Below are 1,045,880 nucleotides of genomic sequence, written 5' to 3'. Positions count from 1 at the left end.
TGAGTTGAAGTATTTTGCACTGTACTTACTACAAATAATAATAAAAAAAGGTCTACAAGATCTTATGAGACTATTGTTGTTGTGGTCTTCAGTTCTGAGACTGGTTTGATGCAGCTCTCCATGCTACCCTACCCCGTGCAAGCTTCTTCATCTCCCTGTACTTATTGCAACCTTAATCCTTCTGAATTTGCTTAGTGTATTCATCTCTTGGTCTCCCTATACGATTTTTACCCTCCACACTGCCCTCCAATGCTAAATTGGTGATCCCTTGATGCCTCAGGACATGTCCTACCAACCGATCCCTTCTTCTAGTCAAGTTGTGCCACAAACTTCTCTTCTCCCCAATCCTATTCAATACCTCCTCATTAGTTACGTGATCTATCCACCTTATCTTCCGCATTCTTCTGTAGTACCACATTTCGAAAGCTTCTATTCTCTTATTGTCAAAACTAGTTATCGTCCATGTTTCACTTCCACACATGGCTACACTCCATACAAATGCTTTCAGAAACGACTTCCTGACACTAAAATCTATATTCGATGTTAACAAATTTCTCTTCTTCAGAAACGCTTTCCTTTGCATTGCCAGTCTACATTTTATATCCTCTCTACTTCGACCATCATCAGTTATTTTACTTCCTAAATAGCAAAACTCCTTTACTACTTTAAGTGTCTCATTTCTTAATCTAATTCCCTCAGCATCACCCGATTTAATTTGACTACATTCCATTATCCTCGTTTTGCTTTTGTTGATGTTCATCTTATATCCTCCTTTCAAGACACTGTCCATTCCGTTCAACTGCTCTTCCAAGTCCCTTGCTGTCTCTGACAGAATTACAATGTCATCGGCGAACCTCAAAGTTTTTATTTCTTCTCCATGGATTTTAATGCCCACTCCGAACATTTCTTTTGTTTCCTTTACTGCTTGCTCAATATACAGATTGAATAACATCGGGGAGAGGCTACAACCCTGTCTCACTCCTTTCCCAACCACTGCTTCCCTTTCGTGCCCCTCCACTTGATATTTATACAAGTGGCTCTCTTTTCTCCAAAGGTCTCTTTAATTTTCCTGTAGGCAGTATCCATCTTGCCCCTAGTGAGATAAGCCTCTACATCCTTACGTTTGTCCTCTAGCCATCCCTGCTTAGCCGTTCTGCACTTCCTATCGATCTCATTTTTGAGACGTTTGTATTCGTTTTTGCCTGTTTCGTTTACTGCATTTTTATATTTTATCGTTTCATTAATTAAATTCAATATTTCTTCTGTTACATAAGGATTTCTACTAGCCCTCGTCTTTTTACCTACTTGATCATCTGCTGCCTTCACTACTTTATCCTTCAGAGCTACCCGTTCTTCTTCTACTATATTTCTTTCCCCCATTCTGTCAATTATTCCCTTATGCTCTCCCTGAAACTCTGTACAACCTCTGGTTTAGTCAATTTATCCAGGTCCCATCTCCTCAAATTCCTACCTTTTTGCAGTTTCTTCATTTTTAATCTACAGTTCATAACTAATAGATTGTGGTCAGAGTCCACATCTGCCTCTGGAAATGTCTTACAATTTAAAACCTGGTTCCTAAATCTCTCTCTTACCATTATATAATCTATCTGATACCTACTAGTATCTCCAGGATTCTTCTTATGTATACAACCTTCTTTTATGATTCTTGAACCAAGTGTTAGCTATGATTAAGTTGTGCTCTGCACAAAATTCTACCAGGTGGCTTCCTCTTTCATTTCTTAGCCCCAATCCATATTCACCTACTACGTTTTCTTCTCTCCCTTTTCCTACTACCGAATTCCAGTCACCCATGACTATTAAATTTTCGTCTCCACTATCAGAATAATTTCTCTTATTTCATCATACATTTCATCAACTTCTTCCTCATCTGCAGAGCTAGTTGGCATATAAACTTGTACTACTGTAGTAGGTGTGGGCTTCGTATCTATCTTGGCCACAATAATGCGTTCAATATGCTGTTTGTAGTAGTTTACCCGCATTCCTATTTTCCTATTTATTATTAAACCTACTCCTGCATTACCCCTATTTGATTTTGTATTTATAACCCTGTATTCACCTGACCAAAAGTCTTGTTCCTCCTGCCACCGAACTTCACCAATTACCACTGTATCTAACTTTAACCTATCCATTTCCCTTTTTAAATTTTCTAACCTACCTTCTAGATTAAGGGATCTGACATTCCACGCTCCGATCTGGAGAACGCCAGTTTTCTTTCTGCTGATAACGACATCCTTCTGAGTATTCCCCGCCCGGAGATCCGAATGGGGGACTATTTTACCTCCGGAATATTTTACCCAAGAGGACGCCATCATCATTGAACCGCACAGTAAAGCTGCATGCCCTAGGGAAAACTTACGGTTGTAGTTTCCCCTTGCTTTCAGCCGTTCGCAGTACCAGCACAGCAAGGCCGTTTTGGTTAATGTTACAAGGCCAGATCAGTCAACCATCCAGACTGTTGCCCCTGCAACTACTGAAAAGGCTGCTGCCCCTCTTCAGGAACCACACGTTTGTCTGGCCTCTCAACAGATACCCCTCCGTTGTGGTTGCACTTACGGTACGGCCATCTGTATCGTTGAGGCACGCAAGCCTCCCCACCAACGGCAAGGTCCATGGTTCATGGAGGGTGGGGGGATAAGACTATTAGGCACTGTAATTTTGTAGTAGACCTGTAAATGACAGCGAGGAATTAAAAAACATCAAGTAGGAATGTTTAACGGTTAAACATGCTCTTTAAAAATACAAACATGGATAATTTGCATTAATATCCAACGTTTAAACTATTTCCTAGACTTGTGCTGTTACCAGTCACCACTGTGATTGAACAGGAACAATAATGGGATCTTTGTTATAAACAGAACGTAGAAAGCCTCTCCAGTTCGCCGCTGGCAGTTGTACCATGAGGGCTGAGTGATACCACACTGTCTCCGACGTGATATGCTCCAGTACAGGTCTGATGGACACAGGTGAGTTGCACTGTGGCAACCAGTTCATCACTGTGCGGCTGTCGTGTTGGCTCAGGCGCTTACAATCGCATGTGGGTGAACGGCTGTAAAAACAGTTAGCTTACGCCTCGTATGTCCAGAACAATACGCCTCTGTCTTCAAGTCACAATGCTGACCTCAGGCCGCTGCAGGGAGCAGTTTTAAACTCACGCTAAGAATTTTATTTTATTATTATTTTTGAATAATCAGTCTTCTGATTGGTTTGAGACGGCCAGATATTCCTCTCCTGTGCCAACCTCTTCATCTCAGAGTAGCAGTTTCAATGACCGTCCTCAATTATGTGCTGGATGTATTCCAACCTCTGGCTTCCTCTACAACTCCCTCTAGTACAATGCAAGTCATTCCCTGGTGTCTTAACAGATGTCCTATAATTCTGTCCCTTCTCCTTGTCAGTGTTTTCCACATATTTCTTTCCTCTTCGATTCTGCGAAGCGCCACTTCATTCCTTATTTTATCAGTCCACCTAGTTTTCAACATTCCTGTGTAACACCGCATCTCAAATGCTTCGAATGTCTCTGTTCCGGTTTTCCCACAGTCCAAGTTTCACTACCATACAATGCTGTGCTCCAAACATGCATTGCCAGAAATTTTTTCCTCAAATTATGGCCTATGTTTGATACTTGTAGACTTCTCTTGCCCTGGAATGCCCTTTTTGCCAGTGGCACACTGCCTTTGATGTCCTCCTTGCTCCGTCCATCATTAGTTATTTTGCAGCCTAGGTAGAAGAATTCCTTAACTTCATCTACTTCGTGACCATAAATCCTGATGTTAAGTTTCTCACTGTTCTAGTTTCTGCTACTTCTCATTACTTTCGAATTTCTTCTATTTACTCGCAGTCCATATTCTGTACTCATTAGACTGTACATTCCATTCAACAGATCATGAGTTCTTCTTCACTTTCACTCAGAATAGCAATGTCATCAGCGAATCTTATCGTTGATATCCTTCCACCTTGAATTTTGAGTCCAGTCTTGAATGTTTCTTTTATTTCCATCATTGCTTCTTCGATGTACAGATTGAGCAGTAAAGTCGAAGGAATGCATCCCTGTCTTACACCCTTTTTAATCCGAGCACATCGTTCTTGGTCGTCCACTCTTATTATTCCCTCTTTGCTGTTGTACTTATTGTATATGACCAGGCTTCCCTATAGGTTACCCATTTTTTCTCAGAATTTCGAATATCGCACCATTTTACAATGTCGAACGCGTTTTTCAGCTCGACAAATCCTATGAACGTGTCTTCATTTTTCTTTAATTTAGCTTCCATTATCAACCGCAACGTCAGAACTGCCTCTCTGGTGCCTCTACCTATCATAAAGCCAAACTAATCGCCGTCTAACACATCCTCAATTTTCTTTTTCGCTCTTCTGTATGTTATAGTTGTCAGCAGCTTAGATGTCTGGGCCATTAAACTGACGGTGTGATAATTCTCGCACTTGTCAGCTCTTGCAGTCTTCGGAGTTTTGCGGATGATATTTTTCCGAAAGGCAGATGATACGTAGCGAGGCTCATAGATTCTACACACCAACGTGAAAAGTCTTTTTGTTGCCACTTCCCTCAATGAATTTAGAAATTCTTATCCCTTCTGCCTTATTTGATCTTAAGTTCTCCAAAGATCTCCTAAATTCAGATTCTAATACTGGATCCCATATCTCTTCTAAATCGATTCCTGTTTCTTCTTCTATCACACCAGACATATCTTCATCTTCATAAAGGACTTCAGTGTACTCTTACCACCTATCCGCTCTCTCCGTTTAACAGTGGAATCCCCTTGGTACTCTTAATGTTACCACCTTTGCTTTTAATTTCACCCAAAGTTATTTTTTTCTGTATGCTGAGTCAGTCCTTCGGATAATAATTTCTTCGCCGATTACTTCACATTTTTCATACAGGCATTTCGTCTTAGATTCCCTGCACTTCTTAATTATTTCGTTTCTCGGCGATTTGTATTTCTATATTTCTGAATTTCACTGAACGTTTTTGTACTTCGTTCTTTCATAGATAAATTGAAGTATTTCTTTTGTTACCCATGGTTTCTTCGCAGTTACCTCCTTTGCACCCATGTTTTTCTTTCCAACTTCTGTGATGGCCCTTCTTAGAGATGTCCACTTCTCTTCAACCGTACTGCCTGCTGAGCTATTCCTTATTGCTGTATCTATAGCGTTAGAGAACTTGAAACGTATCTCGCCATTCCTTAGTACTTCCGTATCCCACTCCTTTTCTTATTGATCCTTCCTGACTAATCTGAGCCTACTCGTCGTCATTACTACATTGTGGTTTGATTCTATATATCCTCCTGGATAGCCTTGCAATCGAGTATCTCATTTCGAAATCTTTGCCTCATCATGACGTAATCTAACTAAAATCTTCCCGTATCACCCAGCCTTTTCCTAGTATCAACATCTTCAGCTTTTGTAGTCATGTTTTCCTCAGTTGCGTGTAATATTACGGTTTATTGATAATTTTTACTTTTTGGACCGTCTGACTACAACTGAAAGAAAAACAATTTTCGTGCCATACGCGGCCTGGCATATGTACATATTTTTACTATTTAGTTTACATTTTGAGCAATGTACCCATAGGCTATGAACAGTTCTGGTGCTTGGCTTTTGCTATTATGTAGTAATACTTTGAACTGTATTCACAGGTTGCGTGGACGATTTTCTACATATTACGCTTCCGTTCCATTTTTGGTGCCGTTCCTCTTCTTATAAACGCCTCTTGCGGGTTTTCCCCCAAATGTAAACTAAATAATAAAAATATGTACGTATTCTAGGCCACTGAAGAGGCTTTGCAGAGAACAAAGGGGAAACGAGTATGGCACGAAAATTGTGTTTCGTTCAGTTGTAGTCAGATGGTCCAAAAAGCAAAAATCATCAATATACCGTAATTTTCCAAGTATACCTCCTCCTCTTGTGATTCTTTAACAGAGTATTCCCTTTTACCAGCTGAAATTTATTACAGAACTCGGTTAGCCTTTCTCCTATCTCATTGCTTCTCCCAAGCCCATATTCTGCTGTAACCTTTCCTTCTACTCGTTCCCCTACAACTGCATTCCAGTCAGCTATGACTATTAGATTTTCATTTCCCTTTGCGTACTGTACTATTTTTCAATATCGTCATATACTATATCTGAAACTTCATCTCGTGTCTGTCGTCTTGCGATGTCGGCTTGTATACCTGTTGGTGTTTACTATCGATTCTGATAAGAACAACGCTATCACTGGTCTGTTCACAGTAACACAATCTCTGCCTTGCCTTTCTATTCATAACGAATCGTACCTCCGTTATACCTTTTCTGCTGCTGTTGATGTTACCCTACACTCATCTGACCAGAAATCCTTGTTTTCTTTCCATTTCACTTCACTGGCCCCTACTATATGTAGATTGAGCTTTTGCATTTCCCTTTCCAGATTTTCAAACTTCCCTACCACGTCCAAGCTTCTGACATTCCAGGCCCCGACTCGTAGAACGTTATCCTTTCGTTGGTTATTCAATCTTTCTTCGTGGTCACCTCCACTTTGGCAGTTTCTCCTGGAAATGCGAACGGGGGACTATTCCGGAATCTTTTGACAATGGAGAAATCATCATGACACTTTTCCAATTACAGACCACACACCCTGTGGATATGCACTACGTGTCTCTCATGCAGTGATATGCATTGCCTTCTACATTCTTATGCCGTTGATCATCACTGATTCTTCCGCCTTTAGGGTCAGCTTTCCACCCAAAGGACAAGTGAGTGCCCTCTTTCCGCTCCTCCGCCCTCTATGACAATGTCGTTGGCAAATGAGGGTGACTTCTTATGCCAAATATCTTCGGCCGCCAATGGAGATTATTAATGAAAATCTCAGCGATTGCGGATTTCGAACGCGGGGCGGAGGACGTTTTGATTTCAAATAAGAGACGCTAACCCTAGATCACGAGTGTAGTCATTAATTTTGTAATTCCTCTTTTATTTATCTAGTGGCTGGCATTGTCAAATCTTCACCCTCCATTGCTGATGGTGGACCTGAGCTCGTTCCCGCAGATTATATGTACCTGACGCGCCAATGTCCAAGGCCTTTTCCATGGTCGTTTGCGGTGCTGTTCTCTTGCTACCTGCAATGGTCGTTCACTGCAACACGGGAATCCAGGATCTGATCATCTTGAGGCTTTCTTCTTATTGAAGCTATTGCGTTTGTGTATTTCAGTAGCTTTTTGGAACAAGCGGGTGTGACAGTTCTTCCCTAAAGCCAGAACTTCTGTCCCGCCGAATTGTACACCAAGAAGAAATGCAGACGATAAACGGGTATTCATTGGACAAATATATTATACTAAAACTGACATGTGATTACATTTTCACGCAATTTGAATGCATAGATCCTGAGAAATCAGTACCCAGGACAACCACCTCTGGCCGTAATAACGGCGTTGATACGCCTGGGCATTGAGCCAAACAGAGCTTGGATGGCGTGTACAGATACAGCTACCCATGCAGCTGCAACACGATACGACAGATCATCAAGAATAGTGACTGGCGTACTGTGACGAGCCAGTTGCTCGGACACGATTGACACATCTGAAATGTAACGTCCACTGTTCAAACTGCCGTCAATGCGAACAACAGGCGACCGAGACATGTAACCAATGACACCCCATACCATCACGCCGGGTGATACGCCAGTATAGCGATGACGAATACACGCTTCCAATGTGCGTTCACCGCGATGTCGCCAAACGCGGATGCGACCATCATGATGCTCTAAACAGAACCTGGATTCATCCGAAAAAATTACGTTTTGCCATTCGTGCACCCAGGTCCGTCGTTGAGTACACCATCGCATGCGTTCCTGTCTGTGATGCAGCGTCAAGGGTAACCGCAGCCATGGTCTCCGAGCTGATAGTCCATGCTGCTGCAAACGTCGTTGAACTGTTCGTGCAGATGCTTGTTGTCTTGGAAACGTCCCCATCTGTTTTCTCAGGGATCGAGACGTGGCTGCACGATCCGTTACGGCCATGCGGATAAGATGCCTGTCATCTCGACTGCTAGTGATACGAGGCGGTTGGGATCCAGCACAGCGTTCCGTATTATCCTCCTGGACTCACCGATTCCATATTCTGCTAACAGTCATTGAATCTCGACCAACGCGAGCAGCAATGTCGCGATACGATAAATCGCAATTGCGATAGGCTACAATTCGACCTTTATCAAAGTCGGAAACGTGATGGCACGGTTTTCTCGTCCTTACACAAGGCATCACAACAACGTTTCACCAGGCGACTCCGGTCAACAGCTGTATGTGTATGATAAATCGTTTGAAAACTCTCCTCATATAAGCACGTTGTAGGTGTCGCCACCGGCGCCAACCTTGCGTTAATGCCATCAAAAGCTAATCATTTGCATATCAGAGCATCTTCTTTCTGTCGGTTAAATTTCGCGTCTGTAGCACATCATCTTCGTGGGGTAGCAATTTTAATGGCCAGTAGTGTACTTTAATATAAAGTAATGCTGTTCTACAGACGCTATACTGAGCAGTGTATAATTAAAGGTGCATCAGCAAGGATTATTTGCTCATTACTCTGGAAAGGTATTAATTTGTCTTTCTCTATGTTCTCTCCGTCAAGACTATAGCCTTCCAGTAATACAGTATGTGCATCCTCAACGTTTATTTACCTGATTCTGAAACGCAGTTTGCACTCACCCTTTAATTGCTATATAAATTTTGGCTCATCCAACAGCACACTCATCCCTCATTATTTCTCTGCAGTGGTAATCTGCTTCCACGCTACCACACAAAAAAGAAAAAAAATCCGAAAACATCTTCTTTTTACGATCATCTACATGTATCTTTTGGATGGTGATGTTGCACTGTAGCTGAAAGCGGATTGTTGGAACTTCAGTTCCCGGAGTGAAGTGCACTTGTTTGATTAAGGCAAGTGGGCTAGATGTCCAAGTCTGTCACGGTAAAAATGCAGTTTCTCCTATAATGTGCCAGCAGGAGAAATACTGGAAATGATATCGAGTAGACACAAAAATCCCAGTACTGCTGAAAAAGATCTTTATTTGTCAGCGCAGAAAAAAATGAAGAGGGACCAAGAGTTGCAATATGCAAGCTTGTGCGTCAATTTCTACAGACCCTATAAAACAATTTGTAGACATTCTCCCTACAGACACGCACTCATACACGGCACTACATCTGACCAACCGTGATCTGCCTGCCGACAGTAAATGATGAGAGTTAGCATACAGAACAGCTGAGGTAAAGATGGTTACTGTACAGGTCTTGCTATGAAAAAATATGTCAGGGTAATGGAATGTCATACACATATTATTTCTGGAAATATCCCTAACGACTAAAAGATGAATTTTAAAATTATTAGGATGTGTTCACAACTGCTGCTGGCTACATCCTCTCCGCTATTGCTGTGGCCAGCCTGAGATCCATAGTTCCAGGTGTCTGAGGCGAGAGTTAATTGTTTATATAGTCGCCCATCCGTGGACAATGGTAGGTGCATGAACAATAACGACAGAAGCACAAAAATGGACTGGTTGCCGCAGTGGGCTCTCCTGTGTCCGTGAGATGTGTAGCTGAGCCAGAAACGAGCACATCATGACGGAGGCAGGACAGCAGGCTAGGCCAGCATGGTGTGAGTGGCGGCCGAAGGGTTCCCACATTTTCTTCGTTTATGACCGAGATGTCATTAATAATTTGAACATTGGATATCAGCGTAATTTAGTGATGTCTTGGGTGTGTTTCCTAATGACCCTAGTTGTCTGCAGTAGTGTTTCGACATGGACTTTTTTTTGCATTTATCGCCATTATTTTCAAGTCTACTGTAATATTATAGAGTCAGATTCCCCTAACAGAGACTGATTGTGATGTCATAGTGTATAGGCCACTTTTTGGACAATAAATTATAGTGCAGTACAGTACAGTACAAAGTACTTCAAAACAACGATAATGCAGAAATACACTCTCTACATAAAATATATAATTTTGCACTAGTGTGTTTTCCAACAGATGCATGCTATATCATTAGAATTTCACGCATCCACTGTAATGTCATATTGTCTAGGCAGTCTTTGGTTGATTAGGGGAAGGGGACCAAACAGTGTGAGTCATCGGTTCCATCAAATTAGTGAAGAATTGGCCTAGAAAAGTTGGGGAGCGAGGTAAGGGGAGAAGGAGGGGTGTTTGCTTAGATAAGAAGATCTGGAAATTGCACCTGAACACACTCAGCCGCCCTACTTGAGGATTCTGTTACAACTAAAAGATCACGAGTCTTGTTGTGGCCCTATTCTATCCTGACAAGACGAAGTTTATAAATCATTTCATCAGAGGAAACTTCACCGTTTCATCTTTACAAAAGGATTGTTTTTTTACACATGCTGTCTCCAAGGGTTTGCCAACTTTTTAAGAGTTGTGTAACAGGGAAAGTAACGGCCTCGAAAATGGCAAGGAATTCCACTTTTTAGTTTCTTGCGTAAGAGAAGAGCTCACATACTGACCAGCTGTAGAAAATATTCTGGTCTGCCCAACATGCCAAGTCAGAGACCAACCATGCCTGCAGCTATCAACAAATCCCTCGTGTTCATTACTGTAAGAAATTCAAGTAAGGCAAGACAGGAAAGGGAAGACTTTTCAGTAAGGGAAAAAAAAACAAAAAACACATAGGTTAATTGTACGAAACGTAGGTGAGAACGATAGAAACACACAGCATCTCCCTCAATTTACGCGCTTGCTACTCTACAGACTTGTTGTCACTTTCGTAACGGTAGTTTAAATACAGATAATAGTGAGTGGAAAAGTTTTTCTACTGCGAAAAGTATGGAGCCGTCTAAGTTGTAAATGGCAGTTGCTATTATCGCTCTTACATCAAATGCATGACACATGTATATTCCAAAATTTGGAATGAGTATATTTCATATGATACACATCGCCATAAAAAATTGGAACGCTCATTGAGAATAACTCAACTGATTCAAAATTTATTGTAGAAGCAGTGCATAGGCACTACATGGCATGATTACATTTGCTTATCAAGAGCTCAAGTAGTTCTGAGGTACTAGATTTGGACCAATGCGGAAATGTCTATTTAGTACACTGTGGGAATGCAGGCACCGACTTTGGCATGGACTAGATCATTAAGTTGATGAATACTGTCCTGGGATACCTTTTTCCACACATGCTCAATCTGTTCATGTGACTCTGCATGAGTTGTGGGTGGACGAGTCATAAGTGTCAGTATTTTTATCATCATGTTCCACACGTGCTTGATTGGAGACAAGTCAGGAGATCGTGTTGGCCAGGGAAGCTGCTGCACGCCTGGCAGAGCACGTTGAGTTTCACGGGCAATGTGTGGACGACCATTATCCTATTGGGACAGCACATCACATTCCTGCTGCCAGATTAGTAGAAGAATTGGTCGACCAATATTCTGCATATATCGAGTGCTGGTCACCATTACCTCCAGATACAATAAACGTCAACGAGTGTTAAACTGCACGAGGCCTGGGGTGGACCAGTGTGTTTCAGACAGACGTCCTCCCTCGGACATGGGTGTGCGTGTTTGTCCTTAGGGTATTTTAGGTTAAGTAGTGTGTAATCTTAGGGACTGATGACCTTATCAGTTAAGTCCCATAAGATTTCACACACATTTGAACATTTCTTCGGATAGACGCACTATTGAAGAAAGCGCTCCCCGGGTTGACTTTGTGTGTGCGAACGACTACCAGTTTCATGCAGGTGGAATCTCCTTTCGCGCTGAAGACCAAGGTGCGCCATTCCATACTCCAGGTGATCCTCTGATGGCATCAGCCATGCACACCGACCAAGCGAGGTGGTGCAGTGGTTAGCACACTCGACTCACATTCGGGAGGACGACGGTGCAACCCCGCGTCCAGGCCATTCTGATTTAGGTTTTCCGTAATTTCCCTAAATCGCCTCAGGAAAATGCCGGGATGATTCCTTTGAAAGGGCACGGCAGACTTCCTTCCCCGTCCTTCCCTATCCGATGAGACCGATGACCTCGCAGTTTGGTCTCCTCCCCCCAAATGAACCCAACCCATGCACATTGAGACTGCGGCTTGACTCGAAGACGAGCTAAGGGCTTGTGTGCTCGCAGTCCCACTGCTAGTAGCCAGTTCGCAACAGTTCGAGTTGACACTTGAGGAGTCACATTTGATCTTGTCTGTGTTGTGGAAGCTGTACAATCTACCACTGCTGCCCTTACAGTACGGTTGTTGGCGGGGGTCTAGCGCGCCGTAGGCATGCAGAACCTCATCTATGAGTGTCAGAATTCTCTCATAAGCACTGTTTCCAGACATGCCACACGTCCAATTTGGGTGACAGTTCTTGAAAACGACCAATCTACTACTGGAAATGCCACATTTTGACTACTATCAAACTCGCTAAGTTGACTGGAGCAAGCAGGTATGTGGTATGTTACCTGCTTACTCCACGTGTCTGCACCAGACCGGGGCTTATGGCAAAGATCATTCTCTTTTCAAGGGCAGTCACAGATGGCCCTCTGGTAGCTATGCTAGTGGATTACACTGAAACCATTATTAGTACATCTACAATTACTCAAGAAGCATATTCTGACATCGGATCAAAATCGACATTGACTTTCAACATGTTTCAATTTTTTCTCAGCAGTGTGCTTATCTTAAATGCAAAGTTTTTAATGTTATGTTACTGCGATGTATTTACTACTGATTTAAACAAATTAACTCTATTAAAGTAAAACGTTGTATTTTTTGTTATTAATATCAGAATAATAGGAATCTGTGGCATATTAAAACTGGGTGTAATGACGAGTTATATTTGTAGGGAGAAGGGAAAGAAAGTAACTGTGGACATGGATGAGTAGCCTACATGCTGAACAACAACAAAAATTATAGGGGGTATATGCGTCAGTCTCAGCTGGCCTTAGCCGGCCGCTGTGACCGAGCGGTTCTAGGCGCTTCAGTCCGGAGCCGCGATGCTGCTACGGTCGCAGGTTCGAATCCTGCCTGGGGCATGGGCGTGTGTGATGTCCTTAGGTTAGGCAGGTTCAAGTAGTTCTAAGTCTAGGGGACTGATGACCTCAGATGTTGGGCCCAATAGTGCTTAGAGCCGTTTTTTTTCTCATCTGGCCTTACAGTAAAGAGAGATCGGAATTGAAATATATTTTGAAAATCACCCCAAATAATCACGAACAAACTGTGACTCTTCCTTTCCCCTCAGACAATGGGCCTATACCTGTACAAGCATTCCCAATTCTCACACCATGTAACTTTTGTTAGTCGTGTTTTAGAAGCGCCACAATACCCCAATGTACGTATCATGTAAACTCCACTCACTGATTATCGAAGTCCGCCCCCGGTAGATAAATGGCCAGCGTGGTGAATTGTAAATACTCTGGGCCCGGGTTCGATTCCCGGCTGAGTCGGGGAATTTTCCCCGCCCAGGGAACGGGCGTTGTGCTGTCCTCATTATCATCCTATCACCCTAATCGACTGCAGGTCGCCGAAGTGGCGTCAAATTGAAAGACTGGCACACGGCGGACGGCCTGCCCGACGGGGGGCCCCAGCCATACGATTAAATAAACAGACTGATTATCGATGGTCGGCACCAGTCTACATATAATGCATTCGTGGGACAATCTTCTCGTTACCATGTAAACAGCATGCTATTCTAATAATGTATACCCATATTTATTATTATGTTGAATCTCTTAAGCTGTACACGTTTCATTTCTTCTCCATTCCTATTTTAAGAAACTCAAATTTTTGATTGAAATATATGTATAAACATTTTATGACACAATAAAATTTTTAAAATATGAGTCTGTTAAAAATGAAGTTCCATCCCACGTGCCTTTTGATCTAATGGTTTTCTACAACAATTCGACTGCTTCCATGTGTTAAACTACTGCTGGTATTATCAAGAGCAAAAATTTATAATGCATATCGTAGAACTATGGAAGTTGTTAGTCTTAAATTAATCGACTAGGGTCGTAACGAAATTTATTTAAGCATTTTAAATTCAGACGAACGCGTATTTCCCAATTTGTGCTGTCGAATGTGCAATAATTACTTCAACTAATAGTTTCTCGTTTGTGAGCTTTTGAATAGACTGTGCTCCGTGAAGAGAACAGATTACCACTTGAGGAATCAGTACAAGAAATACTGATTTCTTGTTTGGACATGAGTATTCAAATGTCAATTGAACATTTAGGTATCAGTGTGCACGGATTCGAATTACAATATTTTCAACAACGAGAGTTACATAGATAATTACTCCAACATCGCTATCTGTGCGTTTTATTTCACTTGTGAGATGAGTCAAATACTTTTATCGTATACCTACTTAAGTCTTGTCTGCTAAACACTCGTAAAATTTACGATAGGAGTAGGGTATAAAACAGGACAGTCTGTACTTAATTTGGTATATAATACAGTGACGGACAAAAATCCCAACATCAAGAAGGGGTTGTGCGAAATAAACGGAAGCTGGTAGGCATGTTTCAACATCCGAAAGATGACGTCTATTCAGATTTCGCGGCAGTCGTGTAAGAGTGGCTTTAGTAGCGACACTATGAGGGTGCAAACCAGGTTTTCTTTAAATAGGTGCTGTAACAGTCGGAAGCGTTAGTTACCTTTGCGATTGGACTTAGTGAGTCGATGTTAGTCAAGAATGCCTTTAAGATGATGAAGACGCCATTATCAACAGCTCACTGAGTTTGAACGAGATCGCGTAATAGTGTTACGAGAAGCTGGATGTTCCTACTGTGATACTGCAGAAAGACTTACCAGGAATGTAGCCACTGTACTTGAGTGGTGTCAGCAGTGGTCACGGGAATGTACGGTCATAAGAGGACCGAGCTCCAGACGGCCAAGCCGGCCGGTCTGGCCGTGCAGTTCTAGGCGCTTTAGTCTGGAACCGCGTGACCGCTACGGTCGCAGGTTCGAATCCTGCCTCGGGCATGGATGTGTGTGATGTCCTTAGGTTAGTTAGGTTTAAGTAGTTCTAAGTTCTAGGGGACTGATGACCACAGATGTTAAGTCCCATAGTGCTCAGAGCCATTTGAACCAAGTTGAACCGGACGGCCACGTGGCACTACTGAGGGGGAAGACCGTCCTCTTCAGCGTATGGCTGTGGGGCGTCGTACAGCGTTCGAGCAGCAGTAGGCACCACAGTGACACAAAGAACTGTTGCAAACCGGTTACTTTAAGGACAGCTCCGACATAGATAGCCTGGAGCATGCTTTCCACTGACCCCCAGGAGCTCATTGGAGGATGGAGTGGAGATCTGTTGTCTTTTCTGATGAAATCTGGTTCTGCCACGGTGCCAGAGATGGCCATGTGTTAGTTAGAAGGATGCCAGGCGAGATCCTGCAACCAACTTCTCTGCAGTCTAGACACTCTGGACCAACAGCAAACGGTCTGGGGTCCGATTTTGTATGACAGCAGGAGGACTCTAGTGGTTATCCCACACATCCTAACTGAAACATTTGTACGTCAGTCGGGTAATTAGGCATGTTGGACCGCCTTTCATGAACAGCATCCCAGGAGGTTTCTTCCATCAGGATAACGCCCGTCCACATTACGCTGTTGTAACCCAACATGCTCTACAGAATGTCGACATCTTCTTTTGGGCTGTTAGTGTAGTAACCACAACCAACAGCGGGAACGCCTTGGGCTGCGGATCGGAGCCGCCAGGCGGGGAAGCCGCCGGCGGTGGAGCACGCACCACCGGCTAAACACAGGACGAGTCGGACTACAGACCAACGACAACTGTCATCAACCGACCACGACCGACTATGAGCGACACAACGACGAAGAGATAAACAACGGAGGTTTGTGGAAACCACAACACCAAACACCAAACGTAAATCCACTCGGAACCAGAGCGAGGCAAATGTCAACAACGAGCAACGACCAGAACGCAGTACCGCCGAGATAGAAACGAAATCCACAGCGAGTACCAGACTGGCTGTTTTTTTTAAAATTATATTTCAATTCCCCATCGGGGCTGGCTGGAAGCAGCATATGCGCTGCTCTTCAGCCGAAAGACATAGAACAAACAATAGAAGACATTTAAAAATAGCAAAGGAGAGAATATGGTGAACAGAGGTAAAAAAGGGGGAACATCATGGAAGGCAATTGACAAAAAAACGGGGTGACTGTAAAATGGAGATAAAAAACTGTTTAAAAGTAGCACACACAAAAGCCACACATTGTGACAATTAAAAGAACACAAGGCACAGTATGACTGGAGCATAAAAGATATCGACAGATGGAGTAGCACATAACAAACATTGACGGCGAACCTCAAGGCAGTACACAATTAAAATCACACCTCTTGACGCACAGGAGAAACAGCACTAAACAGCACTAAACACAACACTGATGTGGCACACTGACGAGGAGCAAAACGGAGGATCTGCCAGGTGCAGGGAGATGAGGGAGACTGGAAGAAGGGAGGAAGGGAGGGAGGGGAAGAGAGGGGGGAGATGTGTGGGGGGCGCACTGAAGAGGGCCAGGGGGGGAAGGAGGAAAATCCGTTCTGGGTGAAGAAGGGGAGTGGAAAAAGGGGGTCCTGGGGAGGGGGAGGGCAACAAGGCCAGATTATAGTTGGAAGGGAGGGTAGATGTCACGGTGAAGTTGGAAATTGCCGTGATGAAGGAGATGGAGGGTGTGGAGGTGGAGAGTGGGAGGGTTACAGCGATAGAGGCGTGGCAATGGGTGGAGGAGGAGAGGAAGGAGGAAACCAGAGGGTGGGGGGGATCAAGCCTGCGGACAATGTAAAGGATATGGAGATGTTGGAGGAACAGAAGGAGGTGGGGGAAGGGGATCAGTTCATACAGGAGTCGTGTGGGGGAAGGAAGGTGGATACGGAAGGCAAGGCAGAGTGCATGGCATTCAAGGATTTGGAGCGCCTTGTGAAAGCGGGTGGAGGCGGAGATCCACTGGACTAGGGCAGAGCGGGCCCCTATATACGAAACTGGAGGGAGCGGCTGCGTGGAATAGCTGCCGCGGAGGCGAAGCCCTCTATGGGCTGACCACGTCCGTTTGTTCTGCCGCGTGTTCGACTTCTGCGGCGAAAGGTACTAGAGTTAGGTCATCAGATTTGTCACCAGTCGGGCACATATGTGACATCATCAGACGACAGCTACAGCGCCAACCGATCTGTAAGGAACAATACTTGCATGCATGCATGCTTGCATTCAACTTCTGGTGGTTACACCGGTTATTAATGTACCAGCATTTCCCATTTGCAATGGATTTTCCCGCGCATACATTAACTGGTGAACTTGCACCGTTAATCGCTTATATATGTTAGCTAGACAAATGTATTCCCCAAATTTCATTAGTCTACATTCGTCATTCTGTGGTGCAGGATTTTTTTTCCATCAATGCAATTTTATTTAACTAACGTAAAACATATAGATTATAACTTTCTTTGAATAAAGTCTGGAGAAGTACGATTTACGATGATTTAGTAGCAGTATAATATTTTCCCTCCTTTAGTGTTCTAGAGTTAAAATATAAAATAAGTGAAACTTCCTGGCAGATTAAAACTGTGTGCCGAACCGAGACTCGTACTCGGGACCTTTGCCTTATGCGGGCAGAAGTAAAGCTGTGAGGACGGGACGTGAGTAGTGCTTGGGTAGCTCAGTTGGTAGAGCACTTGCCCGCGAAAGGCAAAGGTCCCAAGTTCTTTGGGGGGGGGGGGGGGGGTGAGGGGGCGTAGGAGGGAAAACAAGGCGTAAAAGAAGTCTTTATTAACAAGATACGGGGGCAGTAAAAAAACATGCATCAGTAAACAAGAAAAACAGAGAGTAATGTAGAACGTGAGATGCCACAGACAAAGAGGAAAGAAGAGGCGGGGGTGTGGTTAGACTTGCAGGCCTCCTTGTGCTCGACAGGGTGGGCAGGGCTCAATACCTCTGGGCAGGAGTGCACGAACGAAGGTGTAAGCCGAGGATGGATGGACAGTAGAATTGGAGGAATGCCCAGCTTGGCCTGCTGTAGTTCATAAAAGAAATGGGTGCATGTCCATACACCTACCCTGCTGTGGCATATGATACAGAAACGTACCGCAGGGAATCTAGACATCAGCAGGGGAGGGGGACGTGCGGCATTGCCAACCGAGTGTAGCACCGTGCAGCCTAGCGGGGCAGACGCAAAGATCTCACGAAGGTAAGTGGTAAAGAAGGTGCAGTAGCACGATCGGTTGTCTATTTCATTATGGGCAGTTTGGAGGCATTGTCAGAAGTCAAGGCGTGATTTATCGCCGTCAATTTACAGGTAAGTGATTGTCCATCCCCTGACCTATACAATAGCCTGGTTTTTAGAGGCAGGGAAATGAGTGTCCTCAAGATGGATAAAAGTCCATGGGTCAGTCGTGTCTGGAGGAACGCGGAGGTAACAGGCAACGAACTGTTGACCCACTTCTTCCCAGACGTCGCCAATGGCAGTACAAGTCAGGTGGTGGGCGTCGTCGTCCATGGGAAATTGTACAAAGTGGGGAGTCTGACAAGCCGACTGCGGCGAATTTTCCACGTGCCACATGGCACCATGTTGCCTGGTTGTTGGAGGGAAGGAAAGGAAGTCATGCAAAACCGTGGACCACTGCATTGACTGATATTTGATTTCAGTGTTATCATGGCATATGAAACTCAGTACTGATGTGTAGAAATATGCATTGAAGAAGGTACTTGCTCGTTAAATGAGTGAGAGCATAACTGAAGTCGGTGATGAATTCAGGTGCACCAGATGGGGCTTGAGGCAGCCTAACACTGGGGATATGTGTATGGGCATAAGAAATTCCAGTAAGCTGTGTATAAGGGAGGCATCCCTGTTCTGCTGCTTGCACATAGTAGCCATGAACAAAGATGCCGCAGGCCGCTGTGGCCGAGCGGTTCTAGGCCCTTCAGTCCAGAACCGCGCTGCTGCTATGCTCGCAGGTTAGAATCCAGTCCTGGGCATGGATGTGTGTGACGTCCTTAGGTTACTTAGATTTAAGTAGTTCAAGAAAGTCTAGGGGACTGATGACCCATAGTGCTTAGAGCCATTTGAACCATATGAACGAACAGAGTCGAACATTGGTGAGGTGAAGGGCCCCCGCTTGTGGGGGGTGTGTGACCACTTTGTAATGGATCTTAAGGAGCATACTGCCCTAGAGGCTATGTCCAATAGCTGATGGCAGCAGGAGCAGCTGAGCTATGTGGACCATCTTGGACACCACATGTAGATTGAGGTATTCGATGTGCTGTAAAGAATCAAGTTGGTGGAGGAGATTTTGTCGCACTACCATGCAGCTAAATTGGAGGGTGTGACGAAAACTGATGGCAGCAGAGCGGCATACGGTGGAGACGAAAATATACCAAGGTATCGAAGGTTCTGTATACATGGGAGGTCTGATAAGTCGTTGTGATAGAGTGGGCATCACCAAGGATTTAACCATATTCATGGTGCTGCCCATTGAGTTCCGTATGTTGATATCATATTGAGTGTTTTGGCCCACGAGTGGAATAGGAGGAGGAAGTCGACCACTTATGCATGACGACGAAATGTATGTCATCACAATGTGAGACCAGAAAGCTGGATCATCAGTCTCCCGATGAGTGGCTGCTGCTACAGTCGCAGGTTAGAATCCTGTCCTGGGCATGGATGTGTGTGACGTCCTTAGGTTACTTAGATTTAAGTAGTTCAAGAAAGTCTAGGGGACTGATGACCTCAGATGTTAAGTCCAATAGTGCTTAGAGCCATTTGAACCATATGAACGAACAGAGTCGAACATTGGTGAGGTGAAGGGCCCCCGCTTGTGGGGGGGGGGGGGGGGGGTGACCACTTTGTAATGGATCTTAAGGAGCATACTGCCCTGGAGGCTATGTCCAATAGCTGATGGCAGCAGGAGCAGCTGAGCTATGTGGACCATCTTGGACACCACATGTAGATTGAGGTATTCGATGTGCTGTAAAGAATCAAGTTGGTGGAGGAGATTTTGTCGCACTACCATGCAGCTAAATTGGAGGGTGTGACGAAAACTGATGGCAGCAGAGCGGCATACGGTGGAGACGAAAATATACCAAGGTATCGAAGGTTCTGTATACACGGGAGGTCTGATAAGTCGTTGTGATAGAGTGGGCATCACCAAGGATTTAACCATATTCATGGTGCTGCCCATTGAGTTCCGTATGTTGATATCATATTGAGTGTTTTGGCCCACGAGTGGAATAGGAGGAGGAAGTCGACCACTTATGCGTGACGACGAAATGTGTGTCATCACAATGTGAGACCAGAAAGCTGGATCATCAGTCTCCCGATGAGTGGCTCCACGGTTATGGAATAGGCTACTGCCAAAAACGGGCCTTATGGAACGACATTTGGTCACTTGTCCTGCCACGCGGCCCCTGAACTGAATCAGGGATTCGGCGCTGCTGGACGATAGCCATAAAGGAGGATGGAAAACCCCCTCAGTCCATGTTCGAGAATAGAAAGCAATGTCACGCCGTCTCGAATGCGCTGTCAAAATAAATGGCAACCACCACTGCGTGGAGTGGACGTCACTCCTAGAGCGATTAAATCGCGACATCCCCATGTGCCAATTTTCATATTAATTGGTCCACCTGGAGTTTACTGTTCTGGGGATAGAATGCAAGGGAGTATCCTGTGGCAATGCGCCACCTGGGGTGGTACAAAAATTTTATAGTCTTCACTAAGCACAGCTTGTAGGCGGTAATGCGCTGCAGTCCCTCCCGAAGTCGGTTTATGGTCGGGAATAATAATTCTTTTATAAAAGGTTGGCGGTACAGCGTTGTCCTTCGTCAACAGTTCATGAAACATTGTTGTCTAACGCGACACCATTAGCGACAAAATTCTATCTTCCGTCCGTCGACGCCAGGCGATTTATTCAAAGCACCTTCGTTGGTGGCATCGTGGGGCTCGTCGCACAAAACCACCTTCCACCTCGTCGCCAGCGACCGGACGTGTGATGTGTGGTAACATAACATTCTCAGCAGGGGTGTCGGTGGTATCCTCCAGGTACATTTTACGATAGTGGTCCAAAAAGACATTGACGATTTTGGCCTAAGTGATGAGCTGGGCCGAAAGGTATAGATCTTGGCGATGAGTCATTGCCATCGTTTCCTATTAGAGGTGATGAGATGAATGGCGGAGGGTACCTGTTTCGCAGAATCTTGACGTCTGATCTTCACTATCTCCCTCAGTCACCTAAGGCGTGCCGTTTCACGATTTGTGCTTTAATCCTTCTGCGTTTTAAGGGAGCGCAGCTGGTCATATACAGGGTGTCACAAAAAGGTTCGGCCAAACTTTCAGGAAACATTCCTCAGACTCAAACAAAGAAAATATGTCATGTGGACATGTGTCCGGAAACGCTTACTTTCCATGTTAGAGCTCATTTTATTACTTCTCTTCAAATCACATTAATCATGGAATGGAAATACACAGCAACAGAACGTACCAGCGTGACTTCAAACACTTTGTTACAGGAAATGTTCAAAATGTCCTCCGTTAGCGAGGATACGTGCATCCGCCCTTCGTCGCATGGAATCCCTGATGCGCTGATGCAGCCCTGGAGGATGCCGTATTGTATCACAGCCGTCCACAATACGAGCACAAAGAGTCTCTACATTTGGTACCGGGGTTGCGTAGACAAGAGCTTTCAAATGCCCCCATAAATGAAAGTCAAGAGGGTTGAGGTCAGGAAAGCGTGGAGGACATGGAATTGTTACGCCTCTACCAATCCATCGGTCACCGAATCTGTTGTTGAGAAGCGTACGAACACTTCGACTGAAATGTGCAGCAGCTCCATCGTGAATGAACCACATGTTGTGTCGTACTTGTAAAGGCACATGTTCTATCAGCACAGGTAGAGTATCCCGTATGAAATCATGATAACGTGCTCCATTGAGCGTAGGTGGAAGAACATGGGGCCCAGTCAAGACATCACCAACAATACCTGCCCAAACGTTGACAGAAAATCTGTGTTGATGACGTGATTGCGCAATTGCGTGCGGATTCTCGTCAGCCCACACATGTTGATTGTGAAAATTTACAATTTGATCACCAGAATCTAGAAAGTACAGTACATACTGACGAAACTAAAATGAGCTCTAACAAGGAAATTAAGCGTTTCCGGACACATGTCCACATAACATCTTTTCTTTATTTATGTGTGAGGAATGTTTCCTGAAAGTTTTGCCGTACCTTTTTGTAACACCCTGTAGATCGTGGAAAAGAGGTTATTAATAGTCAGTAGTGTAGTGTCACCATGCAGGTGCTTCCTTGCCGTACTGAATCAAGATATGTCGAATGACAGTTTTGGCACATTCCAGCCAATATGCCAAGATCGTGCGGTACTTTGGGAAGTGACGCTCAGAGGTGACCCATGGCTCGGTAACACGTGGCATACATTCAGGATCTTGTAGATGGCATGTGTTTAAGTTTCACGGCGCACGACTGCATTAGATCACTGATTGTGGGAGGACAATACTTCGAATGTGAGCACAGTGGTCCGAAAAGGCCAAGGGCCATAATTCTGCATTTTGGAGTGCAGATATGAGTTGCCGATAGATGCAAATTCCGTCAAGGTGGCACACAGAGGGATTAGTCCCGTAAGTACGTCCAGGTGCGTCGTCATGTCGAACTTCCTAACAAGGGAACCTCCCCGTCGCACCCCCCTCAGATTTTGTTGGCACTGTGGATAGGCCTTCAAAAACTGAACACAGATCAATCTATTAAACAGGAAGAAGTTGTGTGGAACTATGAAAAAAAGCAACATATACAAAGTGAGTAGTCCATGCACAACACAAGCAACATCAATAATAATCTCAGCTCAGGCGCGCCGTGGTCCTGTGGTTAGCGTGAGCACCTGCCGAAAAAGAGCTCCTTGGTTCAAGTTTTCCCTCAAGTGAAAATTTTGGTTTCTTTATTTTCGCAAAGTTATGATCTGTCCGTTCGTTCATTGACGTCTCTGTTCACTGTAATAAGTTTAGTGTTTGTGTCTTGCGACCGCACCGCAAAACCGTGCGATTAGTAGACGAAAGGACGTGCCTCTCCAATGGGAACCGAAAACATTTCATCGCAAGGTCATAGCCAACCGATTCCTCCACAGGAAAACACGCCTGATATATTCTATACGACACTGGTGACGGAATGTCACATGACAGGAATATGTTGTCGTCCCACCTAACTTGTACACTTGGCGAATGGGTAAAAAGATTCTTCTACCTTGCCCGATTTAGGTTTTCTTGTGGATGTGATAATCACTCCCCAAAAAAAGTGATGAAAACATAAGAGTTTGTCACATAAACTGAAACAAATGAATGCAACAGTTTCACAGTCGCACAGTTTTCCCTGTGCTCTGTCAAAACATATGTTTTTAACGTTTTCAAATTTTTCAGTGTGTAGACCGTCAAATCCAGCAAATGTGAAAATGTCCTGGAATTTTGGAGACCGAAGTTAATTATGTGTGTGTGCCTGAACTTTGATAATTGTCTGAAAACAAGAAATTAAAATTTTCACTAGAGTTTAGAATTGAACCAGGGTCCACAGGTGGTCACTCTAGCCACGGGACCACGGCGCTCCAGAGCTCAGTCTATCTACTTGATGTAGCTTATGTTGTGCATGGACTACGCAGTTTGTATATGTTGCTTTTTTTTCATAGTTCCACGCAACTTCTTCCTGTTTTTTCGATTGATCTGTGTTCAGTTTTTGAAGGCCTATCCACTGTGCCAACTTATAACTAAATATGAGGAAGGTGCGATGGGGAGGTTCCCTTGTAAGTATCGCACAGCAATAGATCACAGATGACAAGACGCTGTTCTTGACATGTAGGGGGCAGTTGATCCTTAGGTTGCATGGTGACTCATGTGAAAATTTGAAGCTCTACATCCCACACACGCGCGAACCCCCCCCCCCCCCCCCCCTTCCCAACACACACACACACACAAAATCTATCAAAATACGTAACGCATGTTGGCATTTCAACTATGAGACTATATCATTGATGATTTATAGAACAAAATAGACGTCGCCTGGTGTTTTTTAGGGGTTAAGAAGATGACGCAACATGTTCTGCACTAGATAAATGTAGAATGTGATATTGACCGGTTAATTTTATTTCAAATTATTTAAGCCTACTCGAGGTTGTGTATAAAAGCAACTTTAAAGGAAGGCTGTGACATTTACCGATTTGAACTATGGTGCCGAGACTCTCTGAAACTGTATTTCCATCCCCAACCATTCAATAATACCAAAAATCTGATAATAATGCTTCAACATACGAAAAGCAAACACACTAAACGTAGCCAGAGACAAAGAAATTGACCTGGCACCATGTAGGATTAGAAGAAGGTGTTTCGACGAGGTCTTTATTGCGATCAACCACCCATCATAACCCAACTGTTCCATAATATATTTTTAAAAAAGCATACCCATGGCTTGCATATTGGCACTACTGATAAACAGAACTCGTAGAGTGTAAAAGATTAATATCTGTACCACACTTTGCAATCACAATGGTCCACCAGATTAAGTATTTCCGTCTTAAATTGTCTGTATTACTCATCTAAATACTTGCAACTGTCTTTTTGCCATTACTGAAATGAATTATAGGTTAGTCAAAACATATAGGTCGATCTTTGTGCCATTAATTAAATTCGAGAATATGCACAAAAATTTGTTCTGTTACATCTCAAAACACACATGGCCACTACTGCCTACATAACGTACAGCTTAAAATGCAATTGTAGTTGGAAGTTACCAAAGTAAACAATGTCACTCCCACATCTAAATTTGCCAAAAATCTCGTCTCTGGAACTGGTATCAAAGTCAGTCAGTCATTACAGTGACTCCGTGTTAGGCTATTAAATTTGTCTTGCAATGTAAAATGCTTGTCATCTTCTGCTGATAATGCTAACTTTTTGCTATTGCAACCGAGCGAGGTGGTGCGGTGGTTAGCACACTGGACTCACAATCGGGAAGATGACGGTTCAAAAACGCGTCGGGGTATCATGATTTATATTTTCCGTGGTTTCCCTAAATCGCTTCAGGCAAAGACCGGGATAGTTCGTTTGAAAGTCACGGCTGATTTCCTTCCCCATCCTTTCCTAATACTAACTTGGGCTCCGTCTCTAATGACCTCATTGTCGACGGGACGTTAAAAACTAATTTCCACTGCAGAGTGAAAATTCATTCTGGAAACGTCCCCCCGACTGTGGCTAAACCATGTGTCCACAACAGATTTTCTTCCAGGAGTGCTAGTCCCGGAAGTTGCTCAGGAGAACATCCTTGAAGTTTGAAGGTAGGAGATAGGATAATGGAGGAAGGAAGTCTGCCAGGACTGGATAGCTCAGTAAGTCAGTTCAGCTTTAGCAGCCGTGCACTGCGTACGTACTGTGTGTCTCCGCTTGCGGAACGGGCGGGCTCGTTGTTGTTTACTTTGAAGGCCTTCACTTCCGTGTCGCTTGCGTATGCTAGACTCTAGAGCATGACAACCCCACACTACGTTTCACCTTCTGTAAGGTCTACACTCGACGAAAGGCTTTGGAAGTGGAATGCTTTCTACGTGACGAAGTATCTGCATTTTGGGCATCCCTTTGTCCGTTTTAAGCAGCACAGTGTACGCCAAAGTCGTCAGTGACCTGGCTTGTGAACGAACACGGACTATGCTTTCATCACTCCGTCGGTAGTCAGCACAGTCACTGTCGACCAAGGAGACTTTTGCATGTACATCACACGACGCTTGGAGCCAACATTCAAGCTGCTGACCCCCTCCCGGTCGATTGAATGAACGTCTCATCACTCACTGTCCCCGCGACCACCTTCACCCGGACCTCCGCGACTCCCTCCTGTCTACCAACATAAAGAGATGGACATGTAAACAACGTTGGCGCAAGGGGAGGCGACGTACGGTCTTAGAACGAGACAACTCACCCCCCCCCCCCCCCAAATACTTCAGAACGTGCAAGACGACAAGAGTGAAGACAACGTGTTGCCGGGTATGGTGGGGCTAGTTCCTACTCCGCTGGCTCGCTCAGGTGCATCTGCACCAACGGACTGCTCTGTTACTTCTGTCGCCGAGATGTCCTCCGCTCCTACGGATGAGGTGGAACACATGGACACCACAACGGTGGCGCCCTGGACGTCACGGAATGACGACGTCGACGATGACCCAAACCATACGTTTGGGACGGACTTAAACCCAGACGGAGCGACGTTAGGTAAGCCTCAAATATTAACTGTTAAATTGTATGTTGTGCTCCGAATAACTGCATTAAGGTTTTGTTTACTCCTATTTGTTTCTCGTTGAATGAGCAAGTTCCCGAGAAGGTGGTCCAGCGATGATCTATGGATACGGATGCAGCAAGTGGCAGTATGGGTCAGTAGAAGAGAAAAAGCCAGAGGTCAGCGGCAGGCGAAGTTGTTGGAGTGTACTTCCAAGAGAAACTTTAGTTCGTTGTTCTGAAAACGTGAAAGAAAAATATTGAATATCGGGTCAGTTCTTGTAATACCTTAGCAGATGTGGATGATAAACTATGGATCTACAATTTTTGCGATGCGTATGTCTCTTGAGTAGTGCAGTAGCTCACTGACATAGTCTACTATATTGCGGCAAACATTTTTCTTTCTATATAACTTTTATTAAAAGCGTACAAGCTTGCTAGCAGTTTATTTAAAAGATACTAACTACAGGAAAAGTTCTGTATTAAAACTGTTTAATTTGAAGAAGTCATTCACAAAGAAATTATGTATTAAACATAGTAGTGAAGAATAACCTCTCTGGAGCGTGAATCAAAACTTGTTCGGTGCTAGGTGGCACTGTAGGTGGCTAGAAAAAAGGAAAATTATAATTATTTTATATATCATGATCCTAATAGATTTATCAGATCATAACTTGAAGAAATATTTTTGCGGAAAAAATTCAGAGATATACAGTCAAATAACATAATTAAAAATTATTTTTCAGAAATGAACTTAAGCGTTAACAGAAAGTGATCTGAACCATCTCCGAGCTCTTCTCTTTCGATAAAAGCATCGATAATATACTAACAAGATTTAAATGACGTATTTGTTACTTGTGGAGGTTATAAATTCAACTAAAAAGAAATTAGTATTCAGTGAGACGACAAAATTACGTACAGTCAACTATTCATTTCAAGAAAATATTTTGTAGCTATTTTATAGACATTAAAGACGTACGATAGTAAGAATTCATACCCGTTTCAGGTCTATATAAAGCTGAGATACTTTATAGCCAACGGGGTGTTACTGAACAATAGACTCTGGTACTGAATATTTTCAAAAATTTTCTTGCTCAAACTTAATTGTCAAGTAATGCATTTGCATCACAGCAGTGTGTGTGTGTGTGTGTGTGTGTGTGTGTGTGTGTGTGTGAAGTATTTTCACAAACATTTTAAATATAGAATTAACATTGTGATGCTTGACAAGCATTGTAGAACAACTTATATCTGCACGTGTAAATAGTTTACTCGAAGGTCACATTAATTGTAGGTCTAAAAATGGAATGTCTTCTATCTGATTAGGATATTATATTTTATTCACTTGTATTTTGTAACTATTAGAAATGCAAGTAACATTGGGATACTTACTTTGAAAATCGATAGCGATGTTTTAGGCACCAATTTTCATGGAGAGGTGTGTGTGTCTGTGTGTGTGTGTGTGTGTGTGTGTGTGTGTGTGGAAATACGAGGGTTGTCCAGAAAGTAAGCTCCGATCGGTCGCGAAATGGAAACCACTGGGAAAATCCGATAAAGCTTTGCGCAGATATGTTGGGTAGTGTCTCTAGTATACCCGTCGATCGTGTCGCAATGCTCTTTTCGGTTTTGAGTGAACAGTGAGCACGTAAAAATCCCTAGGGAATAGCGTCTCCCGCCAAGTATGAGGGCCTGGTCAGAGATTTCGCCTATGTCATGCTGCCCACATAACACAACTGTCGGGCAGTTTCTTCTTCATGCCATTTCTCGGCAGCACACTGGAAGGGCAATGAAGACGCACCTGCAGCGTTTCCCATGAGAAGTGTTTATTCACCCTCAATACAGTCCGTAATTGGCTCCCCCTGAGTCTCACCTCTGCTCTCGAGAACCGATGGCTATGAAGACAAAATTTTTTCACAGACAACGAGCTGCAGACCAGTGCAGATAACTGGCCGAAAGCACAGGCGGCTGCTTTCTATGACTAGGATATTGGAAAGTTGATACAACACTACGACAACACTCGAAATTGGAGCGGCGACTATGCAGAGAAGTAGGTGGAAGGTGTACCTAACTGTTGCAAATAAAACGTTTCTGGTTTTCACTGTGGTTACCATTTCGCGACTGACCGGAACTTACTTTCTCAACAACCCTCGTAATATTGGGACACTTGATATAAACATGCATTTTTGGTATTCCTGACATCGAATTAAGATCGTGAGATTTCACAAGCGTCATGGAAAAATTTAGACTTTGAAATATTTAATTTGAAGATCTGTTGTACCTTACACCAAGTGTCGACTTAAAAATGTAAATGATAACTACGTACTTCGGACGTCGGTTTTTTGCCACATGTGTTTTGTAACAATTTATATGTGGACATGACACACTTTATTTGAGACCCCACAGACATGTTTTAAACACCAATATTTACACATATGTGTGTGTAGAAATTATACAGTGACAGTTGACATAAACATTGCCTTTTTGTGTTTCTGACGTATTTTTGCACATTTTAGACGTGTAAATGACATTGCGTAACTTGACAAAAGTCATAGAAGGACTCAGAAAACGACTCAGTAAGCTAGATGCCTTATGTAAACAGGGTGTTACAAAAAAGGTATGGCCAAACTTTCAGAAAACATTCCTCAGACTCAAACAAAGAAAATATGTCATGTGGACATGTGTCCGGAAACGCTTACTTTCCATGTTAGAGCTCATTTTATTACTTCTCTTCAAATCACATTAATCATGGAATGGAAACACACAGCAACAGAACGTACCAGCGTGTCTTCAAACTCTTTGTTACAGGAAATGTTCAAAAGTCCTCCGTTAGCGAGGATACATGCATCCAACCTCCGTCGCACGGAATCCCTGATGCGCTGATGCAGCCCTGGAGAATGCCGTATTGTATCACAGCCTTCCACAATATGAGCACGAAGAGTCTCTACATTTGGTACCGGGGTTCCGAAGACAAGAGCTTTCAAATGCCCCCATAAATGAAAGTCAAGAGGGTTGAAGTCAGGAAAGCGTGGAGGACATGGAATTGTTACGCCTCTACCAATCCATCGGTCACCGAATCTGTTGTTGAGAAGCGTACGAACACTTCGAGTGAAATGTGCAGGAGCTCCATCGTGCATGAACCACATGTTGTGTCGTACTTGTAAAGGCACATGTTCTAGCAGCACAGGTAGAGTATCCCGTATGAAACCATTATAACGTTCTCCATTGAGAGTAGGTGGAAGAAACTAAAATGAGCTCTAACATGGAAATTAAGCGTTTCCGGACACATGCCCACATAACATCTTTTCTTTATTTGTGTATGAGGAATGTTTTCTGAAAGTTTGGCCGTACCTTTTTGTAACACCCTGTATAGGGTGGTCCATTGATAGTGACCGGGCCAAATATCTCACGAAATAAGCATCAAACGAAAAAACTGCAAAGAACTAAACTCGTCTAGCTTGAAGGGGGAAACCAGATGGCGCAGTGGTTGTCCCGCTAGATGGCGCTGTGACAGGTCAAACGGATATCAAATGAGCTATTTTTAATAGGAACCCCAATTTTTATTACAAATTCGTGTAGTACGCAAAGAATTATGAATGTTTTAGTTGGACCACTTTTTTCGCTTTGTGATAGATGGCGCAGTAATACTCACAAACGTATCACTACGTGGTATCACGTAACATTCCACCAGTGCTACGGTATTTGCTTCGTGATACATTACCCGTGTTAAAATGGACCGTTTACCAACTGCGGAAAATGTCGATATCCTGTTGATGTATGGCTATTGTGATCCAAATGCCCAACGGGCGTGTGCTATGTATGCTCCTCGGTATCCTGGACGACATCATCCAAGTGTCCGGATCGTTCGCCGGATAGTTACGTTATTTAAGGAAACAGGAAGTGTTCAGCCACATGTGAAACGTCAACCACGACCTGCAACAAATGATTATGCCCAAGTAGGTGTTTTAGCTGCTGTCGCGGCTAATACGGACATCAGTAGCAGAGAAATTGCGCGAGAGTCGGGAATCTCAAAAACATCGTTGTTGAGAATGTTACATCAACATCAACTGCACCCGTACCATATTTCTATGCACCAGGAATAGCACGGCGACGACTTTGAATGTCGTGTACAGTTCTGCCACTGGGCACAGGAGAAATTACGGGACGATGACAGATTTTTTGCACGCGTTCTATTTAGCGACGAAGCGTCATTCACCAACAGCGGAAACATAAACCGGCATAATATGCATTATTTGGCAACGGAAAATCCACGATGGCTGCGACAGGTGGAACATCAGCGACCTTAGCGGGTTGATGTATGGTGTGGCATTATGGGAGGAAGGATAATTGGCCCCCATTTTATCGATGGCAATCTAAATGGTACAATGTATGCTGATTTCCTACGTAATGCTCTACCGATGTTACGACAAGATGTTTCACTGCATGAGAGAATGCGATGTACTTCCAACATGACGCATGTCCGGCACATAGCTCAGGTGCGGTTGAAGCGGTATTGAATAGCATATTTCATGAGAAGTGGATTGGTCGTCGAAGTACCATACCATGGCCCGCACGTTCACCGGATCTGACGTCCCCGGATTTCTTTCTGTGGGGAAAGTTGCAGGATATTTGCTATCGTGATCCACCGACAAAGTCTGACAACACGCATCAGCGCATTGTCAATGCATGTGCGAACATTACGGAAGGCGAACTACTCGCTGTTGAGAGGAATGTCGTTACACGTATTGCCAAATGGATTGAGGTTGACGGACATCATTTTGAGCATTTATTGCATTAATGTGGTATTTATAGGTAGTCACGCTGTAACAGCATGCTTTCACAGATATGATAAATTCACATAGGTACATGAGTCACATTGGAACAACCGAAATAGTATGTTCAAACATACCTACGTTCTGTATTTTATTTTAATAACCTACCTGTTACCAACTGTTCGTCTAAAATTGTGAGCCATTATGAGTCGGAAAAAGTAATGAGACTGACAATATTACGAGCCATGTGGCAACGCAGAGTGTTTCTACTTATGTAGACCGGTGTGTGCATCTCTTCCAGACGCTCAGTCCGAGTTTGCGACTATTACAGCGCCATCTATTACAAAGCGAAAAGATGGTCCAACTAAAACATTCATATTTCTTTACGTACTACACGAATATGTAATAAAAATGGGGGTTCCTATTTAAAAAAAAAAAAAAAAACGCAGTTGAAATCCGTTTGACCTATGGCAGCGCCATCTAGCGGGCCAACCATAGGGCTATCTGGTTTCCCCCTTCAAGCTAGCCAAGTTTCGTTCTTTGTAGTTTTTTCGTTTGACGCTTATTTCATGAGATATTTGGCCCGGTCGCGATCAATGGACCACCCCGTATATGTGAACATCAAATAGTAGCTCGCTCGATATACCTGTACTGGAGCGCTGAATAAATTTTCTTCATTAGTCCACTTCATTTATTTGTTAATTACGTTTTGCTCCCTGACATAGAGTAGTTACTGCTGGTGCTACTGCAGGACGAGATGAACAAATTTCCGCTGAAAACTGGTTTGAATATTCAGAAAGCACACATACTTCACATTCTATAGCAAAGGGTGTTCAAGTGTCTCTGTGACGACGTAGCTTCGTTGATCTGATACGGCTACTCCACGACGGCTGTCACGCAATGCAGTACAGGGTTGATGGCGCTTATCAGATTAGTCAACTAAGTCAGGGACAAGCACTGAGCACGCAATGATAATCACCACTGTGTAAACCCTACTATTTATCGAATTGAAGCAGCTTTTATCATCTTTGCGAGTCGCGTGTGAGGTGGCATTTAATGCTGTACCTTTGTCTGTGCTGCCGGCATGTTTCAAGTTACCGCAAGTAATTTCCTAGCCGCTTACTTTAAAGCAATTACTGGGCTGCTTTAACGAAAATTTATGAGGTTTGGGTGGTTGTCCGATACAACTGTCAAGATGGCAACGGTTTATCTGTCAAAGACAGGTTGGACTTGGGTTATCCTATGTTGAGAGACAGTAATTGGAGACTTCCTTAGTAAAAAGGTAAGCATTCTATTATTTAAATTCAGTTAGATACCTTCTGTATACAATAACGCAGGTAAAACATAATAATGAAATCTTTTTAAGAAAGGGTGGGAAACATTCGAAGAGCAATATCCAGGCAGATATTGTCGAATTGTTTGAGATGCGTTATTGGAAGTGACGACGGTGACTGAATAAATTTCGGTCTAGTGCTTCTAAGGCCACGATCAAACCACTAATTTAAAGGTAAATGGACTTCATTGCTAGCACAATCCTTCACATGATTGTAACGGCTGTAAAGACTTTTTTTATTCTCGTTCCTGAAGCAGCTGCTACAAGACCGTTTCATATCGTTGCCAACAGTTAATTGGCTGATGGATTTGATTCCAGCTCTGTCTACAACAGCTGTGGGCATCGGGCATTTCAGTAACGATGCTCTGTGACAAAATGCTCTGCCATTTCATAGAACTTTACCAGACATACACTACTGGCCATTAAAATTGCTACAGCAAGAAGAAATGCAGATGATATACGGGTATTCATTGGACAAATATATTATACTAGAACTGACATCTGATTACATTTTTACGAAATTTTGGTGCATAGATCCTGAGAAATCAGGACCCAGAACAACCACCTTTGGCCGTAATAACGGCCTTGATACTCCTGGGCATTGAATCAAACAGAGCTTGGATGGCATGTACAGGTACAGCTGCCCATGCAGCTTCAACACGATACCACAGTTCAAGAATAGTGACTAGCGAATTGTGATGAGCCAGTTGCTCGGCCACCATTGACCAGACGTTTTCAGTTGGTGAGAGATCTGGAGAATGTGTTGGCCAAGGCAGCAGTGGAACGTTTTCTGCATCCAGGAAGGCCCGTACAGGACCTGCAACATGCGGTCGTGCGTTATCCTGCTGAAATGTAGGATTTCGCAGGGACCGAATGAAGGGTAGAGCTACGGGTCGCAACATATCTGAAATGTAACGTCCACTGTTCAAAGTGCCGTCAATGAGAACAAGGGGTGACCGAGACGTGTAGCCAATGGCACCCCATACCATCACGCCGGGTGCTACGCCAGTATGGCGATGACGAATACACGCTTCCAATGTGTGTTCACTGGGATGTCGCCAAACACGGATGCGACCATCATGATGCTGTAAACAGAACCTGGATTCATCCGAAAAAATGACGTTATGCCATTCGCGCACCCAGGTTCGTCGTTGAGTACACCATCGCAGTCAAGTAAGTGTAACCGCAGCCATGGTCTCCGAGCCGACAGTCGATGCTGCTGCAAACGTCGTCGAACAGTTCGTGCAGATGGTTGTTGTCTTGCAAACGTCCCCATCTGTTGACTCAAGGATCGAGACGTGGCTGCATGATCCGTTACAGCCATGCGCATAAGATGCCTGTCATCTCGACTGCTAGTGATACGAGGCCGTTGGGATCCAGCAGGGCGTTCCGTATAACCCTCCTTAACCCACCGATTCTATAGCCTGCTAACAGTCATTGGATCTCGACCAACGCGAACAGCAATGTCGTGATACGATAAACCGCAATTGCGATAGGCTTCAATTCGACCTTTATCAAAGTCGGAAACGTGATGGTACGCATTTCTCCTCCTTGCACGAGGCATCACAACAACGTTTCACCAGGCAACGCCGGTCAACTGCTGTTTGTGTATGGGAAATCGGTTGGAAACTTTCCTCATGTCAGCACGTTGTAGGTGTCGCCACCGGCGCCAGCCTTGTGTGAATGCTCTGAAAAGCTAATCATTTGCATATCAGAGCATCTTCTTCCTGTCATTTAAATTTCGTGTCTGTAACTTTGGAGAAGAGCAGGTCACATGTAGACTGAGACTGTTTCTTGAATCAGAGTTGCTATAGAAACATGTCCGCAATAATGAAATTTTCTGACAAATTAAATCTACATTCCACAATAGAGCTAGAACTCAAACCACTTCGCCTGGGAGGTGTTTTACAAAATGAGCTACCTGAACAGGAATCTACCTCATTAAAGTTAGCAGATGATGACATAAATATCTGTTGCAGTGAATCAACAGGAGACGTCGTAGACCACTGGGAGCAGGATGAGAGCCATAGCATGGGCCCCACACTCACAGGTAACGGATATCGTGCACTGCAGCGGTGCGAGACCACAGAAGAAGAAAGCTTTCACGCCGGGGGCCTTCACGACCGACCTCAAACCTTCCTTCACTCTGATGAGGGTGTTGGGTCTGCTGCCCATAGACGGCATGCATACAGGTATTGCCGCTGGCTGACCTTAATCTATTTTCTCCTTGCTTTTGCTAGCTGAACGAAGTGCTGCTTTTTTCCTACTTCAATCATTTATTTTACTGCGAACATAGAAAGTTCTCTTGCACCAAGTTTATACGAAGCGTGTCAGAAAAAGTAATGAGACTGACAATATTACGAGCGATCTGGCAACGCGCAGTGTTTCTACTTGTAAACAAATGTGTTCATCTCTTCCAGGAGCTCAGTACGAGTTTCTGGTCCATTCAGCAATCACGTTATTTTTGTGGGCAACGTCAGTGAAGTTGTGTTTTCGTTGCGTGTTACCGAAAATGGAATAGCGGAATTTAGAGGAAAGTTGTGCCATCAAGTATGATGTTAAACTTGGGGAATCCACGAGTGTGGCCTTTGCAAATTTGAAACAGGCCTATGGGGAACATTCCTGAAGAGCACAAGTTTTTCGCTGGCATAAATCAGTTTCGAAGGGCCGAGAACACGTTGAAATGAAATTAGCACAAGAAGACCTTCAACTTCAAAGATCGACGAAAATGACGAACGTGTCCTTGCTGTTTGACATCAAACTGACATTTAATAATAAGGATCATGCGTAACCTGTTAAATACTTTCACCATACATCAAATTTTGATCAAAGCTTCACATTGGAATGAACAGGCATGTTGTGAGTTGGGGAAGTCAACGAATATGATAGTGGAAGACGTGTCTGTAGTGACAGACTGATCTGTACCACAGCTTGAGGTCAACGTTAGTTTGTAAGTCAACAGTTTGGTTGCGAAATGGCGGAGCCTAGAATGTGACAGCTAAAAACATGTCACTGGTGAAAGATTGACGCTATCGTAGACCGAAGTGCGAGTTAGATGGGAAGGCACGTGTTTACTTGACAAATTGAATGAACATTGTAGCGAAAGATAGATTAGGTTAGAATAGTAAAAACATGTTGTGATGAAATATTGGCCCTATCGTAGCCCGAGGCCCATTTTACGTTGGAATGCAACTATTTGTTTGTGAGTCGGCGAAACCATCGAATGTGGTAGTAAAAAAACGTGTTCGTGGTGGCAGTCTGTACAGGAGCGTGGCACGAAATGTTGGGTTGGGTTGTTTGGGGGAAGAGACCAAACTGCGAGGTCATCAGTCTCAACGGATTAGGGAAGGACGGAGAAGGAAATCGGCGTGTCCTTTCAAAGGACCCAAACCGGCATTTGCCTAGAGCGATTAAGGGAAATCACGGGAAACCTAAATCAGGATGGCCAGAAGCTGGGTCGAACAGTCGTCCTCCCGAATGAGAGTCCAGTGTGCTGAAAACTGCGCCACCTCTCTCGGTACCCAAGTTATACATTACGACAGATTGCTACAGTTTGGTTGTGAGTTGGCGACGTTGAAGGGTCTGACAGCGAAAAACGGTGGCTAAGTTTTGGTGGAATGCAACAGTTAGTCTGTGAGTTGGCGCAGAGAGCGAATGTGATAGCGAGAAACTTGTCAGTGGTGACAGATAGGTCTGTATCATAGCCGGAGATATAGGTTACATTGGAATACAACAGTTTCTTTGTGAAATGGTGAAGCCGACGAATGTGATAGCGAAAACCGTGTCCGTGGTGACAGGTAGTTTGCAATCGTAGGTCGAGGTCTTGGTTAGGTTGGAATACTACAGGTTGTACCAATATGGTGCTGAAAAACCTGACAGCTGAGCAGAGGGACAATCGAAGAGACGTTTGCGTTGATTTTCGTGAGAGGATTGTCAATGATCATGAATGTTTCAGTCGTACGGTGTCCACAGGGTGCCTGGTTCAGTCGTGCGATCATAGGTGATGAATACTGGGTTTTTAAGTACGATACTGAGAGCAGGTGGCAAAGTTATGAGTAGCACAGTGAGATACTCGAGGAACGAGCAAATCAATCTCAGAAGAACGCTGATTTTCTTTTTTGAGAGTATGGGACAAACTGCGAACCAAGCGTTTAACAAAGATGTTTTGAAAGGATCAGGAGAAGGGTGAATCGAATGAGACCAGACACAGCAGACAAAGGGCTCCTGCATCGTGACTATGCTCCATGTCACCCGGCCACTTCCATCATGGAACTGTTGACCTCAAAAGGCATTCCAGTTGTTCCACAGCCCCCCTATTCACCTGGTCGGAGAATTTGTGACCTTTTTATTTTATAGGAATTGAAAAATGTCTTAAAAGGACGTCATTTTGGTACTCTGGAGAACATTCAAAAGAATATGACCAACATGTCAGAAGCCCTACGATTTGAAGCCTTTCAGCGCTGCTAGATTGGGAACGACTACTCCACCGATGTGTATTGTTTCTGAAAAAAATAAAACTTTTCGTACATAAAAACCAGTTCCATTATTTTTCTTATACACTTGTATTTCATTGATAAGTGCACCAGCCAAAAAAATTGTCATCCCCAGTAACCATCGCCTTAATACCGTGTAACAGCTCCTCTAGACTCGATAATGATCTCAGTTCGATGAGGAGGAGAGTCTACAAGTTTCTTCAGTTACATCGTATCCAGTTGAATCCAGTTATGATGATTGGATCCCGTAGAGCTACAAAACAGTTGGAATGTTGAGTGCTACATTTCATTCAGCACTAAAAATAGTCTCAAAGATTTTCTATGGGATTAAGATCGAATGATTTAGTGCGTTAGTCGAGGTGCAACAGTGTGGCTGAGCATTCGTCAAACCATGAGCGTATGAGTGTTGCTTATGCTCACAGCTGTTATTATCTTGAAAGACAGAAGTGTCCACAACGTACACATCGTGAAGAGCGTATAAACTACACTGTGGACTATTTCATCTTTATTTGTGCCCTATTTATTAAACAATATCCCAAAGTATTTTGCCTTTTCCACAGCTACAAGTACTTCTCGACCTACCTCCAAATTATTTATTTTATATGTAGCTCATATCATCTTAACCCTCTGGTAGTACGGTCCTGATTTTTGCAAATTACAGGCTAAATATCTTTTTCTCGCCATACCGTCACTCTCACAAGCTGAAACTTTCTATGCTAGGATTGCAATACTGATCCTAGATACAGCTTAAAGAGGGTCGGTGACATCCCTGACACAGACTTTTATTCACCTCGCATTCTTCTGTCCAGCTATTCCCAATCTGTTGTCCCTGTGTTATTTTCGTGCAATTCCTTAACAGCCACTAGCAGTCTTTGGTCGAACTCTAACTCTTTCAACTCTTCTCACATGTTTTGTGGGTACCTTATCATACGCTTTTCTCTCTGCTCGTAGTCCTGCTTCATATTCGCGGTAACCAGAATGAGTAGTCCCAAATCGCGGTACGATAAAACCCCAAAACTTCATCGAACCATCTGTGGCCTAAACTACAACCAACAACATACTATGGGTTAGGCTCCTCGTAACCTCGTGAGTGCCCTTGACAACTTGCATCATATGAAGAGAGATAAAATTAGGACTGGTCGGACTACAATACACACTTCCAGTCAGCTATTGTCCACTTCCTGCGTTGCTTGGCCATTAAGGACGTGCAGCCTGATATGCGACTGTGAGCAATGGGCTTCTATAGAGGTACCCAACTCCGAAGGTCCACTGCATGAAGTTCCCTCTGAAGCATTCGCTCGGAAACTGAGATGGACCCGTGTTCACTGAGAGCAGCAGTTCCTCAGAAATCGGAAATCGATCGTCACGCGGCATCACATTCGTCTCTGTCCCTTGTTCGTTAGGATCTGCGAGTCTGAAATTATTCCTTGTAGGAACGCTGAACAGTCCGCGTTGATAAATCAACAATTCGGGCAACTTTATGTACGGTATGGTCCTGGACACATCGAAATACAAGGGCCCCTTTCTTGCCATTCTGTCGCGTCTCCACGTCCACCAGTGGTATTTCACTGATTCCACACAACCGATACTTCACTGCCATCAGTTGTATCTGCGATGGCGGGCCAGATGACGGCCCGGTAATGGTTGTGCACAATGTACAGAGTTCCAAAGCGATCCGGGGTGGCCGAGCTACTCTAGGCGCTTTAGTCTGGAACCGCGCGGTCGCTGCGGTCGCAGGTTCGAATTCTGCCTCGGGCATGGATGTGTGTCATGTCCTTAGGTTAGTTACTTTTAAGTAGTGGTAAGTTCTTGGGGACTGATGATCTCAGACGTTAAGTCCTATAGTGCTCAGAGCCATTTGAACCAAAATTTCATATTTGTAGCATTTTCTTAATTAATTTTACTTCGAATGTTATTTCTTCCACAAATCATTAATACACAACAATGAAATTATTTCAGTGAATATTTAATTCTGAGCGACTGCTCACTCCGGAGCATCGCAGCAGACACTGCCAGCCTCTAGCGCGCTACTCCTGCCACCTCCTGATGTGTACATAGTTCCGCGTAGTCAGCGCGTACAGGACTTTCCCACCAGAGCGCGCCACGCTAAGCACAACAGCGCAGGCGCAGCGCTCGTCCGTCTCCGCACTACGAGATGGCGCTGTCTTAGAGACGGACCAAATTCTGCTTCCGCCGATCAGCGTATTAATATACACTCCTGGAAATTGAAATAAGAACACCGTCAATTCATTCTCCCAGGAAGGGGAAACTTTATTTATTAGATAGCTGTTCCGACTATTCCCCCCCCCCCCCCCCCCCCCCCCCCCCCCCCGCTGCTGCGCTAATCGGAGTCTTTAGAGACGAAATCTGAGAATACGGAAGGATGGGGAAGGAAACTGGCTGCGCCCTTCTCAAAGGAACCATCTCAGTATATGCCTGGATTTAGGAAGGTGACGGAAAACTTAAATCGGAATGACCGGACGGAGATTTGATCTATCGCACTTCAGCGGTGTCTGGCTCGCGTTGATGCCGTTTCTTCTTTGGCATTTTCTCACAATAGAGTGGCATCTTATTGCTCCCTGAGTTATTACCATAATTTATTATACACTCCTGGAAATTGAAATAAGAACACCGTGAATTCATTGTCCCAGGAAGGGGAAACTTTATTGACACATTCCTGGGGTCAGATACATCACATGATCACACTGACAGAACCACAGGCACATAGACACAGGCAACACAGCATGCACAATGTCGGCACTAGTACAGTGTATATCCACCTTTCGCAGCAATGAAGGCTGCTATTCTCCCATGGAGACGATCGTAGAGGTGCTGGATGTAGTCCTGTGGAACGGCTTGCCATGCCATTTTCACCTGGCACCTCAGTTGGACCAGCGTTCGTGCTGGACGTGCAGACCGCGTGAGACGACGCTTCATCCAGTCCCAAACATGCTCAATGGGGGACAGATCCGGAGATCTTGCTGGCCAGGGTAGTTGACTTACACCTTCTAGAGCACGTTGGGTGGCACGGGATACATGCGGACGTGCATTGTCCTGTTGGAACAGCAAGTTCCCTTGCCGGTCTAGGAATGGTAGAACGATGGGTTCGATGACGGTTTGGATGTACCGTGCACTATTCAGTGTCCCCTCGACGATCACCAGAGGTGTACGGCCAGTGTAGGAGATCGCTCCCCACACCATGATGCCGGGTGTTGGCCCTGTGTGCCTCGGTCGTATGCTGTCCTGATTGTGGCGCTCACCTGCACGGCGCCAAACACGCATACGACCATCATTGGCACCAAGGCAGAAGCGACTCTCATCGCTGAAGACGACACGTCTCCATTCGTCCCTCCATTCACGCCTGTCGCGACACCACTGGAGGCGGGCTGCACGATGTTGGGGCGTGAGCGGAAGACGGCCTAACGGTGTGCGGGACCGTAGCCCAGCTTCATGGAGACGGTTGCGAATGATCCTCGCCGATACCCCAGGAACAACAGTGTCCCTAATTTGCTGGGAAGTGGCGGTGCGGTCCCCTACGGCACTGCGTAGGATCCTACGGTCTTGGCGTGCATCCGTGCGTCGCTGCGGTCCGATCCCAGGTCGACGGGCACGTGCACCTTCCGCCGACCACTGGCGACAACATCGATGTACTGGTACGTCCACCCGGCCTCCCGCATGCCCACTATACGCACTCGCTCAAAGTCCGTCAACTGCACATACGGTTCACGTCCACGCTGTCGCGGCATGCTACCAGTGTTAAAGACTGCGATGGAGCTCCGTATGCCACGGCAAACTGGTTGACACTGACGGCGGCGGTGCACAAATGCTGCGCAGCTAGCGCCATTCAACGGCCAACACCACGGTTCCTGGTGTGTCCGCTGTGCCGTGCGTGTGATCATTGCTTGTACAGCCCTCTCGCAGTGTCCGGAGCAAGTATGGTGGGTCTGACACACCGGTGTCAATGTGTTCTTTTTTCCATTTCCAGGAGTGCATCTCGCAACCAATGAGATTGCTGCTAATGTAGAACCTTTTCTCCTCGCGGATCACACACACGCGCAGTGATACCTGAATGCGTGAGGTATTATAACGAGTGTACAGACCTCCGATCTACATCTACTTCCATACTCCGCAAGCCACCTGACGGTGTGTGGTGGAGGGTACCCTGAGTACCTCTATCGGTTCTCCCTTCTATTCCAGTCTCGTATTGTTCGTGGAAAGAAGGATTGTCGGTATGCTTCTGTGTGGGCTCTAATCTCTCTGATTTTATCCTCATGGTCTCTTCGCGAGATATACGTAGGAGGGAGCAATATACTGCTTGACTCTTCGGTGAAGGTATGTTCTCGAAACTTTAACAAAAGCCCGTACCGAGCTACTGAGCGTCTCTCCTGCAGAGTCTTCCACTGGAGTTTATCTATCATCTCCGTAATGCTTTCGCGATTACTAAATCATCCTGTAACGAAGCGCGCTGCTCTCCGTTGGATCTTCTCTATCTCTTCTATCAACCCTATCTGGTACGGATCCCACACTGTTGAGCAGTATTCAAGCAGTGGGCGAACAAGCGTACTGTAACCTACTTCCTTTGTTTTCGGATTGCATTTCCTTAGGATTCTTGCAATGAATTTCAGTCTGGCATCTGCTTTACCAACGATCAACTTTATATGATCATTCCATTTTGAATCACTCCTAATGCGTACTCCCAGATAATTTATGGAATTAACTGCTTCCAGTTGCTGACCTGCTATTTTGTAGCTAAATGATAAGGGATCTATCTTTCTATGTATTCGCAGCACATTACACTTGTCTACATTGAGATCCAATTGCCATTCCCGGCACCATGCGTCAATTCGCTGCAGATCCTCCTGCATTTCAGTACAATTTTTCATTGTTGCAACCTCTCGATACACCACAGCATCATCTGCAAAAAGCGTCAGTGAACTTCCGATGTAATCCACCAGGTCATTTATGTATATTGTGAATAGCAACGGTCCTTGTGACACTCCCCTGCGGCACACCTGAAATCACTTTTACTTCGGAAGACTTCTCTCCAATTAGTCAGTCTGCATTAGTCTGTAGTCAAGTTTGAGCATGCGCCTAATAAGATTGCCATATTCCTGTACACAGCCATGAAGAGAAATGTATAGACACTTCGTCAAGTATCAGAGATATGTGAGAATAACGTACCAAGACCAAAGGAACTTCAGATTGTCAATTGTAAACAGCATCCAGAATCAAGTTAAGTAAGGTTTATGATTGTTATTATTTTAATAAATGTGTGTCAAAATTAATCAAGTTCTGTTTAAAGTTGGTCACTGTCAATCTGCTACTCTAAGCGTGCAAGTGGCATTTCTATTGTCTGACCTAACGGCAGAAGATAAACACGCCACGATAAGACCACGAGACGTATTGCTGACACTCACCTACTTCGTTAGAGCGACAAGTCAAATAATATGATGGTGTGTGTACCGAAGGTCTTACAGTACGCTCACCACACCCCCCGAGCAACAACTGCCCACCATTGCACTGCCTCAGCGATATGTAATCGATATATCGCGTATGCCCTTTAATATGTTAAAATTTATTATATGTACCTATTTCACGACAAAGACGATAAATTCATTACATGCTTCTATGAAAGCGCAAACGGGGTGAAAAAGCCCACGCTTTGTACTGTTTTTATTCAAAAGTAACCGTTTGATGAATTTCCTTAGGAGTAAATAGATGTGAATATACAGGGTGGTCAGAAACTCTCTGAAAAGCTTTTAAGGGCAACAGTTCAGAAAAAAATTCAATACGTTTTGTCGTTTCCGACCTAATTGGCATTGAAGTCAGGCAATGAGGCTGTTGTGCGCGCAAACTCAAGCGGCTCGCCAAATGCAAATGCTGTCAACTGTTCTCATAGCGTAGATGATGGTCCACGAGACTGCTCAGCCTTTGGCTCGGGTCCGATCTTTACTACAGCCCCATGTCCAACTTTCATATCTCTCTCTTGTTCGGTTTTAGGAAACCAAGTGAAGACCATGTTTGGCGGGCCGTCTGAATTTGCTTCTGCAAAGATCTGATTGGCCAGCTTCAATACTAATTAATTCGAAAACGGTGCAACGTATCGGTTTATTTTTACAATTATTTCTCAGCACGACGTACCGTTCAACAACCTTGGAAGCTCTCTGGACTGTTTCTGACAACCCTGAGTACCAATTATGCTGAGAAACATTAAAAATGTACGACAGACTTGATTGCTTACGTTCATTACTATGGCTGTAATTGCACGGCCGATGTGTCTGACGTATCACTGCTATTTTAGAGGTTTTTGATGTAACAACCAAAAAACGAAAGTCGTTGTCCCACGATCATCCTAACTGCCCTCTAATAAACTGAAAGTTGGTAGTCAAGGAAGGCAGGCTTCGGTTACGATTGTGGACGGGGTCACAATCAGTTACTATTGGTTCCCTTTTGCAATTACAAACATTTAATTTAAAACGGTAATTCCAGACTCAGCAATAAATAAAGATATCACGCGTTATTAATGAAAGAATAAACAACTGTGTAGAGCACTTGCTCGCGAAAGGCAAAGGTCCCGAGTTCGAGTGTCTATTTGGCACACAGTGTTAATCTGCCAGGAAGTTTCATATCAGAGCACACTCCATTGCAGAATGAAAATCTCATTCTGGAAACTATGTAATTAATAGTGCTTTCAGTGCGTCAAAATTTACCAAGTGAGCATAAGTGCAGACACAGCAAATAATGTTTTAAAAACTAGCCAATGTGATCCCAATTAGAATATTAAGGCAAGTAACCAAAGTCACGGCTGAAAGCGTCTAACGCCAAGAACGGCAGTTATAAAAAAAATAACAAACACACTGTCAAACAGCAATGCAGTAGCACAGTTTAATTAAAAAAAAACTGGCAGCTGCTCACCAAATGGGTGAGACAAAATGATGGTAAACTTGGTAGCACAGCACGTAAACCTGCTGTAACGCCAAGAATGGCAATTATATAAAAAAAATTTGTAACATACAGTAAAATAGCAAATACAATAATAAAACACAAGGGCCAGTCACAGACGGTGCACCAGGAATCGACCTCTGAGTAGGTCAGGCAAAAAACACTTTGGCGAGCGATGAGATCGGCAGCCAAGAGTTGCAGTCACTTCACAAGATGGTAACTCAGACTAAGTCTAACGAATGACTAATGATAATCTTGCTGAGGCTACCTGACGTCCAATAGACCAAATGCGAAGATGTAAAAATACGCCAAAGCCGGAAGCGGCGGTCTGGACTCCGCCCTCAGAATAATGTGCTTAGAGCGTGCAGAACGAGAAAGGAATAACTAGCACCAGAGCAGAAGAATCGCCAACCAACTTACAATCAAGAAAACTGTCAAACTACATGCCTCACCGGACAGCAGTGGCAAGGCGAAGAAACGTACACTGCCATTACATACACCAACCCCCCAGGGTAGGTTCAAAATGGCTCTGAGCACCATGGGACTTAACATCTGAGGTCATCAGTCCCCTAGAACTTAGGACTACTTAAACCTGACTAACCTAAGGACATCACACACATCCATGCCCGAGGCAGGATGAGAGCCTGCGACCGTAGCTCCAGGGTAGGTAACTGGGGCGTTAACGGCCACGAGGCAGGAAAAATACCGCTGGTTGAACTTAACAAATAGTAACAAACTGAACACAATAAATAGCAATTAGAAGTCCAAGAATGCTAATCAGATCCACCTTCCCCAAGCATTCCACTTGCTGCTCTTTGCCTCGGCAACACTATGAGCAGCAACATGAATGCAAGTCACTGAAGAATCGCAAGATCTCACAATGGTGGAGGTTTCTCTACTTGAATCCAAATGCACCCAACTTACAGCTTGCAGGGTCCGGTTTGCGACGAGGTCGTGCACCCTCGTGACCACAGGCCTTCGATCTGGCAGTCCATGCGCGCCGCCAGCGGTCCCGGCGTGTTCACGCACTGCGCAGACCTGGCTCCTCGTAAGTCCCCAACAGAACTGCTCACTTACACCACCCAGAAGAACCACGACGTCGCCCCAAAGATTGGGCAACATTTACTACATATCGATAACCGCCGCTGCTGCCACTAGCGGACAGGCAAGGCTTGGGAAATCAAGTGGCGCCAGTCAGCACGAGAAGAAGACAAACAACCGCAACCATGTCAACTAAACGATATGGTCTGACCTCCAACAGAGGACGGAAACCTATATTCACATCCATTGCTCCTACTTTACTGGAGTTATCTTCCTTACGCGCACTTCTATAAAAGCCTACAAGTGCTTCGCATACGTCACTGCAGAAATCACAAACTGTCCGAAATACAGCAGCTATTCAAATGCGTAACAGTTGAGTAAATGTATACAGTTCCTAATAACCAAAGTCCAAATACTAGCCTTTCTTGTCATTATGTTGTTCGTCAATTGTTAGTAATTGTAATGAGAAACTGGCGAAAAGCTTCAACCGAGAAAGTTTTGGAATAATGGTAAGGAGGGGCGTAGCTGCAATTCAGTGCTTCGCACTTGCGTGCAAGTGCTTTTCCTACACAATACTGTTTGCATCGTCAAAACCAACGCGCTTGCCATGCAAATTAATTCTGTCTGAATACCACAGTTTTTCGTCGTACCTGTGACTAGTGTTGTAACGAGTGTAACGTGTGTGGTGATTGTTAGCGCCAGGAAAACGATAGCACATCGTTCCTAAGGCCGACAAGCAACACTCGTTCCCTCGTATGTTCTTCTGTTCCCTCCAGCGTAAAGGCTTGTTCTCGAGTACAAGCGAATTGTAGTGAAGGCTGAAGAATTATCTGGGAATGCTGGTTCGCTTATCTTCGTTTTCATTCACTCCGGTGTATATGACGCTTCACAGGCACATCACTTTAATAACATGGTACTTTGAGTGGTTAATATGTGGAGAAAGACAGTCTCTAAACCGGAGATTTTTGCCGGGAAATTTATTACGAGGGTACTTCCGTACCTGGAGTTACATCTTAATCGTCTTTATGTTGACAGTACTACGTAAGCGCTAGTCAGCATCTAGATGACACGGTTCTGTTTGCTTCGGGCAGGTTTCGGCGCTGTGACCTCAGTCCGCTTTGCACCACAGAACACCAGAATATCAGAAGTGCAAGGTCCGTGTTACGTCGTGGAAATAGAACGACAGGAGCGCTCGAAGTGCCTTCGCAGTGAAGTCTGAGTACGAGAAATATGGTGCAAAAATTCGGATTATTGGTTTTCGAAATACTAGGATAATGTTTCCATTTTAGGATGATTTAGTGGCTGCCTTTGAGAGCCTGGTGCTAATGTGTATTAATTTGTAAAACCCAATATTGGAATTTCGATGTAAATGCGTTGCTCGTATTCTGCTTGATTTTTGGTCATACTGAGTTGGGTAAATGCTCCCATTTACGTTTTTCTTTCGTATGAGATAGAAACTGATTTCGTCACATGGTATTCTGTGAACTGCTTGCGAGTCTGTTTGTGAGCTGCTCGATTTAAATGCGATGTCACCATTTTGCCGTCCGCACGTCTCGTACAAATATATTCGCCTGGCGCCGGCATCGCTAGTTCGGATTACTTTTCTTGCCGCTGGCCGTTCTTGACATTATCGGGAGATTATAAGATTATTAAGTTATGCTAATCTCGTAAGTTCACAACCCTGTTCCACTACTCTCATAAAGTTTCGAAGGTATACATACGTAAATAAACACAACATTTGTTTTATATTTGCGTATCTGCATTGTCATTGGTACTTAGTACTTCTTTTTCGTATGATATGCAGCAAGACAGTCACCAAGATGTAACGCAACTCCACAAGACTTGCACATTAAGTATACTGTTCTCATTTTTTTGTTTTTGGAACATACATGGCAGTCCCTTCGTTTTCGTCTATTCGTTTCGGAAGTAAGTATTAGCTAGTGTTCCTTTATGTGACCGTAAAGTCTGTCAACCTGATCATACTGACACGTACGCAATGTAGTGGCAACCCCCATGTTTTGATGAGAAGCAGGTACATGGTCTTTTATCCACGAATCAGACACTTTCAATAAAAAAAACATGAAATAGAAGACTCTTGTGGTCTGTATTGAAACATTGCCATGTACGTAACGCATTAAGTAATGCGCAATTAGAGAGGTACATGCAAACCTTTTTTGACCATTTTATAGTTTTTCTGTTTATAGGATACCAACTCAAGTATTAGTCTGCCCGATCCGCTCCTTTCATGTATTTGTTGTAGTCTAATAAACTTTCAGGTTATTTTATTGTGTAATTGGTTTTTCTTCTTTTTTTTAGTGTCAGCCAAAGTGGCATTATGTATCGTAGAGATCATTCGTATCGTTTTAGTTTTCGAAGCTCTCCATACCTGTGCGAGTACTTCGCCTTTCCGTTGATTACAAGCTTCAAACACATTGACTTTTGTGCGCATTAATTTTTCCGGATGTCCTATATTTCGCCGTATCGATCCACAAACTCTAATTTTATTTCACGTAACTTTCTCTCCAAGTTCTAATAATTATCCATGTAGAGGCGATGCCAGTTTCCTTAAGAAGGTGTCAATTGTCCCATCACTGTTTCCGATAAAGGCTCTCCAGCGCCGCTATATATCTGGAATGAGAAAATCCCGTACTCGAATCACACAGCATCCGAATGAGTATGCCATATTTCGTAACTTTCGACGGATTGTAAGCTTTAAAATTTAACCGTCCACGCCAATGTATCATTCCTTCAACAATTGAGATGTTTTGACTTGGATTAAAGCTTTCTTTAAACTTATTAGTTAAATAATCAATTACGAATTGTACTTTGAAAAGCCAGTCGGCATTATCCGGTTTATTGTTGCCGGAAAAATGTAAAAATGATAATATTTGACTGAATCGGTTGTGGGATATCGTTTTGCGAAATATCTGTGTGTATCAACGGATTCATTGACCAATAATCATCGACTTTTTTTTTAAGGATAGCAAGCCCAAACCATTTCGTAAGTTCGGGTCCCGTAACGTCGACAAACTTGGATTTTTTTATGTTGTTTCTTCTATTGCAATTTTGACTGTAGTACTTGTTGATTTCGTTCCAAATATACAATTTTACGATATCGTCGATGCTCTGTGTATCTTTGGGAAATATGTTTTGACCGTGAGATCCTTCAAATTTGTTGTTGCTTCTCGGTAAATCAAAGTGTGACCACTGTGCACTGTGGTCTTCTTCTGATTCATCCGAATCAGCTGGCAACCGTAGCGTTCGCCGAATTCTTCTTGGACGTATTTCACTATCTGCCAAAGATTCTGCTTCATTTTCATATTTTTGTCATTCAATGACTTCTTCCCACTCGGCCACGTCGTCCGAAACGTCAGACTAGACGTCCGCGCATTCATCGTAAATTATCGTATCGTCTTTTTCGTCTGCCATGATGAGAGGGCACATACTTAATAACGTGTGTACCTTATTGTTACCTAAACAAAACACCAACAGAATGCAATGAAGTGCTGTCACCGGCTACTGCGCGACACTATGCACACGACACCACTGTGGTGTCACCGGACGGTATAGTGTTAAGTACGTTGCGCGTATTCTACTTTTTTCATCCGTTTTTCGTTCTCTCGCATTTACTGGAGGCTACCGAAATTCTCATTGATTTCTGTTAAAACGCACTGTTTGTAGAGTCATAGCTACCGTCGCATTTTTAGCATTTGGAAGGAAGACGGGTCTAGTCACCAAAACTAAAAAGCATAGGACCTATTCATCTACAACTGCATTTGCATCTACATCCATACTCTGCAAGACATTGTGAAGTGCATGGTATTCAGTGGCGAGAATCAACACCATTCGAAGCAGAATTACGTACTGATTCCGTGGCAACGTATAATAAAGAGAAATATCAATACAGCGAAATCCTGCTAACACAGAGTTCTACGTTAAATGCGAGAAAGTACGAAAAACAGATGGAAACAAATTTAACGTAGCTTACGAGCAGTATACTTACAACGCATTTAATTCGAGTAGTTAATACTCAATTCGTAAGGAATAACAGATATGTATAAGTCACAGATCAGCATGCAATGAAAGCAGCTTCTGTTTTATATGAAACAAAAGCAAATTTGGGAACATTTACCCCGCCCAATACTACGGATACGAGAGGAGAGCAATCCGAATACAGACAACATATGTACAACGTATTTCAAAGAATGCAATACACACGATAAGTCCTAATCAGAAGCACTCTGTGATGAAACCAACTTCTTTTAGGTATGAAACGAACATGGAATACTAAAAATCAGCCAATAAGAAAGCGAGATGATGGATTGGTTAACTTGCAGCGCTCCAAGTGGCGTGGCAGGGTACCAAGGAGGTGTAATCAGAACTTACTGTATTCACTGTGTCACCCCCGTGCTTTACACTCTTGCGAAGCAAACGCGGTTGCCCCGCTCTCCATTTGCACAATGAAGAACAGCGTTCTGTAACTCGCTTTTATTAGGTCTGTAGGTATACCAGGAACTGAAATACACTGAAGACTTTCAGCACAACACGGGTAAAATACTTGATTATGGCGAAGTGTTTACCAGTGGGCTGAAGAGTTCAAAAGCGTGCAGGACGAGGACAGAGGCAGATGTCCAGTCACATCCGCTATTGATACCAACACTGAGCACGTCCGTGACCTTATTTTGAGTAACCGACGAGTGACAATGAAGTGAAAAAAAAAAAAAAAATGAATGCTGCATCAGAGAAAATTCTAGAACATTTCCTGGAGATGGTGTCAACAATAAAGCGTCAACTTTACAGTGATATTTTTTGAAAAGAGTTGAAGCCTTCGATTCGTTGTTTACATGACAATGCGCGTACCGGCCGGGGTGGCCGAGCGGTTCTAGGCGCTACAGTCTGGAATCGCGCGACCGCTACGGTCGCAGGTTCGAATCCTGCCTCGGGCGTGGATGTGTGTGATCTCCTTAGGTTAGTTAGGTTTAAGTAGTTCTAAGTTCTAGGGGACTCATGTCCTTAGAAGTTAAGTCCCATAGTGCTCAGAGCCATTTGAACCATTTTGAACAATGCGCGTCCACATATCGCCGCCCATACCATCCAAACTCTTCAGAATATACAGTTCGAGATGTTGGGACAATCTGTATTCAGTTCTGATCCCGCAGCATGATATTTTTTTATTTCTTGTCTTTATTGTCCCTTTAAAGATGATTTAAGAGGCCGTCGGTTAACTTCCGATGAAGAGGTGAAGGAAGCGGCAAATACGTGACTTACTGTTCAACTCAACAAAACTGTTTTCGAGGGTATGAAAAAAGGGCAAATGTATTGTAAAATGATGTAATTATAAATTTGCTGTTGTTGTTGTAATAAATTAAAAAAATATTATGGTGTAATATGAACTTTATGACTGTCCCTCTTACAGATGAAATTTTAAAAAAGTCATTTTTCAATCATTGTAAGCGAGAGTTGACACACTTTGAGACACAGGAGAATAATCACACACGTACTTTCTGTACTCACAGCGAACCCTTCGTTCCGACCAACTTCTGGCATCTTCGTGTACTCGATGATGTGTTACCTGGTGGTGTCTGGCTTGGCGATCTCTGTCGCTGGCTACGTGTTCGTGCACCTACAGAGGTACCGAGACAATGACGACGGCAGCATCTACATAACGGCCTTCCTTGTGTCCCTCGTGCCGAGCTTATTCTTGCACCCGTGCTACTGGTTCGAGACGAAGAAAGTAGTCGCGCTTTTGAAGAACTGGGTGGAATTTCAGGTATTTCTTCTTTTCTGGTGTGCCTTGTGTGAGCTTGTTCGCCGTGTATCACTGAAATTAAGCTTGTTGCACCTTGATTATTTACGAAATGTGAAAAAGAATGGTTACAATTGAAAGAAAAATCCTGTATTCTGGACTGCTATATAAAGTGTCTACCTACAGATCTTATGAATCAGCTAACACCTGACAGAAGTACAATGCCTTTTTCTCTACTGGAAAATGTTTGATATGAATACGTACAGATGTCAAATTTCGAAATGTACTGCTTCCTTAAGGATGTCAAATATAAAATTAGACTTATTACAGCACTCACTGAAGTATTTCACTATTCTTCCTGCATTCGATCCGCGAATGTAATGGGTAGAAACGGTAACTGTGGTATGGCTGTGTATATTCTGATCCATAGTTCAAATTTCCACGGTTAATTGACACTGCTGTCGCAGCGCTGCATTTTCTGACAGTGTTAGAAAATTAAAAATCCAAGATGACTGCAAGCTATGGCCTCTCATCCATCATGTGAAAAGCCACTGCCCCTTTATCTACCTTTTGACAAATCATACCGTTGTATCGGTAACGTCATAAGCTACGATGGCGGTAAGTCACGCCCCTCGCTTCCTACCACATTGCTATATATTACCAACAGCCAATCACATTGCAGTATTTTAGCAGCCATTACAATAAAACAGGTCAAACAGTACGTAGCTGCCATGTTCAGAAATACATAGTATTTCTATTTCAAAAAAAGTATTTAACCTTCACTTGAACTATGTAAAAATGTGCCATGTTAAAAAAATACATAAGATTCGCTTAAACTGGGTACAAATTTACGTAAAGGGTGTAACTTTAGTATTTCCACATTTAAAATATGCCAGAAAAACACACACACATACACTCGCACGCATACACATTTGCACACCCTACACACCTTGTTTATGCCATGAAGCTACAGGTTAAGCAGCGTTTGTGAATGTGCAAACTTTGATCTCTGTACCTTATATGGTTTAAAAATGGCTCTGCGCACTACGGGACTTAACATCTGTGGTCATCAGTCGCCTAGAACTTAGAACTACTTAAACCTAACTAACCGAAGGACATCACACACATCCATGCCCGAGGCAGGATTCGATCCTGCGACCGTAGCAGTCGCGCGGTTCCGGACTGAGCGCCTGAACCGCTAGATTATATGGTTTAAGGCACAACTGATCCTCAGATTAAATATTTTCCACATCTGAGCTGTACTATGACACTTGTCATGTGTCACAATGTTATTTCCACACACATATATCCATCAAAGTTTCTGCCAGAAACATGACTGTACACTCTCAAATTAAGTGTGCCTGTGCTATTTCCATGCTTAAGTTATTACAAAATACATGTGGCCAAAAATAACATGCTAAACAAACAGTTAAACTTCATGTTTTGGACAAAACTGGACGATGTACCAAACTAGCCTGACCAAGCCTGTAATTGCACGAAGTACATACTTGCTCTTGCTATGCGGACAAGAGCTCAAACAGACAGGCAGTCTGAATTATTGGCAGCTGCTGGAAGAATGCAATTAATTCTACTTTTATTCCTACATTTGGTGTAATGGACAACGGATAGTCAAATTGTTTCGCCACGTATATGATTCTATGATTCTTGCCCACAGTCACTATGTTAATTTAGTGTCTGAAATGTCTGCAAAAATACGTCAGCAACACTATGTTTATGTTATTTCCACGTCTTTTCAGGAAAAGACTTCAACAGCGCACACAAACACAAACGCTGCTTGTGTCATGTGTTATAATGTTTGTTTTTTTTGTTGGTGTTCATAGAAAGAACTCGTACCACCAGAAGTTTTTACAGATTTTTCACTGATGTTTGACCTTAGTGAGCGCAAATTTAGGGGCGAAAAGGGCACTGTTTCATGTTCTGCACATCTTCTTCTTTTAGTGTTCAACCCTGAGGTTTGTTTGCAGCAGAGCGCCATTCCTTACTTCCGTCTGTCTTCCTCTTCATTTCCACATATGTGTTACATCTAACGTCATTCATGATTTGTTGCATGTATGATATCCTTGGTCGACCCAGCGATTCCTTCCCTCGGTAACTCCTTCTGATATTATTCCAACGATGTTGTGTCGTAGGGTGTGCCCTACAAGTTTGTCTCTTCTTGTTTGGATGTGCCTCCACAGAGATCTGGTTTCGTGTACTGTGCTAAATACCTCTTCATTTATTGCTTTGTCTCTCCAGCTGATCTTCATCATCCTTCCATAGTAGCACATCTCCAGTGCCTCTAGCCATATTCTCTCTTCTCTTCCCATTGTCCAAGTTTAACGTCCGTATAGGGCTACACTCCAAACGAAAGCTTTCATGATACGTTTCATTATTTTCAGACTGATGTTCTTGACGCTGAATAAGTTCCTCCTCAGATTAAATGCAATTTTGGCCTGCTGTATTCTGCTCGCAATTTCTTTCCGGCTTCTACCATCCCTTGTAATCTTGCTACGCAAGTAGGTAAATTCCTCTATCACTTTCAGCTCCTCTTTTCCAGTTCTCATTCTCAGAGGTTCATATTCTGCTTCTGTACTGCATACTATCACTTTAGTCTTTTTCTTGTTCATTCTCATTTCATACCGATGGCATAGAATCCTTTCCATTGTTCTGAGGACTTCCTCTAGATCTTCTTTTGTCTCCGTGACTATAGCAATATCATCTGCATAAAGTAGCATGTCTATCTTCTGCCCATTAATTTTGATCCCCACCTCAGTGATTTCTGGAACTTGGTCTATAGCTTCCTAAATTTAAGCGTTGAATGTAAGAGGAGAGAGAGCACATCCTTGTCTTCGCTTTTTCTAATATTTCCTTCTTGTTCCTGGTGAGAGTTCCTAATCTCTGCCACCTCATTCTTATACACTCCTGGAAATGGAAAAAAGAACACGTTGACACCGGTGTGTCAGACCCACCATACTTGCTCCGGACACTGCGAGAGGACTGTACAAGCAATGATCACACGCACGGGACAGCGGACACACCAGGAACCGCGGTGTTGGCCGTCGAATGGCGCTAGCTGCGCAGCATTTGTGCACCGCCGCCGTCAGTGTCAGCCAGTTTGCCGTGGCATACGGAGCTCCATCGCAGTCTTTAACACTGGTAGCATGCCGCGACAGCGTGGACGTGAACCGTATGTGCAGCTGACGGACTATGAGCGAGGGCGTATAGTGGGCATGCGGGAGGCCGGATGGACGTACCGCCGAATTGCTCAACACGTGGGGCGTGAGGTCTCCACAGTACATCGATGTTGTCGCCAGTGGTCGACGGAAGGTGCACGTGTCCGTCGACCTGGGACCGGACCGCAGCGACGCACGGATGCACGCCAAGACCGTAGGATCCTACGCAGTGCCGTAGGGGACCGCACCGCCACTTCCCAGCAAATTAGGGACACTGTTGCTCCTGGGGTATCGGCGAGGACCATTCGCAACCGTCTCCATGAAGCTGGGCTACGGTCCCGCACACCGTTAGGCCGTCTTCCGCTCACGCCACAACATCGTGGAGCCCGCCTCCAGTGGTGTCGCGACAGGCGTGAATGGAGGGACGAATGGAGACGTGTCGTCTTCAGCGATGAGAGTCGCTTCTGCCTTGGTGCCAATGATGGTCGTATGCGTGTTTGGCGCCGTGCAGGTGAGCGCCACAATCAGGACTGCATACGACCGAGGCACACAGGGCCAACACCCGGCATCATGGTGTGGGGAGCGATCTCCTACACTGGCCGTACACCTCTGGTGATCGTCGAGGGGACACTGAATAGTGCACGGTACATCCAAACCGTCATCGAACCCACCGGCAAGGGAACTTGCTGCTCCAACAGGACAATGCACGTCCGCATGTATCCCGTGCCACCCAACGTGCTCTAGAAGGTGTAAGTCAACTACCCTGGCCAGCAAGATCTCCGGATCTGTCCCCCATTGAGCATGTTTGGGACTGGATGAAGCGTCGTCTCACGCGGTCTGCACGTCCAGCACGAACGCTGGTCCAACTGAGGCGCCAGGTGGAAATGGCATGGCAAGCCGTTCCACAGGACTACATCCAGCATCTCTACGATCGTCTCCATGGGAGAATAGCAGCCTGCATTGCTGCGAAAGGTGGATATACACTGTACTAGTGCCGACATTGTGCATGCTCTGTTGCCTGTGTCTATGTGCCTGTGGTTCTGTCAGTGTGATCATGTGATGTATCTGACCCCAGGAATGTGTCAATAAAGTTTCCCCTTCCAGGGACGTGTAGAAACTGAGAAATAGCTTTTCCTCAGCACTCTGAACGTCTCTTGCCAGATTACGTTATCAAACGCCTTTTCTAGGTCTGCAAAGGCAATATAAGTTGGTTTATTTTTCTGTAATTGCTTTTGGAACCTCAGTGCCAGAATCGCTTCTCTTGTTTCCTATCTCATTCTGACACCAAACTGATCGTCACTCAGCACATCCTCCACCATCTCTTCAAAATTATTTTTATGAGAATATTTGATGCTTGTGATTTTAGGCTTGAGGTACTGTACTGTTCACATTTTTTAGCTGCTGCCTTCTTTGATATAGGAACAATGATGCATTTCTGTAAGTCTGTCGGTATCACCCCTGGGTTATAGATGGACCAAATAAGTTTAAGTAGCATCGTTTTCATGCTGTCACCAGAACTCTTTATTATTTCTGCATGGATTTCATCAATACCCGTTGCTTTATTGTACCGAAGTTCTTTTAGAGATTTGTCAAATTTTTCTTGCAGAATGTCATCTCCCTTGTCATCTTCGTTTACTTGCTCTCCCCTTCCTGTTACTTCCTCCGAAAGAGGTGTTCAGGTATACAACACCTCTATGTATCCTTTCCACCTCTTCAACATGTCTTCACCAAACACCATTTTCCCCTCTTTAAATTCTATTGTGCCTGAGAGTGTTGTTTTACGTTTGTTAAAAAATTTAGTTGCTGTTCTGTAGGCTAAATCAGTCCTTCCGTTTTGCATATTTTCTTCCACTTCCCTGCATATTTCCTCAAAAAATTTTCTTTGCTTTCCTAGCTTCACTACTGACTAAATTCCTTTCGTTGTTCATCACTTGCATTTTTGTGTGATCTCCTGTGTTCTGTAAGCTCAATAACATCTGCTGTAATCCATTTCCTCTTGTTTTTGGGTTTAGTTTTTCCACCTATCTTTTCTGCTGCTTTGTATATACCAAGTTCAGTTTGATCCCAGTCTTCATTTACTCCACCATGTTGAAAATTTTAGCTAGGTTGTCTGTCTCGTGAGCATATCACTTTGCCAGTCCCTCGGTTTTCAGTTTTTCTAGTCCCCATTTAAGTTTCACTGTTTTCTTCTTCAGACATTTGAATCTGAGTGAACTTTTCATCAGGACCAGTTTGGGGGCCACTGCCTATGTCTGCTGATGGATAGCTTATGCAATCTTTTACCTCGTTCCTAAAACGTCCTTTCACTAGAATATAATTAATCTGCTGTCTCCTGAGGTCTCCAGGGGCCGTCCATGTGTATCTTCTTCGTTTATGATGTTGAAAAGTGTGTTGGCAATAACTAACTGGTGCCTCGAGCAGAAGTCGATTAATCGATACCTCTTCATTTTTTCTTCCGAGTCCTTATTTGCCGAGAATTCCTTATTCCTTCCTCCGGTTCTTCACCCACAATCGCATTCCCGTCCCCCATAGCATCCAGGTTTTCATCTCCCTTAACATTTCTCATCGCATTACTTATTTCTTCATATATATTTCGTCAACGACTGCATCTTCTTCTTTGGATGTTGGCAGGTATACTTGCGTTATCACAGTGTCCTTTGGTTTAGTTTCAAGTTTGACTAGTATTATTCGAGAGCTATATTGCACATATCCCTTGAGACGTGAGCCACAGTTTTTCCTCAAAATTATTCCAACTCCTCATATTGCTGGTCTAACTTGGTCAGTTCCGGTCTGAATTAATGTGTATTCTTCAGACCAGAAATCACCTGGTTGGGGCATCTCACCTCCGCTTTGCCTGGGATGTCGATTTAAAGTCGTTCCATTTCAAATTTTAGGTTTTCTAGTTTGCTACACTAAAGCAGTGTCCTCACATTTCAAGTTGCTATGTTAAAATTGTCTGTGTCACCTGGAGATCCAACTGTGGGAATATTTTATCTCCGGAAAATTTTACAGAAGATACTGGCATGGTTCAAATGGTTCAAATGGCTCTGAGCACTATGGGACTCAACATCTGAGGTCATCAGTCCCCTAGAACTTAGAACTACTTAAACCTAACTAACCTAAGGACATCACACACATCCATGCCCAAGGCAGGAGTCGAACCTGCGACCGTAGCAGTCACTCGGTTCCGGACTGAAGTGCCTAGAACCGCACGGCTACCACGGCTTGCTACTGTCATGGTTTACTGCTGATGGTTGGGATAACCGTAGTTCTTTAATGTGGTGGTTTCCCTTGTCCTCCACATCCTGTGCCATTGACCATCAGGTTGTCCTTCTGCCTTTGGAAATGATTTATCATTTCCACGGCAAGAGTGCGCCCTGCCCAGCAAATGCTGGGATGATGACTTATCCCAGTCATCCCTCGGTGCCTCTCCACGTTAGCCATCACATGATGTGACGTTGCCCACTCTCTACAGCGTGGTGGTGTAGATCAGGAGTTTACCTTCATTGGGTCTAGGACCTTAACGGGATTTCCTAGTCCCCTACAGTACTTTAGAGAGTTGTGCACTAGAGAAATATGATCGATGCTATTGCTTGGCAGTTGTTGGTTTTTATCACAAATGATTTAGACCTAATCACGGTTATGTACGAAATCGACTTTTGAGATACGATGCAACATTTTCCAATGGAAGTTATGGAGCTAAAGTTCAAATGGCTCTCAGCACTATGGGACTTACCATCTGAGGTTATCAGTCTCATGGAGCTAAGGATCTCTAAACGTTTACAGTCTATATTTTCAATAATCAACTACTGAGTAATACCAAAAATTTAGTCGTAATTCTCCATAATATGACATGTAAGAAACACATAATATAGCCACAGCCAAATGAACTGACCAAGAACCATTACAGAATGGAAACAAAGTGTTTTTATGATATCTTTATTGCAATTTAACACTTTAAATGCATAACTTCGTTACAAACAAAGTGAAATGTTTAGATACTACACAAAACATACCCAGAGACACTAGTGGAACAAGGCAGAGGTGAAACGTAACCAAAGATAGAGACGAAAGGTCGATATCTCTTCGCCACTGAAATAAAATTGCCAAAATAAGTAAGAATTTTGAATACGAATCACACTGATTATCATAATATGCAAGTATAATTACAGATCTCTGATTGTGAACGATAAAACTGAACTTTGCACAAAATATGTAAATTTTGAGCACATAACACATTTACCGCTGCTGTTGTAGTTTAAGTGCTCTATAAGACTTAAAAAATACACATGTTCGCATGCTGCCACTACTGATAAAACTTATATGTGAAGCAGCATTTGTGAAGATCCATTTTAGACTATCCAACTAAATTGTCTATATTACGTATAGAAACAGATACAGCTCGCCTATTGGCACTACAAGAATGAGTCATAAGTTAGTTGACAAGTGCAGTTCGGTCTTAATACTACACATTTAATTCCTAAAAAAAACTGGTTCTATAACTTTTGCAAAACACACTTGGGCACTATTGCCCATCTAACTTACAGCTTAAGGTGCACTTGTCGACGACAGTTACCAAAGTAAAAAAAAATGTTATTCCCACAATGTTGGCAATGACAACGGCTTATGCTTGCAAAAAGCAGTATCAGTGAGCTCCCCTTTCATCCATGCACTATTGCACTGTAACGTTTGTCACCTACTGCTAAAGCACTGTAAAGATTACATGACATTGCAGCTCATACATCGCCATTTTACAGCAAATTGTAGCAAAGCAAATGAGTCAAACATTATACTGGCCCCATGCTAAGAGATTAACTTTATACTACAGTACAAAACGTTTTCTATCTTCAGCTGATCATGCCATACATCCAGTTACACGTTGGCGACTTCATAACATCACGATGAAATACGAGTATCATAGTGAATAGTACAAATGCACTTTCATTTAGGTAATAAACATGGGTTGCTATACTTTAAACTACCCACTTTCAAAGCCACTCTAAATTATAATAATGCCATGCTAGGGCACCAACCATAACGCCATCGCTCATTCTTGGCGTTACTGTGGAAAAAGCAGCTCGGTTGCAGCTGTGAGTATGATCTTTAAATGCCCCTCCCCATTCCTACGCTCACAACCCAGAATATCAAGATTTTTAGTATGTTATCATTACACTCATTTGCGAGCACACGAATTTTCCCCCTAATTTCTCTTACGATGAGTAGGCTAACTAAAGTCAATCCTTTCCCAAGAATGGTTGCGTTGACTATCAGTTTCAGCTATTGAAAGCGATACATTGAAGGGACTAGATTTAGATTCTATTTTCTAAGAGTTTGTTAAGTTAAAGGCTAGAAAAATGTCTTCACAATGTATGTATCCAGAGGAAAGATAGTCAGTATATATACGTGACTTTAATAATAGAATATTTCTGTTTCATATCACACAAAAGTCAGTGTTTTTTTTCAGTTGCATACGTACTGATGATATTTATCAATGCTCAGCTACATTCATGGCAAATTCTCTGAAACTTAGCTACATACTCGTGAGTTTTCTTCACATGAAACATACAACCCACGCTGTTTAACAGTGTATTGTGCTTAACATGTCAGTTTAAAATTAGATATTTTTTGTAGTTCTGAATCACTTTTCCCCAATGGAATGTGAAGTAGTTCGTAAATTATAGAATTAAAAGTTCCTGTATTAAGCTAAAAAAATAACAAAAAGTTTACATTTTCCTCCTTTCCACTCAGTTTAATAGATAGCACAATTTTATTGCAGTTAGAAGAATACAATTGGTCTAAATACTTTCTGCTTTCAGTAAGATCTTAAGATGTTAGCTATTATCTTAAAAGGAAATGAATAATTTCTTCTTTTGATATTTAACATAGGAATGGCATCCAGAAATTTTATAATTAAATATTAAATTAAATTCCATCATCAATCAGAAATTTATTTATGTTGCAGACGAATGCCTGTGTAGTACTTATTTTGAAATGAAGCAACCTGTTTACACGATCACAAAATTTAGGTTCCTTTTTAATTTCTTGCCAAGAGTCCAAGGAAAGGGAACTACCATCTGAGGGAAAGGGAGGAGGGAGAGGAAGCTGCCACATGATGTATCGCTTCTTGAACCGCCCCTCAAGAGGACATACGGTGTTTTGCTTGTAATTATAGTGTATGTCATCCGCAAAGAGAGTTGGTTTGATCCATTTCTAATTTCAGCTTCTTTTGTTTCAGGAGATGTTTTTGAGAACTACAGGGACACAACTGAAACTCAGCCTGTGGCGCCTGTCAATGTTCTTAACAATGGCGGTGCCGGTAGTCACTTTCCTGGTAGTTATGGGAGAGCTGCTTATATTCAATTTAGCGCAGCCAAATCTGGCTGTGGCGTACACTCTCACAATCAGCATGCTGGTCGACCACGGCACGGTGTGGCTGCTGCAGTGCATTGCCATCTGCCGGTCGTCGCAGCTAATAAAGGATTGTCTGAAGTTGGTAAGTAGATCTTGTGAGTACAGAAATTTATTTTCTGTGCTCCTATCGGTGCAAATGACATAGCTACAATGTACTATAAAACTTACTGGGTGTTCATCAATGGTAGGACAAACAATGTCTTTCCGACCTGTAGAGCCAAAATCATATTCACCATAAAGATGTCTGCAGCTTGTGGTCTAGTGGCTAGCGTTGCTGCCTCTGGATCACGGGGTCCCAGGTTCGATTCCCGGCCGGGTTGGGGATTTTCTGTGCCCGGGGACTGGGTATCTGCGTTGCCCTCATCACTTCATCATTATCGTCATCTTCATTCGTGACAGAAAGTAGATTGGACCGTGTAAAAAATTGGGCTGCGAACAAATTGGGACTTTGCAGGGGCACTGATGACTGTGCATTTGAGCTGCCTACAAACGAAACATCATCATCATCACCTTGAAGATACTTGAACAATATTGAGATCTGGAACGAATGATTACTAATGGTAATTTCAGGATTAACAAGATTTCGAATGAGTGTAAACTGCTTATATGTCATAGCAACAACTACCCGGTGCATAATCGCTGGACGTGCCATCTTGACAAACAAGAGTACAACATTCCTTTCGGTTTGTAGAAATATTCCTCCTTGTAGTTCTCCTCGTCAGATCAGTGATTGTTCAATAATGACTTGGTCGTGAAGGCTCAAATATAAGTATTTTAACGTTTAGGATCACGAACATTACTCTATTAAATCGTTATCCCATTCCCAAAAGTTAAATGTGAATTATGGGATGAGGAACGATGAAATTTTTCAACGAAATTCTAAATTTCCTGTCTTTTTCCAAAGCGGATGACTGGTTGTCTCATGCTCTATTCGGGCGTTAACTGAATCATAAGAGCACAACTTTTTTCTATAACTACAGAGCACTGTGGCTCACAAGAAAGTACTATGACAGGAGCACTTCCGAACACTACTGTGGTTCAGCCCATTGTTGGCAATAGTACAGCTGAGTGTGTTCTGGGACACCCTGCACAATTTCCACATTTCCACTACACTTCCCCTATGACATCATCAGTTACATTATGCAATATTTGTAAAAAATAGATTTCAGCTATGAGTCGTCCTTTTGAAATTTTATTGGCAGATCTAGATTTCAGCTAGAAAGTAGCCATTCTCAATGCTAAGAATACAACAGGTATATAGTTAGACGATGTCATAAGAAAGTTGCAATTGATGGCTTAACTAATATGGTTTGTATATTACATACCACTATCATTTTTGATCAATGTACATAATGCCTGTTGGTAGGGCTTCATCCACAATTTATTGAATACTAATGTTTGTGGAAGGCTGGCTGTGTGGAGAACACATAAGTTGGTTACAGGGCGCCATCTATGTGAACTCCATATAAACTTCAATGGAAGTAAACCACTTCAAATTTAATTACATAAAATGGAATGTAAGTAAAATTCTTGCATTGTCTTGTGACTTATTTCATATTTACCATCAAGTAATAAAATTTCCAAGTTCACTCCTTGGATCTGTTATCATTATTAAAACTTTTAAATTACGTCAGGTGGGTAAACCTTTTTTAATTTTTAAAAACATTTTAAATTTATAAAACACTGGAAGACACATGCTGTATACATCTATTGGTTCATATGGCTTAAATATATTTATTTTTATATTATATCTCCCTTTATTAAAACATAATAAGTATATTGTTGGCCATATTGACTTAATAGTTCATAGATGGCGCCAAACATCAGTCAGATGCATGGTTATTACAATTTGGCTATTCCGCTACAGATATAGAGGGTGCTAACATCTTTCTTCCTTAAAGCCGATTTTCCTTGTAAATGTAAAACAACCAATACATGGAATTGCTGTTAATAATGCTGTTTATTCATCTGACCTAACATATCATGGAAGAAGTTCTGTTGGTTCAGAATTATACTCATCGTACTCGTATAGCATAACACAGATGATTGATACATATTGGCAGGAGGGTACGTGTTACGTCGTTCCCCTTGGGTCAAACCATACACCAGTTCCCAATAAAAAGCCCTCGAACAATTTTTTACAACTATATTTTTTGTGATGGTAGAAGATTTAGAACTCTTCCAGGAGTTAGAGTAACCTGCCCTTCTCACACTTAGGCAGCAACCTCACATTGGATGTCAAAGTCGACAACTTATGTTTCGTCGTATGCAAATGCGCCGCCATACTCAATTTTTCCATGGTATCTTTTCTTCCCAATGCGACGTGTTCCCCAAACTTAATTTCCAGCCTCCTTTCTGTTGGGCCAACACAACAGGTCCTACAGTCTGGGCAATCAATTTTATAAACTCCAGATGCGTGAAACATGTTTTTTTACGTCTACAGAGTTTTCAAAAATACATCCTAAGTTACTTCTGGTACCAAAAGACACTGTCATATCGTATTTTCTAAGGACAGTTGCAATCCTAGTGCTCATTTTTCCGTAGTAAGGTAATCTGACAAACTTACTATGTTCTTTAGAAACCGTATTATTATTGTAAAACGTCATCCTATTTTTGTATTTATTAGCTATGTTCTTAAATATAGCATCTACAAAGTCTCATGGATAGTTATTTACTTTTGAAATGTGCCTTATTGTTGCCATTTCCTCATCTTTTGACAGCGGAATTTTAAACGACCGATTGATAGCAAAATTGAAAAACGCCTTTTTACGTTGAACTGGGTGGTTTCAAGTGAAATCCATAATGCCATCGTACAACCCTCTTTACAAAATATACCAAATGTGGTCTTGCTATTTTCATTTCGAACTGATAGATCTAGAAAAGATATAGACTTACTTATTTCGGCATCACATAAATTTAATTGACTGATGCAAATTATTAAATAAGGCTACTACGATGTTGATGACATCATCGTTACCCTGTATTAGCAGCAGTGTGTCATCTGCGTACCTAAGTAGTACACAATTTTGTTCAGTAGCACAGGATTTTCAGAAAAGAATTTGTTTTCTAGATAATTAATGAAGATGTCTGCCAGAATTTCCGATATTGAGCTTCCCATACTGAGATCTTCTTGTTGGGAATAAATGTCCCCATTAAATTTAGAGTAGTTAAACTTCAGAATTATGGTAAACAGCCCAATGAATTCATCTGAGCATACTGTGTCAGCCTATATGGCGTACGAATCGGACATTGTGGTCCCTGTGATACTGGGGCAGCATTTATGACGATAGAATCCAAGATGGCGGTTCCTTGGATACTATGCCAGCCTATACAGTTGTCTAATCACTTTCTCTAAGTTTAAAATAGCGGAAAATTCTAAAGACGTAAGTGTTCTCGACTACTATAATATTACATTATGGGATTTACAAATAAGGAAAACATCAGGTAGTCATAATGCTGATGCATTATACATACTGCATACGCAAACACAACTACATCAAAATTACTAACAAAGACTTCCTGTGATGTGTTTTGATGAGTAAGCTTTGTAAGTGCGTGCCAAACATCTCCAAAAAATACTTACATACATACTCCCACCACCCAAGATTCTCATATATCACAAAGTGAATGGCTGAGCTAGACTACATCAAGTTTATGATTATAAATTCCTGAAAGTAAGGGCACAGTATGGTATTCTCGATGTATACAGGGTGTTACAAAAAAGTACGGCCAAACTTTCAGGAAAAATTCCTCACACACAAAGAAAGAAAATATGTTATGTGGACATGTGTCCAGAAACGCTTACTTTCCATTTTAGAGCTCGTTTTATTACTTCTCTTCAAATCACATTAATCATGGAATGGAAACACACAGCAACAGAACGTACCAGCGTGACTTCAAACACTTTGTTACAGGAAATGTAGAAAATGTCCTCCGTTAGCGAGGATACATGCATCCACCCTCCGTCGCATGGAATCCCTGATGCGCTGATGCAGCCCTGGAGAATGGCGTATTGTATCACAGCCGTTCACAATACGAGCACGAAGAGTCTCTACATTTGGTACCGGGGTTGCGTAGACAAGAGCTTTCAAATGCCTCCATAAATGAAAGTCAAGAGAGTTGAGTTCAGGCGAGCGTGGAGGCCATGGAATTGGTCCGCCTCTACCAATCCATCGGTCACCGAATCTGTTGTTGAGAAGCGTACGAACACTTCGACTGAAATGTGCAGTGTGCAGTGTGTCGCACTTGTAAAGGCACATGTTCTAGCAGCACAGGTAGAGTATCCCGTATGAAATCATGATAACTTGCACCATTGAGCGTAGGTGGAAGAACATGGGGCCCAATCAAGGCATCACCAACAATGCCTGTCCAAACGTTCACAGAAAATCTGTGTTGATGACGTGATTGCACAATTGCGTGCGGATTGTCGTCAGCCCACACATGTTGATTGTGAAAATTAACAATTTGATCACGTTGGAATGAAGCCTCATCCGTAAAGAGAACATTTGCACTGAAATGAGGATTGACACATTGTTGGATGAACCATTCGCAGAAGCGTACCCGTGGAGGCCAATCAGCTGCTGATAGTGCATGCACACGCTGTACATGGCACGGAAACAATTGGTTCTCCCGTAGCACTCTCCATACAGTGACGTCGTCTACCTTACCTTGTACAGCAGCAACTTCTCTGACGCTGACATTAGGGTTCTCGTCAACTGTACGAAGAATTGCCTCGTCCATGGCAGGTGTCCTCGTCGCTCTAGATCTTCCCCAATCGCGAGTCATAGGCTGGAATGTTCCGTGCTCCCCAAGACGCCGATCAATTGCTTCGAACGTCTTCCTGTAGGGGCACCTTCGTTCTGGAAATCTGTCTCGATACAAACATACCGCGCCACGGCTATTGCCCCATGCTAATCCATACATCAAAACGGCATCTGCCAACTCCTCATATGTAAACTTTGCACCGACTGCAAAACCACGTTTGTGATGAACACTAACCTGTTGACCGTGCTTGATGCTAGTACTGTAGAGCAATGAGTCGCATGTCAACACAAGCACCGAAGTCAACATTACCTTCCTTCAATTGGGGCAACTGGCGGTGGATCTAGGAAGTACAGTACATACTGACGAAACTAAAATGAGCTCTAACATGGAAATTAAGCGTTTCCGGACACATGTCCACATAACGTCTTTTCTTTATTTGTGTGTGAGGAATGTTTCCTGAAAGTTTGGCCGTACCTTTTTGTAACACCCTGTATTTTTACTGATCTTGGATAGCCCCCGCAACACATTGTATGACAATCTAGTAACACTGTAAGCGTTTCAGCGTTGAACATTGCAGTTATTTGTGTTGATTTCAGACGTAATTGATACCATTCATAGTCTGAAAACACTAATTTATTGTCACTAAATCTTGGATTTTCAAAATAATGGTGTGTTTGCTGTCACTCGAATTCAACTTGTGCACTGCCAAGAGTAACACCACTTTCATAGTTGCGCTATGCTATACCTTGGTGGTGAGTTGACAGGTGTTGGTGACAGTGGAAACTCAGTCTGGAAACAATTCTGCCTGATGACGTGATTTCTGGTCCAGTCTGTCAGATGCACTGTGCAGTGCAGATGCCAGTGGGGTGACAGTCAGTGCATATGTTGGATTTATTGGAAACTTGAAGTCTGGAAAGAATTCTGTCTCCCGCTCCAATATATCAAGTGTTGCATAACGGAGTCTGTGTGCTCACCTGATTTCTGAAGCAGCTCTGTCATTTCAGACAATGCATCAGATATGTTTGGGGAGAAATAAATTAAAACGGTGAAAAATTAAAACACACTCACAATTAATGAATAACAATAGTAATAAACAATGACACAAAGAATCGTGGTTTAATTCTTACAGTTAACTGTATGACTTAGTGTTTTCTGTGTGGGGATCTCTGATGATACATCGTTATGATCTACCTTTCACTATGGTGTACTGGACATGTCTGCTGAGTTCGCCCCATGAGGGTATGGTGGGGGTGAGTGGTGCAGAACAGACAATTTCAGTGGTACAGAAACTACAAGAACTGTCTTGGACTGGAAACATTGCAGGGTGCACCTGTATCCCAAGGCCCACAATTTTCCATCGCCATCTTGGATTTTGGTGTCATTGATGATGTTACAGAGAGTCCTCTCGGAGTGCCATCTTGAATTCTACACTTAGAACGATGGAAACTCAGGATCGCCATGCTGGATTGATCACCAAGCCTCGCACCTGCACCAAGGTCAATCTATTTCTTTACAGCTTTGGTGCAATTTGTTACAGTGTGTTGGACATTTTGTTAAAGATTTGCAGCAATATGTTACGGTTTTGGGGTGTTTTGTTACAGTCTTCGCTGAAGCCTGAGGCAATTTGTTAGAGTTTGGGGGCAATTTGTTACTGTTCCAGGGACCATTTGTTACAACTCTACTGTAACATATAGATGTATGGAGTGAAGCGTTATGTAGCCTCCACTGTTTAGTGCACAAATAATTCAATTTACCAATCATTTTCCCATTTTATGTAAGATATTCAAAGGTCAAACTTTGTCTGAAATATTTCCACGTAACCTTCACAAAATTAAACTGCCCTCGACCTTGAATAACACAAATATTTCACTAAACTACACTACAATCACATGTCAGTGTCCTACAACTTAGTAGGCTTATAGGATTTCTTCGTGTATGTACGTGCACTTGTTCCACATCACATTAACTGAACGTAAAAGACCTGCACAATCACCTCTATTGAAGGGAAGATGGAAACATTCATCAAAAAATCATTTAGAAATCCTATGGAAGCAAGTACGTTCACAAAAATAAGGCCCACTATCCCGCCAACTAGTTAAGAATATAAGAACCTCTCACATATCTCTCCACTTTCAGATTCCTCATCGGCCACCATTCTTAAATCGACTGGTAATATTAGATACAAAACATTTGCAATTTACAGTTTTTTCGAAGGATCACTTAAAAATGATTTAAAAACAGAGTGTTAGTCCAGATATTAGATCACTTTCTGTTAATAGGAAGGCTGATTGGATCTTAATTTTTTACCTACATTGATGTCAAATTTTTATTAGACCAAAAAGCAGTATCAATTAAAGAATAATTAAGTGTGAGGTGGATGTGGCACAGCTACTTGAGAATGTATATGAATCTACAACTACAGCAGCTAGTTGGTAACTTACTTCTATCTATAGTAGATATCTACTGCTACTAGGTTGCTGAATTCACCATGGGGCCCACTGTTAGAATCTATGGAATGAATGCACGGCTACAACTAATAGTAGCCTACCAGCTGCACCAGATCAACCACACATCTTTAAGAACTATTACTGCGCATTTTTCCACAGAGAAACCATTACAATTAATTGTGGTATAAAAGTCAGTCGTACTACTACGGTTTTAGGAGCACTTGTGCTGGTATCTTAGCCACCAAACTCGGATGATCTCAACGCATTCTGAACTTTATTGTACACCATCTCCAAACTCACAAGTTATGGGATTTGTGTGCAAACATGCGGTCCCTGGTACCTCTGGAAGAAAATGCCGTAGTATTGCTTCATCTGCATTCTAGATCGTGATCATACTCATGGAGGGCTGTGTAAGTCGTAACAGTGATGGGTATACATAAGATTCAACAGGAAAAGTTTTCATCTGAATATATTTCGTTGAAGATTACTGATTTAAAAACCTATCCAGGTCTTGTACAGTTTAATACAGAATTGAGGCCGGATTACGTGCAAAAAATGGGGCCCATACACTATTCAACTGTCGTTCTCATTTTCTTAATCTGTTATTGCACTGTGCGTGCGACTAAGTGGCTATGTCACTCATGTCAGTTGGCTGTGGGATTTTGGAATACGTCTTAAGCCCACATATTACAATGGTAGAACATCAACATGCATTATTGACTTGTGTGGCTCAGCTTCCTTCGAATTCCCGGGGGTATTTCTGTTCTTCGTTTGTTTGCTTCTGAGGTGATCTTGTTCTGGTTGACGCGCTGGTATCGTTTCGACAGCTCGATTTCAACGACGGTGGCCAAGAGAGGGAACGAACAGCAGTACGGCGGCTGGAGTGATCGATAGGAAATAATGTGAAGCTGCTCTGGCTGGACGGAAGTGGCAGCATGAATCAGGACGCGACTGACAGGATGGATAGGAGGCGGCCCCATCGGTTCTCAGAACGAAACGCCCACAGATGTTTGCGCTCAGTTGAACGGGATCATCGTCCGCCCTGGTCGTTTTTCCACTACTTAGTGATGTTCTTCAACTTTTACTTGGTGGAGTAGCTTTAGTACTGTGATCCCGGATACGAATGTTGATCCTAGTTACAGGACTCTGACTGATGGCTTAGCTGTTTGCTTACGTGAATTCCCAAAAGAATGAGCCTGGAGAGTGTCGCCTTGGCGGCAGTTGTTTCATATTTATTCAACTGATCTGACGCCTTCCCCCTCTCCGCCCTCCCTCCCCCCCCCCCCCAGTCTTGTATTCTAGATATTTCCTGTCATCTTTCGGGTAATTACTGTTTATAATTAACCCTCACCCTTCAACTGTGCAAGTAATTCTCTAGTATGCCCTTCCCAACTGAATTAATTATCGAGTAGTAATAGCAGAAATTTAATACTATCAACCTCTTCAACCTGAAAGGCTTCATATATTGCATATGCTGAAAGGAAATCTCTTACGGGTTCTGAACTGTGTATAATGGGTTGTTTCAAAGTTTAATGACAGTGAACTGGTTTTAAACCATTTATTAATGCCAGAAAAAATTATTATCAGCCATTTCTAAATATGTACTGGATTTGCTACTTATTGCGATGTTTGTATCAGCTGAAAATAAACAAACTTAACATCTGGCAATGTAACAGACGAGAGGTCATTAATGTACACAAGAAAAAGCAACGACTCAAGATGGAATCTTGAGGAAAATCACATGTAACTAATTAACAAAAAAATGGCTCTGAGCACTACGGGACTTAACATCTACGGTCATCAGTCCCCTAGAACTTAGAAGTACTTAAACCTAACTAACCTAAGGACACCACACAACACCCAGTCAATTAATTAGCAATTACATGATGACTGATTGCTTATTCCACAGGCATTTTGCAACAACTCTCTTTGCTTCCTGTTAGTTGGGTAAGACTTGAATCATTTCTCAACGCTGCTGGTGACACCATAATGCTCCAATTTACTTAAGAGGATTCATACAGTCAAAGGCTTTTGACAGATCACAGAAAATGCCAGTAACCTCTAAACTGTTATCTAATGAATTAATTATATTCTCACTGTATGTGTAAACAATCTTCCCTATATCTGAACCATTAAGGAACACAAACTGTGACTTGGACAATATATTATTTGCAGTCAAATGCTGTAGAAGACGCTTCAGTACAACCTTCTCACTTATTTTTAAACCAGTTGGCAAAAGTGACAGTATCACTTTATCACCCTTCTTGTAAAGAGGCTTAACTTCAGCACATTTTACACAGTTTGCAAATATTACACTGATAAGAAACTGATTACACAAACAACTTAAGATAGAACTCAATTCGGATGAGTGCTCCTTCATTGATATATTATCATAACGACTAGAATACTTTGATGTTAGGGATTTTATGGTGGATGGCACTTCTTTGGGAGACGTGAGTATCACTTCCATTTCACTAAAGTTATTAGTAAAGACTGGTCTGAGATATTTCATTAGACTGTTTACTGAACCTGACAACCCCAAGCTGTCAGTAACAGAAATAAACTACTTGTTGAAGACCTTTGCAAAACAATATGCACTTGTAACCAGTGTCTCATTAATTTTTAGAGCTGCCTGCTCCTCTTACTCTTTGGCGTCACTTGTCTCCATTGTATCCTATATAGTTGTTATTTTGTTGCCTGATGTAATTATCTTTTTCTCATAACAATGCTACTTAGATTTCTGTATTACTTCCTTCAATATTTTCCAATATTCTTTTTAATGCATTAGTATGCTAATGTCAGAGCTGTTACTAGATAGTAGGTATAGCCTCTTTTCTGTCTCACATGATATATTTGTTCCTTGTGAAATCCATGATTTAGTTGTAGACTTCTGTTTGATTTGAGTTACCTTTAGGGGAAACCAATTTTCAAAAGACTATCTTCGTTAATTAATGTGTTGTATTTTCCATTTGAGTCAGAAGCAATGTAATGATCCTGAAGCAGTGAAACATTATAACAACTACTGCACTGTATTAAGAAAAGTTATTAAAAACTCAAGAAGTATGTGTATTATGTCTGACATTAGCACATCTGATAATAAAATTAAAACACTTTGAAATATTGTTAAAAAGGAAACAGAGCAACTGAGGGCACAGGGAGACTGTATTTCTATCAAACATAATGAAAAGTTGGTAAACAAGAAGTCAGAAGTAGAAAACATTTTTAATAATCATTTCTTAAGTGTTGTAGAGAAAATAGGATCCAGCTCTTCATTAGAAAATGCAAGGCAGTACCTAAGCAGTTTGATAAAATTGAAATTCAGCCCAACTCTTCTACTGAAATTAGGTAAATAATAAACTCACTCAAAGTAAAAGCTCATATGTAATTGATGGAATTTCCAACAGAGTACTAAAAGCTTGTTCCTAACAAATAAGTAGGATTCTCAGCCACAGGGCATTTTTCCAGAGGGACTGAAGTACACTATTGTTAAACCATTGCATAAAAAATTGTATAGCTCTGATGCCAACAACTACCACACAATCTCACATCTGACAGCTATATCCAAAATTCTTGAAAAAGTAATATATTCAAGAATAGCATCAGATATTTGTAAAAATGAAGTACTAACAAAATGTCAAATTTCTTTTTCAGAAAGATTTTTCAACAGAAAATGCTATATATGCTTTCACTAATCAAATATTAAATGCATTGAATAACCGAATGTCACCCATTGAGATATTTTATGATCTCTCAAAGGCTTTTGATTGTGTGAAGCATGAATTCTTGTAGATAAGCTTGAGTATTGTAGTATGAATGGGACAGTGCACAAATGGTTTAATTCATACTTAACTGGAAGATTGCAGAAGATTGAAATTAACAATACAGATAGTCTGTAAAAATCAGCAGAGTCCTCTAACTGAGGAGGTATCAAGAATGATGCCCCACAGGGTTCAGTCTTGTGTCCCTTCTTAATGACTTGCCACTCTATAATCATAAAGATGCAAAGCTAGTTCATTTTGCTAATGATACAAGTATAGTAGTAACACCCAATAAGCAAGGATCAGCTGAGGAAACTGTAAATAATGTCTTTCAGAAAATTATTAAGTGGTTCTGTGCAACTAGACTCTCACTATATTTTGAGAAAACTCAGTTTATGCGAATCTGTACAGTAAATGGCATAACACCATTGATAAATATATAGACTATGAACACAAGCCTCTTGCTAAGGCAGAATGCTTAAAATTTCTGGGTGTATGCTAGGTTGAGAAATTGAATTGGAAGAAACGCTTCGATGACCTGCTGAAACAGTTAGGTTCAGCTACTTATGCTATTAGGGTTTTGGCAAATTTTGGTGATAAACATATCAGTACATTCGCTTACTATGCCTATTTTTATTCACTACTTTCATATGGCTTCATATTTTGGGGCGACTCGTCATTAAGAGAGAAAGTATATAGTGCCCAAAAATGTGTAATCAGTATAATAGCTGGAGTCCACCCAAGATCACCAGGCAGACATTTATATAAGGAACTCGGGATATTCACAGTTCCTTCGCAATACATATATAATTTGTAATTAATAACCCATCCCAATTCTAAAATAACAATGAAATGCATAGCTACAACACTAGAAAAAAGGATGATCTTCAATATTATGGATTAAATCTCACTTTAGCACAGAAAGGGGTGAAATATGCTGCCACAAAAAGCCAACCAACAGTTAAAAGCAAATTAAAATAATTTCTGAGTTATAACTCCTTCTACTCAATATATGAATCCTGAGATATGAAGCAATAACTGTAAAAATAAAAAATTAAATAATTATTTTATGTAAAGAAAACTCATGGGTTTAGTGACACATTCCACATCGTTACGAAATGTCGTATTCATGATCTATGAAACGAGCATTAATGTATGTATGTATGTATATATCCAGTTCACATCTTTGAGCAATCTCCTAAGATTCTCAATCTTTAACTGATTTATTACCCTTCTTACTTAGGTTTAATAGACTTTTTATCCTGACAAGTTTCAACATGTAACATAAGTCAGATAGCCCATTTACACCTCGTTCTCTGATATGCCTTTCCCCCCTAGATCTTTCTACAAAGATATTGTGAATAGCAGTTTTAGAGCATTTACATACCCTGTTGCAAAGTTCACATTAGGAATTAAATTGAATGATAGTGTTACTGACTGCAATAATGGTTCACTGAGAGAGATCTTCAATAAATTCACGTTAAAATCACCAGCAACAACTATTTCCTTATTTTTTACTGTGAAATGGGACAACAGAGCTTCCAGATTTTTTTATGAAGTTTCCTGAAGATACTCTGTATATATTTACTGTTTCGAATGACTTATAATGAAATACAACTTCTGTTGCGCAAGCTTCTAAGTGCTACTCTGAGCGAAATTTATTAATGTCATCATCATTACTGAAATTAATGACAGATGTGGCAAGTCCTCCTTTCTCCATATTTTCTCTACAGAAGTAAGAAACTAATCTGAATCCTGTAATACATAACATATCTATATCAGTGCTGACACGGTTTCCAGAGAGGCAGATTGTATCAACTGTTTTGCTTAACTCAAATTCTTCAACACAAGTAAGTGCGGGGAGGGAGGAGAGGGGGAAACTTGCAAAAGCCACAGATTTAAATTGCAGAGCAGTCGTACTGGATATGACTTTGTTTTATATTTCACATTCACCAAGAAAATAGATCACAAAAAACAAATTTCCAGTTTTATTTATGATTTATGGTGCGCTGAAGACGTAATATAATTTTTATCTTGTACAGAGTGTCTACATACGAACACACGAAGACAATTTCACAGATTTTAGCATTCAGGTTGCCATGTAAGCGTGACTTATTTGACTTTGTAATTGGAAAAAGGTATTTCACATACCGACCGAAATACTGTAGAAATTTTGCAACCTCATTATTGACACGTGCAAATTGTATCTGAGAAAAGAAATGTAGACGTCCTGGACTGTTTTAACGTAAAAGCATTTGTCATTAAAACGAGAATTACGTTGCAAGTCAGTCAGTGATATCCGCAGGTGCACAGGGGCACTTTCAACTAGAACAGCAAACGGTCTCTAAAAGAGCTCGATAACAGATGGAAGACTGCAGTGTCCTCAAAACGTTTACGATACTATCCTTGCAATTATTTTAACGCTATGATGAGTTCTTCAGACCTCACGTTTTCTTGAACAGCAGCGGGCTTAGGGAACTGAACTATGTTTGTCAGACTGCGTCCCTTCTACAATGCGATTTTCTTTTCAAATGCTTCCCCGTCAAATCAGAAAAAGTCGTTTCTCACCTTACAATGTCTTATTGTGGGCAGTGCGCAGTCAAGTCCACTTAAAATGCGAGGTCTGCAATGGACTCCGGATGTTCGCATTTTCGCTCCTGCACTCCTTTTCCTTCATAAATTCTACAATAGCGTGTTCTAAATCGAAAAATCATTCCAGACATGCCCCGTGTTTTAACCAACGCACTTTGCAGTGATATATAACGACTGTGGAGTAGTGGGTGTGACTTCAGAAATTTTACTATTCATAGCGCTAGTTTATATATGTGCTGTATATCCGCAAATTTAGCACAAAAGTGTTTCTTGATGCACAGAAGAATGAATCCCGTGTGTCGATCGTTGTCATTTTTTGCTCTTTCATTATCAAAATAGAATCTTTAAATTATTTCTACATTGTGTTATCGTTTCATACTAAATTTGCAGTGCCCATTTCTTAAGCGACCGCATAACGTGTGTATTGAGAACCACAGCCCTCTCTTCTGTCCTTGCAATTTCAAAGGCTTGTGACGATACAGTGCTACACTCTTTTTTATGCCAACAGCCATTGGACCTGAACTCCCTAACTCCCTTCATACCACGACCAGTGAATGTCAAACAGCGCTGATAGCATGATTCTGCCAACTGAAGAGAGTTGTGCCCACCGAAAGGTGCCACACCCAGCAGTAAATCAAACATCGCGCTGTATTGTATAACTGGGAAGGAACGAGCAAATCCGAGAAGGGCTGAGGGACTGCATGTGGCACTCACATACGACCCCGTAAAGTCGAGCACGACGTGGCCGACTCTGCGTAGCAGAAAATCATATCCGCCATATCACTTGTGGAGTTATACACTGCCCTTGCTAACATATGGAAGCGAAAAGACATTGTACTGAACCATTCGCGTATAGGCAGTACCGACATTACAATAATAGTATAACAATTAAGCCATTTGTAGGAGATACGACTCTACAGGGAGCGCAAGTCCTTTGCAAGTAATGTACTGCACAGTAAAACACTATGACAAGACTGAAACTACAGTATATACAGCCGACCGCTGTGTTCGAGCGGTTCTAGGCGATTCAGTCCGGAACCGCGCTGCTGCTACGGTCGCAGGTTCTAATCCTGCCTCGGGCATGGATGTGTGTGATGTCCTTAGGTTAGTTGGGTTTAGGTAGTTCTAAGATGACCTCAGATGTTAAGTCCCATAGTGCTTAGAGCCATTTGAACCATATAGTACATACAGCACAATGAAAACAACATAACTACCTGTAGGCTACTCAGTGCTCAGGCACTGGAGTGCGTCATTACAGAAATACATGCATTTCTTTCCTCTATGTTCACCTTATGTGTCACGGAGGCGCGTATATGCATATGCCGCTATGGACACGTCCAGAGGCCTCAGGAAGTGTACGTTTCTCGATGCATGTTTATTGGTCTTTTTTCGTGTTTGGTGGTTATTATCACCTTTCCAAATATTCGACGCTTTTTTTAACGCCCTGTATAAGCTCGAGAACAGCCTCACGACTGACACGCAGATGTTTCATACTCATGTGAGGCAGCCCGCCCGCCGGACGGGGTGGCCGAGCGGTTCTAGGCGCTACAGTCTGAAACCGCGAGACAGCTACGGTTGCAGGTTCGAATCCTGCCTCGGGAATGGATGTGTGTGATGTCCTTAGGTTAGTTAGGTTTAAGTAGTTCTAAGTTCTAGGGGATTGATGAGCTCAGAAGTTAAGTCCCATAGTGCTGAGAGCCATTTGAACCATTTTGAACAGCCGACCCGGCTAACCGCGCGGTCTAACACACAGCTTTTCGTGTAGCATGGCGTACCGTTCACCGGCACGAATCCGTGCGGCGAATTAGTGTCGAGGTCCGGAGTGCCGGCCAGCCTGTGGATGGTTTTTAAGGCGGTTTTCGATATGCCTTGGCGAATGCGGGCTGGTTCCCCTTATTCCGTCACAGTTGCACTATGTCGGCGACTGCTGCGCACTGTCTCCATGTACGCGTACTCCATAATTACTCTAGCACGCAAACATTTGGGGTTACACTCGTCTGGTATGAGATGTTCCCAGGGGGTTCCACCGGGGGCCGACCCGCACAGTAAACCTAAGTTCGGTCTGGGGCGGCTTTGGTGTGGGTGGACTGCTGCGGCCTGTTGTGGGGTTGTTAAGCACTGAGGGCTACGACGGGACAAGCCTCTCCGTCGTTTTAGGTCCCCGGTTCAATACACAATACACATGTGAGACAGCTTTATGAGAATCTGAGAGACATTGAAACAGGCCTCACTCTTGTGTCTGTTTTTAGCCAGCTGGTAAAATCATGCAATATGCCCATTTGTAGGGCATCCGGATGTAACAGTGGTCTTATGTAGGACTGCATGGAAACATACAGACAGGCATACTCGTTGACAAGGTTCCGTTGGACCAGATCTGACCACCACAATGGAAGATCGCACCAACCACACCTTAAGCCCTTCATATCTGCACCTCAACGTATAATGAAATCTTTGTAACATTCTGGATCATCTCGCACCATTAGTCAGCGATTAGCAGCAGCTGCACTATGGACTCATCATCTCACGCGTAGGCTGTAGTTAATATCATAACACAAACGTCAATGCTTGGAGTGAAGCCGTGAACGGCAAGCATAGAATGATGACGAATTGGCCGCACTGAGTTCAGCGATGTATCGCAGTTCTGCACTAATCTGGGTGACCATCATTGATCAGTATGAAGGTGACATCAGGAGGGATTCTTTCATCCAATGTTTTGAAGAATGGCAGTGGTATTACCCTGGCGCCATAGTATGTGAATGCATCAGGTATGACCAGATCACAGCTGGTAGTGAATGAGTGAACTCTGACGGCACAACGGTACTTCACTGACATGCTGCGTCCTCTTGTGTTACCTTTCATGCAACAGTATCATGGTGTCGTTTATCAACAGGACAATGCCCGCCCATACATGGCATGAGAGTCTATGAACTGTATTTGTGACAGTGAGGTACTCCAGGTCCTACACCAGCTCCATCCCAGTGCAGTATTCTGGACGTCAAGGACCAGTTACAACAGGTGTTAGCCAGCATACCTCAGGAGAGGATCCAACGGCCTTATGACACCCTACCCAACCAAATCAGTCCATGCATGTCAGTCATATACCATGCAAAGTCGTATTAATAAGCGGGCTCGAACAACCCAGTCCTTTGTAAAAGTTACTCGATTTTATAATCAGTGGTCTAACATGACGTACCATCCCCTTTGTTGCTGTCCGAAGCTCGTGGTCTAGTGGCTAGCGATGCTTCCCCTGGATCGCGAGGTCCCGGGTTCGATTGCCGGCTGGGTTGGGGATGTTGTCTGCCCGGGGACTGGGTGTCTGTGTTGTCCTCATCATTTCATCATCATTATCGTTCGTGACAGCGAGTAGATTGGACTGAAAAGAAAGATTGGACTGTGAAAAAATTCGGACTCTGTCTGGGCGCAGATGACCGCGCATTTGAGCGCACCACAAACCAAACACCATCATCGTCCCTTTGTTTCTTCCTCCCCTTCTGCGTGCTATACTTTTTCTGTCAGACAGTGTAATATCACAGAAATACACTGAAGCGCCAAAGAAACTGGTATAGGCACCTATAATCAAATACAGATATATCTAAATATGCAGATTAGGGCGCTGCGGTCGATAACACCTTTGTAAAACCAAAAGTGTCTGGTGCAATTTTTAGGTCGGTTACTGCTGCGAAAATGACAGGTTATCAAGATTTAAATGTGTTTGAACGTGGTGTTACAGTCGGCGCACGAGCGATGGGACACAGCATCTCCAAGTTTTCGATGAAGTGGGGATTTTCCAGTACGACCATTTCACGACTGTACCGTGAATATCAAGAATCCGGTAAAACATCAAATCTCCGACATCGCAACGGCCAGAAAAACATCCTGCAAGAACGGGGTTAACGACGACTGAAGAGAATTGTTTATCGTGACACAAGTGCAACCCTTCCGTAAACTGCTGCAGATTTCAGTGCTGGACCATCAACAAGTGTCAGAGTGTGAACAATTCAACAAAATATCATCGATATGGGATTTCGGAGCCCCCGCACAGGGTCCGTTAACAGCGACATTGGACTGTTGACGACTGGAAACGTGTTGTCTGGTCGGACGAGTCTCGTTTCAAATTCTATCGACCGAATGGACGTGTACGGGTACGGAGACAACATCATGAATCCATGGACCCTGAAAGTCAGTAGGGGACTGTTCAAACTGGTGGAAGCTCTGTAATGGTGTGGGGCGTGTGCAGCTGATGGCACCCCTGATACGTCTAAATACGACTCTGACAAGTGACACTCACGTAAGCATCCTGTATGATCACCTGAATCCATCCGTGTCCATGGTACATTCCGACGGACTAGGACAATTCCAGCAGGACAATGCGACACTCAGACAATCCACACCTCCAGAAATATTACAGAATGGCTCCAGAACCACTTTTCTGAGTTTAAACACTTCCAATGGCCACCAAACTCCCCAAACTTGAACATTATTGAGCATATCTGGGATGTCTTGCAGTGTGCTGTTCAGAAGAGATGTCTACCTGCTCGTACTCTTACGGATTTATGGACGGCCATGCAGGATTCGTGGTGTCAATTCCCTCCAGCACTGCTTTAGTCGTTAGTCGAGTCCATGCCACGTCCTGTTTCATCCCTTCTGCGTCCTCAGGGGGGACCGTACAACACGGTATTAGGCAGGTGTGCCAGATCCCTTGGCTCTTAGTGTATTATCTGTTATGGTATCCGTGGCTTAGTGGTACTTCCTCCTCGGCAGTCGTAGCGGTCAGCCACATGATTGTTTAATTGTGTGCGTTGTATTCAGTCATTACAAGCTACGTTTTGCTCGTGCTTTTCGCATAGCGTTTATTATATATACGAGCTACCCTGAAGTAGTCCGCCCAGTTAGCTGCCCGGTCTAGCGCTCTGCTTTCCGGGCAGGAAAGCGTGCCAGTCCCCGCCACGAATCCCAAGGTGGCTTCCGCCAGCTCCCCCTCCCTGATGATGTCCCCCTCCCCTCCATCTACCCCTCCTATCAACTTTGATCCTCCCCACCCCCACTTCCCGTGTCCTCTCGTCTTGGCACCCTCCCTCCCTTCTCTTTCCTTTTCCCCCATCCCCTTCCTCCACCTCTCTTCCCCTGGGCTCCCCCCTTTTTTCCTCCCCTCCCACTATCTCCCTTGCCCATGGCATCTGCCCTCCCCCTCCCTCTCTCACTCCCCTTCCTCCTCCCCCTCCTTTGGCAGGTCCCCGGACTCGCACACCCTCAGTGAGCATTCGCGCTCCAGAGATCATCGCCATCAGTGTCTCGTTTGTGTGCCTTCGATGTGTTTAGTGTTCTATCGCCGTCACGCCACCACTGTTCACGTTACCGTCGCCGTCATCCGTGTTATGTGCACCGTGTCGAATAGTGTTCGGGATGGTTCTCGTCCAGCGTGAACGGCTCCCTGTTTTTTGTTTTTTAGTGTCTTCATTTTTTGCCCGCCGTTATGATTGTCTTCTCTGTGCCTCCTATATGTAAATACTTATTGTCAAACTCAAGGCTGAAGAGCGGCATACTCTGCTGCTGATAGCCCGCCTTGTATTAGGTGATAAAAGTAACAATAAAGAAAAAAAATTGAACAGGGCTGTCCCACACGAAAAATTCATCTTTAACTCAAGCTAATCAAACGTAAATTTTCTGACCTTGTAACAAGAGTAAGTAGCTAACCAGTACAAATGGGCCACATCAGGCTAAAGTAATTCAGTAGCTGTTAATGATTCTGGAATGTATTCTTGAACACATTAGCAATGTTCGAAATGTTTTAAATGAACCAAATTTGTGAGTGTTCGTGGCGAAAGCCATGATTTAACAATCGGGCATCCTTATACACTACATAACAGATAAGGCCAAGCTGTCAGTACAACTGAATGTGTAACATACACTCCTGGAAATTGAAATAAGAACACCGTGAATTCATTGTCCCAGGAAGGGGAAACTTTATTGACACATTCCTGGGGTCAGATACATTACATGATCACACTGACAGAACCACAGGCACATAGACACAGGCAACAGAGCATGCACAATGTCGGCACTAGTACAGTGTATATCCACCTTTCGCAGCAATGCAGGCTGCTATTCTCCCATGGAGACGATCGTAGAGATGCTGGATGAAGTCCTGTGGAACGGCTTGCCATGCCATTTCCACCTGGCGCCTCAGTTGGACCAGCGTTCGTGCTGGACGTGCAGACCGCGTGAGACGACGCTTCATCCAGTCCCAAACATGCTCAATGGGGGACAGATCCGGAGATCTTGCTGGCCAGGGTAGTTGACTTACACCTTCTAGAGCACGTTGGGTGGCACGGGATATATGCGGACGTGCATTGTCCTGTTGGAACAGCAAGTTCCCTTGCCGGTCTAGGAATGGTAGAACGATGGTTTCGATGACGGTTTGGATGTACCGTGCACTATTCAGTGTCCCCTCTCATCGCTGAAGACGACACGTCTCCATTCGTCCCTCCATTCACGCCTGCCCCGACACCACTGGAGGCGGGCTGCACGATGTTGGGGCGTGAGCGGAAGACGGCCTAACGGTGTGCGGGACCGTAGCCCAGCTTCATGGAGACGGTTGTGAATGGTCCTCGCCGATACCCCAGGAGCAACAGTGTCCCTAATTTGCTGGGAAGTGGCGGTGCGGTCCCCTACGGCACTGCGTAGGATCCTACGGTCTTGGCGTGCATCCGTGCGTCACTGCGGTCCGGTCCCAGGTCGACGGGCACGTGCACCTTCCGCCGACCACTGGCGACAACATCGATGTACTGTGGAGACCTCACGCCCCACGTGTTGAGCAATTCGGCGGTACGTCTACCCGGCCTCCCGCATGCCCACTATACGCCCTCGCTCAAAGTCCGTCAACTGCACATACGGTTCACGTCCACGCTGTCGCGGCATGCTACCAGTGTTAAAGACTGCGATGGAGCTCCGTATGCCACGGCAAACTGGCTGACACTGACGGCGGCGGTTCACAAATGCTGCGCAGCTAGCGCCATTCGACGGCCAACACCGCGGTTCCTGGTGTGTCCGCTGTGCCGTGCGTGTGATCATTGCTTGTACAGCCCTCTCGCAGTGTCCGGAGCAAGTATGGTGGGTCTGACACACCGGTGTCAATGTGTTATTTTTTTCATTTCCAGGAGTGTAGTTGTTTTCTCCTACATTCCGACGTCTGACATTTCACGCTCCGAAACGTAGAATGTTACCCTTTCGTTTCCCTTCCCCACCTTGGCAGTTTCCTCCCATATGTCGGCCATGGTGGCCGAGAGGTTCTAGGAGCTTCAGTCCGGAACGGCTTGACTGCTACGGTCGCAGGTTCGAATCCTGCCTCGGGCGTGGGTGTGTGTGATATCCTTAAGTTAGTTAGGCTTAAGTAGTTCTGTTATAGTGGACTAATGACCTCAGATGTTAAGTCCCATAGTGCTCAGAGCCATTGGAACCATTTGAACCCTCCCGTATGGGGAATGTATTTAAAATGTTTCGTCAATGGACAGTTCATCTTGACACTTTTGCAGTTACTGGCGACATGTTCTGTGGATACTCATTTTGTGCCTTTATTTTAACGGTTTCTATTGCCTTTTGCTCCTGATGCCATTTATAGTTTCTGGATCTTCCACCTCTTACGGGCAGTTTCTACTGTAAGCACAACAGAGTACCCTGAACTTATGTCCGCTACTCTGTCCTCTTAAAAAGATGGTTGGCACAATGAGGGTAACTCTGCATACCATCTACAGACATATTTTCGGATGATTTTTATTCTGAAAGTAAGGAGTGGCTAGCGTCGAACCCAGGACGAATAACCTTTCTATTAATAGCCAAACACCCTTTTTCCTCTTTTTATTTTAATACGCTACCTCTTATTTCTTGTGGGAAGGGGCTTTTCAGCCGTCCTTTAGCTCATCTTACTCTTCTCTTCTCTACCTTTGTCTTTTCTTTCGTATTTTTCATGAAGTTGTATTAAAAGTTATCTACAACGATGTTTGTGCTGACGAAATACAGGGTGCGGCGGAAACACCTGGCGGTTTCTAAATGTTTATTCGCAGCCCACCCACAACGCGTCACTGTAATGCCACTGTAATACTAACTGCCATGTTGGGCATTTTCTCTGCAGTTTAGCTGAGATGCAGTGCTGATCTATGAAACACCACACTGCGGCTGTAGAGAAGTTTATAAAAACATAATCTATCAGAGCTGTATGAAACTACATTCGACGCAGGTTTTGTTGACGTCATGGCCCCTAGTCGCCGTATTTTAGGTGGTATGGATATACAAATGACGTAAAGATGGAACTACGAAGGACAATAAACCTGAAGAACGTGCTCCTTCGGTACGCAAGTCGGAAAACGCGAATCGTGTACAGCGCGGCCTTGGCTAGTCGTCTACGTTCATTTCGACAACATATCGCGCGTGGGTTGCCGGATACCGGCGTTCGCCATGGCTCTGAGCACTATGCGGCTTAACTTCCGAGGTCATCAGTCGCCTGGAACTTAGAACAAATTAAACCTAACTAACCTAAGGACATCACACACATCCATGCCCGAGGTAGGATTCGAACCTGCGACCGTAGCGGTCACTCGGCTCCAGACTGTAGCGCCCAGAACCGCACGGCCACTTCGGCCGGCAGCGTTCGCCGTCTCTTGCACAAATAAGTTGGCTGCCACGCGTAAGAGATTCAAGTAGTCCACACGCTCGCTGTCTACATTTTGCCTGTCTATATTTTATATCTCCTCTATTCGGCCACCATTAATTAATCTTGCTGCACAAATAGCAAAACTCATCTACTACTTTAACTGTCTTGTTTCCTAATCGAGTTCCATCAGCGGCACCTGATTTAATTCGACTACATTCCGTGATGCTTGTTTTGCCTTTGTTGAAATAGCCTCCTTTCAAGTCACTGTTCATTCCGTTTAACTGCTCTTCCACGTCCTTTGCTGTCTCTGACAGAATTACAATGTCACCTGCAAACCTCAAAGATTTTATTTCTTCTTCCGGTGCTTTAAATTTTAATCTTTGCTCTAGACTTTTCTTTAGTTTCCTTTACTACTTGTTAAGTGTACAGACTGAATAATACCGTTGATAGGCTACAATCCTATCTCACTCCCTTCTCAGCCGCTGCTTCCCTTTCATGTCTCTCGCCTCTTATAACCGACGTCTGGTTTCTGCACCAGTTGTAACTAGCCTTTCACTCCCTGTATTTTACCCTTTCCACCTTCGGAATTTCAGAGAGATTATACAAGCCAACGTTTTCAAAAGCTTTCTCTGAGCCTACAAACGCTATACATTTAGATTTGCATTTCCTCAAAATATCTTCTAAGAGAAGTCGAAGAGTCAGTATTGCCTCAGGTATTGCTACATTTCTCCGGAATTTAAACTGACCTTCCCCCAGGTAAGCTTCTACCAGTTCTTCCAGTCTTCTCCAAGGAATTCGTGTTAGTATTTTGTATCCGTGACTTGTTAAACTGATAGTTGGATAATGTTCACTTCTGTCAGCACCTGTTTTCTTTGGACATGCGATTACACACATCAAGAAAAGTTTTGCATCACCCCCGTTCCCAGAATCCCTGGAGATACAGGTTAACTGTCGATATTGCTGTTCAAAGATATCACTAAACCCGCCCAAAGATGTAAACAACCATGCATGAGCAGTGCCTATTATACGGAGGAGGTCCGGCAGCCGATCAGTTCCAGTCATTCCACCAGGAAGGAGGTACACAGCTCGTGTTATCTGTAGTTCAACCACGCCTGGACAGTCAATAACGCGGTTAGATCGCGTCCGCATTGTTACTTTGTGCCAGGAAGGGCTTTCAACAAGGGAAGTGTCCAGGCGTCTCGGAGTGAATCAAAGAGATGAGCCATGTTGTTCGAACATGGAGGAGATACAGAGAGACAGGAATTGTCGATGACACGCCTTGCTCCGGTCGCCCAAGGGCTACTGCAGTGGATGACCGCTACCTATGGATTATGGCTCGGAGGTACCCTGACAGCAACGCCACCATGTTGAATGAAGCATTTCGTACAGCCGTAGGACATCGTGTTACGACGCGAACTGTGCGCAATAGGCTGCATGATGCGGAACTTCACTCACGACGTCCATGATGAGGTCCATCTTTGCAACCACGACGCCATGCAGCGTGGTACAGATGGGTCCAACAACACGCCGAATGGACCGCACAGGATTAGCATCACGTTCTTTTCACCGATGAGTGTCGCATGTACTTTCAACCAGACAATCGTCGGGAGACGTGTTTGGAGGCAACCCGGTCAGGCTGAACGCCTTAGGAACACTGTCCAGCAATTGCAGCAAGGTGGACGTTCCCTGCTGTTTAGGGGGGGCATTATGTGGGGCCCACTTATGCCGTTGGTGGTCATGGAAGGCGCCGTAACGGGTGTACGATACGTGAATGTCATCCTCCGAGCGACAGTCAATTACATCTGACGGATGGACGTGTACGGGTGTGGAGACAACCTTTTGAATCCATGAACCCTGCAAGTCAGCAGGGGATTGTTGAAGATGGGGGAGGCTCTGTAATGGTGTGGGGCGTGAGCAGCTGGAGTGATAGGGGACGTACGTAAGAATCCTGTCTGATCACCTGCATTCATTCATGTTCCGTGTGCATTCCGACGGACTTGGGCCATTGCAGCAGGACAATGCGACAACCCACATGTCAAGAATTTCCACAGAATGGCTCCAGGAACTCTCTTCTGAGACTAAACACTTCCGATGGCCACCAAACTCACCAGACATGAACATCATTGAGCATATCTAGGATGTCTTGCAACGTACTATTCAGAAGAGATCTACATCCCTTTGTCGTCTTACGGATTTATGGACAGCCCTGCAGGATTCATGGTGTCAGTTCCCTCCAGCACTACATCAGACATTAGTTGAGTCCACGCCACTTCGTGTTGCGGCATGTCTGTCTGTTCGTCGGAGCTCTACACGACATTAGACAGGTGTACAATTTTCTTTGGTTCTTCAGTGTAGTAATTCCTTTCTTTCGACCACGTTTAAATCATGATATTTGCAGTACGTTACACTATTTCTGTACCTTATCTTGAGCCGCATACATATAACTGATTAATCTACAGAGGTAATACGTTTGCACAACTAGAGCTACAGACATCTCCTGTCAATGAACCGAATACGTTGAATGATTCAGTCGGGAAGTATACACGGTAACTGAGTTTATTTTGTTCCTTTAAAATTCGGACGAACTGCCTGATGCCAAAAACTTTCACGTGTTTATCTTATCGCACATGCAATTACCATGGGATATTCTTCTGCTCGAAATACACACGGAACAATTGAAACATATTTTGTCTGGTAATAGCGAACACTGCACGCACTCTTAATTATTAAATAATCTGAGCACTTTCGTACCACCACATGTGATCAGGACGGCGGATCGTGCGCTGTGAGACGGAGATAATCAAAAATTATTATCGCGGCTACATCACGCATGCGTCTGACTTTCCACATTCGTGTTTCGGAGTTCCGCATGAAAGTTCAAGGTCGACTAGGAAAGAAGCACAATTATTGGATTGCTTCATTCACTCTTTTATTTACATATATGACAAAAAATGTGTTTACTGTAGTTGATGCTCTGTAGCGTCCAAACTGTTAGCAAATACAGCAATACTTGTAAACAGAGCTCGAAAGTTCATTCACACACAAAAAAAGGTATATTAATAGCTGACTTTCGCTGTTGTATCTAAAGATGTACAGACGAAAATTGATATGAAGTTTGTTTACTATGTTTACTGCGTAACGTAATCCTAGTAACAGTGTGACGTTCCATTCCTTTACTTAGTCACCTAACAAGTATTTCATGACCATCTGTCTCTTCGTGCCCCCATATTTATATATATATAATTCTACTGCACGTGTGTATGTCACTGAACTCCTTCTAAACGGCTGGGCCGATTTGAATGAATATTTTTCTTTTCGTTTGGGTGGCACCCTGGATGGTTTAGATTCACAAATGATCCCGCCAGATGGCGCTGCAGTGGGGGGTCAGGAAAATTTACATTCTTAAATCAGCACGGTAGGTGGCGTTGCATTTTTGTGTGCAATATTGAGCATATTATATTCAGATATAAGATACGTGCATGGAATTTCGTTTATTTTTCGACATTTTAATTTGAGTGTATTATATTATGTGTGTGTCGTTATTTTGACATTTTCATTATTTTACGATGTCTTTTGATATTTCAGGTGTCGCATTTCAGTGAATATTAAGTGTATTATATCCACATATAAGTTACGTACATGAAAATATGCCATGTCTTCGTGGACGAGGAGGAAATATTGATCGACGGACTCGGATTTCACAATTAGTCCAGAGGCGTCGGTTAAATAGATCGGCAAAAGATCAGTTGACGGACAATGAAAATTTAAGAAACAAGGCTGCAATCAGACTTGCTAATGAAAGTCAAGAGCAACGCAACGAACGCCTTCGGGCTAATGCATTGAGACAAAGACTGGCCCGTCAACGAGTCAGCGACACATGCAGAATACGTGAACAACAGCGTTTGCAAGTGTATCGCGCAATGACACGTGCATGACTTCTTCGCCTTGCTTTTGAATATGAGTCTGATATCGACTATTCGTCACATTCACAAATTGTAATCGGTGCTATGAACAAACCATGCCAACACTGTCATTCACTCAAATACAAAGGTGAATCGGCCGGTTTCTGCTTCGCGTCTGGAAAAGTTGTATTGCCACCATTGAATTCGCCGACGGAACCATTCAATTCATTCTTTCAAGTGTATCATCAAATTGGTTCTTTAATGCCAATACCTGATGCCGTTTCAAAATTTCTGCAAATCTACTTCATGGGTGATGAGGAGCAGCAAATAAACGCACGCTGCCAGTACAACCATATTGAGCAGATGGAGGGTATTTTAGAACCGTTTTTACAGAATCACAACCAGTTGGTCCAAAGTTGTTCAATACCGTTTCAAACAGACTGCAAAACAACTATACAATCGTCATCATAGCAGACAAAGTAATATCTGGGCAGCACACGGGCCGGTAAAATGCACCGACCAATCCATTGATATTTTTGTAATGTGAAGATGGATATCATTTAAATATCAAACAAAGAAATCCAGCAACAGGTACAATCTACACATGTCATTACCTAATATTTTATTTTTATGTACGTTTAATTTCTTTTTGTCTTAATTATATTTTACTTTGCAATCGCAGAAACCAGCAAGAAAATGAGCGCGATAAACTTCTAGGTATATCGGTTGATGATTCGTGCTAATGAAGACGATAATATTCTCCGATGCCGCCAGCTGTTGCATCAATATATCGATATGTATGCGAAAACTGAAAGCCAGCGATTACGATACATCAGGTACAATTAAGCGAAACTTCGACCTGAGGAATACATTCATTTGCGTGGTTCTATTGTTGGTAATGCAGATGGAATAACTGATATCAACGACATCGGTACTTCATATATTCTTCCATCATCACATATTGGTAGTCCACGTCATATGCAAGAATATATTCAAGACGCCATGACTTTTGTGCACACGTACGGACCGCCAGATTTGTTCATTACATTTACGTGTATTCCAAAATGGGATGAAATTAAAATTGCGTTATTGCCAGGTCAAACTGCAATAGATCGGCACGATATCACTGCGCCTGTCTTCAGACAAAAGTTAAAATTGTTGATGAACTTGATTATACATTCCACTGTATTTGGCAAAACACGTTGCTGGCTGTATTCTGTTGAATGGCAAAAACGAGGTTTGCCACAGGCGCATATTTTGATTTGGTTGGTCGACAAAATAGTCTGAAGAAATTGATAAAATTATCTCAGCAGAAATTCCGGATCGGAATATCGATCAAGTATTGTATGATATTGTTACCGCTAACATGATCCCATGGTCCATGCGGTGCTATAAACATGACGGCGCCGTGCTTGGACAATGGAAAATGTACGAAACGTTTTCCAAAAAAATGTATACAATCACTAATATCGATGGTTATCCATTGTATCGTCGTAGAGACACTGACTGTGGTGGTCAATCACATCAATTACGCATGTCAAACGGCGCAACAGTTGACACCGACAAACACTGGGTGTTCAGTATTCACCATTGCTGTGTGAAATCTACAAAGCACACTTAAACATTGAGCTCTGCAGTTCGGAGAAGTCCATAAAATATGTATGCAAATATGTCCATAAGGGCAGTGATATGGCGGTATTTGTGTTCACAATGTTAACGAAAACGATGAAATAACACGGTATCAAATGGGCCGATACATCAGCAGCAATGAAGCAATTTGGCTTATTTTGGGTTTTCCGATACTCGAAAGAGACCATGCTGTTGTACATTTGGCAGAGCACCTTGAAAATGGACAGCGTGTTTATTTCACGGAAGAGACTGCTCTACGAGGTGCATCAGTTGTCCCAAAAAAGACATTAACTGAGTTTTTCGAACTATGCAACCGACCAGGTATTCCCGGTCAACTCGCAAAGACATTGATGTATACTAATGTGCCACGATATTTCACATGGAACAAACAGTCATAAAAGTGGTAACCACGAAATCGAGGTGTTCCGGTCGAAGGATATATCGGCATATTTATGGGAAATACATTAGGCCGATTATACACAGTCCATCCAAAGCAACGCGAATGTTTCTTCTTGCGTTTATTGTTGGTTAATGTTGCTGGACCGACGTCATACCAATACTTGCGAACAGTCAATGGCATTTTGTACGACTCATATCATAATGCCTGTCACGAATTATATTTGCTAGAAGATGACAGCCATTGGGATATTACACTTGCAGTTGCAGCATTGAGTTCCTCTCCTCATTAAATTCGCCAATTATTCGTCATATTATTGACGACAGCACTGAAAGACCTGAGTCGAAAGAAGGCCCCCGGAGTAGACAACATTCCATTGGAACTACTGACGGCCTTGGGAGAGCCAGTCCTGACAAAACTCTACCATCTGATGAACAAGATGTAGGAAACAGGCGAAATACACTCAGACTTCAAGAAGAATATAATAATTCCAATCCGAAAGAAAGCAGGTGTTGACAGATGTGAAAATTATCAAACTATCAGTTTAATAAGTCACAGCTGCAAAATACTAACGCGAATTCTTTACAGACGAATGGAAAAACTAGTAGAAGCCGACCTCGGGGAAGATCAGTTTGGATTCCGTAGAAATGTTGGAACACGTGAGGCGATACTGACCTTACAACTTAACTTAGAAAATAGATTAAGGAAGGGCAAACCTACGTTTCTAGCATTGGTAGACTTAGAGAAAGCTCTTGACAATGTTGACTGGAATACTCTCTTTCAAATTCTAAAGGTGGCAGGGGTAAAATACAGGGAGCGAAAGGCTATTTACAATTTGTACAGAAACCAGATGGCAGTTATAAGAGTCGAGGAACATGAAAGGGAAGCAGCGGTTGGGAACTGAGTGAGACAGGGTTGTAGTCTCTCCCCGATGTTATTCAATCTGTATATTGAACAAGCAGTGAAGGAAACAAAAGAAAAATTCAGAGTAGGTATTAAAATCCATGGAGTAGAAATAAAAACTTGAGGTTCGCCGATGACATTGTAATTCTGTCAGAGACATCAAAGGACTTGGAAGAGCAGCTGAACAGAATGGACAGTGTCTTGGAAGGAGGATATGAGATGAACATCAACAAAAGCAAAACAAGGATAATGGAATGTAGTCGAATTAAGGCGGGCGATGCTGAGGGAATTAGATTAGGAAATGAGACACTTAAAGTTGTAAAGGAGTTTTGCTATTTGGGGAGCAAAATAACTGATGATGGTCGAAGTAGAGAGGATATAAAATGTACACTGGCAATGGCAAGGAAAGCATTTCTGAAGAAGAGAAATTTGTTAAAATCGAGTATTGATTTAAGTTTCAGGAAGTCGTTTCTGAAAGTATTTGTATGGAGTGTAGGCATGTATGGAAGTGAAACATGGACGATAAATAGTTTGGACAAGAAGAGAATAGAAGCTTTCGAAATATGGTGCTACAGAAGAATGCTGAAGATTAGATGGGTAGATCACATAACTAATGAGGAAGTATTGAATAGGATTGGGGAGAAGAGAAGTTTGTTGCACAACTTGACCAGAAGAAGGGATCGGTTGGTAGGACATGTTCTGAGGCATCAAGGGATCACCAATTTAGTATTGGAGGGCAGCGTGGAGGGTAAAAATCGTAGAGGGAGACAAAGAGATGAATACACTAAGCAGATTGAGAAGGATGTAGGTTGCAGTAGGTACTGGGAGATGAAGAAGCTTGCACAGGATAGAGTAGCATGGAGAGCTGCATCAAACCAGTCTCAGGACTGAAGACCACAACAACAACATTATTGAGGACATGTTTTCCATCTCAAGCTTCTGTCCTCTGGGACAAATATAAAGATTCCATGAGCGACGACATTCTGCATCGCATTCGGATCGCTGATCAAGATCCCAGTATCGATTTTTCGCCGCAAATATATAACGAGACGCTAATAAAGATTGAAAATATTTGCATTCTGATTTCGAATTTGCCACTCATTCGTTTTGGTATGCCCTCGCCTAACCGCCCAGCAACACACATCATTAACAGATAACAGATTCAGAGCGAACAACAGTTCAATACGGTCTCTTTAACTGCTTTCGTTGAAAAAAATGAGCAACTACTCACTGATGAAAAAAAGAATGTATACGATCGAATTAAATTGTCAATTGCAGCAGAACGAGGTGGATTTTTTTTTGACGCACCAGGTGGCACTAGAAAAACGTTTCTCATCTCACTAATACACCAATACTTGCGCGCATTCGATCACAAAACCATATTGCGTTAGCAATTGTTTCATCAGGTATTGCAGCCACCTTGCTTGATGGCCGTCATACTGCACATTCAGCACTCAAGTTGCCGTTGAACATTCACACAAATCCAGATGCAGTGTCCAACATAAAAAAGCATTCCGGTATGGCTAAAGTTTTGCAAAAATGCAAAATTATTATCAGGGATGAATGCACTATGGCCCACAAGCATTCACTTGAAGCTCTCGATAGAATGATGAAAGATCCAAATAATAACACCAGGCTGCTGCTGTCCGGTGATTTTAGACAGACATTGCCGGTCATTCCACGCGCTACATATGCGGACGAAATTAACTCAGGTATAAAACAATCTTATCTATGGCGAAATGTCAGTACATTACGTCTTAACACAAATATACGTGTTCAACTGCAAAACGATCCAATGGCACTATCATTCTCCGAACAACTGCTCAACACTGGAAATGGAACAATTCCATTGCATGAGACACACAATGCATCAAATTGCCAGACAATTTCTGCAACATGGTAAATATGAAAGATGCTTTGATTGAAAGCATTTTTCCAGATTTACAATCTAATTATATTAATCATGCGTGGCTTCGTGAACGAGCTATTTTAGCTGCAAAAATATTGATGTTTACGCTGTTAACTTCGAAGTACAACAGTCATTGCCCGGCAGTGAGATATTGTTCAAATTGATCGACACTGTTACCGATCCTGAAAAAGCAGTCAATTATCCTGTTGAATTTTTGAATTCCCTGGATTTACCAGGAATGCCACCACATAACTTACGATTAAAAATTGGCTCATCTATCATTCTGCTTCCGATTTTAAATGCACCTAAGCTATGCAACGGTACAAGATTAGTCATAAAAAAAGTATGGGCAATGCTCTTGAAGCTACAATTTCGAACGGAAAGTTTGAAGGTGTAGTTCAAAAATGGCTCTGAGCACTATGGGACTTAACATCTGTGGTCATCAGTCCCCTAGAACTTAGAACTACTTAAACCTAACTAACCTAAGGACATCACACATATCCATGCCCAAGGCAGGATTCGAACCTGCGACCGTAGTAGTCACGCGGTTCCGGACTGAGCGCCTTAACCGCGAGACCACCGCGGCCGGCAAGGTGTAGTTGTTCTCCTGCCACGAATCCCAATGATCCCTTCAGACTCACCCATTCCATTCGGACGTTTGCAATTTCCAATTCGCGTGGCATTTGCCTTGACTGTTAATAAATCACAAGGGCAAACAATGTCGCTTTGTAGGTTCGATCTAGAAAATCGTGTCTTTTCACATGGCCAATTATATGTTGCGTGTTTTCGCATTGGAAAACCGTCAAGTTTATTCATTTATACTCCTCGGGAATTGACTAAAAATATTGTTCATCAACTCGCATTAAGATAATATTAAACTAACATTATCGATTATAAAGAATTGTTTTTAGAAAAAAATGATGTTATTTCAAAACAAAGAATAATGGAATTATTATATTATTTGTCTTTCATTTCATACTTTGTTTCATATCCTAATCGCATGAAGTATCATGCAGGACAACGTCTGTATGATCGGCTAGTTAATACCTATAACTCAAATTAACTGGGTCAGAAGCCTCGCTGTACTAGGATGGTTGGTTGATTTTGGGCGAGGGGACCAAACAGCGAGGTCATCGGCCCCTGGTTGTACAACGTTGTACAAGGTTTGAGTAGTTATAAGTTCTAGGGGGCTGATGACCTCAGAAGTTAAGTCCCATAGTGATAAGAGCCATTTGAACCATTTGAACTAGGAACTCCGGAACGTATCACTTTACACTGTGACAGACTCACACACGTAAGACCTTGAAATGACTATGGCAACATCGGAGAAATTCTACGGCAGCCGGAAGATTGCAGAATACTGAATGACATAACCGATAATGTGTCACATTATACAAATAAGAGCAATCACATACACAAATAAGAACAAACACACAAACACGGAAACAGAATACTTGGAATGACACAGATACAGACACAAGCACAGAAAGAGACTCAGATGCTGAAACAGATACAGGGAGTGGAATTAATAGCTGGACCTAGATGTAAGTTAAGACTAAGTTAAGGAACACAGAAATGGATCAACTGTCATAAAGCATTTTAGTATATGTAAAAACGTCTTAAGTAATACGTTCAGTTTAAATGATACGATTATTTGTTAAGCTTAGGTAAAGTAACACCCGTAATGGAAATGATGAAAGTGGTTATTAACTTTAGACAACATTTTACTTTACGCTAACACCATTCGCACAACACGTAGAAATACTGTAGTCCGAGTTGCACAAATAATGTACCGATTATCCCCTGTGTAAAGTACGTATGACCTGTAACAACTGTAATATTAGAGTAATATAAATATACGTCTGTACACATAAATTTATCAAACGCATGTTAAAGAAATATTTTGTACGTTGCCTTGAATGTGGCAGCTTCGATGATTTGTCGGTCTCTGACACCCGATATAGATAGGTGCTGGGATCACTAACGTAAATCTATGTACATTCCTATTTGTTTTGTTCCTCCTCCACAAATACAAGAATATTCTTTTTTTATAATTTTTTTCCGAATTTATAATATGCCATTAAGTAAAAAATACGTCATAAAGATTTTCCTATATTCCTAAATTCTTATTTTCTATTTATAAATTATTAATTTTAAGATTTTAATTTTGAATTGCTTTTAAGTCTACAAGCATTTAAAAATGAATAGTATTAATCCTTACAAAAAATAAGAAATATCAAATAAGTTCCACATTCTGTACATGTACAACTTCACAGTGTAAAAATATGACCAGTTTCAGTAACTAGCTGGCAGCTCATTTTTATTTATTTATTTATTTATTTAACCTGGCAAGATTAGGGCCATCAGGCCCTCTCTTACATCTAACCAGGCATTATACTTATTTTACAGTCATATGTTATAGTAGGCATGTTAAACTACATCTAATACAAAAAGTGAAATAAACAATTAGAAAGGTACACCTCAAAAAATACATTATTGAAGAGAAAGATTTTAGATAGGAGTGCTGGCAGCAGGGAGTATGAGGGAGACTCATGGTGAAGGGAGGAGAAGAATAGAGAGACATGATGAAACATAATTAAGGAAAATGTAAAGGAAAAGGAGACTGCGTGGCTAATAGAGAATAGATGAAGAGGAAGGCATCTCAGGAGCAAGATAGGAGACGCTAGCTTTGCTATTTGACAGATGAGAGGATTGGCCTTGCACATTAATTTTGCGGAGAATTTTATGCGGATGATAGTAGGAAATGCTTCAACTTCTTCTTAAAAGCAACAGGAGATTGAATTTTCCTCAAGGTAAGGGGCAGTTTGTTCCAGAGGCGGACAGCGGCAACTGAGAAGGAGTTTGCAAAAGTTTTTGTTTTGTGAGTGGGCACAGTTAGGATACCAGATAAGAGTGACCTCGTGTTTCGATTATGATGGCATGACAGGTTTTTAATCTCTGAAGCTAGGTACTGGGGTGCTTGCGCGATGAGGAGTCGGTGAAGTAGACATAGAGTGTGGTAGTCACGCTGTTTGTCCGGCCGCAGCCACCCTAGCTCGGAGTATGAAGCACTAACATGATCATATCGGCGAATGTTGCAGGTGTAACGCACACAGGCATTTATGGTTAGCTCTAGCCGGCTTTTGTTTTCACTAATCATGCCTTGTTGAATCACATCACAATAGTGGAGGTTCGGTAGAACGAGTGCTTGCACGAGCTGGCGTTTCAAGTCCTGTGGGAATATGTTCCGAAACTTTTTGAGAGCATAGAGACAAGCAGACGTCTTTCGGCACACTGCGACTGTGTTCACCGCCCAGTTGAGATGCTCGTCCAAAGTTACACCCAAGTTCTTCACTCTTTTCTGATATGGTATTGGAGTACCTTCGAGCAGAATAGGAGGTAGCCGTTCGCGGAAATCTGAACTTATTAATTTCTGATGAGCTATTAAGATTACTTGCGTCTTTTTTGCATTTAATGTAAGCCCCAGGTTTTTCGCCCATGTCACTACTGAAGACAGATCATCATTCATCAGAGCGATTGCAGTGTTTACGTCTTCAGGTCTGACGCTTAGGTAGAGCTGGAGGTCGTCGGCATAGAAATGATGTTTACAGGAGGACAAAACCGACGAAATATCGTTGACATATAAAGAAAACAAAAGTGGTCCTAAAACTGATCCTTGTGGCACTCCAGAAGAAACATGTTTCCAGGAAGATTTTTCATTTGCGCAGACAAAACATTGCTGTCTGTCTTTTAAGTAGCTTTCAAACCATCTCATTGCACTATCAGAGAAATTAAGCTGTTGCATTTTTCTGAGTAATATGTCAAAGTTAACAGTGTCAAAAGCTTTGCTGAAGTCCAGTAGCGTCAATATTGTTGCCTTTCGATTGTCGATGGCATATTTCAGGTCATCAGTTACTTTAATTAGAGCAGTGTTTGTGCTGTGATGTTTACGGAAACCGGATTGAAATTTGTGATATAGACTGAATTCATGCAAGTGTTAGTGATTTGGTCATGAACAATATATTCAAGTGCTTTGGAAACAGCAGGCAGTATGCTAATTGGTCGGTAATCACTAGGCAGTTGCGGGTTTTCGATCTTAGGGATGGGTCGAATTATGCTTCTTTTCCATGCAGTGGGGTATATTCCGTTCACGAGGGAAAAATTAAATATGTCAGTTAAGACAGGTACTAAGATATCGGCAACATTCTTAATCATGGTTATACCGATACTGTCGTTGCCTATTGCATCAGAAGAGATTCTCATTATTGCTTTTCTTGCCGTATTTGTTGTTACATGTTTTAGATGGAAGGTATCGTTGTTCGTTATCCTGTTTGGGGATTCTTGTGGACGGTAATTATCAGCCGTGCTGGTATTCAGAGGTGCAGAGAAGAATTCATTTAATTCGTTAGCTGACACATGAAAAGTAGTTTCCGATTTTGCCTTTCCGACCCCCAAGCTACGGAGATTCTTCCGTAGAGTCGTGGGTGTCAGATCGCTGCATACAAGGGAGCGAGCGTGCCTGATTTTGGCATTACGAATGCATTGTTTCACTCTGTTCCGTAGCTTTCTATATTCTTCGAAACGCTCGGGTTTCGGATCTGCCTTGAAACGCCTGTGGGCAGCATCCCTATTAGTCATCATTTGACGTAATTCAGCTGTCAGCCATGGAGCAGGAGATTTTCTTACACGGACTGTGCGCACAGGTGTATGTTTGTCATAGAGGGCAGTGAGTTTATCACCAAGTTCATTAATTTTGCCGTCGATTGTAGGTTCTCTGATTATTTGATGCCATGAGATTTCTGAGCAATCGGCTGTTAGAGCGTCAAGGTCAATACGTTTCATGTTCCTACAAGTTATGTAACGCGATTTGATCCTTGGGGGCTGCACAGAGTAGGCCAGGAATATTACATCATGTGCTGAGAGGCCAAGGGCCGATGATTGACCAACATCGCTTACTCTGTCAGTCTGTTTCGTTGCGATCACGTCTATAAGAGTATGACTGTGCGCCGTATGGTGTATAAATAAAATAAAAAATAATTGACAAACAGCATGCAATCGTTCGTTGTCGATGATGGAGATTACTCATTATGGGAATTTGAAAATATAAATTTAATGTATGATGCACCAGAATGAAATTTTAGGAAAGCCGAACATACACTATCTGACCAATAGTCTCTGGACACCCCTATGTAATGCGGAATTGAGATCTGTTTAAATATCGGCACACCATAAAGTAAAAATGTCACTTCTGGAGGTTGTGGCTCATGCAACTTCTATCTGCTTTCGCATTTCGTGAAGAGATTTTTTTTGTACATCCACTTCTTGCAATAGAAATCTAAATCTGTATCTTATTCCAAGTCCTCAACTGCATATACATACCCCAAAAGCCTCTATACAGTGTGTGGCAGAGCGTATTTGAAAATAATATTGGCAATATTCTGCCCTGTTCCATTCATGTAGTGAGTAAGTGAAATATTACTGTTCCTAAGCTCCAGTATGCGTCCTAATGTCTCTTAGCTTATTCTTATCATCTCAAGGTGAGATGTGTGACAGTGGCATCAGAACAGTGGCACAAACTCCCTCGAATAGCGGTTCTCTAAATTTACGGAAAAAAGTTTCACAAAAATGCTCCCCCTTTGTCCAAACATTCCCATTCATGTTCCCCCGAATACACTATCTGATCAAAAACTTCTGGACACCTGTTAATGAACATTTATATAAGGTGTGTTCACCCTTCGCCTTTATGAAGGCTTGAGCTCTGCTAGGGACACCTTCAGTGAGGTGTCTGAATCTGTGGAGGAATGCAGACCATTCTCGCTCAACTGCCGAAGCCAGAGAAAGTAGTGATTTCGACGCTGGTGTCTGCAGCGAAGTCGACGTTCTAGCTCATCCCAAAGGTGTTTCTTCCGGTTCAGGTCTGGACTTCGTGCAGGACAGTCCATTTTAGGAATGTTGTTGGCCACAAACTATTGCCTTACAGATGCTGCTTTATGAAAGGACGCACCGTCATATTGATACAAACAAGCATCGTTCCGAAATGTTCCTCTACTGTTCGCGGCACACAATACTGTAAAATATGTTCATATCCTTCCGCATTTAACATTTGTTTCCTTACCACGAAGAACACTGCTCTACCCGTAACACCACCTCTTGCGCACTTCACTATTGACATTACACATGATGGCAGGTAACGTTCTCCCGACGTTACCAGGTGTAGAAGTATGAAACCGGAATTTGGTTGCAGTAGTTACACGTCTATTGTTTGAAACTGATAAACAATATTTTATTCAAAATAATCTCAATTGCTATTTATACATTTCTCCCATCTCTCCGGCTGGCTATGAATGCCACGCACTAAAAACCAGTTCTTCTTTTGAAGCGAACCAGTCAGCGAGCTATTTTCGTACATTTTCATACAAATTGCCCAGCGAGGGCGTGTTGCAGTGATGCAAATAAATGACAGTCGGGCGGAGACAAGTAAGGAGAATAAGCCACATGCCCTAGTATTTCCCAACTGAGAGCCTCGCTCGTTTTCCAGACCCGATTTGGTGTGTGTAATGGGACGTTATCATGGACAATACGAATTTGTTTTGCCTTTTTCCTATATTTCGGTCGTTTTTCACCTAATGCCGATTTAAATCAATCGTTGCTGATAGTAGTGTTAACGATTTCATCAGTTCTTAGGAGCTCATAATAGATGACACCCTTCTTATCCCACCAAACACAGAGCGTTGTCTTCTTGCGAAAGCGATTTGGTCTTGCAGTGGATTTACTCATGATTTACGACGCTTACGATTCTCAAAATATATCAGTTTTTCATTACCTGTCACGACTTTCTTTTTTTCTGGCGAACAGCATTCCACAAGTGGTCTTTCGATTTGCTTGTTGTCTTTCATTCAGCTCACGCGGAACCCATTTTCCCATTTTCTGCACCTTTCCCATAGCTTCCCACCGACGAGAAATGTCTTTATGCGTCACATTCAGTTGTCCCGCGAGTTTCTGTTGAGTTTGGGTATCATCTTTATCCAATAACACCTGCAATTCGTTGTCTTCGAACTTCTTCGGTCGTTTCCGGCGCATATCGTTTCTCATGCCAAAATCACCACTTTTGAAATTTTGGAACCACTCGAAACATTGTGTTTTCCCGGGAGCATGTTCGCCGAAAGCTTTGACAAGTAGTCGATGCGATTCTGCAGCTGTTTTCTTCAAAAGATAACAGAAAACCAATGCTTTCCTCAAATCGTAGATCGTAGGCATAAAACTCCACATGTCTACGGGTTTGAAACAGATACCGGTGTATGGAACTTGGGTTCCTGTATGTTGACATTCGTCGTCAGTCGTTACGGGAACCAGATGGCGCTGCAGACGCGGTCTCACACTGACAGGTAGCACCATTTGCATGGAAATCCCGGTTTCATACTTTTACACCTGGTAACTGGCACAGGGTATGTCGTGATAAATCATTCCAAATTTGTCGTTTCCAGTCATGCACCGACGAGTGGCGTCGCTCTTACAGCAACTCAGGCATCACTTAGCGCTGACTTCAGAAATGTCTGGCTTATGAGGAGATGCTTGACCATTCTTTTTAGCCCCCTAACTGGACTGCTGATGGCGCTTTGAAACTCACGACTGATTCTTTCCGCTCATTTCATACGTTTTTTTTTACAACAGCCTCTGGAACACTAGATGGCCCCTGTCCGCCCCTTCTACTTTACTCATTACTAATTGAAATTAAAATGCTAGGGGTTCCCTTTCACAACCACTTTTCTTTCCTTTAATGACTAGCTCGACCGTGCCCTCATCGTCCGTTATCATAGCACCGTAGATAACAAGAGGGAGCGCATTAGATAGCTGTTCCGACTATTCCCCCCCCCCCCCCCCCCCCCCCCCCCCCCGCTGCTGCGCTAATACTGGAAGAAAGGTTAGGGTTTAGCATCCCGTCGGCAGCGGAGTCTTTAGAGACGAAATCTGAGAATACGGAAGGATGGGGAAGGAAACTGGCTGCGCCCTTCTCAAAGGAACCATCTCAGTATATGCCTGTATTTAGGAAGGTGACGGAAAACTTAAATCGGAATGACCGGACGGAGATTTGATCTATTGCACTTCAGCGGTGTCTGGCTCGCGTTGATGCCGTTTCTTCTTTGGCATTTTCTCACAATAGAGTGGCATCTTATTGCTCCCTGAGTTATTGCCATAATTTATTATACACTCCTGGAAATTGAAATAAGAACACCGTGAATTCATTGTCCCAGGAAGGGGAAACTTTATTGACACATCCCTGGGGTCAGATACATCACATGATCACACTGACAGAACCACAGGCACATAGACACAGGCAACACAGCATGCACAATGTCGGCACTAGTACAGTGTATATCCACCTTTCGCAGCAATGAAGGCTGCTATTCTCCCATGGAGACGATCGTAGAGGTGCTGGATGTAGTCCTGTGGAACGGCTTGCCATGCCATTTTCACCTGGCACCTCAGTTGGACCAGCGTTCGTGCTGGACGTGCAGACCGCGTGAGACGACGCTTCATCCAGTCCCAAACATGCTCAATGGGGGACAGATCCGGAGATCTTGCTGGCCAGGGTAGTTGACTTACACCTTCTAGAGCACGTTGGGTGGCACGGGATACATGCGGACGTGCATTGTCCTGTTGGAACAGCAAGTTCCCTTGCCGGTCTAGGAATGGTAGAACGATGGGTTCGATGACGGTTTGGATGTACCGTGCACTATTCAGTGTCCCCTCGACGATCACCAGAGGTGTACGGCCAGTGTAGGAGATCGCTCCCCACACCATGATGCCGGGTGTTGGCCCTGTGTGCCTCGGTCGTATGCAGTCCTGATTGTGGCGCTCACCTGCACGGCGCCAAACACGCATACGACCATCATTGGCACCAAGGCAGAAGCGACTCTCATCGCTGAAGACGACACGTCTCCATTCGTCCCTCCATTCACGCCTGTCTCGACACCACTGGAGGCGGGCTGCACGATGTTGGGGCGTGAGCGGAAGACGGCCTAACGGTGTGCGGGACCGTAGCCCAGCTTCATGGAGACGGTTGCGAATGGTCCTCGCCGATACCCCAGAAGCAACGGTGTCCCTAATTTGCTGGGAAGTGGCGGTGCGGTTCCCTACGGCACTGCGTAGGATCCTACGGTCTTGGCGTGCATCCGTGCGTCGCTGCGGTTCGGTCCCAGTTCTACGGGCACGTGCACCTTCCGCCGACCACTGGCGACAACATCGATGTACTGTGGAGACCTCACGTCCCACGTGTTGAGCAATTCGTCGGTACATCCACCCGACCTCCCGCATGTCCACTATACGCCCTCGCTCAAAGTCCGTCAACTGCACATACGGTTCACGTCCACGCTGTCGCGGCATGTTACCAGTGTTAAAGACTGCGATGGAGCTCCGTATGCCACGGCAAACTGGCTGACACTGACGGCGGCGGTGCACAAATGCTGCGCAGCTAGCGCCATTCGACGGCCAATACCGCGGTTCCTGGTGTGTCCGCTGTGCCGTGCGTGTGATCATTGCTTGTACAGCCCTCTCGCAGTGTCCGGAGCAAGTATGGTGGGTCTGACACACCGGTGTCAATGTGTACTTTTTTCCATCTCCAGGAGTGTATTAAAAAACTATTGTTATTATGATAACAAGTTGCTGACTTAGTTCTGTCAGTGGCAGCAGCAGCGCTTATCGATACTGGTACTGCTGTACCATCTTTGGTGTGACCGCTATATTTCCGTGTGGTGGTGTGTGTGAGGCAGTCAGTCGGTTGCGACAGAGCAGCGAGGAAGTCGTGGCGGTTCGTGTCCCGGTCCGCCACAAATTTTCACCGCTTACTTCTGATTTCTTCCAATGCCCAAATGCGGCTTACGTCATTGAAAACCTCTGAAGGGACCGCACCAATCAGAAACTCGCAGCTACGCGCCACTTAAAGTGGATCTGCTGACCAGCTCCTCCACAAATACACAGTAGATGTGGACATTAAAAGTACATGCCTCACTGTCATAATTTAAAACACATGTTATACGAGGCTTAGTCAAAAATATTTAATCACCACCTCGAAAAAAGAAAAAAGAAAAAAAATCCTAGTCAAAAACTTTTAATCACCACCTCGAAAAAAATCCATCTACAACTGTGAAATTTGGAGATGATGTTAGGTCTTTCTCTGCATATTCTCCATTCAATGGATTCAGAGGATTCATCTGGCTCCATTGTTCACACAAAATAAGGGAAAGAAAAAAACACGCCTCAAGTACGTTCCTTTATTGTCTTAAAAGACCGACGTCGACGAAGGTAGCCGCTATCAGTCTTTGAGGGTTAAATTGAAGATTCTGTGATGAAATATCGTGCATGGTAGTAACGGACGACGGGCTGCCCTCCCGAAACGTCATCGTCAGTGTACGTCCCGATAGCTGAGTGGACGCCGGCACGGTAGCTCAGTGTTCGGTCAGAGGGTTTAACTGCCCTCTGTAATAAAAAAACTCAGTTCATCGATTAACAACAAACTTAAACGGATGTCTTACAACGTCCGCTCAGAGTAGATAAAGCGAACAAAATGGTTTTTTTTTTTAAAGTGGTCAGCATGACGGATTACCGTCCTATGGGCCCGGGTTCGATTCCCGGCTTGGTTGCGGATTTTCTCCTTTCGGGAACTGGATGTTGTGCTGCCTCCATCATTATTTTATCCCGGCGCGCAGGTCGCCCAATGTGGCGTCGAATGTAATAAGACCCGCACCAAGGCGGCCGGACTTGCCCCGCATGGGGCCTCCCGGCCAATGACGCCAAACGCTGATTTCCATCGAGTATTCAGTAGACCGGGAAATTTTCAAGATGCATAAAAAATTAGATACGTACGCGTGACATTGAATAATTAAAGGGACAAATTAATGTAGATAAAAACTGTATTTTCACAAAATGATACTACTACTTCTCCTCAATCCCTACCGTTGTTAATACATTTGTCCCAACAACGAACTAGTTTTTTTTGTACTTGATGCAAAGAAGTCTTTGACTTGTTGTTTCAGCCTCTTCTTTGACCTCCTCGTTGTTGCTGGATTTTTTTGCACGTAATGCCTCCTTGAGTGGACCAAACTGATGAACTTCCGAGGGAGCCAAATCTGGACTATAAGGAGGATGAAGTAGTACCTCACAACTACTTTTTTTACAGTTTCTTGAACAGCTGAGGGCAAGCGCTGTCATGTGGCAGGATCACGCCTTTTCTTTGAAAGCCGCCTCGTGTTTGGCTTTACTTTGTTCATCGGTATGTCTGAGTAGTAGGCACTGTTTATTGTACGCTGATATTCCAAATGATCACGAAAAACGTTACCTTGGGTCTCCCCGCTGATACTTGTGTTCTGAATTTCTTTCGGGCAAGAGAGCTGGTGTGCTTCAATGCATGCTTTATCCTCTGTACCCACTTTGAGTGTAGTTTCCTTGTGTTGTTTCGTTAGCTCTTTCGGAACTCACCCTTGCTTTTGCTGTACTTGAGCTTGTTATTGGTAATGTTATGAACTGCGCTAACACTTACTGCAACTACTTTTGAAACCTTTCACGAATAATGTCGTCATTGCGGGTTTCAAGCCGAGCAGTTGACACTTCAGCTCGCTGGGCAGCTCGCTGTTCATCTGTCACTGAGGCGCGACTGTTCTTGAACTGTTCTACCCACTTACAAAAAATTCCGCCGTTCATACAACATTCACCGTACTGTAAAATCAGTCGGGAAAAGATTTTAGCCCGTATTTCAGCTTCAGAAAGCAAGAAACGGACGACTGAACGTCGTTCAGCTAAGGTGGAAACTTAAAGCGGACACGCCATAGTTAAATGCAATACTGAGGTTTAGAGTTGCAAATCTACCGTAGCCTACCGTAGACTACCGTAAGTAAGCGTAGATACGGTAGTTTTCCTAGCAGCTTTGGTCAGTTAAGATCATGTTTTACCTGTATGTTTGTGTGTTACTTATCTATTGGGCGGTACCTCATAACGATGCCCTTCTTTATGTTTCCAGACAGTGTGCAGCTAGAGTCCCCTAACAACCGGAAGCGGTAAACTGGCTAGAAACTGAGCGAGGACGTATAATAGGCCATCTAACATACGGGACATTTTTAACATTTTTGTTCTACATTGTTATCCTCCTATCTGTTACTTAAGATTAAACTTTATTCATAGCAAAACTGAAATTCTCAATGTTTAATTCAGGTTTTAAACGAAAATTGAAGGTTTAAAACATGAAACGGAGGGCTGTTGTAGTAAAAATAGAGAAAAGAATATACATTTAACACATAACGCTAAGAAACGCAAATTCCCCGAGGAAAAAGTAAAGTAAAGAAACGCAAAACAAAAATATATCAAAATATCTTCGATACATAGAACACGTTTCTTTTATTCATAAATAGCTTTGGCAACTATCAATAATAACGGGAAATTTTGCCTTTGAACAAGTTGAAGTACGTTGTATTCAGTACAAAATAACAACAATAATTATATTTCATATATCCTTGTAAACTATACTTGCTTCAAAATTAATTCCTACGATTCCATAAAAGCTCGGAGCCAATGTTTACTATTTATAAAACGCAGTTTATATTCTATAAATATATAAAATACACCACGGACTAACATTGAATGATGTGATGTTCTAATTACGTGCAAAAAAAAAAAAAAAGACAGACAAAGAGAAATCGTCGGTTCTCAGATTCTATCTTACACATTCATTTACTGTGTGATTCTGTCCCTACCAATGCTGCGAATACTGCCGGTAACCCTACCATTTCCTACGTCATTTATGTAGTGAACAAAAACTATCGAAATTTAGTTTTCGTAGAGCGGACGTCTACTGAGGTTATAAACAATACATTCTTTATTTGTCAGCTTTTATCAGCTCATCCCAGTGATACCATTCTTAAATCATGATGTAACTTCCCAACTATATGTCTTTCTGTACGAAATGTAAACCTACTTTACTTCCCAATCTGTAGAAATCTACGTATTACCAAAACTACGTCTCCACAAACTGTTATCCAACTAGAACTCGTATTCTAACCTTTGACTAAACAGAAAGTAATTTTAACTGAATTGTAACTGATCTTAATGAAACTTGTCTTTATATTAAATGCGCAACTGGAATAAAACAGTTATCCGGCCCCAATCAAAATTTCCAATATCGTTGCAGATTTCTCGAAAGCACAACAGCAAAAAGCAAGCAGGCAAAGGCTAAGCTATATTTCTGTTTCTAAATACATATTCAAACTGTTGCATACGGTAATGCATAATTATAAACAGTGGGGTAGGGAGAGTAACTGTGCCTATGAAATGATATTCCAAGACAATCTTTATAAAATAAAGTATGTATTCAAAACGACAGAGTGTGATCTTCACACATAAGATTGGTCTGAACGATACTATGCTTAACAAAGCGAACAATGATTGTGAAAGGATACAGTGTTAACGGAATTTTTTTTTTATGTCGTCAGTCTTCTGACTGGTTTGATGCGGCCCCCCACGATGTCCTCTTCTGTGCTAACCTCTTCACCTCGGAGTAGCACTTGCAACCTACGACCCCAATTATCTGTTGGATCTATACCAATCTCTGTCTTCCTCTACAGTTTTTGCCCTCTACAGCTCCCTCTAGTACCATGGAAGCCATTCCCTCATGTCTTAGCAGATGACTTGTCATCCTGTCCCTTCTCCTTATCAGAGTTTTCCGTATATTCCTTTCTTCTCCGATTCTGAGCAGAAGCTCCTCATTCCTTACCTAATCAGTCTACCTAATTTTCAACATTCGTCTGTAACACCACATTTCAAATGCTTCGATGCGCTTCTCTTCCAGTTTCCCCACAGTCTGTATTTTATTACCATGAAATGTTATACTCCAGACGTAGATTCCCAGAAATTTCTTCCTGAAATTAAGGCCGATATTTGAGATTAGTAGACTTCTCTTAGTCAGGAATGCGTTTTTTGCCATTACTAGTCTGCTTTTGATGTCCTTGCTCCGTCCGTCATTGGTTATTTTATTGCCTAGGAAGCAGAATTCCTTAGCTTCATCTACTTCGTGACCATCAATCCTGATGTTGCGTTTCTCGCAGTTCTCATTTCTCCTACTTTTCATCACCTTCGTCTTTCTTTGATTTATTCTCAATCCATACTATGTACTCACTAGACCATTCCGTTTAGCAGACCATGTAATTAATTCTTCTTCACTTTCACTCAGGATAGCAGTGTCATCAGCGAGTAGTATCAGTTACATCCTTCCACTTTCAACTTTAATTTCACCCCTGAACCTTTTTTATTTCCATCATTGTGTCATAGATGTACAGATTGAACAGTAGGGGCGAAAGACTACATCCTTCTCTTACACCCTTTTTAATACGAGCTCTTCGTTCTTTGTTGTCCACTCTGATTATTCCCTCCTGGCTGTTGTATGGCCCGTCTCTCCCTATAGGTTACCCCTACTTTTCTCAGAATTTCGAACATCTAGTACCATTTTACATTGTCGAGCGCTTTTTCCAGCTCGCAAGTCCTATGCAAGTGTCTTGATTTTTCTTTAGTCTTGCTTCTGTTATTAACCGCAACGTCAGAATTGCCTCTTTCGTGCTTTTACCTTTCCTAAAGCCAAACTGATCGTCATCTAGCGCATTCTCAATTTTCTTTTCCGCTCTTCTGTATATTATTCTTGTAAGCAACTTGGGTGCATGAGCTGTTAAGCTGATTGTGCGATAATTCTCGCACTTGTCAGCTCTTGCCGTCTTTGGAATTGTGTAGATGATGCTTTTCCGAAAGTCAGATAGTATGTAGCCAGATTCGTACATTATACACACAACGTGAATAGTCGTTTTGTTGCCACTGCCCCGAATGATTTTAGAAATTGTGATGAAATTTTATCTATCCCTTCTGGCTTATTTGATCTTAAGTCCCCCAAAACGCTTTTAAATTCTGATTCTAATACTGGATCCCCTATCTCTTCTCAATCGATTCCTGTTTCTTCTCCTATCACACCAGACAAATGTTCCACCTATCCGCTCTGTCCTGTGCATTTAACAGTGGAATTCCCGTTGCACTCTTAATATTATCACCCTTAGTTTTAATGTCACCGAAGGTTGTTTTGACTTAACTGTATGCTGAGTCTGTCCTTCCGACAATCACTTCTTTTTTCATGTCTTCGTCCGCAGCTCGTGGGCGTGAGGTAGCGTTCTCGCTTCCCGCGCCCGGGTTCCCGGGTTCGATTCCCGGCGGGGCCAGTGATTTTCTGTGCCTCGTGATGACCGGGTGTTGTGTGATGTCCTTAGGTTAGTTAGGTTTAAGTAGTTCTAAGTTCTAGGGGACTGATGACCATAAATGTTAAGTCCCATAGTACTCAGAGCCATTTTTTTGATGTCTTCACATTTTTGCTGCAGCCAATTCATCTTAGCTTCCCTGCACTTCCTATTTATTTCACTCCTCAGCGACTTTTATTTCTGTATTCCTGAGTTTCCCGGAACATTTTTGTACTTCCTCCTTTCATCGATCAATTGAAGTATTTTTTCTTTTACTCACGGTTTCTTCACAGTTATCTTCTTTGTACGTATATTTTTCTTTCCAACTTCTGTGATGGCCCTTATTATATTTATCTATTCCTCTTCAACTGTACTGCCTATTGAGCTATTTCTTACTGATGTGTCTATAGCCATAGAGAACTTATAGCATATCTCGCCATTCCTTAGTACTTCCATATTCCACTTCTTTGCATATTGATTCATCCTGACTAATTTCTTAAACTTCAATCTATGTCTGCTCCACCACTGAATTTTACCCCGACCTGTGGAAGACTTCCCGTGTCCTGCTGTTCCCTAAACCTAACCAACACCCCTCTGATACCTCTTCCTATCGTCCAATCTGCATCACCTCCGTGTTCAGTAAGGTCTTCGAGGCTATCGTCTCTCGCCGTATTCACCGCAACCAGCACCGCCTCCTTCATCTTACCCAATGTGGCTTCCGGCCTTCCTTCTCCACCGACGACCAGCTCCTTAACCTTACCAATCTTCTTTCCCTCCAACTTAACTCCCGTTGCTCTCTATCTTTGTTTCCCTTGATCTCCAGAACGCCTATGACCGTGTCTGGCATCCTGGGCTCTTCTTCAAACTTCAGACCTATGCTCTCCCCATCAACTTCGTCCGTCTCGTTGCTTCCTTCCTGTCCCATCATCCCTCCTATGTGACTAACCACAATTCCAACTCCCGTACTTTCTACCCTTCTGCCGCTGTGCCCCAAGGTTCTGTCCTTTCCCCTCTCCTCTATCTCCTGTACACTGCTGATATGCCCAAACCTCCCCCTCCTGTTCATCTTCTCCAGTTCACTGATGATACTGCCTTCCTAGCCCTTTATCCTACCCTTCAACGGTCCCAACATACCCTCCAAACCCACCTTGACCAGTTCACTTCTTGGTGCAACCAGTGGTTCCAGGACCCAGGCGATCATCACAGGCTGCACCACCTGCTCCTTCCGCCTCCATGATTTCTACGTCACCATTTATGGCCGTCCTATCCACCTCACTCCTACCCTCATATACCTTGGCCTCACACTCGACCGCCGCCTCACCTGGACTCCCCATCTCCTTACCATCCAAAACAAAGCTCACAATCGCCTCCGCCTCCTGAAACTCCTGTCCAGCCGGACGTGGGGTCTGCATCCTTCCACCATCCTTCACACCTACAAATCCTTGTTCCGCCCCATCCTATGTTATGCCAGTGTCGCTTGGATTTCCGCCCCTCCCTGGTTCTATCAAGCCCTCCAAATCCTCGAACGCCATGCGCTCTGCCTCGCCTTATGCATCCACCTTCCATCCCCCATGTGCATCCTCTACGACCTCATCCCCTTCCCCCACCTTCTCCTTTCCCTTGAACACATCCGCACACTCTATATTGTTCGCCGCCTTGATCCCCCTCACCCCCTGGTTTCTCCCATCCTCTCACCCCCCCCCCCCTCAGTTGCCGTTGTGTCCCACCCTCTCTCCATCTCCACACCCTCCATCTCCTTTCCCAACACAACTTCCACCCTACCCCTCCCAGATGATGAGCTTCGCCCTTACATCTACCCTTCCTCCCAACTCTAACCCCTTCTTCCTGCCTCCTCCTCTGGGCTCCATTTCCTCCCCCTCCCTCCTCCTGAGCGGCTTCCCCCTCCTACTCCCCCTCCATCTCTTGTGCCTCCTTCCAGTGTCTTTGCGCTCCCTCTTGCCCTGTCTTCCCTCTTCCTCTCCTGTCCCACATGTCTCCTGCGTCTTCGTGAACCCACTGATGCCCCTCCTCTCTTCATCCCACCGCTTCCCCAGCTGCCCCTTGCTCTCCCCTCCTTTTCCATACTCTCTGACCTTTTCCCTCGGCAGGTCCCACCTGGCAGTTTTATTGTTTGTCGTGTGTGCTCCAAGTGGGTTTTAAGTGTGTTGTTCCAGAGTGTTTTTACTACTGTGGCCGACTTTTAACCTGTGCCTGCGCATTCAGTGTCTTCTCTGTGTTTTAAGAATCGCCAATTGTATTTTTTAACTTTCTGATGACTTTTTTTAACTGTCCCCCATGAACGTCTCCATGTCAGTGTATATTTTACCTCCATTTTCTCCCCTTACTCTGTTTTATGTTCCCCTTTTTTATCTCCTTATGTCTGTATCGTATTATTCTTATTTTCGTTGTGGTGTCACTCAGCTGAAGAGCGGCGGATTGTGCCGCTGACAGCCCTCCCCTGCCCATACGGGGCAGGGGGATGAAATCACAATGAAGAAAAAAAATCTCCGCAGGGGGGTCAATCTGAGGGAGGCTAGGTCAGTCTCGTGTCACCAGTTGCTGGTCTGTCTCTCATTTGCATTTGTGCAGCAGTTAGTGTCTGTCTGTCGTCGGAGTGCTTGTATGTCTATCGTTTGGATCAAACCTTAAAGCCAGAAAATGAGAGTCTTGCCATTCCGCCAGTAACAGAACTCAGCTAGTGGATGCCTGGTCGGGGCTGAGTTGCTGCATCTGAGTCTGCGCGTTATGCCACCAGTCTGCTCGAGTTTCTCAGACAACGGTCATTGGGGTTTGGATCGGTCGGTTGGTCGGTCGCGCACTGAGACACGAGATGACTTGTCCGCCTTGAGTGTTGGCGCATGTGAGGTCCCCACGTCACGTGAGTCCAGTGGGCAGCGCCGTATAAAAAGGGGTAGTGGCTTCGCAGTTCACACGAGAGCAACAGGAGCGAAACCACGACATCGGGCTGGCCGGGGCGAGCTGTGACGCCGTGAGAAGAGAGATCGGCGCGCCTTCCTGCGTCCGTTGAAGCGGCTGGCAGCGGACGGTTCGAGAGAGCGTTGGGGGTGCTGCGCAAGGTCTTCGCCAAAAATCGCAGTTTATTAGAAGTTCAGTGATTGGAGATATGTTGTTTCATTTATTTGTTAAATTCTACTTGTTTTCTTGGTGAGGTCACCAGCCGAATTGTTTTGGGGTTATCCCACCATTCTTCTCTGTTTGCCCACCCGCGGGAAGGCGGTTATTTGTGAATTGGGTGGGCCGTTTTTCCCTTGTGGAATTGTGGAGGTTTAGAGCAACCAGCGGTTCAGGTTGTTTAGTACCCCCCCCCCCCCCCCTGTCAATCTGCCATACGGTAATAGATGCCTCTGTAATGTTTGTCGGATTCGGTGTTAACGAATTTATTACTTAAAGGCCGAATTCTTGAAATATATTTTTATCTTGCCTATCATCTTGCGAGGTGGTATATGTGTAATGTAGAGCACGTTGTGCATTTTATGTAAGTCTGCATTTTATGGGTTTTATTTAAATAGTCATTTTAGGTTATTGGGTTGCTACCCATCTACCGCAAGAGTCCTTAAGGAAAAAAAAAAAAAAAACAAATTGCACTTTCGGTGGCAAATAATTTGAATGTTGTACCATTTCCATCTTCTTTTGGGGGTGCATAGTTTTCGTGTTTGTGTGAGTTGTTAAAATTTTTTTAGTTTAAAGTAATCTGGTGTGTTGCAGATTTGCACCAGTGTACTCTTTCAGAGGTTGTTGTGAGCGGTCATGACTGCGGCCGTGTTGAAAGGGAGCAGGCAAGCTTCTCAGCCCGGAGACTCCTACTGTTAATATTATTCTTCTGCCTCTAAATAAAACTGTACTTTGATATTTCGAGGGTACTTTCCTGCTTATAATTTTAAATCTGTTTTGAAAAAGCTTTTAGGAATAAAATTCACATTTGTTAAAAATAATTTCATTTTCTATCAGTTACTTCCTGGCAACTACTTCCACGCTCACCTAGTTTGGTTAAATGTGCTATTGTTTTTAATGAATCGCTAATAAATAAAATAAATTCCTTAACAAAAGATTTTAAAAGTAAATTTACGGTCCAAGAACATGTTCATCTCTTCTTGTCTTTATAATACATCTTTCTTCATCTATCAAACACCACCACAAGTCAACACAGCACTACTGAATACAGTCGTCAGCTACCACATTTCAACTAAGAATGTAACAGACTGCGCAGAGCCAAAGACTGTGTCACGACAAGACCAGAGATTGTTTAACAGTAATGAAACTTGTTCACCATCTGACGTGCACATCGATAACAAGCAAAAACCAAAATGAAATGACCTACTTACAATGAAAGTTATAATTGTCCACGTCTTGTTGTGCCGACCGCACTGTAGCTTGAATGGATTTTTAAGTTTGTTTTACATGCCCGACTTCTAATTTCACCACACAAGTCTCCAGGGTTGAGCAGTTATTGCCCGATGATGACACGGAATACAGTTTGTTAAAGCGGAGTTCACCGTTATTAATTATGTTTTTAGATTTAATTTTAGTACTCGTACAGAGACTCCAAGTTCCTATGTTTAACAGCGCGTCGTCAAAATAAGTATGAAATGCTAATGTCTTTGCAACACGTATTGTCGACTATTGAGTTAAAGTTCGTACCTATTTTGTCATTTTAGAGAAGAGAAACCTTAAGCGCTTTTGCTTCTATAGTCTCAGTATCAAATGTTCACTAATTTCAATTGACTTTCTATCTCAGTTCAGTATTTAACACAAATTATATATCAATATCATTTCAGAGGTATTACGTCGGTTCCACACTAACGGAATAACACGCAATTGTCATTTAACATCACTTTCATTAATAATCCTTTTTCTTATGCCGTAAATCTTAATACATGATCACTATCTAGGAGGAAAGAGGGATTGATCCTAATCATAATAGCTTTTAATGAGCCCGCAATCGTTAATTAAATAAAAAGTCACGTTCAAGGATGATATGCGAACAACTTTTGTTCCGTCCGTTTTCACGTATCTGTCAACACTAATCCTGTCGCCCACAATTCAAATTAACACTGACGTTAACCCCTTTTGTCGGAACATCGAATCGTAGCTATTATGTGAAGGTTTATTCTAGTCCCCGAATTAATTCCTTTCAGATACGCGCATTACCGAACAGCAGAACGGAAAACAAACGTCTTGTTTTAACAACCGAACAACGCAATGACGTTGCATTACGACAATGTCCGCCCAATGAACATCTCTTTGACTTTATCTTCTCTGCTTAATTAAATCATTTCTAATTACAATTTATTCAGCTATTTAACGAAAACATCTAACAAAAAATAAAATAAATTTATCCCAACGTAAAAGATCCGTCATAAATTGCAAAAGTTCTACTACAACTTGTTCAATTTCTACATCGATTTGTGTCAGTAATTATCGAATGTCACGATCACTCTTCGTACACTGATTGTGAACGACTCATGTGAGCCACGAGCTGCAGCCCGCATTGTTCGCAGACGCTGCGCCGGAAGAGGGGCGCGGTGAGTTTGCGAGCGCTGGAGGCGCTTTGGTTGCGCCTGTCACGGCTCTGCACGGCCACGGCGCAGGCACTCTCCGCCGCGCACCTCGTCGCCACCATCACCTTCTCCATCGTCTTCCTCATGGACGCCTACGGCTTCATCATCATGTTCGACAAGCCTGACATGGGCCTCCTCACTGGCGGACTCGGCGGCTACGCTGTGTGCATCGTCACCTACTTGGCCATGGTCTACAATGCCGGCTACATTGTGATTGCTACGGTACGTTCAGCTTAATGCATCTCGCTTCTTCTTCTTTTTCTTGTGCATTTGTCTATAATCGGTGTAATGTCGATATGGTTAATTTAGGAGGTGGCTGGATGCCCATAATGTCGCCACCACATTATCCCCGAGACGGAACATATGTACCGTATAGTGTAACTTGACATAAATACACACTGAAGCGCCAAAGAAACTGGTATAGGCATGCGTATTCAAATAAAGAGATATGTAAATAGGCAGATTGCGGCTCTGCAGTCAACAACGCCTATACAGGGTGGTCCATTGATCGTGACCGGGCCAAATATCTCAGGAAATAAGCGTAAAAACGAAAAAAGTACAAAGAACGAAACGTCTCTAACTTGAAGGGGGAAACCAAATGGCGCTATGGCTGGCCCGCTAGATGGCGTTGCCTTAGGTCAAACGGATATCGACTGAGTTTTCTTAAATGCGAACTCCAATTTTTGTTACATATTCGTATAGTACCTAAAGAAATATGAATGTTTCAGTTGGACCACTTTTTTCGTTTTTCGATAGATGGCGCTGTAATAGTCACAAAAGTGTAAGTACTTGGTATCACGTAATATTCCGTCAGTGCGGACGGTATTTGCTCCATAATACATTACCCGTGTTAAAATGGACCGTTTACCAATTGCGGAAAAGATCGATATCGTGTTGATGTATGGCTATTGTGATCAAAATGCCCAACGGGCGTTTGCTATGTATGCTGCTCGGTATCCTGGACGACATCACCCAAGTGTCCGGACCGTTCGCTGGATAGTTACGTTATTTAAGGAAACAGGAAGTGTTGAGCCACATGTGAAACGTCAACCACGACCTGCTACAAATGGTGATGCCCAAGTAGGTGTTTTAGCTGCTCTCGCGGCTAATCCGCACGTCGGTAGCAGACAAATTGCGAGAGAATCGGGAATCTCAAAAACGTCGGTGTTGAGAATGCTACATCAATATCGATTGCACCCGTACCATATTTCTATGCACCAGGAATTGCATGGCGACGAATTTCAACGTCGTGTTCAGTTCTGCCACAGGGTACAAGAGAAATTACGGGACGATAACAGATATTTTGCACGCGTTCTACATAGCGACGAAGCCTCATTCACCAACAGCGGTAACGTAAACCGACATCATATGCACTATTGGGCAACGGAAAATCCACGATGGCTGTGGGACATCAGCGACCTTGGCGGGTTAATGTATGGTGCGGCATTATGGGAGGAAGAATAATTGGCCCCATTTTATCGATGGCAATCTAAATTGTGCCATGTATGTTGATTTACTACGTAATGTTCAACCGATGTTACTAAAAGATGTTTCACTGTATGACAGAATGACTATGTACTTCCAACATGATGAATGTTCGACACATAGCTCGCGTGCGGTTGAAGCTGTATTGAATAGCATATTTCATGACAGGTGGATTGGTTGTCGAAGCACCAAACCATGACCCGCACGTTCACCGGATCTGACGTCCCCGGATTTCTTTTTGTGGGGAAAGCTGAAGAATGAAACTTCTTGTCAGATTAAAACTGTGTGCCGGACCGAGACTCGAACTCGGGACCTTTGCCTTTCCCGGACAAGTGCTCTACCGACTATTTTTTTTTAAAACAAATCTCAAATTTAAAGGAACAGGCATACAGGGATGTTGTTTTTATTTATTATATTATGTTAAAAGGAACATGTAGATCATTTCATTGTATAGTATGTGCATTACATATGGAGCGGTGAGAGAAGCGTGAGGTTCATTATCAGCTGTCAAATGGGCACACCGACTGCACCCGGCACATCCCAACTCCATGGAGGGTCGAGGAAGATTGCCTGAAGATAGTTGGCAAAGGTTTTCCGATAGTGTGACCATCTATGAACCTCATTGTGGGCTTGCTGCAAGAAATACCAAAAGTCGAGTCGCGACTTGGTAGCATCTCCATAGAGGTACGCGATCGTCCAACCATTGACCCAGATGATCGACTGTGATTTAGTCGCCGGAAAGTAGTCATTCTCCGGATGTAAGTAGGAAGCAGGTGTAATATGTTGCGGGGTCACACGGAGGTAGTAAGCCACCATCTGTCGTCCTAGGAGCCATATGTCCTCCACCGCGATACAAGTTAAGCGGTGATGGTCGTCATCCACTTGGCGACATTTCGGGCACAGTGGAGTGTCCACTAGTCCAATTGCATGGAGTCGTTGGTTGGTGTTTAACTTGATACATGTGACATAGAACCACAGTGCCCGAACGAAGGTAGAAAAGAATTTTTGGTGCACATGTCTCCAAATCTTCGGCCAATGCAACGTGCGGTGTTTCAGTTCAATAACATTACGACTTATCCGTCGTAGCAGCCAAACATAAAAATCCTTCGCGCATGGTGGTCTCGTGCGCGGAAGCGCGTCTCTGATATAACTAAGTTCCACGATAAATGTTGATACATGCGCAAAATGTGGCGTAATGTTGCCCACCGCCACCAGAGGTGTGAGGACGCTGGAACTAGGATATCCAGTAAGCGGGATATAAGGGAATCACGCCCACTATTCCATTGCTTGTACATCGTGGCTAGAAGGAGCGCCGTCGCTCGACAGCGAACATTAGTAAGTCCGAGTCCCCCCTTGTCCGTAGGGAGCGTGAGCGTTCCGTATCGCACCGTGAGGGGCGACCCAATCATCACAAAATAGCCTAGTGCTGACTGAAGTCGATGCCCGAGCGTGAGTGGTAGGGGCAGGATCTGCGAAATATGCACCATTCGAGAAACCACATAAGTGTTCAGATATTCGACTCGCTGCAAAGGATCAAGGCACCGTAGGATATGTTGGCGGACCATGGTACGTGTTGTCTGTAAAATACGTTGATAGTTAACTGCCGCAGTATGTTTCACAGATGAGGTAAAGTCTATGCCCAGATAGCGGAATCGTTGCACATAAGGAAACGGACTGATTTCTTCCGGCGTAAGGCCCCTTCCAACCGGCATTGCTGCCGATTTGTTGATGTTCACTGCACTACCCGCCGTCACACTGTGGTACAACAACAGTTCAAGGACCGTCTTCACCTCTTCCTCAGAACGAACGAGCAGCAAGAGGTCGTCCGCATAGGCATGACATTTGAAGGTGTAGCCCCGCAGTTCTATCCCAGAAAGAGAATTTGTTAGCCTCCCAGTTAATGGTTCCAACGCTATCGCGAACAGCAGCATCGAAAGAGGGCAGCCCTGGCGAATGGAACGTCGAATTTCAATGGGCCCTGCTATACGCCCATTAACCTGTACCAAGGATTGTGCGCTCCCATAAATCCTTCTAATGAGACCAGTAAAACAGTCTGGAAATCCCATTTGTTCCAGTACAGCGTACAGATAGTTGTGGCGCACCTTATCAAAAGCACTGTCAAAATCAACCGCCACAATCGCCGCTTTAAGCCGGCACTCCTCCGCCAGCGCTATCACATCACGGCATTCGGCAGTAGCTGTTTGTACATTCACCGATCCACCCGGTGTCGTCTGTTCTGGAGAGAGAACGCTACGAATTAACATACGACATCGGGACGCTAGCAACCGTGCAAAGATCTTATAGTCTGCATTAAGCAGGGTGATGGGGCGATAATGTGTGACCGTAATTCCTGGCTTCGGTTTATGTACTGGCACCAAGAGGCCTTCCATAAAAGCCGGTGGAATAGGCGCATCGGAATTTAACAACTCGTTGTACATTTCCGTCCATCGCGGTGCCATTTCGTTGCGAAATTCTCGATGAAATTCAGCAGGAAGTCCATCAATGCCTGGGGACCGATTCAACGCACCCTTCGCGATCGCATCATGTACTTCCTCACAGCTAATAGCTTCCAGTAAGGTTCCAGCGGCTTCCACCGTTAGTGTACGGGAGACGTATGTGGCTATACGTTCGAGGTCATCAACACGGGCTGCTTCCTCCCTATAGATGTGTTGGTAATGGTCGACGAATGCACAGACAATGTCCGCTTGACGCGTCACTCTTCGGTCTTCGCGGGTAATTAACTCCCGTACCAAAACGCGTTGTCCGTGCTTTCGTTCATTCACGACGTGGTGCATGGAAGGAATCTCGTGAATTATCGTATCGAGACATCTGGCGCGCACCATGGTTCCTTGAAGATGTTTCCGAGCTAAAGCCACTAGTTTAGCTTTTATCCTTTTGCGTTCGATCCAGACGTCCGGTCCCGGCGGACCATCGTTAAGCACGGGGTACGTGGCGAATTGTGTCCAGCGTTATGCTGTGTGACCATGTACCGTGCCGTATGGCTTAAAAGCCCCAATAACTTCGTCAGCCGGGAGCTCAAATGGCAGCTCAAAAATACGTATTGTCCGTACACCCAGACCAGCATGTTCTACAGTTACCGTGCCGACATTCCCGTCACTATGGCAAAATCGGAGACCTGCTTTTGTCGCCTGTAGAATTCTCTCACACGCCGCGTCATTTACCATCTTAACATACACCGTGGGGCTAACGATGGACAGGTGAATTCCGACAATATCGTTTGGCAGTATTTTGACGTCATCTCGTATGAATCGTTCCACTGCTAAAGCCTTTGGTCGTTCGTAGTATTTGCAGAAATTGAATCGTAATGTATTTTTCCTGTACTAGTTCGCCATGATCGTTGTTATTAGCCCGCGCGCAGACTAAGTCCACAAGTAAACAAACACACGCACACGTCGCACAGGCGGAAGTATCGGACCTCCGCTCCGCACGGCCGCTAGCGCCGAACTGACCAACTGAGCTACCGAAGCACGACTCACGCCCGGTACTCACAGCTGTACTTCTGCCAGTACCTCGTCTCCTACCTTCCAAACTTTACATAAGCTCTCCTGCGAACCTTGCAGAACTAGCACTCCTGAAAGAAAGGATATTGCGGAGACATGGCTTAGCCACAGCCTGGGGGATGTTTTCAGAATGAGATTTTCAGTCTGCAGCGGAGTGTGCGCTAATATGAAACTTCTTGGCAGATTAAAACTGTGTGCCGGACCGAGACTCGAACTCGGGACCTTTGCCTTTCGTGGGCAAGTGCACTACCAACTGAGTTTCATATCAGCGCACACTCCGCTGCAGAGTGAATATCTCATTCTGGACACATCCACCAGGGTGTGGCTAAGCAATGTCTCCGCAATATCCTTTCTTTCAGGAGTGCTAGTTCTGCAATTTTCTCAGGAGAGCTTCTGTGAAGTTTGGAAGGTAGGAAACGATGTACTGGCAGAAGTAAAGCTGTGAGGACGATGTGTGAGTCGTGCTTGGGTAGTTCAGTTGGTAGTGCACTTGCCCGCGAAAGGCAAAGGTCCCGAGTTCGAGTCTCGGGCCGGCACACAGTTTTAATCTGCCACGAAGTTTCATATCAGCACACACTCCGCAGGAGAGTGAAAATGTCTGTATGGAAAGTTGAAGAATATTTGCTATCGTGATCCACCGACAACGCCTGACAAGATGCGTCAACTCATTCTCAATTCATGTGCGACCATTACGGAAGGCGAACTACTCGCTGTTAAGAGGAGTGTCGTTACTCGTATTGCCAAATTCATTGAGGTTGACGGACATCCTTTTGAGCATGTATCGCATTAATGTGGTATTTTCAGGTATCACGCTGTAACAGCATGCGTTCTGAAAAATTATAAGTTCACAAAGGTACGTATATCACACTGGAACAACCGAAATAAAATGTTCAAACGTACCTACGGTCTGTATTTTAATTTAAAAAACCAAACTGTTACCAACTGTTCGTCTACAATTGTGAGCCATATGTTTGTGACTATTACAGCGCCATCTGTCACAAAACGAAAAAAGTGGTCCAACTAAATCATTCATATTTATTTACGTACTACACGAATATGTAATACAATATGGCGGTTCCTATTTAAAACAAAACGCAGAGATTTGTTACGTCAGTGTAATTTTAATTGTTCGTCTATTCTGTAAATGTCTCATTTTGGTTTTCAGTTATGTTACAGTCACGTAGCTAGTAAGCCTTGCATGGTCCTGAAAATGTGAAATACGAGTTGAATTTGTCTGCCGCGTGAATTATTTGCAGTTCAGGAAATGGTCTGGTGCGAGGGGCAGATGGGGTTTGTGGCCTTGTAGGGCAGGCTGAGATCGCGTATGCGTTTCGGCGTGTTTTCTACCCTGGCTTGCACCTGATCATCTTCGAAATTGCTTGGCGGTTGCTTTCTACTCGTTTGTTACAAGTACCACCGTGTATAAGCCGCGTTACCATCCTTTAGTTAAATATCCTGCCTGTCCGCTGGCACGGAAGATATCTTTTTATAAATAACTCAAGGTGAATCATTAGAGTTGTGTAAACTCTGGTTACTAAGCAATGAACTTAATAGTGTGCTTATAGTGGTGACTGTCTGTGCTTCTTTTGTAATTAGATCTAATTATTACCTTCAAAATACTGTTTGTTATACACTAGTGGCCATTAAAATTGCTACACCACGAAGATGACGTGATACAGACGCAAAATTTAACCGACAGGAAGAAGATGCTGTGATATGCAAATGATTAGCTTTTCAAAGCATTCACATAAGGTTAGCGCCGGTGGAGACACATACAACGTGCTGACATGAGGAAAGTTTCCAGCCGATTTCTCATACACAAACTGCAGATGACCGGCGTTGCCTGGCGAAACGTTGTTGTGACGCCTCGTGTAAGGAGGAGAAATGCGTACCATCACGTTTCCGACTTTGCTAAAGGTCGGATTGTAGCCTATCACGATTGCGGTTTATCGTATCGCGACATTGGTGCGCGCGTTGGTCGAGATCCGATGACTGTTAGCAGAATATGGAATCGGTGGCTTCAGGAGAGTTATGCGGAACGCCGTGATGGATCCCAACGGCCTCGTATCACTTGCAGTCGAGATGACAGGCATCTTATCCGCATGGCTGTAACGGATCGTGCAGCCACGTCTTGATTCCTGAGTCAACAGCCATCTGCACGAACAGTTCGACGACGTTTGCAGCAGCATGGACTATCAGCTCGGAGACCATGGCTGCAGTTACCCTTGACGCTGCATCACAGACAGGAGCGCCTGCGATAGTGTACTCACCGACGAACCTGGGTGCACGAATGGCAAAACGTCATTTTTTCGGATGCATCCAGGTTCTGTTTACAGCATCATGGTCGCATCCGTGTTTGGCGAAATCACAGTGAACGCACACTGGAAGCCTGTATTCGTCATCCCCATACTGGCTCATCACCGGGCGTGATGGTAAAGGGTGCCATTGGTTACACGTCTCGGCCCCCCGTTGTTCGCATTGACGGCACTTTGAACGGTGGACGTTACATTTCAGATGTGTTAAGACCCGTGGCTCTACCCTTCATTCAATCCCTGCGAAACTCTACATTTCAGCAGGATAATGCACGACCGCATGTTGCACGTGCTGTACGGGTCTTTCTGGACACAGAAAGTGTTCGACTGCTGGCTGCCCTGGCCAGCACATTCTCCAGATCTCACACCAATTGAAAACGTCTGGTCAATGGTGGCCGAGCGACTGGCTCGTGACAATACGTCAGTCACTACTCCTGAACTGTGGTATCGTGTTGAAGCTGAATGGGCAGCTGTACCTGTACACGCCATCCAAGCTCTGTTTGACTCAATGCCGAGGAGTATCAAGGCCGTTATTGCGGCCAGAGGTGGTGGTTCTGGGTCCTGATTTCTCAGGATCTATGCATCCAAATTACATGAAAATGTAATCACATGTCAGTTCTAGTATAATAAATTTGTCCAATGAATACCCGTTTATCAACTGCATTTCTTCTTCGTGTAGCAATTTTAATGGGCAGTAGTGTATTAATTCATGATCCAATCACATAGTTTTTCTGAAGTAAGTTGTATATTTTCTTAAGAGGAGAAAGGTCAGAATGTAATTTGAATATTGTTATTCTGATAGTGTAATTCTTTAATAATGAGATTTCTTCTGTAGTTGAAATTATAATTACCTACCAACCACAAGCCGAGCGGTCTAAGACGCTGCAGTCATGGGCTGTGCGACTGGTCCCGGCGGAGGTTCGAGTCCTCCATCGGGCATGGGTGTGTGTGTGTTTGTCCTTAGGCTAATTTAGGTTAAGTAGTGTGTAAGCTTAGGGACTCATGACCTTAGCAGTTAAGTCCCATAAGATTTCACACACATTTTTAGCAACCACAAGTTTGTCCATCAGCAAAGATCCCGAGTTTCATATCTCCTTTGAGTAGCTGTGGTTAAATTGCAATGTTGGTTTCTCTAGCACGTAACTTGAGCAATCACACAGCTCAATTGTCTTGCTCAATCTTTGCCTACACAGATAATAAATCGTGCTTATTGTGTTTGTCCTTCTTACTCGATGCACTTCCCATAAATAAATGTCAATGTTTTTCACACAGTACAGAAAAATATTAAGTCCTTTTTTTCAAGTATATTCACAGGGAAAAGTACGAAAGGAGAAGGCACAGCCGCCACTGCCGTTAGCGGTCTCTACACTGTTGTTGCGACGGGCTTGGAAGCGTTCGGCCATATAACGTCCAGAAGGCTGCCAGGTATTTTGCGAAACATTCCGCCTGCTGTCCATCAGTGAACAAGGTTAAATTCTCTGCCGAAGGTGTGGCGTAGTGGCAGGAGCCAGTGACGATAACTTCGACGCTCTGTAGCGTCGTTGAATGACGTTTCTGAACACTGGTTCCCATCCTCAATTTATTCCTCAAGACACTCTCTACAAACCTATGAAATTTGTCGGTATCGTTTTGTAAAACACTGTAGATCGAGGTGGGTCAGGATAGGACAGGCAAGATGCAGTCTTGTTTCAATGATAACGTCTCGGAGCTCTCCAAATTGCGGAACAGCCACCGACCTCGACACATTAGAAATTTAAGGGTCGCTGTACAAATTACCAGTTATGTAAAGCATAGGTCACCGTGTTGTGTACCTAATAACACATTACAGCATCACGCCTGGTGCTCGGTACCTATAACGATGGTAGTTGCAAACTGAAACATTCGTTCTCTTCGGAGACTCCACACACAGACAGGTCCACCGCGATGTTCCACAAAGAGCTAGAAATCGTCTGAAAATACGACATAGTGCCACTCTTCTGTTCAACGATGGAGTTGGGATGTATCTATTACCACGTCAGAGGAAACCGCAGTAATGGTTACTCTGATGGTTTTGCTGCTTTATACGTAATATGACGGTGCAGGTCTACACTGAAGAGCCAAAGAAACTGGTACACCTTCCTAATATCGTGTAGGGTTCGCGCGAGCATCCAGAAGTGCCTGAACACGACGTAGCATTGACTCAACTAATGTCTGAAGTAGTGGAGGAGGGAACTGACACCATGAATCCTGCAGAGTCGTCCATAAACCCGTAAGAGGGGATGGAGATCAGAAGCGTGTTTCAGGAGCCACTCTCTAGCAATTCTGGACTTGTAGGGTGTCGCATTATCCTGACGGAAGTGCCCAAGTCCGTCGGAACGCACAATTGACATGAATGGATGCAGGTGATCGAACAGGATGCTTACTTACGTGTCACCTGTCAGAATCGTATCTAGACATATCAGGGGTCCCATATAACTCCAGCTGCACACGACGCACACCACTACAGAGCCTCCACTAGCTTGAACAGTCCCCTTCTGACATGCAGCGTCCATGGGTTCATGAGGTTGTCTCCATACCCGTACACGTCCATCCTTTCGATACAATTTGAAACGAGACTTGTACTACCAGTTAACGTGTTTCCAGTCATCAACAGTCAAATGACCGTGTTGACTGGCCAAGGCGAGGCATAAAGCTTTGGGTCGGGCAGTTGTCAAGGGTACACGAGTGGGTGTTCAGCTCCAAAAGCCCATATCGATGACGTTGCGTTGAATGGTCCGCACGCTGCTACTTGTTGATGGCCCAGCATTGAAATCTGCACCAATTTGCGAAAGTGTTGCACTTCTGTCATGTTGAACGACTCTCTTCAGTCGGTGTTGGTCCAGTTCTTGCTGCAGTGATGTCGGAGATCTGATGTTTTACCGCTTTCTTGATATTTGCGGTACACTCGTGAAATGGTCGCACGGGAAACTCCCCACTTCATCGCAACCTCGGAGATGCTGTGACCCATCGTTCGTGCCCCGACTATAAGACCACGTTCAAATTCGCTTAAATCGTGATAGCCTGGCGTTGTAGCAGCAGTAGCCGCTCTAACAACGGCGCCAGATGCTTGTTTTCTTATATAGGTGTTGCCGACAGCAGCGCCGTTTTCTGCCTGTTTACACATGTCTGTTTTTGAATATGCATGCCTATATCAGTTTCTTTTGCGCTTCAGTGCATGTCCTACTGCAAACAAACCCCCTTTCTGATGACAAGACATGGTCGCACGATCACACATCACCGAGAAAATGAGGAATCCGTCCCATCTGTCGCTAGTAGCGTAGGGCCGTTAAGATACTGCACTGTGTGCTACCCAACTGGACCTATGTATTTCATATTCGCATCGCAGTCACGGGAGCCCGACCAACGTAACAAGCAATTTCGCGGAAGAATAAACTATACATTCTCTAGACCATAATCCTGCAGCTGTTGAAATTCGACAAGTGCTGATAGACGATTTTCTTCCTTACACGAAGAATAACACGATGTTCTCACAAACAAACAACTTTTAAATGCGATTTCTGAATGAAAAGCCCCGTGCATGATATTTCTTTGTATCGTTTGATCCTCCTACCTAGTTCGTGCAGTTTCGATAGAATCCGATATTTTTACTTTTGTCACATGCTGCCATCATAGTGTTGTGGTTTTAATGGCCAGCAGAGCATTTCATAACTCAAAAGAGGGCAAGGCTGTCAGCAGCTAAGTATGTGCTCTTTAGCTCCACAGATGTTCATTACAGCAAAGTGGAATACAACATTTCAAAAGGATGGCAATAGTGTTCGAATTTCATCAACTGGGTGATCTCGTAGTGGCGATGATGTCTTAAATGCTATTGGAGGTGGTCTTCTAATGCTGGTGACGGTGTTGGTATTAGAGCTGCTGTGGATCAGCTGCCGGTAGTACTTTGTGGCTCTATCATCAGCTGCAGGTAAAACTCTCGGATGGATAGAAATTGTAGGGTGGAGAAAGGAGGATATGAGATTAGAGTGCTGGTTGCGACAGTGAATATTTCAGTTGTGTGTTGCGAGTTTTCGGATGATGTAATAACATATCTGTGTGGTTATATCGGGAAGCGAGTGCTCGTCTAGGTGAAGTGGATTTGGGATTAGACAAAGGTGTGTAGACAGGAGAAAGTGAAATTGGAGTGATTCTGAAAGTCAGTGGCTGTGAAACTAACAATAAAGTGAAATACGGGAAGGGCTGCATGTGTTATTTACTGGTGAACATGGGGCCGCTCAAATAAATTGATGTTTTGGAGAACTATGATTGCGAAACGAATTATATTGTCGGTGGAGGCTCTACAATGAACTGTCTATATTGCACTTTATTTTCCACAATAGCCATAAACTACGCTTTTCGATTGACTGTCGTCATACGATACTCCCATTAAAAATAAGAAAAAAGAACTGACATAATTTTTAACAGAGTTTTTGAAGTGGAGAAATAAAATTTCATGAAAAAGGATCAGAAAAAAAAGAATTATCAGGCATCAGTAAGAAAGAAGTAATGAATACAAAATCGACTGTTAAATATTGTTCAGAGTTGTAGGGCGTGGGAGGTCCAACTACCTCTTTCACCATGACTCTCAAAAAGAAAGGCTAATCAACTAGCCTGCATGTGGCGATTGTGGCACATGAGAAGCGTACTCTGCTTTGATAGAATGACAACAGGTTGAAAATGACATAAAATGTATAAAATTCTGTCACGTATGAGGCGGAACTATGGGCCTCATGGAAAAAGGGTGACCCGGCTGAGTCACGCTGATTGACTCTTAGTCTGATCACGAGGTGTGGCCATTACTTGCACGCGTTGATCACGTAGGCTGACGTGAGGATCAATGAACTATAACTGTCAGGATGTATCTGGAACATCTTAGGTGATTAGAAAGTTAGTAGACAGGAATACAATTAAATACTTAGCTTTAATTCAGCATCAGCGGTGAACGTCGATCTTGACTTTGTACAACAATATTTACAAGTGCAGTTGTAGACTGAACAGCGAATGCTTCTTTGCAATTCTGATTGCTTCACACATATAGATCAATTGTCAATGCATAAACTGTATGTGGCGCCTGGCTAGATTGTAGCTACTGACTTAGCTGAAGGCTGTGCTAACTAGCGTCTCTGCAAATGAGATCTCTGAAGCCACAACAAGTGAACCATTCCTATCAAAGTCGGCTGCAGAACTGGCCAGTGCGCTAGCTTGTCCGTAAGACCAGCCGAGTGGCGGCGCTCGGTCTGCTAGCGTCGACAGTGGCGAGTCGCGGGTCCGATGTGTACTGACGGACCGCGGCCGATTTGAAGCCTACAACACAGCAAGTGTGGTGCCTCGCGGTGACATCACAAATTCCTTAAACATATGTTCTTTCTCTTAGACTGCCACGCTGTAATTAACTATTCACTACCCATATGTATGGGAAAATTTACCGATGCGCAGCGCACGTGTAAACGTTACCAGTTGAGATTAACACTGTTTGTGAATAAGTGAAAAGTTAAACATATGAAAACAAACTCTTAAAATGACTGGAATTAGCGTGATTTTCATATTTCAGAAAGAAAATATTTATTCCACAATACAATGAAAGACCATTCATGTACAGTACGATCATAAAATCCTGTCTTCGATAAAAATTGAACAAAGCAATATACGACACTGGATATCGTTTTCAAGGAAGAAAGGAAGTAAAAAAGCTGCTCCGTAATGTGTGACATCGTAGTCAGTGGCTGACACTTGTACGAGCTACGATACAGTGCAAAAATTGACGATATGTTCAGTATTGATTGATTCTTCTTATTGGTTATGTGCTGGTTTTGTTTATGATAGTTTTTAACGAAATTTGAATTATCTGTCTAAGAATGTTTAAAAATTAATGTTTATTTTTCCATAATTACCATGGCAAATACTTGTGATGGTAGTCTCCTGGAACGCATAGGATTACAGTTGATGTGAATAAATACAGTGAGATCTACTCATGTTATCATTGTGCAAATTTAACTTCTCATAGTCTGGGTTCACCGTCATGTAAAATCTTTTGAAGGTCATAATATTTACCGTTGACTGTAGAAATTATTTACTTCACTATTGCAATTTCGACCTTTGGGCCATTTTCGAGTGGTATTGCAAAAGATTTTTCTTCAGAATATGTCAGACTTTAAAATCCTCCGACAAATACTTGTCCTAGTCAAAAACAGGCCTTTTCACTGTCAATATAGAATAGAAAGAGGCCTATTTTTGACGATGACATACATTCATGTTGGAAGATTTTAAAGTCTGATAGTGCTGAAGCAAAATATTTTGCAGTACCACTTGAAAAAGGCTCAAAGGTCGAAACTGCAGTAGTGAAATAAAAAATGTCTACAGTCAACGGCGAATATGATGTCCATTAAAAATTGTGCAAATTGTTGTCCATGCTGGCTCCTAACGATGAAATATTTCTCAGTCATATGCCCACTATTAAAGATATATTTTCAGCATTCTTAGTAGACAACAGCAAATCTGGAAGACACAGTGTCATCGGGCAGGAAATCAGAAAAGTACAAGCCACTTTATTTTAGAGCATTGAGACGGAACAGATTCGGAATCTTTGGTAATGAAAGTCATTCACACGTCGACGAAAGGGGCAATTACGAGAGGTGTTCAAAAGTAATAAAACACATTTTTTCTCTTCAAATTTCGTTTGACAAATTTGGAAATATTCCCGCTTCACCGCAATTTCTTGAAGTTTCGATAGGTGGCGGTGCTATACGCAGCCTTAGAAATGTGGACTGTAACGGAAGTACGTTCAAATGGCTCTGAGCACTATGGGACTCAACTCCTGTGGTCATCAGTCCCCTAGCACTTAGAACTACTTAAACCGAACTAACCGAAGGACATCACACACATCCATACCCCAGGCAGGATTCGAACCTGAGACCGCAGCAGTTGCACGGTTCCGGACTGCGCGCCTAGAACCGCGAGACCACCGCGGCCGGCGGAAGTACGTTCCAGGCAATGAACTGTCACTGAGTTTCTTTTATCGAGAAACCAGAGCATCGCAGATTGATAGGTGCCTGCAGAATGCCTACGCAGACCTGGCGGTGAAAAAAAGCCCGGTGAATCGTTGGGTGAGGTTACTATCATCATTGCAACAAGGTCGCACAAACCTGTCTGATCTCCCGCGTGCCGGCCGGCCACACATAGGTGTGATTCCTGAAATGGCTGAACGTGCGGACACTCCCATTCTTGGTCATTGACGGGTCAAACACTTCGCTGCACAACTGAAGGTCCCTGTTGGTAGTGCTGACACACTTGTCTTCCAGTTGGGGTACTCAAAGGTGTGCGCCCACTGGCTCTCTCGCCGGCTAATAGAAGACCATAAGGAGGAAAGAAGTATCATACGTGTAGAGCTACTTGCGCGCTACGAGGCTGATCATGACAACTTTTATCGATCATCGTCACAGGCGATGAAACATCTGGTCTTACGTAAAATCACTATGCGGGTCTAAGGCTCCCATTCAGTCCCTTGTTGACCAGTCGGCTGTGACAGTTGAAGACAGCAAAACAAAAGATAAAGTTTTCAATTTCACGTACAAGAAACTGTTCACACAGGAGAACCGTACAAGCATACCGTCATTTGACCACGGGACAGACACCCGAACGGACGACTTAGTAATAAGCATGCCTGGTGTAGAGAAAAAAGTGGTTCAAGTGGCTTTGAGGTCATCGGTCCCCTAGAACTTAGAACTACTCAAACCTAACTAACCTATGGACATCACACACATCCATGCCCGAGGCAGGATTCGAACCAGCGGCCGTAGCGGTCGCGTGGTTCCAGACTGAAGCGCCTAGAACCGCTCGGCCACTCAAGCCGGCCGTAGAGAAACAGATGAAAGTTTTAAAAAGCAAATAAATCACCAGGTCCGGATGCAGTCCCAGTTCGCTTAACCAAAGAGTTCTCTACGGCATTGGCCCCTCAACTAGCTTGCATTTATCGTGAATCTCTCGCCCAGCACGAAGTCCAAAGCGACTACAAAAGAGCGCATGTGATTTCAATACATCAGAAGGGTTAAAGAACGGACACGCAAAATTACAGACCAATATCCGTAACTTCGGTTTTCTGGAGAATCCTTAGACGTATTCTCAGTTCGAATATAATATACTTTCTTGAGACTGAGAAGATTATGTCTACGAATCAGGATGGTTTTAGGAAGCATCCCAAGTGCGAAACTCAGCTTGCCCTTTCTCACGTGATATACTGCGAACTATGGACGAAGGGCAACAGGCAGATTCCAGTGTCTAGATTGCCGGAAGGCATTTGACACGGTGCCTCATTGCAGGCTGTTCAAGAATGGTTCAAATGGCTCTGAGCACTATGCAGCTTAACTTATGAGGTCATGAGTCTCCGAGAACTTAGAACTAATTAAACCTAACTAACCTAAGGACATCACACACAGCCCGAGGCATGATTCGAACCTGCGACCGTAGCGGTCGCTCGGCTCCAGACTGTAGCGCCTAGAACCGCACGGCCACTCCGGCTGGCGTGCAGGCTGTTAAAGAAGGTAAGGGTATGGAATAACTTCACTGATATGTGAGTGGCTCGAAGACTTCTTAAGTAATAGAACCCAGTATGGGTTTGTCCTCGACGGCGAATGTTCATCAGAGACAAGGGTATCGTCAGGAGTTACCCAGGAATGTGTGATAGGACCACTGTTGTTCTCTATATACATGAACTATTTGGCGCACAGGGTGGGTACCAATCTGCGTTTGTCTGCGGATGATGCCATCGTGTACGGTAAGGTGTCGAAGCTGAGTGCCTGTAGAAAGATTAAAGACGACTTAGACAAAATTGCCAGTTGGTGTGATGAATGGTAGATAGCCCTAAATGCGGATACAGTATTACTGCTTGACACAGTCAAGACGTTTATATACTTGGGTGTATTGTTGCAAAGCGATATGAGATGGAACGAGCATGTGAAAACTGTGGTAGGGAAGGCTAATGGTCGACTTCAGTTTATTGCAAGAATTTTAGCAAAGAGTCGTTCACATGTAAAGGGACCGCATATATAGCGCTGGTGCGACCTATTCTTGACTGCTGATCGAGTGTTTGGGACCCGTACCAGGTAGTATTGAACGAAGACATGAAAGAAAATCAGAGGCGATCCGCTAGATTTGTTACCGATACGTTAGAACAAGTGAATGTTACGGAGATGCTTCGGAAACTCAAACACGAATCTCTGGAGAGAAGGCGACGTTCTTTTCGAGAAACACTACTGAGAAATTTTGGAGAACCGTCATTTGAAGCTGACTGCCGAGCGATTATATTACCGCCCAATATATATTGTGTGCAAGGATCACGAAGATAAGATATTAGAAACTACGGTTCATATGCAGGCATACCGATAGTCGTTCTTCCCTCTTTCTGTTTGCGAGTAGAACAGGAAAGGAAGTGACTAGTAGTGGGAAGAAAACGGGAAACAAAACGGCTATCCATGGATTGGCGCCACACCACCTCCCCTCCGAATAAAATGTTCGAAGTTGCACCTCGAGCCAGTAAAGCCATGGCGACGATCTTCTGGGACAATGAAGGGTCTATTCCTTTTGATTTCTTCCCTCATGGTGCAACAGTCAACTTTGAAATATATTTTGGAAACCTTAGGAAATTGAAGAAACGACTTCAGCGTGATGGGGAGGCTATTGATGCAGCAAGACGTTCGCTCCGACGTTGACTAGTGAAGTGGTACCACGTAGACCAAGTAAGTTGGGCCGGCCTCTGTGGCCGAGCGGTTCTAGTCACTTCAGTCTGGAACCGCGCCACCGCTACGGTCACAGGTTCGAATCCTGCCTCGGGCATGGATGTGTGTGATGTGCTTAGGTTAGTTAGGTTTAAGTAGTTCTAAGTTCTAGGGGACTGATGACCTCAGATGTTAAGTTCCATAGTGCTCACAAGGGAACCTCCCCATCGCACCCCCCTCGTATTTAGTTACAAGTTGGCACAGTGGATAGGCCTTGAAAAACTGAACACAGATCACTCGAGAAAATAGGAAGAAGTTGTGTGGAACTGTGAAACAAATAAGCAAAATATACAAACTGAGTAGTCTATGGCAAGATAGCTAACATCAGGGAGAGTTTGAGCTCAGGAGCGCCGTGGTTCCGTGGTTAGCGTGAGCAGCTGCTAAACGAGAGGTCCTTGGTTCAAGTCTTTCCTCTAGTGAAAAGTTTACTTTTTTTTATTTTCGCAATGTTATGATCTGTCCGTTTGTTCATTGACGTCTCTGTACACTGTAATAAGTTTAGTGTCTGTGTTTTGCGATCGCACCGCAAAACCGTGCGATTAGTGCACGAAAGGTCGTGCCTCTCCAATGGGAACCGAAAACATTTGATCGCAAGGTCATGGGTTAACCGATTCCTCCACAGGTAAACACGTCTGATATATTCTATACGACACTGGTGACGGCATGTCAGGGATATATTGTCGCCCCACCTACCTTGTACACTTGGCGAATGGGTAAAAAGATTCTTCTACCTTCCCCGATTTAGGTTTTCTTGTGGATGTGATAAACACTCCCAAAAAGTGATGAAAACATAAGAGTTTGTCAGATAATAAAAATTTTAATGTTTCACTCTAGGGAAGACTTGAAGCAAGGACCTCTCGTTCCGCAGCTGCTCACACTAACCACGGGGCCACGGCACTCCTGAACTCCGTCTGTCCTTGATGTTGCATATCTTACCATGGAATACTCAGTTTGTATATTTTGCTTATTTTTTTCATAGTTCCACGCAACTTCTTCCTGTTTTCTCGAGTGATCTATGTTCAGTTTTTCAAGGCCTATCCACTGTGCCAACTTATAACTAAATCTGTTAAGTCGCATACTGCTCAGAACCATGTGAACCATTTTGAAGTAAGTTGGCGTAAGACCGGTGCATTGAACGGAGATTGTGTTTAAAAATAGGCTTTCGTAGCCAAAAGAGTGGGCAATAATGTGGTGTTGTCTGATTTTAGAGAAGAAAGTGTTGCGTCCTTTATGAAAGTAAGTACGCAAACGGTAAAAAGATGTTAAGGGTATGAATAGAACAAAAAAAGAAACACTGAAATCGTGCCATTCCCTCGCCTTCTGTCGTTGTAGTACTGCGAGTCTAATTTCCGTATAGCACACCTGCGTTTGATGCCGGTGGCAACATAGTTCAAAACGTGGAATCCCTAACATTTAACATAAGCTTCAACTGAAAATTTTAATGTCAGCGAGTAGTTTTTCCATCAGAAGTTACTCTTACATGTTATTACTGAGTACTAAAATGCGAATGGCGTCTGAGGAGATCTATTTACTATCAGTCGAAATACGATAATTTCCCAACAGCTTCTTGTGTAACAGCAGCTGCCGATTGTCCCAGCCGGTCGAAGTGGCCGAGCGGTTCTAGGCGCTACAGTCTGAAACCGCGCTACCACTACGGTCGCAGGTTCGAATCCTGCCACGGGCATGGGTGTCTATGATGTCCGTAGATTAGCTAGGTCTACATAGTTCTACGTTCTAGAGGACTGATGACCTCAGAAATTAAGTCCCATAGTGCTCAGAACCATTTGAACCATTTGATCGTCCCAAATAATTATCGGTAGATGTTCATCACTTTCTGAAACGCACTGACAGTCGTAAATTTGTGTGTGACCTGAAGCGTTGCGCACCTAAATATGGCTCGAACATTTTGTGTGGTGATGAATTTGGTTTTTCCATGTTTAAGGTAAGTACACTGGCTGCCAAAAATGTGAAGTCCCTAGAAACATGGTCGCATGTCAGTGTAACTTCGTACATGTGCACACCAACGGCGTGCATGTAAATAATTTGAGTTGCAATAAGAACGACCAACAGAGTGCATTAGTAAGTAAAACATTCTCGGTTTTCTTGACGCGTCAATTTTATGCCTAACTGACGCTGCAAGAAAACCGAGAATGTTTTACGTATAAATGCCATCGAAAAGACTTCGTTTGCAGAGCGCATTAGTATTTTCCGTGTTTAGTATCGTTACCAGGCGTGGTAGCGCAAACAAGGGGCGCAAAGAGCGTCAGATGCTGAGTGATCTGTGAAGAAGACGGTGATACCGTGTACTCGTGTGAGAGAGTGTTGTCAGCATCTGACAGAGTTGGAAAGGCGTCCCACTGTGGGTCTCCATTTGGAATGCTGATCAAATCGCGCCATATATAGATCTGTAAGGCATTCGGATGCGGCAGTGGCCCGATGTTGCACTACATGGGAACAAGAGGGTAGACGTACTTTCTTAAAGGATAAGGTCGACGACGTCGGAGCACCAAAATGGAAGATCATCGTAAGTGCTCGTACGTGGTAGCTCCGTACTTGGCGTCCGAGAGGAAGTATTGGATTCTCTGCAACATTCTGTATCATCCCGCACCATTGGTCGGAGACTGGCTGCAGCCGCATTAGGGAACTGCCGTTTCACGCGTAGGCCGCAGTTAACACCACAGCACAAGTGGATACGTTTGGAATGGTGTCGTGACCGGGAAGCTTGGACTGCTGATGAATCGCGCCAAACTGCGTTTAGTTGAAAACTATCCCGAATGACTATCGAGTGCGAACATGGCGGCAACATGAGGAGAGGTCCCATTATTTCAGTGTTTTGGAAAGGCACCGCGTCGTTACTCAGTGTGTGTGAAACCATCAGGTACGAGGACACGTCACGGCTAATTGTGTTTGAGGGAACTCTTACGCCAGAACTGACGTCCTGCGTCGTCATATTTTACCTCTCATGCGACAACATCATGGTGCCAGTTTCTACCAGGATCCTGATCATTTACGACACGTGTTTCCACGAACTGTCTGCGTGATGGTGAGGTACTCGCGTGCCCAGCAAGATTCCCAGTCATGTCTTCCTAAAATATGTTTCGACTGTCAACACCGTCCCAGCTCAAGAATCCATGATATTTAGTACCAGCTACAACAGCTGTGGGTCAGCTTACTTGACAACAGGATACAACGGCGTTATGCTATCTTTCCCAAACGCAGCAGTGCGTCCATCCAGGCCAGAGGGAGTGCAAAGTCACACTGTCAAGTGGGCCCATACTGCCAGGTACTTTGTAAATTTGACTCGATCTTCTAGTCACAAATGTTACAAATGCTTTTGTGACTACAAGATCGAGTCAAATTTACAGAGAATTTGTAGACTTAGAGAAAGGTTTTAATAATGTTGTCCGGTACACTCTTTCAAATTCTAAAGGTTGCAGCAGTAAAATACAGGGAGCGAAAGGCTATTTACAATTTGTATTGAAACCAGATGGCAATTATAAGTGTTGAGGGCATTGAAGGGAAGCAGTGATTGAGAAGTGAGTAAGACAGGGGTGTAGCCTGTCCCCGATGTCTTTCAATATGTATATTGAGCAAGCAGTAAAGGAAAAAACAGAAAAATTGGGAGAAGGAATTAAAGTTCATTGAGAGAAATAAAAATCCTGAGGCCTGCTGATGATATTGTAATTCTGCGAGCTACAGCAAAGGACTTGGACGAACACAGAACCGTTCAGTGTCTTGAAAGGAGGATATAAGATGAACATCAACAAAAGCAAAACGAGGATAATGGAATGTAGCCAAATTAAACCAGGTGGCGCTGAGGGAATTAGATGAGGAAATGAGAAACTTAGAGTAGTAGATGAGTTCTGATATTTGGTGAACAAAATAAATGATGATGGTCGAAGTAGAGAGGATATAAAATGTAGACTGTCAATGGCAAGGAAAGCGTTTTTGAAAAAGAGAAATCTTTTAATATCGAGTATAGATTTAAGTGTCAGAAAGTATTTTCTGAAAGTATTTGTATGGAGTGTGACCATGTATGGAAGTGAAACATGGAAGATAAACAGTTTAGAGAATACAAGAATAGAAACTTTTGCAACGTTGTGCTACAGCAAAATGCTTACGATTAGATGGGTAAATCACATATCTAATAGGGACGTACTGAATGGAACTGGGAAGAAAAGAGATTTATGCTACAACCCGACTGGAACAAGAGATTGGTTGATAGGACATTCTGAGACATCAAGGGATCATCTATTTAGTATTGGAAGATAATATGGGAGGTAAAAATCGTAGAGGTAGACCGAGAGATGAATACAGTAAGCAGATTCAGAACGATGTAGATCGCAGTAGTTACTCAGAAATGGAGAGGCTTGCACAGGATAGGGTAGTATGGAGAACTGCATCAAACCAGTCTTCGAACTGAAGACCACAACAACAACAACAAAGAGTCACTGAAATCACATCACATATTCTCTCAACCCGTGAAGTTTCATTTCGTTTTCTCCTTATATTCTAGGTGCTGCACTTTTTCTATCAGTCAATTTATTTACTCAAACAATGGATAGAGGTTCACCAAACAACATAATTCCAGATTCTCAAAGTGGGACCATTTGTTCCTCTGCTTCACGCAACACTTCGACCAATCAGGCAGATTAGCGAGCAAGATTGTGAAGGGTGTTCAGAGTATTCAATGATCTTGACTGTGGTAAGCTGTAATAATATTCAGATGCTGTTCTACAATACGAGCACATAGGTGCTTCAGCGCAACAATGATGTTGTATCCAATTTATGTCATGGCTTAGCCATTTGCTACACGCAACGACGAATTTATCTGCTTGTAATAGATTATCCGAGATTTTTCATGATCAGTTGCCTGTGCCCTAGAGGTTACAGACTGAAGCGTGTAGACTAGGATGCAGTGCAGTCAAATAGCTGACTCATAAATGAAACTTTTTTGAGTCTAATTTTGAAATTGTCCAAGTCGCTTATTTATTTCATTTTCTGGTTACCGTTTTCGGCAACGCTATTTTTAGTCTGGATATAGAGAACAATTTTTTTCTTCTGCACCTGTTCTGATTATTGCATAATCAAAACCAGTTGCCAGTAATATTTTTTCATGATCTGTCGCTTAAAGTCCTAAGACTTTATGCGTAACATTATAAAGGTCATATGATTTAAATTGTGACAAATAGCACCTCCCGTCATACATGTACATCTACATCACACTCCGCAAGCCAGCTAATGGTGTGTACCACTATCTGAGCCCTCCAACCCTGACCCACTCGCAAATAGCGCTTGTTGAAGAACGGTTGTGGGTAAGCGTCTGTACTGGCTCTGATTTCTCGAATTGTCTCCTGATGGTGATTACGCGAGATCTATGTGGGTGGAAGTGATTTGTTGTCCGACGCTTGCCAGAAAGAGCTCGCTCGACATTTCAATAGTAAATCTCTCCTCGATGCACAACGCCTCTTCTGTAACGTCTGCCAATGGAGTTTGTTGAACACCTCCGTAATGCTCTCGTGCCGCCTAAACGATCCCGCTCTCTTCTACCAGTCCTATGTGTTAGGTATCCCAGACAGATGAACAATACTCAAAACTTGGTAGAACAAGCGCCTAATAAGCCACTTGCTTGGTGGATGAGTTACATTTCCTTAAGCTTGTTGATATGGATCTGAGTCTGGCATTTGCTTTTCCCGCTGCTAAGTGATCAGTTCATTTGCACTTCAAGTATTAAGATTCGTAACAAAATAATTTCCTCGCTCTGTATTATCTTTTTTCTTTTTCTTCCAGATGAATGACTTCTGTGACGAAGAAATAGATGATTTGGTTGCTAGGGATGAAAACATCCGTGACGAGGTATGTAAAATCGCAAATAACTATAACATGTTGCGATTTGTTGTAATTCGTAGCTATAATAAAGACTCAAAATTTCAGAAAGCATGAAAACTATGAGATCTATTAGAAATATAACAGACTCGTTTTCCAGGAACGAAGAGTCTTATTGTCTTTCCATTATATTTATCGCAGCTGCCCTAGTAAGCATATTGTTACATAAAGCTACCCTTTTCTTTAGTTTCCGACCTATTGTTGTTTGAATGAAAGCTGGTATCGTGTTCGTGGCGATATTTATGGTCTTTAATTTGCAGGGACAACGCTGCAACGCGAAATGTTTCGTGGAATGTTACCCGCCAATAGGTATACGACGGAGAATTTACAGGAGGGGTTGCTATCGAAATGAGTCTGTGTCAAGAGTTTCGAGTAGAAAAATCTGACATGCATAGAGATGCAAAAAAGTTTATTTCTCTTTTGACACCAAAGAGTAAGAAGAACATTGAACGATGCTTGAGGGAAACTCTTTGAACACGCTGACAATCGTGAAACAAAGCACGGTTCCGGACTGCGCGCCTAGAACCGCGAGACCACCGCGGCCGGCATGATCATTGTAGGAGACGAGTCTTAGGGCTATGGTAATCAGATGTAAATCCAACATCAGAAAGGACTGCCAATGGATCTTCACTACCAAAAAGTCACCACGGTCTCAATCCGTTGGCGAAGTACAGCTATTACTTTTTTTTTTCTCGATATCTGTTGGAATTATGCACTTAGACGATTTTTGCTCCTACGTCAAGCATTCATCCATATTTGTTAGGTAAGTTTACAGAGAGTCGGCTATGCATACGTCCACTACCGGAATCGAGAACAAAATAATGCATTGTTTGTGTCACATAATTAATAGCTATTAATAGAGACAAAAACATTATATTTGGTTCAAATGGCTCTGAGCACTATGGGACTTAATATCTCAGGTCATCAGTCCCCTAGAACTTAGAACTACTTAAACCTAACTAACCTAAGGACATCACACACATCCATGCCCGAGGCAGGATTCGAACCTGCGACCGTAGTAGTCCCGCGGTTCCGGACTGAAGCGCCTAGAACCGCACGGCCATCGCGGCCGGTAACATTATATTTCTTCATCGACAGAATTTCGTGATATGCAGTAACTCCTCGAGTGCATTGCAAACAATAGATATTTACTCCTCGAATGCATTGCAAACAATAGGTATGTGTCATATACGACATCTGCTGGTGTCTGTCAGCCATGACCAACTATAAATCCTTTGTAGTCGAGGGATATCCACCGTCTTCTTTTGGACGCCGAGTCACATCTGAATTCCTGGTAACGAACTCTCTGAAAAACCAGCCAAAAAAGAAATGGACATGGCACAATAGAACAAGGCATCAGAATTATTAATGGCACACATGCTACGCCGACTCCAGAACAAACGTGAAGAAGAATGGCAAAATATTGCACATTCAGTGAAGTATGAACAGTCAGAAATACTGTATAACCATGATATGGTAGCCATCACGACTAAGCTAAAGATGGGAAGCTATCGTCTTATACCATCTTTGAATAGTTGGATACAATAAAAACCACTCCTGAATTTACACTACGGCACGAAGAACTCCCAAAGCGTGTATGTGGAACAGCCCAAACGGTTCTGCACATACTCGAGAATCGCGCAGCTGCACAAATATGGGACGTCACTTGGATGTAGGAACTACAACAGTTTCTAGTTGATGTCGAAACAGCCAAAAGTCGAGTATATAACTTACCTACGAATAGGTTGATATTACGACAGGTTTTAAAATCAGCACCGTCAGATGTCGTTATAGACAGAGGTAACCGAGGGGAGGGGGGGAGACCTCTCGCGTTTTATCACTGCAGCGCCACCCATTCGGTTGATCGGGCCTGAATCCAACGTAAACAATAAAACAGCCTTTACATCTAATCTTGGATGTAATAGATACCGCTCATATTTTGCAATTTTAACTTATTCACAGTATAATATTAGTTTTCAACTAAGCGGCAGCTAAATTTCATTAGTTTTGTTAGGCATTCAAGCACCGAGTGCAGTATGTATGACAGCATTACAACTATGAAAAACAGGTCTCGTACATGTATGTTTGATGCTATGAGAGTACTGATTCACAAACAACCATGCCGTTAAGACCCTTTAAAATCATACTCCATCATCGGGATTGTGGTCGTCATTAGAGTTCTGAAGAGATAGCCCTAGTAAACCCACAAATAAGGACCGCAGATGTGATAACACGACAAGACACCTACTTAGCCAGTTTCACCAGTTAGCGAGATTCATACCAAAATTAGATGTCCATCCTCCCTCAGTCACGTTACTCCCCAGAGCTCATTCCATGAGAGATTTCGTTCAGATAACAATCCCCCAGGCTGTTGCTAAGACATGTCTCCGCAATAACCTTTCTTGCAGGAGTACTGGTGTCGCAAGGTATGCAGGAGAACTTCTGTGAAGTTTGGAAGATAGTAGATGAGGTGCTGGCGGAAGAAAAACTGGGTGGCTCAGTAGGTAGAGCACTTCCTCGCGAAAGGCAGAGCTCACCAGTCCTGGTCGGGAACACAGTTTTGATCTTCTAGGAAGTTAACGTTGTCTATGTTAAGAACTTACCGGTAGTTACTTGTTAACGAACTCATAATCAGTATCCATTCTACTCATCATAATTTTAGTGCTGATAACAATCCTTTTTCTTCCAGTGTCGTGAATCTATTCTGTGCTTTTTTGTTTCTGTGAAAGACACCAAACAAACATTTTAAATATTCCTTTGTATCTCTTAACAATAGTTTATCTTACTTGTAGTTGACCTATAACACAATGAAATCTCAGGAGAAATAAAGTCGCTTTTGTTAAAGTCACACTCACTGCACATTATAATTATGTGTATCTGTTAGTATTCCTACTAATTGTAATCATCTTCAGGTATCTCCAATCTTCACATTTGCTCTTCGACTGATCGCCTTCGTCCATCATCGGTCAAAGAGTTAGAGTGGGAGTCCAGTGGTGCAAGAGCCGCATCAAAATTAGAAAAGATCTATTGTCTCGTGCTGTCTGAAGACAATAGGAATTATTTATACCATAAACCGGTGTTCGAACCTTTTCAGGCTCGCCTTCAATTGGTGCACAGAACGTTACGTGACTACTTTATAGTATTATGCTGGATGCTGCCTCTATAACAAGAAGATGGAACGTGGTTTAACGTGTCACTATGAGTACGCTTTCTACGCCGAATTGAGCCAAAAATGAATTCTGTAATTACTGTGATCGTATTTTTGGATCAATTCGCCATACAAACAATACACATGAAGATATACTAAAGAATGTTCCATCTTCTTGTCACAGAGCCTGCGCCCAGCACGAAGCCCCGAAAAAGTCACGTAACCTACTCTGCACCGTCTGAAGACGAGCCTCAAAATGTTCGAGAGCATATTTATGGAATGAACAACAATTCAAATAAGTGACTGGTTGCGGTTTCCGGTATTCATATCGAATAAACAATCACGGGTTCTTAAACAATGGTAATGGTTAAGCTTAATAAGAATATGTCGAAACTCCCAACATGAGCATACGATGGATGTTGATGAAGTTGTAGTTATCAGCTCCAAAAAATTAACTTACCTGATTAATGTTGTGTTTCTTTACTGGTATGGGTCTGCAAGTGTGGTATACATTGAAACCTTATGTCACAATCCTGTAGTACAATGGTAGAGGAGCCAACATAAAGCTGTTATCCTGGCATACACTGAAATTCTCGCACCGCGGAATCGTAGCACTTTGACAGAGTATCCGAAACAAAATGGCGCATTCTACTGACACAGGTGCCCACTCCGTGGGGCTTGAGGGAGCTCGAGCACCCTCAAAAATTCGTTTGGCGGGGGTGGAGCGGGGGGGGGGGGGGGGGGGCGGAGCCTCCCAATAATTTAAGAAAGTTATTAGTTATGTTATGCTTTCTAAAATCACAAAATTACGTTGGAATTTTTTATTTTTCTTGTTTGAGAATAGTTACCTTTTAAAATAGATTCAATAATGATTTTGCAAAAACAGACATAATGTCTTATGGGACAACAGAAATCAGTGATTTTATAATGTTACTTAAAAACCGTCTTGATTGCAATTTTTTTTTATTCATATGATCGGTTGCGGTTCATTCAGAACTACGTAGCATGTGAAAACTGCTGGATTTGGACGGGTTACTCCTGTAACTGAAATATCAGATCTGAAGATGGTTCTGAATGAACCGAAACCGGTCATATGAATAAAAAAAAATTTGCAATCAAGACGGTTTTTAAGTAACATTATTCAATAATGTATTAAAACAAATAGTTATCGCGGTAGTCTATTTGGGGAGCAAATAACTGATGATGGTGGAAGTAGAGAGGATATAAAATGTACACTGGCAATGGCAAGGAAAGCGTTTCTGAAGAAGATAAATTTCTTAACATTGAGTATTGATTTAAGTGTCAGGAAGTCGTTGCTGAAAGTATTCGTATGGAGTGTAGCCATGTACAGAAGTGAAACATGGACGATAAATAGTTTAGACAAGAAGAGAATAGAAGCTTTTGAAATGTGGTGCTAACGCTGAAGATTAGATGGGTAGATCACATAACTAATGAGGAGGTATTGAATAGATTTGGGGAGAAGAGGAGTTTGTGGCACAACTTGACTAGAAGAAGGGATCGGTTGCTAGGACATGTTCCCAGGCATCAAGGGATCACCAATTTGTTACTGGAGGGCAGCGTGGACGGTAAAAATCGTAGAAGAAGACCAAGAGATGAATACACTAAGCAGATTGAGAAGGATGTATGCTGCAGTAGGTACTGGGAGATGAAGACGCTTCCACAGGATAGAGTAGCATGGAGAGCTGCATCAAATCAGTTTGAGGACTGAGGACCACAACGACAACAACAACATATCACGTTAGTAAGCGGGTTAACTAAAACGAGTGGTATGAATCATGATAGTGTTACGGTGCTGCGGGCACACTTAGAATTTGTTCCGGTGCGCGAACCTTCGGTGAAGCTTGGAGCCGGCGGGCCAGCGCTGCGGCCGCAGCGACGTCAAAAGGACTGGAGCAGAAGCGCCTGGAACCCACCGCCTCGCTTCGCCTTGACGCTTCGAGTCATTACGACGCCGCGGCTGCATAAACCCACTCTACTGTCACAGTCATTCAGTTTGGATAGTTTCGTTCAGTGGATGCTGCAGACGTGTTTAGTGTTCCAACTTTAGTGTCTTGTGGACTATTTTATATGACTATATGTTATTCATTTACTTTAGTCTCTTAGTGTATTGTGAATTAAGTTTGCAATGGATAAATTTGTTACCAAAAAGGCGCGCTTGGAAGTTGATGATACTGCAAATAAACCTCCAACAATTAATCTGTCGTCAGTTTCTTCGTCGTCTTCAGGTGAGAACCGTTCACAACCAAAACCGGGACAATCCGGTAAGGGAAGATCATTTTTCTTTAAAAAAATATACATTTACTTCCATTGGGTTTTCTAACTGAAAAAAGGCTTTGGAAAATTTCCATCTTCATGAAAACACGTTTACGCATCAAGAAGGTGCCCTGAAACTAAATTCTATCATTAACCGAAGTGTGGCCTCCCAATTGAATGAACAGTTAGACAGTGATAAGAAGAAACGCCGTTTAGCTCTTGTACAATTTTTACTACCCTGCAATTTCTATGCCCACAAGGACTAGCAATTAGAGGACCCGAAGATGTAAACTCAAATCTTTTTTCAATTATTGGAACTCCGAAAGAATGACAAACCTGAGTTTAAAGGTTTTTAGGGCATTCAGGGTATAAGTGGACGTCCCACGATATCATTGATCTACTAGGAAAGTCTGTGTTGAGAAAGGTATTGGCTTCAATCAAGAAGACTGAACATTTTTCTATTATGGTTGACGAAACAAGTGATTCTTCAATTCACGAACAAGTATCATTTTGTATTTCATCAATGATGACTTTTTTGGCTTATAGGAGACCCCCAGCACTGAATCACAAACTCTGTTTAGTATTTTAAAAGACGTTTTTGCTCGTCTTGATTTGTCAGTGGATGACTTCGGAGGACAGTACTGTGATAGTGCCTCGAATATGGGAGGTAAGTTCAAAGGACTAAAAAGAAGTTAGTTTTGGATATACAACCAAAAGCACGTTATGTGCACTGCACTGCTCCCAGTTGTAGACAGTATCCACCATCTTACATCTATGAGGGATATTACGGCTTCAGCCAAGGACTTAACAAACACCGTAAGGGAATCCAGCAAAAGGATGGGACTTTTCAGAAGCATACGCTGTGAGATCGTCAACGACCAAGCTGGTCTGCGACTCCTTTTCCCGACTCAATGGACTTTGCGAGCTTCTAGTATATTGAGAACATTGAAAAACTTTGAAGAACTTCTAGGATTTTTTGAAGCATTTTTGGAAGAGAACAAAACAGAGGCAGGTTACAAATGTACAGGCCACCTAGAGTCAATGTTACAATTCAAGACTTATTTCTTTTTATGTCGTTATTGCCATGCAAAGAGCACAGTAGAGGATGTAAATGAAAAAATTCAATGTCCTCATATAAGTGTTGCTGATTTGGGAAAAATATATGAGTGCTTGATTTGTGTATTGAATGGAAGGCGTGATAGTTTTGAACACTTTGGGAATTGTGTCTTAAAGAAAAACCATCACAAGTTGATGATTCTTCGCTTCCTCGGAATCAAAGTATACCAAAGAAGTATGAAAACAACGAAGCCAGCTCACTGCACACTTTCAAAACCCCAAAGAAACAGTACAAAGCTATTTACATGGAAGTTTGTGAAATGGTGCAATCTTGCATTACTGAGCGGCTTGGTTAAACTGGACTCACACAGGTCATTGCACTTGAACCAGAGTGATACAAATTTGGAAAATTCAACTGAGGTTTCCAGAAATGACCTAGACATTGAGAGACTGCGCTTACACTTGAATATGTTAGCCGACATCGCAAATAAAAAACAACTGGTCTCAAAAAGCATGCTTGTTGTAAGAAGGCACATTACAAAAGAGCCTACAGTAGGAGAAATGTTATGTAAAGTAGTGAAGTGCATTAAGCTTCTCCAAGTAGTTCCAATCACGATAGCGTTTGCTGTTCTTCATGCCTACCGAGATGTTTTGGATGAACTGGATATCCGACCATTCTTCTACGACTTCATATTCAGTAATCCAGTCAAACTGTCGTCGTTTGTACCTTTCTAAAGACATTCTAGCCCTAATAATGGCATTTAGAGCTATATTAAAAGTCTGTATAAAACAGATAATTAAATACTTACATAATGTTAAATTTTTAGTTTTGAAATATTAGTACTAGTTTAGTGCTTTATTACTATAGTACTGCATTAGTTATTTTCAAATACTTAAATATTTTTAGAGTGTAAGACACAATTAAAACCCGCTATTTACATACTTTTGACTGAAAATATGAGGCATACTGTATTAACTTTATTAACTGTGTTTATTAAAGCATTAACTTTGAGATATTGTTTTTATTTAATGAACCCTGAGGCTTATTCAAAGTAAGCTTAAACTAGCTATTTCACTTATTAATCAAAGTGCTATTACTGTGCGAGAGCAATATTTTATGTTTTATTCTTTTAATGATTGTTTAGGATTTATTTAAATATAATTTCAGTCTTTTCAGAGCTGTATATTCACTTCTCTGTAATAGTCTATAACCATGATTATTACTGTAAATTAAATCAGCTTTTTACGAAAATACCGTGCATGTTCATGATTTGTTTCTTTTTTCAAAGCCAAAAAATATATCAGGCTTGTCGAGTTTCCCGGAGTGTCGAGTTATCGAGAGTCCCGTTTTCAGGCTTCTAATGTTGATCATATGTCTGGAAAATTCTTAAAAGCTTTAAAACTCACTATTTTTCATCTAAAATTTAGAAAATTTCTCGGGGCGAGACCCCCAGTATGGGCCACCTCAATATTTTTTATTATTCGGCGCCCTGTCTACTGATAAAGTGGTGATTGGCTGCGAAACATTATGTTGTCTCCTCTACCATTGTACTGCATTATCGCGGTGTGGGGTTTCAGTTTATACCAGACTTGCAGACACGTACCAGTAAAGAAACACCAAATTGATTATGTAACTTTATTTTTTTACAGCTGATATCTAAAACTTCATGAACACGCCTCGTTCTACGTTTTGGGTGTGACTGCAACAAAAGTGAGGTAACGCTTCCATTAGAAAGCTGGAAGAGTGTACCAGGGTTTCTTGGAATTCTTCTTTGTTTTCTTCTCTCCCCAAATAACGTTACGTAATGCTTGTGCTGGTTTCACAATTAACAATGTCTCAATTGACTGTGAACTTTCTTTTTTACAGCTGCACAAATTTTTGCACGCGGTGAAGCTAAATCAGCCATTTATTAGTTTCGCTGGGGTCGTAGATGTCAACAGGAAGTTCATGTCATCGGTAAGTGCTACTGCATGAATAGAATGGACGATATTACGAACATTTCGACAACGTCTACGGGCAAAGCAGCTGAATAGTTTTGATCCTCCATGGTGATAACCGAACCAATGTGTCTTGAAATTACAAAAATGTGATGTGTGGTTCATTTGCTGGTGGGGTCTTTTTCTAAAAAATAAGAGCTTCCTTGGTCGTATTCCCGAGTTTCATAAATGTCAAACAATGCTTATTGTGTATTTCAGATTATGAATAATATTTTTATGCAGAAAGAATTAGGCAACTTCTTGTTCACATAAATGTGCTTTCAATTTCAGATTATGAATAATATATTTTTTCAGGAAGAATTAGGCAACTTCTTGTTCACATAAATGTGCTTTCAGTGAAGAACTGGAACTGACTTCTCCGGTATCGTCCCCGCCTTTGGAAAGAGGGAGACAGATGAATGTACTGATAATAATCTGCGTCTTTACCCTACTTTATCATAGATGGTAAAATATACAGGTTGGTTATTATTAAAGTTAAACTTTCAAAACGCTGTAGAAATAACACCACTGGTCAGAATGACATCAAATTGTAATGGAATATTATCGGAGAAGGGAGAAAACGTATGGCAAAAGAAGAAAAAATTAGTGTGAAAATTGATCACTAGATGGCGCTGTATGTCAGAATACATAAATGAAAACACCTGTCATGCGCACGACCCACTGAAGTTGGTATAAACACGCTGCATACACGGTTTTTCCTATCCACCCGCTTTTACAAGGCCCTCCAAATCCTCAAACGCCATGCGCTCCACCTTGCCTTCCATATCCGCCTTCCTTCGCCCACTTCCTCTCCTACTTCTTCCTTTTCCTCCAACATCTCTGCATCCTTTACACTGTCCGCAGGCTTGATCCCCCTCACCCCCTAGTTTCCCCCTTCCTCTCCACCCTCTCCCCGCATGTTGCCGCACCTCTATTGCTGTATCCCTCCATCTCTCCACCTCCACTCCCTCCATCTCCTTCATCAGGGCAATTTGCAGCACCTCCCCCTCCCAGATGATGAACTTCGCCGTGACATATACCCTTCCTCCCAACTATAACCTGGCCTTGTTTCCCCCCTCCCTAGAGCCCCCTTTTTTATTACCGCTCCTCCCAGAGCGGATTTTCCTCCTTACGTCCCTGAGTCCCTGCACCCCCTCCTCGGCTCTTTTCCTTTACCGTCCCTTCCCTCCCCAGCCCTCCTTCAGCGTGCCCCCCACCTCATCCCCCTTTCTCACCCCTCCTCTTCGCCTCCTCCTCGTTCTTCCCATGTCCCTTGCCCCCCCCCCCCCTCCCATGCAGGTCCTCTCAGGGTTTTATTCGGTATCAGTGTGCTACGTTAGTGTTGTGTTTCGGTGCTGTTCTACAATGTCATCTAGTGATGTGGGTTTTAATTGTGTACTCGACCTGTTTATTGTCCATAACAGTTCCTTGCTATGCCGCCCGTCATGTGGCTGTTTTACTCGTTCTACGGGCGTTTATCCTCCGGCTGTACTTTGCCTGGTGCCTTTTAATGTAGTGTGTGGTTTTTTTGTGTAACATACTTGTTTTTAGATTTATGTCTCCGATTTACAGTCACCTCTTTGTATGTCTTATTTGCTTCTGTTCCGCATTTTTTGTTTCTGTATTCCGCCTTGTTATCTCCTTTATATTGTTTTTAAATATCTTCCTGTCTATTTATGTCTCTTGGCTGAAGAGCATCGCTTATTCTGCTGCCAGCCCGCCCCTGATGGGGAATGGAAATGACAATAAAGGAAAACGACAAAACAAGGTTTTTTTTCCTCCTTTCGCGTCTGCGACGTTCGCCATGGCTTTCTCAATGCAAGATCGCGCTCTGCTTACAAAGCTGTATTACAAGAATGATGACTGTGCACACGTCGCTCTGCAGAAGTTCCTGACGCTGAAGGGTATGAAAAAAATGCGTTGGTCCGATGACTGACGTGGGTCCGGAGAAAGTGATTCGGAAATTTAAAAAGTCGGGTTCTTTCGGTGTGCAACCTGGTAGAGGGAGGAAACGAACTGATTCGACGTCAGTGGAAGCAGTGGCCACAGCAATGCAGGAGGCGACGTGTGGTGGTGTGAATGGAGAATTGTCCCAACATTAGACATACCCGTGAGCACGGCGCGTAGAATCCTATGAAACATCCTTCTTTGCTATCCATTCAAAATTATCCATGTGCACGAGTTGCTTCCTGTTCACCTGCCAACAAGAGAGACTTTTGCTTTAGAATCTATTGCTCGCATGAAAGTGGACAATGATTACCGTGGAAGATTCTGTGGACAGACGAAGCCCACTTCCATCTGCCGGGAAATATTAATACACAGAATTGTCTAATATGGGCAACGGAAAATCTACACGCAAATCAACCGGTACCACTTCATTCTGAAAATTTCAGTGTGTTGTGCGGGTTTACGGCATTATTTATCATAGGGCCATACTTTTTCGAAGAGACAGGTGCTTCAAGTCCTTTTACCTGTACCGGCACTGGTAAGTGATATGAGTGTCTTTTGCGCAACCACGTCATTCCAGCTCTCCAACAGCGTGGATGGCATCATTTTTATGCAAGATGGCGCACCTCCGCACATTTCAAATCCAATTAAGCAGCTGCTGAAGCTCCATTTCGGAAATTCTAGAATTATTAGCCGACATTTTCTTGCAGCCTGGGCGTCCCGATCACCTGATCTTTATCTGGGTGACTTCTGGCTGTGGGGCTATGTTGCGTTCAGTGTTCCGATTGCAAATTTAGCTGCAGTGAAGGCACGCATTGCTCAACACATTCTGAACGTGACCCCAGACACACTTCGATCAGTTGTGGAACATGCTGTTTCTCGATGTCAACTTGTTACAGAAAACGGTGGACAGCATATTGAACATGTTTTGCTCCAGTCATGCGGAAATTAATAATCCGATTTGATTTTTTTATGCTTTTTATGCGGTTTTTTACTTCAGTGCAAATTGAAACTGGTGTGATTGATGCTTTTTATGTGGTTTATGGCTTCAGAACAAATAAAAAGCGATGTGAGAGGTGCTTTTTATGCAGGTTTTGCCCTTAGGACAATTAAAAACCGATTTTTCCCATCCGATTTGATGGTGGATGGGCTTACGCAGCTCAGCATCACACTTGTACACATGTGTACACTGAGTAGTAAAGTTTGGTAACGTCAAACGTACGCCTTAGCCATTGTTGTATGATTCATTTGTCATTTGCAGACGACCACTATTAAATTATAATGATTACAGCGCCATCTATTGGTACCTTCTGTAACTATTTATTTTTCTTCCGCCATACGTTTTCCCCCTTCTCCGATCATATTCCATTGCAATTTGACGTCATTCTGATCAACGGTGTTATATCTACAGCGGTTGAAAGTTTAATTTTATTTATAATCACCCTGTATTTCATATTTAGTTATCGGTATAATTTATTGCCACGTTTCTTCTTGTACATGTTTTCCGTATGTTCCTTTCTTCACCAGTTATGCGGCCTTATCAGCCCATCTGATTTAGCACATGTCAAATGTTTCAATACTCTTCTTCTCCAGTTTTTCCACAGTCTATGATTCACTACAATACAATGCTAACCACCAATTTCTCATAAATTTTTTCCTCACATTAAGGCCAATGTTTTATAAATGTTTTATTTTCGTCCAGAATGTCCTCGTTATATATGCTAGTCCTCGTTTTGTGTCGTTCTTGCCATTGATTTTACAACACAAGTGACAAATTTTTAAAGAAGAGCTACGTCAAATCTTATCAGTGTCAGCTTCTGGTCGCTTGTAAAAACATTAAAGCGACCTTACTAGGATTTTATTTAAGGAAGTACATGGGCTATGATTAGTTTCTATGTTCCAAAGAAAACAAAATCGACTCACACTTTCAGTTTTTTTCGCTAGTACCTGGTTCTCCAGCATGACGTGCTTATGTTCTTGGTAGAAGAGACAGTGAACACTGTTGAAGACATTCGTTTTCAGCGCGATGAGGCGCCAGCATATTTTGTGGTTTTCATCCAAACCCACCTCGACGCAATATGTGGAGAAAGGTGAATAGATCAAGGGGGATCAAACGTTCGGCCACCAATATCGACAAATTTAGAGTTTTACTTGATGGTGTACAGGTTTAGTCTTCTCTAATAGATGTCAGCTCAGTCTTATGGTTGCGGCAGATAGTTCTGAGCGAGTATAGCAGATACAGTTTGTCCAATGAACGTTGTGGCCGTCACATTGAGCAGCTTTTGAAGCCAACTACGTACGAAGCGTCATTATTAACGAGACGGGTAAACATGTGAGTCAAATTTGTTTTCTTTGTAACATGGACCTTGATATTTGCCGGACGTATGTTTGTATGTAACATACTACGCAGTACGTTCTTCTGAAATCTCATCAAATGTGTAATGGGGATTACAGAAGTCGTTGCATATATTGTTACTTATACGGAGGCCCTGTACACCGATAACGAAATCAGTAAACAACAAAAATATAAGCATTCTTTTCAGATCACGTTGCATGTTCTTCCTTCAAAAAGACGTGTTGTTTATGTTGACAGTTCGCGTCTGCGATGCTGACCTACATCGTGGTGCTGGCGCAGTTCAGAGTTGGTGGTAATTCGTCTGATCTGAAAGCCCAATTGGCGCTCAGTACTCCTGTGACAACCACAGAAGCAGCCTCATAAGCCTAGGGGGCTATTGTCAGCGCTCATCATATCAGTAAAATGACGTTTTTTTTCTGTTTGCCGACCTCAACAACTTCCACAGTGTTGATGCATTTACAGCCATCCACCAGTTTCTCATCACCTGTATTTCACTATGACATCTTTAAAATTTTTGCGCCTTCTACTCATTGCTTTTACTGCAGAATTCAACTACCCACAGACAACACAGTTGTTAAGGGCAATCAGAATAGAATTCAGGAAGGAGTTCTGATACTGATTTCATAAGCCCACAGAACGGTAAGTCACTGCAGATCTCATAAGTGAATAGATACTTTGACGTAATCAACTTAGCATGTGCCTAGTTCGTAAGCCCACAGAACGCTAAGTCACTGCAGATATCATAAGCGAGTTCATGCAATACGAACGGATTAACAGAACTATTATTACACCAGATGAATTCGCAGTTGCGAATAATGACTACCACCGGCTATAGAATAGAATGACGACAGTGGAAATGTGTGCCCGACGAGGACTCGAACCCGGACTTCCCCTAGTCGCGATCAGTCGCCTTACCATTTGGCTATCCGTGCACGACTCACAGCCAGACCCAACCTTCCATATGTCGTCAACAATACGTCTACGATCTGTACTCGCACGTCCACCTGCCAACACCGGGCCTGCGACTTTCAAGTGCAACGTCTTATCTGTACGGGAATGCACATAATGGATGTGCGAGCACAGATCGTAGACGTATGGTTGACGACATATGGAAGGTTGCGTCTGGCTGTGAGTCGTGCACGGATAGCTTAATGGCTGCCGGCACGGTAGCTCAGAGTGTTCGGTCAGAGGGTTAGCTGTAATAAAAAAAAACTGAGTGTGCAGATCAACAAAGAACCTGAACGGGTGTCGTCGGACTTCCGCCCCGAACAAATTCAACGAACAGTAGAGAACAAAATGAGATGAACAAAAAACAAAATGGTAAGGGGACCGTTTGCGATAAGAGGGGAATCCGGGTTAGGGTCCCGGTTCGGCACAAATTTTCATTGTCGTCATTACGTTCTACAGCTGATGGTAGTCATTATTCGCAACGGCGAATTCATCTGATGTGTTTATTAACGGGTGGTGGCAGCAGTGCATCGTCATCAGAATAACACCGGCACTGCAGTATTGTCGAACTATCATTATTTTACTTATTTCACAAGTCGGCCAGGCAAGGACCACGAAAAGCTTACAATTCTTGTGACAGCTGTTCTCAGTTTCTCTTTTATTGCTTACGCCAGATACGCTTTATCAATGCACCGTGCGTAGCACGGCTTTTATCGGATCTTTTGGCACCAGCCGTTCGTTTCTCTTCTCGAATAGCCCCAAACATCACTACAGCTCTTCTGAAGATTACTCGGCATGTGCGTCTTCCAGTAGTACATTCATGTCATCTAGACCTTTTTTGACATTCATGTACCATGACGTTATGGTTTTTAAGGCGGTTTTCCATCTGCCTTCGGCGGGCGATTGCGGGCTGGTTCTCCTTATTACCCCCCAGTTACGCTATGTCGGCGATTGCTGCGCGAACACTGTCTCCACGTACGGTATGGGTACACCATTCTTCCACGCAAACATCTGGGGTTACACTCGTCTCGTATACGACGTTCCGGCGTGGGGGGGGGGGATCGAACCGCAGAATAAGCCTGGGTTCGGTGTGAGGTGGGTAGATTGCTGTTGCCTGTTGTGGTGTTGTGAGCCACTGAGGGCTACTCCGGGACGAAGCCTCTCCGTAGTTTCTAGGTTCCTGGTTCAATACACAGTACACAATACACACTCCATGACGTTATGGTTTTCGCTTTAGAGTCCAAGATCTCAAAATTCTTTCCGTCCATTTGGAATCATTCATTCCTCTCACGTGGCAACCGAACTCGATCTAGGACCAGTCTTGGGATGGAAGACAACAACAACAACAACAACAGCAGCACAAGTGTTTCTGAGGTAGAAGGTACGCATCCACACATTCAAGTTCGTATGTACTGTAGCGTCCAAGGGCGGCAATGCAGGCACTGACTCAGTCAAATAATCGATTATATTTGACCACCAAGGGTGACGAACTCTGTCTTGGGATACGTTATTCCACACGTGCTGTAAGAATTGAAGGTACATCAGTTGAACGAGTCATTTGTCTTCTCGTGTCCCACATGTGCTCAATTGGAGAAGAGTCCAGCGATCTTTCAGGCAGGGGAATCTGCTGTACGTCTTGCAGAGCACGGGGAGTTTCGCGGTCACTATGTGTGCGAGCATTATCCTATTGGAACAGCACATCACCTATCCGTTCACAGAATAGCAAAAGAACTGGTCGAACAACATTCTGCATGTATCGATCGCTGATCAGCGTTCGTTCCATAAACACCAAAGGTGAACGAGAATTGTAGCTTCTCCCACCTCAAACTATTAGGCATGGGATGGGACCGGTGTATCGAGACAGGTGTACGTCGAACGCACGGACGATTACGACTTGGGTGTTGGCAGAATCTACTTTCATTGCTCAATATCACAAAGCGCCATTCCATCGTCCTGAAGGTTGGCAGCTCTGCAGCCAGGAGACTAGCGCCAGTTTTAGTGTTCTCGTAAGAGTAATTTCAGATTATAAAAACAAATAGTTTAGTACTGAGTACGTGGTAAATAGGTGTATTAGTGCGCCTTTTAAGCGTACCATTAAAGGTTTCATATTTCTTTACTTAATATAGCAGAAAACGCGAAAAGATCGTACAGTCGTATTTTCGGTTTACTTTTTGCCACAGCAAATCTATAGAATTTCGTTTAGTTGTTCTTTGCTCTTTCCAGCAATTTAACTATAGCGTACCTCTTCATTATTTGACTCACATTTCCGGAAAGAAGTGTAAAGTTTAAGTTGTTGTTTCAGAAACTTCGCACTGCTGTTTTTGGTGGTGGTGGTTAGTGTTTAACGTGCCTTCGACGACGAGGTCATTAGACACGGGGCGCAAGCTCGAGTTAGGGAAGGATTGGGAAGGAAATCGGCCGTGCCCTTTCAAAGGAACCATCTCGACATTTGCCGGAAACGATTTAGGGAAGTCACGGAAAACCTAAATCAGGATGGCTGGAGACGGGATTGAACCGTCGTCCTCCCGAATGCTGTTTTTGTTTACACAGAGTCGCGTGTAGGCCAAATTTGTGGAACCATGTTTATATGTAATTTAACCGACTTATTCTTAATAAACTATTACGTTTATCATGAGTGAAAAGTGCTTGACTTGCCGTAGAATTGATAGGTTGGGGCTTTGGTATGACGGGTGCTGTAGTTTTTTTCCATGTAGGTGACTGCAGTTGCGTGGGAACAGGCTAAGTAAATGAGACTCATCAGTGGTTTTGTAGGATATGTAGTAGAGGTAGGAAGATACTAGATCAGGAAGGGAAAATTACCGCCCTTCAGGCTGAGTTAGACAAGGCCAGGGATGATCCTGACAGGTCAAGGAGGGAGAAGGGTGGGAAGTGGCAACTGGCAACGAGAGGAACAGGCCTAGAACTTTGTCTGACAGCTTCGTGGTGAATGTAGAAAACAGATTTGACCTGTTTCTTCAGTTAGAAGCTGGCGAGCCTCAAGCAATTGCAGGTGTACACAAGGCACAAAAACTTTCAGCAGCAACTTGAAAAGTAAGAATGGAGGGAAATCAGTAAAGAGGAAGAAAGTGTTGTTTTTAGGTAGTTTCCATGGAAGAGGTGTTGGCCAACTTTTGCAGGATGAACTAGGATTAGGATACCAGGTCACAAATTTTTTAAACCTAGTGCTGGACTGTAGCAGATGACAGAGGATTTACGATCACTTTGCAAAGATGTCACTCAGGAAGACACTGTGGTTATAGTGGGTCAGGCAGAGATCCTGGGTACAGTATAGAGTGTGACCTTGCAAAGATTGCATCAGCGCCAAAGCATACTAGTGTTGAGTTTGTATCTGTTCTTGGGTGCCATGACCGACCTCATTTGAACTCTTCTATCAAGAGAGTTAACTTGTAGTTGGAATGGCTGCTTATGACAGGTGCAGGGTCACATGTTGGTGTGGTTCCTTTTGATTCTCTCAATATATGGGATTATACTAGGCATGGCCTTCACCTCAACAGGAAAGAGAAGGGTATGAGTGATAAAGTGCCATTGGTTATAGAGTTCAGAAAAGACCCTTTTTTAGGGTAGGAGGACAGAAGAGAAACAAAATTTTAAGAGAGGTTAGGACTGAGACAATCCTTCAATTTGAGAAAGAAACCAAAAAACATAATTCTAGCATATTACATCAGCACAAACAGCTATTGGTTAAGAATTTTCAACAGTCAGCAGACATTTCAACTCTACCCAATTTTAACTCAGTCAACGTGAAATGTCAACTATCTTTATTGCATCAAAATATTCGAGGACTGAGAAATAAAATCAATGAATTAATTATCTGCATAGATGAACTAGAGTCTTCAAACCCAGCTGACATAACCTGCGTCTTTGATCATCATGTGACCACTGGCATAGAACTTTTAAGTGTTACAGGATTTAGGTTAACATCTCACTTTTGTAGATCAAAATGGAGAAAGGAGGAGTTGCCACATTCATCAGGAAATGTCATAAATTTAAGAACATAGACATTCATAAATTTTGCCTAGAACAGCGTATGAAAGCATGTGCAACAGAAGTAGAATTTCACAACAAATCCTTCATAGTATTAAGTGTATATCGAGCACCTGCAGGTGACTTTAATCTGTTCATAAACCACCTTGAAGCTGTACTGGCCCATTTAACAACCAAAAACAAAGAAATAGTGGTTGCTGGTGACTTCAATGTAGATTTCCTTAAAGACTCTCCCACTAAGAACTTATTTGAGTTAGTAACACTGTCAGACAACTTAATTCCCAATGGCCTCTCAGACCACGACATGCAGTTCCTTCTGTTAAATGTTAATACTGAACAGGACATAAAATCACTTAAATCTGAGCTCGAGAGGGTAATCAATAAGCCAAAAATTGATTATTTTAGGACGCTCCTCAGAGACATTCACTGGACTGATGTTTACAGTGATGATGGCATGAATGAAAATTATAAAACTTTTGCTAATAAAGTGCTTACCTTATTTGAACACTGTTTTCCTCCAAAACTAATAAGAATTAGAGCAAAGTCTACAAAAAAACCATGGATTACTCAAGGAAAAGGGGTATCTTGTAAAACCAAAAGAAAACTGTACCAGTCAGTCGGAAACAGTTCTGATGTTGATGCTATAGCACATTACAAGAAATGCTGAAAAATATTAGAGACTGTAATATGGACATCAAAGCAAATATATTACAAGGAAAAGATAGTTATATCAGATAACAAAATTAAGACAATATGGGATATAGTGAAGGAGGAGACTGGTAGAACCAGACATGAAGAGGAACAAATAGCATTAAATGATACATTGGTGACAGATATGTGTAGTGTTGCAGAACTTTTTAACAAACATTTTGTAACTGTTACTGAAAAGGTGGGGTTCTCAGGCTCTGTAGATGCTGCTATGGAATAACGTACTGTCAAAGTCGCAGTTTGGGTTTCTAAATGGTTCTGATAGTGAGAAGGCTATCTACACTTACAGTGAAAATGTGCTTAATTCATTAGACAAAAAATTCCAGGCAACTGGTATATTTTGTGATATCTCAAAGCAATTTGACAGTGTAAATCACAATATCCTCTTAAGTAAATTAGAATATTATGGTGTAACAGGAAATTCTGCAAAATAGTTCCAATATTATATCTGTGGCAGGAAACAAAGAGTGTTATTAGGAAAGAGACATGTATTAAGCTATCAGGCATCATCCAACTGGGAACTAATTACATGTGGGGTCCCACATAGTCCATTTTAGGGGCCTTACTTTTTGTTGTGTATATCAATGACTTTTAATCAGTAACATTACCAGATGCCAAGTTCGTTTTGTTTGCCAATGATACAAACATTGCAATAAATAACAAATCAAGTGTAGTCTTAAAAAGATCGGCTCGTAAAATATTTGTGCACATTAATCACTGGTTTCTAGCCAATTCTTTGTCACTAAACTTTGAAAAAACACACTTCGTGCAGTTCAGAACTTGTAATGGTTGTCCCACGAGTATATGCCTAACATACGATGACAAGCAGATAGAAGAAGTGGACAGTGTTAAATTCTTGGAATTACAACTTGATAATAAATTCAACTGAGAGGAGCACACCACAGAACTGCTGAAGTGTCTTAACAAATCCCTATTTGCAGTGCGAATTGTGTCAGACATAGGGGATATAAAAATGAAAAAGCTGGCTTACTATGCTTACTATCATACCATAAAGTCACATGGGATTATTTTTTGGGGTAATTCATCAAGCCAAGCTAAAGTTTTCCAGGCACAAAAACGTGCAGTAAGAGTGGTGTGAACTCAAGAACATCCTGCAGAAGCCTGTTTAGGGAACTAGAGATACTAACTACTGCGTCCTTAATGAAATTTGTCATTAAAAATATATCACTTTTTCAAACCAACAGCTCAATTCATGAAATCAATACTAGAAATAAGAATAATCTTCACAAGGATTTAAAGTCACTTACTCTTGTACAAAAAGGTGTTCATTATTCAGGAACACACATTTTTAATAACTTGTCAGCAGCCATAAAAAGCTTAACAACCAATGAAATTCAGTTTTAGAGAAGCCTAAAGGATATATATAAGTTCTGCACAATTTCAGTGCAGTAATGTGTTCATTGTAAATAAGTGTGTGCGTGTGCGTGTGTGTGTGTGTGTGTGTGTGTGTGTGTGTGTGTGTGTGTGTGTGTGTGTGTGTGTGTCTGTGTGTGGATGTGTGTGTGTGTAAGTACAATCTAATTTCTGCACCATTTCAGTGCAGTAATGTGTTCATTGCAAATAAGTATTCTAGTAGTTCTATTACATGTTTATTACCTTATAAATAAATAAAAACTTTTTATTTTAAATTCAGTGCATTAGTGTTTATAAAATGGATTTTTTAATATAGTGTTCATTAAAAAAATGACGATCATTCCACTTGGGACCTATGAAAGGTACATTAGCTTATTTGTTTCAGTTGTAAATATTTGTCATGTATTTTTGTTTTTCTGACATGTTCTACATCCTGGAGGACCTCCTCACCAAGGATCAATTGGAATGAAAGTAAATCTAATCTAAGCTAATGTAAACCTGGTGATCCTCTGACAGCACCAGTTGAGCCATACATGTGGGTGTTGTGGTGTGAGTGGAAGACTGGCTGGAGGCGTGGCTGCCCGTGGTGGTACTGCTAGTAACCGGTTCGCAACAGTTCGTGTTGACACTTGCGGGTTCACATTTGTCCTTACCTGTGCTGTGGTAGCTGTACGATCTGCCACTGCTGCCCTTACAATACGTCGGACTGTGTTGGTGTCAGAGCTGCCAGTACGTTAGAATGTCGGCTACGAGTGTGAGAGTGCTCACCAGTTCACAATTGCGTGCGTCCGTTAACAACTGATGCGCCACGTCCAACCTGTGTGAAATTCTCCGAGACCACCATTCCGACACTCGAAAGGCCACAATTTGATCCCTCTCAAACTCACTAAATCGGCTGTAGGAACCACGAGCGAGACTCAGAAGAATGATAAATGCTTGTTTCACACATCTGCACCACACTGAGCCTGATGGGCACGAGCTTTCTGTTTAAAAAGGTAGACACATACTACCCACTGGTAGCTGTGCTACTACGGCAACTGCTGGTGGATGATGCTGAAACCATTATAAATGCATCTAGTGTGCCCCACGTGGCATATTCTGTCGTCGAATCGATTCGACATCGTCTTCCAACGTCTCCAAATTTTTTTCCGGCAGTTTATTTACATGAAGTGCAAATTCTTTGATGCCATTCTACAGAAGTCTTTCTCAACCTTTCTGAGGCCATTAACCCTGACTGCAGTCAGATATTAACTAGAAAGCCCCACCTCTAACGTTGTTAGCATCAGTGCTAATTGTGGTAAATTTTAGAATTAAAAAAATCTATTTGAACACTTTTGTTTTGAGAATGACGAAAGATAGTTTCAACAGGTGTTTTATTATATCATGAATTAATGATTTTGCTTGCTTCTAACATCGTTGTTTATAGAATGATGAGACACTTAGCAGTGAACAGCTAGAGCTACCTATGACCCCTCTTCAGAAAAGAAAGCTAACTATCCACGTCGACGATAAACACTTGTTACAAAACATGCTTCCTCTGCACCACTCCCCTCCCTAGCGACTCTTGCTCCAGCCACACTCTACACCCCCATTTAAAAGCAATCGAATTAAAAAAACGTGCGCTACACTTACTGTTAATAAATTACTTCAGTGCTGGACGCCTTACTTCTGAAATGGTAGGAATTAGAAGATCTTTGGTTGCCAAACCTTTATGTCTGCCAACTACTCTAACAATAATAATACTGTGAAGGCCCTGCAGCAATTTAGTAACCATTACGTAGTTACTGTTGCGTCGTACCGTCAATTAGATGGATTATCTGTTGTCAAATGAATAATGAAGCGATTTATGATGTATTGCCAGAACCACCTAAAGCTCAGAGAAGGCATTTTGATGAGATATTAAAGCATGAGTGACGTATACGTATCGATTTTACTGTCATAGACTCATGGCACAAGGAAAACAGTTTGTGTGTAAAAAGTGGACAAGTGGACTATGTGAGTAGAGGTTGTTCATACAATCGTTTGATAAGCTTTAACATCAACCAAATTGTTTCAAGGGTTAAAGTTCACGTGTGAAAAAAACAGTAAGGATTGGTAACTTAGTAATCAGTATTAGATTCTTACGAAGTATAATAATGATGATGATTAAAAAATAATTTAGTTTCCTAATCGTGACGAAATTGAGTTCTTTCGTTTGTTTCTCTTAGAAAACTTCATGTTACCCCTCTGGGGGTAACTACCACCAGACTGGAAACCTTGTCCCATAGCGATGTATTAAGTACTGATTTTAACAAATTAATATTATCGCATTGAAACATTTTATTTATTGTAATTGTTATTATTACCATCATAATACAAGGAATCTGTGGCCTCTTAAACCTAGGGGTAATGGCAAGATGTATTTTTATAGGGAGGAGGGAACGAAGCAAAAGCTGACATGGGTAATCAAGAACGAAAATCTGTAGTGGACTGTGAATCAGTCTCAGACCTCATTCCCGCAACAGAGACGCTCAATATGAAACATATTTTGAGAGTCACTAACAGTCCAGAACAAACTGTGACCCTCTCCCCTCCAGACCTGAGTAGTGGATCCACGCCTCTCCATTGGATCACATTTCTTTCCCCATGGAAATTTTGTCAGTCGTGTTTGAGAAGCGCCATACTCTCCCAACGTGTGTACCCTGCAAATTCCTGTCAACGATTATTGATAGTCAAAACTAATCCAAGTATGGTTTTACATGTAAAATATCCAAGAGACAATATTGTAGACAGTATGTGAATAGTATGCTTTTCTATTAATGTATACCGTCGTTTATTATTATGTTGAATCTCTTAGCCTTCAGATACTTAATTTCTTCTCGGTTCCTGTTTTCTGAAATTCAAATTACTGAACTGAAGTATATGTATAAGCATTTCAATTGAAAATAAATGTCATATTAAAAGATGAATGTGTTTAAAAGCAAAGTTTCATCCTGCACAGAAATATGATCATATGCTTTTCTACCCATAGTCGCCTTATTTCAGTTGTGAAACCACTATTAGTATTATCAGAAGTTAAAATATATAATACATATTTTAAAACTATGGAAATTGTTAACCTCAAATTAGTAGAATTAGAGCATAATGGAGTTAACTGACGTTTTTGCGTTTCAGGCGAGCTTTCGTAGTTTTTGCCTTCAGATGCTGAGTATTTCCTTCTGAGAGTTTCCCATTTGTGAGCTTTTCGTTAGGCTATGGTAATATTATGTGACGAGTATAGATTTCTTTTTCAAGAATGAGCACAGAAAATGCTGGTATCTTGTGGAGATACTGTGTAGCTCATCGATGTATGAATGGTTTCGATACGAGAAACTAAAAAAAATTGGGACTCAGTGTGCTCAGATACGACTTACAATATTTTACTAACGAGAGTTAATCCATGTACAAAGCAAATGTTTCATAGACAATTAAGTTTTGTGCGATTTCTTTCACTTGTGAAATGAGTTAAATGTTTTCATTCCATCCCTGCTTAAATCGAAGATAACAGATTTATGTGAATTGTACAACGAAGAAAACTTCTCGTCAGGGTGCTGTCTTATGGGGACTAAATTAACTAATGCTTCGAATACTGAACTGTAAATATAATACGTTTCAAGGTGTTTAAGGCGTACAGCCGAAGAGGAAAATCAACTAAAGGTTTCTTCTCTTCTTTTCTATTTATTTAGAGACTAATTTCTACTAAATGAAGTTCGTTTGAGACTTAATAAGAACACATATTTATTTCGGTTTTCTGTGTGAATCTCTCATCCCTAATTACTTAGTCATTAAAGATATATTTCCTGGTAGACTTTAATATGCACTAGTAACACCCATATGTGGAGTTGAGAAATAACCTATTATTGCCGATCGATTTTTCTCCTTTCAATCTTTCGAATTATTGGAGAAATGTGCCATCGTCTCAATGAAGAGTAGCCTACAGCAATACATTGATTCAATTTATGTAACTTTTTCAAGCTTTGATTGCACGTACTTTTTACTTCATTACTAGTTTCGATTCATAACGATGATCTTCTAACTTGTCGAAGAAAGACAAAAAGAATATTCACACATGAACTATAAGTTGGAGAGTGTTGTCCCGCTCCCAATTATATTCATGCACATTCCTTTCGTGTCTGCTATGCCAATCTGAAGTCATTATAATGCGTTGAAACTATTAATCAGTTAGACATCATTGCGATCAAATCCTGATCCAAGTTAGGTAAAGTGAAAGTCTATATTTTCAAAATCTTGAAAAATTAGCCTACGGTACAGTATTGACTTGCTGTTTTTAAGAGCGACTAATGAAATAACTGTCAGTTTGACTTCCATGAAGACTTCCTTACGGAATAGCCGTATGTGACCTCACCGTCGAATTCCTGGGAGAGTAAAATTAAGAAAAGTCACTTTTTTGGTAATTTAAGCGGCTTTCCCAAGATCCTTGATGGGACAGGTTATAAAACTGTATTTAGTGAACCTAATTGTAATCGAAGTAATGAAAGGGTGAAACCTACCCTTCGTGACAGACATTGCACTGACTGAAATGTTCCACTGTAACGAAAGCAAAGTGAGGAGGACGGGACATAAAATACAGAGTAGCGCCATGTTCAGGGATGGGTCCACTCCTACCCTTATTATAAATCATTATTTATACTGTTGATATCCAATAATGACTATAAAAACTCTTGGGTTTCTGATGACAGAAACAATTATATAGATTCGAAATACAACCATAATAGGCACAAGAGAGATGTTAGTTGAAAATGCCTTAATCTCACGTTGTGTCAAGTTGTCCAATTTAAAACACAATATTTCCGTGCTGTACAATAAGCTAAATGAAACACTATGAGAAAATTCTTTGACAGGTAAATGGGTAAAAAGTGATATTAAATTTTAATATTGGTAAGCTAATCAAGATATCTAGTTCGCCATATTGTGCGTCTAGAAATACTTCTCATTGTGTTGACTTAATAAGAATTGTTTACATTATTCTGGGCATTTTCACACCTAGCTGCGTTATGGAACTGCCTTCTGTGACAATATACTTCATTTTAAATGCTTAACAAAAGCGAGTAACGAGAATATTGTGCAATGTACACTGGCGTGTAGAACTTAAAGTACGAAAGTAACTTCCGCATGATGTTTCACTTCCACGCAACATAGTCCGGTGAAACGTGGAGCGTACGTAAAAAGTACTGCTACAATATAGTTCAGAAGGTAACTGAAAGACATAGGCAATGAGACGAAGAGAAATGGTACTTTTATTCAAAGACAATAATTACACAGAAGTCACCGCGATTTATGATGGCCCCTGGACACTACAGAAGGTGGGATATGGTTGTTAATAGGGTGTGTGATCATCATGTTCAAGTTCTGCAGCGTGCTCCCGTGCTGGTAACATGTTTAGTAAGGAGTTCTAGGAAACATTCCTCACACACAAAGAAAGAAAATATGTTACGTGGACATGTGTCCGGAAACGCTTACTTTCCATGTTAGAGCTCATTTTATTACTTCTCTTCAAATCACATTAATCATGGAATGGAAATACACAGAAACAGAACGTAGCAGCGTGACCTGAAACACTTTTTTACAGGAAATGCTCACAATGTCGTCCGTTAGCGAGGATACATGCATCCACCCTCCGTCGCATGGAATCCCTGATGCGCTGATGCACCCCAGGAGAATGGCGTATTGTATCACAGCCGACCACAATACGAGCACGAAGAGTCTGTACATTTGGTACCGGGGTTGCATAGACAAGTGCTTGCAAATGCCCCCATAAATGAAAGTCAAGAGGGTTGAGGTCAGAAGAGCGTGGGGGCCATGGAATTGGTCCGCCTCTACCAATCCATCGGTCACCGAATCTGTTGCTGAGAAGCGTACGAGCACTTCGAGTGAAATGTGCAGGAGCTCCATCGTGCATGAACCACATGTTGTGTCGTACTTGTAAAGGCATATGTTCTAGCAGCACAGATAGAGTATCCCGTATGAAATCATGATAACGTGCTCCATTGAACGAAACTAAAATGAGCTCCAACATGGAATTTTAGCGTTTCCGGACACATGTCCACATAACATATTTTCTTTATTTGTGTGTGAGGAATGTTTTCTGAAAGTTTGGCTGTACCTTTTTGCAGCACCCTGTATGTGCACGATGGGAGTTAAGTTGGCGGGAAGGGCAGGCCAGTCCATTCGGCGAATATTCTAAGAGCTCCACCTGCACAGTTCGGTGCGATCGCGCACTTTCATTCATAAAAATAAAGTCGGGATCAAAAGAACCTTTGAAAAAGCCCACATGGGGAAGGAAAACAGCGTCAGAATAACGTTGACTGCAGAGAGTTCCGTGTTCGAAGATTTAGAGCTCAGTACGCACATACAACGACCATGTATGGAAACGTTACTTCGTGCCTTACGTGTTCTCATTTCACGCCATATGAAGGTACGGCCAGAAATATTACTCAGACTAAATCTGCTCTCATCCGAGAAGAGACGCGACCCTACTTATCGTTGGTCCAGTCCCTATGTTTTTAGCACCATAGCAAATGGTGGCGCCGAAATGCGGGTGTCAACGTGAAAATTCTCTTTAAATAATAACAATAGTGACTGCGTCCTCTGTTTTGAATAATAAAAGTTGTGCAGAAGTAATAATGAATCGTAACACAAAATTATACTGTCTTAACGTGAAGGCAAAGCTGCATTGTAATAATAATTAAATGTCGTAATGACAAGGAAAGTGTTTCATACAGTAAAAGTATCAATTTTACTGCAAGAATTATGAACTGTATAAACTGCCTGAATAAAGACGTTTGCACAAAACCTACAATAATTAATTTTGCAAAAACTGATGACAAAAACTGTCTCTGCATGACATAAGTTCGTCATGACTGAATAAATAAAAACTATTCTGCGCAAATCTGAATAACGCGTTGCAATACTGCTCTGTCTTGCGTGCAGCTACGCAAGAGCAGCAAATTACTGTATCTACGCAGATACGCTCGTGATGTGCAATGAGTTCTCTGTTAGTTGTAAATCGAAGTATTTTCTGAACACACTTGGTTCCCTGTTAGTTGTAAATCGAAGTATTTTCCGAACACACTTGGTTACCTTTCCATTTAAAAAAAAGACGTGGTCAATTAAAAATTGTAAGAGATAGGTAGATAAAAAATGATAACACTAAGTTTTTTTTTAGTGTGAAAAAGTTATCATGGCTGATTTCTAATTTAATGAACGTCTTAACATCCAAATAATACACTTTCCTGTCTTTGAAATCTATCAACTGTCGGTACAATAACCAAGTGAGTCCGATGGCGCAGCAATAATGTTACAAAGAGTAACATCATTATAATATTTACCTGTGACATTCCACTTCCGATATACATTCAGTTCCATTTCACATTCTCCTTCACAAATCAGTTTCCGTTACGTTCTTGATATAATCATGTTCACTAAGCACACTAATAAATTGAGACTTTACATTTGAAACGCAACATTGTAATTGTTCCCTCACTCCAATAGAGCTTAACAATACCTGGAACCGCGCCTCCGCACACATCAAAGATAATATTGATTTACAAAATCGCTCCTCGCTCACAATCGATTCAGATACCAAAATTATGCATGACACCTATTAAGCGGAACACAAAGTTTTGGTCTTGGACAAAGACACCATCGCCATGCAATCACCCTGCCATGTTGTGCGGAGTGTTAAACTACGTGCCTTACAGTCCTGTTAAATGAGGCTGCAATTGCACCCGCTCTCTGAAGCGAGTCCCTCCCTGTGTGTTGCACAATGTGACTGTCATTAGTTGCTGTAGCAGACCGTGATCGACCACCCGCTCTCTTTCGGACTGCAGTGTCTGTGGTTCAGAACGCTCCCCATGCATGTGAAACAATCCTACGAGCAATAACGAACTTCTGGCCTGCATTCATCAAACTTCTTCCTTATTCCAGTTTCCCAAAGGATTCTTCTCCGTGTGAAAGAATCCAAATGTTGTGTCTGTGCCGTGTTGTAATAAACAACACGACCACAGTGTGTCGGCCGGGGTGGCCGAACGTTTCTAGGCGCTACAACCTGGAACCGCGCGACAGCTACGGTCGCAGGTTCGAATCCTGTCTCGGGCATGGATGTGTGTCATGTCCTTAGGTTAGTTAAGTTTAAGTAGTTCTAAGTTCTACGGGACTGTGTTCTGTAACTGCTCGTTGACAGACAAACACTGTTCCCATTCCTTCAACTGCCTCGTGTTGCGGTGGCAGCCCTTTTTGAATTAGACTTACTCTGACCTCACGCCATATGACGTCCAGCTTTCTGTGCACGACTGGGAGCCCACTGGCATCATGCTCCCCCATTTTCATTCAGGTTCCATCCAGTAGTTAAAATGTTACGTTAATTTATCTAGATCGTCCTTAAGTTTTACAGAGCATGTAGATATTGAATGTCTGGTGAAGATACAACATTCGGTGCAACGTTCTGCCGCGTTTTGCCTGTATGAGCCACACCACACTCCTAAGATATTTTGTAAATTTCCGCCTTCTCGAGTAACAATGTGTCATTCTCTGATCTCAGCATATCGTCTCTCTTATATGGGCGGAAAAACACTTTCACCCGAAAATTATGGTGGATTTTTACTATTTTAAACGAAATGTAGCCAACAACGTGTAAAAAAGCTAGAGATTTTGCCTGCGTACTCTCCTATTTACCCACTTCCTGGTTCTTGGTTTTAACCGATCCTGCCCTGTTAATCTGTCGGGTATTTCCTTTAGTTGGAGATACCCATGTCGGAAAATCTTATGAACCGTGGCAGGGGCAGCCAGAGGGATAATGCGTGGAAACCTGTAATCTCCAGGATTTGCTCTTATCGAAGAGGACAGAGCACTCCGATGGAGCGGCCGTACAAATATCTCTGGAGTGAGAGCTCGTTCTGCGCCACATTAAGCTGAAATTGTCATGTTATTCTGGACGACGTAGTTTGTTTAAGGCCAGTTCACACTGAGGACCTAGGAAAAATTACCAGTTGGTGTGAGGAATGGCAGGTAGCCCTATGTGTGGAAAAATGTAAGCTAATACGAGTCACCCGGGTATGTAAAAAATCTGTCTTCTAATGCCTTTTAACTTCTGTCTTCTGGCGCCGAGGCTGCTGCTTGCTACTCCATTACAGTGGCGGACTTGGTGCGTCTGTGTATGATGTAGTCTCTTCTTGCATGACGGTCTTCAGCACCGAAACTGACTGAAAACAACTGCTGCTGTTCTCTTCTTCCTTCTTCTTTCTCTCTCTGCGTCTCGTGTATTTATTCACTTCAGTCCACTGGAGGTGAACGACTTCACTGTCATTGCCCCGTCTGTCACGTTGAAAAGCTTCCCGAAGTATCTTCTTAACGTCGGTCATTGGCTTTTGGAATGTAGGCGAGGGCCTATGCTCACATGTGAAAACTGAGAAACACGTGAGCCGGGCGGGCGGTGTCCTGACGGCTGAATCGACAGCGTCCGCTTATGTGGAACTTGCTGACCTCACGGTCATTGTCTCGTCTGCTCTGCTGCTCTGCCCGCTGTTTGCCAGTTTGTAATTCTTCTAAACTAAACTAAGTTTTTCATTTATTTTCTAATTTCTACTTTGTGAGCACTGTGGTAGCGAAGGCGAATGTTCGACTTCAGTTTAAAGGGAAAAGCTTACGAAAGAATGGTTCACCTGCAGAGGAGACACCACATAGGACGCTGGTGTGACCTACTCTTGTGTACGGCTCAAGTGTTTGGGATTCGTACCAGGTCTGATAGAAGGAATACATCGAAGCATTTCAGAGGGGGGCTGCTAGATCTGTTACCGGCAGGTTAGAACAACACACAGGTGTTACAGTGATGCTTCAGGAACTAAAATAGGAATCTCTGGAGGGAAGGCGAGGTTCTTTTCAAGAAAAACTATTGAGAAAATTTAGAGAACTGGCATTTGAAGCCGACTGCCGAACGATTCTACTGCCGCCAACGTACTTTGCGCTTAAAGTCCAGGTCATAGCAATCTATAAAAAGGGTAGAAGATCGGATGCACATAATTACCGGTCGATTTCACTGATGTCTATTTGTTGTAGAATCATGGAACATATTTTGTGTTCAGACATTTCTAGACTCTGAGAAGCTCATATGCAGAAACAAAAACGGCTTAAGGAAACACCGGTCATGCGAGACACAGCTGGACCTCTTCGTGCATAATACCGGCTCCCAGATTGACGGCATATTCCTTGACTTTCGAAAGGCGTTCGACCGCACTGTCACTTGCTCCAAAAAGTCCGCGCTTACGGTCTATCCCCTCGTATGCGGTTGCACAAAAAGTTTTCTAACAGAGAGCAGTATGTCGTCCTGAATGGGGAGACTTCAACAGAAACAAGCGTAACATCAGGTAGTAGGGCAGTGTAATAGATCCGCTGCGTTTTTACGATTTACGTAAACGATATGGTTGATGGTATTGACAGCAGCTTTAGACTGTTTGCCTATAGTGTACAGGAAAGTAGTACCACACGAATGTTGTGAGCAAATCAATGAGGATTTGCAGGAAATAAATGCGTGGAGTAATTATTGGCAGTTATCTCTCAATATTAGTAAGTGTAACCTACTGCTTATAACAAAGCGAAAATCCCCATTAATGTACGAGTACAAAATAAATACTCAGTCTTTGGAAAAGGTAACATCCGTCAAGTATCTGGGCATGACTATTCGAAATAATCTCAAATAGAACGATCAGATTACACAAGTAACGGGTAAGGTGATTTCTAGATTGCAGTCCTTCAACAAAGGAAATTGCTTACAATACTTTAATTTGTCCACCCTTAGGGTATTGTTCACCCGTATAGAACACTTACCAGTTGGATCTGATTGAAGAGATTGAGAAGGTCCAAAGAAGACCGGCAAGACTCGTGACTGGTACATTTAGCTATCGTGAGAGCGTTACACTCATAGAAAGTTTGAAGTGGGACACACTTGCAGATAGACGACGCTCTAAACGGAAGGGGCTGCTCACTAAATTCTAAAATCCTATCTTCGCCGAGGAGGTAGAGCATATATTATTACCACCAGCTGTCAAATCGCGCAATGATCACCATTCAAAAATAAGGATAATTAGAGCTCGTACTGAGGGGTTCAGAAAGTCGTTTTTCCCTCCCTCGATCCGCGAGTCGAACAGAGAGAGGAGAGTGGGGGGAATATGACTTTGGCGCGAATAGTGCCCCCCGCCACACACCGCTTGTAGATGTAGAAGATAAGCTATGAGAAATTAGAACTCATACGGATGGATTTAGACAGTCTTTTTCGCTCGCTCCATTTGCTAGTAGAACAGGAAAGGGAAAGAAATGACTAATAGTGGTACAGGGTACTTCCATCAACGCGCCATGCTGTGACTTGCGGAGTACTTATGTAGATGCAGATGTAGATGTCACGTCACATCAACTCGCATTTCAGATGGCGGCATTCATGTAGTCCGTCAACGGACCCTCACATCACATTACGGCACATTATGACATATTGATGTTTCTGGTCAAGAAAGTTTTGACGGTATGTTGTCTGCCTTCACGCATGTTATAGTAGTGGATTTCGTGCTTTTGTTCATCTTAATCTTCATTTCATTATTATGCTTTTCGTGACGAATTGCAGATATTCTTTGATGAGTTGGATATTTTTTTTTTCCATTCAGTATTCCTAGACAAGCGAGGTTATTTACAATAAAGAAACAGAACTGACACAGTTGATGTGGACAGGGTGCTTTAAAATTCTCCTTAGAAACTTGTAGGACTTGTTGAGGCGACTGAGTAAATAATACAGGGCGTATCAAAAAGAATCATCCGATTTGATACGTCTATATTTCTGAAGCTAATAAACATGTACAATGAATGTTGTTTTTTGATGAACGGAAAAGTTAAAAAGATATTTTTGCATACCTTCACATGTGTTCAATATGCCCCCCTTGAGTGTACGGCATATGTCAACGCGGTATTGTTCCCACACCGGAGCGAGCATACCTTGACTTACAGCTTCCACAGACGATGTTATGCGATGTCCCTGTTAATTCATTGCCGTTGCTAATGGAGGCACATAAACAGTCTTTTATAAATCTCCCACTAGTGATAATCACATGCAGTCAGGTCAGGTGGACTTGGAGGCCAGTAATGTAAGGCTGAATCATCAACCGATCCGACGTAAACAACCTCCACCCCCCAACCCGCCCCGCCACTACTATCCTATTGCATTCCGACCTGGCAAACATGACGGTTTAAGGACATAGTAATAATTCAAGATATTGGCTACTCAGTTCCCTCTATAAGTTTTAGAAATTTTTAAGGGGAATTTTAGAACAGCCTATATAAATAAGAATGTAAGTTAACGATGCAGTTTCTCTTAAATAACGTTTTAAGTGGAAAGTCCAGTTTTAATGAAGCATAAAAATGCAGTTGTTTATGACGTTTCTAGTGAAGTACGGAAAAAGAAAACATGATAGTATATTAACTGACATGACGTGATGGGCAGTGTAAATGCATGCTGACGTGACGGTCCCGTTATGCGATGTCTGTTCATTTTGATTTTCAGAGCTAGGAGAGCACTTTATTCCAGGTGTCATGTGCAAACTGTAATGGTATCTACAAACCGGCTATACGAAATCCAAAGCACCTGTGAAGAGTATCTGTCTGTAAAAGCGATATAATTGACTTCAAAAATTTACGCCATCTCGAGATCATGTTGACAACAGAAAATCATTTCTTTGCCTCTGAATGCTCCCTCCAGCGATACTTCTACTCTATGGCTACAGCGAGCGGCAATGATGAGGACAGATGTGTACCGCAGTTCCGCCAGCGTGGGCGCTGCCGCCGGCTATTATGGTCCGTCTGGCATCATGATCGCTACAGTCGCAGGTTCGATTCCTGCCTCGGGCATGGATGTGTGTGACGTGCTTAGGTTAGTTAGGTTTAAGTAGTTATAAGTTCCAGGTGACTGATGACCTCCGATGTTTAGTCCCATAGTGCTCAGAGCCATTTGAACCATTTTTTGTCATAATGATCTTGACACCACGCATGCATTGTGGAAAGGAGCCTTCAATGGCTCACCTGAGTAAGAGTGGCACTTACCCACTCCAAATATTGGGGAGCGTGATTGAGGATGACCAGCTGCAAGGCCAAAATCTCTTCGAACACTCAATCTGCCGGAAAAAAGTTAAAATTCGCAAAGGAAAGTATGTTTTTAGTACACTTTAAGAGGTTAATAACACTTCTTATCATAGTGTCTAATTTAAAATCTAGGTTTCATATTTCGTTTGGACAAGGTGATTATTTGACTTGAGAAATAATAGGTAGTTCTGAGCCGTGCACGGCACGTGTTCATTCCATTTATTGTTTGTCATCTTCTATTACTGTACTCAAATGGTTCAAATGGCTATGAGCACTACGGGACTTAACATCTTTGGTCATCAGTCCCCTAGAACTTAGAACTACTTAAACCTAACTAACCTAAGGACGTCACACACATCCATGCCCGAGCAGGATTCGAACCTGCGACCGTAGCAGTCCCGCGGTTCCGGACTGAGCGCCTAGAACCGCTAGACCACCGCGCCGGCTATTACTGTACTGCCGCCTCGTTTTCTTATTCCATTTACTGACGTCACTAACTTCCTGCCTTACTTGCCCGTGCGCGGCAGCAGCAGCACGTATCGATAAGTGCACTGTCGTACCATCTCTGGAGCTATCAATAGTATTTCCGGGCCGTCGTGTGTCTGGCTAGTCGGCTGGAGACGGACTAGGAGAGCAGTCGGGATGCAGCTGCAGTGAAGTCGGAGACGGAGCGCCAGTGAGGCGCGGACAGCCAGTGATCGCCGACCGCTGGCGACACACGTGAACTCTCCAACGGAGGGTGATTGGAGCGGGACGGCCATTGGTTGGTCGTTCCGTTGGTTATCTTATCCGCTGACGTATCTTTGGTCCTTTCACTGTTTCCGAGCCAGGGAAGTTGGTCGGTTGGCATGCAGCAGTGTCAGTGGCGCGTGTCTGGGCGGCCTTGCTGGCGGCGTCCACGCACGGTTACATTGTGAGGGGCTGTTCCCATTGCTATGTGGTCCATGGCTCACCGATCCCGGACACGAAAGTCGAGTCTTTACTTAATCTAGCAGCCAGTCCCAACTGTTCACATTATGTCGTTTGGATTTAGTTGTGGGCTATTGGGACATTCCCGTGAGCAACAATGTGTATTGGCAACTTTGCGAAATTCTAGCCACCCTACTGTGGACTTTTAACTTAACTTGATTATTTCTTAATTGAAGTGCACCAGCGGAATCTTCTGACTTGCGGCCGTTGACGTTCTGATTACCTGCCCTGGCCGTTGACATAAATTCAGGCAGTGTATTTTCCTTGTCATGTTGCGGCTGTCCAGTACGGCGTGTAGTTTGACAGCTGAATATGTAATTCGTCGTGGGCGCCGATACTTTCTGCATTGCTCCATTGAACTTCCTGTTGTGTGTTGGTCGGGTGGAGTGGAAGTTATCCTGTCGCTTGGTCCGTAGACTGTCTGTCGGTTGGGTTGCTGTCAGATTGAGAATTGTTGGGATGAACGCCTGTCTCACCCAAGCGAGAGTTAGGGAATTTCTGGCCGACCCTTGGAAACTTCTGAGCGCCGTTTGATGTGCTGCCTTTTCTTATTTGTCCTTGTTGTTTGTTTATGTATGGCTTCTAGCCGATTTAAATTAAAGTTGTTTTAGCCTTACGGCGCGAGATTGTTTGGGCTTTCAGCTTGATTTAAAGAAATTTTTGGATAACGCCTTCTGCCGTTTAAAATTCAAATTCCTGTTTTGAGCATTAAGTTATTGGCCTTCAGCCGATTTTAAGTGAAGGTTGTTTTGCCCATAGCGCGTGAGATTGTTTGGGCCTTCAGGGTAATTTAAAGTTTTGAGATAAGGCCTTGTGCCTTTTAAATTTAAATTCTCAAGTTCCTGTTTTTGAGTCTTATGTGATTGGCCTTAAACCGATTTTAAATTAATGTTGTTTTGCCCTTAAGGCGTCAGGCTGAATGGCGCATTTATCCAGGAATTAAGTTCTAAAATTTATTTTGGCTTGCTCTATTTTTAATGTTTTCTTTAATCTTGTAATGTTTGTCAAATGAATGAAAAAATAAATAAACAAATGTTGTGTGCCTAGGGCCTCCCATTGGGTAGACCGTTAGCCGATTTTTAATGTTTTCTTGACTCTTGTAATGTTTGTCAAATGAATCACTAAATAAATGTCGTGTGCCTAGGGCCTCCCATTTGGTAGACTGTTTGCAGGGTGCCAGTCTTTCGATTTGACGCCACTTCGGCGACTTGCGCTTCGATGGGGATGAAATGATGATGATTAGGACAACACCCAGTCCCTGAGCGGAGAAAACCTCCGACCCAGCCGGGAATCGAACTTGGGCCCATAGGATTGACATTCGGATGCGCTGACCACTCAGCTACCGAGGGCGGACTCAAATGAATAAAGTAGTATGTTCGAGTGCAACTGACAGCCACTCATTTTGACCCATGCCATAAATTCAACTATCCGTCCTGTCCTGAGGGTATAGCAGGTGATCTCAAGTTTGTCTCTTTTTTGCCTAAGTAAAAATTCGTATTTAAGTTAGAGTCTTTGAGGGCATCGTTTATGCGTGTCAGAGCTGAAATTGATCATTCGGTATTAAGTACCCTTGCCAACTCAAGTGCCGTGGTCAGCTGCACTAGGTTTCTCGATTCAGGATCCATGGTGCGAATAACCCGAACGAGGAGGCTCCTCAGATTCTCGATTGGGTTTAAATCCGGAGAGTTTAGTGACCAGGGGAGTATGACAAACTCATCTTGGTGTTCTTTGAACCACGCACTTCGAGCCGTGTGAAACGTCACATTGTCGTACAGGTAGATGCCACTGTGGCAAGGAAAACAAAACTTCATGCAGAGGTGGACATGCGGCGGGGTCAGGGATTTTCTCTGCCTCGTGATGGCTGGGTGTTGTGTGTTGTCCTTAGGTTAGTTAGGTTTAAGTAGTTCTAAGTTCTAGGGGACTGATGACCATTGATGTTAAGTCCCATAGTGCTCAGAGCCCTTTGTACCATTAGAGGTAGACATGGTCCCTCATGGATAGGTGCATATTTGTGTTGATCCATTGGGCTTTCCAGAATAACCCAAGAAATGCCACATAACCATCTCACAGACCATAACGCTCTCCAAATTGGACCCTCCCGATGATTGCTGCAGCGCGGTACACCCCAAGGCCATATGTCTGATGGAGCAGAAAATTTGATTCATCTGAAAGGCCACTTGTCGCCTCTCGGTGATCGTCCAGTAGCGGCACGGGGTTGCAAATTCCAGCCTTCTTCGCTGACGAACAGCACAGGTGCATGAACAATGCGTCTGCCGCGGAGACCCGTATGTAACAATGTTTCCCAACAAGCCGTTGAGGTGACATTGTTTGTAGCCCTTTTGTTCACGTGGGCTGTCAATTGCTCAACCGTTGCACTTCTGTTCACTGGAACACAATCCTGCGTTCAATCTTGTCATCTATGGCCAGTGGTCCACCACAGTTTCCAGTTTTAGATAGCGCCGTTTTGCCATGCGCAATATACTTTAACCACGGCGGGAGCAAACGGTGTACACGCTCAGCCGTTTTGGAAATGTTTCCACCTTGGCCACAAAGTCAATGACCAATGCCCATTCAGACGTTAGAAAAAACGCTCCTTTTCCGCATTGCGACAACGACTGCTCTGTTTTCCACGTGCCCACGATGCACTTTCTATACCCCCCCCCCCCCTTCCACACTTCTAGTGCTGCCCTGCCACCTGCTGTCAATGAGTGGTTGTTGCAAGTTGACGTCGAACATAGGCGGTGGACACATTACTGTGAATGGACTATGTAACAGGCCTTAATTGAAATGTACACACTCTTTTCGCAGAATCTGAATTCAGTTGCAGTAAAGAATTTTGTAATACACCTAGATTGTAAGAAAATAAATATTATTTTTACTGACGAAGGAGCAAGACGTTACAGCTTACTCTTCTTCAGGATTTGAATAAACGTGTAAAAACCATTTCTACAAAATATGAATCACTGGGAACAGGGTAGAAGAAAAATTACTGTCGTGTTACATATTCCATAGCAAGAAATGGGAAGGGAACAGCTATGCCGTAAGATATCAGTATCTGGCACTGTTCAAGCACATTATATGCTCTATCAAGTCTGATAGCAACACTAAATACGAAAAGCACTACTGCATTCTGATGACAGTTACAGAGAATTGCAACTCTAATCATTTACATATTCGCCAATGATGTGTACGAGCCTGAAGTTACACTGACATTCGACTATGTCCTCTCGGTGCTTTATTTTTTCCCAGGTGGTGTATATAAAGATGTTGCTTTGTCGAGTTGTTTCAGAAGCAATTAAAATTGTGTCTTAATTTGTCAACAGTTATTAAGGAGGTTACGAGTTCCCTGACATAAGATTTCCACACATGTCGATGACTGCAAGATATTTTTGATGATTTATAGGTGCTTATTGCGAATACTGACTAATGTACAGATTTGTAAATTTTAAAGAGAGATGAATGATGATGAAGTCCCATACTCCGTGATCGATGCGGGAGACCCGCACCGCCGTACTGGGGAAGGTCCTAGTGGAGGTGGTTTGTCACTGCCTTCCTCCGACCGTAACGAGGATGAACGATGATGAAGACGACAAAACAACATCCAGTCATTTCGAGGCAGGTGAAACTCCTTGACCCCGCCGGGAATCGAACCCTGGACCCCGTGCTCGGGAAGCGAGAACGCTACCGCGAGACCACGAGCTGCCGACTTAAAGACAGAAGTCCGTGAATTGAAGCGTTTCTGTTCATCTGGAATGAATCTTTCACTCTCCATTGTTTCTGGAAATTCAATTCCTAAAGGATGCACAGTATTCAGAAAATATTTCGTTACATTTAAAAGTGTTAAAGGTAAATTTATAGAAACTGGGATGAGAGTTGCTATGGAAATATTGAGCTCTGTTTTGAATCTTCCTGGCAGATTGAAACTGTGTGCCATACAGGGACTCGAACCAGGAACCTTACCTTTCATGAGTAAGGATCACATCGGCTGTGCTATCTAGTCGCTGATCACGAACCAGACTCACGCCTTCAATACTTCCATTACCTCTATTCTACTTTTCAAACTTCACAGAGGCTCTCCTTCATACCTAACGGTACTAGCATTCCTGGTAGAATGGTCGTTTTCATTGGTTACAGTACTTTATGGTGATATTTCCTTGTTTCCTATTACGTACGAAAATATGAAAATCATTCTTTGTAATAAATCCTCTTTATATGATTGTTCATTGTAGAATCTTTTACAAGCAGGAGCTACAAAAGCGTTATAGTACACTCATGTTCAGAAGAAACAGAAACACCTTGGACGACTAGACGCAGCACGTTCATATCCACGGGACATGTACGAGCATCACTATGTTCTTCAGAAATGACTACCATTTCAGTCACCTCGGTGTCTAGTCAGTAACGTGCCCGCCATGGACCCTGCATATGTGAAGGTATCACCGCTTCTAAGGCGCGAATGGCGTCCTGTGGTATAGCCATCCATACAGCACTCTCCTAGTTGCAAAGTTCATCTGTAGCGGTTGGCATTGGGTTATAGCGCTGCACCCGTCGTTCCCCATATCACACACATTTTCAATTGGTGACAAGTCTGGTGATCTGGCGTTCCAGGGCGAAAGGCTGACATCCTGTGACACTAAGAAGGCACTTGTTAGTGCAGCAACATGTGATTGTGCATTGTCTTGCTGAAACATGGCGTCTGGACTGTTGTGGCAGAAAGGGTATGGCTATGGGTGGCAGGCTGTCATTCACAAATTGGTTGAAATGGCTCTGAGCACTATGCGACTTAACTTCTCAGGTCATCAGTCGCCTAGAACTTACAACTAATACACCTAACTAACCTAAGGACATCACACACATCCATGCCCGAGGCAGGATTCGAACCTGCGACCGTAGCAGTCCCGCGGTTCCGGACTACACCGTTGGGTGGCTTGCGGAGTATAAATGTAGATGTAGATGTAAATGTAGACACTTACCAACTGTGATTTGTGTTTGAACTCAATAGCAAACCACACCGTAAGGCCTTGGGTTGGCCCTGTATGTCTTATAAGAAAGCAGTCACTGTGATGCCGCTCCCCTGTCTGCGGCGAACCAAAATGTGGCCATCATTTTCAAACAAACGGAACCTGGATTTCTCCAAAAACACTATCTGATGCCATTCCTGTCCTCAGAGACGTCGTACCATACCATTGTCGGGTAGCATGTTTCTGCACATTCGTTAAAGGTAAGCGGAGAAGTGGAAGACACGCATGTAACCCATGCCGTAAGAAACGGTAACAGACTGTCACCCCTGTTAGTGTACGATGTGTTACACTGTTCTAGTGTTGCACCAAAGCCAAGGAGGATGCACATCGGTCCTGCAGTGCCATTTGGATGAGGTATCGATCATCTCGGTGGTGGTCTGGGTGGTGCAACCTGACTCATCTCGTCATGTTCTACAGTCTTCCATCAACCATTCTGCACTCACCCGTTGCACTGCCGAAACACTTCGTCCAACACAAGCAGCAATTCCCAGGTTGATGTATTACATTTTCTCGTGTCAATAATGTGCCCCCTTTCAAACTCTCTGACTAAGGCCGTGTCCTACGTGAGCTACAGAAGCGAGCGGCTGCGAGCGACTTCTGGATACGCGACACTCCAGCGACAAGCAGCAGCATCGGGCGACAACCTTCGGTGTCCTGCGTGCGAGCGAGCATGGCGCGCTACAAGATGGCTGCTTAGAGCCAACCAGCTGTTCCTATAAAACGGCGTCCTTAACCTGTAGAATACTATAGCTGGAGAGTAAGGCTACAGAATTAGGTTTACTTAAGGAAATAAAGCGAAAAGGAATGCTGAGCATGAAGTTTACAAAGGAAGGAATATCCATGGAGAATTTCATAAGTATCATCAACTAGAAGCTCACCAGACAAAGTCTTCGAATACACGTGAATGAGCAGAGGAGCATTCAACTATCTCATCAATAAATTTAAATGCGAATGTTTTCTTACATGATCAAGAACTTTTAACAGCCAATAAATGTGGAGGAATGACTATTACATGAGTAACTACGCTAAATGCACAGATAAGCATTCACAATTATGACTCTGAGCAACAGCTATCTGTGGTGTAGGGGTAGCGTAGACGGTTTGTAATAATGTGTTTGGGGAAGGTCATGGGTTGGATGCTGGATGGTTCTTGTATTTTTACTGATTCAGTTTCTATTCTGTATACTAAGTTTCATGTATACTGTTTACATTGCATCGCTAAGTATATTTTTAAGGTCTTGCCAAAGAACTTGATCTTCACACCTATCTCAATATATCACACACATGTAATTCCTAATAAATTACAATGAACCATGAAATGTTACAAATATTTGATGTTGCGAACATAATTCATTAGCAGTTAGTGTTACGGCCAAGCATTTCAATTACTCTAAATAGTCTGTAAAAGTAAAGCTTCAAAAATGTTTTAAAAGAAAGTCAAACGTTTTGTGTGATGATTTGTCTAAAACTATGAAATAAAAAATATTAGGCAAACGTTGGGTGCACCTCATTTTCTATTCATGATTTTAAGCATTGTTCAAAGGCACGTAGAACGTTTCTCTGATCTACTTATTTCATTTACACAAACCGTTTCATAAAATATCTGACTGATTTCTTCTATTTTTGAATTTCAAGTTTTATTCAGAAAGCATGATATTACTGACTTCTCGTTTGCCTTCCTAACGTACTTGATTCGAATGAAGCGTTTTTGACATTTAAATACCACACCAATGTATCTTTTTATGTGCAAAATAGTTAGGTCTTGAACAGATGAAATTTTTGACACTTCATTTACAGCAACTTTGGGTGAAATAATTAAATTTTTCCTCAGCTTATTAATTAAGTTTTCGTTCATTACCCTGATAACTTTCAAGTAGTTAAATATTTTCATGGCAAACTAAATCTTACGCTGGTCACTTTGATACCCTGTTTACCTGTTTCTCTCCCCTTGTTTGGCTATGAAAATTAGGATAAAACCTCATGGTGTAATTTAGAGGGAGTCTTGTTTTCGCTCTGCTGACGCGTTTACAAAAACGTATCGAGTGTTAATCATGTGACAAAAAAGTCCTTTCTGCGTGCTGTCATTTCCAAAATACGTCGTTTCGTACCTGTTATGAAATACGACGATTTTTAGGACCAGTTGATTCCTGGAGCGCTGGAAAAGTTAGGACGCGTCGTGAGCGACATTGCGGAAGAATGAAATTTTTTCACCGAATAGTTTTCTTAAAATCGGATGTAAAGTAATTCATAGCTGCCGTCGGGTCCTCTCCACTGCTTTGTCAAGAAGACATGTGGCTGTCGTTCTGTGTCGCGTGTGCTGCAGCGACGAGATTCAAACACGGTTGAATTCAAACGTCGCCAGTTGCAGCGGGAGACAGGCAGCATCACAGATGTCTCACGTAGGACACTTCCGTAACTACACCTGCGGTTGTGTTCTATCGCCTGAAGTTGTCGCACGCTGTCCCTCGCTTCTGTCGCTCACGTAGGACACGGTCTAAGAGAACCGCAGGTGGCGTTGCGCCGCGATATCGATGTTGACCTTGAACCCGCGGGCCCGATGTGGTTCAAAATGGCTCTGAGCACTATGGGACGCAACATCTGAGGTCATCAGTCCCGTAGAACTTAGAACTATTTAAATCTAAGGACATCACACACATCCATGCCCGAGGCAGGATTCGAACTCGCGACCGTAGCGGTCGCGCGGTTCCAGACTGAAGCGCCTAGAACCGCTCGGCCACACCGGCCAGCCGACATTGTTCGGATGCTAATCATTTCGGCAGAATTTACTAATGTACATGTCCTGTGAAAATAGACGTCCTATCTCTAGTAGTTCAAGGAGTTCTGTTTTCTTCTGAACGTGAGTGTGCATTCATACTTTTATGAGTTTTGTTACTACACCTAGGCACAGGCTGAAAACAACGAGATTACTAAATGCGAATATAATGCGTGAAGAAAAAATTACGTCAATTATCCACTGATAACTGTTGTTGTGCCATAGAGAAAGTGAAGCATGCAAACATAAGTGTTTGAATGTGCACCTCTTGATTTAAAGATCATGACAGATATTGAAAATGAAAACCATTTTTCTATCGAAGATGTACAAATAAATACATGGACAGTTAATATTACAACAGTTAGTGTCTGAATGTGTGTAAATGTAAAGCTATAATTATATCTGAAGGTAAAATCTGTTAGCTTATTAGGATGCGTCATATTTCTTCTCACACAATCGACATTAAGCCATTTTGATGGGATCTTCTTCAGCATCTTCTGATGTTCCTGGTAGGCTAAATATTATCGATGTCAAGTGTCACTTTCTGTTTGTAAAACGGAGGTTTCCAGCGCTTATTCTGACGAAGTGGGATTATAGCGAGAAATTTTTTCAGCTACTATTGGTGGGCAATCGCTCTTGTGAACACGCAGAGCAAGAGAGGGGAATGTTTAGCGAAGTATCATTGTCGTGCTGCAGAGGTGGTTTCCTGTTCGTTGTTTATATTCCTCAATCACTGCGGCTTTATATTTACTTTTCTGATGGTGGGAAGTGACAAAGCTGGATACCTATAGCTGTTTTCTCTACTGAAATTGCATTTGTTCTTTTAAATATCACCCGCTTCTCGGTCTTTCTTTCTATGAACCTTGCTTTCCTTTACTAGGATTCGTACGTTGTAAAATCTATATCTTGGCAGCAGTTCTTGTAACGTTCCGCTACAGTAGATTCAACACTTTGTTTTAACCTTGTATGGTGTTCGTTATCTTTAATACGTTCTCTTACTGTCTTCTCAGTTTCTTCTTAATAATGTCTTGCAGAATCACGTTTTAACAATTTGGGAGATTATAGAGGATAACTTTCGGATCGTTTTGTCATAAGGAATCTATGGCTGCAAAAGCGAAATAACGTTTCTACAGCAGTAGGAATCATTTGACCTTGTGTTACGTGGGTGGTTGCCCATCCATCCTGTTAAGCACGCGTGTTGTGCCACGAGGCGATCTGTATGGCTGGAAATAAACACACTTACTACGCCGCGATCGCGGTGTAGAAAATGTTCCCTTACGACCGGTTTCAACAGTCTCATGCTGCCATCAACTGATCTAAGCGGCGAATATGAAAATTATGAGTGGGGGAGACTACAATTAATTTAACCTATCACATAAAAAATACAAAATTCCACGTACCTCACGGAGCTTGCTTGAGAATGCATACATTACATACAAAGTCAGAGCACATTACATACACTCCTGGAAATGGAGAAAAGAACACATTGACACCGGTGTGTCAGACCCACCATACTTGCTCCGGACACTGCGAAAGGGCTGTACAAGCAATGATCACACGCACGGCACAGCGGACACACCAGGGACCGCGGTGTTAGCCGTCGAATGGCGCTAGCTGCGCAGCATTTGTGCACCGCCGCCGTCAGTGTCAGCCAGTTTGCCGTGGCATACGGAGCTCCATCGCAGTCTTTAACACTGGTAGCATGCCGCGACAGCGTGGACATGAACCGTATGTGCAGTTGACGGACTTTGAGCGAGGGCGTATAGTGGGCATGCGGGAGGCCGGGTGGACGTACCGCCTAATTGCTCAACACGTGGGGCGTGAGGTCTTCACAGTACATCGATGTTGTCGCCAGTGGTCGGCGGAAGGTGCACGTGCCCGTCGACCTGGGACCGGACCGCAGCGACGCACGGATGCACGCCAAGACCGTAGGATCCTACGCAGTGCCGTAGGGGACCGCACCGCCACATCCCAGCAAATTAGGGACACTGTTGCTCCTGGGGTATCGGCGAGGACCATTCGCAACCCTCTCCATGAAGCTGGGCTACGGTCCCGCACACCGTTAGGCCATCTTCCGCTCACGCCCCAACATCGTGCAGCCCACCTCCAGTGGTGTCGCGACAGGCGTGAATGGAGGGACGAATGGAGACGTGTCGTCTTCAGCGATGAGAGTCGCTTCTGCCTTGTTGCCAATGATGGTCGTTTGCGTGTTTGGCGCCGTGCAGGTGAGCGCCACAATGAGGACTGCATACGACCGAGGCACACAGGGCCAACACCCGGCATCATGGTGTGGGGAGCGATCTCCTACACTGGCCGTACACCTCTGGTGATCGTCGAGGGGACACTGAATAGTGCACGGTACATCCAAACCGTCATCGAGCCCATCGTTCCACCATTCCTAGACCGGCAAGGGAACTTGCTGTTCCAACAGGACGATGCACGTCCGCATGTATCCCGTGCCACCCAACGTGCTCTAGAAGGTGTAAGTCAACTACCCTGGCCAGCAAGATCTCCGGATCTGTCCCCCATTGAGCATGTTTGGGAGTGGATGAAGCGTCGTCTCACGCTGTCTGCACGTCCAGCACGAACGCTGGTCCAACCGAGGCGCCGGGTGGAAATGGCATGGCAACCCGTTCCACAGGACTACATCCAGCATCTCTACGATCGTCTCCATGGGAGAATAGCAGCCTGCATTGCTGCGAAAGGTGGATATACATTGTACTAGTACCGACATTGTGCATGCTCTGTTGCCTGTGTCTATGTGCCTGTGGTTCTGTCAGTGTGATTATGTGATGTGTCTGACCCCAGGAATGTGTCAATAAAGTTTCCCCTTCCTGGGACAATGAATTCACGGTGTTCTTATTTCAATTTCCAGGAGTGTATAAAGTTACATTAGATATAAAGTCAGAGCACAAAAGGCTCTCCATGCCTATGCATATGTTCCTAAAAAACATTCAGCTGATAAAATGCACACAGTTCAGAGCATTCTGGTATTGTCCATACATATCGGCGTTGGACATGACTCTCCAGTGTCTGCCGCACAACGCTACGCTTCAGGCGGACTTTTAACATAGCGGTAGCATATCCGCCACAAAGTTACATATCTCGCCCCTGGACGGCGTAAATAGTACACGCTAAATGATCATATGGTCTGGTTACAAGGAATGAATAGCGGTGCACCAGAAATAAATGTGGATTTTTCAAAGTGCCCGATACAACAATACGGAATGACAACTGACCTTACGTTTAAAATTACCATGGACATACACTCCGTATAAAATACACAGCCGTAATTACTGTTTGGCCAATGTACAGTGAGGAAATTACAGTAACAATCAAAAAATTAAAGTAGCGTATATCTCCAGTTAACAAAGCAACTTGACGTAAAGAGAAAACCACAATGGTAAGTGCGCATATGCTAAGCCGGCTAGACCTATACGGGTCCCGCAAAGTATCACTCATGGTTAGCGTGCGCAAAAACCACGAGGAGCTGAACTTACTTTGAAAGTCCCACAGTTTAGATGCAAGCCTATTGGGTGTGAGGTGACAATTATAAAGTCAAATCGAAATGATGTTACTGGATCGTAACAGTGCGTATGTGAATGGGTTATGAAAGCTCGCGAAGGTGGTCTGTAATCCACGGTGTATGTCATAAACTACTACGAACAGGGGCATTGAAACAAATAGCCATGACGAAAATCAAGTAACTGAGCTGAGTCCGAGGTTAATGTTTAGTATCACGGCTAAGGGACAAGACGGACTATGATGTATACGCAACCGCTGATAGTAATGCAATTATAAAGCTTTAGATTCATGCACTAGACGATCAAATGATAAATGACTATCATGTGATATACCCGTTGCGTGCTGGATGCAAATTTGGTATTCGTTACACTCTGAGACGTTTATACAGGTAACCTATAAGGTTTGGATGATGACGTGGTAGCTAAGGGTTGTATTATTACAGGCGCCTATGTCTGTGTATGTACAGGGTGTCTCACAATTAATGTTCGAGAGGTTGTAGAGGGGTCTGCGTAGGTCAAGTTTTACATTGGAACACATGTCTGGAAATGTTGTCCAGCGCTGGCCGCTGTGACCGAGTGGTTATAGGCGCTTGTCCGGAACCACGCGGCTGCTACGGTCGCAGCTTCGTTCCTGCCTCGGGCATGGATGCGTGTGGTGCCCTTAGATTGGTCATGTTTAAATAGTGCTGAGTCAAGGGGACTGATGACCCCGGATGTTGGAAATCCCATAGTGCTTAGAGCCATTTGAACCATTTTTTGCCATCCACCGACGCTGCAGAGCATCGAAGTTACACGCGCCGGTATCTGTACTAGTGTATATACACAGGGTGATTCCGTGATGATGTTGCAAACTTTATAGGACAGTGGCATACAGGTACTGATAATGTTGTTGCTAAGATTGTAGGATAGGTAACTTTCAGAGGTGGTATACAGACGAAAACAAAGAAAAAATGTCCCGTAAATATGGATCTCAAATGCATACCTGAGGAACTATGGGCATCATCGCTACTTTGAAACACATCTCCTCTATTGAACAAGTGCTCATAGTGCTTAAACTTTGCATTTTAGAGTCCATGTTTGCAAGACATTTTTGCTTTTTTTTCTTGTTTTGGTCCATAACAGCACCTGTGCGAGTTGCCTACCGTACAGTTTTAACAACTACAGTAGTCCACTGTCAGTGGTAGGGGAACGATATTCGCTTATTATTTTCGACTCGTTCGTTTCCTCCACAGGGACCATTACGTCAAATTGATACATTTATCCTTCACCGTCGTCGTAGAAAGTTTGTGACATCATCATATACAAACAGTTACAAGCGCCGGCGCCTCAAAGTTGCAGCTCTGTAGTGTCGTTGGATGACGCATCCGGACATGGGTCCCTACGTAAAACTTTATCTACTAAGTCCCCTCTAAACCACTAGAACTGTACAACATAAACTGAGAAACACACTGCAAACACAGCAGCCTACCTGAGCTTGTGTACAGGGACCGAGCGAGGTGGCGCAGTGGTTAGCACACTGGACTCGCATTCGGGAGGACGACGGTTCAATCCCGTCACCGGCCATCCTGATTTAGGTTTTCTGTGATTTCCCTAAATCGTTTCAGGCAAATGCCGTGATGGTTCCTTTGAAAGGGCACGGCCGATTTTCTTTCCAATCCTTCCCTAACCCGAGCTTGCGCTCCGTCTCTAGTGACCTCGTTGTCGACGGGACGTTAAACACTAACTACCACCACCACGGTGTACAGGAAATTACATATTCAGTGTTAGTCGTTCTTCGGTTCTCCCTCCTCCTCACCCTCGCACCCACTGGCGCTGTGCTATAAACTGTCTGATAGTCAACGAGAATCATTGTGCGGTTGTCTGCTTATTGTCTGGTTACATGCTGACTTCACGTAGGGTAATTACACATTTCGAGAATTTGCTGATATGCATTTGTAGTATGGCGAAGCTCACGGGAGTGCCAGTGGAGCTAGCCTGGCTCTACGCGGGGTAGTCTCCCACACAGACAACTTCTCAGCATCCCCGTAATAACGGCCTTCATACGCCTGGGCATTGAGTCAAACAGAGATTGGATGGCGTGTGCAGGTACAGCTGCCCATGCAGCTTCAACACGATACCACAGTTCATCAAGAGTAATGACTGGTATATTGTGACGAGACAGTTGCTCGGCCACCATTGACCAGACGTTTTCAATTGGTGAGAGATCTTGAGAATGTGCTGGCCAGGGAAGCAGTCGAACATTTTCTGTATCCAGAAAGGCAGGTAAAGGACCTGCAACATGTGGTCGTGCATTATCCTGCTGAAATGTAGGGTATCGCAGGGATCGAATGAAGGGCAGAGCCGCGGGTCGTAACAAATCTGAAATGCAACGTCCACTGTTCAAAGTGCCGTCAATGTGAACAACAGGTGATCGAGACGTGTAACTAATGGTACCCCGTAGCATCACGCCGGGTGATACGCCAGTATCGCGATGACGAATACACGCTTCCAATGTGCGTTCACCGCGATGTCGCCAAACACGGATGCGACAGTCATGATGCTGTAAACAGAACCTGTATTCATCCGAAAAGATGACGTTTTGCCATTCGTGCAACCAGGTTCGTCGTTGAGTACACCATCGCAGGCGCTCCTGTCTGTGATGCAGCGTCAAGGGTAACCGCAGCCATTGTATCCAAGCTGATAGTCCATGCTGCTGCAAACGTCGTCGAACTGTTCGTGCAGATGGTTGTTGTCTTGCAAACGTCCCCATCTGTTGACTCAGGGATCGAGACGTGACTGCACGATCGGTTACAGCCATGCGGATAAGATGCCCGTCATCTCGACTGCTAGTGATACGAGGCCGTTGGGATCCAGCACGGCGTTCCGTATTACCTTCCTTAACCCACCGATTCCATATTCTGCTAACAGTCATTGGATCTCGAACAACGCGAGCAGTAGTGTCGCGATACGATAAACCACAATCGCGATGGGCTACAATGCGACCTTTATCAAAGTCGGAAACGTGACTGTACGCATGTCTCCTCCTTACACGAGGCATCACAACAACGTTTCACCAGGCAACGCCGCTCAACTGCTGTTTTTGTATGAGAAATCGGTTGGAAACTTTCCTCATTTTAGCACGTTTTAGGTGTCGCCATCGGTGCCCACCTTGTGTGAATGCTCTGAAAATCTAACCATTTGTATCTCACAGTATCTTCTTCCTGTCGGTTAAGTTTCTCGTCTGTAACACGTCATCTTCGAGGTGTAGCGATTTTAATGGCAAGTACTGTACATCGCGCAGTAGAAACTTTATTTCACATTTCCGGCTATGGGTTCGTGATTGCAAAATGTTTGGAACTGCATCCTCAACAATCTCCCAAACTTTAAAACGTCATTCTCTGACACGTTGTTTACACTTTAGCACAGCCACACTTCACTTCTTAGACTCCCGTAGTGTGGAGATGATCAGAATCGTCTATTTAGCGCCGAGCAGTTACAATTGCGTATGAGCTTACAATTGCGGGCGGCATTCAATAAGTGGCGCAACACATTTTTATCAGACAGTTCCGTCCGAAAAAATGCGATTTGTGGCGGCGCTATACGTAAGCTTTAAAGTTGTGACTGTAAAGGATGTCCAATCCAAGCAGAGAGTTCTCATTTAGTTTGTCTTGGCGGAGAACCAGAGCATCGCAGACATTCATAGGTGCTTGCAGTATGTTTATGGAGGTCTAGCAGTGAACAAAAGCACGGCGAATCGTTGGGCGACACGTCTGTCGACATCGCAACAAGATCGCGCAGACCTGATCTGTCTCTCGCGAGCTTGCGGCCACACACTGTTGTGACTCCTGCAATGTTGGAACGCACGGACACTCTCATTTGAGGTTATCGGTGGATCACAATAAAACTCCTGGCTGCACAACTGGACGTCTCTGTCGGTAGTGCTCACAAAAGTTCACTGAACTGTTCTTCCTCATACACCCTACAGCCCGGATTTCTCCCCTTCCGACTTCTAACTGTTATTAATGCATTAACACGTTGGCTCCTACGTCGACCATCACTGTAGTACCATGTGAGTATACAGGTCCTCCCAGTAATGTGGCGTAAGGCCGTCGCACTGAGCGGAGATTATGTTGAGAAACAGGGTTTTTTAACCAAAATAGTGCAGAGCGATATGGTTTACTGAAATACTAAAGAATACAAACCGGATTTCAGAAGAAATGTGTTGCATTAGTTATTGAATGCCCCTGGTACAAAACTTAAAATTATACATAAATCATACCATGACTTCATCTATTAGTTGATGACTAATGTATGTACTTACAATCACAGAAAGAATGAGTTGTTTTTGATCAGTCAGAAACTTTCTTTTCGTAAGATATGTTGTACATTATTTATTTAATGTATAAGGAGCTTACTAACTTTGAAAACTGTTTAAACTAAAGTCGGGTCTTGAAAGCCATTCTTGAAATACAGTATAGTTTATTCGCTTTGTCAACTTACATCTCGCATCTGTTCTATAATATCGTCCTAGAAATCTCTTGGCTATTTTGGACAGTACAGTATTCACTTTTACATGTGCGGATTCATCACGACTTTAGATAATCAGATTTACATACCAGCAAACATCAATAAATAGATCAATAAATAACAAACTTCTGTACAACCATACTTCTATTTGACAACTGTTCTTTAAAACTCTTCTGATGTACAGATTTAACTACATCCATTACATAACATTGATCTCCATATACATTTAGCCTACTTTACACAACACATACTTCAGTATTATTTGTAAGTACTCACTTGAAGATATCCACTTTCATTCTTCTCGAAACTTATCTCGCTATAGTTACATAACGTAGGGATCGTTTGGTTAAAGCATATTACAGGACGTCAATGCATAATTTTGTAGTAAGGCTTCAAAAGTTAGGCAACACACTTGGGAACAGAAGGAGTGAATCCAGTGCACGCTACAAACATTTCAGTTGCATCCTTATAGAACTCATGTCTCTAGCTCTGTAGCTCGATACGATGAACCTAGCTTACACGGCACTCAAAATGGGCAAGACCGTCCAAGCTCCAAATTTTATTCTATTCATCAGAGAGGAGAATGGGGAAGCAAAGAAAATATTTAGGCGATCGCGTTATGAAATGTGAAGATTTAAACAACAATGTCGCAATTATTCCCAAGGATTCACCTGACTCCCATCAGTGCCGTATGAACTAGATTTCACATTTTCCCGCTGAATATTACTGTATCTCAGACACAGAGACTTGTGGCCTCCTAGTAGAATTGACGCATTGTCTTATTATTACATTAATTACATATTTAATATACATACAACTGTACACTTAAGAATATCTAGCACATTGAGTAGACAGGAGTAACAATTGAGTATTCCCATTTGTAACCATTAAGAAGGCACCGCTTAGAGAAGATAATGAGTGGTGATATACTAGGCCCAGGCACCCCATAACCGACCAGAGAGTACGCCCATGATGCCAGCTACGTTCGAGGCTCGAAACGTCCAGATAGCGAGTAGATGAACGACAGTGTTGGATCATTACCGGTTCTGTTTTCTGCTTCCATGGAGCCGACAAAACACAGTACGCCGAAGACTTAAGTAACGTCGTATGTACGTTCAGAATTTAAATCCCCTTTAGAGTAATTTTATGCATATGGACACTGCGTTACTGTAGTGTACAAACGGCGGTCAGATAGCTACGACGTCTGCTTTTCTGTCCCGAAAGAATGAAACAATAAGTAGAATTCGAATTTAGTTTTCCACGAAAACCGTTACATATGGCACATTTTTTGTCTTTGCTGTGACGCAGTAAGGAAAGGAAAAACATACGTACAAGTCGTGTGAAGTATCGCTGCATTCTCTTGTTGCCGGTGCAACACCTAGTGTGTATTTACCATGTCCTGCTATATTTCATATAATTGTTGTTTTATCTCTATCATATATAAAAACAACAGAAGTCTGGTCCACCATGAGCCTAGACTATTTTTCTGATGTCTCTGAAAGAGAAAAAGAAATCAATTGTTTCCACTTTCGTAGAGCCATAAAATACAGCTGATTCATTCCTTCCACATCGCTATTCTCCACGCGCCAAATAATGTGCAAGAAAAGGCGGATTTCCATATGCTCCGACGACCATCGTGAGAAGTGTCTTCTTATTGTGACAAACTGTATTCATTTGGCGATGAACTGCTTTGTCCATAGTTTGCAGATGGCAGCACTGTTTACAAAATTTCTGACACCGATGTGTCGTTTGAGAGAGCGTGCCGTGATGAGAACTACTCCCAATGAAACACAGCTCGTCGATAACACTACTCCCAACAGCTGAAGGGAGAAACAACAGCCAAATTATGTTTCTTGCTGGCAAAGGATGAGTGAAGTCAGTCACTGAAATATTTTGTTGCTGAAAAGTTTTATGGATGACGAGGATGCAAAGTTGTGTCTTTAACCAACAAAGACTCAAGCAAAGCTTGAGTGGCCACCTTTTGTAACGTTACGGGGTGGACAGAGTAAATATTTTGTTCAACATTTCGACAGGCGATGAGATTTCAAGTTCTTTCTTTCAACCTGAATGGAAGAGATTATCTGTGGAAGGCTTATTTACCGTGTGGATCTCTGGCATGTAACTGATTACTAGGAAGAATTGTGTATAGATGGACTGTGCTTGTTGTGGGATGTAAACAAAGAGCAGGCCATACAGCCTTTCTAGAGTTAACGACTGGAATCTGGAGTAAATCAGATTAACATTGCATTCAAATCATGATGTATATGGTGGATTTCACGCCAATGCTGCCATATTGCTACGAAATGTGAACTGTTTACCACTGATTTATCAAGAAACTTCACTCTTTCCAGCAGTACAAATTGTACTCATTACTGAGACTACGTGGCAGAACTACTAAGTCACCCACATTCAACTTCTGGAATGTGCATAAATGAAAAGTGTTAAAGTCACTAACGTTACACACCTGATGAGATAATTGGAACACATTGGCCGTATGAGTCATGCCAAAATTATTTTGAGTGTTTTATAGAAAGTCGTGTGTCCGTGTTGATTTAAGGACTAGATTAAACATGTAATGGATCAGTATCAATCCAAATACCTGAAAGGAGCCTGTAAAAGGTCGTCAACTGTAGTACCGATCTGTCTATAGGGGTATCAAAGAAAAACGCCGCTTACGGAAAGAGCAGAAGAGATGAATACCTTTTGCTTTGTCAACATTTATCGCAACTATTTGAGTATCACTGAATGTGTCACCACAAGTTAAAATGATACTCCATAATAATGGAAAACATTCGCATAACACAAAGGGAGCAGTAAAATTGGAATAAATGTGTACTCAAATCGGGAGACGTTGCTTTCCAAATGATCCGAGCAGCGAGATTTTTTTTCATGTGTCAGTGGTTAAATGTGAAACAAAAATATAATGCACCGGATCATATCACGCACTTATAAAACGAAATATCTCTCTCAGAAAAGACAATATGAAACTGACTGACTGCGTAGCTACAGTAAGCTAGACATTCAACATCAGTTTACCATCAGCAAGGATGAACAAGGAATAAATGGAGAAATCTAGGTGTGGTAAAAATTCCGAGATTGTTTGCAATTGTGAATGTGCCCGAGGACAATGAGACTCGTCTGAGAAACTCTAATTTCGATTCACACTTCCATTTCGCCTCTGTCTTAGGACGTTTAGTTATTCGAGAACAACTTACTTATGCACAGTGTCCCCTCCCCCACTAAAATAAAAAATAAAAAAAACAAGAAAACCACATCGAAAAACTTAAGGTACAGGTTAGTTACACCAAAGCAAGAAAAAATGTATGGTAAACAAGGACTCTAAAGTGCACGTCTTAAGAGATACGAGCTCTTGTTCAACTTCGATACTATGAAACATCTCTCTTCTACTGCAAGCTCTTTGCTTTCCATATTTTGAGGGGAAACAAGAAAAAATGTCTAAGTAAACATGGGCTCTAAAATGCATACCTTAAGAGCTGTGATCCCTTGTTCGGTAGAAGAGATGCATTTCACACTAGCGAAGAGGAACAAGTGCTCATAGCTCTTCAAGTATGCGTTTTAGATCCATGTTTACTTAGACATTTTTTTCTTAGAACTTCCTCCTCCCAGAATATGAAAAGCAAAGACCTTGCAGTAGAAGGTATCTGTTTCGTAGTATCGAAGATGAACACCTGCTCGTACCACTTAAGGTATGCATTTCGGACCCCATGTTTACAAGAGACTTTTTACTTATTTCTGTATAAGGAACCTGTCCATGAAGTTTGTCAGTGGTTATTTGGGATACCACGTATATCATTAGGTTAGAGTGTCCTATAAATCTGAGTAGACTTTGATTGAATGTACTAACTTAAAACTGAACAGTGTCTTTTTAGTGTAAAGATTGTTATTATTACTATTATTATTTTTATGGCTTTTGCTCCAGGAATCTCGCTGAGAGTGGAGTATCTTCTGGGGTTTGGTTCATAACAAATTTCCCTTGGTTACAAGGTCTTTCATGAAGACTATCACAAAGTGACAGAAAAAAATCGTTCTCCCTCAAATGGTAGTCTCATTCATCACCCGTATACGAAATACGAGTTCCATAATATCTAATGAGGACTTCTTTACATTGTAAGCGACTCTTGTATCTGATGGTAGTTTCTGCAGTAGAAAATCTAAATGCGCTTTAGAAAACCATTGACTATCTGTCAGTCAGAAATCAATACTCAGCGGGTAGAACAACGACAGGTCACTTCCTAGTACACATCTTCTGTAGTCGTTTAGGATCTCTGTTGCAGATACTAACCACAATAGGAATATGGTACAGTTCTGGATATGGGGTTTGATCTCTTGTGTCTGTGATTATTAAAAACTTCGTACATTAATGCGGTATATCTTGAATTCAGAAATTATTTATATGTAATATAAACAACAGGATGCAGCGCGATGGCTATAGTATTGACCTTTCATGTTCTACCAAAACGTCCTTTCTATTGCGACAGACATTTTCCTTACCCTCGAAAGTATGTCGCGGTGAGCTTACAACGTCTTATATTTCAGGAAACACGGCTGCTGAAGCTATACAGTCAATCGTAAGGATGTCTACTCAAACAGGCTCACGTGCATGGAGAGCCATATCCACCACTGTCAAGCGCTGTACCAGCACAGAACACTTTAATGTCTGGGCAGTTTCGACCTCGATACCAGCGGCTTCATGCACGCACTGAAAGAGAGCTACTTCGTCTGTCTGGAACACTGTACGAAGTGTGATTAGGGTCCGCCTGCTGCATTTCTCACTAGCACTTATACCTGAAAACGCATCACATGGACAAGTATGCTGACACACGAGCCACGTTACCTCGGCTTACTGGAATCTCGGTTTATTATAAGCACTCTCTTAGTTACACTACAGAAGTAATGATGTCCGACAGTATTTGAAGTATAAAGCATTCATTGGGACACATTTTAGCTGTTCACTCCTATATTCAGAACAAAGGTTTTACATTCAGTTTGCGTTATTCTTCAGGATGTTTGAACTTAGGGCTGCAAACATATGTACCCCTGATAACCGGCGGAACTGACTACGTAACTCTTCAATGGTAGTCAGCGAGTCGTGATTAATTATTGATCTTTCAAATAAATGTAACAAGTTAAGGAGTTTGAACCGGACAGCAATGCAGATGCTTTTCGGTGAAGTACTACCAACGGAGTTAACAGTGCTCATTCCAGGAACCAACTCCAGCCTGTTCTCTGTTCTTTGGAACACCATGAGGCCGTTGTTGAGTCGAACTCCCTGATTCATTCATTATCACGAAATTTCTGTAACACAGCGTTGTGGAAGAGACACAGAGAAAGTCGCAGAAAGAGTTACGATCTGACAAAAAGCAAAAGCAAGCATACCTCCGCCGCTTGGTCCACAGACGCGCCAATCGGGACGAACCGATCGCCGTATCACCTTGGCCAATGGCGTCATTTGGAGGCTGTACGGACGGGTATGGAATCAGCCCATCGCTCTCCTGGACGTTGATGGCCTTGCAGACCTTCGAGCCGCTATTTCTCGTTCGGACAGCTCCTGAATTGGTGTCACGATACTGCCTGGACCACTTTCTAGTCCTATCAGCAAGGAAAAATCCCTGTCAGCCAGGAATTGAAGGCAGGTCTTTCACATAGTAGTTAGCGACGCTGGCCACTCAGCTACGGAGCCAGCTCTAACGAAACATCTAAAAACATACAAGATGACACCGAAGTCTACCGGCAAAGTTTTAGTAGTTGACGCTAATAGTGGGTTGTGTGTGTCATTGTAAGGAGCAGTTGGTCTCTACTATAAATGCTGATGCATATGGCACTGTGATGCTCACTTAAGACGAGGTGAAAAGCACAACAGAAGGTATCATGCGGAACACTGAAAACAAAGACGGAATGCATACTGATGTAAAGGATGAAGGAAAAAAAAGAAACTCTACTGCCTACACGCCGATTAAGATTCAAACCAACGAAAAAATTCAGTTACCTAAGAACTTCATTTCAAAAGAGAAAACATAAATAGTCTGTTAACATGGTTCTCCAGCGATGCGGCGGATTTTGTTGTAAAATTTCAACAATATTTCGTCGGCGCAATTGACCGACACCTCCAGGTATGGCGAACACAATGCAACAGTGTGTTCACTGCACGTCGGTCAATTGCGCCGACAAAATATTGTGAACATTTCACAACGACACTGTAGCAGTGTGGTCGCCTCACCTCAACATGTCGGTCAGTTGCGCTGACGAAATATTGTGAAAACTTCACAACGACATCCGTCGTCTCCACCGAGAATCGTATTTACCAATAGTCCCTCGGGAAAGCCTCAAGCAACAGATAAATATGTTGTTTTTTTTTCAGTTTGCGAAAGACGCTGAATTACGAAGACTTGCCATCCAGACCAAAGTTTAACATTGACAGCGTCATCATTCGTCCAGGTATACTCTAAGCCTTCAAAACGGAGTTAGCTAGTAAAACGGCGCGAAACTTGAGATCACTGAACGAAAAATGATGTGGAGAATCATTGGATCCACTAGAGGCAAAGGAGAGTGGTGAAAACCTACGGAAATGTTTGATACAATGATCGGAAATTTGTTTACAAGCACCGTGATATACAAGCAAATCGAGTTAGTTGGTGATATTACAAGTACATCTGAGAAAGCAGTCCCTGTAACTGTGATCTAGGGGCAACCACAGCAAATTCGTCTCCTCTGTAGTGAGCTATAAAGCGAGGCAAATGAGCTCCGTGTTTCAGGTCAATAGAAGAAAGAGATACTGGATCAAAGTAAACGGAAACAACGCGTTAAGACAGAACGTACGCTGCGACCGAGCAAAATGTGAGCCGAACCCTGTGCCGTGTTGTGCTTCAGAAATCAATAAATGAAGCTGTTGACATACTTACGAGAAAAGAAAAATGTGATACGGAATGTAATATTCCACATTTCGTTGTTATTGTACTCTCTAGAAAAGGAATACAAAAGACTAATAAATGTAGACGCCAAGGGCACCTTCCATCTCCAGTAGTTTGATAATTTGTGGCTGTTCCAGATACACACTTCTTGGTCTGTAAAACTCCACAGGGTACATTGCAGCATATTTGAATATGGGTTAGCTTCGACAATTATTGCAAGACAACTAAGGAAACGAAATATATTGAATTTTCTGCAAATAGCAAACGTCTGAATCGCAGAGGCGTGGAAAGAGTAGAAAGGTAAATGGACAAACTAATTCAGTATGACATTTTGAAAAATATGGTCTCCAACATGATTAATTTCACTGCACCCAACCCAGAAGGTCAGTTTATATGATAAGGTTACACAGAAACACTGAGGGAGCTCGTCACAAAATTTTTCTGCACCAACATGAAAACTCACACAAGAGCTGTAGAATAGTCCCTGAAGAACTTCAGTGGAATGCAGCCGAGGAAAGAAAATCATCATCATAAACATCTACTTCGATAAACTATCTTCATCATTGCTTTTGCCGATGCATTTCAAAACTTCAGAGCGAATCGAATGTCTCAAATCCAATTTCTGGTATGAAAACCTGTCAGTAAGTTTTTGTAGTTACGGTCTCAAAAACAATTTCTGTGTTATTAAGAATAAAATGGCGTTTTCCATGACTTATGAAAACATCGTAGGCATATTATAAAGTTAATTTCAGGCAGTTCTTAAGATAGCTCAGATGGCAGGAAAACAGCATACAGAAAGCAACATATCTAGCTGAGTGACTCATGTCGAAGAGCTATATCTATAATTTATAAACAAAGTCAGTGAAAATTATGTTTGTGGAACAGCAATTAGCTCTACGTAATTATGCCATTTCCTATCTCAGTATAAGCTAGGTATGATTGCGATATCTGACGTCATTGCGTTTAATATTTAACGCTGTTAGAAAATTACAGGGGTACATCTGTAATTGTTCGACATGCCTGCATTTATTTTCTACCGATGGTTGTCTAATTCCGGAATATATTAATCTTAGGTGGAATTGCTAGAGATCTTCTTTTTGCATAAGCCTGACCGATTCAAGACATGAAGATAGTGCCAGAAGTCTATTTATTGCCACTAGTTTGACCAATTTTCAAGACATAAAGAACAGATTCCCGGACCCTTACAAGATACAGAAGTTACTGTAGTTTTGAAAATTAATTGTATACCAGGATATTATTTTGACTGATCAACAGACACTAAATTTTCAGCAAATTCCGTGAATATGACTGTTGGGTGTGATTTTACTTACAACTCTTCGAATCTTCAATAGAATGGTCGAGGACTGACTTTATCATAAAAAAGTCACGTGACTAGATTAAAAAAAATAGCTGTCGGACATCATTATGGAACAAAGTTAGTAATAGAGAGTGAAATAATGTCATTTATACTTATTCTTGGCGCTCCTAATTTATGAGGAACTTATTTTTATTCTTGCTATACGCTTTTGTCTGCGTGAAACAGGGCATTCCTATTCCTATTTAGAGTAGTGTGGAAATCTCGTGTTAGGGCGTCCAAGAACGCAGCAAGTAATGGATGCTAGATCGAGGAAGGTCGAACAGGTGGCCCCTTGTCTGCGATTCGCCTAGCTAGAAAGTCTTGCTTCACTTAGCAAGCGAAACTGTCTAATGACGATTCCTTCAAGATAAATGAAACGAAAAATTCCATTATTGTCTTACGTCTGATGTACGAATAATGGCATCAGGTAAGTACCACAAGGATGATATAACATACTGACTATGAACAAGCATTAGTAGCAAAATGTATTTTATTAAAAAGACGAAAACCGAACTTAAAACTGAACTGGTATTGAGAAAGGAAAGGGCATGTAAAATGAAAAAGATATATCATGTTCTAAGAGACAAAGTTTCTCGGTTACACAGTACGCAAGAAAGGGTATGGAAAGAAGCCTCTTATACATAAAGTGGTAACAGAGTAGACTCTTTCTGCCTTTCTGTCTTCTACTCCGCACGGTGTTCAAGTCATACATGTTTCCAATCCGTCTAATGGTCCCAAAGCTTTGAAAGACCTCACTGCTTCTCTTTTTCGCATGTGGTCTTCTGCTCTTCGCTCCATCGCAGTACTTTCGACAATAAACGGGTGATACTGACTTCTCAAATTGGAAAAATTGAAAGGCAGAGAACAGAAACGGAGATACAATTTATCCCGGAAAGTCTCAAATCAGAAAGTGGGAAACATAAGCGTGAAGGGAAGGAAACGGAAATGGAAATATATTTTTATTAGTTCTGCGTCCATGGCTCCTCAGATAAGTAAGCGCAGGGCAGAAGTAGAGAAATAACTTCTTCAGATATGCTTACATAGTAAGAGTGAGCCTCAACATTATTTCTGTATTCAGAATATAACAACACTGTAAACCGCTAATAGGTACGTACATGGCTGTACCTCCCTCAAATGCTCTTGCACAACGTACTGCGTTCAAGACAGGCAGATCGCAGACAACAACAGACGGAGTAGCTCTGTCTTTCTCATCAGATGTCGCCGCCAGCACATACACACATACACAACAGACGAACAGCTTAGCTGGACAGAAGCTTTGCTGTTTGAGAAAGTAAATGACGAGCTTGTGCCGTGCGCTTTGCGCTGATAGAAATTTAGGCAGAAAAGTACGAAAAATATCATCTATCACATGTGAAAACAACGAACATCCATAACACACATATATGTACTATACAAAAGTTTCTGCTTACGCTACAGGCACCCGCACCAGTGGTGGATGCTGTAAGTGGCTGATCAGGAGAGGAGGAGAAAGGTTTGCTTTCACTACGGCAATTGACAATTGACGCTTGACTCGCTGTTGCAAGTTGTCCATGTTGTAACCAGCTTAGCACAGAAACCACTAACAAGCAGATTTAGAAAATAAAAACACCAGTTCCTCTATTGGCTTTACTCAGTGTGGTTCTTCAAATGTTGTTCCCATATTTTTTTTTAAACCCCTCCTGCAGACGGTGGGCCGTCTTAACAGTCGGCTTCCGTCCACAAAGATCATTGAGCACTTTTACTTGCTAGGCAGACGGCAAGGTTATTCGTATAATATATTTCCGACCAAATGTAGCCGCATGTTAAATCGTGTCATGACAGCGCGCTGCCTATTTAGTTCTCTTATGAGTAACGCAATAAGACATTGTGTGTGAAGTCCCTGAAACTTCTGGGGTTATTCGCTTAGATTGGCACTCGTAGTTTAGGGAATTAGTACATGATGTGACCTTGGTGTTCTGCTTCACGGACGGTGTTTAGTTCCGCACTGAGAGAAAAAATCGGTAAAATTATCTTCTATCAATATTCATTACATCCCAAAAGGGGGAAGTGTTTTGCCATTGTACTGACCGGAAAGAATATTTGGTCGACAGTACATAAATAGTAACATGGACCTGTGAACAGAGTAGTGAGGAAGTAACTACGGTTTTTTTGTGGATGAATATAGAGTAGGAATTGCGTGTGAGGTCTCGCAGTGTTGATAACAAACTAGTGTCAAACAAAATGTTATCTATCGATCGAGTTTCCTCCGAAAGGAGGAAAGAAATCACTGTAGATTATGCACGCACGAAGCACTAAATGTCGTCACAGTTTCGTCCAGTGGGAAGCAGGTGTTTATTGCAGTCGCAAAATCCCACCTGGGTTCCTCTAGTCCTCGTCCATCCGTGTTGTATATACGGAAAAACAGCGAGCTTGCGAAAACAATCTTTCAAAACTGAAGCCTGGGTAGGTTCCTCAGAATTCGCTCGCCTTTCGCCTATCTTTCACAATGCCGTGGGCATTAAAAACATTATCACAAATTGGATTAGATGGCGGTACCCTTTTAGAATGTGTCTTAGCACTCACTAAGCTTCGTAACTGTATTGTCAAAGAGGGAGGTTACATCAATAAAAATCCCAGTATGTTAGAGGTCAGAAAGAAGTTGTATTTGTGGAACGTATTGCCCCAAGAAGCATAAGCACTGCTCCGTATCTGACAGAGTGCAACACGTCAGAACGCAAACGTTGCCCTTGTACTCTAATTTGTACAGTGTGATAGCTGGACGAAAGGTTGGTATGTAACAGTGGGACTCTGGAGCTGGAAATGTCCGCTGCAAGGGGTGTGAAACAATAAGATGGGGGAGAAGGAAGTAATAGCCCTTTCTATGGTGGAATAGATGAGGAGCAGTGTGATAACTCGCGCAGCCGTAAGGGTCGTTGCGCCGGAATATGTCTGCAAGGTTTCGACCGAACTCGCGTCCGTGTTGTGTGTTCGGAGAAAGGGAGAACACACAGTGTAGTGACAAGCAGCGTTAGCTGGACCCCGAACCCGGGCGAAGAGGCGGACCTTGCCGTCTGCCTACGCGTTGGATTCCTTGAGGTCCTGCAGCTGCGCCAGCTGATGGGGTTCGAGCTCGTCAGGGATGGACGCGCGGCCTCCGAGCGGCTGGCGCATCGGGGGCACGGCGCACTCTTCCTCCTCCTCCTTTTGCTGCTGTTGTTCCTCAGCCGCCGGGGGCGGCGGCGGAGGCGGAGGTGGCGGCGGCGGGGGCGGCGGCTCGTCGTCGCGCGGCAGAGCCGCCACCTTGACGGGCGCCTGCGTGCTGTTGTCTGCCGTGCTGGGGGCCGACAACGACTCGTCCTCGTCGCTGGCCGTGCTGCTCGAGGCGGGGAACGGCGCCGAGTCGGTCGGCATCTCGTCGTCCAGCTGCGCCTCCGCCACCGTCTCGCCTCGCGTCTCGCTCGTCGTCGTCGTGGTGGTGGTGGTGGCCGCGTCGTACGTGGGCGGCTCCTCGTCGTCGTCGGGCGCGCTGTCCGGCCCCGCGTCCGCCTCCTCCGAGTCCGCCCCCACGAGGCCGGGGCCGCGCGGCGGAACCTCCCCGTCGGCCTCGGCGGCCGCCGCCTCCGGTGCCTCCTCGTCGGGGTCGGGCGGGGGCGGGAAGGGCTGCTCGGGCTCCTCGACGGTGGGCGTGGCGGCGGTGATGACGATCTGCGCGACGCCCAGGCCACCGCCCATGCCGACGCCGGGCAGAGTGGTGGGCGGCGCCGACGGCTCACACGCCGAGGATTCGCCACCAGGTTCGGGGCCGCTGCTTGCCGCCTCCACCGGCAGGCCGGTGCCGGATTCTTCCCCAGCCTGCCAACAGGAAGTGGTATTCCACAACCTCGTTTCGTGGGATCACGTCACGTACCGAGAAAGAACTATTTTTTACTTAAACGCTAATATTTAATTGTGGTCGAGCCGTAATAAAAAATTATCGCCCACAGTATAATGGAATTGATCAGTGGCACACTTGCACTTTTAATGTTGTTGTTGTTGTCGTCTTCAGTCCTGAAACTGGTTTGATGCAGCTCCCTATGCTACTCTATCCTGTGCAAGCTTCGTCATCTCCCGGTATCTACTGCAACCTACATCCTTCTGAATATGCTGAGTGTATTCATCTCTTGGTCTCCCTCTACGTATTTACCCTCCACGCTGCCCTCCAATACTAAATTGATGATCCCTTGAGGCCTCTGAACATGTCCTACCAACCAATCCCTTCTTCTAGTCAAGGTGTGCCACAAACTCCTCTTCTCCCCAAATCTCTTCAATATCTCCTCATTAGTTATGTGATCTACCCATCTAATCTTCAGTATTCTTCTGTAGCACCACATTTCGAAAGCTTCTATTCTCTTCTTCTTTTCTATTTATCATCCGTGATTCACTTCCATACATGGCTACACTCTATACAAATACTTTCACAAACAACTTCCTGGCCCTTAAATCTATACTAGATGTTAACAAATTTCTCCTCTTCAGAAACGCTTTCCTTGCCATTGCCAGTCTACGTTTAATATCCTCTCTACTTCGACCATCATCAGTTATTTTGCTCCCCAAATAGCAAAACTCCTTTACAATTTTAAGTGTCTCATTTCCTAATCTAATTCCCTCACCGTCACCATACTTAATTCGACTACATCCCATTATCCTCGTTTTGCTTTTGTTGATGTTCATCTTATATCCTCATTTCAAGACACAGTCCATTCCGTTCAACTGCTCTTCCAAGTCCTTTGCTGTCTCTGACAGAATTACAATAAGTTTTTATTTCTTCTCCATGGATTTTAATACCTACTCCGAATTTTTCTTTTTTTTCCTTTATTGCTTGCTCAATATACAGATTGAATAACATCGGGGAGAGACTACAATCCTGTCTCACTCCCTTCCCAATCACTGCTTCCCTTTCATACCCCTCGACTCTTATAACTGCCATCTGCTTTCTGTACAAATTGTAAATGGCCTTTCGCTCCCTGTTTTTACCCCTGCCACCTGCAGAATTTGAAAGAGAGTAATCCAGTCAACATTGTCAAAAGCTTTCTCTAAGTCTACAAATTCTAGAAACGTAGGTTTGCCTTTCCTTAATCTATCTTCTAAGATAAGTTGTAGGGTTAGTATTGCCTCACGTTTTCCAATGTTTCTACGGAACCCAAACTTATCTTCCCCGAGGGCGGCTTCTACCAGTTTTTCCACTCGTCTGTAAAGAATTCGGCTCAGTATTGTGTAATTTTCACATCTGTCAACACCTGCTTTCTTTGGGATTGGAATTATTATATTGTTCTTGAAGTCTGAGGGTATTTCGCCTGTCTCATACATCTTGCTCACCAGATGGTACAGTTTTGTCAGGACTGGCTCTCCCAAGGCCGTCAGTAGTTCTAATGGAATGTTGTCTACTCCCGGTGCCTTGTTTCGACTCAGGTCTTTCAGTGCTCTGTCAAACTCTTCACGCAGTATCACATCTCCCATTTCATCTTCATCTACATCCTCTTCAATTTCCATAATATTGTCCTCAAGTACATCGCCCTTGTATAGACCCTCTATGTACTCCTTCCACCTTTCTGCTTTCCCTTCTTTGCTTAGAACTGGGTTTCCATCAAAGCTCTTGATATTCATGCAAGTGGTTCTCCTTTCTCCAAAGGTCTCTTTAATTTTTCTGTAGGCAGTATCTATCTTAGCCCTAGTGAGATAAGCCTCTACATCCTTTCATTTGTCCTCTAGCCATCCCTGCTTAGCCATTTTGCACTTCCTGTCGATCTCATTTTTGAGATGTTTGTATTCCTTTTTGCCTGTTTCATTTACCGCATTTTTATATTTTCTCCTTTCATCAATCAAATTCAATATTTCTTCTGTTACCCAAGGATTTCTACTAGCCCTCGTCTTTTTACCTACTTGATCCTCTTCTGTCTTCACTACCTCATCCCTCAAAGCTACCCATTCTTCTTCTACTGTATTTCTTTCCCCCGTACCTGCTATTTGTTCCCTTACGTTCTCCCTGAAACTCTGTACAATTTCTGGTTTAGTCAGTTTATCCAGGTCCCATCTTCTTAAATTCCCACCTTTTTGTAGTTTCTTCAGTTTTAATCTACAGTTCATAACCAATAGATTGTGGTCAGAGTCCACATCTGCCCCTGGAAATGTCTTACAATACTTTTAGTACACAATACAAACAATAAAGTTTCCATCTCATTTGCTTTAAAATTCATGGAAGTAAATGTAATTAACGATTTTGATAATTACATTGTAAGTGTTAGAAGTGATCATAAAAATAGTGGTTATAAAAATAATAACAATCATTACGAATCTTTTTCAAAATCGTAAAATGTGTCTGGCAGTTCGTGGAGGTATGTTCCATCTATGCATCTAATTGAAGGCAGTTTGTTTATTTCCATACGCGTTTCCCTTCTGTTATTTGCGAAGCATCTTCAGTGGTGATTTCCAGCGCTGTTAAACCATGCTTGTGGTTCTGGAGATGTAATCGTTTGTTTCTATGCACCACCTGGCCGATATACGGTGTTCCCTCGCCCGCATTTGATTCAACACATCGTATACATCATTTTCATTTTCATTTTGTAATCAACATATGTACGAAAACACACATCTCTAGGACCACAGGCACGAGTTAACAGCGCCTGAAATCGCCACTGAAGATGCTTCGCAAATAAAAGAAGCGAAGCGCTAATGACAATAAAAAAAATTCCCTTCAATTTGTTGCACAGGCGGAACATACCTCCACGAACTGTCAGACACATTTTGCAATTCCCAAAAGCATTCGTAATGATTGTTATTATTTTTATAACCACAATTTTTATGATTAAATTAAAGATCAGGGAGAAGAAATAAAAACATTGAGGTTTTGTCGATTACACTGTAATTCTGTCAGAGACAGCAAAGGACTTGCAAGAGCAGTTGGATAGTATTTTGAAAGTTAGGTTAAAATGAACAACAACAAAAACAAAATAAGGATAATGAAATGTAGACGAATTAAATTAGGTGTAGCCTATCGAATTAGATTAGGAAACGAGATGCTTAAAGCAGAAGATGAGTTTTGCAGTTTGGGTAACAAAATAACTGATGATGGCCTAAGTAGATGGCTTATAAAATGTAGACTAGCAATGGCAAGGAAAGTGTTACTGAAGAAGAGAAATTTTTAACATAGAATATAGATTTAAGAGTTAGAAGTCTTTTCTGAAAGTGTTTGTATGGAGTGTAATCATCTAAGAAAGTCAAACACGGGCGATAAACAGTTAAGACAAGAAGATAACTGAAGCTTTTGAAATGTGGTGCTACAGAAGACTGCTGAAGATTGAGTGCGTAGATCACATAATTAATGAGGAGATACTGTATAGTACTGGGGGAGAAAATAAATTTGTGGTACAACCTGACTGAAAGCAGAGAACGGTTGATAGGACACATTCAGAGACCTCAAGGGATCATCAATTTAGTAGTAGAGGGCAGTATGGGAGGTAAAACTCGTAGAGGGAGATCAAGAGATGAATACAGTAAGCAAATTCAGAAGGATGTAGGATTCAGTAGTTATTCGGAGATGAAGAGTGTTGCACAGGGTAGAGTAGCACGGACAGATGCATCAGTCCAGCATCCGGACTGAAGTCCGAATACAACAACCACGCTGTCTCGCCACCCTTGTGTGTGTTCTCAGCGTATTGAGAATTATTTAAGCAGACAACATCAGTTTCCACAACTGGAGTTTACTGATCAATTTTAAATATTTTTTATCCCATTGCAAAAGAGTAAGTTGGAAATACCACTGTTAAAATTGCCACCGTGTTCCTGTTGTTGTTGTTGTTGTTGTTGTTGTTGCTGCTGTGGTTTCAGTCAGCAGGCTGGTTTTATGCACTTCACCACGCTATTCTGTCGTGTGCAAGCCTGCTAATTCCCAAATAAATACTCAAATTTACATCGATTTGAACTTGATTACTGTAGTCATCTCTTATGCCACAAGTTTCTTTTTCCTCCGTTTCGCTTCAGAACCTGTACATTACTTACTCAATCCACCTTTCCAATCTTCAGCAATGTTCATTAGCATCACATTTAAAATCTCCTATTATCTTCTTGTCCGAGCTGCTTAGCGTTCACGATTTACTTCCGTACCTGGCTACACTGCAGACAAATACCTTCAGAAAAGACTTCGTCAGACAAATTTGTGTTAGATGTTAACAAATTCCTCTATTTATGAAATAATTTTCGTCATATACCCTGTCTGTTTTTATGTCCTTGCTACTTCGGCCATCATCAGTTATCTTGCTGCCAAAATAGCAAATCTCATCGACTACTTTAGAGTCCCATTTCTTTGTCTAATCCCCTCAGCATTACCTGATTTAATTCGATTACATCCTATTACCCTTGTTTAACTTCCACTGATTTTCACGTTATAATCTCTGTTCAAGACACTATCCACTCCGTTCAGCTTCTCTTCGAAGTCTTTTGCTGTCTCGACAGAATTATGATGTCATAGGAAAAGCTGTAAGTTTTTATTTCTTTTTCCGTCAGTTTAATTCCTGTTCCAAATTTCTCGTTGGTTTGCTTCGCAGCTTACTCAGTGTACAGACTGCATAACTGCGGGGATAGGCTACAGTCGTGTTTCATTCTCGTCTCCTTTCGTGTCCTTCAACTGCAGTCTGGTTTTTGTACAAGTTCTAGAAAACTTTTCCTGCTACCTTCGGAATTTCGAAGGGTGTATTCCAGTCATCACTGTCGAAAGATGTGTCTAAATCTACAAATGCTATATACTTGGGAATCAAAACTGATCTCCCATGAGGTCGGCTTCTACCAGCTTTCCAATATTCTATATTAGAAATCATTGAGCCGTTAATTTCGAAATGTTTACAAATAATTTGATTTCCACTAACCCTTGTTGCAAATGTGTGTTGTGTTTCTGATTCTACTAAAGGTAACTGTGGCGTATTTCCCAGGATTAAGAGACTCTAGAGTTTCTGACGAAAGTAAACGCAAAGTTTTTCAGCGCTGTCATACTTGCTGGCAACATCAAAAAGATTAAATTTATTGTGTGTAACAATCATTTACATCATCATTTCCTAGGGGTCCTTCTGTGCTTAAAGTGACTAACAACGACAAAATTACTTACGTATAAATCCGTAGCTGCTTCCCTAATCTTCAACAGTTATCTAATGGCCTCATACCACTACATGGAACTTACCTCCTCTGTTACCTGCACCGTGACGCTTGGCACGTCGTCTCCTGAAGAAGCGCAGCGTGAAACAGAAACATTCAACCTGTCGTAAACAGCGAGCACATATACTACATTATATAGTCAGACGTTAAAGACTAATAAAAATACCATATTAGTGGTCGGAAATATCTAATACTTTGGTTACAGTTCCAGATATGAGTTGGTAAACTATACCGTATGAAGTCCACAAAGTTCTGGATCTTTTCTATGGCTCCGTATTGTTGAAAGCAGAGAGAATGAAAGGGTTTAATGTTAGTGTCTACAAGGAAGGTGATAACGGATAGGCTAAGATCTGTTGGCGGCAGTCGCAGTTGATGGACTCGACAAACGGATGCAATATTCGTATGAAGTTCAGAGAACTTTAAACATAGTGGGCTTTTTTCGGAGGAGACGACCCTAAAAAATATAAAATCGAATAGTCTCACATCCTGGAACAAAGCACTCCCGCGCTTTATGAGTTGGTGAAAATCGTAGATTTTCTTGCTACAAGTTCATGTAATGAAATTCAGTTGAAAGGTGACTGTAGAAGTAAGGATCTTCGCGACACATCGTGGACCATTATGCCCAACAAGAAACATATGTATTGTACTGAACATCAACAGATATGCATTAGTCAGTCTCCGAGTTATTTTTCGTAATACACAGTGTTAATTAGGATTCTGTAGAAAATAGTTCAGAGGCCTTACAGGGTGTCTGTTGACTAATTTCATATGAGTAGCCCTTGGAGTTCTTTCACTCAGTGCTGTTGTCATTGTCAATCTAAAGAATGGTTTGATGCAGTTTTTAATGTTACCTGTGTTTGTCTCTTCATGTTTGAGTAACAAGTGTAAGTACATCTATTTGCACTTACTTTCTTTATGCATTTCTCAATTTCTCTCGACAATTTTTGTCTCCCTAAATTCATTAGCTCATTAGGTATTCCTTGATTCCTCAGGATATGTCCTACCACTCAATTCCGTCTTTCAGTCAAGTCGTGTCATGTAGCTTCTTTTCTCCTCAAATCCATTCACTTCATATTTATTGGTTACCCGATATACCACGACCTTCAACATTCTTCTGTCAAAACCAGTTTCAAAACCTTTATTTCAAAAGCCCTACGTCCTTATCATTCCAAACTATGTACTCCACAAGCCACGAAAATCAGCTAATTTCCGTGCAATTCCATCCGCGTACTGAGCGAAGGAAAATGAACGTCTATATAAGCGTCACTCTTAATTCATTCTTATGATTCCTAAAGGATATACGATGGTGACAGCACAGCTATCACACATTCTCTTTCGAATACAGATTGTCTAAATTTTCCCAACACGGATTCCTGAGAACAACGTCGTCTTCTTACAAACAGGTAACTATCCGGGGAGCCTCTGTTCCACTTTCGTAAGGGCTATATCGAGCTGACGCAGTCCTAACGCCACGTCTCTGAATTTGATTGATTTGTAGCGTGTTTCCTACTTGATAAGGAACATAAACACTGGAACAATACTCAACAGTTGGTGTGACTAGTGCCTTGTAAGCGTTTTCCTATATAGGTGAACTCACCGGGGATTACCGCCTTGCCGGCCGCGGTCGTCTCGCGGTTCTAGGCGCTCAGTCCGGAACCGCGCGACTGCTACGGTCGCAGGTTCGAATCCTGCCTCGGGGATGGATGTGTGTGATGTCCTTAGGTTAGTTAGGTTTAAGTAGTTCTAAGTTCTAGGGGACTTATGACCAAAGATGTTAAGTCCCGTAGTGCTCAGAGCCATTGATTACCGCCTTGCATGGGATTACCTATACAGGTGAAGTGAACGTTTCTAGAACATAAATCTTCAGTCGCTTTTCGCAGCACTGATTTTCTGTCGTCTTGGTGATACGTGTTAGGTCGTTTGCTAACAAGAAAATGGGAATGTGGCTGCGAGTGGAGTGGTGTGGTCTAGACAGGCTAGTATGCGCTGTTATACAGGGTGGTCCATTGATCACGACCGGGCCAAATACCTCACGAAATAAGCGTCAAACGAAAAAACTACAAAAAAACGAAACTTGTCTAGCTTGAAGGAGGGAACCAGATATCGCTATGGTAGGACCGCTAGATGGCGCTGCCATAGGTGAAACGGATATCAACTGCGTTTTTTAAAATAGGAACCCCCATTTTTTTTATTACATATTCGTGTAGCACGTAAAGAGATACGAATGTTTTAGTTGGACCACGTTTTTCGTTTTGTGACAGATGGCGCTGTAATAGTCACAAACATATGGCTCACAATTTTAGACGAACAGTTGGTAGAAGGTAGGTTCTTTTAATTAAAATACAGAACGTAGGTACGTTTGAACGTTGTTCCAATGTGGTACATGCACCTTTGTGAACTTATCATTTCTGAGAACGCTGCTGTTACAACGTGGTTACCTGTAAATACCACATTATTGCAATAAATGCTCAAAATGATGTCCGTCAACCTCAATGCGTTTGGCAATACGTGTAACGACATTCCTCTCAACAGCGAGTTGTTCGCCTGCCGTAATGTTGGCACATGCATTGAGAATGGGCTGACGCGTGTTGTCAGGCGTTTTCGGTGGATCACGATAGCAGATATCCTTCAACTTTCCGCACAGGAAGATACCCGGGCACGTCAGATCCGGTGAACGTGCGGGTCATGGTATGGTGCTTCAACGATCAATCCACCTCTGTCATGAAATATGCTATTCAATACCGCTTCAGCCGCACGCGAGCTATGTGCCGGACATCCAACATGTTGGAAGTACATCGCCTTTCTGTCATTCAGTGAACCATCTTATAGTATCATCGGTAGAACATTACGTTTAGCAAAATGTTACGTGATACCACGTACTTATACGTTTGTGACTACTACAGCGCCATCTATCACAAAGCGAAAAAAGTGGTCGAACTAAAACATTCATATTTCTTGACGTACTACACGAATATGTAATGAAAATGGGGTTTCCTATTCAGATTGCCGTCTATAAAATGTGGGCCAATTATCCTTCCTCCCATAATGCCGCACCATACATTAACCCGTCAAGGTCGCTGATGTTCTACTTTTCGCAGCCATCGGGGATATTCCGTTGCCCAATAGTGCATATTATGCCGGTGTACGTTACCGCTGTTGGTGAATGACGCTTCGTCGCTAAATAGAACGCGTGCAAAAAAACCTGTCATCGTCCCGTAATTTCTCTTGTATCCTGTGGCAGAACTGAACACGACGTTCAAAGTCGTTGCCATGCAATTCGTGGTGCATAGAACTATGGTACGGGTGCAATCGATGTTGTAGCACTCTCAACACCGACGTTTTTGAGATTCCCGATTCTCGCGCAATATGTCTGCTACTGGCGTGCGGATTAGCCGCGACAGCAGCTAAAACACCTACTTGGGCATCATCATTTGTTGCAGGTCGTGGTTCACGTTTCACACGTGGCTGAAGACTTCCTGTTTCCTTAAATAACTTAACTATCCGGCGAACGGTCCGGACGCTTGGATGATGTCGTCCAGGATACTGAGCAGCATACATAGCACACGCCCGTTGGGCATTTTGATCACAATAGCCATACATCATCACGATATCGACCTTTTCCGCAATTGGTAAACGGTCCATTTCAACACGGGTAATGTATCACGAAGCAAATACCGTCCGCATAGGCAGAATGTTACGTGATACCACGTACTTATACGTTTGTGACTACTACAGCGCCATCTATCACAAAGCGAAAAAAGTGGTCCAACTAAAACATTCATATTTCTTTACGTACTACACGAATATGTAATAAAAATGGGGTTTCCTATTTTTTAAAAAAAAACGCAGTTGATATCCGTTTTAACTATGGCAGCGCCATCTGGCGGGCCAACTATAGCGCCATCTGATTTCCCCCTTCAAGCTAGACGAGTTTCGTTCTTTGTAGTTTTTTCGTTTGATGCTTATTTCTTGAGATATTTGGCCTGGTCACTATCAATGGACCACCATTTTCTTGGATGCAACTACGCGAAGATTGTAACAGTGACTAACGTGAGGAGGCTGAGGGGACGTAAATACACTGGTGTGACGGAAGTAACTTTCGCACGACGTGTCACTTCCAAGTGACACAGCTGGATGAAACTTGGACCACATAAAGAAATAACTGCTACACTACAGTACAGTACATTACAAAAGGTAACTGAAAGAAATGCGCAATGACTCTAAGAGAAATGACACTTTTATTCAAAGACAATAATTATACTGAAGTTACCGCGATTTATGATGGTCCCCCTATACATCACAAAAAGTGGGCCATGGTTGTTAATAACGTTTGTGGTCAGTAAGGACGGCAATGGGTACTCTGCAAAGCGCTCCCATGCTGGCCACAAGGTTACTGAGGAACTCTTGCGGTACGGCGTTCCATTGCTCCACCAGCGAGACTGTCAGCTGGTGGATGTTCGCTGATGCATGTGCACGTACTGTGCTACGTCCTCCCAAAGAATCCCACACGTGTTCGACGTGATTTATGTGGGGGAACGGACAGGCTAGGCGATTCGCCGAATATTATCTCCTTCCAACAGCTCCTTCATCCGCGCTGTTAGATCCAGTCGCATAAACACAAACATGATTTCAGGCGGAACGCACCCCTGGAAAGATACACGGTTTGTAAAGTTGGTCGGTAAGAGTACCGTGGTCAACGTTCTGCAGGTCAGTACATCCATGCATCATTATGTCTCCACATATTGCAGTACCTCGACCTCCAAAGTGATCATGTTGGACAATGCTGGACGTCCCCTCATATGACGAGAGGAGGAAACACGTAACGCACCCAGGAAAAATGCCTCTTTCGCAATACCAGATTCGTGCAAAAATTTTCTGAGTTTCGTAATGTCTTCTCCGCCAAATTCGTGCGATATGAAGCCGATGGTACATGAGGGATGCAATTGGCCTTCAACTCTGCATCCACAAGTCACCGCCTTTAATTTACGGTAATTGTGTGACCTTTGCGTAGACATCTGATACCAAATATGTCCGGTAACATAGAAAAGACTTCTCGACTTTTTGCCACGCAGAAGAATAGCTGTTGTATTGTGGTCCAGCAAGCTATTTCACATGTGCTCATAATGTCTTAGCTCATCTCTGTAAACAGGTAATTAGTTGATCACGTTCGTTTCAACTGACAGTTTGAGACAGAATAAAGCAGTAATTTTAAACGAAGCAACGACGGATGCTTGACGCTTGTCGGGAGGCAGGAGTGGCAGTTTCAAACGTGGTGCCGGCCCCTAGTGCTAAGTGACGTCACTCGGTCCCGAGCGGGGCAAACAAGACCTGCAACGAACTTGTGACGTCACACTAGACGTCTTGCCCACCACATCTCGCGAACGCTCGGCTCCGTGCAGGGCCCACAGGAAATTAATATTTAATTGTACAAATACATAGTAAAGGTCTTAATTTATTCGTGTGCTATTGAGAATTTTCATACATTTAAAAATATAGTGAAGAATTATTAAACTCGTCTGAAATAGTTACTCTTTCCGTGCCAGAGACGGCTGCTGGCACTCCTAAGACCTGCAGTGTCACGTGTTGTGACGTATGCGTCACTCCCTGTCTTTGTCATGGGCCTCGGTCCCACGGCGGTTCGGAACTGCTAAGAGCTGACCAACTTATCTTCCGCACATGCGTCGTTTCGACCCTCTCTGATTGGTGCCAGAGGCTGAAGTAATGCCTGTATAAGCGGGAAACCTTGCCAGCCGCAGCAATCAGCGGTTTTACTCCTGGCGACGATGGCGGAGACAGCCATCGAAAGCTAGAGATTTTTATTCGAACTGGCTATGCTTGAGAACCGAGAAGATTTTATTCAGTTTTAAAAGTGTAAGCAGTTTACTTCCATCAAAGTACTTCTCAGTCAAACTCAGAGCGGAGTATCTTCAGTTGTTGTGCAGATGGAAATTCCTGTTCTTACGGCATTTGGCAATTATATTTCGATTTCGACATGTGTCTGGAAACGTGTCTGAAATGATGAACAACATCACACACTATAGTTTCACTAAGTTCTTCACAACACCACCTTGTTCAGTTTAAACTGATTCTGCTCCGCACTTTTTACATTTTGGATATGTTGTATCCCACGTGACACTGACACTCCATGCGGTACTGCAGTCTGATTTGCGTTTCCTGATATGCAGGCGTAAGGCGTGAGACGACGTAAGGCTGAAATTGTAACTCCGGTCTGGGCAATGGAAAGCGACACCTTACGCGCCCTACTTTGCATTGCCAGTCGCGTGGGCGGAAATAGTGCATTGGTACGTATCATTCCGCCCGCCGGGCATTTATATGGGCTACAAGACCCGACAAGTAGAATCGGTTGGATAGGCAGTCGGCGGGTCTGCTTTCGGAGCCAAGTCGCAGCCCCTAGTAACAACCAGGACCAGAAGACAACAGTCTGCAACCAATCTTTGACGGCCACCATTCGTCCACGAATTCATTGCTTCTCTACTGGACTGTAAAGAATTTCAAGGGAGTGTCTACGAACCGAATTAGGACTTTGATTCAGTGTGATACTTGTGATCGTGTAAACATTGAAGCTGAGCAGTCACTCAGCACGTGTGTTAGTCGCAGCAGCATAGGTAGAACTGATATAATCACTTTCACGCGCGGTAAATAATGCAGTCGCCAGGCTCAGCAAACCTCACTGCCAAAGTGTACCCTACAAAAGAGCACAATACAGACGAAGTCTTCAGGAATTCCTATGATTCAACAATAATTGCTACCAAGGGTTTATTGTGGGTAAAAAGTTGCGCCAGGAGCGGACAACCCTTGCCGGCCTTACCTCCAATGGTCTCAGGTCCCGTGACGATAGAGGGCGGGCCTCCAGAAAACTGCGACCCGTACTGCTGGTGCTGTGCTCCCGTCATCTGCATGGAGAATGCTGAAACACCAGAAGATTTTGAGGATCACGTCTGGAAATAGGGATCCCATGATCATACAACTATGGTGTGAAAGTTAAAGGCATGTGGAAATACACTACTGGCCATTAAAATTGCTACACACGAAGATGACGTGCTACAGACGCGAAATTTAACCGGCAGGAAGAAGATGCTGTGATACGCAAATGATTAGCTTTTCAGAGCATTCACACAAGGCTGGCGCCGGTGGCGACACCTACAACGTGCTGACAAGAGGAAAGTTTCCAACCGATTTCTCATACACAAACAGCAGTCCACCGGCGTTGCCTTGTGAAACGTTGTTGTCATGCCTCGTGTAAGGAGGAGACGAAATGCGTACCATCACCATGATAAAGGTCGGATTGTAGCCTATGGCGATTGCGGTTTATCGTATCGCGATATTGCTATTCGCGTTGGTCGAGATCCAGTGACTGTTAGCAGAATATGGAATCGGTGGGTTCAGGAGAGTTATACGGAATGCCGTGCTGGATCCCAACGGCCTCGTATCACTAGCAGTCGAGATGACGGGCATCTTATCCGCATGGCTGTAACGGATCGTGCACCCACGTCTCGATCCCTGAGTCAACAGATGGGGACGTTCGCAAGACAACAACCATCTGTAGGGACAGTTCGACGACGTTTGCAGCAGCATAGGCTATCAGCTCGGAGACCATGGTTGCGGTTACCCTTGACGCTGCATCACAGACAGGAGCGCCTGCAATGGTTTTACTCAAGCTGTGTGCACGAATGGCAAAACGTCATATTCCGGATGAATCCAGGTTCTGTTTACAGCATCATGATGGTCACATCCGTGTTTGGTGACATCGCGGTGAACACACATTGGAAGCGTGTATTCGTCATCGCCATACTGGCATATCACCCGGCGTGATGGTATGGGGTGCCATTGGTTACACGTCTGGGTCACGTCTTGTTCGCATTGACGGCACTGTGAACAGTGGACATTACATTTCAGATGTGTTACGACCCGTGGCTCTACCCTTCATTCGATCCCTGCGAAACCCTAAATTTCAGCAGGATAATGCACGACCGCATGTTGCAGGTCCTGTACGGGCCTTTCTTGTTACAAAAAAGTTTCGACTGCTGCCCTGGCCAGCACATTCTCCAGATATCTCACTAACTGAAAACGTCTGGTCAATGGTGGCCGAGCAACTGGCTCGTCACAATACGCCAGTCACTACTCTTGATGAACTGTGGTATCGTGTTCAAGCTGCATGGGCAACTTTACCTGTACGCGCCATCCAAGCTCTGTTTGACTCAATGCCCAGGCGTATCAAAGCCGTTATTACGGCCATAGGTGGTTGTTCTGGGTACTAATTTCTCAGGATCTATGCACTCAAATTGCGTGAAAATGTAATCACATGTCAGAAGTTCTAGTAAAATATATTTGTCCAATGAATACCCGTTTATCATCTGCTTTTCTACTTGGTTTAGCAATTTTAATGGCCAGTAGTGTAGAGAAGCCGCTTGGGATGTTCAACATTTCGATCACACCCTACCTGTTATGAGCACTAACAGCTCTCAGCAACAAAGTAATGTCGAAGGATAACACCATTTGTCTTATGAGTATAATGAGTGACTGAGCAATAAAGGAAAGGGACGTGGCAGTACTTTCTCTGGGTATCATCTCAACATCAAGCCGAGACCCTCCTCACAAAGAGTGGAATGTAGAGAAGCCGCGAACATATCCCTGATTCGAATCAGGTCTCTGAACGTAAGTGAAGGCACATAGCGCGTGGAAAGAAGAGCGGAAGAAACACGAAGGCAGTGAGGCCGGCGGCACAATATGTTGCAACGTGGTCCTCTTAGAAGATTATAGTTTACGTAGCAGACAGTCTGTAGACGACACCTATCAGTCGTAATAAGTCTCGTTCCTGCTCCACTTTCTCCTTGGGCTGTGTCATTTTGATTTGTCCCATGTAGCTGCGTGCTAAGGTACCGCGGTGCGGAGATTCCAATGTATACAAGCACAGGAGACATTTACCTGCAAACAAGTAAAAATGTAATTACGTAAACTCATTTTTGACATAATGATAACCCTGGTCTGGGGGGAACATCTTTACTTGTAATGAATACGTCCTGGGACCCGATGTCGATTCCACTCACTACTTAACTATGAATCAAAATTTTCAGTAATACAGGCTGGCGCAGGGTAACGGGACATTTTGAACGTTACAGTTGGCAGCACTGTAGTGCCGGCAGATTTCCGAAACTTTGCACAATTGATGTGAACGCATTGCCATTTAGTAATCATGGAGAATTGGACTGGTGCGGAACGTGCAGTAGCTGTGAGAGCGTTTTACAAAAATGGTGATAGTGGGACTGCCGCGCAGAGAACATTTTGACAGCATTACCAGCTTGGACGTCATGGTCGTGTCCCATCTGCGCATGCGATTACAACGTGGGTGCGTAATTTTTGAAGAAACAGAATCTGCCTTGGAAAAGAAGCCTCAAAGTGGCATTCCAACGGTACGTACCCCAGATAACATTGCAGCTGCTAGAGCTGCAATCGAGGGAAGTCCTCGCCGCTCCGTTCGACAGCATGCATCTTCGCTAGGGATTAAGCGACGAAGGTTACAAAGAATGCTGCACGAATTAGACTTCCATCCCTATAAGTTGCAGATTGTGCAACACTTACATGAACGAGACCAAGCGTCACGTATGGAGTTTAGTAGCCAGATATTGGCTAAAATCAACGAGGACGCGAATTTCCTTGGTAACTTATGGATATCAGACGAAGCCCATTTCCACCTGAACGGATTCGTGAACAAACAGAATGTTCGTTATTGGGCACAGTACAATCCTTGTGAGTTTCACCAGCGACCACTACATAGCGCCAAGGTCACAATATGGTGTGCTGTATAATGTCATGGTGTTATCGGCCCTTATTTTTTTGAACATGAGGATGGTAGTGCAGTGACAGTAACATTCGCTCGATATGTTGAAATGCTTCAAACATTCTTTACACCGAGACTGTACGAGCTTATTCTTAACGTTGAAAACATGTGGTTTCAGCAGGACGGAGCCACGTCACATTCTGCTCGACAATCGATGGCAGCAGTTCGTCAATTGTTTGGAAGACGCATTATTTCACGTAACGGTGACATTTCGTGGCCCGCGAGATCCCCTGATCTTAGTGTGTGCGACTTCTTCCTGTGGGAGCCCGCCGATGTGGCCGTGCGGTTGTAGGCGCGTCAGTCTGGAACCGCATGACCCCTACGGTCGCAGGTTCGAATCCTGCCTCGGGCATGGATGTGTGTCATGTCCTTAAGTTAGTTAGGTTTAAGTAGTTCTAAGTTCAAGGGAACCCGTACCCGTGGTCTAGGGGTAGCGTCTTTGATTCAGAGTCAAAACGTCTTCGGTCCCGGGTTAGATCGCCGCCACTGCCTAAATTTTGATAAATAATCAGCATTGGCGACCGAAGACTTCCGGCATAAGAAGTCAGTCTCATTCTGCCAACGGCCTTGTCAAAGAGAGCGGAGGAGCGGATAGAGGTTCAGGGCACTCTCTTGTCTTAGGGGTGAGAAATTGCCCCTACAGGCGGAAGAATCAGCAATGATCAACGACATGAGGATGCAGAAGGCAATGGAAACCACTGCATTAAAGACAAGTAACGTGTATCCACAGGACATGTGGCCTGTAGTTGAAGAAGTGTCATGATGATCTCTCCATTGGCAAAAGATTCCGGAATAGTCTCAAATTCGGATCTCCGGGAGGGGACTGCCAAGGGGGAGGTTACCATGAGAAAAAGATTGAATAATCAACGAAAGGATAATGTTCTACGAGTCGGGGCGTGGAATGTCAGAAGCTTGAACGTGGTAGGGAAACTAAAAAATCTGAAAAGGGAAATGAAAGGCTCAATCTAGATATAGCAGGGGTCAGTGAAGTGAAGTGGAAGGAAGACAAGGATTTCTGGTCAGATGAGTATCGGGTAATATCAACAGCAGCAGAAAATGGTATAACAGGTGTAGAATTCGTTATGAATAGGAAGGTAGGGCAGAAGGTTACTGTGAACAGTTCAGTGACCGGGTAGGTCTAATCAAAATCGACAGCAGACCAACAACGACATCGATAGTTTAGGTATACATGCCGACGTCGCAAGCTGAAGATGAGCAGATAGAGAAAGTGTATGGGGATATTGAAAGGGTAATGCAGTATGTAAAGGGGGACGAAAATCTAATAGTCATGGGCGACTGGAATGCAGTAGTAGGGGAAGGGGTAGAAGGAAAGGTTACAGGAGAATATGGGCTTGGGACAAGGAATGAAAGAGGAGAAAGACTAATTGAGCTCTGTAACAAGCTTCAGCTAGTAATAGCGAATACCATGTTCAAGAATCACAAGAGGAGGAGGTATACTTGGAAAAGGCCGGGAGATATGGGAAGATTTCAATTAGATTACATCATGGTCAGACAGAGATTCCGAAATCAGATACTGGATTGTAAGGCGTACCCAGGAGCAGATATAGACTCAGATCACAATATAGTAGTCATGAAGAACAGGCTGAAGTTCAAGACATTAGTCAGGAAGAATCAATACGCTAAGAAGTGGGAATGACGAGATACGTTTGAAGTTCTCTAACGCTGTAGATACATCAATAAGGAATAGCGCAGTAGGCAACACAGTTGAAGAGGAATGGACGTCTCTAAAAAGGGCCATCACAGAAGTTGGGAAGGAAAAGATAGGTACAAAGAAGGTAGCGGTGAAGAAACCATGGGTAACAGAAGAAATACTTCAGTTGATTGATGAAAGGAGGAAGTACAAACATGTTCCGGGAAAATCAGGAATACAGAAATACAAGTCGCCGAGGAATGAAATAAATAGGAAGTGCAGGGAAGCTAAGACGAAACGGCTGCAGGAAAAATGTGAAGACATCGAAAACGATATGATTGTCGGAAGGACAGACTCAGCATACAGGAAAGTCAAAACAACCTTTGGTGACATTAAAAGCAACGGTGGTAACATTAAGAGTGCAACGGGAATTCCACTGTTAAATGCAGAGGAGAGAGCAAATAGGTGGAAAGAATATATTGAAAGCCTCTATCAGGGTGAAGATTTGTCTGATGTGATGGAAGCAGAAACAGGAGTCGATTTAGAAGAGACAGGGGAACCAGTATTAGAATCGGAATTTAAAAGAGCTTTGGACGACTTACGGTCAAATAAGGCAGAAGGGATAGATAACATTCCACCAGAATTTCTAAAATCATTAGGGGAAGTGGCAACAAAACGACTATTCACGTTGGTGCGTAGAATATACGAGTCTAGCGACATACCAACTGACTTTCGGAAAAGCATCATCCACACAATTCCGAAGACGGCAAGAGCTGACCAGTGCGAGAATTATCGCACAATCAGCTTAACGGCTCATGCATCGAAGCTGCTTACAAGAATAATATACAGAAGAAGGGAAAAGAAAATTAAAAATGCGCTAGGTGACGATCAGTTTGGCTTTAGGAAAAGTAAAGGCACGAGAGAGGCAATTCTGACGTTACGGCTAATACTGGAAGCAAGTCTAAAGAAAAATCAAGACACATTCATAGGATTTGTCGACCTGGAAAAAGCGTAAAAAAGTAGGGGTAAGCTATAGAGAGAGACGGGTCATATACAATATGTACAACAACCAAGAGGGAATAATAAGAGTGGACGATCAAGAACGAAGTGCTCGTATTAAGAAGGGTGTAAGACAAGGCTGTAGCCTTTCGCCCCTACTCTTCAATCTGTACATCGATGATGGAAACAAAAGAAAGGTTCAGGAGTGGAATTAAAATACAAGGTGAAAGGATATCAATGATACGATTTGCTGATGACATTGCTATCCTGAGTGAAAGTGAAGAAGAATTAAATGATCTGCTGAACGGAATGAACAGTCTAATGAGTACACAGTACTGTTTGAGAGTAAATCGGAGAAAGACGAAGGTAATGAGAAGTAGTAGAAATGAGAACAGCGAGAAACTTAACATCAGGATTGATGGTCACGAAGTCAATGAAGTTAAGGAATTCTGCTACCTAGGCAGAAAAATAGGCAATGACGGACGGAGGAAGGAGGACATCAAAAGCAGACTCGCTAAGGCAAGAAAGGCATTTCTGGCCAAGAGAAGTCTACTAATATCAAATACCGGCCTTAATTTGAGGAAGAAATTTCTGAGGATGTACGTCTGGAGTACAGCATTGTATGGTAGTGAAACATGGACTGTTGGAAAACCGGAACAGAAGAGAATCGAAGCATTTGAGATGTGGTGCTATAGACGAATGTTGAAAATTAGGTGGACCGATAAGATAAGGAATGAGGAGGCTCTACGCAGAATCGGAGAGGAAAGGAATATGTGGAAAACACTGATAAGCAGAAGGGGCAGGATGATAGGACATCTGCTAAGACATGAGGGAATGACTTCCATGGTACTAGAGGGAGCTGTAGAGGTCAAAAACTGTAGAGGAAGACAGAGATTGGAATACGTCAAGCAAATAATTGAGGACGTAGGATGCAAGTGCTACTCTGAGATGAAGAGGTTAGCACAAGAAAGGAATTCGTGGCGGGCCGCATCAAACCAGTCAGTAGACTGATGACCAAAGAAAAAAAAAGTTCTAGGGGACTGATGACCACAGATGTTGAGTCCCATAGTGCTCAGAGACATCTGAAACATCTTCCTGTGGGGATATCTTAAAGGCAAGGTGTCCTGCAACAATCCATGAACTGAAGGAGAACATTGAAAACGAAGTCACTGCCATTCCCCAAGATTTGCTACACCGCGCATTCCAGAGTTTTCATAACAAGCTGTTAGAGTGTGAACGCCGAATGGGAGCACATCTTTCCGATGTCATCTTTAAAAAGTAGAGAGACACTTTTGGACATTTTGATTGTAAAGACGTACTGAATAATGGCATACTGAATACATTCACTTTCGTTAGTAAATTACTAGTTTTATGAATTTATTCATGGAAATGACGTTATTTCGAAATTTCCAGTTTCCCTGCGCCACCCTGTATCAGTCGTAGATTTCCAGGGTATGTGATTGCTCTCGTTTTGTTACACGCCTTATCGAATAGGGCGGAAAAGCGGACAGAGGTTGAAGACACTCTTTTCCTCTAGGAGTGGAAAATTGCACCTGTAAAATGGAAGAAACAACGACGATCAATGTCATGAGGTTGTAGAAGGCAAGAGCTGCAATGAAGTTAGTTAATGTATAAACAAAGCCTGTAAGTGAGAAAGTGTCATGATGAGCTCTCCATTGGTAAAAAATTCTTTATAAGCCACCCATTCGGATTTTCAAGAGGGGACTGTTAAGGGAGATGTGGATATGAGAAAAAGAATATCCAATTACATGGTAACGGCCCACGAGTCTGAGCGTAGCATGTCAGAAGTCTGGCACGTGGTAGGAAAGTTAGAATTTCGGTAAAGGAAACTGCAAATGCTCAGCCAAGATGTGGTGGAACTCACTGAAGTTATCTGGAAAGAAGATAAGAATTTCTGCTCTGTCGAGTACGAGGTTGTGTCAACACCAAGAGAAAATGATGTAACTCGAGTAGGATTCGTTATGAACATACAGTACTCACAAGGTAGGTGAGAGACTAAGTTAATTTGAACGATCCAGTGATAGGATTATTCTCATCAGAATCGAATGCAAACTAACTTAAACAACAATAATGCAGATATACATACCGACGTCACAAAGTAAGATGATGAGGCAGGGGAAGTATATGAGTGCACTCAACGAGTAGCTCATTGTGTAAAGGGACATGATAATTTAATCATCACGAAGGATTGGAGCGTTGTAGTAGAGCGCGGAACTGAAAGTCGAATTCCGGGAGAATATGAGCTAGGTAGTAGAGTGAGAGTGCAGACAGGCTCATAAGGTTCTGCAGTAAACTTAAGCTAGTAATAGGAATAGAAAGAGACCTGGGGATACGAGTAGATACTAGCTAGAACACACCATAGTGATACACAGATTCTGAAATCCGATACTGGATTGTAAGGGATATCTAGGAACACACATAGATCCAGACCACAACTTAGTAACCATGGAATCTAGGCCGAAGGGTAAGGGAATCGTCACAGGAAGTATAAACATGCAAAGAAATGGGCTACTGAGGAATGATGATGTGTATTTTAAGTTCTTTAAGGCCGTAGATAATTCTAAACTGGATCCCACAATAAGCAGGTCGTTGGAAGAGGACGTGAACCGAGAGTAAACGGAAGAAAGGTGAAAGTATAGTGTATAGGCTCAAAAAGAAGTTACTCCGGCGATAGAAGTGGTGCAAGCAAACTATGGGTGCGCAAAGGAAGTACTGTTCCCATGCGAAGAGCTGTGTAATGCTCATTCACTATACTTAACCTTCAGCGGTGTGAGTACAATCTACGGATATGTGGAAAACATTTCACAACATATTTTGCATTAGGCAACAAAATTAGTTTAATATGGGTTCGGAAACATGTTTGATAATTAATAAATGGTGAAAAATAATAGTGCAAGAATAAAAACGGAAGTCAAAATCTCGTTTACTGGATGTCATTTAGTTTAGTTTTGTGTGTCCCTGAAGTCTTCTAGTAGAAATGAAAAGAAGAAAGATGCTCTACTTAAGCGAAGAAACTAATAATGACGTGAGAGAACTGGCGCAAAAATGCATTGCAGCAGAGGCAGATAGCATACGTGTACTTCTAAAAAATGGAGCATCGTTTATCAATGCATCATGGCAAGTTTACACTGTTGCAGGAGAAATACAAATGAAAGATAAATGAATGCCAAAATCAAACTCCAGAAATTTCTCTTGTCTAAGTTCTACGCATTGTCCTTATTAATAAAATTTTTCATCACAAGCTTCCTCAGATAGGAATTCGTGGATTGCAAATTCTGAGTCAAGTGGCTTTCCTATGGGAGTTGTTGCTTAATTTTAGAATGAAGATTAGAATTCAACGTCTACTCGACAAAAGAGGTCACTGGAGACAGGGCACGAGCTTGGATTAGGGAAGAACGAGTAAGGATAACGGCCGCGCCCTTTTCAAACGAACCATACCGGCATTTGTCGTAAGTGATTTAGGGAACTCAAAGGAAACCCGAATCCGGATGGCCGGACAGGATTTGAACCGTCGTCAGTCCCAAGTCGAGTCCAGTGTGCTAACTACTGAGTCATCTCAAAAAATGGTTCAAATGGCTCTGAGCACTATGGGACTCAACTGCTGTGGTCATCAGTCCCCTAGAACTTAGAACTACTTAAACCTAACTAACCTAAGGACATCACACACATCCATGCCCGAGGCAGGATTCGAACCTGCGACTGTAGCAGTCGCACGGCTCCTGACTGCGCGCCTAGAACCGCGAGACCACCGCGGCCGGCTGAGTCATCTCGCTCGGTAGTTTACCATCGGTGGAAAAACTACTTGCCTCAGAATCATGTGTGTTTTACTAGTATTTGAAGATGACCGTGCTGAAACTTGTAATTAATAAAGAAAAACGGGAAAATGCGAGTACATTGGAGTTAGATAAAATAATAAGAACACTTGAAATAAAGACAGAATTTGATTAGTTAGCTCTTGGACCTCGTTTAACAAGAAGAATTACTGCTCGGATCCGTCGTGCGGGGGTGTTAATAAACTAGAACTCATTCACAACAATAGTACCCACTACTCTTACGAAAATGTCGCTGATTCATGAAGTATCCACTGGCCTTGGAGGGGTGGATGACGGCGCAGCTTGTTTTCTGAAACACCTCACAAAGATTATGTTTAGATCAGCTAGCTGAGGTGGCCACAAGAGGTGTTTAGCTTCGTCACAGTGTACGTTAAACCAATTTTGGGCAGTTCCAAACGTGTGAATGGATGCGCTGTCGTCAGCCTACACAGGTATTTTGCCGAGAAACACAATGTGTTGACGGTTGCTCAGAGCAACCTGTTTCCCTCCCATACTGGGCACCAAGATACAGCATCGCGCCCCAACAGTGTCACTGAACCGTTCACAGCACCTCACAAGAGGACTGAGAAAGCCATCGTACAATAGGCTTCTGTTAGCGTTGCCCAAACGTAGTGACCTACACTGTCCACGACAATTCTTCTGAGTATGGTTTTGAAATAGATATTCTATCACGAATGTTTGAGGCACGCAGTTCATGATGGATAATTTTTGATGATATATTTCCCTGTATGTATGTGTTCATGTCTCATGTTGCCTGGGATTCTCTCGATTGTGCTTAATGGCTACAATCTGCTTCAAAATTCTTTGAACTCCGGCCCCTGCTGCTGTAATAACAATCGACATGCTACTTTTCAAGCTATCAATGAAGTTTTCTGTTTTCGTTAATGAGCCCACTGCTGCTGTTTCGAAAATCGTAAGATCAGCCATAAAATTTCAAAACTGCAGTATATTTCACGTCCGACAGCTATTCCTACTAGCCGTGGACTGATGAGTGAAGATTCTCAGTAGCTATGTGGTACGCATCAACAGATGAGAGCGGAGTATATTACATGATTCTTTCAAGTACTGTTATTATACAGATGTTCACATTTATTTGAACAGCCAGTGTAAATATGAATGACGGAATAGCGAGTAGCTGAAAATAAAGATAACTTTGTGTATAAGACTCTAATATAATGAATAAAATGGAGGTGTGTTGAATTCCGGAAAGAAGATGCAACAGAAACGGATTTGATTTGCGTGAGATACGCTGCTGTTGATACGCAGAACTTCTGACAGAAGTAAGGGTAGAGACGAACCCCTTTAAAACTGATTAGAGACGATGGCACAGGCTAAATTCAATGTCTGCTGGGCACATAAGATCTTCTCTGAGTCACGTATTCGATTACTTGAGCATGCGAAGCATCACGCTCTATACTTCAAGTTGACAGTGTGGCCTCAAGAATCACATAAAAATGCCATTATTTAGCATAAAGATTTGATGGCATTCATTGGTAGTGCCAACCAAACATAGCAGAGAAGAGTTTACAACTTGGAACACTTTTCACACTTTCGTCTCTAGCCGGATCTGTAATAAAAGTTTAATATATCTTCTTATGTGATTTTTAAATTGCAGCATTCAACTTCTGCATGCTGCAGACATTTTCTGAAATCACAAAAATCAGACGAAAATGTAATATTTTTTCAAATGTCAAAAAGTGTTCCAAAGTAAAAAAAAGTCATATACTTAAGAACGTATATTTCTTTGTAATTTAAAAGTGTTGCTATCAAGAAAATTTTGTCAATACAGTATTCAGTACTCTATCTGCTGCATTATTACTCGACCAAATGCCAATAATCACTACGTGAAATCAAAATAAGAAGAAGTATTATCAGAAACAAATTACTAGTGTAAAAAATTTTGAAAATGAAGGTATTGAAAGATAAAATGAATTTCCATTTTGAAGACAGGTAAAATTGTTAGGACAGTTGTAAGGAGGCAACATTTTGCCACCATACATTTAATATTCTTTTAGATTTGCATTTATATTAGGTCCCTGTTTACGATGCGCAATCGGATTATTAATCATTTGATTGTCCGATACTGGCTAACATCACATGCTAACAACTTTTGTAGTGTTGCATGTCAGGGAATTAATTAGAACTGAGCACTGCTGAAAAGGACGAAGTGTGCGATGCATTCCTCAGAAGCTGCTATCGGCTAAAGAGAGGCTGGAAAGAGAATTGTGTTCTGCAGGGGTGGACATTTACTGCCCTGAGAGAGAGCAGAGAATAGAGGCGGAGTTTACAATGCTGGAGGCCACAAAATCCCCAAGGAGCAGGCAGAATGAGTGGGAGGTTGCTCTCTAGTGGGGAGGAAAAAACTTAAGAATAGCGTGCCGACAGAAAGAGAGACGGGGCAGAGCAGTGGAAAAGACGTCCTTTTAATGAGAAGGAACGCTTGGGGGTCACAAACGATGGTCACGAGCTAAGGTTCAGGTGACTGGCTGGTAGGTTCCTGACCCATGTAGTAGGAGATAATGTTTTTGTAACAGGCACAAATTCACCGTCTGAGCGCAAAAGACGACACTCCGTGTCCAGGAGTGAGTGGGGTATGGCGTGAACAATCACTTATCAGTTGGGGTATCGGTCGAGGGCACGTCCTTGACGGAATCGATCAAAGATAGTTACCTCTGGGAACCGACTTAGTGACTGAAATGGTGAGAGCCACAGTGGAGAATCTAACGGTTAAAATTCGTGAATTGCTTTCGACATAGGAAGGGTGTGAAGTCGGTTCCTCCGTGAGCGGCAGAGTTATTATTCCGCTTATTCGAGTGACGATTCTTCATCTCCCTGTGGAGTCTGACACACAATGAAGTGCTCCTTTCTGGGAAAATGATTGACTCGAATTTCTGTTTGAGGTTGGCTAGTGAGCAGACAGAAATCTTGACTGGTGTTCTGTCTTCTAATGAGGTAATTTCAGGCCTGGGAGTCCGCGGACGTCATATTGCCTCTACTGTGTAGGCAGAGAATTCCAGGTACGCCACGTGCGTCGTCTGCACAGATGCCAACGCCCCAGCAGGCAGATCACTGGTGATGTAAAACTACTATCCGTACTTGACCAGGTGATATGCACCCTCCAGGTCAACAGATGGAGAAACACTAGCAGAAAATGTGTTGGGTTCCATCTCCTTATCCACTGAGCGTTTTCTGACAGTGTCACTCAAGGTGTAGGACTTCAGCTTCTCACCGCTAATCAGTATGAGCTGACTTGTGTCCGCCTAATAACGGGGGGACTAAGTCTGAAGAAAGTACAAAATACGTTCTGCCAATTTCAAAATTACATGTAGGGCTGAATCTGACATCGTCTACTTCATATTTATACAACTTTTTGCACTCTACCTGCTTTTTGAAAACAAATGATTTACGATATCCTCTTTGTGATTCATTCCACTAGCATCGCGATAGGAACGGCTGGTTTGATGTTTTAAAGTGAAATGAAGCAGAATCACAACAGATTACCTAGTTTTATGGAAATCCCTAGGAATAGGTTATTACTGCAGGCGTGAGAATTTCATTCTGGAGACAACATTGGGCATCCACACATGCACACGTTATGTACTGAAGCGCCAAAGAAACTGGTATAGGCATGCGTATTCGAGTACACAGATAAGTAAATAGGCAGAATACGGCGTTGCGATCGGCAACACTTGTATAAGTCAACAAGTTGTTAGGTCGCTTACTGCTGCTACAAGGACAGGTTATCAAGATTTATCTTAGTTTGAACGTGGGGCTATAGTCGGCGCACGAGCGATGGGACACAGCATATCCAAGGTAGAGATGAAGAAGGGATTTTCTCGTGCGACCATTTTACTAGTGTACTGTGAATATCAGTTATCAGGTAGAACATGAAATCTCCGACATCGCTGTGGCCGGAAAAAGACCCTACAATAACGGGACCAATGACGACTGAAGAGAATCGTTTAACTTGACAGAAGTGCAACCCTACCGAAAATTGCTGCTGATTTCTATGGTGGGCCATCAACAAGTGTCAGCGTGCGAACCATTCAACCAAACATCATTGATGTGGTCTTTCGGAGCCGAAGGCCCATTCGTGTGCCCTTGATGACTGCACAGCAGAAAGCTTTACGCCTCGCCTGGGCCCGTCAACAGCGACATTGAACTGTTGATGACTGGAAACATGTTGCGTGGTCGGACGAGTCTCGTTTCAAGTAGTATCTAGCGGATGGAAGTACACGGGTATGGAGACAACCTCATGAATCCATGGAATATGCATGTCAGCAAGGGACTATTCAAGCTGGTGAAAGCTCTGTAATGGTGCGGTGCGCGTGCACTTGGAGTGATATGGGAGCCCTGAAAAGTCTAAGATACGACTCTGACAGGTGACACGAACGTAAGCATCCTGTCTGATCACCTGCATCCATTCACGTCCATTGTGCATTCCGACGGACTTGGGCAATTCCTGCAGGACGATGGGCCACACCACACGTCCAGAATTGCTATAGAGTTGCTTCAGAAACACGCTTCTGAATTTAAAAACTTCCGCTGGCCACCAGACTCCCCACAACTGAACATTATTAGCATATCTGGGATGCCTTGCACCATGCTGTTCAGAAGAGATCTCCACTCCCTCGTATTATTAACGGATTTATGGACACCCCAAAGGATTCATGGTATCAGTTCACTCCAGCGATACTTCAGACAATAGCCAAGTCCATGCCGAGACGTGTTGCGGTACTTCTGCGTGTTCGCAGGGGCCCTACACGATATTACCCAAGTGTACCAGTTTCTTTCGCTCTACAGCGTGCGTAAGAAACGCCACTGCGTTTACACATTAGAGAAACTCAGTTCATTTGCAAATATCACGTGTTCCACGGCAGAAGACTTTCTTCTATTTCAAGGTACGGGATGGTGAACGACGGGCGAAGTATGACTTAACTGTCCTCAAGTTATATAATTAGTTTTAAAAATGTATAGAATTCTATTCAGCGTAAAATTTTATAACTGAAGGATTCGTAATAGCTTCCAAACACATTCAATAGATCATACGAGGAGAGTTTGAAAAGTTCGTGCAAAGTCCGAGAGATGGCTCCACCTGCGCGTATCGAGGTCATGTTTAGTTAGTAGCATCTTTGGAAAGAACGCACAACAAGTTTCAGGCATATTTGTCTATTTATTTGTGTTTGGCATTCGTGTGAATCAAGGAAGTCGAGTGATTGTCAGAAAGTGGACGAAGAAGTATTTCGTGTGGTGATTAAACATTATTTTATGAAAGTGAAACGCCTCAGGAGACCAAAGAGAAGCTTTATGAACATTACGGTGACCCTGCACCTTCGATTAGAACAATTTGTAAGTGGTATCAAAATATTCGGAGTGGCCATATGGGCACAAGTGATGCTGAACGTTCTGGACGTCCTGTGGAGCTTACGACTCCAGAAATCATTGATAAAATCCATGTTATGGTGATGGATGACAGAAGAGTTAAGGTGCGTGAGATTGCTAGTGCTGTGGGCATCTCGAATGAACGGGTACACAATATTTTGCATAAACATTTGGACATGAGAAAGCTATCCGCAAGATGGGTTCCGCGATTGCTCACGCTTGACCAGAAATGGAATCGTGTGAAGGGCTGCAAAGATGGTTTGCAGCTGTTTAGGAAGCATCCGCAGGACTTTAAACGTCGTTTCGTCACTGCGGCTGAAACATGCATACATTACTACACTCCTGAGACCAAAGAACAATCTAAACAATGGAGTACCATGGGAGACTCTGCACCAAAAAAGGCGAAGGACATTCCTTCGGCCGAAAAGGTTATGGCGACTGTCTTTTGGGATTCACAAGGGATAGTTATCATCGACTACCTGGAAAACCTCCCCATGACCCATGGACCTTGCCGTTGCTGGGGAGGCTTGCGTGCCTCAACGATATAGATAGCCGTCACTTAGGTGCAATCACAACCGAGGGGTATCTGTTGAGAGACCAGACAAACTTGTGGTTCCTGAAGAGGATCAGCAGCCTTTTCAGTAGTTGCAGGGGCAACAGTCTGGATGATTGACTGATCTGGCCTTTTAACACTAACCAAAATGCCTTTGCTGTTCTGGTACTGCGAACGGCTGAAAGGAAGGGGAAAATACAGCCGTAATTTTTCCGTGGGCATGTAGCTTTACTGTATGATTAAATGATGATGGCGTCCTCTTGGATAAAATATTCCGGAGGTGAAATAGTCCCTCATTCGGATCTCCGGGCAGGGACTACTCAAGAGGACATTGTTATCAGGAAAAGAAAACTGACGTTCTACGGTCTGAGCGTGGAATGTCAGATCCCTTAATCGGGCAGGTAGGTTAGAAAATTTAAAAAGGGAAATGGATAGGTTAAAGTTAGATATAGTGGAATTATTGAAGTTAGGTGGCAGGAGGAACAAGACTTTTGGTCAGGTGAATACAGGGTTATAAATACAAAATCAAATAGGGATAATGCAGGAGTAGGTTTAACAATGAATAAAAAAACAGGAGCACGGGTAAGCTAGTACAAACAGCGTAATGAACGCATTATTGTGGCCAAGATAGACACGAAGCCCACGCCTACTATAGTAGTACAAGTTTATATGCGAACTAGCTCTGCAGATGACGAAGAAATTGATGAAATGTATGGTGAGATAAAAGAAATTATTCAGGTAGTGAAGGGAGACAAAAATTTAATAGTCATGGGTGACTGTAATTCAAGAGTAGGAAAAGGGAGAGAAGGAAACATAGTAGGTGAATATGGATTGGGGCTAAGAAATGAAAGAGGAAGCCGACTGGTAGAATTTTGCACAGAGCATAACTTAATAATAGCTAACAATTGGTTCAAGAATCATGTAAGAAGGTTGCATACATGGAAGAACCCTGGAGATACCAGAAGGTTTCATTTAGATTATATAATGTTAAGACAGAGATTTAGGAACCAAGTTTTAAATTGTAAGACATTTCCAGGGGCACAATCTATTGGTTATGAATTGTAGATTAAAACTGAAGATACTACAAAAGGGTGGGAATTTAAGGAGATGGGACACGGATAAACTGAAAGAACCAGAGGTTGTACAGAGTTTCAGGGAAAGCGTAAGGGAAAAATTGACAGGAATGGGGGAAAGAAATACAGTAGAAGAATAATGGGTAGCTTTGCAGGATGAAATAGTGAATTCAGCAGAGGATCAAGTACGTAAAAAGACGAGGGCTAGTAGAAACCCTTGGGTAACAGAAGAAATATTGAATTTAACTGATGAAAGGAGAAAATATAAGAATGCAGTAAATGAAGCAGCCAAAAAGGAATACAAACATCTCAAAAATGAGATCGACAGGAAGTGCAAAATGGCTAAGCAGGGATGACTAGAGGATAAATAAAAGTATGTAGAGGCTTATCTCACTAGGGGTAAGATAGATACTGGCTATAGAAAAATTAAAGAGACCTTTGGAGAAAGGAGAACCACTTGCATGAATATCAAGAGCTTTAATGGAAACCCAGTTCTAAGCAAAGAAGGGAAAGCAGAACGGTGGAAGGAGTATATAGAGGGTCTATACAAGTGCGATGTACTTGAGGACAATATTACGGAAATGGAAGAGGATGTAGATGAAGATGAAATGGGAGATGTGATACTGCGTGAAGAGTTTGACAGATCACTGAAACACCTGAGTCGAAACAAGGTTCCGGGAGTAGACAACATTCCATTAGAACTACTGACAGCCTTGGGAGAGCCAGTCCTGACTCTACCACCTGGTGAGCAAGATGTATCAGACAGGCGAAATTCCCTCAGACTTCTAGAATAATATAATAATTCCAATCCCAAAGAAAGTAGGTGTTGACAGATGTGAAAATTACCTAACTATCAGTTTAATAAGTTACAGCTGCAAATTAATAACGCGAAATCTTTACAGACGAATGGAAAAACTGATAGAAGCCGACCTTGGTGAAGATCAGTTTGGATTCCGTAGAAATGTTGGAACACGTGAGGCAATACTGACCATATGACTTATCTTAGAAGAACGATTAAAGAAAGGCAAACCTACGTTTCTAGAATTTGTAGACTTAGAGAAAGCTTTTGACAATGTTGACTGGAATACTCTCTTTCAAATTCCGAAGGTGGCAGGGGTAAGATACAGAGAGCGAAAGGCTATTTACAATTTGTACAAAAAGCAGATGGCAGTTATAAGAGTCGAGTGGTATGAAAGGGAAGCAGTGATTGGGAAGGGAGTGAGACAGGGTTGTAGCTTCTCCCCGATGTTACTCAATCTGTATATTGAGCAAGCAATAAAGGAAACAAAAGAAAAGTTCGGAGTAGGTATTAAAATCCATGGAGAAGAAATAAAAACTTACTGTAATTCTGTCAGAGACAGCAAAGGACTTGGAAGAGCAGTTGAACGGAATGGACAGTGCCTTGAAAGTAGGGTATAAAGCGAACATCAACAAAAGCAAAACGAGGATAATGGAATGTAGTCGGATTAAGGCGGGTGATTCTGAGGAAATTAGATTAGGAAATGAGACATTTAAAGTAGTAAAGGAGTTTTGCTATTTGGGGAGCAAAATAACTGATGATGGTCGAAGTAGAGAGGAGGTAAAATGTAGACTGGCAATAGTAAGGAAAGCGTTTCTGAAGAAGAGAAATTTGTTAACATCGAGTATAGATTTAAATTTCAGGAAGTCGGTTCTGAAAGTATTTGTATGGAGTGTAGGCAAGCATGGAAGTGAAACGTGGACGATCAATAGCTTTGACAAGAAGAGAATAGAAGCTTTCGAAATGTGGTGCTAGAGAAGAATGCTGAAGATTAGATGGGTAGATAACATGATGAGGTATTGATTAGAATTTGGGAGAAGAGGAGCTTGACTAGAAGAAGGGATAGGTTGGTAGGACATGTTCTGAGACATCGGAGGATCTGCAATTTAGTACTGGAGGGCGACGTGGAGGGTAAAAATCGTAGAGGGAGACCAAGGGATGAATACACTATGCAGATTCAGAAGGATGTAGGCTGCAGTAGGTACTGGGAGATGAAGAAGCTTGCACAGGATAGAGTAGCATGGAGAGCTGCATCAAACCAGTCTCAGGACTGAAGACCACAACAACAACAACAACATCTTAATAAGGGTAAAACTATTACAGGTGCATATTTTTCATCGTTATTGGACCGTTTGAAAACCGAGGTGCAAGAAAACAGCCGGAGATTGGACCGCAGAAAAGGCCTTTTTCACCACGACAATGCACCAGATGTTGTGCTCGCATAACTAATGGAAATAGGATTCCAACTAGTTTCACATCCCCCCTATTCTCCAGACTTGGCTCCCTCGGACTACCATTCGTTACCCGATTTGAAGAAATGGCTGGCGGGACGAAGATATTATTCAAACGATTGCAGTAACTAATACCTATTTTGCAGACTTGGACAATTCCTATTATTCGGAAGGGACCAACAAATTAGAACAGCGTCGGACGAAGCGTATAAGTATAAAAGGAGACTATGTTAAAAAAAAGCTTTACTCCAAAACACGTAAGTAGTTTTTATTATTGGACGGACTTTTCAAACGCCCCTCGTAGAGTACTTAAATTAGTAAAATTCAACGTATTTACAAGTGCTGCACAGAACAAAACCTCTTGTCTCGAAACAACAAAAGTAGTAGAAATTGACGGAATATACATATGGAGGCCACTTGTACGCATTTTTTCATATTATTGTGAAATCGGCCGGTAGACTGAAATACCGACCGCGACGTGTCAATGTGTTCCTAGGTACGCTGTCATCAAGCTAAAACACTCCCGTGTACCAAAACTAGTGTCGTGTTCTAGAGGTGAACATCGTGTGAAGAGTCTGTCGCCCGTGCAGTTTATCGTGTCAGACCTTGTATTGTATGTATTGTATGGTAACCGGGGACCTAGAAACGACTGAGAGGCTATGTACCTGCCGCTGCCGCAGAGGTCCACAGCCCCACGACGACTACCGCAGTCCACTTCACCCCTCCGCCGCCCCGCACCGAACCCAGGGTTATTGTACGGTTCAGCCCCCAGTGTATCCCCCCCCCCCCCCCTCCCAAGGGAACGTCTCACACCAGACGAGTGTAACCGCTGTGTTTGTGGGATAGAGTAACGGTGGTGTACGTGTACGTAGAGAACTTGTTTGCGCAGCAATCGCCGACGTAGTGTAACTGAGGCGGAATAAGGGGAACCAGTCCGCATTCGCCGAGGCAGATGGAAAACCGCCTAAAATCCATCCACAGACTGGCCGGTTGACCGGACCTCGACACAAATCGGCCGGGCGGATTCATGCCGGGGACCGGGTGCTCCTTCCCGCCCGGAAAGTCGTGCGTTAGACCGCACGGCCAACCGGGCGGGCTTTGTGTCAGACCTTACCTGAGCTCTCGATTTCTGGCGTGGGCTGCGTGACGACCGTCTGCGGGGCGAGCAGGAAGCTGGGCACGTCCGGCGGCGTGAACACCGGCGGCGCCGAGCTGGGAGCCTCGTCGTCCGCCTGTGGGCAGCATGCAGGCGCTCGCGTTATTACGGCGCTGCCACACACAGCAACTAACAGTCGAGTGATATTTTTGGCTTGGAGACCCTAAGGCTACGGTCCCACCCGCGCTTTTTGCAGACGGACACGAGCTGGAAAAACTTAGCAGGAATTCCAACTAGTGTGGCGACCACAGGGAGTAGAAAAACACTGCTGGCTAGTGGCAGTCGGATGGCCAAGTACACGTGCCGGAGTCCTTGAAACAGGCGCAGCCACAGGTGTAGCTGAAACATTTGGCGACGGCGCAGTTTCGTCAACATTTACATCTACATCTACATCTACGTGATTACTCTGCAGTTCACATTTAAGTGCTTGGCAGAGGGTTCATCGAACCACAATCATACTATCTCTCTACCATTCCACTCCCGAACAGCGCGCGGGAAAAACGAACACCTAAACTTTTCTGTTCGAGCACTGATTTCTCTTATTTTATTTTGATGATCATTCCTACCTATGTAGGTTGGGCTCAACAAAATATTTTCGCATTCGGAAGAGAAAGTTGGTGACTGGAATTTCGTAAATAGATCTCGCCGCGACGAAAAACGTCTTTGCTTTAATGACTTCCATCCCAATTCGCGTATCATATCTGAGACACTCTCTCCCCTGTCACGTGATAATACAGAACTAGCTGTCCTTTTTTGCATCCCCTCTATCAATCCCACCTGGTAAGGATCCCACAGCGTGCAGCAATATTGTAACAGAGGACAAACGAGTGTAGTGTAAGCTGTCTCTTAGTGGACTTGTTACATTTTCTAAGTGTCCTGCCAATGAAACGCAACCTTTGGCTCGCCTTCCCCACAATATTATCTATGTGGTCTTTCCAACTGAAATTGTTCGTAATTTTTACACCCAGGTACTCAGTTGAATTGACTGCCTTGAGAATTGTACTATTTATCGAGTAATCGAATTCCAACGGATTTCTATTGGAACTCATGTGCATCACCTCACACTTATTTAGCGTCAACTGGCACCTGCCACACCATACAGCAATATTTTCTAAATCGCTTTGCAACTGATACTGGTCTTCGGATGACATTACTAGACGGTAAATTACAGCATCATATGCGAACAACCTAAGAGAACTGCTCAGATTGTCACCCAGGTCATTTATATAGATCAGGAACAGCAGAGGTCCCAGGACGCTTCCCTGGGGAACACCTGATATCACTTCAGTTTTACTCGGTGATTTGCCGTCTATTACTACGAACTGCGACTCATGTCGTTCATGCTCCTTTTTCGATAGCACGCGTTATTCGTAATATCGAGTGTGGCTACACAGAAACCGCTCAGAAAACAGTTCATAAAGCAACTAACATCAGGAGACTGGACAAAAATGAGCCAGAATTTTGAGATTAAGGCCAGTTTCCCTAGTTGGTAAGGCGGGTTCCTGGTTAAGATTTATTGGGAGAGTCGTTAGAAAATATAGTCCATCAACAAAGACGGTGGTTTACAAAACACTCGTTCGATCTACACTTGAGTAGATCCCATCAGTGTGGGATCTGTACCAGGCCAGGTTGAGACAGGAGACAGAGTAGGTCCAAACAAGAGCGGCGCGTTTCGTCATAGGGTTATCTGGTAAGCGTGATAGCGTTACGGAGATGTTTAGCAAACTCAAGTGGCAGACTCTGCAAGAGAGGCGCTCTGCATAGCAGTGTAGCTTCCTGTCCAGGTTTCGAGAGGGTGCTTTTCTGGATGAGGTATCGAATATATTGCTTCCCCCTACTTATGCCTCCCGAGGAGATCACGAATGTAAAATTAGAGAGATTCAAGGGCGCACGGAGGCTTTCCGGCAGTTGTTCTTCCCGCGAATCATACGCGACTGGAACAGGAAAGGGAAGTAATGCCAGTGGCACGTAAAGTGCCCTCCGCCACACACCGTTGGGTGGCTTGCGGAGTGTGGGTGTGGATGTGTGGATGGATGTAGTTCTGTAGCAGCGACTGATGGAAAACACATTCTGATTACACGACATTGAGGATTATCAAGTGAATTTTTCGACTAAAGACAGTTCTTTTCGGTTGTCCAAGTATCCGTGGGAGATAGAAATTACTGTTTCAGATAGAATGTTGTGGGAGGCTACATGTAAGAAGGTGATTCAAAATTGTTCAAAGCAACTGATCTACAGAAAAAAATCTGTAGCACAAACATTAAATCTGTCACAGACGAGCCGACCGATGTGGACGAGCGGTTCTAGGCCCTTCAGTCTGGAACAGCGCGACCGCTATGGTCGCAGGTTCGAATCCTGCCTCGGGCATGCGTGTGTGTGATATCCTTAGGTTAGTTAGGTTTAAGTAGTTCTAAGTTCTAGGGTACAGATGACCTCAGATGTTAAGTCCCATAGTGCTCAGAGCTATTTTTTGTCACAGATGAAACTTCTTCCGAACTTGGTTCAAATGGGACTTAACAGCTGAGGTCATCAGTCCCCTAGACTTAGAACTACTTAAACCTAACTAACCTGAGTACATCATACACATCCATGCCCGAGGCAGGATTCCAACTTGCGACCGGAGCAGCAGCGCGGTTCCGGACTGAATCGCCTAAGCCGCTCGGTCACAGCTGCCGGCTCTTTCGAAGTGTCGTGCTCTTTTATTTGTATTTGTGGCTGAGGTGGCATTTGCTCCGTGTGAAAACTTGTAATGGTAATTGCTTGCCACAACTCCATCTTCATATTTCTCTTCCTATAGTCTGCGCACCTTGTATCATCAATACATGGGTAGTTTTGTACTTCCAGAACTAGGAAATCACAAGTTACAAAACTGCGTTCTGGCTGGGAGCACGCGACAGACTGAACGGTGCGTGAAAAATGCTCGCCTGACCACTGCGGCAGTTGGAATTCCAACAGAAGAATAGGGCGCGGTGCACTTCGGTGCTGGCGACCACGGAAACGAGCGGCGGGTTGTGCAGCAGCCTCGTGAATTCCAACACCGTGTGTCCACTCTTTTAGACGCTGAAGTTTATTTCTGCTGCGTTTTCTCCAGCTCATACACCGCTGGAAAAAATTCACGAGAGGCAATATCCTGACTGGTAATTGCAGCCGCTGAATGGGAAACAGTTGTAATATTGCTCCCAGAGTGACAGCTTTCTCGCATTGTATGATAGGTATCTTGTCACCATGTTGAGTGTATAGGACTGTAGAAGACACGGTGTAAATATATGCACCCTCTCCTGTCTTTGACAAAAATATACTTTCTTTTGTGAAAACTCGAGATTTTTTACCTTCATTAACAACTACAGTATCTGATCGAACGTGTCCCGACGGCGTGTGTTCATCCTTTGCTTCTGTGAGCGCCTGATCTCTGCTGTGGACTCTTACAGGGCGGTGCTGTAATGCCTGAGGAGGAATGGTGGCCCATTCTTCCCACAGCGCCGAAACCAGGGAAGTTATGCGCTGGAGTTCGGAGCGAAGTCTACATCTACATCTACATCCATACTCCGCAGGCAACCTGACGGTGTGTGGCGGAGGGTACCCTGAGTACCTCTATCGGTTCTCCCTTCTATTCCAGTCTCGTATTGTACGTGGAAAGAAGGATTGTCGGTATGCTTCTGTGTGGGCTCTAATCTCTCTGATTTTATCCTCATGGTCTCTTCGCGAGATATACGTAGGAGGGAGCAATATACTGCTTGACTCTTCGGTGAAGGTATGTTCTCGAAACTTTAACAAAAGCCCGTACCGAGCTACTGAGCGTCTCTCCTGCAGAGTCTTCCACTGGAGTTTATCTATCATCTCCGTAACGCTTTCGCAATTACTAAATGATCCTGTAACGAAGCGCGCTGCTCTCCTTTGGATCTCCTCTATCTCTTCTATCAACCCTACCTGGTGCGGATCCCACACTGCTGAGCAGTATTCAAGCATTGGGCGAACAAGCGTACTGTAACCTACTTCCTTTGTTGTCGGATTGCATTTCCTTAGGATTCTTCCAATGAATCTCAGTCTGGCATATGCTTTACCGACGATCAACTTTATATGATCATTCCATTTTAAATCACTCCTAATGCCTACTCCCAGATAATTTATGGAATTAACTGCTTTCAGTTGTTGACTTGTTATTTTGTAGCTAAATGACAAGGGATCTATCTTTCTATGTATTCGCATCACATTACACTCGTCTACATTGAGATTCAATTGCCATTCCGTGCACCATGCGTCAATTCGCTGCAGATCCTCCTGCATTTCAGTACAATTTTCCATTGTTGCAACCTCTCGATACACCACAGCATCATCTGCAAAAAGCCTCAGTGAACTTCCGATGTCATCCACCAAGTCATTTATGTATATTGTGAATAGCAACGGTCCATTGTGACTCATCCCAAAACGTATTCCACTGGGTTCAGGTCTGGGCTCTGGTCAGACCAGTCATTTCACGAATGTTACTGAACATAAATCATTGTCTCACAGATGCTTCTTTGTATAGTGTGTATCATAATGTTGATACAATCATCGTCTTCGAACCGATCCTAGACGGTATGCCCTATACAGTGCTGTAGAATCTGTCCTTATCCTTCCACACTTGGCGTTTTCCTAAGCGCATTGAGCAGACCACACCCCAACCACGAAAAACACTCCCGTGCCGTAAGACCACCACCTCCGTACTTCACTTTTGCCACTACACATGATGACACGTTCTCCACCCATTCCCCAAACGCGAGTTTTTGCATCGGACTGACACAGGGTCAGTCGTCCACTGTGCAATTGACTCGTTCTTTACATCATCTCAAGCGTCGCTTAGCCTTACCTACACTGGTGGGTGACTTGCGTACAGCTGCTAGACCATTGTACACATTCTTTTAACTTCCTGCACACGGTCATTGTGCTAGATGGAGTTCTGGTAGCACTTCGGAACTCACATCTGATTGCTTCCGCTGATTACAAGCAATTTTCACAACCACCCTCCGCCATAGACGACGTTTCCAGCCCGTCAGTACATGAGGTCTTTCTGTTGAGGTTTAGCAGTGATTATTCCTTCCCATTTACACTTCAAAATCACATCACCAACAGTCAACTTGGCCAGCTTGAAATTACCCTGATGGATTAATTAGACAAGCGATATACAAAGCCTAGTCCATGTCCGAAATCATTGAGCTATTCTGACTGAATTATTATGCTGTAACTGCTTTTCTACTGATAACTCAACACACCCCGCCTCCTTTCATACTGGTGGGTATGCCTCTTGTGGCTGTGGCATTTAGTGCTCAATCCGTATTAGATACGGTGTTCAGGTACATCTGAACGTATAGTTTACATGTTTACTAAATGATAGGCGGCAAAACGAAGATTGATATCAATTTTTTCTATTCGAAAACAGAGATTCACAAACAGCTCATATGTGAGCGCTAAAAGTGGGGTGAAAATGTAAGTAAAGTCACAAAACTCTTTTAAATGGTTTGATATAACTGGATAAAACAATACAAAACGATAGACTGGCATACAAATACCAACTTGCGTATTTAAGTGTTTTAAATGAACACCAGTTCATAAATTATTTACATAAATTGCGCCGGCCGCTGTAGCCGAGCGGTTCTAGGCGCTTCAGTCCGGAATCGCGCTGCTGCTACGGTCGCAGGTTCGAATCCTGCCTCGGGCATGGATGTGTGTGACGTCCTTAGGTTAGTTAGGTTTAAGTAGTTCTAAGTCTAGGGGACTGATGACCTCAGATGTTAAGTCCCATAGCGCTTAAAGTCATTTGAACCATTTTTTTATAGTACTACGGCGCGCGACGGCGTTGTAGCCAGTGCGACTGTGGTATCTCCTAAACGAAGCTGCCTTATATGGCAGCAGCAGCAGCAACAGCAGAGTACTTCCACTTCAACTTCCGACCTTTAACGACCATCGACAGGGCCTACGGGGCGGAGGACATCGTTTCCACGACATGGAACCGCTTGTTTTTCCTATCCGTATTGTCAACGGCGCGGGTACTTTCGAACGATCCAACACGTTAAAGTTGCCTGGTCAGGGTTGTGGAACCATGTATACCTGGCTGGATGTGCCACAGTACTGTGTGGCCTCAGTTATTATCCAGAAACACTCTGGTCGTGATTCAGAAAATAGCCGATGTTGCTGGCCTAAGACAAGTTGATTGTTGCAAGAGTTATAAGCATGGTGGTCCAGTTTTGTTGGTTTGCTATATTTAATCATAGAGATATATTGGATAGCTTTCGTTACCTGCGTAGCTAAATGTTGATGGGTGTTTTAGCTATGTAAAAATTTGTTCGGTATAATTTTAATGCAATTCATGTCATGGCAGTATTTTCTGTGGTTGGACAATGAGGGATTGTAAAATGTAAGCATAGTGCTTTGTTGGCTAGCTTGTATAAAATTATTGTAACTTGTGCTGTCTTACGAGCTATGCCCAGAAAGTTAGTTCCGATTGGTCACAAAAATAGAAACCATAGTCAAAATCCGGTAACGCTTTGCCTAGATGTGTTGGGTAGTGTCTCTAGCATATTCTAGTCGATCGCGTCACGTTGTGCTTTAGAGTTTTGAACGCAGAGCGAGCAAGATGCCTAGAAAATAGTGTCTCCAGCAAAGTATGGGTGCTGCAGAGAAATTTCGCCTGATTTCATGCAACCCCACATAACGTAACTGCCATGCATTTCCTTCTTCATGATAACTGTCAGCTGCACACTGCAGGGGAAACGAAGAGGCTCCTGCAACGGTTTGATCACCAATCGTATAGTCGTTGACCTTGCCCTTCGACTCGGTTATTCTGTCGCATTTTCATCAGAAAAGATTAAGTTGCACCGCTCGAGTGTGCTGTCTCCACATAATTGATATTCACGTCATTATCGCTTCACTCAAGGAAAGAGTAGCAGGGGTCTGATACAGAAGCGGATCTTTCGTTTTTCCAGCGCTTTCACCTATACGGCGTTCAACTTCGGAAAAACTCAGCAACGTCTTCTTAACTGCACTTTTGTCAAGCGACTTCGTCAACTGATCGTTGTATGGCAATTCAGTGATGAGACTGACACATGCTGTTTTGCGTTTCTGAGTGGTGATTCTCATTATAACGTTAGGTATAGGAGTCATGTCGAACGGAGAAATTTGCCAAAAGTTTCATTTTTTGAAGGCAACTGCAACAAACTTGGAGAAAGAAGCGGCGGCACTTGTCTGCAGGACTGGCCTTCGTTTTGCAGGACAATGCTCAGGCGCAAATGGCACAAGTCGTGACTGATTTGTTCGATCGATGGGCTGGGAAGTGAAAATAAGAAGTATTTCATGTCATTCGCTTGAGAACCGTTACCGAGATTCGTAGGGCAATAGATGCTCAAAAAAAATAAATATGTATGAAATCTTATGGGATTTAACTGCTAAGGTCATCTGTCCCTAAGCTTACACACTACTTAACCTAAATTATCCTAAGGACAAACACATACATCCATGACCGAGGGAGGACTCGAATCTCCGCCGGGACCAGTCACACAGCCCATGACTGCAGCGCCCAAGACCGCTAGGCTAATCCCGCGTGATAGATGCTCCACTCGAACTATCAACACAACAGGTGCTGTTAAGGGTGTCCCACGCTGTCAACAGGCTACAGACAATGCTAGTGATATTTTGAAGGACAGTACAATTTGGAAACATGTATGTATTTGTTGTAAGCAGTAAATAAATACGGTGTACGCTGCGAAAAACAATAAAAGGATCACTTTTTAGAAAACCTGTAATTGTCTCCCATTGTGTGGCGTAAGTTTCAAATTTCGCTCAAAGGGGCCTACAGCCTTCTTCTGTAGCCTCTGTATGTCCATCTTTTAGCGGTGATGTTTGGTCATTGTAGTAAGTAGATATTTATTAATACCCTTGCTTCTATCACAAGCGAGATAGATTATTCCTTCACGTCGGTCAGGGGCTTGAAGATGGCGTAATAAAGCGCCGAAACTGGTTGCCTAACAAAATAAGGTTGAAAATGGACGGCTGAAAGGTGTTTAGTTTGACATCATTCTTCCGAAGCGGTGCAAAAGCATGGCGCTCTGCGACAACACCCTCAGCTTCGGTTACGCTTCAAACAGCAAGGCATAGACACACGCGAAAAATAATAAAATGCCAACAGCTGTTATTTTGGTTTTACCTGTTAGGCAGCTAGTTGCGGCATTACATTATGCCATCTTCGGGCCTGCATACAGGTACATCTACGTCTACATTCTACATTTATACTCCGCAAGCCACCCAACGGTGTGTGGCGGAGGGCACTTTACGTGCCACTGTCATTACCTCCCTTTTCTGTTCCAGTCGCTTATGGTTCGCGAGAAGAACGACTGTCTGAAAGCCCCCGTGCGCGCTCTTATCTCTCTATTTTTACATTCGTGATCTCCTCGGGAGGTATAAGTAAGGGGAAGCAATATATTCGCTACCTCATCCAGAAACGCCCCCTCTCGAAACCTGGCGAGCAAGCTACACCGCGATGCAGAGCGCCTCTCTTGCAGAGTCTGCCACTTGAGTTGGCTAAACATCTCCGTAACGCTATCACGGTTACCAAATAATCCTGTGACGAAACGCGCCGCTCTTCTTTGGATCTTCTCTATCTCCTCCGTCAACCCGATCTGGTTCGGATCCTACACTGATGAGCAATACTCAAGTATACGTCGAACGAGTGTTTTGCAAGCCACCTTCTTTGTTGATGGACTACATTTTCTAAGGACTCTCCCAATGAATCTCAACCTGGTACCCGGCTTACCAACAATTAATTTTATATGATCATTCCACTTCAAATCGTTCCGCACTCATACTCCCAGATATTTTACAGAAGTAATTGCTGCCAGTGTTTGTTCCGCTATCATATAATCATACAATAAAGGATCCTTCTTTCTATCTATTCGCAATACATTACATTTTTCTATGTTGAGGGTCAGTTGTCACTTCCTGCACCAAGTGCCTATCCGCTGCAGATCTTCCTGCATTTCACTACAATTTTATAATGCTGCAACTTCTCTGTATAATACAGCATCATCCGCGAAAAGCCGCATGCAACTTCCGACACTATCTACGCGGTCATTCATATATATTGCGAAAAGCAATGGTCCCATAATAGTCCCTTGTGGCACGCCAGATGTTACTTTAACGTCTGTAGACGTCTCTCCATTGATAACAACATGTTGTGTTCTGTTTGCTAAAAACTCTTCAATCCAGCCACACAGCTGGTCTGATATTCCGTAGGCTCTTTTTTGTTTATCAGGCGACAGTGCGGAACTGTATCGAACGCCTTCCGGAAGTCAAGAAAAATAGCCTGTATCTAATATTTTCTGGGTCTCATGAACAAATAAAGTGAGTTGGGTCTCACACGATCGCAGTTTCCGGAATCCATGTTGATTCCTACAGAGTAGATTTTGGGTTTTCAAAAACGACATGATACTCGAGCAAAAAACATGTCCTAATATTCTACAACAGATCGACGTCAGAGGTATGGGTCTATAGTTTTGCGCATCTGCTCGACGACCCTTCTTGAAGACTGGGACTACCTGTGCTCTTTTCCAATCATTTGGAACCTTCCGGTCCCGTAGAGACTTGCGGTACACGGCTGTTCGAAGGGGGGCGCGTTCTCTCGCGTACTCTGTGTAGAATCGAATTGGTATCCCGTCAGGACCAGTGGACTTTCCTCTGTTGAGTGATTCCAGTTGCTTTTCTATTCCTTGGACACTTATTTCGATGTCAGCCATTTTTTCGTTTGTGCGAGGATTTAGAGAAGGAACTGCAGTGCGATCTTCCTCTGTGAAACAGCTTTGGAAAAAGGTGTTTAGTATTTTAGCTTTACGAGTGTCATCCTCTGTTTCAATGCCATCATCATCCCGGAGTGTCTGGATATGCTGTTTCGAGCCACTTACTGATTTAACGTAAGACCAGAACTTCCTAGGATTTTCTGTCAAGTCGGTACATAGAATTTTACTTTCGAATTCACTGAACGCTTCATGCATAGCCCTCCTTACGCTAACTTTGACATCGTTTAGGTTCTGTTTGTCTGAGAGGTTTTGGCTGCGTTTAAACTTCGAGTGAAGCTCTCTTTGCTTTGCTCACTAGTTTTCTAACTTTGTTGTTGAACCACGGTGGGTTTTTCCCGTCCCTCACAGTTTTACTCGGCACGTACCTGTCTAAAACGCATTTTACAATTGCCTTAAAGTTTTTCCATAAACACTCAACATTGTCAGTGTCGGAACAGAAATTTTCGTTTTGATCTGTTAGGTAGTCTGAAATCTGCCTTCTATTACTCTTGCTAAAGGTATATCGAGTAACCATCGTGTTAGAAACAAATGCGCCACTGTCAAACGGTATCGTGAAGAATTTTTTCCCGCGGGCAGGTGCGCTCCTTGGACAGTTGCTGACATCTCGATACATGCAGGCCTGTTGGTATTTTGTTATTGGACATGCGCGAAAGGGTCAGAGCTGAGAAGTTCATGAGAGGTGTAAGGGGGCTTAATGACGTCACATTGGTACCAAATGTTGTCAAAATTCTGGTCAACGCCACACTGTATGTGTCACACGATGTAAAGGTCGTCGCACCACGTCTTACTCACGTTTCACGCCTTGACAACCCCCAGAACCTGCATACCTACTAGCTGGTGGCCAGAACTCTCTCGCGGGTTTTCTCTGTGCAGCTACATTTTTAAAGTGTTCAATGAGCGTGGGTGGGTGGCACCGACATTGTCGAACTGTGGTTGTCTTGGAGAGACGCTTTGCCGCTTTGTTCACGCTTGTGTCGATGTCACATCCCTCAGTGATCATGCTCCAGGAGGGCACAAAACATGAGGGGTGCAAAAGCGTATACATTCTTTGCTGTTTCGAGTCGAGAAGCGCCAGCAGGGTCAAAGATAGTCAAAAGCCTCGTCATGTTGCCAGTCGCAATGCGAAATGTCTTTTTCGACCGCGAAATGTGTAGAATCAGTGCCTCAGTGGAAGACGTGGTTTCACTGACGCCTTTTATGATACGCCCTGATACCTTTTCGTGTCGATTCCGAGCGGTCGTGTGTCTGAATTGTTTTCATCGGCCTCATGATTTAAATGCCGGGAGCGGTAGTCCTAACCTTCATGCCGTAGGAGTCAAAACATGGCGTAAACGTGGGCAAGAGGGGATGTTACGACCTTCCCATCGTGTGACACATCGATGGTGGCGTTGGGCAGAATTGTGCCGACGTTTCGTGCCTATGTGACATCACTGACCTACCTTAAACGCCACATGAACTTCTGAGCTGTGGCCTTTTCTTCCCATATGTCGACACCTTGTCGTTTGTAGAGTCGCAGAGACCGAGGGTAATGTAGCACTGTGCCTCGCTTTTGCACCATTACAGAGAAAGTCTCTGTGTGTCCATCTTTTTAGAGGTTGTTGCGGGACTCGGCTTTTCGATACAGGATATCAAATTAAACAGATGATGGTTCAAGCGATCGCTATAGAAAAAATCTACTAATGCCCGTGAGCCGTGCGTGGCTCTTGTTCGTGCCGTATCTCATTTGACATCCTGTTTTTACTGTACTACCACCTTGTTATGTTAGTCTCAATTACTGGTGTCACTGAGTTGTCGCCTTGCCTGCCCGTGAGCGGCAGCAGCGAAGCTTATCGATATAAGCCCTGGCGTATTATCTTTTCTGACTGCTATTACTTCCCGGTTGTCGTGTGTTCGGAGTTGGTACGGATCTGCCAGTTAGTTGGGAGGCGCTAAAGGTGCAGTTCGGCCCTGGCAGTGTTTGCCTTAGGACGCGGCAGAAGTTTAGTCGGGGCGCGGCTGCAGTGAGGTCCGGACAGCCGTGACTCGCCAGATTTTTGCCGATACTAATTCACTTGCGTGCGGACCGCCTTGGTTGGTCAGCGGTCGGTCGTCTTGTCGGACGACGTATTTGTTGGCCGGCGATCGCCCTGGCCGTTGACGTAAATTCAGGCAGTGTACTTTCCTCAGCCTGTCAAACACGGTGTGTAGTTTGACAGCTTGATGTATGCTTGGTTGTGGGCGTCCATGCCTTTTACGTTTTGCATTAACTCCCAGTTGTGTGCTGGTCGAGTGGAGTGCAAGTTACCTTGTCGGTGGATCCGTTCACTGTCTGTTGGCTGGGTTGTCGTCGGATTGAGAATTGTTGGGCCGACTGCCGGTCTCACCTAAGTGATCGTTAGTATTTCAAGTGCTGGCCGACCCCCGAAACTTCTGAGCGCCGTGTTGTGTGTATTAGTATGGCTCATTGCCAATGGTTTTCAATTAAAGTTGAATTGTTTTTAGTGGTGTTTTAAGTCATGGGCCTTCAGTCGCTTTAAAATTAAAATTCTTTGCTTGTTCAGTGTTACATTGTTTGGGCCTTCAGCCAGATTAAAATATTGTTTATAGATAAAGCCTTGGGCCTTCTGCCTACTAAAAATTATTTTAGTTGTATTTTAAGTCATGGGCCTTCAGCTGTTTTAAAATTAAAGTTCCTTGCTTATCAAGTGTTAGATTGTTTAGCGCCTTCAGCCGAATTTAAGAAAAGGCTTTGTTGTTTTAATTTATTTTACCTGGAGTTTTAAGCCATGGGGCCTTCAGCCGCTTTTAAATTAAGGTTCTTTGTCTTTCGAGCATCAGACTGTTTTGGGCCTTCTGCGTAATTGAAGATAAAGCTTTCTGCCTTGTGTTTTTTTATTTGCTTTTACCTTGAGTCTTAAATCATGGGCCTTCAGCCGTCTTTAAATCAAGGTTGTTGCTTTTCAAGTGTTAGACTTTGGGTTTTCAGGCAAATTGTAGAACTTACTTACTATGAGGCCTTCTGCCCTCTAAGTATTCTCTTTGGCGTCTGAATTTTGAGTTAATGGCTTTTAGCCGTTTTTTTTTTTAATTAAAGTGTTGTGCCCTTAAGGTATAAGATAGTGTGGCGTATTCAACTGATAACTAAGTTCAGGAATTTGTACTTTAATGTTTGGTCAAATAAATAAAGTTATGTGTGTTCGAGTGTAAGTAACAGCCGCTAATTTTGGCCCCTTTCCACAATTCCAACTACCTGTCCTGTCCTGCGGGTTTAGCAGGGCGTCTCAACCAGTATTGCTGACCCCTGGTTTGATCACAACCGAGGTAGACTCTTCCTATACAGGGACCTGAAGATGGCATAGTAAAACGCTGAAACTTGTTGACAAGTAAAATAATGTTGGAAACTAGACGACTGAAATGTGTTTAATTTGACATCCTATTACAGAGGAAGGTTGTAGGCACACTCGAGATAAATCTGAAACTTATGCGTCGAAGGGGGAGACAATTTGGGGATTTCGAAACTGCTGAGGTCATCGGTCTCTAGGCTTACGCACTACTTAATCTATCTTAAACTAACTTACGCTAAGGACAACAGACACACCAGTGCCCGAGGGAGGACTCGAACCTCAGACGGGGGATAGCCGCTCGAAACGTGGCTAGGCGCCTTAGACCGCGGGGCTACCCCACGCGGCTCGAAAAAGTGATCTTTTCATTGTGTTGCGCAGTGTAGGTGCCAGTATTACATTTCCAACCGTCGTAGAGCTATCGTTCGCATTGCCCGTGTCATGCGCAGTGAAGGGGAAGGGACACGAAAACAGATGAATGGAACAGGAACGTATAACTTGCTCACAGACTGTTTGAAAGCCACCGGCATCCATATTTAAATTATGAGTTTCCGAGGTTCTCATTTTTACGTGGCATCATCCAGTTCACAATCGGGTGCGTAATTTTGTGTTTCATTTTGCATATAGGTTTCTATCAGCACATTAAATTTTCGTTATTGCTCTCTTGTGCATTTTATGTCACTGTTCTACTGGCACTAATGTACATGCTTTTAGTTGTACTGTGTTTGTCATTTTGAGTTTTACTTTTCTTTCGGTACGTATGCGATACTTCTTACATTGATACACACAGAAACGCCAAAGAAACTGGTATAGGCATGCATATTCAAATACACAGATACATAAATAGGCAGAATACGGCGCTGCGTTCGGCAGCACCTACATCAGACATGGCACAGTTTTTACATCATTACTGCTGCTACAATGACAGGCTATTAAAATTTAAGTGAGTTTGAACGTGGCGTACGAACGATGGGGCACGGCATCTCCGATGTAGCGATGAAGTGAGGATTTTCCGTACGACCATTTCACGAATGTAACGTGAATATCAGGAATCCCGTAAAATATGAAATCTCCAACATCGCTGTGGCCGGAACAAAAAAGCCTGCAAGAACGGGTCCAACGACGACTGAGGAGAATTGTTCAACCTGACAGAAGTACAACCCTTCCCAAGATTGCTGCAGATTTCAGTGCTGGGCCATAAACAAGTGTCAGCGTACGAACCATTAAACGAAACATCATCTATACGGGCTTTCGGAGCTGAAGACCCTCTGGCGTGCCCCTTATGAACGCGCTACACAAAGCTTTACTCCAGGGCCGGCCAGAATATCTGCACGCGTGCGGTGCTCCTGCACGTGTGCAACTTCCGGCTCTCAGCGAGCACGCCGCAGTCTTCAGCGTTCGTGTAGTGCATCTTTCTACGCACAGATGTCGCTTTATCCACTTCTGGGATACTCCGTACCGGCGCATTCTAGTGCTATTTCCACAGCTTGCAAGCCAACCATGGGAAGGTATTTCGCGTATTAAACATTTAAAATACTGTCACAGTCTACTCATTGAGACGTCTACTTTTATGCTAATAGTTTAACCCAGTAAGACAAGTAATACAGTTAACAACAGTGGGTTTTTATTAAGGCAGCCTGACTGAGGGCACGTAAATACGCGTAATGTTTTGATCTAGTATTTAAGAAAGAGAGCACTTAGCGACTTCCAACGAACCTTATTCATGATTTAAAATAACATTAAACTAATGCAAGTTTTCCCATAACTAATTCTCGGTGCCCTCAGTTACACCCACATAAGTTCTGTCTCACTGACCTCTGAACAGAATTATGACCGCAGATCTCTCGATGATCACCTGTTATTTCAATACCATTATTACTATATCTTTCATCAGTTCCGTCTGAAATCTGCATAATAACCGACAATTAGGTGAATGTTATGTTTTATCGACTTCAGCTGAGCGTAGCCCTTCACATACACTCCTGGAAATTGAAATAAGAACACTGTGAATTCATTGTCCCAGGAAGGGGAAACTTTATTGACACATTCCTGGGGTCAGATACATCACATGATCACACTGACAGAACCACAGGCACATAGACACAGGCAACAGAGCATGCACAATGTCGGCGCTAGTACAGTGTATATCCACCTTTCGCAGCAATGCAGGCTGCTATTCTCCCATGGAGACGATGGTAGAGATGCTGGATGTAGTCCTGTGGAACGGCTTGCCATGCCATTTCCACCTGGCGCCTCAGTTGGACCAGCGTTCGTGCTGGACGTGCAGACCGCGTGAGACGACGCTTCATCCAGTCCCAAACATCCTCAATGGGGGACAGATCCGGAGATCTTGCTGGCCAGGGTAGTTGACTTACACCTTCTAGAGCACGTTGTGTGGCACGGGATACATGCGGACGTGCATTGTTCTGTTGGAACAGCAACTTCCCTTGCCGGTCTAGGAATGGTAGAACGATGGGTTCGATGACGGTTTGGATGTACCGTGCACTATTCAGTGTCCCCTCGACGATCACCAGAGATGTACGGCCAGTGTAGGAGATCGCTCCCCACACCATGATGCCGGGTGTAGGCCCTGTGTGCCTCGGTCGTATGCAGTCCTGATTGTGGCGCTCACCTGCACGGCGCCAAACACGCATACGACCATCATTGGCACCAAGGCAGAAGCGACTCTCATCGCTGAAGACGACACGTCTCCATTCGTCCCTCCATTCACGCCTGTCGCGACACCACTGGAGGCGGGCTGCACGATGTTGGGGCTTGAGCGGAAGACGGTCTAACGGTGTGCGGGACCGTAGCCCAGCTTCATGGAGACGGTTGCGAATGGTCCTCGCCGATACCGCAGGAGCAACAGTGTCCCCAATTTGCTGGGAATTGGCGGTGCGGTCCCCTACGGCACTGCGTAGGATCCTACGGTCTTCGCGTGCATCCGTGCGTCGCTGCGGTCCGGTCCCAGGTCGACGGGCACGTGCACCTTCCGCCGACCACTGGCGACAACATCAATGTACTGTGGAGACCTCACGCCCCACGTGTTGAGAAATTCGGCGGTACGTCCACCCGGCCTCCCGCATGCCCACTATACGCCCTCGCTCAAAGTCCGTCAACTGCACATACGGTTCACGTCCACGCTGTCGCGGCATGCTACCAGTGTTAAAGACTGCGATGGAGCTCCGTATGCCACGGCAAACTGGCTGACATTGACGGTGGCGGTGCACAAATGCTGCGCAGCTAGCGCCATTCGACGGCCAACACCGCGGTTCCTGGTGTGTCCGCTGTGCCGTGCGTGTGATCATTGCTTGTACAGCCCTCTCGCAGTGTCCGGAGCAAGTATGGTGGGTCTGACACACCGGTGTCAATGTGTTCTTTTTTCCATTTCCAAGAGGGTATTAAAAAAAACCTAAATATAAGTATACATTGGAAAAATCGGTTTAATGACCAACTTTCCTAATAATTAAGTAACATGGAGCAGAATGAGGCAATAATGCACAGTTAGTAAACAATAATTTTTAATTATGAAAGGAATAAAACCAAACACGTTTATCACTGGTCATGAGAAATGATAATCGAGTTGATGTGTCTCATCCATTTCCTTCAGGACATTTAATTTGGCTTGCCGTTTTTCACTCTTGAGTACACTATACTCGTCCTTGTGTGTGTGTCTTTCAATTGAAAACTTACGCTGGCCGCCTATTATTCGGCGGCACGGCAAACACTGTGAGTTTTCACCAACGACTACAAAAAAGAATTGCAGTTCCCAGTCATTTTTAAACGACTGAGAACATAGATCTCCCGTCCTTTGCTTTTTCACAGTACCTGCCATTTCTCGGTACTTCTCTGTTAAGGTTACGGTTACCAGGAGTAAACGAGACTGGGTATATTGCGCTCTTGCTTGTACCACATAAATAGGGAAGTGGAGCCGCCGCCGTTGATTTAAGACACATGTCTAATAACAGATGTCGCTGTCGCACACGTGCGCACATGTGCAGCACTTCCGCACGTCTGCACACTGTGCAGCGTTTGGCCGGCCCTGCTTTACTCCTTGCCTGGGCCCGTCAATACCGACATTGGACTGTTGATGACTGGAAACACGTTGCCTGGTCGGACGAGTCTCGTTTCAAATTGTATCGAGCAGATGGACGTGTTACGGGTATGAAGACAGTCTCATGAATCCATGGAGCCTGACTGAATGTCAGCAAGGGATGGTGGAGGCTCTGTAATGGTGCGGGGCTAGTGCAGTTGGCTATATGGTACCTACGATTATGACAAATGGCACGTACGTAAGCATCTTGTCTGATCACCTGCATTCATTCATGTCTGAAGACCTTGGGTAATCCCAATAGGACAATGCGACACCCCACACGTACAGAATTGCTATAGAGTGTCTCCAGGAACACTCTTCTGCTTGTAAACACTACCACTGCCGAAACATGAACATTATTGAACATGTGCGATGCCTTGCAACGTGCAGTTCAGAAGAGATACCCACCCTTGTAATCTTACGGATTTATGGACTGTCCTGGAGGATTCTTGGTGTCAGTTTCCTCCAGCACTACTTCAGACATTAGTCGAGTCCATGTCACTTCGTGTTGCGGCACTTCTGCGTGCGTGCGAGAACCTTAAAGGATATTAGTCCGGCGTACCAGTTCCTTAGCTCTTCAGTGTATTATGTACTGTGTATGCCCTTTCATGTTTTGTATTTTACTATAAGAGCATGTGCATGTTTGGCATAATGTTGCTGTATAGTGCTGTCTGTAATTCTGCTCTAGTGTGATTGTCATCACTGCCGCCGGCTGTCTGGTGTGTGTCTAATTGAGCTTTTACTTTAGTTTTAGAGTGTGTATGTAATCTTACTACGAAATTTTGTGGTATTCTCCTTTCTTGCAATTACGTTTCTTTGGCACTTTTATAACCGTTGTTGGTTGTATGCTACTCGTAACCTAAAGCCAAAATACACTGCTGGCCACTAAGATTGATACACCACGTAGATGACGTGCTACAGACGCGAAATTTAGCCGACAGGAAGATGATGGTGTGATACGCAAATGATTAGCTTTTCAGAGCATTCACACAAGATTGGCGCCGGTGCCGACACCTACAATGTGCTGACACGAGGATAGTTTCCAACCAATTTCTCATACACAAACAGCAGTTGACCGGCGTTGCCTGGTGAAACGTTGTTGTGATGCATCATGTAAGGAGGAGAAATGAGTACCATCACGTTTCCGACTTTGATATAGGTCGGATTGCAGACTATCGCGGTTGCGGTTTATTGTATCGCGACATTGCTGCGCGCGTTGGTCGAGATCCAATGACTGTTAGCGCAATATGGAATCGGTAGGTTAAGGAGGGTAATACGGAACGCCATGCTGGATCCCAACGGTCTCGTATCACTAGCAGTCGAGATGACAGGCATCTTATCCGCATGGCTGTAACGGATCGTGCAGCTACATCTCGATCCCTGAGTCAAATGATGGGGACGTTTGCAAGACAACAACCATCTGCACGAACAGTTCGACGACGTTTGCAGCAGCATGGACTATCAGCTCGGAGACCGTGACTCCGGTTACCCTTCACGCTGCATCAGAGACAGGAGCGCCTGCGTTGGTGTACTCAACGACGAAGCTGGGTGCACGAATGGCAAAACGGCATTTTTTCGGATGAACCCAGGTTCTGTTTACAGCACCATGATGGTCGCATACGTGTTTGGCGACATCGCGGCGAACGCACTTTGGAAGCATGTATTCGTCATCGCCATACTGGCGTATCACCCGGCGTGATGTTATAGGGTGCCATTGGGTTACACGTCTCTGTCACCTCTTGTTCGCATTGACGGAATTTTGAACAGTGGTCGTTATATTTCAGATGTGTTACGACCCGTGGCTCTACCCTTCATTCGATCCCTGCGAAACCCTACATTTCAACAGGATAATGCACGACCGCATGTTGCAGGTCCTGTACGGGCCTTTCTGGATACAGAAAATGTTCGAATGCTGCCCTGGTCAGCACATTCTCCAGATCTCTCACCAATTGAAAACATCTGGTCAATAGTGGCCGAGGAATTGGCTCGTCACAATACGCCAGTCACTACTCTTGATGAACTGTGGTATCGTGTTGAAGCTGCATGGGCAGCTGTACCAGTACATGCCATCCAAGCTCTGTTTGACTCAATGCCCAGGCGTATCAAGGCCGTTATTACGGCCAGAGGTGGTTGTTCTGGGTACTGATTTCTCTTTATGTACCCAAATTGCGTGAAAATGTAATCACGTGTCAGTTCTAGTATATATGTCCAATGAATACCCGTTTATCATCTGCATTCATTCTTGGTGTAGCAGTTTTAGTGGCCAGTAGCGTAAATAATAAAAAAAAGGGGGCTGAGGACAGGAACTGTGACGTGGTGCGTTGCAGTGTGAGGGTGGGTAAGGTACTGACCGGCGGCGTGAGCGGTTCGCCGTCCTCGCGGCATTCCTCGACGACGAGCGAGGGGAAGAGGCCGACGTGGCCAGTTGCGGCGATCTCGCCGGCCCACCAGCCGTCGTCGACGCTGTGCGGCTCCTTGCTGAGCACGCGGATCACCTGGCCCTCGCTGAACGTCAGCTCGTCCTCGCACGTCGCCTCGTAGTCGTACAGCGCCACGCAGTAGCCCGACGCGCTCACCGTCAGCGGCGACACCGCCTCCACTGTGCAGACACACAGACACACCAGCAGGCTCATTACAGGGCATTTGTAAATTAATTACACAAAAGTAACCATTAATTGTGAAAAGGGTACGTTGTTGTTGTTGTTGTTGTTGTGGCCTTCAGTCCTAAGACTGGTTTGATGTAGCTCTCCCCGCTACTCTATCCTGTGCAAGCTTCTTCGTCTCCCAGTATCTACTGCAACCTACATCCTTCTGAATCTGCTTAGTGTATTCATCTCTTAGTCTCCCTCTACGATTTTTACCATCCACGCTGCCCTCCAATGCTAAATTAGTGATGCCTCAGAACATATCCTACCAACCGATCCCTTCTTCTAGTCAAGTAGTGCCACAAATTCCTCTTCTCCCAAGTTCTATTCAATACCTCCTCATTAGTTACGTGATCTACCCACCTAATCTTCACTCTTTTACTACTTTAAGCACCTCATTTCCTAATCTAATTCCCTCAGTATCACCCGACTTAATTCTACTACTTTCCATTATCTTCGTTTTGCTTTTGTTGATGTTCATGTTATATCCACCTTTCAAGACACTGTCCATACCTTTCAAATGCTCTTCCATGTCCTTTGCTGTCTCTGACAGAATTGCAATGTCTTCTCCTTGGATTTTAATACCTACTTCGAATTTTTCTTTTGTTTCCTTTACTACTTGCTCAGTACACATATTGAATAACATCGGGGATAGGCTACAACCCTTCCAAACCACTGCTTCCCTTTCAAGTCCCTCGTCTCTTATAACTGCCATCTGGTTTCTGTACAAATTGTAAAGAGCTATTCGCTCCCTGTATTTTACCCCTCCCACCTTTAGAATTTGAAAGAGAGTATTCCAGTCAATATTGTCAAAAGCTTTCTCTAAGTCTACAAATGCCAGAAACGTAGGTTTGCCTTCCTTAACCTTTCTTCTAAGATACGTCGTAGGGTCAGTATTGCTTCACGTGTTCCAATATTTCTACGGAATCCAAACTGATCTTCCCCGAGGTCAGCTACTACCAGTTTTCCCATTCGTCTGTAAAGAATTCGCGTTAGTATTTTGCAGCCGTCAATTATTAAACTGATAGTTCGGTAATTTTCACATCTCTCAACAACTGCTTTCTTTGGAATTCGAATTATTATATTATTCTTGAAGTCTGAGGGTATTTCGCCTGTCTCACACATCTTGCTCACCAGATGGTATAGTTTTGTCTCACAAGGCTGTCAGCAGTTCTAATGGAATGTTGTCTACTCCTGGGGCCTTCTTTCGACTCAGGTCTTTCAGTGCTCTGTCAAACTCTTCGTGCAGTATCTTATCTCCTATTTCATTTCTCTCTAAATCCTCTACCATTTCCATAATATTGTCCTCAAGTACATCGCCGTTTTATACACCCTCCATATACTCCTTCCACCTTTCTGCTTTCCCTTCTTTGCTTAGAACTGGGTTTCCATCTGAGCTCTTGATATTCATACAAGTGGGTCTCTTTTCTCCAAAGGTCTCTTTAATTTTCCTGTAGGCAGTATCTATCTTACTGATAGTGACATAAACCTCTACATCCTTACATTTGTCCTCTAGCCATCCCTGCTTAGCCATTTTGCATTTCCTGTCGATCTCATTTTTGAGACGTTTGTATTCCGTTTTGCCTGCTTCATTTACTGCATTTTTATATTTTCTCCTTTCATCAATTAAATTCAATATTTCTTCTGTTACCCAAGGATTACTACTAGCCCTTTTTACCTACTTGATCTTCTGCTGCCTTCACTACTTCATACCTCAAAGCTACCCATTGTTCTTCTACTGTATTTATTTCCCCCATTCCTGTCAATTGTTCTCTTATGCTCTCCCTGAATCTCTGTACAACCTCTGGTTTAGTCACTTTATCCAGGTCCCATCTCCTTAAATTCCCACCTTTTTGTAGTATATTCAGTTTTTATCTTCGGTTCAGGGTACGTAACTTACCGAAATGTTCGATACACCACACACTGTGGTATATTTACACATTTTATTCCCGCCTAACACTGTCACTTCCCGACATTCCCGCTAGGTGGCACGTGCGAATGTCTTATGCGTACAGTCAACATGGAGTCGTGTAACGGTGCAGAGCGAGGACAGTGTTGTTAATGGTTCCATGAATCCCATCCTCTACTACAGTCTACAGGCAATTCAGAACCACAAGGGTCGTTCCGAAAGTAATGCCTCCTATTTTTTTGTGGTAACTTTGGATGCCTGCGCCAAATGTAGTTGTTGGATTACTAAGGTTTGAACCTTCCTCTTTCATTTGCAGGAGATCTCGCTGTTCTGCGGTAGCTGGCGTCATCAGAGGAGTGTTCTAAAATGGAGTCTGATACGGGCGCGCTTATGAAACAGCGATGTGTGATTGAATTTCTCACTGCTGAAGAAACTGCGCCGATTAAAATGCGTCGACGCATGTTAAAGGTGTAAGGAGACGACACAACAGACGTGAGCAATGTGAGGCGATGGTTACGGAATTTTCAAGCTGGTGAAAACTGTGTGCATGACAAACCCACACAGCCCTGCACAGCTGTTGTCCCTCGGAATGAAGAGCGTCTTGATCAGATCATTGGTGCTGATAGGCGGGTAACGACCAGAGAATTGTGTGCAAAGCTGAATGTCGGCTACAATGCCTTGGAAACAATGTTGGAACATCTCGGTTATCGCAAAGACTGTGCCAGATGGCTCCCACTGATGCTTACAGAAGACCTAAAAACTCACCGAACGGAAATTTATTTGGACCTGTTGGATCAATATAAAGCTGGAGGTGACAATTTTCCGAGTAGCATCGTCACCGGAGATGAGATTTGGTGTCACCACTAGTACAGTCCATGGAATGGCGACATGTCAATTCTCTGTCAAAGTAGAAATTCAACCGTTTGCAGGTAAAGTGACGTGCATAGTCTTCTGGTATTGCGAGGGTGTAATTCTTTTGGATGTCCTGGAGCCTGGATAAAATGTCAATTCACTACGCTACAAGACGACACTCTCTAAGCTCACAGCAAGAATTTCCATGGTAAGGCCAGATAAGATGACCAACTTTCACCTGTAACATGATAGCGCCAGGGCCCCCACCAATTTTGCTACCACCTAACTCACTGCAAAATTCGGCTGGACTGTCTCACCACATCCATCGTACAGACCCGATTTAGCGCCTTCAGACTTCGTCTCTTCGGGCCTCTGAAAGATGGACTATGTGGAGAATATTTTCAGGACCCGGATACTGTTATCAAAGCTGTAAGAAAGTGATTAGCCTCAGCTGTTTCCGATTTTTAGAAGCGTGGCATGGAGGACTCTGTTTCATCGATGGCAGAAGTGCATGACGAATGGTGGGGACTATGTGGAAAAATGACAGTCCATAGCTGAAATATTGTTCTATTTAGGTGTGCTGTTGTGATTTATGTATCTCCTGAGTTTCCATGAATAAATGTAGGAGGTATTACTTTCGGAACGACCCTCGTAAATATAACAAGCCACCAACTCAAAGAGAGGCTGTTAGTAATTAGTACAAACTGACTGTGTATCACGCAGGATGCCGGGTCATGGTCGACTAGCAGTCTCTGCCTTCAGCACTGTAACGCTGTAGCGCGCTGAAAGTAAGTTGCAACTTTTGACAGTTCAGTACGAGGCGAGTGGAGGGAAGCGTAGTTGCCAGCGTGTGATGGGCGCGTCAGCAGGTTACCACACTATACCGCTAGGCCTATTCGCCGCAGAAGCTGGCAGCCTTGTTTGACTGTGTGAATAGCAAGCCGCGTAAGCCGGCCTATCTCCATTCTTTCTCAAACGATTTCAAGGAAACTATTCGGTAATAAACTCTCATTTTCGCACAGCTTATAGTTTAATTCGTCAGCTTCATGATGAACTGCCTATCATTTCGTTAATGATCATAGTTATTCTGATATTTCGATAGAAGGTAGAATACTGCAAGAAAAATAGTTATAGCTATGAATTCGTGTTTGATGCGTGTTAGGTTATATGTTGCTGTATTAAATGTAGATAATATTGAATTATTCTTTTAACTTGGAAAAATATCGATGTCTGGACTCGAAATTGTGGGGTGTATATAAAGCACCCCGTCACTAATTCGTGCATCAGTGAGCAAACTAGAATGAAATATTCATAAATTCCGCGCATCTCATAAATGGTACATATCGAAACAAGTTTCTGGGAAATGATGTGGAGCAAAGGAGGGTGTTTTTTGCCTTATGTTTAATAAGCGAAACCTTCATATCTACCGCGATATTTAAAAGACTACAGATCCTTTCAATGTAATAATTATTGTGGGCCATCGATACCTGGAGAAACGAGAGCAATATAAGTGAAGAAGTTGGAAGTTTATTTTTATACTGACAATGGGCTGTTTCATACTGTCAACCTGACTTGCATTAAGTTGTTAGTTTAATAATACACTATTTCAAGATTCTGCCACAACTTCAACTGAATTAGAATGTTAGTGAGACAAATATTTCTATACTCTTCTGTGTTTTGACAAAGAAGCATATTTCAACCTGGCAACAAGACAAGTTACGTATTCCTCAAATCTCGTGACAGTCCATCATGACTCAATGTCTCCTCAACTACCTTCTTGGTAAGGCTGGCAACTCAAGACCATTCCAGTCGTGCAACATTTGTAGTGGCTTCTTTTGTCAGCCTTTCAACCTCAATGAGCGTAAACCTGTCGTTCTTTTTTCAAAAATGGCTTAACATCTGAGGCCATCAGTCCCCTAGAATTAGAATTACCTAAACCTAACTAACCTAAGGACATCACACACATCCATGCCCGAGGCAGGATTCGAACCTACGACCGTAGCAGCAGTGAGGTTCCGGACTGAAGCACCTAGAACCGCTCGGCCACAGCTGCCTGCTGTTATTTTTTGCCACATTGCTTTTCACCTAGGCCGATATACTCGGTGATATTTAAATGAGCATGATACAGGAGAGGCCAGATTAAACTATTCCCTTTATCGTTAGCCAGTTCGTCGACCTGGTAGCGTGAACTTCTTGGCTTCTACAGCACTAATATTGTATTAACTTCGCCTTATACGAGCTAGGTACAATTTTATCTCATGGAACATTTCTTCTTACCCTGAGCAAAAAATCCGCATGCGTCCACTGCGTTGTTGGAGCCTTATGCATCACAACAGAGCGGTACTGTTGTCGAATTCCGAGGAATGTTTTGCAGCAGAACGTTATCTTCTCAGCCGGTGAACGTGTATTCATATGTACTGCGCTGTTGTAATTATTGCGACGCCAACACTAAACACTTGTTTACAGTACCTGACGACTACAAAACTACTACATCGCCAGAAAATACGACAACGAGAGCTGAGGAACGTTTGATGCATCTAACGCATGACACCACTTGGCAACAGGCGCCCTTTACCAACCAAAACGCTGGTGGCGTGCTAGGGAAACCCGGCTCGCCGTTCGTATTACCTGTTCAACGGCGTCACTTCCCACGTCAGCCAAGCGTCAAAAGTCGCAACAAATTTTAAATGGGAATTGGAAATTTGTGTTGATATGGGACCAAACTGCTGACGTCATCGGTACCTTTGTTTACACACTACTTAATCAAACAAAATTGCTAAGGACAAAACACACACACACACACACACACATGCCCGAGGGGGGCTCGAACCTCGCGGCTACCCCACGCAGCAATGTTAAATGCACTATAGGCACATTCAGTTCTAACACAGAACATCTCTTTGATTTACCCAGACTACGAATGTAAGACTGCCGAACTCTTTCAACTGCAGTGTTATACACTGCTGCCGTGCTCTGACCTGACTATCTAAGTATTACACAGCAAGTTTCGATGAAACCAAATAACAACAGCTTATTTTTCAGGTGGTGGCTTACGACATTTAGTACTGATCTGTCTCCGAACTCCATAGCGGATTTGGATTCATGAAACCATAAATAAAAATGCGCAAGCTCAGCACTGTTATACGACTTCATGAATCCATGATGGAATAACTCATTCGCGCATGCCACCTAGCGAGAACGTGAGGAACTGACATTGTTACATGCAGTATCAAACATCCAAGTTATTTAGTCCTTCATGATAAGAGGTTACTTTTGTAAAACTCATTAAATTTTGTTATCATCATGCATGTCGTTGTGGTCTAGGAATAAAGCTTTTTCCTATTGTTGTGGCTTCCAGTGCGAAAACTGATTCGATGCTGCTCTCCATGCTACTCTCCCCTGTGCAAGTCTTTTCATGCCTCAATAATTACTGCAACCTACATACACTCCTGGAAATGGAAAAAAGAACACATTGACACCGGTGTGTCAGACCTACCATACTTGCTCCGGACACTGCGAGAGGGCTGTACAAGCAATGATCACACGCACGGCACAGCGGACACACCAGGAACCGCGGTGTTGCCCGTCGAATGGCGCTAGCTGCGCAGCATTTGTGCACCGCCGCCGTCAGTGTCAGCCAGTTTGCCGTGGCATACGGAGCTCCATCGCAGTCTTTAACACTGGTAGCATGCCGCGACAGCGTGGACGTGAACCGTATGTGCAGTTGACGGACTTTGAGCGAGGGCGCATAGTGGGCATGCGGGAGGCCGGGTGGACGTACCGCCGAATTGCTCAACACGTGGGGCGTGAGGTCTCCACAGTACGTCTATGTTGTCGCCAGTGGTCGGCGGAAGGTGCACGTGCCCGTCGACCTGGGACCAGACCGCAGCGACGCACGGACGCAAGACCGCAGGATCCTACGCAGTGCCGTAGGGGACCGCACCGCCACTTCCCAGCAAATTAGGGACACTGTTGCTCCTGGGGTATCGGCGAGGACCATTCGCAACCGTCTCCATGAAGCTGGGCTACGGTCCCGCACACCGTTAGGCCGTCTTCCGCTCACGCCCCAACATCGTGCAGCCCGCCTCCAGTGGTGTCGCGACAGGCGTGAATGGAGGGACAAATGGAGACGTGTCGTCTTCAGCGATGAGAGTCGCTTCTGCCTTGGTGCCAATGATGGTCGTATGCGTGTTTGGCTCCGTGCAGGTGAGCGCCACAATCAGGACTGCATACGACCGAGGCACACAGGGCCAACACCCGGCGTCATGGTGTGGGGAGCGATCTCCTACACTGGCCGTACACCTCTGGTGATCGTCGAGGGGACACTGAATAGTGCACGGTACATCCAAACCGTCATCGAACCCATCGTTCTACCATTCCTAGACCGGCAAGGGAACTTGCTGTTCCAACAGGGCAATGCACGTCCGCATGTATCCCGTGCCACCCAACGTGCTCTAGAAGGTGTAAGTCAACTACCCTGGCCAGCAAGATCTCCGGATCTGTCCCCCATTGAGCATGTTTGGGACTGGATGAAGCGTCGTCTCACGCGGTCTGCACGTCCAGCACGAACACTGGTCCAACTGAGGCGCCAGGTGGAAATGGCATGGCAAGCCGTTCCACAGGACTACATCCAGCATCTCTACGATCGTCTCCATGGGAGAATAGCAGCCTGCGTTGCTGCGAAAGGTGGATATACACTGTACTAGTGCCGACATTGTGCATGCTCTGTTGCCTGTGTCTATGTGCCTGTGGTTCTGTCAGTGTGATCATGTGATGTATCTGACCCCAGGAATGTGTCAATAAAGTTTCCCCTTCCTGGGACAATGAATTCACAGTGTTCTTATTTCAATTTCCAGGAGTGTAATTTTGAATCTGCTTAAGGTACTCAAGCACTCATTTTTGCTCTGCGATTTATGCGCTCACCACCCCACACTTCCCTCCATTAAAAAATTTGCTTCTCCTAGATATTTCAGAAGGTCTCTTCTCAATCTAGTGCTTCTTTTAGTCAAGTTGTACCATGAAGCACTTTTATCTCCTGTACTCTTCGATACCTCTTCATTAGTTCCTCGATAAACCCATTAAATAAATAAATATAATTTGCAGAATTCTTCTGCAGCGCCACATTTCAAAAGCTTTTATTTCTTTGTATCTGTACTGTTTGCCATTCACATTTAATTTTTATATAAGGTTACACACCCCACACATACATTTAGAAACAACTTTCTGACATTTCAATCTCCTTTACTATAAACGAAATTATCTTCTTCTGATTGTTAAAAGCCATTTAAAATGTTCAACATAGAGGGTCAATTTCTTTTATAAAGTCGAATTTTATTGTGTCAAGTATTACATTACTGGCCACTTTCACCCTGTGGCCATTTCCAAATGCCTGCACAATCAAGTATCAACAATGTAAAAATGTAAAATATTTTTTATCATTATACTTCGCATATTACATTTGCAGTTACTTTAACTGCACAGGGTGTATCATAATTAATGGTGTAAACGAAGACACGTTACTAGAAGCGAAAAGTCTCACTAAACATGGGCCCTAAACCGCATACCTTCTACGAGCACTTTTTCGTCTTCAGTACTGTGAAACACATATCGTCTAATGCAAGCTGTTTGGGTTCAAATGGCTCTGAGCACTATGGGACTTAACTGCTGTGGTCATAAGTTCCCTAGAACTTAGAACTACTTAAACCTAACTAACCTAAGGACATCACACACATCCATGTCCGAGGCAAGATTCGAACCTGCGACCGTAGCGGTCGCGCGGTTCCAGACTGTAGCGCCTAGAACCGCTCGGCCACTTCGGCCGGCCAAGCTCTTTGCTTCCCATGTTTTGAGAGGAGCTGGTATGGACTAAAACATTGGAAAATGTCTAGTAAACATGGGCTCTAAAGTGCATACCCTAAGGCCTATAAGCGCTTTTTCATCGTCTATAATATAAAAAAAATCTCTTCTACTGCAAGCTCTTTGCTTTCCACATGTTGGGAGGAAGTGGTATGGACTAAAACAAGGGAGGAATTTCTAGTTAACAAGGGTTTTAAAGTGCATACCTTCACTTGTTCAGTAGAGGAGACATGTTTCACAGTAGTTAAGACGAAGAAGTGCTAATGGTTCTTAAGGCACTGCCGCCCATAGAGGGGAAAGGTGTAGGCGCACCCCGACAAATGTCGGAGGCCAGGGCTTTTGGGGGACTGTGGAAAAAAATTATATCCCTGTATGTACTTTTGTTCTTTATTCGATTGTGATATTTTTAGCGTGGAATTTTTGCCGAACTGTCCGTGTTGGGCTGTCGTACAAGCACGCACAGTCAATGTTCTAGCGATGTTTTTGTAAATTTAAAATAACAGAAAATAAATCGACGCAACAAAACGATTTTGTAGTTTAACTTTTCTTGGGACATTGCCCCCTAGCACTGCTTTGCACTCGTCGACAGAATTTTCTACTGTTTGTCACAGCTGCCAATCTACGAAAGCTGACACCGACGTGGGTGGCGCTGCGGTAGGTATTACGCAGTACTCCGCTTATTGTTTGACCATGATTTGTGGCCTTAATTTAATATCACTGTAATTGCTGCGAATATGTACCACACGTAACATAAACTTCGTTCCAACGTGGTGTCACGAAATCTCGTTACTTCCGTGCGTCATTTCCTTTACAGCAAGTGATCATAATGCTGCAAATTTTGTCAGAACTCGCAATATGGATTTATCGGCTTCGTTTGGCAATAAGAATTTATGGATTTCTTTAAACGTCTTTGTTGACAAGAATGGCGTTTATTGCATTGTCAATGGACCTAAGGAAACTACGAGACTTCAACAGTGCGTCGTTCCTATTTTCACGAAAATGGTGATGGCGACAATATATATTTTCGCGCATGGCTCTGTTGATAGGGAGGGCTGTTTTGCGTGCAGTGTGTTTCAGATTTAAGTGCTGTGCTTATTTTTATTTATTCAGTGAATGTTATGAGTGACGACAGTGCACACGTTGCTGTTTTCGTGAAAATTAGGTTTCTATCAGGCAGTTGTTCTGATACTGTTTTTTGTATGAGATAGGTTAAAAAATTTGAAAAATAATTTAATACTAGTAGTACTACTTTCACTATCATGTAGAGCGTTCCTTACTCGTGTAAAACTATTTTAGTAGCTGTTTTAATTATTTATTTCCAGGATTATGGTGGATTATGCACATAAATCTGGTGCACAGAATTGATCATAAAAATGTGAATGAGATAAAAAAATTTGAGGAAGAGCTACAGAAAATTAAAAAAATGTCAGCAAGTATTTACTTTTTGCCAAAAGGTAATCCAGTGTCGAATGTAAGAAACCTTTCAACGTCAGCAAAAACAGAAACTTGTTCTGAGCAAAAACTTAAACTAACTGCCATTTCACCCCTTTAGGAAGGAGAGGTAAGCGAACAAAAGTCTGAGTCTGATGGATAGAGTGACTGTGACATGACCCTTGTGATCCTGGCAAATGGCCATATTCATGTAATAACAGTGATAGGGGCAGAATTGGTGGAATGGGCGTTTCAGATATTGACCTCAGAGCAGCTCAACAGCTTGCAGACAAAGTAGAAAATTTACCAAGCATCACTTTGTGTTCCAAATGCTCTAACAATAAAATTCACTTAAACATAGATTGGTTAGTGTGGGCTGGCAGCCAAAGAAAACTTTTCTGTTGGCCATGCTTATTATTTCAGAATGATCCCAAAAAAGCCTATTAATGTTAGGTTAGCTAAACTAGATGAATGATTAGATCACAGGAAAACAACCTGGAAAGAGCTGTACTCTGTTCTTCCTGATCACGAGAATATTTTGTTGCATAAAATTAATTATTTAGCGTTTAGATGCTGTGCACAAATCCTATTGGGTAGAAGTGTGCATTTCACGTTCCAGAAATAGCCATTTTTACATGAGCAGTTAAAAAGAATTTTAAACGTTATTATTTTTTTAGCCACTTGAAATTTGCCTTTTAGGGAAAGTAGCCACCTGAAGGAGAGTCGGATTATGGAAACTTCTTAGGGCTAATTGAGTTATTGGCTAAATATTGCCAATCTTTTGTAGAATATATCATTTATGTTAAAAGATGTTAAGAGAAACATGAAAAGGTAGCGCACTGTTTATCTTGGAGAGCACAGAATGAGCTTTTATCTTTGTGTGGCGATCTTAGAAGATGCCTCTCCAGAGATATATATATATATATATATATATATATATATATATATATATATATATATATATATATATATATATATATATATAAGATCGAACAGAATATTCTGATTTTAACAAAGAGGTAAATATATGGGAAATTCATGAGAAGTTACTGGAATATCTATTATAAGTTAAAAACAGTGCAGCAATCAGTCGTCCTTTTTTCGATTTTATTACGCAAATCCAGATTTCGAGTAGTGGCTAGCCATTCTCAATGCACTACTTTCTATTCTAGATGCATGTAAGTCTCTGTTGTTCGGGCGTCAGTCACATTTCTTTGAATACTGGAGTATTCAAAGAAATGTGACTGACGTCCGAACAACATGCATTGAGAATAGAAAATAGTGTACTGAGAATGGCTAGCCACTAACAGACGACTGATTGCTGCACTCTACAATTTATAAGCCACATAAAAGTCGATGAGTGCACTCACTTTCCGAATGGAAGTTAACCCGATGAGTTACTGGAACATTTTGATTTACAGATAAAGACAGGTGATGCATCTGGTAATGTTATCATAGATAATTTAACAGGCATGAAATTGATATGCACCACTGTCGTGGTCAGTGGTTTGATAATGGATCAAATACGGCTGGACGAAGAAAAGATAAGGAAGAAAAATATTATAGAAAATTATTTTAAAAAATGTTCAAATGTGTGTGAAACCTTATGGGACTTAACTGCTGAGGTCATCAGTCCCTAAGCTTACACACTACTTAACCTAAATCATCCTAAGGACAAACACACACACCCATGCCCGAGGGAGGACTCGAACCTCCGCCGAGATCAGCCGCACAGTCCATGACTCGGCTAATCCCTCGGGCGAAAATTATTTCCTGAAACAGTTTCCCCTCGTGCAGCTCATACTCTGGACTTAATAGTAGTATATGCTATAAGAATTAATGAAGTAGCATACACATTCTTCAGCTGTCTGAACCAGCTGCAATTTTTCAGTGCAAACCCACATTGACGCGGAGGGTTATGATAACGAACTGGCGGCTGATGTCTTCATGACCTGTCTCAAACAAGATGAAGCGCAAGAAAGAAGGCAATGAAACTTAGGGCAGAAAAAATTGCCAGAAGTAACAAAAGCTTTAAAACACACAAAAAATCAAAGCAGTTTCTCTAGTAATGGAATAGCAGAAGTAAACTGGCTGACCTACTATTTCTCCATGTTCGAAACATTGGTTCTCTTGAATATTTGGAGCGGCAAATGACACTTAAATGAAAAATATTAAAGCTCTTACGTTTACCATAGGTAAAGATGAGAGAGCTCTCTAGAATTAAATACTATGCAGGCTAAAAAAGACTGCTACTGAATTTAGGATTCAGGCAGTTTTTTTTTCAAAAAAGAGAGGAGGGAAATGAAAGGTTTTCTTGATGAATTTGATTGGGGCAGTAATGGAGTACCTGACACACTCTCAGATGAAACAGAAGCACAACAGTTCCAATAAGAGACATTTGATGTAGTCACAGGACTGTTTCTCAAATGGATTCAGGGTATGAAGGAATGATAAATATTTTAAAGCCATTCTCAGAATAAATACAGCTTTGTATGAGAGTGATACGATTAAGCCATTAATCAGAACTTATCCTGATTATGTGAGTGATAATCGTATCGGAGAAATATAAATGTTTAGTTCAGTGCGTGTTACTACTTTTTCGGATTTGACAAAGATGACAGAAAACAAAGGGCTTCCATTTCTTTTCCTAAACGAAATTTATAAATTGAAGTTAGAATCTGCGTTTTCTAAACTCTACTTTGGATTTAGGATTTTTATTATCCTACCAGTGACTGTTGCTTCAGTTTGGAGAGAATTTCGTAAATTAACGTTAATCAAAAATCATTTATTATCAGCCTTAGGACAAGAGAAACTTAGTTATTTAGCACCCCCCCCCCCCCCCCCCCCCATGAACCATGGACCTTGCCGTTGGTGGGGAGGCTTGCGTGCCTCAGCGATACAGATGGCCGTACCGTAGGTGCAACCACAACGGAGGGGTATCTGTTGAGAGGCCAGACAAACGTGTGGTTCCTGAAGAGGGGCAGCAGCCTTTTCAGTAGTTGCAGGGGCAACAGTCTGGATGATTGACTGATCTGGCCTTGCAACATTAACCAAAACGGCCTTGCTGTGCTGGTACTGCGAACGGCTGAAAGCAAGGGGAAACTACAGCCGTAATTTTTCCCGAGGACATGCAGCGTTACTGTATGATTAAATGATGATGCCATCCTCTTGGGTAAAATATTCCGGAGGTAAAATAGTCCCCCATTCGGATCTCCGGGCGGGGACTACTCAGGAGGATGTCGTTATCAGGAGAAAGAAAACTGGCGTTCTACGGATCGGAGCGTGGAATGTCAGATCCCTTAATCGGGCAGGTAGGTTAGAAAATTTAAAAAGGGAAATGGATAGGTTAAAGTTAGATATAGTGGGAATTAGTGAAGTTCGGTGGCAGGAGGAACAAGACTTCTGGTCAGGTGACTACAGGGTTATAAACACAAAATCAAATAGGGGTAATGCAGGAGTAGGTTTAATAATGAATAGGAAAATAGGAATGCGGGTAAGCTACTACAAACAGCATAGTGAACGCATTATTGTGGCCAAGATAGATACGAAGCCCACACCTACTACAGTAGTACAAGTTTATATGCCAACTAGCTCTGCAGATGATGAAGAAATTGAAGAAATGTACGATGAAATAAAAGAAATTATTCAGATAGTGAAGGGAGACGAAAATTTAATAGTAATGGGTGACTGGAATTCGAGTGTAGGAAAAGGGAGAGAAGGAAACATTGTAGGTGAATATGGATTGGGGCTAAGAAATGAAAGAGGAAGCCGCCTAGTAGAATTTTGCACAGAGCACAACTTAATCATAGCTAACACTTGGTTTAAGAATCATGAAAGAAGGTTGTATACGTGGAAGAACCCTGGAGATACTAAAAGGTATCAGATAGATTATATAATGGTAAGACAGAGATTTAGGAACCAGGTTTTAAGTTGTAAGACATTTCCAGGGGCAGATGTGGACTCTGACCACAATCTATTGGTTATGACCTGTAGATTAAAACTGAAAAAACTGCAAAAATGTGGGAAATTAAGGAGATGGGACCTGGATAAACTGAAAGAACCAGAGGTTGTACAGAGTTTCAGGGAGAGCATAAGGGAACAATTGACAGGAATGGGGGAAAGAAATACAGTAGAAGAAGAATGGGTAGCTCTGAGGGATGAAGTAGTGAAGGCAGCAGAGGATAAAGTAGGTAAAAAGACGAGGGCTGCTAGGAATCATTGGGTAACAGAAGAAATATTGAATTTAATTGATGAAAGGAGAAAATATAAAAATGCAGTAAATGAAGCAGGCAAAAAGGAATACAAACGTCTCAAAAATGAGATCGACAGGAAGTGCAAAATGGCTAAACAGGGATGGCTAGAGGACAAATGTAAGGATGTAGAAGCTTATCTCACTAGGGGTAAGATAGATACTGCCTACAGGAAAATTAAAGAGACCTTTGGAGAGAAGAGAACCACGTGTATGAATATCAAGAGCTCAGATGGCAGCCCAGTTCTAAGCAAAGAAGGGAAGGCAGAAAGGTGGAAGGAGTATATAGAAGGTTTATACAAGGGCGATGTACTTGAGGACAATATTATGGAAATGGAAGAGGATGTAGATGAAGACGAAATGGGAGATACGATACTGCGTGAAGAGTTTGACAGAGCACTGAAAGACCTGAGTCGAAACAAGGCCCCCGGAGTAGACAACATTCCATTAGAACTACTGACGGCCTTGGAACAACCAGTCCTGACAAAACTCTATCAGCTGGTGAGCAAGATGTATGAGACAGGCGAAATACCCTCAGACTTCAAGAAGAATATAATAATTCCAATCCCAAAGAAAGCAGGTGCTGACAGATGTGAAAATTACCGAACTATCAGTTTAATAAGCCACGGCTGCAAAATACTAACGCGAATTCTTTACAGACGAATGGAAAAACTGGTAGATGCAGACCTCGGGGAGGATCACTTTGGATTCCGTCGAAATGTTGGAACACGTGAGGCAATACTGACCTTACGACTTATCTTAGAAGAAAGATTAAGAAAAGGTAAACCTACGTTTCTAGCATTTGTAGACTTAGAGAAAGCTTTTGACAATGTTGACTGGAATACTCTTTTTCAAATTCTAAAGGTGGCAGGGGTAAAATACAGGGAGCGAAAGGCTATTTATAATTTGTACAGAAACCAGATGGCAGTCATAAGAGTCGAGGGGCATGAAAGGGAAGCAGTGGTTGGGAAAGGAGTGAGACAGGGTTGTAGCCTCTCCCCGATGTTATTCAATCTGTATATTGAGCAAGCAGTAAAGGAAACAAAAGAAAAATTTGGAGTAGGTATTAAAATTCATGGAGACGAAGTAAAAACTTTGAGGTTCGCCGATGACATTGTAACTGTGTCAGAGACGGCAAAGGACTTGTAAGAGCAGTTGAATGGAATGGACAGTGTCTTGAAAGGAGGATATAAGATGAACATTAACAAAAGCAAAACGAGAATAATGGAATGTAGTCAAATTAAATCGGGTGATGCTGAGGGAATTAGATTAGGAAATGAGACACTTAAAGTAGTAAAGGAGTTTTGCTATTTAGGAAGTAAAATAACTGATGATGGTCGAAGTAGAGAGGATATAAAATGTAGACTGGCAATGGCAAGGAAAGCGTTTCTGAAGAAGAGAAATTTGTTAACATCGAATATCGATTTATGTATCAGGAAGTCGTTTCTGAAAGTATTTGTTTGGAGTGTAGCCATGTATGGAAGTGAAACATGGACGATAACTAGTTTGGACAAGAAGAGAATAGAAGCTTTCGAAATGTGGTGCTACAGAAGAATACTGAAGATAAGGTGGATAGAGCACGTAACTAATGAGGAGGTATTGAATAGGATTGGGGAGAAGAGAAGTTTGTGGCACAACTTGACTAGAAGAAGGGATCGGTTGGTAGGACATGTTTTGAGGCATCAAGGGATCACAAATTTAGCATTGGAGGGCAGCGTGGAGGGTAAAAATCGTAGAGGGAGACCGAGAGATGAGTACACTAAGCAGATTCAGAAGGATGTAGGTTGCAGTAGGTACTGGGAGATGAAGCAGCTTGCACAGGATAGAGTAGCATGGAGAGCTGCATCAAACCAGTCTCAGGACTGAAGACAACAACAACAACAACCAATAGAGCATGCAATAAAACATTAACCAGCTTTTAAAATCAGTTTCAGAGATATAGTGGATAACTTCATCATCTGCAAGAATGGAAGATTCAGTGTTCCACGTACAGTTGTCCGAAATTGTTCAGATGACGATAACAGTGCCAACCAAAAAATTGGTTCAAATGGCTCTGAGCACTAAGGGACTCAACTGCTGTGGTCATCAGTCCCCTAGAACTTAGAACTACTTAAACCTAACTAACCTAAGGACATCACACACATCCATGCCCGAGGCAGGATTGGAACCTGCGACCGTAGCAGTCTCACGGTTCCGGACTGCGCGCCTAGAACCAGTGCCAACCAGAGTTTTTAAATCAAGACAACGAATTATGCTGCCAAGGTTTACAAGTATAAGTTAGGCTTAGTTCTTTTGGTAGCCATTGCTATTGTTATTATTATTATTATTATCATTAGTGTGTGTGCAGTAATAACAGTGATGGAGGCAGAATTGGTGGAATGGGCGTTTCAGATATTGACCTCCGAGCAGCAGTTAGTATTTGTACCTATTGAAATACACCACATTCAATTAATAGATAAATTATTGACAGTACATCTTGCAGGCAGCATTTATTTACAGCTCTCGTGTTAAGACAACGTACTGAAGGATCAATGTTTGTGATAATTAACTCCTATGGGCTGGGAAGGCTTGGGAGGCCTCACAAAAGTTTGTCTAGCGGCCCATGAAATCTATGCGCGGTTCTGATTTAGGTAGACACTTTAGAACCTCGGTTACCTGACTTTTTTTCTTACTTTGGTCCACAGTATCACCTCTCAAAATTCAGAAAGCAGAGAACTTACAGTAGAAGAGATTTATTTGACGGTACCTAAGATGAAGAAGTCCCCATAACTCTTATTGTATTGGTTTTCAGGCCCATGTTTACGGAGACATTTTTGCTTTCAGTATCGCATTCTTTCAACTGTGTGCGTTTACGCCATTGATTGTGATACATCCTGTAGTTGCATCGGTGAAATTTCTTACATAAAAATATGTCGTGCTGCATGGGAACAGATACTCTCCCCATCCTGCCCCTCCCCCTCACACACACAAACATATACATAAACGCCTAAAATCTGCATACTTCGTCTAAGCATTTTTAAGACACACTGCATAGACTTTTTACTAATAATAATGACAAGGCAGCTATTGCGCGCAATACTGTGACCAGACGACTGTAATTCTCTCTGACCCATAATAAAATGTCGCAGTATAAACATTTTGTTTGAGCGTTGCCTGTTCCCGCATTTTTATAGCTGCGATGTCCATGCCTGTTAAAGTGATAGGATGCATCGTGTTGTTGTTTAGTACCTGTATCTAAAATGGTTTTAGCACTCTGGAATTAGGTCGAGAGTACGGATACGCATGAAGAACCTGACGGAATTCTATCTTTTTCAGAAACGATGTTCTTGGTATTGCGTTTCTGAATTTTATGTTCCCTTTACTTGGGTCATTTTCAACTATTTTGCTTCTACAATAAAAAGGACCCCTAACTACAACTTTTAGTCGTTGCCCCCTACTTCGAATGTATCGGGTCCCGATTTCTATCCCAGCCGGTGCCTGCATTCTGAATGAAAATCAACAGTTTAAGGAGTCGCTCTCACTCTGCGAACTGCCTTGTCAAGGAGAGGGCGAGCGAGTAGGCTTAAACTCAAGACATCTTATTATTTGGGTATAAAATCACAAATCCGCAGAAGAGAGTAATCAGTTTAATTTTCGTAACGTGTGAATCGTAAGTCCTAAAGACTCCGAAACTAGAAATCGGATTTTAAAGAGTTCTACGCCGCTAAATCTGTCTCTTTTAGAGCCACGATACTACAGACAAAAATCATCATATTTCTATTTAAAAAAGCGAAGTTTATATTTTTAAATAAAACAGCTATGAAAAGAGATCATGCGTCATTTACTGAGGTCGTTTCTACAGTTCATTTGGGTGAAAACAGACATCTTAAATGGTTCTACAGCTGGCTGTGTCTACATAAATTCTGAAAGAGTTTCGTTTCCCATTCTCGAATAGTTGATCTGAAATGTCTGTGTTCACGATTTCTTTCAAAACACTTTGATTGCGCATGTTTTCTGTCCCTCTAGTCTTCCCCATCGTTTTAAACGGCATATTTTCATTTAAGCGCATTCTGTCATCGACAGTGTCCAGTCTCCACATCCAAACTGCGACAGACCACCCTGTATCTTTCTTCCTCTTCTGTACTAAAAAAGTTGTTCACTAACAGGTGCCTTCTCTCACTGACTGCAAGTTTTGTTTCAACAGTTCGTTTTTTGCTTTTTTTTTGCAGCACCTGCAGTCTTTTCTGTTTTATTTCTTTTAATTTTGAGTTTAGGTGTCCTCTTCTTGTTTTATTTGCTTGATGTTGTTTATTTTAATATGAATTTTAAGTATGAAATTAGGGAATTGAAAAAAAGATAAATCTTTTCTGTGTTGTTTCTTTTAATTTTGAGTTTAAGTGTCCTCCTCTTGTTTTATTTGCTTGATGTTTATTATTTTAATACGAATTTTAAGTATGAAATTACGGAATTGATGTGACTTCAGATAGTATGCTCTCCCCTTGTTTTTACTATCAGCTGCTCTAAACCAGAAAGTCCAACTTCTCTATAGCTCGCAAGGAATTAGCTGCTTAACAGTTTATAGCATTATAGCGTTCTACTTAGTACGGTTGCCTGTCTGACATCAACAACGAAAATACTGCGACGAAGTAATAAAATCTCTTTGCAAAGACTGTTCACTGTTTGAATTTAAGCGGAAACGGACGTATCAAAGATCTTGCTAAACAATTTAACAAACGTTATAAATTGACTCTACTGCTCCATATGTCTCAGGGTTGAATATCGCTGACTAGATATGCGGCCATCAGCAAATTTCCTGATCTCGCGGCTGAAGATACAGCAATACAGGACTACGTTTCCTTGAGGAACGATTTCCGCTGCTCGCTAGAGGGAATCTTATTACTGCTAAACGCTGCTAGAGAGACGCTCAGTATGGCACGCTAATGTAATTCTAGGGGCGATACAGCTGTGCCATCTCTTGGTTCGTTTAAATGCAAATTGTATTCCTAAGAGAATATGGATCGAGCATTTGAGGCAAGATTGGAAAGCAGCCAAGAATTAATGTGTAAAACGACTTAAGGCGCCTAAAAGCCTCTTGGGAACAGTTGTAACGATCGTACTTACCTAGGACTGAGAATCGTATCACGTATTTTAAACGAATTAGCAGCTTCTTGGTCTGTCTGCTTCTTCCCCAAAGCACCTCAAACTCTGCTCCATATTTGAAGCTTGCGATAAATGTGTGACTTCCCACTAATGCTACCCTCTTCTGATCCCCGTAAGTAGCAAAAAGGAACAAGAACACGGGCACCACTTGAGCTGTGAAGTGCATGAGTGTGATGCAAATAACACAAGCCAGTTTTTTGTTATTTTCGGCAGACAGGAAATAAGAACATAAGATTAATAATTTCCTCCCACCTGAAAAATTGTATCGAAACCTGTAATATTTAACATGCAACATTTTAGCATACACATTGTGATCGTTTTAGTATGTAATTGAGTGTGCTTCCCCCCCTCCCCCACCCTCCCCCTTTTGGAAAAGAAGCTGGAAGAAGAAACTAAGGAATGGAAAGCAACAACAGACTGCGTAGGAAAACAAGATTGGGAAACCTGTATTTGACTGCTTTACTGAGCAGCCAAAAATAAGAAAACTAATACCCAAAGCGAAGAGAAAGTACCACAATATCGGAGGTATTGGATCTCCACAGCATTTTTAATGATGTCTGTGACGAAGATTGCATTGACCAGTTTACTGACGTACTTAAAATTACTACCTACGGTAACTAGTTTACGGACGTACTGAAAATACTACCTACACGTAGTAATGAACTTATGAATGAAGTTATGGTGCATCTGGGGAAAGGTAGATGAAGACAAACAATTTTGATACACGTTTGTTGTGTCCTCTGCCTGCAATAAAGCTGTATGTACTGGAGAAGTTATATCAAGACCACGTTTGTGTTGATTTCTTATCCAAGAAATGAACAATGTGAAAACTGTAAAATGTGAAAATGAAGGAGATTACACATTTAATGTTACTCTTTAAACACATTTCAGTACTATAGTTTACTAACAAATTGGCAGATAATTTAAGTAGGAATTATTTACACTCATATACATTAGCATGCGTGCGACAGCAAGCGCTACCAACATGTTCCAAAATGCTGCGCATAAAAGCAGGATTTTTCCGGGGCTCGTACCTCGGGTTCTGTTGGTGATAGAAACTTAGGGTGAAATGTTTTGGTCAGCCCTTTTGTTACGGACAATTTATATACTCAACTGAAGGATCGTCTTACTGAAACTATCCTGCAGTACAGAGCCAACCTCTGAATATTAAGCATTTCGTCCATTTTAGGCAAATGAAGCAAATCGGATGGTTCCTTTGCATTAGATGTGATGTACGGTGCGCCTTAAGGGGATTGTGGCGATACAATTTGGTTCATGGGCTCTTCCTGAGAAGATCTGAAAAAATCGTTTTTCACTAACTTCCCGCCGTCAGCAGCGGATACCTAAATAACGGCAGTAATTGCTCAAATTTTAAAGGTATATTCTCTAGGCATTTATCTTGAAGTGATATCTTTCTGCTACAAAAAAACCTTGTCGATTAACGTCCGCGATACATGGTTTTTGGGTACCAAACCCATGCCGCGGATTCCAAGACAGCTATGCGCAGCCAACGGTTGAAATTTTTACGATGTATTTCTAAGATCCAGATCCCGAAAAAAAAACTTTAAAATTTTCTTGATATCTATATCCGTTTCCGAGATAACGAGGTTCAAACTTACCTTACTTGTACACGTAAAATCTGGTGTGAGGCGAAAACGTAGTTTATAACGTGCCGTAACACGGAGAAATGTGCTACAAAGTACCAGAATTGTCATCAGAAAGGTTCTGGAAACCCTCTGTTGTGGTACTGGAGCACACGAAAAATTTGGTCTGAGGTGTTAATCAGTTTTTGCGATATTTCAGTTTCATGTAAATAAACCATCAAAGTTTTACTGACGCGTAAAGTGCTTTTCATATGGGTGTCATGCCCCGATGTAGCAGGGAAAAGAAGGGAATTAGCGACAAAAGGCGAATATGCTCCTGTTTAAATGACGCTGACTGAAAACTGGAGTACCAGCTCCTTCATTCTACCTTCCTCAGTAACTTTACAGTTTTTCTTTTTTTTTTTTGCATGTGAGCATATTGGCGCTTTTTATCCTGAGAGAGAAGGAGGAGGGAAAGAGACGGAAAAGTAATAAATATTGGAAGATAGTAGACAGTGGTAGCGTTACAGAAAGGGCGAAGGAGAGAATGACAGTATGGGGGAAAGAGAGGGATACAATGCGAGTGGAACATAGTTGACACAGAGTTGTCCTAGCAATAGACTGAAGTAGACATTGCCAGTGGGAGAGGAATAAAGAGGCGGAGGAAGCGAAAATGGGTGAGAGCTAGTGAATATAAGAGACAGTCTATGGCACTGACAACGAGGAAGTTAGAGATAGTGACAGTGACAAGAGACGGCAGTAGTGGGAAGGAATGAATGACATAGAAGCAGTAAGAGAAAAGGGAAACAATGATAGAGAGAGGAGACGGTAGTAGTGGGACAGAACTAAGGAGACAGTGGTTGTGAGACAGGTGACAGTGACAGCTAGAGATACAAAAGAGATAATGAGAGTGAGTTGGGCTGAATCAATGAGTAAGAATGGGAAAGCCGGCCGCTGTGGCCGAGCGGTTTATGCGCTTCAGTCCGGAACGGCGCCACCGCTACGGTCGCAGATTCGAATCGCACCTTGGGCATGGATGTGTGTTATGTCCTTAGGTTAATTAGGTTTAAGTAGTTCTAAGCCTAGGGAACTGATGACCTCAGATGTTAAGTCCCATAGTGATTAGAGCCATTTGAACCATTTGAGAGTGGAAAAGTGGGAGTGGATGGGTATGAGCGACTTGCCGCTTTGGTCGAATGGGCGTGAGCGAGATACAGCGTGAGAAGGTTGTGGGAGTGAGAGGTGAGTTGCATATTAAAAAGAGAGTGAATTTATTCGCATGCCACAATTTTTGGGATGCTTTTTAAAGGAGCTTGAGGAAGGTAGAATGAGGCAACTTGTACCTCACTTTTCAGACAGAGTCTTTTAAACAGACACAACTGACATCTAGCGGCAATGAATATAAACCACACAACGTATTCATTCGTCCAATAACCGTACAGCGGCGCAGAAATAGGATGTTTTAACAACAGAATACTTTGTAATACGTGTATTATTTTTGAAACAACCTGTATTTTCAACACATGTAACTTCACTACTTCCAGTTCTTTTACTTGTATCTATCTAGTCAACATCACTTAATGATTTGTCTTTTATTTGGAGTTTTTTGACAGTGAACAGTCGATGGCTGTGAACTATTATTCTGAGGGTTCTGTCAAAGCCAGAAAAGGTAGAGATACTGTTTCTAGAGATCCCCATTCCATCTCGCGTCTGGCCTGCCCCCCCCTCCACCCTTATGAGTTTTCTCACTCTGTTAGTCCCCCCCCCCCCTTAGTTTTTCCTCTTCCCCTCGTTTTTCCCCTCATCCGTCCAGGTCTCCCCCATCTGTCCTTGGCTGTGACGTTTCATCTTCGTGCCGACTTCTTAGTGCTGTGTTTCCAGTGAGTATTCAGTGTTGTGCGTCTTTTCCGAAGTGTTGCGGACAGATATCATACTGTCGCTGGGTGTAATTTTTATATATCTTGCGAACAGAAACCAGACTGTCGCCGTGTTTTTTTTAATTGTCTGTCTACTATTTTCCCTGTCTGCTTCCTGTGTATTTTATTAGAATCGCCAACCCTTTGTTTTATGTTTTAAAATACATAATTTTCCGCCATTTTACAATTTAAGTCACCGTTTTTATCGCCTGCTTTTATTGTTTACTATCTCCTTCTTCTGTTTTAAAAATCTGTAGGCTGAAGATCGGCGTACTAAGCTGAAATTCTAGAAAAACAAATTTCTAGAAAACGTTGATTCTGCCCCAAGATATCATAGAGAGAGGGGTCAGCTGTCGCTGCTATCTACACACACTAGCTGTTTATGGGAACTAAGGTGTTGCAATAATGGTAGCGCGATCCACATTCTGTGCAGCTCTTTACCTGCGGGGCTTGCCACACCACTTGTGTTGCTTAACTTGGATATAGTTTGGGGCTTCTTATTGTAAAATTAACTTTGATTTCACTACTTCTGCATATATGCAGATCTTACTCCATACAGTCTTACACACTTTCTGGTGCCTCTACGCAGTCTTAGCGCCGTTTTGTAATTTGACTTGTGTTGTATGGATCTTTGCTCACTGTTATTTTCATTGTGATTTAGCTCGATCCTTAGAGCAACTAAATAACTGTTAATTCGCGGAATTATTTAGATTTCAAGACAGTGAATATGGAAACTTGAAAATGAATCGTATAATCGCTTGGAGATAGGGCACAAGCCCGAAATCGTTCGTGTCTTAAATAAATCACCTTCAATTTTGAGAGGTAGCGGATTTATTTTACAGCCTATAAATGAAAAGTCATAGAGTTCTACAGCGTCCATTACAGATAAAATTCAAATGTTAGTAAGCAAAAGATAAAACTTGGCGTACACAGATGTTACGACAAAACTGTTTCCTACAGATGTTTATAGGCGATACTAACGTGTTCCATATTAGGACATAAACATTTCTGTTAGTTTCAGAGCCTACATGCATGAATACATCTCATAAATAACATGGCTCATTTTGCACAATGTTAAAAAATTGAGAAGATATTCATCGGTAAATTGCTGAAAAAAATTGCGGCTACAGAATTCTATTTTTTCATTCTGAAAATTTGCTACCTGCTTAAAATTTCACAAATAAATTTTCAGTTCCTCTAGCAAACAGTGTATTTGACCCTTTGCTGTAAGTTTTATATATTTAGAAGATTTCGTGGCCTGTGTCACGTATGTTTTCAGATTGTAGATGATTTGTTGAAATGGTTCAATCTACATGTTTCAAGAAGTACTTCTTGGGCGGTCGGAGTACACTCTCGCCTTCAAATAACCCCGTAGGTAAAATCTGGCACACTGTAGTCAGGCGAACGAGGGAGCCACTCGACACAAGCGCGTTTGGGAATTACGGGGTTGCCCAACGCTTCACGGAGAACTTGAAGGGTCTCGTTGGGTGACTGACTTGTCGCGCCGTTTTGTTGAAACCAAGTTTTCGTAACGAACGACGAGGGCTTGCGTGTAAACTCCTAAGCACACGTTCCATGTTCTCGGACGTTTTTCCGAACACCGGTTGCCTTTAGATTCGATGTACTGTCAGTTTTTTACTAGGTTCAATATTGTTCTACGAGCAGGAATTGGATGTCGCAGCTGAATTTTAAACTGCTTACGAAAGGCACATTGCACGTGCTCTTCAGATTTGCCGTAGCGAAAATAGCACTCTACCGCGAACATACGATGGTGCTTCGATCAGTATGACATGATTACTGACCTGTATATGGAATGAAACTTGATACTACGCACTGTCTCTTGTTTTTAACCCGCGTTATTCAAATTTGAAGTCGTCAAAACATTGTGAAATATCTTGCATTTTTAAAGTAAGTGTACGTTTCATATTAGAGAGAAATCATGTCACATAATGATTGTATGTGCACGAGAAACGTGAGTCTGGGAGTCGGGGTAGGAGAAGGTGGAGATTCTTCTCGGTAAAGTGCAACAGATAGGGCTTCCCTACGTACGGAGGAGGAGAGGTCGAGATTCATTATGGGAAAGTGCGACTGACAGAGATTCCGAGTGTGTAGGTGAAGGAAATGTGGAGATACTGCGTGGGAAAAAGTCATATGCATATGGGAGATTGGAGGACTGGCAGAAGTAGAATTTTACGATTATGGACGTAACTCATGTGCAGGGTGCACCATCACCACCACCATCATCAATGTACACTACTGGCCATTAAAATTGCTACACCAAGAAGAAATGCAGATGATACACGAGTATTCGTTGGACAAATTTATTATACTAGAACTGACATGTGATTACATTTTCATGCAACTTGGGTGCATAGATCCTGAGAAATGAGTACCCAGAGCAACCACCTCTGGCTGTAATAACGGCCTTGATACGCCTGGACATTGAGTCAAACAGAGCTTGGATGGCGTGTACATGTACAGTTGCCCATGCAGCTTCAAAACGATAGCACAGTTCATCAAGGGTAGTGACTGACGAGCCAGTTGCTCGGCGACCATTGACCAGACGTTTTCAGTTGGTGAGACATCAGGAAATGTCCTGGATAGGGCAGCAGTCGAACATTTTGTCTATCCAGCAAGGCCCGTACAGGACCTGCAACATGCTGTCGTGAATTATCCTGCTGAAATGTAGGGTTTCGCAGGGATCAAATGAAGGGTAGAGCCACGGGTCGTAACACATCTGAAATGTAACATCCACTGTTCAAAGTACCGTCAACGCGAACAAGAGGTGACCGAGACGTGTAACCAATGGCACCGCATACCGTCACGCCGGGTGATACGCCAGTATGGCGATGACGAATACACACTTCCAATACGCGTTCACCGCGATGTCGCCAAACACGTATGCGACCATCAAGATGCTGTGAACAGAATCTGGATTCATCCGAAAAAATGACGTCTTGCCATTCGTGCACCCAGGTTCGTCGTTGAGTACACCATCGCAAGCGCTCCTGTCTGTGATGCAGTGTCAAGGGTAACTGCAGCCATAGTCTCCGAGCTGATAGTCCATGCTGCTGCAAACGTCGTCGAACTGTTCGTGCAATGGTTGTCGTCTTGCACACGTCCCCATCTGTTAACTCAGGGATAGAGACGTGGCAGCACGATCCGTTACAGCCATGGAGATGAGATGCCTGTCATCTCGACTGCTAGTGATACGAGGTCGTTGTGATCTAGCACGGCGTTCCGTATTACCCACCTGAACCCACCGATTCCATATTCTGCTAACAGTCATTGGATCTCGAGCAGCAATGTCGCGATACGATAAACCGCAATCGCGATAGGTTACAAATTCCATCTTTCGACATAAAAGTTTTCTGGGTTTGGTACCGCGTCGCAATGTAAAAACTGCTGCTGCTATAGAAAAACCAACGTTTCGGCCACGATATTGTTTGAACAATATGCACGGGAAGATACAGTTCACGCTGGAAGTAGAAAAGAATGATGCTATCCCATTTCTAGACGTGTATAGAAGAACGGAGGGCACACTGGGGCACAGAGTATATCGTAAGCCTACACATACTGACAGGTATCTGCACGCCCAATCCTACCACCACCCAGCGCAGAAGAACTCTGTGATCCGCTCTTTGGCAATCCGTGCGCAGCGCCCAAGTGATGCTCAAAACATCACACCTGAGCTTAAAAGGTTACGTACAACGTTTCTAGCCAATGGCTATTGCCTTAAGTTGATAAACACAGCCTTGTCGACCAACACAAGGAAGAAAGATAAACAGGAAATAGACAAACTGCAGCCAACTGTGCGCTTACCCTATGTGAAAAACGTTACTGACCGAATAGGCAAACACCTTCGCCGCGTTGGGTTGCAGCCTGTCTTCTATAGTGGTCATAGGATCCAGAACGTGCTAGGCTCCACCAAGGACGAGGTGGATGCATTACACACTGCAGGCGTTTACAAGGGGGAATGCGAATGTGGAGAGGCATACATCGGCGAGACTGGTAGGCCAATAGCAACGCGCATTCGGGAGCACGAGCGTTATATTAGTCTAGGGCAACACAACAAATCCGCAGTGGCCGAACATCACCATGACTGCGGAAAAAAATAAAATTCAGGGAAGCCTGTGTATTGGCCAAGCAGCCAATTATGACGTAACGCAAAATCAGAGAGGCGATCGAAATACTTAAACACCCTAACAACATGAACAGGGCGGATGGACTCAGGCTTGCCCCGTCTTAGCTGCCAGCAATCAGAGCCCAACAGACCGCACTGTCAACACTGCACTGCCGACAAGTAACTGCCGCCGCGCGGCCGACGTCCAGCAGTTGGTAAACAGCAGCCAACTTCTCATTCGACGGTGGCCAACAATCATGGCACATAACACAAGAGCCAATAGACGACAGAGGTCACGTTCTCCCTCCACCGCAATAACCTATTAAAATAAAGTTCCTTCTCCCTTTTCCTTAAGTGACCAATGAAACTAACAACATTTTTAAAATTATGACGTAATGGCATGCGCAATAAACACTAACAACAAAATATAAAAGACACTGCACAGCTAGAACGCACCATCAGACCCAGAAGAAGGCCGCTGCAATCGTGGCCGAAACGTTGGTTTTTCTATAGCAGCAGCAGCATCAGTTTTTACATTATGACGCGGTACCAAACCCAGAAAACATTTATGTCGACTGACTCTGACCGTGGATTATAAATTCGATCTTTATCAAAGTCGGAACATGATGGTACGCATTTCTCCTCCTTAGACGAGGCATCACAACAACGTTTCACCAGGCAAAGCCGGTCAAGTGCTGTTTGTGTATGAGAAATCGGTTGGAAAGTTTCCTCATGTCAGCACGTCGAAGGTGTCGCCACCGGCGCCAACCTTGTGTTAATGCTCTGAAAAGCTAATCATTTGCAGATCACAGCATCTTCTTCCTGTCGGTTGAATTTAGCGTCTGTAGCACGTCATCTTCGTGTTGCAGCAATTTTAATGGCCAGCAGTGTATCAATATCATCATGATGTGACTGTGAAGCGGTTCCCCATCCGATCCCATATCTCGTTACCAATACCCTAGTGTGGTTCCAGAATGAGATTTTCACTCTGCAGCGGAGTGTGCGCTGATATGAAACTTCCTGGCAGATTAAAACTGTGTGCTCGACCGAGACTCGAACTCGGGACCTTTGCCTTTCGCGGGCAAGTGCTCTACCAACTGAGCTACCGAAGCACGACTCACGTCCGGTACTCACAGCTTTACTTCTGCCAGTATCCGTCTCCTACCTTCCAAACTTTACAGAAGCTCTTCTGCGAAACTTGCAGAACTAGCACTCCTGAAAGAAAGGATACTGCGGAGACATGGCTTAGCCACAGCCTGGGGGATGTTTCCAGAATGAGATTTTCACTCTGCAGCGGAGTGTGCGCTGATATGAAACTTCCTGGCAGTCGTGCTTCGGTAGCTCAGTTGGTAGAGCACTTGCCCTGCGAAAGGCAAAAGTCCCGAGTTCGAGTCTCGGTCGAGCACACAGTTTTAATCTGCCAGGAAGTTTCATATCAGCGCACACTCCGCTGCAGAGTGAAAATCTTATTCTGGAAACATCCCCCAGGCTGTGGCTAAGCCACGTCTCCGCAGTATCCTTTCTTTCAGGAGTGCTAGTTCTACAAGTTTCGCAGAAGAGCTTCTGTAAAGTTTGGAAGGTAGGAGACGGATACTGGCAGAAGTAAAGCTGTGAGTACCGGACGTGAGTCGTGCTTTGGTAGCTCAGTTGGTAGAGCACTTGCCCGTGAAAGGCGAAGGTCCCGAGTTTGAGTCTCGGCCGGGCACACAGTTTTAATCTGCCAGGAAGTTTCACCCTAGTGTGTAATTATCGTAAGATTGGTGATCCCTGTTCCACAATATAGTGAGGGTGTCGGTGACGCACCAGGTTGCTGTTGCTGTTGCTGCTGCTGCTGCTGCTGCTGCAGCTGCTGCTGGTGCTGCAGCTCGTCCTCGGGCACGACCGCGGTGTCGTCGTCGAGCGTGTAGTCCACGGAGCTGAAGGAGATCTGCTGCGCCAGCTCGAAGGCGGCGCCAGCGGCACTGGCCGTCTGTTCGACGTCCAGGTAGTTCTGCGGCACGAAGCCCTCCTCGCCGCGGTAGTTGCGCGCCCGCAGCCAGCCGTCGCCGTCGCCCTCGCCCACCACCTCCAGCTGCTCGTTCTCCACGATGCTCAGCTCGTCCGCGTTCTGCGCCTGCGCACGACAACGCCCGACGCAGCGGTCAGAGCCAGCAGACTACTGTGCCACCTTCCAAAGCTGCGGCACAACACGAAACAGTTATTTGCATGTCAGAAAAGTATTGTCGCTACATTACCGGTAGAGGCACGTACGCATAGGCTCCAACATGAGGGTTGCCCCCTCCTGGAATCTTAGGTACTGACAGAATATAGTCCCCCACCGTAACCATACAGGGTGTTACAAAAAGGTACGGCCAAACTTTCAGGAAACATTCCTCACACGCAAAGAAAGAAAATATGTTATGTGGAAATGCGTCCGGAAACGCTTACTTTCCATGGTAGAGCTCATTTTATTACTTCTCTTCAAATCACATTAATCATGGAATGGAAACACACAGCAACAGAACGTACCAGCGTGACTTCAAACACTTTGTTACAGGAAATGTTGAAAATGTCCTCCGTTAGCGAGGATACGTGCATCCACCCGCCGTCGCATGGAATCCCTGATGCGCTGATGCAGCCCTGGAGAATGGCGTATTGTATCACAGCCGTCCACAATACGAGCACGAAGAGTCTCTACATTTGTTACCGGGGTTGCGTAGACAAGAGCTTTCAAATGCCCCCATAAATGGAAGTCAAGAGGGTTGAGGTCAGGAGAGCGTGGAGGCCATGGAATTGGTCCGCCTCTACCAATCCATCGGTCACCGAATCTGTTGTTGAGAAGCGTACGAACACTTCAACGAAATGTGCAGAAGCTCCATCGCGCATGAACCACATGTTGTGTCGTACTTGTAAAGGCACATGTTCTAGCAGCACAGGTAGAGAATCTCGTATAAAATCATGGTGGTGAGTCGAGGAAGTACAGTACATACTGCCGAAACTAAAATGAGCTCTAACATGGACATTAGGCGTTTCCGGACACATGTCCACATAACATCTTTTCTTTATTTGTGTGTGAGGAATGTTTCCTGAAAGTTTGGTAGTACCTTTTTGTAACACCCTGCATAGCCTCCGACCGAGTGATGTGGGAAATTTCAGGATATTACAGCATTCCTCAACATTTAATAAGGTCAATGCAGAGTTTGTATACTGACTACAGCACCAATATACGCGTTGATTCATCCAGTAGTACTGCAGCGAAAAGAATCACAAAAGGTCGTCCTTTATCGCGCAGACTATCATACTCTGTCGAAAAATACCCTATATGATCAAAAGTGTCCGGACACCTGGCTGAAAATGACTTACAAACTTCCTGGCAGATTAAAACTGTGTGCCCGACCGAGACTCGAACTCGGGACCTTTGCCTTTCGCGGGCAAGTGCTCTACCAATTGAGCTACCGAAGCACAACTCACGCCCGGTACTCACAGCTTCTGCCAGTACATCGTCTCCTACCTTCCGCACGTTTCCGCACACTCAGCTGCAGAGTGAAAATCTCATTCTGGAAAACCCCGCAGGCTGTGGCTAAGCCATGTCTCCGCAATATCCTTTCTTTCAGGAGTGCTAGTTCTGTAAGGTTAGCTGGAGAGCTTCTGTAAAGTTTGGAAGGTAGGAGACGAGGTACTGGAAGAAGTAAAGCTGTGAGTACCGGGCGTGAGTCGTGCTTCGGTAGCTCAGTTGGTAGAGCACTTGCCCGTGAAAGGCAAAGGTCCCGAGTTCGAGTCTCGGTCGGGCACACAGTTTTCATCTGCCAGGAAATTTCATATCAGCGCACACTCCGCTGCAGAGTGAAAATCTCAATCTGGAATGACTTCCAAGTTCGTGCCCCCGCCCCCCCCCCCTCCCCCATCTTCGGTAATACTGGAATTCAGTATGATGTTGGGCCACTATTAGTCTTGTTGACAGCTTCCACTCTCGCAAGCATACGTTCGATCAGGCGTTGGAAGGTTTCTTGGGGAATGGCAGCCCATTCTTCACGTTCTCCTCCACTGAAGAGAGGTATCGATGTTGATCGGTGAGGCCTGGCACGAAATCAGCGTTCTAAAACATCCCAAAGTTGTTCTATAGCATTCAGGTCAGGACTCTTTGCTAGCCAGACCATTTCAGGAATGTTATTGTCGTCTAACCACTCCGCGACAGGCCGTACGTTACGAACAGGTGCTCGATCGTGTTGAAAGATGCAATCGCAATGCCCGATTTGCTCTTCAACAGTGGGAAGCAAGAAGTTGCTTAAAACATCAATGTATGGCTGTGCCGTGATACTGCTACTCAAAACAAAAAGTGGTGCAAGCCCCCTCCATAATAAATACCATAATACCACCGCCTCCGAATTTTACTGTTAGCGCTACACACGCTGGTAGATGACGTTTACCGGGTATTCGCCATACCCACATCCTGCCATCGAATCGCCTCATTGTGTACCGTGAATCGTCACTCCACACAACTTTTTTCCGCTGTTCAATCGTCCAACGTTTACTCTCCTTACACCAACCGAGGCGTCGTTTAACATTTACCGGCGTGATGTGTGGCTTATGAGCAGCCGCTCGACCATGAAATACAAGTTTCCTCACGTCTCGCCTAACTGTCATAGTACTTGCAGTGGATCCTGATGCAGTTTGGAATTCCTGTGTGATGGACTGGATAGATCCAGAATGAACTTTTCACTCTGCAGTGGAGTGTGCGCTGATATGAAACTTCCTCGCAGATTAAAACTGTGTGTCGGACCGAGACTCGAACTCGGGACCTTTGCCTTTCGAAGGCAAATGTTCTACCATCTGAGCTACCCACGCACTTCAATTCTGCCAGTACCTCGTCTCCAACCTTCTAAATTTCACAGAAGGTCTTCTCGAACCATGCAGAACCAGTACTCCCTGAAGAAAGAATATTGCGGAGACATGTTTCCAGAACGAGATTATCACTCTGCAGCTGAGTGTGCGCTCACTTGAAACTTGCTGGCAGATTAAAACTGTGTGCCGGACCGAGACTCGAACTCGGGACCTTGCCTTTCGCTGGCAATTGCCTGCCATCTGAGCTACCCAAGCACTACTCACGACCCGTCCTCACAGCTTCTGTAATGTTTGGAAGGTAGGAGACGAGGTACTGGCAGAATTGAAGCTGTGAGGACGGGTCGTGAGTCGTGCTTCGGTAGCTCAGATAGTAGAGCACTTGCCCGCGAAAGGGAAAGGTCCCAGGTTCGAGTCTCGGTTGTGCACACAGTTTTAATCTGCCTTGAAGTTCGGTCTGGATAGATGTCTGCCCATTACACATTATGACCCTCTTCAACTGTCGGTGGTCTCTGTGAGTCAACAAAAATGGCTCTGAGCACTATGGGACTCAACTGCTGTGGTCATCAGTCCCCTAGAACTTAGAACTACTTAAACCTAACTAACCTAAGGACATCACACACATCCATGCCCGAGGCAGGATTCGAACCTGCGACCGTAGCAGTCGCACGGTTCCGGACTGCGCGCCTAGAACCGCGAGACCACCGCGGCCGGCTCTGTGAGTCAACAGACGAGGTCGGTCTGTACGCTTTTGTGCTGTACGTGTCCCTTCACGTTTCCACGTCATTATCACAACGGAAACAGCGGACCTAGGGACGTTTAGGAGTGTGGAAGTCCCGCGTACAGACGTATGACACAAGTGACACCCATTCACCTGACCACGTTCGAAGTCCGTGAGTTCTGCGGAGTGCCCCATCCTGCTCTCTCACGATGTCTAATGACTACTCAGGTATACTTAATATGAAAAAGTATGTTCTTTGGTGTGTCCGGATACTTTTGATCACATAGTATAGCTTTTGTGGATTGTGAAAAAACCTTCGGCCGAGTGATGAGCTCTAAGTTATGGGAAACTTCAGGAAAATGTGGATTAATCAACACTTAATAAGGTCAATGCAAAGTCTGTGAGATGATTATAGTACCAAGATACGCGTTGGGTCAACCAGTAGTTTGGAACGAAATGAATTGCACAAGTAGTCACACAAGGTTGTCTTTTATCGCACAAACAATCATATACTGTCGGAAAAAATAGTATTGGAAGTGATACAAATATGGAATACCATTTTGTTTTTCGTTCATAACCTGCTCAGTTTTTCACATTAAGCAAACATACTACCTTTAGTACATACTGTAGGATATATATTAATGCTTCTCCTATTTTCGAATACATACTACGTTAGGAACATTTCTAAATTAGGCTTAACACAATGTTTGACTTTTAGATACTTCATATTATAGGGTACAAATATGGAATAGTCCATTCTTTTCAAGCTTGTTAAAACAAATAATGGAAAACCTAATAATTAATTGTCAAAAACACGATAAAACATAATAACACAATAGAAAAACACACAAAATATATCATTTTCAGTTATTAAATTTCTTACTCTAAGTCAGTGGTTCTCAAAGTGGGCGCCAGGGCGCACTGATACGCCCTGGAAAATTTAGGGGTGCGCCTTGTAATATTTTAGGAAGACATATGGCCAAATATAAGAGAACATATAGCTACTCAATTTTATCCATTTCACGACAGGTATAATACGGAACGACTCCTTAAGTTTTGTCGGATAGTTCAGTGTGGTTCAGGAAACAAGGTGGCTTATTCTCCTTGTAGTGTCGACAGTATTCGGAACGTATCATGCCGACTGTCCGCTCTCTTCCATTGCTGCTAATCTTAGTTATCTATCAGCCGCGGCTGGTTGGGAACCTGCCAAAGGCATTTCAAAAATAATGAGTGATGATAAAGCCATTGCTGCCATTCGAGGTCATTCCTTACACCGCCAAGAAGTGTATGGAATTCTAGGGAAAGTAAATCCCAATGGGGCGAAAAAATAATTATTCGGATGGCAGAATGCTCCGCCCTGGAGAAAAAGTATGGTCAGGTAAGTGCAACATTGCTACAGTCATAACAATATGCAGTGGTGGGAGTGATTAATTCATTTAATAATGAATGTGACCGTATTTATAAATGTAACACTTGATCCATGCTAAAGTTTGGCGTGGACAACACAGTAACTTATTTCATATGTTGTAAAAAAAAACTTGCAGTCCAAGACTGCAACAATGGACTACAGGTTTCTTACAATATAATGCTTCATGGTCATTCGCAATTAATACATGCCTCAAATGTTATTTTCTTCAACTCCTTGCACTAGAACTGCATTACAACAGCCTTACCTTAATTTCACAATTTTCGATGAAAATAATGCGCTTGTAGCGAACACTTTTTACTTGTGTCGCTCTTAATGTTAGTGTATAAACATTGAGTTAATCCAAATTGTTGTCAAGCTTTAATGGGTTTCTGGTCAGATCCAAACGTTCAGAATCTGGAGAAAACGGCGAAAAAATATTTGACGACTGACGGATTTTTTCGACTGAAACTCTTACGGATATTATCTGCTCGGTTCGTGCTTTTGTTTCGCAGTTGATTTGCCTATGGACTCTTTTTCTTTTATGATGGTAGCCATGTTTAAATTGAGCCTGCATGTGAGCACAAGTTGTCCATATAATTCTGAAGGTTTGGTATCGTTCCCAATGATTGCGAATCTATTCCACCTAACTCTGAGTGGTTCTGGAAATGAATTGCACATTATTATTATTATTATTATTATTGTGGCCATTATGACCTATTTAGGTACCGCGAAAGTGTATCAAAAATTATAAACATCCGCAGCCACTCACTTTTTAATGATATTTTATTGAAAATACATATCTTTCTGTTGACAATAAAATATTATTGAAAAGAGAAACGGGGACAGGAAATTATTTATGAGAGCTGCTTATCGTTTGACCTCGAGCTAACCGTGACTAAAATAATTTCATTTCATGTTCTTTGCTACACATGAGTAGCTCATGTGAACATGATCGTCATTGTTCATGAAGCCTTGCTACTTCTGAGCGTCATTTCCGCTGTAGTTTAATGATCCAGCGGGTTCATGACAGAAGTTTCCAGCAAGGTTAACGGAACTTGAAAATTATCGTTGGCAGCACTGTTAACTCATGGAAGCACAAAAATCTAGGCCCAGAATAAAAACGCGATTCCATTGTTGTACGCTTGACTTTATCGCAGTGCTTTCAGGTGATATGTCAGTAAAGCGCTAGAACTGAACCTTATATGCGAAATGCAATCGAACAAAATGGGTAGATTTCTGAAAAACAAGCATCCCGTAGACGAATCCTATTCTGGAAGTGAACAAACGCTAAGTGCAAGTAAAAAAGCAGAACAGCGGCCTACTCATAAGTATCATAAGTACAATGAAAGCTACTTAAGCTATGGTTTCACTTGGACTGGAAGTGAAGATTATCCTTTCCCACTATACTTAGTACGTGGATATAAAATGGCAAGTGAATCTCTGCTTCCTAATAAACTGAGCAAACACTTCAAAGCAATGCATTCAAATTTTCAAAACACTGTCCGAACAGCACACAAGGGCAGCAAATTCTTAAGTGCAATATCTGTTTCCGATAAAGCTCTGATCACTTCCTTCAAGGTCTCTGAACTAATAACATAGAGTATGAAAGATCATACTACAGCTAAATCACTTATTTTGCCTGGTTGCAAAAAAATGGTCATGACGATGTTAGGAAATGAAGCAGCTATGAAAATAAGCAATATGCCTTTGTAGAATGATACAGTTCACAGACGTATTATAGAAATGTTTACTGATACTGAGAAAAATGTATGCAGTGGTAAACTCAAGCACTCAAACTCTGAATTGCAAGTCAACAGGCGTCACCTAACCTGATTCATTAATCAAGATCAGATAGCTTAAATCAGTTTCTTTTTTGCAAGGAATAAAGTGTATCTACTAAAGAAGAGGACGTTTTCATCATTTAAATAAATTATCTTAATAAGTGGCAGTTAACATAGAAGTCGTATGTAGGCATTTGTACAGATGGCACCCCTTCAAGGTAGGCTGTTTAAAGAACCTTATTTCTTATGTCCTCCCCCCATGAACCATGGACCTTGCCGTTGGTGGGGAGGCATGCATGCCTCAGCGATACAGATGGTCGTCCCGTAGTTGTAACCACAACGGAGAGGTATCTGTTGAGAGGCCAGACAAACGTGTGGTTCCTGAAGAGGGGCAGCAGCCTTTTCAGTAGTTGCAGGGGAAACGGTCTGGATTATTGACTGATCTGGCCTTGTAACAATAACCAAAACGGCCTTGTTGTGCTGGTACTACGAACGGCTGAAAGTAAGGGGAAACTACAGCCGTAATTTTTACCTAGGGCATGCAGCTTTATTTTTTGGTTAAATGATGATGGCGTCCTCTTGGGTAAAATATTCCGGACGTAAAATAGTCCCCCATTCGGATCTCCGGGGGGGGGGGGGGGGGACGACTACTCAAGAGGATGTCGTTATCAGGAGTAAGAAAACTTGTGTTCTACGGATCGGAGCGTGGAATGTCAGATCCCTTAATCGGGCAGGTAGGTTAGAAAATTTAAAAAGGGAAATGGGTAGGTTGCAGTTAGATATAGTGGGAATTAGTGAAGTTTGGTGGCAGAAGGAACAAGACTTTTGTTCAGGTGAATACAGGGTCATAAATACAAAATCAAATAGGGGTAACGCAGGAGTTTAATAATGAATAAAAAAATAGGAGTGCGGGTAAGCTACTACCAACAGCATAGTAAACGCATTATTGTGGCCAAGATAGACACGAAGCCCAAGCCTACTACAGTTGAACAAGTTTATATACCATCTAGCTCTGCAGATGATGAAGAAATTGATGAAATGTATGATGAGATAAAAGAAATTATTCAGGTAGTGAAGGGAGAGGAAAATTTAATAGTCATGGGTGACTGGAATTCGAGAGTGGGAAAAGGGAGAGAAGGACGTATAGTGGGTGAATATGGATTGAGGGAGAGAAATGGAAGAGGAAGCTGTCTGGTAGAATTTTGCACAGAGCATAACTTAATCATAGCTAACACTTGGTGCAAGAATCATAAAAGAAGGTTGTATACATGGAAGAATCCTAGAGATACTCGAAGGTATAAGATGGATTATATAATGGTAAGACAGAGATTTAGGAACCAGGTTTTAATTTGTAAGACATTTCCAGGGGCAGATGTGGACTCTGACCACAATCTATTGGTTACGAACTTTAGATTAAAACTGAAGAAACTGCAAAAAGGTGGGAATTTAAGGAGATGGGACCTGGATAAACTGACTAAAACAGAGGTTGTACAGAGTTTCAGGGAGAGCATAAGGGAGCGGAGGATCAACTAGGTAAAAAGACGAAGGCTAGTAGAAATCCTTGGGTAACAGAACAAATATTGAATTTAATTGATGAAAGGAGAAAATATAAAAATGCATTAAATGAATCAGGAAAAAGGGAATGCAAACGTCTCAAAAATGAGATCGACAGGAAGTGTAAAATGGCTAAGCAGGGATGGCTAGAGGACAAATGAAAGGATGTAGAGGCTTATCTCACTAGGGGTAAAATAGCTACTGCCTACAGGAAAATTAAAGAGACCTTTGGAGAAAAGAGAGCCACTTGTATGAATATCAAGAGCTCAGATGGAAACCCAGTTCTAAGCAAAGAAGGGAAAGCAGAAAGGTGGAAGGAGTATATAGGGGGCCTATACAAGGGCGATTTACGTGAGGACAGTATTATGGGAATGGAAGAGGATGTAGATGAAGATGAAATTGGAGATACGATACTGCGTGAAGAGTTTGACAGAGCACTGAAAGACCTGAGTCGAAAGAAGGCCCTGGGAGTAGACAACATTCCATTAGAACTACTGACGGCCTTGGGAGAGCCAGTCCTGATAAACCTCTACCATCTGGTGAGAAAGATGTATGAAACAGTGCGAAATATCCTCAGACGTCAAGAAGACTTCCAATCCCAAAGAAAGCAGTTGCTGACAGATGTGAAAATTACCAAACTATCAGTTTAATAAGTCACGGATGCAAAATACTTACGCGAATTATTTACAGACGGTTGGAAAAACTGGTAGAAGCCGACCTCGGGGAAGATCAGTTTGGTTTCCGTAGAAATATAGGAACACGTGAGGCAATACTGACCCTACGACTTATCTTAGAAGCTAGATTAAGGAAAGGCAAACCTACGTTTCTAGCATTTGTAGACTTAGAGAAAGCTTTTGACAATGTTGACTGGAATACTCTCTTACATATTCTAAAGGTGACAGGGGTAAAATACAGGGAGCAAAAGGCTATTTACAATTTGTACAGAAACCATATGGCGGTTATAAGAGTCGAGGGGCATGAAAGGAAATCAGTGGTTGGGAAGGGAGTGAGACAGGGTTGTTGCCTCTCCCCGATGTTATTCAATCTGTATATTGAGCAAGCAGTGAAGGAAACAAAAGAAAAATTCGGAGTAGGTATTAAAGTCCACGGAGAAGAAATAAAAACTTTGAGGTTCGCCGATGACATTGTAATTCTGTCAGAGACAGCAAAGGACTTGGAAGAGCATTTGAACAGAATGGACAGTAACTTGAAAGGAGGATGTAAGATGAACATCAACAAAAGCAAAACGAGGATAATGGAATGTAGTCGAATTATGTCGGGTGATGCTGAGGGAATTAGATTAGGAAATGAGACACTTAAAGTAGTAAAGGAGTTTTGCTATTTGGGGAGAAAAATAACTGATGATGGTCGAAGTAGAGAGGATATAAAATGTAGACTGGCAATGGCAAGGAAAGCGATTCTGAAAAAGAGAAATTTGTTAACATCGAGTATAGATTTAAGTGTCAGGAAGTCGTTTCTGAAAGTATTTGTATGGAGTGTAGCCATGTATTGAAGTCAAACATGGACAATAAATAGTTTGGACAAGAAGAGAATAGAAGCTTTCGAAATTTATTTATTTATTTATTTATTTATGCATTTATTTTACCTGGCAAGATTAGGGCCTTCAGGCCCTCTCTTACACCTAACCAGGCATACTCAGGTTGAACGAGTTACAGTTTCTACTTAACATTAAGGACATATAGCCTATGATGCTGTATTGATGTTAAAGAAAAAAATAGATATTATAACAGTAGTATAATGATAATTATAACAATAAAAAAATAATTATAACAATCAATAATAATAATAATAATAATAATAATAGTAATAATAATAATAATAATAGTAATAATAATAATAATAATAATAATAGTAATAATAATAATAATAATGACTATGTATATGAAAGTAAACATACTTTTCTTTTCTGAATGTCAGTCCCATTGTTAGTTGGGAATTTTCTCGTTATGTTCTTGCAGCTTGTGAGTTATTCTCATCGAGCAGAGACATAAGACGATAGAATGGGGTGAAAGAGATATATAAGAGGTAGATAGGTTAGAGGAAGAGAAATAGAACGGTAAAATTCGAAGTTGTGATGGAGAGGAGAAAGAAAGAGATGGGAGGGGCACAAGAATGGTGGTTATACCGTCCCTAATATGTAAGCTTTGAGTTCCCTCTTGAATGTTGAGTAGTTCTGGATAAGACGCAGATCACAGGGGAGCGCGTTCCATAGTCGTATGGCTGAGATGGAGAATGACACGGAGAAAGATTTTGTGTTATGTAAAGGTACAGCCAAGATGATAGACGTATCCGATCTGGTGTTGCGATTGTGGAATGACGATAGGTGTTTAATGTGAGAAGATAAGTATTGGGGGCACCAGTGGCTAAGAAATCGATGAAGTAAGCACATCGTGTGGAGATCGCGTGCCGTATGTGGGCGTATCCAACCTAGCTGGGAGTATGAAGGACTGATATGATCATACAACCGAATATTGCACACGTATCTAACGCAAGCATTCATCACTAGCTCGAGGCATCTAGAATTTTCACTATTTGTGCCGTGTTGAACTACATCGCAGTAGTAAAGATTAGGCAAGACTAGTGTTTGGACTAATTTTTGTTTAACATGGGTTGGAAATATTTTCCTAAACTTTTGAATTGCATGTAGGGAGGAGAGCGATTTCCGGCAAGCTGTGACTGTTTGTTCTTCCCAGTTTAGGTGTTCATCCAAGATTATTCCAAGGTCTTTTACTGTTTTTTGGTATGGTAGTTGGGTACCATTGAGGAGTATTTTAGGGACTGTTTCGCGAAAGTACCGGCTGATTAACTTTGGATGAGATATAAGTATGACCTGGGATTTCTTGGGGTTTAGTTTCAGACCTAGGTTCTGTGCCCATCGAGAAACAGAACAAAGATCTGCGTTCATACTCGCTACTGCGCCAGCAATGTTTTTGGGGCTTGCACTTATGTACAGTTGGATGTCGTCGGCATAAAGATGGTAGTTGCAGGAGTGAATCACTGAAGAAATATCATTAATGTACAGTGAGAAGAGTAGTGGACCAAGGACGGAGCCTTGGGGAACTCCAGAGCGCACGCTTTTCCATGATGACTTTTCCGACCCACAAATGACTTGTTGACTTCTGTTTTTGAGGTAGCTGTCGAACCATTGTATTGCGCTGTTTGAGAAATTCAGCTGTTTCATTTTAATTAGTAATATATCGAAGTCAACTGTGTCAAAAGCCTTGCTAAAATCAAGCAGTGTTAGGATAGTAGCTTCACGTCTGTCCATAGCATGTTTAATGTCATCAGTTACTTTGATTAATGCGGTTGCTGTACTATGGTGCTTTCGAAAGCCTGACTGATATTCGTCATGGATGTTATGAGTTTTGAGGTAATCCGTCAGTTGTTCATGGACGATGTGCTCTAGGGCTTTAGAAATTGCAGGTAGTATGCTGATCGGCCTGTAGTCACCTGGCGACTTAGGGTTGTCAGTCTTGGGTATAGGCTTAATTAAACTTTGCTTCCACTCAGTAGGATATGTACTACTGACAAGAGACAGGTTGAAGATGTCTGTGATAACTGGAATAATAGTGTCTACGACGTTCTTAATCATGCCAATGCTCACTCCATCACTTCCTACTGCCTCGGAAGAGATTCTCATAATTGCCTTGTGTACTGTGCCGGTAGTGACATGTTTTAGGAAAAACTTGTCTCTCGAGAGATTGATATCTTGGGGCTGGTAATTTGTCGCTGCGTGGCAGTTTGCAGCTGTTGAGAAGAAATCGTTTAATTCTTCTGCAGACGCTTGATAAACAGCGTCAGATCTTCGCTTCCCTATACCGAAACTGCGCAGCTTTTTCCACAGTGCAGCAGGTTTTGATATGCCGCATACGACAGAGCGGGCATGTCTGATTTTGGCATTCCTCACGCTTTGCTTGGTTCTGTTTCGGAGTTTCCTATAAGCTTCGTACGCCTCGGGAGTTGGTTTACGCTTGAAGGCCCTATGTGCAGCATCACGTTTATTCATTAACTGACGTAATGCAGTGGTGAGCCACGGAGCGGGAGCTCTCTTTACCTTAACAGTGCGTTAAGGAGCATGTTTATCATACAGTGCAATAATTTTGCGACATAATTGCCGAATTTTTTCGTCTAAAGTCGGTTCATCGTTTATATCATGCCAAGGGATGTCTGAGCAATCCTTTTGAAGAGCGTCATGGTTAACATTTTTTAGGTTTCTGTAGGTTACCAGGTGAGATTTTTCTTTGGTAGTATGCATTGAGTAATTTAAAAATATCACGTCATGAGCAGAGAGTCCCGGAGCGGATGTCTGATTGGCGCGGATTATTTTATCTGGTCGCTTTGTTGCTATTATATCTATGATTGTGTGGCTGTGTGGCGTGTGATGAGTTGGGTCCAGCGGTGTTAAACTCATATCATTGGAGTGGAACAGTCGCCTTAGTTTTTCGGCAGAGGGAGATTTTAACTGTAAGTCGATGTTTGTGTCGCCCATAATGATTATGTGTTCATACTGTGTCACGAGTGAGGACAGGGCAGACTGAAAGGAGGACATGGCACCGACGTTTGGAGGTTTATAGATTACTCCAATTAGCAGTTTCTGATTTGATGTATTTATTTCGAAAAACAAGAACTCTGCTTCTCCTTCGCCCTTTGCATCCGATGTGCATAGCACAGTAGGTGTCAGATCAGAGCGAACATAGGCACCCACACCACCCCCGCGTCGTGTTTCACGATCTGCCCTTAGGAGAGAGTAACCAGCGATTCGGATAGCGTCGGAAGAAATGTTTGGTTTCAACCAAGTTTCCGAGACGAGGATAATGTGGAACAGCGATTGGCAGAACAGGTCACAGAACTCGTCGAAGTGAGCCGTTAGCGACTGCGCGTTCGCGTGGGCCACAAAGAGCCCGCCGCCGGAACCGGTCCGTCCCATTGTGGCCGCCTGTAGGACCGAGCGCGCTCCGTTTACCTGCTGGCCGGAAGAGGGACAAAAGCTGGATTTCGCGGGGCAAGACATATTTACAGGTGTGTCCAAGGTCGTGACTGACTCAAGCGTCTGTGGACTAAAGGTGAAAAACACGCTGGAAGTATCGAAGAAGGGAGTGAAAAGAAAGATGGAAAGTGGCAGTAGTAGTTACGAAAAAGATAGTAGTAGTAGTAGTGGTAGTGGCGAAGATGGAAATAACAGATATAGAAAGGCGGTTGTAAGGAGATTCCTGTTAATGGAGGATGTTAATTCCCATTTGACTGACAATATGAATATACATGAGCACTTATAATAGACAAATAAAGAAACAATATTTTTGTGAAACAATTGACTGATTTTAAATAGAGTACTTATGGTACTTATAGAAATAACGGAGCAGTATTTAAGCTAAAAAAAATGAAAAGAAAGAATAAAAAAATTAACTTATATTAGACAGATTACAATATGAGACTTTGTGTCTCGCGAGATTTCGCTCAGTCTTTCAGTTCGAACATGTTTGTCACCGTTTTCCTCCCTCCTTCCGTCTTGATTACGATCCTGCCATCCTGGGTCCATACATTTTGAAGGCCAAACTGTGTGATCGCAGCGTTCAAAACTTTTAGTCTTTCGCGCGTCAGATCTTCCCTCAGGGTAACCCCACTCTTGGCGAGTTTTCTTTTCTGAGCAAACATTTCAGCTCTTTTCCGGTAAGACACAAATTTAATTATTATGGGCCTGGGTTTCATGGCACCTGGTGTCCTGCGCCCAACACGGTGGCTTCTGTCAATATCGGCCACGTCGATCTGCACGCCAAGTTTCTCACGCACGAGGCTAATGGCCAGGTCGTCGGTGTTTTCGCGATCGTTTTCAGCTACCCCGAACAAGCGCAAGCTGTTCCTTCGCTGATACTGCTCAATTTCATCGGTGGCAGCAGACAGTTTAGCCTCTAGGTCGGCGGCTTTTTTCTCTTGTGCGGCCAGGGACTTTCTAAGAGACTGGATTTCGGTGCTGTTGCGCCCGACAGACTCTTGTAGTTTGTCCATGACCGCGGCCGTCACGGAGTCCGTGATGGATTGGACGATTACGTCTAGCGTGTCTTTACTGTGCAGCGCCGCACTCACCTGGGACCGGACGAGCTCCCCGATGTCGGGAAGCGGGGCCTCACCTGCCGCCGGAGACCGGGCGCCCGCGCTGCCTGCACCCCTGTAGCCTCGCCTGCTGCCGCTTACTCGTGCTCTTCCCATTTTTCACTCACTTATCACTTGTGGTAATCAACGGAGAACAATACACTACGGCAAGTAACACTTGTTTAGTCGGATGCACACGTTGTGGACTGCCGCACTTCTCTGTAACACCTTCAATGAGCGGAAAAACTCGCGAGCCGAAGAAACGCGCGTCACTCAGTGGCCGCCATATTGATGTGGTGCTACAGAAGAATGCTGAAGATTAGATGGGAAGATCACATAACTAATGAGGAGGTATTGAATAGAATTGGGGAGAAGAGGAGTTTCTGGCACAACTTGACAGGAAGAATGGACCGGTTTGTAGGACATGTTGTGAGGCATCAAGGGATCACAAATTTAACATTGGATGCCAACGTGGAGGGTAAAAATCGTAGAGGGAGACCAAGACATGAATATTCTAAGCAGATTCAGAAGGATGTAGGCTGCAGTAAGTACAGGGAGATGAAGAAGCTTGCACAGGATAGAGTAGCATGGCAAGCTTCATCAAACCAGTTTCAGGACTGAAGACAGCAACAACACTTCTTATGTAAAAAAAAAAAAAAAATGAAGATTTTTCGTAACACACTGTTTTATTGATAGGAAGGCCTTAATAGGAAAGCATTGGGAGAAAAACTGAGAAAAATCTTAGAGCAAGTTGTTCGGGCAGTCAAACGTATTAAAATAAGACCTGTCTCAACCCGTTTATTCGAAAAATCTTGTATCGATATTGAGTCAGAACACAGATGATTACTTTTAGACAGAAATAAGGTGGTTGTCGAGGGAGAAAATACTAACCCGTGTGCATGAGCTACGACAAGAACATCTCTTGGTTTTCGAAGAAATGAAACATTAGCATTCTTACAACCGCCTTTGGATTGAATTTTGGATTGCCAGATTGCAGTATTTGGCCGATGTGTTTCAAAAGTTCAATATTGTGAACACTAGCGTGGAAGGGAAGGAAGAAAATATCATCACACCCAAAGACAAAATTAAAACGTTTCACAGAAAACTACAAATATGGAAAAGAAAAGCTGTTCAACGTAGCTTGGAAATAATCCCGTTGGTAAGGAGCTCGTGCATAAATTAAATTCTTCCAGTAGTAGTAGATCAGTTAATAAGTTTAGAAGAGAAACTGAGTTCGTATTCTCCATCGCTCAACACTGATCAGTACCATTGGATTCGAAACTCATTCAAAGAAACTTCATGTGATTTCGGCTTGACGTTAACAGAAGAAGAACTGTGAGCAATATCTGCTGATCGTGGACTTATGTTTAAGCATAAGGAATTGTCTCTTGTAGCCTTTTAGATTTCTATAAAAGAAGAATATGTGTCGATATCCAAAAAGGCTTTGAACATTTTACTTCAATTTTCGACGTCATATTTATGTGAATTAGGATTTTCTGCTCTCAGAACAATTAAATGTCAAAAGAGAGGAACTCTTCAATGTATTACCGAGGAAATATCTACATCTACATCTACATCCGTACTCCGCAAGCCACCTGACGGTGTGTGGCGGAGGGTACCCTGAGTACCTCTATCGGTTCTCCCTTCTATTCCAGTCTCGTATTGTACGTGGAAAGAAGGACTGTCGGTATGCTTCTGTGTGGGCTCTAATCTCTCTGATTTTATCCTCATGGTCTCTTCGCGAGATATACGTAGGAGGGAGCAATATACTGCTTGACTCTTCGGTGAAGGTATGTTCTCGAAACTTCAACAAAAGCCCGTACCGAGCTACTGAGCGTCTCTCCTGCAGAGTCTTCCACTGGAGTTTATCTATCATCTCCGTAACGCTTTCGCAATTACTAAATGATCCTGTAACGAAGCGCGCTGCTCTCCGTTGGATCTTCTCTATCTCTTCTATCAACCCTACCTGGTGCGGATCCCACACTGCTGAGCAGTATTCAAGCATTGGGCGAACAAGCGTACTGTAACCTACTTCCTTTGTTGTCGGATTGCATTTCCTTAGGATTCTTCCAATGAATCTCAGTCTGGCATCTGCTTTACCGACGATCAACTTTATATGATCATTCCATTTTAAATCACTCCTAATGCGTACTCCCAGATAATTTATGGAATTAACTGCTTCCAGTTGCTGACCTGCTATTTTGTAGCTAAATGATAAGGGACCTATCTTTCTATGTATTCGCATCACATTACACTTCGCTACATTGTGATTCAATTGCCATTCCGTGCACCATGCGTCAATTCGCTGCAGATCCTCCTGCATTTCAGTACAATTTTCCATTGTTGCAACCTCTCGATACACCACAGCATCATCTGCAAAAAGCCTCAGTGAACTTCCGATGTCATCCACCAGGTCATTTATGTATATTGTGAATAGCAACGGTCCTATGACACTCCCCTGCGGCACACCTGAAATCACTCTTACTTCGGAAGACTTCTCTCCATTGAGAATGACGTGCTGCGTTCTGTTATCTAGGAACTCCTCAATCCAATCACACAATTGACCTGATAGTCCGTATGCTCTTACTTTGTTCATTAAACGACTATGGGGAACTGTGTCAAACGCCTTGCGGAAGTCAAGAAACACGGCATCTACCTGTGAACCCGTGTCTAAGGCCCTCTGAGTCTCGTGGACGAATAGCGCGAGCTGGGTTTCACACGATCGTCTTTTTCGAAACTCATGCTGATTCCTACAGAGTAGATTTCTAGTCTCCAGAAAAGACATTATACTCGAACATAAGAGTTTGTCTTTCAGATACATCTCCAAACATTGAAGAAATCGCGAGGACACATCAGGCTCATGTTTCTCATAAACACTAGAAAGAGTAGACGTAAGGTACAGTTCATTTGTATTGCATTATTAGTTTTCTCTATAATTTGAATTAATCGTTAGTTTTATTGCATATTTCATTTCAATACGTTTCACTTGATAGTTTCTCTTGCCTTTCGCCTTGACAGGGTAGGAGGCAACACGGCGCTCGGCCGACGCATTTGAGTGACAATCATGCTTAATGAATCTCTTACATTTTTATAAAAAATTATTTGTTCATATTGTGATAATATATGTTTTTTTTGTGTAGTCCGGAAGCGAAATTCAAAATAAAATGCCTTAATTGTCATTTTATCACAGTTTTTATATCGTGTATTGACTGTTGTAAAATATTCCTCAGAAATGTGTATATAGTGCGCCCACAATTATTTGAGGCCTTTAAATGCACTCGAAACTCCAAAAGTTTGAGAACTACTGCTCTAAGTAATTTCGTTGCAGAAATGACACACGTATCGTCCTTTACCGTAACCTGCACATTCAGTGTGCGCACACATTTCGCGCATTAGACACATAACCCTTTCTTCCCCTGCGTCGTCCGGAAGAATTTACCTGAGTGGGTACACTGCTGTTCATAACGCTGCTGAGGGTGGACGAATCATCGCTCACACTTAAAGCATCATCCTTAGAACCAGCTGATTCTCGGTTCCTAGGCTTTGGCAGCCTCTGCTTGTCTTCTGTTTATTTTTTGCAGTCGACGGTATTTCCAGAGCTCTCTTGTACGGATACAAGGTTAGGACCGCTGAAGGACCGGTCTTTCTTACCCTAGTGCCTGGCCTCTTCGTTATTTGTGCAACGGATGAGAGTTGCCAATGTGTAATTTCAGAGGTGGCGGCGAATGTTCCTCCCTCGACTTCAACATTAGCCTTTCCACTTTTAGAAGACACAGGTCCTGCAGATGGTTTATTGACTGGATCATTGGCTAAACCTTAAATTATTTCTTCAATGCAGGCTATGAAATCTGCATCCGTGAAAATATGAGGGTTTAATGGGTGTATTCCTGTCACCCTAAACCCTCCCCTGTCTGGCACTTAAGGTAGGCCTTCCCATTCAGTTCGGCGATATCCATGTTCTCTAATGAACCTGCATTTTCCCTCATCCATACGTGTACTGTCTTCCAAAGAACTCATGTAAGTTCTATCCAGCGGTTGCATCTCGTGGGAGGCATGAGAAGACAGACACAATATGTTGACATGGTTCCGCATGCGAGATTTGTAACATACAGATTTTTGCAGTGGTCCATTTCCTTTTCACTAAAGTTTTTACTTGCTATTTGCAGTAGGACACGCAGTCCACTGATATACAGCTCTTGAAGTCATTTCTGAATCACTTCAAGTAAAACAGATTGCGAAAATACGGTAGAAGTATGGAATATTAGGGTACAAATATGGAATACTAGTAGTCCATATTAGTGGAGTAGCCTTCTTGAAATTGATAAAAGCAAAAAAAAATCGAAAATTAAATGTAAATAGACAACAAACATGCATGTTACGCCAGCAGTGGCGGCCGTGCGGTTCTGGCGCTTCAGTCTGGAACCGCGTGACCACTGCGGTCGCAATTTCGAATTCTGTCTTGGGCATGGATGTGTGCGATGTCCTTAGGTTGGTTAGGTTTATGTAGTTCTAAGTTCTATGGGACTGATGACCTGAGATGTTAAGTCCCATAGTGCTCAGAGCCATTTGAAGCATTGTTTTTGCATTTTACGACTGATGGTATTAGTTAAAACTCTGTTCACAAAGTATACTAATAATTTAAGTATTATGACAAGAATGAAACTGGAATCCACCAACATGCAACAATTACTGCTCGTAGCGAATTCGTTAAACCAGCTTCACTCACTTGTCAACTGTAAAATGAATGCGTCCCAAAGCAGCCTACAGTTGTTGGACGTAGCTTTCGAGCAGTTCACGAAAGTACAGCACTCGCAAGGTGAGAAACCATAGTATTACATATTACTACCCCTATTCCACAATTGTACCTCTTCCTCTACACATGGAAAGCCGACGCCGATTTTGATACGATGATGGCATATGCCCCTGGGGGATAGTAAATGTACTGCAGCAACACTACATTTCAAACGCTTCCATTCTCCTTCTTCTATACTGTTTTTCATCCGCGTTTCACTTCCATTTACTGTTACACGCCGAACAAAAACTTTCACGAAATACTTGCTAATATGTAAATTTATTTTAAGACATCCCTAATTTGACGCGTTAATATGAAGACATGCCAAATTAACTGCAGAATTTGTATCTGTATGATTGGTTGTTGTGCTGTGTTGCACCCCATACTCCTATTCCTAGAGACGTCATCTCTTCTACGCTGCCCTCATCTCGTGGTCGTGTGGTAGCGTTCTCGCTTCCCACGCCCGGGTTCCCGGGTTCGATTCCTGCAGGGGTCAGTGATTTTCTCTGCCTCGTGATGGCTGGGTGTTGTGTGATGTCCTTAGGTTAGTTAGGTTTAAGTAGTTCTAAGTTCTAGGGGAATGATGACCTAAGATGTTAAGTCCCACAGTGCTCAGAGCCATTTGAACCATTTTTCTTCTACGTTGAGTCTTCACACATTTTTACTCCCTTCTTTTCGACTGATTAAATTGGATCCATGTATGAAATACACATGAACACATCCACTGTACAACTTGGCTATATCCTTCCGAGTTAACTACACTCCTGGAAATTGAAATAAGAACACCGTGAATACATTGTCCCAGGAAGGGGAAACTTTATTGACACATTCCTAGGGTCAGATACATCACATGATCACACTGACAGAACCACAGGCACATAGACACAGGCAACAGAGCATGCACAACGTCGGCACTAGTACAGTGTATATCCACCTTTCGCAGCAATGCAGGCTGCTATTCTCCCATGGAGACGATCGTAGAGATGCTGGATGTAGTCCTGTGGAACGGCTTGCCATGCCATTTCCACCTGGCGCCTCAGTTGGACCAGCGTTCGTGCTGGACGTGCAGACCGCGTGAGACGACGCTTCATCCAGTCCCAAACATGCTCAATGGGGGACAGATCCGGAGATCTTGCTGGCCAGGGTAGTTGACTTACACCTTCTAGAGCACGTTGGGTGGCACGGGATACATGCGGACGTGCATTGTCCTGTTGGAACAGCAAGTTCCCTTGCCGGTCTAGGAATGGTAGAACGATGGGTTCTATGACGGTTTGGATGTACCGTGCACTATTCAGTGTCCCCTCGACGATCACCAGAGGTGTACGGCCAGTGTAGGAGATCGCTCCCCACACCATGATGCCGGGTGTTGGCCCTGTGTGCCTCGGTCGTATGCAGTCCTGATTGTGGCGCTCACCTGCACGGCGCCAAACACGCATACGACCATCATTGGCACCAAGGCAGAAGCGACTCTCATCGCTGAAGACGACACGTCTCCATTCGTCCCTCCATTCACGCCTGTCGCGACACCACTGAAGGCGGGCTGCACGATGTTGGGGCGTGAGCGGAAGACGGCCTAACGGTGTGCGGGACCGTAGCCCAGCTTCATGGAGACGGTTGCGAATGGTCCTCGCCGATACCCCAGGAGCAACAGTGTCCCTAATTTGCTGGGAAGTGGCGGTGCTGTCCCCTACGGCACTGCGTAGGATCCTACGGTCTTGGCGTGCATCCGTGCGTCCCTGCGGTCCGGTCCCAGGTCGACGGGCACGTGCACCTTTCGCCGACCACTGGCGACAACATCGATGTACTGTGGAGACTTCACGCCCCACGTGTTGAGCAATTCGGCGGTACGTCCACCCGGCCTCCCGCATGCCTACTATACGCCCTCGCTCAAAGTCCGTCAACTGCACATACGGTTCACGTCCACGCTGTCGTGGCATGCTACCAGTGTTAAAGACTGCGATGGAGCTCCGTATGGCACGGCGAACTGGCTGACACTGACGGCGGCGGTGCACAAATGCTGCGCAGCTAGCGCCATTCGACGGTCAACACCGCGGTTCCTGGTGTGTCCGCTGTGCCGTGCGTGTGATCATTGCTTGTACAACCCTCTCACAGTGTCCGGAGCAAGTATGGTGGGTCTGACACACCGGTGTCAATGTGTTCTTTTTTCCATTTACAGGAGTGTACAAGCGGTCTATCATGAATGTAGTCTCAGCACTCCAGGGCTAGTCTTGTGATTAAATTGTGGGGGAAGAGATGGTTTCATCATCGTCCGCCAGCAGATAGCGCAGTGGCATAGCCACAAGAGCGCCATCTGTGTCTACTCTTCAACGAGAATGCTCTCTGCCAGAAGGATCAGTGTGGTGCAAACATGTGAACCATGCCGACAACCATGCGACGGAGATGCATTCTTGCTTCCTACAGCCAACTGAGAGAGTTTGAAAGGGGTCAAATTGTGGTCTACCGTAGGGCGGGATGGTCCTTTCGCAGAGTTGCCACACAAGTATGGCGCGCTGCGTCAGTTGTGCAACGAGCTGGTATCAATGGTTACGTGTGGTTACGTGAATACTGTCACACCAGTAGTCAAGGTTTTGGATGTCCTCGCAACACACACGCCCCCCAGCATCCTCGTAATGTAAGGGCAACAGCGAAAGATCGTGCATCTGCCGCAGCACAAATAAGAAGTCTTGTGCGCCCAGACGTGTCAACGCGAACTGTTGCGAACCGGTTATTACCAGCGGTGCTGGAGGTACGCACCCCTCTAGCCCGTCTTCCACGCATGCCACAGCACCTACGTATCGTCAACCAACAGTCTTACAGTACTACGTGAACAGTTCGAGAAAGCGTGACACAGGGCATCCCAGGATAGTATTCGCCATCTGTACGATCAACTTGATGTTAGAGCCAGTACCTGCATTGCCGCCCATGGAGACTACAACACGTACAAATATGGGTGTTGCGACATGGATCGACACCTGGTGCCTCAGAACCACCTGTGCTATGGTCAGTAAATGTAATTGTTTCATGTACTCCATATGCACTGTTGTGACTACAAATCTTGAGAGAACTGGAAACCTCCAAAATTGGGAACCTGTTTTTTTTCCGGCAATGTATATATAAATGACAATGGCAATAAACGGCAAAAGAATATGGAAGATTCCTACACATTGAGATGTACAGATTTTAGCTCACTCCTTTTTGCAGATGGCCAGGAAGTATTCGCGGATAAGGAAACAAAGGTCAACGAGCTGCATCATCCTTGCCTGTAATGGCAAAGCATTATAATCTATTTTCATCATGGCACCGACAACAGCAACCGTTACGAAATTGTCTCGAATGAAAAACAGCCCACAGTTGCACTAAATTATGTTTGTTTCAGACCTTGACCATTGTTTTTGCTGTAATAATATTGCCTTTTTCAGAAGTCATACACACTAATACATGAAAAATGTCTTAGCCCAGCCTTAGCTGGCCTCCTTTGAAACACAGTATTCCAGTCAACATTGTCAAAAGCTTTCTCTAAGTCTACAAATGCCAGAAACGTAGGTTTGCCTTTCCTTAATCTTTCTTCTAAGATAAGTCGTAGGGTCAGTATTGCCTCACGTGTTCCAATATTTCTACAGAATCCAAACTGATCTTCACCGAGGTCGGCTTCTACTAGATTTTCCATTCGTCTGTAAAGAATTCGCGTTAGTATTTTGCAGCTGCAAAATACCAATGGAATTGTTGATATTAAACTGTCTGAAATGTGATTGTCGTATATGTGAATGTAACACACGAGACATACGTACCGTGTAGTTGTAGAGTGCGATGCACTTGAAGGTCTGCCCCGGCGGGAAGATGCGTGGCTCGGCGTCCTGTGCGCCCAGCGCCTCCGCGTCGTGCTCCGTGCCGGTAGAGTCCGCCCCCGCGGACGGGGGCGGCTCGCTGTCGTCGGGCGGCCCCCAGTCCACGTTGGTGGGGTCGTCCCAGCCCGCAGTCAGCTGCTCCAGCCGCTGCCGCTCCGCCTCCACCATGGCTGTCAAAGCGAGGCCTCTAAAGTCTACCGGCACCCAACAGGGGACGCGAGAGCGCAGGCTCGTGGCCGACGCGAGTACGCGCAGTGCAGCTCTGCAGCAGTGCAAGCCATTGGCGGCAGCAGCTGGGGTAGTACCGGGTGGTTATAATTAAATTTTCCCTATTTAATACGCCATAACACGTAAACAAATTACCGCTATATTTGGTAGCGTTAATATCAAGGACATTGGGAAGAGAAATAATGTCGAATCAGTTTATTTGAAACACTTTTAACGTGCTGCTACGATACATCGTACCATTACATACCGGTACCATTATTGCTACAAAAGGGGCTCAATGTCGAGACACTGTGGGATGATGATGGCATTGAAACAGAGGACGACACGCGTAAGGGTGAAATACTAGACACCTTTTTCCAAAGCTGTTTCACAGAGGAAGACCACACTGCAGCTCCTTCTCTAAATCCTCGCACGAACGAAAAAATCGCTCACAACGAAATGTGCCGAAGGAATAGAAAAGCAACTCTAATCACTCAACGAAGTCCACTGGACCTGACGGGATTCGATTCTACACAGAGTACGCGAAAGAACCTGTCCCCCTTCTAAGAGCCGTGTACCGCAAATCTCTAGAGGAACGGAAGGTTCCAAATGATTGGAAAAGAGCACAGGTAGTCCCAGTTTTCAAGAAGGGTCGTCGAGAAGATACGCAGAATTGTAGGCCTATATCTCTGACATCGATCTGTTGTAGAATTTTAGAACATGTTTTTTGCTCGCGTACCATGTCATTTCTGAAAACCCAGAATCTGCTCTGTAGGAATCAACATGGATTCCGGAAACAGCGATCGTGTGAGACCCAACTCGCTTTATTTATTCATGAGACCCAGAAAATATTAGATACAGGCTCCCAGGTAGATGCCATTTTCCTTGACTTCCGGAAGGTGTTCGATACAGTTCCGCACTGTCGCCTGATAAACAAAGTAAGTGCCTACGGAATATCATACCAGCTGTGTGGCTGGATTGAAGAGTTTTTAGCAAACAGAACACAGCATGTTCTCAATGGAGAGACGTCTACAGACGTTAAAGTAACCTCTGTCGTGCCACAGGGGAGTGTTATGGGACCATTGCTTTTCACGATATATATAAATGACCTAGTAGATAGTGTGGAAAATTCCATGTGGCTTTTCGCGGATGGAGCTGTAGTATACAGAGAAGCTGCAGCATTAGAAAATTGCAGCGAAATGCAGGAAGATCTGCAGCGGATAGGCACTTGGTGCAGGGAGTGGCAATTGACCCTTAACATGGACAAATGTAATGTATTGCGAATACACAGAAAGAACGATTCTTTATTGTATGATTATATGATAGCGCAACAAACACTAGTAGCAATTACTTCTGTAAAATATCTGGGAGTATGTGTACGGAACGATTTGAAGTGGAATAATCATATAAAAATAATTGTTGGTATGGCGCGTGCCAGGTTGAGATTCATTGGGAGAGTCCTTAGAAAATGTAGTCCATCAAGAAAGGAGGTGGCTTACAAAACACTCGTTCGACCTATACTTGAGTATTGCTCATCAGTGTGGGATCCGCACCAGTTGGGTTGACAGAGGAGATAGAGCAGATCGAAAGAGGAGCGGCGCGTGTCGTCACAGGGTTATTTGGTAAGCGTGACAGAGCTACAGAGATGTTTAGCAGACTCTGCAAGAGAGGCGCTCTGCATCGCTGTATAGCTTGCTGTCCAGGTTTCGAGAGGGTGCTTTTCTGGATGAGGTATCGAATATATTGTTTCCCTCTACTTAGACCTCCCGAGGAGATCACGAATGTAATATTAGAGAGATTAGAGCGCGCCAGACAGTTGTTCTTCCCGCGAACCATACGCGACTGGAACAGGAAAGGGAGGTAATGACAGTGGCATGTAAAGTGCCCTCCGCCACGCACCGTTGGGTGGCTTGCGGAGTATAAATGTAGATGTAAATTTAGAATATGCCATCCATCAGTGTCCAGAAGTGTATGATTGCATCCTGCACAGCGGATCGAAGCATGTCCGTATGCATGCTGCCTACCTGATACGCTGCCCTTCAGATCAGCAATTGTGTGAACATTCCCCTGGTAAACCCTGTCCTTCAGGTAGCCCCACAACCAGAAATCACAGGGAATGAGATAAGACGGTCATGCTGGACTGGAATTTGGAAGCGATCGGCTGATAATTTTATTGTTCCCAAATGTGTTTCGGAGAAGCAGGTGAACTTCACGAGCAGTGTGCCTTGGGACCCCATCTTGCAAGAAAACTGTTGAGCTCAATGCGTCTCTCTCTCTCCTGTAGGGCGAATATGACATACTGGCGAAGCATATAGCAATAACGCTGGCCAGTCACACTGGTTGTTTCGGTTCTTGAGTGCCAACCTGTTCAAAAATAGAATGGGGCAATGATGAACGTAGCCCTGAAGCCACATCATAGGGTGACACGTTCACCATACACAGGAAGTTCATGCAGAGTGACTGGAGGTGAAGATCCCCACACTCGGCATTTCTGTATGTTCAGCTCACCCGTCAGAGAAAAATGAGCCTCCTCTGTCCATTGGATGGTCCAGAGCCAGCCCTCGCCAACTTCAACCCTTGAAAGAAAGTCGAGAGTGAAGTCAACACATCGTTGTGCGTCCTGTGGAGCAAGCCGCTGTACGATAACGACATAGTACAGATACATTTGAGAACAGTTCGAAGCACCTTCAGTACAGTGAACCACGGGATGTTCAACTGTCGTGACACAGCACGTGCGCTGCCTATCGGGAATTTCGCGCAGCGTTGTCTGCCATAGCAACAGCGATTTTATCAAGCGCCTGTGGTTCAACTGGTCGCCGGCCTTTTCGCGGAGCGACGCTCTGTTCTCCAGCTGATTGAACTACATCATGCAACTCACAGTAGGTGGAGGAAAAGGATCCTTCCGTAATCCTTTCAGCCGGGAATATTCTCGAAGGCAGCTACAGCATTACTGTTGTTTTAATAATAGAGTTTCACCAATAATGCCCTGCTCCTTTTGTCCAAGCTCACTTTGACTCGTCAAGAAGTTCACTGCGACTGGTCAGGTGTGTGAGTTATGAATCACGGCATCTGATCACGACACATGGTGGGAACAGTTGGAAGTGGACGGCGAATCTGTGTCGCATGGAAATCATGCACCCCATTCTCTTGACATTAGTGCTTCCAAGTTTGGTACACGTACGGTACGTAGTGCCCGTATTATGACGTATTAGAAAGTTTAGTTATAGCAGCTCGGCAGTGAGGTGACTAAAGCAATAGGACAGAGATATGTGCACATACAGATGGCGGTAGCATTGCGTACACAACGTATAAAAGGGTAACGCATTGGGTGGAGCTGTCATTTGCACTCCGGTGATTCAAACGAAAAGGTTTCCAACGTTATTAAGGCCGCACGACGGGTTTTAACAGCACGGAATGACAGCTGGAGCTAGACGCAAGGGACATTCCATTTCGAATCAATATTCCGTGACCCACACTGTCAGGAATGCGCCGAGAGTATCAACAGGTGTTACGTCTCACCGTGGACAACGCAGTGGCCGACGACCTTCACTTAACGACCGAGAGCAGCGGCTTGTCAGCGCTAACAGACAAGCATCACTGCGTGAAATAACTGCAGAAACAAATGAGGGTCGTAAGACTAACGTATCCAAAAAAATGGTTCTGAGCACTGTGGGACTCAACTGCTGTGGTCATTAGTCCCCTAGAACTTAGAACTACTTAAACCTAACTAACCTAACTAACCTAAGGACATCACACACATCCATGCCTGAGGCACACATGTGGTTTCCAGACGACAAAAGCACCGGGAAATTCACTTGGGAGGAGCAAGCTAGGCGGTGAGGTAGTGAGCCGAGTTACTAATGTCAGCACATTTATGTGAATGTTTATGAGACCGCCAATCACAAGAGTGATAGCCCAAGAGAGAGTATCGGGGCACTAGAGCTGGAAATAGGAGGAGATTGTCGGTGTTATGGTGGTGTTTGTTGCCCAAGTGTGGATTGGCGAGTGCGGAGAGCGAAGAGAGTTAGTTATTTAGTTTGACGTTCCTTGGAACGTTTGCACAATAAATCGTAATGATGTGGAGCGAGTCATTTTACATTAACATTGCAAATTATTTTGTAACTATGGTTTTTTTAATACGTTGATATAAGATAGTAATTCCTGCCCACCCCTTTTAACATTACAACAACAGAAATTCTTCTACGGAATAGAAAGGGTTGTCAAGGATAAACTTTTCCAGTTTTTTTTTTCATATTAACTTTGCTGTCTGAAATATTTTATGTAATTGGTTAAGTCATCAAAAGTTTTAGTTGCAGCATTATGCATCCATCTTTGTGCTAAAGCCAACCTTAATGTGGCATAATGAACGTCAGTTTTCCTTTTGGTATTGTCATAATGTACATCATTATTTCTTTTGAACTGCAGTACATTATTTACAGCAAACTTCATGAGGGAATAAATACTCTGTGTAGCAGTAGTCATAATGTCCTACTCCTTTAATAGATGTCTACAAGATGATCGTGGGTAAGGACCGCATATTGCTCTTACAACACGTTTTTGAACAATGGAGACTTCCTTTCGTAAAGATGAGTTAGCCCAGACCGCTATTCTATATGGCATCATTGAATAAAAATATACAAAATATGCCAACTTACTCATTTATTTCTCCCCAAGACTTGCACTGAGTCTAAGCGCAAATGTGGCTGAACTGTTTTAGGAGTTCCAAAATGTTCTTTTTGCAGTTTAAATTCTCATCAATATTTTTCCTCACCTTGTGTACACCTGTCATTGGGTAGTACGCATAGAAGTGCACAAATGAATATGTTGCGTCTTTTTAATACTGAGGATGACATCATTCGCAGAAAACGAGTAAAGGATACTTCTAAGAACATTGTTTACCTTTTCTTCTGTTTCTGTGTGTATGCTTAGACTAATTACAATAGCAGTGTCATCTGCAAAAAGAACTTATTTTGACAGTTGTATACTAGACGGATGATCGTTCACATATATCAGGAACGAAACGGTACCTAAGCTTGAGCCTTGGGGAACCTCTTACGTGATTTCTACCCAGTCGGAATAACGTCCTTGAACTGTATTGTCTGAATTACTGAGTATAACTTCCGGCATTCTTGTAGCTATATATGACATTACCAAGTGGTTGGCTATATCCTCAGTCCCATAAAACCTCAGTTTATCTAGGAAAATACTGTGATTCACATAGTCAAATGCTTTAGATAGAAGGCAGAAAATACCAACCGGTCATATATTATTATTTAATGCATGTTAAAATTTATTATATTAAGACAGCAGTGGGAACGCTACAGGAAGGGAGGCTGAGAGTTCTGTGTGAAGTGTGTGAAAGCAGAGTCTCCGTAACTCAAGGTACAGTCGCAAAGAAAACACGTAGTGAGTATGCATTTGGGAGGAAGGATCTCTTTTTGATAAACGACTGGAAGACTCGAAGTTTCTGTTTCTGTGGCTAGTTTCCAGGTGTTCCTTACGGAAGTCGGACACACTGACAGCTTATGTACGGAGGCCGGTCCTTCTCCGGTCTTCAGTGAAGGTAACCCGCACCACCAGCCTTCGAGTCGGAGAACTCCACGCACAGAAATCGTCTACTTGCAGTCCTGGTGGGTTGAAGCTGTAAGGTGTCAGGCAAATCCAACACCTTCCATGAAAACCCTGACATGATAACAAATCCGGCACTATGTCACATAGCTCCGAATAAATACTGACATTAAATTAACCAAAGTAATACGATCGACGAGTGAGCAAATGGAACACCACAGACTAACACAAGAACGCCTAAATGCATGTGATACCTTCCCACCGTGAAACAAACGCAGTTCCGAGGGGAGAAACGAGAACAGAAGCTGAGAGCAGAGTCGTGTAAGGGACACCCACATCGCCCGCTGACCGCCAAGATCACCCCCCCCCCCCCCCCCCCAGCCCATGTTAAAAGATAGAGCCCTCCAGAAGAACATTATAGATCTTACAATTACACTAAAAGGGACACACCAGTTGCAAGTTTTAGCGTGAGACTATACGCATCTCTATTACGTAGCAAACATAAAAAACATTGTCCCACCATGAAAAGTATAACGTTTTTCATTGGATAGACAGAATTTTTGCAGACGGAGCTTAAGGTTAACATTGAGACCCTGATTGGTCAGTTGAAAACACAGCCAGATAGTTTTTTTTAACCAACTTCGGTAAATTGTAGTAAAGAGAAGTTAGGAGAGAGTTGCTTCCGAGACGGTGAGGTGAGTGGAGCTGTGCTGCCCGCCACCCCCTGACGAACACCGACAAGGTAATGAACGCACGCGATGCCGCATAACAGCGCATAAAGCTCCACTCAGAACTACAGAAGTCTCATCTGCTACACCCCGTTTTTGCGTAATACTAGTGTCGATCGTCAATTAAAGCTCATGGTGTTCACATTTGCCACTCGAAGTAAAAATCTGAAACGCGATGATTTTTCTGTTATATAGTCATTGAGAAGCCACATCAGCCACTGTAATTTACGACAAGTTAGATAAGTAATTAAAGATAATTGAGGGTCACTGTAGACCATTTTGATAGTTTTCTCTCTTGTGAAACTTAATTTAAAGCTAGATTATAGATGTTATATGGTATAGGTCATCCTTCGATCCATTGTAGAACTTGGAAACCCACTCAGGGAATATTCGCTCACATTTCTGTTGAACGCAGTTGGATTTTATCATCCTGTATTAAAATATTTCCTTTTATCAATAGTGCAATTTATAAACTATGTTTTGTGAGTAGAATGAAAATTCCAATGGTAAACTTAACTGCTTTTTCGACGTTATATTACCACCTAACTAAAAATATGAAAGATTCGAACCTCTTCCACTACATTTAGTATTAAGATTGTTTTACAGGGAGTGCAGTGGAGCTGACGCTGAAATCATTAAGTATTTGGTTATATCATCGCTAGTCTCACTGAACTCTTCTGAACTCTACATGTCATGTTGGTCTGACGTCTCCTTACCAGCAACAGGTCCCAGATTCAAACTAGTCAATTCCCTAAAAACACGCTCAGAGCGTGAAAGTGGTAGGGAGACACGATATAGAACAAACAGACACCACGCAGAATGTTAGAAAGCCATGCAGAGCGCGCATGCTTTGGTGCTCTAGTAGCGGCGGCACGGCACAGACAACAGAGCTTGAGGCGAAGGCGGACAGCAGAAGAAGAGGAGGAAGAGCGCGCCGCTGAGGGAACCCACCCCACTCACCGTCCACCTCCGCGGCCTCCTGGCGCTCCGCCTCCTCGTCGCGGCCCCCGCGCTCCACCGCCGTCACCTCGGAGCCGCTGGCGTCCACGTCGCTGTCGTAGAGAGAGTCCGAGCCCGCCGCCTCCTGCCAGACACAACAGACACTTGTCAAACACCATCCACACCGTGTACGGGAAGCAACAGCAACGCTAACAGGAAACGGCATGGGACGGAAATCGGTAGATTTGGTCTACATGTACAGACAAACAAGTGATCACAATTTTTTGCCCTTATGCGAGTAGTTTTTCGGCTTAGCACTGATTGATAGAGTTGTTGGAAGCCCTCCTCAAGGATGTTGTTGTTGTGGTCTTCAGTCGTGAGACTGGTTTGATGCAGCTCTCCATGCTACTCTATCCTGTGCAAGCTTCTTCATCTCTCACTACTTACTGCAACCTACATCCTTCTGAATATGCTTAGTGTATTCATCTCTTGGTCTCCCTCTACGATTTTTACCCTCCACGCTGCCCTCCAATGTTAAATTTGTTATCCCTTGATGACTCAGAACATGTCCTACTAACCGGTCCCTTCTTCTGGTCAAGCTCTGCCACATACTCCTCTTCTCCCCAATTCTATTCAATACCTCCTCATTAGTTATGTGATCTACCCATCTAATCTTCAGCATTCTTCTGTAGCACCACATTTCGAAAGCTTCTATTCTTTTCTTGTCCAAACTGTTTATCGTCAATGTTTCACTTCCATACATGGCTACACTCCATACAAATACTTTCAGAAACGACTTCCTGACACTTAAATCTATACTCGATGTTGCCAAATTTCTCTTCTTCAGAAACGTTTTCCTTTTCATCAGGTATTCAGTTATTTTCCTCCCCAAAAAGCAATACTCCTTTACTACTTTAAGTGTCTCATTTCCTAATCTAATTCCCTCAGCATCACTCGACTTAATTTGACTACATTCCATTATCCTCGTTTTGGTTTTGTTGATGTTCATCTTATACACTCCTTCCAAGACATTGTCGATTCCATTCAACTGCTCTTCCAAGTCCTTTGCTCTCTCTGACAGAATTACAATGTCATCGGCGAACCTTAAAGTTTTCTTCTCCATGGATTTTAATACCTACTCCGAATTTTTCTATTGTTTCCTTTATTGCTTGCTCAATTTACAGATTGAATAACATCGGGGAGAGGCTACAACCCTGTTTCACTCCCTTCCCAACCACTGCTTCCCTTTCATATCCGAGCATTGCAGTCAACATTGTCAAAAGCTTTCTCCAAGTCTACAAATGCTAGAAACGTATGTTTGCCTTTTCTTAGTCTAGCTTCTAAGATAAGTCGTAGTGTCAGTATTGCCTCACGTGTTCCCATATTTCTACGGAATCCAAACTGATATTCCCCGAGGTCGCCGGCCGCGGTGGTCTCGCGGTTCTAGGCGCGCAGTCCGGAACCGTGCGATTGCTACGGTCGCAGGTTCGAATCCTGCCTCGGGCATGGATGTGTGTGATGTCCTTAGGTTAGTTAGGTTTAAGTAGTTCTAAGTTCTAGGGGACTGATAACCACAGCAGTTGAGTCCCATAGTGCTCAGAGCCATTTGAACCATTTTTTTCCCCGAGGTCGGCTTCTACCAGCTTTTCCATTCGTTGTAAAGAATTCGCGTTAGTATTTTGCAGCCGTGACTTATTAAACTGATAGTTCGCTAATTTTGACATCTGTCAACGCCTGCTTTATTTGGGATTGGACAAGGATATCGTGCGAAATTTTGTCCAGTTGGCATGTTGGATCGTCAAAATCCGTAGCTGGTTGGAGAGCCCTGCCCATTATGCTTCAGTTGGGAAGAGACCCGACGATCTTGCTGGTCAAGGTAGGGTTTGGCAAGCACGAAGTCAGGCAGTAGAAATCTCGCCGTATATGGGCGGACACTGTCTTGCACAGAATGGCTTGCCCCAAACGGCAACAAGGTGGAGCGTAGTATATCGTCGACTTTTCGCTGTGCTCTAAGGGTGCGATGGATGACAACCAAAAGGGGTCCTGCTGTGAAATGGAATGGCACCCCTGACCATCACTCCTGTTTGTCGGGCCCTATGGTGGGCTACAGTCAGGCTGCTGTTCTTCCACTGCCAGGGGCGTCTGCTGACACGTCATTGCTGGTCGAAGGGCCTCAGTTCCAGGGGACACGCGTCACTGAAGACAGTTTCACTGAAGACAGGTCTACTCCAATCAGTGAGGTTCCAGACCGAATGTGCCTGATACCACTGCAAAAGAACTTGCTGGTCTACAGAGGTCCACCCTGTGAACCCAGCCCTCTTACCGTGAGGCGCCTGTAATTTGGCCCTTGTTGTCACTGAAACACCAGCTGCACGTTGTATCGCTGATAATAATGTATCTGTGTTTCTGAGGCCTCTCTGACGATTGGTTAGTCCTGATGTTCTGTCGTCTCTCTATGTCGAGTACTGTATTCTCGATGCTGTGTTAGTCCAATTCCTACAAACATCGACGAATAGTGGCATCGCTCATATTCAAATGTCGAGCAATTCGTTGATTTCTTCGTTTCTTTGAGTTCAACTACACGTCTTCTCTGAAACGCTGCCATGTCTGTATATTGTTTATGCGTGCATCTGCGAGGCGTAGATATTGTCCAACTGAGTACAAGGAACGAAATTCACTAAGACTTTATGGCTTGGTAGCAACATGTCCCATGTTTACTACCCTTGCAAGCTGCTCGGTGACATTGCGCTGCAGCGTCACACGTTGATCCGTCAAAGTTCGCAATTTTGCATTTTCCGCCGGCAGCTGTATGAATGTCAATTTGTGACCAATTTGTATAACTCCTTCGTGGTGCGTCATTGTTTGTCTTAAATTATCTTTAAGGTGCAGGAGTTTGTTTCGTCTGGTATCGGTCTTTTAATTTCATGTGGCGGTGTGGTATCGACAAGTTCAGTTTATCTTTTGTTTTCTTACGTAAAATTTCGGAAAACTCATAAATTTGTCCACCTCTGTGGCCGAGGTAGGTAATGCAAGCCTGTGCGATGGCGGTCGACTCGGAGGTAAGCCGGTTCGAATCCTAGTGGTGGGTGAAATTTTCACTGTCTGTGTGGAGTCGCCAAGGTCACAGATTAAATTCTAAATCTCTCCGCAGTGTGTCTTGAAGTGAGGACGTGGTACATTTTTCATCGTGATCCATCCGCCGGAATGAGGATGTTATGGTTGGCGGTCCACTTGATGCTATTCGTTCGGAGTAGGTTATGTGGCGCCACTGGCTTTTCCTTTTCTCTTCTCTAGTCATCACTGTAAAACATAACACCACACTACACGCAGAAGAAAACCCTTCCGGACTAGGCGGCTGAACTTACCTCTTTGGGTCTCACAGCCAACAATACAATATGATGTTACTTTTTCTTATTATAAATTTAATTTTGAAGCCAATTTTGGATCAATAACGTTCATGGAAGTGATCCTGACGCTCCCACAAACAATTATTAGTAATATTTTTGTATTTATTTTCCTAGTAATATAAAATTAAAATATTTCAAAAATCAGTTTTTGCAAGTTTAAATTATTAGAAAAAATGGTATGTAAGATCGTGTTGAGATTTTCGGCAGGATTTGTAACACATACGTCTTGCAGCGAGCAGACGGAAGCTGCAGCTGAGCGTCCATAATGGAAGGATGTGGTAGTGTGCAGTGTTATATGTCCGATAACTCCAGAATAAATGAAAGTATTAGTGAAATCAGATGTTGAAAATAATTTTAGAAATTGCCAGTTCCACTTGTAGTATACAAATACGAAAAATCCATGCACTTAATGACTGGCTTAATTAACAGTCGCTAGGAGCATAGAGCCAAAAAGATAAGTAAAACTTACTTTTCGCTTTTGCATTGGATTGCAACCTACTCCTTATTTTGTAGTTAACTGCAAATACAGTTAAAATCTTTGTAAACTTAGTAGGCGAGATCAAACAGAAGAGGAACGTTACATTACACAATACAGTAGGAACAATAAACAATTACATCTGTAGATGATTTGAGCGTATACTGCGTGCGGAGTGCGGTACACAGAGGTCCCACATCTGGCAACAAGAACGGCTCTGGACACAGAGTAGACTAGAGATTAGATGACAATTACAGGTAAGTCATTACATGCTGCTTCTACTCTGTGCTAAAGTTCGACAACCATAGAGACTGATGTGTGGTGGCGTAGCAGTCTCTTTACAAACCTTGTCGTGGTATCTCCAATGGGTGGAAAGAACGTGCAAGGCATTGCAACAATCAAACACATTCTGTATGGAGGTATATCAAGACAGCTCGTGCAACATGTGGTCTTGCGCTATTTTGTTGAATGATAAGGTTACAGAGACCTCGAAGATACGGCAGAGCCACAGGCTTTAAAATGTAACAGTGGCTGTGGCTACGCGAACCAGAGGTGACTGGACTGTGTACCCGTTGCCACGCCAAAGCATCACGCCAGGTTCAAGGTCCACATGACGATGACGAATGCAATCTATAAATGTTCATTCAGCTGGGAACGTCTATAATGTTGGTTCTCCTTGGAACCCCCACACACGGATACATCCCTCGTGATGCAGTATACAGTACCTCGACTCGTCTGAAACACGACATGGTGTCCAGTGTTGTTGGGTGCACTACTATTAGTGTGTGCCTCTCTCTGCTGCCGCATGAAATGAAGCCACATTATGGGCCGCTGTGGTGACGTTCGTTGGCGTTCCAGGCGCCGTGGCACTATCCGTGGTGGCACTTGTTTTACTTGAAACAAACTCATTTCTTGACTGAAGTGTGCCATTGGTTGGCACTACTGCTGCCGACCGCAATCATGCCAGAGACATCTCCGGGTCGAGGTGACCTCTTCGACATGTTATTTGTAGAGTGTGCAGTAACGGCCAGGCAGCGAACGAACGTGGACGTTCCGACCGAAGCGACAGTGTAGTGTTTACGAATCGCTTAGACGAAAATGGTGCCGAGAGCAGACTGTTAACTCTTGGGCAATTATTTCTGCATCGTCGAACAACACTGTGTTGAGCTGCATAGTGGTAAGGGGGCCCTGATTAATTTTTGCTGGTGTTACAGAGATATTCGACTGCTTCCCGGACGGTAGTAAGTGTTTCCAGATACATGTTACGGTGTACGGCGGAGTGTGACTGTGCATGTGTGTCCAAAACCTAGTGACAGCAGCATTCAATAAGAAGCCCAGCGATGGAGATCGTGTGATGCTCGCCCTCGTGTGATGCTTATCGGGTCACCTTTGAACTGGATTATGTTTTGGTGATGGTTTCTGAATTGTGAGGCTGTTTTACGGTACGTTGTGGTCGCGTATCACTGAAATTTACTGCATTTGTACATATTAGTCTAAAGATTAATGTCAGAAACTGATGGTCTAGTGGCTAGTGTTGATACCGCCGGATCAGGGGGCCTGGGTTCGATTTCCGGCCGGGTTGGGGATTTTTTCTGCTGGGGACTGAGTGTTTGTGTTGTCCTCGTGATTTCATAATCATCATCATCATCATTCATGAATGTGGCTAGATTGGACTGTGTGCTAATTGGGAATGTGTACCGGCGCTGATGACCGCGCAGTTGAGCGCCCCACAAACCAAACATCATCATAAAGATTAATGCAGCCTGTGCAACTGTAATCTGAATAGTAATTATTTCTATTTGCTTCATGATACACAACGATTACGGTTGTTTGTTCTAGATGATTTTAAGAATATTGTGGTGCTTGTCTTATCCAATGTTACTGAGCTTTTAAAGAAATACTTTGAGGCAGCAGTTAAAATTGATGTCTATGATCTGTACTGTTGTGGTTAATGTTAAGTTTGTCACGTAAGAGTAAGGCTTATGTTGAGGCTGTGCTTTCGCTATATGTTTTTGAGACAGGATTAGAAGTATTGCATACCTCGCTTGACTTTATCACAATTTACTATTGCTCCTCACCTTAAAGATTATTGCTCTCACTTTGCTGTCACCCAGTCTCTTGCTTATGTAGGTTATGCCGTTATCCTGTGCCTGAAGTATACATGTTTCAGGAAACGGACTGCATTATGTTGAGAGTTATACTGTGAAGGTGACGTCAGTAACCACACCGACCGTTAAGGGATTTTCAGCAGATGTGGAAAGTGTGATATAAAGAGTGCTGTGATTTCCATAGATCAAATTGCTTTAAAGCCAGTCTCTCGTTTCTTGTATTGTTATTATTGTACTGAATGATTTTGTGTTTTATTAACAAAACTAAACACTTTACCTAATGTTTTCTGTAATTTTACGCAACGTTTGTGCTTCTTGGTTTAAAACTTGTGTTGGCATACTACTGTGACATATGAAGAAATTGTTTTAAAATTGTTGAGACTTTGTGAGAGCCGGCCGGTGTGGCCGAGCGGTACTAGGCGCTTCAGTCTGGAACCGCGAGACCGCTACGATCGCAGGTTCGAATCCTGCCTCGGGCATGGATGTGTGTGCTGTCCTTAGGTTAGTTAGGTTCAAGTAGTTCTAAGTTATAGAGGACTGACGACCTCAGATGTTACGTCCCATAGTGCTCAGAGCCATTTGAACCAAACATTGTGAGAGTTTTTCTGAGTTTTGGCAAGATATGCGTTCTTAGATATATTGGTCAGTAGCTGTGTATTGTAATGTTGTATTGATGTTAAGAACTTCTTGGCCTGATATTTAGTGAGTAACGGCTTTCTATTTGAAGATTATATAGATGTGTTAATTTTGGAGGGGTACTTGTTTTTGAAATGAATTTTACATGCATGGATCCTGTGAGTGAACCTTTGGTTATAATTCTATCCTAAAGTCGCAGTCAACCACGAAATTTAGGTACGGTGCTTAAATTAACTAATGGCACAGAAGGTATGTTTCATGGCTGTACGATCCTACACCTCTGACCGAACATGTCAGTCCTCTTGGGCGCTAGTCATATTGGGTAGTTCAGATTTTACTTGGCGATAATTATGACTCTCTTGAACCCATCGATTCAATATCGGTTCGACAGTCGTGAGATCCCAAACCAACGCGTGCAGCAGTACTGCGGAAGAATAAACTGTTGTCTCGTTAGGCCACAGGCCTTCCACTGTCCAACTGCGACACTTGCTGACAGACGTTCGTCGCTCTTACACAATTTTGCACGTGGTCTCAAACACATGCAAAGAACATTCAAAACTGCCTTCTGAATGAGAAACGACCTAGTAATCTTTCTCCTACTCACTTCGTGCGTTCTTAAAATACTAATCACTTGTATATCCAAGCATGTACGAGCGCTGTTTGGAAAGTAAGGTCCAGTCAGTGGCGAAATGGAAACCACAATGAAAATCAAAAATGTTTTAGTAGCAACAAGTACTTACACCTTCTAGCTATTTCTCTACATAGTCGCCCCTCCGACTTGGTATTTGTCGTAACGTTGTACAAACTTTCCAATACCCTCGCCATAGAAGGCAGCCGCCTGTGCTTTGCGCCAATTCTCTTAGCTGGTCCACAGTTCGTTGTCTTTTATTAAAACGTTGTCTTCAAGGCCAGAGATTCACGTGAGCAGAGATGAAAATGAGAGAGAGAGCTACATCCGGGCTGTAAGGTGAGTGACCAAATACTTTACATAGAAAACGCAGCGAGAGCGTCCTCATTGCCCCTGCAGTGTGCGGCCGAGAATTGTCATGAGCAAGGCTACGCATGACAGTTATGTTATGTGGGCTGCATGAGATCAGGCGAAATCTCTCACAGACACACACACTTGGCGCGATTACTTATTTAGGTATCTTTACGTGCTCACTGTGCGCTCAGAACATTAAAAAGCGAAATGACGCGATCGACAGGCGTATTAGAGACACTGCCCAACACATCTGTGCAGAGCTTCGGTAGGTTTCCACTTTGGTTTCCTTTTCGCGTCCGATCGGACCTCACTTTCAGAACAGACCTCGGAGTACACTTGTTGGCAACTGGATGTCTATTACGTGCTGCCTTCATGGTGTTACATGGTGGTGCAAGCAATGCACTTTTTCCAATCTTAGATGGGGTCATTCGTATGAAAATAATAATAATCGTAATAATAATATCACAGTGACACGGAAGGATTCATGATTGAAATACAGGATCAAACAATAAACACCAGATATTACAGCAAGCATATTATTTAAGATCCCAATAGCACAACAGATAAATGCAGACTCTGCAAACAACTAATAGATACAGCAGATCACATCACAAGCGGATGTACAATAATAGCAAACACAGAATACCCCAGAAGACACGACAATGTAGCAAAAATAATACATCAACAACTTGCCATACAACATAAACTAATAAAACAACACGTTCCCACATACAAGTATGCACCACAAAATGTACTGGAGAATGATGAATACAAATTATACTGGAACAGAACCATTATAACAGATAAAACAACACCACATAACAAACCTGACATCATACTCACCAATAAAAAGAAGAAATTAACACAACGAATAGAAATATCCATACCCAATACAACAAATATACAGAAGAAAACAGAAGAAAAAATTGAAAAATACATCCAACTGGCTGAGGAAGTCAAGGACATGTGGCATCAGGATAAAGTTGACATTATACAAATTATACTATCAACTACAGGCGTCATACAACACAATATCCACCAGTACATCAACGGAATACAGCTACATCCAAACGTGTATATACAGCTACAGAAATCTGTAATTATTGATACATGTTCAATAAACCGAAAGTTCCTAAATGCAAAGTAACAAATACCGTACAGTTAAAAGGAAGTCACGCTTGATCAAAGTCCACGTCACTTTCCATTTTTGACCAGACATAACGTCTGAGAAAAGAAATAATAATAACAATATTAGTTCATACTCATCATGAAGAGTTCACATTGTTGTGACTGGGATGTATGTACGTTACATTTAGGCGTTGCGAGCGGTCACAACCCATCTGCTGTGAGGTAAAGGCTGAAGACTGAGGTGGCTGTGTGTGTCCTATGGTAAGGACACCAGTATTGTCTTATCCTAGTTACCTGCGTCTTTTGGAGATTATTTATTGTAACAGAACTTATGTTTTCCACCTATATTAAAATTTTTCACTTCAAGTGTAGAGAAAAGCTGGGTACACTTTGCTTCAGCTTGATAATGGTCTACTGATCGAAACCGGTAACACCGAGCATAAAAATAAATAGCTGTTGGTCATCTACAATGAAGTTTCATAAATGAGGAAATCTTCAGAGAAAGGGAAATCTCAAAGAATCAGAACTGAAGTTTAGTTGTTATGTATTTTTTGTGTTTGAGTATAATCAGCTTCACAAAAAGTACGTGGCTGGTTGAGGGGAACTGCACAAAAAAATCCTAGTCCCGCGAGAGGTGTAGTACTGCCAGTGCTAGCTGCGGAGCGACGTTTTACGTCACTGGTTGGGAACTGACCGTGACATTTTCGGTGAAAATAAAAATAAAATAAAGTGGTTTCACACGTTAAGGTCTCTGTTTTCCACCTTCGAGGGAAAGTGCCTTGCATGTTTCGGTGTAGGAAATATGAATAACGGCCGTCTGTTCAACGTTTGATGGGTGCAGTGCTGAGTGCTGTTTCTTCTTCTTTGCCGGAGTGAGAACGCCGTGCTTGAAAGGCTTTGCTCAGCGTTCCTAAGCCTAGATGACTGCTGTGTTATGAGTTCGCATAAGTGCACGTCAGCGTCCATGTGCTTACAGTGATCCTGATAACAATAGTTCCACTAAAAATTCGACGTCAGCAATAGAGCCCCATTGTTTAAGATAACAACCGAGCAGCTCCAGCGTTTGCTCATGCGTATCAGTTCGAGCTTCCTGATTTGGCCTCTGGATTTCTCTACTTTAGCTCTGGCGGCTGTGGTCATAGGTCACGAGAACGTAATTTTCCGGAGTGCATGTAATTCATTAAAAAAGTAGCCTGCAGTTTCACAAATATGGGATACTATAGAGAGCCGAGCAGCGAGTTGCAGACAAGCACTCACCCCTTGTCCCGAACCGCCGTCGGTCCGCATGGAGAGCGAGCTGGCGGAGCGGGGCATGTCCTGGACGCTCAGGCTGTCCGCCTCCTGCAGCCACTCGTCCACGTTCACTGCCACACAAAACAAAAGCATAAACATCTGTTACTCTCTCCCTCTGCAACACACAAATAATTCTTAAGCATTTCGTCCTCACTCTACAAGCTATAGTTAAGCCATCCTATCACGGGACGTGAAAACCCTCGTGGGCGGGGAGCTGATGACTTCACTGCATGGAATTCCACGTTCCACTATGCTTCGAAGCGTGAGATATAGAATCTAGCTTGTTAGATTTCTGCCTCGTGGAGAGGAAAGTGGCCAATGAGATGCAACATCGTTTTACAAGCAGAACGTAGGAACCCTCGTACCTTATGGCTTTAAACATAGTATTTGGAGAGGTTTCTTTCTCACAGAGTACGCGGTACTAACATAGATGTTTCAAAGCATCAGTAAATAGAGGAGCTCTAAAAAATACGTCGTTTTAGCTACGATTTGATATAATAAAAAGGCAGGAAACTATAAATCGGTAGGTAATGGCTGCGTTAGTTGTTGTTTTTAGTGTTATATTATGTTCGTGCATACGTTCGTGGCCTCAACCCTCTTGACTTTCATTTGTGGGGGCATTTGAAAGCTCTTGTCTACGCAACCCCGGTACCAAATGCAGAGACTCTTCGTGCTCGTATTGTGGACGGCTGCAATACAATACGCCAATCTCCAGGGCTGCATCAGCGCATCAGGGATTCCATGCGACGGAGGGTGGATGCATGTATCCTCGCTAAGGGAGGACATTTTGAACATTTCCTGCAACAAAATGTTTCAAGTCACGCTGGTACGTTCTGTTGCTGTGTGTTTCCATTCGATGATTAATGTGATTTGAAGAGAATTAATAAAATGAGCTCTAACTTGGAAAGTAAGCGTTTCCGGACACATGCCCACATAACATCTTTTCTTTATTTGTGTGTGAGGGATGTTTCCTGAAAGTTTGGCCGTACCTTTTTGTAACACCCTGTATATCTGCGTTTCTGGACTGGCCCATGTTTTTATTTTGCCGGTAAATATGTTTTTCAATTATAGTGAACAGCTTCGAAAAAATCTCCTCTTCCATTTGAATAAAATTACGAAACGAATTTTCATCTTCAAATCGTTACTTTATTTCAGAGTGTTGGTGGTCAATGCAACATCGACAATATAGACATTAGACACAGCACGATAACCATATTAAATTTAAAAACCAAAAAACCGAAAATGGGATGAAAATGCAATTGAGTTAACTAATAACTTCTGTTACTATGTATCTCATACCGTTGTACAGAATTATGTAGTGTTCCCCCACCAACAATTTTCTATTCAACACATCGACACGTCCAGAATCGACCTTGATTTTCTCCGCTCTTCTTCAACAATCGCAAAGAGAGAACGCAAGTTATTTTACGCGCTTCCATTATCGTAAAGGGACTGTATGGTTTGCGAGACAAATAAAGCCGAGTACGGTGGCTCAAGATCACAAATCACGTTTACCAGCTCGTCCCGTGTGACGACGGGTCTGTCCCTCGTGATGTCGGATGTCCCGTCCACGTCCACGCCGTTTGCACCCTCGTCCCGTAGGACGGCTTTACTGTGTATCCGTCATCACTCATGTTTCAGTTCACTGCCTAGTACATTATTTTAATGCAGGGTGTTGCGGAAAGGACTATGCAAGTTCGGCAATTCATTGAAACATAATCATTCACCTTACAGCCCTAGTCTTGGCATAATTATGTAGCAAAATACAGCAAAATTTTGGCTCAGGTAGTATGCTAGTACGAGTCACAACACAGGTTAAGTATAAAGGACTACATTCAACAGGAGAGACGTTTTGGTGTTTATCAAAAGAGTAGCCTATATAGCAACTGAAATTAAACTGACAACCGCAATAAAACAGAATAAATATAATTGGGCAGTATCTATAAGGAATAACATTCAACAGCAGAAATATACGTGTATTAGAAGAACAACATAGCTTCACGAGAGTCGTAATTATTTTCTGTTATGACACTATGAGTGTCAGTTTCGTTTCAGTTGTCGTGTAGACTATTCTGTTCTTTTAATAGACGTAGTCTACGTCTCTCCTGCTGCATATAATTTTCTATATACAGCGTGTTACACACAAATAAAGAAAAGATGTTATGTGGACATGTGTCCGGAAACGCTTAATTTCCATGTTAGAGCTCCTTTTAGTTTTGACAGTATGTACTGTACTTCCTCAATTCACCGGTAGTTAGCCCAATTGAATAAAGGTAATGTTGAATCCGCACGCAATTGTGCAATCACGTCATCAACACAGATTTTCTGTGAACGTTTGGGCAGTCATTGTTGGCGATGTCTTAATTGGGCCCCATGTTCTTCCACCTACGCTCAATGGAGCAAGGTATCATGATTTCATACGGGATACTCTACCTGTGCTGCTAGAACATGTACCTTTACAAGTACGACACAACATGTGGGTCATGTACGATGGAGCTCCTACACGTTTCAGTCGAAGTGTTCGTACGCTTCTCAACAACAGATTCGGTGACCGATGGATTGGTAGAGGCGGACCAATTCCATGGCCTGCACGCTCTCCTGATCTCAACCCTCATGACTTTCATTTATGCGGGCATTTGAAAGCTCTTGTCTACGCAATCCCGGTACAAAATGTAGAGACTCTTTGTGCTCGTAGTGCTCGTATTGTGGTCGGCTGTGATACAATACGCCATTCTCCAGGGCTGCATCAGCGCATCAGGGATTCCATGCGACGGAGGGTGGATGCATGTATCCTCGCTAACGGAGGACATTTTGAACATTTCCTGTAACAAAGTGTTTGAAGTCACGCTGGTACGTGCTGTTGCTGTGTGTTTCCATTCCATGATTAATGTGATGTGAAGAGAAATAATAAAATGAGCTCTAACATGGAAAGTAAGCGTTTCCGGACACAAGCCCACATAACATATTTTCTTTCATTGTGTGTGAGAGATGTTTCCTGAAAGTTTGGCCGTACCTTTTTGTAACACCCTGTATATATAAATTTGCCCGTTATGTAACACTTACAACTATGACAAATTTAGATTCAGCTTTTTGCTTATATCACCTTCCTCGTATAACTCACACACACACACACACACACACACACACACACACACACACACACACACACACACACACACACACACGCCCGCGAGCGCGCGGGCACACACACAAACACAGTTTTCTCAATGTTCAGTCTTAATTTTTTTTTGGTAAATTTCCTTCATATCTTTAACTGTTAGCTTAAATATTCTAACTGTATTGTAACTACATTGCGAGAGACGGCACTCATTTTGTTTCTCCACTTCTCTGTACGAGCGTAAGAGTTTCTTGACAGTTGCTTAACATTAATGTACCCTTTTTGTCGACGGTAGTTAACTGAAGTCTAACGATGGCCTTCCAAGCCGAGAACTGGATAGCTAGATGGGTTAAATATTCATTTGCTCTTACAATCAGCGACGGAAGAATCTATTAACATCCTTACAGATTAACCTGGTAGAACCAGTGATATGCTGTTACGAAACATAGCCATCCAAATACACATCTGTTTAGAGGATATAAAAAGGGACTGCATACCACTATATAGGTACCTCAATATTGAGATGATGTTCGGCAACTGCTGCCATTTTACGAAAATTACATGATATCGGCTGCTTGGTTGAGTGTGGACTTACCTCCCCCTGCTCTCAAGCACTCTATGCGAGCTTCTGCTTTCACCTTGGAAGTCTGAAACAAGAAACACGTGGGAAAACACTCATTCAGCGTGCCGTCTCACTTGTGTAAGCTGAAAATAAACCTCTGTATTTAGTACTACATTTCTAATACCAAAGGGATCTGATGAGGTCGCAACACACGCAAGGACATAGCAAAATAGTGAACTTCTGTGTTCATTAAAAGAACGTAATTATACACACACAGGCTTCTGCTGATAAGACGAGTAACATACAACACCTAAGCGTACCTACCTCAGACCTTCTAATGCTGTGTTTCAGGTCTTCGATTTTCGTCTCCAGATCTGGTCCGTTTACATCATTTGGATCGACCTGAAATTAACGAAACAGCAAGAGGTTAGCAACCTGAACAGGAAACTTGAAGTACTGAGCCTACACTTTGGCAACAGTCTTTCTTGCTCTGTAGCAGAAATGGAGCCTTTATTGCTACATAAATGTGATGATTGACATTTTTTGTCACAACAACCTAACGAAAGCATTTGGGTGTATTTCCACGCTTCTGAGTTCAAAACATGTTCTTCGCACAGCTGCAAAGACAGAGACACGGAGTTCAACATCATGCTTAGCAGGAATCTCAAAATAACTGAAAATGTGTTCATTTCTGCTGTCCGCTATCAAACGATTTAAGTTGCTTTCGTAGTGCCTTGCTTATTCACTCTAGTTCGTCCCAAGATACACTTCTGGAGAGCTGAAATTTACCTCTGACAAAGGGACATGGCAGAAATGATTTACTTACCATAATCATAATAAGAAATAAAAGATGTAAACAATTTTAGGATCTATTCAGTTGATCTTAATGCCACGTAAATGGAGCGATATGTAAATCGCTACTTCTGATGGGCAGTTGCAGAAAAAGCAGTGACCAGTTTGATGCTCTTATTGTGTAAGTTTTAAGTCAGAGGATGGCGAAGCATCAAAGACGTTCAGGTTAGAAACACTCAGATGCGTATACAAATGGGTCATACTTTGGGCCTCTGTCTGTCAGCATTGTTCGTAGAATACCGGGTCTTAACGATTCCGAGCACAGCGCACTGGAGCGGATCAATTAAGATACGGTCTAACCAAAAGAAACACAGTACATTTTGCCAGTAATGCTCTGATAGCCATTGCTATAGTACGGAACACGAACACAGGCACACGAGAGACAAGCTGTAACTGATTGGAGTATAAAATTCTCATAAATTCAACAGCCATCGCGGTCATTATTGGCGTCATTAACGTTTCAGTCATCAATTCGATGACAATGAATGAAGTTGCTCTCGTGTGAACAGTTTGTCTTTGACTCCAACGCATCTTTAAACTCATCTTCTGTGAGGTCAGCAGCATCAGCGTCGCAGACGTCGGGTCTGTCTTACACAGGACACGCCGGCTATGGACCTAGCTGTATGGCGAGGGCTGCTATCATTTAAGATTCTGATGCCATTTCAGTGTTTGCAGAAGGCCATCTGTTTAATTCTAGCTATTACGTTCACCAGATTCTGCTGCTATTTATCTAACGTATCCCGAGCAACATTCTGTGAGAGGTGCACACCATACGCTATATTACAGTTACGTATGGTTACAAAAGGGTACCCACACCTTTTTACGGTCAGATCGTTTACATTTCGTAGATAGAAGATTTGTAAGTACAACTAAAATCTTTTGCTTCTGCAACTACGACATGCAAACGACCTTTCCGTGTAACGAGTTGCCTTTCAACGTGACAATGTACCTCACGATATTACAAGGCAACTGAATTGTAGTTAAAGCGCAGAAGGGTTGCAATGTGTACGAAAAGGCCCCAACGGTGTTGGTCGGGGGAAGGGGGTGGGGGTTGAAGGGGTTCTTGGTATTCGCTTCTGTTTGAGCTAGAACATGAGGTAAAAAGTTTTTGGTTTAGCCCGGCATATATACACACATTCGAACATCTGTCTTACTGTAACTGTCTTACAATATACTAAAAAAGTTGAACGACGAACCGGAACTGGCGCCCAGGTTAACTGTGCCAATCAAATAATTCCTTTTGCAAAAGATATTAATTAGGCTGAAATTAATACTCAGTTAATGGCGCCATTTCTATACGCACCGGTCGAATTTTACGTGTCAAAACATTCAGCTTTGTTCGGATTTTACGCGTAAAAACAGTCACCCTTAAATGACTTCGGACTGGAGCGTGGCTCATATTGCTCAGATCTGATTCACCGCTGTATGATCTGACCCTGCTCTATAAAATTTAACCATTTGATAAAATCTTGCTTCGTTTGGATTTTACGTGCAGAAAATATGTTTCTCTGGAAGATTTTCTAAGCTCGCCACTTCTGTACTTTAAACTTGTGCGAATCGGTTCAAACTGCGGGAAGGTAGATAAATCTATAAAGTCAAAAGGAATTTTTTTTATCCAGTTGTCTTTTGCCGTTTGTCAAGGAACGCTATTTAAAGTACAACTAAACGTACTAAGCAAAATTCGTTCTTGCGCGGAAACGGCTTAAACTTATCAAATAACTAAAAAAATGCTTCCTTACGATAAAACTGAATACTCACTTTGACAAATCTAGCTTCATTCGGATATTACGTGTAATAAACACGCTTTTTATCGGGTTTCTTACGCGCGCCACCTCTAAACTTTACATAGCTACAAATTAATAACTTCCGACGTCATTCACTATGCTATGCGCCGTCAGCATATCTGTAAATATAAGAACGGCACACTATCAGACTTAACATTTGCAGACACACATTCCATGTAACTGGTCACATTTTAGTTAATGTGAAAATAACTCCGCTAATGCACAGAATGAATAATCACAGTATCCAGTATACACCTTAAAATTTTCAGTTTCTCCTACAGATACCTTTATACGACATAAAGTTTCATCTGTAACTCATCTTGACAAATCTGATTAGCTTCTAGAGTATTTCAAATTCTCTCCTTATATTTAAGTCCACTATGGTTATAAGTTACCGCAGGCCTTTTTGAAATGTAAAATTATACATGGACACCTGCACTGAGATCCCGCGTTTTCTCAGTTATTGATCTTAGAGTGAACAAATGACCCAGTAAGGTGCTAATTCTGCGTAAGCCGCATTGGTAGTTCCCGGTTAGTTCTTCAGACTGTGGAACCCGCGTGAAACTTTCGCACTTTTATCGTTTTTAAATAATGACAGTGTGTAGAATAAGTATGTATGGGATAATGGTAGACGTGAGAATGAAGTGAAATCATCTCTAAAATGAACCGAACGACGTGTAATAATAATCATGAGTTTATGATACATCCTGTATATACGTGTCCAAGTGTGCAAAAACGTGTTTTCCATTCGGAATGTTCTTCCCGGCTTATACGACGGGCAGAGATCAGGGACTGTCAGTAGGGCCACGTAACCTATAACTGTAACTCGACAGACGTTTTCATTTACAGTCAGCAATTTACGCCACGACAGCAATGGGTAAATCACAATTCAAGGCGACAATGGCACTTACGTTTGTCATTTCGGAAAATATATTCGTTTAGGAAAGTCATCTTGTCTGATGGGCACAGATGATGGACTACCGCAGTGACAGTGCTGTATACAAATTACTGCTTATTCGTGATTAATAATTTAGCTTCGTAAAATATGACTATGTAGCTGAGTATCTACGGTGCCCTTTTGCCTGTAATAATTGAAGGTCTCTTTTATGTCAAAATTTTCCACAAATTGTAAGCTTTAGCGCAAAATCGATCTATATCTTCAGAAGCCGGTTATAAACCTTTCTAACGATACCTCATTCATACCTATGTGATAAGTATGTGTTGAGAAAAAGGAATGTTGACTTGAGAAATTATATATATGATACAGAGATGAAAATGTTTAATGGGCACATCAATAGGATTTTAAGAATGGCATATAGCAAAGCAGCTCCTTTGTAGTTATCGCACAATAGGGATCATTCTTCTTAAATATGGGGCATATAACTCGGTTTTCCAGTCCGCATATATGGTTTGAGTCTTATAAATCCTTTCTATTAAAGACTGTAGTTATAAGTCTATACCACTGGCCACTGAATTTACAGCAGCATGAAGAAGGCAGCCAACGAGCGTCAAGTTGTCAAGGTGTGTACTGCATGTTTCAATGTGCAAATGATCAGGAATTTCTGCAAAACCGCTCGAATTATGTAGGAGTAACTCCATCAACACTCTGTCTATAGGGAAAGATTACGCAGCGGATTTCTCATTCCGAAATCACATTTTTGTATTGGTTCTTTGTGGAAAGAACTTGTTATATCTCGTGTAAGAAGGAGGAACGTCTATTGGCGGAATTGTAACCAGTGGACACTGCGGGTTGTTGTTCCTCGATGTTGCTGCTTATGTTCACTGATTCCATGACTATCATTCGATACGGAAAGGGTGGATCTAGGACGACCATACTCAAGGACATGCGACTAGCGCCCGAGAGGACAGACATATTGCCTGATGAGGAGCGCAGGATCGTACAGCCATCTCAGGCATCATGAATCAAGAAAATAGTTTGGTTGCATCGAGGAAAGTATCCCACATGACAGTACGGCTGAGTCTGTAGCGCCATGGACTGTCAGCACGGCGACCACAGAGGACGCACCCAGTGACAACACTGGACACCCATGTCTTTTCAGACCGAGTCCCAGTCGTGTGTACAGAATCCCAACGGACGATCCGTACGTGGCGACTGGGGAGCGAATGAACTTTTCCAGCACATTCGTAGTCGATATACGTGTCCAGCAACTGGCGTGATGTTGGAGTACACATCATCATCGCTGCTTTCAAGCCGGTAATGTGGAGGTGAGTCGTTACATTCTCGATGTGGTAAAGCTGATGGCCGAGCCCTGTCTTCGAGGTGTAAGTGAAGTTATCTTTCCAAAATAAAGCGCCAGAACAACTGCTCCCTGTGCTGTCCTAATCCCCTATGGAGGGTGTTCTACTGTTGCCGTATTGCACGTTCTCCAAATCACTCATCCATTGGAAACCTCCGGTAATGTTGAACCGAACTTGAATAAATCGTTTTAAGTAATGATCTTCTAACTGCCGGCATCGTTGCATTATAGCAGCATCTTCAAACTGCTGGTAGTACCACATGGAGACCCCCCCCCCCCCCCCTGTCCTATTCCAGGTTACGCAACTAACAACATGAAGATGCTACTTTAACGCAGTGAAACCTGTCGTTAATAAATAATCCCTTAGCAGATGTTTGCAACTATTCAAGTTCAGTTCACAACGAATTTCAACGGCTGTGGCTTCCTACATTACAGAGTCTCTGGTAACTTGTTGCCGCGAGAAATGCCCACCCCTACACGCCCACTTGTATGACTGATGAACTGTCAGAGGCTTGAAGTAGCGTGGAACGACGTACCCGCATCTGTCAGCCAAGTTCAGTTCAAGAGCCTTTGTTGCCAACAGATGTAGAATCAGCGTTTAATTTCGCAACCTGTCAAATTAATCACTTACACCCCCTAGTACGACGCATATTTATATTCAAGTAATATTTCGTTATTTTCTCTTCTTTACTTGCAGTTTTAATCGCCAGAAGTGTATTATTTATAAACGAGAAACTTCTGACACACTGTGTTACCAGAAAGAAAAATGCTTCTATGATGGCACAAAAAAGTCGAATATGTCCTGGGCAGACATAGTGATAGAAAGGAACCAGCCTTACAACATAAGCTAGTTCCCTTCTTTTATACCCCTAACTCTGTCCAGGACATATTCGCCTTTTTGTAGCATGACAGAAACGCTTTCGATTCTGGTTCTCAACTTTTACTCCAGCGTAATTTTTACATAAGGTCGCCACAGATTGGCAACCGATGTAAATTTTTTTGACTCGGGCGACGACTTACCCGTGATAGACTTTTTCTGTTGTCTTCCTAACCATGTTGCTCATATCGTGACAACGGATAAAGCTTTCACAAAACAACAAGACGACCATTAATTAAAAATGTTTGTCTGTCTTCTTGAAAAATATGAAACAATTCGTACAAGTTTGAAACATAGAGGTGACGCGCGTAAAAGCGTGTTTATTGCACGTAATATCCGAATGAAGCTACATTTATGAAATCGAGTATTCAGTTTTATCGTAAGAAAGCATTTTTTTAGTTATTTGATAAGTTTAAACCGTTTTTAGGCAAGTGTAGCTCACTTACAAAACGTACCGCATATAGAACACTTGTGCAACCCCTTCTTCAATACTCCTAGAGTGTATGGGGTCAGCCCCACGTCAGATTAAAGGAAGATACCGAAGCATTTCAGTGAGTTACTGCTAAATCTGGTGCTGGTAGGTTCGATCAACATCCAAATGTTACAGAAATACTGCAGGAATTGTCGAGGGGAAGAAGATATCCTTTTCCCGAAAACTGTTGGGAAGACAAAACCTGCATTTTACGCAGACGATGTTACTGCCACCATGACACGCCTCGCGTGAGAGCCGCAAGGACAAGAGTAGACAGGACTTGCAAAGAAGCTTGTAGGCAGTCGTTTTCCTTTCACTCCATTTGCGAGCGGAAAGGGAAGGGGAACGATTAGCATTACTACAAGGTGCCCTTCGCCATCTGCCGCATGGTGGCTCGTGGATGTGTATACTGATATACTTATTTCTTCTCCATGGATTTTAATACCTACTCCGAATTTTTCTTTTGTTCCCTTTACTGCTTGCTCAATATACAGATTTAATAACATCGGGGAGAGGCTACAACCCTGTCTTACTCCCTTCCCAACCACTTCTTCCAGTTCACGTCCCTCGACTCTTATAACTGCCGTCTGGTTTCTGTACAAATTGTAAATAGGCTTTCGCTCCCTCTATTTTACCCCTGCCACCTACAGAATTTGAAAGAGAGTATTCCAATCAACATTGTCAAAAGCTTTCTCTGAGCCTACAAATGCTAGAAACGTAGGTTTGCCTTTCCTTAATCTTTCTTGTAAGATAAGTCGTAAGGTCAGTATTGGTTCGCCGATGACACTGTAATTCTGTCGGAGACAGCAAAGGACTTGCAAGAGCAGTTGAACGGAATGGACAGTGTCTTGAAAGGAGGATATAAGATGAACATGAACAAAAGCAAAACAAGGATAATGGAATGTAGTCGAATGAAGTCGAGTGATGCTGAGGGAATTAGATTAGGAAATGAGACACTTAAAGTAGTAAAGGAGTTTTGCTATTTGGGGAGCAAAATAACTAATGATGGTCGAAGTAGAGAGGATATAAAATTTAGACTGGCAATGGCAAGGAAAGCGTCTCTGAAGAAGAGAAATCTGTTAACATCGAGTATAGATTTAAGTGTCAGGAAGTCATTTCTGAAAGTATTTTTATGGAGTGTAGCCATGTATGGAAGTGAAACATGGACGATAAATAGTTTGGACAAGAAGAGAATAGAAGCTTTCGAAATGTGGTGCTACAGAAGAATGCTGAAGATTAGATGGGTAGATCACATAACTAATGAAGTATTGAATAGGACTGGGGAGAAGAGACGTTTTTGGCACAACTTGACCAGAAGAAGGGATCGGTTGGTAGGACATGTTCTGAGGCATCAAGGGATCACCAATTTAGTATTGGAGGGCAGCGTGGAGGGTAAAAATCGTAGAGGGAGACCAAGAGATGAATACACCAAGCAGATTCAGAAGGAAGTAGGCTGCAGTAGGTACTGGGAGATAAAGAAGCTTGCACAGGATAGAGTAGCATGGAGAGCTGCATCAAACCAGTCTCAGGACTGAAGACCACAACAACATTGCTCTTTAGGCGAAGTCCCAAACTGTGACCTCGCCTGGCCGCGATGAAGCCAGCTGGAGGGTAGGAGGCACTTGGCGACCACGTTGGGTGCCGCACAGTGCCGACTCACCTTCTGGCCCTGGTCGCGCAGAGCCTGCAGCGCGACGAGGCGCCTCTCGTACTCGGCGACGTTCTGCTTGTCGCGCGCGATGCGCGTCGCCCAGCGCTTGGCCTCCTTGCTGAGCTGCTGCTGCGCCGACGAGTGGTCTGCCGTCACCTTGTCGATGCTGTCGTTCTCGCACGGCTCGAACTCGTACTGGATGTGCTGCTTCAGCACCGGGTAGAACAGGTACAGGCACTGCAGGTTGTACTCGCGCGTCAGCTGCAACAACACCACGCACGCCCGTCCTCCACAGTTGCTGCTGTGATATTTTAATGTCCTTTGCAAGTAAATAAACAGTTACTAGTTTCTCGTGCTCAGAGGATGCTGAGTCCGCTACTGTATGTTGAATTAATGAAAAGCTGCTCCAGTTCTGTATAATTTATAAAGATCAGTCAACAAGACACATGGAGCCATAGCAATGGATTTACCGAACACACCACAAGATGACAGCCATTTAATATGAACGAAGTGAGTTATTATTTAATAGTTTTTTATGTAATCAGTAGACTAAGAAAAACCGTACATATTCCCTCATATTATAAATTATAGAGTGCAGAAATCAGTCGTCCTTTTTTAGATTTTACTAGGCAAATCCAAATTTCAGCTAGTTGGTAGCCATTCTGAATGCTAAAAATACAAGAAGTACATAGTCATGTTATATGCATATACATAATAAAAGCCGGCCGCGGTGGTCTAGTTTTCTAGGCGCTCAGTCCGGAACCGCGCGACTGCTACGGTCGGAGGTTCGAGTCCTGCCCCGGGCATGGATGTTTGTGATGTCCTTAGGTTAGTTAGGTTTAAGTAGTTCTAAGTTCTAGGGGACTGATGACCACAGATGTTTACTCCCATAGTGCTCAGAGCCATAATAAAAAGTTACAACTAATGGCGTAACTTAAATGGCTTGTATATTTTCTGTTCTCGATGCATGTAAGTCCCTGTTGTTCAGGCGTCAGTCACATTTCTTTGAATATTACTGTATAGAGAAGGTAAGATAAAAACATTCAAATCAGATCAACTCTAATAGTTGCATGTAGCATGTGCCTTCTCGTCTCTTATAAATAACTTTTTTTTTTAAAAAAAGGGTTTACCTATCTGACGTGACTTAGGTGTTTAAAGAATAAAACAACTGACTCACAATGAATGAACCTGGAAATTCCTTATATACATTTCTATATTTATAGGCAAACATGACATAAGTCGGACAGTAATGTAAAGAATTTTACTTATGTTTTGTTTAATGTCATTCCCATGCAAATTTGAAGTTTTTTTTTACTTCCGTTAAATATTGTATACACAGCTCATATAGAGGGCGCCATACAACCAACCTATGTGTTCTCCACACAGCCTACCTTTTTTATGCAGTAGTATTCAAATAAATGTGACTGACGCCCGAACGAACAGCAGGGATTCACATGCATCGAGAATAGAAAATACAGTTATGTAATATACAAGCGATATAAGTTATGGCATTAGTTGTAACTTTTTATTATATCACCTGACTGTGTACTTCTTGTATTTTTAGTATTGAGAATGGCTAGCCACTAGCCGAAATCTGGATTTGCGTAGTGAAATCAAAAAAATAACGACGGATTGCTGCACTCTATAATTTGTAAGCCACCTAACAGTCGCTGAGTGCACACATTTCCCGAATGGAAGGTAATCTGATTCCCTCATATTAGGTTATCCATCTTTTTTTCCACAGGATAGTCACTTGCCAAGGCTATAAAGAAATCTAATATCTATGAGTACTGTAACATATTTTTGTATAGCCTTTATAGCTTGTTGATGATGTTCCATTATTAAAAAACGAGCTGAGAACCTAGCGTTGCCCACGTATGTATTTATTCCAATCTCCTATTTGTCCATTTTCTCCTTCTTCCTCTCTCTTTCCACCTAGTCCTTCCCCTCTTTCTGATCATCTCCTCTATCTGCTCTGTCTGTCCCACTTCTCCAAACCCCTTTTGTCAGTCTCTTCCTACTTCTCTCTCTATCCATCTGCTCCATCCCCCTCTCTCTATCCATCTGCTCCATCCCCTTTATCTGTCCATCTGCTCCTCCCTCCTCCCACCATCTGTTCCTTCCTCCTCTGACCAACTCCTCCTCCACCTCTAATTAGATCTCTCCCTCTCCCCCCCTCCCCCCCCCCCCCCACACACTCTCTCGCTATCTCTTCCTCCCACTGTCTGCGCGTCCTCATCTCCCCTCTCTCTATGTACATCTCCTCTACACAGACACTAGTGGGAGAATCCTGACATTGGAACACAAAGAATCTGAAAATCTTCCTGTTCATTTAAATGATTCTGACCGAAAATGGGATATCAGCTGTCTCATTCTACCTGCCTCAACACCTTTAAATTTTCCCCAAAAATTTTGTCATACAAACATATTCGCGCTTTTTTATGCTGAGAAAGAAGAAGACAGTATTAGTCGCAATGAGACACGAAAGTAATGAATACTAGAAGGTAGTAGTCAGTGGTTTTGTTATAGAAAGAGTGAAGAAGACGATGACAGTCTGAGAGAAAGAGAGAGTGGCAGTGGAACATAGTTGACAGTGTCAGAGCAATACTAGGAAAAGAATAAGGAGAGAGTGCCAGAGGGGAGCGGGAAATAAACAGAAAGAGAAAGTGGAAGTGGGTTAGAGCCAGTGATAATGAGAGACAGAATATATGACAATGACAACGAGGAAGAGAGAGAAAGTAACAGTGAGAGGAGACAGCAGTTCTAGGAAGAAAGGAATGAGATATCAGCAGTAAGAGAGAGCAAGAGGGAGACAGTGACAGTGAGAGACGAGTCCAGTAGTAGGACGCAACTAAGGGGACTGTGGCTGTGAAATTCGATACATGATAGAGAAAGACAAAGAAAAGATGACAATGTGTTGGGCTGAATGAGTGAGTGTGAAAGGGCAACTGGTAGCGGATGGGCATGACCGATTTAAAGCGATGAACTAGTGGGTGTGAGTGAGTTATGGCTATGCGAGCTTGTGGGAGATCATGATGAGTTAAAAAAGAAGCACCAATGTGTGCATGTGGCAAAATTTTTGGGAAACGTTTTAAAGGTGCTGAGTAAGAGAGAATGAGGCAGCTGGTACCCCACTTCTCGGTCAGAGTCGTTTGAATAAACAGGAACATATTCAAAATTAAAACTGTGTGCCCGACCGAGACTCGAACTCGGGATCTTTGCCTTTCGAGGGCAAGTGCTCTACCATCTGAGCTACCGAAGCACGACTCACGCCCGGTACTCACAGCTTTACTTCTGCCAGTACCTCGTCTCCTACCTTCCAAACTTTACAGAAGCTCTCCTGCGAACCTTGCAGAACTAGCACTCCTGAAAGAAAGGATATTGCGGAGACATGGCTTAGCCACAGCCTGGGGGATGTTTCCAGAATGAGATTTTCACTCTGCAGCGGAGTGTGCGCTGATATGAAACTTCCTGGCAGATTAAAACTGTGTGGCCGACCGAGACTCGAACTCTGGGTCTTTGCCTATCGCGGGCAAGTGCTCTACCATCTGAGCTACCGAAGCACGACTTACGCCCGGTACTCACAACTTTACTTCTGCCAGTACCTCGTCTCCTACCTTCCAAACTTTACAGAAGCTCTCTTGCGAACCTTGCAGAACTAGCACTCCTGAAAGAAAGGATATTGCGGAGACATGGCTTAGCCACAGCCTGGGGGATGTTTCCGGAATGAGATTTTCACTCTGCAGCGGAGTGTGCGCTGATATGAAACTTCCTGGCAGATTAAAACTGTGTGGCCGACCGAGACTCGAACTCTGGATCTTTGCCTTCCGCGGGCAAGTGCTCTACCATCTGAGCTACCGAAGCACGACTCACGCCCGGTTCCCGGTTCCCGAGTTCGAGTCTCGGTCGGGCACACAGTTTTAATCTGCCAGGAAGTTTCATATCAGCACACACTCCGCTGCAGAGTGAAAATCTCATTCTAGGAACATATTCACATTTTTTTGCCCTTCGACAGTAGCGTTTTTCCACGGATGTCTAGTATAACGTGTCATAAGCGGATTTATTAGTGTGGGACATGCTTTTGGCGCCTTCAGCGGACGAAGTCTGAAAAATGGCCTATTGAATTTGAATAAACACTCAGTAGACGCTTGTTTACCACTAGTCCGTGAGTTTTGAACAAATAATTACGTCGTTCCTGGCGTTGCAGGAGCCGGCAGCAGCGTCTGGGACTACCCAGAAACCCTGAACGCTTTCAGCACCCCAGTACAGACGATGTCCTGGATGCCACCGTCCATCCGCGGGGAAGTAACACGACAGTAAGTTCCTAATAAGACAAGCTTTTGTAGTAATTGTTTTCTATCTCACCACCGTGAGAATTTCTATTTTCAAAAGGCCGAAAGAAGGGTCACAAGGCCGAGGTGTGTAGTACAGCACATAAGATGTAAGTGAATAGCAGACGTTTACGGGCACCGGCTTTGACAGTGACCATGAATTCTCAGGCTCAGGTTAACACAGTTTTACAATGGTCCACAACAACTTCATATCTGGGTGCGACGATCGACGGCACCGACATCACGTCCCAGATTGATATGAGTTCCTGTTTAAAGATTCTTAATTTGTGAACGTACTGAAGGCTAGGCTAACCACAGATCCAATCGTTCCACGTTAAGCTGACCAGCAACAATAATGACTGCATAACAATATATGGCCAATTCTGCACTAATGTGCTGTGTAAAGATGTCACTGACGCAGCATGGTTGCTGGCGGTCAAATCGCAAGATGCTAGTAACATTCTGTGCCTCGGTCTGGAAGTGGACGACTTTAGGCAATCAGATGCGGGTATCTGCAACTCAAAGGTACGTTACGAGCATCTTACGGAAATTCTCATATATCTTTGATGACAAAACAACTTGGGTCAAGGACAGCGACGTGTATATTATGCTGAAATCTTCAGTAGTACCTAAATGTTGCAGTGCAACAGAAGTACCGTTTGCCTTGAAGGATCATCTTCGACTTCGCTTAGAATTGCAGCGCTTACAGGACGAAGGTGACATTATCCCGCTCACCAATAGCGAATGGTCTACATCTAGTGTACAACTCGAAAATCCGGATGGCTATGCATTCGTCACGATTTCAAGTCCACCATCAGTCCACGAATGATCGTGGATATCCATCCAGTTTCCAAAATGGAAGATATTACGACCAAGTACACTCCATACACTGGTACTCCACGTTTCTGATAGTCTGATAAATGCATGGCATGCCACAACTGTAAGGAATACCACAGGCACGCGCCTGGGGGCACACTTCTTGTAAAAATCGATCTCAAGGTAGCTTATCTCTAGTTATTCTATGGGACTTAACATCTGAGGTCATCAGTCCCCTAGAACTTAGAACTACGTAAACCTAACTAACCTAAGGACGTCACACACATCGATGCCCGAGGCAGGCTTCGAACCTGCGACCGTAGCTGTCGCGTGGTTCCAGACTGAAGCGCCTAGAACCGCTCGGGCACAACGGGCAGCTTTTGGTGATCAACCCGCAACAGTTGCACTTATTTAGATGCAACCATTCATTGTGCGGGATCTGCAGCGCACCTGCTATTTTTCTACGGTACACGGCACAATAAACGAGTGGCGTCCTGTAACTGCCGTTAGCTGCAAGAAATCATTGTCATGGAGACGGATTCGAAGGATCTCTTGAGCAGTCTGGAAGCGCTCTTTCATTTTCGTGAATGCTCAAACTTCAAGGAGTTTTTTTTCTTCCCCCGGAGCATATCTAGATCATATCTTCGAGCGCAGCAGGCATCAAACCCACACCGAAAGGTGTAGAGGGTATTCAAAACATCCACCTCCCATAGATGAACAAACAGCTGAAGTCTGTGCTTGTCAACTAAATTATTATATGAAGTTTATTCTTCACACCAGCCATTTCGAAACCATTTCATCATTGTTCAAATAATTTACGGGAAAGCACGGGCGACGTCGTCGACAACAGCCGAAATTTCGACATGTGACCACCCTGTCATTTTCAATATATATTACTGTAAAAACTAATGCTACCACACGACGAAAGATGATCGATGCCAGAATTTACTGACAGTGAAAATTACCACAGTGCGTGTGAGGTAGCATTAACTCTGTGTAGAGAGCAGGATTGCACCCAGAATTCAAGCAAAAACCTCCATCCCTAATTAAAAGGTTACTTGCTACTTTAGTCTCAACTGCTTCCTTCACAACACTACACCAGGAGCATGAAATGCACAGCAGAAACTCTGTGTCGTTATATTTCAGAGGTTGACTGGTGCCGAAGCAACTTTCTGCAATAGCCGATTTGCTCGGCTGTTGTAAGCGCGCGTGACGCATGTGCTCAGTACACTGGTACTCCACATTTTTTATAGTCTGAGAAATACATGACATGCCACAACTGTAAGGAATTCCATAGACACGCGCCTTAGGCAAACTAAGATCGACAACCCTAATCGTAGAATGAGAACGGAAAACACATTTCACATTATGTTTCTGCAAGATACGACCAATCTTGCTGGAGAATCTCCCTACGTAAGGCCGTAGACAGTAGCGCCAACTCGGTATTAACATCCTTCACCCGGTGGACGGTTGGACACCTTCCGTCAGAATGGATACAGTGAAAGACAGATCAGAAGAGCGTTACACCGGCGAATAATATTAATGCTGCCTCACCCGTTGTTTAGTAATTTCGCTATGGATACATTCTGGTTTCGGTCCTCTACGGTTGTTTGGTGTCACTAGAGTTTACAGTGTGTGTGTGTGTGTGTGTGTGTGTGTGTGTGTGTGTGTGTGTGTGTGTCTGTGTCTGTGTCTGTGTGTTATCTTTCCCGAACTGCTCTGCAAACCGAGGTTTTAAGTCCACTTGCACCGCGCTTACCTCTGCGGTTTTGCCTTGAAAATAACAGGGTGGTCATTTGTCCAAATATCGGCGGTCGTCGACAATGTCGCCTGGCTGCTTTCCCGTAAGTTATTTAAACGCTGCTTAGGCAGGAAGAAAGTCAGGCTTCACGTTTCGTTATTTATTACTCAAAAAGTGTGAATGGCACTGGCCACCCGACTCCCAACACTCATTTCACCAACCTAAGCACTAAGCTCACCACTTAGTCACTTACGACCCTAAGAATATGATGATAATGGTTGCGGATACATTGGAGTGCACGCCGGGAGATCATAAACAAATACCTTTTGCCTCCAATATACTGTATGTAGCACAATGACAATAGAGCCAAACTGAAAAAGAATCTTCAGCCATTGTGATTCTCTTCAAAATGTACCACGACTACAACTGTGTTCAGAGTTTTCATCTGCTGACAGACCCTAAGTCGTTGCTCTGTCTCTGTTTCTCTTTCTCACTACAATAATAGTGCTAGCATACCGCAGAGAATGGAGCGGCGTCTTCGGCGGTGGCTATGTTCCTCTCTAACTAAAACTGGGACATTTAGTATAGTACCACCACCCAACGTGCGATGGCCGACGTTCTTACCCTCCTACCGACTGAATTGGACGCTTCCCTCCACGCAGCACATGAGGCTCCTTTTCACATGGACGTCTCAGCGAACCTCTCCTCCTTCCCTCCCATCCGTCATCACATACATATCTTCCCTGAGCAATGCTAATGATTAAATGACAATAAAGGAAAAATGACAGCTACTGTAGTCCATTTGTGTGTTGTACTATCCACACAGCACAGAATTGTGCCGTAGCAAATCATGCACTGTGAGAAAACCAGAAAAGAAGGCAATCCTGCAGTTGTGTATATGGTGTTATAGACAGCTGTTGTAAGTTAAAGAGACTGATTAGATAAAAAAAATGAGGACGTTCTCCGCAGAATCGATGAAGAAACCAACAGTGGATAACGCTGATTTGAAGAAGGGACAATATGTCAGGGCGAGTTACGACATCAGGAAATAGCTTACATGTTTCTAGAGGGAGAATAGAGGGTAAAACTGCAGGTAGAATATTTCCAAGACATTGAGTGCAAGTGCTGCTTTGAAATGAAGAGGTTGCCACGAGAGGAGAATTTGTAGTGAGCCATATTAAAAAAAAGCCTGGGTAACGAACCATTTATAATAGGTAATGAAAGTTTACTTTAAAAGTAGTTGGTGTCAGTATTGAGATACATGCTATAGTTATACTGCAAGTTAGAGACATAGGAAACCTCTGAGTATTTTTGGAAATACGTATTCTACTATCAGGATGGGCGAAGAAAAAGAGAGGCCAAGAGAATTTTGTACTTAGAAGAATGTGCGGCACTTGAGAGTGCTATAGCACCGTGTCTAGGTGTGATACGCTCCGTCCTTCGGAGTCATCTTGCCGGGAAGCTCCGCGAGTCACGACCGAGCGACTGTCTGACGGCGATAAGGCCGGATCCGCCCTAATAGGATTAGTCCGTAGCCGTTGCGGAATCTCCTTCGCCCTTCTGCATCGCCAGCATCAATTATTTTTGGCCGCCAGACTCTATGGCGTCGGGGCTCCGAGGATCGCACGGGCTCTTAATTTGCACTTCACTAATCATTTTTAGTGTCAGTATACCTCCTGCCCCACGAGACCACCATCTCTTCACGAGACGTTTCGCTGCTTCAGATCATATATGACAATAATTCGAACTTATCTTCAATACAAAGACATGCTTGTAACATTTATATCTGAACGAACCTTGACCTGCCACTAGTCACTGCTTTAACACATCTCATAAATATTATTGGACATTTCGTTGCCTCTGTCTTCTTCTGAATAAGCAGTGGGCTAACACTTAAGCAAATAAATCAGAATAAATCAACAACGATTACCAGACTTCGAAGTTCTGACAAAGCATTAATCTTTTGATATTTTCATATTAACTTCAGTTACGGCACACAGTGTTTTTCGTACCAGACAGTAAATTTCGTTCTATGGAAACCATCTTCAAACCTGTGTACAAACAATTTTCAAGTCACATCGGGCCAACAGATATATAAGACAAAGTAGTAAGACACAAAAGTAGTCTGCTAAGTCGTTTCATAGACTCAACATGTCTGTTACAACAGGGTACGTGGTTATAACATTTTTATGTAAAAATGATTGAGCTTGTTTGGCTTATTACTTGAACTGTACCATATTTAGATATGTTGGTTCGATGTGATTGGAAAATACCTTCCTGGACCACTGTCGGATTTTAGTGCATTTGTAGCAACTCGTCAATCTTTTTCTTATTGGTCAACTTCAGCCACAATGTTCTGTAATAAAGATTACAAAATTATTATAGCACAATAGGCGTTTTAGCAGGTAACGCTTCCATCTTCTGGGAAAACTAATATAAGACTCGTAACTTTGGTCTGATGATGTGAGTGTGATCTTTCGAAGCACATCTTTTTTGTAATAATGCGATTAAATTACTGAATACTACTGTTAAAGCCGACAAATAACATTCAAATGTTTTATACAATCACGATTTATTATTTATTTATTTATTTATTTATTTATTATTATTGATTAAAATGGATGCAATTAAAACAAAGTATGAATTGTTTTTAGAGAGTGCTGATTTCGCGGGAACAGGGGTAGGCAACGAACATATTTACCCATAGAGTGTGCTAATACACTGTAGAGCCAAACAAGGTGGTGCGCCTGCATGACATCATGTAGGGCCCTCGCGAGCACGCAGAAATGCTGCAACGCGATACGGCATGGACTCGACTAATGTCTGAAGTAGAGCTGGAGGGAATTGACACCATGAATCCTGCAGTGCTGTCCATAAATACGTAGTAGTACGAGGGGGTGGAGAACGGTTGCACTTCTTTCACTTTGAACGATTATCTCCAGTCGTCGCTGGTCCCGTTCTTGCATGATCTTTTTCCGGCGGCAGCGATGTCGGAGGTTTGAAGTTTAACCGGGTTCCTGATATTCACGGCACGCTCGTGAAATGGTCGCACGGGCCAAGCAGAATACTTGTCGCAGATTTTTTTGTTTTGCACGTCTAGTTCCGCAGGAAAAAATTTAGGAGCATATCTCCAAGGTCATGGAACGTTTACGTTAATCAATATAAAAGGGCGAGAAACAAAGGAGATTGCCGTGTAGTCGATTGATTTTCCGTATACATCACATGTTTTCTGTAGTCTCTCGTAAACCGATATTCTTTCAGCAAGGCTATACTTTGTGAGGAATTCTGTAGAATTTGACGTTTTTCTCAGTGCAGATGGGAAGTCAATGTGGGGAATCTAGACTGGAGCGCCAGAGAAACTAGTGTAGGTATTCGTATTCAAATACAGAGATATGTAAACAGGCAGTGGCGCAGTTGTTAGATCGGTTACTGCTGCTATAACGGTAGGTTATCAAGATTTAAGTGGGTTTGAACGTGGTGTTATAGTCGGCGCACGAGCTATGGGGAACAGCATCTCCGAGGTAGCGAGGAAGTGCGGATCTTTCAGTGCGACCATTTCACGAATGTACCGTGAATATCAGGAATCCGATAAAATATCAAATCTCCGACATCGCTGGGGCCGGAAAAGGCCCTGCAAGAGCGGGACCAACGACGAGTGAAGAGAATCGTTCAGTGTGACAGAAGCGCAACACTTCCGCAAATTGCTGCAGATTTCAGCACTGGGCCATCAACAAGTATCAGTGTGCGAACCATTGAATGAACCATCATCGATATGTGCTTTCGGAGCGGAAGGTCCACTCGTGTACGCTTGATAACAGCACCACACAAAGCTTTACGACTCACCTGGACCCGACAACACCGAAACTGGACTGTTGCTGATTGGAAACATGTTACCTGGTATGACGAATCTGGTTTCAAATTGTATCGAGCGGAAGGACGTATACAGGTTTAGAGACAACCTCATGAATCCATGGTCTCTGGCTATCGGCAGGGGATTTTTCAAGCTGGTGGAGGCTCTGTAATAGTGTGGGGCGTGTGCAGTTAGGGTGATGTGGTACCCCTGGTACGTCTAGATATGACTCTGACAAGTGACACATACGTACGTGTGATCACCTGCATCCATTCATATCCACTGTCCATTCCGACGGACTTGGGCAGTTTAAGCAGGACAATGTGACACCCCACACGCTTAGAATTACTGCTGAGTAGCTCCAGGAACACTCTTCTGAGTTTAAACACTTCCGCTTGTCACTAAACTCCCCAGACATGAACACTATTGAGCATATCTGAAATCAAAAATGCCTTGCAACGTTCTGTTCCGGAAAAATATCTACTCCTTCGTACTCTTACGGATTTATGGACAGCACTGCAGGGTTCATGGTGTCAACTCGCTCCAGCACTACTTCAGACATTTTCGAGTCAATGCCGCGTCGTGTTGCGGAACTTCTGCGTGCTCGCGTTGGCCCTACGCTATATTAGGCAAATGGACCAGTTTCTTTGGCTCCTCAGTGTACATTTCAATACAACATTAGCCTAAGTACAGACATTTTCTCAATTAGTTGTTGTGCTACAACATAGTTTGGAACAGCTAAACACAGGGGGCACATTGAAACAAGAATCAATGAAGCACCGGAAAACATTCCAGTATACCGCACAAAACTAAAAATTGAGTTGAAATACATTTATCCTATGTCAGATTGTGACTTTTGGTGTATTGTTTCGTTTTAGTTGTGAGGAATGAGAAATGGTGCATCATCGTGAAAGGACTTCAGAACATATGCGCATTTCATAAATATTGAATGAATGAACACATGAAACTAGTTCAGAGTGGAGTGAGTATTCGTAAAACAATCAAAATGAAAGAAGTAAAGTATCCATCTCCCTTTCGACGTGTGCATGAAGCAAGAACACGTAGTCCTTAACAGGGGGAAATTATGTTTAGGTGACACCATGAAACCAGGGGGAGTTTTGCTGTATAGCAGAAGAACAAGCTAGCAGATTACATTTTATCAAGTGCAAAAACATTTTGTGGCCTCAAAAGTGAAAGATGAATATGAAAGTCTGACTAATAATCAAATACCCATCATGAATGGAAGAGCACAAGACACTGATGTTACATTCTACAATAATTATTACCAAACAACGGGAAGCCCGATGTGGAATAACAATAATATTCGGAAAGCGGTAGATTGCTACTCACCACATAGAGGGGTCGTTGAGTCGCAGACAGGCACAACAAAACTAGTGCACTTTAGCTTTCGGCCAAAAGGCCTTGTTATGAAGCAGAAAGCACACCAACATACACACGAGCACAACTCTCACACACATGACTGCTGCCTCTGGCCCAAAGATAAAAAGTGTAGCAATATTCTTGTTCTGCCTGTCTGCGAGTCGTCGTTTCATCTATATAGTGAGCAGCGATTTTTCCTTTTTACAATGCTTATTATGTTAGAAATGGGTTTTCGGCTTTTACGCCGTCATCAGTTGAAGACAAATATGTATGGGTGTGAAATATTGTGGGATCAAAGATTTTAAACTATTGCATCTACAGATAATGCCAGTTGTTTGCCACAGATAGCAAATGTCAATGTTTGTTTTAGGACTAAAACCAGACATTTTATTTCAGAACAGATGTCTTAAGTCGCATTTTTACTTAAATAATTCCTCTATTTGACAGGCTGACATGTCACTTACGTGGGAGTATAGTCACAATAATGAAAAACCAACGAGTAAAGTTTCAGCACAGAGATTTTAGGATTCCGTTTTTAATTGGGTTCAAACACGGAAGACGTCCATAAAGGATGTCATAAACCTTTTGGGTCAAACTGAAACAGGTGACAGCGGGTCCAGAACCGATTATATGGACTGAGGGAATCAAATGTTGAAAATGCATATTTATTGTGTTATGGACATACACAGCGTACACCAGATAACAACAACGTAGCTGATAGTAATTACTTAAAGCGACGACTTCCAGTCGCAGTGGATATACGCATTGCAACGCCGCATGTAGTTCTGCCGCACTCTCGCAATGATCCCGGTTGTCTGTTATACAGGGTGTTACCAAAAGATACGGCCAAACTTTCAGGAAACGTTCCTCACACACAAATAAGGAAAAGATGTCATGTGGACATGTATCCGGAAACGCTTAATTTCCATGTTAGAGCCCATTTTAGTTTCGTCAGTATGTACTGTACTTCCTCGATTCACCACCAGTTGGCCCAATTGAAGGAAGGTAATGTTGACTTCGGTGCTTGTGTTGACATGAGGCTCATTGCTCTACAGTACTAGCATCAAGCACATCAGTACGTAGCATCAACAGGTTAGTGTTCATCACGAACGTGGTTTTGCAGTCAGTGCAATGTTTACAAATGCGGAGTTGGCAGATGCCCATATGATGTATGGATTAGCACAGGGCAATAGCCGTGGCGCTGTACGTTTTTATCGAGACAGATTTCCAGAACGAAGGTGTCCCGACAGGAAGACGTTCGAAGCAAATGATCGGCGCCTTAGGGAGCACGGAACATTCCAGCCTATGACTCGCGACTGGGGAAGACCTAGAACGACGAGGATACCTGCAGTGGACGAGGAAATCCTTCGTGCAGTTGACGGTAACCCTAATGTCACCGTCAGAGAAGTTGCTGCTGCACAAGGTAACGTTAACCACGTCACTGTATGGAGAGTGCTACGGGAGAACCAGTTGTTTCCGTACCATGTACAGCGTGTGCAGGCACTATCAGCAGCTGATTGGCCTCCACGGGTACACTTCTGCGAATGGTTCATCCAACAATGTGTCAATCTTCATTTCAGTGCAAATGTTCTCTTTACGGATGAGGCTTCATTCCAACGTGATCAAATTGTAAATTTTCACAATCCGCACGCAATTGTGCAATCACGTCATCAACACAGATTTTCTGTGAGCGTTTGGGCAGGCATTGTTGCTGATGTGTTGATTGGGTCCCATGTTCTTCCACCTACGCTCAATGGAGCACGCTATCATGATTTCATACGGGATACTCTACCTGTGCTGCTAGAACATGTGCCTTTACAAGGACAACCCAACATGTGGTTCATGCACGATGGAGCTCCTGCACATTTCAGTCTAAGAGTTCGTACGCTGCTCAACAAGAGATTCGGTGATCGATGGATTGGTAGAGGCGGACCAATCCTCTTGACTTTCATTTATGGGGGCATTTGAAAGATTTTGTCTACGCAACACCAGTACCAAATTAGAGGCTCTTCGTGCTCGTATTGTGGACGGCTGTGATACAATACGCCATTCTCCAGGGCTGCTCCGGCCGGAGTAGCCGTGCGGTTCTAGGCGCTACTGTCTGGAGCCGAGCGACCGCTACGGTCGCAGGTTCGAATCCTGCCTCGGGCATGGATGTGTGTGATGTCCTTAGGTCACTTAGGTTTAATTTGTCCTACGTTCTAGGTGACTGATGACCAGAGCCATTTTTTGAACCAGGGCTGCATCAGCGCATCAATGATTCCATGCGACGGAGGGTGGATCCATGTATCCTCGCTAACGGAGGAAATTCTGAACATTTCCTGTAACATAGTGTTTAAAGTCATGCTGGTACGTTCTGTTGCTGTGTGTTTCCATTTCATGATTAATGTGATTTAAAGAGAAGTAATAAAATGAGCTCTAACATGGAAGTAAGCGTTCCCGGACACATGTCCACATATTTTCTTTCTTTGTGTGTGAGGAATGTTTCCTGAAAGTTTGGCCGTACCTTTTTGTAACATCCTGTATTTTGGAACAGGCAGTGGGTGATAAACAACGCACACCCATGACCACCAAACAACTTAGTTCACGTGTGTCTTCTGACGACCCCTATGCGCACCTGTTGGTGTGTTCAACATATATGTCTGAAGTGAAGACAATCCCCATGCCGCCCACATCGGTGGCCACCAGCGACGGTTCTATGTCAACGAATGGCAGAGCACTGTCCAAGATCACGTAATAGGATCTTATTTGGTACCTCCCCGTTCGACCGATCCACGTTACATGATGCTCCTGTGATTTGTGCTACCACAGTTCTTGGAGAGTGTACCATTTTCTGTTAGCGAAATAATGTGGTTTCAATGCGACAGTGCACCAGCCCACTTCGATGTTAATGTCCGTGAACACATGAGCAACACGTACTCTCCTCGCTGGATTGGGAGGTCCTCACCCATGGCCATCAGTATCACCGGATCTCACCACCTCTGGAGTTTCTCCTCTGGACGTTGGAGTATGAAACCTCTGTAGAAACGGATGAAGACCTATTCACTAGGGTCTGTCTCCTGTTTGCAATAGACATCCGGGATTTCTGCGGTAGTGTGGAAGAACTTCACGCGCCGTTGCCATGAATGCATTGAGACTGGCGTTCGTCACTGTGAACAGTTACTATGAGCTTCGTTGATATTATGCAGTGCTTTGTATGTCTGCAACACAATAAATATGCATTTCCGACCATCTGTTCCCTATCTCAACATAATCGATTGTGGACCAACTATCACATGTTTCAGTTTGACCCACAAGGTTTGAGACACCCTGTAAGTAGAGAGAAATGGCGACCCATGGAGATTCTCTGCTAGAGGTATGATGTAGCATTAGTCTACCAGACTGAGGTACGGACGCACCTGTTGCGCTTGGTCCCGGATGCGGGTGAAGGAAGTCTGCGTGGCGGTGCAGGTCAGCAGCTCCGTGCGGCCAATCAGCGACAAGTAGTCGGCCACCTTCTCGAACACGCGGTTCTCCATCGACTGTAACACAAGGAAACATTCATAAAATTGTCGGTTGATCACAGTGACACAGACCATTTAAGTTTCAATAAAAATTGCGTTTGCTGCTGCAATGTGAATTTCTCAGATTTTGTTTCTAATCACGGGACAATCTACTGCTGAGCAGCGTGTGGTAATAATGAAAACATTTTATGGGAAGAGAGAAAGTTATTCAGAAGCTGAGACTTTTCCGCTTAAATGAAGAAATCAATGAATCAAGAGATGACAGATTTATTGCAAAGTCCAAAGGAATGGGTTCAACAATGAACAGCAAGTGTTCTGGGCGCCTTCATCGGTGGTTCATGACAGTGTGGCTATTAGTCCAGTGAAGCCGGTACTTCAGCGTTACCAGGAATTGAACAAAGGATATTCTTAATTACGGCTGATTCTCCAGTATGATTTACATTACCACCCTTAACGCATTACCTGAAAGAAGCCAATCGTGAGGAAATGTGACATTTTGTTGACTAGCTTTTAAGAAGACGATGGTTTTGTGAGGAAAATTATCTTTATTCACGAGGCTTTCTTCCACTCAAATGTATTTTTGGATAAACAGAATTGCGTCAGAAAATCCTCGCATGGTTCGAGCGAGAGAAATTCTCGCAAAACGAGTGACAGTTTGTTGTGGTTTTTAGGCGGGCGCAATCATCGCTGCCTCCCTCCCCCCCTTTTTTTTAAGAACATTGACACCGATGATAAGAGGTTTTCTTTTCAGTGGAATGGAAGTCCAAACGTTTTGGTCTCAGCAGGACAGGGCCACATGCCACACTTTCCGCGAAGCAATTTTGTTGCTTAAGCTCGCCTCACGTAATGGTGACCAACAACGGCCAACAAGCTCATGTGAATTAGCCCCTCGAGATATTTTCCTTTGGGGTTATCTTAAATCATTGGTGTACGTCGATAAACCCCCATACATCCGCGAGTAGGAAATGGTAATTTGGCGTGTTGTTAGCGAAATGCAGGTAGAGTATCCTCTGGGAGTCGTAGCGAACATCACGGACAGATTACTTGCATGCCAGCGCAGTAGAGAAGGCCATATTCCAGACATCACTATCCATACCGAAGCTGGAAATTGCGATGAACATGTGCATGTGTTTTGGAAAAATGCAGTTCATGATTTGATTTACCAAACCCGGCGCTCATATTAAAGGACTGTATAATTGGAAAACCGATGGAAATTACATGGAGTCATGAGGTCAACAAATATCATTACATCATTACAGAGTAGATAGTCCAACTTGAATGTGGATCTAGAATAATGAATCACCCAGTATTTGGTAGAACGAGTGTATCCTAAGCAAGCTCTTTCAAGAGGAAATTACCCTTTCTTAGGATAAGTACGGACTTTATCATCTGCTTTCTACACTGCTGCTTTTTATGACTAAATGACAAAGCTATAAAATAATTGTGATTTACATGCGTTGAACAGAAGCTGGTACAGCTAGTACAGCGTCTCGTGGTAGTAATACGGTGAAGCTTGTTTTAAGTGTAATCAATAGTATGCTGTTATAGTGAGAATTTATTAGATGACGTATATTTCTGCGAACATGATTTATGTTGGAGTTTATAGGCAAGGTGTCGGGCTGCCAATGAGGATTATGATGTACTAGGAAGATGTAAAAGGCGACAGGTAAGGCGGCCAAAGAAATCTGCGTTTGTGGAGGCTATTTCTGGCTACGGATAAGTCTGCCAATTAATTAACGGTGATTGAGTTGTTAGAATATATAAGGCGATATCGTATCCACTAATGAGTAAGGAAATGTTAGGGAACAGACATATACTTTTGGTAAAAACGAGATACAGAGTTAGCAATGCGAAGGCCACAAATGAGACAAGAAATGGTACGTAAAAATATTGACAAAAAGCCCCCCGTATGCAGTGAACATATAGGAACGTCATGCCAATAAAAATGTCACTTTTATGTGACACAGCTGATTAACCCGGCTTACTTAGCTTCATGAGATGTACCACAATTTTCATACGAGAATATTTATTGCAACTGGGAGAATGAGACAGCGAGGAGGAATATTTTGACAGTTTGATTTTTGTGTACACACATACACACATGATTCACAAACATGATTCCATGCTTTTTTAAATAAAGATAAACAAACAGTACGTAAAAGGTTTGGGAAAATGATTGTAGATGACAAGTAAGAATACTGAAAAAAAATGTATCTCGAAGTGTGGAGTGAAAGCGACAACATATTATACTAGCAATTCAGTTTTCATTTTATAATCTTGTTAAAGCGTATTGTCAGAAACTATTTGAGATACAGACCAAAGTTTTCTCTGTAAATAGCCATGAATTACAGTTTTTTAATTAGTAAGACAAAATGCTACTGTCAAAGCAAAATACACATAGTCTATGTGTAAGAAGTTATGACAAACTGAAAGACACTGAAATGTGACATTCCACAAGTATTTATGACTAGCTTAGCGCCCGCTGCTTCGCTTGTGTAGACTGCAGAGATTTTCTTTTGTTTTTATTTTATCGAATTTTTATATTTTTCACAAACTGCAACACCTTCTCAGTTTTTCACACTAATTAAGGCCATATAAGCAAGATCTTTTCCGAATTCACTTCTGACCAAAAGCGATTCTGGAAGCTGAGGTCCAAAGTTTTTCTCGATCATGCCTTTTGCGTTCTTGTGCAGATATTTCCACAGCAACTTTCATCCCCTAAAAAATATTTCTTTATATCTAACGGAGGGATGAAATAAAAATTTTCTAAAATTTAGCTATAATTTTTTTAATGCAATGAAATATTTTCATCCCCCATTGCACTCCCTTTGGGTTTGAATTTCCAGAAACATTTAAATACGTATTTTTTTTATTTCTACCCATCGTCATAGATACAGCCTAAAAAATCCTTTAGTAGTTTTTTAGTAATTATTTATTTTTCGAAAGAAATTTCACACTCTATTTTATCCCCTTAGTGGTTTAGTATCCAAAAATGCCGAAACAAGTATTTTTAATTTATGGCTGACAAACAAGCTACCAGTTTTCGTAGTTCTATTTTCAAAATTCCCTTAATAGCGACATACTTTCAAAAAGGTTTTCATTCCCTGTTTCATCCCCTTCGAAGTGGAATTTCGGACAATCCCTTCTTAAAAGATGTCTACATAATAAGATCCACACCCTCTCCAAGCTTCAAGTCCCTGTTCTTAGTGGTTTTAGCTGGGCGATGATGAGTCTGCGAATCATTCTGATCCTGTTTGACCCCCTTAGTGGTTGAATTTCCAAAAATAGTGACGTGCGTATGTTTAATTCCAACAGAGAAGCCAAATACAAATCTTCATAGATTTAACTACCAAAAATGCTTGTACAGTGAAATATTTCCATAAAAATTTTGATCTCTCCCGAATCTCTAAAAACAGTGAGACACTTCTTTTTTTATTTGTAACTTAGAAACCAAATTTAAATTTTCATAGATTTACCTTTAAAAATGATTTCATAATAAACTATTTTCATAAAAAATCTCATCCTCTGTTTCACTCTCCTTAGGCGTTCAATTTACAAGCACAATTCTTCACCAAAACAATCGATATTCAACTAAAAAATCGCCTGTTTCTTATAATTGCAGTAAAAGTCAACGAAATGAAGCAGACTCTCACACATTGACAACATCAATACAAGTGACATAATACCCACAAAAAACGCACTTGAAAATGGGAATCATTTCCCGAAACGCATCGTGCGAAAAGTAAATAAAGAAAATCGTGACTGGTAGCAGAAAATTTATTTATAAACAAACCAATAATTATTAAGTATTTTTTTAGTTGAAACTAAGAAGTCAAATACCAGTGTTTATAGATGTAGCTTAAAAATGCTTTAGTAGTTCTCTAATAATGATATATTAAAAAGAAAACTTTCACCCACCAAAACCCCCTTAGGATTAAATGTCCAAAATGCTGAAACTCATATTTCTTTTATCTGACGGAGCAAAATTGCGTTAATAATAATGTTTTTTTTTAAAAAAATGACTTCATCTCCCATTTCACCTCCTTAGAGATGGAATTTCGAAAAAGCCCTCCTTAAATGACACCTACAGTATAAGATCCACACCTTCTCCAAATTTCAAGTCTTTATTCTTAGTACTTTGGGCCGAATAATAAGTCAGTCAGTCAGTAAGTCAGTCAGGGCATTGCTTTCTATATATATTTATGATTTATGATAAGGTTTGTGTATTACTTGACACAAATGTTAAGGTTATAGAATGACGCGAAAATATCGTAACACCAAAAAATAATTAATGTTGAGTGATGAAATTTCGGGAATACATTTGTCTAGATACCATATTTAGGCGATTCATTTTGCAAGATGACAGGTGAAATACTGGTGAATTAATAACTGCTGTAACAGTCAGAACGTTGAATACAAGCATGCAAACGAGTTAGTATAGTGTTGTACAGGTACCGGGTGTCAGTTTAAGGGATGGTCTGGGTCAATCTGGAGACGGTTAATGCTGTTTGTGGATGACGCTCTTGTTGTCGTTTGATAATGTCCCATATGTGCTCAATTGGAGATAGATCTGGTGAACCAGCAGGCCCAGGCAACACGTCGACATTTAGAGAGCGTTATCCTGCTGGAAAACAACCCCTGGAATTCTGTTCATGAAAGGCAGCACAGCAGGTCGAATCACCAGACTGATGTACAAATTTGCAATCAGGGCGCGAGGGATGAACACGAGAGTGCTCCAGCTGTTATACGAAATCGAACCCAGACCATAACTCCAGGTGTAGGTCCAGTGCGTCTAAAGCAGAAAGGTTGGCTGCAGGCCCTCAGCTGGCTTGAAGAACTAGCTTTCATCAGAAAGCACAACAGAACTCCATCGAGCTCTGGTTTGACACCAATGAAATCACAACTGGCGGTGGTTTGCGATCAGTGGAATACACGCAACAGAGCTTTTGATCCGGAACTGTCCTTGAAGTAAGCGATTCGTCACAGTTTGTGTCATTGTGGTGTCAACTGCTGCTCAAATTCCTGCGCCGAAGATGATGGTCTTCCCTCTCGGTAGTGCCACTTGGCCGTCTGGAACTCCGTCTTCTGGCGACCGCACGGTCTCGTGGCTATCGCTGTCATTAATCATGCACAGTGCCTATATCCTACATTCCCGTCAAGAATTTCTGCAGTATCGCAGAAGGAACATCCAGTTTTTCGTAGGCCTATTACATGACGTCGTCCAAACAAAATGAGAAGTGTTGACAATGGCGTCTTTGTGGCCTTAAAGGCATATGTTATTACACATCAGCTCACCACGTCTATTGTCAAAGACAACAAACGCTCACGACTGTTACAGCGTGTATTTAAAGCAAACCAGATTTGCATCCCCATTGTGACGCTATCAGCGCGACTATAATGCAACAGGCGCGAAATTTTAATACAGATAATATTTTTGGTTTCTTGTTGGTTGAATGGTTGGTTGACTGGGTGGGGGGGTGGGGAGGGGCCCAAACAGAGAGAGGTCATCGATCCCATCGGATTAGGGAAGAATGGGGAAGGAAGTCTGCCGTGCCCTTTCACAGGAAACAAGCCGGCATTCGCCTGAAGCGATTTAGGGAAATCACGGAAAACCTAAATCAGAGACATCTTATTTGAGATGCAGAAATACGCCTACTAATACTCATTTAGTCGAACAACCTGATTTTTTTACGGCAGTGTATATTTATGTATAATATGACTGGAGGAGTCAAGTGACGCTGCGTAATGTAAGTCAGTCATGGGATGGTAAGGCGAAAGGCAAATTTAATGCATACGTGCAGGTAGATCAGTGAACTCGCATGACTTGTATAAGGTGTAGTACAATAGCGTTGGCAGTTCGCTGACACAGTGACCAGCTTACACAAAGCGAAGTGTTTTAAAACACATGATTTGTAACAACATTTAAACACACGATTTCAGATTGTACCTCGGAATTAAACGAATAAATTACACCAAATTTATAAACGTGTCATATTACATACACTACTGGCCACTGAAATTGCTACACCAAGAGGGAATGCAGATGATAAACGGGTATTAATTGGATAAATATATTATACTATAACTGACATGTGATTACATTTTCACGCAGTTTGGGTGCATAGATCCTGAGAAATCAGTACCCGGAACACCTCTGGTCATAATAACGGCATTGATACGCCTGGGCATTGAGTCAAACAAAGCTTGGATGGCGTGTACAGGTACAGCTGACCATGCAGCTTCAACACGATACCACAGTTCATCAAGAGTAGTGACTGGCGTATTGTGACGAGCCAGTTGCTCGGCCACCATTGACCAGACTTTTCAATTGGTGAGAAATATGGAGAATGAGCTGGCCACGGCAGCTATCGAACATTTTCTGTATCCAGAAAGGCCCTTACAGTACCCGCAACATGCGGTCGTGCATTATCCTGCTGAAATGTAGGGCTTCGCAAGGATCGAATGAAGGGTAGAGCCACGGGTCGTAACACGTCTGAAATGTAACGACCACTGTTCAAAGTGCCAGCAATATCAACAAGATTTGACCGAGACGTGTAACCAATGGCACCCCATACCATCACGCCGGGTGATATGCCAGTATGGCGATGACGAATACACGCTTCCAGTGTGCGTTCACTGTGATTTCGCCAAACGCGGATGCGACCATGATGCTGTAAACAGAACCTGAATGCATCCGAAAAAATGACGTTTTGTCATTCGTGCACCGAGGTTCGTCGGTGAGTACACCATCGCAGGCGCTCCAGTCTGTGATGCAGCGTCAAGGGTAACTGCAGCCATGGTCTCCGAGCTGATAGTCCATGCTGCTGCAAACGTCGTCGAACTGTTCGTGCAGATGGCTGTTGACTCAGGACTCAGGAATCAAGACGTGGCTGCACTATGCGTTACAGCCATGCGGATAAGATGCCTGTCTTCTCGACTGCTGGTGATACGAGGCCGTTGGGATCCAGCACGGCGTTCCGTATTACCCTCCTGAACCCACCGATTCCATAGTCTGCTAACAGTCATTGGATCTCAACCAACGTGAAACGCAATGTCGCGACACGATTAACCGCAATCGCGATAGGCTACAATCCGATCTTTATCAAAGTCGGACACCTGATGGTACGCATTTCTCCTCCTTACACGAGGCATCACAACAACGTTTCACCAGGCAACGCCGGTCAACTGCTGTTTGCGTATGAGAATACGGTTGGAAACTTTCCTCGTTTCAGCACGTTGTAGGTGTCGCCACGGGCGCCAACCTTGTGTGAATGCTCTGAAAAGCTCATCATTTGCATATCACAGCATCTTCTTCCTGACGGTTAAATTTCACGTCTGTAGCACGTCATCATCGTGGTGTAGCAATTTTAATGACCAGTAGTGTATTAATGAAGATGCTGACGATCAATCAGTGTTGTTAGGAATTATTTCACTTTTTGACTAAGTAAATTAAGTTGATAACTTATGTCATTTTTTGTGTCTTGCATGTAAATACGCACTACTTCCATATTCTGACGTTGGAGACGAGAGGAGGAAGACAGAATAATCACTCTGGCTGCTGCATGGAGCAATATGACATCACGCAGAGACAGGTCACACTACAGATAACGGAGTCATGTCCAGACATCGCCGTCGTTGACACATCTACGCCAGTCCCCAGTAGCTATGTGAGCTGAGCGAATCCTTCGTCTGCACGTCTATGAAAAGCACTTAACCGTAAATATTGTTAAAAAAAGGCCAAAGAAACGTGTGGAAGGTCGTTAAAAATTATTTAAGTGTAGCGTTTTATAAAAGAGAACATCTATAGGACGAGATTATTTTATGTAGAGTGAAAGAAGTGCACCGTGTCGATAAAAAATTTTTACAAAAAAAATACATGTGTTAGTGTTAAATTTCTACCTGCTTACAGGACTACTCATGCACAACTCCAGCAGACAAATGCTAAATAAAATCTTAAGGGTAGGACTTTGTAGAGTAAATGAGCTGGTTGATGATGTATTACAGCCTTGAAAGCTATTTTTCATTTTAAAACAAGAGAGTGAGGTTTTAAAAACAGCCATAATGAAATGATCACAAAATTATTTGCTTCAATTGTGATATACCGCTTAAAAACTAGTTTGAAGAAATATTGCTCTAGGTAACAAACGTATTTGTAACTGTGAAATAATGAAAATGAAAACAATCTGGTATTTATTGTAAATGAATTAACTATTGGATTAGTGTTTCTAATATTGTTCATTCAGCTCTACAATTATACAAATTAATTTTCGGGATCAGGTAGAATCTCAGCATGACGAAACTGCTGTTGAAAGTCGTTGTTTACTGTTTTCGTTTTTTAAAATCTGATCTCAACTTATTTCAAAATTTTCTGTTATCTGTGAGAACATTTCAGTTTTGGATAGCTCACAAGGAGGGGGGAGGAGGGGGGAGGAGGGGGGGGGTGAGTAACATTTCTGACATTTAGGTGCCGTAATATCATAGACCAAGCTTCACTTCATGGTTGGGTTGAGATCGTGTTAGCTGATGGGTGACATGAGAATCAGAGTTGACGTGCGGAGAACAGATTGTGCAGTGAACACGAATTCCGTATGAAATTACGATACCTTAGTAGCTGCATAATGTGACTGGCTTCCACAGCAGACCCATTGCGCAAAATGTCTAGTTTTCGGTTATTAATATTTTTAAACTTGATATTTATTGTCTATCTTGCTAACTAACCTCTCAAGAGTAAGCCGTCACCCACTAACTTCAGAGTCATTTTGTCATTTTTATAATAACTTTCAGTAACATTAAAATAACGATGTTCAGAAGAAGCACATAGAGCACCATCGGTTTCTGGTACGAGCAGTTAGATACGTCAGCTGGGAGGGTGTAGTTTGGTGCAGAAGGGTCACACGATTGACATCTGAGCTGCGCGGCGTATAAAATGATCTTAAACAATCGTGACTCTGTGGGCAATACAGAGAGTATCAGAGTAGAGGGTGTGTAACTTAATTTACAATGTAATTTCAATAATGTATTTACTATATCAGGATTATAAGTGTCACAAACATGAACTGTGATACGTATGACTTTGTAGACGTAAGTTTGTAAAGTGTATTTTATCAGTTTGTGACTGTTTGCTACGTGATTTGTATGTTGATTTAAAAAGCCTCTAGCTGCTCCACTGAAATTTGACTTATTATATCGGAGTGTTGAGGCCTTAGCCTAATCACTAAGTACTTTGTTGCTGAAACTTCAAGAACAATGAGCTCCCGACCTAAGTGCTAGGTCTTCACAAGGACAAGGATATCTTCAGTAGACATCAGGTTTGTAGACATTTATAGAATCTCTGCGTTCTGTCTTGATGCAGCAGAGCACATACAGGCCCCTAGCATGTTCTGCATTTCCAGCACAACTGGGAACAATTACATGTTATCTTTGGTTACGCAGAGGAGGGAATGAATGAATATTCAGAGGGCGTAGTATATTTAGTTCATTCCGCGATCATCATTCTTTCGTTGTATTTCCGTACAAGTTGTGACATCACAGAGTTCGTCGAGTTTCACGTTAACGTCGCTTTCATGTCCCATGTGAACCTGGGTTTAGCGGTTTCTGCGATTTTCTTGTGATACGGGTGGAGGTGTTCGGCGACACGTGACGTCCTGAATACAGTGCGATTTGTTGTAAGAAGTTCCGTTGCGATCCGTCAACGTACGCACTAACGTTTACAGCAGGAGGGGTGTACTAGCGACCATAAATTCCTGGAAATAGGCGTTTTTAGTTCTTCGTCCAGTATACCATGTGTGATTCTGTATCAAATACGGTAAGTACACAGTCTGGAACCTTCAGTCATGGCGCAGATTGAAATCAAAGAGCATGTTGCCATATTCTATCTTGCTCCTTATTAGCTCTTGATAGAGACAGTGTCGGCCCCCTAGTACGAATGTCTCAAAACGTTAATGAGAGTTAATCTTCTTAAATAATTCAAGCTGGAGCTCGTTTATTCGTCTTGGACATGAAACTCGTATGTCAAACCATGTGCCCAGAAGCTTAATATGGGTAGTTAACGGCACTTGTGGTCCTGTGAACGAACAGGAAGTGTTGAGTATTCGAAGACGTCAGAAGTCCGTTTAGATGATAGAAATACCGCACCGTGTGTGAACAGTATTTTAACGAATCAAATTTTCACTCTACAGCGGAGTGTGCGCTGATATGAAACTTCCTGGCCGATTAAAACTGTGTGCCGGACGGAGACTCGAACTCGGCAGAGCTTCTGTGAAGTTTGGAAGGTAGGAGACGAGGTATTGGCGGAATTAAAGCTGTGATGACGGGGCTGAGTCGTGTTTGGGTAGCTCAGTTGGTAGAGCACTTTCCCGCGAAAGGAAGAAAAGGTCCCGAGTTCGAGTCTCGGTCCGGCACACAGTTTTAATCTGCAAGGAAGTTTCAGTATTTTAACGATACTGACCCACTCTGTATCATAACAAGCATGTACACCAATCTCTACCTGTCTGTGCCTTCTTTTAATAAAATGCTACAAATTGACAAGTATTTAGCGAAGATTGCGATCCAGTAATGATCGTGACTATTCTACTTGAAGAAGTCAGCAGTTCGATGAGTTATCAGAAAAAACTGCATTGTTAATTGAGGTGTGTGGTTGATTGTCTTCTTTTATTTCCTTACGAGAAAATTAAAAAGATATTTCACAATGTATAACTCTTTACTGGCACGTAATAGTAAGAAATAGGAAACGTAATCTTGGAAGAGGCGTCAGCACCCGAAGGTATTCCGCAAACAGCGGAATGCTTTTGCGATATTTTTCGTGTGAGGATTCCTCGCTGCGCAATAGCCACTAGCCAGCTGTCACAGGAGGGCCTCCAGAGAGTTTCCAGGCTGGATGCTGTCCAGGGTACTCAGGACTGCATCCCGAGGGAGATCGGGGGTCTGTCGGCGCGGATCACAAGGCAGCGCCGAGCCAGGGGACCCCCGCAGGCAAATGCGACGGCAGAACTAGCGTCGGAGCGATGGGCGGAGTTGCGTTCCACTCGAGAAATTCTGTCCGTTCTTCTCATAAACATTTTCGACTAGCCTGCGGCCGATTTATACGCGGTGGATTATACACCAGAAAAGGATGCGTGCAGTATGTTGTCTTTCGTATTATACCGATCAGGACAACAATTCTTTTGTAATCTTAACAATACATTGTGGTCTGTACGAGACTGAGATAAATAGTGGGACCCAAGGATCAAGTTCAAAATGGTTCAAATGGCTCTGAGCACTATGGGACTCAACTGCTGTGGTCATTAGTCCCCTAGAACTTAGAACTACTTAAACCTAACTAACCTAAGGACATCACACACATCCATGCCCGAGGCAGGATTCGAACCTGCGACCGTAGCAGTCGCACGGTTCCGGACTGAAGCGCCTAGAACCGCGAGACCACCGCAGCCGGCCAAGGATCAAGTACAAAAGAGGGGCAGGTTGGGAAGTAGAAAGGACCTTAAGCGAAAAGTGTTATGATGAGTATTTTGCGATTATTGTATTGTGTGAAATCCGTACGTTCAAATACCTATGTGCTGTGCGATCACAGAGCGCTGTTTTAAAAGAAACCCACAAAGACTACGAGCGACATTCAACAACTAATGCAACACTTTTTTTTTCAGAAAGCAGGTTGGTTTTATTCAGAATTCTAATACATCATATTATTACCCGCGCTTTTGTCTACAAAACAATATTTTCAAAAAAAAATGGTTCAAATGACTCTGAGCACTAATTGACTTAATATCTGAGGTCATCAGTCCTCTAGACTTAGAACTACTAGAATCTAACTAGCCTAAGGACATCACAGACATCCATGCCCAGGGCAGGATTCGAACCTGCGACTCTAGCAGCAGCGCGGTTCCGGACTGAAGCGCCTAGAACCGCCTGGCCACAGCGGCCGGCCAATATTTTTCATCTACGTTCAATACGACTGCCTTAGGCCACCTTACTACGAGGGACCGTAAGCCCGCATGGCTCGTTGGAGCCAATGCCTTGCTACATCAATAACCTCCATATCAACCACGTACTCCTTCCTTCTGAGTGCTTTCTTCACTAGACCAAACAGATGAAAGTCGGATGGTGCGGATGTCGGGCTATGCTGTGGATAACGAACAGTTCAATTAAGTTATGTGAGTTCCTCTCGGCTGCGCAGATTTTCGTGAGGCCTTGCATTGTCATGGAGGAGGAGAAGTTCATTTGCTGTTTTGTGGCAACGAACACGCTGAAATACTTTCTTCGGGTTCCTGTGGGTTGATCGCTGCACCATGAGGGAGACATCAAACAGAATAACCCCTTCACAGTCCCGGAAGGTCTTCGCTATGATTTTACCGGCTGTGTGTGCATCTTTGAATTTTTTCTTTGGAAGAGAGCTGATGAGGCACCACTCAATTTCCTGTCGTTTTGTTTCCGGTTCGAAGTGACGAACCCCAAGTTTCATCGCCTGTAGCAATGTTCGACGAATAAAGTCCCGATCTGCCTAGAACTCGAAGCAGTTCCGCACAGATGGTCACTCGCAGCTCTTCATTGTCTGCAGTTAGGCGGCGAGGAACCTAGTGGGCAATCAACTCGTGAACCAGTGTGTCAACACTACCAGCGGAGATGTCCAGTTATGGAGCGAGGTGTTTGATGGCGATCCTTCGATCAGCTCGAATGAGAGTGTCCGCACGTTCCAACATAGGAGGAGTGACTGCTGTGTGCGGGCGGCCGGCACGCGACAGATCTGACGGGTTTGCGCGATGTTGTTGGGATGACGACAAAAGGTTAGCCCCACGATTCGCCGTGCTTTTGTTCACTTCCAGGTCTCCGTAGACATTCTCCAAGTGAATATGAATAAATGCGAAGCTCTGGTTATCCACCAAATCAAACTCACTGACAGCTCTCATGTTGAAACGTGCTTACCTTACAGGAGTCACTTTGAGGGATACTTGTAGCGCCGCCAACTATCTGAATTTTATGGAACTGTAGTGGTGAAGCGGAAATATTCCACGATATCCTACAACAAATTCCGTGTTTTGCAGCTTCAATTGGCAGAGAAAAAAAAGTGTTGCGTTACTTACTGAAATCCCCTCGTGCATCTACGTTAGAAAAAACTGTTGGATTTTGAATGAAACATAAAAAGGGATCACTTGGTTAGCACAGTACGAGTGAAGTGTTCATGTGGATTTTTTAGTATGGACACGGCCGGTTTAAGGCCAAAATGACTGGAGCGGCCGCTTATGGTGCCAAACGGAAAGGGGTACCAGAGACGTCGGAGTGAATAATAGTATGCAGCGTGTGTTATACATTGAAGCGCCAAAGAAACTGGTATAGGTATGCGTCTTCAAATACAATGTACAAACAGGCAGAATATGGCGCTGCGGTCGGTAACGCCTACATACGACGTATCTGGTGCAATAGTTAGATCCGTTGTTGCTGTTACAATCGCATATTATCAAGATGTAAGTGAGTCTTACTGTGGTTTTACAGTCGGTGCACAAGCGATGGGACACAGCATCTCCAAGGTTGCGATGAAGTGGAGATTTTCCCGTACGACCATTTCACTAATGTACAATGAATATCAGGATTCCGTTAAAACATCAAATCTCCGACATCGCTGTGGCCGCAGAAAGATCCTGCAAGAACGGGACAAACGACGACTGAAGAGAATCGTTCAGTGTGACAGAACTGTAGCCCTTCCGCAAACTGCTGCAGATTTCAATGCTGGGCCATCAAAAGTGTCAGCGTACGAACCATTCAACAAAACATCATAGATATGGGCTTTCAGAGCCCACTCGTATACCCTTGATGGCTCCACGAGACAAAGATTTACGCCTAGTCTGGGCCTGTCAACTCCTACATTGGACTGCTGATGGCTGGAAACATGTTGCTTAGTCGGCCTAGTCTTGTTTTGTATGGGTATGAAGACAGTACCCGTGGTCCAGGGAGAGCGTCTTTGATTCATAATCAGAAACGACTTCGGTGCTGGGTTCGATCCCTGCCACTGCCTAAATTTTGATAAATAATAAGCATTGGCGGCCGAAGACTTCCGGCATAAGAAGTCAGCCTCATTCTGCCAACGGCGGATAGAGGTTCAGGGCACTCTCTTGTCCTAGGGGTGGGAAATTGCCCCTAAAGGCGGAAGAATCAGCAATGATCAACGACATGAGGATGCAGAAGGCAATGGAAACCACTGCATTAAAGACACACAACGTGTATCCACAGGACATGTGGCCAGTAGTTGAAGAAGTGTCATGATGATCTCTCCATTGGCTAAAGATTCCGGAATAGTCCCCCATTCGGATCTCTGGGAGGGGACTGCCAAGAGGGAGGTTACCATGAGAAAAAGATTGAATAATCAACGAAAGCATAATGTTCTACGAGTCGGGGCGTGGAATGTCAGAAGCTTGAACGTGGTAGGGAAACTAGAAAATCTGAAAAGGGAAATGGAAAGGCTCAATCTAGATATAGTAGGGGTCAGTGCAGTGAAGTGGAAGGAAGACAAGGATTTCTGGTCAGATGATTATCGAGTTATATCAACAGCAGCAGAAAATGGTATAACAGGAGTAGGATTCGTTATGAATAGAAAGGTAGGGCAGAGGGTGTGTTACTGTGAACAGTTCAGTGACCGGGTTGTTCTAATCAGAATCGACAGCAGACCAACACCGACAACGATAGTTCAGGTATACATGCCGACGTTGCTGAAGATGAACAGATAGAGAAAGTGTATGAGGATATTGAAAGGGTAATGCAATATGTAAAGGGGGACGAAAATCTAATAGTCATGGGCGACTGGAATGCAGTTGTAAGGGAAGGAGTAGAAGAAAAGGTTACAGGAGAATATGGGCTTGGGACAGGGAATGAAAGAGGAGAAAGACTAATTGAGTTCTGTAAAAGTTTCAGCTTGTAATAGCGAATACCCTGTTCAAGAATCACCAGAGGAGGAGGTATAATTGAAAAGGCCGGGAGATACGGGAAGATTTCAATTAGATTACATCATGGTCAGACAGAGATTCCGAAATCAGATACTGGATTGTAAGGCGTACCCAGGAGCAGATATAGACTCAGATCACAATATAGTAGTGATGAAGAACAGGCTGGAGTTCAAGACATTAGTCAGGAAGAATCAATACGCTAAGAAGTGGGATACGGAAGTTCTAAGGAATGACGAGATACGTTTGAAGTTCTCTAACGCTGTAGATACATGAATAAGGAATAGCGCAGTAGGCAACACAGTTGAAGAGGAATGGACGTCTCTAAAAAGGGAAGGAAAAAATAGGTACAAAGAAGGTAGCTGCAAAGAACCATGGGTAACAGAAGAAATACTTCAGTTGATTGATGAAAGGAGGAATTACAAACATATTCCGGGAAAATCAGGAATACAGAAATACAAGTCGCTGAGGAATGAAATAAATAGGAAGTGCAGGGAAGCTAAGACGAAATGGCTGCAGGAAAAATGTGAAGACATCGAAAAAGATATGATTGTCGGAAGGACAGACTCAGCATACAGGAAAGTCAAAACAACCTTTGGTGACATTCAAAGCAACGGTGGTAACATTAAGAGTGCAACGGGAATTCCACTGTTAAATGCAGAGGAGAAGGCAGATAGGTGGAAAGAATAGATTGAAAGCTTCTATGAGGGTGAAGATTTGTCTGATGTGATAGAAGAAGAAACAGGAGTCGATTTAGAACAGATAGGGGATCCAGTATTAGAATCGGAATTTAAAAGAGCTTTGGAGCACTTACGGTCAAATAAGGCAGAAGCGATAGATAACATTCCATCAGAATTTCTAAAATCAATAGGGGAAGTGGCAACAAAACTACTATTCACGTTGGTGTGTAGAATATATGAGTCTGGCGACATACCATCTAACTTTCGGAAAAGCATCATCCACACAATTCCGAAGACGGCAAGAGCTGACAAGTGCGAGAATTATCGCACAATCAGCATAACAGCTCATGCATCGAAGCTGCTTACAAGAATAATATACAGAAGAATGGAAAAGAAAATTCAGAATGCGCTAGGTGACGATCAGTTTGGCTTTAGGAAAAGTAAAGGCACAAGAGAGGCAATTCTGACGTTACGGCTGATAATGGAAGCTAGGCTAAAGAAAAATCAGGACACGTTCATAGGATTTGTCGACCTGGAAAAAGCGTTCGACAATCTAAAATGGTGCAAGCTGTTCGAGATTCTGAAAAAAGTAGGGGTAAGCTATAGGGAGAGACGGGTCATATACAATATGTACAACAACCAAGAGGGAAAAATAAGAGTGGACGATCAAGAACGAAGTGCTCGTATTAAGAAGGGTGTAAGACAAGGCTGTAGCCTTTCGGCCCTACTCTTCAATCTGTACATCGAGGAAGCAATAATGGAAATAAAAGAAAGATTCAGGAGTGGAATTAAAATACAAGTTGAAAGGATATCAATGATACGATTCGCTGATGACATTGCTATCCTGAGTGAAAGTGAAGAAGAATTAAATGATCTGCTGAACGGAATGAACAGTCTAATGAGTACACAGTACGGTTTGAGAGTAAATCGGAGAAAGACGAAGGTAATGAGAAGTAGTAGAAATGAGAACAGCGAGAAACTTAACATCAGGATTGATGGTCACGAAGTCAATGAAGTTAAGGAATTCTGCCACCTAGGCAGAAAAATAGGCAATGACGGACGGAGGAAGGAGGACATAAAAAGCAGACTCGCTAAGGCAAGAAAGGCATTTCTGGCCAAGAGAAGTCTACTAATATCAAATACCGGCCTTAATTTGAGGAAGAAATTTCTGAGGATGTACGTCTGGAGTACAGCATTGTATGGTAGTGAAACATGGACTGTGGGAAAACCGGAACAGAAGAGAATCGAAGCATTTGAGATGTGGTGCTACAGACAAACGTTGAAAATTAGGTGGACTGATAAGGTAAGGAATGAGGAAGTTCTACGCAGAATAGGAGAGGAAAGGAATATGTGGAAAACACTGATAAGGAGAAGGGACAGGATGACGGGACATCTGCTAAGACATGAGGGAATTACTTCCATGGTACTAGAGGGAACTGTAGAGGGCAAAAACTGTAGAGGAAGACAAAGATTGGAATACTTCAAGCAAATAATTGAGGATGTAGGTTGCAAGTGCTACTCTGAGATGAAGAGGTTGGCAGAGGAAAGTAATTCGTGGCGGGCCGCATCAAATCAGTCAGTAGACTGATGAGCAAAAAAAAAAAAAAAAAAAAAAAAATAAATAAATAAATAAAAAAAATGAAGACAACCTCATGTATCCATGGACCGTGCATGTTAGCAGGGGACTTTTGAAACTGGTGGAGGCTCTGTAATGGCACGGGGCGTCTGCAGGTGGAGTAATATACGACAGCTGATACTCCTCGATACGGACAGCTCTGCAGGATTCATGGTGTCAGTTCACTCTAACAGTCTTTCAAACATAGTCGCGTCCATGCGGCAGCTCTGCGTGCTCGATAGGGCCCTACATGATATTTGGCAGGTGTATCTGTTTTTTGGCTCTTCATTGCAATTAGTAGCGAAATCTACCTAGGCGAAAGTTAACGATTATAGAATTAAAACGTTACAGCGAAAGAGGATCCACAAACCAGACGTGTGAGGGGTAACTGCTAATGTATCGCTATGAGCCACCACTGTCTTCTGTTTCAAACATTTTCCTAGTTAGTACAAACGTATTTGATGTGGTAACTTACACTGCAACAAAAGTCATGCGACAGTGATATACACATAGACGGAGGTAGTATCACGGATACGAGGTACGAAAGGAGAATGTACACTCCTAGAAATTGAAATAAGAACGCCGTGAATTCATTGTCCCAGGAAGGGGAAACTTTATTGACACATTCCTGGGGTCAGATACATCACATTATCACACTGACAGAACCACAGGCATATAGACACAGGCAACAGAGCATGCACAATGTCGGCACTAGTACAGTGTATATCCACCTTTCGCAGCAATGCAGGCTGCTATTCTCCCATGGAGACGATCGTAGAGATGCTGAATGTAGTCCTGTGGAACGGCTTGCCATGCCATTTCCACCTGGCGCCTCAGTTGAACCAGCGTTCGTGCTGGACGTGCAGACAGCGTGAGACGACGCTTCATCCAGTCCCAAACATGCTCAATGGGAGACAGATCCGGAGATCTTGCTGGCCAGGGTAGTTGCCTTACACCTTCTAGAGCACGTTGGGTGGCACGGGATACATGCGGACGTGCATTGTCCTGTTGGAACAGCAAGTTCCCTTGCCGGTCTAGGAATGGTAGAACGATGGGTTCTAAGACGGTTTGGATGTACCGTGCACTATTCAGTGTCCCCTCGACGATGACCAGAGGTGTACGGCCAGTGTAGGAGATCGCTCCCCACACCATGATGCCGGGTGTTGGCCCTGTGTGCCTCGGTCGTATGCAGTCCTGATTGTGGCGCTCACCTGCACGGCGCCAAACACGCATACGACCATCACTGGCACCAAGGCAGAAGCGACTCTCATCCCTGAAGACGACACGTCTCCATTCGTCCCTTCATTCACGCCTGTCGCGACACCACTGGAGGCGGGCTGCACGATGTTGGGGCGTGAGCGGAAGACGGCCTAACGGTGTGCGGGACCGTAGCCCAGCTTCATGGAGACGGTTGCGAATGGTCCTCGCCGATACCCCAGGAGCAACAGTGTCCCAAATTTGCTGGGAAGTGGCGGTGTGGTCCCCTACGGCATTGCGTAGGGTCCTACGGTCTTGGCGTGCATCCGTGCGTCGCTGCGGTCCGGTCCCAGGTCGACGGGCACGTGCACCTTCCGCCGAACACTGGCGACAACATCGATGTACTGTGGAGACCTCACGCCCCACGTGTTGAACAATTCGGCGGTACGTCCACCCGGCCTCCCGCATGCCCACTATACGCCCTCGCTCAAAGTCCGTCAACTGCACATACGGTTCATGTCCACGCTGTCGCGGCATGCTACCAGTGTTAAAGACTGCGATGGAGCTCCGTATGCCACGGCAAACTGGCTGACACTGACGGCGGCGGTGCACAAATGCTGCGCAGCTAGCGCCATTCGACGGCCAACACCGCGGTTCCTGGTGTGTCCGCTGTGCCGTGCGTACGATCATTGCTTGTACAGCCCTCTCGCAGTGTCCGGAGCAAGTATGGTGGGTCTGACACACCGGTGTCAATGTGTTCTTTTTTCCATTTCCAGGAGTGTATTTCTGGAGTTGTCATTTGACTTAGGTGATTCGTATGAAAAGGTTTCCGGCGTGTTTATGGGCGCAAGACTGGAATTAACAGACTTTGAACGCGAAATGGTAGGTGGAGCTAGACGCATGGGACATTCGATTTCAGAAACCGTTAAGGAATTTAATATTCCGAGATCCACAGTGCCGAAAATTACCAATTTTAGACATTAGCTACCACTAAAGACAACACAGTGACCGAGCACCGTCACTTAACGACTAAGGGCAGTGACATGTGAGTAGAGTTGTCAATACTAACAGACAAGTAACGCCGGCCTCGGAGGCCGAGCAGTTCTAGGCGCTTCACTCCGGAACTGCGCGACTGCTACGGTCGCAGGTTCGAATTCTGCCTTTGGCATGGATGTGTGTGATGTCCTTATGTCAGTCAGAGTCAAGTAGTTTCAAGTTCTAGGGGACTGATGACCTCAGATCTTAAGTCCCATATTGCTCAGAGCCATTTGCACCATTTTTTTAGACAAGCAATATCGCTTGAAATAACCGCAAAAATCGATGTGGGACGTACGACGTACGTACCCTTAGGACAGTGCGGCGAACTTTGGCGTTAATGGGCTATGGCAGCAGACGACTGACATGAGTGCCTTTGCTAACAGCTCGGCATCGTTTGCAGCGCCTATCCTGGCCTTCCTATTATATCAACTGAACCGTAGACGAGTGAAAAACCGTGGTCCTGATGTCAATTGGTAAGAGTTGACGGTAGTGTTCGGGAGTGGGGCAGACCCTACGAACTCATGGATCCATGATGTCAACAAGGCACTGTAAAGGCTGGTGGAGGCTCCATAATGGTGTAGGATCTCTTTACGTCGAACGTATTGGGTCCTCTGGTCAAATTGAACAGATTATTGACTGTAAACTGTGATGATAAACACTTTTGCAATTAAGAAACGCTATAGAGGCAGCATGGCTCAGTGTTTCTTCAGGAGACTTCGAAGAATTTGTTGAGCCCGCTTCAAGTCGAGTTACTGCATTACGTACGGTAAATGGAGATCCGTCACGATGTTGGGAGGTATCCCACGACTTTTGTCGCCTCTGTGAACTTTTTTAATACTTTTGTACAAACTAGGACAATATTTTGTAGTCAAGTCAGTGGTGGGACATAATCACACAGTTATCTCACAACTGGCTCGTTGTAAATCCATATTTAATGGAAAGTTTTTGCTTTTGCAGTCGTATGCTATCACACGACAGTTTTTATTAATTGTGGCCTACCCCATATACACAGTCTGACTCTGTCGCTCTACCGCTGTCGCTTCATGCAACCCGCAATGTTATAGCTGGGCTCCATAAACCACGTGCGAAATTTTCATATTAGTTCTCTCGAAAAGCACAAACTTTAGTTCCACTGACAAAATGAACAGTACTTTTTGTCGGAAATTTAATGTAGTCAAATTTTGTACTGGGATAGGTTTTTGCTAGAGGCAGAAATTTTCTAGTTATTCAAGAAAAACGTGCAAAAATGACCTTCAAACGCACCGCCATTGCCACCTTCAGCTCCCACTGGTCAGAAAATCTAGTATGTTTGTGCATGGCACCACCTCCTACGACTGTACAAGTATTTGCGGCTTCACGAATTGTTTCCCACATTCGATCTTTATTGGTCTTCATTAACTGGCCTTACTACGCCACCAGCTTAGTCGGCCTCTTACAAATTTTACCTAACAGTTTTGTGACTTTTTATCAGCATAAAATAAAGAATTAAATTTTTCTATTCATCTGAGCCCCTGGCTACGAAACTACTGAGCTTGTACTGGGTAAGTCCGAATCGAATTGGCAACGTTATTAGTTTTAGCGTAGCGTTTACCAATGTCGCCTTTCGTACAGTACCCTCATAGCCACTTTGAAAAGAATGATGTTAACAATGAAGTAGCTGACTATGCTAGTGGTGTAATAACCCAATCAATAGGGACCAAAAAAGATGGAATATTTGCTCGTGTAGCCGGCAGCGGTGGTCTAGCGGTTCTAGGCGCGCAGTCCGGAACCGCGCGACTGCTACGGTCGCAGGTTCGAATCCTGCCTCGGGCATGGATGTGTGTAATGTCCTTAGGTTAGTTAGGTTTAAGTAGTTCTAAGTTCTAGGGGACTGATGACCACAGATTTTAAGTCCCATAGTGCTCAGAACCATTTGTTCGTGTAGTCGGAAATGTTTGTATAATGATAGGAGGGTGCGCAACGAACAATATACTAGAAATACTGAGTAGCAAAGCATGAATGTGGGTTGAAGGTGCATTTTAAATTCTTTTTTGTACGTTTTTCTTGTATAATTCGAAAATCGTGGACTCCAGTAGAAACGTATCCCAGTATAAAATCTAAATTAAATTTCGTGAAGGAGATCCTGTTCAATTTTTTTGTAGGGTTAATAGATCGTGCATAGCGAACAAGAGAAGATGAGTATCTCGCACATGTTTTATCAAGGCCAGGTATAACATTGCGGGTTTCATAAAACGGTAGCGGTAGGGGCAGCTGAATCACCGAGTCTACGAGGAAACCATTGAGGGAAAGATGTTTTATTTGCAACATTTAGCTACTAGTTCATGCTATTTTTCTACATAGTCACCGCTCCGATTTGACATTTGTCATAGTGTGGTACCATCCTTCTAACACCCTCGTCAGAGGAGGCAGCTACCTGTGCTTTCCACCAATTGTCTTCGCTGGTCTACAAATTCTTGTCTGTGCCAAAATGCTGCTCTCAAATCCAGCGGTTCGTGTGAGAAAGGAGATGAAAATCAGAAGGAGCCGAGTTCAGGATTTATCGTTACTGTGGAAAACGTTGCAGCAGCCTCTTTGTTGCAGCTGCACTGTGTGGCCGACCATTATCAGGGAGAAGGACAACGCCTGATGACAACATTCGTCTTTACTCGTTTTCTCGAATCGCCTGATCCACTCACTAAACAAAATCATCAATTGACACTCGCTTCCATCCCTGACCGCCTACATCACGAACGTCTGTACGTCCTCCTTCGAAGTTCCTGCAGTATTAGATGACATCTGTTGTATATTTTAGTATTTCTGTCCCACTTTTTCCGATTGAAAGTGAAATAATTTTTAAGTTATAAAGAACTATTACTAAATTAAAAAATGAACAATACAAATTTAATGTTTTCATTGTTTTTTCTCAGTTTAATATCTGGCACATTTTATTGAAGGTAGAGCAATACAATTTATTTAGTTCTTTCTGCTTTGACTAAAACATATTAAAGACATTAGAAATTTCGTTTAATGTAAATGAGTTGTTAGTTCTTTTAGTATGTTGCATTGGAATAACTTGACATTTAGAAAATTATTTATGTTACAGAATATTGTCAATGAGGTGGAAAACGAAAATAATCAGAATTTTTCTCTGGCATTTGGAAGAACACGCACTAGTTCAGAGTTCCCCCAATACGTGCCTTCACTGTTGTGTATCAGCTGCACTGGTGTGGGAACATTATTCTGTTCAAAATGGTTCAAATGGCTCTGAGCACTATGGGACTTAACATCTGTGGTCATCAGTCCCCTAGAACCTAGAACTACTTCACCCTAACTAACCTAAGGACATCACACACATCCATGAGGCAGGATTCGAGGTAGGGTTCGAAACTGCGACCGTAGCAGTCGCGCGGTTCCGGACTGAGCGCCTTAACCGCGAGACCACCGCGGCCGGCTATTGTGTTCAGTGCAACTGTTTTTGTAAGAGCCACTTCAGCGATTTTTTAGTGGCAAATAAAAAATATTAACATGTCAACAACAAGTTGTACTTCCTGTTATGAAATGTTGCCATGCTTCGGACGCCTTACGGGAAGTAATCTTTGAGCTAGAGAAGGGTCGGCGATTCATTTTCTCGTTTTAAAAGCGGTCAGTTGACAGCTGAAGACGAATCACGACCGAACGTCCCTCGACTCCCGGAACAATCGATGGATATTTGGAAATGAGTGGAATATGCTAGAGTTCATACCAACAAATTTCGACTGAAGATGGAACGTGTTACAGCAAAACTCGTTCTCCGTATGCTTTCCGACGACCAGAGAGCCAGCAGTTTGTGCGTGTTCCGGGAATAGAATGGTCAGTAGAAACTGATCCGGATAGTGAAGCAAAGCTCGTCAAAGGAGACAAACAGTGCTATTATGGTTACGACCCATAAACCAAACAACAATTCAGCCAGTGGACTTCAAGGGCATAGTGCACTGTAACAAATTAGTTTTCCAAGGTACCCACAATTAACCAACATTACTACCTTGAAGTGTTGAAAATTCGCGAACAAGCGACATATTATTTGACGCCCATTCCCTCTCCCCGGCCCCCTTCCCCATCCTCCTTGAGACATTTCCTGCCATTCGTTTTATTTGTATCATAAACACACTCTATGATACAGGAACTGAGCACCACGAAGGACTCATCCAGGTGGGACGAAAAACGGCAGATGTGATGTACATGTGCAGACAAAAAAATTATTACAATTTCAGAAATTTTTTTGATGTATTCAAGAAAAAGAAAGAGCTTCACAAATTTAGCAAGTCAATAATGCGTTGGTCCACCTTTGGCCCTTACTCAAGCAGTTATTTTCCTTGGCATTGATAAATTATTTGATTTCCTTCTGAGGAATATTGCGCCAAATTCTGTCCAATTGACGCGTTAGATATCAAAACCACCATCTGGTTACAAGGACCTACCTATAATTCTCCAAGCTTTCTCAATTGGGGACAGATTCGGCTACCCCACTGACCAAGGAACGCTTTGGAAAATACAGAAACAAGCAACAGAAACTCTCGCTGTGTGCGGGCGGGCATTATTTTGCTGAAATATAAGCCCAGTATGGTTTGCCATGAAGGTCAGCAAAACGCGCGTAGAATATCTTCCTCTTGCCTCTGGGATGTAGGTGTGCCGCGGATGAGGAGCAAAGAGGTCCTGCTGTGAAATAAATTGGACCCACAGACCACCACTCTTGGCTACCAGTTTCACTCGGGGTTTTCAGACTGGTAGTTAATAATGACTTGTGTTCGCGCAGCATCCAAAACATTTAACCACATCACGCATTTTCCCAATTATTCGCTGAGAATCTGTTTTATAAAACAGCAACGGGTCCAATTAAACTGGTCGCTCACCGTCACCACCTCCACCACCACCTGCCGGGAGCGTCCGTTTCGCGCCTGCTGACGCCAGACCTCTGGTCCGCACGTCGATACGGCGGCGTTCGTTTATTAACACGCTGCTCTCGTCGGGGTTTACTGGAGCGGAAGCGTGCGTGGATCTGTTATTGCACTCCAGCCACGTCCCACGAAATCAACCGGGTGTGGGTAATGCGCTAGGTGCGCGGAAGCAATATGGCAATCAAATTTTAAAGCTTCCCCGTCGCGGCGAGCTCAAGCGGAAAGGCCGCCGCTCCAGCGAAATCTGCCAGGGATATTAGTGGTTGCGCATGCCAGGGAGGCAATATCGTCGTCGAGAAAACCGCCTGCCACCTGTTGTTCGGCATGCATGCGGTAAGGTGACGTGGCTCGCTATCGCAGAGAACAGCTGAATATTTTGAGGAAACTAAAGTTAGGTCGCTACTCAGATGCATTCGTAGGTTGACGATCTCTGAAATCTAGTTGATATAGCCTACCAAGCGAATTATTTAAACCTTAATACTGGGTCCCGTATTTTGGTATATACTCTACAGAACCTACGGTGTTTATTACCACACTTTTACTATTACTACGCTGTTACTAGAGATGTTTTTCTATAGATACTATTAACATAGTTTATTCATTCACAGATGTACAATTTATGACCTGAGGCCAATCTCACATACCTTATTATCTTTTTTTTTCAAAAACAATGTATAAATGTCAACAGAAGTACCTGAGAGTGTGTGGTATATGTTACGCACCGTTATTCTGCATGAGTTTGTAATGTTATGTGAGCCTCACTGCCCCCCTTCCCCCTTATTTTTAATCAATTTGTGTCTGATTTTATTCCGAGAAGCTTAGTAATGTACGTAAATACCGTAAATGTAAATTTAATTCAAAAAGTACTTGAAGTGAAGCGCGCAGCCGGACAGCAGCAAACCTTTTAGCGCGCAATCCCTGCACCGATAGTAGTTGTGAATTTTTGAGTATATACTTTTTAAAGGACAGTTGATTTATTAAAAAAAAGAGAACTGTTAATCTGTATCTCGTGTAAAGAGGACGTGTTGCTAGGCCGTCGCTCAGAACGTATTGTTACATTTAATGAAAATTGATATTTTAATGATAAAACCGAGTAAAGTGTGTGTAAGAGTTGCCAAACATTTATGTATACAAATTTTCTAGAAGTGAAGAATAGAAATATTTTGTTTTTGGAAAAGGAGGTGAGCTTCATTCTCGTCACCGTCTATCAATCGACAGAATTGTAAGTGTACAAAGTTCACTAAAATACAGGAAAAGAAATGCATTCTCTATAGTTTTCATTCAGTATGTAACAACCTCTCATAATTTCTTAATTACTGAAACTGGGTTATCTTCTTGTACAATAGTATGGTCGTGAACTCCACTGACCAATTTTGATGCAGCAGGACGTGTAGTTTGAAGGAAGTTTGTGTGCCAAGCAATCTCCTTTTCTCACGAAAAGCAGATTGCTGTTTGATGTTATTTACTTACAACAGTGGTTCCTTAGATATGAAAATCTGCGAAAACTTGAGCTCAAAGCTATCCGCAATACGGCCAAGCAACTAACAGAGTCGTATTTTAAACCTTAAAGAACAATAACTACCTCCAAATTGTAATACGTCACCAACTGGTGCAGAAGCTGATCATTCAACGAGGCACCAACCAAAATTCAGGTACCAGTTACGACTTAAAAGTAAAAAATCTCAATCAAAAGTCAATCTCTCGCTCTCCAAACATATATATATAAATATTCATATTATTAAGATAAAAGTCATTTTATGAGCTGAGACCGTTAATTGTTACTTTGAACAATGTCTATTGTGGGGAGGGTGGCGACTAAATGAGATCGGTACTTCCCCGCCACCTGGCCTGCAGGGGTTAGACCAACCATGCTTGTTGTGTACACAAACATTCAGTTGTATTGTGCAACTATCTAAACCAAAATTAAATACTTAAATAACGTCACAATATCTTGCTAGATGTCTTAAAATCATACCTGTGTTACATATTTTGTGTTTCAGTATGATCTAATGATTAGTTTTCACAAAAAAATCCACTTCTTTACGAAAATTGAAACATTAAAGACTAGCTGCAGTGACAAGCGTTGCCCAGGATGTTAAATATGAGCTGCATAAAATGCTCTACCGATTGAACAGAACATCCACAAGCAAACAGAATTACACACAGGAGCTAAACACAACAAAACAAATAGCAGAGGAAAATTGTTATTAGTTATGATAGAGAAATTAAACCAACAAATTTGTAAACAGAAAAGAAACGAATGCTCCATACACACACACACACACACACACACACACACACACACACACACACACACACACAGCTGTGAAACCCCCCACACACAAAACGAAATGGCACATATTCACCTACAATAACAAAACTGTCCTCAGAATACGCAACACATTGAAGAAACTTGGACTTCAAATAGGTTACAGGACAGACAACACAACCTAGAAAAAACTCAGAACACAGGAGACACCCACAGATAAATTCAACAGATTAGGAAAATATGAACTCACATGCTACACTTGCTAATCAGTAGGCATAAGACAGACATGCAGGAACTTTAAAACAAGATACACAGAACGCCTCAGATCCCTAGAAAATAACAGCACCCATAGCACATTTGCTGACCATCTAAGAGGCTATAAACACTATGCAACAACAATAGCAACAGACTTAAAAATACTGAAATCCGGACATAGCCTATACCATAACCTAACAATAGAAGAAACTCCCATATATAGAAGACACACACACACACACACACAGGTACACAAAAGAGATAAAAGCAAACAAAATTCAAATTTGGCAACAAACTCAGTCACGAACAAATGAGCGCCGGAAGGGTTAGGACACGCAACGACACTGAGGACATAATAAAACGGAAAACATTTTTCCACACCAAAACCACATTTTTAAAAATCAAGGGATGTGTTAAATAGATGAATGAATTCACATTTACATCGTTTGTTTTGCAGATGACAAGTATCAGTGCAGGACACCATACAGACGGTACAGCAAAACCATATAATGTAAAATCCAGGTAAGAACGAAAACGAACAAGAATTGTCTCTAAGCCTCGATTTGTTAGATCAGTTACAACCTAAAATATATTCACTTTTTACGGTTTTTAAACAAACAAAATCCACTGATGATAGCAGAGAGATGCCGTAACATGATTGGGTAGCAAGACGAAACAGTGTTTTGCATAAAAAGCGGAACATATATCCATTAAAGTTTACTGCAAACACTGAAAAAATACGTACAACAGCTGCAAATCCAAAGGATTAATGAGAAGAATTACAGCTGTTAAAACGCAGCCTGAACACCTACTGACAGAAGATGAAAGTTGAAAACCGACTTTGGAATTGTCCTAAACGTCGTTCAGGAGGCCTGCAGATGGCGTAATAAATGGGTTAAACTGGTAGCCCAACAAAATAATAATTTGAAAACTAGGCGGCTGAAAGGTGTTTGATTTGACATTCTGTACTGAACACCCGAGTCCTGCAATCATCTCTGAAAATACAGACATACAGAGATTTTCAATAGATGCTCTTGACACCAGCAGGCGAATATATGTCCATCTTCGGCGTTATCGTGATGCTCTTTCTCAAGCGCCGGCTGATAACAAACTGCCCTTTGTAAAAGTCGCTTATGCCAGTGGACTCACCCATTTGTCCATTGGAAGTGCTCATAATGTGTTGGCTCATCGATTATGCTGAGCAGCGCCGTGAGCATCTTTCAGAACAAGACGTTGTCGTGAAGGCGGGATATCCGGAGCAGATTTAGAGGAAGATTGCGATTAGATGATGGCGTGGGTGTGGTGTGAGGGGAGGGTGAGAAGCCGCGAACCACTGCAGGGGAGGCGGGGGCGGGGGTGGGAGCTCGGAGGAAATGGCAGTGCGACAAAAGAAGCGTCTTGGCTAAAGATAGGGGAGCGGCCGCTGCGCCACCAGACGTCACTGGGGTGGCTGCCATTGTGCCTGAATTATGCAGCCAGCCGATGGTGGGCGATCACCGCCTCCACCCTGCACCGCCGCACTCATTCTTTCCGGAGACCTAATTTGCGTCCTGCTGGAATTTTAACGAAACCCTGGCTCCGCATTACCCTAAGTATAGGTGAACTGCATCGGCCGATCGCTTAATATGCAGGGTGATCATAAAGGAAAGTGCGGATTTTACTTTTCTGTTACATAATTAAAGATTGATGTACCTAGAAGCATAATATACCTATGAACGCACGATATTTTTTGGTCGGTACTTCAGTCTAGTGTCTTGAAAGGAGGATATAAGATGAACGTCAACAAAAGTAAAACGAGGATAATGGAATGTAGTCGAATTAAGTCGGGTGATGCTGAGGGAATTAGATTAGGAAATGAGTGACTTAAAGTAGTAAAGGAGTTTTACTATTTGTAGAGCAAAATAACTGATGATGGTCGAAGTAGAGAGGATATAAAATGTAGACTGGCAATGGCAAGGAAAGCGTTTCTGAAGAAGAGAAATTTGTTAACATCAAGTATAGATTTAAGTGTCAGGAAGTCGTTTCTGGAAGTATTTGTATGGAGTGTAGCCATGTATGCATGTGAAACATGGTCGATAAATAGTTTGGACAAGAAGAGAATAGAAGCTTTCCAAATGGGTACTACAGAAGAATGCTGAAGATAAGATGGGTAGATCTCATAACTAATGAGGAAGTATTGAATAGGATTGGGTAGAAGAGAAGTTTGTGGCACAACTTGACTGGAAGAAGGGATCGGGTGGTAGGACATGTCCTAGGCATCAAGGGATCACAAATTTAGCATTGGAGGGCAGCGTGGGGGGTAAAAATCGTAGAGGGAGACCAAGTGATGAATACACTAAGCAGATTCAGAAGGATGTAGGTTGCAGTAGGTACTGGGAGATGAAGGAGCTTGCACAAGATAGATTAGCTTGGAGGGCTGCATCAAACCAGCCTCAGGACTGAAGACCACAACAACAACCACTTCAGTCTAGTGAATGATTTTAGAAACACATGAAGGAAAGCGCACTAGAGACCACAATAACAAATTTCTGACGTCTCCTACAGTTTTTAATCCCGTTAACCATGAACTTATATTTGCAGAGCATTTGTAAATAATTTATAGTTCTACATATTTAAGTGCTGTATAACATATGAAAGATATTTCGAGTATATTGTTAATTATTCAGGTACAGAACTGTGACTAAAATGACTTATATTTTTACAACTATTTATATAATTTGTTGACAGTTAAGTCATACTTGTTGGTCATGCACCGTCTTGAATCTTGAAACAGAAGTAGATCTATTGCTAAGGATCATTTGACACTTGCAAATGAACTGAGTTTCTTTAATATCTAAACAATTTTATCTGTCTTGAAAATGAAAGTTTGTGTTAGTTTCCAGTAGCTTATGTTTCAAATTGTAATTACTTTCTAACTGCTTTTTTTATAATACTTCTGCCTCATTTCAAAAATGGTTCACATGGCTCTAAGCACTATGGGACTTAACATCTGAGGTCATCAGTCCCCTAGACTACGTAACCTAACTAACCTAAGGAGATCACACACATCCATGCCCGACGCAGGATTCGGATCTGCGACCGTAGCAACAGCGCGGTTCCGAACTAAAGCGCCTAGAACCGCTCGGTCACAGCGGCCGGCTCTGCCTCATTTGATGTCACTTATTGGCTATTGGTGTACACTGGAGTAACAATGTAACACAGAGACCACAGCAATTTTTTTCTCCATATCGGATACTTTTTTCCTGATACGTGGCCATATTGTAAGAGATTTTCACATTTCGAAAGGAAATGACGCACCACAAAGGAGTTACCCAAATAGGTCACAAATCGATATTCGTACAGATATCGATGAAAAACGCAAAATTGTAAATTTTGGTGGCCAATGCCTCGCAGATAGGAGCGTGTACATTATATGCAGGTAGCATTTGAGAGAGGATGTACAGTTGAGCTCAGAGAAGCCAGTCGGCGTAATCTCCAAATCGTTCGACATCTGATAGGAGCGATGCCACTATTCGACGATGTTGGAAGGAGTGGGTGAACCATGGCGGACACGGCGTCAGGACGTAAGCGGTCGACCTAGAGAAACGATAAAGCGTAAGGACCTAGCAAGCTCCAGAAAGGCACACAGAGCCCCGTATTCATCATTATCATCGATGCGTAGTGCAACTGGTGTTTCGGTGACCCCAAGGACCGTTAATAGGCGGCTGACAGAAAGGGGGGGGGGGGGGGAGGGCTGAGTTCATGGTGTTCCTTGCTCCCACTACCATTGACCTCTGTAGACCAACAAGCCAGTTTTCGGTGCTGTCGGATGCATTCGGCCTGGAAGCTCATTGACTGGAATAGAATTCTCTTCAGAGATGATTCCCGCTTCGAACTGAGTCCCGACGACTAGCGAAGAAATGTCTGGAGAGGCCTGGGACAGCGGTGAGATATCAACCTACTTGTTGCCCGCCATACGGACAACCAGGAGTGATAAAATGTAATAATACTGTGCATACAGTCGTTACTTTGATATTGTTTTAGTAGGCAACCGGTTTCGACGTTCCAATCGTGTCATCTTCAGGCCTATCGCTCGAATGACACGAAGTACCACTCGTGCATCTACAGGGTGTTACAAAAAGGTACGGCCAAACTTTCAGGAAACATTCCTCATACACAAAGAAAGAAAATATGTTACGTGGACATGTGTCCGGAAACGCTTACTTTCCATGTTAGAGCTCATTTTATTACTTCTCTTCAAATCACATTAATCATGGAATGGAAACACGCAACAACAAAACTTACCAGCGTGACCTCAAACACTTTGTTACAGGAAATGGTCAAAATGTCCTCCGTTAGCGGAGATACATGCTTCCACCCTCCGTCGCATGGAATCCCTGATGCGCTGATGCAGCCCTGGAGAATGGCGTATTGTATCACAGCCGACCACAATACGAGCACGAAGAGTCTGTACATTTGGTACCGGGGTTGCGTAGACAAGAGCTTTCAAATGCCACCATAAATGAAAGTCAAGAGGGTTGAGGTCAGGAGAGCGTGGAGGCCATGGAATTGGTCCGCCTCTACCAATCCATCGGTCACCGAATCTGTTGTTGAGAAGCGTACGAACACTTTGACTGAAATGTGCAGGAGCTCCATCGCGCATGAACCACATGTTGTGTCGCACTTGTAAAGGCACATGTTCTAGCAGCACAGGTAGAGTATCCCGTATGAAATCATGATAACGTGCTCCATTGAGAGTAGGTGGACGAAACTAAAATGACCTCTAACATGGAAATTAAGCGTTTCCGGACACATGTCCACATAACATCTTTTCTTTATTTGTGTGTGAGGAATGTTTCCTGAAAGTTTGGCAGTACCTTTTTGTAACACCCTGTATAATACAAAGCAGTAATATTCGTGCCGCACGGGATTAGCCGAGCGGTCAGAGGCGCTGCAGTCATAGACTGTGCGGCTGGCCCCGGCGGAGGTTCGAGTCCTCCCTCGGGCATGGATGTATGTGTTTCTCCTTAGGATAATTTAGGTTAACTAGTGTGTACGCTTAGGGACTGATGACCTTAGCAGTTAAGTCCCATAAAATTTTACACACATTTTTGAACTAATATTCTTATATCGTTCCGTAGATAGAAGAACTTCATGAGCATGTATGCACAGTAAATTTTCCACTGTTGGTATTGTATGTATTGTATTGTATGTTAACCAGGGACCTAGAAACTACGGAGAGGCTACGTCCCCGCCGCAGCCGCAGTGATCCACAACCCCACGACGACGACCGCAGTCCACTTCACCCCTCCAGAGCCCCACACGAACCCAGGGTTATTGTGCGGTTCGGCACCCGGCGGACTCCCCAGGGAACGTCTCACATCAGACGAGTTGTTGGCGTGGTAGGGTAATGGCGGTGTTCGCGTACGTAGAGAACTTGTTTGCGCAGCAATCGCCGACATAGTGTAACTGAAGCGGATTAAGGTGAACCAGCCCGCATTTGCCGAGGCAGATGCAAAACCGCCTAGAGACCATCTACAGACTTGCCGGTTCACCGGACCTCGACGCATCCGCCGGACAGATTCATGCCGGGCCATGCCAACGGCCGACCGGGCGGGCTACTGCTGGTGTAGTATTATTACATTCCATTGACCAGCCGCCTTGTCACGCTTCTGAGCCCCTGATGAAGTTAGACTCACCAGGTAAGATTTTCTGCGGAGCCATTTCTTTTCATATCAGGACTCCTTTTGTTATCATCTGCTGCACCCTCACAGCACAACAGGACATCGACAATATTCTACGTCCCCTTTCGTTGCCCTTAATGGCAAGCCATTCTGGGCTTATATTTCAGCACGATAATGTCCGCCCGCATATGGGGAAAGTTTATAGTGCCTGCCTTGCGAAACCCTATCTTGGCCAGCAATGCCACCGCGTCTCTCCGCAATTGAGCATGTTTCGAGCAAGACCCTCCAACGAGCTCAGGATTTTGACTATCTAATGCACGCACCAATTGGACAAACTTTGGCACGATATCGCTCAGGAGAAAACCCAACAACTCTAGTAATCAGTGCGATGCCGATTTATGGCTTGTATAAGAGCCAGAGATTCATCAACACGTTATTGACTTTCTGCATTTGAGAAGCTCTTTCCCTTGAATAGATCATCCAGTTTTACTGAAACTGTAATCATTTGTTTGTCCGTACAGGTGCAGCATATCTACCGATTTCCGTCCCATTGGGATAATTCCATTGCGGAGCGTCAGCTTTGTTTTTCTTCTCAGACTGTATTTTGTGATCTAAAGTTGTACTGGAGTACAAACAAGCCCAGTAAGTGACGCCAACTAGCGTTCGGTTGTTGTCCTGTTTCTCCGTGATGCAATTTGCAAAAACGGGTCTGCGGCCTAAATGCAACATGCGTTCCGTCACCACGACACCGAAAGCCCTCGTCGTCACAAGAAATTTGCAAGTACCATAAAAAACATGTTTTTGAAAATATCTGCTCGAAACAGTTGATTTCACTGCTTAGGCAAAGAATTCCTGTATGGTGTGGCACATGGACTATTTCCCTCTGCCCACAGCTTCCAGTAGAATTATAAAGTTGCTGGTCGATTTAATCACATATTCTTCCATACCAGTGCCAGTTTCATAAAGAAATATTTCTAGATTAGTTTAAATACTAAGTGGTGAGGTAAAGTTGCTTTTTGGCGGTGGCGAATAGTTATACACGGTGTTTCCGGAGGAATACTAAATGTTTTAGGAGGTGCTGGCACGCACGATTTTGAATACAACATTACCTATAATACACTACTGGGCGTTAAAATTGCTACACCACGAAGATGACGTGCTACAGACGTGAAATTTAACCGACGGGAAGAAGATGTTACGATATGCAAATGATCAGCTTTTCAGAGCATTCACACAATGTTGGCACCGGTGGCGATACCTACAACGTGCTGACATGAGGAAAGTTTCCAACCGATTTCTCATACACAAACAGCAGTTGGCCGGCGTTGCCTGGTGAAACGTTGTTGTGATGCCTCGTGTAAGGAGGAGAAATCTGTACCATCACGTTTCCGACTTTGATAAAAGTCGGATTGTAGCCTATCGCGATTGCGGTTTATCATATCGCGACATTGTTGCTTGCGTTGGTCGAGATCCAATAACTGTTAGCAGAACATGGAATCGCTGGGTTCAAGAGGGTAATACGGAAACCCGTGCTGGATCCCAACGGCCTCCTATCACTAGTAGTCGAGATGACGGGCATTTTATCCGCATGACTGTAACGGATCGTGCAGCTACATCTCGATCCCTGAGGCAACAGATGGCGAGTTTTGCAAGACAACAACCATCTGCACATCGAACAGTTCGACGACGTTTGCAGCAGCATGGACTATCAGCTCGGAGACTATGGCTGCGGTTACCCTTGACGCTGCATTACAGACAGGAGCGCTTGCGATGGTGTACTGATCGACGAACCTGGGTGCACGAATGGCAAAACGTCATTTTTTCGGATGGATCCAGGTTCTGTTTACAGCATCATGATGGTAACGTCCGTGTTTGGCGACATCGCGGTGAACGCACATTGGAAGCGTGTATTCGTCATCGCCATACTGGCGTATCACCCGGCGTGATGGTGTAGAGTACATTGGTTACACGTCTCGGTCACCTCTTGTTCGCTTTGGCGGCACTTTGAACAGTGGACGTTACATTTCAGATGTGTTTCGATGTGTGGCTTTACCCTTCATTCGATCCCTGCGAAACCCTACATTTAAGCAGGACCGCATGTTGCAGGTCCTGTACGGGCCTTTCTGTACACAGAAAATGTTCGATAGCTCCCCTGGCCAGATCATTCTCCGTATTTCTCACCAATTGAAAAGTCTGGTCAATGGTGACCGAGCAACTGCCTCGTCACAATACGCCAGTCACTACTCTTGATGAACTGTGGTATCGTGTTGAAGCTGCATGGGCAGCTGTACCTGTACACGCCATCCAAACTCTGTTTGAGTCAATGCCCAGGCGTATCAAGGCCGTTATTATGGCCAGAGGTGGTTGTTCTGGGTACTGATTTCTCAGGATCTATGCACCAAAATTGGGTGAAAATGTAATCATATGTCAGTTCTAGTATAATACATTCGTCCAATGAGTACCCGTTCATCATTTGCATTTCTTCTTCGTGTAGCAATTTTAATGGCCAGTAGTGCATCTGAACAGTTTTTTTTCTTTTTTTTTTTACTTGCAGGGATACAGCTAGTTACAGAGATAAGTTTTCAGAATGCGTAATGGTAATCCAGTTACAATTGGTTCGTTTATCGATGTTTTTTTTTGTTTTGAAGCTCAAGTTGTGAAATCAACATCCTCTGTGACTTGTTGAACATTTGGGCCTGTTGTGTTGCTACATCGTCTATCAGGGCCCCACTATCTAGATTTTTTCGGAAAATGAGGTTCAAATGGTTCAAATGGCTCTGAGCACTATGGGACTCAACTGCTGTGGTCATTGGTCCCCTAGAACTTAGAACTACCTAAACCGAACTAACCTAAGGACATCACACACTTCCATGCCCGAGGCAGGATTCGAACCTGCGACCGTAGCAGTCGCACGGTTCCGGACTGCGCGCCTAGAGCCGCGAGACCACCGCGGCCGGCCGGAAAATGAGGTTCCAGCATCATTTGACTACGTGGATGATTATTAACTTTTAGCATGGTAGCGCTCCTGCATATTTAGTAGTCTAGTGACACATTATCTGAACCTAACATTCCCCGGAAGACGGGTGAGCAGCAATTTTCATGTTTCTTGGCCACAAGTTCTCTGGAACATACCCTTTTAGATTTTTGTCTGTTGAGGTGGTTGAAAGTAAATTCTACAAGGAAATGTAAACACGAGAGCTTAATTGATAGTTCGGCATATGGACAGAGCAGCTGTCATAAAAGAACGCCAAGAAGACCTCAGAAGAGCTGCACGTGGTGTTGTCAAGGGATTTAGAAAGTGCACTAAAGTCTGGGGCTGAAATTTATGAAAGTTTCAGCGATTTACTACGCCATCTTCAGACCGCCTGCCCGACGTTTAGGAAGATTCCAACGTCGGTTTCCGTCAAAATGGGGACCAGCATTCAATGACTGGTATTGTAGATTTCTGCTTGATGCAGGGATCACTTCAGAGATTTTCTGCTGACTGATAGATAAACATTGAATGGCCCCTATTTTGACCGGAACCGAGACTGGAATCCTTCTAAAAGTCGGTCAGGAAGCCTGAAGATCGCGTAATAAATTGCGGAAACTGGTAGCCGAATAAAAATAACAGTTTGATAGTTAAACGACTGAAAAGTCTTTGATTTGACTTTCTCTAGGGAAAGTGGTTGAAGGAAGGTGAAACCATGCGAAGGCGAAAAAGTGTTCGACGTCCATACCTCGCCACAGAAAATGGACGTCGGAGGCTAGATAGCTGTGTGAGGCAGGATAGGCGGCCATCTGTGGCATATCTAATGGCAGACTCCTACATCGTTGACGTCAACGTCTTGTAGAATGATGGGACATGCTTTATGTTTGAGAATTAAGACGTTTTTGGAGAAGGAAAATCTCCTGTATAAAAATCAACATGGATTCCGCAAATAGTCACCTTGCGAAACTCAGCTCGCTCTGTTTCTCCAGGAGATCCATAGCGCTGTATACAACGGCGCTCAGGTTGATGCCGTGTTCTTGCCTCCCGAACACATTTGGCACCGTTCTCAACTGCCGTTTAGTGGAAAAATGACCTTACCGAGTATCGGACCAGATTTTCGACTGTATTCAAGACGTCATAGCAGACAGAACTTAAAATGTCGCTCTAATCGCAATAAAGTTGACAGATGAAAAAGTAATTATCGGAGTACTCCAAGGAAGTGTGGCAGACCAGTTACTGTTTACAGTGTATATAAACGATCTAACACAAAGCGTCGGATGCTCTTTTAGACTGATGATGTTAGTGGTACGAGGCTTGTGGAGTATAATGTAGATGTAAAGTTGGGCGCTGGTGCAGTGACAAGCGTTCTAGAGCACACGGTTAAGCATACATTGTTTAACATCGGGATCAGCAGCAGACGACCAATTCATGTTAGCACGTTAACCATAGCCATTCGAAAATCGGGACAAGAGAAGGAAATTGATCCCGTCAGGATTCTGGGAGCTACGCACTTTTTGTTTGTTACAAAACTCTCTCCAATTTCCAGAAAAGTTTGTCTGCGACTCGTCTGAACCGCAGATGTAGACATACTCGGCGCTAAGGGAAGTGCTGTAGCGTTAGCATTGGCCATGCATTTTCTAGTTGAAACGCAGTTCTCTGAATTTTAGACGGCTTCCTTGGCATGGCAGCGGTCTCGGCACCGTCCTTCAGTTAAGGTGGATACCAAACCCTTCGGAACCGAAATGAGATCTTTCCTCTGTCACGCACTCGTCCAGGCCTCATCGAGCTCAAGAGAAGGACCGACCCAACACACGGTGCGAGGATTCCCACAGTTGCCAGCAAGTCACAAACATGATGTACCGGGTGACCAAAAAGTCAGTATAAATTTGAAAACTGAATAAATCACGGAATAATGTAGATAGAGAGGTACAAATTGACACACACGCTTGGAATGACTTGGGGTTTTATTAGAACCAAAAAAATACGAAAGTTCACTAAATGCCCGACAGATGACGCTTCATCTAATCAGAATAGCAATAATTAGCATAACAAAGTAAGACAAAGCAAAGATGATGTTCTTTACAGGAAATGCTCAATATGTCCACCATCATTCCTCAACAATAGCTGTAGTCGAGGAATAATGTTGTGAACAGCATTGTAAAGCATGTCCGGAGTTATGGTGAGGCATTGGCGTCGGATGTTGTCTTTCAGGATCCCTAGAGATGTCGGTCGATCACGATACTCTTGCGGCTTCAGGTAATCCCAAAGCCGATAATCGCACGGACTGAGGTCTGGGGACCTGGGAGGCCAAGCATGACGAAAATGGCGGCTGAGCACACGATCATCACCAAACGACGCGCGCAAGAGATCTTTCACGCGTCTAGAATATTTTTTTTGTTCTAATAAAACCCCATGTCATTCCAAGCATGTGTGTCAATTTTTACCTCTCTTTCTACATTATTCCGTGGTTTATTAAGTTTTCAAATTCATACTGACTTTTTGATCACCCGGTATACTGGCCCACCGCTGTCCCGTTCCACAAGGACATCCACTCCCCTTGTTGCACAACGTAATCACAACAGTAGTTTACCAATGGCTTACTGGGTCTACATTCAGTTCCACATGGCATAGCTGTTTTTGTACACTATGATCAATAGTTCTATGCTTTACATTAGGTGTGTACACATTTAAACCCGAGAACCGAAATGAAGGAGCCGAGAATAGAGGGAAAAATTTTGAATTTAAAGTTCGGGAAAGTTTCTTCTCAAGGAACTGGAATCTTCTCATAGTATTTGGAGTACAATACTTCTTGAAGTGCAGTCACTGAGCTGTAAATCCTGCATGGCAGGTCAGTGTCAAACTGAGGCGACAGTAATCGTCTTGGTTCAGTCTTGTTAGATGATTTTACTGCCCAATTTCAGGATCATTTTTTGAGGACTTGCAGCGTTTATCTGGACTCTAGATTATACAATCCCCAAAAAAACCAAAACAGTGTACTTTTGAAAACACGTTTTGATCACTAACAGTTCTGATGCTTTGTACTGTATGACGATCAAAGGCAAGAAAATAACCCACTTAGTTGATCGCTGTCGAATAAGCGTTCTTTATGTTTGTTTCCTGTTTCTCGACTGTCAGAAGAATTTATATGCCATTTCTTGCTGGTTAGTTTTTTTGCTGTCCAACAGGATGTTTTTTATGTTTCGCGTTTTAATTTTTTATGTTAAACTTAACATTACTTCCATATGAGTCAAAATATGAGTTTGTGAATACCTCACTGGATTACGTAGGCTTTACTCGTACGAAAATGTAATTTCAGATTATTGAATTAGAGAAATGACATACACGAAGAAGCTATGGGCAAATAATCTTTGTGTGAATCAAACTGAAAGATTAAAAGTATAATAATTTATGCCAAAACAGTGCACAAGTTAATTCTTGCACAAACTACTATGTTACATGGACAAAATACACTGAAGCACCCAAAAGCTGGTACACTCATGCACATTCAAGTACAGAAATATGAAAACAGGCAGAATACGGCGTTGCTGTCGCAACGCCTACATAAGACAACGACTGTCTGGCGCATTTTTAGATCGGTTACTATTGCTACAATGGCAGGCTATCAAGATTTAAGTGAGTTTGAACGTGGTGTTATAGTTGACACGCGAGCGATGGGACACTATCTCCGAGGTAGCGACTAAGCAGGGATTTTCCCTTACGGCCACTTCACGAGTGTACCGTGAATATCAGAAATCCGGTAAAACATAAAATTTACGACCGCTGCGACCGGGAAAAGATCCTGCAAGAACAAGATCAACGACAACTGAAGAGATATGGACTTTCGAAACCTAAGGCCCACTCGTGTACCCTTGATGACTGCGAGACACAAAGCTTTACGCCTCGCCTGGACTGGGCAGCACCGACATTGGACTGTTGACGACTGGAAACACGTTGCCTGGTAGGACGAGTCTCCTTTCAAATTGTATCGAGCTGATAGACGTATATGGAGACTACCTCATGAATCAATAGACCTGCATGTCGGTAGGGGACTGTTCAAACTGTCGGGGGCTCTGTAATCGGGTGGGGCGTGTGTCGTTAGAATGATATGGGACCGGTGATACGTCTAGATACGTCTCTGACGAGTGACACGTACGTAAACATCCTGTCTGATCACCTACATCCACTAATGTCCATTGTGCATTCCGACGAACTTGGAAAATTCCAGCATGACAATGCCACACTCACGTCCAGAACTGCTACGCATCGCCTCCAGGAGACTCATCTGAGTTTAAACAGTTGCGCTGGCCAGCAGATTCTCCAGACACGAACATTATTGAGCATATCTGAGACGCCTCACAACGTGCTGTTCAGAAGAGATCTCCACCCCTTCGTACTCTTACGGATTTTTGGACAGCCTTGTAGGACTGATGGTGTTAATTCGCTCCAGCGCTACTTCAACCATGCCACGTCGTGTTGCGCCACTTCTGCATTTTCGCGGGGCCCCTACATGATATTAGGTAGGTGTGCCAGTTTCTTTGGCTCTTCACTGTAACTGGTGAATGTGGTGAGTAAACTAGGACGATGGGGATGTGGCCAGAGAGCGAAAGCAGTGAATGGGGTGTTGGAGGAGAAGAGTTTTACTTTTACAAGCATATTATCTTAAGTTAGCCTTAGTGGTGGTCAGTTTGTCTGGTTAGAACTCGGAAGACTCGGGTCCATGCCAGGTACTGCCGTGAATCTTTTCCTCGTGGAAGGACTGGAATGCGATGCAGTCATCCTCTGATACTAACCTAGGAGTTACTCAAGTGACGAGCAACGGCTGTAATGTCTCCCTCCAAACGGTATTCTAATAATGCTATTGGCAGAGGATGGCAAAGTGGTCGGTCGGGTCCGAACGCTGAGCTTTCCTATATTATATTATGGTGAGAAACTATTAACTGGCTGCAGTTACTGTAGCAAGGGTGAGAATGGAACTGTACTGCAGTTAGTGAGAATGGAATCGTATTTGATCACGAAAGTTTGTGGTTGGTATTTATGTTTCTGCTGTTATTTGGTCTAAGGAAAACATCTTATTTAATATCATAAGAATGGCATTCATTCAGAGTAATTTAAAAAAGGTGGAATTTTTATTATTATTATTGTTTTTATTTATTTTCTAATTTTTAGGGTTCGGTACATCAATCAATAGAAACGGATCCGTTACAGGAGCGCTTTTTTGTCCGTCTATCTGTTCGAGCATTTGAAAAACATTTCCTCCGAACAGGTAGACTTATTGAAATTTATGCCATATACTGAGGTCTGAGGTCCCTTGACGGTATAAAAGATGGAAGATTCTAAACCAAAAAGCCGTTTACGTCACATAATTTGATACTCGCAAACTAATTCATCAAAACCTACAGCACACGTTCTGTTGACGTAGAATCACGAAATTTGGTAAAAAGCAAGGTTTCACGTTACAGGTAAAGAAAAAAGTACCGAATCTTTAATTTGTAAATATATCAAACGAAAAAACATTTTTTGTCGTTTGTTATGCGGCTGTCTATCCGTCCGTCTGTCCGTGCGCCTGTTAATACCCTTTTTACTATGGAACGGGTAGACGTATCAAGTTAAAATTTATGTCGCATACTAATACCTACAGTCCCTTGGCGATGTAATTAATTCAAGTCAAATAAAATAAGATAACGAAGTCAAAAGATATGGCCATTCATATCACACATTTAGCTATTTGCAAACTCACTCACCAAAAGCTATAGGGTAGTTCCCGTTGATCTAGAATGATCGAATTAGGCAATAAGCAAGGTTTCACAGTACAAGCAAAGAAAATGACCCGAAAATTGTTAATTTTTAATTATAACATATGGAACAAAAATATGTGTTTGGAATTCTAAGGACCAATATCTTGCCAGTATCGATATCTATAACTGGTAAAAATCGTCGGGGTTGTGAACTCCCGGAATGGAGGAACTGTCAATGTAGATAATTAAGTTTGAACGGAACTCTCGGTGCATGAGTCCTGGTCGCACTTGCCTGGATTATTCTTATTTTATTTTTATTTTTTTATTTTATTTATTTATTTATTTATTTATTTATTTATTTTTTGAGCCTCCTTTCCTGCTTCTTGTGGTGTGAACGGAGGCAACACAACGAGACTAGTTCTATAACGCAAGAAATACGTATTCTTCTTTGCTCTAGAAAATAAGCTTTTCGTTTTACAAGACAGTTTATCCCTTTCGTTTGGTAGAGTTAACCTTTTTATTTGAACTTTTATGAAAGCAGCTTTCATCGCCAATACTGAATTCTGTAAGAGCACCAGCGTAGCTTTTCTCACTTAGTGATGGCGGCCAGGTCGACCGCTGAAATATTGTGCTCGGATGACAGTTTGATCCGAGTGGAAACCAGACAAGAATCTGATAAGAGTACCATATATTTTTGGTATTTCTGCGTTACGTCTTTAGAGGAGTTCAATTTTCGTTCTGCACAACTGTAGTAACATGCAGACGCCGAAGTTCCATTCCCACTGTCAGCTGCTCCAACTGAGTGGAGGTTCTTCTTATATCAAATTCACGGTAGAGGTTACCAGCTCTCCTTCTCTTTTCCCGGCGGTATATAAAGTGTAGCAGCGGTGGCTGACGTCATCACGTTGCCGCAGTACGTTCGCCTTTCGAGAAACGAGTCCCACGAGATTGACTGGAGACGCACGCCACGCTGTAAGCCCTCCTGGGAACGCGTTTCTCTTTTGTGGAGAGCTGCCGGCTCCAATCTGAAGCTCAGCTCGCAGGACGCCGGCTCGGCTACAACTCTGCGTTGCCAGCGGACGCACGGGTCGCGCACGTGGCCTAGTTGTAGCGGTCGATAGTGCATTGTACGCCGGCGCGCCTGGCAACGCGGCTACCCGCCTCGGCCGCCGTTACCTCCGAGGGCGGGCAGCCTCGCTGCCGACACTTTCATAATCCCAACCACCGGCACATTCTGTAGTCAGTCCTGCTTTTGAGGGTATCGGTAGCAAAAGTCCTTTATCGTAGAGAACGTTTCATTCGTTAGTGCCAAAAATGTTTCTCGTATTCGTACTAGCGTTTTGCCTAATATCGTATAGGGCCGCCTTGGCCCTGCAGAAGTGTAGCAGCACGACGTGGCATGGACTCGACTAATGTCTGAAGTAGTGCTGGAGGGAACTGACACCATGAATCCTACAGGACTGTCCAAAAATCCGTAAGAGTACGAGGGGTGGAGATCTCTGATAAACAGCACGTTGCAAGACATCAGACATATGCTCAATAATGTTCATGCATGTGGAGTTTGGTGGCCAACGGAAATTTAAACCCAGAAGTGTGTTCCTGGAGCCACTCTGTAGCAATTCTGGACGTGTGGGGTGTCGCATTGTCCTGCCGGAATTACCCAAGTCCGTCGGAATGCACAATAAACATGAATGGATACAACTGATCAGAAAGAATGTTTACATACATACTACGTGTCGGAGTAGTATTTAGGCGTATCAGGGGTCCCATGCTATTCGACCTGCACACGCCCAACACCATTACAGACCATCCACCAGCTGACATGCAGGTTCCGTGGTTTCATGAGGCTCTCTCCATACACGTACAAGTCCATCTGCTCGATACAATTTGAAACGAGACTCGTCCGACCAGGAAACATGTCTCCAGTGATCACAGTCCAACGTCGGTGTTGACGGGCTCAGGTGAGGCATAAAATTTTGTGTGTTGCTGTCATCAAGGGTACACGATTGGGCCTTCGGCTCCGAAAGCCCATATCGTTTATGTTTCGCTGGATGGTTCTCACGCTGACACTTGTTTATGGCCCAACACTGAAATCTGCAGCAATTTGAGGAAGGGTTGCACTTCTGTCACGTTGAACGAATCTCTTCAGTCGTCGTTGGCAGCGTCCCTGCAGGATCTTTTTCGGCCGCAGTGATGTCGGAATTTGACATTTAATCGGATTCCTGATACACTCGTCGTACTTCACCGCTACCTGGAGATGCTGTGTCCCGTCGCTCATGCGCCGACTATAACACCACGTTCAAACTCACTTAAATCTTGATAACATGCCATTGTAGCAGCAGTGACCGATCTCATAACTGCACCAGTCTCTTGTTGTCTTCTATACGCAGCGCCGTATTCTACCTGGTTACAACTGCACCAGACGCTTGTTGTCTTGTATGGGCGTTGCGACAGCAGCGCCGTATTCCCGTATTCTGCCTCTTTACCTATATCTGTATTTGAATACACATGCCCATACCAGTTTCTTTGGCGCTTCAGCGTATTTAACTATACGTATTTTCGTAGCAGATGTACAGTGTTACATGGCAGCTTATTTAAATTATCTAGCTACAGATGTTGGACAAAAATATGCAAATACAGCGAGAAATGCTTACTTGAACATAAATGCAGATGCTACTCAAACCTGGAGGCAGCGCTGTTGTCTTTGACCGCGAGCAGCACCTGCGCGGCGCCCCCGGTACGTTGCAATTACCAGCCGTGGTCAGAACAGAGATCTGTGTAGTCGTGAGTGCAATATGTAGCAGCTAAGTGAATGGGAACTGGGGTCAATTGTTGCTGCTCCTATGATGAGTGCTTCTGCAAGCAAGGTAACCGAATGCATGCTGCAATGACTGAAATGGAATGTATTAATCAAACTTTGTGGAGATTTTCATAATTTAACAGTATTTAATGCTTAAAGTTTCATTCCATTTCATACTGGAGCCGATCATCACATTAGTATGAAACTTGATGTTCACAGGTATGAGTACACTCTTGTATTCGTTGTAGCGCTGAAGCAAATGCCCTCCGACTGTTATTGTGAGCTTTGCTTGCCATACCATGTCAGTTCATAATACATCTTTCATTATGTTTCACTTAGATATACAAGTCAAACATACGTACTGACTCTGTGACAAATTATTGACCAGAGTAACATTGTTTGTACGGTAGCAGTCTGTTGCACTCCATGTTACTCGTACGTTCTGTATCAAGAAAATGCATGTAACATCATTACCTTTTCTTCTGGAGCTGTACAGGAGGGGGGAATTGTAATTGAATTTTGCGTTATCGATGCCACAGCCGATCATACAAGTTACTGAACTTAATGAACGAAGATTGATTAATAAACGTTTCTCGTAACAGGTAGTGAGACTTAACAAAATTCCTTACTCGTCTTTGTTATTACTAATCTCTTCGTTTAAGATTTCAGGAATTTATTTTCGCATGGAGAAATTAGGAGTTTGATGAACCTGAGCGAACCTGCAGACGGTCATTAATTAGTTTCACAAACCCCGCAAGAAAGTCATAGAGCTCTACAATCGTGCGCCCACTGTACTGAGATAGCTGTATTCCGGCCACTACTTTCTTTACAGTAATTAGAATTTTCACTGCTTAGGCTTTATGGGAACTTCTGAATTGTTTCAGAACTAATTTTAATTCAAAAGTCCAAAGACAATTAAAAACGCAATCAAAATTTTTTATTTCAAATGAATTAGTTTTCTGAGATAGATGACGAAAATTATGAAGAGTGATGACTGGAAGTAGGTATTAAACGATACATATTTCCATCGCACACCACACATGTGAGGGGCATGTCAGGGGACAGAGCTAACGAGTCAAGGACCTGTACATACATCAACGTGTTGGTAGCATGGTCTGCAGTGTGAGGTCTTGAATTATCGTGCTGGAATTTTCCATTTGGTAACCTGTTCACGGACGTAAGGCAACAGGGTATACCAGTCTCGCCATGAACTGTCGACCATATCAACAGATATTAAATCAGCTTTGTTCTCCAATTAGGTGGCTGAACCTGCTCTTCGGGATCTCCTAGCCAGCAATGCCATACGAATTTACTTTACTGGGGCAACAGTATGGCAAGAAAATTAGGCACATGTCCGTCGAAAAGGGTAACACCAAGACAAGAGCATAGGGTTATCCGCCTGGCTCTGATGAAGAGACGGATTACAACAGCTGGTCACATGTTAAAGGTAGAGTGTCATCACAAACCATCAGGGACAGATTACTGTAAGCTACATTGAGATTACGAGTTGCCATGCGTCTTTTACAACTGGCACCAAAACACAGACAACAGGGACATGCATGATCTAGAGCCAGAGTCAACCGGGGACAATGAGTGGATTCTGTGCCGTCCAATAGCTCCCCAAGCCACAATCGCACGTATTGGAGACGTACGGCTCTCTATAATATCTTCTTGCTGTGACCTCTCACCATATCGTCTACGGACATGCTGGCTTCAATCTGATCTCCAAAGACAAAAGCGAGACTCTTCGCTGAACAGCGCAGAAACCACTCAGTGTCCCGATTGATGTTGGCTCTAGATCATGCGTGGTTCTATTGTCTGTTTTTTGGTGCCATCTGTAAACGACACACGGCAATTCGAGATCTCAACCCAGCTTCCAGTAGTCTGTTCCTGACGCTCCTTGGTCGCACACTGCTGTAATTTCTGTCGGGATTTCAGATGTTGTATCCATCTATTCATTAGAGCCATTCATAAAACCCTGCGCTCTTCTCTTGGTATACTCGTTCTGAACAGACCCGTGCCTATTCTTGTAGCCATAGAGTTCCACTAGTAATTTCGTATGGCATTTTTTGCTATCATATCCCTTAGGGCATGTACATCTGTCTAATTGGAAAGGTTTTTATGTCCTTTCCCCTCAATGGCACCTTTCCTTCGCTAAATGTGAGGTTTTTTTTACTAGTGATCTGATGACTGCAGATAACTACAGTGAGTGTGCGTAGTGCCGTGTCATGTGTATTGGGTGATGATAAGAAAAGTGAGAGGGTGAAACCTGGTGTCGGAATGTGGCACTCCTTTCTAATAACACCAACGGGGCTACATTTCGGACGGATCGCCATCAGCGCGTTCATACACTCTCACTTCAGGAACTACTGCGGAGAAGTTTGAAATTTAGCTCTGGACATTGGCACGAAGTCTGGTAATCAGGATCTTTACGCCACCATCCCTCCTCCCTTTTGGGCGTAAACGCAAAGTAAAAGTAGCCAACACCACGTGGTGTACATAGGCTGTTACCCATCGAAGCATTGATCAGACCTGGCATTGCTTAACTTAAGCGACCTTGACAAGAGCTGGAGTATTCAATGAGACCACGCCGCTGGCACAGTTACCCAGTCATCTCGAACCTCTTGTCCTGAGATCATTGTATTACAGGCAACTGTCTGTGTGATTTATCGTACGATATTCCTATGGCGAGGAGTCAGCCTCTCACGAAATCCGAAAGAAAGCGACAAGCTTCGCGAGCATGTCCTCAGGGTGTGCAGCGTTGCGTGTTCCACCTGAAGAATTCCAGTTAAGTTAGACATGCCCGACAGCCTTTATATAGTCATACTATTCTTCACGGGTAGGAATTCTTTTTTATACGCTGAAAATAAGCTCGCCTGATGATGAAATTTTGATCAATATATCCCGCAGGGACGGAACTAGTGGAGAATCATTTTGGTACCGTATGGTCAAGGTGTTAGTTGTATGATACTTTCTGTTTCCGTCAGTGTATAACGTCAACAGAAGAATATGAATATGTAACTTGAATGCTCCAAGTATACAAGAGAGGACTGTATGTACGTACCACCATGGTGTTCTGCAGGTCCTTGGTGAAGTAGCGGTTCTGGTGGGCGTTCGCAGCTGCTATGCTCAGCAGGTAGTCGTTACGGGCCCCCGTAGACTTTTCTTCCAGTTGCTCGCGTTTCGATGATACCTGTGGAGGAACGAAGAATGTTACTCTGACAGCGAAATGATAGTCGTACTGCATAGAAGATTTGAAGCTTCGACAGCAGGTCGAAATAGCAGACCCGCATATTGATACACTAACAACCAGAGTGTACTGACTGCAGTTCAAAAATTCGCTGCTCTTAGTAACGAGTTGCCGGCCGGTGTGGCTCAGCGGTTCTAGGCGCTTCAGCCTGGAACCGCGCGACCGCTGCGGTCACAGGTTCGAATTTTGCCTCGGGCATGGATGTGTGTGATGTCCTTTGGGTAGTTAGGTTTAAGTAGTTCTAGGTTCTAGAGGACTGATGACCGCAGATGTTAAGTCCTATAGTGCTCAGAGCCATTTGAACCAAGTAACGAGATGGAGCCAGTTACTAGTCTGTAGAATTCGAATTCTTGGTCACATTCTAGTTTATATGAAGAGATAACCTGTTTCAGCTCAGACAGAAAAGCAGCGACTTCCAGGAAGCGCAGACGGTTACCTGTTCGAAAAGAATTTACGGAAAAGGAAAGCTGTCAAGCATTTTGCGAACTGATTGGACTAACACTGAGAAGTGAAACTGAGTAGAGAAACATTTGACATGACATTGAATAATGTTCTGAATAATGTGCAGCCAATTAGACTGCAATGTGTACAAAAGCCACAGCCAAACATCCTCTAGTACTCTTTCAGATTCCACGGTACTAAGTCAAACATTGAACTTCAAATTCTCAGTCGACGCCTCATTTCTGTAAATGATTTTTATGATTTCGAGTATCATTCAAAGGCGCATTAATGTTTGTCTAATCCGTTTTATTTCTTACTTTTAGACAAAAGCATTTCACATGACATTTAACCATTTTTTTAGTATTAGAAATGATACTGTTGTAATTAAAACAGCTAGTAGGCTTTGAAGAGATGCAGTTTTTGAAACTTCACTTAGGTAGTTAGCAGCAGCAGCTGTTCATGAAGAATTTCAATTTTCCCTCAAGCGACTAAGTTTTTCTTTATTACTTTGATTTCTTTCAAAAATTATAGCCTTCCTATGCTCATTCCCCACTCCTCGTTTGGCTACGAATATTCAGACAAAAACTTTTCCTCAAATCGCCAAATAAGTAATGCATTGTCTAATTTTCCCCAAAATCGTTAGTTAGCCTTTCTTTATTACGAAGAATAATCCGAAGCAGTTAAATATATTTTACAAAATTAGACTCGCTAATCATCCCGCCACCTCATTTGTCTATTCCCTTCTTCGTTTGGCTGGTAGCGTTCAGCGTACACTGCTATATCTGTGGTTGTAGTTCTGTGACATTCACAGTAAAATGACATCATATGTAGTTTTTCGTCATTACTGAAGATCGGTATATAGACGAGACGGGCGAAAACGTCACAAGCTATACCAAAACAGGGAAACTGCCCAAAACGTATGTGAAATGCGTCACAGAGTACTTTCCTGTTTGCCACCGACAGCAGTACAGCAGGCCCGAGAAGGAGACGCTAGTCGACTGAACGGCGTAGGTAGAATGTGCGTACTCACGTGGTCTATCTGCATCAAGCTGCAGCACTGTGCAGGCAATCCTTGCCCTGCTCATTACGGCAGAAACCGCGGCGGCTTTGACATGCTTTAAAGTGTAGCATTTCAGAACGCACGATGTTTACAACGGTGAAACCAAGTCTGCCATCACCAACTGTACCTCTAGTTTTCATTTCCACGGAAAAAAAATACACGCGACTTTTAAAAACACTCAAATTTGTTGTGAAAATGGTGTTCGTTGACCTCTGTGGATCATGCATTCCTGCCCGTTGTGTGAGCTACTGACATAGGTACATCCCTGGCCAATTGAATTTTTCACGTTTTGTTTCCTTTCGGAAATGTAAGAGGTGGCAGCGCTAGGTGGGACACGCTATATTCATGATATTTGCCTCCTACGAAAAGATATTACAAAGCATGCAAAAAGACCTTTTATTTTGCACCATTAGATGGAGTTTAGTATTACATTGAAATAAGTTTTTTAGATCTCGTTTCGTACTGAAATAGACACTGTACTGACAACAACAGAAATGGAGAAGAATAATGAATCTGTTACTGAATACGAAAAAAAGTTTGATTCAACAATGGATTGCACAAGAAGAAGAGATGTTCACAGAGGAGATCGTTTCACAAGGTATCCCAGGAGGAATGGGAATAAGGCAGGATCTATCATTCGAAGAGAAAAATTGTAGTAAACAACTGCTCTAAAATAGATACCTTAAGATCTATGAGCACTTACTCATCTTCGCTGCTGTGAAACATAGCTCTTCTTTTGGGTCATCAGTCTTCTGATGGCTTTGATGCGGCTCGCCACTAATTCCTCTCCTGTGACAACCTCTTCATTTCAGAGTAGCACTTCCTCAATTATTTGCTGGATGTATTCCAGTCTCTATCTTCCCCTACAGTTTTTTGTGCTCTACAGCTCCCTCTAGTACAATGGAAGGCATTCCCTCATGTCTTAGTAGATGTCCTATCATCCCGTCACTTCTCATTATCAGTGTTTTCAACAGATTCCTTTCCTTTCCGATTCTGCTCAGAACCTCCTTTTTCCTTACCTTATCAGTCCAGTTCATTTTCAACATTCGTCTGAAGCACCATATCACAAAATGCTTCGATTCTCTTCAGTTCCGGTTTTTCCACAGCCCATGTTTCACTACTATACAACGCTGTACTCAAGACGATCATTTTCAGAAATATCTTCCTCAAATTAACGCCTATGTCTGATGCTAATAGACTTCTTTTGGCCAGGAATGCAATTTTTTATATTGATATTCTGCTTTTGATGGCCTCCTTGGTTACTGTACTGTGAGCAAGCAGTAAAGGACACAAAAGAAATATTCGGAGTAGGTATTAATGTCCATTGGGAAGAAATAAAAACTTTGAGGTTCGCCAATGACATTGTAATTCTGTCAGAGAGAGCAAAGGACTTGAAAGAGCAGTTGAACGGAATGGACAGTCTTGAAAGAGGATATAAGATGAACATCAACGAAAGAAAAACGAGGATCATGGAATGTAGTCTAATTAAGTCGGGTGATGCTGAGGGAATTAGATTAGGAAATGAGACACTTGAAGTAGTAAAGGAGTTTTGCTATTTGGGGAGCAAAATAACTGATGATGGTCGAAGCAGAGATGATATAAAATGTAGACTGGCAATGACAAGGAAAGCGTTTCTGAAGAAGAGAAATTTGTTAACATCGAGTATTTATATAAGTGTCAGGAAGTCGTTTCTCAAAGTATTTGTATGGAGTGTAGCCATGTATGGAAGTGAAACATGGACGATAAATACATTGGACAAGAAGAGAATAGAAGTTTTCGAAATGTGGTGCTACAGAAGAATGCTGAAGATTAGATGGGTAGATTACATAACTAATGAGGAGGTACTGAATAGAATTGGGGAAAAGAGGAGTTTGTGGCACAACTCGACAAGAAGAAGGGACCGGTTGGTAGGACATCTTCTGAGGCATCAAGGGATCACAAATTTAGCATTGGAGGGCAGAGTGGAGGGTAAAAACCGTAGAGGGAGACCAAGAGATGAATACACTAAGCAGATTCAGAAGGATGTGGGTTGCAGTAAGTATGGGGAGATGAAGAAGCTTGCAGAGGATAGAGTAGCATGGAGAGCTGCATCAAACCAGTCTCAGGACTGAAGACAACAGCAACAACAACAACAACAACAACAACAGGGAGGCAGGAGAATTCCTTAACGTCATCAATTTCGTGACCATCAATCATCTTGTTAAGTTTCTCGCAGTTCTCATTTCTGCTACTTCTCATTACTTTCGTCTTTCTTCGACTTACTCTCAGTCGATATTCTGTACTCATTAGATTGTTCATCCCATTTAGCGGATCATGAAATTCTTCTTCATTTTCACTCAGGTTAGCAATGTCATCAGCGAATCGTATCATTGATATTGAATTTTAATTGCACTCCGGAACCTTTCTTTTATTTCCATCCCTGCTTCTTCGATGTACAGACTGAACATCAGGGGCGAAAGACGACTTCTCTGTCTTACACCCTTTTTAAACCGAGCACTTCGTTCTTCGTCGTCTACTCTTATTATTCCCTCTTGGCTCTTGTACGTATTCTATATTACTCGTCTCTCCCTATAACTTACCCCTGCTTTTCTCAGAATTTCGAACATCTTGCACCATTTTACATTGTCGAAGGCTTTTTCCAGATCGACAAATCCTATGAACGTGTCTCGATTTTTCTTTAGCCTTGCTTCCATTATCAACCGGAATGTCAGAATTGCCTCTCGCGTGCCTTTACCTTTTCTAAAGTCAGACTGATCGTCATCTACCACATCCTCAATTTTCTTTTGCATTCTGTTGTGTATTATTCTTGTCAGTAAATTGGATGCATGAGCTGTTAAGCTGATTGTGCGATTGTTCTCGCGCTTGTCAACTCTTGCAGTCTTCGGAATTGTGTGGATGATATTTTTCCGAAAGTCAGATGGTATGTCGTCGGACTCATACATTCTGCACACCAGTGTGAACAGTGTTTTGTTGCCACTTCCTCCGCTCTTCTAATGAACAAATACTCATAGCTCTCAAGGTATGCATTTTACAGGAAATGTTTACTAGACATCTTGTTCTTGTTTTGGCCCATTCTACATCCTACCAAAATATGGAATGCAAAGAGTTTCCAGCAGGAGAGTCTGGTGTTATAGTACCGAAGATGAAGAAGGCTAATAGCTCTTAAGGTATGCATTTTAGAGCCCATGCTTACCACTATTTTATTCGAATAATCATTGAGTATTGTTCTCCTGGGACACACTATAGTTTTAGTCATTATGTGAATGATATGAAACCCCTCAAATATAAATTTTTCTGAGGGAAGCATCACTTACCTTTGCACTGTTCTTCTGAAGTGATGTAATTGACTGGAAGAACGAACCCTTCTTTTTCTTTAACCTGGAACATACAAAAATGTGCAATAAGAACTCACATAAAAATAACGAAGACCATTGTACTGCAACGGTGGCACATTGTTAGAAAAGAGTACATGTTCCGGGTTTCCTGTAGACACAGTTTGTAACACAACACAGTGCCCACATACAATTTTTTCCTGCATTATCAACTATGTACGTTTAAATGAAGTGCATAAATATGTTGTGTATATTATTATGAAGTTTATACGTTTAATTTACTGCGTGAAAAATAACCAATTAAAGAGAATGTAAAGAATTGTAGTATACGCACTGGCCAAGACAGGAAATATAGTTATGTAAACCAAAGAGGTTATTGTTATTGTCATACTATCGCTGGGCGCAGGAGCGAGGCGCGGTCGGGCACTGTCGGTCAGTTGGTAAGGAGAATCGGTTAGCAGCCAGTGGACGGGTCGGACGCAAAGGAGGAATTCTGCAGCGAGAGGGCGTAAGACTTGTTACACTGCAAGATCACACGTACAGTATGGCCAGGCATAATGTGGAGAAGTAATTGGTCACAGCGCAAAGCATCGAGGATAACCAGCAGTGTTTAAGAAGAACGCTGGTGCCCCAAAGCTAGTGGTGGTGAAGAGCCTATGTTCGTACATTGTCGTTGTGTAATGGACCTCGCCGAGCCGAACGCACAGCTGTTAATTTAGACCCGAACAGATTATCATTTAGAATTGTAAAAGGCTTGCCAGTGTTAGTTGCGAATCGTTCAATAACAATTACGAGGCGTGTTTTTTTAAGTAAGTACTGTTTTCAAATTTAAAAAAAGACGTGCTAAGATATCTCAATAATTTTATTTTTACATGAAACCCTGTACCTTAATCTACTTTTCTTCATACTTTCCGTCAATTTTGAGGCACTTGCCATAACGTTGAACCAGTTTTTGAATACCCTCCTCATAGAAGTCTGCCGCATGACTTGCTACCACTGTTTTGACTTCGTCATCGTCTTGAAGACCCTGACCGCCCAGGTGTTTCTTCAAGTGCAGGAACAGATGGCAGTCACTGGGGGCAAGATCCGGACCGTACGGAGGATGATCTAGAGTTTCCCATCGAAAAGATGTGATGAGATCTTTTGTCTGATTCGCCACATGCGGACGGGCATTGTCTTGCAGCAAAACGATGCCCTTGCTCAACTTCCATGGACTGTTGCTTTGATTCTGGTGTGACGTAGGCCACCCATGTTTCATCGCCCGTTACAATTTGGCTTAAGAGATCATCACCGTCGCTGTGGTACCGCTCAAGGAAAGTTAATGCCCTGTCTAAACGTTTGGTTTTGTGCACATCCGTCAACATTTTCGGTACCCAACGTGCGCACCATTTTCGGTAATTCAAGTGCTCAGTCACAATGCCATACAAAACACTTCGAGAAACATTAGGAAAGTCATCCCGCTAGGAGGAAATCGTAAAGCGTCTGTTTTCTCTCACCTTTTTGTCCACTTCCTGCACTTCAGCCGGCCGGAGTGGCCGAGTGGTTCTAGGCGCTACAGTCTGGAACCGCGCGACCGCTACGGTCGCAGGTTCGGATCTTGCCTCGGGCATGGATGTTTTGATGTCCTTAGGTTAGTTAGGTTTAAGTTGTTCTACGTTCTAGGGGACTGATGCTCTCAGCAGTCCCATAGCGCTCAGAGCAATTTGAACCAATCTTTGAACCAAACTTTCATTAACGACCGAAGGACGCCCACTCCATTGTTCATCATGCACATTTATGTGGGCATCTTTAAATGCTCTCACCACTTTCTTACCATTCCATCACTCATAATGTTTTCTCCGTAAATTGCACAGATCACACGATGAATATCGAACGCTTTTAGGCCTTTAGCACTAAGAAATCTTGTAACAGCCCGTACTTCACAGTCTGCGGGACTCACGATTTTCAGAGGCATCTTAAACACTCAGTACACAACGTAAACAAGGTAGAATCAGACTGTAATGGCGTCAGTGCATAGATTAAGGTACAGGCTTTCATGTAAAAATATAATTATTGAGATATCTTAGCACGTCTTTTTCAGTTTCCAAACGGTACTTACTTAAAAAACACGAGTCGTACTTTAGTAACTATTGTGTTGAGGAGTGTAATTCTCAGTAACAACTGAGGATCCTATCCATAATTAACCGAGTGTTTGGTTAATGAACTGAAAGTAAATGATAAGAAGAGTGAAGTTTATCGAATTGATTAATAGTTTAAATGAAAGTGAACAAAAAAGTCAGTTTTTTATTTGCTATTTAAGTGCTGATTATTGACAAATAATTTGAGAAAGCAATATATAGTAGTTAACAATATTTCATATTCAGATAATTTTGTGTGAGAAGTAATTTATCTAACAAAAAGTTAGTTTTTTGGACTTGCACTTAACAGTGCTGATTATTGACAAGTCCTATGAACCATGGACCTTGCCGTTGGTGGGGAGGCTTGCATGCCTCAGCGATACAGATAGCCGTACCGTAGGTACAACCACAACGGAGGGGTATCTGTTGAGAGGCCAGACAAACGTGTGGTTCCTGAAGAGGGGCAGCAGCCTTTTCAGTAGTTGCAAGGGCAACAGTCTGGATGATAGACTGATCTGGCCTTGTAACAATAACCTAAACGGCCTCGCTGTGTTGGTACTGCGAACGGCTGAAAGCAAGGGGAAACTACGGACGTAATTTTTCCCGAGGGCATGCAGCTTTACTGTATGATTAAATGATGATGGCATCCTCTTGGGTAAAATATTCCGGAGGTAAAATAGTCCCCCACTCGGATCTCCGGGCGGAGACTACTTGAGAGGATGTCGTTATCAGGAGAAAGAAAACTTGTGTTCTACGGATCGGAGGGTGGAATGTCAGATCCCTTAATCGGGCAGGTAGGATAGAAAATTTAAAAAGGGAAAAGGATAGGTTAAAGTTAGATATAGTGGGAATTAGTGAAGTTCGGTGGCAGTAGGAACAAGACTTCTGGTCAGGTGAGTACAGAGTTATAAACACAAAATCAAATAGGGGTAATGCCGGAGTAGGTTTAATAATGAATAGGAAAATAGGAATGCGGGTAAGCTACTACAAACAGCATAGTGAACGCATTACTGTGGCCAAGATAGATACGAAGCCCACACCTACTACAGTAGTACAAGTTTATATGCCAACTATCTCTGCAGATGACGAAGAAATTGAAGAAATGTATGATGAAATAAAAAAAAAAATTATTCAGATAGTGAAGGGAGACGAAAATTTGATAGTCATGGGTGACTGGAATTCGAGTGTAGGAAAAGGGAGAGAAGGAAACGTAGTAGGTGAATATGGATTGGAGCTAAGAAATGAAAGAGGAAGCCGCCTGGTAGAATTTTGCACAGAGCACAACTTAATCATAACTAACACTTGGTTCAAGAATCATAAAAGAAGAATGTATACATGGAAGAATCCTAGAGATATTAGAAGCTTCTATACATGGAAGGACCCTGGAGATACCAAAAGGTATCAGATAGATTATATAATGGTAAGACATTTCCAGGGGCTGATGTGTACTCTGACCACAATCTATTGCTTATGAACTGTAGATTAAAACTGAAGAAACTGCAAAAAGGTGGGCATTTAAGGAGCTGGGACCTGGATAAACTGAAAGAACCAGAGGTTGTACAGAGTTTCAGGGAGAGCATAAGGGAACAATTGACAGAAATAGGGGAATAAAATACAGTAGAAGAAGAAATGGTAGCTTTGAGGGATGAAGTAGTGAAGGCAGCAGACGATCAAGTAGGTAAAAAGACGAGGGCTAGTAGAAATCCTTGGGTAACAGAAGAAATATTGAATTTAATTGATGAAGGGAGAAAATATAAAATGAAGCAGGCAAAAAGGAATACAAACGTCTCAAAAATGAGATCGACAGGAAGTGCAAAATGGCTAAGCAGGGATGGCTAGAGGACAAATGTAAGGATGTAGAGGCTTATCTCACTAGGGGTAAGATAGATACTGCCTACAGGAAAATTAAAGAGACCTTTGGAAAAAAGAGAACCACTTGTATGAACATAAAGAGCTCGCACGGAAACCCAGTTCTAAGCAAAGAAGGGAAAGCAGAAAGGTGGAAGCAGTATATAGAGGGTCTATACAAGGGCAATGTACTTGAGGACAATATTATGGAAATGGAAGAGGATGTAGATGAAGATGAAATGGGAGATACGATACTGCGTGAAGAGTTTGACAGAGCACTGATAGACCTGAGTCGAAACAAGGCCCCCGGAGTAGACAACATTACATTGGAACTACTGATGGCCATGGGAGAGCCAGTCCTGCTAAAGCTCTACCATCTGGTGAGCAAGATGTATGAGACAGGCAAAATACCCTCAGACTTCAAGAAGAATATAATAATTCTAATCCCAAAGAAAGCAGGTGTTGACAGATGTGAAAATTACCGAACAATCAGTTTAATAAGCCACATCTGCAAAATACTAACACGAATTCTTTACAGGCGAATGGAAAATCTTGTAGAAGCTGACCTCGGGGAAGATCAGTTTGGATTCCGTAGAAATACTGGAACACGTGAGGCAATACTGACCTTACGGCTTATCGTAGAAGGAAGATTAAGGAAAGGCAATCCTACATTTCTAGCATTTGTAGACTTAGAGAAAGCTTTTGATAATGTTGACTCGAATACTCTCTTTCAAATTCTAAAGGTGGCAGGGGTAAAATACAGGGAGCGAAAGGCTATTTACAATTTGTACAGAAACCAGACGGCAGTTATAAGAGTCGAGGGACATGAAAGAGAAGCAGTGGTTGGGAAGGGAGTAAGACAGGGTTGCAGTCTCTCCCCGATGTTATTCAACCTGTATATTGAGCAAGCAGTAAAGAAAACAAAAGAAAAATTCGGAGTAGGTATTAAAATCCATGGAGAAGAAATAAAAACTTTGAGGTTCCTCGATGACACTGCAATTCTGTCAGAGACAGCAAAGGACTTGGAAGAGCAGTTGAACGGAATGGACAGTGTCTTGAAAGGAGGATATAAGATGAACATCAACGAAATATATGAGAATAATGGAATATAGTCGAATTAAGTCGGGTGATGCTGAGGGAATTAGGTTAGGAAATGAGACACTTAAAGTAGTAAAGGAGTTTTGCTATTTGGGGAGCAAAATAACTGATGATGGTCGAAGTAGAGAGGATATAAAATGTAGACTGTCAATGGCAAGGAGAGCGTTTCTGAAGAAGAGAAATTTGTTAACATCGAGTATAGATTTAAGTGTCAGGAAGTCATTTCTGAAAGTTTTTGTATGGAGTTTAGCCATGTATGGAAGTCAAACATGGACGATAAATAGTTTGTACAAGAAGAGAATAGAAGCTTTCGAAATGCGGTGCTACAGAAGAATGCTGAAGATTAGATGGGTAGATCACATAACCAATGAGGAAGTATTGAACAGGATTGGGGAGAAGAGAAGTTTGTGGCACAACTTGACCAGAAGAAGGGATCGGTTGTTAGGACATGTTCTGAAGCATCAAGGGATCACCAATTTAGTATTGGAGGGCAGCGAGGAGGGTAAAAATCGTAGAGGGAAACCAAGAGATGAATACACTAAACAGATTCAGAAGAATGTAGGTTGCAGTAGGTACTGGGAGATGAAGAATCTTGCACAGGATAGAGTAGCATGGAGAGCTGCAGCAAACCAGTCTCAGGACTGAAGACAACAACAACAAACAACAATGACAAACCAGTATATTTAACAATACTTCATGATCAGACAATTTTGTTTGAGAATTAATTTAAGTAACAATAAGTCAAAGTAGTGAACTTCATAATCATTTTAAAAACCAGTTGTTCTTTTCAAAATGTTGACTTTTTGCAAAACACTTCAAAAGCAATTAACATTACAGTGCGAAATGCACTTCAGTTGTTACGCAATTCGTAGTGTAAAGAACTAGTAATTAATTTCATGAAGAAGTTGCAAGTTTGCTTGAGCCGTGTTGCGGCTCGCGTTGGTGCTTTGTAAGTTTCCATCCTCCGTTGGAGACCAAACCGTATCGTTCAGTTGACATGGTTGCGATTGTTTCTCTTCTTCTTATGTTGACTGGCGCCACTTCGTTTCGCAAGCGTTGCCTGTCCGCTAGTGGCATCAGCGGCGGTTATCGATATGCAGTAACGGTTGCCCTATCTTTGGGGCGACGTCGTTGTTTTTCCGGGTCGTCTGAGTATGGAGTCAGGTGGGGACTGACGAGCAGCCAGGTCCGCGCAGTGCGTGAACACGCCGGGACCGCTGGCGGCGCGCATGGACTGCCGGGTCTAAGGGCTGTTGTCACGAGGGTTGTAAAGCGGATCCTGCAAGCTTTAAGATGAGAACACTTGAATTCAAGCAGATAAACCATCACCATTGTGATATCTCGCGATTTTCCAGTGACTTGGGTCGTGTTGCTGTTCGTAGTGTCGCCGAGGCGAAGAGCAGCGAGTGGAGTGCTTGGGGAAGGTGGATCTGATTAACTTTCCTCGACTTCTTATTACTATTTACTGCGTTCAGCTTGTTACAATTTGTTAAGCTCAACCAGCGGTATTTTTCCTTCCTGGTGGCCGCTATCACCCCAATTACCAGTCCTGGGAGTTAGTGTTTGCAACGGTAGTGTACGTTTCCTCGCTTTGCCGTTACTGTCCGGTAAGGCTTGTAGTTGACAGCTTTCTTGATTGTAGGCCGGTTGGTGATTTTTCTACTCTCGTGTACTCTGAACACAGTATGCTGGGGGCGAGGTGCAGACCACCGGTTCCGGCTTTGACGTATTGTTGCATTTGGTTTGTCGGATGTCAGGTAGCTTCAGCAAGTTATCATTAGTCATTAATTAGACTGCCACTAGCGTGAGTTACCATCTTATGAAGTGAATGCAACTCTTGCCTGTCTGTCTCATTGCTCGCAAATGTGTTTGTTCTCAGAACCGGTCCTTGTGTTTTATTATTGTATTATTTATTATAATACCTTGTAATGAGTACATTAAGATATGTATGCCTAGTTAATAGTTCTGGTTACCTTCTTCAATAAATGTAGCACTGTAAAGCTTGCGTTACAAGGTTTACCATCATTTTGTTTCACCTGTTTGGTGATCAGTTGCTTGCTCTTCTTTTTTTTTAAATTAACTTTGCTATTGTATATGCTGTTTCACGGCAGGTTTCTAAATTTTTTATATAATTGCCGCTCCTGGAGTGTAAGGCCTTCAGCTGTAATTGTGACTATTTGCCTTAAAATTCTAATATTGTACTGTTACTTTTTTTAGCAGAAAGGCTTAAATTAAAACCTTATTTACTGCCATGTCTGGCATCTGATGCCTTCTGCTGCGTTTGTGGCTACTTACCTGTAACATTTTAATATTTCAAAGTTGGAAGTTGCAGCCAGTTCTTAAAAATTCTTAATTTATTGCCATTCTTGGTGTATAAGGCCTTCGGCCGTGATCACAGTGGCCTGTTTTTAAAACATTATCTGTTGTATCTGTATTTTATGGTGATTTGCTAACTTGTGGCGCACTGAAAAGACTATTATTTTACACAGTTGTTCATTCCTTCAGTAGTAAAGTGTGGTTCTTTTAATATATTGTTGAGTCTGGAATTACTGGCTTAAATTAAATGTGTATAATTGTAAAAGGCAACCTATACTAAGTGACTACGGCCCCGTCCACAATCGTAACCGAATCCTGTCTTCCCCTGACTTCCAGGTTTCATTGCTTTTGTCCATGACTTAAATTTTTCTGGGCCACCATTATGTTTTTATAATAGGGCGAGTCACTGCCTTTTGCAAGTGTCCACGCCTGCCGACATGCTACAATAATGACGCAATTTCATTTCGAAGTCAAAAGTTTCAAATAATTTTGCTCACACTAATTGAGCTGGCGAACTTTTATTTACTGTAATTTCCAAACAGAGTCAAAATTAATTCATAATTTTGGACCAAAATTTCACTAGTCAGTTTCCGTATATATATATATATATATATATATATATATATATATATATATATATATTCTGCCTATCGTTATTGCGTGAAGTAAACTGCACAATAGCGATCAAGTTATGACAGCATCTGACTTCTTCTGGGTAATACTTTTACTTGGGATTCGATCCTGTATCCCAAATTCATATCAAATCATTGGTAATTGTTTAATTAGTCATCCACCCGGAGAGGAAGGAGAACGCTGAAAGTTCTGCTGCGGTACGGATGACAAGTGGATCACAGTGCGCTGATGAAAAGGCGCCACAACTGGATACATACTCCCAAGCAGGAGTACAGGGGACAGTACGTTTCTTGTGGGCAAAACTTGTAAATAGCACAAAGATTTACCCATCAAATTCTGACGATGTATGGACCAAATGCAATGTCGCGTCCAGTCGTACTGAAGTGGTACTAACAATTTGACCATAGGCGCTTAGACTTGGGTGATGCTAATCGGGAAATCTATATTCTGCACCAAGCAATTTCCACCTGTCCGGCAAAGTTGTAAGAACATCTTGGGGCAAGATATTTTATAACTATGAGGACGTTGACACAGTAGTTCTCGAATGGCTCAGTGACCAAATAGCTTATTGGTAGAAGGTTCCTACCGTTCCTATTCAGAGACTTAGTGACATACTGAAAAACAGTATCGTGTATCTGTGTCATTTTGATGTGTAAAGTGGCATTCAAGTTACTTGAAATGCTGTAATAATATAATTTACTTTCTGAAGTACCGCCGCACGTGCCACATCGTGGGATCTAACGAAAAGTTTCGTTATTGTTAAGTTATTAGCAAAGTCACTATGTTGGTACAGTATCCGTAACTGCTAGTGGAACACCATTATTATTTATTGCGCGTTGTTAATTTCACGTAAATGACTCAGGAGTGTCGTAGATTTGTTTAGAGGAGTCGTAACTTGTTTCGATCTTTAATGAGGCTTCATCTATAGAGATTTTATTTTGTTGAAAAAGATCAACAAGTTTGTCGTTACTGTAATTTCAACGATCAGCCTTTCAGCAAGGCGTACGTATTAGACTAAACGCGAGACTCTTCCAGGGTAGAAGAATAAGAACTAGTTCATGATTCCTGCCACCATGCTTGTGTTATACGGAGGGACGTTGAGTGTTTGTAAACGGTTTACGGGTTCCGTGGAGAAATCTTGAGTTTCTCTCCTCAGTCTCCGAGTCTGCCTGATACCTGCAATTACTTTTGAGTTTCAATTTACAACGTGGATGAGGAGTGCGTGCACAAAAACAAAGTAAACAGGGCAAACAACGGCGAACAGTTAATTAATTCCCAGTTCACCAGAACTGTCTTACTTTGAAAGTAGTTTACAACATCTAATCTATGACAGCTATACATATTAATGCTATGGACAATTTACTCAAAAACGTATCGGAAATTGCCTATAATAATGCTAGTCGATGAAATCTAGAAACAGACAATTCACGCTTGGATGTATAAAGATTGCATTATAATACAGTGTGTTTAAAAAATGACCGGTATATTTGAAACGGCAATACAAACTAAACGAGCAGCGATAGAAATACACCGTTTGTTGCAATATGCTTTGGACAACAGTACATTTTCAGGCAGACAAACTTTAAAAATTACGGTAGTTACATTTGTCAACAACAGATGGCGCTGCGGTCTGGGAAACTCTATAGTACGATATTTTCCACATATCCACCATGCGTAGCAATAATATGGCGTAGTCTCTGAATGAAATTACCCGAAACCTTTGACAACGTGTCTGGCGGAATGGCTTCACATGCAGATGAGATGTATTGCTTCAGCTGTTCAATTGGTTCTGGATTCTGGCGGTACACCTGGTCTTTCAAGTGTCCCCACAGAAAGAAGTCACAGGGGTTCATGTCTGGCGAATAGGGAGGCCAATCCACGCCGCCTCCTGTATGTTTCGGATAGCCCAAAGCAATCACACGATCATCGAAATATTCATTCAGGAAATTAAAGACGTCGGCCGTGCGATGTGGCCGGGCACCATCTTGTATAAACCACGAGGTGTTCGCAGTGTCGTCTAAGGCAGTTTGTACCGCCACAAATTCACGAAGAATGTCCAGATAGCGTGATGCAGTAATCGTTTCGGATCTGAAAAATGGGCCAATGATTCCTTTGGAAGAAATGGCGGCCCAGACCAGTACTTTTTGAGGATGCAGGGACGATGGGACTGCAACATGAGGCTTTTCGGTTCCCCATATGCGCCAGTTCTGTTTATTGACGAAGCCGTCCAGGTAAAAATAAGCTTTGTCAGTAAACCAAATGCTGCCCACATGCATATCGCCGTCATCAATCGTGTGCACTATATCGTTAGCGAATGTCTCTCGTGCAGCAATGGTAGCGGCGCTGAGGGTTTGCCGCGTTTGAATTTTGTATGGATAGAGGTGTAAACTCTGGCGCATGAGACGATACGTGGACGTTGGCGTCATTTGGACCGCAGCTGCAACACGGCGAACGGAAACCCGAGGCCGCTGTTGGATCTCCTGGTGCACTAGCTGCGCGTTGCCCTCTGTGGTTGCCGTACGCGGTCGCCCTACCTTTCCAGCACGTTCATCCGTCACGTTCCCAGTCCGTTGAAATTTTTCAAACAGATCCTTTATTGCATTGCTTTTCGGTCCTTTGGTTACATTAAACCTCCGTTGAAAACTTCGTCTTGTTGCAACAACACTGTGTTCTAGGCGGTGGAATTCCAACACCAGAAAAATCCTCTGTTCTAAGGAATAAACCATATTGTCCACAGCACACTTGCACATTGTGAACAGCACACGCTTACAGCAGAAAGACGACGTACAGAATGGCGCACCCACAGACTGCGTTGTCTTCTATATCTTTCACATCACTTGCAGCGCCATCTGTTGTTGAAAATTGTAACTACTGTAATTTCGAAAGTTTGTCCGCCTGAAAATGTACTGTTGTCCCAAGCATATTGCAACAAACGGTGTATTTCTATCGCTGCTCGTTTGGTTTTTATTGCCGTTTCAAATATACCGGTCATTTTTGAAACACCCGTAGGTGAAGAATTGTGGAAATCGCCGTTATTCAGCAGTGGATGCAAAGTCGATCTGATTATGCTTATGGCAAACACTCAGTGATTAGTCGGTTATGACATTGCACAAATAAGGACAATCACAGCAGATACTGAGTGAAACCATCAGTCAGCAGGTAGTGAACATCCGACCGTGTGGGAGTGATGGAATCGTTTTTCATTCTATATCTTTTAACTTATAAAAATCATTGTATGCACATGTATGTATGTTCCACAGACCCTCCTAAACCAATGGATCTATTTCAAACAAACTTGGTACACATTTCAGTTACTATGACGAAAAAAACACTGTGGTTGTAAACACATTTCAGTTACTATTCAGAGAAAAGCACTGTGGGTGTAAAGAATACCTACACCCTAAGTGGGTGGGGGCGGGGTGAAAAATGGGCTGACGTGGAAACATAACCCAGAAAAGTCTGCAGTAATTTCAACCATTTTTTATGTATGACTCAAATTTGTATAGAATTGCAGTGGAAGTATTATACCCCTCCCAGACTAAGGGCTGGGCTGGAGATGACTAGCTATGTCATGTAAAAATCTATATATCTATATGTTTTATAGAAACGGTATGTATTTATGTTAGACATCTCCTCCCAAACCACCTGATCGACAGTTAACCAACTGATACAAATACCACTTATTGTCTGGAAGAAAGCACTGTGAGGGTAAGAAGCACCTACTTCCCATGGGACAGAGATGTATTTGAAAGCGGGGAGAGGGGCAAGGAGATGAAAAGAGAGTGGGGAGAAGGGGAAGATGGGCATCAGGGAGGGAGGGGGAGATGGACAGAGGGAGAGTGTGAGGAGGAGAGAGAGGGTGAGAGGAAAGGAGAAAGAGATGGGCAGAGGGGAGGAAGAGGTGGACAGAGAGAAGGTGAGGACGAGATGAACAGAGAGAGGGTGAAGAAGAGAAGAGAGAGGGAGGAGGAGAAAAAAGAGAGTTGGAGTGGGAGGGAAGAAAAGAGATTGACAGGGAGAGGAGGGAAGAGGGGATGGACGGAGAAAAGGTGGAAGTGAAGATAGGCAGATGGAGGAGGAGGGGATCGAGAGAGAGGGGGGGAGCGATTGTGGGGAGGGAGGAGAGGTTTGTGTAAGTGCAGGTGGAAGATGAATAGAAGTAGTGAGCAGCCAAAAAAAGAAGAGGGTGTGAAGAGGCAGGTTAAAGAAGGAGAAGGTGTAAGGTGAAAGAGGTCAAGAGTATGAGGAGGCCAGTGGAAGAGGGACGGGTTGCAAGTAGGCAATTGAAGAGGTTCACAGTGTGAGGAAACAGCTGGATGAGGGACAGCGTGTGAGGAGGCAGGTAGAAAATGTACAGCAGGTGGTTCAGGTGAGAGAGAAATAGAAGGGAAAAAGTAGATTAGGGGAGAATTCATATATATATTTGTGTGCGTGAAAAATATTTGGTATACGCGCTTACAGGAGAAGTCATGGTAAAAAGCAAATAATCGATAACGACCGATATTTGTATAGAATTCGCATTTGTTAGAAATTCTCGACGCTGGTGAGAACCCTAGGGTGCGAGTTGGGGGTGGAAAGACAGATGTCATATCAGCATATCTCTGTATCGCCCGAAGGAATTTCAACTAAACATAGCAAACACATAACGTACTGCTTGGAAAAAATTACTGTGACAGTAAGACATCCCTAGCAGCCCCAAGGGCGAGGGCCGGGATGCAAAGGGATGATGTGAAAGCATAGCTCAGGAACGATTGGAACAATTTCAACCAAACTTGGTTTATACTTTGCTTATTATTTGTGTAAAAATGTTGTGTGAATAAGATACCTGTACTTACCCTAAGAATGAGGCTGGGGATGGGAAGAAGTGCCGCATAAAAATATTAGAAAACGACCTGTTGCTGTTTCTCTCCCTACTTAATTGGCTTGGTATACTTTAAAAGTATAAAGAGAAATTTCTCTCTTATTTGTGCAACATTCAGGTCACAAGAATGATCACTACAGTGAGCTTCGGTGCCAAAGATCACGTCACAAGTCTTGACTATTCATTAAGTCCAGACTCTTGCAACAAACAAAAATCAAGGAAAGAAATAATGTGAAAGAATATTCAGAAATAAGATGAAATACTTAACCTATTTTAAATGCGAAAAGTATTTGTTTTGTTTTCACAGTTGAAGAGACTGTTCCTTACCAACCTGTGTGTGGGCAATACATGTGACATACGCGCACCTGGACGAAGCCGCTAGCAAGAAACTAATGTTTTACAAAGGGCAGGCTACAGCATAGTACAGGACAATACCTTGAACTCACAAAGTTTTAATCTTAAAGAGAAGTCTTAGTTAACAGACTACATACACACGCCGCAAGCCACTGTACGATTTTGAGGGAGAGCACCCTGTACCACCATTATTCATTTACTTTCCTGTTCCACTCGCAAATATGGAGAGGGAAAATGATTATTTATGTGTCTCCATGTGAGCCCTAATTCCTCGTATGTTATCTTCGTTGTGCTTAGGCGAAATGTATTTTGGCGGCGGTAGAATCGTTCTGCGGTCAGCTTGAAATGCGGTTCTCTAAATTTTCTGAATAAAGTTCCTCGAAAAGAATATCGCTTTCCATCCAGGGATTCTCATTTGAATTCCTAAAGCATTCCAATGCACTTGAGGTGATAGATTTGTTAGCGGTAGTTTCGAACAACCTCAACATTCTTTCTTTTCTTCAATTATTTGTTGGATGTATTCCAATCTCCGTTTCCCCAAGAGTTGTTGCCCTCTGCGGTTCCTTCGTATACCGTGGTAGTTATTCTCTGGTGTCTTAACAGAATTTCTATAATCATGTCCCTTCTTTTTGTCCATGTTTTCCTTATATTCCTTTTTATGACGATTCTGCAGGGGAAGTTCTATCTCTACTGGCTTATCACTCATCTTAATTTCCTGCATTCTTCATTGTCACGACATTTCAAATGCTCTGTTTCGACTTTCTCATAGCACTTGATACATCTCCATACACTTTTGTGCTTCAGACGTAGATTCTCAGAAATATACGAGGGTCATTCTGAAAGTAAGGAACATTTGTTTTTCTATATATTGTTCTTCAAGGTTATTTTTGTTGTGTTCTTCAGTTCGAGGACTAATCTGATACAGCTGTCCACAATAGTCTATCCTGCGTAAGTCTCCTCATCTCTCCATAACTAATGCAAGCCGGCCGTAGTGGCCGAGCGGTACTAGGCGCTACAGTCTGGTGCCGCGCGACCGCTACGGTCGCAGGTTCGAATCCTACCTCGGACATGGATGAGTGTGATGTCCTTAGGTTAGTTAGGTTTACGTAGTTCTAAGTTCTAGGGGACTGATGACCTCAGAAGTTAAGTCCCATAGTGCTCAGATCAATTTGAACCAACTAATGCTAACTACATCCATTTGAAACTGCTTACTGTATTCATGCCTAGGTCATCCTCTACAAGTTTACCGCTCAGACTTCCCTTCATTACACAACTGACAATTTGTGTATCTCTCAACATGTTTCCTATCAACGGATCCTTCTTTTAGCCTAGTTGTGCGATAAATTTCCTTTTTCCCGATTCGATTACGCACCTACTCATTTATTATTCGATCTACTCATCTAATCTTTGGTAGTCTTCTATAACACCACATGTCAAAAAGAAGATAGCTTTCTTGTCTGAACCACTTATCGACCACGTTTCGCTTCCGTACAGGGCTACACTCCAGACAAATGCCTCTTTATATAGAAGTGCTTCCCTTGCTATTGATTTCGGGAAAGCTTTTGACACCGTTCCTCACAAGCGACTTCTAATCAAGCAGCGGGCCTATGGGGTATCGTCTCAGTTGTGCGACTGGATTCGTGATTTCCTGTCAGGAAGGTCGCAGTTCGTAGTAATAGACGGCAAATCATCGAGTAAAACTGAAGTGGTATCAGGTGTTCCCCAGGGAAGCGTCCTGGGACTTCTGCTGTTCCTGATCTATATAAATGACCTGGATGACAATCTGAGCAGTTCTCTTAGGTTGTTCGCAGATGATGCTGTAATTTACCGTCTAGTAAGGTCATCCAAAGAGCAGTATCAGTTGCAAAGCGATTTAGAAAAGATTGCTGTATGGTGTGGCAGGTGGCAGTTGACGCTAAATAACGAAAAGTGTGAGGTGATCCACATGAGTTGCAAAAGAAATCCGTTGGAATTCGATTACTCGATAAATAGTACAATTCTCAAGGCTGTCAATTCAACTAAGTACCTGGGTGTTAAAATTACGAACAACTTCAGTTGGAAAGACCACAAAGATAATATTGTGGGGATGGGGAGCCAAATGTTGCGTTTCATTGGCATTAGAAGATGCAACAAGTCCACTAAAGAGACAGCTTACACTACACTTGCTCGTCCTCTGTTAGAATATTGCTGCGCGGTGTGGGATCCTTACCAGGTGGGATTGACGGAGGACATCGAAAGGGTGCAAAAAAGGGCAGCTCGTTTTGTATTATCACTTTATAGGGGAGAGTGTGTGGCAGATATGATAGGCGAGTTGGGGTGGAAGTCAATAAAGCAAAGACGTTTTTCGTCGCGGCGATATCTATTTACGAAATTTCAGTCACCAACTTTCTCTTCCAGATGCGAAAATATTTTGTTGAGCCCAACCTACATAGGTAGGAATGATCATAAAATAAAATAAGAGAAATCAGAGCTCGAACAGAAAGGTTTAGGAGTTCGTTTTTCCCGCGCGCTGTTCGGGAGTGGAATGGTAGAGAGTTAGTATTATTGTGGTTCGATGAACCCTCTGCCGAGCACTTAAATGTGAATTGCAGAGTAGTCATGTAGATGTAGATATCGATGTAGATGCTAGTCCGTATTCCATAATCTCGATTCTTCGGTCATCATCAGTTATTTTACAGCCGAAATTTCAAAACGTATCTGCTACTTTTTGTTTCTCATTTCCAAAACGTTTTCCTTCAACATCACCCGATCTAACGCGATTACAATCAATTACCCTTGTTTCACTTTTGTTGGTGTTCTCCTCTATCAAGATAATGAAAGAGAAAATTATTTTACAACTATTTTTTATATTTGAATTTAAACATTTGTCGCAGCGCTCTAGAGGTCCTAAAACTTCTGCATGCTCAGTTGCCGGCCAGCTGTTTAACCTGTCACTAATGTCCTCTTTCAGTTTGTTTTCATTTCAATAGTGCTTCCCGCATAACAGATCAAGATATTTGAGTAAATGATGGTAATCACTGTGAGTCAAGTCCGAGCTATAATGTGGATGTCACGTAACTTACCACCTCAACTGCCGAAGCAGAATGCGGTAGTGCGTTGTCGTAAAGAAGTGCAATGCTGCTGAGCAACAATCAACACCGTTTGTTTTTAACGACGTGGCGTATCCGTGCGTGGTGTAAGGGAAGGCCGCTGCACTTATGATCTCCCTATGCATTAAGTCGATGACCAGAACGGCTTTTCGATCCCAAAAGACTGTGTCCATAACGTATCTGATGCTCAGAAATTTTCTGGGTTTTTTTTGGGGGGGGGGGGGGGCGGGGAGGGAGAGGGATAGTGTTGGTGGGGGGGAGGGGTGGAAAGGGATCGTGAACGATGCCATTCCGTAGACTGATGCATTGTTTCTGGCCTTTTACGAGTCACCCAGGTCTTGTAACCTGTAACAATGCGCTTCAAAAACTCGCCATATGCAACGTACAGAATGAGAAAAATACGATCACCTCTCATTCATATGAAAGTGACCTAAGGCATCTAATTGCTTGCGAATCGTATAACTGGGGCGGGTATTGCGTACCATCGCGCTATTCACCTAGGAAACCGCCTGAAATCAGACCCGGGCTCGCCGGGACAACAACCAGGATGCCAGGCACACCGGCCCTCGTCGTTAATACGCCGGAAGGATTCGATGCTGCGCCGGCATATGTCCCCGTCCCGCGACAACTTAATGCGAACAGCTAACAGGGCGGGTAATTTCTATACAACATTACTAAATGTAATTGATCAGGATGACATATTTAAGACAAGCCTTGTGATGTGTGAAGAGGCAAACTTCCCTCTGAAGGGGCTTGTCAATGAACAAAATGTCCAGTATTTTTCGGACACGAAGTAAAGCCTTTGGTAGTAGTATAGTATGGAGGGCGACAATTATGTTAGTATCCCGCCACTGTCCGGGATGTCTCTAGACTGGTCTTCGCTGGTCATCACGTGTCATTTCGAAACGGGATTCATCACTGAAGACAGTTCTACTCCAGTCAATGAGATTCCAGGCCGAATGTGCGCGACAGAACTGCGAAAGAGCTTGTTGGTGTACAGAGGTCAACGGCAGTCGGCGCGAGCTCAAAACACCTTCTGTTAGTCGTCTGTTTACGGTTGCACGTCGAATCGATGATGGTGATGAATCAAGAGCTCTCAGTGCCTCGCTGACGATTACTCGGTCCTTCGTTATGTCGTACCTCGAGGTAGACCGCTTCCTTCATGACGCTGCGTTCGGCTGTGGTTCACCCATTCCTGCCAACATCGTCGAACAGTGTCATCATTCCAATTAAAATATGGAGCGATTCGCCTGTTACTACAACTGGCTTCTTTGAACGCAAGTACACGTCCTGTCTGAAATGTTGACGTATGCGTACATTGTTCACACATGTGTCGAGGCATAGTTACTGTCAAGTTGCGTACACTGCTATCGACAGTTCTAAGCAAAGTAGGGAAGGCGGAAAGGTGGAAGGAGTATATAGAGGGTTTATACAAGGGCGATATACTTGAGGACAATATTATGGAAATGGAAGAGGATGCAGATGAAGACAAAATGGGAGATAAGATACTGCGGGAAGAGTTTGACAGAGCACTGAAAGACCTGAGTCGAAACAAGGCCCTCGGAATAGACAACATTCCATTAGAATTACTGACGGCCTTGGGAGAGCCAGTCATGACAAAACTCTACCATATGATGAGCAAGATGTATGAGACAGGCGAAATACCCTCAGACTTCAAGAAGAATATAGTAATTCCAATCCCAAAGAAAGCAGGTGTTGACAGCTGTGGAAATTACCGAACTATCAGTTTAATAAGTCACAGCTGCTAAATACTAACGCGAATGGAAAAAGTGGTAGAAGCGGACCTTGAGGAAGATCAGTTTGGATTCCGCAGAAATGTTGGAACACGTGAGGCCATACTAACCTTACGACTTATCTTAGAAGAAAGATTAAGAAAAGGCAAACCTACATTTCTAGCATTTGTAGACATAGAGGAAGCATTTGACAATGTTAACTGGAATTTGTACAGAAACCAGGGGAAGGGAGTGAGACAGGGTTGTAGCATCTCCCCGATGTTATTAAATCTATATATTGAGCAGGCAGTAAAGGAAACAAAAGAAAAATTCGGAGTAGGTATTAAAATCCATGGAGAAGAAATAAAAACTTTGAGGTTCGTCGATGACATTGTAATTCTGTCAGAGACAGCAAATGACTTGGAAGAGCAGTTGGACGGAATGGACAGTGTCTTGAAAGGAGGATATAAGATGAACATCAACAAAAGCAAAACGATAATAATGGAATATAGTCGAACTAAGTCGGGTGATGCTGAGGGAATTTGATTAGGAAATGAGACACTTAAAGTAGTAAAGAAGTATTGCTATTTGGGGAGCAAAATAACTGATGATGGTCGAAGTAGAGAGGATATAAAATGTAGACTGGCAATGGCAAGGAAAGCGTTTCTTAAGAAGAGAAATTTGTTAACATCGAGTATAGATTTAAGTGTCAGGAAGTCGTTTGTGAAAGTATTTGTATGGAGTGTAGCCATGGATGATAAATAGTTTGGACAAGAAGAGAATAGAAGCTTTCGAAATGTGGTACTACAGAAGAATGCTGAAGATTAGATGAGTAGATCACATAACTAATGAGAAGGTATTGAATAGAATTGGGGAGAAGAGGAGTTTGTGGCACAACTTGACAAAAAGAAGGGACCGGTTGGTAGGACATGTTTTGAGGCATCAAGGGATCACAAGTTTAGCATTGGAGGGCAGCGTGGAGGGAAAAAATCGTAGGGGGAGACCAAGAGACGAATACACTAAGCAGATTCAGAAGGATGTAGGTTGCAGTAGGTACTGGGAGATGAAGAAGCTTGCACAGGATAGAGTAGCATGGAGAGCTGCATCAAACCAGTCTCAGGACTGAAGACCATAACAACAACATCGACAGGTCCGCTATCATTGCCAGTTGCGCGGTGGAACTGCACTGGAGCGTCACACATTCGTCCTTCGCCCGCCAATGTTTACTATTTCACATTTTTCATCGGTATCTGTGTGAATATAAATTTGGGGGCAACTTCTTTGTGGCATTTTTTCTGGCAGGCCATGAGGGGCGGATATAGCAAATGGTGTCCAACGTGTGTGATGAAATACCCTGAGAGATACTATGGGACAGCGGCGGGTGAGAACAGCGCAAAGCATAGGAGGGTGAAAAGAAATGCCGAAGGTAAGAGAGTAAATGTGTTTAGACACGTGTAATATGTGGAACATGTTATGCTGTTGGTGTGCTACCAGGGCGGAAAGAAAGAAATGGAGAGCGGGATAGTGGGTAGAGATGGGGATCTTGTTTGTTCCAAGATTGTATGTTCTTGGTAGGCCTTACGTGTACAACAATAGATGATGAGGCCACAAGTGACACACAGTTTAAGCGAATTCTTTGCAGCCATCAAAACTGTACAAGAGGGTACCATGAAGTTTTAATCATGACCTCGAAAAAATGGATCTGCGACCACAGAACTTGGTGATTCACACTTTGCCAAAGATGGGTTGCTTGCCGGAGACCTTGTTGTAGAAGTCTGCATTTCAGCTGTTCAGTAAGCGTTCCACCTCGAAAATCATCTCGTTCTCTTATTGGCTTGCAATAGTTTATTCATCCTAGCATGGAGGAAGAAGTCATTGGGTGCTGGCAAGTCTGGAAAAAACGATGGGGGTGAAGGGTAGGCGATGGGAGATAGAGATGTTCAAATGGTTCAAATGGCTCTAAGCACTACGGGACTTAACATCTGAGGTCATCAGTCCCCTAGACTTAGAACTACTTAAAGCTAACTAACCTAAGGACATCACACACATCCATGCCCGAGGCAGGATTCGAACCTGCGACCGCAGCAGCAGCGCGGTTTCGGACTGGAGCACCTAGAACCGTCCGGCCACAGTGGGCGCCGATGGGGATGTGTGAGATCAAATTTGAGAAGCAAATAAGCAGCAAGTATAACTGTATCCTAAGTACGTAGAATGAGATGGAGCATTTCCGCGAAGCAAAGGTATCGCCTTGCACAACTGCGCTTGATGATAGTCTCCCACCATCTGGTCCGGAGATTTCAGTAGTATGCCTCTCTGACCGTTTGTATTTACCAGTATATTCTCATAGTCCTAAGAACATTCAGTATCACCTTTCACGATGATGGCTGGGTCTTGGCCTTTTGCTGCGGCCGTAAAAGCACATGTCTCCATTACTTGCTTTGCTCTTTTGCGATGGATTCTTAGTGATACACCAAGCACTATGGGACTTAACATCTGAGGTCATCAGTCCCCTAGACTTAGAAGTACTTAAATCCATGATGTCACGGCTACAGAAATCATCTCGACCGATGTGATACAGACGTGTAATATGCGCTGATGCCTGAGTTTGGTGGGCGTAATGGAATGGATGTGAAGCGTCACAGAAACTAGCGTGCGGCGACTTTTGTCATGATCGAAATGCCGTGTAAGATGTTGGAAGCTGACGCGGGACAGATTTTGACTTTTTGCAGTATGTCCTCGATAGTGATGCGCCGGTATTCGATTCTTCAAACAGAGATGGTTCGCTACGTCTTCCTGCGTCTTTCACACTGGAAGCATCGTATCACATGACGGCGAATTCTTGCCGAACACTGGCACCAATTCAGCATTTTTTCTTGCAAGGTTGTTCCCCACAAAAAGAATTTTGCACATAACTCCTTATTTTGCCGCCTCTGCAATGGAGGCGAGATCTGCGGCACCCAGTGTTGAAATCACGCAGTTTTCTTATGGGTGGTCGAAGGAAATAATTCAGACACATCGCCGCTGAACCCATTTAGCCCGCACGATACTCCACTTTATCAACAGGCTGTGCGATTTTGGTTTGGCACCTCTGTCGGTATTCTGGGATATTAGTACCAAGTGAGAACACTTGTACCTAAAAATATACTGACGGAAAAAATCGCAGCACCAAAAAATAGTTAATGTAGCCTAATGAAATTTCGGGCATACATTTGTCTAGGTAAGTGATTAACAGTGCAAGATCACAAGTTAATGTAAGCGCGAGATAAGCCGTTGCAAATGTGAAGTGCTCATACATTAATAACCATCAGAATGTTGACTGCAAGCAAGCAGACGAGGAAGCATTGTGTTGTATAGGTGCCGCGTGTCAGTTTTTGGGATAGAGTTCCACACCTCTGGCACTTGGACGGTCAATACAGGGGCAGTTAATGTTGGTTGTGGATGACGCTAAAGTTGTCCGATGACGTCCCATATGTGCACTATTGGAGACGGATATGGTGATCGAGCAGGCCAAGGCAACATATCGACACTCTGTACAGCATGTTGGATTACAACAGCGTTATGTGGGCGAGCGTTAACCTGTTGGAAAACACTCCCTGGAATGCTGTTCATGAATGGCAGCACAACAGGGCAGATCACCAGATTGACGTACAATTTTGCAGTCAGGGTGCGTGGGATATCTCCGAGAGTGCTCCCAGTGTTATACGAAATCACTTCCCACACCAGGTGCAGGTCCAGCGTGGCTACCACCCAGTTTGATTGCAAGCCCTCAACTGGCCTCTTTCGAACCAACACACGGCCGTCACTGGCACTGAGGCGGAACTAGCTTTCAACAGAAAATACAATAGGCCTCCACCGCTCGCACCAACGAGCTCTCACTTGAGCCACAGAAGTCTCAAATGGTGGTGGTTTGAGGTCAGTGGAATGCAGTCTACAAGGCGTCTGGCTCGACGCTGTCCTTGAAGTAACCGATTTGTAACATTTCGTTGTGTCACTGTGGTGATAACTACTGCTCAAATGGCTGTTGCAGTGCGATACGCGAGTCTTGCACCGAATATGATGGCCTTCCCTTGGGCGTTAGCACCACATGGTCTTCGGGAGCCCGGTCTGCTTGTGACCATACTTTCTCGTGACCACCGCTGCCAGCAATCACGTACACTGGACAGAACCCTGCCAAGTTTTTTTCTGCAATATCGTAAGAGGAATATCCAGCTTTTCGAAGCTCTATTACACCGCCTCGTTTAAACCCACTCCGGTGTTGATAATAGCGTTTTTATTGCCTTAAAGGCATCCAAGCATTACTAAATCATCGACAGATTTGGATGGTCGTGAAATAAATGTAACAACAGATGTTGCTGTTGTTGTTGTTGTAGTCTTCAGTCCTGAGGCTGGTTTGATGCAGCTCTCCATGCTACTCTATCCTGTGCAAGCTTCTTCATCTCCAAGTACCTGCTCCAACCTACATCCTTCTGAATCTGTTTAGTGTATTCATGTGTTGTTCTCCAGCTACGATTTTTACCCTCCACGCGTCCCGCCAATACTAAATTGCTGATCCCTTGATGCCTCAGAACATGCCCTACCAACCTATCCCTTCGTCTAGTCAAGTTGTGCAACAAACTCCTCCTCAGTTTTATTCAATACCTCCTGATTAGTTTTGTGACCTGCCCATGTAATCTTCAGCATTCTTCTGCAGCACCACATTTCAAAAGCTTCAATTCTCTTCTTGTCCAAACTATTTATCGTCCATGTTTCACTTCCATACATGGCACAGACCGGTTTTAGAACACACTGCTTTGCATCCTCATAGAAGCGCTACTAACGCCACTATTAGACAACTGGAGCGAAATTTGAATAGACGTCATATTTCAGATGTAGAAACAGGCCTACTAACTTCCATTTACGTCGCTCAACCCCTTCTTGGTCTTGCGATTTTACTTCTGTCAGTCTACAGTGCGCAACAAAATTAGAGGTTCTTTCATCCGAAACCACGTAATTGTCTCCTGTGGCGACGCATACGTTTGAAGTTTCTCTCAAAGGTGCCTACAATCTCCCTCTGCAGAACGTTATTGCCGTGCATCTGTTGTTGAGAAGTATGATGCACTGTAACTTCGTACAAGCATACATTGTATCATATTTCAAAACAACACAGATACTAAAATATCGTATTTGTCTGCCGACACTGGCAAGCGAGTTTCAATTAAAATTTTATATAATGAATGTACAAGTGCATGCTGTAGACATGTGGTTGACGGCATATGGAAGTTTTGGTACGGCCGTGAGTCGTGCTAGCATAACCTAATGGTAAGGCGAAAGCTCTCGATGAGCGGTAAATCTTTGTTCGGGTACCGGTCTGTCAAAAATTTTCGTTACCATCTGTAGGCAGCCGGAAAACGCGCGGTTAAGTTCTGTGCTTCCACAGTCCAAACGAAGATATATCACTCGTTGCAAACGAAGGTCGTTTGAAATTAAAGTACATACGTGATTGGTAAAAGTGGACTGTTTTTGTAGGCTACATTGAGAAACACAGATACAGAATCGTGCGCGCTGCTTGGCCCGTCTCCGCCTGTCCAGGCCAGTTCGGCCGTGCATTGTGTGGACGGGTGGGCAGAAAAAGTACTTACCTGCAGCGAGCGTCCGGTCGTTACATCTACATCTACATCTACATACATACTCCGCAATCCACAATACGGTGCGTGGCGCAGGGTACCTCGTACCACAACTAGCATCTTCTCTCCCTGTTCCACTCCCAAACAGAACGAGGGAAAAATGACTGCTTATATGCCTCTGTACGAGCCCTAATCTCTTCTTATCTTTGTGGTCTTTCTGCGAAATATAAGTTGGCGGCAGTAAAATTGTACTGCAGTCAGCCTCAAATTCTAGTTCTCTAAATTTGCTCAGTAGCGATTCACGAAAGGAACGCCTGCTTTCCTCCAGAGACTCCCACCCGAGTTCCTGAAGCATTTCCGTAACACTTGCGTGATGATCAAACCTACCAGTGACAAATCTAGCAGCCCGCCTCTGAACTGCTTCTATGTCCTCCCTCAATCCGACCTGATAGGGATCCCAAACGCTCGAGCAGTACTCAAGAATAGGCCGTATTAGTGTTTTATATGCGGTCTCCTTTGCAGATGAACCACATATTCCTAAAATTCTACCAATGAACCGAAGACGACTATCCGCCTTCCCCACAACTGCCATTACATGCTTGTCCCACTTCATATCGCTCTGCAATGTTACGCCCAAATATTTAATCGACGTGACTGTGTCAAGCGCTACACTACCAATGGCGTATTCAAACATTACAGGATTCTTTTTCCTATTCATCTGCATTAATTTACATTTATCTATAGTTAGAGTTAGCTGCCATTCTTTACACCAATCACAAATCCTGTCCAAGTCATCTTGTATCCTCCTACAGTCACTCAACGACGACACCTTCCCGTACACCACAGCTTCATCAGCAAACAGCCGCACATTGCTATCCACGCTATCCAAAAGATCATTTTTGTAGATAGGAAACAAGAACGGACCTACCACACTTCCCTGGGACACTGCAGATGATACCCTCACCTCCGATAAACACTCACCATCGTGGACAAGGTACTGGGTTCTATTGCTTAAGACGTCTTCGAGCCACTCACATATTTGGGAACCCTTGTGGCACGTTGCACCAATGCAGAACACCATCTTTCCATTATACAGCTGGATGTTGTCCACATTGGCGACTGTGAATAAATTTCATGTATTCCGCTGAAATGAGGCAAAAGCGTGGCACACTGCAACGTCACCCTCGAGCTCAGCGACGCTTCAAATAGCAAGGTCAGATTTCGTCGAATGTTTTTGAACTGTCCCTAGTGCTTCCACCCTTACCAGAGTGAAAGCTTCAGTCCCACTGGACTCGAAAGGATCCAGAGAATGTCTGACCTGGTGAGCGGCGACGTGTGTGAAATGTTTCCCTCGACCGCTTGACATTGCATACCCTAAACCCCAAATCGACGAAGGATAAACGAAAACCATATCTATTCAAAAACTCATATAAAAAGTCGCTTCACGTCTTCCGGAGAAACTCTCTCCATTCCTTCCAAATGAACACTGTAAGTGTAGACCAGTTGAGGTTTGAATTCAAAGAAACAGTATCGACAGCAATTGAGAGATTTATACCAAATGAATTAACAAACGAAGGAACTGATCGCCAATGGTACAGAAAGCAGATCAGAACACTGTTGTGGAAACAGCATGCCACATTTAAACGAACGCTAAATCCCCAAGATTGGCGATCTTTTTAAAAAAATGGTTCAAAAGGCTCTCAGCACTACAGGACTTAACTTCTGAGGTCATCAGTCCCCTAGAACTTAGAACTACTTAAACCTAACTAACCTAAGGACATCACACACATCCATGCCCGAGGCAGGGCTCGAACCTGCGACCGTAGCGATCGTGCAGTTCCAGACTGTAGCGCCTAGAACCCCTCGGCCACCCCGGCCGTCCACGCTCTTTTACAGATGGTTCAAATGGCTCTGACCTCTATGAGACTTAACTGATGAGGTCATCAGTCCCCTAGAACTTAGAACTACTTAAACCTAACTAACCTAAGGACATCACACACATCCATGCCCGTGGCAGGGTTCGAACCTGCGACCGTAGTAGTCGCGCGGTTCCAGACTGTAGCGCCTAGAACCACTCGGCCACCCCTGCCGGCTCTTTTACAGAAGCTCGAAATTTAGCGCGGACTACAATACGAGATGCTTTCAGTATTTTCCGCAACGAAATTTAGTCTCGAAACATGACAAAAACTCCAGATAGCGTCTGCTCGCGTGTAAAGTAGGCTAGCGGCAAGACATAATAAATGTCTTCTGAGTGCGATAGCAATACGAATACTGTCGGTAACAGTGCTGCTAAAGCAAGGTTACTAAACACAGCATTTCGAAATTCCTTCGCCAAAGAAGACGAAGCAAATATTCCAATTTCGAATCAAGAACAGCTGCCAACATGAGTAATTTAAAAGTAGTTAAATCAATAAAAGCAAGTCTTCCGGTCGAGATTCTATACGAATTAGGTTTCTTTGAGAATATGGTGATGCAATAGCTCCATACTTAACAACCATATACAAGCGCTTTCTCAACGAAAGGTTCGTACTCAAAGACGGGAAAGTTGCAAAGATCACACCAATATACAAGAAAGGCAATAGGAGTAATGCACTAAATTACAGGCCGGTATCATGAACGTCGATATGCAGTAAGATTTTTGAACATATATTACGTTCGAACATCATGAATGATCTCGAACAGAACGGTCTGTTGACGTACAGTCAACACGGGTCTAGAAAACATTGTTCTTGTGAAACACAAGTAGCTCTTTACTCGCACAAAGTGTTGACTGCTGTTGACAAGGGATTTGAAATTGATTCGGTCTAAGGCGCTGCAGTCATGGACTGTGCCGTTGGTCCCGGCGGAGGTTGAAGTCCTCCCTCGGGCATGGGCGTGTGTGTTTGTCCTTTGGATAATGTAGGTTAAGTAGCGTGTAAGCTTAGGGACTGATGACCTTAGAAGTTAAGACCCATAAGATTTCGCGGACATTTGGACATTTTTTTGAAATTGATTCCATGTTTTTAGATTTCTAGGAGGCTTTTGACACGGGAGAGGTGCACGGTGGCATTTGGCAGAATTGTGGTGAAAATTGATGCCAATGTGACACCATTAATCCATCTGAAGGCTCACTTGAGCTTCTGAACTGTGGTCTCTTTTCCGCATTTGTCGACACCTTGCCGTTTGAAGTGTCGCTGAGCCTTAGGGTGACGTCGTAGAGTGCCACTCTTTTGCACCCTACAGATGGAGGTCTTAGGCACTGTTCAGCCAGTTTTCAAACCTCTGCGCCGGAATGGCAGACAACTGAGGGATTCCGAAAAAGTGATCCTCTAAGTTTGTTACGCAGAGTAAACAACCAGATACACTACTGGCCATTAAAATTGCTGCGCCACCAAGATGACGTCCTACAGACGCGAAATTTAACCGACAGGAAGAAGATGCTGTGATATGCAAATGATTCGCTTTTCAGAGCATTCACACGAGGTTGGCGCCGATGGCGACACCTAAAACGTGCTAAAATGAGGAAAGTTTCCAACCGATTTCTCATACACAAGCAGCGTTTGTTCGGCGTTGCCTGGTGAAACGTTGTTGTGATGCCTCGTGTAAGGAGGAGATATCTGTACCATCACGTTTCCGACTTTGATAAAGGTCGGATTGTAGCCTATCGCGATTGCGGTTTATCATATCGCGACATTGCTGTTCGCGTTGGTCGAGATCCAATAACTGTTAGCAGAATATGGAATCGGTGGGTTCATGAGGGTAATACGGAACGCCGTGCTGGATCCCAACGGCCTCCTATCACTAGCAGTCGAATGACAGGCATCTTATCCGCATGGCTGTAACGGATGGTGCAGCCACTCATCGATCCCAGAGTCAACAGATGGGGACGTTTGCAAGACAACAACCATCTGCACGAACAGTTCGACGACGTTTGCAGCAGTATGGACTAGCAGCTCGGATACCATGGCTGCGGTCACCCTTGACGCTGCATCACAGAAAGGAGCGCTTGCGATGGTGTACTCAACGACGAACCTGGGTGCACGAATAGCGAACTGTCACTTTTTCGGGTGAATTCAGGTTCTGTTTACAGCATCATGATGGTCGCATTCGTGTTTGGCGACGTTACGGTGAACGCACATTGAAAGCGTGTATTCGTCATCGCCGTACTGGCGTAACACCCAGCGTGATGGTATGGGGTACCATTGGTTAAACGTCTCAGTCACTTTGAACAGTGGACGTTACATTTCAGATGTGTTACGACCCGTTGCTCTACCCTTCATTCGATCCCTGCGAAACTCTACATTTCAGCAGGATGATGCACGACTGCATGTTGCAGGTCCTGTACGGGCCTTTCTGGATACAGAAAATGTTCGACTGCTGTCCTGGCCAGCACATTCTCCAGATCTCTCACCAGAACATTAACGTCTGGTTATTGGTGACCGAGCAACTGGCTCGTCACAATATGCCAGTCAATATTCTTGATGAACTGCGGTATCGTGTTGAAGCTGCATGGTTAGCTGTACCTGTACACGCCATCCAACCTCTGACTCAATGCCCAGGCGTATTAAGGCCGTTTTTACGGCCAGAGGTGGTTGTTCTGGGTACTGATTTCTCAGGATCTATGCACCCAAAATTGCGAGAAAATGTAATCACATGTCAGTTCTAGTATAATATATTTGTCCGATGAATACCCGTTTATCATCTGCATTTCTTCTTGGTGTATCAATTTTAATGGCCAGTAGTGTAATTGCCTAACTTTCTATTTTCGAGTTGTTAGTTGAAAGTTTCTAATTATCTCTCGTATCCAGTTAATGATGATGTATATTTTTAATTTACTCCTGGTATGCTAATAAATGAGTGAAAGTAGAGGGGTCACAGTGCAAGGTATTTAGTATAGTGACTGATGGGGGTAAGTCATGTGCAAAGAGTGGCGCGGTACTCACTTCTCTTCGATGTCCTTGGCCTTGTCCCTGACGTCATGCGCGCTGTGTTCCTCGTCGAAGTACAGCTTCTTGGTCTTATCCACATCCTGCACGCACTGCTGCAGCTCCTTCTGCACGACTACCAACTGGTCGATGGACTGCAAGACAGCGGGAAAGACAATACACCTTAGATCAGAGAACGACAAGAGGAGTGCAATGTTTGTACGAAGGTTATAGCATACTTGAACAGACAAATAGCTGTGCACTAAAAATGGTTTCTTAAATCAATTCATTTTTTTAGTTTTTTCCATTTACTACCCACCAACTTCTATGCACGTTTCCTGTCTTATGAAGACTCTTTGTATGGCCTGAGCAAAGAATTCATTACCGCTACATTACCAGTTAACTTGATTAAATGATGACTAACTGAAACCCTCAGCTGCCGACAGGTGTTGTTGATATACCTCGATGCGGACAGCTGGAAATGTGTGCCCCGACCGGGACTCGAACCCGGGATCTCCTGCTTACATGGCAGACGCTCTGTCCATCTGAGCCACCGAGGACACAGATGAATAGCGCGACTGCAGGGACTTATCCCATGCACCCTTCCCGTGAGACTCACATTCCCAACTGTCCACTAGTCTACATACGTAAAGTACCTTATAGACATTTGCCCATCCACTCATTACTCGCGCACTGTCCACATCGAGGTATATCAACAACACCTGTCGGCAGCTGAGGATTTCAGTTAGTCATCATTTAATCCAGAGAAAAGTTGCACGGTCATCAACAGTATATGTTCTTTCAAGAACAGTTACTGTCTTCATATATATAGTTAAATCGATGCCACAAAAAACTTCTTTAATTAGACCAAACAGATAAAAATCGGAAATGGGCAAGATTAAAACTGTGCAGAGAATGAGACAGTAGCTCCGAACCGGTTTTGCTAATAGTTTCCAGCTTAATTTGTGCCGTATGAGGCCGAGCATTGTCTTTAAGAGGAAGTGTAGGGTTATTCACTAGTTCCTCCGAAGATGACTGTATACAAACACACAGAAAACAGACACATATCACTGGACAGTCTCTCCAAGCGTTAACTCACATTATGCGTGCCGTTTGTGACACGGCAAACGCATTACAAGCAAGCAATTCTTTCATCACTGCTGCCCCCTACGAAGACAAAGCGGCAGCAGCCCGTTTTGGAAATTTGATCACCTACAAGAGCAAACTAATTCGATGCCACAAAAAGAAGCGGATAATCTGTCTACGTGTTCTGACACGTCTGGCATCTAGTGGTGCGATCTGCAACTACCCCACTGCAAGTAGTACTAATCTAAACATGGAAATAGGCTCTTCCCAGTGAAGTGTGTCATTATTCTATGTGTTTCGTCATTTCTGCACAGTCGTCTTCTGAAGTCCTAGAGATGGTGATTGTAATTAAAGCGCAGCTACTCACGGAGGGCCATAATTATCGTATGTCAGCGAAACTGGTAGATATTCTAATACGTTAATGTGGAACCGATTTACTCTGGAAAAAATTAGTTCTAATATCGGCCACTAGATGCAAATCTGGCGCTGCGCAGCATCTCGTCAACGTTTCCAGTGTTCATATTAAGTGGTTGTAACAAAATCGACATTATGCCTTTTCACTTGCTGGGCCATTTCTGCCCATGAACCTTTCCTAATCCATTACATATGAAAAGATTTCTACACGACTTTCCTGCGCTCACAGCGCTAGATATGCACCTGGTGGCCAAAATTGGAACTTCTCTTTTTTCAGCGTCAATCCTTTCCACATTGACGCATTAGCGTATCTACCGCGTTTCTCTACCATATGATAATTACAGCCCACACTCGGCCTCTGTGAGCGGCTGCACTTTAATTATGGCCACCCAGTACTTCTGAATACTGTTTAATTATAACCGCCCTGTACTTATGCGTGATGCTGTATGTCTTCCCTCTATTATCCTGGGCATTTCCTCTTCAGTGTGAGCTTGACTTTGTTCTCAATCACGTCTGAGTGCTACACACAATTGATAGCCCGTTTCTCCTTCGAAAACTCAGGGAAAATCTGAGCAGGGACGATTCACATGAACTTCCGAGCTGATGGTTGCGTTTTATAGTTTCTTATGGACAGGTGATTCAGGGAGCTTCCACTGTATTCTTTGACATTTGAATTCTGTCTCAAAATGAAAAACGCGAGTTTCATGGCAGGTTAATACTGAAACACGTCAGGCTGGAGCGATTCCATTGTTTTATTTTTATTGTTATTATTCCCTCCTCAACCATCCAGCAATTACATTCGATTCTCTTTACCCTGCTTAAGTGTTGCAAAGATTTTATATTCAGTTTTAGACGCAGATGATCGCAGAGGTCATAACGTCATTACGATTAATTTCATGTGTTGTACTAGGCTGATAAATTGGCCGGCTCTCAACGAACCTTGGTAACGCCGGGTGGATTGTTACACCCACTTGTCCAGTGACAGCTGTCAGCCACCCGCCCACTGAACTTTGCGTGCAGAGCGCCGCTTTGGTCATGCAGGAACTTCTTTCACAGAGCAGGCGTCAGGCAGACGATCTGCACAAAACAGCCAATGAGAGCGTGAAATGAAGGAATTGTTGAAACTGCAGGAGCCACGTGCCTTTCGTTATGGTCTGTTCTATTCACCGAAACTGCCCTCTGTAGCACTTGCTGGCCACAAGCCACTCTATGCAGACTGGGTGCAACGTCACTGGGTATGTAGGAGTGTTAACCCCCTGTTCTCCGTAACGCGGACACAAAGCATACGTGTGCACCCTTATTTAACTCACTGACGTCGGGGCGGCGAGTGCGCGACAGAAAATTGCACGAGTCTTTTTGTGGAAATAATGAGGCCACTGAAAAAGAATTAGGGTGTACATTAAAACTAAAAGTGCGCTTTTATTCAAGTGTCAAATGAAAACGAGTCATATGGAAAAAAGTAAGTAAACTATTTATTATATCAAAAGTAACAGCCATAATTGTTGCTCCATTTATCCTATTGAAACAGTGAATGTCTTCATGGTCCGGCCGGCGTGGCCGAGCGGTTCTAGACGCTACAGTCTGGAACCGCGCGACGAGTGGCCGAGCGGTTCTAGGCGCTACAGTCTGGAACCGCGCAACCGCTACGGTCGGAGGTTCGAATCTTGCCTCGGGCATGGATGTGTGTGATGTCCGCAAGTTCGTTAGGTTTAAGTAGTTCTAAGTTCTAGGGGACTGATGGCCTCAGCAGTCAAGTCCCATAGTACTCAGAGCCATTTTTGTCTTCACGGAAAAATGTTTATAGTTGTCTGTGGAACAATGATTGTACACAGGCGCACCTATTCGTTCGAAGCAAATCGCCTGCCACGAATGTCTCTCCATAAATATGGAAATAGCATGGGGAGATTTCGGGACTGAATTGAAGATGTGTAAGGGCCTCCCAGCAGAACTTCTGCGACGCAGTCAAAACAACCTGGACAACACGTGAGCGGGCATTACGGTCGTTTCACTTGACCGGTTTCCGTGTAAATGGAGCCGGTACCCGGTTGTCGCGATGTACAACGTTTGAGACTTAACACTTGCCCGGTGCCAGCTCCACAGTACATGGTTGCTATGATGCTTTGGCAATCCGGTAGCTCCCACGGCAACAGCCGGCCGCCGGAGACGACAAACGATCCGACCAATGGAATGGGGGCTACGATGGATTGGCGTTCTCGTCTGGCGGTATTTGTCGTTTGTTGTTGTAGTCTCCAGTACTTTTGTGTATTCTGGTTCCGCTGATGTCCAAACTTCTTGAGTTTGTGTATGCCAGATACGACTATTCGAGTTTTGTATTATACATGCACGAGTGGTACTTGATGTCATTCGTGAGACAAACCTGAAGATGACGTGATTGGAAACTCTAAATTTGTTGCGTAATAAAACAGTATCAATAAAACGGCTGTTGGTACAGTATTGTGACAAAATTTTTACAACCATTACTAGGCCAACAAGGGGAGAAGAGGTGGTGGTTCAAATGCCTCTGAGCACTTTGGGACTTAACATCTGACGTCATCAGTCCCCTATAACTTAGAACTACATAAACCTAACTAACCTAAGGACATCACACACATCCATGCCCGAGGCAGGATTCGAACCTGCGGCCGTAGCAAGTGCGCGGTTCCGGACTGAAGCCCCTAGAACCGCTCGGCCACCGCGGCCGGTAGTATTGTGACATTTCATGGAGCAGCCACTGTCCCACGCTACTGAACCCAGGATGGAGATACATTTAAGTAAAGGAAATGACCAGCAGCGGTACGGGGTACACCCCGCCATGAGCCGTACGGTTTCATGCGGAGGATGGATGTAGATGTAGATGTAGATGAAGAACCATCTCATTCCACACAGAGCGTAGACACTACGATTTGCCAGTGCCTAAAAGGTAGACACCATGGGAATCAGGGCGCCTTCTTTCCAGGAAAATGACCATGGGTTTGCTCGTACTTGTCTGACATGAAACATTTTCCGTGAGTCGTAATCTATACCAGATTGTTAACATTTTGTTTACACTTGCGAAATTCAGAGATTGGCTGGCGTATAAGTATAATTTTCGGAGGAAGGAGGGCATGGCTTGTTTCGCAGCATCGCAATGAGAGATCGTTTAACAACATTGAGGATTGGAAAATAGACAGTTTTTCGTGGCTTCTTTCCACAGAGTTCGGGGCAGAGTTATTCTTGGTCAGTCTCTTCGTGGGGACTCTTCGGCAAATTCTTGGACAGAGTATTCTCCGAAACTTTTCGACTGGGCCTTCAGCGCGCACTTCTGCTGAGGCACATCTTCTGCAGATGGCTTTAATCTCGGCCTCTGCAACTACTTACGTTGCAGACTAGCGTCTTGTATCGCGGCCAGTGTGATTGCGGTTTGATATTGTCAGGTCAATGTTACACGAATTGTTCTAATTCTTCTGGAGTTTAGGGTATTTTGTTTCGAATTATGTTGTGAACGATGGATTGTTCACGACTGAAGTAGTTGGGCTCCAGCACGTGTTTCCATTTACCCCACAATGATCGATGTGACCATCATGTCCGGGTTCGAAATCGTGTGTTTAATCCTTTCCAGTGAAACGAGAGTTTGGTTCCAGATGCTTTCCCTTTCTCTATCCCGCACACTGTGACGCACCGTATTGTTCTCATTTTACCGGAATATTGTACGTATTCTATAGTTCAATATCCTCTTATCTATCGGCTTGGAAAAGTGACGGTTTCATTCATAAATAAAGTTTTTGTTTTATTTTAGTCCATTTTCAGAACAATAAATATTGGTGAAAGTGAAACCGTCTTAGATTCGAGTAATTACATGAATCGCTTCACAGTTTCAGTACTATGGCCGTACGCAATACGTGCGCGCATTAGTTGGCTGTGTGAACGGCGTCCGTGTCCAGTCACTGAATACTGATGTAATGTTTTTCATTACACCAAGAGAATTATTTGCACTTATAGCCGTTGTACCTTATGTACATGTTTCATTACAGAATGATCCTCGTATGTTATTAACGTAACGTCCGCCTCGGTAGCTGAGTGGTCAGTGCGATTGAAGGCCAGGCTAAGAGGCCCGGGTTCGATTCTCTGGTGGGATGGAGATCTTCTCCACTCATGGACTGGGTGCTGTGTTGTCTTCATAATCATCATCTCATCCCCATCGACGCGCAAGTCGTCGAAGTGGCGACACATAAGAAAGTTGCACCAGGCGACTGGTCTACCCGACGGGAGGCCCTAGCCACACATTTCATTTTCATTAACGAAACAAAAGTATCAGCTGCGACAGAGGAAATTAATACACTTCGTAAAAGGACTTTCGTAGTCGCTATGCACTTCTTGACGAAAGATGGAACAGATAACATTAGTTTTAAAAATCCCCTTTGACCGTACCAGGAACCTTAGACGGACAATGGACACATCCGCGATTAGTTACAGGGGAGGTGGGAAGGGGGGGTTGGAGGCTATGGTGGCTATAGCCCCCCAGCCCCCAAAGGAGTATCATATTACACTGGATAGAATGACTTCATAAATCTGCGAATGTATTATCCCAACATATTCAATCTTTTTTTTTTTAATAATTATGTAGCAATATAGGTTGCAACGAAAACTCTCTTTCAAATTCTGAAGGTGGCAGGGGTAAAATACAGGGAGCGAAAGGCTATTTACAATTTTTGCAGAAACCAGATGGCAGTTATAAGAGTCGAGGGACGTCAAACGGAAGCAGTGGTTAGGAAGGGAGTAAGACAGGGTTGTAGTCTCTCCCCAAAGTTATTCAATCTGTATATTGAGCAAGCAGTGAAGGAAACAAAAGAAAAATTCGGAGTAGGTATTAAAATCAATGGAGAAGAAATAAATACTTCGAGGTTCACCGATGACATTGTAATTCTGTCAGAGGCAGCAAAGGACTTGGAAGAGCAGATGAAAGGAATGGACAGTGTCTTGAAAGGAGGATATAAGATGAACATCAACAAATTCAAAACGAGGATAATGGAATGTAGTCGAATAAAGTCGAGTGATGCTGAGGGAATTAGATTAGGAAATGAGACACTTAAAGGAGTAAAGGAGTATTGCTATTTGGGGAGCAAAATAATTGATGATGGTCGAAGTAGAGAGGATATAAAATGTAGACTGCCAATGGGAAAGAAAGAGTTTCTGAAGAAGAGAAATTTGGCAACATCGAGTATAGATTTAAGTGTCAGGAAGTCGTTTCTGAAACTATTTGTATGGAGCGTAGCCATGTATGGAAGTGAAACATGGTCGATAACTAGTTTGGACAAGAAGAAAATTGAAGCTTTCGAAATGTGGTGCTACAGAAGAATACTGAAGGTTAGATGGGTAGATCATATAACTAATGAGGAAGTATTGAATAGAATTGGGGAGAAGAGGAGTTTGTGGCAGAGCTTGACCAGAAGAAGGGACCGGTTTTTAGGACATGTTCTGAGGCATCAAGGGATCACCAATTTAGTATTGGAGGGAAGTGTGGAAGGTAAAAGTCGTAGAGGGAGACCAAGAGATGAATACAATAGACAGATTCAGAAGGATGTAGATTGTAGTAGGTACTGGGAGATGAAGAACCTTGCACAGGATAGAGTAGCATGGAGAGCTGCATCAAACCAGTCTCAGGACTGAAGACCACAAGAACAACAGGTTGTAATGTATTTCTAACACATTTTAACGAAAGAATAAGAGCGGCAAACTGCTTACTGTCTAAACCAGTACATATCATTTAACTTAAAATGGGCGTCTTATTATTTATTAATACACATTTTTTTACCCTGAACGCCAAAACAGTCACCAAAAACTACTTTAAGCAAAACCAAATTTTACCAATTTGTAGGTGGAGGACCCCTACTCTCCTTTTTTTGAAGCGATATTCCATTCCTCCAAACACTCCCCCCCTCCTCCCATTAGCCCCCAACCCTCTTCGAACGACTTCTAAATCGCCTCTGATTAGTTACAATATACCATTTTTTTCTGGTGAATGTACGCCTGTAGTCCGCTTCCGTATGTGAGTGGTCAGAGTGACTGACTGCCACGCAGAGGACCTGGGTTCGACTCCCGGTACCGTCAGGATTGTTCCTTGGTCGGAGGACTGGAACAGTGTGTGCTCAGCCGGCGAATGCCAACTGAGGACCTACTTGACCTAGTAGTTGTGGCACCAGCTCTGCCAACCCGATAGCAACCGGCACTGCGGTGTGGTGAAGCAGCGGCTCCGTACCGCATCCGTGTGACGCCATTGGGTGATGGACTATGCGGTGGTCGGTCGAGCCCGATTCTTCCGTCGGTGGCCAGAATAACGGTGGTTACTGTGTTATTATCGTACGCTTCTACACGGGTTCTGTCGATCGGATTACACACATCAGCAACTGAATTGGAGATAGCCACTGAGTTGGGGAGAGATAGCTCTCCCGTCGTGACGGTGAATGGAGCAGTATGATGTAATTAGAAATTCGTCAGACCCCCTACTAGCCTTCGGTCTGACAGTGGAGCGCAGATCACGGATGACCGATTCAAAGGACAATCAGTTCCCGAGGTTTCGCATGTAAATGTGTTACCTCGCGTTTAGTATCGCAGCTTACAGTTCTCAACAGTGGCTCAGAGACAAACCTGTAGCGGAACAGATATAATACTCCGCCAGCCCTGAAACAGAGCCGTACGCTTGTGACGAGGTTACAGTGATTATTCACAATGCTCTGTAAATCTTGCCGCCGCACAGCAACAAAAGCTACTAACTCTACATAAAATTTATAGCAGGCTATTTTCAGGGGCGGCCGTTCGTCGTGAGCGCAGGCGAATCAACCACCTCCATCAGAACAGCTGGGGTACCGTAAGGTTTAATACTCGGCCCCATACTGTATTCTATCTACACAGTCAATGAAGAGAGTAATGAGAGGATCTAAGTGTGCGACACGACTGTTCTCACCAGATGTAGATGGTCAGTGGTTTTTAATCACGGCCTGCAAGGCGCCTAGACCCAGTAACGAACTGCGTTTAACGTCACGAAAAGCCAAGTCGTGGTAGTGGAGCAGTTTACCCGTTACTCGTCCGCCCCTGGTAGCTGAGTGCTCAACGCGGCGGAATGTCATACCTAACGGCCCAGGTTCGGTTCCCGGCTGTGTAGCAGATTTTCTCCGCTCAGGGACTTGGTGTTGTGTTGTCCTTATCATCATAATTTCATCCGCATCGACACGCGAGTCGTTAAAGTGGCGTCAACTTGAAAGACTTGCACCAGGCGAACGGTCAAGCTGACGGGAGGCCCTAGGCACAAGGCGTTTCCATTTTACCTACTATTCAATGAGACGTTTGATCAATATGTCACATGTGGTTTGATAATCTTTTCACTTTGTATTTACGCAGAGATATACTATGGAAGTGCAGCGTGGAGCAGCACGGCGAAGGCACATTTTCAGAATCTGCAAAGCCTGCAAAATAAGACACAACGCTGAATCTGCCACGGCCTGTAGAAAGTTCTAGCCAGTATCTTTGCGAAAGATCCTGTCCGACATCGCTAAAGCAGTGCAGTGAGGTGGCGTTCGACGGAGAGGCACCTCCGTCGGGTCCTTGTTCAGCAATAGATTTCCATCGACAGTATTTTTCCGACGAGGAGAGAAGTGATGAAGTAATTTTCCTGCGCAGCATACTAAAAGCCAAGTTCCTCGATGCCGGCCGCGGTGGTCTAGCGGTTCAGGCGCTCAGTCCGGAACCGCGCGACTGCTACGGTCGCAGGTTCGAATCCTGCCCCGGGCATGGATGTGTGTGATGTCCTTAGGTTAGTTAGGTTTAAGTAGTTCTAAGTTCTAGGGGACTCATGAACTCAGCAGTTAAGTCCTATAGTGCTCAGAGCCATTTGAACCATTTTGTAATATCAGCAATGTGAAACTCCCATAAACCTCTTAGACTCTTCGACAAGCCCAGTATTTTAACAAGACTTCCTCTTTACCCTTATGGAAGAAGATTTTATTTTTCTTATGATATTCAGGCCTATTTTCTCGAAATTTTTCATGTAGATGGTCCAGAACACATCCAGTGTGTTCGACAGTGTTTGTATTTCCCTTTTCCAGGCGATCGATATGAAGAACTTTTTGGATAGCAGAAAACAGTGGCAGAAGAAGTCGATTTCCCATTCTTTGACTTAGGGTCTTAGGATTAGTCCACTCTTTCTGAAAAATACCGCGCATGTAACCACAAACTAATATCCAACGCTAGTGTAAAACTACTGCCAATCTGACTTATTATGATTCTGATCTACAACGACAATCGGTAAGCTAAGTGTCGTTAACAACGGCCAACGGATTCGGGCAACCAGTGTAACAGCCTACACTCGAATATCTAATACCACTCATCACATCCGGAAGATGGTAGAGACTAAGCAAGTGTCTCTAAATTATAATGTGCCACTGAATTCTAATTACATGTGGCACTAAGCGGTGGGAGGTAGTTTCTGTCATTGTATATAACAGGGAACATATTAACTCCTTGCCCTCGTACGAACCCTAATTTTTCTCATCTTCGTGGTCCTTACTCGAAACGTACGTTGCCGGCAGTAAAATCGATTTGCAGACATCCTGAAATGCCGATCCTCTAAATTTTCCCGACAATGCCTCTCGAAAAGAATTTCGTCTTCCCTACAGAGATTTCCATCTAAGTTCACGAAACATCTTCGTAAAGCTTGCTCGTTGATCGAACCTACCGCTAACAGAACTAGCGATTCGCCTCGGAATTGTTTCGATGCGTTCCCTTAATCCGACCTGGCGGGGATCCCATATACTCGAGGAGTACTCAAGAATGGGTCGTACTAGTGTTCATTACGGGGCCTGGTTTATAGATGAGCTACTCTTCCCTAGAATTCTCCCAGTAAACCAAACATTCCCCTTCCCTATTACTGTCCTTAAGTGCTCGTTCCATTTCATATCGCTCTGCAACGATTCGCCTAGACACTTAATCGACGCGGCTGTGCCAAGCAGCACAGTGCTAAAATTATAATTCGAATTTTCCGAGATTTTTTTCCTTCTCATCTGCGTTAACTTACATTTTCCTACATTTAGAGTAAGCGGCGACTCGTCGAAAGGATTAGAAAATTTATTTAAGTCATCTTGTATCCTCCTACAGTCATTGAACGACGATACACCACAGCATCTTCAACAAAGAACCAGATTACTGCTCACAGATTATTTATTTGCATAGAGAATAAGAATGGTTCTATCACATTTCCCTGGGCACTCTCGACGATACCCTTGTCGCTGATAAACACTCACAATGAGATGGGTTCTTTTATTTGCGAATGCTAATTAATCAATAAATAGATCTCATCACTCGGAACAAAATGCATGCGAGTCACAGACATGTCACACATGACTTCTCTCCCATAGGTTAACTTCCAACTGTGGTAACAAGGAGCCCATAAATTTAAGGGAAAACCAGTTTGCCAAATAACGAACATCAGCGAACTATGCGCGAGGGATAAGTTTTCGGAAAAAATCTGACTGGCTAACTAACTGAAAAGGTAATGTGCTGACATTACTACATTGTATGACGTCTTAGATAGCTATAGGGGATTGTTTTGGAATTTTAGGCCACATACTGTTGAAAGTTACCTGTGAGATATGTAAGCTTATAGATTACCATATTTTACGCATCTGCTAACATTAGAGGACTTTCACTATGATAACCGGTGCCCACTAATCCATGTCTAAGGTCAAGAAAGTCTCAGCTCATTTGAAATGGGAATCTAAACGACGATCTCTGGCCAGCTGAATGTGTCAGCCAATAGGAAATCAGCATGGGCTGTGCCATGCACAGTGTTTGGTATTCTAATGGCACGCAAAAGAGTATTCTGTTCTCCTTAGCCTGTGGTTGATCTAATGCATGTAGACGGAGAGGCTGGCTGATGGTTGCAGCTTGGATTTGCATGTGAAACTTGCAGTGAGAATTTCTTACTGTATTCTGTGGCTACGAGCCATTGGTTTTGAGGTAACGCATTGTCTAGCGCAGCTTGACATGTTATATTAGTGGAAATAGTTCACGTCCGTAGCAGTGAGCCTTTAAAAGTGGTGTTACTCAACATGTTTTGTACGAGTGCTGTGGGGCATCAAACCTCAATTCACATGGGCCAGAACTCGTTTTCTCTACAGTACACATCTGAATCATGGGCGAATTATACAACCACGTAAAAACGCACCGTAGATATTGCAGAAGTGGAAAGTGCCATTGCTGTGCGGTTTTCACAGAATGGTTTGGTAGTCAGGGCTTGTATTGTTAGGCAGTCAACAGATTGTAATAATACTTAAAAGGTGAGTATTTTGTAGAGACAGGCTTTTTAAATGGAACAGTACCTACTGACAATAACAAACTAAAAGTAGGGTAAATTAGAATGTCAGTGGAGTTTGCTGCAGGACTCTAGTGCGAGTTGTTTACGAGATAACGTATTTTGAAAAGTTGCCATACCCACACTTGTACAGTACCTGTGGTAGCAAAACTAAAGAACAACACAAGTGTATACATTAGTTTTGTAGATTCTGGCCAGTGAAGAGACAACTGATTAAACTGATTATAACAGGGTATGTTCAAAATAACCACAGACATAGGTAATACATGCTTCCAATCTGGTGTGGAACGAATGCAAACATGTGCTGGCATTTCAGCAAAGACGTCGGAACAGGGAGCAGTAATACATCATTGCATATCATCGGTATCGTTGGCAACTCCTTGTAAACAGTGCCTTTCAACTTTCCCCACAGAAAATATCTACAGGCTTCATTACGGGGAAGACGCTGTCCAAGGTACAGCTCCTCTGCGTCCAATCCAACGTTTTGGAAACAATTCGTGAACACGTGCTGTAGTACTTCGTGCACTATTGGCCGGACAGCCACCATATTGGTATCACAGAGTCAGCCGGCCGATGTGGCCTAGTGGTTCTAGGCGCTTCAGTCTGGAACCGCGCGAGTGCCACGGTCGCAGGTTCGAATCCTGCCTCGGGCATGGATGTATGTGATGTCCTTAGGTTAGTTAGGTTTAAGTAGTTCTAAGTTCTAGGGGACTGATGACCTCAGCTGTTAAGTCCCATGGTGCTCAGAGCCATTTTTGGTATCACAGATTCCTCCTAGTCTGCGGAAGAAGGCCTTTTAGTATCACAGAGATGGCCTGTTAAGAGGCTGCGATGCTTGTGCGCGTTCAGTATTTCGTCTATAAAAAATGGGGATATGAGCTGATGGTTTACTATCCCACACGACACGTTTACACTCCATGGGCGGTGACGTTCCACTTGTCGAAACCAATGGGCACTGTCAACAGACAAATATTGTATGTTTCGGCGGTTTATCTGGCCGTGACTGGTGAATGTGGCTCCATCGCTTAACAAGATCTGTGATATATCTGGAATATCCAGTCTTAATGCCCTTGTACAAATCCCATCGTACACTCACGACCAACTGTTTGGACTATCACACACTAACTTACAAGTCACAAAAGTCACAATGTACACAAGGCACATAGAAGCTCACTGTGAGCAAACATAACAACATCCTACCTAACAACTATGCAGGACGAATAGCACAAACAAGTGTTGGTGTGGAAACTTTTCAACATACGATATCTTGTAAGCGACTCGCACTAAAATACTGCAACAAACATCACTAACATTCAAATTTATTCTACTTTTAGTCTGTTAGTATCAACAGGCATTTTTCTGCTTAAAAGTGTATGTATGCAAAATGTTCTTAACAAATAGAATGCAAAACATTGTGCTGAAAAACTGAAATAATCTTGTGAGGGTAGAAAACTTTGGTTACAGGGGAGAGATCAGCAGATAACAATGGTAGTACCACAGGGTTCGGTTTTGGGTGCACTCCTATTCCTTCCATATAGTAGGTGTATGAGTTTCCACTTAACGTACACTTTCTAAGTATTATTAAAATCTGTTGATTGGGTAAAAATACGAGCCCCTGAGTACCAATCCATTCTGTGAAAACACATAAACAGCACTTCCCATTTCAGCAATATTTGGTGTCCAAGTTTTAGGTGATAAATCCTTAATAAATCATCTAACGACTAGGTATTTTTATCGGTTTCTTGAACGTGGGTAAATACCTTGTTATGCAGTGGTGTTGGGTGCCATGTGGTTCATGTAGTATTAAATGTCGTCCATGTACTATGAGCTGTCTTTTGAATTGAAGTAGTCAGTAGTTTAGCCATTATTTACGCTCCTTGCCGTTGTTAAACTAATAGCATACATTTAGCGATTCTATTTAGTAAGGGATGTGCTCAGTTGTATGGTAGTCAGGATTTTGCCATGATCATTTACGTTCAGCAAACGTATTTATAAACCGAGAATTGCTTCCACTGTCGGCAATTATTTATTCATCGCAAGACTACTACAAGCGTTTTCGTGTGGTTCTTTCAGGTTGCAAGAGGTAACTTTACATCGATATCTTTGAGCCCCTAATGACATTACAGGATCCATTCAGTGTTCTTCTGCTATTCAGTATTTTCAATCTTTGTGTGGAAATATAACAAACAATTGTGAACCAAGCTTGCTCCTAACACTTATTTCTTCTATAAGGTTTGAGCACTATAATATACATTTTGTAAGTCAAGAGACGGATTCATTGATAGGAAGTCGGCCGGGATGGCCGAGCGGTTCTAGGCGCTACAGTCTGGAACGGTGTGATCACTACGGTCGAAGGTTCGAAGCCTGCCTCGGGTATGGATGTGTGTGATGTCCTTAGGTTAGTTCGGTTTAAGTAGTTCTAAGTTCTGGAGGACTGATGACCTCAGAAGTTAAGTCCCATAGTGCTCAGAGCCATTTGATCCATTGATAGGAAACTGGATCGTTCAGTATTCAATGAAGCCTACTGGTTAACTGTTGCGCAAAGTAAGTGAGCTCAGAGTTAAGGTGTTCTTAAAGTGAAGTTAGCGTTAAAATAAAATTTTCATCGGACGCAGTTACTAAGTGGGCGTTTTGATCTGGGCCATTTTCTGTATATTCTGTAGATTCTTATAAGTATTTAGCTTTTAACAATATGCAATGGATCTACGTTGCACGTAACAGACACACAAGCAGACATAATCTCAGCAGACGTTTGCTGTCCACAGCCACCCCTACACCTAATTGTGTTGTTACCCACGTTCCCTGCTGGTGACCGTGTGATTGGAAGGGAGCCGAACATCTCATCTGGCCTCTTTTAGCGACGCGAGTGGTCAGCCGTTCTTCCAGCGTTTTAATCACGGTTGATTAATCACCGAGACCCCGTCTGGACAGCAAACAGCAGGCGGCTTGATTAATTGTGTTTTGCCGCCGAAACCAGTACTACCGGTCAGTGTGTGTCCGAGAGACTACACCGGCGCAAACAGCAGACCTGGACGGAGGGCTCAGTGCAAATAAGCGAGACCGCAGTGCGGCTTTGGGCGCTTATCGCGCGGAACTGAAAACTGCTTCCGCACGTAGCGGCACCGTACATCATTTGGCTTATCGGATTACCTCCGTACGCCATAAACAGGTTTGCGGATCGCCTGGGGAGAGTAGACTCGAATTTTGATTAACCTGCAATTCATCTGCTGCAATCGCAGCGAAACCTGACACGCTGGGATCAAGGTGAATAAATGACACGACGAAATTTTTGACTGTCCTAATGCCAGGAATTAATGCCGTTTGTACAACTCCGGCATTAGTCTTAACTTGGATGCCTCTTGTAACTTGGATCTGCCTCTGACTCTCTTGTAAATCCGCCGTCTTACACCGGAGCTATTCTGAAAAGGCGGACTACGTACTGCACGGGATAAACTCTAGGGAAGAATAGAAGAATAACACAATAGATAATTTACTTCACGCGTGTTGTTGCCCGACTGAATGTGCACAGTGAATGTAGTGTGGCGGGTGTGTACTGACCTTCTTGGCGTTCTGGACCTTCTGCGACCGTAGCACCTTAGCATCGTCCGCTATCTGCTGGTGGAATACCTCCACGGCTGCCAACCTCGCGCGTGCCAACTTCTCGTTCTCCTCCAGTACCGTGCGCCACACGTTCCACATGTTCCTGCAACACCACAGCACAGCACCACTTAGTAAACAATAGGGACGAAAGTCAAATAAGAATTTCTTTAGATACGTACGCTTGTGTAAATCAGCTACAAAACATGTAGTAATCTGGGAGGTGTTACGAGTACTTAGACGGCACAAAATGGCACTACTTTATTTCTTCAGGATAAGAAGTGAGTAGGGCTCTGTGGCAGCTGAATGCCTATCGGCTTGATCGTTAGAACCAATAGGCAAAGGGCGTTAACCGTCCTGTGTATGGGGAGAAATAAAAGGGAGGCCGCAGCTTTACCGACGACGGCCGACCGCCACAGGCTGAAAGAAGCACGTCCGTCTGAGTCGACACCGTGATGGCGGCTGTTATGCCGGAGCAAAGGGCCGGCAACCCATATTACACCACAGAGGACGAGGTTGTCTACGACCAAGGCGTGCCACAGCCTGCAGGAAGTATCACTACGTCAAAACCTGATTGGCCGGAGACAGCTACTTAGGGACTAGAACCAGCGCCGAAGTTCAGTTCATGCTGGATCCCGACCTCTTGTACTGGTACCATTGAAGATTACGTCTTCGTCTCTGAATTGGACTGTTACTAGTGTGTGTGTGTGAGTGTGTGAGTGTGTGAGTGAGTGTGTGAGTGTGTGAGTGAGTGTGTGTGTGTGTGTGTGTGTGTGTGTGTGTGTGTGTGTGTGTGTGTGTGTGTGTGTGTGTGTGTGTGTGTGTTTTACCACGAACCTTTGTGGCAAATTAGAAGTGAACTTTTGTTAGCCTCAATTAGGAGACTTTTACTGGCATCGTTCATATTACCTTTCGTTTGTTCTTCAGTCATCAACCTTGTGAACTTACATCAATAAAAGCTGTGTTTGTGAAAAATTGCGAATTATCAGTCACCACAGCGGCTGTAGCTCGTATCTTAATGCTTGATCACTGTTTGTGGTCCAGGGTATAGCTCTGATATCGGAATCTTTGTATTTTCTATTTGTGTTGCTGTTTAATACCTCGATAGCGGTGAAGAATTCAGTGCTTATGGTAACATAAAGAATAAGGAACGATATTACCATTAGTAATATATCTCAAGTGATTGGATCGTGATTGTAGTCCTGCTATGTTTGAAGTGTGTGTGTTTTTTGTCATATTTTGGAAGTCCCATTATTATGTTTCAATGTTTCCTCTAGTAAATCAAAATTATTTATTGCCAGTGACTGTTCTGTCTTCAGGGAGACATTCCAATGGCAACACTGTTACTAATATGTTCTTTACATCGTAGGTTCTTCATGGTTGTCTTGGTGATATTAATTACAATACATGAACAATGGATGTACACTACACTTGCAGTACACAGAAACAGACACACAAATACACACAGCAATAAGAGACGAAGAGCAATGGGCACAACTAAATGAATAACAAACAGTATTTCAAAACAACACATGAAGAGTATCTGCGGACACGATTTACAGACATACATGTATGTAACGTAACAACAACCTCCAGACGGTAGGCTTCGATACCTACAGTGTCAGTGAAAACAGCGACACTGCAGAGCAAACCGAGGAGGAGGAACATGAGATGTAACGGTAAATAAGACACCTAGAATTATAAATCAGAAATAATTTGCCAAAACAAGCTGGAAAAATTTTGTATATCATTCAAATAACAATTGAGGATAGCGAATACAGTAAATGCAGTGTAAGATGCTGGCAGCGAGTCAAGACAGTACCGAATGTTGTACACGGATGATTATCTAATGTTCATGCATGGGATTAGCAATGCCATTTCTCTACTACAAACTATAAACTGTTTTGTCGTCAGATCAAAAAAAGCTACTAACAAATCTCTCTTTTATCCCATCATTTTTTAAAAATTCTTCTTAAAACAACAAAATTTTATTCATATTTCAACTTCAGGTTATTGTTATAGTAAAAAAAAGTATTATTCTTTGTCAAATGTTGCAGATGAAAACAAAACAAAAAACTACCAAAAAATGATAAATGAAGTCTGTAATGTGGTACGACCTGTTCTAAAAATCAAATAACACGTCTTTAAATTATCAATAAATAAATAATCAGCCTGCACATAAACGATCTAGTGGATAACGTTTGCAAGTTCCATGGTGCTTTTCGCGAAGGATGGTGCTATACACAGAGAAGTCGCAGCGCTAGAAAAATGCAGCGAAATGCAAGGAGACCTGCAGAGGAACGACACTTGATGCAGGGATTGGCAACTGTCCTCAGGGTAAACAAATGTTGCACATGTATAGGCATAAAAATCCGTTGTTCTCTGACAACACCACTGCTGAACAATTACTGAAGGCAGTCGCACCCGTAATATAGATAGGAGTGTGCGTATAATGAGATTTAAAATTGAGCGGCCATATGAAAGTATTCGCAGGGAAGGCACATGCCAGACAGAAGCACTGGAAGAATCCTCAGGAAGTATGCACTCACAAAGGAGGTAAGTTACGAAATGCTCGTTCAAACAAAACTTATATATCGCTCGTCAGTCTGGGATCCGTACCGAATAGGACTCATAGGTGAAATGAAGATCAGAGCGTTTCATTACAGACTAATTTACTCTGAAGGGTCAAAGAAACTGCTACAGCTGCCTAGTATCACGTAGGGCCCCCGTGAGCACGCAGAACTGCCGCAGCACGACGTGGCATGGACTCGACTAATGTCTGAAGTAGTGCTGGAAGAAATTAACACCATGAATCCTGCAGGGCTGTCCATAAATTCGTAAGAGTACGAGGGGATGGACACCTCTTCTGAACAACACGTTGCAAGGCGTCCCAGATATTCTCAATAATGTCCATGTCTGGGGAGTTTGGTGGCCAGTGGAAGTGTTTAAACCCATAAAAATGTTCCTAGAGCCACTCTGTAGCAATTTTTGACGTGTGTGGTGTCGCGTTGTCCTGATGGAATTGCCTTAAGTCCGTCGGAATGCAAAACGGACATGAATGGATGCAGATGATCAGACAGGATGCTTAGGTACGCGTCACCCGTCAGTATCTTATCTAAACGTATCAAGCGTTCCATATAACTTCAACTGCACACGCCTCACACCATTACAGAGCCTCCTCCAGCTTGAATAGTCCACTACTGAGATGCAGGGTCCATGGATTCATGAGGTTGTCTCCATACCTGTACACGTCTATCCGCTCGATACAATTTGAAACGAGACTCGTCCGATCAGGCAATTTCAAGTCACCAATAGTCCAATGTCGTGTTGCCGGGCACAGGCGAGGAGTGAAGCTCCGTGTGATGAAATCTTCAGGGGTACAAGAGTGAGCATTCGGCTCTGAAAGCCCACACTGATGATGTTTCGTTGAAAGATTTGCACCCTAACGCTTGTTGTTGGGCCAGCACTGAAATCTGTAACAATCTGTGGAAGGTTTCTCTTCAGTAATCGTTTTCACGTTCATGCAGGATTTTTTTCCGGCCGCAGCGATGACGGAGGTTTGATGTTTTCGGATTCCTGATATTCATGGTGCACTAGTGAGATTGTCGTACAAAAAAAATCCCCCTTCATCGCTACCTCGGAGGTGTTGTGTCCCATCGCTCGTTCGCCGTTTATAACTCAACGCTAAAACTCACTTAAATCTTGATAACCTGCCATTGTCGCAGCAGTAACTGACATGACAATTGCGCCAGCCATTTGTTGTCTTAAATAGGTGCTGCCGACCGCTGCGCCGTGTTCTAGTAGTTTACATAGCTCTGTAGTTGAATACGCATGCCCGTACCAGTTTCTTTGACGCTCGAGCGTAGTAAGCACGAAAGCTTCAAGGAGATGCTCAGCCAAATCCAGTGGAAGACGCTGCAAGAGCAGCGTTCTGTATCATGGTGTGGTTTAGTGACAAAGTTCCGACAGCTTACATTTCTGATGATTTTTTTCTCCTACAGTATATCTCGCGAAATGGCCATGTGGGTAAAATTACAGAGATTCTAGCTCACACAGAGGCTTGCCAAGAATCGGTATTTCCGTGAACTATTAGTGACTGGAACAGGAAGAGAGGCTAGTAACAGTAATACACTAGGTACTTTTAGCCACAGACCATTAGGTGCGTTGTATAGATATAGACGTAGATCTGGTACCTTATACGTGCGGAAACATACCAAGGGCTTTCGAATATATGGAGATTCGACGGGACTAAATCAAGACTATATGGAGAATATGGTGTGAAGAATGGCAGCTGTTTCTGAATGTAGGAAAAAGTAATGCGAGTGACTAGGAAAATAAAACGCGTGCTGTGCGGGTGCACTATTAACAGTGTTCTGCTTTAGACAGTCACGTCGTTTAGATACGTATCTGGGCGTAACGTTGCAAAGTGATATGAAATAGAACGAGCAAATGAGGAATGTGTTGGGGAGGGTGAATGGTCGACTTTAGCTTATTGGGAGAATTTTAGGAGAGTGTGGTTAATCTGTAACGGAGTCCACATATGGGACCATGGTGTAACCCATTCTTGAATAGCGTTCGAGTCTTTGGGATACGCATGAGGTCGGGTTAAATAAAGACATCGAGGCAATTCGGAGGCGAGGTGCTAGATTTGTTGACGGTAGTTTCGGACAACACGCAAGTGTTACGGATATGCTTCGGAAACTCAGATGGGAATACCTGGAGGGAAGGCGATGTTCTTTTCGAAGAACACTGCTGAGGAACTTTAGAGAATCGGCATTTCAAGCTCACTGCAGAAAGATCCTGCTGTCGCCAACGTATTTAGCGCAAAGACCATGAAGATAAGATACGAGAAATTAGGGATCATACAGAGGAAAATACGACTGTCCTTTTTTATTTCGTCTGTCTGCGATTAGTGCAGAAAATGAAACAAATGGTATCGGTACAGGATATTCTCCGCCACCCACAGTACAGTGGCTTGCGGAGTATGTATGTAGATGTAGATGCAGATGTAGACATACTCGAACACACCGAAATGCAACATCGTGGAGACTTTGCATGGTGTGGCTGGCGATAAGAGGACGCTTGTTGTCATACAATTTAAATAGTTAAAGAATTCCATTTGAAAATTGGCGTTGACGTCTTGAGGCAGCACCTTGAAATGACAGTTACCTGCACGTATCAGAGGTTTGGGACCGTGGCTTCTTCTGAGTGTAGCTTTAATGGACTTCCATAAGGTTCGGCTAGCTGAGTCTAAAGGTTTCGTACCATTTTTCACATGATATTCTCGTTGCGCTGTTTACAACAAAGGACAATCCCCCAGTATATCTCTGTTATGCTCTCATGCGTCATTAATCGACATTTAACATCAGTGTCTTGACAGTGTTAAATAAACTCTGCAACGTACGGGGAGTTTACTGTAAAATTATCGATATATTGAAAAATATCTATTGGTAGTCTTAGTCGACCATGAGTTGCTATCTGACTTAAGTTGGCTCTGTTTAAACGCGCGGCTATGCCCCCAGTATCATTTGCTTCGAAATTACCATTACACTCTAATTATTATACTAAAATATGGTGATTGTTAGCTACGAAATCAATAATGCGGTGATTAGCATATGATACCAAATTATGATTTATTCAGAAAACAGGATGAGCAACATTTCTAGCCTAACATGACAATACGATACACCCGCTAACCTAAGTAGCCTATCATTGGCACAATGCATTCTCTTTTCCTAACTATTTAAGTCAACACTGAGCCCGCAAGTGACTCTATTGCAGTTGTGTCTGAATGGACACAGACTCAGAGAGCTAGCGGAATACGAACTCATTTAGAATTACAGTGCCCTACTTTGGCTGATGCTTGCTAAAATCACCGTACTTCTCCATGATGATTACGACGGTCAGCCCAACCAACGTCGTGATGCCGTCTTTCCTGTGAGCGAGCTTGGCTTTAATCTCCAACGTGGACGTGGTTTGCGCCCGTAAACTCCTGTACGTAAGTGTTCAATTGCGGAGTCCGTCACTAGTCAACACTCAAGCTACTTGCACATATGCCAAGAGTAGTTGGTCGACTCAAGTGCGTGGCAGCAAAGGTACACTTCAGATTGCATATGAACACCACAAGTTAGTACAAATCTGTTTGTCTCCTCGGAGGAACAGATAACGCTACGTGTGTGGAGTCGTATGCTCTAAACTATTCAGACTTGGAGAGTAACCACTGGACTCAATGCCGGTAACTTCTCCAACCTACTTCTCTCCACGCTCTCCAAGCAGGGCAGCCAGACACCGCGACTGAGCTGTTCCACAGCCGACCCCAGAGCCCACCTTCAGAGTATTTGCAAATCTGTCCGTTCTTCGCCGCATGGATCCGTGCGCGTTGGTAGCCAATCACGACGCACACTTCCATGTATCCGTGCGCGTTTGTACCCAACCACGACACAGAATACTCTCGCGGATGCTGTTGCCGCCTAAATTTTAACATGTATCTCTACGCGCTCTGGGCCAATCCCGTCACAGTCTTCCGCAAGTTTTCCACTGTGGGGCGAAATCGTCTTTCTCTCTTTCGCATATAGTTCCTTCTCGCTTCTTGTTGTGATGGCCCAGCCTCTCCGAACGTCTTTGGTGGTCTGAAGTGCCAGCCGACAAATGGGTCCGGCCGCGGCCATCCCGTTAGTTTGACATGACATAAACACCGTCCTTAGGGGTTCCGGCCGTGTTCCAGCCTCTGAGCCCATCTCGTTAGTCTGACATGACACACACAACTTCCTTTTCTGTGTCCATTCTCTCCTACCGGAGGGCCAATTATCAATTATTATTCGGTGTATTAATACTGATTTAGCATCATGTAAGGTGCAAATCTGCTACCTTACAACTCCTTTGTTTGTGGCATTAAATGTTCTATCCACAGTAGTACAGGCATGCTACGAGTAAGTTTGTGAATGTCTCACTGGAGTGTACTAGAATGCAAAAACGTGTCGCCGCGTAGCAAGAGTTTCAGGAACCGAACGATTAAATGAAACAGGGGTGCGAAACATCAAACATGTGCCGTTATTTTCAACTGCTAAAAAAATCCTTTCTTGTTAAGAGCGTTTCCTTGATGCTGTGCGTTGACTGAGAGTTTTTTTTTCTTTTTTTCGCTACAGGAGGTGCATTCCGAGGCTTTTCTCAACGAGTATGCTAGATAGGACTGTGCTTGAAGAGCACTAAAGTACTTTGCCATATATGTAACAGATTCGCAGCCTTCCCTTGTAGTCGAACCACGAGCTGCCTCAGTTACTGCTCACCCTTGGCCCAAATAGTTCGTGTGATCTGTGTACATGGTGAGAGTGGTTGAAACTGTGGTGTGGCGATAGCTCGCAGCGACAGACAGACCGCAGCAACTTACTGTACAGCGAGTTACTGCCACGCAGTAATTGGTTTAGCATGGCCCGTGTTGGCGGTTTAGCCGGCCCCGCCTGCCTCTGTAATTATCCTCGATAGCCGCCTTCCTGCACAGGGAGGCAAACTTCCGAAGAGCCTGCAAAGTTGGCAGCCGCCGCCTCGTTAACAGCTCACTTGGGCTTCATAAGGCGAGCCAGCTTTTTGCGGTAGGCGGCGCCTCATCAGCCGCGTCGCACGCCTGCCGTCGTTCGCGAGAATGCTTGAAGATGACCGCCTGGATGACGAAACACGCCCTGACATCGCCGCATTTGCATGACTCCTACATATTAATGCGCATCCTCGTTTGTTCCTACGTCGTTGGTTGTGAGAAACGAGGAGGCAGCCTGAGATCGCTTCATCGCAGTGCTCTTTGTCCGAAGAATGAGTGTGATTATGGTTCTCCTCACACGCTTCCTCATTCACAAACCGCAAGTAACCGTACAGTGTGTCGTGCACAGTGTAACAGTGACTTTTAATTAATGTGGCTTCGATGATAACCTTTAGTCCACTAGCACATTTACATTAAAATGTCGCCAGTCAGTATTTTTGTGAAATTTTCAAGGCATATGTTTGTATAGATGTACATGTAGAAATTACTTTCTTTGAAAAAACTCATGTTTTGTGGAACTGATGGCTTTACACAGTTGGTCTGAATCATTTTTAACAAATACAATGCAAAAAAATGTGCTCAAAAACTGAAACAATCTTTAGAGGATAAAAAACTTTGCTTACTGGGGAGAGATCAGCAGATAACAAAGGTAGTACCACAGGGTTCGGTTTTGGGTCCACTCCTATTCCCTTTATACAGTTTGTGTATCGTCGCATATTTTGCATATTTCCACTCAATACTGTGTTATGGAATAGTTTTCTGCGACAATTCACTATCCAGAACGGAAGTATTGATTGCACAAAGCGAGCATTAAGAAAGATATGTGACGCTAAGAAAATTGCCGTAAATAATCCATCACAACTGAATAATTACAGTGACGTTCATACCTACAACACTATAGAGCAAAATGACCTTCATTATCCATTGTTAAAGCTGTCAGTAGCTCGGAAAAGAGTTCATTTACAACTCCCTCTAGTTCCATGAAAGTCATTCCGTGATATCTTAACATTTGTCCTACCATCCTGTCCCTTCAGCTTGTCAGGGTTTTCAACATATTCCTCTCCGATTTTAAGAAGAACGTGCTCATTGAAAATTAGATGGGCTGATAAAGGGAGGTAAGAGTTCAATACGCAGGAACGAAAATCTTTGATCATTTGTGCACTAACATAAGGATATTTTCAAATTTTAAACTAACCTAAAATCATTTGTCCTGCCAACTCCTATTCTATCGATGAAATTATATTGAAAAACTGGTAGCCTATAAAAATTAAAAATAAATATATAAGAAAAAATAAAAAAACGCATTCATTATTTTTAACACTAATCATTTATACATATCCTGCAAACTGACTCATTCCACACAATTTCGATAAAAGAATCACTCAAGTGGTCTAGGGAACACGTAACTAAGTAACACATAACAATTTTTTTAATTTTTGCATGATATACAAACGAGTTTATGCATACAAAATTGTAATATGTGCACAATATAATAAGAATAATAATCATCCAAGATCCAAAACGGTATTTGGAAAAGAAAAAGTTGAATTACATTCCACGGTAGATTCCACGGCAGATATGTCGACAGAGTACGCTGTTGGGCACATACCAGAAGATCCTTTCAGTACAAGTTTTTAACATGGGGCTTCACGCCAGGTGACACTTAAAGGCATGTTGACCCAACGGCGTCATTAGTTAAAACTGCAGTGGGCATGGGATCTTCGAAACTGGAAAGCGGATGAATGGAAACATGTCGCCTGGACCAGTGAATTACATTCACCTGTACTTCTATGTGACTTGTGATATAATCGAAGGTACCATGATAGCTGTGGCCTATTTGAAGATTATTGCGGATCACTTGCGTACGTTCATGCTTGTTGTCCCCCTGTACTCTTCCAGCAGGGTAACTTTTCGCGGCACAGCGCCGAAATCGTGTTACACCATTTTAGACAGTATGATAGTTACCTAACGATGTCATGCTACCAAATTCGTCTGGTTAGAACTCGATGGAAGGCGTCTCACACACTATCGGTCGTCCACATACCACTGGTCCGTAATTTACGTGACCTGTGCGTAGGCGTCTGGTACTGCATAGCTCCGGAAACCTACCAAGGACCTGTTGAATCCATGCCATGTAGAACTGCTGCTGCATTGAAGTCCAAAAGTGAACCAACACGGTATTAAGAAGGTAGTCACACTGTTTTGACTCGTCAGTGTATTTTAAGTAACCATTCCTTACACTGGTTAAATGTTCCCATCTTTTCATTTGTATACAGCAAAAACATCCAGCATCGTCAACAGTCTGTGTTACATATTCCAGTAGGTGCCTGCGCCCACTATTTTTTACCTCTGTTGCTCCTTAATTATTCCGATACTTGTCCCACAAAACTGGCCCTTCTTCTGGTACGTTCTCGACAGATTTCTTTCCCAGAAGTCAGCGATTATACAGAATCTCATTCGTATTAAGAAGATATGTACAGTTAACTCATTTTGACTTCGTATTATGTAAACAAAACAGTTTTTTTGCAACGTTTCACAAAACTGTATCGTTTTCGTATAAAACAGGCTTCGGTCTGTAAGCCCATTTTCCATTACACATTTTACTTCGGCTTACCACGCTTTCCTCGGTTTGTTTGGTAGTATAAAGGCGTAAAATCTGACTTTGTGTTTATGGGATGTGTTCGATTCCGGTCTTGAAACAGCAATCTTACCCCTTTTCTATTTCATTAACGGGACAACGTCTGTAGCGTACCTCAAAGTAAACATCTCTCTCGTTTTATCTCTATTGTCATCACCAAAAGTATATGACGAAGGAAGTAAAATGTCTCTTGAATCAGCATGGAAATTTTGTCTTGGTATTTTAGGAGCAAACAGGTCTTATATCGTCTCTCACTGACGTTTTTAACTGTTTCCATGACCCATTGGTGGTGAATAAATAGACTTAGTAACTGTATTTCTGTCATTCATTCCCATTTCGTTAGATAATTCAAGCACTAAATTTTCCTTAAGGGTGATTACAAGCAAAGAGATCATATGAGAGTTTTAAGATTTACAATGTTTTCAGATACATATAATAACTCTCAACCTAACATTCTCTTATCCACAATTAGACACATGAGATTGTTCTATTTTATAAGGCTCTGGGTGGATACCTCTAGATATACCTCGTGACCCAAAATTTCCCCACACGTTTCTCACTTCACTTTAACGTCAGTGATGTAACTGCCCATATGGTTTCCTGCTGTGTATAACGTACTCTTGAACTGCTCACTTCTCAATCATATTGCCAAACCTACCACGTTACAGCGTAGGTCCTCACAGTGTCGCTGAATATTCGGCTTCAGGCCTTCTACTTTGCTCGAAACCAGCCAATGTCAGCTCCACGGACAACATCCCGTCAAAAAGCTATTAGCTAAGTACGACTGAAATGAGGAACCACTGTACGATATTCTTCGGTGAAACGGTTTCGGTCGTTTGGACAACGGAGCTTGTGTCCGTAACTGAACCTCGTTACATAGCTAAATGTGAACAGAGCCAGCTATAAACAATCGCTGTCTGGTGGGAAGGAGTAACTGAGTAGCTATAACTGTGACGCGACACTGGAGGTAGATAGTGTGCAGTGGTGACCCGACGGGTGTGACCCAGCAGAGAGGTCGTGCATTGTGCACTCGGATGTCCTCCCACCATTGTCAGCGTCCAGACCGATTTCTGGCGGGGATATTAAAGGAAGAGTAGTCCAGCTAAGAGGTATCGATTCTACCTAACTATGCCACTTCGAAGCTTGATTGTTTTATTCCCGTTTAAAATAAAAGTGTTCGCTCTATATGATTGATGGTAATGGCAGTAAATGTCTTGTACATTACGGAGTGGAACATGAATATAAACTGAAGCGCCAAAGAAACAGGTTTAGCATGCATATTCAAATACAGAAATATGTAAACAGGCAGAACATGGCGCTGCGGTCGGCAACGATTACTGCGGCTCCAATGGCAGGTTATAAAGATTTAAGTGAGTTTGAACGTTGTGTTATAATCGGCGTACGAGCGATGGGACACAGCATCTCCGAGGTAGCGATGAAGTTGGGATTTTCTCGTACGACCGCTTCGTGAGTGTACTATGAATATCAGGAATCCGGTAAAACATCAAATCTCCCACATTGCTGCGGCCAGAAAAAGATCCTGCAAGAACGGACCAACGACGACTGAGGACAACTGTTGAACGTGAGAGAAGCGCAACCCTTCCGCAACTTGCTGCAGATTTCAGTGCTGGGCCATCAACACGTGTCAGCGTACGTACCATTCAACGAAACATCATCGATTTGGGCTTTCGGAGCAGAAGGCCCACTCCAGTACCCTTGATGACGGCATGACACACAGCTTTACGCATCGCCTGGGCCCATCAACACCGACATTGCACTGTTGATGACTGGAATCATATTGCCTTGTCGGACGAGTCCCGTTTCAAATTGTATCGAGCGGATGTACGTGTACGTGTATGGAGACAAACTTATGAATCCATGGACCCTGCATGACAACAAGGAACTGTTCAAGCTGGTGGAGGCTCTCTAATGGTGTGAAGCGTGTGCAATTGGAGCGATATGGAACCTCTGATACGTCTAGATATAACACTGACAGGTCACACGACTTAAGCATCCAGTCTGATAACCTGCATCGATTCATGTTCCATTGTGCATTCCAACGAAGTTGGGCAATTCCATCTGAACATGCGACAACCCACACCCCAGAATTGCTACAGAGGGCTTCAGGAACACTTTTATGAGTTTAAACACTTCCGCTGGCCACCAAACTCCCCAGACATGAGCATATCTGGGATGCCTTGCAACGTGCTGTTCAGGTGAGATCTCCACTGCCTAGCACTGTTCGGATTTATGGACAGCCATGCAGCATTCGTGGTGTCAGTTCCCTCCAGCACTACTTCAGACATTAGTCGAGTCCATGCCATGTCGTGTTGCGGGGGTCCTACACGATATTAGACAGGTGTACCAGTTTCTTTGGCTCTTCAGTGTAAATTCGTTAGATATATATAGGTGCTGACGCGAGCACATTGCAACTTACAACGTAGTTCTGGACTTATTATTTTAAAAGTCATAATTGTTTTAATCACAATATTTTACGAAACTGATAACAAAATAATCATTTAAGCCACATAGTTAATACATTACATGAAAACTGACGTCAATAATCACCACAACACGTCATTTTTTAAGTTGGGTATTTGTGTGAACAATTACAGAGAAATTTACTGAACTGATACCTAACTTATGCCGCTGCTATAATTTCTCCATATATGCACGTAATATGAAGGCAGCGTGAGAGTTCCAGATCCCTATATAATGTTCACAGTGTGTCACATACCACAAATCGTGCCTTGGTAAGTGTTAGTAATTTTAAGTGGAGTTTGAATGCGTTGAAATACCGGATATATGCATCTGTTTCTGAACTTCACTAGTAACTTGGTTAACACAGTATCGATAATTTAACGAAAGGTCGCAGTGTGACTATTACAATCCTCTCTATGTTCTAGTATACACAAACGTACGTAATTACCTTTAAAATCTGGTGGTGGTCACAATGTAAATACTTAACTTGGACTCAGTAGTTGTGATATCTAAAAGAACATAAAAGTGCGAACAAACTGCGTTGGTGATCGTTTATTCCGTCAATAATATTGCGCGGTGGAGGGCTGTTAGGCGTACTGTGCAGCGTACGTGCCGTTTTGGCTATATTAACTTCCGTGTCCGCCTGCTTAGCTAGGTGGAAACGTGCTTGCCTCCGATGCAAACGGGCCCGTGTTCGATTCCCCGTCGGGTTGGCGATTTTCTCTGCTCGTGGACTGGGTGTTGTGTTGTGTTGTGTTGTCATCACCCGCGTGCAAGTCGCCCAATGTGGCGTCAAATGAATTAAGACTTCCACTTGGCTGCCAAACTACCCCGCGTGGGGCCTCCCGGCCAACGATGCCATACGATCATTTCCATTTTTTTTTCTTTTCTAGTGAGCACGAACGTTAAATACTTTAACGTTCCACGGTACTTAGAATAATATTGTGAGCTTGAATTATTGGCTTTACCTTTTCACGGGACTTGGTGTATTTCGACTGTGTTTTCGGTGATTATTATTGCCCGACTACCCGAACTTTAACGATGTTTGCGGAGTTGAGACAGGTGGACTCTGATTATTTGATGCAATTATTATCTTTCTTAGTGCGCGATGAATTTGATGAATATTTTCGCGGTAATGATTTAGAATGACTAACTTTTTGCTTACGTTATGAGTATAAGTGGGAAAGAGCACATTCAAACTTTGAATATTTGCTGATGATTCCGAGAGCTACTGTGCCATTATTCGAACTTAATTCGCATGTTACTGTAATCAGACATCTACAATGTATATATACACACAAATTACAATGTAAGGGTAGACCAGATATGGCTTGAATGCAAAGAAATAGTGTCGACAACAATTGAGAGATTCATAACAAATAACAAACGGCGAAGCTGATGCCCAATGGTACACGAAACAGGTCAGAACACTGCTACAGAAACAACGAAAAATGTAGGCCGAATTTAAACGAACACAATACCTCCAAGATTGGCGAACTTTTATAAAAGCTCGAAGTTTAGCGCAGACTTCAGTGCGAGATGCTTCTAATAGTTTCCACAACGAAACTTTGTCTCAAAATCTGGCAGAAAATCCAAAGAGATTCTTGTTGTATGTAAAGTATGCTAGCGGCAATACACAAACAACGCCTTCTCAGTGCGGCAGCAATGGAAATACTATCGGTGACGGTGCTGCTAAAGCAGAGTTACTAAACACAGCCTTCCGAAGTAGTGAAGCAACTCAGATCACTTAATAAAAGGAAGACTTTCGTTCCAGATTGCACACCAGCCAGGATTCTGTCAGAGCATGCTGATTCAATAGCTTTATTCTTAACGATCATACACAACTTCTCGATCGACGAAAGATCCGTACCCAAAGATTGGAAAGTTACACAGGCTACAAGAGCATACAAGAAAGGCATTAGGAGTAATCCATTGAATTATAGGCTAATATAATTAACGTCGATACAGCAGGGTTTTGGAACATATATTTTGTTGAGGCATTGTGAATTACCTCCAGGAAGAACGTTCTATTGACAAATAATAAACAAGATGGTTGGTTGGTTTTTGTTGAAGGAGACCAGACAGCGTGGTCATCGGTCTCATCGGATTAGGGAAGGATGGGGAAGGAAGGCGGCCGTGCCCTTTCAGAGGAACCATCCCGGCATTTGCCTGGAGTGATTTAGGGAAGTCACGGAAAACCTAAATCAGGATGGCCGGACGTGGGATTGAACCGTCGTCCTCCCGAATGCGAGTCCAGTGTCTAACCACAGTAAACAAGAATATGTAACACATCTGTCTTAGCAATTGCCCCTAAATAGTGAGTGCTAAGAGGAATCCATTAAACTTGGTTACACGACAAATCAATCAAATGTAAAGGCCGTAAATTCATCTAAAAACCTAGGAATTACAATTACGAACAACTTTATCTAGAAATAACTCACAGAAAATGTTGCGGGGAAGGCGAACCAAAGACTACGTTTCATTGGCAGAACACGTAGAAGATGCAACAGATCTACTAAAGATACTGCCTACATTACATTTGTCTGTCCTCTTTTAGAGTAATGCTGCCTGTTGTGGGATATTTACCAGATAGGATTAACGGAGTACATCGAGAAAGTTCAAAGAAGGGTAGCACGTTTTCTATTAACGATCAATAGTGAAGAGAATATCCCGGACATAATTCAGGATTTGGAGTGAAGATCATTAAAGCAAAGGCGTTTCTCTTTGCGGCGGGATCTTCTCACGAAATTTCAGTCACCAGCTTTCTCCTTCGCATGTGACGGAAATCAAAGCTCGCACAGAAAGCAGCTTTTTGCTGCTGACTGTGTTCGTGAGTGCAACATTCAATTCTGAGGTGGTTATTGCACCTGTCTTCCCCTTATTTTCCGTCGCCAAGGATGTCCGTCGCGATCATTAAACACACACACACACTTTCGTTAGCGTTACGTTCTTTTGCTTCCTCTGAATGGGTGCCTCCGGATACACGAATCATTTCGGCTACCTTGGCTCGAAGGAATCCACCATGCGAACACCAAAAATTTTCCCAATTTGGAATTCACTTAGTCCCGCGTAATGTACTCACGGCTAAACAGAACACTGGTCTTACAACGACTGACACTTGCAATGTACTGAGAACATTGTACAGCTGCCGCTCGTGGTCAAATACAACAAGGAAACCTGTAAGCTTGGCTAGTACCTGCAGTTACAGTGAAGAACTAAAGAAACTGCTGCCTAAAATTGTGTAGGGCCCCAGCGAGTACAGAGAAGTGCCACATCACGTCGGAGCATAGACTCGACTAATGACTGCAGTAATGCTGGAGATAAATGACACCATGAATCCTTCATGGCTGTTCATAAATCCGTAAGAGTACGAGGGGATGGAGATCTCTTCTGAACAGCAGCAAGTGTCTAAATTCAGGAGAGTGATCCTGGAGACACTCTGTTGCAATTCTGGACGTATAGGGTGTCGCATGTCCTGCTGGAATTTCTCGAGTCTGTCGGAATGCACAATGGACATGAATGGATGCAGGTAATGAAACATTATGCTTAAGTACGTGTTTCCTGTCAGAGTTGTATCAAGACATATGAGGTGACCCATACCAATCCAACTGCACACGCCCCACATCGTCCCGGAGCTTACACCAGCTTGAACAGTGCCCTACTGACATGCAGGGTCCGTGGGTTCATGAGGTTGTCTCCATACCCGTACACGTCCATCCGCTACTTAAAATTTAAAACGAGACTCGTCAAACTAGCCAACATGTTTCCAGTTATCAACAGTCCAATCAGCAACAGTCCAATCAACAACAGTCCAATCATCAACAGTCCAAACATCAACAGTCCAATGTCGGTGATGGGCCCAGGCGAGGTGTAAAGCTGTGTGTCGTGCAGTCATCAAGGCTACACGAGTGGGCCTTTCGCTCCGAAAGCCCGTATCGATGATGTTTCGTTGAATGGTTCGCACGCTGACACTTGTTGATGGCTCAGCATTGAAATATGCAGCAATTCGTGGAAGGGCTGCACTTTTATCATGTTGAACGATTCTCCTGAGTCGTCGTTGGTTCTGTTCTTGCAGGACCTTTTTCCGGCCACAGAGGTGTTGGAGGCTTGATGTTTTACCGGATTCCTGATATTCACGGTACACTCGTGAAATTGTCGTAAGGGAAAATCCCCACTTCATCGCTACTTCGGAGATGCTGTGTCCCATAGCTGGTATGCCGACTATAATACCACGTTCAAACTCACTTAAATCTTGAAAACCTGCCATTTTAGCAGCAATAACCGATCTAACAACTGGGCCAGACACTTGTTGTCTTATATAGGCGTTGCCGATCGAACTGCCGTGTTCTGTCTGTTTACATATCTCTGTATTTGAATACGCATGCCTGTAACAGTTTCTGTGGTTCTTTAATGTATGTTCAAGCAAGCGTTTCTCGCGATGTTTCCATACTTTTTTCCAGCCTCTGTATCCCATCTGTCTCATAGAAAAGAGGAATAAACGACGCGACTGACAGAAAATCTCCTTAGGTAAAGTCTCTTGTGGCTCTCTGGCTGGTCAGAATGGTAGGGTCGGATTTACACTTGGAGATATCAGAATTCATCGGTACATTTACTTCAGATTGTGTGGGAACCATGTTTTGAGTTCAGGCTCTCTGTTTAGGGTAGGTGACTATTACGTGTGTACCATTGAGAACTTATGGAAATCGGTCACAAATTGATATTCATACAGGTATCGATGGAAAATGCAAGAAACCTTGTAAAGTTTGGCAGTCAATAGATGACTGTGTGACGCTGCAGTGCAATTTCACCGCGCAGCATAGTAAATGGACATATGAATACTAGGGTATAAAGTGCGCGAATTTCGTTCCGTGTACTCATTTGGACAGTAAATATGCTTGAACAGGCGCTTAAACAATATATGCAGATATCAACATTTGAGAGGGGACGTGTAGCTGAGCTCACAGAAATTAGTTGGAGTAATCGGCGAATCGCTCGACATTTGAATAGCGGTGATGATCAGGAATAAGTGAATAATGGCCGAACACAGCGTCAAGAAAAAAAACTGTCGACCTAGAGAGACAACAGAAGGAGAGAACCGAGCAATCGTCAGAGAGGCAGTCACAGTCCCGGATTCATCATTGTCATCGAACCGAAGTGCAGCACTCGCATTCGGGAGGACGACGATTCAATCCCGCGTACGGCCATCCTGATTTAGGTTTTCCGTTATTTCCCTAAATCACTGCAGGCAAATGTCGGGATGGTTCCTCTGAAAGGGCACGGCCGACTTCCTTCCCCATCCTTCCGTACACCGATGAGACCGATGACCACGCTGTCTGGTCTCTTTCCCCAAAACAACCAACCAACCAACCGAAGTGCAGCTTATGCTTACCGTAACTAGGTGGCTGAGAGCAAGGGCGCTGACGTCACGGCGCCCATCGCGCCTACTACCATTGACCTCTGTAGACCAACAAGCACGTTTGCAGTGGTGTCATTGATTGGGCTAAAACTGTCTTGAGTGATGAGTCCCGCATCGAACTGAGCTCCGATGACCTGCGAAGGGCCGGTGGGGGTGGCCGAGCGGCTCTAGGCGCTACAGTCTGGAACCGAGCTACCGCTACGGTCGCAGGTTCTAATCCTGCCTCGGGCATGGTTGTTGTGATGTCCTTAGGTTAATTAGGTTTAAGTTCTAGGGGACTGATGACCTTAGAAGTTAAGTCTCATAGTGCTTAGAGCCATTTGAACCATATTTGAACCTGTGAAGGCGTGGCTGAAGATGCCCCAGACAGCTGTCGGATACCAGCTTGATTGTCGCCCATCATACTGCCTGACAGCCAGGAGCTATGGATTGGGCTGTCATTTCATTTCATAGCAGGACTTCTTTGGTTATCCGAGCCGCGCTCAGATAACAGCGGTATATCGACGATATTGTACCCTTTTGTTACCTTTCATGGTACGCCATCCTGGGCTTACATTTCAGCAAGATAATGCCCGCCCGCACAGGGGGAGAGTTTCTACTGCTTGTCTTCGTGCTTGCCAAACCCAATCTTGGCCAGCACGGCCGTCGAATCTTTTCCCAAGTTAGATTGTTTGAAACGTTATGGTCAGGGTCTTCCGACCAGATCAGGATTTTGATGATATAACGCGCCAATTAAGCCGAATTTTGTACGATATCGCGCAAGAGGACATCCAACAACTCTATCAATCAATGTTAAGCCGAAAACTACTTCTGTAAGGGCCAGAGGCGGACCCACGCGTCATTGACTTGCATAATTTGTGAAGTTCTTTGTGGTCAATAAATCATCCAATTTTTACGAATTTGTAATCATTTGCTCGTCTATAAACCAATCTATTTTCATCCTATTCCGATAATTCGTTCGTTTTGCGTCGTTTTCTGCTTTTTGTCTTAAAGTGTATTTGGAATGTTACACAGTTTGGTGATCTGCAACGCTAGGACACCACTTGTCTTTCCCTACTAATGAAGACCACTTCCACTACCGTGGTGGTCAGGGAAGCGAAATCTTTAGCAACATCTGAACGCGACTTGTTTGATCCCTTTTATGCACTTTGCTGACAATTTTTTTAAAATATTTGCTTAAATACCAGCAACAGTTTCTAATGATATTGCTTAAGAGTTATCACTTGAATCTTTTATTGAATAACGAATGGAAACTTAATTTATAGCCACCGTCATCAAAACAAAATAGGTAAATGTTTCCCTTACCCAGACCACATATCACAGAAACTTCTTCGAACTTTACGCGCGAAACTGTCTCATCACACAGGAGGATAATACTGCACATTTCCCATGTTTTTGAGGCTTTTATTAAAACAAATATTGTTTAGAAAATTGCTCTTTCATATTAGCCGGCCGGCAGAGCGGTTCTAGGCGATTCAGTCTAGAACCGCTCTGCTGCTACAGTCGCAAGTTCGAATCCTGCCTCGGGCATGGACGTGAGTGATGTCCTTAGGTTAGTTAGGGGATGATGACCTCAGATATTAAGTCCCATAGTGCTCAGCGCCATTTGAACCATATCAGACAGGTTTATTACTTAAAACCGTTTGAAGTGTTGGTTGTGATACGTGGCTACTACTGTTACACGTTACTGTGCCACGTAGATCATCTAACATTTTCTATCCCATTTTGCAAAGCGAGTGTCAACACAAAGTTTTTATCTGTAAGTGAGAACCACACTGTGTAAGATCACGCACAAAGCGTCATATTTTCTTTCAGAATGACTCTCGGGAGGCAAATAAATGGGTTGGAGAAGGGCGCAATTCAAGAGACTCACTAATTTTGGCAATCCATGTTGTCAGAATTCTGGCGTTCCGGAAACATCCCCAGGCAGTGGCTAAGCCATGACTCGCAATATCCTTTCTTCCAAGAGTGCAAGTTCTGCAAGGTATGCAGGGGAGCTTCTGTGAAGTTTGGAAGGTACGAGACGTGGTACTGGCGGAATTAGAGTTGTGAGGACGGGTCGTGAGTCGTGTTCGGGTAGCTCAGTTGGTAGAGCACTTGCCCGCGAAAGACAAAGGTCCCGAGTTCGAGTCTCGGTCCGGCACACAGTTTTGATCCGCCAGGAAGTTTCAGTCCATGTTGTGGTAAATATTTGTTAGTCCCGAGCTGCGAAGCTGTTTTACATAGTGAAAAAATTTTAGTAAATCTGAAATCGTAATTCGACAATCATTGAGATCGTTGGAACAAACATTCTCCCTCTGGCGCTTAACGCCCACTACAGTGAAAAGCTTATATTGGTCACTTTATTGGCGTTTCAATTATTCCTGATGCTGCACACGCACGCAATCACTGCTGTGAGCACTCCTATTGGTGTTGTGACTTGCTTGCATTTGCATCATCATCAGTGACTGAAAACACCAGAGAAGTGTCAGTTAAAAGCTGTCGCTACAATGAAATTCGTGCACCACAGGCTTAAAATCTTATTGCTTATGGCATATTCGTGTCGATAACTGAGAAACTTAGTCCCATTGCCTGCCCTCATACATATTGAAACATCCGTCACACCGCTAAAGGGGCCAAAACAAAATGGAACAGCCCTGTGACAAAGTGGAGCACGGTGCGGTAATTCGCTTTCGGAATTCGAAGAGACACTACGCTGCAAACCAGTCAAGCTTAGCTGGAGGGATTGTACAGCGACAACGCACCACCATATGGTACAGTAAAGTCTTTCTCGTTCCTCGAATGTTTCCACGAATGCCTCGAATGTTTCCACGAATGTCTGGCAGAGAAGGAGGGGGATTAAGATTTAACGTTCCGTTGACGACTGAGGTCATTACAGACAGACCACGAGCTCGGATTGATAAATCATAGGGAAAGGTGTGGCTCAGTGGGTAAAGAGCCAACCTGTAGATTCAAAGGTCACAGGTCGCCTCCCAGTCAGTTCTACGAGGATCGTTCAGTAAGTAATGCAACACATTTTTTTTTCTAAAAGCAGGTTGGTTTTACTCAGTTTCCCAGTACACCATACAATTCCCCTCTCTTCTGGCTGCAAAATCTTCTTTTTCAACATAATTTCCGTTCGATGCGACGGCCTTGTGCCACCTTACTGGGAATACCTGTATGCCTGCATGGTACCACTCTGCTGGTCGACGTTTTGTTTCATCACTAACCTCCCCATCATCCACGTACCAGCCGGCCATTGTGGCCGAGAGGTTCTAGGCGCTTCAGTCCGGAACCGCGCTGTTGCTACAGTCGCAGGTTCGAATCCTGTCTCGGGCGTGGATGTGTGTGATGTCCTTAGGTTAGTTAGGTTTAAGTAGTTCTAAGTTCTAGGGGACTGATGACCCATAGCGCTCAGAGCCATTGGAACCATCCACACACCGCTTCCCGCAGAGTGCGTCCTTTATTGGGCTAAACAGGTGGAAGTTGAAAGGTTCGATATTCGGTCTGTAGGGTGGATGAGGAACAACAGCGTAACGAAGTTTTGTGAGCTCCTCTCGAGTGCGCAGACTTGTGTGAGGCCTTGCGTTCTCACAGAGAAGAAGAAGAAGTTCTTTGCATTTTTGTGGCGACTAATACGATGAAGTCATTTCTTGAATTTCCTGAGGGTAGCACATTACACTTTCGAATTAATCGTTGTACCATGAGGGAGGACATAAGGCAGTATAATCCCTTCAGAGTCGCTGAAGTATGCCGCCATGACTTTACCGGCTGTGGTTGTCACTTTTGAACGTCTTCTTCGGAGGCCATGTGATGTGGCACCACTCCATGGTTGCCGTTTTCTTTCGGTTCGAAGTGATGAACCCATGTTTCATCGTCTGTGACGATATTCGACAAAAAGTTGTCACGATGAGCCTCATAACGCGCTATCAGTTCCACACAGGTGATCCTTCATTTCTCTTTATGGTCCTCTGTTCGGCGGTGAGGAACCCTGCAGGCAAGCAACTCTTGAGTACCTTAACTGGTGGACGAGTGTGGCAGCACTACCAATAGAGACGTCCAGTTGAGCAGTGAGATGTTTGACTGTGGCCCGTCGATTACCTTGAATGAGAACGTCCGAATGTTGCAACATTGCAGGAGTGGCAACTGTGTGTGGGCGTCCGGCACGCGGGAGGTGAGACAGGTTTGCCTGACCTTGTGGTGATGACAGACGCCTCGTCCAACGACTCGTCGTGCTTTTGTTCACTGCCAGGACTCCGTAGACGTTCTGCAAGCGCCTATAAATACCTGTTGCGCTCTGGCTTTCCGCCAGAAGGTACTCAGTGATAACTTGGAACGCACCTCCATTACAGATGTCATTTTGCAGGCGATGTGCGACGCCGCCACAACCTATTGGAAACTGTAGGAGCTTAAACGGGAATGGCCCACAGCAAAATCAGTACTTTTTCAACCGAAACTGGCCGAAAAAATGGGTTGGCCCTCGTAGGAGTTTTGTCTGACACTTATCACTTCTTTCATCTCTAGCACTGCATCTTGATGTGAAAAATGCCGAGTTGCACCGTGTTTCGGAGTCAGTATTAAACTATATGTCGGCCTATAGCTAGCTGGGTAAGTCAGTTCAAAGGTCGGAGGCAAGAAACGGCAAACCACCTCCAACAGGATCATGTTTAGAAATTCACTGAGGTGTTCAAACGAACCTTCGGGTCGATGACACCTTTACTTAGGGATGCAGTCTGGATGGAAATCCCCCTTAAAAGAATCCTCTGTATGTGCCTTAACTTTTTTAGGGAAGCTAGGAAAAAACTAAATCCGGATGCTCGTTAAAATGTTAACTAGCCCTTTCCTTATACATGAAAGATTTTATGTACCTAAAGGAAAGCTAGATTTGCAATGTCACATCTGCCGAATGATATGTACGTCGACATCTGCATGACTACTCTGCAGTTCACACTTAAGTGCCTGGCATATGGTTCATCGAAGTACTTTCACACTATTTATGTACACTATTGGCCGTTAAAATTGCTGCACCAAAAAGAAATGCAGACGATGAACGGGTATTCATTGGCCAAATATATTATACTAGAACTGACATGTGATTACATTTTCAAGCAATTTCGGTGCTTTGATACTGAGAAATCAGTACCCAGAACAACCACCTCTGGCCGTAATAACGGCCTTGATACGCCAGGGCATTGAGTCAAACAGAGCTTGAATGGCGTGTACAGATAGCTGCCCATGTAGCAACAACACGATACCACAGTTAATCAAAATAACTGAGTGGCGTATTGTGACGAGCCAGTTGCTCGGCCACCATTGATCAGACGTTTTCAATTGGTGAGATATCTGGAGAATGTGCTGGCCAGGACAGCAGTCGAACATTTTCTGTATGCAGAAAGGCCCATACAGGACCTGCAAAAATGCGGTCGTGCGTTATCCTGCTGAAATGTAGGGCTTCGCAGGGATAGAATAAAGGCTACAGCCACGGGTCGTAACACATCTGAGATGTAACGTCCACTGTTCAAAGTGCCGCCAATGCGAACAAGAGGTGACTGAGACGTGCAACCAATGGCACCCCATACCATCACGCCGGATGAGACACCAGTATGGCGATGACGAATACACGCTTCCAATGTGCGTTCACCACGATGTCGCCAAACACGGATGCGACCATCATGATGCTGTAAACAGAACTTGGATTCATCCGAAACAATGACGGTTTGCCATTCGGGCACCCAGGTTCGTCGTTAAGTACACCATCGCAGGCTCCCCCGCCTGTGATGCAGCGTCAAGACTAGCCGCAGCCATGGTCTCAGAGATGATAGTCGATACTGCTGCAGACGTCGTCGAACTGTTCGTGTAGATGGTTGTTGTCTTGCAAACGTCCCCATCTGTTGACTCAGGGATCGAGACGTGCCTGTACGATCCGTTACAGCCATGCGGATAAGATGCCTGTCATCTCGACTGCTGTGTGATACGAGGCCGTTGGGATCCAGCACGGCGTTCCGTATGACCCTCCTGAACCCACCGATTCCATATTCTGCTAACAGTTATTGGAACTCGACCAACGAGAGCAGCAATGTCGCGATACGATAAACCCCAATCGCGATAGGCTACAATTCCACCTTTATCAAAGTCGGAAACGTGATGGTACGCATTTCCCCTCCTTACACCAGGCATCACAACAACGTTTCACCAGGCAACGCCGGTCAACTGCTGTTTGTGTATGAGGAATCGGTTGGAAACTTTCCTCATGTCAGCACGTTATAGGTGTCGCCACCGGCGCCAACCTTATGTGAATGCTCTGAAAAGCTAATCATTTGCATATCACAGTATTTTCTTCCTGTCGGTTAAATTTCGCGTCTGTGGCACGTCATCTTCGTGGTGTAGCAATTTTCATGGCCAGTAGTGTACCTTTCCACTTACAGCGCGCGGGAGTAACGAACACTTACATCTTTTCGTACATGGTCTACTTTCTATCAGTACAATGATCATTTCTCGCTATGTAGGTGTGTGCCAACAAAATATTTTCGCATTCGGAGGAGAGTGTCAGAGATTGAAATTTCGTGGAAAGCTATCGCCACCAGGAAAACAATTGACACCCAAATTTATGTCTTGCTTCAGTAACACTGTTTCCCCTATTCTGTGATAATACAATACGAGCTGCCTTTCATTTATCTTTTTAAATGTTCTTCGTTAGAACTATCTGATAAGGAGTCCCTTACTACAAGCAGTACTCTAGCAGAGGACGGAGAAGTGTAGTGTGCACAATCTGTTAGTAGACCTGTTGTATCTTTTAAGTTCCCTGCCAAGAAAACTCAGCTTTGGATTGCCTTCCCCCCTACATTATCTATGTGCTCGTTTCAATCATAGTTCTGCGCAATCGTAATTCCTAGTATTTAGTTGCAATGTCAGCTTTTGATTTGTGTGATTTATCGTATAACCGAAATTCAATAGATTCCTTTAAGCACTCATATGTATGACCTCACACTTTTAAATGTTTACGGTCAATATCCACTTTACTGACCATACAGATATCTTTTTGGAAAACCATTCTACAAGAATTCACTTTGATATACCCATAACAGGTAGTTCGCGAAAGTATTCTTGCAACCTATTAGAGAGATTTGAGAAAGAGCAAGTGTAAGTTGTAGAAAAATGTTCCAACAAAATTTGAATGAAGAGGACAATATTTGTACGACTATTGGAATGAGAGAACACTAATTCTGCCTAGGAGTAAATAAATAATTGTAGTTTCAAATTAAGGAGAACAGTTGATGATAGCAAAGAACTGCTTAATATACAAAATAATGTCTAAGAGCCTTAAAAAAAAAGATTTAAGTGTCTTATGTACAAGAGCTACAAAGAACAGCTTTGTTCCCGTAGTATTGAGACAATATTTTATTGTTTAGCTACAGGATTAAGCAGTGTAGTGGAGTTTCTTCTGTCTTCTGGTTGGTTTGAAACGGCCCCCCGCAAATTTCACCCCAAATAAGCACACAAAATCTTCAATTATTTGCTGAACCTATTCCAATCTGTCTCCCCCCACAGTTTTTTCCTTCTACAGCAGTCTCACGTACATGTCATATCATCCTGTCCCTTCTACTTCCCAATATATTCCGCCTCTTCCCCTATTAGACATTTCTGCGCAGAACCTGCTCATTACTTATGTCAGCAGTCCACTTAATTTTCATTAACCTTCTGCAGCACCACATTTCAAAAGCTCTCTTCTTTTTCCAGTTTCCCCACAGTAACTCACTTCCATACAGTATTGTGCTCCAAGCACACATTCTCAGAAATTTCTTCCTCAAATTATGGTCGCTGTTTGCAAATTACGGTCAATGTTTCATACTAGCAGACTTTTTTTATCTGGGAGTATCTGTGCTAGGTTGCTTAATATACCCTCTTTGCTTCTTCTATTTCAGTTCATCTGCTTCGTGATCCCAATTTTATTCTAAGTTTATGTCTCATCTCATTTCTGGCATTCCTCATGTTCCGTCTTTCTTCTGTTCATTCTAAATATAGAGGGTGCGTTGATTAGACTGTTCATTCTATTTAATCCTTCCTGCAGTTCTTTCGCACTCTCACTGCCGAAAGCCATACGATAAGAGAAACATCATTCATATCCTTTCGCCCTTAATTTTGATCCCACACCTGAATTTTCCCATCATTTCTGTCATCGTTTCATCGATGTACGGATTGAAGAGTAGGGGAAAAGACAACATCCTTATCCTATACCTAACCCGAGCACTTAGTTTTTTGTCTTCAATTTTTATTTTTGCCTCTATGTTCTTGTACATATTGTACATTATCAGTATTTCCATGCGGCCTACACATATGTTTCTCAGAAAGCCGTTCGCTTGGTTGTGAGGTCATTGCGCGCAGTGTCTAGAAAGTTTGTCACGTCGACACTCCTCCGCCCTTTTCCCGAAGACTCAAGTGACGACAGTTCTCGGCGGTCAACGGCATCCATGGCCAGAGAGTTTGCTTCCTCGTTGCCCAGTCCGTAAGCGTAAAACCAACGGCGCGGAAAACTGACTCGGCCGCTCTCTCTGCCAGTGCTAATGAAATTCCTCCCTGCACCATCTACGCACCTAACTTTTCTCATCTTGCTACGTTTCTACTGTGTGGAAAACTCAAGGCTGAACCCCAGGAAGCTCATTCGTGGAAGTCGTCCTTGAATAGACTTCCGACTCTCACAGAATATTTGTGCCTAGCATTGTCTTGCTTCTCTTCACGCTTGCATTAACAGTGTAATGCACAGGTGGGCAGTGAAATTACAAATCATATTGCGGCGTAAGTTTCTGTCTGCTCATTTAAATCTCCTGGCAGCGAATGTGCAGGGTGGCTACCCCTTGGACAAATCATATTCTATCGACTTCCCCGTATTAATTATGTATCAGTATGAAGGTGGGTTTGAACACCGCAGTGTTTTACTAGACGTAGTTCTATTGGAGGTGCCACACATTTGTCCTTCTTTCAACACACTTACCCTGCCAGCCATCCAATCAGCCAATTACAGTTAACGGCCTCCGAACCATCAAATCATTATACACTGAAGCGCAAAGAAACTGGTATAGACATGCGTATTCAAATACAGAGATACGTAAACAGGCAGAATACGGTGCTGCGGTCGGCAGCGCCTTTAGGGACAACAAGTGTCTGGGGCAGTTGTTAGACCGGTAACTGCTGCTACAATGGCAGTTTATCAAGATTTAAGTGAGTTTGAACATGGTGTTATAGTCGGCGCATTAGCGATGGGACACAGCATCCCCGACGTATCTATGAAGTGGGGATTTTCCCGTACGACCATTTCACGAGTATACCGTGTATATCAGGAAACAGGTAAAACATCTAATCTCCGACATTGCAGCGGCCGGCAAAGATCCTGCAAGAACGGGACCAACGATGACTGACGAGAATCGTTCAATGTTACAGAAGTGCAACCCTTCAGCAGATAGCTGCAGCTTTCAATGCTGGGTCATCAACAAGTGTCAGCGTGCGAACCATACAGCGTAACACCTTCGATATGGGTCTTCGGAACCGAAGGATCACTCGTGTACCCTTGATGACTGTACAACACAAAGCTTTACGTCTTACCTGGTCGCGTCAAAACCGACATTGGACTACTGATGAAAAATGTTGCCTGTTCGGACGGGTCTCGTTTCAAATTATATCGAGCGGATGGACGTGCATAGGTATGGAGACAACCTCATGAATCCACGGACTCTGCATTTCAGCAGGAGGCTGTTCAAGCCTTTGGAGGCTCTATAATAGTATGGTGCGAGTTCAACTGGAGTGATATGAGACCCCTGATATGTCTAGATATGACTCTGACAGGTGACACGTACGTAAGCATCCTGTCTGATCCCCTGCATCCATTCATGCTCATAGTGTATTCCGATGCACTTGGGCAATTCCAGCAGAACAATGCGACACCCAACACGTCCAGAATTGTTACATAGTGGCTCCAAGAATACTCTTTTCAGTTTAAACACTTCCGCTGGCCACCAAACTCTCCAGACATTAACATTATTGAGCATATCTGGGATGCCTTGCAACGTGCTGTTCAGAAAAGATCTCCACCCTTCGTACTCTTGCGGATCAATGGACAGCGCTGCAGGATTCATGGTGCCAGTTCCCTCCAGCACTACTTCAGACATTAGTCGAGTCGTCCATACCAAGTCGTGCTGCGGCAGTTCTTCGTGCTCGCGGGGGCCCTACATCCTATTACGCAAGTGTGCAACTTTCTTCGGTTTTTCAGTGTATAAGGTAGTTATCTCGATTTATTATAAGTGATGTCAATTATTTCAAAGCAGGACCGTATAGGTATGGCACAAACGAACGTCGTGGCGATAATATTCCAGTTTCGTGTTCATCTACTGACGATTGTAATTAAAATGAAGCAAAACACCTGCGACAATTGGAACGTCGATATGGAGCAGATAACGACTAGTTATGCTGCAACACTGATAATCACATAATAATTTAGTATCATAGTAGCTACAGTAATTATTCACATCATGACACATGCACATTAAAATAGTATTCATGGATTGATCAGTATAACTATCCAAACAATGGAATGCAGTTACTGAACTGAATAATTTTCTGCAATGGCGGAGACAACACTGTCATATTGAAAATATATATTTGAATGCCAAAATATTTTGTAATGTAGGATTGTGAAAACAGATAATAAAGGAAATCAGCTGTCAACACTTTCTTTAACTCGTTACTTACAGGATGTGCACGCAAAGTGTCATTCAGAAACTTTACGTTACAAGTAAATATCACTTCGCCGGATTACTGCTGTGACGCGGAGGCTTAGTGTCAGATAAATAATTTCCATGTCCTTCTTTTACTGCCATGTTACATTAATTAGTACAGAGTGTCACATTTCTTCCTGTAGTATGTGCACACACAGCCATTCCTCCATATGTATTTCCTCGGTCCTCACAGAGTGCTTACAATTGTACACAGAACAGTCGCCATTACCGCCACGAACCGACTACTACCGCGGTCTAACATATACAGTCGCGACGCTCCAGCTATTTTTTGTTGTATCTTGCGACATCAGTGCTCACAGCATCCAGCAAGCTATAGCTCTGAATCCGGTATCAGATAACTGCGGATAGTATAGTTTATACTGAAATGTAACATGATTTTTACAACGGTGTGCGTATATAGTGACATAAAAATCGACAATATCTAAAAACTGACACCGCATTTCTCTTTCTTTAGTTACAGAATGTCCCTGAGAGGTATGGAACGGTACATTACAAAACAGTTTATGTGCTGTTCTCTTGTAACCTATCGATATTTACTGAAGAATATCGATTTCTTTTAAGAACAAATAAATAGCGAGTAAACAGCGGAAGATATGATCTTTTGTAGAAAGACACCACATATTTACTCAAGGACGTGAAGCTCTCTCCACTACTTTTTCAGTCAAATCAGTGAATTTGGAACGTAGGATACTTGTATGGGATGCAGCGCCTGCGTTACCTAACATACCCAATATGCCACCACAACTGTAGAAAGGCTAACCACACAGAAGTGATATCGAAACGTCAGAAGTAAAAAAAAGTGTTTCCCAACACAGAAGGAACCAATTCCGCATTTGGTGCTACATCTGACCCACAGACGGCAAGAATATTCAGCACATTCGCTTTCGACGCAAAAATAGCTACATTTGCAAAAATATTCGTGTATTGGAAAGTCGAGTGAAGTGTGAGAATGTGCGAATCGTTAGACAGCATACAAAATCGTTAGGTTTCAAGGAAAGTGCTTATCGTAACAAGAACAGACAACAAAAGAAGTATATGCTCCTCATGCATGAAGAATGTGTCCATATTCTCTTGATTTCGTCGGTATAAGCTGCACTTACACACATATTCGAAAGAATTTCTTCATGAATAAATGCTATCTTATGGCGCTGAATAAGTTAGATTCAGAAGGATGTAGGCTGCAGTAGGTACTGGGAGATGAAGAAGGTTGCACAGGATAGAGTAGCATGGAGAGCTGCATCAAACCAGCCTCAGGACTGAAGACCACAACAACAACAACAACAACAACATTTGTTGTTACATTTATTTCACGACCATCCAAATCTGTCGATGATTTAGTAATGCTTGGAACGCAAAAATGTAATAGCTATTTTGTTAATTAAGTAGAAAAGTAATTAAAAACAAACGTTAATCTAAGGGCTGTTTTCTCGCCGCTAGATGCGTTAGTGTCAGACCAACTGTCAGACGGTAACAAGTTTCATAGCCATGAGTGTCACCACTTTTTGAGCTAGACGGTGCTATTGCTACAGTTGTTACTACAAAGAAAACCTCTGCTTAACTACTGCAGCTCTAGTACAACTACAATACTTGTTTTACATACGTTCTTTATGTGTAACACACATCCAACTTTCCAGTACAGTTTAATTTCTGAAATAACTGATTACATGAATAATATTATCTGCAAATACTAAAGCGCTCAAACATAAATGGCAATATTTATGCAAATTGTTCCTTTCGCTATTAACAGATTTGTCACTAACTAGTTTCAGAACAGCGGCCCATACTTTGATATATTTCGGGTCATACTACACACTGTGATAGATAAACTCGCAATAAAATTTTTGCTGTGCTTTTACGTTTCGTAAGTGCCTGAGTTTAAGTGTATGTTATCGTCTTGACATAACTGTGTCGTTACAATTACAAGCTGTGGAACACGCGACCAGTGACAGGAAAAAATTCCGGGATTGTTTTGAACCTATGACCTCTAACTTTTCCACTTCCACCCCCCTCCCTCCCTCTACGAAGCTAAAAGCGTAGTTACAGTATGGGGATCAATTTATATCTGCATTTCTTTGAATTATTACGCATTTTAATCGTATATTTGTGTTTTAACGGATGAATAAAGGAACTGGAAGACCATCGTAAAAAAGGGAAAAAAGGGAAAAAAGGCGTCAACTTACAGCCTCTCCTTTCTAAGGGGCCCACACAGACCAGCTTTGATAAGGTTTCAGTCGCTAAAAGTGTACTCTTTTTTGCCACTGAATAATGGAAATTCCGTTATTAGAAATTATACCCCACCAGTTCTGTTTTAGATATGGGCATATATTGTTACGTGTGACAAATGAAATAGAATAGGCTGCCTCGCTGTCAAGAGCTGCCTCATCATCGCGTTTCGAGTGCACAATACGGGAGCGTCAAAGAACAATAACGTATTTTGCTAACGTGTACACATGTCCTTAAAGGTAAGTAAAGATACGAGCTACTGTTACCTCCATGTAGTCCAAGCATTTGTTATGTTCTGCGCCGAGAATAAATAGGGAGAACGCTTATTCTAGCTTATTTTTCCACACAGCCTTCCGACGCAACACGTTAACTGCGCAAGAACGGTGCAGAGTTTTCAACATATTTTCAATAAACCTTCACCATTGCTGGCACAATCAGAGCTGAGTAAATGACATGACATAAATGTGAACAACCATCTGAAGATTCTACACCGCCGAAAGCGCTTTTTCTAATAAACAGAATAAGAAAGTGATAATACCGTCAGCAAGAATCGACTTCTATATTTAGGCCACAGTTTTTCCCAGCGAGTATCTACAGTTCGGCGAGGATTCTAAAGTGTAGTTTGTCGCTTACATTAATTGTATGATAGAGTGTATCAATGACTCAAGCGACTCACACTTGTGAAAATTAAACAAATTTCTAGGGCTGTTCCCAAAATGGCGACCAACTGCAGGAAACGGTAATTGAGAGTTTTCAATAAAACTGATGTTGTTTCTCCGTAACACAAAGTCAGTTTCAGCCCCGCTTGAAAATGGCCCAATGTAAAGGCCGAAACCGGTTGCGGACTTAACAAAGTTCTTGTCAGCGACTGGAGCGACATTCCTGTTACTAAGATTTTTGTTGTTTACGACCAGTGAAAAATGTACCGAAAACTTTAACAATGGCTTAAAAGAGAAGTCAGAAGAATACTGAAGAAAATCTCTGAGGAATTAAATTTATGTAAACTAGCATGACCAGTAAAATGATTTTGCAACAATTACGAGCAATGTTAACCAAAGATAGGAAGTCAACAGTCCCAGTTACAAATAATTCTCTATTCTTTTTTAAGAAGATACAAACAAAATCTGTAATAAACAATACATTTTGCTTATATCAAAGTAACGTAGTCAGGGGAATATGTAAGGAATATCTTTGGAACTGCAAAGCTGTACGTTTACGTCCGTACAGAAAACCCAGTAGGCCGAAAAGAATATTTTCATCGACAAGAAGTTTCTCCTCCCATTAGCTTAATTCCACGGGGGCCTACGAACAACCTGTAATAATGGCCGAGGAAAAGATGTAACAATTATGACTATGATAGAAGTTCACAAACCAAAAAAATCTGTAAGCAGTGGCCACCGGAACCAAACTAGTGACAACGCGACAAGGACTGGCGTCAATTCTCATTGCATTCACTCGGTTATTACTGCTGAACTGCGACAGGAGATGATGACGAACTACGAGGGGCGTTCCAGAAATTAATGGAACACTTTTTTCTAGGCCAATTTCGATCGAAAAAATGTGCGGTTTGTTGTGGGACATCGTGCTATATTAATGCTTCAGCTCCTATATCCGCATGAAGTTCCGATTTCTGGCGGCTCTATACACAGCCTTCAAAATGGCGCCTATAACGGAGGTACTTCCAAGCAGAGAGCTGGCAATGAGTTTCTTTTGACGGAAAGCCAGATCGTCGCACAGTTTCTACGGTGAGCTAGCAGCGAACAAAAAGCACGGCGAGTCGTTGGGCGAGCAAGGTCGTGCAAACCCGTCCGATTTCCCGGGTGCCGGCTGGCCACCCACAGCTATGCATTATTGGAACGTGTGGACACTACCATCCGAGGTGACGCCAATGAAACTCGTCGCTGCTCAACTGGAAGTCTCTGTTGGTAGTGCTGACATACTCATCCACCAGTTGGAGTACTCAAAGGCATGTGAACGCTGGTCTCGTCGCCTCCTAACAGAAGACTGTTGTTGTCGTGGTCTTCAGTCCTGAGACTGGTTTGATGCAGCTCTCCATGCTACTCTATCCTGTGCAAGCTTCTTCATCTCCCAGTACCTACTGTAACCTACATCATTCTGAATTGTTTAGTGTATTCATCTCTTGGTCTCCCTCTACGATTTTTACCCTCCACCCTGCCCTCCAATACTAAATTGGTGATCACTTGATGCCTCAGAACATGTCCTACCAAGCGATCCCTTCTTCTAGTCAAGTTGTGCCACAAACTTCTCTTCTCCCCAACCCTATTCAATACTTCCTCATTAGTTATGTGATATACCCATGTAATCTTCCACATTCTTCTGTAGCACCACATTTCGAAAGCTTCTACTCTCTTCTTGTCCAAACTATTTATCGTCCATGTTTCACTTCCATACATGGCTACACTCCATACAAATACTTCCAGAAACGACTTCCTGACACTTCAATCAATACTCGATGTTAACAAATTTCTCTTCTTCAGAAATGCTTTCCTTGCCATTGTCGGTCTACATTTTATACCCTCTCTACTTCGACCATCATCAGTTATTTTGCTCTCCAAATAGCAAAACTCCTTTACTACTTTAAGTGTCTCGTTTCCTAATCTAATTCCCTCAGCATCGCCCGATTTAATTCGACTACATTCCATTATCCTCGTTTTGCTTTTGTTGATATTCATCTTATATCCTCCTTTCAAGACACTATCCATTCCGTTCAACTGCTCTTCCAAGTCCTTTGCTGTCTCTGACAGAATTACAATGTCATCGGCGAACCTCAAAGTTTTTATTTCTTCTCCATGGATTTTAATACCTACTCCGAATTTTTCTTTCGTTTCCTTTACTGCTTGCTCAATATACAAATTGAATAACATCGGAGAAAGGCTACAACCCTGTCTCACTGCCTTCCCAACCACTGCTTCCCTTTCATGTTCCTCGGCTCTTATAACTGCCATCTGGTTCCCCATCGACCAAAAGTGTGGTACCACACGGACATACAGGTCCTCCAGGTAAGGGAACGTAAGGCCATCGCATTGAAAGGAGACTACTAAAAAATAGGGTTTTGAAGCCAAAAGAGTGGGGTATAATACGGTATGTTGCAATGCTGAATCGGTTCTTGGCGCTACAGTCTGGAACCGAGCGATCGCTACGGTCGCAGGTTCGAATCCTGCCTCGGGCATGGTTGTGTGTGATGTCCTTAGATTAGTTAGGTTTAAGTAGTTCCACGTCTAGGGGACTGATGACCTCAGATGGAGTCCCATAGTGCTCAGAGCCATTTGAACCATTTTGTAATGCTGAATAACACCTACCTGATTTCAGAAAATATGTCTTCCATTACTAATTGAACGTTCCTCGTAGAACGAAATACTACTGTGAACTATTAAACTGTCACGGTGCGACTGATAAATTAAATCAGATCTTAAGCCGATGATCACTCCAAGTTTAAAGGCAGCCAAAACCTCTCAGACAAACAGAAGCTAAAGGATGTCAAAGTTAGCGTAAGGAGGGCTATGCGTGAAGCGTTCAGTGAATTCGAAAGTAAACTTCTATGTACAGACTTGACAGAAAATCATAGGAAGTTCTTTCTGGTCTTACGTCAAATCACTAAGTGGCTCGAAACAGCATATCCATGATGATGGCATATCCATGATGATGGCATTGCAACAGAGGATGACAAGCGTAAATCTGAAATACTAAACACCTTTTCACAAAGCTGTTTCACAGAGGAAGACCGCACTGCAGTTCCTTCTCTAAATCCTCGAGCAAACGAAGAAATGCCTGACATCGATATATGTGCCCAAGGAATAGAAAAGCAACTGGAATCACTCAACAGAGGAAAGTGCACTGGACCTGACGGGATACCAATTCGATTCTACATAGAGTACGCGAAAGAACTTGCCCCCCTTCTAACAGCCGTGTACCGCAAGTCTCTAGAGGAACGGAAGGTTCCAAATGATTGGAAAAGAGCACAGGTAGTCCCAGTCTTCAAGAAGGGTCGTCGAGCAGATGCGCAAAACTATAGACTTATATCTCTGGCGTCGATATGTTGTAGAATTTTAGAACATGTTTTTTTCTCGAGTATCTACATCTACATGACTACTCTGCAATTCACATTTAAGTGCTTGGCAGAGGGTTCATCGAACCACAATCATACTATCTCTCAACTATTCCACTCCCGAACAGCGAGCGGGAAAAACGAACACCTAAACCTTTCTGTTCTAGCTCTGATTTCTCTTATTTTATTTTGATGATCATTCCTACCTATGTAGGTTGGGCTCAACAAAATATTTTCGCATTCGGAAGAGAAAGTTGGTGACTGAAATTTCGTAAAAAGGTCTCGCCACGACGAAAAACGTCTATGCTGTAATGACTTCCATCCCAACTCGTGTATCATATCTGCCACACTCTCTCCCCTATAACGTGATAATACAAAACGAGCTGCCCTTTTTTGCACCCTTTCCATGCCCTCCGTCAATCCCACCTGGTAAGGATCCCACACCGCAAAGCAATATTCTAACAGAGGACGAACGAGTGTAGTGTAAGCTGTCTAGTGGACTTGTTGCATCCTGCCAATGAAACGCAACCTTTGGCTCGCCTTCCCGACAATATTATCTATGTGGTCCTTCCAACTGAAGTTGTTCGTAATTTTAACACCCAGGTACTTAGTTGAATTGACAGCCTTGAGAATTGTACTATTTATCGAGTAATCGAATTCCAACGGATTTCTTTTGGAACTCATGTGGATCATCTCACACTTTTCGTTATTTAGCGTCAACTGCCACCTGACACACCATACAGCAATCTTTTCTAAATCGCTTTGCAACTGATACTGGTCTTCGGATGACCTTACTAGACGGTAAATTACAGCATCATCTGCGAACAGTCTAAGAGAACTGCTCAGATTGTCACCCAGGTCATTTATATAGATCAGGAACAGTAGAGGTCCCAGGACGCTTCCCTGGGGAACACCTGATATCACTTCAGTTTTACTCGATGATTTGCCGTCTCTTACTACCAACTGCGACCTTCCTGACAGGAAATCACGAATCCAGTTAGCTCCGCAGCTTGATTAGAAGTCGCTTGTGAGGAACGGTGTCACAAGCTTTACGGAAATCTAGAAATACGGAATCAACTTGAGATCCCCTGTCGATAGCGGCCATTACTTCGTACGAATAAAGAGCTAGCTGCGTTGCACAAGAGCGATGTTTTCTGAAGCCATGCTGATTACGTGTCAATAGATCGTTCCCTTCGACGTGATTCATAATGTTTGAATACAGTATATGCTCCAAAACCCTACTGCAAACCGACGTCAATGATATAGGTCTGTAGTTAAATGGATTACTCCTACTACCCTTCTTGAACACTGGTGCGACCTGCGCAATTTTCCAATCTGTAGGTACAGATCTATCGGTGAGCGAGCGGTTGTATATGAGTGCTAAGTAGGGAGCTATAGTATCAGCGTAATCTGAAAGGAACCTAATCGGTATACAATCTGGACCTGAAGACTTGCCCGTATCAAGCGATTTGAGTTGCTTCGCAACCCCTGTGGTATCTACTTCTAAGAAACTCATGCTAGCAGATGTTCGTGTTTCAAATTCTGGAATATTCCATTCGTCTTCCCTGCGTTCAATAACTCCGCTTTAGCGGCACAGTCGTCGATAACAGTACCATCGGCACTGCGCAGCGAAGGTATTGACTGCGTCTTGCCGCTTGTGTACTTTACATACGACCAGAATTTCTTCGGATTTTCTACCAAATTTCGAGACAATGTTTCGTTGTGGAACCTATTAAAGGCATCTCGCATCGAAGTACGTGCCAAATTTCGCGCGTCTGTAAATTTTAGCCCATCTTCGGGATTTCGCGTTCTTCTGAACTTCGCATGCTTTTTCCGTTGCCTCTGCAACAGCGTTCGGACCTTTTTTGTGTACCACGGGGGATCAGTTCCATCTCTTACCAATTTATGAGGTATGAATATCTCAATTGCTGTTGCTACTATATCTTTGAATTTGAGCCACATCTCGTCTACATTCGCATAGTCAGTTCGGAAGGAATGGAAATTGTCTTTTAGGAAGGCTTCTAGTGGCACTTTATCCGCTTTTTTAAATAAAATTATTTTGCGTTTGTTTCTGATGGATTTGGAAGATATGGTACTGAGCCTAGCTACAATGACCTTGTGATCACTAATCCCTGTATCAGTCATGATGCTCTCTATCAGCTCTGGATTGTTTGTGGCTAAGAGGTCAAGTGTGTTTTCGCAACCATTTACAATTCGCGTGGGTTCGAGGACTAACTGCTCGAAATAATTTTCGGAGAAAGCATTTAGGACAATCTCGGAAGACGTTTTCTGCCTACCACCGGTTTTGAACAAGTATTTTTGCCAACATACCGAGGGTAGGTTGAAGTCCCCACCAACTATAACCGTATGAGTGGGGTATTTATTTGTTACGAGACTCAAACTTTCTCTGAACTGTTCCGCAACTGTATCATCGGAGTCTGGGGGTCGGTAGAAGGAGCCAATTTTTAACTTAATTCGGCTGTTAAGTATAACCTCCACCCATACAAATTCGCACGGAGTATCTACTTCGACTTCACTACAAGATAAACCACTACTGACAGACACAAACACTCCACCACCAATTCTGCCTAATCTATCTTTCCTGAACACCGTCTGAGACTTCGTAAAAATTTCTGCAGAACTTATTTCGGGCTTTAGCCAGCTTTCTGTACCTATAACGATATCAGCTTCTGTGCTTTCTAATAGCGCTTGAAGCTCAGGGACTTTTCCAGCGCAACTACAACAATTTACAACTATAATTCCGACTGTTCCTTGATCCAAACACGTCCTGTAATTGCCAAGCACCCTTTGACATTGCAGCCCGTACCGCACTTTCCCGAGGCCTTCTAACCTAAAAAACCGCCCAGTCCACGCCACAGTGTAGTGAACTCCTGACCTATTCAGCGGAACCCGAAACCCCACCACCCTATGGCGCAAGTCAAGGAATCTGCAGCCAATACGATCGCAAAACCGTATGAGCCTCTGATTCAGACCCTCCACCCGGCTCTGCACCAAAGGTCCGCAGTTGGTTCTGTCAACGATGCTGCAGATGGTGAGCTCTGCCTTCATCTCGTAAGCAAGACCAGCAGCCTTCACCAAATCAGATAGCCGCTGGAATCCAGAGACAATTTCCTCAGATCCAAAGCGACACACGTCATTAGTGCCGACATGTGCCACCACCTGCAGCTGGCTGCACCCTGTGCTCTTCATGGCATCCGGAAGGACCCTTTCCACATCAGGAATGACTCCTCCCGGAATGCACACGGAGTGCACACTGGATTTCTTCCCCTCCTTAGCCGCCGTATCCCTAAGGGGCCCCATTACGCGCCTAACATTGGAGCTCCCAACTACCAGTAAGCCCATCCTCTGCGATTGCCCAGACCTTGAAGGCTGAGAATGATCCTCTGAAACAGGGCAGGCAGGTGCATCTGGCTCAGCCAGAGACAGTGCCTGAAACCGGTTTGTCAGACGCACCGGGAAGGCTTTCTGATCAGCCCCCGGGGACGCCTTTCGCTGCCTGCCACGCCTTGGAACGACCTCCCAATCAACCACAGGCGAGGGCTCAGCCCCACTGCGGGCAGCAACCGGGGCAACCACAGCGGCAGACCGATCTGGGGACAGACGGGACGAGGTTGACATCCCCGTGATACCCAAGTCCGGCTCCCCACAGTGGTGCCCGTTGGCAACAGCCTCAAGCTGCGCGACCGAAGTCAGCGCCGATTGCAGCTGTGAGCGAAGGGATGCCAAGTCAGCCCTCATCTGAACACAGCAATCGCAGTCCCTGTCCATTCTAATCGATGTTGAACAACAGTTGCCGAAACACGAGTCCGTGCGTAGATAACGCAAGCAAAACACGCAAAGAATGTATCAACTAACCTGTACAAATGCCTAACGACTGCGCTACAATCTGCTGAATTTACGATTACAGTAACTAAGACTCGAAATTGCACCTCCTATACGAAACTCACACGCAATTTGAATAAGAATCTACGAAGTAAACACTAAAGCGCGATGCTACAACTGTTAAATACTATAATACGCCCGAAATATATGAATTAAACAATGCAAGTACCCAAAAACACGCAAAGAAATTAATTAAACTATGTAACAAATAAGTAAGCTAGGGTTATACGACTTGCTGCTGCAGCTGCTTATCCAACGGCGGCAGGGAGCACACTGACTGGCCAACCGACTCTGGCCGTTCACAACAAAAACAGAAGACAGACGACTACGCGAATTTACACTATTCAGGTACTAAGGCGCGATGCTACAACCCTCAAATACTATAATACGCCCGAAATATACGAATTAAACAATGCAAGTACCCAAAAACACGCAAAGAAATTAATTAAACTATGTAACAAATAAGTAAGCTAGGGTTATACGACTTGCTGCTGCAGCTGCTTATCCAACGGCGGCAGGGAGCACACTGACTGACCAACCGACACTGGCCGTTCACAACAAAAACAGAAGACAGACGACTACGCGAATTTACACTATTCAGGTACTAAGGCGCGATGCTACAACCCTCAGATACTATAATACGCCCGAAATATATAAATTAAAAAATGCAAGTACCCAAAAACACGCAAAGAAATTAATTGAACTATCTAACAAATAAGTAAGCTGGGTTATACGACTTGCTGCTGCAGCTGCTTATCCAACGGCGGCAGGGAGCACAGGGAAACCCAGAATCTACTCTGTAGAAATCAATATGGATTCCGGAAACAACTATCGTGTGAGACCGAATTCGCTTTATTTGTTCATGAGACCCAGAAAATATTAGATACAGGCTCCCAGGTAGATGCTATTTTTCTTGACTTCCGGAAGGCGTTCGATACAGTTCCGCACTGTCGCCTGATAAACGAAGTAAGAGCCTACGGAATATCAGAGCAGCTGTGTGGCTGGATTGAAGAATTTTTAGCAAACAGAACACAGCTTGTTATTATCAATGGAGAGACGTCTATAGATGTTAAAGTAACCTCTGGCGTGCCACAGGGGAGTGTTATGGGAGCATTGCTTTTCACAATATATATAAATGACCTGGTAGATAGCATCGGAATTTCCATGCGGCTTTTAGCTCTTGATGCTGTAGTATACAGAGAAGTTGCAGCATTAGAAAATTGTAGCGAAATGCAGGAAGATCTGCAGGGAGTGGTAACTGACTCTTAACATCGACAAATGTAATGTATTGCGAATAATAGAAAGAAGAATCCTTTATTGTATGATTATATGATTGCGGAACAAACACTGGTAGCAGTTACTTCTGTAAAATATCTGGGAGTATGCGTGCGGAACGATTTGAAGTGGAATGATCATATAAAATTAATTGTTGGTAAGGCGGGTACCAGGTTGAGATTCATTGGGAGAGTCCTTAGAAAATGGAGTCCATCAACAAAGGAGGTGGCTTACAAAACACTCGTTCGACCTACACTTGAGTATTGCTCATCAGTGTGGGATCCGCACCAGATCGGGTTGACGGAGGAGATAGAGAAGATCCAAAAAAGAGCGGCGCGTTTCGTCACAGGGCTATTTGGTAACCGTGATAGCGTTACGGAGATGTTTAGCGAACTCAAGTGGCAGACTCTGCAAGAGAGGCGCTCTGCATCGCGGTGTAGTTTGCTCGCCAGGTTTCGAGAGGGTGCGTTCCTGGATGAGGTATCGAATATATTGCTTCCCTCTACTTATACCTCCCTAGGAGATCACGAATGTAAAATTAGAGAGATTCGAGCGCGCACGGAGGCTTTCCGACAGTCGTTCTTCCCGCGAACGATACGCGACTGGGACAGAAAATGGAGGTAATGACAGTGGCACGTAAAGTGCCCTCCGCCACACACCGTTGGGTGGCTTGCGGAGTATAAATGTAGATGTAGATGTAGGATTGCCTACAACAGAGTAACAGCACCAAATGGTAAACAAGACGTAAATCGACATGTACAAATAGCTTTATTTATCGAGTCCCCAGGTCGTTTTGTGGAAGTAGCGTTGGCGGTAAGGCTGTCATCCCGGCCAGCGACGGAGGGGTCGCTACGCCGCCCCTGACCTCCGCCGCCGAGGCGCCCCGGAGACGCCCCACTTGTTGGCGCTGCGCAGGCGTGGCAGCGTCATAAATCCGACGCCAGGCGTCGCCGGCGCTCCCCCCGCAATGCGTAGGCGGCGCCGCGACGCCCACTCGGCACTACAGACCGGCTGCCTGCGTACGCCTCAATCGATACGCCGGCGCCTCCGGATACGCGCGTACGTCGTCGCCGCCATTTGATACCAGAGCGTGCAGCCTGTCCCACTTAAAACACGTTACGCTATCTGCGAGTCCGCCATTTGCATCGGTTGCTCACAGGCAGCCTGCTTAGGTTGTGATATAATTCTATTGAATTCTCCGCTCGTTTCGTAAATTAAAGATCGTAAGCACTCAAACTTGTGAGGTTTGTTAGTTGACATGTGCAGAGCCGTAGCCGCTGCAATAAGCATTGGTGTGCTGTGTAAGTATTGCTGTGCTGTGCTTTAGTCAAATATACAGGGTGCTCGAAAATTCCCCTCGCAGACGTCTAGGACTTGCAGTGGGGACTGATTAGACAATGTTGTGTTTTGTGTTAGCAGAAGAGCCAGCACCGTGTTACGAGTGGAGGCCGAAATGCACGCGTTTTAGCTCACGCAGGCTGGCGTGAGTGGGAAAGAACTATACTGACGTGAGGTCTGGAACATGACAAGGAATGAGAATTCAGAAAGCGGACGTAATTAGTTTGATACTTAACTTTAATCCATTAATGATGAACGTCACTTGACGGTACATGATTTACAATATTATCTGTTCAGAATACATTCTTGAAGTACTTATAGTAACTGAATATGGCGCCTTGCTAGGTCGTAGCAAATGACGTAGCTGAAGGCTACGCTAAATTATCGTCTCTGCAAATGAGAGCGTATGTAGACAGTGAACCATTGCTAGCAAAGTCGGCTGTACAACTGGGGCGAGTTCTAGGGAGTCTCTATAGACTAGATCTGCCGTGTGGCGGCGCTCGGTCTGCAATCACTGATGTGGCGACACGCCGGTCCGAAGTATACTAACGAACCGCGGCCTATTTAAAGGCTACCATCTAGCAAGTGTGGTGTCTAGCGGTGACACCACATTATGATCTACATCTACATCCATACCCCGCAACCCACCCGACGGTGTGGCGGAGGGTACCTTGAGTACGTCTATCGGTTCTCCCTTCTATTCCAGTGTCGTATTGTTCGTGGAAATAAAGATTGTCGGTATGCTTCTGTGTGGCCTCTGATTTTATCCTCATGGTCTCTTCGCGAGATATACGTAGGAGGGAGCAATACACCGCTTGACTCCTCGGTTAAGGTATAAAAATGGTTCAAATGGCTCTGAGTACTATGGGACTTAACATCTCTGCTCATCAGTTCCCTAGGACTTAGAACTACTTAAATCTAACTAACCTAAGGACATCACACACATCCATGCCCGAGGCAGGATTTGAACCTGCGACTGAATCGGTCACGCGGTTCCAGACTGAAGCGCCTAGAACGGCACGGCCACACCGGCCGGCTCGGTGAAGGTATGTTCTCAAAACTTCAACAAAAGCCCCCACCGAGCTATTGAGCGTCTCTGTTACAGAGTCTTCCACTGCAGTTTATCTATCATCTCCGTAACGCTTCCGCGATTACTAAAAGATCCTGTAATGGAGCGCGTTGCTCTCCGTTGGATCTTCTCTATCTCTTCTATCAACCATATCTGGTACGGACCCACACCGGTGAGCAGTATTCAAGCAATGGGTGAACAAGTGTACTGTAACCTACTTCTTTTTTTTTCGGACTGCATTTCCTCAGGATTCTTCCTATGAATCTCAGTCTGGCATCTGCTTTACCAACGTCTAATTTTATATGGTCATTCCATTTTAAATCACTCCTAATGCATACTCCCAGATAATTTATGGAATTAACGGCTTCCAATTGCTGACCTGCTATATTGTAGCTAAATGATAAGCGATTTATCTTTCTATGTATTCGCAGCACATTACACTTGTCTACAGTGAGATTCAATTACCATTCCCTGCACCATGCTTCAATTCGTTGCAGATCCTCCTGCATTTCAGTACAATTTTCTATTGTTACAACCTGTCGATGTACTACACCATCATCCGCAAAAAGCCTGAAGCCTCAGTGAACTTCCGATGTTATCCACAAGGTCATTTATATATACTGTGAATAGCAACGGTCCTACGACACTCCCCTGCAGCACATCTGAAATCACTCTAACCTCCGAAGACTTATCTCCATTGAGAATGACATGCCGCGTTCTGTTATCTAGGAACACTTCAATCCAATCGCACAATTGGTCTGATACTCCATATGCTCATACTTTGTTCATTAAACGACTGTGGGGAACTGTATCAAACGCCTTGCGGAAGTCAAGAAACACGGCATCTATCTGTGAACCAGTGTCTATGGCCCTCTGAGTCTCGTGGACGAATAGCGCGAGCTGGGTTTCACACGATCGTCTTTTTCGAAACCCATGCTGATTCCTACAGATTAAATTTCTAGTCTCCAGAACATTATACTAAAACGGCATACGTGTTCCAAACTCCTACAACTGATCGACGTTAGAGATATAGGTCTATAGTTCTGCACATCTGTTCGACGTCCCTTCTTGAAAACGGGGATGACCTGTGCCCCTTTTCAATCTTTCGGAACGCTACGCTCTTCTAAAGACCTACGGTACACCGCGGCAAGAAGGGGGGCAAGTTCTTTCGCGTACTCTGTGTAAAATCGAACTGGCATTCTATCAGGTCCTTTCCTCTTTTGAGCGATTTTAATTGTTTTTCTATCCCTCTGTAACCTGTTTCGATATCTACCATTTTGTCATCTGTCCGATAGTCTAGAGAATGAACTACAGTGCAGTATTCCTCTGTGAAACAGCTATGAAAAAAGACATTTAGTATTTCGGCCTTGAGTCTGTCATCCTCTATTTCAGTACTATTCTGTTCACAGAGTGTCTGGACCTTTTGTTTTGATCCACCTACTGCTTTGACATAAGACCAAAATTTCTTAGGACCTTTTGCCAAGTCAGTACATAGAACTTTACTTTCGAATTCGTTGAAGCTTCTCGCATAGCCCTCCTCAAATTACATTTCGCTTGGTGTAATTTTTGTTTGTCTGCAAGGCTTTGGCTTTGTTTATGTTTGCTGTGAAGTTCCCTCTGCTTCCGTAGAAGTTTCATAACTCGGTTGTTGTACTACGGTGGCTCTTTTCCGTCTCTTGCGATCTTGCTTGGCACATACTCATCTAATGCATATTGTACGATGGTTTTGAACTTTGTCCACTGATCCTCAACAGCATCTGTACTTGAGATAAAACTTTTGTGTTGAGTCGTCAAGTACTGTGAAATCTGATTTTTGTCACTTTTTCTAAACAGAAAAATCTTCCTACCTTTTTTAATATTTCTATTTACGGCTGAAATCACCGATGGTGTAACCGCTTTATGATCGCTGATTCCCTGTTCTCCGCTAACTGTTTCAAATAGTTCGGGTCTGTTTGTCACCAGAAGGTCTAATATGTTATCGCGAAGAGTCGGTTCTCTGTTTAACTGCTCAAGGTAGTTTTCAGATAATGCACTAAAAAAATTTCACTGAGTTCTTTGCCTCTGCCACCCGTTATAAACGTTTGAGTCTCCCAGTCTATATCTGGTAAATTAAATCTCCACCCAAAACTATATCATGGTTGGGAAATCTACTCGAAATATTTTCCAAAATTTCCTTCACGTGTTCTGCCCCAACAGCTGCTGAGCCAGGGGCCTATAGAGACATCCAGTTACCGTGTTTGAGCTTGCTTTAACCGTAACCTTCACCCAAAGTATTTCACATTTCGGATCTCCGTCAATTTCCTTCAATACTATTGCACTTTTTATCGCTATAAACACGCCTCCCCCTTCACTGTCCAGCCTGTCTCTGCCGTATACATTCCAATCTGAGTTCGAATTTCATCACTGTTTACATCTGGTTTCAGCCAACTTCCCGTCTCTAGTACCATGTGGGCATTGTGACCATTTATTAATGAGAGCAGTTCTGGGGCCTCTCTATAGCCGCTCCTGCAGTTTACTATTACCACATTAATATTGTCATTCCCTGTTACGTTTTGCCTACTGCTACATTGTCGCGTCTCAGGAGGCGTGTTGTCGAACCTAGGGAGGGAGTTCTCTAACCTAAAAAACCCACATGTGCACTCCACACTTACTCCGCTACCCTTGTATCCGCTTCCTGGGTGTATTGAACGCCTGAACTATTCATGGGGACCCTGCATTTCTCCACCCGAATGCGGAGGTCGAGAAATTTGCACTCCAGATCTCCGCAGAATAATTTGAAACCCATGTCCGTTTCCGCGCTACATCCATTTAAAAGCATGTTTGCTACGTAGGTATGCAACACGCTTTAGAAAAGGTAAAAGCACCAAAGAGGCAATGCTGACGTTACCGTTGATAATGGAAGCAAGACTAAAAAAAATCAAGACACGCTCATAGGATTTGTCGACCTGGAAAAAGTGTTCGAAAACGTACAAAGGTGGAAGATGTCCGAAATTCTGAGAAAAATAGGGCTGAGCTATAGGGAGAGACGGGTAATATACATCTGTACAACAGTCAAGAGGGAATAATAAAAGTGCACGAGCAAGAACGAAGTGTTCGGATTAAAAGGGTAAAATACAGAGCTGTAGTCTTTTGCCTCAGCTATTCAATCTGTAGATCGAAGAAACAATGCTGGAAATAAAAGAAAGTTTCAGAAGTAGAATTAAAATTGAAGGTGGAAGGTTATCAATGATACGATTTGCTGATGACATTGCTATCCTGAGTGAAAGTGAATTACATGATCTGCTCATTGGAAAGGACAGTCTAATGAGTACAGAATATGGATTGAGAGTAAATTGAAGAAAGACGCAAGTAATGAGAAGTAGCAGAAATGAGAACAGCGGAAACTTAACATCAGGATTGACGATCACGAAGTAGGTAAAGTTAAGGACTTCTGCTGTCTAGGCAGTAAAATAACCAATGGCGGATGGATCAGGTACATCAGAATCAGACCACCACTGACAAAGTGGGCATTCCTGGCCAAGAGAAGTATACTCGTATCACACATAGGTCTTTATTTGAGGAAATTTCTGAAGACGTACGTCTGGAGTACAGCACTGTATGGCAGTGAAACCTGGACTGTGAGAAAACCGGAAAAGAAGAAGCATTTGAGATGTTGTGCTAGAGGCGAAGGTTGAAAATTAGGTAAATTGATATGGTAAGGATTGAGGAGGTTCTGCGCAGAATCGGAAACAAATATGTGGAAAACTCTGACAAGAAGAAGTGACAGTATGATAGGACATCTATCAAGACATACGGGAATAACTTCCATATTACTAGAGGGAGCTGTAGAGGGCAAAAACTGTAGAGGAAGACAGAGATTGGAACACGTCCAGCATATAATTGAGGAGGTAGGTTGCAAGTGCTACACTCAGATTAAGTTGGTAGAGGAGAAAATTTCGTGGCGGTACTATCAAACCAGTCACAAGACTCCAGAATTAGATTTTCGCTTTGCTCGGAGTGTCCGCTGATATGAAACTTTCTGGCAGGTTAAAACTGTGTGCCGGTCCGAGACTGGAACACGGGACCTTTGCCTTTCACGCGCAAGTGCACTACCAACTGAGCTACCGAAGCACGACCCACGCCCCTTCCCCACAGCTTTACTTCTGCCAGTCCCTCTTCTGTAAAGTTTGGAAGGTAGGTGACGAGGTACTAGCAGAAGTAAAGCTGTGGGGACTGGGTGTGAGTCGTGCTTGGGTAGCTCAGTTGGTAGAGCACTTGCCAGCGAAAGGCAAAGGTCCCGAGTTCGAGTCTCGGTTAGGCACACAGTTTTAATCTGCCAGAAAGTTTCAGTCACAAGTCTGATGACTCAAATAAATAAATTTTCAACAGGGTAGTCATGGTGGAGGGTGCTTACGTCGGATCGACTAACGCCGTTTGACGTCTATTCTAATCCACTTACATGGTTCGAGCTTCATGCACGTGTCAGTGTGTATCAGATCGACATGGTTGAGTACACGTTTGCAGAATACACCGACACGATTCTGCTGCATGGCGAAGCTCGCGGTAACGGAAGAACAGCTCGTTTCTTTAATCAAGATCGTTATTCACAATGTCCGACTCTATCGCATACACAGCGGCATCGAGAAATTGTGGCTTCGCCGCCGGCAGGCGTGACTGTGCCGCTGAAAGGAAACGCCGCACACCCGAAATCGAAAGGCCGTACGGTACCACGTTGAAGAGAACCCGTCAACGAGTATACGAGCACATAAACTATATAGTCACTAATGCCAGCCGATTCCATGGCAAATAAGGCTGCACAAAAGAAGAACCCTGCCAGTAAAAATCAGTAGAAACTTCCTGGAAGAAAACACGAGGTTTCAAATTCAAGTAACAACGATTACAATTCTGATGAACAATACCCGGCTCGGATGCTGATTTGGATATGAACTCCGATAAAATTGGTGCCACATGCAAGTTTTTCCAAGTTCAATACCAGGACGATTTCAACAGTTGCAAAATGGTAGGATGCTGTTTCAGACTCAGTTGGAACCGTGAAATTTGAGATGTATTCATTGCTGAATTACAGGATTATGTTTTCTCATGTTTTCTCATCATTTCCTTAAGTTATACGAAACTGAGGACGGGGCAGGAAAGAGAAAGGGTGAGTGAGAAACTTGTGACCTCCAGCAGTACAAGGCATTCTGGTAATGCAATGGTGGACATTGACAGTTTCCGCCGGACCGGATGCTACGTGATGACCCTCACACGATGGTCCTTCAAGTGGATACGGGAAACGCCACTGTACTGTCGCCACGTGAGGTCTATCACCAAAAGGTTTATAGACTGCTGAGTAAACCAACATGCCGGAAGATTGTTGAAGACTCCATAGTGATAGTAGAGAGAAATACGTTAGTGTTATTGAATTCGTCTTCACTTCCACTAGCAGTTGCGAAAAGATTATGACATCATAACTCCGTTCCGCCGAGGCTGTATGTTCTTCCAAAGATCCACAAAGAAGATCTTCCATTACGTCCTACTATGAGCAATATCGGTGCTCTGACTTGTGACTTAGATAAACATCTTGTATCTTCATTGAGATGTCATGTGGGGAAGTGTTCGCATCATATTTGCAACTCAGATGACTTTATTAATAGACTGAAGTCATTTCGAATCTGAGTGTGACATATGAATGAGCTTCGACGCCGTCTCACTGTTCACTAGGGTCCCTCTCATTGATTCGTTGTCTCATCAGCAGTAAGTTCAAAGCTGATAAAAGAGAGTTATTTCGTCATGGTTTTTCCTCAATTTACTTTTTATTCAATAATGAATATTTTGAGCAAATTGACGGTGTTGCCATGGCTCGTCCTCTCTCCCTTCTGATAACAAACATTTTTATGGAATACGTTCAGTAGAGAGCACTTGATTCAGCAAAAATTAAACCAAAATTCTTCTGACGATATGTAGATAATACTTTTTTAATGTGGCCCCACAGCAAAGAAGAACTGTCATGCTTTCTGCAGCACCTGAATTCAATCATCGAGAATATTAAATTTAAGGTGGAAGTGGAGAAGGACTGTTGCCTGCAGTTTTTGGATGTCTTGGTCAGTCAAGAAGTGGATGGATCATTGGGACATTTCGTTTACCGTAAGCCCACACAGACCTATATTTGCAGGCTTCTAGCTGCCACCACCAATCACAAACTATGGGTCTCCTTCGAACGTTGGTGCATTGGGCATATGTAGTGTCTGTTGGAGACCGCCTTATAAAGGAGCTGAACAGCTGCAAGCTCAGTACAAAGACAATGGTTATTCTACAGATAAATTATCATAGCTTTAAGGAGGAAGAAAGGCGACCAGCCACCAACTTGAGAGGGAACGGTTCAAGTCCAGAGCTTTGCTCCAACATTCCAGCAATATTTTGTCTAAATTAGGAAGAATCTTAAGGAAACATCAGGTCAAAGTAGTCTTCCACCCATCTACAAAGATTTGTGCTCTTCTCGGTTCGCCAAAAGACAATTGAGGACTGCGGAGCTCTGGAATCTACAGAATATGTTGCCAATGTGACAAAGCCTAGACTGGTCAGACAACGCGCATACTGCGTGAAAGATACGTTGAACATGATCAAAACACTTGCCTTTCGCAGCCCAATACGTCAGACATACCCGAGCATTATATCTCCACAGGACACTCCACGGATTAGTCTGCGAATGCAGTCTTGGCCTCGACGAGATCCTTTTGAGATTCATTTACTAACGAGTTGTTGGAAGTATATTTCGTGGAAGATCTAATTAATCATGATGGCGGATTGCAGCCAGATAAGGCGTGGGACAGAAAGATTTCTTTAATATATTCAGAAAGAAAACATTTTATAACTAATGGCACGCCTAACGGCAGTTAACTTTATTAACCTGACATCTGAATTTTAGCTGTGTGAGTCCACATTCCGACAGAGAGAGCACGTGGTAGTGTCATCACTATGCATGCATCTACGCACCAATTTGCGTGTAGAGGTAGTGATATGAATTAGCATTCTCCAGTGCAAATCACTCACCTGAAGATGGCTGAAAAGTTTTCAGTCGAAATATCGTGCCAAGAAGTCGATATCATCCGGCTTCAATCCCGAATCTTCATTTCTATAGAAAAAATGGTTCAAATGGCTCTGAGCACCATGGGACTTCACGTCGGAGGTCATCAGTCCCCTAGAACTTAGAACTACGTAAACCTAACTAACCTAAGGACAACACACACATCCATACCCGAGGCAGGATTCGAACCTGCGACCTTAGCAGTCGCGTGATTCCGGACTGAAGCGCCTAGAACCGCTCGGCCACCGCGGCCGGCCATTTCCATACATAGTAGAGATGTGAGCTTTCTCTTTTCTTCCTTTTCCGTTTAACCGGATTGAGACAAAGCAACACATGGCCAGATGTGCTAGTTCTTCATATATGGAAAAGTTACACAACAAGTTTCTCTTTCAGAAATCGTAATTGTTTGGTGCTTGTTTGTGAGAAGATCGTTTTTTACTACATGTCATTACTAACGTAAAGCAGCACAAGTTGCAATTCAAGAATGGAAGCTCATGTCTTATCGTTTCGCAGTACTGCTCCTGGCGTTGATTGGTACGTCACGACTGTTAGGAATCGATGGATTCGGACGACCATACTCGATGCCATTTAGGAACCCAGCGGCCCTGCATTTACTGTCTATTTCAATCCCAAGTGACCAATATTTCTGTATTCCTGAGTTTCTCTAAACATTTTTGTACTTCCTTCTTTCATCGATCAACTTAAGTATTTCTTCTGTTTCCCGTGGTTTCTCCGCACCATACAATTTTTATTTTGTATCCTTCTTGTTAAACGATATACGCATGACATCCAAAGTTTCATTATTTTCTATCCTTCCTGGTGTTGCAATTTTATTGCCAGCAATATATCAACAGAACTGTATGATAGTTTCTACGAGGCAGACTACTGGAGACCAATCCTGGGAATGAGCAATAAAAGAAAGGAGGGTGAGTTAAACGCGTATACGTCAAACGCGTATCATAATGACTATGTTAGTTGTCCGTTAAGTGAAGCAAACGCTTTGCCCATTTACGCCGCTGAACGTCTCTTTTAGTTTACTCATTCGATTCTTGTCCAAAACTGAGTGATTAATTTCGTTCACCGCGTACATTATCGAAGAGTAAGCCACAAATTATGTCCCGTCGCTCCAGATTTGAAACATTAACCGTCAAACACAGTGCATCAAGGGTATTAACGTCACGATAGTCCATCATTTCACATTTACTGCTGTAATGTTTACGCGGAGAGTGCAAACAAAACAGCCTGAAAGGAGCTGTACGGCACCTCATAAATTTCCTACATATCGCTGTCCGCAAGGCGCTTTACCATGACCCTCCCTTACGCGAACAGAGAGCGTGGTGTTCCTTTTGAAACGACCTGATACAAAGCGACGCGGAGGACCCGCATTTGCTAGGAGCGACATCGCAGCTAACATGCCATGTCGCGTGTAGCACAAGAGGCTTTGTTGTATTTAATGGGCAAAGGAGCTCTAGAGTGGAGGAGGCGTAACATGAAGATGTTCAACGGCCACTGAATGCTATGTTGCGGTTTACACGTAATACTGTATCAGTCATCCTATGTTCTCACAGGACGCCTGACACATAAGTAAGGCGAAAAGCAAAAACTAAATTTATAAAAAATGTTGTTGAATATTTTCTATGTTCGAAGTTCTGAGAAAAAGAAGGGTACGTTATAAGGAGAGACGGATGGTATTTACACAACTGGACATTAAAATTGCTACACGAAGAAGAAATGCAGATGATCAACTGGTATTCATTGCAAAAATATATTATACAAGAACTGACATTTTCACGCAATTTGGGTGCATAGATACTCAGAAATCGTTACCCAGAACAACCACCTCTGGCCGTAATAACGGCCTTGAACGCCTGGACATTGTGTCAAACAGACCATGGATCGCGTGCTGAAGTACAGCTGTCCATGCAGCTTCAACACGATACCACAGTTCATCAAGAGAAGTGATTGGCGTATTGTGACGAGCCAGTTGCTGGGCCACCATTGACCAGATGTTTTTAATTGGCGAGAGATCTGGAGAATGTGCTGGCCAGGTCAACAGTCGAACATTTTCTGTATCCAGAAAGGACCGTACGGGACCTGCAACATGCTGTCGTGCATTATCCTGCTGAAATGAAGGGTTTCGCAGGAATGAAGGGTAGAGACACGGATCGTAACACATCAGAAATGTAACGTCCACTGTTCAAAGTGCCGTCAATGCGAACAAGAGGTGACCGAGACGTGTAACCAATGGCACCCCATACCATCACGCCGGATGATACGACAGTATGGAGATGACGAATACACGCTTCCAATGTGCCTTCACCACGATGTCGCAAAACACGGATGTGACCATCATGATGCTGTAAACAGAACCTGGACGCATCCGAAAAAATGACGTTTTGCCATTCGTCCACCCAGGTTCATCGTTGAGTACACCATCGCAGGAGCTCCTGTCTGTGATGCACCGTCAAGGGTAACCGCAGCCATGGTCTCCGAGCTGATAGTCCATGCTGCTGCAAACGTCGTCGAACTGTTCGTGCAGATGGTTGTTGTCTTGCAAACTTCCCCATCTGTTGACTCAGGGATCGAGACGTGGCTGCACGATCCGTTACGCCTGTCATCTCGACTGCTAGTGATACGAGGCCGTTGGGATCCAGCAGTGCGTTGCCTATTGCCCTCCTGAAGGGGTTAAGCCACGGATATAGTCTTTCACTCTACTATTCAATCTGCACATTGAAGAAGCAATAACGGAAGTGAAAGAAAGGATCAGGAGTGCAATTAGAATTCAAAGTGAAAGGACATCAAAGATAAGGTTAGCTTACGATACTGTTACCTTCAGTGAATATGGAGAAGAATTACAGACTATGTTGAATGGAATGAACAGTCTAATGGGTAGAGGATATGGACTGAGAGTCAATCGAAGAAAGGCAGCAAAAAAAGCAATGACAGACAGAGCAAGGAGATCAAAAGCAGACTAGCACTGGCAAAAAGGGCACTCCTGGCCAAGAGAAGTCTACTAACATTAAACACCAGCCTTAATTTGAGGAAGAAATTTCTTAGAATGTACATTTGAAGCACAGCGTTGTATGGTAGTGTAACATTGACTGTGGCAAATCGGGAACAGATGAGAATCGAAGCATTTGAGATGTGGTGCTACAGACAAATGTTGAAAATTATGTGGACTGATAAGGAATGGGAAGGTTCTATGCAGGGTAGGAGAGGAAAGAAATATGTGGAAAACACTGACAAAGAGAAGGAACGGACATCAGGGAATGACTTCCGTGGCTCTAGAGGGAGCTGTAGATAGGCGGAGGCAGAGATTGGAATGCATCCAGCAAATCTTTGAGGACATAGGTTGCAAATGCTACTCTGAGATTAACACGTCGGCAAATGAGAGGAATTCGTGGCCGGCCGCATCAAACTGATGATTCAAAAAACAAAATCTATAATACAGTTGCCTAATCTGATCAACACGCTCCAAATGCCCCCACAACTGAGATCGCCAAAGCACTCCTGATCGATGGCGTTAGAATGGGACGTAGCCGGTTTGAATTCTGCTGGTCGAAGAAATTTTTACGGTCATTACTAGGCCAGCAAGGGGAGAAGAGGTGGTGGTTCAAATGGCTCTGAACGCCACCAGTCACGTAGAACTTAGAACTACTTAAACCTAACTAACCTAAGGACATCACACACATCCATGCCCGAGGCAGGATTCGAACCTGCGACCGTAGCGGTCGCGAGGTTCCAGACTGTAGCGCCTAGAACCGCTCGGAGTGGTGGTGGCGTTAAGTTTCTGCGGACTTTGTCCTAAATTAGATTTGAAATCTCTGCGTAGAGCACCATGAAGTGAGGGCATGACACGCGACACTGGTGAGGCTCATTCATAAGTCGGGTGGGGACGTTAAACTCGGCGGCCCCCGAAAAACTACTGTAGAGGGCCAGAATATACGCTGACGCTGGGGCTATTCTCTCCCTGCTCTGGAAGACTTAGAACGACGAGGACACCTGCAATAAGCGAGGCAATTCTTCGTGCAGTTGACGATAACCCTAATGTCAGCGTCAGAGAAGTTGCTGCTGTACAAGGTAACATTCACCACAGCACTGTATGGAGAGTGCTACGGGAGAACCAGTTGTTTCCGTACCATGTACAGCGTGTGCAGACACTATCAGCAGCTGATTGGCCTCCACGGGTACACTTCTGCGAATGGTTCATCCAACAATGTGTCAATCCTCATTTCAGTGCAAATGTTCTCTTTACGGATGAGGCTTCATTCCAACGTGATCAAAATGTAAATTTTCACAATCAACATGTGTGGGCTGACGAGAATCCGCACACAATTGTGCAATCACGTCATCAACACAGATTTTCTGTGAACGTTTGGGCAGGCATTGTTGGTGATTTCTTGATTGGGCTCCATGTTCTTCCACCTACATTCAATGGAGCACTTTATCATGATTTCATACGGGATACTCTACCTGTGCTGCTAGAACATGTGCCTTTACAACTACGACACAACATGTGGTTCATGCACGATGGAGGTCCTGCACATTTCAGTCGAAGTGTCCGTACGCTTCTCAACAACAGTTCGGTGTATCAGCGCATCAGGGATTCCCTGCAACGCAGGGTGGATGCATGTATCCTCGCTAACGGATGACATTTTGAACTTTTCCTGTAACAAAGTGTTTGAAGTCAAGCTGGCACGTTCTGTTGCTGTGTGTTTCCATTCCATGATTAATGTGATTTGAAGAGAAGTAATAAAATGAGCTCTAACATGGAAAGTGAGCGTTTCCGGACACATGTCCACATAACATATTTTCTTTCTTTGTGTGTGAGGAATGTTTCTTTAAAGTTTGGCCGTACCTTTTTGTAGCACCCCCTAGATCCCCATAAGAAATGATGACATACAGTCAGGTCCGGTGACCTTGGAGGCCAGTACAGTAAAGTAAGGCTGAATCATTTCGTCCAGTAATCGCCTGATTTAAAAATTTTCGCACTTCCAGATGGCCCGCCCCATCCAGTTGGTAAATGAAGTCCTTCGAATCAGTCTCCAACTGTGGGAAAATGAAGTTCTCAAGAATATCGAGATATGTACTTCCTGTAACAGTCTTCTCGGTGAACAAAAATGGATTACACATCTTTTCCAGTGAAAGACATTAAATTTTGGAGAGTCTCTCTTATTTTCTACAGCTTCATGTGATTTTTCTGTAGCCCATATTCTAACATTATTACGGTTCACCTTTCCATTTAAACACTAAGTGTGGAAGAAAACTCTCATCCTCCATCTTGCCAAGAACGAAATTACAGAACACCACACGTTGCCCTTTGTCACCTTCACAAAGAGCTTCCAGTAGCTAAATTTTTTACAGTTTCATGTGTAAACGTAGACACCACACATGCCAGACGGACCTCGGAGGCATGTTGAGCTGTCGAGATGCAAGGCGAACGGATTTCTACCCACTTCTTGTGAAACTATGGCGGATGCGTTCTACGTCTGTGTCAGACACTTGGGAACGGCCCGGCGATTTGCCTTTACACAAACAACCTGTTTCTCGGAATTGTTCATTATATCGTCTAACACTCTGTGCTGTAGGAGGATCCACACCATACTTAGTACGAAAGTCATTCACAACAGTTATCACTGACCCGAACTGCGCAAAACGTAGACCACAAAACGCTTTCTGTTGTCCCAGCACCATTTTTACTAGAACAGAAGTGGGCAGACACTGCTGCTACGTAGCGGGAACCATGTACAACCGATGGTTTGTTCTTTCCGAGAGTTCGTTGCTCACATATCTCAAATAACATAATAGTTGTGATTTTTTTAAAAATCGGATGAGTCTTTTTGATATACCCTGTATATTAAATGAAAAACAATTGCTAAGATAGGTTGGTAATAAATGAGTCCCACATTTTTTTACTGCTGATCAAAACAAGGGAATCTGTCACCAGTATTATTACTGACTTTCTGTCCGATCTGTAGCTGCGGACGATACATGGGTCCACTGCTTCATTCAACAAACTGAACAGCCTTCAAAGCAGTGGGTGGAGTCAGATGGTACTGTACTAAATCTACGTCTGCATGCGTACTCAGCTGTTAACATTAAGTACAGAAGGGTCACCGGGCTGCATTCACGCTGTTTCTGTACTGTTCCACTCTCAAATAGCGTGCGGGAAGAACGAACACCTACATCTTTCGGTGCGAGATCTGATTTATCTTATTTTATTATAATGATTATTTTGCACTAAGTAGGTGAGATTCATCAAAATATTTTCGCTTTCGGAGAGGACAGTTGGTATTGAAATTTCGTGAAAAAAATCGCCGCAAAGAGAAACGCTTTTGTTATAATTATCACTGTCCCAAGTCGCTTGTCTTATCCATAACACTCCGTCCCATTCTTGGCGATAATACAAAACGAACTGGCCTTCTTGGAAGCTGGTATCTGTACAGATATCATTGGTGATCTTGAAGCTCTCGAAGAATGAGGTTATAATTAAATCTAGCCCTTTCGCTTCTTACAGGCGTTGATAAATATCAACGGGGACAGTTGAAAATGTGTGCCCCGACCGAGACTCGAACCAGGGACAGAAAGCTGGAAATTGTGGGTCTCGCGGGGAGCGTGCCTGCAGTCGCACTATCATCTGTGTCCTCGGTAGCAGTCGGCTCTCAGCCGTGATACCGTGCGGACGGGCTCGGCGCGCCGGGCAGTGCTCCGCAGGTATTGTTTACCCGCTAGCGCGCGGTCGCGTCGTTGTATTCCTTACAGTACCTGCACCGACACGCCATGGTGTTCTCATATTGAAAAGCTACAATCAAACTAACATTCAACGCATCGTACACGAGACCGAAAGCCCATGAAATTGAACGGTTTCTACGAGACATCATGCACATAGAATCACAGGAACTGATAGGCATTCATCTGTCTATTGTAACCAGCACAGTGTACCTGAAACTGATTGACGAAGCGGCCTGCGATAGATTACTCCAACGATCTCCAAACGGCTTTCGCTTCTGTCACGCAGACGGTAACGTGAGCGTGGTAGGAGTTGACCATGCTGGTCTGAGGGTGCGTACCGTGCGCTTCTTTGAACTACCGTTCGAAGTTCCTGCCAACCTAGTCGTTGATGCGCTGCGGCCATACGGCACAGTTCTGAGCCACACGGAGTAGCAATGGAACACATTCGAAACGTACCCTGTCCTTAACGGGGTACGACAAGTGCGCATAGAACTTAAGAAGCACGTTCCATCATATATTTTCGTTGGTGGCTGCCGCGCAACTGTTATATAAGATGGACAACCGAGGACCTGCTCGGGCTGCGGCCAGGAGGGCCATGTTAGAACTGAGTGTCTGGAGCGCCGCCTCGTTCAGGTGCCCCGCAATGAACTTCCCCAAGGTCGGCTTCTACTAGTTTTTCCATTCGTCTGTAAAGAATTCGCGTTAGTATTTTGCAGCTGTGACTTATTAAACTAATAGTAGGGTAATTTTCACTTCTGTTAACACCTGCCTTCTTTGGGATTGGAAGTATTATATTCTTCTTGAAGTCTGAGGGTATTTCGCCTGTCTCATACATCTTGCTCACCAGATGGTAGAGTTTTGTCAGGACTGGCTCTCCCAAGGCAGTCAGTAGACCCAATGGAATGTTGACTACTCCCGGGGCCTTGTTTCGACTCAGGTCTTTCAGTGCTCTACAAACTCTTCACGCAGTATCATATCTCCCATTTCATTTTCGTCTACATCCTCTTTTCATAATACTGTCGTCAAGTACATCGCCCTTGTATAGACCCTCTATATACCCTTTCCAACTTTCGTCTTACCCTTCTTTGCTTAGAAATGGGTTTCCATCTGAGTTCTTGATATTCAAACAAGTGGTTCTCTTCCCTCCAAAGGTCTCTTTAATTTTCCTGTAGGCAGTATCTACACTCCTGGAAATTGAAATAAGAACACCGTGAACTCATTGTCCCAGGAAGGGGAAACTTTATTGACACATTCCTGGGGTCAGATACATCACATGATCACACTGACAGAACCACAGGCACATAGACACAGGCAACAGAGCATGCACAATGTCGGCACTAGTACAGTGTATATCCACCTTTCGCAGCAATGCAGGCTGCTATTCTCCCATGGAGACGATCGTAGAGATGCTGGATGTAGTCCTGTGGAACGGCTTGCCATGCCATTACCACCTGGCGCCTCAGTTGGACCAGCGTTCGTGCTGGACGTGCAGACCGCGTGAGACGACGCTTCATCCAGTCCCAAACATGCTCAATGGGGGACAGATCCGGAGATCTTGCTGGCCAGGGTAGTTGACTTACACCTTCTAGAGCACGTTGGGTGTCACGGGATACATGCGGACGTGCATTGTCCTGTTGGAACAGCAAGTTCCCTTGCCGGTCTAGGAATGGTAGAACGATGGGTTCGATGACGGTTTGGATGTACGGTGCACTTTTCAGTGTCCCCTCGACGATCACCAGAGGTGTACGGCCAGTGTAGCAGATCGCTCCCCACACCATGATGGCGGGTGTTGGCCCTGTGTGCCTCGGTCGTATGCAGTCCTGATTGTGGCGCTCACCTGCACGGCGCCAAACACGCATACGACCATCATTGGCACCAAGGCAGAAGCGACTCTCTTCGCTGAAGACGACACGTCTCCATTCGTCCCTCCATTCACGCCTGTCGCGACACCACTGGGGGCGAGCTGCACGATGTTGGGTCGTGAGTGGAAGACGGCCTAACGGTGTGCGGAACCGTAGCCCAGCTTCATGGAGACGGTTGCGAATGGTCCTCGCCGATACCCCAGGAGCAACAGTGTCCCTAATTTGCTGGGAAGTGGCGGTGCGGTCCCCTACGGCACTGCGTAGGATCCTACGGTCTTGGCGTGCATCCGTGCGTCGCTGCGGTCCGGTCCCAGGTCGACGGGCACGTGCACCTTCCGCCGACCACTGGCGACAACATCGATGTACTGTGGAGACCTCACGCCCCACGTGTTGAGCAATTCGGCGGTACGTCCACCCGGCCTCCCGCATGCCCCCTATACACCCTCGCTCAAAGTCCGTCAACTGCACATACGGTTCACGTCCACGCTGTCGCGGCATGCTACCAGTGTTAAAGACTGCGATGGAGCTCCGTATGCCACGGCAAACTGGCTGACACTGACGGCGGCGGTGCACAAATGCTGCGCAGCTAGCGCCATTCGACGGCCAACACCGCGGTTCCTGGTGTGTCCGCTGTGCCGTGCGTGTGATCATTGCTTGTACAGCCCTCTCGCAGTGTCCGGAGCAAGTATGGTGGGTCTGACACACCGGTGTCAATGTGTTCTTTTTTCCATTTCCAGGAGAGTGTATCTTACCACTAGTGAGATGAACCTCTACATTCTTACATTTGTCCTCTAGCCGTCCCTGCTTAGCCATTTTGCACTTCCTGTCGATTTCATTTTTGTGACGTTTGTATTCCTTTTTGCGTGCTTCATTTTCTGCGTTTATATATTTTCTCCTTTTATCAATTAAATTCAATATTTCTTCTGTTACCCAAGCATTTCTACTAGCCCTCGTCTTTTTACCTACTTTATCCTCTGCTGCCTTGACTACTTCATCCCTCAGAGCTACCAATACTTCTTCTACTGTATTCATTTCCCTCATTCCTGTCAATTGTCCCTTACACTCTCCCTGAAACTCTGTACAACCTCTGGTTTAGTCAGTTTATCCAGGTCCCATCTCCTTATATTCCCACCTTTTTGCAGTTTCTTCAGTTTTAATCTACAGGTCATAACCAATAGATTGTGGTCAGATTCCACATCTGCCCCTGGAAATGTCTTACAATTTAAAACCTGGTTAAAATTATATAATCTATCTGATACCTTCTAATATCTCCAGGATTCTTCCATGTATACAACCTTCTTTTATGATTCTTGAACCAAGTATTAGCTATGATTAAATTGTGCACTGTGCAAAATTCCACCAGACGGCTTCCCCTTTCATTTCTCTCCCCCAATCCATATTCACCCACTATGTTTCCTTCTCTCCCTTTTCTACTCTCGAATTTCAATCACGCATGACTATTAAATTTTTGTCTCCCTTCACTACCTGAATAATTTGTTTTATCTCATCATACATTTCATCAATTTCTTCATCATCTGCAGAGCTAGTTGGCATATAAACTTGAACTACTGTAGTAGGCATGGGCTTTGTGTCTATCTTGGCCACAATAATGCGTTCACTATGCTGTTTTTAGTAGCTTACCCGCACTCCTACTTTTTTATTCATTATTAAACCTAATCCTGCATTATTCCTATTTGATTTAGTATTTATAACCCTGTATTCACCTGTCCATAAGTCTTGATCCTCCTGCTATCGAACTTCACTAATTCCCACTATATCTAACTTTAACTTATCCATTTCCCTTTTTATATTTTCTAACCTACCTGCCCGATTAAGTGATCTGACATTCCACGCTCCGATCCGTAGAACGCCAATTTTCTTTCTCCTGATAACGACGTCCTCCTGAGTAGTCCCCGCCCGGAGATCCGAATGGGGGACTATTTTACCTCCGGAAAATTTAATCAAAAGAACGCCATCATCATTTAACCATACAGTAAAGCTGCATGCCCTCGGGAAAAATAACGGCTGTAGTTTCCCCTTGCTTTCATCCGTTCGCAGTACCAGCACAGCAAGGCCGTTTTGGTTATTGTTATAAGGCCAGATGTGTCAATCATCCAGACTGTTGCTCCTGCAACTACTGAAAAGGCTGCTGCCCCTCTTCACGAACCACACGTTCGTCTGGCCTCTCAACAGATACCCCTCCGTTGTGGTTGCACCTACGGTATGGCCATCTGTATCGCTAAGGCACGCAAGCCTGACCACCAACGGCAAGGTCCATGGTTCATGGGGGTACGCAAAGTTTCACAGTACAAGTAAACGAAAAATCCGAAAACTGTTAATTTGAAATTATGTCACACAAAAAATACTTGTTTTGTCATTTGTTATCCGACCTAAAGCATGAAATTAAAACAATCAGTAGTTCTCCAATTAGATTGAGTGTGTCGCAATGGTAAAAGTCAAACATCAGGTAAAGTATGACATTTTCCGTGTTTCAGAATTTATTCGTCATCAAAGATCCAGAATATCTAATGATGGATACATTCCGAAACAAAGGAATCATTTCTTTCCAGATGTTCGACTTTTACCATTTCGACACAGACAACCTGAATGGAGAATTACTGATTATTGTACTAATGGTCGAGTCCCTCCTGTATGACTTAATATCACATTTATATTATTGAAGATATTCTCAAAAATCTTGGAATCCCTGCGACCGACATATTCCCAGTATGTGTCGATGACGTCCAAGAACGGTCAAGAGTCTCCGTTCACGGAATGGATTAACTGTCTATATTCATAATTATGCGGAAGCCTCAGTTTGCGAGTCCTTTACCAGTTGTTAATTTATTTTTTCAGTTGAGCGTGTACAATCATAATATCGTCCAACGCTTAGCCTGCGGACATGCGGAAGTGTGTCGGAACATCCGCGGATACAGCCGTTAATGAGAGATGCGTTGAACTGTTAAGACGACACGGCGGCGAGTTATTTGCGCGGAGTTTACCCGGCCGCGCTACGCCTCTGAAAAAGGAGGGCGAGCTTATCTGAGGCCAGCTGGCCGGCACGCCTGTGCAGACAGCCGTTTAATTACGGAGATTACCGCCAGGGCGCTCCAGGCGCCACGCCCGCTACGTCTCTCCCCGCCTCACCCTGTGCTGTGTGCTCTGCTTCTCTCCGCCGTCAATGGAGAGGCGGGATGGACGACGCTGCGGGTGCGGCGATAAAATCCGTACGCTCAAACACGTCCGAGCTGGACTGTAATAGAGTACTCCCTAAAAAGAGTCGTACAAAAACCAGATCTACGTTTGAGAGAAAAAAAAAACAGTTGTACTGTTCAATGTAACATAGCAAATTATTTCTAGGTTAAAACAGTACGGGTGGCTTGGTTTTGCGTATTTTTAACACAGATAAATACCTTCACCTGACCTATTAATTATGTTCTAATTTCGGTGAGAGGTTGACGCACCTTCATTAAATACAGAGAGTGATATTCGTCATTTCAGATAAGAGAAAGAAAATATCTATATGTTGTGGTCTTCACTCATACGACTGGTTTCATGGAGCACTCCAATACACTGTCTCCAGTGCTTGTGCCGGCCAGTGTAGCCGTGCGGTTCTAGGCGCTTCAGTGCGGAACCGCGCGGCCGCTGCGGTCGTAGGTTCGAATCCTGCCTCGGGCATGGGTGTGTGTGATGTCCTTACGTTAGTTAGGTTTAAGTAGTTCTACGTTCTAGGGGACTGATGACCTCAGAAGTGAAGTCCCGCCGGCCGCGGTGGCCGTGCGGTTCTGGCGCTGCAGTCTGGAACCGCGGGGCTGCTACGGTCGCAGGTTCGAATCCTGCCTCGGGCATGGGTGTGTGTGATATCCTTACGTTAGTTAGGTTTAAGTAGCTCTAAGTTCTAGGGGACTTATGACCTAAGATGTTGAGTCCCATAGTGCTCAGAGCCATCAGAGCCAGTTAAGTCCCATAGTGCTCAGAGCCATTTGAACCAAGCCATCCAGTGCTTGTCTCTTAATATCTACATCTCTCTCTCTCTTTCTTCCTTCTACGAGTTTTCTACAGTGTGCGGCGTCTCTTGCACCCAAGTTTCCATCTTCTATTATGCCAGTCCTGTTCTTACATGGCCCCCTCCTGCATCGCATCCTTCACTCCATCATTCAAATCCAGCCAGGATCTGCCTCTTTTCCTGTGCCGTGGAAGTCCCCAGTGTCATATTTTAGAGGGCCATCTTTCCTCTGGTATTCGTCTAAGATGTCCATACCAAGTCAGCAGTTCTTCGCAGTTGTTTCTATCTTTTGTAACTCCCATCTGTTCTCGGGGCACTTGATTTCTTATTTTGTCTCTTCTTCTTACTTCACAAATTCGTTTCCTAAGTTCCAGTTCCATTGGCTTTAATTTCTTCTCATTGTCCATGGAGACTTCCCACAGTGCTGCACCATACACAACAATGGTCGCGGCTATAGATTCGTATACATCCATTTCAAACTTTTTGACGTCTTCTTATTCCAAATTGTGGAGAATGACAGCTTAAATACCACCTTTGTCTTCCCTATTCTGTGCTTATTTCCTCGTTGCTTCCACCTTTATCCGAATTGATCGTCCCTAAAGATTTATATAACCGGCTGCTCTTTATTATCATCATCCGTAACCCTTCTTATGCCTCCAGCGACCAAGTACTCAATCTTTGCAAAGTTAATTTTCATGCACCACTGCTCACATTCTTCTTTAAGCTTCCTTAAAATATGAGACACATCCTCTTCTTCCTCGGCGAATATGACCTGACCGTCGGTGAAATTTAGGGAGAAAAGGATGTTGTCACCTAGCCCAATTCCTGTGTTTTTGCGCTTCTTTTTCCAGTTTTTCAATACTCCGTTCAAAAAATATTTCAGAGAAGGTAGGCTCTAAATATCAACCGTGTCTCAGTCGTTTTCTAACCTTAAGTTTCTGTGATAGTAACTTCTGAACCATAGAACGACATGTATTATCTGAATTCAGCTCTCTAACGGCTTCTACATAACAGTTACGAATGTTCTGGTTTTTCGTGGCTTCCCACATCCTAGAAAGTGGTTCCCTGTCATAGATCTTATGCAGGTCTATAAAAACCACGTGTGTCTCTAAGTTACGTGCCAGTCTCTTGACAGTCACCTGTTTAACGCCGCAGCTATTGTCGATACAAGACCTTCCCACCCGAAGCCACTCTGTCCTTCTACTTCTTCAACATCTTTCTCAGTTCTAATTTTAAATATCTTACCATATGGTCTCGATATAGAACTGAGAACTGTGATACCTCAATAATTCGGGTAGTCATCCTTGCTTCCCGTTTCAAATATTTTTCTGATGAGCCCTGAACCCTTCGTTAAACACGACAGGGATTTCCTCCCCGCTAAGACAACAGTTAAATAGCTTTCACGATGTTCATGTAACATGTTTGGCCTAGCCTGCAACAACTCTATAATACAGCAACAAGTCCTGGTGCTTTGTCATTTTAGGACTGCTTAACTGCATCGAGTACTTTCACTGTTGTTATCTCCTGGCTTTCTGTGTTATGTTCTTTGCAATCTACATCCTCCAAATCTGCTTACGGTCCTCAAGCCCTGTCTCCCTTTACACCTTTTAGTCCTAACACTTCCTACCATTAGTGAACTGACGATATACTGATACTTTAACATGTGTCGTATCATGCGTGTTCTTCTTTTAGTGAAGTTATTCCATAAACTTTTCTCCCCAGTTTGGTTCAGTACCTGTTCATTTTACATCTCATCTACCCCTCTGTTCTCTAGCACCACATATCTTCTGTACACTTTCCATTACTTTTATTTATTATAATTGATGTTCATCTTATGACCTCTCTTCAAGACACTGTCATTACGTATTACACTGCCTAACAAATAAAGTAAGGCAACCAGTACAGGAGGCGGAAACAGGGGTTGATGTTGTTGTTGTTGTTGTTGTGGTCTTCAGTCCTGAGAGTGGTTTGATGCAGCTCTTCATGCTACTCTATCCTGTACAAGGTGTTTCATCTCCCAGTACCTACTGCAACCTACATCCTTCTGAATCTGTTTAGTGTATTCATCTCTCGGTCTCCCTCTACGATTTTCACCCTCAACACTGCCCCCCCCCCCCCAATACTAAATTGGTGATCCCTTGATGTCTCAGAACATGTCTTACCAACTGATCCCTTCTTCTAGTCAAGTTATGCCACAAACTCGTCTTCTCCCCAGTTCTATTCTATACCTCCTCATTAGTTATGTCATCTACACACGTAATCTTAAGTATTCTTCTGTAGCACCACTTTTCCAAAGCTTCTATTCTCTTCTTGTCTAAACTATTTATCATCCATGTTTCACTTCCATACATGGCTACACACCATACAAATACTTTGAGAAACGACTTCCTGACACTTAAATCTTAACTCGATGTTAACAAATTTCTCTTCTTCAGAAACGCAAGCCACTCTACATTTTATATCCTCTCTACTTCGACCATCATCAGTTATTTTGCTCTCCAAATAGCAAAACTCCTTTGCTACTTTAAGTGTCTCATTTCCTAATCTAATTCCCTCAGCATCACCCTGACTTAATTCGACTACATTCCATTATCCTCGTTTTGCTTTTATTGATGTTCACCTTATTTCCACCTTTCAAGTCACTATCCATTCCGTTCAACTGCTCTTCCAAGTCCTTTGCTGACTCTGACAGAATTACAATGTCATCGGCGAACCTCTAAGTTTTTATTTCTTCTCCATGGATTTTAGTACCTACTCCGAATTTTTCTTTTGTTTCCTTTACTGCTTGCTCAATATACAAATTGAATAACATCGGAGAAAGGCTACAACTCTGTCTCACTCCCTTCCCAACCACTGCTTCCCTTTCATGTCCATTGTCGAAAGCTTTTACTAAGTTTACAAATACTTGAAACGTAGGTTTGTCTGTTCTTAATCTAGTTCCTAAGATAAGTCGTAGGGTCAATACTGCCTCACGTGTTCCAATATTTCTACGTAATCCAAACTGATCTTCCCCGAGATTGGTTTCTACCAGTTTTTCCATTCTTCTGTAAGGAATTCGCGTTAGGGTTTGATAGGGTAAGTGATATAATTTCAGTTATCATAAAACAGAGTTAAATTTACAAAGAAGTTGGCAGCATGACCCCACTTATCAATATGTCTTTGCATTACATCTGGCCTGGATGCCAGCTCTCCTTCTTTTGGGAAGGGTGTCGCTAAACCGTTGTCAACTGGTTCTCCAAACTATCTCGATAGTTTTCCGTGAAGAGATCGTTTGCTTCCATTCAAAATCCTCTTTTGTTAACTCATCTTCCAAGATAAGTCGCACAGTCAGTATTGTTCGTGTGTTACTACATTTCTCCAAAATTCAAACCAACCTCTCAGCGGTTGATGTCTCCAAGGTTTTCCACTCTTCTGCAAATAATTCAAAATGGGTCAAATGGCTCTGAGCACTATGGGACTTAACATTTGAAGTCATCAGTCCCCTAGAACTTAGAACTATTTAAACCTAACTAACCTAAGGACATCACACACATCCATGCCCGAGGCAGGAATCGAACCTGCGACCGTAGCGGTCGCGCGGTTCCAAACTTAAGCGCTTAGAACCGCTCGGCCGCACCGATCGGCTGTAAATAATTCGTCTTAGTATTTTATAGCATGACTTATTAAACTGATAGTTTAGTAATATTTACACTCAACAGAGCCTCTCTGCTTTTGAACTGCGATTTTTACATTCTTCTTAAAGCCTGTGGATATTCCGCTGTGCCTCACCTTTTCTCATATTTTTTGCACACCAGGTGGATTAACTTTCGTGATTTAAACAAGAAAACTGCATCAGTTATTTATTTTTTTATGTTCAGTGCAACACGTCTCGCAAATTTATTCTCATTTTCAAGTGCAGTTGTGCATTTGTGTACATGAAGAAGTTTGGTGATTTTTGCATATGTGTAAACAAACGCACAAATGCACTTGAAAATGAGAATAAATTCTTGAAACGCGTCGTGCTAACATTCGAAAGCTCTGTAACTCGTGCAGTTTTTACTATCTATTCATGAATGACACAGTTGCAGGCTTTCCTGAAACATCTAATACGATGAACGAAATTAAGTTATGGAATAACTTCGCCGTGGCTGGGTCTTCCAAGAATCTTAGTAATTCTGAGGAAATGTCGTTTACCTTAGGAGTGTTGTTACTACTTAAGCCTTTCAGCTGTCTGACAAATTCTTCTCGCAGTGTCATCTCTCTCAACTCATCCTCATCTACTTTTTCTTTCTTTCTATAATACCGCTATAATGTTCATTTACTTTATATAACTCTTCAATATATTCCTTCTACCTTTCAGCTTAGAAATGGCTTGCAGTTTGATCTCTTCGTATTCGTACAGCTACTTCTCTTTAAGTAAAAGTCTTTTTAATTTTCCTATGTGCTGCATCTAATTTTCCTTAGTTACGTATGCTTTTACTACCTTTCATCTTTCGTCTAGATATCTCTCGGTTGCCTTCTTGCATTTTCTCTCATTCTCATTCCATTTTGTGTACGCCATTTGCTTCATTTTTATATTTTGTGTTTTAGTTAGTTAACTTCGCAATCTCATGAGAAACCCATGTATTTCTACTGTTTTTTTTTTGCCTGTTTGATCCTGTGATGCCTGATACGGAGCGAGGTAGCGCAGTAGTTAGTACACTGGACTCACATTTGGGTGGACGACGGTTCAAACCCCTGTCCGGCCATCCAGATTTAGGTTCTCCGTGATTTCGCAAAATCGATCCAGGTAAATGACGGGATGGTTCCTTTGAAAGGGCACGGCCGATTTTTTTCCCTGTCCCTAACATAATCCAAGCTTGTACTACGTCGCTAATGACCTCAATTTCGACGGCTGTTAAACCCAACATTTCTTCCTTATCTGCTGCCTCATCTCTCAAGGCTATTCGTTAGTCTTCTGTTGGATTCTTTGCCACCGCTTCACTCAATCGTTGTTACATGCTCCTTTAGAAAGTATAAAAATTTCTAGTTCTTCCACCTTATCGATGTCTCATGGTCTTAATTTACTATCTTTCCCCAATTTGGTTAGTTTTAATTTACAGTTCGTAACCAGTTAATTATGGTCAGAATCCACATTTGCCGTTGGAAAGAGATTGCTGTTTAAAACCTGGTTCAGAAGTACACTATGTGATCAAAAGTATCCGGACACCTGTCTGAAAATGACTTACAAGTTCGTGGAGCCCTCCATCGGTAATGCCTGAATTCAATAAGTTGTTAGCCCACCCTTAGCCTTGATGACAGCTTCCACTCTCGCAGGCATACGTTCAATCAGATGCTGGAAGGCTTCTTGGGGAATGGCACAGCATTCTTCACGGAGTGCTGCACTAAGGAGAGGTATCGATGTCGGTCGGCGAGGCATGGCACGAAGTCTGCGTTCCAAAACACCCCAAAGGTATTCTGTAGGATGCAGGTCAGAACTCGGTACAGGCCAGTCCATTACGTCTACGTAGACCAAATTCCTGCTCTCGTTTTCATTATTGGAGTTACTCCTGCATTACCTCTATTTGATTTTATATTTATAATCCTGTACTTCTTTGACAGAAGTTCTAATCTTCTCCATTATTTCCCGCTATATGTAACTTGGTCCTAACGACCGGCGTTTTCACGTTCTCTATCCGACCTTCCCGACTAACGGATATAACAAACGCACTGATCCATAAAATGCCAGATTTCTATTTCCTTCGGAGTAGTCGTTATTAAATATTATACTTACATTTTGTAAGATACGAGGCCAAAAATACCTATTTTCCTAGAATTTTTAAACCAGTACGGTAGTAACTAATATGTGGAAACGATACCTTCTACAGGACGAGTAATCAGTCTTACTTTATTAGTATCTTCTGCTTATTCATGTGGCTCATGATCTAGTGCAAGTTTCTGTGATTAACACCGTTTCGCTGGCTTGTATGACAAGTAACCTTAAATCAAATTTGACATAAAACCTTATGACAAAATTTCAGAAACCGATATTTGCGCCCACACACTTTGGAATGAACGGAGTTCTATACTCCTTGATAACGAATGTGAAAAGAGATACATGATCTACAAGATGGAAATTAATAATTCTTGTCTCCTGCTAACATGTTACACCAACGTTTATTTTTATTTTTATTTTTTTTTTATATCAGCGTAACGTATGTCTAGTCTGTTTAGCAGATGTGAGATAAATTAATGATACACTTAACCGAAAAGAATCTGTATAATGTTATTACAATGACTCATTTTTAATAGTTATTTATTCTGTATATAATTTTTGTAGCCTGGTTTATTCGCGTGAATGACTGCGTGGGGTCATCTAAAAGCCGGTTACGAATGGTTGTTTAGTCAATATAGGTATTACGGTGCCCAACAGTGTCATTGTTAGCAGCCACACAATGTTTAATTGGACGAATGAGGCAAAACTAACATAATCTGAAATTGTAAGCTAAAGATTTTATAAGACATTTCCGTAGATAAGGTTATAGTTGCTCTAGCAGAACATTATGTGCAGCCAGTAGCATTATTCGTCTAGAAATCTGAGTAAAAAGTCAACCGTTATTAACTCGGAAAACATTTAGGTCCACGTCCATGGCTTGTGTTAACATTGATTGAACTGTCTGTATGTAAAAACAAAGTAACACTTATCTACTTGGCCTTTGCATGCCGCGCCGGCCGATGTGGCCGAGTGGTTCTAGGCGCTTCAGACTGGAACCGCGCGATCGCTACGGTCGTAGGTTCGAATCCTGCCTCGGGCATGGATGTGTGTGATGTCCTTAGGTTAGTTAGTTTTAAGTAGTTCTATGTTCTATGGGACTGATGATCTAAGATGTTAAGCCCCATAGTGCTCTGAGCCATTCGAATCATTTTTTGAGTGCCGCAATATAACTACGACTAAGTATATAGGACCGTTATACAGGTTTTACACGGCTTTAATCAAAGCAGAAGTACCTCTACACACGAGTATAATTAATGTATGTATTATGGACTAAGTTATCCATTTAAAAGCTAGAAAGGAAAGAGTATCCAGTTCCAAGTCAATTGTGTGAAGATCAAGGGGATTACTGGCTGCTGAAACACCTGACTCCCGAAACCTCTGTAGTTCCTGTCAAGTACACAAGTTATTAACTAAGTTACTGTAGTTTCACGTTACCTTTAAAAGTTCTAATTTTGAAACACATTTGTAGACTACGTCAACAATATAGCCTTAATACTAAATATTCTTCGTCATTACACTGTCTCAATGACAGAAATAGCGTGTTGGAGAGAGACTTATAGCAGCTACAGGGGTGACATAACACGAGATTTATCGCCGTATGTGCATGTCGTAAGCTAACAACGGCGAAAGCGCTTCCCACGAAGATGGCCTGGTTGAAGAAGTTAATCAAATCCTAAACTAAGCCATCGCTCCGTAGGACTTGACACATCTATACTGCTTCAAGACAATCGTCTCTTAAACTATGTGGTACTGAAGCCATGTCTCTGTCCGTCTTCTAACTTAAGGCGCGTTTGCACGATCATATTTCACTGCGCTATGTGGCCGCAGTAGCGTTGTCGTCAAAACTGATACAATACACGACAGTATTTTTCAGTAACTCAGTAATATAGCCGATGTTTTGGCAGTGTTCTCGACAAGAAGTAGAACAAAACTGAAGGAAAATACAATCGCAACAGTAAAAATATAATTAATGCAGAGTAATGAAATGTCGGGAATACATTTAGCTTGGTAAAATAAAAAAGTGATAATATTGTAAGATCACAGGGTAATGTGAAATGTTGGTACATTAATGACCGGTGTAAATGCCAGAATGTTAAATACAAGCGTACAACCATTTAAGCATTTTGTTGCACAGGTATCGGATATCAATTTAAGGGATGGAGTTTTTGTGTGTTACACTTGGACGAACAATACAGGGACGGTTAATGCTGTCTGAGGATGTCTCTGGAGTTGTCGTCCGATGACGTCCCACATGTGCTCGATTAGGGACAAATCTGGCTATCAAGCAGGTCAAGGCAACGTCTCGACACTCTGTAGAGGGTCCTGGGTCACAACTGCGTTATGTGGCCGAGTATTGTCCTGCTGGAAAACGCGCTCTGGAATGCTCTTCAGAAATGGGAAACACAACAGATCGAATCATCAGATTGACTTAGAAATCTGCTGTCAGGGTTAGTGGAATAACCACGAGAGTGCTCCTGTTGTCATACGAAATGACAATCGAGACCGTAACTCCAGGTGTGGGCCCAGTGAGTCTAGCACGCAAACGGATTGGTTGCAGACCCTCAACTGAAATCATTCTAACTGGTAGACGGCCATCAGTGGCAGCGAGGTAGACCCAGCGTTCATCCGAAAACACCACAAACCTCCGTGCTGTCCTCCAATGATCTCTTGCTTGACATCACTGCAGTCACAAATGGCGGTGTTTTGGGGTCAGCGGGATGTACACTAAAGGGCGTCTTGTTCGGGGCTGCCCTTGAAGTAACCGATACTGCTTCCAGTACGAACATATGTTGTAACTGTTGAAAGTTTGTGCCAACTATTGAATGTTGTTGCCAACTGTCGAATGTGAATTTTTATAATACTTGGTGTGTGTGTGTGTGTGTGTGTGTGTGTGTATGTGTGTGTGTTTCACTTGGTATGTGTTTCTGAATAATTTGGTTTATTATCATTTTTATTCTTTACTACCTGGGATCCAAAATACCAGGAGCTTTAGCCAATATTTTTATCAGTCATATAGAAAAGCAGATACCTGAAAGGTAGCGACTAATGAAAGATTTAAAATTACATTTTGACACGAATATGTGGACGACAGTTTTTGTCCGTTAGACAAACGCAAAGGAAAAATGGAACTACGCTTAGAAATCAACCAACCACATAAGAACATGAAGTTCACACTTGAAAAGAAAAAAACTATATAGATTATGTTGACGTAACAATAATGAAGGAAAATGGTAAAATTTTTTCAACATACACACAAACCCGACAGGCATAATGACACATACCACATCCAGTCATCCCCAAAAGTAGAAGCTAGCTGCACATATGAAAATGTTATACAGAATAAGCAGGATCCCACTCTACGAGATAAATGATGAAAATTAAATTCATTGGACCAAAAGAAAAAAAAAAACAGCTAAGAACAACATGTATGGCATACACATACTACATAGACTTTGAAATGCTATTGTAAATATAATACTGCCATTAATCTGTATATTTTAAAATTTCCTTGTTCTGTAATAGTTTTGAAAAATTAAGCAAATACTATAACGAGAGTAAGCTTTCGTTAAGTGTAGTTTATCTGTTTAAAATAAACTCTTTGACGTAGGTGGAATAAACGTATTAAAACATATTTTGTAAATAATTATGTAATATTTCAATTTTGTCAATTATGTCAATATTGTATGTATATGCTGTCATGCAATTGTAGATGGTTCATACTTAGGGTTTTTGTGAGCAGAAGAGTAAATTGAAAAGATATAGGGATCAAAGGTAGAGCAGAACTCCGTTCTGTCGTGGAATGGAAAAGGTAGTGGGGCGCGCGAGGGAGAATTGGCGCACAAGTGGCTTAGACAGTCGGTAGCTGCCCTGCAAGTGGTGAACACGCATAGCGTTGGTCAAGCACTAGAGACCCCGAATTTACCTGCAAGACTGGGTTTTTGCCTCGGACGCGTTCTACACGATTGGCACAGTAGGGCAATAAATTAATAGCTCAGAAATTTGAAATTTTATCGTCGCCACCAAGAGGAAGACAGAGCTATGTACATCAAGAGCCGTACAAGCGCAATGTTACTACGCAGCACCGCCTCACGCCGCCTACGACATCAGTAACAGGCAAAGTACTTTATTTAGGAGTCTATCACAGTATGAACCATGCATCTTCAATCAGTGGAATAAAACTGTTAAATATATCTTTGTGTTTAACCGTAATTTTCCTATTTCATTTACCTCAGTAGGGACCTTTCCTAAACGAATTTACTCCGAGTATCCTGATATTTATTGAAGCTTGACTAATAGCAAATTACTGGGAATAGTGCCGGTTTGGTAGTAAATTCTGAAAATCATTATTAAATATTACAGTTTGCACGTTTCAGTTTAAGGGCCACCGTTTTGCGTGGCCATGAGGATAAGATTTCAATAGCATTTCAAAAGTAAAGTAACATAACTGTTTAACTGCAAAAATCTTAACAGTAATTGTTCGTGTTCCTTCTCCATGTCAAAGAAAGCCAGACAAATATTGGTGTTAGTAAAAACATTAACAAATAACAGTCCTAAAGAAATGAAATTTAGTAGTGTTGAATAATAGTTTTGGTCATATGAATGATAGCTATTAGTTTAATTTTTTTAAACATATGTGTGTCTTCTTTAAATAATTAAAATTCCATAAGTAACAGAAAGTAGAAATAATAGTACTTACTGCGAAGTGACCGTAGTAAATGGAAAATGTTTAAATTACGTAGTAATTGAAAGTATTTATTTATTCAGTGTCGAAAATTGCCTTTATTTATTTGTGTAGACACTGTGCCCGATTTGGGCTGGCGGCCGTTTAATTAAGCTAAACAGTTTATTGTTATGACAAGCTTTGTCTGTTAAAAGGTTTCCAAAACTAATTATTCTCACTACTTTTCCCACAAACTGTATGATTCGGAGAAAAATAGTTCGATACTTTACATTAGGTTGAACACGGTTAAAATCTCTCTCCGAGAGTCGATGGTTTGGAGTGTTAGTGCTACGTAATTTTGTGGTGGTGTTCCTGCCGCAACTTATTACACAGTTCTGACATTCCGAATCGCGGATCTTCCGTCTTCATAGTGGTAGAACTGAAACGTTCTGGTACCGTATTGACGAGAACGCGAGAGAACCGTTGCAACTTTAGCAATAAATTAAATAAAGGCTACAAAACAAAAGCACAACTGAAGTGCCACAAGACATGGGATACCTCCTAATATCGCCGGCCTGTGTGGCTGTGCGGTTCTGGGCGCTTCAGTTTAGAACCCCGTGACCGCTACGGTTGCAGGTTTGAATCCTGCCTCGGGCATGGATGTGTCTGATGTTCTTAGGTTAGTTAGGTTTAAGTAGTTCTAACTTCTAGGGGACTGATGGCCTCAGATGTTAAGTCCCATAGTGCTCAGAGCCATTTGAACCATACCTCCTAATATAGTGTCGGAACCCCTTTTGACCGGCGTAGTGCAGCAACTCGAAGTGGCATGGACTCAACAAGTCTATGGAAGGCCCCTGTAGAAATAATGACTCATGCTGCCACTATAGCCATCTATAATTGCTAAATTGTTGCTCATGCAGGATGTTATGCACTAACAGGCATCTCGGTTATGTCCCATAAATGATTGATAGCATTCATGTTGGGCGATCTGGGTAGCCAAATCATTCGTCGGACTGTCCAAAATATTCTCCAAATCATCCGCGAACAATTATGATCCTGTGACATGATATACACTCCTGGAAATGGAAAAAAGAACACATTGACACCGGTGTGTCAGACCCACCATACTTGCTGCGGACACTGCGAGAGGGCTGTACAAGCAATGATCACACGCACGGCACAGCGGACACACCAGGAACCGCGGTGTTGGCCGTCGAATGGCGCTAGCTGCGCAGCATTTGTGCTCCGCCGCCGTCAGTGTCACCAGTTTGCCGTGGCATACGGAGCTCCATCGCAGTCTTTAACAATGGTAGCATGCCGCGACAGCGTGGACATGAACCGTATGTGCAGTTGACGGACTTTGAGCGAGGGCGTATAGTGGGCATGCGGGAGGCCGGGTGGACGTACCGCCGAATTGCTCAACACGTGGGGCGTGAGGTCTCCACAGTACATCGATGTTGTCGCCAGTGGTCGGCGGAAGGTGCACGTGCCCGTCGACCTGGGACCGGACCGCAGCGACGCACGGATGCACGCCAAGACCGTAGGATCCTACGCAGTGCCGTAGGGGACCGCACCGCCACTTCCCCGCAAATTAGGGACACTGTTGCTCCTGGGGTATCAGCGAGGACCATTCGCAACCGTCTCCATGAAGCTGGGCTACGGTCCCGCACACCGTTAGGCCGTCTTCCGCTCACGCCCCAACATCGTGCAGCCAGCCTCCAGTTGTGTCGCGACAGGCCTGAATGGAGGGACGAATGGAGACGTGTCGTCTTCAGCGAAGAGAGTCGCTTCTGCCTTGGTGCCAATGATGGTCGTATGCGTGTTTGGCGCCGTGCAGGTGAGCGCCACAATCAGGACTGCATACGACCGAGGCGCACAGGGCCAACACCCGGCATCATGGTGTGGGGAGCGATCTCCTACACTGGCCGTACACCTCTGGTGATCGTCGAGGGGACACTGAATAGTGCACGGTACATCCAAACCGTCATCGAACCCATCGTTCTACCATTCCTAGACCGGCAAGGGAACTTGCTGTTCCAACAGGACAATGCACGTCCGCATGCATCCCGTGCCACCCAACGTGCTCTAGAAGGTGTAAGTCAACTACCCTGGCCAGCAAGATCTCCGGATCTGTCCCCCATTGAGCATGTTTGGGACTGGATGAAGCGTCGCCCACGCGGTCTGCACGTCCAGCACGAACGCTGGTCCAACTGAGGCGCCAGGTGGAAATGGCATGGCAAGCCGTTCCACAGGACTACATCCAGCATCTCTACGATCGTCTCCATGGGAGAATAGTAGCCTACATTGCTGCGAAAGGTGGATATACACTGTACTAGTGCCGACATTGTGCATGCTCTGTTGCCTGTGTCTATGTGCCTGTGGTTCTGTCAGTGTGATCATGTGATGTATCTGACCCCAGGAATGTGTCAATAAAGTTTCCCCTTTATGGGACAATGAATTCACGGTGTTCTTATTTCAATTTCCAGGAGTGTAGTTGTTTGGGAACATGATGTCCATAAATGGCTGCAAATGGTCTCCAAGTAGCCGAACGTAACCATTTCCTGTCAATGATTGTCCACGCAGACTAACATAGCTATTTTCAGTCCATGATCGGTTCAGTTGGACCAGAGGAGCGAGTCCAGTTCATGCACCCACAGCCCACACAATTGTGCAGCCACCACCATCTTGCACAGTGCCTTGTTGACAGTTGGGGTTCATGTCTTCGTGGGGTCTGGACCACACTCGAACCCTACAGTCAGCTCTTACTAACTGAAGTCGGGACCTGTTTGACCAGGCCACGATTTTCCAGTCGTCTAGAGTCCATCCAATATGGTTACGAGCCCAGGAGAGACACTGCAGGTGATTTCGTGCTGTTAGCGAAGACAACCGCGTCGGTAGTCTACTTCCATAGCCTATTAACGCCACATTTCGCTGCACTGTCCTAACGGCTACTTTCGTCGTACGTCCCACATTCATTTCTGCTGTTATTTCATGCAGTGTTGTTCGCCCCTAAACTCTGACAACCCTACGCAAAGGCCGCTGTTATCGGTTTTTAATTGAAGCTCGTCGGCCACTGCGTTGATCATAGTGAGAGATAATGTCTGCAATTCGGTATTCTCGTCACATTTCTGACAAAGTGGATCAGGAAGTATTGAATTCCCTAACGATTTCCGAAATGGAATGTCTCAAGCGTATAGCTTCAACTAGCTTTCCGCGTTCAAAGTCTGTTTAACTACTTTCGTGCGGCCATAATCACGTCGGAAACCTTTTCACATGAATCACAAATGACAGCTCCGCAAATGCACAGTCCTATTATGACTTGCGTACGCGAAGCGGTCGCTATCTGTATATGTGCATATTGCTCTCCCATGACTGCAAGATATCTCACGTGATCCCAACCAACAAATACAAACATCGCACAAACACAATGACAACACCACACAGAAACAAAGATCGTGGTATACTATGGCTTACACACCCAAATTAATACGCGTAAACCTAATAATCCCAATGAAGAAAACGTGTGATCATATTTTCAGTGGTGCATGAGAGACAATTCGAAAGATTGGAAGCAGAACACCACCTTTAAAACTAGAAACGCGAGCACTCATGAAGTGCAGCAAATACAAACCTTTATGTAAAACAAATGATCTGTAACTACGTTATAATAATTGAGAAAGTTTGTGTGCTGTTTCTAACTTGAAAGTACAGTGTGTATTATGTGAAACAAAATGATATATACGTAAATAAACGGTGCAAGAGAATTAAAGGATCACTTTTATGCAACTCTGTCGTTTTATGCCATTGTCACACAAGAGTTTGAGGTTTGGCTCATACGGCCGGGGTGGCCGAGTGGTTCTAGGCGCTACAGTCTGGAACCGCGCGGCCGCTACGGTCGCAGGTTCGAATCCTGCCTCGGGCATGGATGTATGTGATGTCTTTAGGATAGTTAGGTTTAAGTAGTTCGAAGTTCTAGGGGACTGATCAGAAGTTAAGTCCCATAGTGCTTAGAGCCATTTGAACCATTTTTTTTTGGCTCATACGTAATGAAATGTTTTTTCTCGGCCTGCCATAAGAAAACTGCGGGGTTTCAAAGTTTGGCGTCGCAGTTTTAACTTCACCCTCAGGGTCCGCGGCGTTACGAACAGGAAGTGTCGACACATATGAAAAAAGGCCTGAACTCTGAAGGTCATGCGAGGTGTGTGGTACTTTCTTGAGGTTACGGTGGCACCAAATTTAACTACAATTCTGCCCAAAGCCAACGTGGACGTGGAAAGGTCGTCATATCCTCCCTTACCCATAATTCGCTCCTTTACTTGTCGCATCTGCAATGACGGTTAAAAGTGCGACGCCCGACTTTGAAATCCCGCAGTTTTCTTGTGGGAGGCCGAGAAAAAACATTTCAAACACACTGCTACTCAGAATTGACACCAAAAGACCTCAGGGCGTTGCATAAAGAGCGCCAATGAAACCTCCCCTTCCCTTGGAGAGTTCATTTGCACACATTTCGCGCTCGAAAATGATACTGCGATATGCTACAGTACGATGTGTAAGGAATCTATCCTTGACCGTTTCCTAAGCGCCTGCGGGCAGACAGCCTGTTCGACACCCCTTAGACTCCACATTCCCGAACGCAGGTTCTAGGTCAGTAGTGTAGTATTAGTCAGCTGTAACGGAGTTTCAAAATAGTGGTCCCTTAATTTTTTGTGCACTGTAAGTACACGGAGTGGTTTTACTCAATGAGAGTAAACTGCAGGAGCCGATCCATGGGGTGATATAGGAGGAAGAAAAGTCCTCTGGAAAATGCCCGGAAATATGTTCCAAGAGAGGTACAACCATATGAACGTGAACGACTAACCCTGGTATCAGCACCATATAGGAGGAACACCATCAGGGGCAAGCCAGATGACTGCGTGGATAATTCTCCACTGCTGCAGCCACTGCCCATATACGGACTTGCTTTTGCAATGACGGTTCTGTCGCTGGTTCGTCGCACAGGCTGCTATACTGCTGGGGTTTCTGTCATCCATCCTATCCACAGATGATGCTACCTTTACAACGGGTTGTACAGTCATCCATTACAAAACCGACATGTAGGCTACAGGTAATCCCAGTCGTATTGTGGTGGTGAACCATTGACACCAGTCCAGTTCGGTATCAATGTGTGGGTGAGGAATATTGGCGATCGCCTCGTGGGACTACTCATCCTCCCATAGCTTTGCACCGGAGAGGCATATCTCGCTTTCTGTGGGTGACACTGCCTCCTCTGCTGTAAGACGTGTCTTTGGATGTACGAAGGGTAATGTGGTTACTACATGATGGTGCTCCAGCTCACACTCTTCTCGAGTGTGTATCTAAAACACTAATACACTCAGAGTATTACCGCTTGTGTGGTGTGCTCTTATGCGTGCGTTCAAACATTGCAATCTACACTGTCAAAGATCTTTCACCCCCATCTTCAATTGGGTGTACCTCGCTTGTAACGCATTTCTAACCGTAAGTCCATATGGCTTTTTCTGTTCACTCCCCTGTGTAACACTACAGCCTATTGAAAAGGGAAGAGACGCTTTGATCATACAATGTAAGCTTTCACGGCCGGTATTGTGAGGATGTCTCCCGCAGTCGGAGACGAAACGTCAGGAGAGAGTTTTATACTTCGACCACGGCCTATCAGCCCGGAAGTTTTAAGTGAAGAAGAGACTCTTTATTCGGTCACAAACATGCCACCGCTCCAGGCACAGGCGGAGGCTAAACTCGGGTCATATTCGTGTTGACAGCTGAAAGCAACTTTACAGGAGCAGTTTCACACTATGCTTCACAGATGTGGTTGTTCTTGGACTTCCACCGGCCGCTAAGGCGACCGCGTGGATCAGTACAATGCCTCAATTCCTGTTTGTTTCTCATGGCCGTTTCTTGCGTCCAGAGAAAAATTATAGCTTACCCCAAAATTAATTAATATTGAACCATATGAGTCGCTGAGGAGCCAGTAGGCTCATTTAAAGCGGAAAAATTGGACGACTACGCGTGTGTAGACCCGTCTTCATTGCCCGGATTAGTTTATAAATTATTGTAAGTTAAATGTTGTAAATGATTCCTGAACTGTAAAAGTGAATATCTCGACAGCGTATCATGCGATTGGAACAAACGAGGTGTCTACGGATACATCTCGTAAAACAGTATCAGACTGTGATAGTTGGTTCAAAGAAATTATTCACATATTTAAATGAGAGGCCGAAACGTGGATTTCACGCAATTAAAAACAACGTTTATTACTAAATAAATAGAGAAACATTACAAGTAGCGGCATTATTGTAAAGTTTAGATGTATAATTTAAGTTGTAAGATGTATAATTTAAGTTGTTTGTTAATACTTACACTTATAAATCTGAAAACTCAGGAAAACCGTAGAAATCGTTTACAAATAAACTATGGTAGACAAAGAAAAAGTAATAACAGCGCAATATTTTTCGGAAAATTCCGGTGTGATTTAATGTATCATACGTGTATAGAAGGTTAAAATCAAGAATTTCAGACATTTTTGTGTTCAGTAGTTTAACTGACCTCTGTGGTGCATGACCGAGTTTCCTGGGTGAACTACGGCAATTTGGAGGGGAGTCTAGTTCAGACGCCGTTGAAGGCGGTCAGTCTGTGTTTGTGTTAGGAGATATTCTTATCTAATGAGCGGTAAAATAGCTGGTATTTCACGCTTTTGAAATATTCACAGTTCCTACTTTCGGACATAGGTATTTTCGGCATCTGATGAAATGGTTACTTTTCCGATTGTATGTGATACAAGCCGCACTTATAAGATTTCTGTGTGTAGCCATTGTGGAATAATGTTATACTGCGAAACTTTAACTCATGTAATTAAACGTGGTTTATTCAACCACCTCCAAGATCTTAAGAAACTGGGTCTGGCTCTGAAATTAATTTATTGTGAACTGTGGCTTTCTGTTTTTCTATGTTCTTATTGAAAATAATCTCGAAATTTTGACATATTTAAGCATACGTGAGTGCGTTCGTGATTTTTGAGCACAAATTCTGCCTGCATTTCTTAAATATTTTTGTGGAACTTTGAGTACATTGCGACGAATGTGAGTTGGCGCCCCATAGACGAAACATAGTCTAACCACATTTAATACGGTCCATTGAAGTGTTTATGCTGTGTAATATATAGGTAAATCTTTTCATGTAATAGTATGTGAGGGCTCCGAGCTGATATAGAACTTGTGAGCAGTTTAGAACTTTGATTTTTGGCGAGTTGCTGATACAGATTGTATTTTATTTCGTCATCCACACCATATACATATTCCCATACAACCTGTACGGTAGTACCTATCAGGCATCGTTTCCTGCAGTTCGTCCGCATTTATCAAAATCACCCTCTATATTTCAGATCACAGCTGACGCCTTCCAAAATACTAGAAGCTAAACGCGTACGGCGTGATAAAATTGGTTCTTTTCAGTTGCACATAGATGGGCTTAACGTGACAATTATCAACATAATCGATGAATTTCGGATGGTGCTACATGATGTAACACTGTCCTTGATGACAGTGTATTTGAAGACTAGTTTGATCAGTTTAGGGGATTGGTGACTGAAGGAACAAAACGTAGATCCGATGCAGGAAGCATAGAAAGCTTGAAACTGAGAATAGTCAATCAAGAAGGAGAAGAGAGAGTGAGAGTTGGTTGGTGCGCCTACCCTTGAGGATGTAGGCTACCGAGTGCTACAGGCCACCCCCTGGCAAATGTCGGGGTTCACGGCCACGGAATGCCACCTCCGTGACCTTCGCGCAGGTGACGCCTCTGATGGGCGCGAGGGCGCAGTGGGAGGTGAGTGTGGTAATGAGGAAGCAGAGCAGGGTGCGGGGTCGAGCAGCAGAGCATTGTTCCGCTCCGCTGCTATTGCGTGAGTGCCTGCCGTAACGGAAGCTGTAAAGCAGGGAACCAGTTGCCACGAAGCCACAGACGCTTCGGGCTGCGAGCAGCACAGACCAGCCAGGTCTCGTGCTCAGATGTGACTTACCAACCTACTGCTAGCATCTGACATGTTGCCAGTGAGGAGCACTTATCTGCAGAAGTACTTAACACAACCCGACGACATTCACTGTCTCCACTTCTACAGGTAACATTCAGATTTATTTGTAACTGCTCAGAGAATTTCTGAGTAAAAATACATATTTGATTTTATTAGTTTTAACTGGTTTAGTGCACTCTCCTTTTTTTTTCTTTTTGTTACTGTCATCATAATTCTGACTGGTTTGATGTGGCCTCCTGCGAATTATTCTTCTGTAATATGTGAATTCCTAAGGGACCAAACTGCTGAGGTCATCGGTCCCTAGACTTACACACTACTTTAAACTAACTCAAACTAACTTACGCTAAGTACAAAAAACGCAGCCACACCGCGCGGCTTACTCTTCTGTGTAAAGATTTTCATCGTAGAGTAGAACTTACATTAGCCATCCACAAATATTTGTTAGATACATTTCAGTCATTGTTTTACCATCTACAGCTTCCCCTTAGTGCCTTAATTTGCAATATCTCTCTATAGCACCACACGACAAACGCTTAGATTCTCTTTTCTCCAGTTTGTGTGTCACCAAATGCAAGGAGACCTGTAGAGAAACGTTGCTTGGTTCAGGGACTGACCGTTAACTCCCAACATAAACAATAGAGACGTATTGCGCATAACTGGGGAGGAATACTCGTAACTGTATGATTATACGGTATCAGAACAGTCATTGGAAGCAGACACATGCATAAAATACGACGGTTGGAACTTTAATAGTGGCAATTGCTTATTTATAGCTCGTACAAAACAGATACGAGTTTCAAAGTTATACTGACCCTCAAAGTAGTCACCAGAGTCGTAGGATACTCTTAGCAGTGCCAGTTGTTTGACAGTTCGAGCGGCGCAGTCTATTACGCGACGAATTTGTTGCAGTTCTGAAGCGAATGTCGTGAAGTGCTTCCTTCAGTTTATAAATCGAGTTGTAATGACGAGGGCTTACGTCAGGGTAGTGCAGTAGGTGATATAGCACTTAGCAGCCCCACCAGTCAAACAAATCAGTAACAGCTTGCACTGTAAATGCTTGAGCATTGTCCTGCAAAATGATGGTCAGGTCCTGCAAAAAGTGTCATCACTTCTGTCTCTAAGCTGGTTGTAGGTTGTGTTCCAAAAATGAACAGCATAGAGACAGAAGTGATGACACTTTCTGCAGGACCTGACCATCATTTTGCAGGACAATGCTCAAGCACGTATAGTGCAAGCTATTACTGATTTGTTTGACTGATAGTGTTGCTAAGTGCTGTACCACCTACAGCACAACCCTGACTTAAGCCCTCGCAAGTTCAACTCGGTTTCTAAACGGAAGGAAACACTTCACGGCATTCGCTTCAGAACTGCTACAAATTCGTCGCGAAATAGACTGCGCCTCTGTCAAACAACTGGCACTGCTAAGAGTATCCTACGACTTCCACATCGCTGGCACCTGTTTATACGCAATGCTGGTGACTACTTTGAAGGTCAGTTAAACTTTGAAACACCTTTCTGTTTTGTACGAGCTGTAAATAAATAGTTGCCGCTATTAAAGTTCCAAATCTCATACAAACGTGTTTGGAGCGATTTAAAATGGAACCCACACAAATAACTAATCATAGGTCAGGCAGAGGGCGGACCGAGATTCACTGGAACAATCCACACGTAAAGTAGTTACCCACAAAGAGGTAGCTTATGAAACCCTCGTCTTATGAATAGTTGATGATGATGACGGTGTCCGCAGCTAGTGATCTTGCGGTAGCGTTCTCGCTTTCCGCGCCCGGGTTCCCGGGTTCGATTCCCGGCGGGGTCAGGGATTTTCTCTGCGTCGTGATGACTGTGTGTTGTGTGCTGTCCTTAGGTTAGTTAGGTTTAAGTAGTTCTAAGTTCTAGGGGACTGATGACCATAGATGTTAAGTCCCATAGTGCTCAGAGCCACTAAAATGATGATGATGATGATGTTTGGTTTGTGGGGCTCTCAACTGCGCGTCATCAGGGCCGGCACAAAGTCGCAATCTTTACTCAGTCCAATCTCACCACTTTTATGAAAGATGATGAAATGATGAAGACAACACAAGGTGAAAATCCCCAACCTGGCATGGAATCGATCCCAGGACCCTGTGATACAGAGGCAACCAATACTTGTATATTCGTCGTCTGTCTGAGATCCATACCAGACACTACCAACTCTTTCTGGTATGGATCTCAGACAAAGGAGCAATATTCAAGTATTTGCCAGATGGTGACCTGTAGCGCTCGGTAGCCTACATACAAAAGCTTAGGCGCACCAAGCAGCTTCCACTTTCTCTTCTCCTTCTTGATTGACTGTTCTCAGTTTCAAGCTCTCTATGCTTTCTGCGTCGGATTTACGCTTTGTTTTTTCAGCATTCAAGTAATGGAGGAAATAGAGCAGAGCTGCACGTTTCATTTATAGCCTCATGTAGTAGGCGCGAAAGCGCCACAGGTTCTTTGTCAATTACAGACGCTACAAGAGGAGCAGTCTGCATCACGGTGTGGTTTACCGCTAAAATTCCGCGAGTGTACGTTCCTAGATTGCTTTCTCCAATGTATATCTCTCAGAAAGACCACGACTGTAAAATTAAAGAGATTCGATCGCACACAGAGGCTTATCTGCAATCGTTCTTCCCGTCATCCATTCATAATTGAAACAAGAAAAGGGGGAACTGACGCTGGTACACAAAGAACGATCCGTCACACACCGTAAGATGTACATGTAGATGTACAACAGTTAAAATTCTGTTTAACTGTATTTCCAACATCAGTTTTTTGAAATTTGTGGTAAGTTTCTATGGGACCAAACTGCTGAAGTCATCGGTCCCCAGGCTTACACACTACTGAATCTAACTTACGATAAGGACAACACACACACCCATATCTGAGGCAGGACTCGAACCTCCGACGGGAGAAGTGGCGCGAGCCGTGCAAGGCGCCCTACACCAAGCGGCTACAACGGGCGGCCAACTTCAGTTGACAAGGTGCACTGCCAGTGGAAGATCTCAGGAGGGCGTTAATTTTTGCGATGATACGTCGGTGTGAAAACACCAAGCAATGCTTTTTAGATTTTCAGTGTGTCTTTAACTGCTATCAGGGTAACTAATCTGGAAATCATTGTTTGTTGAATGCGCACTATAATCTACTTAACTTAGTAAGTATTGTCTGTTACGTGTTGTTATAGGGTTTCCTCAGTGGTTGTTGATTGTCTAGTGAAGGCTCGATCAGTCTAGTAGTAATAAGATCTGACAGTTTGTGTGTTATATTCCGTTACTAGGTGAAGTGGCAGCACCCTTACACTATGGAGTACGAAACATTCAAAGCTGAATTACTTGAGGAACAATATACAAGGAATATCCCGCAAGAAAATAAAGTCGGCAGCAGTCTGACCAGTTCAGTAATGTCAGACTATTAAGTTTTTACGACCACTGTAGAAGACGCATTACTAGGAGCTGAGACACAGTTGACACGTGGCCTTCCAAACGACGTAGGCAACTAAGATCTAAGGAAGAGCAAAGATAAATAACTACTAACGAAAGACTATTTTTGAAGGTCAAATTGAGGGGGTGGGGTCAAGTGTCCACTTTGGTGTTGTAATGAGAAATTCCAAGTGAATCTTCAGATGAACCTGGGGAAGTTTCAGTGCTGGATTCTGGCAATGTTCAGTGCTGGACTCTGGCGCTGCGCCACTGAAAGACGTAAGATGTACTTACATCTTCATAGGAATCATAGGAATGCCCATAATATCAACAAAAAAAAATCCTAATGGCGTGGTAGCCATTCTGTGACTGAGACACTTACAGACGACTGGATCAGAGAATTTCATTTGCAGTCTCAGTGTAGTAATGTAATCTGTATTTCTAGGAGTAGTCGTGGTTTATCACTTGAGAATAACTCCAAGTACCGGAGCCTAAGTGGCTCCAGGAATACCGTGAAATAATTTACATGTCGCATGGTAAATCTACATAACGTTACATTACATAAGATGTTTTAGATTTCCGGGATACATGATTGTATCCATAATAAATAAATCTAACACTTGGTAATGTCTTGGACTTACTGTTTTAATTATTATTATGATTATAATTTGTAATTATAGAACCTAGTACAATAACACTAAATAACAAAATATATTGTAAAAATTTCGATTCATCAAACTACCCATCAGTTCATTGACATTCGCCTGTCTTAGAATCTTACAATACGTTCTGAGCTCAAATATAATTCGGTATCTCAAACAGAACGAACTTCTCCCACGGTCTCGTGCAAATCAGATTCAGAGAAAATGGGTCACGCAAAACCCGACTCACTTTTCTCATATCTCAACCTGAAAGCCATGCGCTAAGGTAGCTACGTAGGTTAGAATCAGCATTTCTTGACTTCCAAAACACATATTACTCTCTACATCACCAGTGCTTACTGCCGATAGTGCGATCATACGCTGTAGCCGAGCGGTCTGGGCGCTGCAGTCTTGGACTGTGCGGCTGGTCCCGGCGAAGGTTCGAGTCATAGACATTTTGAACATACGGTGTATCTAACGAAATTTGTAACTGGGCTGAGGATTTCTTGGCATTGTGGACGTATATGTTGTCCTGGATGGAAATTCCTCGACAGTTGCAATAGCTTCAGCGGTTACATGCAGTTCACGATCGATGTTAATGACCTGGTAGACAATATTAATAGTAAACTCAGACTTTTCACTAATGATGGAGTTATCTATAACGAAGTTCTATCTAGAAAAAGCTGCACAGATATGCGATTCAACTTTGGTAAGTTTCAAATGTTGCAAAGATTAGCAACTTGTTTTGAATCGGAAATGTATAGTTGTCTACTTGACGAAAAGCAAAACCGTCATATCCTACTATTACGAAGGGTGTTCATTAAGTAATGCAGCTCATTTGCTTCTCGGAAAATTTCGATTGGAAACATGAGGAATTTGTTATGGGACGTTTTGGAATATTCCCGCTTCAGCCTGTGTAGTTCCATGAAGTTCCGATGGAAGGCGGCACTATACGTAGCTTTCAAAATTGCATCTGTACCGGAGGTGAGTTCCAGCCTCAAAGCATCGCAGATATTCACTGGCGCTTGCAGAATGTCTGCGGAGATCTGGCGGCGAACAAAAGCGTGATGAGTCGTTAGGCGAGGCATGTGTCATCACCGCAAGGTGTTGCAGCCCTGTCCGACATCCCACATGCCGGCCGGCCGTACGAGCCACGACGTCTGTAAAGTTGGAACATGCGGACACACTCATTCGAGGTGATCGACAGGTCACAATCAAACACCTCGCTGGACAACTGGACGTCTCTGTTGGTAGTGTTGACACCCACGTTCACCAGTTCGGATACTTAGAGGTGTGTGTCCACCAGCTTGCTCGCTGCCTAACAGACAACCATAAAGAACAACGAAGCACCATCTGTGCGGAATTGCTTGCGCTTTACGAGGCAGATCATATTAATTTTATGTCTAACATCGTCATAGGCGATGAAACCTGTATCCATCTGTTCGAAACGTTAATAAAACTGCAGTCCATAATGCCACACCACTACTCCTCGGAAGAAAAAGTTCGAACCCGGTTGTCATGGCGACGGTCTTCTAGGACGCTGAGGAGGTTATTTTTTCATGCCCTCCCCTCTTCCTATGCAACGATCAATTCTGAAGTGTATTGTGCCACCCTTAGGAAAACGTAGAAACGACTTCAGCGTGTTCGTCGCCACAAAAATTCAAACGAACTTCTTCTTCTCCATGACAGTGCAAGACCTCACACGAGTGTGTGCACCTGGGAGGATCTGACAAAAACTTCATTAGACTCCTTCCTCATCCACCCTACAGCCTGTACGTCGCGCATTCTGTTTCCACCTGTTTGGCTCAATGAAGGATGCACTCCACAGCAAGCAGTACATTATTGATGCTGCGAGACATTGGGGTGCCCGCATCTCGTGGCCGTGTGGTAGCGTTCTCGCTTCCCACGCCCGGGTTCCCGGGTTCGATTCCCGGCGGGGTCAGGGATTTTTTCTGCCTCGTGAAGGCTGGGTGTTGTGTGATGTCCTTAGGTTAGTTAGGTTTAAGTAGTTCTAAGTTCTAGGGGACTGATTACTATAGATGTTAAGTCCCATAGTGCTCAGAGCCATTTGAACCATTTTTTTCGAGACGTTGGTCCCGACGTTGACCAGTGGAGTGGACAATACGCTCACAGTTAAATGGAGTAAAGCTGTCGCATTGAGAGAATCTTGAAAATTACGGTTTGTAGCCAAAAGAGTGGTATACTGGAATCCTGAGTAAAATCAACCTGCTACTGGAAAAAAAAAATGTGTCACATTACTTACAGAACGCACCTCGTACAGTACCAATAAGTATACAAGAACTTGTGTGTTAACATATGAGAGGATGTTGGTGTGTTGCACACACAAAATATTACATCAGTACTGAAGTATATACAGTACTTAACAATCTTCGATAAGGCACTGACATTAAACGTTACTCAGACTAGTAATCACCTTGTATCGTGGGGAGCCAATATTTTTCTTAATTTATGACCAATTTTAAGCTTGATGTCCTGTAATATGTGCTAATGACATGAACTAAATCACTTGAAAATGGCATATAATGCCGAACCCTGGGTCGTAATTAAATCAACAACAATACAGTCAAATGGCGGTGTGTTCATTTAAAAATTATTGTATGACTCTTGCTCAGCAACATCAAAAACTGTTTACTAGTGTGCTTAAGTCACACTTCCAAAACGTTCTAAGGCGACGAATGTGGTGGGTGAGCAACGGCGGTGTTGGCGCTCGTCATATTAGCTGGCAGGAAGTCGACCTTATAACTATACCCGCAGACACTCTACTTCATTCTCTTGTTGTCGAGCAAAGCAACCTCTTAAATACCAGCGGGTACAAGGATGCTGAGCAAAGTTCTAGTTCTGCTGACGTGACAGGCACAGCAAAAGCGTGCGGCAAAGGCAGCGCTCTCTGCATCTCAGCTACATCCTCTGTATGCCAGCCCAGATCTATGTTCTCATCCGACTGAATGCGCCTGCTGCGTAGGCAACTCCGCTGACTCATCTGTACCGCGGGTTCCGATTCGTGAACGATGGTGGTTCGCATAGATCGAGGCAAGGACAGGGGTTCGTACTGTTGGCGGTTCCAAGTGGTAGTTGTGGTACACGCTTACATGGGCTTTTCGCTAGGAAAAAGCTTCTATCTAGTAAATTATGTGCCTCGCTTGCTTATGAAGAATTTTTCGTTTACCACCAACATCACCAGTGACGACTCGCAACAAAAGGTATAAAAATTCGCTATATAACTCGTTACGATCACGTTTAATGGTCGCATTGACGAAGGCATTCAAAGGAGAGCGTTCAGAACAGTACTGAAAGCTCATTGGCTGTCGAAGACTGCGTGACGTTCATGCCCAGAACAACCCTAAATTCGCCCACACTATTCGTGACCCCAACTATAAATGGTATGATGGCGTAGGTTCAACTGAAGGCAAAGCAGATCGCAGAGTTCGGGCCATCGGTATGATAGCAGGAGTATACCCATTCACGGACATTGCTCACCTGTATGGGACTCTTAAAAGGACTAACAGGCGATACTGAACATATCAAAAGAAGGGAAGCAGATATGGTGAATGGCAACATACTTTATATGACTCATAAACTGCTGAAAACCGCGAACTGGTATACTCTTTAAAATAACACCAAGTAGCCCACGAAACTATACTTAGGAAATTTAGAAATATTAGCCGACGAACTTAGAAGTGTACTACAACCACGTAGTTATCGCTCCTGTACGGTTCGTGGAGACGAGGTTAAACTAATACGTCACAAACGGTGGCTTTTAAACAGTCATTCACCCGCGCTCCATACATCAACGGAACGGTAAAGAAGTCTACAATGGTTTTCAGAAATGAAATGAAGATGTGTATTTAGATGCTTCCGAGTGAGTATCAAAGACAAAGCCCTACAGGCCTACAGTCGCGGCAGATGGGGGTTAAATACGTTTAACAGTGAGTTGGCCCACCTTTGGAGATCAGTACAGCACGAGTTCAACAAATTCCTCTTAAGTGTCAAGATTCACGTGGCACCATGTGTCTACACACACGTCATGCAATTTCCGTAAATTACGGCCCAATGGCATATGGGCGCGGAGTTGGCGCGAAACAGGGTCTTAGAAGTGTTCACTACCCTGCTCATATACTACTTTAGCACCATCTTGTACTTGTCACATGGACAGTTATCCTGCTGGAAGATGCCGTTGCTGTTGGGGAGGACATCAGGCATGAAGGGATGCTGGCGGTCTGCAGTAATTTGCACGTAGTTCCCAGCTATTATGGTGCCTTCAAATATTACTACTGGCCCACAGAAGACCAGGTGAATGTTCCTCATGGAACAGTATAGGCCCCCAACAGCCTGCGTCCATGTTTGAGGCAGCCGTTTGTTTGTACGACCACATATCCAGACATGACCATCGGCTTGAAAAAAGAAAAAACTGATCCGGCCACGTGACATTTTTTCATTGATCCAGGTCCAATCTCCGCGATTCCGTGCCAATTGCAAATGTAATTGACGATGTCGTTGGTTCAACATGGGAACACGTGGGTCTCGTCTGTTGCAGAGCCCCTGGTTTAACAACGTGCGCTGAGCTGTGTGCTACAAAACACTTGTGCCCGCAGCAGCACAGTCCGATCTGCCACCCAACGCCACTTACCCTGCCTTACAGAGCAGCGTACTACATGGTTTTTAGGATTTGAGGGACACATGGCGCGGCCGTCCCATACCTGGTCCTCTGCTCCTGCAGCCCTTTTCAGCAGATGCTCACGTAAGTAGAAAGCGAACAAGCGACCAGTTTCTCCGTTTCGGAGATGCTAGTTTCCAGGTGTCGCGCCATTACAATCTGCCATTTTTCAAAGTCGTTTATCTCAGAGTAATTCTTAATTTACGTTTCCTACAGTTGCTATAGTCATTCACCATTCGTCTCTGCTCCATTTATATACCTTTCAAACGGCTTCATGCCCCTTCTGTTCCACAGGCGGAATTAAATCTCGTGGTATCATACCGATATGGCTTATCAGTGTGCATTAGTCAGCCTCTGTAACTTTCGTAAGAAACATAAACAACCATCCTCATGTAGGACCTCATTTGCTCTCCTGCAACATATGGATATGGTATGAGATCTACCAGTCACAATAATCCTCAAGACGAATCCTTGAACATGTCAGCACGATAGCTTTCAAAAACTGATTGGCTTGCAGTCTCTGTGGATGGACGCAGTCTTGCTAATTGTGGTTAAAACACTGACGGAAAAAATCGCAACACAAGAAGGAGTTGTGCGACACAAACGAAAGTTCTTTCTACATCTCAAGATGATGTTTATTCAAATTTCTCAACACTAATGCCAATATGACGACGCAAATCAGGGGTGCTTTAAATACACGGTAGAACCGCCGTGAGCGTTAGTTACCTTTTATATTGGACGTGGTCTGTTGATGTTAGTCAAGAACTCCCTTAAGGCGACCAAGACGCCATTATGAACTCCTCACTGAGTTTTAACGAGGTCGTATAACAGGGTTACGAGGAGCTGGATGTTCCTGCTTCCGCTTGACAGGAATTTTGCAACTGTATGACTGCTGCAGCGGTGGGCACGAGAATGTTTGGTCTCAAGGAGACCGGTATCCGGACGGTCTTGAGGCACTAACGAGAGGGAAGACCATAGTGTTCGTAGTATGGCTCTGGCGCATCGTACCATATCTGCAGCAGCATTTTGAGCGGCTTTTCTGTGGCTGGATAGTGGTCTACTGATCGAAACCGGTAGCAATGAGAATAGAAATAAACAGCTGACGGTCATCTACAATGAAGTTCCGCAATTTGAGTAGTGGTGGACTCCACAGTGACACGACGAATTGTTACAAATCAGTTATTTCAATCACAGCTCTGAGCCAGACGCCCTGTAGCGTGCATCACACTGACCGCAAACCACTGTCGCGTCCCGGCACAGCCTCACTATATCAGAATGGAGTAAGTGCGAACTGTGTAGCGCAATCGGGACGTTAACGACAGTGGGTTGGTTATAAATTGCTGTCAACCTTTATAAGTTTCCTGAAAATAGGTTACAGAATTGCAATAGGCAGAAAAGATTGGTTAGTTCCTATCAAGTTTATTCTCACATATACTTATGTGAGCTGTTGGACCATAAACCCCTTAGTAAGATTCAGTCTATTTACTCGGACTTCCTACTTCAAAGCTAATTGCCGGTACATATAAGAATCAAGTACAAAGCAATCACTCTAAGTAATTGAGACAAAGACTAACAGCCTCTTTTCAACACTATTCCAATGAATAACAATCCTACTTCACCTGTAGTTCCTGAGTGTCCACCAGAGTCTATCACCGTCTTCTCGTAGTTGAAATCTCCAAACTGCCGGCACTGTCTCTGAATCTGCATCTGAATCTCTGCCTCTAGCTACACCGCTGCCTGGCCTTTTATTTCGTTTCTCATGTACTTGGGTGCTCACGAGTTAATTTCTTTCACACGACCCTTTCATTTCTAAGTGATTGGATTGCACAAGAACACCTATGGTCCCACACAACATGATCGTTTCTAATTGGTCGGCTTGCGCAAGGATGCCTTCGGTTCAACACGACACTTTCGTTTCTAGCTGCACACGATTTGGTTCCTCACGAGTCCTTTCCGCACGTGACTGACACTCTCTTTGCGTCTTCCATTGCGCAAGTTTGATTCATGCTTCTTCGTCTGGCAGGAAGTCAAACACTAAGTTATTTGATCAACAAACCATACTTGGCAGCCTGCACCGCTTATCTTGTTCCTACGTCCTGGTGGACTATTTCTTAATGTCGGCTGGCTGTTTGCCTATGGAGCCTGGACTCTTTATTATGGTCACAAAAGCAAGAATAAAAATTAAAATTTTCTACGGTCACAACACCACCGCCATACGCAAATTTAGTGGTGTCCAAAGAAGGGCAGGCTGGAGGCTGTTCTGGTTGTGCCTCAGTGCTGGGGATGGCCAAGTAATCGTTAGAAGGAGGCCAGCTGAATGCCTGAAACCAACATGTCTGCGTGCTAGACACACTACAAATCGGCCGCGGTCTGTTAGTATACGTCGGACCTGCGTGTCGCCACTATCAGTGATTGCAGACCGAGCGCCGCCACACGGCTGGTCTAGAGAGACTTCCTAGCACTCGCCCCAGTTGTACATCCAACTTTGCTAGCGGTGGTTCAGTGACAAGATACGCTCTCAATTACCGAGACGATAGTTAGCATAGCCTTCAGCTACGTCATTTGCTACGACCTAGCAAGGCCCCATATTCAGTTACTATTGATATTGTGAATCATGTCAAGAGCGACGTTCAACATTAATGGATTAAAGTTAAGTATTCCACCAGCTACGTCCGCTTTTCTAAATTCTAATTTCCTTGTCCTGTTCCAGACCTCACGCCAGCCTGCGTGAGCTAAAACGCGTGCCTTTCGGCCTCCTCTAGTGACATGGTGTTGGCTCTCCTGCCAACCACAACATATCTCACGCAACCAGACTGAAAATCTGCAAGGCAGTCCGGTGATTCTACCTGTTGTGCTACCATTCATAAACAGCATTCCACGCGGGTCTTTCAACATAACTCATGCCAACATGCTGCTGTTGTAACCCAACATGCTCTGCAAAACGTCGACATGTTGCCTTGACCAGCTAGACCATCACATCCGTCTCCAATCGATAACATATGGGACGTCATCGTACGACAAATACAGCGTCATCCACAAACATAACTAAGCGTACTTCTATTGTCCGACCCAGAGCAACAGATACGCAAATGCATACATTAAACTGACATCCGGCACCTGTACAACACTGTACATAACGGTTGCATGCTTGCGTTCAACATTCATTTTAAATGTTCAATGACAATACAGCTTTTGCTAATCAGTTTTATTAGTTAGATACGATCATACCACGTGATCGTGTTTACTGTTTCTTTTATATCGTGTACAATTAGTTTACAACCGATTGACAACACCTAATTTAATTATTGTAACTCTTTCAAATCCTCAATATGTAGATTGCCTTCCACCTCTGCCAACTCAAGCATTTTAGACTTTCGTTACCAGGATGAAGGTTTGGATCCCAGTGGCGTAACAGAAGATGTGCACCGATTCAGTTTTAGTAGATTTAATTTGCAAATCGCGATCTAGCAGTCGTTCTGCGTTGTATGATGGATTTGAAAAACCTGGACTTCTCTTCTGAATGACTACACATTCCGCACGTATATAATAAAGAAGAATGGACATTATAAAATAGTAATAAAATCACGCCAATGGCGGATCGGTACCACATCTAAGTGTAGCGTTGTCCCTGCTAGAAATCTTGAAAAATAAAACTCATGACACAATGAATAATCAAATTAATCATGTGAACTGGTTGACTAACGTTTAGCTACAATATAGCAGGTCAGCAACTGGAAGCAGTTAATTCCATAAATTATCTGAGAGTACGCATTAGGAGTGAGTTAAAATGGAATGATCATATAAAGTTGATCGTCGGCAAAGCAGATGCCAGACTGAGATTCATTGGAAGAATCCTAAGGAAATGCAATCTGAAAACAAAGGAAGTAGGTTACAGCATGCTTGTTCGCCCACTCCCTGAATACTGCTCAGCAGTGTGGAATCCGTACCAGATAGGGTTGACAGAAGAGATAGAGAAGATCCAACGGAGAGCAGCGCGCTTCGTTACAGGATCATTTAGTAATCGCGAAAGCGTTACGGAGATGACAGATAAACTCCAGTGAAAGACCCTGCAGGAGAGACGCTCAGTAGCTCGGTACGGGCTTTTGTTGGTGTTTCGAGAACATACTTTCACCGAGGAGTCAAGCAGTATATTGCTCCCTCCTATGTATATATCGCGAAGAGACGATGTGGATAAAATCAGAGAGATTAGAGCCCACACAGAGGCATACCGACAATCCCTCTTTCCACGAACAATACGAGACTGGAATAGAAGGGAGAACCGATAGAGGTACTCAAGATACCCTCCGCCACACACCGTCAGGTGGCTTGCGGAGTATGGATGTAGACATCGTTCGTTAATGTACCAGCATTTCATATTTGCAATGGCTAATCTCGCGCATTCATTAACCTTTAGTCTTGCAATGTTAAACACTTAAATATGTTTCATTTCTCTACATTAACTATTTTTGGTATTACGGCCTTTTCCGTCGGAGTATTAACCGATCACTTCTTTTCTTAAAGCTGTGCCATAGACATCTTTTTCCCCCCTCAGAATCAATTCCTTCACATTAGTTATTCGGCGTGCCCATATCAGCTTCAACATTCTATTGCATCACAGCATTACAAAAGTTTATATTCTCTTCTTGTTTGAATTGTTTATCGTTCACGTTTATCTTCAGTACACCAGAAATGATTTCCTAAAGCTTAAGTTTATTTTCGATGTTAACTGGTTTCTCTTTTTCCGAAATATTTTTGTTGCTGTTGTCAGTCTACACTTATATCTTCTCTACTTCGGCCATCACCAGTTAAGTTGTTGCCCAAATTGCAAAACACACGACCCGCTACATACGGCGAAATAGTTGTGCCTGATAACTATAGTGCAGAAATAACAGTAGTAAGATGCTATGTTAAATTGGCGAAAACCTTTCAGAGGTACACAAATCGTGAAGTTATTCATACAATAGCCAGCGACGAACTGTTATCCACGCAGAGTGTGTCTCCTTCGCAATGATGCAGTAATTTTGATGATGAGGAGGGAGGGGGGATATCCATTCGTACACTCTTGAAAATCTCTGCAGGTCGACCAGATATCGATTTCTATGCTGAATTACTGTATTCTGCATAAAAAATTGCAGTGAATATTATTGTGATCCACAGGTAACTAGGAAATAGTTGCAACGTTTCCCTGCGATAATCTCACCTGTGGAGCACTCTAATTTGGTTGTATGCAATGATACGTCTGACGCCGCAGCATTAGCATTAGTACCTGTTGATCAAGCACTGACAGGATGACATATGGACGCCACGATTTCGCAAAACATATAGACGTTTCATGTCAAATCAAATTTCGCTTTGGCGCAGAATACATGGTAAACTCCCACTTTATTAACTGATGCGTTGCTGCCAATGCATTTTAGTTATATTTAGCAACAGACACGAATAACCTCGCGGCTGAAGACTGATTTCCGTTTTGTTTTTTGCACTTTTTTACTAACTAAATGGCGAGGTTACAGCGTCAGACAACTTACAGTTCTTTTCAGCCTAACTGAAGAAAGCTTTCAGTATGCGATTTCCGAATATTTTAGACTGCATTTCCAGTTGTGGCAAACCAAGGAAAACCCATCACGTATCTTAGGCGAAATCTGAGGACAAGACCTATGTTACTTCTATCTGTTGTGGTTTTTTTGTATCAGTTGTCACAGGCATGGTTAAACAGTTTTCTTATGTTCAGATGATACATGAACAGGACATATATTGATTTCTGAATTCTTATGCCTGATTATGTGGGGTTTTTGGCTTCGAAATTGATAGCAATGAAACTGCAAAATGCCGCCCGGTGTGGCCGAGTGGTTCTAGGAGCTACAGTCTGGAACTGGGCGACCACTACGGTCGCAGGTTCGCATCCTGCCTCGGGCATGGAAGTGTGTGATGTCCTTACGTTAGTTAGGTTTAAGTAGTTCTAAGTTCTAGGGGACTGATGACCTCAGAAGTTCAGTCCCATAGTGCTCAGAGCCATTTGAAGCATTTGAAACTGCAAAATAATAATCACAGCTGAATCGTTAAAGATTCAGCTAGAAGAAGCAAATAGTAGTTATTCCCCTCCGTTAAAGGAAACCTGCCTAAAATCTTTGGTGAAACTTGTGGATTAACCGCTATTGTTAATTTAAATCTGGGGCAATTTATCCCAGGTCAAAATATGAAGACTTACTGCAACATATCTGCCACCATTCGTTCGGCAGTGCACTGAACAATAAATGAAAATCTGCGAAATCCCGCGGATAATTCGAATTTTGGAGAAATACACAATCAATGAAATGCATTTAAAACAATAAATACTTCTGAATTTACAAATGATATGCTCTTGTTTTACAGCATTTTGTTTTATGTGAAACAGGAGCATTAGCTTCGACTTATGCATTCTGGAAAGCCAGAAAACCCGCACAAATAATACTATCGGAAAGAACAAATACAAAACCCAGAAAGAAGTGAAGATACATAAATAACTGGAGTGATGTATGCGGCGGAGATGGAAAATCAGTAAGTACGAAATTGTTAAGAAAGAATTAATTAAGAAGCTCTGGCAGCAATTAAAGATAGTTAATAAAATGTTCAAATGCGTGTGAAATCTTATGGGACTTAACTGCTAAGGTCATCAGTCCCTACGCTTACGCACTACTTAACCTAAATTATCCTAAGGACAAACACACACACCCATGCCCGAGGGAGGACTCGAACCTCCGCCGGGACCAGCCGCACAGTCTATGACTGCAACGCCCTAGACCGCTCGGTTAATCCCGCGCGGGGACAGTTAATAAAAATTTCTATATGATTAAGGTTTTTGTTAAATGTAGGTGCCCATTTTTTCATTTAGGCTGTAATAATATCAACAACTCTTCTCAGTTTCTCAACCTGTTATTGTTGCAGTAAAGTGGCATAATGTCAAGAATTGGTAGACTCAGATTCTTTTGAGATTCACATGTCTTTTGAAAACATTTTGTCCTCAGTTATTAGCAACATCAAAGTTTTAGCCTCCCTTCCACTTTTTTTTCCCTGATGGTTAACTGCAACAGTTTTCTTTGCAGCGATCGGGATTAGGTAGTTGAGAGAGAGAAGACGTTTCATACGAAACTTGACTGTAATGCTTAAACGAAAACTTGTACCTCTAATTTACGAATATTTAACTGAAAAAATTGCTTATAAAGGCTAAAAGTTTCTGCTATTTACTTCGCTCACTGAGTTCGTAACTAACACATTTTCTAATAATGACTGCACACAATGTTGCTCAAAATAACATTTAAATCCTGTTCCACTTTCACACTGGAGTTTCTCATTACTGCAATGCTTTTCGAAATCAGGCTATCCTGTTATAAAAGTTCGCGGTCGCCTTAATAATTGTTCAAACAAAAATATAGTCCGCCAACGAATGACACCGGCTGAGAATGACGGAACGATTTGTCCATTTGCTGGGTGTAATTACGCGTACACTCCATGAATAAGCCGATTAATCACTCACTTTACCCCACTATTCGATGGGAAACTTCTAAATACCTATTTTTATCAATTTCTGCAAACTGGTAGTAACTTTTTTGTTTGAATTGGCTGCATTCAACCGTTACAGGCGAAATCTTAATGACTTTTCCTTCGCCTCGTATAAAGGCGCGGGAACAGCAGCGGTTGGGCATTGCAGAACGAAACAGCAAGACAATACAGTGCCTCCTGCCGGAAGTGCCCGACTTTCTCTTCCGAATGCGAAATTATTTTGTTGATCCCAACCTACATAGGTAGGAATGATCATCAAAATAAAATAAGAGGAATCAGAGCTCGAACAGAAAGGTTTAGGTTTTCGTTTTTCCCGCGCGCTGTTCGGGAGTGGAATGGTAGAAAGATAGTATGATTGTGGTTCGATGAACCCACTGCCAAGCACTTAAATGTGAATTGCAGAGTAATCATGTAGATGTAGATGCATGTAGATGAAAAGGCACGCTCAGCTCTGAATTTTCCGGAGAACCAGCTGTACCTAACAGAACTATCGACTGGCGATAATAGTACACATTACAAAGTAAGCTATATATGCGCCTATTAATAGGCTAAATCGTTTTAGATGGAACTATCTTCCCTTATAGAAAACATCAATGCTTTGTCCAATAATGTTAACGAAGACAAGGGCGGTGAACACATATCCTAGCGTTTCCATTTTGTAAGCTGTTCACACTCTGTGATCTCGTAATGAAGGGGAGGAAAAATAAAAACGGCCCGGAAAATATTTCCCACAAGTTAAGATAAGCAAACCAGCTTACATCTTTCTCATCTGAGATATATGAGCTAAGTTGGGTTGTCTATCCTAAGTTGTTTGAAATATTTGCTGAGCCAGTCTCGCTTTGCCCACCACGTACATGCTGGTGGTCGTCCCAGTAGAAAAACTGTCCATATATGAGAGACTGACACAGTGCGAGGTACCAACATTAGCACATACGGCAGTGACTGCTGTAGCTTACTAGCATTCAACACATTTTACAAAAATGTTCATAGCACAGCAACATGCTTCAAGATGCACCATTATCATCATTGCGTTGTCAGTGTTCAGCTGTCAGAATAAAAAATGTATAGAACATCTCATTTTGGTCTAACTGTATGAACGTTTACTTTTGCCTTGTTTGTCAGTCTCATCTCAACTCGCAGTTGTACACTAGTCCATATCATATCTGAATGAGCAGAAACGGAGCCTTGTGATTTTTGGATTGTTGTTCAGTTCCAGGGTAGGTTTACTGAAGGTGCGTAGTCTTCATTTACACAGGGTGTTTCCGTAAGGGACATAGAGAATGCTCCACTGAACAAACTGAGGCAGGGGACTGGGATCGGAGAAGCCAGGTTAAGACGGTACGGAAGTAAAATTGCCTACAGCTTTGTCTAGCATTACTGGCTTCCAGCTTCTTTAAAACTAACAAGCGTACACGTTTATAAGTACTGTGCTTCCTATTTATTCGTACATTCTTTATTTCCTGCAAGGAAACAGAGAGGACGAGCCTCATTACCACGAAGTAATGATGCAGGTTTTGTTTACTTCATTGGTCCGAAGGTGGCTCTGTTTTATCGTATTTACACTATCCCATGATAGAACGTGCTATGAATCAACGACAGACTAAATCAACATACGGTGCACCGCCTCACTTCAGTGTAGATGTCTGCTATCATCTCAGTGCTGTATTTCCTGATAACTGGATTGGAAGTGGAGGTCCTATTCCATCGCCTGCGAGGTCACCTGACCTGAATCACCTTGACTATTTCCTATGGTGATATCTACAGTAACTTGAGCATAGGACCCCAGTGGATATGGAGATGGAATTACTTGCCAGAATTGTGGCTGCCTTTGATGTGATTCCACACACGTCAGGCATATGTTTCAGGGTGCATCAGATTCTTGTTCCTCGATGTCATGTCTGTACAGAGGTTGATGACCGTAAATTTCATCACGTTTTGTAAGATACAGTACAAATTGTACTGTCATTGTATCAATGATGGTATTTGCACTTAACTCTAACTAATGTAAATAAAAAAGTACACAGTAATGTTATTTTATTCGTATTAACTCCTTAAGCTCCCTACCTCAAATTGTTCAGTGGGGCATTCCCTACGTCCTGTTAAATTTTTGCAAGCACTTACGGAAGTACCCTGAATGTAATACACGTATAGCAAACAATCGAATAATGAAAACAAGTCTTATTTTTTCTGAGTTGAGATGCCATTAGCTAGTTAGAAGCAGAATACCAGCTCGGTGCGATGAGAACGCGTAAAAAAATTAGCGGTGAAGTTTTTTCGAGAAAATTTAAGTAAATTACAAGATATCTGAAAGAAAAACGAGTTTTTCTGCTCACGAAGATGAGTCAGATGCTTAACCACTGCACTTCCTAACTAGGAAGAAATAATGGAGCATTTATTTTTTAGTAAAATACTATCAGAAAACTGTATTTCCCATTATGCTAAGTTTAGTTGACCGTATCATACGGTACACGTCCATTTGTTAGAGCGTTGTTCACATCCAGTGCCTACATTATTTTTAGTGCTGTTATTTAAAGTACAATAAACGCTCCAGTACTGCAGACAACCTCTTGCTGTATGTTCCAAACAGTATCTCTTAGATGGCAATTTACTGTTCTCGCTCCAGCCGTACTTCTTTATTTCGCTAACTGCTGCCAATTTTGAACTATTCTCGACTGAATCTACGCAGCATTCATGGCCGAATCTAGTTCATCGCAATGTGCATCGACGAGAACGTCCCATTTATTTTCTTCCTTTATCCGAAATATCTCAAAGAAGACTACCTCTTAAGGCTGAGAGCAAGATCCTCCAACTTCCGGGATAGGAAACTTTCGCTGCACACACAGCCTTGGGGTAGCTGTCGAGACAAGTCCCACCTGACGGCACAACGGGATGCGCTCCAACTCAGCGGAGAGTTTTTTGAGCAACACCAGGAACAACGTGGCGGGTTTCAGTCGGCAGAGGAGGTCACCCTAAGGTGTCTTTCCTCAGTCGCGTTTACGGATATATCATGAAATAGATTTGGCAGCTCAGAGAGGTCAAGAGGCAAATGTTGAAGAAACACTATGAAGTATTTCTTGTTTTAGATAAAAAGTATTCTGACTAGCACAGAGATATATTCCTCTTTCTTATGTTTCTACACGCTTTGTAATATCAACTTCGTTTACAGGAGTGTTTTGCTGAAATGTTTGTTTTATATCTTTTCAATACTACATTACCAATTGGCCAAACAAGGGAATAGCATCCCTCCACCACATTACAGACCTACAAGTCTTAAGTCCATCAGTTCTGTCTTTATAGAAGTGTCGGCTGGATTTCTGTTACACGAAATTTATCACTCCTTCCAATTTTTCGAACGGAATTTGCTTCGTTTCGCCTTTCATGTTCATCTACCATCCCCCACTCGATCCCTTATGAGCTTATTAATCTCCTCCCCTGACCTTTAACACACTGAACACCGGATCTGTTTTTCATTCTTTTTCTTCGGCCATCAGTCTTCTGACTGGTTTTATGCGGCCCGCGATGAATTCGTCTCCTGTGCCAACATCTTCATCCCGGAGTAGCTGTTGCAACCTACATCCTCAATTATTTTCTGGACGTATTCCAATCTCTGTCTCCAATATTTCCCCTATGCAGCTCTCTCTAGTACCATGGAAGTTATTCCATGCCCTAACTGGTATCCTACCATTTCTGACCCTCCTTTTTGTCAGTGTTTTCCATACATTCCTTTCCTCACCGATTCGGAAGACCTCGTCGTTCCTTACCTTATCAGTCCACCTACATATTCGTAAAGTTGACACCAATTTGATATTTTCATCACTCACCTCCAATTTTCGGATTCTGTTACGCTTATGCAAGCACGTCTCTCCAAGCCTACAATTACACACACTGCACATCCTATACCAATCCATCTAAAGCTACCTAACCTACCTTACTACGATGTCGGTCTAGAATTTTAGTCACACTTCCATCTTTAACACAATATTTCTTCCTCTTTCCACTTCAGATGCCCTTCTCTTTCCTTTCTTCTCCCTATCTTACTAATTGCTTGGTTCGTGATCCTCACAACCATAATTATTTCACCCACAATAACCTTCATCACCTACTGCCTCCTTATTAATCGTCCAAAAAGTAGACTTTCACGTTTTACGAAAACTTCGAGAAACACATCACTGTTCCAACTCATAAGCTCTACGTAACTTAGTATCATTTCAATTCTATTAAATCATTGGAATACCCTCTTTCAAATTCTAAAGGTGGCAGGGGTAAAATACAGGGAGCGAAAGGCTATTTACAATATGTACAGAACTCAGATGCCATTTATAAGAGTCGAGGGGCATGAAAGGGAAGCAGCGGTTGAGAAGGGAGTGAGACAGGGTTGTAGCCTCTCCCCGATGTTATTCAATCTGTATGTTGAGCAAGCAATAAAGGAAACAAAATAAAAATTTGGAGTAAGTATTAAAATCCATGAAGAAGAAATAAAAACTTTGAGGTTCGCCGATGACATTGTAATTCTGTCAGAGACAGCAAAGGACCTGGAGCAGCAGTTGAACGGAATGGACAGTGTCTTGAAAGGAGGATGTAAGATGAACATCAACAAAAGCAAAACGAGGATAATGGAATGTAGTCGAATTAAGTCGGCTGATGCTGAGAGAATTAGATTAGGAAATGAGACAGTTAAAGTAGTAGATGAGTTTTGCTATTTGGGGAGCAAAATAACTAATGATGGTAGAAGTAGAGAGGATATAAATGTAGACTAGCAAGGGCACAGAAAGCGTTTCTGAAGAAGATAAATTTGTTAACATCGAGTATAGATTTAAGTGTCAGAAAGTCTTTTCTGAAAGTATTTGTATGGAGTGTAGCCATGTATGGAAGTGAAACATGGACGATAAATATTTTGGACAAGAAGAGAATAGAAGCTTTTGAAACGTGGAGCTACAGGTACGGCAACAATAAGCCATAACACGTCACGGTGGTGATATGGTGCAAATATTAGAAGAAGTGAAATTTATAAGGCTGCATGCCCAAAATTTTATGTAATAATATATACCAATCTCGCTGGCTAATGTGCATTTATAAGGGTCTCTCTGTTGACAGCCCACTGGCTGCAGATGTCGGATGAGAGGATGTAATAGCATTAACGAAGAAATAAAAAAATAGTAGTTTCGATGTGTGAGTGGATAAACTAGTATATTATCCCATAACAAAACTCTATTTGTACGGATCTTCATTTTGAACAATTGAAAAACAGACTATTGAATTCAAACGTGGCCATACTGTCACTGAAGATATTCCGTATGAAAGATAAACGTCATGGGGAAAATAATACCCAACTTTCGTTAAATGATAACGTGTGACGTCAGCAACATACCAGGAAAAGAGACCAAACCGTTTTCCATGAACAATTAACCTTTACACGCTTTTTGCGAGAAGGATGCTACATTGCTTGAATCTTTACGAAAAGTAAATGCTAAAGGAAATGTTTTGAGGCCAACCTAGTTCGAGTGTAAAGCTTGTTTTGATATCAAGATCGTTCTGTTCTCTAAGTCACGAGAAACCGTCATTTCGGTACCTGCACCCTAAAGCCATGATGAAGTATATTGCAACAAATGATAGAAAGATTTACCCATTGCGCTAGGTAGTCAACACCGTTTGTGTCTTACGAGAGTAATCTATCATATACGGCAAGTAAGTGTTATTCCTCATTTGGAAACAACTTACCACGGTGCAACAAAGAACAGTAGCAAATGAAAACAATTCTATGCAGCTCAGCGACTTGATTTTCTTTATAACTAGATACGATGAGATACTTCAGGACAAAATATATTTCACATTTCCGACTAGGTGAACATTTATAACAGTAGAATAGGGTAAAAAAATTTCAGGGACCTGTCAACATCCTCCAGGTAGTTGGAGAAATTCATGATACACACTCTGCTGTCTCGCAGTATCTTTATTCAGTACCAATTTCGATCATGAACTAATTTCACAGTGGGAAATATGTGTTGTGACAACTTCACATGGCATATACACTATTAATATGGGAAAATAAGCCATTGGTGACTTTAAAATGTAAGAAAACGGTACTTCGCACCGTAACAGAGGCTTATCCAAGCAGAAAACAGCTTTGAAAACGTGTTTTGCCTAAGCAATGGTGCTGTTCACTTTCACTTACTGCTCCTGCATGTTTTTGTGTCTTAAACATTGTTATATTTTTGGTTAAGCCTGTGTTACGATGTTAAGTATCGTTTTACAACGTTTTCAATTCAGCAATGGCTTACTTATCTATTCTAATAGCATTATGCGATGTGACATTGTCACAATAAATATTTTTCCAATGTGAAGATGGTCCGTGATCGAAACCGTTCGCTAATAAAGGTACTAAAGATCGCACAGTGTGTATCATGCATTTCCCCAAGTACCACAAGATGATATTGTGAAATCAGTGTATATATTCAGAGCATATTCTCCATCGTTATATATGAACACTTTTCTAGCTTGCATTATTCTTTTTCTGGGAGATGCTCTTACGATCTGACAGTTTCGAGTTGAAATACATAAACACTCAGATTACTTCGTATTGATAAACTTTCAAATGGTTCAAATGGCTCTGAGCACTATGGGACAACTTCTGAAGCCATCAGTCCCCTAGAGCTTAGAACTACTTAAACCTAATTAACCTAAGGACATCACACACACACATGCCCGAGGCAGGATTCGAACCTGCGACCGTAGCGGTCGCGCGGTTCCAGACTGTAGCGCCTAGAACCACTCGGCCACCCCGGCCGGCGATAAACTTTCAAAGCGTGAAACAGTAACTGATGAATACTTCACAAGACATTTGGGACATCTAGATGATAAAATACATAAAAAAGGTTTGAATCGGAAAGATAAAAATCATGTTTCGTCAGGACAATCCACAAAAGTGCTTTGGCAGTGGGCAAATTGAAGGATCGGTAGAACGTATTGTTAGAACATCCAACGCATTCAGCCGATTTACACCCATTTTCAAATCAAAGTACGTTTGTGACGGATAATGTTATGGTAATTGTAGATGAATATTTTGCAGATTTTCCGTAACACCGTACTTGGGGCGGAATCAACACGCTGGAAAAACAGTGAACGGAGTGCAGTGAACTAAAACGGGATAACCTCGAAAAATAAAAGCACTTTGCACAAGAGTACAGTTATTTAACGAAAAACATTTTAAATTTCTGATTCTTCTTCTATTGACGTGTACTACATCCGATATACGATTTAAAGACGACTCCTATTCCAGTAATGAAACTGCTTGTGCCGCCCATTTTGCAAAGGGGTTTCATAGTATTAGTTCTATTTAAGAACAATAAATGTTAAAAAAGTTAGATACTTAGGCATTTTAGAAGGAAAAGAGGTGAAGGAATTTGATAATCTACTGAACAGAACTAGTTCTCATCCGATGCCTGTTTCAGTGTCTACGATGAACCGCTCATCTGGCGTTGGTTGTACCGCCTTCCTTCATATTCCGCTATATGACTTACGGTGTCTGGCGCCCAGTGTAGTAACGAAATACAGCGTGTCGTTCTCTCAAGCCCGGCATGCAGCGAGGAAACGGTGCCAAAACCCAACTATGCGTTATGACAAATACAGCGCTGCCTAGACGCCAGAATGTGGATCGCAGATACAACTAATCAGTTTTCCTCTGCTTCCACACTGTTTTAGAGTGCTTAGTTATTACTCCTTTCAAGTAATTTTGTTTAATCTATTCCGTGGATTATATGCCTATGTACCATCTCCCTCCCCCACTCCACCATTCCTCTTTCCACTCGTAATAGTATAAATCTCGATATAAAACGTGTTATTTTTTAAAAAAATTAAGTAAAAATCGTATCACAAGTGACAGTAGGCAAAAGGATGATTTCATTCCGCCTACAAAACCTCCAACTATAGCTTCCGTTGTTGACAACGCAACGGAAACGGTTGCAGCATGTGCCTTTAGGTATAATTTTCATTTCTTTCATCGTTATTCAAATGATTAGTATATTTCATAGATCATACAATGATTGTGTATTTCCAGTTTTTGGATTATGGTGTCTGAAGATGGTCACTTACTATTCGGAACTGGTTATAACATTCCGAAATGTTCAACTGATCGTGACGTAAAAGGCAAAAATTAATAATTTAATTATTTATATACCATTGGATTACTATGAGTTCCAGTGTTACAGAAGATCTCATTGTACTGATCATAACGAATACCTTGAGTGTTTGCTATTAATTACTCCCCTCCATCGATAGTTGCGTAAGTTTATGGTATTTGAAATACTGCTACTAATGACTGAATTGGATCACGCTGAAAGGCAGCGGAGTGAGAGCCTAGCACCGTAAAAGCACAGCGACACGCAGTTTCGTTCGATTCCTTTCTCCGAGACATCCCGCGGAAGACTCAATCTCGAGAGAGAAATTCGCTGAGTTTCGGTGTGGGAAAGTTTCGTCGTCCGAAGTGTGCGGCAGTTGTTGGAACAATGTCGACCTGAGGGCCGACGGGATGCGGTCCAGCGTAGCAGGAAGTGTGCTGGGAAGCAGAAGGCCTCCCACGAGCACCATTTTCTTTTCCTTCGGCAGAATAAGGCTTGTTATCCCATCATTCAGAACCGCCGCTGCACCGTGAAATCGATTTCGCAACCCAGAGACGCGAACGGGTAGACGTTTAGGAATATGCGCTTGATTTGCAAATAGAGACTTACGAGGAAAAGCTAGTTCGGGTGAGAACAGTTCATCAAATAGGTCAACGGGCCAGTCGCCAAGAACGAAACGACGACCTGTGAATCGCTTATCAAGGAGACGCGCACTGGCTATCGCCAATGATCCGATGCCCTGTACAGGGTGAATCCGCTGAAACTACCCGACGGTCTTGACAAGTTGGGAACACTGATTCCTGTCCAGTCATCGAAGTTAAACAACGTCGAACCCGGTTCGTACTTGGATGGGTGATCATCCACGGAAGAACCTGGTGCCGCTGGCACAGAGACATGTAAGTCGCGTAAATGGGGTAGGTTGAAGGATTTGCACATGGCCTTGGTGCCGTGTGTGTACGAGGGTTCAAACTTCAATAGTGGCAACTAATTACTTACAGCTCGTATAAAATAGATACGTGTTTCAAAGTTTTACTGACCTTCAAAGTAGTCACCAGCATTGTGTATAACCCGTCGCCAGCGAAGTGGAAGTCGTAGGATACTCTTAGCACTGCTACTTGCGTTGACAATTCGAGCGGCGCGGTCTATTGCCCGACGAATTTGTAACAGCTCTGAAGCGAATGGCGTGAAGTGTTTCCGTCAGTTCCAAAAATGAACAGCATAGAGACAGAAGTGATGACATTTTATGCAAGACTTGACCATCATTTTACAGGACAATGCTTAAGCACGCACATTGCAAGCTGTTACTGATTTGTTTGACTGATGGGACTGCTAAGTGCTACACCACCTACTGCACTCCTCTGACTTAAGCCCTCTTGAGTTCAACTTGATATCTAAACTGAAGGAAACACTTCACGGCATTCGCTTCAATAGGCCGCACCGTTCGAACTGTCAACACAACTGGCACTGCTTAGAGTATCCTACGACTTTCACATCGCTGGCAACGAGTTATAGACAATAATGGTGACTACTTTGAAGGCCAGTAAAACTTTGAAACACGTATCTATTTTGAACGAACTATAAATAAATAGTTGCCACTATCAAAAGTGCAACCATCGTATTATTCTTACACTAGAAGCCTGTACCGGGTTTTTTTTTCGTTACTGTTCAAGTTATCAGGCTGAGTTTTTCGGCAATTGCATGGTTAATGCGCTTAATTTTTACATCAACCGAGGTAACGAAGCAAGGATGTTTTTAACAGAACAATTTACTTTTCAATGGCATCCGAAAGGTCTTGGGATCTTCGCCGAGGATGTAGAGCATATATTATTATAACTTTCAAATCGCGCAATGATCACCATTCAAAGATAAGGAAAATTAGAGCTCGTACTGTGGAGTTCAGATAGTCGTTTTTCCCTCGCGCGAGCCGCGAGTGGAACAGATGGGGGGAGATATGACTTTGGCGCGAATAGTGCCCTCCGCCACACACCACTTCGTGGCTAGTGGAGTATATATGTAGACATGTAGAAAAACGACTGTAGTGGTGTTACACCTGCTAATGTTGGCTTTGAGACACTTCGTGAAAATACAGGAGAAATGTGTTCCAATTGAAAGACATGACACCAATAAACGGGGCTTTCACGACAGGCTCCATCGTTTTATCAAGCCTTTCGACTGTTACTTGCCTCCTCAAGAGCTATTCACTTAAACCTGAATAAATACACGTACTTTAAATACACTGCCTGTCCAAAAAAAGCACCCAGAAGGAGAGGAGGAAACAAAATAAAACTTCACGGGCTGAGAGAGTATGTGATGTTATTTCAGTGATTACAAATGCGAGTCAACATCCATTTACCAGTATGACGTTGCACACCCTCTTGGCTGGATACGTGCTCTAATTCGGTGAGGAAGAGTGTCATAAAGCCGTTGTACCCTCTCCTGCGGTAATCTAGCCTGCAATTGTCACAACTGGTCCACGATATGGATACGGGCGGGTGGTTCCAGCCATATTCTGTCGGAGGCAGTTCTTGGCATCTTGTTGGCCAAAAAGGTACCTCAAAAATGCGCAGAAAGTTCATAGGAACACAGCTATGTTCTTTTCGAAAATGACACCATAAAACGGCATCATGATACTGTCGCATGGAGGGTAGCATATGAAGACGCATGATATCCGAGCCGTGTGGTTATGTCCCACACACCTTGGCGTCAGAAGTGACGCCGCTGTGCCTTTGCAAAGCACTGGAACACCAGGACCTCTCACCATGTCGCCGCCATACTCATCGACGATGGTCAACCGGGGTAGTACAGAGATTTGTATTGTGGCGTTAATGCCAGCCAACGTGTCTGATGGTAATACTCTAGCGTGGCTGCTGTTTGTCTCCGGGCAATAACACAGAATGTTGCAGGGAGTCCATTATTGTACTCGAATGGAAGGCGAAATTGTGAGAGGAGTACGATGTACTTGGTGCACAATACGGTCATCCTCTCTTTTGGTGGTCAGACTTCGTCAACCGGAACGTTGACGACGAATGTGCCTGCCCCCATGTAGCCGCGTACCTTAACTTCAGGACATCACCAGATTCAAATGCGTCACAAATCTGGATATTCCACGATTCGAACAGCCTGCCAAATGGAGACCAACAACGAGTCCCTTTTCGCACTATGTTACGTGCTGATAACGCTTCTTACACGAGGACACGACAAGTGCGTGTCTTCCACAGTAATTAGTCAGCATCTGACGCTGTTCATACCCATTATTTACCCTACCAGGCGTAGTATCAATAATAAAAAAGACCAACAGTAATGCACTGTAGTGACAATTCTACCCGTCACAGATAATTACAACTCTAGTCATTTACATGCACGCCGACGATGTGTACATTCGAAGTTACAATGACAATCGATCGTATCTTCTGGCTGCTTCACTTTTTATGTCTACATCTACATCATCTACGTGATTACTCTGCTCTTCACAATAAAGTGCCTGGCAGAGGGTTCAATGTACCACATTCAAGCTGTCTCTCTACTGTTCCACTCTCGAACGGCACACGGGAAAAACGAGCACTTAAATTTTTCTAGTCGAGACCTGATTTCTCTTATTTCATCGTGATGATCATTTCTCCCTATGTAGGTGGGTGCCAACAGAACTGATGGCTGAAATTTCATGAGAAGGTCCCGTCGCAACGAAAAACGCCTTTGTTTTAATGATTTCAACTCCAATTCACGTATCATGTCTGTGAAGCTGTCTCCCCTATTACGCGATAATACAAAACGAGCTGCCCTTCTTTGTACTTTTTCGATGTCATCCGTCAGTCCCACCCGATGATCCCATACCGCACAGCAGTACTCCAGAATAGGGCTGACAAGCGTGGTGTAAGCAGTCTCTTTAGCAGACCTGTTGCAACTTTCAAGTGTTCTGCCAATGAATCGCAGTCTTTGGTTTGCTCTACCCACAATATTATCTATGTGATCGTTCCAATTTACGTTCTTTGTAATTGTAATCCCTAACTATTTACCTGAATTTACAGCCTTCAGATTTGTGTGACTTACCGCGAAATCGAAATTTAGCTGATTTCTTTTAGTACTCATGTGAATAACTTTACACTTTTCTTTATTCAGCGTCAATTGCCACTTTTCGCACCATACACATATCTTATCTAAATCATTTCGTAAGGCGTTTTGATCATATGATGACTTTACAAGATGGCGAATGACAGCATCATCTGCAAACAATCTAAGAGGGCTACTCAGATTATCTCCTATGTCGTTAATATACTGTAGATCCTACCTCCCTTTTTGGGTATTGGTGTGATTTGAGCAATTTTCCAGTCTTTAGGTGTGGATCTTTCTCTGAGCGAGTGGTTGAATATAATTGCTGAATATGGAGTTATTTTATCAGCATATTCTGAGAGGAATCTGACTGTTATACCATCTGCACCGGAGGCCTTGCCCTTATTAAGTGATTTAAGCTGCTTTGTTACACCGAGGATATCTACTTCTATGTTTCTCATCTTGGCAGTTGTTCTTGATGTCAGGCAGTCTAGCTCTCTGAAACCCATTCTGATAACCTAGAGTTAACATATAGTTCCATTTCCAAAAGTCATTGCTGACTCTGTATCTATGATGTACACAGTAAGGCCAAAAGAATATACGGTTTATCTTAGTACCTTAGGTCAGTCTTCTCATTGCATATAACGATGGGACCTTGTACAAGAGCCCCACTAGGTGGTCTTAACATCGCAGGACCTCATTCCAGGCGTTTTGCCTTTCAGTTTTAGTAATGTTCATAAGTACTTTTGTGTAAATTTTCAACCCTAACATTACCAAGCTTTACATCACTGTGCTCGTGTTTTCAACAGCTTCTAACGCAGTTGAAAATGTACATCGTTCCATTAAAAATGGCATTCATGCTTCAATATCTCGGGTGATACAGAAGTTAAGTTTGTTAACCAACAAACAAACTACGTGCTTCTATAAGTACTGCCATTTGCAGAGAATTCTGTTTCGATATCTTGTACCGTTCACGAAAAAAAAATCGAGTTTTATATTTTACGCGACACACCCTGTTGCCAAGCTCACTTCATTTAGCTCTTCCTTCGATGGGAGGAAATGGTAGACTGTATCAAAGTACACAGGCTTGTCTACCCACACCCAAAATATCATGACAATTTTTTAAGGGATCATATGTTTTCTGCTTGCAGAGATCGTGACTACTTACTGATGTGCGAATATGTGACGCTTCCGTATATCACATCGTCAAATCTGGAATTCCCGGATCTCCGGACTTGTCGATGTCGTGAAATACGAAAGGGCCACATACTCAACACAACGATGAGCAATCAAGGCTTAAATGTTAAAGTGACAGACACTTGGTATTCCCCATGAAAAATTATAGTTCTGCCAGACGAGGATCTCAAGGTTGTGAGTAGCTGCAGAATAACAAACCAAAAGCTGTAGCAGCGTCGTGTAGTTATTTTCAACACAAGTACGCAGTTACCTCAGCTGACATGACTGTCAGTATTGACTAAGATAAAGCGACAAGTCATTTTAATAATCAGAGTTTACACTTCCATAAAAATTATATTTGGCAAAGATGTGACTACGAGGAGAAGATACTTTGTAGGTCGTCACTCACCATTTTTCTTCACCGCCTTCTGTCTTGATGTCTGGGATGTTGGGGATTTTCTTATTGAGGTATGCCGATGAGATCTTAAGCAGCGCCTGAAACATAAACAAAGGCGTTACGATGTTCCTCCATTCCGAACATTTTGAAATTTACACATTCGAAAGAGACCAAATAAAAGTTCTTTCCAAGCAATAACTGGAATTTATAGCTTGTTGTTTCCTACAAAGGACGTTAGTTCTTGTATTATTCTTCTGCACAAGTAATACCGATGTTCACTAGCTTAGAACTCTCAAACCACACTTCTACATATTATCTTTACTACAGATATTCCATCGATCTGAGTGGCGAAGGTGAACTGACAGGTATATTTTCCGTTATGCAGTGAAAACCATTTCAAAACTACAATGATAGTTATAAAAAACTTAAGTGACAGAAATATTGCACTTTTAAAAATTATTATAAATGACGAGTGTACACCTACGTTGTTAAAACACGTTTTTTTGTCCTTTAACAAGAAATGTTGATGAAACTCCTCATAATGAGAGTGAATCACTTCACGAAAAACAGTATGCTCTCCACTGGGAAAGGATATGAAGAAAGTTGGAGAGTTAAGTGATGTGTGAGGTGGGGTTGCCAATTAAGGAGGGAAACCACATTAGGAAACTGTTTGACATATTTTGGGATTTTATTTTGGTGAGAAGAATTAATTAGAATTTAATCATATTTTGACATCATTTAATTCATATGTCAAAAAGTTTTTTGAATTTTTTTGAATAATTTCAGCGAAAAATAACAAAGTTACGCTGTGATATCCGCTGAAGGATGTGACTATAATTCTCGAATTGCGTGCAGTGTAGGCATTCCAATTTAAACCTGAAATATAAAAGATTTTGATTTTACATTAAAAACCTACTTTCTAAGAATATTAGCCTCAATTTTGCAGACGTTGGAACAATTTTCTTCGATTTTCACGATTTTTTTCTCTAATCATGCAAATAAAAATACCCTTAAAATCATGATATCATCTCACAAATTGGTTCAAATAATTTGTAATTGTATAAAGAATCATGCTAGCAATTTTCATAATGATCGGTTCTATACTTTTTGAGTTAGACTGCACGCAAATGTGAAAAAAGTCATTTCGAGATAAACGCATTTGAAAAGTAAATTCTCGGAAACATAGAAATTCAAGGAAGTTAACAAAAATTTAAAACGCATACCGATTAATCTGCGATTCCAGCACCATATAATAGTCCTTCTTCTTCATCATAGGCTTCATTTTGCGCTTGCAGTAGTGCTTTCCGAGCTTTCCGACCTTCCTTCGATTCCAATGAACTACGTCGTTTGGCATAACTGAAGCTTTGCGTACCTACTACAATTCCTGCCTCTTTCAGGGCCATTATAAGGGATGAATTTCCTTCACTGAATAAGCCCCCTGCTAAATACGATGCCAATTCAACGACTTTTAGCGCGGAGTGCAAGTGTTTAGGAGCTAATCGCCACATAGTAGAATTAAAACTTTCATTCGCATTTTGTGTGTGGCCACCTAAACATCGCTCTAGCAATTCATCCCTTGATAAATCATACAGGAAGAATTTTTATGCTCATAAAATCTAAACGAATGCGAATTTCGCTTTGAAATTTTGACAGCGTATTCTTGGATAGTTAGGCTAACGATTCATGCAATTAAAAAAATAGGATTTTTTTGAATCTCCTAATGTGGTTTCCCCCTTAAGTTGGTGAGTTGATATGTGCGAATGTGTACCGCTGGACACTGAGTGGCAGAAGAATGGGCTATAGGACAGGGGTGAAATCATGCTGGCTAGTTCATAGTTATGGGCAAGTAAAGAAAGGATAAGATTGAAATTTAAGATGAAATTTTAGGGGGTTGCGTTGTGAAGGGATATGCAGGGTGTGTAGGTGTAAAAGCATGTATTGATGTTTCTCGTCAGCATGCCAGAACTGGTAATTAGTGGGAAACTATGTGGTTGTTAGAATCGATTTCTCTAAATGTGTAGGATACATAGACAATCAGCAAGTTCAGATGGATGTAAGTTGCTATGTGCAGAGACGAAGAGATCTGCAACAGGGTAGACGGACGTGGAGAATTACATGAAATCAGTCTTTTCCTACTGAAGACCACGAGAACAACAGGATACACACACACGTTGACTGTCGAAGAGAAATTTGAGGAGTTTATGGAGGGGAGAGGCATTCGGGCAGAGGACGTGCGTGGGTGTGAAAGGCAAGCCAGAGTGTATTGTCTTCAAGTATTTAGAGTGGCTACGGGGAGCAGATATGTACGACATTGGCACGGTAGGGAATGTGTCAAATCAAGGCTTTGTAACTGTGGAGATTGGGCGAGGATGCAATCATCTTGTTCCACCAGTCGGTAGTTACATAGTCTATTGAATACTTTCTGTTGGGTAGTTAGTACGTAGTTTACAATCAAGGGATGTGGCATTTTAATGCCTTCGTTAAGAGATTAGGAAAGTCATAAATGGGCAGGTACAAGTTATGTGAACGAAAGCTGCGGGTGAATTGTTCTATAATGACCTGCGAGACAGATTACCAATGGTCTAGGTGTAGCGTCTTTGACCTGTAGTCAAAATGCCACTGCTTAAGCGTTGAATAATAACCATCAGCATTGGTGATCTAAGACATCCGGCCTAAGAAATCACCCTCGTTCACCCAACGACTTTGTCAAAGAAGGCAGAAGAGCGGACATAGATTCAGGACACTTTCTTACCCCTAAGACACGAATGAACCGCAAAGATTAACGGCATCGTGGTGCAGAAGAAACTGAAAACCACTGCAATAAAGACACATAAGATGTACCCACAGGACACGTGGCCTGTAACTGAAAAAGCGTCATAATTCATGATGGTCTCTCTATTGGCTAAAAATTCCGTATTAGTCCCCCATTTGGGTGGCGGGACGCATCAAGCCAGCCTGAAGACTGATGAGTCAAAGAAATGAAATACGGCTGAGAGAGTTCATAAAGTATTTTGCGCTATTACACTCTGAATTTTATGTATTTTAAAACATCGTAAACAAATTCCTCTAAGAATATGCAGAATTGGGACCAGTAGTCGCACTGGTTAGTAAACCATAATCAACAATGACATAACACTACTCGTAATAGCCCTCCATGACGCACCCTACAGTGGCTTGCGGAGTATCTATGTAGATGCTGATAGAAATTGTGGATGGTGTGGTACTATACGTTTGTACGACCAATGGGATGGAACCTCTCAAACATCTTGTATTGTGAGAGTTTTATGTTGTTAAGACGACTCACTCGCATTAGAAAAGGGCGTCACACAAAGAAAACCTCTGGCCATTTGACTTCAACTTTGTTCAGTTTTGCCAAATTGTCCCTGGCGAATGATGGGATAGTTTTCTTCATTATAATGCGGGAAATTACTTCCCTTCTTTACTCTGCAGTAGGCTATAATACCGTTCCACTGGTTTTCTTTTTTTTCTTGTCTGCTACTCATTATGGTGTTGTGTTCGTTTCACGAACAGGACTCAAACCCGAAACCTGTGGACATAAGGAACCATATGACATAGGTCACTGCATTCACAGGACACTAAAGACGTTTGCATTTGGGAATGTTGTATCTCCTTCATTCACCGGTTACTTGTTCTGGCAGTTTTAGGCACACAGTCAGCGAACAAAGCTTTTTATTTTATTTACATCTCGATGGGTCGTGGTCACAGTTTAATAATCAAGGGAATAATTAGTCTCAACTTCATTTAAAACATTAATCAGATTAAACTTAGTCATTTAAAAGATTGATACGTTTCGGAAATACGAGCATTCACCTACAGACTCAGTCACAGGAATCAGAACATAGCAAATAAACACAACAAACAGTTTCTAAAAGATGGCAATGTTTTCAGACAATTTTCTGTCATTGAAGAGACTACTGTGCATTTAAGACAAATAAAGGCATATATCTGTGTCATTCACGTTCTTAGCAAAACTATTCGAAGCCTTAGAATTTTTTTCATCATCATCATCATCCACTGTTATGACCAGACGAATCTACAATTGTCTGTGGGTTCTCTGACCGCTCTAGGAGATAGCTGATGGGAACTACAACACGTTAGTTCACTTTATTGCATGAATGATGAAAAGACTTGCCTAACATGATTCAGTCCATTTGCACAAGAATATGCAGAACATTTTCAGCTGCCATTGGCTATTAAAGCAACACATTGTGCTTACAGTTACACCTCGTCTCTTGAAGTACATTGTTCAACATTTACGAAAGTGCGTTGCCGCCTGAGACTTGTAACACTTTAGCGCTACTCGTTGATTATGATGATGATGATGATGATGATGATGATGATGATGATGATGATGATGATGATACTATGATGATGAGTGCTTCAACTGAGGTCACGAACTGGGGCAAAGGGCTTCCGTCCTCGGCTCTATATTGACATCTGTGTGAGGGCGCTGCTATGCTGAGAGAGAGAGAGTGTGTGAATTCTATGGACTCTGCGTGCAATGGACATTTGGAGTCGCGTAGTTCGCAGAAGGCCATTGCTCACAGCGCCGTTGAGGACTGCAGCGAGACATCGCAAATGTATGTGGTAATTATGTACGTTGCCCAGTTTGGTGTGGCACCGCGAGATCTGGACAATGCCACAGATACAGTAGTTCACATTTGTAGTTTTGCTTGCTGCAGCCAACTCTCTGCTCGGCGTATTGTGGTGCTATAAAAATAGTTATATCTCAGTTGTTATCCTGGTTGCAGAACAAAATTTTAAATCACCGTCACATACGAACATAAGAATACACCCTGAATAAAGACAGGGGTCTGCATATAAGCACAGCTTGAGGTGCGGGCATCGGAAGGTTGAAGCGGGCGTGGCGAGCGCGCAACGAAGACATTACCCTCTACGGTGGTAGATGGAGCATGTGGACCACGGAGCGGTTCTAGGCGCTTGAGTCTGGAACTGCGCGACCGCTAGGGCCTCAGGTTCGAATCCTGCCTCGGGCATGGATGTCTGTGACGTCCTTAGGTTAGTTAGGTTTAAGTAGTTCTAAGTTCTAGCGCACTGATGACCTCAGGTGTAGAGTCCCATAGTGCTCAGAGCCATTTGAACCATTTGGACCACGGAGTGAGCACCAGTAACATCACAGAAGGCAACGCGGCTATATAAGGACTACAGCAGGAACCAAAACACAGGCACCACTTGACAATGACCAAGGAGTACTCGGCCTAAAGCTCGTGGATTCTAAACCATGTGACGTTCCTGGGAGCTCGAGATTCCGTATTCTGCTAACAGTCATTGGAACTCGACCAACGCGAGCAGCAACGTCTTCTTCCTGTCGGTTAAATTTCGCGTCTGTAGCACGTCATCTTCGTGGTGTAGCAATTTTAATGGCCAGTAGTGTGTATTTGAGTCACTAGGAACGAATTACGCAATAATGATTGCTGCAATAACGTTGCAATAAAAAACTGTGTACATTTTATTCTACGGTCGCACATTTATCGCTAAGTTTCCTTTCTCAAAGGAAGAATCTTAGAACTTAGTGCAAGTGTGAGATATTGGTACGTGTGCATCTTACAGTACATTTAAAGTTTTCGGCGTTGTGAAAGCAAGAAACCTGCGTATAAATGCTTACACCCTTCGGGCACACAGGTAGAGTTTGCCATCCGTGAATGTCAGAACTTAAAGCGATTGGGAAGGTAGAAATTAATAGCAAATTCGTAAGATATTTAACTCAGTTTTCTATCGTTTTTATTCAAACATTAGTGGATTAGAAAACAGCTATGAGTTCTGAAAGGGTTCTGTGGCTGTGGACGATATTTTAATACAGAGATTCCAAAGTTGTAAAGTCCCCTAGGTGGGGGTGGATGACATGGTAGGTGCGTTGATGTACGAGTATGATTCGCAACTGGTAAAACAGGAAACGTTCATCAGACCTGCAGGACACCCAAAGCATCGGCTGGAGCTGTTAGAGAAAGTGTTAGGTGGTTGGATAGACCACAGCAGGCACGAGGCGCTGGGCGCGCTGCCAAAGTTCGATTACGACTGGAAGCACGCGACAACTGTCACGAACAAACCCAAATACAACGAATTTCCTAGACTGGCTCAAATGGCTCTGAGCACTATGGAACTTCTGAGGTCATCAGTCCCCTAGAACTTAGAACTACTTAAACCTGACTAACCTAAGGACATCACACACATCCATGCCCGAGGCAGGATTCGAACCTACGACCTTAGCGGTCGTTCGGTTCCAGACTGTGTCGCCTAGAACCGCTCGGCCACCCCGGCCGGCTAAATTCCGAGACTCTCACTCACCTCCGAGCAATGATCACCACAAGTGTTTGATGCCAGCACTTGGCTATTGATTGCATTGGCATTCAAAATAAACTTTCTGGAGTGAAGATAATATTTTGAGGTATCTAGAGATTGGTCGTTTAGTTTAACATGTATAAGCGTGGTACTGACAACCGATGGGACAGTGATGCCATTATTCGGACTATTTCAAAATTAAAAAAGAAATAGCTCCAGATTCCTAGCAACAGTTGTTCCACATTTACCCAAACATGTGGTGTCAAAGAAACCATAAATGACTGAACGTAACTCGTTACAGGATACAAGTGACCTCTATCTTAACTGGGTGTCGAAATCCAGACCCTCATGCTCTCTATGTTGCCAACTACAATATGACGGCCACGAAGTGATTCTAGAACACAAAAATACATACTGTTCGATTCAGCTCCAATGTGGGCCTGCTACAATGAATATTTCTGAGGAAAAACTTCACAAGGCTAGCGCTTTGCTGTGAAATTTCAGAATTTTCGTGTGTGCCGGAACTCAGATTCAGCTGCAGGTTGCAAGAATATTGATTTTACATGTAAATAATGACCGACTCTAAAACTTTAAGATACTGTCATAATCTATTCTTTAATAGGTGTAATATATATACTGATAAGGCATAACATTATGACTACCGCCCAACGCGATGCCTGGTGACGTGCAGGCACATTACGCTGTAACAAAAGCATGTAAGCAGAGCAGGCAGGGACGTGGGATCACCCTAGCGAAGACATGGGCCGCAAATGCGCAAATCCATTGACATAAGCTACTTTGATAAAGGCCGGATTACTGTTATGCAGGACCTGTAAACGAGTATCTCGAAAACGGAGAAATTGATCAAATGTCCACGTGCTACTGTCGTGAACATCAACGGAAAGAGGTGGAAGGACAGTAAAAATACCACTAGGCGCTAAATGGTTGGACATCAACGACTCTTCACAGAACGTGGGGATCGGAGACTTGTCTGCTCCGTAAACTAGGATAAATGGTGGTCTGTAGCATCTCCGCCGAAAGAGCACAGTGGTAGTCCGTGCACAAGTGTTGAGGAGCACACCTTTCATCGTACATTGTTGAACATGGAGCTCCGCAGCAGAGCATCACAAAGTGTCCACATGATGGCACAAACACATCGTCAATTACGATTCAGCGGGCATCGGACCATTGAGATTCGACTTGCGATCAATGGAAACCTGTCGGCTTTTCGGGTGACCTGGTCAATGGTCGTCTCAACAAACGCAGTCATAGAGGTGAAGGGCAGCTAGAAACGTGCAGCCCGCCACGGACCGAGGCTGGTGGGAGCACTATTATGCTATGGGCGACATTCCCCTGCCCTTCTATGGAAATCGTAGTAATCAATGAATCGCTGACAGTTGCGAACTACGTGCATACATTCATATTTGAAGTTTTCCTTGACAGCGATGTCATCTTTCAGCAGTATAATTGTCCGTGTCTCGGAGTCAGAACAGTGCTACAGTCCTTCGAGGAGCGTTATAGTGAATTTACTTTAATGTCTTGGCGACAAAATTCGACTGATTTACCTATGGTTCGCTATCGGGTGCCATCACCGAGTATCCAAATCAGTGGCTTGATATTTCTTCGCATTACATGACATGTGCGTAGACATTTCATGCCTTACTCCTCCACAAATCTACCAACAAACTGTCGGACCCCTGATACGCAGAATCAGTGTGTATTTCGTTCTAAAGACGAACAAAGAAACTATTAAGCACTTGATCATAATGTTTTGGATCATCAGTGAATATACTCAGGCAGTGTAAGTCATCGCGGGCAAATATCCAAACGATGTTCAGCCAGTATTTGAGAATTTTCAAACTCAAATAATTCCTTACATCAAATCATTTATATTCATTCCATCGCCAGATTTCCTAAATACAGGGTGAATCAACTACCCCTACCGCTGTCGTTTTATGCAACCCACAATGTTTTATCCAGCCTTCATAAACCACGCCCCAGATTTTCATATTCTCTCGCTCGGCCGTATGAACAGACGGACAGCTTCTTTTGCTGGGAAATTTAATGTAGTTAAATTGTGTTCTGAGATACATTTCCACTACAGGCCGTAGTTTTCGAGTTATTCGAGAAAAAGTACAGAAATGACCTTCAAACGCACCCCCACTCCCACACCTCGCCCACACCGGTCAGGGTTCCTAGTATGTTGTTCACGGCTCTCCTTCCTACAACTGTACAAATATTTGCGACTCAACGAATTATTTTCCACATTCGTTATTTCTTGGTCTTCATTGACTGGCCTTATAAAGCAAGCGTCTTCGTCGAGCACCTTTATAATTGAAAATTGACGTTTTCGTAAATTATACCAAATAATGTTGAGAATTTTAACAGCATAAAATAAAAAATTACATCGATGTGTTCGTCAGGCCTTCTGACTACGAAACTATTGTGCCTGCAAGGTTAAGTTTGGATCGAATTGCCAACGTAACACGTTTTCGCGTGACGTTTACAAAAGTCGTTTTTCGGTCATTATGATAACGAAAAAGCCGACTATGTTGGTGGTGTAATAGCCCAATCAAAAATGACCGAAAGAGGTCGAATATCGGGAATAGTTCGTGCAATCAAAAATTTTTGTACTGTTTTTGGAGGAGTGCCACGAACAACATATTAGAAATCTTCACTGATGAGAGACGAGTGTGCGGTTGAGGTGCGTTTAAAGGTAACTTTTGTACGTTTTTCTTGAATAATTCGAAAATGTATACCAGTACCAAATTTAACTACATTAAATATCCTACAAAAATGACCTGTTCGTTTTTTTCTGTAGGGCTAATAGTTTACGCGTAACGAGCTAGAGAATATGAAAATCTGTGTCTGGTAAATTAATGCCAGATACAACGTAAAAGACAGCTGTAGGGGCAGCTTAATCACCCTTTACGTTAGACTGTGTTGCAAAGGTTTTCCCTCATACATGGCGATTTGCAGTTCCAGATCGCCTAACACTGTTCACCAAAGACCAACTTTGCGAAAGAAGCGCCGACACTTTCTGCGCAATCCACCCATCATTTTGCACGATAATGCGCGGGCGCATACAACGGAAGCTGTGGCTGCTCTGTTCGGTCGATGGGACTGGGCAGTACTGTACCATCCACCATACTGCCCGGATTTAAAGTCCTTGTGACTTTGATTTAATTCCGAAGCTGAAGGAACCACTTCGTGTCATTCGCTTCGGAATTGTTCCAGAGATTCGACAGGCAGTAGACCGCTCCATTCGCACCATCAACACAACAGGCTCTGGTAACGGTATACTACGCCTTCCACGTCGCTGGCAAAGGGTTCTCCACAACGCTGGTGACTACTTTGAAGGACAGTATCAGGTGCAAACATGTAACTCTTTTGTATCGGTTGTGAATAAATAGTTGCCACTTTTTATGTTCCAACCTTCATATATGTGGCGGCTCCGGCTTCAACTTCGCTTCTAAGAGTGTTTCATACTACCTCAATAACTGTAAATTCCGATGTAAAGTTATTACTCCACTTAGGAAAAGCGAAATGGAACAGAACTACAACTTCACACTTGCTAACTGGATAAATGGAGTGCAATCAGGCAGCCATATTGTCACACATGGCCGATTCGTCACATGTGATTATCAGACTATTGGAATTCGGAGTGATCAGCGGCCTATCGCTGCGATGTGCGATTTGCTCACACTCGTGCGATCTGCAGACAAATCGCGCGACCTCGGGATGGTTTGCTGCGATTAGTCGATAGTATGTGGGGATCCTGACACTGAACTTTAGAAGTGTTTGATCATTGTTTGTTAGACTGAGATCCTAACCATACTCAAAGGAAGATTAAGGGACTTTGCACAGAAGACCTGCGTAATTCGATATAACAATAGAGCTACAAAAATGCTTAAAAATATAGTGTGAGATGGTACTACGAAGGCTAATGTCATGTAATGCCGAAAAACGTACACTTGCAACTACCAACAATGTTCTTAAATTCTTTTTGGCGAATGCCATATAATTCCTGTTAGTAAGCTATGACACCACTTCCCTCATTCTTAATCACGATAACACGTAGTGAATTCTTACGCTGCAGTTTCAATATTGTTAGTATTGTTGCTCTTACGACATTTTTGTAAGATATTACATAGAATACAAAGTGCGTAAACAACTAAATCAAAAGGAGGCGGGCGCAATAGGTGTGGGTAGGCTAATGTTGTGATGCTGTGTTACCCAAAAGGAGAGAAGTCGATATAAGTAAATGTCTCCCAGAAACGTAATTTTACTATTGTTGCTTTGTTAACAATTATAATTACTTGTTTTTTCCTTTATTAGTGAACTAAGTATAATAGAATGGTTATGGTATACTGTAATAGGAAAACCACCAGCCAACGTGAAGCTGCGCATTGCAGATAAATAACATTAGTTTAAACACACAGTAAATCAGTTTCAGTAAAAACAAATTTTCTTCTGGCATCAAGCGATATAAATATTTCGTTGTCTGAATGAATTTTTAAGGTAGAAAAAGACTGTACGAAAGGAATTAATGTGCAATTGATACTCTATACATTCTATTGATGATTTAGTTACTTTCTTTTTAGATTAAACCTCAGCGTAGAGACTATAGTAACAATGAGAGAAGAGAGTACCTGAAGTCACAGAAACCAAATTTTCATAATTGAAAGGAGAAATAGAATGATTGATAACAAAATAATATGATGATGTGTATACTTCTGTTCACCTAAAGATAGATCAGGGTTTTAGAATTCTGACCAATTGTAGAGTAAAGCACTTTTCAGCCAACTGTAAGGCGAAATCGCAATGGGACATTGAACGTCCCAATTTGGAAAGAGAGGATTCCCAGGTTCGGAATTTCCCTTATAATCTGTCTGTAAACTGAAGAGCAAGCAGCGCTCATGTTAGGGAAAGCGGACGGCTCTATAGGCACATCAAAACTACAAGGGTTGCCCGGGAAGTAATGCACCGCATTTTTTTTTTTTTTTCAGCCGAAAACAATGCTACGAGTGCGAAACGTTACTTATGTAATATCTGAAGCCTCCTGAGTGAGAGCGACAAGTTCCCGTCATTTCCGACATATAGCATAACTGCAGGACAGTTTCAAAATGGCGCCTGTAGGTGATGTACTTTACAAGCGACATGGCAGCATTGAATTTCTCACTGCAGAGAAATTCACAAATTCTTGTGCGAAGTCTATGGAACATCTGCTGTCGACAGAAGTCTAGTCAGTCACTGGGCACAGAGAGTGAGATCATCAGAAGGCGGTTAGGCGCAGCTCCACGATTTGTAGCTGCCGGGGAGACCATCCACGGCTGTCACATCTGACACGTTTGCAGCGAGCTGCTGTTGTCATTCGCCATTAAAGGATGCAATTTGTGGAAGATATTTTGAGGACTATGAGGAGGTGGTTCACACAGCGAAGCACTGGCTGCGCAACGAGGATAAGGTTTGGTACCGACAGGGCATACACGCCCTTGTTTCGCGCTGGAGGAAGGCCATAGAACTGAAAGGATATCACGTGGAAAAATAGGGTGTGTAGATAAAACACCATTCTTTCGTAAGTGTAATTCTCATTATCTTCAATAAATAATTGTTGAAAAAATTACAGTGGATTATTTTCTGGGCAACCCTCGTAGTTTCTCGTTTAGCAGGCCAACGGAGTGCACAGTGACACACATACCCAATCTAATCACAAGAATCTGCACACCTATTAGTAGACATTAATATGTGATATGCCCACAATCCGCCATTATGTCAAGCTTGAACTCCGCTGTAGACATTTTCAGTGACGTGCCTGTACGTCTATGGAGGAATGGCAGTCTATTTTTCCGCAAAAATCGAGATCATAGAAGATAGTGATATCACACGCTAGGGTCTAGAGCGAAGCCGACGTTCCAATTCACCCCAAAAGTGTTCTGTTGTGTTCATGTCGACGCTCTTGCCGGACCAGTCCGTTCCAGAATATTATTCTCCAAAACCACTGCCTGATAATTGTTGCTTTATGGCAGATTGCGCTGTCATACTGATATAACCTGTCATCGTCTCCGAACTGCTCCTCTGCTGGAAACAGAGCCGAATGCTGTAACATGTGCTCATAACCATTTTCATTTAGCATTTGCGTAATACAATAATATGGTCACATCGTAACCACAAAAACACCCCTTAATATAATATTACCATTTCCGTACTTCACTTTTGGTACTACACATTAGAGCAGGTAACGTATTTCAGAAATTCACTAATCCCAAACGCTGCCATCGGATTGTCACAGGGTACAGTGTGGTTAATCACTGAAAATCATTCGTTTTCAATCATCCTCTGTCCAGTGGCGTCGCTCTTTGCATCAGCTCAAGTGTTGATTAACACCGATTACAGAAATACACTGAACAGCCAAAGAAACTGGTACACCTGCCCAACATCGTTTAGGGCCCCCGCGAACACACAGAAGCGCAGCAGCATGACTTGGCATGGACTCGACTAACGTCTGAAGTAGTGCTGGAGGGAATTGACACCATGAATCCCGCAGGGCTGTCCAGAAATCCGTAAGAGTATGAGGGGGTCGAGCTCTCTTCTGGACAGCACGTTGCAAGGCATCCCAGATAGGTTCAAATAATGTTCATGTCTGGAGAGTTTGGTGGCTAGCGGAAGTGTTTAAACTCAGAAGAGTATTCCCGAAGCCGTACACGTCCATCCGCTCGATACAGTTTGAAACGAGACTCGCCCGACCAGGCAACATGTTTCCAGTCATCAACAGTCCAATGCTGGTGTTGACGGCCCCAAGCGAGGCATAAAGCCTTGTGCCGCCCAGTAAAAGGGTACACGAGTGGATCTTCGTCTCTGAAAGCCCATACCGATTATGTTTGGTTGAATGGTTCACACGCCGACACTTGTTGATGTCCCTCCGTTGAAATCTGTAGCAATATGCGGAAGGGATGCACTTCTATCAGGTTGAAGGATTGTCTTCAGTATTCGTTGGTCCTGTTCTTGAAGGATCTTTTCCCATCTTCAGCGATGTCGGAGATCTGATGTTTTACTGGATTCCTGATATTCACAGTACCCTCGTAAAATGATCGTACGGGAAAATCCTCACGTCATCGCTACCTCGGAGATGCTGTGTCCCTTCTTTCGTGCGCCGACTGTAACATCACTGAGCCGTGCACGACTCATGTTCACCCTATTAACTGTTTGTCATCTTCTATTAAGATAGTGCCGCCTCGTTTTGTTATTCCATTTACTGGCGTCACTAACTGCCTGCCTTACTTGCCCATGAGTGGCATCAGTAACGCATATCGATAAGCGCACTTTCGTACCATCTCTGGAGCGATCGATAGTACTTCCGGGTCATCGTGTTTCAGGTAGTCAGTGAGTGGGAGACGCACCAGCAGGGCAGTCGCGACGAAGCAGCAGTCGCGGACGGACCAGCAGTCCAGTCGGGCGGTTGGGGTGGAGCAGCAAGCAAGCCCAGTCGTGTGGAGTCGGGCTGGAGCCGCTGGCGGCATGCACGCGCGGTTGGGGTGTGAGGTGCTGCTTGTGAGTGCTAAGAAGTTCGTCTCCCACCGATCTTGGACATGAAAGTTGAATCCTCACTTAACTTAACATCGAGCCTCAACTGTTTACATTCGTTCGTTGGAGCCTGGTTGTCACTTTTGAGACATTCCTGCCAGCAACAACATGTGTGTATTTAAGTCGGCTAAGATTCCAGCCATCTTACTGTGAAATTTAACTTGATTTATTCCCTGTTATTGAAGTTCACCAGCGGTATGTTCTGCCCTGTGGCAGTTGACCTTTCGTTTACCTGCCCTGGTCGTTGACGTAATTTTAGGCAGTGTATTTTCCTCATCGTGTTGTTGCTGTCCAGCGTGGCATGTAGTTAGGCAGCTGAGGTATTGTTTGTCGTTGTGGGGCGCTAATATTCTGCGTGTCGCGTATTGAAATCTTGTGGTCGTTTTGCTGGTTACGTTGCGTGGAACTGATTAGGTCGATTGGTCAGTTGGCTGTATGTCAGTCGGGCTGCCTCTAGATTAAGAAGTCATTGGATAGACTGTCTGTCGCACCTAAACAGGAGTTAGTGTTACAATCCCAGGCCGACCCCCGGAAACTTCTGAGTGCTGTTCCTTGTGTGTTATGTAATAATTTCCCTGTTTGGATTTTAGTTATTTTGTTGATGGGTGGCCTTCAGCTGAGTATCAGTATCTCTTAAATTAATGTTCTTGTCTTGCCCTTAAGACATGAGATAGTTATATTTTTATATGGGTCCTACAGCCGAATTTTACTGGACAGGTTTTAAGGTAAGGCCTTCTGTGTTTTAGATTGAAACTCTTCTTATTGCTTAATATGGGACCTCCAGCCTAGTTCCATTAAAATTAAATTGCTAAGGCCTTCAGCCGATTAGATTGAAGATTTAGAAAATATTCTTGGGGGAAACCTCCAGATGAACCTTGTATTTCAGTTTTGCCTAAGCCTTGTGTCTTGGATTTTGAATGCGGCCTTCAGCTGATCTAAAGTCAATCAAAGGAGGTCGATTAAAGTTTTGAGTATTTTGGATCCTTGTTGTAACATTTTGTGTTGATAAATAAAGTTTGTATGTTGAGTGCAACTGACAGGAACTCATTTAGGCCCCTTTCCACAACCTAATGCGCTCTGTCCTGCTAGCCCAATCATTTCAATCACGTTCAAACTCACTTAACTCTTGATAACCTGCCATTGTAGCAGCAGTAACCGATCTAACAACTGCGTCAGACAGTTGTTGTCTTATATAGGCATTGCAAAACGCAGCACCGTATTTTGCCTGTTTCCATGTCTCTGTATTTGAATACGCATGCCTATATCAGTTTCTTTGGCGCTTCAGTGTATATGGCTTATGAGGAGCTGCTCTACCGTTGTACCTCCTTGCGCAGTCATCGCACTAAGTGCACTTCAGAAGTCACAAATGATTCAGTTCGCTGATCTGATGTAGCGTTTTTCAACCTCCCTGCGCCATGCTCGACGGTCCCTGTCCATCAGTACATCAGGACTGACGTCTGTCTGGTCTCGGTTTAGCTTTAGCTGTTCCTGCATGCGTCCACTTCTCAGTAACGTTACCAACAATCGACTTGGGTAGCGTTAGATGGGTTAAAATGTCAGTGATGGATTTGTTACCCACGAAACATCCAATGACGAATCGACGTTCCAAGTCACTGACCTCTGCTGACAGGTCCATTCTGTTGTCATTGCTTCTCTACTAACAACATAATACCCACCGCCTCTTTTTATACTAGCGGATAAGACTAAAAAAAAACCTCTTGTGTATCTTAGCCCTGTAGCACTACTGATTTGAAAGGTACGCTAGGGGCCGGCCGCGGTGCCCGAGCGGTTCTAGACGCTTCGGTCCGGAACCGCACGACTGCTACGGTCGCAGGTTCGAATCCTCCCTCGGGCATGTATGTGTATGATGTCCTTAGGTTATAGGGGACTGATGACCTCAGATGTTAAGTCCCATAGTGCTCAGAGCCATTTGAACCAACTATACGCTTGGGGAATGGCTGGTGTAATCATGTGAAACATCCTGTACCTAGGTACACAAAGAATGAGGAGATCTTTGATTCCCGTTCTGTTTATATGCAGACTATACAACCAAAGGAAACCTCCCGAAAACTTGTTAGATATGGAGGGTGATACCTAGTTTTAATTCAGTTCTGAGACAATACGCCCCGGGGAAAAAATATGAAAAACTCTGGTGTTTGTGTAAGCAAATATTCTATTTTCTTCACACAGAGTAAAGTCGCTGGTGTGTTCGAAATGTGCAGTCGTTGGCGCTCGCAGGCAATGCGATCAACCGCACGGGAAAAGACTGCAGTTAACATTCTCTCGCCGCGTCTATCTAATTCTGAGTCTCCCGTAGCTTCTAGACACATCACTGAACACGAAGCTGAGTGGCTGTCGAGGAAATCCGTCACTCCGGGCAGTGGTGCACCGTGGTTTTGTTCGCCTGGCGAAATCCAGTAACTGCCAGTGTCTGCAGCCTTCTCGTCTGCGAAGCTGCTCTACCTCCTAATTTCCGGTATTAGACATCACTCCCCTGCTGCCAGCCAGTGGTTTAAGTAGAGCTTTGCATAATCGACGGGAAGTGTTGAGACGAACAAATCACGTAACGCACTTAAAAGCCGAACTGATAGAGTTGCAAAGCTAAGCTGTCGTAATCCCTTGTAACTCGCGAGTTAAAAGGAAGAACTACGGCTCAAAAAAATCTCGCAGAACTGTACAGTCCGATGTTGTTCAGTATAGAGGGACCTGTGAGGGGGCTTTTATTCCAAAATGAAAACTGATTTTTCTGGGCATCACTGCCACACAAAAGATGAAATTAAAATAGTCATCAGAAGATTTTTATGAACAGAAAAGGCCAGTTTTATACGTGATGGGTTCATCAAAACAATGGAAAACATACACTGAGTTATCTGGTGATCATGATGAAAACAGGAGATATGACATTAAAAGTACTTTCAAGAAACTAAATAATTCCTGTTGGATGATGTACACTCCTGGAAATGAAAAAAAGAACACATTGACACCGGTGTGTCAGACCCACCATACTTGCTCCGGACACTGCGAGAGGGCTGTACAAGCAATGATCACACGCACGGCACAGCGGACACACCAGGAACCGCGGTGTTGGCCGTCGAATGGCGCTAGCTGCGCAGCATTTGTGCACCGCCGCCGTCAGTGTCAGCCAGTTTGCCGTGGCATACGGAGCTCCATCGCAGTCTTTAACACTGGTAGCATGCCGCGACAGCGTGGACGTGAACCGTATGTGCAATTGACGGACTTTGAGCGAGGGCGTATAGTGGGCATGCGGGAGGCCGGGTGGACGTACCGCCGAATTGCTCAACACGTGGGGCGTGAGGTCTCCACAGTACATCGATGTTGTCGCCAGTGGTCGGCGGAAGGTGCACGTGCCCGTCGACCTGGGACCGGACCGCAGCGACGCACGGATGCACGCCAAGACCGTAGGATCCTACGCAGTGCCGTAGGGGACCGCACCGCCACTTCCCAGCAAATTAGGGACACTGTTGCTCCTGGGGTATCGGCGAGGACCATTCGCAACCGTCTCCATGAAGCTGAGATACGGTCCCGCACACCGTTAGGCCGTCTTCCGCTCACGCCCCAACATCGTGCAGCCCGCCTCCAGTGGTGTCGCGACAGGCGTGAATGGAGGGACGAATGGAGACGTGTCGTCTTCAGCGATGAGAGTCGCTTCTGCCTTGGTGCCAATGATGGTCGTATGCGTGTTTGGCGCCGTGCAGGTGAGCGCCACAATCAGGACTGCATACGACCGATGCACACAGGGCCAACACCCTGCATCATGGTGTGGGGAGCGATCTCCTACACTGGCCGTACACCTCTGGTGATCGTCGAGGGGACACTGAATAGTGCACGGTACATCCAAACCGTCATCGAACCCATCGTTCTACCATTCCTAGACCGGCAAGGGAACTTGCTGTTCCAACAGGACAATGCACGTCCGCATGTATCCCGTGTCACCCAACGTGCTCTAGAAGGTGTAAGTCAACTACCCTGGCCAGCAAGATCTCCGGATCTGTCCCCCATTGAGCATGTTTGGGACTGGATGAAGCGTCGTCTCACGCGGTCTGCACGTCCAGCACGAACGCTGGTCCAACTGAGGCGCCAGGTGGAAATGGCATGGCAAGCCGTTCCACAGGACTACATCCAGCATCTCTACGATCGTCTCCATGGGAGAATAGCAGCCTGCATTGCTGCGAAAGGTGGATATACACTGTACTAGTGCCGACGTTGTGCATGCTCTGTTGCCTGTGTCTATGTGCCTGTGGTTCTGTCAGTGTGATCATGTGATGTATCTGACCCCAGGAATGTGTCAATAAAGTTTCCCCTTCCGGGGACAATGAAGTCACGGTGTTCGTATTTCAATTTCCAGGAGTGTATTATAAATACGTGTAACGTCTTTGCCGCGCGGGGATTAGCCGAGCGGCCTTGGGCGCTGCAGTCATGGACTGTGCGGCTGGTCCCTGCGGAAAATCCAGTCCTCCCTCGGGCATGGGAGTGTGTGTTTGTCTTTAGGATAATTTAGGTTAAGCTTAGGGACAGATGACCTTAGCAGTTAAGTCCTATAAGATTTCACACTCATTTGCACATTTGTAACGTCTAAGCACCAATTCATACGGTTTTATATGCTCAGCCCCAAAACCGTTACACTGTACAGCTTCCGACCAAGAGTATCCGGAAACCTCTATTTCATGCGCAGTTCACGACTAGATGTCACGAGAGGCGGACCAGCCACAGTAAAAGTAGGCGGAGAGAAATTAGTTGTCAGTAGAGAAGCAGAATGGAACGGTCATCAGAGCTCAGTGACTTCGAAAATTACTAGTCATTTGACGTCACCGAAATAAGTAATCACCTTTCTAAAGCTGCCCAGATCGACTGTTGGTGACGTATTTGTGATATGGAAAAGCGAAGGAATGGCCAGAGATAAACCAATACCAGGCCAACCTCGTGTACTGTGGGTCACGGATTGTTGAGAACTAATGAGGGTCGTTGTAAAAAATCGCATGAAATCAGCGAAAGGAATCTTAAGTGAGTTCCAAAGTGTTATCAGCAACTCAGACAGAGTAATGACTGTGAGTAGAGAGTTAAAAAGAATGGGGTAAAATGGTCAAGCAGCTCCTCATAAGCCACACATTTCTGTACTCAATGGTAAGTGACACTGGAGGTGGTGCAAAGAGAAACCCCACTGGACGTCGTACGACCTTGACGCAGTGGTAGCACCGGTGCCCGTCAGACCAATGAAGTTAAGCGCTGTCGGGCTTGAATGAGTGACCATCCGGTCTGCCGAGCGCTGTTGGCAAGCAGGGTGCGCTCAGCCCTTGTGAGGCAAACTGAGGAGCTACTTGACTGAGAAGTAGCGGCTCCGACCTCGAGAACTCGGTGCGCTGACCACATGCCCCTCCATATCCGCACCCAGTGACGCCTATGAGCTGAGGATGTCACGGCTTCCGGTTGGTACCGTTGGACCTTCATGGCCTGTGAGGGAGGTGTTATTTTAGTTTAGTTTTAAATCTGCTGTAATCGTTTGGGTGTGGCGGACGCCTGGAGTACACAGCCATTATGAGCAGTGCCAACAGTGAAATATGGAGGTGTTATGGTATGGGGTGTTTTAGTGTATGAACACATTTTACAGCATTGTGTAGTGTGTGCATTAGAGGAATAATACGGAGACGATGATTGTTTACATAAACATGACAATACAAGCTGTCATACAGCGGCATGTTTGAGGCAGTGGTATGTGGGGAATAACATATCTGAAGTGGAGTGGCCTGCTCAGTGTCCCGATCTGAACCTAATGCAACATGTTTGTGACGAGTTGGAATGCTGACTTCGCTCCACACACCAGTGTCGAATATCAGTACTTTCTCTGGCTCCGGCTCATGAGAAAGAATAGGCTGCCATTCCTGTAGAGTCATTCAGACACCTCATTTGAAGTGTCACCAGCACGTACCAGCTGTAAGAAATGCGAATGGTAGACACACCCAGTATTAATACCCACTACCTTGTGTCTGGATACTTTTGATAAGGTAGTGTATTTTTCCTATTCTTACGCTACGAATAACACTATGTTTCAGTAAAATTAGTATTAAAAATTGTTTATACTCACAAAGGTAACAAGTCAGGGAAAATGATCAGAAATGGGAGTCATTATTTTGTTGCTGTTGGAGAAATTTCCTGACAGGTTTGTTATGGTGTGACGGTCCGGAACTGAGAGCAGTTTTAATCTGCCAGGAAGTTTCAAATCTGTGAACCCTCCGTTGAAAAGCAAAATTTCATTCGCGAGGCAAGAGAGTTGTGTCGGATTTTTAACATCGTTTGGACATGTGACTTTAGAAATCATGAAGTTGAATGGCACTTGGATGCTGTATCTAGAGCAATGAACCAGGAGCCTGGAGAGAGCACCCCTGCTATCAGGGTGAATGCGATACTCGGGCATGTCCCGTGACAGATAGATCTTCCGACGTCGTATTTGCTGTCGATTGACAGTTGAGGGTGGTGTCGGCAAGATCGCAGGCGTACGGATGTCTCCATCTCTTTAACTTGTGCAGGCACTTGGCTCCTCATGGACTGTGAATGACCAAATTCGGGAACAAATGCCCGCGTTACAATTGGCTGTTCTGCAGCGATGACACGGACCTTCAACAGTTACCGAGGATCGTAACGGCGGATAAACGTGCTACGGTGTAGCTGATCATTCGCTAGTTCGATGTTGGACAACGAGGACCAGTGAACAGATATACCATCCAGGATGATCTACTTGGTTATGTCCTACAGAAGCCACTGTCTCACGTGTACACTACTTGCCATTAAAACTGCAAAACTTTGAAGGTGACAGTCTAACTGGTATGAAATGTACTATATCCTTTAGATTGCACTTTTCTATAAAAGGAAAGATTCTCGTCAGGGGTTTGCAGTTGAATGTCTCTTGCTTGTTGGGAGAAAGTGTTGTCCATCACGTAAGAAGGAGAAATGTTAACCAGCACTTGTCGGAATGCAACAGAGGCAGGACGATTACCTATCAAGAATGCGGTTCATCAAAAAATGGTTCAAATGGCTCTAAGCACTATGGGACTTAACATCTGAGGTCATCAGTCCCCTAGACTTAGAACTACTTAAACCTAACTAACCTAAGGGCATCACACTCACCCATGCCCGAGGCAGTATTCGAATCTGCGACCGTAGCAGTAGCACGGTTCCGGCCTGAAGCGCCTAGAACCGCTTTGCCTCAGCGGCCGGCTGCGGTTTATCGACTTACGATATTGCTGTTGGTGTTGGTCGAATATGTCATGAGATTATGGAGTTGCTAAGTTCAGGAGGGTCATACCAAACATACTAAACGCCATGCAGGATGTCAGTGGTGCCACGCAACTAGCGCCCGACGGAACAGACACAATGTTCCGCCAGCCGTGCAGGGTCGCACATGCACTTCACGTATCTAGAGTCAGTAATGTGCGGGTTTTCAACGAGACACGTATCCACAAGGAAGTGTGACGACGTCTGGATCGTTACGCACTACTAGCACGGCGACCATTGTTGAGATTTTCTTCTATGCGACAGCGGAGGGAGGCGCACCGTCAACGATGCTTCCAACTACAACAATGGACACAGGAGTGCCATGACGTCATCTTTGCAGACGAGTCCGGGATTAGCGTACAGCATCACGATGGACGTATCCGTATTTGGAGGTTCGGAGAAGAAATAATGCTATTAGATTACGGTAGTGATCGTCACATGGCTCCAACACGTGTCGTTTGTTTCCGATAGTTCGATCGGCACGCAAGTGTTACGAGTATGCTTCGGTAACTCAAGTGTGAATCCCTGGAGGGAAGAAATTTCTAAGAACACTACTGAGAAACATTTACTGTTAAAAACAGGCTTGATCACGATTTATTTATTAAGGTGGCCGGTTTCGACCACTGCTGTGGTCATCTTCAGACCATTGAGTAGGAACCTCTTTCTGTTGGAGAATCACTACTGAAAAAGGTTCCTACTCAATGGTCTGAAGATGACCACAGCAGTGGTCTAAACCGATCACCTTAATAAATAAATCGTGATCAAGCCTGTTTTTAATAGTAAATATTTGTAACACATTGATCACTGCCACTCCCATAATGTATTCAAAAGTACCTACTGAGAAAGTTCAAAGAACCGACATTTGAAGCTGACTGCAGAACGATCCTATTGCCACCAACATGCATTTCGCGTAGAGACCATGAAGATAAGATACGAGAAGTTAGGACTCACACGGGGCACACAGACAGTCGTTTTCCCCTCACTCTATTTACAAGTGGGACAGGAAAGGAAACTATTAGTAGTGATACAGGTACGCTCCATCTCGAACCGTGCGGTGTCTAGCGGAGTATCTTTGTAGTTGTAGAGATGTGGCATTAGCTACAAAACTCTATCACTCGTTGTTCGCAGAGGCAGTAATTTTGTAAGTACTTGTTATAATTTTCACGCGTTACGGTCGATGGCTGTGCCTTATCTTCGACGTGTGCGTGGCAATATATTTCACAAGATGACACTAGACCGCATATTGCTGTGCTGTCCTCCCTTACATCATACAGAAATTGCTTGATTCTTCCTCTGGTCTACACGTTTCTCAGATCCCTCACGCAGTAAAAACACCTCGTCATTGGTTGCCGACGACTGTCAAGCAAACGCTAGCCAGCCACTAAGTTTGACGAACACTACCTTCATGTTGAAAAAACATGGTTTGAAGTCAACCTTGTTTGTCATCCAAGCTCCGTTGGATTCATTCAGTGTCCAGCCGCGTTAGATCCATTCTTGCTGTCACCACAGGTGGTAGATCTGCGTGCCAAATTTCAAAATTCTATTTGCCAGCAATTCCTCCTCGCTGTAGGCTCTTTCTTTTTTTTTTTAATCTTCTGACTGGTTTGATGGTGCTCACGACGAATTCCTATTTATCTCAGAATAGCAATTACATCCTACTTCCTCAATTATTTTTTGTATATACTCAAATTATTGTCTTCCCCTACAGTGTTTGTCCCCTACAGCTTCCTCTAGTACCTTGGAAGCTACTCTCTGATGTCTTAATACGTGTCCTATCATCCTGTCCCTTCCTCTTGTGAGTGTTATACGTATTTCGCTTTCTTCGTCAATTCTGTGGAGAACCTCCTCGTTTCTTACTTTGTCGTTCCACCTAATTTTCAACACTGCTCTGCAGCATCACCTCTCAAACGCTTCGATTCTCTTCGGTATGTTACAGAACACCCACTGCCGGAGGAACCCCGCTGCTGAACGCTCCAACTATCAGGGAAAGTCGCCTCGACTGATAAACGCAGTAGACCTCGGTACAAGACGATAGTAAGGGCTGAGTGTACTAAAGTCACACAAGGTGATGTATTCCGCTTGCCAAAAGGAAGTCGTGCAGACAGATGGTGGAAGGTTTCTTGTAAGGAAGACTTTTGCTTAAAAGTGGTTAAAAATGAAGCACCGTGATATATCTACCGTTGCCTCATGGATTCCCAAAGTATGCAATGTCTCGTGAAGTCCTTACAACACGCCATCGGCGCTATCAGGCTGAAAGTCATTGCCACGCGCTACAGGCAGGTGTCTTTAGCCCATGTTATAACCAGCTACTACGTAAACCGTTTATCGCAGGGAACGCATACGTATAACTCAACGAGAGCAACGAGCTACGTACAGCGTTCTCCGAGCAGAAATCGTTGGTAGCAGAACTTCGCTATTCTTTTATTGTATTTAAGAAGTTAATTTTACGAATTGTAACTGAACAAGGGAATCCTTGCATGAATTTCTGCAGACTTCGGAGAACTATCAAATTACATCTCCACTTCCCATCGTTGTACTGGGCCAAATTCTTGTACGTTAGTTGAAAATGTTTTGCGTCACCGATAATCCACAGCTACATTTTATTAAAAAAGTCATTGTATTCCGCCAAAAGCTACTGTATTGTCTGCTTTATTTGTCGAAACCGGTTTCAATCAATAGATCCCCTTTCAGTCGAGAAATAAACTACACAGTACAGTAGCTTTTAATGGAATACAATAAAGTTCTTTCAGCTGAAAATATTTGTTGATTCAATAGAATTTTTTTGGATAACTGAAAGTGTGTGTCCAATTTCTTTGTTAAATTCCAGCTACCATCCGACTCATGAGAAACAGCGTGCGTTAGGCAGTAAATTCCAACGCCTAATAATCGTTACAGCTTTTACGATCTAATTTGAATGTAATTATTCCTCGTGTAGTATGTTAAAAGCTCTAGAACTGAGCAGTATTTAAATGCCATCTTTGAACTCTGTAAGACTGAGGATTTGTATACAGTGCAGGAAAACATGAACAAATTACAGAAATGTATTTTTTTTAATTCACTGAATGAGTTCACTAGTGAAGCTTCCTGGCAGATTAAAACTGTGACCTGGACCGAGACTCGAACTCGGCACCTTTGCCTTTGGCGGGCAAGTGCTCTACCATCTTAGCTCCCCAAGCACGACTCACACCCCCTCCTCACCGCCTTACTTCTGCCAGTATCTCGTCTCCTACCTTCCAAATTTAAGAGAAGCTCTCCTGCGAACCTTGCAGGAGTTTGAAAGATAGGAGACGACCTACTGTCAGAAGTAAGGCTATGAGGAGGGGGCGTAAGTTGTGCTTGGGTAGCTCAGATGGTAGAGCACTTGCCCGTGAAAGGCAAAGGTACCGAGTTCGAGTTTCGGTCCGGCACACTGCCAGGAAGTTTCATATCAGCGCACACCACTGCAGAGTGAAAATCTCATTCTGGAAACATCCCCCAGGCTGTGGCTAAGCCATGTCTCCGCAATATCCTTTCTTCCAGGAGTGCTAGTTCTGCAAGGTCCGCAGGAGAGCTTCTTTGAAGTTTGAAAGGTTGGAGACGAGATACTGGCAGAAGCAAGGCTATGAGGACGGGGCGTGAGTCATGCTTCGGTATCTCAGATGGTAGAGCACTTGCCTGCCAAAGGCAAAGGTCCCGAGTTCGAGTCTCGGTCCGGCACACAGTTTTAATCTGACAGGAAGTTTCATTTCAGCGCATACACCACTGCACAGTGAAAATCTCATTCTGAGTTCAGTAGTCTTATGTTACCAGTCTGTGTTAAGGGATCATCCCATTCTGGAGAATGGTTAATTTCGAGGAGATTGGTAGCAGTTCTTGTTACGAGAATTATGATGACGATGATGAGGTTCCATACTCCGAGGAGCGTAGGGATCGATGCGGGAGAACAGCACCGCCGACTAGGTAAGGTCCTAGCGGAGGTGATTTGCCATTGCCTTCCTCCGACCGTAATGGGGATGAATGATGATGATGAAGACAACACAGCAACACCCAGTCATCTCGAGGCAGGGAAAATCCCAACGGTACACCGTGCGCGGGAAGCTAGAACGCAACAGCAAGACCACGAACTGTGGACTCTTAGGAGAAAGACCATAATATAGTAAGCAGCAAATGACAGTATTTATGGACCCGTTGGCACTTGGACCAGCAACATATTTCATACACAGCGCACGTGACTTCGCAGAGAGCTCTCTAGTTTCTTCGGTAGGTGCATGATCAAAGTATATTGAATCATATGTTTAACCGTTGAGCAACTGCGATATTTCACATTCATGTTACGAATTTTTTGGGAACACGATACACCAAACACGACGAAAGAGTCACGTGTGGGAATTACTTATGAGTTAGAGCTCACGTTTATAAGTTTTTGATGAGACTTTTGTTAAGAAAAAAATATTATGTGCTTTCCCTCAACTGGCACTGTCCTAGACAGTCACAATTCTTAACTGTCGACAAGCTTTATCACGCGTTATGATTCATTTACATTTACTTTAAGTAATATTTTCATATTTTTGTCGGCGGCATTATGGAAGTAGCGAAAAAGAACGTTGCCTCGAGCCGGACTTCCGGTCACTGTAGTGCTGCGGAAGATTCCACGCGGTTACTGCCTTCGTGCAGGGACACAATCGAAAGCAGCTCCGGGCTCATACGTTTCGTGCGAGCCAAGGTTATAGAGGGCGAGCTATCCTTACCATTGATTGGACAGATTCAGCGACGCGAGAAATAGTTTATGAAGGCCATGGAGTTCTAGGAGAGCTGTTACGGGACTTTGCTCTCGAAACAGTACGTCAGGCGCTGCGCAAGGTTGTCCTGTCCTGGTGTCATGTAAATAAGTAAAAGCGGAAGCGTTGCACAACTCCAGGACGGATCGGTAACCTACATCAGCTCGCAGAGCCCGTTTAATGAGTTATAGAGCACAGTTGTAGAAGAGGGAAATGCTACTGGCATGTTTTAGCAGATACAGTGACGCCCTAGTGTTATCTTCGAGATGCAAGTTACCTGATCTTCCAGAATTGTGAATCTGTATAAAATACTCAGTATGCATTGGGAGCGGGAGGAAGTGCTCATTAAACCCGTATTAGTCTGTGTAGTTCAAATGGCCCTGAACACTATGGGACTTCACTTCTGAGATCATCAGTCCCCTACCACTTAGAACTACTTAAACGTACCTAATCTAAGGACATCACACACATCCATGCCCGAGGCAGGATTCAAACCTGCGCCCCGTCTCGCGGTTCCAGACTGTAGCACCAAGAACCGCTCGGCTAGTCTGTGTAGTAGCATCGGTAGTGTAGAATGTAATACAGATATCATATTCAAACTACTGCAGCTTACTCAAAATCTACCTGTACTTCTCTCATTTCTTTATAACACTCATTTGTTTAAACGAACATTTAAACTGTGCAACGTCTGTATAAAAAAAGATAAGGTCTGTTGCTCAAGACTGTGACAGGCCGATTGGCCTGACAACAGATAGAGTGTAGTTGTTCTATTCAGCGCGCCACTAGGAGTGTGAGGAGTGGAACGCCCTCCGTCCCCGCCGCCGTTTACCCACGGAAAAGATCCCCAGCACTCATTGACTTCCGCAAGGCGTTCGATACAGTTCCCCACAGTCGTTTAACGAACCAAGTAAGAGCATATGGACTATCAGACCAATTGTGTAATTGAATTGAAGACTTCCTAGATAACAGAAAGCAGCATGTCATTCTCAATGGAGAGAAGTCTTCCGAAGTAAGAGTGACTTCAGGTGCGCCCCAGGGGAGTTTCATAGAATCGTTGCTATTCACAGTATACATAAATGACCTTGTGGATGACATCGGAAGTTCACTGAGGCTGTGGTGTATTGAGAGGTAGTAACAATGGAAAATTGTACTGAAATGCAGGAGTATCTGCAGTGAATTGACGCATGGTGCAGGGAATGGCAATTGAATCTCAATGTAGACAAGTGTAATGTGCTGCGAATACATAGAAACATAGATCCCTTATCATTTAGCTACAAAATAACAGGTCAGCAACTGGAAGCAGTTAATTCCATAAATTATCTGGGAGTACGCATTAGGAGTGATTTAAAATGGAATGATCATATAAAGTTGATCGTCGGTAAAGAAGATGCCAGACTGAGGTTCATTGGAAGAACCCTAAGGAAATGCAATCTGAAAACAAAGGAAGTAGGTTACAGTACGCTTGTTCGCCCACTGCTTGAATACTGCTCAGCAGTGTGGGATCCGTATCAGATAGGGTTGATAGAAGAGATAGAGAAGATCCAACGGAGAACAGCGCGCTTCGTTACAGGGTCATTTAGTAACCGCGAAAGCGTTACGGAGATGATAGATAAACTCCAGCGGAAGACTCTGCAGGAGAGACGCTCAGTAGCTCGGTACGGGCTTTTGTCAAAGTTTCGAGAACATACCATCACCGAAGAGTCAAGCAGTATATTGCTCCCTCCTACGTATATCTCGCGAAGAGACCATGAGAATAATATCAGAGAGATTAGAGTCCACACTGAAGCATACCGACAATCCTTCTTTCCACGAACAATACGAGACTGGAAAAGAAGGGAGAACCGATACAGGTACTCAAGGTACCCTCCGCCACACACCGTCAGGTGGCTTGCGGAGTATGGATGTAGATGTAGATGTAGATTTTGACCCGAGTATGAGTGGACTCCGGGCCTTACTGAAGAGACGGGAACGACTAAAATTCCCTGCCCCTTTTCGGCATCGAACCCATGATCTCCATTGCCGGAGTCTAGTGCTCTACCCACTAGACCACGACGGCCAATGGGACTTCTATCTGAATTATCATAATCCGAGGCCTATTGTAAAATTTATTCGTTTTCCTCGAGAAAAGAACCATTATATTGAGCAAAGTTGGGCTATTATGCGTGCATTTATCGACCCTTTTTCACTGTCCAATATGGCAACGTAGACAGAAGCAACAATGGGACAGGTTGCTACGTGAATCTGAGTTTAGCGCTTGGTTTAGCGTCCCCTGAAAACTTCCCAGGAGCCGCCAGGCCGAGGGATGAGGGATACAAGATGGAGAGAAATCTGCTACCCACTTTCTCTGCCAGGGGTCTACCTACGAATGACAAGACCACCTTGTGGTCAGAAATAGCGCACCCTTTTTCCTTTGTTTACCTTATCATCACTTGGCAAATGAAGGATTCCTTGTGCTGTAAAAGATAAATTCCACTATTAGCAGATTTTGGATTTCTTACGGAAAGTAAGAAAATACTGTACAGTAATATAAACTTAAAAAAACGACCAAAGAGGCTATAGAAGTCACCACATTAGCAGTAGGAGGAGAAAATGAAACTGACGCTTCATGGGAGAAGTTGCTTATGTAAGTTCTCACAACTCCACTCTTGTCTGCCATATCTAGACGTCCACATAGAGCGAGAGCAGAATACAGGCTGAGCCAGATTTCGTACTACATCTGTATCTATATTCCACAAGTATGACACAATAACTCAGTCCTCGGCTGTTTAATGCTTCCTAATACTCCGACAAGTGTATTATCTTTCTGGCGTCACGTTCAAGCACAGATCACTAACGCTCTTTGACATAAAACCTGGACAGCGGCCGCCATCGCAGAGTCTCTGACGTAAAACCTGACCGACAGCCGGCTAAATCACATAAGTCCGAGTCAGTCATGACTTGGGACAAATATAATGGGCATGCTGATAATAGTATCCGGCTATCTGCACAACCTGGCAACGCTGTAGACTGCGGCAGTTGCTGGAGTAAGTTTTGTCATCTGTTCGAAATGTTCTGCGATGTTTATGCCTGTGGCCTAGCGGTAAACCACACATCGTCTGAATGCAACATCTGACAATCGAGACCACTCTTTGCCTAACTTTTTATACTACCTTTCGTCTGAACACTGTAGTTGTGAATATAATGGTAGCACAGTTACTCCAGTAAACACTCTCCCAATGCCATAATCATGGCTGAGGACATCTCACGCCATGAAAGATGAGAGAAGATGTAGCTTATCCATGAAACTACCTTCTTGGAAACAAAAAAAATACGCTTTAATAACTCAATGCGATATCTTAAGTGGGAATTATTTAGAATATTTCACTGAGATGACAAGAAATTTCGAACTAACTTAGCAAAATGGATCAGTCCCACATCAACAAATCACTGTTCTGATAACAGAGTTGCCAAACAATGCCCATGACATTGCAAAGAAAGTACAAAGAATAATGCGTTTCTGTAGATAGAATCCAGCATGATCGGATCCAGGCATCCAGTCTAGTGCGAGACACTGTACTCTACAAACGTCAGTTATTCCTTATTTTCGAATAGCTGTACGGAGCAACTTACAGCTAAAACGATTTGCTGCTATACAGCGCTGAAGAGGACGTAGCGCTTTACGAAATCAACATCCAGTAAGTCAAGAGATGGGCTGTAACTGAATGCCGCTTAACATAGCAAGTTATATTAACTATTACACCTTGATAGTAATTCCGATATGAAAATACCGATATTATTGTACCAAAAATTTGTTTTGGAGCAATCAGATAGAAAATTGGTAAGGAAGAGTGGCAAATTCAGGGCACTGTGTTAACCCCGCCCACGCTCAAAATAGTAAACCTGCTTCTTTTATTTATTTATTTATTTGTTTCAGTTTGAAGTGTCCCTCAAACTGAAAAGTTCGTTCACTAGATGCTGTTCGCATTTACTGGAAAGGCTTCCTGAGTGATCACACAGAAAATGATAAGAAAAAGAAATGAGCGAAATCAACGATCAGTTTATTTTTATTTTCAGCTGTTAACCTTCTCCTGTAATACAATAAAATTCGTTCATTATTAGATTATTACTGCTTTTGTTATTATTGTTATAGTTCACTTGCAAGAGCTATCCAATCACTATTTGATACCGATGCACGTTAGCAGTGAATCTGAAAGACTGGAATGTTGGATGTTTCGTTACGCAGAAAACGTACATTTACCTCGGCATCTCCATTTCAACACATAGGCAAACCCCAACAACATAAAACGATACGTGAGGCTGGTAATGCAGGCAGAATTATGCAGTTTCTTTTGTTGATTTGACATCGTGAATATCGCTAAATTCGGTTCGCAATACATTACTCAACAGTCGGGTATGCAGTATGGAATCAGCCGCAGCTACAGATAGCTACGAATTTTTGAGCATGACCATGGCTTGCCACTCGCTCAACTACTGGTGTATCTGTAAATCGATGACTATTTTTCATAATTGGTGTATTCATCTCTTGGTCTCGATCCACGATTTTTACCCTCCACGCTGCCCTCTAGTACTAAATTGGTGACACTTGATGCCTCAGAACATGTCCTACCAACCGATCCCTTCTTCTAGTAACGTTGTACGACAAACTTCTCTTCTCCCCAGTCCTATTCAACACCACCTCATTAGTTATGTGATCTACCCATCCAATCTTCAGCATTCTTCTGTAACACCACATTTCGAAGGCTTCTATTCTCTTCTTGTCCAAACTATTTATCGTCCATGTTTCACTTCCATACATGCCTACACTCCATACAAATGCTTTCAGGAACGACTTCCTGACACTTAAAACTATACTAGATGTTAACAAATTTCTCTTCTTCAGAAACGCTTTCCCTCCCATTGCTAGTCTACATTTTATATCCTCTCTACTTCGACCAACATCAGTTATTTTGCTCCCCAAATAGCAAAACTCCTTTACTACTTTAAGTGTCTCATTTCCTAATCTAATACCCTCAACATCACCTGACTTAATTCGACTACATTCCACTATCCTCGTTTTGATTTTGTTGATGTTCATCTTATATACTCCTTTCAAGACACTATCCATTCCGTTCAACTGTTTTTCCAAGTCCTTTGCTGTCTCTGACAGAATTACAATGTCGTCGGCGAACCTCAAGGTTTTTATGTCTTCTCCATGGATTTTAATACCTACTCCCAATTTTCCTTTTGTTTCCTTTACTGCTTGCTCAATATACAGATTGAATAACATCGGGGAGAGGCTACAACCCTGTCTCACTCCCTTCCCAACCACTGCTTCCCTTTAATGCCCCTCAACTCTTGTAACTGCCATTTTGTTTCTATAGAAATTGTAAATAGCCTTTCGCTCCCTGTATTTTACCCCTGCCACCTTTAGAATTTTAAAGAGAGTATTCCATTCAACATCGTCAAAATCTTTCTCTAAGTCTACAAATGCTAGAAACGTAGGTTTGCCTTTCCTTAATCTAGCTTCTAAGATAAACCGTAGGGTCAGTATTGCCACACGTGTTCCAATATTTCTACGGAATCCCAACTGATCTTCCCCAAGGTCGGCTTCTACTAATTTTTCCATTCGTCTGTAAAGAATTCGTGTTAGTATTTTGCAGCCGTGACTTATTAAATTGTTAATTCGGTAATTTTCACATCTGTCAACACCTGCTTTCTTTGGGATTGGAATTATTATATTCTTCTTGAAGTGTGATGGAATTTCGCCTGCCTCATACATCTTGCTCACCAGACGGTAGAGTTTTGTCAGGACTGGCTCTCCCAAGGCCGTCAGTAGTTCTAATGGAATGTTGTCTACTCCCAGGGCCTTGTTTCGACTTAGGTCATTCAGTGCTCTGTCAAACTCTTCACCCAGTATCGTATCTCCCATTTCATCTTCATCTACATCCTCTTCCATTTTCATAATATTGCCCTCAAGTACATCGCCCTTGTATAGACCCTCTATATACTCCTTCCACCTTTCTGCTTTCCCTTCTTTGCTTAGAACTTGTTTTCCATCTGAGCCCTTGTGATTCATACAAGTGGTTCTCTTTTCCCCAAAGGTCTCTTTAATTTTCCTGTAGGTAGTATTTTTCTTATACCTAGTGAGGCAAGCCTCTACATCCTTACATTTATCCTCTAGCCATCCATGCTTAGCGATTTTGCACTTCCTGTCGATCTCGTTTTTGAGACGTTTGTATTCTTTTTGCCTGCTTCATTTACTGCATTTTTATATTTTCTCCTTTCATCAATTAAATTCAGTATTTCTTCTGTTACCCAAGGATTTCTAATAGCCCTCGTCTTTTTACCTACTTGATCCTCTGCTGCCTTCACTACTTCATCCCTCAAAGCTATCCACTCTTCTTCTACTCTATTTCTTGCCCCTATTTCCTGCCATTTGTTCCCTTACGCTCTCCCTGAAACTCTGTACAACCTCTGGTTCAGTCAATTTATCCAGGTCCCATCTCCTTAAATTCCCACCTTTTTGCTGTTTCTTCAGTTTTAATCTACAGTTCATAACCAATAGATTGTGGTCAGAGTCCACATCTGCCCCTGGAAATTTCTTACAATTTAAAACCTGATTCCTAAATCTCTGTCTTACCATTATATAATCTATCTGAAATCTGCCGGTATCTCCAGGATTCTTCCATGTATACAACCTTCTTTTATGATTCTTGAACCAGCTGTTAGCAATGATTAAGTTGTGCTCTGTGCAAAATTCTACCAGGCGGATTCCTCTTTCATTTCTTACCCCCAATCCATATTCACTTACTACGTTTCCTTCTCTCCCTTTCCGTACTACCGAATTCCAGTCAACCATGACTATTAAATTTTCGTCTCTCTTCACTATCTGAATAATTTCTTTTATTTCATCATACATTTCTTCAATTTCTTCGTCATCTGCAGAGCTAGTAGGCATATAAACTTGTGCTACTGTAGTGGGCGTGGGCTTCGTGTCTATCTTGGCCACAATAATGCGTTCACTGTGCTGTTTGTAGTAGCTTACCCGCACTCCTATTTTTTTATTCATGATTAAACCTACTCCTGCATTACCCCTATTTGACTTTGTATTTATAACCCTGTATTCGCCTGACCAAAAGTCTTGTTCCTCCTGCCACCGAACTTCACTAATTCTCACTATATCTAACTTTAACCTATCCGTTTCCATTTTTAAATTTTGTGACCTACCTGCCCGATTAAGGGGTCTGACATTCCACGCTCCGATCCGTAGAACACAAGTTTTCTTTCTCCTGATAACGACGTCCTCCTAAATAGTCCCCGCCCGGAGATCCGAATGGGGGACTATTTTACCTCCGGAATATTTTACCCAAGAGGACGCCATCATCATTAACCATACAGTAAAGCTGCATGCCCTCGGGAAAAAGTACGGCTGTAGTTTCCCTTTGCTTTCAACCGTTCGCAGTACCAGCACAGCATGGCCGTTTTGGTTATTGTTACAAGGCCAGATCAGTCAATCATCCAGACTGTTGCCCCTGAAACTACTGAAAAGGCTGCTGCCCCTCATCAGGAACCACACGTTTGTCTGGCCTCTCAACAGATACCCCTCCGTTGTGGTTGCACCTACGGTACGGCTGTCTGTATCGCTGAGGCACGCAAGCCTCCCCACCAACGGCCAGGTCCATGCTTCATGGGGGGGGGGGGGGGGGGGGGGGGGGGATGGAAAATTATGTACGTTAATACGGTGAAGCGCCAAAGAAATAGGCATAAGCTTGCGTATTCAAATACAGAGATATGTAAAAAGGCAGAATACGGCGCTGCGGTCGCTAACGCCTATACAGGGTGTTACAAAAAGGAAACATTCCTCACACACAAAGAAAGAAAACATGTTATGTGGACATGTGTCCGGAAACGCTTGCTTTCCATGTTAGAGCTCATTTTACTACTTCTGTTCAAATCACATTAATCATGGAATGGGAACACACAGCAACAGAAAGTAACAGCGTGACTTCAAACACTTTGTTACAGGAAATGTTCAAAATGTCCTCCGTTAGCGAGGATACATGCATCCACCCTCCGTCGCATGGAATCCCTGATGCTCTGGAGAATGGCGTATTGTATCACACCCGTCCACAATACGGGTACGAAGAGTCTCTACATTTGGTACCAAGATTTAAGTGAGTTTGAACGTGACTTTATAGTCGGCTCACGAGCGGTGGGACACAGAATCTCCTGCCGGCCGCTGTAGCCGAGCGGTTCTAGGCGCTTCAGTCCGGAACCGTACTGCTGCTAAGCATAGTCGAATCCTAGCTCGGGCATGGATGTGTGTGATGTCCTTAGGTTAATTGGGTTTAAGTAGTTCTAAGTTATAGGGGACTGATGACCTCAGATGTTAAGTCCCATAGTGCTCAGAGCCATTTGAACCATTTCACCAGAATCTCCGACACGACGTAGCGGTGATGTGCGGATATTCCCGTAGAACCATTTCAAGAGTGTACCGTGAATATCAGGAATCCGATAAAACTTCAAATCTCTCACATCGCTGCGGCCGCAAAAAGATACTGCAAGAACGGAACCAACGACGACTGAAGAGTATCGTTTACGACATAGAAGCCGGCCAGAGTGGCCGAGCGGTTCTAGGCGCTACAGTCTGGAACCGCGCAACCGCTACAGTCGCAGGTTGGAATCATGCCTCGGGCATGGATGTGTGTGATGTCCTTAGTTTAGTTAGGTTTACGTAGTTCTAAGTTATAGGGGACTGATGACCTCAGATGTTAAGTCCCATAGTGCTCAGAGCCATTTGAACCATTTTTTCATCGAGACAGAAGTGCAACCCTTCCGGAAATTGCTGCAGATTTCAACGGTGGGCCATCAACAAGTGTCAGCGTACGAATCATTCAACGAAACATAATCGATATGGGCTTTCGGAACCGAAGACCCACTCATGTACCCTTGATGACTGCACGATATTGGATTGGTGATGACTGGAAACATGTTGCCTGGTCGGACGAGTCCCGTTTCAAATTGTATCTACCGGATGGACGTGTACGGAGATGGAGACAACATCTTGAAAACATGCACCCTGCGTGTCAGCAGAGGACTGTTAAGTTGACGGAGGCTCTGTAATCGTGTGGGGCGTGTGCAGTTGTGGTGATATGGAACCCCTGATACGTCTAGATCCGACTCTGACAGGTGACACGTACGTAAGCATCCTGTCTGATCAGCTGCATCCACTCATGTCCATTGTGCCTTCCGACGGACTTGGGCAATTCGAGCAGGACAATGCAACACCCCACACGGCCGGAGTTGCTCCAGGAATATTCTTCTGGGTTTAAACACTTCCGCCGGCAACCAAACTCCCCAGACATGGACCTGACTGAGCATATCTAGGATGCCTCGCAACGTGCTGTTCAGAAGAGATCTCCACTCCCTCGTACTCTTTCGAATTTGTGGAGAGCACTACAGGATTCATGGTGTCACTTCCCTCCAGCACTACTTCAGACATTAATCGAGTCCGTGCATCGTTGTGTTGCGGCACTTCTGCGACCTCACGGGGGCCCTACGTGCATACCAGTTTCTTTCGATCTTCATTGTAAAAAAAATGAGCGTATGGCATCGTTGGCCAGGAGACCCTTATTCGGGGAAGTTCGGCCGCCAAGTGCAAGTCTTCATTGATTCGGAGCCACGTTGGGCACGACTTGCTCGCCGGTGATGAAGGATAAAATGACGATGACAACACAACACCCAGTCCCTGAGCGGAGGAAATCTCCAACCTAGCCGGGAATCGAACCTGATCCCGCTTGCGTGGGAGGCGAGCACGTTACCACCCAGCTTAGCAGGCGGACGCTCTTCATTGTATTTTAGTTTTAGGAAAACATACGAATCTCTGACGAAGAAATTGCGTGAAGAATCGTTTCTAAAAGGAAAAGAAACGAGTTATATATCATTAATAATAACTTAAAACAATGTAGTCAGAATCCTGATTGGACCACTCACTATGTAATTAATTTTGAGCCGTACTCATGTCTTGCATATTAGTGTAATAGAATACTCATCATTTCAAAACGGGTCTTCAGCCTCCGTTGCCATCGAGCACGAGATGAAAATCGTAGACTTTTTTGTGGAGCTTCGCTCAGCAACAGTAAAGCATCTTATACTATCCAGAGCGATTAGCGGTAGCTGGAGTTTTCGACAGGGGGCGAGGAAGCGGAGCGTAACTACCGCAGCCACTACCAGTTCAGAGCTAACAGATTCCGCAGAGCTCTAGCGCATGAGGCTTTGGCAGCCAGACAGTTTGCCAAGAAATCTGACATCAAAATGTTATTGGAGGGTACGGTTATTATCGCTGTGTCAGAAAGTGAAATACGCAATCGCTGGGCAATACTTCAGCATTCAGACGAAAGGCGCTATAAAAATTTAGGCAAACAGTGGTCCCAATGGTCTGATGTTACATTCAGACGACATGCGGTTTGCCGCTAAGCCTCATGAGTGGACGCCGCAGGACAGGTCTAACTGAATACAAGACTTCCTCCAGAAACTGCCGCGGTCCACGCTGATCCCAGATTGTGCAGACAGCCGGACTCTTGGCGCGACCCGTCCGTCCGTCTCACGTCGTGAGCAGCGCTAACTTATGCTGTGAGGTAGCCCGCTGCCGGTCAGGTTTTATTGCAAAGAGTGTACGTAACATGGCCATTATGTAATCCAAACTAATATGTAAAAATGAATATGTGGTTCTTTGATTGTTTGTTCGCTTTGTATGGATTTCAGTACCGATCCGATTACGAATAAACTTAAGCGAGTTGTTGCGTGCAGGCCCGCGAAGGTTGCTGTGGAAGTAAAATGTTCAAATGTGTGTGAATTCCTAAGGGACCAAACTGCTTAGGTCATCGGTCCCTAGACTCAGCCGGCCGCGGTGGTCTCGCGGTTCTAGGCGCGCAGTCCGGAACCGTGTGACTGCTACGGTCGCAGGTTCGAATCCTGCCTCGGGCATGGATGTACGTGATGTCCTTAGGTTGGTTAGGTTTAAGTAGTTCTAAGTTCTAGGGGACTGATGACCACGGCAGTTGAGTCCCATAGTGCTCAGAGCCATTTGAACCCTAGACTCACACACTACTTAAACTAACATATGCTAAGAACAACACACACACCCATGCCCGAGGGAGGACTCGAACCTCCGGCGGGAGGGACCGTGTGGAAGGAACAGCCTCATGCACATGGTTGAGAGTGAAAGCAGTGCTCACTTTAATGGATAAAATATTATAACTATCTTTGTATAAGTGGTGTATAATGTGCCTGCACAAATGTAAGATATTTACGGTGAGGACTGTGTGGATGTGTTTGCTGTTGTGGTCTTCAGTCCAGAGATTTGTTTGATGCAGTTCGCCATGCTACTCTATCCTGTGCAAGCTTCTTCATCTCCCAGTACGTACTGCAACCTATATCCTTCCGAATCTGCTTAGTGTATTCATCTCTTGGTCTCCCTCTACGATTTTTACCCTCCACGCTTCCCTCCAGTAATAAATTGGTGAGCCCTTGGTGCCTCAGAACGGGTCTTACCAACCGATCCCTTCTTCTAGTCAAGTTGTGCCACAAACTCCTCTTCTCCCCAATCCTATTCAGTACCTCCTCATTAGTTATGTGATCTACCCATCTAATCTTCAGTATTCTTCTGTAGCATTACATTTCGAAAGCTTGTGTTCTCTTCTTGTTCAAACTATTTATCGTCCGTGTTTCACTTCCATACATGCCTACACTCCATACAAATACTTTCAGAAACAACTTCCTGACACTTAAATCTATACTTGATATTAACAAATTTATCTTCTTCAGAAACGCTTTCCTTGCCATTGCCAGTCTACATTTTATATCTTCTCTACTTCTATAATCAGTTTTTTTTGCTCCCCAAATAGCAAAACTCGTTTACTCCTTTAAGTGTCTCATTTCCTAATCTAATTCCCTCAGCATCTCTTGACTTAATTCTACATTCCATTATCCTCGTTTTGCTTTTGTTGATGTTCATCTTATACCCTCCTTTCAAGACCCTGTCCATTCCGTTCAACTGCTCTTCTAAGTTCTTTGCTGTCTCTGATAGAATTACAATGTCGTCGGGGAACCTCAAAGTTTTTATTTCTTCTCCATGGATTTTAATACCTACTCCGAATTTTTCTTTTGTTTCCTTTACTGCTTGCTCAATATACAGATTAAACAACATCGGAAGAGGCTACAACCCTGTCTCACTCCCTTCCCAACCACTGCTTCCCTTTCATGTCCCTCGACTCTCATAACTGCCATCTGGTTTCTGTACAGTTTGTAAATAGCATTTTGCTCCCTGTATTTTACACGTGCCACCTTCAGAATTTGAAAGAGAGTGTTCCAGTCAACATTGTTAAAAGCTTTCTCTAAGTCTACAAATGCTAGAAACGTAGGTTTGCCTTTTCTTAATCTAGCTTCTAAAATAAGTCGTAGGGTCAGTATTGCCTCACGTATTCCCATATTTCTACGGAATCCAAACTGATAGTCTCCGAGGTCGGCTTCAACTAGTTTTTCCATTCGTCTGTAAAGAATTTGCGTTAGTATTTTGCAGCCGTGACTTATTAAACTGTTAGTTCGGTAATTTTCGCATCTGTCAACGCCTGCTTCATTTGGGATTGGGATTATTATATTCTTCTTGAAGTCTGACGGTATTTCGCCTGTCTCATACATTTTGATCACCAGATGGCAGAGTTTTGTCAGGACTGGCTCTCCCAAGGCTGTCAGTAGTTCTAATGGAATGTTGTTTACTCCCGGGGCCTTGTTTCGACTTAGGTCTTTCAGTGCTCTATCAAACTCTTCACGCAGTATCATATCTCCCATTTCATCTTCATCATGTGTTATAGTATCTATATTTGCTTGAATACTAGTACAGATACTAGCAATACGGCATTAGATTATGCCATAATTGACGCAGACTGTATGGAGAAGCGAGTGACTGCCTTATGTATGTCACGATTGGTACTTTATTGATAAGTGGAAATAGAGGAGCCAGCTCTGACCATCGAGTTATATACGTCCTCAACTCCTGGCAAATGTGTTTGAAAATGGACGTGACGCCAACACATGTCGTAGTTGAAGCAATATTAAAAGTGCATTATACAGCCAGCTTACTATTCCTATATTATCGACACGGCTTTGACACTGCAAAATCGATACTTCCTTTGACAAGCTTCAAGTTCTAGCAGTAGCGATCGTCGTTACCATCTTTGGCCAGTGCCTGGGGCGTCAAGAAGAGTAGATGCGGCGTTGATTGCATCTCTTCCAGCTTTCACTGACGCGGTACCAGTCTCGCAGGTGTCCAAGACTTCCCACTTGTCAGTAAAAGGACTAATAAATCTCAAACTTTGCAAGCTATGAAACGGACAACAAAGTCAACTCATTTTCGACTATGGAAAGGTACCTTGATAAATTTTACTTCTTCCGTTCGGTGATGAGATACCTTTGATATGGATTAAAGAACATCGCATCCGTTACGTTAAATCATCTACGTTCCTTGATTCCCCCAGATATGGTGTATGCAGTTTGTGTATTTCTGTGCAAGCGTTTAAGGCGTTATTCTCAGTGGGGCACCCATTCATACAGTTGGTAACTCCTTCGAACTAGACTCTCGCACAGGCGCAATGCAAGTATTTAATATTACCAAGGCATAACGACTCATCTGTGCGTGAACTTTGGGGTGAATTTATGCTCCCCTTATCTCACGTGTCGTCTTCGACAACTGACGACATTTTTACAGGTGCACATCACATTATTTTCAAGACACAAAAGCAAAAAGGGCTGTGCAAGGAAGTTTGAAACCAAAGTATGTCAGACACACACACACACACACACACACACACACACACACACACACACACACACACACGCACACACACACACACACGCATGCCATAAACAATAGCCCCATCACACAATCAAAGATCACCAACGACGGAAGTTACCGATAATGAATACTAATAACCCACGTGGGGTAACATTAACTCTGTTCCTCCGTTTTTTTGACCGGGGAGAGAACAGGATTCACACAGAATTTAAGCAAAACCTGCCTCTCTATTTATGAGGATAGTCGCTAATTTCATACTGATGCTTCCTTAATAACACTAGCCCAATAGCTGGAACCGTATAGCAAAACCTCCATGTTGTTATATTCCATGGGATGACCGGAGCCAAGGCAATGCTCTTACATAACAGACAAGAGTGTGCACCTATCGAAATTTCGACGATTGTCTAAGAACGTCAGAACTCTGCATTTCTACAAATTACCTTAATAACACTCAAAATGAATGGCCAATCAATGTATTTTTTCTACATAGTTTACACTGTTGGAACGAGTATACTTTTCAGGATTTCCGAGCAGACAGATGTGACTGGCGTAGGACAGCAGATATTTGTATCAGTTCCAGTTCCAGTGTCTTTACGTGTGATGTTCTGCCCGGAGGGTAAGCTAAGACAGTCACAAACAGTTTGTTAATAACTTGCTTGTAAAGATGGACGCAGGCCGTCTGATTTTCTTTCAGATTTCATCACCGTGACAGCGGTGTCCGATGTTGTAGTAAAAGGCGCAACTCGCGGTGTGAAAGGCGCTAGGTCTTGTTTTAGTGATCAACGCAAATTCTAGCTTCGCGTCGGTAATTGTCGATCGCTAGCGCAGTCTCAAATAGGAAAGCGTAAGCTGCTGGAGAATAGCAGGTAGCAACATGGCGCACACCTCTTGTCGTGGTAGGGTGTGGAGTTACAGGCTATAGTGTTAACATAGCCCCTATTTTTGTTGGATGAAGGGGGGGGGGGGGGGGGGGACGCCGGACAGTGGCTGTACACCCATGACATGAGTCGACTGCTTAACTGCACAGTCAGGTAGATGTTTTCCTCCAGCCAGACAGTACCCGTGCTCAAGCGTCACCCAACCACGTCAGGACCGGTTTATATGAACGACAACGGCTCTTTATCATTTGCAATAACAGGTGTAAGTGGTATGGACACTTCCTCTCAACGAGACATCCGATACGTTTCTGGAACTTTGTTTGTACGATTAGACAACTGCAGTGTTGCTCTGTGGCTCCTTGGACTCTTCTTCTTTTTCTTTCTTTTTTTTCAAAAATCCCAAGGACCAGGTAAATCTGAGCAACAATTTTTCAATGAAAATTTTCAAATTACCTAAATTTGGAATTTATATATTTCTTTTGACATAATCTGTAGAAAATAGCTGTTAAAGGAAATAGTTAGCTCCAGCTCCTGTTTTATGCGATTAACATACATATTTATTTTAGTAGCATACATTTGTTTTAAGAAACATGTTAACAACTGTCAATCCCAGAATTCATAGATCAGTCAATAAGGGGATATCACCTGCAGTGAGAAAATTCAGTGCACACCAGCTCACAAAATTACGCTGTTAAAGGAAATAGTTAGCTCCAGCTCCTGTTTTATGCGATTAACATACATATTTATTTTAGTAGCATACATTTGTTTTAAGAAACATGTTAACAACTGTCAATCCCAGAATTCATAGATCAGTCAATAAGGGGATATCACCTGCAGTGAGAAAATTCAGTGCACACCAGCTCACAAAATTACTGAATTAGAGCAAAAGAAACAAGAATTTTATATGATAGTTCTACCATCGTCAATCTTCTCACTTAATATTTTGAACAGGTTTAATTAGAACTTTAAATAGGCACCGTGGTCCTCTTGGTTCGTCGATTAAAAGATGCACATGGAGCAACTCTAGAAACAGCCCAGCAGTATTGTGCCAAAATACAGAAGTCCACTTTTCTGCATACCTCCTCTCCATGACTGCAATATCCTGATGAAATCATTTTCCATGTCCATCAGATACTGCTCCGCAATTTTCAGGGAAGAAGTCGACGTGCGCATAAAGCATTTTCATAGACATGTTAAATCGAAGCTCTTCATAATAACGACAACTCACCCACAAGCACCTTATAATTTTGTGCTCTCTTTTTACTTAAGTAAACGAAATAAACATTTTTAAAACTGCCCCAGGCTGCTTTCTTACTGCCTTCTAATATTTCATCAAATTTCTTGCTCTTTGAAAGCTCTGTAATCTATTCTCCAAAGAAGATATCCTCTTTGACTTTTAAGTTCCTCATCGTGGGAAATTTTGCCTCAAGTATTTAAAGGCGTTGACTTTATGGCCCATTTTCTTTACTATATTTTCCATGAAACCTAACTTTATATATAAAGGATAAAATAACACTATTGCAGGAGCAACTGATGGTTCATGTAAAATATTCATCTCACCTGGCTATAGAGAATTTATTCTACGACAGTGAAGTTCTTGTTTAGTGAAACGCATGACGCCTACTATCCCATTCACAAATAAAACAAGAATATTTAGTGTAACCTAATTAGAAGCCTAGCAGAAGTGCAACGATCTTGGGCTCACCGCAAATCTGCTACTGAATTTCACTGTACTTGATGACTTGATGACTTCAAGCAAGCCTTCTGACATGCAACAGCATACACAACTGGAATTGAAGGAAACTTGTAAGGTAACACTCTTCCGCTTGGACCTTATGAAATGCAGATGAGAGAGAGAGAGAGAGAGAGGATCTGTGACAGATGAAAGTATTGCGATCTGTTGGCATCGATAAGAGAGAGAGAAGAGAGAGAGAGAGAGAGAGAGAGAGAGAGAGAGAGAGAGAGAACACATGAGCTGTAGACGAGCGACATCTGTGAGCGAGTGAGGAAACCTAAACAGCGCCACCGAGTTTTTTTTCTTTTTTTTAAAAAAAAATGGGGGACAAATACCAGTAAATCGATAATTTTTCTTTTATATTGCGATATATTAACTATTCTTAAGAAAGTTCCTGCTTCTTCGATTCAATGCACAAAGGAAATGTGTTATTCTTTCTGGAATGATCATGAAAATGGCCGGCCGCAGTGGCCATGAGTTTCTAGGCGCTTTCGTCTGGAACCGCGCGACCGCTACTGTCGCAGGTTCGAATCCTGCCTCGGGCATGGATGTGTGTGATGGCCTTAGGTTAGTTAGGTTTAATTAGTTCTAAGTTCTAGGGGACTGATGACCCACAGCGCTCAGAGCCATGAAAATGATCTGTGAGCTTATGGACACGAAAAAGGGTTTTGTTGTGAGATTTTTAGAAGGAGCGAGCAATGAGCATTGAAAAACTTTGAAGAGAATGTAAATAACCAATGTACGTAAGTAACCATTTCTTTTTGTAAACTGTTTCTTTTCTTGTAAACATTGAATTACAGCCTTTTACTTTCCAAAAATCGGTGCAAGAGAGTTTCGCTGGTGACATTTGTAAGCTCAAATGGCTCTGAGCACTATGGGACTTAACATCTGAGGTCATCAGTCCCCTAGAACTTAGAACTACTTAAACCCAACTAACCTAAGGACATCACACACATCCATGTCCGAGGCAGGATTCAAACCTGAGACCGTAGCGGTCGCGCAGTTCCAGACTGTAGCGCCTAGAACCGCTCGGTCACCTCGGCCGGCACATTTGTAAGCTATTATGATTCTGATACCCACTGCACTCTCGTGGGACCGATTATACCTTTATTTTCAGAAATAAGCGAAACATGACGTTTACTAACCCGAGTAGATAAACTGAAGAGCTATTACACAAGAGGAATTTATAATGTGCAGTATTTTTCCGGCACAACCACGTCAGCGGAGGAGTGTACTACATGGATGATTTTGATTACACATATTCACTCATTCTTTCAAACACAAGTAGTAAATCTAGCCTCCCAGCGGATAACAGGGGAAGTGTGACAACATATTTTCAAAGAATTCGGATGTATATTTTATGTGCTGTGTATGGATTACACGACGAAGCCGCCACATCGATCGTGGGAACTAAATACCATCTGTCCAGTGAAATCCAAGTCTTAACTTTATCTCAAATTACTTTACAACAGCAAGCCTTTATTTACTTCTGACACATATTTTGGCTCGGTATCTTGTCAATCGAATTTAAATATTTGTACAGTAGTTACACTTAAGCGCCAAATATTCAAACACAGAGATACGTAAACAGGCAGAATACGGTGCTGCGGTCCGCAACGCCTATTTAAGACAACAAACGGCTGGCGCACTTGTTACATGGCTTACAGCTGCTACAGTGGCAGCATAAGCAACAGTCAACCTGTCTGCTGACAAGATGACTCTTGCATGTGCTATTATTTGTTTGACGATGCTGGTGTTGATTTTGCGTTTAACATTTAACGATGCCACTATGGCATGTTTTTATAAAACAGATCTGAAGATGGTCATTATCGACCGAAACCGGTAGACTGACGACAAAAAAATTTGTGACCATAGACGTAAAGTAAAGGGAATTTGTTCTATATTCGGGTCACTGTTTTATTCGCGACCACGTCGCAGTAAGTGAAATGTGAAGTACATGAGGCTGAAAATGAATTTAGAAACTTCAGTAGTTAATCAGAGGGAAAAATAAGAATATCCCTATGTGTGATGTGAGAGCAGCCAAAAGATAATTTGATAATGACGATACGTAAATATAGAGGTATTTTTTCCTGATGTTTGCTTGTCGTTACCTAGTTGCATTAAAAAGCTCCTGATTATCGATGAGACGGCAATTTCTGCTAAAACCAGTTCGTTGTAGGTACTTGAATGCTTTCACCGGCGAATGTGCAACTGCAAAGTGAAGTTGACCATTAGGAAGGCGCCAGTGGCACCCAACTATAAGTCGCAATGTGGTCCTTCCAGAGCTACTGCAAAAGGCACAGTTAGGTTAGCTATAGAAAGTAATGCCCATTTTGTTTGTCGACTGTTTTCCTAATCATAATAGCGCGAAAGTACGCCCGCAACAGAATATGAGTCATCCGTACTGTTACCAGCTTAACGGTAGATGTTCTACAGCCGTCACAGTATCATTTAACAGAAGCTCTGCCTCACTCGCCTTCACTTTCCGTATATTTCAATAGCTGTTAAGTGTCCGCCCCGCTAGCTGAGTGGTCAGCGCGACAGAATGTCAATTCTAAGGGCCCAGGTTCGATTCCCGGCTAGGTCGGAGATTTTCTCGGCTCAGGGACTAGGTGTTGTTCTGTGCTAATCATCATCATTATTTCATCCCCACAGACGTGCAAGTCGCCGCAGTGGCGTCAAATCGAAATCCGCCGAATCGTCCACTCGAAGGAGAATATCTGTTAAGTGTGATTTCTCCAGTTGACTGAGCAATGACTGCCATCAAATTACCTGTTCTGTGAACAGTTCATAAACTCTCCATGGTTTCTATTAGTAGCTTCGTCATAATCACAGTGATTAAGTTAAAGGCAAAAATTAACAACGCCCACAAGTATGAGAGGAAGTTGGCGCCTGGGTCACGGTAAAGACAGGAAACTCTGAAGCGGTTTGCCAATGATTTTAACAAGAGCAGACTGCACTAGAGGTGACCGTTCCTCAAACGGCAATATTTCCAGTGGTGTTACCAGCTTCAAGGTTTTACTTACAGCGATGGGATACCTCCCGTAAACCTTGCAGAAGCTTTTGAGATTTGCCTTACTCGGATTTTTTTCTGGGAATACACGTCCCAGCCAAAAATAAGAGGATTCAGTGCGTGCATGTGAATGTATTAATGAATACGTGATTGCGTGTTTGGCTGAGTAAAGTCGATGCCTTGCTCGACAGTGCGGTATTCCTACACCTACCTACCCACGTACTTCTTCATGGGAGGGTTGGAGAGCGTGCGTAGTGTTGCAAAACTTTGTTCTCTTCAGTCTCCCTGTAGTTTGGGAGTCGGGGAGGGGGTTACCATACGAGGATATTTGAGAGGGTATTTATAATTCCGGCTCCCAAAAACTGTTAAGCTGAACTGGGAGATTGGACTAATTTACAGTTTATTTCTCCTTCAATGCTGGCCAGTGTTCCTGGCGATGTACATGTTTACAACACTTATTAGTGCTTTTCATTTTTCAGATGGAGTGAGATGTTTAATTAACGACCCGTGTAAAATCAGAGACTTTATACGGCCAAATACCAGACGAGCTGCTGATGAGGCAGACGGATTCCCGATTGGGAACATCTGGGAGGGCGTTTAGAGTCGCGACATTTGTTTCATAAGCAAGTGGAACCTCCAAAAAAATACGGTCAGAGCCAGGAGATGGTTAATATTTTAAATTTAATTCTGGGATAATATGTTCAAAGCGAAAATAAAAGGGTGAGATGTATATGAAAGTGAAAAAAGATATTGCTTGCTCGATATGTGGACTGAGGACATGTGGACTTCCATAAAGCAGCATCTGTGAGGCAGCCTTTTGTGGGCAGTAATATTCCTCAAATGCACTGGTATGCCAAGAGTCCCAACCTGAACCCAATGGAACACCTTCGGGATGACATAGAACGACGACTTCTCTCCAGACCCTAGCGTCCATCTTCACTACCTGGTTTCATTTATTGAGCAAGAACAGGATGCCATTCATCTGCAGATATTCAGAAACCTTGCTGAAAGAGTTCCCAGCAGAGTCATCAAAAACACGAACGTTTACGGATGCATCGGATCAGAATTACAATGTCATCGGCCAACCTCAAAGTTTTATTTCTTCTCCCTGGATTTTAATACCTACTCCAATTTTTTCTTTTGTTTCCTTTAGTGCTTGCTCAATATACAGATTGAATAACATTGGGGAGAGGCTACAACCCTGTCTCACTCCCTTCCCAACCACTGCTTCCCTTTCATGCCCCTCGACTCTTATAGCTGCCATCTGGTTTCTGTACAAATTATAAGTAGCCTTTCGCTCCCTGTATTTTTACCCCTGTCACCTTTAGAATTTGAAAGAGAGTATTCCAGTCAACATTGTCAAAAGCTTTCTCTAATTCTACGAGTGCTAGAAACGTAGGTTTGCCTTTCCGTAATCTTTCTTCTAAGATAAGTCGTAAGGTCAGTATTGCCTCACGTGTTCCAACATTTCTACGGAATCCAAACTGATCTTCCCCGAAGTCGGCTTCTACCACTTTTTTCATTCGTCATTACTTTGATGTAAACAACAACAATTATGTAATGGTCCTTGTGCATTTCATCAAAACTTCACTACTCGCGTCTTCAACGCGGCATCGTCCGCTATTTTATGGAATTCTATGGACGTTATTTTATTATTTTGACGTTTACACGATATATTATTAGAATTCATGACCTGTGTAGCCCTATTATAATGCTCCTAAGTCCTTATTATTAGCTACCAGCTTACTGATATCAGACAGTATACCCCTTCCCCACATGCTAACGTACAGTTTCAAACAGTAGCTTTGTATTTCCTTCTTGGTGTACAAAACTGATTATTATTTATATGAAGTACGACATGTAAATTTCTAAACTTTCTAAAGGCTGAAGTGCCAAATAATACAGACATCATTATACATCAACGTCATCGAATCTGGAACTCGTACTCCTAACTGATTACAAATTTCGTTTTAACTAATATTTTTATTGAGATTATTAAGAATTTTCTACTTGAAAATTTTTTATTCCTTACGGTATGATGATCACAAAGTACAAATTACTTTTGCAGTCACATCGTATTATACAGGGCGAGCATTAATAAAACCGTAAGGACATGTGTCCGGAAATGCATCGTTGCTACAGTCGATGGCGCTGAGGAATGATGGTTCCTCTGTCAACGCACGTTGTATTCCTTGGGTGTTGTGGGCTGTCGTTTCACGCAGAGCTCTGTAAGCAGCAGAATTGTCCGGTATACATGTCGCGAAAAAGCCAAGATGGTGTATGTGTACGGTTAAGGTGATGGTAACGCGGTTATACCAAAACAAGTACCCTGACAGACACCAACCACATCAAGCCTTTCTTGGGCATTTGTGTGATGATGAGTGCTTTCAGACTGACGAACGTCCAACAAGGCGGCAGACTATGCGTACATCTGATTTGGAGCTCCTGGTTCTACAGGATATTGAGACGAGCCCTATTACGAACCCCAGGCAGCTGGCCTTGCAGTATGGTGTAAGCCAAAGTATGATTGTTTGTACCCTGCATGAAATGCTAATACCCATCCCTATCGCCTGCAGTCCTATGGAGTCTACTTTGAACATCTGTTGTGACGTGGATGCAATACAACTCCATGCTGTCTTCCAGGATAATTTATTGTTGCACGCACATCACCCATTTCCGCACACATGTTCGTAGTACTATTTTCCTCCATTGCCAGCCAGGAATCAGTCTCTGCAGTTTGTCGGTTTTACTAATGTTGACGCTGCATATCACAACAGTTATGTGTTAAGTGCCATCTGGTATGCTTTCTTCCTCACGCTTTCGTGAGCACATTCTATTCAGTTTGCTATTACATCACACGACTTTAAGACTGGCCACATATTGTGTATCCACATATGCTGAACAGACTTATTTTAGATATTTATTACTCCACGAGACATACTGTGTCATATGTTTGGTATCGATTCATTCGCTTGTCATGGCGTATTTATGGTTACCTGATATTATTATGAGGAAACCATTGTGAAAATCGAAAATTATTTATTTGCAACAGTTAGCTACACCTTCCATCTAATTCTCAGCATAGTCGCCCCTCCGACTGAGGCATTTGACGCGGCGTTGTACCAACTTTCCAATACCCTCGTCACAGAAGGCAGCCACTTGTGATTTCTGCCGATTCTGCAGTTTTTTGTCTTCATAGCCGGCAGTTCGCGTGCGCAGAGACGAAACTCAGAGGGAGCACAGTCTGGACTGTATGGCGGGTGATCAAACATTTCCCATTTAAGACGCTGCAGGTGCGTCCTCATAGCCCCTGCCGTTCATAGCCGAGAGTTGTCATGAAGAAAGAAATGCATGACAGCTACACTGTGTGGGCTGCCTGAAATCAGGGAAATCTCTTTCAGGCACTCGTACTTGTAGGAAGACAGTATAATCGAGGCATCTCTATGTGCTCACTGCCTGCTCAGAAGTGAAAAGAGCGATGTGACGCGATCGACAGCATAGTAGAGACACTGTCCAACACATCCAAGCAAATACTGATCATGTTTTCGACATGGTTTCCATTGCGCAGTTGATCAGAACTTATTTTCTGAACAGCCCTCGTAGATGTTTCACTTTATTGTAGGTCCTTTGAAAATGGCGAAAACTGGGATGTCTAACATGTAACAACCACCTCACTCTCCCCTAAATGTACCGTCAATTCCTTGGTGAAAACTTCCGGATAGATGGATTGATTGGACGAGTTGGTACGATTCGCATGATCTCTCACCACTGCACTTCTTCATATGGGGTTTTGTAACGGATCAGGTGTAGTGAACCAAGTTTATGCCCTACAGGACCTAAATATGTACATTCGCAACACACTGGAACGTATCGCTGTGGAGTTCCAGGAGCAAACATGAAGAGAATTTCTTTGTGGTGCTCTCCGATGTTCGGCTGCGTGCAGTCGTTTACGTGAAACGATATTTCGATAGCATATCTTCCCGTCATGTTCAGTTGACACAAGTAGAACTTCTTTGCTATACAGCCTTCTTTATAGGCCTACTCTTATACACTTTCACCAAATTCCATTGAATTCCTTGTAGCTGTGCAGGGTTCCGCGACGTGTGGTTTTGTTGGCTTCTTGAGTTCCGTGTGTTTTCTGTGCTCCTGGCAACTTTCTTCTTCTCTCCGCACTGTCTACCCGTAATATAACTCACCGAATTTGAATAGAATGCGATATATCTCCGGTCAACGTGCATCGTACCAAATAATTCACATTTTTTCGAAGAGGGAAGGAAAACGTATTTAATGTCATAGCGAACCAAAATTAGCCGGTTATGTTCGATACATCGAGTAGATATACTACGTAGTATGATCCACAGAGCCCGTGCAGTATCTGACCAAGAAAGCCTGCCAACTCAACCACTGTAAAGAGGTATTCACCAAGAAATGATACGGTGCCAGACAAATCCGACGTGCTTTCAGGTAGGAGGTACAGAACCAACAAATAGGACACGAGGAGTGGGATAAGACAATGGCGTATCTGTAGTACGCCGGAAAAGTATCGAACAAAACTGCAGAATCGTGGCTCGATGTAACATTAAATGCGTTTTCTGTCCGCCTCCGAAAACGCGTACAGTATTAGGTACAGCGAAACATAACGTGGGGCTCCGGAAAACAGGTGTCTACCGTGTACCATGAGAATGCGGTAAGGCATACATCAGACAGACCGTGTGGATAATCGAAGAATGGTACGAGCAGCACAGCATACACACCGAATTCATGCAACCGAAAAAAACGTCAGTTTCCGGAACACTGCGTTACTATAGGGGACTATATGATCAAACAGAAGTACTAAAAAAGATCTTATCATTTTGCGACTATGCTCTAAAGTAGGCTATTGAAATACGACTGACCGACGGCCTGCTGAATAGGTAGATTAATTATCAGAAAGAAAGCACGCCTGTTCATGATAACCGATTTCATTAGAATTTTGTGGTTTACGCGAGCCTCGCCAGAAATGGAAGTGACAGAAATGGGAACCTTGTATGACCAGGCGTTTAAATAACATACCATTTTTTGGGCGAGTCATGTGAGGCATTATCCATTTACACTCCTGGAAATTGAAATAAGAACACCGTGAATTCATTGTCCCAGGAAGGGGAAACTTTATTGACACATTCCTGGGGTCAGATACATCACATGATCACACTGACAGAACCACAGGCACATAGACACAGGCAACAGAGCATGCACAATGTCGGCACTAGTACAGTGTATATCCACCTTTCGCAGCAATGCAGGCTGCTATTCTCCCATGGAGACGATCGTAGAGATGCTGGATGTAGTCCTGTGGAACGGCTTGCCATGCCATTTCCAACTGGCGCCTCAGTTGGACCAGCGTTCGTGCTGGACGTGCAGACCGCGTGAGACGACGCTTCATCCAGTCCCAAACATGCTCAATGATGGACAGATCCGGAGATCTTGCTGGCCAGGGTAGTTGACTTACACCTTCTAGAGCACGTTGGGTGGCACGGGATACATGCGGACGTGCATTGTCCTGTTGGAACAGCAAGTTCCTTTGCCGGTCTAGGAATGGTAGAACGATGGGTTAGAGGACGGTTTGGATGTACCGTGCACTATTCAGTGTCCCCTCGACGATCACCAGAGGTGTACGGCCAGTGTAGGAGATCGCTCCCCACACCATGATGCCGGGTGTTGGCCCTGTGTGCCTCGGTCGTATGCAGTCCTGATTGTGGCGCTCACCTGCACGGCGCCAAACACGCATACGACCATCATTGGCACCAAGGCAGAAGCGACTCTCATCGCTGAAGACGACACGTCTCCATTCGTCCCTCCATTCACGCCTGTAGCGACACCACTGGAGGCGGGCTGCACGATGTTGGGGCGTGAGCGGAAGACGGCCTAACGGTGTGCGGGACCGTAGCCCAGCTTCATGGAGACGGTTGCGAATGGTCCTCGCCGATACCCCAGGAGAAACAGTGTCCCTAATTTGCTGGGAAGTGGCGGTGCGGTCCCCTACGGCACTGTGTAGGATCCTACGGTCTTGGCGTGCATCCGTGCGTCGCTGCGGTCCGGTCCCAGGTCGACGGGCACGTGCACCTTCCGCCGACCACTGGCGACAACATCGATGTACTGTGGAGACCTCACGCCCCACGTGTTGAGCAATTCGGCGGTACGTCCACCCGGCCTCCCGCATGACCACTATACGCCCTCGCTCAAAGTCCGTCAACTGCACATACGGTTCACGTCCACGCTGTCGCGGCATTCTACCAGTGTTAAAGACTGCGATGGAGCTCCGTATGCCACGGCAAACTGGCTGACACTGACGGCGGCGGTGCACAAATGCTGCGCAGCTAGCGCCATTCGACGGCCAACACCGCGGTTCCTGGTGTGTCCGCTGTGCCGTGCGTGTGATCATTGCTTGTACAGCCCTCTCGCAGTGTCCGGAGCAAGTATGGTGGGTCTGACACACCGGTGTCAATGTGTTCTTTTTTCCATTTCCAGGAGTGTATGTTAGCGTAGTTGCCAGGCATCGGTTGCCGCAGCGGAAAGAGTGCAGAACGGTAACAGGGTCCCGGAGTCGAGTCCCTAGGTTGACAATTTTTCATTTGCTATTTTTACTTTACTAACAAAGTAAATAAACCGAGATGCTCAATATATTGTATTTAATAATATTTTCGCAAAAGACATGAAAAACAAAGGCAAAGGAAAATTTAGGGTAGCAAATTTCTAAAAACTGATTGTTCACCGAGGTGACATATGCCATTTTATAGCGATACGCACTAAAAATAGCGGTATCACATACATAACGTGTAAAAGGGCAGTTCATTGGGGGTGCTGTCATTTGTACTCAGGTGACACATGTGAAAAACATTCTGGGAAAGAGACCAGTAAGTGACACTCCATTTCACAGGAACCAATTAATAACAATTTTAGCAATTAATAAATGTTCAAATGAATAATGACAATTCCCAACATTTATTTACAACAGATAACGAAGCCCTAGAAAGAACAGGAGGATGGCAATAAAGGGTAAGAACTCAGCCCAGGAAAATGAGGGGATTACAACCCCAGTAATTAAAATAATTTTGAACAATATGTGATAGTTGCATTTAATGGGGCAAGAGACCCCCATACTCTTAGTGAATACCAAGGGTGAAATTCTTCATGCTCACCAACATTTTTAAGAGAGCGTTAACTTATGAATCTTTTCTCTTTTAGAATTATAAAAATTAGAACCACAGTAAAAAAATACACCAGTCTCAATATACAGCCTGAAGGTACGGTAATATACAAAATTAAAACCCTTTTCATTAACATAGAGTTTAGTGACCATGTGGAGAGCACAAGTTATTAAAACAGACATTCCAAAATAGTTTCAAAGACTTTGAGGGGTAGTGAAAAACGAATAAAACTTATCTTGTATATGAATTCTGTGCACAGAGTGCCCTCCGATAACACCATCACACACAACAGTAGACACAGTTAATGCCTCACTAGCGCAACTGCTCAACAGACACTAGAGGAAGAAAAAAGTGTACCAATAGACTAGGGGCATGTGAAACAAGGATCACAAGCCTCAACCAGATCTGAACACTCACACCTGTGCACAACAGTACAAGGCCCACAAGCAATCAAGTTTAGCACACATACATGGAGTGCAGAGCATGCTTTAGTTCCAGACACTAGGACAAAATTTGAAATAAGAATTGTTACCAGCATAATATGATACAAGCTTTGTGCACTGTATGTAATCACAACCCAACAATAGGTTACTCAAAAAGCCGGAGGTCGAGTCCTCCCTCGGGCATGTGTGTGAGTGTTGTCTTTAGCGTTAAGTTAGTATAAGTAGTGTGTAAGTCTAGGGACCGATGACCTCAGCACTTTGGTTCCTTAGGAATTCACACACATTTGAACATTTGAAGCTTTCTGACTTGATTATGACCACACGACGGGAATTAATAGACTTTGAACACGAAATAGAGGTTCGAGCTCGACACATGGAACATTCCATTTCGGAAATCGTTAGATAATTCAGCATTCCCTGACTCAGCACACCTCTGAAGAAGGCCACATGCGAATGTGGCCGAAACGGTGAACAATTTTATACATAGACAATCCGGTCAACAGCCCCGGAAAATTTTATTGACAGTGACCATGGCCACGGAAGTCTATGCTTACACCACTGTACTTTTTTCACTGTCTTCACCTAGTGTTTCTGATAACGGCCACTAGGGCTCGAGTGCAATAACGTCGTCACCGGCTGCGGTGGCCGAGCGGTTCTAGTCGCTTCCGTAGGGAACCGCGCGACTGCTACGGTCGCAGGTTCGAATCCTGCCTCGGGCATGGATGTGTGCGATGTCCTTAGGTTAGTGAGGTTTAAGTAGTTCTAGGGGACTGATGACCTCATATGTTAAGTCCATAGTGCTCAGAGCCATTTGAACCAATTTTTTGCAGTAACATCGTGGTCAGTTAGTACACTGTCAGAATATCGTGTTATGTAAACTACTGCATCTGCCTGGACAGCAACAGCAATGCAAACAGGTGAGTCGCCCGGAAAGCTTATGATGAGACACCGAGAAAAGTTGATTACCTTCTGGATCTTGTCTCTACAACTAGGGTTGCAAAGAACTTCATGAGTTATCTTATTATAAGCTGAAACAAGTTATTGTTATTTAGTATAATTTTAAAGGTATCACAATGTGAAGTTGTAAAGATAATATATGGGCACACTGTGCATTCCTGTACATATTACAAACACATCAACTGTACCAAGCGAAAACATAAATACACGTGATTCTGTGTTATATTAGCTGTTAGCACGACATCTTATTAAGGAAAAACATGTCCGAGGTAAATGAAGCGTTCTGAATCATGTTGCTATCAGTTAAGAGCATTGACACCTCTTCCTGGTCAGTTAACACGCAATTTAAATTAATACCGAAGATCTCGCTGATAGTTGTGTTAGCAATTAAACTAGCGCGCCGTTATCTAAAAGCTTTTACGCAACTCTTGGGACTACTGCTGGCTTTCAGAATGATAACCGAATAAGCCACGGGAGCTGGTTACAGTTATCGTTAAACGTGTGGGGGCGTCTGACACAATATAAACGCAAATGCAGTTATGTAACAAAACTGACTTTATTTCTCCTATGACAATGAACGTGGCAAAACATTTTCGGCGTGCGGATAACCATGTTAAAAGCCCATTAGAAAATTAAATATCAGTTAGTTGTTTACTAGTTCTAGTTTTCATAAATCATTAATATGAAATAACGCAACTCTTAACCATTGGAGCAGTTAAAGAGAAATGCAGAAGCAGTTATTCAGCATCCATGAAGGAATTGTTTCATGTCGAGCTTTGTGTAACCTTTCAATAATAAAAGACGAGGGCATCATGGATATTCTGCACCTCTGGTCGTCTCTAGTTTCAGAATGCATTACCGTCTCTTTAAGCGCTTCCCTTGAGAGAATAGAGAGTAGTTTCATTGCTAAATTTATTGCTTCACAGGGAAGTAAGGATTGTCAACATTTGATTTTCTGTGAAATATCAAATAAAGAGTCCTATAGTCACGCAAATAAATCGTAAAAATATCCAAAGATGAAAAAGTTTCGGTTACTAACTGTACTGCAAGAACCATTAGTATACGTCAGAGATTCTCAATCTTCTAAGTTCCTTGACTCCCCAAATAGAAGAGATACGCGAAATTAATATTTTACAAAAATAACAATTAACCTTACTATAACTGACTGAATTTCGACTGATATTATAAATGCAAAAAATATTTAATATTATGTAATCACATTGCACTAACTTTACATAGTAAGAAAGTACCGACAGTAAAAAAAAGAATATAATATCATAGTTCCTACTTTCAACTTCTCACCGATGAAAGCATGAAGCCATCAAAATTAGTTCAACACTACGAAACTAAATAGCTGGCTCATACAAACAAACCCTTTCGGAAGAAAATTATGTAGCTCGAGAAATTAACAACCTTCAATTGTAAGTCGAGCCATACCGACGAAAGTGCAAATGAAGCATCTTGTCTCGTAGCGTTAAGAGTACCTAAAATGTCCAAACAGCCAACAGTTGCCGAAACCACATGTAGCCTGCTGTAGTTGATATGGTCAGTGTTTTAACAGACGTGATTACTACGGACCGTAACATTTCTGAGAGGAGATCACGGTTCCAGCCGCATACCTTGTGAGGAACGGTGTCAAAAGCCTTCTGGAAACCTAGAAATATGGAATCTATTTGAAATCCGCTGTCGATAGCACCCATTACTTCGTGCGAATAAAGAGCTAGTTGTGTTTCACAAGAACAGTATTTACTGAAACCGTGCTAACTGTGTGTCAATAGCCCGTTACCTTCGAGGAAATTCATAATGTTCAAACACAGTATATGTTCCACAATCGTATTGCAAATCGATTTAGTGATATGGGTCTGTAATTACCCCCATTTCTTTTCGTGAGTACTAATGTAACGTGTGCCACTTTCCAGTCTGTTGGTATGGATCTTTCGTCGATATGTTGTACATCGATATGTTTCTGGAGAGGTTCTACCTTAAGCGAAACACAATGTTTTATTTTTGTGATTGCTAAGTAGGGGGCTATTACACTGCAATGCTCTGAAGCGAACCTTATTGGTATGCTATCTGTATTGGGAGATTTGTCATTATTAAGGGCTTTAAGCTACTTGCTACAGTGAGGAACGTTGGCAGTTCTGACAATCCGCAGAAAATAGATTCACATAATCTTAATCAGTGGTATTAGACAGGTTTACTATAAGTAAACTGCACTATGAGGCAACCCATTTTCAGTATTTATGTGGAACTACAGTTTTTTCAATAATCGTTATGATTCTAATTCCTTTACATTGAATGAGAGGATATTGAGAACCACAGAAATTATTTGTAGGGCATTGTGTAAAATTTATCTGTTGTGCACATGTCATAAATTATGTTTACTTACAACTGGGGAAAACTAATAAGAGTTCCAAAAAATTATTAAGGTAGACTGAATAGACAGAAGAATAATTGAAGAACGAATAGCAACAAAAAAAGTTAAATAATGCAGAGAAAGAAGCTACAATTCTTAAAGATGCTAGACAAGGAAGTTATTTATCACCGTTTTTGTTCAGTTTCTATACAGAATGTGTAATAAATGAGTATAAAGAACGCTCTAGAGATATCAAAGTAAATGGAGAAACATCACAAATACTTAAATTTGCGGACGACATAGATGTGATAGCCGCAGATGAAAGGAACCCATCGTTCTACCATATATGGATACAGAATTGAAATTGTCAAGAAACATCAGAAATTTCATGAATAAAATAGAAAAATAATAAATTACATGAAATAGGTTAAAAACAAACAGAGCCATAGAAATATTTAGGTAGTATGGCAGCTGAAGACGTCCGAAGTAGACACGACATAAAACCAAGAATTAGAGAGGCAAAAGTAACATTTGTGAATAACATGAAAATGCTTTACTCATAAAAACATAAATACTAAAACGAGCAAACACGTAAAACCTTGTGGCTGGAACATAGCATTTTATGGATGAGAAAAGTGGATCATGAATAGAAATAGAAAGAAATTGCTTGAAATCTTTGAGATAACTATTGGAGACGCCTATTAAAGATAAAACAGGTGGATATAACCACAAAGTCTTTCAAGAAAAGAATATTACAAATATTAATCGAAAGAACATGATGTAAGTTAATCAAAATATCCACGGGTGTATTGCCGGTCTACAGTGTCCAACGGGCACAATATTTCGGCGATATACATGTCGCCATCATCAGGTGAACTGACGGACTGAGCTCCTGTGAACGTGCCGGTACGGAGATCCGTACCCTATGGCTGCTCAGGGGGAACTGGCTTCGGTCGCGGCGGCGGCCGATTTAAATACCCTCCGCCCGCGGCGCACTCCATCCGCCGTCCGCGCCCCGCGCCACGGTCATGCGGTGAAACAGATTGCGACAGCGTCTGAGATGACGTTGGTGTGATGGCTCTGTCCGCCGTGGTCGTCACAACTATACGTTTGCTCGACTTACTCTTGATTAACCCAATCGCTGGTTCCCAAGCCTTACTAAGATTATAGCCACAGTCACGGTTTATGAGGTCGTCATTGGTGCGAATTTCGATGGCCTCTCTAACAACGCTGTCCCAGTATCTCGACGTCTGTACCAGAATCCTCGTGCGTTCATACTCCATAGCGTGATTTTCCGTCAAGCAATGTTCAGCGACCGCCGACTTGCTCTGATACATCAGTCGAGTGTGCCTCTGGTGTTCACGGCATCGATCCTCGACGGTACGCATTGTCTGGCCAATATACGACTTACCACATTGACACAGAATCTGGTACAGACCGAGGTCATCTTTGGCGCTCCCCACCAGTGCATGAGTTTTATTCTGAGGACAAAACACAGTTCCGACCCGGTGTTTCTTCAAAATGAGGGCGATTTTCCCCGAGAGTGCGCCTGTATATGGAATAAACGCAGTGCCTACCTCCTCCCTCGTGATTTCATCCATCTCCACAGGTTGTGCTGTAGTGGCTGGGCGGAAAGCACGGTGAATCTGCCACTCTGAGTAACCATTTTTTCGAAATACAGTTCTCAGATGTTCCAGTTCCTGGGATAGACTCTCTGCATCAGAGATAGTGCGCGCCCGATGTACTAGAGTTTTAAGTGCCCCATTCCTCTGTGAAGGGTGGTGGCAGCTGTCTGCGAGCAAATACAGATCAGTGTGCGTTGTCTTCCGATACACCCCATGACCTAGGGTGCCGTCAGCCCTTTTCTTGTCCACGACGTCAAGGAAAGGTAATTTACCATCCGTTTCAGTCTCCATAGTGAATCTGACGTTGGGCTGCATGGAGTTTAGATGTGTAAGGAAGTCAAGGAGTTTATCCGTACCATGTGGCCAGATGACGAACGTGTCGTCCACGTAACGGAAAAAGCAAGTATGTTCCCATTCGGATGACGACAGGGCTTCCTCCTCGAAGTTCTCCATGTACAAATTCGCTACCACCGGTGAGAGTGGGCTACTCATGGCGACACCCTCCGTTTGTTCGTAGTATTCTCCATTAAAAAGGAAACACGTGGAGGTCAAGACATGCCTAAAAAGTTCAGTGGTCTTCTCGTCAAACTTCTGACTAATCAGTTCTAGTGACTCTCGCAGGGGAACCCTCGTAAACAAGGAAACGACGTCCAAACTCACCATGATATCTGACTCAGCCAATCTGAAGCTATCAAGGCGTTTAACAAAATCCACGGAATTACGGATGTGATGAGGGCATTTACCCACATAAGGACTTAATATTCCCGTCAGGTATTTGGCCAACAAATATGTAGGTGCCCTGATGTTGCTGACAATGGGGCGTAATGGTACCCCCTCTTTGTGAACCTTCGGGAGCCCATATAGTCTGGGCGGTACCGGACCTCGCGGGCGGTGGGTATTTAAATCGGCCGCCGCCGCGACCGAAGCGAGCACGCTACGCACGGACGGAGCACGCACTCCGCTGCTCGACTCGCTGCAGCTCACATCGTTACCGTCGCTCGCGCACGCCAACGCCACTAGCCCAACGCCATGCCGAGAAGTAGGAATGGAGGAAGAGGCAAGATTGCTGTTGCTGTGGAAGTCCTGCTAAACGCAGTCGGGAGCAACGGTTGCGGCAACAAGAAGAGGAAGAAGCGGATGTCTGTGGCACAATTACAGTGCTATGAGTGTCAAAAGCTTGGACACATAGCCAAGGAATGCGACGGTGTGGTTGCGTGTGTTAAGTGCGGGAAACCGCACGACACACGCAACTGCACCAAACCAAGGGCTACTGCAGCGCTGTGCCTAAACTGCGGTGGCTCGCACGTCGCAAACGCGCGCAGCTGCAGTTACCTGAAGACGTGGAAGCAGCGGAAGTTGGCCACCACACACGAAGAGGTGGCCCAAGAAGAAGAAATGGTGGTCACTCCGCCCCCCCTGCCTTAGTAGGGGAAGCGGGCTGCGCCACAAAGACGACGTGGACGTCTTCCGCCAAGCACAGCGGGAAGCCAACGAGGACGAAATCATCGCGCTCAAATCTGCCATGGTGGAGGAGAGAGCGGCCCTGAGAGCGGAACTCGAAGAGACGCACCAGTAGGTGACTCGACTAAGGGTCGCCTTGTACCTCACGTCCCGCACGAAGACGGACGTGGCACCGACCCCCACCTGTACGGCGGTAGACGCGGCAACACAAACGACCGCCTCCCTGGCCGACGCGGCAACGCAGCTTGCTAGGGAGGTGGTCACACAGTCGTGGAAAACCACCGACAACAAGGAGACAGCCCCCTCGGAAGCAGTCGTCACTCCTGTCTCTGCGGAAACGCAGACGACACAGTAAGTGCCGATGGAGACCGAGGGATAAGAAGAAGACGAGCCGTTCTAGTGCCTCCCCCTCCCCAACAAGAACTGTGTGAGGGATGCTCACCAAGATCGCCGATTCCCTGCGAGAAGGTAGCTACCCCCATCATGATCATCCTTACTCTTTCACGGTAGATAACATCCCACGCCTTCCTCACAAACCTTATCCTTTCCACTGGGGGTGCGAACCCTTGAATCAGAAGCTGCACGGGAGGGAACTCGTCAGGCGTGGAGACCTGGAGCTCATAAACAAGCACCCGATCTTCACGGACGAGGACTGGAAGTACATGACTGAGGAAGCAGTCAAGTACATCCGGACACAGACGCCGCCAGTGGACTACTCCCGCCTGAAGAAAATCGAATTCAGGTAACCAGGAAGCAGTAACAAGAAGAAGAACAAGAAGCCGCCGGAATCAGCCGTCAAATAATTTCCTGCATCCACAGAAACTAGAGGCCAGACCAACACGTGAAGAAAAACATTCCAAACAGAGAGGACTTCAGGAGGAACAGCTCAAACAGCTAAAACTCCGCTACCTCGGGCCAAAGCAGGCCCGTCAATATAGTGAGTGAGTGAGTGAGTGAGTGACCCAAGCCAGTTCCCCCTGAGCAGCCATAGCGTACAGATCTCCGTACCGGCACGTTCACAGGAGCTCAGTCCGTCAGTTCACCTGATGATGGCGACATGTATGATCACAGAAATATTGTGCCCGTTGTACACTGTAGACCGGCAGTACACCCGTGGATATTTTGATTATCAACTACGCCGGGAGAAACTCAAGAATCACATGATTTAAGTTGCTAAGTCACTAAGACATGATAACCATTTCTTTTGTAAACAATCTTGAGGTAGCAATACAACCAAAAAATCGCCACTAAAACTGCGATTAGCACTGTAAAGCAAGTCAAGAATACTGGGGGAGTCAATAAGTATGCCGAGATGAAATAGCTTGTAACAGATCCAGACCGAGAGCTGCCAAGCAGTAGAAGGATCACTGACCAAGAATAAAAAGGCAGTCACGATTAACAGCCTAGCCTATCGGAAAAGGAGGGTTGCAGCTTGATCTGATGATTTTAAGGGAACTATCTCTATGACAAGCCTGCCAAAACAGAGCTTCTGTCATCTGTTGCAGAGGTGAAACCCAGACCATTTAAAACAACTAGCGGTAGGGAGTCTGGCCTTCGCTTGCGATAAGTGTTCACTACTTAACTGACAGCCCTTGGCGATCGTATCACCGTTATAGATTATTTGAGACAGGGTCCCCATCCAATTAATCACACTGATAACTTTGTGCACCAAGCTTACCTCAGAGTATGACTTCTCGATTGCTGATCTTTTGAGGGTGTAGTTCCTGAAAGGAAAATGGTCCACTGTTAGTTTGTAACTCTATGGCTAATTTATACATGTAGCAAAATTGCAATATGAACTCACACAAACATACAAAAGGTGAAAGCAGGTTAGACTTAGATTGCTATTGAAATCACTGTACTGCTTCAAACATCTGTTATCAGTGGAACTAACGTTTGCTGTGGTCATGAACCTCAAAACACAAATTAATCAATATAGCATGTTGTACTTTATTAATAAAATTGGAATACAAGCTATAGAAATTATATTACGTCGGTGAAGGGTTTCCTGATAGTACAGTATGATGATACAGTGCGATATCACACACTCAACATTGAAATTAGTTTTGTTTGTTTAGATTATTAAGGTAAAACACTCCTTTATTATTAAATCCCAAATTAATGTTTATATTAATACCTCATAAACCTATAATTTTGTCAACATGTTATGCAAATTATTTATTATAAAAAGTAAAACATGTTTCGTAAATAAAAGGTTCTATCTGAGAAGTTTTGACAGGAAGGCCTGTGCTGAAGGTTCCCAACGACAATTTGCCACTGGCATGGTACATGTTTAGCAGTGGAATCTTCTTAAAAAAGATGGTTCACGTGCTCTTGGAACTTTGGAGATGAGGGTTGGGGTTGTTTGGGGGAGGAGACCAGACAGCAAGGTTATCGGTGTCATCGGATTAGGGAAGGAAGTCGACCATGCCCTTTCGAAGGAATCATCCCGGCATTTGCCTGAAGCGATTTAGGGAAATCACGGTAAACCTAAATCAGGATGGCTGGATGTGGGATTGAACCGTCGTCCTTCCGAATGCGAGTCCAGTGTGCTAGCCACTGCGCCACCTCGCTCGGTTGTTTAGCGACAAGTCATTCAAGTTCCACCATCAAAAGTTTCAAAAAACTTAACGAAGTGAACTTCAGTTAGTGACTTACGAGTGCAGTTTGTAAATTTTACAATAATTTTGAAATTTGCCTTGTTATCAGTAAATGTAATGACTCCTGTTACAACAGTGATTAATTCGCCGTCGTTGTAGACGCTCATTGATGCTTTTTCTCATATGATTAATGAAGGCCCTTAAATCTATATTAAACTATCTTCAAAAATTATCATTCTTACGAGCCAGTCGAAAAGTATTCACGATCATAGTGTAAGACGTCGTGGTCTCCTGACCGTCATTGCTTACATATTCCGCCCTCACAATCATATTCCGCACATCAAGACGCTTCATTCGAACCCAAACTCGATAAGATAAAGTCAATGTTGTATGAATTCATGTAAACGATATGCAAATAACAAGTAAGCGCATTGAGGCTGGCGTACACACATAGATTCCAGACACAACGGTCACAGAAGCTTTTAGTTAGGGAGACCAACCTCACGCCAGGCGGCCGGTCCCAACCTATCTGTGTCGGCCAGCGACCGCCCGTAGAGCAGACAGCATTTGCCCGAGTGAAAGGACGACCCCGTGTTCGGCTAAAAAGCAAATTCCGCTACATTGTGTGGGAGCGGCCAGCCTACGCATTCTTTACACATAGCAGGCAGTTTCAGAGATTTTCACAGGGGGACAGCAAACGCCAAACGCCGATGCTACAGATTTCCGAATTGGTCGCCTTAAACGAAACGTCATTCTCCCGTTTTAGAAGAGCAATGCTGACTGGCAGACGATATTTCTGACGCCTTAAGCTGAAGGAATAATGGGAGAGACCGAAAGATATACCCCTTCACGTCTGGCGTGGAGAGGGGCCGTTCCGTTGTCGCTCTTGGAGCGATAACACGTAACGAGAGCGTGCGCGCTCGTACGTGTACTCAAAGAGCGATGAACAAGTCTCTCCTCAGTACTTCACTGGGAGAGCACATCTGTCGAGAGCGAATCGGAGTGCGACTCTATACTGAGTCCTTGCGATTAAGAGTTGTTCACTGTGTTGGCCGCCACACTTATTGTGCGGTGTGAACTGAGAGAGTTATAGTTATACGCCTGCGAGTGAATTTTTGAGTGGCACCGCGGTGGACTGGTTATCTGACCACTGTGCCACGCCAATAGTTAGACTAGGGGCGAATAGGAGTCCTTGACTTCAAGGCGTATGGGGAGTTTGATTGGCGAAGGTCAATCCAGATGGAACGAGGGTTATCTTATTTGCCAGTGGCGAGTGGTTACGGTATTGTGCGCTACAGGTCTTGCGAGCCCCGTATTTCCTCCACAACAATACACTTCACTGCATTTCACACGCAACAGCCTCGACCGTACCTAGCAAGATTCTAACGGATAACTATTCAAGTTGAGTAGGCGCGGCTCTCAGCCATTCTGCCAAGTTAATAACAATCAAACTTTGTATAGAAATTTCATTAGCGAATCCTATCCTTAAGAGGTAACTTCACATTCCGAAAAGAACCCGGGAATGATGTGTTAAGTTCATAACTAAAAGTGCCATTGTGATTTCTCAGAATTTTTGCAAAAATAAATAATAATTTTCGTGAGTTTCATGTTCTTATTACACTAACTAGCACTACTCCAGTACCCAAGCGTCGCACTAGTTACGTAAGAAATTTTGTGGATGTTTGTGTCATTTCCTTACAGCGGACGACTCCAGAAGATATTTATTGCTGAAAGTTTTGAGGCATTTCTCTTTAGAACGTTAGGAGCGTCTATCTGACTTCTCTAGCAGTGTGGGGGTGGAAATTGAATCTTGCAGGAGCCACAGGGTAAAGGGTACATCTCAGATTAATCCGTTGCACAGAATGACAGAATAGCACCCCTCACACTCACAACAGGAACTAACAATGCTCATACCTGCTTCTACATCTACATCTACATGGATACTCCACAAAACGTTCATAAGTTCCTGGCAGAAGGTTGATCAAACCACGTTCACAATAATTCTCTATTATTTCTCTTACGACAGGATGCGGGAAAAAACGAAAGCATGTATATGAATGAAGCCTGTATATGAATGTCCGAAAGAACAGATACCACGCATTTATATAAGTGATTCTCCCAGATTGGCAATGGATCCACCATCTTTATTGGGGATGCACAAGTACGTCCGACCACCTGCAGGAATCTCAAAGTAGCGAGTGTGGAGGAAATACGGACTGCAAACAGGTGGCGTTAGGAGGGAGTACCAGTCGGCGGAGTGGCGTGCCTAGATAGTCTGGGCAGCTGCGATAAAAGCTGTCCCGGCTTTCATAGTGGTTGACACACCTACCTAGTAAGCAGGAGATCCCACATCCGAGTCCCTGTCCAGCACACATTTTCACTCGTCGCCGCTAATGCTGCAAGAAATCCTGATGCAGCTGTTATAACTAGTACCGTCCTTTTCCGTTCCTCTCTCTTCCCTTCCTTTCCAATTAGAACAGCTATATCTTTCCTTGCAAGCTCTGATTTCCCTTATTTTATTATGATGATCGTTGCTCTCTATGTAAGTCGACGTCAACCAAAATATTTTCGCATTCGGAGGAGAAAGTTGGTGATTAAAATTTCTTGAGAAGATCCCTCCGCAACGAGAGACGCCTTTGTTTTGATGATGTCCACGCCAAATCCCGTATCATGTCTCTCCTCCCCTATTTCTCTTAATGCAGTGGTCTTCATTGCCTTCTTCTTTCTCATGCAATTGATCATTGTTGATTCTTTCGCCTTTTGGGGCATTTTAACCACCACAAGAGTAAGAGAACGCCCTGAACCTCTGTCCGCTCCTCCACCCTGCTTGATAAGGCCACTGGCATAATAAAGGTGACTTCTTGTCCTGGAAGTCCTTTGTCACCATTGATTATTATTTTTAGTCAAAATTTAAGCAGTAGTAGAGTTCGAACCCAGGACCAAAGATATAGTGCTTTGTACTCAAATATGTTACCTGGAGACCAAGGGTACAGCCAGCAGACAACGTCAGTTGTTGTAGTACAAACCCTAATGGCACACTAAGGATTCTCGATGTTTTTAAGGCAGCAGTCAATATTCAATCATTCATTATTCATAACCTTCCAAAAATGGATCGATTAATGTCTAAATTAGTTGGCGGCCAATGTTTTCCAAATTTAGATTTGAAGGGAGCCTACTTACAAATACTTCAGCGTGAGGATATGCAGAGATCCTTGGTCATAAATACTCTGTTTGGTATTTACCAGAGCAAGAGATGCTACAAGATTGTTTCAGCGATTATTAGAATAATTAATTAGGAAAGCACGTAAGACTCTGAATTACCTAATTGCTATCATTGTCTCAGGGAAATCTCCTGAAGAGCTACTCCGTAATCTGGAATGAATATTTTACAGTTTATTTATTTATGACTTATTTAGTCTGATCAGATTAGAACCTTAAGGCCTTCTCTTATATCGAACTAGGAACAACACACGCCAAAGAATGTTAAGTAGCTGTCACGATAATAATTATTCGCATTATTGAAAATAATAATAATTGGAAATAATAATAAAAGTAACAAAATAATGACAATAATAAAATAATAAAAATACAGAGAATTAGTTTTACACTTTTGAAGCTATGTTTAGTATCATCAGAAGCGGAAGGAATAATCAAAGAGGAGAGGACTGGAATGAAAGTCACGGTTGTTAGGAAAGCATGGAATTTCAATAGAAAATTCTGCAGGCTAATAAGAGATAAAATGGTAAGGGAGGGAGGATTGCTGCAGACAAGTATCTAAAAGAGATAGCTTTTGTGATAGAAGGTGGACCATAAACTGTATATTGAACTTAGAAAGAATTTTAATTTCTCTGATACCTTTTTGTTCCAAAATCGTGTTCCTGATACAGAAAATGATTTAGAAAACATGGCAGTGTTATATAGTGGTACGGAGGAAATTTTACTTTGCTGAAAAAGATTATCCTGTTGTGCTGTTCAAATAGTAGTTAAGGGTTGAAGATAAATAAAAGGGAATGTTTTTGAATACGGAATAGGCGTCACATAGACAATATAGTTTAGATAGGCCGATCTCGTTTGCGTCTAAAACATTGACAATTTCTCAAAGTAATTACAGTCAAATTGAAAGGGAAACTGTCACTATTATGTTATATTTGTACATTCATGTTAACGCCAGTTCTGATCAGAGGATTTGCCCACTCATGGATTGCACTGGTCATAAATACTCTGTTTGGTATTTACCAGAACAAGAGATGCTGCAAGATTGTTTCAGCGATTATCAGAATAATTAATTAGGAAAGCACATAAGGCTCTGAATTACCTAATGGCTATCATTGTCTCAGGGAAATCTCCTGAAGAGCTACTCCGTAATCTGGAATGAATATTTTACAGTTAATTTATTTATGACTTATTTAGTCTGATCAGATTAGAACCTTAAAGTCTTCTCTTATATCGAACTAGGAACAACACACACCAAAGAATGTTACGTAGCTGTCACTATAATAATTATTCCCATTATTGAAAATAATAATAATTGGAAATAATAATAAAAGTAACAAAATAATGATTGAATCGAAAAAAATAATGTCCCTGATTAAAGTGAGTTATATCTTTGTTGAAGATCTCTGTAACAAGTACCAGTTTTACAGAACATGCCGGAAACTGCACCGTTTCCTTATAATCCTTATACACCGTATCTTCATATCCAGTGAAAAATTAGTGTTGTGTAAGTAAATGGCAATCACAATGGAAGCTTCAAGACAACTTCTAGTTACAAATCCACCCATGCTCACGCGGTAAGTACAGAATTCGTGTCAGGAAAGAAATCGTCACATACACTTTCGCCGATACATTTAAATATATGCCATCTTCTTGTAACCGAGCCAGCACACAGCATTACAATATGAAACTGTCATATTACTTCCTGCTCACCACCTGCAGATGTTCCTGAAAAGATTCGAAAACCAGTTTATAGAATGAACTAGTATTTCAAAAAAGTGATTGGTTGCTGTGGTGTCACCGCCAGACACCACACTTGCGAGGTGGTAGCCTTTAAATCGGCCGCGGTCCGTTAGTATATGTCGGACCTACGTGTCGCCACTATCAGTGATTGCAGACCGAGCGCCGCCACACGGCAGGTCTAGAGAGACTTCCTAGCACTCGCCCCAGTTGTACAGCCGACTTTGCCAGCGATGGTTCACTGACTAATTACGCTCTCATTTGCAGAGACGATAATTAGCATAGCTTTTAGCTACGTTATTTGCTACGACCTAGCAAGGCGCCATTATCCGTTACTATTAATATTGTGAAATATGTACCGTCCAGACCGACGTTCGTCATTATTGGATTAAAGTTAAGTATTCCACCAGCTACATCCGTTGTTTCTAAATTCTAATTTCCTGGTCATGTTCCAGACCTCACTCCAGCCTGCGTGAGCTAAAACGCGTGCCTTTTGGCCTCCTCTAGGAACACGGTGTTGGCTCTCATGCCAACCACAACATTGGCGACGAGGCACAACCGCGTTCTTATCGATATTGCCCTGATTTACTTGCGTAATGGCTTCGCCACAATCTCCAGATGTACTGCCCGAATTTTATCGCTTACAGAATCAGCAGACGCAGGCCGTACTGGATGCCCTTGGACAGCTCGTCCAGGGTCAACGTGCGATGCAAAACGATGCGGTAGCAGCCGCTTCAACGCTAACGCAGCCGCAACACGCTGTTGCACCCACTTTTCGACCTTTTGATGCTGCACTGTAAAGCTAGACGGAGTGGTCACACCAATTCGGATTCCATCTCGCCGCCTACAGAATTCAAGGTAACGAGTTGCAGCCTTTTCTCCTTTCTTCAGTAGGGGTGCCCACGTACCGTGTGATAGTCAAATTATTCCCCCGACGCGACATAGCAACTCTGTCCTAGTCCGAAATTTTGTCTGCCTTAGATGCATATTTCAAAGAATCAGTCAATGTAGTTGCGAAAAGGTACACCTTCTTTCGTACAAAACGTACGGCAGGTCAGACTAATAGGGAGTGGGTTGCAACATTGCAAGGCCTTACTAGGGATTGTGCTTTTGAGTGTCAATGTGGACTCCCTTATTCAGATAGTATGGTACGTGATGCAATTGCACACAACGTTTCTGAAGTTCGTGTACGGGAACAGATTTTGAAACTAGTCAATCCCTCCCTACAAGAAGTGATGGACATATCGGATCGGCAGGACCCACTTGACTTTGCTCAGGAATCATTTGAAACTTCACCAGCCGTGTGTCAGGTTAGCCGGACCGCCGGGCGAGCTGCACGGAGCAGTAAACAGCCCTCGCGCCCGGCCGCGCCGCTGCCGCCAGGCTCTCAGCCACGTGTACCGTGCCGGCAAGCAAATGCAGTGATCAAATCATGCCCGCGGTGTGCTACTAAACATTCGCGTGAGAATTCCCCGTCACGCCAAGCTGTTTGTTTTTATTGTAATAAAAAAAGAACATGTTCAGAGTGTTTGCCAGAAAAAGCTCAGACCGGAAGCTCAAAACCGTTCCAGGCCCTTTGCTTCGCGCCGGAATCGGAATCGAACCAAGGATACTCCGGCTCGAGAAACTACGCCCATGGAAATTCATGTAGTTCATTCCACTCCGCCCAGTGCCACTCTCTCTAACAGCGACTGTGTTCGTCTCAAAAATAGTGTGCGTCGACATCGCCGGAACTCCCGTCAAGTCGCAAGTGATTATGTACCAGTGTCAGTTCACGTTGCACGAGACAGTCGCTCTTGTCGTCAGCAGGACAATAAACATTTTATGGACTTGGACATTAACGGCAAAGTGATACCATTGCAGCTCGATACAGGAGCTGCAGCTTCCCTAATCAATCAAAACGCTTACAAACTGCTGGGCACACCTCCGTTGCGTGCCGCAACTGTTCGGTTTACCACCTATTCAGGTCCAGAGATCCCTGTGTTAGGACAGTGCAGCCTTCTTGCAACATACAAAGGACAAACAAAACTTGTGTCATTTTACGTCCTTCGTTCTTCTTCTGCAGTGAACTTGTTTGGTTTCGATTTATTTCAGTTGTTTAACTTGTCTATAGTAAATCAGGTCCTATCAGTGAACCAGACGGTGCCTTCAGACAGTGTTTCTCGTCTATGTGAAGAATTTTCAGACATTTTTGCACCGAGCCACGGTTGCGCTAAGAACTATAACGCACATTTGGAACTGAAAGTAAACGCGCAACCGAAATTTTTCAGAGCGCGCAATGTTCCCCACGCACTGCGTGATGAGGTCGCAAAAACATTACACGATTTGGAATCACAAGGTGTAATTGAACGTGTGCAGGCTTCTCTCTGGGCATCACCCTTAGTAATTTTGCCAAAACCTTCCGGAAAGTTGAGACTTTGTGTGGACTTCAAGGCAACAGTGAATCCACAACTAGTGATTGCAACTTTTCCTTTACCCCGCCGGAAGATCTTTCTGACAAACTGTGCCCGGGTTAATATTTTTCGAAGTTGGACATAGCAGATGCGTACTAGCAAATACCGGAGGACGAAGAATCCCAGGGCGTTTTGGTGGCTAACACGCATCTTGGTTTGTATCGATTCAAACGACTGCCATTCGGGTATGCATCCGCCCCTGCATTGTTTCAGCAATATCTACAAATTGTTTGTGCGTCGGTCGCTATTACAGCAAATTATCTGGACGATCCGGAAAGACGGAAGAAAAACATTTGGCCAATCTCAGAACATTATTTCAGGTCTTGTGACAAAATGGTCTTCGCTTGCGGAAGGACAAATGTGTGTTTTTTGCTCGTGACTTGCCATACTTGGGACATGTACTCAGTGCCCAAGGTATCCATCCCAACAACACACCTCCGTGCCTTACAGGACTTGCCTTCGCCGTAGAATTTGAAGCAGCTACAGAGTGTGCTGGGAAAAATTACATATTATAACCGCTATGTTCCGCATGCCTCCTCCATTTCAGCTCCGCTTCATCGCTTACGCCGTAAGGGTGTTCCGTTCGTCTGGACGACGGAATGCGAACGCGCCTTTCGCCAGTTGAAATCGGCGTTGTTTTCCAATACTTGCCTTACGCCATTCGATGCCCAGAAGCCCCTTTTGTTGATGGTGGATGCATCGGATTTTGGGACAGGTGCTGTGCTTGCGCACAAAGATGGATCGCACGATCGCCCTATTGCCTTTGCGTCCAAATTGCTCTCGTCTGCGCAAAGAAATTATTCACAGATCGAGAAAGAAGCATTGGCTCTTGTATTTGGTGTTACAAAGTTTCATGATTTCTTGTATGGTCGTCACTTTACCATAATCACAGACCACAAACCTTTGACATCGCCTTTTCATCCGACCAAGCCTGTACCTCCACGTACAGCGCAGAAATTCATTTGCTGGTCTATTTTTCTCTCGCAGTACCGCTACAATATCTCGTATCGGTCCACTGCTAAGCACGGAACCGCCGATGCGTTGTCCCGCTTGCCTATTGCTGAGGATAGGGCATTCGATTCCTCCGAACTCGCTTGCATGTTCACTGATGCGGAAACCGATGACGTGGTCGAATCGTTTCCGATTGATTTTTGTCGTGTAGCTACAGCCACAGCTGCCGACCCTGTCCTTGCTCCCGTTCTGCGTTATGTTGCTACGCAATGGTCCTTGTCAAAGTCACGGATCGGGGACCCGTAGGTTTGCCGATTTTTTGCTCACAAGGAGAGACTTTTTGTACGACGTGGTGTTTTGCTGTTGCGTTCTGATAATGATCAGTCCAGGTTCGTGGTACCACGTTCGTTACAGTCCTCTGTCTTACAGCTTCTCCACCAAGGACATTGGGGTATAGTGAGAACGAAACAACTTGCTCGTCAGCACTGTACTTGATTCGGAATCGATGCCGCGATTACTAATATGTGCTCTTCTTTCATGGTGTGTGCCGAACAACAATCAGCACCACCGCGGAAATTCTTTGCATGGCCAAAAGCCACTTCCCTTGGCAACGCTTACACATCGATTTTGCTGGTCCATTCTGGAATGCTCGATGGTTGGATGTGGTGGATTCATTCAGTAATTTTCCTTTTGTTGTCCGGATGTCTTCCAAGCGTTATCCGCTATCTTTTGCATTGAAAGTCTTCCACAGACTATTGTTTCCGACAATGGCCCACAATTCCTGTCCGCAGAATTTCAGTCATTCTGCAACGCCAATGGTATTCAACATCTGACGTCCGCGCCGTTTTCGTCACAGTCAAACAGTGGAGCTGAACGATTGGTCAGGACTTTCAAGTCACAGATGTTGAAGTTGAAAGACTCGCATTCTCGGGAGGACGCGTTATTGCTCTTTTTGTCCTCGTATCGCTCTCAGCCCCGAGATGGTCGCTCGCTGGCTGAGTTGCTCCATGGTCGCCCTCATCGAACCTTGATGTCTTTGCTACATCCGCCGCATCAGGTTCCTGTGCAGCGGCAGACACCTGCTTTTGCTACAGGCGACGTTGTCTACTATCGTCACTATCGAGGTTCACGGCGTTCCATCGAAGGGCGCATTCTTCACTGCCTCGGCAGCGCTATGTATCTGGTTTTGGGGGCCTCTGGTGAGGTGCGCCGGCATCTCATCAGCTGCGCCTCTGTCGTCGCACGGGATCTGCCGCTCGCCGTCTGCTTTTAGCGACGGTGCCGTGCGGTCAGCGGTCCGGGGACCCATCTACTAGCTCGCCTCAGCCCCAGATGTTACCGACGCTGCCTTCCATTTTGCCCCATGGCGACGCGCCGCCGCCACCGCCGCCACCGCCGCCGCCGCCTGTTCTCCCGCCGGCGACGCCCGCAGTGGACGCGTCGCTGCAACCGCCGGACGCCTCCCTGGGTCACGCGCCGCCGACCGCTTCCCGTGACCAGTTGTCCTCCGACATGGAACTCTTGCCCGCTCCGGACCATATGTCGTCTTCGCCCGTCGGGTGCCCCGGCCCGATGGAGGTCGACCCTTCGTCCCCTCCTGTCTCTCTACGGGCGCATACACCGCATGTTGGCGTGCACCCTGGAACAGGTTTTCAGGCGTTTCCTAGCTCCCCGCGGTCCGAATGGCAGGGTGCGGGTGTTACAGCCTCGCCTGTTGTTAGGCTCCCCACCTCGTCGCATACGTCACCATGCGGTCCTCCCCACGGCGGGTGCAAGCTTTATGCCACAACCGTACGCCAATTTGCAGGGGAGGAATGTGGTGTCACCGCCAGACACCACACTTGCTAGTTTGTAGCCTTTAAATAGGCCGCGTTCCGTTAGTATACGTCGGACCCACGTGTCCCCACTATCAGTGATTGCAGACCGAGCGCCGCCACACGGCAGGTCTAGATAGACTTCCTAGCACTCGCCCCAGTTGTACAGCCGACTTTGCTAGCGATGGTTCACTGACTACATACGCTCTCATTTGCTGAGACGATAGTTACCATAGCCTTCAGCTACGTTATTTGCTACGACCTAGCAAGGCGTCATTATCCGTTGCTATTGATATTGTGAAATATGTACCGTCCGTTGCTATTGATATTGTGAAATATGTACCGTCCAGACCGAAGTTCGTCATTATTGAATTAAAGTTAAGTATTCCACCAGCTACGTCCGTTGTTTCTAAATTCTAATTTCCTGGTCATGTTCCAGACCTCACGCCAGCCTGCGTGAGCTAAAACGCGTGCCTTCTGGCCTCCTCTAGGAACACGGTGTTGGCTCTCCTGCCAACCACAACAGTTTCAGTTCCCTGTATATATTTTTGCTGTCAAAAAGTTCCACGAATACATTCACGACCGAACATTCATTTTACATACGGATCGTAAGCCATTGTCAGCTATATTTGGACAAAATAATAATGTTGCTTCCGGAATAGCAGAATACTTACAGCGTTGGACACTGCTTGCCACACATATATATATAAGTTTGACGTGAAATATGTTTGGTGAATATAAGATGGAGACTACATTGTGCTTTCTGTGATACTGCTGCTCACATAGGACCGGGTTCTACTACCTTCATGCGAATATGAATTGATGGGTTGAAGGGGGCTCATACACAGTACTATGCAGGATCTCAGTGGCCCAAAGCGAGCAGCTCCCGAAAGGACGGACATTGTCGGGATGGGTCGTATGGCATCGACAAAGACCTTGAGTCAGAAAATGCTATTGCTTGCTGCAAGACGTGTTTCCTCATTGATAGTGTGACAATGCCTGGGGCACCACAGATTGTCAGCAAGGCAACCATTGCTGTAGGCTCCGTTGACACGGAAGCACACAGAGGTGACCCGACAGTGGTGTACATGACAACCGTGGACAGTAGAGATAGACTGTCATCTCTTCAGACTAGTCCTTGTTGGATGTAGTCATGTGTGGAAGCTACGAGTGGGATGATTGTTGCCAGATGGCGTTCGTCTTCGTCATATGGGTACAGGACCTGGTGTGATGGTGGTATGGCGTGCCGCTGGATAAACAATACTATCTGCCTGGATTGCACAGAAACTGTTGCATTTGTGGAGTGTTGTGGCTGATGGCTGTGCCCTATCTTTGATGCTTGGTGACGTTATCTTTCAACAAAATAACGCAATGCGAATGTTGGCCTTGCTGTCCTAAGGTATCTTGATACAGAGCGTGTTTGGATGTTGGATTGGTTGGATAGGACAGCATGTTCTACGTATCTATTACCCCGTTGATAAAATTTGGTCATGGAGTGTTGGGAGGCTGACAGGCCACAAGTCACCATTGATGACCGTGCAGCTTCTCTAGAATAAATGATAATTAATTGAAATACTCAGCTGCCGACAGGTGTTGTTGACATACCTTGTTAGGGACTGCTGAAAATGTGGGACTCGAAGCCGGGATCCCCGCTTACATGCACGGTCATCAATGGTATCTGTTCTTCCGGGAACAGTTACTGTCTTCATATATAGTTAATTGGCTACCTGGCCATTGACCCTCGTCTATGCGAGTGCGCATATGTTGCCTGAACTCTTACGGGAATCGTCAATTTAAAGTGGGCTCGAGTAACGATGTAGATTGTGGACAGTTGGGAATGCGAGTCTCACGGGAAGCGTGCAAGGGATAAGTCCCTGTAGTGGCGCTATTCATCTGTGTCCTCGGTGGCTCAGATGGATAGAGCGTCTGCCATGTACGCAGGAGATTCCAGGTTCAAGTCCCCGTCGGGGCAGAGCTTTTCATCTGTCCCCCTCAAGGTATGTCAACAACACCTGTCGGCAGCTGAGGTGTTCAGTTAATTATCATTTATTCTAGAGAAGTTGCACGGTCATCAATGGTATCTTTTCTTTCGAGAAGAGTTACTATCTTCATATCAGTATATATCAGCGGGAGTTGTGAATTTGGGAATCTGATGATGGGGCGCACTTTCTGTACATTAAACAACAAAACATAGGTCGATCTCAGCTGTAAAAAAGTGTAGTTGTACTCTTCGTGTTTTTGTTAGGTCCGTGATGACATTGTGCGAAGAGGTACGGGCTGAAGTGCTCCACGCGGGAGAGTTGTGCTAGACTGACCTATGCTCGGAGCAGTGTGGGCAGGTCTGGACCCTGATGGACACTGCTCTGTTTACTTCGGTGGCGGCAGCGGCTGCGCGGACAAACACCGCGGAACCGCCGGCGACCCCTTTGTGAGCGCCGCTGCGTAATAGCCTGTACACAGCCGTCAGCCCGGTGGCCGCTCTCTAATTGCGTCGCGGCCAATCAAAAACTCCGCCCAGCTTCACCTCTGAGCCCCGGATTACTCCAATTTGCAACAACGACAGCCACCACACTGCTAATGACGCAGCTTTTAGCCCCCCCCCCCCTCCCCCAGACGTAAACGCTACTGCTCAACCCTGCTATCTGCCATTTACGTTTCAGTTGGCGAGACCTCTGAGATCCTCCACGTATACGTGATACTAGCGAGAGAGAGAGAGCTATTAGAGGTCGTTGGTCCACCTCTGACACTTACGGAAGCAGTTATTCGGCTTGACTTGATTGACAGAGTTGCTGGATATCCTCATGAGGGATATCGTGCCGAATTCTGGCCAACTGGCGCCTTATACAGGGTGAAAAATCTTTAAACCGAAAAACTCTGGGAGGTTGTTCAAAATGGTTCAAATGGCTCTGAGCACTAAGGGACTTAACATCTATGGTCATCAGTCCCCTAGAACTTAGCTTAAACCTAACTAACCTAAGGACATCACACAACACCCAGTCATCACTAGGCAGAGAAAATCTCTGACCCCGCCAGGAATCGAACCCGGGCGTGAGAAGCGAGAACGCTACCGCACGACCACGAGCTGCGGACTAGGCGACATCAAAACACATATTTTTCCCTAATGTCATTTTTTCCTATGAGGACTATTATATCCGGTAGAGGAAGATTTCTCTGGCAGCAAATTAATTAAACCAACAAACACTTTCCCAATTTTTTATGACCAAAAGACAACACATTAACACAACCCAATTTCAATTACAGTAGATTTTCAAAAATGCCTTCATTGACACGTAAACAACTTCTGTCTGACACCGGCAAAAATCCCAGGAGTATCCTGAATTGTTCCTGCTGTTGCTACTATCCGGCGAACTAGATCCTCTTCTGATGCGACAGGAGTTGCGTAAACAAGGTCGTATGATGCGGAATACGGCGATTAGGATATTGTGGTTGATAAACCCGCTGCGCAGCTCGTCCGTTGTGGTACGCTACGTAGTACGCACCATCCATATCAGTGTACTCACTCCAGGTGTATCGCTCCATTAGTAAACTGAGACAATGCACTACTACACTGGTGGACAGCAGTTGCCTACAACTGAAGAGCGTAATACGCCTTCTAACAACTGAAGATCGTAATACGGCCTCTAACAACAGAAGAGCGTGATACGGCCTTCACCGGTTTAAATAATCCTCATAGGAAAAAATTACATTAGGGTAAAATATTTGTTTTGATGTCCCCTACAACCTCCCAGAGTTTATCGATTTAAATCTTTTCACCCCGTATCGTCAAAATTCGGAAATGGTTGGAAAATACCGCCCATGATGCTTCTAAACGTTCTCAGCTGGGAAGAGATCCGATGACCCTGCTGGCCACGGTAACTTTTGCAAGCACGAAGACAAGCCGTTGTGGGCGCCCATAATCTCGCTGAAACTTAAGCCGAAGATGGTTTGCCATAAGGGACTACAAAACGGGTTGTATAATATTGTCGATGTACCGCTGTGCTGTAACGGTATGCGAATGACAGTCAAAGGAGCCTTGCTACGAAAATAAATCGCACCCAGACCTTTGCTCCTGGCTGTCAGGCCGTATGGTGTGCGACAGTCAGGACATCCCCAGACATGTCTTAACTGATCGTCGGGGCTCAGTTCGAAGCGGGACTCATCACTGAAGAAGATTCTACTCCAGTTAATGAGATTTCACATTGAAGACGCGTCTGGAGACGCTCCGGATGCAGATGGGGTACTAGCCTTACTGTCACTCGCCATGCGGTTTGGTGTACCACTCCATTTCATAGCAGGAATTTTTTGGCTGTCATTCGTGGCATGCTTACAGCACAGCGGAAGATCGACGATATTCCACGCCCCATTTTGTTGTCCCTCATATCAAGCCATCCTGTGTTTACATTTCAGCACTCTCACACTAGCTGTCTTCGTACTTGCCAAACCCTACGTTGATCAGCAAAATCACCTGGCCTCTCCTCAGGCATTATCCGCAGGACCCTCTAACCAGGCCGGCCGGAGTGGCCGAGCGGTTCTAGGCGGTACAGTCTGGAACCGCGCAACCGCTACGGTCGCAGGTTAGAATCATGCCTCGGGCATGGGTATGTGTGATGTCCTTAGGTTATTTAGGTTTAAGTAGCTCTGAGTTCTTGGGGACTGATGACCTCAGACGTTAAGTCCCATAGTGCTCAGAGCGATGCGAACCTCCAACCAGCTTGGGATTCTGACCATCTAACGCGCCATTTGGACAGAATTCGGCACGATATGTCTGAGGACGACATCTGACAACTCTATCCATCAGATGTAAGTCGAATAACCGACCTGAACCAACGCTTTGTTGACATTCTCAATTCTTGATTTCTTTCCTGTTTTTCTGAGACTGTAATCATTTAATCATTTGTTTCTCTGTAAATAAACATCACATCTACCAGTTTACGTTCAGTCGGATAATTCCTTCGTGGTAAATATTTTTATTCATTTATTTAATTCTTTTAGGGTGTATAATTTCATGAGGTTTGATAGTTCGCTCGTTCGTCGTACCCATCAGAATCACATAGGGCAGAGCCGGCCACGCCGTACTAAATTTCACGCGTGCTGTGTGTGTGCGGGCGAGCCAATAACCGACCTGTGTTGGCTTGCTAGTTCATTCTCGGAAGCCCCGATTAGTGGCAACCTGAGTACGGAAATCTTTCTGCAGCAAGAAGCTCTCGACGAACGTGTGTGGACTTTCTGTACAGTCTTAAGTTATCTGATTATAATCTAGAAAGCCGAAAGGTGGTTTCCAACAAAATATAAAGTAAATATTATAGTTAGACATTGATAAAGTGTATAGCGGTTTTTAATACGTTCTTCCAAATACCGACGGAATATGCTACGTTCTTATTACGAAAATTAATACCCACGCTTGGGCCTACTGGACCATGTAATACACAAGTCATTCTCAGGGTTTTTTTTTGTGCCCATATTACTTTCATTCTGTCCAACTGTGCTCTTTTCCTACCGTCAGGTCAAGCTGATCTGGTCTTCTTGAATTTTTCTACGAGGCCAACAGTCCAGCGGTGAATTTTCAACGTGTAAATTTTTGTGTCTGGCTACTAAAGCTGTGTTATTCTTCCTTCCTTCGGGACTTCGGCTGCACTGATCCATTTGACTGCTACAGTTTTAACTCCACTGCGCCCTCCGCAGAATTCTACAACCTGCCTAGTAATTCTGACTGGTTCTACTCTCTTAATACGCTGACGGAAAAAATTTTAACTCCGCCTCAGACGCATAAGGGAGGCGCTACTAGCGCCACTCAGAGGATGCAAAACAGATTTCCTTCAAATACGTGTTCTAACGGTGGTGAACATTCTTCACCTTTGAGGTTGTACCTGGTGAGTTGATGATAGTCAAGAATGCGTTTAAGGCGGCGAAGACCTCATTGAGTTTGAATGAGGCCGGGTGATGGGGCTACTAGGAGCTGGATGTTCCTTCTGCGATAAGACTTGGCAGGATTGAAGCCACTGTACCTGACTGGTGGCCGTGGTGGTCAGGAGAATGAACGGTCGCGAGAGGACCGGGTTCTGGACGGCCGCGTGGAATACCATTGTGTTCGGTGCATGGCTGTGGCGCATTGTGCTACAAATGCAGCAGCAATTAGAACTACGGTTGGCACCACAGTGGCACAAAGATGTGTTACAGATCGGTTACTTCAAGGGCAGCCCCGAACCAGACGCCCTTGTATTGGATATCAGGGTAAGCGGAGCCTTTTACTGGTAAAAGTGTTGTGGTTGGCAGGAGAGCCAACCGTATGGTTAAAGGAGGCCGAAATGCACGCGTCTCAGCTCACGCAGGCTGGCGTGAGGTCTGGAAAATGACAAGGGAATTAGAATTGAGAAAAACGGACGTAGCTGGTGGAATACTTAACTTTAATCCATTCATGGAGAACGTCGCTCTTTACGGTACATGATTCACAATATCAATAGTATGGATACTGGCGCCTTGCTAGGTCGTAGCAAATAACGTAGCTGAAGGCTATGCTAACTATCGTCTCGGCAAATGAGAGCGTAATTTGTCAGTGAACCATCGGTAGCAAAGTCGGCTGTACAACTGGGGCGAGTGCTAGGAAGTCTCTCTAGACCTGCCGTGTGGCGGCGCTCGGTCTGCAATCACTGATAGTGGAGACACGCGGGTCCGACGTATACTAACGGACCGCGGCCGATTTAAAGGCTACCACCTAGCAAGTGTGGTGTCTGGCGGTGACACCACAAAAAGTGTGCTTGGAACTCATACGAATTCGAAAAGTTAGTGAAGCGGGAAAGAGACTGGGACACTTGAAGCACAGGCAGGAGAACATAAGAAATGTCTCCCTAAAGTGAGGAGTAAACTAAAAATGAGATTTCTTAATCCTCCGAGTGCATTGATACTTTACCTGACTGTCAATGGCCCTATGCAACGTATCTATGGAAAATGAAAAGCTAGATGAATGACAGCTGCTACTGCAGCAGTGTGGGCACACCAGAACACACGTTGCGGGACTGCGCACTCTACGAAAATGCGGTGGATAATAGCCGTCTGGCATTGAGAATTTTGGATCCTAAAGCAGCACTAGGGAAGAAGTCGACCTGGTGCATCTTGGACGACATTGTAGCCGCAATATCCAGGAACGCCACGGAAGACTTCACTAGGCAGCACGCTACACATGCCGGCTACATAACATGAAGACAAGTGAGGTCGCCGACCATCGAAAGAAATACTTTCTCAGGAATCCACATTGCGTTCGTGCAATAGATAATGGATGTGAGGACTTTAACACGTAACAATGATTAGTGGAATTACTTGTTTTAGTGGCAAAATAAATTAAAAAAAAAAGAGAACAGATTCTGTGGCGATTATAGTGGAATTAGAAGTTGGGTTACTTGTTGGGGTTTTATTGTAATTTTGTGATGGTAGGTGTAGTTGTAGTACTAAAACAAATAAGTATCAGAAATAAATAATTAATGTATAAATGTATTACTATTAAAGAACGTGATTTGGAGGGACTATTTTAGCTTGTCATATAACAGGCTGTAGTTATGAAGAATAAATAAAGAAAAAGCATTCTATGGTTTTGGCTCTTGATTAACAATGCTCTACCATTCCTTCATACTACTCAGAAACCTCATCGAGTGTCCCCAGCAGAGTTCACGCCTGTATTAATGTTCACTAAGAGATGTCGAAATATTTTTAATCAGATAGCATAGAAGCACTCAGACCTGGCAAGAAACTAAAGTGACCATACATCTATCAAGGTCTAATATTTTTCAAGGGTCTCGCCATGGTAATTGTTGTCGGAAGCTGTACTGCTATGTGTGATTTGCTGGCACGAAGGTATTCTAGCTAGGGTGAAGGAATTTAGGGAGTTGTAAGCAATGGGAACTCTGCCACTGCCTTCAGGCTATGAGACACACCAAATTACTTTTGCATCCGCAATGAATTACACACATTTTGCAAAATATAATGAGATATCACATAACAGAATGTATTATGGAAGTTCGCAGAACTGGAGATTGCATTCAGTCAGAGGGGACCATGGTGATCTCTAGTGGAAGCAATGGCGGAGTGTGGCAAGAAGTAGAGTCAGAACGGATGCCGCTTTCATGTTAGTAACGGTATTATGGTGACGGTGAGTTTACAGCCCCTGAGAAACGGTAGGCAGCTTGGAAAACGACAGACGTCCTTTATCTGTGCAGCCGGCCTTCGGCTAAGAGACTGTGACCAAAAACAGAAATGACTATGGAGGAAGGATGTAGTGCGGTCGTCACATGTTGAACTAACAAGGGATCACATGTACAATTGAATAATAATAATAGCAGTGATGAAGAACGAAACCGTAGAAAGGTAGCAAGATGGGGAAAGGAAGCCTCCTGGTTGGCCAATTTACACCGCTTTTCGTGGGAGAGGGAGAAGGACTGTTTCGATAGGGAGGAACGATCGCTTGGCTTGCTGATCCGAATGGAGAGGAATGCTCGTATATTTTACACTGGCTCCCATGAAGCTATTTTTGGCAGCCAAAGTTGGCAAATTGTCGTGTTGGTATGTGTTTTCTTTAATTACACAGTATTTAAATACAAACTGATAAGGCAAAACATGACCACTGTCCAAAGTGTGTAAGCGGAGCAGACACGGGCGCAGGTCACTCGAACGAAGATATGGACTGCAAATGGGGAAATCCACTGAAATAAACGACTTTGACATATTGTTGTTACGTAGAGCCTGTGAACGAGTATCTCGAAAATGGTGAAGCTGATCGAAGTCATGAGCATCTGCAGAGAGAGCTAGAAAGACTGTGAAACTACAAATGGTTCAAATGGGTCTGAGCACTATGGACTTAACATCTGAGGTCATCAGTCCCCTAGAACTTAGAACTATTTAAACCTAACTAACCTAAGGACATCACACACATCCATGCCCGAGACAGGACTCGAACCGCTACCGCAGCAGCAGCGCGGTTCCAGACTGAAGCTCCTAGAGCCGCTCGTCCACAGCGGCCGGCTGTGAAACTACCACTAGGCGCTAAACGGCTGGACGTCCATGACTCTTCACAGAACATAGGATCCGGAGACTTGTCTGCTCTTTAAACTAGATGCTGATATGTGGCATCTCTGCCAAAAGAGAATAATACTGATGCATGCACAAGTGTTTCGGAGCACACCGTTCACCGTACATTGTTGAACATGGAGCTCCGCAGCTGACGACACCTACGTGTTCACATGTTGACACAACATCGCCAATTACGATTTCTGCGGGCACGGGAATATCGGGTTTCGACAACCCATCAATCGAAACGTGTCGGCTCTTCGGGTGAAACACATTATTGCTACACAAGGTCGAAGTTGGTCTCTGCGAACGTCGTCACTGATGTGAACGGCGGTTCGAAACGTGCAGCCCACCACGGCCACAGGATGGTAGGAACAGCATTATGTTGTGGGAGACGTTCTCCTGCGCTTGCACGGGACCTGTGTTAGTAATCGAAGACACGCTGATAGCTGCGAACCACTTGCATCCCTTCGTGTTTGATGACTTACCCGACGGCGAAGTCATCTTTCAGCAGCATAGTTGTCCGTGTCTCGGAGCCCGAATCGTGCTACGGTGGTTTGAGGGGCATTATAACGAAGTTGATGTCTCGGTGACCTAATTCGCCTGACGCAAATCCTATGGAAGTCATCTGGGTCGCTATCGGGCGTCATCTATGCGTAGGCAAATCTGTGACCCGCTATTTACGCGAATTACATGACCCGTCGGTGACATCTAATGCCACCGTACCAGTGATGTATTTCGTTCGAAAGATGAACAAACAAGCTATTAAGCAGACGATCACAATGAAGTTAAAATCTTCTGGGTTATTAGGCCACGTCATGTTTCTTCTAAAGTGATCGACGTTTCGACCTCTCTGCAGGGATCTTCCTGAGCATCTTCTGGTGTCCACTACTGCTAGAACACTCGTCGATCATTTTAGAAGAAACATGAAGCGGCCTAATAACCCAGAAGATTTTATCTTCCGTGACAACGGCCACGAAAGCCAGAAGACTTGCGTCATAATGTTTCGGCTCATCAGTATGTATCACCTTTACGATGTTTAGTGCATCCTGTTTTCAGTTTGAGAGCGTTTTTACTACAAAGATGTGATTATGTGTATAACGTAAAAATTTGTTTAGTGATCTTCTTAACATATGTATGTTCTCATTCTGGGATGCATCTCGATGGCGACCCCTGCTTGACTGCTGTGTGAATGATTATGTGGTCTCAGAGATGTTTCCCCCAGTGACCTACCTTCGCTCTTACAAAACACATTACAAACTCACCACACAAAGATTTTATAATAGGCGACAATATCCACATTAGAAACTAAAATGACTCTTTCACTTTTTATATCGGACAACAAATAGCAGTTATTTCATGCCCGAAACAGGTTAGTAGAGTTGGAAGATGAGTTAAATAAGATAAAATGAGACGTAGTGGGGTTACGAAACATTGTTTCTTAGAGAGGGACGGAACAGAGAGAAAATTTATATGCAGGCTTCTTCGCATACTGGAAGATTAAAAACTATATGACGTGTACTGAAGAAACCTCAGAACAGCAAAACATGTTTTGCAGATAAAGAGAAAACATTTCACAGAAAGTACTGATCTCTGTACCAGTCAGCTCACATTCAAACGTGGTGGCAGAAGACCTCTACAAAGGCTTAACATAAATTCATGAAAGACAAACAATCCAAGGGATTTTAATGCAAAAGTGGTCCAAAAATTTAAGAATTATTCTTCACTGTGAAACTTTGGATAAGATCGGCTCCTAAACTAGTACAAATTAAAGAGAGAGAAAGACAACATACTTATTCTTAACATATTATTCCAAAATAAAACCAATCGAACTTGGACTTTTCTAAGACGAAATGGAAATATAAATAAATTTAACTACATTTTACTAAACAATAAAGAAAATGTGCAGTGTTAAACGGTTCTAAACCAGTTTAGCTTTGCAAGTGATCATAGGCTTGTAAGATGCTAGGTAATAAAGGATACCAGTTTAGTAAGAAAGACTAGTCAGAAAGCCATGAATGTATCAATGGGAATTTTTTTATGGACTAGGATATGCAGCACAGCCACTGGCGTAATTCTGCAGCTCGGAGCTTCAGCAGTACTGGTGCTGAACCTTACTGGACATGACATGATTCGAAAACAAATGAATGAGTTGGAAGCCGCTGATTCCCTATTGGCTGGGACATCAGTCCCACCTGCCAATTTGCTGCTCTCACGAATGTGCTGGCGTCGGGCCTTTTCACGTGTAGCAGGGATTTCGGTAGCTAAATACAAGCTTATTGAATAAGGGCACCCGAAAATGCCACAGGCGAACAGACAGACAGGTCTGATATGTAAATATTCACCTAACGAAACAGATGAAATGAGAAGTAATTTGTTATGTGCTATTAAAGTTATATCCGCTAACAATTATTGAAATAATCTGGCACGAAAATGCCTAACTGTTGGACAAGAAAAAACAGTACAATATCGCTGAACTCGGGAATGCAACATGAACAATTCGTACAACCCCTTTGAGAGAGTGTGGTAAAAGAAAACCTCCAAGAAAACTGAGAATCTGAAATCTAAAGGGAAACTAAGAGAGCTCTGACTGAACAGAAGTAAGACAGTTGCAGCATGGCTATCGTAACGTGTGAGCATTGAAAAAGTCACCATGCCCATCGATAGAGAATCAAACTGTTTCACACATTGTCAAATCACGACCGAAATTATCGCGAACGTATTATCGACGAGCTGTGGCACTAAACCGAACTACTCGGTCCATGGCTGCTCTACAAAGTAACGGAAGCAATCTCATAGGTACCAGAAAGGTAGCAACACGAGTTGTATTGGTACACTGAAGAACCAAAGAAACTGGTAAACCTGCCTAATACCGTGTAAAGTCCCCTGAGCACGCTGAAGTGCCGCAACACGACATGGCATGGACACGACCAATGTCTGAGGGAAATGAGCCGACCGCTGTCGCCGAGCGTTTGTAGGTGCTTCAGTCTGGAAGCGCACGAACGCTACGGTCGAAGGTTCAAATTCTGCCTCGGGCATGGATGTGTATGATGTCCTTAGGTTAGTCAGGTTTAAGTAGTTCTAAGTTCTAGTGGACTTATGACCTCAGATGTTAAGTCCCATAGGGTGTCAGAGCCATTTGAGGGAAATGACACCATGAATCCTGCAGTTCTGTCCACAAATCCGTAAGAGTACGAGGAGCTGGAGATGTTTTCTGAACATCACGTTGCAAGGCATCACAGATGTGCTCAATAATGTTCATGTCTGGGTAGTTTGGTGACCAGCGGAAGTGTTTCTACTCAGAATGATGTTCCTGGAGCCATTCTGTAGCAGTTCTGGAGGTGTGTGGTGTCGCATTGTCCTGCTGGAGTTGCCCAAGTGCGTCGGAATGCACGATGGACTCGAATAGTTCAAAATTGTTCATATGGCTCTGAGCACTATGGGACTTAACATCTATGGTCATCAGTCCCCTAGAACTTAGAACTACTTAAACCTAACTAACCTAAGGACATGACACAACACCCAGTCATCACGAGGCAGAGAAATGACACGAATGGATGATCAGACAGGATGCTTACGTACGTGTCACGTATTAAAGTTGTATGTAGACGTATCAAGGGTACCGTATCACTCCAACTGCACACGCCCCACACCATTACAGAGCATTCACCAGCTTGAACAGTCCCCTGCTGACATGCGGGGTCCATGGACTCATTAGGTTGTCTCCACACCTGTACACGTCCATCCTCCCGATACAATTTGAAACGAGATTCGTCCAACCAGGTACATGTTTCCATGATCAACAGTCCAATGTTGGTGTCGACGGGACCATGGGAGGCGTAAAGCTTTGCATACTGCGGTCATCAACAGTACACGAGTAGGCCTTCGGCTCGGAAATCCCGTGTCTATGGTGTTTCATTGAATGGGTCGCACGCTGACACTTGTTGGCCCAGCATTATAACCTGCAGCAATTTGCAGAAGGGTTGCACTTCTGTCACGTTGAACGACTCTTTTCAGTCATTGTTGGCTCCGTTCTTGCAGGATCTTTTCCCGCCCGCAGCGATGTCGGAGATTTGATGTTTTACCGGATTCCTGATGTTCACGTTACTTTCGTGAAATGGTTGTACGGGAAAATCTCCACTTCATCGCTACCTTGGAGATGCTGTGTCCCATCGGTCGTGCGCCGACTGTAACACCACGTTCTGTCTCACTTAAATCTTTGTAAGCTGGCATTGTAGCAGCAGTAACTCAACAAACAACTGTGCCAGACGCTTGTTGCCTTATATAGGCATTGCCGAACGCGGTGCCGTATTCTGCCTGTTTACACATCTCTCTGTATTTGAATACGCATGCCTATGCTAGTTTCTTTGGCGCTTCAATGTATTACGAAGTCACTCCAATGTAGAGCTGCAGCGAAAAGGGCCCTTTCGGGTGGCTCTCCGCACTTTTATCAATTAGGATGGCCCTTTAGAGCAAGCGTCCGACAGGACAAGTGATGAATACAATCTTTTCGGGCCAATGACGAGCCTTTCTCCCAGTTCAGGAGTTGGGGACACTAAATTTGCGCCAATGCTGCTAAAGCGTTTAAGAGTGATATCTTTGAGCATAGAAGCAGCCGTGGCTTACAATTCAAACTAACAGCTCAGAACTCTTGCAGAATTTCCCCATCTTCCCCATAATAAACAATAATTGATTTGTGGTCCAGAAAATTTCTTCGCCGCACCTGTCGATATTTGCCTATTCACACTGGTCTCAGATTTCTATGGAAAATTGATTTTAAAGCACTCATTCACTAATTAAATTTATTGATTTTCGGCTTAATAACTTGATAAGCCTGTGACTGACGTCATTTGATTCGTAATTTCACAAGCAGTCCGAATCTTTGATCACAAAAGTAAGCTTAACTCGATTAGCAATTCTCTCTTTGTCAGGAGACTGGGCAGGACTGCATTTGTGGCTTCTCCACGCCTCGTGTATGCTAGGTAAAAGTATCTCATTTACAGGTTTTGTGCTGCCAGTGACTGACTGGGCTGCACTATCCAGCATTTCCGCACATGAGTATACGACGGAAATCGACCTTCCGTCATAATTCGCACAGGTGGAGAGAATGTAATTGCTCTCAGCTCAGCCAGTAGCATCATTTCGTTGATGTCTTCACGCCAGACATTGGTCAAGTGCGGATAACCTACTCCAGCTTTACCGAGCAGCATCAACATCCAGGTGAAGCCGCTGATCTACGAACCCCCAACTACCCCTGATGGTTTCAGGCTTTGAAAGAGATCCATCAGGGCAATGCTGCTCAGTGAACGCCTTCGCCAGAGTCACCATCTGGTCTCCGAGGGTCCTGGGTACGAGTCGGGGCGCCTTGGTCCTTTCTGTCAGTGACTACGGGCTGAGGGGCAGTGCACGCCATCCCACATGGCGGGCCTTCCTGCGCTACGGAGCTCACACATTACCGCATCAGCATGTCGCTGTCTGCAGCCATCCGTCGCTACCTCAACATACGTCACTCGCTGCCTACTACCCACGATCGGCTCCTGCGCGGCATCGTCGAAGTACTGAATGGAAAGCATCGAGGAAAACGGAATGTCTTGTGTTGAGTAAGCATTCTTGACTCTGCTCGATAACCCGCACCACAGGTTCCCATACACATGCAACTCTGCAGCCAGAACTGGTCAGGCAGGCGAACTAATGGCAGATCTACATCTACACCCTGTAAACAACTATATAGTGCATGGCAGAAGGAGCTTCCCATTTATCAAATATTAAAGTTTTGAGTCATCCAGTGGACCTAGTAACGCTGAAGACAAGAAGAGATCAAGAGCACTATCTAATATAAGGTGGAAAGTCTTCACTTAGGGATGCCCGTAATTGATCTTAAAGCATGAAAAGCACGCTGGTTCAGTTCAGGAAAAGGAAAGTTTCGAGATAATCAGAAAATGCCCCACGAATGCGGAATGCGTTGTTAACAAAAGAACAAATTGCAACCAAGATTTAATTCAGAAGTGTAACATGTTGCGTATGGTGTACACAGACAGACAGAGCCTTTATTTTATGGCTTCACGATCGTAGAACAATCACTGGAAGTAGTTACTGCCACAAAATATGTAGGGGTGTGCATACGGAGCGATTTGAAGTGGAATGACCACATAAAATTAATCGCTGGTAAGATTCAATGGTAGAATCCCCAGGAGTTTTAGGTCATCAACAAAGGAGGTAGCCTGTAGAACATTCTTTTGACAAGTGCTTGAATATTGTTCGTCGGCCTGGGATCCGTACCAGATACAGTTTTTTTTTAGTAAGCACGAAAGCTTCACAGAGATGCTCAGCCAACCTCAGTGGCAAACGCTGCAAGAGAGGCGTCCTCCAGGAAGAGTCAGCCACTATATTACTTCCCCCTACGCATATCTCAAGAAAACACCACGGAAATAAATCCGAAGAGATTCGAGCCCACATTGAAGTTTACCAGTAATCGTTTTTCCTACGAACCAGTCCCGACTAGAACAGGAAAAGAAGGAAGAGACTATGGTACATAAAGTGCCCTTTGCCGCACACCGTAAGTTGACTTGCCGAGATCAAAAGTAGGCGTAGACGTATAAGAATATATTAGCTAAAACTGTGTACAAGTGCGTATTGGCACAAAATACTATGTTATGTGCACAAAATAACTGGTGAATGCACTAAGACGACAAAAATCGTAGGATATCTCCGAATATCGTGACGGATCTTCTTTAGCCCGGTCTAGTGCAACAACTCGCCGTGGGTTGGACTCAACAAGTAGCTGGAATCCCTGCAGAAGCACTGACCCGGGCTATGTCTATAGCCCTCCATAATTGCGAAAGTATGGTCGTTGCAGGATTCTGTGCTCAAACGGATCTCACGCATATGACGCATAAATGCTCGATGGTATTCATGTCGGGCTATCTGGATGGCCAAATAATTCGCTCTAAATTTCCAGAATGTTCTTCAAACAAATGCCGAACAATTGTAGCCGTGGGACATGACGCATTGTCCTCCGTTGTCTGGGAACATGAAGCCTATGACTGGCTGCAAATAGTCCCCATATAACCGAACATAAACATTTCCAATCACTGATGGGTTCAGTTGGACCATAGAACCTAGTCCATTCCATGTAAACACGCCCCAAACGGCACAGTACCTTCCACACAACTTAGGTCCACAGATTCGTGGGGTCTGCGCAGCACTCGAACACTACCATCCGCTCTTACCAACTGAAATCGAGGCTCTTTTGACGATTCTGCGGTTTTATAGTCGTCTGGTGTCCAACCGATGAGGTCACGAGACCAGGAGAGGCGCTGCAGGCGATGTCGTGCTGCTAGCAAAGGCACTCGCGTCAACCGTCTGGTGCCATAGCCCATTACCGCCAAATTTCGCAGCACTGTCCTAACGGATACATTCGTCGTATGTCCCACATTGATTTCCGACGTTATTTCACGCAGTGTTGCTTCTCTACTAGCACTGACAGCACTGCGCAAACGCCGCTGCTCTCGGTCCGTGGCGTGAAATGTGGTATTCTCAGCACATCCTTTCCTTGGCTCTGATTTCCGAAATGCAATGTCCCCTGCGTCTAGCTCCAACTACCGCTCCGCGTTCAGAGTCTGTTAATTCCCGCAGTTCTGCCATAATCGCGTCGGAAATCTTTTCACATGTATCATCTGAGTACAATTGACAGCTCCGCTACTGCACTGCCCATTTATACCTTGTGTACGCGATACTACCGCAATCTGTGTATGTACGTATCACTATCCCATGTCCTTTGTCACCTCTGAGTATAATGAACAGGCTGTAAAATTGGGGGGAGGGGGGAGTGGAGAATGGAGTCTATACAGAGTGGGTGTCGAACAGTTACAACAAGCCTACTATAGCGTTAATAAAGAAAATTTATTAGGGAATTCATTAATAAAGGAAATAAGTTTTGTTAATACATCTGTGATCATTGTGAATTTTTGCGAACAAAGCCATTCAGATCATTTAATGTTTTCGTTTATTACGTCTTTCCGGTTACTGTCAAACTCAGATCAAAGCTTTGAGCTCGTCAAATAAAGTTAAGTGTGGGTTGTTATAAACTTGAGCCTAAAGGTGGCATAAACTCATGTCTCGCATAGACTAACGCCGAACACTGTTTTACGAGTTGTAAATTTTCGTCTGCTGGTGGTAGTAACCGAAAGGTAATAAATGCTTTATTCCCGAATTTCGGTGGTTTATGGAGCCATTGGTTGCAGCATTTGATATTGGGTCTTTCATATTGGTGACACGATAAGGAAACAAGATAGGGTAGACAGATTATACTCTCTTATGTAGGCCTACTGCTTCTCCTTCAGACGCAATAGTTCACCAGTTGAAGCGAACACAGTTTAGAATAGTTGACAGTAATTGTCACAATGTCAATAGAAATACGAAAATAACTGCAAGGAGACACTTTTATTTATATTCTCACTACAGATTTCGGAGGTCTGGAGCTCTACCATCAAGTGGATTATCAGTAGCTCGTTGTATTGCGGTTAGCATTGCTGACGCTATATCACGGTTTCGATTCCCGTCCGGTTCTCGTATTTTCTCTGCTCGAGGCTGCATGTGTGTGTTGTGCTCATTGTCATCGACGTGCAAGTTGCCAAAGTGGCGTCAATAAAAAAAAGAGTTGCATCAGGCAGCCAAACCCCAAGAAGTGCCCTCCCGACCAAAGATGCCATACGCAAATTTCATTTCATCAAGTGGATTTTTTTCGTTTAACATTTGTGGAATATTCCGTCGGTACATGGTGGAACATAGAGATATTATAAAACTTAAATACACATTACTGATGTTCGATGCTAATATTTAATTTAATAATTTGTTATGGACTTACTTTCAACTTACCAGTACATTTTCAATGATATAAGATTAAACAGAGAGTCTATACAACATCAGTGGGAGTTTACAGCTGTACAATGTTTATCTAAAGATATGTGGCATTTTACAACTGTAAGTGGATACAAAAACAAAAGCATCACAAAGTAGCTCTCAACAAGTAAATTTTATATTATGCACAAAGTTTAAATCAATAAAAATGTATAAGCAAAGACTGGTGTATAAATGAGTATTGGCACGGACTGCTATGTTATATGTACAAAATAAGGAACGATTGGTGTACAAGTGAGTATTGGCACGGACTACTATGTTACATGGACAAAATAAAGAGTGAATGTGATGTACAGGACAAAGAAACGAGGGTGGGATGAGGGGGAAGGAAGAAAGGAGTGTTCATATTCCCACTGCAGTCTGAAACGTTAACTATTTCTGGAGAGGTAGGCCCAAGATAATGGCAAACGTGCCTCTGGTTCACCCCACAGAAGACAATAATGATACGTCAATGTGCACATTTGCTGAATGCTCCAACATAAACGCAGTAGATGAATTCATTCATTCTATTAGCGGAAATACGTGGAGTATGACGGCCATGCAGTGGTGTGGTCACAATGTGTGGTCCTGTATCTGTTCGCCACTGTGTGCATCCCTCTCTGGGCCCCAGTTCCACGCACACATCAGTGTTCCAGCAGAAAAAAACTGTGCGAGCTGAAAAGTCATGGAACGTCTACCAACCACTCTGTCCCATTCTAACTCAGTCACCTGTGTATGTCACTCCACTTACTCACAAGAGCGAGTGCTGTCATTTGTTTTCACGTGCGCTCTTCGTTCTTGAATGGCTAAAACACTGACATTTTCTCTCACACAACAGAGAATGACAACTGTAGGCTATGTTTTTGTGAACTTAATTACTTGTTGCTAAAACGTAATCTACCAAACTTTTAAATTCGGATTCATTGTTTCTGACTGTTTTAATTTCCACTGTAATTAATATACTTGATAGGTGTCCCTTATAACTTGCATATTGAATACTCTGCGTACTATAGGACATCAATACTTATAGTTTGTTCAAGACGTCCTCGCTCACCTTTCAGGAGGCTTGGAGGGGGTATGGGTAGAGGGGAGGGGTAGAGGGGAGGCAGGGAAGTGCGTGAAAGCAAGCCTACCAAACCCCAACACACTGGTAGCAGCAAGGAGATCAGCTGCGTTTTCCTCACACAGTGGTGACATTCAGTGTACTTGCTAGCAAGTGCAACAGGGCACAACAATAACTTCATAGCGGCTACAGCGCCCACAAGTTGTTGACAGACCTCCAACGTTGGCAGCGGTCTGTCAGCAAACACTCGTGGCCCAAAGTGGACTCACTTCTGCCGGCTTTTTGCCGATCCAGAGCCCACAGCTAGGAAACCTCGTTCAGGATGTTGTGAACAAACTACACAGCCTCCTATGTAATGAAGTTAAAATTAAACCTCTGTCCTCAGTGGAGTTCAGTGACACCAGTGAGGAATGGTACAATGCAGCTTGAGCACCCTGTTCAGCTTCGCCACTGCCTTTCCAAATCAACGTCCTCAAACTGCAGCCAGACGAGCCAGCTGGCAGCTTATCAAGTTCTGCTGCCAACACCGGCGAAACGCTGAGTCAGCACGGCAGTAGCCTCTGTTCTGCCATTTTCTCCAGCACAGTTTACCACACTGGGCTCTGTCGCATGTTTATGAGTCTCAGATGTGATTAAATCAAGGCGCACCAGTGTAAATGCACAATACTCACACTAAATGGAGACCATCTATACCCCACAGAAGAATCCATACTGAATAACATATTCAGTAGATGTGGAACTGACAGGGCTTGTATGGGGAAAGCAATAGTGGTAGGGGTTGTGGGAAGGCGCTGTAGGGGGATTGCCGAGTGGTGGAGAGGAAATGGCATTCTAAAGTGAAGCCTATGCTCACATTTTTTTGTAAATATTAAGTGGAGCGCCTCCATGCCCTCACTTTCGTGGTGACCATTCAAAAAGATCTACTGTCACCTCTGCTTTGCTTAGTATCTGGAAAGAGTTAACTGGAGCCCCTCCATGACCACATCTGCATGGTGACCATTCGAAACGATCTACTGTCACCTCTCCTTTTTTTAGTATACAGAAAGAATTCCGCCGAAAACGCAAAAATGAGGCGATTATTTTCGTCTGGCTTTTTAACTTTCAGAGAAACGTCATGGGTGAAGAATTTTGAGTACAGCCTACATTTGCTTCTTTTTTCAAAACACAGCAGAATTTACACAGTGTCATCTCACTAACATGTTGTGCAAACGCAACTGCGATAGAATTCGGAGATAGTGGTTTAATGAGTTTATTAAGTGAGGAACTGAGGAAAAGTGAGTTCAATAGATGCTATCCCAAAACCACTTACCATTTCACATTTCATCATCCCTTCACCCAAGTCAGAATGGTAGAACTGATATTATATAAGAAGTGGAAATGAGTTTAGGGAACTATGATTGGACTTTCCTCTGTTAAACACAGCCCTTTAGACCATTGAATAAGAGTTGAATGAAGCATAAAACAAAATCTGGAGGTCAAATGATTTTTGAGGAGGAGGTGTTTGTGTTTCCTAGTGAGTTTCTAGTACCATAGTAATGTGTTCATAAAGTGAAAGTGCTGTAAGTTTCGGATACAAAGTATGATGATTGTGTGTAGGAGGCTGTACACTGATCGAAGATGATATGATCACGAACGGCAAGGAGAGTTGCTTCCCATAGATGGTTGGAGTGCGCACTCCTAATATACTCATAGACGAAGACATGGCACAGGCATCCTACACAGAGAACGTACATCAATCCCTTCAGTTTTATTCAGTCTACTCATTACATTTAGAGACCGCTTAGTATTGTATACTGCAAAATTATTGTTATTTTTCAATACTTTTGCTTCTTTAAATAAGCTCAGCAACAGAGTTAAAGGATTACTTTTCCGAAACACTTTAATTGTCTCCCAATCCGACACTGAAATTTGGCTCAAAGGCGCCTAACAACTTCCTCTGTAATTGTGCTAAAGCGTGGCGCCCTGCGACGTCATCCTCGAGCACGAGAACGCTTCAAGCAGCAAGGTGTCACAAATGCGAAAAATGGAACAGACAGTTCATGTGTCGTGTAAGGTGGGTTATTGCTGGTACATTGGCACTACAATACTGGCCATTAAAATTACTACACCAAGAAGAAATGCAAATGGTTCAAATGGCTCTGAGCACTATGGGACTTAACGTTTATGGTCATCAGTCCCCTAGAACTTGGAACTACTTAAACCTAACTAAAATAAGGACATCACACGACACCCAGCCATCACGAGGCAGAGAAAATCTCTGACCCCGCCGGGAATCGAACCCGGGAACCCGGGCGTCGGAAGCGAGAACGCTACCGCACGACCATGAGGCCCATGAGATGCGGGCAAATGCAAATGATAAACGGGTATTCACTGGACAAATATATTATACTAGAACTGACTTGTGATTACATTTTGACGCAATTTCGGTGCATAGATCCTCAGAAATCTGTACCCAGAACAACAACCTCTGGCCGTAATAACGGCCTTGATACGTCTGGGCATTGAGTCAAACAGAACTTGGGTGGCGTGTACAGGTACGGCTGCCCATGCAGCTTCAACACCATACCACAGTTCATCAAGAGTAGTGACTGACGTATTGTGAAGAGCCAGTTGCTCTGCCACCATTGACCAGACGTTTTCAATTGGTGAGAGGTCTGGAGAATGTGCTGGCCAAGGCATCAGTCGAACATTTTCTGTATCCAGACAGGCCCTAAAGGGCCTGCAACATGCTGAAATGTAGGGTTTCGCAGGGATCCAATGAAGGGTAAAGCCACGGGTCGTAACACATCTGATATGTAACGTCCACTGTTCAAAGTGCCGTTAATGCGAACAAGAGGTGACCGATGGCACCCCATACCATCATGCCGGGTGATACGCCAGTATGGCGATGACGAATACGCACTTCCAATGTGCGTTCAACGCGATGTCCCCAAACACGGATGCAACCATCATGATGCTGTAAACAGAAACTGGATTCATCCGAAAAAATGACGTTTTGCACCATCACAGGCGCTCCTGTCTGTGATGCAGTGTCAAGGGTAACCGCAGCCACGGTCTCCGAGCTGATAGTCCATGCTGCTGCAAACGTCGTCGAACTGTTCGTGCAGATGGTTTCTGTCTTGCAAAACCCCCATCTGTTGACACAGACGTGGCTGCACGATCCGTTACAGCCAAGGGGATGAAATGCCTGTCATCTCGACTGCTATTAATACGAGGCCGTTGTGAACCAGCACGGCGTTCCATATTACCCTCCTGAACCCACCGATTCCATATTCTGCTAATACTCATTGGATCTCGACCAACGGGAGCAGCAATGTTGGGATACGATAAACCCCAATCGCGATAGGCTACAATCCGGCCTTTATCAAAGTCGGAAACGTGATGGTACGCATTTCCCCTCCTTACACCAGGCATCACAACAACGTTTCACCAGGCAACGCCGGTCAACTGTTGTTTGTGTATGAGAAATCGGTTGGGAACTTTCCTCATGTCAGCACGTTGCAGGTGTCGCCACCGGCGCCAACCTTGTGTGAATGCTCTGAAAAGCTAATCGTTTGCACATGACAGCATGTTTTTCCTGTTGGTTAAATTTCGCGTATGTAGCACGTCATCTTCCTGATGTAGCAATTTTAATTGCGCGCAGTGTAAATTTCACCAAAATTCTGACCAACGTCACTGCAGACGTTTCACATAATGAGAAGGTAGCACACCGGCATCTTCCCCAATTTTACCCCTTCGCTTGATGCCTCTGCGTTGAAGGTCAGAGTCGCGACGCTGAAATCACGCGGTTTTCTTATTTGTGGCCGAGGGAAACATTTCGGACACACCGCCGCTCAAATCGACACGAATTGGCCTTGGGAGGTAGCATAAAGGACGTCATTGCAACCACTCCTTTCCTCAGAGCGTTTATTTCCGCACATTTCGCCCTCGAAAACGACAGTTAGCAGTCTGAAGGGCAACAGGAGGACATTATTAACAACAAGTTTGTTTGTGTGGCCATCCTCCGCAGCAAGCATATAAATACTTGTTTTGTAAATAAAACTGCCTTTTCCTGCTGCTAGTTACTTTATTTGTCCCATACGCGTTTCTCCTTCTCCTGTTCTAAGGCATCATCACTGGGATCTACAACGATACAGTTTTGTTAGTTTTAGATTATTAAACAGTTTGCTTCGCAATTTTTTGTAAAAAAAGTAATTACTTTCGATTTGCTGACCTGCGTTTCCTCACATCTGGTCTGCAGGTCGCACTACCACTTTTATCACTGCCGTATAACCACATCTTTGTGTTCTCGCCTTCCACACACTGTTCTCCATGTTTCTCAGTCTTTTTGTGGTAGGCTATTGTTATTTTGTCACTCAATACAACTATTTCGTCGTACACTGTTTTTCACAACGTAAATATTGCGACTCCATTACGTGTTTCATCTTCTTTAGTACGTTTACCTATTTGTTGGCAACCTAACGAAGTATATTCTATTTATGATGTTTATACCGTGTGTGTGTGTGTGTGTGTGCGTGAGTGAGAGACAGAGGGGGATAGAGCCGACCAGTTTTTTTTTTTTTTTCCGACCACTCGCTAACAGCTAGTACACCCCTCCCCCCCCAGCACCCCCCACCCAAAAAAAATCGTTGGCAACCTAACGAAGTATATGTTCGAGACTAACTTCTATTTATGATGTTTATACAGTGTGTGTGTGTGTGTGTGTATGTGTGTGTGTGTGTGTGTGTGTGTATGAGTGACACAGAGAGAGAGGAGATAGAGCCAACGAGTTTTATTTCCGACCACTCGCTAACATCTAGTACGCCCGTACGCTCTCCCCTCCCCCCCCCCACCCTCCCCTAAAAAAATCGCCTGCTCTATCTCCCCCTCTCTCTCACTCGTACACACACACGGTATAAACATCATAAATAGAAGTTAGTCTCGAACATATAATTCGTTAGGTTGCCAACAATTAGGTATACATACCAAAGAAGATGAAACACATAATGGAGTCGTAATATTTACGTTGTGAAAAACAGAGTACGACGAAATAGTTGTATCCAGTGAGAAAAGAACAATAGTCCACCACAAAAAAGAGTGAGAAACATGATGAACAGTTTGAGGAAGGCCAGAACACAAAGATGCGATTATATGGCAGTCATAAAAGTGGTACTGTGACCTCCAGAACAGATGTGAGGAAACGCAGATCAGCAAATCGTAAGTAATTACTTTTTTTTACCAAAAAATCGCGAAGTGAGCTGTTTAATAATCTAAAACTAACAAAGCTGTATCGTCATGGATCCCACTGATGATGCCTTAGGACAGGAGAAGGCGAAACGCGTATGGGATAAATAAAGTAACTAGCAGCAGGAAAAGGCAGTTCTATTTACAAAACAAGTATTTATTGTTAACAACATTTGACACTGCTGACATCCCCGGACGTTTCAACCCTTCTCTAAGGACTGCATCTCCATTGAACATGATCACACCCCTTTGGAGTGTATGTATAACTGCTTTTTTTGCTCTCATGCACAGAGTGGAACCGTTAGGGAGCGTTCAAAAGCATTACACGAAGTTTGAATGTGATACGAATAAGAAAAGGATATTATGCGTTTTCAGCCCTCCTGTTTCGCACTCTCCTCTGCCGTGATCATGGGAGGGTGCATGAATAAAATGAGTGTGTCCCCCTAAGGCCCCCCTCCACCCCCCCCCCCCCCCTTCCAGTTCGACAATATTCTCGATGACACCCGCGGACCTTTATTGAGGCAACCTGTGAAGCAGTCCTAGGTGCCTGTTAGCAGGCTTCTGGAATCGGAGGGATGTCGTGCAGTTGTCAGCATGTAGCTACCTCGGAGTACGTCACAGATTATCTCAGTACAGGTAACTTTTTAAAATTCTCAGTAAATGTGGGCAGGTGCCGCTGAGGTTGTTGTCAAACTGATGGATCTTGAGGGATCCTATGACGTTTTACTCAGACTTGTATGGGCTGCAGGAGGGCTGAAAATGCATAAGCACCCTCTGCTGCTTCGGATCAAGTTCAAAGTTCGTGGAATGGTTCTGAACGGTCCATAGTGGTTCCGACCAGCGCACGAGAAAAAAAATAAACTGTGGTCACGACGCAGTACACAGTGGTGCTTCACCACAGGGTGGAAACGTCTGGGAAGGTCAGCAGTATCAAAGTTGACAAAAACGTCGACCTGTTGCCATCACATTGCTAACTGTCGTTTCCGAGCGCCGGGTGTGTGGGAATCAACGCTCCAAGGAAAGGGGTGGTTTCACTGACGCCCTTTATGCCACCCCACAGGGCCTTTTCCGGCAGATTCTGAGCAGCGGTGTGTTTGAAATGTTTCCTCGGCCACCGATAACGGAAGCGCTTAATTTCAACGGTGGACGTCGCCTTTCTAATCTTCAATACAGAAGCGTCAACAGAAGGGGTGGAATGCGCGTAAGAGGGGTGTGACGTCATCCCATCGTGTGCCAGTTCCCCGTAACATTGGGAGGAATTGTGGTGAAATTTAGTGCCAATATATCATTAACTCAACTTGCATGACACAGAAACTTCTGAGGTCGGAGCTGACGTCGCAGGATGCAACGCTTTTGCGCCGGTAAGGAAGAATGTTGCAGGTAGCTCTCAAACTCCAAGTTTCTGCGTCAGAATGAGAATTAATTACGGGGTTTCAAAAACTTGATCCTTTCTTTACCACAGTGTATTTTATATCTTCATGGGTCCGGTTCTTTCATTCGAAACCTAACGTCAACCGAAATAGACGTGCCTGCTTAATGCAATGTGCAGAACATAAATTGATTGCTAAGTTAAAGAAGAATGTGACTGTTGCAGGTCTGCAGTTGCCACACGTAAACTTAAATCACTGCTACTCACCGGATGTCCTCCAGCAGGTCACACTCATACTGGTTCTTGGCTTGCAGCTTTGTCACCTGCTCCGAGTGGAACTTCGTGAGGAACTTGGCATAGGTCCCCTGTAACAAGGAGACACGTAGATGAGCTACTGGTCAGTAAGTGAACGTGGTATGTTAGTAAAAGCATCAGATGCTCATCCATCATATGAAGGGGTTTTTTAAATAGTGGTACAACTCCTTTTTTGTTCATTCTGAGATACAGAGTCCTAAAGTTAAATGAGCGCTGAAAAATCTGCAGTTGAGATATCAGAAATACTCAAGTATAAGTGGGGATTTTCCCGTACGACAATTTCCCGAGTGCATCTTATATATCAAGAATCCGGTAAAGCATCAAATCTCCGATATCGCTGCGGCTGGAAAAAGATTCTGCAATAATGGGATCAACGACGACTGAAGAGAATCGTTCAACGTGACAGAAGTGCAAGTCTTCCGCAGATTGCTGCAGATTTCAATGATGGGCCATCAACAAGTGTCAGCGTGCGAACCATTCAACGAAACACCATAGAGATGGGCTTTCGGAGCAGAAGGCGTACCCTGTATCACTGCACGACACTAGGCTTTACGCCTGGCCTGGGCCCATCGACACCGACTTTGGACTGCTGATGACTGGAAACATGTTGCCTGGTCGGAAGAGTCTCGTTTCAGACTGTATCGAACGGATGGACGTCTACGGGTATGGAGACAACATCATGAATCAATACATGGACACTGCATGTCGGCAGAGGCCTGTTCAAGCTGGTGAAGGCTCTATAATGGTGTAAGGTGTGTGCTGTTGGTGCGATACGAGGCCTCTAATACGTCTAGATATGACTCTGGCAGGTGACACATACGGAAGCATCCTTTCTGATAACATGCATCCATTCATGTCCATTGTGCATTTCGACGGACTTATGCAATTCCATGAGGACAATGCTACACCCCAAACGTCCAGAATTGCTATATAGTGGCTCCAGGAACACTCTTCTGAGTTTAAACATTTCAGCTGGCCAGCAGACTCCCCAAACATGAACCTTATTAAGCATATCTGTAATGCTTTGCAACGTGCTGTTCGGAAGAGATCTCCAACCCTCAAACTCTTACGGATTTATGGAGTGCGGCAGGTGTACCAGTTCCTTTGGCCCTTCAGTGTACAACGCCAACCAAATAAGTACATGGATACAGGCTGGAGTAGGTGCTACGTCATACTGGTAAATGGGCTCAAGCTGGGAAATTGTTTGTAAATTTGACACGATATTGTAGTCAGATATCCTCTCAACACTTGGAGTTTCACTTTGTTTCATCTTCTCATTCAGGGCTCTTCACGTTTTTTGTGCTGCAATATATTTTAGTGATGTAAATCAACAACGCCTCCAATGCGAGCTATATTTCTTCAACGTTCCTCAAACAGAATGATATGCAGGTATTATTTTCAAGTGCTACAACTTTACCAGTCTCATTATTTCGTAGCTCAATTTATCCCTCCTATCGTACATTACTTCATAAATAACATGCTAGTCGAAAAGACAGGTAGCAGATTCATATGGTAGGCCGGACCGGGACTCAAAGCTGCCGTCCGCGGCTACTGCTTTGACCGACCATGGTATACAGGCGTGACTCACCACACACAGCAAGCAAGAGTTGGCATTCCCGTCTAGTAGCCGGCCGGAGTGGCCGAGCGGTTCTAGGCGCTACAGTCTGGAGCCGCGCAACCGCTACGGTCGCAAGTTCGAATCCTGGCTCGGGCATGGATGTGTGTGATGTCCTTAGGTTAGTTAGGTTTAAGTAGTTCTAAGTTCTAGGGGACTGATGACCTCAGAAGTTAAGTCCCATGGTGCTTAGAGCCATTTAAATTCCTGTCCAGCACGCATGTTCGACGTAGACGGTCCTTTACTACTAAGTATAAAATAACTTTCTATGGTGCCTGCCAATCTAATTGAAATGTCGGTGTTGCAGTTAGTGTGACAGAATAAATCTTGGCGCAACTTTAGTAGTCAAGCATAATTGTCATGGTGTGTATTTTTTGCCGTACGTTGACCAAATAGTATAACCTCTAACACCACAATAAGTAATATATTTGGTGCTACTGCTGCAGTTGTACTCAGATATGGTTATTCGATGTTGTTTTTGAATCATCATGAATATTTCTGATCGATGAAATGTATGGATAGGCGTAACGAACTACGAGGGAGGAGCTGAAAGTAACGAGAATTGTTCAGTTACCATTCTTGCATTTCACGAAACTGCCACAAAATGCACAATCTTTGAAATACTTTTCATCCCTAATGCAACAGTTTTAACGTTTTACTTATTGACGGAACGGTTTTTGAATGTTCCGAATATAAAGCCAGTAAGGCTTAAGAGAACAGTTTCCCTTTAGGTTACGTATGTGTACTGGAGCATTTTCGTCCTGTAAGAACCAAGGATTATATCTTTCGGTCTCTTTAGACCCAGTATCTGGCACACACGTCTTAGCATTCGAAGACAATAATACTGGATAAGGGCTGGACTTCCGGAAACACGGTTATGGTGCAGTATCTCTTCACGGCACATAAGACTTAGATAGGTTTTCCACACGTCCTATTGCTGATTGCTGCTTAGTTTTTGGTTCAACTCGTAGCACAACGACTACTCGCCCGTTACGAGTTTTGACGAAAACCTGGTATTATCTCGTTCTATACCATATTCATAACTACACCACTTGAAACAGCACTTAATGAGTTTTTCGACCAATATTTAGTAGACTCTCCAAGCAAGAGAATACGTCATTACTGCCCTTCCCCGTCCGCAGTAAAGGAAGTCGGTCACTTTCCGGTTTTCCTCTCTTCACCAACCCACCTCTACCTAAACATTTTCATCGAAAACGGTCAACAGTTGCTGCATTACATTGCGCAGAGCGGAAAACAAATTACCATTTTCAGTGCACGAGACACAAAGACTAATGTAGTGCTACCGTCTAGCCACAATGAATTGAAAATGTTACCAAGTCGCGTGTCGTATATTCGTCGCAAGCTTGGACAGCGCGAGTCCGAACACACAAAATGTGCTTTCCGCTTCACTGCGCCCTACGCCGGTTTCCTTTTTCAGCGCAGCACCTCCAGTTACTTCCTCTCCATTCTCGTGAGGCTTTTGTGGGCGTCCCACTACTGCCTTAACTGAATTGTGGTGTTAAGAGCGGTCATTTGTACATCCGGGAACACGGAGAGTGCACAGCTTTGTGTAGCTCCAAATTCTAATTAAACGCCTTCCTAAAGCTTTTCACGTGGTTCCCCGTACCTACGTAAATTATCTCCCGGAAGACAAAACGCCCTTTGTAAATGCGATCCACTGTCTCCGGTCTTCCGAGAAAACACCAAAAACTAATTACCAAGCGCTTATAAGAATAATTTTAATATCTCAGTACTGACTTTGAAAATGGTTTTTTTTTGTATGCTGAAGACAAAATGCCGAATTTAACACTGAATTTAAACTCCTGAAGCGTGTATTTCAGAATGCTAATGGTTGCGTTAGCAGAATGTATATGGTGGTGTCCCTTTCAAAGCTCCATGCATTTCAAAGACCCAGGGAAACAAAATTACAGCAGATACGATAATGAAATTGCACCACTGCTAAAGCATCTAAAATAATTCATTTAATAATCATCAGTAGACTTCTACACGTGAATCACTTGCAGCAAGAAGATCATCGACTCTGTTTTCAGTTTCTTTCAATGTTCTCTGTAGTACGTACTGTGTCCCTGTTGCAATTGCATTCGTGACACGACGTCTTAATATAGGAATATTGTCCACTTTTGTCGCATACACGCTGTCCTTACCGTATCCTCACAAGAAGAATTCCAGCTGGGAGGAATGGTGTGGCCAGGCAGTGGCTCTTCCATGTCCGATCCAGCGACTGGAAAATTTCTTATCCAGGAACTTGTGAACAGCCGTTGACAAATGGGGCGAAGGTTCATCTTGTTGGAAGATGCTGATGGGTTTGCAAGTTGTATCTAACGATATGCAGACTGCTGCAACATACGCAGATACACTGACCCATTCACTCTATTTTCTGCAAAGAAGGACGATGGTACAGTCCTGTCGTCCATTAGCCCGTAGCAGACATTCACTTTAGAGCTACCATGAACATCTTCATCGATAGCTTGCGATGTTGCGAGCCCCAAATTGGAACATTATACCTATTAAAAGTTCCTGGCACATGAAAGGTTGCCATATCTGAGAATAAACATGTTTTCAGGAAGCTAACATTCATGTTATTCTGCAGAACATCCGTAGCAAATTGTTCTCCACATTCTTCGTCGTTCGGAATCAGATGGTGCAGAATTTGCACATTGCAAGCGTACATACGAAGATGCTGGTTTACTACACGGTGCAGTGCTGCTGAGGGTGTATAAGTCACCCAGATGCCTGCCGAACTGACTTAGGTAAGCTTCTGAGAGACGCTTGTCTCATGTCTCCCAATGTCTCTACCAAAATACTACGACATCCTCCGCGCGCGATAATGTTTCAGAACATTTCCAGTTGAAAGAAACTTACTGTTTTCACTTCATGTGAATCCCTTCCATACAGCCTACGATAATACCCTTGAGGAGTAATCGACGAGTTTGGTTCTGCAAGCCGCATCACTACTTGCGTGCGCTGCTGTGATTTTGCTATTTCCACGTCATGCGGGCGGTCATGCTGCACTTTGATGATAATAGTTTCCACGTCTGATGCGGGATTGTAAATTCTTTTGGATGCTCTAGCATTTGGGCATACATATCTACTGAAGTTTCTTTCCTAAGCTTTTGAAATGTAAAAGGTTTGAAGGAGGCACTCTGTGCTTCGATCCGAGATACTGTGTGGCAGTAATTTATTCCTGCAGTCATCACTAACAATGACGGTGTGAATGTCTAAGCAGTACTAGGCACAACCTAAAGAACATAAACAAGACATGAGAAGCAAGCAATATCTGTTCCCTTAGCTGTCGAAGAACCTTCTAAGACTTAGAGATACGTAATCTAAGTAAGTTTACGTAACCCAATCTGTGACGCGGTTACACGACCATTGCACGCGGCAGTATTTATGATCTGTACGCTGCCAGGATGAACTGTTATGTGGGTCCTTTCAACAGGAATTTTATGATTACCAACAAGCAAAAACAGCATCTCAGTCTTAGGGTCATATTCATCTTGGAGCAATATTCGGTTTAGAAGCCTGTGGAGAGCATTTAAGGTTTATTATTTACTAGTATAAAATTTTACTACACAAAATTGCTGCACCACGAAGATGTCGTGCTACAGACGCTAAATTTAACCAAAAGCAAAAACATGCTGTGATATGCAAATGATTAGCTTTTCAGAGCGTTCATTCAAGGTTGGCGCCGGTGGCGACACCTACAACGTGCTGACAAGAACGTTTCCAACCGATTTCTCATACACAAACAGCAGTTGACCGGCGTTGCCTGGTGAAACGTTGCTGTGATGCCTCGTCTAAGTACGAAAAAAGCGTACCGTCACGTTTCCGACTTTGATAAAGGTCGGATTGTAGCCTGTCGTGACTCCGGTTTATCGTATAGCGACATTGCTGTTCGCGTTGGTAGAGATCCAATGACTGTTAGCAGAATATGGAATCGGTGGGTTCAGGAGGGTAATACGGAACGCCATGCTGGATCCCAACGGCCTCGTATCACTAGAAGTCGAGATGACAGGCATCTTAACCGCATGGCTGTCACGGATCGTGCATCACTTTTCGATCTCTAGTCAACACATGGGGTCGTTCGCAAGACAACAACCATCTGCTCGAACAGTTCGATGACGTATGCAGCAGCATTGACTATCAGCTCCGAGATCATGGCTGCGGTTACCCTTGACGCTGCATGACAGACAGGTGTGCCTGCGACGGTGTACTCGACGACGAACCTGGGTGCACGAATGCAAAACGTCAATTTTTCGGTTTAATCTAGGTTCTGTTTACAGCATCATGATGGTCGCATCCGTATTGGCCGACATCTCGGTGAACACACATTGGAAGCGTGTATTCGTCATCGCCATACTGGCGTATCTCCCGGCGTGATGGTACGGGGTGCCATTGGTTACACGTCTCGGTCACCTCTTGTTCGCAATGACAGCACTTTGAACATTAGACGTACATTTCAGATGTGTTACGACCCGTGGCTCTACCCTTCACTCGATCCTTGCGAAACCCACATTTCAGCAGGATAATGCACGACCGCATGTTGCAGGTACTGTACGGGCCTTTCTGGATACAGAAAATGTTCGACTGCTGCCCTGGCCAGCACATACTCCAGATCTCTCACCAATCGAAAACATCTGATCAATGGTGGCGGAGCAACTGGCTCGTCACAATACGCCAGTCATTTCTCTTGATGAACTGTGGTATCGTGTTGAAGCTGCACACTACCTGTACACTACATCCAAGCTCTGTTTGACTCAATGCCCAGACGTATCAAGACCGTTATTACGGCCAGAGGTGGTTGTTCAGGGTACTGATTTCTGAGGATCTATGCATCCAAATCACGTGAAAATGTAATCGCATGTGAGTTCTAGTATAATATATTTGTCCAATGAATACCCGTTTATCATCTGCATTTCTTCTTGGTGTAGCAATTTTAATGGCCAATAGTGGATATAAGTTACGATTTTCGAACCGATGAACTTAAACAAAGAATTTAAATCATTAGTAATTACAATGAGTTATTCATGTCGCTATGATGAACTATATTTTTGTGAAGAAAGAACAAGAAGTTCAGGTACCATGTGCAATGCAAAAATTAGCATTTTGATTTTAAATATGTAATGGGCGATCAAAAAGTTTCCATTCAAAAGCCGTACAATCCAGAACCGGTATTCGGGTTTGTTCTATTTGGACGCATTTGGTAATAACATCGCCATAACTACGTTTTTGCATTTAATGCATGGTGTCACATGATGAATGCCACACTAATCCCTTGGCTGCATGTCGTACTTATCCAACCGCATCGGAGCTGCCCTGCAGCGCATACACGCTGCAGCAACGCCCTCAAACGGAAACTTTTTGATCGATCCTTACAGTACATTCGTGCCAACGTCCTTGCCGCAGTGGGAACACCGGTTCCGGCCAGATCAAGGAAGTTAAGCGCTGTTGACCATCTAGTCTGCCGAGCGTTGTTGGCAAGCGGGGTGCACTCAGCCCTTGTGAGGCAAACTGAGGAGCCACTTGACTGACATGTAGCAGCTCCGGTCTCGTCAACTGACATACGGCCGGGAGAGCAGTGTGCTGACTTCGTGCCCCTCCACATCCGAATCCAGTGACGTCTTTGGACTGTGGATTACGTGGCGGCCGGTCGGTACCGTGGGGCCTTCATTGCCTGTTCGGGCGGAGTTCAGTTTTTTTTCCTAACATATTGTAACTGTAAACAAACCCGTTTGTTAGGCAAATGTAAAATTTAAAAAAAAAAATATCAAACCTAGCTATGTTGTTGTTGTTGTGGTCTTCAGTCCGGGGGCTCGTTTGATGCAGCTCTCCATGCTACTCTATCCTGTGCAAGCTTCTTCATCTCCCAGTACTTTCTGCAACCTACATCCTTCTGAATCTGCTTAGTGTATTCATTTCTTGGTCTCCCTCTACGATTTTTACCCTTCACGCTGCCCTCCAATACTAAATTGGTGATCCCTTGATGCCACAGAACATGTCCTACCAACCGATCCCTTCTTCTAGTCAAGTTGGGCCACAAACTTCACTTCTCCCCAATCCTATTCTATACCTCCTCATTAGTTATGTGATCTACCCATCTAATCTTCAGTATTCTTCTGTAGCACCACATTTCGAAAACTTCTATTCTCTTCTCGTCCAAGCTATTTATCGTCCATGTTTCACTTCCCTACATGGCTACACTCCATACAAATGCTTTCAGAAACGACTTCCTGATACTTAAATCTATACTCGATGTTAACAAATTTCTCTTCTTCAGAAACGCGTTCCTTGCCATTGCCAATCTACATTTTATATCCTCTCTACTTCGACCATCATCAGTTATTTTGCTCCCCAAATAGCAAAACTCCTTTACTACTTTAAGTGTCTCATTTCCTAATCTAATACCCTCAACATCACCTGACCTAATTCGACTACATTCCACTATCCTAATTTTGATTTTGTTGATGTTCATCTTATATCCCCCTTTCAAGACACTGTTCATTCCGTTCAACTGTTCTTCCGAGTCCTTTGCTGTCTCTGACAGAATTACAATGTCATCGGCGAATCTCAAGGTTTTTATTTCTTCTCCATGGATTTTAATACCTACTCCCAACTTCCCTTTTGTTTCCTTCACTGATTGCTCAATGTACAGATTGAATAACATCGGGGAGAGGCTACAACCCTGTCTCACTCTTTTCTCAACCACTGCTTCTCTTATGTGTCCCTCGACTCTTATAACTGCCATCTGGTTTCTGCACAAATTGTAAATAGCCTTTCGCTCCCTGTATTTTACCCCTGCCACCTTCAGAATTTGAAAGAGAGTATTCCAGTCAACATTGTCAAAAGCTTTCTCTAAGTCTACAAATACTAGAAACGTAGGTTTTCTTAATTTGATTTCTCATACTGATTATTGTAGCGTACTAGAATTATCACGTAACACGTAGCCTATTAAATACACTACTGAGAAGGTTTTGTCTATTTCAGCACTTTAAATCTGAATAAAATATTTGTTCTTAGGTTCATAATCATATCATACCTTAGAAGAGTTTTCTAATTTGGAAAAACCTTACTTGAACTGAAATTTTTTTGTAATTTCAGAAAAAGGGTGAAGCACACATAAAGTGTTTGGTGTCATTTCAAAGTGGAGTACGAAAATGTATTAAACTCCTATTACAGAGGTAGCTAGAAGTTTAAGTCTGAAAGGTGATCCAATGTATTGCCCTCCACCCTCCCCCCCCCCCCTTTCCCCCACATCCCTGGCTGAAATCATGTCATTCGGTTCGGGGCAATCACTGAGCTCACTGCAACGTAGTAGAACGTTTCCCGTGAAACTACTCTCGAAAGAGAGCGTTTACTGACTAGCAAGTAAATTGCTTAGTCGGAGGAGGACCAAAAAAATTCAGGCGACACTGGGGTTGATGCTGGAAGCGTCCTCCTGGGTTTAATTACTTCGCCGTTGCGACTCAATTTGCTGAGCGTGCACCCCAATCCCCAGAAGAGTGCTTAGGCGGACACCGAAGATCCCAAGGGCTTAACGCCTGCCTCAAGACGTCATATCGTTAACCCTGAGAGTGCTGCCTCAGGCAACCCGTTATCAAATTTAGCAGCCGAAGATTTCTGCAGCAGCAGAAAGCGTGGTACAAATCAGTAGTGCTGTTTTACAAACCAAGAGTTAAAGACCGAGCAGGCAACCTCATAGCGAACGAACTACACTACTGGCCATTAAAACTGCTGCACCACGAAGATGACGTGCTACAGACGCCAAATTTAACTTACAGGAAGAAGAACGTGTGACATGCAAATGATTAGCTTTCCAGAGAATTCACACAAGGTTGGCGCCGGTGGCGACACCTACAACGTGCTGACTTGAGGAAAGTTTCCGACCGATTTCTTATACACAAACCGCAGTTGATCGGCGTTGCCTGGTGAAACGTTGTTGTGATGTTTCGTGTAAGGAGGAGAAATGCGTACCATCACGTTTCCGACTTTGATGAAGGTCGGCTTGTAGCCTTTCGCGATTGCGGATTATCGTATCGCGACATTGCTTCTCGCGTTGCTCGAGATCCAATGACTGTTAGCAAAATATGGATTCGGTTGGCTCAGGAGACCTCGTATCACTATCAGTCGAGATGACAGGCATCTTATCCGTATGGCTGTAACGTATCGTGCAGCCACTTCTCGATTCCTGAGTCAACAGATGGGGATGCTTGCAAGACAACAACCATCTGCAGGAACACTTCGACGACGTTTGCAGCAGCATGGACTATCAGCTCGGAGACCATGGCTGCGGCTAACCTTGACGCTGCATCACAGACAGGACCGCCTGCGATGGTGTACTCAACTACGAACCTGGGAGCACGAATGGCAAAAAGTCATTTTTTTTTTCGGAAGGATCCAGGTTCTGTTTACAGCATCATGATGGTCGCATTCGTGTCTGGCGACATCGCGGCGAACGCACATTGGAAGCGTGTATTCGTCATCGCCTTACAGGCGTATCACCCGGCGTGGTGGTATGGGGTGCCGTTGGTTACACGTCTCGGTCACCTCTTGTTCGCATTAACGACACTTTGAACAGTGGACGTCACATTTCAGATGTGTTACGACCCGTGGCTCTACCCTCCATTCGTTTCCTGCGAAACCCTACATTTCAGCAGGATAATGCACGACCGCATGTTGCAGGTCCTGTACGGACCTTTCTGGACACAGAAAATGTTCGACTGCTGCCCTGGCCAGCACATTCTCCAGATCTCTCACCGATTGAAAACGTCTGGTCAATGGTGGCCGAGCAACTGGGTCGTCACAATACACCAGTCACTACTCTTGATGAACTGTGGTATCGTGTTGAAGCTGCATGGGCAGCTGTACCTGTAAACGCTATCCAAGCTCTGTTTGACTCAATGCCCAGGCGTATCAAGGCCGTTATTACGGCCAGAGGTGGTTGTTCTGGGTACTGATTTCTCAGGATCTAAGCACCCAAATTGCCTGAAAATGTAATCACATGTCAGTTTTAGTATAATATATTTGTCCAATGAATACCTGTTTATCATCTGCATTTCTTCTTGGTGTAGCACTTTTAATGGCCAATAGTGTATATCTAATTGCTGTAGATCGGGAAACACACCGTTCTAGAAATACGGCCTTCAGACCGTCAGACGGCGGCGAGTGCACATAAATCCTTGCGTCTCTCCTTCCTTGACACAGTAGTACTAGCTACGATGAACGCATGTGGCCTATATTTACTCGTTAAGTGCCAGAGTGTCGCGGTTTAATCAATGTAAACGTTATACACTGGAATCCACGGCTGGTTATAGAAGATAATATTGAATCTCTAACCTGTGCTAAGTTTAACTAGCAAATCAGGAGTAGCGTAATGTCCTTATGTTTTTGAGCTAATAAACTGTACTGACAGGAGAGGCATACCAGATCACTCAGAGCAATCAAACAAATCGGTCAAGATTCCAAATTTGCCATTAATAGGAAATAGAATGTTACGGTAACAACAAATTTAGGTTTTCGGCAGAAATGCAGTTTGTTTCCGATTCTTTTCAGCACCGACGTCGTTGATACGTTGAGTCAGTGACTAAAAGAAATCGAGCTTTACACCCATAACTTAAACCAAAAAAATGAAATAATGACAGCACTTTTCGACGATGACCAACTTCTCGTAGCTGACAACCAGTGCACCCTTCCAAAAGCCGTTTCTAAATCCAATGTATCTCCCGAGAGCTATAACTTAGCAGTCTCGATCTTAGAACCAGAAGTTGTGGATTTTGAAGATCAAGGCACAGTCCCAAATAAAATCCAATAAAATAGAGAGAATGAATGAATTCAACATCTTAGGAAGTACAATCTGCTTTACAAGATAAAGAGACATATTAAAAATACTGAACATTAAATTAAATTAATGGGACCATATAAAGAGGTGATGAAAGGAACCCTACGAAATTTCTAGAAAACAGTGGCAATGCCGTTTTTACGTTATGGCAGTGAGACTTCAACAGTAATGACTGGTAATTATCAAAGAATGCCAGCTGTGGAAGCTAGGTTTTTTTAAAGTAGCAGCCAGCTATAGATATACTGCAATCAGACAAAAACTAGGATCTAAAAATTGTAAATGAACAGATCAAGGAAGATGGAAGTAAATGACGAGATCATATCACAGAAAAGAAAGAAAATAGAGTACCTAAAGTAATAATGAATTATCGACCAATAGGAAAAATATCAATAGGCAGACAAAGAAAGCAATAGAGAGATGAAACAGACCAGCCACAAGTAATAGAGGAAGTGAACAGAGGCATGGAGAAAAAAAAAGCTGCAATAGGGAAAACATAGAGCAGTGAGTTAGCCGTCAAGTTTCCGTCACTTCTGACAGTTAGAGTAGCTCAGGGCCAGTTTCAAAATGGCGTCTGTAGCTGGTGTACATAACAAGCAACGTGCCGTCATTGAATTCCTCGCTGCAGAGAAATAAACTGTGGGGAATATTCACAAGCGTTTGTGCAAAGTCTATGGAGCATCTGCTGTCGACAGAAGAACAGTTCGTTGCTGGGCATGGAGGGTGAGGTGACCAGAAGGCGGTTCGGCGGAGCTCCATGATTTGCAGCGGTCGGAGAGACCATCCATGGCTGTCACACCTGACATGTTGCAGAGAGCTGATATTCGCGAGGACAGGCGCGGTACGACTTGGCACTAGCGCTGCATTGTCAATCAGCAAAGGAAGTATGGATGCAGTTGTGCGCACTCTTGGATATTCAAATGTGTGTGCAACACGGATCCCACGGTGTCTAACGGTGGATCACAAATCGCACAGAAAAAACATTTTTCTTGATTTGTTGCAATGTTTTGCAGCTGAGGGCCTTCTTGCCCCGGATTCTGACAGGTGATGAAACCTGGATTGACCATTTTTGGCCCGAAACAAAGCGACAGTCGATGGAACGGCTCCGTTCCTACTCCCAACAGGAGAGAAAATCAAAGCAACTGCTTACGAGGGTAAGGTCATGATCACCGTGTTCTGAGACTGTGAAGGTGTGACTCTCATTGATGCGATGCTTCAGAAGCATATGTCAACACTAACGGAACTCAAGAGGTGCTTCCGGCGACTTCGGCGCCTCAGCAAGCCAGGAGATGTTTTGCTGGAACACGATAACTCTCGGCCCCACACAAGTCTAAGGACTTCTGAACATATCGCCAAACACGGTTGGACAGTGTTAGCCCATCCACCCTATAATCCTGATCAGGCCGCCTCGGACTTCCACTTGCTTGGGCCATTAAAAGACATTGAGCACGTTTTGCAAAAACGAGTTACGTTTCCAAGAGCCAAGAAGGCGATAGAAACAGAACGATTTGATTCTTAATTTTATGTTTTTAAAATTTACAAATCAGTGAGGAAACTTTTACACAGACGTTAATTTTACAGCTTGGAAATGCACAACTAACAAGGGGGCCACGACGATGGGTTCACGGATTTACTTCAAAATTTGTACACCTTTAGCAAGCCATTAAAACAACATACAGTGCAATTAGTTAAGTGCACTACCCTGGTTTTAAGCGTCTATTATGTAGCTGGTGTATTTGCGCTTAGGTACAGGGGCTGAGAAATCATTGCAGCAAGTTAGTGTTACCGCTTAGCAAAAGGATCATAGACGAGGCGACGGTTCCTAATCCCCCAAACACTTAAGTACTTTTTAATCTATATTTTTTTCTTCACAGGTCACATTATTTAATTAACATCACATATGAGAGGTAATATAATGAAAAAAAAATCACATCCATTTTCATGAAGTTGTATTGAATTTCATATGTTATTTCACTACATACTGTTTGTAATTAAATTTGCAAGGACAAGGGACAAGCTTGGAAAGCCCAAGTCAAACCTCATGATGCGATTGACGTTGCTCTCAGTCAGTGGTATAGTAAGTCACAACATGCCAGACCACGAGAGTAATGTACAATACACGTCGGATGTGCTGTCGACATGTCATGTTACAGGTTTTCAGACATGGAAAACATAAAATGAACTTCATGCAAATAAACTTTTTTTTTCATTGTATTACCCCTCAAACTTCATATTTTTTAAAGCTAATGCCACCGCCACTGTCACCCTAAAAGCTAACCAGGTCGGTTGTTTGCCACCACTTCAACTCCACCCACGAACAAAATTAAAAACGCTTCTGGTCGTTTTGTTAAAAAAGAAAAACTGACAGGAAAGGGTACAGTACTTTTATTGTATTTAATTAGTTTCATTTTTTGTTGTTCTTTATCTTCTTCCTGGGGTTTCTACCGTAGCCAGACGTCTTCTCGTTCAGTGAGGGTGAAACACCCTATATCTACCGTTAATGTCTCTCATCAGTCGTCCGCAGCTCGTGGTCTTGCGGTCGCGTTCTCGCTTCCCGAGCACGGGGTCCCGGGTTCGAGTCCCGGCGGGGTAAGCGATTTTCACCCGCCTCGATATGTGTGGGTGTTTGTGTTGTCCTCATCATTTCATCATCATTCATGAAAGGTTGGGAACTTGTAGGGGCGCTGATAACCACGCAGTTGAGCGCCCCATCTTTATCATCTCATGAGTCCACTATGTGCTTCATTGTTAATCTCTTCTCACACCCGTTGCACCCCAAAGGTCTGGAGGGCGCCTAAACAACGACACCAAGTAATTCGCAAAGAGCGAACCATACGACGCCTTGCGTCGTAAAGCTGTGCAGTTGCTCGTTAAATACTTCCGAAAATTTAACAACCCTGGAATGCCCTCACTGAAAAAGTATAACAATGCCATACCCCTAACCCATATCTTGGCGTTATGACGAGTAGCAGGTGAGTCATTGACGTTGGGATGGATCAGTTCGGTGGGCTCTACTGACTGAGGCGTCAGTCGCAGCAACAATGCCAACATTCGTTGTGTGGGGAGCCAGCGATACATTGCAGCCACCACGAACTTCTGGCACCTATACACACATACATAAGCCACATAATAGACGCGTAAGACTTCTCTTGCGATTTTCTCAGAATTGCCAGAGTAGTGAACCTTATAACTTGCACATTACGTTGTTTTAATGGGATACAAAGTTTGAAGCAAATCTCTGACCCGAGATAGTGGCCTCCCCTTGTAATTCGGTGGCGTAAGAGGGCGAGAGGATATTGAAAATGACACGCAGCGTGCATGCGCTGTAGCTTAGGTGGCATTTCTAGGCTAGGATTGTGGTTATTTTCCACATTGCTAGGCCATAAGTGTCTTACATCAAACTGTTCGTCTCTATTTTCCCTACACCACAGTGGTATGTTATTATAAACTATTATTGTTTACACCAAGTATAAAGATTACAAGTGGACCTAAAATTTTGAAAAAGGAATATTCGCTATGGCGAAATGAAGCAAGTGGAGTGATATTTTTATGTGCTCATATTCAGTAGCCAAATATTTGCTTTGTCAGTGGTGAAATCGATCAGTACAAGTAGTGCTTCGTGTTGCAACGCTCACCAACTCTTGGGGCAGCACCAGGTGAGAACATTTCTGTTTCCCGCCAGTATCGCCTGCACTGCCTCATGAAATATGAGGGGCGGGAGAAGAAAGCGCACATAGTGCCGGCAGAGCATAGCGAGAGCGACTGCCGGCTTCGAACAATAGCACCCCCATCGACGACTATCGACAGTCCTCGACGCGGCGTCGACAATCGATAGTCGGGCGGTCGGCCCTCTCGCCTCTACGCGCTACCTGGCGGCTCCGGCTGCGGCGGTAAGCCAATAAGCCGGATGGCGCCTCTGCGGTAAGCTGCCCCAGGAGCCGCTCCTAAACCCAATTTGCTGAAGGCGCCCGGAACGGCAGCCAGTCTCGCATTACACTCATTTGCTCTTCGCGGCCCCAGACGTTGCCCGCTGGAGTTTTCGCGGCGCGCTGTAAGAGGCACCAGCATGGGGACCTTAGACAGTCATCTCTAGAAAAATCTGGACTTTGCACATGTGTGGCCATTAATCGTTTAACAACCAATTTTTAAAATTATATACTAGTTTTTTTCGTGCGATTTCACACCCATACACATATGTCACATCTTGGAAAATAGAAAATCGCTTCCGCTGTAGGATAATCCTTTTTGCTAGGCTCAGGACCGGTTTCGAGGCATTGCAACCAAATCTTCAGATGATCAACATTCTAAACGAAGTGTCGAACAACACAAAATAAAACACATACACAACATAGCATGGAAACAAACGGAACAGATTCAAAGTTCGCCGACATCAAACTAAAGAATAGCAGTAAGCGAATGAATAAAATAAGAGAAATCAGAGCTCGAACGGAAAGGTTTAGGTTTTCGTTTTTCCCGCGCGCTGTTCGGGAGTGGAGTGGTAGAGAGATAGTATGATTGTGGTTCGATGAACCCTCCGCCAAGCTCTTAAATGTGAATTGCAGAGTAATCATTTAGATGTAAATGTACATGCAGTAGAAAGCGCATCAGAGACGTGAATTTGCACTAAAACGCGTGCCCAAGCGGCAGCAGCATAACAGGACGCAGTATTTACAAGTACAAACGAGCAGGACAAACGGTGAGTGAAGACCGTCAAAATATGGAACATAATCCATGAATAATAAACTACACACCACACCTAAGTTTCACAAAACTTTTATCAATAATAGCTCAGCTACACAAAAATACGTTTAGTACATGAAAACAAATTTGCCACAGCTAAAGACTAGCAAAATAATACAGCGTGTAAGTAGGCTGTTTAGGTTTTTTATATTGGAAACGCCACATAGCGCTCTGTATGAAAATCACTGGCTGTGCTGTGTGCAGTCTGTGGCTGGTTGGCATTGTTGTAATACTCGCCATTGTAGCGTTGGGCAGCTGGATGTTAACAGCGCGTAGCGTTGCGCAGTTGGAGGTGAGCCGCCAGCAGTGGTGGATGTGAGGAGAGATTATGACTTTTGAACAGTATTGAGGTAAATACATTGTTTGTCCTCTATTAAAATCTTTCATTTGCTAACTGTGCCTATCAGTAGTTAGTGCGTTCAGTAGTTTTAATCTTTTATTTACCTGGCAGTAGAGGCGCTCGCTGTGTTTCAGTAGTTCAAGTAACCAAGATTTTTGTGAGGTAAGCGATTTGTGAAACGTATAGGTTACAGTTAGTCACTGCCATTTTCTTAAGGATTTTTGAAAGTCAGATTGTGTTGCGATAAGAAAAAAATATTGTATGTCAGTTTAAGCAGTCATGTATAATTTTTCTAAGGGGAGGTTTCAAGCGGTAAAGTCAGAAACGTGCATATGCCGCGAATCTTACCAGTACATACATTTTAAAGATCGGATAATAAGCGAAAAATTAAATTCTGACGATTTTCTAACATCCCTCATGTTTGCAGATGGCATGGTGTACTAATTTAGACCTGTGGCTGATTTTGGTTGGCACCCACAGGACACACACAATGTAAAATAAAAGGTAAAGAGCACATACAGCCGGCCGCTGTGGCCGAGTGGTTCTAGGCGGTTCAGTCCGGAACCGCGCTTCTGCTACTGTCGCAGGTTCGAATCCTGCCTCGGGCATGGATGTGTGTGATGTCCTTAGGTTATTTAGGTTTAAGTAGTTTTAAGTCTAAGGGACTGATGGCCTCAGATGTTAAATCCCATAGTGCTTAGAGCCATTTGAACCATTTGAGCACACGCAATAGAAATGACAATAAAATTTGATGTATCGTATTCCTTAACCTAAAAATAACCAGTACATAGGTATTTCAAGAAAACAGTAAAAAACCTATTGACTATGTCACTAATGTGCTGTGTCAAAAGCACTGACTTAATTCGCTATTACAACTGCTGAGCGCTCGATCTGGTAAATGGCCAATAACACCTGGTGAATACAAGTGAATACAATAATCATACGTTTATGATGTATTAAAAGGCGATGCGTTCTAGATGATCCGAGAGCGCCTCAGAGGAAACAGGTGATGAATGCGCGCGGCTTCAGCGATGTAACAATTCGCCATCGCTGATTCCAGAGATGCTGCGTCAGCGACGCGACGCAGCCAGCCGCTATCGACAGTACGCGACGGCCAAAAGGAATAATAATTTAATAATTTAACTGTCAAAAGTTGGCTTGGCGTTGCCTGTTTGTTCATGCAAATGGTTCCTATTGTATGACACCAGAAAATAGTTAGTTCCCCAGTAGACGTCGGGGTAGGTCGGATATAGTATTGACCAGCTGCTCGGTGTGTAGAGGTACCGCAATTGGTGTTTAAGGCTTGGGAGGGTGAAGGAGTTTGGCTGGTGAAGCCAGTGTAGTATTTTCTGCAGTATATGGAGACAGTGTGGCAACTTTGTCGTTTAGGCCCCTGTTAACAGACGTAGCTACGACTGTAGTTCTCCTCCCAATGCCGAGCTATGGAATATACTAGATTCCGGGATTTTGAAGCAGTCGCCGATTAGATACTGGTTTGGCGAAATTGTGTTTTTGGGCGGTCGATTGGTTGTCGTCCTGTGGACAGTTTGGGAGGAAGGAGTGGTTGTTTTACTGTGGCAGACACTGCGCGAGCCGTCTTAGAGAGAGGTTTGCATTTGATGATTTTTAGGGAATAGGTAGAACCCGATATCCTGTCCGTGTTGTATAATTAGTGGCTGCAGCTCGTCCACGGTAATTGCTAGTTGCTTTTGGGAGTGGTTTGGTAGTGAGTGGTATGTATCGAGAAAGGAAAGCCTCGAACACATTTTTGGTTGTCGTTTTGATGTCACGATCGTACAGCGGATCTATTATTGGCTTGTGTATATTCGAACTGTTTCACCTTTACATGAGAGATCGTACCAGTAGGCTGGGTTGTTAAGCGACGGGAATAGAAAGGAACTATTTACAAGCAACACGCAACTAAACAAAGACTTGGTTAGTACAAATGACGAGTGGCCTGATTTAATAATAAGGAACTTTAGTATTGTGCTAACGCCTGAAGAGGCTCAGTTTTATTTGAACTGTTAATTTAGTTTATGGCAAAAGTGGCGGTGGCTCCTAGGTTTTTTGTTTTTATACTTTTGTTTGTTGTTGAATTCCCGTTTCTGTGGGTGTTGGGGGGAGGGGTCTGTAGTCTTTCTGGAGCTCGATCATTTACGAGATTTCAACTTGTATTGAAGATACCTATTCGAAGTGAAGACAAGTTTTCTTAGGTCAAAAAAAACTTTACGTATGGTTACTTAGTAGTTGAGTTTAATTCATTGTGCTGTAATCGCAAGTTTGTCTCCCAAAAAGTCACGTGTTTAAAGGATATATAATTTCAAAGTGCAAGGCAAACTTATTTTGGCTGAAATTGAGTGATGAAAATCTCTGAAAACAGTATTATTACGAAAAGGTGAATCAGTAGAAACTCTTGCAAAACGACGAAAGCAAAGATTTAAGTTTGAGAGATATTACTAGCTCCTTGCGTAACATAATCTCGAGTTGGTGTTAGGAAGTTTTGGTTTCAGTGAAAATCACTTAATTGCGTTGGTACACACAAACTACAGAAGAGTCCGGCACTAATAAAAGCCAACAAGATTACATTTACGTAAGAAAATTTCTGAGTGAAAATCAGAACTGAAGTTATTTGAAGTTGTTACGAAAAGTCAGCTATCATACTCACAAAGATGTAGTGGTTAATCTGTGGACTACATTACGTATCATCATTTATGTAGCAACTTTAGACTACACAGAAAGAAAGAGAATTATCCCTTCAGTTATCTTTATCTCGGTCTTTGCACTCACTTCATATTTGAGATGAATGTTAAAAGTTAATAAAAGATTACTGGGCGGTTCCAGAGAGATTGTTCTGCATTGGAAGGAAGTCGTTGCTAGTGAGGACAATTGCAAGCTGGATTTATATTTTAGCTGGATGTAATATAAGCAGGTATAGTATTGAAATAATTTTGGTGTCTTGTTTTGGTCGATAGGGAGATAACGTGTGTTGTTGCTGTATTCTGTTAGTCTCGTCATTGCTGGTACACAGCGATTATCAGGGTCATTTGAATATATCGGTGTATCGTATTTGTGGTGTAGGAGCATAACTATACGACTTCGAATTCTGCGTATAGTAAAAATGCTGATTGTTATTATCTAGCATATGAGTCTGCTGTCTAGTCAGTGTTTATTATCGTTGCACTTGCTAATCACCGAAGGGTTCATCTGTCCTCCGTTTGCTGTCGAAGAGTGCAACTACAGTACAAGTTAGGCTTCAAGTGTTTGCCAGGCGCTCGGCTACTTCTGGAATCTTCTGTGATCGGATAGCGATCCACAGTCGTAGCATCGACTTCAAAACAAAAACTGTACCTAATTCTTGCTGTAGTGGTCAGTTGGTTCGATCAAGCAATTTTGTGACATACATCAGCGGCATCGCGACGTTGGTACAGTACGATGCTTTGTCGTTTTGCCTTAGATCTAGAGTTCCGCCAGTGAAACATATTTGAGTGATAAAACAAAAAAACTAATTTCTGTACTTGCAAAAAGACGGACCTATCCTTTTGTTCATTGTTATTATGCAATCATTTCCGCAAGGCAAATATCCGGATTTTCATGTTCTTCCTTTCAACCAATGTAGTGGAACGTGAAATTCCACTCTGTTAATCACGACCACCGCTTTCAAGTACCGTAAGAGGACGACTTTGGGCATTTTGTTTCACCCGAGTCGATGTACTGATATCGTAGAAAGTCGCAAAAAGATATAAAACCATCAGCAATTCTGTCCATCATGTCCTATTACTCGAATGAAATAGATTTGTGGCTGACACATTGCACGGAATGTTGCAGGAGGGAAGGGGGGGGGGGGGGGGGGGGGGGAGAAGCGAGACTGTGGTGTTCGAGGAAGAATTATCATCCGCTGGCAGCTGGCGCGGTAACACGAAAATAGCAGAAACGTCAATCTCAACGTTATTTTGACCTAAATGCACTCTGCCAGAGATTCAATACTTCAGCGAAATACTTCAACTGAGCTGTACCATGGCAGAGCTATGCTCATGGCAGTTTCAAATCACGCACGACTGAATGTCTGGATTGTACTTTGGGACCTACATTGGTCCTTTCCATCAATACTCACTAAGATATAATCAAAGGTTCTCCACGTATTTCTTAGCAGAGTCATCTTTTGAAGGCAAGTTTTTCATATAAGGAAACAAAATGATTACATACTGAGACTGATCAGTTCTTGTTCAGTGCGTGGTTTGCCTATTTTAAAAATTGCTTGAGTGGCCTATTGATTCGAAGGCTTCTGCTTTCTGAGGCTTTCCTCGTCATGTTAACTATCTGCAAATCTCTCAGGTGTTGCGTCAGATGGTGTTGCGGAATCTGTATACTATATAAACGAGACTGTTGTTCATCATCTTCAGGTGCGCGAATATGACAAGCAGGAAACTTACTAAAATATTCTGCAATTTTCATGAGACTGTTGATGTGGTCTGGTTTGATGCCGCTCTCCATGCTACTCTATCCTGTGCAAGCTTCTTCATCTCCCAGTACCTTCTAGAACCTACATCCTTCTGAATCTGTTTAGTGTATTCATCTCTTGGTCTCCCTCTACGATTTTTACCCTCCACGCTGCTCTCCAATAATAAATTTGTGATCCCTTTATGCCTCATAACATGTCCTACCAACCGATGCCTTCTTCTAGTCAAGTTGTGCCACAAATTTCTCTTCTTCCCAATTATATTCAATACCTCCTCATTAGTTATGTGATCTACCCATCTAATATTCAGCATCCTTCTGTAGCACCACATTTCGAAAGCTTCTATTCCCTTCTTGTTCAAACTATTTATCGTCCACGTTTCACTTCATACATGGCTACACTCCATACCAATACTTTCAGAAAAGACTTCCTGACCCTTAAATCTATACTCGATGTTAACAAATTTCCTTGCCATTGCCAGTCTACATTTTATATCCTCTCTACTTCGACCATCATCAGTTATTTTGCTCCCCAAATAGAAAAAATTATTTACTACTTTAAGCGTCTCATTTCCTAATCTAATTCCTGCAGCATCACCCGACTTAATTCGACTACATTCGATCATCTTCGTTTTGCTTTTGTTGATGTTCATCTTATATCCTCCTTTCAAGACACTGTCCATTCCGTTCAGCTGCTTTTCCAGGTCCTTTGCTGTCTCTGACAGAATTACAAAGTCATCGTCGAACCTCAAAGTTTTTATTTCTTCTCCATGGATTTTAATTTCTACTCCCAATTTTTCTTTTGTTTCCAATACTGCTTGCTCAATATACAGACTGAATGACATCGGGGTGAGGCTACAACCCTGTCTCACTCCCTTCCCAACCACTGCTTCCCTTTCGTGCCCCTCGACATTTGTAACTGCCATCTGGTTTCTGTACAAATTGTAAATAGCCTTTCGCTCCCTATATTTGACCCCTGCCACCTTCAGAATTTGAAATAGAGTATTCCAGTCAACATTGCCAAAATCTTTCTCTAAGTCTACAAATGCTAGAAACGTAGGTTTGCCTTCCCTTAACCTTTTTTCTAAGATATGTCGTAGGGTCAGTATTGCCTCAAGTGTTCCAACATTTTTACGGAATCCAAACTCATCTTCCCCGAGGTCGGCTTCTACCAGTTTTTCCATTCGTCTGTAAAGAATTCGTGTTAGTATTTTGCAGCCGTAGTTTATTAAACTGGGGACTATACGATGCAAAGCCTCACAACTTTACCTTATATACTTACACCAGAATTATTCCTTACTTCTTCATCAATTAACATTACGAATAATTCCTTATCACCACATTGGTAAGCCAGAACATCATGACGACTGCCCTCAGCTGGCTTTGCGGGCACGTGACACCGTAACAAATGTATGTAAGAGGAGCAGATGCGGACGGGGTGTCACCCTACCGAGGATATGGGCTACAAATGGGAAAATCCATTGAGTTAAGCTACTTTCACAAAGGGCAGATTATTAAAGTCATCTTTTGATGAGAACGAGCATCCCGGAAATGGCGAAGCAGATGGAATGTTCAAGCGCATCTACTGAAAGAGGTAGAAGGGCAGAAAAAATACCACTAGGGGCTACATGTTTGGACGTCAACGACTCCTCACAGAACGTGGGGTTCGGAGGCTTGTCTGCTCTGTAAAATAGGATACATCATGGTGATCTGTGGCATCTCTGCTATGAGAGTAAGACGCTGGTGCACACACAAGTGTTTCGGAGCTCACCATTCATCGTACATTATTGAACTTGGAGCTCTGCAGGAGACCACAGTTACGTCTTCATATGTTGACCCAACGACATCGTCAATTACAATTGTAGTGGGCACAGGACCATCGGGATTCGTCCGTCGATCAATGGAAATTTGTCGGCTCTTCGGGTGTATCACACGTTTGCTACACTAGGTCTATGGTCGTTTCCACAGCGCGCCACGGATGCAAATAGGTGGGAGCAATATTATGCTATGGGAGAGATTCTCCTGCGTTTGCATTGGACTGTGGTAGTCGTCGAAGACACGCTGACAGCTGCGAAGCACCTGTTCATGCTTGATGTCTTCCCCGACGGCGATGTCATCTTCCAGCAACGGAATTGTCAGTGTCTCGAAGCCAAAACCGTGCTACAGTGATTTAAGGAGCGTTATGGTGAACTCACGTAGATGTTTCGGCAACCAAATTCGCCTGCTGTAAATCCTATGGAACCCTTCTGGGTCGCTATCGGATACCATCACCATGTTCGCAAATCAGCGGTCAGTTATTTACTCGAATTACATGACCTGAGCGGAGACATCTAAAGACACACACACCTCCGCAAGCCTACCAAAGTACTGTCGGATCCCTGATATGCGCCAGCCGGTGTGGCCATGCGGTTCTAGGCCCGCAGGTTCGAATCGTACCTCGGGCATGGATGTGTGTGATGTCCTTAGGTTAGGTACGTTTAAGTAGTTCTAAGTTCTAGGGGACTGATGACCACAGATGTTAAGTCCCGTAGTGCTGAGAGCCATCTGAACCATTCATCCTGATACGCAGAATCAGTGATGTATTTCGTTCCAAAGACAGACAGACAAGTTGTTAAAGAGAAATCATAATGTTTTGGCTCATCAGAGTGTATATTATAACGTTTCTCGACGTAAGATATCTAGTCTCTATGTATCTATGCTTATTTTAAATGTTTGTGGCTATAATTGTTCTATTCCTTGCTGTGTTTTCAAACAGTTTACCCATCCCAGCTATAGCTATCACGTGTAATATAACAGTACTTGTGGGTAGATGAAATATGTGGTGTACTATCGATGAGTACAGAAAAACCAAAGGATGATTATTGCATTCAGGTTTTATAAAATGGTTCAAATGGCTCTGAGCACCATTGGACTGAACTTCTGAGGTCATCAATCCCCTATAACTTAGAACTACTTAAACCTAACTAACCTAAGGACATCACACACATCCATGCCCGAAGCAAGATTCGAACCTGTGACCGTAGCGGTCGCGCGGTTCCAGGCTGTAGCGCCTAGAACCGCTCGACCACCCCGGCCGGCCGTTTTATCAATTTTACGATTTATCTGCCTGTTCTTGTGGTAAGCAGGAAGTGAATGAATTTATCGAAGAAAATATCAACTGGACAATTTGTTACTTATTAAGTATTCCTAGAAAGGTGCTTATCGAAAGATATGATTTATTGTAATCACTTGAGTTTAGGACACCACATCTAAAGCCTGCGTTCCTCATACGAAGTCATAGTGGCAGAATCAGGAAAGCCTATTGGTCTTCCCTGCGAGTTAATAAAATGAAGGTCGTACTTCAAAAGACATAAAGCCTCGCCGTCACGCCCGATATTTATTGTGGCCGTGGGAAGGACGTCAGACGCGGCTGCTCTGATTTACGACTTCGCTTTCCGCTTAAGGTATACGTTCAAGAGTAAACAACATATAGTGAAAAGGAAAAATTACTCTCATCTATAGAGCCAGTACCCTTCCCAATTTCTTCGAAGCGATTTGCTCTTGGTTATTACAATGACAAGACGCAATAACGTCGGAAACAAATATTAATAACTGAGAAACTGGACCTATTGTACTGACAAGTGGTTAAGTGCTAAGCTGTAGCATCTTCGAGCAGTAGAGAACTGAGGCATAATTGTCGTTGTTTTAGCCTGAAAAACAAATTATTTCCATTGACTACGTACATTAATATTATCGACCAAATACCTGGTCAACAATCATAATTTAAGCCCCTGTGGTTTTATTGCTCACGTCAGGCGGATGGGAAGACTGCACAGCTAAAACATTACTACCCCTCTTCACGTATCCCGTCGTCTTGACGCAACTGCGTTAGTCTCAAGTGATCCTCCCAATATATCATAGCAGAGGAAAACAAGGTGTTAATTAGAGAAAGTCTCCTTCAGATATTTGCAGTGTAACAGTTTTAGTAATTAAAGCACGTGGTTTCTCCCAGTTTGCAGGTTGGGCTACGGAACCCATCAAGGATACTGATTACTCGTTAATTAATTATTTCCATAACACGTTTCATATTCACAACTCAACAGACCTGGGAAGAGTTTTAGTGCACTGCCCTCGAGCTCACAACATGGACAAATATTTATTTAGAGATCAGTAAATAACCTGATAATTCTGATTATTAATATTAACAGAAAACGTTTATTTTGTTATTGTTCACTTCAGCTTTGTGATACCGAAATTGCAGAATTCGTTTTTCATTAATAGGTTTTACTGCGATGTCTTGATGGTGACTTGATTTCTAGCAAATACCTGTTTCCTACATCTACATGACTACTCTGCAATTCACATTTAAGTGCTTGGCAGAGGGTTCATCGAACCCAATCATACTATCTCTCTATCATTCTACTCCCGAACAGCGCGCGGGAAAAACGAACACCTAAACCTTTCTGTTCGAGCTCTGATTTCTCTTATTTTATTTTGATGATCATTCCTACCTATGTAGGTTGGGCTCAACAAAATATTTTCGCATTCGGAAAAGAAAGTTGGTGACTGAAAGTACGTAAATAGATCTCGCCGCGACGAAAAACGTCTTTGCCTTAATGACTTCCATCCCAACTCGCGTATCATATCTGCCACACTCTCACCCCTATTACGTGATAATACAAAACGAGCTGCTGTTCTCAGAGTCCGCGCCTGAAGAGCAAAGCGCCCAACTTGGTTTTCGGAACCACTGACTGTGGCTGGAATTCACTCCCGTTCGTACATCTGCAGTCCTCAACGGTCGGAGGAGACTTTCGTGCGACTAGCGTAAACTTAGTTCATACTGGTCGTGTTTAAAATGTTTTATTATTATTGTTTTTCAGCTGTAGTGGGAGAACTAGTCCTACATGAGTGTGGGAAACCGCGAAAATGAACAAACAAAAATAAATAAAAACTAAACCAAATGATGGCTTGTAATATACTGCTACAGGAGATAAATCGCCATATCGACTAAATGTTGGTGTGGCTCGTACCTTTTTGTAGAAGCTTGTCTGATCACCTGCATCCATTCATGTCCATTGTGCATTCCGGCGGATTTGGGCAATTCCAGCAGGACAATGCGACTCCCCACACGTTCTGAATTGCAACAGAGTGGCTTCAGGAACACTCTTCTGAGTTAAAACACTTCCACTGGCCGCCAAACACTCCAGACATTAAATCTACTTAGCATGTCTGGGATGCCTTGCAACATGCTCTTGCACACGAGGTGGTAGTCCCAACTGAAGTTTTTGACTGAATATTCGAACCCAACAAAAATCAAATGCAGCTAAGTAAAATATATGGCTGGAAAGGTGTGGTACAGAGTTCATCCAGTGTAATGTCACTGAAGAGGACAATTCAAAATATTTTCCGATCTTCACGATACAAAGAACTTCAGCGCGCAGGCGGATTAGAGAATCCCGAATAGGTATTTAAAAAAGTGACTGTGGATTAGATAACTGGAATACATATTGTAAATACAAACAATGACAACGACTCACATGTCAGACAGAGTAAATAATATTTAAAATGGTGGTAGTTAAATATAATACACGAGCGTCGTGACGAAGGCGGCCTTTGGCTGAGTATGACCGGAGACAGTGACACCATTCACTTGGCCTCCACACTCATTAGCTGCGGTCCTGAGATCAGTTCCGCTAAGGTGTTGCTTATGTGGCTAATATCAAGTGGAACGGATCGACTTGGTTATTTGGTGAAGTTGTATCAGCTCTTCCTGGCATCTTCAGTGATAAGATTTCTTTTTGGTTTCAGTTTGTGTGTAAATACATGAGATTGGAAAATAGCCGTGAGGAGACCTTCATTCACCATGCGTCTGATGAGAAGCTAGCAATGAGGCCACATATCTATTCTGATTATCACTTTTCACTTATGTTTCACTTTATGTTTCACTTATGTTATTGTATCTGCCGCTTCCTCATCAATAAAACAGAAGTTAATATGTTTTAGAGATATTGTCACAATAAATGTATCTACTGTAAATTACATTCATTTCTGACCCATTAAGTGATCAGTGACAGCTCCATGCTCAAATGACCGGGTGGCCAAAATTAGAAATGGGACCGGAATACCTTTAGATAGGCCACACAACGGTCACTTTTATTTTGCTCATCCGGTAGGATAATGATTGCTGCCAGTGGTTTCAGAACTGTTGCGGAATAGCGTGTCTTCAAAGCTGTACAGACCCTTACCTCCAAACCTAAACGTTCTAATGTAAGAGAATCATATTTGTAAACTATTATGTAGATGCTACACCTGTTGTAATATATTTCCACAAACACTTTTGAACAATCCATGAACACCATGTGCTTTCTGCGAAAACACTTCTTTCAGTGCATTGTCTAAAGATAACCGTTACCCGAACAGATAATTAAGCACGAACTGAACATGGTAAAGTTTATTTGTAAGCTAATAGGGCACCTAATGTACACGTTTGAGCGAAGTAACGTAAAATACACGCTCATGTAATTCTCATCGACATGTAGCCTTCTTTTTCTTCCAGTAAATGTTATCACTAGTTGTTATTTAGCTTGGAAATGCATCAGGTGGCACAGAGTGACGAGGCATTTGTAACTTAAGGTGTTTGTTTTTCACAACGGAAAAGCGTCAGCAACGGCAATTCCTTTTCAAATAGGCTTACATAACAGGTGAACTGAAGAGCGCAAATTTCGATGTATCGACGCCACAGACAAAGCAAATCTTTCTTACCAAGAACTTTCATTTCCTAGACGAGCATTAAAAAGAGGAATCTCTTAAAATAGCGTTTATGAATTCAATTTCGAAGCCACTCACGATGGAGTTTTGAAATAGAGACGCCTGTAAAAGCCTCTCCTTCGTCTCCCAGGTTCTATTTCCTCTTCGTAGCTTCAGTTTCTAATTGTAAAAGATGTTCCGGGGGTCTTTCATCTCCCTTCCTATTAATGCGCTCCTGTAGAAGCCTTTCATCGTTCGTTCTATTGATGCCTTCTTCGCACTGTCTTCAGATGTCTTTCACCGCACGCGCTATTGATGAGTTCCTTTTATTACCTGCCACAACCTTCTGTCTCCTGAATTTTCAGATATTTACCTACTTCGTCTCTTCCAGGTTTCATATTCCACGAACTTCTTTCCAAACTTTTCTGGTTCCGCACCTGTTAAGTACTCTATTATTTTACGGAAATCAAGCTTTCACCCTGGCCCTATGTTCGTGAAAAAATAACTTTTAATGTCTTGGTTAAAATACTCTTATTTTACGCTGGCCTCTTTCTCATCGCTATTTAAAGCTCTTGTCTATGAATAAATCATCAGAATCATATGGGCGTTATATGGAAGAAATAGATACATCGTAAGCTATAAAAAAAAGGAGCGCATCAATTGCAAAGATGTTAATCCTGGAAGCGATTTTCCCAGTAAACGGCTGTTCTTAACAATTGCTGATGGCATATTTATATAACCTGTCACACCGAACAAAAAAAAATTCATGAAAGATTGTAGCTCATTATGTACTCAGTAATTTAATGCTATTACAGTAACTACACTTAACACTGGGCTCAGAAACTGAAGCTATCTTCTAAACTTAATGTGTTAAACTGCTTTCCGATTTTGGCATGATAAACGATATAGCAGTATATGCACTGCAGCAAACACATTTAGTCATTGAAATTGCCTGGCAGTTTTAAACTCTCTCTCGGACCTGCACTGTGACGTGGGACCTCTGTATTTAATGGGAATGTGCTCTACTGCTGTAACAGTTGCCCGCGAATGGGTCCTAAGTACCATTTCCGGCCAACCGCACAGTTTTAATATGCCAGGAAGTTTCAACTAATCACATATTACCCTGCAGAGTGAAAAGTAGTCCTGAAAAATTAGTTATCAAAAAATAGCTTAACTGCTGTGGTCATCAGTCCCTATAACTTAGAACTTATTAAACCTAACTAACCTAAGAGACATCACACACATCCATGCACGAGGCAGGATTTGAACCTGCGACCGTTGCGGTCGCGCGGTTCCAGACTGTAGCGCCTAGAACCACTCTGCCACTCCGCCCGGCATTAGTTATCAGTTCGCATGATTTCCCTGTTTCTCTATCCTACAGATTTTTAAGCTCGCTCACACTCTAAAACTATATTATAATAGTGGTTATTGTGGACTGAAAACTATGATGTCAGGGGTAAGAATTTTCATCATATGCATACTGTAGCTTGCTTCTCATGATCTGATGCCTCCTCATTAGTTATGTGTTCTACCCATCTAATCTTCAGCATTCTTCTGTAGCACCACATTTCGAAACTTATATTCTCTTCTTGTCCAAACTATTTGTCGTCCATGTTTCACTTCCATACATGGCTACACTCCATACAAATACTTCCAGAAACGACTTCCTGACACTTAAATCTATACTCGATGTTAACAAATTTCTCTTCTTCAGAAACGCTTTCCTTGCCATTGCCAGTCTACGTTTTATATCCTCTCTACTTCGACCATCATCAGCTATTTTGCTCCCCAAATACCAAAACTTCTTTACTACTTCCAAGTCCTTTGCTGTCTCTGACAGAATTACAATGTCATCGGCGAACATCAACGTTTTTATTTCTTCTCCTTGGACTTTAATACCTACTCCGAATTTTTCTTTTGTTTCCTTTACTGCTTGCTCAATATACAGATTGAATAACATAGGGGACAGATAGTACACTGAAAGGAATGTAGACTCTGCTGACTCTTATTTGTCTGTACAAGCAGGACTGCTGCAAATAATTACCCTTGAAATCCACTTGTTGTAGAATCTTTGGTCACAAATTAAGTTCAAATGTAGTGAAGTAGCTAGAACAGAATGATCTCCTCCGTGCGAACAAGCATGGGTTCTGAAAACATCGATCACGTGAATCCCGACTTGCGCTTGCCTCATGTGGCATCTTGAAAGCCATGGATCGAGGCAATCAGGCAGATGCAGTATTTCTTGACTTCTGAAGAGCACTGGATTCGGAACCACATCAATGGTGAGCCGTGTGAGGTTCGCGTTGGTGCCGTTGGAAGGTTTGCATCGAGTAATAGGGATAGTGGTGTCTCCTTTTCTTCTTCTGTTTACTGGTGCCACGTGTTTGCTAGCGTTGTCTGTCCGCGAGTGGCAGCAGCAGCGTATATCGATATCTAGTACCTGTACTCTCTTTGAAAGGACGTGAAGTGTTTTCCGGGTCGGGTGTGTCTATAGTTCTGTTGGGATGGAGAGCAGAGAGCTGCATCAGCGCTAGGACACGCCGGGCCCGCTGGCGGCACGCAGGCATTGTCGGATCGAGGGGCTGTAGTTGCAAAGGCCACAACCTCGTTGTCCACCGGACACTGCACGTTGAGTTGAGTGAACATTAATCCAGTAGTGAAAACTCCACTATTTTGGGTAGCGCCATTTGTTCGTGCGTTGCTGCTCGAAGATCGCCGTGAGATGAACAGCAACAAGTGGAGCGTGTCGGAATCTACACTACTGGCCATTAAAATTGCTACACCACGAAGACGATGTGCTACAGACGCGAAATTTAACAGACAGGAAGAACATTCTGTGATATGCAAACGATTAGCTTTTCAGAGCATTCGCACAAGGTTGGCGCCTGTGGCGACACCTACGACGTGCTGACATGAGGAAAGTTTCCAACCGATTTCTCATACACAAACAGCAGTTGGCCGGCGTTGGCTGGTGAAACGTTGTTGTGATGCCTCGTGTAAGGAGAAGAAATACGTACCATCACGTTTCCGACTTTAAAAAAGGTCGGATTGTAGCCTATCGCGATTGTGGTTTATTGTATCGCGACATTGCTGCTCGCATTGGTCGAGATCCAATGACTGTTAGCAGAATATGGAACCGGTGGGTTCAGGAGGGTAATATGGAACGCCGTGCTGGATCCCAACGGCCTCGTATCACTAGCAGTCGAGATGACAGGCATCTTATCCGCATGACTGTAACGGATCGTGCAGCCACGTCTCGAACCCTGAGTCAGCAAATGGGGACGTTTGCAAGACAACAAGCATCTGCCCGAACAGTTCGACGACGTTTGCAACAACATGGACTATCAGCTCGGGTACCATGGCTTCGGTTACCCTTGACGCTGCATCACAGACAGGAGTGCCTGCGATGGTGTACTCAACGACGAATTTGGGTCCACAAATGGCAAAACGTCATTTTTTCGGATGAATCCAGTTTCTGTTTACAGCATCATGATGGTCGCATCCGTGTTTGGTGACATCGCGGTGAACGCACATTGGAAGCGTGTATTCGTCATCGCCTTACAGGCGTATCACGCGGCGTGGTGGTATGGGGTGCCGTTGGTTACACGTCTCGGTCACCTCTTGTTCGCATTAACGACACTTTGAACAGTGGACGTTACATATCAGATGTGTTACTACCCGTGGCTCTACCCTTCATTCGTTTCCTGCGAAACCCTACATTTCAGCAGGATAATGCACAACCACATGTTGCAGGTCCTGTACAGGTCTTCCTGGATACAGAAAATGTTCGACTGCTGCCCTGGCCAGCACATTCTCCAGATCTCTCAACGATTGAAAACTTCTGGTCAATGGTGGCGGAGCAACTGTCTCGTCTCAATACGCCAGTCACTACTCTTGATGAACTGTGGTATCGTGTTGAAGCTGCATGGGCAGCTGTACCTGTACACGCCATCCAAGCTCTGTTTGATTCAATGCCCAGGCGTTATCAAGGCCGTTATTATGGCCAGAGGTGGTTGTTCTTGGTACTGATTTCTCAGGATCTACGCATCCAAATTGCGTGAAAATGTAATCACATGTCAGTTCTAGTATATTTGTCCAATGAATACCCGTTTATTATCTGCATGTCTTCTTCATGTAGCAATTTAAATGGCCAGTAGTGTATTAGCTGTCTTCTGCTGCCTGTTATTAGTTTTTTAATTTTGTGTTGTGATTTGGTGATGTACAAGCAGTGGAATTTTACTGCCATTGGCCGCTAACGCCCGAGTTACCTGCCCTGGAGGTTAGCGTATTTTTGTAGCAGTGTACTCTTCCTCGTCATGCCGATGCTGTCCGGCATGACGTGTAGTTCGACAGCCTCCTTGATTGCGGTGTGGACTGTGGTTTCTTTTGTCTACCTTGGTTGCAATGGTTCCCTCTGCCTTTCGACGTTTTAAACACCGGTTTCTGAAGACGCAGTGCTGTCTGTCACTTTGCCCTCGCTTGAATTATTCCGTCATTGTACTGGTTATCACACATTAGGTGGAGTTGGTAAGAGGATTGATCGGCGTTTAAACTGTTGAGTTGCCATCCTGTTAGGTGAGCCTACCTCATCGCCACCTGTCTCACCGCTTACGCAGCTGGAGGAACTTTTCTGAGGTCGATCCTTGGAGCACTGTCTGTGGATCACTCCCTTTTTTTATTTGATCTGATTGTGTCAGTTATTTAAAATTAATATTTGTTTAAATTATTCGTATTGCTCGTGGCCTTCAGCTGACAGATAACACGAATTCTTCTTAATAATGCCTTCAGCCGTCAGTGTAGCTTGTGATACAGTCAATTTTTTTAAAATGATTTAAACAAAGTGTATGTGTTTACTGTGCAACCAACGGTAATTGATTAGGCCCCGTCCACACCTTTTCCTGCTTTCCCTAAGTTCCACGTTTCAAACCGTTTTTAACTAAAGTATGATGATACGGGTTATCAGTTTGTGATTCGATCGGGAATTCCTTGGCAGGGAGGACGCAGCAAGTTACTTTGGAGGGAGAGTAATTGACAGACGTAGAAGTTACCTCGGGAGTACTCCTGGAAAATGTGTTTGGACCCTTGCTGTTCACGTTTTACATTAATGACCTCGCATACAGTATTAATAGTAACATCAGACTTTTCGCATACGATGCAGTAATTTAGAATGAAGTATTGTCCGAGAAATGTTGCGCAAATAATATGCCACATCTCGATAAGATTTCAAAGTTGTGTAGAGATTTTCAACTAGCTTTAACCAATCAGGATGTAAACTTACGCGTACTTCACAAAACGAAAGAAAGACAATGATCCATGACAACAATTTCAGTGATTCACAGTTGCAATCTGTCAACTCTTAGAAATGGTGGGTACAACTATTTGTAGGTATGTGAAATGGAACGATTCCCTAGGCACAGTCGCAGGTACTGTAGATTACTGGGGAAAAGCGATCAGTGTGCAAAAGAAATTCCTTGCACACTTGTGCCAACTGTCCTAGAATGTTGTTCGAATATGTGGCACCTGTACCAAATAAAACTAACACATCATACAGAATACACATAAAAAAGAGCGGCACGAATGATGAGAGTGTTATTTGATCCATAAGAGCGCGTCACAGAACCCGTTATTAAAGCTGTCAGCGGCTAGGAGAGGTGTTCGATTGGCGGCAACATAAAATTTTTGATAATTTCCCCAATACCTTGAAATGTGTGACAAGTAGAGAACCCAATTTTAAATCTAGCCTAAAATCGTATCTCCCGCACGACTGCTTCTATTCCATGCACAACTTCTATTCAAATACTTTTTATCTATAAAAAATAAAATAAAATAAAAGTGGCGTGAGTAGGACTAAAAAATAATGTCTTCATTAATGTTAACACGAATCACGTATCACGTATACCTGCAAAACTGAGTTATTCCACTTCATTTTGATAAAAGAATCGTTCAGTTCATGTAACTAGCGAACAAACTAGCTAGTCAGCGAAATAACTTCTTCAGCTATTGCCAGGTGATGACTGTCGTGTGATTTTTGCTCCTCCTATCACTTCTAAGGTGCCCAGTCTAGGGTCACACATATAAGGTAATGTTTTGGTAGCAAGACTACCGCAACCGCTTCTACCTTCGAATGACTGTATCCAAAGTTGCGCTGAGCTACAAACCGCCATCTCCATTGGTATCTTCAGATAATTCCTGAGAAAAAAAAAAAAAGACGGCGGACATCGGAATGTTGAAGCAAGTGCAGTGGTCTTACAACATTGCGTAATACGGTGCTGGACTGGGGACCAGTGACGTCGCAGGAGGAAGCAGCAACCACGTGACAGTCATCACTTCACAATGGCCAAGGTTCACTCGATCGAAAGCTCGTGAGTTTCAGCTGCTTAACGCAGCTCGAAGTTCGAGGAAATTTTATCCGTATGTATCGCCTTGAAACCATGCATTCGTGCTTATATTTGCGTGAGGGAATGAATGTAAATGTGCACGTACCTGCAAATGCTTTGTGTGAATGCATTTTCTGCAGTATGACTGGATCTTATTTAACTTCTTTTTATTTGAAAAGAAGAAAAGGGCTAAAGTAAATTATTAGCCTACATTTTCAACTAAAAATACAAATTACTGCAAACTAGACAGATTTAATCTAGCAGATAAGAGTAAGACTAAGAGTCGTGTTTAAGCATAACGTTAAACACTGTTATTTATTACATTTTCTCCTTTTTTGAACTGCAGTCCTTTTTTTATGCGTTTAACTGTTTTCTTGCTTACCATCCAGATACCATATAGACTGGACCACGTAGGGATCTCTGAACAAATTATGTATGGGCGTTTGCATATCCAAAAACAACCTAATGAATTGGCGATTCGTACGAAGTACAGACAACGAAACAAATGGTTCAAATGGTTCTGAGCACTATGGGACTTAACTTCTGAGGTCATCAGTCCCCTAGAACTTAGAACTACTTAAACCTAACTAACCTAAGGACATCACACGCACCCATGACCAAGGAAGGATTCGAACCTGAGACCCTAGCGGCCGCGCGGTTACAGACTGTAGCGCCTAGAACCGCTCGGCAACCTCGGCCGGCGACAACGAAACAACTGTATCAGTGTTTATGTTTCTCTGATTCATGCAAAGAGAAGGATTTGAAGTTAAAAAATCTTCTAGGTTATTAGGCCGCGTCATGTTTCGTCTAAAATGATCGACGTTTCGACCCCTCTGCTGGGATCTTCCTCAGGACCTTCTGGTGTCCACTACTGCTAGAACACTGTCAGAGACGAGTGTCGCGTCCTCTCATAAAAGGGGAGTTTCCACACGTTCGTGTTGTAGAAGTGATGGTATTGGTTAAAATTCATATGGCTACCACTGGTGGGCCATAGTCATTGGCTAATATTACCGCTCTCATGCAGATGGTAGCTCATCTCCTGTGGATACCATTGGCGGACCATCGTCATTGGATAGAAAGGCACTATTCCAAACTTATGCTGGAGAAGGGTTATTGGTTGAGATGCCTGCTACCACTATTGGTTGGTCGTCATTAGTGGCTAGATTCGAAACGGACAGAGCTAGAGAGGGGGAATGTTTACTTAAAATATTATTGTCCTCCGTGGTGACTTGCAGCGCGTTGTTTATGCCGCTTACACATTGCGCCCGTGTATTTACTTCCTTGATGGCAGGGAGCCACGATGCCGGAAGCCTATAGCCGTCCTCTCTATTGAAATTAGATGCATTTTTCTTCTATAAATGTATGTTTCTTTAGCCAGTACACGTACGTTTTTAAAGTCGGTGTCAGAGCCACAGTTCTCATGATGTTTCGCTACTGCCGATTTTACACTTTGTTTCAGCCGCATGTGCCGTTCGTGTTCCTTAAGGCGTTCTTTAACAGTTCTTCCCGGTTCGCCTATATACACTTTTCCGCAGCCACATATCACTAGATAGACGCCTGCATTGTGGAGGCAATCAGGTGCATCCGTTTTCCGTCGGAAAAAGTCTTTTATTTTGATCTGACTAAAGAAAGATGTCTGAATACCATTTTTCTTTAAAATTCTGTTTATGCGATCAGTAACCCCAGAAACGAACGGCAACCTGACGGAGTGAGATAGCGGCTCCTCCTCATTCTTATTAGCGGTATAAATATTCCGCCTAAAAGCTCTGTCAATTGAATATCATACCCATTTGCCTTCAATGTCCTCTTTAAAAAATTCAACTCTGATTCCAAGTTCTCGTCATCACTGATACGGAAGGCACGTGAAGACAGAGTGTTGAGTACCGCTTGCTTCTGGACTGGGTAGTGGTGCGAAGTGGCATCTAAATACCTGTTTGTGTTAGTCGGAATTCTATACACTCTGTGGCCTGGAGTGTTATCAGATCTTCTGTACAACAACACGTCTAGGAACGGGAGACCGACCTCACTCTCAACCTCCCAGGTGAATTTGATTTTGGGGTGAATTCCATTTAAGAAATTGTGGAACGCATGAAGTTCTTCTTTGCCGTGTGGCCATATAACAAATGTATCGTCCACATAGCGGAGCCAGCAAGAAGGCTTCAAAGGAGCAGTACTTAACGATTGTTGCTCAAAATGTTCCGTAAATACGTCATCTGCAACTGGCGAAATGGGTGAGCCCAAAGCAAGGCCGCCAGAAAGATTTGTTTACTGCACAAGAAAATTATGCAGCAGTTGCTCGCTTCTGGGGGAAGACTGGATTTCAGTTTTTATGTGTGTGTGTGTGTGTGTGTGTGTGTGTGGTGTGTGTGTGTGTGTGTGTGGGTCTATACAAGGGCGATGTACTTGAGGACAGTATTATAGAAATGGAAGAGAATGTAGATGAAATGGGAGATACGATACTGCACTGAAAGACCTGAACCGAAACAAGGCCCCGGGAGTAGACAACATTCCATTAGAACTACTGACGGCCTTGGGAGAGCCAGTCCTGACAAAACTCTACCATCTGGTGAGCAAGACATAAGAGACAGGCGAAATATCCTCAGACTTCAAGAAGACTATAATAACTCAAATCCCAAAGAAAGCAGGTGTCGACAGATGTGAAAATTACCGAACTATCAGTTTAATAAGCCAAAGCTGCAAAATACTAACGCTAATTCTTTACAGACGAATGAAAAAACTAGTAGAAGCCAACCTTGGGGAAGATAAGTTTGGATTCCGTAGAAATATTGGAACACGTGAGGCATTACTGACCTTACGACTTATCTTAGAAGAAAGATTAAGGAAAGGCAAACCTACTTTTCTAGCATTTGTAGACTTAGAGAAAGCTTTCGACAGTGTTGACTGGAATACTCCCTTCCAAATTCTAAAGGTGGCAGGAGTAAAATACAGGGAGCGAAAGGCTATTTACAATTTGTACAGAAACCAGATGGCGGTTATAAGAGTCGAGGGGCATGAAAGGGAAGCAGTGGCTGGGAAGGGAGTGAGACAGGGTTGTAGCCTCTCCCCGATGCTATTTAATCTGTATATTGAGCAAGCAGTAAAGGAAACAAAAGAAAAATTCGGAGTAGGTGTTAAAATCCATGGAGAAGAAACAAAAACTTTGAGGTTCGCTGATGACATTGTAATTCTGTCAGAGACAGCAAAGGACTTGGAAGAGCAGTAGAACGGAAAGGACATTGTCTTGAAAGGGGGATATAAGGTGAACATCAACAAAAGCAAAACGAGGATAATGGAATGTAGTCGAATTAAACGGATGATGCCGAGGGAATTAGATTAGGAAATGAGACGCTTAAAGTAGTAAAGGAGTTTTGCTATTTGGGGAGCAAAATAACTGATGATGGTCGATGTATAGAGGATATAAAATGTAGACTGGCAATGGCAAGGAAAGCATTTCTGATGAAGAGAAATTTGTTAACATCGAGTATAGATTTAAGTGCCAGGAAGTCGTTTCTGAAAGTATTTGTATGGAGTGTAGCATATATGGAAGTGAAACATGGACGATAAATAGTTTGGACAGAAAGAGAATATAAGCTTTCGAAATGTGGTGCTACAGAAGAATGCTGAAGATTAGATGGGTAGATCACGTAACTAATGAGGAGGTATTGAATAGAATTGGGGAGAAGAGGAGTTTGTGGCACAACTTGAGGAGAAGAAGGGATCGGTTGGTAGGACATGTTCTGAGGCATCAAGGGATCACAAATTTAGCATTGGAGGGCTGCCTGGAGGGTAAAAATCGTAGAGGGAGACCACGAGATGAATACACTAAGCAGATTCAGAAGGATGTAGGTTGCAGTAGGTACTGGGAGATGGAGAAACTTGCACAGGATAGGGTAGCATGGAGAGCTGCATCAAACCAGTCTCAGGACTGAAGGCCACAAGAACAACAACATGTGTGTGTGTGTGTGTGTGTGTGAACTCATTCCCTTGTTTGGAATTGCTTGTATAAGTTTATAGAATGTGTGTGCTTCTACTCAAGTAAATACGAGGTGCATTCAAGTTCTAAGGCCTCCGACTTTTTTTCTAATTAACTACTCACCCGTAATCGATGAAACTGGCGTTACTTCTCGACGTAATCGCCCTGCAGACGCACACACATTTTTCACAACGCTGACGCCATGATTCCATGGCAGCGGCGAAGGCTTCTTTAGGAGTCTGTTTTGACCACTGGAAAATCGCTGAGGCAATAGCAGCACGGCTGGTGAATGTGCGGCCACGGAGAGTGTCTTTCATTGTTGGAAAAAGCAAAAAGTCGCTAGGAGCCAGGTCAGGTGAGTAGGGAGCATGAGGAATCACTTCAAAGTTGTTATCACGAAGAAACTGTTGCGTAACGTTAGCTAGATGTGCGGGTGTGTTGTCTTGGTGAGACAGCACACGCGTAGCCCTTCTCGGACGTTTTTGTTGCAGTGCAGGAAGGAATTTGTTCTTAAAAACATTTTCGTAGGATGCACCTGTTACCGTAGTGCCCTTTGGAACGCAATGGGTAAGGATTACGCCCTCGCTGTCCCAGAACATGGACTCCATCATTTTTTCAGCACTGGCGGTTACCCGAATTTTTTTTTGGCGGCGGTGAATTTGTGTGCTTCCATTGAGCTGACTGGCGCTTTGTTTCTGGATTGAAAAATGGCATCCACGTTTCCTCCATTGTCACAACCGACGAAAAGAAAGTCCCATTCATGCTGTCGTTGCGCGTCAAAATTGCTTGGCAACATGCCACACGGGCAGCCATGTGGTCGTCCGTCAGCATTCGTGGCACCCACCTGGATGACACTTTTAGCATTTTCAGGTCATCATGCAGGATTGTGTGCACAGAACCCACAGAAATGCCAACTCTGGAGGCGATCTGTTCAACAGTCATTCGGCGATCCCCCAAAACAATTCTCTCCACTTTCTCGATCATTTCGTCAGACTGGCTTGTGCGAGCCCGAGGTTGTTTCGGTTTGTTGTCACACGATGTTCTGCCTTCATTAAACTGTCACACCCACGAACGCACTTTCGACACATCCATAACTCCATCACCACATGTCTCCTTCAACTGTCGATGAATTTCAATTGGTTTCACACCACGCAAATTCAGAAAACGAATGTTCAAGTAAGGAAAACGTCGCCATTTTAAGTATTTAAAACAGTTCTCATTCACGCTGCTGGCGGTAAAATTCCATCTGCCGTACAGTGCTGCCATCTCTGGGGCGTATTGACAATGAACGCGGCCTCATTTTAAAACAATGCGCATGTTTCTATCTCTTTCCAATCCGGAGAAAAAAAATCGGAGGCCTTCGAACTTGAATGCACCTCGTAAATACTGTTTTCTTCAGATACAACGATTAGCAAAAGGTGATAAAACATTCAGAAAGTAACTATATAAAAATATAGCTATCAATTTTAGAGCACAAAATTCCCATCTCTGTAGAATTAAACCATGTATCAAATCTTTGATTACAACCACAACCGTTTGTCAGAGAACAGTTGTGGTCAAATAGCATTTGCGGTGACACGAAAAAATGGATTAAGTTAACCAACAGATTATCCACAGAAAGCGTCCTCCTGTTAGTCCAGCGTTGCCGGACACACACGACGAGTGCCATATTCAGCGGAAATATTTGCAGGCGCGAAAGAGCGGACATTCCGGAACACTCGCACGGTGCTAGAAGCAAATGGGGGCTAAACGGAAAAACCGGGCTTCATAAAGCTCTGCGGTCATAAAAGTTAACGCTCGGTGCGGCCGCCGTGAAATACTGGGCGTGGGGCGGCGCTGACAACGCTGCAAAAATTAGGGACGCGCCGCGACCTGCGCACAGTGTGGGAGGTGCCATCGACAGGCTTAACGCTCCACTGACGTCGACGCAGACCGCTCTATAGTCACCTCGCGTCCCACATTACGTTCTGCGTAACTGTGCTCTCCTTCAAACGTGGGATCTCGAGTGTTCATCTACATCTACATCCATACTCCGCAAGCCACCTGACGGTGTGTGGCGGAGGGTACCCTGAGTACCTCTATCGTTTCTCCCTTCTATTCCAGTCTCGTATTGTTCGAGGAAAGAAGGATTGTCGGTTTGCTTCTGTGTGGGCTCTAATCTCTCTGAGGGAGCAATATACTGCTTGACTCTTCGGTCAAGGTATGTTCTCCAAACTTCAACAAAAGCCCGTACCGAGCTACTGAGCGTCTCTCCTGCAGAGTCTTCCACTGGAGTTTATCTATCATCTCCGTAACGCTTTCGCGATTACTAAATGATCCTGTAACGAAGCGCGCTGCTCTCCGTTGGATCTTCTCTATCTCTTCTATCAACCCTACCTGGTGCGGATCCCACACTGCTGAGCAGTATTCAAGCATTGGGCGAACAAGCGTACTGTAACCTACTTCCTTTGTTGTCGGATTGCATTTCCTTAGGATTCTTCCAATGAATCTCAGTCTGGCATCTGCTTTACCGACGATCAACTTCATATGATCATTCCATTTTAAATCACTCCTAATGCGTACTCCCAGATAATTTATGGAATTAACCGATTCAATTTGTTGACCTGCTATTTTGTAGTTAAATGATAAGGGATCTATCTTTCTATGTATTCGCAGCACATTACACTTGTCTACATTGAGATTCAATTGCCATTCCCTGCACCATTCGTCAATTCGCTGCAGCCCCTCCTGTATTTCAGTACAATTTTCCATTGTTACAACCTCTCGATACACTACAGCATCATCTGCAAAAAGCCTCAGGGAACATTCACAAGGTCATTTATGTATATTGTGAATAGCAGCGGTCCTATGACACCCCCCTGCGGCACACCTGTAATCACTCTCACTTCGGAAGACATCTCTCCATCGAGAATGACATGCTGCGTTCTGTTATCTAGGAAACCTTCAATCCAATCACACAATTGGTCTGATAGTCCATATGCTCTTACTCTGTTCATCAAACGACTGTGGGGAACTGTGTCAAACGCCTTGCGGAAGTCAAGAAACACGGCATCTACCTGTGAACCCGTGTCTATGGCCCTTTCAGTCTCGTGGACGAATATCGCGAGCTGGGTTTAACACGACCGTCTTTTTCGAAACCCATGCTGATTCCTACAGAGTAGATTTCTAGTCTCCAGAAAAATTTGTTTCCATAACTTGGTGTCCACACTCCATCGAACTAATATTGGTGTTAATATTCATTGTAAATGTAATGGGTGGAATTACGCTTCTTTATGCAAGAAGAAAATTTAATACGTCTATCTATCTGCTCAGTACAAATTATGCAAGTGTCTTCAACTAAAATAGATCTGTACCTGCAGATTGGAATATTGCGCTGGTCGCACCAATGTTTAAGAAGGGTAGTAGGAGAAATCGATAGAACTACAGACCTATATCATTGACGTCGGTCTGCAGTAGGGGTTCGGAGCATATAATGTATTCAAACATGTATTCAAACATTATGAATCATCTCGAAGGGAACGATCTATTGATACGTAATCAGCATGGTTTCAGAAAACATCGTTCTTGTGCAACGCAGCTAGCTCTTCATTCGCACGAAGTAATGGCCGCTATCGACAGGGGATCTCAAGTTGATTCCGTATTTCTAGATTTCCGGAAAGCTTTTGACACCGTTCCTCACAAGCGACTTCTAATCTAGCTGCGGGCCTATGGGGTATCGTATGAGTTGTGCGACTGGATTTGTGATTTCCTGTCAGGAAGGTCGTATTTAGTAGTAAAAGACGGCAAATCATCGAGTAAAGCTGATGTCAGGTGTTTTCCAGGGAATCGTCCTGCGACCTCTGCTGCTCCTGATCTATATAAATGACCTGGGTGACAATCTGAGCAGTTCTCTTAGGTTGTTCGCAGATGATGCTATAATTTACCGTCTAGTATGGTCATCCGAAGACCAGTATCAGTGGTAAAGCGATTTAGAAAAGATTGCTATATGGTGCGGCAGGTGGCAGTTGACGCTAAATAACGAAAAGTGTGAGGTGATCCATATGAGTTCCAAAAGAAATCCGTTGGAATTCGATTACTCGATATATAGTACAATTCTCAAGGCTGTCAGTTCAACAAAGTACCTGCGTGTAAAAAATTACGAACAACTTCAGTTGGAAAGACCACATAGATAATATTGTGGGGAACGCGAGCCAAAGGTTGCGTTTCATTGGCAGGACACTAAGAACATGCAACAAGTCCTCTAAAGAGACAGCTTACACTATACTCGTTCGTCCTCTGTTAGAATATTGCTGCGCGGTGTGGGATCCTTACCAAGTGGGATTGACGTAGGACATCAAAAGGGTGCAAAAAAGGGCAGCTCGTTTTGTATTATCACGTAATAGGGGAAAGAGTGTGGGCAGATGGAAGTCATTAAATCAAAGACGTTTTCCGTCGCGGCGAGATCTATTTACGAAATTTCAGTCACCAACTTTCTCTTCCGAATGCGAAAATATTTTGTTGAGCCCAATCTACATAGGTAGGAATGATCATCAAAATAAAATACGAGAAATCAGAGTTCAAACAGAAAGGTTTAGGTGTTCGTTTTTCCCGCGCGCTGTTCGCGAGAGATAGTATGATTGTGGTTCGATGAACCCTCTGCCAAGCACTTAAATGTGAATTGCGGAGTAATTATGTAGATGTAGATGTAGATGTAGAGTATCGACGAGCTAGACACTTGAAATTTTAAATACGTCTCAGAAATGAATGACACTGCAACATTAATTCACTTTCTTGTCTGTCTGTTCCATATGGCTCGTATAGGGGTGGGGGCAGGGTGAAAAGGATTGTTAACGTCTGACATCTCGACTGCCCTGCATGACTAGCGTGTTGTATGGGTAGTATCAGGATGTCTGACAGGAGGTATGTAATATGAAGTAGACGGTACAATTACATCTGCAACCGCTAGTATACTTCTACATCACTGGCCTTGTTCAAATGGTTGAAATGGCTCTAAGCACTATGGGAATTAACATCTGAGGTCATCAGTCCTCTATACTGAACATGCGGGCCAGGGTATGTTGCTTCGACGACCAATCCATCTGTCATGAAATATGCTATTCAGTACCGCTTCAACCGCATGCGAGCTATGCGCCGGACATCCATCATGTTGGAAGTACATCGCCATTCTGCCATGCAGTCAAGCATCTTGTATTAACATCGGTAGAACATTACGTAGGAAATCAGCATACATTGCACCATTTAGATTGCCATCGGTAAAAGGGGGGCCAATTATCCTTCCTCACATAATGCCGCACTATACATTAACCCGCCAAGGTCGCTGATGTTCCACTTGTCGCAGCCATCGTGGATTTTCCGTTGCCCAATTGTGCATATTATGCCGGTTTACGTTGCCGTTGTTGGTGAATGACTCATCGTCGCTAAATAAAACACGTGCAAAAAATCTGTCATCATCCCGTAATTACTCTTGTGTCCAGTGGCAGAACTGTACACGACGTTCAATGTCGTCGCCATGCAGTTCCTGGTGCACAGAAATATGGTACGGGTGCAATCGATGTTTATGTAGCATTCTCAACAACGACGTTTTTGAGATTCCCGATTCCCGCGCAGTCTGCTACTGCTGTGCGGATTAGCCGCGACAGCAGCTAAAACACCTACTTGGGCATAATCATTTGTTGCAGGTCGTGGTTGACGTTTCACATGTGGCTGAACACTTCCTGTTTCCTTAAATAACGTAAGTATCCCGCGAACGGTCCGGACACTCGGATGATGGCGTCCAGGATACCGAGCAGCATACATAGCACACGCCCTTTGGGCATTTTGATCACAATAGCCATACATCAACACGACATCGACCTTTTCCGCAATTGGTAAACGGTCCATTTTAACACGGGTAATGTATCACGAAACAAATTCCGTCCGCACTGGCGGAATGTTACATGATATCACGTACTTATACGTTTGTGACTATTACAGCACCATCTATCACAAAGCAAAACAAGTGGTCCAACCAAAACATTCATATTTCTTTACGTACTACACGAATACATAATAAAAAATGGGGCTTCCTATTAAAAGAAAAAACCGGTTGATATCCGTTTGACCTATGGTATCCCCATCTATCGGGCCAACCACAGCGCCATCTGGTTCCCCCTTCAAGCTAGACAAGTTTCGTTGTTTGTAGTTTTTTCGTTTGACGCTTATTTCGTTAGATATTTGGCCCGGTCATGATCAGTGGACCATCCTGTATAGTTAGTCTCTGCCTTCCGTTACGTATACCGTTCTCATTACACATGGTTGGTTCAGGCTCAGGTTTCAGTACACCTTCAGTTTTCACTCTTGGATTACTCTTTTAAGCTTTGTAACTCTCCCATGCCTTCTCTGTTGTCAATTTCCCTCATGGTGTTTTCCTCCGTTTCACAAGTGGCTAACCTCTGCTGACAGTACTTGATGTGTCAGCCAGTCCCTGCCGTTTCTTCGAGTCGTTCCCCATCCTCGTCAGATTCCGGTCACAATAGTTTTCAACAATAAAATAAACGCCAGACGCTAGATAGAGCCACACCAACCATCTTGTATCGTGCCAAATAGTCCCGAGTCCGTGTTCAGGGATTTGTTGAGGCAGTGCTGTAAAGCATTTGTAACAGAACGTTAAGTTCATTATGAAAACTCCAATTTTCCTTCAGGTTTACTGTATAATATTATGAAACATAAAATAAAAAAATCCTGAAATTCTTAATTCCCTGTACCAAGGCATTTTTTAAAATGTTTGTGCCACAATATCACGTAAAAGCTTTTTGAGAGACAGTGATACAAAGTACACGTCCAGCTGAATTATAAGCTACTCGTACTACCTACCGGAAGAAATGGTAACACAATATATACCTTCTGACACCTATGCCGGCCGCGGTAGCCGTGCGGTTCTAGGCGCTGCAGTGCGGAACAGCGGGACTGCTACGGTCGCAGGTTCGAATCCTGCCTCGGGCATGGATGTGTGTGATGTCCTAAGATGTTAAGTCCCATAGTGATCAGAGCCATTTGAACCATTTTTATCTCTGTAATAAAAAAACTGAGTGGAACGATCAGCCACCGAACTTGAACAGGATGTCTTGCGACGTCCGCAACAACCAAACACAACGATCAATAAAAAAAAAAAAAAAAAAAAAAAAAAGGTAGGGTCTTTGATTCATAATCAAAACGTCTTCGGTCCCGGGTTCGATCCCCGCCACCGCCTAAATTTTGATAAATAATCAGCACTGGCGGCCGAAGACTTCCGTCATAAGAAGTCAGCCTCATTCTGCCAACGGCCTTGTCAAAGAGGGCGGAGGAGCGGATAGATGTTCAGGGCACTCTCTTGTCCTAGGGGTGGGAAATTCCCCCTAAAGACGGAAGAGTCAGCAATGATCAACGACATGAGGATGCAGAAGGCAATGGAAACCACTGCATTAAAGACACGTAACGTGTATCCACAGGACATGTGGCCTGTAGTTGAAGATGTGTCATGATGATCTCTCCATTGGCAAAAGATTCCGGAATAGTCCCCCATTCGGATCTCCGGGAGGGGACTGCCAAGGGGGAGGTTACCATGAAAAAAGATTGAATAATCAACGAAAGCATAATGTTCTACGAGTCGGGGCGTGGAATGTCAGAAGCTTGAACGTGGTAGGGAAACTACAAAATCTGAAAAGGGAAATGCAAAGGCTCAATCTAGATATAGTAAGGGTCAGTAAAGTGAAGTGGAAGGAAGACAAGGATTTCTGGTCAGATGAGTATCGGGTAATATCAACAGCACCAGAAAATGGTATAACAGGTGTAGGATTCGTTATGAATAGGAAGGTAGGGCAGAGGGTGTGTTACTGTGAACAGTTCAGTGACCGAGTTGTTCTAATCAGAATCGACAGCAGACCAACACCGACAACGATAGTTCAGGTACACATGCCGACGTCGCAAGCTGAAGATGAACAGATAGAGAAAGTGTATGAGGATATTGAAAGGGTAATGCAGTATGTAAAGGGGGACGAAAATCTGATAGTCATGGGCGACTGAAATGCAGTTGTAGGGGAAGGAGTAGAAGAAAAGGTTACAGGAGAATATGGGCTTGGGACAAGGAATGAAAGAGGAGAAAGACTAATTGAGTTCTGTAACAAGTTTCAGCTAGTAATAGCGAATACCCTGTTCAAGAATCATAAGAGGAGGAGGTATACTTGGAAAAGGCCGGGAGATACGGGAAGATTTCAATTAGGTTACATCATGGTCAGACAGAGATTCCGAAATCAGATACTGGATTGTAAGGCGTACCCAGGAGCAGATATAGACTCACATCACAATATAGTAGTGATGAAGAGTAGGCCGAAGTTCAAGACATTAGTCAGGAAGAATCAATACGCTAAGAAGTGGTATACGGAAGTTCTAAGGAATGACGAGATACGTTTGAAGTTCTCTAACGCTATAGATACAGCAATAAGGAATAGTGCAGTAGGCAACACAGTTGAAGAGGAATGGAAGTCTCTAAAAAGGGCCATCACAGAAGTTGGGAAGGAAAACATAGGTACAAAGAAGGTAGCTGCGAAGAAACCGTGGGTAACAGAGGAAATACTTCAGTTGATTGATGAAAGGAGGAAGTACAAACATGTTCCGGGAAAATCAGGAATACAGAAATACAAGTCGCTGAGAAATGAAATAAATAGGAAGTGCAGGGAAGCTAAGACGAAATGGCTGCAGGGAAAATGTGAAAACATCGAAAAAGATATGACTGTCGGAAGGACAGACTCAGCATACAGGAAAGTCAAAACAACCTTTGGTGGCATTAAGAGTGCAACGGGGATTCCACTGTTAAATGCAGAGGAGTGAGCAGATAGGTGGAAGGAATACATTGAAAGCCTCTATGAGGGTGAAGATTTCTCTGATGTGATAGAAGAAGAAACAGGAGTCGATTTAGAAGAGATAGGGGATCCAGTATTAGAATCGGAATTTAAAAGAGCTTTGGAGGACTTACGGTCAACTAAGGCAGAAGGGATAGATAACATTCAATCAGAATTTCTAAAATCATTAGGGGATGTGGCAACAAAACGACTATTCAGGTTGGTGTGTAGAATATATGAGTATTGCGACATACCATCTGACTTTTGGAAAAGCATCATCCACACAATTCCGAAGACGGCAAGAGCTGACAAGCGCGAGAATTATCGCACAATCAGCTTAATAGCTCATGCATCGAAGCTGCTTACACAGTATGGTTTGAGAGTAAATCGGAGAAAGACGAAGGTAATGAGAAGTAGTAGAAATGAGAACAGCGAGAAACTTAACATCAGGATTCATGGTCACGAAGTCTATGAAGTTAAGGCATTCTGCTACCTAGGCAGTAAAATAGCCAATGACGGACGGAGCAAGGAGGACATCAAAAGCGGACTCGCTAAGGCAAGGAAGGCATTTCTGGCCAAGAGAAGTCTACTAATATCAAATACCAGCCTTAATTTGAGGAAGAAATTTCTGAGGATGTACATCTGGAGTACAGCATTGTATGGTAGTGAAACATGGACTGTGGGAAAACCGGAACAGAAGAGAATAGAAGCATTTGAGATGTGGTGCTATAGGCGAATGTTGAAAATTAGGTGGACTGATAAGGAATGAGGAGGTTCTACTCAGAATCGGAGAGGAAAGGAATATGTGGAAAACACTTATAAGGAGAAGGGACAGGATAATATGACATCTGCTAAGACATGAGGGAATGACTTCCATGGTATTAGAGGGAGCTGTAGAGGGCAAAAACTGTAGAGGAAGACAGAGATTGGAATGCGTGAAGCAAATAATTGAGGACGTAGGTTGCAAGTGCTACTCTGAGATAAAGAGGTTAGCACAGGAAAGGAATTCGTGGCGGGCCGCATCAAACCAGTCAGTAGATTGATGAAAAAATAAAAATAAAAAAAATTGTGTATTTTTTTTAAAACAGAGAGAAAGTGTAAAGTAATTTCCTATTCCATACAAATAGTTTTGAATATTTGTGATCGTGAATTTTAGTAGTTATAAAAATATTTGTAAGATTTTTAATGAAAAAATTAAGATGCATACAACAGACAATACCTAAGAGGTAGAATATTCATTCATCAATTACGTATTGCATGTACTCCACGTTTTTGTTCCAAGTATTTTCACAAGTATTAAAACTTCACAGTAACAAATTTTCAGAATTATCTGTATGGGATTAGGAATCTGTATGGAGATGGAGTAAATTATTTTATACTTTTTTGCCCAATTAAAAATGTGTTATATTAAGAAATTATTTTTATTTAAATAAATATTTCTCAGTCTATTTATGTGACTATTTTTAAGTGTAACGTTAGAAACTGTCCGAAAATTAATTTTGAGTAAACACCGTAGTGCAGTAAGTGCGCAGAAAGCCATTTTTGAATCGTACGATAGACGTCTGAGTATGACATAAGAGGTGCATCTTTGGAGGAAGGAGGACACGCAATCAGCGCGTGATTGGAAGGTGACCACGTGCAACGCCCACATGATCTTCGAGAATGCTCTAGAACAGGGGTCGACCGTGGTGGCCCAGCGGTTCTAGGCCCTTCAGTGCGAAACCGCACGACTGCTACGGTCGCAGGTTCTAATCCTGCCTCGGGCATGGGTGTGTGTTATGTCCTAGATTAGTTAAGTTTAAGCAGTTCCAAGTTCTAGGGGACTGATGACCTCAGATGATAAGTCCCATAGTGTTCAGAGCCATTTGAACCATTTTTTGAAGTAACCACTTGTTTATTTTGAAGTCTGATTTATCGTCGATGTTTTATTTGATTCTGTATTTGTTAGCTTTTTGGTCTTTAATTTCAGATCAGTTCAGTTTATTACTCTCTTTCACAGCTGGTTTATATTATTTGCGATATAAAGGTTTCATAAATATCTTAAATATCATTCCTTTCGTAGTCATTGAATATTGCTTTAAATAAGTACCACATGTCACACGAATGACTCTGTAAAAAAGTGCTTCCGTAAAGCCTTATTGGTTGTGTGTCTCATATTTCTACCACTGTAGTTGATCAGTATGATGCAAAAATTGTACATCTGTTGTCATCACTGAGCAAAATGGCTAATATTATTCCCCCTGTACCGTTCGTTAACCCTGCAGCAGTCGTCGCTCACCCTGCTGTACCATTCCCACACTCTCTCACCCTCCCCCAACTCAAGATTTGTTAAAAAGTGAACAAGCTAAAGTAGTATATCCAAATTTCTAAAAATGTTAAGTGGTACACAGTGCCAAAAAGTCAGCGAACCCTTATTCTACAAAATTTCCAGTATGCAGGCTTCTGCTGTAAGCCAGAAATGACATCCCTCAGGCAAGTAAATGTAGGACTACACAGCATCGTCCAGACTCTCAACAAACCTCATCACAGCAACGTCCATGGTTCATTGGCATTGATATTGATCATTAATTCCGTGCAACAATTATTTTACCCTTGTCATTATCAGAAGCGATCTGAAATTCTATAGTTTAAAGTATCTGAAAACGTTCACAGGACGTCAACCCAATTCCCAGCTGCAAGTTAATCAGCATAGTCTTCTGCACGTCAAGAAACAGACCACAGTATGTATGTTCCTCTTTTGCAAAGTATGCCAAAGACACAGCTCAATGTTATGCTTTGTAGCTGTCATTTTCTGCAGAAGAGCTTTTAGTTTGGTCGTTTTGATGTAGTATATAAATAAGTAGTAGGTTTACCGATCGTATTGGAAGCATGGAAAGGAATGAAACATAAATGCTTGTGTGAGAGGGAAACTGGGAGCCGACTACTTCTCTGTGTTAGTTGTTTGTTTCGCACATAATTAGAACCGCATATCCTTCAGTGTTAGTCCACTACGTGCTCTATACCCTTACAAAATATACGTTGCATTTTATGAGTAATAAAAATTTGTTGATCGTATAACTTCTACACTTTTATGTAACCAAAGAAATTACTAATGATGCAACAACAGCTTACACAAAATCATTAAAAAATCTATATTGTCATTGTACTTAATAGACCGTTCTTCATCTTGATCAAAGGCAAGAGTTTGCTGTTATTATTGATAAGTGAGACAGTTGTTTATGAATAACAAATGGTTCAAATGGCTCTGAGCACTATGGGACTTAACATCTATGCCTATCAGTCCCCTAGAACTTAGAACTACTTAACCCTAACTAACCTAAGGACATCACATAACACCCAGTCATCACGAGGCAGAGAAAATCTCTAACCCCGCCGGGAATCGAACCCGGGAACCCAGAACGCTACCGCACGACCACGAGCTGCGGACATGTATAACAGAAACATACTTTATATGTATAAGCCCGACAAATTACTGTTGCGGTGTTTGAAATTTTTGGTGTTGCGTTTTTTAATTATATCTTTTTTTGCAATAATGATTTTCTAGCGCTATTTGACAAATCTGTTCGGTATTTTTTTCTTTACTACAACAGTCGTCTGTTTCTCTTTACAAAGCTACAGTTTTCGAATGAAATCTGAATTAAATAATGACAATTTCAAGTTTGCTATAAATACTGTTTATTTTCAAATAACAGACAGGAGGATAACTATGTACCTCTTCCACAAAAATGTTACGTATGTTACCTTTCAATGGGAATCTAGTAAGACATCAGTCGCATTTGCAAACAAACGTTCTGAGGTAACGCCTGATAGGTATGCAACACATATAACATACTGGTAAAGCGACTGCAATCTTAACTGAAGAAAGCTACCAACAAGGGAACCTCCCCATCGCACCCCTCTCAGATTTAGTTATAAGTTGGCACAGTGGATAGGACTTGAAAAACTGAACACAGATCAATCGAGGAAACAGGAAGAAGTTGTGTGGAATTATGAAAAAAATAAGCAAAATGTACAAACTGAGTAGTCCATGTGCAACATGGGCCACATCAAGGGTGGTGTAAGCTCCAGAGCGCCGTGGTCCCGTGGTTAGCGTGAGCACCTCCGGAACGAGACGTCCATGGTTCAAGTCGTTCCTCGAGTGAAAAGTTTACGTTCTTTATTTTCGCAAAGTTATGATCTGTCAGTTCGTACATTGACGTCTCTATTCACTGTCATAAGTTTAGTGTCTGTGTTTTGCGACCTCATCGCAAAACTGTGCGATTAGCAGACGAAAGGACGTGCCTCTCGAATGGGAACCGAAAACATTTGATCGCAAGGTCATACGTCAACTGATTCCTCCACAGGAAAACACGTCTGATATATTCTATACGACACTGGTGACGCCATGTGCGTCACATGACAGGAATATGTTGTCGACCCACCTAACTTGTACACTTGGCGAATCGGTAAAAAGATTCTTCTACCTTATCCGATTTAAGTTTTCTTGCGGATGTGATAATCACTCCCAAAAAATGATGCAAAAAACAAGAGTTTGTAACATAAACTGCAATTAATGAATGTAACAGATTCACAGTCTCACCGTTTTCCCTGTGCTCTGTCAAAACATATGTTTTTAATGTTTTCAAATTTTTCCGTGTGTAGACCGTCAAATCCTGCATATGTCTAAGCAAATCTGAACATGTCCTGGAATTTTGGAGAATGAAGTTGATTATGTGTGAGTGCCTGAACTTTGATAATTGTCTGAAAATAAAAAAATTAAACTTTTCTCTCGAGTGCAGACTTGAACCAAGGACCTCTCGTTCCGCAGCTGCTCAAGCTAACTACGGGACCACGGCGCTCCTGAGCTCACATTCCCCTTGATGTTGCCTATCTTGCGCATAGACTTCTCAGTTTGTATATTTTGCTTGTTTTTTTTTCATAGTTCCACACAACTCCTTCCTGTTTTCTCGATTGATCTGTGTTCAGTTTTTCAAGGGCTATCCACGGTGCCAACTTAAAACTAAATGTGAGGGGGGTGCGATGGGGAGGTTGCCTTGTAAGAGAACTGCCGTATTCTACGTTTACTTGTGATAGTCAACCGTAGTCTAGGGTAGTTTTACAACTTTGTTTATACAAAATATGTTTTGTTGCTGCTGCTGCTCACATCCCATTGCATCCCTCAGACGGAGACAGGTAATTCGGCTGTGACTAGTTCACTTAGGAGTTCGCCTGCATGATCGGACACAGCCCACGCAAGACGACGGTAAAGGATATCATTTACACACACACACACGCACACACAGACACACACACACACACACACACACACACACACACACACACACACACACACACAAAGTCCACATCAACTGATATGAAATAAAAGCCTTACTTTTCAGCATCTGGAGGCGCTTCAGAGCGCTTCGATCCGAAGCCGGGCAGTTTCCGTCCGTCTGACAGAAGAACAGCGATATGATATGCAGTGAATTCACGTAGGCCTTTTATGAAGTCCACCAAGACAGTGGAAATAGAATCCATTAGGGTTTTTAACTACATGAAGGTTATTGCACACTCTACCTCTTCCACAGCGTAACATATTACGATATTTTCAGCAGTAAAGTGAATACATTTAAAAAGAAGCCACTCATTGAAGAGAACGTCTACAATGAGACTTACAAGGAAACATCACCAACTTGAACTCTTATTTTAAGAAGAAAAAAACACTCTTGCAAGATACCAGCCCCAGAAAATTTGGGTTATAATTCTAATAGTACGTAGCTACGACCTTCTGAAAGTATAGCTTTTAAACTTTTGCGCGCACCGGTTGTTCGTTATTATCTCCGCACCACTGCACCGAGCCTAATGCCCGAGTACGAAGTATTGTACTGTACAGCGGAGTGACAGCCAGAGCCCTCCTGTTCGCAGAATCTTGATAGCGAGAGAAGGAGAGGAACGAAGGGACAACGTCTGGCCAACGAATTTTGAAATCTTGTTTGAGAATGCGATGCTCTGCACGAACAATGGTAAGTAGTATTAGTACGTAATATGTGAACCTCACGCATATGTAGGTTCATTATTATTTTAATGATATTCTCGTATTGATGTTCTGCAGCTACTGTACAACCCAAAATGAATAAACCTAATCCGCAGCAAATTCTTATGAAATGAAGTTAATGAGTTTATGTTTACAGTTCTATCACGTCAATAACGTTGAAGTATGGCGCAGCAATGCATTTCACTTCATAGGCGCTCGTTTTAAAATCAAAAGAACGCACGACAACGATGTTCATGATTGAATAGCGCTAAGATACTTCCTTAATGAGACATTAATTCGTTTCGTTCATTTACACTGCTTTTGTCAATCGCAACAACAAAAACTGTTCAGAGCAAAGATATCTCTGGCACCAGCTACAATATGAGAAACCACACACGTTGACACCACGCACAAAGCATGCGAACAATGCGAAAACAGTAATTCGAAACCTGTTATTCACTCCACACTACAGTACTTCTCGCGGGGACACTAGGTGGCTGCAGTGGTGCAGAGCGAGTGACAAACATCTGGTGTGCGCACAGGTTGAAAATCTGTACTTTCAGCAGGTCGTAACTGCGTGCTGTCAGAATTATGGTCCAAATTTCCGCCTCAGATCGATTGCTGGGGCTATCAAGAATTTGTGATATTTTCTTATTAAAATATGAGGTCAACTTGGCGATGTTTCCTTGTTAGACGAAGAACTCATGTTCTCAGTAAACGAAGATGCCTTACGAAGTATGAAAGACACATAATTTGCAATTCCATTATAGGTCAAGTTATTACAGTAGTAATTTAAAGGATACAGAAAAACAATCATGAATGATTACAACAGCACATTATATTTCTGGGGAACAGATATAACATTCAGAAATGACAGCGTTTCAAGAAAAGAAATAGGTTGCGTACTTCATAAAATTGATTAAAAACTAAGTTCTAATATTTCTACATAAATGTGTATAGTGTTGTTGTTGCACATAATACAGAATTTTTTCTGGAGGTGAGGTGTAAGTTAGAAGACTCAAATGGTCTTAAAATTGCAGTGATGAAAATACAGTTTTCCCTTGGGTCCTGAATCGGTCGTAGTCAACTTACTGAGTTATTGCAGATCATTTGGGGTGAAAATCAGTCCTTTCTAACAACAGAAAAGAGGTCAGGTTTTTAGGGCTTAACGTCCTATCTGTAGCAAAATCGTTACAGCTGAATTGCGAGCTCATTTCTGGTAAGGTCATGGTAAGAATCATCTGTGACTATTTCTTTTCTGCATGCGCTATCGTTTCTAAAAGTAATCTCTATTCTCACGAAATATATGCTGTTGCAATCATATATGAATATGCCTTAAATTATTACTGTAATAACTTGACCTATAATGGAATTGCGAATTATGTGTCTTTTATGTTTCGAAAAGCATCTTCATTTACTGAGAACATAATGACTTCTTCGTCTAACAAGGAAATATCACGAACTTGACCTCATATTTTAAGGAGAAAATAGCACAAACGCTTGATAGCCCCAGCAATCAATCTGACGTGAAAATTTGAGTCATAATTCTGATAGCACGCAATGACAACCTGCTGAAAGTACAGTCGGCCTTTGGGGCTGTAGCGGCTCGGACGTGCCTAGCACACCGGCCGCGACCCCTTTAGCGCGAGCTTTGTTTACATCCGTGAGGCTTCGCATAGCGGTGTATTGATTACTAGAGATCACGATGGCGCTTTCTTGCGGGTCGGTGTGACCGTGCGGTTCTAGGCGCTTCACTCTGGAACCGCGTGCCCGCTACGGTTCGAATCCTGCCTCGTGCATGGATGTGTGTGATGTCCTTAGGTTAGTTAGGTTTAATTATTTCTACGTTCTAGGCGAATGATGACCTTAGAAGTTAAGTCGCATAGTGCTCAGAGCCATATGAACCATTTTTGGCTCTTTCTTACCGGAAGACGACTGTCAAGTTCACTTTCGACGCACACGAAATGGAACGCTTCATGCGCTAAGTGGTAAAACTAGATCCCCAGGAGCTGATAGGAATTCACCTATTAACATTGGCCAGCGTCGCATAGGCAAAACTCACAGACGAGGCAACGTGAGACAGACTTATCCGTCGACCCACCGAAGGTTACCGCTTTTGCCACGCCGACGGGAACGTGGGTGTTGTTTCTGTTGATCATATCGGTCACCTAGTGAGAACGGCACTCGTATTCGAACTTCCGTTGGAAGTCCCTGCGGACATGGTTATCGCAGCACTTCGCCCTAATGGCACGGTCCTTAACCATGCTGCGGAGAAATGGACCAGCTTCGAGAGGTATCCCTTACTTAACGGAGTGTGCCAAATAATAATTAAACTCCAAAAGCACATTCCCATCTTATGTGACAATAGGTGGCTGCCGAGCCATCGTTATAGGGTGTTACAAAAAGGTACGGCCAAACTTTCAATAAACATTCCTCACACGCAAAGAAAGAAAATATGTTATGTGCACATGTGTCCGGAAACGCTTACTTTCCATGTTAGAGCTCATTTTATTACTTCTCTTCAAATCACATTAATCATGGAATGGAAACACACAGAAACACAACGTACCAGCGTGACTTCAAACACTTTGTTACAAGAAATGTTCAAAATGTCCTCCGTTAGCGAGGATACATGCATCCACCCTCCGTCGCATGGAATCCCTGATGTGCTGATGCAGCCCTGGAGAATGGCGTATTGTATCACAGCCGTCCACAATACGAGCACGGAGAGTCTCTACATTTGGTACCGGGGTCGCGTAGACAAGAGCTTTCACATGCCCCCATAAATGAAAGTCAAGAGGGTTGAGGTCAGGAGAGCGTGGAGGCCACGGAATTGGTCCGCCTCTACCAATCCGTCGGTCACCGAATCTGTTGTTGAGAAGCGTACGAACGCTTCGACTGAAATGATCAGGAGCTCCATCGTGCATGAACAACATGTTGTGTCGTACTTGTAAAGGCACATGTTCTAGCAGCACAGGTAGAGTATCCCGTATGAAATCATGATAAGGTGCTCCATTGAGTGTAGGTGGAAGAACATGGGGCCCAATCAAGACATCGCCAACAATGCCTGCCCAAACGTTCACAGAAAATCTGTGTTGATGACATGATTGCACAATTGCGTGCGGATTCTCGTCAGCCAACAAATGTTGCTTGTGAAAATTTACAATTTGATCACGTTGGAATGAAGCCTCATCCGTAAAGAGAACATTTGCACTGAAATGAGGATTGACACATTGTTGGATGAACCATTCGCAGAAGTGTACCCGTGGAGGCCAATCAGCTGCTGATAGTGCGTGCACACGCTGTACATGGTACGGAAACAACTGGTTCTGCCGTAGCTCTCTCCATACAGTGACGTGGTCAATGTTACCTTGTACATCAGCACCTTCTCTGACGCTGACATTAGGGTTATCGTCAACTGCACGAAGAATTGCCTCGCCCATTGCAGGTGTCCTTGTCGTTCTAGGTCTTCCCCAGTCGCGAGTCATAGGCTGGAATGTTCCGTGCTCAAAAATAAATGGTTCAAATGGCTCTGAGCACTATGGGACTCAACATCTTAGGTCATAAGTCCCCTAGAACTTAGAACTACTTAAACCTAACTAAGGACATCACAAACATCCATGCCCGAGGCAGGATTCGAACCTGCGACCGTAGCAGTCCCGCGGTTCCGGACTGCAGCGCCAGAACCGCACGGCCACCGTGGCCGGCGTTCCGTGCTCCATAAGACGCCGATCAATTGCTTCGAACGTCTTCCTGTCGGGACACCTTCGTTCTGGAAATCTGCCTCGATACAAACGTACCGCGCCACGGGTATTGCCCAGTGCTAATCCGTACATCAAATGGGCATCTGCCAACTCCGCATTTGTAAACATTGCACTGACTGCAAAACCAAGTTCTTGATGAACCCTAACCTGCTGATGCTACGTACTGATGTGCTTGTGCTAGTACTGTAGAGCAATGAGTCGCATGTCAACACAAGCACCGAAGACAACATTACCTTCCTTCAATTGGGCCAACTGGCGGTGAATCGAGTAAGTGCTGTACATACTGACGAAACTAAAATGACTTCTAACGTGGAAATTAAACGTTTCCGGACACATGTCCACATAACATCTTTTCTTTATTTGTGTGTGAGGAATGTTTCCTGAAAGTTTGGCCGTTCCTTTTTCTAATACCCTGTATATGATGGTCAACCGAAAACCTACTCTTGCTGCGGATAGGAAGGCCATGACCGAACTGTCTTCAGCGACGTCTTGCGGGACACCCAGCAGCCGCCACAGCAGATGACGTCGCTGCCTATTGTGTACGTGGAAGCGCTACGGAACGACGTGGGCGACGCGCATGGCAAGCCGTTGCCCGTAGAATCTGCGAGTATCGCCCCCGGCCCCAAGTCACGGACGGTGCAGATGATCTTGTCCCACCAACAGCCAGACGCCCCCCAACAGCAGCGGAGCCACGGTCCTTCCACGCTCCAGTCGAACCCAACTTCATATATGGAAGAGGATCCGCAAGAAGCTCGCACGGAACAGCATTCCTGAGCAGGCGTGGAAGCTGCACCACGAAAATAGCGGTCGAAGAAACGAAAGAAGAGACGGCTGTCCATAAAAGACGAACACCACAACCGAGGCGACGAACAAGTCAGTTTGGAGATCAAGATTCATTTCCACAGCTAGGCCAGGACGACGTCACATCCAAAGCGTCGGTGCTACAAACCGTGGGGAAGCCGCCACATCGACGAGACGCGATGGATACAGATGTGCAACAGGATGAGGTCCCACCTGCAGATGAACCCCCGTCAACAGCGATAGTCATCACCAATGCATTAGGAGATTGGGCACAAGAAATGGAACAAACTGGTGAGATGCAGGAGGCCGACGTTCGATCATTGGCTCTCACCAACAATGAGTCGGGACGGAACCTCGCCCATGGCGGCCAATGAGGAAGTGTCTGAGGTCCCGGTCCAGGAACAACGCTCCGTCGACGGCCGATCAGTAGATGCGCGAATTCCCAGCAGTGCACAACAGATAAGATGTCAAGCGTCTATCGTATTGGTACAGTTAACATCAATGGTATTAGCAAATCAGTAAAGATACAAGTGCTGCAAGATATGCTGCGGGCAGCGGACGTCGACATAGTGTTTCTGCAGGAGGTACGAAACGATGTCCCTGTTGAGTTTTACGACTATGACGTCTATCGTTTAACAGATTACGACGGTAGCGTTGGCACAGCCATACTGTTACGAGAAGGAATAGTGGCGGAAGATGTGGAATACTTACCATCGACCCGTGGTGTTGCCCTGAGTGTGGGGGATGTAGGATTGGTGAATGTTTACGCACCGTCTGGCTCGACCAAGAGACATGAACGCACAACCTTTTACATAGAGGAAGTGTCGCCGCTGTTTCGAGGACGTCAGGAGAATTATATTGTCGCCGGTGACCTCAACTGCGTTCTGCGGCCCGAGGGCCAACGACAACACTTCGTTCCTTGCCCTGTGTTACAGACGCTGGTCCGGGATCTTGCACTGCATGACACCTGGGAAATGACGCACGGCGACAGCCGCGGATATATGTACTTTACAAGCCTCTCAGCTAGTCCACTATACAGGGTGGCTGTGTCACATGTGCTACGCAAAGCGACGATTGACGCCGATGTGTGTCCTACGGTCTTTACAGACCACCAGGTTTACATCTCCACTATCGCTCTGCCACGACAGAAGACATGGCGCAGTAGGGGCCCATGGAAGCTGAACGTAACCCACCTGCAGGATGAAAACTGTTTACGAGAGGATGAAGTCACATGGCAACAATCTCAACTGCAAGAATGTTCGTACGATTCAACGCTTAAACGGTGGCTCTGCTGCGTCAAACCGGCTTTACGCAAAACTTTCACATGATACGACCAAGATAAGTCACACTGGCAACCGGCGAATTCCGAATTTTATTTCACAGCCCTACGTGACTTGGCGAAACACCCACAGTCTCCCGACCGTCAGCAGGCTGTCCAACGTAGCAGAGCACAACTGCTGCGTCTTACGGCAGTGAAGATGGAAGGAGTTAAAGTGCTCGACGTATTACGCAACGAACGGCTGTCATTCCACTACATACTGGGAGAAAGACGGAATCGGAGACGTACACCTATACAGGATGTCGGAATATCCGATGGATCGCGGGCCACATTACAGAGGGACATTGCACGTGCCTTTGCTCACCACTACCGCAGTTTCCATGTGGAGGACCAGCTGGACAGAGCAAGACTGACAGACGTGCTTCGCGAAATATTAACGGACGAGCATCCCACTGAAGTGGCCGGCCTTGTGGCTGAAATCACCGTAGATGATCCGGATGCTACCCTAAAGTGTGGTGCGTTAAACAAATCCCCTGGACCGGATGGGCTCTCTCTTGAGTTCTACCGCATCTTTGCTTCTCTGATGGGACCGAGGCAGGTAAAGATGTACAATGAACTCTTTAACGCATACCTTACGTGTCCCTACCAAGTTCACAGAGGGTACCATGATACCCATTCCAGAACCAAGTGGTGGTCGTAGACCAGAAGACTACCGGCCTTTGACGCGATCGTTCTTTTGGTCAAGTCAGAAGACGAAATCAAGACGTCGCTGGAATGGCTCCGGCAGTATTACGAGGAGCCCTCGTGACAGTGGATTTCGATCAAGCTTTCCAGCGAGTGGGAACCCCCTGCAGTTTGTGCACACGATCATGAGGTTGATCAATGGCGCAAACTCAAGAGTCTTGGTGAACGGTGTTAGCTTCGAACCTTCCACGATCCAGCGCTCAGTGCGGCAAGGTTTCCCCCTTTCAGCCATCTTATTTGCTGCCGCTCTTGAGCCTGCACTAAGTCATCAACCTACGAAAGACTCGATGTATGGAAGTGAGCACCACCAAGTTACCCACACTCAAGTGTTTGGGAGTGGTATTCCGTGAAAACATATAACGTACAGCAACGGATAATTATCGACGGCTACTGCGGATGATTCACGCATGGGTACAACATGCGACTTGAGGGCGTCCAACTACGGACTGCATCTTTCCAGTACATCAGCACGTGTCAGTTTCCCGCCCAATGGAATAATACACGAGGTCGAGAATATGCAAAACACTTAGAGGTCCAAACGTGTCGTCAGTTTGGCGTGCAAATAGCGGTACTGCTTGCCCAGAGGAATGACTCGGCACACGGCAGTTCGTCTCTGTTAACTGTTACAAGGAAACATCATGTTCTGCCTATTGATTTGTTTACCCTAGATTACTAACCCTCCGTAAATTTGAAGACTGCAGTAGGGTGTTAAACAGGACATTTTTGTACTTATTGTGGTATGTAAGTTACAATTTGACAGCAGTTACAATTGGAGACCTAATAATTGTAGTTAACTAATGTATAAACTATAAATTATGAGTTCCTTCGAATAAAATGTAGAGTAGCAATGTAACGTTTTCTCGCTTTCCGCCTAGTGTTCTAAAGCTCAATGACCGAGCCACGTGGTCTAGCCGAGCGGACTGAGGCGCTTTGTCACGGTTCGCGCGGCTCCACCCTTCGCAGGTACGAGTACTCCACGGGGCATGGGTGTGTGTGTTGTTGTTAGTGTACATTAGTTTAAGATAAAGTAGTGTGTGTAAGTCTAGGGACCGATGACCATAGTTGTTTGTCTCATAGGAACTTACCACTTCGTCTGCAGGCCACGAGTGGCCTACCGGGACCATCCGTCCGCCGTGTCATCCTCAGTGGACGATGCGAATAGGAGGGGCGTGGGGTCAGCACACCGCTCTCCCGGTCGTAAGATGGTATTCTTGACCGAAGCCGCTACTAATCGGTCGAGTAGCTCCTCAATTGGCTTGACGAGGCTGAGTGCACCCCGAAAAATGGCAACAGTGCATTACGGCCTGGATGGTCACCCATCCAAGTGCCGACCACTCCCGACAGCGCTTAACTTCAGTGAACTCACGGGAACCGGTGTGTCCACTGCGGCAAGGCCGTTGCCCTAGGAACTTACCACAAATTTCAAAAATGACCGAAATTTTGACGTTAAGAAGAAAAGCATTATAGCAAAAACTGAGTAATTCTAATTCCTATCCAAAACCAAGGATAATCCTGAAAAGTTATTTTTCTCCTGGTGAGGCCCATTATATCACAAAGATAATTGGGTCCAGCGTGGAATGTATTATTTGTTGGAGGTATGAGTCAGTAACTAAAAAAAAAAACTCCTCCCGAACAGGCCGTTAAGCCCGCATCTCGTGGTCGTGTGGTAGCGTTCTCGCTTGCCGCGCCAGGGTTCCCGGGTTCGATTCCCGGCGGGGTCAGGGATTTTCTCTGCCTCGTGATGGCTGAGTGTTGTGTGATGTCCTTAGGTCAGTTAGGTTTAAGTAGTTCTAAGTTCTAGGGGACTGGCGACCACAGCAGTTAAGTCCCATAGTGCTCAGAGCCATTTGAACCATTTGAACCAGGCCGTTAAGGCCCAACAGTACCCACCGGCTGCCGTGCCAGCCGCAGCCCACAGGCGTCACTAGATGCGGGTATGGAGGGGCTATGGTCAACACACCACTCTCCCGGCCGTATGTCAGCTTCCGAGGCCGGAGCTGCTACTTCTCAATCAAGTAGCTCCTCGGTTTACCTCACAAGGGCTGAGTGCACCCCGCGTGCCTACAGCGCTTGGCAGTCCGAATGATCACCTACCCAAGTGCCAGCCCAGCCCGACAGCGCTTAAATTCGGTACTCTGACGGGAACAGGTGTTACCACTTGTAACATTACAGGACATATTGGGACATATTGAAGTATTCGATACTGTAGACTTTTAGGGGATGTCGATACAGATATGCAAAATGTAAAGGGAAACTTTGGTGATGTTTAAATATTGTACTGTGTCAATATTAGGACATTTTGCACAGAAAGAACAAAAATAGAATTAATGTAAATATATATTAGTGTTAGTAACCTATTTTCATTTAATTTTGTAATTATATTTCATTTTGTAAAAGAAAGACTCACTGTTTGCTGTAGCTCTGATTAATTGTATAAATTATCAGTTTTGAGCTAAATTATTTCGTATAATATGGACAAGATACTTTTAAAAACTCACCAGCTAAAGAGAAAGTCTGTAAATGAACGTTTAATGCACACTTCTGGAACTTTCTATGGAGAAATTCTATATTATGATAGCAAAAATACGAAAACTTGTGAAAACTGTTTCATAACCTAATTTCGAAAGACGATTTGTATCAAGAAATATTGCTAAAAAGATTTATTTACGTTTTGAAACACGATTTAAATCATTTTACATATAAATAGTTGTTCTAAATAACTCAAGAAATATCCAGAATCAAATGTCAAGATAATTCTGGAAACATCGGTACAAATCCAGTGAAGGTTATCCAGAAGCTGGTAGAAAAATGTTATAAAATCTATTTGGAAATTATGCTTGTAAGAATTTATATGTACTGATCCTTTTACTTACTTTAATCTGTACTAAAATTCTGTAATGTCTAATTTAGTTTTAAGTCGTGAATTGCTATCGTATTGTAAACAAAACATTGTCAAAGACTCTCATTGTTTGGAAAGATATTAATACACCTAGGAGTTATCAGTTGCCAGTTCGGATATGCAGTGCGGTTAGCTCGGAGAGTCAGTTGTTGAGTCTGTCAGTTCTGTTTGTAAATAAACGTCTGTAATGAAGAATTACTTGTTGTCGTCAATATGAACTCAAGACCTTTTGCACGAAGCAGACACCTCCTAATGCAACGTTTTAATTTGGTGTTGAGGAGCTGAAATGTTATACACTGCGGCAAGGACGTTGGAATGTCTCAGTGACAGTTTTATTTTAATCTTCTTCTTCACTTTACGTATTGTTACGCCCCGTTATCATATCCTCATTTCTTTCACGATCTTCTCTTCTACATCCTCCCACTCTTCTTAGAAATCTCATGTCTTCAGTATTGCCTTCCCTTCTAACAATGAACTCAGTACGAAGGACGTGAACATGCAGACTGTATTTTGTAAGGGTTCAGGGGTCGATGTGATGTATCGAAACCTAACCGTACCCATTTCTGCTGAGCCCAAGACCACAGTTGGTACGGGTGTTCATGATCATCTAGGGAGTAGGTGAGATTTTGTCGTCTGCAGAAAAGACGCGTAAGCAGATAGTGTGCAGGATGTAGTGAACCACTAAAAGTTAGTGTTTGGAAAGGTTGTTGCTAACAGGGTGTGAAATACATATTTCGTGCAATATAGTCGCAGCATCAGGTTGACAGGGCACGTGTCACATACGCACACGATTATTAAGGTATTATAGCTGAGCCGTGTCGGACTAGCGCCAGCACCGGGCACGCGCGTTATATCGTTGCGATCGATTTTGGATGTTATATGTGATCTTTGGATATCGTGTGGCTTTCCACCGGGTTGGCGGGCTCCGCCGAGTTGCATTGGTCGGCAAGTCTGTGTTTTGAGGCAGCTCGAAGATCCAAGTTTCGTGATTTCTATCAAGGGAAAGATCCCTTAAGTGAAGCTGCATGAGCCGCTGAGTTGTGCTGCGTGTAAACACCGAGTAAGTTGGCCGTTAGTGTATGTGGCTGAGAGACGTATTAAGAGGCGTTTCACTCGCTAGATGATTGTGGAACTTACACAGCCGTCAATGCAAAAGTATGTGGATGAGCTCTGTGTGAGCTGGTTAAGTGTAGGTTTCGCAGTGAAGTATTAATTATAACTGTACTTGTTGTTCTCTAATTGATCATTAAGGGTATTAAGTGATTGAAAATTGCACCTAAGTGCTATTCCTATTATCGGTGAACCGTCCTTAAATGGTTTCAATTTAAAGGTCAATGGTTGCTGTGGACGAAACATTTTGTAGAATGATGCACGTATATCTGGTACAAGGATTCTTCCTTGTATTTTTATGTGTGTTTCAGAGAGTTGCAATTGTCCTTTGTTTGTCAAAAGCTGCTGTAAGTGCCAACGCCTTGGCGGGGAGTGAGGTGTAACCCGCAGCCTAGGTACTGCTGTGTTTATGATTTTCTGATGTTTAAACAAATGTTTTTTTTTTGTTACATAAAGATAGACCGGCAGCTGATTCAACGTTAACAAATAGAGCACGTGTAAAGTAATTAAATACTTCCAGAATGAGATTTTCACTCTGCAGCGGAGTGTGCGCTGTTATGAAACTTCCTGGCAGATTAAAACTGTGTGCCCGACCGCGACTCGAACTCGGGACCTTTGCCTTTCGCGGGCAAGTGCTCTACCAACTGAGCTACCGAAGCACGACTCACGGCCGCTACTCACAGCTTTACTTCTGCCAGTATCTCGTCTCCTACCTTCCAAACTTTACAGAAGCTCTCTTAAATACTCTCTATCGATGGTCATGTAATTTTGGGCTAATAGCAGTGATATGTTCAAATGGTTCTGAGCACTATGGGACTTAACATCTGAGGTCATCAGTCCCCTAGAACTTAGAACTACTTAAACCTAACCAACCTAAGGAAATCACCCACATCCATGCCCGAGGCAGAATTCGAACCTGCGACCGTAGTGGTCGCGCGGTTCCAGACTGTAGCGCCTAGAACCGCACGGCCAACGCGGCCGGCGCAGTGATCTGTCCTGTAGTAATAGACAGTCCACAGTGCTTGTTGAGTCGATGTCACATCTCTATTTAAGTTAAAATGTGTAGCCACTTAAATTGTAATCTGGGTTTGTTTCATGGCAGTCTTTCTTGTTTCTGTTATATATCCATGTTCTAGTGAATTGTGGTTAACCACTTGAGTTTTAAGTGTTCTTTGGGCCGTGTTGGGCCGTGTAGTAATCAAATGCAATTAAGTGGCTGGCCCACTCTGATAGGAATTGTACTGTCAGTTGTAGGTTTTTGTTAAGTGTGGCAAAGCCACAGCAATACTGTATTTGCTAGTTGTTCATATGGATTTTGTGGTTATACTTGTTTAGTTCTGATGACTGTCTTGTTTCAGTGAGAACTTACATTAAGTAACTGCTGCATTGTACTGAAGATTGTGAGGAATTATCTGAAGGAACCTTATGTTAATAAATTAAGTATGCGAAAATCAAAGTGTGACTACCAGCCATGATTCGCTATCCCGTTTCCCGTCCTGATAATATTTGTCGTATGGATTGTGCAAGGTCGTATTAAAGTGGCCACATACCAACACTGATACATGGACCTTGGGAGTAAGTTGTCCGGTAATGCTATCTACAAATATTTCTATACCGATCCAATATACAGCAAACATCAAGTCAAAAGTGTTTATGATTCAATGAATAGTTTATAAAATCGTCAAACGATAGGGTAGCTTACAAATTCTCTACTTTTATTTCTTCTTGATTTGTCCTAGTTGCACAAACAATTTTTCTTACGGTTCTTACTTTTGCTTTTAACGATAGTATTTTGACAGAAACTTGGCTTTGCTTTCAAATTAGTGTGCAGTGTCACTCCCTCCGAACGTCTACCTCTTAAAAAAGTGGAGCTCCGGTTTGACCCTCATCTGCTCTGAAATCTTTATCAAACCACGAATCAGGCGGCTCGTTAATTTGTCATGGCAGGAGGCGGGCACTCAACAGTTTATTAAAACCTCAAAATCATCACCCCAGAAGTCCCCTGACAAATTAAGACGAACGTTCGGAGGGAGGGCACCGGCGACCCTGACCGCTGGTGCCATTAAAAATAATTGCACAGCGGCGGCCCTTGTTAACTGGCCAAGCGATCGTCTTTTGTCCGCTCGACGCAGAGGGCCATCTAACAGCGTCCCGCGGTCGCGAGCGAAGGCGCACATTCTCCCTGGCATATCCGCGAGCGGCCTTCTCGAGTTCAGAAACGCCTAAAATGCAATACTCGATATCCCATTCTGGAATATTCGACTGTCACAGAATTTAGTCCAACATTTTTTAACAAATTTTCCCCTCTGACAATTTCTTCGTCTCGTAACTGAGAGCCCTTTTACTTTTTTGCTTGTAGTCTTTCAACCCCGCCTCCCCCCTCACATCCCCCACCCCCATCCCCTCCACCTCTAGTTGCTAGCCGTCGAGGCATATTTTTCAGTTTTAGTCACAAATGAGCTGACTACAGACACCTGTGCCTAAAGTCAGGATAGCTGCTGGGAGCCTCTTCGACGCTAAAGTGCGCGTCATTTATGTCGGCGGCCGAGTTTAGATTCGTTCTGCGCATCTGACGTCACAAAACACAGTCAGCCAATGAACAGAGAACGACGTTGTCAGAGCTCGACTGCAGTGCAGAGCACGAGGGAGTGTCTTCAGTTTTAGAAACGTTCAGTCATAAATAAAGTAACTGAACGAAAGCAGTGTCTTGATAGCAGACTTTCTTTCGTAGAAAGTTTGGAAAAAGCATTCTTTATACCAACTGCTTCATATTCTATTAATTAATTAAACCAAACAAGCAATAAGCCTCCTAATTCAGGCGATAGGAAGGAAAGGTCTTTGTATCATTCTCACTAACCGCTTTTTGCAATGAGGAACACCAGTAATTGTTGTTTCCTATTGTACTTCGATGAAACGTGAGTAATTCATAGTCATACCAACGGTGTTTGTCGGTATTTTGCGTGACATTTTAATGTCTTCCAGATGACGTATTGAATGATGAGCTATGTTAGTGTAATGGTTAAGGTGTATGGCTGCTAAGTGAAATGTTCAGAGTTTAAACCTTCTTTGGTGCTTAATATTTTCTTTATTTAAAAACAATATCGAAGTGTCTTACTTCATGAATTTTATTCTTTTGAAAGTAATTTTTTGAAATTTCTAGCGGCAACTAAAATCGACCATATGGAAAGTATACTCCATGGACTTTTACCTCTGCAAACTCTTCAAAATTTCGTGCAGTGGTTTACTACATCTAATGCTGCACAATAACTGCGTTGAACATCGAAACCAAATTAAGTCATTTATGTGGGGAAGGTATCAGTCAAGAAGATGTGTAAAAATCAAATTTTTGGGCCAAATAGTTTTTGTGAAATCGAATGATAAAGTGTGTCAAAGCAGTCTAAACACCATGTGTCTGCACACGCGAACAGCGCAATGCTGACAAAATCGCACACATCGCGGAATGCCGGGAGCACGTCTCTGTAGCAGCGAAAGGGTTAATGCGGCCGTGGTGGCTGTACTTCATAAACTGCGCGCTTCGCCCTAAACGTAAGTTTGCGAACTATACTACGGCGCTGCTTCTCTTGGCGCGTACAACTGGCAACGCAGCAATCTCCTGCGTCTAGGCGGGCATGCGCGAACCGCCAAGATAAAGGAATTGAACTATAGTAAACCATTATTGGAGCTCAATCACTTATGCACAGCGTTTACAAGTCATCGTTCTCCAGCACCTGATTCGGCTGACGCTTCATGCAGCTGTGTGTTGGATTTTAGTCAGCTCAACATGTCCAGGCATGTCATTTGATCCCACTCCGAATTTTACGATGTCTCTTGATGACCCATCAGCAATGTATCTGGTGTGGCAGTCGTGTCATCGATTGACCTCCTCCCTACAAGCATGGTGGGTTCCCCATCCACAGACCCGTGTGACATGGACCCCAAGAGGCCCTTTTGCTGGCTCCCGCGTTGAAGTTCAATGCTGGCAGTACTCCGCAATGCGGTGCTGTCGGAAGACAGCTAGTGTCTCCATCAGTACATGGTGGGCGGCGAGCAGCAAGAAATTCTTCAGGTGAAGACCATCATCTCAACTGCTAATTCAGATAATTCACAGACTATGCTCGAGCATGTAGGACGTAATTCACTACAGCAATGTAATCATGCAATCGAGTGCTATTACTGTGAAGACCATCGATCCCAATGATCAACTCATGACAAGAGCTGAATCTCTAGAGTATATAAACGGAGCTAAAGTGAGGGTCGGTTCCTAATGGCCGCACTTATCCTCCTTATTCTGCCCTATTCACGTAACAAACCGTTAGCTGCTGTGTCGGTTCATTATTATGTGTGTTTGTGAACGAGACGGAGTTAAAGAACATGCTTATCTCGCTTCTTTTGGTTTCTGTCGCAGTCTCCGTTCTTCTGAACGCGTATTGTCACTCGGCGGACGGCGTCGTAATTTGTCGAAGGCCTAACCCACTTGCGACACACTGACATACTTTCTACTTCCACCTATGTCTCTGGCGCGACCTGATTTTGCCTGTGGCAACGTTGACGAGTTTTAATACGAATTTCTAAGTTCCCACTCCTTACTATTCCGAGTCGGAACAGAGCTGTGGCGAGCGACACTTCTGCAGAGATGTAATATACTTCAGATGGTTTAACACAACTAAACTCTCAAATTCCAACCTAAGCCAGCCGACGAAGCTACAGATCAGCTTGTCACCACAACCAGGATGTATTGCTTTCATATTCGTTGGCTTTGGCAGCTGACAAACAAAGTTTCACTTGAAACTTCCTGGCAGTTTAAAACTGTGTGCCCCACCGAGACTCCAACTCGGGACCTTTGCCTTTCGCGGGCAAGTACTCTACCAACTGAGCTACCCAAGCACGACTCAGGGCCCGTCCTCACATCTTTACTTCCGCCAGTACCTCGTCTCCTACCTTCCAAGCTTTACAGAAGCTCTCCTGCGAACCTTGCAGGACTAGCTCTAGAGCACTTGCCCGCCAAAGGCAAAGGTCCCGTGTTCGAGTCTCGGTCCGGCACACAGTTTTAATCTGCCAGGAAGTTTCATATCAGCGCACACTCCGCTGCCGAGTAAAAATCTCATTCTGGAAATTTTCACTTTCCAAGCTAACCTAAAAGTTGAGATAAGCGACAGATCAGTGCGTCACATCAACCAGGTTTTTAACTTTCGCATTTGTTAGAGTTCCCATCTCAAAACCAAATCGTCGCTTTCCAACCTAACTTAGCTTAGTCGAATCCGCCCGGCAAATTAACGACGAGGGCCGGTATGCCGGACATCCTGGATGTTGATTTTAGGCGGTTTTCCACATCCACTAGGTGAATACTGGGCTGGTCCCCACGTTCGGCCTCGGTAACACGACTCACAGACATTTGAAACCCGTTCGCACTTTTCCATGGCTTACACTAGTCGCAGACAGCTGGGGTACACTGATTCCGTCCCGGGGGGTTTGGGGTGGCGGCAGGAGGGGCATCTGGTCACTCTCTGCAACCAACATTGCCGCGTCAATAGTAACAAGGCTGACTCTGCTTAAGGCCTCAAGACGACGATGGTGATGATTCTTTGGTTCTGCCAGGTCACAACTGAAGTATCAAGTTCTAACCCAGCCTACACATTGGGCTAAGCTAGAGAACATTCTAACACCACAACCAACTTTTTTTAGCTTTAGTTTTTGTTGGATATCGCGACTCACAACCAAAGTGTCACAATGAAACCTAACCTAACCCTCTAGCTAAGCTACAGATAGGTCTCTGAGCGCAACAGGATACTGTGCTTTCACATTCGTCGACTTTGCCAACTCGCAACCTCTTTGTCAGCCCTACCTAGACGTTGGACTTCACTACAGATCGCTCTGTCACCACAGCCCCTTACCCCCCCCCCCCCCCCCCCCCCCCCGCCTCCATCGTTCATTGGCTTTGCCAACTCACATTGTCGTATTCGAACCTAACCTAGACTTTGGGTAAAGCTACACATCTGTCTGCCACCACAAGTAAGATTTTTTGCTATCTCATTCGTTGGATTTGCCAACTCACAACAAAACATTTTCTAACCTAACTTAAACCTTGTGTCGAAAATCTGTTCATCGAAGCAAGAGCCCCGGGCGCCGCAGAAATGTCCCTCCACGGACGTGTCAGTCCACACAAGTGTTCCTGTACCTTAGCTTCTGGTGTCGGTCGTTAGGTGTTGAAAGTTGCTGACGAATATTAACTTACAGCTTCCTTTAACATCCACGGCCACACCCATTTATTTAGAAGCCACTTAGTAAAGTCAGAGCCTGTGGTATTTCAGATAGATTACTACGGAAAATTTTAATGTAGAGATAAAATGAAACTTTTCGTATTTTTAGATTTTTTGGAAGGAAATGCTTGACTGCTAGTGATGTGGAACTTTAGTGCACCACGTCTCCTCCACTTGAAACCAAATACTGCCAGAGAATATTTCATCCACCACCAGGATTCGAACCAGTTCACTTCCGTCTCGCACGCCACCATGGAGGCCCTCATTTTTTTTTCTCTTTTTTCCAATCTCGTTTTGTTCGTTGAATTTGTTCGGGGCGGGTGTCCTATGACATCCGTTCATAGTTGATCCGTTCACTCAGATTTTGTTTTATTACAGAGAGCAGCTATCCCTCTGACCGAACATACTGAGCTACCGTGCCGGCACCTCGGCTATGAATGCTTCGCAGCAGTTAATACAGCGAGGAGGGTTACTATGTAATCCTGGATGTTGAAATTCAGACGGACAGCTATCACCTTTTATTAATCAGCATTATAATCAATGAGAGTGCCGCATGTAACAATGTCTATTTCGTTTAAAACTGCCTTTTCGCTCGTTTTTGTAGACTGATGCATTAGTTGGACATGTCCTAAGTTCTCGAACACAGTCTGTGAACTAGCTGAAGAAGTACTTGAATTGATGGCCTTCACCTAAAGAACGTGTTGCTCCTCTAGGAAACTTAAGAGAAAGTTGCATGAAATGTATTCGTGGTTGTGAATACGAACAACCATCAGCTGTATAAGGGAACAAACACAGTGAAATTCTGTACCGGACTGGGATTCGAAACCGAATTCCCTGCTCTACACGAGCGGTCGAGTTAATTGCTTTGATTATCTATATCTGCATCGATACTCCGCTACCACGTTACGGTGCATGGCAGACGGTACGCCGTCATTTCCTTTCCACACTCCCAAATACAATGAGGGAAAAGCGACTGTCTATATGCCTTCGCATGAGCCCTAATGTACCTGATCTTCGTGGTCCTAACGCGAAATGTATGTTCGAGGCAACAGACTCATTCTGCAGTCATTTTCAAATGCCGGTTTTCTAAATTTCCTCAATAGAATTCCTCAAAAAGAACGTCGCTTTCTCTCAAGGGATCCCCATTTGAGTTCCCGAAGCATCTCCGTAACAGTTGCGTGTTGTTCGAACCTACCAGAAACAGATATATCAGCCCGCTTCTGACACACTTCAGTGTCTTCATTTAATCTTAATCCGACCTGGTAAGGATTCCAAACACTGGAGCGGTACTCAAGAATAAGTCGCACTAGCGTCCTGTGTGAACTCTCCTTTATAGGTGAACCACATTTTCCTAGAATTCTCCCAATAAACCGAAGTAGAGCATTCGCCTTTCCTCAGATTGTCGTTCCGCTTCGTATCGTTATGCAACGTTACATCCAGATATTAAAACGACGTAACTGTGTCAAGTGGGACACTAATGCTGTATTCGAACACTGTTGTTGTTGTGGTCTTCAAGCCTGAGATTGGTTTGATGCAGCTCTCCATGCTACTCTATCCTGTGCAAGCTTCTTCACCTCCCAGTACTCATTGCAACGTACATTCTTCTGAATATGCTTAGTGTATTCATCTCTTCGTCTCCCTCTACGATTTTTGCCCTTCATGCTGCCCTCCAATGCCAAATTTGTGATCCATTGATGCCTCACAACATGTCCTACCAACCGATCCCTTATTCTAGTCTAGGTGTGCCACAAATTTCTCTTCTCCCTAATTCTATTCTATACCTCCTCATTAGTTATGTGACCTACCCATCTAATGTTCAACATTCTTCTGTAGCACCAGATTTCGAAGACTCCTATTCTCTTCTTGTCCAAACTATTTGTCGTCCACGTTTCACTTCCACACATGGCTACACTCCACACAAATACTGTCAGAAACGACTTCCTGACACTTAAATCTATACTTGATGTTAACAAATTTCTCTTCTTTAGAAACGCTTTCCTTGCCATTGACAGTATACATTTTATATCCTCCCTACTTTGACCATCATCAGTTATTTTGCTCCCCAAATAGCAAAACTCATTTGCTACTTTAAGCGTCTCGTTTCCTAATCTAATACCCTCAGCATCACCCGATTTAATTCGACTACATTCCATTATCCTCGTTTTGCTTTTGTTGATGTTCATCTTATATCCTACTTTCAAGACACTGTCCATTCCGTTCAACTGTTCTTCCAGGTCCTTTGCCGTTCTTGACAGAATTACAATGTCATCGGTGAACCTCGAAGTTTTTATTTCTTCTTGTGGATTTTAATACCTACTCCGAATTTTTCTTTTGTTTGCTTTACTGCTTGCTCAATATACAGATTGAATAACATCGGGGGTAGGCTACAACCCTGTCTCACTCCCTTCCCAACCACCGCTTCCCTTTCATGCCCCTCGACTCTTATAACTGCCATCTGGTTTCTGTAAATAGCCTTTACCTCCCTGTATTTTACCCCTGCCACCTTCAGAATTTGAGAGTATTCGAGTCCACATTTTCAAAAGTTTTCTCTAAGTCTACAAATGCTAAAAACGTAGGTTTGCCTTTCCTTAATCTATCTTCTAAGATAAGTCGTAGGGTCAGTATTGGCTCACGTGTTCCAACATTTCTACGGAATCCAAACTGATCTTCCCCTAGGTCGGCTTCTACGTTTTTCAATTTGTCTGTAAAGAATATTCGAACACTACAGGTTGGTTTCTCCTACTCAGTCGCATTAACTTGTATTTTTCTATATTCAGAGCTAGCTGCCGTTCATCACACTAACTAGAAATTATGTCTAATTCATCTTGTATCGTCTTACAGTCACACAACCTATCCTGGTATGAATCATGGCCAGACCCGAATTTCCATATATCGTCGTTCCTGCCCGCATTATGTAATTTCCGTACAGGGGAGGTCATTTTAACTGAAAGTTGCTGCCCGGTATCGGCTGACAAACTGGATATTTCAGTGCATGTGTTGTTCGGAAGTATGATGCAATTTTCTTTCGGACATGCATGCATGATCGAAAGAACGTTGTATCGTTCTTCTTAACAACAGCCGCGCGGTATTAGCCGAGGGGTCTGGGGCGGTGCATGTCATGGGCTGTGCTGCTTGTACCGGCGGACGTTCGAGTCCTCCCTCGGTCATGGGTGTGTGTGTTTGTTCTTAAGATAATTTAGGCTAAGTAGTGTGTAAGCTTAGGGACTGATGACCTTAGCAGTTAAGTCCCATAAGATTTCACACACAGTTTTTTTTTTTTTTTTCTTAACGACATAGGCACTGCAATATTGTATGAGAAAGCTTGCCGCTCCTGTCAGCACATGAGGTCTAATCTTGGTTGAACTGTAGCCGCTGTTTCACGTTTCCACGTCACCGTGTTGTTTCTAAGAGTCGACCCAGGTAGCTTTAGAAGGGCTGAAACGTCCGCGATGAATATACTACTCAGGTGACATCCAATGAGCAGTCCCCATTCGAAAGTCATTGAGCTCTTCTAACCGACCCATTTGGTGTTACAAATTTTCTGACAAGACGTGGATCGCCGCCTCCTTTTATACTGCCGGGTCCGCCTCTCGTGATGTACAGTGGTCAGTTCTCCATTACACAGGTGTGTCCAGAGGCTTTCGATCAGATAGTGTATAGTAAATGTCTGTTCAGCAACGAGCATATCTGACCGCACTGTTTACAAGCCGCTGAGCTTCCGCGCTGGGAACAAAATTACAGGAGATGGAAGGGGGTGGGGGTAATTTTTGGCCAGTGATATCAGAAGAAGAGCATCTGTGTAGGAGGCGCCCGAAGCAGCGGCCGGCCATCGTTACGGCGGCCACACTGATAGCGTGTAGCACGCGACTCGCCCCAGACCGGCGTCCGTGGGTGCCGTGCGTGACGCTAATAGCAACGGCGTCTGCCTGCTAGCGCGGATCAGCGCTGCTGCGGACCCACGAAGTCACTCTCTTTCGCTGTAGCGCACCGTTCCTCTTAGCACTGGAACCGCCGACAAAGCCATGTGACACACTGGTGAACAAAAATGTAGACTTTCACTGCAGGAAATGTCATTACAATCATCCGGGCCGTTATGCCGTGGTCGGCTGATGTCAATTTTCAATGTTTCGTCCCCGTCTGCGGGAGACATCTTTAAGAGGGTCTGTAAATCGATGGAAGGTCCAACACACCCCACTGGCTCGCTACTGAAAACATGTCCCCCTTTGAAAAAAAGTTTAAAAACGATAAAATTTACACACGCATAATTTAGCCACGCAATTCCGCTGATAAGTAATTTATTTACTGTACAAATTAACTACACTATAAAATGAACTATCAGCCGGCAGGTGTGGCCATGTGGTTCAAGACGCTTCAGTTTGGAACCGCGTGACGTACGGTCGCAGGTTCGATACCGGCCTAGGGCAAGGATGTGTGTGATGCCCTTAGGTTAGTTAGGTTTTAGGGGACTGATGACCTCAGAAGTTAAGTCCCATAGTGCTCAGAGGCATTTGAACCACAGTGTATGCGTGTGGTTCGATGAGCACCAGAATGAGTTTACTGTACTCCCACGACCACGAAACCCCGCAGATTTAAACCAAGTCGAGAATGTATGGTACCACCCTGATCGGTCTTTTAGGGCCATGGATCCTCAACAGCGAGACCCACTACGCTACCCACGGCAGTTAAACCTAACTAACCTAAGGACATCACTCAATCCATGCCCAAGGCAGGATTCGAACCTGCGACCGTAGCAGTCGCGCGGTTCCAGACTGTAGCCCCTGGAACCGCTCGGCCACAGCGGCCGGCTATACACTGTGAGCTATGTGCCATTTTGCTTTGTCCTGCTGGTAGATTCCATCACGCCGAGGACGGACAAATGCATACATAAGCCAAAAGCCGGATCGTGACTAAGCAAATATAATTTTTCAGAGCATTAGGAACTATTTTCTTTTTAGGTGTCCATTTCTCAATCGATAAAACCGGAAGTCCTTGTAGGACAGCTTTGTTGTCCATCAATATCTTTGCTGTCCGAGTGTTAAAAACATTTTTGGGAGGAATGGGTGGACGCATGAAATTTCAATTTGTGTCACTTACTAAGATCTATGTGAGACGCCCTGGTAAACCCGCAGGACAGGACAAGTAGTTTAAATTGTGGAATGAGGCCAAATAAGCGGCTGTCAGTTGCACTCGAACATACAACTTAACTTATTGGACCGAACATCACAAGAGCCAAGAAATTAAAAAAAAACCACTAAATTTTGGAACTTAATTACAGGCTGAATGCGCCATACGATCTCATGTCTTAATGGCAAGACCACTACAATTTATAATCGGCTGAAAGCCAATAACTTAAGACTCAAACCAACATCATAAATTTAAAAGGCAGAAGGCCTTATCTTAAATCACTTCTTTCAATTAGGCTGAAGGCCCGAACAATCTGACACCTTACGAGCAAAACTAATTTATAAAAACCAAAATATTTTTTTAAAAGGCCAAAGGCCTTACCTTAATACAATTCTTCAATTAGGCTGAATGCCCAAACAATCTTACGTCTTAAGAGCAAAATTACTTTAATTTTAAAAAAATCAACTGAAGGCCCATCAGGACTCAAACCAAAATAAATTTTTAAACGGTCGAAGGCCTTGCCTTAAAACAGTTCTTTAATTAGGCTGAAAGCACAAATAATCTTACGCCTTAAGGAAAAAACAACCTTAATTTAAAAATTGGCTAGAAGCCATACAAATACAAACAACAATAACAAATAAGATAAGGCAGTACACCAAACGGCGGTCAGAAGTTTACGAGGGTCGGCCAGGAATTCAAACACTAACGCTCGCTTAGGTGAGACAGGCAGTCGGCCCAACAATTCTCGATCTGACGACAACCCAACCGACAGACAGTCTGTCAACGGACCCACCAACAAGATAACTTCCATTACACTCGACTAGTTCACAACAGGGAGTTCAATGGAGCAACGTAGAAGGTATTGGCGCCCACAACCAATTATACATTGACCTCTCAAATTAGAAACCGTGCCGGACAGCGACAACAAGATGAGGAAAATACACTGGCTGAGTTTACGTCAACAGCCATGGCAGGTAACCAGAATGTTACGGGCCACAAGGCAAAAGATTCCTCTGGTACACTTCAATTCAAAATAACCAAGTATAGTTAAACTCCACCGGAGGGTGGCTAAAATTTGACAACTTGAAAACACACGTTGTTGCTCACGGGAGTGTCCCAGGAGCCAACAACGGAATCCAAACAACACAATGTGAACCGTCGTGACTTGCTGGTAGATTAAGTCAAAACTCAACTTTCGTGTCCAGGATCGGTGAGCCACGGAGCTCGTAGCAATGGGAACAGCAGCACACACTCCAATACCACATACAGACCGCCAACAGGCCCGGCCAAACTACGCGCCACGGAGATATCCTTCCGGCTTGTCGCCAGCCGATCAACTGCCCGCACACAGCACAGCCGGAAACTCTCAGCGCCAGGCCAAAGATAGTACAAGGTGAGAATATCGATACACACCGCTGCTGCCACTCGTGGAGAGAGAGGATAACAACAAAATCACGATAACTGCGGGAGACTAAACACAGATTAGCAACCAAGGTGTAATCCAACGCATAACATGAACCAGCCACGGCTCACTACGGTCCCCTGGCAGTGCAATAAACGTTATCTTCCAAGTCAACGCAGTCAAAAGCTTCGGCCAGTTATGTCACGTATTTTGATAGTCGCAAACTCGCTAGTCAAAACGGATGTTATTTTAGTGGTGTCACCGCCAGACACCACACTTGTTAGGTGGTAGCCTTTAGATCGGCCGCGGTCCGTTAGTATACGTTGGACCCGCGTGTCGCCACTATCAGTGATTTCAGAGCGCCGCCACACGGCAGGTCTACTATAGAGAGTTTAGCATAGCCTTCAGCTACGGCATTTGCTACGACTTATCAAGGCGCCATATTCTTCAAGAATGTATTCTGAAATGCTAATATTGTGAATAATGTACCGTCAAGAGCGACGTTCATCATTTATGGATTAAAGTTAAGTATCAAACTAATTACGTCCGCTTTCTGAATTCTAAATCCTTGTCATGTTCCAGACCTCACGCCAATATAGTTCTTCCCTCCTCACGCCAGCCTGCGTGAGCTAAAACGCGTGCATTTCGGCCTCCTCTAGTAACACGGTATTGGCTCTTCTGCCAATTTTACAATGCTGAAATTTGGCCAGATGTAAGGTTTTACAATACAGGCAAACGAAAAATTCCGAAACTGTTAAATTGTAATCGTCACACGAAAAAAAATATTTCTGTTGTCATTTGTTATCCGACGTCAAAACGATCAGTAATTCTGCATCTAGGATGAGTGGGTCGTAATGGCAAAAATCAAACATCAGCAAGGGATGACTTTGTTGGTCCTATGACGCGTTTCGGAATTTTTCATCACATATTCAGGAACGATTACTGCATGCAGATGCATTTCAGGTTGTATTCGAAAGAAACTTCCGCAGACTAGTCACGATGGCGTACTGTAGTAATGCTGAGCACATTTTGGAAGCCTCTGCATCGTACCAGTGCCCGCCGCTGCCAGCGGCAGTCTAGCTGCTGTCGTTTCGTCGGACAGCCTGAGCCTGTTTACTCGACAGCTGGGAAGTAAGCCTCGCGGCGGACGCAGCTGGAGTCCGCACCACGGCACGGGGATTCGGATGGAAGCGTCCGCTGAGCGGCTTTGCCAGCTAGGGCTGGAGAGCGAGACGCAGACGTGGCCCGCTGCTCCAGATTGCGCCCGCCACCAGCCACCAGCCACCAGCCACTGTGCGAGGCGCGCCTATTGATCGCCGCGTGGCGAGCCCACTGCCGCTGTTGCCGCGGTTTTTGGCGACACTCTCCTCCTCCCACGCCGGCTGACCCGAAAATCGCTCCCACGTCTTCCCCTGCAATTCCGGCCTCCCATCTGTCAACACCACCTGTCACCTCACGTGGCAGCCTTAGCACGTTCACTGCTGACCCCCGTAACACCAGCAGCCCATGAGTAGGGTTTCTATCTGCCCGCTATTTCCGGGACAGTTCCTTCTTTAACAAATTTTACTGCCATCCCTAATCAATCTTTGGATATACAGGGTGTTACAAAAAGGTACGGCCAAACTTTCAGGAAACATTCCTCACACACAAAGAAAGAAAATATGTTATGTGGACATGTGTCCGGAAACGTTTACTTTCCATGTTAGAGCTCATTTTATTGCTTCTCTTCAAATCATATTAATCATGGAATGGAAACACACAGCAACACAACGTACCAGCGTGACTTCAAACACTTTGTTACACGAAATGTTCAAAATGTCCTCCGTTAGCGAGGATTCATGCATCCACCGTCCGTCGCATGGAATCCCTGATGCGCTGATGCAGCCCTGGAGAATGGCGTATTGTATCACAGCGGTCCACAATACGAGCACGGAAAGTCTCTACATTTGGTACCGGGGTTGCGTAGACAAGAGCTTTCAAATGCTCCCATAAATGAAAGTCAAGAGGGTTGTGGTCAGGAGAGCATGGAGGCCATGGAATTGGTCCGCCTCTACGAATCCATCGGTCACCGAATCTGTTGTTGAGAAGCGTACGAAAACTTCGACTGAAATGTGCAGGAGCTCCGTCGTGCGTGAACAACATGTTGTGTCGTACTTGTAAAGGCATATGTTCTAGCAGCACAGGTAGAGTATCCCGTATGAAATCATGATAAGGGGCTCCATTGAGCGTAGGTGGAAGAACATGTGGCCCAATCAAGACATCGCCAACAATGCCTGCCCAAACGTTTACAGAAAATCTGTCTTGATGACGTGATTGCACAATTGCGAGCGGATTCTCGTCAGCACACACATGATGATTGTGAAAATTTACAATTTGATCACGTTGGAATGAAGCCTCATACGTAAAGAGAACATTTGCACTGAAATGAGGATTGACACATTGTTGGATGAGCCATTCGCAGAAGTGTACCCTTGGATGCCAATCAGGAGCTGATAGTGCGTGCATACGCTGTACATGGTACGGAAACAACTGGTTCTCCCGTAGCAATCTCCATATAGTGACGTGGTCAACGTTACCTTGTACAGCAGCAACTTCTCGAAGGCTGACAGGGTTATCCTCAACTGCACGAGGAATTGCCACGTCCATTGCAGGTGTCCTCGTAGTTCTAGGTCTTCCCCACTCGCGAGTCATAGGCTGGAATATTCAGTGTTCCCTTGCTTCGAACGTCTTCCTGTCGGGACACCTTCGTTCTGGAAATCTGTCTCTATAAAAACGTACCGCGCCACGGATATTGCCCCGTGCTAATACATACATCAAATGGGCATCTGCCAACTCCGCATTTGTAAACATTGCACTGACTGCAAAACCACGTTCGTGATGAACACTAACCTGTTGATGCTACGTACTGAGGTGCTTGATGCTAGTACTGTAGAGCAATGAGTCCCATGTCAACACAAGCACCTAAGTCAACAATACCTTCCTTCAATTGGGCCAACTGGCGTTGAATCGAGGAAGTATAGTACATACTGACGAAACTAAAATCAGCTCTAACATGGAAATAAAGTGTTTCCAGATACATGTCAACATAACATATTTTCTTTCTTTGTGTGTCAGGAATGTTTCCTGAAAGGTTGGCCGTACCGATTTGTAACACCCTGTATGTGTGGTGTGTTTTCTTTTGGACATGTCTCAAAGGAAAGGCACCATTTTCATCATGTAGCAACTATGAATCAAGACCCAAGGAACTGAAGACATTAGCTGCCAATGCGCATTGATTTACTGGGTTATCAAAACGTCAGTATAAATTTGAAAATTTAATAAACCACGGAACAATGTAGATAGAGACGTAAAAACTGACGCACATGCTTGGAATGACGTGGGGTTTTATTAGAACCGAAATGCAGGATGGCGCCCCACCCTATGTTGCTAGACGCATGAAAGATCTCTTGCGCGCGTCATTTGGTGATTATCTTGTGCTCAGCCTCCACTTTCGTCGTGCTTGGCCTCCCAGGTCCCCAGACCTCAGTCCGTGCGATTATTGGCTTTGGGGTTACCTGAAGTCGCAAGTGTATCGTGATCGACCGACACGTCTGGGTATGCTGAAAGACAACATCCGACGCCAATGCCTCACCATAACTCCGGACATGCTTTACAGTGCTGCTCACAACAATATCCCTCGACTACAGCTATATTGAGGAATGATGGTGGACATATTGAGCATTTCCTGTAAATAACATCATCTTTGCTTTGTCTTACTTTGTTATGCTAATTATTGCTATTCTGATCAGATGAAGCGTCATCTGTAGGACATTTATTGAACTTTGGTGTTATTTGGTTCTAATAAAAGCCCATGTCATTCCACGCACGTGTGTCAATTTGTATCTCTCTGTATACATTATTCCGTGATTTATTCAGTTTTCAAATTTATGCTGACTTTATTGATCACCCGGTATGTCAATGGGGCAAGTTGAAAATTTGTGCCGGACCTGGATTTGAACCCGAGTCTCCTACCAACCAAGCTCTTGTACTGACCACTACGCTGTCCGGTTACGGTGTTCATCACAACTGCATGGACTACCCTAGCACACCTCCCGACAAAACCAAATTCTATACTTGTACCACACACTACTGACGTAGCCTCATTACTCACGGCATCTCGCCGATCCCCGTAAGTGTTCGATTTTGGTGTGTGTCTGCAGTGAAGGGATCAGGATCAGAGAAGTGTCTTTTCTTACGAACACATCCGAAAAAACAGACACCGCATATACAGCGTGGTCCACTGACAGAGACCTGGCAAAGTATCTCTTGAAATAAGCGTCAAACGAAAAAACTACGAAGAACGAAACTTGTCTAGCTTGAATGGGTAAACCAGATGGCGCTATGGTTGGCCCGCTAGATAGCGCTGCCATAGGTCAAACGGATATCAACTGCGTTTTCTAAAATAGGAACCCCCATTTTTTATTACGTATTCGTGTAGTACGTAAAGAAATATGAACGTTTTGGTTGGATCACTTGTTTCGCTTTGTGATAGATGGCGCTGTAATAGTCACAAACGTATAAGTACGTGGTATCATGTAACATTCCGCCAGTGCTGACGGTATTTGCTTCGTGATACATTACCCCTGTTAAAATGGACCGTTTACCAATTGCGGAAAAGGTCGATGTCGTGTTGATGTATGGCTATTGTGATCAAAATGCCCTAAGGGCGCGTGCTATGTATGCTGCTCGGTATCCTGGACGACATCATCCAAGTGTCCGGACCGTTCGCCGAATAGTTACGTTGTTTAAGGAAACAGGAAGTGTTCAGCCACATGTGAAACGTCAACCACGACCTGCAACAAATGATGATGCCCAAGTAGGTGTTTTAGCTGCTGTCGCGGCTAATCCGCACAGCAGTAGCAGACTGCGCGGGAATCGGGAATCTCAAAAACGTCGTTGTTGAGAAGGCTACATAAACATCGATTGCACCCGTACCATATTTCTATGCACCAGGAATTGCATGGCGACGATATTGAACGTCGTGTACAGTTCTGCCACTGAGCACAAGAGAAATTACGGGACGATGACAGATTTTTTGCACGCGTTCTATTTAGCGACGAAACGTCATTCACCAACAGCGGAAACGTAAACCGGGATAATTTGCTCTATTGGGCAACGGAAAATCCACGATGGCTGCGACAAGTCGAACATCAGAGACCTTGGCGGGTTAATGTATGGTGCGGCATTATGGGAGGAAGGATAATTGACCCCCCTTTTTCGATGGCAATCTAAATGGTGCAATGTATGCTGATTTCCTACGTAATGTTCTACCGATGTTACTACAAGATGCTTCAATGCAAGACAGAATGGCGATGTACTTCCAATATGATGCATGTCCGGCACATAGCTCGCGAGCGGTTGAAGCGTTATTGAATAGCATATTTCATGACAGGTCGATCGGTCGTCGAAGCACGTTCACCGGATCTGACGTACCCGGATTTATTTCTGTGGGGAAAGTTGAAGGATATCCACCGACAACGCCTGACAACATGCATCAGCGCATTGTCAGTGCATGTGCGAACATTACGGAAGGCGAACTACTCGCTGTGGAGAGGAATGTCGTTACACGTATTGCCAAATGCATTGAAGTTGACGGACATCATTTTGAGCATTTATTTCATTAATGTGGTATTTAAAGGTAATCACGCTGTAACAGCATTCGTTCTCAGAAATGATAAGTTCACAAAGGTACATGCATCACATTGGAACAACCGAAATAAAATGTTCAAACGTACCTACGTTCTGTATTTTAATTTAAAAAACCTACCTGTTACCAACTGTTTGTCTAAAATTGTGAGCCACATGTTTGTTACTATTACAGCGCCATATATCACAAAGCGAAAAAAGTAGTCTAACTAAAACATTCATATTTTTTTTACGTACTACACGAATATGTAATAAAAATGGGGGTTCCTATTTTAAAAAACATCTCTGATATCCGTTTGATCTATGGCAGCGCCATCTAGCGGGCCAACCATAGCGCCATCTGGTTTCCCCCTTCAAGCTAGACAAGTTTCGTTCTTTGTAGTTTTTTCGTTTGATGCTTATTTCGTGAGATATTTGGCCCGGTCACGATCAATGGACCACCCGGTATATGTGGTGTCTTTTCCTTTAGACATGTCTGAAAGAAAAGACACCATTTTCATCCTGCAGCAACTATGAAACAAGACCCAAGGAACTGAAGACATTAGCTGCCAATGCGCATTGATTTATATCAATAGGGCAAGTTGAAAATTTGTGCCGGACCAGGATTTGAAACCGGGTCTCTTGCTTACCAGGCCGTTGCCCTGACCTTTACACTGTCCGGACACAGTGTTCACCACAACTGCATGGAGTACCCCAGCACCCCTCCCGTCAAAACCAAATTCTCAACTTATACCACACACTACTGACGTAGCCTCATTACTCGCTGCATCTCGCCGATCCCTGTAAGTGTTCGATTTTGGTGTGTATTTACAGTGAAGGTGTCAGGATCAAAGCAGTGTCTTTTCTTTCGAAAACATCCGAAAAAACAGACACCACATATATACACTGAAGAGCCAAAGAAACTGGTACACCTGCCAAATATCGTGTAGGGCCTTCGCGAGCATGCAGAATTGCCGCAACACGGCGTGGCATGGACTCGACTAATGTCAGAAGTAGTGTTGGAGGGAACTGACACCATGAATCCTGTAAGGCTGTCCATAAATCCTAAGAATACGAGAAAGTGGAGAACTCTTCTGAACAGAACGTTGCAAGACATCACAGATATGCTCTATAATGTTCACGTCTGGAGTGTTTCGTGGCCAGCGGAAGAAGAGTGTTCCTGGAGCAATCCTGTATCAATTCTGGACGTGTGGGGTATCACGTTGTCCTGCTGGAATTGCCCAAGTACGTCGGGATGCACAATGGACATGAATGGATGCAAGTGATCAGACAGGATGCTTGCGATTACAGTCTTTCTCGGCGTATTCCGCTGATGAATTCTTCTCCGGTTATCAACCGAGTGGTGGAGTCGTCTTGTCGCAACGTTTCAATGAGTTTCGTACCCATCATCTTCGCCATGGATTCATGAGGTTGTCTCCATAGCCGTACACGTCCATCTGCTCGATATAATTTGAAACTAGACTCGTCCGACCAGGCAACATGTTTCCAGTGATTAACAGTCCAACGAAGGCGCTGACGGGCCCAGGCGAGGCGTAAAGCTTTGTGTCGTGCATTCATCAAGCGTACATGATTGAGCCTTCGGCTCCGAACGCTGATATTTATTGATGGTCCTGCATTGAAATCTGCTCCAATTTGCGGAAGTGTTGCGCTTCTGTTCCGTTCTTGCAGAATCTTTTACCGGCCGCAGCGTTGTCGGAGATTTGATGTTTTGCCGGATTCGCAATATTCACGATACACATGTGAAATGGACGTACGGGAAAATCTCCACTTCATCGCTACCGCGGAGAAGCTGTACCTCATCGCTCGTGTGCCGACTACAACACCACGTTCAAACTCACATAAATCGTAATAACCTGCCATTGTAGCAACAGTAATCGATCTAACAACTGCACCAGACACTAGTTGCCTTATGTAGGTGTTGCCGACCGCAGCACCGTATTCTGCCTTTTTACATACCTCTGTATCTGCATAATCGTGCCTATACCAGTTTCTTTGGCGCTTCAGCGTAATTAAGGGGATGACGCCCAACGATCCCCTCAGAGGCAAGTCAAGCTCGAACGTCTACTGGAATAGGCGAGATGTCGTGAGTAATGCGATTAATCAGTATTGGCACTGCATCAACAGGCTGTGGTATATGTCGAGAATTTGAGTCTGACGGGAGTCGTGCTACAGTAGTTCGTGCAGTTTTGGTGACCATAGTTTCCCGCTGGCGTAGTGGTCAGCACAACTGCGTACTATGCAGGAGGCCAAAGTTCGAATCCTAACCGAGCACAAATGTTCAACTTGCACCATTTGCATAAATCAATGCCCAGTTGCAGCTAAATTCTGTAGTTCCTTTGCGCGTCGACTATTTGGCTATAGCGTTTCTGAATGATGTACCGTACGTTTCGTGTTTCTTCCCATCTTCCAGACCGTACCCAGTGCCTTCTTTTACACTGACAGAAAAAGAAAAGCACCCATAAGAGGTAACGAAATGAAACGTCACTAGCTGAGATGATATATGCTGTTATTTCGATAGTTACACAATCGATTCAATTTTACAAAGAACTTGGCAGTATGGCCCCATACACTGGGCGATCAAAAAGTCAGTATAAATTTGAAAACTGAATAAATCACTGAATAATTAGATAGAGAGGTACAAATCGACACACATGCTTGGAATGACATGGGATTTATTAGAACCAAAAAAATACAAAGGTTCACAAAATGTTCGCCAGATGGCGCTTCATCTGATCAGAATAGCAATAATTAGCATAGCAAAGTAAGACAAAGCAAAGATGATGTTCTTTACAGGAAATGCTCAGTACGTCCACCATCATTCCTCAACAATAGCTGTAGTCGAGGAATAATGTTGTGAACAGCACTATAAACCATGTCCGGAGTTGTAGTGAGGCATGGCGTCGGATGTTGTCTTTCAGATACCTAGAGATGTCGGTCGATCACGATACACTCGCGACTTCAGGTAACCCCAAAGCCAATAATCGCATGGACTAAGGTCTGGGGACCTGAGAGGCCAAGCATGACGAAAGTGGAGGCTGAGCACGCGATCATCACCAAACGACGCGCATCAGTCGGACATTTTGTTAACTTTGCTTTTTTTTTTTTTTTGTTCTAATAAAACCCCATGTCAGTCCAAGCATGTGTGTCAATTTTTACCACTCTATCTACATTATTCCGTGGTTTATTAAAGTTTTCAAATTTATAGTGACTTTTTGATCACCCAGTGTATCAGTGTGATTTTGCACCTCCTATGGTCCGGATATATGAACCGCCTGTCTGGAGGCAAGCTGGCCTGCAACTTTTGTAACTGGTTCTCCATTTCTTGGATACTGACCCTGGGACGGAGACGACAACCGACTTGCTCCCACACGTGTCCTATCAGGGACAGAGCTGGGGACTTTGCTACCCACAGTAGTACGTCAACATCACGCAAACGGTTCTTACAAACACATCAGTAATGGAAGAGCATTGTCGTACTGAAAATGGCACTACGATATTGTCGCGGGACGCAGGGTGTAAGTGACAGAAATTCCTCGGTCCTACCAGCTGTAACCTGATGTCATACTCAATTGTTTTTTAATATTTTTACATTTTTAAGCTGGTGCAGCAGAGTCAGCAACTGTAAAACGTAATTATATGAAATTCCAGCCTCCAGTTGCATAAGCAAAGAAACTCTTCTGAAATGTCAGAATATAAAATTAAAACATGCCTACCATTGGCCTTGTCACAGTTAAAATGTAAGTACTATAGTACATAGCCATAAGACTGCGTCGCTTCTACTAATGATTTGATGGTGGGCCGCTTGCGCTGAGTCATAACTGGGCGACGCGGGCAGCAACGCAGCGAGCTCAGCTGGTGGTCGCGCATGTGCGTGCGGAGTAATACAGACTTAAAACAAGCAAATGTTAACTGAGATTATTATGGAAAATAGTTTATTACAGTAGTTCGGACTATTAATGGCATTAACAACCTCAAGTTACTGAATGTACCCTTCTATGGAAGGCAAAAGACATATAAAAAGTGTGGTGTTACCGCCAGAAACCACACTTGCTAGGTGGTAGCCTTTAAATCAGCCGCAGTCCGTTAGTATACGTCGGACCCGCGTGTCGCCACTAACAGTGAATTGCAGACCGAGCGCCGCCACACGGCAGGTCTAGTCTAGAGAGACTCCCTAGCACTCGCCCCGAGTTGTACAGCCGACTTTTCTAGCGATGGTTCACTGTCTACATACGCTCTCATTTGCAGAGACGACAGTTTAGCATTGCCTTCAGCTACGTAATTTGCTACGACCTAGCAAGGGGCCATATTCAGTTACTATAAGGACTATCTTCAAGAATGTATTCTGAACAGATAATATTGTGAATCATGTACTGTCAAGAGCGACGTTCATCATTAATGGATTAAAGATAAGTATCAAACTAATTATGTCCGCTTTCTGAATTCTCATTCCTTGTCATGTTCCAGAACTCACGTCAGTATAGTTCTCTCCTCTTCACGCCAGCCTGCGTGAGCTAAAACGCGTGCATTTTGGCCTCCACTCATAACACGGCTTTGGCATTGCTGCTAACACAAAAAAGTGTACTTTTCATCAGTATAAATAAACATTAATTGATAACATTATTAGCTACGTTCCACACATTTCAGGCACTGTTAACTTATGGCCTTTCCTTATTAAAATGTTCCTTTACGATATATAATGTCATTGCCTCTCAAAGAACTGTAACTTCAGTTATTATGGTCTATTTGCCAGTAACATTTCTATCTGTCATAACAAATAATGTTATCAATTAATGTTTATTCATACTTACGTACAGTACAGTTTGTATACGTCTTTTGCCTTTTATGGAAAGGTAACTTCAGTAACTTGAGGTTTTTAATGCCATTAATAGTCTTACTATTGTAATAAATCAGCCGGCACGGTAAATCAGCATGTTCGGTCAGAGGGTTAGCTGCCCTCTATAATAAAAAAAAACTGAGTTAATGGAAGAACGACGAACTACAATGGGTGTCTTGCGACTTCCGCCCCGAGCAGCTACAACGAATGAAAACGAACAAAGTGAGATTTTTAAAAAAATCGTCAGAACATCAGTGAAGTGACGCAGTCTTATGTCTATGTACTGTAGAACTAAACCGTAACCTAGTTTCCAGGGTTTTTGGCTCTCATAAAAGAGGGTAACAACACCGAGGTACGCTCGTAGACGTAGCATCGACACCGTCAGTGAGGCGTAGCAGAGACAGTGTACATAGCGACAAGCACAACATTCCCTTGAAGTTGATCTGCGGTCACGAACTCCGCTATGCTTCCTTTTCATCGTCTCGTCACAATATAGCACCGTCAGCGACGTTGTGAAAGAACTTCCGGGAGGAAAGAACGGTGAGCCATTGTGTTCAGTGACAGGAGCAAATGTGTACCTCGAGTCGTTGGCACGTAGCGTCGACCATGGGAAAGGCCATCCACCGCGTCTACGTCAGTAATCTCAGAGACCACAGGGATAACCTTCACAGCGGCTCCGGTTTTGGTGTTTGTGCAAGGAACATCGAACACTGAATCATAGGTTCGAATCATCGCTCTCCGTTCCCGAAAAGGCTAATTCGATGAAAAGGCGTGCCATTTCAGCCTCCGCATGCCACCACATAACATATTATATTCTGTACTCAAGCACGTTATCAAATGGTTCAAATGGCTCTGAGCACTATGGGACTTAACTGCTCAGGTCATCAGTCCCCTAGAACTTAGAACTACTTAAACGTAACTAACCTAAGGACATCATACACATCCATGCCCGAGGCAGGATTCGAACTTGCGACCATATCAGTTGCGCGGCTCCAGACTGTAGCGCCTAGAACCGCTCGGCCACACCCGCCGGCTCAAGCACGTTATCCTGCATGATTCAGCCACTGTACTAACCACAACTCTTTTCCCTAAGCCGTCTCTAAATTGTGGACGAATAAACTTCTACATTTACATTTGTCGTTTGCAAACCAGGGTACGGTATGTGCCGCTAGATATCTAGTCCCCGCATCATATTACTCCCTTGGTGTCCAGTCAGCGGACATTACAAATAGTCATAATTAGACAAGAAGTGTGTGGGAGAAAATAATTTTCGACCCATCTCGGAACATACAAACGGATGTTGAAAGTACATATACTGATGCAACAAAGAAACTCGTATAGCCATGAGTATTTAAATACAGAGATATGTAAACAGATGGTCGCCAATGCTATAAGAAACAAGTGTCTGGCGCAGTTGTTAGGTCGGCTACTGGTGCTGCAATGGCAGGTTATCAACATTTAAGTGAGTCTGAACGTGGTGTTGTAGTCGGCGCACAAGCGATGGGACACAGCATCTCCGAGGTAGCAATGAAGTGGGGATTTTCCCGTACGACCATTTCATGAGTGTACCGTGAATATCAGGAATCCGGTAAAACATCGAATCTCCGACATCGCTGCGGCCGGAAAAGGATCCTGCAAGAACTGGATCAACGACGAAGGAAGAGACTCGTTCACCGTGACACAAGTGCAACTCTTCAGCAAATTGCTGCAGATTTCAGAGCTGGGCCATCAACAAATTTCAGCGTGCCAGACATTCAACGAAATATCTTGATACGGGCTTTTGGAGCCCAAGGGCCGCGCGTGTACACCACGACAGAAAGCTTTCAGCCTCGCCTGAGCCCGTTAACACCGACATTGACTGGAAACATGTTTCCTGACCGGACGAGTCTCTTTTCAAATTGTATCGAGTGGATGGACGTGTACGGCTATGGAGACAACCTCATGAAGCCATGGACCCTGTATGTCAGCAGGGACTGTTCAAGCTGGTGGAGGCTCTGTAATGGAACGGGGCGTGTGCAGTTGGAGTGATATGGGCCCGTGATACGTCTAGATACGACTCTGACTGGTGACACGTACGGAAGCATCCTGTCTGGTAACCTACAAAATGGTTCATATGACTCTGAGCCCTGTGGGACTTAACTTCTGAAGTCATCAGTCCCCTATAACTTAGAACTACTTAAACCTAACTAACCTAAGGACATCATACACATCCATGCCCGAGGCAGGATTCGAACCTGCGACCGTAGCAGCCGAGCGGTTCCAGACTGTAGCGCCTAGAACCGCTCGGCCACTACGGCCGGCTGGTAACCTACACCTATTCATGTCCATTGTGCATTCCGACAGACTTGGGCAACTACAGCAGGGCTATGCGACACCCCACACGTCCAGAATTGCTACACAATGGATCCAGGAGCACTCTGCTGAGTTTAAACAATTTCACTGGCCACCGAACCCTCCAGACATGAACATTATTGAGTATATCTGGGACGACTTGCAAGGTGCTGTTTGGAAGAGATTTCCATCCTCGTACTCTTAAGGATTATTTGGTAGCCTTGTAGGATTCATTGTGCCAGTTCTCTTCAACATTACTTCAGGCATTAGTCGAGTTCATTCTACGTCGCGTTGCGGCACTTCTGCGTGCTCGCGGGGGCCCTACATGATATTACGCAGGTGTACCGGTTTCTTTGGGTCTTCGCTGTACATTTATATCTGTTGTTTGCAAGCCAGCGTACAGTATGCGCCGCTAGATACCTAGTCCCCGCATCATTTTACCCACTTGGTGTCCAACTAGCGGATGTTACATACAAGCATGTTAGACAAGAAGTATGTAGGAGGAAATAACTTCTTCGATCCATCTTCGAACGTACAGTCGGAATGTTGAAAGCACATATTTCCTAAAACCATAATTTCTGTTTTATAGCTTCTCCCACCAGAACTTGTTGAGAACTTTTAATGTAGTTTCGTAATCGACTTCTTCGTGGATAGATCACACTTTCTTAGGTTTTCATTTTAAAAAAGTGCACCTAAAATAAGTAAAACTTTTCCTAAAGTAAATAAAATGCGAATACTTTACATAAGGTTTGAACAAAAATGGGGAAGGACCTCGAGAAATGCGGGCTTGAACTTAAGTGCATGGGCTAGCTAAGACCGAAGGTTACGCTGCTGTATTTGCCCACGAATGATAACTGTGCAATGTCATCAGTACTTTGCAAGTTTCAGTCGCTGTCAGGAAAGTGTTCTGTATAGTTGTGAACGCATCGTTCAGGATCTAAGTGAATTTGAACACAGGGAATTTGTTGGTGCGCTTATAGTGGATACTTCCGTAACCAAAGTAGCAGAAGTGTTTGATCTTTCAATATACCTCGTGTGGAAGATTTATATCGCATATAGGGAAAGCGAAAAAAACATCATTCGCTAAGTCATAACGCGGACGGGAGGGAAGAGTTTAGTGAATGCGACGGACAGTCATTGAAGAGGATTTTGACGAAAAATAAGAGGGCGTCTGAATGTCATACTCGCAAACAGTGTCAACACGAAAGGGATTCCATGAACGTGGAATGGCACGGCGAACTGGAATTCCACTACGATTCATCAGTGATGCAGATGGCCATAACAGGTAAAAGTAGCACTGTAGCCATAAAACTTGGAGTAGTGACAAAACCACAACCATTCATCAGTGGTACAGATGGCCATAACAGGGTAACGCGACACTGTTGCCATAAAACCTGGAGGAATGACCAATGGAAGAACGTCGTTTGGTCGCATGTGTCTTGTTTCACACAGTTTCCAACTTCTGGCCAAGATTGTGTCACAAGAGTGAAATATCGGGTGTTCGACAATAATTTGGGTAGCAGTATCGTGAGTTTCATGGGCCCCATTGTTACTCTGTAAGGCCGCACTACTGTCAAGGATTAGGTGGGCGCTTTGGCTGATCAGACCCCTGCCATGGTGGAACGCTTGTTCCCAAATGGTGACTCAGTCTTCCAAGACGAAGGCGAATTTCCGCACTTCTCCTGGCCATCACACACACCAGATGTCAACGTAATTGAGCTTTTGTGACCTACTTTGGAAAGAAGAGTGCGTGGTTGCTATCCACCTCCATCATCGTTACATAACCAAGCCACAACTTTGCAGTAAAAATGGAATAAGATTCCACTGAAAACCGTACAGGACTTGCATCAATCCATTTCGAGACGAACTGGAAACTAGAATCAGATTTTCACTCTGCAGCGGAGTGTGCGCTGATACGAAACTCCCTGGCAGATAAAAACTGTGTGTGGGACCGAGACTCGAACTCGGGACATTTGCCTTTTGTGGGCAAGTGTCCTACCAACTGAGCTACCCAAGCACGACTCACGCCCCGTCCTCACAGCTTTACTTCTGCCAGGCAAAGGTCCCGAGTTCGAGTCTCGGTCCGGCACACAGTTTTAATCTGCCAGGAAGTTTCATATCACGAACTGGAAACTGTTTTCAAAGCTTACGGTTTCTTACACCATATTAAGCTTTGAAAGCTTATAGTTTTCCTACACAATATTGGGCATGGTAATGTGGTGTGTCTTTAAACCACTGTCTAACTCTGTCCGAACAGGCCTCTGGGGCCCAAAGGTACCGACCGATCGTCATGTCATCCTCGGCCGATAGGCGTCACTGGATGCATTTATGGTGGCGCACGAGGTCAGCACACAGCTCTATTTCTCACTGAAGTAGCTTCTCAATTGGCTTCACAGGAGCTGAGTGCACAACACGTGCCAACAGCGCCAGGGAGACCCGGGTGGTCACCCATCCAAGTGATAGCCAAGCTCAATATCGCTTAACTACGATGATGTGACGGGAACCGGTACTACCACCGAAGCAAGGCCTTTCGCCGTGGGCCGTGCAGTGTAGCCGCGTGGTCTGAGGCACGGTTCGTGTGGCTTCCCCCCCCCCCCCCCCTCCCCTCCCGGCGGAGGTCCGATTTCTCCCTCGGGCATGTGCGTGTATGTGTATTGTCCTTAGCGTAAGATTAAGTAGTGTGTAAGCCTAGGGACAGATGACCTCAACAGGTTGATTTCATAGGAACTTACCAAAAATTTCCAATTTAATCTTTGTTGATCCATTATTGCATCAAGAAATTTCCAATTTGGCCGTTGCGTTTTTGATGTTCCCATATTTTTGACGATGCTTTCTGTATAGAGCAAAAATCTCTATCCATCTGACGAAGGGCCGAGGCTCTGGTGAAACAAATCATTCATTGAAAGAGTGTGGTTGGGTGGAGTTATTTCTTCAGTATTATTTTCGAAAACGGCCGCCGTGTTCTCAAGCCATCAAGCATAAAATAATAAATTGCAATCTTAAGAGAAAATGGGCGTTCTAGATCTCGAAAAACCCTTACGTAAATTTAGGGAACCCGTACCCGAGAAAAACTCCGTAACAATTATGCTCTCACTATCACATCTCCCTTATAAGTGTTCTGAGAATAAGAGAGACATACACACAACTATATTTCCCTTTCTCAGCAAGCAAATGGAACAAGACAGAAAATTATTGGTATCGAAGTAGTGTGGTGTCACCGCGAGGCACCACACTTGCTGTGTTGTGGGCTTCAAATCGGCCTCGGTCCGTCAGTACACATCGGACCCGCGACTCGCCACTGTCAACGCTAGCAGACCGAGCACCGCCACTCGGCTGGTCTTGCGAAACAAGCTAGAGCACTGGCTAGTTCCGCAGCCGACTTTGATAGGAATGGTTCACTTGTTGTGGCTTCAGAGATCTCATTTGCAGAGACGCTAGTTAGCACAGCCTTCAGCTAAGTCAGTAGCTACAATCTAGCCAGGCGCCACATACAGTTTATGCATTGACAATTGATCTATATGTGTGAAGCAATCAGAATTGCAAAGAAGCATTCGCTGTTCAGTCTACAACTGCACTTGTAAATATTGTTGTACAAAGTCAAGATCGACGTTCACCGCTGATGCTGAATTACAGCTAAGTATTTAATTGTATTCCTGTCTACTAACTTTCTAATCACCTAACAAGGGAACCTCCCCATCGCACCCCCCTCAGATCTAGTTATAAGTTGGCACAGTGGATAGGCTTTGAAAAACTGAACACAGATCAATCGAGAAAACAGGAAGAAGTTGTGTGGAACTATGAAAGAAATAAGCAAAATATACAAACTGAGTAGTCCATGTGGAGATAGGCAACTTCAAGGATAGTTTGAGCTCAGGAGCGCCGTGGTCCCGTGGTTAGCGTGATCAGCTGCGGAACGAGAGGTCCTGGGTTCAAGTCGAGTGAAAAATTTAAATTTTTATGTTCAGACAATTATTATCTGTCCGTTCGTTCACTGACGTCTCTGTTCACCGTAATAAGTTTAGTGTCTGTGTTTTGCGACCGCACCGCAAACTTGGAGTTCGGAAAATATTCACTGACCTTATTATTGAAGTCGCGAGCTGTATTTGCTGGATTCATATTGCCCACGGAATAAATCTCACGTATTTAATGCACTCTCGTCCAAAGTAGCGAACAGCCAACTGCCAGCCGGGGAGCCTCGTTAGCAGGAATACTCTCTCTTCCGTGCTCTGTAGTCGACTGACGTCGTGTGTTTCGATGTTTGTTTAGGTGTAGCGTACCCATACTACGGCGCAGTTACCTCGCATCGGACGGACGGACGAACAGATAATAATTGTCTGAAAACAAAAAATTAAACTTTTCACTCGAGGGAAACCTTGAACCAAGTACATCCCGTTCCGCAGCTGCTCACGCTAGCCACGGGACCACGGTGCTCCTGAGCTCATAATCTCCTTGATGTTGCTTATCTTGCGCATGGACTACTCAGTTTGTATATTTTGCTTATTTTCTTCATAGTTCCACACAACTTCTTCCTGTTTTCTCGATTGAACTGTGTTCAGTTTTTTAAGGCCTATCCACTGTGCCAACTTATAACTAAATCTGAGGGGGGTGCGATGGGGAGGTTCCCTTGTAAGATGTTCCAGATGCATCCCGTCAAGTAAAGTTCATTGATCCTCACGTCAGCCTACGTGATCAACGCGTGCAAGTAATGGCCACACCTCGTGAGCAGACTAAGAGTCAAATTGCGTGACTCAGCCGGGTCACCCTTTTTCCATGAGGCCCATAGTTCCGCCTCAGACACAACAAGTAGATGTAACTACGTTTTTAAAACAATGGCTGGAGAGCGATAACTAGCCCCTTCACCATAGGCAGAACGTAAATTACAAATAAATTTTAAAAATATACTTTCGAAGACAACAATTTTGCACAGGATAGGGAAAGACGAATACAGTGTCAAAACAGTCTGGGAAATTACGGACAGAAGTTGAGGAAGGAGCTCATACGACAGTGACAAGGAGCTGGTCTGAAAGCAGCAGCCACGTTGTCTCGAGTACAACAGATTACCTGTGAGAGCAGCGGACACCGGGTTGGTCGGTGCCGCGCCCCCGGGGACAGACCGAAAAATGGGCCACGTGGCTGCCCGAGGCGGGTAACAAAATCCCTGTCCCCTGACGCTAGTTGGAGGCCGCAACTGCCAGCAAGTGTCTTCCCAGCAGACTCAAACCCACATCTGTGCCCTGCATGGATGAAGAGTTACGAAGAGATTCCATATTCCTAGGTTTCCTGATAGCGTTTGACACAAAGCCGCAGTGCAGACTGTTCACGAAATCTGACCGTACAGAGTATGTAGTATGTAGTACGAAGAGTTACGCCAACAAAGCGATCGCAGTCATGTATTATGCCTAACAGCCACCGTCAATATGTACCCAGAGGGTCAAGAGTAGCACACATGATATATGTCGACAATCTATTGACGAGGAACATCTCATGTGTCAAATCCACTATTTACATGTAACAATAGGCTCTGATGAGTAACCTAGTGAAAGTCGATCAGTAAAACCAGAAGCCACATATGCGCATCTACACAGACTTGACTATAAGCCAAGAAAGTCCACATGGACGCCCAACAAAATAAAACCAAGAACATGTACGTATTGACGTACAAGAACAAGACAAAGAACTCCAAAGATTCCATAATAACGGGAAACCAGGTAATAGCTTACGCAAACGTGACAAACGTCGAGTGCATTCATATACGTTCCAGACAAAACGCATAATTCACATCGTACACCTCTCCACACCTAGGTGTGCACATGTACTAAGAGTTACCCCAGCAAAGGATCGCAGCAGCCACATATATCTGTGACAGCCATTGTCAATGTGTATCCACAGGGTTAAAAGTAGCATACATGATAAATGTCGACAAACTGTTGCCGAGGAGCACCTGCGTGTACAGAGTATAAGATACGAATTATGCGTTTCGCTTGGAACGGGTACGGATGCGCTCGACCTTTGGCACATTTGCGTAAGTGATTACTTGGGTTCCCATTAGTATGGAATCCTTGGAGTTATTTGTCTTGTTGTTGTATGTTAATACACTTCTGGAAATGGAAAAAAGAACACATTGACACCGGTGTGTCAGACCCACCATACTTGCCCCGGACACTGCGAGAGGGCTGTACAAGCAATGATCACACGCACGGCACAGCGGACACACCAGGAACCGCGGTGTTGGCCATCGAATGGCGCTAGCTGCGCAGCATTTGTGCACCGCCGCCGTCAGTGTCAGCCAGTTTGCCGTGGCATACGGAGCTCCATTGCAGTCTTTAACACTGGTAGCATGCCGCGACAGGCTGGACGTGAACCGTATGTGCAGTTGACGGACTTTGAACGAGGGCGTATACTGGGCATGCGGGAGGCCGGGTGGACGTACCGCCGAATTGCTCAACACGTGGGGCGTGAGGTCTCCACAGTACATCGATGTTGTCGCCAGTGGTCGGTGGAAGGTGCACGTGCCCGTCGACCTGGGACCGGACGGCAGCGACGCACGGATGCACGCCAAGATCGTAGGATCCTACGCAGTGCCGTAGGGGACCGCACCGCCACTTCCCAGCAAATTAGGGACACTGTTGCTCCTGGGGTATCGGCGAGGACCATCCGCAACCGTCTCCATGAAGCTGGGCTACGGTCCCGCACACCGTTAGGCCGTCTTCCGCTCACGCCCAAACATCGTGCAGCCCGCCTCCAGTGGTGTCGCGACAGGCGTGAATGGAGGGACGATTGGAGACGTGTCGTCTTCAGCGATGAGAGTCGCTTCTGCCTTGGTGCCAATGATGGTCGTATGCGTGTTTGGCGCCGTGCAGGTGAGCGCCACAATCAGGACTGCATACGACCGAGGCACACAGGGGCAACACCCGGCATCATGGTGTGGGGAGCGATCTCCTACACTGGCCGTACACCTCTGGTGATCGTCGAGGGGACACTGAATAGTGCACGGTACATCCAAACCGTCATCGAACCCATCGTTCTACCATTCCTAGACCGGCAAGGGAACTTGCTGTTATAAAAGGACAATGCACGTCCGCATGTATCCCGTGCCACCCAACGTGCTCTAGAAGGTGTAAGTCAACTACCCTGGCCAGCAAGATCTCCGGATCTGTCCCCCATTGAGCATGTTTGGGACTGGATGAAGCGTCGTCTCACGCGGTCTGCACGTCCAGCACGAACGCTGGTCCAACTGAGGCGCCAGGTGGAAATGGCATGGCAAGCCGTTCCACAGGACTACATCCAGCATCTCTACGATCGTCTCCATGGGAGAATAGCAGCCTGCATTGCTGCGAAATCTGAATATACACTGTACTAGTGCCGACATTGTGCATGCTCTGTTGCCTGTGTCTATGTGCCTGTGGTTCTGTCAGTGTGATCATGTGATGTATCTGACCCCAGGAATGTGTCAATAAAGTTTCCCCTTCCTGGGACAATGAATTCACGGTGTTCTTATTTCAATTTCCAGGAGTGTATGTACGAGTTCTTGGTTTCATTCTCTGGGTTTCCATATGGGCATTTCTTAGTTATGGGTCCGGTATGTGTAGTTGCACATATGTGCCTACTGGCTTTTTGGTTGACTTTTACTATGTTACTCATTGTAGACTATTGCTATATAGTGGATTTGGCACATGAGGTGTTCCTCGGTAATAGTTTGTCGACATGTATCATGTATGCTACTTCTAATCCTTTGTGCACATATTGATGGTGGCTGTTAGGGATATACAAGTATGTGACTGTGACCGCTTTGCTGGTGTAACTCTTTGTACGTGTGGGTTCCCCTCAAGTCCATTAGGTCATTAGTGTAAAAAAATTCATTTTAAGTTAGATGCTAATTTTGATTTGTGTGGATAACAATTCCATATTTTTATTATGTAATTTTATGATGTGATTTATCTCTTTTGAATCATAGACTACGATTTATGTTCTCTGTGCCCTCCTATTCTCCTGTCATGTTATGTTGTTTCCATATGCAGGAGCCCGAAGATGACACCACATGGTGTCGAAACTGGTAGCATGTTTAGAAATAATAAACGACGTTAGATTCAAATACAGTCACCGGGCCGGCCGAGCGGTTCTAGGCGCTTCAGTCTGGAATTGCGCGACCGCTACGGTCGCAGGCTCGAATCCTGCCTCGGGCATGAATGTGTGTGATGTCCTTAGGTTAGTTAGGCTTAAATAGTTCTAAGTTCTAGGGGACTGATGACCTCAGAAGTTAACTTCCATAGTGCTCAGAGCCATTTGAACCATTTTTGAACAGCCACCGGTGTTGTTACTGTTCAAGTACTACGTGTCCGGCTGCAGTCCCTCTTGATGGATTACCAGATACGGACTACGCTCCCTGGTATGTGACTGCCTCGAATACTTCTTAAGTAATAGAACCTAGAACGTTATCCTGGACGGTGAGTGATCATAAGAGACAGGTGTATCATCGGGAGTGCCCCAGCAAGGTGTGACAGGACCCTTCTTTTGTTGTAGACACATGCAGGACCCAACTGAGGTTGTGCAGCGATCTGTGACTGCTTGTTCACAGCGCTGCAGTGTATGGAAATCTGTCGTCGTTCAATGACTTGGGGAGGAAACAGAGTGACGTACACAGAATTTATATTCTATGTGGTGGGTGTCAGCTTTCTGCAAATGTAGAGAAATATTATTTAATTCGGATGACCTGAAAAAGAAACTTTTACAGACACTTATACTTCCAATTATTGATTACAGCGATGTTATCCTGCAAGATCTTTCTCAGGAAAGTTCATGGCGTCTGAAACTGGTTGTGAGTGCTTCTGTTCGTCATATCTGTGATATGTACTCTCTGTCTTCTCTACTGTCTTATCAGTGAACACTGTCCCTCATATCTCTCCTCGACCTTAACGCTCTTGTCTGAACAACACCCGTTCCCATCACAGCACAATCCTTTCTGTTGCACTCCACCATTCAGCTCAGTAGCTGGAACAACACCCGTCATTATATTAGAGAACTAAATATAATCTCAAGCTTTAGAAGACAGGTAATGAATACCTACTAGAGCAACAATAAGATTACCATTATCCCTGTACACACTCGTTACCCTTGTACATCCCTCTTCCCAACCTGATCTTCCTTGTTTCCCAGTATTCTTAGCCGATGTAGTCTCCTTAAATTTCATTTTTCCAGAAAGCATCTATTTTGTAGACCTATAAATTCTTTTCTTATCTGCCACTGTCATTCTTGTTAATACTGTTACAATTATTGTCGTTATTGTTGATGTTATTATTATTATTATTATTATTAGAGGCTGCAGCTGCAGTACACAAATAATATCAATGTTTCCTGGCAGATCAAAACTGTGTGTCGGACCGAGACTCGAACTCGGGACCTTTGCTTTTCGCAGGCAAGTTCTCTACCATCTGAGCTACCCGAGCATGGGGAAAACCCGACGATTTGACTTTACACAAGCAACCTGTTCCTCGAAATTGTACATGCCATCGCCTAATGCTCTGTGCTGTAGGAGGATCCACACCATACTTAGGACGAAAGTCACGCTGAACAGTTATTACTGACCCGCACTGCACAAAACTTAGAACACAAAAAGCTTTCTGTTGCCCTGACACCATTTTTACTAGAACTGAAGTGGTCGCACACAGCTGCTACTTAACGGGAACCCTGTAAAACTCGAGAGTTTGCTCTTTCCAACAGTACGTTGTTCACGCACATAGCTCACTTAACAAATAGTTATGAGTTTTTTAAATCGGATGATTCTATTTAATACAACCTTTGTAATTGTTCAACTAATAGTTCAGGAGACATAGCAGTGTAAATTTTTAGATGGGTGAAAAATTAAATTCTCCTTAAACTAGAGCACCGTAAAACTTTTACGTCATGGATAACGTTTTAATTTATTACTACTATACTGCCAACGCTATTCGCAACACACTTTGCGTACGGTAGCCACATATTTCACAGGATGTACCGACAAAATCATGTCATCGTGCGACACTTAGCTCAGGAAACGCGATGTGTGATAAAATGACTTTTGCTTAGAATTCAGTGTAAATGACGCACTTTATGTTCATCTACACTCCTGGGAATTGAAATAAGAACACCGTGAATTCATTGTCCCATAAAGGGGAAACTTTATTGACACATTCCTGGGGTCAGATACATCACATGATCACACTGACAGAACCACAGGCACATAGACACAGGCAACAGAGCATGCACAATGTCGGCACTAGTACAGTGTATATCCACCTTTCGCAGCAATGCAGGCTGCTATTCTCCCATGGAGACGATCGTAGAGATGCTGGATGTAGTCCTGTGGAACGGCTTGCCATGCCATTTCCACCTGGCGCCTCAGTTGGACCAGCGTTCGTGCTGGACATGCAGACCGCGTGAGATGACGCTTCATCCAGTCCCAAACATGCTCAATGGGGGACAGATCCGGAGATCTTGCTGGCCAGGGTAGTTGACTTACACCTTCTAGAGCACGTTGGATGGCACGGGATACATGCGGACGTGCATTGTCCTGTTGGAACAGCAAGTTCCCTTGCCGGTCTAGGAATGGTAGAACGATGGGTTCGATGACGGTTTGGATGTACCGTGCACTATTCAGTGTCCCCTCGACGATCACCAGAGGTGTACGGCCAGTGTAGGAGATCGCTCCCCACACCATGATGCCGGGTGTTGCCCCTGTGTGCCTCGGTCGTATGCAGTCCTGATTGTGGCGCTCACCTGCACGGCGCCAAACACGCATACGACCATCATTGGCTCCAAGGCAGAAGCGACTCTCATCGCTGAAGACGACACGTCTCCATTCGTCTCTCCATTCACGCCTGTCGCGACACCACTGGAGGCGGGCTGCACGATGTTGGGGTGTGAGCGGAAGACGGCCTAACGGTGTGCGGGACCGTAGCCCAGCTTCATGGAGACGGTTGCGAATGGTCCTCGCCGATACCCCAGGAGCAACAGTGTCCCTAATTTGCTGGGAAGTGGCGGTGCGGTCGCCTACGGCACTGCGTAGGATCCTACGGTCTTGGCGTGCATCCGTGCGTCGCTGCGGTCCGGTCCCAGGTCGACGGGCACGTGCCCCTTCCGCCGACCACTGGCGACAACATCGATGTACTGTGGAGACCTCACGCCCCACGTGTTGAGCAATTCGGCGGTACGTCCACCCGGCCTCCAGCATGCCCACTATACGCCCTCTCTTAAAATCCGTCAACTGCACATACGGTGCACGTCCACGCTGTCGCGGCATGCTGCCAGTGTTAAAGACTGCGATGGAGCTCTGTATGCCATGGCAAACTGGCTGACACTGACGGCGGCGGTGCACAAATGCTGCGCAGCTAGCGCCATTCGACGGCCATCACCGCGGTTCCTGGTGTGTCCGCTGTGCCGTGCGTGTGGTCATTGCTTGTACAGCCTTCTCGCAGTGTCCGGAGCAAGTATGGTGGGTCTGACACACCGGTGTCAATGTGTTCTTTTTTCCATTTCCAGGAGTGTATTTTGTCAGAATAAGAGCCCTTAGCGATTTCTAAAAAACTCTGAGTATTATTTCTTGTTCATTTGTCTTACACTTAATTTAAATGCGCATCAAACATGCAGCTTTGTTTATAAACTTATCACAGACAGGGCTCGAAACCAGGCCGCCCACGCAACAGGCGATCATTCCATTACTGAACCACACCATCTGTTATACGTGTAGTCTTTGTTTTTGGGTATTAAAGGCGCTCGGAAAACTTAGTAGTTGATTCTCTCGACAATATTTGATAGTTGAATGGAATTGTTTTGGAATATTGACATTTGAGTTGTGAACTTCACCTGCCGTAAATATAAATAATTACAAAAATTCGCCGTGAGTGAGAAAGCGTTTCGAAAAGGTTTGAAATTGTGTGTTACGTTTGTTGGGTGTCACGTATGTCCTCATTCTCAAATACAGGATGAATAAAGTCCAAACGTTTGCACGCCAGCGATTATGATGCCTCAATGCAATTCCCATCTCTTCCCGTGTGATTCACACACCTTTTCAGCCCTGAAGAAAGATATTCGTGGCCGTGAATTTGCTTCGGATGAAAATGTGCACTCCTTGGTAAAATCATTGTTCCTTGCGCAGCCGTAAAAATTGTTCCCTGAAAGCACTGACCGTTTGGTCTCACATTGAAATAAATGTACTAACCGTCATGGAGATTATTTTTGAAACAATAAACAGTTTAGCTAATTTTTTTCCGTCTGTCTCGTTTTCATTGGAGTTTCCCTTATAACAGCTGTCTTCAGCAGCTCCGGCCGGAAGATCCAGCCTGGGATTGAACCACTGCCGGTGAACCCACAGAAAGCGTTTTCTTTTCTGCTGTTTGTTCATCCGTGTCAGTTCGCGCTTCTGGTTTCGCTTTACAGTTTCTCCCACATTGATACTGGCGGCTGTCATCGCAGATGACAAAAGAGGCACTGGGACGCACAGACGAAGCTTCGAAAGCCATAGTGGTAAAAACAAAATTTAGTAGCGCTATTCCTGCAATAAAAAAAAACCGCAAAAACCCCTATGAGTGGACTCTCTGAAGACTTGCAAGAGACTGGAAACGGCAGTCAAGCTAATTAGAAAACAGACGGACTAATAAAACGAACGGCGTATGGAGAGAAAGATAAAGATGACAAACACCAAATTTTTGTCACACTGAAAACAAAAACTCAAAGAAAAGTTGTCAACGGAATAGTGCTTATATAATGTAGATGAAGGACAGCACTAGTGATACGTACAAGTCGAGATCCCTCGACAGCAATGATACTACATAAGTAATGTTATCTTCTACTACTATATCGAGACGGAAATTAAATCACAAATGTTCTAAGAAACGTTTAATAAGTTTAAACTATGGCAGTGGCAGAGAAGAATATACAAACCACACCCTTTGAGATGTGAAAATTGCCACCGGAAATCAATATATTACGTAAAAAAAGAAAAGAAAAAAAAGACCGTGAGCTTGAATTGCGAAATATCAACTATTGCTTCGCGACGTTACTAATATGCTCAAACGGAAAAGTTTACACAGCACAACGTAATCATTTTAAAAGCTACCGTTTCTGTATATTAACTTACGACAACAATTCTCGTTAATGTTCTCTGACCATATTTGTCAGTGTACCGTATGGTCTATACCGACGCCTTATGAATGTAACGGAACTTCTCTGAAATTCCTTGACCATCTTCCCCCTGTGATACTTGATAAATACATTAATTCGAGCAGTACTATCAATAATACAGAGAATTAATCGAAAGGAGAGCGGTTCCAATCGCCGTCAGATCACCCAAATTTACATTCTCCGTGGTTTCCGTAAATCGCTTAAGGCGAATGCCCAACTGTTACCTTGACACTGTCGATCTCCGTCCCGCATTCCGCAATCCGAGTTAGCACTCCGTCTCTAAAGAGTTCGTTGTCAATGGGACTTTTTCCTCTAGTCTTTCTCGAACCTTATATGTGATTTCTCTAATGCATCCACTACACTTTTCCTTAATTCATCCTACAAACCCGGTTTCCTTCTACCTCCACTACTGCTGATTTCACGCATTCATTCAGCTACATAGTGCTTTGTAACGTTGTCGCTAGGTATTTAAACGATGTCACAAGCTCCAATAATTATCTGCAAAAGCTGTAATCTGATAATGTCGCCTTCTTTCCCTTAGTTACCGTCATTATCACGTTATCATTCACTTTTAAGGGAATTAATTAATGTAGTGCCTACTGGAAAATTTTTGTCGAGTTTTAAAAGCTCGTGCCTGTAAGAATCTTGTCGACATATCAGCACACTTGAACGCACTTTTCTTCTTCTTTTATTTTCTTACGATAAAATGATAATTTCGCATTGATGTTGTGATTATGTCGTAATGAAATAAAATAATTTAATCAATCACAAATCTCGATTGGTAATGTGTCATTTTTTTATTTGAATGCATTTACTACAGCCAATAGCACAAGCTTCACATCATCAAAATATTGGACAGCCACACGAATAAGTCAAGAGAACCTCTGAGGACAAACGGACGTTATGACCTGAGGACAACTGCGCACTCCTCTCAGTGTCACGACATAGTCCGATGACGGATGAGATGCCCCCGCCCAGTATTTTTACAAACATTCTCAGGAAAATCAGCGGCATGAAATTAGTATTGGCTGCCGAAAATGATGTCCACGCAGGAAAGCCGAACGGCTAAAGGCTGATTTTGTTGACCGACCGGTATGTCTGCACAGCAGTAACTACGAAGTTACGTTATAACACGCTCACCGCCGTTCATATTTCCTTGTTGCACCTGCAGCGTCGATGACTGAAGCGTGGAAATGGAGAACGCTCTAAGTGCCACACTCACATTTGGCGAGACAATAAAAAAATGCATATCTTTTTGCACATAACTTAAAAGAGTGCAGAAACTTGAGGAGGTATTCTAATCTCATCACTGAAAAAAAATGAGAAAAATCTGAAAATAAATAATTAATTAAGAATATTCTAAGTGCCATACCAGGAAATTGATTAGTTCTAAGCGCCAATAAGCAGTTTTTGTTTCACGTCCAGTGTAACACTGAGGCACTTCGTATATATAGTATGGAAGTATGGATTTAATTCCATATCATCTGCCTGCATTTTCGCTTCAAATGCCGGCCGCAGTGGCCGTGCAGTTCTAGGCGCTACAGTCTGGAGCCGAGCGACCGCTACGGTCGCAGGTTCGAATCCTGCCTCGGGTATGGACGTGTGTGACGTCCTTAGGTTAGTTAGGTTTAATTAGTTCTAAGTTCTAGGCGACTGATGACCGATATATAGTAATGTTTTAACTAGTAGAACTGTAGTCAACAAAATCCATTTCTCATTTCCTTTAAATTTTTAGAAGAGAATAACAAAATTAAATTCTAGAAAAAAACGCCCAGTATTGACATCCGTTTCTTGCACAACTAGGGACCATATGTCGTAAAGTATATCGTAAAATTCCCTGTGCTGTCGAGGGAGAAATTTCGACATCAGTACAGTTCTTTCTGTTTTGCAACTGATACACATGGCTGGTCTTTCAGATGAAGTACAGCATAGCATACTTTTTCCGTTGTTCTGTTTCAGAGCAAATATTTTTAACAGGCGCTTGAGACGAATTAGTTTGAGGCATACTGTATTTGGGAATCTTACGTGCCTGCCTGCATTGACAGCAATGTTTCAGTAGAATCTATAAACTCAAAGAAGTCTGTTGTATTCACTGTAAATACATGGAATGGATTGGTAGCTGTAGCTACCTAAACAATGCTGTGTTAAGCCTTGAGGAACAATGGCGTTGCTTACCTTTCATAGTTTCCCTATAACGTCCAAATCTCTGTCGCAGCTTAAAAACCTGTGCCCACTCACTGAAAACTCTCTTTAAACCATCCAAAGCTAAACAGAGGAGACTTTGACGCATAGCATGTGGAACTCCAGAGAGAAGCCCGGCTTGGAGCGAAGGCCTTGCGTCATTTAGTGATAAATGGTTGAAACATTTCCGCTGTGATTTGAAACTGGAAACAAGTCAAGGGAAATGCAACAGAGTACCGAGGCACAAAGGACGTTTTCCATTTCCGCTATTCAGCTTTCTTTAATTCAGCTATCAGTGAAAAATAAATCATCCCTGTTCTCTCCCCCTGCCTGCGCCGTATCCTTGGAGTGTCCGGTATCCATTGGACGTCGCAGGCCGTTACCCGAAAAATCCGTTTCTGAAAGCTCGTGTGGCGTGCCGGCCGGTCTCGACGTATCCGGTCCGTCATCTGGGCGGACAGCACGAGTGACGTCAGAGAGGCTACCAGTCGATAGCGATAGCGAACACCGGAGTGCGCCCTGCTCCTCACGTGACCGTCAGCCGGAAGGCTAGTTCGGTGGGTAACTCTATCAGCCGGGTCAAGGACACACTCTACATCTACATCTTCATCTACATGATTACTCTGCAATTCACATTTAAGTGCTTGGCAGAGGGTTCATCTAACCACAATCATACTGTCTCTCTACCATTCCACTCCCGAACAGTGCGCGGGAAAAACGAACAAGTAAACCTTTCAGTTCGAGCTCTGATTTCTCTATTTTATTCTGATGATCATTCCAACCTATGTAAGTTAGGCTCAACAAAATATTTTCGCATTCGGAAGAGAAAGTTGGTGACTGAAATTTCGTAAATAGATCTCGCCGCGACGAAAAACGTCTTTGCTTTAATGACTTCCATCCCAACTCGCGTATCATATCTGCCACACTCTCTCCCCTATTACGTGATAATGAAAAACGATCTGCCCTTTTATGCACCCTTTCTTTCTCCTCCGTCAATCCCACCTGGTAAGGATCCCACAGCGCGCAGCAATATTCTAACAGAGGACGAACGAGTGTAGTGTAAGCTGTCTCTTTAGTGGACTTGCTGCATCTTCTAAGTGTTCTGCCAATGAAACGCAACCTTTGGCTCGCCTTCACCACAATATTATCTATGTGGTCTTTCCAACTGAAGTTGTTCGTAATTTTAACACCCAGGTACTTAGTTGAATTGACAGCCTTGAGAATTGTACTATTTATCGAGTAATCGAATTCCAATGGATTTCTTTTGGAACTCATGTGGATCATCTCACACTTTTCGTTATTTAGCGTCAACTGCCACCTGACACACCATACAGCAATCTTTTCTAAATCGCTTTGCAACTGATACTGGTCTTCGGATGACCTTACTAGACGGTAAATTACAGCATCATCTGCGAACAGTCTAAGAGAACTGCTCAGATCGTCACCCAGGCCATTTATATAGATCAGGAACAGTAGAGGTCCCAGGACGCTTCCCTGGGGAACACCTGATATCACTTCAGTTTTACTCGATGATTTGCCGTCTATTGCTACGAACTGCGACCTTTCTGACAGGAAATCACGAATCCAGTCGCACAACTGAGACGATACCCCATAGCTCCGCAGCTTGATTAGAAGTCGCTTGTGAGGAACGGTGTCAAAAGCTTTCCGGAAATCTAGAAATACGGAATCAACTTGAGATCCCCTGTCGATAGCGGCCTTTGCTTTGTGCGAATAAAGAGCTAGCTGTGTTGCACAAGAACGATGTTTTCTGAAACCATGCTGATTACGTGTCAATAGATCGTTCCCTTCGAGGTGATTCATTATGTTTGAATACAGTATATGCTCCAAAACCCTACTGCAAACCGACGTCAATGATATAGGTCTGTAGTTCGATGGATTACTCCTACTACCCCTCTTAAACACTGGTGCGACCTGCGCAATTTTCCATTCTGTAGGTACAGATCTATAGGTGAGCGAGCGGCTGTATATGATTGCTAAGTAGGGAGCTATAGTATCACCGTAATCTGAAAGGAACCTAATCGGTATACAATCTGGACCTGAAGACTTGCTCGTATCAAGCGATTTGAGTTGCTTCGCAACCCCTAAGGTATCTACTTCTAAGAAACTCATTCTAGCAGCTGTTCGTGTTTCAAATTCTGGAATATTCCATTCGTCTTCCCTGGTGAAGGAATTTCGGAAAAACAGCGTCACCGGTGACATGAGTGCTGGAAAAACAGTATTATAACAGAACACATACATACAAGTGACATTTCTCTGTACGATAATTCAACGTCTGGTCTAGTCGCCTTCTAGATTTGATCTTGGACGACACTACAGCCTGGGCTCCAACAAAAAACGAATCATCAAACAGGCTCGACAATCCTAATTATATCTGCTACTAATATCGGTAGGAAACCTAAAATGACACTAACATCACTCAGTACAGTGGTACGACACTGGCATATATTCACCAGCACGAGAGTTTATATTCAACCGACCGCCAAGATACAGATTTTCGGCGATTTTCGTAAAATTCTTAAGGCAAAGACCGGGATTGTTGCCCACCATTTCCCGATTCCAAGTTATACACTGTATCTAATGGCCTAGTTTTAGACACATAGTTGAACACTAAGTTTCCTTTTTAGTATTATTCTGTGTACAAACCCACCGCTTGATTCAATTTTCTCATTCTGCGAAGACTGAAGAGCCAAAGAAACTGGTACACCTGCCTAATATGGTGTGGGGCCCCCGCAAGACGCAGAAGTGCCGCAACACGACGTGGCGAGGACTCGACTAATGTCTGAAGTAGTTTTGGAGTGAACTGACACCATGAATCCTGCAAGGTTTTCCATAAATCCGTAAGAGTGCGAGGGGGTGAAGATCTCTTCTGAACAGCACGTTGCAAGGCTTCCCAGATATGCTCAATAATATTCATGTCTGGGGTGTTTGGTGACCAGCGGAATTGTCTAAACTCCGAAGAGTGTTCCTGGAGCCACTATGTAGCAAGTCTGGACGTATAGGGTATCGCATTGTCCTGCTGGAATTGCCCAAGTCCGTCGGAATGCACAATAGATATGAATGGATGCAGTTGATAATACACGATGCTTATGTACGTGTCACCTGTCAGAGTCGTATCTAGATGTATCAGGGCTACCACATTACTACAACTGCCCACGCCCAAACCATTACAGAGCATCCACCAGCTTGAACAATCCCTTGCTGGCATGTCGGGTCCATTTATTCATGAGGTTGTCTCCATACCCGTACTCATCCGTACCCTAGATACAATCTGAAACGAGACTCGTCCGACCAGGCAACACGTTTCCAGCTATCAACAGACCAACGCCGGTGTTGACGGGCCCAGGTGAGGCGTAAAGCTTTGGTTCAAACTCTGACACGTGTTGTCTACGTACCCATACTCGTCCATCCACTCGATACAATTTGAAACGATACTCGTTCGACCAGACAACGTATTTCTAGTCATCAGCAGTCCAACGTTGGTGTTTACGGGCCCATCGATGACGTTCCATTGACACTTGTTGACGACCCAGCATCGAAATCGGCAGCAATCTGCGGAAGGGTTGCATTTCTGTCACGTTGAACGATGCATTATCAGTCGCCGTTGGTCCCGTTCTTGCAGGATATTTTTCCAGTCGCAGCGATGCCGGAGATTTGATGTTTTACCGGATTCCTGATGATCACGGTACACTCGTGAAATGATCGTGCAGGGAAATCCCACTTCATCGCCACCTCGGAATTCTGTGTCCCTCCGCTCTTACGCCGACTATTAACGCCATGTTCAAACTCACTCAAACCTTGATAACCTGCCATTGTAGCAGCAACAATCGATCTAACAGCTGCTGTTGTTGTCTTATATAGGCGCTGCCGACCTCAGCGCCGTATTCTGGATATTTACATATCTCTGTATTTGAATACGCAGTTCCTTTGGCGCTTCAGTGTATTTTACTTGATAGAAACTTTACAGTGCCAAAATCGCACAAATGTTTCTTTATTTAAAATAATCGATTTCGATAAGGACTTAAAAATTTCTTTTTGAGAGGATTTGAGAATTTGAGATTTGAGAATGGCAGCTCTTAGCAACCTACTGCAAACTTATGCATAATTTCAAACCTTTAAGGAAAAATGATCAAAGGCGTAAAGTTCAGCAGTTACTACATGTTTGCTATTAACGCAGTAAACTTAATTTGTTACTTCTTCACTATTAACTCTATTCGCAATACATTTTGCAGAAAGTATCTACATATGCCACTGATATACCTGAAAAAAGATATCACTGTATGAGGGCGTTCTCAAACGTAATGCTTCTGAGTTTTTATGTAAAGACTCTTATAGCTTTTCAAATAAAACACATGTTATTAACGTTGTGCATGTTTTATTGTTCATGTCTACATATTTCTCGACATCATCAACCTGGGAACGATCACATTTTTCCCAACGAGAGACCAGTTTGCCGTCACTGTAGAAAGTTGGACTTCGTTGGCGGAGTCACAACCTCACCTCTGGTTCCACCGCTCCGCCATCATCAGAATGAAGTCGTAGAATGTAACAGATGGGATGGAGTCACGTCGGGTCTGTATGGAGGATAACTGATGACAATGGAACCAAGCCATCGATTGTTGCAGATGTCGCAGCGCTCGTTTGTAGTTTAGCATTGTTATGGTGAAGGAGAGGGTGCTGCATATCTAGACGAACTTTTCGAATTCGAAGTTCTACTACAGCACGCTGTTTCTCACGCACCCACATAGTTACGTTACACACCGCCATGTCCCACCCTACAATTCGGAGCTCTCCGAATGGTGTATATATGCAGACACGAAGAATAAAGTATGGAATTTTAATAACCTTTGTTTTATTTAAAGGGCTTTAAGAATTTTTACATAAAAAATTTCGAAGTTTTGCCCTTGTATGATACATATGTCAGGAAATATGACGTCATAAACATTGAGATGCATGAAACAATGTTTTATGACTCACACAAATTCCTTAAAGAATCGAGTGTGTGTGTGGGGGGGGGGGGGGGGGAGAATGGGTTCACTACAACAGGGTAACAACCGCTCACATTTGTCTTAGGGTCATGTAATGTCAAATCTTTCACGAAATGTGCCGTATCAACGAAAAACAATAAATACACAAAACTACATTTCCTTCTTGGATAGCCTCAGCACACTGGTGACCACAGAAACATGAGATACCACCCAGGTTATACGAAAGACCTTTCTCTCAGCAAACATTTATTGCAGGTATATAGCAATTGGAAAAAAAGGGCACAGAGCATATCTGTTTCCAAGAAGAGCCTTCCGACAGATGCGCATAATCTTAGAATTGTATCACTGGCCCTAGTCTTTTGCAGAAATTATAGAACATGTTTAACGCTCTCTAAACATCAAAATGGACTTATAAAAGACAGATCAATGGAAACTCCCAGGACTTCTCAGCAGATAGGACTCAACAGGTTGTTCTTTTAACGGGCTGCAATCGAAATATGTAGAAGTACGTTCAGAAGTATCCCAAGGGATTGTTACTGGACCGTTATTGTTTACGATTGTATATATTATATACCTTAGAACGTATGAAGTTTTAAAGGCGTGAAAGGTGTTAACCAAGAGAAAAAACCTTCAACTTGTTCTTCCATCATTGAGGGCCTACAGTTGTGAGCTATCGTAAACGCTTGCAGTAGATTAATGAACACGATTCTGAAAGATACAAAGGTTGCGTGCCCTGTATTTAGATCGTTTCTTTGTCTTCTGATCGAGAAACTCCTTCAGTCTGACAGCGAAGAATTTTCACTCAGTGTATATTTGTAGTTGAGACCGCAGAATCGCGCCATTTGTATCACTTATCCAAACCATTTTATGCAAGTATGTCAAACAGTGCTCTCATCTTTAATTTCTTGAACAGCTGAAGTAAATCGAGACGAAGATGCGCTCTAAACAAGTTTTTTCATGCAGATGTTGAAATGTAACACTATGCATACTGAATTCGTAATTCTGTTTTATATCTGTATTAATTAATAAATCTTAGGCTTTCGCTGTGAGTAAATATAATAAAGTGGCTTTTTATCCGTTTTCACATATTTTAATAAGCATTTGAACAGCGTGTGCGAACGCCATGAAAACGTGAGACACTCATGTACAGGTATTTCATGCGACGCTATCGCCATCGGAACCGAAAAATAAAACCTCAGAAAAGAGACCTTTGAAAATTTTGTGAATTCTTCCTATCGTCGATGGAAGAGGATATTCGTAGCAACAAAAAGGGGAAAACAATGCGAACATTCACAATACCATAACACATAGTAATATATACAAAAGAACTGAGAAAGAGAAAATGACAACGAATATACAAACAAGTGTGAATTCCACTTCAGTCAGGCGTAGATGAAACAAAAACGCGTCCCATTTGCGTACTGAAAATAATTAGAACATCAGTTGTGTCAAAACAGGTAAGATGACTTGCTAATGCAATGACAATAAAATTACTGCCACAGTATTACAACGACATTTCAGTACACTTTTGTGTTTCGATTAGTATTACATATCTTCAGGCAACCGTAGTTCTCACATCTTCACCCTCGCTCTGTCATTTTAATTTATCACTCTTTCTCTAAAGCTATAGACGTTAATTATGGCTGTAAGAACTATAGCTACATGAAGATCATCAGAATTAATAGCCAGATGTGTTGTAAGTGCGATAACAGTATATGTGATTTTATGAGCACTAACAATTCGCTGTACTCTATACCACTACGGCTAAAGTATATTGTCAACAAAATGAGTATCAATTCAATGGTGAACATATCAACTACAGTTCTTAACTCTGCGACATAGATGTCGTTTATGCTTTCAATAATGTGCGCAGTTACCCTTAAAACCGTATGCGTATTCACAGATGAGATAGCTACATTTTCACAGTAAATTTAACGTGAGCCAATTTTAATGATTGCCCTCTTCTTACACCCGCTCACTTGTTCTGCTCTGTTATATCAGAACATTTGCATGACATGTTTCAGATGGTTCAAATGGGTCTAAGCATTATGGGACTTAACATATGAGGTCATCAGTCCCCTAGACTTAGAACTGCTTAAACCTAACTAACCTAAGGACATCACACACATCCATGCCCGATGCAGTATTCGAACCTGCGACCTAGCAGCAGCGCGGTTTCGGACTGAAGCGCCTAGAACCGCTTGGCCACAGCGGCCGGCATGGTATGTTTGCCCTAAGAAGTCATTAATGCTCAGTTAGCTATTCTTTACTCAAGGTCACCCGCATGCCTTCTGTTGCATATCTTAACACCAGATGCAAATCAGTGCACGAAAACGAAACAAGCTGAGGACGGACATGAAGCAGGTGCACCGTGAGCCCAACACACTGCCATTACACGTACTACCTGTTGCGTCGTAAATGAAGATGAAAATCACAGAGTCTTTATACACGTTTATGTAGCTGTAATATGCAACCAGTCGTTTTTTGAATATGATAGGTTTTATTATACCATCAACTATTTTTCGAGCCACTGCTCTCTCATCGTCAGATAGCGCAACAAATAATATCAAATTCAAAAACCGAGCTAGGTGGCGCAGTGGTTAGCACACTGGACTCACACTCGGGAGGATGACGGTTCAAACCCTGTCCAGACACCCTGAAATAAGTTTTCTGTAATTTCCCTAAATCACTTCAGGCAAATACCGAGGTGGTTCCCTTGAAATGGCATGGTCGACTTCCTTCTCCATCCTTCCCTAACCCGATGGGACCGATAACCTCGCTGTTTGGTCTCCTCCCCCAAATAAACCAACCAACATCAAAACTGACTGCATATTATACCTACATAAAATTCCAGCTTAAATCACATTTGCAGTTGTTCATCCACAATGGATATAATGAATGTATACAGCTTTTATACTAAGTTGTGGCACCTTTGCTCCTGCCAATACCTATCTGGTTACCATCCAGTCGGTATACTACAAGATGCAACACTCACTCACATCGAACTGCGTATATTATACAACGTATCGTATTTGAGATGGTAAACTGTAAGCGACTGAACTACACTTGGTTTCTCAAATTTCAGGTAGCGTATAATGATTATGTCGTTCAGCAATTTTCCTTTTTTATCGCAACTAAAAATGGGCATCTTCATGTTCACGCAGGAGAACTGTACTAAATTTGTGATCACCAGTCTCAATGGAGAGGATTAGTGCAGTGGTCAGATTACTGGATTCATATTGTAGACGAGTCTTGTGGACTGACCCCAAGAAACAGCTTCCTACCTTATCTCCCTTAACAGCTTCCTGGGAGATTTTTCTCAACAAGAGCGAGACTGAATTTCTTCCCCAGTCCTGCTCAGCAGAGCTGTTTCTTTATATGATTCTCGATGTTGAAGAAATGGTCAATTACCATCCCATTCCTTACCATATAAAAACATGAAAATGGAATAACTTTGGAGAAAGTCGTTCAAGGAACGGTTGTATAGCTAGCTAGCCTCGGCTGAGAGGTCGGTTCAAAATGGTTCAAATGGCCCTGAGCACTATGGGACTTAACTTTTGAGGTCATCAGTCCCCTAGAACTTAGAACTACTTAAAGCTAACTAACCTATGGACATCACACACATCGATGCCCGAGGTAGGATTCGAACCTGCGACCGTAGCGGTCGCTCGGTTCCAGACTGTAGCGCCTAGAACTGCTCGGTCACCCCGGCCGGCTTAGGAGGTCGGTGCTCATAATACTTCTGATAGTACGTTCTGGTCTGCAGAGCACTTTCCGAACATATTTACGGTCAGCATTCCATTTGAGACCAGCATGTTGTTTACGTTTCCGTTTCATGGTTCAATTCATCGATTGTACCAATCACATCTTCTACCAACAATTACAGTGTGGTAGCAAAAGTCATGGGGTAGCGATATGCACATATACAGATGGCGGTAGTATCGCATACATAAAGTATAAAAGGGCGGTGTATTCAGATGAATCAAATGAAAAAGTTCCCGAGGTGATTATGGCCGCTGGACGGGAATTAAGAGACTATGAACGCTGAATGGTAATTTGAGCTAGACGCATGGGCCATTCCATTTCGGCAATATTCCGAGATCCACAGTGTCAAGAATGTGCCGACAGTACCAAATTTCAGACCTCTCACCACGGACGACGCAATGGCCGACAGCCTTCACTTAACGACCGAGGGCAGCGGCGTTTGCGTAGAGTTTTCAGTACTAACAGAAAAACAACACTGCGTGAAATAAACGCAGAAACCACTGTGTGACGTACGACGAACGTGTCCCATAGGACATTGCGACGAAATTTGGCGTTAATGGGCTATGGCAGCAGGCGACCGCCACGAGTTCCTTAGCTAACGACATCGCCTGCAGCGCCTCTCCTTGGCTCGTGACCATATCGGTTGGACGCTAGACGGCTGGAATACCGTGGTCCTGGACAGATGAATCCCGATTTCAGTTAGTAAGAGCTGGTGGTAGGGTTCTAGTGCGCCACAGGCCCGAAGAAGCCACTGTGCTAGCTGGTAGTGGCCTCATAATGGTGTAGGCTGTTTTTATGTGCAGTGGACGTGCTCCTCCTGTCCAACTCAACCGATAATTGACTTCACTGATCGTGTCCCGCTATTTGGAGACCATTTATAGCCATTCATGCACTTCATGTCCCCAAACAAAGACGCGCAATGTCACAGGCCATAATTGTTTGCGATTGGTTTGACGAACGTTCTGCACAATACAAGCGAATGATTTGGCCGTCCAGATCGCTCCACATGAATCCCATCGAACATTTGTGGGACATGGTTGAGAGTTCAGTTCGTGCACAACGTCCTGCACCGACAACACATTAGCAGTTATGGGCTACTGTACAGACAGCACGGCTCATTATTTCTGCAATGTACTTCCAATGTCTTGTCGACCCTATGCCATGTCGAGTTGCAGGGCGAAACGAGGCCCGACACGATATTAGGACGTATCTCATTACTTTTGACAACACGGTGTAATTCTTCTCGCTTCATAACCCGTCTTATCTCGAGACTTTAATTTTTAGTCGCTTTATGGCCCTTCTTATCGAACAGTTCTGCTACAGAATGCCTTCTAGAGTTGTCCGACTTTTCACGCAAAGGTTTTACTGATAGCTGCCCCACATCCCACACAGAATCTCCAGTCAAGTTTTCGCGTTCCTCTGGAACGATGCGAGCAAGAACATTGGAGGAAAAATATGAGAGAAGACTAGAAGAATATCTCTGCAAACTGCTTGCATCTTCTGAAGGTATTACCAAAGGGACGATCACTCGAAACTTCGTAACCGATATCGACATAGAGCGGAGCTCAAGTCTCATTGTATTCAAGAAGTCGCCCTTTCCTAAAGTTGCTAACTTCTGCTCTGCTATCCCGGGAGATTGCTGATACGTCTCTTCAGCGTGACAGGGCGATCGCAGTAGCGTCTGCAGATGGAGTAATGCGAAGACACTGAAACTGCTGTGCAGTGAAGCTGCTTAAATGTTTTCTTTAACTCCAGCCTTCGCCAATTACGCAAACAGCTGCTGTTCGCAAGCAACACTGATAAGCCGAAACATGATAAACCTCTGCATCTACAACTACATGATTACTCTGGAATTCACAATTAAGTTCCTGGCAGGGTTCAGCGAATCGAAGCTATTTCTCTACCGTTCCACACTCGAACAGCAGGCGGAAAAATTAACCGTTAAATCTTTCTGCTCTAGCTCTGATTTATCTTATGTTATGTTGATGATTATTTTCCCTATATAACCGAGCACCAATAAAATATTTTCACATTCTGAGTTGAAAGTGTTTGAAATTTCATGAGAAGATCCCACGAAACCAAAAACGCCTTTGTTTTAACGATTACCACCCGAATTTTCTTATCGTATCGGTGGCATTCTCTCCCTTACATCGCGATCGAGCAAAACAAACTGTTTTTCTTAGAACTTTTTATGTCCTCCGCCAATCCCATCTGATGCGGATCCAATATCGCGCAGCAGTGCTCCAGAAGACGTCACACAATCGTAGTGTAAGCAGTCACTTTAGTGGAACTGTTACATCTTCTAAGCTTCCTGCGGATAAACCGCAGTCTTTGCTTCCTCTCCCCATTACATTGTCTATGTGATCGTTCCAATATTAAGGTATTCATAACTGTACTCCTTCAGTATTTAATTGGATTCACCACCTTTATGAGGTGTAAACGAAATTTGGCGGATTCCTTTGAGTACTCATATCAATGACTACACTCTTTTCATTATTTAGAGTTAGGTGCCGCTTTTCGGACCATACAGATATCTAAGTAGTTTTGGATTGATTTTGATCTTCTGATGACTTTACAATACGGTAGATGACAGCATCGTCTGCAAACAGTCCTAGAGGCTGCTCAAATTGTCTCCAAAATCCTTCAACAGGCTAGATATAACCACTTCTGTTTCACTCGATGACTTTTCGTCAGTTACAACGAACTATGATCTTTCTGACAGGAAGTCATGAACCCAGTCACAAACTGAGACGATAGTCCACAGCCGTGCAATTTGATTAGCGGCCGCTGCTGAAGAAGAGTGTGAAAAGCCTTCTGGAAATTGAAAAATGTGGAATCAATGTGACATACCCTGTAGATAACTCTCATTACTTCCTGAGGATAAAGAACTGGTTTTGTTTCACAATCCGTATTGGTTTTTTGTCAATAAATCGTTTTCTTCGGCATAGTTCGTAATGTTCGAATACATCCTATGTTCCAGTATCGTACTGCATATCGGTTTCGGTATGTGGATGTGTAAGTCAGCAGATTACTCCTATTTCCTTTCCCGAGTATTGTCGTGACTCGTGTAACTTACCAGGAACTGATCTTTAGACGAGAGAGCGGCTGTATATGATAGCTAAGTATGGAGTTATTGTATCAGCATATTCTGTAACGTACCTAACTTGTATACAATCTTAACTAGAGATCTTGCCTTTATTAAGTGATTTAAACTGCTTCGTTTCACCGAGGATATCTACTACTGCGATACTCAGGTTACCAGTTGTTTTTGATTCGAATTCTGGAATGTTTGCCTCGTATTCTTTGGTGAAGGAACTTAGGAAAACAGTCTTTAGTAACCCTGCTTTAGTGGCATTGCCATAAGTAACATTACCATTGCTACCGTGCAGTGGAGATTTTGGTTGCTTCTTGTTCCTCTTGTACTTTACATACGACAAGAATCTCTTTCGATTTTCTGCCAGCCTTCGAGGCAGAGATTTTCTTTGTGGAAACTATACTGAGGAAATAAAACCTCAGCACCTACAAATAATTACTGTGGATGTCAGTTTGTGGGATGGGGTTCCATGCCTGATGTGCTTGGTCGATTAATACAGAGAGAGTTGATGCTGTTTGTGAATGACGCTAGAGTTATCGTCAGATGATGTCCCGTATGTGCTCTATTGGAGACAGACCTGGTGGCCGAGCATGCCAAGGAAATATGTCGACGCTCTGTAGAGCATGTTGGTTTAAAACAGCTCTATGTGGTCGAGCGTTATCGTGTTGGAAAGCATCCCCTGGAACACAAGTCGAATCAACAGACTGACGTACTAATTTGCAGCCAGGTTTGATGGGATAACCAATAGGGTGCTCCTGTTGTCATACGAAATCACACCTCAGGCCTTAACTCCAGATGAAGGGCCAGTTCGTCTAGCATGCAGAAAGGTTACTCGCAGCCCTTCAACTTGCCTCCTAACCAACACACGGCCATCAGTGGCACCGACGCAGAACAAGCTTTCATCAGAAAACACAACAGTACTCCACTCCGCCCTCCAATGAGCGCTGACTTGACACCATTGAATTCGCAAGTGACGGTGGTTTGGGTTCAGTGGAACGCCCGCTAAAGCGCATCTGGCTCAGAGCTGTCCTTGAAGTAATCGAGTTGTAACAGTTCTTTGCGTCACTGTGATGCTAACTGCTTCTCTAATTAGAGCTGTAGTCGTAGTTACTATGTACCAGAGTCTTACATCGGACACGATGGTTTCCTTTTCCGTAGTGCCACGTGACCGTCCGGTACCTGTCTTCTTGCGACTGTACATTCTTGTGACCATCGCTGCCAAAAATCATGTACAGTTGCTACATTCCTGCCAAGTCTTCATTCAATATCGCAAAAGGAAAATTCAGCTTCTCGTAGCCCTATTACACGACCTCGTTCAAACTCAGTGAGGTGTTGATAATGGCATCTTCGTCATCTTGAAGCGTCTTGCCTATCATCTCACTACGTCGAATCTCAAAGGTAACTAACGGCCACGACCGTTACAAGCGTGTTAAAAAACAAATGTGCTTTGCATTCTCTACATCTACATCTACGTGATTACTCTGCTATTCACAATAAAGTGCCTGGCAGAGGGTTCAGTGAACCACGTTCAAGCTGTCTCTCTACTGTTCCACTCTCGAACGGCACACGGGAAAAACGAGCACTTTTTCTGTACGAGCCCTGATTTCTCTTATTTTATAGTGATGATCATTTATCCCTATTTAGATGGGTGCCAACAGAATGTTTTCGCAATCAGAGGAGAAAACTGGTGATTGAAATTTCATGAGAAGATCCAGTGGAAACGAAAAACGCCTTTGTTTTAATGATTGCCACTCCAATTCACGTATCATGTCCTATCTGTTCTGTTTCGCGATAATACAAAACGAGCTGCCCTTCTTTGTACTTTTTCGATGTCATCCGTCAGTCCCACCCGATGATCCCATACCGCACAGCAGTACTCCAGAATAGGGCTGACAAGCGTGGTGTAAGCAGTCTCTTCAGCAGACCTGTTGCAACTTTCAAGTGTTCTGCCAATGAATCGCAATCTTTGGTTTGCTCTACCCACAATATTATCTATGTGATCGTTCCAATTTACGTTCTTTGTAATTGTAATCCCTAACTATTTACCTGAATTTACAGCCTTCAGATTTGTGTGACTTACCGCGAAATCGAAATTTTGCTGATTTCTTTTAGTACTCATGTGAATAACTTTACACTTTTCCTTATTCAGGGTCAATTGTCACTTTTAGCACCATGCAGATATCTTATCTAAATAATTTTGAAAGTCGTTTTGATCATCTGATGACTTTACAAGACGTAAATGACAGCATCATCTGCAAACAATTTAAGACAGCTACTCAGATTGTCTCCTATGTCGTTAATATACACTCCTGGAAATTGAAATAAGAACACCGTGAATTCATTGTCCCAGGAAGGGGAAACTTTATTGACACATTCCTGGGGTCAGATACATCACATGATCACACTGACAGAACCACAGGCACATAGACACAGGCAACAGACCATGCACAATGTCGGCACTAGTACAGTGTATATCCACCTTTCGCAGCAATGCAGGCTGCTATTCTCCCATGGAGACGATCGTAGAGACGCTGGATGTAGTCCTGTGGAACGGCTTGCCACGCCATTTCCACCTCTCGCCTCAGTTGGACCAGCGTTCGTGCTGGACGTGCAGACCGCGTGAGACGACGCTTCATCCAGTCCCAAACATGCTCAATGGGGGACAGATCCGGAGATCTTGCTGGCCAGCGTAGTTGACTTACACCTTCTAGAGCACGTTGGGTGGCACGTGATACATGCGGACGTGCATTGTCCTGTTGGAACAGCAAGTTCCCTTGCCGGTCTAGGAATGGTAGAACGATGGGTTCGATGACGGTTTGGATGTACAGTGCACTATTCAGTGTTCCCTCGACGATCACCAGAGGTGTACGGCCAATGTAGGAGATCGCTCCCCACACCATGATGCCGGGTGTTGGCCCTATGTACCTCGGTCGTATAAAGTCCTGATTGTGGCGCTCACTTGCACGGCGCCAAACACGGATACGACCATCATTGGCACCAAGGCAGAAGCGAATCTCATCGCTGAAGACGACACGTCTCCATTCGTCCCTCCATTCACGCCTGTCGCGACACCACTGGAGGCGGGCTGCACGATGTTGGGGCGTGAGCGGAAGACGGCCTAACGGTGTGCGGGACCGTAGCCCAGCTTCATGGAGACGGTTGCGAATGGTCCTCGCCGATACCCCAGGAGCAACAGTGTCCCTAATTTGCTGGGAAGTGGCGGTGCGGTCCCATACGGCACTGCGTAGGATCCTACGGTCTTGGCGTGCATCCGTGCGTCGCTGCGGTCCGGTCCCAGGTCGACGGGCACGTGCACCTTCCGCCGACCACTGGCGACAACATCGATGTACTGTGGAGACCTCACGCCCCACGTGTTGAGCAATTCGGCGGTACGTCCACCCGGCCTCCCGCATGCCCACTATACGCCCTCGCTCAAAGTCCGTCAATTGCACATACGGTTCACGTCCACGCTGTCGCGGCATGCTACCAGACTGCGATGGAGCTCCGTATGCCACGGCAAACTGGCTGACACTGACGGCGGCGGTGCACAAATGCTGCGCAGCTAGCGCCATTCGACGGCCAACATCGCGGTTCCTGGTGTGTCCGCTGTGCCGTGCGTGTGATCATTGCTTGTACAGCCCTCTCGAAGTGTCCGGAGCAAGTATGGTGGGTCTGACACACCGGTGTCAATGTGTTCTTTTTTCCATTTCCAGGAGTGTAGATCAGGAACAATAGAGGGCCTATGCCACTTCCTTGGGGAACGCAGGGTATTACATCTGTTTTACTGGATGAATTTCCGTCTATGGCATACCTAGCGCCACTGCAGCGACTGGCGTGAAATTTAAATAGACGTCATCTTTCAGGTGTAGAAACATGCCTACCAAATTTCGTTTATGTCGTACAACTCCTTCTTGGTGTTGCGACTTTTTTTCCGTCAGTTTAATAAAAGCATCTCGCACTGATACCCACGCTAAATTTCGAGCTTCTGTAAAACTTGGGTTTTTGTTTTCTTTTACATTTTACATAAATGCGTGTTGGTACATGCTGGAACGCAACACAGCACGATTGTGCGTGCCTCGAATTCGTCAACTCCTCTGTAGGTTTCCGGCAGTATGTGGAACCAGACGTCTACGAAGAGCGTCACGCAGTCCCCGTAAACTACAGACCGGTGATTTGTGGGCCCGCAGCTGGTGTCCGATAGCGTCCCCTATGTGCTTCGTCGCCTTCAGTTGATGCGAATTTGGTAACCGGGGCATCAACGCAACTCCACTGCAGCATGATACTGGCATAATACTGCGTCCACCGTTCTAAATGCGTGGTGCTGTGTATGTTTCGAGCCTGAATAACGGCATATCCGGACACAACCATCGACTTGGTGTAAGGCGATTTGACTCCATCCGACCAGGCGACACGTTTCTATCAGTGCACGGTCCAGTCTCGATGATCCAGTGGCCACTGCAGTCTTATTGAAGATGTCGTCTGGTCAACATGGGAAAACGTAGGAGTCGTTCACTGTTGAGGCCCATGTTCAGCAATAGTACTTGACTGACGATAACAAAACCAGGAACTGTATTTGAATCCACGTCGTTTATTCCTTTTAACACATGCTACCAGTTTGTGTAACCTGTCATCCACAATCGTTTTCATATGCAATGAACAGAATCGTATGCAGTGGACGACATCTGACCATGCTGGGCTTATTGCCACGGAAAGTACGGAATCAAGTTAACTTTGTTCCGCTCAATATGATTCTGTTCACTGCACGTGAAAACGGTTGTGTGTGGTAGGTTACCCTTGGGACCTGAAGATGACACCATGTGGTGTCGAAACCGGTAGCATGTATTAAACAGAATAAACGATGTGGATTCAAGTACAGCCCCTGGTTGTGTTATCATTATTCAAGTACTTCGAGTCCGGCTGCAGTCCCACTTTCCTTGGTGGATTACAAGAGATGTTCAATACGCCCGCCACACAGTGTGCCCCGAAACATTGTACTATCTCATCAGATCTACGCTGCTTTACAGATGGTACAGGCCTAGGACTTCCACGTTCTGTCATGAGGCGAGGAAGTCTGACACGTTGCTCCCTACTTACTGTTTCAAAGTCTTTCAGCCACTTTCCATACAGGCTCACGGCAGTAACACGCGAACAGGCCACCAGCTTCGCCGTTTCCAAGACGCTCGTTCCCAGACGCCGAGCCATCACAATCTATTCTTTGTCAAAGTCACTTATGTCCGTTTATTTTCGTGGAGTTCATCGCTAGGATGGTTCCTCATTCGTCTGTGCTCCACTTACGTACTTTTTATCCGAGATGTGCCTGTAGGCGGCATTCAGTCTCGCAGTGAGTTATGGTCAAGGTATTCAGACGCTGCAATGCATCTCAAAAAAATGGCGTAATGTTCAGTCTCTTATCGTTGGAGGGAGAAAATTCCTACTCGACCGAGACTGAGTCACTAGATATCCGAAGATGCGCAGGAAGTGATCTGACATATCAGGCAACCAGAAAACAATCCGATCACACACACACACACACACACACACAGGGAAGCGGCTTGACGAATGCGTGACATTTCACTACATACAGACCACAGTTTAGAAGCGTTTCCTCGTTTTATTTAATCAAAATATAAATTGTGACACGAAGTTCCAAATTTCTTTATTACTTAATGTGTTGTGTGTGTTTTTTCGGACCTATCCAAATAAACAGACACCATACATTCATGATCCCGCTGCCGTATATACACATGATGAAAGAATACCAACGTCAGTCGAATGAGAGAACTGAAATAATTCAATAGCGACAAGTGAAAATTTGTGCCGGACCAGGACTCAAGCCTGGATTTCCCGCTTCACGCGAGCGGCAGCATTAACCGCTCGCATCTACGAGGTGTGTAGATGATAGAAAAGGCGGTGGGGCAGCGGGGGGAGGGGTGGCCACGAAAGTAATGTGCGATAATTTGAGAATTTGAACCAAAGCTGCTAAAGTGACCACTGCCTGAAGTGGGAAATCCAGGCTGAGTCCCGGTCCGGCACAAATTTGCACTTGTCTCTACTGAATTATTTCAGTGCTCTCATTCGACTGGCGTCGGTCTTTATCTTTCATCATGTAATTTATAACTGTCTTCTACTTAATTGCACTATTATGCAGTTCGGAGCTTGTTACTCGGAACTAAAATTCTGCAGTCGATCAAACAAGCTACAAAGTTTGATAATGATTGACATGGGGAACTCTGTGGCAGCGTTTTAAAACCGTACACAAAAAACAGCTTCCAACTAGAATTGTGAAACAATTTTTTCCTTGTGACTTCGATTGGTTTCCACTTACATTCAGCGAAACTCGTTTACATTGTTCGTATCAGCACATTCTTCTGCTTAAGTGCCTTAAAGTGAGATTTTAGATTATTTTCTACTTTAGGAATCGTAAGCTAATGAACGTCTTGCGAAACGCGGTAGTTCCGCTGATGGTCAGTCCATGCAGTTGAAACGAGTATGAAACAATTTCGACTTAGAATTTGAAAAATTTTATTTACATTCTACTTTAACAGTGTTTAAGTTTCCAGCTGTGTTTCTGTGAGTTTGTATTGTAAAGAAGCAATCAAATTCGATCGGTAAAGGCTGTTGTTGTCAAGTGCCCTAACCCGACGACGACATGGGAACAATCTGCCAATATCATTCTGACAAACTGTTTGTGTTAATGGATGGGGAAGCCACGTAGCAACTACCTCCTTTCAGTTTTGCACTTCCATCGACATGTCTGCGAAATTGTGGCTGTGATTTGGTTTTGTGGATGTTGCAGCGTTACACGATATAAAAATTTCATGCGCTGTCTAGTTTAACTGCCAGTACTGGTACAGACTCCTAAAAAATTGGAAAGCACCAAGCTCATTATTTGTATTTTCTTGTCGGGAATCTCTTTATCAGTACTTTTCTGTCCACAGTAGATCATTACGTGCAGCCTTCTGAGTAATGGAGGCAAAAGTAATCCCACATTCTAGTCTAGTCTTGTCCTGAAAAGATTGATTACGTCGCGTAATGTGATTATTTTGTAACACATGTAACATACAACGTTTCCCGTTACACATTAATTCCACTACTGCTCGAAACTGCTTGTGACGTTTGTACGTCTCTGCCAATCAAAAATGTTTTCGGGCAGTTTGATAGTTCAAAATTCAAGTTCCGAAGGTATTTATGAGTTCAGTGGTTTTCACTGACAAGTACTTACCCTCAAACAAGATGTGATTTTTTTTTTCTTCTGGTGGAATTTGGCATAGCTGTTAGACCTGTTTGTGCCAACGGCCTCTCCGCAGTGGTAACACCGGTTCCCGTCACATCAGCGAAGTTAAGCGCTGAGGGGATGGGCTAGCACTTGGATGGGTGACCATCCGATCTACCGAGCGCTGTTGACACGCGGGGTGCACTGAGGAATTACTTGATTGAGAAGTAGCCGCTCCGGTCTTTGAAAGTGACATACAGCCGGGAGAGCGGTGTGCTGACAACATGCCTCTCCATATCCACATCCAGTGACGCCTATGAGCTGAGGATGACACGGCGGCCGTTCGGTACCGTTGGGCTACCAAGGCCTGTTCGGACGGAGTTTAGTTTTAGTTTTATTAGGCCTATTCGTAACAAACCATTCTGTGGTTAAAAGTAATTCTCAAAATAGTTGTAGAAGTTTTCTATAACACCTCGCTATCGAATATCATTGCATTCGTGTGCTCTCTGGTTATTCGTAGCTGTGGTTCCGTTCATTACCTGCAGTATACAATTTCCAAAACGAGGTGGACATTGTATTGTCATGTTCTTTCTCTTCTCTGTTTAACTGTTTTCTCGTTGGCGCCATGTCCCTTAACCCACAGACTGTTATTCCTTAAAAAAAACATAGTTTTTAAAATGTGGATCTGTGTCATTAGAAACACAGTGCCCTCTTAGAGAGGGACAGGCTTCAGCAGCAACTTCTCGACTATCTTGTGGATAGAGTTCGAAAAAGAATTCAGACATATTGCAATACAGGAGAGGGTGCGATACGGTTTTGACTGTGGACCAGCAGTTGATTTTCAAAAATTGCATATTCCAGCAAAATGCCATTTTTGGTTATTGTTTTGTTTTTACTTCCCACTAAAATCTGGTTCTTTTTCTTTGCATGAGGTTCATTCTTTAATCCTCTATTCCCCTTAAATCCAAAATCACATACGTTCTCACGGCTACAGGTTGAGCAACGTTTTTCTGGTGTAGTTTAAAGTGCCCTCTGAGCTCTGTCTTCGATCCGAGCTTATGTTCGGTCTCTAATGAATTCGGCGTCATCAGAACGTAGAATACTGGCCTTCCTTTGTTCTTGGATTTACGATAAAGACTGCGATGTGGTATGGGACTGCCTTTAGGAGACAGTCACCACTAGCGAAAGGCGCAGTATTTTGGCATACTACGTGAATAACACGGTACAGCAGATTTCAATGTCGGCAGGATTTTCCAGACAATTTTGTTTCGGCCCGTCACAGTAGTCGACTGAGTGTATTGCAGACTGAAAGTCTTCACATATTAAGTGTACGTTCAGTCTTCATACCACCCGCCCATACGACTGCCTTTTGTGTGAAATCGAATCAACAGTGACGCATTATTTATCTCAGAGACATGGTGGTGGGTGTTCTCGACTCCACCTGGTTCTTAAAGATTGCTCTCCACTACGGTTACGCCCTTCCCTGTTTGTATAGTGAATGACAGACAGGCGGCCTCCAGTGGCGCGTTTGTTCGCGACTGGGCAGTTTGCCGCCTTGCAAATACAGGTGCCTCCGAATGAGAAATCTCAGATATCTGTAACCTCACAGCCCCAGTTGTTGAAGTTAAAGAATCAAACTCCAATGTGTAATACACCATATCCTACAATGATATAATTTTGCAGGAACATTCAATGACCAGTGGTATATATGCACACTGTCTTCAAATAAAATAAAGACCCAAATAAACAGGTACACCTGCTTAATATAGTGTAGGGCCCGCACGAGCGCGCAGAAATGCCACAACACGACGTGTCTTGGACTACACTATTGTCTGAAATAGTACTGGAGGGAACTGACACCATGAATCCTGCAGAACTGTCGATATATCCGTAAGGGCATGAGGGGATGAAGGTCTCTTCTGAACTGCACGTTGCCTGGCATCCCAGATATGCTCAATAATGTTCGTTTCTGGAGAGTCTGGTGGCCAGCGTAAGTATTTAAACTCAGAAGAGTGTTCCTGGAGCCAGTCTGTAGCGACTCTGGACGTGTGGGCTGTCGCATTGTCCTTCTGGAATTGCTCAAGTCCGTCGGAATACACAGTGGGCATGAATGGATGCAAGTATCACGCAGGATGCTTGAGTACGTGTCACCTGTCACAGTCGTATCTAGATGTATCAGAGGTCCCGTATCAATCCAACTGCACACGCCCCACACCAGTACAGAGCCTCCACCAGCTTGAAAAGTCCCCTGCTGACGTGCAAGGTTCGTGGATTCCAGAGGTTGTCTCCATAGCCATACCCGTCCATCCACTCGGTACAATTTGAAACAATTCTCGTTCGACCAAGCAACTTATTTCCAGTCATCAGCAGTCCAACATCGGTGTTGACGGGCCCATCGATGACGTTTTGTTGACACTGGTTGACAGCCCAGCATTGAAATTTGCAGCAATTTGCGGAAGTGTTGCACTTCCGTCAAGTTGAACGATTCTCTTCAGTCATTGTTGGTCCCGTTCTTGCAGGATCTTTTTCCGGCCGCAGCGATGTCAGAGATTTTATGTATTACCGGATTCCAAATATTCACAGTACACTCGTGAAATGGTCGTACGGAAAATCCCCACTTCATCGTTACCTCGGAGATGATGTATCACATCGCTCGTGCGCCGACTACAACACCGCGTTCAAACTGACTTAAATCATTGTAGCCTGCCATTGTAGCCGCAGTAACCGATCTAACAAATGGTTCAAATGGCACTGAGCACTATGGGACTTAACATCTGAGGTCATCAGTCCCCTAGAACTTGGAACTACTTAAACCTAACTAACCTAAGGACATCACACACATCCATGCCCGGGACAGGATTCGAACCTGCGACTGTATTGGTTGTCGGGCTCCAGGCTGTAGCGCCTAGAACCGCTCGGCCACTCCGACCGACACCAATCTAACAACTGCGCCAGATACGTGTTGTCTTATATAGGCGTTGCCGACCGCAGTGCCGTATTCTACCTGTTTACATATCTGTGTATTTGTATACGCATGCTTACACCAGTTTCTTTTGCTCTTCAAGGTAGGTTGCGAATACAATCCGTAGTAAATAAGTACTAAATTAAAATATCCCTTCTAATGCTGACGTTTTATTGCATGAACAACGTAATTGCAGTCAGATTACTTCTTGTAATGTTGTGGGAGGGTGTCAGCGAGAAAGAGTGTCGAAAAAATTAGAAATTATATGTAAAATTTGTTAAAACATGCTATGTGCTGTCATTCTTAAATACTAGATGAACATATTTGCCTGCCGTGAGTTATGCTGCCTGAGGTATATACATATTTCTAACTTCAGTATTGTCTTAGTGTGTTAAACATTTGACTAAGATTCAAGCTCTTAATGAGTAGATTACGACAGCATTTTAAATTTTTAAAATCGGTCAGTTATGATACGAATCACTAAAATTTAATTTTTTGTTGCGCCTGGAAGCCGTTAGATAGTCTTCATGTAACTTGGAATGTGCACTCTAATATCCGTTTTACCCGTTAACGGTGTATATAAGTGCACACAAAAAAGTCCATTTATTGCTTCAGTCACTTAAATAAAAAGTCTGCTAGGCGTTTCGATGGTTATGCCATCATCATATGTGGATTTTTTTTCTTTTTACACCTCAAGCGTATCCGTAATATGTACTTCTGACATCCGTTTAGTAGACAGCGATATGACAAGAAGGTTATGTGTCGACTTGCATTAGTGAAGACACGTTAAAGTCAATTACACACTGGCAAGTGTTTTACACTTTTCTACAGGTAGAACCTCTGTTTACTGCATAATCACTCACTGCATGTTTGATACTACACATTTGAAAATCACAATATTTTGTAGGTTTCAAAATCCAAAGCTTTTAACTGTCAATTGTAAACGGCAATGAAAGGTGAATATTGTTATTGTTAAGTGTACAGTGTTTTAAAGTTCTCGTAAAAAAATCAGAAAACAAAAAGTTGGTGAGTATAATCACGTACGACGAATAACTCGTTCAAGTAAAGTAAACCATCGTTGAATGATGCAGCTTAGTTTTGTAGGTGGGGCGGTTCACCTGCATGATGGGGAGCTCTCTGCATTACGTGAGTCTGCAAATCGATGACAGTGTCGTACACATAATGTGCAGCTCCTAAGTGCAAAAGACAGTCGCGGGTGAATGTCATGCGGTTCTTGCTGTGTTTCTCTTTGCGTTAAACTACTGACTCTGCGAATATATTCACGTGCTGCCAAATAGTTTATCCCTGTCGAATGGCAACGAATTTAACGTCGCTGTTCCCTTCGCTAGCCACTACTACACGATACCGCGGGTTCACGCGGAATTTAAGCTCTCAGTCTGCTGGTAACTTCTTTGAGTGTATCACAGTAGATGATATGCTGTTAATTATTAGCGTAACTGATCTCGGATTCTGCCTGCTATAAGACATATCGTTTATGTACATGGAGGACAGATGCTGTACTATGTCACTTTAGAGAGCTGCACGTTGTTCTTTTAAGGAGAAGTTTAAAAATCGGGTTCCTATGAACGCGGTATAAATTTTTGCCATATGGGTTAGAGTCAGAAAATAAGTTTTATTAAAAGAAGGAGAATGCAGAACAGAGAGAGGAAATGCCTCTTTGTGAACGTGCCTTTGTTCTGTTGGCTTTCCCTTCACCTGCTGTGCAAGATTTTCTGCTCACCCTGGGCAGCTCACGTATTCAGGTACGGCGCGTGCTGTAGCGCTCCTATTCAGCGGCACATTCGTGTGTGCCAGAACAAACAGCCACCAGTGGAGCACCTTCCCGGCATTGTTAGCCACGGGCAGTCAGAAAAATAATTGTTCCCTGTGCTTGCTTTTGCCGCATATTCCTCGAAATATGAGGACTTCGTCGTGGTGAAGCATGACCGGTTAGAAAATCTCTAACAAAACATTCTGCCGCGTCAGGAGTGTTATCGGTTCCCGATTAAGCTGCGGCAGGCTGCAGCAATCTGCATTTTTATAAAGAAAAGTAATCAGTATTTTCATGCTGAATCCACCGTTATCAAAAGAAATTAGAGTGGCCTCTTATTTGTAAATAGGTTGGTAGTGCAATGAGCAAATTGGTACAGCATAAAACAGCGGATTCACAACCACGAAAACGTGCAGCATTTCTCGATATCTATTAAACAACGGGAGTTCAATGGAAAAAACTAGTCAATTTTGTGACTGCAAATATAAATCGGTGTGGCTGCGCTGAAAGTAGATAGAATGATCTAAACATCCATCCCCCTTACGCCGAATATGCACGCCCAAAAATGGTTCCTGTTCCCTAGTAAATTCGAGATTTGCAGGAGTTCAGCTGCCACCATACACTGCCTAAAGAAAGCGCGACAATTCCAGTGCCTGATGTTGACAGCCTCCAAGACAAGCTGACTCACACACAAAGATTGTGTTCTAGAAAAAAAGGATTTTCGCCACACGAAATGAATAAAGCCAAGCAAGACACGAGTCGAGCTCATACACGGGAGAAGAAAGCAGAAAGACATAGGCATGACGTTAAATCTACAGACTTTCTTGGTTTTTAATAATAGCGGGAACCTGATGGAAGTAATCTTCCTACATCCGAAGAAAATGGCAACTCTCCTAGCAGAAGTTGAGGATGATCTGCTGCTGCTACAAAGAGGTAAATTATAAAATTCCTTATCTTTGTCTTTTTATCTCCATCTCTCTTTCTCTCTCTCTCTCTCTCTCTCTCTATCTCTCTCTTTCTGTTTCTCTTTTTCTTGGTTTTACTTCTACCTGAGTTATTTAGACTTCTTGGAAATGGCGTCTTGGACAACCAACACTATAATACTCAAATGCAAAGATTAAATGAAGAGAGGAAATGGAAAATGTTCTCAGTACTATTTTCTCACAAGACGCGTTTTCAGAGCTGATGTGTTCTCGGTGCGCTGCGTGTCTCTCGACGTTATCCAGGTGCCAATCCACGGAGGAAGTCTTTCAGACTTGCGGTAGTAGATGGTGCATGGGTTTTGTGCCAAGTTCCCACTGGAGTTCCAAAATGTAAAAGATATGAGAGGTGGTTTTTATTTACTACAGTTCTAATAGTTAACAACCTAATACTCTGATTGTGCACTTGTATCATCAAAAACATGACGAAGTGCCTCAGTAACAATGGTACTTGGAATGAGACTTCCTTCCTGCTGTTTTGTCGATAATTGACACTTTTGAGATCATGGATATGACCCAAAATACGATTCTTCCAAAGAAGAAAAAAGGAAGCAGCCATTGTTAAAAATGTTTATTTAGTTAGACAAGTAGCGTCGTTACCGATTTGGAACCGACAGGAACGTCTTCAGCCGACCGTTCACTCTTATTGCGTAAATAAAAAGCAGTGTTAACATTGGTTGGTTGCTATTTCTTCTTTACAATAATCAAATTGTAAAAACCTTCTTACTGACGCTTAGAAACAGTCAGTTTCTTCGATGGCGCTTAAAACGTTATTAACAAAGAATTTATTTTCTAATTTGAGTCAATATTTTTTGTGGTGATGCGATGAGCAGCATAGCTTTGTGGCATCAGAATTGCTTTTTAATTTATGGATACAAATTGGGTATGTACAAATAGAGATACTCTGCTTTTTCATTCACGTGACAAATGTCAGAGCTGGCTGTTGGACTCTTTTCTATTTCCACTCTTCAAATGTTCAAATAACAAACTCGGAATACTCTGTTATACAAGTCGAACTCACATCTGATTTATTTAAAGTTTTGAATTGCAACAGACACCATCGCGTATCAGTGCTGCGGCAGAACAGTTTGCTGTACGTCTACACTTCCCGAGCGAACTAAACGAAGTGAAGTAATTTTGGAGTTCATTTGCTTCGGAGGTGGCAAGTGAGGGCAACGCAGGTGTCAGTGATATTTATGCTCAAAGAGATAGTTCATGACCCGAAAAGGTTCGCAACTTGGCGCCACAATTATTCACGAATCTAAACGGAAGCTGTATACGATGGCATGCTACCTTCGAATTTTTTATGTGAAAGATCTTAAAGCTTTTTTAATAAAACGAACTTTATTAACATCCTACATCTTTATTATTCATTCTACATATTTATTTTTCAGCATGGTCCTGACGACGAACACTTTCTTCCCTACGAGAGACCGCCACTGTACAATGTTTGACTTTTTGATGTGTCCACAACCTCATCACTTCTTGGATCGCTTCATCACTATCAAAGTGAAGTACTCGAAGATGTGCCTTAAGTTTCTGAAATAGATGAACATTGGGTGGAGTCAAGTCGGGATTATATGGAGAATGATCGCTGACAGTGAACTCAACTGTTGAAGATGTCGTACAACTCGTGTGTTGTCTGGCATCATGTTGAAGGGCAGGGTGCTCCATGTGTGGAGAAACTATTCGAGTTCGAAACTCAGTAGGGGTACAATGTTACTCACACACCGACATAGTTACGTTACACACCGCCATGTTACACATTACAATCGGAGCCCTCTAGCGGCAGAGGGCTACAAATACGTAGACATGAAGAATGTTAATAAAGTTATTTTATATAGAAAGCTTTAACAGTTTTCATTTAAAAACTCGGAGGCATCACTTTCCAGCACGTCTTCGTACATTCCACAAAGTAAATATTGGAAAACTAGCTTTTTTCCGCTGTTTCGTCTACGTATGCATTTGTTGCATATATTTTCATTTCTGATTTCCGTAGTTTTACACCAATCGACTCCAAAGAGAACTTTGAATATCTTTGGGGCTATTCAGCCGTGAAGTATCATCTCTGGCCCCGAAATGAGCTGACAAAATTATTGGCTCGCTACAGCGCTTATTCTCCCTACGTTTCCGACGCACTGAACAACACAAATAAAAAACAAACTACACGTCATACTTTTAAAGTATTCCAAGGCAACCAAACGTGGAAAATAAATATCTAAATGTCGTTTTAGAACATTTTCATATATCATCCGTTCTCAAAAATGGTTCAAATGGCTCTGAGTACTATGGGACTTAACATCTGAGGTCATCAGTCCCCTAGAACTTAGAGCTACTTAAACCTAATTAACCTAAGGACACCACACACACCCATGCCGGCACGCGATGGAACAACCACAGCTAAACAAAGACCAGGCAAACCTCATCTACTGATGAACAAAGACCGTCGAGCATTGCGGAGGATGGTTTTAAAAAAAGCCCGCATGAAATAGGAACCACTCCCGAGTTCCAAGCAGCTATGGTACTAGCAGTCCGGAAAGCTCAGTGGCTGTGCGTACGCAGTTCAAAAGAATGGGTACAACGATAGAGGTTATCCTCATGTTGTTCTTCGGTCGTCACTCCGAAGACACGTTTGTTGCAGCTCCCCACGTTACTCTATTCTGCGTAAGCTTCTTCATCTCCAGATAACCACAGAAATCCGTACCCATTTGAGCCTGATTACTGTAGTCTCTTGGTCTCCCTTTGCAGTTTACACCCCACTCCCACTTCCACACGCCGCGCCACACTTCATTCCAATACTGAACTGACTATTCCTTGATGTCTTATAACGTGTCCTATGAACCAATCAGTTTATTTAGTTGCAAATTCTTTCTCTTCCCAATTCTATACAGTATCTTCACGTTATTTAGGCGATTTGCCATTCCTTTTATAGCACCACACTTCAAAAGATTCTGAGCTCTTCTTTTCGTCCACGTTTCACTTCCGTATAAAGCTACACTCCAGACTAATATCTTCATAAAATACTTCCCAATAGTTAAATTTATAATCGATGCTAACAAATTTCTCTTCTTCGGGAACGCATTTTTGACATTACTGGTCTGATTTTATATCCTCTCTACTTCCGTCATCGTCAGCTATTTTACTGGCCAAGCAACAAAACCCGCCTACTACTTTCACTGTCTTATTTGCTAATCTCCCTCAGTATCACCTGATTTAATTCGACTACATTCCATTACCAGCTCCTCATAAGCCACATACATCTATAATCAGTGCTAAGCGATAGTCATGGTGGTGTAAAGATCGAAATGAGTGATTTGTGGTGATGAGGCAATCCGATGAAACGATTTGGGTTTAGCGAATGTCCGGAGCATACCTTCCATCACGTGTAGTTAAAACAGTGAAGTACGAAAGAAGTGGTGTTGTGGTACGGAGATATTTTTCACGGTTATTGCGGTTAAGACAACGCTATTATGGAAAAATACGGACACAATTTCAGTATTGTATACTGCGTACAGCACCGGAACAATTCGTAGGCGATGATTGTTTCAGCACAGCAATACACCCCACCACCATAAAGCAGCATCTGTTCGGCAATGGTTTGCGGACGATAACATTCCTGAAAAGGAGTAGCCTCCGGAGTGGCCTAGTGGAATATCTTTGGGATGGGTTAAAACATCGACTCCGCTCCACACCCCAGCGTCCAACGTTACTTTCTCTGTGTTCGGTTTCCGTAGAATGGACTAGCCAATTCTGCACAGACATTGCAACACCTCATTAAAAGTGCAGTTCAAGCTGGAGGATATTCTGTAATGGTGGGGGGCGCGTGCAGTTGTGGTGATATGGGACCCGTGATACGTCTAGATACGGCTCTGACAGCATCCTGTCTGATCACCTGCATCCCTTTCATGTCCATGGTGCATTCGACGGACTTGGACAATTCCAGCAGGACAGTGTGACACCCACACGTCCAGAATTGCTACAGAGTGACTCCAGGAACACTCTTATGACAAGGGAACCTCCCCATCGCACCCCCGTCAGAATTAGTTATAAGTTGGCACAGTGGATAGGCCTTGAAAAACTGAACACAGATCAATCGAGAAAACAGGAAGAAGTTGTGTGGAACTATGGAAAAAATAAGCAAAAATACAAACTGAGTAGCCCATGTGCAAGATAAGCAACATCAAGGATGATGCGAACTCATGAGCGCCGTGGTCCCGTGGTTAGCGTGTGCAACTGTGGAACAAGAGGTCCTTGGTTCAAGTCTTGAAGCTTACTTTTTTTATTTTGCAATGTTATGATCTGTCCGTTGATTGACGTCTCTGTTCACTGTAATAAGTTTAGTGTCTGTGTTTTGCGACCGCACCGCAAAACCGTGCGATTAGTAGACGAAAGGACCTGCCTCTCCGACGGGAACCGAAAACATTTGATCGCAAGGTCATTGGTCAATCGATTCCTCCACATGAAAACAAGTCTGATATATTCTGTACGACACTGGTGACGGCATGTGCGTCACATGACAGGAATATGTTGTCGACCCACCTAACTTGTACACTTGGCGAATGGGTAAAAAGATTTTTCTACCTTGCCCGATTTAGGTTTTCTTGTGGATGTGATAATCACTCCCAAAAAGGTGAAGAAAACATAAGCGTTTGTCACGTAAACTGCAACAAATGAATGCAACAGTTTCACAGTCGCACAGTTTCCCTGTGCTCGGTCAAAACATATGTTTTTAACGTTTTCAAAATTTTTCGGTTTAGGTGTAGCGTCCCCATACTACGGCGCAGTTACCTCGTATCGGACGGACGGACAGATAATAATTGTCTGAAAATAAAAAAATTAAACTTTTCACTCGAGGGAAGACTTGAACCAAGGACCTCTCGTTCCGCAGCTGTTCACGCTAATCACGGGATCACGGCGCTCCTGAGCTCACCCTATCCTCGATGTTGCCTATCTTGCGCATGGACTACTCAGTTTGTATATTTTGCTTATTTTTTTTCGTAGTTCCACACAACTTCTCCCTGTTTTCTCGATTGATCTGTGTTCAGTTTTTTAAGGCCTATCCACTGTGCCAACTTATAACTAAATCTGAGGGGGGTGTGATGAGGATGTTCCCTTGTGAGCATATATGGAATGCCTTGCAATGTGCTGTTCAGAAGAGATCTCCACCCCCTCGTACTCATACGAATTCATGCACAGCCCTGCAGGATTCATGGTGTCAGTTCCCTCAAGCACTACTTCAGACCACGTCACGTCATGTTGTGGGACTTTTGTGTGCTCGTAGGGGTCCTACACGATATTAGGCAGGCCCAGTTACTTTGGCCCTTCGTGTAGGTCTCCGGATAGTGTATATTATTTTCCACAACAGACATCTCACTTACTGATCCTAACGGTTACATTAGATAAATTGGAGGTTAAGCGGAAGGTGCCACCACACGTTCTTCCAGCGTATGATTGGCGATGGAATGAGAAGGAGATAAGACAACGCTGGAACACTCTGTTCTGTTCGTCCAACATCGTACGGTGGCTTGCGGAGTACCGACGCAAATGTAATGAAATTAGCCAGCACCTTTCGCAGCCAGAGTACTTGTAATCACAGCACGCCCTCTTCCGCCACGAGATGGCATCACCGTCGCACCAACTGCGTCAGCAGTCCTCGCTGCGCGCGCCCGTGAGTTAAGCTTTCATCAGCCGAACCGCCTGCGCCCACGGCGGACAAAGGCAGGCGCCGCTAGCGGCTAATTCGGCCACCGCGGATCCGGCTGAAAATGCAAACGAGCAAGGCGCCACGCGCCTCTGATCTGCTCCCGTCTCTATTAATATGCGGCGGCTCAGTCCGGCGCCTTTGTCCGGCGCCCGCACGAAACACGACTTTCATCCGACACCACGCACCACGCCGGTCACAGCAAGCGCTTTGACAGCGGCCGTCTTGTGCGTGCACGCACGTGGGCGCGCTTACGTACACGTGTTCGTCAGTAGAGCGTAAAAACGTTCGGGAGCTGTATAAAAATGTCGTTTAACGAATCCAATTGCTCGTCACCGAAAATGCAACACAGAAGGACATGTAGGCAAGTACGTGACTGGTCCATAGAACATTCGATCGGCATTCAGTTTGTACATTGAAAAAACAGTGATAGTAACCTAGGAAAAATCTGCAAAGGGAAAAGAAATAAAGACTTAAAAGTTAAAACTGTAGAGCCGCCACAAGTCGCTTCTAGCTCTCTCCTTATTTTACATGTTTCACTCGACCAACGGGAGCATCTTCAGGACAGTGTAAATACAACGTGCTACACTATCATATAATAAGATAAATTAACATATCTAACTTACGTAGTCATACATGAAATGGAGTAAGTTGGTTCTGTACAGTTAATGTAAGCTCTCTTGTCAGTTGCGTTTTAAGAATAAACAGCAAGACATACCATTTCTTTTCGAGCGAGTCAAAGGTCTATCGGTATGAGGTTTCGTTGAAAATACCTCATGAAGCTCTATGTTAAGATATGTAATACGAAAAATACTAATATGTCTCAACTATAGCAAATATTAGCCGTTTTTTCGAGCATTCACACATACAAGTCTAAAAAACATTTCGGTTATTAAAATAATTTTAAAGACGTATAATAAAATTGTAAGTTAAAATTATAATTGCCACTTATAAAGGCGTAATGTACACATCATGTATATAGCATCTTATTAATGGTCTTATGTGCAATTTCAAATTTTCTATCTTCAGTGGTACAAGCACATGTGTATATGGTCGAAATATGTGCTTTGTAAATAAATATGTATGTTGTAAACGCCATACTCTGCGTACACTGCACAGAGGAGTCGTGCCAACACGTATGGATGGTGCGTTAAATCTACGTTAATACAAGTTACATTTAATGCCATTAATAACCTGATATACACATGACATGTGTATTACGCCTGTAAAAGTGGCATTTATAATTTTAATATCCAACTTTACAAATTTTCTTTAAAAGTATTCAAACAACCGGGTATGTTTCCTAGACTTGTACTCGTATGTGTGAACGCCCGAAAAAGCAACGGGTGTTTGCCCTAGTTCAGTGTTATTAATGTTTTTTGTCTTACATAATGCTTCTGTAGACCTTCGACTCGTTCGCAAGAAATGGTATATCTTGCTGTTTAATCTTGCGGAGAGTTTACGTTAACCGTACGGAACCAACTTACTCAATTTTATGATGACAGCGGTGCCATACACAGCCCGATATTTATAACGAGTCGCTCTCGATCCCGTAACGTAAGTTATCATGTAAGTTGAAGCTGTTAACTTATCTTATTGCATGGTAGTGCAGCACATTGTAATATTTCCACAGTCCTGAAGATGCTCGCGTTGGTCGAGTAAAACACGTAAAATAAAGAAGAGGTTACATGCGACTTGTGGCGGCTCTACATTTTAATTTCTAACAATCACTGTTCCCCTGCAGGCCGATGCGTTCGTTCGCTAAAACCTTTGTAATTCTGATACAGACGGCAAAAGACTAGTAAGATCAGTCAAGGGGAACGGGTAGTGTATTGAAAATAAGTTACAAAACAAACATCAACAAAAATAAAACAAAGGTAATAGGATGTCATCGTTGGTTATTTTGGTGCCTAGCATTTCTAAAAAAGACATTTTTTTCACCTAGAATTTAAGTTTAAGCGTCAGAAATTCGTATCTGTAGGTTCACTACCCGATCAAACGTATCCGGACACCCATTAGTTTGTACACTCTTCGCTTTTATGACATCTTGAGCTCTGCTGGGGACTCTTTCTGGCATGTCGGGACGTTACACTTGTGACGTCGACAAAACGTCATACATCCCAGTGCCGATGGTTTCCCGCATGCCAGGCAGCCTGATCTCGCCGAATAGCAAATTTCCTGTGTTCGACTAGGCGGCCCTAACCGCGCTACTAGAGGTCGCAAGCCGCGAAAAACTATTTTCTTCCACACTCCATGTGACCGAAAATAGAACCAAAGATATCCTTCCTCTGGACTGTATTTAGGCCGGCGCACAGCCGTCCATTGGCACCTCATTCCGAGTCAGGATTCCAGTTCGGACATCCAACTCCTCGCCGACCCTGCCATCTTTACAGACAACGCCCTGGGTCTCTGCGCCGCCACTGACAGACCTATCGTCGTGGTTGCGGACTTTTTTTGAATTGTTCGTGTAGTGCATCGACTTAAAGTGTTTCAAGAGAACTTAAACTCTGTGCATAGATGGAAGAACTTGATTGCTTGTTGGGATTTTGACTCGATGCCAAGACGGAAGAACTTAAACTCTTAGTTGAACTGCACTTCAGGACGGTCTCAGCGGGACTTAGAATTTTCATTTAAGTGTCAAACCTGTTTTATAAACTACAGGCTTTAACCAATGACTTTCAACTTGTAAATCGTTATTGTTATTCGTCGGAGTAGACGGATAGTATTTCTTATTTTTGTAAATTAACTTTTTGAAGACCCTTTTATGTGCCATCAATGGCGGATTCTTCACTGTCAGTGAGATATCTGGATGTCTTTGGGGAAATAGCAGTCCCTTCTTCCTCAAGAGCCAAAACTACACTGAAGCGTGAAATAAATTGGTATAGGCATGGATATTCAAATACAGAGATATGTAAACAGGCAGGATACAGGGCTGCGATTGGGAAAGCTTATATAAGACAACAAGTGTCCGGAGCAGTTGTTAGATCGGTTACTGCTGAAACAATAGCAAGTTATCAAGATTTAAGCGAGTTTGAACGTCGTGTTATAGTCGGCGCACGAGCGTTGGAATACAGCATCTCCACGATACCGATAAAGTGGGGATATTCCCGTACGACATTTCACGAGTATACCGTAAATATCAGGAATCCATTAAAACTGTCCGACATCGCTACGGCCGGAAAAAGGTGCTGCAAGAACGGTGCCAACGACCCCTTCCGCAAATTGCTGCAGATTTCAGTGCTGGACCATCAGCAAGTGTCAGCGTGCCAACCATTCACCTAAACATCATCCATATGCTCTTCCGGAGCCGAAGGTCCACTCGTATGTCCTTGATGACTGCAAGACACGAAGCTTTACTCCTCGACTGGGCCCGTCAACACTGACATTGGACTGTTGATGGCTGGAAACGTGTTGCTTGGTCGGACGAGTCTCGTTTCAAATTGTATGAAGCGGATGGACGTGTACCGGTATGGAGACCACCACATGAATCCACTGACCCTTCATGTCAGCAGAGGGCTCTTTAAGCTGGAGGAGGCTCTGTAATGGTGTGGGGCATGTGCAGTTGGGGTGATATTAGGCCACTGACACGTCTAGATACGACTCTGGAAGGTGACACATACGTAAGCATCCTGATCACCTGCATCAATTCATGTCCATTGTGCCTTCCGGCAGACTTGGACAATTCCAGCATGACAATGCGAGACTCCACACGACCAGAATTGCTGCAGAGTGGCTCCAGGAAACTCTTCTGAGTTTTAACACTTCCACTGGCCACAAAACTTCCTAGACATGAACATTATTAAGCATATCTGGGATTCCTTGCAAAGTGCTGTTCAAAAGACATCTGCACCCCCTCGTACTCTTACGGATTTATGGACAGCCCTCCAGGATCCATGGTGTCAATTTCCTCCAGCACTGCTTCAGACATTGGTCCAGTCCATGCCACGGCGTGTTGCGGCACTTCTACGTGCTCGCGGGATCCCTACGCGATGTTAGGCAGGTGTACCACTTTCTTTGGCTCTTCAATGTAAAAGTGGTAGTGGATATTGCACGTTGGGATATGGAGCGAACTCCTAACTCATGCCAGACGTGTTCGAGTGAGTTCATCTCGTGACCCTGGGTAAAGTCAGCCCACAAACTATTGCTTCACATATGTTGCATTATGGCAGTCACTGTGCGAAATGTACCGTTGGTAGTAGCACTTTGGAAGTCACAAGTCATTCCTTCAGCTGATTTCATGCAATTTTTTCGACTACCTTTTGAAATGCTTTACCATTGCATAAAAAGGGGGATATGTCGGATGTCAACAACTACCGCCCAATCTCTCTTCTGACAGCTCTATCAAAAATTTTTGAGAAAGTAATGTATTCAAGAGTAGCCTCCCATATTTGTAAAAATAAAGTACTAACAAAATGTCAGTTTGGTTTTCAGAAAGGCTTTTCAACAGAAAATGCTATATATGCTTTCACTGATCAAATATTAAATGCTCTGAATAACCGGACATCACCCATTGGTATTTTTTGTGATCTCTCAAAGGCCTTTGATTGTGTAAATCATGGAATTCTTTTAGATAAGCTAAATCATTATGGTTTGAGTGGGGCAGTGCACAAATGGTTTAATTCATACTTAACTGGAAGAATGCAGAAAGTTGAAATAAGTGGTTCGTGTAATGTTAAAACAGCTGATTCCTCAAACTGGGGTGCTATCAAGCACGGGGTCCCACAGGGTTCGGTCTTAGGTCCTTTACTGTTCTTGATATACATTAATGACTTACCATTCCACATTGATGAAGATGCAAAGTTAGTTCTTTTTGCTGATGATACAAGTATAGTAATAACATACAAAAACCAAGAACTAAGTGATGTAATTGTAAATGATGTTTTTCACAAAATTATTAAGTGGTTCTCAGCAAACGGACTCTCTTTAAATTTTGATAAAACACAGTATATACAGTTCCGTACAGTAAATGGCAAAACTCCAGTAATAAATATAGAATTTGAACAGAAGTCTGTAGCTAAGGTAGAATTTTCAAAATTTTTAGGTGTGTCCATTGATGAGAGGTTAAACTGGAAGCAACACATTGATGGTCTGCTGAAACGTCTGAGTTCAGCTACGTATGCTATTAGGGTTATTGCAAATTTTGGTGATAAGAATCTCAGTAAATTAGCTTACTATGCCTACTTTCATTCACTGCTTTCGTATGGCATCATATTCTGGGGTAATTCATCGTTGAGTAGAAAAGTATTCATTGCACAAAAACGTGTAATCAGAATAATTGCTGGAGCCCACCCACGGTCATCCTGCAGACATCTATTTAAGGATCTAGGGATCCTCACAGTAACCTCACAGTATATATATTCCCTTATGAAATTTGTTGATAATAATCCAACCCAATTCAAAAGTAATAGCAGTGTGCATACCTATAACACCAGGAGAAAGGATGATCTTCACTATGCAGGGTTAAATCTGACTTTGGCACAGAAAGGGGTAAATTATGCTGCCACAAAAGTCTTTGGGCACCTACCAAACAGCATCAAAAGCCTGACAGATAGCCAACTAACATTTAAAAATAAATTAAAAGAATTTCTAGATGACAACTCCTTCTACTCATTGGCTGAATTTTTAGATATAAAGTAAGTAAAAAAAAAAAAAAAAAAAAAAAAAAAAAAAAAAAAAAAAAAAAACTTAATCATTAGTGTCATGCAATATTTTGTGTAATGTAATTTCTTGTACAGACATCTTTTATTAACCTGACACGTTCCACATCATTACGAAGTGTCGTATTCATGATCTATGGAACAAGTATTAATCTAATCTAATCTAATCTAATCTAATCTTACGGTCCTCGTCCGCCAGTCCGCCTGAGTGGTTTGATTTAGCTGTGGTTGTTCCTTCCAGTTTCACCATCACAGTCACATCACCAACAGTCGACTGTCAGTTTGTCGGAGACCTACGCTGCGGACTCTGACTATACATATTTGGCGTTGATATGTGGCTAGATTTCTCGGATCATTACAACACACTTGAATCTTACCCAACGATTTGCAGTATTTCAAACTTTCTGGCTTCTGCGTAACCGCAGCCAGCCGTAAGCTTTTGTTGTGTGCGAACCTTTAACCTGTACGTAACTGGTAACTAACGGTTTTGCTCAGATGAAGGGGATGGAAACATCGTGCCAACAATAACCAAACTACAAGACATATTCCGAAAGTAAGGTTCGATCGGTCGCGAAATAGAGGCCAGAGTCAAAATCCCATTAAGCTTTGGATAGCTTTGTTGGACAGTGTCTCTAGTATGCCCATTCATAGCGTCACATCTGTCGTTTCAGTTCTGAGCGCACAATGAGCACGTAAGGATGCTAGAAAACATTGTGTCCCGCCAAGTATGAGTGCCCGTGATAGATTTCGCCTGATTTGATGCAGCTCACACAACATAGCTGCCATGCATTTCCTTCTTCGTGACAGTCCTCTGCTGCACTCTGTAGGGGCAATGACAATGCCCCTGCAGAGTTTGCGATGGGAAGTGTCTGACCGCCCTCCATACAGTCCGGACATTGCTACCTCTGATTTTCATGTCTGCTGACATGAACTGCTGGCTATCAAGTCAACGTTTTGACACAGACGACGAACTGCAGATCAGCGTAGAGAATCGGCGAAAAGTGCAGGCGGCTGTCTTCTATGAGGAAGGTATTGGAATGTTGGTACTACGCTACGACAAATGTCTAGGGCGGGACCGTGACTACGTGGAGATGTTGATGGAAGCTATGGCTAACTATTGCAAATAAAGCACTTTTGATTTTCACTGTGGTTTCCATATCGTGACCGATCGGACCTTACTTTCGGAATACGCCATATACCTTTTGGCAAAAGATTGCACGACCCCAGAAACCCACCTTGACTTCATCGAACAATCTGTAGAATGTTTCCAAAAAGAGACTGTCCATTCTCACTACAAGGTAGAATATGTTGAAACACACAGAAAAAACTTACAACAATTCGTATATCCGTGAAGCCCACAGTAATTCCCACAGTCAGATCCTCGAATACGATCTATCAGAAAAACATAGGAAGGTCTGGTTTTCGATCCTGGTCAGACAGTTTCGTTCATTACTTCGGTCACTAATGACTCCCGTCGGCGGCGGAGCGCTAAAGTATCGTGCCCTGTTTGTATGTTTCTCAAAGTTATTTAAAGCTCTTGATTACACAGTCATAAACTTCACCACACTGCCAATAGCCGCGCGGTTTAGCCGTGTGGTCTGAGGCTCCTTGCCACGGTTCGCGTGGCACGCCCCGTCGTAGGTTCGAGTCCTCCCTAGGGGATTGGTGTGTGTGTTGTCCTTAGCGTAAGTAGTGTGTAAGCCTAGGGACCGATGACCTCAGCAGTTTTCTCCCATAGAAACTTACCACCGTACTGCCAATACAACGGCAATCCAACACATGTTTCCTTCGTAGACATATACAGTCGAAGAAAAACATATTCACACTTCAAAGATAACATGCATCTGCGAATATTGTTGCATAGTTCCGAACGGGAATGTTTTGTCTCTTTGGCTAGTACTTCCCTAAGAAGTAACAGTACAAGCAGAAAAGAGATTCCAAGGCTCTGAAACGTGTGCCCCCAAGAAAGGTGACACGGATGGCAAGCGTGAGTGAAACGGATATAATAGTTTGTGCGAAAAACCAAGCGAGTGAAAGGAAAGTAGGATTTAATCCTAGCAAACTGAGTCGTACGCGCGGCCACACACGGTCAGATAAAATATTTATGTCATAACAACAAAGGAAATTGGATCAAAATACGGAAACGCTCGTCCAGTTGTGTATAGTTTTCTAGCTTACATTTATTATTTTCTGGCAACTGATAAATGCTGGTAAACCGTAGCATCGCATTCATACACAAAGAAGATACGTAGCACACACGTTTTTGATTTGCTTCACTTACTAATTTTAATATTAACCAATACTCATGACATCTGAGTAGCATCTGGAGAGGAGCGTATTAGCTGCCTCTGACTGTACGATTGACTCACTGTAAAATAAAGCGTGTTAGCTCGCTTACTACAACACCGAATGTTTCACAACTAGTTCATAATGCAACATAGATATACTGACTTTCCAAAGTTGCAAGGTGAAATTTTCTCATCATCACTGTTCAAGAAAAACGAGAAATTAAACCCTTCTTTCACCAGTGATTTAAAGACATCTATAGAGCATTAGTACATCATCAAAGAAATCATACATTTACGAGCTTAATATGTTTCGTCACCTATGTAATTCCCAGACAGACCTAGTTAACTCGTGCCTCACTAGTTATAAGAACCGCAAAAATTTGTTTTGTTTTGTGTATATTTTTTTCCAATAAAGAAAATGATAATGCTGTACAGGTAACTAATTGATTAGTTTTCGAGTAGAACTGCCTCAGCGTTTGGTTTAGCGTTCACAAATATCAAAAAATCTTTAGCCTCTAAATTAGTATTGAGTTGCTCTTCGAGGAAGATTTATTTGCGATGATGATATGTAACAAGTGAGAAATGTATGTATAACTGGGATTCGAACCGTTATGAGGAACAGAGAAGTCCGAAGGGAAAGTTGAACCATAGGGGGGCCGTTGAAGCACCTTCCGAAGACACAATCGGAAGAATATGAGGCTCAGTTAGAGTGCCGATCTGGTAGGTTTCTTATTTCTAGATGATAAAGATGTTGCAATAGTTAATATAATAGGTACGATTGGTGCATGGCTCAGATACAATCTCGTCATCAAGAAATAATTTTCTGAAATCACTTTATGTGAACACTGGATTGGTGACACCGACATTTCATCATCGTTGTCCCACCGAGCAAATGTCTCTAAGGGCACCGGCTCCTCCCTTCCAGGTGTTTCCTCAGGAGAAAGCAACAGCACTACCTTTCAGTCTGACGGGTCATTACTAATGGTAGCATTAGTTTGGCACTCTTGCCAACAAATGCTACGGACCGAGGCATGAAAAGACACAGAATGCATCCATCCTCTTATACTGGAGAGGGGTCTCTAATATTTGATGATAGGGTGTCACAACTTAACGTGCCTCCATCAGTTTCTTTGTCGCTTGAGTGTGTATCAGATAACTTGATTTCCGCATTATCAAAGAATTAATTTATAAAATTTTATGTACAGATATAGAGCAGAAGATACAACTTAGAAGTTGCCAAACCGGTTGCGTGTGTCCATAATCGACTTCAATAAAAACAGTAACTGTGGACTAATGCACTTTACATTCAGTTTTACATTTTAATAGTTTAAACACCTGTTTGAGTGTCCCTCATGTACTGTATGAATTGGTCAGTCATTTAATTCAGATAACCTTTCTTCACGTCAATAAAAAAAAATCGCGATCTCTTTCTATGAGTGCACAGGAAAGCAATAAAGCGAACCAGTTTTAGCGAGCAGAATTCTACAGGAGACCTCTTAATTCCTTCTTTCACTTCGAGCAAACTTTTCGAACATTTCTAGGGCAGAAAAATGAAGTTCCTGCATAAACCGCAATCCTTACAGTGATATGTACTCCTCAAAGCAGTTATGAAATATATTAACTTTAAATATTGTTGTTGCCGTCCACTGTTTAGATTTTCACACCTGTGCTTTACCACAGCCGTCACTCCACTTTTAGAGTCCATTGTCGTTATGGACCCTAAGGTGGTTGCTGTTTTAAGATATTTTCAGTTACGTTTGGAAAGCAGTGTAGCATTGTGTTCGCCGCCACACTACACCTGTGTGCTTCGCTGCAGCCATGATACGGATGGTAGAAACCGATCGGTTAAAACCGATACCGGTATTTCAGTTCTGAATAACTGGTGTTTTTCGGTATTTGTTTGGTCTTGGTTGTAACAAGTGGTTTTTATTTGTTCCAATAACCAAGTAAATAATAGAAAAGCTATCAGAACTATTTTAATAGCAATGTCGACAGAAACTAGCAACAAACACATTCCAAGATGCTACTCCAGGCGGGTGTAAAATTAATGTGCGCAACGGAAAATACTGAACGCGAAAATCAAGATTTGGCCCTGTCTGAGTACCACCTGAAGCAGATCTTGGGATCTCTTAGTTGGGATATTATTTCCTCCTTCTTGCTCTTTATCATATAAATTACAACCTTCACATAAATGAATGACTAAGGGAACTAGTAACTACTGAATGATAAAACTTGTTTCTGTTGATATATTTATTGTAGATTAAAAACCCCTTTATATTACAAAAGTTTATATTTCCTAACTAATATTACTGATCAGTTGCCCAAATCTGCCCCTTTTTATGGCTATGCAATCTAATATAAATAACACGAGATGAGTGACATCATCTACGTACCAAACACTAGAAGATACTACTTTCAAAGATGATCTACAGTGGTGTCAACCTCTGGGAAATAAAATTTACGTGATCACAGCTGTTTAGCCCTAATAAGCCGAAGCAATTAGCAATATCACCATATGTACTGCGTTAGGTGCGTCGGTGCGATGGTTCTCGTACACGTCTGTGACGTTGGAAGAATTCCAGCCAAAAATTAAACACTAGGACAGCAGATGGCGGTCCTCTGACTAGTATACTCTAATACTGTCTTCTCCTCTCTGTGTTCTACAGACAAGAAACGCGGACTCCCAGCCACAAGGACGGAATTCAGATGTCTCTAGTGAGTATAGACAGAAGAAATGCTCTCAATCACTGAACATTGCGTATTCAACGACGACTCCCTACACGGGGGCGAGGTCCAGAATCGTCTAAGTTCGCAACAGTACAATGCTTAACCGTTCCAATTATAAAATCTCCTGAGAACAAAGCAAGTCCGTCTGCACCAACAAAAGCTGATACTGAGCGACTGTCAAACACGGGCGCTCAAAACGGAAGACCATTCTCTCCACCGCTGGCTTCCCAGCAAAGCTCGGCTCCCCTCCCTCGTAACTCCAGAAGGCGAATCATATTCTCGAAACCACGGAATATTCTCCCTCTCTACAGATTCTTCCAAACGCCGACCAACCAGCGCGGAAAGTTTGCGAAGAAATACGTATGCCAGTTAATGTGGAATTCATACAATGGCACGCTTCTCAGTGTAAAAATCCTCGCACATAACCCAGCCTGCGTGATCTCTAAAGTAATCCTTCCTTGTTCCTCTCTGCAGTGTTGAAGATTTTCAGAGTTTCCGGTTATCCTTCCGGCCTAGCTACAACACCAGCCAGCCGCCACTATTGTGCATCAGCGCTCAGGTGCCCTGACCTTCCGGCTACGGTTACTTCCTCTGTTAAGCAGGACCAACACACTTGTGCGGGCTTTTCCACCCAGTGCCTGAGTCACGCCTGCCGTGTCATTTCTATTGGCGTTCCAACCTCTACTAGTATAGGCAATCATTCATTACCCCGTTTTGATAATAAAGACACTCCGTCACCTTTCATGCAATAAGCGTTAACAACTATTTACAAGTCTACGTGACCATGTTATAGAATATAGACCATTCCTTGTTTTAAATTCTGAGGAAGACACTCCTAGCAGTGTCGAAACCAGGTTAAATTGTTAAGAATGGTGAACGAGGACTGATTTTCTTTCAATTGTAACTATTCACTGTCTCTGAACGTGCAGCCATGTACAAGATTCTACGTGACAATGTCAGTCTTCTTTAAATATTCATATATACAATGTACAACCTATCAATTGATACCTTATTCCGGTCGTAAATCACGGCAACGTATGTAGATGATTGTTTGTAAGGTAGGAAATCATAGCCACCTTACAACATCACCTAAGAACTGGTACAGCATTTCTGAGACAATAATATAGGAGTTAGCATGTGGCTTTGCCTCTTATATGAAACACATATACATACAGTGTGTAAGACTTGGCCGGCCGGGGTGACCGAGCGGTTCTAGGCGCTACAATCTGGAACCGCGCGACCGCTACGGTCGCAGGTTCGACTCCTTCCTCGGGCATGGATGTGTGTGATGTCCTTCGGTTAGTTAGGTGTAAGTAGTTCTAAGTTCTAGGGGACTGATGACCTCGGCAGTTAAGTCCCATAGTGCTCAGAGCCATTTTTTTTTAATGCTTGCCCCACCTCCTATTTATTGTAGTTTCTCGCTGTTGTCTCCGGATATCATTTGTATTACCGGATGGTAAGTTCCCTAGCCAGGAAACATTAATATTTTACGTAGTTCGGCAATAGTGAAGTACAATGCTACATTTCCTTTAAAAGATTAAAAACGGGAGTAGTCACAACAAACTAGCGACATCTTATAAAGATATAAGTTTTAAGTTATCAGTTCTTTCACAGTTCACAACAAAAGTAGAAAGTAGCTGATATGCTGCCTGTGTGGCACCTGAAAACAGACAAGTTAACACGAACAACAGAGTTCTTCAAACTCAGTTTTCACCCTTTAGCAATGACTATTCGTAATGCCCAAATAGTGGTATAATCGACAATTACAACACGAGTTTTGAGCAAAGTTTCGAAAAATTCGTATCAGTAGAAGAATATTGGTGATTTTTTGTGTAGTATTCAATCACTTGTTACTTTCCGAGTAGCGAACAGTGGACGGATTAAGTTTTCTTTTACTTTCCTGTTTAATTTAATACGAGGCGTGTTTTTTTAAGTAAGTACCATTTTGAAATTTAAAAAAAAGACGTGCTAAGATATCTCAATAATTTTATTTTTACATGAAAGCCTGCACCTTAATCTATTTCTCTACATAATTTCCCCAATACTGAGGCACTTGTCATAACGTTGTACCAGTTTTTGAATACCCTCCTCATAGAAGTCTGCCACCTGACTTGTTAACCTCTTCATCACCACTGTTTTGACTTCGTCATCGTCTTGAAGACCCTGACCGCCCAGGTGTTTCTTCAAGTGCAGGAACAGATGGCAGTCACTGGGAGCAAGATCCGGACCGTACGGAGGATGATCTAGAGTTTCCCATCGAAAAGATGTGATGAGATCTTTGGTCTGATTCGCCACATGCGGACGGGCATTGTCTTGCAGCAAAACGATGCCCTTGCTCAACTGCCATGGACTGTTGCTTTGATTGTAGTGTGACGTAGGCCACCCATGTTTCATGGCCCGTAAGTATTTGGTTTAAGAAATCATCACCGTCGTTTTGGTAACGCTGAAGGAAAGTCAATACACTGTCTAAATGTTTGGTTTTGTGCACATCCGCCAACATTTTCGGTACCCAAAGAGCGCACAATTTTCGGTAGTTCAAGTTCTCGGTCTCAATGCCATACAAAACACTATGATAAACATTAGGAAAGTCATCCCGCAAGGAGGAAATCGTAAAGCGTCTGTTTTCTCTCACACTGTTGTCCACTTCTGCACCAAACTTTCATTAACGATCGAACGACCCCCACTACGTTGTTCATCATGCACATTTGTGCGGCTATTTTTAAATGCTGTCACCCACTTTCTTACCATTCCATCACTCATAATGTTTTCTTCGTAAAGTGCACTTATCTCACGATGAATATCGATCGCTTTTAGGCTTTTAGCACTAAGAAATCTTATAACAGCCCGTACTTTACAGTCGGCAGGACTCACGATATCAGAGGCATCTTAAACACTCATTACACAACGTGAACAAGGAAGAATCAGACTGTAATGGCGTCAGTGCGTAGATTAAGGTACAGGCATTCATGTAAAAATAAAATTATTGAGATATCTTAGTACGTCTTTTTTAAATTTCAAAACGGGACTTACTTAAAAGACACGCCGTGTCTCTTGATTCTATGAAACTCGGAACTGAGTCACAAATTTTCAGTCTTTGTTGGATTTCTACATTTCATCATCATCATCAGCCAGTTCAATCATTAGATGATGTGGCCTCTTCGAGTCGTGGATTCAGGTAGGCTTTCGGAAGTCTTCTCCAAGTGGGACGGTCTTGAGCAGTTCTCTACCAGGTGTTACCAGTGGTCTTCTTGATGTCTTTGTCCCATCTGTCTGGTGGTCTTCCTCTAGGCCTCCAGTGCTCTCTCGGACTCCACTCCAGTACTAGCTTCGTCCATCTGTTGTCTTTTCTTCTTGCGACGTGGCCAACCCACGGAACCTACTCTCTCTAAGATGTCATTAACCTTCGTCACAGACCGGATGTCATCTGCCCTTTTCCTGCCCTGTCTCTTTCCTCTTCTAGTAGACTGTCCTTGACTTGCACATCTCCAGCTGGGACCCATTTGTTGGATATTACTTTTGTTTCGGAAAGGTTCATGTTCAAGCCAACCAGCTGACATTCTGATGCAAGATATTTAACTAAGTTTTGGAGCTCTGCGAAGTCTTTGGCCAGTAAGGCAATATCATCAGCAAATCTCAAGTTGGTAAGCCTTCTTCCATTAATTCTAATTCCCTTAAATTCCCAGCTCAGCTTTGACATAGCCATTTCCAATACAGCAGAGAAGAGGTTTGGGGAGATGGGATCGCCTTGCTTGACACCCCTCACGATGCGGAATTCTTGAGTTGATTCGCCGATGTTAACATAAGCTGAAGAATTCTCGTAGATTTTCCAGAGCACTTCAATGCATGCTGCTCCCACTCTTTGCTCACTCAAAGCTTGGAGGACAGCTACATGGCTAACGGAGTCAAATGCCGTTTCAAATATAAAAAATTGTAGGTATAAAAAACCGAAGATAGGTTATTTCAAGAACCAGTTATTCTGCGCGGTTTTAACAGTTAGGTCAAAGTGGCGTTAAAAAAAAAAGGTATATTGCAAAACTGGTTGTTTCAGCGATAACCGCCATCCCTAACCCGTGAGCGACATGCGCGCCAGAAGTCTTCGCCGGCGGCTGTGTCAGCACGGCCGGCGCCTATCGATCAGGCCAGGGTCACACGCCGCCGCCGCCGCCGCCGCCCATTCAGCGGCGCGCGACCGCTGTGCGTGGCTGCGGCCCGCTCCACACGCACCACCGGTTTCGGCTCGCATGCCGGCGCTCCGCAATTACCCTCCCAACGGTGCGTTCCTAGCGCCGGCATTCCGACTCCGCGATTTTCCGAGCTCTGATTGCTCGCGCCACCGACACGCACCTCCCTGCTTGGCAGAGTCCCACTGTGCAGCACCTGCGAATACGCGTTGCTGCTGATTCCGAAGTGTTACAGTGAATCAGTGACCGTACTCCACACCACATTCGTGGCATATTCAGGGCACACTTACGTGTGAATGAGACACATTGAGGTGACTAAGTCATGCGACACGTCCCCGTATCTTGTCTGACCTTCTTTCTCCCGGCGTAGTGCAGAAACTCGACATGGCACGCACTCATTAAATCCTTGGAAGTCTCCTGCAGAAATGTCCCTATACACGTCGATAATGGAGTAAATGTCGCTGGTGCAGGATTTTGTGCACCGCCTAACCTCTCGATAATTCTCATAGACGTCCTTAGAGATTCATGTCGGGTGATGTGGGCGGCCAAGCCATTCTTCGAACTGTCCAGAGTATTCTTCAAACCAATCGTGAACAGCTGTGGCCTTGTGACATGGCGCATTGTCATCCATAAAAATTCCATCGTTTTTTGGGAACATCGTCCGCGAATCGCTTCAAATGGTCTCCAACTGGCCGAATATCCAGAGGCCTATTATATTCCGTGTAAGCACAGTCCACACCATTATCGAGCCACCCCCAACTTTCTCAGTGCCTTGTTGACAATTTGGCTTACTGGAGTCTACGTCACGTTCGAATCCTACCATCAGCTCTTACCAACCGAAATGTCCGACTCTGATAGCTGAGTGGTCAGCGCGACAGAATGTCATGCCTAACGGCCCGGATTTTCTCCGCTCAGGGACTGGGTGTTGTATTAAAAAATTGGCCCGGATTCGGTTCCCGGCTGGGTCGGGGATTTTCTCCGCTCAGGGACTGGGTGTTGTATTAAAAAACTAAAAACCCGCCTCGACTGCGAAAAAGGCACCTAGTGTTAACCTAGGTTTCGGTGTAGATAACTACACCTTCTTCAGAACAACAATAAAACTCACAAGTGCCTAAGAAGACCTTTGTCAATGATTAAAAGAACACCATAACTATACATTTACAAATGAATAAGAAAAGGAAAACACAAACAGTACATATGTACAAATTTGCAGTTTATGACGGGCCATGGCCCATCGAACATAGGCCGGCGTGAGGCGGAGCGTACACCATTAAGTTAAGTAGTGGTTTTGACTTTGTACATATGTACTGTTTGTGTTTTCCTTTTCTTTTTCGTTTATAAATGTATAGCTATGGTGTTCTTTTAATCATTGACAAAGGGCTTCTTAGGCACTTATGAGTTTTATTGTTGTTCTCAAGAAGGTGTAGTCGGCCGGAGTGGCCGTGCGGTTCTAGGCACTACAGTCTGGAGCAGAGCGACCGCTCCGGTCGCAGGTTCGAGTACTGCCTCGGGCATGGATGTGTGTGACGTCCTTAGGTTAGTTAGGTTTAAGTAGTTCTAAGTTCTAGGCGACTGATGACCTCAGAAGTTAGTCGCATAGTGCTCAGAGCCATTTGAACCATTTGAAGAAGGTGTAGTTATCTACGCCGAAACCTAGGTTAACACTAGGTGCTTTTTTCGCAATCGAGGCGGGTTTTTAGTTTCTTTAATATATTAACCAACGATTGCTGACGCCCTGCGATGTTGAAGGTTTTTAAACTGGGTGTTGTGTTGTCCTTATCATCATCATGTCATCCCCATCGACACGCAAGTCGCCGAAGTGGCGTCAACTCGAAAGACTTTGCACCAGACGAACGGTCTACCCGACGGGAGGCCCTCGCCACACGGCATTTCCATTACCAACTGAAATCGGGAATCATCTGACCATGGCACGGTTTTCCAGTCGCCTTTAGTCCAACTGCATTTGAGGCAGACTGCAGAACGGTTCTACTGTCACCAACGTACATTTTGCGTAATGCCACGAAGATCAGGCTAGAAAGATCAGGGCTTGTACTGAGGCATATAGATAGTCGTTTTTCTCTCGCTGTGTTTGCGAGTGGAACAGGAAAGGAAATGTCCACTAGTGGTACAGGGTAACCTCTGCCAAGCGCCTTACGATGGCTTTCGGAGTGTACTTGTAGATGTAGATGTAGAAGCTGGTGAAACGGGCCTGTTGAATTCATTTCATGAGTCTTAGACGTATCTGGCGTCTCAGTATACTAGCAGTTTTAGTCCTTTTACCATTTCACCCTCTGCAGGTACTTACAGCCAGCCGCTGAAAAAGGGGGGTGCGGTTTTGTTTGTTTATTCACCTCTGCACCCAGGACAGGCGCTGTCGTCTGCTGCCGTAGCCCATTACCACCAGATTTCGCCGCACTGTTCTAACGGATACGTGCGTCGTACGCCGACATTGATTTCTGTGGTTATTTCACGCAGTGTTGTTTGTCTTTTAGCACTGATAACTCTACGCAAACCCCGCTGCTCTCGTCCATTAAGTGAAGGCCTTCGGCCATTGCGTTGTCCGTGAGAGATAACGCCATTAATTTAGTATTCTCGGCACAGTCTTGACATTTTGAATCTTTGAGTATTGAATTTCCTAACAATTTCCGAAATGGGATGCCCCATGCGCTTAGCTCCAAGTACTACCGTGCGTTCAACGTCAGTTAATTCCCGTCGGAAACCTTTCCACGTGAATTACCTGCGTACAAGCGGCAGCTACGCCAATGTATTGCCATTTTATACCTTGTGTTTGAGGTACTACGGCCATATGTACATGTGCATATCGCTATCTCATGACTTTTGTTACGTCAGTGCATTTTTGTATATAAATATCTCGAATATTTTGAGACGCGGTAGTTCTCGCGTAAGTAAAAGAATCAAAATGAATACACATGGGTCCGGAAACGCATGCTTTTTAACACTGAACACTTTTGGAGGGAAAGAAAAACGCAAGCAACCTTTCAGAGTGTGGTGTAGAGTACTTCTGGTACCACTTAATTTTGGTCCTTTTACGTTCCTTTCCTTTTACGTTCCTTTGACGAATGGCCGTCGGTCAAGCTCCGTATGACATCCAGTTTTTCTGATTGTTTCGAGTGAGGTTTATGGGAGTAAGTAGTATGTCCGAAAATAGTACTTCGCCCTCTTCTTCATATGCCTTTGTTGCTCCCGCTGTCATTGTTGTTGCTGACGTTACTGTTGATCATGTGGTCTACTGTGCGAAGACGGGCGTGATTCAAATCTCCATGCTAGTAAATCCTGTGCAATCCTCTTCAACTATGTATAATTACTACAACTTAAATCTATGTCAACATGCTTGTTCTATTCCAGCGTTTGTCTCCCACAGGATGTTTACTATCAACCGATCCCAACTTTTAATCAAGTTCTGCCATTTTTTTTCTCCAGTTCGATACAGTACTTCCTCATTGATTAATCTATCTACCCAACAAATCTTCGTCATCCTTCTGTAGCGCCACATATCAAAAGCTTCTGCTCTCTTCTTATCTGAACTGCCTAAGTCCACAAATCACTTCCACACAAGGCTACTCTACAGACGAATATCTTTGGAAAAAACTCCTTAACACTTAAATTTATATTAGATATTAACAAATTGGTCTTTTTCAGAAACGCTTTCTACTTCAGACTTCTTCGGTTCTTTTTCCGCCCAAACGGCAAAAATCATCTACTACTTCTAGTGTCTCATTTGCTAATCTACACTGTCCAGTCACATTAACGTGATCACCTGTCACAAGCCTCAGTAACCACCTTTGTACCCTGGATCGGTGACACATCTGCAGGAAAAGGGCCAGTGACGTTTCTGAAAGTACCGACAGATTTGTCCAGCCATGCCGTCTCCAGTGCCGCGAGAAGCTGCGCTAGATTTTCTAGGTTGATGATCCATGGCGCGAACAGCCTGATCGAGGTGTCCCCACAGAGCTTCGATTGCATTAAAATCTGGGGAGTCTGTTGGTCAGAGGAGTATGGTAAACTCGTCCTCGAACCACGTACATACACTGCAAGCTGTGTAATACGTTGCATTGTCCTGCTCCTAGATGCCATCGCGCCAATTAGAAGCACACCATTTAGGAATGCACTTCGTCCCCAAAGACTTGTGTTGGAGGACTTGTGATGACCCAGTGTGCCTTTCACAATGAGGGGACCACCCAGGGAATGCCACGAAAACATTCCCCAGACCATAACGCTCTATCCTCTGCCATAGACCCTTCCTTCATGGCCTGCCTGACGTAGAATATCTTCGACGTATCGCTGTGCTGAAAGGATGCCACCGATGACAACCAAAGATGTCCCGCTGTGAAAAGAAATGGCACCCCAGAGCGTCACGCCTGTTGTCGAGCTATATGGCGGGGGACAGTCAGGTCTGTATCCCGCCGCTGTTTGGTGCGTCTCCAGACACGTCATCGCCCTGGAATCTCATTGACTGGAGCAAAATTGTCTTCAATGATGAATCCTGCTTCGAACTGAGCCCCGAAGACCAGCGGAGACTAGTCTGGACGCGCGCTAGAAGGCGAAGAGATACCAAATTGACATACAGCCCGACAAACTGAAGTGGTGGTCTGGGGTGCCATTTGAATTGGTAGCAGGACCCTTGTGATTGTAATCCGCGGCACCCCTACAGTACAGTGGTACGTCGACGACAGTCTACGGCCCTTTTTCTCGCCCTTCATGGCAAGCCATGAGGCTTGCTATGATCTGTCCCACTACCGTGTCCCACAAGTTATCGAGCTGCATATTAAGCATTATGAGCACCACATCGTGCATCACACAAAAAATCCAAATGTATAGTGAATGCAAAAATATTACAACTTACTGGAAAATTTCTTACGTCTACATTCTCTTCAACCCCAAACATCATTACGTTCATTAGTAATTATATCACAGATAACTGTTGTGCTCCCTCCACGAACCGTGGACCTTGCCGTTGGTGGGGAGATACACATACAGATAGCCGTACCGTAGGTGCAACCACAACGGAGCGGTATCTGGTGAGAGGCCAGAAAAACGTGTGGTTCCTGAAGAGGGGCAGCAGCCTTTTCAGTAGTTGCAGGGGCAACAGTCTGGATGATTGACTGAACTGGTCTCGTAACATCAAGCAAAACAGCATCGCTGTGCTGGTACTGCAAACGGCTTAAAGCAAGGGGCATGCAGCTTCACTATATGGTTAAATGATGATGGCTTCCTCTTGGGTAAAACATTGTGGAGGTAAAATAGTTCTCCATTCGGATCCTAGGACGGGAACTACTCAGAATATGTCGTTATTAGCAGAAACAAAACTCGTTCTACGGATCAGAGCGTGAAATGTCAGATCCCTCAGTCGGGCAGAAAGATGCTGAAGATTAGATGGGTTAAAAAATTTAGAAAGGAAATGGACAGGCTAAAGTTAGATATACTGGGAGTTACTGAAGTTCAGTGGCAAGAGGAACAGATGAATACAGGGTTATAAATACAAATGAAATAGGGGTAACGCAGCAGTAGGTTTTATAATGAGTAAAAAAATAGGGATGTGGATAAGCTACTACGAACCAAGTAGTGAACGCATCATTGTAGCCATAGATAGACACGAAGCCCACACCCATCACAATAGTACAAGTTTATATGCCAACTAGCTACACAGATGAGGAAGAGATTTAGGAAAAGTGTTATGAGATAAAAAAAAAAATATTAAGAGTAGAATTTTGCACTTAGCAGAATTTAATCATAGCCAACACTTGAGTTAAGAAACATGAGAGAAGACTGTATATGTAGAAGAGACCTCGAGACACCGGAAGGCTTCAGATTGATTATGTAATAGTATCTGGACTCTGACCACAATTTATTGGTTATGTAGATTAAAACTGAAAAAACTGTCAAGAAGCAGGAATTTAAGTAGATGGGACCTGGATAAACTGAAAAAAACAGAGTTTGTAGAGAGTTTCAGAGGGTGCATTAGGGAACGACTGACAAGAAAAGGAACACAGTACAACAAGACTGGGTAAATTTCAGAGACGAAATAGTGAAGGCAGAAGAGGACCAAGTAGGTAAAAAGAATAGGGCTAGTAGAAATACTTGGGTAACGCAAGAGATTTGAATTTAATAGACCAAAGCAGAAAATTTAAAAAAATGCAATAAGTGAGACATGTGAAAGAGAATACAAACGTCTAAAAAATGAGATCGACGGGAAGTGCAAGAAAGAATGGCTAGAGAACAAATGTAAGGATGTAGAAGCACATGTTACTAGTGGTCAGGTAACTAATGAGGATGTACTGAATTAAGTTGGGAGAAGAGGAATTTGTGGCACAACTTGACTAGAAGAAGCGATTGGTTGATAGGACACGTTCTGAGGCATCAAGATATCGCCAATTTAGTACTGCAGGGCAGTGTAGAGGGTAAAAATCGTAGAGGGAGACCAAGACATGAATAGACTAATCAGATTCAGAAGGATGTAGATTCCAGTAGTTATTCGGAGATTTGGAGGCATGCACAGGATAGAGTAGCATGGAGACCTGCATCAAAGCAGTCTCTGGACTGAAGAGCACAACCACAACATGGAGTACTAATGTTGAACCACATTTCATTTCCAGAATGAGATTTTCACTCTGCAGCGGAGTGTGCGCTGATATGAAACTTCCTGGCAGATTAAAACTTTGTGCCCGACCGATACTCGAACTCGGGAACTTTGCCTTTCGCGGGAAAGTGCTCTACCATCTGAGCTACCGAAGCACGACTCACGCCCGGTACTCACAGCTTTACTTCTGCCAGTATCCGTCTCCTACCTTCCAAACTTTACAGAAGCTCTGCAGCGCACACTCCGCTGCAGAGTGAAAATCTCATTCTGGAAACATCCCCCATGCTGTGGCTAAGCCATGTCTCCGCAATATCCTTTCTTTCAGGAGTGCTAGTTCTGCAAGGTTCGCAGAAGAGCTTTTGTAAAGTTTGGAAGGTAGGAGACGGATACTGCCAGTAGTAAAGCTGTGAGTACCGGGCGTGAGTCGTGCTTCGTTAGCTCAGATGGTAGAGCACTTGCCCGCGAAAGGCAAAGGTCCCGAGTTCGAGTCTCGGTCGGGCACACAGTTTTAATCTGCCAGGAAGTTTCACATTTCATTTATCTAGAAGAGTTGGTGGGCACTACTAAACCATTTTCCCACAGGATTATTCGGGAATCATTGAATATGTGCATACTTAGTATGTGTATACAGGCCGGTAAAAGAAATAATAATTTCCATTTTCGTAGATAATTTTAAGATTCTTTAAATCATGTTCGCATCAAGCAAAATCAAAACATTTCGACATATAAAGTACTTATAACATATTGGTAAATGGAGACATTTCCTCCCGATTAATTAGTAGATTAAAACGCCTAGGACCGTGTCGTGTTTCAGCTGTCGACGAATATGTTGTTATATTAGCTTTATGAATTAAGATAGATACACACCATACAACTCAAACTCTGCAGAACAAAAATCATTATCAAGTAATCTAATTTCAGCCCATTTCAACGCCAATGGCTTCGTAATAAGCTCTTTTTCTCTACCAGTGTTCTTTTATGTTTCCGTAGCTCAACTGGTAAGAATGGAACCCTTATATGATCACTTTGTTGGTAATCTGTGTGTTTGTTAAGACCCTTTTTTCTCAGGAATGGATAGAGGTATCATATAAAAACTTATGTCATCTACTAATATTTGCGTCGCCTTGGCGTTTAAAGAATTTATTCTTCCAAATCACTGTAATCAAAGGATACAGTCATTTACGTCACATTTTGATACTCGCAAACTCACTCATCAAAGCCTACAGATGAACTATCTATATAAAAATTTTACTGAACTTAAATAGTGGCAACTATTTATTCACAACATATACAAAAGAGTTACATGTTTGCACCTGTTACTGTCCAACAACCAGCGTTGTTTAGAACCCGTTGCCAGCGATGTGGAAGGCGTAGTATAGCGTTAGCAGATCCTGTTCTGTTGATGGTGCGCATGGATCGGTCGACTGCCTGTCGAATCTCTGGAACAGTTCTGAAGCGAATGCAACGAAGTGGTTCCTTCATCTTCGGAATCAAATCAAAGTCACAAGGACTAAGTCCGGGGAGTATGGTGGGTCGGCCGCGGTGGTCTCGTGGTTCTCGACGCGCAGTGCGGAACCGTGCGACTGTTACGGTCGCAGGTTCGAATCCTGCCTCGGGCATGGATGTGTGTGATGTCCTTAGGTTAGTTAGGTTTAAGTAGTTCTAAGTTCTAGGGGACTGATGACCACGGCAGTTGAGTCCCATAGTGCTCAGAGCCATTTGAATCATTTTTTTGAGTATGGTGGATGGTACAGTACTTCCCAGTCCCATCGACCGAACAGAGCAGCCACAGCTTGTGCTTAATGCGCCCGCGCAATGTCGTGCGAATCGATGGGTGGGTTGCGCAGAAAGTGTCGCCGCTTCTTTCGCAAAGCTGGCCGCAGGTGACTTAAGTCCTTGTGACTTTGATTTGATTCCGAAGATGAAGGAACCACTTCGTTGCATTCGCTTCAAAACTGTTCCAGAGATCCGACAGGCAGTAGACGGTTCCATTTGCACCATCAACAGAACAGACTCTGCTAACAGTATACTACGCCTTCCACATCGCTGGCAACGTGTTCTACACAACGCTGGTGACTACTTTAAAGCACAGTAACAGGTGCAAACATGTATCTCTTTTCTATCGGTTGTGAATAAATAGTTGCCACTATTTAAAGTTCCAACCCACGCACTTCCACGTTATCAACAGAAGCTGGAACGGTAGCTATGTACATTTTATCTTACGCAAACAACACACGCCTAATACGTTACTTACGTTTCTAGTAACATAGTATTCAACTAATTATAAGAGAATTATGAGAGTGATATGATACGCAGAGTAGTTGGTATTATGCTGTATAATTAACCAGTGAAAATTTTTGAACCTATAAGAATTCTGAAGCAACATTTTTTAAATATTCAATATTGTAGTGTATTGTATTGTATTGTATTGAACCTGGGACCTAGAAACGACGGAGAGGCTTTGTCCCGCCCAAGCCCTCATTGGTTCACAACCCCACAACAGGCCACAGCAGTCCATCCGCCACACGGCCGTCCTACACCGAACAAAGGGTTATTGTGCGGTTCGGCCCACAGTGGACCCTACCGGGAACGTCTCACACCAGACGAGTGTAACCTAAAATGTTTGCGTGGGAGAGTAATTATGGTGTACGCGCACGTGGAGACAGTGTTCGCGCAGCAATCGCTGGGGAAGCAGCGCGTTAGACCACACGGCTAGCCGGTCGGGCAATATTCAAATTACATTCGAGACCTCTTGAAAGAGGAAGACTATCACAGAAAGCCCGGTAATGTTTTCAACTAGGATTTGCGTAATAAAAAGAAAGGGCAAATTTCTAATGTTCTGAGTATGCGGTCCCAGGCAAATACACTGGCGCCAATATTTAGAACATTTCCTGTTACACAGTGCTTATGTAGTTATGAAGGTAAAATTACGCTGTACTGATCCTCATGTTGAACAAATTTTTCTTGCAATGATAGTCAAAAGCCTCACTGAAAACAACGGTTGTGTATCTATACCCATGTTTTTCAGCCACTCTCGAGAGCAACTAAAATCATACTTGCTGCAATATCTAACAGATAAAAGTGGTACAAGCACATAGTAAAATACCTGCTCCATTAGCTGACTTGACAGAAACCTTGTTCCGATATCCCGAAGCGTTTAGTAAAAGAAAAGCAGAAACACATTGTTATCTCTACAGGGTAGCCCAGGGAACGCTAATTCGAAGCAAAGAAATCTAGGAAACAACGGCTTTCAGGAGCTTACCTTAAGAGCTATTAGCACTTATTCGGTGAAAGAGATGTGTGTCACAGTGGCGAAGATGAACAAGTGCACATAGCTCTTAAGGTATGGATTTAAGAGCACATGTTTACTAGACTTTTTCACTTAGAAAGCTCGTTTGTCATATCCCTGAATACTTACTATCACTCGTAGGACGTCTTGTATAATTAGAGTAAAACTAGTTCCAATATCGACTTCGGTTCCATACTACTAATGATTTTTCCCCCTTAAACAGAACAATTCGTACAGAAACTGATGGAGCTTTCTAACGTACTCTCCGATTCCTATTAATTCGGCATTTCGCACACGAATTATTAATACTATCTCTGTTAAAGTTGAGCTAGTAACGATCTTCGCCAACGACCTTACCGCAGTGGCAACACCGGTTCCCGTCATATCACCGAAGTTAAGCGCTGTCGAGCTGGGCTAGTACTTGGATGGGTGACCACCCGGTCTGCTGCTGTTGGCAAGCTGGGTGCACTCAGCCCTCGTGAGGCAAAACTGACGAGCTGCTTGACTGAGAAGTAGCGGCTCCAGTCTCGTAAACTAGCATACAGAAGGGAGAGCGGTGTTCTGTACACATGTCTCACCATGTCCATATCCAGTGACGTCTATAGGCTGAGGATGACACGGCGGTCGGTCGGTACCGTTGGGCCTTCATGGCTTGTTCGATCTGAGTTAAATTTAGTTTGGTAGTGATCTTGGAGGTGTTGTGACCAGAAAATCTGTGTGGTAACTTTAAGCGTTGCTTGCCTTAATGCTGAAAACTGAGACTGCAAAGTATCCTACGGTAGGGATACTTGCATTGGACTCGGCTAATAGAAAAAGTCTCCGAAAAAAGAGAAATCGAAAGGGACTAGTCAGTAGTTTGAATCTTCTGTATCTGAGATTAAGCAGCTATACAGGAAATGCGTAGATGGTGCAAAGGCACCGAAGAAAAAATTCAAATCCTCAAATCCTACCGGTGCCAGCCGCGGAGGGGGAAGACGCGGAAATCTAAAATTCTACCTCACTGCTCGGAAATCGGCTGTGACCGGTTCGGCGCACTAGTAACAGACGTCGATTGAACTCCTGTTTTATAAAAAGTTAGGCTTCTACACCTTCCCTTGAAAGGAAAACTACGTGACCGATAACGGAAAGTATCATGGAACTATCCGAAGTGTGTTCGTTTCCCTTCGCGTGGGAGGGCTGCTTGCCGATCTTGCTATATACACTACTGGACATTAAAATTGCTACACCACGAAGATAACGTACTACAGACGCGAAATTTAACCGACAGGAAGAAGATGCTGTGATATGCAAATGATAATCATACACAAACAGTAGTTGACCGGCGTTGCCTGCTGAAATGTTGTTGTGATTCGGAGGAGAAATGCGTACCATCACGTTACCGACTTGGATAAAGGTCGGATTGTAGCCTATCGCGGTTGCGGTTTATCGTATCGTGACATTGCTGCTCGCGTTGGTCGAGATCCAATGACTGTTAGCAGAATATGGAATCGGTGGGTTCAGGAGGGTAATATGGAACGCCGTGCTGGATCCCAACGGCCTCGTATCACTAGCAGTCGAGATGACAGGCATCTCATCTGCATGGCTGTAACGGATCGTGCAGCCACGTCTCGATCCCTGAGTCAACAGATGGGGACGTTTGCAAGACAACAACCATCTGCACGAACAGTTTGCAGCAGCAGTAGGAGCAGACTTGACTGTTGGTCCGTTTCCATTTCCAGAGTGAGGACTCGTTGCTTGAATGCCTTCGGTCGACATTCCCAAGCGCAGAAGGTTCCTGGGTCATGAGTTCGCACGAGAGGGAGCCAGCAGGCACGTGCTTACAGCGGTCTTGATACAACTGTGTCACTGGGAACCCCTACGCAACCAACAGAGTTTCACTTTTTAAGGTGACCGACGTCTTCAGTCCCTCTGGCCGGGCAAGCCAGTTGGGTAGTTCCTGGTAGGGATGGCGGTATTCAGTTGTACAGGCTTTTTCCATCACCAATTAATATGTGAGATTTTCAGATTTTTGTTGCTGTTATTTCCAGTAATAAACGTAGATTTTTAGGGCTCCAACACCGGTTTCTGCATTATATGTTTCAAGGTATATATAATGAAAACATCAAATAAAATAGATACAAACACTGAAGCGCCAAAGAAACTGGTATAGGCATATGTATTCAAAGATATGTAAACAGGCAGAATAAGGCGCTGCGGTCTATAACGCCTATACAAGACAACAAGTGACTGGCGCAGTTTTTAGATCGGTTACTGCTGCTATAATGGCAGGTTATCATGATTTAAGTGAGTTGGAACGTGGTGTTATAGTCGGCGCAAGAGCGATGGAACACAGCATCTCCGAGGTAGTGATGAAGTGGAGATTTTCCCGTACGACCATTTTAAGAGTGTATCGTATCAGGAATCCGGTAAAACATCAAATCATTGACATCGCTGCGGCCGGAAAAAGATCCTGCAAGAACGGGACCAACGACGACTGAAGAGAATCGTTCATCGTGACAGAAGTACAAAACCTTCAGCAAATTGTTGCAGATTTCAGTGCTGGGCCATCAACAAACGTCAGCGTGAGGACCATTTAACAGAACATCATTGATCTGGCTTTTCGAAACCGTAGGCCCATTCGTGTACCCTTGATGACTGCACGACACAAAGCTTTATGCCTCACCTGGACCCTTCAACACCGACATTGGACTGTTCATGACTGGAAACATGTTGCCTGGTCGGACGAGTCTCGTTTCAGACTGTATGGAGCGGATGGACGTCTACGTGTATGGAGACAGCCTCATGAATCCATGGACCCTGCATGTCAGCAGGGGGCTGTTGAAACTGGTGGAGGCTCTGCAGTGGTGTGAGGCGTGTACAGTTGGAGTGATATTGGACGCCTGATAAGTCTAGATACGATTCTGCATCTATTAATGACCATTGTGCATTCCAGTGGACTTCGGCAATTCCAGCAGGACAATGTGACACCTCACACGTCCATAATTGCTACAGAGTGGCTCCAGGAATGCTCTTCCGAGTTTAAACAGTTTTCATGGCCATCAAACTCACCACATATGAACATTGATGAGCATATCTGGGATACCTTGCAACGCTTCAGAAGAGATATCCACTCGCTTGTACTCTTACGGATTTATGGACAGCCTTGTATGATTCATGGCGTCAGTTCCCTCCAGCAATACTTCAGCCATTAATAGAGTCCATGCCATCTCGTGTTGCGGCACTTCTGCTTGCTCGAAGGAGGCCTACACCATATTCGGCAGGTGTACCAGTTCTTTGACTCTTTAGTGTAGTACAGATCACCAGTATTCTCTTACCGATTCTAATTTTTTGATACTCTGCTCAAAAATCATGTTGTAATCCAATATCATACCACGGTGTTTCGGTATTACCAACAGTCAGTGATAAAGGGCGAAAACTGAGGTAAGAGGCGTCTATTTTCTGTTTTGAGTTGTTCGTTGTCAGGGGATACAAGAAGATAAAGGCCTATTATGTAAATACATGCAGCACATCAGCTACTTTCTATTTTTATATGAAATATTAATGAATTACTGTCTTAGCAATGATAGACTATTTCCGCATATTGCACGTGCACGCGCATCGTTTAATAGCAACGGCTTCGTTAATGTCTCAGCAACGCTGTACCGATTCTTGTGTCATGTGTTTGTTGCTCGTCTATAACTGTGGCCGTTGTTATTAAAGTAGCACTGATCGATTTTCCTATTTTGCATAACATTAAATCAATATTTGAAAACAATGAAAATATTAGGAATAAATATTCATTTAAAAAAATTTAGTTTAAAAACAAATAATTGTGGCATAACTGTTGTGGCAAAGGAATAGAAAAATAAATGGAATCACTCAACACAGGAAAGTCCACTGGACCTGACGGGATACCAATTCGATTCTACACAGAGTAGGCGAAAGAACTTGCCCCCCTTCTAACAGCCGTGTACCGCAAGTCTCTAGAGGAACGGAAGGTTCCAAATGATTGGAAAAGAGCACAGGTAGTCCCAGTCTTCAAGAAGGGTCGTCGAGCAGAAGCGTAAAACTATAGACCTATATCTCTGATGTCGATGTGATGTAGAATTTTAGAACATGTCGTTTCTGGAAACCCAGAATCTACTCTGTAGGAATCAATATGGATTCCGGAAGCAGCGATCGTGTGAGACCCAACTCGCTTTATTTGTTCGTGAGACCCAGAAAATATTAGATACAGGCTCCCAGGTAGATGGTATTTTCCTTGACTTCCGGAAGGCGTTCGATACAGTTCCGCACTGTCGACTGATAAACAAAGAAAGAGCCTACGGAATATCAGAGCAGCTGTATGGCAGGATTGAAGAGTTTTTAGCAAACAGAACACAGCATGTTGTTCTCAATGGAGAGACGTCTACAGACGTTAAAGTAACCTCTGGCGTGGCACAGGGGAGTGTTATGGGACCATTCACAATATATAAAAGGCTCTGAGCACTATGGGACTCAACTGCTGTGGTCATTAGTCCCCTAGAACTTAGAACTACTTAAACCTTACTAACCTAAGGACATCACACACATCCATGCCCGAGGCAGGATTCGAACCTGCGACCGTAGCAGTCGCACGGTTCCGGACTGCGCGCCTAGAACCGCGAGACCACCGCGGCCGGCCCACAATATATATAAATGACCTAGTAGATACTGTCGGAAGTTCCATGCGGCTTTTCATGGATGATGCTGTAGTACACAGAGGAGTTGCAGCATTAGAAAATTGTAGCGAATTGCAGGAAGATCTGCAGCGGATAGGCACTTGGTGCAGGGAGTGGCAACTGACCCTTAACATAGACAAATGTAATGTATTGCGAATACATAGAAACAAGGATCCTTTATTGTATGATTATATGATAGCGGAACAAACACTGGTAGCAGTTACTTCTGTAAAATATCTGGGAGTATGCGTGCGGAACGATTTGAAGTGGAATGATCATATAAAATTAATTGTTGGTAAGGCGGGTACCAGATTGAGATTCATTGGGAGAGTCCTTAGAAAATGGAGTCCATCAACAAAGGAGGTGGCTTACAAAACACTCGTTCGACCTATACTTGAGTATTGCTCATCAGTGTGGGATACGTACCAGATCGGATTGACGGAGGAGATAGAGAAGATCCAAAGAAGAGCGGTGCGTTTCGTCACAGGATTATTTGGTAAGCTTGATAGCGTTACGGAGATGTTTAGCAAACTCAAGTGGCAGACTCTGCAAGATAGGCGCCCTACTTACACCCCCCCCCTCCCCGAGGAGATCACGAATGTAAAATTAGAGAGATTCGAGCGCGCACGGAGGCTTTCCGGCAGTCGTTCTTCCGGCGGACCATACGTGACTGGAACAGGAAAGGGAGGTAATGACAGTGGCACTTTAAGTACCCTCCGCCACACACCGTTGGGTGGCTTGCAGAGTATAAATGTAGATGTAGATGTAAATACACAAGTTCTTTAATCTGGTTATTAGTAAAAAATGAAAAAAATCCTCTATAAGCGATACCAAACAAATACCGAAAACTACTGGTTATTCAGATATAAAATACCGATATCGGTTTTAACCGATCGGTTTGTCCCATCCCTAGTTTCTGGGATGGTACTGTAGTCAGTGGGATCCACAGAAAGAGGGCTCGCGTTGGTATTGTTTGTTCATCCATAACAGTCCGCACTCGTAGTTTCGTCTCTTGGTCACCTACTTTAAAACGTATCACGCCATATTTATATTTCTCCATAAGAACTATCAACTGCAAACAGCTGTTTTTTTCGAGTAGCTCAGAGTAAACGAAAATGGCCATTTGCATTACGATGTATATCATAGTCCTCTGTTACATGCCCTGTGACATTACGTGCGTCAGCGTAGCGCAGAGTGTGTGGTTCCAGCTGACTGCTGCGCCGCCAGCACTGATAACGAGAGCGGACAGCGCCCCGCCGCAGGTCGCTGTGCGTAGCGTACGGCCCGCGGCCCGGCTCGGCGCGTATGAAGCCTCCATTGTGGCGGCCGACGCGATGCCCGCGGCGGGAGATCCGCTCACAATGGCCGCCCGTGATCACAGAATCCTCGCCTACTCTCCTCAAAAAGCGCTCCACAATGGTACGCAGGCGCGACGTCGATTCACCGGCTGTAAAAGTCCGAAGATACTCGACCTACACGCCACTAAAAATACAACAAACCGTACCTATCCGACTTCCGGAATTCAGGACTCGTTTAAAAGTAGTTAACGATGGCGACAAAGGTCAATATCAGAAAAGGCAACAAAGAAATAAAACATTCACAAAGAAAACGGTTACGCAAGCACAACGAATGGTCCGATGTGCAAGCAGTTCCGTACAATAGCGTACGATGGATGTGTATGTAACTTCTTAGAATTGTAATCGTAAATGACAACTCGAGAGTTCACCAGAAAGCATTATAACTGCCCCATGTGACCATAATGCTACATTTTACAGGTTAAATAGATTTAGAGCTAAGGCAGCATATCACCAAATACATTGAAGAGCCAAAGAAACTGGTGCACCTGTCAAATATCGTTTAGAGCTCTCGCGAGCACGCAGAAGTGATGCTCCATGACCTGGTATGGAATCGACTTATGTCTGAAGTAATGCTGGAGGGAGCTCTCACAATGAATCCTGCAGGGCTGTTCATAAATCCGTACGAGAACGATGGGGTGGAGATCTCTTCTGAACAATACGTCGCAAGGCATCCCAATTATGCTCAATAATATTCATATCTGGAGAGTTTGGTGGCCAGCGGAAGTGTTTAAACTCAGAATAGTGTTCTTGGAGCCACTCTGTAGCAATTCTGGACGTGTGGGGTGTGGCATTGTCATGCTGAAATTGCCCAATTCCGTCGGAATGCACAATGGACATGTATGGATGTAGGTGACCAGACAGGATGATTACGTACGTGTCACCTGTCAGAGCTACATCTAGACGTATTAAGGGTCCCTTATCACTCCAACTGTACACGCCCCACGCCATTACAGAGCCTCTACCTGCAGACATGCAGGATCCATGGATTCATGAGGTTGTCGCCATATCCGTACACGTCCGTCCGCTGGGTACAACTGGAAAAGAGACTCGTCCGACCAGGCAACATGCATCCAGTCATCAACAGTCCAATATCGGCGCTGACGGAACCAGGCGAGGGTCTTCGGCTCCAAAAGCCCAAATCAATTATGTTCACTTGAGTAGTTCATGAGCAAACACTTGTTGTTGGCCCAGCATCGAAATCTGCAGCAATTTAAGGAAGGGTTGCACTTCTGTCACGTTGAACGATTCTCTTCAGTCTTCGTTGGTCCTGTTCTTGCAGGATCTTTTAGCGGCCACAGCGATGTCGGAGATTTGATGTTTCGCCAGATTCCTGATATTCACGGTACTCTCGTAAAATGGGCGTACGTGAAAATCCCCACTTCATCGCTACCTCGGAGCTCATGCACCGACTATAACACCACGTTCAAACTCACTTAACTCTTGATAAGTTGCCATTGTAGGAGCAGTAACCGATCTAAGAACTGTCTTATTTAGGCGTTGCTAACCGCATTGCTGTGTTCTGCCTGTTTACATATGTCTATTTGAATGCGCATGTCTATATCAGTTTCTTTGGCGCTTCATTGTATATTTAGAACGATTGAACATATAGCCACGTGACAATGGTAGTAAATCTTACACATTGTACAGGCAGAGAGCTGAGACAGACAAGTGTAGATTTATTTAGTAATTGTGTCGCACGTAAGTTGGTAACGTTTACAATTTTCACATGCCTATGAGTGAAGGAAATGAATGTGTAATTATATAAAAATCCAGCCTCTACTGATGACCATAAGGGGATCTGAACACATTCGTAGCACGCATGTGTATAATGTTTCACCACCCGCGTCATCTCACTCGGGTCATTCCCGCTTTCAGTGAAGTGAAACCAGTGAGAACTATATTGCTATAACGCTATTGTAATGCGTGCTGTTATTCCCCTCGCATACGTAGCAAAGGTACATACAAACTGTACTGACAAAAGCTGCTGATACAACCTAATTTAGCCCGCATTGCGATTTGAATGGCTTGGACATCTGGATAACGAATCTAAACACTTTCAGCCGCCCGTGCATCGTTGCGTTACAGAAGTATATGGTCTCTATAGATAAAAATGTTACGAACAATAACAACGCTCCGGAATTCTCTACGCTGGCGTACCATCGCTTTACAAAACATTGCTTCTGCGGCATCAGTCATTTACAAAGACGTGTAACAGAGTTTAACAGCTTGTATGTGCATTATACGTTGGGCAGTTTATTCAGGTGTCCCATGACCAAAACTCCACAAATAATTGTCGATGCCAACTTTCTAAAACGACTCAATAAACTTAATCGTCCTTCCAACATAAATCTCATGTAACAGCCACATCGACAATCTTTCTTCATGCACACTATTAGAGGATTGAAAAGAAAATGGAGCGGAAGAAGAACCTTGAGGGTGGCGGTTCTGACACAAAAACATCATCTACCCTCTGCCACACACCGCACAGTGGCTTGTGTAGCACGGATGTAGACTTGCGAACCAAAACTTCACGTATGTCTCATACGCTTCCAGACAAAAGTAGTGAAGCACCCAGACAACATTGTCGGATGTCGATGTAACTTCGGACACGTACACACTATCGACGTATATTTAAATGATTACAGTTCTGACAGGTACAACGAACGCCGGAGTGCGTTAGTATCGAGCGTGCTTAGTATTGCTACCAGGCCTGGGAGAGCATATAAGGGGCATGAGTAGCTCAGATTCCGTGCGATAACTGTAAAGGATACGAAGATGCCGTGATACAACGTTATCAGCATCTGACAAAATTTTAAAGGGACCTCGTTGTGGTCTAAATTCTCCCGGTTGGACGAAATGTGCAGCTTTTGGATCTTTGGAGAATGCAGATGTGACAGTGCCCCGAAGCTCTACGGTGTGCGCAGGCATTCTCGTCATAATGTTTCCGGTAGACCACGACTGCCCACCACGAGGGACGGTCAGCGCGCTATTCACTAACTACATCGTAACCCTTCACGTTGCGTGTACCATACAAGAACGAGTAATGGACTCCCTATAATATCCTGTCATCCCGCACTATACATCGGAAACTAGCAGCAGCCGGACTTGGAAACTACCGTCTCATGCATAGGCTGCCGTTAACGCCACAACTCCAACGGCTGCGTTTGGAAAATTTGGGAATTCGTGGTAAGGTCTTATGGGACCAAACTGCTGAGGTCATCGGTCCCTAAGCTTACACACTACTTAATCTACCTTAAACTTGCACTAAGGACGACACACACACACACACACACACACACACACACACACACACACACACACACACACACACGCACACACACGCACACATGATCGAGGGAGGACTCGAACCTCCGACAGGGGCAGCCGCGCGATCCGTGGCACGACGCCTGAGACCGCGAGGCTACCCCGAGCGGCCGGCTTCGTTTGGAGTGATGCCGTGACCAGGAAGCATGGGCTGACGATAAATCGTGTCGTATTGAGTCCAGCGATAAACTGCAGGTCTCTGCTACACTTAGGCGCCAAGGAAACTTGTACAGGCATGTGTATTCAACTACTGAAATATGTAAACAGGTAGAATTCGGCACTGCGGTCGGCAACACATGTATAAGACAACAACTGTCTGATGCAGCTGTTAGATCGGTTGCTGCTGCTACAATGGCACGCTATCATGATTTAAGTGAGTTTCACCCTGGTGGTATAGTCCGCAAAAGAGCGATTGGGAACAGCATCTTCGAGGTGGCGATGAAGTGGGGATTTATCCCGTATGACCATTTCAAAAGTGCAACGTGGATATCACGAATGCGATAAAACATCAAGTATCCGATATCACAGCGGGCGGAAAGATCCAGCGAGAACGGGACCAACGATGACTGAAGAGAAACGTTCAACGTGACAGAATGAAGCCGTTCCTCAAATTACTGCATACTGCAATACTGGGCCATCAGCAAGTGTCATCGTGCGTACCATTCAACGAAACATCAACGATATGGGCTTTCGGAGCCGAAGGCCTACTTGTGTACCCTTGATGACCACACGACACAAAGCCTTACGCCTCTCCTGTTCCCGCCAACACCAACATTGGACTGTTGAGGACTGGAAACATGTTTCCTGGTCGACCGAGTCTCGTTTACAACTGTATCGAACGGATAGACGTGTCCGGGTACCGAAACAACCTCATGAATCCATCGACTCTGCATATCAGCAGGAACTGTTCAAGCTGGTGAAAGCTCTCTAATGGCGTGGAGAGTGTGCAGTTGGAGTAATGAGGGGCCCTGATACGTCTAGATATGACTCTGGCAGGCGACGCGTACGTAAGCATCCTGTCTGACCACCGGCATCTATTCATGTCCTTTGTGCATTCCGACGGACAATTCCAACAGGACAATGCGACACCCCACACGTCCATAATTCCTACAGAGTGGCTCCAAGAACACTATTGTGAGTTTAAACACTTCTGCTAGCCACCCAACTCCACGGACATGAACATTATTTAGCAAATCTGGGATGCCTTGTAACGTGCTGTTCAGAAGAGACCTCCACTCCCTTGAACTCTTACGGATTCATGGACATCCCTGGAGGATTCATGGTGTCAGTTCCCTCCAGCGCTACTTCAGATATTAGTCGAGTCCATGCCACCGGGGACCTATACTACACTACTGCCCATTAAAATTAAAGACGTGAAATTCAATCGACAGGAAGAAGATGCTCTGATATGCATATGATTAGCTTTTCAGAGCATTCACACAAGGTTGCCGCCGGTGATGACACGTGCAATTTGCAGACATGAGGAAAATTTCCAACCGATTTCTCATACACAAACAGCAGTTGAGCTGCGTTGCCTGGTAAAACGTTGTTGTCATGCCTCGTGTAAGGAGAAAAAATTCGTCCCATCACGTTTCCGACTCTGATAAAGATCGTATTGTAGCCTATCGCGATTGCGGTTTATCGTATCACGACATTGCTGCTCGCATTGGTCGAGATCCAATGACTGTTAGCAGAATATGGAATCGGTGGGTTCAGGAGGGTAATAAGGAACGCCGTGCTGGATCCCAACGGCCTCGTATCACTAGCAGTTGAGATGACACGCATCTTATATGCATGGCTGTAACGGATCGTGCAGCCACGTCTCGATCCCTGAGTCAATAGATGGGGACGTTTGCAAGATAACAACCATCTGGACGAAAAGTTCGACGACGTTTGCAGCAGCATAGACTGTCAGCTCGGAGACTATGGCTGCGGTTACCCTCGACGCTGCATCACAGACAGGAACGCCTGCGATGGTGTACTCAACGACGAGCCTGGGTGCAGGAATGGCAAAACGTAATTTTTTTCGGATGAATCCAGGTTCTGTTTAAAGCATCATGATGGTCGCGTCCGTGTTTGGCGACATCTAGGTGAACGCACATTGGAAACGTGTATTCGTCATCGCCATACTGACCTATCACCCGGCGTGATGGTATGGGCTGCCATTGGTTACACGTCTCGGTCACCTCTTGTTCGCATTGGCGGCGCTTTGAACAGTGGACGTTACATTTCAGATGTGTTACGACCCGTGGCTCTACCCTTCATTCGATCCCTGCGAAACCCTAGATTTCAGCAGGATAATGCACGACCGCATGTTGCAGGCCCTGTACGGGCCTTTCTGGATACAGAAAATGTTCGACTGCTGCCCTGGCCAGCACATTCTCCAGATATCTCACTAATTGAAAACGTCTCGTCAATTGTGACCGAGCAACTGGCTCGTCACAATACGCCAGTCACTTATCCTGATTAACTGTAGTATCGTGTTGAAGCTGCATGGGCAGCTGTACCTGTACACGCCATCCAAGCTCTGTTTGACTCAATGCCCTAGCGTATTAAGGCCGTTATTACGGCCAGAGGTGGTTGTTCTGGGTACTGATTTCTCAGTATCAAAGCACCCAAATTGCGTGAAAATGTAATCACATGTCAGTTCTAGTATAATATATTTGTCCAATGAATACCTGTTTATCATCTGTATTTCTTCTTGGTGTAGCAATTTTAATGGCCTGTAGTGTATGTTAGGCAGGTGTACCAGTTACTATGTCACTTCAATGTACCACGGAACGCCGTCGTATGCGAGTATTGCTGTGACCTGGAGTGATGTCCAATTCTTCCAATGTTTCGGAAAGGCAAAGCGTTGTTACTCATGGCGTTCATGTGGGGAGCCCTCGGGTACGGCTTCAGACCACGGCTGTACGGGCATCCTGCGTCCTCGTGCGTTACCTTTCCTGTGACAGTAACGTAGTGTCATTTTTCAACACGACAATCGTCGTCCACACGCGGCACGTATCTCTGTGAACTTTCTGCGCCATGTTGAGGGACTCCCGTAGCGAGCAAGATTCCCAGATCTGTCCCCGATAGAACACGTGTGGCCCTGCTCCGTCTCAGTGCCAATATCCAAAATATGAAGGACCAGTTACAACAGGTGTGGACGAGTTTGCCTCAGGAGAGAACACAGCAGCCTTCTGACACCTTCCCCAACTAAATCTGTTCATGCATTGAGGCCACAGAATGTGCAATATCATACTGATAAGCAGGCTCGTACTGTCAAGTTTTTTAGTAAATTTGACTCGCTTCTGTAATCACTGCAATAATATCACTTGCTTTCTCAATCCGTGAAGTTTCATTCATTTTCTCCTCCCCTTCTGCGTGCTTCTTTTTTTTGTCATTTTATATAATACGTAAAAGGATGACAGGCACGGGAAGTGCCGATCAGAAAACTGACCACAGTGTCCGCGTGGCTTTAGGTCCAACAGACGTAAAACTATTCCATTTGCATTACACGTAGTCATACTAAGGGTGAAAGAGATAAAAATCTGCAATGCTGGTGCCTACTGCTTCATGAAAGGTTTTTTCAGGCCTGACCGGTGAAACAGAGCGCTTCGGTAATACCAGAAGCCTTTTCAAACTGCTACCTCGTACTGTACTCGTTCGGCCCCTGATTACCTGTTAACGATTTGGCTGATTGCAGTCTTTTGCGTTAACAATGCACTAATCACTGCAAATACGGTGTTACACACGATGTTAATGGATAATCTGTTTATGAGGGGGAGGGGAATTCCGATTTTTAAAAAAAGAATTCTGTTTTGACACTAAAATACATTAGCTTTAAGTTCCACGCGCTTGTAACGACACAGTTAATTCATGACATTAACATACATCTAAAGCACACTTTCAAAGCATAAATGCACAACAAAATTTTCGTTCGTTTACTTTTCAGTTCCATTTAATAACTCTGTCTGAGGTATTTCGATGGATGCGCAAATGTCCCAAAATGTACCAAGTTATCCCATCTGTTAGTGGCACGGACAAATAGTATTGTAAAGGCTTTTGTATTTTCGTCTGTTTCTAATTGCGTGTATGAATCCCTTTATTTACAGCTCAAATAACTTGCAAATAGTAGAATTTGTAGAGTGAAACAAAATATATGTACTACAAACAGTTTTGTGAACTTGTCAAAGAGAACTGCACGGAGTAAGTCAAAGATTTCACTATCGTTAGGAGTAGCAGTATGTAGTCTGTGGCTGACAGTCATTGTGCAGGGTAGCGCAATTAAATACATTATGGTGCTTCGAGGAAAGTATGCGCATAATACTCATACGATGACAACGTGCCGAGATGTCAGCAGAAAAGGTTTACCACTATGAATTATTTAATACCGTCCTGCTGCGGAAAGACTGAGGGAGAAAATGGGGAAACGTCTGTCTTGTTGTAAAGTGCAGCTTCTCAATGACTATTTCCATAAAGTGCCTCTTTTGAAATAAAAAGTCGTATAAAGTCGCTTCACCAAATTTTTTTAACCCTTAAAGTCACATAGCAGATTTCATAAACTGCACAGTATTAACTGTTGTATTGTGCAAGATCAATAGTTATTATTATAATGCTATATTGTCGGTGGCCGAGCGATTCAGTCTGGAACCGCGCTGCTGTTACGGTCGCAGGTTCGAATCCTGCCTCGGGCAGGTGTGATGTCCTTAGGTTAGTTAGGTTAAGTAGTTCTAAGTCTAGTGGACTGATGACCTCAGATGATAAGTCCCATGGTGACTAGAGCCATTTGAAGCATTTGAACCATATTTCCGTTAGGTGATTCAGTGCTACAGTATATTACTTCATTAGCAATGACCAAGTAAACCTTCCAACCATCGTCAACGTTTTCTTTCGTTTTGATTTCAATTTCTCGCCTTTGTGCACATAAAAAATATTATTATCACTTGAAAATATTATTATTACTTGAAAATTTCTGTATATTTTCCGGCCTGAAGAGGATAATTATATATCAAATCCCTACAACCGCGTCACACACTGCAAAAAAAATAAAAGTGTGTTAGTATTAAATGACCCCCATCATTTAACATTTTAACCATAAAGTGTCGGCTCAAAAATACCTACATCTACATCTACATACATACTCCGCAATCCACCATACAGTGCGTGGCGGAGGGTACCTCGTACCACAACTAGTTCTCTCCCTGTTCCACTCCCAAACAGAACGAGGGAAAAGTGACTGCCTATATGCCTCTGTACGAGCCCTAATCTCTCTTATCTTATCTTTGTGGTCTTTCCGCGAAATATAAGTTGACGGCAGTAAAATTGTACTGCAGTCAGCCTCAAATGCTGGTTCTCTAGATTTCCTCAGTAGCGATTCACGAAAAGAACGCCTCCTTTCCTCTAGAGACTCCCACCCAAGTTCCTAAAGCATTTCCGAAACACTCGGGTGATAATCAAACCTATTAGTAACAAATCTAGCAGCCCGCCTCTGAATTGCTTCAATGTCCTCCTCAATACGACCTGATAGGGATCCCAAACGCTCGAGCAGTACTCAAGAATAGGTCGTATTAGTGTTTTATAAACGGTTTCGTTTACAGATGTACCACATATTCCCAAAATTCTACCAATGAACCGAAGACGACTAACCGCTTTCCCAACAACTACCATTACATGCTTGTCCCACTTCACATCGCTCTGCAATGTTACGCCCAAATACTTAATCGACGTGACTGTGTCAAGGGCTACACTACTAATGGAGTATTCAAACATTACAGGATTCTTTTTCCTATTCATCTGCATTAATTTACATTTATCAATATTTAGAGTTAGCTGCCATTCTTTACACCAATCACAAATCCAAGTCATCTTGTAACGTCTTACAGTCACTCAGCGACGACACCTTCCCGTACACCCCAGCATCATCAGCGAACAGGCGCACATTGCTATCCACCCTATCCAAAAGATCATTTATGTAGATAGAAAACAACAGCGGTCCTACCACACTTCCCTGCGGCACTCAAGATGATACTCTCACCTCCGAGGAACACTCACCATCGAGGACAACGTACTGGGTTCTATTACTTAAGAAGTAATTAGGTGATCTCGTTCGCATGTCTAATGAGAGCAAAATGCTCAAAACGGAATTTTCAGTCTTTCAGATAGCACTGGAACAGTTCAATGTTTCATAAAATAGTGTCTCATCCAGATTACTGTAACGCATGGACACAAGACCGAGAAAATCTCAATAAAGTATCGACACAGTGCGGACGCGTAAACAGTTCCAGTGTAAACACTTGCTGAGTTTACTAGAGCGCGATCACGCGGGTGTGCGCGCGCTCGTATGTGTTGTGTGTGTGTGTGTGTGTGTGTGTGTGTGTGTGTGTGTGTGTGTGTGTGTGTATGTGTGTGTGTGCGTATGCCTGTGTGTACGTGAGTGAGTGAGTGAGTGAGAGAGAGAGAGAGACAGAGAGAGAATGCAGGTGCTGCGGGAAAACACACAAACATGAAAATAGCGAACTTACATCTCGACGAGTAAAAATAGAAATGATAACGAACGATGGTGTGGCGTAATAGAAAGAGAAAATAACCCCGAATATTTTCAGCTGGCTTCACAAGTACTTGCGATCAAATATTTTAAAAAAGATTGGAGCAATATTTAGATGAAGTAAATGAAGCATTAAAAGCCTTCAGTGTATTGGAATCGCGTAGTGGAATGCAGCTTTATCCCGAAAGTGTTCTTGTGAATGACCCTTTCAAAGGAGACTTCGTGAATGATTCCGAGGTGGCTCATTTGTTCAGACAACTGATTAGAATTATTTTACAATTTTTCTGTTTTTATATTTCACTAGCTGAATGCCCGTGCATTGGAAAGGAAGTTAAAAATGGACCTCTACATAGCGTCGCATTTTAATGAATGGGAATCGGCTATTGGAATAGTACCGCCTGGTGTGTCATGAATACATAGAGAGAAAAGGAGTATGTAATTCTGCAGAATCATATACGAAGTGTACGCTCAAAAATTAGAGTATCTCATCTGTTAAATGCTCTGCATCACCATCTAGTTGTCATGCTGTAACCGACAAAGCCGTGGTCGCAAAGCAGTCCACATTGGCGTGTAGTTCTCAAGAGAAGACGCCCTACGTGACGTAACATACAATCCCTCAATGTTTCAAGTTTTTATTATTAATAGTCTAGAGTCAACCAAACTTAGAAACAACATTTAGCAACTTTATGGGTTCAATTTTAAATAGTCCTTTCTCAGTGGGCGCCTACACCACACAAAGAATTTTTTCTCCGAATTTCTTGTCTCCAGGACCAGCGATTTACGCTACTCGCCAGTCAGTTTCTCCTTATATACACTGCTGGCCATTGAAAATGCAGCACAGAGAAGGAACTGATTTGGGAGATAACCCGTTGTACAAATATCACACGACTGAAAATGCAGGTCAATAGGACGTGAGGAAGAAAATGAAATCAGTATCGAGTGTTGCCACGATTGCTGGCTATAACCGCTGCAACACACCTCAGCATTGAATAAAAGAGGATCTGGATATGTTGTTTCGGGTATAGCAGTCCATGCTGCTTCCACATATTTCCCAAGTTGATCTGGTGTAGCAGCGGTTGGTGTGTGCCTGACCAGTCATTGTGCAGTCATCAACCAGACGTTTTAGGTAGGTGAGAGATCGAGAGAACAGGGAGGCCAAAATAGCAATACAGTCTGGTAGATGATGAAGAAGTCTAGAACATTGCGTGCCACAGGTGGTCGCGCATTATCCTGTTCCAATACGGTCGTCGGCAAGCTCTGAAGGTATGGGAGGCCAAGAGGCTCCAACACTTCACAGATGTAATGCTGGCTGCTTAGAGTACCAGCAATGTGAACTAATGGGTGCGGGAGTGGAATCAAATACAGACCAAAACCATAATACAGGGTTAAGGACCAGTATGGCGATCCATCAGGCAACATCTCAACAGTCTCTCAGCGCACTGTCTCCAGATTCTAATCCGATCACCGTGGTGGTGCAGGCGGAATCGGGATTCATCAGTAAAGAAAATATCGTTCCGTTCGGTTGTCCGTATCCGTCGTATATCGCACCACTGCCGGTGCAAACGCCTGTAGCGTTGACTCGGTGATAAACGTTGCGATGGACGCCTTGCGGACAGTCCACTCTGCTGCAAACGACGTCGAATGGAACGCGCACGCCGCATGTTGCGTAACAGACCAAAATTGTTGCGATATGGTTCGTGGTGTTGCAGAGCGATCCATCACTGCCATGCGCACAATACGCCTGTCATCACATGTAGTGTTGCAACGATGTGGGTGTAATCCATCTCTTCGGTCCGTCATTCCCTCCTGCATCCAGCGATTACACATCCGCATCACGATTGCTTTGTTCCATCCGACACGATCATCGATTTCTCTGTAGGACAAAGTGCAGCTCCTATAAGCAACTATTCTTCCTCAGCCGAACTCCGAAACGAGCTCGAAAGGTGTTTGATGACTTCTACGAGGCATAGTGACGGTGCTTACGCAAAACAACCGAACGAAAGAACAATTCCAGTAAGCGTACACGGCCGTATGTTCCGCTTTTATATAGTTCTTTCAGGTGGCGCCTGTGATGTGCGTCTGTGCTGAAGTGTTAATCATCTCCATCTGTCGTCGCCGCAAATGCGTACTGAAAATTGTACTTGATCTGGATGTTTCTTTCAGAGGGTTGCATTCTGGGTGGTTGTATGAGACTGCAACTGCTCAACCTGGCCGCACAGATTTAACTGTTTATTATCTTTCGTCTCATTTTTAAGGACCATTGTTTACTTAGTGGCCCACACTACTACATAATTAGTTTTCAAACGTTCAGTGGATAAATCCACCAGATCAAGCTCTTAAATCATATAATCCGTCTGTTGTGATTGTCGTATTCCTTAACCTTTTTTTATCAAAGATATGATTGATTTATAGCCCAAGGCGAAAAACTGTAGTGTATATATCTTTTGTGAACATCGGGCATTACACTTCTTTGTCCTCACATATACACACTGTAGTGAGTCTCATGTACTGAATGCGACTGCTCTAACAGCTACTGCAATAGCATACTAATCTGGAAATTGGCCTATCTTATGAAATAATTGGACTGGCTGGACTTCAAAAAATGACACATGACTTAACGCAGAAAACGCGTAGACCTATAATGGAAATAACATAAAACTTCTGTTTCTAAGGTGGATCGTATGGCAGCATATTATCAACGAGGGAACCTACGAATATATCCCAATAAATCAAGCTGCTATGATACTGACACAGCCGGCCGCTGTGGCCGGGCGCTTCTAGCCGCTTTAGTCAAGAACCGCGCTGCTGCTACGGTCGCAGGTTCGAATCCTGCCTCGGGCATAGAGGTGTGTGATGTCCTTAGGTTAGTTAGGTTTAAGTTGTTCTGAGTCTAGGGGACTGATGATCTCAGATGTTAAGTCCCATAGCTCTTTGAGCCATTTGTACCATTTTTTTTTTTATACTGACATAGAGTTGGTAGAAAAAGATATCCAACGCCGTGAGACTACTACGCCCGTACTCTACATAGATACTACCACTATACATAATGACCTAATGGACTTGGCGTCATACTTCGCGTAAAAAAAAAAAACTGCAAGCAAGCACAATTCCTTTGCCAAGGAAATTCGCTTACATATCTCACGTGAACATTTTCAGCGTAATTACTTTTGAGAAATCCAATGTGGTGCCATTATCTGTAAATTCAACGTGAAAGCATTACTTTAAAAGCATCAGTGAACTTTTAGGATCCCTAATAGGTAACTGTACGTCGTTTGCGGACATTCACAGCAATGTGAAACTTCCTCAACTTAGAGAAGTATGCCACATTCCTTAGAGCCAACGCAGCGTTCACATTCAAGGAAAGAATTCGATATGTAGGTCGGTAATAGCTCTCTTATCGTCGTGCGTATCAAGTGATCCTACTCCCGAGATAACGGCGCCATTATGGGCCTATCTGAGACCGATTAAGACGACACTTTTGACGACTTGTTTGCAGTCTCCAGTACCTCTACAAAACAAGTTTGGATTTCCAGCCATTCCCTGATTCTTAACTCCTCCCACAGGGTCCGACATCCCTTTTTTGTAACAATAGGGTTACAATAACGAATTTAGTGTGGAGAATTAATCTCTCAGACAGTAGCTGAAAGTGGTCTATTGCGAAACTTCCTGGTGAACTGAATCTTGAAAGCTGTTCATTAAAATGTCACCTTTCAAGTTGTTCACTGTAGGCGAGTTCCGAGTCGCTAAGCCGTTGCAAAGACTTTCTGTGCCCAGGTTATCGATTGCTAAACATACTCCAGTCTTGAGCTGGTAAAGTGAAAGTGTGTCTCTAGGGGATACTTTGAAGCTATAGTGAGTTGGCCAGTAGGAGGCTCACACAGCAGACTCCCACGTTAGCGGGCCCACTTCACCGCGAGGAAAGGCATTCATTCTGATCCTGTTTCCACTTTGCTACGGAAGACTGCAGCTTCCTACTTCTTGACACTTTCCAGAGCTGCTTTGTGGACGCTGGTTATTTGAGCTGAGGTTCTCATGATACAAACTACGAGGATCACGGTGACATGGCGACATACTCGTGAAGCGTAATATTTTATTTACAACGCTTTCTTGTTTACAAATACACCTTCAGTCGTATTAAGACTAAACTTTCGTTGTTCAGAGAGATTATTCTTGTTTCTTGCTCGCGATATCGGTGTTTCCCTTGTTCATCTTTGACGTTAACCTATTGGCTTCGTTACATTCCCACTGAATTAACATTGCTCAAAGTATTCTGATTCCAAAGAAAGCATGTGCTGACTTGTGTGGATATTGGTCAACTTACAGTTTACTAACTGATGATTGTAAAATATTAATACGAATTATTTACAGAAGAATGGAAAAACGGGTACAAGCAAATCTCGAGAAAGATCAGTAATCTAGGAACATGCAAAACAGTAATGACCCTCCGACTTACCTTGGAAAGGAAAAGACAAAGCTACGTTCATAGCTTTTGTGGTTTTGGAGAAAGATTTTGACAATGTTGGCTGGAATACACTCATTGAAATATTGAAGGAAGCAGGGAGCGGAAGCTTATATACAGTTCGTGCAGAACCAGACGGTAGTTAAAAGAGTCGAGGGGTATTAAAGGGAAGCAGTAATTTAGGAGGAAGTAACACAGGGTTGTAGCCTATTCCCGGTGTTAGTCTATATATTGAGCTAGCAGTATAGGAAATCAAAGAAAAATTTGAGGAGGAATCAAAGTTCAAGGAGAAGAAATAAAAACTTTGAGGTTTGTCGATGACATTGAATTCAGTAAGAGACAGAAATGGACTTGGAAGAGCAGCTGAACGAAATGGGGAGTGTCTTGAAAGGAGGACGTCAGATGAACATCGACAAAAGCAAAACGAGGGTAATGCAATGTAGCAGAATTAAATCAGTCGTTGCTGACAAAATTAGATTAGTAAACGAGACACTGAAAGTTATAGATGAGTTGTGCAATTTTGGCAGTAAAATAACTTATGACAGCCGACGCACAGACGATATATGTACGTCTACGTAGATACTCCGCAAGACACAGCACTTTGCGTGACGGAGGATACCTGTACTCTACCAGTCATTTCCTTTCCTGTTCGTCTCGCAAACAGAGCGAGCAAAAAACGACTGTCCATATGCCTCCATATGATCCCTAATTTCTCGAATCTTATCATTGTGGTCCTTGTGTGCAGCATATGTTGGCGGCAATAGAATCGGTGGGCAGTCAGCTTCAAATGCCGGTTCTATAAATTTTCTCAACAGGGTTTCTCGGAAAGAACGTCGCCTTCCTTCCAGGAATTCCCTTTTGAGTTCCCGAAGGACCTCCGTTGTTCGAACCTTTCTTTCACTGGTGCCATATCCTGCACTGACACAGGGTCGGTATTGTTGCGAACGGATTTGGCAAGTTTACGATGAAGGGATGGTGGCCGGATGCCCTTCTTGCTGCCACCCCTTACCACCCGGGTCTGCGTCTAGTGTAAGTCATGGAATAGTGCGAACGTGTTCAGATGTAGGCGAGTAGTGTAACTGAGGCGGAACGTGGGGACCAGCCCCGTATTAACCTAGCGGGATGTGGAAAGCGCCTAAAAACCACATCCTGGCTGGCCGGCACACCGGCCCTCGCCGCCGGGCGCCGGCGCGCCTACCCGAGTCCAGGAAGCAGCGCGTTAGCGCTCTCAGCTATCCTGGCGGGTCTTCCGATGTTCGAACCTACCAGTAACAAATCTAGCAGCCCGCCTCTGTGTTGCTTCGATGTCTTCTTCAATTCGACCTGGCACTGATTCCAAATACTCATACTCAAGGATAGGTCGCACCAGCGTTCTATATGCGGTCTCTTTTACAGGCGAACCACTCTTTCCTAAAATTCTCTCATTTAACCTAAGTCGATCACTCGCCCTTCCTACCACCTTTCTTAAATGGTCCTTCCACTTTGCATCGCTTTGCAACGTTACGTCCAGATATTTAAACGACTTCACTGTTTCAAGCAGGACACTAGTAATATTGTAACCTAATATTACAGGTTCGTTCTTTCCTCTCATCTGGATTAACTTACATTTTTCCCCATTTAGAGCCAACTGTCATTCATCACACCAACTGAAATTTTGTGTACGTCGTCTAGTATCTTCCTACAGTCAACTTCGACACCTTACCGCACACGACTGCATCATCAGAAAACAACCGCAGATTGCTGTCCACACTGTCCGCCAAACCATTTATATTTATATAGAGAACAACAACGGTCCAGTCACACTTCCCTGGGACACCCCTGACGACATCCTTGCCTCTGATGAACATTGACCAGGACAACATACTGGGTTATATTACTCAAGAAGCCTTGGAGCCACTCACATATCTGTTAACTTATTGCATATGCTGTGGTTAACAGCCTGCAATGGGGCACTGTGCCGAATGCTTTCCGGAAATCTAGAAATATGGAAGCTGCCTGTTGCCCTTCATCCATTGTTCGCAAAATATAATGTGAGGGAAGGGCAAGTTGAGTTTCATCGAAACGATGCTTTCTAAAACCATGCTGACTCGTGGACATAATCTTCTCAGCCTCAAGGAAGTTTATTATATTCGATCTGTAAATATGTTCAAGGATTCTGCAGCAAACAGAAGTTAGCGATATTGGTCTGTCATTTTGCGGGTCCGTTCTTCACCCTTCTTGTACACTGAAGTCACCTGCACCATTTTCCAGTCGTTTGTGGTTTCGTGCTGGGTGAGAGATTCTCTGTAGGTAAGGGGCCAATCAAGTGGAGTAGTCTTTGTAGAATCGAATTAGGATTTCATCCGGACCTGGTGATTTATTTGCATTCAAATCTTTCAACTATTTCTCTACGCCAGGGACACTTATTACTATGTCGTCCTTACGGGTGTCTGTCCGATGGTCAAATGACGGTCTGTTTGTAATATTCTCTTATGTGAACGATTTGCCTTAGACTGTCAATGGCAAGAATAGCGTTTTTCAAGAAGAGAAATTTGTTAACACTGAATATAGATTCACGTGATAGAAATTTGTTTTCTGAAAGTATTTGTCGGGAGTGTAGCTCTGTATTGCAGGTGAGACTTCGAAAATAAACAATGTTGTGCTACAGAATAATCCTGAACATTAGATGGGTAGATCATGTAAACAATGAGATAGTACGGAATAGAATTGGGGAGAAAAGAAATTTGTGGCATAACTTGAAGGGATCGGTTTGTTGTACGCGTTCTGAGACGTCAAGAGATCAACAGGTTAGTACTGGAGGGAAATGTGTGTGTGTGTGTGTGTGTGTGTGTGTGTGTGCATGGATGGGTGGGTTGGTGTGTGTGTGTGTGTGTGTGTGTGTGTGTGTGTGTGTGCAGGCGGGGAGGGGGGGAGTCGGAATTGTAGATGGTGACCAAGAGGTGAATACTGTAAGTAGGGTCAAAAGGATATAGGCTGCAGTAGTTATTCCGGGATGAAGAGGCTTACACAGGATAGCGTGGAGAGCAGCATCAAACAAGCCTTCCGACCGAAAACCACAACAAAAACAGAATATTATGATGTGTATAGAAGTTTACTTTGTTCTGATTTCATATATCTTCACATATCTTACACTTATATACCACGCGATGCATCACAACATAAGTGTAAATTTGTAATTACCTAACACTGTAGAAGGAGAGCGACCTCTATATCAATTTAAAAAAGCTTCCAAAATAGAAGTTTTATTGCCCAGATTGCATTAATGCATATCCTGTTTACAAGTTTTAGCAAAGTTATATTGCTGTCTTTTGATCATCGGATACGTAGCGACTTTACAAGTCACGTGCCTGATAATCTGAAGACAGCGATGTAACTGTGCTGAAACCAGTAATCTGGATATGTATCAACTGCGATCTGGGCAATAAAACTGTATTGGAAGCTTTTCTACAAGTGTAAATTTGTTGTTTGTCGTTATTTACCGGTTTGCTTTTTAATACTCAAAAAGTCCACTAAAATATCTTTCATTTATTTTTCTCCCCAAGTCATTTATGAAATCAGTGCAACTATTGAATTACGTAGGTGCTCTTATATACATTCTTACGACCGTACATTATTCGAACACGAGCTTCTGAATTCTGCCCTCAGTGGAATTGTTAGTCAAAGTGAGAAATAATCTGAATACCTTGCACACCTATATCGCATTTAAGGGGAACCAGCATTGCCGAGATTACGAGACATCGTGATATTTCGGATCACGTTCGATGTGACTGTTACGTCTCCTTTTTTTGGGGATAGTCGTCAGATTATGGTGTTGGGTCGTACATCCTCATAGCACATAATCTACCCGCACGGGAAGTCAGATTTACAGTCCTAAATCATGTTAGGATACAGACAGGAGTAATCATGATCTTAGAGTCATTCAGTTATTTATTCATACTCAAGTTACTAATTGAAAGGATCTCACTCGAATATTTTAACTAAACATTGGTCAAATAGTGTTAAAAATTATTCTGGGTCAAAATTATGTATACGAAGGGGTATATTTTCGGGACATTTTCACAGAAGTCACATATTTCATGAACTCAATTCAAATATAAGGTGAGAGGCTCTCGGCCTATGCACCATATCGCAACCCAAAACTATGTCATTACTTTGCGAAGGTGATGAGTTCATCGGTTGAGCAATCGAGGCACACATGTAGGCCTCAAATTTAATCTGGCAGTATGTGTCGCCTTCTTTTGAAACTACTAAGTTGCTCGCGGAAGCCAATGTGTCCAGTTCGTTCCGCAGTCTGGCATATAATTTTAACCAATCTGAGAGTTTGCTAAATAAAGATACATTGCTACAGTATCGAATATTCATTCTGAAAACAGCCGCTAGATTGGCACTCATCCATTTTCCCACCACAAAATGGATCTGAGCACTATGCGACTTAACTTCTGAGGTCATCAGCCCCTAGAACTTAGAACTACTTAAACCTAACCAACCTAAGGACATCACACACACCCATGCCCGAGGCAGGATTCGAACCTGCGACCGTAGCAGTCGCGCGGTTCCAGACTTCCCACCACATCTTATCTTGTTGGAATACTAATGGTAGTCCAGCAAGGTATGCACGAGAGATTCCGAAGAGACTAAAAGGTGGCATGTGTCTAGCGACAGATTGTAAGATATTAGATGGATGCTGAGGCGTGTCTGAGTAGCTAAGTTTGTAAGAGTATTACTATGAAAGCCACAGATTCGGGTTTTATGTTCAGTCAAGATTACTGCTCTAATACATCAGGATATTCCCAAGCGTTCAGTGGCTTATGAAGGAAATTCTAGAACCACAAGTCTTGTGCCATGGTGGTCCACAGTTATTTTATTCATTTACATAGCTTCTGATATCAATCACATAGAAATCAAAGGTACAATTTCACCTATTATGTGTAATAGACAGTAGTAAAAAATTCTCATATTACACAACAACTTAAAATGTGAAGATAACCTGTTGAACATAGTAGCTAAAACAAAAGTACGAAAATGGTTCAAATGACTCTGAGCACTATGGGACCTAACAGCTGAGATCATCATTCCCCTGGAACTTAGAACTACTTAAACCTAACTAACCTAAGGACATCACAGAAATCCATGCCCGAGACAGGATTCGAACCTGCGACCATAGCAGTCACGCGGTTCCGGACTGAAGCGCCTAGAACCGCTCGGTCACGGCGGCCGGCAACAAAAGTACAAATAAAAGTAATGATGTGCAATGTAATAAATTAAAACCAGTTAATTCACTGAAAATAGACTTTCTGTGTGGCTTCTCATCTCCATCCGACCGATTATGTGAGCCCCCTGAAAACGACTTGCAAATTGATATTCCGTTTTCTCAGTACCAACAAGGTCTCTAAATAACAGAAAACTGTATGTATTTTTCATTACAGAGTGGGAGCAATTTGGCCAGCCAATGCTTGCAGAAGGACGACAGAACATAAAGTACAGACAGAAATAGAGTGATACTGCACAATTAAACATAGGTTGGACTAGTACACAATTCTCAAACAACTTACGGGAATTCAGCCAGGTGGTATCTACAGCGACAGCCGATATTTAGGTTATGTTTGGTGTTGAATTAACTAATCTCTTTCGATATGTGTTAACGTCCACTTACTTTTGATTCAATGACCAGTATTGCGAGCAGACAGATGGAGTTGCGATGGGTTGCCCGTGGTCTTCTCTGATTGAAAATTTGTTTATGGGAACCTCGAGGAACTTACCTTGGAATCGTCGTCTTTGAAACTTGCCTGTTTCTTCAGATATATCGATGATACTTTTGTTGTTTGGCCTCATCGTAGGGAGAATTTGAATCCCTTTTTGGAACATTTGAACTCGATCCATCCGAACATTCGTTTTACGATGGAGGTGGGAGAGGATGGTTGCCTTCTATTTCTTGACGTTTTGGTTAGGAGGAAGCTTGGTGGATGATTGGGGCATGCAGTTTACCGGAAACGTACTCACACTGATTTGTATTTACAGGGTGACAGTTGTCACTATCCGGCTCAGCGTGGAGGGGTACTTCTTACCTTGGTACACAGGGCACATGTCATTTCCGACACTGAGACTTTGCAAGCGAAGCTGGCCGATCTACATTTCGTCAGAAACGTTATAGTGAAAGGCAGATTGAACGCGCGTTGCCGCTGTCGACCAACTGCGCATCGGGTGACTGATAATAATACTGAGTGTTGACGTCTACTGCCTTTTTGTCTTACGCAAGAAGCATTTCCCACAAGCTCAGTCATATTTTACGGAAATAAGATGTGGAATGTGTTTTCAGACCTTCATCTAAAATTAGAGTGCTTTTGGGTTCTGTTAAGGGTGATCTTGGTTTACGTAAGGCGGGTGTATATCGCATTTCTTGTAGGTGTGGCATGACATACATTGATCGGACTGTCAGGACCGTGGACAACCGATGTACTGATCATAAACGGCACACACGATTACAGCAGCCAATTAGATCTGCTATTGCCGAACACTGTTTGGATACTGGCCACCTTATGTTATAAAACAATACCGAGATATTGGCATGCACGTCCAGTTATTGGGACAGTGTCATTAAGGAAGCTGTTGAGATTTAATTAGCGAGCAACCTTGTAAACAGGGATGGAGATTTTTGTTTAAACTCTGCTTGGAATGCTGCTCTCTTCCTTGTCAAAAAACAGAGGGATAGGTCAATGTTACCTCAACTGCTAGTTTGCAGTCTTTCACTATCGATACCTCTGACTTTGGTCATCTTTGGTGGCACTAGTGTTCAGTGTGTGTGAGTGTGTGTGTGTGTGTGTGTGTGTGTGTGTGTGTGTTATCTTTCCTGAATTACTACAAGAACCGAGGTTTTAAATTTGCTTGTACATCATCTGTCCGTTGCAGTTTGTGCCTTGAAAATGGCGGGGTGTACTCCAGCCGAAATATCGGCGGTCGCTGTAAATATTACCTGGTCGAATTCCCGTAAGTTGTTTGGAAATAGACATTTGATGTCAGGTCAGAGATTATATTGTGGACGCAATAGTTTTAGTCTAGAGCTGGTAAAGCAACTGATCTCACTCTGTTTCGATTAAACTAATAGTTCAGATATACGAGCGTAAAATACATATGAGTAAACAAATGTTTTCGAAGTACAGTTCGACAGCCATGTAACACAGACTTTCACTTTACAGGCCATTAGCGAATTCTGCGTGCGAAGCATAATCACAACTGCCTTTTCCCGACTCTGATTTTTCAATATAGATGAAGAACCAGACATAATTGTTCCATATTTCTCAGTTCAGCATGTGCTCCATAATTTTATGACGTATAAGGGCTATATACAGATAATATGACTTGGTGATACCTTCTTTGACTTAGGCAGCAAGTCAAGAGTAGGGCTATCATACATGATTCCCTTAGGATAGTTAAGGACCCAACGACGTCTATTCTTATGGAATCGCTCTCATTGACCAATATAAAATAATGGCATTAAACTGAAATATTGTCAGATTTTTCAATACGGACTTTGAGAAGGTTACGTGCCCCATATAAATGTAATATATTATTGATAACGATGAAACAAATTCATTTGATATTTGTAAAAAATAAATATTTTCGAGCCTAGCTTACATCCACACTATTTATCTTTATATTGATGCTTCTTGTAGATTAACTGTATTGAGAAATTTACGCAAAGTTTCAGTTTCAGGATCGAGTGAGATGACGCAGTGGTAAGACGAAGGACTTTCATTATGATGGAGCGGGGATCAAATCCCCACCCGGCAAGCCTTTGAAAAGAATACGATCTACTTCTTTCCCCAACCTCGACCACACTCAGGTTGTGATTCGTCTCTGAGTCTCTATCGGTTAACGAGATGTTAATTAATAATATTCCTTTCTTCGTCCAAAATCAGCCACAGAAGTCGCGGGATACCTCCTAATATCGTGTTGGACCTCCTTTTGACAGGCGCAGCACAGTTACTCGGCGTGGTATGGACTCCACAAGTCTTTGGAAGTTCCCTGCAGAAACAGTGAGCCATTCTGTCTCTACAGCCGTCCATAATTGCGAAAGTGTTGCCGGTGATGGATCTTGTGCACGAAATGACCTCTCGATTACATTTCATAAATGTTCGATGGTATTCATACTGGGTGATCTCTGCGGGCAAATCATTCGTTCGAGTCATCCAGAATGCTCTAACATGGCGCATTGTCACCCATAAAACTTCCATCGTTGTTTGGGAACATGAAGCCCATGAATGGCTGAATAGCACCATTTTCTGTCAGTCGTCGGTTCAGCTGGAGTGGAGGACTCAATCCATTCCATGGAAACACATCCAACTCCATTGTGGAGTCACTACCAGCTTACTCATTGCCTTGTTGATCCGTGGCTCCATTGAATCGAACCCTACCATTAGCTCTTCACAGCTAAACTCGGGATTCACCCAACCAGGCCACACTCTTGCAGTCGTCTAGAGCTAACCAATATGGTCTCGAGCCCAGATGATGCGCTGCACGCGCTTTCGTGCTGTTAGTAAGGACACTCGCGTCGACGTCTGCTGCCATAGCCCATTAACGCCAAATTCCCCGCACTGTGCCAGCGCATACGTTCGTCATTTTTGTCACATTGGTTTCTGCTGTTATTTCACACAGTGTTGCTTGTCTGTTAGCACCGACAATTCCACGCAAACGGCGCTGCTCTCGGTCGTTAAGTGAAAGCCGTCGACCATTGCATTGTCCATGGTGAGAGGTAATGCCTGAAATTTGGTATTCTCGACATACCCTTAACACTGTGGATCTCTGAATATTCAGTTCCCTAACGATTTCCGAAATGAAATGTCCCATGTGTCTAGCTGGAACTATCATTTCGCTTTCAGAGTCTGTTAATTCCTGTCGTACGGCTGTAATCACGTCGGAAAACTTTTCACGTGCAACGCCTAAGAACAAATGACAGCTACGCCAATTCATTGCCTTTTAATATTTTGTATAAGTGATTCCATAGCCATCTGTATATGTGAATATCATTGCAAAACGACTTTTGTCACTGCCGTACTAGGCAAGGTCCTAGCGGAGGTGGGTTCCTCCGACCGTAATGGGGATTAATGATGATGATGAAGACGACACAACAACACCCAGTCATCTCGAGGCAGGGAAAATCCCTGACCCCGCCGGGAATCGAACCCGGGACACAGCGCAGGGGAAGCGAGAACGCTACCGCAAGAGCTGCGGACAGTTCAGTTATGGAGAAACTTAGCTGTAATACGGGATATCAACTTAAAATTACTGAAATGATCTTCAATTTGAAACATGTAATTTAATTTCCCTTCCTCCGCAGAAAGGTAGGTATCATTCAGTTAAATTAGGACACAATATGATGTGATCAATAGTTGTTTAAGGTTCTCTAAATATTCTTATTAAAATATTTGCTCTCATAGGGAATTTCATGCACATTTCCTGTATCGAAAAGATAAGAGGCAATAGTCCACATAAATTATTGAGCTTATCAGTACAATTTGAGTTCTGTGGGTCATGACTGTTGTTTGTGTATCGTTCTCTATGGCTAATACGATGAGAGAAGTGGAAGGCGGTATCGGACATAGAAAATGTGGGGAAACGTATTGAACCACTAATCAAAGGAAAAAGTGTGTCATATAGCTCGTACATTAGTATGTCGTACGTAAGTGTTACGTAATGTTTTAACCGTCATGTAGATAGAAACATTTAATCTAGTTTAGTCTTGCAGCAGTTGCTTCTTCCTTCGGCCTTTGAACCTCTACTCGTGATATCGATTCGCTCGTATTTATAGGACTTACTGTACAAGACCGCGTCAAAGGGAAGAGTGGAGTTTAACGTCCCATCGACATCTAGATCATTAGAGTTGGAGAACTAACTCCGACAGAACTGCCGTGAGTAAGGAATCAAACGGGACCTTCTTGAAAAACTCATCCCAACTAGCCGATAAATTAATTAAAGTAAACAACGTAAGACTAAAATTATTATGGTCGGGGACACTGTGATCGTTGTTCATCCCATACACGAGAACAGTGTTTCAATCACTGTACCACCTAGTCACGACGAAGTGTGCTGTATCACGCGATGCTCTAAATCCGGCGTGTACATACTTCGTACTGCAGCGGGATGCAAACTCCTCCCGATGACTACGTAACGGCTGCATGTAAAAACTTAAAAAAAAAGAACCATACGTTCAAATGGTTCTGAGCACTATGGGACTTAACATCTATGGTCATCAATCCCCTAGAACTAAGAACTACTTAAACCTAACTAACCTAAGGACATCACACAACACCCAGCCATCAAGAGGCAGAGAAAATCCCTGACCCCGCCGGGAATCGAACCCGGGAACCCGGGCGTGGGAAGCGAGAACGCTACCGCACGACCACGAGATGCGGGCAAACCATACGTATAATTAATTCACATCATTTGTTTCACAAATGTTCTCTTTATTTACAAAGTACATTTAGAACAATATGTCCTCATAAGAACTAAATTCTTCAAGGACCCACCCTTTCCTTTACGGGAAGGACTTCAAACCGAGAAAAACAAGTTACGAGATCGAACGGTGAGGTGCAGACCACATTCAGATCAATGTCGAGCCGTATGTGGTCCGCAGGCCACGATCTGTCCATCCTCTCTCTAAATAAACTGGTGAATTAAGGCATTAATAAATGAATGAGATGGGAACGAAAGGCTTGATTCCGTTGAAAAACCTGTGTATATTGGACTACTCCTACAGGCCTACGGAGCGGATAGGGCATCTACACTTCTGGCCATTAAAATTGACGTGCTACAGGCGCGAAATTACCCGACAGGAAGAAGATGCTGTCGTATGCAAATGATTTGCTTTTCAGAGCATTCGCACAAGATTGGCGCCGGTGGCGCCACCTACAACGTGCTGACATGAGGGAAGTTTCCAACTGATTTCTCATACATAAACAGCAGTTGACCGGCGTTGCCTGGTGAAACGATGTTGTCATGTCTCGTGTAAGGAGGAGAAATGCGTACCATCACGTTACCGACTTTTATAAAGGTCGGGTTGTAGCCTATCGCGATTGCGGTTTATCGTATCGCGACATTGCTGTTCGCGTTGGTCGGGATCCAATGACTGTTAGCAGAATATGGAATCGGTGGGTTCAGGAGGGTAATATGGAAAGCCGTGCTGGATCCCAACGACCTCGTATCACTAGCAGTCTAGATGACAGGCATCTTATTCGCATGGCTGTAACGGATAGTGCAGCCACGTCTCGATCCCTGAGTCAACAGGTGGGGACGTTTGCAAGACTACAACCATCTGCACGAACAGTTTGCAGCAGCATTGACTATCAGCTCGGAGACCATGGCTGCGGGTACTCTGGACGCTGCATCATAGACAGGAGCGTCTGCGATGGTGTACTCGACGACGGACCTGGGTGCACGAATGGCCAAACGTCGTTTTTTCGGTTGAATCCAGGTTCTGGTTACAGCTTCATGATGGTAGCATCCTTGTTTGGCGCCATCGAGGTGAACGCACATTGGAAGCGTGTATTCGTCATCGCCATACTGACCTATCACCCGGCGTGATGGCACGGGCTGCCATTGGTTACACGTCTCGGTCACCTCTTGTTCGCATTGGCTGCGCTTTGAACAGTGGACGTTACATTTCAGATGTGTTACGACCCGTGGCTCTACCCTTCATTCGATCCCTGCGAAACCCTACATTTCAGCAGGTTAATGCACGACTGCATGTTGCAGGTCGTGTACGGGCCTTTTTGGATACAGAAAATGTTTGACTGCTGCCCTGGCCACACATTCTCCAGGTCTCTCACCAATTGAAAACGTCCGGTCAATGGCGGCCGAGCAACTGGCTCGTCACAATACGCCAGTCACTACTCTTGATGAATTGTGGTATCGTGTTGAAGCTGCATGGGCAGCTGTACCTGTACACGCCATCCAAGCTCTGTTTGACTCAATGCCCTGGCGTATGAAGGCCGTTATTACGGCCAGAGGGCGTTGTTCTGGGTACTGATTTCTCAGTATCAAAGCACCCAAATTGCGTGAAAATGTAATCACATGTCAGTTCTAGTATAATATATTTGTCCAATGAATACCCGTTTATCATCTGTATTTCTTCTTGGTGTAGCAATTGTAATGGCCAGTAGTGTAAATTAATTTCAGGTGTACCAGCGACTCTAAATTCTACCAATTTCATACTTTTGTAAGTCCCGCACACCATGCAGTAACACAGTGGAAATAAAAATACTAATGATTAATGAGAACCACCCGTATGAATCCACATTTTTTTGCGTCACGATCGGTTTCGTCCGTTAGAACATCATGAAGTTGCCGAGTTGTGACAATCTCATGATGTAAGAGTACTCGTTGTCTTACGTAACGTTAGAGGCGGAACCTGAAAATTATGATCATGTAAACGTGCGATCGGTAGAATGTTTACGTGATCGTCATGTTGCAGATCTCACCTATAACGTTACATAAGACAATTAGTCCTCTTACATGATGATATTTGCACAACCCGATGCCGGTCGCTGTGGTCTAGCGGTTCTACGCGCTTCAATCCGGAACCACGCGGCTGCTAAGGTCGCAGGTTCGAATGCTACCCTCGGGTATGGATGTGTGTTATGTCCTTAGGTTACTTATGTTTAAGTAGGTCTAAGTCTAGGGGACTGATGACCTCAGAAGTTAAGTCCCTTAGTGCTGAGAGCCATTTGAACCATTTGAACCACAACTCGGCAACGCCGGCCGGAGTGTCCGAGCGGTTCTAGGCGCTACAGTCTGGAACTGCGCGACCGCTACAGTCACAGGTTCGAATCCTGCCTCTGGCATGGATGTGTGTGATGTGCTTAAGTTAGTTAGATTTAAGTAGTTCTAAGTTCTATCCATAGTGCTGTAATTAAAAAAAAAAAAACCTTGGCGACCTGATGATATTCTAAAGAACGAAGTGGTCACGACATAATAAATGTGTACAAATATGGCTGTGGTGGTTCTCATTAATCATTAATATCAGTATCAATCAGCTGTGGAACTGAACGCGGTGAAGATCACTATCAATAAAAACAGCTTACGGATGAGGCGCGATTTAGTAATAGTTGTTGTAAAACGTGTATATTTCTACTGTTTATTGTCAAATCACAATTTATGAAAGATGTTTACATTTTATTAATAGGATTAAGTAGGAATAATTTATATTTGTCATGTGGGAAATAATTGTGGTAGCAGGGAATGTCTGCACCAAAGTATTGTAGACAAGAGAGATCGCAAAAGAGGGCGGGAGAGACCGCGTATGAATACATTTTAGAAAAGAGCGGGAAAGACCGCGCATTGATACATTATGTAATGGTAGCAGGGATTGCCTGCACCAGAAAGCATTGTTGGCAGGAGAGACCGCACTTTGGCGTTCGTAGGAGTGAGTAGTAAGCGAGAAGTGAAGCGAGTCGGTAGCAGGTCTGAAGCGAGAGGTTGTGAGGAGCGGTGTGCCTGTCAGCCACTACCTATGATTTACAAGAGATTACAAACGGATGTACAGAGACATCAGCTAACTATTAGCATAAGAGGAACTAATATTATTGAATTAATTTTTTGAGAAACTCAAGACTACTGAAGGTATGTTTGCGCATTGGTAGTTGTAAGATTATTGTAAATAGTAAGTCCCATTTGAACGTCTGTAAAATCATTTCATTCAGAATACAATTAACTTTTGCCAGCAATATTGCATTTCTAATTATAATCCATCCCAAGAACCACCAACGTAAAATTTTGCAAAATTTTATTGTTGCCAAGAAAAAGTTTAACTATGAATTACGTAATTTCAGTCAAATTAATTAAAGAATAACGTCAGCTTTGGTAATAAATACAGCCACTTATTATGAAAGCCCACCAGCAGCTAATAGAGTATAGTAAAACAGAGTAAGTATATTCATGTCGCAGTTCGATTTAGCAGTCAGATGGCGATCCAGTAACAGTGAGAAAGTTAAGGAACAGTTTTGGGTTATTGCAGATAACGACTGAGGGCGACGACGACGACAAATTCTATGTTTCGTCGAAATAATCAGGAAAATCCCTTTTAATAAGCAGCAATTAAATTTGTATGCGAAGATAGAAAAAGGGAATACATTTCAAAGGGAAGATTTCATTTGCTATTATTCAGCAAGAGATAAAAATCCTAAGGGAAGGTTACATCGGTTATTGTGAAAGGAAAGGTTATCAATAACAAAACAGGAAGTAGAGGAGACGGGAAGGTCTCTTTGTCTTGCGCTAAGTGACAACATCGCGACCACTCTGAATACTTACGTATCTCAGCCCAGCACACTCTTGGCGCCTCCGCTTCTGCGGCAAATGTAACAACAACAAGCAATGGCTGGGAGAAACGGGGACGGCGTGGAATCCTTGTAAGTGCGGGCATCCAGCGACACGCGATACAGCGCTCCCTGGCGCACGCGAGGGCAACATTACAGTGGCCTGCTACACAGGCTCACCGTATAGAAGCCTGTTAGGCAGATTTGTCTCTGCTTCGCGCAGGATGACTGATACTCAATTATGGTACAGAGATTATCACACTTAAAGCTACGAAATTACACAAACATCTCAAGAAACACCGTCTTTTTTGTACATTGCTCGTGCTCCAGAAACGAGTACACAAACGACGTAACTCATGTTTTAATGCTGCTTTCCACCATAACTTTACACAATTCTTGTAGAGCCGCGCTTGTGCAGTTGTACTTATACGAGGAGGTAGATCGTTCGAATCCTGAAGATGAAAGATATTTACATCACCAGTATTTGGCCAGCAAACGGAGGGGAAAGCGATGGAGCAGATTTGCTGATCATCAGAGAGTTCGGAAATATCCTGATTTAAATTCCAAAGCTCTTAGCTGTAGCTCAAGGTGTAGGGCCTATACGTTGCGAGGTCCTATTTCGATTTGTGGCCTTGGGAAGTCCTGTTTTAAGGTCTTTTCGTTTCTTCCGTGGTTCTTGTGTTCAGCTTGGCTAATTCAAATATAAAGAAAGGAGTCTGTATGTTGCTTCTCAGTTAAGGACAGGTATTATATAAGCAGAAAATTATTGAATGTTCGTTTTATTTCATTATCACAATAACATGAATGCAAGTGACTTTTCTTAGTATCGCTGGCCAGAACGAAGAAGCCCATAACCAGAACTGTGTGAGGACGCATTCTAATACGCAATAAACGAGGAAGAACTGTCAAGTGACAGACAGCGATAAATGCTGTACCTGCGAGGTACTCAAGTCCTGGGAAACGTAAATATATTAAAGGTAAAACCACGGTAAAAAAGCGTGAATATGAAAAAGGACTACTGTTGAATGAGCTTTGAAATGTTTCCCAAGACAAAAATTTAGTTATCCACTAGACAGAGCAATAAATTAAACATCTTTTTATTTTCGCTCTATAGCGTAGAAAACTGACATTTTTTCACTATTCCTCTTGCTCAAGACGATTTTATTTAAGTCGATACTGCGTAGCACTCAAATGACACCTTAATTTGCTTAGTAAATATGCACATAAAATTTTTCAGTAACCGAGTATCATTCCAAGAGAATGTTGACTTATTTTTCCTTCTTCAGAGTAAGATTACAAATTGGATTAAAATATTTGTTAACAAATGATGATAATATATTAGACAGAAGTCGATGCACTTCTCATGTCAGGTTTTGAACCTTTTTTTAAAAGTACTCTTCATGATGAAGACAACAGAATATGATCATCACTATTTTAAAGTAGAGAAGCTTTGAAGTACATAGGCGGTCGTTTCTTATGTTCTTTCTTTCGAGGGTGTATCAGAAAACAAAGAAGAATATTTGTTTTTATCTTTTTTGTTCATTTAATGAGTCAATTACGTGCTATAACGCACAGATCAGACAAATCTTAGTGCCGCATTACAAACAATTCAGTTACATACTCTGGTCCATTGTACTGACTCAGAAGACGCTGCACATAGAAAATGCTTAAATCTTAACGACGAATTCATACCGATAAAATAAGGCATTGACATTTTTCGGGCCTCTCGTAGTTCTGATTCATAGCGAACGTCACTACAGTCAAGCAATCGAAGAACATAAAACAATACACAGCTAGTCCTAAAAGATTCTAGACTGCTGGTCCCGGCGGAGGTTCGAGTCCCTCGGGCATGGGTGTGTGTGTTTGTCCTTAGGATAATTTAGGTTAAGTAGTGTGTAAGCTTAGGGACTGATGACCTTAGCAGTTAAGTCCCATAAGATTTCACACACATTTGAACATTTTTGTTCTAGACTGCGTAAATAAATCAAGAGAAAAGTTAAAATGGTGGTTCTAATGCTTCAAGTGTTCTACATTGCCTTGCCTCCCCCCACCCCACCCCCACCCCCACCACTCCCGCCCATCATTTCAGTGCAATGCACAGAACGTTCATACAACCACGTGAAACTGTGACAAATATCCTTCTTTGAGATGGTGCTCAACTCGTACTTCACATTTGCTTGTACGTCCATTATGTCGTCAAACAGTTGACCCTTCACGAGAATTTCTGCACTTTGTCGTTGTTTAGTAGGTTCATATTGATTACATCAAGTCTTTTCTTCTATGATTAATTCACCAAAAAAAAAAAAAAACGTCCGCGTTTCGCATTTCAGTCAAGATACGGCTAGTGTCATTGCGCCGTTGTTTTTGTTCGGGAGTCAAGGTGTGTGGAACAAACATTGTACACACTTTTCTCATCTTCAAAACATTCTGGAGAGCATCTTGAACACTTGACTCACAGACGTTGCTCAACTGCGATCTGTGACACAACTACAGTGATACTAAAATGTAGACTTTCACTGCCAGAAATGGCATGTCCATTATGATTATCCGGGCTGTTATGCCGTGTTCGGTTGATGAATTTTATCTCAATCTCCAACGTTTCGTCCCCGTCTGCGAGAGACATCTTCAGTAGCGAGCCAGCGGGTGTGTCGGACCTTCCATCGAGCTACAAATCCCCTTGAAGATGTCTCCCGCAGACGGGGACGAAACGTTGGGAATTGAGACAAAATTCATCAACCGACGACGGCATAACAGCCCGGATAATCAAAATGGACATGACAACTACAATGACACACTACGGCCGGACATCCACTATTTAACAATGGCTGCTCACAACTGACGGGGCGAATGCTCATCTGTTATTGACAGTTCTTGATTCAAACTGTCACCGAAGTTACTGCGCTGACGTTGCGTATGCGCCAGGCACAAAACCAGTCTCGGAAGTTTTTGGATGGACGCCGTAATTATTTTTGATGGTGCAGCTCGTAAATATAGTAAATTTCAGAACAACTTTCATTACAAAAAGATTAGAAGTATCGACATGTAGTTTGTGTTGCAACTGTTTTAACTTCAGCTTCTCCGTGGTCTGCAGTGGGTTTATCAGCCTCGTCTACATACTAACCTATTTGCCCTCTCTGTTAATCCAGAACCCGGATTCCAGTCTCAGTCCGGCACACTGTTTTAAACTGCCAGGAGGTTCCATACCGGCGCACAGTCCGTTGCAGAGTGAAAATTCATTCTGTAACCCATAACTAAGTCAGAGAGCCGCATGGAGTAGCCGAGCGGTCAAAGGCGCCTTGTCACTGATCGCGCGGCTCCCCCCGTCGGAGGTTCGACTCCTCCTTCGGGCATGGGTGCGTGTGTCGTCCGTAGCGTAAGTCAGTTTAAATTAGATTAAGTAGAGTGTAAGTCTAGGGGCCGATGACCTCAGCAGTTTGGTCCCACAGAACTTACCACAAATTTCCATATTTATCTCAGAGAAATGCGACTCATAGACTCCGTGGGTTGAAATAATAGCTAGTGACTTGATATAATGCGAACCTACCTACGATGGTTGTCCAGAAAGTAATGCACCGCATTTTTTTTTCTCAGCCGAAAACAATGCTACGAATACGAAAGGTCACGCGTGTATTATTTGAGGTATCCTGAGTGAGAGCGACAAGTTTCCGTCACTTCTGACAGAAAGCGTAGCTGTAGGACAGTTTCAAAATGGCGTCTGTAGGTGATGTACGTTACAAGCAACGTGCCGTCATTGAATTTCTCACTGCAGAGAAAGAAACTGTGGGGAATATTCACAAACGCTTGTGCAAAGTCTATGTAGCATCTGCTGTCGACAAAAGTACATTTAGTCGCTGGGCACGAAGGGTGAGGTCATCAGAAGGCGGTTCGACGAAGCTCTACGATTTACAGCGGTCAGGGAGACCATTCACGGCTGTCACATCTGACACGTTGCAGCGAGCTGATGTTATTCGCAAGGACAGACGCATTGGACTTGGCAGCAAATGTCCGCATTCTTGGATGTTCAAAAGTGTGTGCAAAATGGGTTCCGCGGTGTCCAACGATGCATCAGAAATCGTACAGAAAAATTATTTGTCTTGATTTTGTTGCAACGTTTTGAAGCTGAGGGGGAGGTCTTCTGTCCCAGATTGTGGCACGTGATGAAACCTGGATTCACCAATTTGAGCCCGAAACAGAACGACAGTCGATGGAATGGTGCCATTCCCACTCCCCACAGGAGAAAAAAATTCAAAGCGACTGCCAGTAAGATCATGATCACCGTGTTCTAGGACGGTGAAGGTGTGATTCTCATTGGCGCGGTGCCAAGAGGCGGTACCATTAAACACATTAACAAGACGTGCTTCCGGTGACTTCGGCGCCACAGCAACCCAGGAGACATTTTGCTGCAACACGATAACGCTTGGCTCCACGTAAGTCTGAAGACCGCAGAACACGTTGCAAAGTAGGACTGGACAGTGTTACCTCATCCACCCTAGAACCCTGACCTAGCCCCATCGGACTTCCATTTGTTTGGGCCATTAAAGGATGCCATTGGCGAAAGACATTTTGAGGCCGATGAGGAAGTGATCCACAAAATGAGGCACTGGCCCCGCCACTGAAACAAGGATTGGTACCGACAATGGATACACGCCCTTGTTTCGCGCTGGAGGAAGGCCATAGAACAGGATGGAGATTACGCGGAAAAATAGGGCTTGTGGATAAAACACCTTTCTTTCGTGTGTGTAATTCTCATTATGTTAAATAAAGAATTGTTGAGCAACTCTCGTAAGTTGGATTTTCCAGTATTTACATACGCCAATATCGTCCATGATTCCAGTTAAACCACAGAAATATTTACACTACTCCTGGCTGTAAAAAACATTAAAAGATGTTCATGCTGTACATCTCTGTCCGAAACGGCAAGCGCAAACAATGTATGATGACGCAGATAGAGCTGTTTTGAACAAACCCGCTTCAGACAGAACTGTCAGTTGTTGTTGAGCTCTTTTACCAGTCAACTGTTTGTCTGCTATCGATGTTTGATTGATAATTTTTGTAAGTAACAGGTTGGCAACTTGTTGGCTGTGTAGTTTTCTTTATTTAAAAAATAAATGCGAAATAATCGACAGTGTTTCTTTACATTAACGAGTTTATATCCGTCAAAGCTGGAATTTTCAAACAGTAAACCTGTGGACTTATGTATACCACATGCACAAAGATAAGTATTTTCAGCTATTGTACAGATTGACATTCCTACCAGATATATTTCCTCATGAGCCTATAAACGTGACACATCTGTTCATGAATATAACAAGTGCTAATACAACATCTGTGATATCACTTGAATGCTTTTTCCGAACGTTACTGAATTCTATTAAAAATGCACCATCCACTTTAAGAACATGTTGCTTTAATATATTATTCTGAGAGTATTAACAATGTAGCAAAATATTCATGACTTGGCGCATTATATTTGTCGGAGACCTCCATAACTTGAACTGTGTAACAAACAAATGTTGCCTGCGTTACCCATCATACTGCGAATAGTAAAGTGAGTACGATACTACCATGAGCTACACGCCATACTCCCTTCTCTTGAACTGTCTAACAAACAAACGTTGCCTGCTTTACCCATCATATTGCGAATAGTAAAGCGAGTACGATACTACCATGAGCTATACGCCATGCCCCCTTCTCGCATTACAGTATCTTAACCTTGCTTACGAAGCATACCGTGTCCTGAAACTTTCTGGCAGATTAAAACTGTGCTAGACTCGGATACGAATGAGGGACTTCGGCTTTTCGCAGGGAAGTGCTCTAGCAACTAGGTTTCCCAAGCATAACTAGCGACCTGTTCTCTGACCTCCACTCCCGCCAGAATGTCAGTTCCTACCTTCCAAACTTCACATTTCATAACAGCGCACACTCCACTATACAGTGAAAATTCGTTCTGGAAAATATTGTTTTGCGTCTGTTAGCCAGTCGTTCAACCTCCTGCCAGCCCCGGCACCCGCAAATATACATTTTGTTTCCAAGGCGACATTGCAGAACTATGAGCGGCGAAAATGAAACTGATCAGAATAGCGTTTTCGGAATTTCAAGACAATGTAATGTAAACAGTAAAGAAATCATGCGAAAACCACGCGAAACGAGACCGAATATCAGAAAACGAGAAAAGTGAAAGATAGGCGGCTGAAAAACCTGACAAAATCCAATCCGATTATTTGTGGAACGATATCAAAAATAACCTGTACATTTATTGTGACAAATCTTCTGTTGTTTAAAGTTTTGTAAATTACCCCGCTATTTGATGATTTTATAAACTATTCATTGCTTCACAAGCACTTTTGCCCTGTTGTGTTCTCTCGTACTGATCCGACGTTGGACTATTTGTAGACGGCATTACCGGACAACTTACTCCCGCGGTAGACGTACCAGAGTGATAATTCGATAATCGCATGCATATGTGACAAGTGCCCTCTCAGTCTGCTACTCTCACTCTTTAGTAAGAGTCCACGAACATATTATGATGAAATGGATCTTTAAATTAAACATTTTATGACTGACATTGAGTGTATTGTGTCCTGAGTTAATGAAAAGTCCCTACGTCGTACTGAAGTCCACTCACAGTACATGACAATTACAGCGCAATTTAGGTGTAGGTACATATATTGTGATCTTTGGTACCTTAATATGTACCCACTTCAGTGCGTAAGTTGTTTTGTCACTGTCTGTAACAGTTTTGCCACAAAACGTCACACAATTTACAACCTCATGTTTTCTGCACGGTTGTAACTGCACCGGAAAGTGGACTACTCCTTTCAGTATAGGCTATCCATCTTATGTGATGCGTCCGAAATTGAATAACTGACTTGTTGCCCAGGGAGAATTAAACATTAATGGCTTACTTGTGGCATGTAGACTTGAAGTTACTAACCAACGTAAAAACATACTATTCGTAAGGGCAATAATTATGAGTCTGCAAATGAAGTTAATACTGGCGTACAAGTCTGTGCGCCTTTATCCCTAAGACACCATATTTTTACCGTTTGGTCACGGTAATACAAAAGCTGTATTCTTCCTTACAACACAATATTATCATACAATAAATACTTCGCAAACGTTTCCGCGCTTTACTCACACTTACTCACTCCATTAGACAATCTCGGAGACTAATTTCCTGTACGCCTTTTCTCCAGTAGTCAAAAGTTCACCCTGTTGTCTAACCGGCTAGGCATGTCCGCGCCAGCTGTGATCTTAGATCCTATAGAGATATTGTTCAAATGGCTCTGAGCACTATGGGACTTAATAGCTGAGGTCATCAGCCCCTAGAACTTAGAACTCCTTAAACCTAACTAACCTAAGGACATCACACACATCCATGCCCGAGGCAGGAATCGAACGTGCGACCGTAGCAGTCGCGCGGTTCCGGACTGAAGCGCCTAGAACCGCTCGGCCACCGCGGCCGGCCCCTTCTCTGTTCCACAGGCAAATAGAACGAGGAAAAAACGACTCGCTATAGGCCTACGTACGAGCCCTGATTTATCCCACTCTTGAGCGAAATGTACGTTGGTGACAACACAAACGTTCTGCAGTCAGCCTCAAATTGTGGCTCTCTATATTTTCTCAATAGTGTTGCCTGAACCCAAAGTTGCCTTCACTCCAGAGATTCCCAATTAAGTTCACGGAGTATTCCAATAATATTCGCATGCTGATCGAACCCAATGGTAACAAATCTAGCAGCACACCTCTGAACTGCTTCAATGTCTTACTTTAATCAGACCTTGTGCGGATCGCATGCACTCGAGCAGTACTCAACAGTGGGTCGCACGGGCGACATCCTTTATAGATGAGCTAAATTTTCTCAGAATTCGTTAAATAAACCGAAATCCACTAGCCATCTTCCCTAAAACCGACCATACATATTCTATCACTTTTCACATCGCGTTGGAACATTGTACGTAGGTATCGACTTGACAGTGTCAAGCAGACCACCACTGAACACTGTATTTGATCACTATAGTATTTCCTACTCGTCTGCATTAACTTACATTTTTCTACTTTTACAGCAAGCGATTGGATTCGTGATTTCCTATCAGAAATGTCGTAGCTCATAGTCATTGACGGGAAGTCATCTAGTGAAAACGAAGAGATAGCTGATGTTCCCCAAGGCAGTGTTATAGGCCTTCTGCTTTTCTGAACCCATATAAACGTTTTAGGTGGCAGTCTCAGCAGCTGTCTTAGATATTTTTGCAAATGATGCTGTCTTTTGCCGTATAAGTAAAGTCATAAGAAGATCAAAAAGGACTGCAAAATTATTTAGACACGGTATCTGCACTCTGCGAAAATTGATTTGGTGTTAAACAATAAAAACGTGTGAGGTCCTACACATGACTACTAAACAAGCGCCGTTAAGTTTCGGTTGCGCGATAAAACACACAAACTGAAACATTGTCGACTCAAATAAATATCTATGGATTATAATTACAAGCAACTTAGTGTGGAACCACAATATAAAGTATGTTCTCACGAAGGAGAACAAAAGACTGCGTTTTATTAGCAAGAACACTTAGAAGATACAACAAATCTACACGGCGCTTGTTCGTCTTCTAGAGTATTGTCGTGCAATATGTGATCCTTACCACATAGGACTGACGGTGGACATAGAAAGAGTTCAAACTAGCGGAGTGCCAATCGTTAAAGTAAAGGCATGTTCCGTTGTGGCGAGATCTTTTCATGAACTCAGCAATTTTCTTCTTCAAACACCAAAATATCTTTACTCCCGCCCACGCCGTGAGAAACGACTATCGTAATTAAATAAGGCAAATCAGAACACAAACAGAAATATCTTTTTGCAATTGAATTTAAGAGCCTTTAGCTTACGCCATATAGCCAGCTCATGCCTTATAACATATGCAAGTACTGATACAAAATTTGTTTTGGAATATTGTTTGTACACACACCCATGTTCTAGACAGAACATACATAGATACAGACAGATCAATACTGTATAATCAGCGTAAAATCAAATGTTATAGAACATACTGAAGCAGACCAGCGCCAGTTGGCTCTGAGCACTATGTGACTTAACATCTATGGTCATCAGTCCCCTAGAACTTAGAACTACTTAAACCTAACTAACCTAAGGACATCACACAACACCCAGTCACCCCGCCGGGAATCGAACACGGGAACCCGGACGTGGGAAGCGAGAACGCTACCGCACAACCACGAGCTTCGGACCAGCGCCAGTGATAAGTAGCTCTGAGATACGGATACTTAAGGCAACAGTGAATCCGTACGTCGCATAAAAAAGTATGTGGCCTTGTGTTGCTAACAAAGCCATCACCCAAGTTGGCAATGGATGACCAAGCACCACAAGCTCTTGCAAAAGGATTCTAGTACTCCCACATAGAGTGGGGCACCCAAAGAAAAGATGATTTGCGTCCTCTTCTTCTCCACAAGAGCAGAGATGTTTGTCTACGATGTGCAGCATGTGAAGATGTTTATAGTAACAACCGTGGTGTCTGGCTATTAGGGAAGCAAGGTATCTAAATACTGAACGTGTATAGTATTTCGTGGAATAGGGGACTGACGAGTGAATTGTTGCGCATTTCTCGCAGTGTGGTCCCCCCCCCCTCCCCTCTACCCCTCCCTCCCTTCCGGATGCCAATTTTGTATCGTGCGTCTTTGTAGGACATATCGGTAACAGCGTACTATTCAGGAGCTCAACTGTCGAGAAATAGTCTGAATGATGGTACTATGAACCTTCTGCGAAACACATAAAAGTGAACTGCAGGGCAATTATGTAGATGTAAATGTAGATGGAAGGATACGGACGATTTCCATCCTCACGCTTCCCATTCCGACATCGACGGGATGCTAAGCCCCAATTTTTCCATAGAAGACTATTTTAGAGTCACCAAAGAATTGCTTGAGCAGATGGGAAGATTAAGAAACACGAGGATAATACACTACTGGCCATTGAAATTGCCACACCACGAAGGTGACTTGCTACGGAAGCGAAATTTAACCGACAGGAAGAAGATGCTGTGATATGCAAATGATTTGCTTTTCAGAGTATTCACAAAAGGTTCTGCGCCGGTGGCAACACCTACAACGTGCTGGCATGAGGAAAGTTTCCAACCGATTTCTCATACACACACAGCAGTTGACCGGCGTTGCCTGGTGAGACGTTGTTGTGATGCCTCGTGTAAGGAGGCGAAATGCGTACCATCACGTTTCCGACTCTGATAAAGGTCGGATTGCAGCCTACTGCGATTGCGGTTAATCGTATCGCGACATTGCTGCTCGCGTTGGTCGAAATCCAATGACTGTTAGCAGAATATGGAATCGGTGGGTTCAGGAGGGTAATACGGAACACTGTGCTGGATCCCAACGTCCTCGTATCACTAGCACTCGGGATGACAGGCATCTTACCCACATGGCTGTAACGCATCTTGCAGCCACGTCTCGATCCCTGAGTCAACAGATGGGGACGTTTGCAAGACAACAACCATGTGCACGAACAGTTCGACGACGTTTGCAGCAGCATGAACTAACAGCTCGGAGACCATTTCTGGTTTTACCCTTGACGCTACAACACAGACAGGAGTGCCTGCGATGGTGTACTCAACGACGAACCTGAATGCACGAATGGCAATACGGCGTTTTTTCGGATGAATCCAGGTTCTGTTTACAGCATCATGATGGTCGCACCAGTGTTTGGCGACATCGCGGTGAACGCACATTGGAAGCGTGTATTCGTCATCGCCATACTGGACTATCACCCAGCGTGATGGTATGGGCTGCCATTGGTTACACGTCTCGGTCACCTCTTGTTCGCATTGACGGCTTTTTGAACAGTCGACGTTACACTGCAGATGTGTTACGACCCGTGGCTCTACCCTTCATTCGATCCCTGCGAATGCTACATTTCAGCAGGATAATGAACGACCGCATGTTGCAGATCCTGTACGGGCCTTTCTGGGTACAGAAAATGTTCGACTGCTGCCCTGGGCAACACATTCTCCAGATCTCTCACCAATTGCAAACGTCTGGTCAATGGTGGCCGAGCAACTGGCTCGTCACAATACGCCAGTCACTACTCTTGTTGAACTGTGGTATCGTGTTGAAGCTGCATGAGCAGCTGTACCTGTACACGCCATCCAAGCTCTGTTTGACTCAATGCCCAGGCGTTATCAAGGCCGTTATTACGGCCAGAGGTGTTTGTTCTGGGTACTGATTTCGCAGGATATATGCACGCAAATCGCGTGAAAATTTAATCACATGTCAGTTCTAGTATAACATATTTGTCCAGTGAATACCTGTTTATCATCTGCTTTTCTTCTTGCTGTAGCAATTTTAATGGACAGTAGTGTACTAGTAGAGCGACGTTACTTTTCAGTAACATACAGGGGAAAAGGTTGTTTCTCTGTGAGATATGAGGACTGGATCTTAGTCCAAAGACCTGAACTCGCAGCATCGCTCGCTTTTGTAGTTTATACGGAGTCAGTGTGCCTTGTTTTTCGAGTTGCGACCTGCAAATCAGGCGCAGTGCCGCGTCGTCCTCAGGGACTCCGTAAATCCGCTCAGTGCACGGTGGCGCGTCGCAATAGCTCTGCTGCCGCTGCCGGGCTGTGTTTCATTTCCGCGTATACGGGTCTGCTGCTTCACAACAAATGGAAGCAAGATTAGAATTTAACGTCCTGTCGTCGACGAAGGGAAGGATGTGGAAAGAAATAGGACGCGTCTTGCTTCAGCACTGATGTAGCGCATGTGTAGCTCCCACTCCTGCAGACGCAGTAATCACGACGAGCCGATGATTCGAACTATTATTCTTTCACATCTACCAGGTTCGTATAAGTTCGCAGCATTTTTGTTTTGCATGTTGGTATTCCGTCTGCAATGGGTTTATCTGTCTATTGTCGTTTTATATTTGTAGTTGCATGTTGCTATTTGAATTTACATATAGCCACCGCGCGGAGTGGCCGCGTGGTTTGAGGCGCCATGTCACGGATTGCTCGGCCCCTCAGGGCAGAGGTTCGAGTCCTCCCTCGGGCATGGGTGTGTGTGTTGTTCTTAGCATAAGTAGTCTGTAAGTCTAGGGATCGATAAGCTCAGCAGTAGGAATTCACACACATTTGAACATTAGTCACTTTGTCATACCGAGATAGTGTGTGGTGCTATGGACGCTAGAAACTGGAGTGTCATGGGGAGACATCGGAACATTTCCAACATATTCTTCTGTTTGAGTTCAGTAGAGGGGTGACTAAAGCGGAGGCAGCCAGAAACATTTGCTTTTTGGACAACATGGTTGTGGAGAGAAGCAGCGATTAGTGTGATTAATCAATAATTCAAAACAGTCTTAATCGCATTTATTATTATTATACCGCCAACCAGTTTTAACCCCACGTAGGGGACATCGTCTGGGGGTTTACACCATTGGTCGACTGCTGTCTACATAACGGCCGTTATGTAGACAGGAGTAACACCAATAGCAGTCCACCAATGGCGTAAACGCCCAGAAGATGACCCCTACGTCGGGTTGAAACCGGTTGGCGGTATAATAATAATAATAATAATAATAATAATAATAATAAATGCGATTAAGACTGTTTTTGAATTATTGAGAAACATTTGCGCCGTGTATGGGGTATAATGCCATTGGACGGAGCAGAGAAAGAAAATGGTTTTCTCGTTTTGAGAAGGATGGTTTTGACATCAGTGAGTCTCCACGTTCAGTATACCCGAGATCTGGAAAATGTGGCACACTGTGATCGTTCCACTGTAGTGCGACATTTGCACTCAATGGGGAAGGTTCAAAAATCGGGTGTATGGGTATAGTATGCTGTAAGCCAATATCACAAAAATCTGCGTGCCATATGTGCATCTCTGCATCCTCGTCATCAATCGGCATGTTAACAACACCGACGATTCCTATCCTGGATCGTTACTAGCGAAGAGAAATGGTGTACTCGTGCTAACATAAGGTTCAAATGGTTCAAATGGCTCTGAGCACTATGGGACTTAACTTCTGAGGTCATCAGTCCCCTAGAACTTAGAACTACTGAAACCTAACTAACCTAAGGACATCACACACACCCAGGCCCGTGGCAGGATTCGAACCTGCAACCGTAGCGGTCGCGCAGTTCCAGACTGTAGCGCCTAGAACCGCTCGGCCACCTCGGCCGGCGCTAACATAAGGAAAAGAAAGGAATGCTTCAGCCCATACAAAGCAGCAAATCGACATATCTGCGCCCATTCACAAAAGACAATGTTATGCATCTGGTGGAAGAGCGACGGTGTGGTGTATTAAGAATTGGTTCCCTGAGACATAACCATCACTGCTGACATTTACTGTGAACAACTGAGACGTCTTGCAGACGCAGTCCGAGAACAACGACCGGGAAGACTACGTGAAGTGATGCTACTCCACTACATCGCCCGCCCGCAGTCTGCTAGACTGACAGAAAGCACTACACAGAAGTTGGGCTGAGAAGTCACTCGGCACTCACCTGATATTGCCCGCTCAGTTTTTTACCTTTTCCGCTCTCAGTCGAACAACCTTCACGGAGCTTCCTCTCGCCGGCCGCTGTGGCCGAGCGATTCTAGGCGCTTCAGTCTGGAACCGCGCGACCGCTACGATCGCAGGTGCGAATCCTGCCTCGGGCATGGATGTGTGTGATGTCCTTAGGTTACTTAGGTTTAAGTAGTTCTAAGTTCTAGGGGACTGATGACCTTAGATATTAAGTCCCATAGTGCTCAGAGCCATTTGAACCATTTTTTTTAACTTCCTCTCCAGATGAAAATGCGCTACGAACATGGCTTGCCTAGTCCTTCGCCTCAAAACCACGTGATTTCTACAGTAGCATTGGTACACTTGTAAATATTGAAGGGGTATATATTATTGATGACTACTTCTGTTTGTCAAACTTATGGAAAAACGCTAGGACTTATGCACCAACCCAATACTACTTCGCCGCCTCTACAAATAAACCAAAATTCACGATGAACGTATAGCGGCTACAGAGTGTAATGTGGACCACTAGTGTAAATGTCTTATTTCAAGGTCTATCTGCAACATACACATTTTCGTTTGTACAGATAGGCGGCAATCTCTCGCCAGATGCTTGGCTTATTCCATCACTATATTTTTTCCAAATTTTTGAAGACGACCTAATTAATTAAACTGCAACCATCAAGGGTTGCCGAATAACTGAGCATCTCTGGTTATATTTTAAAATAAAATAACGCGATTTTCGTATAAATTGGTTCACTAGAGTCTGACGTTCACGCCCAATTTCGCGTACAATGGATCAGAAGTAAGTTTTAAGAATGACTCAGTTCTGCAATCCAAAAACGAGTATTGTGTCCCAGTAACTGCTACCATGGTCTCAGGAAATATCTCAAATCGAAACCCCTCGTCAGGAATGAAGTTGCGATGTATAAAGTTTTAATAATGCCGGTGTTAACCTACAGTGCTGAAATCTGGAAGCTAACGATATTAGATGAAAAACAGTATATTTACAAGAAATATCTTGGGACTAGTTCTTGGGCCAATGGAAGAAAACAGTGTATGGAGGGGGAGATTCAAAAATGGTCCAAATGGCTCTAAACACTATGGGACTTAACATATGAGGTCATCAGTCCCCTATGACTTAGAACTACTTAAACTTAACTAACCTACGGACATCACACACATCCATGACCGAGGCGGGATTCGAACTTGCAACCGTAGCGGTCGCGCGGTTCCAGACTGTAGCGCCTAGAACGCTCAACCACTCTGGCAGGCAGGGGAGATTGAACAATGATTTATATATTCTATATAATGGACCAGACGTTGTCAACTGCATTAAGATTAAAAAACTGGTATGGGCAGGATCTGTTGGTAGGATGAAGATATGCAACGCAGCGCCTGAAGGACGCAAGAGAGTTGGAAGACCATAGCTAAGGTGTGTGGATTTGGAGGAATTAGGCTCTGAATAGGAAAGAATGGAATTACCTTCCATAGAAGGCCAAGGCTCACAAGTGCTGTCATTTTTATGACAACTATGACGATGAAGTGTTCCACAAGTTTTATTTCTAAAATCATTAATGCGAGAAGTATATTGCGATAAGTACAACTGACAAAACAGAACACACAGCCGCAATACTTCTGTCGTCTGCTGGTGAAATAGTACTTTTTGAAAACACATATCCATTTTTCGTCTTGGCTGTATTACGATCTCACGTCAGTTGTATTTATTTCACACGATGAGCGATATCGGCGTCGTGGCGTTTTCAATTGCTTACTGGTATTTTTTTCAATTTTACACGGTCACTCTGTTTTTTTTTAATTTGAAAGTGAGAAAAAAGGTAATTTAGAATTATTGTTAACACGAACACCGTAAAATTTCTGATATTTTCACTGTTGTAGTCTTACTGAAACAAACAAAAGGCTACTTGTTTTGTAGTCTTCAGATTTTTATTTTCTCGTGCTGTTTCCACAGACACTTGTACATTTTTCTGTTGAACAGACATGCCCCTATTGAGCTGTGGTGGGGGAGAGGGGGGAGGAGGGGATGGAGCGCCCGGTGACCTAGTACTTGCAGACAGGAGCAAAAGCCAGCAGCAGTTCTCGACCTGGCCGCTAGAGAGCTCTGCTTTCGCGAACCAATAACTCCCCGCCGTGTTTATTGTCGATACAGCTGCCGTGCCAATGACGGCGCCCCATTCATCACGGCTGGCGTTCTGCGGATTCCTGCGTGCTTCCAGAACTCGGTCGAGTATGTGCAGCCCAAACTGCTCTAGCTGCTGTTACTGTGCCCCAGACACATCTCTCCGTAAAACAGCAGCAGTAAAGTACTACCTGCGCTTTTTTGTGCTTGCTTTTGAGATGCAAGATCGAAAACGTAACTGCTTTCCTTAGGACAGCAACTACTACCCTAGGAAAAGTTGTAAACTACAGTTGTAGCACCATATCGACAGGGTAAGAAAGATGCTGACCGCTCAAGGTAAACAATGACTCACTAATAACATTATGCGAGTTAGCTCAACAAAGGCCAAATGAGCGAGAAACGCCTTACTATCAATGTAATCTGTTTAATACGGAAAATATGAACACAGAAAAGTAACACAGGCCAACGATGAAATTTTTTTTTGCTGAAAATACCTTATTCTTATGCTTTTAGGTTGGGAAATTCAAATATGATGCTTAAGAAACAGTATCACCCACCATTTCTTCACATATTACAGTTAGATTTATTAAATTAAGCGATTTTTTTAAGAATTTAACAGCTTTTGTAAAGTTGGAATAATTTAAAAAGGAGGTGTAAAGAATGTGGATGATGTTGGTAGCACTGCTAAAAATCATTTTCTTGCAAAAAAAAAAGAGATCGATTCCATTTTTGTGTTAACAGATGGCGATTTGTTTACTGTTAACCTAATCTCACTTTCCCATTTCCTGTATATGTGCTCACTTCAATGTCTAATCGCGATTGTAAAAGTTCTGCTGACAGTTTTTGTTATATTTGTGGTGAATTTGGGATTAAAACCCCAAAGAAACATTACAGACTTTCTGAAAAAGGTTTATCTATCATACTTTGGATCTAAACTTGGTGTTCAAGATAAATCTTGGGCGCCGCATAAGGTATGTTATGTGTGTGTTGAAGAGCTAAGAAAATGATCCAAAAAGGAGAAAAAAGCCTTTACATTTGTTGTTCCTATGGTATAGAAGGAGCCAAGAAATCATTCCGATGATTGTTACTTTTGCAGTGTTGATAATACTGGTCAAAATTCGAAAAACAAGAAGGTAATAAGCTATCCTATCCTTCCGTCCGCCATTCAACCAGTAGGGCATGGTGCAGATTTGCCAGTTCCTGAACCACCATTTGATTTAAATTCCCTCCCAACAGAAGTATTTTCTGATGTACAATCTGATTTGCATGAACCAGATGATAATGAATTCCATAGTAATACAGAAAGTCTACAGCCCAAATTGTTTACTCAGACCGAGCTTAACGATTTGGTTAGGGATCTGGGCTTAACGAAAGAAAAAGCTGAATTGCTTGGCTCTAGATTATAAGAAAAGAAGTTATTGGCAGTTGAAACTAGCACATACGCGTATAGAAAGCGAGAGTAGCAATTTTCCAAGTTTTTTCAACAAGAAGATGATCTAGTGTACTGCTCAGACATTCCCAGTCTAATGAATGAGTTTGGTGTTAAATACAAAAAGGAAGACTGTAGGCTGTTTATTGATTCATCTAAAACTAGTTTAAAGACTGTTTTTTTATACAATGGTAACATGTATACATGTATACTTGTTGGACATTCTGTATATATGAAAGAAAGATATGAAAACCTAGAAATAGTGCTAAATAAAATAAGCTATTCTGTCATGGTTGGATGATATGTGGCGATCTAAAAGTAACAGGCATGCTCCTTGGGCAGCAAGGTGGCTTTACCAAATTTCCATGTTTTTTGTGAGAATGGGACAACTCAACAGTAGTGCAGAAAAACTGGCTTGTGAGGGAGTCTTCAAAACCTGGTGAGAACAGCATTCTACGCAAAAACGTTGTAGATCCAAAAAAAACGTACTCCTACAGCCTCTACATATAAATTTAGGCTTAATGAAACAGTTTGTAAAGGCTTTGCCTAAAGTTGGACCATGTTTTAAGTATCTCAGCCAAAAGTTTCCACACTTTTCAGAAGCTAAACTAAAAGAAGGCGTTTTTGTCGGACCTGACATAGAAAATTCATGTTTGATGTTAACTTTGAATCCACAATGTTCTTAAATGAGAAAGAAGCATGGCTATCACTCAAGCAAGTCGTCACAAAGCTCTTAGGAGATGAAAAAGACCCAGAATATGTTTCTATTATAAATGCAGTGTTAAAGAAGTTAAAAACTTTAAGATGTTTAATGAGCCTGGTAGTTCTCTTTTTGAACAGACCTTGATTACTTCCTAGACAAAATGGGAGATGTTAGTGAGGAACAAGGATAGCAGTTTCACCAGAACATTAAAGTGATAGAAAAACGCTACCGAGGCCGCTGGTACATCAACATGATGGGGGACTACTGCTGTTGGTCACTTCACCGAGAAGTTCAGCAAGTGACTCATCGTAGAAAAAGCTACACAAGAATCTTCAAAGAAAAAAGAGAAAGAAAATACAAACCAATTCCAGCTCACAAGTGAAACCTCTATTAACACGTATCGTTGTTTTAAGTAGCTTACTATAAATACAAACCATGCTTATGTTATAACAAAGAGTTTCATTAATTTCCCCATTTACCGTACAGAATGGAATTTCTATACTATATAATAAAAAGCATATTGCTCGAAAACCCTGAGTGATACAAAAAAAACTAAGGTTAGATTTGGATTCAGCTCATGAAAATCCATGAAGATCAGCTAGCAAAGAAAAACAAGGTTTTTACAAAAATTTTTCGTTGGCCTGTGTAATCATTATATCTACAATTTGGCGTCTACAGTCCTGAACACGCGACAAATGTGGTAGTACGCGGATGATTTATTTAACGAACAGGTATTCGATGGAAGACATCATACGAAGAGTGAAAATGTCAAATGTTATAAGTACCATTTTTTCACACAACACGATTTGAGTGCTATTGTGTTCTCAGTACTCTCTTGCATCATCCTAGCCTCATTTCACAGCCAAATCATGGAGAAAATGTTGAACATATATTGTACAAGTTGGCGCATGGTTTTTGTGCCAAGAAGTGCTTCCCTGGGTAGTTCAAAATATTATGCGTCAAGGATTCCTCGATTTAACTGACGCTTAGTTTGCGTGGTAAGCAAAGGGAATATGAGCTTGTCTTTGTATCAGTAAAACACCTTTGCAATGGAAGGAGATAATTAAGGTTTCAGAAATAGTAAAACAAGTTTGAGAAGTTAACAGACAAAACGACGTGTCTGTAAAATGATATGAAAAGACCTGTTTTCCTCTACAGTACAGGGATTTTTACAGTAAACTTTGCAAAGTATCCTCACGAATGGCGCTATGTAAGAGGCGGGAGTTAGTACTGACACATTTTTTCTTGTATTTAATTTTGTTATTATTATGGAGAAGATTAAAAAATATGAGGAATGGCTTTTTTGACTACAGTTCTATTAGTTAAAGCACTGCTGCTGTATTTCTGTACTCGTATCATCACAAACAAAACGTAATGCTTCAGCATTAATGACGCTTTTAACAAAAACTTTCTTATTAGCACTTAGAATCACTCTGTTCGCTGGGATGGCACCTAGAACGTTCTCAATGAATTATTTATTTTCTAATATGTCTCGTTATTTTTTGCAGTTATGAAGTGAGCAATATATTGCCGTGGCTTCAGAATAGCTTCTCAATTTTTTGGATACAAATAAGTTATCTACAAAAAGAGAAAGATGTTTCCTTTATTCTCATGACAAATGTGGCTCTTTCACTCTTCGTATGTCTTGCATGTGACTCACCAGAAAAGAAACGAGCAATTGTGGAGTGCGTTAAATCATACCACACAAGAATGGAATAGTATCATAAGTGGCTGGTAGGAAGCCCCTTCCTCCATGCAGAATACAATGGCCTGTAGAATATACAGGAAGTCTCAAAACACAGTATACAGGGTGACTCAGCTGCCCCTATTGCTATCGTTTTATACAACCCACAATGTTACATCTAACCTTCAAAAATTACACTCGAGATTTTCATAATCTCTCACTCGCTGCGCGCAACCTATTACACTATGTACTGCGATACGTTTACACTGGAGAAAAAGGCAGAAAAGAGACTTTCAAACGCACTCCCACTCCCATACACAGCCTCCACTGGTCAGAATTTGTAGTGTGTTGTTCATGGAACTCCCGCCTATGACTGTACAAAAATTTGCCACTGCGCGAATTATTTCCCATGTTCCACATGTTTTGGTCTTCATTGCCTGGCCTTATTTCGCCACCTGCTTAGTCGGACACTTACAAATTGTAAGTTTGTGTGAATGTTATCTAACAGTTTTGAGAACTTTATCACTATAAAACAGACATCGTTATATTCGACCGGTCTTCTGATTACGAAACTATTGTGCTTGTAAGGGTTAAGTTTAGTGCGAATTATCAACGCACGTTTAAATTTATAATGTCAGCGAAATAACCAACTATGCTTGTAGCGTAGTACCACAATCAATAGAGAGCAAGAAAGGTACTGCGGTAGAAGGGAGTACCACGAAAAAGATACAAAAGTTCTGACTGGCGAGGGATGCCTGTGAGGGTGGAAGTGCGTTTGAAGATCAATTTTGCACGTTTCTCTTGAATTACTTGAAAACCACAACCTCTACCGAAAACATATCCCAGAGCTAAATTTTACTACATTAGAATTCCAACAAAAAGGTCCTATTCATTTTTTCTGTAGACTAATAGTTTGCGAGAGCGAGAGAATATTAAGATCACGAGCGTGGTTTTTGAAGACCAGATGTAACATTGCAGGTTGCATAAAGCAACACCGCTAGGGGTAGCTGACTCACGATGTACACTCTTCGAAACATAGTTATGTAAAAAGAAAAGTGATGCAAGATTGTAAACAAACATGGCGGACATAGTTATCGTTTACGCAACGGAAGTGAGTAGCAAAGTGTTATTGGAAATCAAAGAATGTGAATGGAGATCGTCGGCGTTGGAGAGTTGAATTTCGAATGGTGTCACCAACAAGGTTCACGATTGCGACATTCTGAGGCAAGCACGAGGACGACGTCGCTTCAAGTATGTTAGTAAGAGACTCTGCAGAAGCAGATAAGGCCAGCGAACAACAAAAGTGTTGATTTAGTATTCCAGGATTCCATACAATCTCGAAGAAAATCTGAGGGGGGGGGGGGGGGAATGCTCTTGTCAGACTGTGATCAGCAGACTCTGTGCCCAGAGAATATTGCTGTATCAGAAATGGAAGAGTCACATTTCGAGACTTCTCTATGCTCAAAACTAGGACGATCCCGATAAACACATTCAATTTTGTAAGCGCTTCATCAACATGTTTTCCAGGTTTATTACTTTGCTTGCACGAAGCGAACCTGAACAGGAAACTCACAGCAATCAGTCGTCCTTTTCTTTCAGACTTTATTAGACCAATCTAGATTTCGGCTAGTGTCTAGCCATTATCTATGTCCTATTTCATGGTATCAATGCATGGTCTAGTATGTCAGTTCCCTGTTGTTCGGATTTCTATTACAGTGACAGAAACACGAACAACAGGGTACCGACACACTAGGGCATGCATTGATACCATGAAAAAGGACATTGACAAGGGCTAAGGACTAACCGAAATCTAGATTTGCCTAATGAAACCTGAAAGAAAAGGACGACTGATTGCTGCGCTCCATCATTTGAACGTCATATCACATTCGTCGAGTGCTCCCACATTCCTAATGGAAGGTAACTTGATGGACAGCAAACTCTCATAACTGTGTGTACCGGGGTAACGAAAACCGACTCATCACTATAGAAGATAGTTAATCTACCAGGAGAATCAGTGTAGTGTGGTCTGCCTTCCAAAGTGATGGTCGATCCATACAGGTGACTCTTACGTCGAAAGGGTGCACATTATCATTTCTGGTCTTAACAAACCTATGTCAGTGGCCGGACAGAAAGCACTTTTGCTCTGAAGTCGGCCGACTTCTGCCGACTGCCGCTGATCCAGAAATTACGTGAATTGAATTGGAGAATGGTGAAATGAAAGGAAAGGAGAAGAACTATTGATGTGAGTTGTATCGGGAATTTCTACATCTACATCTACATCCATACTCCGCAAGCCACGTGACGGTGTGTGGCGGAGGGTACCCTGAGTACCTCTATCGGTTCTCCCTTCTATTCCAGTCTCGTATTGTACGTGGAAAGAAGGATTGTCGGTATGCTTCTGTGTGGGCTCTAATCTCTCTGATTTTATCCTCATGGTCTCTTCGCGAGATATACGTAGGAGGGAGTAATATACTGCTTGACTCTTCGGTGAAGGTATGTTCTCGAAACTTTAACAAAAGCCCGTACCGAGCTACTAAGCGTCTCTCCTGCAGAGTCTTCCACTGGAGTTTATCTATCATCTCCGTAACGCTTTCGCAATTACTAAATGATCCTGTAACGAAGCGCGCTGCTCTCCGTTGGATCTTCTCTATCTCTTCTATCAACCCTACCTGGTGCGGATCCCACACTGCTGAGCAGTATTCAAGCATTGGGCGAACAAGCGTACTGTAACTTACTTTATGCAGGATGAGCGACAACTAGTGAATATGTGCGCCGGACAAGGCTCAAAAATGGTTCAAATGGCTCTGAGCACTAAGGGACTTAACTTCTGACGTCGTCAGGCCCCTAGAACTTAGCACTACTTAAATCTAACCAACCTAAGGACATCACACACATCCATGCCCGAGGCAGGATTCGAACCTGCGAGCGTAGCAGCAGCGGAAGCGCCTAGAACCGCTCAGCCACCCCACCCGGCGCCGGACAAGGATTCGAACCAGGGGTCTCCTGTTTGCACCCGTCGCTGCCGATCCCACACGAGGCCCCGATGTAGCTGGCATCAATAGCTCCTTCCCTTTCCTTTCCCCCCTCCAGCTTCGATTTACGTAACATCTATCACAGCTGCGGACTTCGCGAGGTGTCTGTTCTTTCTGATATGTCCGCGTAAGGTGGGCAATGAACCACCACCTTCAGTGTGGATGCAAAATTACGTTCGACCTTCTGCAGTGACCTCAGAGTAACGAGCATGGTGGACGTGGACGGGGATTGCGGATAGGTGGCAATAGGTAGGAATGTGGGTCGGCCGAAGGGCGTGCGGTGATAGTCCGCACAATCGCGATAACACTGTGTCCGGGTGGGGCAGTGCTTAACGCAACTGCTTACTAAGCAGGAGATCCCGCATGAAGTCCCGATGCAACTGACATCAACAGTTTCTCCCCTTTCCTTTCTCCTCCCTCGACTTTCAGTTCATATAATATGTGTCACACCTGCAGATTCCACGTAGTCATACAATGAAGGCTTTCACGACAGGATGGTACTGTTATTGATAATCCTTTGGGTTATATGGCCGTGATCCATAGAATTCTTCTATTCCTCACGTTTCGTCCAATACTACGTTGGACATCCTCAGAGGTCTGAGTCCTGCCGACTAACGAGTCGGGCGTCGGAGAGCGGCTTAAATACCGAGGAAAGTGTGCGTGGTCTAGCTTGCACATAGTAGCAGAGAGAAAATTAGTCAAAGATAAAATGTAACTATCGATAATAGTCCGTCATAGATAAAAATCACTTATCGGTTCTGTAATGCCACTGTCCATATCTCGCTTAATTCAAGGCCTCTTCTTTTCTATTAAAACTATCTTCATGTTTATAAATTTCAATAGCCTCCACGACTGTATAGGGAAGCTATTGAAATAGCATTGGACGAAACGTTAGGAATAGAAGAATTCCATGGACCACGGCCATATGACCCGGAAGAATTATCAACAACAATTCCACGTAGTGTCTGTTCTTTCCGACATGTCCGTAAGAACAGACACCACGCCTTCGCATAAATTGTCCTTTATCGTTCCCTTTTTCGATTCTTTACTGTAAGACCCAATGTAGATGCAGAGTACAATCAGCAAGGAGTCAAAGAAAGTCCCCATGCTATGATTTATGAACAGATCTACATCATCAACTACAAGACTCATACATAAATATTTGGCAGAGCGTTTATGAAACCTCTACCAGATTATTTCTAGACTGCACTACGCTCGAATAATACTTGGGCAAAATGAACACCTAATTCTTTCCGTGAGACCTCTGATTTCCCTTATTTTATTACGATGGTAATTTCTCTCTGTGTAAGTGAGGGTAAGCAAAATATTTTTACTTTCGGAGGAGAAAGTTTTGATTTCAATTTCGTGAAAATATCTCGCCGCAAGGAAAAAAAGTACTTGTTTTAAGCCGGCCGCGGTGGTCTCGCGGTTCTAGGCGCGCAGTCCGGAACCGTGCGACTGCTACGGTCGCAGGTTCGAATCCTGCCTCCGGCATGGATGTGAGTGATGTCCTCAGGTTAGTTAGGTTTAAGTAGTTCTAAGTTCTAGGGGACTAATGACCACAGCAGTTAAGTCCCATAGTGCTCAGAGCCATTTGAACCATTTTGAACTTGTTTTAATGATTGGCACCCGAACTCGCTTATCACATCTGAGAGACTCTCTCCGCTACTTCGAGATACTAAAAAAGGGTTACCCTTCTTACATTTCGATGTCTCCCGTCAGTTTTAATTTTTTAAATATTTCTGTGGGGGTCCGTAGCCTCAACGCATTTTGTGATGAAAACATGGTCTAGGTAGGCTGTATTATTTTTTTATTATCTATGCGATTGATTAATGTCGATCTTTGGTCATTTTCAAGCACTTATCTTAAGCTTCCAACTTCAGTTTACATTATAATCTACCGCTTCCGTGCTTACGTGGCAAAAAAAAACAGACTATTAGTCATAGTTGCGTCTACTAGCCGACACAAACAGGAAGATGTTATCTTCCAAATCACGTATGTTAGCAGCTGTTCTTAGTTCGAATTCTGGAATATTTACAGCATGTTCTGAAGTTAAGGATTTTCGGAAAACCGTGCTTAATAACTCCGCTTAAGTGGTTCCATTAGTGAATCAGGTCGTGTAAAAATTTTCCATTCCATTGTGGCAGCGCGTTACAGCAAACGATTTAGAATTATTTTAGAAAAAAGACAGTCTTGCTTTGCAGAGTTGTCAGTAACGCGTTTGACCCTTTTGGAACATCATCAGATTGCATAAAAGTAGCAGAATATGTGCCTTGTCCGTCATAAAGTCATATGAAATGGTCACAAAAGGAACTCTATATGTAACCCATCCGTCATAATACGGCTTTGTGACGGAAGTGTTAGATATGCAGCTACTATCACACAACCTGATAAGGTCCCGAAAGTGTGAAACGCGTTATTGTCCAAAACTGATTTACTCTGAAATAATCAGGTCGTGGCTTAACTACGGAAACATTCCCACAGACAGTTTGCCAGCACTGAATCTCGGACTTCACGGCGAATGCAAATTGCTCCGGACCGTGCTGTAACAATGAAGTAGAGATGCCTGTGTGAGCGGTAAAGTAGACAGTACGGGTGATTGTTTCCAAGCACAGACGTACATGCTACATGTCAAAACTCAAGACTCGCTGAACGCTGACACACACACACACACACACACACACACACACACACACACACTGAAAGCCTCTGTCCCGGTAGCACGGCCTCGACACAACAACGCTCTTCCCTGCGAAACGCTCTCAGGGGTAAGGCTAGCAACACGCAATTAGCGTGTGTGACGCCGTACACAGGAGTGCTCTGTAATGCCGGTAAGCGTCCAGTCTGCAAAGGTCACGAACAGCTCCACTGCACCAGCGCTTGAAACCGCGAGATAAAGGTGGTGCCTTATCTACGGAGCCAAACATTATCCGCCGGTAAGGCAGCGACTGAGATTACGGTTAAGCACAGCGGACTACCGCTCAAGACAATGAAAGCCGTCTCGTGCTGTGTCGGATGAACCGGGACTGCAGCTTCCTATAAATAGCTATTACTCCCAGAAGCATTTCTGAATCACTTCAGCATCGTGGGCGCCACAATCCAGTTGGCGTAATCTAAAAATCGCTGTTCGACTGCAATTCGTCGTAGCATTTTTCTCGCCAATTAAAGAGACTTTTCTCAAACTAAATTTGGTGTATGTAGGTATGGCGTTACAATAAGGTCCTAGCTTTCCTCGACAATGGTTACAAATTGAAATTCAGAGGGTACCTATGACTGCTTTTATCTTTGGCATCTGTGGCGCATTTTGATTTAAGGTCCCTGTATGAGTTACTGTCGTTTGGGAAACATTTTATTGTCTACAACGGATTGTGGTATTCGTTGTTTTGTGAATATTTATAGAAGCAACCTGTGGAGACTTAAAAGAAAGAAAGAGGTTGTGTGTTACATTTGATAGGGACCCTGAGCAACATGTATCTAGATATAATTACGATTCTTGATTTAAATGGCGAATTAAAACAGACTAAACTCTACAGTCTAAAGGTGTCGGACAAGGGCGTTGTCTGACATCCATAATCTTTTAACAGTATTTTGACGACACTGTGCTAGTGTGGAAAACCTTATTTCATACTGGCATTTCAACAGCTGGATTAAGCAGACGATGCCAAAATGTGGGCAGAAAATAACCTTCAAAATAGAATTTAATTGTTGCCCATAACAAGTAAAGATCATAAAATGTGGTTAGACAATTTAATTATGTAGGTTGAGACACAAAATACTAACACGCTACGTTAAAGATACAGAAAAGGAAGCAGGAAAAATCACAAACATGTATGCGAAGCTCAACAGGTGTGTGAAAATAAAAAAGTCGGCGACACTACTGAAACTTTGTAAGACCAGGGTCGTTCTTTCGTCCCGTATTGAGGTAAATTATGGGTCAGAGGTAAAATCACAAGAGAACAGAATTCATATAGCAGAAATGAGAGTTCTCTGAGCAGAGCCTCTAGTAGGTTAGACAGGATTAAGAGTTACAGCATCAGGACCAAATTTGTATATCTATACCAAATTTATATATCTATGTACGAAAATAAAATACACGAAAACAGAAAAAATGAGCACGTTAACAGGATGAGCAGTGAGACAACAGAAATATGAAGGAGGTATAGAAATCTGAAAGAAGATTGTATCTTAACGCAGAAGCCTAGTGGTTGAACTGTAGGAGAAGAATAAAAGATGTTGCTATCATTTTATCATTTCTTTCCACACTCATAGTCATTCTTTGTTTGACGATCTCATTTTTCATCATCTAAGTTGGATACATTATATACTCGTATAAAACTGTGTTTTCAATATCAGTAAAGATGTGAAACGACGCATGTGCACTATATAGAAACCGAAATACCAGTAGATGATCAAGATTCCAGATGTTGACAAGCACTAATCTGCATCTACATGGATACTCTGCAAACCACATTTACGTGCCTGGCAGGATAAAATCATTTTTCGACTGAAAGTTAGGAGTATACTAATATGTATTAGATGTTAAATTGCAGGTACTTCCATAACAAGTCAGTTTTCCGGTCCACGAAAGGCACTGTTATAATCACATCCAGCAGAACCAGGAAAGCATTGTGCTCCGCAAACCAACCAACTGACCATACCTTCTAGGGTTTAATCGAATATTATGGTGAGTAAAATCAGGAAACGATATTTAGTTCACATTATTTTTAGATTTTACTAAAAAAATAAGACACAACCAAATTTATAAAACTATTACAAAACAAAATACGTCGAATAAAAGTATATTTCAATCGTTATTATGCTTTTGTTGGATATTTATTGGCATTCACTAAAACTATATGGCTGTAGACTTATGACGGCTGAATTAATAAAAAAAAGTCTTATTTATACCACCGATTTGTACAGCAGTTGACTGTTGTAAATCTTTATACTACTATCTCAAGTGTACTCCTCCCAGTAGCCAACGTCACTGAAATGTTGATATGTAGGTAAAGCGTCCGAGATAGCTTGTTCGCAGGTTAGTGGAGAAAGAAAACAAACAATCAAAGATGTCTAAGATAGCAGTGGGAGGAGATCGTTAGTCCATGTGCCAACATCCTTGGTACAATTCCGAACTTGTCCGCAATGTAATGTGTATTGGTGACATATCTGTCTATTGACAGCAATCTGACCGTTGCACTTAAACTCAGCTGTCCCACTGCCGTAGTAGCCATGAGTAGGCTTTGTGCTGGTTTCAAGACTCAGCTCTCTACTCTCTTCCATTTACATAACCACCTGTAATGATGTTACGCTACGTATATACTCATCTTACTTGCCCAAACAAGACAGAAACCATTCTGACAGATCGTATGTAGTAAAGATCTGTAGCAGAGAAGTGGGACTGTACCTCAGTATTTCAGTATGTCGTACGAAAAAAGTTGTGAACTAGAGATGAAGAAATGAAAATCTTCTGAAGTTTCAAAATATATGTCCAACTAAAAGCATTAACTATAATTTCTAATTTTTCCATTTCTTGTAAGTGTCAAACATCAGGGACTCTTGGCGACACCTAGATGCCTGAGCATGCTGATATTGACTCCTCCGCTATTAACGTTTCCAACATTAAGACAAAAAGGATTACCATAGTACACAAATGTTTTGCCCCCCATTAAATATTCTGTACATCGAGTATAGATTTAAGTGTCAGGAAGTCGTTTCTGAAAGTATTTGTATGGAGTGTAGCCATGTAGGGAAGTAAAACATGGACGATAAATAGTTTGGACAAGAAGAGAATAGAAGCTTTCGAAATGTGGTGCTACAGAAGAATGCTGAAAATTATATGGGTAGTCACGTAACTAATGAAGAGTTCTTAGAGGGAGACCAAGAGATGAATACACTAAGCAGATTCAGAAGGATGTAGGTTGCAGGAAGTACTGGGAGATGAAGAAGCTTGCACAGGATAGAGTAGCATGGAGAGCTGCATCAAACCAGTCTCAGGAGTGAAGACAACAACAACAACAACAACAACAACAACAAAAATTCTGTGCTTTGCTCCGGTCCGGAAAAGAAAGAAAAAAAGGAAGAAAGGAAGTTTGTCGCCGTTATATTCTATTGGAAAGGAGTTCCGGGACATATTAAGATGGGAAACATGAGACAGATGTCAGATTTTAGCACGAAATTGAAACTAAATATTTTGTAGGGCTTAGCATAACGGCTGGGGTGGCATCTTAGAAACAAAGACTTCGCTATTCGAGCTTACTTTTGTCGCAAATGATCACTGACGGATTTCTAGTTGATGACAAAGGCGTCCACAACGCAAGGGAGGAATCGTCGGGGACGGGAGTGGGGTGTGAACACTTGCTCCTCCTCCCCCTGCCCCCCCCCCCCAATCCCTGGAATATGGAGTACAGAGTTCTTATTCAGTACAGGAGTCTCATGAACTTCTAGAACTCATTTCCCTAAATCTCTCTTTTAGCTAACTGTAGCATTACGTGACTGATCACAGTAGGACAATAACATGGTTCTAGTAGTTTCTGTATCATTTGTATCAAAAATGGCAAGTTTGGAGTCTTTCAACTTCCTCTCCCTCCCCTCCCCCCTTCCCCCACGTCCTCTCCCCCTCCTGAATAAATTTCAGTGAATGCCAATGGTTGAAGGTCCGTTCAATTTAAGGGCTCCATATCCATTCCAAGATTAGAAAATAGTTTGGAAAAGTGGTGACTATGACCAAGTGAAAGGTGTATACACGGCACCACGAAACAAGCTGAAGCGACGTGGATTCGTAATGCATGAGAAAGTCTTTGTCAAGCAGCAGTTTTCAAATGGCTGATGAGGCTGATGATGATGATGATGACGACGACGACGACGACCACTCAGGCAGAGTCCTCTGCACTGAGGTAGACTGGTCTCCATTTAACCACCAGCGCTGCACAGTTCTTCCGCTACGAAACTTCTCACAGTGATTCAGAGGTAAACTGAGATCTTCCCTTGTTTCTTTGAACGACTTATCCAGCAATACTGTGTGATTAATCGTGATCCATTTTTGGCTTAGCTAACAAGTAATGGACAATTTCCGATGATACCCTAACAGGGGTAGCCATCAGTGTGTTCAGTACATACCGAGTGAAGTGGCGCAGTGGTTAGCACACTGGACTCACATTCGGGAGGACGACACTTCAAACCCGCGTTCGGTATTCCTGATTTAGGTTTACCGTAATTTCCCTACATCGTTTCAGGAAAATGCTGGGATCGTTCCTTTGAAAGGGCAAGGCCTATTTCCTTCGCCATCCTTCCTTAATCCGAGCTTGAGCTCCGTCTCTAATGACCTCGTTGTCGACGGGACCTTAAACACTAATCTCCTCTTCTGTTCCTCTTGTTCAGTGCGCATGGAAGCGTTACAGATCTGCTGAAAAAGTCTTACGGTTAATCTTCGAGTAATCGACTCGACTTTTAAAGCACCGTTTTAAGGGAGCATCAAAGAGAAACTGTAATTAAGCGTATTCATTACCACTTCGTAATTCGAGGAAAATATGAGTTACAGCATGAACATCACACGACCAGGCATTGTACCCTAATCGGTATTCCTAAAAGGATAAAAAAAATTTGGCTTTGTCCTACCACGAACATTACAGCAATCTAACGCCCATTAAACATAGATGTAATGTATTTCCAAATCTCCTTGCACCCATTGTTATCATAATGTCATGTTTTAAACTTACCACTGACGAGTCAGTTTCAAGACTATCGACATGCATGGAACCATCTGCAGCAAAGCAACTAGCATAGACGAAATCAGGATGCTACATAAACAACCTTCCAACGCGGGATTACAAAACTTCCGTAAGTTTGGAAAGTAGATCGAAATTCGAACCTGCTAACAGCAATAGTGGACAATAACGTTTCCATAGTATTTAGAATGTCTTATCGGTTACATTATTCCTCTTCATGACTTCACTCACCAATTTCCGGAGATCAAATGAGCTAAATTCAGCTGTCTACTCTACTTGAGCATTAAGCTACCCGAAGACAATACATACAGCTCTTAATGGATACGTGTAATCCCTACTGTAAACGGGAAACAGGTCTTACTATGACCACGATAAGCCTGACGACAGTTAACTTTATTTCACGAAATTCCTGCACCACATACTTCCAAACCTATTCTGCCAGGGAAACTTCAAGAAATTACTTGTATTTCATCGAAATTTACATTATTCTCGACCGTGAGCGAAAACGTTCCACATGTGTATAGCTCTGCACTCCTTAGCAGCCGTCATTACGCACATTCATACTTTTTGGGCAACCTTAGCGCGTCGCCTACAATAACCGACATGTCAATAATATAGCACCATTGCCGATTGTAAATCTATAAAAAACTCTACAAAGAGAAATGAAAATCCTTGCAAAGGCGATGAAATGCTGAAAAGGTTATTATTGAAGATGACCTGCTTACAGCTTCTTAAAAAATCTTTTGCCTAATTTGCTCTTTCCAAAATTATTAACAAGCACGATCTCAAATTTGCTGAAATACTGTTCAAAATTCGGCGAAGTTTGTTTCCTAGTACCACGTCAACCACTTTTTGTTAAACAGCTCATTGAAACAATTCGTTCTGAATTTTGTTTCTCGAACTCTTTCGTAGAATCAATTCACTAGCGCACTAAAGTTGCAGATCATAATTTAGAACCACAGCCCTATGTGTTGTAGTTCACTGTTTCACAGAATTTGGAGAACGATGCTAATAATTTGCCGCTATTGCTAGTCACAGACTCGCTGGCAATGCAGTGGAAACGAAATGTATTGAAAAGGTCACCACAATGTAGCCGCTTAGTGAGAAATTTGTAAGGTTCAGTTGTGCTGATCGATATTACTTGTACGGATGACCTAAATGACAGCAATTCATTGCTTATACAGTAAAAGAAATACATTTGCCATTATGAAGCAGAGAAAGAGAGAATCACGCCAAAGCAAAACTTGTTTAAAGTTGTTAAACATATAAGTCCCACTGTTGAATAAATGCTAAAACCCAACTTTCTACAAACTACCTTCTAGCTGTTCGAAGCTGTGGCAGTCATAGTTCTACTCTGAATCAAAGGATGACCTTTCGACTTGGTAAAAACTGTACATAATAGAAAATAATGCGGTGGAAGATACATATAGTATATTGGTCCTTACAGAAACATCGTATTTCTGCAGGGTGTCAAACATTTCTCCATGCGCGTCCCTCTCTTTGTATACTGATTGAATTTGCATAATGTCAGCTTGAGCAATGTTCACAATACTTGAAATTATATTAGGATATAGTAACTGCAGAAGCGGTATTACAGACTCAAGCACTGGTTCCACGTGTTGTAGTAGGCGATAGTGCAAGAGTTGCTGTCGTGATACACGAGGTAGTCAATAAGAGGGGCAGACGCAGAGGTCAAGGATATAGATTCCTACACACTGCCCACGCGTCACTGTTGAATGAGCGATCGCTGCTGCCTCTCGTCGTAAGAAAGTCACGTTGGCGAACGTGAGCGACAGTGTTTCCAACACTGTACTCGGAGAGGAGGCAGGGTGGTCGCAGCTGCAGATCTACAGCGATAGTACGAAGACGCTCTACATGCGGTCACCCGCCTACGTTGGACGCTAGAGCAGAGGTCGGCGTGGCGGTCGCCAAGGTAGCAGCGCAGAACGCCTCCTCAGCGTCGCCGGCTGCTCCGGGGAGCGACACAGGCGCGCGGGATCTGTGGCGGGATTCGAACCCAGGCATCGGAGGGTCAGCGGGTACTCACCTTCCTGGGGGGCGGCTGCATGGTGGCTGCTGCGCCTCCTCCGCAGCACTGGCTGCCGCCTCCACCACCGCCGCCGCCGTCTCCGCCGCCACCGCCGCCGCCGCCGCGGTATTGATTCGGCCGCCGTATTGACGGCGGGGCACCGCCTTCTCGCCAAACACCCACGTCCACCGCCCTCTATATGGGTGGCCCTGCTCGCGGGCAGCAACTACTCTCTGTGGCGCGACGGACGAATGTCGGTCGACGCTTGGGGTAGAACTAAGGTGTATACGTCTGCGTTCCATTCGGTAATACGTTTTTCTCTTTATTTACTTATTTATTAATCTATTTATTTTTGCTTCTTGACTGGAATATTCTCTTTCAAAATCTGAAGGTGGCAGGGGTAAAATACAGGGAGCGAAAAGCTGTTTACAATTTGTGTAGAAACCAGATGGCAGTTATAAGAGTCGAGGGACACGAAAGGGAAGCAGTGGTTGGGAAGAGAGTGCGACAGGGTTGCAGCCTCTCCCCGATGTTATTCAATCTGTATGTTGAGCAAGCAGTAAAGGAAACAAAAGAAAAAATTCGGAGTAGGTATTAAAATCCATGGAGAAGAAATAAAAACTTTGAGGTTCGCCGATGACATTGTCATTCTGTCAGAGACAGCAAAGGACTTGGAAGAGCAGTTGAATGGAATGGATAGTGTCTTGAAAGGAGGATATAAGATGAACATCAACAAAAGCAAAACGAGGATGATGGAATGTAGTCGAATTAAGTCTGGTGATGCTGAGGGAATTAGATTAGGAAATGAGACACTTAAAGTAGTAAACGAATTTTGCTATTTGGGGAGCAAAAAAAAAAATGATTGTAGAAGTAGAGAAGATATAAAATGTAGACTGGCAATGGCAAGGAAAGCGTTTCTGAAGAAGAGAAATTTTTTAACATCAAGTATAGATTTAAGTGTCAGGAAGTTGTTTCTGAAAGTATTTCTATGGAGTGTAGCCATGTATGGAAGTGAAACATGGACGATAAATAGTTTGGTCAAGAAGAAAATAGAAGCTTCCGAAATGTGGTGCTACAGAATAATGTTGAAGATTAGGTGGGTAGATCATGTAACTAATGAGGAGGTATTGAATAGGATTGGGGAGAAGAGAAGTATGTGGCACAACTTGACTAGAAGAAGAGATCGGTTGCTAGGACATGTTCTGAGGCATCAAATGATCACCAGTTTAGTATTGGAGGGCAGCGTGGAGGATAAAAATCGTAGAGAGAGACCAAGAGATGAATACACTAAGCAGATTCAGAAGGATGTAGGTTGCAATAGTTACTGGGAGATGAAGAAGCTTGCACAGCCTAGAGTAGCATTGAGAGCTGCACCAAACCAGTCTCAAGACTGAAGACCACAACAATAACAACATTTTTGCTTCGTCAGTTTTCCGACTGGCTTGATGCCTCCCTCCACGAATACCTATTCTGTATGAAACCTTTCATCTTTATACAGGGTGTTCGGAAATTTCCGTTACAAACTTCGAGGACTTGCCAAGGCGAGTAAGTACATAATGTTTTAAATGAGTACTCATGTCTGGAGTTTCGATTCAGATGTTGAACTCATCCATTTCTGCTTGAGGAACTGAATTAGGCGTAACGCAGTTTGCATTAACACAAATACCTTACGTGTTTGCATTATTCCAAAACAAAAAAGAACCTAGCGTACTGTATGTACAGAACAGTAGCGATGTATTACAGTTACGGACATTGTACCTATGATGCATATTATGGTACGCACTCTCCATCCCACCTGGTGTCTGCCGACCGCTTCAGTCTGGAACCGCGCCACCGCTCCGGTCGCAGTTTCGAATCCTGCCTCGGGCACGGATGTGTGTGATGTCCTTAGGTCAGTTAGGTTTAAGTAGTTCTAGGGGACTGATGACCTCAGATGTTAAGTCTCATAGTGCTCAGAGCCATTTGAACCATTTGAATTAAATCCGGCGACCGCGGCGACTACGCGGGTGCACCACTCGTCTATCTATCTTTCACCATATCACCTGTTAAGATGTCTCCGAACCGCACGTAAGAAAAGTGGTTCAAATGGCTCTGAGCACTATGGGACTTAACAAATGAGGTCATTAGTGCCCTAGAACTTAGAACTACTTAAACATAACTAACCTAAGGACAACACACACACCCATGCCCGAGGCAGGATTCGAACCTGCGACCGTAGCAGTCTCGCGGTTCCGGACTGCAGCGTCTATAACCGCACGGCCACCGAGGCCGGCCCGTGAATAACATGTGAGGGTTTGTACTTGGCACCTATAACCGATGGCACCATTATGTCATTCGTGGACTGATTACTCCTCTCGGTTCTGTTTTGCTGACGGCACGTTTTTCCGTTTATACAATACTGATTACTTCACATGATCCATTACTTATTCTTCGCAGATTCCATTCTACATGACAACGTTGTGACCAGAGTTCACTTATGTGTTTGTCATGAGGTAGAGATCATAGTTTTGAATTATTTTATTGTGCCCTGTAAATTTTTGCGATTGTATTTTTTACGTTTATTGTACGGTTAAGAACTCTCTTTTTATTCAGTTTTTTACCTATACTAGACATAGTGGGTAGAATTTCTTAGAAAGGCAGTGTAACATTGAATTAGCATACGATTGCTACCTGGCTGGATATCCCTACTGCCGGCCGCGGTGGCCGTGCGGTTCTAGGCTCTTCAGTCCGGAACCGCGAGACTGCTACGGTCGCAGGTTCGAATCCTGTCTCGGGCATGGATGTGTGTGATGTCCTTAGGTTAGTTAGGTTTAAGTAGTTCTTAGTTCTAGGGTACTGATGACCTCAGATGTTAAGTACCATAGTGCTCAGAACCATTTGAACCATTTTTTTTGATGTGCCTACTGTGAGATACAGTTCGTCTAACTTATTATACAAATTTCATTGTGTGTTTGTACCTTACTCAAGAGACACGATTGGTTGGTCTTACTGAGCAACGCACATGTTATTGTACCTGTTTAAAGTTCAACAGTAGGGTGTTACTACAGAATATAATTAACTATGGGCGCTTTACAGTTTAATGAATTGGCTGGTAACGTGCACCGATATAAGCGAGTTGTTTTGTGAACCGTTTCTTAAAAGATATTTGTTTAATAATAGTTACTTTTGACGCCATGATCTCGTATTTCTCGGGTAACTAATGCTATAGTTACGTTTGCTGTACATAAGGGCCTGTTGTAGGTGGACCATCCAAAGCGGTCATATTTAAATAAATAGATACAGACACTCAGCTGATGGTGTGTCTTTACTTCTAATATTGAGCTACATATTTTGTCCGACACTAAGAGCTGCGCGGAGTGGCCGAGCGGTTTGAGGCGCCATGTCACGGACTGCGCGGCCCCTCCCGCCGGAGGTTCGAGTCCTGCCTCGGGCATGGGTGTGTGTGTTGTTCTTAGCATAAGTTAGTTTAAGTATTGTGTAAGTCTAGAGACCGATGACCTCAGCAGTTTGGTCCCTTAGGAACTCACACACATTTGAACATTTGAACCCACTCTATGACCATCGAACAAGAGTATCGTACTGTCAGACGAGAGCAGACGTACCGTGTTTTCTGCCGACGTGGTTCTGCAGCAGTACAAACAACAGTTGCATCACAATGTGGAAGTAATATTGCGCGGAAACTGGAAAAGTACTCCGAAGTTGAACTCCAGGTGAAAGTACGATTCCTGTGGGTGAAACGTCTAAACTGCTGACTGATTCAAACTGAATTTCTGGCGGTATATGGACCAAATGCAATGGCGTAGTGAAATTAAATGGTGTCAACAGTTTAAGACGAAGAGATTTTCCAACGATGGGAGCGTCTACACACAGGTTCCCGAATGGCTTCGTGACGAGGGAGCGAGTTTCTATCGTCGAGTAACTGAACGATTAGTAGAATGTTCCGAACGTTGCTTACTGACACTTAGTGACTATGTTGAAAAATAGTGTCATGTGTCTGTGTGACTTTGAAGTGTACTCCAGCAACCAGTCACTACATTTACTTTTTTAAAGTCACCTAGAAATTGTATGGAGTTTAATCTTACGAAGGGCAGTGATGAGTTGCTGATGTAATAAGGACAAACGGTTCTTAGATTGTTCACTCAACCTTCTGAAAACTTAAGGGGGACGAATGAGAAAATACATGAGTGATTACAAGCTAATGTAAATTTTAGTGTTTGAAAGATAATTCAACCAAATTTTGCTCATGTTGTCGTGGTATTGCTGGCTATAATCTGGATTTTTTTAAAATGTTTCAGTCAAGCAATTTGATCAGGACGTTGATGTATAATTTGAGAGCACTACCATCGCGTGAGCAACATTTTCTGAAAGGTTGCTTTACTTAGCACCTTCAAAATGTGGTAGCTTATTCTTTGTAATTAGATAAAAGGATTTATGCACTTTTTTTTAATGTCAGTCTTAGAGCTCTCACAACAATTTTTTAATTTATATGTATGATAGCCGTCCGGAGTGGCTGTGCGTTTCTAGGCGCTACAGTCTGGAACCTCGAGACCGCTACGGTCGCAGGTTCGAATCCTGCCTCGGGCATGGATGTGTGTGATGTCCTTAGGTTAGTTAGGTTTAAGTAGTTCTAAGTTCTAGGGGACTTACGACCACAGCAGTTGAGTCCCATAGTGCTCAGAGCCATTTGAACCATTTTATATGTATGATACATAGCAATTTTTATTTCAGAAGAATTTCAGTAAATTTGTATGACAGAAGGTTGTGTTACAGCATGTAAGAATTCTATAGCAAATTTAACCTCTTTATCTGCAGTTTTTCAGCGGAATATGTACCTTATTTACTGAAAAATGAAAGTTGTAGGGAACGCAGAAAAAGATTTTACTATCATTTATTCCAGAGACAAGTACGTATATGCGGACTGTTTCCATACATTTGGTCCTTTTGGTATTCATGTGCAAGTTTTCTTCTAGTCTGATCCTCCTGGCATTCCCTTTGGCAATATCTTTAATTGACATTTCAGACCTGACAATATGTAATCGTTGACTTTCTTAGGTTTTCAGTGAAGCAACCTGCATCAGATACTAGTTTCGCAAGGGTCCTGATTCTTCCAGTGCTACCATTATCCAACGCCACATAAGCATTTTATAAGAAAATTTTAATACTTTTAGGGTGAGCAAAATGTTGCCTTTGGACGTCTCTGCTAAATGAGGTTAATAAAGCTTTCTTTCGGCTTTTGTGCTCCAACGTCTAAGCATTTCTTCAATAAATCATAATAAATCACATCGGAAATGGGCTCACAGCCTTCTTTACCCTACAGACGTCTTCTCCGATGGTAGGAAATAATAACACATCGCAAACAAGGCCATAGTCGTGTATAAAAGGGGGTGTGTGACTGCGCATTGGTTCAACAAGATCGCTTTTACACAATTTGTAGCACGAATGAAACCCTGAAAATTGTAAACTGTATTTCTAACACGTTACAAAACTATCTACTGGCAAATACTTGCAACATTTTTGACCAACTTTACATACATCTCTGCACATTCAAAGGAAGTGATCGACTTCCAAAAATGGATAAAATAGAAGGAGGGATCTGACTATTGGGCACATCCTGAGGTATGGACGAATCGCTAGTTTCCTAGTAGAGGCAAATGTGGAGGTTAAAAATTGTTGAGAGTTACAGTCTTGAGTAAAGTAAGCATGTGGAAATGGGTGTAGACTGCTGTGGTTATGCAAAGACGAAGAGGCTTTCACAGGATATACTAGCGCAGAGAGAAGCGTCAGACCAGTCTTTAGACTGAAAACCGCAACAACAGCATTCCTTTGACAGAGTTTTGCATCAGCTGCTTGCTCTTTTTTTCCGACAGAGCTACGGAGTCAGCTGTATTATATATCTGTAATCCTTGACTCTCCACCTAGTTCTTAGCGTTTGAAAGCGAAAGAGATCCTTTATAAATCTTCATAAAATTAGGAAGGACTTCCGACAGCGATAAATCGTCATAAACAAGGAGTTTTAAGACAACAATGTATTCCAGTGTATCCCTTTGAGTGGCGCGCACACTCAACGTGACTATTTTGGAAAAGTATTTAAAAACTAATCCACTTATTTTACTGTTCAACGCACTTCAATTTTCAAGCAACTGGTTTAAAAAATCACAATTTTACTATTTTATTATTAGATTGCAAGGCCAGACTAAAAAAAATTTCTTAGTTTATAAAACCAAACTGACCTTTAAAATCCCTTGAAATCGTCATCTTCTAGTTTTGGCCATTTTGCATTCAGTCTTCTAGTTTTGGCCCTTTTGCATTCAGTCTGCCTCATTTTTTTCAGGTCTTCTTTAGTAGCACGCCAATCGAAAATGGTTTTTTCTCTTGGTGGAAGGCCGAATGCCTCTCAGCTGCTCTGCTTCCATATTCTTCTACATATGCTATTACTTCCAATTTGTAGACCGCATCATGTGAATACACTTTATTTTTTTCCATTACGAAACTAGTTACCAACAAAAATACTGTGCTGCTATCGATAACACAAACCACTTTCAGTTCACGTCCACTGGTACCATAGACTGCAATGACGCATCATAAGCTAGACAGCGTTCTGGGTTTTATGATGGCGGGGCGGAAGGGGGACAGTGTGAGAAAGCTTGTGAATTCCCGCAACTCACGTTCGTCGCATCGATGGACTGCTGCTGCCAGTTGAATTCATTGCTGCCATTCAGAGGAAGGTTTCCTGTAGCAGCGAATGTATGGCAATTTTTAAGACTGGCGAGAATTTTAAATGAAACATCGGACATTTTCATATTAATTTCGAGTATAAGACGAACCTGAATTTTTGAGGCAATTTTTCAAAAAAAAAAGAAAGAAAAGAAAAGAGTGCATCTCATGGTCTGCAAAATACGTAAAAATGAAACCTGTCTCGCTGGTCCGGGAACTTTTAACCGGGCACCGATGGCTGGAATTGTCTGTTGACATTCTCGCCTAACCATCATGGTCTTAAACTTCAGATTTTTCTCAATTTACGAAATCCTTTTTACTCGTTTAACGTAATTCTTCAGGCACTGCATAAATATACATAACACAACGGAATAGATAGAAATGACCAATTTTCGCACGACACACCTAGGCACAAAGTGGTTTTCCTCTGCATAACATTATCTCGCTGTCGAGGAGAAGAGTTATGTGCCAGTGAGAAAATGGATGGCTGGAAACGGAGAATACGGAACTACGATCGATAAAGCCAATGGCCCAGCCAAGGAAACCGTGTTTTTCAAGAATGTGCGGCAGGAGTGAGCGCTATTAAGCAGGTTTCGCGATGGGAACGTCTACAGACATATGATCATCACTTCCGGCGGAAAGACTTAAAGCCGTACTACCGCTGTGACTGACCGCTACCTCCGCTACCTGTGCGCCACACTATAAGCACCTGTGTTTTATACTCTCAACCGCACGACAGTGTGACTGCATGCTGTTAGACAGCAGTATTAGTCTGTTAGACAGTCTAGAGATTTGCATCTCGTCTGCAAAAAAATTAGGCAAATAGAAATCTGACTGAACAGTTCGTCTACTTCTTCTTAGTGACCACCCAGCTACATACATGTGAGTTGTTATACTCAATTCACATTCTCAGTGTTTCAGATCTTTAAGGGGGTTGGCCGCCAAACGGGAGCCGTCTTAGAGCAGGAAAGTCACCACAGAACATTTTAATTTTCACTGAATATACTCTTACAAATAAATTCACAAAATTTTGTCAGTATGACCAGGGAGGCATAAGGGAACAATTGTTAGGAATGGGGGAAATAAATACAGTAGAAGAAGAATGGGTAGCTTTGAGGGATGAAGTAGTGAAGGCAGCAGAGGATCAAGTAGGTAAAAAGACGAGGTCTAGTAGAAATCCTTGGGTAACAGAAGAAATATTGAATTTAATTGATGAAAGGAGAAAATATAAAAATGCAATAAATGAAGCAGGCAAAAAGAAATACAAACGACTCAAAAATGAGATCGACAGGAAGTGCAAAATGGCTAAGCAGGGATGGCTAGAGGACAAATATAAGGATGTAGAGGCTTATCTCACCAGGGTTAAGATAGATACTGCCTATAGGAAAATTAAAGAGACCTTTGGAGATAAGAGAACCACTTGTATGAACATCAAGAGCTCATATGGAAACCCAGTTCTAAGCAAAGAAGGTAAAGCAGGAAGGTGGAAGAAGTATATAGAGGGTCTATACAAGGGCGATGTACTTGAGGACAATATTATGGAAATGGAAGAGGATGTAGATGTACGTGAAGATGACATGGGAGATACGATACTGCGTGAAGAGTTTGACAGAGCACTGAAAGACCTGAGTCGAAACAAGGCCCCCGGAGTAGACAACATTCCATTGGAACTACTAACAGCCTTGGGAGAGTCAGTACTGACAAAACACTACCATCTGGTGAGCAAGATGTATGAGACAGGCGAAATACCCTCAGACTTCAAGAATAATATAATAATTCCAATCCCAAAGAAAGCAGGTGTTGACAGATGTGAAAATTACCGAACAAGAAGTTTAATAAGCCATAACTACAAAATACTAACACGAATTCTTTACAGACGAATGGAAAAACTAGTAGAAGCCGACCTCGGGGAAGATCAGTTTGGATTCCGTAGAAATACTGGAACACGGGAGGCAATACTGACCTTACGACTTACCTTAGAAGAAAGATTAAGAAAAGGCAAACCTACGTTTCTAGCATTTGTAGACTTAGAGAAAGCTTTTGACAATGTTGACTGGAATACTGTCTTTCAAATTCTGAAGGTGGCAGGGGTAAAATACAGGGACCGAAAAGCTATTTACAATTTGTACAGAAACCAGACGGCAGTTATAAGAGTCGAGGGACATGAAAGAGAAGTAGTGGTTGGGAAGGGAGTAAGACAGGGTTGTAGCCTCTACCCGATGTTATTCAATCTGTATATTGAGCAAGCAGTAAAGGAAACAAAAGAAAAATTCGGAGTAGGTATTAAAATCCATGGAGAAGAAATAAAAACTTTGAGGTTCGCCGATGACATTGTTATTCTGTCAGAGACAGCAAGGGACTTGGAAGAGCAGTTGAATGGAATGGACAGTGTCTTGAAAGGAGGATATAAGATGAACATCAACAAAAGCAAAACGATGATAATGAAATGTAGTCGAATTAAGTCGGGTGATACTGAGGGAATTAGATTAGGAAATGAGACACTTAAAGTAGTAAAGGAGTTTTGCTATTTGGGGAGCTAAATAACTGATGATGGTCGAAGTAGAGAGGATATAAAATGTAGACTGGCAATGACAAGGAAAGCGTTTCTGAAGAAGAGAAATTGGTTAACATCGAGTTTAGACTTAAGTGTCAGGAAGTCTTTTCCTAAAGTATTTGTATGGAGTGTATCCGTGAATGGAAATGAAACATGGACGATAATTAGTTTGCACAAGAAGAGAATAGAAGCTTTCGAAATGTGGTGCCACAGAAGAATGCTGAAGATAAGATGGGTAGATCACATAACTAATGAGGAAGTATTGAATAGAATTGGGGAGAAGAGAAGTTTGTGGCACAACTTGACAAGAAGAAGGGATCGGTTGGTAGGACATGTTCTGAGGCATCAAGGGATCACCAATTTAGTATTGGAGGGCAGCGTGGAGGGTAAAAATCGTAGAGGGAGACTAAGAGATGAATACACCATAAGATTCAGAAGGATGTAGGTTGCAGTAGGTACTGGGAGATGAAGAAGCTTGCACAGGGTAGAGTAGCATGGAGAGCTGCACCAAACCAGTCTCAGGACTGAAGACCACAATAACAACAACGACCAGGGAGGATTCAGGGTTCACACTTATAGGAGTGGAAGTTCAAAAACGTAACAAAATAATTTTTTTACATGTGAAAAACCTGTAAATATGGTTTGTATACTGTGCGAAATTTATCGAAAAATCTCTCTTACTTATGAAGAAAAGTGTACCTGTAGCAACAAGAGCAGCCAATAGCAAGTGAGAAAAATGATAAAATTCGACATGTAAGAAAAAAATTATTTTGTAGCGTTTTTGAACTTCCGCTGCTGTGAATCCTGAATCCTTCCTGGTCATTCTGACAAAGTTTTACGAATTTTCGTGTAAAAGTATAGACAGTGGAAATTTAAATTTTCTGTGGTGCCTCTCCTGCTCCAGGTCGACCCGTTTGGCGTCCTACCCCCGTTAAGACATATTAAATGAAGCAATATGCAATAGGAGAAGGTGAACACCATGAAGGCAAGGCCACATATACTTCTACTTTTTCAGCTTTCAATCCGAGTAACGTGTATCCACAGGACATGTGCCCTGTAATTGAAGAAGTGTCATGATGATCTCTCCATTGGCAAAAGATTCCGGAATAGTCCCCCATTCGGATCTCCTGGAGGGGACTGCCAAGGGGGAGGTTACCATGAGAAAAAGACTGAATAATCAAAGAAAGGATAACGTTCTACGAGTCAGGGCGTGGAATGTCAGAAGCTTGAACATGGTAGGGAAACTAGAAAATCTGAAAAGGGAAATGCAAAGGCTCAGTCTAGATATAGTAGGGGTCAGTGAAGTGAAGTGGAAGGAAGACAAGGATTTCTGGTCAGATGAGTATCGGGTAATATCAACAGCAGCAGAAAATGGTATAACAGGTGTAGGATTCGTTATGAATAGGAAGGTAGGGCAGAGGGTGTGTTACTGTGAACAGATTCTAATCAGAATCGACAGCAGACCAACACCGACAACGATAGTTCAGGTATACATGCCGACGTCGCAAGCTGAAGATGAACAGATAGAGAAAGTGTATGAGGATATTGAAAGGGTAATGCAGTATGTAAAGGGGGACGAAAATCTGATAGTCATGGGCGACTGAAATGCAGTTGTAGGGGAAGGAGTAGAAGAAAAGGTTACAGGAGAATATGGGCTTGGGACAAGGAATGAAAGAGGAGAAAGACTAATTGAGCTCTGTAACAAGTTTCAGCTAGTAATAGCGAATACCCTGTTCAAGAATCACAAGAGGAGGAGGTATACTTTGAAAAGGCCGGGAGATACGGGAAGATTTCAATTAGATTACATCATGGTCAGACAGAGATTCCGAAATCAGATACTGGATTGTAAGGCGTACCCAGGAGCAGATATAGACTCAGATCACAATATAGTAGTGATGAAGAGTAGGCTGAAGTTCAAGACATTAGTCAGGAAGAATCAATATCCTAAGAAGTGGGATACGGAAGTTCTAAGGAATGACGAGATACGTTTGAAGTTCTCTAACGCTATAGATCACAATATAGTAGTGATGAAGAGTAGGCTGAAGTTCAAGACATTAGTCAGGAAGAATCAATATCCTAAGAAGTGGGATACGGAAGTTCTAAGGAATGACGAGATACATTTGAAGTTCTCTAACGCTATAGATACGGCAATAAGGAATAGCGCAGTAGGCAGCACAGTTGAAGAGGAATGGACGTCTCTAAAAAGGGCCATCACAGAAGTTGGGAAGGAAAACATAGGTACAAAGAAGGTAGCTGCGAAGAAACCATGGGTAACAGAAGAAATACTTCAGTTGATTGATGAAAGGAGGAAGTACAAACAAGTTCCGGGAAAATTAGGAATACAGAAATACTAGTCGCTGAGGAATGAAATAAATAGGAAGTGCAGGGAAGCTAAGACGAAATGGCTGCAGGAAAAATGTGAAGACATCGAAAAAGATATGATTGTCGGAAGGACAGACTCAGCATACAGGAAAGTCAAAACAACCTTTGGTGACATTAAGAGTGCAACGGGAATTCCACTGTCAAATGCAGAGGAGAGAGCAGATAGGTGGAAAGAATACATTGAAAGCCTCTATGAGGGGGAAGATTTGTCTGATGTGATAGAAGAAGAAACAGGAGTCGATTTAGAAGAGATAGGGGATCCAGTATTACAACCGGAATTTAAAAGAGCTTTGGAGAACTTACGGTCAAATAAGGCAGAAGGGATAGATAACATTCCATCAGAATTTTTAAAATCATTAGGGGAAGTGGCAACAAAACGACTATTCACGTTGGTGTGTAGAATATATGAGTCTGGCGACATACCATCTGACTTTCGGAAAAGCATCATCCACACAATTCCGAAGACGGCAAGAGCTGACAAGTACGAGAATTATTGCACAATCAGCTTAACAGCTCATGCATCGAAGCTGCTTACAAGAATAATATACAGAAGAATGGAAAAGAAAATTGAGAATGCGCTAGGTGACGATCAGTTTGGCTTTATGAAAAGTAAAGGCACGAGAGAGGCAATTCTTACGTTACGGCTAATAATGGAAGCAAGACTAAAGAAAAATCAAGACACGTTCACAGGATTTGTCGACCTGGAAAAAGCGTTCGACAATATAAAATGGTGCAAGCTGTTCAAGATTCTAAAAAAAAGTAGGGGTAAGCTATAGGGAGAGACGGGTCATATACAATATATACAACAACCAAGAGGGAATAATAAGAATGGACGATCAAGAACGAAGTGCTCGTATTAATAAGGGTGTAAGACAAGGCTGTAGCCTTTCGCCCCTACTCTTCAATCTGTACATCGAGGAAGCAATGATGGAAATAAAAGAAAGGCTCAGGAGTGGAATTAAAATACAAGGTGAAAGGATATCAATGATACGATTCGCTGATGACATTGCTATCCTGGGTGAAAGTGAAGAAGAATTAAATGATCTGCTGAACAGAATGAACAGTCTAATGAGTACACAGTATGGTTTGAGAGTAAATCGGAGAAAGACGAAGGTAATGAGAAGTAGTAGAAATGAGAACAGCGAGAAATTTAACATCAGGTTTGATGGTCACGAAGTCGATGAAGTTAAGGAATTCTCCTACCTAGGCAGTAAAATAACGAATGACGGACGGAACGAGGAGGACATCAAAAGCAGACTCGCTATGGCAAAAAAGGCATTTCTGGCCAAGAGAAGTCTACTAATATCAAATACCGGCCTTAATTTGAGGAAGAGATTTCTGAGGATGTACGTCTGGAGTACAGCATTGTATGGTAGTGAAACATGGACTGTTGGAAAACCGGAACAGAAGAGAATAGAATCATTTGAGATGTGGTGCTATAGACGAATGTTGAAAATTAGGTGGACTGATAAGGTAAGGAATGAGGAGGTTCTACGCAGAATCGGAGAGAAAAGGAATATGTGGAAAACACTGATAAGGAGAAGGGACAGGATGATAGGACATCTGCTAAGACATGAGGGAATGACTTCCATGGTACTAGAGGGAGCTGTAGAAGGCAGAAACTGTAGAGGAAGACAGAGATTGGAATACGTCAAGCAAATAATTGAGGACGTGGGTTGCAAGTGCTACTCTGAGATGAAGAGGTTAGCACAGGAAAGGAATTCGTGGCGGGCCGCATCAAACCAGTCAGTAGACTGATGACCAAAAAAAAAAAAAAAATCCGAGTTTTATGTGAAATACAACATCCTAAACCTAACAATATTAGCTTCAACAAACATTTTTTATCTTTCTTCTGCTATTCTTTGTCATCGTCTTTGTTTCTCGATACAAAATTTTAAAAAAAAATGCTCGTCCTGTCTTGTTTGAAATAAAAACTGCGTATTGCTATTTAGTTTTACTATTTTCTACTACCGACAGATCGTCAACACAAATATTGCATTTGTTGGAATGCCTCCTCCTGTACAAACACCACGAAAAGTCTTAGATTTGCACGCTCTACACGTACCATTGTCCATGACACCAGTTTTGTTGCGAGCCTGTTCCATTTATTCACCGTTTATAACTGAATAAACTATTGTTACATCGTAAATAGTTCTTTCAAGTCTTGTAAGCTGGCCTAGAATACGCCTAATACTCAGTAGTAATGTTCTGACCCCTTTCTTAAAAAACTTTTAGAATCTAAAAATATAAGTATGTTCACAATTGAATTTTCTTCTTTCTGTTCTTATTACAATCAATGTAAAGCTGTAAATCAACATACTTTCCTAGAACCATCACATTCGTCGGTGATTAAAATGCGTGTAGGTGGGCTATTCCTCTTTAATTGTTGGTCTTCCATGTCTCCTTCTTTGAAAGGAGATTTTACTTTTACTTGGCACGATTTTTCAGGATTTTATGCTTCCTAGTGGAATCAATGTGAAAAACCTGTACATATGTTTAAGTAACTCCCTATTTATTCCATTTGTAATGGGTACTTTTCTTCGTTAGCTCTCCCCTTAGTTTTTCAAATTACAGACGATTGTTGTCAGTTAAAGAACTTCCTCTTGTATGTGGTGTACTTCCTCTATAAACACAACCTGCTTTGACGGTGTAACCAGTCCTCTTTATTAGTTGAGGACATTTAAACAGTCAACGTATCCACAAAAAAAAATCATTGCTATAAGTGTCACTGAGTTTCCGTCAATTAATTTTGTATCGTTTCTAGACATTTGGACTGTTGATGGTAGCTCGTAGTTGAAAGTCTAGGGTGCAAATTAAATCTTTCTTTCATTTTTCCTTATGTTTTTTGCCATTTTCGGACATCTTTAATCTCACTGAGTTTTTATCTTTTTCTGGGTTTGTTGTTTAGTAGGAATTATTCAAAAAATGGTTCAAATGGCTCTGAGCACTATGGGACGTAACTTCTGAGGTCATCAGTCCCCTAGAAATTAAAAATACTTAAACCGAACTAACGTAAGGATATCACACACATCCATGCCCGAGGCAGGATTCTTACCTGTGACCGTAGCGGTCGCACGGTTTCAGACTGTAGCGCCTAGAAACGCACGGCCACTACAACTGGCAGGAATTGTTCCTTACTGGTGCTAATTGTCAATTACAAGGAATGATTGACTATTATAAGGAGTTATAAAGGGCGTTACTGCAGTTTATATGCAACGTAGCGCGACTCCGATGCGGGTATATAAGCAACGATGTGTAGGCAAGGGATTAGTGTGCAATTTGTATCTTTCCGACATGCGTGTGGTACAAGCGGAAACGACAACTATGGTGGCGTTAATACAAAACGCGTCTAAACAGGACAAACGTGTTGTTACTCTTGTCTTGACTACCGAAGGACTAGCACTTGCAGACATCCATCTTAAAATCACGAATGTGTATGGGGCAACATGTCAGTCGAAACCCACGTCTGGGGTAACTGCGACAATGGGTGCTGCTTCTCCACGATCAGGCACGTCGCCATATCGCAAATGTCGTAATTCTGAAGTTACACCAACTTAAGTGGAAGACACTCGAGTACCCGCCCTATAGTTCTGCTCTCTTCCCAGGTGCTTGTCACGCCTTCAGTCCCTGAAAGAAACCTTGCAGGGTCGGCGATTGCTCCCAGACGAGAATGTGCAGCGGGCAGTTACGGACTTATTCACGCAACAGAACACCGTGTTTTACCAAACAGGCATCTTCAGTCTGGCGCATCGGTCGGATGATTCTCCGAATGCTCAAGGCGATTTTGCCTTATTGGCATACCGATTCTGGAGTCTTCATTTTTCGTACGGAAACTTTTTGTTCGCCCTTTATATTTCATTTGTCTACTGAAATCTGTTGCTTAGACCTTAATGCTCGCCCTGCTTAGGTAATAACCCTCATACTTTGATTAATGTCTTCAGTGCATTGTTGTTTCTTATTCTGCCTCACATAACGCTGTCAATTACAATTTTATGATATTGTTGTATGTACCATACTTTATACGGCTGTTCAGGCTCTGTGGAACTGTTGTCTTCTTTACTTTTAGATGTGTTGGAAGACAGTGTGTTGCCGTAGCTGCAATGACTGCGGAATAGTGTTTTAACGCGTCTGATGCAACGGTAAACAAGACAACCCATGTTGCGGATAGCTTCCTCATGTCCAAATATTTATGCAAAATATTACGCACTCGTTCATTCGAGATGCCCACAGCACTAGCAATCTCACGCAACTTAACTCTTCTGTCATCCATCACTATATCATGGATTTTATCAATGATTTCAGGTGTCGTAACCTCCACAGGGCGTCCAGAACGTTCAGCATCACTTGTGCCCATATGACCACTCCGAAAATTTTGGAACCACTTATAAACTGTTCTAATCGAAGGTGCAGGGTAACCGTAATGTTTATCAAGCTTTTCTTCAGTCAACTGAGGCGTTTTGTCTTCCATAAAGTAAAGTTTCACCACCAAACGAAATTCGTTTCGTCCATTTTTTGACAATCACTCGACTTCCTTCATTCACACGAATGCCAAACACAAAGAAATAGACCAATATGCCTGAAACTTGGTGTGCGTTCTTTCCAAACATTACCTTGATACGCGTCGGTGGTGTCATCTCTCGGACTTTGCACAGACTTTTAAACGCCCCTCGTAATATCAGAAATAGTGACATGTCATATTAATGGTATCATATCAAGACCCGTCGCCTTTTTCTTCTGAAAAATGCAAAGGTTTACTGTCTGTTACACAGCATAACAAGCAAGGAGCAACAGTGCTCTCAACATACTGTTTAAAACATACGAAATGGTCCCAGGGTGAAAGCCCATTTCTGTGCAGAGTTGAGTTGCAGCACCCGATCGTGGTAAGGATGCACGCCGATGGCAGTTGGATAAACAGCTTCACAAGTCAAACATTTGATTAAATCTAATTATAGCACGTTTGCGATGTAAAATCGAAAATGACGTGTATACCCATGTTGGTACTAGATAGGATTATGATTCAATACGGCACTCTTGACTCAGAGGCACCAAAGCACCTGAATCGAATGGACAGTGTCTTGAAAGGAGTATATAAGATGAACATCAACAAAAGTAAAACGAGGATGATGGCATGTGGTCGAATTACATCAGTTGATGCTGAGGGAACTGGATTAGGGAATGAGACACTTAAAGTAGTAAATAAGTTTTGCTATTTGGGGAGAATGATAACTGGCATTGGTCAAAGTAGAGAGGATATAAAACGTAGACAGGCTATGGCAAGGAAAGCGTTTCTGAAAAAAGGAAATTTTTTAACATCGAGTATAAATTTAAGTGTCAGGAAGTCTTTTCTGAAACTATTTGTATGGAGTGTAGCCAAGTGTGGAAATGAAACATGGACGATAAACAGTGTAGACAAGAAGAGAATAGAAGCTTTCGAAACGTGGTACTATAGAGGAATGCTGAAGATTAGATGGGTAGATCATGTAACTAATGAGGAGGTATTGAATAGAATTGGGGAGAAGAGGAATTTGTGGCACAACTTGAAAAAGGGGTCGGTTGAACTGACACGTTCTGAGTTATCAAGCGATCACCAATTTAGTATTGGAGGGAGCGTGGAGGGTAAAAATCGTAGAGGGAGACCAAGAAATGAATACGCTAAGCGGATTCATAAGGATGTAGGTTGCAGTAGTTATTTGAAGATGAAGAGGCTTGCTCAGGACAGAGTAGTATGGAGAGCTGCATCAAACCAGTCTCTAAAGGCCACAACAAAGACAAGTTGACTCAGTACATTGTATGGTGTTTGTTCCCTTATTTGAATCTGATGATGATGTTATCGAAACGTGTTATTAAAAACAGTGGCCACAAAAGTACCTGTGGCTATTTCAGTATTATCATAGTGTCCATAGTAGCTGTTCCCATATTCCTATCTAATTGTAGTACGGTTACAGCTTCGTGTTGCTGTGGCCAGCCTACTGGTGTGGCCGTGCGGCTCTAGGCGCTTCAGTCTGGAACCGCGGGACCGCTACGGTCGCAGGTTCGAATCCTGCCTCGGGCATGGATGTGTGTGATGTCCTTCGGTTAGTTAGGTTTAAGTAGTTCTAAGTTCTAGGGCACTGATGACCACATATGTTAAGTCCTATAGTGCTCACATTTGAACCACTGCTGTGGTGTTTGCAGGGGTTTAGGAAAGACGACTTGGTGCAAGGAGGCCCACACTCGTGGCGACTGCGTGCTGTCCCATATCGCTCCCATGTCTGGCGTAGCCCGCTCGTCATTGTAGGCTCTGCCTGGATGCTGAGGCTTCTGCAAAAACTTACGGCTTTTTATATGGGCTAGTGACCCATTCCTTGTGCCGATGTGCTGTCTGCAGCTGCCTTCGCGACAACAAATCCGTGGCCTGTTGACCTAGAAACTGCTTGCTCGTCCTGCAGGAGCCCTATCTCACCTCTGCACTGCCAGTAATATTATACTTGGCGCAGTCCATCTCGTGATGTGTATACTGCCCTCTTGCTGTAACTGGCATTCTGATATCTTAGCAGCCGCGGGCTCCCTGTGACTCCATCTGCTGCTGCTGACCTGCTAGTCTCTGCAGTAATGAGGAAAAATAGTGGTGGTACTACATATAAAACGTGGAAGGAAAATACCTGTCTACGGTCATTACAGCCAACAATAACAACATTCTTCGTGACGTGCATTTTTTTACATGACATGCAGAGCTCATAAACGGATTTACTAATCAATATGCATTTTTGTTTCCCACACTGTATGAGTATCTTCACGCTGAGACACACTTTTCTTCTTCACTGTGTAATGGTACTTGAATTACGTAACCATTACGGCACCTCACCTCGACCTCTCGATTCTAGCAATATTCAACTGTGTTTCTGTAAAATGGTTAACATATTTCTGCGACAACATTCAGATTTGATTTCATTAATGTAGAGGTACTTCGATACATCGATATGTATATATTGCAATGATATTATTCTTATGTGTATTCTTTCTTTTGTCACTATGATCTTTGACGTACTTGTAACTCTGATTTTTGGGCGCGTAAGCGGTTATTAGAGAGTCAAGCTTTGGTCGTCATGTTAAAAAGATGCAAATTGTAGTCAGTTTATGAAATGTGAACTTTAACAGTGAGGAAGATATTTTCAAGTATGTTTTATATTGTGAAGTGATGTTTTGGAACGAGTTACGTGATATTGCAACAAAAGTAATAAAAAAGAAGTGTAACTAAAATTCGGAGTGCTGATTACTTTTATACATCACCATTGTCCTAACTTGCAAAAGTTTAATCTTCAAGAATGGTTTGTGAAACACATCTATAAAACTTCTAAATATCGCAGAATAACACCTAGGCCTCTTTGCATCCGAGCTTGGAATCATCACTACCTAGATTTTCGACGAATGACCCATGAGTTCACAACGAGACCAGCGTGGGAAACACGAAAAGATGAGTGCCTGGTTTATCCATTATTTCAATAAATGACTTTATTAACTGTGCTCTAATGACACCTGCCGTATAATATAACTTTGTTGTTGCCCGAAAATTCAATATTTAGCAGCGTGAGCAACACTACAATCATAATTAATTTTTGACCTTTGTTGTGGTAGGGTTGTTAGAACTGTCATCGTAGTTTCAGTGAGTGAAAACAACAGTAGGACCTCACACGTGGTAGTTTCGACACACAGGGGATAGGCAAAATAATGTGAACACCTGTACTTACTTGGGAATCGTTTATTAGTAAGGGGTTGGACCTCCATTTTCCCGTAACACAGCTGCTATTCTTCTTGGAATACTGGCAAATAATTACTGTGTAGTCTCCAGTGGAATATTATGCCACTCTTCAATCATAACCGCTTTTAACTAATTTAGTGACGAATCTGCGCTCCAATGCCGCCCACGAGGGGACTGTGCTGTACAGGGAAGACGCTGCAATTCAGTTGCAATCTCCTCATACCACGATTTTTCTCTCTTGGCTGCGAGAATGGGTCCATTACAGTCCTGAAATATGGTATCATTGTTGGGGAAAAACTTTTGAATCATGGGGCACAGCTGATCACCTACATTGTGAACATTTGTTCACATAATCGTTGACTGTAACACGGCCTTTGATACAAATGGTGGGATACCATGACATGGCTGCCCACACTATCACACTTCCACCTCCATGCTTAACGTTGGAATCAAGCAATCAGGATCGTAGGCTTCTTTTGGTCTTCTCCAGACGAAAACCCGGCCCGATGTTGGAAATAACAGAAACGCTGACACATCGAACCATTTGATCAGGATTTATGCTCCTGACAGGATATTTTACGCTTCTTTCTGTTGCTTGTCGTCACTAATGGTTTCGGTATAGCAGCTGGTCCGTGAATATTCGCTTTATGGAGTTCTTGGTGGACACTGTCGATAGATATGGGGTCTCGAAGAAGCCTATTGAGCTCTGAGCCCTCCGATGTGGCCGAGTGGTTCTAGGCGCTTCAGTCCGGTACCGCGCTGCTGCTACGGTCGCAGGTTCGAATCCTACCTCGGATACTGAACGTGAGATGGTAGCTGGAGCTACAAGCATGGGACATTCCATTTCGGAAATCGTTAGGGAATTCAATATTCCGAGATCTACAGGGTCGACAGCATGCCGAGAATAGCAATTTTCAGGCATCAATTCTCACCAGAAGCAACGCATTGGTCGACAACCTTCACTTAACGACCGAGAAAAGCGTCGTTTATATATTGTCGTCATTACTAACAGGCAAGCAACAGCATGTGAAATAACGGCAGAAATCAAGGTGCGACATACGACGAACAATCCGCTGCGACAGTGCGACGAAGTTTGGCGTTAATGGGCTATGACGGCAGAGGACCGTTGCGTGTGCCTTTGCTAACAGCACGAAAACGCTTGTAGCAACTCTCCTGGTCTCGCGACCATATCGTCTGAACACTAGACGACTGGAAAACAGGTGAATCCCGATTACAGTTGTTGAGAGCTGATGGTAGTGTTCGAGTGTGTCACAGATCCCACGAAGCCATGGACTGAAGTTGTCGACATGGCACTGAGCAAGCTGGTGGTGGCTCCATAATGAAGTGGGCTGTGTTTACATGGAATTGACTGAGTCGTCTGGCCCAAATGAAGCGATAACTGATTGAAAAAGGTTATGTTCGCTGACTGCAGACCATTTGCAGTCATTCATAACGTTCCCATGACAGCGACGGAAATTTTGTGGATCACAATGCACTATGTAGCTGGGCGACTATTGTTCTGGACAATAGGGGTGAATGATTTCGCCACCCAGACTACCCGACTGTCTCACCAAACATATAATAAGATTGATTCTTCGTTTTATCAGAATGCTGAAGGATTTTGCCATGTTCTTCTTGTTTCATCTTCCACATTTCTGAAATGAATATTTCTTTAATGTATTCTCTGCTAGCCTTCGATACCCATTTGAATTGGAAAATGAATAATATGTGGATGATAATATACCATACTTTCCTTCTGGTTACTCTAATTTATAGAATCTCTAAAAACGACTATTAAGACTTTCTTTAATAACTTCTATCAGCGCATCAGAGTGCGTAGTTTTATTCATTTGCAAGCTGCTTAACTTTCTTTGGATTCCCATTATTTCAGGCAGAAGACATGCATATTATGTACCTTTGACTCCTTCTAAACTTTTGAAGCCGTCAGCAATAGGTTTTTAGCAGCTTATATATTCATTAACAAATTGTACTGCAATTTCTTTAAAACCAACTAATCCGAGTTTCTTTAATATTTCATTTAGAGTATACGTAATTGTGAGTAGTTCTTGAATAGAACCACAGTATGAATTCCATCGTGTTAGACATGGATAAGCATGGGATTTTCTAGCTGATTCTAAATAGAATTCACAAGCTTTTGGTGACCTTGAACACAGATTCCAAAGGGCTTGACATTCTGACAAGGCTGCATCATAAACTTTTTTGTATGAACTATTATGAGTTTTGGTCTTACACAAATCTCGTGAAGCTATTAAATGTAATTTGTGTGACCTCGCGCCATCCTTTCTTCTCTTCCAAAAGATCACTAGGCGTTATCAGATGACTACGGTACATTTTACATTAAACAAATAATAATGGTAAACATGCACAGCGTACTCAAGTCTTACTGCCTTTTCTTATAATATTAGCGTCATAGTCATATTCGCTTGTAAGGCACATCTTTGGCGCTTGTTGCGCTATATGTATCCGTTGTGGAACTATTTTTGCTTAACCAAATGACTCATTAAATGAATGAAAACTGCGAAGTATGAATTTTAAAAAAATTGAAAAGAAGCATTTTGCACTTTACAAATATAAACTAACTACATTTTAAGTGTTTCTAACAGAATAGAAAATTCATTTTGAAAAAAAAAGTTTTACGTAATTCACATCTCTGATCACGATCTTTTTACGATGAAGATCTAATTTTCTAAAACAAAGTATCCCTAACCTGGGCGTTAGCAAATTGCCATAAATTAGGAAGATGTTACGGACTTTTGGTCTCAGTACCGTCTGTGTCTGTGTTCAGTCCACAGTCATCACGAGACTACCACTAAAATACGAAAACCTGCTGTGCGGAATTTCACACTTGTTAATGCCTGCAACTTTCTGCTTCTACTGAGGTAAAATTTTGTTTCTGCGAGTTCACAATTTTACTGACTATACGAGATGAGATAGTAAAGTAATGAGACTGATGGGGAAAAATGTTGTTTACCGTTTTAGTCAAGTTTAGTGTTGTCTCCTTCAAAGTAGTTCCCGTCTGCTTGCACACACTTTTTCCACCACTTGTGGCATTGATGGTAACATATCCTCCAAGACCCTCGTCACAGCTTTTTGAACATCTTGTGTTGTTTGAGAACTGTGTCCATTGACCGCCGTTTTGACTCTTGGAAATATAAAAATGTCGCACGCGGCGATAGCTGGTGAATAAGGTGGCTGTGGTAGTACTGCAATTTGTTTTGAGGTTAAAAATTGCTGTACTGACAGAGCAGTATGGGATGGCGCATTATCGTGATGCAGAATCTAGTTATCAGCAATGTTGGCACGGACACGAAGAACTCTTTTACGAAGTCTTTCTAAAATTTCTTTGTAGTAATATTGATTAACCGTTTGTCCAGAAGGCACCCACTCCTTATGAACAATTCCCTTGGAATCAAAGAGGCGCACAAGCATTCATTTCACTTTTGACTTTGACATGCGAGCTTTTTTTGGTTTGCGTGATCACTTTGAACACCATTGCGAAATTTGGCGTTTTTGTCTCTGGATCGTACTGAAGAAAACCAACTTCCATCTCCAATGATAACATGGCTCAACAATTCTGGACTGATTTCCGTTTGCTCTAACACGTATTATGAGGTTCCATTTCCGTGACGAGAGACAGAAACATGTGTTAACTAATAACAGCACAACTCACGAGTGAGCAGTAGCATTGATGTGCCGCTTGGACTAGAAGCAGCTTATAGACCAAGGTCAAAGATATTGTGCCTGCCCAAGCCTGCAAGGTTGCCACGTCTTACAAAGAAAATCAGTCTCATTACTTTATTGTTGCACCTCGTATTCTATCTACGAATAGTTAATTAGCTGCGTTTGGTCATGTAGGTGGCGCTAGGTGTGAATGAGAGCCGAGCAAGTGGCGTGAGGAGGTAGTCCGCGCATCTGCGATAACGCTGGATACAGGTGGCGCCTTGGGTAACGCAACGGCCTAGCAATCAGGAGGATCCCAGGTTCAAGACCCAGCCCGGCATGCATTTTCACTCGTCTCCACTGATTCCATATAAAGTCCCTACGCAACTGATATCATCAGTTTCACAATAGGTCGAATCACCATACGCATAATTTTGCAGAGTGCGTGGGATAACCCCGAGAGTGCTCCCACTGTTATCCGACGTGGCATCCCAGATCACAACTTCAGGTGTAGGTCCAGTGCGTCTAGCACATATTTTGGTTACAGCTCCTCAACTGGGCTCGTTGCAACCAACACGCTGCCACCACTGGCACCGAGGCAGAACCAGCTTTCATCAGAAAATACAACAGACCTCCACCATGCCCTCCAATGAGCTCTGGACTTGGCTCCACTTAAGTCACAAATGGAAGCAGTTGCGAATGCACGCTACAGGGCGTTGAGATCGAAGCTGTCGTTGAAGTAACCGGTTTGTAACAGTTCGTTTATCCGTCCCTGGTAGCTGAGTGGTCAGCGCGACGGAATGTCGTACCTAACGGCATACATTACATAGACAAATGTAATGTATTGCGAATACATAGAAAGAAGGATCCTTTATTGTATGATTATATGATAGCGGAACAAACACTGGTAGCAGTTACTTGTGTAAAATATCTGGGAGTATGCGTGCAGAACGATTTGAAGTGGAATGATCATATAAAATTAATTGTTGGTAAGGCGGGTACCAGGTTGAGATTCATTGGGAGAGTCCTTAGAAAATGTAGTCCATCAACAAATGAGGTGGCTCACAAAACACTCGTTCGACCTATACTTGAGTATTGCTCATCAGTGTGGGATCCGTACCAGATCGGGTTGACGGAGGAGATAGAGAAGATCCAAAGAAGAGCGGGGCGTTTCGTCACAGGGTTATTTGGTAACCGTGATAGCGTTACGGAGATGTTTAACAAACTCAAGTGGCAAACTCTGCAAGAGAGGCGCTCTGCATCGCGGTGTAGCTTGCTCGCCAGGTTTCGAGAGGGTGCGTTTCTGGATGAGGTATCGAATATATTGCTTCCCCCTACTTATACCTCCAGAGGAGATCACGAATGTAAAATTAGAGAGATTAGAGCGCGCACGGAGGCTTTCAGACAGTCGTTCTTCCCGCGAACCATACGAGACTGGAACAGGAAAGAGAGGTAATGACAGTGGCACGTAAAGTGCCCTCCGCCACACACCGTTGGGTGGCTTGCGGAGTATAAATGTAGATGTAGATGTAGATGTTTGATTCCCGGCTGGGTCTGAGATTTTCTCCGCTCAGGAATTGTCTGTTAGTGTCGTCCTTAACATCATCATTTCATCCCCATCGACACGCAAGTCACCGAAGTGGCGTCAACTCGAAAGACTTGCACCGGACGAACGTTCTATCCGACGGGAGGCCCTAGCCACACAGCATTTCCATTTCCAACAGTTCGTCGTCTCACTGTGGCTGCTCAGATTCCTGCTACAGATGCAGTACGATGCACCACAGCTATACACCGAAGACGATTGTCTTTCCTTTATGTAGTGTCAGGTGGCCGTCCGGAACTCTGTCTTCTTGCCACCGTACCTTCCTGTGACCACCGCTACCAGCAGTCATGTACAGTGGCTACATTCCCGCCAAGTCTTTCTGCAATATCTCAGAAGCAACATATAGCTTCTTGACCTATTGCTGAAGCTCAGTGGAGTGCTGATAATAGCGTCTTTGTCGCTTTAAAGGCATTCTTGACTAACATCAGTCTAAAATGTAAATGACGCTCACGTCGTTACAGCGTGTGTTTAAAGCAAACTTAATGTGCGTCCTCCTGGTGAGAAAATTGAAGAGACATGTAGAAACACGCCTTCCAATTTTCGTTTATGTCGCACGACTCCCTCTTGGCGTTGCGACTTTTTTCCTATCAGTGTAGACTGAAGATGTTTATGCTTAAAACTCTTTGTGTACCACAGATTACGTGTTTAACAGAAATAATGTGTCTTTTTTAACTTGTAAGCTTCCAGCATGTAGCCATATAAATATTTTTTTTTTAATATGTGTACCACCCGTTTGTTAAGTTGACGCATGATACATCGTAACTTTCATCTTTAATATTATGAAGCAAGTAACTAACTGTTGCAGTTGTCGTTTTGATACTCTCAAGACCACTATCACTGCAGAATCAAATGTTCAAGTGCGTGTGAAATCTTATGGGACTTAACTGCTAAGGTCATCAGTCCCTAAGCTTACACACTACTTAACCTAAATTGTCCTAAGGACAAACACACACACCCACGCCCGAGGGAGGACTCGAACCTCCACCGGGATCAGCCGCACAGTACACCACTGCAGCGCCTTAGACTGCTCGGCTAATCCCGCGCACTGCAGAATCGAACACAGTATTGCAGTTCCCAAGAATATTTCGTTTCTAGGAGAAAGTAATGTCTCTGTTAAGCATTGCTGACAAAAATGGTTCAAATGGCTCTGAGCACTATGGGACTTAACATCTATGGTCATCAGTCCCCTAGAACTTAAAACTACTTAAACCTAACTAACCTAAGGACATTACACAACACCCAGTCATCATGAGGCAGAGAAAATCCCTGATCCCGCCGGGAATCGAACCCGGGAATCCGGGCGCGGGAAACGAGAACGCTACCGCACGACCACGAGCTGCGGACATTAATGACAATCAGTGCTGATCTAAATTGTGAGAGAAGAGACAAACTGCATTAATTATTAATCTTCCATCTTAGTACCCATGGTTCACGCTTCGTGAAAAAAATCATTAAAGTCACAGCATATTTCTACTGCATTTCACGCCCAAACTATGCGAAATTGAAAAATTATTTTCGAGAAAAAAAGAAATCTGAATTTGTGGATGCTCACTTGGGACTTGAATTGCTTCCACAACAGCTTAGCAGTTAACCTAGTACGCTTCGTGGCTACTTTGCTCTTATTTCCTAGCACTGCTCCAACCAAAACTCTTGAAGGCTGCCGTTAACCTCTTAACTTTCTTGTAGTACTAGCGATAAAATTCCAGAGATTGTAACAAGCCGCACAGATTCGAGCGGAATTTGATGCACTTAAGATTTTGTTATCTTGGCAGCAGTTCGGACGATATCGTTCTGTTTGCTATCCTTCGCACGCCGTGGAAACTTTCCTTTACCAGAGGGTAATCAGCTACGTATCGAATTATCTAGATCGTTCCACTGTTGTAGCACTGGTTGCATTTTTATGTGATTTTTTTTGTACAAAAATGTAGTAGCGTATTTACGAACGGTATCCTGCAAATAATGGATCGAGAGGAACAGGTAAATACCGTCTGGCTAGATTTCTGAAAGGTTTTCGACATTTTACAACCTTGTTGAAAACAACGAACATGAGCTAGAAGAATTTTTAACTGATAGACTATATTAACTTCCAGTAAGTAATACTGTGTGGCGAATATTGAGCAGAACCAGAAATACCACCAGATGTCTTCCACAAAAAGATAATAGAACCACTAATATTCTCATTGTATATAAATGATTTATCAAACAGCCTAAACAACAGATTCTCGGTGTTGATGTAATACTTTTGTCTACAGGAAACTATGACTATATAAAAGGGCGACTGTAAGACAATACTTAGACAGTATTTATCTTTAAACATGAAAAGAGGCAAAATAATTTCCACAACTAAGGGAAAGATCCTGATAACATTAAATTAGAAGTTTGATGTACGCGTCTGTAGTCTGCCACGCCGATTCAGTTTTTAAGAGTAACTCTAAGAAGCTGTACGAAATACAGTGTGATTCTACAGGTGAAAATAAACCGAAAAAGGTTTGTGAACTTGTGTCTGATTTTCGATCGTTACGGAACTGGAGTAGGTTGAAGATTACACACATCCATAAACGATTATGAAGACAAGTATGAATATCACTTGATGAAATGCTGTGTAGGCGCTGTAGTGAACAGAATAATGGTGGAACAGACGAGACATCCATCCTACAACAGGTATTCAATATGTCCTCCAACCACCTTAATGCAACGCGTTGTATGTTGTGTAGTGTTACACATCGAACATCATCTCGGCGGACTTTAACACGGACAACAGCGTCGGTGATACGAGAGACAAGTTCTTCACGTGTAACCAGCTCCTACGGTACACATCGCCCTTTAACAAGCCTAATGGGGTTAGATTGTATGATCTGACAGGATAGTTCCTGGACCCACCACGGCCAGTCCACCGTAGAGGAAATTTGTTATTCAGATGCTGAGATACTTGTTTAATAAGAGTGGGATACTTCTCTGGTACAGTGAATCGGTGACCCATCATGTTGCAGGTACATTTGCCATCTTCCAAAAGTGCATGTAGGTCTTCTATAGGGAAATGTACGTATGCTGCAGCTGTCATGCGATTTGGCAGTAACACAGCCCGTATCACCAGGTCATCAATCATATCACATCAGACTTTCACTGAGAATTTAGCTTAGAATCTTGTCTTCCTAGTATCATGTGGGTTCTGCATCACCCTTGTATGGAAACTGTGGGTGTTCATGACACATTGCGTGAAAAAGTAGCCCATCTGTAAATAAAATGTATTGAATGACATCTCTGTGTACAGTGAACCATTTACAAAACTGTTGTCTGCTTACTGAATCACTTGGGTGTATATGTTGCACATGCTGCAATGGAATGGGTACAAGCCCTTGGACTGTAACGTACGCCACACTCACATTTGTGGAACACTGAGCTGACGGCTAATGCGCTGTGTGCTGGTGGGACTCGACTGTATCATTGTAATAATGTCTTCTCTTTCCTCAAATGACTGGACGGCCTCACGTTCTGTACTCTGAGTAGTGTTCAGAATTCACGTTATGCTTGGGAAACCCTAGGAAATACCCTGGCACAGGGTGTTCGCTAATCGGGGAAATATCTCTGGTATTCTGTCAAAGCCGCACAGGTACTGACATTACAGTACCTGTACATAAACAACAAGTCACCATATTCTACGCGGGCGCTCGTGTGTGGCATGTTGGTATTCATGGACACAATGGACTTGCCCAATTAAACGGCAGTGAAGCACGACACGCACATCGCTTCACGACTGCTCACTGATACAACCCACGATTGCACACTGGGTATTCTTACAGCTGGTGCCTCGGTGCGATACCACAGTGCTGCCATCTGTTGGAAAACCCCTACACATCTTGTAGTACGGATCAGTCATTTGTCCCAACACTATTCTGTTCACAACAGCGCCTACACAGCACTTTGGTAAATAATATTCACACTTGTCTTCATATTCACTCATGGATGTGTGTAGTTTTCAACTCGCTCCAGTTCCGTAACGATCGAAAAGTGGGCACATGATCATACGACTTTTTCGGTCTATTTTCATATTTAGAATCACCTAAAAAATTATGTGACATTCCTCCTCAATCAGCCTGCATAACGGAGATGTGAAATCAGTAGCAGTGAACGCTGATCAAAGAATGGGACTTGTGGGTAGGATATTGAGAAAGTGTGATGCATTAGGAAAGAAAACTGCATAGAAGGGACTAACGCAACCAATTCCAGATTTTTGTCCCGGCGTTTGGAAACATGTCAAGTAAACACGATGGGTTCCATCTAACTAATTCAAAAAATGCGCTGAAAGCTCAGAAACAGGCGAGTGCAATCACTACGAAACTGTAGCAGACGATATACTCTGGAAACAAAAAGAGGAATCTATGGTAGCATAACGCCGAGGATCTTGCGAAAAGCTGTTTGTAAATTAAAAGTTTATGAATTCGAGGAAGACAGACAATCTGCTGTATCCGAAAAGTCTGACGGATCGTGAGGGTAATACAACAGGGAGACTTGTACGCGTATAGAGGCATGCAGAATCATTTTCCCCTTGCTCATTGTGCCAATGGAATAAGAAACCACGTAGGAAGAATTGTAGTAAAATACCCATGATAGTACTCTGTAAAAGAGGTCGTGGTTTACATTTGTAAAAGGTAGAGCATTTATACAGTTGAAGACACATTTCAACAAGATAATTCTTGACTTGACACAGCCCAATTGTATAAGGTGTACGTTTCCCCCAAAACGTGAATCAGCTCACACTGCCACAGGTGGGGAGGTGGATCTAGAGTTCGTCATGGAAAAAGAGTCATGCTACCGCTTGACATTTCCAGGTGATACTCAGCTAATACACGAGTGGTATGTACCTTGACCGTGAGAGGGAAGTACTAGGACCAACATGGAATAGAGTCCTGTGCATTTGTTTTAATTATTCATCACTCATCTGGTAACAGAGACAAGTATTGATGCAATGGTTATCACACTGGAATCGTTTTTTGGCTGGTCGGAGTTGAAATTGTGGTTCAAATGGCTCTGAACTCTATGCGACTTAACATCTGAGGTCATCAGTCCCCTAGAACTTAAAACTACTTAAACCTAACTAATCTGAGGACATCACACACATTCATGCCCAAGGCAGGATTCGAACCTGCGACCGTAGCGATCGCGCGGATCCAGACTGAAGTGCCTAGAACCGCTCGGCCACACCTGCCGGCTTGAAATTGTGTATCTGTTTCAGATATCAAAAGACCGCCTTTCTATTTGAATTGGATCTTCCATGGCGGCTTCCGAAATGGGCGACATATCGGTAAGATAGGCTGACTGGTTTCCCTCCTTTCCCAGCACACAGTACTTTAGCTTTCTGAAGATTTGCAATAAAAGGCTCTGTTCTGTTGATACTGTTAAGGGTAGAAGTGATGCTTGGCCGCTTACAATGTTTCGTCATTGTCAGCTCTGACGTATTAGTAAGGCACAACGGTGATGAGTGGAGCTAATTCCGCTCCGTATATGAGAGTTCCGGCAGGAGCCCTGTATCCCTTCCAAGAAGTTCATCTGCTTTTACAATATCAGCAGTGCTTATTCCCGCACTGTGGTACGGCTGAGCTTGGAGGTAATTCAGTCAGGCTATGAATTTTCATGAATCACGGAGTGCTCTCTCCGGGTAATTGGTTCCGCAGCTTATCCGACATCACAGCTCCTCTTCTTTATACATAGTGTTGATGAAACCAAAAAGTTACGGCAGAACAGCCCACGAAGCTTCACTGTTAACACTGCGTTAAAAATGAGAATCCCTCCTCAAGACGCAATTCGAACACGTTTAAACATAATACCAGCGCGAGTACGGGCTCACGATGCCCGGAATAGGGCAGTTGTCACATTTCTCTGCAGATGGTAATACTGGTCAACTAACCATCGCTTCGAGACAGTCACAAATATCAAATGAGTATTTCTACATCTACATCTGCGTGATTACTCTGCAATTCACATTTAAGTGCTTGGCAGAGGGTTCATCGAACCACAATCATACTATCTCTCTACCATTCCACTCTCGAACAGCGCGCGGGAAAAACGAACACCTAAGCCTTTCTGTTCGAGCTTTGATTTCTCTTATTTTATTTTGATGATCATTCCTACCTATGTAGGTTGGGCTCAACAAAATATTTTCGCATTCGAAAGAGAAAGTTGGTGACTGAAATTCCGTAAGTAGATCTCGCCGCGACGAATAAACGTCTTTGCTTAATGACTTCCATCCCAACTCGCGTATCATATCTGCCACCCTCTCTCCCCTATTACGTGATAATGCAAAACGAGCTGCCCTTTTTTGCACCCTTTCGATGTCCTCCGTCAATCCCACCTGGTAAGGATCCCACACCGCGCAGCAATATTCTAACAGAGGACGAACGAGTATTGTGTACGCTGTCTCTTTAGTGGACTTGTTGCATCTTCTAAGTGTCCTACCAATGAAACGCAACCTTTAGCTCGCCTTCCCCACAATATTTTCTATGTGGTCTTTCCAACTGAAGTTGTTCGTAATTTTAACACCCAGGTACTTAGTTGAATTGACAGCCTTGAGAATTGTACTATTTATCGAGTAATCGAATTCCAACGGATTTCTTTTGGAACTCATGTGATCCACACTTTTAGTTATTTGGCGTCAACTGCCACCTGCCACACTATACAGCAATCTTTTCTAAATCGCTTTACAACTGATACTGGTCTTCGGATGACCTTACTAGACGGTAAATTACAGCATCATCTGCGAACAACCTAAGAGAACTGCTCAGATTGTCACCCAGGTCATTTATATAGATCAGGAACAGCAGAGGTCCCAGGACGCTTCCCTGGGGAACACCTGATATCACTTCAGTTTTATTCGATGATTTGCCGTATATTACTACGAACTGCGACCTTCCTGACAGAAAATCAAGAATCCAGTCGCACAACTGAGACGATATCCCATAGGCCCGCAGCTTGATCAGAAGTCGCTTGTGAGGAACGGTGTCAAAAGCTTTCCGGAAATCTAGAAATACGGAATCAACTTGAGATCCCCTGTCGTTAGCGGCCATTACTGCGTTGCAAAAGAACGATGTTTTCTGAAACCATGCTGATTACGTATCAATAGATCGTTCCCTTCGAGGTGATTCATAATGTTTGAATACAGTATATGCTCCAAAACCCTACTGCAAACCGACGTCAATGATATAGGTCTGTAGTTCGATGGATTACTGCTACTACCCTTCTTAAACAATGGTGCGACCTGCGCAATTTCCCAATCTGTAGGTACAGATCTATCGGTGAGCGAGCGGTTGTATATGAGTGCTAAGTAGGGAGCTACAGTATCAGCGTAATCTGAAAGGAACCTAATCGGTATACAATCTGGACCTGGAGACTTGCCCGTATCAAGCGATTTGAGTTGCTTCGCAACCCCTGCGGTATCTACTTCTAAGAAACTCATGCTATCAGCTGTTCGCGTTTCAAATTCTGGAATATTCCATTCGTCTTCCCTGGTGAAGGAATTTCGGAAAATTGCGTTCAATAACTCCGCTTTAGCGGCACAGTCGTCGGTAACAGTACCATCGGCTGTGAGCAGCGAAGGTATTGACTGCGTCTTGCCGCTTGTGTACTTTACATGCGACCAGAATTTCTTCGCTTTTTATAATGAGAAACTTGTTTAGCCTGAGCTACTTGTTTCTGTATTTATATTTTCGAACAGTTTAAAATGTCATCGTTGAATACTTGATACATGAACTTTTTAAAGGCTGCACGGCAATTGCGAGCAGCTGTCAGCCTATAGAGCAAGCAGAATTACCTAACTCACCACTCTACAGTCACGGAGCAGCGGAAAAAATGACATTATGCTTTCTCTATAAAAAGACTTTACATAAACGACAATTCGAGAGCTGTGCAAAATGCGTATCGATATATTTTTCTTTCTTGTTGTAGGGTCATCATGTACTAGAGCTCTTAAAACCGTATATTACGAAAACCATAGAGACTAGAACGCTTCTCAGAAAAAAATTGTGAGGACGCCGAGGTGTGCCTAGACTCCACAGAATGTTGAGCTTGTATCCATATATGGCTATTGAGCCCACAGTGTTCACGTCCGAGCCAAATGCCTACGGTAAGGTGGTATGAGAGTAGCGTTCGAGAAACATACAAGTTACACACGATGCAGACGGTACAAGAGTGACCACCAATCACCATTAGCATTTTGCATACAAATACGAAGATAAGGAAGGGCAACAAATTTCAAGAGAAGATATGAATGTTATCCGATATTTTCATTTCGTAGACTTCATGAACACGCATAATTATCATTACTGACTAATGCAGTCCAAGAAAGTCCTTCACAAAAGCGAAAGGCGTCTCTGTTAAGCACAGTTCTGCTACAGAGAATTAATCTAGTCTTTCTTTTTCGAAAATTACAGTGGTTTTACGTCCCATTCGTATATTGAGCTGCCTCAGTTATTCGTTCCACCGAAAAAACACCATTTTCCACGATCTAACGATCACTATACTCAACAGCATTGAGTAACATCGAACACGGCAAGGCATTCAACGGCAACTCTGCAAGAACTGTTCTCAGCCTTCTGTGACCATCCTGGGCACCGACATTGGCTTTTATTTATCAAAGGCTTCATTTGCGAAACATTACGTTGTGTTTTCCAATATCACTTCAACATTAACAATTTGCTGCTGCCTTACATAAATATTCGGGGCTGTGATTTGCAGTTCATTGTGTTTCCTTATAAGAAATGTAATATGCCTATGACACACTAACAAAAGATATACACGAATAATATCAGTTTTGTACTGCAGTAAAGTCCGTTGTACGTTTAATGGCCATACTATGATTATCACACGATTTTCATTATTTTTAAATCATGGATACCATTTTTGGCATGCACAAATGACGTTCCTCAAACATAGTGACGAGACGAAGCTATCGTCTTGCACCAGTGGTGAAACATTGACACGGTCCTATGATTTTCGGTTCGTACTTCTGCGATGCGTACGTGCTACCACATCGATTTCTGGCGTCAGCGCACCTGTACGCAAAGAAAAAATGTTCTGTGCTCAGAGATGCCAGGCATGAAGTGCAGTCTTAAGCGCGTGCCGGGCCAGAGGACGTATTAAAGCCGAGTAGCGAGATCCGAGTGCTCGTTAGTTGTGGACTGCAAGAGCGGGAAGTGGTACGGTGTCGTCCGAGTGACGGATCAGGTTGCTGTTAAGTCGGCGGATGGCCGGGAGCCCATCACATCGGAACGAGTGCCTCGCACTCCTACTGGTTTTGGTGAGCATCAGCTTCCCGTTTGGAATCTGAACTGAGTCATTCGCCCATGATCGACTCCGGTCGCGTGGCAGGTTCATGCTGTAAATTTAACTGTTTTCTGTTAGCAAGTCTCGGGAACATTTTTCCTAGTTGCTCTGGGGCACATAGCACTGGACGTTGCGCCGAAAAGCCAGTAGGGCTTATCGCTGACTGCCGTGTCACGAAATTGTACCCTGGCAGTATTCTGCGAATTTCCATGTATGTGTGGCTAATCGGGTGCCTTTCTGTTGTAGGCTTTCCGGGGTGTTTGTAAATTATGTTGAAGTATGTGCATGATATACTAGAGATGTGATGTCAGTTTCAGGGCACTCCGTGATTCTGGACACATGTTCTCATGTTTCACTGGCCGAAATTTGCATGTAAGGAAGTTAATAAATTTTTGGGAATACAAATCTGTCAATCAACCCCATCAAAGTTTAACTGTAATGTTCCAAAATGTCTCACTTTCAACAGGCATCGTGAGCGTAAAGTTGGTTAAGAGTGACAGTGATAATTTTTCATTTACAGAGTTTGTCCTTAATCTGGGACTGTAGTAAAGTGAGCCATGTCCTGATGTCTCTGATACTGATGAAAGGTCGCTTCGTGTGCGGCCGCATTAGCTCATGTAACGCTTCACTGACTTGTGATGAAATTTTGTTATTTGTTTTTCTGTAACTCCCGTAACATTGGTTTTCTGACAACCGGACTGGTTGAACTGACGTTAAGTCATTCACATGTCAATATCGCTATGGAACGTTAAGGTGCACTAGCATGAAAGAGATTCTAAACTTAAGTTTATTTGGATTAGAAAGAACACCTTGAATGATTTTAAATTTTTAAGGTTATTGGTTTTAATGTTTAAGCAAACTGGAAACTTTGGCAATCTAGAACTTCGGTGATTATTCTAAATGCCTTGGATCATTGTAATTTCTTGTAAAGGTTATTGGTTCTAATATTAAAGCAAAAGGAAATTTTGAGTAATTTAGAATTTCAGTAATTGCCTTTAAATATTTTGAATGTTATTACATTCTATAAAATTTGCATGATTTTTAATGTTTTAAAGATTATTGGTTTTAGTTTTAAGAGAAAGAGCGAATGAATTCTCTATATACCTGTGTATGCCTGTGTAAACTGAGTAAACCAATAAATGTTGGGCTACTGTGCTCAGCCGCTTACCACATCAGAACCGTTGTGGTCTAGCTTGACCAGCTCCAAAGGTTACCTTCCCTTTTCGAATACTTAAGAGAAGGTAAAGCACATTTCCCCCATACGTTCTGGAACGTGAATATACATTGTGATGCTGAAATTATTGCTTCGCCACTAGTGGAAAACAATGCAAAACCTCGTCTCACTGCTGTCTGCCATTAATGCAGTACAAGATATAAACAGAACGAAATCTACAGGGATGAACAAAAATATGAAATAGCAGAAACGCACCACATTACCATTCCTAATAGTGTGCCGGCGGTTCTAGGCGCTTAAGTCCCATAGTGCTCAGAGCCATTCGATCCATTTGAACCTAATACTGTATAGCAAACTCGTTGGCGTTCAAACCAGCTTCCACTCGTCTCGGAGCGGATAAATACACGTTCTGTAGGTTTTCCAAGCGAATTTTGTGCCATTCGTCCTCAAAAATAGTGGGATGTTCATGCAACGATGACAGAGATGGATAGCGAAAACTTATGCTTCTCTCCAAAGTAGGTCCAATTAATTGTTATATGGTGACTGTGGTGGCAGAAGAGACGCGACAATCCATCCTGGTGCTCACAAAACCAGTGCAGGACGATGTGAGATATGTAAGCAGGAGCCGTGCCGTCTTGGAGCACAGTTCACCATTGGAGAACTAACGTAGTACTAGAGGAGGGACCTGATCAGCCGAAATGATCGCATAATCCTTGGCAGTAATGCAATCTTTCATAGCGCCCTTGGGATTTATTTAATACCATATATGGCTGCGCAAATCATCACCGAACATCCGCCGTGTTTCACTCTTGGGACGTTTGGTCAGCAAGAAGTTGTAAACAGTGTGAAACATGACACATCCGACCAAATCACATTCTTCCATTGCACCATAGTCCAGGTTTTTTGCTATGGCACCTCGCTTCCTGTTAAGGCCATTTGCATCACCGATGAGTGGTTTGGAATTGCGCTTTCCCTGCAATTCCCTGATTCTGTAGCTCCCTTCGCGTTGCTTGGGTATTGATAGGGTTCACGAGTGCGACATTCTGCAATGACTTTTGCAGATTTCATTCTCTTATTTTTCATCATAATCATCGTCAATGACAGCTCGTCACGATGACTCAACACACACTTTCGTCCGCGTAATGACTGTTGTAACTTAGCGGATGATGTTTCTCCACATTCCATTTATGTAGCATAAATATTTGATACGGTGGCTTTTGGAACACAGAACACTTTGGCTACGTTGGTTATGGAAGCACATCCATGATACTAGCACCAACAATTTAGTTCGAGTCCACTTAGCTCCGTCGTAGTGTACTCACTGCTACACAGAACTCTGCTCTAAACACTATTCTGACCACAACTGGCGTTTGCAACATGCTGAGGACATTTCACAGGTACTTTTCGTCGCAAATCAAACAGAGCAATTTGTAGGCTGGGCTAGCATCTGTATTTATGTTCAAGCATGTATTTCTCGCGGTGTTTTCGTATTTTTGTCCAACCCGTGTACCTTGTAATAATGGCATGCACATCGAACCGAGCAGTGGACTTAAATAAAGACTTCTTGTAGTAATAAACTTATATTATTTTGGTGTTACGTAATCAGTCATAGCTGAGGCAAATCAATCCATTATGGACGAAGTATTTAAAAGTGTACAGAGCAACAACTGTGTGACACGTTGATAGTTGACAAACCACAAGCACAAAGGTCTGGAGTTCAATCTTCAGCCGGCCCTAGAACTTTCCTGTCAACTATCGCTTATTCCACCTCTGGCACTAATTTGTTAACAAGCGAAATGACATCGTCTTGAGTCCCTAAAAAACTATAAGTTCCTTTATAACCGGCTGAGTAAGTTAGTTCACATCGAAGGAAAGCCACCTCCAGCAGGACTGTGGCGTTCAAACCGAACCCTCGTGTTGGGGGCAGCTCTACATTTACAGTAATAAATTGTGTTGTACGTTTAAAACACTAACATATGTTTGAATTTTATGTGCACCACAATGAATCACAAAGTTACGTTTCGAGTATATAATTTATTATTAAACGATTCAAAAAGCAAAAAATTGTTATATTTTGTACGTGTGTTCTCGTATATATGTGTTTTGTTCTGTCTGTTTTTGGAATTGCGGAAAATAAAATTTGTTTGAAACACCACTCATAGCAACAATCCACACAATTTACAGAGCCATGTTATGAAGAGAGTTAAATTGTTTTTTGTCGTAATTCTTTTTTCTCAAATATCATGTTACGAAAATTTTTTAGGCTTCCTCATTGCTCTGTTTATCAAAACGTTGTGCTTCCCGATGCGCTTGAAACTGGGTTAAGTTGTTGTCTCGTTTCCTGTAAACAATATAGATTACATAATTCCTCCTTATCGACTTCACCGTACCATTTTTCGCTGTCAGGTAATACGACGTGTCAGGATAGCTCCCTATCTCTGTGGTATTGTTTATTTCCGCACGCTTTATGAGAAATACAACTACCGACAATCACACGAAAATGTAGATCAGTTAGATCGAGGAAATGTTGTGTAATTAACTCAACATGATCCAGAAGCAAACCCGATGGCCATACATTTGCAACTGAGCTTAATTCTGTTCATATCCTCTTTGGTAATGATTCCATTGTTCATAAGTTTGTGCCATGGTGAAACGACTTCTGATAAAAATACTTCCAGTTTGAGATTTTTTCAAAATGACCCTCATTTCAGTCTACACTATTTCATCCATGTCACTGAATGAAATGTAACAAATTTTACTCTTACTACCGTTTCCTAGTTGGAGATTCTTCTGGATTTGTTGTCTTCAAAAGTTTGCATAGTATGTGCATATCTCTATTTATTTATTCGCTATTTACTTAAAACTTCCAAGAAATTATTATCAGTGGTGTTAACTACATGTAGATATTATTTCTTAGGTTCTTTTAGAAGTAAAGCTACCGTACTGTGCGGTTCACAGGTGGTGTAATCGCCGGTTCTAGGCGTGCAGTCCGGAACCGTGGGACTGCTACGGTCGCAGGTTCGAATCCTGCCTCGGGCATGGATATGTGTGATGTCCTTAGGTTAGTTAGGTTTAAGTAGTTCTAAGTTCTAGGGGACTGATGACCACAGCAGTTGAGTCCCATAGTGCTCAGAGCGATTTGAACCATTTTTTTGTGGTGTAATCTACGTCTGTTTCTCAAATATTGACTTAATGACTTTTTCGAGTCTAGAACTGTCACTTATTATACTTCTGCAATAAACGTTTTGTTCATCTTCATCTCAGTCTAGCGCTTTTTTCCATAATGAATGATCTTAACAGAGAGATTTAAAGACTCTTAGCAGTTAGGAGTCCCTCGCACGTAAACATCTGAATGTTAAAGTGTTTAATGGTAATGATTATTACTGTGCACTGTGCTCCAAATATTTTTTCGAAAAAAATGGTTAAATTTCGGTGCCTCCAAATAACCTTCATCACACTTGAAATCTACTCTGTAGGAATCAGCATGGGTTTCGAAAAAAACGATCGTGTGAAACCCAGCTCGCGCTATTCGTCCACGAGACTCAGAGGGCCATAGACACGGGTCCCCAGGTAGACGCCGCGTTTCTTGACTTCCGTCACTTGACAGTAGCTCGGTACGGGCTTTTGTTGAAGTTTCGAGAACATACCTTCACCGAGGAGTCAAGCAGTATATTACTCCCTCCTACGTATATCTCGCGAAGAGACCCATGAGGATAAAATCAGAGAGATTAGTGAACACACAGAGGCATACCGACAATCCTTTCCACGAACAATACGAGACTGGAATAGAAGGGAGAACCGATAGAAGTACTCAAGGTACCCTCCACCACACACCGTCAGGTGGCTTGCGGAGTATGGATGTAGATGTAAATGTAATGTAGATTTATTTTGTGCAACTGATGAGTCAACGACCGCTACGGTCGCAGGTTCGAATCCTGCCTCGGGCATGGATGTGTCTGATGTCCTTAGGCTAGTTAGGTTTAAGTACTTCTAAGTTCTAGGGGACTGATGACCTCAGAAGTTAAGTCTCATAGTGCTCAGAACCATTTGAACCATTTTTGAAGAGTCAATATGCTGACAAAACGCGTTGTTCCAATATATGTTAGCAAAAAGCGACCGTAGCAATAAAAATTATTTCATGATATAAGACAGTCTCTGACCTCAATTAGTTCTATCCAACACAAACTAATTTAAGATAAAAATATATGATACACTGCGTTGTCTACGTGACCGCAGGATGTTTTGGACGAAACAACATCTGTCTGACATGAAAGAAAGTATCATCATTTCACAAGTCATTCTTTTTTTAGTTATTATACCCATTCGTCGCTCATGTTGAACTTAATTCTAAAGTTTAAATACAATTTTGAACGATATATGTCACTGGAACACACAATTTATTATAAGACGGTGAAAAGAATAATATAATCAAAATATCCACGGGTGTACTGCCGGTCTATAGTGTCCAACGGGCACAATATTTCGGCGATCAAACATGTCGCCATCATCAGGTGAACTGACGGACTGAGCTCCTGAGAACGCGCCGGCACGGAGATCCGTACGCTATGGCTGCTCAGGGGGAACTGGGTTCGGTCGCGGCCGATTTAAATACCCTCCGCCCGCGGCGCGCTCCCTCCGCCGTCCGCGCCCCGCGCCACGGTAGCGCGGTGGAACAGATTGCGACGGCGTCTGAGATGACGTCGGTGTGATGGCTCTGTCCGCCGTGGTCGTCACAACTATGCGTTTGCTCAATTTACTCTTGATTAACCCAATCGCTGGTTCCCAAGCCTTGCTAAGATTATAGCCACAGTCACGGTTTATGAGGTCGTCATTGGTGCGAATTTCGATGGCCTCTCTAACAACGCTGTCCCAGTATGTCGACGTCTGCACCAGAATCCTCGTGCGGTCATACTCCATAGCGTGATTTTCTGATAAACAATGTTCAGCGACCGCCGACTTGCTCGGATACATCAGTCGAGTGTGCCTCTGGTGTTCACGGCATCGATCCTCGACGGTACGCATCGTCTGACCAATATACGACTTGCCACATTGACACGGAATCTGGTACACGCCGGCCTTCCTCAAACCGAGGTCATCTTTGGCGCTCCCCACTAGTGCACGAGTTTTATTCGGAGGACAAAACACAGTTCCGACCCGGTGTTTCTTCAGAATGCGGGCGACTTTCCCCGAGAGTGCGCCTGTGTATGGAATAAATGCAGTGCCTACCTCCTCCCTCGTGACTTCATCCATCTCAACAGGTTGTGATGCAGTGGTTGGGTGGAGAGCACGTTGGATCTGCCACTCTGCCTTCCAATGGTTCTCCGTCATTCTTCCAGTCTTACATCGATGGAGTTTCAATACCACATTCTGCACCACTGTTTTTCATCACTTCTGCTCTATCTGTCCTATGCAGTGCATCTAACTTTGTGTTTATGGACACTACCACCTTCCTTCTTCTGTATGTCATTACAATCGTAACAAACACCAACAGTGTAGTACTGCAGTGCTCAATGTGCACTTGCTAACTGACTGTGCCGGGATCCACGACAGCCGAATTTAAATTTAATCATTGTCGACGTCGGTTGTTTACCTGTTACTTCCTGCACACCACATCCAGTACAGCTGCTGTACCCGAAAACATTTAAGAAAGGATGTCACAAAGTTCTGGATTGATGAGGACCGATTATTTACTTTGCACAATGTTCTAGTTGCTCATTTCTGTAGGATATATATTTTGGCTGGCACAGATGGAGTCTGTGGAAGACTTCATCTTACCGCTGTACCGGTATATACTCGATAAACAGACCATTATTTAAAATACTCCATCTTCTTAAATGAACCCTGCTCCTCCTAAAGCAATGTGCCGTCTCGCTCACTACTGCAAAGTGTGAATCTTGTTTCCTAAATTTTTTATGTTTGACAGTGTTAATGTGTGGAAGTGTGGCGTAATGATTACATACTCAAAAAAGTAGCACAAACAAACACGTTCATCAACATAATCTTGTGATGTCGCGCAATAAAAGTTCGTGATACGTAGCTGTAGATATCTATCAGGGGAATAACCGTTGCTTTATCGACATTGTTGGTGAACAACATTCGATAACCGAGTCTAAGAAACCTACCACTATCATACGTGACTGTGCTCCGTGAGTAATTTGTTTTTCAGCACGTGAAAAAACACTTGTTGCTCTGTTACGAAACGATAGAAAAGAAAGAGAAACTAAGGTTTATTATAGAAATGACTTCCGCCTGTTTCTGCGTCATAAGAAGTTTGGCTTACGTTAGTTCTTCTGTACAAACATGTTTCTGCATCTCTGTGCCATCATCAGCTGGTTCTTATTTTATTGACTACTAAAATACATCATCATTTATAATAGTGGTAGCAAGTGAAAATTAGACTCAAAAAGTTTTCTTGCCTATTACAAACCTTAAATACTAGTTCGTTAGATTTATCTTCATTACATCGTTGGACACCTTGTCGCCTTCCATAAAGATAGAGCATCGAATAGGTCTTTTATGTCCTGCAATTAGAAATGGATACAATGACACATTCGATAAGGATGCAGGAGTGAAACGACAGTTTCTTTTTCAAAGAAACCATCTCGGAATTTGTGATGATCGATTTCGGCAAACCACGGGAAACCTTAATTCGGATGGCCAAATAGGAATTTAAACCCTGCTTCTGCCAGATTCTGCACCTAAAGCAATGTGTCATCTCGCTCATCACTGCGAAGTGTGAATCTTGTATCCTAAAATTGTTTTATGTTTGACAATGTTAATAAGTGGAAGTGTGGTACCAAATGGTATTGCCGATGATAAACAGTAGAAAAGGGAGAGGGTGAAATATAGTTTCAGCAAAGGACCCATCAGAATTTCAGTATTACTGAACAAACCCAGTGAGTCCTGCTGGTTGCCCATCTAGCAGCTTCCGGGGGCAAAAAAATTGATTCTTCGGTATTTCATAAATTATCGACCAACTTCAAAAAATTAAAATGCTGTCATAATCTTCTTATTAAGAGCTATAGTATTATGATTAGGTTTAACACAATAAGACTAGCATTACGGTCAGCAACTGTGTTTACGCTGAGGCGACCAAAGTCTTGGGATAGCGATATATACAGGTGGTTGTTGTGTCGCGTACACGGCCGACCGATGTGACCGAGCGGTTCTAGGTGCTTCAATCCGGAACCGCACGACTGCAACGGGCGCAGGTTCGAATCCTGCCTCGGGAATGGATGTGTGCGATGTTCTTAGATTAGTTAGGTTTAAGTAGTTCTAAATTCGAGGGGACTGATGATCTCAGATGTTACGTCCCATAGGGCTCAGAGCCATTTTTTGTTTTCGCGGAGCTTTCATTTGTACTCAGCTGATTCAGGTGCGAACGAAGAAGGTATCCGTTAGAACAGTGCAGCGAAATTTGGCGCTAATGGGCTTTGGTAGCAGACGACCGACTTGGTTCCTAGACGTCTGCAACACCGTGGCTTGGTGAGATGACTCTCGATATCACTTGTTAAGGCCTGATGGTAGGGTTCGAGTGTAAACAAGCCACAGTGCAAGCCGGTGGTGGCTGTGTTTGCATGGAATGGACTGGGTCCTCTGGGTGTTCGGCTGCTTGGACACCATTCGCAGCCTTACATGGACGTTAAGTTCCCAAACAGCAACGGAATTTTAATGGTTTCACCAAGCCACAGCTGCTGGTTTGAGCGAATTTGAGCGAATAATTTGGTCACCCAGACCGCCAGACATGAATCCCATCGAACATTTATGGGACGTAATCGAGTCAGTTTGTGCACAAAAACTTGCGCAGGCAACACTTTCGCAATTACGGATGACTGTGAGGCAGTATGGCTCAATATTTCTGCAGGGAACTTCCAACGACATTTTGAGTCCGTGCCACGTCGAGTTGCGGCATTACGGGGGGCAAAATATGATCCGAGACGATATGATGAGGTATCCCATGACTTTCGTCACTTCAGTGTATGTCTTCAGGCAGTGTAACTCATGACTCGACTGTCAACGCATTTTACACGTAATTTCAAACCTTTACGAAACTTCTCCCATTGGACTCCCCACAGAATGATGAAGGGAAAAAAAGCTTATCGCTTACTAAAATCTCACTGTTCAATTAGCAAAACTTCAGTCTCAGGCATGATGTTTCACTTCTTTACTTCTTCACTAGGAACTCTAGTCGCCACATATTTTGCACACAGTGGCCTATCCATACATAACACAGGACGTACCTGCAAAGTTATAGTACAATAAATATGACGTTTTACAGAAAGAAGTTCAATTTTTTGAAGAACCGGGGGAGGGGCTTACTTGTTGCTTTCGGTTTGTGTCAGGGCATCTGCGTGAGATGGACAAATCCTCATTTACGTACGACATGCAACTCATTGCATGACACACTGCGGAGTGATTCCCGATTTGATCCAGAACAATGGCGCACAGTTTGGTGACGTGCAAATGTATTCCACCGCCTCTCCTCCTCTTGTCGACCAAATATTGCCGATAAAAATTTCTTGACAATCACGACTGGCACCATCTCCAGGTTCAGAATGACAACGTAGGCAAGTAGTTTGGATCTGGAAGACAATCCACAGGACTGATGACCTCAGAAGTTAAGTCCCATAGTGCTCAGAGCCATTTGACAATCCACAAGTCTTTACCACCACTAGGTTCAGTACTTCAACAATAGTTATGGATAATAATAATATAAGGAACGTATGGAGAAATTGTTGTCATTTCCACCTAAATTTTAAATACAATTTTTATTGCCTATTTCATTCATTTAATATTCTAAAAAGCCATATACGATTTTATACTTTTGTTCCTTTAGTCGGTACCGTCTTATGGACAAATCCTCTGGCGCAATGCATCTAGGGTCAAAAAGTATTTATTCTATATAAAAATCAAAGTAAGATTTTAATGTACCTTTAGATTCTTACATTCACGTGCCAGTTCATATACTCCACAGGAGTGAATTCAGGAACAACTGTGAAATTATGGTCCACAATATTAAAAATAAATATAAATGCCACATACACCGTGCATCCAAGGTCCGGAATAAAATTCTACACTGAAGAGCCAAAGAAACCGGTATACCTGCCAAATATCGTGTACGGTGCCCGGAAGCACGCAGATGTGCAGAAACACGACGTGGCACGGACTCGACTAGTGTGAAGTTGTGCTGGAGGGAACAAACACCATGGATCCTGCAGAGCTGTCCAAAATCCGTAAAAGTACGGAGGGTTGAAGATCTCTTCTGAGCAGCACGTTGCAAGGCATCACAGATAAGCTTAATAATGTTCGTGCCTGTGGAGTTTGGTGGCCAGCGGAAGTGTTTTACCTCAGAAGAGTGTTCCTGGAGCCACTCTGTAGCAATTCTGGACGTGTAGAGTGTCGCACTGTCCTGCTGGAATTGCCTAAGTCGGTCGGAATGCGCAGTGCACATGAATAGACGCAGATGATCAGACATGATGCTTACGTACGTGTCACCTGTCATAGTCATATCTAGACATATCAAGGGTCCAATATCACTCCAACTGCACACGCCACACATCATTACAGAGCCTCCACCAGCTCTAATAGCCCCTGCTGAGACGCAGGGTCCATGCATTCATGAAATTGTCTCCATACCCGTACACATCCATCCGCTCGATACAATTTGAGCGTCATGTTTCCAGTCATCAATAGCCCAATGTCGGTGTTGAGGGGCCCAGGCAAGGCGTAAAGCTTCGTGTCATGCACTCATCAATGGTACACGAGTGGGCCTTCGGCTCCGAAAACCCATATCGATGATGTTTCGTTGAATGGTTCGCATTCTGACACTTGTTGATGGCTCAGCACTGAAATCTGCAGCAGTTTGCCAAAGGGTTGCACTTCTGTCACTTTGAACGACTCTCTTCGGTCGTCGTTGGTCCCATTCTTGCACGTTCTTTCTCCGGCCGCAACGATGTCGGATATGTGGTGTGTTATCGAATTCCTGATATTCACGGTACACTCGTGAAATGTTCGTACGGGAAAATCTCTCCTTAATCGCTCGTGCTTTGTCCTACCGCTCGTGTGCTGACTATAACACTACTTTCAAACTCACTTAAATCTTGCTAACCTGCCATTGTAGCAGGTTACCGATCTAACAACTGCGCCAGACCCTTGTTGTCTTACATCGGCGTTGCCGACCGCAGCACCTTTTTCTTCCTGTTTACATATCTCTGTATCTGCCTATACCAGTTTCTTTGGCGCTTCATTGTATGAAAGCAAATGAAATCTTTAATGAACCTCGTTACTGGGTATCTAGCGTCTAAATGGGTTTCAGCTATTTCTCAGTAAGTGCTGATACGTATTTTTTACAAAAAATAAAGATAATTAGAATTTGTGGTTTGCAGACAGAGGTGTTATGGGAAAGACGATTAGGGTTTAACGTCCCGTCTGTGGAGAGAGAAAAGTGACAGAGCCATAGCTAGGAATGGGAGCAGGTTGAGGTAGGAAATAGACCGTGTTTCTGTTCCAGAGAGCCATTCCGACATTTGCCTTACGCTATTCGGGGACGCTACAAGATACCTAAAGCTGAACCGCCGTCCACCAGTAACCACAACGTTGTTCTGAAGAAGCATGCATTCACATTCAGATGTCTGAAGAAAAAGACAATGAAACAGAAGTGGGAGAATGATGGGCCAACACGGGTTTGCGACAAGCCGAGTAACCCTCGTTGAAAGGTTGCGTAAACCGGGCTCAAATTGAGTCAGTATGAGAAAACTGAGATCTAACCGCTGTGCAGCATTCTCGGCACACATACGACGAGTGAAAATGTCAAACGCTATACTCGTAAGTGCCCTTTTTCCACTAAATGCGTTTTCAGTGCTCTTGTGTTCTCGGTACTCTGTTGCACGTCCTTGGACTTGTACCATGTGCCAAATTGTGGAGAAAATTTTTCAGACATTCAATGCTAGATGTTGCATACTCTTTCCTCTGGAATTTTAAGTGTCATGCGTGACGGTCTCCTCCATTTAGTTGATTTGTCTGTACCACTAAAAGACCTTTGTAATCAAGGAGATAATTTGAGTTTCGGCCGGCCTGAGTGGTCGAGCGGTTCTGGGCTCTACAGTATGCAACCGCACGACCGCTACGGCTGCAGGTTCGAGTCCTGCCTCGGGCATGGATGTGTGTGATGTCCTTAGGTTAGCTAGGTTTAAGTTCTATGGAACTGATGACTCAGAAGTTAAGTCCCATAGTGCTCAGAGCCATTTGACCATTTTTTTGAGTTTTCTAAAACAATAAAACATCTGGAGGAAAATGCTAGGAAAAGCCTTTGTTCTGCAAGAGTTACAAAAAATTGTAGAGTCAGCTAAAACTACGAACCCACTATACGTAATTCCAATGCACACAACTGATTTCTCCGAGCGGTCTGAGGCGCTGCAGTCATAGACTGTGCGGCTGGTCCCGGTGGAGGTTCGAGTCCTCCCTCGGGCATGGGTGTGTGTTTGTCCTTAGGATAATTTAGGTAAAGTAGTGTGTAAGCTTATGGACTAATGACCTTACCAGTTAAGTCCCATAAGATTTCACACACATTTGAACATTTTGAACAACTGATTTCTTTCATTTTAAAGATCCTGTTGAAATAATGTTGTCGACACATGGGTGTAAGATCAGCAAATGCAGTATGATCGAAGTATCTTGCACTCATCCATCTTAGCTAACTATTACTTCTTACTTTGAAACAGAAGTCCGATGTCGTCGATCATAACGTGACATCAGGAGTCGACCAACGCAAAGATGCTGTATGTCCACACAGCGCGTCCATCCAAAAAACGGAGCGAGGTGGCGCTGTAGTTAGCACGCTGGATTCGCATTCGGGAGGTGACGGTTCAATCACGGGTCCGACCATGCTGATTTAGGTTTACAGTGATTTCCCTAAATCACTCCATGGAAATGCCGGGATGGTTCCTTTGAAAGGGCACCGCCGATTTCCTTCCCCATCCTTCCCCAATCCGATGGGACCGATGACCTCGTTGTTTGGTTCCCTCCTCCAAACCAACCAACCAACCAACCATCCGGACGAGGCTTCCGCCACGTCTCCCGGGAATTGCGAGGCGCCACCGCCTGATAGCGGTTATACATTGGTTGTTGGTTGGTTGTTTTGGGGAAGGAGACCAGACAGCGAGGTCATCGGTCTCATCGGATTAGGGAAGGACGGGGAAGGAAGTCGGCCGTACCCTTTGAAAGGAACCATCCCGGCACTTGCCTGGAGCGATTTAGGGAAATCACGGAAAACGTGAATCAGGATGGCCGGACACGGGATTGAACCGTCGTCCTCCCGAATGCGAGTCCAGCGTCTTACCACTGCGCCACCTCGCTCGGTAGCGGTTATACAGTGCGGCGGCAAGGGACAGTCGCGGCAGTTCGTTCATGGATTCCGTTTGCAGAAGGGTTCGAGTTCTAGAGAGCCGTCGCGTCATCGCTCTGCCGGGGTTTTCTCCAACTTGTATGTTCAGAGTGCCTGATTGAGTCCAACGGACACGTGTTTGTAGTAACTGCAGATAGGACATTCTGATATCGATATCTGCAGACCTGACATATCACGCAGATCAGAATCTTCGGCTGCTTCCTTGTTTACTTGGAAATCGAGAGCTATAATCGGGTACATAAATCCGAGCGTGCTTAACTCAGTCACGGCAGTGAAGAGCTACAAATATAATTGTATTCCCGCAATAAATAAAGAGTTGTGTTATCTGTCTGTCACTTTAACTGACTGTTCTCTTTGTCCACCCACATGTACGAATGGAGAATACGACAAGAAGAATGGAAAAATGCTAACGTATTGAAAAGAGAGAAGATTATGGCTGATGTATACCATGCCTAGTATTATGTGAAATACCAGCCATGTTTATCAGTTGGAAAAACATAAAGAACTGTCGACGGTGTTGCCGTCTCTTCCTCAACAGCGAAAGAATATCTACAGAAAACTTTGCAACAGATTGTAAGACCGGAATTGTGTAAGAAGCAGAAGTCAATACTGAACGATTTTTTTTCTTAAATTTCAATTTTATTTTCTTGTAAGAAAAATTAAAACATATGAGAAATAAAGTTCACTACTGTCCTACTAATTAAAAAATACTGTTGTATTTCTGTAATAACATTGCCACAAACAAAACGTGTGCTGAATATTAACGACACTTCAAACAAGAAGTTGCTTGGGCATTTATAACCATGCATGTCGAACGTTCTTAATACACCGAAGTCACAAAATTCATGGAATAGAGATACGCACATTTACAGTGTCGCGTACACAGGGTATAAAAGAGCAGTGCATTGCCGGAGCTGTCATTTATACTCAAATGATTCATGAGAAAAACCCAATAACATCGTCCCGACGGTATGTTGACCTCAAAAATAAATAATTTACGCTGAGCTGGCAGAAGTCGTGGGATACCTGCTAATATCATGTCGGACCTCCGTTTGCCCTCTGTAGTCCAGCAACTCGTCTCAGTGTGAAATCCACAAGTCGCTGGAAGTCCCCTACAGATATATTGAGCCACTGCAGCCCTTCATAATTGCGAAAGTATTGCCGAAGCAGGATTTTGAGTACGAACTGACCCTCCATTATGTTGCATGTCGGGCGATCTGGGTCGTCAAACCATTCGCTCCAGTTGTCCAGAATGTTCTTTAAACCAGTCGCGAAAAATTGTGGGCCAGTGACATGGCACATTGTCATCCATAAAAGTTCCATCGTTGTTTGGGAACAACATGAATGTCTGCAAATGGTCTCCGACGTGATTGCGGCTGCAAGACGGGAATTAACAGACTTCGGGAGCGGAATGGTAATTGGAGCTACAGGCATAGGATATTCTAGTCCGGAAATCGTTAGGGAATTCAATATTCCGAGATCTGCAGTGTTAAGACTGCGCCGAGAGTACTAAATTTCAGGCATTACCTCTCACCACGGACAACGCATTGGATGACAGCGTTCACTTAACGACCGAGAGTAGAGGAGTTAGCTTAGATGCGTCAGTGCTAACAGACAAGCAACGCTGCGTGAAATGAACGCAGCAGTCAGGGTGGTACTATGACGAACGTATCCGTTAAGACAGCGAAGCGAAACTTCAGTTTCAAAGGAACAGCTCCAGCAATCGTCTTATTCGACTGATGGGAACCACAGAAGACTAAGTAGAACGAACGTTCATTTGGACCGCAGTCACCAGTGTGACTTGATCAGCGATATTCCCGCCGCCGGTATGGGTCATCTGTCCTGTGGTGTGCGCAGAGTTCGCGGTGGCGCCACCTACCGGGCCGTTCGGGGAGCGAGGGGTAAGCTCTAGCAAGTAGCGAAGATTTTGCTTTGGGACGTCTAGCAGTAACGTCGTTTGGGAAGTCTGGCGGACAGTACAGGCGCCGTGTGAGGCAGCAGGAAGAGCACATCTAAAAGGGGCTGTTTACCCCGCTGACGGCGCCGTGCAAATATCGCAGGCGTGGAAGCAGTCACGTTACTGGAAAGCCGTTGGTGTATTTCGCTTCCTGCATTTCTCCTGGCACCGGGATCTGCGGCGACTGGCTTCGTCGAGCAAGCAAGAGTGTAAGGACCTTACTTGTGCTGTAAATTGTGGCCGGAATCGACTTCTGGGTGCTGTTGACTTCATTTCCTAAGCCAGCCGTTGCTACTCCTACTGAGTCTGTCCTCGAATGTGTTAATTTCAACCTGCTTAGTATGCAAGGTTCTAGAGAGAGCTGTATGTGATGTGATGATTAACATTTACTTGAGCCTGGAGTGCTGGTACATTCTGTTTGTAGATTGCTACTGTCAGTATTAACCGGCATTGAAAGCAGTTTGGCTGGTCCTTGCCTAAGTGCCGCCTGGTTATTGTATTTATATCACACGACTGAATTAAGCTGGCCAATTGCTATAGATATATAGCCGTCCGAGGTGGTCGAGCGGTTCTAGGCGCTACAGTCTGGAACCGCGCGACCGCTACAGTCGCAGGTTCGAATCCTGGCTCGGGCATGGATGTGTGTGATGTCCTTAGGTTAGTTACGTTTAAGTAGTTCTAAGTTCTAGGGGACTGATGACCTCAGATGTTAAGTCGCATAGTGCTCCGAGCCATTTTTTTGAGAGACTATTTCTGAATTAGTATTTCATAAATTCTTACAAGTTACTGAGAGGCCAGTTGTTACTCTGTGTTTAAATAATTTGAAACTGAGTCTATTAATGAAAGTACAAGAATTCCTTCAATGACAGTATGTGGCTATGGTAAATAATTCTGATTTAATCACAAATTTAAGTGTTGCTATTTGCTGTAAGTCGCCTGGTCTTTTCTGTCGGCGGGGGGTGGGGGATGGGGGGGGGGCGAGGTTTTGATTTCGTTCTATCGGGACTTCTGCTGTTTGTCTTGGTAGCGGGTGCGGGCTCCTGGGTTGCGTCCTGCTTGTGCTGTTGTGTATTTTCCGCCCCCTTTTACCGCCCGTGCCGGGTGGCCGTGGATCTAGTTCGTTCGCGGCTTAACGTAGAATTGGCCTTACGCACATAATAATAGATTTGTACTGCTTAGCTGATGTTCATTAATAGGTTGATTAATTCTACAGATGATGTGCTGTGATGAATTATTGTGTTTCTGGTTACTTAAGGCAGATGTCAGTCTGTTGTAGACACCCACTAGTTTTGGGATTTTGCGTGACTATTCGTTACCGTTGCTGCTCCCGTTTGGGGGCTCATGCCGAGCCTGTATTGGAAACAGCTGAGTGAGCGGGCGTCCGCTTCTGTCCGTAGTTTGCTGAATCCCACGAGGTTGCTTGGTCAAGTGAAATTTTATATTTTATATCCTACATTTTAGGGTGCCTGCCATTTAAGTAATGAGGTTGTGTGCCATGGTATCTGATTTGTTGTTGCCTGTATTCTGAATTACTTTGGTAATACCAATTACTGCATTAACGAAAGACTACAGTTCCTTGTTAAGTTTTAGTAAATTGTTCGTCAGCTTGATCATAGTTTTTGAGTAAATAATTTTTAACTCATTTCACTAAATGTGTAATAGGCCATAAGTGCCGTGGTTTATGAATGTTTAAATTTTTAAGTAACTTTCTCTCGCCTAAATGGTAATTTTGAAAATGTGTTGATGGTTTTATTTGTTATTTGTCTTGTTTAAATGTGCCAAATAAATGTTCAGTGCAACTGTCGATGTTCATTGTCTGATGTGTCCCTTGGTCCAATCCTACCAACCCACAGCCTACTGTACTGAGCTTGTGTCGTAGTGTAAAAGTTTAATTCCATGCTGTGCTGACACATCACACAGACTTTCTGCGTGCGATTCCATTTTCTTAGCACTGCATCACATCGCTCAGTCTCTGAGTCAGATCCAAGAGAAAAAACAGAATTGGTAATTTTCCCTCTTTCTCAGCAATTCTGTATTTTTTCAAAAAGCATGGCTAAAGAGAGCAATCAATAAATTATTGCAGTTCACGACTCGGGATCCACAAAAATGCACAAAAACACAGCAGACATGAGGTGATTTGGGACCACTGCGGAAAATACGAATCAAAATGGCCGAGGCATCATTTCAGCAACCTTGTACTCAATTACAGCACCAAATTGTTTGGAATTATTACGACGACTTTGTGGCATTATTATTCTCCTATGAAGCTGCATATATGAGCATCTATCAAACAATGCAGCAATTACTTTCACAACTGACGTGGAAGATCCGAAGAGCAGAGGTAGGAATGTGGATGCTATAATGTATAGACAATGTTCAAGTCGGATGCTACAGTCTGTATAAGTGTTCTAGTCGGATGATTTGTAGAACCGGGTCGGTTTTGGAAAGCCACCTCACGTTTTGAAGCAACGCCCGAACACTTGTGCGAATATCATCCCCAACTTCTTGAAAGTCAACAGCGACCAGTAATAATGGTATCGATTTGTAGCAGGATTTTTGAATATATACTGTATTCTACCATTTGAGACACTTCAAAGAAAACCACCTATTGACGCGTAACCAGCACGGGTTTAGAAAACATGGTTGTTGTGAAACACAAATAAATCTTTTTTTTCACACGACGTTATGAGTGCTACTGACTGGACACCACATGTTAATTCCACGTTTTTATACTTCCAGACGGTTTTTGACATCGTTCCTCACAAGCGGCTTCTTATCGAATTACTTGTCTCTGAAGTATCTTTGCAATTGTGCAACTAAATTCGTGATTGCCTGTCAAAAAAGTCACAGTTCGTAGTAACTGACTTGAATTTATCGAGTGAAACCGAACTGAAGTCTGGGGTTCCCCAGGAAAATGTTTTAGGCTCTCTGCTGTTCACAATCTACACAAACATTTTAGGAAAAAATGTGAACAGCCCCATTAGATTTTTGAGAGTGATGCTGTCGTTTACCATCTAGTAAAGTCATCAGAAGATCGAAATGAATTTGAAATGATTTAAACAAGATATCTACATGGTGCGAATCGTGGCACTTGACATGAACAATAAAAAATCCTTCACGTATGTACTAAGAAAATCCATTTAAATCTCAGTTACATGGCAAATAACACAAATTTAAACGTTTTGAGTTCAGCTAAACACCTAGGGATTACTATTACAAACAATTTAAACTCGAATCATCAGGTATGAAATGTTGTGAGGAAGGCAAAAGAAAGACTGTGATTTATTGGTAGGGCGCTTCAAAGGTATAAAAAAATGACTAAAGAGCCCACAGTTCGTGGTCGTGCGGTAGCGTTCTCGCTTCCAGCGCCCGGATTCCCGGGTTCGATTCCCGGCGGGGTCAGGGATTTTCTCTGCCTCGTGATGACTGGGTGTTGTGTGATGTCCTTAGGTTAGTTAGGTTTAAGTAATTCTAAGTTCTAAGGGACTGATGAACATAGATGTTAAGACCCATAGTGCTCAGAGCCAAAACGACTAAAAAGACTACCTGTACTACGCCCGTCCGCCCTCTTCAGTAGTACTGCTTTGTGGTATGGGATCCTTACCAGATAAAGTTGAAGGAGGATATTGAAAAATTCCAAAGAAGTGCAGTTAATTTTTACTATAGCGACGTTGGGGTGGTAATTATTAAAATAAAAGGCGCTTTTCGTTGTGGGGAGATCTTCCAGCGATTTTTCAAACACAGACTTTCTAGTTCTGATGCTAAAATATCTTATTGACTCTGACCTGCATATGGAAAAATAACGCTCGCAATAAAGTAAGAGAAATAAGAGCTTGCACGTAAAGTTAAGTGGTAATTTTTCCCACGCACTATCGAGAGTAGACCGGTCGAGAAACTGTCTAAAAGTGGTTGCTTGGACGCTCTGCCAAATATTTATGAGTGACCTGCAGATTAATCATGTAGATGTATTTCAGCATGTTCGTATATCCTTGCCCATAATGAATTACTAGAGAGCAGGAACCGAATAAATGAAATACCACGAAATTTTTCGATCAAACTGTCACAGAGATACTTGTAAGTTGCACTGTAGGAAGCAAGTAATCCGATTCATTAAGATTCTCTGAGATGTATCACATAAAAACTCAGTCAAACAATGTGGAGTACTGCTCATAGGCTCGTATTACTTTCCACCAAATATCATTTCGAATTGCTTACTTGTTTAATGTACTGTTACAGGTTGTTACATAAATTAGCTCTCCATTTTTCTCTCACTTCTACCTTTCTTTTTATCATTGCGTAAGTGTTTTGCACTTCCACGTCATCTGTCATGAAACAATATTTTCCACCCCCTTTTTGTAACATGACTTCTAAAGCATCCGTTAAAGCATTTTCATCTGCGTAGTAATCTCCTCTAAAAGTAACCTTTTTTCGTAATACTTCTTCATTCTTAATTCCTTTTATTCAGCTTTTCTTTTCCATTGTTATACATATCCACATGCCTGTGTAAAAGGCTAATTGGCGATACAATAATTATGAGATACCAGTAGCTGCACCATTCCCCCTCCCTCGATCCATTACAGGATCAAAATTGAATTTTTTGTAATTATGTGTTAAGTTTGTTGGAAGACTGGAAGTCCTCTCGTTCTGGGTAATTTGTGCGTCATGATTTACGCTACCTTAAGACATAAAGCAATGAGCCCAAACATTACAACCACGTGATTAGTAGCTTGTTTGTCCGTCTTTGGAACGAAATACATCGCTGATTCTGTATATCAGGGATCCGACACTTTGTTCATATGTTTGTGGTGGTACGTGGCATTAGTTGACTACGCACAGGTAGTGTAATTCGCGTATATAACGGGCTGCTGATTTGCACACGCGGTGATGGCGCCGATGGCGACCGAAATGGGTTCCATAAGATTTACACCAGGCGAATTTGATCGCCGAGTCATCAACGTGAGTGCGCTATAACGGTTGTAGCACGGTTCTGGCTCCGAGACACGGACCATTATACTGCTGAAAGATGACATCGCTGTCCGGAAAGACATCACGCATGATGGGAAAGCAGATGGTTCGCAGCTGTCAGCCTGTCTTCCATTACCACCACAGGTCCCACCATGCAAGCGCAAGGGAATGTCCCCATAGCATAATACTCCCACCAGTCTGTGTCCGTGGCGGGCCGCACGTTTCAAGCCGCCGTACACCTCGTTCATGGTGTTCACGAAAACGATCATCGACCTACTCTAGCAAAAATGTGATTCACACGAAGGGTCGACATGCTTCCATTGATCGGTGGTCGAATCCCGATGGTCCCGTGCCCACGGCACTCAAAATTTACGATGTCGTTGGGTCAACTTGTGAACACGAATGGACGGTCTGCTGCGCAGCTCTGTTTTCAGCAACACTTGTGTATGCACCAGCATTGTGCTCTTTTCGGCAGAGGTGCCACGGATTACCATCTAACGTGCTTTGCAGAGCAGACAAGCCTCCGATCCCCACGTTCTGTGAAGAGACCAATTAGTGCCTAGTGGTAGTTTCACTGTCCTTATACCTGTTTCCTTAGATGCCTACGACAGTATCATGTGAACATTCAATCAGCTTCGCCGTTTTCGAGATACTCGTTCACAATATCTGCGTAATAATAACATAGGTCTGCGACTAAAAAGCTGCAGACGACTTTTTAACATTTGCTTATAGATTTTGACCTCCCATAAATAGGAAAAGTATTCAAAAAATTCTATCACATAGGTTTTTATGTATATTGCAGTATTTAAGTTCATTAGTAATAAACCTATGTGGTTTTTTAATTTAATAATTATTAAAAAGTATTTAATTATAATTGATAAAATAAACTTAAATTTTAAAAAATTACAATGTTAACTATTCTTCGTTACCACTTGCATGTTTTACGTGAATTCCTGGGCGCCAGAAGCAAATACAAACAATCTTATTGTTCAGTTTTATCGTGTTGCGACAACTGAAATGACGATTTGTATCTCGCATGAAATGAAGAAAAACTCTCAGTAGATATATTGCTATTCAAGTGAACAACGCTGTTGCTTCCGTCTAGTCATGGCTACAAGAGGTTGTGTTATTTCTCCAAACAGTTTTTGTTATAACTGTGGCGAATATACCATTAAAAGTAAACAGAGAAACATAAGTGATTTTGTGAGGAAAGTTTGTTTTGCTTACTTTAAATTAAAACTTGGTGATCAAGATAAACCATGGGCCCCACATAAGGTGTGTAGAAGATGTGAAGATCTTCGTTTGTGCCTTAAGGTTAAGAAAAACGCATATCGATTTGGAATTCCTATGAGATGGCGTGAGCAGAAAAACCATACCACTGATTACTACTTCTGTTCAGTTGACGTAAAGAGATTTAATTCAAAAACCAAAAGAAGCATAAGTTATCCTAACCTTGACTCAGTTATACGCCCAGTGCCCCATAGCTCTGAAATAGCTATCCCACAGCCACCTTCCAGTTTGGATGAATACCCGAGTAAGTTGGAGGACGAAGTTACATTACCTCCTGAGGGTGAATACAGCTTAGATTTTTCTTCAGACGAAGATGAAATGCCTTAACTGTTTTCTCAAAGTGAGTTCAATGATCTAGTAAGAGATTTAGGTCTTTGAAAAGATGCAACCGAGCTATTAGGGTCCAGATTAAAAAATAAAAAAAACTTTTATCATCTGGCATCTCATTTTCATGGTGCAGGCACTGAGAAAAAGAATTTACCCAGTTCTTCTCAAAAGTAGGAAATTTAGTTTTTTGCAATGCATGTGGACTCAAGCATTGCTTTGATATGCAGTATGACTCATCTGAATGGCGCCTATTCATTGATTCAAATGGTTCAAATGGCTCTGAGCACTATGGGACTCAACTGCCGTGGTTATCAGTCCCCTAGAACTTAGAACTACTTAAACCTAACTAACCTAAGGACATCACACACATCCATGCCCGAGGCAGGATTCGAACCTGCGACCTATTCATTGATTCATCCGAAACTAGTTTTAAAGTAGTATTATTGCAAAATGGAAATAAATTTACATCGCTTCCGACGGGAGATTCTGTGCATATGGACAAAAACTATAACGATTTGGCTATTATCCTGGAGAAAATCAAATATCAAGACCATCAATTGATGGTTTGTGGGGACTTCAAAATACTGACGATGCTTTTGGGTCAGCAGGCAGGCTATGCTAAATACCCATGCTTCTTATGCTTGTGGGATAGTAGTGCCAGAGAGCACCACTGGACTAAAAGTGATTGCCACCCCGGGAAACTTTAAAACCTGGAGAGAAAAATGTTATCAATAGTATTTTGGTACCACCAGAAAAGGTTTTGTTGCCCCATCTCCATATCAAATTGGGGTTGATGGAACAATTTGTAAAATCGCCGCAAAAAGATAGGGGCTGTTTTAAATATCTATGTAAAAAATTCTCGAAGCTCTCAGAAGCAAAGTTGAACAGGGAGTTTTCACTGGTCCCGACATAAGAAAACTTTTAACCGACACCCTCTTTGTGGAAAGTATGAATGAGAAGGAAAAAGAAGCTTGGGTATCGTTCTAGGATGTAGTGCGAAAGTTTTTGGTAAATACTAAGGATCCTAACTACAAAACGATTGTTCAACGGATGCTAGCAGCATCAAGCTCAAGAGCTTGACGGTCCATTTTTTACACTCCCACTTAGACAGTTTTCCTGAAAACCTGGGAGCTTACAGTGAAGAACAGGGGGAGCGGTTTCACCAGGATGTCCGAGATATCGAGAGACGGTACCAAGATAGGATGTCACTATGCTTGCTGACTACTGCTGGATGCTTAAGCGGGACTAAAGATGGAAATCAGAAAAGGACTCGGTGAAGTATCAAGGAAAAGAATAAAAGGTTTCATAAAAAAACGTGAATAAGTACAATATTGTCACTATATGTCCCAAAATAAAGTTTCATTGCTTGTAAAAAAAAATATTATGTTTGATAATTTTAAATAAACGAATGATTTTAATTTTTTGTGCTTGAATTTGCAAAAAAACCTTATGTGACAGAAAAAATGGACATCACTTCCGAAATTAGCGCCCTCTGAAACATATAATTCAGGAATAACATCTCATGCAGCTGACTTTTTTTTTTTTTTTTTTTTTTTTTTGCACACCTGTGTAATCTTCCCTTTGTCAAAGTCGCTGATCTCAATGTATTTTCCAATCTGCAGCCCATATCTTCGCTAGGGTGATCCACTGTCCCTGTCTGCTTCACTTACATACTTTTGTTACCGCGTCACGTGCCCACAACGCCACCAGGTGGAATCCAAATTCGCAGTGGCAGTGGCCATAATGTTTTGGCTGCTCAATGCATACACAGTTCCAAATTTTAACACTTGGTTTGTTGTGGTAAGCGTTTAACATGTGATTATATCTCTTATTGAGTAAATTATACGAGCATTTCAAAGTTTTACATTCGGTCAATAATTGCACGAAATACTGGAAACCAAATTTTTGTTGCTCCTCCAGAAGCAGTTAGTTACGCGACGTATAACTATATTTGGGTGACAATAGTCGTGTAGTAATATATTACTGCAGACTAGCGACGATGGTGCTGAGAGACGGAGCATAACGGTAGCGTACAGACGGCAGTCACGGATACAAGCAATTTTGCGAGTCGTTATTCTTCTGGAAGAAGTAAAGTGTCAAGCGCTTTTCTTCCATCATTTCCGGTGCTCCAGTGGCGTAACTGCCAATGCTGCGCAGCAGCTAACTTTAGGACCATTACTGCCGTGTAATCAATATACAATCTGACGGGAAATCAATCAAGTCGCGGGGCTTGCACCCTATTTATTGAGCTTAGCGGCTTTTTAATCTCACGATGTTTTATTCCCATCCCATCGCATCAGCGTGAGTGCGCCGTTGTGATGGTGGCGGTATTGCAAGTGGTAGGATGACTGAAGTCATTAGAGCTCGCACATCTTTAGTTTCTGGATGATTTCATTGTGCAAGGAAATTCAAAAGGAATACGGTATAGCGATTAGAAACGGGAATAACTATTTAATACGTAACGGCACATCGATGAGAATTACAGGGAATGTATAAGAACGTTCACAATTTCTTTACATACTTCATGAATCTTCCGTGTCACTTCTCTTGGTAATATAAACAACTTCTAATCTATAATCCATTTCACGCTATACATTCTGAAATATATGTAGAATCACTGATGCGAGCGCGTTAGAGACGCGTATTTTGAGTTCTGGAAATGTTTTCTGTCATCTAAATACATGCACAAGGTCTTTTACAAAACCCCATAAAAATCCATAGGTATCAGGTCCGTAGATGTTGGTAGCCATGAGAAAAATGTTGCGTCGTTATGCCCAGTATGACCATGATGTAACATCCACACATCGGGGTATGGAGGTTCGACCATTTGTAAATTAGCATATTTCAAATGATGGTTGAAAAACTTATCTCAGTCAAGAGAAACTGGAAGTACAATTTTTGTGCTGATAGCGCAAGCAATACGTTACCTTTTGCTCAGCCACGTCCACCGTGGGTGAAATATCGACAGTGAAGTCACTGAAGCTGATAGCATTAATTCATAAATAATGCTTAGGAAGGAATAGCACGACATATGCTCACGATGTTCAAATGTGTGTGAAATCTTATGGGACTTAACAGTAAGGTCATCAGTCCCTAAGCTTACACACTACTTAACATAAATTATCCTAACGACAAACACACACACCCATGCCCGAGGGAGGACTCGAAACTCCGCCAGGACCAGCCGCACAGTCCATGACTGCAACGCCTGAGACCGCTCGGCTAATACCGCGTGGAATACTCAAGATGACATTTAATATGGCAGTGTACACTGTTAGTCTTTTTTCAGATTTTTCTTGCCCTCTTTTTTTTGTAAATAAGTCATAATTTAGAATTTTCAGCTTTCTGTTTATCTATATACTCTCGCAGTAATTCGCATCCACAAAATTATCAACGTCAAACTGGCTTCGTGCTAGAACACATTTTTACGTTTCCAGGTATGTTCAGTCGATGTCAGTACGAGAATTTGATAACAGGATTTTTTTAACGAAATAAACATTCAACCCTAAGTAAAGTTCTAAAACGGACGACTTTTTAAAGTTTTACACTTAATGTGCAAGAAAGTAGAGCAGATGTAGGTGAGTGAGGAAGTAATTACATAAAGCTAATGCATACCATACTTACGGTGATAAAATCAAAAGCTTTTATCCTAAACGGATGTATAGAAAATCATTCACTGTCATACAATGACTATCGTACTGTCGTCTAACTTACTGTCGTTCTTATTAATAACCTCCAAAAAGCTTCGAGGCGATACCACTTTCGACTTCCTTGAAATACTCCACGGTTATGTATCCGGTCAGCAATTTGTGCTATTCGCCGATCAAAAGCCACTGTTGTCCCTGTTCAACGGTAACGCACGCATACCTCTAAAAACAGCAAGACGCCTCCCGCGTTAGGCTGTGTTTTTATCTGCTTATGATATTCAATATCGCCCCACATCGCAGCATGCCATTGTTGAAGCGCTCTTTCAGGTACCAGGTGTATCACACACTGACTTCGACAATGAGACTGAAGTTTGCTTCCACATGGACAAGGAACCCGTGGCAGTCGTCATAGAGTTCCAGACCCACACCAGTTCAGTAGTCAAGGTGATGCTGCATGTTCAACTCGGATGACCAACAGATAGAAAACTCATTTGAATCCCAGATGTGGTTGCTTACTGGCACCGCCATCCCGAATTTTCAATGTTTAAATGGGATCCTCCTCCTCCAGGGCGACAGTGGGAAAATTAGAGTAATCATTGCTAAAGTTCTGCAGTATCACGTTTTGGACTTAGTCCGTCAAGACTTTTGGGATGTGGTGCTGACAAAACATATAACCCACAAACATGTTTTTTTGGAGAGGTATAGATAAATACAAAAAGCGCAGTCCCTAGTTGTCGCCAGTACCAGTGAAATCAAGCTGCTAGAGCACGGAAAATTTTCCCATTTCCTCAAGCAACGCACACATGACCCATGCTCCATGTAGACTTGGCGAGCCCATTCATGGGGTCCCGTTGGCTCATCTTAGTGGATGCTTCTAGCTAATTTCGCCATGTTTTCACATGAACTCTTTTAGAATGCCGAAAACTCTCCAAGTATGGGCTAGAATTTTCACCGTTGAAACAGTCATTACTGACAATGGAACACAGCTTACATCTGTGGAATTCCAAAGCTTTTGTAAGTCCAGTGGTATTCAGTATGAGCAAACAGCCTCGTTTCAGACAGCTTCGACGCTTGATAAGAATCTTCAAGTTGTAAATGGCGAAGGAAGTTCCAGCAAGACTACCATGTCAACGATACACTCTGTCTTTTGTGGCATTGTCGGCAAGACCATAAGATGGGACGAGTCCAGCAGAAAAATTATATGCCCCTCCCCCTCCATCCACAGCGCAGCGTGTTCTTTATTGTAAAAGTGGTGGCCCTTGACAACTCTTTGCTGCAGCCACATCAGCGTTACTATTGACTTCACGACGAGGTGTGACCGACAATCTTTACACGATGTGAACGTTGATTGGTCCCGTCGTGGTTCACCCGTGTCCTGGGCAGAGCCATGGTGGAAGTCCAGATACAAGACCGGTCGCGGTTCCATGAATTCATCAATCAGTTTCACCCTCACAGTGGACAAAGGGCTTCTGCCAGCGATTCCAACAGTCTTTCTGTTCCAGAGTGCCCACGCCCGACTTCCGAGCTGGACCACTCATGGCTGCAGCAGCAACACCTTCTGCAGAGGGAATCCACTGTGCCGGATGTCCATCGTTGGAATTCGTGCATCTGCTTGGTAGCTGCCTTACTTTGGAGTGGGGGGGGGGGGGGGGAGGAGGGGGAGCTGTTCGGCAACTAGCTTCTAGGCTATAGTGAGAATTCAGATTCGATCAATAAGATCTTTTTGTCCTATTATCTGACAGTTGGCTACGTCGGTAGATTTCATGTGAATTAAAAATAAAGTGGTTCTTGTTTTGAGTCTATCTGGGAGCTTTATCTTGCTTGTGGAGCCTGCATAAGTTCACAACTGGAAGTATATAAGCGCAGCAGACATGAATGGCGAATCATCTGCACTAGGACTCTTACTTGGATATGTTAGAGGTAGCAATTCAGAAGTGGTAAATCTACATAGCGAGATGGACCAGATCCGAAGGACTGCCAAACGACTGTAACGCACAGGCACAACAAATCCACATCACTAGCACTCAAAGTTCCTAAGATGTCAGCCCACTTAGCAATAATTATGGAACAAAACTGTCAGAGGTTGGCTTATGGGCCCCTGCTGCTATTAAAACCTTTTTCTGAAGTGAAATAAGTTTCATCCGTTACACACAGCGATGAAGTGGAGGCGCCCAGGAAGCGATGAAATACACATGAAAATATCTGAGTTAGCGATGCGGATGCGTGCAGAAGTTAACGCGAGTGCAGAGTAGGCTGATCGCCGGCCGGAGGGTTTGCCCCTCTGGCGATCCTGATGGCTGTTCCAACTACAACGGTCAAACTCTGACAACGGACACTGCAGTGCACTACGACTTGGACAAGGCCGCCTTGGCAGTTCCGCTTCTGGATTCGGAAGATGAACAGCTCATTGGGCCTCTGTCGACTACACAGCATTCCGCAACTGGAACTGCGATGATAAACAAAAGAAAATTTCATATACCCACACCTGACAAAGCGATCAATGTAGTAATATGCATTCTGTTCTTCAATGCAGATCCCGGTCACATGAAGGAAGAACTTGAAGCTCTAGACTTCTCTATAAGGACGATTGTAAAGCTTAAAGGGCATATTCCACGATTCACGGATATTGAAACGGTCATCCGCTAGACGGAAAGCTTTTCCACCAGACTCGTCTCGTCAACCTTGCGGTGGATATAGAAAATTTGAGAGCTAAGTGAGGCCCAGCACAATGCTACCGGTACCAGAGGATTAGGGACGCTGTACGGCACTGTTCCATATCAGACAAGAGTGTCAAGTGAGCTGGCAACCAGACAAGTTGTGACTGTCCTCTCCCATGTTGCCGGCCGCGGTGGTCTAGCGGTTCTAGGCGCTCAGTCCGGAGCCGAGCGACCGCTACGGTCGCAGGTTCGAATCCTGCCTCGGGCATGGATGTGTGTGATGTCCTTAGGTTAGTTAGGTTTAAGTAGTTCTACGTTCTAGGGGACTAATGGCCACAGATGTTAAGTCCCATAGTGCTCAGAGCCATTTGAACCATTTTGAATTCTCCCATGTTATTAGACGCCCGTATGCGCTCTCTGCGGCGAGGAAAGACATGTGGCTAGCTACTGTGTAGTGCGGAAGTGCGCTTTAGCTCGCCAACGTGGTCACACTACTGAGCTGCAATAAAAGACGACGGCCAAGACACGTCGTGGCGTCTCCTACACCGCAGCTAACGCGTCCACTGCGCCAACCATGGAAGAAGCGTCTCCCCAGTAGCGTCCAAGCACGTCACAGCAGACGCCTGAAGATGCTGCCACACCTAAGCAGCAACCTCGCGAAATACTGCAACGATTTACTTTCGATACTGTACTGGTGCAGACGAGCTCTGCGTCTCCTCGTAACACGGCTCGAAGTAGGATTGAAGACCAGAAGCAACACCCGACTCAACTCGAGAAAAAGGAGACGAGGAAACTGGAACCAGCGCCAGTGTCACAATAGCTGTCCCAAACAACGGTCTCAGCTGCTTAATTGCGCAAATTAGAGCTCTGGCTGGCCGCGGTGGTCTAGCGGTTCAGACGCTCAGTCCGGAACCGCGCGACTGCTACGGTCGCAGGTTCGAATCCTGCCTCGGGCATGGATGTGTGTGATGTCCTTAGGTTAGGTTTAAGTAGTTCTAAGTTCCAGAGGACTGATGACCATAGATGTTAAGTCCCATAGTGCTCAAAGCCATTTGAACCATTTAGAGCTCTGGTGAACAGTGTAACAATCCTGATGGAGCTCATTCCGCTGCAACTTCATGCTATAGTGATGTCAGCCATGCAAGCAGTCGCCAGATCTGACCATAATGGTCGCATTGTGGGGAGCGTTCATGGATTTACAATAGCTGCGTAGAACGCCAATAGCATTCGCACTCAAGCTGGTGAACTTCGTCAATATCTCCGAGATGATGTTACTGACATTTGCCTGGTGCGTGAAACACGTCTAAGCCCGGAGAACATTTTAGTTCGCCAAAACTATCCATCTTTCTGGATGGACAGACCAACGGTGGGTGGCAATACAGCAGGATACGCGTGAAACAGCATCCACCGATCTCTGGCAACAGTGGAGGTGACTGGCGTCGTCGTCGTCAGTGGAATATATCTCGTTCATCCCACCGTACCCAGAGATTTCGAAGCCTAGCTCAGCTTACATCACAGGATTTTCATCGCTGGCGCATTAATGCCAAACACTTCGCATGACACTTACGACTTACAGACGTCAGTGTACGATGTCTACTGCGCGGCGCAAAGACACTAGGCTTTTTGTGGAACGCCATGCCCTCCACCATATTTCCTAACTGTTGTGACAAGACGAAACTACAGTCGTCTGTCCACGACTGTGGGTTCTTTGAGTGCTCTGGGAGGTGGTTTATTTTTCACTATTTTTGCATGAAATATTAGTATACTTTATTACGTGAATGAATAAAAAGATTACGACAGGAGAGCGTTGGTTATGACGGTATCGCTTGATGCCTACAATCACAAGCTGTTTTCTTGAAGCACAACGCTCAACATTAATTAAAGTACATGATTACCTGAAACTTTACAATCACGTTCCTTCACAATGTTGTTGGCTGCTGAAGCTGAGGTCACAAACTGGGCTGAGTTCTTGCATGCTTGTGCTATATTGACTTCGGCGTAAGGGCGCTGCTATGCCGAGATGCCTAGAGAGGACGTGTGGTCTTCAGGGGTGCATCCTATTCGTCGTTGCGGTTTCGCAGTAGAACCTCGCTACCGAATGTGGCAATGGTTCACGTTGCCGTCTGTGGTGTAGCACCGCTGCTCTGGAGGATACCACACGAACGAGATGGGGGCAATCTAATGCCATCGGTGTTGTCACCATTAAAGTAATACCACAGCAAATTTACACCTCAACACGCAACGCGTTATCTTCAGGCCATCCTCAGACATTTTGGCATTGATGCTGATGCCTCGTTCACCCCCCCCCCCCCTCCCCTGGCGTGTAATGAACCTAGAACCTGAAAGAAAGACATCAGCTGGAGCCACTAACGTGCCAAAATATCAGAGAACCTTGCCCCAACGAGCGAGGTGGAGCAGTGATTAGCACACTGGACCCGCATTCGGGAAGACGACGGTTCAGTCCCGCGTCTGGCCATCCTGATTTAGGTTTCCCGTGATTTCCCTAAATCGCTCCAGGCGAATGCCGGGATGGTTCCTTTGAAAGGGCACGGCCGGTTTCCTTCCCCGTCCTTCCCTAATCCGACGAGACCGATGACCTCGCAGTTTGGTCTCTTCCCCCAAAACAATCAATCTAATCAATCATTGCCCCAGTCTTTCCACCTCCGGAAAAACGGAATTGCTGCGCTCATAATGTTTTGGCTCATCAGAGTATAAATAAGTTCTTGTGGGGCTCTTTCTTCTTAAGAATCCGCACCTTTGCAGCTTTTCCTCTGACATCCAGCAGGCAACGACTGCATGAGAGTAGATCTGACTGTGCAGATAGATGACGATTGGGTTGGGGTGATTTGGGGGGAAGAGACCAAAAACCATCCCAGCATTTGCCTGACCATATCAACATGACGAACAGAGACATGACACAATCTCCTCGAAACTTTGGACATAAAACAGACAAGGGTGGAAATTATTGATAAACCTTAACGGAGATCCTAGAGTTTCACCCTCAGCAGTCAGGAAGGTCACCCCTGACCAAACAGCACACCAACTGCTGTTGAACAGTAAAACTACAAAAGAAACAAAGTAAGAGGAGGATCTTTTTGGCACTTCACTCACAGATGAAGAGCTGAGACCTGCTTTCCATCGTATACAAAGTAACAAACTTCAGGCGTGGATGACTTGAGATCAGAGCAAATAAACAACCTTGGCCATGTAATTATTGACTGTAACTTGAGAATTATGAACACTTGTGTTGCTAGAATGATAATCCCAGAGACCTGACTCAAGGCCAAAGTCGTGACATTGCTTAAACCAGGCAAAGATCCGAATACCCCCAAGAGCTTCAAACCTGTATTACTTCTGTACCATTTGTTCAAACTCATGGATTCTGCATCGAATTTTTGAGTCTGTTGACAGCAAGTTCATTAAAGAAAGAACAGAAAGTACAGAGAAAGTTACGTGCTATTCAGAGACTTAATGTAACGCAGCAGATTGAGAACGGGTGTGAAAGAAAGCAGTTGCCTTTATCGATCTCACAGCTGGTTATGATACCGTGAATCATAAGTGATTAACAAAGAATCTGTACACAACAACTAAGGACTACTCGTTAGATTACTCAGTGTCTGCTGTGAAAAAGACGATTCTTTGCTACTCTAAATAACAAAAAGAGTCGACGGAGAATGCAGAAGATTGGTCTAACACAGGGAAGTGTGTTGCCTCCAGTATTATATAACATGCACTGAAGAGCCAAAGAAACTGGTGCAACACGACGTGGCATGGACTCGACTAATGTCTGAAGTACTACTGGAAGCAACTGACACCATGAATACTGCACGGTTGTCCCTAAATCCGTGAGAGTACGAGGGAGTGGAAATCTCTTCTGAAAGCATGTTGCAAGGCATCTCAGATGTGCTCAATAATGTTCATGTCTGGGGAAGTTTGGAGGCTAGTGGAAATGCTTAATCTCATAAGACTGTTCCTGGAGCCACTCTGTAGCATATCTGAACGTGTGGTCTCTCACACTGCCCTGCTGGAATTGACCAAGTCCGTCGGAATGCACAATAGACATGAATGGATGTCGGTGATCAGACATGATGCTTACATACGTGTCACATGTCAGTGTCGTATCTAGATGTATCACGGGTCCCATTCAATCCAACGACACACGCCCCACACCATTACAGAGCCTCCATCAGCTAGAACAGTCCCCTGCTGACATGCAGGGTTCATGGATTCATGAGGTTGTCTCCATACCCGTACACGTTCATCCACTATATACAATTTGAAACGAGACTCGTCCGACCAGGCAACGTATCTCTAATCATCACCAGTCCACCAGTTGACGTGCCCGGGCGAGGCGTAAAGCTTTGTGTCATGCAGTCATCAAGGGTACACGAGTGGGTCTTCGACTCCGAAAGCCCATATCGATGAATGTTTCGTTGAATGGTTCGCACGCTGACATTTGTTGATGCCCCACATTGAAATATGCAGCAGTTTGCTGAAGGGTCACACTTCTGTCACGTTGAACGGTTCTCTTCAGTCGTCGTTGGTCCCGTTCTTGCAGAATCTTTTTCCGGCCGCAGCGATGCCGGAAATTTGATGAGTTACCGGATTCCTGATACGGTACACTCTTCATCGCTGCCTCGGAGATGCTGTGTCCCATCGCTCGTGCATCGTCTATAACACCACGTTCAAACTCACTTCAATCTTGATAACCTGCTATTGTAACATCAGTAACCGATCTGACAACTGCACCAGACACTTGTTGTTTTACAAAGGCGTTGCCAACCGCAGCGCCGTATTCTGCGTGTTTACATATCTCTGTATTTGAAGACGCATTCCTGTACCAGTTTCTTTGGCGCTTCGGTGTATATACCAATGATCAGCCACTCAACACTGGAACCCAGTCAATCATCAAAGCAGCGGACACAGCTGTCGCGGCTCAAAGAATGATATTTGAAGAAGTAGAATCCAAACTATCATCTGCTCTCAAACAACTTGCTATCTATTATGACGACAACCACTTGAAACCCAATCTGGATAAGACTCAAGTATGTGCGTTACACCTACACAATAAGGCGGTAAGAAGAAAACTGAACATCACCTGGAAAGGATGCAATCTAAGTCGCTGTGCCTACCCACAGTATCTAGGTTTAAGGTTGGATCGTGCCTACGAACAATGCCATATAGATACCAGACAGGAAGTGTGCACCGGGAACATTCTTACCCGTAAACTGACAACCACATATGAGGAGTGCAATCCAGCGTTCTTCGCACATCCGCACTTGTTCTGTTTTTCTCTACTGCGGAGTACGCCGCACCAGTTGGAGGATCCGAGCGGGCTGGGGCGTCTTGCATGGTTCGCACGGCGCCCCCCGTCGGAGGTTCGAGTCTTCCTTCCAGCATTGGTGTGTGTGTTGTCCTTAGCGTAAGTTAGTTTAAGTTAGAGTAAGTAGTGTGCAAGGCTAGGGACCGATGACCTAAGAAGTTTGGTCCCATAGAACTTGCCGCAAATTTTTTTCTTAGTCTGCAGGAACTCTGCACACGTTAACGAAATTGATGTTGCTCTCCATGAGACAGGCCACGCGGTCACAGGGCGCCTAAGACTAACTCCAGTCATCAATGTCTTTCCACTCGTGGGAGTGGTCTCCATCTGTCATAAGACAAGAAGCAACACAGAGAATGAAAAGAAGAGCAAGAAACATGTCCAAGGCATCCTTTGTTGTGAACTCACCCTTAACCATCACGACTGAAATCCAGAAAAAAGCTCCCTTCCTACAATAGCACCAATTCCAACGTACACACACACACACACACACACACACACACACACATACTCTCTGTAGCTTCAACAGAAGCGCGTCGAACTGAGCTGTGAAGAACAAAGACTCTTGCTGAACTAGAACAGAAAAAGATTAGTTACTGAGCCGTGGTAAGACTTTCCACTGCGCCACTAGCTGCTTAGGTTGCCAATGAGGAGGCGATCATGTGTCGTCAACTAAAGTTTTTGGACGAGGTGCGTGTGTAGTTGGTTTGTGTGGAGGCCAGTTGGCTGAAGGACAAATAGCTGACAAGTTATGGCTGTCTGGCCCGGGTCTCGAGGAACGACGTAAGATCAAATCAAACAACCTCGTCAACAAGTTCCCGGCCTACTCTGAAAATTTAAGGTTTACACCTCCTCAAAAATCGTCTGTATGGATTGGAAGCAATAACGTCCTGGCTGGAATCATACAAATCGGGGCTCCTTCTCACCTAAGTGTAGTTGCGTGTTGTTTTCTTATTCTGATCACTTGATATCGTAAAAAAAAAAGAATGGCTCTGAGCACTATGGGACTTAACAGCTAAGGTCATCAGTCCCCTAGACTTAGAACTACTTAAACCTAACTAACCTAAGGACGTCACACACATCCATGCCCGAGTCAGGATTCGAACCTGCGACGGTAGCGGTCGCGCGGTTCCAGACTGAAGCGCCTAGAAAAGCTATTTCCTTCTTTTTTTTAGTCTCATTTTGTTTGTTTTTGTTCGTTGTATCTGCTCGATGCGGACGTCGCAAGACACCCGTTTCAGTTCGTTGTTGATCCATATCCATTAACTCAGTTTTTTTATTACAGAGGGCAGCTAACCCTCTGACGGAACACGTTGAGTTAGCGTGCAGGCTGTTCGGCCACTCTAGCCCGCTTGATATCGTAAGGCCATGCCCATGCCTGTGTTCTATGGAAAGGGGACCTGTTATGTAAACGCAAACTACCACTGTTTGAGTGCATGACCGTCGGTCAGTGTTACTAACTCCAGTTTGTGCTCTCGGTCAATTTCATGCAAGTGTAAGAGTATTCGCTGTGATAGTTTTCCGGGAAGGGAATAATTTGCGGCTCGATCTGTATGGGAGGCAAGGTGCTATATGCGTATGTTTGTGTTATTGAATCAGCAGGTGCTGACATGACTGGTAGTGAATATTAGTAATTTTAAGGAGTGTTAAATTTGACCTATTGGTATCCCCTTGCCATTAATCTATATATTTCCCTTTTGCCCCCCGGCCATTATAGTGTGATGCCTTATGTCCGCAGATTACTGTTATCTTGTCAGCTGTGTCGGCAGGGCAGCTTTAGCGGCAAACGACGGTTTGCTGTTCCCTGGTTCCGGAGCAGAGGCGTGTTTGTCTGTTGGCGCGGCGGCTCCCCGGTCGTGGCACGGCGCTTGGGTTGGTCGGCAGTCGGCCGCCTCTGCTAGCCGCACAGGTGTGGCTCGAGTTAAGTAAAGCTGATCCTTTCGTACGTGTCACGGCTGAGCGTTGCCGTTAGTGCGGGGACCAGTAGTTAGATCTGTTTTGTGAACTTAAAGAGCTCAGGAGCTTAGGCGTGTTTGCCAAGCCTGAGGATTTTCCTCATTATACCTCTGTAATTATTCTTTTAAGCCACCAGCAGTTGCCGAGCGGTCTGAGGGCGCCTTGCACGGTCCGCGCGGCTTCCCCCGTCGGAGGTTCGAATCCTTCCTCGGGCATGGGTGTGTCTGTCGTCCTTAGCGTAAGTTAAAGTTAGATTAAATAGTTTGTAAGCTTACGGACCGATGACCTTAGCAGTTTGGGCCCGTAACACCTTACCAAAAATTTCCAAATTTCCTCCCCTCTAAAGTCTGCACCCTTATCACTACTTCTCAACGTCTGCAGGTTACGACCTGTTACTTATGAAGATAAACTGGCGAACCTTACCTTGATCCGCAGTCATTACTTACTACACTTGCTGCGAAGTTTGGCTGCTCGTACCTGTCACAGTCGCTTGCTGTAGCTGCAAGCTTACTTTGATTTTTCGGCACTTGCTTAGTTATTAAGGACTGCGTCAAAGTTTCTGCTGGTTTGTATCAAGCTCAAATACATTTCATTTGCATGTACTTCAGCTTGTCTTCAAATTTGGGCAATTGTATATTTATTAGGCCTTGTTGTTAATGTTTGGCTGCGATGTAGGGCTGGCCATTTATGTTTAATTTTTATATCTTTATAGTTGGTCTGTTTGAGGGACTCTTTAATTTGTTTTGGTGATTTTTATTACGGGTTATGTATTGCTAAGCGGCCTTCCAACAGCTTCCATCAGTGGCGTGTCTTGTGAGCAACTCGGGATTTGGGTGAATGTTGTTCAACTGTGTAACAGTCAGCTAGACTTGAAATATGTTATTACACTTAACAGCTGTTATGGTTGATAAAATTGCTTGTTGAACCTGCTTGCGGCCACGCTCAATTGATGTAACCTTTAGTTTTGGGAGCTCTGTACTTCCGCTTTTCATGTTCTGTTTTTAATGCTGTAATTGTTAAGGTGTTCTTCTTTTTTAAAAAAAAAAAAAAGAACTGAGATTTGAGCCTGTTCAACCTTTACTCAGATTTCTGTCTCTTTTATTAAGTTTTTAAATTGTAATGCTAACATTGCCACTAACCAAAAAAAAGGAATTACACGAAATAACACATGACAAATCTGCGTGTCCACCTTCCATGTTTTTCCTTAAGCCATCGCAAGTCTAGCTAAGATATATTAGTCACCAGATGGCTGACATTTCCAATGCGGGACCTTGAAGATACTCAATAGGATAAGAACAGGCGCGACAAGGTGCAAGACTAATTTGAAGAAGCGGGGTATCAGTGATGATGAATTTTTTGAATGTGTGACAAGGCAGCAATTTGAACACTTATTGGTTTTCAGTAATCTGAGGGAACCCTGTGACGTGGAAAGCCTGCCTGCAATGAATAACTACGCCATTATGACTGCTTATCACTGCGCTCTTACAGTGGGGAATTCTCTGTAATTGATATTAGATAGTAGTTTTCATTACATTGTATTTTAGTGTTCTTTGGACTTGTATAAATATATAAAGTTCGGATTCCACAAGGGCTGCTCGCCTGAGAATGTGCTGTATACATTCAGTCACCAAACATTACAAGCCTTAAATAAAATATTGTCGCCAGTAGGTATTTTTTCTGATTCGTCCAAGGTGTTCACTGTGCACATCATGCTACTGTCTTAGCTAAATATTGGTTTCATGCAATTGACGAAGTTATAAATAACTGATTTGAATCATACTTTAAAAAACGAATGCAAAAACTTGTGCTGAATGTTGACGAGAAAATTATTGTGATTTTGGAGCAGTCACGGAGTACCACAGGGTTCAGTTTTGGATCCGATATTTTTCCTTACACATGCGAATGACCTTCGATTTAACATTCATTTAAACTGAAATGGTGCTTTTGTAGACGATACTAGCAATCCAATAAATACCATAAAAAACAAAGCAGAAGAAGAAATTATCAATGATATTTTTCGAAGACTTAAGCAGTTTTCTAAGAATGGACTGTCTGCATTCAGTTATGTACAATAAGCATAATTATATCAACAGTACTGAGTTAGAATGTTCATAATTTTGATCTACATACACATGAAAACTTAAACTGGAAGAAATATGTTACTGAAATGATCAAATAATTAAATTCAGCTACTTTTTCTCTTGGTATCATTGCTAGTTTTTTAAATAAACGAATCAACCTCCTGCCATATTTTGCATACCCCCAATCAGAAATGTCTTACGGCGTAATTTTCAGTTGTAGTTAATTGTCTAATATTATAATTTTCAGTTGTAGTTAATTGTCTTATAAGGAAACTCGTCATAAACAATCCATCACAATTTAAGAAGAAAACGATGTCTACACCTACAACAGTAGTATAAATACTCATCATTAAAGCTATTAGTAGCTCAGATATGAGTTGAATATACACCATCGAAAATTATTGACAATATGTCCAATAAAATTAAATGTTTGTCAGGAAGTAAAGCTACATTTAAATCTAACCTAAAATCATTTTTTCTCAGCAACTGTTTCTGTTCCATAGGAAAAGTACTCTCTCTCTCTCCTATTAGTAAACGTCTCTGTACAATAGATTGCTTCTCCCATAGCGTCTACCACTGGAATCTTCTGCCAATCCAACCTGCTATGGGTTCCAGACCGTGCTTTGTAAGCCACTTCTTTCACGGATAAATTACATTTCCTAATTATTTTCTCTCTGGCATCTGCTTTTCCTAGAATTTGTTGTATGTGGTCTTTCCACTTAAAGTCGTCCTGGATAGTTACTCCTACGTATCTTACGGATGTTACTGTTTGTAGTGATTTTATATCAATAGTTTAATCGAACAGCAGTGGATTTCTTCAATTGTTTATGGGCGCTATGTTACATCTACGCTGGTGAGCCAAAACATTATGACCACCTGCTTAATAGCTTGTTTGTCCATCTTTGGAACGAAATACATCACTGATTCTGCGTATCAGGGACCTGACAGTTGGCTGGTAGCTTTGTGGAGGTATGTGGCATTAGATGTATACGCACAAGTCCTGTAATTCTAGTAAATAACGGGCCGCTGATTTGCGCACGCTATGATGGCGCCCAATAGGGACCCAGCTGGGTTCCATAGGATTTACATCGGACGAATATCGTCGCCAAGACATGAACGTGGCTTCACTATAATGCTTCTAAAAACCACTGGAGTATGGTTCTGTCTCCGAGGCACGGACAATTATACTGCTGAAAGATGACATCGCCATCGGGGAAGTCATCTGTGAGGAATCGTGGACGTCCAACCATTTAGCACTTAGTGGTAGTTTCACTACCTCTTTCTGTAGGTGCTCATGACAGTAGAACGTGAACGTTCGACCAACTTCGCCGTTATCGAGATACTCGTTTACAGGCTCTGCGTAATAATAATCTGCCCTTTGTCAAAGTCGCTTATCTCAATCGATTTCCCTGTTTGCAGCTCATATATTGGCTAGGTGATCCCCCTTCCTTGTCTGCCCCGTTTACATACTTTTGCTACCGCGTGACACGCCCGCAACGCCACCGGGCGGCATCCAACGTCGCGATGGGCGGTGGTTACAATGTTTTGGCTGTTCAGTGTATTGGCGTTCAGTGACAGCTGCCAGTCACTGACCCATCATCGATCCTCTACAAGTATTCTTGGAATTAGGTAGTCTTCTGTTGTTGCTGCCTCCCAATACATGACTTGCCTGCTAATAGCCACATGGACCTTCCGACGTGAGCCACTAGTTCATTCGTGTGTATCGTAAACAGTAACGCCCCCGTCACACTTCCTTAGGATACTCCTGAAATTACCTTTACATCTGTCAAATTTATTCCTTTAAGAGTTATGTATTCAATTTTTATTTTAAAACTGGTAAGCTGTGAATCGGACTATCTTTTAAGTTCACTCTCACGATAAGAACTGAAAAATAACGTTTTCATTAATGCTAAATTTAGGCAAATGTGTCGATTAGGAACTTGTAAATGGTCAGCATATAGCCACCCACTGGCATATAAGCGGTGGCCTGACTGACTGACTAGCGGACTCACTGACTGACTCACATCACCCAGCCCAAACCCCTAAGGACAGAAGCTTGACTTTTGGACAGGGTGTTGATCTTATACTGTAGGCAGCGTTTAAGGAGGTATCCAACTCCTAAGGGGGTTAAATAAGGGATGAAAGATGTAATGGGAAAACCTTTTCTAACACAACACTTTTATAGAAGGAGCCGATACCACGATTAATCTCGAATCTCGTGTAGGTAAACATTATCTTGGCTGTTTCATATTATTAATTGCACAACCTAACGCTAAATATTAAATTTATTTCTAGATTCATTTATATAATAATGATATATGAAGATTGTTCTTTTGTCGAGAAATTTTGTAAACTCTTTTGCTTTGTAAACTCTTTGGAATATTGTGAGCACCGCAGAATGTTAGTAGTAGTGGGCATGCCTCTGATGGAAATGCACGTGGTTTCTTTAATTTTGTCTTCAACTATGTAATTTTAGTGTTCTATGAAAACGGAGATTGTGAAGTCAGTGTAATATAGAAGAATTGGATAAAATAAAAGAAAATCATAGCAACAGATAGTACTTCGTCAGTTATTTGGTATCTGGAACCCAGTAAGTCAAAATTTCGAAATAAAGAAAATATATGTTTCAGCGTTTTTGGAAATTCAAGCATTAAGCGGGGAAAACACTGGGTGATTTTTAAATAAATCACTATTAAAGAACTACTTAACCACTGTTATATATGAAGATTGGTGTTTGACTTGTCGGTTAGAAATAAAAAAGTATGTGTTCAGTGTTTTTGGAAATTCAGTCTCCTAAGGGGGTGAAATAGGGGGCGAAAACTATTTCATTATGAAAGGATATTAAAAGCTCAATGTATGGAAATTTATATTTGGCTTCTATGGTAGAAATAAAAAATAGATGTGTATTACTCTTTATAATTAGGTCCCCTGCAAGGATGAAAAAGAGGATAAGAAGTTTTTTTTATATTTTATTATATTAAAAGATCTTTAAAGCTAATGTATAAAAACTAGTATTTCAGTTCTCGGTTAGATTTAAAGAAATATGTGTTAGGGGACGAAAGTTTTTATGGAAATATCACCGCAAGAATGCAAAAGGCATGGTTAACAAAAACCTTAGACTCCACCTACCAGAAAGTCTTTTTGCCCAGAAGTACATTCGAAAAAGACTATGCGTCTATGGCCTTATTAACGTGAATGTCTTAGAAGGTGTTTGCAGTTTGTGTACAACATAAAAATTCGATTAAAGAAAAACAAGAAAAGTCAGTGCAGACCACACAGAGTATGTAGCGAAGCAGCGTACGCTAAGCTAGTCATGTATACACTATCGTGCAAACTCACTCGTTCCACATCATTTGGATAGAAAAATCGTTCGTATGATTTATGAGACGCGTAGCTAACTAACTAACTACACACACACGCACACACACACACACACACACACACACACACACACACACACATATTCTTATGACGGAAAACACCATTCGTTTCATCTTACGTTACGTGGCCTAACACACTGCTTCTTTTACATTACAATTGTCGTGCGTCCCTGTAACTTATGATGGTTCTTCGCATTACTGCACACCGTTTACACCGATGTTAATAAAAAGCACGTGCGCTGCCAAAATCAGTAGAGATGTTAAGGAACGCAGAGTAGTCCACAAAATGAAACGAGCCGCACAATAAACGACTGCAGACACGCAGTTGAACTGGTTTGCGCTGGCGGACAGTGTGGGCTAAGAGATGGAACAGAAGTGCTGACCTGCTCTTCGCTATCGCGCCGAGAGCGCTTCGCGTGGCCCTCGTCGAAGATGCGCAGGTTGTGGAGGCTGGCGCTGAGGGCTTTGCGAAGCGTCATGGCTGGACTGATCACCTGGCCGCCGATAAGCGGGCACGTCCGCCGCCGAGCGCCACCGGACGCCCATTGGCGACGTCTCCCTTATCTCTCGGCACGCGCTTTCTCCGCGCTGCTACCGGCGAGCGGAGCCACAGTCCGTATCGACTCCAACCTCCGTGTCTCACGTAACGCTGCAAAAGTTGTTACTGTACGAGGCCTACGACGGCGCTAGCGCTTCAAGCGGTTAGCAAGCCGATCACACAGTCGCAAAAAAATTATTTTGAGGAAAAAAACTGTGAATGTTTTTTGAAGCGTAACACTTCAGAGAAACATTTGACGCGCCTTTGAATGGCGGTAGAAATCATGTACAGGAAAGAAGGTGGCGACTGAGAATTTAAAGTTCAGTGCTCAACTTAGAATCTTACACTTTTAAAGAATTGGAACATCACTTGTAACGTATTACTATCTTTACGACATTTCTCATTTAGTCATATACGTTATTTCGCATTTCTAAATGGTTCTCTCACACAAATAATGATAAAAGTTCAGAAATTCAGGGTCGCCACCAGCCCAAGGCCTTCCTAACCATTTAGAAAAAACGGAACTGGACAGTTATTAGTTTAATTACTTTAATAATTTAATTACAAGTATACAAATTTCTTTAAGTAGCCAGATAAATAGCATTGCATGTCGTGCATGAAGCAACTTGATTAATTCAGGATTGGAAATCGTGGTAAGTGGGTAAGATCAACACCACAGAATTAATCTTTCACGTAGATTATTTATTGTATCTAAGTATTTAGTTGCACATAACTGGTGCCTGACTAGAAACATTTAAGTAAGAATTACGTGAGAATCAACAGAGCACAATTTAACTACAGCAAGAAGAAACACAGAAAACGGGGGTGGGAGACAATGATACTATCACTGCTTTGCATTCATCCCATAAAAATATCTCAGTGAGATTTGCATTCCGATTCTATGCGTGCAGTATTCTGAACAGAGGTTTAACCAGTTCACGAGGTTGTGCGATAATTATTCAACACACTAACTGCGTCTGCTGCTTGCTAACGGCCGAACTGGAGAACGGGGTGCATTCCGAATGAAACTGTTGTGCTGCTTTGTAGAAAGCGCACGAAGAAACAGATATTCTTGCAGAAATTATAGCTCATTAAACAAGCAAATGGTTAAAATAAAGCATATTGCGGTGCTGTGGTGGACCACAGGGGTCATTGATTACCAAACCCGTGGCACAAAATCGACACACAAAGACAGAAGCAACTTCCACAAAACATAAGATTATAAATTCATTAAAAATCATACTCGCTTCGACACAGTATTACTCACGTACGGTTGAAGCGATCCTAACCAGCTTTTCCTAATCAGATTTACCGTTTGAAATTCTACTTCATCGTCGTTCAAAATGAACAAAGTAACTTTCACACTTTTAACTCAAAGACCTAAAAATCGCCTATTTAAAGCAATATAATTATGGCACATTCGGAAAAATAACTCGCTTCATACGCTTCAGCTAAGCTGAAGTTCTTAGGAGGAGGAGGAGGAGGAGGAGGAGATTAGTGTTTAACGTCCCGTCGACAACGAGGTCATTAGAGACGGAGCGCAAGGGATGGGGAAGGAAATCGGCCGTGCCCTTTCAAGGGAACTATTCCGGCATTTGACTGAAGCGATTTAGTAAAATCACGGAAAACCTATATCAGGATGGCCGGAGACTGGATTGAACCGTCGTCCTTCCGAATGCGAGTTCAGTGTGCTAACCACTGCGCCACCTCGCTCGGTCTGAAGCTCTTAGGTATTTCAACTTAAACATAACGAAGTCCTAACTCAACCTACTTCCTATCACCTGAAACCTCCCTTAAGAGCTACGATCCCTACTCACCAGGCGTTCACCGAAGACTGCCGCTTTCTCTTTCGAGATTACCTAGCTCCCCGTGCAGAAAAAGCTACCAGAGGGGTGGCCTCCGTCACCAACCTCACACACAAAAACAGCCTTCGACACAGCTTTCGACTAAGATAGGTAAACCTCTCTGTTCAGGTATTAGAAACCTAAGTTGGTCATCCAGTGCTCTCCTTCGAACGAGAAGCAACATCGTCTGCTTCCAGGAGACGATGACCAACTCAGCGTTTCCCACAAAACAAAACCGAAACCCCACATTAAAACACACGTATAATATTCAATAGGCCTTATTTGAGTGCTCAGTCTTTCTGGAAGAGTTCATTAATTGAGCTAAAATCAAGTAGTAAAGTGAATAAGATGTACCGAATTCGACTAGCGTCTTATGAAACGACTTCACAGAGACGTTTCACACTTACGAGGAGAACACGGCAAGTGCTATGCCTCGATTTCACAGAAACCTCGGACAGTGGAAGAGGGGTCAAAATAAACGAACATGTGTCTAGGCTTATCGGCAGATACTCGACAGTCAAAGTTTTCGAGGTACCTTTTAGTGAGTGAATAGTTCAGCCTAAGTGGAGCACAGTGGCAAGCGTTGCGGCTGCACACTTTTGTTTACCCAAGTCCTTAAAATATTACTACAAAAATGTTTTCTAACGTATACTGAAATAAAGTTGTCCTTACTCTTGTACTAATTATGCGTCTGGTGAATGAATCAAAAAATTAATGAACAAATTGTGTGCAGTTGTTTTCAATGAAATTCCTAAAATATATCTTGATTCACAATCAACTGCAAACACCAGTGTTCGGCAAACTTACTTAAGGAGAAACAATAACGACCGAAAACTATAATTTACCATATTTAAAATGACCGGTTACGGCGTATACAATAGGCCATCTTCAGATTGATTGTACCATTTACTGGAGCTAGCGATAGCACGCAACTGCTCAGCACGTCGCCAGCTTCAGCAAATTGTGCAATCAATCTGAAGATGGCTTACTGTATGTGCCGAAACCGGTCATTTTAAATAAATGATACGAGGGTTGGAACTTTAATAGTGGCAACTATTTATTTACAGCTCGTACAAAATAGATACGTGTTTCAAAGTTTTACTGACCTTCAAACTAGTCACCAGTATTGTGCATACCCCGTTGCCAGTGATGTGGAAGTCGTAGGAGCCTCTTAGCAGTGCCAGTTGTGTTGACAGTCCGAGAGGCGTCGTCTACTCCCCGACGAAGACGAATTTGTAGCAGTTCTGAAGCGAATGCCGTCAAATGTTTCCTTCAGTTTAGAAATCGAGTTGAACTTACGAGGGCTTAAGTCAGGGGAGTGCAGTAGGTGGTATAGCACTTAGCAGCCCCATCAGTCAAACAAATCAATAACTGTACGTGCTTGAGCGTTGTCCTGAAAAATGATGGTCAGGTTCTGCAGAAAGTGTAATCACTTTCTGCTGTTCATTTTTGGAACACAATCTACAACCAGCTTATAGACAGAAGTGATAACACTTTCTGCAGGACCTGACCATCATTTTGCAGGACAACGTTCAAGCACGTAGAGTTACTGATTTGTTTGACTGATGGGGCTACTAAGTGCTATACCACCTACTGCACTCCCCTGACTTAAACTCTGGTGAGTTCAACTTGATTTTTAAATTGAAGGAAACACTTCACGGCATTCGCTTCGGAACTGATACAAATTCGTCGGGCAATAGACCGCGCCGCTTGGATTGCCAACACAACTGGCACTGCTAAGAGTATCCTACGACTTCCACATCACTGCCAACGGGCTATACGTAATACTCATGACTAGTTTGAAGGTCAGTAAAACCTTGAAACACGTATCTATTTTGTATGAGCTGTAAATAAATAGTTGGCACTATTAAAGTTCCAACCCTCGTATTTTGCGATCGTGACTGTTTCTTCGTAAGTAATTATCACAAGTAAAATCCATGACACTCCCAACCATGTCGGTTAAAATCACTTCGGTAAAATGATCCGTCATTACCAACGCGTGAAACCTTCAGCAATATTGCCTACTTTTCCGTGTGAAATTCATACATAAAAATGTCACTGTTTCAATCCTGGTATGCGGTATGCTCGTGTTGTTCGGACATTCTGTGTTTTGAGTGTTTCTACGATCGGTATCGTCCAAGGGTATCCACCAAATTTTCCTGGAGAATAAACATAAGAATAAAATACAAGAATTAATATAAGAACTGATATAACAGTGAAATATAAGAATATGACAATTTAAAAAGATTGTAATCCCTAAAAATACCATACACACTTATATTATACAGTAAATTTATGACTCTTATCGTGAAACCCACTTGTAATTTTACAGTTTATATAGCGCCCTTATATCCACTAACATGACAAGAAACATTCGTGCAGTAACCTTCTACGACTAGGGGAATATAGATGAAAAAAATATAAACAAATAAGATAAAACAAATAAAAACATTAATCAGGTTTCGAACAAGGGCCGCAAAACTGAGAGGCCTCAATGCTAACCAAGCCACCAATTCAGCTCAAACTATTGTGCGCCAGAAGGCATCGAAATTACGTCGAAAACTTTGATCGTCATTTTCTTAGAAATGGTCGAGTACCCGCTGATAAGCTGAGAAACGTATTCGCCCATTTTAACTCCTCTTCCACTGAGCGAAGTTTCTGGGAAACTGTTCTTCATCCTTGAAGATGGTGTACGGTTAACAGCAGAAATATCGGAACAAGAAATATTGTTGTCCCGGATCCCCACCCGAAAGTTGATGGAATAATAATAGTTCTTACATATATTTGGCCCCCTCCCCAAGCGTTAGTCTAATTAAAGAGACATGAACAATTGCAAAATCACTGTACACAGATACGTAAATCACAAATCAAATGACATATGATACAAAAAGTTAATGTGTCAGTAAATAATATTTTTCTGGATATTACGTGCATGACGAGGGGAAAGATGGATGTCGCCGCCAGGAAAATTAAAGAAGACTATGGAAAAAAGCGAAGTAGATGTAATAATGTTAAGAATTCTGATAACAAGTGAGTACTAAGGAAAGAAAGCTGAAGAGCTGAAAGAATATATGGATACGTTATCCAAGGCAAATGAACTTGAAGAAAATATTGTTGAAAGGGGAGAGGAAGTAAACAAAGATGGGACAGGACATATGGAAATACGGGAATAATCTGACAGAGCATTAAAAGACCTAAGTCGAAACAGGACCCCTGGAGTATACGACGGTGCCTCAGAATTACTAAGATCCTTGGGATATATAACTACATGTTATGCAAGGTATACGAAGCTGGCCATATGGCCTCAGACATCAAGAAAAATGCAATGATTCCAATTTGAAAAAAGCAGGATATTGACTTGTGTGAATATTAATGAAGAATCAGTTTAATAAGTCATGATTGCATTATATTGATATGAATTGTTTGTAGAAGAATGGGAAAGCTGGTAGAAGCCAGCCTGGGAGAAGATAAGTTTAGATCCCGGAGAAATGTAGGAACATGCGAGGCAGTACCGACCCTACGACTGATCTTGAGAGAAGGTGCGAACTTAGCCATTTGCCGCCCCTACGCAGAGAAAAACACTTCCGCCCCTCATTTCGACATAAGTGTATCACCAAGTATCTGACATCTGTACGGAATACTACGGCTGCTGCTGCTGCTGCTAATAATAATAATAATAATAATAATAATAGTTGCAATAGTAGTAAATACCGGGTGATCAAAAAGTCAGTATAAATTTGAAAACTGAATACATCACAGAATAATGTAGATTGAGACGTACAAATTGACACACATGCTTGGAATGACATGGGGTCTTATTAGAACCAAAAAAATTCAAAAGTTCAAAAAACGTCCGACAGATGGCGCTTCATCTGATCAGAATAGAAATAATTAGCATAACAAAGTAAGACAAAGCAAAGATGATGTTCTTTTCAGGAAATGCTCAATATGTCCACCATCATTCCTCAACAATAGCTGTAGTCGAGGAATAATGTTGTGAACAGCACTGTAAAACATGTCTGGAGTTATGGTGAGGCATTAGCATCGGACGTTGTCTTTCAGCATCCCTAGAGATGTCGGTCCATCACAATACACATGCGACTTCAGGTAAACTCAAAGCCAGTAATCGCACGGACTGAGGTCTGGGGACCTGGGAGGCCAAGCATGACGAAAGTGGCGGCTGAGCACACGATCATCACCAAACGACGCGCGCAAGAGATGTTTCACGCGTCAAGCTATATGGGGTGGAGCGCCATCCTGCATAAGCATCGTACGTTCCAGCAGGTGTTTATCAGCCAGGCTGGGGATGATGCGATTCTGTAACATATCGGCGTACCTCTCACCCGTGACGGTAGCAGTTACGAAACCAGAATCATGCATTTCCTCGAAGAAAAAAGGCCCGATAACGGTAGATGTGGTAAATCCAACACAGACCGTGACTTTCTCGTCGTGCAATGGAATTTACACGACAGTTCTAGGATTTTCGGTAGCCCAAATTCTGCAGTTGTGGGCGTTGACAGACCCTCGGAGCGTGAAATGAGCTTCGTCGGTCCACAACACGTTACTCAACCAATCGTCATCTTCCGCCATCTTTTGAAACACCCACGCCGCAAATGCCCTCCTCTTCACTAAATCGCCAAGTAACAGTTCATGATGCCGATGGATTTTGTATGGATAGCATCAGGGAGGGGGAGCTGGCGGAAGCCACCTTGGGAGAGGGTAAGGAGGGTGGGACGTGGGAGTACAGGCGCGGGAGCGGGTGGCGGTGGGAGAGGATGAGCGAGACAAGCGGGTGAGGATGGACGAGTTTGCGGGAGGTGTACAGGATCCGTATCCTTTCAAGGAAAAGGAGGCGGTGAGGGAAAGGAATGAGATCGTACAGGATCCACGTGGGGGAGGGGAGACGGATGCGATAGGCGAGGTGGAGAGCATGGCGTTCAAGGATTTGAAGGAATTTATAAAAGGTAGCGGGGCGGAGATCCAGGCCGTATGGGCGCAGCAAAGGATTTGGCGGATGAGGGATTTATAGCTGAGGAGGATGGTAGAGGGGTCCAGACCCCACGTACGGCCCGAAAGGAGCTTGAGCAGACGGAGTCGGGAGTGTGCCTTGGCTTGGATTGTCCGGAGATGGGGGGTCCAGGAGAGGCGACGGTCGAGGGTGACGCCAAGGTACTTGAGGGTGGGAGTGAGGGCGATAGGACGGCCATAGACGGTGAGATAGAAATCGAGGAGGCGGAAGGAAGGGGTGGTTTTGCCGACAATGATCGCCTGGGTTTTGGAGGGATTGACCTTGAGCAACCACTGGTTGCACCAAGCGGTGAACCGGCCAAGATGGAATTGGAGAAGGTGTTGGGAGCGCTGCAGGGTGGGGGCAAGGGCAAGGAAGGCGGTGTCATCGGCAAACTGGAGAAGGTGGACAGGGGGTGACGGCGGCGGCATGTCCGCTGTATACATAAGGTACAGAAGGGGGGAAAGGACGGAGCCTTGGGGCACACCGGCGGAGGGAAAAAAGGTGTAGGAGTCCGTGTTATGGATGGTGACGTAGGAAGGACGGTGGGAGAGAAAGGAGCCGATCAGACGGACGTAGTTAATGGGAAGGGCGAAGGTTTGGAGCTTGAAGAAGAGACCGGAATGCCATACGCAGTCATAAGCACGTTCAAGGTCCAAGGAGAGGAAGATAGCGGAGTGACGGGAATTAAGCTGGTCGGAAAGGAGATGAGTGAGGTGAAGGATAAGGTCGTTGGCAGAGAAGGACAGCCGAAAGCCACACTGTGTAATGGGAAGGAGGCGCTGCCGGCGGAGATGCTGGTGGATGCGTCAGGTGAGGATAGATTCCAGGACCTTGCTGAAGACCGAGGTAAGGACGATGGGACGGTAGGAAGAGACGGCGGACGGCGGTTTGCCAGGTGGACAAGACTACATTGTAGAGTGTGGCCAAGGTGGAGAGGAAAGAGACAGGAGCTTCACGAAGGTAACGGTAGGTGACACGATCGTGCCCAGGAGCGGTGTTCCGTTTTGTGCGGAGTGTAGCAATGAGATCCTGTGTAGTGATTGGGGCATTGAGTTCCGTGTGTGCAATGTTGTCCAAGTACTGGAAACCAGGCGCGAGGGATGGGACAGAGGTGTCAGTTCGATCGCAGACATCCGGGAAGAGGGAGTAATCGAACTGGAGATCATTGGGGATGGAAAATACATTGGACAGGTAGGAGGCAGAGTGATTGGCCTTACTAAGGGTGTCAGGGAAGGGGTGATCATCATGGAGAAGAGGATAGTAGGGGGAGGGTTTAGTTCCGGTAAGGCGATGGAAGGCTGACCAGAACTTGGACGAGTTGATAGGTAGGGTAGCATTTAAACGGGTGCATGTCTGTAGCCAGTCTCGGCGTTTCTTAGCCGCGGGCAAATTACGAATGTGTCGCTGGAGTTGCCGGTGGCGTCGTAGTGTGTCCGGGTCACGTGTGTGGAGGAAGGCATGGTAGAGACGGCGGGATTCACGGAGGAGGAGGACGGCCTGTGGGGGTAAGGTAGGACGTGGGGGTGGATAGCGACAGTAGGGACATGGGCCTCCACGGCCTCAGACAAGGTCTGCTGGAGAAAGGAGGCGGCATGGGTTTCATCGTCAGGGTGGCGGTAGGTGAAAGGGTTGCTATCGACCTGGGTGGAGAGGGTGTCCCGGTAGGCATTCCAGTTGGCACAGGAATAGTCATGGACATAGTTAGGGGGAGGGTCATTACTAGGGTCGGGGTGGGGGCGACGACTGTCTGAAACAGTGAGGAGGGCAGGGAGATGGTCGCTACCAATAGGCTCCAGGACATCCACCCTTATGTGGCCAAGGAGGTTGGCGGAGAAAAGGACAACATCAGGAGTGGAGTTGTATTCAGGACGGGTGTGCTGGGGGATGGGGAGAGGAGAGGAACCGATGCCACCACTGTAACTGGGCGTCGGAACGACTGTGGATGCTGAGGTCGGTGGCGATCACGTAGGAGGAGAAGGTACGGTCAACGTGGGAGAGGAAGTCGAAGGGAATAGGGGCGTTAGGGCGGACATAGATGGTGGCGCAGGTAACGGTAAGGCCAGGGAAGAATAGACTAAGGATCAGGCGTTCGGTGGGGTCGGGAAGGAGAGGTTGGAGCCGAACAGGGATCTGGCGGTGGTGACCAATGGCAACTCCACCATGCGCAATCGGGAAGGGATTATCAGAACGGTGAAGGAGGTATGGCGAAGTGTGGACGGTATGTGGGGTTGGAGGAAGGTTTCATTGAGGAGGAAGGCGTCCACGCGGTGGGTAGCAAGGGTGTGCAGGAAGAGGTTCTTGTTGGCAGGAAGGGAACGGATGTTGTTGAAAAGGATACGATGCTGTCACGCCAGGACAGGGATTTAGACAAGGGTGTCAAGACGCGAGAAAGTGAAATGGGCCTGGTTGTTGCAGTAGGTGGCGTACATTTTCAGGTGGAAAACGGAACAGGTGGCGAGGAATACCTGTTGGAGGGCGTGGGGGCGATGAAAAGGATGAACATTCTGAAGGACGATGGTGAGGAATCTGATGATGTCCTCAGCGGTAGGGGGTGGACGAAGGGAATTGCCGGGAGGGGTGGGGGCGTCCAGAGGGCGGACAGGAACGGTGAGCTCAGGAGTGGTAGGAGGGGGTCGGGCTTTACATTTCTGGGAGTAAGTGGGGTGAGGGAGGTTACAGGTATTACAGGAGGGGAGGGGACTGGAGATTGGGGCACTGCCTGAGAAAGTGGGCTTACCTGCAGTGCGGGCAGGTGGGGGCCTCGTGGCACTCTGATGTAGGGTGTGCATTATACCGCAAGCACCTCTGGCAGCGGAGGAATTGAGGAGGGGAACGGGAAGGGTCAACTTGGTAGCGGCGGTGAAAGAGGAGGGCACCCTCCTTCAGGAGACAGTCGATGGAGGAGGCGTGGTCGGAAAAGACCCGCATAAGGTGGGTTGGGCCGGCGGAGGTATGGATGTGGCAAACCGCATGCACCTCCAGACGGGGATTCTCTCTCTCTTTTTTTTTTGGGTCATCAATCTACCGACTGGTTTGATGCTGCCCGCCACGAATTCCTCCCCTGTAGCTAACCTCTTCATCTCAGAGTAGCACTTGCAACTTAAGTCCTCAATTATTTGCTTGATGTATTCCAATCTCTGTCTTCCTCTACAGTTTATGCTCTCTACAGCTCCCTCTAGTACCATGGAAGTCATTCCCTCATGTCTTAGCAGATGTCCTATCATCCTGTCCCTTCTCCTTATTAGTGTTTTCCACATATTTCTTTCCTCTCCTATTCTGCGTAGAACCTCCTCATTCCTTACCTTATCAGTCCTCCCAATTTTCAACATTTGTCTATAGCACCACATCTCAATTGCTTCCATTCTCTTCTGTTCTGGTTTTCCCACAGTCCATGTTTCACTACCATACAATGCTGTACTCCAGACGTACATCCTCAGAAATTTCTTTCTCAAATTAAGGCCGGTATTTGATATTAGTAGACTTCTCTTGGCCAGAAATGCCTTTTTTGCCATAGCGAGTCTGCTTTTGATGTCCTCCTTGCTCCGTCCGTCATTGGTTATTTTACTGCCTAGGTAGCAGAATTCCTTAACTTCATTGACTTCGTGACCATCAATCCTGAATTTAAGTTTCTCGCTGTTCTCATTTCTACTATTTCTCATTACCTTCGCCTTTCTCCGATTTACTCTCAAACCATACTGTGTACTCATTAGACTGTTCATTCCGTTCGGCAGATCATTTAATTCTTCTTCACTTTCACTCAGGATAGCAATGTCATCAGCGAATCGTATCATTGATATCCTTTCATCTTGTATTTTAATTCCACTCCTGAACCTTTCTTTTATTTCCATCATTGCTTCCTCGATGTACAGATTGAAGAGTAGGGGCGAAAGGCTACAGCCTTGTCTTACATCCTTCTTAATATGAGCATTTCGTTCTTGATCGTCCACTCTTATTATTCCCTCTTGGTTGTTGTACATATTGTATATGACCCGTCTCTCCCTATAGCTTACCCCTACTTTTTTCAGAATCTTGAACAGCTTGCACCATTTTATATTGTCGAACGCTTTTTCCAGGTCGACAAATCCTATGAACGTGTCTTAATTTTTCTTTAGCCTTGCTTCCATTATTAGCCGTAACGTCAGAATTGCCTCTCTCGTGCCTTTACTTTCCCTAAAGCCAAACTGATCGTCACCTAGCGCATTCTCAATTTTCTTTTCTACTCTTCTGTAAATTATTCTTGTAAGCATGAGCTGTTAAGCTGCTTGTGCGATAATTCTCGCACTTGTCAGCTCTTGCCGTCTTCGGAATTGTGTGGATGATGCTTTTCGGAAAGTCAGATGGTATGTCGCCAGACTCATATATTCTACACACCAACGTGAATAGTCGTTTTGTTGCCACTTCCCCTAATGATTTTAGAAATTCTGATGGAATGTTATCTATCCCTTCTGCCTTATTTGACCGTAAGTCCCCCAAAGCTCTTTTAAATTCCGATTCTAATACTGGATCCCCTATCTCTTCTAAATCGACTCCTGTTTCTTCTTCTATCACATCAGACAAATCTTCACCCTCATAGAGGCTTTTAATGTATTCTTTCCACCTATCTGCTCTCTCCTCTGCATTTAACAGTGGAATTCCCGTTGCACTCTTAATGTTACCACCGTTGCTTTTAATGTCACCAAAGGTTGTTTTGACTTTCCTGTATGCTGAGTCTGTCCTTCCGACAATCATATCTTTTTCGATGTCTTCACATTTTTCCTGCAGCCTCTCATTACAGCTCCTTTTATACACGACTGTCATGCGCAGTCACTGACGTTTTGCTGTCAAGCGCCATCTGTCGGACATTTTGTGAACTTAGCTTTCTTTTTGTTCTAATAAAACCCCATGTCATTCCAAGCACGTGTGTCAATTTTTATCTCTCTATCTGCATTATTCCGTGGTTTATTAAGTTTTCAAATTTATACTGACTTTTTGATCACCCGGTACATGCGTATTCAACTTATCACACTCAACAGACAAAGCTATTTATGGCGTGCTTTCTCTGTGACAAATTCGTCGATCCCATCTTCGTAATCTAGTTACTATGGTATGTCAGAGGCCAACGGCTTGCCGCAATCGTAACACGGGCTTGGTTAACGTTTGGACGGACCACCGTCCAAGTCGCCGAGCGCTGTTGGAAAGCCCTTGTGTGCCCAGTTGGGGAGCTACTCGCTGAGAAGTAGCAGCTCCGGTCACGAAATCTGACAGCGTCCTGGAGAGTGGTGACCTCAATAAATGTCCCTCCATATCTGCGTCCAGTGACATCTATCGGCTGAGGATGACATGACGGCCAGTCGGTCCCGTTGGGTCTTCCGAGGCCTGTTCAGACAGAGTTTAGTTTCTTTTAGTGGTATGTCAGAATTCGTGGATAGGACGGCGAGACTGTCGACTTCCGTGACCGATGACCGTAAATAATCATTTTTGAGTCTTTTGAGGAGTGAAAAAGAGCGCTCGGTTGACACAGATATTCGTGCTGTAATATCCAAAGTAGGAAATAGTTCTCGAATACCAAGAACTTAGGCAGGAGGTTTTAATCTCGTCGCTCTTCACGTATGTTCTAAAATGAATAACCTTATCACTCAAAAAAAATTTTCCAAATCATGTCTGTAACGCTGTTGCCGTTTCCTATCATATTTCAACAGTTCAGTGTTGTCTAGTCCTGGAAAATTACTTACGAACTCAAAATTGCTATAAAACTCCTCCAAGACAGATATCAATTTGCCTATAACACACAAAAAGGTGTTCTCCTTGCAACCTCCCTTTCTTTTAAAAATAGTATGAAACTTCGCTATTTCGTCCCCTTTTAGTTTTCTTGACTTTTTCCTTTTTGCTTACATATTTGAACATATTTATTTTACTTTTTTCGATGCCAGCGTTTCCTTGATTTGTCATAGATAGAACGATTCTCTCAAACGTATTCTAGTAACGAATCGTACAACTTTATCGGTATTGAGCGGTGCGCGCTGGCTTCGAGCCCAGACTATTGCCAATCTGGGTATCGTTGGTCTTCCGTGGTGTAGGCTTCCGATCACAGGCCCTGATCTGAGGGTCTTTGACTGGAAGACTATTTAAGCACGCGCGGCATGTCGGTTGCTCCTGAGTCCTTGAAATTTGGTTCTGCGTTAGTGCGAGGATAGTCCGCATGGTGGCGGGTCACGCGGCTGGTGGCAGAGATATAGAGAGCGGACGGTGCAGTAAGGGGCGTGTTATCCACTGTGGCTCCCCGGAGTTGGTGTGGTCTTGGAGTCCGACGAGAGTACTATAATAGAAACGATAATTAAATCAAGACCTTAAGCTGTCGACAGGCATTGATATACACCAACGGGGACAGTTGAAAATGTGTGCCACGACCGGGGCTCAAACCCGGGATCTTCTGCTTGCATGGTAGATGCTCTATCCGCCTGAGACACCGAGGGCACCAAGGATAGAGTGACTGCAAGGACTTATCCCTTCCAAGCTCCCCATGCGACCCATATTCCCAACTTAATGTCCACATACTACCTTCGTAGTTCCCCTGCCAATTACACTCATTACTCGCTGCAGACAATTTTATCGAGTCCCGTAAGAGTTCGGGCAATGCGCAAGCATCCACACAGATGAAGTTCAGTGGCCGGTTAGCCTTAACTATATGAAGATGGTATCTGTTCTTTCGGACATGTCCCAAAGAACAGATACCCTTGGTGACCATCCCTCGGTGGCTCAGATGCATAGAGCGTCTGCCATGTATGCAGGAGGTCCCAGTCGAGGCACACATTTTCAACAGCTCCCATTGATGTATATCAACACCTGTCGACAGCTTAAGGTCTTGATTTAATTATATACCGTCTTCATATACTATAAAAGAGTCTGAGGGGCCAATTTGCACTGGTGTTCACAAACAGCGGTGGCCGTTTGTTGGTTTGGTGGCTCAAAGGCTGTTTAAAGCAATAGTACGTTCCATAGCCAATAGAAGTACACTATTATATGACGGTAATGGACTGCATTTGTTTTTTTTCAGCCGAAAACAATGCTAGGAATGCGAAACGTTACGTATGTATTATTTGAAATCTCCTGAGTGAGCGCGCCAAGTTGCCGTCACTTCCGACAGATGTCGTAGCTGAAGGACAGTTTCAAAATGGCGTCTGTAGGTGATATACGTTACAAGCAACGTGCCATCATTGAATTTCTCGCTGTAGAGAAAGAAACTGTGGGGAATATTCACAAATACTCGTGCAAAGTCTATGGAGCATCTGCTGTCGACAAAGGTACAGTTAGTTGCTGGGCAAGGGGGACGAGGTCATCAAAAGGCGGTGGAGCTCTACGATCTGCAGCTGTCGGGGAGACCATCCACGGTTGTCACACCTGACATGTTGCAGCGAGCTGATATTCGCGAGGACAGACGCATTACGACCCGTCAATTGACGCCGCAACTGTCAATCAGCAAAGGAAGTGTGGATGCAATTATCTGCACTCTTAGATATTCAAAAGTATTTTCCAGATGGGCCTGCAGCGAATCACAAATCGCACAGAAAAAACATTTGTCTTCAATTGTTGCAACGTTTTGAAGCTGAGGAGGGGGAAGGGGGGGCTTCTTGTGCCGCATTGTGAAAGGTGATGAAGCCTGGGTTTACCATTTTGAGCCCGAAACAAAACGACGGTCGATGGAATGGTACCATTCGCATTCACCACAGAAAAACAATTCAGAGCAACTGCTCCGGCCAGTAATGTCATGATCACCATGTTCTGGGACTTTGAAGGTGTGATTCTCATTGATGTGATACCAAAAGGCGGTACCTATAATCCAGAACCATATGTCAACACATTAACAAAACTCAAGACGCGCTTCTGGTGATTTGGTTGCCACAGCAGCCCAGGAGATGCTTTGCTGCAACACGATAACGCTCGGCCCCACACAAGTCTGAGGATTGCTGAACACATCGCAAAACAGGATTGGACAGTGTTACCCCATCCACCCTACAGCCCAGACCTAGCCCGTCGGACTTCCACTTGTTTTGGCCATTAAAGGATGCCATTCGTGGAAGACATTTTGAGGACGATGAAAAGGTGATTCACACAGTGAACGATTGGTACCGACAGGGCATACATGCCCTTCTTCCGCACTGGAGGAAGGCCATAGAATGGGATGGAGATTACACGGAAAAATAGTGTGTGTAGATTGTGAAATTACAAGTTGTAATTATTTGTTTTAAGGAGAAAAGGTCACACTTGGAGATTCTTGGAATTCTTTGTACATATTATTTATTATCAATATTATTTTACTGTCAGAATCAGAGTTGTATAGTTAATAAAATTCTTTAAAGCTGATTATCAGAGTTTGTTTAAAGTTTTCTGAAATGGCCATCTGTGTTCAAGTATTAAAAGTTTTGAAGAGACTAACAATTAATATGTTTTTAAGGTATGTTTGTAAAGTGGCTTGGCGCCTTACCATTCCCCTCCCGCTTCTACCATTTCAGGTATCAACACTTTACAACAAATTATTGTAGCATTAAATCTCTTCATAATCGCTATCAAAAATTCATCATTATCACACTTTCTGGACTCTGCAGATTGCTCAGTACTGCAGTAGTCTCGCATCTTAGCGAAGCCTTTTAAGTTTCATCATCCCGTACAACTTCCAAATCTGATATTATTGCTACCCAGTCAAGACAGAGTTTAGCAGGCATCTTGACATCCTGATCAGAGTGTTTCTTATGTTCTTTTTACATGGACTGAACTAATTTTGACTGTAAAACATTCCATTGACTCGTTGAAGCAGAGGAGAAAATATATATCGAAATAATCAGCAACCATTTGCATAAAGGAAATTTAATTTCTTAACCGGTTTCAGTCACTATGTGCCCTCCATCAGAAGGTTACGCCTATCGAATTATTTACGTCAACAGTAGGATGCATGCACATTGCCTTGGCTAATAGCACCTGTAAAAAAATGGCTTAGGCACTACGAACAGCATGACCACAGCAATATGTTACGTGCATCTTGTTTTTGACATTCGCAAATAACGCGGTAGGTATAACGTTCTGAAGAAGGGACAAAGTGACTTTTATACAAGTCATTGCTGATTATTTCGATGATACAACTACAGTTGCTGCTGATGGATAAAACACTAAAAAGAAGAAAGTGCAAATTTTTTGCGACAAACAGAAAAATGAAGTCGTTTGAGTACAACACTCTGCTGCCGCTAAAATTAAAGGAGTGAGCTGCACACGAAATATACACGCAGAGAGGTTGTTTTATTTTAGCTTGGAGACCAGAATAAGTACCAGCCATAGTGCTTGCATTGTCATATGACTGACCCCTTCAGAAGTGAATGTCCAAATCATATTTACGTAATAAATTTATTAACTAATCAGGTAATTCTTCTTATTTATGTCCTGAATTTGGAACAATATAGATAAGCCTTTCAATAGGAAATCCATTATTTGATAAACACCTTATAACAAAAGGCAGCTGATCACATGTGTAATATTACAGGTGGTGTCTAACGTTCTGGAAAAATATTTAGTTTCCTTCTACAGCATATTTCACCACCGTTCTGCCAGGACTGATATAAACTCTTCACACGTTTGAAAAAAAGATATCGGTCTCTTCCCCTTTGTTTCCACGAAGTTCTGTACGTCGAGCTATAAAAGGACTGAATTCTTCTATTAGCTGTAGTGCTATCCAGAAAGTTCCACTAAATGTTGAACCAAACCTTTAGTTGCGACCCTTGAAAGTGAGGTCTTGTATGGGAAAGTTTTTACCACAAACGACAATCCATTTTACACGTCTCTCCAATATGTTATGTCTGGCGGAAGATGAGATGTTAGTTTCTTATTTATTCTCCCCATGATATGTCCTAGCTTCCAAAATTAACACACATTTCACACGTTCAGCTGAATTTTCGTGGGTGGTTGATCGGATTGACCGTCTTTCAAATCATTAAATGCGTCATTAGGTTTTGCAAAATTTTATGTTCCATTAAACGGTAAACATAAACATAGGACAAAATACACTACCCTTGCTTTGAGAATATACTAATAATAATCTTTGTTGTTGGTCGCCATTTCTGCATCAGAAAAATAGTTTCTTACACAACATTTTTTTCCTTCCCCTGAGATCTAGAAGAGGAGAGTTAGTTGAGTCTTGTGTTGGTGTGTTGGCAGTGGGCGTCGTGTGTGCGTGAACTAAGCTATTATGTCTAAACGCAAATACAGCTTTTCTTCCAACTTAAAGGAAAAATAAATAGCCTTTCCTCGAAATAACAAACTTTAGTTATGAAATTCACCGCAATTTTGCAATGCCGTATTTTTTATGGGAATTGGGATATTGTTGAGTATGATGAATCAGACAGATATAAGCGACTTCTCCTATTGCTGTTGTAAGAACTTCTAAAATCAGTCTTCACCAAAACAGTACCCAATGAGTACGTTTGTTTCACGCATCCTAAGAAATTATGATTACCTTGTTCCTATGAAACATGCGTTTCAAAATGTAAAACACTGCCAGCATAAACTTTCTTTATTAACGGACTGTCATGAAATCAAAACCTTGATATTCAGGATCATAGAGCTTTTATATTTATTACAGTAACGAAAAATATAATGTTATCGTCGAAGATTGACGTGATACTTCACCGGAATTGCTATAATACATTTCAGTAAAGTCGGTTCTATAGAATGAGAACCACGCGTTACAGTTACGAGCTCTGAGCTGTATGAAGATAGAGTGAGAAAATAGTAGAAGAGTAATTTTTGAAATTCCAGGAAGCGAAGAGGCTATATTGGCTGCAGCTTTTGCATACCATATCTTGTATCACAATTATAGCTACAGTTCCATAGATTTCGCAGAAAATGTCATTAAAAAATTCCATGATGTCAAGTTTAGTTGTAAACGAAACAAAGCTAAAGCCATTGTTAACAATGTATTGACTCCTTGCTGCAAGCGACTTCTTAAAAAATATTTTGACAAAGTGCATTGCTTAAGTTTATCCATTGACACGCGTAACCACAAATCACAAAGTTTTTTCCAGTGTTACTTAAATATTTCATTTCGAAAAGGTACATCAAAAAGTGTTGGAATTCATTTCTATTGAAAACGAAACTTCTAATCTAATATCTACAAATTTTATGTCGGTTTTGCATTATCACTGTCTAGAATCAAAGTCTGCGTATTTATCTGCTGAAAATATGAACATCATGTTTGGTAGAGTAAACATATGTGTTCTTCTGGACTCGAAATTCTTCTAAAGGTCTCCTCAGAGAGTTGATTTTTAAATGAGAGTCAAACGCTTTGTGATTTAAGAAATTCATCGTCTATTCTCGCACTTAGTTCATCTTGCGTAAAAGGAAATTTACTTTTAATCTAACGCTTTTGAAACCACCATTCGCAACATTTTCTCGCGACCAGTGTGAAATAGGTTCGTTTCAGGGGTCGCCAGAGAGCGCCGGATAACAGGTGTCACCGCGCATGCGCAGCTGCGATGACGCACGAAGCCCGATGTTCCTACGTGTAAAACATTAAAAAATCTTACATTATGTCATATAATAAACAAGACATCAGAGGATACTTCAAGAGCATCGGAATTTCGTGAACCATACTAAAATGCATAATTCGGCTTAAAGTGCACGTTCGTATGTCCAGATTCGGATGTAAATTTTCTTGGGGAACCAGTGCTGTATTACCTCATGTTTGGTTCTTTATTATGGCATAATGACATATGTGCACTTGAAATGCAGCGAACAGTTGTAACTAGCCAATAGTGTAAATTAAACACTTCGTTTCAAATAAATTGACTGCCTCAGCGGAAAAGATTAATAAAAGACAAATGTCTTTAGCAAACCGACAAAAATAACTTCATTGTTCTACAAGGCGATTAATGTTTGAAACAAGGCGATTAATGCTTGACTGTCAGAAAGGTGGAAATAAAATCTGAAACTAATAATATATTTTAGCCATCCGTAATACTGCGAACGTGTTTTAAATTATTTACTAGTTCCTGGACACAAAAATCAATTTTGTTGTCATGTAACGTGAGAGCAACAAACAAAGAGGAAACAACAAAATCACCGAACGTAAACAAAGGTCACGCGGAGACGACCCACCTCCCCACTACAACTGCTCTTAGCATCAGACCCGGACCTACGATATTACCAAACCGGTGCAATACTAGATAGTGGCACCCAGCCACACTTCTGCAACCATAAGCAACTGCGAATGCTCAAGAGTCCACCCGCAACTGCTCAAACGAATCTAATTTAAACAGTTGCCACGTCACGCTCATCGGAGGCAATTTGTTGTTATGAAGCATTGCATAGTCTTCCTAAAGCCTTTGGCACACTTTGCTGTTGGCAGATGCTTGTATGAGCATCGTGGTTTGTTGTTGTAAATCGCGCATTTCCTTTGCACCTTAACTTTCATTTCCGTTTTCTTTTTTTCTCTCGTTCATGTTTTGTTGCTGCAGTATTGTTCTGCATTAGCGGGATACAGAATTATCCTTTGTTAGAGTATCGGTTCTTACCAGCCAAAACCACAAATATTTAACTAGAAACTAAAATAATGAGAAATCCTAGAATTCTAAACAACTCCCGGGTTTTTCCCAGTTTTTTTATATTTCTTCTGAAAAAATTCCCGGGTTTTTCCCGTATCTCTGGGTTGTCCCTAGTCGTATACACCCTGTTGGTGTAGTGAGTACAAAGCTATTTTAATTCATATAAATAGATAGAGTTCAAACATTCAAAGTACCACCATTAGGTTTCACTATTACTGGTACTCGTTGTATTTAGACAAAACATACTCATAAGACAATTCATAAAAAAAAGCGTGTTGTCATCTGCAGTTTATCTTACGTGTCTCACCACTCTCATTGGGAATTTGTCTGTGCCCCCTGCAATATCCTATTGTCCTGCCAACCCTCTCAAACCTCTTCTTGAAATCAACATTTAATATTTTAAAGTCACATGTTCAACAAATCTAAACAAGAAGAAAACATTTGATATTAAATAAAAAATTATGTCACTGACTCAGACTCAGGTCTGACGCAAATGATAAAATAAAACATCCATTATTAACTCTTGAAATGAAAACAACTCCCAGAAAATACGTAAACTGACAGTTGCCCTCGGCCCATAGTGCCAACCTGCCAACCATTCTCCTGGAAAAAAAATTAAATAATCATATTGTAATCATATGAGAAATATAAAGTACTGTATTTATATCACACACCATGTTTTCACAAGTGGTGAAGTGAACCACAGTTAAAAGTCACATTACTTATAACTGGATGAGTACTGCCACAAGTCAAAAAAGTCTGCTAGCTTGTCTTTTAAAATTAATAAATCTCTTGATCATAAAATTAAAGTACAATAATCAATGATAACAGCAGGAAATGGCAGTTGATCCTCACCATAAAAAAATGTAACATATTGGGATTAAATTGGTAAAGAGATTCATAACTGGTGAATTATGTTATGGGTGATAAGTTACTGGAAACAAAACAATCAGAAAATTTGTGGGAGTTTTCTTCCAAATGACATCTAAAGAAGAATGATCATGTAAAAAAAGTGCTGGAAAAGCAGATGCCAGGCTGAGATGCACAGGAATAATCCTAAGGAAATGTAATTTATTCAGGAGAGAAATGTTTTAAAAAACATTCTTTAGGTCGATTCATGAGTATTGCTTAGCAGTCTGAGAACCTTATCATGTCGGATTAATAGAAGTAATGAGAGAAGGGTCTTTTGTATGTGGTAGAGCATTACAGAGATGATCAACAATTTCCAGTGACAGGTACTACAAGAGAGGTGTTTTGCATCATGGAGATATTTACTACTTAAATTCCTCGAGCTTATGTTCCAAGAAAATTCAGGCAACATATTACTTCTGATTAGTGACAAAACACCTGACAATTTTAAAGTAAACTTAAAAAATGTTGTGCCTGCGGTGAAGTTTCCAATGAGCCTAAAGCTACCTTTAAATCCAATGTATTTCTTGACGAGTTTGTATCCATTTTTGAAAGCAGTTTTCCTAAAAATACTGGGAAGTTGTTCTAGTAACTATGACACTACAATTAGCACACAAGGGAACTGTCCAATCTGTCATGTCAAATTTGGGGGGGGGGGGGGGGGAGGGGGAGGAAAAGGAAAGAAGTAAAAAGACTGTGGGTGCATTGGTGGAATAGAAGGCTGTGTAGTGCCAGAATGTGAACAGGGAATGGGGTAGGTGGGCAGACCAATGACTAACGAAGGTTGAGGCTAGGACAGTTACCGGAATGTAGGATACACTGCAGGGAGCGGTTCAGAAAAGGTGGTGTTGGTAGAAAGGATCCAGATGCTATCATAGGCTGTCCACCTCCATACGTACCAGTAGCCTTACCGTCTACCATGCAAGGGGCCTGGGTTCCATTCCCGGCACAGGACTAGGTGTTGTGTGTCCTTCATCACCATTTTCATCATCACTGACTCGCAAGTCGCCAATATGGCGTCAACTAAAGAAGAATTGCAATATGGCAGTCAAACTCCCTAGCGTGGGGCCTCCTGCCCAACAGCGCCATATGATTTCATTTCATAGGTTGTGAAGTAGGCATTAAAATGGAGAATGTTGTGTTAGACAGTGTGCTCAGAAACTGGGTGGTCCAGCTGTTTCCAGGCCACAGTTTGTCAGAGGCCATTCATGTGGACAAACAGTTTGTTGATTGTCATGCCCATGTAGAACGTAGCTCAGTGGTCGCAGCTTAGCTTGTAGATCACATGACTGGTTTTACAGGTTGCCCTGCCTCTGATGGAATAGGTGATGCTTGGGACTGGACTGGAGTAGATGTTGGTGGGAGGATGTATGGGACAGGTCTTGCATTTAGGTCTGCTACAGGGATATGAGCCATGAGGCAAGGGATTGGGAGCAGGGGTTGTGTAGGGATGGGCGAGGATATACTGTAGGTTTGGGGCTTTTTCGTGTACACCCTTGATTTCAAGTAGCCCCACAAAAATAAGTTATAGATCGATAGATCGGATGAGTCTGTGGCCCACAGAATATCATCATATTGTGAAAGTACATGTCCTGTGAATATTTGTCGAACCACTTCCACGGATGCTCTTGCCATGTAATCTGTGGTACCATACTACTGAAACCACTTTTCTCTCATGTTCACTTGATGCCTTTCAAGTTCTGGATGAACAAATTTTGATGTTGTGCATGATGTCACAGTAATTGTGGTTCCTCCCTCTTCAAAAAACTAGGGTCTAACACTCCCTATCTTGGAGATACTCCACCACAGTTTTACTTTTGAGCTGTGGAGAGGTATTTGGTATAGTACATGTGGGTCCTCCAACATCCAATAGTGACAGTTCTGTAAATTAACATAACTATCCAGATAAAAATGGGCTTCATCACTCATGAATACTGGGACATCTGCATCTTCTGTGAGAATAGCGTCCATTACGCAAAAAATATATATATATATATATATAAAATAAAATTAAAAAAATCTGGGCTGCAAAAAAACCGTTTCACTTAGCAGCTGGACAGACATTATTTTGTTTTGATGAAGTCAGATCATCATGTAAATTGAAATGAAATAAATGACGTGACATACCCAGCAATACAGTCTGTTGTATAGTAGATTGTTTAGTACTAACAAGAACTGCTGTTCTCACACTATCTACGTTTTCTGAAGTTTGAACTCAATGGGGAAGTCCAGGCTGTATCTTTTTCATCACAGATCCAGTACTTCTAAATGCTGCAACCCATAAGAGTTTGATCTCAGACTACATCTCGATGTCTGACATTAAACTTTAGTTTTAAAAGACGTTGATCTGTGACCACAGAATCACTGTTTCTACAAGACTGCTCGACTGTGAACACACAATGCTCTATACTCCAACACTCCAAAGTGACTGAAACTGCACTGCCTGAGCTGACTGCAAAAATCACTCTAGGTAAGTAACCCCACTTCGCTGCCAAGTACTAGCGGCTTAAAAAACGTGTTTCCTCTGTTCCACTCTGCATAATATATGGCATAAGCAAGTCACCTCTACTTAAAAACCTATTTCATTCCTTCCAGTACTTTCAAAGGTTTTGTGGAAGTGACATACCACAGAATATGATCTCATTTTATGAGCAGAATTTATTATCTGCTTTTCAGTTTGGCTTTCATAAAGGACTCTACACAATATAATATGTTTCAAATGATGTCCTGGCAGAGCTTAAAAAGAAACATTGTCTTGTTGGTTTATTTTGTAACATTGCTAAGACCTTTCATTATATGGATTTAAAAATTATACTTGGTGGCAAATTAAAGCATAATGGCATCGCTTTAGCATGGATGGAGCCTTACCTTCATAACTAAACACAGTGTGTCACCCTGGCAGACTCTTGCAGGTATGAATCTTATCTCAGAATGAGGGAGAATGGGCAACATACTGTAGGGCAGAGGTTCCCAAACTTTTGTTTGTCACGCCCCCCTTCTGCCGAAAAGATAACTTACATGCCCCCCTAACAAATATAGAGAGTTTTATTAATTATCAAGAAACTATTGAAAAATTTGTGATGGTGACGTCATGTAACATGGTGGGCTGTTAATGTATCGGGTTGCAGTTATTACGTCATCAGCCTAGTCTAGTGATTATAAGCCACTCCTAAAGTAAAGAAAGTCCTTGGTAAACAAGGAAAAATATTTGCGACCTTTGCAGATTAGTGATGCGGGCCATTATTTTAAGTTGAGTGTAGCTTATTACTTTCACTCATTATCAAAAATAGTCACTCAGTCACGGTGTTAACGAACATCACTAATTTGTACGCCTATAGCGCTCCCCATCGTCATTGTGCATAGGTTGGCATTTATGTCAACGACGACAGTTACCGAACGGCGACAAAGGCCCGGTTCCCAGAACCCGACAAAATATAAACAATAAGTTTTACGAAATAATTTTGCAGACTACACAAAACTTTAAAAATATGAATAAAACAAGTTCCTTACCTTGATTATATTCCCTCGCTGCACACCATTTCTTCTCCAGTATACGATTTTAGGACTACTCTTCGCTTGCCACATCTAGGATGAACTTTCGCTGTGTCTTCATCCAGAAGAAATTCTATTATTAGTTGAAATAACATACCACACGTAACATCATAATCCATAAGGATCACACGCAGTATTTATATTTAAATCAGATTCACTATGTTTATTTTATATAGTTTCTTCGAAACAGTTTTTTATAATTTTACAGTATTACGTACATATAAGGATAGTTAGGAGAAAAATGACAAGTTCTCTTATAATGTGACGTATTTATTATAAAAATATTATTTCCGCACACATATGGCAAGAAACAAACAAATAAACCAATGCGAAGGATAAGCTTGCGTATTTTATACAAGATTTTGAATTCTTGGCTGAATAGTAGAAACTGCGCAACATAAATCATTAGCAATACTGAGTTTGCTTCTGAGCTTATTTTTTATCGCCACTACCGCTGAAAATGCTCTTTCGCACAAATAAGGCCTTGAAAATGGTAAATACAGTTTCAGTGCTTGTTCTGCTGTGCTGGGATACACCGTGCGATATTTCACCCAAAATAAAGGCTTATCCATCTTCTCAAAGTCATACTTCGCTGCAGAATCATTTTTTAATTTCTAAGACTTCCTCTTATAGTCTGTCCGGCAACATATCCACGTCAACGTGAAATGCATCCGTCGCTAACCTATAATAAATTTTTTCATCACAACTGTTAGGGAAGTATCCTTCGAATTCATCAATGACATGCTGCAAATGGTTCAATATTTTACTCTTAGTATCAGTATCCTTAAAATCGTTGTGAAATCGGGCTTCTTCCAGGATTCCAAACAATCTGGGAAAGCAGGAATTATTGCAGGCTAAAATTTTACGTTTCCATATGCAGTGTTACGTGGCTTTATGCTTAATTACAAACTTACTGTTTCATCAGTTGATTCGTTTTCACCACGTAACGCCCGCGGTTTACGTCCTTCTTCTTTGCTGAGCGATGTATCACTTTCCGTTCTGACGCCACAACTCTTCCTTTCCCATATCTTTACTACTTTTTATCTATATAAATGATTAACTATTGGTTTTGCCGTTTAACACCTTTTTAATAACTGTGGAAGTATTACAGGCATCGGGTCCCAGCTAATGTGTCACCCACCTACACGTTTTTACACGAACCTTTCAAGACTCGATCGATCTGTTTACAAAGAGATCTCTTCCTTTGACGTTATCCAACAACGTCCTAGGAAGTTCGACGCCCTCGTGGCCCAGGCTCTTCCCTGGCTCGCGGTAGTTATCAGCATTCGTTTCATTCCTTGCCTACTTGCCGCTACGTCGAACTTTCGTGGTGATCGTTGGGCAACGTCTTCCACGTTATCTGCAACATAAATAAACTTTCTTCCCACAGTATTTCTGAGCACCCTAAAATAAACTTAAAGAACATAATAATAACTGTTCTTACAATTATTCGTATAAGTCTTCGTCACTTTAATGAGGGGTGGGACAGGCCTAAGCCTTGTGACACCACACATAGTTGCAACTTATCAGTAAACGCTTTGATGACATCCCAATGAAACATTATGTTTGACTCTCCACCTTGTAATTTCAAATTCAATGTGTTTAAAAATTCGAAAATATCTGACAGATAAGCCAAAGCAACATGAACTCCGGGCATTCTAAATTCCACATACAATTCAGTTTGTTTGTTATTTTCCAAAAGCTGCATCACTTCGTCTCGAAGTTCAAATAATCTTCCTAGCATATTTCCTTTTTGAGAGCCAGCGTACTTCTGTATGAAATAAAAGTGTTTTATATTCTGCTCCCAAGTCTTCACAAAGAGCCGTAAATAACTTGGAATTTAATGCACTCTTTTTAATATGATTCACGATTTTGATGCACAATTTCAAGACATCATTGAGTTCCTTTGGAAGTGTCTTAGCTGCCAATGCTAGGGATTTTTTCTCTGACCATCTGCACGAGTCCTGAGCTACATCCAATCATGATCATCTGTGCATACGCCTATCAGTTTCTGCCATGATAACTCATTTTTACAAAATAATTCTGAGACGGCTGCCATTACATGAATTGCTTTTGAAGTTGTCTTTAACTCTGTTGAAAACAGCAACTCTTCTTTAATTGCTTCATTTTCTATACAACGAACGAAAGCTAGCAGTTGGCAACAATTCACAACATCGGTACTCTCGTCTAACTGTATTGCGAAAAACTGCGATTGTTTGATGGCCGTTAACAAATTGATTTTGTATGTCTTCGGCCATAGCATCAATCCGACGCTTCACAGTATTGTCAGAAAGTGGTATTTGTTAAAGTTTTTGTTTACTTTCTGATCCAAGAACAATTTCAGCAGCTTTCAACAAACAGGGTTTGACTAGTGTCTCTCCGATAATATATGACTTTTCTTGGTCCTTGAAATAAGTAGCGATAACTCATACGAGGCTTGCAGTGCCTTTTCTGATGTCTGAGCGAAGGATCCAGCAGTGTCCAACTTCATCCGTTTCAAATTATCACATTTTGCAGCAAAAAATTCCTTCGCCTTATCTTTCAATGCACCATGCTTTGCCCACAAATGGCGTTCCAGACGAGAAGGTTCAAAATGGTTCAAATGGCTCTGAGCACTATGGGACTCAACTGCTGTGGTCATCAGTCCCCTAGAACTTAGAACTACTTAAACCTAACTAACCTAAGGACATCACACACATCCATGCCCGAAGCAGGATTCGAACCTGCGACCGTAGCAGTCGCAGGGTTCCGGACTGCGCGCCTAGAACCGCGAGACCACCGCGGCCGGCAGACGAGAAGGTCTCATGGAATCATTGCTCAATACCTCATAGCAAATAACACATTGCGGCTGGTCAACATCATTTTTTGTGTATAAGCAAAACCGTATTTTATATAATCATCATTATATTTCCTGTTTTCACGACACTCATGGTGAAGTAAAAGGAAAACAAGATGTTAACAGTATAACTTCGCACTAACACTGATTTTACTGAGGCACAACTGCGAAATATTCAACGCGATTTCAGCAAAATCCAATCCATCAGATGTGTCAATAACTGCAAGCAACCAACTGAAATAAAGGAAAGCTTCTGTCGTCTGTCGCACCTCACATGACTGCATGTGAGGAGTGGGGCGAAGAACGGGGAAGCCCAGCCACAGAGCAGGTAGTCTGTTCACTGTCTGTCTGCGACCTGGTGGCCAAGCAGGACTCTTGCTGAGAGAAACGGGCTTTTCCCGGATTAGGGAGGAAGCAGCCTACAGGCACCCTAAGAATTTGCTACCTGTTCTGCGGTGCTGTTCTGAGCTGTGCATCCTGGGGTTTTATGCGAAAATCGTTTTCGTGCCCCTATCTTTCGTTACTCATAAACGAAACGTTATAAGTTTTGAGATAACATCAATGAATTGGTTGTCAAATTTCACAGTAATTAAGTAAGGTCATGGATACACCTCACACATCGCTGGAAACTGTGGACGGTGCCAAGCAGTTATCTCTGTACTCTGCATTTACAACCATAACCTATCATTAATACCTGCACATTCATTTTTATTAAAATAGCGATATTAAAAAGAAATATTAGGTTTATACAGGTAACTCCAACCCCCCTCCCCCCCCCCCCCCCCCCCCGCCAGTGGGGCGCGCCCCCCAGTTTGGGAACGTCTTGTAGGGTCTTACAATGATTGATATGGGTCAATGATCTTCCAATAGGATTAAAAGACAATTCAAAAACCTGAACATTTACTGATGACACTAACGAATGGTGTAAACAGAAACTTATGAGACACTGCCCAGATGATTTCTGAACAAGACAACTGGTTCACAGAAAACAGTTGAAGTCTTCATTTAAATCACATTATGTGATCTCAAACAATCAAATTAGGCTGCTAGCACCAGAAATAGACATTAATGGTCATACACTAAATTAAGCCTATTCTGAAGAATTCCTCGGAGTCCAGTTTGAAAACATGTTCAAACAGAGTCAACATATATGTGCTAATCAAGAAGCTTAATTCAGCATATTTTGCCTTTAGCAGTATCACTCATTGCATTGACTTAAAGTCAGGAGTGTTGACTTACTTTATATATCACAATGTAAAATTGAAACTAGGCCTATATGTCAGGTCAAACGGAAAGACCAATTCTTCGGCCATTCTTTGTACAAAAATCTGCTTATCTGTATTCAAGAATTGAAAAGTTCTGTTAGCTGAGGCTATGTTATACGTAGTAATGTATTGTAAAAGCAGTGTACACACGAAAAGAAAAAGATTTACCTCAGTTAAAAATAACACTTTTTCTCATATGCAAGTACACGTTTTTGGGGTGGAAATGCTTTAGACTCCTGGTGAAAGTACATTTTTCCCAAGTTAAATGACAATATACTTATCCTCACAGAAGTAAAAAAGAGTAATATTTTTTTTATGGTGGAAGTTTTATACATCAGCATAGAACTTCCTCACATCTCAGTGAATGAAGCCCCGCAAGAAACAATGCATATTGGAAAGATATTTGATGCACAGCAACATTTATGCTGCATATTTTTGTATTACAAATGTATAAATACGAATTCCACCAAACACAATGAGGTCGCTTCTGAAGCACTGAAATTGAGATTGCTATGCACTTTTGTCAGCCAATAAGTTCACGTCATGTGCTCTTGCCATCCAAATACAGCAGTTATTCAGAGCATAGTACACATGATGTAGTTGGCCAACATCAACATCATTGTTAAATAGTGCAAACACTCAAACAGGAAAAGTTATTAGTTTAAATTAATATACATACAGTATGCCTACATGTATAGTTAGCTTTCTCATATAATGTTCGTCATCAAATTTTTTTAAGAATAATTATAATTTTTGCCATCATTATTTTATAATTTGTAATCTATGAAAGAATTAAAATAAATATGAAAAACTAACATTACAGCCTGGTCTTTTTTTAGTATGTGTTACTCTTAAAGATATATCAAACACAAATGTGCCAGTACAATTTTAAATAACACCATAAATGGCTGATCATCTGAGCCCATAATTCTTTTAAGTGGCTGATCCTGAGGGATAAATTTGAATGAGAGTCGAACACCCTATGATTTAAGAAATTCTTTGCACATTCGCACATGTAACATAATTTAATCAACATAAAAGGAAATTTACTTTGAAAGTAATGCTTCTTAATGCTTAATTGAGTCTCTAGATGCCTCACAAACATAAGAATGACTGGGCTCTGGCCTTTGAATGCATGTTCCGCATTCTGATATATGAGTAACTATGTATACAATTTATCAAGGTTTGATGTTTCATCAAAAACATTAATTTTCAGTGAATGCTTCAAACTTTGGACGTCTCTCTCATCTTGGTCATTCGAACCGGAATGGAGAGGTGCAGTGGTTAAATGGCTAATTTCAGTTTACACACAAAGTGATGCGATGTCTTTACTAACCAATTGGAACCCATTACCTGACACTAATCACTTTACGCAAACCAAACTGAGCAAACAAAGGGATTAATGCATCTGCTAGACGATGTGATCGAGAGCATCTTGATTACTTCTGACCATTTGCTTTTGGCATCCACTATGGTTAGATATGTGGTCTCACAAAATTTGTAAAAACCGATATGAAGCTCCCCCACGGCTCTCTAGGCCATTCTCATGGGTGGTAAGGGGCTTTGGCTGGATCCCTACTGACTTTAGAACACCCATAGCAAACAGCTGTAATTTGTTCCATTTCTTTACTCAATCCGTATGGTCCGAGTGTGTTTCTTTTAAAATAGAAGGTCTTAGACTAATTGGGATTACAGCTCCTCCCCCCCCTCCTCCTCCTCCTCACCACCACCACCACCACCACCACCACCACCACCACCATTACCACCACCAACAACAATAATAATAATACAGCTATGATCAACTGAATGCTCACTGCAGTGCCTTGAATATGCTTTAAGAATGTCTGGCACCTTATTTGGTCACTGGTTATTTTTGGCACAGCTCAACAGATAGTATCCTATGTGTGACTGACTCTTTGGAAATTTCTTTAGTTGTAAAAGGAGCACTATCAAGCATGAAGAAATTTACACACACAGCATAATTATCAGGTTCAATCTGTCTGGGTAATGATAATCTTGATAAACAGTCAGTATTACAATTTTCATTGGATTTATAATATTTAAGGTCATGATCATACCGAGATAAAAATTCAGCTCATCTTTGCCATCTCCAATCACAAATTGAGGACAGTGTTGCTTTGTGACTGAAACTATAGAGAAGTGGTCTATGAAATGTTATCACAGTAAAGTAATGCCTTTTTAGGTACAGATCATACTATTTTTACACTCCATACAATGGCCCTAGCTTCCTTATCCAAGATAAAATAATTTTGTTCTGCTTTGCTCTAAGTGGAACTAGCAAACATCTTTCAGTTCCATCAGACAATATATGAGAAAGACATGCACCCATGCCTGACTCAGTAGTACCATAAGCTAAAACCAGTAGCAATGATGGGTCACAATGATACAAGACTTTGTGTGACAGAAATACACATTTAGCTTCTTTGAATGCTTTGTCACATTTTTTATTCCATTCAAACTTCATTTTGTGGCACATGAATCAAAGAACTTAGAATTTTAGACAAGTTTGGTGAAAATTTTTCATAATTGTTTGTCATACCAGAGAATGACAAGATCCGAGTTTGGGTTTCTACACAGATTCTACTTTTCTATCACTAGTGCTCAATTCCATTTTTATCAATAATGTGAACATGATATTCCACTTCATTTTGAAAAAAAAACTTACTCTTCTCACTATTCATAGTTAGTTCTGTGTTCTTATAACTTTCCTTTAATACAATTAAATGGAACCAATGATCTGCCGGGGAGAAGCCTGTGATGATAGTATCAAGATAGCAACATGCTTTCTTAAGACCGACATGAATGTTATCCAGTTTTGCTTGCCTTACAGCCGTGGCAGAAGCAGTTCCAAAAGCAAATCTAATAAACCTGTATGACCCACAATGAGTAACAATGTTTAGCATATCTTTGGATGGCTCATCCATTTCTAATTTTAAAAAGGCATTATTTAAGTCAGGTCCAATTAATGACTCACCTCCTCCTAGCTTAGCAAAAATCTCATCTATCTTCGATAAAGGACACTGAGGAATGACAAAGTTTGGGTTCACATTTATCTGAATATCCCCACAAATTCTAACGTTGTGTTTGGCCTTTACCCCACTGAATGATTTGGACAATTGTCTTAATCCATCTGGCTTTGGCTGATTCTTCATCTGACAACTTGACAAGGATCTTTTTCCTCAACCATATTCTGTATTTTATTTTCTACAAGAAGCTCGTGAGCCAGGGGAATTGACCTGATATGAATGGCAATAGGTTAAGCCCCTTCTGTTAGCACTATGGTAACTTTGGCACCTTATGAGGTCCCTGGCCTTTTGTGAAAATCTCTGGATATGCCTTCACAGGTTTTTCTTCTCATTCTATTTATGGGTAGAAAACTTCTGATTGTTTCACTTGATGCATTTTGATAATGTTGTCCCAGTTAAATGGGATGGATCTTAGCTAATGTCTCGGCAGTACAGTGGAGCTGGCTGACGACTATACAACATATAGAGGCAATGAATAGCTTACTTTGTCAACTTCAACAGTGACATTAACCCAATATACAGAACTGCATCTACATGGATACTCTGTGAATCACACTTAAGAGCCTGGCAGAGGGTTCATCAAACCATTTTCACAATAATTCTCTATTATTCCAGTCTTGAACAACCCGCAGAAAAAACAAATACCTATATCTTTTGGTGTGAGCTCCAATTTCCCTTATTTTATTATGGTGATCATTTCTCCCTATGTAGATCAATGCCAACAAAATATTTTCGCATTTGGAAGAGAAAGTAGGTAATTGAAAATTCGTGAGAAGATCCCGCCATTGCAAAAAATGCCTTTGTTTAATGATGTCCACTCCCAAATCCCATATCATGTCCATGACACTCTCTCTCTCTCTCTCTCTCTCTCTCTCTCTCTCTCTCTCTCTCTCTCTCTCTCTCTCATATTTCAAGATAATAAAATAGTAAAAACATATGCTGCATTTCTTTGAACTTTCTCTATGTACTTCATTAATCCTATCTTGTAATAATCGCAGACTGCACAGCAGTACTCGAAAAGAGGCTGGACAAGCATAGTGTAGTAGATCTGTTACATTTTCTGAGTGTTCTGCCAACGAAACACAGTGTTTAGTTTTCCTCCCACACACATTTTCCATGAGTTCTTACCAATTGAAGTTGTCCGTAACTGTAATTCCTAGGTATTTAGTTGAATTCACAGTCTTTAGATTTGACTGATTTATCGTGTAACCAAAGTTTAATGGCTTCCTTTTAAAACTCAGGTGGATGACCTCACACTTTCTATTATTTATGGTCAACTGCCAATTTTTGCACCCTACAGATATCTTTTCTAAATCATTTTGCAATTTGTTGTGATCTTCTGAAGCCTTTATTAGATGATAAATGACAGCATCATCTGCAAACAACCTAAGATGGCTGCTGCAATCGTCTCCTAAATTGTTTATACAGATAAGGAACAGCAGAGGGCCTATAACACTATATTGGAGAATGCCAGAAATCACTTTTGTTTTACTCAATTACTTTCTGTCAATTACAACAAACTGTGACCTCTGTGACAAGAAATCATGAATCTAGCTACATAACTGGGAAGATATTCCATAAGCAAGCAATTTCACTACAAGCTGTACTGTACCACACAAGCAGTACATTGTCAAAAGCCATCTAGAAATATGGAATCAATTTGAAATCCCTTGTCAATAGCATTTAACACTTTCTGTGAGTAAAGAGCTAGTTGTGTTTCACAAGCATGATGTTTTCTAAATCTGCATTAACTGTGTGTCAACAGACTGTTCTCTTAATGGTAATTCATAATGTTCGAACACAATATTTGTTCCAAAATCCTGCTGTATACCAACGTTAATTATATGGGTCTATAATTTACTGGATTACTCCTACCACCTTTCTTGAACATTGGTGTGACCTGTGCAACTTTCCAGTCTTTGGGTTTGGATCTTTTGTCAAACAAGTCATTGTATATGATTATTAAGTATGGAGTTATTGCATCAGCATACTCTGAAAGGAACCTATTGGTATACAGGCTGGGGGAAGACATCTTTTTTTTTTTTTTAATTGAGTGATTTAAATTGCTTCACTACTCTGAGAATACCTACTTCTAAGTTACTCATGTTGGCAGCTGTTCTTGATTTGAATTCTGCAATATTTCCTTCATCTTCTTTGGTGAAGGAATTTCGTAAGGCTGTGTTTAGTAACTCTGATTTGGCACTACTGTCAGCGATAGTATTTCCATTGCTATCGCGCAGAGAAGGCACTGATTGTGTCTTTCTGCTAACATACTTCACATATAACCATAATCTCTTTGGATTTTCTGCCAGGTTTTGAGATATAGTTTCATTGTGGAAACTATTATAAGCATCTCTTATTGCAGTCCATGCTAAATTTTGGGCTTCTATAAAAGATTACCAATCTGGGAGATTTTGCATGTGTTTAAATTTGGCATGCTTCTTTTCATTGCTTCTGCAACAGTGTTTCAACCCATTTTGTGTACCAAAAGGGGATCAGCTCTGTTGTATGTTAATTTATATGGTATAAATCTCTCAATTGCTGTCAATACTATTTATTTTAATTCAAAGCACATCTGGTCTACGCTTACATTGTTAATTTGGAAGGAGTAGAGATTGTCTCCCAGGAAGATATCAAGTTAATTTTTATCTGCCTTTTTTTTTTTAAATAAGAATATTTTCCGTTTATTTTTGAAGCATTTGAGGGTTACAATATTTTCAGTCTTGCTACAACAATCTTGTGTTCGCTAATCACTGTATCTGTTTTGATGCTCGTTATTATCCCAGGATTATTTTTTGTTAAAGAGATCAAGTGTGTTTTCACAACTGTTTTCTATTCACATGAGTTCATGAACTAACTGCTCAAAATAAGTTTCAGAGAACGCATTTAGCACAATTTTGGATGATCTTTCATGCATACCTCCAGATTTAAACATGTTTTTTCACCAACATATTGAGAGTAAATTAACTAGAACTATAAGAGTATGAGTTGGGTACATGTTTGAAATTAAACTCAAGATTTCTTTGAACCTTTCAGCAGTTGTGTCATCTGAGCTGGGAGGTCAGTAAAAAGATCCAATTATTATTTTATTCTGGTTGCCAAGAATGACCTCTGCCCATACTAACTCACAGGGACTATCTACTTCAATTTCGCTACAAGATGTGTGTTATCACACTGAATAATTTTTGTACTGACTTTGCACAAATTATCTTTCAGGAAATATTTGCACCCTCCTTTATATGTTATGTGCACCTGCACCCAATTCAAAAGGAATACTCTTTGCACCCACAACCAGCTCTACAACTCAGGCTTCACTATCCATTGATTTAATGAGGCCAATTTTATACACTGGAACTTGTCCTGCCACAGTGAAACACAGATCAGCACTGTAGCACTCTTTGCACACATTGACATATCTTCATTTAGGTCATCTTTTTGGTACACACTTGTTTTAATGCACAATATGAAAGCATGACATTTTTAACACTGCTTGCTCCTCTTCTCCACCATTGTTTGAATTTGATTTCTCTGAATCAGTGTCAGAATCCTCCAATGCCAGCTTGTACACTTTTCATGGGTTTCTTCCTGTTCCCTAACTTGTCATACTTCTTTTCCTCCCACTGATTTCCTTTAGGATCAGAGTTATTGACTGTTGACTGCTTGCCTTTTTGCAACACATTTTTGGAACACATCCTTAGATGTCACAAGTTTTACAAGTGGAACCTTTTAGTGAGTATTGTGGCTCCATGTATCCTTGTTTGCCACAACCAGAACAAGCATTGTGCATTTTCAGACTACAAGTCTAACAAGACTAACAAGACTAACTTACACTTGATGCACTCTTCTTGAAGAAGCCTGCTTATATCAGTTGCCAAGCATTGCAGTGTAAGTTACAGCAGTCTCCAAGCCACTGCAATTCCTAGACATTTAATGGATATCAGTTTGCATTCTACAAAAAAAAACTGAATTGTTTTTCTTGTCTTAAATTACACACTAATCTGTCTTGTAGCACTTACTGTACATTATCTTTAAACTAGCAGTGTTGTGCCAAAGATTTCAACTGAGATATGTAGTGTGGAATAGATTCTTCCAGAAATTGGTTTCTCATTTGAAATTTATGGTGCCACCAAATCATTGAACGTGCAGGTTCTATGTGGTCTTTCACTAGTTTCACTGTTTCATTGAATGTCATTTCCTCTGGCTTCTAAGAATATGCTAGGTCCATGATGAGATCTACACACTCAAATTCAACGAGGCTCAGTGTATACTCCCTTGTAGGTTGTCTGGAATCTTGAGCACAATGAACTTATTTTTCATAACATAGATATACAGAGCCCACTGTACTCATTTTGCAAACTCTGGCATTGTGATGACACTACAGTTACCTACAGACACTTTTATCTTCTTCACTGTTTCCTTGTCCTCAAGTTCAGTCAATATCCGACATGCTGCAGTCGATGGTTAGTTTGGATAATTTTTCTGACACACACTATTACAGTAAAAATTTATACACAAAGTCACATACATCAAGTTGTTCTTTAATTTCTCATTGCCAGTGGTTAGCTGGATTGCTCAGTAATACCTGGATATAAAAACCACACACTTTATTTCACTAACTACATCCTTCCAGAATGAGATTTTCACTCTGCAGTGGAGTGTGCGCTGATATGAAACTTCCTGGCAGATTAAAACTGTGTGTCCGACTGAGACTCGAACTCGGGATCTTTGCCTTTCGCGGGCAAGTGCTCTACCAACTGAGCTACCGAAGCACGACTCACGCCCGGTACTCACAGCTTTACTTCTGCCAGTATCCGTCTCCTACCTTCCAAACTTTACAGAAGCTCTTCTGCGAAACATGCAGAACTAGCACTCCTGAAAGAAAGGATACTGTGGAGACATGGCTTAGCCACAGCCTGGGGGATGTTTCCAGAATGAGATTTTCACTCTGCAGCGGAGTGTGCGCTGATATCAAACTTCCTGGCAGATTAAAACTGTGTGCCCGACTGAGACTCGAACTCGGGACCTTTGCCTTTTGCGGGCAAGTGCTCTACCAACTGAGCTACCGAAGCACGACTCACGCCCGGTACTCACAGCTTTACTTCTGCCAGTATCCGTCTCCTACCTTCCAAACTAAGCCATGTCTCCACAGTATCCTTTCTTTCAGGAGTGCTAGTTCTGCATGTTTCGCAGAAGAGCTTCTGTAAAGTTTGGAAGGTAGGAGACGGATACTGGCAGAAGTAAAGCTGTGAGTACCGGGCGTGAGTCGTGCTTCGGTAGCTCAGTTGGTAGAGCACTTGCCCGCGAAAGGCAAAGGTCCCGAGTTCGAGTCTCGGTTGGGCACACAGTTTTAATCTGCCAGGAAGTTTCAACTACATCCTTGTCCACACAGAAAAGAATACATCACAGATGATAATACCACAGTAAAGAACATAGGAAGGCAATTTAAACTATGGTGCCATGCCAACTTAACTAGCAGCTGTAACAAGAACTGGAAATACTTTTGAAATAAAAAGGACTACTCACTGAAAAGCAGAAACTTTGAGTCACTGATAGTCATACACTAAAAGAACAATGCTTCTGCTTTTCGGTGAGGCTCTCGCTTAACACAAAATATTGGTGAGAGTATTAAGCAGATTACCAGGAAAAACAATCCTGTAATGTTCAAATAAAGTATTAGTGATATGCTGCTCAACAGTCACATCAATTATATATCTAGGCAAAATATTGCAAATTGACAAGAAATGGAATGAACTCTTAGCGTTAGTTGTAGGGAAGATAAATGGTTGACTTCTTTTTACCTGGGTTATTCTAGGAAATGCAGCTTGTCTATGAAGAAGACCACATACAGAATACCTGTGCGACTCGCTCTCAAATACTACTCAAGTGTTTGGGATCCTCACCAGGTCAGATAGATGAAAGACATCAAAGTAATTCAGAGGAATGTTGCTAAAATTGTTACCAGTGAGTATTACTGAAACACTCTGGGAACACAAATGGGAATCCCTGGAGGGACGAGTTTACTGAGAAATTATTTGTGACAGATTGCCAAAAAATCCCACTACCACTAACACATATCTTACGTAAGGACCATGAAGAAAAGACATGAAAAGTTAAGATTTGTACAGAAGCACATAGACAGCTGTTTTCTCTTTCCTCCATTTGCACATGTAATATGAAAAGAAAATGACTAGCAGTGGTACAAGCTACCTTCCACCAAGCAGTGTATGGTGACTTGTGAAGTATGTATGTAGGTGTTACTACTATATGAAACAGTTTATGAAGGACAAATTGATAATTTGAGTGAAATGTATTGCATTAATACTTTTACAGATATACAGGCACAATGAACAGAACACACAAACACACACAGAATTACTAGCTTTCGCAACCGATGGTTGCTTCTTCAGGAAGGAGAGGGAAAGACGAAAGGATGTGGGTTTTAAGGGAGAGGCGAGTGTACACCTGTCCTTTTTTTCCCCCTAAGGGAAGTCTTTTCGCTCCCGGGATTGGAATGACTGCTTACCCTCTCCCTTAAAACCCACATCCTTTCGTCTTTCCCTCTCCTTCCTGAAGAAGCAACCATCGGTTGCGAAAGCTAGTAATTCTGTGTGTGTGTTTGTGTGTTCTGTTCATTGTGCCTGTCTGCCGGCGCTTTCCCGCTTGGTAAGTCTTGGAATCTTTGTTTTTAATATATTTTTCCCATGTGGAAGTTTCTTTCTATTTTATTTACAGATATACAGCGAGATTTAACTCTCTGCTCAAAATTAAACTCTTGTTAACACACTTATCACTCATTATCTGTAGCAATGAATGTGGGGCAACAATTTATGTCTTTAATATTTTAATCAAATCATTTATAAACAATCATTACAAATAATTTACGATGCTGTTCATTCTCATTAGCAAATACGGTAGTTCTTTATCATTGGGAGATATTGGTTTCAAATGACTGGATTTAATAGAAGATTACAGAGAAGAACATTCTTGCCTGCTGTTGTTTCAATTCACAGCTGTAAATATCAGTTCCTGGCTTTATTTAAAATGATAATTTCTGTTTGTTACTGACATAGTAAAGTTCCAACAGTACTTTTTTCTGAAACTGATAAATATCTTCAACAAATCTTCATAAATGTCAAATGAAACATAATAGTAATGGAAAGCTGGAGAGATCATCAATAGGATTTTTCTTGATTTATTCATATCAGCCATAATGCCAACAATGAAAATAACTACAGCTTATCAAAAATGGTTTTTAATTGCCTTCATTTCAGCATACAAGAAAATTATCTTTCCTAAACATAAGTAGGAAACACTTATGTGATAATCACAACCCAGTAAATCCTTTGTCAGCGTTAAACACAGCGTGTCACAGAATAAGTAGCATGGACAAAATGTGTTGTTAATAAAGGAGAAAGTTCCTTATTTGTTTTTAGTTTTTGCTTTTCTTTCATCATTTTTCTCCTTGAGTTTGGTATGAAGCTTTTTCAGTTTTTGGTTTCGATGATGATCATCACTTTTCACTGGAGGTGGGTGCTTAAATGTTTGTCGTGCATGCTTACGAGCTGCCTCACCACAACCATGCACTTCAGGAAGGGCATGCTCGAAACAGAAACGCAATCTGCAGTGAATGCAAGTACTGGATATCAGCTCTGTAGACTTCTTGCAGTCTTCATAATTGCACTTTGTGTTCATTTTTTGAAAATGGCTAATTACAGAATCAAAATCATCATCCTTTAACTTATCTAATGCATTCACATTTTTTTTCTTAACACCAGGCTTATCACTTTTTCTAGTGCCTGGTACGTTGACTTCTCTATCCTCAACCTGTATTTTGCCTTTATTGCAGGACTTAGTTCTACACAAAATATTTTCATTCTTATTTTCATCAGACTTCTGCATATCACTTGGTTCACTACAATTTTGTTTTTTACTTGCTGGTTTCCTGACCACAATGTAACGATTCTTTCCCTCACCAACACTTTCATGCTCCAAGTTCAGATTTTCAGCTGCTTCATGTATCAACATTCTTTCATATGATGTAAGATTCTTGAAATGGTGTTCTGAAGCACTGTTAGGTACCAAAAATATTTTTTCAAGCTCTAATTTCCACTTCTCAGTTTCTGAGACTGTGGTCTTGATGTCACTCGTACTTCTAGCTTCATTGGTTACATGTTCATGTAATTCTTTGTTGTTGTCTTGTACATGTGAGGCTGGCTTTGTAGGCTGTTGAGATTTATGTAACCTAGATTGAGCTGACAAATCTTTGTTACAGGTCTTGTTTGCAGCAGGCATAGAAGATGACTCTTTCTTTGAAGGCTTTGTTTTTGTTTTACCAGGTAATTTTTTTATAGGTGGACTGCTCTGTGAAACAGATTTCTGGGCACCCTCATTGCCTGAAAATTAAAACAAACATGTTAATAAAATAACTGGCCCCAAAAAAAACATAAAATGCATTACATCTGACATATAAATAGGAGTACTGTGTACTTGAAAGGTAGCATTCCACCAACATTTGACACATCAAAGCACTGTAAAAAAAAAAAAGTTCAGAATATTTGAAGGTACTGCACGAGTACATTTCCATGAAAAATCTTTTAATTATAGTCCTCCAGAGATATTCCAGTTCACATTACATGATTTTCCTCTTCAGGTTGACTCAGTCCTTAAAGAAAGACATCAAGTTTTCTGTGGTAATTTCTCCATGGAAAAGAATGTTGATGGATCTGCTTGAGTCTCACAACCTGATGCAAATAGTGTACTTTCCAGTTACAAGAGAGTGGGCACATGAGACATTTTGAAACCTTCCCTAAAATCTGTTTACACATGAAGAAGACAACAAAAGAAATCCACTGTCAAAATCCATGTAAGGTGTACAACCTCCACAAATGTCACACTTCCATTCAAATTGAGACACTTAAATTCTTCCATTCCTGCACTATTTTTCATACTCAGTCAAGAACAGTGCTCTTGCGATGCAAAATAATCCTCACTGAATAGCAAAGTTTTGTACTGTGACACTAACAAGATAGAATTATAGTCTGTATGCCAAATATTCACTCCAAAAACTAAAAACTAATAACACAGTGTTCATAGGCAGTGTTCGCTACCTCGTGCTATCTTCCATTCCGTCTAGTATAAAAGATTCAACCTACATACAAGAGAATGGTAGTGAGTTTTCTGCAAATGCTCATTCACATGTGTTTGCTTCCATACACTCCATTGTAAACCAGGATTTTGGTGCTTAAAATTGGTGTCTGTGAACTACAGGTAATTCCGCTACATGGCGCAGCATGATTGATTTGCCGGGTCGCGCGCTAGGTGGGCAGAGCTGTTCAAATTGCGATTTTTTACTAAACACTTGCAGTGTCTCTTAGCAGCTAAAATTTTGGCAGTGCATTCCTTTCATTATCTTCTTCCTGTGTAAAAAAATGTAGGGTATGTTTCATCATGTCTTATTGGACCATTCCCTAGTTAGACTACAAGTAAACAGTAGCACAGCTTCATATGATGACTTAAATAATTTTTCTCAAGCTGAGACACATTGGGAGAAAAATTACAAATGGCTGGTCAGATTATAATGGATAAATACACTCATTTTCAGGAAAAAACAGAACATCTTGAATGACCAGAGACAGAACATTCATATCCACAGGACACGTACACAAGTATGTTCTGCAGAAATAATTAGCATCTGAACTATATCAGCCTGTGGATTCATGCTCAACATCGATATTGCGGCACAACACCACCTGATGGTAAAATAAGCCTGCAGCTCTCGTTGTCACTATAAACCAAAGGTAATGGCTCAGTGTGACTTGAACAGATGTGCAGGATGCCCTGCAGATGTATGCATGAGCCATACCATCAGATCAGTGAGTTTGAAAGAAGATGCATTATTGGCATGCTAGAATGTGATGTACCAATCCACGAAATTGCTGCTAGTGTGGGACAAAGTGTTTTGGCAGTGCAACGGGTGTGGGCAGAATGGCTCATGGAAGACCGTAGAACATGACGAGATGGGTCAAGTTGCACCAACTCTCCCCCCCCCCCCCCTCCCCCCCAAGATGATGAACACCTCATCTGAACAGCACTGCAGGACAGATCTGTTTCCTTCTTTGCTCTGGCACAACAGTGGCACAGTATCACACATTGTACACTATCGAGGAAGACAGCCCTTCACCATTTATTACAGCATGGGTTACATGTGTGTCATCCACTTCTCCACCTACCTATGAAAAATGTGCAGAAACATGTTAGACAGCAACGGTATATGGTACATCATCACTGAGGACAGGAATGGCATTGGATAGTGTTTTGTATGAATCCAGGTCCTGTTTGTTTGAAAAGGATGGCCAATTTTTGGTTTGCTGCTATTGGTACAACGACAAATCACAGCTGGTGCGTTTTCAGGGCATTGTGACCAGTGTGACCCACAGCCATACCCTTCCTGCACAATGCCCCAGATGTCATTTTTCAGCAGGACAATGCGTGACCACATGTTGCTGCATGAACATGTGCCTTCTTGGTATCACAGGACATCAGCCTTTTGCCCTGGGCTGACAGCTCACCAGACTTGTCGCCAATCGAAAATGTGTGGGATATAGTGAAACGACAAGTGCAGTGCTGTGTTCCAATGTCAACCACCATAGATGAACTTTGGAACCAGGTGAATACAGCATGGATGGCTATGCCACTGGACACAATTTATGCCTTATATATGTCGATGCTATTATGCATGGAACAAGTTATCAGGGCCCTGTGCCTAATAGGCAACAGCACACATGCTGAACTGACGTGACTGAAATGCTAACCATTTCTGTAGAATATACTAATGTACGTGCCGTCCTGTGAATATGAACATCCTATTTCTACTCATTTCAAGGTGTTCTGTTTTTCCTGAATGTGAGTGTAGTAAAGTTATAATGAATTAAGGCAGAGTAACATCCAGAGAAGTAAACAAAATATTTAGAGATACTGTTTCATTTGCAATGCAGACATCTAAAGCTAATCTTGAAGGGCACCCTTGATAAGACATGTACACCAAACAAAATTTTAATCAAACATTCATTTGTAAAAAAGTCTATCACGTCCTTTGAAGTCCTTTTTGAATAAAGATTTGTATGCAGAAACACAGTAGTAATACGCAACCTATTTCGATAATTAATGACGTTATAATATCATGTTTTTATGCTTGTTTCACTACAAACAATACTGCAAAATGTTGAAGGATGTCATCAAACAGATTAAAACAATGTGTTACATACAGAGAATAAGTAGCTTTCAAAAACAGGTCAGCTTTAAAAAAATATATATCAAGGCAGAATGTGGGTGTTCAATGTATCACATCTCTTCTGTGTGAGAATGATAATTCTAATGATGTACCATAGCTGGAATTTTTTACAGTCATTTGCTGTCAATACTTGGCAAGGTAAATCAAAATTATATTTGCACAAGCAAGTTTGCAGAAGTTTAAAAATGTTGGTGAGCTAACACAATTATGTCATATCCACATATTGGAAACAAGCAAGAATGATATTGAACCAACTGTTAAAGCACTGAAGACTTGTATGAGTATGATGAAATTTCAGGTAGACTTCTGGAGATCAATGCAATACACATTAATTCTTTACTTAGTCACCTGTGGAATGTATCTTTCAGGTGTGTTCACTTTGCAGACAGATTAAAACACTCATTAGCATAGGGCAGGTGTTCCAGCTAATGTGTCAGCTGATGGGTGGCAGGGTGCCCACAATAAGGTGGGTAGGGGTGATGAAACTGCTGTTGCACTGGCAATCAGGTAGACAGGCAGTAGCCTACTGTAGCGGCATGACCAACTGCCTCATACAGGTGTAGAGTGCTTGCAACTGGCCTGCCTGGCAAGTAGCCTATACTAGCTATTCTGTCTGCAAGCAACCTGAGAGGGGGTCACTAGTGCCCATGTCCAATGAGACCACTTAGGAATGACAATCACCAGAAGCACTGTATAAAAAAGGTGAAAGAAATGGAATCAATTTTCAAAGTTTTTTGAGAAGAAAAGATATAAAGAAGTAACACATTGTGCACATAAATTTTTGTGAGACTTACACTTTGATTTCAGAAGAAAGCATGAACAGGAAATGAGCGAGAGGTTCTTGCAGGGCAAATCAGAAAGTTGAGGACAATAAGCATCTCCTTTGATTTAACAGAAGCATTTGACTGTGTGGACCACAACACAATTTTAATTAAGGAACTGAACAATAGCTTATTTCATACCTCGAAAGTAGGTAACTGAAGGATGTTAACTAACAGGAAACAGAGCTGAATCTCACTGGTGTGATGTAAAAGGAGGTGAAGTGTTGTAACTGTGTTGTAATCTGAATCCATTGCTTTTCTTAATAAATTTAAGTTATTCCAGTAAACCTATGTCATTACTTTACAAATGAGTTAATGTGGTGAATATTTGACTTTAAGCACATAAGTGAGATAAGATTAAGGAGTTTAGCTTAAGTTTGTTGGAAGTCACTAAGTGCCCTCATTATCAAACACAGGATGAGTACAGTCTGAGGATTTGTGCATCATATGCTACACTGCCTCAAGACAAACACACAGCTGACAAAGTAGTTCATGGGTGGATGGACAGATGTTAATGTTCAATGGGTACAATATTTCAGCAATTGACCACGCTGCTACTATCAGGTGTGCTGACAAACTGAATGCTTTGGAGCAGGTGTTTGTGTGAGATCCATACCGAGGCATGGGCATGTGTCCAGTATATCCTCCCACCCTCTTCCTGCCATCAAACCATTCCATTCAAGGTCTGTACCCATGGGCATGTGCTGAATTCATCTTAGTCGTTGCTCTGCTCAGCTCTAAAGTCAGTTCATTGTGGTATATCTCCTTCCTCTTCTTCATCAGACTCAATGCGAATTCCCAGGCCTTTCTAAGGGTATAGCCATTATCATGACTGATTAGTGACTTCCTCATTCTAAGCTTGATAGATTCTTTAATAACACAGTCCCAGAGATTAGACATGTGTCAGAACCTTAGTACAGTCATTAAAAGGAAGCCCTGCAATCAGCTCAACGGAAACCGCTCAATGGAAACCTACTTGTTTCTTCCATTACACTGATGAAATCTTTATCATATGGTCACATGGAAAGGACAAACAGAGTGATATTCTCAGACTTCTCAATTCCTCATACCAGAACAACAATTTTATCATGAAGGTTGAAGTGGATGGAGTGCTTCCCTTTCTGGATCTCATGATAAAAATTAGAATGGACAGCATGTTGGACCAAAGCATGTACTTCAAGATGATGCACACCAACATATATCTACATACAGCCAGCTACCACCACCCAGCGCAGAGGAATAAACCCAGCGCAGAGGAATAACATGCTCAAAACATTGATACATAGGGGTCATACCCTCTTTGACAATGACAGCCTTAATCACAAACCTGAACATTCTTAGGACAGTGTTTGGGGAAAAAGCCTGCACACAGTGACAGATTCAGAGAGCTCTACGTCCTACACTGACTGTACAACCAGCATTAACAAAAGAGGACCCTCAGGAGGCTGCAACCATTGCATTTATTCCATTTTGTGGCACATTATCTGGGAAGATTGGAGTAATTCTTTGTAAACATCAAGTGTCTTTTGTCCATCAATTAAAACACAGGCACTGCTTATTAGTGTCAAGGACAACCTTGGACTCTGGAAATCTGGGGTCTATTAGTTACCCTGCCACTGTGGCATCATTTACATAGGCCAAGCTGTGCATACTGTCGAGAAATCCAACAGTACATCAGACTGCAACAGTCTAACAAGTTGGCAGTCATCGAACATTGCCACCTGGAATCATGTGGAATGCATTACGACCATACAGAGGGTCTGATACAGACATTTGATTTCTGGGGCTGTGTACTTTAAGAATCTATCAAAATTTGAGTAAGGAAGCCACTGATAAATTATGAATACTGGCTACATCCTTAGTAAGGCCTGGGAACCTGCACTGGGCCCAATCAAGAAGAGGAGGAGGGAGATCTCCCACAATGAACCGACTTCATGGGCAGTCAGTGCAATAGCAGAGATGCCACCAGTACGCATTCCTGGGTGCATACCTTGGAAGGAACAACTTGGCGGCAGGAGGAGGAGGGGGAGGAGGTGCTAGACATATGTCCTGGAGGCGGACCTCGTACAGAACGCCAGGTAGAAGGGAGGGGTGGAGAGGAGAAGACATAAGCCCTACACAAGCTCCAAGGCATTCAGTTCATCAGTGCACCTGATGATGGAAAGTTCTTGTTTGCTGAAATATTGCACCCGTTGGACACTGACATCCGGTTGTTCATCTGAGAAATATCTTTTCCTGAATTACGCTGGGAGAAGTGGAAGAATCACAAATACAGTTACTAACTGTCATTAGCAGATTATGACAGCATTTTAGATTCAAACAATAATGTAGTAATTCCATACACTAATAAGAACATACACAAAGTTCTAATAATTTTAATGCAAAGACAGCAAGCTAGCAAGTTTTTTCTTTGTCTTTTGTGTGTCCTTGTTGACAACTCAATGCTTCTGCTACTCAGGGAGTGGTTTCCTTTACTCCTAATTTATTTACATCCCCCCCACCCCCTCAGAAGTCTCTTCAATATGTCATATTCAGCGTCTAGTGCAGAAGCTTTTTTTTTTTTTTCATTATAATAACCTCCACTATCTATGACAATGGAGAGAAAGCTTTTTTATTAGAATACTTTCACTCTATTACAACCTATGATACATTTTGGGACAATTCCGTGTGTTAACAAAGATTATTCTTAGCCCATAAAAGGACAGTCGAAATTATTTGCAGACCCTGTTTGTGAACTTTGAGCAGACCAGTGTTCAAATGTAAAATTCTAACTTTAGCATTCCTATTCATATAATTACTATGAGATTTTATGATTAATGATATGGAGTCTTTCAAACAGACTTCTTTTTTTATGATTTTCAGCTGATGAATTATTACACTGCTTCCACAATACATTATGAAGGAAAGACTGCAGCTGTAGTTGCGATACACAATTTTCCATAATCTATTTTGAGTTGGATATTTATTATGTCAACAAAGTTAGTTTTCCACAACCTTTAACTGCACCAACAAGATTGCTAGAATACTTTGGGTACTTACATTCAACACTGTCTTACTGCATGATCAAGTGGACTAATGGAGCTAAGGTTAAAAAATAATTTATTCTACAGAAGCATGCAGTAAGAATATTATGTTAAGATGAGATCCGAACACCTCGTTTACAGATTCTTGCATTTACATGCCAATAAATTTTCTCCACAACTGTAGATGTGGATAATACTAAATAAGAGGGAGTTTAGGACACACCATGAAATTCACAATCACAACAATACTAGAAGCAAAAATTTTTCCATATTGACTGTGCATCCCCCTCCCCCCCCCCCCCCCCAAAATGAAAATTTTTTACATGTTGACTGTGCACCCCACCGCCCCCCCCCCCCATCTATATTTTGGATTTTGGAATGAAGTTTCATGAAGCATTCTGATGCAGAAGTCTAAAGGAAGTTGCTGGGAGACATCATGAAAGAAATTGAAATTCCCAGATATTCAAAAATCAAAGTACCTTATTAGCCACTACTTCTACATGGTGATTTCATAATGATGTTACAAACTTTCAGGGACGATGGAGGAGGGTAACTGTATAAATGATCAAGTCAAAAGTTACAAGCAAAAAATTGCTCCAATACCTCTGGCAATAGAGTAAATGAACTGGGGTTCATTGTTGTTATGCAGTAGGTAACTTTCAGAGGTGGTATTATGGACCAAATACAGAAAAAAAATTAATAAGCATGGACTCTAAAATATGTACCTTAAGAGATGTGAGCACTCGTTCACCTTCATTACTGTGAAACAAAACTTTTCTACTGAATAAGTGCCCATAGTTGTTTGTGCATTTCAGAGTCCATATTTACTGGACTCTTTTTTCCTGTTCTGGTCCTTACTACCTCATCTAAAAATACATAAACCAAAGAGCTTGCAGTAGAAGGACGTATTTCATAGCACTGAAGATGAACAAGTGCTCATAGCTCTCAAGGTATGCATTTTAGAGCCACGTTTACTACAGAGATTGTTCAGAAAGTAATGCATCACTCTTTTTTTTTTAATTGATGGCTGTGACAACAAAGACGGTGTGAGCTGGGACATTGTTATGGTGCAGTTCCATGACACATGGAACTCCTTTTGGATACAGGTGAACCTGTGATTGTCTCTGTAGCACTTCCTTATAAAACTGAACATAGAGGATCCAGCCAGGGTGCACTCATAATGCACTATCCCCCTTGCGGGGAAAAAAAGGAGAAGGGGAGAGGGGGAGAGGGGGAGAGGGGGAGAGGGGGAGAGGGGGAGAGGGGGAGAGGGGGAGAGGGGGAGAGGGGGAGAGGGGGAGAGGGGGAGAGGGGGAGAGAGGGGGAGGAGGGGGAGAGGGGGAGAGGGGGAGAGGGGGAGAGGGGGAGAGGGGGAGAGGGGGAGAGGGGAGAGGGGGAGAGGGGGAGAGGGGGAGAGGGGAGAGGGGGAGAGGGGGAGAGGGGGAGAGGGGGGAGAGGGGGAGAGGGGGAGAGGGGGAGAGGGGGAGAGGGGGAGAGGGAGAGAGGAGGAGAGGGAGAGAGGGAGAGAGGGAGAGAGGGAGAGAGGGAGAGAGGGAGAGAGGGAGAGAGGGAGAGAGGGAGAGAGGGAGAGAGGGAGAGAGGGAGAGAGGGAGAGAGGGAGAGAGGGAGAGAGGGAGAGAGGGAGAGAGGGAGAGAGGGAGAGAGGGAGAGAGGGAGAGAGGGAGAGAGGGAGAGAGGGAGAGAGGGAGAGGTGTCTTTGCCTGGGACTTGCTCATGCCAGCTTTCTTCTGGAATGGCAGTGACATCATGTGCCATACCTCATTCTTCCTCTCTGCCTCTTGGACTGTACTGGAAGACCTATTATTCATCCCCAGTGATCATGATGTCCAGTAAATTGGGATCATCTTCACAGAGTTGCTCGAATTCTTCATGCCCTTCCACTCACTGTTGCTTTTATGTGTTGGTCAAAACCACGGGAACAAGTTTCGCGCAAATCTTCCGCATGGTCCAGTCATCGCACCCATTTGAGAGCCTGATGGACATCCTGTGTGGGTCTTGTTGACAACCCCTTCCTGACCTAATATAAACAATTTGTATCACCTGTTCGACTGCGATCTAGATAGGCAATCATCCTCAAAGACATCCTTAAGCATTCCAAAAGTTCCCCACAGCATCTTTTTGAGCTTCACACAAAACTTCATCATACAGTGTTGCTCTAAAGTTCTCTTCATCATAAGTTCAACGTGATCACCCACCGGTGAAACAATAAGGATCCCCCTCCCTTCCCAATCAGTCCAATCAGTGATGCAGTCACATCACACAAAAAAAAAAAAAAAAAAAGACATATTACTTTCCAGATACACCCTGTAGACATTTTTTTTTCCTTATATACTACCACCTCTGAAAGTTGCCTATCCTATAATCTTAGCAACAACAGTACTCATACGTGTATTCCACCAACACATGTATTCCACTGACAGAGACATCAGAAAGATTTTCACTTTTAACTTTCAACTTAGTCATTTCCGGATCAGAGTCTCTTACCTCAAATTGATATATTTACCTTTGTCCATCATTCCTGAAAGTTTGTAACATCATCAGGAAATCATCCTGTATAATTAATCAGACTATTTGGAATCAGGTATGTACATTTTCCTTAACTCTAATGATTTTATTAAACAGGTTTTAACACTGCCAGTGTATAGATAGTAAATAATGTGTACAGTTACATAAATACTTAGTTTGAAATACGATATAAAAATAGAAACTGAGTAATCTAAGAGCAGGAAGCACTATCGTCCCTCCCCTCCCATCTGTCACCAGTTTGAGTATATTATCACTAGTCATAGTTTGCATCTAGTGTGCATTACAGAAGTTTCAGTGATGAGTTTTTGCCTAATAATGACCAATTTGTTCCACATCCTTGAGGGCATGAATGAATGAATAAAAGAATGAATGAGTGACAAAACTGAAAAGCACCATAAAGTTTGCCACTAAAAGTGGTATATTTTCTTCATCTCAGGGCAACCAGCACACAACAAAATCATACATTCAATACAAAGGACATTTCAAAACGGGCTTTACAACATTGAAAATTGATATAAATTAATTCATAGTATCTACAGATGTGATTCTAATGTCAATTTGCAGGGAAATACAAGTTTTGTCTTGCGTAATTTGCTAGAGCCGAATCACACCACACGGAGCACTTGCGGCAGTTGCGTTAAAGATGGCTGTCTTCACTGGACCCGAGTGCGCTGGCTGTGTGTTTTGGTTCGAAGGCTTGAAGTCATGACAACAGTTCAGCATAATTTCCATACCAAGTATGCTAAAGATCATTCTAATAGGCCTACAATTTACAAGTGGCATAAATGTTTTGTAGAAACGGGGTGCTCAAGACATGGAAAATCATCAGGTCATCCAAGCACATCTAACGACATCATTGAGCGAGTGAGACAACATTTTGTCAACAGCCCTATGAAATCGACCTGTCTTGCATCTCGCGAACTGCAAATCCCATATACATCTGTTTGATGTGTGCTGAGAAACCATTTGCATTTGAAACAGTAGTTGTTGTTGTGGTCTTCATTCCTGAGACTGGTTTGATGCAGCTCTCCATGCTACTCTATCCTGTGCAAGCTTCTTCATCTCCCAGTACCTACTGCAACTTACAAATTGACAATCATACAAGCAATAAAAGACACTGATAAAATTGGTCACAAGAACTTCTATGCTGATATGTTAAATCGATTACATGAGGATGAACATTTCTTGGACAAAATCATCTTTTCTGACGAGTCGACTTTTCACTTAAGTAGCAAGGTTAACACACATAACTGTAGGATTTGTGGCAGTGAAAATCCACATCAAACATTGCAACATGTTCATGATAGCCCTAACCTGTAAGTTTTTTGTGCATTGAGCAATAACAAAGTATACAGCCCCTTTTTTTCCCACGAGAGAACCAGCAACAGGACAGTGTACCTGAATATGCTACAACAATTTTTGATACCACAGATCAATGAGGAGACCAAAAATGAAACATTACCTCATGCCAGATGAGGCACCACCCCACTACCTGGCTGATGTCCAGGACTTTCTCAGTGACCGCTTTCCAGGTCAATGGATTGGCCATGATGCGAAAATTGCATGGCCCTCACGTTCCCCAGGCCTAACAGCACTAAATTTTATTTTTAATGGGGATTCATCAAGGATATTGTATTTGTACCTCCTGTGCCAGCTTCTCTACCTGAACCAAGAGCAAGAATTTGAACAAGTTACACCTGCAATGCTACAGCAAGTTTGGGAAGAAATTGACTTCTGATGGGATGTGAGCAGGATAACCAATGGAAGCCACATACAACATCTTTAGCTTAAAGTAGAAAACAAAATAACATGAAACCCAGCTGTGTATCTTCTTACAATAAATTTATATGAATTTTTTAAGTTGCAAAGTCCTTTTTGAAACACCCATTATATAGAAAACACCCAGTATATAGAATACACATATTCACTGTCATCTCACTACACACAAGCATTGTAGCATTTAGGGCCGTGTTCTACTGACCATAATTACTCAATTTAGAAAACAACAACCTTAAGCAATTGGACAAATTAAACACATATGTATAAACATGAAATTGCTGAAATGAAATTAATGTGAAGTCAATGGGTATGAAATCAATTAAGTTGCAATGACATGAGATGATGCCAGCAAAAACAAGTGAGAATTCTGCCTAGTTTTCAGCAACATTTCATGTCATTACATCTTCAATGATCTTACTCCACTGAAGCCATATTAAATTCAATTCAGCTACTTTAAGTCAATTCAAACCCATCCTTTGTAGCAGGGTATGCTACTTTTATTAACGAATTTATTAGTGAATTCACTCCTCAGTAGTGCCATTCCCATACACCCCAAGGTAGAATCTCTAGATGTAGAGTTTAGAAAACATGGATAAAAATATCAATGGAAATAACAGTTAAAGTCCGACCTGGAGGCACTATCAGACAGCATGTTGGTTAAGGAAATTGCCCACAAAAAAATCAAAAAATATGGGTTCAAACCCCAGTCTGGCACAGATTTTCAGTCATAAAATATTCATACGTATAAATAATGCACATCCTTATAAGGTCAAAAATTACAATGTCCATGTAGCTAAGTATTGTGATGTACATGGTGAACTAAAGATTACGCTGTATAAAATGGAGTATCACGATCAATAATGTGTTTTTTACTAGGTACTCTATGATGTTTTATGTTGTTATCTCTGCCCCAAACTGACTGATTTCAACCTGTATGTAAACATTACAAATCTACTTATGATGTTTTGCTACTGTTAACAGCCACTAGCTTTGTTATCATCAAGGATAACACAGCACTACCAGGACATTGTTATTTTTAAATTGTTTCTATACTGCAATATGATACTGAATCTTAAAGTACATGAGTCTTAACATATTGTAAATTTGTAGGACATACTGTTGTTATCCTATATTTTTTGCTGTTACAATGTATTATATCTGGGCACATGCTCAACAATGGCAAAAGTCAAAACACACACATTTTATACACCAATTTCATGCAAACATGGTGTCAGAAAAATTTCCAACAAATGTATACATGGTAGACAAGACATCCACCCACTCTTTCTAACATACCTGTATAAAAATCTGGTGTTAATACTGTCCCATGTTCTTCTATATAGTCAAGAAGGCTCTTAATTGTCTCATCATTACTGACAGTAACAGAATCTCCAACCACACCAAGAAACCTGCGTGCACGACTGACAGCCACATTCAGTCTTCTCTTGTCTGTCAAGAAACCAAGGTTGCCTTCACGATTTGTTCTGACAAGTGATAAAATAACAGCTTCCTTCTCTCTTCCTTGAAATCCATCAACAGTCTTTACTTCAACATGTGACTTCCCAGTCAACAATGATCGCAACAGCTGTACCTACATATCAGAAAATAACAAACAATAGTAAGAGCGAGGAAGACAGGAAGATTAGGGTTTAACATCCTGTCAACTAGCAGGTCATTAGAGGTGGGACAAGCTTGAGGTTGGGGAGGTATAATACTTGGCCCTGTCTTTCTCAAATGAACCACTGTCAGCCCCAGCACAGTGAAAGCAAAACTTAATGCAAATTCTTTTCTCCATTTTTTCCGTAAGTTAAAAAATCAATGAGATCCCCCCCACCCTTCCTCTCCTTTCAGAAGTAAGATATCTAAACATTTAATTCTGCAGTGCCATTCATCAAGAACGAGTGTAATAAAGGGCATATTGAAATAAATGTCATCAGAACATTGACTAACTGCTAAATATGAAACGTGTTTGACAATTTAAAGGGTGAAAAAGATTATTTTGGTCATGTTGCAAATAGGTATGTATGAAACCAGCAATTTTTCTCTCATACAACACTGACTCTGAGTATAAAATCAAAGTTCTTGCACTAATTATTACTTGGACTGCAGTAACTCAAACTAGATAACACTTTTTATCATCTATGAGGGTAAAGGCAAGTCGTCATTGCAAAGACGTGTCAGTGATGATCAGTGTCAATAAGCATATATTACTATGTGAACTGAGTATAGTAGTGTCTGTAATCATTCCAACAATAGAGCTGTCAACAGACAGTTGAGTCAGTTCCCACAAATATTAACTGCACAAGTTCATTACTTGGTTACGGAATAATTTTCTATCTAAACATATGCTAGCTGTATTTGAAAGTCACAGTGACTTTACAGACTAATTCGAACTGTGAATTACTGAAATAATAATCATGTGGGCGAAACATCATCACAGCAGACTATATTGTTGTAATGGTGCTTTAACTTGAATGGGGTGACAGACTGTATCTCCTAGAGAGGGTGAGTAGAGAAATAAAGTGGAACGATAGATCGATGGAGGGTGTTTTGGAGGGAAGGATTGCTGACTGTGGGCAGAGAGAGGTAGTAAGCACACAGGACAGGGATGTGGTACTGGTGAGCTCACTCTGGTACGGGCAGGGGGATTTGCACGTGGTGTACAATGATGTGGAGGTGTGGACAGGGAGGGGGAGCTAGAACAGAGAAAGAAAGAGACAGTACAGTAGAGATGAGAGTGGGAGTGGGAAATGAGTGAAGTGAGAGGGGGGAGGGCGACGGACATGGGGACAGGAGTGGAGGTGGGTGTGGAACAGGGGCCACGACAACTGCAGGACTGAAGGATGTGTTTCCATCTACGTAGTTTGGAGAGGCTGGTATTGGGGGAAGGGAGGGGGAGGGTTCAGAAAGCATGGTTATGCAGCAGCCACTGAAGTAAAATACACAGTGCTCAGCAGCGCGCTCTGCCACTGGACAGTCAACACCGCTCCTGACGAGAGCTTGGTGGTGGCTAGAGCTGTGTAACTGCTGTAGACTGTCATAAGCAAGTGTTGACTACAGTAGTTTTCCTTGTAGCTTTGGTCAGTTAATGTCATACTCACATATACTCACATTACCTGTACACTGTGTGTGTTGCATACCTATGGGCGTTACCTCATAACGATTGCTTTCTTTACATGTGTGATCCGTATCTTAACGAAATTCCTCTAAAAACTGGAAGTGGTAAAAACTGAGTAAGAATATATGGTGGGTCAGGTAACCTATAGAACTTTTATGTTCTACATAGTTATCCTCCAGTCTGTTACTTAAAAATAAACAATATTTACAACAAAATTGAAATTAACAATGTTTAATTCAGGTTTTATTCAAAAATTGTCATTTTGTAACATGAAACAGAGGGATGTTGTAGCAAAAATAAAAGGTGCAATACAGATTTATTGTGTAGTGATAGAAAATGCTATTGCCTCAACAAAAAGCTAAAAACACAAACAAAAATACATCAAACATTGATTCAATACTTCACCAAACTTACATAAAACACAAGAGTGTTATTCATAAACTATTTTTGCATTTATCAATAATATGTAAACTGTATCTTGCACCAACAGTAACTGCCTTGGTTACATAAAAGTGCAGAAGATAGGCAATCAACTAATTTTTATTACTTAGCAAATGCAATTTATATTCTGTAGGGGTATAAAATATACAGTGAGGTAACGTTGAATGATGTGCAATTCAAATTATGTCAAAAAAAAAAAAAAAAAAAAAAAAAAAGGAGAAGAGGAAGTTGTTGGGTCCCGTTTTCCTTTTTACACATTCGTTTATGTTTACTTTCCTACCAATTCTACTAATACTACTGTAATCCTACCATTTAATACATAATTTATGTAGTGTACCAAAACTACAGAACCATAGTTTTAGTAGTTTACAACTCTACTAGTGGCCATTCATTTGAGTGGATGAGTAGCCTGTGATCATTCCCATAAGAAAGGCTGTCCATAAGTTCACCAAAGCTAGGACACATCATGACAGCTTTCACAGGTGGCCTTGCCTCTGCTAGACTAGGCTTTGCCTGTGATGGGCTATCATAGGATGTGCTCTTTGGGTGCATGGTACAGGTCTTGTGCCTCAATCTTTCACGTGTATTAATGGGTTGGGAGTATGCATGACATAAAAATGGACCAGAATATTTGTAGATTGGCTGGGTGGTGAAATACCATACAATACTTTGGGGCAGGTGGGAAGGAGTGTACACAGGATGTTCCTCATTTCTGGAAGTAACAATAACTACCTAAAGCACTGGAATGGATACATCTACGTCTACATCTACATCCATATTCTGCACACCACTGTGTATTATAAGGCAGAGAGTGTGACCCATTGTACCAATTATGAAGGCTTTTTTCCCCACTATTTCCGTATGGAGTGTGGAAAGAAAAACTGTTCAAAAGACTCTGCGCATTCTGTAATTAATTTACTCCTGTCCTCATGACCCTTATGGAAGCAATATGTATGTCACTCTTATACATTCCTAGAGTCATCACTAAAGGTGGTTCTTGAAGTTTTGTACATAGGTTTTCTTGAGCTAATTTATGTCTCACTTCAAGAGTTCTTTCAACATTTCTGTGACAATCTCCTGGGGTTCAGACAAGCCTGTGACCATTCACGCATGCGGATCACCTGTAAACATTCAATATCCCCTCTCAGTCCCACTTGGTACAGGTCTCACTCACTTCAGCAGTATTGTAGGATGGGTTGCACATGTGATATGTAAACAATTATATTTCAGACTGAATGCCTTTCCATGGTATTCTATCAATAAACTGAAATCAGCTACCTGCTTTACCCATGACTGAGCATATGTGATCATTCCATTTCCTGTGTCTACAAAGTGTTAACCATAGGTATTTGTATGAGTTGACCAATTCCAACTGTGAGTCATAAGATACTATGTTTTTTTGACCTGTGAAGTGCACAATCTTACATTTCTGAATATTTAAAGCAAGTTGTGAATCTTTGTACTGCTTTGAAATCTTACTGCAATCTGACTGAATACTGTGCAGTTTCTTTCAGATAGTACTCCATTAAAGATAATCACAACATCTGTGAAGTGTCTGAGGTTACTATTAATATTGCAACATCATTAATATACATCATTAGCTACGGGACCAACACACACTTACCTGGGATACCCCTGAAGTTTCTTCTACATCTGTCAATGACTCTCCATTCAATATAACTTGCTATGTCCTACCTACCAAAAAAAACCTTCTGTCCAGTCACAGATTCCACTTGATATCCCAATCAATCATTGTTATGGTACCGAGTCAAATGCTTTTCAGAAATCAAGAAATATTGCCTCTATCCGATTGCCTTGATTCATTCCTCTCAGTGTGTCATCTGAGAGGTTGGGGTTATATTGAATAAAGAGGGAGTGGTCTTTGCAGTTGGTTCATGGGTGGGTTCAGAAGAATTGGGGTATGTGTATATGGTGCTGGAGGTGTGTTTACGAACTAGATATGGAGGGTTATCCCTGTCTGTGGGGGTCTCAGGAAGGCCTTATGTACCAGAGTGAGCTCACCAGTGCCACATTCCTATTCTGTGCACTTAGTGTTTCTCTCTTCCAACCATCAACCACCTTTTCCTCCGACCCATCTTCCCTTCCTCTATCACGACCTCTAGATTAGAGAGATTCGAGCGCACATGGAGGCTTTCAGACAGTCATTCTTCCCGCGAATCATACGCGACTGGAACAGAAAAGGGAGGTAATGACAGTGGCATGTAAAGTGCCCTCCGACACACACCGTTGGGTGGCTTGCGGAGTATAAATGTAGATGTAGATGTAGACTCAATACAATGATAAATCCCACCGCTGCTGCAGTGCCTTTACACTGCAGTCAGCTGGGACAATTGCTGTACATGTTCAGTTTGCTTGTGTATTATGTCATTAAATCTGAAGGATGATATTGTTAAGAAGGTCTGCAATGTTTTCAGTCTTATTTATGTATCCATCAACAACTCAATGCCTCAATTACAATATAAGTTTTAACTTCACTGTTTCCCTTATTTACATTTTTCAAAGGACTTTCTCTTACCATATTTACAAAACAATGTAGTTTTTGTTATCTAATAATCTGTCATTTTCTTCACACTGATCAGTTTCCTGGGGATGTCAATGCTGCGTGCTCAAAGTGAGCTGTTGTGTATTGCTGTTCTTACATTGTTGAGAACAATAATCACTGTTAGAGACTGGAAAATTAGCATGTATTTTTGGCAAAATTTGAATCTACTTTTAGCAAAAGTCGGGTCCGTTTCTGTTGAAATTCACATCTATAGTAAATAAAAAATAAATGATATGAATATAATAGAGGGAAACATTCCACGTGGGAAAAATACGCTCCTGGAAATGGAAAAAAGAACACATTGACACCGGTGTGTCAGACCCACCATACTTGCTCCGGACACTGCGAGAGGGCTGTACAAGCAATGATCACACGCACGGCACAGCGGACACACCAGGAACCGCGGTGTTGGCCATAGAATGGTGCTAGCTGCGCAGCATTTGTGCACTGCCGCCGTCAGTGTCAGCCAGTTTGCCGTGGCATACAGAGATCCATCGCAGTCTTTAACATGGCAGCATGCCGCGACAGCGTGGACGTGAACCGTATGTGCAGTTGATGGACTTTAAGCGAGGGCGTATAGTGGGCATGCGGGAGGCCGGGTGGACGTACCGCCGAATTGCTCAACACGTGGGGCGTGAGGTCTCCACAGTACATTGATGTTGTCGCCAGTGGTCGGCGGAAGGTGCACGTGCCTGTCGACCTGGGACCGGACCGCAGCGACGCACGGATGCACGCCAAGACCGTAGGATCCTACGCAGTGTCGTAGGGGACCGCACCGTCACTTCCCAGCAAATTAGGGACACTGTTGCTCCTGGGGTATCGGCGAGGACCATTCGCAACCGTCTCCATGAAGCTGGGCTACGGTCCCGCACACCGTTAGGCCGTCTTCCGCTCACGCTCCAACATCGTGCAGCCCGCCTCCAGTGGTGTCGTGACAGGCGTGAATGGAGACGTGTCGTCTTCAGCGATGAGAGTCGCTTCTGCCTTGGTGCCAATGATGTTCGTATGCGTGTTTGGCGCCTTGCAGATGAGCGCCACAATCAGGACTGCATACGACCGAGGCACACAGGGCCAACACCCGGCATCATGGTGTGGGGAGCGATCTCCTACACTGGCCGTACACCTCTGGTGATCGTCGAGGGGACACTGAATAGTGCACGGTACATCCAAACCGTCATCGAACCCATCGTTCTACCATTCCTAGACCGGCAAGGGAACTTGCTGTTCCAACAGGACAATGCACGTCCGCATGTATCAGGTGCCACCCAACGTGCTCTAGAAGGTGTAAGTCAACTACCCTGACCAGCAAGATCTCCGGATCTGTCCCCCATTGAGCATGTTTGGGACTGGATGAAGCGTCGTCTCACGCGGTCTGCACGTCCAGCACGAACGCTGGTCCAACTGAGGCGCCAGGTGGAAATGGCATGGCAAGCCGTTCCACAGGACTACATCCAGCATCTCTACGATCGTCTCCATGGGAGAATAGCAGCCTGCATTGCTGCGAAAGGTGGATATACACTGTACTAGTGCCGACATTGTGCATGCTCTGTTGCCTGTGTCTATGTGCCTGTGGTTCTGTCAGTGTGATCATGTGATGTATCTGACCCCAGGAATGTGTCAATAAAGTTTCCCCTTCCTGGGAGAATGAATTCACGGTGTTCTTATTTCAATTTCCAGGAGTGTATATCTAAAAATAAAGATGATGTGACTTACCAAATGAAAGCGCTGGCAGGTTGATAGACACACAAACATACACACAAAATTCAAGCTTTCGCAACCAACAGTTGCTTCATCAGGAAAGAGGGAAGGAGAGAGAAAGACGAAAGGATGTGGGTCTTAAGGGAGAGGGTAAGGAGTCATTCCAATCCCGGGAGTGGAAAGACTTACCTTAGGGGGAAAAAGGAGAGGTATACACTCGCATACACACACATATCCATCCGCACATACACAGACACAAGCAGACATTTGTCAGTCGAGGCGGAAGTACAAAGGCAAAGAGGTTGTTGAATGACAGGCGAGGTATGAGTGGCGGCAAGTTGAAATTAGCGGAGGTTGTTGCCTGGCGGGTAATGAGAAGAGAGGATGTGTGTATATCCTTCAAATATATGAAGGGCAAGTTCCCATCTCCGGAGTTCTGACAGGTTGGTGTTAGTGGGAAGTATCCAGATAACCCGGACGGTGTAACATTGTGCCAAGATACGCTGGCCATGCACCAAGGCATGTTTAGCCACAGGGTGATCCTCATTATCAACAAACACTGTCTGCCTGCGTCCATTCATGTGAATGGACAGTTTGTTGCTGGTCATTCCCACATAGAAAGCTTCACACTGTAGGCAGGTCAGTTGTTAAATCACGTGGATGCTTTCACATGTGGCTCTGCCTTTGATTGTGTACACCTTCCGGGTTACACGACTGGAGTAGGTGGTGGTGGGAGGGTGCATGGGACAGGTCTTACACCGGGGGCAGTTACAAGGGTAGGAGCCAGAGGGTAGGGAAGGTAGTTTGGGGGTTTCATAGGGATGAACTAAGAGGTTATGAAGGTTAGGTGGACGGCGGAAAGACACTTTTGGAGGAGTGGAGAGGATTTCATGAAGGATAAATCTCATTTCAGGGCAGGATTTGAGTTTTTGCACCAGAAAACTGTTTACGAAGAGTAAAGGACAATCTCACATCATCAGCCTAGAAATTATTTATCATACCAGCCATCCTTCTGATGCAGAACTGTACTGGCAGAAAATAAACTTTATGGAATGGAAGAATGTGACAGACACGATTGGATTTTAGTCAGAAGTATCAAGATATGAGATGCAAATGAACAGGAGTCTTTTAGTGAACTCTGCAATTTGGCTATGATACTTCTACTGCTGCCTTGGTAAAATTCAATAGTTGAGAGATGTTTTAGTGAAATGAATATTACTAGAAGTTTGTATAGGAACAGGATAGGAAACATCAAAATAAATCTATCTTGACAATTCGTGCTGGCCTTCGGCATCTCTGAATATGTAAAGAAAGCATTTTCCTCAAACTAGTATTTTTTTCTGGCTGTTTTCTAGCAGATTTTGAAAGTTGATTAGCCGAAATACATGTGACAGAGTGGGCCCGACCTGTAGTGTTATTCGATGCAAAACATCTGCTACCTAATTTGCTGCATTAAATGTCCCTATTATAACAACTTTTCAACTTTAGCTAACAAACTAATGTATGTGCTTTTTGTTATAAAATGCTAGGCCCCACCAAAGAGTATAAATATCTGTGGAGTGAGCATTCAGATGCATAGAATGAGAATTCTGTCCACAACACCTGCTGCTGCTCAAGTTATACAATTTTGGGACTGTGTGTTTTAGCCTGAATAGGGGTTAGCATATTTTGGGAGTTATTACTTTGGTGCCACAGATGTATCACCTTTAGAAGGACTGAGAAACTTTGTATACACATCTTAACAATTCGATACCAGGGACTGATGTTTGCTTCAATATGTTAAGAGCACAGTATCTTAGCTCAGATATCACTTTACTTACAGTTTTTTGGTAATGGAATAAGAAGTGACAGCTAACAATATTTTTTACATTTTCTATTGTAACGATTCATATAGTCAAATCCTTTCTAATTAATTATGTTATTATGACACTGTACAGGACACTATCTCATTGAAGGTTAATTAGATATACACAAGGATTTGAAAATCTGCATTAATTGGAGGAAATTATTTGGACTGCCATGTATAAATTATATTTGCACATAAATATAGCACTAATCTGTATACACTGGCTGTCGGTTTACTCAAAACACTTGTAAATTTACCTAACACTTGTATCATAAACACATGGCCATGAAATCACAGAAATTATCTCTACAATACATGACTTTATACTACAGTCTCTTGATATTTCTCAACATATAAAGTGCCTCATATCAATAGGACATTTACAATTATACATTTGTTGCACTTGTCCTGCTTTCACATACTTCTCTTTACATTCATAGTAATGACAATACTGCACCATAGCTGTTACTAAAAATGTGCAGAAACATATATAAAAAGGGCAAATACATGTAATATTCAAGTTTTGCTATTAATGCAAACTGTAGACAAGCAGTGTTGTCCCCAAATCGCATGACTAGGCCAGTTTGATATTGAGAACATGCACAGCAAGCTATGCTCCTCCCATAGATATGTATACTCTATGGGTCCCAGGGCTCCCTAAAATGTTGCACTATGCAGCATGTATCTTAGATAGATCATTCAACCACCCACAACTGGCCTGACACCAGAGGGCTTAACGCATTAATGAACAATTGCATTCATTGACCTTTTATTTCAGAAAGAGGTTCTTAAACACATTATCTTTCCAAACTGGGCTTTGCCAGATGATGTATATTATCAATAACTAAAAATTAGTTACTTTTTTATATTTATATGCAGAAAATAAAGCTACTTCAAACTACCTCTGATAAAATAGTTCATCTGGACATAATTCGCTATAAAATAGCATCTATTATATAATTTCACTTTCTCACATTTTGAGACAGAATTTCCAACTATTTCACATTTATCACAAAATGCAATTTTTCTGGTCCCCAGTCATTGTATACTGAATAGAAAGAGCACGTGAAGAAGATGTAACATGCAAAGGAAGTTGAAGAGATCCTCAGAGTGCTTCTCACTGACAGGAGCAATTGACTGAGCGGCAATTTGGACTTATGCTTGATTAATCATCTACACAAATCAGAATATAGCTGAGGAAACTCTTGCAAAAGACCTTTTACAAAGTTTTCTGCAAAGAGGGCAATGACACAGCCAACTAAATCCAAACCAGTGACTGGCTACAGCAGACAATTAGCCCCAAGCTCATAGGGTCTAGAAGACAGCTACTTCTCCTGTGTGCATCTGATGAAGGGACAGGAACTGGAAGGAGCACTGTCAGAAGCTGATGGATTGCACCAATTTAGTGTCAAGTCTGTTGATAATGAATTTGCACCCAAAATAAAAGTAGACAAATGGCATTAACTAAAAGGCCATTAGAAACCTTGCAGCGAGCTTAGTTATCCCAGTTCCAGTCAATAAGTAGTGCACAACTAAGAAAGTACCTGTAGACAATCCTTCCTGTCAGAGGATGATGAGAAGACAAATCCACAAAGAGGTTACATTCATTGGTTTCCAGGAAGCAGATCTGAAGCTGCATAACTGGATAAACAAGAAGAAGAAGCTGCTATCTATACCAGCCAGAAAGATACTCGACAGCCAATGAGAATAGAAAACTACCACAATATTCAAGGTGAGAAAGATCCTGGACTTTTCAATACTGTTAGAGCCCCTGGCAGCAATTTCAACCTGAGACTGCAATTCCAAGAACTGTGACAAATGGCAACGTATAGCTAGTATAGCACACAGGCTAGAACTCTCATTACACCCATATAAAGAGAAATGATGACTTTCAAAATGTGGCAGCTGTAATAGCCGATAGATATTCCACTGATAAGATTAAGACAATGATGAAATAAAAGACTTGGGCTAGTATTGAAAGCATCAATATGCATGAAAAAGTACAATAATCCATATATTTTCCAAATGTTTTTAATTAAGTGTCTCAATAAAAATGATGAATGACATGCAATGCATGCAGCATCAATTGAAGCATACACAAAAAATGTGGCACGGTTGCATTAAGGTCACATATTACATTACACTGTATCAAACAATGGAAAATCCAGGATGGAATGTAACAACATTATAAAAAGGATACCGTATTTACTTGAATCTAAGCTTCACTTTTCTTCCGGTTTTGGTAATCCAAAAAACCGCCTGAGGCTTAGAATCAAGTGCAAAGCAAGCGGAAGTCCTGAAAAATGTTGGTAGGTGCTGCCACAACTAACTTCTGCCGTCAAATATATGTAGTGCTACACAGGCATGCTTTGTAGGCACAAAGATAAATACTGGCGCCAAAACCTCTGCATCAGTAAATAAATTTAAAAAAAAGGTGGAAGACGAGCTTTTTTTTTTCTCCACCTCGAGTTTCAACCACTGCATTCTCATACATTATCCAACAAAGTAAATACAAATTCCATATTGTTCACCTTCGAATGTAGCAGAATTTCAATGTACTACAAAAATCCGACTGGCAAGACTGTTTGGGATGTTTTTCAATATGGCCAACTCTGCGTTCTGAATTTTTTCCTACCTGTGAGAAGAGATGGTTGCTAATAGGAACCTGACGAAATGTGAATCACATACAGTATTCTCTTCACCATAAGAATAATACGAATATAAACATTTTGCCATGTATTCTTTCATGTTTGCTGCTATCTCATTTAAATCCTGTCTGCCTAATAAAATACGAAACTAGAGTGAGACAACAGCAAACGCGGAAGAATATACGTATCTTGTCATGTTTATATTCGTATTATTCTTATGCCTAATCGTGATACAGTCAGAAATGAAGCACGGCAACTGACTAGATTTTTAAATCTAAGATTACTCTAATTTCTGTGCAGAATTTGATGTACTAAAGAAGTAGCCGCAAAGACTTTCAAACGGTGAAAAATTTTCGCCTAACTCTCGTTCAGAACATGTTCTACCATACGCAGTCTATTATTTGGTTCTTGTTGATCATTATCAAAGAAAGCGGCAATATAAGTAATAACAAATAGCATTCTCTTGCCATTGTTTCGCTAATGAGATGATTCCTCTCTTTTTCTTTTAATTGTAAGTGGCGGTAGCACGCACAAAAGCAAGCCATGCCGCGAGCAGCGAGAGGCCGTAAACACGCACTATCAGAATGCGGAAATAATGCATGACACAGTACAGTAATGCATTTTCAGCTTAGAGTGACGTAAACACCTATAACAAAGGAAACGGCACTTATCAGATCAAAGCAAAATAAGCAATCGATTCAAACCAGACGAAGCACATGAAAAAGAAACGGTACCCATATAAATACGGATGGAGCGTCTGACACATAGCAACAGCTACCTGGTAAAGCTTAACTGCTAAGCTTACAACTCGAACGAAACTACTGTAGGTGTATCGTCATTCATTCGACCTAAATTGTGTCTCATACTACAATGGACCAACTTTGTTTCGATTTGGAGGTGCGGCCTAAAACTTTTCTCTCCCCTTGAATTTCGAGTCTCAAATTTCAGGTGCGGCTTAGATTCGGGAATTTTTTTTTTCCTTTATTTCGAGTCTCATTTTTCAGGTGCAGCTTAGATTCGAGTGTGGCTTAGATTCGAGTAAATATGGTAGTTGCTACTCACCATATAGCAGAGATGCTGAGTCACAGATAGGCACAACAGAAGGATTGTCACAAAATAAGTTTTCAGCTGCAATCACTGGCAGCTGAAGCCACATTGCGAGCAGCAGCAGCAGCAGCAGCAGTGCATGATAGGAAAAGCACCTGGGCGGGGGTAAGGAGGGGGCTGGGGAGGGGAGGAGGAGGGATAGCAGGATAGGGTTTGGGGGGGGGGGGGGTGAAGTGGTGTTGGGGAGCGTGCAAGGATGAGGTGGAGAAAGGGTAGGGCAGCTAGGTGCAGCTGGGAGGTTAGGTGGTGGGCAGGAGAGAGGTGGGGGGGAAGGGGAGGTAGCAGTGAGGTAGGGGAGAGTTAGGGTGGCAGCAGTGACTCAGGGGTGAGCAGAGAGAGGGACTCCAGGGAGAGGTTCCCTGCCCAGCTCGTCACTATTGATGCTGCCTCCCATTACACTAACATCCCTAATGCCCATGGCCTTACCACTAATGAACATTACCTTTCCCAATGCCCCATAGATTCCAAACCAACAACCTCCTGCCTAGTTGACATGACCAACTATATCCTCACACACGACTACTTCCCCTTTGAAGGCATTACTTACAAACAAATCAGCAGTATGACTATGGGCACCTGCATAACACCAGCCTACGCCAATCTGTTTATGGGCCATCTAGAGGAATCCTTCCTTAACACCCAGAATCCTAAACCCCTCACCTGGTTCAAATTCATTGATAACATCTTTATGATCTGGATTGAGGGTGAGCACACCCTATCTACATATTCCTCCAGAACCTCAACAGCTTCTCCATTTGCTTCACCTGTTCCTACTCAACCCGACCAGCCACCTTCCTAGATGTTGACCTCCACATGAAATGGCTACATCAGTACCTCTGTCCATATCAAACTTATTAATCAACAGCAATACCTCCACATTGACAGCTGCCAACTGTTCCATACCAAGAAGTCCCTGCCATACAGCCTAGCCACCCGTGGTCGTCGCATCTTCAGTGACGAGTGGCCCTCTCGAAATATACTGAGGGTCTCACTGAGGTCTTCACAGACTGTAATTATCCTCCCAACCTTGTACAAAAACAAATCTCCCATGTCTTATCTTTCTAGCCTCCCACCACCTCCCAAAGTCTCACAGCCCAGCCACAGAGGAGCATTCCCCTTGAAACTCAGTACCACCCAGTACTGGAAAAACTGAATTACATTCTCTGACAGGACTTCGACTACCTCTCGTCATGCCCTGAAATGATAAATGTCCTGCCCATTATCATTCCCACCCCTCCCACAGTGGTGTTCCACTGTCCATCTAACCTAAACAATATACTCATATATCCCTACACAAACCCTGCTTCTAACCCCTCACCTCATCGCTCACATCCCTGTAATAGACTTAGATACAAGATCTGTCCCATACAATCTCCCATACCACCTACTCCAGTCCGGTCACCTATACCATCAAATGCAGGGCTACCTGTGAAACCAGCCATGTGATATACAAGCTAAGATGCAGTCAAGGTTCTGTATTCTATGTAGGTATGACAACCAACAATCTGTCTGTCCGCATGAATGGCCACCAACAAACAGTGGCCAAGAAACAACTGGACCAGCCTATTACTGAGCACTCCGCCCAACAGGACATTCTTCATTTCAATGACTGTTTCACAGCCCGTGCCATCTGGATCCTTCCCACCAACACCAGCTTTTTTTGAATTGTGCAGGTGGAAACACTCCCTGTAATATATCCTACATTCCCATAACCCTCCTAGCCTCAAACTTTGTTAGACATTGTCCTCACCCTTCCAGCCTCTTCCCTGTTCCCATTCCAGCACTACACAGTCCTCTATTCCACACACACCCAGTCTTTTTATTTCTCTCCTTTTCTGCAACCTGTCACCCCCCTCCCCCTTGCCCTCCGTCTAAGCCCTATCCTCTCTCCACCTCATCCCTGCACACTCCCCAGCAGTACTTCACCATCCCCCACCCATACCCTGCTATTCCTCCCCCTCCCTGCCCCAGCCTCCTCCTTACGCCCACCCAGTTGCCTCTGCCATCATGTACTGCTGCTGCTACTCACAGTGTGGCTTCAGCTGCTGTGACTGTGTGTGTGTGTGTGTGTGTGTGTGTGTGTGTGTGTGTGTGTGTGTCTCATTTATTTTTGACAAAGGCCTTGTTGGTCGAAGTTTATTTTGTGACAGTCCTTTTGTTGTGCCTATCCTCTATATGGTGAGTAGCAACTACCCCTTTCATAATGTTATTATACCATATCAATATTTCAGAAATATCGATATTTCGTGGATAAAATATTGATATTTATTCACTGTCAATACACAACAATATCAGTAGATTTTTCCAATATACTGGTTTTTCATACTTCTATTTTTAATTTATTTTTACTGATATGTGATAGAAGTAATTACTGTTTTTCATATATCTTGTCAAAAAAACTTAGCAAATGAAGAGTCATTAAACAATTGTAGTATCTTATTGATATACAACATTTCATAAAGAAGAGTAGGCATGTTATTAGATTCACTCAGACACTCGGTAAATGCCAGTGATCATATGACACAAAAGCAAAACAATGAAAGTGTTGTCAAAGGAGAAGCTCTGAAAATGGCGCTGGACACAAGAAGACATTGAAGACATTGAAATTATTCATATTGAGGGTAGACACTTTTTACAAAACCCACATGTTAGGAATTACTGCTTTAGTATTATAGTGTTTAGCAATATTGGGATACTAATTTCCATATTTGCAACCAAACTCACTTAGCATAAATTCACATTGTGTTCACAGGGGAAACAGAGGATACATTAGCACAGAGGAATTTCCTGCAGCATATAACAGACACATTTAATGCAAGTTAGGTATGTTCCTTAAAATACAAGCCACAACACGCTGAAGCTCTTTACAATGTGATATTGTATCTTGTGCTTTTGTCTTGAATCAGAATGTATTCAGCATTCTGCAGTTTCCCCAAAATATGCACTTGCTTGAAATGTTCGAAACCATTATTTTACATTATGTTATTTGACACTATCTGAATATAAATTAAAATGTGCACTCCAGTATTTAGTCTAAGTTCAGTGCCGAGAATGTTAGTCAGTCAATAATCTTTATTGCAATCTTCCTCTACAAATTATATTTCACTGCTACTGTTCAAACCTGTATTGCAAGTAATTACATGACATGAGTTGTGTAGATTCAAGGTGGACTAAATCTGAATGGCTGCCCAGGATTTGACCCAATCCACCCAAACACGAGTCCAGTATGCCTTCTTCCTCAATGGAGGCAGAAGTGGGAGTCTAGTAGTCATGATCCACTCAAAAGCAGTATAAACAGTAAGTTCAGAGTTTACCTGATTGCTATAGGGTGTTATGACAGCGATTCCTTCATTTGGAACATTTGCCTCTAAAAGGCGGTGCACCAGAGCAGCAACGATATTAGCCTCTTCCTCATTCGAATATGATCCCTCATCATCAACAGATTCTTCATAGTCCATGCCTGCTGTGTCAATGAATAGCATTGGAGTGCCTGCCCACGAGAGGAGAAAGTTACTGAGTTTATTAATACAAAAGAAGTGGACAAAATACAGTGAATTACGCCACGAGTATAAATTAATGTACAAAATCTCCAGACAATAATAGTTCCACAACACCTATCACAAGTAAACAATTTACAATATGTTCATCTGCAGGACCTTTTATCCTTGATATACAATGTAAGACATGCAGAGTCATATCCATTACTTTCCCACAAACTGACTTCCTCCTTATTTATAAAACATTTGTTGTACTAACCTGTGCTCATAGCTGCAAAATTTAATTCGTACTGATTTAAGTTACGATTTCTTTGCAAAGGTCTTACACTGTGCCACCTTTAAATGGAATTAAGAATCAGCAAAGGAAAGTTATAAGCTCGTAATGAAAACTATAAATATCTGGCACTGTCAGCTGGAGAGTGACAGTGAATTCAATGTAAAGAAAGCTTCAAATATGAAATTTTTATTGCACTGATCACACATAGGTACTGTGGATTACTAGTTTCAGTAGAGCTAAGCTGCGCTCTTCAGATCCTCAGTGCACAGGATATGAAAACATGCTGTGAAATTAACTGTATGTTTGTTTTTGTACTTTCATAATGGGCCCCCTAATGAAAAGAAAGTAAAACATTAAAAAATACAACTGCATCCTCATGGCGACATAGGGTCACACAGGTGTATCCCATCACGAAGTGCCACATATGTCTGTGTTGAATGCTGGCTATACATGCCGTTTATTGCTCAGCATTATTTCATAACCCATACACTGAGGAACTGAAGATGGCAACTTAGTCCTACCGAAACTAGTAATCAAGTGTACCTACATGTGATAAAGGCAATAAAAACTTCATATCTGATGCTTTATTTACATAAAAATATTGTAAAATACTGACAATTAAATACCTGTAATATTTTGGGATAGCAAAAACATATGAAAGAGATGTATGTGTCTTCTGCAATGACAAGAATTTTCTGAAGAAAGAAGATATATCCACACATTTCAGCAACTACCATACTCTCTCTCTCTCTTTCATTTTTAATTGGAATACTTCACTTATCTTTTCATTGATTTTGAAGATGGATGTTTCCCTACAGAGTACAGAGTATTTCAAACAGAATAGTATAAAGTCAAAATCATTTAAAAACTGGAAAATAGAAGCATTTACATTCTGTTATTCAATAAATATTTACCTGTTTCATCATTTTCTGCGACACAAGGTAAGTCTTTCATAAGGTGTTTAGCTACAGATGCATCAGCTGTGAGCTGACCATTATAAATTTTCTCCGATACCCATTTCATAATCGTCTCATTCATACGGAACTGGTGCGTTAGCATGTGATAAGGCCATTTCTTTACTGCCCGCTCCATGAGGCTAACTGACAATACATTTGTACTCTCTGGATTTAGAACTGTAGGTGGCAGCTGCATATGGTCACCTGCCATTATTACTTTGCTTGCTCTGGGTAATGCAATCCAACAGGCAGCCTCCATTCCCTTAAAGTTAATGAAGTTTCAAAACAGATAAGCAGAACACATAGATTTTCATCTGCACATGTCATCATATACAAACACATCCAGTCACAAAAGGGATAGCATGTTGTACGTGTATTGGATCTGCTAGCAGATCAGTATCTTATTCGCAAATCCAAACACAAAGTTCTGGTGTCAGCTACAAAACATAACACAGTGCTTAGCCTAAAATCAGTCCTACCTGCATGAAAATAAAATACTTTGCAAACATAACTTAGGCAAAGAATCTTGATTTGAATTTAAACAGTGAAATGATTAAGATCTGGAAAAAGAGCAAGAACAAAAAACATACTTTGAACAAGAGAAAAGAGAAAGTAATGAGAACAATTACACTTTCACTTTACTGATATTGGTCTCACACTTTTTACTTGTCCCCTCTATGATCAATGGAAATTGGCTGACAACATGCTACTCCAAAATGTTTACCTTCACTGCCAACCTTAGCTATGCAACAGCTTCGTGTGAATAAAATGTGGATCTGTGTGTGTTGTTGTGCTTAATGAGTCTTAGCATTATTTACAAAAATTAGTGAAGAGGCTGTTCCTGGCTCATCTAGCGACTCTCCTTAACTTTTTCTTACTTCTGCAACAAATTAATCCATTACATGTTCATTTCTTTTATAAGTTATAAACCATCTGCTCTGAGAGAAGGATGACCGTCTTGCCGCAGCAACCAATGTGCTAAAAGTTGATCACAAGCTTTCACTCCGAGCATTCTCCACTCAGGAGACAAATAAAAGTATGTGATCAATAAATGTTTTTCTTTATTTATTTGTATCTAGAATTTATGTTGGACTGAAACACCGTAAATGATTATAAGGATGTTTGAGAAAGAAGAGGAGCATCTTGTTACTAGCTGGGAAGCAGTAACATCTATGGTCAAATTGACATAAAAACAAACTCCATGATAAAATTGCATATATCTCTAACAAAGCTCTTCATTGAAGAATGCCTTTGATGGGATAAATGAGTTATTTAAAATTACTGAAGATTAGACAGCAAAGAATGACCCTTCTTTTCAAAATTTCTCAGTGTCCAACTTATATCAATTTGTTTTGAGTAGCTTGTTATTATGCTCTTCTTCTGGATCTAATTTTTTTTGTATCATTATTTTACATTAATCACTTATGAATAACAAATACAAGTTGTATGGTTACCTGCGAGCATTCATCAATGACCAAAACATCAAAATGGTCAGGAGGAAGGAGTTTTAACGGTCCATCATAATTTGCTGTAGTTAATGTACACAAAACGACTTCTGCCTTAAACAACACATCCTTCTGAGTTTTTAGTTCTCTTCTTTTTATTTCATTTCTCAGCTCTTTCACTCTTCTGTTAACGCTGTCTCTAGTCTCTTCTGAGCTCCTACGTAGCTTTCGAGAAACTTCACGAATTTCTGACCTGATTTCTGTTAATATCTGAGCATTATCACTACTTGCAATAACAGAATCCAATGAATATTGCTGAAATGTTTCTGGCATACGGGCAGGATGTCCAAGTCGAATGGCACGACATTTTGCTCGTACCAAGCGTTCTAGAACATTATCCACTGCAATGTTCGATGGTGCTGTCACTATCACCTATGGACAGAAATGTTGTTACAACACACACACACACACACACACACACACACACACACACACACACACACACACTGAAGTTAAAATTCAAACTGCTTAACAATAATGACAAGGTGCATGCATGCATGGATGCATTTTTTTCCTTCCAAATTTGATAAAAGTTTATCCTAACTTCTTAAACCTGCACATTTAACTTCTTTAAATATAATACCAATCTCATATTTAATTTATATGTATGAAATTTATTACCTTTTGTTTGGCTTTCACAAGCTGAAGAATTATTTCCACAAGAGTTGTAGTTTTCCCTGTACCAGGAGGTCCCTGGATTATTGCAATATGCTTCTGTTTCAGACTGTATGCAACAGCTTCCTTCTGACTTGCATGAAGGTTACCTGTAAAGTGATACAAATATAGCTCACAATGTTAGATATTATGTCACCAGTGTTACGGTTTGGGTACTTTGTGCAGATAAAAGACTTAACTTCGAATAACAGAGAATGCTAGTGACTGTCCATTTTGCATTAAAATGATCCCTGTTTATGACCAACATAAATTATTACCACATAAAGCTTTGGATATGTGAGAAGTTAGAGTTCTACATACACTATTAAATACAGATAATGAAGTTGTAATCACCACAAGTGAAGCTGAAGTCACTGCAAGAATAATGACAGACTCAAAAGGCATATCTTAAATGAGCACTGGCCATTGTAAATATGCTGAGAAATTTCTTCTTTGATTCTTTCTGAACTTATGAACTCGTAGCCAGAAGTCAAAGGCTACGGTGAACTCACAATGTAAATGGTCAGGCATGCTGTACACAGTGATAAGACAGACTCACTAATGTGCAGCTCAATCACATGACACCATAATGAACACTGCTGATGTGGATGGAAGGAAGGAAGGAGGAATCCCAAGTGGTTTAATGTTCCATAAATGACAAGGTCATGAAGCTGGAACAACTCTGATATGTCAAAGACGAGGTAGGACATCATCCTCATCATTTTCAAAGTACAGATCCCAGTATTTTCCTTAATCAAATTAAGGAGGCAAAGGAAAACGTGTATGTGGATGGATATGTAAATCCTGTTCATCCCAATCACCTTCCTCAATAACACATGACTTATTCCTTGAAAAACATGTTATCTTGAAATATCTCCTTACTGGCCCCTCTTTGAATTCTGAGGTTTTTTACACTATCCCGCTGCAGTGTAATTGACGCTGTAGAGTTAGCAGATATATTCTTCAGAATAAAACAGACTGATTTATTGCCTTATTTCTCAATGGCTGGTAATACAGATTTCATTGAAACCAACGGAAAAGCTTTCTCAAAATCTATGACACTCAAAGCAATAATTCATAGTCATTACCCTTCCTATAATTATATTCATGACTAGCAAATTGTCCACCATACATTTGACAGCAGAAAAGGTAGCAGCAGAAAATTGTAGCAATGGTCAAATATAGTACAGCATTGTCCAGACTAAAATGCAACATGCCATATTACAGGCTTACATTGAGAAAATGCAGAAGAGGAATTATTACTTCAAATATCAATCAAAAATAGTCCCCATGTATTCTAGACCTAGTACAAGATGACATATTGGCTTTTCTGCAAACTGCTGAAAGAGAGACATACTAAATATTCAGATGATGTGAAGTTAATTTTCTCCAGCAGATGTGACACTCTCTACGCTTTAAATCAAGGGCCACTTGTCAAGACAAGTATGATAAAACTGGCAGCAACATATACTATTAGTCCACTTATATGGGATGGCTACAACTACAGCAAAAAATTATAACACTAGTGTAATAATAAATTGCTGCCATCATGGTCTACCAGAAGGGCAAAGATGATCAAAAGCTGGTTATTTAGTCTACACACTGACGTTTTCTTATGATACACTGAATTCTGCCCATGGCAGGCTACACTCAATAGCTCACCAATTTTGAAATGCTTTAATACACTAATTGCAGAGTCCTCAAAATGTAACCCTCATAAAAGTGTTAAGGGGAAGAGAGAGATCATGCAGTTCAGAGAAGCTGGTCACAGCAGGTGCTACTTGACATCCATTTTCTGGCAATTACCCTCTTCTAGTAACTTGAACAAAAGAGATACCAACAGCTGTAATTTTATTTCATAACTTTAAGTAGCTAACCACATTTGATGCCTCACTGGCACCATCTTCAGGCCTTTACACATGAAACTAAGCAAGTCTTCTCATCGTTTGTGTTAGTATTGTATGGACCACTACATCCAGCTGGTTTCCATAAACTTCTAAAACTCAGTAGATGTAGACACTTCACACCTCTAATTATGACACCTCACAGGATGTAGATGATCAATCAAATTACTGAACTGCCCTTTGGATAACATATTAAGTGGTAAAGAAACCACATGTGATGCCATTTGGAGGGTAAAAAAAATATTTTTGCAAACCATTAACTATTTGTTGTGAAAATTTCATTTTTTCTATAAATTAACAAATTAAACAGGAAAACAACAATAATTGTTACTATGCAATAGCTATTAGTCTGTCAAATATGACACTGAACAGTGAAGTAACTATACTTACTGCTACAATATTCTGATATTTCTTATTGTAGTCTTCCATTGAATCCACCCCATGACTTCAGGTGCCTATTCCACACGTGATATCCTAGGAATGCAGATAATTCTCAAGGGTTTTTAGAGATTGTACTCCTTGTGCTGAGTGTGAGTTGTGCTTGGATAGCTCAGTCAGTAGATTACTTGCCCATTAAAGATACAGTTCCAAATTTCAAGTCCAGTCCGGCACACAGTTTTAATCTGTCACGAGGTTTCATCTGTGATATTTCTATGACTTTCTTGTTTCCAAGTAAGCCTACATCCAAATCTTTTTTGCTGCTTTGATTTTCTTGCTGAACATACTTATTGACGCTATTGCTTGAGTTCCTGGAGTCTACTACTGCCAATATTCTTTCATCTGGGCCAGAAACCGACATCCTATGAACTCTCATATGGCAGTACGGCCTCTGGTGATCATATACATGATACACTAGCTTGCCAGGGCCTCAAGGGTTTGACAAGAATAGAATAGAATATTTTTATTAGCCTTTCAGTATTTTTCATACATTTGGCTTCGTCAAAGTTTACAGATGGTTTTACTTTCAGTACTATATTCAAATAGTTACAGAAAGGGGAGAAAAGGAACTAAAGACCTTTTCTTCAGCATTATGTAAAACATTATACAGTAATTAAATACACACATAAGAAAAGAATCACAGTAAATAACTAGCTTATATAATATCAAAACATTTTCTTCACAACTTAGGTAAAACATATATTTTGATGATAAGTTTCTAAGAATTCTTCAGTTGTATAGAATTCGTTGTTTTTTAGCCAGGTTTGCAATGTATTCTTATATTTATTTAGTGATATTGTACGAGCTGAGCATGGTAACTTATTGAAAAATTTTATGCTTAAATACTTATAGTTATTATGGACTACAGCAAGTCTTGTGGAAGGCAAGTCCAGCAGGTGACTGTTTCTTGTACTGTGTGCATGCACATCACACCTCATGTTCAATTTTTTCAGATTTTCTCTGGCATATATTAGACAGTTATATATGTACATGCTTGGCACTGTCATTACACCAAGAGATTTAAAATAATTTCTGCAGGACTCTCTGGGTGCTAACTCCTCCATGCAGCTCATTGCTTTCTTCTGCCATCTGAAAATACATTCAGCCCCTGGGGAGTTACCCCAAAGCAATATTCCATATTGCAGTTGGGAATGAAAAAAAGCATAGTACGAGTGGAGTAGCAATTGCTTGCTCACACTGTTTCTTAATTTATACCATAAGAAAAGTCTCGTGCTAGTTTACTACATAGATAATTGGTGTGTCCTTCCCATGAGAGCTTTTGGTCTATGATTAGCCCAAGTAATTTCACTGTTTTGTTTTCATTTTTAGTCACTTTGAGATTAAATATTATTTCTTCTGTTTTTGTTTGATTTATGCACACCTGGTTAGCCTGACACCAGTAATTAGCCATTTGCATCACTTCTCTATTTTTGTCCAGTACACACTGTAAGTTCTCTCCTGTACTTATGAATGTAATATTGTCAGCAAATAGTATGTTCTTACACGGTATGTATTTCGAGAAGTCATTGACATAGACAATGAACAGAGCCTTGGGGTATTCCTCTTTCTATAGGCAGCATTTCTATCCTCTGCCTATTTGCATATGCAAGTTGTAACCTATTGCTTAGATAAGATCTGAATAGTCGGAGTGTGTCATCTTCAATGCCATAGTATTTTAATTTTTTGATGAGTATGTCATGTGACACCGAGTCAAAAGCTTTACTTAGGTCAATAAGTGTTCCAGACATTGATAACCTTTTTTCATACCCTTCATAAACATTGCTTACCAAAGCTTCTACTGCTTTTACAGTTGATAGGTGTGACCTGAAGCCAAACTGTTGTTCATTTAAAATATTGTTGGTTTCAAAATACCTGTATATCTGCTTATGCACACAATTTTCTACTAACTTGGATATGATTGGTACTATTGAAATGGGTCTGTAATTATTTGGGAGGTTTCTTTCACCTTTTTTATACACAGGCAATGTAACTGTGAGCTTAAGACAGTCGGGGAATATTCCTTCATCAAGTACTCTGTTTGATAGTGAGAAATGTGGCATTTCAATTTCTTCTGCTAGACATTTAATGATGAGATTACTGAGTCCATAATAATCTTCTGTTTTGGAATTACTTAATTTGTTTATTGACTTGTGAATATCATTTAATGTGATTCGGGTCCAAGTGAACTTCTCACTTCTTGTCTGTTTTGCACAAGTGAGCTATGCTTCTGCATCAGAGGCAGAATTGATGGGTGGGGTGGTGATGCTATTTACAAAATATTCATTGAGAATATCGCAGTCAATAGGGATACTCTTTTCTTTATTGGTATTATTTATTTCCCTTTTAATGACAGTCCAGGCAGCTTTACATTTATTTTTAGAGTTTAAAATATATTTGTCATTTGCACAGCACTTAGCATTTTTTATTTCTAATCTGTAAAGGTTTCTCATTTTAGTGTAATTTTCCTTGTCCCTATCACTGTTATGATAGGTTTGTTAAGTTGTGGGGTGTACCATTTGTTGGTATTTTGTTGCTTATGAGTAATATTACTCTGGTACCTTTCGGTTACCAAGGGGCATGTCATTTCTACTATATGCTTGATCTCTGTCAGGAAAATGGAAAAACATTTATTAATCGTTTTCTTGTTATCCATTACATGAGTCCAATCCATTTCTTTTAACTGGTTTATCATTTTGTTTACATTGGATTCACCTAGAATTCTATATGTCACTTCTCTCTCTGTAGAACTGAAGGCTATCTTTTCTATTTGAAGCCATAGCCCTGCATGATCTGATATTCCTAATTCTATTACATCACATTGTATGGAGTCTCTTTGTACATTGCTAATTATGTTATCAAGGCATGCTTTCAGTCTAGTGGGTTTTTCATTGAGACAGTAATAGTTTAATGACTTCAGAGTGTTAATCATATGAATTACATTTTTTCTCTTTGCCCTTATATCTATGTTACAATCACCTACAATTACAATTCTATGCTGTTTATATTTTGACAACAACAATATTAAAGTATTAATTTTTTCTATAAATACTATCTTATCAGAGCCTGGGATTCGATAGATTGAGACAATTACAGTTTTCTGTTCATGCATTACCACACCGGCTACTTCTATTGTAGCTTCAAGGCATATTCTACTAAGGTCTATAACTGAGTAATGCAATTCAAGGTCACTTTTGACATATATTGAGACCCCACCATGTGTAATACTTTTTCTGCAGTAGCTTGTAACTAACAAATATCCAAGAGGAACACACAAGTCTATTTCAGTGTCTTTCATCCAGTGTTCATTGATGCATAGAACACTGCAGTTGATTTTATCGAGCCAGTATTGTAATTCATTGATTTTACACCTAAGAGATTGTACATTTATATGAAGGAGGAAGAAACTGTCACTGCTACACAATGGTATTCTACTTTCACAGAACCTTCTGTATTCATTTATTTTCGCTACATGAAAAAAAAAAAAAAAAAAAAAAAAAAAAGGGAGGTGTACAGTCATTCTCTGTGGGACTGTCTTTTAAGACAAGTCTGCTGTGTGCTTGTATTTCATTTACGACTTTGTTAATCTCCTGACACAGAAATGTTTTCCCACGGTAATTTAGATGCTCACCATGTTCAGTGTGCAAATTTCTTTCAAGTCTACTAATATCCACTACATTACATTTAGCATAAATGGAACATAGTTGTTTGATTTTAATATTTGTTTTACGGATCTCTTTGTTAATACATGAATTATAGATCAAGTCATGTCTATGAGGTATCGTCACAATAATAGTGTTTTCCACATTACTTACATCTAAAAAAAATTTCAAACCTGTTATACACTTTTTGGCTTCATTATGTGCTACATCATTTGCACCAGTCATACAAACAACAAAGTCACTGTCCCTTGTTGTATTCTTGTGTTCTGAGATGCCTTCAACAATATTTTCTGTCCTCGCGCCAGGTTTTACGATGCCAGTTGCACGAAGATCCGTATTCACATCCTGTAGAATATTTGCTAGCTTTCTTCTGTGGCTGTCCACTAGAAAAAGCGCATTGTGTTTCTTTGTTCACTGTTTCTAGCTGTTGGCGATGTTTCTGCAGCTCCTTACAATGTTTTTATCTTCACGCTGGGTCGGTTGTTCACTTTCAATGTTTATGGGGTTGCTGCTGCTTTCTGATAGCACACTGAATATATACGACCCATGCAATGCCTCAGCTGAGCTATACTAGGAGTAGTCTCAGTCCACGGATGAGAACTTCTGAATCTCAGAACCTGGAATCAAGGTGAACAGTTCGTATCCTGATCACCAGTCAGCACTGTCTCCAAGTCACCAATCAACATTATCTGACAGGCAGTCTCTGTGGCATCTATTACATACGTAGCTGAAATGGTAACAAACTTTGACCCATCACACTGTTTGCAGTGTGATTTTATGAGTGTGTTTAGCACAAAGTGCTCCATCAACATACATTACGATTACTAACAGCTGCATGGCATGAACATCTGGAATGAACAATGGATATATCCTGCTTGGTAACCCTAATGCTCACTAAGCTATAATTAAAGGCTCTCCCCCCTCCTGTTCTCAACAGCTTCATCTTTCGCAGTCTTAACATTTATTAATAATATTTTTTTCTAAAATGCACACAAAAAATAGAGTAAACAAAGCATTTGTTAAACTTACTTTAACTTGATTTTAGTTTTGTGTTCATTGTTCTTTACAGTATCTTTATAAAGAATATGGCAAAGAAGTGTATGATTTATATAAAAGCTTACCACTGATAAAATCAATCTCACCATCCTTCAGGAGAGATGGTGGCACAGGTACTTCTACAGGTTGAGCATTACCAAACAATAATGGAATCAATGCATCTCCTGGAGATCCAGAAGGTGATTTTAAATACTGGAGAGCACTGAAATATTTTGTCAAACATGTTAATTAACCTCACAACTTTTCTAAAATAACAAAAAACAATACAAATTTCTTAGACTGTGGAGCTACTAGTTAATGGAATGCAACTAGGCTTACACAAAGCAAAGTTCTCTATTCTTCTACAACATTGTACTATAAGAGCAATCAAAAAGTTTCTGTTCAAAGGCTGTACAGTCCAGAATCAGTATGCTTATCAAGTAATATCATCATGAGCACAGAGGAAATCATCTTACTGATGCACCAGGTTCGAGATACCCATATGGTAAAACACAGTGTCCCGCTGCATGAAGAAATCCATAACTGCCTGCTACACATCCTCATCTGACAGGACTCATCGACCCTTCAAGGCCTCTTTTTCGGGAGCAAAAGTGTGATAATCACATGATGAGAGACAGGACCATATGGTGGGTACTTGGGTGTCTACCACTTCTTGTTGTCCGTAATGGATGAGGCTGGACTCTCAGATCAACTGGCATCTTGTGCTGAATAGCGACCACCACGGAACTTGGCACTACATTCCACAATGGTAGTTTTTGACAGACATGCTGCCCCATACACATTCTTCATTCTCCAATGGATGACTACCAGTGTCTGTCCTTTGGCAACCACAAAAAGATTAACAGCACATTGGTCCCGCTTTGGGTGCATTTGGTAATATCATCACCACAGTTCACATTTCTGCATTTAATGCACGCATACTGGAAAGACACAAATGCCACACTAATCCAATACCTACATGGCAGTACTTATATACCTGCATCAAAGAAGCATTACATTGCATATACACTGCAGCAATGCCCTCAAGCAGAAGGTTTTTGATCACCCCTTATATGCTGTCATGGTCTTCACTCCGAAGACTGGTTTGATGCAGCTCTCCATGCTACCCTATCCTGTGCAAACCTCTTCATCTTCAATTAACTACCGCATCATCCTACATACATTTGAACCTACTTACTGCTCTCATTCTTGGTATGTCTCTACATTTTTTTTACCTCAAATACTAAACTGGTCATTCCCTTGTCCCTCAGGATATGTCCTAACAACTGATCCCTTCTTTTAATCAAGTTATGCCACAAATTTCTTCTCTCCTCAATTCTATTCAATACTTCCTCATTCATTACATGACCTACCCATTCAATCTTAAGCATTCTTCTGTAACAACACATTTCAAAAGCTTGTATTCTCTTGGTATGTTCCTTGTCCACATTCCTCTTCTGTACAAGGCTACACAGGCCAGAAAAGTATCTTAAGAAAGGGCTTCCTAACACTTAAATTTACATTCAATGTTATTAAGTTTCTCATTTTCAGAAACACTTTTCATGCCATTACCAGTCTATATTTTATATCCTCTCTAATTTGGCAATCAATACTGAATGAGACTAAAAAAACATAGTCACTGAAAGAGTGAAGCTATGTAAATAAAAAAAAGATTTGGTTATCTAAATAAATGCACAGGGATAAATGGAAAGTTTTATCTATTGTACTTAACTACAACAGCAATAGTTAGTCAACAATCACAACATGTGGTAAAATTAAGTGCACATCTTTCTCACCTTTTTCCATGAAGTACATTTTACTAAGTTTCAATAACATGAAATTTGATTTTCTTATTTTCCTGGTGTTTTTACTGTGAATACTTGTTTCTTTTTCAGAATTTGGTTAGAAAACTGATCTTATTTGCTTCACAAAATGATATGACTCACTTTTAAATTACGAGACAGAATTTCTGGCCAGTACTTATCTTCAAGAGTCAAAATGTGTAAAACTTTCAATACATATATATAAAAGTGACACACTTCCTACCTTCCAGAACTAACAGTCCCTTTCTTGAGGAGTGGAGAGAGGGACGAATTGCGGAAGATTAAAAGTATGGGCATGTCACCAACATCTCAGGATGAGAGGGACCCACATACAGAAAGGAAGATGATATATAGTATTAACATTTTGCTCTGTGAAGGTCAATATGATCAAAAAGTCTGTCTCCTAATTTGTTAGTGTTTTTTTTGTTTTTTTTTTTTTTTTTTTTTGTTTTTACTAAATTTTCTTTTAGTGCAACTGTAAGTCAGTTTTGCCATTCAAATTTTAAAACTATGATTTGTACTGTTATAAATCTTTCACAGAAATTCAATTTCAAATACTTCTAATATAATGGTATAAATACGTCATACTTTGCACTACATAGTCATCATTTGAAATCAAAAGTAGACAGTAAATTATGTGGAGTGAATAGGGAAATCATTACATAGTGAACAACAGCCTGGGACTGAGTTTGAAAGGATGTTATTCCCCAAAATATTCCAGTATAACTGTAAGACCTTTCAGCCCTTCTGCTGAAGAAGGAGCCACTGGCTCCGAAAGCTTTTAAATGAAAAACTTTCTTTTATTTGTGTGTTCTCCTGCAGCCACTTGGTGAGTATATTGTTTTATCCATCCAGTTATATTGTCAAAAACTGATTATTTTTGTTGTTATAAAAATTGTTTTCCACCACCTACATGTCTGAAAATACGTGTGAACTTAAATTTAAAAGGAACAGGGAATGAAAGAGTAAGCTATAAAATCAAAATCTACTGCTGGGTAACTTTCAGTACTAAGTTGCTCCACCCTATTCTCTGTGACATGCTTGGGAACCTATTCTCTGTGACATTCTTAGGACTTCCTTGGCATGTGTCCATAAAGTGGACAAATCATTCGTGCTCAAGCCTGTCCCATTTTTTGATGGCAGCCATTCTGAGGTCATCTAATGTGTGACACAGGCTCCTGTGAAGATGCAATGCAGCTTTGAACTGGTCCCATGATGGTGCCTCCTGAAGGAGGGTGTTCAAGATGTGAGTTCAGTGTGTTCATGCATTATCAATTTGAAAGATGCCGTCTGTAGGGATGGATGACGTATATGTTGGGACTGTGTCTAGGTACTGCAGAGCCCTTACGTCCCACCAAATACAGGGTGTTTAGAAAATGACCGGTATATTTGAAACAGCAATAAAAACTAAACGAGCAGCGATAGAAATACACCGTTTGTTGCAGTATGCTTGGGACAACAGTACATTTTCAGGCGTACAAACTTTCGAAATTACAGTAGTTACAATTTTCAACAACAGATGGCACTGCAAGTGATGTGAAAGATATAGAAGACAACGCAGTCTGAGGGTGCGCCATTCTGCACGTTCGTCTTTCTGCTGTAAGCGTGTGCTGTTCACAATGTGCAAGTGTGCTGTAGACAACTTGGTTTATTCCTTAGAACAGAGGATTTTTCTGGTGTTGGAATTCCACCGCCTAGAACACAGCGTTGTTGCAACAAGACGAAGTTTTCAACGGAGGTTTAATGTAACCAAAGGACCGAAAAGCGATACAATAAAGGATCTGTTTGAAAAATTTCAACGGACTGGGAACGTGACGGATGAACATGCTGGAAAGGTAGGGCGACCGCGTACGGGAACCACAGAGGGCAACGCGCAGCTAGTGCAGCAGGTGATCCAACAGCGGCCTCGGGTTTCCATTCGCCATGTTGCAGCTGCGGTCCAAATGATGCCAACGTCCACGTATCGTCTCATGCGCCAGAATTTACACCTCTATCCATACAAAATTCAAATGCGGCAATCCCTCAGCGCCGCTACCATTGCTGCACGAGAGACATTTACTAATGATATAGTGCACAGGATAGATGACGGCGATATGCATGTGGGCAGCATTTGGTTTACTGACGAAGCTTATTTTTACCTGGACGGCTTCGTCTATAAACAGAACTGGCGCATATGGGGAACCGAAAAGCCCCATGTTGCAGTTCCATCGTCCCTGCATCCTCAAAAAGTACTGGTCTGGGCCACCATTTCTTCCAAAGGAATCATTGGCCCATTTTTCAGATCCGAAACGAGTACTGCATCACGCTATCTGGACATTCTTCGTGAATTTGTGGCGGTACAAAGTGCCTTAGATGACACTGCGAACACCTTGTGGTTTATGCAAGATGGTGCCTGGCCACATCGCACGGCCGACGTCTTTAATTTCCTGAATGAATATTTCGATGATCGTGTGATTGCTTTGGGCTATCCGAAACATAGAGGAGGCGGCGTGGATTGGCCTCCCTATTCGCCAGACATGAACCCCTGTGACTTCTTTCTGTGGGGACACTTGAAAGACCAGGTGTACCGCCAGAATCCAGAAACAATTGAACAGCTGAAACAGTACATCTCATCTGCATGTGAAGCCATTCCGCCAGACAGGTTGTCAAAGGTTTCGGGTAATTTCATTCAGAGACTACGCCATATTATTGCTACGCATGGTGGATATGTGGAAAATATCGTACTATAGAGTTTCCCAGACAGCAGCGCCATCTGTTGTTGAAAATTGTAACTACGGTAATTTCGAAAGTTTGTCTGCCTGAAAATGTACTGTTGTCCCAAGCATATTGCAACAAACGGTGTATTTCTATCGCTGCTCGTTTAGTTTGTATTGCCGTTTCAAATATACCGGTCATTTTTGAAACACCCTGTAGCAATGAGAAGTGGCCAATATCCAGACATGCTAACAGCCATGACAGGCACACCTACCTGTTGTGTCTGGGGGCTGCATGCCTGAGGTGAACATGGATACTTGAGCTCCCTTAAGACAATCATCAGATAACAGACAAAACTTGCACTCATCAATGAAGAGAATTTGAAACTACTGATCCCAATTTCACTCTAGTTGTTTTCTTACCCATTTTCTTTGCCCAAAATGATGCTAGACGGGTTTGTGCGATTGTTTATAATGGATGTCTTGAGTTCAAATTGATAGTTGTAGAAATGTCTGGATTAACACAGCTCTCCAAAATGCCTCCAAAACGGCAGCATCCAACACTGTTCCATTCACCTTGCAGGATTGATGAGCCATAATTCATAGGTAGCAGACGTTAGCTGAGGCTGAGGACAACTGATGATCATTAAAAGTCAAAACATCAATGTTTTGTTGCGTAAAATAAAAACACCTACAGCCAGCCTTATGATTTTATTTTATTTTGTCGCTACCAGTTTCAACACTTCAGTGCGTCATCTTCAGGCTGTTTTTGATATGGTACAGGTTGATATGATAACCCATGCATAAAACATCAGTTGCCAGCATTACTGGATACACAGATAATGTGTCAGCGCTCCAATCATCAACTGTCAACTCCTGCAGAAGGCTGGACATACAAAAGCTCAAGGTCTTGTATCTCATGACAGTAGATGAATGCTGGAACGATGCCACTGTGGTACACATCAATTCAGCAAGCTATTTCCCAGGCTGACAATTCTTCCTGCCGTGCACATTGTCCTATCTCAAAATGATCATTCAAAGCAAACTGACTGCTGAATAGTGTGCACAAGCTGCACTGTCACATTCGTGACTGGAGACACAGAACTCACTACTGAACTCCAATAAGAAATGTAAATATACCTTTAAATTAGATGTAACAAATTTTCTGTGGTCAAAGGAGTGTTGAGAAACAGGGTTACCAAACAAAACAACACAAAATGTGGACCTCAAGAGGGAGGTGAAAGACGTTTTTGAGTAATTTATAAATGTGAAACCCCTCCAGTTCAAATGCAGTATTCTTCACACACAGTCTTATATCCTCATTAAAACTCTGCAAAACAATGCTGTTTCGTTTTAGTTTTACACAACCAATTTCCTCCTCTTCAAGCATCCACATTTAGTGTTCCTGTATAGAGGTTTCCAGGATGTTCTAAAAGATAGAATAATAGATTGGGCTCCTCACCTGAATGTAAGTACTTACTTTTTCATGCGTTTGAAGGTAACATCACTTGTTAATTTTATTATGGAAAATTTCTTTTCTTCCTGCAGTACTATGTTTGATGGGTCATTATTGACACTGACTGAAATGTGAGGAGCTGTAAAATCTGCTATAATTCCAGACAAAACTATCGTTTTTGAGCCTTCAACAAACCCAACAATATCACCTGGGGACATACAAGTCAAAATTACTTAAGTGTGTCAGTTAAAAAGATGAAGATCAGCAGTCTAAGAAAGAAAGCAATATCTAACAACCAGACCAAATATGTCCTCCAACAGACAGACATGAGCAATCATAGTTACTGCTTGTACAAGTAAAGACATATGATGCAAACAGCATAAAAAGAGTACCCTAAGGTTGTAAGACTTTGAACATCTTAAATTTATTTTTTTAAATTATACTAAAAATTCTGACGATATTGGCAGGAAATGTTCTGGGAAGTTGCAAGAGGTGTTACTGAATATGGCTAAGCAAATTATAGATATTTATCCCCAACACTACGATCTAAACCATAACATACTGAATACATCAGATGCAGCTGATGGAAGAACACCAGAGTTCTTGTTTCTCACAATACACGTATCTAACCAGAAGATTTCAATAGGCCTAGAAGTAATCTATGGCAGACTAGAACAATGAGCAGACATTGGATGGCAAAGTGCAGGAATTCTGTCACAGGCTTACTACATTGTATATAAAACATGCCTCAAAACATTCTGTCAAAATAAAGAAAATTCCTTCTCCTTGACTGACTACAGAATTACACTAGATACTAAATAAACAGTATTCTGCACATATGAGATTCAAGTGAAATCCAACACTGGAACTATATGAAATACACAGGAAGCTGTGGAACAGTACAAAAGAAAATGTGCTCAACCCCAAAATCAAGCATGGCTACTTTCTTCAATGCAGCCTGTTGAGTCCTACCACACCGTGGAAGAAAGTGTGCATTTTTAGCACATGAAAGGTAAAATATGATGCTCATTTTCAAGTCTCTGCAGATAAATTAAACAATCCTTTCACAGCAGCTGCCAGCTCCTGAGCTGCAACAAATTATTATCAGTATCAGGAAAATTGTCAAATCTCATCTGAAGACCACAAGACAGAACCCAACAAGTAATATGCCGACATGCTGCCATGAAAGCCTCGACAATTTTGTACATTATCATCAGCCATGAGATACCACATTCCCAACAGACATGGTTTTCATATAACTTGTTTCTTCATGTTCAATGATGAAAGCAATCGTGACAATCTCTTTGGTAGGTAAACATGGAATTAGTGTAGGTATGATTCCGATCTTGTCAATATCATTATTCTAGTCCTTATAAACATCTTAGAATAATAACCTAAACACTACAGCAACTACAAGCCAATCAGCATGCTCATGAACAGCTGATGAATTTCCTTAAAACTTACATCCATGACAAGTATCGATCAGGCTTCCGAAAACACCGCAGCACAGTAACTACATTCATCAAAGTGACTGACGAGATCTAACATGACATGGACAAAAAAAAAAAAAAAAAAAAAAAAAAAAAAAAAAAAAAAAAAAAAATAATTTCAATTAAGTTTTGATACTGTTGATTTTGATACGCTACTCGTAAAAACAAAACAGCAGAATAATAATAATAATAATAATAATAATCATCATCATCATCATCAGTGACGGTGGCTAGATTGGGCTGTGTATAAAAAACTGGACTGTGCAAAAATTCGGACTTTGTGTGGCCACTGATGACTGCGCAGTTGAGTGCCCCACAAACCAAACATCATCATCATCATCATCAACAGTTATCTCAAAAACAGATATCTTTTTTCACTCTATACCAATGATATTTCACATATGCTTCATTCTTGCAACCAGCACTTATATGCTGATGACATCAAGTTGTATTAAAGTACCAGACCTAGCTTTGGGCACAAAACCTAGGTCTTACAATGTACTCTAAGCAGTCGCAGTCATATTCACATCACACTGAAAGTTAATCAAGGACTTTCCCTGAAACAGTCCCTCCAGTACCTCTTGATGCTCTCCTATTACCATTTAAAAAACCATTACAAGACATCAACATAATCTTGGATGAGTGTTGTTTAAATTGGAAGGAACAAAGTAAAGTGGGTTGGCAGGAATCTCTCTCCTGCCTATATCCGATCCAAGAATTAAAAATTTCTACCTCAGACAAAATAAAACTTAGTCCTGTCTTTACAACTGTGTGCACAGCTGGCAGTCTAGTGGTTAGCATTACTGCCTCTAAATCCTGATGTCCCACATTCAATTCTCATCCATTAGGAGATTTTCTCCTCTCAGGGGCTGGATGTTTATATTGTCCTCACCATTCCACATCATCATCATCATCATCATCATCATCGACATGCAAGTTGCCAAAGTGGCATCAAATAAAGATAGTTGCACTAGGTGGCTGAAGTACACAAGGCAGGGCTTCCTGGCCAATAATTCCATATGATCATTCATTTCATTTCACTGCAGTGATGTAGCTTAACATGGTAGAAATAATGAAAGCTCCAGATGATTCGATCCAAATGAATGATTGTGGAAAATCTGTGGGCAATATTTGGTTGTTTGATCATATCAGTCATTCCCGTGCTCTCTTAGCTTGGATGCAAGAAAACAGACAATGTGACTTTCCTACACTGTTTACTTCAATAATGATGGAAGCTGAAGAAATGAATTAAAATCTGTGCTATGGTCAGGACTTGAACCTGGGTCTACATGCTTACTAGGCAGTAATGCTAGCCATTACACAATCACAGCACTATAACTAACATTGCTGCATGAACTATCCCAGCCCAATGTCCTGTTCAACACAAATTCAATTCACATCTTCAGCTTATTTTCCCCTTCTTAAATCATCACCTCAATACCTCTCATCACATATCAAATACATATCATCACTCTATAACTGTAGTACCAGATTGATTTGTCCAGTACTTTTGCATATCTTCTTCGATCTCCTCCATTTCAGCCCACAGCTGTGGAAAAACTACCCTGTAACTTGTGTTTTGCCCAAACCCACACTACATTTAAGAGGAGATTCTAGCTTTATTTATTATCATTGGTAAAGCTTTCCGCTCGGAATATGAAGCACTACCTACACAAAATGCGTGTTTTCTAAGTACTAAGAGATGTTTCCTCAAAGCACTGTTTCACTGTTGCTCTCTATAAAAAGGCACTGAAAAACTGTTTGAAACTCGCACTGGAAAATGTTTTTATTGCCTTTTGTCTATTGGGACTAATCTGATTGAACTACAAATGCACACCAAGCTCTTTGAAACTGAAGATAAGGCATCTTGGGGAACTGTGACCACTTGTAATTATAATAAAGAAAGACAACACCTGGGTGAGTTAGTATGTTTTATTAGCGTAACCTGTTTCAGCCTTTGTCACAGGTCACTCTCAAATCCATAGATCTAGTTACTGCAATGTGCAGCTCATCAGCTGGGTGAAGATTCAATTAAAACTCATGACAGATGAAAAGTGTTCTCTGTTGAAAAAACTGTCCAATTCTACAATCATTTACAAACTATGTTTGTTTGGTGTTGTGTAATATTAAACACAACTTAAGATATTGGCCAGTGTGCGATGTGCATAGGTCTACCAAAAATCACTCAAAGTAAAAATCAATCCTTTGCTTGGCAGTGAGTTACTGAATTGGTGCCTGGAAATCCTTATTACTGCTGTTGGTAAGGTTCTAGTGGAGTTTTGCCTGTTATAAAATGTAGAGTTTGTATAACAAGCTGTAGGTGATTGACAAGTTCTTATGCATCTACACCTATATCTATACACTGCAAACACCGATGAGGTGCGTGGTAGAGGGCACATTCCATTGTGCCAGTTATTAGGATTTCTTCCTGTTCCATTCACATAGGGAGCATGGGAAGAATGACTGTTTGAATGCCTCTGTGTGTGAAGTAATTATTCTAATTTTATCCTCATGATAGACTTGCTCAGGATAATTTATGCCTGTCTTCAAGAGTCTGCCTTTTCAGTTCCTTCATTATCTAAGTGACACTCTCCCATGGATTAGACAAACCTGTGACCATTCGTCCTGCCCTCCTCTCTATAAGTTCAATATCCAATGTTAGTCTTATCTGGTATCGGTCCCACACACTTGAGCAGTATTCTAGGATGGGTCCCACAAATGATTTGTAAGCAGTCTCTTTTGTAGACCAATTGCTCTTCCCCAGTATTCTGCCAACAAACCGAAGTCTACCACCTGCTTTACTTACAACTGAACCTATGTGATCATTCCACTTCATATCATTACAAAGTGTTACATGCTAGAATTTATATGAGTTGACCAATTCAAACAGTGACACACTGACATTATGGTCATGGGACACTCTTTTTTTTGTTTTGTGAAATGCATAATTTTACATTTCTGAACATTCAGAGAAAGTTACTAATCTCTGCACTATGTTGAAATCTTATCAATATCTGACTGAATATTTATGCAGCTCCTCTAAAATAGTACTTCGTTACAGGTAACGTCATCATCATCTGCAAAAAAGCTGATTTTACTATTAATATTGTTTGCAAAATCATCTTCTACATCTAATGAGGACTGTCCATCCAAGATAACATGCTGTGTTCTCCCTACCAAAGTCCTCAATCCAGTCATATGATTGTACTTTTGACAATAAGCTTAGGTGCAGAATTGACACAAATGCTTTTTGGAAATCAAGAAATCTGTGTGGCTGCCTTGATCCAAAGCTTTCATTATGTCATGGAGATAGTGCGAGTTGGGTTACACATGATTGATGTTTTCAAAAGACATGCTGGTCAGCACAGAACAGGTCATTCTGTTTGAGATACCTCAATATGTTTGAGCTCAGAATATGTTCTAAGATTCAAAAACAAATTAATGTCAAAGATATTGGACAGTAGTTTTGTAGCTCACTTCTACTACACTTCTTGTAGACAGGCATTACCAGTGCCTTTTCTCAAGAACTGGGCACATTTTTGTTCAAGAGATCTACGATAGATTATAGCTAGAAGAGGGGATAACTCACCAGCAAATTCAGTATAGAATCTGACAGGGATTCCATCGGGGCATGGAATTTTGTTCAATTTTCAATGACTTCAGCTCTTTCTCAACACCACTGACACTAATACTCACTGCATTCATCTTTTCAGTGGTACAAGGATTAAGTTGGGGCAATTCTCCTGGGTTTTCCTTTGTAAAGGAACATTTGAAATTGGAATTAAATATTTCAACTTTCGCTTTATTACCCTCATTTTCAGCTCCTGTCTCTTTTACTAGGGACTGGACACTAACTTTGGTACCACCAGCAGCCTTCACATACAACCAGAATTTATTTAAATTTTGTGAAATGTCATGTGACAATATTCCACTACGGTAGTCATTGAAGTGTCACACATTGCTCTCTTGACAGTCAAATGTGTTTCATTCAGCATCTGTCTATCTATGGTCCTATGCTTTGTTTTACAGCTATTATGCAGTAGTCTCTGTTTCTTTAGAGGTTATGTTACAGTGACTGTATACCACAGAGGTTCCTGCCCATTACGAACTATCCTAATATCTATCCAGTGAGTGGTCAACTATTCTTTTAAACTTGAGCCAGAATTCCTCTACATGCTCCTAACCTGTGCTGATAGTTTCAAGTTCCTCACTGAGATACGGCATTATGATTTTTTGTCTAGTTTGCTGAACATATATATTTTTCTGCTTGTCTTACTCGTCCTTTGTACTTTGGTATCATTGTTGACACAACTGTGTCATGGTCACTGAAACCAGTTTCTATGTGGACGTCCTCAAAAAGGCTAAGTCTTTTTGCTGCCATTAGCTCCAATACATTTCCATCATGAGTGGGGTTCCTAATTATCCGTTCTTGGTAGTTTTCAGAAAAGGCATTTAATTAGGTTTCACAGGATGTCTTATCATGCCCACCACTGACAACACTGTAATTTTCACAGTTCATTGTCGGATGATTAAAGTCTCCACCAATGATTAAAGTACGGCTGTGTTGCTATGGACTTGTACAAAATGCAACGAAAAGAGATCGCAAAACCCAATGGCAGCATTCAACGAATACCTCTTGAATAGTATCATTGTGGCCACCGTTTTATATCCTATTTTGACACATGATGATTCAGTGTCTACATCCTCATTCCAATAGAAACAGTGAAAAGCTGAAGAAATTAACTGAGGGCATCAGCATAGAGTTTTAGACTGTAACCTCTCCTTTATTGATAGTTTTTTCACCAAATTCTGACAAAAATCTCATTATCAGGATATCAACCTTTTAGCCTTCTGCTCTGGACAAGGATGACGGTCCCTTACATACCTTACTAGAGCACTTTATTTGTTGTGTTGTGGTTGACTGAACAACATAAATTATACATACCAATAACAAATGGACATATATTTTCATGCTATTTATATAAATCCATTTTTAATAAAGTATACTTATTGAGCAAGCACATAACCCGTAAGGGATATCAAGAAAACACAGTGCCCTACAAACTGTGGTTTTGGAATAACAAGTGAAAGATACTGTTACAAAACAAATGATCTATAATTAATCACCATTAATTTGGGCAATAGTTAGTCACACATAGATGAGTGTAAAGCTAAGTATAAGTTTTTTAAAAACTTAAAACATTTTTTCCCTACAAGGTGAATACTTTCAAAGATCACTTCCAAAAATATACAATAATAGTGGAAATACAGCCATGATAAAGTGCATGGATGCATTTGTCATTCTTTTGGTCATTTGTGGGAGCTATATACAACTTAAATTATGATGACAGACAAGTGATTCAATAACGGGCCCAAACAGAAATCCATCTAACTACATATGCTCCCTAATTTAAATGACTGTGAAAATTAAACTCATTTTCTGTACCACAGAAGATCACAAAAAATAAATAAACTTTGAGTTTTAGAATGTCAGGTCCAAACGACGAAATAGTGATCGGGCTAAAGGGCTAACATTTAGATATGAATCATTTATCACAACTGTTTCGAGTCAATGAGTTATTTGGAAACAGTTGCTATTTGGGCATTGGAAATACTAAGCTTTTGCCAGGAATAATGTTAGAAATAATAATATATTCCTATTCTACATAATTTTGCACGATACGTAGGGCAAATCTTCATATTCAATACAAGTCCATCAACAATCTCGTATCGAAATACAAGTTATCGGTCTTCCGAAATTACAAATACGAATTAGAGACTGGTTGTATGATTTCTTGCAACTGCTGTCTGTTGCAAATTGATTTCTTTATCCAGTCCGAAAAGAAATAGCTGAAAAAAATCGCACACACACTTATCAAATTCGTGCAGTACAAACTGAGATACATGTTAGCTCATTACCTGTTGAGAAGTATTGGTAATTCTCTTGGCTCGATACATTAAGTTCACAGTCGATGATATAGTGCCCTTTACTAGGAGTAACAGACACCACATCCAGAACTTTAATCACTGGCTTATCTGGGCAGGTACTCCTCCTTACATCGGCGTCTCCCCTTTGTCGTTCGAATGCAAGCTCGCATTCCAATAAACTTATCTGTTTGTCCACCCACTTCGTTAGTACTTCTTCCATTTCAGGTGATTAAAACAATATTTTCATACGTACACAGAATATGACATCGCACATAACCTATCTATTCCTTCAAAATTATTAGCATCACAAATTCATGACGCGTCCTCTTATTCTTTAACATCGTTCTGAACAGTGTGTAACACCGTTTTCTGTCGGAATTGATGAATTTTGTATTATTTATATTTCACAAACATTTGCAGACGCTAAACAAACAGTCAACATTCGGAAGTCATGTCTACCAACAGTGCAAAGTCCGCGTATGCAATCAGTAATCAAACAAGAGAATACAATTTTAAAAGTTTTATAATTATTCTCTAGTATTTATCTTACGCAAGAACCTATTATGATAAGTATTTTAATAGATGTGTAGCTAGAGAAAGAATTCTCTAAGTATGTTTCCATGACGCTGCTTGCAATGCGCTCTACCATGGCCTTTACCTGCACCCCAGATCATGAAATAATAATGCGATATAGGGTTGCATCTATCTTCTCTCTTGAAGATACCCCGTGAATAATGGTGGACAATATTTCATAATATTTGTAGATGAATCGACAACTCCACGTTTCCGTTACACTATCTTTTTCAAATACAGACGTGCATATATTCTTTATTAGTTTTTTATTGTTAATAGCTGCAACTTTTCTTCATCAGTTGCGATTTCATTTATGATTATCACGTAAATAAGAGCAAATGTTATTCGTCATCGTCAACATTCAGTAGCAAAAGGCAACTGTTTTATGGACGTGAATCTCGATATTTCAGCCATCAATGCTACACGCAAAAATGTTGATGCAGATAAAAAAAAGGTAGTAAAATCTGACTAATGATTGTCCTCTTTATTACAGACAGAAGCATAAAATATTAACACACATTTTAAATCAACCGCCTTACCGCAGTTCCATCCTAGCAATCGAGTTGACAGTTTAGCCAACATGTGTACAATCTGTCATTCCGACCACAGACGGCGGAACATCGTGGCTGTGTTCCCAAGTTGGACGCTGTTCTCACCCGAGAAATGTGTTTTGACCAGGTGCTTGGCTTTGGCTGCAGCGACGCATCCTGGCCGTCATGGAACTAAGCAAAACATAAAACGTTCCAACGCATTTCTGATGGCGACGTTCAGACATATAAACGGAAGGGAGGAACAAAACGTCAACGCCAAGGAATCGAAGGAAGAAAGGTTTGACGTAAGATACATTTTGTCTTTCAAAAGCTAGCTACATGCTGGACATTTTGTTTTAATATTAATAATAACGTTAATCTTAACCATTTCAGGGGCTCAGTTTTTGTAACAACTCAGCGAAGATAATTTTTTTCTACCCTATTAGAATTGTTGTCAACTGACTATATTTTTTGATTTAGGACCAAAATCTACGGTGATGCACATATCGCCACGGCATCTTTGAGAGGTTTTAAAACTATGGCGGTAAATGGATTTTCTACTTCCCTGTTGTGTGCTATTATGTGATGCCATCACACGTAAAAAAATTA

General features: G+C 43.1%; 3 protein-coding genes and 3 non-coding genes across 7 annotated transcripts; 2 read left to right on the top strand and 4 right to left on the bottom strand.

Moving 5' to 3' along the window:
• The first annotated feature begins 26,022 nt into the window (after window positions 1-26,022).
• LOC126267763 (gustatory and odorant receptor 63a-like) lies at window positions 26,023-148,041 on the top strand. The gene is made up of 7 exons (XM_049973066.1): window positions 26,023-26,242; window positions 50,334-50,587; window positions 59,972-60,229; window positions 111,872-112,153; window positions 134,825-134,890; window positions 143,266-143,355; window positions 147,916-148,041. The coding sequence occupies exons 1-7, from the start codon at window positions 26,023-26,025 to the stop codon at window positions 148,039-148,041; spliced, it is 1,296 nt and encodes a 431-aa protein (XP_049829023.1).
• A 36,366-nt stretch (window positions 148,042-184,407) lies between these two features.
• Window positions 184,408-877,363, bottom strand: LOC126365773 (protein nervous wreck). Its single transcript, XM_050008297.1, has 21 exons — window positions 877,282-877,363; window positions 650,559-650,656; window positions 613,592-613,637; window positions 552,491-552,576; window positions 441,613-441,757; window positions 426,231-426,367; window positions 397,639-397,702; window positions 392,638-392,766; window positions 345,406-345,528; window positions 329,899-330,150; window positions 322,320-322,397; window positions 322,029-322,080; window positions 318,280-318,386; window positions 308,308-308,431; window positions 300,788-301,014; window positions 277,621-277,930; window positions 248,466-248,713; window positions 228,839-228,956; window positions 208,933-209,031; window positions 202,129-202,169; window positions 184,408-196,775 (listed from the first exon to the last, which is right to left on the bottom strand). The coding sequence occupies exons 1-21, from the start codon at window positions 877,300-877,302 to the stop codon at window positions 195,999-196,001; spliced, it is 3,282 nt and encodes a 1,093-aa protein (XP_049864254.1). The 5' UTR covers window positions 877,303-877,363; the 3' UTR covers window positions 184,408-195,998.
• Window positions 276,856-276,930, bottom strand: Trnas-cga (transfer RNA serine (anticodon CGA)). The gene has a single exon. It is a non-coding gene; the product is annotated as a tRNA-Ser (tRNA).
• Window positions 279,514-279,588, top strand: Trnas-uga (transfer RNA serine (anticodon UGA)). Its single transcript has one exon. It is a non-coding gene; the product is annotated as a tRNA-Ser (tRNA).
• On the bottom strand, window positions 426,699-426,772 carry Trnat-ugu (transfer RNA threonine (anticodon UGU)). The gene has a single exon. It is a non-coding gene; the product is annotated as a tRNA-Thr (tRNA).
• A 113,785-nt stretch (window positions 877,364-991,148) lies between the features above and the next one.
• On the bottom strand, window positions 991,149-1,045,549 carry LOC126365772 (DNA-binding protein SMUBP-2-like). Of its 2 annotated transcripts, none has more exons than XM_050008296.1 (9): window positions 1,045,281-1,045,549; window positions 1,036,775-1,036,958; window positions 1,030,865-1,031,001; window positions 1,023,710-1,023,852; window positions 1,023,038-1,023,460; window positions 1,021,542-1,021,845; window positions 1,020,168-1,020,343; window positions 1,004,729-1,005,023; window positions 991,149-992,365 (listed from the first exon to the last, which is right to left on the bottom strand). In XM_050008296.1, the coding sequence occupies exons 1-9, from the start codon at window positions 1,045,321-1,045,323 to the stop codon at window positions 991,392-991,394; spliced, it is 2,679 nt and encodes an 892-aa protein (XP_049864253.1). In that variant the 5' UTR covers window positions 1,045,324-1,045,549; the 3' UTR covers window positions 991,149-991,391. The 2 variants fall into 2 exon arrangements, with proteins under 2 accessions (XP_049864253.1, XP_049864252.1); XM_050008295.1 differs by lacking the exon at window positions 1,045,281-1,045,549 and adding an exon at window positions 1,044,160-1,044,901.
• Window positions 1,045,550-1,045,880: the final 331 nt, after the last annotated feature.

This window comes from Schistocerca gregaria, chromosome 4 (genome assembly GCF_023897955.1).
Source record: "Schistocerca gregaria isolate iqSchGreg1 chromosome 4, iqSchGreg1.2, whole genome shotgun sequence".
NCBI classification, from domain to species: Eukaryota; Metazoa; Arthropoda; class Insecta; order Orthoptera; family Acrididae; genus Schistocerca; species Schistocerca gregaria.
Note: the sequence above shows the minus strand (reverse complement) of the source record. Positions and strands in the feature narration are given on the sequence as shown.

What these genes read in the sequence shown, in the direction of transcription:
- LOC126267763 (XM_049973066.1), top strand. Translation starts at nt 26,023, where the DNA reads ATGGTGGGGCTAGTTCCTACTCCGCTGGCTCGCTCAGGTGCATCTGCA. An exon ending in TAAAGGATTGTCTGAAGTTG is followed by an intron (nt 60,230 to 111,871) that starts GTAAGTAGATCT and finishes CATTGTTCGCAG; the next exon opens with ACGCTGCGCCGGAAGAGGGG. An exon ending in ATGAAAACATCCGTGACGAG is followed by an intron (nt 134,891 to 143,265) that starts GTATGTAAAATC and finishes TCTTTTTTACAG; the next exon opens with CTGCACAAATTTTTGCACGC.
- LOC126365773 (XM_050008297.1), bottom strand. Translation starts at nt 877,302, where the DNA reads ATGCAGCCGCCCCCCAGGAAG. An exon ending in TCCGGGACCAAGCGCAACAG is followed by an intron (nt 330,151 to 345,405) that starts GTGCGTCCGTAC and finishes GTGTTGTTGCAG; the next exon opens with CTGACGCGCGAGTACAACCT. An exon ending in GGAGGCCGCGGAGGTGGACG is followed by an intron (nt 301,015 to 308,307) that starts GTGAGTGGGGTG and finishes TCGCTTTGACAG; the next exon opens with CCATGGTGGAGGCGGAGCGG.
- LOC126365772 (XM_050008295.1), bottom strand. Translation starts at nt 1,044,388, where the DNA reads ATGGAAGAAGTACTAACGAAGTGGGTGGACAAACAGATAAGTTTATTG. An exon ending in TTACCAATACTTCTCAACAG is followed by an intron (nt 1,036,959 to 1,044,159) that starts GTAATGAGCTAA and finishes GTATGTCCCCAG; the next exon opens with GTGATATTGTTGGGTTTGTT. An exon ending in TGAGATTGATTTTATCAGTG is followed by an intron (nt 1,023,853 to 1,030,864) that starts GTAAGCTTTTAT and finishes ATCACTTTACAG; the next exon opens with GTAACCTTCATGCAAGTCAG.